The 1,153,433-nt window shown below is 43.0% G+C and overlaps 7 protein-coding genes, 3 long non-coding RNA genes and 9 pseudogenes across 21 annotated transcripts; 8 read left to right on the top strand and 11 right to left on the bottom strand.

Moving 5' to 3' along the window:
• Positions 1-10,752: 10,752 nt before the first annotated feature.
• Positions 10,753-13,886, bottom strand: LOC126061737 (CCR4-NOT transcription complex subunit 11-like; annotated as a pseudogene).
• A 19,510-nt stretch (positions 13,887-33,396) lies between these two features.
• Positions 33,397-465,499, top strand: LOC126061817 (NUT family member 2G-like). Of its 2 annotated transcripts, none has more exons than XM_049858629.1 (5): positions 33,397-33,539; positions 246,086-246,225; positions 461,401-461,696; positions 462,019-462,135; positions 462,490-465,499. In XM_049858629.1, exons 1-5 carry the CDS (start codon positions 33,448-33,450, stop codon positions 463,378-463,380), a joined length of 1,536 nt encoding a protein of 511 aa, XP_049714586.1. In that variant the 5' UTR covers positions 33,397-33,447; the 3' UTR covers positions 463,381-465,499. The 2 variants fall into 2 exon arrangements, with proteins under 2 accessions (XP_049714586.1, XP_049714585.1); XM_049858628.1 differs by lacking the exon at positions 33,397-33,539 and adding an exon at positions 244,660-244,862.
• On the bottom strand, positions 39,232-44,148 carry LOC126061827 (uncharacterized). 3 transcript variants are annotated; one of them, XR_007513892.1, is made up of 4 exons: positions 43,848-44,148; positions 43,047-43,090; positions 42,771-42,808; positions 39,232-39,357 (listed from the first exon to the last, which is right to left on the bottom strand). It is a non-coding gene; the product is annotated as an uncharacterized LOC126061827 (long non-coding RNA). The 3 variants fall into 3 exon arrangements; XR_007513891.1 differs by having other exon boundaries at positions 42,955-43,090; XR_007513893.1 differs by lacking the exon at positions 39,232-39,357 and adding an exon at positions 41,817-41,937.
• LOC126061823 (NUT family member 2D-like) lies at positions 68,645-289,463 on the bottom strand. 2 transcript variants are annotated; one of them, XM_049858639.1, is made up of 4 exons: positions 289,261-289,463; positions 287,898-288,037; positions 286,524-286,819; positions 68,645-68,662 (listed from the first exon to the last, which is right to left on the bottom strand). In XM_049858639.1, exons 1-4 carry the CDS (start codon positions 289,461-289,463, stop codon positions 68,657-68,659), a joined length of 645 nt encoding a protein of 214 aa, XP_049714596.1. In that variant the 3' UTR covers positions 68,645-68,656. The 2 variants fall into 2 exon arrangements, with proteins under 2 accessions (XP_049714596.1, XP_049714595.1); XM_049858638.1 differs by lacking the exon at positions 68,645-68,662 and adding an exon at positions 282,854-282,912.
• LOC126061696 (CCR4-NOT transcription complex subunit 11-like) lies at positions 91,192-97,400 on the top strand (annotated as a pseudogene).
• LOC126061697 (CCR4-NOT transcription complex subunit 11-like) lies at positions 223,155-228,686 on the bottom strand (annotated as a pseudogene).
• Positions 249,266-254,054, bottom strand: LOC126061824 (uncharacterized). Its single transcript, XR_007513887.1, has 3 exons — positions 253,057-254,054; positions 250,186-250,683; positions 249,266-250,006 (listed from the first exon to the last, which is right to left on the bottom strand). It is a non-coding gene; the product is annotated as an uncharacterized LOC126061824 (long non-coding RNA).
• On the top strand, positions 278,876-284,276 carry LOC126061825 (uncharacterized). Its single transcript, XR_007513888.1, has 5 exons — positions 278,876-278,941; positions 279,683-279,726; positions 279,935-279,972; positions 280,849-280,984; positions 283,443-284,276. It is a non-coding gene; the product is annotated as an uncharacterized LOC126061825 (long non-coding RNA).
• LOC126061699 (CCR4-NOT transcription complex subunit 11-like) lies at positions 292,981-525,186 on the top strand (annotated as a pseudogene).
• On the bottom strand, positions 435,761-455,239 carry LOC126061700 (CCR4-NOT transcription complex subunit 11-like; annotated as a pseudogene).
• On the bottom strand, positions 498,911-500,618 carry LOC126061819 (NUT family member 2G-like). Its single transcript, XM_049858632.1, has 2 exons — positions 500,156-500,618; positions 498,911-499,801 (listed from the first exon to the last, which is right to left on the bottom strand). Exons 1-2 carry the CDS (start codon positions 500,237-500,239, stop codon positions 498,911-498,913), a joined length of 975 nt encoding a protein of 324 aa, XP_049714589.1. The 5' UTR covers positions 500,240-500,618.
• LOC126061822 (NUT family member 2D-like) lies at positions 499,799-715,087 on the bottom strand. Of its 3 annotated transcripts, XR_007513886.1 has the most exons (5): positions 714,859-715,087; positions 713,496-713,635; positions 712,122-712,417; positions 711,553-711,799; positions 499,799-500,025 (listed from the first exon to the last, which is right to left on the bottom strand). XR_007513886.1 is itself a non-coding variant. In XM_049858636.1 (4 exons), the coding sequence occupies exons 1-4, from the start codon at positions 715,059-715,061 to the stop codon at positions 708,502-708,504; spliced, it is 645 nt and encodes a 214-aa protein (XP_049714593.1). In that variant the 5' UTR covers positions 715,062-715,087; the 3' UTR covers positions 708,294-708,501. The 3 variants fall into 3 exon arrangements, 2 of the variants coding, with proteins under 2 accessions (XP_049714593.1, XP_049714592.1); XM_049858636.1 differs by lacking the exons at positions 499,799-500,025; positions 711,553-711,799 and adding an exon at positions 708,294-708,507; XM_049858635.1 differs by lacking the exon at positions 499,799-500,025 and having other exon boundaries at positions 711,451-711,799.
• Positions 500,499-506,735, bottom strand: LOC126061738 (NUT family member 2D-like). Its single transcript, XM_049858487.1, has 6 exons — positions 506,722-506,735; positions 505,825-506,021; positions 505,301-505,499; positions 503,333-503,461; positions 501,970-502,109; positions 500,499-500,890 (listed from the first exon to the last, which is right to left on the bottom strand). Exons 1-6 carry the CDS (start codon positions 506,733-506,735, stop codon positions 500,499-500,501), a joined length of 1,071 nt encoding a protein of 356 aa, XP_049714444.1.
• LOC126061739 (CCR4-NOT transcription complex subunit 11-like) lies at positions 507,052-525,160 on the top strand (annotated as a pseudogene).
• On the bottom strand, positions 648,749-666,736 carry LOC126061741 (CCR4-NOT transcription complex subunit 11-like; annotated as a pseudogene).
• Positions 670,228-676,863, top strand: LOC126061821 (NUT family member 2D-like). Of its 2 annotated transcripts, none has more exons than XM_049858634.1 (4): positions 670,228-670,456; positions 671,680-671,819; positions 672,898-673,193; positions 676,805-676,863. In XM_049858634.1, the coding sequence occupies exons 1-4, from the start codon at positions 670,254-670,256 to the stop codon at positions 676,808-676,810; spliced, it is 645 nt and encodes a 214-aa protein (XP_049714591.1). In that variant the 5' UTR covers positions 670,228-670,253; the 3' UTR covers positions 676,811-676,863. The 2 variants fall into 2 exon arrangements, with proteins under 2 accessions (XP_049714591.1, XP_049714590.1); XM_049858633.1 differs by lacking the exon at positions 676,805-676,863 and adding an exon at positions 673,516-673,994.
• Positions 715,088-718,577: 3,490 nt separating the features above from the next.
• On the top strand, positions 718,578-737,215 carry LOC126061742 (CCR4-NOT transcription complex subunit 11-like; annotated as a pseudogene).
• Positions 737,216-846,790: 109,575 nt separating this feature from the next.
• On the bottom strand, positions 846,791-853,693 carry LOC126061470 (carbonyl reductase [NADPH] 3-like; annotated as a pseudogene).
• Positions 853,694-863,640: 9,947 nt separating this feature from the next.
• On the top strand, positions 863,641-902,064 carry SETD4 (SET domain containing 4). Of its 5 annotated transcripts, none has more exons than XM_049858044.1 (11): positions 863,641-864,978; positions 865,992-866,079; positions 869,458-869,553; positions 871,971-872,008; positions 874,276-874,364; positions 876,061-876,490; positions 879,559-879,733; positions 897,119-897,200; positions 898,071-898,151; positions 900,789-900,912; positions 901,243-902,064. In XM_049858044.1, the coding sequence occupies exons 1-11, from the start codon at positions 864,910-864,912 to the stop codon at positions 901,375-901,377; spliced, it is 1,407 nt and encodes a 468-aa protein (XP_049714001.1). In that variant the 5' UTR covers positions 863,641-864,909; the 3' UTR covers positions 901,378-902,064. The 5 variants fall into 5 exon arrangements, with proteins under 5 accessions (XP_049714001.1, XP_049714005.1, XP_049714004.1 ...); XM_049858048.1 differs by having other exon boundaries at positions 863,641-864,765; XM_049858047.1 differs by having other exon boundaries at positions 863,641-864,106.
• The last annotated feature ends 251,369 nt before the right edge of the window (positions 902,065-1,153,433 follow it).

The raw sequence follows: 1,153,433 nt of genomic DNA on the forward strand, positions 1-1,153,433 counted from the left end.
ATTGTAAATGATGTGGATTTGGTGATTTCCTCTTGAACGTTCTCTTTTTCGGTATAGAGGAATCCAACTGATTTTTGTGTTTCTCTTGTATCCTGGTACTCTGCTGAACTCTTGTACTAGTTTCAGTAGTTTTCTTAGGAATTATTTTTTAACATCAAAATCTTAATAATATCAACCAAAAAAGCTCCCACCAGAATGTTATCACATAGCATATGATGGAAAAAAAGGAAAAAATAAACATCACAGACTTCTTTATGAATAAAAGGAAATGGGCATTTGATTATTTTCAAGATTGAAAGGTTCTATTGCAGCCATAAAGTTAATTTAACATAAAACATAGCTTTTCTTTGTTACCCTGAGCCTCTCAGGAGGGCAGTGATCAAGAATGATGGTTTGATCTGAATCAAAAAATACTAGTTATCATTCAGAAGGTGAAATTTTCAACCATCCTTTACTGTTCTCCTATATAAAACTTAATTGTAGGGTCTTAGAGTTGCATACTTGAAAATGAATAGTATGCAAATATGTTCATTTTGCATAACATAAACATAAAAGTTGAGGAAGATACACCTTAAGACATAAGAAAGAATACTTAAAAAAATGTACAATGCCTTTGTGCATAAATGAAAGTATTTGAGCAAAAGAGTTACATTAACAAAGATTAAAATCACAATGAATTTACTTACTCAAATACTAAACTGAAAGGCATTCCTTTAAATATTTTATTTTAATCATGTATGTTTTAGTCATTCAGAATTGTTTAATGTCAAAAATCCTGAAGTAAATTTTACACTGTGAAACTTCAACTTTTTTGTTTAATCCATCTTTTAAGTCACAGAAGTATGCTGTATTTCTATTAGTATTGTTGATGTTGATAGTTGCTGACTCATAGCAACCTTACATTGCCTGATTTTGTGAAATCTTTATGACTGTATATTAATATCGGAAGCATTATTTTTTAATTTCTTACATAATTTTCCCAATTACTTAAAAATAATTATGTAATTATTGTATATCATTGATATTTATATTCAGGGATTAGGGGTTACTTGATAAGCACCTTTTCTTTATCAAATTGAATAATAATTTTATGAAGTTTGGATTTACACATTGTGTTCTTTGTCTTTACGTTGTCAATCACTGTTAAACTTTCAGAGAACTGGAAACGAAGATTCAGCATCTTTGCAACTCCAGCATAATCCCAGCTGGTTTTAATCCTAAGAATTTCCATATAAGGTAAGCATGCTCTTTTTTTCATTTTCTTTTAATGATAGACGCGATATCCCTATAATGCTTTGTATTCTCCATAAGTGCATGTCTGAAACCAGGAAAGGCCTGCCTCGTATGCACCTCTATTGCTGAGCACCTTGAAACGTCATATACTTCCCTCTCTGAGACACTGAAGTTTCAAATTTAATACTATATTAAACATACTGTTTGAACTCTGAAATCTTTTGTTTGTTCATTTATTATTTTTCTTACTTTACGGGGTAATAAACCAAAAAAAAAAAAAAAAAACTCTTTGTTGTCAAGTTGACTCTGACTCATAGTGACCCTACAGCACAGAGCAGAAGTGTCCCACAGGGTTTCCAAGGAGCCATTGGTGGATTCAAACTGACCTTTTGGTTAGCAGCCAAGCTCTTAACCACTTTACCACCAGGGCTCCTTAACAGCACAGTTCAATTTGTTTAAATAAATTTATGGATGGAATATTTAAAAGAACCATGGTATTTCTTTATAAATGACTTTACTTTCGAGCACTCAATAATTAAGAATATTAGGTAACTGGTGAAAGGATTTTAAGTCCACAAATATTTAAATAGAATGATTATTCTCTTTCTGCTAATCTTCCTTTCTCTAAGTGATGATTCCTTAAACTATTAAATCAATTGCCTATTTCTGTTAGAAACTAAACTAAATCAAATTCAGTAGCCACAAGAAAAAGTTATGAAATATTAGGAAAAAAAAACTTAAAATCTTATCTATGAAGTTCAATAGGCAAGAGATTCTAAAAAGGCCTTAGAGTAAAATGGCAGAAAATCGTTCATCTGTGGCCTTTGATATTGAAATCGCAAGTGGTAAAAAGACTAGCTACTGCTGAGTTAGTGGAAAGTATCCAATACTATTGAGGAAGTCAGTAGTATGAAATACCTTTGAGGGTAATAGAAAGGTTGTCATTATGTGTCATTGTACCAGAAATGGATCATCAAGTAGGAGGTCATCACTGTGCTATCACAGGTTCTCTGCCCGAGCAATGTTTCACACAGGGAGATATGGGAATTATAAACGTAAGGCAGCATCTCCAAGTCTGCGGTGCAAGCATGCTATCGAACAGCACAAAGATTCCGTAAAAGTGAATGTAAAAGAATTTGATTTTCAGCTAGCCTTAATAGTTGGCACTAGTGATAAAAACGCCACAGACCTGTGAACAACACACTGCTGTGGAAGTCTTTCAGAAACACTTCACAACAAAGTTCAGACTGAAAAGAAGTAAAGAAAGTAAATGGGGGATACTTGGAATATGTAATAAATGCTTCTATTTTGTAAATGGAGTCACTGGGTGGTGTAAACGGTTAACATGATCAGCTGCTCATTAAAAGGTTGGTGGTTTGATTCCATCCAGAGGCACCTCAGAAGAAAGGCCTGGCAACCTACTTTCAAAATATCAGGCATTGAAAACCCTACGGAACACAGCTCTAGTCTGACACAGTTGGGCTGAAATCAACTCAATGGCGACTGTTTTTCTCTCTTTTGGAAGTGGATCAATCTTACAACAAAGTCACACTCAGAGACTGTAATAAGCCAAAACATCATTGTGACTACTCTACTGGTCCGCCATAATTATGGGGATTGTAAAAAAAGAACCCCAATTTTACTGAGACAATCTTGGTTCATGCCTGTTATTCTGTAATATTTAATAACAACAACCAACTTCATTCTCCAAAGAGTTCTGCTTTGGCCAGAATTAGACTGTCATCATGCCACTAGCAACTTACTGCCTTTCAGCTCTAAATCTACCCTTTTATAGCCTCCTCTGTGATAATAGACTGAACTGTTTAAGCTTTTTTTTTTCTTGTTTCGTGAGCATTCTGTTGATCTTGTGGTGAACAGACATTGCTTCTATTTTGTTCTCTTCTTGCCCTGTTGTACCACTCTCCAAGGGATTCTTCCCCAGCTGTGCCCAGGGCAAGGTAGTTCCTTGGCAAGCTTGCAGACCTGGTCTCGTTCTGGTGGCCACCTCACTGTGGCCCTCTCCAGGTACCACCTCCCCATTGGTGAGTGGGATTTTGATGCAACAGCTCTTTCTGTGTTCTCACACGCTAGCATCAGGCCACCTGTGACGCAGATGGTGTTTCCTGCTTGCCTGGCAACTGTAGTCCAGCTCTGGCCACAGAAATCCAGAGAGTTTCTCTGCCATCCAGTGGGGTCCAACCACATCTTCTCCAATGAGATCTAAAGCACAGCCTTCGGTAGTTTTAAGAGGGGATCTCTCATCCAAGTTGTTGCTGTTTTTTGGTATCTCTCATGTTGTTGTTATTAGGAACTGTCAAATAAGTACAACAGAGCCCTAGGTACAAGAGAATAAACACTGCATGATCCTGTACCATCCTCACAATTGTTATGTTTGAGCCCATCCTTGTAGCCACTGTGTCAATCTACTTCTTTGAGGGTATTCCTCCTTTTGGCTATTCCTCTGCTTTACCAAGCATCATGTCCTTCTCCAAGGACTGGCCTCTCATGAAAACATGTCCAAAGTACGTGAGATGAAGTCTCACCATCCTCACTTCTAAGGCGCATTCAAGCTGTACTTCCAAGACAGATTTGCTCATACTCTGGCAGTACATGGTATATTCAATATTCTTTGCATACAGAATGATTCAAAGGCAGCTATTCTTCTTTGGTCTTCCTTACTCATTGTCTAGCTTTCTCACGCATATGAGTTGACTGAAAATACCATGGCTTTCGTTAGGCAAACCTTAGTCTTTAAGGCGATATCTTTGCTTTTTAACCCTTTAAAGAGATTTTTTGCAGCAGACTTGCCCAATGTAATATGTCGTTTGATTTCTTGACCAGTGCATCCATGGGCATTGATTTTGGACCCAAGTGAAACAAAATCCTTGACAGCATCAATACGTCCTTAGTTTATCATGATGTTGCTTACTGGTCCAGTTGTAAGAACTTCTGTTTTCTTTATGTTGAGCTGTAATCCATACTGAAAGCTGTAATCTTTGATATTCATCAGTAAGTGCTTTAAGTCCTCTTCCATTTCAGCAGGCAAGGTGGTGTCATCTGGATAACACAAGATGTTCATGAATCTTCCTTCAATCCTGATGTGGAGATCTTCATACAGTCCAGCTTCTAGAAGTATTTGCTCAGCATACAAATTCAGCTACTGTAAATGGTATTGATTTGGTGATTTCCTCTTCAATGTTCTTTTTCTGTTGGTATAGAGGAATCCAACTGATTTTTTTTTTTTTTAACTTTTGTTGAGCTTCAGGTGAACGTTTACAAATCAAGTCAGTCTGTCACATATAAGTTAATATACATCTTACTCCTTACTCCCGCTTGCTCTCCCCCTAATGAGTCAACCCTTCCAGTCTGTCCTTACGTGAGGCCTTTGGCAGCCTCCAACTCTATCCTTCCATCCCCCCTCCAGACAGGAGATGCCAACACAGTCTCAAGTGTCCACCTGATATAATTAGCTCACTCTTCATCAGCATCTCTCGCCCACCCACTGTCCAGTCCCTTTCATGTCTGATGAATTGTCTTTGGGGATGGTTCCCGTCCTGTGCCAACAGAAGGTTTGGGGACCATGACCGCCGGGATTCCTCTAGTCACATCCAGACCATTAAGTCTGGTCTTTTTATGAGAATTTGGGGTCTGCATCCCACTGATCTCCTGCTCCCTCAGGGGTTCTCTATTGTGCTCCCTGTCAGGGCAGTCATCGATTGTGGCCGGGCACCAATTAGTTCTTCTGGTCTCAGGATAATGTAGGTCTCTGGTTCATGTGGCCCTCTCTGTCTCTTGGGCTCTTAGTTGTCGTGTGACCTTGGTGTTCTTCATTCTCCTTTGCTCCAGGTGGGTTGAGACCAATTGATGCATCTTAGATGGCCGCTTGTTAGCTTTTAAGACCCCAGACGCCACATTTCAAAGTGGGATGCAGAATGTTTTCATAATAGAATTATTTTGCCAATTGACTTAGAAGTCCCCTTAAACCATGATTCCCAAACCCCCGCCTTTGCTCCGCTGACCTTTGAAGTATTCAGTTTATCCCGGAAACTTCTTTGCTTTTGGTCCAGTCCAGTGCAGTTGAGCTGACCTTCCATGTATTCAGTGTTGTCCTTCCCTTCACCTAAAGCAGTTCTTTTCAGCTAATTAATCAGTAAAAAACCCTCTCCCTCCCTCCCTGCCTCCCCCCCTCGTAACCACAAAAGTGTGTGTTCTTCTCAGTTTATACTATTTCTCAAGATCTTATAATAGTGGTCTTATACAATATTTGTCCTTTTGCCTCTGACTGATTTCGCTCAGCATAATGCCTTCCAGGTTCCAACTGATTTTTGTGTGTTTATCTTGTACCCTGATACCCTGCTAAACTCTTCTATTAGTTTCAGTAGTTTTCTTGAGGATTCTTTAGGGTTTTCTGTGTATAAGATCATATCATCTGCAAATACAGAAACTTTCACTACTACCCTACCAGTCTGGATACGCTTTATTTCTTTATCTGGCCTAATTGTTCTGATATAGGGATACCATTTTGATTCCAGAAAAAGCAATGGTCCAAAGAAGCTAGGTACAGTGAGGCTAAAAAATGAAAAAAAAAAAAAAAAAAGGAAATTTAGAAGCTCAACCAGTGGCTAATATTAACATGAGTGACTGAACCCTTCCCTCCCTCTTTTATTGAGATCAACTGACATCAGGTAAGAAGATTGTCCTCTGGCCCTCCACCCAACCATATCTTTTGAAAGTCAAATTCAGCAAGCCAGGCTTTGAACAGGAAAGAAAAGACTAGCAACTTTGGTTAAACAAAAGTAGCTGGCAGGATCAATCCTGGTCAGGAACTTCCTCATAGTGAATATTTAGTTTTGTGCATAAGGAAATCCTAAAATCAATATAAGATATCTGCTCTCAGTTTCTCTCTTTGACAGTAGATTTCATGGAACAACAGTTTCCTAATAGGTCAAATGTTTGATAAGCTCCAGTTGTTCCTTAGGATTTCAGAGTCAAAGGCCCAAGTTTCTGCTCTTGAAGTTTTATATTTCCTTTTTTTGTAATCACTGCAACATAGTCTTAATCTGATTTATTATCTTGTTTTCACCAGATGCTGCAGAAAAGTTATAACACCACTAACTGTAATGTTGCATTTTAAGAGATAAATGTAGTCCCACCCAAGGGACCTATCAGTTTATGTTCTGAAAACAAGACCTAAGGGCTCTATCTCTAAGTTCTTTTTGAAATCTACTGAAAAGAGTTAAAATTATCTTAATTCTATGTAAAAATATACTGTAGTGTTCTGGGGGTGATTTACCAAATTCTGTACATCTTAAGCTCACAAATTAAGCTATATGACACAGAAAGCAGAATACAGAGTCTCCATTATTTAACAGTAATGAAATTAGGGAGCAAACAGAGTTGCTGCTTTCTAAGACTCTCTTTCAGGGGAATGACTAACTCTCCTGGATGCCTGGGGCCTGCAACTGACACAAATGCAAAAGACATGAGTAAGTAATTCAATCAAGAATGACATTTGCCTAGTTATTGTTATTCTGCTTTTTAAACACTGCATCATGCTTAATAACTGTAAGGGTGAATACAAATCAAAAAGAAGGGGGGGGAAAAAAAAGCACACATGTATCTGCCCACCCCTGTGCAAAAAAGAAGAGTACCAGTCTCTCTTTTCTCTTTTTTACATTTCTTCAGAACGCTTGCAATTGTAAATTCTCAGTGGCCCTATACTGACAGAGTAGAACTGCCCTAAAGCCTTTCCAAGGACTGGCTGGAGGATTTGAACTGCCAAGGACATTTTGGTTCACTGCCAAGCTCTTAACCACTTCACCACCAGGGCTCCTTTAAAAAATGCATATATATTCTTTTAAATGCCTAAGGAAACTTGCCAGTTAGTTTTATAACCCAGGAAGGTTTTCTCAAGAACCTAGGATCCATCTCTTTGAAATGTAACTAACAGAAAGGTAGCACCCCTACCTGCATGGGCCTTTAAGGTAGGTACCAGTTGCTGTCAAGTCTACTCTTGTAGGTAGTTACAATTTGGAACTGGTGGCAGACTGGTTAAGAGCTTGGCTGCTAACCAAAAGGTCAGCAGTTCAAATCTACCAGTTGCTCTTTGGAAACCCTATGAGGTAGTTCTACAAACCAGTTTCTGCAGTAATCAGCCCTCAAATGGTCAGGACTTGGTCAATAACTACCAGCTTCCCCAATTTTTTGCCTTCACTCACAACTTGGAATCAGAGAAACATACTCCCCAAACCAATTATATAGGTTGCCCTGCTTCTCCTTAGCCTTCCTCCAGCTTCCCATGCGAACAACCTCCAATAAGAGCACACCCTAAGCAGCCTTCCTTTTTTTTTTCCACAATTAAACTTTCTCTCTCCACTGCCTGCCTCTGAGTCTCTGTAAAATACAAGCGATGGTGGCTGACTCCTTTGTCATAGCCAGCTCTGAATAAAGCGCTTTTGCTTGTTCTTGAGTGGCCTTTATTTCCACAAATGAAAATACTATAGAAAACTGAAATACCTTGGTGAATTCAGTCAATTACAATGCCACTGTATTTCTCAGATTTGGTAACATTTCCTCTATTGCTAGCAAATGAAACGCCAGCTCTGAATCATTCAATCTTTTCTGTCTTTTTCAGCTACAAAGTGATCTTTACCTGCATCAATACCATTTTTCAAAAGCGAACAATTGCTATGCCAATTGCAGGTGAAACATTTACCTCCCCTCCACGCATCAAAGGAGAAATTCAGAATGTCCCTAAGCTTTATAAGGACATTGAGGCTGACCTGGGTAAAGAAGCCAAATCCCAGCTCTACCACTTCCCAGCATGTGGTCTTAGCTGTTTACACTCTACTGTAAGCTGCAGGGTGTTCATCTATAAATCTGGTTTAGTAAAGGCTAACTCTAAGGCTGGAGTAATAATTAAGTGAGATGATACATGAAAACACTCAGCCCATCACCCACCTCCAGGTAAGCATACTGCAAGTGGTGCCTTCCCAGGTTGTACCTATGGTTGCAGTTGATGTTTTGGTTACTGTCTTAGGCTGGGTTCTCTAGAGAATCAAAACCAGTAAGGCTTACAAACATATAGAGAGACGGAAATTTACATCAAGGAAACGGCTCACACGTTTGTAGAAGCTGGAACATTCCAAGTCCATGGGTCAGGATAGAGGCTTGGTTCTCCCGATTTATGTAGCCGCAGGGGCTGGAGAACCCAACTTTGGCCGGGCAGAGAGCAGGGCTCTTGTTCACAGGCTGTAAAGATTGATGGATCCCAAGATCAGCAGGGAGGACCAAAGGTAAGCTGCTAGCTCGAGTACAAAGAACTGGAGGTTAGACGAACAGGAGACAGCTAAAGCCAGCAAAAGACCAAGAACCTTGCCAGAATGTCCACTTCTATTCAATGCAGGCCACCTGACCAACCTCTTACTCATAGCAGATCCTAGTATGGAGGTGATCACATTATATCAAATCTCATCGTGGAAGTGATCATATCACCATAAGACTGCCAAGCTACATCACAACTGCCAAACCACTGAGAATCATGGCCCAGCCAAGTTGATACACAACCTTGACCATCACACTTACTGTTGTTGCAGTTAGCAGAGAAGGTATGTGTCAGGGACAACTCATCTGCCACACTCTGAATCCTAGTATTTACAATCCATGACATGTTCAATACCCAAGACAACCAGGCAAACAGTCAAGAGAAGAACATCACCTCCTAAATGCTCTTTGGTCCCCAAAGAATAATTCACCCTACTAGAACTAAAGTCAATATTTATTAAACTGTAGGTGACACATTTTGTAAACCTCGGTATGAATGATGTAATAAAAGTTTTCCAAGGAAATCTACCTACAATTGTTCTAGTTGCTTTATATTCAGTTATTTTTTCCTTTCTGAATTAATTTGCTTTTGAATACAGACTCTGGAAAGTATACTTCTGTGAAAGGGCCTAGTTTAATGGAATTAACATAAAAGAATTCAAATTTAAGAAGTAGTTTAAATATGCATAATCTATTTTAATAATATAGCAATAGTAAAGCATTAAAACACATTCTTTACAAGTTCTAAGGTCTTCATACTAAGCAAAAAAAAAAAATCATGACATGGTGTTGTTTGCTGCCATTGAGTTGATTCTGACTCATGGGTACCTCCTGCATGTAGAGTAGAGCTGCTCTGTAGGGTTATCAAAGCTGTAGTCTTTTTGGAACAGATTTCCAGGCAGGCTTTAATTCCAAAGCTACTCTGGACAGGTTCAAACCCCTAATCTTTTGGGTACCAGTCTAGCACTTAACCATTTCCACTACCCAGGGACCTGTTCCTGACATATAGTTTTACATATATTGAAATGATTGGCTACATTACTCATACTCATTGCTGTTGAGTCAGTTGCAACTCATAGCTACCCTACAGGACAGAGTAGAACTGCCCTATAGGGTTCCCAAGGCTGCAAATATTTACAGAAGCAGACTGCCACATCTCTCTCTTGTGGAGAGGATGGTGGGTTTGGCTGGTGGATTCCAGCCTCTGACTGTTTGGTTACCAACCAAGCACTTTAACCACTGTACCACAAGTGCTCCTTACATACACATATACACTTTTTTTTTTTTTTTCGTTAAAAATAAAGAACTTCAGTGTAAGGCACTATTGTCCAAGAGTTAAATGAAGACTAAAAGTTCACACAATACCACCTTGCTCTAATGCTTCTCAAACATGTCCTTCACCCTACCACAGACATGAGGGTAATAATAGCACCCACTCAGCAAACTATTTGAATTAGTATTCCTCTCAAAGCACGAACTCGCGTTTTTCCTCAAAAAAAAAAAAAAAAAGTGACTATTTTGTATTAACAATAATTACAGAAGAAGTGTCTTGAGAGGGGGAAAACAAACAAACAAACAAATAGAAAACTATAGCAGCTATTTCAGCCTAGAAAAAGTTTCCTAATACTTCCTCTGTTTTTTCAACAGTCCCAAGGAATACATTTACTCTGTTGTCTTGTAATCCTCATGATAAGAAGGGATAAATTTACAAGTGTGCCCTTGGTTCAGATGGTACTTAATGAGAAGTTAAGTGCTACCTGTACAACTGGGCTGAAGAATCAAATTTCTCTTGGTCCCTTGAGGAATCAAAACAATTGCCTAATGTCACATCAAGGACAGGATCACAAATTTTTAAGAATATCTTAATTTACTCTCATGAAATACATTAGCACTGAAACCTCATGAAAGCTGGATTCGGGAATTATCAGGAGTCTGCAACGTGACTTTTAAACAAAAACAGGCGCTTTGTTCTTTACTGCTCATCTGCTCTTTTGCAGTAATAGTTTTCTGGGATAACCGTTCCTCACACGGATAATTATCAACAAGACACCTAAAAGACACAGTTTTTTCAAGTTTTTACCAAAAATTCATCTCAAGGTAAAAAGTCATCCAGGAAAGTAAAACTTCAAGTTGATAAAGTATTGTTTATATGCACTACACCAAGCAATCCACTCAGGGTTTTAACAGTTGTAAAAATTAAACCACGGTATGAATGAACAATGAATGACGTAGTTTCGATGAGGTATTACTATGATTATTAGTCTCAGAAGGGGTTTCCCCAGTATGCAACGTCTTCAACAACCAGAAAAGGCCAGCAGCTTCTCATATCCTATGGGATTCAATACAGAACGCCTGTACTTCTATAAACAAGTCCTGTACATTAATAATTTTGTTACAGATCAAGGACTGGAGGAAGACACAGATGAGGTCCATCAAATGACCCTTAAATTGTTCACAAGTAGAGATGAAATTTGATATATAAAGGTGGATAAATTCGAGAGGTAGATCAACAGCTATAGTTAGCTGATTTACAACTTCCATTGAATGTAAGGACATGTCCATATTGACCAGGCCTGAAACATACTTGGTTATCGGGTTTGACTGTGTGTTAATTTCAGCAACATTTCTATAGTAACTAGAGAGTTGTTTTCCATGAGATCAGGAAGATTGGCTGGAATCAGGCCAACGTGATAAACAAGTCTTGCATTTTTTTCTAAGTCACCAAGGAATGTGCTTGTTGAGAAGATAAGGGGTGTTTGAAGGCTTTGGCCATTATTTGCTTCATCTCTACACCAGTGCTATTCTTAACACACATTGATGTATCCCACTGAATTGCATGGTCAGTCTCTGTTGGATTTAGCCATGTCAACTCATCCTCACAAACGTGGAGTGGAGGTGTTAGACAAACGATGGCCAAAAATGGCTTTCGATAGATGGTTTTGGAACACTGACTAAAGCTTCTGTGTTTTGAGAGACAATCAAGCTGTCAAATCCAGAGTTGGAAGAATCGAGGTCTGGGTCACTGAGAATACTAGGGAAGCTAGCTTTACTCTGGGTTGAAGATCTGAATGACCCTCAGCTAAGGCTACCTGAAGCCCACTTATGTCCACAGACTGGCCCCTGTTTCCAACACCCATGAAAGCAATCTGGAGAGATGTCTTTTAGAAGAGTTCCCTTGGTGGTGCCAGCATCAGCTGGGAAAGAAAAAAACTTTTCTGTTGGAGTTATAGGAGGTAAAAATCCTGAGAGTGGTGGCCAGTCCAGCTGCTGGCCGCCACAGGCAGGCTTCACAGGACAGGGTTTAGCAGGTGTTTGAAACTGGCAACAAAGGGGGTGGCAGGGAGCAAACTGAAGTTGTCAAGGATTTCATTTTACTTCGATCCACAATCAATACCCATGGACGGAGCAGTCAAGAAATCAAAAGACACATTGCACTGGGCAAGTCTGCTGCAAAAGACCTCTTTAAAGTGTTGAAAAGCAAATATGTCACTTTGAGGACTAAGGTGCGCCTGACCCAAGCCATGGTATTTTCAATCCCATCGTATACATATGAAAGCTAGACGATGAATAAGGAAGACCAAAGATGAATTGACACTTCTGAATTATGGTATTGGTGAAGAATACTGAATACACCATGGACTGCCAATAGAATGAACAAATCTGTCTTGGGAGAAATACAATCAGAATGCTCCCCAGAAGCAAGGATGGCGATACTGTGTCTTACATACTTCAGACATGTTGTCAGGAGGGATCAGTCCCTGAAGAATGACATCACGCATGGCAAAGCACAGAGTTAGCGGAAAAGAGGAAGGCCCTCAACGAGGTAAACCGACAGTGCCTGCAGGAATGAGCTCAAGCGTAATAATGATTGTAACGATGGCCCAGGCCTGGGCAGTGTTTCATCCTCTCGTGCATAGTGTCACCATGAGTCAGAACTAGCGCGATGGCACCTAACAACAACATGCTGTCCTACACCCACTGCCATCAAGTCAATTCCAACTCAGCAACCCTATAGGACACAATAGACCTGCCCGATAGGCCGTCCAAGGAGTGGCTGGTGGATTTGAACTACCAACATTTTGGTTAGCAGCCAAACACTTAACCACTGAGCCACCAGGGCCCCCAAAACACAGTTGGCAGCAGTGGGATTCGAACCCATGACCCCACAGAGACCAGAGCCATAATCCAGTCCCGTAGACTGCTCAGCCACTATACTGCTCATTATACTTCCCTAGTTAAAAGGTAAGAGGCACTGGTGGTTCAGTGATCTTTCCATGGGGGTGATCCTGCTTTGATTCCCAGCCAACGCACCGTATGTGCAGCCACCACTTATCTGTCAGTGGAGGCTTGCATGTTGCTATGATGCTGAGCAGGTGTCCGCAGAGCTTCCAGAGTAAGATGGACTAGGAGAAAGGACCTGGTTATCTACTTCTGAGAATCAGTTAATGAGAGCCTTGTGAATCAAAACTATCTGGTGTTCTTTTATGCACAGGGTAACCATGGGGTGGGGGGTCACTCCTCAGCAGCTAACAACAATAACAGCTAAGGGGTAGGGTGGTGTCTGGATCAGGCTGCATGCTGGAGTCCTTGACTTCTAATCTTTTAATGGCCAGACTGTCGATCTTGGACATGATTCTTCACCTCTCTAAGTCTTAGTTTCTTCTTGAGTAACATGGGAATTATAATAACCGCTTTCCCTAATTTATAGGTAGTTAGAAGATGTTTCCTGAAATGCCTTGAAAATTCTAAGAAGCTATACAAATGAGACATAGTATTAAACATCTCACGATAAGGTAATTTAACATAATTTTCTATCTATAAGTTACTTAAATGTATTAATTCCAAACAGTGAATTAAAATATATTTACACTAGCATATGCCCTGATGGTTCTAACTCATAGCATACCCTCAACTGGACATTGTTGGAGAATCAGGTATTTATCAAGTGCAATTAACATCTCAACCACCCGTCTGTTGGTTTGTCATACTGTGGTAGTTAGCGTGTTGCTATGTATGATGTTGGAAGCTATGCCAATCGTATTTCAAATACCGGCAGGATCATACATGGTAGACAAGTTTCAGTGGCACTTCCAGACTAAGACAGACTTAAGAAGAAAGGCCTGGTGATCTATTTCTAAAAATTAGCCCATGAAAACACTATGGATCACAAAAGAATATTGTCCAATACAGTGCTATAAGATGAGCCGCCTAGGTTGGAAGGCATTCAGCACAACAATGAACTCGAACACATCAATGACGGTGAAGATGGTGCAGTACTGGGCAATGTTTTCTTCTGTTCTATATGGGGTCACCTCAGTCACCTCAGTCATAGCTGACTCAAGGCACCTAATAACAACAACAATTAACACCTCTCGCATCAAGTTTTCTTTCACTGATGTTAAGGACCATGACTGTGCTTCTCTCTTAACAGTGACTGTCCTTAACAGTATGTAAGATGTAGTCAGTGCCTAATCATATATTGAGTTTATATATTGAATTTACTTAGTGGTGGAGGTTTGTATTTCTAGGGCTTCATTTGGTCACCTATCTGAGCGGCCTTCTTTTATGTCCCATTGTTCCAAATTATAAGAAACGCTGTTACCTACAGCTCCCAACCAGAGAAGGCTGCTGTGCAGGACCACACAAGGGGCTGTACCCAGAGATATGGTAAAAACAGGCTGGGATTATAGGAGGTGACTTAAGTATGGAAAACAGGTGGGTTTAGCTAGGTTATGCAGGCTTCCTGGGGACTGGCCAACTTTAATAATTCTGAGGGATCCAGGGGCATAGGGGCTGTTCCTAGGTGTTTGGTACTAGACCCAGGATAATTAAGTCAGGTGCATAGTACACAGGAGTGTGAGAACCCGATGAGGGTTGTGGTTGGAGAGTGGACTTAAACAGCTACTAAAGAAGGTGAACTGACTGGCTTCCAGCCAGGGGCTCTAAACTGAGTCAAGACAATATCTGTTTAAAGACTATAGTAAAACTGTGGACCAGGCAATGCTTGCCCCTCCCCTAGCAGAACTACAATACTTTGTAGTTGTTCGGGTAAATAAATAAGTGGTAGGAATAAAAGGGAAATTTCTCAATATAAAAAAGGGCATCTACAAAAATCTCCACAGCTAACATGATACTCAGTGGACAAAGACTGAGAACATTCCCATTAAGTTCAGGAACAAGACAGAGATGCCTACTTTCACCACTCGTATTTAACATCATTCTGGATGTCCTACCAGAGTAATTAGGTGAGACAGAAGAAATCAAAGGTACCCAGGTAATGAAGGAAGAAGTAAAACTATCCCTTTTTGCAGATGACAAGTATATACATAGAAAATCTACCAAAAAAGCTATTAGTACTAAGAAATGAATTCAGCAAAGCAACAGTGTGCAAGATCAATACATAAAAATAAGCACAGTTTCTGTACATCAGCAATCTGCAAAAAGAAGAAATACTAAAATATTACCCTTTACAATGGCATCTAAAAAATAAAATACCTATGAATAAATGTAGGTAAAATCCCTATTTACGAAAAAGTATAAAACATTGCTAAAAGAAATCAAAGAAGACCTGAATAACTGAAGAACATTCCATGTTGGAAGACTTTATACAACTAAGATGTCAATACTACCCAAAGCAATCTATTAATTCCACACCATCTCCCTCAAAATTCCAACAGCATCTTGACAGAAAAGAAAAAGGCAATTCTCCAAGTTATATGGAAGGGCAAGGGATCCCAAATACTGAAAGGAACCTTGAAGAAGAATAAAGCAGAAGGGCTCAAACTCTCATACTTCAAAACATACTACAAAGCTACACTAATTTAAACATCCTGAAACTTGTATAATAATAGACATAGAAACCAGTGGGATAAAATTGAGACTACAGGAATATATCCATAGATATGTGCTCAACTGATTTTCAACACAAATTCTAAATTCATCCAATTGGGGAAGGAAAAGTCCCTTTAATCAGTAGTGCTGGAAAGATTGGATATCCACATGCAGAAGAATAAACTAGGAACCAGCCATGACATGATGTGCAAAAACCAATTGAAAATGGGTCAAGGACCTTAATTTGAAAATGAAATTCATAGAAGAGAATATAAGGACTAAGTATTTTTTGGTAGGTATATAATAATAAAAGGCATGAGCAACAAATGAAAAAAAAAAAGACAAATGGGGCCCCATAAATATTAAATATTTCTGTTCATTAAAAGAATTTATAAAAAAAAGTGAAAAGACAGCCTACATAGTGGGAGAAAAAATTTGGGAACCCTGTATCTGATAAGGAAACCCTGACGGCCGCAGTGGTTAAGTGCTACGGCTGCTAAAAAAAGGGTTGGCAGTTCAAACCCACCACACACTCCATGGAAACTCTATGGGGGAGTTCTACGTCATCCTATTGGGTTGCTATGAGTTGGAATCAACTGGACGGCACTGGGTTTGGTTTGGTTTTATATCTGATAAAGGACTAATATACAAAATTTATAAAAACTTCTACAGAGGCAGAGCCAAGATGGTGGAATACACAGACGCTTTCGGAGAGCCCTCTTTACAACAAAGACCTGAAAAAAAAAAATTGAAAGGAATATTATGACAAGCTAGGAGCCCTGAGCTTCGAAGGCAAGCTTAGAAAATGAACTGAGGGGGAGTGGAAGAGACTGTTCAGAAGCGGAGAGGACTTACCAGACGTGAATCGCGGGACGCACTCAGGCACCATTCCTGGTCCGGCAACGGCAGGTTGGTACTAGCGTTCCGCCACAGTTTCCTAAGGGAGAAGCAGCCAGCCACAAAGTCCACTCACACCTCCAGAACCTGAGAAGAATGGCACTCTTGGAAAAGCTAAGTACTTGCGTATATTTTGCCGTGCCCCGCCCCACCCCAAAACCAGCTTCAGCGGCTGAATTCCCTGGGCCTGAGATAGGCCCTGTTGCACCTAGAGCCATCCTCCCAACCTTGGAGAAGGAAAAAATTTGCAATTGGGGGAAAAGATAATTTGCCGGCTCCACTAAGTGAGGGAGCTCAGGACAGAAGCAGGTCCCATCCAGGCATAAACAGTCCATGGACTTTCAGCATCTTTCCCTTCTGCATGAACCTCTGTGGGCCTATTTCAGGAGAATAGGCCCTTGTTGGCAGACTCCAACTGTTTCTGCTGTGTGGTGGAGAGGTGGGTGTTTGATGTTTGACTTTGCTTTGCTTTGCCAGGGTCCTCATCTACCCACATCAGGGGCCTAAGGACTGGTAGTTCCACCAGGTCACCCAGCCACCTGTGACATGGGTCCAAGGATAACTGATGCCCATGGTCCGTCTGCAGAACCCACCCACCCAGTCCTTACAACCAAAAACACTGGATGCCCATGGTCCGTGTGCAGAACCCACCCACCTGCACACTCTAGGGAACAGGGACGTGCTTTCCTCATAGACACTCGGGGGTTGGTTCTCAGCCTCCTGGCCTTGTTCAGAGCGTGATCCCCTGCTACAATCAGTTACGGGTACATACACCAATCACCCCTGCCCCTCTAAGACTGTAGGACAGAGCCTGTACCACACACATGACGATCAGCTACCTGGACACCTGAGCTGAATTCATACAAGAAACGTGAATGGACTCCTAGACTGATATACCGGATAACAGCTCTAGCCATCTGAGGACAGAACGTCAGAGCTCCAAAGGCAAAAATAATCAAGCTAGCTCACTCCAGCAACCCATTTCAGTATCTCAAAACAAAATAAAAGCAAGAAGCTACGACACATTAAGAAACCATAAACTAACATAATACCTCACGATGGCTCGGAGACAACAGTAATATCAAGTCACATAAACAAACAGACCGTGATCACCTCAACCAGCTCTCAAAACAAAGAATCCAGGGATCTTCTAGATGAAAGTGCATTCCTGGAATTACGAAAGCCAGAACACAAAAGGCATCAGGAAGGAAATGAGGCAATATGCAGAACAAGCCAAGAAACACACAGATAAAGCAACTGAAGAAATTAGAAAGATTATTCGGGAACATAATGGAAAGTTTAATAAGCTGGAAAAATCCATAGGCAGACAGCAATCAGAAATTCAGAAGATTAACAATAAAATAGCAGAAGTGGACAACTCAATAGAATGTCAGAGGACCAGAATTGTGCAACTAGAAGCTAGAATATCTGAACTCAAAGATAAATCACTTGGTACTAATATATCTGAAGAAAACCAGATAAAAGAATTAAAAAATAAAGAAGAAACCTTAAGGATCATGTGGGACTCTATCAAGAGAAATAACCTACGAGTGATTGGAATACCAGAACAGGGAGGGATAACAGAAAATACAGAGAGAATTGTTGAAGATTTGTTGGTAGAAAACTTCCCTGATATTGTGAAACATGAGACGATATCTATCCAAGATGCTCATCGAACTCCACATAAGGCAGATATTAAAAGAAAGTCACCAAGACATATTATAATCAAGCTTGCCAAAACCAAAGATAAAGAGAGAATTATAAGAGCAGCTAGGGATAAACGAAAAGTCACCTACAAAGGAGAGCCAAAAAAAAATAAGCTCTGACTACTCGGCAGAAGCCATGCAGGCAAGAAGGCAATGGGAAGACATATTTTAAAAAATTAAGGAAAAAAAATTGCCTGCCAAGAATCATATATCCAGTAAAACTGTCTCTTAAATATGAAGATGAAATTAAAACACTTCCAGATAAACACAAGTTTAGGGAATTCGTAAAAACCAAAACTACAAGAAATACTAATGGAAGTTCTTTAGTTAGAAAATCAATAATATCAGGTATCAACTCAAGGCTAGAACACTGGACAGAGCAAGTAGAAGTCAACCCAGACATGGAAATCCAAAAAAAAGCAAAACAAGATTATATAAAAAAAAAAAAAAATCTCAAAACAAGGTAACAGCAATGTTATTATATAAAAGAAGACAACATTAAAATGATAAAGAGGGACTAAGACATGTAATCATAAACCTTCCATACGGAGAGGAAGATACGGCGATACAAAGAAATAAAAGATAGATTTAAATTTAGAAAAGTAGGGGTAAAGAATAAGGGAACCATAAAGGAGACAAACTATCCTACTTATCAAAATAAAATACAAGAAAAAAATAGAGACACAGCAGAAACAAAAGCAAGAACAACAAATATGAGGAAAGGACAATTTATAAAGAAAATCTACTCAGCACATAAAATTAAGTGGGAAAAAGAAAGTGTCAAGAACACACAAAAAAGGACATCAAAATGATAGCACTAAATTCGTACTTATCCATAATTACCCTGAATGTAAATGGAATAAATGCAACAATAAAGAGACAGAGAGTGGCAGAGTGGATTAAAAAACAAGATCTGTCTATATGCTGCATACAAGAGACACACCTTAGACTTAGAGACACAAACAAACTAAAACTCAAAGGACGGAAAAAAATATATCAAGCAAACAACAATCAAAAAAGAGCAGCAGTGGCAATGTTAGTTTCTGACGAAATAGACTTTAAAGTTAAATTTATCATAAACGATAAGGAAGGACACTACATAATATTAAGGAGACAATAGGCCAAGAAGATATAACCATATTAAATATTTACTCACCCAATGACAGGGCTGGAAAGTACATAAAACAAACTCTATCAGCTTTGAAAAGTGGGATAGACTGTTCCACAATAATAGTAGGAGACTTCAACACATGATTTTCGGTGAAGGGCAGGACATCCAGAAAGAAGCTCAATAAAGATACAGAAGATCTAAATGCTACAATCAACCAACTTGACCTCATAGACATATACAGAACACTCCACCCAACAGCAACCAAGTATACTTTCTTTTCTAGCGCACATGGAACATTCTCTAGAATAGACCACGTATTAGGTCATAAAGTAAGCCTTAGCAGAATCCAAAACACTGAAATATTACAAAGCATCTTCTCTGACCGTAACGCCATAAAACTGGAAATCAATCAGAGCAAAGCATAAGAAAAAAACCAAACACTTGGAAACTGAACAATACCCTGCTCAAAAAAGACTGGATTATAGAAGACATTAAGGATGGAATAGAGAAATTCAGAGAATCCAATGAGAATGAAAACACTTCCTACCAGAACTTTTGGGACACAGGAAAAGCGGTGCAAAGATGACAATTCATATCAATAAATGCACACATACAAAAAAGAAGAAAGGGCCAGAATCAAAGAATTATCCCTACAACTTGAACAAATACAAAGAGAGCAACGAAAGAAACCCACAGGCACCAGAAGAATACAAATAATAAAAATTAGAGCAGAACTAAATGAAGTAGAAAACAGAAAAACAATTGAAAGAATTAACAAGACCAAAAGCTGGTGTTTTGAAAAAATCAACAAAATTGATAAAGCATTGGCCAAAATGACAAAAGAAACACAGGAGAGGAAGCAAATAACCCAAATACAAAATGAGATGGACGATATTACAACAGACCCAACTGAAATTAAAAGAATCATATCAGATTACTATGAAAAATTGTACTCTAACAAATTCGAAAACCAAGAAGAAATGGATGACCTCCTAGAAACACACTACCTACCTAAACTAACACAAACAGAGGTAGAACAACTAAATAGACCTATAACAAAAGAAGAGATTGAAAAGGTAATCAAAAAACTCCCAACAACAACAACAACAACAAAAAAACCCTGTCCCGGAAGGCTTCACTACAGAGTTATACCAAACTTTCAGAGAAGAGTTAACACCACTACTACTAAAGGTATTTCAGAGCATAGAAAATGATGAAATACTACCAAACTCATTCTATGAAGCCACCATATCCCTGATGCCAAAACCAGGTAAAGACACCACAAAAAAAGAAAATTACAGACCTATATCCCTCATGAACTTATATGCAAAAATCCTCGCCAATAGAATTCAACAACATGTCAAAAAAATAATTCACCATGACCAAATGGGATTCATACCAGGTATGCCGGGATGGTTTTCAACATTAGAAAAAATAATTAATGTAATCCATCACATAAATAAAACAAAAGACAAAAGTCACATGATTTTAACAATTGATGCAGAAAAGGCATTTGACAAGGTTCAACACCCATTTGTGACAAAAACTCTCAGCAAAATAGGAATAGAAGGAAAATTCCTCAACATAATAAAGGGCATTTATACAAAGCCAACAGCCAACATCATCCTAAATGGAGAGAGCCTGAAAGCATTCCCTTTGAGATCGGGAACCAGACAAGGATGCCCTTTATCACCACTCTTATTTAACATTGTGCTGGAAGTCCAAGCCAGAGCAATTAGGCTAGATAAAGAAATAAAGGGCATCCAGATTGGCAAGGAAGAAGTAAAATTATCTCTATTTGCAGACGACATGATCTTATACACAGAAAACCCCAAGGAATCCTCCAGAAAACTACTGAAAGTAATAGACGAGTTCAGCAGAGTATTGGGACACAAGATCAACATAAGAAAATCTGTTGAATTCCTCTACAACAAAAAAAGGAACATCGAAGAAGAAATCACCAAATCAATAGCATTTACAGTAGCCCCCAAAAAGATAAAATACTTAGGAATAAATCTTACCAGAGATGTAAAAGACTTATGCAAAGAAAACTACAGTACGCTTCTGCAAGAAACCAAAAGAGACCTACATGAGTGGAAAAACATAGCTTGCTCATGGATAGGAAGACTTAACATTTTGAAAATGTCTATTCTACCAAAAACAATCTGTACATTTAATGCACTTTCGATCTAAATTCTAACGACGTTTTTTAATGAGATGAAGAAACAAATCACCAACTTCATACAGAAGGGAAAGAGGCCCCGGAAGCATTACTGAAAAAGAAGAACAAAGTGAGAGGCCTTGCTCTACCTGATTTTAGAACCTATTATACCGCCACAGTAGTCAAAATGGCCTGGTACTGGTACAGCAAGAGATGCATAGACCAATGAACAGAATTGAGAATCCAGACATCAATCCATCCACATATGAGCAGTTGATATTTGACAAAGGCCCCAAAACACTTCAATGGGGAAAAGACAGTCTTTTTAACAAATGGTGCTGGCATAAATCATACCTCACTCCAGACACAAAAACAAGCTCAAAATGGATCAAAGACCTAAATATAAAATCTAAAACAATAAAGATCATGGAAGAAAAAATAGGGACAACGTTAGGAGCCCTAATACATGGCATAAACAGTATACAAAACATTACTAACAATGCAGAAGAAAAACTAAATAACTGGGAGCTCCTAAAAATCAAACACCTATGCTCATCCAAAGACTTCACCAAAAGGGTAAAAAGATTACCTACAGACTGGGAAAAATATTTTAGCTATGATATTTCCAAGCAGCACCTGATCTCTAAAATCTACACAACACTGCAAAAATTCAACTGCAAAAAAACAAATAAACCACTTTAAAAAAGTGACAAAAAATATGAACAGACACTTCACTGAAAAACACATTCAGGTAGCTAACAGATACGAGGAAATGCTCACAATCATTAGCCATTAGAGAAATGCAAATGAAAACTACAATGAGATTCCATCTCACTCTAACAGGACTGGCATTAATCCAGAAAAGAAAACAATAAATGTTGGAAAGGCTGTGGAGAGCCTGGAAAAATTATGCACTACCGGTGGGAACGTCAAAATGGTACAACCACTTTGGAAATTGATTTGGTACTTCCTTTTTAATAGCTGGAAATAGAACTACCATACGATCCAGCAATCCAACTCCTTAGAATATATCCTAGAGAAATAAGAGCCTTTACACGAACAGATATATGCACGCCCATGTTCACTGCAGCACTGTTTGCAATAGCAAAAAGATGGAAGCAGCCACGGTGCCCATCAACAGATGAATAGATAAATTATGGTATAGTCACACAATGGAATACTACACATCGAGAAAAAACAGTGATGAATCTGTGAAACATTTCATAACACAGAGGAATCTGGAAGGCATTCTGCTGAGTGAAATTAGTTGGTTGCAAAATGACAAATATTGTATAAGACTACTATTATAAAAACTCAAGAAATAGTTTAAACTGAGAAGAAAATATTCTTTGATGGTTATAAGAGGGAGGAGGAAAGGAGAGTGGGATAGGGGTGTTCACTAATTCCATAGCAGATAAGTACTTCTTTAGGGAATGGGAAAGACAACACACAATACAGGAAAGGTCGGCACAACTGGACTAAACCAAAAGCAAAGAAGTTTCCAGAACAAACTGCTTGGAAGGTCAGCGAAGCAGGGGTGGGGGTTTGGAGACCATGGTTTAAGGGGACATCAAAGTCAGTTGGCATAATAAAATCTATTAAGAAAACATCCTGCATCCCACCTTGGAGAGAGGAATCTGGGGTCTTAAACGCTAGCAAGCGGCCATCTAAGACACATCAATTGGTCTCAACCCACCTGGATCAAAGGAGAATGAAGAACACAAAGGACACAAGGTAATTACAGGCCCAAGAGACAGAAAGGGCCACATAAACCAGAGACTACATCAGCCTGAGACCAGAAGGGCTAGATGGTGCCCGGCTACAACCAGTAACTGCCTTGACAGGGAACACAACAGAGAACCCCTGAAGGAGCAGGACAGCAGTGTGATGCAAATCCCAAATTCTCATAAAAAGACCAGATCTAATGATCTGGTTGACACTAGAAGGACCCTGGTGGTCATGGCCCCTACACCTTCTGTTGGCCCAGGACAGGAACCATTCCTGAAGCCAACTCTTCAGACAGGGATTGGATTGGACAATGGGTTGGAGAGGGATGCTGGGGAAGAGTGAGCTTCTTGGATCAGGTGGACAATTGAGACTTTGTTGGCATCTCCTGCCTGGAGGGGAGATGAGAGGGCAGAGGGGGTTAGAAGCTGGCAAAATGGACACAACAAGAGAGAGTGGAGGGAGGGAGCGGGCTGTCTCATTAGAGGGAGAGCAATTGGGAGTATGTAACAAGGTGTATCTAAGTTTTTGTGTGAGAGACTCACTTGATTTGTAAACTTTCACTTAAAACACAATAAAAAGTAAAAAAAAAAAAAACAAGAACTGTTTCTTTTTCCTATTCACTTTTAAAGTTCTATCACAGAACTGCACGGCCAAACAATTTTAGACCTGGGAAACACCGTAAGATATGCTTTCTCCTGACACTATTCTTAAGTTTTTTCTACTATATTTACTGTCATACAGTATTTTTCATGGTGCATTTATTTAATACATAGACATTTCACAATAAATGATGTACCAATGTTTTTTCTGAAACGTATTTGTTACGTTCACCAGACAGTTGAGAGGCAGGTCCCAGAAAGCAGCCCCTGGCCACGCCCAGGTCCCTGCTCCTCACAAGCTGAATGGCTTAAGCTGCATCCTTAAAAAAAATAAATAAATAAATAAATTTTTTTTTTTTTAAGGAAATCAGATAAATATTTATGGAATTTTTATTCCAAAATAAATATTTATGGAATGAAAACAACTCCATTTACAATAGCATCTAAGAGAATAAAATATATAGGAACAAAGGTACCCAGAGATGTGAAAGGCTTATACAGTGAAAATTACAAAATACAGCTGAAAGATACCAAAGAAGACCTAAAGAGATGGAAAGACATTCCATGCTTATGAATTGGAAGGCTTAATATAATCAAGATGTCAGTACTACACAAAGTGATCTACAGATACAACAAAACTCTAATCAAAATTCCTACAGCATTCTTTACAGAAATGGAAAAAAAAAATCCTCATTTTTCTATTGGAAGACAAGAGACCCCAGACGGCAAAAGCAATTTTGGAAAAAAAATGAAGTAGCAGGCCTCACATTTCCTGACTTCCAAACATATTAGAAAGCGACAGTAAATCAAAGCAGCTTGGTACTGGTTTAATGACAGACACACAGACCAAGGGAACAGAATTGAAAATCTGGAGATAAATCCAAACCTTTATAGTCAACTGATTTTCAGCAAGTGAGCCCAATCCATTTAAAGGTGAAAGAATAGTCTCTTCAACAAATGGTGCTGGCTAAACTGGATTTCCCCAAGCAGAAAAACAAAACAAGAACCATACCTAGTACCATATACAAAAACTAAATTCATACGGATCAAGGACCCCAATTTAAGTCTAAAACCATACAGTTCTTGGAAGAAAATATAGGAGCAAACCTTCTGGACCAAATTTATTTTCAATGATACATTATCAAACACAACAATGAATGCACAAGCATCAGAAAATATATAACTGGGACCTCATAAAAAGCTAAATATGCTCATCAAACGACTTAATAAAAATGGGGAAGAGACAGCCTACAGACTAGGAAAAATTCTTTGGGAATGATATAAGTGACTGGAGTCTAATATCTAAAATATATAGCAAACTTCTACAACTTAATAGCAAAAAGACAAATATTCGTATTAAAAACTGGCCAAAGAACATGGAAAGACATTTCACCAAAGGGAATATTCAAATGGCAGACACATGAGAAGATGCTCAAAGTCATTAGCCATCAGGGAAATGCAAATCGAAACCACATTGAGATACCATTTCACTCCCAATAGGACGGCTAAGATAAAAAAAAAAAAAAAAAAGGGAAAATAACAAGTATTGGAGGTGACGTGGAGAAATCTGAACCCCTCATTCATTGCTGGTGAAAATGCAAAATGACACAGCCATTTTGCAAAACAGTCTGCTGGTTCCTCAAAAAACTGGAGGTGAAGCGGCTATATGACCCAGCAATTCCACTGCAGGTATATGCCCTAGGGATCTGGTAGAAGTGACAGAAACAGACATAAGGACACCTTTTTCATCGCGGCACTATTCACAATAGCAAAATGACAGAATGTACACAGGAATACTACTCAGTAATCCATGAGTTCCTGAAACACCTTGGAACATGAAAGGACCTGGAAGACATTACCTCAAGCGAAGTCACTCAGTCACAAAAAACCAAATATTGTATGTTATCACTTGTTTGAAATGACATGAACAAATAAAAATATACAGAAAATAATGTTCATTAGTGCTTACCAGAGTCGGGGAGGGGGAAATGGAAATTCACTCTCTGGATAGTAAACACCTGTTATTTCTGGTGATGGAAAACCTAACGCCAAATGAGAGTGAAATATATACGGCTTGATGAACGCAAACCATGTCAGTGAAATGTACAGAAGGAAAAAACTTTTTGGTGATGGCATGTAATACATACTTTTAAAACACAAGCAGAAACAACCAAAAATATACATGCAGGTATATATATATGCATGTAGGCATATATGTGTACACTTAAGTACATATAAGTATATGTAAGTGTATATATAGGTGCCCACCCCAGCCCGGCACTGGGTTTTTTTTTTTTTAATATATAGGTGCACACATATGTGGATATACATCTATTAGACTATGCACATATATTTATATATATATATAATAAATCACATAGAGGAAATACTAATGAATATTTCTTAGAAATAACGAAACACCTCACAGAATTCTTTTTCTGGATTTGAAGTTTTAGGACCAGAGCCTCGTGGAATATCTTGGTCCATTGGCATGATATAGTTCATAAAGTTATATTTTACCTCTTAGTTTGCTAAATAGTGTTTGGGGTTGCAAAAGCTTGATATTGGCCTTCTGAGTTACAACTATTGGTCTCTACTCATCTGCAGCAAAACAGAATGTACGAAACAAAAGTGTCAAAGAAGAAACTTGTCTACAAGGCAAACAGTCTGTATAAACCACAGTCTCATCTGCCCTGAGACCAGAAAAACTAGCTGGTGCCCAGCTGTCACTACCACCCATTGTGATTAGGGCCACAACAGATGGGTTGTGACAGAAAGGGAGAAAAACGTGTAACAGAATCTCAAAAGCATTAAAAAAAAAAACAAGGTTACTGGACTGGTTCAGACTCAAGGACCCCCTGAAACTGCCCTGAAATACACTTCAAATTTTAAACTGAAACTAACCCCTGAGGTTACCTTGTACCTAAATAACAAATAACAGACTGACTCCCAAAATAATGTACATCACCCATAAGGTACCGTGCTCCTTTAAAAATCACCTACATGAGACCAAATGGTCAACAATTTAAACAAAGATGAGAATGTCAGAGTCAGGGAAATGAGATTATAGGAAACAGAACAACCAGAACGTAAATAAGGAGAATGTTCAAGAATTGTGAAGAACTTCACCAATGGGAACCTAAAACACAGTAAAATATTATTTTTTAAAAAGTAATAAGCTTATGCTGAGCGAAATTAGTCAGAGGCAAAACGACAAATATTGTATAAGACCACTATTATAAGATCTTGAGAAATAGTAAACCTGAGAAGAACACATACTTTTGTGGTTACTAGGGGGGGAGGGAGGGAGGGTGGGAGAGGGTTTTTTATTGATTAATCAGTAGATAAGAACTGCTTTAGGTGAAGGGAAAGACAACACTCAATACATGGAAGGTCAGCTCAATTGGACTGGACCAAAAGCAAAGAAGTTTCCAGGATAAAATGAATGCTTCAAAGGTCAGGGGAGCAAGTGCGGGGGTCTGGGGAACATGGTTTGAGGGGACTTCTAAGTCAATTGGCAAAATAATTCTATTATGAAATCATTCTGCATCCCACTTTGAAATGTGGCGTCTGGGGTCTTAAATGCTAACAAGCGGCCATCTAAGATGCAGCAATTGGTCTCAACCCACCTGGAGCAAAGGAAAATGAAGAACACCAAGGCCACACGACAACTAAGAGCCCAAGAGACAGAAAGGGCCACATGAACCAGAGACCTACATCATCCTGAGACCAGAAGAACTAGTTGGTGCCCGGCCACAATCGATGACTGCCCTGACAGGGAGCACAGCAGAGGACCCCTGAGGGAGCAGGAGATCAGTGGGATACAGAGCCCAAATTCTCATAAAAAGACCAAACTTAATGATCTGACTGAGACTGGAGGAATCCCGGCGGTCATGCTCCCCAGACCTTCAGTTGACACAGGACAGGAACCATCCCCGAAGACAACTCATCAGAAATGAAAGGGACTGGTCAGCGGGTGGGAGAGAGATGCTGATGAAGAGTGAGCTAATTATATCAGGTGGACACTTAAGATTGTGTTGGCAACTCTTGTCTGGAGGGGGGATGGGAGGGTAGAGAGAGAGGGAAGCCGGCAAAATTGTCAAGAAAGGAGAGACTGAAAGGGCTGACTCAAGAGGGGGAGAGCAAGTGGGAGTAGGGAGTGAGATGTATGTAAACTTACATGTGACAGACTGATTGGATTTGTAAACGTTCACTTGAAGCTTAATAAAAGTTATTAAAAAAAAAAGTAATAAGCTTAGAAACAGCGGTGGTGCTTGCACAACATGAACACAATGTCACTGAATTGTGCCTGCGAACAAGGTGGGAATCACACGTGTGTTGGTACATGTATATTGACCACAATAAAAAGAAAATCTAACATATTTATGGAATCAAATAAAGCTCCAGGATTCGTTATACTTTCTGATATATAAGACCTAAGCAAATACACTCCCTTTTAAGAACTGCACACTTAGTCCAAATCCAGAGATTGCTGCTTAAGAGGCAGTTCCTAAATTGAGAAATAAACTCAGTTGAAATGTGAACCCTCTCAAGATTGTTCTTTATAAAGCCCCTGATTCCAAATTCAACCTCCCAGCTTTCCTACTACACAAGGCACACAGCTGTGCTGCCCTTAGAAAGCAAGGAATCCCTCACCCAAGGGTCAGTTTTGCCTCAGGCAGCCCTGCTGTTCATTCAAACCTCCCAGGCTGCCTTGCAATAAGAAATGCTTGGTTTTCACATCACCTGCCTTCGCACTTCCTACTACACTGTATTTGCATTTTTACATGCACTACATCATACTCTCACTGCCCCCTGGCTCTACAGATCATCTAGGAATGCGTGTAAGAGATCGCCTAAGGAAAAGGCCCTCTATATATGTACTTCAGTTTCCTTTTTCTCCTGTGTTGTGATTCGGAATACCTGTCAGCCAGGGTTATTTCCTTACTGCCTGCACAGCGGGCACTGCGAGAACAAAATTTGGTTGCCAAGACAAAGGTGTTGGGGGAGGAGCCGTCACTGAAGAAGCTATCTGGAACTATTTGGCTTTTGAAATAATTATGTTTAATTATTGAATTACATTCGTTGTCAGAAATACAAACTTAAACACGAACGTAAAATATAATAATCTGAGAAGCAACAGGAACCTACTTTTGCTCATGGAATTAGAGGCTGCTGGCATTCCTTTGATGCAGTGGAGCTTATCTGGGAAGAGGATCACAAGTAAGGCTGGTCATGCTGGAGCTCCCAGAGTTTTCAGTAGTGGACAGGAATTTAGGGACACCAGGACTGCTTCCTAAACAATGATGCATACTGTCGTAGGTTCAAACATCACAAAGTTCAGTAAAAGCAAAAAGAAAGTTTTATTCGGCATACATTGAAATCAGCAAAATTTGAGAAGCGGCCAAGCACGCTGCCAGACCCATGTCTGCCCGAGTACAAGGAAATATTACAGATTAAAGCAAGAATGGGTAAATGGACAAGCACGCTGCCACAGCCATGCCTCAATCCAAAGACTATTACAAAGTCAGCTGTATATATTAACACTACAAAATGGGCAAAACCACTGAAAGCTTCACCTGTTCACAGATTGGCTGGAAACTGTGATCCTACATCGTGAATGGTCCCTCTCAACAATCATCGCTACAGGTTTCAGTAACGAGGTAGGCGGGTCTTCATTGGTGCAACAAATTTCTATTCATTAAACGTTAACAGAAAAATATAAGAGTGGAAAGTCTTTTCTGTTCCCACTTATGTGAAAGGTTCCCTAAAAGAGATTTTCCAAGACTATCTTAGCTATTGTCTTTATGTGCCTTCTCTGAGGAAGGAACTCAGGACCTTCAGATTATGCCTCAAGGCCCCGTTGTAAGTCCCTGGGAGCCCTTCTGAGCCCAGCAACAGCTGCGTCACATTTTCTATGCTCAAAGACAGGCAATAACGACTCCAATAGTATTTCCTACATCAATACACACAGAGTGCGCACACACACTCAAAACACGGTGGAAATTCTGAAACAATCCTCATTACAAACACTGAGTTTCATCGTCACCATATGTATACCCCAGCCTTCATTAAACAAAGTTTGCCAAATTTTGTTCATGAAGTACTGGTGCCCTTGTAATGATTTAAGAACCTACCACCTTGAGCTAAGGATTGGGCTGAGTTTAGGGGCACAAAACTAGATATGTTGGTAAGAAAATTGAAGTCTAGAGAAGAGCCTTTGTGCTGCGGATATGAGAAAGAACCTACACATGGCCCTAAGAGATTTACACAATTTGTGTTGCCAATTGTAATTTGAAGGAAACATGCAGCTTTTTGCCTGTCAGGTCCCCTTCATGGTATGTCTCCTCATCCCAACCTGCCCTCCGCCCCTCCCCCACTGTAGAATGCCTTGAGTCCTACATTCTACTCCTGTTTAGATTCAAACTTCTCCCTCCTTTCCTTGGATCTCTGAGCATCTGTTGGAGCCAGGTCACGCTCTGAGTCCAGGACGGGACTGAGGGCTGAAGGCTGCCACACAGTTGTGGTCAGTGTCCAGGCCTGTGAGGGGACTTCAGCACGAGGTAAGATGGTGCGGAGGGGGTGTGTTATCAGGTCCCTGCCACCCCTTCAACCTTTGGAAATTCAAATTTGACACTTCCCTTGGGGACAAGCTCTCTGAACAGGAGTAAGGACTGGACCCCTGACACCGCCAAGGACATCCCACCTGGGGAGGATCAAGAGGCAGATTGGAAAAATGAGACAGGAGGATGGGGAAAAAAGGAAAGGGGTTTTCTAATGTGCATCACGAAAAGGAACGCTAGGTAGGAAATGGGGAAACCACTCTTGTGAAGACTCACTCCTTCAAGAAAGTCTGGAGGATGTCTTTCACTTAGAAGGCCCCTTCCCTGCTATTGAGGCCTGCTGGGGGCATTTCAGACAGAGTGGATATCAACCCCGTTCCGTGTGTTGAAAACACCATATGAGGATGGCAGGGTGTCTGCCAGGGATTCCTGAAACAGGCTCTGAGAGTCAGCGACAGCTTGGCCCTCTTACTTCTTGGTACACAGAGGCCCAGGAGCCTGGTTGAACTGCTCCCAAGTTCTCTACTGGGAAACTTCTCAACTGGAGAAAATTCACTCCAGAGGCTTTTGCAATATTCACCATTTCCCCATTCCATACTGCCACTCATCACTTGAGATTCATGGCACTGATTCCCAGTGACCAGGCAGGGAATTCACATGACCCAACATCTGATTGCCTTTCGTCCTTCTCCATTCGCCCTTTTCCTTTGTCTCAACAGCAACTCCAGTGCTGGAACCGAATATGACCACGAATCCTGGTGCCTCCATGTCTCCTTCCACTGCACTGCCCTTTCCCCAACCCAGTCTCGGACCCCCACACCGAACACCCTGGGAACCACACCCACTACCCTGCACGACTTCATCATGCCCTCCTGCAACCCCTCTGGGGCTCTCTGCTTTCCCTGGGACACTGCTGGTGCCAGGTGTTGGGGACTCTGGCCCCAGTGGGGCCCAGCCTGGCAAGGTCATTCTCCAACTCAGGATAGAAGGGAGATCAGAAAAGCTCCCTGGAACTCAGACCTTTGTCATGGCTCAGACCCCACTCAATTGGAGTACCCCGGGGGCTCCCGGTGGGGCAGTTGAGCATGCTCCACCTCCAACTGGGGAAGCATCTGCTGTGGAGCAGATGATTCCTGTCACTTCTGTTGTGGGTACTCTGGCTTACAGGGGAGGTTGGTCCTCAGCTCCTTCTCTTCAAGCTCCACCACCAGCTGCCCAGCTGGCCTCCTTTTTCCCCCAAGTGAAGGCTTGGTCAGATCAACATGGTTCTTCTGGGGAGGAGAACCTGGCCACCACCCAATCCAGGCCTTCGCTGCATGACTCCTCCTGTAACCCTAAGAGTGTTTACCAGAACTACCGATGTTGGCAATGCTTCAAGTCCCTGGCCCGGAGGCACCATCCCCAAAGTCCTGATACAGAAGCTCTTTCCTGCTTTCTCATGTGAGTGCCCTAGTCAGGGGGACCCCTGAGATTATCCTGCAGCTTTCAAATAAAGGGAAGCCGTGGTGGCGTAGTGGTTAAGTGCTACAACTGCTAACCCAAGGGCTGGCAGTTTGAATCCACCAGGTGCTCCTTGGAAACTCTATGAGGCAGTTCTACCCTGCCCTACAGGGTCACTATGGGTTGGAATCGACTTGACGGCAATGGGTTTGCTTTGGTTTGATTCAAATAAAGAGAGCTGGGAGAGACACGATGGGACTTAGGCTCTTTAGGAACATTTGAAAGAAAATCACGAGGGCGATGGGATATGTTATAAGACACATTCCCAATAATATTAACCAATCTTCCCCGTGTACAACAATTTCAGGTGCCTTATCTCAATTGATGCTGACCACCCTGTACGTGAAGCCAATCTGTATGCTGGAATCATTACCCTAATAATTATTTATAGGAGACTAAACACTTTGATAAAGTACAGAGCTATGATGTGAATTTTGGTCTCAGACTACCAATACCACATTCCTCTGCTGGTCTTTACTTTCCAGCATAGGAGTTGACCATATGTGGGCCAGTGCCATTTCAAATCCAGATGAGGAGGGAGACGGGCAGGGCCTACAACAATCATTTGAAATATACTCCCGCCCTCATTCCTCTGGAGAATTCCAGTTAGAACATAGTGCTGACGGGCTTCGGCTCTGCCCTAGCTAGACTTGTAATAGTGACCAGGTCATTGTACATCTCCACCCTCCAGTATCTCATCAAATAAGGAGACAATTACAATTAATTCAGAGGACAGCTAAGAAGATGACATGAGCTAATATAAGGAGTGCTCAGAGAGTGCCTGACACTTGCGCTGCCTCATTACATGATGTCCATTCTTGTCACTGGCATGAAGGAAAGGCAACGTAGCCCAAGAAAAGTACCCACAAAAGCAAAAATGTCCTAGTTTCAGTGTGTATGATTGGAAATTAGCCATGAAGTCCACGGTCATGGGCTTCTGTGAATGGAAGGCAGACTGATTAGTCATGTGGGAAGATTCGTCTTTTCACAGCAGACCCTACATCTATCAACCCTGGGCTCCCCACAGTTATTTTGGGTCAACCAATAACAAACTCTTATCACAATCCAAAGGATGATTTTCCACACACAACTTGCCCCCAAATGGCTGAAAGATTGATGGCATCTACCCGCGGCCTCCAACCTCAAGGGAATAGAGACAAAGGCCAACAAAACCAACTTTCAAGCAGTCTTAGGGATTCCCTGCATTCCAAAACAGCTGTGTTCCCTCTTTGATCACAGTCTCAAATGCAGTTGGGCAGTATGACTTATGATTTTCCAAACTCCGGATAGCAGAAGTCTCTCTCAGTCACCACGGGCTGCCCTCACCTTTGTTTCTGGGCAGAACTCCTGCTCTTCACACCCTGAGGTTCTAGGGCTGTGTTCACCAAAGAGCAGAACCTCTACTCAAAAGTCATCTGGGAGCTGGCGAAAATGTTCATTCATGGGACCCTTGGACTTGATCTTAGAGTAGATTTTAAGGTGCTCTGCCAGGTCGTTCTGCCCACAGTCCTACGGACTCATAGCACATTCTTTTCTTTGGGCTGTTCCTCCTGGGAGTGTATCTTAGTGTAGTTGCGCTGCCACTGGTATCCTGGAGGCAAAAAAACACTTGAAATCTCAAACACTGGAAGAGGGATTTGACACAGAGAAACAGCAAGACAGATGTGATGATGGGCAGGGGATATTGTGTAGGGGTGGGGTCAAGATGGGGATAGAATACGTACTTGTAGGAAGTCACAAACAAGCATGTGGTTTTAGCCCAGTCCTTCGATCCCTGGCCCGACTGAAGCCCACCATGACCCTGGAGGAGGGACTGTGGCGGTCTGTGCAGGAATGGGAGCACAAAAGCAACTTTGACCGGATGATCTTCTACGAGATGGCAGAAAAGTGAGTTCGTGGCATCCCAGCTCTATGGGGACCGAGTGATGGGGTCTGAATGAGGAGGGTGGGTTGAGAGTGGCTGCTGCCTGCCTGTGTTGGTACAAGTCGGAGGGGATGTTGTGAGAAGGAGGAGGTGTGCGCTTGGACAGGGCTCCTAGTTCCCTGATGATCCCTCTGTACCCTCAGTGTCTACCATCACATTCACTGCTTGGAATTCTGTCCTACCTCCTTCAAGAAATGCACCCCTTCTACATATTATTTGTGGATGCCTCGATATTGAGAGCGTTAAGATGGAATGGGGATAAACACTGTGGCTACCAATGGAGATAAATTCCAAGCCGTAGACACTCTGCAGTGAGGGGATACGCTGTACCACACAGGTTCCTCCTTGCCTCAGTGTCCATATACCTGACAGGAAATTTGGGACCAACCTTCCACATGACAACTGGCACAAAACTGTTTCTGTAGCCATCCAAGAATGGCCCAGGCTGGAAAGCTTTGTTCAGGGGGCGGCAATATCTCAAGTCAACCTGTGGACGTGTCTATCACCCTTATTGCCTTTCCCTCCTTGGTTTAAAAAAAATCATCATAGGATCTGAAGCTTTCCTGAAACCTTAGATTCCACCTTCTTCCCAATATATCTTGGATCACTTGTCTCCTTGGTTTATACCTCATGGGCTCAAAGCCTCACACCAGGACGGGGAATCTAGGATCTAGTCCATGGTGTTATCTGCAATCAACTTCATCCCATACCAGGCTCAAGCTGTCAGCTCTAATGTGTGTATGTTAGGAAAGGGCAGGAGAGTCCTCTTGAAGCAGGATGTACCTAAGTGGGGTCCTGCCCTGTGTCACATAGTTCTGATTGAAATCAACCAGCCACTGTCGGAGTTGCGGTGTGCCATCAGGTGCTAAGGGTGTGGAAAGGAAGTGAGCACCATGGCTCTGTCAGGAGGAGCTTCCAAGAAGGCATGGCTCACTTCTTTCACACCCTTCCTAAGTTATGATGAGTTATGCTACAGGTGAAGGGATGATGTGAACACGTAAGGAGCCCCCAAACTGTGTGTGTGTGCCACAGAGAGAAACTCCCTCCTGGGAAATGGACTTACTCAGCACCTTGCCGGGGCACGGAAGGCACTCTCTGCTGCCCTACAATCGACTGTTGCCCGGTGCTGGGGCTCCTGGTGTGCCTTGCCTTCCTCTCAGCAGGGCCCGTGCCTCCTCCACCCTTGTCAGGTTCATGGAGTTTGAAGCAGAGGAGGAGTTACAGATTCAGAAGTTGCAGCAGAGGAATGTGTCCGTGTGCCTGCCTCCTCCAGTTTCAAGGCATCTTGATCCTCAGGAGCCTTCATCCACTGTGGCTGGCCAGCACCCAGGTATGGCTAACCAATTTCAACAGGAGCTAAGGTCCAGGGATCAAAGGAGGCATGTAGAGACTAGCCATGTTTGGAGAAGGCATTGTCTTCACATGGGGTACTTCCCTTTCAAGAGGGGGCAACGGCTATTTCTATCAGTAGAGCCTGACGGAAGCCTGGGCTCTCAGCTACACTTCGTTACACACTAGTAATGAGGCGGTCAAGTTTTATAACTACTGTCTCACACAGATTATCAAAGATCACACAGATTATCAAAGATGAGATCCAATATCTAATCAGCCTAAAACGTGGGTCTCAATGAAAGGACTTCTTGAAAAAGCAAGAGTTCCAAGTTTCCTCACAGGATGATTCTCTTGGACATTCTACCTGTTACATCTCCTCTCACGGTTCTTGTGGCTTCGGGTGTGCCCATCTCACCAGGAATCATTTTAGGCTCTCCAAAAAATCTGCCCTTCCAACGTATGTTTGAGTGGTGTCTTAGTTATCTAGTGTTGGTAGAACAGATATACCACAAGTGAATGGCTTGTGGTATTTCATTCTGTCACAGTCTAAGAGGCTAAATTCATTCTGTCACAGCCTAAGAGGCTAAAACTCCAAAATCTGGGTACAAAACTCCCAGGGAAGGCTTTTTCTCTTTTGGTTCCAGTGGAAGGCATTGTCATCAATCTTCCCCTGATCTAGGAGCTTCTTAGCACAGGAACCTGGAGTCCAAAGGACGGGCTCTACTCTGGGAATTTCTTTCTGGGCCACATAAAGTTTCTCTCCTCTCTACTGGCTTCTTTCTTTTATATTACAAAAGAGATTGAATCAAGATATAGCCGAATCCTGCAGATTGAGTCTTGCTTCATTTACACAACTGCATCTAAACCTGCCTCATTAACATTGTAGAGGCTAGGATTTACAACACATAGGAAAATCACATCCGATCAAAACATGGTGGATAACCACACAATACTGGGAATCACGGCCTAGCCAAGTTGACACACATTTTGTGGGGACACAACTCAATCCATAACAGGTCAAATGGCCTGGAATGTTCTGCCAAATTTACCTCCTTCTTTCTAACCTCTCCTTTAGTGTTCGTCCCAAAGAAGGGAGATCCCAAGGTGCAGCCCCTCAACCAGCAGCAACATAGACCCCAGTGCCCTTGGGAGGCCAAGCAACCCAATGAGATCCCTCCTAAAGCTGTGAAAGAGTATGTCGAAATCATGGAAGGTCTGCTTGGACCTACCCATTCGGCCACTGTGGAGCCAGGTGCAAAATATGAAGAAGAGGAATATGAGCAACAACAGGAAGACACTGGGATGTACCCAGACCCAGGACTCCTGAGCTACATTGACAAGCTGTGTTCACAGGAAGAATTTATTACCAAGGTGAGCTGGGACTCGAGGTTTGGTATCCGTGGGTTCCGTAAGCTTGGCATTGCATCAACCAAACATCTGGAGTTTGGCCCCGGACATTGTAATTAAGCTTCATTCCTTACCCGGTGATCTTTTTTACCCTGTGCCTTTTTTCTCGTGTGTGTGTGTGTGCGTGTGTGTGTGTTTGCCTATGTGTAGGTTGAGGTGGTGATGTTTTAATACACCATCGGATGCACATTCAAGGAGAGGATGATTGTCTTTGAGAGCCTCTGAATCACTGGTTACTCCTTGTCAAGGATGTTCACATGCCTCCTCCTTCTGTTATCAGGCAGAAGCAGTTATTCACCCTCAATTCCTGGAAATGTTATTATCACCAGAATCACAGATAGATCTCATGTCCTTAACACAGAAGCTGGAGGAAGAAGAAGGGCTCACTCTCACCCAGGTAAACCAGAGGAGGAAGGGAAAATAATACCACGAAACCCACAAGATTTCACCTAACCTAACAGTGCCTCGGCTGCACAGCTTCTGGGGAAGGTCAGCTCCACGTGTGGAAGCAGGTGCAGAACCAGGAGGTAGGAGACAATGGAGTGGCTGAGAGGAGGAGCGGTAAGGAATTGTGGCTGGGAAAACCACACAGGAGGATGGACAAGTAGAGCTGCAGTACTGTTATTGAACCACACTCATTTCACTGACTTCCCTGATTCCTGTCCCAATATCATGCTCTCCACCACCAGCTCATCCATGTGTTCTCACAACCTGTACAGAATCAGTAATTACACATTTTCCTTCCTTTCAGCTGGTAGAGAAGCGACTACTGGAATTGAAAGGAGAAGTGGGTGTGGAGGCACCCCCAATTTATGGTATGCCACCCATGGAGTCACTCTGTACAGAGTTTGACACCAGTCAAGACTCAGGGAGCACAGATAACCATGGTCTTCAGCTGGGGATCAGCGAGAAAACGGGCACAAGAAGGCTGAATGCAGATGACCTGCCAAAAGACTGTAGAAGAGACAGTAACCTGTCTAAGCCAAAAGAACTTGCTCACTTTATGTGGAGTCCAAAGTCAAAGAAACCTAAGTCTGAACAATTAACTTCTCCTCATCAGCGTTCCAGTAACACCTCCCAGAAATTGGGAACTAGAGAATCCTTAATGTTCTTAGAAACCTCTCCTATTAGTGAATCACCTGGGAAAGGAGAAGGGTCCAGGGAAGAAACAGAGAAGGAAGAGGAGGATCTCCCCAGCCTTGACTTTCTCTTGGCACCTCAACAAAGCTTACTGCCCTGGGGTCTTTCCAAGAGTCCTCTGCCTGCCTCCGGCATTCTGCACCATGGAGTTCGGGGCACCTGGCAAGCGTCCCAGCCCCTAGCTCCTGAGACAGTGAGTCTTAGCCAACCTGGACATACAGCTACCAAGTCTAAGATCCCAGCTCAAGTTAGAGCCCCATCACTTGCTGCCAAGAGGCCCTACTCAGGGGCTGACCTTGGGGTCTCTGGGAGGCAACCCTTGGTCAGCAGTGAGGTCCAACCCTCAATGCCTCTGAAAAGAAAGTGTGACACCTCAACTTGCGAGAAAAGTAAGGTGGCATTTCAGCCAATAGCAAGCTCTCCTCTTCCATGTGTCAAACCCTCAAATTGGAGACCCCTCCACAGATTTGGATTATCAACCCCCTTCTCCTCATCACGCTAAAGACCCTCCCCTATCCCAGTGCGATTTCTTGGCTGTAGTACAGATACGAGGAGGACAGAGAGGGAGGCCAAACACTGGGCAGGGTGCACATGTACTTCCAGGGTGGGAAATGAAGAACGGTAGCTTTACTTTACTTTACAGAATAGTCCTCTGTTAATTGGGATTAAAGATAGTTTTGTTGGAAGGGATTCTCATTGCTTCTCTCTTCTTGTTCTCCTCTGCTGCTGGATGGATTGTGGTGCTGTGAAAAGTAAAAGATACAGGTGTCCCCTGTTTTCCTGATCCACACATGACTGACCAATTCTTTCTTCCAGCCTTAACTGATGTCCTCAGAATGCTCTTGGGGACAGTCTGGCTTTGGCCTCTCACAGCTCACTGATAAATCGCCAGTGATCAATTTCAACATCCATTTCTCAGAAGCCCTGGCTTGGCTTGGGGAGCTTTCTGTGGGTATCCTATCAATCTCCCTCTCTCTTAATAATCTACTAATGGAATTTGGATTTCAACCTTTCAGCCTTATTGGTCATTAACTATTGTTTCTACAGTTGAGATTGGAGACTGTGCTTTTGTTTAAGGTGCTGTTTTTCTGTTTCCTAGAAAGATGCCAGACAACAGATCTTTAATGATCCTCAGCACACCCAGGGCTTTTCGTGTGTAGTTGATTTGGCCTGACAGGATTAAGACGTGGCTTCTCGGGGACATAGCTGTTTCTCTGCATTCACTCTAGAAAAAGGCATCATTAATTCTCAGGAGTACTATTAAATAAGCCATGGTAGTCTGCTATTTCTGAATCCTGATGATAGGAGGAGATGGAATGTGCAGAAAACATATTTATGAGAAGTCCTTTTAATCCTGTGTATATGAGCTATGAAAGTAGTCAGGGAGAATTGTAGTCCCTTTACCTTATTTCTGTGCAGGAAAGAATCTGATCCAGCAGGAGTGGGGAGGTCCATCCTCCTGTGGTGAAGACAACTGACCTCCAGTGCCTTCGGGATCTTCCAAGGAGCATCCTAGAAGCACTCTTTTCTCTCCTTCCCAAACAATGACTGAAATTCTAGGATTAAATCGATCTAGATGTAGTCTTGTATTCAAAACAGGTCCTTAAAAACAAGAGGAAACCTACCTTACATGACAACAATAAAGCCCTGGAGAAGCAGAGATGTGATGAGGTTTATAGCAGGCCTGGGATGCCTGGGGTGTGCAGGGCTAGATGTGAGCACGGTAGGATGGGCTGAGAAGGGCTGAGGCATCAGTCATCCTGCTGCTCCGGCACTTGCACAGACCCCATGTTCCGAGCAGTGGGTCTTCCTGTAACATGGCATTTGCTGCCTGTGAGCTGCTTCAGGTGCTGGGAAGTTTCCAGTTGGGATCTGGATGGAGACCTTGGCAAGTAAGAGAGACTGTTGGGGAAAACGATCAAGATGAAGAGATGAGAATCAGGGGACTGGACATCTCTGCTCTTTCCTCAAAATTGTCAAGTTCTTCCCCTCCCATCTCTGCGTAACTCCTCAAATTCAGGTGTCCGTGGCCTGACATCTCCAGCCCTTTCCTCTCAGTAGCTCTGATTCCCAACTCGGAAACTTGTGGGAACTCACCAATATTCCCTCCCAGCCCAGTGCTTTCTTCTACAAGTTCTCAGGTTTGATTTTATTCCAAGTGTCTCTGAGTTTTCAGGAATGATGTGTCCCAGAAGGTTTCTGGCTATCATGGATTGAATTGTGTCCCCCCAAAAACGTGAGTATCAATTTGGCTGGGCCATGATGCCCAGTATTGTGTGGTTGTCCTCCATTTTGTGATTGTAATTTCATGTTAAAGAGGATTAGGGTGGGATTGTAAGGTCACATTACTTATACTTACTAAGGTCACATCCCTGATCCAATGTAAAGGGAATTTCCCTGAGGTGTGACCTGCACCACCTTTTATCTCACAGAGATAAAATGAAAGGGAAGCAGGCAGAGACCTAGAGACCTCATACCACCAAGCAAGCAGTGCTGGGAGCAGAGTGCATCCCTCAGACCCGGAGTCCTTGTGTGGAGAAGCTCCTAGTCCAGGGAAAATTGATGAGAAGGACTTCCCCTGGAGCTGATGCCCTGAATTTGGACTTTTAGCCTACTTTACTGTGAAGAAATAAACTTTTGTTTCTTAAACTCATCCACTTGTGGTATTTCTGTTAAAGCAGCACTACATGACTAGGACCCTGGCCAACACCATCCAGGCACATCATACAATGTCCTCTGCAGCGTGAACCCCAATCCTGGTTTATCCCTGGTATTTAGGGGCGTGTACACAACAACTTTGAAAGACAAGTGGTGAGTGAAGGACGGAGGCCTGGATCCTCCATTCACTAGTGTTTGACTTTAGAAAAGTCCCTTAACTCCTCCACATTTCAGGGTCTTCACTGGGAAAACAGCCACAACACTGTCCACCTCTGTTTGGGATATTAAAGCAGTCATGCTTGAAGGGAATTTGCTCCAGGACGTGCCATGCACTGGTCCCTTATTCGACAAAGGGAATCATCTCATCCACATGTTGCAAGCTCAAGTGTTACCTCTCTTGTTTACCTCACCTGCCTGTTATCTGCCATTGGTACCTGTGTTTGGTTGCTCATTCCCCAGAAATAGGAAAAGCCTGGTTATGATGGATTGAATTGTGTCCGCCATATATAGATATGCTCACAGGGAGGGAGAGGCGCTCACACGGAGGGAGAGCCGCTCGCACGGAGGGAGAGGCGCTCGCATGGAGGGAGACGCGATCACACTGATAAAGATGCACTTACACAGATACAGGTACATATTTATACATACATTTATTTTTTTATATATATTTGTGTATATATTTATATATATTTGTGTATGTATATTTATATATACACATTTAGATACTCAGACACTCATTTATACACTCATATATATACATATTTGTATGCGTGTATATGTATGTATTTGTGTGTGTGTGTATATATATATAGACATACACAATACACACACACACACATATATATATAACGCCCCTGGGTGACACAACTAACTGAAAGGTTGGCAGTTTAAATCCACCCAGAGTTGTGTTGGAAAAAAGGCCTGGCAGTCCACCTCCAAAAGGTCACAGCTACTGAAAACCCTTTGGAGTGCAGTCCTACTCTGAAAAGTCATGGTGTCCTCATGAGTGGAAATCTACACAATGGCAACTGGATTGATAATCTACAGATGGCATATACGTTGGGAGAATTAGTCTTGCAACATATACATGGCATACATAATAAACTCTACATTACTGTTACTTACCCAAACCCACTGCATTCGAGTCGATTCCAACTCATAGTGACCCTACAGGACAGAGTAGAACTGCCCCATGCGGTTTCCAAGACTGAAAATCTTCACTGAAGCAGACTGTCACATCTGTCTCCCACAGACAGCCTGGTAGGTTTGAGCCACTGACCTTTCAGTTAGCAGCCAAGCACTTTAATCTCTAAGCCACCAGGGCTCCCTCCTCTCATGTACAGTGATTACATAAGCAAATTTTGAAACAAACTGCCTGGGTTTGCATCCTAGCTCAATTTTATCATCTGAGTGATCTGAGCAGGTTACTTTACCTCTCTGTGCCTCAGTTTCCTCATCTCTAAAATGGATCTTACCCATAAGCACACCAGACACTTAGAAAAAGGTCTCACACACAGAATGTACACAATAAATGTTAGCTTTCATTATTATAAAAGCAATATAAACAAATGGCTTAATTGAAGAAATTTCCATTGAGAAATAGTTGAGTTCCAAAATTCATGCGCAAAGTCACTTACATCAACTGCTAAAGTTGTACGTTTAGATTCAGGCGATTACTGAGGTATGTTATGATCTCCAACAGAGTTCTGGGGACTGTGCACGCAGCCTCTGCATGCCGTCCTCCTATACCATCCATTCCATCTCCCTCGGAGCCTAGGCGTCATTTTATCAATTAAAATACTTCCATGAATTACCTGTTTAGCGCTTAACGATACACCAAAAGCAACCACTAGCACAAAAGTACAGTAAAATGTTCTTTTTTCAGAATAGCAAAACCTATTTCTAATACAATGGTGAGTTAAGGAGGACTGTGGGCCAAGGGGAGCCGTGGTGGCGCAGTGGTTAAGAGCTCAGCTGCTAACCAAAAGGTTGGCAGTTCAAATCCACTAACTACTCCTTAGAAACCCTATGGGGTAGTTCTACTCTGCCCTAAAGGGTCGCTGTGAGTTGGAATCAACTCGGCAGCAAGGAGTTTGGTTTGGTGGGTCAAGATGGAAGGGGTGGATGAAGGAGGAAAAAAAAAAAAAAAAGAAAAATGGACAAGAGGAGAAATGGGAGAATTTAGAGAACTGTGAAAATTTCATTCCTGGATATTCTTTCTTTCTCCTTGCTATAATTCTAAGGACTTTTCTCATATACAGCATATGTAAGTAAATAACTGCAATATTTAAAAACACTTAGATTTTTGTAAAATTCATTCCCTGAAAACTCTTGGTGGCCCCATTAAGTTCTCTCTTAAAAACATCTCAGAATTAAAAAGAAGCATACATAAAAAAAAATAGATAAATAAAAGCACTGCTGGCATTTGAGGCTGATTTTTTTTTTTTTTTCCTGCTATCAACGAACTGCACACTTGGGAGTTGCTTTTCCAGCATCAATGTTCATAGTCCATCCACTTTCTCTTACCACCACCCCCACCACCTTTAATTTAGAAAAGGCAGGGCCAGTAAGTGCTCCAAACATCAAGTTTTCTCTCCAAAAGGCCAATTGGCCCTTGAGAGCACTCAACATTCTCAATTGTCAGCACTTCTACTCACCCTTGCAGATAAGGAGCATGACTCCACTGACTTACTCACTGTAAAAAAAAAAAAAAAAAAAATTCTGATTGTAAAAAGCTGTTTCTTAAAACCAGGCATATTTCTCTTACCTATCCACCCCACTCCGCACCCTTATTGCTCCCCCCGCCCCACACACACACAAAAAACTAAAACACACACGTACCCTTAAATATTCCATATCAGGGGGGTGGCCCAAGCAGGGTGTCCTGCTCCGCTCTTCTTTTACGCCACCTGCAGGCCTCCGGAGACCCTTACCTTTGACTGGCAATTCCGTGAGCCCTGTCTATTCAAGCTGGCACCTATTCAAAAAGGCAGGTGAGTCTAAAAGTCAGGTTTTTAAAACGAGGTTAATAGGAGTCAGGCGGTATGCCCGCTCACCCTCAAGTTTCTTAAACAAAGGTAATAATGCCTTAAGATATTTACAATGTCTTGACTAAAAAAAAAAAAAATTAAGGGTTAACTAAATCCCTTAGTGAGGATGGTGCACTCGGGAAAATGCTCCACCTTAATGCCCCTCCTTTTCAAATACAGAGGGGGAATCTCCAAAATTACAAATTTGAGTTTCTACACGCTAAAAAGCCTGTCAAAATGATGAATTTGAAATAAATGCATATTCCGTATTATGTTACCTACCTGATTGCATAAAATCAAGGCTAGAATCATACAGACTGGCACACAGTGTAATATGAATGCATATATTGAAATATAGTCATATATATTTATTTCTTAAACCACACCCTCCCTGGGTGGCTTCTCAGGCTTGCTGGGCCAAATGGTCAGCGTCAGGACATCCAGGCGCCCACTGGGTGAGGCGCCGGCTGTGACAGACATCCAAACAGACACCCAGCGTCGTGGTCGCCCTGGGACAGGTGGGCGCTCCAGGTGCCCTCGGAGCCCCTCCCCAGGCCCGCCCAGCCCAGCCCTGTCCCCCCCGCTCCGCAGGCCGTGGCCCTGCCCCCCGCGACCCCAGCACCGCCCGCCGGACCCTGAAGTCGGCTGCGCGAGACCCGACCCCGGGGGTCGGGCCCCCGGGGTGGGCGCCGGCCCCAGACTCACCTAGGCCTGACAGCCGCTGGCGCAGGCACAGTCCCCGTCACAGGGCGCCAGCAAAGCCTGTTGCCCTGGTGAGGACAGACTGGCGCCTCGCCAGTCCCGGAGGTGGGTTCTGAGGCAGCCATTGGCAGTCACCGGCCACGTGACCTGTAGGGGCGTTACCCTCTGGGCCGCCCCGCCCCCGACTCCTGGGCGGGGCCTCCTCTCCTCTCCCTTTGGTCTGGACCATCCTCACCTGGTCACTTGGACGCCCCTCCCCTGGCCAATAACCCAGCTGGAAAACTGTTGAGCTGGAAGCCATCTCAATGGATTTTCTTTATTTAAAACACTGGCTACACGAGTATTCTTTTGATTATTTTTGCTCTTTTCATAATTGAAGACATGTTTTAAACTACCCATAACAGAAGAATTTACAAAATAAAACCACACTAAATTCCCAGCACCTGAGGTAAATAAATAAGGCTCATACTCTAATCTGCTTCCAATGGAAATACATAGCCCACTAATGGGGGCTAGTCATACGCATTGTTTTATAATCTACTTTTTTCCCTATAAAAGGATTATCTTTGCCTGTCTTTTTTTAATAACGAGAGCTTTGTTTTTTTTCTTTTTCATTTTATTTTGTTTCAGGTGAAAGTTTACAGTGCAAATCAATTTCCTATTCAAAAATTTATACACAAATTGTTTTGTGACATTAGTTGCAACCCCCGCGTTGTGTCAGCAGTCTCCCCCTTTCCTTTCGCACTCCGGTTCCCCGCGTCTATTCATCCACAGGATTCTTTGCATAAAGGCTCTCTCCCCATTGGATTTTAAGTTCACTGATAGCAGGGACCTGCGTCTCCTCGCCATTTTATCCTCAACAGAAAGGATGGTGCCTGGAATATGGTAGCTACTTAATAAATACCTGTTTAGTTAGTGAATCTTTTCCTATAATCATAGTTCACACAGTACATTTGTGTTGAGTTAATGTGACGATTTTTCAGCTTCAAAAGTATTTTAAAAGTACAGCAGTATGAGATGCATGTCTAATTAGTCAAAGGTAAACTAAATATTTTCATTTCAATTTTTTCTCACTGCCTTTTTTTAAAGAAATTAACAACAACAAAAAACCTTTGCCATGGAGACCATTCTGACTCATAGCGACCCTATAATTTCTCTCCAAGTCTATCTTTTCAAACACCTCTAACGCATCAGTGTGGGTCAATTATTTCTTATTCCTCTTCCCATCACTGTAGCCTTTTCCCCCTAAATCTACACAACTAACTCAATCTGGGAAGGGGTGGTATTTAAGCGTGCATTTCTTTAAGAAAAGAATCCTTAAGAATCGTTTCATAACATACTTATAAATTCACAATATACTGATAAATTCTTATGAATGTATTATTAAACTTGAAGCTGAGCAAACAGAGTTTCTTAAAAGGAAGTTTAACTATAATTCTTCACTAGGAAGGGAAAGAGAAAGGAAGAAAGCAGGCATTTCTGACAAAACAAGAAAACGTGTGCTCTGCTGCTGTTGCTACTTTCTTTTCATCCAATGATATTTCTGCCTTCAATTTTCTATGACCCACATCAAGTCAAACGAGCACAAAATATCCATCCCTATCCATCTGCCATTCTGCTTAAGCAGTTATAATGGGGTGAAACCTGAAAGCCTGGATTGCACGGATATTTCATTAAAAGCAATGAAAATTGACACAACAGCACATGTAATTCAAAACTTAATAAGATTCCTATTTACTCTACCTGCCTGCTTTACAATTAGCTTAATTTTCATATCTCAGTGTCAAGCAAGCAAGCAAGACAAAAAAAAAATACTACCGTAAAAAAATTAATAGTGGATTGACTGCTATTAGTTTTCTTCTTTCTCTCTTTTTTTTTTCCCCTCCTCTCTCTCTCTTCCAGAATGTTCTGAAATCAGATAGTGGTGATGGTTCCACAACACAGTGAATAGACTAAAAGCAACAGAATTGGACACTCCAACATAGTGAATTTGCTGTTATGTGAATTATATCTCAACTTAAAAATAAAGGATTAACAGCGGTCTTTAGCAGCAATAAGACATTCATCCTTGATCAGAAGCAAAGAGCCCTTTAAGTGGTAGTAAGGACAAAGAGCACTAAAAATTGTAAGATAGCATCTGGAGTTCTTTTTTCTCTTGGTCTTCCCCTTTCCCCAAACCACCACTATTCTTTTTGCTCTGTCTTCTTCTACTTTCACCCAACATCGCTAAATAAGAAAGACATTTTTAAATATATCATTACAAAGCACCCTAAGTCAGCCCAGAGTTTTTCTCCTTCATCAATCTGATTTGTCCCAAGCTTGGACTTACTGGAAGCCTCTCATGGGTGTGAGAACTGCTGGCCTTGAAGCTTTCTTCTTTCAGATCCTCCTGCACCAAGCCAAGGGGCTTTTGTTTCAAAATCAAAATACAGCTGAATTAGCTTCTCTGAACGGAACTGATGACACAGCTCCGATCACACTAATTTTTAAGGAAAGTGTTAAAAGCTGAATGCAGCTTTGAACAACAAAAGCAGGTCGATTCTCACAGGTTCTGCAGTAATCTAGCCCCTACCTCTTTCTCTAGCCTCATCCGGAACAACAGCCTCACCTTGCACCCTTGGCTCCAGCGACTCTATCTGATACCCTGTTTCCCGTTTTCCCTGCCACTCACAGGGCCTTTGCACGTGGTATTTCCTCTGCCCAGGGCACTCTCTCCTCTCCTCTTTGCCTAGTTCGTTCCCATTCATCTTTCAGACCTTCCTGAACCAAGCCAAAATATTGGATGGAGTCTTCCGAAAACTGGCCTTGCCGTCTGGAGACACATTTGTTAGACGTTGAGAAATGAGGGATGGTAGAGAATTAAATCTCTGCAGAATAGGTTCCAGGGCACCCTAGAGCCGACTTCATTTCAAAAATTTTTTGACGGAGATCTTGGGAAAGGTAGTGGAGGGACTGAAGGGCTAACCACAGGCTCCCTCCTCTGGCTGCACCTGACGCTAAAGGGCGGGTTCAGCCGCAACAGGTGGCTTGAAGGGTCCGGACCGAGTAGCCCTTTGCCTCATTCCCTCCCAGGCAGGCTCTCTGCTTGCCCATTCCGTCTGAAGGAGCAGCCTCAGGGACCTTTGCCTTCCCCACAGGGACCCCAGGCGCCATCCCACGCCAAGGCACCTCCTGGCCACTCACCATCCTCCTGCACTGAGGGCCCGGCAGACCCAGCTGGAGCAGCGCCGCTGCCCAGAGTCCCGGTAGGCGGCTGTGCGGTGGGCCACAGGGGCCGGCTTCCTTGGCAGCCTTGGTCCCGCGTTCCCGGGCTGCCGCGCTCCGGTGCGGAATCTGGCTGCACCAGAATCGCCCAGCGTGCGCCACTGGCCGCTGCGCTCTGCTACCGAATCGCAGGCTTTGCGCCTAGCCGGCAGAGAGGAAGCAGCGTGGAGGCCCGGAAGGCTTGAGACGCTGGGGCCCCCAGGGGCTGACGGGCCCCCGGTGGGTGGGGCGTGGTGGTCCTTCTTGGCGCTAGGGAGGCAGCTGCAAGCTGGGCTCCGCCTTCGCCCTGGGCACCTGGAAGCCTCTGTGGCAAAAGGAGCTGCGCGCTGCGTGGGCGCCCCTGGGGCAGAGGGTGAGGGCTGGGGAGGCGGGGAGAAGAAGCTGCTGGGAACCCCCGCCAGTTTGGGTGACCCTTGGTGAGGGGGTGGTGCCGTCTGAGAGGCTGAGCCCCCTCTGAAAGGGCAGCTAAAGGGGTACCTAGCTCTGCCCTCTACTTCTTGACATTCCACTGGTGTTCTCCTATAAAAGAGGAAAAATTTTCTGAAAAACAGAATCCTACTTGCCAACCACACTCTAAGGAGTCAAAGGCACAAAATAGCAAGATTCCACTTCCCTGGAAGCATAGCTTGAAAGTCTCCCAGAAAGGGGTATGTCCAGGGCCGCTTCCATTACTATTCCTGGCACCCCTAGCACTCCTCAAAGAGCTCTGGTGGGATTGTCACCATTATCAGCCACCTCCCAAACCTGGGCTCCCTGGCCTGAAGAAGGCCTGAGATTGGGATTCTTTTCATCTGGCCTTAGGAATCAGCACTAAATAAGGGTCCTAACAGAAATCAGCTGCAGCTCTCCTGCCCTGGCCAACTCACCCCTTAGCCTGTATCTCCAGCATCAGCATCCATCAGTGGAGGATTTGTGCTCTTCAGAGGTGGAGTAATAATGATCGGTATTGCTATAGCTGGGGCATGGGTGGCACTTTGCAGCTTACGAATCCCTTCCATATTCGTGGACTGCCCGACAAATATCTACTGAGTGCCTGCAGCATGTCCTCCCCTGTGCTGGACTCTGAATGAGGCTTAAAATGTCCTAAAATGTTCACACTCAAGTGTGGAAGACAGATACTTAAGCAAGTTTGAACCAGGTGATTGGTGCTCAATAGAACAGACGGCTCTTGCCATCTAATGCACTCAGAAACGGACACTGGAAGACTTTCATTTACCTACTTTCTTCCGTAGTAAAAACTGGGATTAGAACCCAGATCTGATTTACTACAGGTGGTCATTTTTCAACTCAATTTGTGAGGGTCAATGAAGAGATATTATCTCCTGTTCTCTCTTCAGGTCAGTCTAAGTGTCAACTGCAGGGCTCCTATCAGTGTTTAATTCCTTTGGGTAATACAACTTCGCTTTTAAAAACAGGTAACTCTAGGATGTTAAATGCAGTGAGTCTTGACAATCATTCACACGTAAGTATAAATTACTTAGCTACTTCCTGCCTAACAGCCAGCTGGTACCACAAGGAGCGAGACTTGACATGTCTGGGCAGGAGGGGACATGTTAAAACCCGTTAGTGCTGAGAGTGGAGAAGGGGCGTCCCTGGGCACCTGCAGGAGCTACTGACTGACCCACTCAGGATCTGTGTCCAGTACTGCTTTCAGAACACTCAGTTGGATATTACTACCCGTATTAGTTTCCTAGGCTGCTGGACAATGTACCACAAACTGGATGGCTTATGTTGTTGTTGTTAGATACCATCGAGTCAGTTCCGACTCATAGCAACCCTATGTACAACAGAACGAAACACTGCCCAGTCCTGTGCCATCCTCACAATTGTTATGTTTGAGCCCATTGTTGCAGCTACTGTGTCAATCCACCTCCATGAGGGTCTTCCTCTCTTTCACTGACCCTCTACCTTATCAAGCATGATGTCCTTCTCCAAGGACTGAGCCCTCCTGAAAACATGTCCAAAGTATGGAGACGAAGTCTTTGCCATCTTTGCTGCCAAGAAGCATTCTGGCTGTATTTCTTCCAAGACAGATGTGTTTGTTCTTAGAAAAGAAATTTTTTATTTCCCATTTCTGGAGGGAGAGTATCTGAAATCAGGCTGTCAGCCTTGTTGACTTCAGCAAGAGCTGTGGCGGTGACACAGGCTGCCTCACGGGAGCAGTGGCCATAGGTAGAAGAACACGGTCACTGCCACTGGTAAGGCAGGAAGGGAGTGAGAGAAGAAATACCCCAGCATCTCTCCAAGCCTTTGAACCAGTTCTTCCCAGCTCGAACCCCTGCTGAGAATTTGCATTTTCACCCCAGATAGATTGAATTGGAATCTGCATTTTAACAAGATCCCCCAGTGATTCTTATATGTAGTAAATTTTAGAGCCACTGCTCTACTAGTAAAGCAGCCCTGGTGACACAGTGGTAAAGTGCTCAACTGCTACCTGAAGGGTCGGTGGATCCGACCCACCAGCTGCTCCAAGGAAGAAAGATGTGGCAGTCCGCTTCTGTAAAGAGTTATAGCCTTGGAAACCCCATGGGGGCAGTTCTACTCTGTTCTATAGGGCTGCTGTCAGTTGGAATTGATGTGATATCAGTGAGTCTGGTTTGGGTGTGGCTGGACGACAGCAGGGGGTTAGTGGTTCTCAGAATTGGTCCCTAACCAGCAGCATTAGCATCGCCTGGGAACTTACTAGAAATGCAAAGTTTCAGCAGGAGTTAGAACCAGAATGAAACAGTTGGAAGCCCTGCCTCTCTCTCCTTCTACCCTTCAAGTTCCTGTAGGTATGTCCTATTGGCTCAGTCTTTTGAAAGCTTGAGGACGAAGGAGCACAGGTGTTGTGGGTGTGAGTGTCCATCCTCCTTGTGTAGATCAAGGCGGAAAAAGGTGGAGAGTGGATCTGGAGAGGCAGATGGAAAACATCCAGTGCAGTCCATCTAGTCTTTTCTTTCATTTGGATAAAATAATTAAAAAAAATAAAAGAACAGGGAAATTTCAAAGCCCTGTCAGCTCCTGTATTACCTGAGAATGAAGCCAACTCAGTCATGCTTGACTTGGAAACTAGATTTTAATACTAACCGCCACCCGTGATCTTCATACAAGGTAAATAGAAAAGGGGAGATGTAAACAATTATCACAAAATGTAGATGCTACAGTCCACACTTCTGTAATTGGTCGTGAGTCCTTATTTGCTAATCATTGCTTCCTTTACAGGCTCCTCATTTACTGTTCCCCTTCTACTCTCTGAGTATCTTGGCTATTAAGAGGTTTTTTGTCTTTTTTTAAAAAACCTGGTCAAACCAAAAACAAAATCAAAAAACAAACCTAAATGCATTGCTGCTGAGTCCGTTCTGACTGACACCAAAATAAAATAAAATAAAACCATTGCCATCAAGTCAATTCCAACTTATAGCGACCCCATAGGAGAGTAGAACTGCCCCATATGTTTTCCAAGGAGTGGATGGTAGATTTGAACTGCTGACCTTTTGCTTAGCAGCCATATGATTACCCACTGTGCCACAAGGGCTCCTTGCAACTGACAGTGACCTTATAAGACAGAGTAGAACTATCCCATGGGGTTTCCAAGGCTGTTTTAATCTTAAAGAAGCAGACTGCCACATCATTCTACTGTGGACTGACTGGGGTTCAAACCTCTAACTTCTCTGTTAGCGGTTGACTGCTTTAATCCCAGTGCCACCAGGGCTCCTTTTAAGCCTCTTCAGGGCTGCCTAAACGTTCATTCCTGCTAAGGACCTACTTTTATTAAGCTGCCAGTCCACCTCCCACTGACCATTATTGTCGGACATGAGAGTCACCTCGGGTCTAGATATAGTCACCCATGCTCATGTTATGTACCAGCATTCCAGTTTCCCCTTGGCAATCAGAATCAATCATCCCATCCAGGAGAGTGATCTACTCTTCCTGTTGGTTCTGTAACATGAGAAGCTTAAAACTACCAGGGAGCAATCTCAGCTCCCTCTTCACAGGGCTATGACTGTGTGTTTATGGATGGAAATATTTCTCGCTTGGGTACCTGGACCGATAAACCCACCAAGGGTGTGAGATGAGATTTAAAACTTTGGTAGGTGTCTTAGTTATCTAGTGCTGCTGTATCAGAAATACCACAAGTAGACGGCTTAACAAAGACAAATTTATTCTCTCATAGTCTAGGAGGCTAGAAGTCTGAATTCAAGGCGCCGGCTACAGGGGAAGGCTTTCTTTCTCTGTTGGCTCTAGGGGAAGATCCGTGTCATCAATCTTGCCCTCGTCTAGGAGCTTCTCAGCACAGGGACCCTGGGTCCAAAGGATACACTGTGCTCCTGGCACTACTTCCTTGGTGGTATGAGGTCCCCTGTCTCTCTGCTCATTTTTCTCTTTTATACCACAAAAGAGATTGACTGAAGACAAAACCTAATCTTATACATTAAGTCCTATCTCATTAACATACCTGCTGATAATCCCACCTCCTTAACATCATAGAGGTAGGATTTACAGCTCATAGGAAAATCACATCAGATCACAAAATTTTGGACAATCACAAAATATTGGGAATCATTGCCTAGCCATGTTGACACACAGTTTTGGGGGCATGTTTCAATCCATGACAGTAGGTAATAGTAATGTCTTGGAAGAAGTATAGCCAGAATGCTCATTTGAAGCGAGGATGGTGATACTTTGTCTCACATCTTTGGACATGTTATCAGGAGGGACCAGTCTCTGGAAAAGGACATCTTGCTTGGTAAATTAGAGTGTCAGCAAAAAAAAACAAAAAAGAAGACCCTCAACTAGATGAATTAACACAGTGGCTGCAACAATGGATTCAAATATAGGTATGATTGCAAGGATGGTTCAGGTCCAAGCAATGTTTTATTTTGTTGTACCTAGAGTTGCTATGAGTTGGAATGAACTCAACTGTGCCTAACAACAACAACAACAGTAATAGTCATGGTAATATGTAATAATACAGATGCATTCTCATTTGCACCTTTTGGTTCTTAGACTACTGTGTACTGTCTGCAAGGGAAATGACACCATACATTCGTTGCTGGTATAAGACATATACTGTATGCTGAGGGAGTGCCCCTACCTCACAGGGTATTCTCTCCCAGGTGGTGTCCTAACTGTGACTTCACATTTCAGTCAAGCTACCAGCTTCTGGGTAATGGGGCATATAGTAAAACTCATGGCATAAGCCCATAGCCCCACTGCCTTTTCTGTAAGATCATTTTCTTGGTTATGCATGGTGTTAGGCGTGATTCTATGGCATAGATAAGGCATTCATGAGTCCACATATGGTGGTGCTAGTAGAAGCAAAAATCAAACGACACGCTGCATTGGGAAAATCTGCGGCAAAAGACCTCTTTAAAGTGTTAGAAAGCCAAGTTGTCACTTTAAGGAATAAGATGCGCCTGACCCAAGCCATGGTGTTTTCATTCACTTCATATGCATGTGAAAACTGGACAATGAATAAGGAAGACCAAAGAGTTGACACCTTTGAGTTATGGTGTTGGCAAAGAATGTTGAGTGCACCACAGACTGCCAAAAGAGTGAACAATCTGCCTTGGAAGAAGTACAGCCAGAATGCTCCTCAGAAATGAGGATGGTGAGACATCATCTCGTATACTTTGGACATGCTATCAGGAGGGACCAGTCACTGGAGAAGGACACCATGCTCGGTAGCATAGAGGGTCAGCAAAAAAGAGGAAGACATTCAATGAGGTGAATTGACACAGTGGCTGCAACAATGTGCTCAAGCGTAACAATGATCATGAGGATGGTTTAGGACTAGGCAGTATTTCGTTCTGTTGTACATGGTGTCACTATGAGTTGGACCTGACAGATGGCACCTAACAACAACAAAGTAGAAGCAAGGCTGGCAAGGAAGGAAAAATCATATGTAGGATAAGGATCTATTCCAATGATGATAAAACAACAGTGACCTCCATGACAAAAAGGCTCTAGTGTATGCAAAAAACAAAATAATTTTTTTTTTTTCTTAGTGCATGCAATCTGTCCGCATAGCCAACATCAGGGGCCAACTGGGGAATGATGCCTAGGGAGACTCAGGGTTCTTATTCTACTGTTGTCAAGTTGAATACTCAGCAGTAGTGATAACCAGATCAATGGCCCGTGGTAACCATTGATCTGTCTCTATGCACTTGCCTAATTTTGGTATTTCATATAAATGAGACCATACAATATTTGTCCCTTTGTGTCTAGCTTATTTCACTTAGCATAGTGTTTTCAAGGCTCATACATGTTTTAGCATATATCAGAACTTGATTTCTCTTTATGGCTGAATAATATTCGATTGTATGGATATATGACATTTTGTTTATCCAATTATTCATTGATAGACATTGTGTTGTTTCTACCTCTTGGCTGTTGTTCATAATTCTGCTCTGAGTTTTCATGTACAAGTTTCTGTGTGGACATACGTTTTCATTTCTCTTGGGTATATATCTACTAGAGTGGAATTGCTGGGTCATATGATAAAAAAATAACACTGTGCTTAATTGTTTGAGAACTGCCAGACTGACTTCTAGCTGCACAACTTTACATCTCTACCAGCAGTGTATGAGGGTTCCTGTTTCTCCACATCCTTGCCACCACTTGATGTTATCTAACTTTTTGATTCTAGTCATCTTAATGGGTGTGGACTGTTATCTCATTGTGGTTTTTATTTACATGTCTTGGCATGAAAAGATGCCAAATATCTTCTCGTGTGCTTATTAGCTATATGTATGTATACTTTGAAGAAACATGTATTCAGGTCCTTTGACTATTTTTTAATTGGATTGTTTGTCTTTTTCTTGGGTTGTAAGTGTTCTTCGTATATTCCACATATAAGTACCTTACCAGATATATGATTTGCAAAAAATTTCCCATATTCTGTGGGTCATCTTTTCATTTCCTTGTTTCTCAAAATGCTGATTTATGATTCAAATTCCCTCTTTCCTGATAGAGGAAGCTAAGGTCTCATCCTCACTTGGTGTCTTGTGATCAAGAGGTCAGTATTTACTAGCACCCAATTCTTAGGTACTACTAGACTACAAGCTCCATTGAGCTGACTCTGACTTGGCCACCCCATGCATGTCAGAGTAGAACTGTGCTCCATAGGGTTTTCAATGGCAGATTTTTCAGAAGTAGATCTGCAGACCTTTTTTTCTGACATGCCTCTGGAAGGACTTAAACTGTCAAACTTCCAGTTATCATTCAAGAATGTTAACTATTTATACCACCCAGAGAAAATAGCCAGGTAGGAACTGCCTATCAAATGGAGAATAGTTGACTGTAGTCTAAAACACTAGCGGTCCCAACTGCAATTCTACTCTTTGGTTTTCCCAAGGCTTTAAAAGGCATCCCTATGGAAACCCTGGTGGCATAGTGGTTAAGAGTTTGGCTGCCAACCAAAAGGTCGGCAGTTCGAATCCACCAGGCAGTCCTTGGAAGCCCTATGGGGCAGTCCTACTCTGTCCTACAGGGTTGCTATGAGTCAGAATCTACTCAAAGGCAAGGGGATCTACCATAAAAAAAAAAAAAAAATAGCTATTGCTGTCGAATTGATTTTGACTCATAGTGACCCTGTAGTACAGAGTAGAACTGCCTTATAGGGTTTCCAAGGACGTACTCTTTATGAAAGCAGACTCCCACATCTTTCCGCCTTGGAGCACCTTTCAGTTAGCAGCTGAGCACTTTAATTACTATACCACCAGGGCTCTTTTTCTATCTGCCATAGACATTTAAATTAGCATTGCATCTCTTGTGACATAAGGCCAAAGTGGTAGGGCAGCTTGCATTGCAGCTTGGATCTGCTTCTGAGTGCTCTGTTGCTATAAACTGCCTTCAGAGCTGTAAACCTTATGGGTTACCACATAGTAAGTCGTCCCAAAAACATTGTGTCCTTTATTCATGGTAGTAATACATGGGAGTCCCCTGGGTTCTAGACACAGTCATAGATCAATTTTCTGTAGACAGAGCTCTGAGAAAGTGTGCTGCTGTCCTTGCCAAGTGAAGGCAAACTGCTTCTGATTATTTTTGCTGATAGACTACAACTTAAACCAATTTACTGAATCAAAAGCTACGTAACAGGTTCCAGTAGTGACAATGCATCTGGAAGACAGCTGCAATTGGCATCAACAATTGAGTAAGTTGAGGATTAAATGCCAATGTTCTCCAACTCATCTGGCTTTTGCTCTGGCAAATCAGGCAAGTAACATTGAATGATTAAATATCCTGATTTATCTGTCTTACCACCCCATACAATTTAATATTTGACTGAGATTTTTCATTAAAAAAAAAATATTAATAGTAAAACTAACATAAACTAAAAGGAGAGATATCTAGCTCCTGTGTGTTCTCATCGAGCACCACAGTATGTGAGGTGCACATGCAGTTCTCAGCTGAAAACATTATTAAACACGGACAATAACCAGTGGCCCAATGCATTTTTCCTGATCCTGTCCCGGTGTAATGTACCTAATTTCTATCCTTCAAGGACAGTGTGCAGAATGATCAATGGTATAAATCAAGCATCTCTAGCTAACTCCTTATGGCCTCTGGTCGTAGTGAGAGAAGTACTAAAGCCTCTGCCAGCTACTTCATTTAGCAGGCAGTTTTTCAGTGGCCTGTGCTATGTATGGTCTGTAAGATGCATAAAGTCACCAAGCCACCAGTCAGCAGATGGTCAGTGAATGTGGGACATTATATGTTAGGTTTATGTGAATATAGGCAGAAAATAGGGACTAAGAAACCCTGTCATAGAGCACTTAGTGTGTAGTTTGAATGCTCTTGCTTCATAGGATGAGAGTTTTTTAGTCTGGTGTAAATCTACAACAATTTAGTTATTTTTTGTTTAATAACACTTTTTATTTTGCAAGAAATACTTTCAGTAGCAATTTAAGAATTGAAGTGCATGTTTAATAAAATATTAAGTACTATATTTTCATGTCTCAGGATAGTTGATGATGAAAGTGTAAGTTGCCCAAAATGTTTGTTGACATTTTCCATCTGCCATGGAGCTGAGGGATACCACTGACAACCTGAAAATCTAAACACACACATTTACTGAAGAAACATCAGCAACCACTTCAAAAGTTCCTGGTTATTTTAAGAACACTGCTCAAAGGCAGTATTTTTTAAAAGACATTTTGACATATGCAGTGCAGGTCTATTACATATCACTCTATGAAACATGACTTTTCAGTTAGATCAAATGGCTGGTCTTCTAAATTAATTTTGTTCATTTTTTTTTAAGTTTTCTTGTGCACATATGTTGGTTCTATTAATAGGTAAATGATGCCAGTTCTATAGTGGTGCCAATGGATATCTTAAATGGAAAATCAGTTGACCCCATTAATGGTTCAATTTTCTTTTTCATCTAATACATGAATTCAAAATAAGCATTTAGAAACCCCTTCTGTTAAAGAAAAACACTTGACATTATTTAAAGGCTATTGCAAATTTAATTTTTTTCTCCCTGGTGATTATACAAATTTGGGTGGTAAAACAATACAATAAATTAAGAAACTTCTCGATGTTTCTTGAATAAATTTTGATGTCATAATTCCAGGAAGCTATGATATTCTTTAGTTCTTGAAAAATTTTTTGATTTATTTGATGTTTTCTTCCCCCACTGAAACTCCCTCTCTCTCTCTCCTCACCCCCCTCTTTTATTTTTTTGATTCCCTATTTTTAACATGTTGCATCTCCTAGAATAGTTCTCTTAATTTTTTTTTTTTTTTCTATCTCTTTGTCTTTCTGCTATACCTTCTGGGAGATTTTTTTCAACTTTATCTTCTAACCCAGCTATTGAGTTTTCATTTTTGATACCATCCTAATTTTCCGGAGCTCAATTTTTGTACTCTGAATATTCCCTCCTTTTTTTGTTTATTTTTATAACACCCTGTTCTACATTCATGAATACAGTATCTTCTCTTATCTCCATGAGGGCATTAGGTTATTGTTTTTAAATGTTCTTATTTGTCCACTAATTCTGTCTCCTCTAAACCAATCCAAACCACACCCCGTTGCCATGAAGTCAATTCTAACTTATAGCGACCGTGTAGGACAGAGTAGAACTGTCCTATATGGTGTCTGGGAAGTGGCTGGTGGATTCAAACTGCTTAACTTTTGGTTAGCAGCTAAGGTCTTAACCACTGTGCCACCAGGGCTCTTCTATCTCCTCTAGGTTGTTCTTATTTCCTCTGTCTCTTCAGTTGTTGTTGTTAGGTGCCCTTTAGTCCATTCTGACTCATAGTGGCCCTACATACAACAGAATGAAACACTGTCTGGTCCTGTGTCATCCTCACAGTTGTTGTTATGCTTGAGCCCATTGTTGCAGACACTGTGTCAATCGACCTAGTTGAGGGTCTTCCTCTTTTTCGCTGACCCTCTACTTTACCAAGCATGATGCCCTTCTCCAGGGACTGATCTCTCCTGATAAAATGTCCAAAGTATATGAGACACAGTCTCTTCATACTTGCTTCCAAGAAGCATTCTGTTTGCACTTCTTCCAAGACAGACTGGTTTGTTCTTTTGGTGGTCCATGATCTATTCAATATTCTTCACAACACCACAGTTCAAAGGCATCAATTCTTCAGTCTTCCTTATTCCTAGTCCAGCTTTTGCATGCATATGAGGCAGCTGAAGACACCATGGCTTGGGTCAGGCACACCTTAGTCTTTTTAGACTCTTAGTCTTTTTAGTTAGTCTCTTGATATAACTGGTTTTCCTCAGATGCTGGGTGGTCCTGCATTGTCTGCTTATCAACATGTGAGGTCATTAGGGAATGTGTACTGTGACAACACTTATACACAAGAAGTCATCTCGGTCATGACACATTTCCATTTTATACTTAGATGGTTACATAATTTTTGTGATATTTCCAAGCAGTCATGCCACATAAATCCATAGATTACAAATTTCTTTACCATAAGCAATTCTACTCAAGCAGATACATCCTTCTAAAAGCATTCCAATAATTACCAAATAGAAGAGACCCAAATAAGAGCATGTGAAGGGTCATAGTAATATTCTCAGGGAAATGAGGAAATTGCCAAGGGATCCCATGGGTCTCCTCTTAGCATCTTCTTCAAGGACAGCGACAGTGCCCTTTTAGGTTTTTTTATTCCGGGTGGCTGGTACAGTGCGTACCACAAAATAAGCATTGGATTAAGGTTTTCTGAATAGTTGGATAAATATATGAGCCTCAAAAGTGACATATACCAGCTAATGCAGAATTTCAAGCCAGATGGCCTCTGAAGCAGTCTCACAAATCATCTGCCACCAGAATGAAGCCACAGTAACTGAAAAATCACTGCACACTGTGGCATTTATACGCAGGCTGCCTTCCCGACATCGGAGGTTGTGGGCTGGGTCCTGAGTAAATATTGGTTGCACTGAAGAGACATTATGGGCTCTGGTTGTCCTTTCAAGTTCCTCTGGGGTCTGAAATTGATTTGCAGTTGAAGCCAAACCCCTGCGAAGTTCCCCTACTTATCTTTTATTCCTTGTGTGTGCGCTGCACGTGCAGTTGAATAGTTACCGTCTTCCAGGGTGTAGCAGTTAGCAGCAGGCTACCAATTGTAGAGAATTTTTATTTTACTTACTCAGAGAGTTTGCACCTAATCCTGTGCAAAGTAGGAATGAACCTTCAGAAAGCATATCAGAAGCCCTGGTCCCAAACGAAGACAGCCTTTGACTTGGCAGGAAGCCAGTACAGGACAGCCAAGGAGTCAGGGTTGTGGTGCTACCCCTCAGGATGAGGCTTATTTCCAGGCAGATGTGAACCACAGGTTCCTTCCATGCTGACATTTAAGGGACGCTGGGAAGGTCCCAGTGCTACAATACCCCAAATATCTCCTGCAGCCCCAGGTTTGAATCCTGCTGCTTTCATAGAAGACTTTAATCTTTGTTGAAATGCAAACACCTTTGAGAGGGAAAACTCTAAGGTCAGAAGAACTGAGTTTAAGTCTGGCTTTCATAACTTAATATCCACAGAAGACTGAATACATCATTTTACATCTCTGTGCCTGTTTCTTTCCCTATAAAACGGAGTTGATAATGCTACCTAACATATATAGTATTAAAGATTGGAATTACTTTCTAAATCAAAAAAAACTTAATTTTAGATAAAATGATTATTTGCAATAATTTATACATGCATGTACTGGAGCACATTGCATTGCTCTATAACATACTTGATGGCAAGGACTGTGTCTTGTGTCTTGTTTTGTATCTCCAGCTCCTAGCTCAGTACTTGGCCCAGAGAAAGGGCTCAATAAAGGGTAAGTGAATGAGGCAAGTTGAACAGTAGGAAGAAAAAGTGTTCCCCAACCATCTATCATGCTCAGTGTGAAGACTCACACTTCTTCAAAGATCACAGAGTAACCACTGAACTATGTTCTTTATTTCTTGGAAAGCAGGACAAGCTGACCATCTCCAGTGAATTCCTCTTCAGCAATTAAAATACAGTAACTCCCATTCTAGGGGCCAGATCTCCCTCAGATCTCAGATCTCCCTCAGAAAGTTCATACATTAAAAGACAACTTTATTGTACTTAATGGTACAGATGTGCTTGTCAGGCCATGCACCCAAATCTTCATTTCCAAAAGAATGGTTACCATCTACATGACACTTGGGAAAAACCCAATGCAATGATGTGACATGTTAAAATCACTCTGTGACCCTGCATTTTTTTCCCTTTCTAATATTATACATTAGAGGCTAAAACAACTCAGTGCTGAGTTAACAAATCAAAAATAATTAGGCCGATTCATCTAAAAGTAATGGGATACAAATACCCTATAGGAATATAAAAAACACAAAAACACACATGACAAATTCCCAAGCACTTGACTAGAACTGACTTGGATCCAGATAGGTAATGGGAAAAAGGGCAGAGATATATTTTGTAGTTTACCTCTACGCCCTACATTGGATATCAGAACGCCAAACAAGGGGAAAAAAAGTAGATTCTCTCCTTTGGTAGTATTGTGACCATCGGAAAATACTTAGCTCTTATTCATTCATTCATTCAATAAGCAACTTATCAATGAGAAAACAAGAAGCTGAGAAGCAATTCATAGCATTAGATGGACATATCAAAAAAGAACAAAGGGACAAAAGCAAAACATTAGCTACACAACTTGAACAAATAGAAAGAGATCAGGAAACGAAGCCCACAGCCACCAAAAGAACAACAACAACAAAAAACCAAACCCGTTGCCTTCAAGTCAATTCTGACTCATAGTGAACCTGTAGTTCGGAGTAGAACTGCCCCATAGAGTTTCCAAGGAGCGCCTGGTGGATTCGAAATGCCGACTTTTCGGTTAGCAGCCATAGCACTTAGCCACTACGCCACCAGAGAAAGGAAATAATAAAGATCAGAGCAGAAATAAATGAAATAGAGAATAGAAGAAAAATAGAATCAACAAAACCAAAAGTTGCTTCTTTGAAAGGATCAAAACAATTGACAAACCACTGGCCAAACTGAAAAAATAAAAACACGAGAGGAAGCAAATAACCCAAACAAGATATGAAATGGGGGACATTACAACATACCCAACTGAAATAAAAGGGATAATAACAGAGTACTATGAAAAACTATACTGTTAGCTCATCTGTTAACAGAAAAGTTAGAGGTTTGAACCCACCAGTCAGTCCACAGGAGAAAGATGCGGCAGCCTACTTCTTTAAGACTACAGCCTTGGAAACACCATGGGGTAGTTCTACTCTGTCTTACGAGGTCACTCTCAGTTGGAAGGGGCCCTTGTGGCACAGTGGGTAATCATATGGCTGCTAAGCAAAAGGTCAGCAGTTCAAATCTACCATCCACTCCTTGGAAAACATATGGGGCAGTTCTACTCTCCTATGGGGTCGCTATGAGTTGGAATTGACTTGATAGCAACCTTTTTTTTTTTTTTTTTGGTGTCAATTGGAATGAACTCAGCGGCAATGCATTTAGGGTTGTTTTTTGATTTTGTTTTTGGTTTGACCAGGTTTTTTAAAAAAAGACAAAAAACCTCTTAATAGCCAAGATACTCAGAGAGTAGAAGGGGAACAGTAAATGAGGAGCCTGTAAAGGAAGCAATGATTAGCAAATAAGGACTCACGACCAATTACAGAAGTGTGGACTGTAGCATCTACATTTTGTGATAATTGTTTACATCTCCCCTTTTCTATTTACCTTGTATGAAGATCACGGGTGGCGGTTAGTATTAAAATCTAGTTTCCAAGTCAAGCATGACTGAGTTGGCTTCATTCTCAGGTAATACAGGAGCTGACAGGGCTTTGAAATTTCCCTGTTCTTTTTTTTTTTTTTTTTTTTTTTAATTATTTTATCCAAATGAAAGAAAAGACTAGATGGACTGCACTGGATGTTTTCCATCTGCCTCTCCAGATCCACTCTCCACCTTTTTCCGCCTTGATCTGCACAAGGAGGATGGACACTCACACCCACAACACCTGTGCTCCTTCGTCCTCAAGCTTTCAAAAGACTGAGCCAATAGGACATACCTACAGGAACTTGAAGGGTAGAAGGAGAGAGAGGCAGGGCTTCCAACTGTTTCATTCTGGTTCTAACTCCTGCTGAAACTTTGCATTTCTAGTAAGTTCCCAGGCGATGCTAATGCTGCTGGTTAGGGACCAATTCTGAGAACCACTAACCCCCTGCTGTCGTCCAGCCACACCCAAACCAGACTCACTGATATCACATCAATTCCAACTGACAGCAGCCCTATAGAACAGAGTAGAACTGCCCCCATGGGGTTTCCAAGGCTATAACTCTTTACAGAAGCGGACTGCCACATCTTTCTTCCTTGGAGCAGCTGGTGGGTCGGATCCACCGACCCTTCAGGTAGCAGTTGAGCACTTTACCACTGTGTCACCAGGGCTGCTTTACTAGTAGAGCAGTGGCTCTAAAATTTACTACATATAAGAATCACTGGGGGATCTTGTTAAAATGCAGATTCCAATTCAATCTATCTGGGGTGAAAATGCAAATTCTCAGCAGGGGTTCGAGCTGGGAAGAACTGGTTCAAAGGCTTGGAGAGATGCTGGGGTATTTCTTCTCTCACTCCCTTCCTGCCTTACCAGTGGCAGTGACCGTGTTCTTCTACCTATGGCCACTGCTCCCGTGAGGCAGCCTGTGTCACCGCCACAGCTCTTGCTGAAGTCAACAAGGCTGACAGCCTGATTTCAGACACTCACCCTCCAGAAATGGGAAATAAAAAATTTCTTTTCTAAGAACAAACACATCTGTCTTGGAAGAAATACAGCCAGAATGCTTCTTAGCAGCAAAGATGGCAAAGACTTCGTCTCCATACTTTGGACATGTTTTCAGGAGGGATCAGTCCCTGGAGAAGGACATCATGCTTGATAAGGTAGAGGGTCAGTGAAAGAGAGGAAGACCCTCATGGAGGTGGATTGACACAGTAGCTGCAACAATGGGCTCAAACATAACAATTGTGAGGATGGCACAGGACTGGGCAGTGTTTCGTTCTGTTGTACATAGGGTTGCTATGAGTCGGAACTGACTCGATGGTATCTAACAACAACAACATAAGCCATCCAGTTTGTGGTACATTGTCCAGCAGCCTAGGAAACTAATACGGGTAGTAATATCCAACTGAGTGTTCTGAAAGCAGTACTGGACACAGACCCTGAGTGGGTCAGTCAGTAGCTCCTGCAGGTGCCCAGGGACGCCCCTTCTCCACTCTCAGCACTAACGGGTTTTAACATGTCCCCTCCTGCCCAGACATGTCAAGTCTCACTCCTTGTGGTACCAGCTAGCTGTTAGGCAGGAAGTAGCTAAGTAATTTATACTTATGTGTGAATGATTGTCAAGACTCACTGCATTTAACATCCTAGAGTTACCTGTTTTTAAAAGCAAAGTTTTATTACCCAAAGGAATTAAACACTGATAGGAGCCCTGCAGTTGACACTTAGACTGACCTGAAGAGAGAACAGGAGATAATATCTCTTCATTGACCCTCACAAATTGAGTTGAAAAATGACCACCTGTAGTAAATCAGATCTGGGTTCTAATCCCAGTTTTTACTACGGAAGAAAGTAGGTAAATGAAAGTCTTCCAGTGTCCGTTTCTGAGTGCATTAGATGGCAAGAGTCGTCTGTTCTATTGAGCACCAATCACCTGTTCAAACTTGCTTAAGTATCTGTCTTCCACACTTGAGTGTGAACATTTTAGGACATTTTAAGCCTCATTCAGAGTCCAGCACAGGGGAGGACATGCTGCAGGCACTCAGTAGATATTTGTCGGGCAGTCCATGAATATGCAAGGGATTTGTAAGCTGCAAAGTGCCACCCATGCCCCCAGTTAGAGCAATACCGATCATTATTACTGCACCTCTGAAGAGCACAAATCCTCTACTGATGGATGCTGATGCTGGAGATACAGGCTGGGGGTGAGTTGGCCAGGGCAGGAAACCCGCAGCTGATTTCTGTTGGGACCCTTATTTAGTGCTGATTCCTAAGGCCAGATGAAAAGAATCCCAATCTCAGGCCTTCTTCAGGCCAGGGAGCCCAGGTTTGGGAGATGGCTGATAATGGTGACAATCCCACCAGAGCTCTTTGAGGAATGCTAGGGGTGCCAGGAATAGTAATGGAAGCGGCCCTGGACATACCCCTTTCTGGGAGACTTTCAAGCTATGCTTCCAGGGAAGTGGAATCTTGCTGTTTTGTGCCTTTGACTCCTTAGAGTGTGGTTGGCAAGTAGGATTCTGTTTTTCAGAAAATTTTTCATCTTTTATAGGAGAACACCAGTGGAATGTCAAGAAGTAGAGGGCAGAGTTAAAAGGTACCCCTTTAACCGCCCTTTCAGAGGGGGCTCAGCCTCTCAGATGGCACCACCCCCTCACCAAGGGTCCCCCCAAACTGGCGGGGGTTCCCAGCAGCCTCCTCTCCCCACCTCCCAGCCCTCACCCTCTGCCCCAGCGGCGCCCACGCAGCGCGCAGCTCCTTTTGCCACAGAGGCTTCCAGGTGCCCAGGGCGAAGGCGGAGCCCAGCTTGCAGCTGCCTCCCTAGCGCCAAGAAGGACCACCACGCCCCACCCACCGGGGGCCCGTCAGCCCCTGGGGGCCCCAGCGTCTCAAGCCTTCCGGGCCTCCACGCTGCTTCCTCCCTGCCCGCTAGGCGCCAAGCCTGCGATTCGGTAGCAGAGCGCAGCGGCCAGTGGCGCACGCTGGGCGATTCTGGTGCAGCCAGATTCCGCACCGGAGCGCGGCAGCCCGGGAACGCGGGACCAAGGCTGCCAAGGAAGCCGGCCCCTGTGGCCCACCGCGCAGCCGCCTACCGGGACTCTGGGCAGCGGCGCTGCTCCAGCTGGGTCTGCCGGGCCCTCAGTGCCGGAGGATGGTGAGTGGCCAGGAGGCGCCTTGGCGTGGGATGGCGCCTGGGGTCCCTGTGGGGAAGGCAAAGGTCCCTGAGGCTGCTCCTTCAGACGGAATGGGCAAGCAGAGAGCCTGCCTGGAAGGGAATGAGGCAAAGGGCTACTCGGTCCGGACCCTTCAAGCCACCTGTTGCGGCTGAACCCGCCCTTTAGCGTCAGGTGCAGCCAGAGGAGGGAGCCTGTGGTTACTTCAGTCCCTCCACTACCTTTCCCAAGATCTCCGTCAAAAAATTTTTGAAATGAAGTCGCCTCTAGGGTGCCCTGGAACCTATTCTGCAGAGATTTAATTCTCTACCATCCCTCATTTCTCAACGTCTAACAAATGTGTCTCCAGACGGCAAGGCCAGTTTTCGGAAGACTCCATCCAATATTTTGGCTTGGTTCAGGAAGGTCTGAAAGATGAATGGGAATGACCTAGGCAAAGAGGAGAGGAGAGAATGCCTTGGGCAGAGGAAATACCACGTGCAAAAGCCCTGTGAGTGGCAGGGAAAACGGGAAACAGGGTATCAGATAGAGTCGCTGGAGCCAAGGGTGCAAGGTGAGGCTGTTGTTCCGGATGAGGCTAGAGAAAGAGGTAGGGGCTAGATTACCGCAGAACCTGTGAGACTCGACCTGCTTTTGTTGTTCAAAGCTGCATTCAGCTTTTAATACTTTCCTTAAAAATTAGTGTGGTCAGAGCTATGCCATCAGTTCCGTTCAGAAAAGCTAATTCAGCTGTATTTTGATTTTGAAACAAAAGCCCCTTGGCTTGGTGCAGGAGGATCTGAAAGAAGAAAGCTTCAAGGCCAGCAGTTCTCACACCCATGAGAGGCTTCCAGTAAGTCCAAGCTTGGGACAAATCAGATTGATGAAGGAGAAAAACTCTGGGCTGACTTAGGGTGCTTTGTAATGATATATTTAAAAATGTCTTTCTTATTTAGCGATGTTGGGTGAAAGTAGAAGAAGACAGGGCAAAAAGAATAGTGGTGGTTTGGGGAAAGGGGAAGACCAAGAGAAAAAAGAACTCCAGATGCTATCTTACAATTTTTAGTGCTCTTTGTCCTTACTACCACTTAAAGGGCTCTTTGCTTCTGATCAAGGATGAATGTCTTATTGCTGCTAAAGACCGCTGTTAATCCTTTATTTTTAAGTTGAGATATAATTCACATAACATAAAATTCACTATTTTGGAGTGTCCAGTTCTGTTGCTTTTAGTCTATTCACTGTGTTGTGGAACCATCACCACTATCTGATTTCAGAACATTCTGGAAGAGAGAGAGAGGAGGAAAAAAAAAAGAAAGAAAGAAGAAAACTAATAGCAGTCAGTCCACTATTAATTTTTTTACGGTAGTATTTTTTTTTTCTTGCTTGCTTGCTTGACATTGAGATATGAAAATTAAGCTAATTGTAAAGCAGGCAGGTAGAATAAATAGGAATCTTATTGAGTTTTGAATTACATGTACTGTTGTGTCAATTTTCATTGCTTTTAATGAAATATCCGTGCAATCCAGGCTTTCAAGTTTCACCCCATTATAACTGCTTAAGCAGAATGGCAGATGGATAGGGATGGATATTTTGTGCTCATTTGACTTGATGTGGGTCATAGAAAATTGAAGGCAGAAATATCATTGGATGAAAAGAAAGTAGCAACAGCAGCAGAGCACACGTTTTCTTGTTTTGTCAGAAATGCCTGCTTTCTTCCTTTCTCTTTCCCTTCCCAGTGAAGAATTATAGTTAAACTTCCTTTTAAGAAACTCTGTTTGCTCAGCTTCAAGTTTAATAATACATTCATAAGAATTTATAAGTATATTGTGAATTTATAAGTGTGTTATGAAAGGATTCTTTTCTTAAAGAAATGCACGCTTAAATACCACCCCTTCCCAGATTGAGTTAGTTGTGTAGATTTAGGGGGAAAAGGCTACAGTGATGGGAAGAGGAATAAGAAATAATTGACCCACACTGATGCGTTAGAGGTGTTTGAAAAGATAGACTTGGAGAGAAATTATAGGGTCGCTATGAGTCAGAATGGTCTCCATGGCAAAGGTTTTTTGTTGTTGTTAATTTCTTTAAAAAAAGGCAGTGAGAAAAAATTGAAATGAAAATATTTAGTTTACCTTTGACTAATTAGACATGCATCTCATACTGCTGTACTTTTAAAATACTTTTGAAGCTGAAAAATCGTCACATTAACTCAACACAAATGTACTGTGTGAACTATGATTATAGGAAAAGATTCACTAACTAAACAGGTATTTATTAAGTAGCTACCATATTCCAGGCACCATCCTTTCTGTTGAGGATAAAATGGCGAGGAGACGCAGGTCCCTGCTATCAGTGAACTTAAAATCCAATGGGGAGAGAGCCTTTATGCAAAGAATCCTGTGGATGAATAGACGCGGGGAACCGGAGTGCGAAAGGAAAGGGGGAGACTGCTGACACAACGCGGGGGTTGCAACTAATGTCACAAAACAATTTGTGTATAAATTTTTGAATAGGAAATTGATTTGCACTGTAAACTTTCACCTGAAACAAAATAAAATGAAAAAGAAAAAAAACAAAGCTCTCGTTATTAAAAAAAGACAGGCAAAGATAATCCTTTTATAGGGAAAAAAGTAGATTATAAAACAATGCGTATGACTAGCCCCCATTAGTGGGCTATGTATTTCCATTGGAAGCAGATTAGAGTATGAGCCTTATTTATTTACCTCAGGTGCTGGGAATTTAGTGTGGTTTTATTTTGTAAATTCTTCTGTTATGGGTAGTTTAAAACATGTCTTCAATTATGAAAAGAGCAAAAATAATCAAAAGAATACTCGTGTAGCCAGTGTTTTAAATAAAGAAAATCCATTGAGATGGCTTCCAGCTCAACAGTTTTCCAGCTGGGTTATTGGCCAGGGGAGGGGCGTCCAAGTGACCAGGTGAGGATGGTCCAGACCAAAGGGAGAGGAGAGGAGGCCCCGCCCAGGAGTCGGGGGCGGGGCGGCCCAGAGGGTAACGCCCCTACAGGTCACGTGGCCGGTGACTGCCAATGGCTGCCTCAGAACCCACCTCCGGGACTGGCGAGGCGCCAGTCTGTCCTCACCAGGGCAACAGGCTTTGCTGGCGCCCTGTGACGGGGACTGTGCCTGCGCCAGCGGCTGTCAGGCCTAGGTGAGTCTGGGGCCGGCGCCCACCCCGGGGGCCCGACCCCCGGGGTCGGGTCTCGCGCAGCCGACTTCAGGGTCCGGCGGGCGGTGCTGGGGTCGCGGGGGGCAGGGCCACGGCCTGCGGAGCGGGGGGGACAGGGCTGGGCTGGGCGGGCCTGGGGAGGGGCTCCGAGGGCACCTGGAGCGCCCACCTGTCCCAGGGCGACCACGACGCTGGGTGTCTGTTTGGATGTCTGTCACAGCCGGCGCCTCACCCAGTGGGCGCCTGGATGTCCTGACGCTGACCATTTGGCCCAGCAAGCCTGAGAAGCCACCCAGGGAGGGTGTGGTTTAAGAAATAAATATATATGACTATATTTCAATATATGCATTCATATTACACAGTGTGCCAGTCTGTATGATTCTAGCCTTGATTTTATGCAATCAGGTAGGTAACATAATACGGAATATGCATTTATTTCAAATTCATCATTTTGACAGGCTTTTTAGCGTGTAGAAACTCAAATTTGTAATTTTGGAGATTCCCCCTCTGTATTTGAAAAGGAGGGGCATTAAGGTGGAGCATTTTCCCGAGTGCACCATCCTCACTAAGGGATTTAGTTAACCCTTAGTCAAGACATTGTAAATATCTTAAGGCGTTATTACCTTTGTTTAAGAAACTTGAGGGTGAGCGGGCATACCGCCTGACTCCTATTAAACTCGTTTTAGAAACCTGACTTGTAGACTCACCTGCCTTTTTGAATAGGTGCCAGCTTGAATAGACAGGGCTCACGGAATTGCCAGTCAAAGGTAAGGTGTCTCCGGAGGCCTGCAGGTGGCGTAAAAGAAGAGCGGAGCTGGACACCCTGCTTGGGCCACCCCCCTGATATGGGCATCAGCTCCAGGGGAAGTCCTTCTCATCAATTTTCCCCGGACTAGGAGCTTCTCCACACAAGGACTCTGGGTCTGAGGGATGCACTTTGCTCCCAGCACTGCTTGCTTGGTGGTATGAGGTCTCTAGGTCTCTGCTTGCTTCCCTTTCATTTTATCTCTGTGAGATAAAAGGTGGTGCAGGTCACACCCCAGGGAAATTCCCTTTACATTGGATCAGGGATGTGACCTTAGTAAGTGTAAGTAATGTGACCTTACAATCCCACCCTAATCCTCTTTAACATGAAATTACAATCACAAAATGGAGGACAACCACACAATACTGGGCATCATGGCCCAGCCAAATTGATACTCACGTTTTTGGGGGGACACAATTCAATCCATGATAGCCAGAAACCTTCTGGGACACATCATTCCTGAAAACTCAGAGACACTTGGAATAAAATCAAACCTGAGAACTTGTAGAAGAAAGCACTGGGCTGGGAGGGAATATTGGTGAGTTCCCACAAGTTTCCGAGTTGGGAATCAGAGCTACTGAGAGGAAAGGGCTGGAGATGTCAGGCCACGGACACCTGAATTTGAGGAGTTACGCAGAGATGGGAGGGGAAGAACTTGACAATTTTGAGGGAAGAGCAGAGATGTCCAGTCCCCTGATTCTCATCTCTTCATCTTGATCGTTTTCCCCAACAGTCTCTCTTACTTGCCAAGGTCTCCATCCAGATCCCAACTGGAAACTTCCCAGCACCTGAAGCAGCTCACAGGCAGCAAATGCCATGTTACAGGAAGACCCACTGCTCGGAACATGGGGTCTGTGCAAGTGCCCGAGCAGCAGGATGACTGATGCCTCAGCCCTTCTCAGCCCATCCTACTGTGCTCACATCTAGCCCTGCACACCCCAGGCATCCCAGGCCTGCTATAAACCTCATCACATCTCTGCTTCTCCAGGGCTTTATTGTTGTCATGTAAGGTAGGTTTCCTCTTGTTTTTAAGGACCTGTTTTGAATACAAGACTACATCTAGATCGATTTAATCCTAGAATTTCAGTCATTGTTTGGGAAGGAGAGAAAAGAGTGCTTCTAGGATGCTCCTTGGAAGAGCCCGAAGGCACTGGAGGTCAGTTGCCTTCACCACAGGAGGATGGACCTCCCCACTCCTGCTGGATCAGATTCTTTCCTGCACAGAAATAAGGTAAAGGGACTACAATTCTCCCTGACTACTTTCATAGCTCATATACACAGGATTAAAAGGACTTCTCATAAATATGTTTTCTGCACATTCCATCTCCTCCTATCATCAGGATTCAGAAATAGCAGACTACTATGGCTTATTTAATAGTACTCCTGAGAATTAATGATGCCTTTTTCTAGAGTGAATGCAGAGAAACAGCTACGTCCCCAAGAAGCCAGGTCTTAATCCTGTCAGGCCAAATCAACTACACACGAAAAGCCCTGGGTGTGCTGAGGATCATTAAAGATCTGTTGTCTGGCATCTTTCTAGGAAACAGAAAAACAGCACCTTAAACAAAAGCACAGTCTCCAATCTCAACTGTAGAAACAATAGTTAATGACCAATAAGGCTGAAAGGTTGAAATCCAAATTCCATTAGTAGATTATTAAGAGAGAGGGAGATTGATAGGATACCCACAGAAAGCTCCCCAAGCCAAGCCAGGGCTTCTGAGAAATGGATGTTGAAATTGATCACTGGCGATTTATCAGTGAGCTGTGAGAGGCCAAAGCCAGACTGTCCCCAAGAGCATTCTGAGGACATCAGTTAAGGCTGGAAGAAAGAATTGGTCAGTCATGTGTGGATCAGGAAAACAGGGGACACCTGTATCTTTTACTTTTTCACAGCACCACAATCCATCCAGCAGCAGAGGAGAACAAGAAGAGAGAAGCAATGAGAATCCCTTCCAACAAAACTATCTTTAATCCCAATTAACAGAGGACTATTCTGTAAAGTAAAGTAAAGCTACCGTTCTTCATTTCCCACCCTGGAAGTACATGTGCACCCTGCCCAGTGTTTGGCCTCCCTCTCTGTCCTCCTCGTATCTGTACTACAGCCAAGAAATAGCACCGGGATAGGGGAGGGTCTTTAGCGTGATGAGGAGAAGGGGGTTGATAATCCAAATCTGTGGAGGGGTCTCCAATTTGAGGGTTTGACACATGGAAGAGGAGAGCTTGCTATTGGCTGAAATGCCACCTTACTTTTCTCGCAAGTTGAGGTGTCACACTTTCTTTTCAGAGGCATTGAGGGTTGGACCTCACTGCTGACCAAGGGTTGCCTCCCAGAGACCCCAAGGTCAGCCCCTGAGTAGGGCCTCTTGGCAGCAAGTGATGGGGCTCTAACTTGAGCTGGGATCTTAGACTTGGTAGCTGTATGTCCAGGTTGGCTAAGACTCACTGTCTCAGGAGCTTGGGGCTGGGACGCTTGCCAGGTGCCCCGAACTCCATGGTGCAGAATGCCGGAGGCAGGCAGAGGACTCTTGGAAAGACCCCAGGGCAGTAAGCTTTGTTGAGGTGCCAAGAGAAAGTCAAGGCTGGGGAGATCCTCCTCTTCCTTCTCTGTTTCTTCCCTGGACCCTTCTCCTTTCCCAGGTGATTCACTAATAGGAGAGGTTTCTAAGAACATTAAGGATTCTCTAGTTCCCAATTTCGGGGAGGTGTTACTGGAACGCTGATGAGGAGAAGTTAATTGTTCAGACTTAGGTTTCTTTGACTTTGGACTCCACATAAAGTGAGCAAGTTCTTTTGGCTTAGACAGGTTACTGTCTCTTCTACAGTCTTTCGGCAGGTCATCTGCATTCAGCCTTCTTGTGCCCGTTTTCTTGCTGATCCCCAGCTGAAGACCATGGTTATCTGTGCTCCCTGAGTCTTGACTGGTGTCATACTCTGTACAGAGTGACTCCATGGGTGGCATACCATAAATTGGGGGTGCCTCCACACCCACTTCTCCTTTCAATTCCAGTAGTCGCTTCTCTACCAGCTGAAAGGAAGGAAAATGTGTAATTACTGATTCTGTACAGGTTGTGAGAACACATGGATGAGCTGGTGGTGGAGAGCATGATATTGGGACAGGAATCAGGGAAGTCAGTGAAATGAGTGTGGTTCAATAACAGTACTGCAGCTCTACTTGTCCATCCTCCTGTGTGGTTTTCCCAGCCACAATTCCTTACCGCTCCTCCTCTCAGCCACTCCATTGTCTCCTACCTCCTGGTTCTGCACCTGCTTCCACACGTGGAGCTGACCTTCCCCAGAAGCTGTGCAGCCGAGGCACTGTTAGGTTAGGTGAAATCTTGTGGGTTTCATGGTATTATTTTCCCTTCCTCCTCTGGTTTACCTGGGTGAGAGTGAGCCCTTCTTCTTCCTCCAGCTTCTGTGTTAAGGACATGAGATCTATCTGTGATTCTGGTGATAATAACATTTCCAGGAATTGAGGGTGAATAACTGCTTCTGCCTGATAACAGAAGGAGGAGGCATGTGAACATCCTTGACAAGGAGTAACCAGTGATTCAGAGGATCTCAAAGACAATCATCCTCTCCTTGAATGTGCATCCGATGGTGTATTAAAACATCACCACCTCAACCTACACATAGGCAAACACAGGCACACGCACAGACACATACACACACACGAGAAAAAAGGCACAGGGTAAAAAAGATCACAGGGTAAGGAATGAAGCTTAATTACAATGTCCGGGGCCAAACTCCAGATGTTTGGTGGATGCAATGCCAAACTTACAGAACCCACGGATACCAAACCTCGAGTCCCAGCTCACCTTGGTAATAAATTCTTCCTGTGAACACAGCTTGTCAATGTAGCTCAGGAGTCCTGGGTCTGGGTACATCCCAGTGTCTTCCTGTTGTTGCTCATATTCCTCTTCTTCATGTTTTGCATCTGGCTCCACAGTGGCCGAATGGGCAGGTCCAAGCAGACCTTCCATGATTTCGACATACTCTTTCACAGCTTTAGGAGGGATCTCATTGGGTTGCTTGGCCTCCCAAGGGCACTGGGGTCTATGTTGCTGCTGGTTGAGGGGCTGCACCTTGGGATCTCCCTTCTTTGGGACGAACACTAAAGGAGAGGTTAGAAAGAAGGAGGTAAATTTGGCAGAACATTCCAGGCCATTTGACCTGTTACGGATTGAGTTGTGTCCCCACAAAATGTGTGTCAACTTGGCTAGGCCGTGATTCCCAGTATTGTGTGGTTATCCACCCTGTTTTGATCGGATGTGATTTTCCTATGTGTTGTAAATCTTAGCCTCTACAATGTTAATGAGGCAGGTTTAGATGCAGTTGTGTAAATGAGGCAAGACTCAATCTGCAGGATTAGGCTATATCTTGATTCAATCTCTTTTGTAATATAAAAGAAAGAAGCCAGTAGAGAGGAGAGAAACTTTATGTGGCCCAGAAAGAAATTCCCAGAGTAGAGCCCGTCCTTTGGACTCCAGGTTCCTGTGCTAAGAAGCTCCTAGATCAGGGGAAGATTGATGACAATGCCTTCCACTGGAACCAAAAGAGAAAAAGCCTTCCCTGGGAGTTTTGTACCCAGATTTTGGAGTTTTAGCCTCTTAGACTGTGAGAGAATGAATTTAGCCACTTAGACTGTGAGAGAATGAAATACCACAAGCCATTCACTTGTGGTATATCTGTTCTACCAACACTAGATAACTAAGACACCACTCAAACATACGTTGGAAGGGCAGATTTTTTGGAGAGCCTAAAATGGTTCCTGGTGAGATGGGCACACCCGAAGCCACAAGAACCGTGAGAGGAGATGTAACAGGTAGAATGTCCAAGAGAATCATCCTGTGAGGAAACTTGGAACTATTGCTTTTTCAAGAAGTCCTTTCATTGAGACCCACGTTTTAGGCTGATTAGATATTGGATCTCATCTTTGATAATCTGTGTGATCTTTGATAATCTGTGTGAGACAATAGTTATAAAACTTGACCGCCTCATTACTAGTGTGTAACGAAGTGTAGCTGAGAGCCCAGGCTTCCGTCAGGCTCTACTGATAGAAACAGCCGTTGCCCCCCCTTGAAAGGGAAGTACCCCATGTGAAGACAATGCCTTCTCCAAACATGGCTAGTCTCTACATGCCTCCTTTGATCCCTGGACCTTAGCTCCTGTTGAAATTGGTTAGCCATACCTGGGTGCTGGCCAGCCACAGTGGATGAAGGCTTCTGAGGATCAAGATGCCTTGAAACTGGAGGAGGCAGGCACACGGACACATTCCTCTGCTGCAACTTCTGAGTCTGTAACTCCTCCTCTGCTTCAAACTCCATGAACCTGACAAGGGTGGAGGAGGCACGGGCCCTGCTGAGAAGAAGGCAAGGCACACCAGGAGCCCCAGCACCGGGCAACAGTCGATTGTAGGGCAGCAGAGAGTGCCTTCCGTGCCCCGGCAAGGTGCTGAGTAAGTCCATTTCCCAGGAGGGAGTTTCTCTCTGTGGCACACACACACAGTTTGGGGGCTCCTTACGTGTTCACATCATCCCTTCACCTGTAGCATAACTCATCATAACTTAGGAAGGGTGTGAAAGAAGTGAGCCATGCCTTCTTGGAAGCTCCTCCTGACAGAGCCATGGTGCTCACTTCCTTTCCACACCCTTAGCACCTGATGGCACACCGCAACTCCGACAGTGGCTGGTTGATTTCAATCAGAACTATGTGACACACGGCAGGACCCCACTTAGGTACATCCTGCTGCAAGACTCTCCTGCCCTTTCCTAACATACACACATTAGAGCTGACAGCTTGAGCCTGGTATGGGATGAAGTTGATTGCAGATAACACCATGGACTAGATCCTAGATTCCCCGTCCTGGTGTCAGGCTTTGAGCCCATGAGCTATAAACCAAGGAGACAAGTGATCCAAGATATATTGGGAAGAAGGTGGAATCTAAGGTTTCAGGAAAGCTTCAGATCCTATGATGATTTTTTTAAAATCAAGGAGGGAAAGGCAATAAGGGTGATAGACACGTCCACAGGTTGACTTGAGATATTGCCGTCCCCTGAACAAAGCTTTCCAGCCTGGGCCATTCTTGGATGGCTACAGAACAGTTTTGTGCCAGTTGTCATGTGGAAGGTTGGTCCCAAATTTCCTGTCAGGTATATGGACACTGAGGCAAGGAGGAACCTGTGTGGTACATCGTATCCCCTCACTGCAGAGTGTCTACGGCTTGGAATTTATCCCCATTGGTAGCCACAGTGTTTATCCCCATTCCATCTTAACGCTCTCAATATCGAGGCATCCACAAATAATATGTAGAAGGGGTGCATTTCTTGAAGGAGGTAGGACAGAATTCCAAGCAGTGAATGTGATGGTAGACATTGAGGGTACAGAGGGATCATCGGGGAACTAGGAGCCCTGTCCAAGCGCACACCTCCTCCTCACAACATCCCCTCCGACTTGTACCAACACAGCCAGGCAGCAGCCACTCTCAACCCACCCTCCTCATTCAGACCCCATCACTCGGTCCCCATAGAGCTGGGATGCCAGGAACTCACTTTCCTGCCATCTCGTAGAAGATCATCCGGTCAAAGTTGCTTTTGTGCTCCCATTCCTGCACAGACCGCCACAGTCCCTCCTCCAGGGTCATGGTGGGCTTCAGTCGGGCCAGGGATCGAAGGACTGGGCTAAAACCACATGCTTGTTTGTAACTTCCTACAAGTACGTATTCTATCCCCATCTTGACCCCACCCCTACACATATCCCCTGCCCATCATCACATCTGTCTTGCTATTTCTCTGTGTCAAATCCCTCTTCCAGTGTTTGAGATTTCAAGTGTTTTTTTGCCTCCAGGATACCAGTGGCAGGGCAACTACACTAAGATACACTCCCAGGACGAACAGCCCAAAGAAAAGAATGTGCTATGAGTCCGTAGGACTGTGGGCAGAACGACCTGGCAGAACACCTTAAAATCTACTCTAAGATCAAGTCCAAGGGTCCCATGAGTGAACATTTTCGCCAGCTCCCAGATGACTTTTGAGTAGAGGTTCTGCTCTTTGGTGAACACAGCCCTAGAACCTCAGGGTGTGAAGAGCAGGAGTTCTGCCCAGAAACAAAGGTGAGGGCAGCCCGTGGTGACTGAGAGAGACTTCTGCTATCTGGAGTTTCGAAAATCATAAGTCATACTGCCCAGCTGCATTTGAGACTATGATCAAACGGAACACAGCTGTTTTGGAATGCAGGGAATCCCTAAGACTGCTTGAAAGTTGGCTTTGTTGGACTTTGTCTTTATTCCCGTGAGGTTGGGGGCGGGGGGTAGATGCCATCGATCTTTCAGCCATTTGGGGGCAAGTTGTGTGTGGAAAATCATCCTTTGGATTGTGATAAGAGTTTGTTATTGGTTGACCCAAAATAACTGTGGGGAGCCCAGGGTTGATAGATGTAGGGTCTGCTGTGAAAAGACAAATCTTCCCACATGACTAATCAGTCTGCCTTCCATTCACAGAAGCCCATGACCGTGGACTTCATGGCTAATTTCCAATCATACACACTGAAACTAGGACATTTTTGCTTTCGTGGGTACTTTTCTTGGACTACGTTGCCTTTCCTTCATGCCAATGACAAGAATGGACATCATGTAATGAGGCAGCGCAAGTGTCAGGCACTCTCTGAGCACTCCTTATATTAGCTCATGTCATCTTCTTAGCTGTCCTCTGAATTAATTGTAATTGTTTCCTTATTTGATGAGATACTGGAGGGTGGAGATGTATAATGACCTGGTCAGTATTACAAGTCCAGCTAGGGCAGAGCCCAAGCCCGTCAGCACTCTATGTATACTCTACCACCTCCCTGTTCTAACTGGAATTCTCCAGAGGAATGAGGGTGGGAGTATATTTCAAATGATTGTTGTAGGCCCTGCCCGTCTCCCTCCTCATCTGGATTTGAAATGGCACTGGCCCACATATGGTCAACTCCTATGCTGGAAAGTAAAGACCAGCAGAGGAATGTGGTATTGGTAGTCTGAGACCAAAATTCACATCATGGCTCTGTACTTTATCAAAGTGTTTAGTCTCCTATAAATAATTATTAGGGTAATGATTCCAGCATACAGATTGGCTTCACGTACAGGGTGGTCAGCATCAATTGAGATAAGGCACCTGAAATTGTTGTACACGGGGAAGATTGGTTAATATTATTGGGAATGTGTCTTATAACATATCCCATCGCCCTCGTGATTTTCTTTCAAATGTTCCTAAAGAGCCTAAGTCCCATCGTGTCTCTCCCAGCTCTCTTTATTTGAATCAAACCAAAGCAAACCCATTGCCGTCAAGTCGATTCCAACCCATAGTGACCCTGTAGGGCAGGGTAGAACTGCCTCATAGAGTTTCCAAGGAGCACCTGGTGGATTCAAACTGCCAGCCCTTGGGTTAGCAGTTGTAGCACTTAACCACTACGCCACCACGGCTTCCCTTTATTTGAAAGCTGCAGGATAATCTCAGGGGTCCCCCTGACTAGGGCACTCACATGAGAAAGCAGGAAAGAGCTTCTGTATCAGGACTTTGGGGATGGTGCCTCCGGGCCAGGGACTTGAAGCATTGCCAACATCGGTAGTTCTGGTAAACACTCTTAGGGTTACAGGAGGAGTCATGCAGCGAAGGCCTGGATTGGGTGGTGGCCAGGTTCTCCTCCCCAGAAGAACCATGTTGATCTGACCAAGCCTTCACTTGGGGGAAAAAGGAGGCCAGCTGGGCAGCTGGTGGTGGAGCTTGAAGAGAAGGAGCTGAGGACCAACCTCCCCTGTAAGCCAGAGTACCCACAACAGAAGTGACAGGAATCATCTGCTCCACAGCAGATGCTTCCCCAGTTGGAGGTGGAGCATGCTCAACTGCCCCACCGGGAGCCCCCGGGGTACTCCAATTGAGTGGGGTCTGAGCCATGACAAAGGTCTGAGTTCCAGGGAGCTTTTCTGATCTCCCTTCTATCCTGAGTTGGAGAATGACCTTGCCAGGCTGGGCCCCACTGGGGCCAGAGTCCCCAACACCTGGCACCAGCAGTGTCCCAGGGAAAGCAGAGAGCCCCAGAGGGGTTGCAGGAGGGCATGATGAAGTCGTGCAGGGTAGTGGGTGTGGTTCCCAGGGTGTTCGGTGTGGGGGTCCGAGACTGGGTTGGGGAAAGGGCAGTGCAGTGGAAGGAGACATGGAGGCACCAGGATTCGTGGTCATATTCGGTTCCAGCACTGGAGTTGCTGTTGAGACAAAGGAAAAGGGCGAATGGAGAAGGACGAAAGGCAATCAGATGTTGGGTCATGTGAATTCCCTGCCTGGTCACTGGGAATCAGTGCCATGAATCTCAAGTGATGAGTGGCAGTATGGAATGGGGAAATGGTGAATATTGCAAAAGCCTCTGGAGTGAATTTTCTCCAGTTGAGAAGTTTCCCAGTAGAGAACTTGGGAGCAGTTCAACCAGGCTCCTGGGCCTCTGTGTACCAAGAAGTAAGAGGGCCAAGCTGTCGCTGACTCTCAGAGCCTGTTTCAGGAATCCCTGGCAGACACCCTGCCATTCTCATATGGTGTTTTCAACACACGGAACGGGGTTGATATCCACTCTGTCTGAAATGCCCCCAGCAGGCCTCAATAGCAGGGAAGGGGCCTTCTAAGTGAAAGACATCCTCCAGAGTTTCTTGAAGGAGTGAGTCTTCAAAAGAGTGGTTTCCCCGTTTCCTACCTAGCGTTTCTTTTCGTGATACACATTAGAAAACCCCTTTCCTTTTTTCCCCATCCTCCTGTCTCATTTTTCCAATCTGCCTCTTGATCCTCCCCAGGTGGGATGTCCTTGGCAGTGTCAGGGGTCCAGTCCTTACTCCTGTTCAGAGAGCTTGTCCCCAAGGGAAGCGTCAAATTTGAATTTCCAAAGGTTGAAGGGGTGGCAGGGACCTGATAACACACCCCCTCCGCACCATCTTACCTCCTGCTGAAGTCCACTCCACAGGCCTGGACACTGACCACAACTGTGTGGCAGCCTTCAGCCCTCGGTCCCATCCTGGACTCAGAGGGTGACCTGGCTCCAACAGATGCTCAGAGATCCAAGGAAAGGAGGGAGAAGTTTGAATCTATACAGGAGTAGAATGTAGGACTCAAGACATTCTACAGTGGGGGAGGGGCGGAGGGCAGGTTGGGACGAGGAGACATACCATGAAGGGGACCTGACAGGCAAAAAGCTGCATGTTTCCTTCAAATTACAATTGGCAACACAAATCATGTAACTCTCTTAGGGCCATGTGTAGGTTCTTTCTCATATCCACAGCACAAAGGCTCTTCTCTAGACTTCAATTTTCTTACCAACATATCTAGTTTTGTGCCCCTAAACTCAGCCCAATCCTTAGCTCAAGGTGGTAGGTTCTTGAATTATTACAAGGGCACCAGTACTTCATGAACAAAATTCGGCAAACTTTGTTTAATGAAGGCTGGGGTATACGTATGGTGACGATGAAACTCATGTTTGTAATGAGGATTGTTTCAGAATTTCCACCGTGTTTTGAGTGTGTGTGCGCACTCTGTGTGTATTGATGTAGGAAATACTGTTGGAGTCGTTATTCCCTGTCTTTGAGCATAGAAAATGTGACGCAGCTGTTGCTGGGCTCAGAAGGGCTCCCAGGGACTTACAACGGGGCCTTGAGGCATAATCTGAAGGTCCTGAGTTCCTTCCTCAGAGAAGGCACATAAAGACAACAGCTAAGATAAAAAAATAGTCTTGGAAAATCTCTTTTAGGGAACCTTTCACATAAGTGGGAACAGAAAAGACTTTCCACTCTTATCTTTTTCTGTTAACGTTTAATGAATAGAAATTTGTTGGACCAATGAAGACCCGCCTACCTCGTTACTGAAACCTGTAGCGATGATTGTTGAGAGGGACAATTCACGATGTAGGACCACAGTTTCTAGCCAATCTGTGAACAGGTGAAGCTTTCAGTGGTTTTGCCCATTTTGTAGTGTTAATATATACAGCTGACTTTGTAATAGTCTTTGGATTGAGGCATGGCTGTGGCAGCGTGCTTGACCATTTACCCATTCTTGCTTTATTCTGTAATATTTCCTTGTACTCGGGCAGACGTGGCTCTGGCAGCGTGCTTGGCTGCTTCTCAACTTTTGCTGATTTCAATGTATGCCGAATAAAACTTTCTTTTTGCTTTTACTGAACTTTGTGATGTTTTAACCTACAACAGTATGCATCATTGTTTAGGAAGCAGTCCTGGTGTCCCTAATTTCCGGTCCACTACTGAAAACTCTGGGAGCTCCAGCATGACCAGCCTTACTCATGATCTTCTTTCCGGATAAGCCCCACTGCATCAAAGGAATGCCAGCAGCCTCTAATTCCGTGAGCAAAAGTAGGTTCCTGTTGCTTCTCAGATTATTATATTTTACGTTCTTGTTTAAGTTTGTATTTCTGACAACGAATGTAATTCAATAATTAAACATTAAAATTATTTCAAAAGTCAAACAGTTCCAGATAGCTTCTTCAGTGACGGCTCCTCCCCCGGCACCTTTGTCTTGGCAACCTAATTTTGTTCTCACAGTGCCCGCTGTGCAGGCAGTAAGGAAATAACCCTGGCTGACAGGTATTCCTAATCACAACACAGGAGAAAAAAGGAAACTGAATTACATATATAGATGACCTTTTCCTTAGGCGATCTCTTACACGCATTCTTAGAAGGTTTGTAGAGCCAGGGGGCAGTGAGAGTATGATGTAGTGCATGTAAAAATGCAAATACAATGTAGTAGGAAGTGCGAAGGCAGGTGAGGTGAAAACCAAGCATTTCTTATTGCAAGGCAGCCTGGGAGGTTTGAATGAACAGCAGGGCTGCCTGAGGCAAAACTGACCCTTGGTGAGGGATTCCTTGCTTTCTAAGGGCAGCACAGCTGTGTGCCTTGTGTAGTAGGAATGCTGGGAGGTTGAATTTGGAATCAGGGGCTTTATAAAGAACAATCTTGAGAGGGTTCACATTTCAACTGAGTTTATTTCTCATTTTAGGAACTGCCTCTTAAGCAGCAATCTCTGGATTTGGACTAAGTGTGCAGTTCTTAAAAGGGAATGTATTTGCTTAGGTCTTATATATCAGAAAGTATAACAAACCCTGGAGCTTTATTTGATTCCATAAATATGTTAAATTTTCTTTTTATTGTGGTCAGTATACATGTACCAACACACGTGTGATTCCCACCGTGTTCGCAGGCACAATTCAGTGACATTGTGTTCATGTTGTGCAAGCACCACCGTTGGAAAAAAAAAAAAAAAGCTTATTACTTTTTAAAAAATAATATTTTACTGTGTTTTAGGTTCCCTTTGGTTAAGTTCTTCGCAATTCTTGAACATTCTCCTTATTTACGTTCTGGTTGTTCTGTTTCCTATAATCTCATTTCCCTGACTCTGACATTCTCATCTTTGTTTAAATTGTTGACCATTTGGTCTCATGTAGGTGATTTTTAAAGGAGCACGGTGCTTTATGGGTGATGTACATTATTTTGGGAGTCAGTCTCTTATTTGTTATTTAGGTACAAGGTAACCTCAGGGGTTAGTTTCAGTTCAAAATTTGAAGTGTATTTCACGGCAGTTTCAGGGAGTCCTTGAGTCTGAACCAGTCCAGTAACCTTGTTTTTTTTTTTAATGCTTTTGAGATTCTGTTACACGTTGTTCTCCCTTTCTGTCACAACCCATCTGTTGTGGCCCTAATCACAATGGGTGGTAGTGATAGCTGGGCACCAGCTAGTTTTTCTGGTCTCAGGGCAGATGAGACTGTGGTTTATACAGACTGTTTGCCTTGTAGACAAGTTTCTTCTTTGACTCTTTTGTTTCGTACATTCTGTTTTGCTGCAGATGAGTAGAGACCAATAGTTGTAACTCAGAAGGCCAATATCAAGCTTTTGCAACCCCAGACACTATTTAAGCAAACTAAGCGGTAAAATATAACTTTATGAACTATATCATGCCAATGGACCAAGATATTCCACGAGGCTCTGGTCCTAAAACTTCAAATCCAGAAAAAGAATTCTGTGAGGTTTTTCGTTATTTCTAAGAAATATTCATTAGTATTTCCTCTATGTGATTTATTATATATATATAAATATATGTGCATAGTCTAATAGATGTATATCCACGTATGTGTGCACCTATATATTAAAAAAAAAAAAACCCAGTGCCGGGCTGGGGTGGGCACCTATATATACACTTACATATACTTATATGTACTTAAGTGTACACATATATGCCTACATGCATATATATATATGCCTGCATGTATATTTTTGGTTGTTTCTGCTTGTGTTTTAAAAGTATGTATTACATGCCATCACCAAAAAGTTTTTTCCTTCTGTACATTTCACTGACATGGTTTGCGTTCATCAAGCCGTATATATTTCACTCTCACTTGGTGTTAGGTTTTCCATCACCAGAAATAACAAGTGTTTACTATCTAGAGAGTGAATTTCCATTTCCCCCTCCCCGACTCTGGTAAGCACTAATGAACATTATTTTCTGTATATTTTTATTTGTTCATGTCATTTCAAACAAGTGATAACATACAATATTTGGTTTTTTGTGACTGAGTTACTTTGCTTGAGGTAATGTCTTCCAGGTCCTTTCATATTCCAAGGTGTTTCAGGAACTCATGGATTACTGAGTAGTATTCCTGTTTTTTTTTTTTTTATTCCTGTGTACGTTCCGTCATTTTGCTATTGTGAATAGTGCCGCGATGAAAAAGGTTTCCTTATGTCTGTTTCTGTCACTTCTGCCAGATCCCTAGGGCATATACCTGCAGTGGAATTGCTGGGTCATATAGCCGCTCCACCTCCTGTTTTTTAAGGAACCGGCAGACTGTTTTTCAAAATGGCTGTGTCATTTTGCATTTTCACCAGCAATGAATGAGGGGTTCAGATTTCTCCACGTCACCTCCAACACTTGTTATTTTCCCTTTTTTTTTTTTTTTATCTTAGCCATCCTATTGGGAGTGAAATGGTATCCCAATGTGGTTTCGATTTGCGTTTCCCTGATGGCTAATGACTTTGAGCATCTTCTCATTTGTCTGCCATTTGAATATTCCCTTTGGTGAAATGTCTTTCCATGTTCTTTGGCCAGTTTTTAATACGAATATTTGTCTTTTTGTTATTAAGTTGTAGAAGTTTGCTATATATTTTAGATATTAGACTCCAGTCACTTATATCATTCCCAAAGAATTTTTCCTAGTCTGTAGGCTGTCTCTTCCCCATTTTTATTAAGTCGTTTGATGAGCATATTTAGCTTTTTATGAGGTCCCAGTTATATATTTTCTGATGCTTGTGCATTCATTGTTGTGTTTGATAATGTATCATTGAAAATAAATTTGGTCCAGAAGGTTTGCTCCTATATTTTCTTCCAAGAACTGTATGGTTTTAGACTTAAATTGGGGTCCTTGATCCGTATCAATTTAGTTTTTGTATATGGTACTAGGTATGGTTCTTGTTTTGTTTTTCTGCTTGGGGAAATCCAGTTTAGCCACCACTATTTGTTGAAGAGACTATTCTTTCACCTTTAAATGGATTTGGCTCACTTGCTGAAAATCAGTTGACCATAAAGGTTTGGATTATATCTCCAGATTTTCAATTCTGTTCCCTTGGTCTGTGTGTCTGTCATTAAACGAGTACCAAGCTGCTTTGATTTACTGTCGCTTTCTAATATGTTTGGAAGTCAGGAAATGTGAGGCCTGCTACTTCGTTTTTTTTCCAAAATTGCTCTTGCCGTCCGGGGTCTCTTGTCTTCCAATAGAAAAATGAGGATTTGTTTTTTTCCATTTCTGTAAAGAATGCTGTAGGAATTTTGATTAGAGTTTTGTTGTATCTGTAGATCACTTTGTGTAGTACTGACATCTTGATTATATTAAGCCTTCCAATTCATAAGCATGGAATGTCTTTCCATCTCTTTAGGTCTTCTTTGGTATCTTTCAGCTGTATTTTATAATTTTCACTGTATAAGCCTTTCACATCTCTGGGTACATTTGTTCCTATATATTTTATTCTCTTAGATGCTATTGTAAATGGAGTTGTTTTCATTCCATAAATATTTATTTTGGAATAAAAATTCCATAAATTTTTATCTGATTTCCTTAAAATAAGGAGCAGCTTAAGCCATTCAGCTTGTGAGGAGCAGGGACCTGGGCGGGGCCAGGGGCTGCTTTCTGGGACCTGCCTCTCAACTGTCTGGTAAAGGTAACAAATACGTTTCAGAAAAAACATTGGTACATCATTTATTGTGAAATGTCTATGTATTAAATAAATGCACCATGAAAAATACTGTATGACAGTAAATATAGTAGAAAAAACTTGAGACTAGTGTCAGGAGAAAGCATATCTTACGGTGTTTCCCAGGTCTAAAATTGTTTGGCCATGCAGTTCTGTGATAGAACTTTAAAAGTGAATAGGAAAAAGAAACAGTTCTTGTTTTTTTTTTTTTTAATTGTGTTTTAAGTGAAAGTTTACAAATCAAGTCAGTCTCTCACACAAAAACTTATATACACCTTGTTACATACTCCCAATTGCTCTCCCTCTAATGAGACAGCCCACTCCCTCCCTCCACTCTCTCTTGTCCTGTCCATTTTGCCAGCTTCTAACCCCCTCTGCCCTCTCATCTCCCCTCCAGGCAGGAGATGCCAACAAAGTCTCAATTGTCCACCTGATCCAAGAAGCTCACTCCTCCCCAGCATCCCTTTCCAACCCATTGTCCAATCCAATCCCTGTCTGAAGAGTTGGCTTCAGGAATGGTTCCTGTCCTGGGCCAACAGAAGGTGTAGGGGCCATGACCACCAGGGTCCTTCTAGTGTCAGCCAGATCATTAGATCTGGTCTTTTTATGAGAATTTGGGATTTGCATCACACTGCTGTCCTACTCCTTCAGGGGTTCTCTGTTGTGTTCCCTGTCAAGGCAGTTACTGGTTGTAGCCGGGCACCATCTAGCCCTTCTGGTCTCAGGCTGATGTAGTCTCTGGTTTATGTGGCCCTTTCTGTCTCTTGGGCCTGTAATTACCCTGTGTCCTTGGTGTTCTTCATTCTCCTTTGATCCAGGTGGGTTGAGACCAATTGATGTGTCTTAGATGGCCGCTTGCTAGCGTTTAAGACCCCAGATTCCTCTCTCCAAGGTGGGATGCAGGATGTTTTCTTAATAGATTTTATTATGCCAACTGACTTTGATGTCCCCTTAAACCAGGGTCTCCAAACCCCGCCCCTTCTATGCTGACCTTCCAAGCAGTTTGTTCCGGAAACTTCTTTGCTTTTGGTTTAGTCCAGTTGTGCTGACCTTTCCTGTATTGTGTGTTGTCTTTCCCATTACCTAAAGTAGTGCTTATCTACTATGGAATTAGTGAACACCCCTAACCCACTCTCCTTTCCTCCTCCCTCTTATAACCATCAAAGAATATTTTCTTCTCAGTTTAAACTATTTCTTGAGTTCTTATAATAGTAGTCTTATACAATATTTGTCATTTTGCAACCAACTAATTTCACTCAGCAGAATGCCTTCCAGATTCCTCTGTGTTATGAAATGTTTCACAGATTCATCACTGTTCTTTCTCGATGTGTAGTATTCCATTGTGTGACTATACCATAATTTATCTATTCATCTGTTGATGGGCACCGTGGCTGCTTCCATCTTTTTGCTATTGCAAACAGTGCTGCAGTGAACATGGGCGTGCATATATCTGTTCGTGTAAAGGCTCTTATTTCTCTAGGATATATTCTAAGCAGTTGGATTGCTGGATCGTATGGTAGTTCTATTTCCAGCTATTAAAAAGGAAGTACCAAATCAATTTCCAAAGTGGTTGTACCATTTTGACGTTCCCACCGGTAGTGCATAATTTTTCCAGGCTCTCCACAGCCTTTCGAACATTTATTGTTTTCTTTTCTGGATTAATGCCAGTCCTGTTGGAGTGAGATGGAATCTCATTGTAGTTTTCATTTGCATTTCTCTAATGGCTAATGATCGTGAGCATTTCCTCGTATCTGTTAGCTACCTGAATGTGTTTTTCAGTGAAGTGTCTGTTCATATTTTTTGTCACTTTTTTAAAGTGGTTTATTTGTTTTTTTGCAGTTGAATTTTTGCAGTGTTGTGTAGATTTTAGAGATCAGGTGCTGCTTGGAAATATCATAGCTAAAATATTTTTCCCAGTCTGTAGGTAATCTTTTTACCCTTTTGGTGAAGTCTTTGGATGAGCATAGGTGTTTGATTTTTAGGAGCTCCCAGTTATTTAGTTTTTCTTCTGCATTGTTAGTAATGTTTTGTATACTGTTTATGCCATGTATTAGGGCTCCTAACGTTGTCCCTATTTTTTCTTCCATGATCTTTATTGTTTTAGATTTTATATTTAGGTCTTTGATCCATTTTGAGCTTGTTTTTGTGTCTGGAGTGAGGTATGATTTATGCCAGCACCATTTGTTAAAAAGACTGTCTTTTCCCCATTGAAGTGTTTTGGGGCCTTTGTCAAATATCAACTGCTCATATGTGGATGGATTGATGTTTGGATTCTCAATTCTGTTCATTGGTCTATGCATCTCTTGCTGTACCAGTACCAGGCTGTTTTGACTACTGTGGCGGTATAATAGGTTCTAAAATCAGGTAGAGCAAGGCCTCTCACTTTGTTCTTCTTTTTCAGTAATGCTTCCGGGGCCTCTTTCCCTTCTGTATGAAGTTGGTGATTTGTTTCTTCATCTCATTAAAGAACGTCGTTAGAATTTAGATCGAAAGTGCATTAAATGTATAGATCGTTTTTGGTAGAATAGACATTTTCAAAATGTTAAGTCTTCCTATCCATGAGCAAGGTATGTTTTTCCACTCATGTAGGTCTCTTTTGGTTTCTTGCAGAAGTGTACTGTAGTTTTCTTTGCATAAGTCTTTTACATCTCTGGTAAGATTTATTCCTAAGTATTTTATCTTCTTGGGGGCTACTGTAAATGCTATTGATTTGGTGATTTCTTCTTCGATGTTCCTTTTTTTGTTGCAGAGGAATTCAACTGATTTTCTTATGTTGATCTTGTGTCCCAATACTCTGCTGAACTCGTCTATTACTTTCAGTAGTTTTCTGGAGGATTCCTTGGGGTTTTCTGTGTATAAGATCATGTCGTCTGCAAATAGAGATAATTTTACTTCTTCCTTGCCAATGTGGATGCCCTTTATTTCTTTATCTAGCCTAATTGCTCTGGCTTGGACTTCCAGCACAATGTTAAATAAGAGTGGTGACAAAGGGCATCCTTGTCTGGTTCCCGATCTCAAAGGGAATGCTTTCAGGCTCTCTCCATTTAGGATGATGTTGGCTGTTGGCTTTGTATAAATGCCCTTTATTATGTTGAGGAATTTTCCTTCTGTTCCTATTTTGCTGAGAGTTTCTGTCACGAATGAGTGTTGAACTTTGTCAAATGCGTTTTCTGCATCAGTTGTTAAAATCATGTGACTCTTGTCTTTTGTTCTATTTATGTGATGGATTACATTAATTATTTTTTCTAATGTTGAAAACCATCTCGGCATACCTGGTATGAATCCCACTTGGTCATGGTGAATTATTTTTTTGATATGTTGTTGAATTCTATTGGCGAGGATTTTTGCATCTAAGTTCATGAGGGACATAGGTCTGCAATTTTCTTTTTTTGTGGTGTCTTTACCTGGTTTTGGCATCAGGGATATGGTGGCTTCATAGAATGAGTTTGGTAGTATTTCATCGTTTTCTATGCTCTGAAATACCTTTAGTAGTAGTGGTGTTAACTCTTCTGTGAAAGTTTGGTATAACTCTGTAGTGAAGCCTTCCGGGACAGGGTTTTTTTTTTGTTGTTGTTGTTGGGAGTTTTTTGATTACCTTTTCAATCTCTTCTTTTGTTATAGGTCTATTTAGTTGTTCTACCTCTGTTTGTGTTAGTTTAGGTAGGTAGTGTGTTTCTAGGAGGTCATCCATTTCTTCTTGGTTTTCGAATTTGTTAGAGTACAATTTTTCATAGTAACCTGATATGATTCTTTTAATTTCAGTTGGGTCTGTTGTAATATCGTCCATCTCATTTTGTATTTGGGTTATTTGTTTCCTCTCCTGTGTTTCTTTTGTCATTTTGGCCAATGGTTTATCAATTTTGTTGATTTTTTCAAAACATCAGCTTTTGGTCTTGTTAATTCTTTCAATTGTTTTTCTGTTTTCTACTTCATTTAGTTCTGCTCTAATTTTTATTATTTGTATTCTTCTGGTGCCTGTGGGTTTCTTTCGTTGCTCTCTTTGTATTTGTTCAAGCTGTAGGGATAATTCTTCGATTCTGGCCCTTTCTTCTTTTTTGTATGTGTGCATTTATTGATATGAATTGTCATCTTTGCACCGCTTTTCCTGTGTCCCAAAAGTTCTGATAGGAAGTGTTTTCATTCTCATTGGATTCTCTGAATTTCTCTATTCCATCCTTAATGTCTTCTATAATCCAGTCTTTTTTGAGCAGGGTATTGTTCAGTTTCCAAGTGTTTGGTTTTTTTCTTATGCTTTGCTCTTATTCATTTCCAGCTTTATGGCGTTACGGTCAGAGAAGATGCTTTGTAATATTTCAGTGTTTTGGATTCTGCTAAGGCTTACTTTATGACCTAATACGTGGTCTATTCTAGAGAATGTTCCATGTGCGCTAGAAAAGAAAGTATACTTGGTTGCTGTTGGGTGGAGTGTTCTGTATATGTCTATGAGGTCAAGTTGGTTGATTGTAGCATTTAGATCTTCTGTATCTTTATTGAGCTTCTTTCTGGATGTCCTGCCCTTCACCAAAAATCATGTGTTGAAGTCTCCTACTATTATTGTGGAGCTGTCTATCCCACTTTTCAAAGCTGATAGAGTTTGTTTTATGTACTTTCCAGCCCTGTCATTGGGTGCATAAATATTTAATATGGTTATATCTTCTTGGCGTATTGTCCCTTTAATGTTATGTAGTGTCCTTCCTTATCCTTTATGATAAATTTAACTTTAAAGTCTATTTTGTCAGAAATTAACATTGCCACTGCTGCTCTTTTTTGATTGTTGTTTGCTTGATATATTTTTTTCCATCCTTTGAGTTTTAGTTTGTTTGTGTCTCTAAGTCTAAGGTGTGTCTCTTGTATGCAGCGTATAGACAGATCTTGTTTTTTAATTCACTTTGCCACTCTCTGTCTCTTTATTGGTGCATTTATTCCATTTACATTCAGGGTAATTATGGATAAGTACGAATTTAGTGCTATCATTTTGATGTCCTTTTTTGTGTGTTCTTGACACTTTCTTTTTCCCACTTAATTTTATGTGCTGAGTAGATTTTCTTTATAAATTGTCCTTTCCTCATATTTGTTGTTGTTGCTTTTGTTTCTGCTGAGTCTCTATTTTTTTCTTGTATTTTATTTTGATAAGTAGGATAGTTTGTCTCCTTTATGGTTCCCTTATTCTTTACCCCTACTTTTCTAAATTTAAATCTATCTTTTATTTCTTTGTATCGCCGTATCTTCCTCTCCATATGGAAGGTTTATGATTACATGTCTTAGTCCCTCTTTATCATTTTAATGTTGTCTTCTTTTATATAATAACATTGCTGTTACCTTGTTTTGAGTTTTTTTTTTATATATATATAATCTTGCTTTGCTTTTTTTTGGATTTCCATGTCTGGGTTGACTTCTACTTGCTCTGTCCAGCGTTCTAGCCTTGAGTTGATACCTGATATTATCGATTTTCTAACTAAAGAACTTCCATTAGTATTTCTTGTAGTTTTGGTTTTTACGAATTCCCTAAACTTGTGTTTATCTGGAAGTGTCTTAATTTCATCTTCATATTTAAGAGACAGTTTTACTGGATATATGATTCTTGGCAGGGAATTTTTTTTCCTTAATTTTTTAAAATATGTCATCCCATTGCCTTCTTGCCTGCATGGCTTCTGCCGAGTAGTCAGAGCTTATTTTTTTTTGGCTCTCCTTTGTAGGTGACTTTTCGTTTATCCCTAGCTGCTCTTATAATTCTCTCTTTATCTTTGGTTTTGGCAAGCTTGATTATAATATGTCTTGGTGACTTTCTTTTAATATCTGCCTTATGTGGAGTTCGATGAGCATCTTGGATAGATATCGTCTCATGTTTCATGATATCAGGGAAGTTTTCTGCCAACAAATCTTCAACAATTCTCTGTGTATTTTCTGTTATCCCTCCCTGTTCTGGTACTCCAATCACTCGTAGGTTATTTCTCTTGATAGAGTCCCACATGATCCTTAAGGTTTCTTCATTTTTTTTTAATTCTTTTATCTGGTTTTTCTTCAGATATATTAGTACCAAGTGATTTATCTTTGAGTTCAGAAATTCTAGCTTCTAGTTGCACAATTCTGGTCCTCTGACATTCTATTGAGTTGTCTACTTCTGTAATTTTATTGTTAATTTTCTGAATTTCTGATTGCTTTCTGCCTATGGATTTTTCCAGCTTATTAAACTTTCCATTATGTTCCCGAATAATCTTTCTAATTTCTTCAGTTGCTTTATCTGTGTGTTTCTTGGCTTGTTCTGCATATTGCCTCATTTCCTTCCCGATGCCTTTTGTGTTCTGGCTTTCGTAATTCCAGGAATGCACTTTCATCTAGAAGATCCCTGGATTCTTTGTTTTGAGAGCTGGTTGAGGTGATCACGGTCTGTTTGTTTATGTGACTTGGTATTTACTGTTGTCTCCGAGCCATCCGTGAGGTATTATGTTAGTTTATGGTTTCTTAATGTGTCGTAGCTTCTTGCTTTGATTTTCTTTTGAGATACTGAAATGGGTTGCTGGAGTGAGCTAGCTTGATTATTTTTGCCTTCGGAGCTCTGATGTCGTGTCCTCAGATGGCTAGAGCTGTTATCAGGTATATCAGTCTAGGAGTCCATTCACTTCTCTTGTATGAATTCAGCTCAGGTGTCCAGGTAGCTGATCATCATGTGTGTGGTACAGGCTCTGTCCTACAGTCTTAGAGGGGCAGGGGTGATTGGTGTATGTACCCGTAACTGATTGCAGCAGGGGATCATGCTCTGAACAAGGCCAGGAGGCTGAGAACCAACCCCCGAGTGTCTCTGAGGAAAGCACGTCCCTGTTCCCTAGAGTGTGCAGGTGGGTGGGTTCTGCAGACGGACCATGGGCATCCAGTGTTTTTGGTTGTAAGGACTGGGAGGTATCAGTTATCATTGGACCCGTGTCACAGGTGGCTGGGTGACCTGGTGGAGCTACCAGTCCTTAGGCCCCTGATGTGGGTAGATGAGGACCCTGGCAAAGCAAAGCAAAGTCAAACATCAAACACCCACCTCTCCACCACACAGCTGAAACAGTTGGAGTCTGCCAACAAGGGCCTATTCTCCTGAAATAGGCCCACAGAGGTCCATGCAGAAGGGAAAGATGCTGAAAGTCCATGGACCATTTATGCCTGGATGGGACCTGCTTCTGTCCTGAGCTCCCCCGCTTAGTGGAGCTGGCAAATTATCTTTTCCCCCAATTGCAAATTTTTTCCTTCTCCAAGGTTGGGAGGATGGCTCTAGGTGCAACAGGGCCTATCTCAGGCCCAGGGAATTCAGCCGCTGAAGCCGGTTTTGGGGTGGGGCGGGGCACGGCAAAATATACGCAAGTACTTAGCTTTTCCGAGAGCGCCATTCTTCTCAGGTTCCGGAGGTGTGAGTGGACTTTGTGGCTGGCTGCTTCTCCCTTAGGAAACTGGTGGAACGCTAGTACCAACCTGCCGCTGCCGGACCAGGAATGGTGCCTGAGTGCGTCCGGCGATTCAGGTGTGGTAACTCCTCTCTGCTTCTGAACGGTCTCTTCCACTCCCCCTCAGTTCATTTTCTAAGCTTGCCTTCGAAGCTCAGGGCTCCTAGCTTATCATAATATTCTTTTCAATTTTTTTTTTTCAGGTCTTTGTTGTAAAGAGGGCTCTCCGGAAGTGTCTGTGTATTCCACCATCTTGGCTCTGCCTCTGTAGAAGTTTTTATAAATTTTGTATATTAGTCCTTTATCAGATATAAAACCAAACCAAACCCAGTGCCGTCCAGTTGATTCCAACTCATAGCAACCCAAAAGGATGACGTAGAACTCCCCCATAGAGTTTCCATGGAGTGTGTGGTGGATTTGAACTGCCAACCCTTTTTTTAGCAGCCGTAGCACTTAACCACTGCGGCCATCAGGGTTTCCTTATCAGATATAGGGTTCCTAAATTTTTTCTCCCACTATGTAGGCTGTCTTTTCACTTTTTTGATAATTTTTTTTAATGAACAGAAATATTTAATATTTATGAGGCCCCATTTGTCTTTTTTTTTCATTTGTTGCTCATGCCTTTTATTATTATATCTGATACCTACCAAAAAATACTTAGTCCTTATATTCTCTTCTGTGAATTTCATTTTCAAATTAAGGTCCTTGACCCATTTTCAGTTGGTTTTTGTGCATCATGTAATGGCTGGTTTCTAGTTTATTCTTCTGCATGTGGATATCCAATTTTTCCAGCACTACTGATTGAAGGGACTTTTCCTTCCCCAATTGGATGAATTTAGAATTTGTGTTGAAAATCAGTTGACCACATATCTATGGATATATTCCTGTAGTGTCAATTTTATCCCACTGGTTTCTATGTCTATTATTATACAAGTACCAGGATGTTTAAATTAGTGTAGCTTTGTAGTAGGTTTTGAAGTATGAGAGTTTGAGCCCTTCTGCTTTATTCTTCTTCAAGGTTCCTTTCAGTATTTGGGATCCCTTGCCCTTCCATATAAATTGGAGAATTGCCTTTTTCTTTTCTGTCAAGATGCTGTTGGAATTTTGATGGAGATGGCGTGGAATTAATAGATTGCTTTGGGTAGTATCGACATTTTAATTGTATAAAGTCTTCCAACATGGAATGTTCTTCAGTTATTCAGGTCTTCTTTGATTTCTTTTAACAATGTTTTATACTTTTTTGTAAATAGGGATTTTACCTACATTTATTCATAGGTATTTTATTTTTTAAATGCCATTGTAAATAGTAATATTTTAGTATTTCTTCTTTTTGCAGATTGCTGATGTACAGAAACCGTGCTTATTTTTATGTATTGATCTTGCACACTGTTGCTTTGCTGAATTCATTTATAAGTACTAATAGCTTTTTTGTAGATTCTTTGGTGTTTTCTATGTATATACTTGTCATCTGCAAAAAGAGATAGTTTTACTTCTTCCTTCATTACCTGGGTACCTTTGATTTCTTCTGTCTCACCTAATTACTCTGGTAGGATGTCCAGAATGATGTTAAATATGAGTGGTGAAAGTAGGCATCTCGTTCTTGTTCCTGAACTTAATGGGAATGTTCTCAGTCTTTGTCCACTGAGTATCATGTTAGCTGTGGAGATTTTTGTAGATGCCCTTTTTTGAATTGAGAAATTTCCCTTTTATTCCTACCACTTATTTATTTACCCGAAGAACTACAAAGTATTGTAGTTCTGCTAGGGGAGGGGCAAGCATTGCCTGGTCCACAGTTTTACTATAGTTTTTAAACAGATATTGTCTTGACTCAGTTTAGAGCCCCTGGCTGGAAGCCAGTCAGTTCACCTTCTTTAGTAGCTGTTTAAGTCCACTCTCCAACCACAACCCTCATCGGGTTCTCACACTCCTGTGTACTATGCACCTGACTTAATTATCCTGGGTCTAGTACCAAACACCTAGGAACAGCCCCTATGTCCCTGGAACCCATAGAATTATGCAAGTTGGCCGGTCCCCAGGAAGCCTGCATAACCTAGCTAAACCCACCTGTTTTCCATACTTAAGTCACCTCCTATAATCCCAGCCTGTTTTTACCATATCTCTGGGTACAGCCCCTTGTGCGGTCCTGTACAGCAGCCTTCTCTGGTTGGGAGCTGTAGGTAACAGCGTTTCTTATAATTTAGAACAATGGGACATAAAAGAAGGCCGCTCAGATAGGTGACCAAATGAAGCCCTAGAAATACAAACCTCTACCACTAAGTAAATTCAATATATAAACTCAATATATGATTAGGCACTGACTACATCTTACATATTGTTAAGGACAGTCACTGTTAAGAGAGAAGCACAGTCATGGTCCTTAACATCAGTGAAAGAAAACTTGATGCAATAGATGTTAATTGTTGCTGTTATTAGGTGCCTTGAGTCAGCTATGACTGAGGTGACTGAGGTGACCCCATATAGAACAGAATAAAACATTGCCCAGTGCTGCACCATCTTCACCGTCATTGATGTGTTCGAGTTCATTGTCGTCCTGAATGCCTTCCAACGTAGGCGGCTCATCTTATAGCACTATATTGGACAATATTCTTTTGTGATCCATAGTGTTTTCATGGGCTGATTTTTAGAAATAGATCACCAGGCCTTTCTTCTTAAGTCTGTCTTAGTCTGGAAGTGCCACTGAAACTTGTCTACCATGTATGGTCCTGCCGGTATTTGAAATACGATTGGCATAGCTTCCAACCTCATACATAGCAACACGCTAACTACCACAGTATGACAAACCAACAGACGGGTGGTTGAGATGTTAATTGCACTTGATAAATACCTGATTCTCCAACAATGTCCAGCTGAGGGTATGCTATGAGTTAGAACCATCAGGGCATATGCTAGTGTAAATATATTTTAATTCACTGTTTGGAGTTAATACATTTAAGTAACTTATAGATAGAAAATTATGTTAAATTACCTTATCGTGAGATGTTTAATACTATGTCTCATTTGTATAGCTTCTTAGAATTTTCAAGGCATTTCAGGAAACATCTTCTAACTACCTATAAATTAGGGAAAGCGGTTATTATAATTCCCATGTTACTCAAGAAGAAACTAAGACTTAGAGAGGTGAAGAATCATGTCCAAGATCGACAGTCTGGCCATTAAAAGATTAGAAGTCAAGGACTCCAGCATGCAGCCTGATCCAGACACCACCCTACCCCTTAGCTGTTATTGTTGTTAGCTGCTGAGGAGTGACCCCCCACCCCATGGTTACCCTGTGCATAAAAGAACACCAGATAGTTTTGATTCACAAGGCTCTCATTAACTGATTCTCAGAAGTAGATAACCAGGTCCTTTCTCCTAGTCCATCTTACTCTGGAAGCTCTGCGGACACCTGCTCAGCATCATAGCAACATGCAAGCCTCCACTGACAGATAAGTGGTGGCTGCACATACGGTGCGTTGGCTGGGAATCAAAGCAGGATCACCCCCATGGAAAGATCACTGAACCACCAGTGCCTCTTACCTTTTAACTAGGGAAGTATAATGAGCAGTATAGTGGCTGAGCAGTCTACGGGACTGGATTATGGCTCTGGTCTCTGTGGGGTCATGGGTTCGAATCCCACTGCTGCCAACTGTGTTTTTGGGGCCCTGGTGGCTCAGTGGTTAAGTGTTTGGCTGCTAACCAAAATGTTGGTAGTTCAAATCCACCAGCCACTCCTTGGACGGCCTATCAGGCAGGTCTATTGTGTCCTATAGGGTTGCTGAGTTGGAATTGACTTGATGGCAGTGGGTGTAGGACAGCATGTTGTTGTTAGGTGCCATCGAGCTAGTTCTGACTCATGGTGACACTATGCACGACAGGAAGAAACACTGCCCGGGCCTCGGCCATCGTTACAATCATTATTACGCTTGAGCTCATTCCTGCAGGCACTGTCGGTTTACCTCGTTGAGGGCCTTCCTCTTTTCCGCTAACTCTGTGCTTTGCCATGCGTGATGTCCTTCTTCAGGGCCTGATCCCTCCTGACAACATGTCTGAAGTATGTAAGACACAGTATCGCCATCCTTGCTTCTGGGGAGCATTCTGATTGTATTTCTCCCAAGACAGATTTGTTCATTCTATTGGCAGTCCATGGTGTATTCAGTATTCTTCACCAATACCACAATTCACAGGTGTCAATTCATCTTTGGTCTTCCTTATTCATCGTCTAGCTTTCATATGTATACGATGGGATTGAAAATACCATGGCTTGGGTCAGGCGCACCTTAGTCCTCAAAGTGACATATTTGCTTTTCAACACTTTAAAGAGGTCTTTTGCAGCAGACTTGCCCAGAGCAATGTGTCTTTTGATTTCTTGACTGCTCCTTCCATGGGTATTGATTGTGGATTCAAGTAAAAAGAAATCCTTGACAACTTCAGTTTGCTCGCTGCCACCCCCTTTGTTGCCAGTTTCAAACACCTGCTCAATCCTGTCCTGTGAAGCCTGCATGTGGCGGCCAGCAGCTGGACTGGCCACCACTCTCAGGATTTTTACCTCCTATAACTCCAACAGAAAAGTTTTTTTCTTTCCCAGCTGATGCTGGCACCACCAAGGGAACTCTTCTAAAAGACATCTCTCCAGATTGCTTTCATGGGTGTTGGAAACAGGGGCCGGTCTGTGGACATAAGTGGGCTTCAGGTAGCCTTAGCTGAGGGTCATTCAGATCTCCAACCCAGAGTAAAGCTAGCTTCCCTAGTATTCGCAGTGACCCAGACCTCGATTCTTCCAACTCTGGATTTGACAGCTTGATTGTCTCTCAAAACACAGAAGCTTTAGTCAGTGTTCCAAAACCATCTATTGAAAGCCATTTTTGGCCATCGTTTGTCTAACACCTCCACTCCACGTTTGTGAGGATGAGTTGACGTGGCTAAATCCAACAGAGACTGACCATGCAATTCAGTGGGATACATCAATGTGTGTTAAGAATAGCACTGGTGTAGAGATGAAGCAAATAATGGCCAAAGCCTTCAAACACCCCTTATCTGCTCAACAAGCACATTCCTTGGTGACTTAGAAAAAAATGCAAGACTTGTTTATCACATTGGCCTGATTCCAGCCAATCTTCCTGATCTCATGGAAAACAACTCTCTAGTTACTATAGAAATGCTGCTGAAATTAACGCAGTCAAAGCAGATAAACAAGTATGTTTCAGGCCTGGTCAATATGGACATGTCCTTACATTCAATGGAAGTTGTAAATCAGCTAACTACAGCTGTTGATCTACCTCTCGAACTTATCCACCTTTATATATCAAATTTCATCTCTACTTGTGAACGATTTAAGGGTCATTTGATGCACCTCATCTGTGTCTTCCTCCAGTCCTTGATCTGTAACAAAATTATTAACGTACAGGACTTGTTTATAGAAGTACAGGCATTCTGTATTGAATCCCATAGGATATGAGAAGCTGCTGGCCTTTTCTGGTTGTTGAAGACGTTGCATACTGGGGAAACCCCTTCTGAGACTAATAATCATAGTAATACCGCATTGAAACTACATCATTCATTGTTCATCCATACCGTGGTATAATTTTTAAAACTGTTAAAACCCTGAGTGGATTGCTTGGTGTAGTGCATATAAACAATACTTTATCAACTTGAAGTTTTACTTTCCTGGATGACTTTTTACCTTGAGATGAATTTTTGGTAAAAACTTGAAAAAACTGTATCTTTTAGGTGTCTTGTTGATAATTATCCATACCTCTTGCCATTCTACTCTGTGTGCATTCCAGTTTGTTAATTCTCCTTTCAAAGCAAGCACTTTCAAGACTATTCATTGCAGTCCGTGTGAGGAACGGTTATCCCAGAAAACTATTACTGCAAAAGAGCAGATGAGCAGTAAAGAACAAAGCGCCTGTTTTTGTTTAAAAGTCACGTTGCAGACTCCTGATAATCCCTGAATCCAGCTTTCATGAGGTTTCAGTGCTAATGTATTTCATGAGAGTAAATTAAGATATTCTTAAAAATTTGTGATCCTGTCCTTGATGTGACATTAGGCAATTGTTTTGATTCCTCAAGGGACCAAGAGAAATTTGATTCTTCAGCCCAGTTGTACAGGTAGCTCTTAACTTCTCATTAAGTACCATCTGAACCAAGGGCACACTTGTAAATTTATTCCTTCTTATCATGAGGATTACACGACAACAGAGTAAATGTATTCCTTGGGACTGTTAAAAAAACAGAGGAAGTATTAGGAAACTTTTTCTAGGCCGAAATAGCTGCTATAGTTTTCTATTTGTTTGTTTGTTTTTTTTCCCCCTCTCAAGACACTTCTTCTGTAATTATTGTTGTTAATATAAAATAGTTATTTTGCTTTTTTTTTTTTTTTTTTTTGAGGAAAAACGCCAGTTCGTGCTTTGAGAGGAATACTATTTCAAAGAGTTTGCTGAGTGGGTGCTATTATTACCCTCATGTCTGTGGTAGGGTAAAGGACATGTTTGAGAAGCATTAGAGCAAGGTGGTATTGTGTGAACTTTTAGTCTTCATTTAACTCTTGGACAACAGTGCCTTACACTGAAGTTCTTTATTTTTAATGAAAAAAAAAAAAAAGTGTATATGTGTACATAAGGAGCACTTGTGGTACAGTGGTTAAAGTGCTTGGTTGGTAACCAAACAGTCAGCGGTTGGAATCCACCAGCCAAACCCACCATCCTCTCCACAAGAGAGAGATGTGGCAGTCTGCTTCTGTAAATATTTGCAGCCTTGGGAACCCTATAGGGCAGTTCTCCTCTGTCCTGTAGGGTAGCCATGAGTCGCAACTGACTCAACAGCAATGAGTATGAGTAATGTAGCCAATCATTTCAATAAATGTAAAACTATATGTCAGGAACAGGTCCCTGGGTAGTGGAAATGGTTAAGTGCTAGACTGGTACCCAAAAGATTAGGGGTTTGAACCTGTCCAGAGTAGCTTTGGAATTAAAGCCTGCCTGGAAATCTGTTCCAAAAAGACTACAGCTTTGAAAATCCTACAGAGCAGCTCTACTCTACATGCAGGAGGTACCCATGAGTCAGAATCAACTCAATGGCAGCAAACAACACCATGTCATGATTTTTTTTTTTTTTTGGCTCAGTATAAAGACCTTAGAACTTGTAAAGAATGTGTTTTAATGCTTTACCATTGCTTTGTTATTAAAATAGATTATGCATATTTAAACTACTTCTTAAATTTGAATTCTTTTATATTAATTCCATTAAACTAGGCCCTTTCACAGAAGTATACTTTCCAGAGTCTGTATTCAAAAGCAAATTAATTCAGAAAGGAAAAAATAACTGGATATAAAGCAACTAGAACAATTGTAGGTAGATTTCCTTGGAAAACTTTTATTATATCATTCATACCGAGGTTTACAAAATGTGTCACCTACAGTTTAATAAATATTGACTTTAGTTCTAGTAGGATGAATTATTCTTTGGGGACCAAAGAGCATTTAGGAGGTGATGTTCTCTTGACTGTTTGCCTGGTTGTCTTGGGTATTGAACATGTCATGGATTGTAAATAGTAGGATTCAGAGTGTGGCAGATGAGTTGTCCCTGACACATACCTTCTCTGCTAACTGTAACAACAGTAAGTGTGATGGTCAAGGTTGTGTATCAACTTGGCTGGGCCATGATTCTCAGTGGTTTGGCAGTTGTGATGTAGCTTGGCAGTCTTATGGTGATATGATCACTTCCACAATGAGATTTGATATAATGTGATCACCTCCATACTAGGATCTGCTATGAGTAAGAGGTTGGTCAGGTGGCCTGCACTGAATAGAAGTGGACATTCTGGCAAGGTTCCTGGTCTTTTGCTGGCTTTATATCCTGCAGCTGGCTCCTGTTCGTCTAACCTCCAGTTCTTTGTACTCGAGCTAGCAGCTTACCTTTGGTCCTCCCTGCTGATCTTGGGATCCATCAATCTTTACAGGCTGTGAACAAGAGCCCTGCTCTCTGTCCGGCCAAAGTTGGGTTCTCCAGCCCCTGCGGCTACATAAATCAGGAGAACCAAGCCTCTATCCTGACCCATGGACTTGGAATGTTTCAGCTTCTACAAACGTGTGAGCCGTTTCCTTGATGTAAATTTCTGTCTCTGTATATATTTGTAAGCCTCAATGGTTTTGATTCTCTAGAGAACCCAGCCTAAGACAGTAACCAAAACATCAACTGCAACCATAGGTACAACCTGGGAAGGCACCACTTGCAGTATGCTTACCTGGAGGTGGGTGATGGGCTGAGTGTTTTCATGTATCATCTCACTTAATTATTACTCCAGCCTTAGAGTTAGGCTTTACTAAACCAGATTTATAGATGAACACCCTGCAGCTAACAGCAGAGTGTAAACAGCTAAGACCACATGCTGGGAAGCAGTAGAGCTGGGATTTGGCTTCTTGACCCAGGTCAGCCTCAATGTCCAGTTTAAAGCTTAGGGACATTCTGAATTTCTCCTTTGATGCGTGGAGGGGAGGTAAATGTTTCACCTGCAATTGGCATAGCAATTGTTCGCTTTTGAAAAATGGTATTGATGCAGGTAAAGATCACTTTGTAGCTGAAAAAGAAAAGATTAAATGACTCAGAGCTGACATTTCATTTGCTAGCAATAGAGGAAATGTTACCAAATCTGAGAAATACAGTGGCATCGTAATTGACTGAATTCACCAAGGTATTTCAGTTTTCTATAGTATTTTCATTTGTGGAAATAAAGGCCACTCAAGAACAAGCAAAAGTGCTTTATTCAGAGCTGGCTATGACAGAGGAGTCAGCCACCATCACTTGTATTTTACAGAGACTCAGAGGCAGGCAGTGGAGAGAGAAAGTTTAATTGTGGAAAAAAAAAAAAGGAAGGCTGCTTAGGGTGTGGTCTTATTGGAGGCTGTTCGCATGGGAAGCTGGAGGAAGGTTGAGGAGAAGCAGGGCAACCTATATAATTGGTTTGGGGAGTATGTTTCTCTGATTCCAAGTTGTGAGTGAAGGCAAAAAATTGGGGAAGCTGGCAGTTATTGACCAAGTCCTGACCATTTGAGGGCTGATTACTGCAGAAACTGGTTTGTAGAACTACCTCATAGGGTTTCCAAAGAGCAACTGGTAGATTTGAACTGCTGACCTTTTGGTTAGCAGCCAAGCTCTTAACCAGTCTGCCACCAGTTCCAAATTGTAACTATCTACAAGAGTAGACTTGACAGCAACTGGTACCTACCTTAAAGGCCCATGCAGGTAGGGGTGCTACCTTTCTGTTAGTTACATTTCAAAGAGATGGATCCTAGGTTCTTGAGAAAACCTTCCTGGGTTGTAAAACTGGCAAGTTTACTTAGGCATTTAAAAGAATATATATGCATTTTTTAAAGGAGCCCTGGTGGTGAAGTGGTTAAGAGCTTGGCAGTGAACCAAAATGTCCTTGGCAGTTCAAATCCTCCAGCCAGTCCTTGGAAAGGCTTTAGGGCAGTTCTACTCTGTCAGTATAGGGCCACTGAGAATTTACAATTGCAAGCGTTCTGAAGAAATGTAAAAAAGAAAAAAGAGAGACTGGGACTCTTCTTTTTTGCACAGGGGTGAGAAGGAATATGTGTCCTTTTTTTCCCCCCCTTCTTTTTGATTTGTATTCACCCTTACAGTTATTAAGCATGATGCAGTGTTTAAAAAGCAAAATAACAATAACTAGGCAACTGTCATTCTTGATTGAATTAATTACTCATGTCTTTCTCATACCTGGTCTACTCCATGCATTTGTGTCAGTTGCAGGCCCCAGGCATCCAGGAGAGTTAGTCATTCCCCTGAAAGAGAGTCTTAGAAAGCAGTAACTCTGTTTGCTCCCTAATTTCATTACTGTTAAATAATGGAGACTCTGTATTCTGCTTTCTGTGTCATATAGCTTAATTTGTGAGCTTAAGATGTACAGAATTTGGTAAATCACCCCCAGAACACTACGGTATATTTTTACATAGAATTAAGATAATTTTAACTCTTTTCAGTAGATTTCAAAAAGAACTTAGAGATAGAGCCCTTAGGTCTTGTTTTCAGAACATAAACTGATAGGTCCCTTGGGTGGGACTACATTTATCTCTTAAAATGCAACATTATAGTTAGTGGTGTTATAACTTTTCTGCAGCATCTGGTGAAAACAAGATAATAAATCAGATTAAGACTATGTTGCAGTGATTACAAAAAAAGGAAATATAAAACTTCAAGGGCAGAAACTTGGGCCTTTGACTCTGAAATCTTAAGGAAGAACTAGAGCTTATCAAACATTTGACCTATTAGGAAACTGTTGTTCCATGAAATCTACTGTCAAAGAGAGAAACTGAGAGCAGATATCTTATATTGATTTTAGGATTTCCTTATGCACAAAACTAAATATTCACTATGAGGAAGTTCCTGACCAGGATTGATCCTGCCAGCTACTTTTGTTTAACCAAAGTTGCTAGTCTTTTCTTTCCTGTTCAAAGCCTGGCTTGCTGAATTTGACTTTCAAAAGATATGGTTGGGTGGAGGGCCAGAGGACAATCTTCTTACCTGATGTCAGTTGATCTCAATAAAAGAGGGAGGGAAGGGTTCAGTCACTCATGTTAATATTAGCCACTGGTTGAGCTTCTAAATTTCCTTTTTTTTTTTTCATTTTTTAGCCTTACTGTACCTTTTTGTACCTAGCTTCTTCGGACCATTGCTTTTTCTGGAATCAGAATGGTATCCCTATATCAGAACAATTAGGCCAGATAAAGAAATAAAGCGTATGCAGACTGGTAGGGTAGTAGTGAAAGTTTCTGTATTTGCAGATGATATGATCTTATACACAGAAAACCCTAAAGAATCCTCAAGAAAACTACTGAAACTAATAGAAGAGTTTAGCAGGGTATCAGGGTACAAGATAAACACACAAAAATCAGTTGGAACCTGGAAGGCATTATGCTGAGCGAAATCAGTCAGAGGCAAAAGGACAAATATTGTATAAGACCACTATTATAAGATCTTGAGAAACAGTATAAACTGAGAAGAACACATACTTTTGTGGTTACGAGGGGGGGAGCCAGGGAGGGAGGGAGAGGGTTTTTTACTGATTAATTAGCTGAAAAGAACTGCTTTAGGTGAAGGGAAGGACAACACTGAATACATGGAAGGTCAGCTCAACTGCACTGGACTGGACCAAAAGCAAAGAAGTTTCCGGGATAAACTGAATACTTCAAAGGTCAGCGGAGCAAGGGCGGGGGTTTGGGAATCATGGTTTAAGGGGACTTCTAAGTCAATTGGCAAAATAATTCTATTATGAAAACATTCTGCATCCCACTTTGAAATGTGGCGTCTGGGGTCTTAAAAGCTAACAAGCGGCCATCTAAGATGCATCAATTGGTCTCAACCCACCTGGAGCAAAGGAGAATGAAGAACACCAAGGTCACACGACAACTAAGAGCCCAAGAGACAGAGAGGGCCACATGAACCAGAGACCTACATTATCCTGAGACCAGAAGAACTAATTGGTGCCTGGCCACAATCGATGACTGCCCTGACAGGGAGCACAATAGAGAACCCCTGAGGGAGCAGGAGATCAGTGGGATGCAGACCCCAAATTCTCATAAAAAGACCAGACTTAATGGTCTGGATGTGACTAGAGGAATCCCGGCGGTCATGGTCCCCAAACCTTCTGTTGGCACAGGACGGGAACCATCCCCGAAGACAATTCATCAGACATGAAAGGGACTGGACAGTGGGTGGGCGAGAGATGCTGATGAAGAGTGAGCTAATTATATCAGGTGGACACTTGAGACTGTGTTGGCATCTCCTGTCTGGAGGGGGGATGGAAGGATAGAGTTGGAGGCTGCCAAAGCCCTCACGTAAGGACAGACTGGAAGGGTTGACTCATTAGGGGGAGAGCAAGCGGGAGTAAGGAGTAAGATGTATATTAACTTATATGTGACAGACTGACTTGATTTGTAAACGTTCACCTGAAGCTCAACAAAAGTTAAAAAAAAAAAAAGATCAGTTGGATTCCTCTATACCAACAGAAAAAGAACATTGAAGAGGAAATCACCAAATCAATACCATTTACAGTAGCACCCAAGAAGACAGAATCCTTAGGAATAACTCTTAACGGAGATGTAAAAGATCTATACAGAGAAAACTACAAGGTACTGCTCTAAGAAACCAAGAGACCTACATAAGTGGAAAAACATACCTTGCTCATGGACAGGAGGACTCAACATTGTAGAAATGTCTGTTCTACCAAAAGTGATCTTATAAATACAATGCAATTCTAATCCAAATTCCAACAACATTTTTTAATGAGATGGAAAAACAAATCACCAACTTCATATGGAAGGGAGAGAGGCCCTATATAAGTAAAGCATTACTGAAAAAGAAGAACAAAGTGGGAGGCCTCACACTACGCGTTTTCAGGACCTATTATACCGCCACAGTAGTCAGAACAGCCTATTACTGGTACAACAACAGATTCATAGACCAATGGAACAGAATTGAGAATCCAGACATAAATCCATCCACATATGAACAGCTGATATTTGACTAAAGCCCAAAGTCAGTTAAATGGGGAAAAGACAGTCCATTTAACAAATGGTGCTGGCATAACTGGATATCCATCTGCAAAAAAATGACACAAAACCCATACCTCACACCGTGTGCAAAAATTAATTGAAAATGGATCAAAGACATAAATATAAAATCTAAAATGATAAAGATCATTGAAGAAAAAGTAGGGAAAACACTAGGAGCCTTAAAAAATGGCATAAGCAGTATACAAAACAGCACTAACAGTGCACAAACACCAGAAGAGAAACTAGATAACTGGGAGCTCCTAAAAATCAAACACATATTCTCGCCAAAGCCTTCACCAAAAGAGCAAAAAGATTACCTTGTTGTTGTTGTTGTTGTTAGGTGCCGTCGAGTCAGTTCCAACTCATAGCGACCCTATGCACAACAGAACCAAACACTGCCGGGTCCTGTGGCATCCTTACAATCATTGTGATGCTTGAGCTCATTGTTGCAGCCACTGTGTCAATCCACCTCATTGAGGGTCTTCCTCTTTTCCGCTGACCCTGTACTGTGCCAAGCATGATGTCCTTCTCCAGAGACTGATCCCTCCGGAAGCATCAAAAGAAGATGGAAGGAAGATGCAGAGTCACTATACCAAAAAGAATTGGTGGGTGTTCAACCATTTCAGGAGAGAGCATGTGATCAGGAATCGATGGTATTGCAGGAAGCTGTCCAAGCTGCACTGAAGGAATCAGTGAAAAACAAGGCTTCAGCAATTGATGGAATACCAATTGAGATGTTTCAACAAGGGATGCAGCACTGAAGTGCTCACACATCTATGCCAAGAGGACGGTTACCCGGCCAACCAACTGGAAGAGTTCCATATTTGTGCCCATTTCAAAGAATGTTGGGCCAACAGAATGCAGAAATTATCAAAAAATATCATTAATATCATACACAAGTAAAATTTTGCTGAAGATCATTTAAAAGCGATTGCAGCAGTACAGTGACAGGAAATTGCGAGAAATTAAAGCTGGATTCAGAAGAGGACATAGAATGAGGGATGTCATTGCTGACGTCAGATGGATGTTGGCTGAAAGCAGAGAATACCAGCAAGATGTTTACCTCTGTTTCATTGGCTATGCAAGAACATTCGAGTGTGTGGATCATAACAAATTATGGACATTGTGAAGAATGGGACTTCCAGAACACTTAATTGTGCTTATGAGAACCAAGAGGCAGTTATTCAAACAGAGCGAGGGTATCCTTTGTGGTTTAAAATCAGTAAAGGGGTGCATCAGAATTGTATCCTTTCATGAATTTGTATGCTGAGCAAATACTTCTAGAAGCTGGACTGTATGAAGATCTCCACATCAGGATTGAAGGAAGATTCATGAACATCTTGTGTTATCCAGATGACACCACCTTGCCTGCTGAAATGGAAGAGGACTTAAAGCACTTACTGATGAATATCAAAGATTACAGCTTTCAGTATGGATTACAGCTCAACATAAAGAAAACAGAAGTTCTTACAACTGGACCAGTAAGCAACATCATGATAAACTAAGGACGTATTGATGCTGTCAAGGATTTTGTTTCACTTGGGTCCAAAATCAATGCCCATGGATGCACTGGTCAAGAAATCAAACGACATATTACATTGGGCAAGTCTGCTGCAAAAAATCTCTTTAAAGGGTTAAAAAGCAAAGATATCGCCTTAAAGACTAAGGTTTGCCTAATGAAAGCCATGGTATTTTCAGTCAACTCATATGCATGAGAAAGCTAGACAATGAGTAAGGAAGACCAAAGAAGAATAGCTGCCTTTGAATCATTCTGTATGCAAAGAATATTGAATATACCATGTACTGCCAGAGTATGAGCAAATCTGTCTTGGAAGTACAGCTTGAATGCGCCTTAGAAGTGAGGATGGTGAGACTTCATCTCACATACTTTGGACATGTTTTCATGAGAGACCAGTCCTTGGAGAAGGACATGATGCTTGGTAAAGCAGAGGAATAGCCAAAAGGAGGAATACCCTCAAAGAAGTAGATTGACACAGTGGCTACAAGGATGGGCTCAAACATAACAACAATTGTGAGGATGGTACAGGATCATGCAGTGTTTATTCTCTTGTACCTAGGGCTCTGTTGTACTTATTTGACAGTTCCTAATAACAACAACATGAGAGATACCAAAAGACAGCAACAACTTGGATGAGAGATCCCCTCTTAAAACTGCCCAAGGCTGTGCTTTAGATCTCATTGGAGAAGATGTGGTTGGACCCCACTGGATGGCAGAGAAACTCTCTGGATTTCTGTGGCCAGATCTGGACTACAGTTGCCAGGCAAGCAGGAAACACCATCTGCGTCACAGGTGGCCTGATGCTAGTGTGTGAGAACACAGAAAGAGCTGTTGCATCAAAATCCCACTCACCAATGGGGAGGTGGTACCTGGAGAGGGCCACAGTGAGGTGGCCACCAGAACGGGACCAGGTCTGCAAGCTTGCCAAGGAACTACCTTGCCCTGGGCACAGCTGGGGAAGAATCCCTTGGAGAGTGGTGCAACAGGGCAAGAAGAGAACAAAATAGAAGCAATGTCTGTTCACCACAAGATCAACAGAATGCTCACGAAACAAGAAAAAAAAAAGCTTAAACAGTTCAGTCTATTATCACAGAGGAGGCTATAAAAGGGTAGATTTAGAGCTGAAAGGCAGTAAGTTGCTAGTGGCATGATGACAGTCTAATTCTGGCCAAAGCAGAACTCTTTGGAGAATGAAGTTGGTTGTTGTTATTAAATATTACAGAATAACAGGCATGAACCAAGATTGTCTCAGTAAAATTGGGGTTCTTTTTTTACAATCCCCATAATTATGGCGGACCAGTAGAGTAGTCACAATGATGTTTTGGCTTATTACAGTCTCTGAGTGTGACTTTGTTGTAAGATTGATCCGCTTCCAAAAGAGAGAAAAACAGTCGCCATTGAGTTGATTTCAGCCCAACTGTGTCAGACTAGAGCTGTGTTCCGTAGGGTTTTCAATGCCTGATATTTTGAAAGTAGGTTGCCAGGCCTTTCTTCTGAGGTGCCTCTGGATGGAATCAAACCACCAACCTTTTAATGAGCAGCTGATCATGTTAACCGTTTACACCACCCAGTGACTCCATTTACAAAATAGAAGCATTTATTACATATTCCAAGTATCCCCCATTTACTTTCTTTACTTCTTTTCAGTCTGAACTTTGTTGTGAAGTGTTTCTGAAAGACTTCCACAGCAGTGTGTTGTTCACAGGTCTGTGGCGTTTTTATCACTAGTGCCAACTATTAAGGCTAGCTGAAAATCAAATTCTTTTACATTCACTTTTACGGAATCTTTGTGCTGTTCGATAGCATGCTTGCACCGCAGACTTGGAGATGCTGCCTTACGTTTATAATTCCCATATCTCCCTGTGTGAAACATTGCTCGGGCAGAGAACCTGTGATAGCACAGTGATGACCTCCTACTTGATGATCCATTTCTGGTACAATGACACATAATGACAACCTTTCTATTACCCTCAAAGGTATTTCATACTACTGACTTCCTCAATAGTATTGGATACTTTCCACTAACTCAGCAGTAGCTAGTCTTTTTACCACTTGCGATTTCAATATCAAAGGCCACAGATGAACGATTTTCTGCCATTTTACTCTAAGGCCTTTTTAGAATCTCTTGCCTATTGAACTTCATAGATAAGATTTTAAGTTTTTTTTCCTAATATTTCATAACTTTTTCTTGTGGCTACTGAATTTGATTTAGTTTAGTTTCTAACAGAAATAGGCAATTGATTTAATAGTTTAAGGAATCATCACTTAGGGAAAGGGAGATTAGCAGAAAGAGAATAATCATTCTATTTAAATATTTGTGGACTTAAAATCCTTTCTCCAGTTACCTAATATTCTTAATTATTGAGTGCTCGAAAGTAAAGTCATTTATAAAGAAATACCATGGTTCTTTTAAATATTCCATTCATAAATTTATTTAAACAAATTGAACTGTGCTGTTAAGGAGCCCTGGTGGTAAAGTGGTTAAGAGCTTGGCTGCTAACCAAAAGGTCAGTTTGAATCCACCAATGGCTCCTTGGAAACCCTGTGGGACACTTCTGCTCTGTGCTGTAGGGTCACTATGAGTCAGAGTCAACTTGGCAGCAAAGAGTTTTTTTTTTTTTTTGGTTTATTACCCCGTAAAGTAAGAAAAATAATAAATGACCAAACAAAAGATTTCAGAGTTCAAACAGTATGTTTAATATAGTATTAAATTTGAAACTTCAGTGTCTCAGAGAGGGAAGTATATGACGTTTCAAGGTGCTCAGCAATAGAGGTGCATACGAGGCAGGCCTTTCCTGGTTTCAGACATGCACTTATGGAGAATACAAAGCATTATAGGGATATCGCCTCTATCATTAAAAGAAAATGAAAAAAAGAGCATGCTTACCTTATATGGAAATTCCTAGGGTTAAAACCAGCTGGGATTATGCTGGAGTTGCAAAGATGCTGAATCTTCGTTTCCAGTTCTCTGAAAGTTTAACAGTGATTGACAATGTAAAGACAAAGAACATAATGTGTAAATCCAAACTTCATAAAATTATTATTCAATTTGATAAAGAAAAGGTGCTTATCAAGTAACCCCTAATCCCTGAATATAAATATCAATGATATACAATAATTACATAATTATTTTTAAGTAATTGGGAAAATTATGTAAAAAATTAAAAAATAATTTTTAATATACAGTCATAAAGATTTCACAAAATCAGGCAATGTAAGGTTGCTATGAGTCAGCAACTATCAACATCAACAATACTAATAGAAATACAGCATACTTCTGTGACTTAAAAAATGGATTAAACAAAAAAGTTGAAGTTTCACAGTATAAAATTTACTTCAGGATTTTTGACATTAAACAATTCTGAATGACTAAAACATACATGATTAAAATAAAATATTTAAAAGAATGCCTTTCAGTTTAGTATTTGAGTAAGTAAATTCATTGTGGTTTTAATCTTTGTTAATGTAACTCTTTTGCTCAAATACTTTCATTTATGCACAAAGGCATTGTACATTTTTTTAAGTATTCTTTCTTATGTCTTAAGGTGTATCTTCCTCATCTTTTATGTTTATGTTATGCAAAATGAACATATTTGCATACTATTCATTTTCAAGTATGCAACTCTAAGACCCTACAATTAAGTTTTATATAGGAGAACAGTAAAGGATGGTTGAAAATTTCACCTTCTGAATGATAACTAGTATTTTCTGATTCAGATCAAACTATCATTCTTGATCACTGCCCTCCTGAGAGGCTCAGGGTAACAAAGAAAAGCTATGTTTTATGTTAAATTAACTTTATGGCTGCAATAGAACCTTTCAATCTTGAAAATAATCAAATGCCCATTTCCTTTTATTCATAAAGAAGTCTGTGATGTTTATTTTTTCTTTTTTTTTTCCATCATATGCTATGTGATAACATTCTGGTGGGAGCTTTTTTGGTTGATATTATTAAGATTTTGATGTTAAAAAATAATTCCTAAGAAAACTACTGAAACTAATACAAGAGTTCAGCAGAGTACCAGGGTACAAGAGAAACACAAAAATCAGTTGGATTCCTCTATACCAATAAAGAGAACGTCGAAGAGGAAATCACCAAATCCACATCATTGACAGTAGCCCCTGAGAAGTTAAAACACTTAGAGATAAATCTAACAAGGTACATAAAAGACCTATGCAAAGAAAACTACAGGACACTACTGCAAGAAACCAAAAGAGACCTATGTAAGTTGAAAAACATACCTTATTCCTGGATAGAAGGACTCAACGTTGTAAAAATGTCTGTTCTACCAAAAGTGATCTGTACCCACGTGATCTATAGATGCAATGCAATTCCAATCCAAATTCCAAGGACATATTTTAACAAGATGGAGAAGCAAATCACCAACTTCATATGGAAGGGAAAGAGGCCCCCGATAAGTAAAGCATTACTGAAAAAGAAGAACAAAGTGAGAGGCCTCATAGTACCTGATTTTAGAACATACTATATCACCACAGTAGTCAGAACAGCCTGGAACTGGTACAACAACAGATACATAGACCAATGAAGCAGAATTGAGAATCCAGACATAAATCCATTCACATATGAGCAGCTGATATTTGACTGAAGCCCAAATTCAGTTAAATGGGGAATAGACAGTCTGTTTAACAAATGGTGCTAGCATAACTGGATATCCATCTACAAAAAAAATGAGACAAGACCAATACCTTGCACAAGCACAAAAATTAACTCAAGATGGATCAAAGACGTAAATATAAAATCTAAAATGACAAAGATCATGGAAGAAAAAATAGGGACAATGCTAGGAGCCCTAATACATGGCATAAATGGTATATGAAACATTACTAACAATGCACAAACACCAGACAGAAACTAGATAACTGGGAGCTCCTAAAAATGAAACCACTATGCTCATCCAAAGACTTCACCAAAAGAGTAAAAAGATTATCTACAGGCTGGGAAGAAGTTTTTAGCTATGAGATTTGCGATCAGCATCTGATCTCTAGAATCTACATGATACTGCAAAAACACAACAATAAAAAGACAAAAAAAAAAAAAAAACACTTAAAAATGGACAAAGGATATGAACAGGCAGTTCACCAAAGAAGACATTCAGGAAGCTAACAGATACATGAGGAAATGCTCAGGATCATTAGCCATTAGAGAAATGCAGGTCAAAATGACAATGAGATACCATCTCACTCCAATAAGGCTGGCATTAATCCAGAAAACACAAAATAATCAAAGTTGGAGAGGTTGTGGAGAGACTAGATCACTCATACATTGCTGGTGGGAATGTAAAATAGTACAACCACTTTGGAAATCAATTTGGCAGTTCCTTAAAAACTAGAACTACAACTACCATATGATCCAGCAATCTCATTCCTTGGAATTTATCCTAGAGAAATAAGAGCCTTCACACAAACAGGTATATGCACACCTGTGTTCATTGCAGCACTGTTTACAATAGGAAGAATATGGAAGTAACCAAGGTGTCTACCAACGGATGAATGGATAAATAAATTGTGGTATATTCATACAATGGCATGCTATAGAACAATAAAGAACAATGATGAATCCGTGAAAGATCTTATTACATGGAGAAATCTGGAAGGCATTATGCTGACTGAAATTAGTCAGTTGCAAAAGAGCAAATATTGTATGAGACCATTGTTATAACAACTCAAATAGTTTAAACACCGAAGAAAATACTCTTTGATTATTATGACGATGGCGAGGGAAGGAGGAAGAGACATATTCACTAATTAGATAGTAGACAAGAACTAGTTTTGGTGAAGGGAAAGACAACACAGTACAGGAGAGGTTAGCACAACTGGACTAAACCAAAAGCAGAGAAGTTTCCAGAATATGCTTTGAAGGCCAGAGTAGCAGATGTCTGGGGACCATGGTTTCAGGGGACATCTAGGTCAATTGGCATAACAAAATTATTAAAACATTCTGCATCCCACTTTAGTGAGTGGTGTCTGTGGTCTTAAACACTAGCAAGCAGCCATCTAAGATGCATCATTTGGTTTCATCCCACCTGGAACAAAGGAGAATGAAGAACACCAAAGGCACGAGTTAATTATCAGCCCAAGAGACAGTGCCACATAAACCAGAAACTACAGCCTGAGACCAGAAGAACTAGATAGTGCCCCGTTACAATCAGTGACTGCCCTGACAGGGAACACAACAGAAAATCCCTGATGGAGCAGGAGAACAGTGGGATGCAGACCTCAAATTCTCATAAAAAGACCAGACGTAATGGCGTGACTGAAGCTAGAAGGGTCCCAGAGGGCATGGTCCCCAGACCTCCTGTTAGCCCAATACTGGAACCATTCCCAAAGCCAACTCTTCAGATAGGGATTGGGCTGCACTGTAAGACAGAAAATGATACTGGTGAGGAGTGAGCTTCTTGGCTTAAGTAGACACACAAGACTATGTTGGCAGCTCCTGTCTGGAGGGGAGATGAGAAGGCAGAGGGGGACAGGAGCTGGCTGAATGGACATGGGGGATACAGAGTGGAGAGGAGGAGTGTGCTGTCTCCTTAGGGGGAGAGCAACTGGGAGTACATGGCAAGGTGTATATAAATTTTTGTATGAGAGACTGACCTGATTTTTAAACTTTCACTTAAAGCACAATAAATTTTTTTTATTTTTATTTATATATTTATTTATATGATGGATTACATTAATTGTTTTTCTAATGTTGAACGTTCAGTGCATACTTGGTATGAATCCCACTTGGTCATGGTGAATTATCATTATTATTTTTGATACATTGTTGAATTTTATTGGCTAGAATTTTGTTGAGGATTTTTCTTCTAAGTTCATGAAGGATGTAGGTATGTAATTTTCTTTTTTTTTTTTTTGTGGTATCTTTACCCAGGTTTGATATCAGGGTTATTCTGGCTTCATACAATGAGTTTGGCAGTATTCCATCATTTTCTATGCTCTGAAATGCCTTTAGTAGTAGTGGTGTTAACTCTTCTTTGAAAGTTTGGTAGAATTCTCCAGTGAAGCCATTCGGGACAGGGCTTTTTTTTTTTTATTGGGAGCTTTTAAATTACGGTTTCAATCTCTACTTTTGTTATGGGTTTATTTAGTTGTTCTTCCTCTGTTTGTGTTAGTTTAGGTAGATAGTGTGTCTCTAGAAATTCATCCATTTCTTCTAGGTTTTCAAATTTGTTAGAGTACAATTTTTTGTAGTAATCTGGTATGATTCTTTTAATTTCAGTTGAGTCTGTTGTGATATCACCCATCTAACTTCTTATTTGGGTTATTTGCTTCCTCTTCTGATTTTCTTTTGTCAGTTTGGCAGTGGTTTATCAATTTTGTTATTTTTTTTTCAAAGAACCAGCTTCTGGTCTTGTTAACTCTTTGAATTGTTTTTCTGTTCTCTATTTCACTTAATTCTGCTCAAATTTTTATTATTTGCTTTCTTCTGGTGCCTGAGGGTTTCTTTTGTTGCTCCCCTTCTATTTGTTCAAGTTGTAGTGATAAATCTTTGGTTTTGGCCCTTCCTTCTTTTTGTATGTTGTGCATTTATTGATATAAATTGACCTCTGAGCACTGCTTTCGCTGTGTCCCAAAGATTCTGCTAGGAAGTGTTTTCACCCTCATCGGATTTTATGAATTTCTTTATTGCATCCTTAACGTCTTCTATAATCCAGTCATTTTTGAGTAAGGTGTTGTTCAGTTTCCAAGGGTTTCCTTTCTTTTTCCTGCTTTTTCTGTTATTGATTTCTGCTTTTATGGCCTTATGTTCAGAGAAGATGCTTTGTAATATTTCGATGTTTTGGATTCTGCTAAGGCTTGCTTTCTGACTTAATATGTAGTCTATTCTAGAGTATGTTCCATGCGTGCTGGAAAAGAAACTTAACTTGGCTGCTGTTCGGTGGAGTGTTCTGTATATGTCTATGAGGTCAAGTTGGTTGATTGTGGCATTTAGATCTTCTGTGTCTTTATTGAGATTCTTTCTGGATGTTCTATTCTTCACTGAAAGTGGTGTGTTAAAGTCTCCTGCTATTATTGTGGAGTTGTCTATCTCACTTTTAGTGCTGTTGTTAGAGTTTTTTTTGTGTATCTTGAATCTCTGTTTTTGGGTGCATCAATATTTAATATGGTTATATTATCCTGGCATAATTTCCCTTTCATTATATAGTGTTCTTCCTTATCCTTTGTTGAGGATTTAACTTTAATGTTTATTTTGTTGGAAACTAATATCGCCACTCCTTCTAATTTTTGAGTGTTGTTTACTTGTTGGATGTGGAATACATGGAGAAAGGCAGGCAAGGTGTGTGCTGATGAGATAACATGCTGGAGACCAGATTTGGGTCACCACACCTAGGGATGACCTCTTGCAGGTATGTGGGAGTGTTTTCTGCCCAGTCCATTTGGGGGAGTTTTTTGGTACCATGCATCAGCAGAAGGACTGGTCGCTAGAGGGGTTCCTGTCTGCCCAGAAGCTATACCTGGCCAGGGTCAGACCCTGGTGTAGCTCCCACAACAACCACCACCAGGCTCTAAGATCATCCAGATGGACTACCTGATAATCTCTGCCCATGGGCAGACAAGACACCGAGAGGCCTTCCCCCTTTTGCCTCTTGGCTCTCTTTCCGGCTCTCCTAGTTGTGGTGTTTTTCAGGGGTACAAGTTAGAGATATTGCAGAACCGATGCATACAAAGAGAGACGGAGAGAGAATAAATGCTGAGTGGGGATACCTTGCCTACTGATGTCCTGAATTAAGTGGAAAACAGGTACCTGGCCTGCGCACCCAGTGCTTTGAATGTGTCCTCATCAGGGGCTCTCATCCTCAAAACCTTTCCGTCAGTGTGCTGACTTCCTGTGGCCACAGCCAGAAGCGGCAGCTGAGACTCATAGGCCTAAATGAATAACCCTGTGGAAAAGGACAGGTGGGCCGTACCTCTCCTACTGGGTCAGTACTTCTGACCAGGCCCCATCAGAGGCTATTCCCACTGCTTCCAGAGGCTGTCCCCATAAAAAAAACTAGTGCCAGTGGTGGTAAATAAGCTTTAACCCCACCCACCCAACAGTCTCCTGACCTACCTGGCCTGCTGACCCTCACCCAGACTTCTGATTTTATAAAGAGTATTGTGGCCTGGGCCCACGTGTAATCATCTGGATGAAGCACTGGGGCCATTGACTGGGGCAGAAGAAAGCCAAGATCAGCCTGAGCCTTGAAATCTAGAGACCCGTGACACTGCTGTCAGTGTTAAATGTTCGCTTCTACACTCAGGTAGTCATAGTGGGTGGAATCAGATTGATGAGAGGACAAATGTCGTTGAAGTACTATCATTCATGGAAGCCTGGGCCAAAGGCCAGTGACGATTCCACATGTGGTAGAGCCCAAGAGCCACTCGGACTAGGACCTGGGCTCCGTCCTATACATACGACACAGCTCATCCATATCCCCACATTCACAATCCACTGGCCTCCTGGAGCCCTAGCTTCCAGGATTTCCAGCCTTGGCTTCTAAGATCTCACACATATGCAGTGTGCCACCAGAGGCTGTGGCCCATCAGATGGCAAAAATATGAAAATGGCTGTTTTCACATGACTGCTTGTTCTGTCTTTGGCCGAGTGGTATGCTGTTGTTCCTAGGTGGATGTGGTATTCATGGAGAAAGGCAGAGTTGGTGTGTGTGTGTAAGGTGTGCTGAGAAGATGACCTGGTGGAGACCTGATTAAGATCTCCATACCCAGGAGAGGCCTCTCGCACATACGTTTCTCTGTTTTCTGCCTAGTCTGCTTGGCATGGTTTTTCAATACACCGTGTTAGTTGTAGGGGTAGTTGTCAGAGGGGCTTCCATCTGCCTGGAAGCTTCAGCTGGCAGGGTCCACCGCTGGTGTAGCTAAGACATCAATCATGAGACTCTAAGTCCATCCAGTTGGACTACCTGCTATTCCCTACCCATGGACAACCAATTGAGCCAGAGGTCTTACACTTTTATCTCTAGTCTCTCTGTCTGGTTCTCCTAGTTGTAATGCTTCTCAGGGGTACAACTTGGAGATGTCACAGAACCAATGCATATAGAGAGAGAGAGAATGAGAGAATAGAAGCTGAGTGGGGATACATTGCCTACTGATGTCCTGAAGTAAGTGGAAAACAGGTAACTGGCCTGCACTTCCAGGGCCTTGATCTGACCACATTAGGGGTTCCCATCTGCGTAGCCTTTCCCTGGGTGTGCTGAATTCCTGTTGCCACAGCTGAAAGTGGGCACTGAGTCTCATAGGCCCAAATGAAGGGCCCGGTGGAATAGGCCACACGGGCCAGTTCTCTCCTATTCGCTCAGAACTTATGAATCAGCCCCATCAGAAGTCCTGCTCTCTCCTTCCAGAGGCTTATTGATGGTGCTGATAAACAAGCCTTAGCCCCACCCACCCGACATTCACCTGGCCTTATTGGCCTGCCAACAGTCATCGAGATCTCCGAGTTGAAAAAGATTAATGTGGCCAGGGCACACGCTTTATCATCTGGGATGAAGCAGCAAGGCCATTGTCTGGGGCAAGAGACAGCCAGGGTCACCATGAGCCTCGATATCTGGAGACCTATGACACTGCTGTCAGTGATATATGGTTATTTCTACACTCAGATAGCCAAGGCAGGAGGAATGAGTGATGATAGGAAAAACGTAGCTGGGGTACAGTTGCTCACTTAGGCTCAGACCAAAGGCCACAGTCGGTTCCAGACGTCGTGGAGCCCAAGAGCCAGTCAGACTAAGGCCTATGGCTGCCTTCTGTACGTGCGACAAAGGTCATCCACATCCCCACATCCACAATCCATTGGCCTCCTTGGGCCCTAGCTTCCAGGATTTCCGGCCTTGGCTTCTGAGACCTCACACATATGTAGTGTGCCACCAGAGGCTGTGCACCAGCAAAAATTTGTAAATAGTTCTTTGACATGACTTTGTTGGTCTTGCCTTTGGCTGAGTGTCATGGCATTAATAGTTGCATGTGTTGTTATTTTTTTTTTCCTGGGAAAAGGCAGATTTTTATGTGTGCAGGCCAGGTGTGTGCTGACAAGATGACATGCAGAGACCAGACTGGGATCTCCAGACCAAGTAGTGGCCTCACGCAGTATGTGCGAATGTTTTCTGCCCAGTCCACATGGTGGGATTTTTCGATACAATCTATTAGGAGTAGTTGTCCCGAATGGGCTCCTGTCTGCCCACAAGGTACACGTGGCCTGGGACCGCACCTGGTATAGCTCCCCCATCAATCACCAGTCTCTGAGGACAGACACCCAGATGGACTACTTGCTATTCTCTGCCCATGGGAAATCAGGAAAGCCAGAGGCTTTCCCCCTTTCATCTCCCATTTCTCCCTCCTGCTACCTTAGTTGTGATGGTTCTCAGGAGCACAATTAAGAGATGCCGCCCAACTGACTGATAAGACAGAGACAGGGAGAGACAATAGATGTTGAGTGGGGACACCTTTCCTACTGATGTTTTCAAGTAAGTTGTAAACAGGTACCTGACCCAGTCTCCCAGTGGCTTAAACCTGTCCACATCGGGGAATCCCATCAGCAAAGCCTTTCCCTGGGTGTGCTGAATTCCTGTGGCCATAGCCAGAAGTGACCTCTGAGTATCATAGGCAAAATAAAGGGCCCTGTGGAATCAGCCAGGTGGGCCAGATCTCTCCTATTGCCTCAATACTTTGACCCAGCCCACCAGAATCTCCACCCACTGCTCCTGGAGACTGTCACCATGGTAATGGTAAACAGGCCTTAGTGCCACCCACCAGACCTTTACCTTGCCTACCTTGCCTGCTGACCCCCACTCAGATCTCTGGGTTGATAGAGAAAAATGTCCACCAGGGCCCACATGTCATCATCTGGGATGAAGCATTCTGGCCGTTGCCTGGGGCAGAAGACAGACAAGGTCAACCTGAGCCTCGATATATGCTTACCTGAGACACTCCTATAAGCGCTAAATGTTGACTTCTGCACTAAGATTGCCGCTAGAGGTGGAATCAGAGTGACAGCAGGAGAAATGTAGCTAGAGTGCACACACAGAGCGATGGACCAAGGCTAGGGACAGTGCCAGGCGTCTTGGAGTTCGAGAACAAGCCAGTCTAGGGCGCAAGGCTCCCTCCTGTACGTGGAAATATTTGATCCATATCCCCACATCCACAAACCACTGGCCTCCTGGGGCTCTGACTTCCAGGATTTGGGCCTTCGCATGTGATACTTGACACGTGCAGTGTGCCACCGGAGCCACAGACCAACAGACAGCAAACATGTGAAAACGGCTGTTAACTTGGCCTTGCAGGCACTGACTTTGGCTGAGTGGCATGCTGTGGTTCCTAGTTGGATAAGGCGTTCATGGAGAAAGGCAGATTTTGTGTGTGCAGACAAAGTGTGTGCTGACAAGATGACTTGGCGGAGACCAGATTGGGATACCCAGACCCAGGAGAGGCCTCTTGCAGGTAAGTGTAAATGTTTCCTGCCCAGTCCACCGGGCTGGGATTTTCAGTACAACCTTTGGGCGCAAGTAGTATTTACCGTAGAGTCTCCTGTCTGCCCACAAGCTCCAGCTGGCCAGGGCCCACGCCTGGTGTAGCTCCCCAATCAGTCTCCATTCCTCAAGGCCATCCAGATGGACTACTCACTATTCTCTGCCCATGGGCAACCAATGCAACTAGAGGCTTTCCCCCTTTCATCTCTAGTCTCTCCCTCCGGCTCTCATAGTACTCTCAGGAGTACAGTTAAGAGATACCACACCACTGACAGAGAGAGACAATAGACACTGAGCAGGGATGCCTTGCCTACTGATGCCTTAAAGTGGTAAAGTAGGTACATGACCCATTCTACCAGTGTCTCGAACCTGTCCACATCAGGGAGTCCCATCCACAAAGGCTTTCCCTGGGTGTGCTGAATACCTGAGGCCCCAGCCACAAGTGGCCACAGAGTGTCATAGGCCAAAATGTAGGGCCTTGTGGAATCTAGCAGATGGGCCAGATCTCTCCTATTGTCTCAGTAGTTATAATCTGGCCCATCAATATCTCTGCCCATTGCTTCCAGTGGATGTCTCCATGGTAACAGTAAACAGTAAACAAACTTTAGCCCTGCCCACCTGATAGTCACCTGGACTACGTGGCCTGCTAACCCTCACCCAGACCTCTGTGTTGATAGAGAATAATATCCTCCATGGCCCCCCTGTCATCACCTGGGATGAAGTACTGGGGCTGTTGTCTGGACAGAAGACAGCCAAGGTCAGCTTGAGCCTAGATACATGTAGAGAAAGACCTGTGACATTGCTAGCAGTGTAAATGGTGAAATCCACAGTCAGAGATAGCCACTGGAGGTGGAATCAGACTGATGGCAGGAGAAATGTAGCTGGAGTGCTAACACCCTCGGAGCCACAGGCCAAAGGCCAGAGAAAGTGCCAGACATCGTGGAGACCAAGAGCGAGGCAGTCTTGGGAACAAGGTTCCCTCCTGTATGTGACAAATAGGTAGGTAATCCATAGACCCACTTCCACAAATGACTGGCCTCCCAGAGCCGTGGCTCACAGGATTTCAGCTTTGGCTTTTGAGACCTAACACATATGTAGTATGCCACTGGAAGCCGTGGACCAGCAGATGGCAAAAATGTGAAAACAGCTGTTTCACTTGACTTTGTCAGCACTGCCTTTGGCTGAGTGACATGCTGTGGTTCCTAGTGGATAAAACCTTCATGGAGAAAGGCAAGTTTCATGTGTTCAGGCAAGGTGTGTGCTGACATGATGACTTGGTAGAAAACAGATTGGGATCTCCAGACTCAGAAGAGGCCTCTCGCAGGTATGTATGAATGTTTTCTGCCCAGTCCCGTTGGCCGGGATTTTCAGTACAATCTATGGGTGTGAGTAGTTTTTGCCGAAGGGCTCCTGTCTGCCCTCAACCTCCACCTGGCCAGGGTCCACTCCTGGTGTAGCTCCCCCATCAATCACCAGTCTCTAAGGCCATCCAGATGGATTACTTCCTATTCTCTTTCTATGGGCAACCAATACAGCCAGAGGATTTCCCCCACCCATCTCTAGTCTCTCCCTCTGGCTCTGGTAGTTGTGATGGTTCTCAGGAGTGCAATGAAGAAGTGCCACACAACTGACACACACAGAGACAGAGAGAGACAACAGATGTTGAGTGGGGATACCTTGCCTACTGATGTCTTCAAGTAAGTGGAAAACAGGTACGTGGCACGCTCTCCCAGAGCCTTGAACCAATCCCCATCAGAGACTCCCATCTGCAAAGCCTTTCCCTGGGTGTGCTGAATTCCTGTGGCCACAGCCAGAAGTGGCCGCTGAGTGTCATAGGCCAAAATAAAGTGCCCTGTGGAATCAGCCAAGTAGGCCAAATCTCTCCTATTGGCTCAGTACTTAAGACATGGCTCGTCAGCATCTCTGCTGACTGCTTCCAGAGGCTGTCTCCATGGTAACAATAAACATGCCTTAGCCCCACCCACTGGGCATTCACCTGGCCTGTGTGGCCTGCTGATCTTCACCCAGACCTCTGTGTTGATAGAGAATAAAATCTGCTGGGGCCCACATGTAATCATCTGTGATGAAGCCTTGGGGCCCTTGCCTGGGGTAGAAGACAGCCAAGGTCAGCCTGGGTCTTGATATTTAGAGACCTGTGACACTGCTATCAGTGCTAAATGGTGACTTCCACACTCAGCTAGACCCTGCGGGCAGAATCGGAGAAACGGCAGGAGAAATGTAGCTAGAGTGCACACACTCGCGAAGCCACAGGCGAAAGGCCAGGGGTGGTGCCAGACATCGTGGAGCCCAAATGTGAGCCTGTCTAGGACCCAAGTCTCCCTCCTGTATGTGAGAAATAGACAATCCGTATCCCCACATCCAGAAACCAATGGCCTCCTGGGGCCCTGACTTCCAGGATTTGGGTCTTGGCTTCTGAGACCTGACACATATGCAGTGTGCCACCAGAGGCCATGGACCAGCAGATGGCAAAAATGTGAAAAGGGCTGCTTCACTTGATTTTGAAGGCACTGCCTTTGGTTGAGTGGCATGCTGTGGTTCCTAGTTGGGTAAGGCCTTCATGGAGAAAGGCTGAGTTTTGTGCGGGAAAGCTGTGTGCTGAGAAATGAAATGGTAGAAACCAGATTGGGCTCTCCAGACCCAAGAGAGGCCTTGCAGCTATGTGTGAATGTTTTCTGCCTAGTCCACCTAGTGGGGTTTTTCAGTGCAAACTATCAGCGGAAGTAGTAGTTGGTGGAGGGGCTCCTGTATGGCCACAAGCTCTGCCTGGCCAGGGTCTACGCCTGGTGTAGCTCCCCCATCAATCATCAGTCTCTAAGTCCACCCAGATGGCCTAATTGCTATTCTCTGCCCATGGACAACCAGTTCAGCCAGAGGCTTTTCCGCTTTCATCTGTAGCCTCTCTTCTTGCTGCAGTGGTTGTAATGGTTCTCAGGAGTACAATTAAGGGATGCTGCACAACTGACACATACAGAGAGATACAGAGAGAGATGGTAGATGTTGAGTGGGGATTCCTTGCCTACTGATGTCCTGAAGTAAGTGGAAACCAGGTATGTGACCTGCTCTTCCAGTGCCTTGAACCTGTCCACATGAAGAAGTCCCAGCCTTTCTAGGCGTGCTGAATTCTTGTGGCCACAGCCAGACATGGCCGCTTAGTGTCATAGGTCAAAATGAAGGGCCCTGTGTAATTGGCCAGGTGGGCTAGATCTCTCGTATTGTCTCAGTACCTATGACCCGGCCCTTCAGAAGCTCTGCCCACTGTTCCTGGAGGCTGTCTCCATGGTAATGGTAAACAAGCCTTAGCCCACCCAGCATTCACCTGCCCTACCTGGCCCAGACCTCCACATTGATAGAGAATAATGTCCGCCACAGCCAATACGTCATCATCTGGGAAGAAGCACTGGAGCTGTTGCTTGGGGCAAAAGATAGCCAAGGTCAGCCTAAGCCTCGATATATAGTGTCCAGTGACACTGCTACCAGTGCTAAATGGTGACTTCCACACACAGATAGCTTCTAGAGGCAGAATCAGAGTGATGACAGGAGAAATGTACCTAAAAAATGCATGGGCCAAAGGCCTGGGATGGTGCCATATGTCGTGGAGTCCATGAGCAAGCCAGTCCAGGGCCCAAGGTTCCCTCCTGTGCTTGAGAAATAGGAAATCCATATCCCACATCCACAAACTACTGGCCTAAGGCCAGAGTTTGTGCCAGGCATTTCACGTAACTATATCAGTCCCCCGTTTGGCTGACTGGCACTGTTTGAGTCTCACTTGGAAGTGCTCCTTAGGCATAAAATCAGAGTTTATAGGTACAGGCCAAGTGCCTGCTGAGAATATGAAATGTTGGAGACCAGATTGGTATATCCAGAACTAGGAGAGGCTTCTCACAGGTATGTGTATATGCTTTCTGCCTAGTCCACTAGGAGAGTTTCTGGATACAAAATATGAGCTGAAAGGAGCAGTCAGTGGATGGTATCCTGTCTTCACACAAGCTAAACCTGACCAGGGTCCACCACTGTTAAAGCTCCCTCATCAGGCGAAACCCTGAAGAGCACCCTGGCAGGCTGCGTGCTCTTCTCTGCGTATGGGCAACCTATATCACCAGAGGCTTACCCTGTTCCATCTCAGGCTCTTTCTACTGATGTCCTAATTATGATGTTTCTCAGGAGTACAATGAAGAGCTGTTGCAGAATTGACACAGACACACAGACCAAGATAGAGACTAGATGCTGAATGGGGATACCTTGCCTACTGATGTCCTCCAGTAAGTGGAAAAGAGATGCCTGGCCTGCTCACCCAGTGCCTTGAACCTGTGCCCATCAGGGGCTCTGCTCTGCGAAGTCTTTCCCTGAATGTGCTAAATTCCTGTGGCCATAGCCCAAAGTGGCCTGTGAGTCTCATAGGCTAAATGGAAGGGCCCAGGTTTATCAGCCAGGTGGGCCAGATCTCTCCTATTTGCTCAATACATCTGACCTGGTCCCATCAGAAGCTCTACCCAGTGCTTCCAGAGGCTGGCTGTATGGTGACTATAAACAAGGCTTAGCCCCACCCACCCAGCATTCACCTGGGTTACCTGGCCTGCTGACTCTCATCAGGTCCTAAGACTTGATAGGGAGTAAGTCTGCCAGGGCGCAAGTGTCATCATCATGGTCCTGAAGCATTGTGGCCATTGCCTCGAGTAGAAGACAGCCAAGGCCAGCCTGAGCCTCGAAATCTAGGGACCTGTGACACTGCTGTCAGTTCCACACTCACACAGCTGATGGAAGTAGAATCAGTGTGATAGGAGGAGAAATATAGCTGGAGTGCACACATTCACGGAGGCATGGGCCAATGGCCAGTGTCAGTGCCAGGTGTCGTGAAGCCCCAGGGCCAACCAGATTGGAGCCGAAGACTCTCCCGCGCTTGGAACAATGGTCACCAATATCCACACAGCCAATATCCACGGGCCTCCATGGGCCCTGGTTGCCAGGATTTCCAGTCCTGGCTTCCAGAAGCATCTCTGTGGTGATGGTAAACAAGCCTTAGGATCGCCCACCCAACATTCACCTGGGGTCCCTGCCCTGCTGAGCCCCACCCAGACCCCTGAGTTGATAAGGAAAAAAGGCTGCCAGGGCATGCGTGTCATCATCGGGGCCTTGAAGCACTGGGACCTTTGTCTGGGGAAGAAGACAGCCAAGGCTAGCCTGAGCCTGGAAATCTAGAGACGTGTGACACTGCTGTCAGTTTCACACTCAAACAGCCGATAGAGGTGGAGTCAGAGTGATGGGAGGAGAAATGTAGCTGGAGTGCACACAGTCACAGAGGCATGGGCCAACGGCCAGTGTCAGTACCAGGCAGCACAAAACCCCAGTGCCAGCCAGACTGGGGCCCAAGGCCCCTCCTGCACCTGGGACACTGGTCAAAAATATCCCCAAATCCACACTCCACAGGCCTCCAGGGGCCCTGGCTTCCAGGGTTTCCAACCCTGGCCTTCAGGATCCCACGCATACCCAGGGTGCAATGGGAGGCTGAGGTCCAGGAGACAGCAAAAATATGCAAATGGTTGTTTTGCTTGTCTATGCCGGTCCTATCTTTGCCTGAGTGGCATGCTTTGCGTCTGAGTTCAATGTGGTATTCGTGAAGAAATGCAGAGTTTACTCATGCAGGGCATGTGCCTGTTGAAAAGATGAAATGATACAGATCAGATTATCATTTCTAGACCCAGGAGAGGCCTTTCGCAGGTATGTATGAATGTTTTCTGCCCAGTCCATTGGGAGGGTTTTTGGATACAAATTATCAGCTGAAGAAGCAGTCAGCAAATGGCCTGCCATCCTCATGCAAACTCAACATGGACAGGTTCCACCCCTGTTGTAGCTCCCTTATCAAGCACCAACCCTGAAGACCACCCAGGTGGGCTACCTGTTACTTTCTGCTGTTGGCTACCAATAGCGCTAGAGGCCTATCCTCTTCCACCTCTGGGCTCGCTATTCTGATGTTTTTAGTTGTGATGTTTCTCACTAGTACAATGAAGAGATGTTGCAGAACCCACACACAAAAAGAGACCGAGAGAGAATAGATGCTGCGTGTGGATACCTTGACTGCTAATGTCCTCAAGTAAGTGGACAAGGGGTACTTGGCCTGCTCTCCTGGCGCCTGGTACCTCTGCCTATCAGGGGCACCCTCTGTGAAGCCTTTTCATGGGTGTACTGAGTACTGAGTTATTCCTGCAGCCACAGCTAGGGGATGCCACTGAGTCTCATAGACCAAAACGAAGGGCCCAGGGGAATCTGCCAGGTGGGCCAGATCCCTCCTATTGGCCAATACTTCTGACCCTTTCCCATCAGAAGCTTCACCCACTGCTTCCTGAGGCTGTCTCCATGGTGATGGTAAACAAGTCTTAGCCCTGCCCACCAGACAGTCACCTGGCCTACCTTGCCTGCTGACCCACACGCAGACCTCTGACTTGATAAGGAATAAAATCCACCAGGGCCCACATGTCATCATCAGGGTCTTGAAGCATTATGATCATTGGCTGGAGCAGAAGATAGCCAAGGCCAGCCTGAGCCTCGAAATCTGGGGACCTGTGACACTGCTGTCAGTTCCACACTCAGCCAATGGAGGGGAATCAGAGCGATGGGAGGAGAAATGTAGCTAGAGTGCACACATTCACGGAGTCATGGGCCAATGACCAGGGTCAGTCCAGGCATCGTGAAACCCCAGACCCAACCAGATTGGGTCCCAAGGCTCTCTCCCACACTTGGGACACTGGTTGCCAAAATCCTCATACCCACACTCCACGGGCCTCCAGGAGCCCTTACTGTCAGAATTTTGGTCCTGGCTTCCAGGAGCTCACACACACGGATTGTGCCACTGGATGCTATGGGTCAGCAGATGGTAAAAATATGCAAATGGGTGTTTTACTTAACTATGTCCATCTTGTCTTTGGCTGAGTGGCAGGCTGTGGATCCTAGTCCAATATGACATTGAGGCATAAACTCAGAGTTTATGGGTGCAGGCCAGATGGCTGCTGAGAAGATGAAATGGTGGAGACCAGATTGGGATCTCCAGAGCCAGGAGAGGCCTGTCACAGGCATGTGTGAATGCTTTCTGCCTAGGCCATTGGGAGACTTTCTGGGTACAATGTATCAGCAGAGAGCAGTCAGTGCATGGCCTTCCATCTGCACACAACCTCCACCTGGCCAGGGTCCATCCCTAGTGTAGCTCCCTCATCAGGCACCAGACTGAGAAGACCATCCAGGTGGACTACCTGCTGTTCTCTGCCCATGGGCAACCAATACTGCCAGAGGCTTCCCATCTTCCATTGCTAGGCTCCCTCTCCTGATCTCCTAGTTGTGATGTTTCTCAGGAGTACAGTTAAGAGATATCGCAAAACCGGCACAGCCAGAGACAGAGAGAATAGAGGCTAGGTGGGGATACCTTACCTACTGATGTCCTCAAATAAGTGGAAAAGAATTACCTGGTCTGCTCACCCAGTGGCATGAACCTCTGCCCATCAGGGCCCCCCCTCTGCAGAGCCTTTCCCTGGGTGTGATTAATTCCTGTGGGCACAGCCAGAAGTCATCTCTGAGTCTCAGGCCAAAATGAAGGGCACGGGGGAATTTTCCAGGTGGACTGGACCTCTCCTATGGACTCAGTACTCCCGACCAGGGCCCATCAGTTTCCACCCACTGAATCTAGAGGCTGTGTCCATGTTGATGGTAAACAAGCCTTAGCCCCACCAACCCCACATTCACCAGGCCTATCTGATCTGCTGACCCTCACCCAGACCACTGAGTTGAAAAGGAGTAAAGTCCTCTGGGGCCCATATTCATCATCTGGGACTTGAAGCATTGTGGCCATTGCCTAGGGTAGAATACAAGCAAGGCTAGCCTGAGCTTGAAATCTGGAAACCTGTGACACTCCTGTCAGTTCCACACACAGACAACCGACGGAGGTAGAATCAGAGTGATGGGAGGAGAAATGTAGCTGGAGAGCTTAGATTCACAGAGGCATGAGCCAATGGCCAGGATAGGTGCCAGGCGTCATGAAGCCCCAGGGCCAGTCACACATGGGCCCAAGACTCTCTCCTGCACCTGAGATACTGGTCACCGGTATCCCCACATCCACAGTCCATGGGCCTCCAGGGGTCCTGGCTGCCAGGATTTCCCATCCTGGCTTCCAGGACATCACACACATGCAGTGTGCCACTGTAGGCTGTGGACCATCCGACAGCAAAAACATGCAAATGGGTGTTTCACTTGACCGTGTTGGTCTTGTCTTTGGCCGAGTGGCATGCTGTGCCATTGAGGCATGAAGTCAGAGTTTATGGATGCAGGCCAGGTGGCTGTTGAGATAAAATGGTGGAGACCAGATTTGGATCTCCAGACCCAGGAGAAGCCTCTGGCAGGTAAGTGTGAACGCTCTCTGCTTAGTCCCCTGTTAGGGTTTTCTGAATATAAATGATCAGCTGAAGGAGCAGTGAGTGGATGGCCTCCAGTCTGCACAAAGCTCAACCTGGCCAGGGTCCGCCCCTGTTGTAGTGCCTTCATCAGGTGACAGCCCTCCTGAAGACCATCCAGATGGGCTACCTGCTATTCTCTGCCTTTGGGCAATCTATGCTGCCAGTGGCCTACACTCTTACGTCTCTGGGCTCTCTCTCCTTATGTCCTAGGCGTAATGTTACTCCAAAGTAAAATTAAGGGATGTCATAGAAGTGACAGACGGACAGAGACCCAGATAGAGAATAGAGTCTGAGTGAGGATACCTTGCCTACTGATGTCCTGAAGTAAGCGGATAAGAGGTGCCTGGTCTGTTCACCCAGTGCCTTCAGCATCTGCCCATTGGGGTCTCCCCTCTGCAAAGCCTTTCCCTGGGTGTGCTGAATTTCTGTTGCCACAGCCAAAAGTGACAACTGAGTCTCATAGGCCAAAATAAAGGGCCATGGGGCATCTACCAGGTGGGCCAGATCTCTCCTATTGGCTCAGTAATTCTGACCTGGCCCCATAAGAAGCTCCGCCTACTGCTTCAGGAGTCTATCTCCATGGTGATAGTGAACAAGCCTTAACCCCACCCACCAGTCATCTGGCCTACCTGGCCTGCTGACCCACTTGCAGACCTCTGAGTTGATAAGGAATAAAGTCGGCCAGGGCCCACATGTCATCATCGGGGTCTTGAAGCATTGGGGCCATTGCCTGGGGCAGAAGATAACCAAGGCCAGCCTGAGCCTTGAAAGCTGGAGACCTGTGACACTGCTGTCAGTTCCATACACAAATAGCCTATGGAGGTAGAATCAAAGTGATGGCAGGAGAAATGTAGCTAGATGCACACATTCACGGAGGTACGGGCCAATGGCCACCGTAGTTGCTAAGTGTTGTGAAACCGAGGGCCAACCAGATTGGGGCCCAAGAGCCTCTCCCGCACCTGGGATACTGGTCGCCAATGTCTCCACATCCACACTCCATGGGCCTCCGGGGTCCCTGGCTGTCAGGATTTCTGGTCCTGGCTTACAGGATATCACATACACGTAGTGTGCCACTGGCGGCTGTGGGCCAACAGATGACAAAAATATGCAAATGGTGTTTAACTTGACTAGGTTGTTCCTGTTTTTGGCTGAGTGGCAGGCTGTGGGTCCCAGTCGGATGTGACACTGAGACATAAAGTCAGAGTTGATGGGCGTAGACCAGGTGCCTGCTGAGAAGATGAAATGTTGGATACCAGGTTGGGTTCTTCAGAGCCAGGAGAGGCCTGTCACAGGTGTGTGTGAATGCTTTCTGCCTAGGCCATTGGGAGAGTTTTCTGGATACAAAGTATCAGCAGACAGAGCAGTCAGTGAATGGCCTCCTGTCTGCACTCAAGCTCCACCTGGCCCGGGTCTGTCCCTGGTGTGGCTCCCTCATCAGGCGCCAGACAAGGAAGACCATCCAGATGGAATACCTGCTCTCCTCTGCCCATGGGGAAACAGTAGTGGCAGAGGCCTTCCATCTTCCATGGCTAGGCTCCCTCTCCCGATCTCCTAGTTGTGATGTTTCCCAGGAGTACAATTAAGAGATGTCACACAACTGACACAGCCAGAGACAGAGACAATAGTTGCTGAGTGGGGATGCCTTGCCTACTGTTGTCCTCAAATAAGTGGAAAAGAGGTACTTGGCCTGCTTGCCCAGTGCTATGAACCTCTGCCTATCAGGGGCTGCCCTCTGCTCAGCCTTTCCCTGGGTTTGATGAATTCCTGTGGCCATAGGCAGAAGTGACCACTGTGTCTCATAGGCCAAAATGAAGGGCCCTGGGGAATCGGCCAGGTGGGCCAGACCTCTCCTGTTGGCTCAATACTTCTGACCAGGGCCCATCAGACTCCACCCACTGATTCTAGAGGCTCCCTGAATGGTGATGGTAAACAAGCCTTAGCCCTGCCCACCTGATATTCCCCAGGCCTATCTGGCCTGCTAACCCTCACCCAGACCTCTGAGTTGATAAGGAGTAAAGTCCGCCTGAGCCCACATTCATCATCGGGGACTTGAAGTGTTGTAGCCATTCCCTGGGGCAGAAGACAACGAAGGCCAGCCTCAGCCTCGAAATCAAGAGACCGTTGACACTGCCGTCAGTTCCACAGGCAGACAGCCCAAGGAGGCAGAATCAGAATGATTGGAGGAGAAATGTAGGTGGAGTGTACAGATTTATGGAGGCATGGGCCAATGGCCAGGGTCATTGACTGGCGTCCTAAAGCCCCAGGGCCAGCCAGACTGGGGCTCGAGGCTCCCTCCTGCATCTGGGACACTGGTCACCAGTATTCTCACATCCATACTCCTCAGGCCTCAGGCAGCCCTGGCTGCCAAGATTTCTGGTCCTGGCTTCCAGGACCCCATGCAAAAGCAGTGTGCCGCAGGAGGCTGTGGACCGGCAGATGGCAAAAATAGGCATATAAGTGGGGGTTTTACTTGATTATGTCAGTCCTGTCTTCGGCTGAGTGGCATGCTTTGCGTCCTAGTTGGATGCAGCCTTCACACAGAAAGGCAGGGTGTGCCCCTGGGCAAGGTACCTGCTGAGAAGATCAAATGGTAGAGATCAGGTTGGATCTCCAGACCCAGGGGAGGTCTCTCACAGTTATGTGTGAATGTTTTCTACCTTGTCCAGTGGGAGGTTTTTCTGGATGCAAAGTCTCAGCTAGAGGAGCAGTCAGTGCATGGCTTCCTGTCTGTACACAAGCTCAGCCTGGCCAGGGTCGTGTACCTACGCCAAGTGGCGGTCGTTCAAACACAAGGGGATACTGCGTGGTTTACAGTCAGGAAAGATATGCATCAAGGTTTTATCCTTTCACCATATTTATTCAATCTACATGTCGAGCAATTAATCCAGGAAGCCGGACTATATGAAGAAGAATGCTGGGTCAAGATTGGAGGAAGACTCATTAACAACCTGTGATATACCCATGACACAACCTTGCTTGCTGAAAGTGAAGAGGACATGAAGCACTTACTGATGGGTCAGACTACATCGTTCAGGATTACACCTCAACATAAAGTAAATGAAAATCTTCAGAACTGAACCAATGAGCAACATTATGATAAACTGAGAAAACACCAAAGTTGTCAAGGATTTCATTTTCCTTGGATCCACAATCAACGTCCCCGGAGGCAGCAGTCAAGAAATCAGAGGAAGCATTGCATCGGGGAAATGTGCTGCAAAAGACCTCTTTATAGTCTTAAAAAGCAAAGCTGTCATTTTGAGGACTAAGGTGCACCTGACTCAAGCTATGGTAGTTTCAGTCACCTCATATGCAGGTGAAAGCTGGGCAATGAATAAGAAAGACCAAAGAACAATTGAGGGCTTTTAATTATGGTATTGGCAAAGGATATTGAACGTACAAGAAGAATGACCAAATCTGTCTCTGGAGAGGTACAGCCAGAATGCTCTTTAGAAGTGAGGATGGTGAGACTTTGTATAATGTACTTTGGTAATGCTATCGGGAGGGAGCAGTCCCTGGAAAAGTATATTGTCTTAGTCATCTAGTGCTGCCAAAACAGAAATACCACAAGTGGGTGGCTTTATCAAAGCAAAATTTATTTTCTCACAGTCTAGTAGGTTACAAGTCCAAATTTAGGGGGTTGGCTCTAGGGGAAGGCTTTCTCTCTCCGTTAGCTCTGAAAGAAGGTCCTTGACCTCAATCTTCCCAGGGCCGAGGAGCTTCTCAGGCACAGGGACCCCAGGTCCAAACAACACACTCTGCTCCTCGTGCTGCTTTCTTGGTGGTATGAGGTCCCCAACTCTCTGCTTGATCTCTTGAGAGATAAAAGGTGCTGTAGGCCACACCCCAGGGAAACTCCCTTTATACTGGATCTGAGAGGTGACCTGAGTAAGGGTGGTGTTACAATCCCATCCTAATCCTCTTAACATAAAGTTACAATCACAAAATGGAGGACAATGACAATACTGGAAATCATGGCCTAACCAAGTTGACACCTATTTTTGGGGGGACACAAATCAATCCATGACAGATATCATACAGAGTCAGTGAAAAAGAGGAAGATCCTCAAGAGATGGATTGTCAAAGTTTCTGCAATGATGGGGTCAAAGCTAGCAACAATTCTGAGGATGGTGCAGGACCAGGTAGGGTTTTCTTTTGTTGTTCATAGGGTCGCTATGATGAGTCATAACTGACACGATGGCACCTGACAACAACAGTCTTGGGAACCAATTCAGGCTTAAGTCCTAGGAGACGTGTGAGCCTTGACATGTGAAAAAATACATTTCCTTTACTGAAGGTGTGACGTGAGGTTATTAATACATATTTTCCTGACAGAGTAGTTAGAAGGAGCCAAAATATATCTATATATGTATATAGATGTCTGTACACACACACACACAACACATCTCTTGCCTGATACATTGTGAGCACAGAAAAAGTCTTATGTTATTATTAAAAACACAACAAAGAGTTAGTTACAGAAAGTATCATAGTTTTAAGTTTCAGTCAAAACCTTAGAATGGATAAATAAGGAAAGTGACTTGAAGAATGTTCAGGCATTATAAATCCAGAAAATTTCTTAATTTACAAAACTATGATGTGTTTTGAACATAATACTACTTGTATTTCAAAGCATGTTTTCCTTTTGTACTTTTTAAGATAATAAAACTTTATCTAATAAGAAGAAACATTGTTTTGAATGCAGAAGCCCTAACACCCAGTTGTAAGTGTAGGCGCTATTTTATTTATGAAAAAGTAGAGCTATTATTGGTCAATGAGTAGGAAAAAATGGAAGGCGTAAGTTTTACATGTTTTCCTGAGGTGTTCTGCAGCGGTTAATACTAGTTCAACCTTCAAATAAGGAAGCTACCTCTTTGCTCATGGTCACTTGAACACTTGAAGGGTTTTGCCTCCTAGAGAAATGTAAACATGTCTTGGCAGAGGAGAGAAGACTGAAAGTATATGTCCTAGTACTCGAGCAGTCAAAGGAGCTGTTGGTGTTAGGTCAACTGCCACTCTGCAGAGACTGGAAGATTCCTGCTCCAGGATTCCAAGGCTAGGTCTGGCCCAAATGACAGTTAAATGTAAAGACTCAACTGGGCAGGGTTGATGAATACCAATCTATAACAACCTGGCTCTGTGGGAAAGGAGGAAATCCTGCCGTAGATTGTAAGATAGGAAGAGTTGGTAAGTAGCATTTTTGTGACAACATTTAAAAGAGCCATTTTGGTACTTGATTGTTCAAAGCATTTGAATGATAAAGTGTCATAATAAGCTTTCAACATATAGTTGAATAAGGAGGAATTATTAAAACATCTTTTTCTGTTTGTTTTATAGAGGTATTTCCATCAGTTTTGGAGGAAATACAGCCAGAACATTCCGTAGAAGCAAGGGTGAAGAGAAAGGAAAGACCAATAGCCAGAAAAGGACATCATGTTTGGTAGAGAGTCGGCAAAAATAACGGAACCTTCCATGAGATAGATTGACACAGTGGCTACAACAATGGGGTCAAACATACCAAAGATGGTGCAGACCTGGGCAATGTTTCATAAGGTCACCATGAGTCAGAGCAACTTGACGACTAACCACATAAATTTTGTAATAATTTCAAACTAACAGAAAAGGTATAAGAATAGTGCTAGGAGCTTCCCTATATCCTTTACCAGAGTCAACAATTTTAATGTTTTGCCCCATTTCAGTATTTTTCAGTCTCTCTTCTTATATGTATATTTATATGCTTTGTTTAAACAGTTTGAAAGTAATTTGCAGACAGTTATTTCCCATAAATACTTAAATACTTAAGAACAAGGACATTTCCTACATTGATACAACACTGTTAAACTAAACCACAGTCCATAATCAAATTTTGTCAATTGTTCTAATAATGTCCTTCATAACCATTTCTTTCCTAGCTTTAGAATCTAATCTAGGATCACTCATTGACTTTAGTTAACATATCCGAGAAACTGGAAACGTTCCTCAGTCTGTCTATTATGGCCTTGACACTTTTGAAGAATAAAACCCAAATCCAAAGCGATAGCAGTCAAGTCTATTCTGACCCATAGTGACCCTATAGGACAGGATAGACCTGTCCCACAGGGTATCCAAGGGTGTAATCTTTCTAGAAGCAGACTGTCACATCTTTCTCCTAGAAGGAGTTGGTGAGTTCCAACCACTGATCTTTTTGTTAGCAGCCAAGTGCATAACCACTGCACTACCAGGGCTCCTTAACAGACCGATTATTTTTAATTTGGGTTCATGTGATTTTTCCACATGATTGGGTTCACTTTAAGCAGTCTTGAGAGAAATGCTATAAAACTGATGTTGTGGCCCCTCAGTGCATCTGGTTAGGGTCACATGATTTAGTTAGTTTGTCCCACTGTTAAGGTATTAACTTTGTTCATTTGGTTAAGGTGGTATTCAATAGGTCTCTCCACTGTAAATTTACTTTTCCCGTTTGTAAATAATAAGCAATTCTGTTGGAAGGTATTTCAAAACTAAGTACAAATCCTGTCTTTTATCAAACTTTTATCCATTGATCATTCTTACCTGAATTATATGTTATTATGATACTTACAAAACAGGGCTCTAACTCCATCGTTCCTTCTACATTTATCAAGTGGCATTTGCTGTAAAGAAAATTTCCTTTTCTCTCACTTATTATTGATTCATTAATTTATTTATATTAGTATGTACTTATAGGTTCCTATTTTCTTTTATTGATGTCATTATTTTCATGTTCAATTGCCTCCTCTTTGGCCAGAGAGAGACACTTCAAGCTGATTCCTTGTCTTCTTCACAAGCTACAGTCTTATTTGAGCACTTACTTACTCTCTGGTATAAAATGTTCCAGGCTTATCTTGTATTTTCTGTGCCCCTAACTTGGAATTGGACATTTGCCAAGGGCCCCTGTTCCCTTTGGTGGGAATGGTATTTAGAAAACAAAATATGCATGTTAGCTGTGCTCACTGCTACTGACATGTGATTGTGTCTAGGCTCTCAGCAGAAAGAGCTAGGTACACACACAGACACAAAGGCACACACACCCATACACATGCATAAAAATTTGCACAATCACACACAGGTACACACACGCACACACATAGACACATATGCATATAAACTGCTAAAATAATAAAAAGATGTACACAAGAGGCGTTTTTCATCTCATTCCTGAGTCTGACACCATCACAAAACCTTATCTCAGAGGAAATGATATAGGGATGATACAATAGGCAGACCAAACTAGTTGCCTTCCATTCAATTCCAACTCGTAGCGACTCTGTAGTACAGAGTAGAACTGCTCCATAGAATTTCCAAGGAGAAGCTGGTGGGTTTGAACTGCTGGGTCATAGGGTATATATGGAGCACTGGTGGCACAGTTGTTAAGCACTCAGCTGTTAAACAAAAGGTCGGCAGTTTGAATACACCAGCCACTTGGAAACCCTATGGGGGCAGTTCTACTCTGTCCTATAGGGTTGCTATGAGTTGAAATCGACTTGACAGCAGCAGGTTTGGTTTTTGGTTAACATGCCTATGTGAATAAAATTTGTCTTTCCTGAATTTGTAAACTTTGTTCTCATGTAAGAATGAAATTGTAGCACTTCCTCATAAATGGCAGCACTTAAGTCATCAGGATAAGCCTGTACTAATTTCTTGGATGCTTTCATACGTTCTTCATCAGGTATATTCACATTGTTTAAGAAGAAAAAATTATTTGAAAGCACACATTTTCACCCTTCATTTCATGCAAGATTCAAGTGGGCCAATGATGGTGTAATGCTATCTGGTTACGTGAAATTGATGTCTGGCACTCAATACTTCTGGAGAACTTCTGTCATTTACTTTTTTCCTTCTAATGCTTCTGCAACAGTGAACTGCTTGATAATCAATATTTGGCAGTATTGTGTTTTCAAAATTTTCTCTTAAATTATGTAAATACCCTGTGAATGACTGGTATAGATCTGTGCATGTCTTTAAATTTACTTCTGAACCTTGGAGAGGTTGAATGCAGCCCCAGTGAAAATGATGCAATCAATATATTATCACACATAACAGACGTAAATACATATTCTAGTGTTTGCATTTTCTTGGCTGTGTTTTCAGGTTCTCTCCTGGTATCTCTTTTTTGTGTCATGTCTTCCCCAGCATTCTCTAAGGCACCTAGTATCTGAATGTGCGATTCCAGGATTGCAGTCGTTGCTACAGCACGCGCTTCCCAGTGTGTATTAGAAGGACATTCTAATACTCGATCATTGCCTAAATATGTTTTAAGAACAGCTCTTTGGTAAGTAGAGGTGGCAACAAATGTGTAGAGTAACCGAGTATTAGAAAAAAATCAACTACTTCCGGACAACAGCCTACTGTAATACGTTCTACAAGATGAAGTGAATGCCAGCACATGGTATGAAAATGGCATATTCATTACATTCTAAAATTTTCTGTTGCATGCCTTTATAATGCTCTGACATGTTAGCAGCACTGTCACAGGAGTGGCCTTTGCACTTAGAAAAATCAATTTTGCAAACTTCATATAAATAGTGAAATACTTGTTTTGCAATTGCTTCACCAGTATGATTTTTTAAGCTGGTAAATACGATAAATCACCACATAGGTTTTCCATCTGTTGGAGATATGTATTTTAAAACAATACTTAGCTGACCTGTATGAGAGGGATCAGGAGCAGAATCTACAAACTGAAATATTGAGCTATACTTATTTTGCTGACAGTAGTTAAACGTTATCACTTATTAAGTTTATAAATTCTTCACACATTGTTTTAGAATTGTACGATGGATTGCCCTTTCCTGTGTTACCACATTTTGAGATGTGACCTGCTAAAAATGGATCAAACCGAGCAACAAGTTCAAGTAAACTCAAAAAAATTTCCATTTTGTGGAGACCCAGCCATTTCCTTTATTCCTCACAATGATAGTCCATATTCAGTAATTATTACAACAACACCAAAAATTGCCAAATGGCTTTCCAATACTGATGTTCTTCATTCATTTGTGAGTCAAGTACGTGAGTTAAGCCAAAACCATGTCTTCAGTTTGAGTATGACTACATAAAACCTCTGTGAATTGAACTGTTTTCATACTTATTGATTCTATTTGAGTTGCACCAATTGCTAAATTCATCCATAAAAGGCTGAGAATTAAATGAGAGCAACAGATTTGTTGTTTTTTGGGTTGGTTTCCAAACCAAACAGTATACAGAGCAGATGGACAGAGAATACATGAGCCACTCCCTCCTATAATTTTCACCAATTATCTTTGCCCTCTAGAAATACATTCTGGCTACAGAATCTTGTTTGTTTACCATCCCAATATTGTCAACACAAATTTACAAAGGGACAACTGTGATGTTGACAATCACTGGCAATCTTTTGATCCAGTAATTTATGTCATTAGAAGAGAAATTATTCCACAAGGTAGGATCTGTATTTCTGTTACTTATGGGGTCTGCAGATGTGACAATTTCATATTCTAAGATAGTTTCACTCTTCTACACCATTATAAACTTTTTTTACTACAGAAAGGAATGGATACAGAATTTGGGACAAATTCTGTTATATTCGTATTGCTGTTGTACCATTTCAGCACCAGCAGTACTCATACAATGCTTTGCACCCATTAAACACAAATGTTCAATGAAAGAATTCTTTTCTGATTCATTACACTCTAAAAAGGAAGTTAATTTTGGAATTGTCTTAAAAAAAAATTTTTTTTTTTGTCTTTAGGGATTCACAAATCTTTTTCTTTTGTTCTTCCGCAAGCTTTCATTTTAGTGCTCCACTTAATTGTTTCCATTTCATTTTAACTGGATATAAAATGACACTTTTTAAATTTAGTTTTACCATAGCAATACATTTGAATAATTGAAAATAAAATATATAAAACAGGTAAAGTTTAGAAAATAATATTTAGAATTTAGACATTAACAGAAAAAAATATATTTGATATTTTAAGAAACCCATTGCTGTTGTTGTCGATTCTGACTAATACCAGCCCTGCAGGATAGAGTAGAACTGGCCAGTAGAGTTTCCCAGGATAGGCTGGTGGAATCCAACTGCCAACCTTTTGGTTAGCAGCCAAGCTCTTAACCACTGTGCCATCGGGGCTCCATTTGAAAATTAGCAAGTAAAAAAGAATGAACTTGGAAGATAAAATTTGGTCTTCAGATCTGACATAGTCAAAAGAAATGTATTTATACGGCAGTGGGATATAATTCCATTCATTTGTCACACACTGTTTGCTGGTAGGCCCTTCACAGATCTCCACGAGGGTTTTTTGTCTTGAAATAATACTTATAAACTTGTGCACACACTTTCCATCCTTTGGTGCTGCATCTTTACAGATCATTGGAGCACTGCGGATACACAACAGGGCCAGAGCAATCTCTAAGAGCATGATACAGTTACCAGGGTATGCTCAATCCGAAGATGCTTTTTGGTTCACTTTGGGCAGGATGAGATACGTCATGAGTCACATGATTATAATGGCACTGGATTGTTCTTATGTTGTCGACAAGAGAGAACTGAATGTGAGGTTATAGCAGAGTAGTCACAAATGAAAAAGTAAATGTAACTGTTATTGTATGCCAAATTTACAAAATGCTATGAATTTCATTTAGTGCCCTGCCCCAGTTCTCTTCCACTGTGGTACTTTGTTTTTCTTGTGTCCTGTCTGCTTGGCATCTATGGGTTTTGTCTTTGGACAACTGGTGCCACTGTTTTGTTGATTCCTTAAGCACATGCTTACTTTGCTTATTGGGTAAGCTGTCCCTGCTTCCCAGCAATGGAGGGACTTGGGTACACCATGCCTACCAGACTATGTTAGGAGAGGCTTGTCGAATTAAAGGAAATGAGTCAGAACCAGACTAGGGCTCCAGGATGCTTCCATATCACTAGCATGTGAACAGTTATCAAAGGCAAGTTATTTAGTGTGGATACAACCCCTTTTAAAGGGGATATCCAATTGTTATAAGTTAGAATTACATTCTTACAAATTACTATACATAAATTGAGAGTATACACTCAAGATACGATTTTATAATGACATAAAATTCTTACCTTGTTTTTAGTGGGTGAATCAACATTTCTTTACACTCAGTAGAGTCACCTTCTGTAGGCTTTTGCATCCTCAAGGCTTCAACTGGAATTCTTTTATGACAGGTCTTTTGGAAAACTGCCTTTCTTGTAATGTCTCTGGAACTGGAGGAATGCCTGAATCATCCTTCTGACAGAACCCATACCCAACAGAGCATGATAATATCTGTGTATCGTCTGGGTGTACCCAAGGAATCTTCAGAAGGCTCTTCTAGACAGTCAGATTTCCTCTCCACCCACCTGGCCGCTCTAGCATTCTCATGGGGGTCTTCATGCCTTTCGGCTCATCTATATTTATATATTTAGTATATTTAGGCTATATTTAGTAGAATTCCTTGGATGTTTCTTGGTGGCCCTCAGAGGCTCTGGCTTCTCTCTGGGAGCACTACCAAGCTTCTTGTTGACTGCTGGTGATCTGATTGCACAATCTGCTGTGGAGTTTTTAAAAGTTTTAATATCACTGCTGTGATTGGGGGATGGTTTGACTTCTGTGATGATCTCATAAGTTTCTTGCATGTTGGGCTTACTAAGGACTCCGGTTTCTGCTTCAGTGGTTCACCTGGTTGTCGTACTCGGTGCATACCATCTTTATGCCAGCCAGGTCTTCCATGAGTTACAGACTTACACTAGTGTCCCTCATTCCCTCATATCTTGGAAATGTTGGTGTTTCTCCTGACTCCTGTTTTTCTCTCTCTCTCTTTATTTTCCTTTGTAATTTTCTTAGTTATTATGTAGTCTGGAATCTCTGGGAACACTTTCTGTGTCTTCACAGTCTTTTGAAAATTCTTTGATGTTCTCCTGATTCATGTGTGTTTTCTCAGTTCTCTGACTTTTTCTGAGATCTGGGAGCGCTGGGCTTATTGTATGTGGTTTCAGCCACCGCTTCACAGCTGCTAGAGTAGTATTAAATGGAACACACTCAAGATTTTTTTACTGATGGGGCATGCTATCAAAAATTCTGTCTCTGGATTTTTGGGTTTCTTTACAGATAAATTTATCAATCCAAATGTGCTTATAATTGGAGTGGAAACTGACATGAGTTACACTGGGCAGTAACTCAAATCTTCCAACTTAAGATCTGCTAGGAAATAAAAATCAAGATTCCTCCTTACGAGTTTAAATCTCATTTTCCTTCAAAAGCTTTCACAGTGGAAACCACTGGTAAAACAATGTAACATGAAAACTAAAACCTATATTTTTCTCATGGTTTTAATATGATGCACCCCTGTAGTGGAATCACATCACATTTGAACTGAAAGTGAAACACAAGTGGCAATTTTTAATTAATTGACTCAATTATTAATGTTTTAAGGAAACTTTTCCACAGCAGTTTGTTTCAAGAAACAGTTAAGCACAGATGGCAGTATAAACAGTCCATACCCAAATCCCCTACAACTATAATAAAATAAAACAAGCAAATATTGGAAAATTAATGACCCTCACAATTCCAGACAACCAATAAAGGACTGGAGGATCAAACAGAACTCTAAATCAAGTAAAAGGTAACACGCTGACTGCGGGAGAGCAGGGATTCACAGAGCGTCTCCACTCCAGTCTCCTCCCAGGCACTGCACAGCTAACTTGGGATGGTGGCCACCAGTACAGAGTGCAGTGAGACTTGGAGCTTTCAAGCATCCAAGCACCAGTTGGGGCACCGCAGGCAGGGAAGACTAGGAAAGGCACCTTGGCACATTGCTAGGTTTTTAAGTCATGAAGCAACACATGTTTTAGCCATGCCTCCTTGTATGTGAAGACTAAGGTAAAGAATGTTGTCATTCCTACTCATTAGAGGAAAAAGAAAGAAAAGAAAAACAGCAAACAGGTTCTAATAGAGGAATTTCAGGGAGGAAGAAGGAAGGAGCCTCCTGATGAGTGAGGGGCAAGCATGCCATGGTTCCAACCAGAAGGATATCTCCCATGGTTGTCCAACCCCCTTTGCTCCATAAGAAAGGTGGGCTGCTCGCTTCTAAGTCCCTATAAAACAAGGAGGAAGCTACCCATTCCTTACCGCTCCTTTTGGTGCAAAAAGAAAGCAGAGACTTCACAGACCCTAGAAGGAAGGTGAGCTATGGAGCCCGACCTTTATAGAAGTCTAAAAACAAGAGAGGACAACATTAACCTAGGTATAGATGATAAAAGGTTCTAAATAGCCGATGACATGCAGTAGAGGTGTTCTGTCATACAGGGTTGCTTTTCTTCATGCAACAGTTAAAGACTTTAGTCTCAAAATTCCAAAGCAAAATGATGCAAAAGCCCATATAGTTAGGTTTTGGAGCCCTCGTGGCACAGTTGTTGAGAGCTTGGCTGCTAACCAAAAGATAGGCAGTTCAAATCCACCAGCCACTCCTTGGAAACACTATGGGGTAGTTCTACTCTTTATGATAGGGTTCCTATGAGTCAGAATCGACTCGATGGCAATGGGTTTCATGGTTATGTTTTAAGATACATCCAAATTATTTTTAATGGTAGATTTTTTACTGTAATTGCAGGGTCATTGTTGTGACCCTGTAAGAGGACCTGGCAAGGGAACTTACAAAGCTTTATTATTAAGCAGAAAGGCTCCATGGCTTGTCTGTGCCTGGGCTATATTAGAACCATAATTAACAACAGAGATTTTTATTTTCCAGCATCCAAACCATTGAGTTTTCCTTTGGACTTTTTTGTAACTTACATATTTTGTCAAAAAAATTCCTTAATTGAAATTCTCCCTGTGTCAGGAGTTTGGAAAAACTATGTACCAAGTTTGGACCATCACAATAGGGGAAAAAATAAAGTAAAATTTACCATAATGGGCTTCTTTAGAACAGATGGAGAGTGGGTTCCAAGAAATTTGTATTTTTTAGGTGCTTTTCCTCATATGTTGATTTTTCCTCAAATATGTTGGTGTCAAGTGATTTGTCTTTGATCTACTAAATTGTCATTATGTTCTTCCCTAATCTTCTTAAGTTCTTCTAATGCACTCCTTGGCTTGTTCTGCATTTTGCCTGATCTCCTTCCTGATCACTTGAATAGTTCTGTATAGTAATCTTTTTTATTCTACCTCTGGTAGCTCTTGTCAGTTCTATTCATCCAGAAGAGTTCTTGGTTCTTTTTTGGGGGAGCTTACTGAAACCATCATGGTCTGCCTCTTCATGCAATTTGATATTGACTGTTTCTCAGAGCCTTCAGTAAGTTATTGTATTTATTTATGTTTGCTTACTGTGTCCTAGCTTCTTGTTTTGTTTTGATATGCCCAAATAGGCTGCTCCAGTGAGCTAGTTTGATTATTGGTGCCTTTGAAGCTCTAATGTACTATCACCAGGTGGTTAGAGATGTTCCTAGGTATATAAGCCTAGGAGTTCATTTACTTCTCTTGTATGGATTCAGCTCAGGTGTCCACATAGTCACCAAGTGTCTGGTGTAGGCTCTCACCTACATTCTTAGACGAGCAGAGGTGATTGGTGTAGGCACAGGTACCTGGCTACAGTAGGAGCTCACGTGCTGAGGAAAGCAGTTGGCTGACAACTGCCGCTGTGTGTCTATGAGGAAAGCATGTCCTTGTTTCCTAGAGCACCTAGGTGGGTGGATCTTGCAGCCGTACTGTGGGCATCCAATGCTGTTCGCTGTAAGGACTGGGAGGCACCACTTATCCTTGGACCCCTGTCAATGGGGGCTAGGGGGTGTGGTGAAGCCACCAGTCCACAGACACCTGGTGTGGGTAGGTGAGGAGTCTGCTTAATAGGCAGAGTGGTGTCAAACATCACAAACATGACTCTCCACCATAGAGCTGAAAGAGCTGAAGTTAGACTTCAGGTATATACCCTGTTGTACTGTGCTAATGAGGTGCTACATTGTGGAAATGGGCTCACAAAGGTCTTTGCAGGGGTGAAAGTGATTCAGAGTCCATGGACCACTTATGCTGTGCCTAGTCAAAGGAGCTATTTCTGTCCTGAGTTCCCAGCTTAGAGAATTTGGCATATTTTTTTTCCCCTGTTTGTTAATTTGTTCCTTCTCCAAGGCTCCATGCAGGTGGCAGGCCCTACTTCCACCCAAGGAAAAGGGGCTATCACTGAAGCCAGCTTGGGACCTGTTTCAGAGTAAAGAGGGGTTAAACGGTAGTTTTTTCAAAAAGGGTGTTTTTTGGTCTGCAAGGTGAATTAGACTCAAGTACTTATCTTTTGCCAAGAGCACTGCTTTTCACTGATTCTGGAAGCCACTCGGTCTCTCCCAATGTGGAAAACACATCCCAAATGCCACTGCTTGTCTGACTGTGCTCGTGCCAGCAACTCTAGCCTGTGGGGTGCCAGTTCCCGCTGGGTCAGGTCTGGCAACTTCTTGCTGCTTCTGAACCATCTCTCCCTTCCCCTGCCACTCACTCTGATTCCTCAACTTTGACTTTTGTGTTCAGGGTGGCTAGATTGTCATGTGTAATTGAGTCACTTGTTTTCTTGGGTCTTTGTTATAAGAGGGACCACTGGAAGCATCTGACCACCCTGCCCTCTTGGCCCCACCTTGTCCATAGAGTTTTCTTGACTGTAATCTTTATTTATAAAAGCAGATTGAAAGATCTTTCTCTGAGGAATCAAGTTGGGTTTCAATCACCAACCTTTTGGTTAGCAGACAAGCACTTAACCGTTTGTGCCTCCAGAGCTCCCTTAACCAATACTTAAAATTTACATCAAATTACTATTAATTACTGGTACCATAATATGGTGGCTGTAATTAATGTTCCTGAATTGTACACTCAGAAGCAGTTAAAATTACAAACCTTTTGTTATGTATTTTACCACAGTAAAAATTTTTAAATAGATATCAGACAAAATTTTATAGTGATTACGTATCAGAAAAAGAAAAAAATTGGAGCCATATTGAGCTAAATAAAACACTATGAATATTACAAAGTACTATTTAAAACTATTCTTTTTAAAATTATAGAAAAACCTAAAATTAATAGCACACCGTCACTCTCTAGTATGTTGATGAAGGTAAAACCGCTTTAAGAGTTCATGGGGGAACTACTAAAAGTTCAATCCCCACTGGACAGGACAGTGATTTTGTATAGCACACCAAAACATCCTGTTTAGGAAATAGCTTAACAAACTGATTAGTATAAATCAGAAGTTTTCATCTTGGAGGATAAGGGAGGATGGAGAAGCCCGCTTTAGCGGTGATCTCAGACAGCTTTTGAAAAAGACATGTACCTCGGTCTCATCCCAGTCCTTTCTAACCAAATCCAAAAAAGCCAAACCCATTGCCATTGAGTCAATTCCAAATCATAGCGACCCTATCAGTAGGACAGAGTAGAACTACCCCATAGGGTTTCCAAGGCTGAAATTTTTATACAAGTGAACTTCCATATCTTTCTCCTGTGGAGCAACTGGTGGGTTCAAACCTCAGACCTTCTGGTTAGCATCCACACATTTTAACCACTGGGCCACCAGGGCTACTTCAGTCCTCTCCAATGAATAGAATTTATGACCTGTGAAAAGTCCTCCAGGTGGATGACAGCCACCTCACACACCCGTACCCCCACCACATGATCTCTATAAAGGACTGGTCAGTGTAAATCCCTTGAATAAGTGATGCTTCCCCTTTGCAGACTACTAGGAAAACTTTGAATGACGTGTACTTGTCTAATCTGTTGGAAATTTTTTGATTACCGTTTCAATCTCTTTTTTTGTTATGGGTCTATTTAGTTGTTCTACTTCTGAATGTGTTAGTTTAGGTAGGTAGTGTTTTTCCAAGAATTTATCCATTTCTTCTAGGTTTTCAAATTTGTTAGAGTACAATTTTTCATTGTAATCTGAAATGATTCTTTTAATTTCATTTGGCTGTCGTGATGTGGTCCTTCTCGTTTCTTATTCGGGTTATTTGTTTCCTTTCCTGTATTTCTTTAGTCAGTCTAGCTAATGGTTTATCAATTTTGTTAATTTTTTCAAAGAACCAGCTTTTGGCTTTGTTAATTCTTTCAATTGTTTTTCTGTTCTCTAATTCATTTAGTTCAGCTCTAATTTTTATTATTTGTTTTCTTCTGGTGCCTGATGGGTTCTTTTGTTGCTCACTTTCTATTTGTTCAAGTTGTCGGGATAGTTCTCTGATTTTGGCTCTTTCTTCTTTTTGTATGTGTGCATTTATCGATATAAATTGGCCTCTGAGCACTGCTTTTGCTGTGTCCCAGAGGTTTTGATAGGAAGTATTTTCATTCTCGTTGCATTCTATGAATTTCCTTATTCCCTCCTTGATGTCTTCTATAACCCAGTCTTTTTTCAGGAGGGTATTGTTCATTTTCCAAGTATTTGATTTCTTTTCCCTAGTTTTTCTGTTATTGATCTCTAGTTTCATTGCCTTGTGGTCTGAGAAGATGCTTTGTAATATTTTGATGTTTTAGACTCTGCAAAGATTTGTTTTATGACCTAATATGTGGTCTATTCTAGAGAATGTTCCATGTGCGCTAGAAAAAAAAGTATATTTTGCAGCAGTTGGGTGGAGAGTTCTGTATAAGTCAATGAGGTCAAGTTGGTTGATTGTTGTAAGTAGGTCTTCCGTGTCTCTATTGAGCTTCTTACTGGATGTCCTGTCCTTCTCTGACAGTGGTGTGTTGAAGTCTCCTACTATAAATGTGGAGGTGTCTATCTCACTTTTCAATTCTGTTAAAATTTGATTTATGTATCTTGCAGCCCTGTCATTGGGTGCATAAATATTTAATATGGTTATGTCTTCCTGATCAATTGTCCCTTTAATCATTATATAGTGTCCTTCTTTATCCTTTGTGGTGGATTTAAGTCTAAAGTCTATTTTGTCAGAAATTAATATTGCTACTCCTTTTTTGCTTATTGTTTGCTTGATATATTTCTTTCCATCCTTTGAGTTTTAGTTTGTGTCCCTAAGTCTAAGGTGTGTCTCTTGTAGGCAGCATATAGATGGATCGTGTTTCTTTATCCAGTCCGTGACTCTGTCTCTTTATTGGTGCATTTAGTCCATTTACAATCAGCGTAATTATAGATAAATAAGTTTTTAGTGCTGTCATTTTGATGCCTTTTCATGTGTGTTGTTGGCCATTTCATTTTTCCACACACTTTTTTGTGCTGAGACGTTTTTCTTAGTAGATTGTGAGATCCTCATTTTCATAATGTTTAACTTTATGTTAGTTGAGTCGTTACATTTTTCTTGGCTTTTTTCTTGAGTTATGGAGTTGATATTCCTTTTTGTGGTTACCTTATTATTTACCCCTATTTTTCTAAGTAAAAACCTAACTTGTATCGTTCTATATCGCCTTGTATCACTCTCCATCTGGCAGTTCAATGCCTCCTATATTTAGTCCCTCTTTTTGATTATTGTGATCTTTTACCTATTGATTTCCATGATTCCCTGTTATGTGTATTATTTTATTTATTTATTTATTTTTTAGAAGTAATCTTAATTTGTTTGTTTTTGTGCTTTCCCTATTTGAGTTGATATCAGGACGTTCTGTTTTGTGACCTTGTATTGTGCTGGTACCTGATATTATTGGTCATCTGACCAAACAATCTCCTTTAGCATTTCTTGTAGCCTTGGTTTGGTTTTTGCAAATTCTCTAAACTTGTGTTTATCTGTAAATATCTTAATTTCTCCTTCATATTTCAGAGAGAGTGTTGCTGGATATATGATCCTTGGTTGGCAGTTTTTCTCCTTCAGTGCTCTGTATACGTCGTCCCATTCCCTTCTTGCCTGCATGGTTTCTGCTGAGTAGTCTGAACTTATTCTTATTGATTCTCCCTTGAAGGAAACCTTTCTTTTCTCCCTGGCTGCTTTTAAAATTTTCTGTTTATCTTTCGTTTTGGCAAGTTTGATGATAATATGTCTTGGTGTTTTTCTTTTTGCATCAATAAATGGGGTTCGATGAGCATCTTGGATAGATATCCTTTCGTCTTTCATGATGTCAGGGAAGTTTTGTGTCAGGAGTTCTTCAACTATTTTCTCTGTGTTTTCTGTCCCCCCTCCCTGTTCTGGGACTCCAATCACTCGCAAGTTATCCTTCTTGATAGAGTCCCACATGATTCTTAGGGTTTCTTCATTTTTTTAAATTCTTTTATCTGATTTTTTTTCAGCTATGTTGGTGTTAATTCCCTGGTCCTCCAGATGTCCCAGTCTGCATTCTAATTGCTCGAGTCTGCTCCTCTGACTTCCTATTGCGTTGTCTAATTCTGTAATTTTATTGTTAATCTTTTGGATTTCTACATGCTCTCTCTATGGATTCTTGCAACTTATTAATTTTTCCACTATGTTCTTGGATAATCTTTTTGAGTTCTTCAACAGTTTTATCAGTGTGTTCCTTGGCTTTTTCTGCAGTTAGCCTAATTTCATTTGTGATGTCTCGAAGCATTCTGTAAAGTAGTTTTTTATATTCTGTATCTGATAATTCCAGGATTGTATCTTCATTTGGGAAAGATTTTGATTCTTTTGTTTGGGGGGTTGGAGAAGCTGTCATGGTCTGCTTCTTTATGTGGTTTGATATGGACTGCTGTCTCCGAGCCATCACTGGGAAAATAGTTTTTCCAGAAAATCCGCTGACTGGTACGCTGGCTCCTGGCTCTGAAAACAATCGCTGTCTCCCCGTATTTGTTCGTTCTCCGTCTCTAAATCTGTGTTTGTTGTTCAGAGTTCGTAGATTGTTATGTATGTGATCGAGTCACTTGTTTTTCCGAGTCTTTGTTGCCAGAGGGATCCGCGGTAGCGTCCACCTAGTCTGCCATCTTGGCCCCGCCTCCTACTTGTCTAATCTGATTGCAACCACACGTCTCCCAAGTACTGGCCCTCTGGGCAACCAGGGACTGATACGGGGATTATTGCACCAGGATGGCTGGAGATCTTTCCTTTCTAAAATCTGTAGTTGTTAGGTGCCAATCAAGAAGGTTCCCAATCTTAATGACCTCACGTATAACAGAACAAAATATTGTCTGTTCCTCTGTGCCATGCTCACAATCATTGTTTACGTTTGAACTCATTGTTGCCATCCCTGATAAATATAGAACTTGTCGGGAAGCTACCAAACTTACTCTAAAGGTCATATCACTGCCATTTACTGTGTGACCTCGGGTTGTCAGTTACTCTATTTGTAACATGGAGATAAGTACAATACCTACCACATGATAACACCTGTTACACTGAGGATCAAAGAGGTTCATGGTGTAAAGCACGTGGATGAGAGCTTAGCACATAGTTATCACTGCATAAGTCTTATCTCTTATTTAAATTAAAGGTACCAGTGTTATACCAAGAAGCCCTGGTGGCCTTGAGGTTAAATGCTATGGCTGCTAACCAAAAGGTTGGTAGTTTGAATCCACCAGGCACTCCTTGGAAACTCTGTGAGGCAGTTCTACTCTGTCCTATAGGGTTGCTATGAGTCGGAATAGACTCGACAGCAACGAGTTTGGTTTTTGTTTGGTTTTACGTGCAAGTTCCCCAGCACGATTAAGAGTTCTGGAATTCTCATTCTTCACAATGTTATCCATAATTTGTTATGATCCACACAATCGAATGCCTTTGCGTAGTCAATAAAATACAGGTAAACATCATTCTGGTATGCTCTGCTTTCAGCCATCATCTCTCTGACATCAGCAAAGATGTCCCTCGTTCCAAGTCCAGAATGCTCCTTAGAAGTGGGAATGGTCAGACTTCGTCTCATAGACTTTGCACATCTTGTCAGGAGGGACCAGTCCCTCGAGAAGGACATTATGGTTGGTAAAGTAGAGGTCATCATAAAAGAGGAAGACCCTCCAGGAGATGGACTAACACAGTGGCTACAACAAAGAGCCCAAGAATAACAGCAATCATTATGATGGTACAGGACAGGACTGTGTTTCATTCTGTTTTACCTCGGGTCTCCATGAATCGGAACCAACCAGACGCAACCTAAAAACAACAACTACGATGGTATATCATGGTAGTCCACTGTTTTATAAGAAACTGTTCATAGGGGAGCGTGAGAAAAGATTATAAATACCTGAGAGCCACACCTATATTCAGAGATTCCCAGTGGATTTCCTTTGACTTGGTGCAGAGGATTAAACTCCCATGATATGGGTGCTTTGTAGTTCAGAATGAAATCCCCTTTTTAAAAGAAATTACGATATTTTTATGAAAAAAAAAAATCCTTTGTTTTGCAATTGATCCCTCCCAGCTTGATGTGTTTTCATAAGCACATGATGCTATTTTTTTTTACAACATCTGAAAAAAACTGAAAATACCTCCTGGGGGGAGGGAGCAGTTGACAAGCAAACTTATAGGGCATGTGTCATTTGCATAAAAATACGGTATGCTTATATTCCCTTCTACTGTGCTGTAGATTGGAAGAGGTAGCACAGTGGTTAAGCAGTCAGCTCCTCACCGAATGGTCAGTGGCTCGGACACGCCAGTTAGTCTGTGGAAGAAAGAAGTGGCAGTCTGCTTCTGTAAAAGTGTATAGCCTTGGAAGCCGTGTGGGGCAGTTCTACCCTTTCCTATAGGGTTATTATGAGATGGCAAGGACTCAACAGCAATGATTTTTTTTAAATCTCCCCAGGTATTTCTTGCTATTTGCTTTCTTAACTACCTGCAATTCCTCTGTGACACCTTGTTATAATTACCCAGGTCTTCACTAATAGTCTATCACTGTAGACAAGGATTATGAACCTTTGATGCCAAGTAGTGTCTACCACAGAGCAAATCATTACTGAATGAATGAAGATATTTTATTCATGTTTTTTATATAAAGTTAGGTATGTAAAGCTTTTGGGGAAAATACATTTATAGGGAAATAAACTTACTGATTCCTGACAGAGAATCACAAAAGCTGATAATGTCAGGTAAACTGACATTAGCAGATCCAAGAAACAACTCAGGCTTCTGCAGAAAAACATTAATTTTTTGTTCAATCTGCACTAGTAATTTTGTTATAGATTCTTGTTGGTTCAGACTTGTTTCTTTTGATTCTTGTGGCACTTCCATGTTTGTAAGACTGCTCTCCTTGCAGAGTTCTTCCAGAGAGTTTTCTGGTACCACAAAACTCTGTGATTCCTGTGAATTAGCAAAATAAGAACAGTGATATAAATTTCTTCCAAATGGAGACAGTCATAGTTATGAAAATATTCTTGCTATTGATTATGTTCTTTACCAACCTGCTCCTGTGTGACTTTTATTAGAGAGTTCCCTTGAGAAAGGAGCCCAAGGTACTTAGGTGCTACACCCACCCATTGCCATTGAGTTGATTCCAACTCATAGCGACCCTATAGGACAGCGTAGAACTGTCCCCAAGGGTTTCCAAGGAGCAGCTGGTGAATTCAAACTGCCAGCCTTTTGGTTAGCAGCCGTAGCTCTTAACCACTGCACCACCAGGGCTCCCACTTAGGTGCCAGTGGTCATAATACAAGCATTTATATTCAATGACTTTATTCAATGATGTAATGAAGAACAAACTTGAGACTTAAAATTATTTAAATGAAACCTCAATGAGTTTCCATAACTTCCTTAAACTATCTCCCAATATATAAAAGAAGAAAAGCTAAAATTAATCGCCACCTACAATTAGTACTTAATAATCAGTTTTAACAGGAATTGTCTATAGGGTCCATCAGTAAGTTTAGGCTCTATTTAGCATGTGTATATCTGAGAGGCCAGAAGTGAAACCAAAATGAAAAACACCCTCTGCCTTCGAGTTTATTCCAACTCATAGAGACCCCATAGAGTTTCCATGGCTGTGAATCCCTATGGAAGTCGATTGCCACATCATTCTGCCATGTAGCTGCTGGTGGTTTTAAACTGCCAACTCTTCTGCACTTTAACCATGGTGTCACTAGGAATCCTGTCCAGAAGTAAATTCTAGAGCACAAACGGTGTATCCACAGATAACATGGTGGATAACAGATTCCCAAGAGACCTTTTTAAGGAGTTTTGCCATTAAAGAGAATCAGGACTTGGGTATTTTCTGGTTGACTACAGGCTCTGGTGAATGTTCTTTTGTTTTATCAATGGGGTCTGTAATCCGATTGAATATTGTTGGAGCTGATCCAGTACAGGGAAAAATTGCTAGAGTTGTGTTCTTTCTCCTCCAAGTGTGAGGGCCTCAGTAGGCAAAGAGAGGGGATCTAGAAATAAGTAGATGTTTGTCCAAAGAAAGGCACTTAGATAGATCATTTGAAGTGGAAAGACAGATACATAGCCACAGATACACGTATATTTGTAGATTAAGACAGTTGCATTCTATAAATTTGGTTTTTTTCTGTAATGGAAACCTTAGTAATTTGGACCAGCTTTGGGACTGCTTTGCCTCTGGAGGCAAAAGCAATAGACTGTAGAAACAGATTCATTTTGGGGAGCCAATAGTGTAAAATGGGGCAATCTTTAAAAAACAAAACTAAGTTTACTATACTCAGAGAATTAAAAGTGAAGAATTTTGGCAGATAACTAAGAATCAGTCTTAGCAGGAGATTTCAACAATGTGCAATACGTATGGGAAAAAACCATAATACCTAAGCTTTGAATCTAATGGACATAGATAGGTAGGACTCTGTACCCAATACCTGTACCTTACACGTTCTTTTCAAACACATAGAACACATGAAATACATTATTTCATTTAAATGAAGTGTAATAAAGAGAGACAAACCATGATGTTTAGAGATGCACGCTTAGATAGTAAAGGGCCCAAAAATTTATGAGGTCGTAAACCGTAGTAGTCATTTACTTGGCAAGGGGAAGAGGTAGAGATTAGAAAACAGCATGAAAGAAGCTTCAGGAACTCTTCTATCTCATGTTGCATGATGATCACATGGGTGCTCACCATGATAAACTGAGCTGCTTTGTATGCTCTCCTATGGATGTATTTATTATAAAGACCCTAAAAGACTGATAGGGTTTCACATCCAGTCAGTTTTTTCAAGTAAATAACAAGCTTCCGAAGCACCAAGTCACCCTTCTTTGGCATAGTCCTGTGTGCCCAAATCCTTGAATTTAGATCACATTTAAGGCTCGTTTTTCACTCCTCTTAAATCCACATTCCATAAGATTAAGAAATTCTTGACAATGACAATAAGAAACGTTCTAAGACTCATCAGCATTAAAGAAAGTTCACAGTTGAACTTCGGAACTAGTTTATGATTACACAGAATGTGCTGTTCATTGTCAACCCAATGAGTTTTACCGACCTGAAAGATTGATCAACAATTGTTATTATATCTCTCTTTCTCAGTTTTACAGGTTTATTAACACAGGCTCTATTTAGTTGTGTGGGAATGTTATCACTTAATCAATAGTGCCTCCAAGTACAAAAGGGAGAAATGCGCCGCTAATAAACAGGTAAAATGTGAAAAAAAAAAATGGTTAAAAGAACTTAGAAAAAACACTTACCTCCTACTGATGCATTTCAATTTTACAATGTTGTGATACCATGGGAATCTGTGTACAGATGTCACACTCCATCCCCCTAAATTTAAAAAAGAAAAAGGAAGACTTTTTTGGGTGGTTGCACCTTTAAAAAAAACCCTCAAATTTTCAAAAAAATAAAGCACTTGACTAGTGTTGTTGATTGCTAAGTGTAATGACATTAAAACCCAAACCCAAACTAAACCCAGTGCTATTGAGTGGATTCCAACTCCTAGTGACCCTACAGGACAGAGTAGAACTGCCCCATAGAGTTTCCAAGGAGCGCCTGGCAGATACAAACTGCCGAGCCTTTGGTTAGCAGCCGTAGCACTTAACCACTACGCCACCAGGGTTAAGCCACAACAAATTGGACAATGTAAATAAACTTCACCTTCGGCAATTTTTACAACTTTTACTTAAGAAACTATTATAGATATTTAAGACTTAGAGTAACTAAAAGCGATGATAATAGAATATGCAAGAATACAAAGCTTAATCCTTTTTATTAAAACGGCCATGTTTATAACCCATAAATGAAGGAGTACTTTAAGTCAGATTGGAGAATGACCAATTTTATCATTTTTAATACTCCACCTGCTTTTTGATCTATAAACCGTTGCGTGTTTAAAAGACGTAATCACCTATAAAATGCTTTTCTCCGCATTGTAACCGCTTCGAGCCTCAGTTACCTCTTTAAAGGAAGGGGTATTACTTTAGCATCGGCCCGATGGGGTTTGAGTATCAGTGTGAATCACTTGCCTACACATAGCAAATGCTCCTTATATGTGAGCTTTTTACTGATGTTTTAAGCACTATACTGTATGAGATGACAGATTCAGGAGTCTCTTCATCATAAACACTTTAATTGGAATGCAGTAAAAAGCATTACCTAGATTGAACTTATCTTTCTGTAAAAGGCTAATGTCAGTACAAAGTGCCCGAAAGTAGTATTCCTAAGCCTATACATAAACTAGCCTAGAGTTTATTAGCAAGGGTCTTTGATTGTCTGGTGTTCCTGTTACCAATCTCTTGTTTGTAAATTAAGTTGGAATAAAATACATAACCTCCTGTCTGTTCTCACTGTATCTCTCTGGAGTCTAAGAATATCACCTCCTGCCCATTTCATATGACTACACACTTATGAATTGGTTTTTAAATTTTAAAATATTGTAGGAGTTTTGGTTAAGCATAGCAGCTCAGCTAGATGTACCATAACGTCCCCCTACAACAAACACTTGAAAAACTAAGTAAAAGAGACACAAATAACCTTGGACTCTGGAACATGAAACAGAGGGCTGAAGAAGCAGATGAAGCAACAATTGGAAGAAGGGATAGAAAGAAACCAGTGGAAACGCAGAGAAACATGCATCCTGTGTGACCTTCCTGCCAGCTTGGCACAGCGTGGCCACTTTGGGATGGCAGCATGCATCATCCCCAAGTAAGAATCCCAGTCAGACCACTTCACTGAAAACACAGCTGGAGTCAGAGATGCTGGCTAAACAAACTTGGAAGGAAACAAGGTAGCAGAACTTGTCCTGGGGCCAACAAACCCCAAGAGGGCAATGCACAGCAGTGCCACACTTTGACATTAGGGAAATACAAGTATGTGCTACTGGAGCAAACTGGTAGTCTGAATCATTGGAGCCTCAGGACGAGGGATAGATAGGACAGGGAGAGCATATCTGCAGGGGGCAAAGGGAAACAACAGGAGGGAGAAGGAGAGATCCAGTGTCCCTGGTGAGTGCAGAGAAGGGAGGGAACTGCGAACTAGGGCTCGTATTGCCAGTTGGCAGAGGTGCCCGTCCATTTTTACTGGAGATGCCCTTTGAATAGTAATCCACAGAGTAACAACTGGCAACACCCTCCCCAACTTACCTCCAGCCACCCCCCTTTTCTCTCTTTGATTACTTTTCCCCTGCCTGGGTCTCCATGCCTCTCCCACCGGCCTCCTCACCCTTGTCTGGCCTGGCCACGAGTCCCTGGTGCCCTGTGCCCCTGCCCCTTTCCAATCGCTTTTGCATGCCCCACCTACCCACCTCCCACTTCTACTTGATTGCTACACACCCCTGCTTGGCCTGCCTGCACAGGATCTGGCCCCCCTATCACCCTGCCCTTGCCCAGGGCTCATCCTGTTCTCAAGGGACACACTAGCCATTCGTGCCAAAGTGGAGGGAATGAGTTATCCCTCATGAGCTGTGAAGGGATACTCACCACCCAACCCCTGGCGCCTCACATCAGGGAAGGGACCTCCTCTCGCAGCTCCATGCTGTCATCTAAATGAAGACATACTTGTTGTCATGGATTGAATTGTGTCCCCCCAAAAATGTGTATATCAACTTGGTTAGGCCACGATTCCCAGTACTGTGTGGTTGTCTTCCATTTTGTGATTGTGATTTTATGTTGAGAGGATTAGGGGGGATTATAACACCACCATTACTCAGGTCACCACCCTGATCCAAGGTAAAGGGAGTTTCCCTGGAGTGTGGCCTGTACCACCTTTTATCTCTGAAGAGATGAAAGGGAAGCAAGCAGAGAATTGGGGACTTCATACCACCAAGAAAGCAGTGCCAGGAGCAGAGTGTGTTCTTTGAGCTCGGGGTCCCTGCACCTCACAAGCTCCTCAACCATGGGAAGATTGAGGACAAGGACCTCCCTCCAGAGCCAACAGAGAGAGAAAGCCTTCACCTGGAGCCGACACCCTGAATTTGGACTTGTAACCTACTAGACGGTGAGAAAATAAATTCCTCTTTGTTAAAGCCATCCACTTGTGGTATTTCTGTTATGGCAGCAGTAGATGACTAAGACAGAATTTGGTACCGAGAGAGTGGGGTGCTGACCAACAGATACCTAAAATGTGGAAGCAGTTTTGAAACTGAATGGATAGAGTTTCAGCAGCGGCAGAGGACCAGTGCAGCAGAGAACCTGCAGCAGCAGAGAAGCGGCAGCAGCAGAGAACCAGCAGCAGAACCAGGAGACCAGCATGAGGTGGCACTGCAGCCAACCCGTGGAGCAAGAGAGCTGAGTGTCTGTGCGCAGGAGGTTTCCTGATGGAGTGGGGTGCCTCTGGGCACTTATCGGTGGAGTTAGGTTTGCTGACCCGTGGAGCCACAGAGCTGAGTGCCTGTGTGCAGGAGGCTTCCTGGCAGAGTGGGGTGCGTCCAGGCATTTATCATTACAGCTACAGAGCTTTGGAATACTTGCCCCAGCAGAGCAGATGCAGGTGTGAGGCCCGAGAGGCCAAGAGGCCAGGAAACAGAAGCTGAAGAGACAAGGAACACAAGAAGCTGAGCTGCCTGAGTTTCAAAAGGCATAGCAGTGATGTCAGGGGTTTCAAAGGGAGGAGCCATGGCCTCTGGTGTTTCTAAGGTGAGTTGCCACTCAGACTAGGAGAACTGTGCACCTAAAGCTGAGGGAGAAGAGTTGCTGTCCCAGTGGGCCTGGAAGGCGGACCTGAAGCCCAGGGCCGAGGGGCCTCCACTCAGAATCTGGAGAGTGTGTCCAATACGTAGAGTCTGGAGGCTAGCGCCATTGTGTAAATTGTCTCAGAAAACATGGGAATATTTTCCAAACTTTGAGGGCTAATGTAATGTGCTCTGCTGACTTGCTTGGTGCCTGTTATTCTTTTCCTCCAGTTTTGTCCGTTTAATGGAAATGTTTAGCTTGTGCCTGTTCTGCCATTGTACCCTTGGAAGCAGATAACTTGTATTCTAGATTACACAGATGAAGAGGAATTTTTGGATTTTGGCCTTGGAGTTAAGACTTTTGCTATGATATGATGTGATGAATATGTTTTGCATATTGCAAGGATTGATTTTTGGGGGGCCAAAGGGTGGAATGTCAGGGATTGAATTATGTCCTCCCAAAAATGTGTGTATCAACTTGGTTAGGCCATGTGTGGTTGTCCTCCATTTTGTGATTTTAATTTTGTGTTAAGAGATTTAGGGTGGGATTGTAACATCACCCTTACTCAGGTCGCCTCCCTGGTCCAAGATAAAGGGAGTTTCCCTGGGGTGTGGCCTGTACCACCTTCTATCTCTCAAGAGACAAAAGGAAAGGGAAGCAAGCAGAGTTGGGGACCTCCTATCACCAAGAAAGCAGCACTGGGAGCAGAGCGGGTCCTTTGGATCTGGGGTCCCTGTGACTGAGAAGCTCCTCAACCATGGGAAGATTGAAGACAAGGACCTTCCTCCAGAGCCGACAGAGGGAGAATGTCTTCCCCTGGAGCTGATGCCCTGATATTGGACTTTTAGTCTACTTTACTGTGAGTAAATAAATTTCTCTTTGTTAAAGCCATCCACTTGTGGTAATTCTGTTATAGCGGTACTAGATGACCAAGACACATGTGGTTCGCATGAGTTAGAGCTGACCTAATGGCAACCACCACCACCACCAACACTGAATAGGAAATAGAGGGCAAAGGAATGATTAACCCAACAACAGGTTGATGGCAGAACTAAGAGTAGAATCCAGTATTCTTATGGCCAGTCTTGGTCCCTTCTATAACACTACTTCTCAAAGTAAATTTAAAAATATCTGTGCCTTTGCTGGCCAAAATCAACATATAGGGTCGGATGAGTGATTTTAATATGTCACATCATTGCATTGGGTTTTTCCCACGTCTCATGCATATGATGACCATTCTTCTGGAAATGAAGATTTGGGTGCATTGCCTGACAAGTACTTCTGTACTATTAAGTACAATAAAACTGTCTTTTAATGCAATAAACTGTCTGAGGGAGATCTGAGAAGAATGGTCCCCAGAATGGGAGTTACTTTGTTTTAATCACTGAGGGAATTCACTGGAGATGGTCAGCTGGTCCTCCTTCCCAAGAACTAAGGAACAGTTCGGTGGTTATTCTGTGATCTTTGAAGAAGTGTGGGTCTTCACGTTGAGCATGATAGACAGTTGGGGAATACTTTTTCTTCCTACTGTTCACCTTGCTTAATTCACCTACCGTCTATTGAGCACCTTCTCTGTTCCAAGTGCGGAGCTAGGAGATGGGGACACAAAACAAGATGCAGACCTTGCCCTCAAGTAGATTAAAGAGCAATGCAATGTGCTCAGGTGCATGCCATGTATAAATTATTCTAAATAATCATTTTATCTAAAATTAGAAGTTTTTGATTTACAAAGTAATTCCAATCTCTAAAACTCTATGTTAGATAGCATTATTGTCTCTGTTTTATAGGTAGAGAAACTGAGGTGCAGAGATGTAAAATGATGTATTCAGGCTTCCATTGATATCAAGTTACAAAAGCCAGACTTAAACTCAGTTCTTCCAACTCCAGAGTTGTCCCTCTCAAAGGTGTTTGCATTTCAACAAGGATTAAAGTCTGCTATGAAAGGAGCAGGATTCAAACCTGGGGCTACAGGAGATATTTGGGGTATTGTAGCACTGGGACCTTCCCAGGGTCCCTGAAATGTCAGCATAGCAGGAGCTTGTGGTTAACATCTGCCTGGAAATAATACTTATCCTGACGGGTAGCACCACAGCCCTACTCCTTGGCTGTCGCATACTGCCCTCCTGCCAAGTCCAAAGTCTGTCTTCCTTTGGGGCCAGGGCTTCTAAATTGCCGTCTGAGGGTTCATTCCTACTTTGCATTAGATTAGGTGCACTCTAAGTAAACAAAATAAAAATTCCCTACAATTGGTAGCCTGCTGCTAACTGCTATGCCCTGGACAGTAATTATTCAATTGAAAGCACACACAAGGAATAAAAGGAAAGTGGGGGAACTTGACAGGGGCTTGGCTCCAACTGCAAATCAACTTTAGACCCCAAAGAAACTTGAAAGGATGACCAGAGCCCACAAAGGCTCTTCAGCGCAACCGGTGTTTACTCAGGATCCTGCTCACGACCTCCATAGACCAGAAGGCAACCTGCATGTAAATGCCACATTGTGCGGTAATTTTTCAGTTACTGTGGCTTCATGCTGGTGGCGGATGATTTGTAAGACTGTTTCAGAGCCATCTGGTTTGAAATTCTGCATTGGCTAGTATAGGTTGCTTTTGAGGCTCGTATGTTTATCCACCTTTTCAGAAAAGCTAAATCCAATGCCTACTTTGTTGTAGGCAATGTACTAGTCACCAGGAACAGAAAAACCTAAAAGGACATGGTCACTGTCCTTAAAGAAGATGCTAAGAGGAGACCCATGGGATCCCTTGGCAAGTTCCTTATTTTGCTGAAAATATTACTATCACCATTGTCACGCTCTCATATGGGTCTCTTCTACCTGCTAATCCTTGGAAGCCTTTTGGAAGGATGTATCTGCTTGTGTTGAATGGCTTATGGTAAACAAATTTGTAATCTATGGGTTTATGTGGCATGGCTGCCTGGAAATATCACAAAAGTTATGTAACCATCTGAGTATAAAATGGAAATGTTTCATGAATGAGATGACTTCGTGTGTATGAGTGCCACAGCACACATCCCTTAATGACTTCATATGTTGGTGAGTAGATGATGCAGGATCACCCAGCATCTGAGGAAAACCAGTAATATAAAGAGACTAACTAAAGAGACTAAGAGGCTAAAAAGACAAAGGTATGCCTGACCCAAGCCATGGTGTTCTCAGTCACCTCATATGCATGCAAAAGTTGGACTACGAATAAGGAAGATCAAGGGAGAATTGACAGCTTTGAATTGTGGTGTTGGCGAAGAATATTGAAAAACCATGGACTGCCAGAAGAACTAACCAATCTGTCTTGGAAGAAGTCTAACCAGAATGCTCCTTGGAAGCAAGGATGTAGAGACTGCATCTCACATTCTTTGGACATGTTATCAAGAAAGATCAGTCCCTGGAGCAGGACACCATGTTCAGTAATGTAGAGGGTCAGCAAAAAAGAGGAAGACGCTCAACTACATGGATTGACACAGTGGCTGCAACAACGGGCTCAAGCGTAGCAACAATTGTGAAGATGGCGCAGGATAGGGTGGTGTTTCATTCCATTGTATATAGGGCTGCTATGAGTTGGCACTGACTCAAGGGCACCTAACAACAACAACAACTAAAGAGAGGGGGAATAAGAACAACATAGAGGAGACAGAGGGGCCCTGGTGGTTCAGTGATGAAGAGCTCGGCAGCTAACTAAAAGGTCAGCAGTTTGAATCCACCAGCGACTGCCTGAACACCCTATGGGGCAGTTCTACTCTGTCTTACAGGGTCGTTTGTAAGTCTGAATTGACTCGATGACAATGGGTTTGGCTTGGATTGGTTTAGAAGAGACAGAAACAGTGGAGAGAGAAGAGCACTTAAAACCAACAACCTAATGCCCTCATGGAGATAAGATACTGTATTCATGAATGTAGAACAGGGTGTTATACAAACAAAAAAGAGAGGAATATTCAGAGTACAAAAAAGAGCTCTTGGAAATTAAGACATGATATAAAAAATGAAAACTCAATAGGTGAGTTAGAAGGAGAAGTTGAAAAATAACTCCCAGAAGGTATAGCAGAAAGGCAAAGAGATAGAAAGTAATCAAATTAGAGAACTATTCTAGGACCTCCAACATGTTAAACATATGGAGTCAAAAAAAAAAAAAAAAGGTGGGGGGACAGGGAAAGAGAGAGGGAGCTTCAGTGGGGGCATAAAACATCAAATAAGTAATACAAAAAATGTTCCCAGAACTGCTTCCTGGGATTTTGAATTATGGCATCAAAATTTATTCAAGAAACATCAAGATGTTTCTTAATTTAGTGTATTATTTTACCACCCAAATTAGTATTTGTATAATCACCAGAGGGAAAAAAATTAAATTTACAATAGCCTTTAAATAATGTCAAATGCTTCTTCTTTAACAGAATGAGTTTCTAAAACACTTATTTTCATTTCATGTATTAGATGAAAAAAAAAAAAATTGAACCACTAATGGGGTTACCTGATTTTCTATTTAAAGTATCTGTTGGTATCACTGGAAACCCTGGTGGCGTGGTGGTTAAGTGCTACAGCTGCTAACCAAAGGGTCGGCAGTTGGAATCCGCCAGGCGCTCCTTGGAAACTCTATGGGGCAGTTCTACTCTGTCCTATAGGGACGCTATAAGTCGGAATCGACTTGACGGCATTGGATTTCCTTTTTTGGGTTTGGTTGACACCACTATAGAACTGTCATCATTTGCCCATTAATAGGACCAACGTATGTGCACAGGAAAACTTGAAAAAAATGGACAAAATTAATTTAGAAGACCAGCCATTTGATCTAATTGAAAAGTCCTATTTCATAGAGTGATATGTAATAGACCTGTGCTGTACATGTTAAAATGGCATAAAAAAAATACTGTCATTGAGCAGTGTTCCTAAAATAACCAGGAACTTTGGAAGAGGTTGCTGAAGATTCTTTAGCAGATATGTATGTATAGATTTTCAGGTTGTCAGTGAAATCCCACAGCTCCATGATAGATGGAAAATGTCAAAAAACATTTTGGGAAACTTATGTGTCCATCATAGACTATCCTGAGACATGAAAATATAGTACTTAATATTTTATTAAACATGCACTTCAATTCTTAACCAAGTTGCTACTGAGAGTATTTGTTGCAAAATGAAACTATGCAGAGAGAGGAAAGAGATGCTGAGTGGGGGTGCCTTGCCTACTGATATCCTCAGGAAAATGGAAAACAGGTACCTGGCCTGCTCTCCCAATGCCCTGAACCTGCCCGCACCAGGGACTCTCCATGTAGGCTTTCCCAGGGCGTGCTGAAATCCTGTGGCCACAGCCAGAAGTGGCCACTAAGTGTCATAGGTAACAATGGAGGGCCCTGTGTCATCCGCCAGGTGAGCCAGATCTCTCCCATTGGCTGGGTACTTGTGACCCAGCCCCTTTAGAAGCTCTGCCCACTCTTCCAGTGGCTGTCTCCATGGTGATGGTAAACAAGCTTTAGCCCCACCCACCCAGCCTTGACCTGGCCTGCTGACCCGACCCAGACCTCCGTGTTGATAAATATTAATATCCGCCAGGGCCCAGGTGTCACCATCTGGGATGAAAGATTCGGACCCTTGCCAGGGGCAGAAGATAGCCAAGGTCAGCTTGTGCCTAGATCTCTAGTGACTTTTCACAGTGCTGGGTGTGATACATGGTAACTTCCACACTCACATATCCCCTGGTGCCAGAATGATAGTGACAGGAGGGGAAATATGGCTAGAGAGCACGTATTCATGGATGCACCTGCCAAAGGCCAGGGACAGTCCTGGATGTCGTGGAGCTGAATGGCGAGCCAGCCTAGGGCCCAAGGCTCCCTCCTGTATGTGGCAAACAGGTCATCCATGTCCCCACATCCAGAAACCACTGGACTGCTGCGGCCTGCTGCCAGGATTTCGGCCTTGCCTGCAGAGGCCGGCCACACACGCAGTGTTCCACCGGAGGCAGTGTACCTGTAGGCAGCAAAAATTGGAAAATGGCAGTTTCACTTCATTTGGGTGGTACAACCTTTGGCTGAGTGGCATGCTATTTTTACTAGAGGATAAGGCATTCACAAAGAAAGGCAGAATTATGTGTGCAGGCAAGGTGTGTGCTTATAAAGTGACAAGGTTGAGACCAGGTTGGGATCTTTAGTCCCAGGAGAGGCCCCTGGCAGGTATGGGTCAATGTTATCTGCCCATTCCACTTGGTGGGGTTTTTCACCATACAAAGGATCAGCAGAATTACTAGTTGCCACAGAGGCTTGCATCTGCCCACAAGCTCCACCTGGCCAGGGTCGGCCCATAGTGCATTTCCCATGTCAGTCAACAGCACCTAAGACCATCCAGATAGACTATCTGCTATTCTCTGCCCGTGGTGAACCAATACAATGAGAAGCCTTCCCCCTTTCATCTCCAGGCTCTCTCTCAGGCACTCGTACTTGTGATGTTTCTCAGGGGTAGAATGAAGAGATCTCTCAGAGTGAACACATACAGAGAGGGACCACAGATGCTGAGGAAGGGCGCCTTGCCTACTGATATCAAGTAAGTGGAAAAGAGGTACCTGGCCTGCTCTCCCAGTGCCTTCAACCTGACCACATCAGTGGTTGCCACATATGAAGACATTCCCTGGGTGTGCTCAATGCCTGTGGCCAAAGCCAGAAGAGGCCGTTGAGTGTCAGTGGACAAAAGGGAGGACTCCATGGAACTGGCCATTTAGATCGGACCTCTCCTGTTGGCTCAGCATTTGTGACTCGTCCCATCAGATGTTCCACCCAGTCTTCCGGTGGCTGTCTCCATGGTGATTGGGAAAAAAGCCTTAGCCCCGCCTGCTCAGCCTTCACCTGGACTACCTGGCCTGTTCACTCTCACCCAGACCCCTGTGTTGATGAAAAAAATAATGTCTGCCAGTGCCCAAGTGTCATCATTTCTTTGAAGGATTAAGGCCCTTGCCTGGGGAAGAAGACAGCCAAGGTCGGCCTAAGCCTAGGTACCTAGTGACCTGTGACACTTCCACCAGTGATGTTGATTTCCACACTCACATATGCACTGGTGTCAGATTCAGAGTGGTGGGAGGAAAAACATAGCTAGAGAGCACACATTCATGGGGCACAGGCCAAAGGCCAGGGAAAATACGAGGCGTCGTAGAGCTCAAGTGCGACCCAGTCTAGGGCCCAGGGCACCCTCCTGTACGTGGCAAACAAGTCATCCATATGCCACATCCACAGACACTGGAACTGGGGCTCTGGTTGCCAGAATTTCGGCCTCATTTTTGGAGACCTGACCCATATGCAGTGTGCCACTGGAGGCTGTGGACCAGCAGACAGCAAACTTTGGAAAATGGTAGTTTCAGTTGACTTTACCTGTACTCTCCTTTGGCTGAGTGGCATGCTGTATTTCCTAGCAGGAGAAGGCATTCATGGAGAAAGGTGGGTTTGATGTGTGCAGGCAAGGTGTATGCTGAGAAGATGACAAGGTAGAGATCAGGGTGGTATCTTCAAACCCAGGCTAGGCCTCTGGCAGGTACGTGTCAATGTTTTCTGCCCATTCCCCTAGGCCGGGTTTTTCCATACCATGTATCATCAGAATTAGTATTCCCCGGAGAGGCTTCCATCGGCCTGCAAGTTTCACCAGGCCAGGGACTGCCTGTGGTGTATCTCCCCCCCAAAATTACGACTACCAAGACCTTCCAGATACACTACCTGCTCTTCTCTGCCCATGGGCAACCAGTACAGCCAGAGACCTCCCCCCTTTCATCTCCAGTCTCTCTCAGGCACTCCAAGTTGTGATGTGTCTCAGGGATAGAATGAAGATATTTGTAGAATGAACACATACAGAGAGAGACAGAGAGAGGCAGGAGATGTTAAGTGGGGATGCTTTGCCTACTGATATCCTCAGGAAAGTGGAAAACAAGTACCTGGCCTGCTTTCCCAATGTGTTGAACCTATCCGCACCAGGGGCTCCCATCTGCCTGCGTAGCCTTTCCCAGGGTGTGCTAAAACCCTGTGGCCACAGCCAGAGGTGGCCACTAAGTGTCATAGGTCACAATGGAGGGCCCTGTGTCATCAGCCAGGTGGGCCAGATCTCTCCCATTGGCTCAGTACTTGTGACCCGGCCCCTCAGAAGCTCTGCCCACTCTTCCAGTGGCTGTCTCCATGGTGATGGTAAACAAGCTTTGGCCCCACCCACCCGGCCTTGACCTGGCCTTCTGACCCAACCCAGACCTCCATGTTGATAAAAATTAATATCCGCCAGGGCCCAGGCATCACCATCTGGGATAAAGGACTTGGGCCCTGGCCTGGGGCAGAAGGCTCCCAATGTCAGCTTGTGCCTAGATCTCTAGTGACTTGTCACACTGCTGCCAGTAATATATGGTGACTTTCACACTCACATATCTCCTGGTGGCAGAATGATAGTGACGGGAGGGGAAATACGCCTAGAGCGCACACATTCACGGAGGCACCGGCCAAAGGCCAGGGACAGTACTGGATGTCATGGAGCTGAATGTCGAGACAGTCTAGGGCCCAAGGCTCCCTCCTGTATGTGGCAAACAGGTCATCCATGTCCCCACTTCCAGAAACCACTGCACTGCTGGGGCCATGGCTGCCAGGATTTTGGCCTTGTCTTTGGAGACCGGGCACATACGCAGCGTTCCACCGGAGTCAGTGGGCCTGTAGGCAACAAAAATGTGAAAATGGCAGTTTCACTTCATTTTGGCGGTACTTGCTTTGGTTGAGTGGCATACTATTTTCCAAGTAGGATAAGGCATTCATGAAGAAAGGCAGAATTATGTGTGCAGGCAAGGTGTGTGCTTGTAAGGTGATGAAGTTGAGACCAGGTCAGGATCTTTACTCCCAGGAGAGGCCCCTGGCAGGTACAGGTCAATATCATCCGCCCATTACACTTGGCGGAGTCTTTCGCCATACAAAGGATCAGCAGAATTACTAGTCGCCGGAGAGGCTTGCATCTGCCCACAAGCTGCACTTGGTCAGGGTTCTCCTGTAGTGCATTTCCCATGTCAATCAACCGTATCTTAGACCATCCAGATAGACTACCTGATAATCTCTGCCCATGAGGAACTGGTACAGCTAGAAGACTTCCCCGTTTCATCTCGAGGCTCTCTCTCAGGCTCTCATATGTGTGATGTTCCTCAGGCGTAGAATGAAGAGATCTCTCCAAACGAACACATACAGAGAGGGTGCACAGATTCTGAGTAAGGTCACCTTGCCTACTGCTATCCTCAAGTAGGTGGAATAGAGGAACCTGGCCTGCTCTCCCAGAGTGTTGAACCTGTCCACATCAGGGGTTGCCACCTGTGAAGATATTCCCTTCCGCACTCACGTGTGGCCAAAGCCAGAAGAGGCCACTGAGTGTCCATGGACAAAATGGAGGGCTTCGTGGAACTGGCCAGTTAGGCCGGACCTCTCCTATTGGCTCAGTGTTTGTAACTAGTCCCATCAGAAGTTCCGCCCAGTCTTGTGGTCAGTATATCCATGGTGATTGGGAAACAAGCTTTAGCCCCTGCACTGGGCCTTCACCTGGCATACCTGACCTGTTGACCCTCACCCAGACGCCTGTGTTGATTAAAAAAATAATGTCCTCCAGTGCCCACATGTCATCATCTAATTTGAAGGATGAGGGTCCTTGCCTGGGGCAGAAGAAAGCCAATTTTAACCTGAGCCTAGAAACATTGTGACCTGTGACACTGCCACCAGTGATAGATGTTGATTTCCACACTCACATATCTTCTGGTGGCAGATTCAGAGTGATCGGAGGCGAAATCCAGCTAGAGAGCACAAACTCACAGGTGCATGGGCCAAAGGCAGGGAAAATACCAGACGTTATGGAACTCAAGCGGAGCCAGTCTTGGTCCCAGGGCTCCCTCCTGTACGTGGAAAACAGGTCATCCATATCCCCGTGTCCACAGACTCTGGAGGCCCGGATTTGGGCCTTGTCTTTGGAGACCTGACACACATGCAGTGTGCCACCATTGGTTGTGAACCAGCAGAGGGCAAAATTTTGAAAATGGTGGTTTCACGTGACTTTGCCTGTGCTCTCCTTTGGCTGAGAGGCATGCTGTGTTTCCCAGCAGGAGAAGGTATTCATGGAGAAAGGCGGATTTTATGTGCGCAGGCAAGGTGCGTGCTGAGAAGATGACATGGTGGAGTCCGGGGTGCATCTTCAGACCCAGGATAGGCCTCTGGCAGGGTTACATCAAGGTTTTCCACCCCTTCCCCTTTCCCAGGTATTTTCATACAATGTGTCAGTGGAATTAGTGGTCTCCAGAGAGGCTTCCATCTGTCAGCAAGCTTCACCTGGCCAGAGTCCGCCCGTGGTGTAGCTCCCCCCTCAATCGCTACTATGTAGACCTTCCGGATAGACTACCTGTTCTTCTCTGCTCATGGGCAACCAGTACAGCCAGAGGCCTTGCCCGTTTGGTCTTTCGTCTCTAGGTACTCTCTCAGGCACTCCATGCTATGATGTGTCTTAGGGGTAGAATGAAGAAATTATGCAGAATGAACACATACAGAGACAGGGAGAGGCAAGAGATGCTCAGTGGGGACGCCTTGCCTATTAATATCCACAGGAAAGCAGAAAATAGGTACCTGGCCTACTCTGCCAATGCCCTGAACCTGTCCGCACTAGGGGCTCCCATCTACCTGCGTAGGTTTCCCCAGAGTGTGCTGAAATCATGTGACCAGAGGTAGAGGTGGCCACTGAGTCTCATAGGTCACAATGGAGGGCCCTGTGTCATCCGCCGGGTGGGCCAGATCTCTCCCATTGGCTCAGTACTTGTGATCGGGCCCATCAGAACCTCCGCCCACCCTTCCGGAGGCTGTCTCTGTGGTGATGGTAAACAAGCCCCCTGCCCACCCGGTCTTCACTTAGCCTAGCTGGCCTGCTAAACGTCACCCAGACCTCTGTGTTATTCAAAATTAATGTCCACCGGTGCCCAGATGTCACCATTTGGGATAAAGGATACAGACCCTTGCCTGGGGTAGAAGACAGCCAAGGTCAGCTTGTGCCTAGATCTCTGGTGACTTGTGACACTGCTGCCGGTGATAGATGGTGACTTCCGCACTCACATATCCGCTGGTGGCAGAATGATAGTGACGGGAGGAGAAATATCACTTGAGACCACACATTCAATGAGGCACCGGCCAAGGTCAGGGACAGTACTGGACGTCGTGGACCTGAATTGTGAGCCAGTCTAGGTCGCAAGACTTCCTCGTGTATGTGGCAAACAGGTCATCCACGTCTCCACATTCAGAAGCCACTGGACTGCTGGGGCCCTGGCTGCCAGGATTTCAGCCTTGTCTTTGGACGCCGGCCACAAATGCATCGTTCCACCAGAGGCACGGCAAGTGTGTTTTTGTTGTCATTAGGTGCCGTTGCGTTGATTCTGACTCATAGTGACCCTATGAACAACAGAATGAAATACTGCCTGGTCCTAAGCCATCCTTACAATCGTTGTTATGCTTGAGCTCAGCGTTGCAGCCACCGTGTCAGTCCACCTTGTTGAGGGTCTTCCTCTTTTCTGCTGACCCTGTACCTTGCTAAGCATGATGTCCTTCTCCAGGAACTGATCCCTTCTGACAACATTTCCAAAGTATGTAAGACACAGTCTCACCATCCTTCACTCTAAGGAACATTCTGGCTGTACTTCTTCTAAGACAGATTTGTTCATTCTTTTGGCAGTCCATGATATAGTCAATATTCTTCATCAACACCACAATTCAAAGGGGTCAGTTCTCCTTCAGTCTTCCTTATTGATTTGTCCAGCTTTCACATGCATATGATGTGATTACAAATACCATGGCTTGGATCAGGCACACCTTAGTCTCCAAGGTGACATCTTTGCTCTGCAACAATTTAAAGGGGTCCTTTTACAGCAGATTTACCCAATGCAATACATCTTTTGATTTCTTGACTGCTGCTTCCATGACTGTTGTTTGTGGATTCAAGTAAAATGAAATGCTTGATAACGTCAATCTTTTCTCTGCTTATCATGATGTTGCTCATCGGTCCAGTTGTGAGGATTTTTGTTTTTTTATGTTGAGGTGCAACCCATACTAAGGGCTGTGGTCTTTGATCTTCATCAGTAAGTGTTTCAAGTCCTCTTCACTTTCAGCAAGCAAGGTTGTGTCATCTGCATAATCCCAGTTATTAATGACTCTTCTTCCAATCCTGATGCCGCATTCTTCTTCATATAGTCCAGCTTCTCATATAATTCGCCCAGCATAGAGGTTGAATAGGTATGGTGAAAGGAGACAACCCTGATGCACACCTTTCCTGACTTTAAACCAATCAGTATCCCCTTGTTCTGTCTGTCCAACTGCCTCGATCTATGGAAAGGTTCCTCATGAGCACAATTACATGTTCTGGAATTCCCATTCTTCGCAATATAGAGGTTGTCTACACGTCCCCTTGGAAACCCTGGTGGCATGGTGGTTAAGTGCTACGGCTGCTAACCAAGAGGTCGGCAGTTTGAATCCTCCAGGTGCTCTTTGGAAACCCTATGGGGCAGTTCTACTCTTTCCTATAGGGTTGCTATGAGTTGGAATCGACTCGACAGGAGTGGGTTTGGGTTTTTGGACACGTCCCGTAATTTGTTATGATCCACACAGTTGAAAACCTTTGCATACTCAATAAAACACAGGTAAACATCCTTCTGGTATTCTCTGCTTTCAGCTAGGATCCATCTGACATCAGCAATGATATCCCTGGTTCCATGTCCTCTTCTGAAACCGGCCTGAATTTCTGGCAGTTCCCTGTCGATATACAGCTGCAGCCGTTTTTGAATGATCTTCAGAAAAATTTTGCTTGCGTATGATATTAATGATATTGTTCTATAATTTCCACGTTTGGTTGGATTACTTTTCTTAGGAATAGGCATAAATATGGATCTCTTCCAGTCAGTTGGCCAGGAAGCTGTCTTCCACATTTCTTGGCATAGACGAGTGAGCACCTCCAGTGCTGCATCTGTTTGTTGAAACATCTCAATTGATATTCCATCAATTCCTTGAGACTTGTTTTTCGCCAATGCCTTCAGAACAGCTTGGACTTCTTCCTTCAGTACCATCATTTCCTGATCATATGCCAACTCTTGAAAGAGTTGAACATCAACTAATTCATTTTGGCATAATGACTGTGTGTATTCCTTCCATCTATCTTCTTTTTTATATAATAGTTTTTGTTGTTCTTTAGGTGAAAGTTTACAAATCAAGTCAGACTTTCACATATGAACTTAGGTACACCTTACTACATACTCCCACTTACTCTCCCCCTAATGAACCAGCCCCATTCCTCCTTCCAGTCTCTCCTTTCCTGACCATTTTGCCAGTTTCTAACCCCCTGTACCCTCCCATCTCTCCTCCAGACAGGAGATGCCAACATAGTCTCAAGTGTCCACCTGATGCAAGTAGCTCACTCCTCATCAACATCTCTCTCCAACCCATTGTCCAGTCCAATCCATGTCTGATGACTTGGCTTCGGGAATGGCTCCTATCCTGGGCCAACAGAAGGTTTGGAGACCATGGTTGCTGGGATTCTTCTAGTCTTAGTCAGACCATTAAGTCTGATCTTTTTATGAGAATTTGGGGTCTGCATCCCACTGTTCTCCTGCTCCCTCAGGGGTTTTCTGTTGTGCTCCCTGTCAGGGCAGTCATAGGTTGTGGCCAGGCACCATCTAGTTCTTTTGGTCTCAGGATGATGTACTCTCTAGTTCGTGTAGCCCTTTCTGTCTCTTGGGCTCATAATTACCTTGTGACCTTGGTGTTCTTCATTTTCCTTTGATCCAGGTGTGTTGAGACTCATTGATGCATCTTAGATGGCCGCTTGCTAGCATTTAAAACCCCAGACACCACACTTCAAAGTGGGATGCAGAATGTTTCCTTAATAGAATTTATTTTGCCAATTGACTTAGATGTCTCCTGAGGCCATAGTCCCCAAACCTCTGCCCCTGCTCCGTTGACCTTCAAAGCATTCAGTTTATTCAGGAAACTTCTTCCCTTTTGGTCCCCCGGTCCAGTTGTGCTGACCTCCCCTCTATTGAGTGTTGTCCTTCCCTTCACCTAAAGTAGTTCTTATCTACTCTCTAATCAGTAAATAGCCCTCTCCCACCCTCCCTCTCTCCCCCTCTCATAACCACAAAAGAATATGTTCTTCTCAGTTTAAACTATTTCTCAAGATCTTATAATAGTGGTCTTATACAATATTTGTCCTTTTGCACCTGACTAATTTCACTCAGCATAATGCCTTCCAGGTTCCTCCATGTTATGAAATGTTTCACAGATTCATCACTGTTCTTTATCGATGAGTAGTATTCCATTGTGTGAATATACCATAATTTATTAATCCATTCATCCGTTGATGGACACCTTGTTTACTTCCACCTTTTTGCTATTGTAAACAGTGCTGCAATAAACACGAGTGTGCATATATCTGTTCATGTTAAGGCTCTTATTTCTCTAGGATATATTCCGAGGAGTGGGATTGCTGGATAGTGTGGTAGTTCTATTTCTAGCTTTTTAGGAAACGCCAGGTGGAGTTCCAAAGTGGTTGTACCATTTTACATTCCCCCCAGCAGTGTATAAGTGTTCCAATCTCTCCGCAGCCTCTCCAACATTTAATATTTTGTGTGTTTTGGATTAATGCCAGCCTTGTTGGAGTGAGATGGAATCTCATCGTAGTCTTAATTTGCATTTCTCTAATGGCTAATGATCGAGAGCATTTTCTCATGTATCTGTTAGCCGCCTGAATATCTTCTTTAGTGCAGTGCGTGTTCATATTCTTTGCCCAAATTTTTAACTGGGTTGTTTGTCTTTTTGTGGTTGAGTTTCAGCAGAATCATGTAAATTTTAGAGATCAGGTGCTGGTCAGAGATATCATAGCTGATAATTTTTCCCAGTCTGTAGGTGGTCTTTTTACTCTTTTGGTGAAGGCTTTAGTTGAGCATAGGTGTTTGATTTTTAGGAGCTCCCAGGTATCTGGTTTCTCTTCATCATTTTTAGTGATGTTTTGTATTCTGTTTATGCCTTGTATTAGGGCTCCTAACGTTGTTCCTATTTTTTCTTCCATGATCTTTATCACTTAGAGTTTATGTTTAGGTCTTTGATCCATTACCTTCCATCCTTTTTTGATGCTTCCTGCATCATTTAATATTTTCCCCATAGAATTGTTCACTATTGCAACTCGAGGCTTGAATTTTTTCTTCAGTTCTTTCAGCTTGAGAAATGCCAAGCGTGTTCTTCCTTTTTGGTTTGCCATTTCCAGCTCTTTGCACGTATCATTACAATACTTTACTTTGTCTTCCTGAGACGCCCTTTGAGATCTTCTGTTCAGTTCTTTTACGTCATCAATTCTTCCTTTTGCTTTAGCTGCTCGATATTTGAGGTCAAGTTTCAGAGCCTCCTCTGACATCCATCTTGGTGTTTTCTTTCTTTCCTGTGTTTTCAATGACCTCTTGCTTTCTTTGCGTATGATGTACTTGATGTCATTTCACAACTCTTCTGGTCTTCAGTCACTAGTGTTCAATGCATCAAATCTGTTCTTCAGGTGGTCTCTAAATTCAGGTGGAATATATTCAAGGTTATATTTTGGCTCTTATGGACTTGCTCTGATTTTCTTCAGTTGCAGCTTGAACTTGAATATGAGCAATTGATGGTCTGTTCCACAGTCGGCCCCTGGCCTTGTTCTGACTGATGATATTGAGCTTTTCCATCGTCTCTTTCAACAGATGTAGTCAGTTTGATTCCTGTGTGTTCCACCTGGCAAGGTCCATGTGTATAGTCACCGTTTATGTAGGTGAAAGACGGTATTCGCAGTGAAGAAGTCATTGGTCTTGCAAAATTCTATCATTCGATCTCTGGCATTGTGTCTATCACCAGGGCCATATTTTCCAACTACTGATTCTTCTTCTGTTTCCAACTTTCACATCCCAATCGCCAGTAATTATCAATGCATCTTGATTGCATGTTTGATCAATTTCAGACTGCAGCAGTTGACAAAAATCTTCTATTTCTTCACCTTTGGCCCTAGTGGTTGGTGCATAAATAATAGTCATATTAACTGGTCTTCCTTGTAGGCGTATGGGTATTATCCTATCACTGACAGTGTTGTACTTCAGGATAGATCTTGAAATGTTCTTTTTGACAATGAATGCAACACCATTCCTCTTCAAGTTGTCATTCCCACCATAGTAGACTATATGGTTGTCCAATTCAAAATGGCCAATACCAGACCATTTCAGCTCACTAATACCTAGGATATCGATGTCTGTGCTTTCCATTTCATTTTTGATGATTTCCAATTCCAGGAACCTGCATTCCAGGTTCCAATTATTCATGGATGTTTCCAGCTGTTTCTTCTCATTTTCAGTCACACCACATCAGCAAATGAAGGTCCCGAAAGCTTTACCCCATCCACGTCATTAAGGTTGACTCTACTTTGGGGAGGCAGCTCTTCCCCAGTCATCTTTTGAGTGCCTTGCAACCTGGGGGGCTCATCTTCCAGCACTGTATCAGACAACGTTCCGCTGCTATTCATAAGGTTTTCACTGGCTAATGCTTTTCAGAAGTAGACTTCCGGGTCCTTCTTCCTAGTCTGTCTTAGTCTGGAAGCTCAGCTGAAATCTATCCTCCATGGGTGACTCTGCTAGTATCTGAATAATGGTGGCCTAGCTTCCAGCATCACAGCAACACACAGCCCCCACAGTATGACAAACTGAGAAAGAGGTCATCCATGTCCCCACATCCAGGAACCACTGGACTCCCGGGGCTGTGGCTGCCAGGATTCCAGCCTTGTATTAGGAGGCCAGCCACATACTCAGCATTCCACTGGAGGCAAGGGACATGTAGATGGCAAAAGTTTGAAAATGGCAGTTTGACTTCATTTTCCCTATACTGGCCTTGGCCAAGTGGCATGCTTTTTCCCCTAGTAGGGTAAGGCATTCACGGAGTAAGGCAGAATTATGTCTGTAGGAAAGGTGTATACTTGTAAGGTGATGAGGTTGAGATCAGGTTGGGATATTCAGTCCCAGGAGAGGCCCCTGGCAGATGTGGGTCAATGTTATCTGCCCATTCTACTTGGCGGGGTTTTTCGCCACACAAAGTATCAGCGGAATTACTAGTCTCCGGAGAGGCACCATCTGCCCACAAGCTCCACCTGGCCAGGGTCTGCAAGAGGTGTATTTCCTATGTTAGTCAACAGTACCTAAGACCAGTCAGAGGGACTACCTGGTATTATCTCCCCCTGGGGAACCAGTATAGCCAGAAGCCTCTCCCCTTTCATCTCCAGGCTCTCTCTCAGGCTCTGGTACTTGTGATATTTCTCAGGGGTAGAATGAAGAGATTTCTCCAAATGAACACATACAGAGAGGGACTACAGACGCTGAGTGGAACCCCTTGCCTACTGTTATCTTAGAGTAAGTGGAAAAGAGGTACCTGCCTGCTCTTCCACTGTGTTGAACCTGTCCACATCAGGGGTTGCCACCTGTGAATATATTCCATGGGTGTGTTCAATTCCTTTTGCCAAAGCCAGAAGAGGATGTTGAGTGTCCATGGACAGAACAGAGGACCCTGGCCAGTTAGGCTGGACCTCTCCTATTGGCTCAGTGTTTGTGACCCGTCCCATCAGAAGTTCCACCCAGTCTTCCGGTGGCTGTCTCCATGGTGACTGGGAGACAAACCTTATCCCCGCCAACTCGCCCTTTCACTGGCCACCTAGCCTTTTGATCCTCACCCAGACCTCTGGGTTGATTCAAAAAATAATGTCCACCAGTGCCCCTGTGTCATTATTTCCTTTGAAGGATGAGGGCCCTTTCCTTGGGCAGGAGACAGCCAAAGTCAGTCTGAGCCTAGATACCTAGAGACCTGTAACACTGCCACAAGTGATAAATGTTGATTTTCATCCTCACATATCTGCTGGTAGCAGATTCAGAGTGGTCGGAGGAGAAATGTACCTAGAGAGCACACACTCAAGGCGGTATAGGCCAGAGGGCAGGGAAAATAGTAGACGTTGTAGAGCTCTAGTGCGAGGCAGCCTGGGGCCCAGGGAACCCTCCTATACCTGGCAAACAGGTCATCCATATCCCCACATCCACAGGCTTTGGACTACTGGCTCCCTGGCTGCCAGGATTCGGCCCTGTCTTGGGAAACCTGACACATATGCAGTGTGCCACTGGAGGCTGTGGACCAGTAGACGGCAAAATTTTGAACATGCTCGTTTCACTTTACTTTGTCTCTACTCTCCTTTGGCTGAGTGACATGCTGTGTTTTTCCAGCAGGAGAAGGCATTTCAGGAGAAAGGCAGATTTGATGTCTGCAGACAAGGTGTGTGCTGAGAAGATGACAAGGTGGAGACCAGGGCAGGATCTTCAGACCCGGGATACGCCTCTGGCAGGTATATGTCAATGTTTTTGTGCCCATTTCCCTTGCCCGGGTATTTCCATACAACAGATCAGTGGAATAAGTAGTCTCCAGAGAGGCTTCCATCTGTCAGGAAGCTTCAGCTGGCCAGGTTCCCCACCGTGGTGTATCTCCCCCATCAATCACTACTATCTAGACCATCCAGATAGACTACCCGCTTTTCTCTACCCATGGGCAACCAGTGCACAAAAGGCCTTCCCCCTTTTGACTCTAGGCTCTCTCTAAGGATCATAGAATGAACACGTACACAGAGAGACAGAGAGAGGCAAGAGATGCTGAATGGGGATGCCTTGCCTACTGCTACCCTCAGAAAAGTGGAAAAGAGGTACCTGTTGCTCTCCCAATGCCCTGAACCTGTCCACATCAGGGCCTCCCATCTGCTTGCGTAGCCTTCCCCAGGATGTAGAGCAATGCTGTGACCACAGCCAGAGGTGACCTCTAAGTGTCATAGGCCACAATGAAGGGCCCTGTGTCATCCACCGGGTGGCCCAGATCTCTCCCATTGGCTCAGTACTTGTTAGTTGGCCCATCTGAAGCTCCGTACACTCTTCTGGTGGCAGTCTCCATGGTGATGGTAAACAAACCTTCACCCTTCCCAACTGGCCTTCACAGCCTACATGGTCTGCTGACCCTCACCAAGACCTCTGTGTTCATCAGAATTAATGTGCACCAGGGCACAGGTTTCACCATCTGGGATAAAGGATTTGGGGCCTTGCCTGAGGCAGAAGATAGACATGGTCAGCTTGTGCCTAGATCTCTAGTGGCTTGTGACACTGCTACCAGTGATAGATGGTGTCTTCTACACTCACAAATCACCTGGTGGCAGAATGATCGTGATGGGAGGAGAAATATTGCTAGAGAACACATTCAAAGAGCCACCGGCCAAAGGCCAGGGACAGTACAGAACTTTGTGGAGCTGAATGGCGAGTCAGTTTAGGGCCCAAGGTTCCCTCCAGTATGTGGCAAACAGGTCATCCATGTCCCCACATCCAGAAACCACTGGACCGCTGGGGCCCTGGCTGCCAGGATTTCGGCCTTGTCTTTGGAGGGCGGCCGTGTACAACGTGTTCCACCGTAGGCAGGGGACGTGTAATCAGGAAACATTTGAAAATGGCAGTTTCACTTCATTTTCTCAGAACTACCTTTGACTGAGTGGCATGCTTTTTTTCCTTGTAGGATAAGGCATTCAGGGAGAAAGGCAGAATTAAGTGTACAGGCAAAGTGTGTGCTGAGAAGGTGATGAGATTGAGACCAGGTTGGGTTCTTCAGTCACAGGAGAGGCCCTTGGTTGGTATGGGTCAATGTTATCTGCCCATTCCACTTGGCAGGATTTTTTACCACACAAAGTATCAGCGGAATTCGTAGCCACCAGAGGGGCTTGCATCTCCCCACAAGCTCCACCTGTCCAGGGTCTGCCCGTGGTGTGATTCCCATGTCAATCAACAGTATCTAAGACCATCCAGATAGACTATCTGCTATTCTCTGCCCATGGGGAAGCGGTAGAGCCAGAAGCCTCCCCCCTTTCATCTCCAGTCTCTTTCTCAGGCACTCATACTTGTGATGTTTCTCAGGGGTACAATGAACAGATTTCTCCGAATGAACACATACAGAGAGGGACCATATATGCTGAGTGGAGTCCCCTTACCTACTGATATCCTCAAGTAAGTGGAACACAGGTACTTGGCCTGCTCTCCCAGTGTCTTGAACCTGTCCACATCAGGGGTTGCCACCTGTGAAGATAATCCCTGGGTGTGCTCATTTCCTGTGGCCAAAGCCAGAAGAGGCCGTTGAGTGTCTGTGGACAGAACGGAGGAATCTGTGGAACTGGCCAGTTAGGCCGGACCTCTTCTATTGGCTCTGTGTTTATGGCCTGTCCCATCAGAAGTTCAGCCCAGTCTTCTGGTGGCTATCTCCAATGTGATTGGGAAACAAACCTTAGCCCCACCCAGCCGGCCTTCACCTGGCCACCAGACTTGTTGAGCCTCACCCAGACCCCGTGATGATTCAAAATATAATATCTGCCAGTGGCCCCATGTCATCATTTCCTTTGAAGGATGAGGGCCTTTATCTGGGGCAGGAGACAGCCAAGGTCAGCCTAAGCCTAGATACCTAGTGACCTGTGACACTGCCGCCAGTGATAGATGTTGACTTCTACACTCACATATCCTGCTGGTAGCAGATTCAGAGTGGTTAGAGGAGAAATGTACCTAGAGAGCACACATTCCAGCCGTTACAGGCCATAGGCCAGGGAAAAGAGTAGACGTCGTGGAGCTCAAGTGCCAGCCAGTCTAGGGCCCAGAACTCTCTTCTCTATGTTGCAAACACGTCATCCATATCCCCACATCCACAGACTCTGGACTACTGGGGCCCTGGCTGCCAGGATTTCGGCCTTGTCTTGGAAAACCTGATGCATAGGCAGTGTGCCACCGGAGGGTGTGAACCAGCAGACAGCCAAATTTTTAAAATGCTCATTTCACTTGACTTTGCCTGTACTCTTCTTTGGCTGAGTTTGGCATGCTGTGTTTCCTAGCAGGAGAAGGCATTCATAGAGAAAGGCAGACTTGGTCTGTGCAGGCAAGGTGTGTGCTGAGAAGATGGCAAGATGGAGACCACAGTGGGACCTTCAGACCCAGGATAGGACTCCGGAAGGTGTGTGCCAAAGTTTTCTGCCCATTTCCTTGCCCAGGTATTTACATAGAACGGATCAGCGGAGTTAGTAGTCTCTGGAGAGGCTTCCATCTGTCAGCAAGCTTCACTGGGCCAGGGTCCGCCAGTGGTGTAGCTCCCCCATCAATCACTACTATCTAGGCCTTCCGGATAGACTACCTGCTCTTCTCTGCCCACGGGCAACCAGTACAGCCAGAGGCTTTACCCCTTTCATCTCTAGGCTCTTTCTCAGGCATTCCAGTTGTGATGTGTCTCAGGGGTAGAATGAAGAGATTTTGCAGAATGAACACATACAGAGAGAGACAGTGAGAGGCAAGAGATGCTGAGTGGGGATGCCTTGCCTACTAATATCCTTAGGAAAGTGGATAACAGGCCTCCTCTCCCAATGCCCTGAACCTGTCCACACCAGGAGCACCCATCTGCCTGTGTAGCATTTCCCAGAGTGTGCCGAAATCCTGTGGCCACAGCCAGAGGTGGCCACTAAGTGTCACAGGTCACAATGGACGGCCCTCTGTCATCGACTAGGGGGGCCAGATCTCTCCTATCAGCTCAGTACTTCTGACCTGGGCCCTCAGAACCTGCTCCCACTCTTCCAGTGGCTGTCTCCATGGTGATTTTGCATCAAGTCAAAGGAAATCCACTGGGAATCTCTGAATATAGGTGTGGCTCTCAGGTATTTATAATCTTTTCTCATGCTCCCCTATGAACAGTTTCTTATAAAATAGTGGACTACCATGATATACCATCATAGTTGTTGTTTTTAGGTTGCGTCTGGTTGGTTCTGATTCATGGAGACCCGAGGTAAAACAGAATGAAACACAGTCCTGTCCTGTGCCATCATAATGATTGCTGTTATTCTTGGGCCCTTTCTTGTAGCCACTGTGTTAGTCCATCTCCTGGAGGGTCTTCCTCTTTTACGATGACCTCTACTTTACCAACCATAATGTCCTTCTCAAGGGACTGGTCCCTCCTGATAAGATGTGCAAAGTATATGAGACAAAGTCTGACCATTCCCACTTCTAAGGAGCATTCTGGACTTGGAACGAGGGACATCTTTGCTGATGTCAGATAGATGATGGATGAAAGCAGAGCATACCAGAATGATGTTTACCTGTATTTTATTGACTATGCAAAGGCATTCGATTGTGTGGATCATAACAAATTATGGATAACATTGTGAAGAATGAGAATTCCAGAACTCTTAATCGTGCTGGGGAACTTGCACATAAAACCAAACAAAAACCAAACTCGTTGCTGTCGAGTCTATTCCGACTCATAGCAACCCTATAGGACAGAGTAGAACTGCCTCACAGAGTTTCCAAGGAGTGCCTGGTGGATTCAAACTACCAACCTTTTGGTTAGCAGCCATAGCATTTAACCTCAAGGCCACCAGGGCTTCTTGGTATAACACTGGTACCTTTAATTTAAATAAGAGATAAGACTTATGCAGTGATAACTATGTGCTAAGCTCTCATCCACATGCTTTACAACATGAACTTATTCGATCCTCAGTATAACAGGTGTTATCATGTGGTAGGTATTGTACTTATCTCCATGTTACAAATAGAGTAACTGACAACCAGAGGTCACACAGTAAATGGCAGTGATATGACCTTTAGAGTAAGTTTGGTAGCTTCCTGACAAGTTCTATATTTATCAGGGATGGCAACAATGAGTTCAAACGTAAACAATGATTGTGAGCATGGCACAGGAACAGACAATATTTTGTTCTGTTATACGTGAGGTCATTCAGATTGGGAACCTTCTTGATCGGCACCTAACAACTACAGATTTTAGAAAGGAAAGATCTCCAGCCATCCTGGTGCAATAATCCCTGTATCAGTCCCTGGTTGCCCAGAGGGCCAGTACTTGGGAGACGTGTGGTTGCAATCAGATTAGACAAGTACACGTCATTCAAAGTTTTTCTAGTAGTGTGCAAAGCGGAAGCATCACTTATTCAAGGGATTTACACTGACCAGTCCTTTATAGAGATCATGTGGTGGGGGTACGGGTGTGTGAGGTGGCTGTCATCCACCTGGAGGACTTTTCACAGGTCATAAATTCTATTTATTGGAGAGGACTGAAGTAGCCCTGGTGGTCCAGTGGTTAAAATGTGTGGCTGCTAACCAGAAGGTCTGAGGTTTGAACCCACCAGTTGCTCCACAGGAGAAAGATATGGAAGTTCACTTGCATAAAAATTTCAGCCTTGGAAAAGAAACCCTATGGGGTAGTTCTACTCTGTCCTATTGATAGGGTCACTATGATTTGGAATTGACTCAATGGCAATGGGTTTGGCTTTTTTGGATTTGGTTAGAAAGGACTGGGATGAGACCGAGGTACGTATCTTTTTCAAAAGCTGTCTGAGGTCACCGCTAAAGCGGGCTTCTCCATCCTCCCTTATCCTCCAAGATGAAAACTTCTGATTTATACTAATCAGTTTACTAAGCTATTTCCTAAACAGGATGTTTTGGTGTGCTATACAAAATCACTGTCCTGTCCAGTGGGGATTGAACTTTTAGTAGTTCCCCCATGAACTCTTAAAGCGGTTTTACCTTCATCAACATACTAGAGAGTGACAGTGTGCTATTAATTTTAGGTTTTTATAAATTTTAAAAAAGAATAGGTTTAAATAGTATTTTGTAATATTCAGTGTTTTATTTAGCTCAATATGGCTCCAATTTTTTTCTTTTTCTGATACGTAATCACTATAAAATTTTGTCTGATATCTATTTAAAAATTTTTACTGTGGTAAAATACATAACAACAGGTTTGTAATTTTAACTACTTCTACGTGTACAATTCAGGGACGTTAATTACATCCACCATATTATGGTACCAGTAATTAATAGTAATTTGATGTAAATTTTAAGTATTGGTTAAGGGAGCTCTGGAGGCACAAACGGTTAAGTGCTTGTCTGCTAACCAAAAGGTTGGTGATTGAAACCCAACTTGATTCCTAAGAGAAAGATCTTTCAATCTGCTTCTATAAATAAAGATTACAGTCAAGAAAACTCTATGGACAAGATGGGGCCAAGAGCGCAGGGTAGTCAGATACTTCCAGTGGTCCCTCTTATAACAAAGACCCAAGAAAACAAGTGACTCAATTATATATGACAATCTAGCCACCCTGAACATAAAAGTCAAAGTTGAGGAATCAGAGTGAGTGGCAGCAGAAGGAAGAGATGGTTCAGAAGCAGCAAGAAGCTGCCAGACCTGACCCAGCGGGAACTGGCACCCCACAGGCTAGAGTTGCTGGCATGAGCACAGTGAGGCAAGCAGTGGCATTTGGGATGCGTTTTCCACATTGGGAGAGACCGAGTGGCTTCCAGAATCAGTGAAAAGCAGTGCTCTTGGCAAAAGATAAGTACTTGAGTCTAATTCACCTTGCAGACCAAAAAACACCCTTTTCGAAAAAACTACCGTTTAACCCCTCCCTACTCTGAAACAGGTCCCAAGCTGGCTTCGGTGATAGCCCCTTTTCCTGGGGTGGAAGTAGGGCCTGCCACCTGCATGGAGTCATCTTCCTAGCCTTGGAGAAGGAACAAATTAACAAACAGGGGGAAAAAATCTGCCAAATTCTCTAAGCTGGGAACTCAGGACAGAAGTAGCTCCTTTGACTAGGCACAGGCATAAGTGGTCCATGAGCTCTGAATCACTTTCACCCCTGCAAAGACCTTTGTGAGCCCATTTCCACAATGTGGCACCTCATTAGCACAGTACAACAGGGTATATACCTGAAGTCTAACTTCAGCTTTTTCAGCTCTATGGTGGAGAGTCATGTTTGTGATGTTTGACACCACTCTGCCTATTAAGCAGACTCCTCACCTACCCACACCAGGTGCCTGAGGACTGGTGGCTTCACCACACCCCCTAGCCCCCATTGACAGGGGTCCAAGGATAAGTGGTGCCTCCCAGTCCTTACAGCGAACAGTATTGGATGCCCATAGTATGGCTGCAAGATCCACCCACCTAGGTGCTCTAGGAAACAGGGACATGCTTTCCTCATAGACACACAGCGGCAGTTGTCGGCCAACTGCTTTCCTCAGCACATGAGCTCCTACTGTAGCCAGGTACCTGTGCCTACAGCAATCACCTCTGCTCGTCTAAGACTATAGGTGAGAGCCTACACCACACACTTCGTGACTATTTGGACACCTGAGCTGAATCCATACAAGAGAAGTAAATGAACTCCTAGGCTTATATACCTAGGAAAATCTCTAACCACCTGGTGACAGTACATTAGCGCTTCAAAGGTACCAATAATCAAACTAGCTCACTGGAGCAGCCTATTTGGGCATATCAAAACAAAACAAGAAACTAGGACACAGTAAGCAAACATAAATAAATACAATAACTTACTGAAGGCTCTGAGAAACAGTCAATATCAAATTGCATGAAGAGGCAGACCATGATGGTTTCAGTAAGCTCCCCCAAAAAAGAACCAAGAAATCTTCTGGATGAAGAGAACTGACAAGAGCTACCAGAGGTAGAATAAAAAAGATTACTATACAGAACTATCCAAGTGATCAGGAAGGAGATCAGGCAAAATGCAGAACAAGCCAAGGAGTGCATTAGAAGAACTTAAAAAGATTAGGGAAGAACATAATGACAATTTAGTAGATCAAAGATAAATCACTTGACACCAACATATTTGAGGAAAAATCAACATATGAGGAAAAGCACCTAAAAAATACAAATTTCTTGGAACCCACCCTCCATCTGTTCTAAAGAAGCCCATTATGGTAAATTTTACTTTATTTTTTCCCCTATTTTGATGGTCCAGACTTGGTACATAGTTTTTCCAAACTCCTGACACAGGGAGAATTTCAATTAAGGAATTTTTTTGACAAAATATGTAAGTTACAAGAAAGTCCAAAGGAAAACTCAAGGATTTGGATGCTGGAAAATAAAAATCTCTGTTGTTAATTATGGTTCTAATATAGTCCAGGCACAGACAAGCCATGGAGCCTTTCTGCTTAATAATAAAGCTTTGTAAGTTCCCTTGCCAGGTCCTCTTACAGGGTCACAACAATGACCCTGCAATTACAGTAAAAAATCTACCATTAAAAATAATTTGGATGTATCTTAAAACATAACCATGAAACCCATTGCCATCGAGTCGATTCTGACTCATAGGAACCCTATCATAAAGAGTAGAACTACCCCATAGTGTTTCCAAGGAGTGGCTGGTGGATTTGAACTGCCTATCTTTTGGTTAGCAGCCAAGCTCTCAACAACTGTGCCACGAGGGCTCCAAAACCTAACTATATGGGCTTTTGCATCATTTTGCTTTGGAATTTTGAGACTAAAGTCTTTAACTGTTGCATGAAGAAAAGCAACCCTGTATGACAGAACACCTCTACTGCATGTCATTGGCTATTTAGAACCTTTTATCATCTATACCTAGGTTAATGTTGTCCTCTCTTGTTTTTAGACTTCTATAAAGGTCGGGCTCCATAGCTCACCTTCCTTCTAGGGCCTGTGAAGTCTCTGCTTTCTTTTTGCACCAAAAGGAGCGGTAAGGAATGGGTAGCTTCCTCCTTGTTTTATAGGGACTTAGAAGCGAGCAGCCCACCTTTCTTATGGAGTAAAGGGGGTTGGACAACCATGGGAGATATCCTTCTGGTTGGAACCATAGCATGCTTGCCCCTCACTCATCAGGAGGCTCCTTCCTTCTTCCTCCCTGAAATCCCTCTATTAGAACCTGTTTGCTGTTTTTCTTTTCTTTCTTTTTCCTCTAATGAGTAGGAATGACAACATTCTTTACCTTAGTCTTCACATACAAGGAAGCATGGCTAAAACATGTGTTGCTTCATGACTTAAAAACCTAGCAATGTGCCAAGGTGCCTTTCCTAGTCTTCCCTGCCTGTGGTGCCCCAAATGGTGCTTGGATGCTTGAAAGCTCCAAGTCTCACTGCACTCTGTACTGGTGGCCACCATCCCAAGTTAGCTGTGCAGTGCCTGGAAGGAGACTGGAGTGGAGATGCTCTGTGAATCCCTGCTCTCCCGCAGTCAGTGTGTTACCTTTTACTTGATTTAGAGTTCTGTTTGATCCTCCAGTCCTTTATTGGTTGTCTGGAATTGTGAGGGTCATTAATTTTCCAATATTTGCTTGTTTTATTTTATTATAGTTGTAGGGGATTTGGGTATGGACTGTTTATACTGCCATCTGTGCTTAACTGTTTCTTGAAACAAACTGCTGTGGAAAAGTTTCCTTAAAACATTAATAATTGAGGCAATTAATTAAAAATTGCCACTTGTGTTTCACTTTCAGTTCAAATGTGATGTGATTCTACTACAGGGATGTATCATATTAAAACCATGAGAAAAATATAGGTTTTAGTTTTCATGTTACATTGTTTTACCAGTGGTTTCCACTGTGAAAGCTTTGAAGGAAAATGAGATTTGAAGTGGTAAGGAGGAATCTTGATTTTTAGTTCCTAGCAGATCTTAAGCTGGAAGATTTGTTTTACTGCCCAGTGTAACTCACATCAGTTTCCATTCCAATTATAAGCACATTTGGATCAATAAATTTATCTGTAAAGAAACCCAAAAATCCAGAGACAGAATTTTTGATAGCATGCCCCATCAGTAAAAAAATCTTGAGTGTGTTCCATTTAATACTATACTCTAGCAGCTGTGAAGTGATGGCTGAAACCACATACAATAAGCCCAGTGCTCCCAGATCTCAGAAAAAGTCAGAGAACTGAGAAAACACACATGAATCAGGAGAACATCAAAGAATTTTCAAAAGACTATGGAGACACAGAAAGTGTTCCCAGAGATTCCAGACTACATAATAACTAAGAAAATTACAAAGGAAAATAAAGAGAGAGAGAGAAAAACAGGAGTCAGGAGAAACACCAACATTTCCAAGATATGAGGGAATGAGGGACACTAGTGTAAGTCTGTAACTCATGGAAGACCTGGCTGGCATAAAGATGGTATGCACCGAGTACGACAACCAGGTGAACCACTGAAGCAGAAACCGGAGTCCTTAGTAAGCCCAACATGCAAGAAACTTATGAGATCATCACAGAAGTCAAACCATCCCCCAATCACAGCAGTGATATTAAAACTTTTAAAAACTCCACAGCAGATTGTGCAATCAGATCACCAGCAGTCAACAAGAAGCTTGGTAGTGCTCCCAGAGAGAAGCCAGAGCCTCTGAGGGCCACCAAGAAACATCCAAGGAATTCTACTAAATATAGCCTAAATATACTAAATATATAAATATAGACGAGCCGAAAGGCATGAAGACCCCCATGAGAATGCTAGAGTGGCCAGGTGGGTGGAGAGGAAATCTGACTGTCTAGAAGAGCCTTCTGAAGATTCCTTGGGTACACCCAGACGATACACAGATATTATCATGCTCTGTTGGGTATGGGTTCTGTCAGAAAGATGATTCAGGCATTCCTCCAGTTCCAGAGACATTACAAGAAAGGCAGTTTCCCAAAAGACCTGTCATAAAAGAATTCCAGTTGAAGCCTTGAGGATGCAAAAGCCTACAGAAGGTGACTCTACTGAGTGTAAAGAAATGTTGATTCACCCACTAAAAACAAGGTAAGAATATTATGCCATTATAAAATGGCATCTTGAGTGTATACTCTCAATTTATGTATAGTAATTTGTAAGAATGTAATTCTAATTTATAACAATTGGATATCCCCTTTAAAAGGGGTTGTATCCACACTAAATAACTTGCCTTTGATAACTGTTCACATGCTATGATATGGAAGCATCCTGGAGCCCTAGTCTGGTTCTGACTGGTTTCCTTTAATTCGACAAGCCTCTGCTGACATAGTCTGGTACGCATGGTGCACCCAAGTGCCTCCATTGCTGGGAAGCAGGGACAGCTTACCCAATAAGCAAAGTGAGCATGTGCTTAAGGAATCAACAAAACAGTGGCACCAGGTGTCCAAAGACAAAACCCATAGATGCCAAGCAGACAGGACACAAGAAAAACAAAGTACCACAGTGGAAGAGAACTGGGGCAGGGCACTAAATGAAATTCATAGCATTTTGTAAATTTGGCATACAATAACAGTTATATTTACTTTTTCATTTGTGACTACTCTGCTATAACCTCACATTCAGTTCTCTCTTGTCGACAACATAAGAACAATCCAGTGCCATTATAATCATGTGACTCATGATGTATCTCATCCTGTCCAAAGTGAACCAAAAAGCATCTTCGGATTGAGCATACCCTGGTAACTGTATCATGCTCTTAGAGATTGCTCTGGCCCTGTTGTGTATCAGCAGTGCTCCAATGATCTGTAAAGATGCAGCACCAAAGGATGGAAAGTGTGTGCACAAGTTTATAAGTATTATTTCAAGACAAAAAACACTCGTGGAGATCTGTGAAGGGCCTACCAGCAAACACTGTGTGACAAATGAATGGAATTATATCCCACTGCCGTATAAATACATTTCTTTTGACTATGTCAGATCTGAAGACCAAATTTTATCTTCCAAGTTCATTCTTTTTTACTTGCTAATTTTCAAATGGAGCCCTGATGGCACAGTGGTTAAGAGCTTGGCTGCTAACCAAAAGGTTGGCAATTGGATTCCACCAGCCTATCCTGGGAAACTCTACTGGCCAGTTCTACTCTGTCCTGCAGGGTTGGTATTAGTCAGAATCGACAACAACAGCAATGGGTTTCTTAAAATATCAAATATATTTTTTTCTGTTAATGTCTAAATTCTAAATATTATTTTCTAAACTTTACCTGTTTTATATATTTTATTTTCAATTATTCAAATGTATTGCTATGGTAAAACTAAATTTAAAAAGTGTCATTTTATATCCAATTAAAATGAAATGGAAACAATTAAGGGGAGCACTAAAATGAAAGCTTGCGGAAGAACAAAAGAAAAAGATTTGTGAATCCCTAAAGACAAAAAAAAAATTTTTTTTAAAGACAATTCCAAAATTAACTTCCTTTTTAGAGTGTAATGAATCAGAAAAGAATTCTTTTCATTGAACATTTGTATTTAATGGGTGCAAAGCATTGTATGAGTACTGCTGGTGCTGAAATGGAACAACAGCAATACGAATATAACAGAATGTGTCCCAAATTCTGTATCTATTCCTTTCTGTAGTAAAAAAGTTTATAATGGTGTAGAAGAGTGAAACTATCTTAGAATATGAAATTGTCACATCTGCAGACCCCATAAGTAACAGAAATACAGATCCTACCTTGTGGAATAATTTCTCTTCTAATGACATAAATTACTGGATCAAAAGATTGCCAGTGATTGTCAACATCACAGTTGTCCCTTTGTAAATTTGTGTTGACAATATTGGGATGGTAAACAAACAAGATTCTGTAGCCAGAATGTATTTCTAGAGGGCAAAGATAATTGGTGAAAATTATAGGAGGGAGTGGCTCATGTATTCTCTGTCCATCTGCTCTGTATACTGTTTGGTTTGGAAACCAACCCAAAAAACAACAAACCTGTTGCTCTCATTTAATTCTCAGCTTTTTATGGATGAATTTAGCAATTGGTGCAACTCAAATAGAATCAATAAGTATGAAAACAGTTCAATTCACAGAGGTTTTATGTAGTCATACTCAAACTGAAGACACGGTTTTGGCTTAACTCACGTACTTGACTCACAAATGAATGAAGAACATCAGTATTGGAAAGCCATTTGGCAATTTTTGGTGTTGTAATAATTACTGAATATGGACTATCATTGTGAGGAATAAAGGAAATGGCTGGGTCTCCACAAAATGGAAATTTTTTTGAGTTTACTTGAACTTGTTGCTCGGTTTGATCCATTTTTAGCAGGTCACATCTCAAAATGTGGTAACACAGGAAAGGGCAATCCATCGTACAATTCTAAAACAATGTGTGAAGAATTTATAAACTTAATAAGTGATAACGTTTAACTACTGTCAGCAAAATAAGTACAGCTCTATATTTCAGTTTGTAGATTCTGCTCCTGATCCCTCTCATACAGGTCAGCTAAGTATTGTTTTAAAATACATATCTCCAACAGATGGAAAACCTATGTGGTGATTTATCATATTTACCGGCTTAAAAAATCATACTGGTGAAGGAATTGCAAAACAAGTATTTCACTATTTATATGAAGTTTGCAAAATTGATTTTTCTAAGTGCAAAGGCCACTCCTGTGACAGTGCTGCTAACATGTCAGAGCATTATAAAGGCATGCAACAGAAAATTTTAGAATGTAATGAATATGCCATTTTCATACCATGTGCTGGCATTCACTTCATCTTGTAGAACGTATTACAGTAGGCTGTTGTCCGGAAGTAGTTGATTTTTTTCTAATACTCGGTTACTCTACACATTTGTTGCCACCTCTACTTACCAAAGAGCTGTTCTTAAAACATATTTAGGCAATGATCGAGTATTAGAATGTCCTTCTAATACACACTGGGAAGCGCGTGCTGTAGCAACGACTGCAATCCTGGAATCGCACATTCAGACACTAGGTGCCTTAGAGAATGCTGGGGAAGACATGACACAAAAAAGAGATACCAGGAGAGAACCTGAAAACACAGCCAAGAAAATGCAAACACTAGAATATGTATTTACGTCTGTTATGTGTGATAATATATTGATTGCATCATTTTCACTGGGGCTTCATTCAACCTCTCCAAGGTTCAGAAGTAAATTTAAAGACATGCACAGATCTATACCAGTCATTCACAGGGTATTTACATAATTTAAGAGAAAATTTTGAAAACACAACAAGTACTGCCAAATATTGATTATCAAGCAGTTCACTGTTGCAGAAGCATTAGAAGGAAAAAAGTAAATGACAGAAGTTCTCCAGAAGTATTGAGTGCCAGACATCAATTTCACGTAACCAGATAGCATTACACCATCATTGGCCCACTTGAATCTTGCATGAAATGAAGGGTGAAAATGTGTGCTTTCAAATAATTTTTTCTTCTTAAACAATGTGAATATACCTGATGAAGAATGTATGAAAGCATCCAAGAAATTAGTACAGGCTTATCCTGATGACTTAAGTGCTGCCATTTATGAGGAAGTGCTACAATTTCATTCTTACATGAGAACAAAGTTTACAAATTCAGGAAAGACAAATTTTATTCACATAGGCATGTAAACCAAAAACCAAACCTGCTGCTGTCAAGTCAATTTCAACTCATAGCAACCCTATAGGACAGAGTAGAACTGCCCCCATAGGGTTTCCAAGTGGCTGGTGTATTCGAACTGCCGACCTTTTGTTTAACAGCTGAGTGCTTAACAACTGTGCCACCAGTGCTCCATATATACCCTATGACCCAGCAGTTCAAACCCACCAGCTTCTCCTTGGAAATTCTATGGAGCAGTTCTACTCTGTACTACAGAGTCGCTACGAGTTGGAATTGAATGGAAGGCAACTAGTTTGGTCTGCCTATTGTATCATCCCTATTTCATTTCCTCTGAGATAAGGTTTTGTGATGGTGTCAGACTCAGGAATGAGATGAAAAACGTCTCTTGTGTACATCTTTTTATTATTTTAGCAGTTTATATGCATATGTGTCTATGTGTGTGCGTGTGTGTACCTGTGTGTGATTGTGCAAATTTTTATGCATGTGTATGAGTGTGTGTGCCTTTGTGTCTGTGTGTGTACCTAGCTCTTTCTGCTGAGAGCCTAGACACAATGACATGTCAGTAGCAGTGAGCACAGCTAACATGCATATTTTGTTTTCTAAATACCATTCCCACCAAAGGGAACAGGGGCCCTTGGCAAATGTCCAATTCCAAGTTAGGGGCACAGAAAATACAAGATAAGCCTGGAACATTTTATACCAGAGAGTAAGTAAGTGCTCAAATAAGACTGTAGCTTGTGAAGAAGACAAGGAATCAGCTTGAAGTGTCTCTCTCTGGCCAAAGAGGAGGCAATTGAACATGAAAATAATGACATCAATAAAAGAAAATAGGAACCTATAAGTACATACTAATATAAATAAATTAATGAATCAATAATAAGTGAGAGAAAAGGAAATTTTCTTTACAGCAAATGCCACTTGATAAATGTAGAAGGAACGATGGAGTTAGAGCCCTGTTTTGTAAGTATCATAATAACATATAATTCAGGTAAGAATGATCAATGGATAAAAGTTTGATAAAAGACAGGATTTGTACTTAGTTTTGAAATACCTTCCAACAGAATTGCTTATTATTTACAAACGGGAAAAGTAAATTTACAGTGGAGAGACCTATTGAATACCACCTTAACCAAATGAACAAAGTTAATACCTTAACAGTGGGACAAACTAACTAAATCATGTGACCCTAACCAGATGCACTGAGGGGCCACAACATCAGTTTTATAGCATTTCTCTCAAGACTGCTTAAAGTGAACCCAATCATGTGGAAAAATCACATTAACCCAAATTAAAAATAATCGGTCTGTTAAGGAGCCCTGGTAGTGCAGTGGTTATGCACTTGGCTGCTAACAAAAAGATCAGTGGTTGGAACTCACCAACTCCTTCTAGGAGAAAGATGTGGCAGTCTGCTTCTAGAAAGATTACACCCTTGGATACCCTGTGGGACAGGTCTATCCTGTCCTATAGGGTCACTATGGGTCAGAATAGACTTGACTGCTATCGCTTTGGATTTGGGTTTTATTCTTCAAAAGTGTCAAGGCCATAATAGACAGACTGAGGAACGTTTCCAGTTTCTCGGATATGTTAACTAAAGTCAATGAGTGATCCTAGATTAGATTCTAAAGCTAGGAAAGAAATGGTTATGAAGGACATTATTAGAACAATTGACAAAATTTGATTGTGGACTGTGGTTTAGTTTAACAGTGTTGTATCAATGTAGGAAATGTCCTCGTTCTTAAGTATTTAAGTATTTATGGGAAATAACTGTCTGCAAATTACTTTCAAACTGTTTAAACAAAGCATATAAATATACATATAAGAAGAGAGACTGAAAAATACTGAAATGGGGCAAAACATTAAAATTGTTGACTCTGGTAAAGGATATAGGGAAGCTCCTAGCACTATTCTTATACCTTTTCTGTTAGTTTGAAATTATTACAAAATTTATGTTGTTAGTCGTCAAGTTGCTCTGACTCATGGTGACCTTATGAAACATTGCCTAGGTCTGCACCATCTTTGGTATGTTTGACCCCATTGTTTTAGCCACCGTGTCAATCTATCTCATGGAAGGTTCCGTTATTTTTGCCGACTCTCTACCAAACATGATGTCCTTTTCTGGCTATTGGTCTTTCCTTTCTCTTCACCCTTGCTTCTACGGAATGTTCTGGCTGTATTTCCTCCAAAACTGATGGAAATACCTCTACAAAACAAACAGAAAAAGATATTTTAATAATTCCTCCTTATTCAACTATATGTTGAAAGCTTATTATGACACTTTATCATTCAAATGCTTTGAACAATCAAGTACCAAAATGGCTCTTTTAAATGTTGTCACAAAAATGCTACTTACCAACTCTTCCTATCTTACAATCTACGGCAGGATTTCCTCCTTTCCCACAGAGCCAGGTTGTTATAGATTGGTATTCATCAACCCTGCCCAGTTGAGTCTTTACATTTAACTGTCATTTGGGCCAGACCTAGCCTTGGAATCCTGGAGCAGGAATCTTCCAGTCTCTGCAGAGTGGCAGTTGACCTAACACCAACAGCTCCTTTGACTGCTCGAGTACTAGGACATATACTTTCAGTCTTCTCTCCTCTGCCAAGACATGTTTACATTTCTCTAGGAGGCAAAACCCTTCGAGTGTTCAAGTCACCATGAGCAAAGAGGTAGCTTCCTTATTTGTAAGTTGAACTAGTATTAACCGCTGCAGAATACCTCAGGAAAACATGTAAAAATTACGTCTTCCATTTTTTCCCTACTCATTGACCAATAATAGCTCTATTTTTTCATAAATAAAATAGTGCCTATACTTACAACTGGGTGTTAGGGCTTCTGCATTCAAAACAATGTTTCTTCTTATTAGATAAAGGTTTATTACCTTAAAAAGTATAAAAGGAAAACATGCTTTGAAATACAAGTAGTATTATGTTCAAAACACAACATAGTTTTGTAAATTAAGAAATTTTCTGGATTTATAATGCCTGAACATTCTTCAAGTCACTTTCCTGATTTATCCATTCTAAGGTTTTGACTGAAACTTAAAACTATGATACTTTCTGTAACTAACTCTTTGTTGTGTTTTTAATAATACATAACAAAAGACTTTTTCTGTGCTCACAATGTATCAGGCAAGTGATGTCTTGTGTGTGTGTGTGTGTGTGTGTGTGTACAGACATCTATATATATATGTAGATATATTTTGGCTCCTTCTAACTACTCTGTCAGGAAAATATGTATTAATAACCTCATGTCACACCTTCAGTAAAGGAAATGTATTTTTTCACATGTCAAGGCTCACACGTCTCCTAGGACTTAAGCCTGAATTGGTTCCCAAGACTGTTGTTGTCAGGTGCCATTGTGTCAGTTATGACTCATCATAGCGACCCTATGAACAACAAAAGAAAACCCTACCCGGTCCTGCACCATCCTCAGAATTGTTGCTAGCTTTGACCCCATCATTGCAGAAACTTTGACAATCCATCTCTTGAGGATCTTCCTCTTTTTCACTGACTCTGTATGATATCTGTCATGGATTGATTTGTGTCCCCCCAAAAATATGTGTCAACTTGGTTAGGCCATGATTTCCAGTATTGTCATTGTCCTCCATTTTGTGATTGTAACTTTATGTTAAGAGGATTAGGATGGGATTGTAACACCACCCTTACTCAGGTCACCTCTCAGATCCAGTATAAAGGGAGTTTCCCTGGGGTGTGGCCTACACCACCTTTTATCTCTCAAGAGATCAAGCAGAGAGTTGGGGACCTCATACCACCAAGAAAGCAGCACGAGGAGCAGAGTGTGTTGTTTTGACCTGGGGTCCCTGTGCCTGAGAAGCTCCTTGGCCCTGGGAAGATTGAGGTCAAGGACCTTCTTTCAGAGCTAACGGAGAGAGAAAGCCTTCCCCTAGAGCCGACCCCCTAAATTTGGACTTGTAACCTACTAGACTGTGAGAAAATAAATTTTGCTTTGATAAAGCCACCCACTTGTGGTATTTCTGTTTTGGCAGCACTAGATGACTAAGACAATATACTTTTCCAGGGACTGCTCCCTCCCGATAGCATTACCAAAGTACATTATACAAAGTCTCACCATCCTCACTTCTAAAGAGCATTCTGGCTGTACCTCTCCAGAGACAGATTTGGTCATTCTTCTTGTACGTTCAATATCCTTTGCCAATACCATAATTAAAAGCCATCAATTGTTCTTTGGTCTTTCTTATTCATTGCCCAGCTTTCACCTGCATATGAGGTGACTGAAACTACCATAGCTTGAGTCAGGTGCACCTTAGTCCTCAAAATGACAGCTTTGCTTTTTAAGACTATAAAGAGGTCTTTTGCAGCACATTTCCCCGATGCAATGCTTCCTCTGATTTCTTGACTGCTGCCTCCGGGGACGTTGATTGTGGATCCAAGGAAAATGAAATCCTTGACAACTTTGGTGTTTTCTCAGTTTATCATAATGTTGCTCATTGGTCCAGTTCTGAAGATTTTCATTTACTTTATGTTGAGGTGTAATCCTGAACGATGTAGTCTGACCCATCAGTAAGTGCTTCATGTCCTCTTCACTTTCAGCAAGCAAGGTTGTGTCATGGGTATATCACAGGTTGTTAATGAGTCTTCCTCCAATCTTGACCCAGCATTCTTCTTCATATAGTGCAGCTTCTTGGATTAATTGCTCGACATGTAGATTGAATAAATATGGTGAAAGGATAAAACCTTAATGCATATCTTTCCTGACTGTAAACCACGCAGTATCCCCTTGTGTTTGAACGACCGCCACTTGGCGTAGGTACACGACCCTGGCCAGGCTGAGCTTGTGTACAGACAGGAAGCCATGCACTGACTGCTCCTCTAGCTGAGACTTTGCATCCAGAAAAACCTCCCACTGAACAAGGTAGAAAACATTCACACATAACTGTGAGAGACCTCCCCTGGGTCTGGAGATCCAACCTGATCTCTACCATTTGATCTTCTCAGCAGGTACCTTGCCCAGGGGCACACCCTGCCTTTCTGTGTGAAGGCTGCATCCAACTAGGACGCAAAGCATGCCACTCAGCCGAAGACAGGACTGACATAATCAAGTAAAACCCCCACTAATATGCCTATTTTTGCCATCTGCCGGTCCATAGCCTCCTGCGGCACACTGCTTTTGCATGGGGTCCTGGAAGCCAGGACCAGAAATCTTGGCAGCCAGGGCTGCCTGAGGCCTGAGGAGTATGGATGTGAGGATACTGGTGACCAGTGTCCCAGATGCAGGAGGGAGCCTCGAGCCCCAGTCTGGCTGGCCCTGGGGCTTTAGGACGCCAGTCAATGACCCTGGCCATTGGTCCATGCCTCCATAAATCTGTACACTCCACCTACATTTCTCCTCCAATCATTCTGATTCTGCCTCCTTGGGCTGTCTGCCTGTGGAACTGACGGCAGTGTCAACGGTCTCTTGATTTCGAGGCTGAGGCTGGCCTTCGTTGTCTTCTGCCCCAGGGAATGGCTACAACACTTCAAGTCCCCGATGATGAATGTGGGCTCAGGCGGACTTTACTCCTTATCAACTCAGAGGTCTGGGTGAGGGTTAGCAGGCCAGATAGGCCTGGTGAATATCAGGTGGGCAGGGCTAAGGCTTGTTTACCATCACCATTCAGGGAGCCTCTAGAATCAGTGGTTGGAGTCTGATGGGCCCTGGTCAGAAGTATTGAGCCAACAGGAGAGGTCTGGCCCACCTGGCCGATTCCCCAGGGCCCTTCATTTTGGCCTATGAGACACAGTGGTCACTTCTGCCTATGGCCACAGGAATTCATCAAACCCAGGGAAAGGCTGAGCAGAGGGCAGCCCCTGATAGGCAGAGGTTCATAGCACTGGGCAAGCAGGCCAAGTACCTCTTTTCCACTTATTTGAGGACAACAGTAGGCAAGGCATCCCCACTCAGCAACTATTGTCTCTGTCTCTGGCTGTGTCAGTTGTGTGACATCTCTTAATTGTACTCCTGGGAAACATCACAACTAGGAGATCAGGAGAGGGAGCCTAGCCATGGAAGATGGAAGGCCTCTGCCACTACTGTTTCCCCATGGGCAGAGAAGAGCAGGCATTCCATCTGGATGGTCTTCCTTGTCTGGTGCCTGATGAGGGAGCCACACCAGGGACAGACCTGGGCCAGGTGGAGCTTGAGTGCAGACAGGAGGCCATTCACTGACTGCTCTGTCTGCTGATACTTTGTATCCAGAAAACTCTCCCAATGGCCTAGGCAGAAAGCATTCACACACACCTGTGACAGGCCTCTCCTGGCTCTGAAGAACCCAACCTGGTATCCAACATTTCATCTTCTCAGCAGGCACCTGGTCTACGCCCATCAACTCTGACTTTATGTCTCAGTGTCACATCCGACTGGGACCCACAGCCTGCCACTCAGCCAAAAACAGGAACAACCTAGTCAAGTTAAACACCATTGGCATATTTTTGTCATCTGTTGGCCCACAGCCGCCAGTGGCACACTACGTGTATGTGATATCCTGTAAGCCAGGACCAGAAATCCTGGCAGCCAGGGACCCTGGAGGCCCATGGAGTGTGGATGTGGAGACATTGGCGACCAGTATCCCAGGTGCGGGAGAGGCTCTTGGGCCCCAATCTGGTTGGCCCTCGGTTTCACAACACTTAGCAACTACGGTAGCCATTGGCCCGTACCTCCGTGAATGTGTGCATCTAGCTACATTTCTCCTGCCATCACTTTGATTCTACCTCCATAGGCTATTTGTGTATGGAACTGACAGCAGTGTCACAGGTCTCCAACTTTCAAGGCTCAGGCTGGCCTTGGTTATCTTCTGCCCCAGGCAATGGCCCCAATGCTTCAAGACCCCGATGATGACATGTGGACCCTGGCCAACTTTATTCCTTATCAACCCAGAGGTCTGCAAGTGGGTCAGCAGGCCAGGTAGGCCAGATGACTGGTGGGTGGGGTTAAGGCTTGTTCACTATCACCATGGAGATAGACTCCTGAAGCAGTGGGCGGAGCTTCTTATGGGGCCAGGTCAGAATTACTGAGCCAATAGGAGAGATCTGGCCCACCTGGTAGATGCCCCATGGCCCTTTATTTTGGCCTATGAGACTCAGTTGTCACTTTTGGCTGTGGCAACAGAAATTCAGCACACCCAGGGAAAGGCTTTGCAGAGGGGAGACCCCAATGGGCAGATGCTGAAGGCACTGGGTGAACAGACCAGGCACCTCTTATCCACTTACTTGAGGACATCAGTAGGCAAGGTATCCTCACTCAGCCTCTATTCTCTATCTGGGTCTCTGTCTGTCTGTCACTTCTATGACATCCCTTCATTTTACTTTGGAGTAACATTACGCCTAGGACATAAGGAGAGAGAGCACAGAGACGTAAGACTGTAGGCCACTGGCAGCATAGATTGCCCAAAGGCAGAGAATAGCAGGTAGCCCATCTGGATGGTCTTCAGGAGGGCTGTCACCTGATGAAGGCGCTACAACAGGGGCAGACCCTGGCCAGGTTGAGCTTTGTGCAGACTGGAGGCCATCCACTCACTGCTCCTTCAGCTGATCATTTATATTCAGAAAACCCTCCCAGGGGACTAAGCAGAGAGCGTTCACACTTACCTGCCAGAGGCTTCTCCTGGGTCTGGAGATCCAAATCTGGTCTCTACCATTTTATCTCAACAGCCAAATGGCCTGCATCCATAAACTCTGACTTCATGCCTCAATGGCACAGCATGCCACTCGGCCAAAGACAAGACCAACACGGTCAAGTGAAACACCCATTTGCATGTTTTTGCTGTCGGATGGTCCACAGCCTACAGTGGCACACTGCATGTGTGTGATGTCCTGGAAGCCAGGATGGGAAATCCTGGCAGCCAGGACCCCTGGAGGCCCATGGACTGTGGATGTGGGGATACCGGTGACCAGTATCTCAGGTGCAGGAGAGAGTCTTGGGCCCATGTGTGACTGGCCCTGGGGCTTCATGACGCCTGGCACCTATCCTGGCCATTGGCTCATGCCTCTGTGAATCTAAGCTCTCCAGCTACATTTCTCCTCCCATCACTCTGATTCTACCTCCGTCGGTTGTCTGTGTGTGGAACTGACAGGAGTGTCACAGGTTTCCAGATTTCAAGCTCAGGCTGGCCTTGGTTGTATTCTACCCTAGGCAATGGCCACAATGCTTCAAGTCCCAGATGATGAATATGGGCCCCAGGGGACTTTACTCCTTTTCAACTCAGTGGTCTGGGTGAGGGTCAGCAGATCAGATAGGCCTGGTGAATGTGGGGTTGGTGGGGCTAAGGCTTGTTTACCATCAACATGGACACAGCCTCTAGATTCAGTGGGTGGAGTCTAATGGGCCCTGGTCAGGAGTACTGAGTCAATAGGAGAGGTCCAGTCCACCTGGAAAACTCCCCAGGGCCCTTCGTTTTGGCCTATGAGACTCAGAGGTGACTTCTGGCTGTGCCCACAGGAATTAATCACACCCAGGGAAAGGCTCTGCAGAGGGGGGCCCCTGATGGGCAGAGGTTCATGCCACTGGGTGAGCAGACCAGGTAATTCTTTTCCACTTATTTAGGACATCAGTAGGTATGGTTTCCCCACCTAGCCTCTATTCTCTCTGTCTCTGGCTGTGCCGGTTTTGCGATATCTCTTAACTGTACTCCTGAGAAACATCACAACTAGGAGATCAGGAGAGGGAGCCTAGCAATGGAAGATGGGAAGCCTCTGGCAGTATTGGTTGCCCATGGGCAGAGAATAGCAGGTAGTCCACCTGGATGGTCTTCTCGGTCTGGCGCCTGATGAGGGAGCTAAACCAGGGATGGATCCTGGCCAGGTGGAGGTTGTGTGCAGATGGGAGGCCATGCACTGACTGCTCTCTGCTGATACATTGTATCCAGAAAGCCTCCCAGTGGCCTAGGCAGAAAGCGTTCACACATACCTGTGACAGGCCTCTCCTGGCTCTGGAGATCCCAATCTGGTCTCCACCATTTCATCTTCTCAGCAGCCATCTGGCCTGCACCCATAAACTCTGAGTTTATGCCTCAATGTCACATTGGACTAGGATCCACAGCCTGCCACTCAGCCAAAGACAAGATGGACATAGTTAAGAAAAACACCCATTTGCATATTTTTACCATCTGCTGACCCATAGCATCCAGTGGCACAATGCGTGTGTGTGAGGTCCTGGAAGCCAGGACCAGTAATTCTGACAGTAAGGGCTCCTGAAGGCCCATGGAGTGTGGGTATGAGGATTTTGGTGACCAGTGTCCCAAGTGCGGGAAAGAGCCTTGGGGCCCAATCTGGTTGGCTCTGGGGTTTCACGATGCCTGAACTGACCTTGGTCATTGGCCCATGACTCCGTGAATGTGTACACTCTAGCTACATTTCTCCTCCAGTCGCTCTGATTCCCCTCCATTGGCTGAGTGTGGAACTGACAGCAGTGTCACAGGTCCCCAGATTTCGAAGCTCAGGCTGGCCTTGCCTATCTTCTGCTCCAGCCAATGGTCATAATGCTTCAAGACCCTGATGATGACATGTGGGCCCTGGCGGATTTTATTCCTTATCAAGTCAGAGGTCTGCGTGTGGGTCAGCAGGCAAGGTAGGCCAGGTGACTGTCTGGTGGGCAGGGCTAAGGCTTGTTTACCATCACCATGGAGACAGCCTCAGGAAGCAGTGGGTGAAGCTTCTGATGGGAAAGGGTCAGAAGTATTGGCCAATAGGAGGGATCTGGCCCACCTGGCAGATTCCCCTGGGCCCTTCGTTTTGGCCTATGAGACTCAGTGGCATCCTCTAGCTGTGGCCACAGGAATAACTCAGCACACCCATGAAAAGGCTTCACAGAGGGTGCCCCTGGTAGGCAGAGGTACAAGGCGCCAGGAGAGCAGACCAAGTACCCCTTGTCCACTTACTTGAGGACATCAGCAGTCAAGGTATCCACACTCAGCATCTAGTCTCTCTCTTGGTCTCTTTTTTTGTGTGGGTTCTGCAACATCTCTTCATTGTACTAGTGAGAAACATCACAACTAGGACATCAGAATAGTGAGCCCAGAGGTGGAAGAGGGTAGGCCTCTGGCAGTATTGGTAGCCAACAGCAGAAAGTAACAGGTAGCCCACCTGGGCGGTCTTCAGGGCTGGTGCTTGATAAGGGAGCAACAACAGGGGTGGAACCTGTCCATGTTGAGTTTGCGTGAGGATGGCAGGCCATTTGCTGACTGCTTCTTCAGCTGACAATCTGTATCCAAAAACTCTCCCAATGGACTGGGCAGAAAACATTCACACATACCTGTGAAAGGCCTCTCTTGCGTCTGGAAATGCTAATCTGGTCTGTATCATTTCATCTTTTCAGCAGGCACATGTCCTGCGTGCGTAAACTCTGCATTTCTTCATGAATACCACATTGAACTCAGATGCAAAGCATGCCACTCAGGCAAAGACAGGACCGGCATAGTCAAGCAAAACAACCATTTGCATATTTTTGCTGTCTCCTGGACCTCAGCCTCCCATTGCACCCTGGGTATGCGTGGGATCCTGAAGGCCAGGGTTGGAAACCCTGGAAGCCAGGGCCCCTGGAGGCCTGTGGAGTGTGGGTTTGGGGATATTTTTGACCAGTGTCCCAGGTGCAGGAGGGGCCTTGGGCCCCAGTCTGGCTGGCACTGGGGTTTTGTGCTGCCTGGTACTGACACTGGCCGTTGGCCCATGCCTCTGTGACTGTGTGCACTCCAGCTACATTTCTCCTCCCATCACTCTGATTCCACCTCTATCGGCTGTTTGAGTGTGAAACTGACAGCAGTGTCACACGTCTCTAGATTTCCAGGCTCAGGCTAGCCTTGGCTGTCTTCTGCCCCAGACAATGGTCCCAGTGCTTCAAGGCCCCGATGATGACACGCATGCCCTGGCAGCCTTTCTTCCTTATCAACTCAGGGGTCTGGGTGGGGCTCAGCAGGGCAGGGACCCCAGGTGAATGTTGGGTGGGCGATACTAAGGCTTGTTTACCATCACCACGGAGATGCTTCTGGAAGCCAGGACTGGAAATCCTGGCAACCAGGGCCCCTGGAGGCCCGTAGACTATGGTTGTGTAGATATTGGTGACCATTGTTCCAAGCGCGGGAGAGAGTCTTGGGCTCCAATCTGGTTGGCCCTGGGGCTTCACGACACCTGGCACTGACACTGGCCATTGGCCCATGCCTCCGTGAATGTGTGCACTCCAGCTATATTTCTCCTCCTATCACACTGATTCTACTTCCATCAGCTGTGTGAGTGTGGAACTGACAGCAGTGTCACAGGTCCCTAGATTTCGAGGCTCAGGCTGGCCTTGGCTGTCTTCTACTCAAGGCAATGGCCACAATGCTTCAGGACCATGATGATGACACTTGCGCCCTGGCAGACTTTACTCCCTATCAAGTCATAGGACCTGATGAGAGTCAGCAGGCCAAGTAACCCAGGTGAATGCTGGGTGAGTGGGGCTAAGCCTTGTTTATAGTCACCATACAGCCAGCCTCTGGAAGCACTGGGTAGAGCTTCTGATGGGACCAGGTCAGATGTATTGAGCAAATAGGAGAGATCTGCCCTGCCTGGCTGATAACCCTGGGCCTTCACTTTAGCCTATGAGACTCAGAGGCCACTTTGGGCTATGGCCACAGGAATTTAGCACATTCAGGGAAAGACTTTGCAGAGCAGAGCCCCTGATGGGCACAGGTTCAAGGCACTGGGTGAGCAGGCCAGGCATCTCTTTTCCACTTACTGGAGGACATCAGTAGGCAAGGTATCCCCATTCAGCATCTAGTCTCTATCTCGGTCTCTGTGTGTCTGTGTCAATTCTGCAACAGCTCTTCATTGTACTCCTGAGAAACATCATAATTAGAACATCAGTAGAAAGAGCCTGAGATGGAACAGGGTAAGCCTCTGGTGATATAGGTTGCCCATACGCAGAGAAGAGCACGCAGCCTGTCAGGGTGCTCTTCAGGGTTTCGCCTGATGAGGGAGCTTTAACAGTGGTGGACCCTGGTCAGGTTTAGCTTGTGTGAAGACAGGATACCATCCACTGACTGCTCCTTTCAGCTCATATTTTGTATCCAGAAACTCTCCTAGTGGACTAGGCAGAAAGCATACACACATACCTGTGAGAAGCCTCTCCTGGTTCTGGATATACCAGTCTGGTCTCCAACATTTCATATTCTCAGCAGGCACTTGGCCTGTACCTATAAACTCAGATTTTATGCCTAAGGAGCACTTCCAAGTGAGACTCAAACAGTGCCAGTCAGCCAAACGGGGGACTGACATAGTTATGTGAAATGCCTGGCATGAACTCTGGCCTTAGGCCAGTAGTTTGTGGATGTGGGATAGGGATTTCCTATTTCTCAAGTACAGGAGGGAACCTTGGGCCCTAGACTGGCTTTCTCATGGACTCCACGACATCTGGCACCATCCCTGGCCTTTGGCCCATGCCTTTTTTAGGTACATTTCTCCTGTCATCACTCTGATTCTGCCTCTAGAAGCTATCTGTGTGTGGAAGTCACCATTTAGCAGTGGTAGCAGTGTCACAGGACACTATATATCGAGGCTTAGGCTGACCTTGGCTATCTTTTGCCCTAAGCAACAGCTCCAATGCTTCCTCCCAGATGATGACATATCGGCTGTGACGGACATTATTCTCTATCAATGTGGAGGTCTGGTAAGGGTCAGCGGGCCAGGTAGGGCAGGTGAATGCTGGGGGGGCTAAGGCTTGTTTACCATTACCATGGAGACAGCCTCCAAGAGCAGTGGGCAGAGCTTCTGAAGGGCCGGGTCATAGGTACTGAGACAATACGAGAGATCTAGCCCACCTGGCCAATTACACAGGGCCCTTCATTTTGACCTATGACACTAAGCGGTCACTTCTGGCTGTGGCCACAAGAATTCAGCACGCCTAGTGAAAGGCTGGGAGTTCCTCATGTGGACAGGTTCAAGGCACTGGAAGAGCAGGTCAGATACCTGGTTTCCACTTACTTCAGGACATCAGTAGGCAAGGAATCCCCACTCAACATCTACCATCTCTCTCTGTATCTCTCTGTATGTGTCAGTTGTGCAGCATCTCTTAATTGTACTCCTGAGAACCATCACAACCACTGGAGCAAGAGGAGAGGCTACAGATGAAAGTGGAAAAGCCTCTGGCTGAACTGGTTGTCCATGGGCAGAGAATAGCAATTAGGCCATCTAGATGGACTTAGAGACTGATGATTGATGGGGGAGCTACACCAGGTGTAGACCCTGGCCAGGCAGAGCTTGTGGCCATACAGGAGCCCCTCCACCAACTACTACTTCCGCTGATAGTTTGCACTGAAAAACCCCACCAGGTGGACCAGGCAGAAAACATTCACACATAGCTGCAAGGCCTCTCTTGGGTCTGGAGAGCCCAATCTGGTTTCTACCATTTCATTTCTCAGCACACACCTTTCCCCCACAAAAAAAATCAGTCTTTCTTCATGAAGGCCTTACCCAACTAGGAACCACAGCATGCCACTCAACCAAAGGCAGTGCCTACAAAGTCAAGTGAAGTAGCCCTTTTCACATTTTTGCCGTCTGCTGGTCCTGGTCCATGGCCTCTGGTGGCACACTGCATATGTGTCAGGTCTCAGAAGCCAAGACCCAAATCCTGGAAGTCAGGGCCCCGGGAGGCCAGTGGTTTCTGGATGTGGGGATACGGATTGCCTATTTCTCACATATAGGAGGGAGACTTGGGTCCTAGACAGGCTCACATTTGGCCTCCACGATGCCTGGCACCACCCCTGGCCTTTGGCCTGTGGCTTCGTGAGTGTGTGCACTCTAGCTACATTTCTCCTGCTGTTTCTCCGATTCTGCCCGCAGGGTCTAGCTGAGTGTGGAAGTCACCATTTAGCACTGATAGCAGTGTCACAGGTCTCTAAATATCAAGACTCAGGCTGACCTTGGCTGTCTTCTGCCCCAGGCAAGGGCCCCAAGGCTTCATCACAGATGATCACATGTGGGCCCCAGCAGACTTTATTCTCTATCAACACAGAGGTCTGGGTGAAGATCAGCAGGCCACACAGGCCAGGTGAATGCCCAGTGGGTGGGGCTAAGGCATGTTTATTGTTACCATGGACACAGCCTCTGGAAGCAGTCAGCAGAGATGCTGACAGGCCACGTCTTAAGTACTGAGCCAATAGGAGAGATTTGGCCTACTTGGCTGATTCCACAGGGCACTTTATTTTGGCCTATGACACTCAGCGGCCACTTCTGGCTGTGGCCACAGGAATTCAGCACACCCAGGGAAAGGCTTTGCAGATGGGAGTCTCTGATGGAGATTGGTTCAAGGCTCTGGGAGAGCGTGCCAGGTACCTGTTTTCCACTTACTTGAAGACATCAGTAGGCAAGGTATCCCCACTCAACATCTGTTGTCTCTCTCTGTCTCTGTATGTGTCAGTTGTGTGGCACTTTTTCATTGCACACCTGAGAACCATCACAACTACCAGAGCCAGAGGGAGAGACTAGAGATGGGTGGGGGAAATCCTCTGGCTGTATTGGTTGCCCATAGAAAGAGAATAGGAAGTAATCCATCTGGATGGCCTTAGAGACTGGTGATTGATGGGGGAGCTACACCAGGAGTGGACCCTGGCCAGGTGGAGGTTGAGGGCAGACAGGAGCCCTTCGGCAAAAACTACTCGCACCCATAGATTGTACTGAAAATCCCGGCCAACTGGACTGGGCAGAAAACATTCATACATACCTGCGAGAGGCCTCTTCTGAGTCTGGAGATCCCAATCTGTTTTCTACCAAGTCATCATGTCAGCGCACACCTTGCCTGAACACATGAAACTTGCCTTTCTCCATGAAGGTTTTATCCACTAGGAACCACAGCATGTCACTCAGTCAAAGGCATTGCTAACAAAGTCAAGTGAAACAGCTGTTTTCACATTTTTCCCATCTGCTGGTCCACGGCTTCCAGCGGCATACTACATATGTGTTAGGTCTCAAAAGCCAAAGCTGAAATCCTGTGAGGCACGGCTCTGGGAGGCCAGTCATTTGTGGAAGTGGATCTACGGATTACCTACCTATTTGTCACATACAGGAGGGAACCTGGTTCCCAAGACTGCCTCGCTCTTGGTCTCCATGATGTCTGGCACTTTCCCTGGCCTTTGGCCTGTGGCTCCGAGGGTGTTAGCACTCCAGCTACATTTCTCCTGCCATCAGTCTGATTCCACCTCCAGTGGCTATCTTTGACTGTGGATTTCACCATTTACACTGCTAGCAATGTCACAGGTCTCTCTCTACATATATCTAGGCTCAAGCTGACCTTGGCTGTCTTCTGTCCAGACAACAGCCCCAGTACTTCATCCCAGTTGATGACACGGGGAACAAGGAGGATATTATTCTCTATCAACACAGAGGTCTGGGTGAGGGTTAGCAGGCCTGGTAGTCCAGGTGACTATCAGGTGGGCAGGGCTAAAGTTTGTTTACTGTTTACTGTTACCATGGAGACATCCACTGGAAGCAATGGGCAGAGATATTGATGGGCCAGATTATAACTACTGAGACAATAGGAGAGATCTGGCCCATCTGCTAGATTCCACAAGGCCCTACATTCTGGCCTATGACATTCCGTGGCCACTTGTGGCTGGGGCCTCAGGCATTCAGCACACCCAGGGAAAGCCTTTGTGGATGGGACTCCCTGATGTGGACAGGTTCGAGACACTGGTAGAACGGGTCATGTACCTACTTTACCACTTTAAGGCATCAGTAGGCAAGGTATCCCTGCTCAGTGTCTATTGTCTCTCTCTGTCAGTGGTGTGGTATCTCTTAACTGTACTCCTGAGAGTACTATGAGAGCTGGAGGGAGAGACTAGAGATGAAAGGGGGAAAGCCTCTAGTTGCATTGGTTGCCCATGGGCAGAGAACAGTAAGTAGTCCATCTGGATGGCCTTGAGGAATGGAGATTGACTGGGGAGCTACACCAGGGGTGGGCCCTGGCCAGCTGGAGCTTGTGGGCAGACAGGAGACTCTACGGTGAATACTACTTGCGCCCAAAGATTGTACTGAAAATCCCAGCCCGGTGGACTGGGCAGGAAACATTTACACTTACCTGCAAGAGGCCTCTCCTGGGTCTGGGTATCCCAATCTGGTCTCCGCCAAGTCATCTTGTCAGCACACACTTTGTCTGCACACACAAAATCTGCCTTTCTCCATGAACGCCTTATCCAACTAGGAACCACAGCATGCCACTCAGCCAAAGTCAGTGCCTGCAAGGTCAAGTTAACAGCCGTTTTCACATGTTTGCTGTCTGTTGGTCTGTGGCTCCAGTGGCACACTGCATGTGTCAAGTCTCAGATGCGAAGGCCCAAATCCTGGAAGTCAGGGCCCCAGGAGGCCAGTGGTTTGTGGATGTGGGGATATGGATCAAATATTTCCACGTACAGGAGGGAGCCTTGCGCCCTAGACTGGCTTATTCTTGAACTCCAAGACGCCTGGCACTGTCCCTAGCCTTGCTCCATCGCTGTGTGTGTGCACTCTAGCTACATTTCTCCTGCTGTCACTCTGATTCCCCCTCTAGCGGCAATCTTAGTGCAGAAGTCAACATTTAGCGCTTATAGGAGTGTCTCAGGCCTGTATATGTCGAGGCTCAGGTTGACCTTGTCTGTCTTCTGCCCCAGGCAATGGCCACAATGCTTCATCCCAGATGATGACATGTGGGCCCTGGTGGACATTTTTCTCTATCAACCCAGAGAGATCTGAGTGGGGGTCAGCAGGCAAGGTAGGCAAGGTAAAGGTCTGGTGGGTGGCACTAAGGCTTGTTTACCATTACCATGGTGACAGTCTCCAGGAGCAGTGGGTAGAGATTCTGGTGGGCTGGGTCAAAGTATTGAGCCAATAGGAGAGATCTGGCCCACCTGGCTGATTCCACAGGGCCCTTTATTTTGCCCATGATACTCAGAGGTCACTTCTGGCTATGGCCACAGGAATTCAGCACACCCAGGGAAAGGCTTTGCTGATGGGATTCCCCGATGTGGACAGGTTCAAGCCACTGGGAGAGTGGGTCAGTACCTGTTTACAACTTACTTACATCAGTAGGAACGGTGTCCCCACTCAACATCTAGTGTCTCTCTCTGTCTCTGTCTTATCAGTCAGTTGGGCGGCATCTCTTAATTGTGCTCCTGAGAACCATCACAACTAAGGTAGCAGGAGGGAGAAATGGGAGATGAAAGGGGGAAAGCCTCTGGCTTTACCGATTTCCATGGGCAGAGAATAGCAAGTAGTCCATCTTGGTGTCCTCAGAGACTGGTGATTGATGGGGGAGCTATACCAGGTGCGGTCCCAGGCCACGTGTACCTTGTGGGCAGACAGGAGCCCATTCGGGACAACTACTTCTGATAGATTGTATCAAAAAATCCCACCATGTGGACTGGGCAGAAAACATTCACACATACCTGCGTGAGGCCACTACTTGGTCTGGAGATCCCAGTCTGGTCTCTGCATGTCATCTTGTCAGCACACACCTGGCCTGCACAAATAAAAATCTGCCTTTTCCCAGGGGGAAAAAAAAAAAAAACCACATGCAACTATTAATGGCATGACACTCAGCCAAAGGCAGGACCAACAAAGTCATGTGAAAGAACTATTTTCAAATTTTTGCTGGTCCACAGCCTCTGGTGGCACACTACATATGTGTGAGGTCTCAGAAGCCAAGGCCGGAAATCCTGGAAGCTATGGCCCAAGGAGGCCAATGGATTGTGGATGTGGGGATATGGATGACCTTTGTCCCACGTATAGAAGGCAGCCATAGGCCTTAGTCTGACTGGCTCTTGGGCTCCACGACGTCTGGAACCGACTGTGGCCTTTGGTCTGAGCCTAAGTGAGCAACTGTACCCCAGCTACATTTTTCCTATCATCACTCATTTCTCCTGCCTTGGCTATCTGAGTGTAGAAATGACCATATATCACTGACAGCAGTGTCATAGGTCTCTAGATAACGAGCCTCTTGGTGACCCTGGCTGTCTCTTGCCCCAGACAATGGCCTTGCTGCTTCGTCCCAGATGATAACGCATGTGCCCTGGCCACATTAATCTTTTTCAACTCGGAGATCTCGATGACTGTTGGCAGGCCAATGAGGCCAGGTGAATGTCGGGTGGGTGGGGCTAAGGCTTGTTTATCAGCACCATCAATAAGCCTCTGGAAGGAGAGAGCAGGACTTCTGATGGGGCTGATTTATAAGTTCTGAGCGAATAGGAGAGAACTGGCCTGTGTGGCCTATTCCACCGGGCCCTTCATTTTGGCCTATGAGACTCAGTGCCCACTTTCAGCTGTGGCAACAGGAACTCAGCACACCCAGGGAAAGGCTACGCAGGTGGGAACCCCTAATGTGGTCAGGTCAAGGCCCTGGAAGTGCAGGCCAGTTACCTGTTTTCCACTTACTTCAGGACATCAGTAGGCAACGTATCCCCACTCAGCTTCTATTCTCTCATTCTCTCTCTCTATATGCATTGGTTCTGTGACATCTCCAAGTTGTACCCCTGAGAAGCATTACAACTAGGAGAACCAGACGGAGAGACTAGAGATAAAAGTGTAAGACCTCTGGCTCAATTGGCTGTCCATGGGCAGGGAATAGCAGGTAGTCCAACTGGATGGACTTAGAGTCTCATGATTGATGTCTTAGCTACACCAGGGGTGGACCCTGCCAGCTGAAGCTTCCAGGCAGATGGAAGCCCCTCTGACAACTACCCCTACAACTAACACGGTGTATTGAAAAACCATGCCAAGCAGACTAGGCAGAAAACAGAGAAACGTATGTGCGAGAGGCCTCTCCTGGGTATGGAGATCTTAATCAGGTCTCCACCAGGTCATCTTCTCAGCACACCTTACACACACACACCAACTCTGCCTTTCTCCATGAATACCACATCCACCTAGGAACAACAGCATACCACTCGGCCAAAGACAGAACAAGCAGTCATGTGAAAACAGCCATTTTCATATTTTTGCCATCTGATGGGCCACAGCCTCTGGTGGCACACTGCATATGTGTGAGATCTTAGAAGCCAAGGCTGGAAATCCTGGAAGCTAGGGCTCCAGGAGGCCAGTGGATTGTGGATGTGGGGATATGGATGAGCTGTGTCGTATGTACACGACGGAGCCCAGGTCCTAGTACGAGTGGATCTTGGGCTCCACAACATGTGGAATTGTCGCTGGCCTTTGGCCCAGGCCTCCGTGAATGATAGTACTTCAACGACATTTGTCCTCTCATCAATCTGATTCCACCCACTATGACTACCTGAGTGTAGAAGTGAACATTTAACACTGACAGCAGTGTCACGGGTCTCTAGATTTCAAGGCTCAGGCTGATCTTGACTGTCTTCTGCCCCAGTCAATGGCCCCAATGCTTCATCCCAGATGATTACATGTGGGCCCAGGCCACAATGCTCTTTATAAAATCAGAAGTCTGGGTGAGGGTCAGCAGGCCAGGTAGGTCAGGCGACTGTTGGGTGGGCAGGGTTAAAGCTTATTTACCATCACTATGGGGACAGCCTCTGGAAGCAGTGGGAATAGCCTCTGATGGGGCCTGGTCAGAAGTACTGACCCAGTAGGAGAGATATGGCACACCTGTCCTTTTCCACAGGGTTATTCATTTAGGCCTATGAGTCTCAGCTGCCGCTTCTGGCTGTGGCCACAGGAAGTCAGCACACTGACGGAAAGGTTTTGAGGATGAGAGCCCCTGATGAGGACACATTCAAAGCACTGGGTGCGCAGGCCAGGTACCTATTTTCCACTTAATTCAGGACATCAGTAGGCAAGGTATCCCCACTCAGCATTTATTCTCTCTCCGTCTCTCTTTGTATGTGTCGGTTCTGCAATATCTCTAACTTGTACCCCTGAAAAACACCACAACTAGGATAGCTGGAAAGAGAGCCAAGAGGCAAAAGAGGGACGGCCTCTCGGTGTCTTGTCTGCCCATGGGCAGAGATTATCAGGTAGTCCATCTGGATGATCTTAGAGCCTGGTGGTGGTTGTTGTGGGAGCTACACCAGGGTCTGACCCTGGCCGGGTATAGCTTCTGGGCAGACAGGAACCCCTCTAGCGACCAGTCCTTCTGCTGATCCATGGTACCAAAAAACTCCCCCAAATGGACTGGGCAGAAAACACTCCCACATACCTGCAAGAGGTCATCCCTAGGTCTGGTGACCCAAATCTGGTCTCCAGCATGTTATCTCATCAACACACACCTTGCCTGCCTTTCTCCATGTATTCCACATCCAACAAGTAAACAACACTCAAAAATTAGAAGGAGTGGCAATATTAATTTCCAACAAAATAAACATTAAAGTTAAATCCTCAACAAAGGATAAGGAAGAACACTATATAATGAAAGGGAAATTATGCCAGGATGATATAACCATATTAAATATTGATGCACCCAAAAACAGAGATTCAAGATACATTAAAAAAAACTCTAACAACAGCACTAAAAATGAGATAGACAACTCCACAATAAAGCAGGAGACTTTAACACACCACTTTCAGTGAATAATAGAACATCCAGAAAGAATCTCAATAAAGACACAGAAGATCTAAATGCCACAATCAACCAACTTGACCTCATAGACATACACAGAACACTCCACCCAACAGCAGCCAAGTTAAGTTTCTTTTCCAGCACACATGGAACATACTCTAGAATAGACTACATATTAAGTCATAAAGCAAGCCTGACCAGGATCCAAAACATCGAAATATTACAAAGCATCTTCTCTGAACATAAGGCCATAAAAGCAGAAATCAATAACAGGAAAAAGAAAGGAAACCCTTGGAAACTGAACAACACCTTACTCAAAAATGACTGAATTAAAGAAGACGTTAAGGATGCAATAAAGAAATTCATAAAATCCGATGAGGGTGAAAACACTTCCTATCAGAATCTTTGGGACACAGCGAAAGCAGTGCTCAGAGGTCAATTTATATCAATAAATGCACACATACAAAAAGAAGGAAGGGCCAAAACCAAAGATTTATCACTACAACTTGAACAAATAGAAGGGGAGCAACAAAAGAAACCCTCAGGCACCAGAAGAAAGCAAATGATAAAAATTTGAGCAGAATTAAGCGAAATAGAGAACAGAAAAACAATTCAAAGAGTTAACAAGTCCAGAAGCTGGTTCTTTGAAAAAAAAATAACAAAATTGATAAACCACTGCCAAACTGACAAAAGAAAATCAGGAGAGGAAGCAAATAACCCAAATAAGAAGTTAGATGGGTGGTATCACAACAGACCCAACTGAAATTAAAAGAATCATACCAGATTACTACAAAAAATTGTACTCTAACAAATTTGAAAACCTAGAAGAAATGGATGAATTTCTAGAAACACACTATCTACCTAAACTAACACAAACAGAGGAAGAACAACTAAATAAACCCATAACAAAAGTAGAGATTGAAACCGTAATTAAAAAACTCCCAATAAAAAAAAAAAAGCCCTGGCCCGAATGGCTTCACTGGAGAATTCTACCAAACTTTCAAAGAAGAGTTAACACCACTACTACTAAAGGCATTTCAGAGCACAGAAAATGATGGAATACTGCCAAACTCATTCTATGAAGCCAGAATAACCCTGATACCAAACCTGGGTAAAGATACCACAAAAAAAAGAAAATTACGTACGTACATCCTTCATGAACTTAGAAGCAAAAATCCTCAACAAAATTCTAGCCAATGAAATTCAGCAATGTATCAAAAATAATAATGATAATTCACCATGACCAAGTGGGATTCATACCAAGTATGCACTGAACGTTCAACATTAGAAAAACAATTAATGTAATCCATCATATAAATAAATATATAAATAAAAATAATAAAATTTTATTGTGCTTTAAGTGAAAGTTTAAAAATCAGGTCAGTCTCTCATACAAAAATTTATATACACCTTGCCATGTACTCCTAGTTGCTCTCCCCCTAAGGAGACAGCACCCTCCTCCTCTCCACTCTGTATCCCCCATGTCCATTCAGCCAGCTCCTGTCCCCCTCTGCCTTCTCATCTCCCCTCCAGACAGGAGCTGCCAACATAGTCTCGTGTGTCTACTTGAGCCAAGAAGCTCACTCCTCACCAGTATCATTTTCTGTCTTACAGTGCAGCCCAATCCCTATCTGAAGAGCTGGCTTTGGGAATGGTTCCAGTATTGGGCTAACAGAAGGTCTGGGGACCATGCCCTCTGGGATCCTTCTAGCTTCAGTCACGCCATTACGTCTGGTCTTTTTATGAGAATTTGAGGTCTGCATCCCACTGTTCTCCTGCTCCATCAGGGATTTTCTGTTGTGTTCCCTGTCAGGGCAGTCATTGATTGTAACGGGGCACTATCTACTTCTTCTGGTCTCAGGCTGTAGTTTCTGGTTTATGTGGCGTTGTCTCTTGGGCTGATAATTAACTTGTGCCTTTGGTGTTCTTCATTCTCCTTTGTTCCAGGTGGGATGAAACCAAATGATGCATCTTAGATGGCTGCTTGCTAGTGTTTAAGACCACAGACACCACTCACTAAAGTGGGACGCAGAACGTTTTAATAATTTTGTTACGCCAATTGACCTAGATGTCCCCTGAAATCATGGTCCCCAGATACCGGCTCCTGCTACTCTGGCCTTCAAAGCATATTCTGGAAACTTCTCTGCTTTTGGTTTAGTCCAGTTGTGCTAACCTCTCCTGTACTGTGTTGTCTTTCCCTTCACCAAAACTAGTTCTTGTCTACTATCTAATTAGTGAATATGTCTCTCCCTCCTTCCCTCCCCATCATCATAATAATCAAAGAGTATTTTCTTCGGTGTTTAAACTATTTGAGTTGTTATAACAATGGTCTCATACAATATTTGCTCTTTTGCAACTGACTAATTTCAGTCAGCATAATGCCTTCCAGATTTCTCCATGTAATAAGATGTTTCACGGATTCATCATTGTTCTTTATCGTTCTATAGCATGCCATTGTATGAATATACCACAATTTATTTATCCATTTATCCATTGGTAGACACTTTGGTTACTTCCATGTTCTTCCTATTGTAAACAGTGCTGCAATGAACACAGGTGTGCATATACCTGTTTGTGTGAAGGCTCTTATTTCTCTAGGATAAATTCCAAGGAATGAGATTGCTGGATCATATGGTAGTTGTAGTTCTAGTTTTTAAGGAACTGCCAAATTGATTTCCAAAGTGGCTGTACTATTTTACATTCCCACCAGCAGTGTATGAGTGATCTAGTCTCTCCACAACCTCTCCAACTTTGATTATTTTGTGTTTTCTGGATTAATGCCAGCCTTATTGGAGTGAGATGGTATCTCATTGTCATTTTGACCTGCATTTCTCTAATGGCTAATGATCCTGAGCATTTCCTCATGTATCTGTTAGCTTCCTGAATGTCTTCTTTGGTGAAGTGCCTGTTCATATGCTTTGTCCATTTTTAAGTGTTTTTTTTTTTTTGTCTTTTTATTGTTGTGTTTTTGCAGTATCATGTAGATTCTAGAGATCAGATGCTGATCGCAAATCTCATAGCTAAAAACTTCTTCCCAGCCTGTAGATAATCTTTTTACTCTTTTGGTGAAGTCTTTGGATGAGCATAGTGGTTTGATTTTTAGGAGCTCCCAGTTATCTAGTTTCTGTCTGGTGTTTTGTGCATTGTTAGTAATGTTTTATATACCATTTATGCCATGTATTAGGGCTCCTAGCATTGTCCCTATTTTTTCTTCCATGATCTTTGTCATTTTAGATTTTATATTTACGTCTTTGATCCATCTTGAGTTAATTTTTGTGCTTGTGCGAGGTATTGGTTTTGTCTCATTTTTTTTGCAAATGGATATCCAGTTATGCTAGCACCATTTATTAAACAGACTGTCTATTCCCCATTTAACTGAATTTAGTCAAATATTAGCTGCTCATATGTGGATGGATTTATGCCCGGATTCTCAATTCTGCTTCATTGGTCTATGTATCTGTTGTTGTACCAGTACCAGGCTGTTTTTACTACTGTGGTGATATAGTATGTTCTAAAATCAGGTACTATGAGGCCTCTCATTTTGTTCTTCTTTTTCAGTAATGCTTTACTTATCTGGGGCCTCTTTCCCTTCCATGTGAAGTTGGTGATTTGCTTCTCCGTCTTATTAAAAAATGTCCTTGGAATTTGGACTGGAATTGCATTGCATCTATAGATCACGTGGGTACAGATCACTTTTGGTAGAACAGACATTTTTACAATGTTGAGTCTTTCTATCCAGGAATAAGGTATGTTTTTCAGCTTACATAGGTCTCTTTTGGTTTCTTGCAGTAGTGTCCTGTAGTTTTCTTTGCATAGGTCTTTTATGTACCTTGTTAGATTTATCTCTAAGTGTTTTAACTTCTCAGGGGCTATTGTAAATGATGTGGATTTGGTGATTTCCTCTTCGACGTTCTCTTTATTGGTATAGAGGAATCCAACTGATTTTTGTGTTTCTCTTGTATCCTGGTACTCTGCTGAACTCTTGTATTAGTTTCAGTAGTTTTCTTAGGAATTATTTTTTAATATCAAAATCTTAATAATATCAACAAAAAAAGCTCCCACCAGAATGTTATCACATAGCATATGATGGAAAAAAAAAAAAAAAGAAACATCACAGACTTCTTTATGAATAAAAGGAAATGGGCATTTGATTATTTTCAAGATTGAAAGGTTCTATTGTAGCCATAAAGTTAATTTAACATAAAACATAGCTTTTCTTTGTTACCCTGAGCCTTTCAGGAGGGCAGTGATCAAGAATAATAGTTTGATCTGAATCAGAAAATACTAGTTATCATTCAGAAGGTGAAATTTTCAACCATCCTTTACTGTTCTGCTATCTAAAACTTAATTGTAGGGTCTTAGAGTTGCATACTTGAAAACGAATAGTATGCAAATATGTTCATTTTGCATAACATAAACATAAAAGATGAGGAAGATACACCTTAAGACATAAGAAAGAATACTTAAAAAAATGTACAATGCCTTTGTGCATAAATGAAAGTATTTGAGCAGAAGAGTTACATTAACAAACATTAAAACCACAATGAATTTACTTACTCAAATACTAAACTGAAAGGCATTCCTTTAAATATTTTATTTTAATCATGTATGTTTTAGTCATTCAGAATTGTTTAATGTCATAAATCCTGAAGTAAATTTTACACTGTGAAACTTCAACTTTTTTGTTTAATCCATTTTATAAGTCACAGAAGTATGCTGTATTTCTATGAGTATTGTTGATGTTGATAGTTGCTGACTCATAGCAACCTTACATTGCCTGATTTTGTGAAATCTTTATGAGTGTATATTAACATTGGAAGCATTATTTTTTAATTTTTTTCATAATTTTCCCAATTATTTAAAAATAATTATGTAATTATTGTATATCATTGATATTTATATTCAGGGATTAGGGGTTACTTGATAAGCACCTTTTCTTTATCAAATTGAATAATAATTTTATGAAGTTTGGATTTACACATTGTGTTCTTTGTCTTTACGTTGTCAATCACTGTTAAAATTTCGGAGAACTGGAAACGAAGATTCAGCATCTTTGCAACTCCAGCATAATCCCAGCTGGTTTTAATCCTAAGGCTTTCCACAAAAGGTAAGCATGCTCTTTTTTTCATTTTCTTTTAATGATAGAGGCGATATCCCTATAATGCTTTGTATTCTCCATAAGTGCATGTCTGAAACCAGGAAAGGCCTGCCTCTTATGCAGCTCTATTGCTGAGCACCTTGAAATGTCATATACTTCCCTCTCTGAGACACTGAAGTTTCAAATTTAATACTATATTAAAGAAACTGTTTAAACTCTGAAATCTTTTGTTTGTTCATTTATTATTTTTCTTACTTTATGTGGTAATAAACCAAAAAAAAAAAAACTCTTTGCTGTCAAGTTGACTCTGACTCATAGTGACCCTACAGCACAGAGCAGAACTGTCCCATAGGGTTTCCAAGGAGCCATTGGTGGATTCAAACTGACCTTCTGGTTAGCAGCCAAGCTCTTAACCACTTTACAACTGGGGCTCCTTAACAGCACAGTTCAATTTGTTTAAATAAATTTATGAATGGAATATTTAAAAGAACCATGGTATTTCTTTATAAATGACTTTACTTTAGAGCACTCAATAATTAAAAACATTAGGTACCTAGTGAAAGGATTTTAAGTCCACAAATATTTAAATAGAATATTCTCTTTCAGCTAATCTCCCTTTCTCTAAGTGATGATTCCTTAAACTATTAAATCAATTGCCTATTTCTGTTAGAAACTAAACTAAATCAAATTCAGTAGCCACAAGAAAAAGTTATGAAATATTAGGAAAAAAAAAAACTTAAAATCTTATCTATGAAGTTCAATAGGCAAGAGATTCTAAAGAGGCCTTAGAGTAAAATGGCAGAAAATCGTTCATCTGTGGCCTTTGATGTTGAAATCGCAAGTGGTAAAAAGACTAGCTACTGCTGAGTTAGTGCAAAGTATCCAATACTATTGAGGAAGTCAGTAGTATGAAATACCTTTGAGGGTAATAGAAAGGTTGTCATTATGTGTCATTGTACCAGAAATGGATCATCAAGTAGGAGGTCATCACTGTGCTATCACAGGTTCTCTGCCCGAGCAATGTTTCACACAGGGAGATACGGGAATTATAAACTTAAGGCAGCATCTCCAAGTCTGCGGTGCAAGCATGCTATCGAACAGCACAAAGATTCCGTAAAAGTGAATGTAAAAGAATTTGATTTTCAGCTAGCCTTAATAGTTGGCACTAGTGATAAAAACGCCACAGACCTGTGAACAACACACTGCTGTGGAAGTCTTTCAGAAACACTTCACAACAAAGTTCAGACTGAAAAGAAGTAAAGAAAGTAAATGGGGGATACTTGGAATATGTAATAAATGCTTCTATTTTGTAAATGGAGTCACTGGGTGGTGTAAACGGTTAACACGATCAGCTGCTCATTAAAAGGTTGGTGGTTTGATTCCATCCAGAGGCACCTCAGAAGAAAGGCCTGGCAACCTACTTTCAAAATATCAGGCATTGAAAACCCTATGGAGCACAGCTCTAGTCTGACACAGCTGGGCTGAAATCAACTCAATGGCGACTGTTTTTCTCTCTTTTGGAAGTGGATCAATCTTACAACAAAGTCACACTCAGAAACTGTAATAAGCCAAAACATCATTGTGACTACTCTACTGGTCCGCCATAATTATGGGGATTGTAAAAAAAGAACCCCAATTTTACTGAGGCAATCTTGGTTCATGCCTGTTATTCTGTAATATTTAATAACAACAACCAACTTCATTCTCAAAACAGTTCTGCTTTGGCCAGAATTAGACTGTCACCATGCCACTAGCAACTTACTGCCTTTCAGCTCTAAATCTACCCTTTTACAGCCTCCTCTGTGATAATAGACTGAACTGTTTAAGCTTTTTTTTTTCTTGTTTCGTGAGCATTCTGTTGATCTTGTGGTGAACAGACATTGCTTCTATTTTGTTCTCTTCTTGCCCTGTTGCACCACTCTCCAAGGGATTCTTCCCCAGCTGTGCCCAGGGCAAGGTAGTTCCTTGGCAAGCTTGCAGACCTGGTCCCGTTCTGGTGGCCACCTCACTGTGGCCCTCTCCAGGTACCACCTCCCCATTGGTGAGTGGGATTTTGATGCAACAGCTCTTTCTGTGTTCTCACACGCTAGCATCAGGCCACCTGTGACGCAGATGGTGTTTCCTGCTTGCCTGGCAACTGTAGTCCAGCTCTGGCCACAGAAATCCAGAGAGTTTCTCTGCCATCCAGTGGGGTCCAACCACATCTTCTCCAATGAGATCTAAAGCACAGCCTTGGGCAGTTTTAAGAGGGGATCTCCCATCCAAGTTGTTGCTGTTTTTTGGTATCTCTCATGTTGTTGTTATTAGGAACTGTCAAATAAGTATAACAGAGCCCTAGGTACAAGAGAATAAACACTGCATGATCCTGTACCATCCTCACAATTGTTATGTTTGAGCCCATCCTTGCAGCCACTGTGTCAATCTACTTCTTTGAGGGTATTCCTCCTTTTGGCTATTCCTCTGCTTTACCAAGCATCATGTCCTTCTCCAAGGACTGGCCTCTCATGATAACATGTCCAAAGTACGTGAGATGAAGTCTCACCATCCTCACTTCTAAGGCGCATTCAAGCTGTACTTCCAAGACAGATTTGCTCATACTCTGGCAGTACATGGTATATTCAATATTCTTTGCATACAGAATGATTCAAAGGCAGCTATTCTTCTTTGGTCTTCCTTACTCATTGTCTAGCTTTCTCATGCATATGAGTTGACTGAAAATACCATGGCTTTCATTAGGCAAACCTTAGTCTTTAAGGCGATATCTTTGCTTTTTAACCCTTTAAAGAGATTTTTTGCAGCAGACTTGCCCAATGTAATATGTCGTTTGATTTCTTGACCAGTGCATCCCTGGGCATTGATTTTGGACCCAAGTGAAACAAAATCCTTGACAGCATCAATACGTCCTTAGTTTATCATGATGTTGCTTACTGGTCCAGTTGTGAGAACTTTTGTTTTCTTTATGTTGAGCTGTAATCCATACTGAAAGCTGTAATCTTTGATATTCATCAGTAAGTGCTTTAAGTCCTCTTCCATTTCAGCAGGCAAGGTGGTGTCATCTGGATAACACAAGATGTTCATGAATCTTCCTTCAATCCTGATGTGGAGATCTTCATACAGTCCAGCTTCTAGAAGTATTTGCTCAGCATACAAATTCATGAAAGGATACAATTCTGATGCACCCCTTTACTGATTTTAAACCACAAAGTATACCCTCGCTCTGTTTGAATGACTGCCTCTTGGTTCTCATAAGCACAATTAAGTGTTCTGGAAGTCCCATTCTTCACAATGTCCATAATTTGTTATGATCCACACAGTCGAACGTTCTTGCATAGCCAATGAAACAGAGGTAAACACCTTGCTGGTATTCTCTGCTTTCAGCCAACATCCATCTGACGTCAGCAATGACATCCCTCATTCTACGTCCTCTTCTGAATCTAGCTTTAATTTCTCGCAATTTCCTGTCACTGTACTGCTGCAATCGCTTTTAAATGATCTTCAGCAAAATTTTACTTGTGTATGATATTAATGATATTGTTTGATAATTTCTGCATTCTGTTGGCCCAACATTCTTTGAAATGGGCACAAATATGGAACTCTTCCAGTTGGTTGGCCGGGTAACTGTCCTCTTGGCATAGATGTGTGAGCACTTCAGTGCTGCATCCCTTGTTGAAACATCTCAATTGGTATTCCATCAATTGCTGAAGCCTTGTTTTTCACTGATTCCTTCAGTGCAGCTTGGACAGCCTCCTGCAATACCATCGATTCCTGATCACATGCTCTCTCCTGAAATGGTTGAACACCCACCAATTCTTTTGGGTATAGTGACTCTGCGTCTTCCTCCCATCTTCTTTTGATGCTTCCGGAGGAATCAGTCTCTGGAGAAGGACATCACGCTTGGCACAGTACAGGGTCAGCGGAAAAGAGGAAGACCCTCAATGAGGTGGATTGACACGGTGGCTGCAACAATGAGCTCAAGCATAACAATGATTGTAAGGATGCCGCAGGACCCGGCAGTGTTTGGTTCTGTCGTGCATAGGGTCGCTATGAGTCGGAACTGACTCGACGGCACCTAAGAACAACAACAAGGTAATCTTTTTGCTCTTTTGGTGAAGGCTTTGGCGAGAATATGTGTTTCATTTTTAGGAGCTCCCAGTTATCTAGTTTCTCTTCTGGTGTTTGTGCACTGTTAGTGCTGTTTTGTATACTGCTTATGCCATTTTTTAAGGCTCCTAGTGTTTTCCCTACTTTTTCTTCCATGATCTTTATCATTTTAGATTTTATATTTATGTCTTTGATCCATTTTGAATTAATTTTTGCACACGGTGTGAGGTATGGGTTTTGTGTCATTTTTTTGCAGATGGATATCCAGTTATGCCAGCACCATTTGTTAAATGGACTGTCTTTTCCCCATTTAACTGACTTTGGGCTTTAGTCAAATATCAGCTGTTCATATGTGGATGGATTTATGTCTGGATTCTCAATTCTGTTCCATTGGTCTATGAATCTGTTGTTGTACCAGTAATAGGCTGTTCTGACTACTGTGGCGGTATAATAGGTCCTAAAAACGCGTAGTGTGAGGCCTCCCACTTTGTTCTTCTTTTTCAGTAATGCTTTACTTATATAGGGCCTCTCTCCCTTCCATATGAAGTTGGTGATTTGTTTTTCCATCTCATTAAAAAATGTTGTTGGAATTTGGATTAGAATTGCATTGTATTTATAAGATCACTTTTGGTAGAACAGACATTTCTACAATGTTGAGTCCTCCTGTCCATGAGCAAGGTATGTTTTTCCACTTATGTAGGTCTCTTGGTTTCTTAGAGCAGTACCTTGTAGTTTTCTCTGTATAGATCTTTTACATCTCCGTTAAGAGTTATTCCTAAGGATTCTGTCTTCTTGGGTGCTACTGTAAATGGTATTGATTTGGTGATTTCCTCTTCAATGTTCTTTTTCTGTTGGTATAGAGGAATCCAACTGATTTTTTTTTTTTTTTAACTTTTGTTGAGCTTCAGGTGAACGTTTACAAATCAAGTCAGTCTGTCACATATAAGTTAATATACATCTTACTCCTTACTCCCGCTTGCTCTCCCCCTAATGAGTCAGCCCTTCCAGTCTGTCCTTTCGTGAGGGCTTTGGCAGCCTCCAACTCTATCCTTCCATCCCCCCTCCAGACAGGAGATGCCAACACAGTCTCAAGTGTCCACCTGATATAATTAGCTCACTCTTCATCAGCATCTCTCGCCCACCCACTGTCCAGTCCCTTTCATGTCTGATAAATTGTCTTTGGGGATGGTTCCCGTCCTGTGCCAACAGAAGGTTTGGGGACCATGACCGCCGGGATTCCTCTAGTCACATCCAGACCATTAAGTCTGGTCTTTTTATGAGAATTTGGGGTCTGCATCCCACTGATCTCCTGCTCCCTCAGGGGTTCTCTATTGTGCTCCCTGTCAGGGCAGTCATCGATTGTGGCCGGGCACCAATTAGTTCTTCTGGTCTCAGGATAATGTAGGTCTCTGGTTCATGTGGCCCTCTCTGTCTCTTGGGCTCTTAGTTGTCGTGTGACCTTGGTGTTCTTCATTCTCCTTTGCTCCAGGTGGGTTGAGACCAATTGATGCATCTTAGATGGCCGCTTGTTAGCTTTTAAGACCCCAGACGCCACATTTCAAAGTGGGATGCAGAATGTTTTCATAATAGAATTATTTTGCCAATTGACTTAGAAGTCCCCTTAAACCATGATTCCCAAACCCCCGCCTTTGCTCCGCTGACCTTTGAAGTATTCAGTTTATCCCGGAAACTTCTTTGCTTTTGGTCCAGTCCAGTGCAGTTGAGCTGACCTTCCATGTATTCAGTGTTGTCCTTCCCTTCACCTAAAGCAGTTCTTTTCAGCTAATTAATCAGTAAAAAACCCTCTCCCTCCCTCCCTGCCTCCCCCCCTCGTAACCACAAAAGTATGTGTTCTTCTCAGTTTATACTATTTCTCAAGATCTTATAATAGTGGTCTTATACAATATTTGTCCTTTTGCCTCTGACTGATTTCGCTCAGCATAATGCCTTCCAGGTTCCAACTGATTTTTGTGTGTTTATCTTGTACCCTGATACCCTGCTAAACTCTTCTATTAGTTTCAGTAGTTTTCTTGAGGATTCTTTAGGGTTTTCTGTGTATAAGATCATATCATCTGCAAATACAGAAACTTTCACTACTACCCTACCAGTCTGGATACGCTTTATTTCTTTATCTGGCCTAATTGTTCTGATATAGGGATACCATTTTGATTCCAGAAAAAGCAATGGTCCAAAGAAGCTAGGTACAGTGAGGCTAAAAAATGAAAAAAAAAAAAAAAAAGGAAATTTAGAAGCTCAACCAGTGGCTAATATTAACATGAGTGACTGAACCCTTCCCTCCCTCTTTTATTGAGATCAACTGACATCAGGTAAGAAGATTGTCCTCTGGCCCTCCACCCAACCATATCTTTTGAAAGTCAAATTCAGCAAGCCAGGCTTTGAACAGGAAAGAAAAGACTGGCAACTTTGGTTAAACAAAAGTAGCTGGCAGGATCAATCCTGGTCAGGAACTTCCTCATAGTGAATATTTAGTTTTGTGCATAAGGAAATCCTAAAATCAATATAAGATATCTGCTCTCAGTTTCTCTCTTTGACAGTAGATTTCATGGAACAACAGTTTCCTAATAGGTCAAATGTTTGATAAGCTCCAGTTGTTCCTTAGGATTTCAGAGTCAAAGGCCCAAGTTTCTGCTCTTGAAGTTTTATATTTCCTTTTTTTGTAATCACTGCAACATAGTCTTAATCTGATTTATTATCTTGTTTTCACCAGATGCTGCAGAAAAGTTATAACACCACTAACTGTAATGTTGCATTTTAAGAGATAAATGTAGTCCCACCCAAGGGACCTATCAGTTTATGTTCTGAAAACAAGACCTAAGGGCTCTATCTCTAAGTTCTTTTTGAAATCTACTGAAAAGAGTTAAAATTATCTTAATTCTATGTAAAAATATACTGTAGTGTTCTGGGGGTGATTTACCAAATTCTGTACATCTTAAGCTCACAAATTAAGCTATATGACACAGAAAGCAGAATACAGAGTCTCCATTATTTAACAGTAATGAAATTAGGGAGCAAACAGAGTTGCTGCTTTCTAAGACTCTCTTTCAGGGGAATGACTAACTCTCCTGGATGCCTGGGGCCTGCAACTGACACAAATGCATGGAGTAGGCCAGGTATGAGAAAGACATGAGTAATTAATTCAATCAAGAATGACAGTTGCCTAGTTATTGTTATTTTGCTTTTTAAACACTGCATCATGCTTAATAACTGTAAGGGTGAATACAAATCAAAAAGAAGGGGGGGATAAAAAAGGACACATATTTCTGCTCACCCCTGTGCAAAAAAGAAGAGTCCCAGTCTCTCTTTTTTCTTTTTTACATTTCTTCAGAACGCTTGCAATTGTAAATTCTCAGTGGCCCTATACTGACAGAGTAGAACTGCCCTAAAGCCTTTCCAAGGACTGGCTGGAGGATTTGAACTGCCAAGGACATTTTGGTTCACTGCCAAGCTCTTAACCACTTCACCACCAGGGCTCCTTTAAAAAATGCATATATATTCTTTTAAATGCCTAAGTAAACTTGCCAGTTTTACAACCCAGGAAGGTTTTCTCAAGAACCTAGGATCCATTTCTTTGAAATGTAACTAACAGAAAGGTAGCACCCCTACCTGCATGGGCCTTTAAGGTAGGTACCAGTTGCTGTCAAGTCTACTCTTGTAGGTAGTTACAATTTGGAACTGGTGGCAGACTGGTTAAGAGCTTGGCTGCTAACCAAAAGGTCAGCAGTTCAAATCTACCAGTTGCTCTTTGGAAACCCTATGAGGTAGTTCTACAAACCAGATTCTGCAGTAATCAGCACTCAAATGGTCAGGACTTGGTCAACAACTGCCAGCTTCCCCAATTTTTTGCCTTCACTCACAACTCGGAATCAGAGAAACATACTCCCCAAACCAATTATATAGGTTGCCCTGCTTCTCCTTAGCCTTCCTCCAGCTTCCCATGCGAACAACCTCCAATAAGACCACACCCTAAGCAGCCTTCCTTTTTTTTTTCCACAATTAAACTTTCTCTCTCCACTGCCTGCCTCTGAGTCTCTGTAAAATACAAGTGATGGTGGCTGACTCCTCTGTCATAGCCAGCTCTGAATAAAGCGCTTTTGCTTGTTCTTGAGTGGCCTTTATTTCCACAAATGAAAACACTATAGAAAACTGAAATACCTTGGTGAATTCAGTCAATTACAATGCCACTGTATTTCTCAGATTTGGTAACATTTCCTCTATTGCTAGCAAATGAAATGTCAGCTCTGAATCATTTAATCTTTTCTTTTTCAGCTACAAAGTAATCTTTACCTGCATCAATACCATTTTTCAAAAGCGAACAATTGCTATGCCAATTGCAGGTGAAACATTTACCTCCCCTCCACGCATCAAAGGAGAAATTCAGAATGTCCCTAAGCTTTAAACTGGACATTGAGGCTGACCTGGGTCAAGAAGCCAAATCCCAGCTCTACCGCTTCCCAGCATGTGGTCTTAGCTGTTTACACTCTGCTGTTAGCTGCAGGGTGTTCATCTATAAATCTGGTTTAGTAAAGCCTAACTCTAAGGCTGGAGTAATAATTAAGTGAGATAATACATGAAAACACTCAGCCCATCACCCACCTCCAGGTAAGCATACTGCAAGTGGTGCCTTCCCAGGTTGTACCTATGGTTGCAGTTGATGTTTTGGTTACTGTCTTAGGCTGGGTTCTCTAGAGAATCAAAACCAGTGAGGCTTACAAATATATACAGAGACGGAAATTTACATCAAGGAAACGGCTCACACATTTGTAGAAGCTGGAAAATTCCAAGTCCATGGGTCAGGATAGAGGCTTGGTTCTCCTGATTTATGTAGCCGCAGGGGCTGGAGAACCCAACTTTGGCCGGACAGAGAGCAGGGCTCTTGTTCACAGGCTGTAAAGATTGATGGATTCCAAGATCAGCAGGGAGAACCAAAGGTAAGCTGCTAGCTCGAGTACAAAGAACTGGAGGTTAGACGAACAGGAGCCAGCTGCAGGATATAAAGCCAGCAAAAGACCAGGAACCTTGCCAGAATGTCCACTTCTATTCAGTGCAGGCCACCTGACCAACCTCTTACTCATAGCAGACCCTAGTAAGGAGGTGATCACATTATATCAAATCTCATCGTGGAAGTGATCATATCACCATAAGACTGCCAAGCTGCATCACAACTGCCAAACCACTGAGAATCATGGCCCAGCCAAGTTATACAGAACCTTGACCATCACACTTACTGTTGTTACAGTTAGCAGAGAAGGTATGTGTCAGGGACAACTCATCTGCCACACTCTGAATCCTACTATTTACAATCCATGACATGTTCAATACCCAAGACAACCAGGCAAACAGTCAAGAGAACATCACCTCCTAAATGGTCTTTGGTCCCCAAAGAATAATTCATCCTACTAGAACTAAAGTCAATATTTATTAAACTGTAGGTGACACATTTTGTAAACCTCAGTATGAATGATGTAATAAAAGTTTTCCAAGGAAATCTACCTACAATTGTTCTAGTTGCTTTATATTCAGTTATTTTTTCCTTTCTGAATTAATTTGCTTTTGAATACAAACTCTGGAAAGTATACTTCTGTGAAAGGGCCTAGTTTAATGGAATTAATATAAAAGAATTCCAATTTAAGAAGTAGTTTAAATATGCATATTCTATTTTAATAACAAAGCAATAGTAAAGCATTAAAACACATTCTTTACAAGTTCTAAGGTCTTTATACTGAGCAAAAAAAAAAAAAAAAATCATGACATGGTGTTGTTTGCTGCCATTGAGTTGATTCTGACTCATGGGTACCTCCTGCATGTAGAATAGAGCTGCTCTGTAGGGTTTTCAAAGCTGTAGTCTTTTTGGAACAGATTTCCAGGGTTTAATTCCAAAGCTACTCTGGACAGGTTCAAACCCCTAATCTTCTGGGTACCAGTCTAGCACTTAACCATTTCCACTACCCAGGGACCTGTTCCTGACATATAGTTTTACATATATTGAAATGATTGGCTACATTACTCATACTCATTGCTGTTGAGTCAGTTGCGACTCATGCCTACCCTACAGGACACAGTAGAACTGCCCTATAGGGTTCCCAAGGCTGCAAATATTTACAGAAGCAGACTGCCACATCTCTCTCTTGTGGAGAGGATGGTGGGTTTGGCTGGTGGATTCCAACCGCTGACTGTTTGGTTACCAACCAAGCACTTTAACCACTGTACCACAAGTGCTCCTTATGTACACATATACACTTTTTTTTTTTTTCATTAAAAACAAAGAACTTCAGTGTAAGGCACTGTTGTCCAAGAGTTAAATGAAGACTAAAAGTTCACACAATACCACCTTGCTCTAATGCTTCTCAAACATGTCCTTCAACCTACCACAGACATGAGGGTAATAATAGCACCCACTCAGCAAACTATTTGAAATAGTATTCCTCTCAATGCATGAACTGGCGTTTTCCCTCAAAAAAAAAAAATAAGTAAAATAACTATTTTATATTAACAACAATAATTACAGAAGAAGTGTCTTGAGAGGGGGAAAAAAAACAAATAGAAAACTATAGCAGCTATTTCGGCCTAGAAAAAGTTTCCTAATACTTCCTGTGTTTTTTTAACCGTCCCAAGGAATACATTTACTCTGTTGTCGTGTAATCCTCATGATAAGAAGGAATAAATTTACAAGTGTGCCCTTGGTTCAGATGGTACTTAATGAGAAGTTAAGAGCTACCTGTACAACTGGGCTGAAGAATCAAATTTCTCTTGGTCCCTTGAGGAATCAAAACAATTGCCTAATGTCACATCAAGGACAGGATCACAAATTTTTAAGAATATCTTAATTTACTCTCATGAAATACATTAGCACTGAAACCTCATGAAAGCTGGATTCAGGGATTATCAGGAGTCTGCAACGTGACTTTTAAACAAAAACAGGCGCTTTGCTCTTTGCTGCTCATCTGCTCTTTTGCAGTAATAGTTTTCTGGGATAACCGTTCCTCACACGGACTGCAATGAATAGTCTTGAAAGTGCTTGCTTTGAAAGGAGAATTAACAAACTGGAATGCACACAGAGTAGAATGGCAAGAGGTATGGATAATTATCAACAAGACACCTAAAAGATACAGTTTTTTCAAGTTTTTACCAAAAATTCATCTCAAGGTAAAAAGTCATCCAGGAAAGTAAAACTTCAAGTTGATAAAGTATTGTTTATATGCACTACACCAAGCAATCCACTCAGGGTTTTAACAGTTGTAAAAATTAAACCACGGTATGGATGAACAATGAATGACGTAGTTTCGATGAGGTATTACTATGATTATTAGTCTCAGAAGGGGTTTCCCCAGTATGCAATGTCTTCAACAACCAGAAAAGGCCAGCAGCTTCTCATATCCTATGGGATTCAATACAGAACGCCTGTACTTCTATAAACAAGTCCTGTACATTAATAATTTTGTTACAGATCAAGGACTGGAGGAAGACACAGACCAGGTGCATCAAATGACCCTTAAATTGTTCACAAGTAGAGATGAAATTTGATATATAAAGGTGGATAAATTCGAGAGGTAGATCAACAGCTATAGTAAGCTGATTTACAACTTCCATTGAATGTAAGGACATGTCCATATTGACCAGGCCTGAAACATACTTGGTTATCGGGTTTGACTGTGTGTTAATTTCAGCAACATTTCTATAGTAACTAGAGAGTTGTTTTCCATGAGATCAGGAAGATTGGCTGGAATCAGGCCAATGTGATAAACAAGTCTTGCATTTTTTTCTAAGTCACCAAGGAATGTGCTTGTTGAGCAGATAAGGGGTGTTTGAAGGCTTTGGCCATTATTTGCTTCATCTCTACAGCAGTGCTATTCTTAACACACATTGATGTATCCCACTGAATTGCATGGTCAGTCTCTGTTGGATTTAGCCACGTCAACTCATCCTCACAAACGTGGAGTGGAGGTGTTAGACAAACAATGGCCAAAAATGGCTTTCAATAGATGGTTTTGGAACACTGACTAAAGCTTCTGTGTTTTGAGAGACAATCAAGCTGTCAAATCCAGAGTTGGAAGAATCGAGGTCTGGGTCACTGAGAATACTAGGGAAGCTAGCTTTACTCTGGGTTGGAGATCTGAATGACCCTCAGCTAAGGCTACCTGAAGCCCACTTATGTCCACAGACCGGCCCCTGTTTCCAACACCCATGAAAGCAATCTGGCGAGGTGTCTTTTAGAAGAGTTTCCTTGGTGGTGCCAGCATGAGCTGGGAAAGAAAAAAACTTTTCTGTTGGAGTTATAGGAGGTAAAAATCCTGAGAGTGGTGGCCAGTCCAGCTGCTGGCCGCCACATGCAGGCTTCACAGGACAGGATTGAGCAGGTGTTTGAAACTGGCAACAAAGGGGGTGGCAGTGAGCAAACTGAAGTTGTCAAGGATTTCTTTTTACTTGAATCCACAATCAATACCCATGGAAGGAGCAGTCAAGAAATCAAAAGACACATTGCTCTGAGCAAGTCTGCTGCAAAAGACCTCTTTAAAGTGTTGAAAAGCAAATATGTCACTTTGAGGACTAAGGTGCGCCTGACCCAAGCCATGGTATTTTCAATCCCATCGTATACATATGAAAGCTAGACGATGAATAAGGAAGACCAAAGAAGAATTGACACCTGTGAATTGTGGTATTGGTGAAGAATACTGAATACACCATGGACTGCCAATAGAATGAACAAATCTGTCTTGGGAGAAATAAAATCAGAATGCTCCCCAGAAGCAAGGATGGCGATACTGTGTCTTACATACTTCAGACATGTTGTCAGGAGGGATCAGGCCCTGAAGAAGGACATCACGCATGGCAAAGCACAGAGGCAGCGGAAAAGAGGAAGGCCCTCAACGAGGTAAACGGACAGTGCCTGCAGGAATGAGCTCAAGCGTAATAATGATTGTAACGATGGCCCAGGCCCGGGCAGTGTTTCTTCCTGTCGTGCATAGTGTCACCATGAGTCAGAACTAGCTCGATGGCACCTAACAACATGCTGTCCTACACCCACTGCCATCAAGTCAATTCCAACTCAGCAACCCTATAGGACACAATAGACCTGCCCGATAGGCCGTCCAAGGAGTGGCTGGTGGATTTGAACTACCAACATTTTGGTTAGCAGCCAAACACTTAACCACTGAGCCACCAGGGCCCCCAAAACACAGTTGGCAGCAGTGGGATTCGAACCCATGACCCCACAGAGACCAGAGCCATAATCCAGTCCCGTAGACTGCTCAGCCACTATACTGCTCATTATACTTCCCTAGTTAAAAGGTAAGAGGCACTGGTGGTTCAGTGATCTTTCCATGGGGGTGATCCTGCTTTGATTCCCAGCCGACGCACCGTATGTGCAGCCACCACTTATCTGTCAGTGGAGGCTTGCATGTTGCTATGATGCTGAGCAGGTGTCCGCAGAGCTTCCAGAGTAAGATGGACTAGGAGAAAGGACCTGGTTATCTACTTCTGAGAATCAGTTAATGAGAGCCTTGTGAATCAAAACTATCTGGTGTTCTTTTATGCACAGGGTAACCATGGGGTGGGGGGTCACTCCTCAGCAGCTAACAACAATAACAGCTAAGGGGTAGGGTGGTGTCTGGATCAGGCTGCATGCTGGAGTCCTTGACTTCTAATCTTTTAATGGCCAGACTGTTGAACTTGGACATGATTCTTCACCTCTCTAAGTCTTAGTTTCTTCTTGAGTAACATGGGAATTATAATAACCGCTTTCCCTAATTTATAGGTAGTTAGAAGATGTTTCCTGAAATGCCTTGAAAATTCTAAGAAGCTATACAAATGAGACATAGTATTAAACATCTCACGATAAGGTAATTTAACATAATTTTCTATCTATAAGTTACTTAAATGTATTAACTCCAAACAGTGAATTAAAATATATTTACATTAGCATATGCCCTGATGGTTCTAGTTCATAGCATACCCTCAACTGGACATTGTTGGAGAATCAGGTATTTATCAAGTGCAATTAACATCTCAACCACCCGTCTGTTGGTTTGTCATACTGTGGTAGTTAGCGTGTTGCTATGTATGATGTTGGAAGCTATGCCAATCGTATTTCAAATACCAGCAGGATCATACATGGTAGACAAGTTTCAGTGGCACTTCCAGACTAAGACAGACTTAAGAAGAAAGGCCTGGTGATCTATTTCTAAAAATCAGCCCATGAAAACACTATGGATCACAAAAGAATATTGTCCAATATAGTGCTATAAGATGAGCCGCCTACGTTGGAAGGCATTCAGGACGACAATGAACTCGAACACATCAATGACGGTGAAGATGGTGCAGTACTGGGCAATGTTTTATTCTGTTCTATATGGGGTCACCTCAGTCACCTCAGTCATAGCTGACTCAAGGCACCTAATAACAGCAACAATTAACATCTATTGCATCAAGTTTTCTTTCACTGATGTTAAGGACCATGACCGTGCTTCTCTCTTACCAGTGACTGTCCTTAACAGTATGTAAGATGTAGTCAGTGCCTAATCATATATTGAGTTTATATATTGAATTTACTTAGTGGTAGAGGTTTGTATTTCTAGGGCTTCATTTGGTCTCCTATCTGAGCGGCCTTCTTTTATGTCCCATTGTTCTAAATTTTAAGAAACGCTGTTACCTACAGCTCCCAACCAGAGAAGGCTGCTGTGCAGGACCACACAAGGGGCTGTACCCAGAGATATGGTAAAAACAGGCTGGGATTATAGGAGGTGACTTAAGTATGGAAAACAGGTGGGTTTAGCTAGGTTATGCAGGCTTCCTGGGGACCGGCCAACTTGCATAATTCTATGGGATCCAGGGACATAGGGGCTGTTCCTAAGTGTTTGGTACTAGACCCAGGATAATTAAGTCAGGTGCATAGTACACAGGAGTGTGAGAACCCGATGAGGGTTGTGGTTGGAGAGTGGACTTAAACAGCTACTAAAGAAGGTGAACTGACTGGCTTCCAGCCAGGGGCTCTAAACTGAGTCAAGACAATATCTGTTTAAAGACTATAGTAAAACTGTGGACCAGGCAATGCTTGCCCCTCCCCTAGCAGAACTACAATACTTTGTAGTTCTTTGGGTAAATAAATAAGTGGTAGGAATAAAAGGGAAATTTCTCAATACAAAAAAGGGCATCTACAAAAATCTCCACAGCTAACATGATACTCAGTGGACAAAGACTGAGAACATTCCCATTAAGTTCAGGAACAAGAACGAGATGCCTACTTTCACCACTCATATTTAACATCATTCTGGACGTCCTACCAGAGTAATTAGGTGAGACAGAAGAAATCAAAGGTACCCAGGTAATGAAGGAAGAAGTAAAACTATCTCTTTTTGCAGATGACAAGTATATACATAGAAAACACCAAAGAATCCACAAAAAAGCTATTAGTACTTATAAATGAATTCAGCAAAGCAACAGTGTGCAAGATCAAAACATAAAAATAAGCACGGTTTCTGTACATCAGCAATCTGCAAAAAGAAGAAATACTAAAATATTACTATTTACAATGGCATCTAAAAAATAAAATACCTATGAATAAATGTAGGTAAAATCCCTATTTACAAAAAAGTATAAAACATTGTTAAAAGAAATCAAAGAAGACCTGAATAACTGAAGAACATTCCATGTTGGAAGACTTTATACAATTAAGATGTCGATACTACCCAAAGCAATCTATTAATTCCACGCCATCTCCATCAAAATTCCAACAGCATCTTGACAGAAAAGAAAAAGGCAATTCTCCAATTTATATGGAAGGGCAAGGGATCCCAAATACTGAAAGGAACCTTGAAGAAGAATAAAGCAGAAGGGCTCAAACTCTCATACTTCAAAACCTACTACAAAGCTACACTAATTTAAACATCCTGGTACTTGTATAATAATAGACATAGAAACCAGTGGGATAAAATTGAAACTACAGGAATATATCCATAGATATGTGGTCAACTGATTTTCAACACAAATTCTAAATTCATCCAATTGGGGAAGGAAAAGTCCCTTCAATCAGTAGTGCTGGAAAAATTGGATATCCACATGCAGAAGAATAAACTAGGAACCAGCCATTACATGATGCACAAAAACCAACTGAAAATGGGTCAAGGACCTTAATTTGAAAATGAAATTCACAGAAGAGAATATAAGGACTAAGTATTTTTTGGTAGGTATCAGATATAATAATAAAAGGCATGAGCAACAAATGAAAAAAAAGACAAATGGGGCCTCATAAATATTAAATATTTCTGTTCATTAAAAGAATTTATCAAAAAAGTGAAAAGACAGCCTACATAGTGGGAGAAAAAATTTGGGAACCCTATATCTGATAAGGAAACCCTGATGGCCGCAGTGGTTAAGTGCTACAGCTGCTAAAAAAAGGGTTGGCATTTCAAATCCACCACGCACTCCATGGAAACTCTATGGGGGAGTTCTACGTCATCCTTTTGGGTTGCTATGAGTTGGAATCAACTGGACGGCACTGGGTTTGGTTTGGTTTTATATCTGATAAAGGACTAATATACAAAATTTATAAAAACTGCTACAGAGGCAGAGCCAAGATGGTGGGATACACAGACGCTTCCGGAGAGCCCTCTTTACAACAAAGACCTGAAAAAAAAAAAATTGAAAAGAATATTATGATAAGCTAGGAGCCCTGAGCTTCGAAGGCAAGCTTAGAAAATGAACTGAGGGGGAGTGGAAGAGACCGTTCAGAAGCAGAGAGGAGTTACCAGACCTGAATCGCCGGACGCACTCAGGCACCATTCCTGGTCCGGCAGCGGCAGGTTGGTACTAGCATTCCACCAGTTTCCTAAGGGAGAAGCAGCCAGCCACAAAGTCCACTCACACCTCCGGGACCTGAGAAGAATGGCGCTCTCAGCAAAAGCTAAGTACTTGCGTATATTTTGCCGTGCCCCGCCCCACCCCAAAACCGGCTTCAGCGGCTGAATTCCCTGGGCCTGAGATAGGCCCTGTTGCACCTAGAGCCATCCTCCCAACCTTGGAGAAGGAAAAAATTTGCAATTGGGGGAAAAGATAATTTGCCAGCTCCACTAAGCGGGGGAGCTCAGGACAGAAGCAGGTCCCATCCAGGCATAAATGGTCCATGGACTTTCAGCATCTTTCCCTTCTGCATGGACCTCTGTGGGCCTATTTCAGGAGAATAGGCCCTTGTTGGCAGACTCCAACTGTTTCAGCTGTGTGGTGGAGAGGTGGGTGTTTGATGTTTGACTTTGCTTTGCTTTGCCAGGGTCCTCATCTACCCACATCAGGGGCCTAAGGACTGGTAGCTCCACCAGGTCACCCAGCCACCTGTGACACGGGTCCAATGATAACTGATACCTCCCAGTCCTTACAACCAAAAATATTGGATGCCCATGGTCCGTCTGCAGAACCCACCCACCTGCACACTCTAGGGAACAGGGACGTGCTTTCCTCAGAGACACTCGGGGGTTGGTTCTCAGCCTCCTGGCCTTGTTCAGAGCGTGATCCCCTGCTGCAATCAGTTACGGGTACATACACCAATCACCCCTGCCCCTCTAAGACTGTAGGACAGAGCCTGTACCACACACATGATGATCAACTACCTGGACACCTGAGCTGAATTCATACAAGAAAAGTGAATGGACTCCTAGACTGATATACCTGATAAGAGCTCTAGCCATCTGAGGACAGAACGTCAGAACTCCAAAGGCAAAAATAATCAAGCTAGCTCACTCCAGCAACCCATTTCAGTATCTCAAAACAAAATCAAAGCAAGAAGCTACGACACATTAAGAAAGCATAAACTAACATAATACCTCACGGATGGCTCGGAGACAACAGTAAATACCAAGTCATATAAACAAACAGACCGTGATCACCTCAACCAGCTCTCAAAACAAAGAATCCAGGGATCTTCTAGATGAAAGTGCATTCCTGGAATTATGAAAGCCAGAACACAAAAGGCATCGGGAAGGAAATGAGGCAATATGCAGAACAAGCCAAGAAACACACAGATAAAGCAACTGAAGAAATTAGAAAGATTATTCGGGAACATAATGGAAAGTTTAATAAGCTGGAAAAATCCACAGGCAGAAAGCAATCAGAAATTCAGAAAACTAACAATAAAATTACAGAAGTAGACAACTCAATAGAATGTCAGAGGACCAGAATTGTGCAACTAGAAGCTAGAATTTCTGAACTCAAAGATAAATCACTTGGTACTAATATATCTGAAGAAAAACCAGATAAAAGAATTAAAAAAAAATGAAGAAACCTTAAGGATCATGTGGGACTCTATCAAGAGAAATAACCTACGAGTGATTGCAGTACCAGAACAGGGAGGGATAACAGAAAATACACAGAGAATTGTTGAAGATTTGTTGGCAGAAAACTTCCCTGATATTGTGAAACATGAGACGATATCTATCCAAGATGCTCATCGAACTCCACATAAGGCAGATATTAAAAGAAAGTCACCAAGACATATTAAAACCAAAGATAAAGAGAGAATTATAAGAGCAGCTAGGGATAAACAAAAAGTCACCTACAAAGGAGAGCCAAAAAAAAATAAGCTCTGACTACTTGGCAGAAGCCATGCAGGCAAGAAGGCAATGGGATGACATATTTTAAAAAATTAAGGAAAAAAAATTGCCTGCCAAGAATCATATTTTCAGCAAAACTGTCTCTTAAATATGAAGATGAAATTAAGACACTTCCAGATAAACACAAGTTTAGGGAATTCATAAAAACCAAAACTACAAGAAATACTAATGGAAGTTCTTTAGTTAGAAAATCGATAATATCAGGTATCAACTCAAGGCTAGAACGCTGGACAGAGCAAGTAGACGTCAACCCAGACATGGAAATCCAAAAAAAAGCAAAGCAAGATTATATATAAAAAAAAAAAACTCAAAACAAGGTAACCGCAATGTTATTATATAAAAGAAGACAACATTAAAATGATAAAGAGGGACTAAGACATGTAATCATAAACCTTCCATATGGGGAGGAAGATACGGCGATACAAAGAAATGAAAGATAGATTTAAATTTAGAAAAGTAGGGGTAAAGAATAAGGGAACCATAAAGGAGACAAACTATCCTACTTATCAAAATAAAATACAAGAAAAAAATAGAGACTCAGCAGAAACAAAAGCAACAACAACAAATATGAGGAAAGGACAATTTATAAAGAAAAATCTACTCAGCACATAAAATTAAGTGGGAAAAAGAAAGTGTCAAGAACACACAAAAAAGGACATCAAAATGATAGCACTAAATTCGTACTTATCCATAATTACCCTGAATATAAATGGAATAAATGCACCAATAAAGAGACAGAGAGTGGCAGAGTGAATTAAAAAACAAGATCTGTCTATATGCTGCATACAAGAGACACACCTTAGACTTAGAGACACAAACAAACTAAAACTCAAAGGATGGAAAAAAATATATCAAGCAAACAACAATCAAAAAAGAGCAGCAGTGGCAATGTTAATTTCTGACAAAATAGACTTTAAAGTTAAATTTATCAGAAAGGATAAGGAAGGACACTACATAACATTAAAGGGACAATACACCAAGAAGATATAACCATATTAAATATTTATGCACCCAATGACAGGGCTGGAAAGTACATAAAACAAACTCTATCAGCTTTGAAAAGTGGGATAGACAGCTCCACAATAATAGTAGGAGACTTCAACACATGATTTTTGGTGAAGGGCAGGACATCCAGAAAGCAGCTCAATAAAGATCCAGAAGCTCTAAATGCTACAATCAACCAACTTGACCTCATAGACATATACAGAACACTCCACCCAACAGCAACCAAGTATACTTTCTTTTCTAGCGCACATGAAACATTCTCTAGAATAGACCACGTATTAGGTCATAAAGTAAGCCTTAGCAGAATCCAAAACATTGAAATATTACAAAGCATCTTCTCTGACCATAACACCATAAAACTGGAAATCAATAAGAGCAAAGCATAAGAAAAAAACCAAACACTTGGAAACTGAACAATACCCTGCTCAAAAAAGACTGGATTATAGAAGACATTAAGGATGGAATAGAGAAATTCAGAGAATCCAATGAGAATGAAAACACTTCCTATCAGAACTTTTGGGACACAGGAAAAGCGGTGCAAAGATGACAATTCATATCAATAAATGCACACATACAAAAAAGAAGAAAGGGCCAGAATCAAAGAATTATCCCTACAACTTGAACAAATACAAAGAGAGCAGCGAAAGAAACCCACAGGCACCAGAAGAATACAAATAATAAAAATTAGAGCAGAACTAAATGAAGTAGAAAACAGAAAAACAATTGAAAGAATTAACAAGACCAAAAGCTGATGTTTTGAAAAAATCAACGAAATTGATAAACCATTGGCCAAAATGACAAAAGAAACACAGGAGAGGAAACAAATAACCCAAATACAAAATGAGATGGACGATATTACAAAAGACCCAACTGAAATTAAAAGAATCATATCAGATTACTATGAAAAATTGTACTCTAACAAATTCGAAAACCAAGAAGAAATGGATGACCTCCTAGAAACACACTACCTACCTAAACTAACACAAACAGAGGTAGAACAACTAAATAGACCTATAACAAAAGAAGAGATTGAAAAGGTAATCAAAACACTCCCAACAACAACAACAAAAAAAAAAACCCCTGTCCCGGAAGGCTTCACTACAGAGTTATACCAAACTTTCAGAGAAGAGTTAACACCACTACTACTACAGGTATTTCAGAGCATAGAAAACGATGAAATACTACCAAACTCATTCTATGAAGCCACCATATCCCTGATGCCAAAACCAGGTAAAGACACCACAAAAAAAGAAAATTACAGACCTATATCCCTCATGAACTTAGATGCAAAAATCCTCGCCAATAGAATTCAACAACATATCAAAAAAATAATTCACCATGACCAAGTGGGATTCATACCAGGTATGCTGGGATGGTTTTCAACATTAGAAAAAATAATTAATGTAATCCATCACATAAATAGAACAAAAGACAAGAGTCACATGATTTTAACAACTGATGCAGAAAATGCATTTGACAAAGTTCAACACTCATTCGTGACAAAAACTCTCAGCAAAATAGGAACAGAAGGAAAATTCCTCAACATAATAAAGGGCATTTATACAAAGCCAACAGCCAACATCATCCTAAATGGAGAGAGCCTGAAAGCATTCCCTTTGAGATCGGGAACCAGACAAGGATGCCCTTTATCACCACTCTTATTTAACATTGTGCTGGAAGTCCAAGCCAGAGCAATTAGGCTAGATAAAGAAATAAAGGGCATCCAGATTGGCAAGGAAGAAGTCAAAGTATCTCTATTTGCAGATGACATGATCTTATACACAGAAAACCCCAAGGAATCCTCCAGAAAACTACTGAAAGTAATAGACGAGTTCAGCAGAGTATTGGGACACAAGATCAACATAAGAAAATCAGTTGAATTCCTCTGCAACAACAAAAGGAACATCGAAGAAGAAATCACCAAATCAATAGCATTTACAGTAGCCCCCAAAAAGATAAAATACTTAGGAATAAATCTTACCAGAGATGTAAAAGACTTATGCAAAGAAAACTACAGTACACTTCTGCAAGAAACCAAAAGAGACCTACATGAGTGGAAAAACATACCTTGCTCATGGATAGGAAGACTTAACATTTTGAAAATGTCTATTCTACCAAAAACGATCTATACATTTAATGCACTTTCGATCTAAATTCTAACGACGTTCTTTAATGAGATGAAGAAAGAAATCACCAACTTCATACAGAAGGGAAAGAGGCCCCGGAAGCATTACTGAAAAAGAAGAACAAAGTGAGAGGCCTTGCTCTACCTGATTTTAGAACCTATTATACCGCCACAGTAGTCAAAACGGCCTGGTACTGGTACAGCAAGAGATGCATAGACCAGTGAACAGAATTGAGAATCCAGACATCAATCCATCCACATATGAGCAGTTGATATTTGACAAAGGCCCCAAAACACTTCAATGGGGAAAAGACAGTCTTTTTAACAAATGGTGCTGGCATAAATCATACCTCACTCCAGACACAAAAACAAGCTCAAAATGGATCAAAGACCTAAATATAAAATCTAAAACAATAAAGATCATGGAAGAAAAAATAGGGACAACGTTAGGAGCCCTAATACATGGCATAAACAGTATACAAAACATTACTAACAATGCAGAAGAAAAACTAAATAACTGGGAGCTCCTAAAAATCAAACATCTATGCTCATCCAAAGACTTCACCAAAAGGGTAAAAAGATTACCTACAGACTGGGAAAAATATTTTAGCTATGATATTTCCAAGCAGCACCTGATCTCTAAAATCTACACAACACTGCAAAAATTCAACTGCAAAAAAACAAATAAACCACTTTAAAAAAGTGACAAAAAATATGAACAGACACTTCACTGAAAAACACATTCAGGTAGCTAACAGATACGAGGAAATGCTCACGATCATTAGCCATTGGAGAAATGCAAATGAAAACTACAATGAGATTCCATCTCACTCCAACAGGACTGGCATTAATCCAGAAAAGAAAACAATAAATGTTGGAAAGGCTGTGGAGAGCCTGGAAAAATTATGCACTACCGGTGGGAACGTCAAAGTGGTACAACCACTTTGGAAATTGATTTGGGACTTTTTTTTTTTTAATAGCTGGAAATAGAACTACCATACGATCCAGCAATCCAACTCCTTAGAATATACCCTAGAGAAATAAGAGCCTTTACACGAACAGATATATGCACGCCCATGTTCACTGCAGCACTGTTTGCAATAGCAAAAAGATGGAAGCAGCCACGGTGCCCATCAGCAGATGAATGGATAAATTATGGTATAGTCACACAATGGAATACTACACATCGAGAAAGAACAGTGATGAATCTGTGAAACATTTCATAACACAGAGGAATCTGGAAGGCATTCTGCTGAGTGAAATTAGTTGGTTGCAAAATGACAAATATTGTATAAGACTACTATTATAAGAACTCAAGAAATAGTTTAAACTGAGAAGAAAATATTCTTTGATGGTTATAAGACGGAGGAGGAAAGGAGAGTGGGATAGGGGTGTTCACTAATTCCGTAGTAGATAAGTACTACTTTAGGTAATGGGAAAGACAACACACAATACAGGAAAGGTCAGCACAACTGGACTAAACCAAAAGGAAAGAAGTTTCCGCAACAAACTGCTTGGAAGGTCAGCGAAGCAGGGGCGGGGGTTTGGAGACCATGGTTTAAGGGGACATCAAAGTCAGTTGGCATAATAAAATCTATTAAGAAAACATCCTGCATCCCACCTTGGAGAGAGGAATCTGGGGTCTTAAACGCTAGCAAGCAGCCATCTAAGACACATCAATTGGTCTCAACCCACCTGGATCAAAGGAGAATGAAGAACACCAAGGACACAAGGTAATTACAGGCCCAAGAGACAGAAAGGGCCACATAAACCAGAGACTACATCAGCCTGAGACCAGAAGGGCTAGATGGTGCCCGGCTACAACCAGTAACTGCCTCGACAGGGAACACAACAGAGAACCCCTGAAGGAGTAGGACAGCAGTGTGATGCAAATCCCAAATTCTCATAAAAAGACCAGATCTAATGATCTGGCTGACACTAGAAGGACCCTGGTGGTCATGGCCCCTACACCTTCTGTTGGCCCAGGACAGGAACCATTCCTGAAGCCAACTCTTCAGACAGGGATTGGATTGGACAATGGGTTGGAAAGGGATGCTGGGGAGGAGTGAGCTTCTTGGATCAGGTGGACAATTGAGACTTTGTTGGCATCTCCTGCCTGGAGGGGAGATGAGAGGGCAGAGGGGCTTAGAAGCTGGCAAAATGGACACAACAAGAGAGAGTGGAGGGAGGGAGCGGGCTGTCTCATTAGAGGGAGAGCAATTGGGAGTATGTAACAAGGTGTATATAAGTTTTTGTGTGAGAGACTCACTTGATTTGTAAACTTTCACTTAAAACACAATAAAAAGTAAAAAAAAAAAAAAAAAACAAGAACTGTTTCTTTTTCCTATTCACTTTTAAAGTTCTATCACAGAACTGCACGGCCAAACAATTTTAGACCTGGGAAACACCGTAAGATATGCTTTCTCCTGACACTAGTCTTAAGTTTTTTCTACTATATTTACTGTCATACAGTATTTTTCATGGTGCATTTATTTAATACATAGACATTTCACAATAAATGATGTACCAATGTTTTTTCTGAAACATATTTGTTACCTTTATCAGACAGTTGAGAGGCAGGTCCCAGAAAGCAGCCCCTGGCCCCGCCCAGGTCCCTGCTCCTCACAAGCTGAATGGCTTAAGCTGTTCCTTATTTTAAGGAAATCAGATAAAAATTTATGGAATTTTTATTCCAAAATAAATATTTATGGAATGAAAACAACTGCATTTACAATAGCATCTAAGAGAATAAAATATATAGGAACAAATGTACCCAGAGATGTGAAAGGCTTATACAGTGAAAATTATAAAATACAGCTGAAAGATACCAAAGAAGACCTAAAGAGATGGAAAGACATTCCATGCTTATGAATTGGAAGGCTTAATATAATCAAGATGTCAGTACTACACAAAGTGATCTACAGATACAACAAAACTCTAATCAAAATTCCTACAGCATTCTTTACAGAAATGGAAAAAAAAAATCCTCATTTTTCTATTGGAAGACAAGAGACCCTGGACGGCAAAAGCAATTTTGGAAAAAAAACGAAGTAGCAGGCCTCACATTTCCTGACTTCCAAACATATTAGAAAGCGACAGTAAATCAAAGCAGCTTGGTACTGGTTTAATGACAGACACACAGACCAAGGGAACAGAATTGAAAATCTGGCGATATAATCCAAACCTTTATGGTCAACTGATTTTCAGCAAGTGAGCCAAATCCATTTAAAGGTGAAAGAATAGTCTCTTCAACAAATAGTGGTGGCTAAACTGGATTTCCCCAAGCAGAAAAACAAAACAAGAACCATACCTAGTACCATATACAAAAACTAAATTGATACGGATCAAGGACCCCAATTTAAGTCTAAAACCATACAGTTCTTGGAAGAAAATATAGGAGCAAACCTTCTGGACCAAATTTATTTTCAATGATACATTATCAAACACAACAATGAATGCACAAGCATCAGAAAATATATAACTGGGACCTCATAAAAAGCTAAATATGCTCATCAAACGACTTAATAAAAATGGGGAAGAGACAGCCTACAGACTAGGAAAAATTCTTTGGGAATGATATAAGTGACTGGAGTCTAATATCTAAAATATATAGCAAACTTCTACAACTTAATAGCAAAAAGACAAATATTCGTATTAAAAACTGGCCAAAGAACATGGAAAGACATTTCACCAAAGGGAATATTCAAATGGCAGACAAATGAGAAGATGCTCAAAGTCATTAGCCATCAGGGAAACGCAAATCGAAACCACATTGGGATACCATTTCACTCCCAATAGGATGGCTAAGATAAAAAAAAAAAAAAAGGGGAAATAACAAGTGTTGGAGGTGATGTGGAGAAATCTGGACCCCTCATTCATTGCTGGTGAAAATGCAAAATGACACAGCCATTTTGTAAAACAGTCTGCTGGTTCCTCAAAAAACAGGAGGTGGAGCGGCTATATGACCCAGCAATTCCACTGCAGGTATATGCCCTAGGGATCTGGTAGAAGTGACAGAAACAGACATAAGGAAACCTTTTTCATCGCGGCACTATTCACAATAGCAAAATGACAGAACGTACACAGGAATAAAAAAGAAAAAACAGGAATACTACTCAGTAATCCATGAGTTCCTGAAACACCTTGGAATATGAAAGGACCTGGAAGACATTACCTCAAGCAAAGTCACTCAGTCACAAAAAACCAAATATTGTATGTTATCACTTGTTTGAAATGACATGAACAAATAAAAATATACAGGAAATAATGTTCATTAGTGCTTACCAGAGTCGGGGAGGGGGAAATGGAAATTCACTCTCTAGATAGTAAACACTTGTTATTTCTGGTGATGGAAAACGTAACACCAAGTGAGAGTGAAATATATACGGCTTGATGAACGCAAACCATGTCAGTGAAATGTACAGAAGGAAAAAACTTTTTGGTGACGGCATGTAATACATACTTTTAAAACACAAGCAGAAACAACCAAAAATATACATGCAGGTATATATATATATGCATGTAGGCATATATGTGTACACTTAAGTACATATAAGTATATGTAAGTGTATATATAGGTGCCCACCCCAGCCCGGCACTGGGTTTTTTTTTTTTAATATATAGGTGCACACATACGTGGATATACATCTATTACACTATGCACATATATTTATATATATATAATAAATCACATAGAGGAAATACTAATGAATATTTCTTAGAAATAACGAAAAACCTCACAGAATTCTTTTTCTGGATTTGAAGTTTTAGGACCAGAGCCTCGTGGAATATCTTGGTCCATTGGCATGATATAGTTCATAAAGTTATATTTTACCGCTTAGTTTGCTTAAATAGTGTCTGGGGTTGCAAAAGCTTGATATTGGCCTTCTGAGTTACAACTATTGGTCTCTACTCATCTGCAGCAAAACAGAATGTACGAAACAAAAGAGTCAAAGAAGAAACTTGTCTACAAGGCAAACAGTCTGTATAAACCACAGTCTCATCTGCCCTGAGACCAGAAAAACTAGCTGGTGCCCAGCTATCACTACCACCCATTGTGATTAGGGCCACAACAGATGGGTTGTGACAGAAAGGGAGAAAAACGTGTAACAGAATCTCAAAAGCATTAAAAAAAAAAAACAAGGTTACTGGACTGGTTCAGACTCAAGGACTCCCTGAAACTGCCATGAAATACACTTCAAATTTTGAACTGAAACTAACCCCTGAGGTTACCTTGTACCTAAATAACAAATAACAGACTGACTCCCAAAATAATGTACATCACCCATAAAGCACCGTGCTCCTTTAAAAATCACCTACATGAGACCAAATGGTCAACAATTTAAACAAAGATGAGAATGTCAGAGTCAGGGAAATGAGATCATAGGAAACAGAACAACCAGAACGTAAATAAGGAGAATGTTCAAGAATTGCGAAGAACTTAACCAAAGGGAACCTAAAACACAGTAAAATATTATTTTTTAAAAAGTAATAAGCTTAGAAACAGCGGTGGTGCTTGCACAACATGAACACAATGTCACTGAATTGTGCCTGCGAACAAGGTGGGAATCACACGTGTGTTGGTACATGTATACTGACCACAATAAAAAGAAAATTTAACATATTTATGGAATCAAATAAAGCTCCAGAATTTGTTATACTTTCTGATATATAAGACCTAAGCAAATACACTCCCTTTTAAGAACTGCACACTTAGTCCAAATCCAGAGATTGCTGCTTAAGAGGCAGTTCCTAAAATGAGAAATAAACTCAGTTGAAATGTGAACCCTCTCAAGCCTGCTCTTTATAAAGCCCCTGATTCCAAATTCAACCTCCCAGCTTTCCTACTGCACAAGGCACACAGCTGTGCTGCCCTTAGAAAGCAAGGAATCCCTCACCCAAGGGTCAGTTTTGCCTCAGGCAGCCCTGCTGTTCATTCAAACCTCCCAGGCCGCCTTGCAATAAGAAATGCTTGGTTTTCACATCACCTGCCTTCGCACTTCCTACTACATTGTATTTGCATTTTTACATGCACTACATCATACTCTCACTGCCCCCTGGCTCTACAAACCTTCTAGGAATGCGTGTAAGAGATCGCCTAAGGAAAAGGCCCTCTATATATGTAATTCAGTTTCCTTTTTTCTCCTGTGTTGTGATTAGGAATACCTGTCAGCCAGGGTTATTTCCTTACTGCCTGCACAGCGGGCACTGTGAGAACAAAATTTGGTTGCCAAGACAAAGGTGCCGGGGGAGGAGCCATCACTGAAGAAGCTATCTGGAACTGTTTGACTTTTGAAATAATTTTAATGTTTAATTATTGAATTACATTCGTTGTCAGAAATACAAACTTAAACAAGAATGTAAAATATAATAATCTGAGAAGCAACAGGAACCTACTTTTGCTCATGGAATTAGAGGCTGCTGGCATTCCTTTGATGCAGTGGGGCTTATCCGGAAAGAAGATCATGAGTAAGGCTGGTCATGCTGGAGCTCCCAGAGTTTTCAGTAGTGGACCGGAATTTAGGGACACCAGGACTGCTTCCTAAACAATGATGCATGCTGTTGTAGGTTAAAACATCACAAAGTTCAGTAAAAGCAAAAAGAAAGTTTTATTCGGCATACATTGAAATCAGCAAAAGTTGAGAAGCGGCCAAGCACGCTGCCAGAGCCATGTCTGCCCGAGTACAAGGAAATATTACAGAATAAAGCAAGAATGGGTAAATGGACAAGCACGCTGCCACAGCCATGCCTCAATCCAAAGACTATTACAAAGTCAGCTGTATATATTAACACTACAAAATGGGCAAAACCACTGAAAGCTTCACCTGTTCACAGATTGGCTAGAAACTGTGATCCTACATCGTGAATTGTCTCTCTCAACAATCATCACTACAGGTTTCAGTAACGAGGTAGGCGGGTCTTCATTGGTCCAACAAATTTCTATTCATTAAACGTTAACAGAAAAAGATAAGAGTGGAAAGTCTTTTCTGTTCCCACTTATGTGAAAGGTTCCCTGAAAGAGATTTTCCAAGACTATTTTTTTATCTTAGCTGTTGTCTTTATGTGCCTTCTCTGAGGAAGGAACTCAGGACCTTCAGATTATGCCTCAAGGCCCCGTTGTAAGTCCCTGGGAGCCCTTGTGAGCCCAGCAACAGCTGGGTCACATTTTCTATGCTCAAAGACAGGGAATAACGACTCCAATAGTATTTCCTACATCAATACACACAGAGTGCGCACACACACTCAAAACACGGTGGAAATTCTGAAACAATCCTCATTACAAACACTGAGTTTCATCGTCACCATATGTATACCCCAGCCTTCATTAGACAAAGTTTGCCAAATTTTGTTCATGAAGTACTGGTGCCCTTGTAATAATTCAAGAACCTACCACCTTGAGCTAAGGATTGGGCTGAGTTTAGGGGCACAAAACTAGATATGTTGGTAAGAAAATTAAAGTCTAGAGAAGAGCTTTTGTGCTGTGGGTATGAGAAAGAACCTACCCATGGCCCCAAGAGAGTTACACGATTTGTGTTGCCAATTGTAATTTGAAGGAAACATGCAGCTTTTTGCCTGTCAGGTCCCCTTCATGGTATGTCTCCTCGTCCCAACCTGCCCTCCGCCCCTCCCCCACTGTAGAATGTCTTGAGTCCTACGTTCTACTCCTGTTTAGATTCAAACTTCTCCCTCCTTTCCTTGGATCTCTGAGCATCTGTTGGAGCCAGGTCACGCTCTGAGTCCAGGACGGGACTGAGGGCTGAAGGCTGCCACACAGTTGTGGTCAGTGTCCAGGCCTGTGGAGAGGACTTCAGCAGGAGGTAAGATGGTGCGGAGGGGGTGTGTTATCAGGTCCCTGCCACCCCTTCAACCTTTGGAAATTCAAATTTGACGCTTCCCTTGGGGAGAAGCTCTCTGAACAGGAGTAAGGACTGGACCCCTGACACTGCCAAGGACATCCCACCTGGGGAGGATCAAGAGGCAGATTGGAAAAATGAGACAGGAGGATGGGGAAAAAAGGAAAGGGGTTTTCTAATGTGTGTCACGAAAAGAAACGCTAGGTAGGAAACGGGGAAACCACTCTTTTGAAGACTCACTCCTTCAAGAAAGTCTGGAGGATGTCTTTCACTTAGAAGGCCCCTTCCCTGCTATTGAGGCCTGCTGCGGGCATTTCAGACAGAGTGGATATCAACCCCGTTCCGTGTGTTGAAAACACCATATGAGGATGGCAGGGTGTCTGCCAGGGATTCCTGAAACAGGCTCTGAGAGTCAGCGACAGCTTGGCCCTCTTACTTCTTGGTACACAGAGGCCCAGGAGCCTGGTTGAACTGCTCCCAAGTTCTCTACTGGGAAACTTCTCAACTGGAGAAAATTCACTCCAGAGGCTTTTGCAATATTCACCATTTCCCCATTCCATACTGCCACTCATCACTTGAGATTCATGGCACTGATTCCCAGTGACCAGGCAGGGAATTCACATGACCCAACATCTGATTGCCTCTCATCCTTCTCCATTCGCCCTTTTCCTTTGTCTCAATAGCAACTCCAGTGCTGGAACCGAATATGACCACGAATCCTGGTGCCTCCATGTCTCCTTCCACTGCACTGCCCTTTCCCCAACCCAGTCTCGGACCCCCACACCGAACACCCTGGGAACCACACCCACTACCCTGCACGACTTCATCATGCCCTCCTGCAACCCCTCTGGGGCTCTCTGCTTTCCCTGGGACACTGCTGGTGCCAGGTGTTGGGGACTCTGGCCCCAGTGGGGCCCAGCCTGGCAAGGTCATTCTCCAACTCAGGATAGAAGGGAGATCAGAAAAGCTCCCTGGAACTCAGACCTTTGTCATGGCTCAGACCCCACTCAATTGGAGTACCCCGGGGGCTCCCGGTGGGGCAGTTGAGCATGCTCCACCTCCAACTGGGGAAGCATCTGCTGTGGAGCAGATGATTCCTGTCACTTCTGTTGTGGGTACTCTGGCTTACAGGGGAGGTTGGTCCTCAGCTCCTTCTCTTCAAGCTCCACCACCAGCTGCCCAGCTGGCCTCCTTTTTCCCCCAAGTGAAGGCTTGGTCAGATCAACATGGTTCTTCTGGGGAGGAGAGCCTGGCCACCACCCAATCCAGGCCTTCGCTGCATGACTCCTCCTGTAACCCTAAGAGTGTTTACCAGAACTACCGATGTTGGCAATGCTTCAAGTCCCTGGCCCGGAGGCACCATCCCCAAAGTCCTGATACAGAAGCTCTTTCCTGCTTTCTCATGTGAGTGCCCTAGTCAGGGGGGACCCCTGAGATTATCCTGCAGCTTTCAAATAAAGGGAAGCCATGGTGGCGTAGTGGTTAAGTGCTACAACTGCTAACCCAAGGGCTGGCAGTTCGAATCCACCAGGCGCTCCTTGGAAACTCTATGAGGCAGTTCTACCCTGCCCTACAGGGTCACTATGAGTCGGAATCGACTTGACGGCAACGGGTTTGCTTTGGTTTGATTCAAATAAAGAGAGCTGGGAGAGACACGATGGGAGTTAGGCTCTTTAGGAACATTTGAAAGAAAATCACGAGGGTGATGGGATATGTTATAAGACACATTCCCAATAATATTAACCAATCTTCCCCATGTACAACAATTTCACGTGCCTTATCCCAATTGATGCTGGCCACCCTGTACGTGAAGCCAATCTGTATGCTGGAATCATTACCCTAATAATTATTTATAGGAGACTAAACACTTTGATAAAGTACAGAGCCATGATGTGAATTTTGGTCTCAGACTACCAATACCACATTCCTCTGCTGGTCTTTACTTTCCAGCATAGGAGTTGACCATATGTAGGCCAGTGCCATTTCAAATCCAGGTGAGGAGGGAGACGGGCAGGGCCTACAACAATCATTTGAAATACACTCCCACCCTCATTCCTCTGGAGAATTCCAGTTAGAACAGGGAGGTGGTAGAGTATACATAGAGTGCTGACGGGCTTGGGCTCTGCCCTAGCTGGACTTGTAATACTGACCAGGTCATTATACATCTCCACCCTCCAGTATCTCATCAAATAAGGAAACAATTACAATTAATTCAGAGGACAGCTAAGAAGATGACATGAGCTAATATAAGGAGTGCTCAGAGAGTGCCTGACACTTGCGCTGCCTCATTACATGATGTCCATTCTTGTCACTGGCATGAAGGAAAGGCAACGTAGTCCAAGAAAAGTACCCACGAAAGCAAAAATGTCCTAGTTTCAGTGTGTATGATTGGAAATTAGCCATGAAGTCCACGGTCATGGGCTTCTGTGAATGGAAGGCAGACTGATTAGTCATGTGGGAAGATTTGTCTTTTCACAGCAGACCCTACATCTATCAACCCTGGGCTCCCCACAGTTATTTTGGGTCAACCAATAACAAACTCTTATCACAATCCAAAGGATGATTTTCCACACACAACTTGCCCCCAAATGGCTGAAAGATCGATGGCATCTACCCCCCGCCCCCAACCTCACGGGAATAAAGACAAAGTCCAACAAAGCCAACTTTCAAGCAGTCTTAGGGATTCCCTGCATTCCAAAACAGCTGTGTTCCGTTTGATCATAGTCTCAAATGCAGTTGGGCAGTATGACTTATGATTTTCCAAACTCCAGATAGCAGAAGTCTCTCTCAGTCACCACGGGCTGCCCTCACCTTTGTTTCTGGGCAGAACTCCTGCTCTTCACACCCTGAGGTTCTAGGGCTGTGTTCACCAAAGAGCAGAACCTCTACTCAAAAGTCATCTGGGAGCTGGCGAAAATGTTCATTCATGGGACCCTTGGACTTGATCTTAGAGTAGATTTTAAGGTGCTCTGCCAGGTCGTTCTGCCCACAGTCCTACGGACTCATAGCACATTCTTTTCTTTGGGCTGTTCCTCCTGGGAGTGTGTATCTTAGTGTAGTTGCCCTGCCACTGGTATCCTGGAGGCAAAAAAACACTTGAAATCTCAAACACTGGAAGAGGGATTTGACACAGAGAAATAGCAAGACAGATGTGATGATGGGCAGGGGATATGTGTAGGGGTGGGGTCAAGATGGGGATAGAATACGTACTTGTAGGAAGTTACAAACAAGCATGTGGTTTTAGCCCAGTCCTTCGATCCCTGGCCCGACTGAAGCCCACCATGACCCTGGAGGAGGGACTGTGGCGGTCTGTGCAGGAATGGGAGCACAAAAGCAACTTTGACCGGATGATCTTCTACGAGATGGCAGAAAAGTGAGTTCATGGCATCCCAGCTCTATGGGCACCGAGTGATGGGGTCTGAATGAGGAGGGTGGGTTGAGAGTGGCTGCTGCCTGCCTGTGTTGGTACAAGTCGGAGGGGATGTTGTGAGGAGGAGGAGGTGTGCGCTTGGACAGGGCTCCTAGTTCCCCGATGATCCCTCTGTACCCTCAGTGTCTACCATCACATTCACTGCTTGGAATTCTGTCCTACCTCCTTCAAGAAATGCACCCCTTCTACATATTATTTGTGGATGCCTCGATATTGAGAGCGTTAAGATGGAATGGGGATAAACACTGTGGCTACCAATGGGGATAAATTCCAAGCCGTAGACACTCTGCAGTGAGGGGATACGCTGTACCACACAGGTTCCTCCTTGCCTCAGTGTCCATATACCTGACAGGAAATTTGGGACCAACCTTCCACATGACAACTGGCACAAAACTGTTCTGTAGCCATCCAAGAATGGCCCAGGCTGGAAAGCTTTGTTCAGGGGACGGCAATATCTCAAGTCAACCTGTGGACGTGTCTATCACCCTTATTGCCTTTCCCTCCTTGGTTTTAAAAAAATCATCATAGGATCTGAAGCTTTCCTGAAACCTTAGATTCCACCTTCTTCCCAATATATCTCGGATCACTTGTCTCCTTGGTTAATAGCTCATGGGCTCAAAGCCTGACACCAGGACGGGGAATCTAGGATCTAGTCCATGGTGTTATCTGCAATCAACTTCATCCCATACCAGGCTCAAGCTGTCAGCTCTAATGTGTGTATGTTAGGAAAGGGCAGGAGAGTCTTGAAGCAGGATGTACCTAAGTGGGGTCCTGCCGTGTGTCACATAGTTCTGATTGAAATCAACCAGCCACTGTCGGAGTTGCGGTGTGCCATCAGGTGCTAAGGGTGTGGAAAGGAAGTGAGCACCATGGCTCTGTCAGGAGGAGCTTCCAAGAAGGCATGGCTCACTTCTTTCACACCCTTCCTAAGTTATGATGAGTTATGCTACAGGTGAAGGGATGATGTGAACACGTAAGGAGCCCCCAAACTGTGTGTGTGTGCCACAGAGAGAAACTCCCTCCTGGGAAATGGACTTACTCAGCACCTTGCCGGGTCACTGAAGGCACTCTCTGCTGCCCTACAATCGACTGTTGCCCGGTGCTGGGGCTCCTGGTGTGCCTTGCCTTCTTCTCAGCAGGGCCCGTGCCTCCTCCACCCTTGTCAGGTTCATGGAGTTTGAAGCAGAGGAGGAGTTACAGATTCAGAAGTTGCAGCAGAGGAATGTGTCCGTGTGCCTGCCTCCTCCAGTTTCAAGGCATCTTGATCCTCAGAAGCCTTCATCCACTGTGGCTGGCCAGCACCCAGGTATGGCTAACCAATTTCAACAGGAGCTAAGGTCCAGGGGATCAAAGGAGGAATGTAGAGCCTAGCCATGTTTGGAGAAGGCATTGTCTTCACATGGGGTACTTCCCTTTCAAGGGGGGGCAACGGCTATTTCTATCAGTAGAGCCTGACGGAAGCCTGGGCTCTCAGCTACACTTCGTTACACACTAGTAATGAGGCGGTCAAGTTTTATAACTACTGTCTCACACAGATTATCAAAGATCACACAGATTATCAAAGATGAGATCCAATATCTAATCAGCCTAAAACGTGGGTCTCAATGAAAGGACTTCTTGAAAAAGCAATAGTTCCAAGTTTCCTCACAGGATGATTCTCTTGGACATTCTACCTATTACATCTCCTCTCACGGTTCTTGTGGCTTCGGGTGTGCCCATCTCACCAGGAACCATTTTAGGCTCTCCAAAAAATCTGCCCTTCCAACGTATGTTTGAGTGGTGTCTTAGTTATCTAGTGTTGGTAGAACAGATATACCACAAGTGAATGGCTTGTGGTATTTCATTCTCTCACAGTCTAAGTGGCTAAATTCATTCTCTCACAGTCTAAGAGGCTAAAACTCCAAAATCTGGGTACGAAACTCCCAGGGAAGGCTTTTTCTCTTTTGGTTCCAGTGGAAGGCATTGTCATCAATCTTCCCCTGATCTAGGAGCTTCTTAGCACAGGAACCGGGAGTCCAAAGGACGGGCTCTACTCTGGGAATTTCTTTCTGGGCCACATAAAGTTTCTCTCCTCTCTACTGGCTTCTTTCTTTTATATTACAAAAGAGATTGAATCAAGATATAGCCTAATCCTGCAGATTGAGTCTTGCCTCATTTACACAACTGCATCTAAACCTGCCTCATTAACATTGTAGAGGCTAGGATTTACAACACATAGGAAAATCACATCCGATCAAAACAGGGTGGATAACCACACAATACTGGGAATCACGGCCTAGCCAAGTTGACACACATTTTGTGGGGACACAACTCAATCCGTAACAGGTCAAATGGCCTGGAATGTTCTGCCAAATTTACCTCCTTCTTTCTAACCTCTCCTTTAGTGTTCGTCCCAAGGAAGGGAGATCCCAAGGTGCAGCCCCTCAACCAGCAGCAACATAGACCCCAGTGCCCTTGGGAGGCCAAGCAACCCAATGAGATCCCTCCTAAAGCTGTGAAAGAGTATGTCGAAATCATGGAAGGTCTGCTTGGACCTGCCCATTCGGCCACTGTGGAGCCAGATGCAAAACATGAAGAAGAGGAATATGAGCAACAACAGGAAGACACTGGGATGTACCCAGACCCAGGACTCCTGAGCTACATTGACAAGCTGTGTTCACAGGAAGAATTTATTACCAAGGTGAGCTGGGACTCGAGGTTTGGTATCCGTGGGTTCTGTAAGTTTGGCATTGCATCCACCAAACATCTGGAGTTTGGCCCCGGACATTGTAATTAAGCTTCATTCCTTACCCTGTGATCTTTTTTACCCTGTGCCTTTTTTCTCGTGTGTGTGTATGTGTCTGTGCGTGTGCGTGTGTTTGCCTATGTGTAGGTTGAGGTGGTGATGTTTTAATACACCATCGGATGCACATTCAAGGAGAGGATGATTGTCTTTGAGAGCCTCTGAATCACTGGTTACTCCTTGTCAAGGATGTTCACATGCCTCCTCCTTCTGTTATCAGGCAGAAGCAGTTATTCACCCTCAATTCCTGGAAATGTTATTATCACCAGAATCACAGATAGATCTCATGTCCTTAACACAGAAGCTGGAGGAAGAAGAAGGGCTCACTCTCACCCAGGTAAACCAGAGGAGGAAGGGAAAATAATACCACGAAACCCACAAGATTTCACCTAACCTAACAGTGCCTCGGCTGCACAGCTTCTGGGGAAGGTCAGCTCCACGTGTGGAAGCAGGTGCAGAACCAGGAGGTAGGAGACAATGGAGTGGCTGAGAGGAGGAGCGGTAAGGAATTGTGGCTGGGAAAACCACACAGGAGGATGGACAAGTAGAGCTGCAGTACTGTTATTGAACCACACTCATTTCACTGACTTCCCTGATTCCTGTCCCAATATCATGCTCTCCACCACCAGCTCATCCATGTGTTCTCACAACCTGTACAGAATCAGTAATTACACATTTTCCTTCCTTTCAGCTGGTAGAGAAGCGACTACTGGAATTGAAAGGAGAAGTGGGTGTGGAGGCACCCCCAATTTATGGTATGCCACCCATGGAGTCACTCTGTACAGAGTATGACACCAGTCAAGACTCAGGGAGCACAGATAACCATGGTCTTCAGCTAGGGATCAGCAAGAAAACGGGCACAAGAAGGCTGAATGCAGATGACCTGCCGAAAGACTGTAGAAGAGACAGTAACCTGTCTAAGCCAAAAGAACTTGCTCACTTTATGTGGAGTCCAAAGTCAAAGAAACCTAAGTCTGAACAATTAACTTCTCCTCATCAGCGTTCCAGTAACACCTCCCCGAAATTGGGAACTAGAGAATCCTTAATGCTCTTAGAAACCTCTCCTATTAGTGAATCACCTGGGAAAGGAGAAGGGTCCAGGGAAGAAACAGAGAAGGAAGAGGAGGATCTCCCCAGCCTTGACTTTCTCTTGGCACCTCAACAAAGCTTACTGCCCTGGGGTCTTTCCAAGAGTCCTCTGCCTGCCTCCGGCATTCTGCACCATGGAGTTCGGGGCACCTGGCAAGCATCCCAGCCCCTAGCTCCTGAGACAGTGAGTCTTAGCCAACCTGGACATACAGCTACCAAGTCTAAGATCCCAGCTCAAGTTAGAGCCCCATCACTTCCTGCCAAAAGGCCCTACTCAGGGGCTGACCTTGGGGTCTCTGGGAGGCAACCCTTGGTCAGCAGTGAGGTCCAACCCTCAATGCCTCTGAAAAGAAAGTGTGACACCTCAACTTGCGAGAAAAGTAAGGTGGCATTTCAGCCAATAGCAAGCTCTCCTCTTCCATGTGTCAAACCCTCAAATTGGAGACCCCTCCACAGATTTGGACTATCAACCCCCTTCTCCTCATCACGCTAAAGACCCTCCCCTATCCCAGTGCTATTTCTTGGCTGTAGTACAGATACGAGGAGGACAGAGAGGGAGGCCAAACACTGGGCAGGGTGCACATGTACTTCCAGGGTGGGAAATGAAGAACGGTAGCTTTACTTTACTTTACAGAATAGTCCTCTGTTAATTGGGATTAAAGATAGTTTTGTTGGAAGGGATTCTCATTGCTTCTCTCTTCTTGTTCTCCTCTGCTGCTGGATGGATTGTGGTGCTGTGAAAAGTAAAAGATACAGGTGTCCCCTGTTTTCCTGATCCAGACATGACTGACCAATTCTTTCTTCCAGCCTTAACTGGTGTCCTCAGAATGCTCTTGGGGACAGTCTGGCTTTGGCCTCTCACAGCTCACTGATAAATCGCCAGTGATCAATTTCAACATCCATTTCTCAGAAGCCCTGGCTTGGCTTGGGGAGCTTTCTGTGGGTATCCTATCAATCTCCCTCTCTCTTAATAATCTACTAATGGAATTTGGATTTCAACCTTTCAGCCTTATTGGTCATTAACTATTGTTTCTACAGTTGAGATTGGAGACTGTGCTTTTGTTTAAGGTGCTGTTTTTCTGTTTCCTAGAAAGACGCCAGACAACAGATCTTCAATGATCCTCAGCACACCCAGGGCTTTTCGTGTGTAGTTGATTTGGCCTGACAGGATTAAGACGTGGCTTCTCGGGGACACAGCTGTTTCTCTGCATTCACTCTAGAAAAAGGCATCATTAATTCTCAGGAGCACTATTAAATAAGCCATAGTAGTCTGCTATTTCTGAATCCTGATGATAGGAGGAGATGGAATGTGCAGAAAACATATTTATGAGAAGTCCTTTTAATCGTGTGTATAAGAGCTATGAAAGTAGTCAGGGAGAATTGTAGTCCCTTTACCTTATTTCTGTGCAGGAAAGAATCTGATCCAGCAGGAGTGGGGTGGTCCATCCTCCTGTGGTGAAGGCAACTGACCTCCAGTGCCTTCGGGCTCTTCCAAGGAGCATCCTAGAAGCACTCTTTTCTCTCCTTCCCAAACAATGACTGAAATTCTAGGATTAAATCGATCTAGATGTAGTCTTGTATTCAAAACAGGTCCTTAAAAACAAGAGGAAACCTACCTTACATGACAACAATAAAGCCCTGGAGAAGCAGAGATGTGATGAGGTTTATAGCAGGCCTGGGATGCCTGGGGTGTGCAGGGCTAGATGTGAGCACAGTAGGATGGGCTGAGAAGGGCTGAGGCATCAGTCATCCTGCTGCTCGGGCACTTGCACAGACCCCATGTTCCGAGCAGTGGGTCTTCCTGTAACATGGCATTTGCTGCCTGTGAGCTGCTTCAGGTGCTGGGAAGTTTCCAGTTGGGATCTGGATGGAGACCTTGGCAAGTAAGAGAGACTGTTGGGGAAAACGATCAAGATGAAGAGATGAGAATCAGGGGACTGGACATCTCTGCTCTTTCCTCAAAATTGTCAAGTTCTTCCCCTCCCATCTCTGCATAACTCCTCAAATTCAGGTGTCCGTGGCCTGACATCTCCAGCCCTTTCCTCTCAGTAGCTCTGATTCCCAACTCGGAAACTTGTGGGAACTCACCAATATTCCCTCCCAGCCCAGTGCTTTCTTCTACAAGTTCTCAGGTTTGATTTTATTCCAAGTGTCTCTGAGTTTTCAGGAATGATGTGTCCCAGAAGGTTTCTGGCTATCATGGATTGAATTGTGTCCCCCCAAAAACGTGAGTATCAATTTGGCTGGGCCATGATGCCCAGTATTGTGTGGTTGTCCTCCATTTTGTGATTGTAATTTCATGTTAAAGAGGATTAGGGTGGGATTGTAAGGTCACATTACTTACACTTACTAAGGTCACATCCCTGATCCAATGTAAAGGGAATTTCCCTGGGGTGTGACCTGCACCACCTTTTATCTCACAGAGATAAAATGAAAGGGAAGCAAGCAGAGACCTAAAGACCTCATACCACCAAGCAAGCAGTGCTGGGAGCAGAGTGCATCCCTCAGACCCAGAGTCCTTGTGTGGAGAAGCTCCTAGTCCGGGGAAAATTGATGAGAAGGACTTCCCCTGGAGCTGATGCCCTGAATTTGGACTTTAACCTACTTTACTGTGAAGAAATAAACTTTTGTTTCTTAAAGCCATCCACTTGTGGTATTTCTGTTAAAGCAGCACTACATGACTAGGACACTGGCCAACACCATCCGGGCACATCATACAGTGTCCTCCGCAGCGTGAACCCCAATCCTGGTTTATCCCTGGTATTTAGGGGAGTGTACACAACAACTTTGAAAGACAAATGGTGAGTGAAGGACGGAGGCCTGGATCCTCCATTCACTAGTGTTTGACTTTAGAAAAGTCCCTTAACTCCTCCACATTTCAGGGTCTTCACTGGGAAAACAGCCACAACACTGTCCACCTCTGTTTGGGATATTAAAGCAGTCATGCTTGAAGGGAATTTGCTCCAGGACGTGCCATGCACTGGTCCCTTATTCGACAAAGGGAATCATCTCATCCACACGTTGCAAGCTCAAGTGTTACCTCTCTTGTTTACCTCACCTGCCTGTTATCTGCCATTGGTACCTGTGTTTGGTTGCTCATTTCCCAGAAATAGGAAAAGCCTGGTTATGATGGATTGAATTGTGTCCGCCACATACAGATATGCTCACACGGAGGGAGAGGCGCTCGCACGGAGCGGGAGGCGCTCACACGGAGGGAGAGAGGCGCCGCACGGAGGGAGACGCGCTCACACTGATAAAGATGCACTTACACAGATACAGGTACATATTTATACATACATTTATATATATTTGTGTATATATATTTATATATACACATTTATATACTCAGACACTCATTTATACACTCATATATATACATATTTGTATGCGTGTACATGTATGTATTTGTGTGTGTGTGCATATCTATATAGACATACACAATACACACACACACACACACACACATATATATATATAAAGCCCCTGGGTGACACAACTAACTGAAAGGTTGGCAGTTTAAATCCACCCAGAGTTGTGTTGGAAAAAAGGCCTGGCAATCCACCTCCAAAAGGTCACAGCTACTGAAAACCCTTTGGAGTGCAGTCCTACTCTGAAAAGTCATGGGGTCCTCATGAGTGGAAATCTACACAATGACAACTGGATTGATAATCTACAGATGGCATATACGTTGGGAGAATTAGTCTTGCAACATATACATGGCATACATAATAAACTCTACATTACTGTTACGTACCCAAACCCACTGCATTCGAGTCGATTCCAACTCATAGTGACCCTACAGGACAGAGTAGAACTGCCCCATGCGGTTTCCAAGACTGAAAATCTTCACTGAAGCAGACTGTCACATCTGTCTCCCACAGACAGCCTGGTAGGTTTGAGCCACTGACCTTTCAGTTAGCAGCCAAGCACTTTAATCTCTAAGCCACCAGGGCTCCCTCCTCTCATGTACAGTGATTACATAAGCAAATTTTGAAACAAACTGCCTGGGTTTGCATCCTAGCTCAATTTTATCATCTGAGTGATCTGGGCAGGTTACTTTACCTCTCTGTGCCTCAGTTTCCTCATCTCTAAAATGGATCTTACCCATAAGCACACCAGACACTTAGAAAAAGGTCTCACACACAGAATGTACACAATAAATGTTAGCTTTCATTACTATAAAAGCAATATAAACAAATGGCTTAATTGAAGAAATTTCCATTGAGAAATAGTTGAGTTCCAAAATTCATGCGCAAAGTCACTTACATCAACTCCTAAAGTTGTACGTTCAGATTCAGGCGATTACTGAGGTATGTTATGGTCTCCAATAGAGTTCTGGGGACTATGCAGGCAGCCTCTGCATGCCGTCCTCCTATACCATCCATTCCATCTCCCTCGGAGCCTAGGCGTCATTTTATCAATTAAAATACTTCCATGAATTACCTGTTTAGCGCTTAAAGATACACCAAAAGCAACCACTAGCACAAAAGTACAGTAAAATGTTCTTTTTTCAGAATAGCAAAACCTATTTCTAATACAATGGTGAGTTAAGGAGGACTGTGGGCCAAGGGGAGCCGTGGTGGCGCAGTGGTTAAGAGCTCAGCTGCTAACCAAAAGGTTGGCAGTTCAAATCCACTAACTACTCCTTGGAAACCCTATGGGGTAGTTCTACTCTGCCCTAAAGGGTCGCTGTGAGTTGGAATCAACTCGGCAGCAAGGAGTTTGGTTTGGTGGGTCAAGATGGAAGGGGTGGATGAAGGAGGAAAAAAAAAAAAAAAAGAAAAATGGACAAGAGGAGAAATGGGAGAATTTAGAGAACTGTGAAAATTTCATTCCTGGATATTCTTTCTTTCTCCTTGCTATAATTCTAAGGACTTTTCTCATATACAGCATATGTAAGTAAATAACTGCAATATTTAAAAACACTTAGATTTTTGTAAAATTCATTCCCTGAAAACTCTTGGTGGCCCCATTAATTTCTCTCTTAAAAACATCTCAGAATTAAAAAGAAGCATACATAAAAAAATAGATAAATAAAAGCACTGCTGGCATTTGAGGCTGATTTTTTTTTTCCCTGCTATCAACAAACTGCACACTTGGGAGTTGCTTTTCCAGCATCAATGTTCATAGTCCATCCACTTTCTCTTACCGCCACCCCCACCACCTTTAATTTAGAAAAGGCAGTAAGTGCTCCAAACATCAAGTTTTCTCTCCAAAAGGCCAGTTGGCACTTGAGAGCACTCTACATTCTCAATTGTCAGCACTTCCACTCACCCTTGCAGATAAGGAGCATGACTCCACTGACTTACTCACTGTAAAAAAAAAAATTCTGATTGTAAAAAGCTGTTTCTTAAAACCAGGCATATTTCTCTTACCTATCCACCCCACTCCGCACCCTTATTGCTCCCCCCGCCCCCCACACACACGTATCCTTAAATATTCCATATCAGGGGGGTGGCCCAAGCAGGGTGTCCAGCTCCGCTCTTCTTTTAAGCCACCTGCAGGCCTCCGGAGACACCTTACCTTTGACTGGCAATTCCGTGAGCCCTGTCTATTCAACCTGGCACCTATTCAAAAAGGCAGGTGAGTCTACAAGTCAGGTTTCTAAAACGAGGTTAATAGGAGTCAGGCGGTATGCCCGCTCACCCTCAAGTTTCTTAAACAAAGGTAATAATGCCTTAAGATATTTACAATGTCTTGACTAAGGGTTAACTAAATCCCTTAGTGAGGATGGTGCACTCGGGGAAAATGCTCCACCTTAATGCCCCTCCTTTTCAAATACAGAGGGGGAATCTCCAAAATTACAAATTTGAGTTTCTACACGCTAAAAAGCCTGTCAAAATGATGAATTTGAAATAAATGCATATTCCGTATTATGTTACCTACCTGATTGCATAAAATCAAGGCTAGAATCATACAGACTGGCACACAGTGTAATATGAACGCATATATTGAAATATAGTCATATATATTTATTTCTTAAACCACACCCTCCCTGGGTGGCTTCTCAGGCTTGCTGGGCCAAATGGTCAGCGTCAGGACATCCAGGCGCCCACTGGGTGAGGCGCCGGCTGTGACAGACATCCAAACAGACACCCAGCGTCGTGGTCACCCTGGGACAGGTGGGCGCTCCAGGTGCCCTCGGAGCCCCTCCCCAGGCCCGCCCAGCCCAGCCCTGTCCCCCCCGCTCCGCAGGCCGTGGCCCTGCCCCCCGCGACCCCAGCACCGCCCGCCGGACCCTGAAGTCGGCTGCGCGAGACCCGACCCCGGGGGTCGGGCCCCCGGGGTGGGCGCCGGCCCCAGACTCACCTAGGCCTGACAGCCGCTGGCGCAGGCACAGTCCCCGTCACAGGGCGCCAGCAAAGCCTGTCGCCCTGGTGAGGACAGACTGACACCTCGCCGGTCCCTGAGGTGGGTTCTGAGGCAGCCATTGGCAGCCACCGGCCACGTGACCTGCAGGGGCGTTACCCTCTGGGCCGCCCCGCCCCCGACTCCTGGGCGGGGCCTCCTCTCCTCTCCCTTTGGTCCTTTGGTCTGGACCATCCTCACCTGGTCACTTGGACGCCCCTCCCCTGGACAATAACCCAGCTGGAAAACTGTTGAGCTGGAAGCCATCTCAGTGGATTTTCTTTATTTAAAAAACTGGCTACACGAGTATTCTTTTGATTATTTTTGCTCTTTTCATAATTGAAGACATGTTTTAAACTACCCATAACAGAAGAATTTAAAAAATAAAACCACACTAAATTCCCAGCACCTGAGGTAAATAAATAAGGCTCATACTCTAATCTGCTTCCAATGCAAATACATAGTCCACTACAGTGTATTACATTCCTTAAAATGGGGGCTGGTCATACGCATTGTTTTATAATCTACTTTTTTCCCTATAAAAGGATTATCTTTGCCTGTCTTTTTTTAATAACGAGAGCTTTGTTTTTTTTCTTTTTCATTTTATTGTGTTTCAGGTGAAAGTTTACAGCACAAATCAATTTCCTATTCAAAAATTTATACACAAATTGTTTTGTGACATTAGTTGCAACTCCCACATCGTGTCAGCACTCTCCCCCTTTCCTTTCGCACGCCGGTTCCCCGCGTCTATTCATCCACATGATTCTTTGCATAAAGGCTCTCTCCCCATTGGATTTTAAGTTCACTGATAGCAGGGACCTGCGTCTCCTCGCCATTTTATCCTCAACAGAAAGGATGGTGCCTGGAATATGGTAGCTACTTAATAAATACCTGTTAAGTTAATGAATCTTTTCCTATAATCATAGTTCACACAGTACATTTGTGTTGAGTTAATGTGACGATTTTTCAGCTTCAAAAGTATTTTAAAAGTACAGCAGTATGAGATGCATGTCTAATTAGTCAAAGGTAAACTAAATGTTTTCATTTCAATTTTTTCTCACTGCCTTTTTTTTAAAGAAATTAACAACAACAAAAAACCTTTGCCATGGAGACCATTCTGACTCATAGCGACCCTATAATTTCTCTCCAAGTCTATCTTTTCAAACACCTCTGACGCATCAGTGTGGGTCAATTATTTCTTATTCCTCTTCCCATCACTGTAGCCTTTTCCCCCTAAATCTACACAACTAACTCAATCTGGGAAAGGGTGGTATTTAAGCGTGCATTTCTTTAAGAATCCTTAAGAATCGTTTCATAACATACTTATAAATTCACAATATACTTATAAGTTCTTATGAATGTATTATTAAACTTGAAGCTGAGCAAACAGAGTTTCTTAAAAGGAAGTTTAACTATAATTCTTCACTAGGAAGGGAAAGAGAAAGGAAGAAAGCAGGCATTTCTGACAAAACAAGAAAACGTGTGCTCTGCTGCTGTTGCTACTTTCTTTTCATCCAATGATATTTCTGCCTTCAATTTTCTATGACCCACATCAAGTCAAATGAGCACAAAATATCCATCCCTATCCATCTGCCATTCTGCTTAAGCAGTTATAATGGGGTGAAACCTGAAAGCCTGGATTGCACGGATATTTCATTAAAAGCAATGAAAATTGACACAACAGCACATGTAATTCAAAACTTAATAAGATTCCTATTTACTCTACCTGCCTGCTTTACAATTAGCTTAATTTTCATATCTCAATGTCAAGCAAGCAAGCAAGACAAAAAAAAATACTACCGTAAAAAAATTAATAGTGGATTGACTGCTATTAGTTTTCTTCTTTCTCTTTTTTTTTTTTTCCCTCCTCTCTCTCTCTTCCAGAATGTTCTGAAATCAGATAGTGGTGATGGTTCCACAACACAGTGAATAGACTAAAAGCAACAGAATTGGACACTCCAACATAGTGAATTTTATGTTATGTGAATTATATCTCAACTTAAAAATAAAGGATTAACAGCGGTCTTTAGCAGCAATAAGACATTCATCCTTAATCAGAAGCAAAGAGCCCTTTAAGTGGTAGTAAGGACAAAGAGCACTAAAAATTGTAAGATAGCATCTGGAGTTCTTTTTTCTCTTGGTCTTCCCCTTTCCCCAAACCACCACTATTCTTTTTGCCCTGTCTTCTTCTACTTTCACCCAACATTGCTAAATAAGAAAGACATTTTTAAATATATCATTACAAAGCACCCTAAGTCAGCCCAGAGTTTTTCTCCTTCATCAATCTGATTTGTCCCAAGCTTGGACTTACTGGAAGCCTCTCATGGGTGTGAGAACTGCTGGCCTTGAAGCTTTCTTCTTTCAGATCCTCCTGCACCAAGCCAAGGGGCTTTTGTTTCAAAATCAAAATACAGCTGAATTAGCTTCTCTGAACGGAACTGATGACACAGCTCCGATCACACTAATTTTTAAGGAAAGTGTTAAAAGCTGAATGCAGCTTTGAACAACAAAAGCAGGTCGATTCTCACAGGTTCTGCAGTAATCTAGCCCCTACCTCTTTCTCTAGCCTCATCCGGAACAACAGCCTCACCTTGCACCCTTGGCTCCAGCGACTCTATCTGATACCCTGTTTCCCGTTTTCCCTGCCACTCACAGGGCCTTTGCACGTGGTATTTCCTCTGCCCAGGGCACTCTCTCCTCTCCTCTTTGCCTAGTTCGTTCCCATTCATCTTTCAGACCTTCCTGAACCAAGCCAAAGTATTGGATGGAGTCTTCCGAAAACTGGCCTTGCCGTCTGGAGACACATTTGTTAGACGTTGAGAAATGAGGGATGGTAGAGAATTAAATCTCTGCAGAATAGGTTCCAGGGCACCCTAGAGGCGACTTCATTTCAAAAATTTTTTGACGGAGATCTTGGGAAAGGTAGTGGAGGGACTGAAGGGCTAACCACAGGCTCCCTCCTCTGGCTGCACCTGACGCTAAAGGGCGGGTTCAGCCGCAATAGGTGGCTTGAAGGGTCCGGACCGAGTAGCCCTTTGCCTCATTCCCTCCCAGGCAGGCTCTCTGCTTGCCCATTCCGTCTGAAGGAGCAGCCTCAGGGACCTTTGCCTTCCCCACAGGGACCCCAGGCGCCATCCCACGCCAAGGCACCTCCTGGCCACTCACCATTCTCCTGCACTGAGGGCCCAGCAGACCCAGCTGGAGCAGCGCCGCTGCCCAGAGTCCCGGTAGGCGGCTGCGCGGTGGGCCACAGGGGCCGGCTTCCTTGGCAGCCTTGGTCCCGCGTTCCCGGGCTGCCGCGCTCCGGTGCGGAATCTGGCTGCACCAGAATCGCCCAGCGTGCGCCACTGGCCGCTGCGCTCTGCTACCGAATCGCAGGCTTGGCGCCTAGCCGGCAGGGAGGAAGCAGCGTGGAGGCCCGGAAGGCTTGAGACGCTGGGGCCCCCAGGGGCTGACGGGCCCCCGGTGGGTGGGGCGTGGTGGTCCTTCTTGGCGCTAGGGAGGCAGCTGCAAGCTGGGCTCCGCCTTCGCCCTGGGCACCTGGAGGCCTCTGTGGCAAAAGGAGCTGCGCGCTGCGTGGGCGCCGCTGGGGCAGAGGGTGAGGGCTGGGGAGGCGGGGAGAAGAAGCTGCTGGGAACCCCCGCCAGTTTGGGTGACCCTTGGTGAGGGGGTGGTGCCGTCTGAGAGGCTGAGCCCCCTCTGAAAGGGCAGCTAAAGGGGTACCTAACTCTGCCCTCTACTTCTTGACATTCCATTGGTGTTCTCCTATAAAAGAGGAAAAATTTTCTGAAAAACAGAATCCTACTTGCCAACCACACTCTAAGGAGTCAAAGGCACAAAATAGCAAGATTCCACTTCCCTGGAAGCATAGCTTGAAAGTCTCCCAGAAAGGAGTATGTCCAGGGCCGCTTCCATTACTATTCCTGGCACCCCTAGCATTCCTCAAAGAGCTCTGGTGGGATTGTCACCATTATCAGCCACCTCCCAAACCTGGGCTCCATGGCCTGAAGAAGGCCTGAGATTGGGATTCTTTTCATCTGGCCTTAGGAATCAGCACTAAATAAGGGTCCTAACAGAAATCAGCTGCAGCTCTCCTGCCCTGGCCAACTCACCCCCTAGCCTGTATCTCCAGCATCAGCATCCATCAGTGGAGGATTTGTGCTCTTCAGAGGTGCAGTAATAATGATCGGTATTGCTATAGCTGGGGCATGGGTGGCACTTTGCAGCTTACAAATCCCTTCCATATTCGTGGACTGCCCGACAAATATCTACTGAGTGCCTGCAGCATGTCCTCCCCTGTGCTGGACTCTGAATGAGGCTTAAAATGTCCTAAAATGTTCACACTCAAGTGTGGAAGACAGATACTTAAGCAAGTTTGAACAGGTGATTGGTGCTCAATAGAACAGACGACTCTTGCCATCTAATGCACTCAGAAACGGACACTGGAAGACTTTCATTTACCTACTTTCTTCCGTAGTAAAAACTGGGATTAGAACCCAGATCTGATTTACTACAGGTGGTCATTTTTCAACTCAATTTGTGAGGGTCAATGAAGAGATATTATCTCCTGTTCTCTCTTCAGGTCAGTCTAAGTGTCAACTGCAGGGCTCCTATCAGTGTTTAATTCCTTTGGGTAATAACACTTTGCTTTTAAAAACAGGTAACTCTAGGATGTTAAATGCAGTGAGACTTGACAATCATTCACACATAAGTATAAATTACTTAGCTACTTCCTGCCTAACAGCCAGCTGGTACCACAAGGAGCGAGACTTGACATGTCTGGGCAGGAGGGGACATGTTAAAACCCGTTAGTGCTGAGAGTGGAGAAGGGGCGTCCCTGGGCACCTGCAGGAGCTACTGACTGACCCACTCAGGATCTGTGTCCAGTACTGCTTTCAGAACACTCAGTTGGATATTACTACCCGTATTAGTTTCCTAGGCTGCTGGACAATGTACCACAAACTGGATGGCTTATGTTGTTGTTGTTAGATACCATCGAGTCAGTTCCGACTCATAGCAACCCTATGTACAACAGAACGAAACACTGCCCAGTCCTGTGCCATCCTCACAATTGTTATGTTTGAGCCCATTGTTGCAGCTACTGTGTCAATCCACCTCCATGAGGGTCTTCCTCTCTTTCACTGACCCTCTACCTTATCAAGCATGATGTCCTTCTCCAGGGACTGAGCCCTCCTGAAAACATGTCCAAAGTATGGAGACGAAGTCTTCGCCATCTTTGCTGCTAAGAAGCATTCTGGCTGTATTTCTTCCAAGACAGATGTGTTTGTTCTTAGAACAGAAATTTTTTATTTCCCATTTCTGGAGGGAGAGTATCTGCAATCAGGCTGTCAGCCTTGTTGACTTCAGCAAGAGCTGTGGCGGTGACACAGGCTGCCTCACGGGAGCAGTGGCCATAGGTAGAAGAACACGGTCACTGCCACTGGTAAGGCAGGAAGGGAGTGAGAGAAGAAATACCCCAGCATCTCTCCAAGCCTTTGAACCAGTTCTTCCCAGCTCGAACCCCTGCTGAGAATTTGCATTTTCACCCCAGATAGATTGAATTGGAATCTGCATTTTAACAAGATCCCCCAGTGATTCTTATATGTAGTAAATTTTAGAGCCACTGCTCTACTAGTAAAGCAGCCCTGGCGACACAGTGGTAAAGTGCTCAACTGCTACCTGAAGGGTCGGTGGATCCGACCCACCAGCTGCTCCAAGGAAGAAAGATGTGGCAGTCCGCTTCTGTAAAGAGTTATAGCCTTGGAAACCCCATGGGGGCAGTTCTACTCTGTTCTATAGGGCTGCTGTCAGTTGGAATTGATGTGATATCAGTGAGTCTGGTTTGGGTGTGGCTGGACGACAGCAGGGGGTTAGTGGTTCTCAGAATTGGTCCCTAACCAGCAGCATTAGCATCGCCTGGGAACTTACTAGAAATGCAAAGTTTCAGCAGGAGTTAGAACCAGAATGAAACAGTTGGAAGCCCTGCCTCTCTCTCCTTCTACCCTTCAAGTTCCTGTAGGTATGTCCTATTGGCTCAGTCTTTTGAAAGCTTGAGGACGAAGGAGCACAGGTGTTGTGGGTGTGAGTGTCCATCCTCCTTGTGCAGATCAAGGCGGAAAAAGGTGGAGAGTGGATCTGGAGAGGCAGATGGAAAACATCCAGTGCAGTCCATCTAGTCTTTTCTTTCATTTGGATAAAATAATTAAAAAAAAAAAAAAAAAAAGAAAAGAACAGGCAAATTTCAAAGCCCTGTCAGCTCCTGTATTACCTGAGAATGAAGCCAACTCAGTCATGCTTGACTTGGAGACTAGATTTTAATACTAACCGCCACCCGTGATCTTCATACAAGGTAAATAGAAAAGGGGAGATGTAAACAATTATCACAAAATGTAGATGCTACAGTCCACACTTCTGTAATTGGTCGTGAGTCCTTATTTGCTAATCATTGCTTCCTTTACAGGCTCCTCATTTACTGTTCCCCTTCTACTCTCTGAGTATCTTGGCTATTAAGAGGTTTTTTTTTAAACCTGGTCAAACCAAAAACAAAATCAAAAAACAAACCTCAATGCATTGCTGCTGAGTCCGTTCTGACTGACACCAAAAAAAAATAAAATAAAATAAAACCATTGCCATCAAGTCAATTCCAACTTATAGCGACCCCATAGGAGAGTAGAACTGCCCCATATGTTTTCCAAGGAGTGGATGGTAGATTTGAACTGCTGACCTTTTGCTTAGCAGCCATATGATTACCCACTGTGCCACAAGGGCTCCTTGCAACTGACAGTGACCTTATAAGACAGAGTAGAACTATCCCATGGGGTTTCCAAGGCTGTTTTAATCTTAAAGAAGCAGACTGCCACATCATTCTACTGTGGACTGACTGGGGTTCAAACCTCTAACTTCTCTGTTAGCGGTTGACTGCTTTAATCCCAGTGCCACCAGGGCTCCTTTTAAGCCTCTTCAGGGCTGCCTAAACGTTCATTCCTGCTAAGGACCTACCTTTATTAAGCTGCCAGTCCACCTCCCACTGACCATTATTGTCGGACATGAGAGTCACCTCGGGTCTAGATATAGTCACCCATGCTCATGTTATGTACCAGCATTCCAGTTTCCCCTTGGCAATCAGAATCAATCATCCCATCCAGGAGAGTGATCTACTCTTCCTGTTGGTTCTGTAACATGAGAAGCTTAAAACTACCAGGGAGCAATCTCAGCTCCCTCTTCACAGGGCTATGACTGTGTGTTTATGGATGGAAATATTTCTTGCTTGGGTACCTGGACCTATAAACCCACCAAGGGTGTGAGATGAGATTTAAAACTTTGGTAGGTGTCTTAGTTATCTAGTGCTGCTGTATCAGAAATACCACAAGTAGACGGCTTAACAAAGACAAATTTATTCTCTCATAGTCTAGGAGGCTAGAAGTCTGAATTCAAGGCGCCGGCTACAGGGGAAGGCTTTCTTTCTCTGTTGGCTCTAGGGGAAGATCCGTGTCATCAATCTTGCCCTGGTCTAGGAGCTTCTCAGCACAGGGACCCTGGGTCCAAAGGATACACTGTGCTCCTGGCACTACTTCCTTGGTGGTATGAGGTCCCCTGTCTCTCTGCTCATTTTTCTCTTTTATACCTCAAAAGAGATTGACTGAAGACAAAACCTAATCTTATACATTGAGTCCTATCTCATTAACATACCTGCTGATAATCCTACCTCCTTAACATCATAGAGGTAGGATTTATAGCTCATAGGAAAATCACATCAGATCACAAAATTTTGGACAATCACAAAATATTGGGAATCATCGCCTAGCCATGTTGACACACAGTTTTGGGGCATGATTCAATCCATGACAGTAGGTAATAGTAATGTCTTGGAAGAAGTATAGCCAGAGTGCTCATTTGAAGCAAGGATGGTGATACTTTGTCTCACATCTTTGGACATGTTATCAGGAGGGACCAGTCTCTGGAAAAGGACATCTTGCTTGGTAAATTAGAGGGTCAGCAAAAAAAAAAAAAAAAAAAAAAGAAGACCCTCAACTAGATGAATTAACACAGTGGCTGCAACAATGGATTCAAATATAGGCATGATTGCAAGGATGGTTCAGGTCCAAGCAATGTTTTATTTTGTTGTACCTAGAGTTGCTATGAGTTGGAATGAACTCAACTGTGCCTAACAACAAGAACAACAGTGATAGTAATGGTAATATGTAATACTACAGATGCATTCTCATTTGCACCTTTTGGTTCTTAGACTACTGTGTACTGTCTGCAAGGGAAATGACACCATACATTCGTTGCTGGTATAAGACATATACTGTATGCTGAGGGAGTGCCCCTACCTCACAGGGTATTCTCTCCCAGGTGGTGTCCTAACTGTGACTTCACATTTCAGTCAAGCTACCAGCTTCTGGGTAATGGGGCATATAGTAAAACTCATGGCATAAGCCCATAGCCCCACTGCCTTTTCTGTAAGATCATTTTCTTGGTTATGCATGGTGTTAGGCGTGATTCTATGGCATAGATAAGGCATTCATGAGTCCACATATGGTGGTGCTAGTAGAAGCAAAAATCAAACGACACGCTGCATTGGGAAAATCTGCGGCAAAAGACCTCTTTAAAGTGTTAGAAAGCCAAGTTGTCACTTTAAGGAATAAGATGCGCCTGATCCAAGCCATGGTGTTTTCATTCACTTCATACGCATGTGAAAACTGGACAATGAATAAGGAAGACCAAAGAGTTGACACCTTTGAGTTATGGTGTTGGCAAAGAATGTTGAGTGCACCACAGACTGCCAAAAGAGTGAATAATCTGCCTTGGAAGAAGTACAGCCAGAATGCTCCTCAGAAATGAGGATGGTGAGACATCATCTTGTATACTTTGGACATGCTATCAGGAGGGACCAGTCACTGGAGAAGGACACCATGCTCGGTAGCATAGAGGGTCAGCAAAAAAGAGGAAGGCATTCAATGAGGTGAATTGACACAGTGGCTGCAACAATGTGCTCAAGCGTAACAATGATCATGAGGATGGTTTAGGACTAGGCAGTATTTCGTTCTGTTGTACATAGTGTCACTATGAGTTGGACCTGACAGATGGCACCTAACAACAACAAAGTAGAAGCAAGGCTGGCAAGGAAGGAAAAATCATATGTAGGATAAGGATCTATTCCAATGATGATAAAACAACAGTGACCTCCATGACAAAAAGGCTCTAGTCTATGCAAAAAAAAAAAAAAAATTTTTTTTTTCTTAGTGCATGCAATCTGTCCGCATAGCCAACATCAGGGGCCACCTGGGGAATGATGCCTAGGGAGACTCAGGGTTCTTATTCTACTGTTGTCAAGTTGAATACTCAGCAGTGGTGATAACCAGATCAATGGCCTGTGGTAACCATTGATCTGTCTCTATGCACTTGCCTAATTTCGGTATTTCATATAAATGAGATCATTCAATATTTGTCCCTTTGTGTCTAGCTTATTTCACTTAGCATAGTGTTTTCAAGGCTCATACATGTTTTAGCATATATCAGAACTTGATTTCTCTTTATGGCTGAATAATATTTGATTGTGTGGTTATATGACATTTTGTTTATCCAATTATTCATTGATAGACATTGTGTTGTTTCTACCTCTTGGCTGTTGTTCATAATTCTGCTCTGAGTTTTCATGTACAAGTTTCTGTGTGGACATACGTTTTCATTTCTCTTGGGTATATATCTACTAGAGTGGAATTGCTGGGTCATATGATAAAAAAATAACACTGTGCTTAATTGTTTGAGAACTGCCAGACTGACTTCTAGCTGCACAACTTTACATCTCTACCAGCAGTGTATGAGGGTTCCTGTTTCTCCACATCCTTGCCACCACTTGATGTTATCTAACTTTTTGATTCTAGTCATCTTAATGGGTGTGGACTGTTATCTCATTGTGGTTTTTATTTACATGTCTTGGCATGAAAAGATACCAAATATCTTCTCGTGTGCTTATTAGCTATATGTATGTGTACTTTGAAGAAACATGTATTCAGGTCCTTTGACTATTTTTTAATTGGATTGTTTTACTTTTTCTTGGGTTGTAAGTGTTCTTCATATATTCCGCATATAAGTACCTTACCAGATACATGATTTGCAAAAAATTTCCCATATTCTGTGGGTCATATTTTCATTTCCTTGTTTCTCAAAATGCTGATTTATGATTCAAATTCCCTCTTTCCTGATAGAGGCAGCTAAGGTCTCATCCTCACTTGGTGTCTTGTGATCAAGAGGTCAGTATTTACTAGCACCCAATACTTAGGTACTACTAGACTACAAGCTCCTTTGAGCTGACTCTGACTTGGCCATCCCATGCACATCAGAGTAGAACTGTGCTCCATAGGGTTTTCAATGGCAGATTTTTCAGAAGTAGATCTGCAGACCTTTTTTTCTGACATGCCTCTGGAAGGACTTAAACTGTCAAACTTCCAGTTATCATTCAAGAATGTTAACTATTTATACCACCCAGAGAAAATAGCCAGGTAGGAACTGCCTATCAAATGGAGAATAGTTGACTGTAGTCTAAAACACTAGCGGTCCCAACTGCAATTCTACTCTTTGGTTTTCCCAAGGCTTTATAAGGCATCCCTATGGAAACCCTGGTGGCGTAGTGGTTAAGAGTTTGGCTGCCAACCAAAAGGTCGGCAGTTCGAATCCACCAGGCAGTCCTTGGAAGCCCTATGGGGCAGTCCTACTCTGTCCTACAGGGTTGCTATGAGTTAGAATCTACGCAAAGGCAAGGGGGTCTACCATAAAAAAAAAAAAAAAAATACCCATTGCTGTCGAATTGATTTTGACTCATAGTGACCCTGTAGTACAGAGTAGAACTGCCTTATAGGGTTTCCAAGGATGTACTCTTTATGAAAGCAGACTCCCACATCTTTCCGCCGTGGAGCACCTTTCAGTTAGCAGCTGAGCACTTTAATTACTATACCACCAGGGCTCTTTTTCTATCTGCCATAGACATTTAAATTAGCATTGCATCTCTTGTGACATAAGGCCAAAGTGGTAGGGCAGCTTGCATTGCAGCTTGGATCTGCTTCTGAGTGCTCTGTTGCTATAAACTGCCTTCAGAGCTGTAAACCTTATGGGTTACCACATAGTAAGTGGTCCCAAAAACATTGTGTCCTTTATTCATGGTACTAATACATGGGAGTCCCCTGGGTTCTAGACACAGTCATAGATCAATTTTCTGTAGACAGAGCTCTGAGAAAGTGTGCTGCTGTCCTTGCCAAGTGAAGGCAAACTGCTTCTGATTATTTTTGCTGATAGAATACAACTTAAACCAATTTACTGAATCAAAAGCTACGTAACAGGTTCCAGTAGTGACAATGCATCTGGAAGACAGCTGCAATTGGCATCAACAATTGAGTAAGTTGAGGATTAAATGCCAATGTTCTCCAACTCATCTGGCTTTTGCTCTGGCAAATCAGGCAAGTAACATTGAATGATTAAATATCCTGATTTATCTGTCTTCTTTACATCTCGTCTTACCATCCCATACAATTTAATATTTGACTGAGATTTTTCATTAAAAAAAAATATTAATAGTAGAACTAACATAAACTAAAAGGAGAGATATCTAGCTCCTGCGTGTTCTCATCGAGCACCACAGTACGTGAGGTGCACATGCAGTTCTCAGCTGAAAACATTATTAAACATGGACAATAACCAGTGGCCCAACTCATTTCTCCTGATCCTGTCCCGGTGTAATGTACCTAATTTCTATCCTTCAAGGACAGTGTGCAGAATGATCAATGGTATAAATCAAGCATCTCTAGCTAACTCCTTATGGCCTCTGGTCGTAGTGAGAGAAGTATTAAAGCCTCTGCCAGCCACTTCATTTAGCAGGCAGTTTTTCAGTGGCCTGTGCTATGTATGGTCTGTAAGATGCATAAAGTCACCAAGACACCAGTCAGCAGACGGTCAGTGAATGTGGGACATTATATGTTAGGTTTATGTGAAATATAGGCAGAAAATAGGGACTAATAAACCCTGTCATAGAGCACTTAGTGTGTAGTTTGAATGCTCTTGCTTCATAGGATGAGAGTTTTTTTGTCTGGTGTAAATCTACAACAATTTAGTTATTTTTTGTTTAATAACACTTTTTATTTTGCAAGAAATACTTTCAGTAGCAATTTAAGAATTTAAGTGCATGTTTAATAAAATATTAAGTACTATATTTTCATGTCTCAGGATAGTTGATGATGAAAGTGTAAGTTGCCCAAAATGTTTGTTGACATTTTCCATCTGCCATGGAGCTGAGGGATACCACTGACAACCTGAAAATCTAAACATACACATTTACTGAAGAAACATCAGCAACCACTTCAAAAGTTCCTGGTTATTTTAAGAACACTGCTCAAAGGCAGTATTTTTTAAAAGACATTTTGACATATGCAGTGCAGGTCTATTACATATCACTCTATGAAACATGACTTTTCAGTTAGATCAAATGGCTGGTCTTCTAAATTAATTTTGTTCATTTTTTTTTTAAGTTTTCTTGTGCACATACGTTGGTTCTATTAATAGGTAAATGATGCCAGTTCTATAGTGGTGCCAACGGATATCTTAAATGGAAAATCAGTTGACCCCATTAATGGTTCAATTTTCTTTTTCATCTAATACATGAATTCAAAATAAGCATTTAGAAACCCCTTCTGTTAAAGAAAAACATTTGACATTATTTAAAGGCTATTGCAAATTTAATTTTTTTCTCCCTGGTGATTATACAAATTTGGGTGGTAAAACAATACAATAAATTAAGAAACTTCTCGATGTTTCTTGAATAAATTTTGATGTCATAATTCCAGGAAGCTATGATATTCTTTAGTTCTTGAAAAATTTTTTGATTTATTTGATGTTTTCTTCCCCCACTGAAACTCCCTCTCTCTCTCTTTCCTCACCCCCCTCTTTTATTTTTTTGATTCCCTATTTTTAACATGTTGCATCTCCTAGAATAGTTCTCTTAATTTTTTTTTTTTTTTTTTCTATCTCTTTGGCTTTCTGCTATACCTTCTGGGAGATTTTTTTCAACTTTATCTTCTAACCCAGCTATTGAGTTTTCATTTTTGATACCATCCTAATTTTCTAGAGCTCTATTTTTGTACTCTGAATATTCCCTCCTTTTTTTGTTTATTTTTATAACACCCTGTTCTACATTCATGAATACAGTATCTTCTCTTATCTCCATGAGGGCATTAGGTTGTTGTTTTTAAATGTTCTTATTTGTCCACTAATTCTGTCTCCTCTAAACCAATCCAAACCACACCCCGTTGCCGTGAAGTCAATTCTAACTTATACCGACCGTGTAGGACAGAGTAGAACTGTCCTATATGCTGTCCTGGAAGTGGCTGGTGGATTCAAACTGCTTAACTTTTGGTTAGCGGCTAAGGTCTTAACCACTGTGCCACCAGGGCTCTTCTATCTCCTCTAGGTTGTTCTTATTTCCTCTGTCTCTTCAGTTGTTGTTGTTAGGTGCCCTTTAGTCCATTCCGACTCATAGTGGCCCTACATACAACAGAATGAAACACTGTCTGGTCCTGTGTCATCCTCACAGTTGTTGTTATGCTTGAGCCCATTGTTGCAGACACTGTGTCAATCGACCTAGTTGAGGGTCTTCCTCTTTTTCGCTGACCCTCTACTTTACCAAGCATGATGCCCTTCTCCAGGGACTGATCTCTCCTGATAAAATGTCCAAAGTATATGAGACACAGTCTCTTCATACTTGCTTCCAAGAAGCATTCTGTTTGCACTTCTTCCAAGACAGACTGGTTTGTTCTTTTGGTGGTCCATGATCTATTCAATATTCTTCACAACACCACAGTTCAAAGGCATCAATTCTTCAGTCTTCCTTATTCCTAGTCCAGCTTTTGCATGCATATGAGGCAGCTGAAGACACCATGGCTTGGGTCAGGCACACCTTAGTCTTTTTAGACTCTTAGTCTTTTTAGTTAGTCTCTTGATATAACTGGTTTTCCTCAGATGCTGGGTGGTCCTGCAACATGTGAGGTCATTAGGGAATGTGTACTGTGACAACACTTATACACAAGAAGTCATCTCGGTCATGACACATTTCCATTTTATACTTAGATGGTTACATAATTTTTGTGATATTTCTAAGCAGTCATGCCACATAAATCCATAGATTACAAATTTCTTTACCATAAGCAATTCTACTCAAGCAGATACATCCTTCTAAAAGCTTTCCAATAATTATCAAATAGAAGAGACCCACATAAGAGAATGTGAAGGGTCATAGTAATATTCTCAGGGAAATGAGGAAATTGCCAAGGGATCCCATGGGTCTCCTCTTAGCATCTTCTTCAAGGACAGCGACAGTGTCCTTTTAGGTTTTTCTATTCCTGGTGGCTGGTACAGTGTGTACCACAAAATAAGCATTGGATTAAGGTTTTCTGAATAGGTGGATAAATATATGAGCCTCAAAAGCAACATATACCAGCTAATGCAGAATTTCAAACCAGATGGCCTCTGAAGCAGTCTCACAAATCATCTGCCACCAGAATGAAGCCACAGTAACTGAAAAATCACTGCACACTGTGGCATTTATACGCAGGCTGCCTTCCCGACATTGGAGGTTGTGGGCTGGGTCCTGAGTAAATATTGGTTGCACTGAAGAGACATTATGGGCTCTGGCTGTCCTTTCAAGTTCCTCTGGGGTCTGAAATTGATTTGCAGTTGAAGCCAAGCCCCTGCGAAGTTCCCCTACTTATCTTTTATTCCTTGTGTGTGGGCTGCACGTGCAGTTGAATAGTTACCGTCTTCCAGGGTGTAGCAGTTAGCAGCAGGCTACCAATTGTAGAGAATTTTTATTTTACTTACTCAGAGAGTTTGCACCTAATCCTATGCAAAGGAGGAATGAACCTTCAGAAAGCATATCAGAAGCCCTGGTCCCAAAGGAAGACAGCCTTTAACTTGGCAGGAAGCCAGTACAGGACAGCCAAGGAGTCAGGGCTGTGGTGCTACCCCTCAGGATGAGGCTTATTTCCAGGCAGATGTGAACCACAGGTTCCTTCCATGCTGACATTTAAGGGACGCTGGGAAGGTCCCAGTGCTACAATACCCCAAATATCTCCTGCAGCCCCAGGTTTGAATCCTGCTGCTTTCATAGAAGACTTTAATCTTTGTTGAAATGCAAACACCTTTGAGAGGGAAAACTCTAGGGTCAGAAGAACTGAGTTTAAGTCTGGCTTTCATAACTTAATATCCACAGAAGACTGAATACATCATTTTACATCTCTGTGCCTGTTTCTTTCCCTATAAAACGGAGTTGATAATGCTACCTAACATATATAGTTTTAGAGATTGGAATTACTTTCTAAATCAAAAAAACTCTAATTTTAGGTAAAATGATTATTTACAATAATTTATACATGCGTGTACTGGAGCACATTGCATTGCTCTATAAAATACTTGATGGCAAGGACTGTGTCTTGTGTCTTGTTTTGTATCTCCAGCTCCTAGCTCAGTACCTGACACAGAGAAAGGGCTCAATAAAGGGTAAGTGAATGAGGCAAGTTGAACAGTAGGAAGAAAAAGTGTTCCCCAACCATCTATCATGCTCAGTGTGAAGACTCACACTTCTTCAAAGATCACAGAGTAACCACTGAACTATGTCCTTTATTTCTTGGAAAGCAGGACAAGCTGACCATCTCCAGTGAATTCCCCTCAGCGATTAAAATACAATAACTCCCATTCTGGGGGCCAGATCTCCCTCAGATCTCAGATCTGTCTCAGAAAGTTCATACATTAAAAGACAGCTTTATTGTACTTAATGGTACAGATGTGTTTGTCAGGCCATGCACCCAAATCTTCATTTCCAAAAGAATGGTTACCATCTACATGACACTTGGGAAAAACCCAATGCAATGATGTGACATGTTAAAATCACTCTGTGACCCTGCATTTTTTTCCCTTTCTAATATTATACATTAGAGGCTAAAACAACTCAGTGCTGAGTTAACAAATCAAAAATAATTAGGTCGATTCATCTAAAAGTAATGGGATACAAATACCCTATAGGAATATAAAAAACACAAAAACACACATGACAAATTCCCAAGCACTTGACTAGAACTGACTTGGATCCAGATAGGTAATGGGAAAAAGGGCAGAGATATATTTTGTAGTTTACCTCTACGCCCTACATTGGATATCAGAACGCCAAACAAGGGGAAAAAAAGTAGATTCTCTCCTTTGGTAGTATTGTGACCATCGGAAAATACTTAGCTCTTATTCATTCATTCATTCAATAAGCAACTTATCAATGAGAAAACAAGAAGCTGAGAAGCAATTCATAGCATTAGATGGACATATCAAAAAAGAACAAAGGGACAAAATCAAAACATTAGCTACACAACTTGAACAAATAGAAAGAGATCAGGAAACGAAGCCCACAGCCACCAAAAGAACAACAACAACAAAAAACCAAACCCGTTGCCTTCAAGTCAATTCTGACTCATAGTGAACCTGTAGTTCGGAGTAGAACTGCCCCATAGAGTTTCCAAGGAGCGCCTGGTGGATTCGAAATGCCGACTTTTCGGTTAGCAGCCATAGCACTTAGCCACTACGCCACCAGAGAAAGGAAATAATAAAGATCAGAGCAGAAATAAATGAAATAGAGAATAGAAGAAAAATAGAATCAACAAAACCAAAAGTTGCTTCTTTGAAAGGATCAAAACAATTGACAAACCACTGGCCAAACTGAAAAAATAAAAACACGAGAGGAAGCAAATAACCCAAACAAGATATGAAATGGGGGACATTACAACATACCCAACTGAAATAAAAGGGATAATAACAGAGTACTATGAAAAACTATACTGTTAGCTCATCTGTTAACAGAAAAGTTAGAGGTTTGAACCCACCAGTCAGTCCACAGGAGAAAGATGCGGCAGCCTACTTCTTTAAGACTACAGCCTTGGAAACACCATGGGGTAGTTCTACTCTGTCTTACGAGGTCACTCTCAGTTGGAAGGGGCCCTTGTGGCACAGTGGGTAATCATATGGCTGCTAAGCAAAAGGTCAGCAGTTCAAATCTACCATCCACTCCTTGGAAAACATATGGGGCAGTTCTATTCTCCTATGGGGTCGCTATGAGTTGGAATTGACTTGATAGCAACCTTTTTTTTTTTTTTTTTTGGTGTCAATTGGAATGAACTCAGCGGCAATGCATTTAGGGTTGTTTTTTGATTTGACCAGGTTTTAAAAAAAAAGACAAAAAACCTCTTAATAGCCAAGATACTCAGAGAGTAGAAGGGGAACAGTAAATGAGGAGCCTGTAAAGGAAGCAATGATTAGCAAATAAGGACTCACGACCAATTACAGAAGTGTGGACTGTAGCATCTACATTTTGTGATAATTGTTTACATCTCCCCTTTTCTATTTACCTTGTATGAAGATCACGGGTGGCGGTTAGTATTAAAATCTAGTCTCCAAGTCAAGCATGACTGAGTTGGCTTCATTCTCAGGTAATACAGGAGCTGACAGGGCTTTGAAATTTGCCTGTTCTTTTCTTTTTTTTTTTTTTTTTAATTATTTTATCCAAATGAAAGAAAAGACTAGATGGACTGCACTGGATGTTTTCCATCTGCCTCTCCAGATCCACTCTCCACCTTTTTCCGCCTTGATCTGCACAAGGAGGATGGACACTCACACCCACAACACCTGTGCTCCTTCGTCCTCAAGCTTTCAAAAGACTGAGCCAATAGGACATACCTACAGGAACTTGAAGGGTAGAAGGAGAGAGAGGCAGGGCTTCCAACTGTTTCATTCTGGTTCTAACTCCTGCTGAAACTTTGCATTTCTAGTAAGTTCCCAGGCGATGCTAATGCTGCTGGTTAGGGACCAATTCTGAGAACCACTAACCCCCTGCTGTCGTCCAGCCACACCCAAACCAGACTCACTGATATCACATCAATTCCAACTGACAGCAGCCCTATAGAACGGAGTAGAACTGCCCCCATGGGGTTTCCAAGGCTATAACTCTTTACAGAAGCGGACTGCCACATCTTTCTTCCTTGGAGCAGCTGGTGGGTCGGATCCACCGACCCTTCAGGTAGCAGTTGAGCACTTTACCACTGTGTCGCCAGGGCTGCTTTACTAGTAGAGCAGTGGCTCTAAAATTTACTACATATAAGAATCACTGGGGGATCTTGTTAAAATGCAGATTCCAATTCAATCTATCTGGGGTGAAAATGCAAATTCTCAGCAGGGGTTCGAGCTGGGAAGAACTGGTTCAAAGGCTTGGAGAGATGCTGGGGTATTTCTTCTCTCACTCCCTTCCTGCCTTACCAGTGGCAGTGACCGTGTTCTTCTACCTATGGCCACTGCTCCCGTGAGGCAGCCTGTGTCACCGCCACAGCTCTTGCTGAAGTCAACAAGGCTGACTGCCTGATTTCAGATACTCTCCCTCCAGAAATGGGAAATAAAAATTTTCTGTTCTAAGAACAAACACATCTGTCTTGGAAGAAATACAGCCAGAATGCTTCTTAGCAGCAAAGATGGCCAAGACTTCGTCTCCATACTTTGGACATGTTTTCAGGAGGGCTCAGTCCCTGGAGAAGGACATCATGCTTGGTAAGGTAGAGGGTCAGTGAAAGAGAGGAAGACCCTCATGGAGGTGGATTGACACAGTAGCTGCAACAATGGGCTCAAACATAACAATTGTGAGGATGGCACAGGACTGGGCAGTGTTTCGTTCTGTTGTACATAGGGTTGCTATGAGTCGGAACTGACTCGATGGTATCTAACAACAACAACATAAGCCATCCAGTTTGTGGTACATTGTCCAGCAGCCTAGGAAACTAATATGGGTAGTAATATCCAACTGAGTGTTCTGAAAGCAGTACTGGACACAGATCCTGAGTGGGTCAGTCAGTAGCTCCTGCAGGTGCCCAGGGACGCCCCTTCTCCACTCTCAGCACTAACGGGTTTTAACATGTCCCCTCCTGCCCAGACATGTCAAGTCTCGCTCCTTGTGGTACCAGCTGGCTGTTAGGCAGGAAGTAGCTAAGTAATTTATACTTACGTGTGAATGATTGTCAAGACTCACTGCATTTAACATCCTAGAGTTACCTGTTTTTAAAAGCGAAGTTTTATTACCCAAAGGAATTAAACACTGATAGGAGCCCTGCAGTTGACACTTAGACTGACCTGAAGAGAGAACAGGAGATAATATCTCTTCATTGACCCTCACAAATTGAGTTGAAAAATGACCACCTGTAGTAAATCAGATCTGGGTTCTAACCCCAGTTTTTACTACGGAAGAAAGCAGGTAAATGAAAGTCTTCCAGTGTCCGTTTCTGAGTTCATTAGATGGCAAGAGTCGTCTGTTCTATTGAGCACCAATCACCTGTTCAAACTTGCTTAAGTATCTGTCTTCCACACTTGAGTGTGAACATTTTAGGACATTTTAAGCCTCATTCAGAGTCCAGCACAGGGGAGGACATGCTGCAGGCACTCAGTAGATATTTGTCGGGCAGTCCAGGAATATGGAAGGGATTCGTAAGCTGCAAAGTGCCACCCATGCCCCAGCTATAGCAATACCGATCATTATTACTCCACCTCTGAAGAGCACAAATCCTCCACTGATGGATGCTGATGCTGGAGATACAGGCTAAGGGGTGAGTTGGCCAGGGCAGGAGAGCTGCAGCTGATTTCTGTTAGGACCCTTATTTAGTGCTGATTCCTAAGGCCAGATGAAAAGAATCCCAATCTCAGGCCTTCTTCAGGCCATGGAGCCCAGGTTTGGGAGGTGGCTGATAATGGTGACAATCCCACCAGAGCTCTTTGAGGAATGCTAGGGGTGCCAGGAATAGTAATGGAAGCGGCCCTGGACATACTCCTTTCTGGGAGACTTTCAAGCTATGCTTCCAGGGAAGTGGAATCTTGCTATTTTGTGCCTTTGACTCCTTAGAGTGTGGTTGGCAAGTAGGATTCTGTTTTTCAGAAAATTTTTCCTCTTTTATAGGAGAACACCAGTGGAATGTCAAGAAGTAGAGGGCAGAGTTAGGTACCCCTTTAGCTGCCCTTTCAGAGGGGGCTCAGCCTCTCAGACGGCACCACCCCCTCACCAAGGGTCACCCAAACTGGCGGGGGTTCCCAGCAGCTTCTTCTCCCCGCCTCCCCAGCCCTCACCCTCTGCCCCAGCGGCGCCCACGCAGCGCGCAGCTCCTTTTGCCACAGAGGCCTCCAGGTGCCCAGGGGGAAGGCGGAGCCCAGCTTGCAGCTGCCTCCCTAGCGCCAAGAAGGACCACCACGCCCCACCCACCGGGGGCCCGTCAGCCCCTGGGGGCCCCAGCGTCTCAAGCCTTCCGGGTCTCCAAGCTGCTTCCTCCCTGCCGGCTAGGCGCAAAGCCTGCGATTCGGTAGCAGAGCGCAGCGGCCAGTGGCGCACGCTGGGCGATTCTGGTGCAGCCAGATTCCGCACCGGAGCGCGGCAGCCCGGGAACGCGGGACCAAGGCTGCCAAGGAAGCCGGCCCCTGTGGCCCACCGCACAGCCGCCTACCGGGACTCTGGGCAGCGGCGCTGCTCCAGATGGGTCTGCTGGGCCCTCAGTGCAGGAGGATGGTGAGTGGCCAGGAGGTGCCTTGGCGTGGGATGGCGCCTGGGGTCCCTGTGGGGAAGGCAAAGGTCCCTGAGGCTGCTCCTTCAGACGGAATGGGCAAGCAGAGAGCCTGCCTGGGAGGGAATGAGGCAAAGGGCTACTCGGTCCGGACCCTTCAAGCCACCTATTGCGGCTGAACCCGCCCTTTAGCGTCAGGTGCAGCCAGAGGAGGGAGCCTGTGGTTAGCCCTTCAGTCCCTCCACTACCTTTCCCAAGATCTCCGTCAAAAAATTTTTGAAATGAAGTCGCCTCTAGGGTGCCCTGGAACCTATTCTGCAGAGATTTAATTCTCTACCATCCCTCATTTCTCAACGTCTAACAAATGTGTCTCCAGACGGCAAGGCCAGTTTTCGGAAGACTCCATCCAATATTTTGGCTTGGTTCAGGAAGGTCTGAAAGATGAATGGGAACGAACTAGGCAAAGAGGAGAGGAGAGAGTGCCCTGGGCAGAGGAAATACCACGTGCAAAGGCCCTGTGAGTGGCAGGGAAAACGGGAAACAGGGTATCAGATAGAGTCGCTGGAGCCAAGGGTGCAAGGTGAGGCTGTTGTTCCGGATGAGGCTAGAGAAAGAGGTAGGGGCTAGATTACTGCAGAACCTGTGAGAATCGACCTGCTTTTGTTGTTCAAAGCCGCATTCAGCTTTTAACACTTTCCTTAAAAATTAGTGTGATCGGAGCTGTGTCATCAGTTCCGTTCAGAGAAGCTAATTCAGCTGTATTTTGATTTTGAAACAAAAGCCTCTTGGCTTGGTGCAGGAGGATCTGAGAGAAGAAAGCTTCAAGGCCAGCAGTTCTCACACCCATGAGAGGCTTCCAGTAAGTCCAAGCTTGGGACAAATCAGATTGATGAAGGAGAAAAACTCTGGGCTGACTTAGGGTGCTTTGTAATGATATATTTAAAAATGTCTTTCTTATTTAGCAATGTTGGGTGAAAGTAGAAGAAGACAGGGCAAAAAGAATAGTGGTGGTTTGGGGAAAGGGGAAGACCAAGAGAAAAAAGAACTCCAGATGCTATCTTACAATTTTTAGTGCTCTTTGTCCTTACTACCACTTAAAGGGCTCTTTGCTTCTGATTAAGGATGAATGTCTTATTGCTGCTAAAGACCGCTGTTAATCCTTTATTTTTAAGTTGAGATATAATTCACATAACATAAAATTCACTATGTTGGAGTGTCCAATTCTGTTGCTTTTAGTCTATTCACTGTGTTGTGGAACCATCACCACTATCTGATTTCAGAACATTCTGGAAGAGAGAGAGAGGAGGGGAAAAAAAAAAAAGAGAGAAAGAAGAAAACTAATAGCAGTCAATCCACTATTAATTTTTTTACGGTAGTATTTTTTTTTGTCTTGCTTGCTTGCTTGACATTGAGATATGAAAATTAAGCTAATTGTAAAGCAGGCAGGTAGAGTAAATAGGAATCTTATTAAGTTTTGAATTACTTGTGCTGTTGTGTCAATTTTCATTGCTTTTAATGAAATATCCGTGCAATCCAGGCTTTCAGGTTTCACCCCATTATAACTGCTTAAGCAGAATGGCAGATGGATAGGGATGGATATTTTGTGCTCGTTTGACTTGATGTGGGTCATAGAAAATTGAAGGCAGAAATATCATTGGATGAAAAGAAAGTAGCAACAGCAGCAGAGCACACATTTTCTTGTTTTGTCAGAAATGCCTGCTTTCTTCCTTTCTCTTTCCCTTCCTAGTGAAGAATTATAGTTAAACTTCCTTTTAAGAAACTCTGTTTGCTCAGCTTCAAGTTTAATAATACATTCATAAGAATTTATAAGTATATTGTGAATTTATAAGTATGTTATGAAACGATTCTTAAGGATTCTTTTCTTAAAGAAATGCACGCTTAAATACCACCCCTTCCCAGATTGAGTTAGTTGTGTAGATTTAGGGGGAAAAGGCTACAGTGATGGGAAGAGGAATAAGAAATAATTGACCCACACTGATGCGTTAGAGGTGTTTGAAAAGATAGACTTGGAGAGAAATTATAGGGTCGCTATGAGTCAGAATGGTCCCCATGGCAAAGGTTTTTTGTTGTTGTTAATTTCTTTAAAAAAAGGCAGTGAGAAAAAATTGAAATGAAAACATTTAGTTTACCTTTGACTAATTAGACATGCATCTCATACTGCTGTACTTTTAAAATACTTTTGAAGCTGAAAAATCGTCACATTAACTCAACACAAATGTACTGTGTGAACTATGATTATAGGAAAAGATTCACTAACTAAACAGGTATTTATTAAGTAGCTACCATATTCCAGGCACCATCCTTTCTGTTGAGGATAAAATGGCGAGGAGACGCAGGTCCCTGCTATCAGTGAACTTAAAATCCAACGGGGAGAGAGCCTTTATGCAAAGAATCATGTGGATGAATAGACGCGGGGAACCGGCGTGCGAAAGGAAAGGGGGAGACTGCTGACACAACGCGGGGGTTGCAACTAATGTCACAAAACAATTTGTGTATAAATTTTTGAATAGGAAATTGATTTGCACTGTAAACTTTCACCTGAAACACAATAAAATGAAAAAGAAAAAAAACAAAGCTCTCGTTATTAAAAAAAGACAGGCAAAGATAATCCTTTTATAGGGAAAAAAGTAGATTATAAAACAATGCGTATGACTAGCCCCCATTAGTGGGCTATGTATTTGCATTGGAAGCAGATTAGAGTATGAGCCTTATTTATTTACCTCAGGTGCTGGGAATTTAGTGTGGTTTTATTTTGTAAATTCTTCTGTTATGGGTAGTTTAAAACATGTCTTCAATTATGAAAAGAGCAAAAATAATCAAAAGAATACTCGTGTAGCCAGTTTTTTAAATAAAGAAAATCCATTGAGATGGCTTCCAGCTCAACAGTTTTCCAGCTGGGTTATTGTCCAGGGGAGGGGCGTCCAAGTGACCAGGTGAGGATGGTCCAGACCAAAGGACCAAAGGGAGAGGAGAGGAGGCCCCGCCCAGGAGTCGGGGGCGGGGCGGCCCAGAGGGTAACGCCCCTACAGGTCACGTGGCCGGTGACTGCCAATGGCTGCCTCAGAACCCACCTCAGGGACTGGCGAGGCGCCAGTCTGTCCTCACCAGGGCAACAGGCTTTGCTGGCGCCCTGTGACGGGGACTGTGCCTGCGCCAGCGGCTGTCAGGCCTAGGTGAGTCTGGGGCCGGCGCCCACCCCGGGGGCCCGACCCCCGGGGTCGGGTCTCGCGCAGCCGACTTCAGGGTCCGGCGGGCGGTGCTGGGGTCGCGGGGGGCAGGGCCACGGCCTGCGGAGCGGGGGGGACAGGGCTGGGCTGGGCGGGCCTGGGGAGGGGCTCCGAGGGCACCTGGAGCGCCCACCTGTCCCAGGGTGACCACGACGCTGGGTGTCTGTTTGGATGTCTGTCACAGCCGGCGCCTCACCCAGTGGGCGCCTGGATGTCCTGACGCTGACCATTTGGCCCAGCAAGCCTGAGAAGCCACCCAGGGAGGGTGTGGTTTAAGAAATAAATATATATGACTATATTTCAGTATATGCATTCATATTACACTGTGTGCCAGTCTGTATGATTCTAGCCTTGATTTTATGCAATCAGGTAGGTAACATAATACGGAATATGCATTTATTTCAAATTCATCATTTTGACAGGCTTTTTAGCGTGTAGAAACTCAAATTTGTAATTTTGGAGATTCCCCCTCTGTATTTGAAAAGGAGGGGCATTAAGGTGGAGCATTTTCCCGAGTGCACCATCCTCACTAAGGGATTTAGTTAACCCTTAGTCAAGACATTGTAAATATCTTAAGGCGTTATTACCTTTGTTTAAGAAACTTGAGGGTGAGCGGGCATACCGCCTGACTCCTATTAAACTCGTTTTAGAAACCTGACTTGTAGACTCACCTGCCTTTTTGAATAGGTGCCAGCTCGAATAGACAGGGCTCACGGAATTGCCAGTCAAAGGTAAGGTGTCTCCGGAGGCCTGCAGGTGGCGTAAAAGAAGAGCGGAGCTGGACACCCTGCTTGGGCCACCCCCCTGATATGGAATATTTAAGGATACGTGTGTGTGGGGGGCGGGGGGAGTAATAAGGGTGCGGAGTGGGGTGGATAGGTAAGAGAAATATGCCTGGTTTTAAGAAACAGCTTTTTACAATCAGAATTTTTTTTACAGTGAGTAAGTCAGTGGAGTCATGCTCCTTATCTGCAAGGGTGAGTGGAAGTGCTGACAATTGAGAATGTGGAGTGCTCTCAAGTGCCAACTGGCCTTTTGGAGAGAAAACTTGATGTTTGGAGCACTTACTGCCTTTTCTAAATTAAAGGTGGTGGGGGTGGCGGTAAGAGAAAGTGGATGGACTATGAACATTGATGCTGGAAAAGCAACTCCCAAGTGTGCAGTTTGTTGATAACAGGGGAAAAAAAAATCAGCCTCAAATGCCAGCAGTGCTTTTATTTATCTATTTTTTTATGTATGCTTCTTTTTAATTCTGAGATGTTTTTAAGAGAGAAATTAATGGGGCCACCAAGAGTTTTCAGGGAATGAATTTTACAAAAATCTAAGTGTTTTTAAATATTGCAGTTATTTACTTACATATGCTGTATATGAGAAAAGTCCTTAGAATTATAGCAAGGAGAAAGAAAGAATATCCAGGAATGAAATTTTCACAGTTCTCTAAATTCTCCCATTTCTCCTCTTGTCCATTTTTCTTTTTTTTTTTTTTTTTTTCCCTCCTTCATCCACCCCTTCCATCTTGACCCACCAAACCAAACTCCTTGCTGCCGAGTTGATTCCAACTCACAGCGACCCTTTAGGGCAGAGTAGAACTACCCCATAGGGTTTCCAAGGAGTAGTTAGTGGATTTGAACTGCCAACCTTTTGGTTAGCAGCTGAGCTCTTAACCACTGCGCCACCACGGCTCCCCTTGGCCCACAGTCCTCCTTAACTCACCATTGTATTAGAAATAGGTTTTGCTATTCTGAAAAAAGAACATTTTACTGTACTTTTGTGCTAGTGGTTGCTTTTGGTGTATCTTTAAGCGCTAAACAGGTAATTCATGGAAGTATTTTAATTGATAAAATGACGCCTAGGCTCCGAGGGAGATGGAATGGATGGTATAGGAGGACGGCATGCAGAGGCTGCCTGCATAGTCCCCAGAACTCTATTGGAGATCATAACATGCCTCAGTAATCGCCTGAATCTGAACGTACAACTTTAGGAGTTGATGTAAGTGACTTTGCGCATGAATTTTGGAACTCAACTATTTCTCAATGGAAATTTCTTCAATTAAGCCATTTGTTTATATTGCTTTTATAATAATGAAAGCTAACATTTATTGTGTACATTCTGTGTGTGAGACCTTTTTCTAAGTGTCTGGTGTGCTTATGGGTAAGATCCATTTTAGAGATGAGGAAACTGAGGCACAGAGAGGTAAAGTAACCTGCCCAGATCACTCAGATGATAAAATTGAGCTAGGATGCAAACCCAGGCAGTTTGTTTCAAAATTTGCTTATGTAATCACTGTACATGAGAGGAGGGAGCCCTGGTGGCTTAGAGATTAAAGTGCTTGGCTGCGAACTGAAAGGTCAGTGGCTCAAACCTACCAGGCTGTCTGTGGGAGACAGATGTGACAGTCTGCTTCAGTGAAGATTTTCAGTCTTGGAAACCGCATGGGGCAGTTCTACTCTGTCCTGTAGGGTCACTATGAGTTGGAATCGACTCGAATGCAGTGGGTTTGGGTACGTAACAGTAATGTAGAGTTTATTATGTATGCCATGTATATGTTGCAAGACTAATTCTCCCAACATATATGCCATCTGTAGATTATCAATCCAGTTGCCATTGTGTAGATTTCCACTCATGAGGACCCCATGACTTTTCAGAGTAGGACTGCACTCCAAAGGGTTTTCAGTAGCTGTGACCTTTTGGAGGTGGATTGCCAGGCCTTTTTTCCAACACAACTCTGGGTGGATTTAAACTGCCAACCTTTCAGTTAGTTGTGTCACCCAGGGGCTTTATATATATGTGTGTGTGTGTGTGTGTGTGTGTGTGTATTGTGTATGTCTATATATATATACACACACACACAAATACATACATGTACACGCATACAAATATGTATATATATGAGTGTATAAATGAATGAGTATCTAAATGTGTATATATAAATATATATACACAAATATATATAAATATATACACAAATATATATAAATGTATGTATAAATAGGTACCTGTATCTGTGTAAGTGCATCTTTATCAGTGTGAGCGCGTCTCCCTCCGTGCGGCGCCTCTCTCCCTCCGTGCGGCGCCTCTCTCTGCCTCCGTGCGGCGCCTCTCTCCCTCCGTGCGGCGCCTCTCTCCCTCCGTGTGAGCGCCTCCCGCTCCGTGCGAGCGCCTCTCCCTCTGTGTGAGCATATCTATATATGGCGGACACAATTCAATCCATCATAACCAGGCTTTTCCTATTTCTGGGAAATGAGCAACCAAACACAGGTACCAATGGCAGATAACAGGCAGGTGAGGTAAACAAGAGAGGTAACACCTGAGCTTGCAACGTGTGGATGAGATGATTCCCTTTGTCGAATAAGGGACCAGTGCACGGCACGTCCTGGAGCAAATTCCCTTCAAGCATGACTGCTTTAATATCCCAAACAGAGGTGGACAGTGTTGTGGCTGTTTTCCCAGTGAAGACCCTGAAATGTGGAGGAGTTAAGGGACTTTTCTAAAGTCAAACACTAGTGAATGGAGGATCCAGGCCTCCGTCCTTCACTCACCATTTGTCTTTCAAAGTTGTTGTGTACACTCCCCTAAATACCAGGGATAAACCAGGATTGGGGTTCACGCTGCGGAGGACACTGTATGATGTGCCCGGATGGTGTTGGCCAGTGTCCTAGTCATGTAGTGCTGCTTTAACAGAAATACCACAAGTGGATGGCTTTAAGAAACAAAAGTTTATTTCTTCACAGTAAAGTAGGTTAAAGTCCAAATTCAGGGCATCAGCTCCAGGGGAAGTCCTTCTCATCAATTTTCCCCGGACTAGGAGCTTCTCCACACAAGGACTCTGGGTCTGAGGGATACACTCTGCTCCCAGCACTGCTTGCTTGGTGGTATGAGGTCTTTAGGTCTCTGCTTGCTTCCCTTTCATTTTATCTCTGTGAGATAAAAGGTGGTGCAGGTCACACCCCAGGGAAATTCCCTTTACATTGGATCAGGGATGTGACCTTAGTAAGTGTAAGTAATGTGACCTTACAATCCCACCCTAATGCTCTTTAACATGAAATTACAATCACAAAATGGAGGACAACCACACAATACTGGGCATCATGGCCCAGCCAAATTGATACTCACGTTTTTGGGGGGACACAATTCAATCCATGATAGCCAGAAACCTTCTGGGACACATCATTCCTGAAAACTCAGAGACACTTGGAATAAAATCAAACCTGAGAACTTGTAGAAGAAAGCACTGGGCTGGGAGGGAATATTGGTGAGTTCCCACAAGTTTCCGAGTTGGGAATCAGAGCTACTGAGAGGAAAGGGCTGGAGATGTCAGGCCACGGACACCTGAATTTGAGGAGTTACGCAGAGATGGGAGGGGAAGAACTTGACAATTTTGAGGAAAGAGCAGAGATGTCCAGTCCCCTGATTCTCATCTCTTCATCTTGATCGTTTTCCCCAACAGTCTCTCTTACTTGCCAAGGTCTCCATCCAGATCCCAACTGGAAACTTCCCAGCACCTGAAGCAGCTCACAGGCAGCAAATGCCATGTTACAGGAAGACCCACTGCTCGGAACATGGGGTCTGTGCAAGTGCCCGAGCAGCAGGATGACTGATGCCTCAGCCCTTCTCAGCCCATCCTACTGTGCTCACATCTAGCCCTGCACACCCCAGGCATCCCAGGCCTGCTATAAACCTCATCACATCTCTGCTTCTCCAGGGCTTTATTGTTGTCATGTAAGGTAGGTTTCCTCTTGTTTTTAAGGACCTGTTTTGAATACAAGACTACATCTAGATCGATTTAATCCTAGAATTTCAGTCATTGTTTGGGAAGGAGAGAAAAGAGTGCTTCTAGGATGCTCCTTGGAAGAGCCCGAAGGCACTGGAGGTCAGTTGCCTTCACCACAGGAGGATGGACCACCCCACTCCTGCTGGATCAGATTCTTTCCTGCACAGAAATAAGGTAAAGGGACTACAATTCTCCCTGACTACTTTCATAGCTCTTATACACACGATTAAAAGGACTTCTCATAAATATGTTTTCTGCACATTCCATCTCCTCCTATCATCAGGATTCAGAAATAGCAGACTACTATGGCTTATTTAATAGTGCTCCTGAGAATTAATGATGCCTTTTTCTAGAGTGAATGCAGAGAAACAGCTATGTCCCCGAGAAGCCACGTCTTAATCCTGTCAGGCCAAATCAACTACACACGAAAAGCCCTGGGTGTGCTGAGGATCATTGAAGATCTGTTGTCTGGCATCTTTCTAGGAAACAGAAAAACAGCACCTTAAACAAAAGCACAGTCTCCAGTCTCAACTGTAGAAACAATAGTTAATGACCAATAAGGCAGAAAGGTTGAAATCCAAATTCCATTAGTAGATTATTAAGAGAGAGGGAGATTGATAGGATACCCACAGAAAGCTCCCCAAGCCAAGCCAGGGCTTCTGAGAAATGGATGTTGAAATTGATCACTGGCGATTTATCAGTGAGCTGTGAGAGGCCAAAGCCAGACTGTCCCCAAGAGCATTCTGAGGGCACCAGTTAAGGCTGGAAGAAAGAATTGGTCAGTCATGTGTGGATCAGGAAAACAGGGGACACCTGTATCTTTTACTTTTCACAGCACCACAATCCATCCAGCAGCAGAGGAGAACAAGAGAGAAGCAATGAGAATCCCTTCCAACAAAACTATCTTTAATCCCAATTAACAGAGGACTATTCTGTAAAGTAAAGTAAAGCTACCGTTCTTCATTTCCCACCCTGGAAGTACATGTGCACCCTGCCCAGTGTTTGGCCTCCCTCTCTGTCCTCCTCGTATCTGTACTACAGCCAAGAAATAGCACTGGGATAGGGGAGGGTCTTTAGCGTGATGAGGAGAAGGGGGTTGATAGTCCAAATCTGTGGAGGGGTCTCCAATTTGAGGGTTTGACACATGGAAGAGGAGAGCTTGCTATTGGCTGAAATGCCACCTTACTTTTCTCGCAAGTTGAGGTGTCACACTTTCTTTTCAGAGGCATTGAGGGTTGGACCTCACTGCTGACCAAGGGTTGCCTCCCAGAGACCCCAAGGTCAGCCCCTGAGTAGGGCCTCTTGGCAGCAAGTGATGGGGCTCTAACTTGAGCTGGGATCTTAGACTTGGTAGCTGTATGTCCAGGTTGGCTAAGACTCACTGTCTCAGGAGCTAGGGGCTGGGACGCTTGCCAGGTGCCCCGAACTCCATGGTGCAGAATGCCGGAGGCAGGCAGAGGACTCTTGGAAAGACCCCAGGGCAGTAAGCTTTGTTGAGGTGCCAAGAGAAAGTCAAGGCTGGGGAGATCCTCCTCTTCCTTCTCTGTTTCTTCCCTGGACCCTTCTCCTTTCCCAGGTGATTCACTAATAGGAGAGGTTTCTAAGAACATTAAGGATTCTCTAGTTCCCAATTTCGGGGAGGTGTTACTGGAACGCTGATGAGGAGAAGTTAATTGTTCAGACTTAGGTTTCTTTGACTTTGGACTCCACATAAAGTGAGCAAGTTCTTTTGGCTTAGACAGGTTACTGTCTCTTCTACAGTCTTTCGGCAGGTCATCTGCATTCAGCCTTCTTGTGCCCGTTTTCTTGCTGATCCCTAGCTGAAGACCATGGTTATCTGTGCTCCCTGAGTCTTGACTGGTGTCATACTCTGTACAGAGTGACTCCATGGGTGGCATACCATAAATTGGGGGTGCCTCCACACCCACTTCTCCTTTCAATTCCAGTAGTCGCTTCTCTACCAGCTGAAAGGAAGGAAAATGTGTAATTACTGATTCTGTACAGGTTGTGAGAACACATGGATGAGCTGGTGGTGGAGAGCATGATATTGGGACAGGAATCAGGGAAGTCAGTGAAATGAGTGTGGTTCAATAACAGTACTGCAGCTCTACTTGTCCATCCTCCTGTGTGGTTTTCCCAGCCACAATTCCTTACCGCTCCTCCTCTCAGCCACTCCATTGTCTCCTACCTCCTGGTTCTGCACCTGCTTCCACACGTGGAGCTGACCTTCCCCAGAAGCTGTGCAGCCGAGGCACTGTTAGGTTAGGTGAAATCTTGTGGGTTTCGTGGTATTATTTTCCCTTCCTCCTCTGGTTTACCTGGGTGAGAGTGAGCCCTTCTTCTTCCTCCAGCTTCTGTGTTAAGGACATGAGATCTATCTGTGATTCTGGTGATAATAACATTTCCAGGAATTGAGGGTGAATAACTGCTTCTGCCTGATAACAGAAGGAGGAGGCATGTGAACATCCTTGACAAGGAGTAACCAGTGATTCAGAGGCTCTCAAAGACAATCATCCTCTCCTTGAATGTGCATCCGATGGTGTATTAAAACATCACCACCTCAACCTACACATAGGCAAACACACGCACACGCACAGACACATACACACACACGAGAAAAAAGGCACAGGGTAAAAAAGATCACAGGGTAAGGAATGAAGCTTAATTACAATGTCCGGGGCCAAACTCCAGATGTTTGGTGGATGCAATGCCAAACTTACAGAACCCACGGATACCAAACCTCGAGTCCCAGCTCACCTTGGTAATAAATTCTTCCTGTGAACACAGCTTGTCAATGTAGCTCAGGAGTCCTGGGTCTGGGTACATCCCAGTGTCTTCCTGTTGTTGCTCATATTCCTCTTCTTCATGTTTTGCATCTGGCTCCACAGTGGCCGAATGGGCAGGTCCAAGCAGACCTTCCATGATTTCGACATACTCTTTCACAGCTTTAGGAGGGATCTCATTGGGTTGCTTGGCCTCCCAAGGGCACTGGGGTCTATGTTGCTGCTGGTTGAGGGGCTGCACCTTGGGATCTCCCTTCCTTGGGACGAACACTAAAGGAGAGGTTAGAAAGAAGGAGGTAAATTTGGCAGAACATTCCAGGCCATTTGACCTGTTACGGATTGAGTTGTGTCCCCACAAAATGTGTGTCAACTTGGCTAGGCCGTGATTCCCAGTATTGTGTGGTTATCCACCCTGTTTTGATCGGATGTGATTTTCCTATGTGTTGTAAATCCTAGCCTCTACAATGTTAATGAGGCAGGTTTAGATGCAGTTGTGTAAATGAGGCAAGACTCAATCTGCAGGATTAGGCTATATCTTGATTCAATCTCTTTTGTAATATAAAAGAAAGAAGCCAGTAGAGAGGAGAGAAACTTTATGTGGCCCAGAAAGAAATTCCCAGAGTAGAGCCCGTCCTTTGGACTCCCGGTTCCTGTGCTAAGAAGCTCCTAGATCAGGGGAAGATTGATGACAATGCCTTCCACTGGAACCAAAAGAGAAAAAGCCTTCCCTGGGAGTTTCGTACCCAGATTTTGGAGTTTTAGCCTCTTAGACTGTGAGAGAATGAATTTAGCCACTTAGACTGTGAGAGAATGAAATACCACAAGCCATTCACTTGTGGTATATCTGTTCTACCAACACTAGATAACTAAGACACCACTCAAACATACGTTGGAAGGGCAGATTTTTTGGAGAGCCTAAAATGGTTCCTGGTGAGATGGGCACACCCGAAGCCACAAGAACCGTGAGAGGAGATGTAATAGGTAGAATGTCCAAGAGAATCATCCTGTGAGGAAACTTGGAACTATTGCTTTTTCAAGAAGTCCTTTCATTGAGACCCACGTTTTAGGCTGATTAGATATTGGATCTCATCTTTGATAATCTGTGTGATCTTTGATAATCTGTGTGAGACAGTAGTTATAAAACTTGACCGCCTCATTACTAGTGTGTAACGAAGTGTAGCTGAGAGCCCAGGCTTCCGTCAGGCTCTACTGATAGAAATAGCCGTTGCCCCCCCTTGAAAGGGAAGTACCCCATGTGAAGACAATGCCTTCTCCAAACATGGCTAGGCTCTACATTCCTCCTTTGATCCCCTGGACCTTAGCTCCTGTTGAAATTGGTTAGCCATACCTGGGTGCTGGCCAGCCACAGTGGATGAAGGCTTCTGAGGATCAAGATGCCTTGAAACTGGAGGAGGCAGGCACACGGACACATTCCTCTGCTGCAACTTCTGAATCTGTAACTCCTCCTCTGCTTCAAACTCCATGAACCTGACAAGGGTGGAGGAGGCACGGGCCCTGCTGAGAAGAAGGCAAGGCACACCAGGAGCCCCAGCACCGGGCAACAGTCGATTGTAGGGCAGCAGAGAGTGCCTTCAGTGACCCGGCAAGGTGCTGAGTAAGTCCATTTCCCAGGAGGGAGTTTCTCTCTGTGGCACACACACACAGTTTGGGGGCTCCTTACGTGTTCACATCATCCCTTCACCTGTAGCATAACTCATCATAACTTAGGAAGGGTGTGAAAGAAGTGAGCCATGCCTTCTTGGAAGCTCCTCCTGACAGAGCCATGGTGCTCACTTCCTTTCCACACCCTTAGCACCTGATGGCACACCGCAACTCCGACAGTGGCTGGTTGATTTCAATCAGAACTATGTGACACACGGCAGGACCCCACTTAGGTACATCCTGCTTCAAGACTCTCCTGCCCTTTCCTAACATACACACATTAGAGCTGACAGCTTGAGCCTGGTATGGGATGAAGTTGATTGCAGATAACACCATGGACTAGATCCTAGATTCCCCGTCCTGGTGTCAGGCTTTGAGCCCATGAGCTATTAACCAAGGAGACAAGTGATCCGAGATATATTGGGAAGAAGGTGGAATCTAAGGTTTCAGGAAAGCTTCAGATCCTATGATGATTTTTTTAAAACCAAGGAGGGAAAGGCAATAAGGGTGATAGACACGTCCACAGGTTGACTTGAGATATTGCCGTCCCCTGAACAAAGCTTTCCAGCCTGGGCCATTCTTGGATGGCTACAGAACAGTTTTGTGCCAGTTGTCATGTGGAAGGTTGGTCCCAAATTTCCTGTCAGGTATACGGACACTGAGGCAAGGAGGAACCTGTGTGGTACAGCGTATCCCCTCACTGCAGAGTGTCTACGGCTTGGAATTTATCCCCATTGGTAGCCACAGTGTTTATCCCCATTCCATCTTAACGCTCTCAATATCGAGGCATCCACAAATAATATGTAGAAGGGGTGCATTTCTTGAAGGAGGTAGGACAGAATTCCAAGCAGTGAATGTGATGGTAGACACTGAGGGTACAGAGGGATCATCGGGGAACTAGGAGCCCTGTCCAAGCGCACACCTCCTCCTCCTCACAACATCCCCTCCGACTTGTACCAACACAGGCAGGCAGCAGCCACTCTCAACCCACCCTCCTCATTCAGACCCCATCACTCGGTGCCCATAGAGCTGGGATGCCATGAACTCACTTTTCTGCCATCTCGTAGAAGATCATCCGGTCAAAGTTGCTTTTGTGCTCCCATTCCTGCACAGACCGCCACAGTCCCTCCTCCAGGGTCATGGTGGGCTTCAGTCGGGCCAGGGATCGAAGGACTGGGCTAAAACCACATGCTTGTTTGTAACTTCCTACAAGTACGTATTCTATCCCCATCTTGACCCCACCCCTACACATATCCCCTGCCCATCATCACATCTGTCTTGCTATTTCTCTGTGTCAAATCCCTCTTCCAGTGTTTGAGATTTCAAGTGTTTTTTTGCCTCCAGGATACCAGTGGCAGGGCAACTACACTAAGATACACACTCCCAGGAGGAACAGCCCAAAGAAAAGAATGTGCTATGAGTCCGTAGGACTGTGGGCAGAACGACCTGGCAGAGCACCTTAAAATCTACTCTAAGATCAAGTCCAAGGGTCCCATGAATGAACATTTTCGCCAGCTCCCAGATGACTTTTGAGTAGAGGTTCTGCTCTTTGGTGAACACAGCCCTAGAACCTCAGGGTGTGAAGAGCAGGAGTTCTGCCCAGAAACAAAGGTGAGGGCAGCCCGTGGTGACTGAGAGAGACTTCTGCTATCTGGAGTTTGGAAAATCATAAGTCATACTGCCCAACTGCATTTGAGACTATGATCAAACGGAACACAGCTGTTTTGGAATGCAGGGAATCCCTAAGACTGCTTGAAAGTTGGCTTTGTTGGACTTTGTCTTTATTCCCGTGAGGTTGGGGGCGGGGGGTAGATGCCATCGATCTTTCAGCCATTTGGGGGCAAGTTGTGTGTGGAAAATCATCCTTTGGATTGTGATAAGAGTTTGTTATTGGTTGACCCAAAATAACTGTGGGGAGCCCAGGGTTGATAGATGTAGGGTCTGCTGTGAAAAGACAAATCTTCCCACATGACTAATCAGTCTGCCTTCCATTCACAGAAGCCCATGACCGTGGACTTCATGGCTAATTTCCAATCATACACACTGAAACTAGGACATTTTTGCTTTCGTGGGTACTTTTCTTGGACTACGTTGCCTTTCCTTCATGCCAGTGACAAGAATGGACATCATGTAATGAGGCAGCGCAAGTGTCAGGCACTCTCTGAGCACTCCTTATATTAGCTCATGTCATCTTCTTAGCTGTCCTCTGAATTAATTGTAATTGTTTCCTTATTTGATGAGATACTGGAGGGTGGAGATGTATAATGACCTGGTCAGTATTACAAGTCCAGCTAGGGCAGAGCCCAAGCCCGTCAGCACTCTATGTATACTCTACCACCTCCCTGTTCTAACTGGAATTCTCCAGAGGAATGAGGGTGGGAGTGTATTTCAAATGATTGTTGTAGGCCCTGCCCGTCTCCCTCCTCACCTGGATTTGAAATGGCACTGGCCTACATATGGTCAACTCCTATGCTGGAAAGTAAAGACCAGCAGAGGAATGTGGTATTGGTAGTCTGAGACCAAAATTCACATCATGGCTCTGTACTTTATCAAAGTGTTTAGTCTCCTATAAATAATTATTAGGGTAATGATTCCAGCATACAGATTGGCTTCACGTACAGGGTGGCCAGCATCAATTGGGATAAGGCACGTGAAATTGTTGTACATGGGGAAGATTGGTTAATATTATTGGGAATGTGTCTTATAACATATCCCATCACCCTCGTGATTTTCTTTCAAATGTTCCTAAAGAGCCTAACTCCCATCGTGTCTCTCCCAGCTCTCTTTATTTGAATCAAACCAAAGCAAACCCGTTGCCGTCAAGTCGATTCCGACTCATAGTGACCCTGTAGGGCAGGGTAGAACTGCCTCATAGAGTTTCCAAGGAGCGCCTGGTGGATTCGAACTGCCAGCCCTTGGGTTAGCAGTTGTAGCACTTAACCACTACGCCACCATGGCTTCCCTTTATTTGAAAGCTGCAGGATAATCTCAGGGGTCCCCCCTGACTAGGGCACTCACATGAGAAAGCAGGAAAGAGCTTCTGTATCAGGACTTTGGGGATGGTGCCTCCGGGCCAGGGACTTGAAGCATTGCCAACATCGGTAGTTCTGGTAAACACTCTTAGGGTTACAGGAGGAGTCATGCAGCGAAGGCCTGGATTGGGTGGTGGCCAGGCTCTCCTCCCCAGAAGAACCATGTTGATCTGACCAAGCCTTCACTTGGGGGAAAAAGGAGGCCAGCTGGGCAGCTGGTGGTGGAGCTTGAAGAGAAGGAGCTGAGGACCAACCTCCCCTGTAAGCCAGAGTACCCACAACAGAAGTGACAGGAATCATCTGCTCCACAGCAGATGCTTCCCCAGTTGGAGGTGGAGCATGCTCAACTGCCCCACCGGGAGCCCCCGGGGTACTCCAATTGAGTGGGGTCTGAGCCATGACAAAGGTCTGAGTTCCAGGGAGCTTTTCTGATCTCCCTTCTATCCTGAGTTGGAGAATGACCTTGCCAGGCTGGGCCCCACTGGGGCCAGAGTCCCCAACACCTGGCACCAGCAGTGTCCCAGGGAAAGCAGAGAGCCCCAGAGGGGTTGCAGGAGGGCATGATGAAGTCGTGCAGGGTAGTGGGTGTGGTTCCCAGGGTGTTCGGTGTGGGGGTCCGAGACTGGGTTGGGGAAAGGGCAGTGCAGTGGAAGGAGACATGGAGGCACCAGGATTCGTGGTCATATTCGGTTCCAGCACTGGAGTTGCTATTGAGACAAAGGAAAAGGGCGAATGGAGAAGGATGAGAGGCAATCAGATGTTGGGTCATGTGAATTCCCTGCCTGGTCACTGGGAATCAGTGCCATGAATCTCAAGTGATGAGTGGCAGTATGGAATGGGGAAATGGTGAATATTGCAAAAGCCTCTGGAGTGAATTTTCTCCAGTTGAGAAGTTTCCCAGTAGAGAACTTGGGAGCAGTTCAACCAGGCTCCTGGGCCTCTGTGTACCAAGAAGTAAGAGGGCCAAGCTGTCGCTGACTCTCAGAGCCTGTTTCAGGAATCCCTGGCAGACACCCTGCCATCCTCATATGGTGTTTTCAACACACGGAACGGGGTTGATATCCACTCTGTCTGAAATGCCCGCAGCAGGCCTCAATAGCAGGGAAGGGGCCTTCTAAGTGAAAGACATCCTCCAGACTTTCTTGAAGGAGTGAGTCTTCAAAAGAGTGGTTTCCCCGTTTCCTACCTAGCGTTTCTTTTCGTGACACACATTAGAAAACCCCTTTCCTTTTTTCCCCATCCTCCTGTCTCATTTTTCCAATCTGCCTCTTGATCCTCCCCAGGTGGGATGTCCTTGGCAGTGTCAGGGGTCCAGTCCTTACTCCTGTTCAGAGAGCTTCTCCCCAAGGGAAGCGTCAAATTTGAATTTCCAAAGGTTGAAGGGGTGGCAGGGACCTGATAACACACCCCCTCCGCACCATCTTACCTCCTGCTGAAGTCCTCTCCACAGGCCTGGACACTGACCACAACTGTGTGGCAGCCTTCAGCCCTCAGTCCCGTCCTGGACTCAGAGCGTGACCTGGCTCCAACAGATGCTCAGAGATCCAAGGAAAGGAGGGAGAAGTTTGAATCTAAACAGGAGTAGAACGTAGGACTCAAGACATTCTACAGTGGGGGAGGGGCGGAGGGCAGGTTGGGACGAGGAGACATACCATGAAGGGGACCTGACAGGCAAAAAGCTGCATGTTTCCTTCAAATTACAATTGGCAACACAAATCGTGTAACTCTCTTGGGGCCATGGGTAGGTTCTTTCTCATACCCACAGCACAAAAGCTCTTCTCTAGACTTTAATTTTCTTACCAACATATCTAGTTTTGTGCCCCTAAACTCAGCCCAATCCTTAGCTCAAGGTGGTAGGTTCTTGAATTATTACAAGGGCACCAGTACTTCATGAACAAAATTTGGCAAACTTTGTCTAATGAAGGCTGGGGTATACATATGGTGACGATGAAACTCAGTGTTTGTAATGAGGATTGTTTCAGAATTTCCACCGTGTTTTGAGTGTGTGTGCGCACTCTGTGTGTATTGATGTAGGAAATACTATTGGAGTCGTTATTCCCTGTCTTTGAGCATAGAAAATGTGACCCAGCTGTTGCTGGGCTCACAAGGGCTCCCAGGGACTTACAACGGGGCCTTGAGGCATAATCTGAAGGTCCTGAGTTCCTTCCTCAGAGAAGGCACATAAAGACAACAGCTAAGATAAAAAAATAGTCTTGGAAAATCTCTTTCAGGGAACCTTTCACATAAGTGGGAACAGAAAAGACTTTCCACTCTTATCTTTTTCTGTTAACGTTTAATGAATAGAAATTTGTTGGACCAATGAAGACCCGCCTACCTCGTTACTGAAACCTGTAGTGATGATTGTTGAGAGAGACAATTCACGATGTAGGATCACAGTTTCTAGCCAATCTGTGAACAGGTGAAGCTTTCAGTGGTTTTGCCCATTTTGTAGTGTTAATATATACAGCTGACTTTGTAATAGTCTTTGGATTGAGGCATGGCTGTGGCAGCGTGCTTGTCCATTTACCCATTCTTGCTTTATTCTGTAATATTTCCTTGTACTCGGGCAGACATGGCTCTGGCAGCGTGCTTGGCCGCTTCTCAACTTTTGCTGATTTCAATGTATGCCGAATAAAACTTTCTTTTTGCTTTTACTGAACTTTGTGATGTTTTAACCTACAACAGCATGCATCATTGTTTAGGAAGCAGTCCTGGTGTCCCTAAATTCCGGTCCACTACTGAAAACTCTGGGAGCTCCAGCATGACCAGCCTTACTCATGATCTTCTTTCCGGATAAGCCCCACTGCATCAAAGGAATGCCAGCAGCCTCTAATTCCATGAGCAAAAGTAGGTTCCTGTTGCTTCTCAGATTATTATATTTTACATTCTTGTTTAAGTTTGTATTTCTGACAACGAATGTAATTCAATAATTAAACATTAAAATTATTTCAAAAGTCAAACAGTTCCAGATAGCTTCTTCAGTGATGGCTCCTCCCCCGGCACCTTTGTCTTGGCAACCAAATTTTGTTCTCACAGTGCCCGCTGTGCAGGCAGTAAGGAAATAACCCTGGCTGACAGGTATTCCTAATCACAACACAGGAGAAAAAAGGAAACTGAATTACATATATAGAGGGCCTTTTCCTTAGGCGATCTCTTACACGCATTCCTAGAAGGTTTGTAGAGCCAGGGGGCAGTGAGAGTATGATGTAGTGCATGTAAAAATGCAAATACAATGTAGTAGGAAGTGCGAAGGCAGGTGATGTGAAAACCAAGCATTTCTTATTGCAAGGCGGCCTGGGAGGTTTGAATGAACAGCAGGGCTGCCTGAGGCAAAACTGACCCTTGGGTGAGGGATTCCTTGCTTTCTAAGGGCAGCACAGCTGTGTGCCTTGTGCAGTAGGAAAGCTGGGAGGTTGAATTTGGAATCAGGGGCTTTATAAAGAGCAGGCTTGAGAGGGTTCACATTTCAACTGAGTTTATTTCTCATTTTAGGAACTGCCTCTTAAGCAGCAATCTCTGGATTTGGACTAAGTGTGCAGTTCTTAAAAGGGAGTGTATTTGCTTAGGTCTTATATATCAGAAAGTATAACAAATTCTGGAGCTTTATTTGATTCCATAAATATGTTAAATTTTCTTTTTATTGTGGTCAGTATACATGTACCAACACACGTGTGATTCCCACCTTGTTCGCAGGCACAATTCAGTGACATTGTGTTCATGTTGTGCAAGCACCACCGCTGTTTCTAAGCTTATTACTTTTTAAAAAATAATATTTTACTGTGTTTTAGGTTCCCTTTGGTTAAGTTCTTCGCAATTCTTGAACATTCTCCTTATTTACGTTCTGGTTGTTCTGTTTCCTATGATCTCATTTCCCTGACTCTGACATTCTCATCTTTGTTTAAATTGTTGACCATTTGGTCTCATGTAGGTGATTTTTAAAGGAGCACGGTGCTTTATGGGTGATGTACATTATTTTGGGAGTCAGTCTGTTATTTGTTATTTAGGTACAAGGTAACCTCAGGGGTTAGTTTCAGTTCAAAATTTGAAGTGTATTTCATGGCAGTTTCAGGGAGTCCTTGAGTCTGAACCAGTCCAGTAACCTTGTTTTTTTTTTTTAATGCTTTTGAGATTCTGTTACACGTTTTTCTCCCTTTCTGTCACAACCCATCTGTTGTGGCCCTAATCACAATGGGTGGTAGTGATAGCTGGGCACCAGCTAGTTTTTCTGGTCTCAGGGCAGATGAGACTGTGGTTTATACAGACTGTTTGCCTTGTAGACAAGTTTCTTCTTTGACTCTTTTGTTTCGTACATTCTGTTTTGCTGCAGATGAGTAGAGACCAATAGTTGTAACTCAGAAGGCCAATATCAAGCTTTTGCAACCCCAGACACTATTTAAGCAAACTAAGCGGTAAAATATAACTTTATGAACTATATCATGCCAATGGACCAAGATATTCCACGAGGCTCTGGTCCTAAAACTTCAAATCCAGAAAAAGAATTCTGTGAGGTTTTTCGTTATTTCTAAGAAATATTCATTAGTATTTCCTCTATGTGATTTATTATATATATATAAATATATGTGCATAGTGTAATAGATGTATATCCACGTATGTGTGCACCTATATATTAAAAAAAAAAAACCCAGTGCCGGGCTGGGGTGGGCACCTATATATACACTTACATATACTTATATGTACTTAAGTGTACACATATATGCCTACATGCATATATATATATACCTGCATGTATATTTTTGGTTGTTTCTGCTTGTGTTTTAAAAGTATGTATTACATGCCGTCACCAAAAAGTTTTTTCCTTCTGTACATTTCACTGACATGGTTTGCGTTCATCAAGCCGTATATATTTCACTCTCACTTGGTGTTACGTTTTCCATCACCAGAAATAACAAGTGTTTACTATCTAGAGAGTGAATTTCCATTTCCCCCTCCCCGACTCTGGTAAGCACTAATGAACATTATTTCCTGTATATTTTTATTTGTTCATGTCATTTCAAACAAGTGATAACATACAATATTTGGTTTTTTGTGACTGAGTGACTTTGCTTGAGGTAATGTCTTCCAGGTCCTTTCATATTCCAAGGTGTTTCAGGAACTCATGGATTACTGAGTAGTATTCCTGTTTTTTTTTTTTTTATTCCTGTGTACGTTCTGTCATTTTGCTATTGTGAATAGTGCCGCGATGAAAAAGGTTTCCTTATGTCTGTTTCTGTCACTTCTACCAGATCCCTAGGGCATATACCTGCAGTGGAATTGCTGGGTCATATAGCCGCTCCACCTCCTGTTTTTTGAGGAACCAGCAGACTGTTTTACAAAATGGCTGTGTCATTTTGCATTTTCACCAGCAATGAATGAGGGGTCCAGATTTCTCCACATCACCTCCAACACTTGTTATTTCCCCTTTTTTTTTTTTTTTATCTTAGCCATCCTATTGGGAGTGAAATGGTATCCCAATGTGGTTTCGATTTGCGTTTCCCTGATGGCTAATGACTTTGAGCATCTTCTCATTTGTCTGCCATTTGAATATTCCCTTTGGTGAAATGTCTTTCCATGTTCTTTGGCCAGTTTTTAATACGAATATTTGTCTTTTTGCTATTAAGTTGTAGAAGTTTGCTATATATTTTAGATATTAGACTCCAGTCACTTATATCATTCCCAAAGAATTTTTCCTAGTCTGTAGGCTGTCTCTTCCCCATTTTTATTAAGTCGTTTGATGAGCATATTTAGCTTTTTATGAGGTCCCAGTTATATATTTTCTGATGCTTGTGCATTCATTGTTGTTTGATAATGTATCATTGAAAATAAATTTGGTCCAGAAGGTTTGCTCCTATATTTTCTTCCAAGAACTGTATGGTTTTAGACTTAAATTGGGGTCCTTGATCCGTATCAATTTAGTTTTTGTATATGGTACTAGGTATGGTTCTTGTTTTGTTTTTCTGCTTGGGGAAATCCAGTTTAGCCACCACTATTTGTTGAAGAGACTATTCTTTCACCTTTAAATGGATTTGGCTCACTTGCTGAAAATCAGTTGACCATAAAGGTTTGGATTATATCGCCAGATTTTCAATTCTGTTCCCTTGGTCTGTGTGTCTGTCATTAAACCAGTACCAAGCTGCTTTGATTTACTGTCGCTTTCTAATATGTTTGGAAGTCAGGAAATGTGAGGCCTGCTACTTCGTTTTTTTTCCAAAATTGCTTTTGCCGTCCAGGGTCTCTTGTCTTCCAATAGAAAAATGAGGATTTTTTTTTTCCATTTCTGTAAAGAATGCTGTAGGAATTTTGATTAGAGTTTTGTTGTATCTGTAGATCACTTTGTGTAGTACTGACATCTTGATTATATTAAGCCTTCCAATTCATAAGCATGGAATGTCTTTCCATCTCTTTAGGTCTTCTTTGGTATCTTTCAGCTGTATTTTATAATTTTCACTGTATAAGCCTTTCACATCTCTGGGTACATTTGTTCCTATATATTTTATTCTCTTAGATGCTATTGTAAATGCAGTTGTTTTCATTCCATAAATATTTATTTTGGAATAAAAATTCCATAAATTTTTATCTGATTTCCTTAAAATAAGGAACAGCTTAAGCCATTCAGCTTGTGAGGAGCAGGGACCTGGGCGGGGCCAGGGGCTGCTTTCTGGGACCTGCCTCTCAACTGTCTGATAAAGGTAACAAATATGTTTCAGAAAAAACATTGGTACATCATTTATTGTGAAATGTCTATGTATTAAATAAATGCACCATGAAAAATACTGTATGACAGTAAATATAGTAGAAAAAACTTAAGACTAGTGTCAGGAGAAAGCATATCTTACGGTGTTTCCCAGGTCTAAAATTGTTTGGCCGTGCAGTTCTGTGATAGAACTTTAAAAGTGAATAGGAAAAAGAAACAGTTCTTGTTTTTTTTTTTTTTTTTTTACTTTTTATTGTGTTTTAAGTGAAAGTTTACAAATCAAGTGAGTCTCTCACACAAAAACTTATATACACCTTGTTACATACTCCCAATTGCTCTCCCTCTAATGAGACAGCCCGCTCCCTCCCTCCACTCTCTCTTGTTGTGTCCATTTTGCCAGTTTCTAAGCCCCTCTGCCCTCTCATCTCCCCTCCAGGCAGGAGATGCCAACAAAGTCTCAATTGTCCACCTGATCCAAGAAGCTCACTCCTCCCCAGCATCCCTCTCCAACCCATTGTCCAATCCAATCCCTGTCTGAAGAGTTGGCTTCAGGAATGGTTCCTGTCCTGGGCCAACAGAAGGTGTAGGGGCCATGACCACCAGGGTCCTTCTAGTGTCAGCCAGATCATTAGATCTGGTCTTTTTATGAGAATTTGGGATTTGCATCACACTGCTGTCCTACTCCTTCAGGGGTTCTCTGTTGTGTTCCCTGTCGAGGCAGTTACTGGTTGTAGCCGGGCACCATCTAGCCCTTCTGGTCTCAGGCTGATGTAGTCTCTGGTTTATGTGGCCCTTTCTGTCTCTTGGGCCTGTAATTACCTTGTGTCCTTGGTGTTCTTCATTCTCCTTTGATCCAGGTGGGTTGAGACCAATTGATGTGTCTTAGATGGCTGCTTGCTAGCGTTTAAGACCCCAGATTCCTCTCTCCAAGGTGGGATGCAGGATGTTTTCTTAATAGATTTTATTATGCCAACTGACTTTGATGTCCCCTTAAACCATGGTCTCCAAACCCCCGCCCCTGCTTCGCTGACCTTCCAAGCAGTTTGTTGCGGAAACTTCTTTCCTTTTGGTTTAGTCCAGTTGTGCTGACCTTTCCTGTATTGTGTGTTGTCTTTCCCATTACCTAAAGTAGTACTTATCTACTACGGAATTAGTGAACACCCCTATCCCACTCTCCTTTCCTCCTCCGTCTTATAACCATCAAAGAATATTTTCTTCTCAGTTTAAACTATTTCTTGAGTTCTTATAATAGTAGTCTTATACAATATTTGTCATTTTGCAACCAACTAATTTCACTCAGCAGAATGCCTTCCAGATTCCTCTGTGTTATGAAATGTTTCACAGATTCATCACTGTTCTTTCTCGATGTGTAGTATTCCATTGTGTGACTATACCATAATTTATCCATTCATCTGCTGATGGGCACCGTGGCTGCTTCCATCTTTTTGCTATTGCAAACAGTGCTGCAGTGAACATGGGCGTGCATATATCTGTTCGTGTAAAGGCTCTTATTTCTCTAGGGTATATTCTAAGGAGTTGGATTGCTGGATCGTATGGTAGTTCTATTTCCAGCTATTAAAAAAAAAAAAGTCCCAAATCAATTTCCAAAGTGGTTGTACCACTTTGACGTTCCCACCGGTAGTGCATAATTTTTCCAGGCTCTCCACAGCCTTTCCAACATTTATTGTTTTCTTTTCTGGATTAATGCCAGTCCTGTTGGAGTGAGATGGAATCTCATTGTAGTTTTCATTTGCATTTCTCCAATGGCTAATGATCGTGAGCATTTCCTCGTATCTGTTAGCTACCTGAATGTGTTTTTCAGTGAAGTGTCTGTTCATATTTTTTGTCACTTTTTTAAAGTGGTTTATTTGTTTTTTTGCAGTTGAATTTTTGCAGTGTTGTGTAGATTTTAGAGATCAGGTGCTGCTTGGAAATATCATAGCTAAAATATTTTTCCCAGTCTGTAGGTAATCTTTTTACCCTTTTGGTGAAGTCTTTGGATGAGCATAGATGTTTGATTTTTAGGAGCTCCCAGTTATTTAGTTTTTCTTCTGCATTGTTAGTAATGTTTTGTATACTGTTTATGCCATGTATTAGGGCTCCTAACGTTGTCCCTATTTTTTCTTCCATGATCTTTATTGTTTTAGATTTTATATTTAGGTCTTTGATCCATTTTGAGCTTGTTTTTGTGTCTGGAGTGAGGTATGATTTATGCCAGCACCATTTGTTAAAAAGACTGTCTTTTCCCCATTGAAGTGTTTTGGGGCCTTTGTCAAATATCAACTGCTCATATGTGGATGGATTGATGTCTGGATTCTCAATTCTGTTCACTGGTCTATGCATCTCTTGCTGTACCAGTACCAGGCCGTTTTGACTACTGTGGCGGTATAATAGGTTCTAAAATCAGGTAGAGCAAGGCCTCTCACTTTGTTCTTCTTTTTCAGTAATGCTTCCGGGGCCTCTTTCCCTTCTGTATGAAGTTGGTGATTTCTTTCTTCATCTCATTAAAGAACGTCGTTAGAATTTAGATCGAAAGTGCATTAAATGTATAGATCGTTTTTGGTAGAATAGACATTTTCAAAATGTTAAGTCTTCCTATCCATGAGCAAGGTATGTTTTTCCACTCATGTAGGTCTCTTTTGGTTTCTTGCAGAAGTGTACTGTAGTTTTCTTTGCATAAGTCTTTTACATCTCTGGTAAGATTTATTCCTAAGTATTTTATCTTTTTGGGGGCTACTGTAAATGCTATTGATTTGGTGATTTCTTCTTCGATGTTCCTTTTGTTGTTGCAGAGGAATTCAACTGATTTTCTTATGTTGATCTTGTGTCCCAATACTCTGCTGAACTCGTCTATTACTTTCAGTAGTTTTCTGGAGGATTCCTTGGGGTTTTCTGTGTATAAGATCATGTCATCTGCAAATAGAGATACTTTGACTTCTTCCTTGCCAATCTGGATGCCCTTTATTTCTTTATCTAGCCTAATTGCTCTGGCTTGGACTTCCAGCACAATGTTAAATAAGAGTGGTGATAAAGGGCATCCTTGTCTGGTTCCCGATCTCAAAGGGAATGCTTTCAGGCTCTCTCCATTTAGGATGATGTTGGCTGTTGGCTTTGTATAAATGCCCTTTATTATGTTGAGGAATTTTCCTTCTGTTCCTATTTTGCTGAGAGTTTTTGTCACGAATGAGTGTTGAACTTTGTCAAATGCATTTTCTGCATCAGTTGTTAAAATCATGTGACTCTTGTCTTTTGTTCTATTTATGTGATGGATTACATTAATTATTTTTTCTAATGTTGAAAACCATCCCAGCATACCTGGTATGAATCCCACTTGGTCATGGTGAATTATTTTTTTGATATGTTGTTGAATTCTATTGGCGAGGATTTTTGCATCTAAGTTCATGAGGGATATAGGTCTGTAATTTTCTTTTTTTGTGGTGTCTTTACCTGGTTTTGGCATCAGGGATATGGTGGCTTCATAGAATGAGTTTGGTAGTATTTCATCGTTTTCTATGCTCTGAAATACCTGTAGTAGTAGTGGTGTTAACTCTTCTCTGAAAGTTTGGTATAACTCTGTAGTGAAGCCTTCCGGGACAGGGGTTTTTTTTTTTGTTGTTGTTGTTGGGAGTGTTTTGATTACCTTTTCAATCTCTTCTTTTGTTATAGGTCTATTTAGTTGTTCTACCTCTGTTTGTGTTAGTTTAGGTAGGTAGTGTGTTTCTAGGAGGTCATCCATTTCTTCTTGGTTTTCGAATTTGTTAGAGTACAATTTTTCATAGTAATCTGATATGATTCTTTTAATTTCAGTTGGGTCTTTTGTAATATCGTCCATCTCATTTTGTATTTGGGTTATTTGTTTCCTCTCCTGTGTTTCTTTTGTCATTTTGGCCAATGGTTTATCAATTTCGTTGATTTTTTCAAAACATCAGCTTTTGGTCTTGTTAATTCTTTCAATTGTTTTTCTGTTTTCTACTTCATTTAGTTCTGCTCTAATTTTTATTATTTGTATTCTTCTGGTGCCTGTGGGTTTCTTTCGCTGCTCTCTTTGTATTTGTTCAAGTTGTAGGGATAATTCTTTGATTCTGGCCCTTTCTTCTTTTTTGTATGTGTGCATTTATTGATATGAATTGTCATCTTTGCACCGCTTTTCCTGTGTCCCAAAAGTTCTGATAGGAAGTGTTTTCATTCTCATTGGATTCTCTGAATTTCTCTATTCCATCCTTAATGTCTTCTATAATCCAGTCTTTTTTGAGCAGGGTATTGTTCAGTTTCCAAGTGTTTGGTTTTTTTCTTATGCTTTGCTCTTATTGATTTCCAGTTTTATGGTGTTATGGTCAGAGAAGATGCTTTGTAATATTTCAATGTTTTGGATTCTGCTAAGGCTTACTTTATGACCTAATACGTGGTCTATTCTAGAGAATGTTTCATGTGCGCTAGAAAAGAAAGTATACTTGGTTGCTGTTGGGTGGAGTGTTCTGTATATGTCTATGAGGTCAAGTTGGTTGATTGTAGCATTTAGAGCTTCTGGATCTTTATTGAGCTGCTTTCTGGATGTCCTGCCCTTCACCAAAAATCATGTGTTGAAGTCTCCTACTATTATTGTGGAGCTGTCTATCCCACTTTTCAAAGCTGATAGAGTTTGTTTTATGTACTTTCCAGCCCTGTCATTGGGTGCATAAATATTTAATATGGTTATATCTTCTTGGTGTATTGTCCCTTTAATGTTATGTAGTGTCCTTCCTTATCCTTTCTGATAAATTTAACTTTAAAGTCTATTTTGTCAGAAATTAACATTGCCACTGCTGCTCTTTTTTGATTGTTGTTTGCTTGATATATTTTTTTCCATCCTTTGAGTTTTAGTTTGTTTGTGTCTCTAAGTCTAAGGTGTGTCTCTTGTATGCAGCATATAGACAGATCTTGTTTTTTAATTCACTCTGCCACTCTCTGTCTCTTTATTGGTGCATTTATTCCATTTATATTCAGGGTAATTATGGATAAGTACGAATTTAGTGCTATCATTTTGATGTCCTTTTTTGTGTGTTCTTGACACTTTCTTTTTCCCACTTAATTTTATGTGCTGAGTAGATTTTTCTTTATAAATTGTCCTTTCCTCATATTTGTTGTTGTTGCTTTTGTTTCTGCTGAGTCTCTATTTTTTTCTTGTATTTTATTTTGATAAGTAGGATAGTTTGTCTCCTTTATGGTTCCCTTATTCTTTACCCCTACTTTTCTAAATTTAAATCTATCTTTCATTTCTTTGTATCGCCGTATCTTCCTCCCCATATGGAAGGTTTATGATTACATGTCTTAGTCCCTCTTTATCATTTTAATGTTGTCTTCTTTTATATAATAACATTGCGGTTACCTTGTTTTGAGTTTTTTTTTTTTATATATAATCTTGCTTTGCTTTTTTTTGGATTTCCATGTCTGGGTTGACGTCTACTTGCTCTGTCCAGCGTTCTAGCCTTGAGTTGATACCTGATATTATCGATTTTCTAACTAAAGAACTTCCATTAGTATTTCTTGTAGTTTTGGTTTTTATGAATTCCCTAAACTTGTGTTTATCTGGAAGTGTCTTAATTTCATCTTCATATTTAAGAGACAGTTTTGCTGAAAATATGATTCTTGGCAGGCAATTTTTTTTCCTTAATTTTTTAAAATATGTCATCCCATTGCCTTCTTGCCTGCATGGCTTCTGCCGAGTAGTCAGAGCTTATTTTTTTTTGGCTCTCCTTTGTAGGTGACTTTTCGTTTATCCCTAGCTGCTCTTATAATTCTCTCTTTATCTTTGGTTTTAATATGTCTTGGTGACTTTCTTTTAATATCTGCCTTATGTGGAGTTCGATGAGCATCTTAGATAGATATCGTCTCATGTTTCACAATATCAGGGAAGTTTTCTGCCAACAAATCTTCAACAATTCTCTGTGTATTTTCTGTTATCCCTCCCTGTTCTGGTACTGCAATCACTCGTAGGTTATTTCTCTTGATAGAGTCCCACATGATCCTTAAGGTTTCTTCATTTTTTTTTAATTCTTTTATCTGGTTTTTCTTCAGATATATTAGTACCAAGTGATTTATCTTTGAGTTCAGAAATTCTAGCTTCTAGTTGCACAATTCTGGTCCTCTGACATTCTATTGAGTTGTCTACTTCTGTAATTTTATTGTTAGTTTTCTGAATTTCTGATTGCTTTCTGCCTGTGGATTTTTCCAGCTTATTAAACTTTCCATTATGTTCCCGAATAATCTTTCTAATTTCTTCAGTTGCTTTATCTGTGTGTTTCTTGGCTTGTTCTGCATATTGCCTCATTTCCTTCCCGATGCCTTTTGTGTTCTGGCTTTCATAATTCCAGGAATGCACTTTCATCTAGAAGATCCCTGGATTCTTTGTTTTGAGAGCTGGTTGAGGTGATCACGGTCTGTTTGTTTATATGACTTGGTATTTACTGTTGTCTCCGAGCCATCCGTGAGGTATTATGTTAGTTTATGCTTTCTTAATGTGTCGTAGCTTCTTGCTTTGATTTTGTTTTGAGATACTGAAATGGGTTGCTGGAGTGAGCTAGCTTGATTATTTTTGCCTTTGGAGTTCTGACGTTCTGTCCTCAGATGGCTAGAGCTCTTATCAGGTATATCAGTCTAGGAGTCCATTCACTTTTCTTGTATGAATTCAGCTCAGGTGTCCAGGTAGTTGATCATCATGTGTGTGGTACAGGCTCTGTCCTACAGTCTTAGAGGGGCAGGGGTGATTGGTGTATGTACCCGTAACTGATTGCAGCAGGGGATCACGCTCTGAACAAGGCCAGGAGGCTGAGAACCAACCCCCGAGTGTCTCTGAGGAAAGCACGTCCCTGTTCCCTAGAGTGTGCAGGTGGGTGGGTTCTGCAGACGGACCATGGGCATCCAATATTTTTGGTTGTAAGGACTGGGAGGTATCAGTTATCATTGGACCCGTGTCACAGGTGGCTGGGTGACCTGGTGGAGCTACCAGTCCTTAGGCCCCTGATGTGGGTAGATGAGGACCCTGGCAAAGCAAAGCAAAGTCAAACATCAAACACCCACCTCTCCACCACACAGCTGAAACAGTTGGAGTCTGCCAACAAGGGCCTATTCTCCTGAAATAGGCCCACAGAGGTCCATGCAGAAGGGAAAGATGCTGAAAGTCCATGGACCATTTATGCCTGGATGGGACCTGCTTCTGTCCTGAGCTCCCCCGCTTAGTGGAGCTGGCAAATTATCTTTTCCCCCAATTGCAAATTTTTTCCTTCTCCAAGGTTGGGAGGATGGCTCTAGGTGCAACAGGGCCTATCTCAGGCCCAGGGAATTCAGCCGCTGAAGCCGGTTTTGGGGTGGGGCGGGGCACGGCAAAATATACGCAAGTACTTAGCTTTTGCTGAGAGCGCCATTCTTCTCAGGTCCCGGAGGTGTGAGTGGACTTTGTGGCTGGCTGCTTCTCCCTTAGGAAACTGGTGGAATGCTAGTACCAACCTGCCGCTGCCGGACCAGGAATGGTGCCTGAGTGCGTCCGGCGATTCAGGTCTGGTAACTCCTCTCTGCTTCTGAACGGTCTCTTCCACTCCCCCTCAGTTCATTTTCTAAGCTTGCCTTCGAAGCTCAGGGCTCCTAGCTTATCATAATATTCTTTTCAATTTTTTTTTTTTCAGGTCTTTGTTGTAAAGAGGGCTCTCCGGAAGCGTCTGTGTATCCCACCATCTTGGCTCTGCCTCTGTAGCAGTTTTTATAAATTTTGTATATTAGTCCTTTATCAGATATAAAACCAAACCAAACCCAGTGCCGTCCAGTTGATTCCAACTCATAGCAACCCAAAAGGATGACGTAGAACTCCCCCATAGAGTTTCCATGGAGTGCGTGGTGGATTTGAAATGCCAACCCTTTTTTTAGCAGCTGTAGCACTTAACCACTGCGGCCATCAGGGTTTCCTTATCAGATATAGGGTTCCCAAATTTTTTCTCCCACTATGTAGGCTGTCTTTTCACTTTTTTGATAAATTCTTTTAATGAACAGAAATATTTAATATTTATGAGGCCCCATTTGTCTTTTTTTTCATTTGTTGCTCATGCCTTTTATTATTATATCTGATACCTACCAAAAAATACTTAGTCCTTATATTCTCTTCTGTGAATTTCATTTTCAAATTAAGGTCCTTGACCCATTTTCAGTTGGTTTTTGTGCATCATGTAATGGCTGGTTCCTAGTTTATTCTTCTGCATGTGGATATCCAATTTTTCCAGCACTACTGATTGAAGGGACTTTTCCTTCCCCAATTGGATGAATTTAGAATTTGTGTTGAAAATCAGTTGACCACATATCTATGGATATATTCCTGTAGTTTCAATTTTATCCCACTGGTTTCTATGTCTATTATTATACAAGTACCAGGATGTTTAAATTAGTGTAGCTTTGTAGTAGGTTTTGAAGTATGAGAGTTTGAGCCCTTCTGCTTTATTCTTCTTCAAGGTTCCTTTCAGTATTTGGGATCCCTTGCCCTTCCATATAAATTGGAGAATTGCCTTTTTCTTTTCTGTCAAGATGCTGTTGGAATTTTGATGGAGATGGCGTGGAATTAATAGATTGCTTTGGGTAGTATCGACATCTTAATTGTATAAAGTCTTTCAACATGGAATGTTCTTCAGTTATTCAGGTCTTCTTTGATTTCTTTTAACAATGTTTTATACTTTTTTGTAAATAGGGATTTTACCTACATTTATTCATAGGTATTTTATTTTTTAGATGCCATTGTAAATAGTAATATTTTAGTATTTCTTCTTTTTGCAGATTGCTGATGTACAGAAACCGTGCTTATTTTTATGTTTTGATCTTGCACACTGTTGCTTTGCTGAATTCATTTATAAGTACTAATAGCTTTTTTGTGGATTCTTTGGTGTTTTCTATGTATATACTTGTCATCTGCAAAAAGAGATAGTTTTACTTCTTCCTTCATTACCTGGGTACCTTTGATTTCTTCTGTCTCACCTAATTACTCTGGTAGGACGTCCAGAATGATGTTAAATATGAGTGGTGAAAGTAGGCATCTCGTTCTTGTTCCTGAACTTAATGGGAATGTTCTCAGTCTTTGTCCACTGAGTATCATGTTAGCTGTGGAGATTTTTGTAGATGCCCTTTTTTGTATTGAGAAATTTCCCTTTTATTCCTACCACTTATTTATTTACCCAAAGAACTACAAAGTATTGTAGTTCTGCTAGGGGAGGGGCAAGCATTGCCTGGTCCACAGTTTTACTATAGTCTTTAAACAGATATTGTCTTGACTCAGTTTAGAGCCCCTGGCTGGAAGCCAGTCAGTTCACCTTCTTTAGTAGCTGTTTAAGTCCACTCTCCAACCACAACCCTCATCGGGTTCTCACACTCCTGTGTACTATGCACCTGACTTAATTATCCTGGGTCTAGTACCAAACACTTAGGAACAGCCCCTATGTCCCTGGATCCCATAGAATTATGCAAGTTGGCCGGTCCCCAGGAAGCCTGCATAACCTAGCTAAACCCACCTGTTTTCCATACTTAAGTCACCTCCTATAATCCCAGCCTGTTTTTACCATATCTCTGGGTACAGCCCCTTGTGTGGTCCTGCACAGCAGCCTTCTCTGGTTGGGAGCTGTAGGTAACAGCGTTTCTTAAAATTTAGAACAATGGGACATAAAAGAAGGCCGCTCAGATAGGAGACCAAATGAAGCCCTAGAAATACAAACCTCTACCACTAAGTAAATTCAATATATAAACTCAATATATGATTAGGCACTGACTACATCTTACATACTGTTAAGGACAGTCACTGGTAAGAGAGAAGCACGGTCATGGTCCTTAACATCAGTGAAAGAAAACTTGATGCAATAGATGTTAATTGTTGCTGTTATTAGGTGCCTTGAGTCAGCTATGACTGAGGTGACTGAGGTGACCCCATATAGAACAGAATAAAACATTGCCCAGTACTGCACCATCTTCACCGTCATTGATGTGTTCGAGTTCATTGTCGTCCTGAATGCCTTCCAACGTAGGCGGCTCATCTTATAGCACTATATTGGACAATATTCTTTTGTGATCCATAGTGTTTTCATGGGCTGATTTTTAGAAATAGATCACCAGGCCTTTCTTCTTAAGTCTGTCTTAGTCTGGAAGTGCCACTGAAACTTGTCTACCGTGTATGATCCTGCTGGTATTTGAAATACGATTGGCATAGCTTCCAACATCATACATAGCAACACGCTAACTACCACAGTATGACAAACCAACAGACGGGTGGTTGAGATGTTAATTGCACTTGATAAATACCTGATTCTCCAACAATGTCCAGTTGAGGGTATGCTATGAACTAGAACCATCAGGGCATATGCTAATGTAAATATATTTTAATTCACTGTTTGGAGTTAATACATTTAAGTAACTTATAGATAGAAAATTATGTTAAATTACCTTATCGTGAGATGTTTAATACTATGTCTCATTTGTATAGCTTCTTAGAATTTTCAAGGCATTTCAGGAAACATCTTCTAACTACCTATAAATTAGGGAAAGCGGTTATTATAATTCCCATGTTACTCAAGAAGAAACTAAGACTTAGAGAGGTGAAGAATCATGTCCAAGTTCAACAGTCTGGCCATTAAAAGATTAGAAGTCAAGGACTCCAGCATGCAGCCTGATCCAGACACCACCCTACCCCTTAGCTGTTATTGTTGTTAGCTGCTGAGGAGTGACCCCCCACCCCATGGTTACCCTGTGCATAAAAGAACACCAGATAGTTTTGATTCACAAGGCTCTCATTAACTGATTCTCAGAAGTAGATAACCAGGTCCTTTCTCCTAGTCCATCTTACTCTGGAAGCTCTGCGGACACCTGCTCAGCATCATAGCAACATGCAAGCCTCCACTGACAGATAAGTGGTGGCTGCACATACGGTGCGTCGGCTGGGAATCAAAGCAGGATCACCCCCATGGAAAGATCACTGAACCACCAGTGCCTCTTACCTTTTAACTAGGGAAGTATAATGAGCAGTATAGTGGCTGAGCAGTCTACGGGACTGGATTATGGCTCTGGTCTCTGTGGGGTCATGGGTTCGAATCCCACTGCTGCCAACTGTGTTTTGGGGGCCCTGGTGGCTCAGTGGTTAAGTGTTTGGCTGCTAACCAAAATGTTGGTAGTTCAAATCCACCAGCCACTCCTTGGACGGCCTATCGGGCAGGTCTATTGTGTCCTATAGGGTTGCTGAGTTGGAATTGACTTGATGGCAGTGGGTGTAGGACAGCATGTTGTTAGGTGCCATCGAGCTAGTTCTGACTCATGGTGACACTATGCACGACAGGAAGAAACACTGCCCGGGCCTGGGCCATCGTTACAATCATTATTACGCTTGAGCTCATTCCTGCAGGCACTGTCCGTTTACCTCGTTGAGGGCCTTCCTCTTTTCCGCTGCCTCTGTGCTTTGCCATGCGTGATGTCCTTCTTCAGGGCCTGATCCCTCCTGACAACATGTCTGAAGTATGTAAGACACAGTATCGCCATCCTTGCTTCTGGGGAGCATTCTGATTTTATTTCTCCCAAGACAGATTTGTTCATTCTATTGGCAGTCCATGGTGTATTCAGTATTCTTCACCAATACCACAATTCACAGGTGTCAATTCTTCTTTGGTCTTCCTTATTCATCGTCTAGCTTTCATATGTATACGATGGGATTGAAAATACCATGGCTTGGGTCAGGCGCACCTTAGTCCTCAAAGTGACATATTTGCTTTTCAACACTTTAAAGAGGTCTTTTGCAGCAGACTTGCTCAGAGCAATGTGTCTTTTGATTTCTTGACTGCTCCTTCCATGGGTATTGATTGTGGATTCAAGTAAAAAGAAATCCTTGACAACTTCAGTTTGCTCACTGCCACCCCCTTTGTTGCCAGTTTCAAACACCTGCTCAATCCTGTCCTGTGAAGCCTGCATGTGGCGGCCAGCAGCTGGACTGGCCACCACTCTCAGGATTTTTACCTCCTATAACTCCAACAGAAAAGTTTTTTTCTTTCCCAGCTCATGCTGGCACCACCAAGGAAACTCTTCTGAAAGACACCTCGCCAGATTGCTTTCATGGGTGTTGGAAACAGGGGCCGGTCTGTGGACATAAGTGGGCTTCAGGTAGCCTTAGCTGAGGGTCATTCAGATCTCCAACCCAGAGTAAAGCTAGCTTCCCTAGTATTCTCAGTGACCCAGACCTCGATTCTTCCAACTCTGGATTTGACAGCTTGATTGTCTCTCAAAACACAGAAGCTTTAGTCAGTGTTCCAAAACCATCTATTGAAAGCCATTTTTGGCCATCGTTTGTCTAACACCTCCACTCCACGTTTGTGAGGATGAGTTGACGTGGCTAAATCCAACAGAGACTGACCATGCAATTCAGTGGGATACATCAATGTGTGTTAAGAATAGCACTGCTGTAGAGATGAAGCAAATAATGGCCAAAGCCTTCAAACACCCCTTATCTGCTCAACAAGCACATTCCTTGGTGACTTAGAAAAAAATGCAAGACTTGTTTATCACATTGGCCTGATTCCAGCCAATCTTCCTGATCTCATGGAAAACAACTCTCTAGTTACTATAGAAATGTTGCTGAAATTAACACACAGTCAAACCCGATAACCAAGTATGTTTCAGGCCTGGTCAATATGGACATGTCCTTACATTCAATGGAAGTTGTAAATCAGCTTACTATAGCTGTTGATCTACCTCTCGAATTTATCCACCTTTATATATCAAATTTCATCTCTACTTGTGAACAATTTAAGGGTCATTTGATGCACCTCGTCTGTGTCTTCCTCCAGTCCTTGATCTGTAACAAAATTATTAATGTACAGGACTTGTTTATAGAAGTACAGGCGTTCTGTATTGAATCCCATAGGATATGAGAAGCTGCTGGCCTTTTCTGGTTGTTGAAGACGTTGCATACTGGGGAAACCCCTTCTGAGACTAATAATCATAGTAATACCTCATCGAAACTACGTCATTCATTGTTCATCCATACCGTGGTTTAATTTTTACAACTGTTAAAACCCTGAGTGGATTGCTTGGTGTAGTGCATATAAACAATACTTTATCAACTTGAAGTTTTACTTTCCTGGATGACTTTTTACCTTGAGATGAATTTTTGGTAAAAACTTGAAAAAACTGTATCTTTTAGGTGTCTTGTTGATAATTATCCATACCTCTTGCCATTCTACTCTGTGTGCATTCCAGTTTGTTAATTCTCCTTTCAAAGCAAGCACTTTCAAGACTATTCATTGCAGTCCGTGTGAGGAACGGTTATCCCAGAAAACTATTACTGCAAAAGAGCAGATGAGCAGCAAAGAGCAAAGCGCCTGTTTTTGTTTAAAAGTCACGTTGCAGACTCCTGATAATCCCTGAATCCAGCTTTCATGAGGTTTCAGTGCTAATGTATTTCATGAGAGTAAATTAAGATATTCTTAAAAATTTGTGATCCTGTCCTTGATGTGACATTAGGCAATTGTTTTGATTCCTCAAGGGACCAAGAGAAATTTGATTCTTCAGCCCAGTTGTACAGGTAGCTCTTAACTTCTCATTAAGTACCATCTGAACCAAGGGCACACTTGTAAATTTATTCCTTCTTATCATGAGGATTACACGACAACAGAGTAAATGTATTCCTTGGGACGGTTAAAAAAACACAGGAAGTATTAGGAAACTTTTTCTAGGCCGAAATAGCTGCTATAGTTTTCTATTTGTTTTTTTTCCCCCTCTCAAGACACTTCTTCTGTAATTATTGTTGTTAATATAAAATAGTTATTTTACTTTTTTTTTTTTTTTTTTTTTGAGGGAAAACGCCAGTTCATGCATTGAGAGGAATACTATTTCAAATAGTTTGCTGAGTGGGTGCTATTATTACCCTCATGTCTGTGGTAGGTTGAAGGACATGTTTGAGAAGCATTAGAGCAAGGTGGTATTGTGTGAACTTTTAGTCTTCATTTAACTCTTGGACAACAGTGCCTTACACTGAAGTTCTTTGTTTTTAATGAAAAAAAAAAAAAGTGTATATGTGTACATAAGGAGCACTTGTGGTACAGTGGTTAAAGTGCTTGGTTGGTAACCAAACAGTCAGCGGTTGGAATCCACCAGCCAAACCCACCATCCTCTCCACAAGAGAGAGATGTGGCAGTCTGCTTCTGTAAATATTTGCAGCCTTGGGAACCCTATAGGGCAGTTCTACTGTGTCCTGTAGGGTAGGCATGAGTCGCAACTGACTCAACAGCAATGAGTATGAGTAATGTAGCCAATCATTTCAATATATGTAAAACTATATGTCAGGAACAGGTCCCTGGGTAGTGGAAATGGTTAAGTGCTAGACTGGTACCCAGAAGATTAGGGGTTTGAACCTGTCCAGAGTAGCTTTGGAATTAAACCCTGGAAATCTGTTCCAAAAAGACTACAGCTTTGAAAACCCTACAGGGCAGCTCTATTCTACATGCAGGAGGTACCCATGAGTCAGAATCAACTCAATGGCAGCAAACAACACCATGTCATGATTTTTTTTTTTTTTTTTGCTCAGTATAAAGACCTTAGAACTTGTAAAGAATGTGTTTTAATGCTTTACTATTGCTTTGTTATTAAAATAGAATATGCATATTTAAACTACTTCTTAAATTGGAATTCTTTTATATTAATTCCATTAAACTAGGCCCTTTCACAGAAGTATACTTTCCAGAGTTTGTATTCAAAAGCAAATTAATTCAGAAAGGAAAAAATAACTGAATATAAAGCAACTAGAACAATTGTAGGTAGATTTCCTTGGAAAACTTTTATTACATCATTCATACTGAGGTTTACAAAATGTGTCACCTACAGTTTAATAAATATTGACTTTAGTTCTAGTAGGATGAATTATTCTTTGGGGACCAAAGACCATTTAGGAGGTGATGTTCTCTTGACTGTTTGCCTGGTTGTCTTGGGTATTGAACATGTCATGGATTGTAAATAGTAGGATTCAGAGTGTGGCAGATGAGTTGTCCCTGACACATACCTTCTCTGCTAACTGTAACAACAGTAAGTGTGATGGTCAAGGTTCTGTATAACTTGGCTGGGCCATGATTCTCAGTGGTTTGGCAGTTGTGATGCAGCTTGGCAGTCTTATGGTGATATGATCACTTCCACGATGAGATTTGATATAATGTGATCACCTCCTTACTAGGGTCTGCTATGAGTAAGAGGTTGGTCAGGTGGCCTGCACTGAATAGAAGTGGACATTCTGGCAAGGTTCCTGGTCTTTTGCTGGCTTTATATCCTGCAGCTGGCTCCTGTTCGTCTAACCTCCAGTTCTTTGTACTCGAGCTAGCAGCTTACCTTTGGTTCTCCCTGCTGATCTTGGAATCCATCAATCTTTACAGCCTGTGAACAAGAGCCCTGCTCTCTGTCCGGCCAAAGTTGGGTTCTCCAGCCCCTGCGGCTACATAAATCAGGAGAACCAAGCCTCTATCCTGACCCATGGACTTGGAATTTTCCAGCTTCTACAAATGTGTGAGCCGTTTCCTTGATGTAAATTTCCGTCTCTGTATATATTTGTAAGCCTCACTGGTTTTGATTCTCTAGAGAACCCAGCCTAAGACAGTAACCAAAACATCAACTGCAACCATAGGTACAACCTGGGAAGGCACCACTTGCAGTATGCTTACCTGGAGGTGGGTGATGGGCTGAGTGTTTTCATGTATTATCTCACTTAATTATTACTCCAGCCTTAGAGTTAGGCTTTACTAAACCAGATTTATAGATGAACACCCTGCAGCTAACAGCAGAGTGTAAACAGCTAAGACCACATGCTGGGAAGCGGTAGAGCTGGGATTTGGCTTCTTGACCCAGGTCAGCCTCAATGTCCAGTTTAAAGCTTAGGGACATTCTGAATTTCTCCTTTGATGCGTGGAGGGGAGGTAAATGTTTCACCTGCAATTGGCATAGCAATTGTTCGCTTTTGAAAAATGGTATTGATGCAGGTAAAGATTACTTTGTAGCTGAAAAAGAAAAGATTAAATGATTCAGAGCTGACATTTCATTTGCTAGCAATAGAGGAAATGTTACCAAATCTGAGAAATACAGTGGCATTGTAATTGACTGAATTCACCAAGGTATTTCAGTTTTCTATAGTGTTTTCATTTGTGGAAATAAAGGCCACTCAAGAACAAGCAAAAGCGCTTTATTCAGAGCTGGCTATGACAGAGGAGTCAGCCACCATCACTTGTATTTTACAGAGACTCAGAGGCAGGCAGTGGAGAGAGAAAGTTTAATTGTGGAAAAAAAAAAGGAAGGCTGCTTAGGGTGTGGTCTTATTGGAGGTTGTTCGCATGGGAAGCTGGAGGAAGGCTAAGGAGAAGCAGGGCAACCTATATAATTGGTTTGGGGAGTATGTTTCTCTGATTCCGAGTTGTGAGTGAAGGCAAAAAATTGGGGAAGCTGGCAGTTGTTGACCAAGTCCTGACCATTTGAGTGCTGATTACTGCAGAATCTGGTTTGTAGAACTACCTCATAGGGTTTCCAAAGAGCAACTGGTAGATTTGAACTGCTGACCTTTTGGTTAGCAGCCAAGCTCTTAACCAGTCTGCCACCAGTTCCAAATTGTATTGCAAGCGTTCTGAAGAAATGTAAAAAAGAAAAAAGAGAGACTGGTACTCTTCTTTTTTGCACAGGGGTGGGCAGAAATATGTGTGCTTCCCCCCCCTTCTTTTTGATTTGTATTCACCCTTATAGTTATTAAGCATGATGCAGTGTTTAAAAAGCAAAATAACAATAAGTAGGCAACTGTCATTCTTGATTGAATTAATTACTCATGTCTTTTGCATTTGTGTCAGTTGCAGGCCCCAGGCATCCAGCAGAGTTAGTAGACTTGACAGTAACTGGTACCTACCTTAAAGGCCCATGCGGGTAGGGGTGCTACCTTTCTGTTAGTTACATTTCAAAGAAATGGATCCTAGGTTCTTGAGAAAACCTTCCTGGGTTGTAAAACTGGCAAGTTTACTTAGGCATTTAAAAGAATATATATGCATTTTTTAAAGGAGCCCTGGTGGTGAAGTGGTTAAGAGCTTGGCAGTGAACCAAAATGTCCTTGGCAGTTCAAATCCTCCAGCCAGTCCTTGGAAAGGCTTTAGGGCAGTTCTACTCTGTCAGTATAGGGCCACTGAGAATTTACAATTGCAAGCGTTCTGAAGAAATGTAAAAAAGAGAAAAGAGAGACTGGTACTCTTCTTTTTTGCACAGGGGTGGGCAGATACATGTGTGCTTCCCCCCCCCCCTTCTTTTTGATTTGTATTCACCCTTACAGTTATTAAGCATGATGCAGTATTTAAAAAGCAAAATAACAATAACTAGGCAACTGTCATTCTTGATTGAATTAATTACTCATGTCTTTCTCATACCTGGTCTACTCCATGCATTTGTGTCAGTTGCAGGCCCCAGGCATCCAGGAGAGTTAGTCATTCCCCTGAAAGAGAGTCTTAGAAAGCAGTAACTCTGTTTGCTCCCTAATTTCATTACTGTTAAATAATGGAGACTCTGTATTCTGCTTTCTGTGTCATATAGCTTAATTTGTGAGCTTAAGATGTACAGAATTTGGTAAATCACCCCCAGAACACTACAGTATATTTTTACATAGAATTAAGATAATTTTAACTCTTTTCAGTAGATTTCAAAAAGAACTTAGAGATAGAGCCCTTAGGTCTTGTTTTCAGAACATAAACTGATAGGTCCCTTGGATGGGACTACATTTGTCTCTTAAAATGCAACATTACAGTTAGTGGTGTTATAACTTTTCTGCAGCATCTGGTGAAAACGAGATAATAAATCAGATTAAGACTATGTTGCAGTGATTACAAAAAAAGGAAATATAAAACTTCAAGAGCAGAAACTTGGGCCTTTGACTCTGAAATCCTAAGGAACAACTGGAGCTTATCAAACATTTGACCTATTAGGAAACTGTTGTTCCATGAAATCTACTGTCAAAGAGAGAAACTGAGAGCAGATATCTTATATTGATTTTAGGATTTCCTTATGCACAAAACTAAATATTCACTATGAGGAAGTTCCTGACCAGGATTGATCCTGCCAGCTACTTTTGTTTAACCAAAGTTGCTAGTCTTTTCTTTCCTGTTCAAAGCCTGGCTTGCTGAATTTGACTTTCAAAAGATATGGTTGGGTGGAGGGCCAGAGGACAATCTTCTTACCTGATGTCAGTTGATCTCAATAAAAGAGGGAGGGAAGGGTTCAGTCACTCATGTTAATATTAGCCACTGGTTGAGCTTCTAAATTTCCTTTTTTTTTTTTTTTTTCATTTTTTAGCCTCACTGTACCTAGCTTCTTTGGACCATTGCTTTTTCTGGAATCAAAATGGTATCCCTATATCAGAACAATTAGGCCAGATAAAGAAATAAAGCGTATCCAGACTGGTAGGGTAGTAGTGAAAGTTTCTGTATTTGCAGATGATATGATCTTATACACAGAAAACCCTAAAGAATCCTCAAGAAAACTACTGAAACTAATAGAAGAGTTTAGCAGGGTATCAGGGTACAAGATAAACACACAAAAATCAGTTGGAACCTGGAAGGCATTATGCTGAGCGAAATCAGTCAGAGGCAAAAGGACAAATATTGTATAAGACCACTATTATAAGATCTTGAGAAATAGTATAAACTGAGAAGAACACATACTTTTGTGGTTACGAGGGGGGGAGGCAGGGAGGGAGGGAGAGGGTTTTTTACTGATTAATTAGCTGAAAAGAACTGCTTTAGGTGAAGGGAAGGACAACACTGAATACATGGAAGGTCAGCTCAACTGCACTGGACTGGACCAAAAGCAAAGAAGTTTCCGGGATAAACTGAATACTTCAAAGGTCAGCGGAGCAAAGGCGGGGGTTTGGGAATCATGGTTTAAGGGGACTTCTAAGTCAATTGGCAAAATAATTCTATTATGAAAACATTCTGCATCCCACTTTGAAATGTGGCGTCTGGGGTCTTAAAAGCTAACAAGCGGCCATCTAAGAAGCATCAATTGGTCTCAACCCACCTGGAGCAAAGGAGAATGAAGAACACCAAGGTCACACGACAACTAAGAGCCCAAGAGACAGAGAGGGCCACATGAACCAGAGACCTACATTATCCTGAGACCAGAAGAACTAATTGGTGCCCGGCCACAATCGATGACTGCCCTGACAGGGAGCACAATAGAGAACCCCTGAGGGAGCAGGAGATCAGTGGGATGCAGACCCCAAATTCTCATAAAAAGACCAGACTTAATGGTCTGGATGTGACTAGAGGAATCCCGGCGGTCATGGTCCCCAAACCTTCTGTTGGCACAGGACGGGAACCATCCCCAAAGACAATTTATCAGACATGAAAGGGACTGGACAGTGGGTGGGCGAGAGATGCTGATGAAGAGTGAGCTAATTATATCAGGTGGACACTTGAGACTGTGTTGGCATCTCCTGTCTGGAGGGGGGATGGAAGGATAGAGTTGGAGGCTGCCAAAGCCCTCACGAAAGGACAGACTGGAAGGGCTGACTCATTAGGGGGAGAGCAAGCGGGAGTAAGGAGTAAGATGTATATTAACTTATATGTGACAGACTGACTTGATTTGTAAACGTTCACCTGAAGCTCAACAAAAGTTAAAAAAAAAAAAAAATCAGTTGGATTCCTCTATACCAACAGAAAAAGAACATTGAAGAGGAAATCACCAAATCAATACCATTTACAGTAGCACCCAAGAAGACAGAATCCTTAGGAATAACTCTTAACGGAGATGTAAAAGATCTATACAGAGAAAACTACAAGGTACTGCTCTAAGAAACCAAGAGACCTACATAAGTGGAAAAACATACCTTGCTCATGGACAGGAGGACTCAACATTGTAGAAATGTCTGTTCTACCAAAAGTGATCTTATAAATACAATGCAATTCTAATCCAAATTCCAACAACATTTTTTAATGAGATGGAAAAACAAATCACCAACTTCATATGGAAGGGAGAGAGGCCCTATATAAGTAAAGCATTACTGAAAAAGAAGAACAAAGTGGGAGGCCTCACACTACGCGTTTTCAGGACCTATTATACCGCCACAGTAGTCAGAACAGCCTATTACTGGTACAACAACAGATTCATAGACCAATGGAACAGAATTGAGAATCCAGACATAAATCCATCCACATATGAACAGCTGATATTTGACTAAAGCCCAAAGTCAGTTAAATGGGGAAAAGACAGTCCATTTAACAAATGGTGCTGGCATAACTGGATATCCATCTGCAAAAAAATGACACAAAACCCATACCTCACACCGTGTGCAAAAATTAATTCAAAATGGATCAAAGACATAAATATAAAATCTAAAATGATAAAGATCATGGAAGAAAAAGTAGGGAAAACACTAGGAGCCTTAAAAAATGGCATAAGCAGTATACAAAACAGCACTAACAGTGCACAAACACCAGAAGAGAAACTAGATAACTGGGAGCTCCTAAAAATGAAACACATATTCTCGCCAAAGCCTTCACCAAAAGAGCAAAAAGATTACCTTGTTGTTGTTCTTAGGTGCCGTCGAGTCAGTTCCGACTCATAGCGACCCTATGCACGACAGAACCAAACACTGCCGGGTCCTGCGGCATCCTTACAATCATTGTTATGCTTGAGCTCATTGTTGCAGCCACCGTGTCAATCCACCTCATTGAGGGTCTTCCTCTTTTCCGCTGACCCTGTACTGTGCCAAGCGTGATGTCCTTCTCCAGAGACTGATTCCTCCGGAAGCATCAAAAGAAGATGGGAGGAAGACGCAGAGTCACTATACCCAAAAGAATTGGTGGGTGTTCAACCATTTCAGGAGAGAGCATGTGATCAGGAATCGATGGTATTGCAGGAGGCTGTCCAAGCTGCACTGAAGGAATCAGTGAAAAACAAGGCTTCAGCAATTGATGGAATACCAATTGAGATGTTTCAACAAGGGATGCAGCACTGAAGTGCTCACACATCTATGCCAAGAGGACAGTTACCCGGCCAACCAACTGGAAGAGTTCCATATTTGTGCCCATTTCAAAGAATGTTGGGCCAACAGAATGCAGAAATTATCAAACAATATCATTAATATCATACACAAGTAAAATTTTGCTGAAGATCATTTAAAAGCGATTGCAGCAGTACAGTGACAGGAAATTGCGAGAAATTAAAGCTAGATTCAGAAGAGGACGTAGAATGAGGGATGTCATTGCTGACGTCAGATGGATGTTGGCTGAAAGCAGAGAATACCAGCAAGGTGTTTACCTCTGTTTCATTGGCTATGCAAGAACGTTCGACTGTGTGGATCATAACAAATTATGGACATTGTGAAGAATGGGACTTCCAGAACACTTAATTGTGCTTATGAGAACCAAGAGGCAGTCATTCAAACAGAGCGAGGGTATACTTTGTGGTTTAAAATCAGTAAAGGGGTGCATCAGAATTGTATCCTTTCATGAATTTGTATGCTGAGCAAATACTTCTAGAAGCTGGACTGTATGAAGATCTCCACATCAGGATTGAAGGAAGATTCATGAACATCTTGTGTTATCCAGATGACACCACCTTGCCTGCTGAAATGGAAGAGGACTTAAAGCACTTACTGATGAATATCAAAGATTACAGCTTTCAGTATGGATTACAGCTCAACATAAAGAAAACAAAAGTTCTCACAACTGGACCAGTAAGCAACATCATGATAAACTAAGGACGTATTGATGCTGTCAAGGATTTTGTTTCACTTGGGTCCAAAATCAATGCCCAGGGATGCACTGGTCAAGAAATCAAACGACATATTACATTGGGCAAGTCTGCTGCAAAAAATCTCTTTAAAGGGTTAAAAAGCAAAGATATCGCCTTAAAGACTAAGGTTTGCCTAATGAAAGCCATGGTATTTTCAGTCAACTCATATGCATGAGAAAGCTAGACAATGAGTAAGGAAGACCAAAGAAGAATAGCTGCCTTTGAATCATTCTGTATGCAAAGAATATTGAATATACCATGTACTGCCAGAGTATGAGCAAATCTGTCTTGGAAGTACAGCTTGAATGCGCCTTAGAAGTGAGGATGGTGAGACTTCATCTCACGTACTTTGGACATGTTATCATGAGAGGCCAGTCCTTGGAGAAGGACATGATGCTTGGTAAAGCAGAGGAATAGCCAAAAGGAGGAATACCCTCAAAGAAGTAGATTGACACAGTGGCTGCAAGGATGGGCTCAAACATAACAATTGTGAGGATGGTACAGGATCATGCAGTGTTTATTCTCTTGTACCTAGGGCTCTGTTATACTTATTTGACAGTTCCTAATAACAACAACATGAGAGATACCAAAAAACAGCAACAACTTGGATGGGAGATCCCCTCTTAAAACTGCCCAAGGCTGTGCTTTAGATCTCATTGGAGAAGATGTGGTTGGACCCCACTGGATGGCAGAGAAACTCTCTGGATTTCTGTGGCCAGAGCTGGACTACAGTTGCCAGGCAAGCAGGAAACACCATCTGCGTCACAGGTGGCCTGATGCTAGCGTGTGAGAACACAGAAAGAGCTGTTGCATCAAAATCCCACTCACCAATGGGGAGGTGGTACCTGGAGAGGGCCACAGTGAGGTGGCCACCAGAACGGGACCAGGTCTGCAAGCTTGCCAAGGAACTACCTTGCCCTGGGCACAGCTGGGGAAGAATCCCTTGGAGAGTGGTGCAACAGGGCAAGAAGAGAACAAAATAGAAGCAATGTCTGTTCACCACAAGATCAACAGAATGCTCACGAAACAAGAAAAAAAAAAGCTTAAACAGTTCAGTCTATTATCACAGAGGAGGCTGTAAAAGGGTAGATTTAGAGCTGAAAGGCAGTAAGTTGCTAGTGGCATGGTGACAGTCTAATTCTGGCCAAAGCAGAACTGTTTTGAGAATGAAGTTGGTTGTTGTTATTAAATATTACAGAATAACAGGCATGAACCAAGATTGCCTCAGTAAAATTGGGGTTCTTTTTTTACAATCCCCATAATTATGGCGGACCAGTAGAGTAGTCACAATGATGTTTTGGCTTATTACAGTTTCTGAGTGTGACTTTGTTGTAAGATTGATCCACTTCCAAAAGAGAGAAAAACAGTCGCCATTGAGTTGATTTCAGCCCAGCTGTGTCAGACTAGAGCTGTGCTCCATAGGGTTTTCAATGCCTGATATTTTGAAAGTAGGTTGCCAGGCCTTTCTTCTGAGGTGCCTCTGGATGGAATCAAACCACCAACCTTTTAATGAGCAGCTGATCGTGTTAACCGTTTACACCACCCAGTGACTCCATTTACAAAATAGAAGCATTTATTACATATTCCAAGTATCCCCCATTTACTTTCTTTACTTCTTTTCAGTCTGAACTTTGTTGTGAAGTGTTTCTGAAAGACTTCCACAGCAGTGTGTTGTTCACAGGTCTGTGGCGTTTTTATCACTAGTGCCAACTATTAAGGCTAGCTGAAAATCAAATTCTTTTACATTCACTTTTACGGAATCTTTGTGCTGTTCGATAGCATGCTTGCACCGCAGACTTGGAGATGCTGCCTTAAGTTTATAATTCCCGTATCTCCCTGTGTGAAACATTGCTCGGGCAGAGAACCTGTGATAGCACAGTGATGACCTCCTACTTGATGATCCATTTCTGGTACAATGACACATAATGACAACCTTTCTATTACCCTCAAAGGTATTTCATACTACTGACTTCCTCAATAGTATTGGATACTTTCCACTAACTCAGCAGTAGCTAGTCTTTTTACCACTTGCGATTTCAGTATCAAAGGCCACAGATGAACGATTTTCTGCCATTTTACTCTAAGGCCTTTTTAGAATCTCTTGCCTATTGAACTTCATAGATAAGATTTTAAGTTTTTTTTTTCCTAATATTTCATAACTTTTTCTTGTGGCTACTGAATTTGATTTAGTTTAGTTTCTAACAGAAATAGGCAATTGATTTAATAGTTTAAGGAATCATCACTTAGAGAAAGGGAGATTAGCAGAAAGAGAATAATCATTCTATTTAAATATTTGTGGACTTAAAATCCTTTCACTAAAAAAAAAACTAGGTACCTAATATTCTTAATTATTGAGTGCTCGAAAGTAAAGTCATTTATAAAGAAATACCATGGTTCTTTTAAATATTCCATTCATAAATTTATTTAAACAAATTGAACTGTGCTGTTAAGGAGCCCTGGTGGTAAAGTGGTTAAGAGCTTGGCTGCTAACCAAAAGGTCAGTTTGAATCCACCAATGGCTCCTTGGAAACCCTGTGGGACAGTTCTGCTCTGTGCTGTAGGGTCACTATGAGTCAGAGTCAACTTGACAGCAAAGAGTTTTTTTTTTTTTTTTTTTGGTTTATTACCACATAAAGTAAGAAAAATAATAAATGAACAAACAAAAGATTTCAGAGTTCAAACAGTATGTTTAATATAATATTAAATTTGAAACTTCAGTGTCTCAGAGAGGGAAGTATATGACGTTTCAAGGTGCTCAGCAATAGAGCTGCATACGAGGCAGGCCTTTCCTGGTTTCAGACATGCACTTATGGAGAATACAAAGCATTATAGGGATATCGCCTCTATCATTAAAAGAAAATGAAAAAAAGAGCATGCTTACCTTATATGGAAATTCTTAGGATTAAAACCAGCTGGGATTATGCTGGAGTTGCAAAGATGCTGAATCTTCGTTTCCTGTTCTCTGAAAGTTTAACAGTGATTGACAACGTAAAGACAAAGAACACAATGTGTAAATCCAAACTTCATAAAATTATTATTCAATTTGATAAAGAAAAGGTGCTTATCAAGTAACCCCTAATCCCTGAATATAAATATCAATGGTATACAATAATTACATAATTATTTTTAAGTAATTGGGAAAATTATGTAAAAAATTAAAAAATAATGCTTCCGATGTTAATATACAGTCATAAAGATTTCACAAAATCAGGCAATATAAGGTTGCTATGAGTCAGCAAATATCAACATCCACAATACTCATAGAAATACAGCATACTTCTGTGACTTAAAAAATGGATTAAACAAAAATGTTGAAGTTTCACAGTGTAAAATTTACTTCAGGATTTTTGACATTAAACAATTCTGAATGACTAAAACATACATGATTAAAATAAAATATTTAAAGGAATGCCTTTCAGTTTAGTATTTGAGTAAGTAAATTCATTGTGATTTTAATCTTTGTTAATGTAACTCTTTTGCTCAAATACTTTCATTTATGCACAAAGGCATTGTACATTTTTTTAAGTATTCTTTCTTATGTCTTAAGGTGTATCTTCCTCATCTTTTATGTTTATGTTATGCAAAATGAACATATTTGCATACTATTCATTTTCAAGTATGCAACTCTAAGACCCTACAATTAAGTTTTATATAGGAGAACAGTAGAGGATGGTTGAAAATTTCACCTTCTGAATGATAACTAGTATTTTCTGATTCAGATCAAACTATCATTCTTGATCACTGCCCTCCTGAGAGGCTCAGGGTAACAAAGAAAAGCTATGTTTTATGTTAAATTAACTTTATGGCTGCAATAGAACCTTTCAATCTTGAAAATAATCAAATGCCCATTTCCTTTTATTCATAAAGAAGTCTGTGATGTTTATTTTTTCCTTTTTTTCCATCATATGCTATGTGATAACATTCTGGTGGGAGCTTTTTTTGTTGATATTATTAAGATTTTGATGTTAAAAAATAATTCCTAAGAAAACTACTGAAACTAATACAAGAGTTCAGCAGAGTACCAGGATACAAGAGAAACACAAAAATCAGTTGGATTCCTCTATACCAATAAAGAGAACGTCGAAGAGGAAATCACCAAATCCACATCATTTACAATAGCCCCTGACAAGTTAAAACACTTAGAGATAAATCTAACAAGGTACATAAAAGACCTATGCAAAGAAAACTACAGGACACTACTGCAAGAAACCAAAAGAGACCTATGTAAGTTGAAAAACATACCTTATTCCTGGATAGAAAGACTCAACGTTGTAAAAATGTCTGTTCTACCAAAAGTAATCTGTACCCACGTGATCTATAGATGCAATGCAATTCCAATCCAAATTCTAAGGACATTTTTTAACAAGATGGAGAAGCAAATCACCAACTTCATATGGAAGGGAAAGAGGCCCCAGATAAGTAAAGCATTACTGAAAAAGAAGAACAAAGTGAGAGGCCTCATAGTACCTGATTTTAGAACATACTAGTCAAAACAGCCTGGTACTGGTACAACAACAGATACATAGACCAATGAAGCAGAATTGAGAATCCGGACATAAATCCATCCACATATGAGCAGCTAATATTTGACTAAAGCCCAAATTCAGTTAAATGGGGAATAGACAGTCTGTTTAACAAATGGTGCTAGCATAACTGGATATCCATCTACAAAAAAAATGAGACAAGACCAATACCTCGCCGAAGCACAAAAGTTAAGATGGATCAAAGACGTAAATATAAAATCTAAAATGACAAAGATCATGGAAGAAAAAATAGGGACAATGCTAGGACCCCTAATACATGGCATAAATGGTATATGAAACATTACTAACAATGCACAAACACCAGACATAAACTAGATAACCGGGAGCTCCTAAAAATGAAACCACTATGCTCATCCAAAGACTTCACCAAAAGAGTAAAAAGATTATCTACAGGCTGGGAAGAAGTTTTTAGCTATGAGATTTGCGATCAGCATCTGATCTCTAGAATCTACATGATACTGCAAAAACACAACAATAAAAAGACAAAAAAAAAAAAACACTTAAAAATGGACAAAGGATATGAACAGGCACTTCACCAAAGAAGACATTCAGGAAGCTAACAGATACATGAGGAAATGCTCAGGATCATTAGCCATTAGAGAAATGCAGGTCAAAATGACAATGAGATACCATCTCACTCCAATAAGGCTGGCATTAATCCAGAAAACACAAAATAATAAAAGTTGGAGAGGTTGTGGAGAGACTAGATCACTCATACACTGCTGGTGGGAATGTAAAATAGTACAACCACTTTGGAAATCAATTTGGCAGTTCCTTAAAAACTAGAAATACAACTACCATATGATCCAGCAATCTCATTCCTTGGAATTTATCCTAGAGAAATAAGAGCCTTCACACAAACAGGTATATGCACACCTGTGTTCATTGCAGCACTGTTTACAATAGGAAGAATATGGAAGTAACCAAAGTGTCTACCAATGGATGAATGGATAAATAAATTGTGGTATATTCATACAATGGCATGCTATAGAACGATAAAGAACAATGATGAATCCGTGAAACATGTTATTACATGGAGAAATCTGGAAGGCATTATGCTGACTGAAATTAGTCAGTTGCAAAAGAGCAAATATTGAATGAGACCATTGTTATAACAACTCAAATAGTTTAAACACCGAAGAAAATACTCTTTGATTATTATGCCGATGGGGAGGGAAGGAGGGAGAGACATATTCACTAATTAGATAGTAGACAAGAACTAGTTTTGGTGAAGGGAAAGACAACACAGTACAGGAGAGGTTAGCACAACTGGACTAAACCAAAAGCAGAGAAGTTTCCAGAATATGCTTTGAAGGCCAGAGTAGCAGATGTCTGGGGACCATGGTTTCAGGGGACATCTAGGTCAATTGGCATAACAAAATTATTAAAATATTCTGCATCCCACTTTAGTGAGTGGTGTCTGTGGTCTTAAACGCTAGCAAGCAGCCATCTAAGATGCATCATTTGGTTTCATCCCACCTGGAACAAAGGAGAATGAAGAACACCAAAGGCACGAGTTAATTATCAGCCCAAGAGACAGTGCCACATAAACCAGAAACTACGGCCTGAGAACAGAAGAACTAGATAGTGCCCCGTTACAATCAGTGACTGCCCTGACAGGGAACACAACAGAAAATCCCTGATGGAGCAGGAGAACAGTGGGATGCAGACCTCAAATTCTCATAAAAAGACCAGACGTAATGGCGTGACTGAAGCTAGAAGGATCCCAGAGGGCATGGTCCCCAGACCTTCTGTTAGCCCAATACTGGAACCATTCCCAAAGCCAACTCTTCAGATAGGGATTGGGCTGCACTGTAAGACAGAAAATGATACTGGTGAGGAGTGAGCTTCTTGGCTCAAGTAGACACACGAGACTATGTTGGCAGCTCCTGTCTGGAGGGGAGATGAGAAGGCAGAGGGGGACAGGAGCTGGCTGAATGGACATGGGGGATACAGAGTGGAGAGGAGGAGTGTGCTGTCTCCTTAGGGGGAGAGCAACTAGGAGTACATGGCAAGGTGTATATAAATTTTTGTATGAGAGACTGACCTGATTTTTAAACTTTCACTTAAAGCACAATAATTTTTTTTTATTTTTATTTATATATTTATTTATATGATGGATTACATTAATTGTTTTTCTAATGTTGAACGTTCAGTGCATACTTGGTATGAATCCCACTTGGTCATGGTGAATTATCATTATTATTTTTGATACATTGTTGAATTTTATTGGCTAGAATTTTGTTGAGGATTTTTCTTCTAAATTCATGAAGGATGTAGGTATGTAATTTTCTTTTTTTTGTGGTATCTTTACCCAGGTTTGATATCAGGGTTATTCTGGCTTCATACAATGAGTTTGGCAGTATTCCATCATTTTTTGTGCTCTGAAATGCCTTTAGTAGTAGTTGTGTTAACTCTTCTTTGAAAGTTTGGTAGAATTCTCCAGTGAAGCCATTCGGGCCAGGGCTTTTCTTTTTTTATTGGGAGTTTTTTAATTACGGTTTCAATCTCTACTTTTGTTATGGGTTTATTTAGTTGTTCTTCCTCTGTTTGTGTTAGTTTAGGTAGATAGTGTGTCTCTAGAAATTCATCCATTTCTTCTAGGTTTTCAAATTTGTTACAGTACAATTTTTTGTAGTAATCTGGTATGATTCTTTTGATTTCATTTGGGTCTATTGTGATATCACCCATCTAACTTCTTATTTGGGTTATTTGCTTCCTCTTCTGATTTTCTTTTGTCACTTTGGCAGTGGTTTATCAATTTTGTTATTTTTTTTCCCAAAGAACCAGCTTCTGGTCTTGTTAACTCTTTGAATTGTTTTTCTGTTCTCTATTTCACTTAATTCTGCTCAAATTTTTATTATTTGCTTTCTTCTGGTGCCTGAGGGTTTCTTTTGTTGCTCCCCTTCTATTTGTTCAAGTTGTAGTGATAAATCTTTGGTTTTGGCCCTTCCTTCTTTTTGTATGTGTGCATTTATTGATATAAATTGACCTCTGAGCACTGCTTTCGCTGTGTCCCAAAGATTCTGATAGGAAGTGTTTTCACCCTCATCGGATTTTATGAATTTCTTTATTGCATCCTTAACGTCTTCTATAATCCAGTCATTTTTGAGTAAGGTGTTGTTCAGTTTCCAAGGGTTTCCTTTCTTTTTCCTGCTTTTTCTGTTATTGATTTCTGCTTTTATGGCCTTATGTTCAGAGAAGATGCTTTGTAATATTTCGATGTTTTGGATTCTGCTAAGGCTTGCTTTCTGACTCAATATGTAGTCTATTCTAGAGTATGTTCCATGCGTGCTGGAAAAGAAACTTAACTTGGCTGCTGTTCGGTGGAGTGTTCTGTATATGTCTATGAGGTCAAGTTGGTTGATTGTGGCATTTAGATCTTCCGTGTCTTTATTGAGATTCTTTCTGGATGTTCTATTCTTCACTGAAAGTGGTGTGTTAAAGTCTCCTGCTATTATTGTGGAGTTGTCTATCTCACTTTTAGTGCTGTTGTTAGAGTTTTTTTTATGTATCTTGAATCTCTGTTTTTGGGTGCATCAATATTTAATATGGTTATATTATCCTGGCATAATTTCCCTTTCATTATATAGTGTTCTTCCTTATCCTTTGTTGAGGATTTAACTTTAAAGTTTATTTTGTTGGAAACTAATATTGCCACTCCTTCTAATTTTTGAGTGTTGTTTACTTGTTGGATGTGGAATACATGGAGAAAGGCAGGCAAGGTGTGTGCTGATGAGATAACATGCTGGAGACCAGATTTGGGTCACCAGACCTAGGGATGACCTCTTGCAGGTATGTGGGAGTGTTTTCTGCCCAGTCCATTTGGGGGAGTTTTTTGGTACCACGGATCAGCAGAAGGACTGGTCGCTAGAGGGGTTCCTGTCTGCCCAGAAGCTATACCTGGCCAGGGTCAGACCCTGGTGTAGCTCCCACAACAACAACCACCAGGCTCTAAGATCATCCAGATGGACTACCTGATAATCTCTGCCCATGGGCAGACAAGACACCGAGAGGCCTTCCCCCTTTTGCCTCTTGGCTCTCTTTCCGGCTCTCCTAGTTGTGGTGTTTTTCAGGGGTACAAGTTAGAGATATTGCAGAACCGACACATACAAAGAGAGACGGAGAGAGAATAAATGCTGAGTGGGGATACCTTGCCTACTGATGTCCTGAATTAAGTGGAAAACAGGTACCTGGCCTGCGCACCCAGTGCTTTGAATGTGTCCTCATCAGGGGCTCTCATCCTCAAAACCTTTCCGTCAGTGTGCTGACTTCCTGTGGCCACAGCCAGAAGTGGCAGCTGAGACTCATAGGCCTAAATGAATAACCCTGTGGAAAACGACAGGTGGGCCATATCTCTCCTACTGGGTCAGTACTTCTGACCAGGCCCCATCAGAGGCTATTCCCACTGCTACCAGAGGCTGTCCCCATAGTGATGGTAAATAAGCTTTAACCCCACCCACCCAACGGTCGCCTGACCTACCTGGCCTGCTGACCCTCACCCAGACTTCTGATTTTATAAAGAGTATTGTGGCCTGGGCCCACGTGTAATCATCTGGGATGAAGCATTGGGGCCATTGACTGGGGCAGAAGACAGCCAAGATCAGCCTGAGCCTTGAAATCTAGAGACCCGTGACACTGCTGTCAGTGTTAAATGTTTGCTTCTACACTCAGGTAGTCATAGTGGGTGGAATCAGATTGATGAGAGGACAAATATCGTTGAAGTACTATCATTCACGGAGGCCTGGGCCAAAGTCCAGCGACGATTGCACATGTTGTGGAGCCCAAGAGCCACTCGGACTAGGACCTGGGCTCCGTCGTGTACATACGACACAGCTCATTCATATCCCCACATCCACAATCCACTGGCCTCCTGGAGCCCTAGCTTCCAGGATTTCCAGCCTTGGCTTCTAAGATCTCACACATATGCAGTGTGCCACCGGAGGCTGTGGCCCATCGAATGGCAAAAATATGGAAATGGCTGTTTTCACATGACTGCTTGTTCTGTCTTTGGCTGAGTGGTATGCTGTTGTTCCTAGGTGGATGTGGTATTCTTGGAGAAAGGCAGAGTTGGTGTGTGTGTGTAAGGTGTGCTGAGAAGATGACCTGGTGGAGACCTGATTAAGATCTCCATACCCAGGAGAGGCCTCTCGCACATACGTTTCTGTGTTTTCTGCCTAGTCTGCTTGGCATGGTTTTTCAATACACCGTGTTAGTTGTAGGGGTAGTTGTCAGAGGGGATTCCATCTGCCCAGAAGCTTCACTTGTCAGGGTCCACCCCTGGTGTAGCTAAGACATCAATCATGAGACTCTAAGTCCATCCAGTTGGACTTCCTGCTATTCCCTGCCCATGGACAACCAATTGAGCCAGAGGTCTTACACTTTTATCTCTAGTCTCTCTGTCTGGTTCTCCTAGTTGTAATGCTTCTCAGGGTACAACTTGGAGATATCACAGAACCAATGCATATAGAGAGAGAGAATGAGAGAATAGAAGCTCAGTGGGGATACGTTGCCTACTGATGTCCTGAAGTAAGTGGAAAACAGGTAACTGGCCTGCACTTCCAGGGCCTTGATCTGACCACATTAGGGGTTCCCACCTGCGTAGCCTTTCCCTGGGTGTGCTGAGTTCCTGTTGCCACAGCTGAAAGTGGGCACTGAGTCTCATAGGCCAAAATGAAGGGCCCGGTGGAATAGGCCACACGGGCCAGTTCTCTCCTATTCGCTCAGAACTTATGAATCAGCCCCATCAGAAGTCCTGCTCTCTCCTTCCAGAGGCTTATTGATGGTGCTGATAAACAAGCCTTAGCCCCACCCACCCGACATTCACCTGGCCTCATTGGCCTGCCAACAGTCATCGAGATCTCCAAGTTGAAAAAGATTAATGTGGCCAGGGCACACGCGTTATCATCTGGGATGAAGCAGCAAGGCCATTGTCTGGGGCAAGAGACAGCCGGGGTCACCATGAGCCTCGATATCTAGAGACCTATGACACTGCTGTCAGTGATATATGGTCATTTCTACACTCAGATAGCCAAGGCAGGAGGAATGAGTGATGATAGGAGAAATGTAGCTGGGGTACAGTTGCTCACTTAGGCTCAGACCAAAGGCCACAGTCGGTTCCAGACGTCGTGGAGCCCAAGAGCCAGTCAGACTAAGGCCTATGGCTGCCTTCTGTATGTGGGACAAAGGTCATCCATATCCCCACATCCACAATCCATTGGCCTCCTTGGGCCCTAGCTTCCAGGATTTCCGGCCTTGGCTTCTGAGACCTCACACATATGTAGTGTGCCACCAGAGGCTGTGGACCAGCAAAAATTTGAAAATGGCTCTTTTACATGACTTTGTTGGTCCTGCCTTTGGCTGAGTGTCATGGCATTAATAGTTGCATGTTGGTTCCTGGGAAAAGGCAGATTTTTATGTGTACAGGCCAGGTATGTGCTGACAAGATGACATGGCAGAGACCAGACTGGGATCTCCAGACCAAGTAGTGGCCTCACGCAGGTATGTGTGAATGTTTTCTGCCCAGTCCACATGGTGGGATTTTTTGATACAATCTATCAGAAGTAGTTGTCCCGAATGGGCTCCTGTCTGCCCACAAGGCACATGTGGCCAGGGACCGCACCTGGTATAGCTCCCCCATCAATCACCAGTCTCTAAGGACACCCAGATGGACTACTTGCTATTCTCTGCCCATGGGAAATCAGGAAAGCCAGAGGCTTTCCCCCTTTCATCTCCCATTTCTCCCTCCTGCTACCTTAGTTGTGATGGTTCTCAGGAGCACAATTAAGAGATGCCGCCCAACTGACTGATAAGACAGAAAGAGAGAGAGACACTAGATGTTGAGCGGGGACACCTTTCCTACTGATGTTTTCAAGTAAGTTGTAAACAGGTACCTGACCCACTCTCCCAGTGGCTTGAACCTGTCCACATCGGGGAATCCCATCAGCAAAGCCTTTCCCTGGGTGTGCTGAATTCCTGTGGCCATAGCCAGAAGTGACCTCTGAGTATCATGGGCAAAATAAAGGGCCCTGTGGAATCAGCCAGGTGGGCCAGATCTCTCCTATTGGCTCAATACTTTGGCCCAGCCCACCAGAATCTCCACCCACTGCTCCTGGAGACTGTCACCATGGTAATGGTAAACAAGCCTTAGTGCCACCCACCAGACCTTTACCTTGCTTACCTTGCCTGCTGACCCCCACTCAGATCTCTGGGTTGATAGAGAAAAATGTCCACCAGGGCCCACATGTCATCATCTGGGATGAAGCATTGTGGCCATTGCCTGGGGCAGAAGACAGACAAGGTCAACCTGAGCCTCGATATATGCTTACCTGAGACACTCCTATAAGCGCTAAATGTTGACTTCTGCACTAAGATTGCCGCTAGAGGGGGAATCAGAGTGACAGCAGGAGAAATGTAGCTAGAGTGCACACACACAGCGATGGAGCAAGGCTAGGGACAGTGCCAGGCGTCTTGGAGTTCAAGAATAAGCCAGTCTAGGGCGCAAGGCTCCCTCCTGTACGTGGAAATATTTGATCCATATCCCCACATCCACAAACCACTGGCCTCCTGGGGCCCTGACTTCCAGGATTTGGGCCTTCGCATCTGAGACTTGACACATGCAGTGTGCCACTGGAGCCACAGACCAACAGACAGCAAACATGTGAAAACGGCTGTTAACTTGACCTTGCAGGCACTGACTTTGGCTGAGTGGCATGCTGTGGTTCCTAGTTGGATAAGGCGTTCATGGAGAAAGGCAGATTTTGTGTGTGCAGACAAAGTGTGTGCTGACAAGATGACTTGGCGGAGACCAGATTGGGATACCCAGACCCAGGAGAGGCCTCTTGCAGGTAAGTGTAAATGTTTCCTGCCCAGTCCACCGGGCTGGGATTTTCAGTACAATCTTTGGGCGCAAGTAGTATTCACCGTAGAGTCTCCTGTCTGCCCACAAGCTCCAGCTGGCCAGGGCCCACCCCTGGTGTAGCTCCCCAGTCAATCTCCATTCCTCAAGGCCATCCAGATGGACTACTTACTGTTCTCTGCCCATGGGCAACCAATGCAACTAGAGGCTTTCCCCCTTTCATCTCTAGTCTCTCCCTCTGGCTCTCATAGTACTCTCAGGAGTACAGTTAAGAGATACCACACCACTGACAGAGAGAGACAATAGACACTGAGCAGGGATACCTTGCCTACTGATGCCTTAAAGTGGTAAAGTAGGTACATGACCCACTCTACCAGTGTCTCGAACCTGTCCACATCAGGGAGTCCCATCCACAAAGGCTTTCCCTGGGTATGCTGAATACCTGAGGCCCCAGCCACAAGTGGCCACGGAATGTCATAGGCCAGAATGTAGGGCCTTGTGGAATCTAGCAGATGGGCCAGATCTCTCCTATTGTCTCAGTAGTTATAATCTGGCCCATCAATATCTCTGCCCATTGCTTCCAGTGGATGTCTCCATGGTAACAGTAAACAGTAAACAAACTTTAGCCCTGCCCACCTGATAGTCACCTGGACTACCAGGCCTGCTAACCCTCACCCAGACCTCTGTGTTGATAGAGAATAATATCCTCCATGGCCCCCGTGTCATCACCTGGGATGAAGTACTGGGGCTGTTGTCTGGACAGAAGACAGCCAAGGTCAGCTTGAGCCTAGATATATGTAGAGAGAGACCTGTGACATTGCTAGCAGTGTAAATGGTGAAATCCACAGTCAGAGATAGCCACTGGAGGTGGAATCAGACTGATGGCAGGAGAAATGTAGCTGGAGTGCTAACACCCTCGGAGCCACAGGCCAAAGGCCAGAGAAAGTGCCAGACATCGTGGAGACCAAGAGCGAGGCAGTCTTGCGAACAAAGTTCCCTCCTGTATGTGACAAATAGGTAGGTAATCCATAGACCCACTTCCACAAATGACTGGCCTCCCAGAGCCGTGGCTCACAGGATTTCAGCTTTGGCTTTTGAGACCTAACACATGTGTAGTATGCCACTGGAGGCCGTGGACCAGCAGATGGCAAAAATGTGAAAACAGCTGTTTCACTTGACTTTGTCAGCACTGCCTTTGGCTGAGTGACATGCTGTGGTTCCTAGTGGATAAAACCTTCATGGAGAAAGGCAAGTTTCATGTGTTCAGGCAAGGTGTGTGCTGACATGATGACTTGGTAGAAAACAGATTGGGATCTCCAGACTCAGAAAAGGCCTCTCGCAGGTATGTATGAATGTGTTCTGCCCAGTCCAGTTGGCCGGGATTTTCAATACAATCTATGGGTGCGAGTAGTTTTTGCCGAAGGGCTCCTGTCTGCCCTCAACCTCCACCTGGCCAGGGTCCACTCCTGGTGTAGCTCCCCCATCAATCACCAGTCTCTAAGGCCATCCAGATGGATTACTTCCTATTCTCTTTCTATGGGCAACCAATACAGCCAGAGGATTTCCTCCACCCATCTCTAGTCTCTCCCTCTGCCTCTGGTAGTTGTGATGGTTCTCAGGAGTGCAATGAAGAAGTGCCACACAACTGACACATACAGAGACAGAGAGAGACAACAGATGTTGAGTGCGGATACCTTGCCTACTGATGTCTTCAAGTAAGTGGAAAACAGGTACCTGGCACGCTCTCCCAGAGCCTTGAACCAATCCCCATCAGAGACTCCCATCTGCAAAGCCTTTCCTTGGGTGTGCTGAATTCCTGTGGCCACAGCCAGAAGTGGCTGCTGAGTGTCATAGGCCAAAATAAAGTGCCCTGTGGAATCAGCCAAGTAGGCCAAATCTCTCCTATTGGCTCAGTACTTAAACGTGGCCCGTTAGCATCTCTGCCGACTGCTTCCAGAGGCTGTGTCCATGGTAACAATAAACATGCCTTAGCCCCACCCACTGGGCATTCACCTGGCCTGTGTGGCCTGCTGATCTTCACCCAGACCTCTGTGTTGATAGAGAATAAAGTCTGCTGGGGCCCACATGTGATCATCTGTGATGAAGCCTTGGGGCCCTTGCCTGGGGCAGAAGACAGCCAAGGTCAGCCTGAGTCTTGATATTTAGAGACCTGTGACACTGCTATCAGTGCTAAATGGTGACTTCCACACTCAGCTAGACCCTGCGGGCAGAATCGGAGAAACAGCAGGAGAAATGTAGCTAGAGTGCACACACTCACGAAGCCACAGGCCAAAGGCCAGGGGTGGTGCCAGGCATCGTGGAGGCCAAATGTGAGCCTGTCTAGGACCCAAGTCTCCCTCCTATATGTGAGAAATAGGCAATCCGTATCCCCACATCCAGAAACCACTGGCCTCCCGGGGCCCTGACTTCCAGGATTTGGGTCTTGGCTTCTGAGACCTGACACATATGCAGTGTGCCACCAGAGGCCATGGACCAGCAGACGGCAAAAATGTGAAAAGGGCTGCTTCACTTGACGTTGTAGGCACTGCCTTTGGTTGAGTGGCATGCTGTGGTTCCTAGTTGGGTAAGGCCTTCATGAAGAAAGACTGATTTTTTTTGTGGGGGAAAGGTGTGTGCTGAGAAATGAAATGGTAGAAACCAGATTGGGCTCTCCAGACCCAAGAGAGGCCTTGCAGCTATGTGTGAATGTTTTCTGCCTGGTCCACCTGGTGGGGTTTTTCAGTGCAAACTATCAGCGGAAGTAGTAGTTGGTGGAGGGGCTCCTGTATGGCCACAAGCTCTGCCTGGCCAGGGTCTACACCTGGTGTAGCTCCCCCATCAATCATCAGTCTCTAAGTCCATCTAGATGGCCTAATTGCTATTCTCTGCCCATGGACAACCAGTTCAGCCAGAGGCTTTTCCACTTTCATCTGTAGCCTCTCCTCTTGCTCCAGTGGTTGTGATGGTTCTCAGGAGTACAATTAAGAGATGCTGCACAACTGACACATACAGAGAGATACAGAGAGAGATGGTAGATGTTGAGTGGGGATTCCTTGCCTACTGATGTCCTGAAGTAAGTGGAAACCAGGTATCTGACCTGCTCTTCCAGTGCCTTGAACCTGTCCACATGAGGAACTCCCAGCCTTTCACTAGGCGTGCTGAATTCTTGTGGCCACAGCCAGAAGTGACCGCTTAGTGTCATAGGTCAAAATGAAGGGCCCTGTGTAATTGGCCAGGTGGGCTAGATCTCTCGTATTGTCTCAGTACCTATGACCCGGCCCTTCAGAAGCTCTGCCCACTGCTCTTGGAGGCTGTCTCCATGGTAATGGTAAACAAGCCTTAGCCCCCCAAGCATTCACCTGCCCTACCTGGCCCGCTGACCCTTACCAGACCTCCACATTGATAGAGAATAATGTCCGTCACAGCCGATATGTCATCATCTGGGAGGAAGCATTGGAGCTGTTGCTTAGGGCAAAAGATAGCCAAGGTCAGCCTAAGCCTCGATATATAGTGTCCTGTGACACTGCTACCACTGCTAAATGGTGACTTCCACACACAGATAGCTTCTAGAGGCAGAATCAGAGTGATGACAGGAGAAATGTACCTAAAAAAGGCATGGGCCAAAGGCCAGGGATGGTGCCAGATGTCGTGGAGTCCATGAGAAAGCCAGTCTAGGGCCCAAGGTTCCCTCCTGTACTTGAGAAATAGGAAATCCCTATCCCACATCCACAAACTACTGGCCTAAGGCCAGAGTTCATGCCAGGCATTTCACATAACTATGTCAGTCCCCCGTTTGGCTGACTGGCACTGTTTGAGTCTCACTTGGAAGTGCTCCTTAGGCATAAAATCAGAGTTTATAGGTACAGGCCAAGTGCCTGCTGAGAATATGAAATGTTGGAGACCAGATTGGTATATCCAGAACCAGGAGAGGCTTCTCACAGGTATGTGTGTATGCTTTCTGCCTAGTCCACTAGGAGAGTTTCTGGATACAAAATATGAGCTGAAAGGAGCAGTCAGTGGATGGTATCCTGTCTTCACACAAGCTAAACCTGACCAGGGTCCACCACTGTTAAAGCTCCCTCATCAGGCGAAACCCTGAAGAGCACCCTGACAGGCTGCGTGCTCTTCTCTGCGTATGGGCAACCTATATCACCAGAGGCTTACCCTGTTCCATCTCAGGCTCTTTCTACTGATGTCCTAATTATGATGTTTCTCAGGAGTACAATGAAGAGCTGTTGCAGAATTGACACAGACACACAGAGACCGAGATAGAGACTAGATGCTGAATGGGGATACCTTGCCTACTGATGTCCTCCAGTAAGTGGAAAAGAGATGCCTGGCCTGCTCACCCAGTGCCTTGAACCTGTGCCCATCAGGGGCTCTGCTCTGCAAAGTCTTTCCCTGAATGTGCTAAATTCCTGTGGCCATAGCCCAAAGTGGCCTCTGAGTCTCATAGGCTAAAGTGAAGGCCCAGGGTTATCAGCCAGGCAGGGCAGATCTCTCCTATTTGCTCAATACATCTGACCTGGTCCCATCAGAAGCTCTACCCAGTGCTTCCAGAGGCTGGCTGTATGGTGACTATAAACAAGGCTTAGCCCCACCCACCCAGCATTCACCTGGGTTACCTGGCCTGCTGACTCTCATCAGGTCCTAAGACTTGATAGGGAGTAAGTCTGCCAGGGCCCAAGTGTCATCATCATGGTCCCGAAGCATTGTGGCCATTGCCTCGAGTAGAAGACAGCCAAGGCCAGCCTGAGCCTCGAAATCTAGGGTCCTGTGACACTGCTGTCAGTTCCACACTCACACAGCTGATGGAAGTAGAATCAGTGTGATAGGAGGAGAAATATAGCTGGAGTGCACACATTCACGGAGGCATGGGCCAATGGCCAGTGTCAGTGCCAGGTGTCGTGAAGCCCCAGGGCCAACCAGATTGGAGCCCAAGACTCTCTCCTGCACTTGGAACAATGGTCACCAATATCTACACAGCCATAGTCCACGGGCCTCCAGGGGCCCTGGTTGCCAGGATTTCCAGTCCTGGCTTCAAGCATCTCCGTGGTGATGGTAAACAAGCCTTAGTATCGCCCACCCAACATTCACCTGGGGTCCCTGCCCTGCTGAGCCCCACCCAGACCCCTGAGTTGATAAGGAAAAAAGGCTGCCAGGGCATGCGTGTCATCATCGGGGCCTTGAAGCACTGGGACCATTGTCTGGGGCAGAAGACAGCCAAGGCTAGCCTGAGCCTGGAAATCTAGAGACGTGTGACACTGCTGTCAGTTTCACACTCAAACAGCCGATAGAGGTGGAATCAGAGTGATGGGAGGAGAAATGTAGCTGGAGTGCACACAGTCACAGAGGCATGGGCCAACGGCCAGTGTCAGTACCAGGCAGCACAAAACCCCAGTGCCAGCCAGACTGGGGCCCAAGGCCCCTCCTGCACCTGGGACACTGGTCAAAAATATCCCCAAATCCACACTCCACAGGCCTCCAGGGGCCCTGGCTTCCAGGGTTTCCAACCCTGGCCTTCAGGATCCCACGCATACCCAGGGTGCAATGGGAGGCTGAGGTCCAGGAGACAGCAAAAATATGCAAATGGTTGTTTTGCTTGACTATGCCGGTCCTATCTTTGCCTGAGTGGCATGCTTTGCGTCTGAGTTCAATGTGGTATTCGTGAAGAAATGCAGAGTTTACTCATGCAGGACATGTGCCTGTTGAAAAGATGAAATGATATAGACCAGATTATCATTTCTAGACCCAGGAGAGGCCTTTCGCAGGTATGTATGAATGTTTTCTGCCCAGTCCATTGGGAGGGTTTTTGGATACAAATTATCAGCTAAAGAAGCAGTCAGCAAATGGCCTGCCATCCTCATGCAAACTCAACATGGACAGGTTCCACCCCTGTTGTAGCTCCCTTATCAAGCACCAACCCTGAAGACCACCCAGGTGGGCTACCTGTTACTTTCTGCTGTTGGCTACCAATAGCGCTAGAGGCCTATCCTCTTCCACCTCTGGGCTCGCTATTCTGATGTTTTTAGTTGTGATGTTTCTCACTAGTACAATGAAGAGATGTTGCAGAACCCACACACAAAAAGAGACCGAGAGAGAATAGATGCTGCGTGTGGATACCTTGACGGCTAATGTCCTCAAGTAAGTGGACAAGGGGTACTTGGTCTGCTCTCCTGGCGCCTTGTACCTCTGCCTATCAGGGGCACCCTCTGTGAAGCCTTTTCATGGGTGTACTGAGTTATTCCTGCAGCCAGAGCTAGGGGATGCCACTGAGTCTCATAGACCAAAACGAAGGGCCCAGGGGAATCTGCCAGGTGGGCCAGATCCCTCCTATTGGCCAATACTTCTGACTCTTTCCCATCAGAAGCTTCACCCACTGCTTCCTGAGGCTGTCTCCATGGTGATGGTAAACAAGTCTTAGCCCTGCCCACCAGACAGTCACCTGGCCTACCTTGCCTACCTTGCCTGCTGACCCACACGCAGACCTCTGACTTGATAAGGAATAAAATCCACCAGGGCCCACATGTCATCATCAGGGTCTTGAAGCATTATGATCATTGGCTGGAGCAGAAGATAGCCAAGGCCAGCCTGAGCCTCGAAATCTGGGGACCTGTGACACTGCTGTCAGTTCCACACTCAGCCAATGGAGGGGAATCAGAGCGATGGGAGGAGAAATGTAGCTAGAGTGCACACATTCACGGAGTCATGGGCCAATGACCAAGGTCAGTCCAGGCATCGTGAAACCCCAGACCCAACCAGATTGGGCTCCAAGGCTCTTTCCCGCACTTGGGACACTGGTTGCCAAAATCCTCATACCCACACTCCACGGGCCTCCAGGAGCCCTTACTGTCAGAATTTTGGTCCTGGCTTCCAGGAGCTCACACTCACGGATTGTGCCACTGGATGCTATGGGTCAGCAGATGGTAAAAATATGCAAATGGGTGTTTTACTTAACTATGTCCATCTTGTTTTTGGCTGAGTGGCAGGCTGTGGATCCTAGTCCAATATGACATTGAGGCATAAACTCAGAGTTTATGGGTGCAGGCCAGATGGCTGCTGAGAAGATGAAATGGTGGAGACCAGATTGGGATCTCCAGAGCCAGGAGAGGCCTGTCACAGGCATGTGTGAATGCTTTCTGCCTAGGCCATTGGGAGGCTTTCTGGGTACAATGTATCAGCAGAGAGCAGTCAGTGCATGGCCTTCCATCTGCACACAACCTCCACCTGGCCAGGGTCCATCCCTAGTGTAGCTCCCTCATCAGGCACCAGACTGAGAAGACCATCCAGGTGGACTACCTGCTGTTCTCTGCCCATGGGCAACCAATACTGCCAGAGGGTTCCCATCTTCCATTGCTAGGCTCCCTCTCCTGATCTCCTAGTTGTGATGTTTCTCAGGAGTACAATTAAGAGATATCGCAAAACCGGCACAGCCAGAGACAGAGAGAATAGAGGCTAGGTGGGGATACCTTACCTACTGATGTCCTCAAATAAGTGGAAAAGAATTACCTGGTCTGCTCACCCAGTGGCATGAACCTCTGCCCATCAGGGGCCCCCCTCTGCAGAGCCTTTCCCTGGGTGTGATTAATTCCTGTGGGCACAGCCAGAAGTCACCTCTGAGTCTCATAGGCCAAAATGAAGGGCACGGGGGAATTTTCCAGGTGGACTGGACCTCTCCTATGGACTCAGTACTCCCGACCAGGGCCCATCAGTTTCCACCCACTGAATCTAGAGGCTGTGTCCATGTTGATGGTAAACAAGCCTTAGCCCCACCAACCCCACATTCACCAGGCCTATCTGATCTGCTCTGCTGACCCTCACCCAGACCACTGAGTTGAAAAGGAGTAAAGTCCTCAGGCCCATATTCATCATCTGGGACTTGAAGCATTGTGGCCATTGCCTAGGGTAGAATACAAGCAAGGCTAGCCTGAGCTTGAAATCTGGAAACCTGTGACACTCCTGTCAGTTCCACACACAGACAACCGACGGAGGTAGAATCAGAGTGATGGGAGGAGAAATGTAGCTGGAGAGCTTAGATTCACAGAGGCATGAGCCAATGGCCAGGATAGGTGCCAGGCGTCATGAAGCCCCAGGGCCAGTCACACATGGGCCCAAGACTCTCTCCTGCACCTGAGATACTGGTCACCGGTATCCCCACATCCATAGTCCACGGGCCTCCAGGGGTCCTGGCTGCCAGGATTTCCCATCCTGGCTTCCAGGACATCACACACATGCAGTGTGCCACTGTAGGCTGTGGACCATCCGACAGCAAAAACATGCAAATGGGTGTTTCACTTGACCGTGTTGGTCTTGTCTGTGGCCGAGTGGCATGCTGTGCCATTGAGGCATGAAGTCAGAGTTTATGGATGCAGGCCAGGTGGCTGTTGAGATAAAATGGTGGAGACCAGATTTGGATCTCCAGACCCAGGAGAAGCCTCTGGCAGGTAAGTGTGAACGCTCTCTGCTTAGTCCCCTGGGAGGGTTTTCTGAATATAAATGATCAGCTGAAGGAGCAGTGAGTGGATGGCCTCCAGTCTGCACAAAGCTCAACCTGGCCAGGGTCCGCCCCTGTTGTAGCGCCTTCATCAGGTGACAGCCCTCCTGAAGACCATCCAGATGGGCTACCTGCTAATCTCTTCCTTTGGGCAATCTATGCTGCCAGTGGCCTAGACTCTTACGTCTCTGGGCTCTCTCTCCCTATGTCCTAGGCATAATGTTACTCCAACGTAAAATTAAGGGATGTCATAGAAGTGACAGACAGACAGGGACCCAGATAGAGAATAGAGGCTGAGTGAGGATACCTTGCCTACTGATGTCCTCAAGTAAGTGGATAAGAGGTGCCTGGTCTGTTCACCCAGTGCCTTCAGCATCTGCCCATTGGGGTCTCCCCTCTGCAAAGCCTTTCCCTGGGTGTGCTGAATTTCTGTTGCCACAGCCAAAAGTGACAACTGAGTCTCATAGGCCAAAATAAAGGGCCATGGGGCATCTACCAGGTGGGCCAGATCTCTCCTATTGGCTCAGTAATTCTGACCTGGCCCCATAAGAAGCTCCGCCTACTGCTTCAGGACTCTATCTCCATGGTGATAGGGAACAAGCCTTAACCCCACCCACCAGTCATCTGGCCTACCTGGCCTGCTGACCCACTTGCAGACCTCTGAGTTGATAAGGAATAAAGTCGGCCAGGGCCCACATGTCATCATCGGGGTCTTGAAGCATTGGGGCCATTGCCTGGGGCAGAAGATAACCAAGGCCAGCCTGAGCCTTGAAAGCTGGAGACCTGTGACACTGCTGTCAGTTCCATACGCAAATAGCCTATGGAGGTAGAATCAAAGTGATGGCAGGAGAAATGTAGCTAGATGCACACATTCACGGAGGTATGGGCCAATGGCCACCGTAGTTGCTAAGTGTTGTGAAACCGAGGGCCAACCAGATTGGGGCCCAAGAGCCTCTCCCGTACCTGGGGTACTGGTCGCCAATGTCCCCACATCCACACTCCATGGGCCTCCAGGGTCCCTGGCTGCCAGGATTTCTGGTCCTGGCTTACAGGATATCACATACACGTAGTGTGCCACTGGCGGCTGTGGGCCAACAGATGACAAAAATATGCAAATGGTGTTTAACTTGACTAGGTTGTTCCTGTTTTTGGCTGAGTGGCAGGCTGTGGGTCCTAGTCGGATGTGACACTGAGACATAAAGTCAGAGTTGATGGGCGTAGACCAGGTGCCTGCTGAGAAGATGAAATGTTGGATACCAGGTTGGGTTCTTCAGAGCCAGGAGAGGCCTGTCACAGGTGTGTGTGAATGCTTTCTGCCTAGGCCTTTGGGAGAGTTTTCTGGATACAAAGTATCAGCAGACAGAGCAGTCAGTGAATGGCCTCCTGTCTGCACTCAAGCTCCACTTGGCCCGGGTCTGTCCCTGGTGTGGCTCCCTCATCAGGCGCCAGACAAGGAAGACCATCCAGATGGAATACCTGCTCTTCTCTGCCCATGGGGAAACAGTAGTGGCAGAGGCCTTCCATCTTCCATGGCTAGGCTCCCTCTCCCGATCTCCTAGTTGTGATGTTTCCCAGGAGTACAATTAAGAGATGTCACACAACTGACACAGCCAGAGACAGAGACAATAGTTGCTGAGTGGGGATGCCTTGCCTACTGTTGTCCTCAAATAAGTGGAAAAGAGGTACTTGGCCTGCTTGCCCAGTGCTATGAACCTCTGCCTATCAGGGGCTGCCCTCTGCTCAGCCTTTCCCTGGGTTTGATGAATTCCTGTGGCCATAGGCAGAAGTGACCACTGTGTCTCATAGGCCAAAATGAAGGGCCCTGGGGAATCGGCCAGGTGGGCCAGACCTCTCCTGTTGGCTCAATACTTCTGACCAGGGCCCATCAGACTCCACCTACTGATTCTAGAGGCTCCCTGAATGGTGATGGTAAACAAGCCTTAGCCCTGCCCACCTGATATTCACCAGGCCTATCTGGCCTGCTAACCCTCACCCAGACCTCTGAGTTGATAAGGAATAAAGTCCGCCTGAGCCCACATTCATCATCGGGGACTTGAAGTGTTGTAGCCATTCCCTGGGGCAGAAGACAGCGAAGGCCAGCCTAAGCCTCGAAATCAAGAGACCGTTGACACTGCCGTCAGTTCCACAGGCAGACAGCCCAAGGAGGCAGAATCAGAATGATTGGAGGAGAAATGTAGGTGGAGTGTACAGATTTATGGAGGCATGGGCCAATGGCCAGGGTCATTGACTGGCGTCCTAAAGCCCCAGGGACAGCCAGACTGGGGCTCGAGGCTCCCTCCTGCATCTGGGACACTGGTCACCAGTATCCTCACATCCATATTCCTCAGGCCTCAGGCAGCCCTGGCTGCCAAGATTTCTGGTCCTGGCTTCCAGGACCCCATGCAAAAGCAGTGTGCCGCAGGAGGCTGTGGACCGGCAGATGGCAAAAATAGGCATGTAAGTGGGGGTTTTACTTGATTATGGCAGTCCTGTCTTCGGCTGAGTGGCATGCTTTGTATCCTAGTTGGATGCAGCATTCACACAGAAAGGCAGGGTGTGCCCCTGGGCAAGGTACCTGCTGAGAAGATCAAATGGTAGAGATCAGGTTGGATCTCCAGGCCCAGGGGAGGTCTCTCACAGTTATGTGTGAATGTTTTCTACCTTGTCCAGTGGGAGGTTTTTCTGGATGCAAAGTCTCAGCTAGAGGAGCAGTCAGTGCATGGCTTCCTGTTTGTACACAAGCTCAGCCTGGCCAGGGTCGTGTACCTACGCCAAGTGGCGGTCGTTCAAACACAAGGGGATACTGCGTGGTTTACAGTCAGGAAAGATATGCATCAAGGTTTTATCCTTTCACCATATTTATTCAATCTACATGTCGAGCAATTAATCCAAGAAGCTGCACTATATGAAGAAGAATGCTGGGTGAAGATTGGAGGAAGACTCATTAACAACCTGGGATATACCCATGACACAACCTTGCTTGCTGAAAGTGAAGAGGACATGAAGCACTTACTGATGGGTCAGACTACATCGTTCAGGATTACACCTCAACATAAAGTAAATGAAAATCTTCAGAACTGGACCAATGAGCAACATTATGATAAACTGAGAAAACACCAAAGTTGTCAAGGATTTCATTTTCCTTGGATCCACAATCAACGTCCCCGGAGGCAGCAGTCAAGAAATCAGAGGAAGCATTGCATCGGGGAAATGTGCTGCAAAAGACCTCTTTATAGTCTTAAAAAGCAAAGCTGTCATTTTGAGGACTAAGGTGCACCTGACTCAAGCTATGGTAGTTTCAGTCACCTCATATGCAGGTGAAAGCTGGGCAATGAATAAGAAAGACCAAAGAACAATTGAGGGCTTTTAATTATGGTGTTGGCAAAGGATATTGAACATACAAGAAGAATGACCAAATCTGTCTCTGGAGAGGTACAGCCAGAATGCTCTTTAGAAGTGAGGATGGTGAGACTTTGTATAATGTACTTTGGTAATGCTATCAGGAGGGAGCAGTCCCTGGAAAAGTATATTGTCTTAGTCATCTAGTGCTGCCAAAACAGAAATACCACAAGTGGATGGCTTTATCAAAGCAAAATTTATTTTCTCACAGTCTAGTAGGTTACAAGTCCAAATTTAGGGGGTCGGCTCTAGGGGAAGGCTTTCTCTCTCTGTTAGCTCTGAAAGAAGGTCCTTGACCTCAATCTTCCCAGGGCCGAGGAGCTTCTCAGGCACAGGAACCCCAGGTCCAAACAACACACTCTCCTCCTCGTGCTGCTTTCTTGGTGGTATGAGGTCCCCAACTCTCTGCTTGATCTCTTGAGAGAGAAAAGGTGGTGTAGGCCACACCCCAGGGAAACTCCCTTTATACTGGATCTGAGAGGTGACCTGAGTAAGGGTGGTGTTACAATCCCATCCTAATCCTCTTAACATAAAGTTACAATCACAAAATGGAGGACAATGACAATACTGGAAATCATGGCCTAACCAAGTTGACACATATTTTTGGGGGGACACAAATCAATCCATGACAGATATCATACAGAGTCAGTGAAAAAGAGGAAGATCCTCAAGAGATGGATTGTCAAAGTTTCTGCAATGATGGGGTCAAAGCTAGCAACAATTCTGAGGATGGTGCAGGACCGGGTAGGGTTTTGTTTTGTTGTTCATAGGGTCGCTATGATGAGTCATAACTGACACGATGGCACCTGACAACAACAGTCTTGGGAACCAATTCAGGCTTAAGTCCTAGGAGAGGTGTGAGCCTTGACATGTGAAAAAATACATTTTCTTTACTGAAGGTGTGACATGAGGTTATTAATACATATTTTCCTGACAGAGTAGTTAGAAGGAGCCAAAATATATCTATATATGTATATAGATGTCTGTACACACACACACACACACACACACACACAACACATCTCTTGCCTGATACATTGTGAGCACAGAAAAAGTCTTTTGTTATGTATTATTAAAAACACAACAAAGAGTTAGTTACAGAAAGTATCATAGTTTTACGTTTCAGTCAAAACCTTAGAATGGATAAATCAGGAAAGTGACTTGAAGAATGTTCAGGCATTATAAATCCAGAAAATTTCTTAATTTACAAAACTATGATGTGTTTTGAACATAATACTACTTGTATTTCAAAACATGTTTTCCTTTTATACTTTTTAAGGTAATAAACCTTTATCTAATAAGAAGAAACATTGTTTTGAATGCAGAAGCCCTAACACCCAGTTGTAAGTGTAGGCACTATTTTATTTATGAAAAAATAGAGCTATTATTGGTCAATGAGTAGGGAAAAAATGGAAGACGTAAGTTTTACATGTTTTCCTGAGGTATTCTGCAGCGGTTAATACTAGTTCAACCTACAAATAAGGAAGCTACCTCTTTGCTCATGGTGACTTGAACACTCGAAGGGTTTTGCCTCCTAGAGAAATGTAAACATGTCTTGGCAGAGGAGAGAAGACTGAAAGTATATGTCCTAGTACTCGAGCAGTCAAAGGAGCTGTTGGTGTTAGGTCAACTGCCACCCTGCAGAGACTGGAAGATTCCTGCTCCAGGATTCCAAGGCTAGGTCTGGCCCAAATGACAGTTAAATGTAAAGACTCAACTGGGCAGGGTTGATGAATACCAATCTATAACAACCTGGCTCTGTGGGAAAGGAGGAAATCCTGCCGTAGATTGTAAGATAGGAAGAGTTGGTAAGTAGCATTTTTGTGACAACATTTAAAAGAGCCATTTTGGTACTTGATTGTTCAAAGCATTTGAATGATAAAGTGTCATAATAAGCTTTCAACATATAGTTGAATAAGGAGGAATTATTAAAATATCTTTTTCTGTTTGTTTTATAGAGGTATTTCCATCAGTTTTGGAGGAAATACAGCCAGAACATTCCGTAGAAGCAAGGGTGAAGAGAAAGGAAAGACCAATAGCCAGAAAAGGACATCATGTTTGGTAGAGAGTCGGCAAAAATAACGGAACCTTCCATGAGATAGATTGACACGGTGGCTAAAACAATGGGGTCAAACATACCAAAGATGGTGCAGACCTAGGCAATGTTTCATAAGGTCACCATGAGTCAGAGCAACTTGACGACTAACAACATAAATTTTGTAATAATTTCAAACTAACAGAAAAGGTATAAGAATAGTGCTAGGAGCTTCCCTATATCCTTTACCAGAGTCAACAATTTTAATGTTTTGCCCCATTTCAGTATTTTTCAGTCTCTCTTCTTATATGTATATTTATATGCTTTGTTTAAACAGTTTGAAAGTAATTTGCAGACAGTTATTTCCCATAAATACTTAAATACTTAAGAACGAGGACATTTCCTACATTGATACAACACTGTTAAACTAAACCACAGTCCACAATCAAATTTTGTCAATTGTTCTAATAATGTCCTTCATAACCATTTCTTTCCTAGCTTTAGAATCTAAACTAGGATCACTCATTGACTTTAGTTAACATATCCGAGAAACTGGAAACGTTCCTCAGTCTGTCTATTATGGCCTTGACACTTTTGAAGAATAAAACCCAAATCCAAAGCGATAGCAGTCAAGTCTATTCTGACCCATAGTGACCCTATAGGACAGGATAGACCTGTCCCACAAGGTATCCAAGGGTGTAATCTTTCTAGAAGCAGACTGCCACATCTTTCTCCTAGAAGGAGTTGGTGAGTTCCAACCACTGATCTTTTTGTTAGCAGCCAAGTGCATAACCACTGCACTACCAGGGCTCCTTAACAGACCGATTATTTTTAATTTGGGTTAATGTGATTTTTCCACATGATTGGGTTCACTTTAAGCAGTCTTGAGAGAAATGCTATAAAACTGATGTTGTGGCCCCTCAGTGCATCTGGTTAGGGTCACATGATTTAGTTAGTTTGTCCCACTGTTAAGGTATTAACTTTGTTCATTTGGTTAAGGTGGTATTCAATAGGTCTCTCCACTGTAAATTTACTTTTCCCGTTTGTAAATAATAAGCAATTCTGTGGGAAGGTATTTCAAAACTAAGTACATATCCTGTCTTTTATCAAACTTTTATCCATTGATCATTCTTACCTGAATTATATGTTATTATGATACTTACAAAACAGGGCTCTAACTCCATCGTTCCTTCTACATTTATCAAGTGGCATTTGCTGTAAAGAAAATTTCCTTTTCTCTCACTTATTATTGATTCATTAATTTATTTATATTAGTATGTACTTACAGGTTCCTATTTTATTTTATTGATGTTATTATTTTCATGTTCAATTGCCTCCTCTTTGGCCAGAGAGAGACACTTCAAGCTGATTCCTTGTCTTCTTCACAAGCTACAGTCTTATTTGAGCACTTACTTACTTTCTGGTATAAAATGTTCCAGGCTTATCTTGTATTTTCTGTGCCCCTAACTTGGAATTGGACATTTGCCAAGGGCCCCTGTTCCCTTTGGTGGGAATGGTATTTAGAAAACAAAATATGCATGTTAGCTGTGCTCACTGCTACTGACATGTCATTGTGTCTAGGCTCTCAGCAGAAAGAGCTAGGTACACACACAGACACAAAGGCGCACACACTCATACACATGCATAAAAATTTGCACAATCACACACAGGTACACACACGCACACACATAGACACATATGCATATAAACTGCTAAAATAATAAAAAGATGTACACAAGAGGCGTTTTTCATCTCATTCCTGAGTCTGACACCATCACAAAACCTTATCTCAGAGGAAATGAAGTAGGAATGATACAATAGGCAGACCAAACTAGTTGCCTTCCATTCAATTCCAACTCGTAGCGACTCTGTAGTACAGAGTAGAACTGCTCCATAGAATTTCCAAGGAGAAGCTGGTGGGTTTGAACTGCTGGGTCATAGGGTATATATGGAGCACTGGTGGCACAGTTGTTAAGCACTCAGCTGTTAAACAAAAGGTCGGCAGTTCGAATACACCAGCCACTTGGAAACCCTATGGGGGCAGTTCTACTCTGTCCTATAGGGTTGCTATGAGTTGAAATCGACTTGACAGCAGTGGGTTTGGTTTTTGGTTAACATGCCTATGTGAATAAAATTTGTCTTTCCTGAATTTGTAAACTTTGTTCTCATGTAAGAATGAAATTGTAGCACTTCCTCATAAATGGCAACACTTAAGTCATCAGGATAAGCCTGTACTAATTTCTTGGATGCTTTCATACGTTCTTCATCAGGTATATTCACATTTTTTAAGAAGAAAAAATTATTTGAAAGAACACACATTTTCACCCTTCATTTCATGCAAGATTCAAGTGGGCCAATGATGGTGTAATGCTATCTGGTTACGTGAAATTGATGTCTGGCACTCAATACTTCTGGAGAACTTCTGTCATTTACTTTTTTCCTTCTAATGCTTCTGCAACAGTGAACTGCTTGATAATCAATATTTGGCAGTATTGTGTTTTCAAAATTTTCTCTTAAATTATGTAAATACCCTGTGAATGACTGGTATAGATCTGTGCATGTCTTTAAATTTACTTCTGAACCTTGGAGAGGTTGAATGAAGCCCCAATGAAAATGATGCAATCAATATATTATCACACATAACAGACGTAAATACATATTCTAGTGTTTGCATTTTCTTGGCTGTGTTTTCAGGTTCTCTCTTGGTATCTCTTTTTTGTGTCATGTCTTCCCCAGCATTCTCTAAGGCACCTAGTATCTGAATGTGCGATTCCAGGATTGCAGTCGTTGCTACAGCACGCGCTTCCCAGTGTGTATTAGAAGGACATTCTAATACTCGATCATTGCCTAAATATGTTTTAAGAACAGCTCTTTGGTAAGTAGAGGTGGCAACAAATGTGTAGAGTAACCGAATATTAGAAAAAAATCAACTACTTCCGGACAACAGCCTACTGTAATACGTTCTACAAGATGAAGTGAATGCCAGCACATGGTATGAAAATGGCATAATCATTACATTCTAAAATTTTCTGTTGCGTGCCTTTATAATGCTCTGACATGTTAGCAGCACTGTCACGGGACTGGCCTTTGCACTTAGAAAAATCAATTTTGCAAACTTCATATAAATAGTGAAATACTTGTTTTGCAATTCCTTCACCAGTATGATTTTTTAAGCTGGTAAATATGATAAATCACCACATAGGTTTTCCATCTGTTGGAGATATGTATTTTAAAACAATACTTAGCTGACCTGTATGAGAGGGATCAGGAGCAGAATCTACAAACTGAAATATTGAGCTGTACTTATTTTGATGACAGTAGTTAAACGTTATCACTTATTAAGTTTATAAATTCTTCACACATTGTTTTAGAATTGTACGATGGATTGCCCTTTCCTGTGTTACCACATTTTGAGATGTGACCTGCTAAAAATGGATCAAACCGAGCAACAAGTTCAAGTAAACTCAAAAAAATTTCCATTTTGTGGAGACCCAACCATTTCCTTTATTCCTCACAATAATAGTCCATATTCAGTAATTATTACAACAACACCAAAAATTGCCAAATGGCTTTCCAATACTGATGTTCTTCATTCATTTGTGAGTCAAGTACGTGAGTTAAGCCAAAACCATGTCTTCAGTTTGAGTATGACTACATAAAACCTCTGTGAATTGAACTGTTTTCATACTTATTGATTCTATTTGAGTTGCACCAATTGCTAAATTCATCCATAAAAGGCTGAGAATTAAATGAGAGCAACAGGTTTGTTGTTTTTTGGGTTGGTTTCCAAACAAAACAGTATACAAAGCAGATGGACAGAGAATACATGAGCCACTCCCTCCTATAATTTTCACCAATTATCTTTGCCCTCTAGAAATACATTCTGGCTACAGAATCTTGTTTGTTTACCATCCCAATATTGTCAACACAAATTTACAAAGGGACAACTGTGATGTTGACAATCACTGGCAATCTTTTGATCCAGTAATTTATGTCATTAGAAGAGAAATTATTCCACAAGGTAGGATCTGTACTTCTGTTACTTATGGGGTCTGCAGATGTGACAATTTCATATTCTAAGATAGTTTCACTCTTCTACACCATTATAAACTTTTTTACTACAGCAAGGAATGGATACAGAATTTGGAACAAATTCTGTTATATTTGTATTGCTGTTGTTCCGTTTCAGCACCAGCAGTACTCATACAATGCTTTGCACCCATTAAACACAAATGTTCAATGAAAGAATTCTTTTCTGATTCATTACACTCTAAAAAGGAAGTTAGTTTTGGAATTGTCTTTAAAAAAAATTTTTTTTTTGTCTTTAGGGATTCACAAATCTTTTTCTTTTGTTCTTCCGCAAGCTTTCATTTTAGTGCTCCACTTAATTGTTTCCATTTCATTTTAACTGGATATAAAATGACACTTTTTAAATTTAGTTTTACCATAGCAATACATTTGAATAATTGAAAATAAAATATATAAAACAGGTAAAGTTTAGAAAATAATATTTAGAATTTAGACATTAACAGAAAAAAACATATTTGATATTTTAAGAAACCCATTGCTGTTGTTGTCGATTCTGACTAATACCAACCCTGTAGGATAGAGTAGAACTGGCCAGTAGAGTTTCCCAGGATAGGCTGGTGGAATCCAATTGCCAACCTTTTGGTTAGCAGCCAAGCTCTTAACCACTGTGCCATCAGGGCTCCATTTGAAAATTAGCAAGTAAAAAAGAATTAACTTGGAACATAAAATTTGGTCTGCAGATCTGACATAGTCAAAAGAAATGTATTTATACGGTAGTGGGATATAATTCCATTCATTTGTCACACAGTGTTTGCTGGTAGGCCCTTCACAGATCTCCACGAGTGTTTCTTGTCTTGAAATAATACTTATAAACTTGTGCACACACTTTCCATCCTTTGGTGCTATATCTTTACAGATCATTGGAGCACTGCTGATACACAACAGGGCCAGAGCAATCTCTAAGAGCATGATACAGTTACCAGGGTATGCTCAATCCGAAGACGCTTTTTGGTTCACTTTGGGCAGGATGAGATATGTCATGAGTCACATGATTATAATGGCACTGGATTGTTCTTATGTTGTCGACAAGAGAGAACTGAATGTGAGGTTATAGCAGAGTAGTCACAAATGAAAAAGTAAATATAACTGTTATTGTATGCCAAATTTACAAAATGCTATGAATTTCATTTAGTGCCCTGCCCTAGTTCTCTTCCACTGTGGTACTTTGTTTTTCTTGTGTCCTGTCTGCTTGGCGTCTATGGGTTTTGTCTTTGGACAACTGGTGCCACTGTTTTGTTGATTCCTTAAGCACATGCTTACTTTGCTTATTGGGTAAGCTGTCCCTGCTTCCCAGCAATGGAGGGACTTGGGTGCACCATGCATGCCAGACTATGTTAGGAGAGGCTTGTCGAATTAAAGGAAATGAGTCAGAACCAGACTAGGGCTCCCGGATGCTTCCATATCACTAGCATGTGAACAGTTATCAAAGGCAAGTTATTTAGTGTGGATACAAACCCTTTTAAAGGGGATATCCAGTTGTTATAAATTAGAATTACATTCTTACAAATTACTATACATAAATTGAGAGTATACACTCAAGATGCCATTTTATAATGACATAAAATTCTTACCTTGTTTTTAGTGGGTGAATCAACATTTCTTTACACTCAGTAGAGTCACCTTCTATAGGCTTTTGCATCCTCAAGGCTTCAACTGGAATTCTTTTATGACAGGTCTTTTGGGAAACTGCCTTTCTTGTAATGTCTCTGGAACTGGAGGAATGCCTGAATCATCCTTCTGACAGAACCCATACCCAACAGAGCATGATAATATCTGTGTATCGTCTGGGTGTACCCAAGGAATCTTCAGAAGGCTCTTCTAGACAGTCAGATTTCCTCTCCACCCACCTGGCCACTCTAGCATTCTCATGGGGGTCTTCATGCCTTTCAGCTCATCTATATTTATATATTTAGTATATTTAGGCTATATTTACTAGAATTCCTTGGATGTTTCTTGATGGCCCTCAGAGGCTCTGGCTTCTCTCTGGGAGCACTACCAAGCTTCTTGTTGACTGCTGGTGATCTGATTGCACAATCTGCTGTGGAGTTTTTAAAAGTTTTAATATCACTGCTGTGATTGGGGGATGGTTTGACTTCTGTGATGATCTCATAAGTTTCTTGCATGTTGGGCTTACTAAGGAATCCGGTTTCTGCTTCAGTGGTTCACCTGGTTGTCGTACTCGGTGCATACCATCTTTATGCCAGCCAGGTCTTCCATGAGTTACAGACTTACACTAGTGTCCCTCATTTCCTTATATCTTGGAAATGTTGGTGTTTCTCCTGACTCCTGTTTTTCTGTCTCTCTCTCTCTTTATTTTCCTTTGTAATTTTCTTAGTTATTATGTAGTCTGGAATCTCTGGGAACACTTTCTGTGTCTTCACAGTCTTTTGAAAATTCTTTGATGTTCTCCTGATTCATGTGTGTTTTCTCAGTTCTCTGACTTTTTCTGAGATCTGGGAGTGCTGGGCTTATTGTATGTGGTTTCAGCCACCGCTTCACAGCTGCTAGAGTAGTATTAAATGGAACACACTCAAGATTTTTTTACTGATGGGGCATGCTATCAAAAATTCTGTCTCTGGATTTTTGGGTTTCTTTACAGATAAATTTATCAATCCAAATGTGCTTATAATTGGAGTGGAAACTGACGTGAGTTACACTGGGCAGTAACTCAAATCTTCCAACTTAAGATCTGCTAGGAAATAAAAATCAAGATTCCTCCTTACCAGTTCTAATCTCATTTTCCTTCAAAAGCTTTCACAGTGGAAACCACTGGTAAAACAATGTAACATGAAAACTAAAACCTATATTTTTCTCATGGTTTTAATATGATACACCCCTGGAGTACAATCACATCACATTTGAACTGAAAGTGAAACACAAGTGGCAATTTTTAATTAATTGACTCACTTATTAATGTTTTAAGGAAACTTTTCTACAGCAGTTTGTTTCAAGAAACAGTTAAGCACAGGGTGGAGCAAGACGGCAGTATAAACAGTCCATACCCAAATCCCCTACAACTATAATAAAATAACACAAGCAAATATTGGAAAATTAATGACCCTCACAATTCCAGACAACCAATAAAGGACTGGAGGATCAAACAGAACTCTAAATCAAGTAAAAGGTAACACACTGACTGCGGGAGAGCAGGGATTCACAGAGCATCTCCACTCCAGTCTCCTTCCAGGCACTGCACAGCTAACTTGGGATGGTGGCCACCAGTACAGAGTGCAGTGAGACTTGGAGCTTTCAAGCATCCAAGCACCAGTTGGGGCACCGCAGGCAGGGAAGACTAGGAAAGGGCACCTTGGCACATTGCTAGGTTTTTAAGTCATGAAGCAACACATGTTTTAGCCATGCTTCCTTGTATGTGAAGACTAAGGTAAAGAATGTTGTCATTCCTAGTCATTAGAGGAAAAAGAAAGAAAAGTAAAACAGCAAACAGGTTCTAATAGAGGAATTTCAGGGAGGAAGAAGGAAGGAGCCTTCTGATGAGTGAGGGGCAAGCATGCTATGGTTCCAACCAGAAGGATATCTCCCATGGTTGTCCAACCCCCTTTGCTCCATAAGAAAGGTGGTCTGCTCGCTTCTAAGTCCCTATAAAACAAGGAGGAAGCTACCCATTCCTTACCGCTCCTTTTGGTGCAAAAAGAAAGCAGAGACTTCACAGGCCCTAGAAGGAAGGTGAGCTATGGAGCCGGACCTTTATAGAAGTCTAAAAACAAGAGAGGACAACATTAACCTAGGTATAGATGATAAAAGGTTCTAAATAGCCAATGACATGCAGTAGAGGTGTTCTGTCATACAGGGTTGCTTTTCTTCATGCAATTGTTAAAGACTTTAGTCTCAAAATTCCAAAGCAAAATGATGCAAAAGCCCATATAGTTAGGTTTTGGAGCCCTCGTGGCACAGTTGTTGAGAGCTTGGCTGCTAACCAAAAGATAGGCAGTTCAAATCCACCAGCCACTCCTTGGAAACACTATGGGGTAGTTCTACTCTTTATGATAGGGTTCCTATGAGTCAGAATCGACTCGATGGCAATGGGTTTCATGGTTATGTTTTAAGATACATCCAAATTATTTTTAATGGTAGATTTTTTACTGTAATTGCAGGGTCATTGTTGTGACCCTGTAAGAGGAGCTGGCAAGGGAACTTACAAAGCTTTATTATTAAGTAGAAAGGCTCCATGGCTTGTCTGTGCCTGGGCTATATTAGAACCATAATTAACAACAGAGATTTTTATTTTCCAGCATCCAAACCACTGAGTTTTCCTTTGGACTTTTTTGTAACCTACATATTTTGTCAAAAAAATTCCTTAATTGAAATTCTCCCTGTGTCAGGAGTTTGGAAAAACTATGTACCAAGTTTGGACCATCAAAATATGGGTAAAAATAAAGGAAAATTTACCACAATGGGCTTCTTTGGAACAGACGGAGGGTGGGTTCCAAGAAATTGTATTTTTTAGGTGCTTTTCCTCATATGTTGATTTTTCCTCAAATATGTTGGTGTCAAGTGATTTATCTTTGATCTACTAAATTGTCATTATGTTCTTCCCTAATCTTCTTAAGTTCTTCTGATGCACTCCTTGGCTTGTTCTGCATTTTGCCTGGTCTCCTTCGTGATCACTTGGATAGTTCTGTATAGTAATCTTTTTTATTCTACCTCTGGTAGCTCTTGTCAGTTCTCTTCATCCAGAAGATTTCTTGGTTCTTTTTTGGGGGAGCTTACTGAAACCATCATGGTCTGCCTCTTCATGCAATTTGATATTGACTGTTTCTCAGAGCCTTCAGTAAGTTATTGTATTTATTTATGTTTGCTTACTGTGTCCTAGCTTCTTGTTTTGTTTTGATATGCCCAAATAGGCTGCTCCAGTGAGCTAGTTTGATTACTGGTGCCTTTGAAGCTCTAATGTACTATCACCAGGTGGTTAGAGATGTTCCTAGGTATATAAGCCTAGGAGTTCATTTACTTCTCTTGTATGGATTCAGCTCAGGTGTCCAAATAGTCACTAAGTATGTGGTGTAGGCTCTCACCTACATTCTTAGACGAACAGAGGTGATTGGTGTAGGCACAGGTACCTGGCTACAGTAGGAGCTCACGTGCTGAGGAAAGCAGTTGGCTGATAACTGCCGCTGTGTGTCTGTGAGGAAAGCATGTCCTTGTTTCCTAGAGCACCTAGGTGGGTGGATCTTGCAGCCGTACTGTGGGCATCCAATGCTGTTCGCTGTAAGGACTGGGAGGCACCACTTATCCTTGGACCCCTGTCAATGGGGGCTAGGGGGTGTGGTGAAGCCACCAGTCCACAGACACCTGGTGTGGGTAGGTGAGGAGTCTGCTTAATAGGCAGAGTGGTGTCAAACATCACAAACATGACTCTCCACCATAGAGCTGAAAGAGCTGAAGTTAGACTTCAGGTATATACCCTGTTGTACTGTGCTAATGAGGTGCTACATTGTGGAAATGGGCTCACAAAGGTCTTTGCAGGGGTGAAAGTGATTCAGAGTCCATGGACCACTTATGCCTGTGCCTAGTCAAAGGAGCTATTTCTGCCGTGAGTTCCCAGCTTAGAGAATTTGGCAGATTTTTTTTCCCCTGTTTGTTAATTTGTTCCTTCTCCAAGGCTCCATGCAGGTGGCAGGCCCTACTTCCACCCCAGGAAAAGGGGCTATCACTGAAGCCAGCTTGGGACCTGTTTCAGAGTAGGGAGGGGTTAAACGGTAGTTTTTTCGAAAAGGGTGTTTTTTGGTCTGCAAGGTGAATTAGACTCAAGTACTTATCTTTTGCCAAGAGCACTGCTTTTCACTGATTCTGGAAGCCACTCGGTCTCTCCCAATGTGGAAAACACATCCCAAATGCCACTGCTTGCCTCACTGTGCTCGTGCCAGCAACTCTAGCCTGTGGGGTGCCAGTGCCCCCTGGGTCAGGTCTGGCAACTTCTTGCTGCTTCTGAACCATCTCTCCCTTCCCGTGCCACTCCCTCTGATTCTTCAACTTTGACTTTTATGTTCAGGGTGGCTAGATTGTCATGTGTAATTGAGTCACTTGTTTTCTTGGGTCTTTGTTATAAGAGGGACCACTGGAAGCATCTGACCACCCTGCCCTCTTGGCCCCACCTTGTCCATAGAGTTTTCTTGACTGTAATCTTTATTTATAAAAGCAGATTGAAAGATCTTTCTCTGAGGAATCAAGTTGGGTTTCAATCACCAACCTTTTGGTTAGCAGACAAGCACTTAACCGTTTGTGCCTCAGAGCTCCCTTAACCAATACTTAAAATTTACATCAAATTACTATTAATTATTGGTACCATAATATGGTGGCTGTAATTAATGTTCCTGAATGGTACACTCAGAAGCAGTTAAAATTACAAACCTTTTGTTATGTATTTTACCACAGTAAAAATTTTTAAATAGATATCAGACAAAATTTTATAGTGATTATGTATCAGAAAAAGAAAAAAATTGGAGCCATATTGAGCTAAATAAAACACTATGAATATTACAAAATACTATTTAAAACTATTCTTTTTAAAATTATAGAAAAACCTAAAATTAGTAGCACACCGTCACTCTCTAATATGTTGATGAAGGTAAAACCACTTTAAGAGTTCATGGGGGAACTACTAAAAGTTCAATCCCCACTGGACAGGACAGTGATTTTGTATAGCACACCAAAACATCCTGTTTAGGAAATAGCTTAACAAACTGATTAGTATAAATCAGAAGTTTTCATCTTGGAGGATAAGGGAGGATGGAGAAGCCCGCTTTAGCGGTGATCTCAGACAGCTTTTGAAAAAGACATGTACCTCGGTCTCATCCCAGTCCTTTCTAACCAAATCCAAAAAAGCCAAACCCATTGCCATTGAGTCAATTCCAAATCATAGCGACCCTATCGATAGGAGAGAGTAGAACTACCCCATAGGGTTTCCAAGGCTGAAATTTTTATGGAAATGAACTTCCATATCTTTCTCCTGTGGAGCAACTGGTGAGTTCAAACCTCAGACCTTCTGGTTAGCAACCACACATTTTAACCACTGGACCACCAGGGCTACTTCAGTCCTCTCCAATAAATAGAATTTATGACCTGTGAAAAGTCCTCCAGGTGGATGACAGCTACCTCACACACCCGCACCCCCACCACATGATCTCTATAAAGGACTGGTCAGTGTAAATCCCTTGAATAAGTGATGCTTCCCCTTTGCAGACTACTAGGAAAACTTTGAATGACGTGTACTTGTCTAATCTGTTGGAAGTTTTTTGATTACCATTTCAATCTCTTTTTTTGTTATAGGTCTATTTAGTTGTTCTACTTCTGAATGTGTTAGTTTAGGTAGGTAGTGTTTTTCCAAGAATTTATCCATTTCTTCTAGGTTTTCAAATTTGTTAGAGTACAATTTTTCGTAGTAATCTGAAATGATTCTTTTAATTTCATTTGGCTCTGTTGTGATGTGGTCCTTCTCGTTTCTTATTCGGGTTATTTGTTTCCTTTCCTGTATTTCTTTAGTCAGTCTAGCCAATGGTTTATCAATTTTGTTAATTTTTTCAAAGAAACTTTGGCTTTGTTAATTCTTTCAATTGTTTTTCTGTTCTCTAATTCATTTAGTTCAGCTCTAATTTTTATTATTTGTTTTCTTCTGGTGCCTGATGGGTTCTTTTGTTGCTCACTTTCTATTTGTTCAAGTTGTCAGGATAGTTCTCTGATTTTGGCTCTTTCTTCTTTTTGTATGTGTGCATTTATCGATATAAATTGGCCTCTGAGCACTGCTTTTGCTGTGTCCCAGAGGTTTTGATAAGAAGTATTTTCATTCTCGTTGCTTTCTATGAATTTCCTTATTCCCTCCTTGATGTCTTCTATAACCCAGTCTTTTTTCAGGAGGGTATTGTTCATTTTCCAAGTATTTGATTTCTTTTCCCTAGTTTTTCTGTTATTGATTTCTAGTTTCATTGCCTTGTGGTCTGAGAAGATGCTTTGTAATATTTCGATGTTTTGGACTCTGCAAAGATTTGTTTTATGACCTAATATGTGGTCTATTCTAGAGAATGTTCCATGTGCGCTAGAAAAAAAAGTATATTTTGCAGCAGTTGGGTGGAGAGTTCTGTATAAGTCAATGAGGTCAAGTTGGTTGATTGTTGTAAGTAGGTCTTCCGTGTCTCTATTGAGCTTCTTACTGGATGTCCTGTCCTTCTCCGAAAGTGGTGTGTTGAAGTCTCCTACTATAATTGTGGAGGTATCTATCTCACTTTTCAATTCTGTTAAAATTTGATTTATGTATCTTGCAGCCCTGCCATTGGGTGCATATATATTTAATATGGTTATGTCTTCCTGATCAATTGTCCCTTTAATCATTATATAGTGTCCTTCTTTATCCTTTGTGGTGGATTTAAGTCTAAACTCTATTTTGTCAGAAATTAATATTGCTACTCCTTTTTTGCTTATTGTTTGCTTGATATATTTTTTTCCATCCTTTGACTTTTAGTTTGTGTCTCTAAGTCTAAGGTGTGTCTCTTGTAGGCAGCATATAGATGGATCGTGTTTCTTTATCCAGTCCGTGACTCTCTGTCTCTTTATTGGTGCATTTAGTCCATTTACATTCAGCGTAATTATAGATAAATAAGTTTTTAGTGCTGTCATTTTGATGCCTTTTCATGTGTGTTGTTGGCCATTTCATTTTTCCACATACTTTTTTGTGCTGAGACGTTTTTCTTAGTAGATTGTGAGATCCTCATTTTCATAATGTTTAACTTTATGTTAGTTGAGTCATTACATTTTTCTTGGCTTTTTTCTTGAGTTATGGAGTTGATATTCCTTTTTGTGGTTACCTTATTATTTACCCCTATTTTTCTAAGTAAAAACCTAACTTGTATCATTCTATATCGCCTTGTATCACTCTCCATCTGGCAGTTCAATGCCTCCTATATTTAGTCCCTCTTTTTGATTATTGTGATCTTTTACCTATTGATTTCCATGATTCCCTGTTATGTGTATTTATTTATTTATTTATTTATTTATTTTTTAGAATTAATCTTAATTTGTTTGTTTTTGTGCTTTCCCTATTTGAGTTAATATCAGGACGTTCTGTTTTGTGACCTTGTATTGTGCTGGTACCTGATATTATTGGTCATCTGACCAAACAATCTCCTTTAGCATTTCTTGTAGCCTTGGTTTGGTTTTTGCAAATTCTCTAAACTTGTGTTTATCTGTAAATATCTTAATTTCTCCTTCATATTTCAGAGAGAGTTTTGCTGGATATATGATCCTTTGTTGGCAGTTTTTCTCCTTCAGTGCTCTGTATATGTCATCCCATTCCCTTCTTGCCTGCATGGTTTCTGCTGAGTAGTCTGAACTTATTCTTATTGATTCTCCCTTGAAGGAAACCTTTCTTTTCTCCCTGGCTGCTTTTAAAATTTTCTGTTTATCTTTTGTTTGGGCAAGTTTGATAATAATATGTCTTGGTGTTTTTCTTTTTGGATCAATCTTAAATGGGGTTCGATGAGCATCTTGGATAGATATCCTTTCGTCTTTCATGATGTCAGGAAGTTTTGTGTCAGGAGTTCTTCAACTATTTTCTCTGTGTTTTCTGTCCCCCCTCCCTGTTCTGGGACTCCAATCACACGCAAGTTATCCTTCTTGATAGAGTCCCACATGATTCTTAGGGTTTCTTCATTTTTTTTAATTCTTTTATCTGATTTTTTTTCAGCTATGTTGGTGTTGATTCCCTGGTCCTCCAGATGTCCCAGTCTACATTCTAATTGCTCGAGTCTGCTCCTCTGACTTCCTATTGCGTTGTCTAATTCTGTAATTTTATTGTTAATCTTTTGGATTTCTACATGCTGTCTCTCTATGGATTCTTGCAACTTATTAATTTTTCCACTATGTTCTTGGATAATCTTTTTGAGTTCTTCAACAGTTTTATCAGTGTGTTCCTTGGCTTTTTCTGCAGTTAGCCTAATTTCATTTGTGATGTCTCGAAGCATTCTGTAAATTAGTTTTTTATATTCTGTATCTGATAATTCCAGGATTGTATCTTCATTTGGGAAAGATTTTGATTCTTTTGTTTGGGGGGTTGGAGAAGCTGTCATGGTCTGCTTCTTTATGTGGTTTGATATGGACTGCTGTCTCTGAGCCATCACTGGGAAAATAGTTTTTCCAGAAAATCCGCTGACTGGTACGCTGGCTCCTGGCTCTGAAAACAATCGCTGTCTCCCCGTATTTGTTCGTTCTCCGTCTCTAAATCTGTGTTTGTTGTTCAGAGTTCGTAGATTGTTATGTATGTGATCGAGTCACTTGTTTTTCCGAGTCTTTGTTGCCAGAGGGATCCGCGGTAGCGTCCACCTAGTCCGCCATCTTGGCCCCGCCTCCTACTTGTCTAATCTGATTGCAACCACATGTCTCCCAAGTACTGGCCCTCTGGGCAACCAGGGACTGATACGGGGATTATTGCACCAGGATGGCTGGAGATCTTTCCTTTCTAAAATCTGTTGTTGTTAGGTGCCAATCAAGAAGGTTCCCAATCTGAATGACCTCACGTATAACAGAACAAAATATTGTCTGTTCCTGTGCCATGCTCACAATCATTGTTTACGTTTGAACTCATTGTTGCCATCCCTGATAAATATAGAACTTGTCAGGAAGCTACCAAACTTACTCTAAAGGTCATATCACTGCCATTTACTGTGTGACCTCTGGTTGTCAGTTACTCTATTTGTAACATGGAGATAAGTACAATACCTACCACATGATAACACCTGTTACACTGAGGATCAAATAGGTTCATGGTGTAAAGCACGTGGATGAGAGCTTAGCACATAGTTATCACTGCATAAGTCTTATCTCTTATTTAAATTAAAGGTACCAGAGTTATACCAAGAAGCCCTGGTGGCCTTGAGGTTAAATGCTATGGCTGCTAACCAAAAGGTTGGTAGTTTGAATCCACCAGGCACTCCTTGGAAACTCTGTGAGGCAGTTCTACTCTGTCCTATAGGGTTGCTATGAGTCGGAATAGACTCGACAGCAACGAGTTTGGTTTTTGTTTGGTTTTACGTGCAAGTTCCCCAGCACGATTAAGAGTTCTGGAATTCTCATTCTTCACAATGTTATCCATAATTTGTTATGATCCACACAATCGAATGCCTTTGCATAGTCAATAAAATACAGGTAAACATCATTCTGGTATGCTCTGCTTTCAGCCATCATCTCTCTGACATCAGCAAAGATGTCCCTCGTTCCAAGTCCAGAATGCTCCTTAGAAGTGGGAATGGTCAGACTTCATCTCATAGACTTTGCACATCTTGTCAGGAGGGACCAGTCCCTCGAGAAGGACATTATGGTTGGTAAAGTAGAGGTCATCATAAAAGAGGAAGACCCTCCAGGAGATGGACTAACACAGTGGCTACAACAAAGGGCCCAAGAATAACAGCAATCATTATGATGGCACAGGACAGGACTGTGTTTCATTCTGTTTTACCTCGGGTCTCCATGAATCAGAACCAACCAGACGCAACCTAAAAACAACAACTACGATGGTATATCATGGTAGTCCACTATTTTATAAGAAACTGTTCATAGGGGAGCGTGAGAAAAGATTATAAATATCTGAGAGCCACACCTATATTCAGAGATTCCCAGTGGATTTCCTTTGACTTGGTGCAGAGGATTAAACTCCCATGATATGGGTGCTTTGTAGTTCAGAATGAAATCCCCTTTTTAAAAGAAATTACGATATTTTTATGAAAAAAAAAAAATCCTTTGTTTTGCAATTGATCCCTCCCAGCTTGATGTGTTTTCATAAGCACATGATGCTATTTTTTTTACAACACCTGAAAAAAACTGAAAATACCTCCTGGGGGGAGGGAGCAGTTGACAAGCAAACTTATAGGGCATGCGTCATTTGCATAAAAATACGGTATGCTTATATTCCCTTCTACTGTGCTGTAGATTGGAAGAGGTAGCACAGTGGTTAAGCAGTCAGCTCCTCATCGAATGGTCAGTGGCTCGGACACGCCAGTTAGTCTGTGGAAGAAAGAAGTGGCAGTCTGCTTCTGTAAAAGTGTATAGCCTTGGAAGCCGTGTGGGGCAGTTCTACCCTTTCCTATAGGGTTATTATGAGATGGCAAGGACTCAACAGCAATGATTTTTTAAAAATCTCCCCAGGTATTTCTTGCTATTTGCTTTCTTAACTACCTGCAATTCCTCTATGACACCTTGTTATAATTACCCAGGTCTTCACTAATAGTCTATCACTGTAGACAAGGATTATGAACCTTTGATGCCAAGTAGTGTCTACCACAGAGCAAATCATTACTGAATGAATGAAGATATTTTATTCATGTTTTTTATATAAAGTTAGGTATGTAAAGCTTTTGGGGAAAATACATTTATAGGGAAATAAACTTACTGATTCCTGACAGAGAATCACAAAAGCTGATAATGTCAGGTAAACTGACATTAGCAGATCCAAGAAACAACTCAGACCTCTGCAGAAAAACATTAATTTTTTGTTCAATCTGCACTAGTAATTTTGTTATAGATTCTTGTTGGTTCAGACTTGTTTCTTTTGATTCTTGTGGCACTTCCATGTTTGTAAGACTGCTCTCCTTGCAGAGTTCTTCCAGAGAGTTTTCTGGTACCACAAAACTCTGTGATTCCTGTGAATTAGCAAAATAAGAACAGTGATATAAATTTCTTCCAAAAGGAGACGGTCATAGTTATGAAAACATTCTTGCTATTGATTATGTTCTTTACCAACCTGCTCCTGTGTGACTTTTATTAGAGAGTTCCCTTGAGAAAGGAGCCCAAGGTACTTAGGTGCTACACCCACCCATTGCCATTGAGTTGATTCCAACTCATAGCGACCCTATAGGACAGCGTAGAACTGTCCCCAAGGGTTTCCAAGGAGCAGCTGGTGAATTCAAACTGCCAGCCTTTTGGTTAGCAGCCGTAGCTCTTAACCACTGCACCACCAGGGCTCCCACTTAGGTGCCAGTGGTCATAATACAAGCGTTTATATTCAATGACTTTAAATATTCAATGATGTAATGAAGAACAAACTTGAGACTTAAAATTATTTAAATGAAACCTCAATGAGTTTCCATAACTTCCTTAAACTATCTCCCAATATATAAAAGAAGAAAAGCTAAAATTAATCGCCACCTACAATTAGTACTTAATAATCAGTTTTAACAGGAATTGTCTATAGGGTCCATCAGTAAGTTTAGGCTCTATTTAGCATGTGTATATCTGAGAGGCCAGAAGTGAAACCAAAACGAAAAACACCCTCTGCCTTCGAGTTTATTCCAACTCATAGAGACCCCATAGAGTTTCCATGGCTGTGAATCCCTATGGAAGTCGATTGCCACATCATTCTGCCATGTAGCTGCTGGTGGTTTTAAACTGCCAACTCTTCTGCACTTTAACCATGGTGTCACTAGGAATCCTGTCCAGAAGTAAATTCTAGAGCACAAACGGTGTATCCACAGATAACATGGTGGATAACAGATTCCCAAGAGACCTTTTTAAGGAGTTTTGCCATTAAAGAGAATCAGGACTTGGGTATTTTCTGGTTGACTACAGGCTCTGGTGAATGTTCTTTTGTTTTATCAATGGGGTCTGTAATCCGATTGAATATTGTTGGAGCTGATCCAGTACAGGGAAAAATTGCTAGAGTTGTGTTCTTTCTCCTCCAAGTGTGAGGGCCTCAGTAGGCAAAGAGAGGGGATCTAGAAATAAGTAGATGTTTGTCCAAAGAAAGGCACGTAGATAGATCATTTTAAGTGGAAAGACAGATACATGGCCACAGATACACGTATATTTGTAGATTAAGACAGTTGCATTCTATAAATTTGGTTTTTTTCTGTAATGGAAACCTTAGTAATTTGAACCAGCTTTGGGACTGCTTTGCCTCTGGAGGCAAAAGCAATAGACTGTAGAAACAGATTCATTTTGGGGAGCCAATAGTGTAAAATGGGGCAATCTTTAAAAAACAAAACTAAGCTTACTATACTCAGAGAATTAAAAGTGAAGAATTTTGGCAGATAACTAAGAATCAGTCTTAGCAGGAGATTTCAACAATGTGCAATACGTATGGGAAAAAACCATAATACCTAAGCTTTGAATCTAAGGGACATATATAGGTAGGACTCTGTACCCAATACCTGTACCTTACACGTTCTTTTCAAACACATAGAACACATGAAATACATTATTTCATTTAAATGAAGTGTAATAAAGAGAGACAAACCATGATGTTTAGAGATGCACGCTTAGATAGTAAAGGGCCCCAAAATTTATGAGGTCGTAAACCGTAGTAGTAATTTACTTGGCAAGGGGAAGAGGTAGAGATTAGAAAACAGCATGAAAGAAGCTTCAGGAACTCTTCTATCTCATGTTGCATGATGATCACATGGGTGCTCACCATGATAAACTGAGCTGCTTTGTATGCTCTCCTATGGATGTATTTATTATAAAGACCCTAAAAGACTGATAGGGTTTCACATCCAGTCAGTTTTTTCAAGTAAATAACAAGCTTCCGAAGCACCAAGTCACCCTTCTTTGGCATAGTCCTGTGTGCCCAAATCCTTGAATTTAGATCACATTTAAGGCTCGTTTTTCACTCCTCTTAAATCCACTTTCCATAAGATTAAGAAATTCTTGACAATGACAATAAGAAACGTTCTAAGACTCATCAGCATTAAAGAAAGTTCACAGTTGAACTTCGGAACTAGTTTATGATTACACAGAATGTGCCGTTCATTGTCAACCCAATGAGTTTTACCGACCTGAAAGATTGATCAACAATTGTTATTATATCTCTCTTTCTCAGTTTTACAGGTTTATTAACACAGGCTCTATTTACTTGTGTGGGAATGTTATCACTTAATCAATAGTGCCTACAAGTACAAAAGGGAGAAATGCGCCGCTAATAAACAGGTAAAATGTGAAAAAAAAAAAAAAAATGGTTAAAAGAACTTAGAAAAAACACTTACCTCCTACTGATGCATTTCAATTTTACAATGTTGTGATACCATCGGAATCTGCGTACAGATGTCACACTCCATCCCCCTAAATTTAAAAAAGAAAAAGGAAGACTTTTTTGGGTGGTTGCACCTTAAAAAAAAAAACCCTCAAATTTTCCAAAAAATAAAGCACTTGACTAGTGTTGTTGATTGCTAAGTGTAATGACATTAAAACCCAAACCCAAACTAAACCCAGTGCTGTTGAGTGGATTCCAACTCCTAGTGACCCTACAGGACAGAGTAGAACTGCCCCATAGAGTTTCCAAGGAGCACCTGGCAGATACAAACTGCCGAGCCTTTGGTTAGCAGCCGTAGCACTTAACCACTATGCCACCAGGGTTAAGCCACAACAAATTGGACAATGTAAATAAACTTCACCTTCGGCAATTTTTACAACTTTTACTTAAGAAACTATTATAGATATTTAAGACTTAGAGTAACTAAAAGCGATGATAATAGAATATGCAAGAATACAAAGCTTAATCCTTTTTATTAAAACAGCCATGTTTATAACCCATAAATGAAGGAGTACTTTAAGTCAGATTGGAGAATGACCAATTTTATAATTTCTAATACTCCACCTGCTTTTTGATCTATAAACCATTGCGTGGTTAAAAGACGTAATCACCTATAAAATGCTTTTCTCCGCATTGTAACCGCTTCGAGCCTCAGTTACCTCTTTAAAGGAAGGGGTATTACTTTAGCATCGGCCCGATGGGGTTTGAGTATCAGTGTGAATCACTTGCCTACACATAGCAAATGCTCCTTATATGTGAGCTTTTTACTGATGTTTTAAGCACTATACTGTATGAGATGACAGATTCAGGAGTCTCTTCATCATAAACACTTTAATTGGAATGCAGTAAAAAGCATTACCTAGATTGAACTTATCTTTCTATAAAAGGCTAATGTCAGTACAAAGTGCCCGAAAGTAGTATTCCTAAGCCTATACATAAACTAGCCCAGAGTTTATTAGCAAGGGTCTTTGATTGTCTGGTGCTCCTGTTACCAGTCTCTTGTTTGTAAATTAAGTTGGAATAAAATACATAACCTCCTGTCTGTTCTCACTGTATCTCTCTGGAGTCTAAGAATATCACCTCCTGCCCATTTCATATGACTACACACTTATGAATTGGTTTTTAAATTTTAAAATATTGTGGGAGTTTTGGTTAAGCATAGCAGCTCAGCTAGATGTACCATAACGTCCCCCGACAACAAACACTTGAAAAACTAAGTAAAAGAGACACAGATAACCTTGGACTCTGGAACATGAAACAGAGGGCTGAAGAAGCAGATGAAGCAACAACTGGAAGAAGGGATAGAAAGAAACCAGTGGAAATGCAGAGAATCATGCATCCTGTGTGACCTTCCTGCCAGCTTGGCACAGCGTGGCCATTTTGGGATGGCAGCATGCATCATCCCCAAGTAAGAATCCCAGTCAGACCACTTCACCGAAAACACAGCTGGAGTCAGAGATGCTGGCTAAACAAACTTGGAAGGAAACAAGGTAAGCAGAACTTGTCCTGGGGCCAACAAACCCCAAGAGGGCAATGCACAGCAGTGCCACACTTTGACATTAGGGAAATACAAGTATGTGCTACTGGAGCAAACTGGTAGTCTGAATCATTGGAGCCTCAGGACGAGGGATAGATAGGACAGGGAGAGCATATCTGCAGGGGGCAAAGGGAAACAACAGGAGGGAGAAGGAGAGATCCAGTGTCCCTGGTGAGTGCAGAGAAGGGAGGGAACTGCGAACTAGGGCTCGTATTGCCAGTCGGCAGAGGTGCCCGTCCATTTTTACTGGAGATGCCCTTTGAATAGTAATCCACAGAGTAACAACTGGCAACACCCTCCCCAACTTACCTCCAGCCACCCCCCTTTTCTCTCTTTGATTACTTTTCCCCTGCCTGGGTCTCCATGCCTCTCCCACTGGCCTCCTCACCCTTGTCTGGCCTGGCCACGAGTCCCTGGTGCCCTGTGCCCCTGCCCCTTTCGAATCGCTTTTGCATGCCCCACCTACCCACCTCCCACTTCTACCTGATCGCTACACACCCCTGCTTGGCCTGCCTGCACAGGATCTGGCCCCCCTATCACCCTGCCCTTGCCCAGGGCTCATCCTGTTCTCAAGGGACACACTAGCCATTCGTGCCAAAGTGGAGGGAATGAGTTATCCCTCATGAGCTGTGAAGGGATACTCACCACCCAACCCCTGGCGCCTCACATCAGGGAAGGGACCTCCTCTCGCAGCTCCATGCTGTCATCTAAATGAAGACATACTTGTTGTCATGGATTGAATTGTGTCCCCCAAAAAATGTGTATATCAACTTGGTTAGGCCACGATTCCCAGTACTGTGTGGTTGTCTTCTATTTTGTGATTGTGATTTTATGTTGAGAGGATTAGGGGGGATTATAACACCACCATTACTCAGGTCACCACCCTGATCCAAGGTAAAGGGAGTTTCCCTGGAGTGTGGCCTGTACCACCTTTTATCTCTGAAGAGATGAAAGGGAAGCAAGCAGAGAATTGGGGACTTCATACCACCAAGAAAGCAGTGCCAGGAGCAGAGCGTGTTCTTTGAGCTCGGGGTCCCTGCACCTCACAAGCTCCTCAACCATGGGAAGATTGAGGACAAGGACCTCCCTCCAGAGCCAACAGAGAGAGAAAGCCTTCACCTGGAGCCGACACCCTGAATTTGGACTTGTAACCTACTAGACGGTGAGAAAATAAATTCCTCTTTGTTAAAGCCATCCACTTGTGGTATTTCTGTTATGGCAGCACTAGATGACTAAGACAGAATTTGGTACCGAGAGAGTGGGGTGCTGACCAACAGATACCTAAAATGTGGAAGCAGTTTTGAAACTGAATGGATAGAGTTTCAGCAGCGGCAGAGGACCAGTGCAGCAGAGAACCTGCAGCAGCAGAGAAGCGGCAGCAGCAGAGAACCAGCAGCAGAACCAGGAGACCAGCATGAGACGGCACTGCAGCCAACCCGTGGAGCAAGAGAGCTGAGTGTCTGTGCGCAGGAGGTTTCCTGATGGAGTGGGGTGCCTCTGGGCACTTATCGGTGGAGTTAGGTTTGCTGACCCGTGGAGCCACAGAGCTGAGTGCCTGTGTGCAGGAGGCTTCCTGGCAGAGTGGGGTGCCTCCAGGCGTTTATCATTACAGCTACAGAGCTTTGGAACACTTGCCCCAGCAGAGCAGATGCAGGTGTGAGGCCCGAGAGGCCAAGAGGCCAGGAAACAGAAGCTGAAGAGACAAGGAACACAAGAAGCTGAGCTGCCTGAGTTTCAAAAGGCATAGCAGTGATGTCACGGGTTTCAAAGGGAGGAGCCGTGGCCTCTGGTGTTTCTAAGGTGAGTTGCCACTCAGACTAGGAGAACTGTGCACCTAAAGCTGAGGGAGAAGAGTTGCTGTCCCAGTGGGCCTGGAAGGTGGACCTGAAGCCCAGGGCCGAGGGGCCTCCACTCAGAATCTGGAGAGTGTGTCCAATACGTAGAGTCTGGAGGCTAGCGCCATTGTGTAAATTGTCTCAGAAAACATGGGAATATTTTCCAAACTTTGAGGGCTAATGTAATGTGCTCTGCTGACTTGCTTGGTGCCTGTTACTCTTTTCCTCCAGTTTTGTCCGTTTAATGGAAATGTTTAGCTTGTGCCTGTTCTGCCATTGTACCCTTGGAAGCAGATAACTTGTATTCTAGATTACACAGATGAAGAGGAGTTTTTGGATTTGGGCCTTGGAGTTAAGACTTTTGCTATGATATGATGTGATGAATATGTTTTGCATATTGCAAGGATTGATTTTTGGGGGGCCAAAGGGTGGAATGTCAGGGATTGAATTATGTCCTCCCAAAAATGTGTGTATCAACTTGGTTAGGCCATGTGTGGTTGTCCTCCATTTTGTGATTTTAATTTTGTGTTAAGAGATTTAGGGTGGGATTGTAACATCACCCTTACTCAGGTCGCCTCCCTGGTCCAAGATAAAGGGAGTTTCCCTGGGGTGTGGCCTGTACCACCTTCTATCTCTCAAGAGACAAAAGGAAAGGGAAGCAAGCAGAGTTGGGGACCTCCTATCACCAAGAAAGCAGCACTGGGAGCAGAGCGGGTCCTTTGGATCTGGGGTCCCTGTGACTGAGAAGCTCCTCAACCATGGGAAGATTGAAGACAAGGACCTTCCTCCAGAGCCGACAGAGGGAGAATGTCTTCCCCTGGAGCTGATGCCCTGATATTGGACTTTTAGTCTACTTTACTGTGAGTAAATAAATTTCTCTTTGTTAAAGCCATCCACTTGTGGTAATTCTGTTATAGCGGTACTAGATGACCAAGACACATATGGTTCGCATGAGTTAGAGCTGACCTAATGGCAACCACCACCACCACCAACACTGAATAGGAAATAGAGGGCAAAGGAATGATTAACCCAACAACAGGTTGATGGCAGAACTAAGAGTAGAATCCAGTATTCTTATGGCCAGTCTTGGTCCCTTCTATAACACTACTTCTCAAAGTAAATTTAAAAATATCTGTGCCTTTGCTGGCCAAAATCAACATATAGGGTCGGATGAGTGATTTTAATATGTCACATCATTGCATTGGGTTTTTCCCACGTCTCATGCATATGATGACCATTCTTCCGGAAATGAAGATTTGGGTGCATTGCCTGACAAATACTTCTGTACTATTAAGTACAATAAAACTGTCTTTTAATGCAATAAACTGTCTGAGGGAGATCTGAGAAGAATTGTCCCCAGAATGGGAGTTACTTTGTTTTAATCACTGAGGGAATTCACTGGAGATGGTCAGCTGGTCCTCCTTTCCAAGAACTAAGGAACAGTTCGGTGGTTATTCTGTGATCTTTGAAGAAGTGTGGGTCTTCACGTTGAGCATGATAGACAGTTGGGGAATACTTTTTCTTCCTACTGTTCACCTTGCTTAATTCACCTACCGTCTATTGAGCACCTTCTCTGTTCCAAGTGCAGAGCTAGGAGATGGGGACACAAAACAAGATGCAGACCTTGCCCTCAAGTAGATTAAAGAGCAATGCAATGTGCTCAGGTGCATGCATGTATAAATTATTCTAAATAATCATTTTATCTAAAATTATAAGTTTTTGATTTACAAAGTAATTCCAATCTCTAAAACTCTATGTTAGGTAGCATTATTGTCTCTGTTTTATAGGTAGAGAAACTGAGGTGCAGAGATGTAAAATGATGTATTCAGGCTTCCATTGATAGCAAGTTACAAAAGCCAGACTTAAACTCAGTTCTTCCAACTCCAGAGTTGTCCCTCTCAAAGGTGTTTGCGTTTCAACAAGGATTAAAGTCTTCTATGAAAGGAGCAGGATTCAAACCTGGGGCTACAGGAGATATTTGGGGTATTGTAGCACTGGGACCTTCCCAGGGTCCCTGAAATGTCAGCATAGCAGGAGCTTGTGGTTAACATCTGCCTGGAAATAATACTTATCCTGACGGGTAGCACCACAGCCCTACTCCTTGGCTGTCGCATACTGCCCTCCTGCCAAGTCCAAAGTCTGTCTTCCTTTGGGGCCAGGGCTTCTAAATTGCCGTCTGAGGGTTCATTCCTACTTTGCATTAGATTAGGTGCACTCTAAGTAAACAAAATAAAAATTCCCTACAATTGGTAGCCTGCTGCTAACTGCTATGCCCTGGACAGTAATTATTCAATTGAAAGCACACACAAGGAATAAAAGGAAAGTGGGGGAACTTGACAGGGGCTTGGCTCCAACTGCAAATCAACTTTAGACCCCAAAGGAACTTGAAAGGATGACCAGAGCCACAAAGGCTCTTCAGCGCAACCGGTGTTTACTCAGGATCCTGCTCACGACCTCCATAGACCAGAAGGCAACCTGCATGTAAATGCCACATTGTGCGGTAATTTTTCAGTTACTGTGGCTTCATGCTGGTGGCGGATGATTTGTAAGACTGTTTCAGAGCCATCTGGTTTGAAATTCTGCATTGGCTAGTATAGGTTGCTTTTGAGGCTCGTATGTTTATCCACCTTTTCAGAAAAGCTAAATCCAATGCCTACTTTGTTGTAGGCAATGTACTAGTCACCAGGAACAGAAAAACCTAAAAGGACATGATCACTGTCCTTAAAGAAGATGCTAAGAGGAGACCCATGGGATCCCTTGGCAAGTTCCTTATTTTGCTGAAAATATTACTATCACCATTGTCACGCTCTCATATGGGTCTCTTCTACCTGCTAATCCTTGGAAGCCTTTTGGAAGGATGTATCTGCTTGTGTTGAATGGCTTATGGTAAACAAATTTGTAATCTATGGGTTTATGTGGCATGGCTGCCTGGAAATATCACAAAAGTTATGTAACCATCTGAGTATAAAATGGAAATGTTTCATGAATGAGATGACTTCGTGTGTATGAGTGCCACAGCACACATCCCTTAATGACTTCATATGTTGGTGAGTAGATGATGCAGGATCACCCAGCATCTGAGGAAAACCAGTAATATAAAGAGACTAACTAAAGAGACTAAGAGGCTAAAAAGACAAAGGTATGCCTGACCCAAGCCATGGTGTTCTCAGTCACCTCATATGCATGCAAAAGTTGGACTACGAATAAGGAAGATCAAGGGAGAATTGACAGCTTTGAATTGTGGTGTTGGCGAAGAATATTGAAAAACCATGGACTGCCAGAAGAACTAACCAATCTGTCTTGGAAGAAGTCTAACCAGAATGCTCCTTGGAAGCAAGGATGTAGAGACTGCATCTCACATTCTTTGGACATGTTATCAAGAAAGATCAGTCCCTGGAGCAGGACACCATGTTCAGTAATGTAGAGGGTCAGCAAAAAAGAGGAAGACGCTCAACTACATGGATTGACACAGTGGCTGCAACAACGGGCTCAAGCGTAGCAACAATTGTGAAGATGGCGCAGGATAGGGTGGTGTTTCATTCCATTGTATATAGGGCTGCTATGAGTTGGAACTGACTCAAGGGCACCTAACAACAACAACAACTAAAGAGAGGGGGAATAAGAACAACATAGAGGAGACAGAGGGGCCCTGGTGGTTCAGTGATTAAGAGCTCGGCAGCTAACTAAAAGGTCAGCAGTTTGAATCTACCAGCGACTGCCTGAACACCCTATGGGGCAGTTCTACTCTGTCTTACAGGGTCGTTTCTAAGTCTGAATTGACTCGACGACAATGGGTTTGGCTTGGATTGGTTTAGAAGAGACAGAAACAGTGGAGAGAGAAGAGCACTTAAAACCAACAACCTAATGCCCTCATGGAGATAAGATACTGTATTCATGAATGTAGAACAGGGTGTTACACAAACAAAAAAAAGAGGAATATTCAGAGTACAAAAAAGAGCTCTTGGAAATTAAGACATGATATAAAAAATGAAAACTCAATAGGTGAGTTAGAAGGAGAAGTTGAAAAATAACTCCCAGAAGGTATAGCAGAAAGGCAAAGAGATAGAAAGTAATCAAATTAGAGAACTATTCTAGGACCTCCAACATGTTAAACATATGGAGTCAAAAAAAAAAAAAAGGTGGGGGGACAGGGAAAGAGAGAGGGAGCTTCAGTGGGGGCATAAAACATCAAATAAGTAATACAAAAAATGTTCCCAGAACTGCTTCCTGGGATTTTGAATTATGGCATCAAAATTTATTCAAGAAACATCAAGATGTTTCTTAATTTAGTGTATTATTTTACCACCCAAATTAGTATTTGTATAATCACCAGAGGGAAAAAAAATTAAATTTACAATAGCCTTTAAATAATGTCAAATGCTTCTTCTTTAACAGAATGAGTTTCTAAAACACTTATTTTCATTTCATGTATTAGATGAAAAAAAAAAAATTGAACCACTAATGGGGTTACCTGATTTTCTATTTAAAGTATCTGTTGGTATCACTGGAAACCCTGGTGGCGTGGTGGTTAAGTGCTACAGCTGCTAACCAAAGGGTCGGCAGTTCGAATCCGCCAGGCGCTCCTTGGAAACTCTATGGGGCAGTTCTACTCTGTCCTATAGGGACGCTATAAGTCGGAATCGACTCGACGGCATTGGATTTCCTTTTTTGGGTTTGGTTGACACCACTATAGAACTGTCATCATTTGCCCATTAATAGGACCAACGTATGTGCACAGGAAAACTTGAAAAAAATGGACAAAATTAATTTAGAAGACCAGCCATTTGATCTAATTGAAAAGTCCTATTTCATAGAGTGATATGTAATAGACCTGTGCTGTACATGTTAAAATGGCATAAAAAAAATACTGTCATTGAGCAGTGTTCCTAAAATAACCAGGAACTTTGGAAGAGGTTGCTGAAGATTCTTTAGCAGATATGTATGTATAGATTTTCAGGTTGTCAGTGAAATCCCACAGCTCCATGATAGATGGAAAATGTCAAAAAACATTTTGGGAAACTTATGTGTCCATCATAGACTATCCTGAGACATGAAAATATAGTACTTAATATTTTATTAAACATGCACTTCAATTCTTAAACAAGTTGCTACTAAGAGTATTTGTTGCAAAATGAAAATATACAGAGAGAGGCAGAGAGAGGAAAGAGATGCTGAGTGGGGGTGCCTTGCCTACTGATACCCTCAGGAAAATGGAAAACAGGTACCTGGCCTGCTCTCCCAATGCCCTGAACCTGCCCACACCAGGGACTCTCCATGTAGGCTTTCCCAGGGTGTGCTGAAATCCTGTGGCCACAGCCAGAAGTGGCCACTAAGTGTCATAGGTCACAATGGAGGGCCCTGTGTCATCCGCCAGGTGAGCCAGATCTTTCCCATTGGCTGGGTACTTGTGACCCGGCCCCTTTAGAAGCTCCGCCCACTCTTCCAGTGGCTGTCTCCATGGTGATGGTAAACAAGCTTTAGCCCCACCCACCCAGCCTTGACCTGGCCTGCTGACCCGACCCAGACCTCCGTGTTGATAAATATTAATATCCGCCAGGGCCCAGGTGTCACCATCTGGGATGAAAGATTCGGACCCTTGCCAGGGGCAGAAGATAGCCAAGGTCAGCTTGTGCCTAGATCTCTAGTGACTTTTCACAGTGCTGGGTGTGATACATGGTGACTTCCACACTCACATATCCCCTGGTGCCAGAATGATAGTGACAGGAGGGGAAATATGGCTAGAGAGCACATATTCATGGATGCACCTGCCAAAGGCCAGGGACAGTCCTGGATGTCGTGGAGCTGAATGGCGAGCCAGCCTAGGGCCCAAGGCTCCCTCCTGTATGTGGCAAACAGGTCATCCATGTCCCCACATCCAGAAACCACTGGACTGCTGCGGCCTGCTGCCAGGATTTCGGCCTTGCCTGCAGAGGCCGGCCACACATGCAGTGTTCCACAGGAGGCAGTGTACCTGTAGGCAGCAAAAATTGGAAAATGGCAGTTTCACTTCATTTGGGTGGTACAACCTTTGGCTGAGTGGCATGCTATTTTTACTAGAGGATAAGGCATTCACAAAGAAAGGCAGAATTATGTGTGCAGGCAAGGTGTGTGCTTATAAAGTGACAAGGTTGAGACCAGGTTGGGATCTTTAGTCCCAGGAGAGGCCCCTGGCAGGTATGGGTCAATGTTATCTGCCCATTCCACTTGGTGGGGTTTTTCACCATACAAAGGATCAGCAGAATTACTAGTTGCCACAGAGGCTTGCATCTGCCCACAAGCTCCACCTGGCCAGGGTCGGCCCATAGTGCATTTCCCATGTCAGTCAACAGCACCTAAGACCATCCAGATAGACTATCTGCTATTCTCTGCCCGTGGTGAACCAATACAATGAGAAGCCTTCCCCCTTTCATCTCCAGGCTCTCTCTCAGGCACTTGTACTTGTGGTGTTTCTCAGGGGTAGAATGAAGAGATCTCTCAGAGTGAACACATACAGAGAGGGACCACAGATGCTGAGGAAGGGCGCCTTGCCTACTGATATCAAGTAAGTGGAAAAGAGGTACCTGGCCTGCTCCCCCAGTGCCTTCAACCTGACCACATCAGTGGTTGCCACATATGAAGACATTCCCTGGGTGTGCTCAATGCCTGTGGCCAAAGCCAGAAGAGGCCGTTGAGTGTCAGTGGACAAAAGGGAGGACTCCATGGAACTGGCCATTTAGATCGGACCTCTCCTGTTGGCTCAGCATTTGTGACTCGTCCCATCAGATGTTCCACCCAGTCTTCCGGTGGCTGTCTCCATGGTGATTGGGAAAAAAGCCTTAGCCCCGCCTGCTCAGCCTTCACCTGGACTACCTGGCCTGTTCACTCTCACCCAGACCCCTGTGTTGATGAAAAAAATAATGTCTGCCAGTGCCCAAGTGTCATCATTTCTTTGAAGGATTAAGGCCCTTGCCTGGGGAAGAAGACAGCCAAGGTCGGCCTAAGCCTAGGTACCTAGTGACCTGTGACACTTCCACCAGTGATGTTGATTTCCACACTCACATATGCACTGGTGTCAGATTCAGAGTGGTGGGAGGAAAAACATAGCTAGAGAGCACACATTCATGGGGCACAGGCCAAAGGCCAGGGAAAATACGAGGCGTCGTAGAGCTCAAGTGCGACCCAGTCTAGGGCCCAGGGCACCCTCCTGTACGTGGCAAACAAGTCATCCATATGCCACATCCACAGACACTGGAACTGGGGCTCTGGTTGCCAGAATTTCGGCCCCATTTTTGGAGACCTGACCCATATGCAGTGTGCCACTGGAGGCTGTGGACCAGCAGACAGCAAACTTTGGAAAATGGTAGTTTCAGTTGACTTTACCTGTACTCTCCTTTGGCTGAGTGGCATGCTGTATTTCCTAGCAGGAGAAGGCATTCATGGAGAAAGGTGGGTTTGATGTGTGCAGGCAAGGTGTATGCTGAGAAGATGACAAGGTAGAGATCAGGGTGGGATCTTCAAACCCAAGCTAGGCCTCTGGTAGGTACGTGTCAATGTTTTCTGCCCATTCCCCTAGGCCGGGTTTTTCCATACCATGTATCATCAGAATTAGTATTCCCCGGAGAGGCTTCCATCGGCCTGCAAGTTTCACCAGGCCAGGGACTGCCTGTGGTGTATCTCCCCCCCAAAATTACGACTACCAAGACCTTCCAGATACACTACCTGCTCTTCTCTGCCCATGGGCAACCAGTACAGCCAGAGACCTCCCCCCTTTCATCTCCAGTCTCTCTCAGGCACTCCAAGTTGTGATGTGTCTCAGGGATAGAATGAAGATATTTGTAGAATGAACACATACAGAGAGAGACAGAGAGAGGCAGGAGATGTTAAGTGGGGATGCTTTGCCTACTGATATCCTCAGGAAAGTGGAAAACAAGTACCTGGCCTGCTTTCCCAATGTGTTGAACCTATCCGCACCAGGGGCTCCCATCTGCCTGCGTAGTCTTTCCCAGGGTGTGCTAAAACCCTGTGGCCACAGCCAGAGGTGGCCACTAAGTGTCATAGGTCACAATGGAGGGCCCTGTGTCATCAGCCAGGTGGGCCAGATCTCTCCCATTGGCTCAGTACTTGTGACCCGGCCCCTCAGAAGCTCTGCCCACTCTTCCAGTGGCTGTCTCCATGGTGATGGTAAACAAGCTTTAGCCCCACCCACCCGGCCTTGACCTGGCCTTCTGACCCAACCCAGACCTCCATGTTGGTAAAAATTAATATCCGCCAGGGCCCAGGCATCACCATCTGGGATAAAGGACTTGGGCCCTGGCCTGGGGCAGAAGGCTCCCAATGTCAGCTTGTGCCTAGATCTCTAGTGACTTGTCACACTGCTGCCAGTAATATATGGTGACTTTCACACTCACATATCTCCTGGTGGCAGAATGATAGTGACGGGAGGGGAAATATGCCTAGAGCGCACACATTCACGGAGGCACTGGCCAAAGGCCAGGGACAGTACTGGATGTCATGGAGCTGAATGTTGAGACAGTCTAGGGCCCAAGGCTCCCTCCTGTATGTGGCAAACAGGTCATCCATGTCCCCACTTCCAGAAACCACTGCACTGCTGGGGCCATGGCTGCCAGGATTTTGGCCTTGTCTTTGGAGACCGGGCACATACGCAGCGTTCCACCGGAGTCAGTGGGCCTGTAGGCAACAAAAATGTGAAAATGGCAGTTTCACTTCATTTTGGCGGTACTTGCTTTGGTTGAGTGGCATACTATTTTCCAAGTAGGATAAGGCATTCATGAAGAAAGGCAGAATTATGTGTGCAGGCAAGGTGTGTGCTTGTAAGGTGATGAAGTTAAGACCAGGTCAGGATCTTTACTCCCAGGAGAGGCCCCTGGCAGGTACAGGTCAATATCATCCGCCCATTACACTTGGCGGAGTCTTTCGCCATACAAAGGATCAGCAGAATTACTAGTCGCCGGAGAGGCTTGCATCTGCCCACAAGCTGCACTTGGTCAGGGTTCTCCTGTAGTGCATTTCCCATGTCAATCAACCGTATCTTAGACCATCCAGATAGACTACCTGATAATCTCTGCCCATGAGGAACTGGTACAGCTAGAAGACTTCCCCGTTTCATCTCGAGGCTCTCTCTCAGGCTCTCATATGTGTGATGTTTCTCAGGCGTAGAATGAAGAGATCTCTCCAAATGAACACATACAGAGAGGGTGCACAGATTCTGAGTAAGGTCACCTTGCCTACTGCTATCCTCAAGTAGGTGGAATAGAGGAACCTGGCCTGCTCTCTCAGAGTGTTGAACCTGTCCACATCAGGGGTTGCCACCTGTGAAGATATTCCCTGGGTGTGCTCAATTCCTGTGGCCAAAGCCAGAAGAGGCCACTGAGTGTCCATGGACAAAATGGAGGGCTTCGTGGAACTGGCCAGTTAGGCCGGACCTCTCCTATTGGCTCAGTGTTTGTAACTAGTCCCATCAGAAGTTCCGCCCAGTCTTGTGGTCAGTATATCCATGGTGATTGGGAAACAAGCTTTAGCCCCTGCACTGGGCCTTCACCTGGCATACCTGACCTGTTGACCCTCACCCAGACGCCTGTGTTGATTAAAAAAATAATGTCCTCCAGTGCCCACATGTCATCATCTAATTTGAAGGATAAGGGTCCTTGCCTGGGGCAGAAGAAAGCCAATTTTAACCTGAGCCTAGAAACATTGTGACCTGTGACACTGCCACCAGTGATAGATGTTGATTTCCACGCTCACATATCATCTGGTTGCAGATTCAGAGTGATCGGAGGCGAAATCCAGCTAGAGAGCACAAACTCACAGGTGCATGGGCCAAAGGCAGGGAAAATACCAGACGTTGTGGAACTCAAGCGGAGCCAGTCTTGGTCCCAGGGCTCCCTCCTGTACGTGGAAAACAGGTCATCCATATCCCCGTGTCCACAGACTCTGGAGGCCTGGATTTGGGCCTTGTCTTTGGAGACCTGACACACATGCAGTGTGCCACCATTGGTTGTGAACCAGCAGAGGGCAAAATTTTGAAAATGGTGGTTTCATGTGACTTTGCCTGTGCTCTCCTTTGGCTGAGAGGCATGCTGTGTTTCCTAGCAGGAGAAGGTATTCATGGAGAAAGGCGGATTTTATGTGCGCAGGCAAGGTGCATGCTGAGAAGATGACATGGTGGAGTCCGGGGTGCATCTTCAGACCCAGGATAGGCCTCTGGCAGGTTTACATCAAGGTTTTCCACCCCTTCCCCTTTCCCAGGTATTTTCATACAATGTGTCAGTGGAATTAGTGGTCTCCAGAGAGGCTTCCATCTGTCAGCAAGCTTCACCTGGCCAGAGTCCGCCCGTGGTGTAGCTCCCCCCTCAATCGCTACTATGTAGACCTTCCGGATAGACTACCTGTTCTTCTCCGCTCATGGGCAACCAGTACAGCCAGAGGCCTTGCCCGTTTGGTCTTTCGTCTCTAGGTACTCTCTCAGGCACTCCATGCTATGATGTGTCTTAGGGGTAGAATGAAGAAATTATGCAGAATGAACACATACACAGACAGGGAGAGGCAAGAGATGCTCAGTGGGGACGCCTTGCCTATTAATATCCACAGGAAAGCAGAAAATAGGTACCTGGCCTACTCTGCCAATGCTCTGAACCTGTCCGCACTAGGGGCTCCCATCTACCTGCGTAGGTTTCCCCAGAGTGTGCTGAAATCATGTGACCAGAGGTAGAGGTGGCCACTGAGTCTCATAGGTCACAATGGAGGGCCCTGTGTCATCCGCCGGGTGGGCCAGATCTCTCCCATTGGCTCAGTACTTGTGATCGGGCCCATCAGAACCTCCGCCCACCCTTCCGGAGGCTGTCTCTGTGGTGATGGTAAACAAGCCCCCTGCCCACCCGGCCTTCACTTAGCCTAGCTGGCCTGCTAAACGTCACCCAGACCTCTGTGTTATTCAAAATTAATGTCCACCGGTGCCCAGATGTCACCATCTGGGATAAAGGATACAGACCCTTGCCTGGGGTAGAAGACAGCCAAGGTCAGCTTGTGCCTAGATCTCTGGTGACTTGTGACACTGCTGCCGGTGATAGATGGTGACTTCCGCACTCACATATCCGCTGGTGGCAGAATGATAGTGACGGGAGGAGAAATATCACTTGAGACCACACATTCAATGAGGCACCGGCCAAGGTCAGGGACAGTACTGGACGTCGTGGACCTGAATTGTGAGCCAGTCTAGGTCGCAAGACTTCCTCGTGTATGTGGCAAACAGGTCATCCACGTCTCCACATTCAGAAGCCACTGGACTGCTGGGGCCCTGGCTGCCAGGATTTCAGCCTTGTCTTTGGACGCCGGCCACAAATGCATCGTTCCACCAGAGGCACGGCAAGTGTGTTTTTGTTGTCATTAGGTGCCGTTGCGTTGATTCTGACTCATAGTGACCCTATGAACAACAGAATGAAATACTGCCTGGTCCTAAGCCATCCTTACAATCGTTGTTATGCTTGAGCTCAGCATTGCAGCCACCGTGTCAGTCCACCTTGTTGAGGGTCTTCCTCTTTTCTGCTGACCCTGTACCTTGCTAAGCATGATGTCCTTCTCCAGGAACTGATCCCTTCTGACAACATTTCCAAAGTATGTAAGACACAGTCTCACCATCCTTCACTCTAAGGAACATTCTGGCTGTACTTCTTCTAAGACAGATTTGTTCATTCTTTTGGCAGTCCATGATATAGTCAATATTCTTCATCAACACCACAATTCAAAGGGGTCAGTTCTCCTTCAGTCTTCCTTATTGATTTGTCCAGCTTTCACATGCATATGATGTGATTACAAATACCATGGCTTGGATCAGGCACACCTTAGTCTCCAAGGTGACATCTTTGCTCTGCAACAATTTAAAGGGGTCCTTTTACAGCAGATTTACCCAATGCAATGCCTCTTTTGATTTCTTGACTGCTGCTTCCATGACTGTTGTTTGTGGATTCAAGTAAAATGAAATGCTTGATAACGTCAATCTTTTCTCTGCTTATCATGATGTTGCTCATCGGTCCAGTTGTGAGGATTTTTGTTTTTTTATGTTGAGGTGCAACCCATACTAAGGGCTGTGGTCTTTGATCTTCAGTAAGTGTTTCAAGTCCTCTTCACTTTCAGCAAGCAAGGTTGTGTCATCTGCATAATCCCAGTTATTAATGACTCTTCTTCCAATCCTGATGCCGCATTCTTCTTCATATAGTCCAGCTTCTCATATAATTCGCCCAGGATAGAGGTTGAATAGGTATGGTGAAAGAAGACAACCCTGACGCACACCTTTCCTGACTTTAAACCAATCAGTATCCCCTTGTTCTGTCTGTCCAACTGCCTCGATCTATGGAAAGGTTCCTCATGAGCACAATTACATGTTCTGGAATTCCCATTCCTCGCAATATAGAGGTTGTCTATACGTCCCCTTGGAAACCCTGGTGGCATGGTGGTTAAGTGCTACGACTGCTAACCAAGAGGTCGGCAGTTTGAATCCTCCAGGTGCTCTTTGGAAACCCTATGGGGCAGTTCTACTCTTTCCTATAGGGTTGCTATGAGTTGGAATCGACTCGACAGGAGTGGGTTTGGGTTTTTGGACACGTCCCCTAATTTCTTATGATCCACACAGTCGAATACCTTTGCATACTCAATAAAACACAGGTAAACATCCTTCTGGTATTCTCTGCTTTCAGCTAGGACCCATCTGACATCAGCAATGATATCCCTGGTTCCATGTCCTCTTCTGAAACCGGCCTGTGAATTTCTGGCAGTTCCCTGTCGATATACTGCTGCAGCCGTTTTTGAATGATCTTCAGAAAAATTTTGCTTGCGTATGATATTAATGATATTGTTCTATAATTTCCACGTTTGGTTGGATTACTTTTCTTAGGAATAGGCATAAATATGGATCTCTTCCAGTCAGTTGGCCAGGAAGCTGTCTTCCACATTTCTTGGCATAGACGAGTGAGCACCTCCAGTGCTGCATCCGTTTGTTGAAACATCTCAATTGATATTCCATCAATTCCTTGAGACTTGTTTTTCGCCAATGCCTTCAGAACAGCTTGGACTTCTTCCTTCAGTACCATCATTTCCTGATCATATGCCACCTCTTGAAAGAGTTGAACATCAACTAATTCATTTTGGCATAATGACTGTGTGTATTCCTTCCATCTATCTTCTTTTTTATATAATAGTTTTTGTTGTTCTTTAGGTGAAAGTTTACAAATCAAGTCAGACTTTCACATATGAACTTAGGTACACCTTACTACATACTCCCACTTACTCTCCCCCTAATGAACCAGCCCCATTCCTCCTTCCAGTCTCTCCTTTCCTGACCGTTTTGCCAGTTTCTAACCCCCTGTACCCTCCCATCTCTCCTCCAGACAGGAGATGCCAACATAGTCTCAAGTGTCCACCTGATGCAAGTAGCTCACTCCTCATCAACATCTCTCTCCAACCCATTGTCCAGTCCAATCCATGTCTGATGACTTGGCTTCGGGAATGGCTCCTATCCTGGGCCAACAGAAGGTTTGGAGACCATGGTTGCTGGGATTCTTCTAGTCTTAGTCAGACCATTAAGTCTGATCTTTTTATGAGAATTTGGGGTCTGCATCCCACTGTTCTCCTGCTCCCTCAGGGGTTTTCTGTTGTGCTCCCTGTCAGGGCAGTCATAGGTTGTGGCCAGGCACCATCTAGTTCTTTTGGTCTCAGGATGATGTACTCTCTAGTTCGTGTAGCCCTTTCTGTCTCTTGGGCTCATAATTACCTTGTGACCTTGGTGTTCTTCATTTTCCTTTGATCCAGGTGTGTTGAGACTCATTGATGCCTTCCAGGTTCCTCCATGTTATGAAATGTTTCACAGATTCATCACTGTTCTTTATCGATGAGTAGTATTCCATTGTGTGAATATACCATAATTTATTAATCCATTCATCCGTTGATGGACACCTTGTTTACTTCCACCTTTTTGCTATTGTAAACAGTGCTGCAATAAACACGGGTGTGCATATATCTGTTCATGTTAAGGCTCTTATTTCTCTAGGATATATTCCGAGGAGTGGGATTGCTGGATAGTGTGGTAGTTCTATTTCTAGCTTTTTAGGAAACGCCAGGTGGAGTTCCAAAGTGGTTGTACCATTTTACATTCCCCCCAGCAGTGTATAAGTGTTCCAATCTCTCCGCAGCCTCTCCAACATTTAATATTTTGTGTGTTTTGGATTAATGCCAGCCTTGTTGGAGTGAGATGGAATCTCATCGTAGTCTTAATTTGCATTTCTCTAATGGCTAATGATCGAGAGCATTTTCTCATGTATCTGTTAGCCGCCTGAATATCTTCTTTAGTGCAGTGCGTGTTCATATTCTTTGCCCAAATTTTTAACTGGGTTGTTTGTCTTTTTGTGGTTGAGTTTCAGCAGAATCATGTAAATTTTAGAGATCAGGTGCTGGTCAGAGATATCATAGCTGATAATTTTTCCCAGTCTGTAGGTGGTCTTTTTACTCTTTTGGTGAAGGCTTTAGTTGAGCATAGGTGTTTGATTTTTAGGAGCTTCCAGTTATCTGGTTTCTCTTCATCATTTTTAGTGATGTTTTGTATTCTGTTTATGCCTTGTATTAGGGCTCCTAACGTTCCTATTTTTTCTTCCATGATCTTTATCACTTAGAGTTTATGTTTAGGTCTTTGATCCATTACCTTCCATCCTTTTTTGATGCTTCCTGCATCATTTAATATTTTCCCCATAGGATCGTTCACTAATGCAACTCGAGGCTTGAATTTTTTCTTCAGTTCTTTCAGCTTGAGAAATGCCAAGCGTGTTCTTCCCTTTTGGTTTTCCATTTCCAGCTCTTTGCACGTATCATTATAATACTTTACTTTGTCTTCCTGAGACGCCCTTTGAGATCTTCTGTTCAGTTCTTTTATGTCATCAATTCTTCCTTTAGCTTTAGCTGCTCGATGTTTGAGGTCAAGTTTCAGAGCCTCCTCTGACATCCATCTTGGTGTTTTCTTTCTTTCCTGTGTTTTCAATGACCTCTTGCTTTCTTTGCGTATGATGTACTTGATGTCATTTCACAACTCTTCTGGTCTTCAGTCACTAGTGTTCAATGCATCAAATCTGTTCTTCAGGTGGTCTCTAAATTCAGGTGGAATATATTCAAGGTTATATTTTGGCTCTTATGGACTTGCTCTGATTTTCTTCAGTTGCAGCGTGAACTTGAATATGAGCAATTGATGGTCTGTTCCACAGTCAGCCCCTGGCCTTGTTCTGACTGATGATATTGAGCTTTTCCATCGTCTCTTTCAACAGATGTAGTCAGTTTGATTCCTGTGTGTTCCACCTGGCGAGGTCCATGTGTATAGTCACCGTTTATGTAGGTGAAAGACGGTATTCGCAGTGAAGAAGTCATTGGTCTTGCAAAATTCTATCATTCGATCTCTGGCATTGTGTCTATCACCAGGGCCATATTTTCCAACTACTGATTCTTCTTCTGTTTCCAACTTTCACATCCCAATCGCCAGTAATTATCAATGCATCTTGATTGCATGTTTGATCAATTTCAGACTGCAGCAGTTGACAAAAATCTTCTATTTCTTCATCTTTGGCCCTAGTGGTTGGTGCATAAATAATAGTCATATTAACTGGTCTTCCTTGTAGGCGTATGGGTATTATCCTATCACTGACAGTGTTGTACTTCAGGATAGATCTTGAAATGTTCTTTTTGACAATGAATGCAACACCATTCCTCTTCAAGTTGTCATTCCCACCATAGTAGACTATATGGTTGTCCAATTCAAAATGGCCAATACCAGACCATTTCAGCTCACTAATACCTAGGATATCGATGTCTGTGCTTTCCATTTCATTTTTGATGATTTCCAATTCCAGGAACCTGCATTCCAGGTTCCAATTATTCATGGATGTTTCCAGCTGTTTCTTCTCATTTTCAGTCACGCCACATCAGCAAATGAAGGTCCCGAAAGCTTTACCCCATCCACGTCATTAAGGTTGACTCTACTTTGGGGAGGCAGCTCTTCCCCAGTCATCTTTTGAGTGCCTTGCAACCTGGGGGGCTCATCTTCCGGCACTGTATCAGACAATGTTCCGCTGCTATTCATAAGGTTTTCACTGGCTAATGCTTTTCAGAAGTAGACTTCCGGGTCCTTCTTCCTAGTCTGTCTTAGTCTGGAAGCTCAGCTGAAATCTATCCTCCATGGGTGACTCTGCTAGTATCTGAATAATGGTGGCCTAGCTTCCAGCATCACAGCAACACACAGCCCCCACAGTATGACAAACTGAGAAAGAGGTCATCCATGTCCCCACATCCAGGAACCACTGGACTCCCGGGGCTGTGGCTGCCAGGATTCCAGCCTTGTATTAGGAGGCCAGCCACATACTCAGCATTCCACTGGAGGCAAGGGACATGTAGATGGCAAAAGCTTGAAAATGGCAGTTTGACTTCATTTTCCCTATACTGGCCTTGGCCAAGTGGCATGCTTTTTCCCCTAGTAGGGTAAGGCATTCACGGAGTAAGGCAGAATTATGTCTGTAGGAAAGGTGTGTACTTGTAAGGTGATGAGGTTGAGATCAGGTTGGGATATTCAGTCCCAGGAGAGGCCCCTGGCAGATGTGGGTCAATGTTATCTGCCCATTCTACTTGGCGGGGTTTTTCGCCACACAAAGTATCAGCGGAATTACTAGTCTCCGGAGAGGCACCATCTGCCCACAAGCTCCACCTGGCCAGGGTCTGCAAGAGGTGTATTTCCCATGTTAGTCAACAGTACCTAAGACCAGTCAGAGGGACTACCTGGTATTATCTCCCCCTGGGGAACCAGTATAGCCAGAAGCCTCTCCCCTTTTATCTCCAGGCTCTCTCTCAGGCTCTGGTACTTGTGATATTTCTCAGGGGTAGAATGAAGAGATTTCTCTAAATGAACACATACAGAGAGGGACTACAGACGCTGAGTGGAACCCCTTTCCTACTGTTATCTTAGAGTAAGTGGAAAAGAGGTACCTGCCTGCTCTTCCACTGTGTTGAACCTGTCCACATCAGGGGTTGCCACCTGTGAATATATTCCATGGGTGTGTTCAATTCCTTTTGCCAAAGCCAGAAGAGGATGTTGAGTGTCCATGGACAGAACAGAGGACCCTGGCCAGTTAGGCTGGACCTCTCCTATTGGCTCAGTGTTTGTGACCCGTCCCATCAGAAGTTCCACCCAGTCTTCCGGTGGCTGTCTCCATGGTGACTGGGAGACAAACCTTATCCCCGCCAACTCGCCCTTTCACTGGCCACCTAGCCTTTTGATCCTCACCCAGACCTCTGGGTTGATTCAAAAAATAATGTCCACCAGTGCCCCTGTGTCATTATTTCCTTTGAAGGATGAGGGCCCTTTCCTTGGGCAGGAGACAGCCAAAGTCAGTCTGAGCCTAGATACCTAGAGACCTGTAACACTGCCACAAGTGATAAATGTTGATTTTCATCCTCACATATTCCCTGGTAGCAGATTCAGAGTGGTCGGAGGAGAAATGTACCTAGAGAGCACACACTCAAGGCGGTATAGGCCAGAGGGCAGGGAAAATAGTAGACGTTGTAGAGCTCTAGTGCGAGGCAGCCTGGGGCCCAGGGAACCCTCCTATACCTGGCAAACAGGTCATCCATATCCCCACATCCACAGGCTTTGGAATATTGGCTCCCTGGCTGCCAGGATTTGGCCCTGTCTTGGGAAACCTGACACATATGCAGTATGCCACTGGAGGCTGTGGACCAGTAGACGGCAAAATTTTGAACATGCTCGTTTCATTTTACTTTGTCTCTACTCTCCTTTGGCTGAGTGACATGCTGTGTTTTTCCAGCAGGAGAAGGCATTTCAGGAGAAAGGCAGATTTGATGTCTGCAGACAAGGTGTGTGCTGAGAAGATGACAAGGTGGAGACCAGGGCAGGATCTTCAGACCCAGGATACGCCTCTGGCAGGTATATGTCAATGTTTTTGTGCCCATTTCCCTTGCCCGGGTATTTCCATACAACAGATCAGTGGAATAAGTAGTCTCCAGAGAGGCTTCCATCTGTCAGGAAGCTTCAGCTGGCCAGGTTCCCCACCGTGGTGTATCTCCCCCATCAATCACTACTATCTAGACCATCCAGATAGACTACCCGCTTTTCTCTACCCATGGGCAACCAGTGCACAAAAGGCCTTCCCCCTTTTGACTCTAGGCTCTCTCTAAGGATCATAGAATGAACACATACACAGAGAGACAGAGAGAGGCAAGAGATGCTGAATGGGGATGCCTTGCCTACTGCTACCCTCAGAAAAGTGGAAAAGAGGTACCTGTTGCTCTCCCAATGCCCTGAACCTGTCCACATCAGGGCCTCCCATCTGCTTGCGTAGCCTTCCCCAGGATGTAGAGCAATGCTGTGACCACAGCCAGAGGTGACCTCTAAGTGTCATAGGCCACAATGAAGGGCCCTGTGTCATCCACCGGGTGGCCCAGATCTCTCCCATGGGCTCAGTACTTGTTAGTTGGCCCATCTGAAGCTCCGTACACTCTTCTGGTGGCAGTCTCCATGGTGATGGTAAACAAGCCTTCACCCTTCCCAACTGGCCTTCACAGCCTACATGGTCTGTTGACCCTCACCAAGACCTCTGTGTTCATCAGAATTAATGTGCACCAGGGCACAGGTTTCACCATCTGGGATAAAGGATTTGGGGCCTTGCCTGAGGCAGAAGATAGACATGGTCAGCTTGTGCCTAGATCTCTAGTGGCTTGTGACACTGCTACCAGTGATAGATGGTGTCTTCTACACTCACAAATCACCTGGTGGCAGAATGATCGTGATGGGAGGAGAAATATTGCTAGAGAACACATTCAAAGAGCCACCGGCCAAAGGCCAGGGACAGTACAGAACTTTGTGGAGCTGAATGGCGAGTCAGTTTAGGGCCCAAGGTTCCCTCCAGTATGTGGCAAACAGGTCATCCATGTCCCCACATCCAGAAACCACTGGACCGCTGGGGCCCTGGCTGCCAGGATTTCGGCCTTGTCTTTGGAGGGCGGCCGTGTACACCGTGTTCCACCGTAGGCAGGGGACGTGTAATCAGGAAACATTTGAAAATGGCAGTTTCACTTCATTTTCTCAGAACTACCTTTGACTGAGTGGCATGCTTTTTTTCCTTGTAGGATAAGGCATTCAGGGAGAAAGGCAGAATTAAGTGTACAGGCAAAGTGTGTGCTGAGAAGGTGATGAGATTGAGACCAGGTTGGGTTCTTCAGTCACAGGAGAGGCCCTTGGTTGGTATGGGTCAATGTTATCTGCCCATTCCACTTGGCAGGATTTTTCACCATACAAAGTATCAGCGGAATTCGTAGCCGCCAGAGGGGCTTGCATCTCCCCACAAGCTCCACCTGTCCAGGGTCCGCCCGTGGTGTGATTCCCGTGTCAATCAACAGTATCTAAGACCATCCAGATAGACTATCTGCTATTCTCTGCCCATGGGGAAGCGGTAGAGCCAGAAGCCTCCCCCCTTTCATCTCCAGTCTCTTTCTCAGGCACTCATACTTGCGATGTTTCTCAGGGGTACAATGAACAGATTTCTCCAAATGAACACATACAGAGAGGGACCATATATGCTGAGTGGAGTCCCCTTACCTACTGATATCCTCAAGTAAGTGGAACACAGGTACTTGGCCTGCTCTCCCAGTGTCTTGAACCTGTCCACATCAGGGGTTGCCACCTGTGAAGATAATCCCTGGGTGTGCTCATTTCCTGTGGCCAAAGCCAGAAGAGGCCGTTGAGTGTCTGTGGACAGAACGGAGGAATCTGTGGAACTGGCCAGTTAGGCCAGACCTCTTCTATTGGCTCTGTGTTTATGGCCTGTCCCATCAGAAGTTCAGCCCAGTCTTCTGGTGGCTATCTCCAATGTGATTGGGAAACAAACCTTAGCCCCACCCAGCCGGCCTTCACCTGGCCACCAGACTTGTTGAGCCTCACCCAGACCCCGTGATGATTCAAAATATAATATCTGCCAGTGGCCCCATGTCATCATTTCCTTTGAAGGATGAGGGCCTTTATCTGGGGCAGGAGACAGCCAAGGTCAGCCTAAGCCTAGATACCTAGTGACCTGTGACACTGCCACCAGTGATAGATTTTGACTTCTACACTCACATATCCTGCTGGTAGCAGATTCAGAGTGGTTAGAGGAGAAATGTACCTAGAGAGCACACATTCCAGCCATTACAGGCCATAGGCCAGGGAAAAGAGTAGACGTCGTGGAGCTCAAGTGCCAGCCAGTCTAGGGCCCAGAACTCCCTTCTCTATGTTGCAAACACGTCATCCATATCCCCACATCCACAGACTCTGGACTACTGGGGCCCTGGCTGCCAGGATTTCGGCCTTGTCTTGGAAAACCTGATGCATAGGCAGTGTGCCACCGGAGGGTGTGAACCAGCAGACAGCCAAATTTTTAAAATGCTCATTTCACTTGACTTTGCCTGTACTCTTCTTTGGCTGAGTTTGGCATGCTGTGTTTCCTAGCAGGAGAAGGCATTCATAGAGAAAGGCAGACTTGGTCTGTGCAGGCAAGGTGTGTGCTGAGAAGATGGCAAGATGGAGACCACAGTGGGACCTTCAGACCCAGGATAGGACTCTGGAAGGTGTGTGCCAAAGTTTTCTGCCCATTTCCTTGCCCAGGTATTTACATAGAACGGATCAGCGGAGTTAGTAGTCTCTGGAGAGGCTTCCATCTGTCAGCAAGCTTCACTGGGCCAGGGTCCGCCAGTGGTGTAGCTCCCCCATCAATCACTACTATCTAGGCCTTCCGGATAGACTACCTGCTCTTCTCTGCCCACGGGCAACCAGTACAGCCAGAGGCTTTACCCCTTTCATCTCTAGGCTCTTTCTCAGGCATTCCAGTTGTGATGTGTCTCAGGGGTAGAATGAAGAGATTTTGCAGAATGAACACATACAGAGAGAGACAGTGAGAGGCAAGAGATGCTGAGTGGGGATGCCTTGCCTACTAATATCCTTAGGAAAGTGGATAACAGGCCTCCTCTCCCAATGCCCTGAACCTGTCCACACCAGGAGCACCCATCTGCCTGTGTAGCATTTCCCAGAGTGTGCCGAAATCCTGTGGCCACAGCCAGAGGTGGCCACTAAGTGTCACAGGTCACAATGGACGGCCCTCTGTCATCGACTAGGGGGGCCAGATCTCTCCTATCAGCTCAGTACTTCTGACCTGGGCCCTCAGAACCTGCTCCCACTCTTCCAGTGGCTGTCTCCATGGTGATTTTGCATCAAGTCAAAGGAAATCCACTGGGAATCTCTGAATATAGGTGTGGCTCTCAGGTATTTATAATCTTTTCTCATGCTCCCCTATGAACAGTTTCTTATAAAATAGTGGACTACCATGATATACCATCATAGTTGTTGTTTTTAGGTTGCGTCTGGTTGGTTCTGATTCATGGAGACCCGAGGTAAAACAGAATGAAACACAGTCCTGTCCTGTGCCATCATAATGATTGCTGTTATTCTTGGGCCCTTTCTTGTAGCCACTGTGTTAGTCCATCTCCTGGAGGGTCTTCCTCTTTTACGATGACCTCTACTTTACCAACCATAATGTCCTTCTCAAGGGACTGGTCCCTCCTGATAAGATGTGCAAAGTATATGAGACAAAGTCTGACCATTCCCACTTCTAAGGAGCATTCTGGACTTGGAACGAGGGACATCTTTGCTGATGTCAGATAGATGATGGATGAAAGCAGAGCATACCAGAATGATGTTTACCTGTATTTTATTGACTATGCAAAGGCATTCGATTGTGTGGATCATAACAAATTATGGATAACATTGTGAAGAATGAGAATTCCAGAACTCTTAATCGTGCTGGGGAACTTGCACATAAAACCAAACAAAAACCAAACTCGTTGCTGTCGAGTCTATTCCGACTCATAGCAACCCTATAGGACAGAGTAGAACTGCCTCACAGAGTTTCCAAGGAGTGCCTGGTGGATTCAAACTACCAACCTTTTGGTTAGCAGCCATAGCATTTAACCTCAAGGCCACCAGGGCTTCTTGGTATAACACTGGTACCTTTAATTTAAATAAGAGATAAGACTTATGCAGTGATAACTATGTGCTAAGCTCTCATCCACATGCTTTACAACATGAACTTATTCGATCCTCAGTATAACAGGTGTTATCATGTGGTAGGTATTGTACTTATCTCCATGTTACAAATAGAGTAACTGACAACCAGAGGTCACACAGTAAATGGCAGTGATATGACCTTTAGAGTAAGTTTGGTAGCTTCCTGACAAGTTCTATATTTATCAGGGATGGCAACAATGAGTTCAAACGTAAACAATGATTGTGAGCATGGCACAGGAACAGACAATATTTTGTTCTGTTATACGTGAGGTCATTCAGATTGGGAACCTTCTTGATCGGCACCTAACAACTACAGATTTTAGAAAGGAAAGATCTCCAGCCATCCTGGTGCAATAATCCCTGTATCAGTCCCTGGTTGCCCAGAGGGCCAGTACTTGGGAGACGTGTGGTTGCAATCAGATTAGACAAGTACACGTCATTCAAAGTTTTTCTAGTAGTGTGCAAAGCGGAAGCATCACTTATTCAAGGGATTTACACTGACCAGTCCTTTATAGAGATCATGTGGTGGGGGTGCGGGTGTGTGAGGTGGCTGTCATCCACCTGGAGGACTTTTCACAGGTCATAAATTCTATTTATTGGAGAGGACTGAAGTAGCCCTGGTGGTCCAGTGGTTCAAATGTGTGGCTGCTAACCAGAAGGTCTGAGGTTTGAACCCACCAGTTGCTCCACAGGAGAAAGATATGGAAGTTCACTTGCATAAAAATTTCAGCCTTGGAAACCCTATGGGGTAGTTCTACTCTGTCCTATTGATAGGGTCGCTATGATTTGGAATTGACTCAATGGCAATGGGTTTGGCTTTTTTGGATTTGGTTAGAAAGGACTGGGATGAGACCGAGGTACGTATCTTTTTCAAAAGCTGTCTGAGGTCACCGCTAAAGCGGGTTTCTCCATCCTCCCTTATCCTCCAAGATGAAAACTTCTGATTTATACTAATCAGTTTACTAAGCTATTTCCTAAACAGGATGTTTTGGTGTGCTATACAAAATCACTGTCCTGTCCAGTGGGGATTGAACTTTTAGTAGTTCCCCCATGAACTCTTAAAGCGGTTTTACCTTCATCAACATACTAGAGAGTGACGGTGTGCTATTAATTTTAGGTTTTTATAAATTTTAAAAAAGAATAGGTTTAAATAGTATTTTGTAATATTCATAGTGTTTTATTTAGCTCAATATGGCTCCAATTTTTTTCTTTTTCTGATACGTAATCACTATAAAATTTTGTCTGATATCTATTTAAAAATTTTTACTGTGGTAAAATACATAACAACAGGTTTGTAATATTAACTACTTCTACGTGTACAATTCAGGGACGTTAATTACATCCACCATATTATGGTACCAGTAATTAATAGTAATTTGATGTAAATTTTAAGTATTGGTTAAGGGAGCTCTGGAGGCACAAACGGTTAAGTGCTTGTCTGCTAACCAAAAGGTTGGTGATTGAAACCCAACTTGATTCCTAAGAGAAAGATCTTTCAATCTGCTTCTATAAATAAAGACTACGGTCAAGAAAACTCTATGGACAAGATGGGGCCAAGAGCGCAGGGTAGTCAGATACTTCCAGTGGTCCCTCTTATAACAAAGACCCAAGAAAACAAGTGACTCAATTATATATGACAATCTAGCCACCCTGAACATAAAAGTCAAAGTTGAGGAATCAGAGTGAGTGGCAGCAGAAGGAAGAGATGGTTCAGAAGCAGCAAGAAGTTCCCAGACCTGACCCAGCGGGAACTGGCACCCCACAGGCTAGAGTTGGTGGCGTGAGCACAGTGAGGCAAGCAGTGGCATTTGGGATGCGTTTTCCACATTGGGAGAGACCGAGTGGCTTCCAGAATCAGTGAAAAGCAGTGCTCTTGGCAAAAGATAAGTACTTGAGTCTAATTCACCTTGCAGACCAAAAAACACCCTTTTCAAAAAAACTACCGTTTAACCCCTCCCTACTCTGAAACAGGTCCCAAGCTGGCTTCGGTGATAGACCCTTTTCCTGGGGTGGAAGTAGGGCCTGCCACCTGCATGGAGTCATCTTCCTAGCCTTGGAGAAGGAACAAATTAACAAACAGGGGGAAAAAATCTGCCAAATTCTCTAAGCTGGGAACTCAGGACAGAAATAGCTCCTTTGACTAGGCACAGGCATAAGTGGTCCATGAGCTCTGAATCACTTTCACCCCTGCAAAGACCTTTGTGAGCCCATTTCCACAATGTGGCACCTCATTAGCACAGTACAACAGGGTATATACCTGAAGTCTAACTTCAGCTTTTTCAGCTCTATGGTGGAGAGTCATGTTTGTGATGTTTGACACCACTCTGCCTATTAAGCAGACTCCTCACCTACCCACACCAGGTGCCTGAGGACTGGTGGCTTCACCACACCCCCTAGTCCCCATTGACAGGGGTCCAAGGATAAGTGGTGCCTCCCAGTCCTTACAGCGAACAGTATTGGATGCCCATAGTATGGCTGCAAGATCCACCCACCTAGGTGCTCTAGGAAACAGGGACATGCTTTCCTCACAGACACACAGCGGCAGTTGTCGGCCAACTGCTTTCCTCAGCACGTGAGCTCCTACTGTAGCCAGGTACCTGTGCCTACAGCAATCACCTCTGCTCGTCTAAGACTATAGGTGAGAGCCTACACCACACACTTGGTGACTATTTGGACACCTGAGCTGAATCCATACAAGAGAAGTAAATGAACTCCTGGGCTTATATACCTAGGAAAATCTCTAACCACCTGGTGACAGTACATTAGCGCTTCAAAGGTACCAATAATCAAACTAGCTCACTGGAGCAGCCTATTTGGGCATATCAAAACAAAACAAGAAACTAGGACACAGTAAGCAAACATAAATAAATACAATAACTTACTGAAGGCTCTGAGAAACAGTCAATATCAAATTGCATGAAGAGGCAGACCATGATGGTTTCAGTAAGCTCCCCCAAAAAAGAACCAAGAAATCTTCTGGATGAAGAGAACTGAAAAGAGCTACCAGAGGTAGAATAAAAAAGATTACTATACAGAACTATCCAAGTGATCAGGAAGGAGATCAGGCAAAATGCAGAACAAGCCAAGGAGTGCATCAGAAGAACTTAAGAAGATTAGGGAAGAACATAATGACAATTTAGTAGATCAAAGATAAATCACTTGACACCAACATATTTGAGGAAAAATCAACATATGAGGAAAAGCACCTAAAAAATACAAATTTCTTGGAACCCACCCTCCATCTGTTCTAAAGAAGCCCATTATGGTAAATTTTACTTTATTTTTTCCCCTATTTTGATGGTCCAAACTTGGTACATAGTTTTTCCAAACTCCTGACACAGGGAGAATTTCAATTAAGGAATTTTTTTGACAAAATATGTAAGTTACAAGAAAGTCCAAAGGAAAACTCAAGGATTTGGATGCTGGAAAATAAAAATCTCTGTTGTTAATTATGGTTCTAATATAGCCCAGGCACAGACAAGCCATGGAGCCTTTCTACTTAATAATAAAGCTTTGTAAGTTCCCTTGCCAGCTCCTCTTACAGGGTCACAACAATGACCCTGCAATTACAGTAAAAAATCTACCATTAAAAATAATTTGGATGTATCTTAAAACATAACCATGAAACCCATTGCCATCGAGTCGATTCTGACTCATAGGAACCCTATCATAAAGAGTAGAACTACCCCATAGTGTTTCCAAGGAGTGGCTGGTGGATTTGAACTGCCTATCTTTTGGTTAGCAGCCAAGCTCTCAACAACTGTGCCACGAGGGCTCCAAAACCTAACTATATGGGCTTTTGCATCATTTTGCTTTGGAATTTTGAGACTAAAGTCTTTAACTGTTGCATGAAGAAAAGCAACCCTGTATGACAGAACACCTCTACTACATGTCATCAGCTATTTAGAACCTTTTATCATCTATACCTAGGTTAATGTTGTCCTCTCTTGTTTTTAGACTTCTATAAAGGTTGGGCTCCATAGCTCACCTTCCTTCTAGGGCCTGTGAAGTCTCTGCTTTCGTTTTGCACCAAAAGGAGTGATAAGGAATGGGTAGCTTCCTCTTTGTTTTATAGGGACTTAGAAGTGAGCAGCCCACCTTTCTTATGGAGCAAAGGGGGTTTGACAACCATCGGACATATCCTTCTGGTTGGAACCATAGCATGCTTGCCCCTCACTCATCAGGAGGCTCCTTCCTTCTTCCTCCCTGAAATTCCTCTATTAGAACCTGTTTGCTGTTTTTCTTTTCTTTCTTTTTCCTCTAATGAGTAGGAATGGCAATCATCTTTACCTTAGTCTTCACATACAAGGAAGCATGGCTAAAACATGTGTTGCTTCATGACTTAAAAACCTAGCAATGTGCCAAGGTGCCTTTCCTAGTCTTCCCTGCCTGTGGTGCCCCAACTGGTGCTTGGATGCTTGAAAGCTCCAAGTCTCACTGCACTCTGTACTGGTGGCCACCATCCCAAGTTAGCTGTGCAGTGCCTGGGAGGAGACTGGAGTGGAGATGCTCTGTGAATCCCTGCTCTCCCGCAGTCAGTGTGTTACCTTTTACTGGATTTAGAGTTCTGTTTGATCCTCCAGTCCTTTATTGGTTGTCTGGAATTGTAAGGGTCATTAATTTTCCAATATTTGCTTGTTTTATTTTATTATAGTTGTAGGGGATTTGGGGTATGGACTGTTTATACTGCCATCTTGCTCCACCCTGTGCTTAACTGTTTCTTGAAACAAACTGCTGTGGAAAAGTTTCCTTAAAACATTAATAATTGAGTCAATTAATTAAAAATTGCCACTTGTGTTTCACTTTCAGTTCAAATGTGATGTGATTCTACTACAGGGATGTATCATATTAAAACCATGAGAAAAATATAGGTTTTAGTTTTCATGTTACATTGTTTTACCAGTGGTTTCCACTGTGAAAGCTTTTGAAGGAAAATGAGATTTGAAGTGGTAAGGAGGAATCTTGATTTTTAGTTCCTAGCAGATCTTAAGCTGGAAGATTTGTTTTACTGCCCAGTGTAACTCACGTCAGTTTCCATTCCAATTATAAGCACATTTGGATCAATAAATTTATCTGTAAAGAAACCCAAAAATCCAGAGACAGAATTTTTGATAGCATGCCCCATCAGTAAAAAAATCTTGAGTGTGTTCCATTTAATACTATACTCTAGCAGCTGTGAAGTGATGGCTGAAACCACATACAATAAGCCCAGCGCTCCCAGATCTCAGGAAAAGTCAGAGAACTGAGAAAACGTACATGAATCAGGAGAACATCAAAGAATTTTCAAAAGACTATGGAGACACAGAAAGTGTTCCCAGAGATTCCAGACTACATAATAACTAAGAAAATTACAAAGGAAAATAAAGAGAGAGAGAGAAAAACAGGAGTCAGGAGAAACACCAACATTTCCAAGATATGAGGGAATGAGGGACACTAGTGTAAGTCTGTAACTCATGGAAGACCTGGCTGGCATAAAGATGGTATGCACCGAGTACGACAACCAGGTGAACCACTGAAGCAGAAACCGGAGTCCTTAGTAAGCCCAACATGCAAGAAACTTATGAGATCATCACAGAAGTCAAACCATCCCCCAATCACAGCAGTGATATTAAAACTTTTAAAAACTCCACAGCAGATTGTGCAATCAGATCACCAGCAGTCAACAAGAAGCTTGGTAGTGCTCCCAGAGAGAAGCCAGAGCCTCTGAGGGCCACCAAGAAACATCCAAGGAATTCTACTAAATATAGCCTAAATATACTAAATATATAAATATAGATGAGCCGAAAGGCATGAAGACCCCCATAAGAATGCTAGAGTGGCCAGGTGGGTGGAGAGGAAATCTGACTGTCTAGAAGAGCCTTCTGAAGATTCCTTGGGTACACCCAGACGATACACAGATATTATCATGCTCTGTTGGGTATGGGTTCTGTCAGAAGGATGATTCAGGCATTCCTCCAGTTCCAGAGACATTACAAGAAAGGCAGTTTCCCAAAAGACCTGTCATAAAAGAATTCCAGTTGAAGCCTTGAGGACGCAAAAGCCTACAGAAGGTGACTCTACTGAGTGTAAAGAAATGTTGATTCACCCACTAAAAACAAGGTAAGAATATTATGCCATTATAAAATGGCATCTTGAGTGTATACTCTCAATTTATGTAATTTGTAAGAATGTAATTCTAATTTATAACAATTGGATATCCCCTTTAAAAGGGGTTGTATCCACACTAAATAACTTGCCTTTGATAACTGTTCACATGCTATGATACGGAAGCATCCTGGAGCCCTAGTCTGGTTCTGACTCATTTCCTTTAATTCGACAAGCCTCTGCTGACATAGTCTGGTACGCATGGTGCACCCAAGTCCCTCCATTGCTGGGAAGCAGGGACAGCTTACCCAATAAGCAAAGTAAGCATGTGCTTAAGGAATCAACAAAACAGTGGCACCAGTTGTCCAAAGACAAAACCCATAGATGCCAAGCAGACAGGACACAAGAAAAACAAAGTACCACAGTGGAAGAGAACTGGGGCAGGGCACTAAATGAAATTCATAGCATTTTGTAAATTTGGCATACAATAACAGTTATATTTACTTTTTCATTTGTGACTACTCTGCTATAACCTCACATTCAGTTCTCTCTTGTCGACAACATAAGAACAATCCAGTGCCATTATAATCATGTGACTCATGATGTATCTCATCCTGCCCAAAGTGAACCAAAAAGCATCTTCGGATTGAGCATACCCTGGTAACTGTATCATGCTCTTAGAGATTGCTCTGGCCCTGTTGTGTATCAGCAGTGTTCCAATGATCTGTAAAGATGCAGCACCAAAGGATGGAAAGTGTGTGCACAAGTTTATAAGTATTATTTCAAGACAAAAAACACTCGTGGAGATCTGTGAAGAGCCTACCAGCAAACAGTGTGTGACAAATGAATGGAATTATATCCCACTGCCGTATAAATACATTTCTTTTGACTATGTCAGATCTGAAAACCAAATTTTATCTTCCAAGTTCATTCTTTTTTACTTGCTAATTTTCAAATGGAGCCCCGATGGCACAGTGGTTAAGAGCTTGGCTGCTAACCAAAAGGTTGGCAATTGGATTCCACCAGCCTATCCTGGGAAACTCTACTGGCCAGTTCTACTCTGTCCTGCAGGGTTGGTATTAGTCAGAATCGACAACAACAGCAATGGGTTTCTTAAAATATCAAATATATTTTTTTCTGTTAATGTCTAAATTCTAAATATTATTTTCTAAACTTTACCTGTTTTATATATTTTATTTTCAATTATTCAAATGTATTGCTATGGTAAAACTAAATTTAAAAAGTGTCATTTTATATCCAATTAAAATGAAATGGAAACAATTAAGTGGAGCACTAAAATGAAAGCTTGCGGAAGAACAAAAGAAAAAGATTTGTGAATCCCTAAAGACAAAAAAAAAATTTTTTTTAAAGACAATTCCAAAATTAACTTCCTTTTTAGAGTGTAATGAATCACAAAAGAATTCTTTTCATTGAACATTTGTGTTTAATGGGTGCAAAGCATTGTATGAGTACTGCTGGTGCTGAAATGGAACAACAGCAATACGAATATAACAGAATTTGTCCCAAATTCTGTATCCATTCCTTTCTGTAGTAAAAAAGTTTATAATGGTGTAGAAGAGTGAAACTATCTTAGAATATGAAATTGTCACATCTGCAGACCCCATAAGTAACAGAAATACAGATCCTACCTTGTGGAATAATTTCTCTTCTAATGACATAAATTACTGGATCAAAAGATTGCCAGTGATTGTCAACATCACAGTTGTCCCTTTGTAAATTTGTGTTGACAATATTGGGATGGTAAACAAACAAGATTCTGAAGCCAGAATGTATTTCTAGAGGGCAAAGATAATTGGTGAAAATTATAGGAGGGAGTGGCTCATGTATTCTCTGTCCATCTGCTCTGTATACTGTTTGGTTTGGAAACCAACCCAAAAAACAACAAACCTGTTGCTCTCATTTAATTCTCAGCCTTTTATGGATGAATTTAGCAATTGGTGCAACTCAAATAGAATCAATAAGTATGAAAACAGTTCAATTCACAGAGGTTTTATGTAGTCATACTCAAACTGAAGACATGGTTTTGGCTTAACTCACGTACTTGACTCACAAATGAATGAAGAACATCAGTATTGGAAAGCCATTTGGCAATTTTTGGTGTTGTTGTAATAATTACTGAATATGGACTATCATTGTGAGGAATAAAGGAAATGGCTGGGTCTCCACAAAATTGAAATTTTTTTGAGTTTACTTGAACTTGTTGCTCGGTTTGATCCATTTTTAGCAGGTCACATCTCAAAATGTGGTAACACAGGAAAGGGCAATCCATCGTACAATTCTAAAACAATGTGTGAAGAATTTATAAACTTAATAAGTGATAACGTTTAACTACTGTCAGCAAAATAAGTATAGCTCAATATTTCAGTTTGTAGATTCTGCTCCTGATCCCTCTCATACAGGTCAGCTAAGTATTGTTTTAAAATACATATCTCCAACAGATGGAAAACCTATGTGGTGATTTATCATATTTACCAGCTTAAAAAATCATACTGGTGAAGGAATTGCAAAACAAGTATTTCACTATTTATATGAAGTCTGCAAAATTGATTTTTCTAAGTGCAAAGGCCAGTCCCGTGACAGTGCTGCTAACATGTCAGAGCATTATAAAGGCATGCAACAGAAAATTTTAGAATGTAATGAATATGCCATTTTCATACCATGTGCTGGCATTCACTTCATCTTGTAGAACGTATTACAGTAGGCTGTTGTCCGGAAGTAGTTGATTTTTTTCTAATACTCGGTTACTCTACACATTTGTTGCCACCTCTACTTACCAAAGAGCTGTTCTTAAAACATATTTAGGCAATGATCGAGTATTAGAATGTCCTTCTAATACACACTGGGAAGCGCGTGCTGTAGCAACGACTGCAATCCTGGAATCGCACATTCAGATACTAGGTGCCTTAGAGAATGCTGGGGAAGACATGACACAAAAAAGAGATACCAGGAGAGAACCTGAAAACACAGCCAAGAAAATGCAAACACTAGAATATGTATTTACATCTGTTATGTGTGATAATATATTGATTGCATCATTTTCACTGGGGCTTCATTCAACCTCTCCAAGGTTCAGAAGTAAATTTAAAGACACGCACAGATCTATACCAGTCATTCACAGGGTATTTACATAATTTAAGAGAAAATTTTGAAAACACAACAAGTACTGCCAAATATTGATTATCAAGCAGTTCACTGTTGCAGAAGCATTAGAAGGAAAAAAGTAAATGACAGAAGTTCTCCAGAAGTATTGAGTGCCAGACATCAATTTCACGTAACCAGATAGCATTACACCATCATTGGCCCACTTGAATCTTGCATGAAATGAAGGGTGAAAATGTGTGCTTTCAAATAATTTTTTCTTCTTAAACAATGTGAATATACCTGATGAAGAACGTATGAAAGCATCCAAGAAATTAGTACAGGCTTATCCCGATGACTTAAGTGCTGCCATTTATGAGGAAGTGCTACAATTTCATTCTTACATGAGAACAAAGTTTACAAATTCAGGAAAGACAAATTTTATTCACATAGGCATGTAAACCAAAAACCAAACCCGCTGCTGTCAAGTCGATTTCAACTCATAGCAACCCTATAGGACAGAGTAGAACTGCCCCCATAGGGTTTCCAAGTGGCTGGTGTATTCAAACTGCCGACCTTTTGTTTAACAGCTGAGTGCTTAACAACTGTGCCACCAGTGCTCCATATATACCCTATGACCCAGCAGTTCAAACCCACCAGCTTCTCCTTGGAAATTCTATGGAGCAGTTCTACTCTGTACTACAGAGTCGCTACGAGTTGGAATTGAATGGAAGGCAACTAGTTTGGTCTGCCTATTGTATCATCCCTATTTCATTTCCTCTGAGATAAGGTTTTGTGATGGTGTCAGACTCAGGAATGAGATGAAAAACGTCTCTTGTGTACATCTTTTTATTATTTTAGCAGTTTATATGCATATGTGTCTATGTGTGTGCGTGTGTGTACCTGTGTGTGATTGTGCAAATTTTTATGCATGTGTATGAGTGTGTGTGCCTTTGTGTCTGTGTGTGTACCTAGCTCTTTCTGCTGAGAGCCTAGACACAATGACATGTCAGTAGCAGTGAGCACAGCTAACATGCATATTTTGTTTTCTAAATACCATTCCCACCAAAGGGAACAGGGGCCCTTGGCAAATGTCCAATTCCAAGTTAGGGGCACAGAAAATACAAGATAAGCCTGGAACATTTTATACCAGAGAGTAAGTGCTCAAATAAGACTGTAGCTTGTGAAGAAGACAAGGAATCAGCTTGAAGTGTCTCTCTCTGGCCAAAGAGGAGGCAATTGAACATGAAAATAATGACATCAATAAAATAAAATAGGAACCTATAAGTACATACTAATATAAATAAATTAATGAATCAATAATAAGTGAGAGAAAAGGAAATTTTCTTTACAGCAAATGCCACTTGATAAATGTAGAAGGAACGATGGAGTTAGAGCCCTGTTTTGTAAGTATCATAATAACATATAATTCAGGTAAGAATGATCAATGGATAAAAGTTTGATAAAAGACAGGATATGTACTTAGTTTTGAAATACCTTCCCACAGAATTGCTTATTATTTACAAATGGGAAAAGTAAATTTACAGTGGAGAGACCTATTGAATACCACCTTAACCAAATGAACAAAGTTAATACCTTAACAGTGGGACAAACTAACTAAATCATGTGACCCTAACCAGATGCACTGAGGGGCCACAACATCAGTTTTATAGCGTTTCTCTCAAGACTGCTTAAAGTGAACCCAATCATGTGGAAAAATCACATTAACCCAAATTAAAAATAATCGGTCTGTTAAGGAGCCCTGGTAGTGCAGTGGTTATGCACTTGGCTGCTAACAAAAAGATCAGTGGTTGGAACTCACCAACTCCTTCTAGGAGAAAGATGTGACAGTCTGCTTCTAGAAAGATTACACCCTTGGATACCCTGTGGGACAGGTCTATCCTGTCCTATAGGGTCACTATGGGTCAGAATAGACTTGACTGCTATCGCTTTGGATTTGGGTTTTATTCTTCAAAAGTGTCAAGGCCATAATAGACAGACTGAGAAACGTTTCCAGTTTCTCGGATATGTTAACTAAAGTCAATGAGTGATCCTAGTTTAGATTCTAAAGCTAGGACAGAAATGGTTATGAAGGACATTATTAGAACAATTGACAAAATTTGATTATGGACTGTGGTTTAGTTTAACAGTGTTGTATCAATGTAGGAAATGTCCTTGTTCTTAAGTATTTAAGTATTTATGGGAAATAACTGTCTGCAAATTACTTTCAAACTGTTTAAACAAAGCATATAAATATACATATAAGAAGAGAGACTGAAAAATACTGAAATGGGGCAAAACATTAAAATTGTTGACTCTGGTAAAGGATATAGGGAAGCTCCTAGCACTATTCTTATACCTTTTCTGTTAGTTTGAAATTATTACAAAATTTATGTTGTTAGTCGTCAAGTTGCTCTGACTCATGGTGACCTTATGAAACATTGCCCAGGTCTGCACCATCTTTGGTATGTTTGACCCCATTGTTATAGCCACTGTGTCAATCTATCTCATGGAAGGTTCCGTTATTTTTGCCGACTCTCTACCAAACATGATGTCCTTTTCTGGCTATTGGTCTTTCCTTTCTCTTCACCCTTGCTTCTACGGAATGTTCTGGCTGTATTTCCTCCAAAACTGATGGAAATACCTCTATAAAACAAACAGAAAAAGATATTTTAATAATTCCTCCTTATTCAACTATATGTTGAAAGCTTATTATGACACTTTATCATTCAAATGCTTTGAACAATCAAGTACCAAAATGGCTCTTTTAAATGTTGTCACAAAAATGCTACTTACCAACTCTTCCTATCTTACAATCTACGGCAGGATTTCCTCCTTTCCCACAGAGCCAGGTTGTTATAGATTGGTATTCATCAACCCTGCCCAGTTGAGTCTTTACATTTAACTGTCATTTGGGCCAGACCTAGCCTTGGAATCCTGGAGCAGGAATCTTCCAGTCTCTGCAGAGTGGCAGTTGACCTAACACCAACAGCTCCTTTGACTGCTCGAGTACTAGGACATATACTTTCAGTCTTCTCTCCTCTGCCAAGACATTTTTACATTTCTCTAGGAGGCAAAACCCTTCAAGTGTTCAAGTGACCATGAGCAAAGAGGTAGCTTCCTTATTTGTAGGTTGAACTAGTATTAACCCCTGCAGAATACCTCAGGAAAACATGTAAAACTTACGTCTTCCATTTTTTCCCTACTCATTGACCAATAATAGCTCTATTTTTTCATAAATAAAATAGTGCCTACACTTACAACTGGGTGTTAGGGCTTCTGCATTCAAAACAATGTTTCTTCTTATTAGATAAAGTTTTATTATCTTAAAAAGTATAAAAGGAAAACATGCTTTGAAATACAAGTAGTATTATGTTCAAAACACATCATAGTTTTGTAAATTAAGAAATTTTCTGGATTTATAATACCTGAACATTCTTCAAGTCACTTTCCTGATTTATCCATTCTAAGGTTTTGACTGAAACGTAAAACTATGATACTTTCTGTAACTAACTCTTTGTTGTGTTTTTAATAATACATAACAAAAGACTTTTTTTGTGCTCACAATGTATCAGGCAAGTGATGTGTTACGTGTGTGTGTGTGTGTGTGTGTGTGTGTACAGACATCTATATATATATGTAGATATATTTTGGCTCCTTCTAACTACTCTGTCAGGAAAATATGTATTAATAACCTCATGTCACACCTTCAGTAAAGAAAATGTATTTTTTCACATGTCAAGGCTCACACGTCTCCTAGGACTTAAGCCTGAATTGGTTCCCAAGACTGTTGTTGTCAGGTGCCATCGTGTCAGTTATGACTCATCATAGCGACCCTATGAACAACAAAAGAAAACCCTACCTGGTCCTGCACCATCCTCAGAATTGTTGCTAGCTTTGACCCCATCATTGCAGAAACTTTGACAATCCATCTCTTGAGGATCTTCCTCTTTTTCACTGACTCTGTATGATATCTGTCATGGATTGATTTGTGTCCCCCCAAAAATAGGTGTCAACTTGGTTAGGCCATGATTTCCAGTACTGTCATTGTCCTCCATTTTGTGATTGTAACTTTATGTTAAGAGGATTAGGATGGGATTGTAACACCACCCTTACTCAGGTCACCTCTCAGATCCAGTATAAAGGGAGTTTCCCTGGGGTGTGGCCTACACCACCTTTTATCTCTCAAGAGATCAAGCAGAGAGTTGGGGACCTCATACCACCAAGAAAGCAGCACGAGGAGCAGAGTGTGTTGTTTGGACCTGGGGTCCCTGTGCCTGAGAAGCTCCTCGGCCCTGGGAAGATTGAGGTCAAGGACCTTCTTTCAGAGCTAACGGAGAGAGAAAGCCTTCCCCTAGAGCCGACCCCCTAAATTTGGACTTGTAACCTACTAGACTGTGAGAAAATAAATTTTGCTTTGATAAAGCCACCCACTTGTGGTATTTCTGTTTTGGCAGCACTAGATGACTAAGACAATATACTTTTCCAGGGACTGCTCCCTCCTGATAGCATTACCAAAGTACATTATACAAAGTCTCACCATCCTCACTTCTAAAGAGCATTCTGGCTGTACCTCTCCAGAGACAGATTTGGTCATTCTTCTTGTACGTTCAATATCCTTTGCCAATACCATAATTAAAAGCCATCAATTGTTCTTTGGTCTTTCTTATTCATTGCCCAGCTTTCACCTGCATATGAGGTGACTGAAACTACCATAGCTTGAGTCAGGTGCAACTTAGTCCTCAAAATGACAGCTTTGCTTTTTAAGGCTATAAAGAGGTCTTTTGCAGCACATTTCCCCGATGCAATGCTTCCTCTGATTTCTTGACTGCTGCCTCCAGGGACGTTGATTGTGGATCCAAGGAAAATGAAATCCTTGACAACTTTGGTGTTTTCTCAGTTTATCATAATGTTGCTCATTGGTCCAGTTCTGAAGATTTTCATTTACTTTATGTTGAGGTGTAATCCTGAACGATGTAGTCTGACCCATCAGTAAGTGCTTCATGTCCTCTTCACTTTCAGCAAGCAAGGTTGTGTCATGGGTATATCACAGGTTGTTAATGAGTCTTCCTCCAATCTTGACCCAGCATTCTTCTTCATATAGTCCAGCTTCTTGGATTAATTGCTCGACATGTAGATTGAATAAATATGGTGAAAGGATAAAACCTTGATGCATATCTTTCCTGACTGTAAACCACGCAGTATCCCCTTGTATTTGAACGACCGCCACTTGGCGTAGGTACACGACCCTGGCCAGGTTGAGCTTGTGTACAGACAGGAAGCCATGCACTGACTGCTCCTCTAGCTGAGACTTTGCATCCAGAAAAACCTCCCACTGGACAAGGTAGAAAACATTCACACATAACTGTGAGAGACCTCCCCTGGGTCTGGAGATCCAACCTGATCTCTACCATTTGATCTTCTCAGCAGGTACCTTGCCCAGGGGCACACCCTGCCTTTCTGTGTGAATGCTGCATCCAACTAGGACGCAAAGCATGCCACTCAGCCGAAGACAGGACTGACATAATCAAGTAAAACCCCCACTTATATGCCTATTTTTGCCATCTGCTGGTCCACAGCCTCCTGCGGCACACTGCTTTTGCATGGGGTCCTGGTAGCCAGGACCAGAAATCTTGGCAGCCAGGGCTGCCTGAGGCCTGAGGAGTATGGATGTGAGGATACTGGTGACCAGTGTCCCAGATGCAGGAGGGAGCCTCGAGCCCCAGTCTGGCTGTCCCTGGGGCTTTAGGACGCCAGTCAATGACCCTGGCCATTGGCCCATGCCTCCATAAATCTGTACACTCCACCTACATTTCTCCTCCAATCATTCTGATTCTGCCTCCTTGGGCTGTCTGCCTGTGGAACTGACGGCAGTGTCAACGGTCTCTTGATTTCGAGGCTGAGGCTGGCCTTCGTTGTCTTCTGCCCCAGGGAATGGCTACAACACTTCAAGTCCCCGATGATGAATGTGGGCTCAGGCGGACTTTACTCCTTATCAACTCAGAGGTCTGGGTGAGGGTTAGCAGGCCAGATAGGCCTGGTGAATATCAGGTGGGCAGGGCTAAGGCTTGTTTACCATCACCATTCAGGGAGCCTCTAGAATCAGTGGGTGGAGTCTGATGGGCCCTGGTCAGAAGTATTGAGCCAACAGGAGAGGTCTGGCCCACCTGGCCGATTCCCCAGGGCCCTTCATTTTGGCCTATGAGACACAGTGGTCACTTCTGCCTATGGCCACAGGAATTCATCAAACCCAGGGAAAGGCTGAGCAGAGGGCAGCCCCTGATAGGCAGAGGTTCATAGCACTGGGCAAGCAGGCCAAGTACCTCTTTTCCACTTATTTGAGGACAACAGTAGGCAAGGCATCCCCACTCAGCAACTATTGTCTCTGTCTCTGGCTGTGTCAGTTGTGTGACATCTCTTAATTGTACTCCTGGGAAACATCACAACTAGGAGATCGGGAGAGGGAGCCTAGCCATGGAAGATGGAAGGCCTCTGCCACTACTGTTTCCCCATGGGCAGAGAAGAGTAGGCATTCCATCTGGATGGTCTTCCTTGTCTGGTGCCTGATGAGGGAGCCACACCAGGGACAGACCCGGGCCAGGTGGAGCTTGAGTGCAGACAGGAGGCCATTCACTGACTGCTCTGTCTGCTGATACTTTGTATCCAGAAAACTCTCCCAATGGCCTAGGCAGAAAGCATTCACACACACCTGTGACAGGCCTCTCCTGGCTCTGAAGAACCCAACCTGGTATCCAACATTTCATCTTCTCAGCAGGCACCTGGTCTACGCCCATCAACTCTGACTTTATGTCTCAGTGTCACATCCGACTGGGACCCACAGCCTGCCACTCAGCCAAAAACAGGAACAACCTAGTCAAGTTAAACACCATTTGCATATTTTTGTCATCTGTTCGCCCACAGCCGCCAGTGGCACACTACGTGTATGTGATATCCTGTAAGCCAGGACCAGAAATCCTGGCAGCCAGGGACCCTGGAGGCCCATGGAGTGTGGATGTGGAGACATTGGCGACCAGTATCCCAGGTGCGGGAGAGGCTCTTGGGCCCCAATCTGGTTGGCCCTCGGTTTCACAACACTTAGCAACTATGCTGGCCATTGGCCCGTACCTACGTGAATGTGTGCATCTAGCTACATTTCTCCTACCATCACTTTGATTCTACCTCCATAGGCTATTTGTGTATGGAACTGACAGCAGTGTCACAGGTCTCCAGATTTCAAGGCTCAGGCTGGCCTTGGTTATCTTCTGCCCCAGGCAATGGTCCCAATGCTTCAAGACCCCGATGACATGTGGGCCCTGGCCAACTTTATTCCTTATCAACTCAGAGGTCTGCAAGTGGGTCAGCAGGCCAGGTAGGCCAGATGACTGGTGGGTGGGGTTAAGGCTTGTTCACTATCACCATGGAGATAGACTCCTGAAGCAGTGGGCGGAGCTTCTTATGGGGTCAGGTCAGAATTACTGAGCCAATAGGAGAGATCTGGCCCACCTGGTAGATGCCCCATGGCCCTTTATTTTGGCCTATGAGACTCAGTTGTCACTTTTGGCTGTGGCAACAGAAATTCAGCACACCCAGGGAAAGGCTTTGCAGAGGGGAGACCCCAATGGGCAGATGCTGAAGGCACTGGGTGAACAGACCAGGCACCTCTTATCCACTTACTTGAGGACATCAGTAGGCAAGGTATCCTCACTCAGCCTCTATTCTCTGTCTGGGTCTCTGTCTGTCTGTCACTTCTATGACATCCCTTAATTTTACTTTGGAGTAACATTACGCCTAGGACATAAGGAGAGAGAGCCCAGAGACGTAAGAGTCTAGGCCACTGGCAGCATAGATTGCCCAAAGGCAGAGAATAGCAGGTAGCCCATCTGGATGGTCTTCACGAGGGCTGTCACCTGATGAAGGCGCTACAACAGGGGCGGACCCTGGCCAGGTTGAGCTTTGTGCAGACTGGAGGCCATCTACTTACTGCTCCTTCAGCTGATCATTTATATTCAGAAAACCCTCCCAGGGGACTAAGCAGAGAGCGTTCACACTTACCTGCCAGAGGCTTCTCCTGGGTCTGGAGATCCAAATCTGGTCTCCACCATTTTATCTCAACAGCCACCTGGCCTGCATCCATAAACTCTGACTTCATGCCTCAATGGCACAGCATGCCACTCGGCCAAAGACAAGACCAACACGGTCAAGTGAAACACCCATTTGCATGTTTTTGCTGTCGGATGGTCCACAGCCTACAGTGGCACACTGCATGTGTGTGACGTCCTGGAAGCCAGGATGGGAAATCCTGGCAGCCAGGACCCCTGGAGGCCCATGGACTGTGGATGTGGGGATACCGGTGACCAGTATCTCAGGTGCAGGAGAGAGTCTTGGGCCCATGTGTGACTGGCCCTGGGGCTTCATGACGCCTGGCACCTATCCTGGCCATTGGCTCATGCCTCTGTGAATCTAAGCTCTCCAGCTACATTTCTCCTCCGATCACTCTGATTCTACCTCCGTCGGTTGTGTGTGTGTGGAACTGATAGCAGTGTCACAGGTTTCCAGATTTCAAGCTCAGGCTGGCCTTGGTTGTATTCTACCCTAGGCAATGGCCACAATGCTTCAAGTCCCAGATGATGAATATGGGCCTCAGAGGACTTTACTCCTTTTCAACTCAGTGGTCTGGGTGAGGGTCAGCAGAGCAGATCAGATAGGCCTGGTGAATGTGGGGTTGGTGGGGCTAAGGCTTGTTTACCATCAACATGGACACAGCCTCTAGATTCAGTGGGTGGAGTCTAATGGGCCCTGGTCAGGAGTACTGAGTCAATAGGAGAGGTCCAGTCCACCTGGAAAACTCCCCAGGGCCCTTCGTTTTGGCCTATGAGACTCAGAGGTGACTTCTGGCTGTGCCCACAGGAATTAATCACACCTAGGGAAAGGCTCTGCAGAGGGGGGCCCCTGATGGGCAGAGGTTCATGCCACTGGGTGAGCAGACCAGGTAATTCTTTTCCACTTATTTGAGGACATCAGTAGGTATGGTTTCCCCACCTAGCCTCTATTCTCTCTGTCTCTGGCTGTGCCGGTTTTGCGATATCTCTTAACTGTACTCCTGAGAAACATCACAACTAGGAGATCAGCAGAGGGAGCCTAGCAATGGAAGATGGGAAGCCTCTGGCAGTATTGGTTGCCCATGGGCAGAGAATAGCAGGTAGTCCACCTGGATGGTCTTCTCGGTCTGGCGCCTGATGAGGGAGCTAAACCAGGGATGGATCCTGGCCAGGTGGAGGTTGTGTGCAGATGGGAGGCCATGCACTGACTGCTCTCTGCTGATACATTGTATCCAGAAAGCCTCCCAGTGGCCTAGGCAGAAAGCGTTCACACATACCTGTGACAGGCCTCTCCTGGCTCTGGAGATCCCAATCTGGTCTCCACCATTTCATCTTCTCAGCAGCCATCTGGCCTGCACCCATAAACTCTGAGTTTATGCCTCAATGTCACATTGGACTAGGATCCACAGCCTGCCACTCAGCCAAAGACAAGATGGACATAGTTAAGAAAAACACCCATTTGCATATTTTTACCATCTGCTGACCCATAGCATCCACTGGCACAATGCGTGTGTGTGAGGTCCTGGAAGCCAGGACCAGTAATTCTGACAGTAAGGGCTCCTGAAGGCCCATGGAGTGTGGGTATGAGGATTTTGGTGACCAGTGTCCCAAGTGCGGGAAAGAGCCTTGGGGCCCAATCTGGTTGGCTCTGGGGTTTCACGATGCCTGGACTGACCTTTCGCCATTGGCCCATGACTCCGTGAATGTGTGCACTCTAGCTACATTTCTCCTCCCATCGCTCTGATTCCCCTCCATTGGCTGAGTGTGGAACTGACAGCAGTGTCACAGGTCCCCAGATTTCGAAGCTCAGGCTGGCCTTGCCTATCTTCTGCTCCAGCCAATGATCATAATACTTCAAGACCCTGATGATGACACGTGGGCCCTGGCGGATTTTATTCCTTATCAAGTCAGAGGTCTGCGTGTGGGTCAGCAGGCAAGGTAGGCCAGGTGACTGTCTGGTGGGCAGGGCTAAGGCTTGTTTACCATCACCATGGAGACAGCCTCAGGAAGCAGTGGGTGAAGCTTCTGATGGGAAAGGGTCAGAAGTATTGGCCAATAGGAGGGATCTGGCCCACCTGGCAGATTCCCCTGGGCCCTTCGTTTTGGCCTATGAGACTCAGTGGCATCCTCTAGCTGTGGCCACAGGAATAACTCAGCACACCCATGAAAAGGCTTCACAGAGGGTGCCCCTGATAGGCAGAGGTACAAGGCACCAGGAGAGCAGACCAAGTACCCCTTGTCCACTTACTTGAGGACATCAGCAGTCAAGGTATCCACACTCAGCATCTAGTCTCTCTCTTGGTCTCTTTTTTTGCGTGGGTTCTGCAACATCTCTTCATTGTACTAGTGAGAAACATCACAACTAGGACATCAGAATAGTGAGCCCAGAGGTGGAAGAGGGTAGGCCTCTGGTAGTATTGGTAGCCAAGAGCAGAAAGTAACAGGTAGCCCACCTGGGCGGTCTTCAGGGCTGGTGCTTGATAAGGGAGCAACAACAGGGGTGGAACCTGTCCATGTTGAGTTTGCGTGAGGATGGCAGGCCATTTGCTGACTGCTTCTTCAGCTGACAATCTGTATCCAAAAACTCTCCCAATGGACTGGGCAGAAAACATTCACACATACCTGCGAAAGGCCTCTCTTGCGTCTGGAAATGCTAATCTGGTCTGCATCACTTCATCTTTTCAGCAGGCACATGTCCTGCGTGCGTAAACTCTGCATTTCTTCATGAATACCACATTGAACTCAGATGCAAAGCATGCCACTCAGGCAAAGACAGGACCGGCATAGTCAAGCAAAACAACCATTTGCATATTTTTGCTGTCTCCTGGACCTCAGCCTCCCATTGCACCCTGGGTATGCGTGGGATCCTGAAGGCCAGGGTTGGAAACCCTGGAAGCCAGGGCCCCTGGAGGCCTGTGGAGTGTGGGTTTGGGGATATTTTTGACCAGTGTCCCAGGTGCAGGAGGGGCCTTGGGCCCCAGTCTGGCTGGCACTGGGGTTTTGTGCTGCCTGGTACTGACACTGGCCGTTGGCCCATGCCTCTGTGACTGTGTGCACTCCAGCTACATTTCTCCTCCCATCACTCTGATTCCACCTCTGTCGGCTGTTTGAGTGTGAAACTGACAGCAGTGTCACACGTCTCTAGATTTCCAGGCTCAGGCTGGCCTTGGCTGTCTTCTGCCCCAGACAATGGTCCCAGTGCTTCAAGGCCCCGATGATGACACGCATGCCCTGGCAGCCTTTCTTCCTTATCAACTCAGGGGTCTGGGTGGGGCTCAGCAGGGCAGGGACCCCAGGTGAGTGTTGGGTGGGCGATCCTAAGGCTTGTTTACCATCACCACAGAGATGCTTCTGGAAGCCAGGACTGGAAATCCTCGCACCCAGGGCCCCTGGAGGCCCGTGGACTATGGTTGTGTAGATATTGGTGACCATTGTTCCAAGTGCAGGAGAGAGTCTTGGGCTCCAATCTGGTTGGTCCTGGGGCTTCACGACACCTGGCACTGACACTGGCCATTGGCCCATGCCTCCGTGAATGTGTGCACTCCAACTATATTTCTCCTCCTATCACACTGATTCTACTTCCATCAGCTGTGTGAGTGTGGAACTGACAGCAGTGTCACAGGACCCTAGATTTCGAGGCTCAGGCTGGCCTTGGCTGTCTTCTACTCAAGGCAATGGCCACAATGCTTCAGGACCATGATGATGACACTTGCGCCCTGGCAGACTTACTCCCTATCAAGTCATAGGACCTGATGAGAGTCAGCAGGCCAAGTAACCCAGGTGAATGCTGGGTGAGTGGGGCTAAGCCTTGTTTATAGTCACCATACAGCCAGCCTCTGGAAGCACTGGGTAGAGCTTCTGATGGGACCAGGTCAGATGTATTGAGCAAATAGGAGAGATCTGCCCTGCCTGGCTGATAGCCCTGGGCCTTCAATTTAGCCTATGAGACTCAGAGGCCACTTTGGGCTATGGCCACAGGAATTTAGCACATTCAGGGAAAGACTTTGCAGAGCAGAGCCCCTGATGGGCACAGGTTCAAGGCACTGGGTGAGCAGGCCAGGCATCTCTTTTCCACTTACTGGAGGACATCAGGAGGCAAGGTATCCCCATTCAGCATCTAGTCTCTATCTCGGTCTCTGTGTGTCTGTGTCAATTCTGCAACAGCTCTTCATTGTACTCCTGAGAAACATCATAATTAGAACATCAGTAGAAAGAGCCTGAGATGGAACAGGGTAAGCCTCTGGTGATATAGGTTGCCCATACGCAGAGAAGAGCACGCAGCCTGTCAGGGTGCTCTTCAGGGTTTCGCCTGATGAGGGAGCTTTAACAGTGGTGGACCCTGGTCAGGTTTAGCTTGTGTGAAGACAGGATACCATCCACTGACTGCTCCTTTCAGCTCATATTTTGTATCCAGAAACTCTCCTAGTGGACTAGGCAGAAAGCATACACACATACCTGTGAGAAGCCTCTCCTGGTTCTGGATATACCAATCTGGTCTCCAACATTTCATATTCTCAGCAGGCACTTGGCCTGTACCTATAAACTCTGATTTTATGCCTAAGGAGCACTTCCAAGTGAGACTCAAACAGTGCCAGTCAGCCAAACGGGGGACTGACATAGTTATGTGAAATGCCTGGCATGAACTCTGGCCTTAGGCCAGTAGTTTGTGGATGTGGGATAGGGATTTCCTATTTCTCAAGTACAGGAGGGAACCTTGGGCCCTAGACTGGCTTGCTCGTGGACTCCACGACATCTGGCACCATCCCTGGCTTTTGGCCCACACCTTTTTTAGGTCCATTTCTCCTGTCATCACTCCGATTCTGCCTCTAGAAGCTATCTGCGTGTGGAAGTCACCATTTAGCAGTGGTAGCAGTGTCACAGGACACTATATATCGAGGCTTAGGCTGACCTTGGCTATCTTTTGCCCTAAGCAACAGCTCCAATGCTTCCTCCCAGATGATGACATATCGGCTGTGACGGACATTATTCTCTATCAATGTGGAGGTCTGAGTAAGGGTCAGCGGGCCAGGTAGGGCAGGTGAATGCTGGGTGGGCTAAGGCTTGTTTACCATTACCATGGAGACAGCCTCCAGGAGCAGTGGGCAGAGCTTCTGAAGGGCCGGGTCATAGGTACTGAGACAATACGAGAGATCTAGCCCACTTGGCCAATTACACAGGGCCCTTCATTTTGACCTATGACACTAAGCGGTCACTTCTGGCTGTGGCCACAAGAATTCAGCACGCCTAGTGAAGGCTGGGAGTTCCTCATGTGGACAGGTTCAAGGCACTGGAAGAGCAGGTCACATACCTGGTTTCCACTTACTTCAGGACATCAGTAGGCAAGGAATCCCCACTCAACATCTACCATCTCTCTCTGTATCTCTCTGTATGTGTCAGTTGTGCAGCATCTCTTAATTGCACTCCTGAGAACCATCACAACCACTGGAGCAAGAGGAGAGAATACAGATGAAAGCGGAAAAGCCTCTGGCTGAACTGGTTGTCCATGGGCAGAGAATAGCAATTAGGCCATCTGGATGGACTTAGAGACTGATGACTGATGGGGGAGCTACGCCAGGGGTAGACCCTGGCCAGGCAGAGCCTGTGGCCATACAGGAGCCCCTCCACCAACTACTACTTCTGCTGATAGTTTGCACTGAAAAACCCCACCACGTGGACCAGGCAGAAAACATTCACACATAACTGCAAGGCCTCTCCTGGGTCTGGAGAGCGCAATCTGGTTTCTACCATTTCATTTCTCAGCACACCTTTCCCGCACACAAAAAAATCAGTCTTTCTCCATGAAGGCCTTACCCAACTAGGAACCACAGCATGTCACTCAACCAAAGGCAGTGCCTACAAAGTCAAGTGAAGCAGCCCTTTTCACATTTTTGCCGTCTGCTGGTCCATGGCCTCTGGTGGCACACTGCATATGTGTCAGGTCTCAGAAGCCAAGACCCAAATCCTGGAAGTCAGGGCCCCGGGAGGCCAGTGGTTTCTGGATGTGGGGATACGGACTGCCTATTTCTCACATATAGGAGGGAGACTTGGGTCCTAGACAGGCTCACATTTGGCCTCCACGATGCCTGGCACCACCCCTGGCCTTTGGCCTGTGGCTTCGTGAGTGTGTGCACTCTAGCTACATTTCTCCTGCCGTTTCTCCGATTCTGCCCGCAGGGTCTAGCTGAGTGTGGAAGTCACCATTTAGCACTGATAGCAGTGTCACAGGTCTCTAAATATCAAGACCCAGGCTGATCTTGGCTGTCTTCTGCCCCAGGCAAGGGCCCCAAGGCTTCATCACAGATGATCACATGTGGGCCCCAGCAGACTTTATTCTCTATCAACACAGAGGTCTGGGTGAGGGTCAGCAGGCCACACAGGCCAGGTGAATGCCCAGTGGGTGGGGCTAAGGCATGTTTATTGTTACCATGGAGACAGCCTCTGGAAGCAGTCAGCAGAGACGCTGACAGGCCACGTCTTAAGTACTGAGCCAATAGGAGAGATTTGGCCTACTTGGCTGATTCCACAGGGCACTTTATTTTGGCCTATGACACTCAGCGGCCACTTCTGGCTGTGGCCACAGGAATTCAGCACACCCAGGGAAAGGCTTTGCAGATGGGAGTCTCTGATGGAGATTGGTTCAAGGCTCTGGGAGAGCGTGCCAGGTACCTGTTTTCCACTTACTTGAAGACATCAGTAGGCAAGGTATCCCCACTCAACATCTGTTGTCTCTCTCTGTCTCTGTATGTGTCAGTTGTGTGGCACTTCTTCATTGCACACCTGAGAACCATCACAACTACCAGAGCCAGAGGGAGAGACTAGAGATGGGTGGGGAAATCCTCTGGCTGTATTGGTTGCCCATAGAAAGAGAATAGGAAATAATCCATCTGGATGGCCTTAGAGACTGGTGATTGATGGGGGAGCTACACCAGGAGTGGACCCTGGCCAGGTGGAGGTTGAGGGCAGACAGGAGCCCTTTGGCAAAAACTACTCGCACCCATAGATTGTACTGAAAATCCCGGCCAACTGGACTGGGCAGAAAACATTCATACATACCTGCGAGAGGCCTCTTCTGAGTCTGGAGATCCCAATCTGTTTTCTACCAAGTCATCATGTCAGCACACACCTTGCCTGAACACAAGAAACTTGCCTTTCTCCATGAAGGTTTTATCCACTAGGAACCACAGCATGTCCCTCAGCCAAAGGCAGTGCTAACAAAGTCAAGTGAAACAGCTGTTTTCACATTTTTCCCATCTGCTGGTCCACGGCTTCCAGTGGCATACTACATATGTGTTAGGTCTCAAAAGCCAAAGCTGAAATCCTGTGAGGCACGGCTCTGGGAGGCCAGTCATTTGTGGAAGTGGATCTACGGAATACCTACCTATTTGTCACATACAGGAGGGAACGTGGTTCCCAAGACTGCCTCGCTCTTGGTCTCCATGATGTCTGGCACTTTCCCTGGCCTTTAGCCTGTGGCTCCGAGGGTGTTAGCACTCCAGCTACATTTCTCCTGCCATCAGTCTGATTCCACCTCCAGTGGCTATCTTTGACTGTGGATTTCACCATTTACACTGCTAGCAATGTCACAGGTCTCTCTCTACATATATCTAGGCTCAAGCTGACCTTGGCTGTCTTCTGTCCAGACAACAGCCCCAGTACTTCATCCCAGGTGATGACACGGGGGCCATGGAGGATATTATTCTCTATCAACACAGAGGTCTGGGTGAGGGTTAGCAGGGCACGAAGTCCAGGTGACTATCAGGTGGGCAGGTCTAAAGTTTGTTTACTGTTTACTGTTACCATGGAGACATCCACTGGAAGCAATGGGCAGAGATATTGATGGGCCAGATTATAACTACTGAGACAATAGGAGAGATCTGGCCCATCTGCTAGATTCCACAAGGCCCTACATTCTGGCCTATGACATTCCGTGGCCACTTGTGGCTGGGGCCTCAGGCATTCAGCACACCCAGGGAAAGCCTTTGTGGATGGGACTGCCTGATGTGGACAGGTTCGAGACACTGGTAGAACGGGTCATGTACCTACTTTACCACTTTAAGGCATCAGTAGGCAAGGTATCCCTGCTCAGTGTCTATTGTCTCTCTCTGTCAGTGGTGTGGTATCTCTTAACTGTACTCCTGAGAGTACTATGAGAGCTGGAGGGAGAGACTAGAGATGAAAGGGGGAAAGCCTCTAGTTGCATTGGTTGCCCATGGGCAGAGAACAGTAAGTAGTCCATCTGGATGGCCTTGAGGAATGGAGATTGACTGGGGAGCTACACCAGGGGTGGGCCCTGGCCAGCTGGAGCTTGTGGGCAGACAGGAGACTCTACGGTGAATACTACTTGCGCCCAAAGATTGTACTGAAAATCCCAGCCCGGTGGACTGGGCAGGAAACATTTACACTTACCTGCAAGAGGCCTCTCCTGGGTCTGGGTATCCCAATCTGGTCTCCGCCAAGTCATCTTGTCAGCACACACTTTGTCTGCACACACAAAATCTGCCTTTCTCCATGAACGCCTTATCCAACTAGGAACCACAGCATGCCACTCAGCCAAAGTCAGTGCCTGCAAGGTCAAGTTAACAGCCGTTTTCACATGTTTGCTGTCTGTTGGTCTGTGGCTCCAGTGGCACACTGCATGTGTCAAGTCTCAGATGCGAAGGCCCAAATCCTGGAAGTCAGGGCCCCAGGAGGCCAGTGGTTTGTGGATGTGGAGATATGGATCAAATATTTCCACGTACAGGAGGGAGCCTTGCGCCCTAGACTGGCTTGTTCTTGAACTCCAAGACGCCTGGCACTGTCCCTAGCCTTGGTCCATCTCTCTGTGTGTGCACTCTAGCTACATTTCTCCTGCTGTCACTCTGATTCCACCTCTAGCGGCAATCTTAGTGCAGAAGTCAACATTTAGCGCTTATAGGAGTGTCTCAGGCCTGTATATGTCGAGGCTCAGGTTGACCTTGTCTGTCTTCTGCCCCAGGCAATGGCCACAATGCTTCATCCCAGATGATGACATGTGGGCCCTGGTGGACATTTTTCTCTATCAGCCCAGAGAGATCTGAGTGGGGGTCAGCAGGCAAGGTAGGCAAGGTAAAGGTCTGGTGGGTGGCACTAAGGCTTGTTTACCATTACCATGGTGACAGTCTCCAGGAGCAGTGGGTAGAGATTCTGGTGGGCTGGGTCAAAGTATTGAGCCAATAGGAGAGATCTGGCCCACCTGGCTGATTCCTCAGGGCCCTTTATTTTGCCCATGATACTCAGAGGTCACTTCTGGCTATGGCCACAGGAATTCAGCACACCCAGGGAAAGGCTTTGCTGATGGGATTCCCCGATGTGGACAGGTTCAAGCCACTGGGAGAGTGGGTCAGTACCTGATTACAACTTACTTGGAAACATCAGTAGGAAAGGTGTCCCCACTCAACATCTAGTGTCTCTCTCTGTCTCTGTCTTATCAGTCAGTTGGGCGGCATCTCTTAATTGTGCTCCTGAGAACCATCACAACTAAGGTAGCAGGAGGGAGAAATGGGAGATGAAAGGGGGAAAGCCTCTGGCTTTACCGATTTCCATGGGCAGAGAATAGCAAGTAGTCCATCTTGGTGTCCTCAGAGACTGGTGATTGATGGGGGAGCTATACCAGGTGCGGTCCCAGGCCACGTGTACCTTGTGGGCAGAGAGGAGCCCATTCGGGACAACTACTTCTGATAGATTGTATCAAAAAATCCCACCATGTGGACTGGGCAGAAAACATTCACACATACCTGCGTGAGGCCACTACTTGGTCTGGAGATCCCAGTCTGGTCTCTGCATGTCATCTTGTCAGCACACACCTGGCCTGCACAAATAAAAATCTGCCTTTTCCCAGGGGGAAAAAAAAAAAAACCACATGCAACTATTAATGGCATGACACTCAGCCAAAGGCAGGACGAACAAAGTCATGTGAAAGAACTATTTTCAAATTTTTGCTGGTCCACAGCCTCTGGTGGCACACTACATATGTGTGAGGTCTCAGAAGCCAAGGCCAGAAATCCTGGAAGCTACGGCCCAAGGAGGCCAATGGATTGTGGATGTGGGGATATGGATGACCTTTGTCCCACGTATAGAAGGCAGCCATAGGCCTTAGTCTGACTGGCTCTTGGGCTCCACAACGTCTGGAACCGACTGTGGCCTTTGGTCTGAGCCTAAGTGAGCAACTGTACCCCAGCTACATTTCTCCTATCATCACTCATTTCTCCTGCCTTGGCTATCTGAGTGTAGAAATGACCATATATCACTGACAGCAGTGTCATAGGTCTCTAGATAACGAGGCTCTTGGTGACCCTGGCTGTCTCTTGCCCCAGACAATGGCCTTGCTGCTTCGTCCCAGATGATAACGCATGTGCCCTGGCCACATTAATCTTTTTCAACTCGGAGATCTCGATGACTGTTGGCAGGCCAATGAGGCCAGGTGAATGTCGGGTGGGTGGGGCTAAGGCTTGTTTATCAGCACCATCAATAAGCCTCTGGAAGGAGAGAGCAGGACTTCTGAAGGGGCTGATTCATAAGTTCTGAGCGAATAGGAGAGAACTGGCCCGTGTGGCCTATTCCACCGGGCCCTTCATTTTGGCCTATGAGACTCAGTGCCCACTTTCAGCTGTGGCAACAGGAACTCAGCACACCCAGGGAAAGGCTACGCAGGTGGGAACCCCTAATGTGGTCAGATCAAGGCCCTGGAAGTGCAGGCCAGTTACCTGTTTTCCACTTACTTCAGGACATCAGTAGGCAACATATCCCCACTCAGCTTCTATTCTCTCATTCTCTCTCTCTATATGCATTGGTTCTGTGACATCTCCAAGTTGTACCCCTGAGAAGCATTACAACTAGGAGAACCAGACGGAGGGACTAGAGATAAAAGTGTAAGACCTCTGGCTCAATTGGCTGTCCATGGGCAGGGAATAGCAGGTAGTCCAACTGGATGGACTTAGAGTCTCATGATTGATGTCTTAGCTACACCAGGGGTGGACCCTGACAGCTGAAGCTTCCAGGCAGATGGAAGCCCCTCTGACAACTACCCCTACAACTAACACAGTGTATTGAAAAACCATGCCAAGCAGACTAGGCAGAAAACAGAGAAACGTATGTGCAAGAGGCCTCTCCTGGGTATGGAGATCTTAATCAGGTCTCCACCAGGTCATCTTCTCAGCACACCTTACACACACACACCAACTCTGCCTTTCTCCATGAATACCACATCCACCTAGGAACAACAGCATACCACTCAGCCAAAGACAGAACAAGCAGTCATGTGAAAACAGCCATTTTCATATTTTTGCCATCTGATGGGCCACAGCCTCCGGTGGCACACTGCATATGTGTGAGATCTTAGAAGCCAAGGCTGGAAATCCTGGAAGCTAGGGCTCCAGGAGGCCAGTGGATTGTGGATGTGGGGATATGGATGAGCTGTGTCGTATGTACACGACGGAGCCCAGGTCCTAGTCCGAGTGGATCTTGGGCTCCACAACATGTGGAATCGTCGCTGGCCTTTGGCCCAGGCCTCCGTGAATGATAGTACTTCAACGACATTTGTCCTCTCATCAATCTGATTCCACCCACTATGACTACCTGAGTGTAGAAGCGAACATTTAACACTGACAGCAGTGTCACGGGTCTCTAGATTTCAAGGCTCAGGCTGATCTTGACTGTCTTCTGCCCCAGTCAATGGCCCCAATGCTTCATCCCAGATGATTACATGTGGGCCCAGGCCACAATACTCTTTATAAAATCAGAAGTCTGGGTGAGGGTCAGCAGGCCAGGTAGGTCAGGCGACTGTTGGGTGGGCAGGGTTAAAGCTTATTTACCATCACTATGGGGACAGCCTCTGGAAGCAGTGGGAATAGCCTCTGATGGGGCCTGGTCAGAAGTACTGACCCAGTAGGAGAGATATGGCACACCTGTCCTTTTCCACAGGGTTATTCATTTAGGCCTATGAGTCTCAGCTGCCGCTTCTGGCTGTGGCCACAGGAAGTCAGCACACTGACGGAAAGGTTTTGAGGATGAGAGCCCCTGATGAGGACACATTCAAAGCACTGGGTGCGCAGGCCAGGTACCTGTTTTCCACTTAATTCAGGACATCAGTAGGCAAGGTATCCCCACTCAGCATTTATTCTCTCTCCGTCTCTCTTTGTATGTGTCGGTTCTGCAATATCTCTAACTTGTACCCCTGAAAAACACCACAACTAGTAGAGCCGGAAAGAGAGCCAAGAGGCAAAAGAGGGACGGCCTCTCGGTGTCTTGTCTGCCCATGGGCAGAGATTATCAGGTAGTCCATCTGGATGATCTTAGAGCCTGGTGGTGGTTGTTGTGGGAGCTACACCAGGGTCTGACCCTGGCCAGGTATAGCTTCTGGGCAGACAGGAGCCCCTCTAGCGACCAGTCCTTCTGCTGATCCGTGGTACCAAAAAACTCCCCCAAATGGACTGGGCAGAAAACACTCCCACATACCTGCAAGAGGTCATCCCTAGGTCTGGTGACCCAAATCTGGTCTCCAGCATGTTATCTCATCAGCACACACCTTGCCTGCCTTTCTCCATGTATTCCACATCCAACAAGTAAACAACGCTCAAAAATTAGAAGGAGTGGCAATATTAATTTCCAACAAAATAAACATTAAAGTTAAATCCTCAACAAAGGATAAGGAAGAACACTATATAATGAAAGGGAAATTATGCCAGGATGATATAACCATATTAAATATTGATGCACCCAAAAACAGAGATTCAAGATACATAAAAAAAACTCTAACGACAGCACTAAAAGTGAGATAGACAACTCCACAATAAAGTAGGAGACTTTAACACATCACTTTCAGTGAAGAATAGAACATCCAGAAAGAATCTCAATAAAGACACAGAAGATCTAAATGCCACAATCAACCAACTTGACCTCATAGACATACACAGAACACTCCACCGAACAGCAGCCAAGTTAAGTTTCTTTTCCAGCACGCATGGAACATACTCTAGAATAGACTACATATTAAGTCAGAAAGCAAGCCTGAGCAGGATCCAAAACATCGAAATATTACAAAGCATCTTCTCTGAACATAAGGCCATAAAAGCAGAAATCAATAACAGAAAAAGCAGGAAAAAGAAAGGAAACCCTTGGAAACTGAACAACACCTTACTCAAAAATGACTGGATTATAGAAGACGTTAAGGATGGAATAAAGAAATTCATAAAATCCGATGAGGGTGAAAACACTTCCTATCAGAATTTTTGGGACACAGCGAAAGCAGTGCTCAGAGGTCAATTTATATCAATAAATGCACACATACAAAAAGAAGGAAGGGCCAAAACCAAAGATTTATCACTACAACTTGAACAAATAGAAGGGGAGCAACAAAAGAAACCCTCAGGCACCAGAAGAAAGCAAATGATAAAAATTTGAGCAGAATTAAGCGAAATAGAGAACAGAAAAACAATTCAAAGAGTTAAGAAGTCCAGAAGCTGGTTCTTTGAAAAAAAAATAACAAAATTGATAAACCGCTGCCAAACTGACAAAAGAAAATCAGGAGAGGAAGCAAATAACCCAAATAAGAAGTTAGATGGGTGATATCACAACAGACCCAACTGAAATGAAAAGAATCATACCAGATTACTACAAAAAATTGTACTCTAACAAATTTGAAAACCTAGAAGAAATGGATGAATTTCTAGAAACACACTATCTACCTAAACTAACACAAACAGAGGAAGAACAACTAAATAAACCCATAACAAAAGTAGAGATTGAAAACATAATTAAAAAACTCCCAATAAAAAAAAAAAAAGCCCTGGCCCGAATGGCTTCACTGGAGAATTCTACCACACTTTCAAAGAAGAGTTAACACCACTACTACTAAAGGCATTTCAGAGCATAGAAAATGATGGAATACTGCCAAACTCATTCTATGAAGCCAGAATAACCCTGATACCAAACCTGGGTAAAGATACCACAAAAAAAAAAAAAAAGAAAATCACATACCTACATCCTTCATGAACTTAGAAGCAAAAATCCTCAACAAAATTCTAGCCAATGAAATTCAGCAATGTATCAAAAATAATAATGATAATTCACCATGACCAAGTGGGATTCATACCAAGTATGCACTGAACGTTCAACATTAGAAAAACAATTAATGTAATCCATCATATAAATAAATATATAAATAAAAATAAAAAAATTTTATTGTGCTTTAAGTGAAAGTTTAAAAATCAGGTCAGTCTCTCATACAAAAATTTATATACACCTTGCCATGTACTCCTAGTTGCTCTCCCCCTAAGGAGACAGCACACTCCTCCTCTCCACTCTGTATCCCCCATGTCCATTCAGCCAGCTCCTGTCCCCCTCTGCCTTCTCATCTCCCCTCCAGACAGGAGCTGCCAACATAATCTCGTGTGTCTACTTGAGCTAAGAAGCTCACTCCTCACCAGTATCATTTTCTGTCTTACAGTGCAGCCCAATCCCTATCTGAAGAGTTGGCTTTGGGAATGGTTCCAGTATTGGGCTAACAGAAGGTCTGGGGACAATGCCCTCTGGGATCCTTCTAGCTTCAGTCACGCCATTACGTCAGGTCTTTTTATGAGAATTTGAGGTCTGCATCCCACTGTTCTCCTGCTCCATCAGGGATTTTCTGTTGTGTTCCCTGTCAGGGCAGTCATTGATTGTAACGGGGCACTATCTAGTTCTTCTGGTCTCAGGCTGTAGTTTCTGGTTGATGTGGCGTTGTCTCTTGGGCTCATAATGAACTTGTGCCTTTGGTGTTCTTCATTCTCCTTTGTTCCAGGTGGGATGAAACCAAATGATGCATCTTAGATGGCTGCTTGCTAGTGTTTAAGACCACAGACACCACTCACTAAAGTGGGACGCAGAATGTTTTAATAATTTTGTTACGCCAATTGACCTAGATGTCCCCTGAAACCATGGCCCCCAGATACCGGCTCCTGCTATTCTGGCCTTCAAAGCATATTCTGGAAACTTCTCTGCTTTTGGTTTAGTCCAGTTGTGCTAACCTCTCCTGTACTGTGTTGTCTTTCCCTTCACCAAAAATAGCTCTTGTCTACTATCTAATTAGTGAATATGTCTCTCCCTCCTTCCCTCCCCATCATCATAATAATCAAAGAGTATTTTCTTCGGTGTTTAAACTATTTGAGTTGTTATAACAATGGTCTCATACAATATTTGCTCTTTTGCAACTGACTAATTTCAGTCAGCATAATGCCTTCCAGATTTCTCCATGTAATAAGATGTTTCACGGATTCATCATTGTTCTTTATCGTTCTATAGCATGCCATTGTATGAATATACCACAATTTATTTATCCATTTATCCATTGGTAGACACTTTGGTTACTTCCATATTCTTCCTATTGTAAACAGTGCTGCAATGAACACAGGTGTGCATATACCTGTTTGTGTGAAGGCTCTTATTTCTCTAGGATAAATTCCAAGGAATGAGATTGCTGGATCATATGGTAGTTGTATTTCTAGTTTTTAAGGAACTGCCAAATTGATTTCCAAAGTGGTTGTACTATTTTACATTCCCACCAGCAGTGTATAAGTGATCTAGTCTCTCCACAACCTCTCCAACTTTGATTATTTTGTGTTTTCTAGATTAATACCAGCCTTATTGGAGTGAGATGGTATCTCATTGTCATTTAGACCTGCATTTCTCTAATGGCTAATGATCCTGAGCATTTCCTCATGTATCTGTTAGCTTCCTGAATGTCTTCTTTGGTGAAGTGCCTGTTCATATCCTTTGTCCGTTTTTAAGTGGAGTTTTTTTTTTTTTTTTTGTCTTTTTATTGTTGTTTTTGCAGCATCATGTAGATTCTAGAGATCAGATGCTGATCGCAAATCTCATAGCTAAAAACTTCTTCCCAGCCTGTAGATAATCTTTTTACTCTTTTGGTGAAGTCTTTGGATGAGCATAGTGGTTTGATTTTTAGGAGCTCCCAGTTATCTAGTTTCTGTCTGGTGTTTTGTGCATAGTTAGTAATGTTTTATATACCATTTATGCCATGTATTAGGGCTCCTAGCATTGTCCCTATTTTTTCTTCCATGATCTTTGTCATTTTAGATTTTATATTTACGTCTTTGATCCATCTTGAGTTAATTTTTGTGCTTGTGCGAGGTATTGGTTTTGTCTCATTTTTTTTGCAAATGGATATCCAGTTATGCTAGCACCATTTATTAAACAGACTGTCTATTCCCCATTTAACTGAATTTAGTCAAATATTAGCTGCTCATATGTGGATGGATTTATGCCCGGATTCTCAATTCTGCTTCATTGGTCTATGTATCTGTTGTTGTACCAGTACCAGGCTGTTTTTACTACTGTGGTGATATAGTATGTTCTAAAATCAGGTACTATGAGGCCTCTCATTTTGTTCTTCTTTTTCAGTAATGCTTTACTTATCTGGGGCCTCTTTCCCTTCCATGTGAAGTTGGTGATTTGCTTCTCCGTCTTATTAAAAAATGTCCTTGGAATTTGGACTGGAATTGCATTGCATCTATAGATCACGTGGGTACAGATCACTTTTGGTAGAACAGACATTTTTACAATGTTGAGTCTTTCTATCCAGGAATAAGGTATGTTTTTCAGCTTACATAGGTCTCTTTTGGTTTCTTGCAGTAGTGTCCTGTAGTTTTCTTTGCATAGGTCTTTTATGTACCTTGTTAGATTTATCTCTAAGTGTTTTAACTTCTCAGGGGCTATTGTAAATGATGTGGATTTGGTGATTTCCTCTTGGACGTTCTCTTTATTGGTATAGAGGAATCCAACTGATTTTTGTGTTTCTCTTGTATCCTGGTACTCTGCTGAACTCTTGTATTAGTTTCAGTAGTTTTCTTAGGAATTATTTTTTAATATCAAAATCTTAATAATATCAACAAAAAAAGCTCCCACCAGAATGTTATCACATAGCATATGATGGAAAAAAAAGAAAAAAGAAACATCACAGACTTCTTTATGAATAAAAGGAAATGGGCATTTGATTATTTTCAAGATTGAAAGATTCTATTGTAGCCATAAAGTTAATTTAACATAAAACATAGCTTTTCTTTGTTACCCTGAGCCTTTCAGGAGGGCAGTGATCAAGAATAATAGTTTGATCTGAATCAGAAAATACTAGTTATCATTCAGAAGGTGAAATTTTCAACCATCCTTTACTGTTCTCCTATAGAAAACTTAATTGTAGGGTCTTAGAGTTGCATACTTGAAAACGAATAGTATGCAAATATGTTCATTTTGCATAACATAAACATAAAAGATGAGGAAGATACACCTTAAGACATAAGAAAGAATACTTAAAAAAATGTACAATGCCTTTGTGCATAAATGAAAGTATTTGAGCAGAAGAGTTACATTAACAAACATTAAAACCACAATGAAGAATTTACTTACTCAAATACTAAACTGAAAGGCATTCCTTTAAATATTTTATTTTAATCATGTATGTTTTAGTCATTCAGAATTGTTTAATGTCAAAAATCCTGAAGTAAATTTTACACGGTGAAACTTTAACTTTTTTGTTTAATCCATTTTATAAGTCACAGAAGTATGCTGTATTTCTATGAGTATTGTTGATGTTGATAGTTGCTGACTCATAGCAACCTTACATTGCCTGATTTTGTGAAATCTTTATGACTGTATATTAACATTGGAAGCATTATTTTTTAATATTTTCATAATTTTCCCAATTATTTAAAAATAATTATGTAATTATTGTATATCATTGATATTTATATTTAGGGATTCGGGGTTACTTGATAAGCATCTTTTCTTTATCAAATTGAATAATAATTTTATGAAGTTTGGATTTACACATTGTGTTCTTTGCCTTTACGTTGTCAATCACTGTTAAAATTTCGGAGAACTGGAAACGAAGATTCAGCATCTTTGCAACTCCAGCATAATCCCAGCTGGTTTTAATCCTAAGGCTTTCCACAAAAGGTAAGCATGCTCTTTTTTTCATTTTCTTTTAATGATAGAGGCGATATCCCTATAATGCTTTGTATTCTCCATAAGTGCATGTCTGAAACCAGGAAAGGCCTGCCTCATATGCAGCTCTATTGCTGAGCACCTTGAAATGTCATATACTTCCCTCTCTGAGACACTGAAGTTTCAAATTTAATACTATATTAAAGAAACTGTTTAAACTCTGAAATCTTTTGTTTGTTCATTTATTATTTTTCTTACTTTATGTGGTAATAAACCAAAAAAAAAAAAACTCTTTGCTGTCAAGTTGACTCTGACTCATAGTGACCCTACAGCACAGAGCAGAACTGTCCCATAGGGTTTCCAAGGAGCCATTGGTGGATTCAAACTGACCTTCTGGTTAGCAGCCAAGCTCTTAACCACTTTACAACCGGGGCTCCTTAACAGCACAGTTCAATTTGTTTAAATAAATTTATGAATGGAATATTTAAAAGAACCATGGTATTTCTTTATAAATGACTTTACTTTAGAGCACTCAATAATTAAAAACATTAGGTACCTAGTGAAAGGATTTTAAGTCCACAAATATTTAAATAGAATGATTATTCTCTTTCTGCTAATCTCCCTTTCTCTAAGTGATGATTCCTTAAACTATTAAATCAATTGCCTATTTCTGTTAGAAACTAAACTAAATCAAATTCAGTAGCCACAAGAAAAAGTTATGAAATATTAGGAAAAAAAAAACTTAAAATCTTATCTATGAAGTTCAATAGGCAAGAGATTCTAAAAAGGCCTTAGAGTAAAATGGCAGAAAATCGTTCATCTGTGGCCTTTGATACTGAAATCGCAAGTGGTAAAAAGACTAGCTACTGCTGAGTTAGTGGAAAGTATCCAATACTATTGAGGAAGTCAGTAGTATGAAATACCTTTGAGGGTAATAGAAAGGTTGTCATTATGTGTCATTGTACCAGAAATGGATCATCAAGTAGGAGGTCATCACTGTGCTATCACAGGTTCTCTGCCCGAGCAATGTTTCACACAGGGAGATACGGGAATTATAAACTTAAGGCAGCATCTCCAAGTCTGCGGTGCAAGCATGCTATCGAACAGCACAAAGATTCCGTAAAAGTGAATGTAAAAGAATTTGATTTTCAGCTAGCCTTAATAGTTGGCACTAGTGATAAAAACGCCACAGACCTGTGAACAACACACTGCTGTGGAAGTCTTTCAGAAACACTTCACAACAAAGTTCAGACTGAAAAGAAGTAAAGAAAGTAAATGGGGGATACTTGGAATATGTAATAAATGCTTCTATTTTGTAAATGGAGTCACTGGGTGGTGTAAACGGTTAACATGATCAGCTGCTCATTAAAAGGCTGGTGGTTTGAGTCCATCCAGAGGCACCTCAGAAGAAAGGCCTGGCAACCTACTTTCAAAATATCAGGCATTGAAAACCCTACGGAACACAGCTCTAGTCTGACACAGTTGGGCTGAAATCAACTCAATGGCGACTGTTTTTCTCTCTTTTGGAAGTGGATCAATCTTACAACAAAGTCACACTCAGAGACTGTAATAAGCCAAAACATCATTGTGACTACTCTACTGGTCCGCCATAATTATGGGGATTGTACATCCCAATTTTACTGAGACAATCTTGGTTCATGCCTGTTATTCTGTAATATTTAATAACAACAACCAACTTCATTCTCAAAACAGTTCTGCTTTGGCCAGAATTAGACTGTCATCATGCCACTAGCAACTTACTGCCTTTCAGCTCTAAATCTACCCTTTTATAGCCTCCTCTGTGATAATAGACTGAACTGTTTAAGCTTTTTTTTTTCTTGTTTCGTGAGCATTCTGTTGATCTTGTGGTGAGCAGACATTGCTTCTATTTTGTTCTCTTCTTGCCCTGTTGTACCACTCTCCAAGGGATTCTTCCCCAGCTGTGCCCAGGGCAAGGTAGTTCCTTGGCAAGCTTGCAGACCTGGTCCCATTCTGGTGGCCACCTCACTGTGGCCCTCTCCAGGTACCACCTCCCCATTGGTGAGTGGGATTTTGATGCAACAGCTCTTTCTGTGTTCTCACACGCTAGCATCAGGCCACCTGTGACGCAGATGGTGTTTCCTGCTTGCCTGGCAACTGTAGTCCAGATCTGGCCACAGAAATCCAGAGAGTTTCTCTGCCATCCAGTGGGGTCCAACCATATCTTCTCCAATGAGATCTAAAGCACAGCCTTGGGCCGTTGTAAGAGTTGTTAAACTTGGGCCATCCAAGTTGTTGCTGTTTTTTGGTATCTCTCATGTTGTTGTTATTAGGAACTGTCAAATAAGTACAACAGAGCCCTAGGTACAAGAGAATAAACACTGCATGACCCTGTACCATCCTCACAATTGTTATGTTTGAGCCCATCCTTGCAGCCACTGTGTCAATCTACTTCTTTGAGGGTATTCCTCCTTTTGGCTATTCCTCTGCTTTACCAAGCATCATGTCCTTCTCCAAGGACTGGTCTCTCATGATAACATGTCCAAAGTACGTGAGATGAAGTCTCACCATCCTCACTTCTAAGGCGCATTCAAGCTGTACTTCCAAGACAGATTTGCTCATATTCTGACAGTACATGGTATATTCAATATTCTTTGCAAACACAATGATTCAAAGGCATTTATTCTTCTTTGGTCTTCCTTACTCATTGTCTAGCTTTCTCATGCATATGAGTTGACTGAAAATACCATGGCTTTCATTAGGCAAACCTTAGTCTTTAAGGCGATATCTTTGCTTTTTAACCCTTTAAAGAGATTTTTTGCAGCAGACTTGCCCAATGTAATATGTCGTTTGATTTCTTGACCAGTGCATCCATGGGCATTGACTTTGGACCCAAGTGAAACAAAATCCTTGACAGCATCAGTACGTCCTTAGCTTATCATGATGTTGCTTACTGGTCCAGTTGTAAGAACTTCTGTTTTCTTTATGTTGAGCTGTAATCCATACTGAAAGCTGTAATCTTTGATATTCATCAGTAAGTGCTTTAAGTCCTCTTCCATTTCAGCAGGCAAGGTGGTGTCATCTGGATAACACAAGATGTTCATGAATCTTCCTTCAATCCTGATGTGGAGATCTTCATACAGTCCAGCTTCTAGAAGTATTTGCTTAGCATACAAATTCATGAAAGGATACAATTCTGATGCACCCCTTTACTGATTTTAAACCACAAAGGATACCCTCGCTCTCTTTGAATGACTGCCTCTTGGTTCTCATAAGCACAATTAAGTGTTCTGGAAGTCCCATTCTTCACAATGTCCATAATTTGTTACGATCCACACAGTCGAACGTTTTTGCATAGTCAATAAAACAGAGGTAAACATCTTGCTGGTATTCTCTGCTTTCAGCCAACATCCATCTGACGTCAGCAACGATATCTCTCATTCTATGTCCTCTTCTGAATACAGCTTTAATTTCTCGCAATTTCCTGTCACTGTACTGCTGCAATCGCTTTTAAATGATCTTCAGAAAATTTTACTTGTGTATGATATTAATGATATTGTTTGATAATTTCTGCATTCTGTTGGCCCAACACTCTTTGAAATGGGCACAAATATGGAACTCTTCCACTTCGTTGGCTGGGTAGCTGTCCTCGTGGCACAGATGTGTGAGCACTTCAGTGCTGCATCCCTTTGTTGAAACATCTCAATTGGTATTCCATCAATTGCTGAAGCCTTGTTTTTCACTGATTCCTTCAGTGCAGCTTGGACAGCTTCCTGCAATACCATCGATTCCTGATCACATGCTCTCTCCTGAAATGGTTGAACACCCACCAATTCTTTTGGGTATAGTGACTCTGCGTCTTCCTCACATCTTCTTTTGATGCTTCCGGAGGGATCAGTCTCTGGAGAAGGACATCACGCTTGGCACAGTACAGGGTCAGCGGAAAAGAGGAAGACCCTCAATGAGGTGGATTGACACAGTGGCTGCAACAATGAGCTCAAGCATAACAATGACTGTAAGGATGCCACAGGACCCGGCAGTGTTTGGTTCTGTTGTGCATAGGGTCGCTATGAGTCGGAACTGACTCAAGGGCACCTAACAACAACAACAACAAGGTAATCTTTTCGCTCTTTTGGTGAAGGCTTGGGATGAGAATATGTGTTTGATTTTTAAGAGCTCCCAGTGATCTAGTTTCTCTTCTGGTGTTTGTGCACTGTTAGTGCTGTTTTGAATACTGTTTATGCCATTTTTTAAGGCTCCTAGTGTTTTTTTTTTTAGTGTTGTCCCTACTTTTTCTTCAATGATCTTTATCATTTTAGATTTTATATTTATGTCTTTGATCCATTTTGAATTAATTTTTGTGCACGGTGTGAGGTATGGGTTTTGTGTCATTTTTTTGCAGATGGATATCCAGTTATGCCAGCACCATTTGTTAAACAGACTGTTTTTCCCTATTTAACTGACTTTGGGCTTTAGTCAAATATCAGCTGTTCATATGTGGATGGATTTATGTCTGGATTCTCAATTCTGTTCCATTGGTCTATGAACCTGTTGTTGTACCAGGATTAGGCTGTTCTGACTACTGTGGCGGTATAAGAGGTCCTAAAAACACGTAGTGTGAGGCCTCCCACTTTGTTCTTCTTTTTCAGTAATGCTTTACTTATATAGGGCCTCTCTCCTTTCCATATGAAGTTGGTGATTTGTTTTTCCATCTCATTAAAAAATGTTGTTAGAATTTGGATCAGAATTGCATTGTATTTATAGATCAATTTTGGTAGAACAGACATTTCTACAATGTTGAGTCCTCTTGTCCATGAGCAAGGTATGTTTTTCCACTTATGTAGGTCTCTTGGTTTCTTAGAGCAGTACCTTGTAGTTTTCTCTATATAGGTCTTTTACATCTCTGTTAAGAGTTATTCCTAAGGGTTCTGTCTTCTTGGGTACTACTGTAAATGGTATTGATTTGGTGATTTCCTCTTCAATGTTCTTTTTCTGTTGGTATAGAGGAATCCAACTGATTTTTTTTTTTTAACTTTTGTTGAGCTTCAGGTGAACGTTTACAAATCAAGTCAGTCTGTCACATATAAGTTAATATACATCTTACTCCTTACTCCCGCTTGCTCTCCCCCTAATGAGTCAGCCCTTCCAGTCTGTCCTTTCGTGAGGGCTTTGGCAGCCTCCAACTCTATCCTTCCATCCCCCCTCCAGACAGGAGATGCCAACACAGTCTCAAGTGTCCACCTGATATAATTAGCTCACTCTTCATCAGCATTTCTCGCCCACCCACTGTCCAGTCCCTATCATGTCTGATGAATTGTCTTTGGGGATGGTTCCCGTCCTGTGCCAACAGAAGGTTTGGGGACCATGACCGCCGGGATTCCTCTAGTCACATCCAGACCATTAAGTCTGGTCTTTTTATGAGAATTTGGGGTCTGCATCCCACTGATCTCCTGCTCCCTCAGGGGTTCTCTATTGTGCCCCCTGTCAGGGCAGTCATCGATTGTGGCCGGGCACCAATTAGTTCTTCTGGTCTCAGGATAATGTAGGTCTCTGGTTCATGTGGCCCTCTCTGTCTCTTGGGCTCTTAGTTGTCGTGTGACCTTGGTGTTCTTCATTCTCCTTTGCTCCAGGTGGGTTGAGACCAATTGATGCATCTTAGATGGCCGCTTGTTAGCTTTTAAGACCCCAGATGCCACATTTCAAAGTGGGATGCAGAATGTTTTCATAATAGAATTATTTTGCCAATTGACTTAGAAGTCCCCTTAAACCATGGTTCCCAAACCCCCGCCCTTGCTCCGCTGACCTTTGAAGTATTCAGTTTATCCCGGAAACTTCTTTGCTTTTGGTCCAGTCCAGTGCAGTTGAGCTGACCTTCCATGTATTCAGTGTTGTCCTTCCCTTCACCTAAAGCAGTTCTTTTCAGCTAATTAATCAGTAAAAAACCCTCTCCCTCCCTCCCTGCCTCCCCCCTCGTAACCACAAAAGTATGTGTTCTTCTCAGTTTATACTATTTCTCAAGATCTTATAATAGTGGTCTTATACAATATTTGTCCTTTTGCCTCTGACTGATTTCGCTCAGCATAATGCCTTCCAGGTTCCAACTGATTTTTGTGTGTTTATCTTGTACCCTGATACCCTGCTAAACTCTTCTATTAGTTTCAGTAGTTTTCTTGAGGATTCTTTAGGGTTTTCTGTGTATAAGATCATATCATCTGCAAATACAGAAACTTTCACTACTACCCTACCAGTCTGGATACGCTTTATTTCTTTATCTGGCCTAATTGTTCTGATATAGGGATACCATTTTGATTCCAGAAAAAGCAATGGTCCAAAGAAGCTAGGTACAGTGAGGCTAAAAAATGAAAAAAAAAAAAAAAAAGGAAATTTAGAAGCTCAACCAGTGGCTAATATTAACATGAGTGACTGAACCCTTCCCTCCCTCTTTTATTGAGATCAACTGACATCAGGTAAGAAGATTGTCCTCTGGCCCTCCACCCAACCATATCTTTTGAAAGTCAAATTCAGCAAGCCAGGCTTTGAACAGGAAAGAAAAGACTAGCAACTTTGGTTAAACAAAAGTAGCTGGCAGGATCAATCCTGGTCAGGAACTTCCTCATAGTGAATATTTAGTTTTGTGCATAAGGAAATCCTAAAATCAATATAAGATATCTGCTCTCAGTTTCTCTCTTTGACAGTAGATTTCATGGAACAACAGTTTCCTAATAGGTCAAATGTTTGATAAGCTCTAGTTCTTCCTTAGGATTTCAGAGTCAAAGGCCCAAGTTTCTGCCCTTGAAGTTTTATATTTCCTTTTTTTGTAATCACTGCAACATAGTCTTAATCTGATTTATTATCTTGTTTTCACCAGATGCTGCAGAAAAGTTATAACACCACTAACTGTAATGTTGCATTTTAAGAGATAAATGTAGTCCCACCCAAGGGACCTATCAGTTTATTTTCTGAAAACAAGACCTAAGGGCTCTATCTCTAAGCTCTTTTTGAAATCTACTGAAAAGAGTTAAAATTATCTTAATTCTATGTAAAAATATACTGTAGTGTTCTGGGGGTGATTTACCAAATTCTGTACATCTTAAGCTCGCAAATTAAGCTATATGACACAGAAAGCAGAATACAGAGTCTCCATTATTTAACAGTAATGAAATTAGGGAGCAAACAGAGTTACTGCTTTCTAAGACTCTCTTTCAGGGGAATGACTAACTCTCCTGGATGCCTGGGGCCTGCAACTGACACAAATGCATGGAGTAGGCCAGGTATGAGAAAGACATGAGTAATTAATTCAATCAAGAATGACAGTTGCCTAGTTATTGTTATTTTGCTTTTTAAACACTGCATCATGCTTACTAACTGTAAGGGTGAATACAAATCAAAAAGAAGGGGGGGTAAAAAAGGACACATATTCCTGCTCACCCCTGTGCAAAAAAGAAGAGTACCAGTCTCTCTTTTTTTTTTTTTTACATTTCTTCAGAACGCTTGCAATTGTAAATTCTCAGTGGCCCCATACTGACAGAGTAGAACTGCCCTAAAGCCTTTCCAAGGACTGGCTGGAGGATTTGAACTGCCAAGGACATTTTGGTTCACTGCCAAGCTCTTAACCACTTCACCACCAGGGCTCCTTTAAAAAATGCATATATATTCTTTTAAATGCCTAAGTAAACTTGCCAGTTTTACAACCCAGGAAGGTTTTCTCAAGAACCTAGGATCCATTTCTTTGAAATGTAACTAACAGAAAGGTAGCACCCCTACCTGCATGGGCCTTTAAGGTAGGTACCAGTTGCTGTCAAGTCTACTCTTGTAGATAGTTACAATTTGGAACTGGTGGCAGACTGGTTAAGAGCTTGGCTGATAACCAAAAGGTCAGCAGTTCAAATCTACCAGTTGCTCTTTGGAAACCCTATGAGGTAGTTCTACAAACCAGATTCTGCAGTAATCAGCACTCAAATGGTCAGGACTTGGTCAACAACTGCCAGCTTCCCCAATTTTTTGCCTTCACTCACAACTCGGAATCAGAGAAACATACTCCCCAAACCAATTATATAGGTTGCCCTGCTTCTCCTTAGCCTTCCTCCAGCTTCCCATGCGAACAACCTCCAATAAGACCACACCCTAAGCAGCCTTCCTTTTTTTTTTTCCACAATTAAACTTTCTCTTTCCACTGCCTGCCTCTGAGTCTCTGTAAAATACAAGTGATGGTGGCTGACTCCTCTGTCATAGCCAGCTCTGAATAAAGCGCTTTTGCTTGTTCTTGAGTGGCCTTTATTTCCACAAATGAAAACACTATAGAAAACTGAAATACCTTGGTGAATTCAGTCAATTACGATGCCACTGTATTTCTCAGATTTGGTAACATTTCCTCTATTGCTAGCAAATGAAATGTCAGCTCTGAATCATTTAATCTTTTCTTTTTCAGCTACAAAGTAATCTTTACCTGCATCAATACCATTTTTCAAAAGCGAACAATTGCTATGCCAATTGCAGGTGAAACATTTACCTCCCCTCCATGCATCAAAGAAGAAATTCAGAATGTCCATAATCTTTAAACTGGACATTGAGGCTGACCTGGGTCAAGAAGCCAAATCCCAGCTCTACCGCTTCCCAGCATGTGGTCTTAGCTGTTTACACTCTGCTGTAAGCTACAGGGTGTTCATCTATAAATCTGGTTTAGTAAAGCCTAACTCTAAGGCTGGAGTAATAATTAAGTGAGATGATATATGAAAACACTCAGCCCATCACCCACCTCCAGGTAAGCATACTGCAAGTGGTGCCTTCCCAGGTTGTACCTATGGTTGCAGTTGATGTTTTGGTTACTGTCTTAGGCTGGGTTCTCTAGAGAATGAAAACCAGTAAGGCTTACAAATATATACAGAGACAGAAATTTACATCAAGGAAACGGCTCACACATTTGTAGAAGCTGGAAAATTCCAAGTCCATGGGTCAGGATAGAGGCTTGGTTCTCCTGATTTATGTAGCCGCAGGGGCTGGAGAACCCAACTTTGGCCGGGCAGAGAGCAGGGCTCTTGTTCACAGGCTGTAAAGATTGATGGATTCCAAGATCAGCAGGGAGAACCAAAGGTAAGCTGCTAGCTCGAGTACAAAGAACTGGAGGTTAGACGAACAGGAGCCAGCTGCAGGATATAAAGCCAGCAAAAGACCAGGAACCTTGCCAGAATGTCCACTTCTATTCAGTGCAGGCCACCTGACCAACCTCTTACTCATAGCAGACCCTAGTAAGGAGGTGATCACATTATATCAAATCTCATCGTGGAAGTGATCATATCACCATAAGACTGCCAAGCTGCATCACAACTGCCAAACCACTGAGAATCATGGCCCAGCCAAGTTGATACACAACCTTGACCATCACACTTACTGTTGTTACAGTTAGCAGAGAAGGTATGTGTCAGGGACAACTCATCTGCCAGACTCTGAATCCTAGTATTTACAATCCATGACATGTTCAATACCCAAGACAACCAGGCAAACAGTCAAGAGAACATCACCTCCTAAATGCTCTTTGGTCCCCAAAGAATAATTCACCCTACTAGAACTAAAGTCAATATTTATTAAACTGTAGGTGACACATTTTGTAAACCTCAGTATGAATGATATAATAAAAGTTTTCCAAGGAAATCTACCTACAATTGTTCTAGTTGCTTTATATTCAGTTATTTTTTCCTTTCTGAATTAATTTGCTTTTGAATACAAACTCTGGAAAGTATACTTCTGTGAAAGGGCCTAGTTTAATGGAATTAATATAAAAGAATTCCAATTTAAGAAGTAGTTTAAATATGCATATTCTATTTTAATAACAAAGCAATAGTAAAGCATTAAAACACATTCTTTACAAGTTCTAAGGTCTTTATACTGAGCAAAAAAAAAAAAAAAAAATCATGACATGGTGTTGTTTGCTGCCATTGAGTTGATTCTGACTCATGGGTACCTCCTGCATGTAGAATAGAGCTGCTCTGTAGGGTTTTCAAAGCTGTAGTCTTTTTGGAACAGATTTCCAGGGTTTAATTCCAAAGCTACTCTGGACAGGTTCAAACCCCTAATCTTTTGGGTACCAGTCTAGCACTTAACCATTTCCACTACCCAGGGACCTGTTCCTGACATATAGTTTTACATATATTGAAATGATTGGCTACATTACTCATACTCATTGCTGTTGAGTCAGTTGCAACTCATAGCTACCCTACAGGACAGAGTAGAACTGCCCTATAGGGTTCCCAAGGCTGCAAATATTTACAGAAGCAGACTGCCACATCTCTCTCTTGTGGAGAGGATGGTGGGTTTGGCTGGTGGATTCCAACCGCTGACTGTTTGGTTACCACCAAGCACTTTAACCACTGTACCACAAGTGCTCCTTATGTACACATATACACTTTTTTTTTTTTTCATTAAAAATAAAGAACTTCAGTGTAAGGCACTGTTGTCCAAGAGTTAAATGAAGACTAAAAGTTCACACAATACCACCTTGCTCTAATGCTTCTCAAACATGTCCTTCACCCTACCACAGACATGAGGGTAATAATAGCACCCACTCAGCAAACTATTTGAAATAGTATTCCTCTCAATGCATGAACTGGCGTTTTTCCTCAAAAAAAAAAAAAAATAAGTAAAATAACTATTTTATATTAACAACAATAATTACAGAAGAAGTGTCTTGAGAGGGGGAAAAAAAACAAACAAACAAATAGAAAACTATAGCAGCTATTTCGGCCTAGAAAAAGTTTCCTAATACTTCCTGTGTTTTTTTAACCGTCCCAAGGACTACATTTACTCTGTTGTCGTGTAATCCTCATGATAAGAAGGAATAAATTTACAAGTGTGCCCTTGGTTCAGATGGTACTTAATGAGAAGTTAAGAGCTACCTGTACAACTGGGCTGAAGAATCAAATTTCTCTTGGTCCCTTGAGGAATCAAAACAATTGCCTAATGTCACATCAAGGACAGGATCACAAATTTTTAAGAATATCTTAATTTACTCTCATGAAATACATTAGCACTGAAACCTCATGAAAGCTGGATTCAGGGATTATCGGGAGTCTGCAACGTGACTTTTAAACAAAAACAGGCGCTTTGCTCTTTACTGCTCATCTGCTCTTTTGCAGTAATAGTTTTCTGGAATAACCGTTCCTCACACAGACTGCAATGAATAGTCTTGAAAGTGCTTGCTTTGAAAGGAGAATTAACAAACTGGAATGCACAGAGTAGAATGGCAAGAGGTATGGATAATTATCAACAAGACACCTAAAAGATACAGTTTTTTCAAGTTTTTACCAAAAATTCATCTCAAGGTAAAAAGTCATCCAGGAAAGTAAAACTTCAAGTTGATAAAGTATTGTTTATATGCACTACACCAAGCAATCCACTCAGGGTTTTAACAGTTGTGAAAATTAAACCACGGTATGGATGAACAATGAATGACGTAGTTTCGATGAGGTATTACTATGATTATTAGTCTCAGAAGGGGTTTCCCCAGTATGCAACGTCTTCAACAACCAGAAAAGGCCAGCAGCTTCTCATATCCTATGGGATTCAATACAGAACGCCTGTACTTCTATAAACAAGTCCTGTACGTTAATAATTTTGTTACAGATCAAGGACTGGAGGAAGACACAGACGAGGTGCATCAAATGACCCTTAAATTGTTCACAAGTAGAGATGAAATTTGATATATAAAGGTGGATAAATTCGAGAGGTAGATCAACAGCTATAGTAAGCTGATTTACAACTTCCATTGAATGTAAGGACATGTCCATATTGACCAGGCCTGAAACATACTTGGTTATCGGGTTTGACTGTGTGTTAATTTCAGCAACATTTCTATAGTAACTAGAGAGTTGTTTTCCATGAGATCAGGAAGATTGGCTGGAATCAGGCCAATGTGATAAACAAGTCTTGCATTTTTTTCTAAGTCACCAAGGAATGTGCTTGTTGAGAAGATAAGGGGTGTTTGAAGGCTTTGGCCATTATTTGCTTCATCTCTACACCAGTGCTATTCTTAACACACATTGATGTATCCCACTGAATTGCATGGTCAGTCTCTGTTGGATTTAGCCACGTCAACTCATCCTCACAAACGTGGAGTGGAGGTGTTAGACAAACGATGGCCAAAAATGGCTTTCAATAGATGGTTTTGGAACACTGACTAAAGCTTCTGTGTTTTGAGAGACAATCAAGCTGTCAAATCCAGAGTTGGAAGAATCGAGGTCTGGGTCACTGAGAATACTAGGGAAGCTAGCTTTACTCTGGGTTGGAGATCTGAATGACCCTCAGCTAAGGCTACCTGAAGCCCACTTATGTCCACAGACCGGCCCCTGTTTCCAACACCCATGAAAGCAATCTGGCGAGGTGTCTTTTAGAAGAGTTTCCTTGGTGGTGCCAGCATGAGCTGGGAAAGAAAAAAACTTTTCTGTTGGAGTTATAGGAGGTAAAAATCCTGAGAGTGGTGGCCAGTCCAGCTGCTGGCCGCCACATGCAGGCTTCACAGGACAGGATTGAGCAGGTGTTTGAAACTGGCAACAAAGGGGGTGGCAGTGAGCAAACTGAAGTTGTCAAGGATTTCTTTTTACTTGAATCCACAATCAATACCCATGGAAGGAGCAGTCAAGAAATCAAAAGACACATTGCTCTGAGCAAGTCTGCTGCAAAAGACCTCTTTAAAGTGTTGAAAAGCAAATATGTCACTTTGAGGACTAAGGTGCGCCTGACCCAAGCCATGGTATTTTCAATCCCATCGTATACATATGAAAGCTACACGATGAATAAGGAAGACCAAAGATGAATTGACACCTGTGAATTGTGGTATTGGTGAAGAATACTGAATACACCATGGACTGCCAATAGAATGAACAAATCTGTCTTGGGAGAAATACAATCAGAATGCTCCCCAGAAGCAAGGATGGCGATACTGTGTCTTACATACTTCAGACATGTTGTCAGGAGGGATCAGGCCCTGAAGAAGGACATCACGCATGGCAAAGCACAGAGGCAGCGGAAAAGAGGAAGGCCCTCAACGAGGTAAACGGACAGTGCCTGCAGGAATGAGCTCAAGCGTAATAATGATTGTAACGATGGCCCAGGCCCGGGCAGTGTTTCATCCTCTCGTGCATAGTGTCACCATGAGTCAGAACTAGCTCGATGGCACCTAACAACAACATGCTGTCCTACACCCACTGCCATCAAGTCAATTCCAACTCAGCAACCCTATAGGATACAATAGACCTGCCCGATAGGCCGTCCAAGGAGTGGCTGGTGGATTTGAACTACCAACATTTTGGTTAGCAGCCAAACACTTAACCACTGAGCCACCAAAACACAGTTGGCAGCAGTGGGATTCGAACCCATGATCCCACAGAGACCAGAGCCATAATCCAGTCCCGTAGACTGCTCAGCCACTATACTGCTCATTATACTTCCCTAGTTAAAAGGTAAGAGGCACTGGTGGTTCAGTGATCTTTCCATGGGGGTGATCCTGCTTTGATTCCCAGCCAACGCACCTTATGGGCAGGCACCACTTATCTGTCAGTGGAGGCTTGCATGTTGCTATGATGCTGAGCAGGCGTCCGCAGAGCTTCCAGAGTAAGATGGACTAGGAGAAAGGACCTGGTTATCTACTTCTGAGAATCAGTTAATGAGAGCCTTGTGAATCAAAACTATCTGGTGTTCTTTTATGCACAGGGTAACCATGGGGTGGGGGGTCACTCCTCAGCAGCTAACAACAATAACAGCTAAGGGGTAGGGTGGTGTCTGGATCAGGCTGCATGCTGGAGTCCTTGACTTCTAATCTTTTAATGGCCAGACTGTCGATCTTGGACATGATTCTTCACCTCTCTAAGTCTTAGTTTCTTCTTGAGTAACATGGGAATTATAATAACCGCTTTCCCTAATTTATAGGTAGTTAGAAGATGTTTCCTGAAATGCCTTGAAAATTCTAAGAAGCTATACAAATGAGAGATAGTATTAAACATCTCACGATAAGGTAATTTAACATAATTTTCTATCTGTAAGTTACTTAAATGTATTAACTCCAAACAGTGAATTAAAATATATTTACATTAGCATATGCCCTGATGGTTCTAGTTCATAGCATGCCCTCAACTGGACATTGTTGGAGAATCAGGTATTTATCAAGTGCAATTAACATCTCAACCACCCGTCTGTTGGTTTGTCATACTGTGGTAGTTAGCGTGTTGCTATGTATGAGGTTGGAAGCTATGCCAATCCTATTTCAAATACCAGCAGGATCATACATGGTAGACAAGTTTCAGTGGCACTTCCAGACTAAGACAGACTTAAGAAGAAAGGCCTGGTGATCTATTTCTAAAAATCAGCCCATGAAAACACTATGGATCACAAAAGAATATTGTCCAATATAGTGCTATAAGATGAGCCGCCTGCGTTGGAAGGCATTCAGCACAACAATGAACTCGAACACATCAATGACGGTGAAGATGGTGCAGTACTGGGCAATGTTTTATTCTGTTCTATATGGGGTCACCTCAGTCACCTCAGTCATAGCTGACTCAAGGCACCTAATAACAACAACATTTAACACCTCTCGCATCAAGTTTTCTTTCACTGATGTTAAGGACCATGACCGTGCTTCTCTCTTAACAGTGACTGTCCTTAACAGTATGTAAGATGTAGTCAGTGCCTAATCATATATTGAGTTTATATACTGAATTTACTTAGTGGTAGAGGTTTGTATTTCTAGGGCTTCATTTGGTCTCCTATCTGAGCGGCCTTCTTTTATGTCCCATTGTTCTAAATTTTAAGAAACGCTGTTACCTACAGCTCCCAACCAGAGAAGGCTGCTGTGCAGGACCACACAAGGGGCTGTACCCAGAGATATGGTAAAAACAGGCTGGGATTATAGGAGGTGACTTAAGTATGGAAAACAGGTGGGTTTAGCTAGGTTATGCAGGCTTCCTGGGGACTGGCCAACTTGCATAATTCTATGGGATCCAGGGACATAGGGGCTGTTCCTAAGTGTTTGGTACTAGACCCAGGATAATTAAGTCAGGTGCATAGTACACAGGAGCGTGAGAACCCGATGAGGGTTGTGGTTGGAGAGTGGACTTAAACAGCTACTAAAGAAGGTGAACTGACTGGCTTCCAGCCAGGGGCTCTAAACTGAGTCAAGACAATATCTGTTTAAAGACTATAGTAAAACTGTGGACCAGGCAATGCTTGCCCCTCCCCTAGCAGAACTACAATACTTTGTAATTCTTTGGGTAAATAAATAAGTGGTAGGAATAAAAGGGAAATTTCTCAATACAAAAAAGGGCATCTACAAAAATCTCCACAGCTAACATGATACTCAGTGGACAAAGACTGAGAACATTCCCATTAAGTTCAGGAACAAGAACGAGATGCCTACTTTCACCACTCATATTTAACATCATTCTGGACGTCCTACCAGAGTAATTAGGTGAGACAGAAGAAATCAAAGGTACCCAGGTAATGAAGGAAGAAGTAAAACTATCTCTTTTTGCAGATGACAAGTATATACATAGAAAACACCAAAGAATCCACAAAAAAGCTATTAGTACTTATAAATGAATTCAGCAAAGCAACAGTGTGCAAGATCAATACATAAAAATAAGCACGGTTTCTGTACATCAGCAATCTGCAAAAAGAAGAAATACTAAAATATTACTATTTACAATGGCATCTAAAAAATAAAATACCTATGAATAAATGTAGGTAAAATCCCTATTTACAAAAAAGTATAAAACATTGTTAAAAGAAATCAAAGAAGACCTGAATAACTGAAGAACATTCCATGTTGCAAGACTTTATACAATTAAGATGTCGATACTACCCAAAGCAATCTATTAATTCCACACCATCTCTATCAAAATTCCAACAGCATCTTGACAGAAAAGAAAAAGGCAATTCTCCAATTTATATGGAAGGGCAAGGGATCCCAAATACTGAAAGGAACCTTGAAGAAGAATAAAGCAGAAGGGCTCAAACTCTCATACTTCAAAACCTACTACAAAGCTACACTAATTTAAACATCCTGGTACTTGTATAATAATAGACATAGAAACCAGTGGGATAAAATTGAAACTACAGGAATATATATCCATAGATATGTGGTCAACTGATTTTCAACACAAATTCTAAATTCATCCAATTGGGGAAGGAAAAGTCCCTTCAATCAGTAGTGCTGGAAAAATTGGATATCCACATGCAGAAGAATAAACTAGGAACCAGCCATTACATGATGCACAAAAACCAACTGAAAATGGGTCAAGGACCTTAATTTGAAAATGAAATTCATAGAAGAAAATATAAGGACTAAGTATTTTTTGGTAGGTATCAGATATAATAATAAAAGGCACGAGCAACAAATGAAAAAAAAGACAAATGGGGCCTCATAAATATTAAATATTTCTGTTCATTAAAAGAATTTATCAAAAAAGTGAAAAGACAGCCTACATAGTGGGAGAAAAAATTTGGGAACCCTATATCTGATAAGGAAACCCTGATGGCCGCAGTGGTTAAGTGCTACAGCTGCTAAAAAAAGGGTTGGCAGTTCAAATCCACCACGCACTCCATGGAAACTCTATGGGGGAGTTCTACGTCATCCTTTTGGGTTGCTATGAGTTGGAATCAACTGGACGGCACTGGGTTTGGTTTGGTTTTATATCTGATAAAGGACTAATATACAAAATTTATAAAAACTGCTACGGAGGCAGAGCCAAGATGGTGGAATACACAGACGCTTCCGGAGAGCCCTCTTTACAACAAAGACCTGAAAAAAAAAAAATTGAAAAGAATATTATGATAAGCTAGGAGCCCTGAGCTTCGAAGGCAAGCTTAGAAAATGAACTGAGGGGGAGTGGAAGAGACCGTTCAGAAGCAGAGAGGAGTTACCAGACCTGAATCGCCGGACGCACTCAGGCACCATTCCTGGTCCGGCAGCGGCAGGTTGGTACTAGCATTCCACCAGTTTCCTAAGGGAGAAGCAGCCAGCCACAAAGTCCACTCACACCTCCGGGACCTGAGAAGAATGGCGCTCTCAGCAAAAGCTAAGTACTTGCGTATATTTTGCCGTGCCCCGCCCCACCCCAAAACCGGCTTCAGCGGCTGAATTCCCTGGGCCTGAGATAGGCCCTGTTGCACCTAGAGCCATCCTCCCAACCTTGGAGAAGGAAAAAATTTGCAATTGGGGGAAAAGATAATTTGCCAGCTCCACTAAGCGGGGGAGCTCAGGACAGAAGCAGGTCCCATCCAGGCATAAATGGTCCATGGACTTTCAGCATCTTTCCCTTCTGCATGGACCTCTGTGGGCCTATTTCAGGAGAATAGGCCCTTGTTGGCAGACTCCAACTGTTTCAGCTGTGTGGTGGAGAGGTGGGTGTTTGATGTTTGACTTTGCTTTGCTTTGCCAGGGTCCTCATCTACCCACATCAGGGGCCTAAGGACTGGTAGCTCCACCAGGTCACCCAGCCACCTGTGACACGGGTCCAATGATAACTGATACCTCCCAGTCCTTACAACCAAAAACACTGGATGCCCATGGTCCGTCTGCAGAACCCACCCACCTGCACACTCTAGGGAACAGGGACGTGCTTTCCTCAGAGACACTCGGGGGTTGGTTCTCAGCCTCCTGGCCTTGTTCAGAGCGTGATCCCCTGCTGCAATCAGTTACGGGTACATACACCAATCACCCCTGCCCCTCTAAGACTGTAGGGCAGAGCCTGTACCACACACATGATGATCAGCTAACTGGACACCTGAGCTGAATTCATACAAGAAAAGTGAATGGACTCCTAGACTGATATACCTGATAAGAGCTCTAGCCATCTGAGGACAGAACGTCAGAACTCCAAAGGCAAAAATAATCAAGCTAGCTCACTCCAGCAACCCATTTCAGTATCTCAAAACAAAATCAAAGCAAGAAGCTACGACACATTAAGAAAGCATAAACTAACATAATACCTCACGGATGGCTCGGAGACAACAGTAAATACCAAGTCACATAAACAAACAGACCGTGATCACCTCAACCAGCTCTCAAAACAAAGAATCCAGGGATCTTCTAGATGAAAGTGCATTCCTGGAATTACGAAAGCCAGAACACAAAAGGCATCGGGAAGGAAATGAGGCAATATGCAGAACAAGCCAAGAAACACACAGATAAAGCAACTGAAGAAATTAGAAAGATTATTCGGGAACATAATGGAAAGTTTAATAAGCTGGAAAAATCCACAGGCAGAAAGCAATCAGAAATTCAGAAAATTAACAATAAAATTACAGAAGTAGACAACTCAATAGAATGTCAGAGGACCAGAATTGTGCAACTAGAAGCTAGAATTTCTGAACTCAAAGATAAATCACTTGGTACTAATATATCTGAAGAAAAACCAGATAAAAGAATTAAAAAAAAATGAAGAAACCTTAAGGATCATGTGGGACTCTATCAAGAGAAATAACCTACGAGTGATTGCAGTACCAGAACAGGGAGGGATAACAGAAAATACACAGAGAATTGTTGAAGATTTGTTGGCAGAAAACTTCCCTGATATTGTGAAACATGAGACGATATCTATCCAAGATGCTCATCGAACTCCACATAAGGCAGATATTAAAAGAAAGTCACCAAGACATATTATAATCAAGCTTGCCAAAACCAAAGATAAAGAGAGAATTATAAGAGCAGCTAGGGATAAACGAAAAGTCACCTACAAAGGAGAGCCAAAAAAAAATAAGCTCTGACTACTCGGCAGAAGCCATGCAGGCAAGAAGGCAATGGGATGACATATTTTAAAAAATTAAGGAAAAAAAATTGCCTGCCAAGGATCATATTTTCAGCAAAACTGTCTCTTAAATATGAAGATGAAATTAAGACACTTCCAGATAAACACAAGTTTAGGGAATTCATAAAAACCAAAACTACAAGAAATACTAATGGAAGTTCTTTAGTTAGAAAATCGATAATATCAGGTATCAACTCAAGGCTAGAACGCTGGACAGAGCAAGTAGAAGTCAACCCAGACATGGAAATCCAAAAAAAAGCAAAGCAAGATTATATACAAAAAAAAAAAACTCAAAACAAGGTAACCGCAATGTTATTATATAAAAGAAGACAACATTAAAATGATAAAGAGGGACTAAGACATGTAATCATAAACCTTCCATATGGAGAGGAAGATACGGCGATACAAAGAAATAAAAGATAGATTTAAATTTAGAAAAGTAGGGGTAAAGAATAAGGGAACCATAAAGGAGACAAACTATTCTACTTATCAAAATAAAATACAAGAAAAAAATAGAGACTCAGCAGAAACAAAAGCAACAACAACAAATATGAGGAAAGGACAATTTATAAAGAAAATCTACTCAGCACATAAAATTAAGTGGGAAAAAGATAGTGTCAAGAACACACAAAAAAGGACATCAAAATGATAGCACTAAATTCGTACTTATCCATAATTACCCTGAATATAAATGGAATAAATGCACCAATAAAGAGACAGAGAGTGGCAAAGTGAATTAAAAAACAAGATCTGTCTATATGCTGCATACAAGAGACACACCTTAGACTTAGAGACACAAACAAACTAAAACTCAAAGGATGGAAAAAAATATATCAAGCAAACAACAATCAAAAAAGAGCAGCAGTGGCAATGTTAATTTCTGACAAAATAGACTTTAAAGTTAAATTTATCATAAAGGATAAGGAAGGACACTACATAACATTAAAGGGACAATACGCCAAGAAGATATAACCATATTAAATATTTATGCACCCAATGACAGGGCTGGAAAGTACATAAAACAAACTCTATCAGCTTTGAAAAGTGGGATAGACAGCTCCACAATAATAGTAGGAGACTTCAACACATGATTTTTGGTGAAGGGCAGGACATCCAGAAAGCAGCTCAATAAAGATCCAGAAGCTCTAAATGCTACAATCAACCAACTTGACCTCATAGACATATACAGAACACTCCACCCAACAGCAACCAGTATACTTTCTTTTCTAGCGCACATGAAACATTCTCTAGAATAGACCATGTATTAGGTCATAAAGTAAGCCTTAGCAGAATCCAAAACATTGAAATATTACAAAGCATCTTCTCTGACCGTAACGCCATAAAACTGGAAATCAATAAGAGCAAAGCATAAGAAAAAAACCAAACACTTGGAAACTGAACAATACCCTGCTCAAAAAAGACTGGATTATAAAAGACATTAAGGATGGAATAGAGAAATTCAGAGAATCCAATGAGAATGAAAACACTTCCTATCAGAACTTTTGGGACACAGGAAAAGCGGTGCAAAGATGACAATTCATATCAATAAATGCACACATACAAAAAAGAAGAAAGGGCCAGAATCAAAGAATTATCCCTACAACTTGAACAAATACAAAGAGAGCAACGAAAGAAACCCACAGGCACCAGAAGAATACAAATAATAAAAATTAGAGCAGAACTAAATGAAGTAGAAAACAGAAAAACAATTGAAAGAATTAACAAGACCAAAAGCTGATGTTTTGAAAAAATCAACGAAATTGATAAACCATTGGCCAAAATGACAAAAGAAACACAGGAGAGGAAACAAATAACCCAAATACAAAATGAGATGGACGATATTACAACAGACCCAAATGAAATTAAAAGAATCATATCAGATTACTAAGAAAAATTGTACTCTAACAAATTCGAAAACCAAGAAGAAATGGATGACCTCCTAGAAACACACTACCTACCTAAACTAACACAAACAGAGGTAGAACAACTAAATACACCTATAACAAAAGAAGAGATTGAAAAGGTAATCAAAACACTCCCAACAACAACAACAACAAAAAAACCCCTGTCCCGGAAGGCTTCACTACAGAGTTATACCAAACTTTCAGAGAAGAGTTAACACCACTACTACTAAAGGTATTTCAGAGCATAGAAAACGATGAAATACTACCAAACTCATTCTATGAAGCCACCACATCCCTGACGGCAAAACCAGGTAAAGACACCACAAAAAAAGAAAATTACAGACCTATATCCCTCATGAACTTAGATGCAAAAATCCTCGCCAGTAGAATTCAACAACATATCAAAAAAATAATTCACCATGACCAAGTGGGATTCATACCAGGTATGCTGGGATGGTTTTCAACATTAGAAAAAATAATTAATGTAATCCATCACATAAATAGAACAAAAGACAAGAGTCACATGATTTTAACAACTGATGCAGAAAACGCATTTGACAAAGTTCAACACTCATTCGTGACAAAAACTCTCAGCAAAATAGGAACAGAAGGAAAATTCCTCAACATAATAAAGGGCATTTATACAAAGCCAACAGCCAACATCATCCTAAATGGAGAGAGCCTGAAAGCATTCCCTTTGAGATCGGGAACCAGACAAGGATGCCCTTTATCACCACTCTTATTTAACATTGTGCTGGAAGTCCAAGCCAGAGCAATTAGGCTAGATAAAGAAATAAAGGGCATCCAGATTGGCAAGGAAGAAGTCAAAGTATCTCTATTTGCAGATGACATGATCTTATACACAGAAAACCCCAAGGAATCCTCCAGAAAACTACTGAAAGTAATAGACGAGTTCAGCAGAGTATTGGGACACAAGATCAACATAAGAAAATCAGTTGAATTCCTCTACAACAAAAAAAGGAACATCGAAGAAGAAATCACCAAATCAATAGCATTTACAGTAGCCCCCAAGAAGATAAAATACTTAGGAATAAATCTTACCAGAGATGTAAAAGACTTATGCAAAGAAAACTACAGTACACTTCTGCAAGAAACCAAAAGAGACCTACATGAGTGGAAAAACATACCTTGCTCATGGATAGGAAGACTTAACATTTTGAAAATGTCTATTCTACCAAAAACGATCTATACATTTAATGCACTTTCGATCTAAATTCTAACGACGTTCTTTAATGAGATGAAGAAAGAAATCACCAACTTCATACAGAAGGGAAAGAGGCCCCGGAAGCATTACTGAAAAAGAAGAACAAAGTGAGAGGCCTTGCTCTACCTGATTTTAGAACCTATTATACCGCCACAGTAGTCAAAACGGCCTGGTACTGGTACAGCAAGAGATGCATAGACCAGTGAACAGAATTGAGAATCCAGACATCAATCCATCCACAAATGAGCAGTTGATATTTGACAAAGGCCCCAAAACACTTCAATGGGGAAAAGACAGTCTTTTTAACAAATGGTGCTGGCATAAATCATACCTCACTCCAGACACAAAAACAAGCTCAAAATGGATCAAAGACCTAAATATAAAATCTAAAACAATAAAGATCATGGAAGAAAAAATAGGGACAACGTTAGGAGCCCTAATACATGGCATAAACAGTATACAAAACATTACTAACAATGCAGAAGAAAAACTAAATAACTGGGAGCTCCTAAAAATCAAACACCTATGCTCATCCAAAGACTTCACCAAAAGGGTAAAAAGATTACCTACAGACTGGGAAAAATATTTTAGCTATGATATTTCCAAGCAGCACCTGATCTCTAAAATCTACACAACACTGCAAAAATTCAACTGCAAAAAAACAAATAAACCACTTTAAAAAAGTGACAAAAAATATGAACAGACACTTCACTGAAAAACACATTCAGGTAGCTAACAGATACGAGGAAATGCTCACGATCATTAGCCATTAGAGAAATGCAAATGAAAACTACAATGAGATTCCATCTCACTCCAACAGGACTGGCATTAATCCAGAAAAGAAAACAATAAATGTTGGAAAGGCTGTGGAGAGCCTGGAAAAATTATGCACTACCGGTGGGAACGTCAAAATGGTACAACCACTTTGGAAATCGATTTGGCACTTCTTTTTAATAGCTAGAAGTAGAACTATCGTATGATCCAGCAATCCAACTCCATGGAATATATCCTAGAGAAATAAGAACCTTTACACAAACAGATATATGTACACCCATGTTGACTGCAGCACTGTTCACAATAGCAAAAAGATGGAAGCAACCAAGGTGCCCATCAACAGATGAATGGATAAATTATGGTATAGTCACATAATGGAATACTACACATCAAGAAAGAACAGTGATGAATCTGTGAAACATTTCATAACACAGAGGAATCTGGAAGGCATTCTGCTGAGTGAAATTGGTTGCAAAATGACAAATATTGTATAAGACTACTATTATAAGAACTCAAGAAATAGTTTAAACTGAGAAGAAAATATTCTTTGATGGTTATAAGACGGAGGAGGAAAGGAGAGTGGGATAGGGGTGTTCACTAATTCCGTAGTAGATAAGTACTACTTTAGGTAATGGGAAAGACAACACACAATACAGGAAAGGTCAGCACAACTGGACTAAACCAAAAGGAAAGAAGTTTCCGCAACAAACTGCTTGGAAGGTCAGCGAAGCAGGGGCGGGGGTTTGGAGACCATGGTTTAAGGGGACATCAAAGTCAGTTGGCATAATAAAATCTATTAAGAAAACATCCTGCATCCCACCTTGGAGAGAGGAATCTGGGGTCTTAAACGCTAGCAAGCAGCCATCTAAGACACATCAATTGGTTCAACCCACCTGGATCAGAGGAGAATGAAGAACACCAAGGACACAGGGTAATTACAGGCCCAAGAGACAGAAAGGGCCACATAAACCAGAGACTACATCAGCCTGAGACCAGGAGGGCTAGATGGTGCCCGGCTACAACCAGTAACTGCCTTGACAGGGAACACAACAGAGAACCCCTGAAGGAGTAGGACAGCAGTGTGATGCAAATCCCAAATTCTCATAAAAAGACCAGATCTAATGATCTGGCTGACACTAGAAGGACCCTGGTGGTCATGGCCCCTACACCTTCTGTTGGCCCAGGACAGGAACCATTCCTGAAGCAACTCTTCAGACAGGGATTGGATTGGACAATGGGTTGGAGAGGGATGCTGGGGAGGAGTGAGCTTCTTGGATCAGGTGGACAATTGAGACTTTGTTGGCATCTCCTGCCTGGAGGGGAGATGAGAGGGCAGAGGGGGTTAGAAGCTGGCAAAATGGACACAACAAGAGAGAGTGGAGGGAGGGAGCGGGCTGTCTCATTAGAGGGAGAGCAATTGGGAGTATGTAACAAGGTGTATATAAGTTTTTGTGTGAGAGACTCACTTGATTTGTAAACTTTCACTTAAAACACAATAAAAAGTAAAAAAAAAAAAAAAAAACAAGAACTGTTTCTTTTTCCTATTCACTTTTAAAGTTCTATCACAGAACTGCATGGCCAAACAATTTTAGACCTGGGAAACACCGTAAGATATGCTTTCTCCTGACACTAGTCTTAAGTTTTTTCTACTATATTTACTGTCATACAGTATTTTTCATGGTGCATTTATTTAATACATAGACATTTCACAATAAATGATGTACCAATGTTTTTTCTGAAACATATTTGTTACCTTTACCAGACAGTTGAGAGGCAGGTCCCAGAAAGCAGCCCCTGGCCCCGCCCAGGTCCCTGCTCCTCACAAGCTGAATGGCTTAAGCTGTTCCTTATTTTAAGGAAATCAGATAAAAATTTATGGAATTTTTATCCAAAAATAAATATTTATGGAATGAAAACAACTGCATTTACAATAGCATCTAAGAGAATGAAATATATAGGAACAAATGTACCCAGAGATGTGAAAGGCTTATACAGTGAAAATTATAAAATACAGCTGAAAGATACCAAAGAAGACCTAAAGAGATGGAAAGACATTCCATGCTTATGAATTGGAAGGCTTAATATAATCAAGATGTCAGTACTACACAAAGTGATCTACAGATACAACAAAACTCTAATCAAAATTCCTACAGCATTCTTTACAGAAATGGAAAAAAAAAAATCCTCATTTTTCTATTGGAAGACAAGAGACCCCGGACGGCAAAAGCAATTTTGGAAAAAAAACGAAGTAGCAGGCCTCACATTTCCTGACTTCCAAACATATTAGAAAGCGACAGTAAATCAAAGCAGCTTGGTACTGGTTTAATGACAGACACACAGACCAAGGGAACAGAATTGAAAATCTGGAGATATAATCCAAACCTTTATGGTCAACTGATTTTCAGCAAGTGAGCCAAATCCATTTAAAGGTGAAAGAATAGTCTCTTCAACAAATAGTGGTGGCTAAACTGGATTTCCCCAAGCAGAAAAACAAAACAAGAACCATACCTAGTACCATATACAAAAACTAAATTGATACGGATCAAGGACCCCAATTTAAGTCTAAAACCATACAGTTCTTGGAAGAAAATATAGGAGCAAACCTTCTGGACCAAATTTATTTTCAATGATACATTATCAAACACAACAATGAATGCACAAGCATCAGAAAATATATAACTGGGACCTCATAAAAAGCTAAATATGCTCATCAAACGACTTAATAAAAATGGGGAAGAGACAGCCTACAGACTAGGAAAAATTCTTTGGGAATGATATAAGTGACTGGAGTCTAATATCTAAAATATATAGCAAACTTCTACAACTTAATAACAAAAAGACAAATATTCGTATTAAAAACTGGCCAAAGAACATGGAAAGACATTTCACCAAAGGGAATATTCAAATGGCAGACAAATGAGAAGATGCTCAAAGTCATTAGCCATCAGGGAAACGCAAATCGAAAGCACATTGGGATACCATTTCACTCCCAATAGGATGGCTAAGATAAAAAAAAAAAAAAAAAAAGGGAAAATAACAAGTGTTGGAGGTGATGTGGAGAAATCTGGGCCCCTCATTCATTGCTGGTGAAAATGCAAAATGACACAGCCATTTTGCAAAACAGTCTGCCGGTTCCTCAAAAAACAGGAGGTGGAGCGGCTATATGACCCAGCAATTCCACTGCAGGTATATGCCCTAGGGATCTGGTAGAAGTGACAGAAACAGACATAAGGAAACCTTTTTCATCGCGGCACTATTCACAATAGCAAAATGACAGAACGTACACAGGAATACTACTCAGTAATCCATGAGTTCCTGAAACACCTTGGAACATGAAAGGACCTGGAAGACATTACCTCAAGCGAAGTCACTCAGTCACAAAAAAACAAATATTGTATGTTATCACTTGTTTGAAATGACATGAACAAATAAAAATATACAGAAAATAATGTTCATCAGTGCTTACCAGAGTCGGGGAGGGGGAAATGGAAATTCACTCTCTGGATAGTAAATACTTGTTATTTCTGTTGATGGAAAACCTAACGCCAAATGAGAGTGAAATATATACAGCTTGATGAACGCAAACCATGTCAGTGAAATGTACGGAAGGAAAAAACTTTTTGGTGATGGCATGTAATACATACTTTTAAAACACAAAAAGAAACAACCAAAAATATACATGCAGGTATATATATATATGCATGCAGGCATATATGTGTACACTGAAGTACATATAAGTATATATAAGTGTATATATAGGTGCCCACCCCAGCCCGGCACTGGGGTTTTTTTTTTTAATATATAGGTGCACACATACGTGGATATACATCTATTACACTATGCACATATATTTATATATATATAATAAATCACATAGAGGAAATACTAATGAATATTTCTTAGAAATAACGAAAAACCTCACAGAATTCTTTTTCTGGATTTGAAGTTTTAGGACCAGAGCCTCGTGGAATATCTTGGTCCATTGGCATGATATAGTTCATAAAGTTATATTTTACCGCTTAGTTTGCTAAATAGTGTCTGGGGTTGCAAAAGCTTGATATTGGCCTTCTGAGTTACAACTATTGGTCTCTACTCATCTGCAGCAAAACAGAATGTACGAAACAAAAGAGTCAAAGAAGAAACTTGTCTACAAGGCAAACAGTCTGTATAAACCACGGTGTCATCTGCCCTGAGACCAGAAAAACTAGCTGGTGTCCAGCTGTCACTACCACCCGTTGTGATTAGGGCCACAACAGATGGGTTGTGACAGAAAGGGAGAAAAACGTGTAACAGAATCTCAAAAGCATTAAAAAAAAAAACAAGGTTACTGGACTGGTTCAGACTCAAGGACTCCCTGAAACTGCCGTGAAATACTCTTCAAATTTTGAACTGAAACTAACCCCTGAGGTTACCTTGTACCTAAATAACAAATAACAGACTGACTCCCAAAATAATGTACATCACCCATAAAGCACCGTGCTCCTTTAAAAATCACCTACATGAGACCAAATGGTCAACAATTTAAACAAAGATGAGAATGTCAGAGTCAGGGAAATGAGATTATAGGAAACAGAACAACCAGAACGTAAATAAGGAGAATGTTCAAGAATTGCGAAGAACTTAACCAAAGGGAACCTAAAACACAGTAAAATATTATTTTTTAAAATGTAATAAGCTTAGAAACAGCGGTGGTGCTTGCACAACATGAACACAATGTCACTGAATTGTGCCTGCGAACAAGGTGGGAATCACACGTGTGTTGGTACATGTATACTGACCACAATAAAAAGAAAATTTAACATATTTATGGAATCAAATAAAGCTCCAGAATTTGTTATACTTTCTGATATATAAGACCTAAGCAAATACATTCCCTTTTAAGAACTGCACACTTAGTCCAAATCCAGAGATTGCTGCTTAAGAGGCAGTTCCTAAAATGAGAAATAAACTCAGTTGAAATGTGAACCCTCTCAAGATTGTTCTTTATAAAGCCCCTGATTCCAAATTCAACCTCCCAGCTTTCCTACTACACAAGGCACACAGCTGTGCTGCCCTTAGAAAGCAAGGAATCCCTCACCCAAGGGTCAGTTTTGCCTCAGGCAGCCCTGCTGTTCATTCAAACCTCCCAGGCCGCCTTGCAATAAGAAATGCTTGGTTTTCACATCACCTGCCTTCGCACTTCCTACTACATTGTATTTGCATTTTTACATGCACTACATCATACTCTCACTGCCCCCTGGCTCTACAAACCTTCTAGGAATGCGTGTAAGAGATCGCCTAAGGAAAAGGCCCTCTATATATGTACTTCAGTTTCCTTTTTTCTCCTGTGTTGTGATTAGGAATACCTGTCAGCCAGGGTTATTTCCTTACTGCCTGCACAGCGGGCACTGTGAGAACAAAATTTGGTTGCCAAGACAAAGGTGCCGGGGGAGGAGCCGTCACTGAAGAAGCTATCTGGAACTGTTTGACTTTTGAAATAATTTTAATGTTTAATTATTGAATTACACTCTTAAACAAACTTAAACAAGAATGTAAAATATAATAATCTGAGAAGCAACAGGAACCTACTTTTGCTCATGGAATTAGAGGCTGCTGGCATTCCTTTGATGCAGTGGGGCTTATCCGGAAAGAAGATCATGAGTAAGGCTGGTCATGCTGGAGCTCCCAGAGTTTTCAGTAGTGGACAGGAATTTAGGGATACCAGGACTGCTTCCTAAACAATGATGCATGCTGTTGTAGGTTAAAACATCACAAAGTTCAGTAAAAGCAAAAAGAAAGTTTTATTCGGCATACACTGAAATCAGCAAAAGTTGAGAAGCGGCCAAGCACGCTGCCAGAGCCATGTCTGCTCGAGTACAAGGAAATATTACAGAATAAAGCAAGAATGGGTAAATGGTCAAGCAGGCTGCCACAGCCATGCCTCAATCCAAAGACTATTACAAAGTCAGCTGTATATATTAACACTACAAAATGGGCAAAACCACTGAAAGCTTCACCTGTTCACAGATTGGCTAGAAACTGTGATCCTACATCGTGAATTGTCTCTCTCAACAATCATCGCTACAGGTTTCAGTAACGAGGTAGGCGGGTCTTCATTGGTCCAACAAATTTCTATTCATTAAACGTTAACAGAAAAAGATAAGAGTGGAAAGTCTTTTCTGTTCCCACTTATGTGAAAGGTTCCCTGAAAGAGATTTTCCAAGACTATTTTTTTATCTTAGCTATTGTCTTTATGTGCCTTCTCTGAGGAAGGAACTCAGGACCTTCAGATTATGCCTCAAGGCCCCGTTGTAAGTCCCTGGGAGCCCTTGTGAGCCCAGCAACAGCTGGGTCACATTTTCTATGCTCAAAGACAGGGAATAACGACTCCAATAGTATTTCCTACATCAATACACAGAGTGCGCACACACACTCAAAACACGGTGGAAATTCTGAAACAATCCTCATTACAAACACTGAGTTTCATCGTCACCATATGTATACCCCAGCCTTCATTAGACAAAGTTTGCCAAATTTTGTTCATGAAGTACTGGTGCCCTTGTAATAATTCAAGAACCTACCACCTTGAGCTAAGGATTGGGCTGAGTTTAGGGGCACAAAACTAGATATGTTGGTAAGAAAATTAAAGTCTAGAGAAGAGCTTTTGTGCTGTGGGTATGAGAAAGAACCTACCCATGGCCCCAAGAGAGTTACACGATTTGTGTTGCCAATTGTAATTTGAAGGAAACATGCAGCTTTTTGCCTGTCAGGTCCCCTTCATGGTATGTCTCCTCGTCCCAACCTGCCCTCCGCCCCTCCCCCACTGTAGAATGTCTTGAGTCCTACGTTCTACTCCTGTTTAGATTCAAACTTCTCCCTCCTTTCCTTGGATCTCTGAGCATCTGTTGGAGCCAGGTCATGCTCTGAGTCCAGGACGGGACTGAGGGCTGAAGGCTGCCACACAGTTGTGGTCAGTGTCCAGGCCTGTGGAGAGGACTTCAGCAGGAGGTAAGATGGTGCGGAGGGGGTGTGTTATCAGGTCCCTGCCACCCCTTCAACCTTTGGAAATTCAAATTTGACGCTTCCCTTGGGGAGAAGCTCTCTGAACAGGAGTAAGGACTGGACCCCTGACACTGCCAAGGACATCCCACCTGGGGAGGATCAAGAGGCAGATTGGAAAAATGAGACAGGAGGATGGGGAAAAAAGGAAAGGGGTTTTCTAATGTGTATCACGAAAAGAAACGCTAGGTAGGAAACGGGGAAACCACTCTTTTGAAGACTCACTCCTTCAAGAAAGTCTGGAGGATGTCTTTCACTTAGAAGGCCCCTTCCCTGCTATTGAGGCCTGCTGGGGGCATTTCAGACAGAGTGGATATCAACCCCGTTCCGTGTGTTGAAAACACCATATGAGGATGGCAGGGTGTCTGCCAGGGATTCCTGAAACAGGCTCTGAGAGTCAGCGACAGCTTGGCCCTCTTACTTCTTGGTACACAGAGGCCCAGGAGCCTGGTTGAACTGCTCCCAAGTTCTCTACTGGGAAACTTCTCAACTGGAGAAAATTCACTCCAGAGGCTTTTGCAATATTCACCATTTCCCCATTCCATACTGCCACTCATCACTTGAGATTCATGGCACTGATTCCCAGTGACCAGGCAGGGAATTCACATGACCCAACATCTGATTGCCTCTCATCCTTCTCCATTCGCCCTTTTCCTTTGTCTCAATAGCAACTCCAGTGCTGGAACCGAATATGACCACGAATCCTGGTGCCTCCATGTCTCCTTCCACTGCACTGCCCTTTCCCCAACCCAGTCTCGGACCCCCACACCGAACACCCTGGGAACCACACCCACTACCCTGCACGACTTTATCATGCCCTCCTGCAACCCCTCAGGGGCTCTCTGCTTTCCCCGGGACACTGCTGGTGCCAGGTGTTGGGGACTCTGGCCCCAGTGGGGCCCAGCCTGGCAAGGTCATTCTCCAACTCAGGATAGAAGGGAGATCAGAAAAGCTCCCTGGAACTCAGACCTTTGTCATGGCTCAGACCCCACTCAATTGGAGTACCCCGGGGGCTCCTGGTGGGGCAGTTGAGCATGCTCCACCTCCAACTGGGGAAGCATCTGCTGTGGAGCAGATGATTCCTGTCACTTCTGTTGTGGGTACTCTGGCTTACAGGGGAGGTTGGTCCTCAGCTCCTTCTCTTCAAGCTCCACCACCAGCTGCCCAGCTGGCCTCCTTTTTCCCCCAAGTGAAGGCTTGGTCAGATCAACATGGTTCTTCTGGGGAGGAGAGCCTGGCCACCACCCAATCCAGGCCTTCACTGCATGACTCCTCCTGTAACCCTAAGAGTGTTTACCAGAACTACCGATGTTGGCAATGCTTCAAGTCCCTGGCCCGGAGGCACCATCCCCAAAGTCCTGATACAGAAGCTCTTTCCTGCTTTCTCATGTGAGTGCCCTAGTCAGGGGGGGACCCCTGAGATTATCCTGCAGCTTTCAAATAAAGGGAAGCCATGGTGGCGTAGTGGTTAAGTGCTACAACTGCTAACCCAAGGGCTGGCAGTTCGAATCCACCAGGCGCTCCTTGGAAACTCTATGAGGCAGTTCTACCCTGCCCTACAGGGTCACTATGAGTCGGAATCGACTTGTCGGCAACGGGTTTGCTTTGGTTTGATTCAAATAAAGAGAGCTGGGAGAGACACGATGGGAGTTAGGCTCTTTAGGAACATTTGAAAGAAAATCACGAGGGTGATGGGATATGTTATAAGACACATTCCCAATAATATTAACCAATCTTCCCCATGTACAACAATTTCACGTGCCTTATCCCAATTGATGCTGGCCACCCTGTACGTGAAGCCAATCTGTATGCTGGAATCATTACCCTAATAATTATTTATAGGAGACTAAACACTTTGATAAAGTACAGAGCCATGATGTGAATTTTGGTCTCAGACTACCAATACCACATTCCTCTGCTGGTCTTTACTTTCCAGCATAGGAGTTGACCATATGTAGGCCAGTGCCATTTCAAATCCAGGTGAGGAGGGAGACGGGCAGGGCCTACAACAATCATTTGAAATACACTCCCACCCTCATTCCTCTGGAGAATTCCAGTTAGAACAGGGAGGTGGTAGAGTATACATAGAGTGCTGACGGGCTTGGGCTCTGCCCTAGCTAGAGTTGTAATACTGACCAGGTCATTATACATCTCCACCCTCCAGTATCTCATCAAATAAGGAAACAATTACAATTAATTCAGAGGACAGCTAAGAAGATGACATGAGCTAATATAAGGAGTGCTCAGAGAGTGCCTGACACTTGCGCTGCCTCATTACATGATGTCCATTCTTGTCACTGGCATGAAGGAAAGGCAACGTAGTCCAAGAAAAGTACCCATGAAAGCAAAAATGTCCTAGTTTCAGTGCGTATGATTGGAAATTAGCCATGAAGTCCACGGTCATGGGCTTCTGTGAATGGAAGGCAGACTGATTAGTCATGTGGGAAGATTTGTCTTTTCACAGCAGACCCTACATCTATCAACCCTGGGCTCCCCACAGTTATTTTGGGTCAACCAATAACAAACTCTTATCACAATCCAAAGGATGATTTTCCACACACAACTTGCCCCCAAATGGCTGAAAGATTGATGGCATCTACCCCCCGCCCCCAACCTCACGGGAATAAAGACAAAGTCCAACAAAGCCAACTTTCAAGCAGTCTTAGGGATTCCCTGCATTCCAAAACAGCTGTGTTCTGTTTGATCATAGTCTCAAATGCAGTTGGGCAGTATGACTTATGATTTTCCAAACTCCAGATAGCAGAAGTCTCTCTCAGTCACCACGGGCTGCCCTCACCTTTGTTTCTGGGCAGAACTCCTGCTCTTCACACCCTGAGGTTCTAGGGCTGTGTTCACCAAAGAGCAGAACCTCTACTCAAAAGTCATCTGGGAGCTGGCGAAAATGTTCATTCATGGGACCCTTGGACTTGATCTTAGAGTAGATTTTAAGGTGCTCTGCCAGGTCGTTCTGCCCACAGTCCTACGGACTCATAGCACATTCTTTTCTTTGGGCTGTTCGTCCTGGGAGTGTATCTTAGTGTAGTTGCCCTGCCACTGGTATCCTGGAGGCAAAAAAACACTTGAAATCTCAAACACTGGAAGAGGGATTTGACACAGAGAAATAGCAAGACAGATGTGATGATGGGCAGGGGATATGTGTAGGGGTGGGGTCAAGATGGGGATAGAATACGTACTTGTAGGAAGTTACAAACAAGCATGTGGTTTTAGCCCAGTCCTTCGATCCCTGGCCCGACGGAAGCCCACCATGACCCTGGAGGAGGGACTGTGGCGGTCTGTGCAGGAATGGGAGCACAAAAGCAACTTTGACCGGATGATCTTCTACGAGATGGCAGAAAAGTGAGTTCATGGCATCCCAGCTCTATGGGGACCGAGTGATGGGGTCTGAATGAGGAGGGTGGGTTGAGAGTGGCTGCTGCCTGGCTGTGTTGGTACAAGTCGGAGGGGATGTTGTGAGGAGGAGGAGGTGTGCGCTTGGACAGGGCTCCTAGTTCCCCGATGATCCCTCTGTACCCTCAGTGTCTACCATCACATTCACTGCTTGGAATTCTGTCCTACCTCCTTCAAGAAATGCACCCCTTCTACATATTATTTGTGGATGCCTCGATATTGAGAGCGTTAAGATGGAATGGGGATAAACACTGTGGCTACCAATGGGGATAAATTCCAAGCCGTAGACACTCTGCAGTGAGGGGATACGATGTACCACACAGGTTCCTCCTTGCCTCAGTGTCCATATACCTGACAGGAAATTTGGGACCAACCTTCCACATGACAACTGGCACAAAACTGTTCTGTAGCCATCCAAGAATGGCCCAGGCTGGAAAGCTTTGTTCAGGGGACGGCAATATCTCAAGTCAACCTGTGGACGTGTCTATCACCCTTATTGCCTTTCCCTCCTTGGTTTTAAAAAAATCATCATAGGATCTGAAGCTTTCCTGAAACCTTAGATTCCACCTTCTTCCCAATATATCTTGGATCACTTGTCTCCTTGGTTTATACCTCATGGGCTCAAAGCCTGACACCAGGACGGGGAATCTAGGATCTAGTCCATGGTGTTATCTGCAATCAACTTCATCCCATACCAGGCTCAAGCTGTCAGCTCTAATGTGTGTATGTTAGGAAAGGGCAGGAGAGTCTTGAAGCAGGATGTACCTAAGTGGGGTCCTGCCGTGTGTCACATAGTTCTGATTGAAATCAACCAGCCACTGTCGGAGTTGCGGTGTGCCATCAGGTGCTAAGGGTGTGGAAAGGAAGTGAGCACCATGGCTCTGTCAGGAGGAGCTTCCAAGAAGGCATGGCTCACTTCTTTCACACCCTTCCTAAGTTATGATGAGTTATGCTACAGGTGAAGGGATGATGTGAACACGTAAGGAGCCCCCAAACTGTGTGTGTGTGCCACAGAGAGAAACTCCCTCCTGGGAAATGGACTTACTCAGCACCTTGCCGGGTCACTGAAGGCACTCTCTGCTGCCCTACAATCGACTGTTGCCCGGTGCTGGGGCTCCTGGTGTGCCTTGCCTTCTTCTCAGCAGGGCCCGTGCCTCCTCCACCCTTGTCAGGTTCATGGAGTTTGAAGCAGAGGAGGAGTTACAGATTCGGAAGTTGCAGCAGAGGAATGTGTCCGTGTGCCTGCCTCCTCCAGTTTCAAGGCATCTTGATCCTCAGAAGCCTTCATCCACTGTGGCTGGCCAGCACCCAGGTATGGCTAACCAATTTCAACAGGAGCTAAGGTCCAGGGGATCAAAGGAGGAATGTAGAGACTAGCCATGTTTGGGGAAGGCATTGTCTTCACATGGGGTACTTCCCTTTCAAGGGGGGGGCAACGGCTATTTCTATCAGTAGAGCCTGACGGAAGCCTGGGCTCTCAGCTACACTTCGTTACACACTAGTAATGAGGCGGTCAAGTTTTATAACTACTGTCTCACACAGATTATCAAAGATCACACAGATTATCAAAGATGAGATCCAATATCTAATCAGCCTAAAACGTGGGTCTCAATGAAAGGACTTCTTGAAAAAGCAATAGTTCCAAGTTTCCTCACAGGATGATTCTCTTGGACATTCTACCTATTACATCTCCTCTCACGGTTCTTGTGGCTTCGGGTGGGCCCATCTCACCAGGAACCATTTTAGGCTCTCCAAAAAATCTGCCCTTCCAACGTATGTTTGAGTGGTGTCTTAGTTATCTAGTGTTGGTAGAACAGATGTACCACAAGTGAATGGCTTGTGGTATTTCATTCTCTCACAGTCTAAGTGGCTAAATTCATTCTCTCACAGTCTAAGAGGCTAAAACTCCAAAATCTGGGTACGAAACTCCCAGGGAAGGCTTTTTCTCTTTTGGTTCCAGTGGAAGGCATTGTCATCTATCTTCCCCTGATCTAGGAGCTTCTTAGCACAGGAACCGGGAGTCCAAAGGACGGGCTCTACTCTGGGAATTTCTTTCTGGGCCACATAAAGTTTCTCTCCTCTCTACTGGCTTCTTTCTTTTATATTACAAAAGAGATTGAATCAAGATATAGCCTAATCCTGCAGATTGAGTCTTGCCTCATTTACACAACTGCATCTAAACCTGCCTCATTAACATTGTAGAGGCTAGGATTTACAACACATAGGAAAATCACATCCGATCAAAACAGGGTGGATAACCACACAATACTGGGAATCACGGCCTAGCCAAGTTGACACACATTTTGTGGGGACACAACTCAATCCGTAACAGGTCAAATGGCCTGGAATGTTCTGCCAAATTTACCTCCTTCTTTCTAACCTCTCCTTTAGTGTTCGTCCCAAGGAAGGGAGATCCCAAGGTGCAGCCCCTCAACCAGCAGCAACATAGACCCCAGTGCCCTTGGGAGGCCAAGCAACCCAATGAGATCCCTCCTAAAGCTGTGAAAGAGTATGTCGAAATCATGGAAGGTCTGCTTGGACCTGCCCATTCGGCCACTGTGGAGCCAGATGCAAAACTTGAAGAAGAGGAATATGAGCAACAACAGCAAGACACTGGGATGTACCCAGACCCAGGACTCCTGAGCTACATTGACAAGCTGTGTTCACAGGAAGAATTTATTACCAAGGTGAGCTGGGACTCGAGGTTTGGTATCCGTGGGTTCTGTAAGTTTGGCATTGCATCCACCAAACATCTGGAGTTTGGCCCCGGACATTGTAATTAAGCTTCATTCCTTACCCTGTGATCTTTTTTACCCTGTGCCTTTTTTCTCGTGTGTGTGTATGTGTCTGTGCGTGTGCGTGCGTTTGCCTATGTGTAGGTTGAGGTGGTGATGTTTTAATACACCATCGGATGCACATTCAAGGAGAGGATGATTGTCTTTGAGAGCCTCTGAATCACTGGTTACTCCTTGTCAAGGATGTTCACATGCCTCCTCCTTCTGTTATCAGGCAGAAGCAGTTATTCACCCTCAATTCCTGGAAATGTTATTATCACCAGAATCACAGATAGATCTCATGTCCTTAACACAGAAGCTGGAGGAAGAAGAAGGGCTCACTCTCACCCAGGTAAACCAGAGGAGGAAGGGAAAATAATACCACGAAACCCACAAGATTTCACCTAACCTAACAGTGCCTCGGCTGCACAGCTTCTGTGGAAGGTCAGCTCCACGTGTGGAAGCAGGTGCAGAACCAGGAGGTAGGAGACAATGCAGTGGCTGAGAGGAGGAGCGGTAAGGAATTGTGGCTGGGAAAACCACACAGGAGGATGGACAAGTAGAGCTGCAGTACTGTTATTGAACCACACTCATTTCACTGACTTCCCTGATTCCTGCCCCAATATCATGCTCTCCACCACCAGCTCATCCATGTGTTCTCACAACCTGTACAGAATCAGTAATTACACATTTTCCTTCCTTTCAGCTGGTAGAGAAGCGACTACTGGAATTGAAAGGAGAAGTGGGTGTGGAGGCACCCCCAATTTATGGTATGCCACCCATGGAGTCACTCTGTACAGAGTATGACACCAGTCAAGACTCAGGGAGCACAGATAACCATGGTCTTCAGCTAGGGATCAGCAAGAAAACGGGCACAAGAAGGCTGAATGCAGATGACCTGCCGAAAGACTGTAGAAGAGACAGTAACCTGTCTAAGCCAAAAGAACTTGCTCACTTTATGTGGAGTCCAAAGTCAAAGAAACCTAAGTCTGAACAATTAACTTCTCCTCATCAGCGTTCCAGTAACACCTCCCCGAAATTGGGAACTAGAGAATCCTTAATGCTCTTAGAAACCTCTCCTATTAGTGAATCACCTGGGAAAGGAGAAGGGTCCAGGGAAGAAACAGAGAAGGAAGAGGAGGATCTCCCCAGCCTTGACTTTCTCTTGGCACCTCAACAAAGCTTACTGCCCTGGGGTCTTTCCAAGAGTCCTCTGCCTGCCTCCGGCATTCTGCACCATGGAGTTCGGGGCACCTGGCAAGCATCCCAGCCCCTAGCTCCTGAGACAGTGAGTCTTAGCCAACCTGGACATACAGCTACCAAGTCTAAGATCCCAGCTCAAGTTAGAGCCCCATCACTTCCTGCCAAAAGGCCCTACTCAGGGGCTGACCTTGGGGTCTCTGGGAGGCAACCCTTGGTCAGCAGTGAGGTCCAACCCTCAATGCCTCTGAAAAGAAAGTGTGACACCTCAACTTGCGAGAAAAGTAAGGTGGCATTTCAGCCAATAGCAAGCTCTCCTCTTCCATGTGTCAAACCCTCAAATTGGAGACCCCTCCACAGATTTGGATTATCAACCCCCTTCTCCTCATCACGCTAAAGACCCTCCCCTATCCCAGTGCTATTTCTTGGCTGTAGCACAGATACGAGGAGGACAGAGAGGGAGGCCAAACACTGGGCAGGGTGCACATGTACTTCCAGGGTGGGAAATGAAGAACAGTAGCTTTACTTTACTTTACAGAATAGTCCTCTGTTAATTGGGATTAAAGATAGTTTTGTTGGAAGGGATTCTCATTGCTTCTCTCTTCTTGTTCTCCTCTGCTGCTGGATGGATTGTGGTGCTGTGAAAAGTAAAAGATACAGGTGTCCCCTGTTTTCCTGATCCACACATGACTGACCAATTCTTTCTTCCAGCCTTAACCGATGTCCTCAGAATGCTCTTGGGGACAGTCTGGCTTTGGCCTCTCACAGCTCACTGATAAATCGCCAGTGATCAATTTCAACATCCATTTCTCAGAAGCCCTGGCTTGGCTTGGGGAGCTTTCTGTGGGTATCCTATCAATCTCCCTCTCTCTTAATAATCTACTAATGGAATTTGGATTTCAACCTTTCTGCCTTATTGGTCATTAACTATTGTTTCTACAGTTGAGATTGGAGACTGTGCTTTTGTTTAAGGTGCTGTTTTTCTGTTTCCTAGAAAGATGCCAGACAACAGATCTTCAATGATCCTCAGCACACCCAGGGCTTTTCGTGTGTAGTTGATTTGGCCTGACAGGATTAAGACGTGGCTTCTCGGGGACATAGCTGTTTCTCTGCATTCACTCTAGAAAAAGGCATCATTAATTCTCAGGAGCACTATTAAATAAGCCATAGTAGTCTGCTATTTCTGAATCCTGATGATAGGAGGAGATGCAATGTGCAGAAAACATATTTATGAGAAGTCCTTTTAATCGTGTGTATATGAGCTATGAAAGTAGTCAGGGAGAATTGTAGTCCCTTTACCTTATTTCTGTGCAGGAAAGAATCTGATCCAGCAGGAGTGGGGTGGTCCATCCTCCTGTGGTGAAGGCAACTGACCTCCAGTGCCTTCGGGCTCTTCCAAGGAGCATCCTAGAAGCACTCTTTTCTCTCCTTCCCAAACAATGACTGAAATTCTAGGATTAAATCGATCTAGATGTAGTCTTGTATTCAAAACAGGTCCTTAAAAACAAGAGGAAACCTACCTTACATGACAACAATAAAGCCCTGGAGAAGCAGAGATGTGATGAGGTTTATAGCAGGCCTGGGATGCCTGGGGTGTGCAGGGCTAGATGTGAGCACAGTAGGATGGGCTGAGAAGGGCTGAGGCATCAGTCATCCTGCTGCTCGGGCACTTGCACAGACCCCATGTTCCGAGCAGTGGGTCTTCCTGTAACATGGCATTTGCTGCCTGTGAGCTGCTTCAGGTGCTGGGAAGTTTCCAGTTGGGATCTGGATGGAGACCTTGGCAAGTAAGAGAGACTGTTGGGGAGAACGATCAAGATGAAGAGATGAGAATCAGGGGACTGGACATCTCTGCTCTTTCCTCAAAATTGTCAAGTTCTTCCCCTCCCATCTCTGCGTAACTCCTCAAATTCAGGTGTCCGTGGCCTGACATCTCCAGCCCTTTCCTCTCAGTAGCTCTGATTCCCAACTCGGAAACTTGTGGGAACTCACCAATATTCCCTCCCAGCCCAGTGCTTTCTTCTACAAGTTCTCAGGTTTGATTTTATTCCAAGTGTCTCTGAGTTTTCAGGAATGATGTGTCCCAGAAGGTTTCTGGCTATCATGGATTGAATTGTGTCCCCCCAAAAACGTGAGTATCAATTTGGCTGGGCCATGATGCCCAGTATTGTGTGGTTGTCCTCCATTTTGTGATTGTAATTTCATGTTAAAGAGCATTAGGGTGGGATTGTAAGGTCACATTACTTACACTTACTAAGGTCACATCCCTGATCCAATGTAAAGGGAATTTCCCTGGGGTGTGACCTGCACCACCTTTTATCTCACAGAGATAAAATGAAAGGGAAGCAAGCAGAGACCTAAAGACCTCATACCACCAAGCAAGCAGTGCTGGGAGCAGAGTGCATCCCTCAGACCCAGAGTCCTTGTGTGGAGAAGCTCCTAGTCCGGGGAAAATTGATGAGAAGGACTTCCCCTGGAGCTGATGCCCTGAATTTGGACTTTAACCTACTTTACTGTGAAGAAATAAACTTTTGTTTCTCAAAGCCATCCACTTGTGGTATTTCTGTTAAAGCAGCACTACATGACTAGGACACTGGCCAACACCATCCGGGCACATCATACAGTGTCCTCCGCAGCGTGAACCCCAATCCTGGTTTATCCCTGGTATTTAGGGGAGTGTACACAACAACTTTGAAAGACAAATGGTGAGTGAAGGACGGAGGCCTGGATCCTCCATTCACTAGTGTTTGACTTTAGAAAAGTCCCTTAACTCCTCCACATTTCAGGGTCTTCACTGGGAAAACAGCCACAACACTGTCCACCTCTGTTTGGGATATTAAAGCAGTCATGCTTGAAGGGAATTTGCTCCAGGACGTGCCATGCACTGGTCCCTTATTCGACAAAGGGAATCATCTCATCCACACGTTGCAAGCTCAAGTGTTACCTCTCTTGTTTACCTCACCTGCCTGTTATCTGCCATTGGTACCTGTGTTTGGTTGCTCATTTCCCAGAAATAGGAAAAGCCTGGTTATGATGGATTGAATTGTGTCCGCCATATACAGATATGCTCACACGGAGGGAGAGGCGCTCGCACGGAGCGGGAGGCGCTCACACGGAGGGAGAGAGGCGCCACACGGAGGGAGACGCGCTCACACTGATAAAGATGCACTTACACAGATACAGGTACATATTTATACATACATTTATATATATTTGTGTATATATATTTATATATACACATTTATATACTCAGACACTCATTTATACACTCATATATATACATATTTGTATGCGTGTACCTGTATGTATTTGTGTGTGTGTGTATATCTATATAGACATACACAATACACACACACACACACACACACACACACAAACACACACATATATATATATAAAGCCCCGGGTGACACAACTAACTGAAAGGTTGGCAGTTTAAATCCACCCAGAGTTGTGTTGGAAAAAAGGCCTGGCAATCCACCTCCAAAAGGTCACAGCTACTGAAAACCCTTTGGAGTGCAGTCCTACTCTGAAAAGTCATGGGGTCCTCATGAGTGGAAATCTACACAATGACAACTGGATTGATAATCTACAGATGGCATATACGTTGGGAGAATTAGTCTTGCAACATATACATGGCATACATAATAAACTCTACATTACTGTTACGTACCCAAACCCACTGCATTCGAGTCGATTCCAACTCATAGTGACCCTACAGGACAGAGTAGAACTGCCCCATGCGGTTTCCAAGACTGAAAATCTTCACTGAAGCAGACTGTCACATCTGTCTCCCACAGACAGCCTGGTAGGTTTGAGCCACTGACCTTTCAGTTAGCAGCCAAGCACTTTAATCTCTAAGCCACCAGGGCTCCCTCCTCTCATGTACAGTGATTACATAAGCAAATTTTGAAACAAACTGCCTGGGTTTGCATCCTAGCTCAATTTTATCATCTGAGTGATCTGGGCAGGTTACTTTACCTCTCTGTGCCTCAGTTTCCTCATCTCTAAAATGGATCTTACCCATAAGCACACCAGACACTTAGAAAAAGGTCTCACACACAGAATGTACACAATAAATGTTAGCTTTCATTACTATAAAAGCAATATAAACAAATGGCTTAATTGAAGAAATTTCCATTGAGAAATAGTTGAGTTCCAAAATTCATGCGCAAAGTCACTTACATCAACTCCTAAAGTTGTACGTTCAGATTCAGGCGATTACTGAGGTATGTTATGGTCTCCAATAGAGTTCTGGGGACTATGCAGGCAGCCTCTGCATGCCGTCCTCCTATACCATCCATTCCATCTCCCTCGGAGCCTAGGTGTCATTTTATCAATTAAAATACTTCCATGAATTACCTGTTTAGCGCTTAAAGATACACCAAAAGCAACCACTAGCACAAAAGTACAGTAAAATGTTCTTTTTTCAGAATAGCAAAACCTATTTCTAATACAATGGTGAGTTAAGGAGGACTGTGGGCCAAGGGGAGCCGTGGTGGCGCAGTGGTTAAGAGCTCAGCTGCTAACCAAAAGGTTGGCAGTTCAAATCCACTAACTACTCCTTGGAAACCCTATGGGGTAGTTCTACTCTGCCCTAAAGGGTCGCTGTGAGTTGGAATCAACTCGGCAGCAAGGAGTTTGGTTTGGTGGGTCAAGATGGAAGGGGTGGATGAAGGAGGAAAAAAAAAAAAGAAAGAAAAATGGACAAGAGGAGAAATGGGAGAATTTAGAGAACTGTGAAAATTTCATTCCTGGATATTCTTTCTTTCTCCTTGCTATAATTCTAAGGACTTTTCTCATATACAGCATATGTAAGTAAATAACTGCAATATTTAAAAACACTTAGATTTTTGTAAAATTCATTCCCTGAAAACTCTTGGTGGCCCCATTAATTTCTCTCTTAAAAACATCTCAGAAGTAAAAAGAAGCATACATAAAAAAATAGATAAATAAAAGCACTGCTGGCATTTGAGGCCGATTTTTTTCCCTGCTATCAACAAACTGCACACTTGGGAGTTGCTTTTCCAGCATCAATGTTCATAGTCCATCCACTTTCTCTTACCGCCACCCCCACCACCTTTAATTTAGAAAAGGCAGTAAGTGCTCCAAACATCAAGTTTTCTCTCCAAAAGGCCAATTGGCACTTGAGAGCACTCTACATTCTCAATTGTCAGCACTTCCACTCACCCTTGCAGATAAGGAGCATGACTCCACTGACTTACTCACTGTAAAAAAAAAAATTCTGATTGTAAAAAGCTGTTTCTTAAAACCAGGCATATTTCTCTTACCTATCCACCCCACTCCGCACCCTTATTGCTCCCCCCGCCCCCCACACACACGTATCCTTAAATATTCCATATCAGGGGGGTGGCCCAAGCAGGGTGTCCAGCTCCGCTCTTCTTTTAAGCCACCTGCAGGCCTCCGGAGACACCTTACCTTTGACTGGCAATTCCGTGAGCCCTGTCTATTCAAGCTGGCACCTATTCAAAAAGGCAGGTGAGTCTACAAGTCAGGTTTCTAAAACGAGTTTAACAGGAGTCAGGCGGTATGCCCGCTCACCCTCAAGTTTCTTAAACAAAGGTAATAATGCCTTAAGATATTTACAATGTCTTGACTAAGGGTTAACTAAATCCCTTAGTGAGGATGGTGCACTCGGGGAAAATGCTCCACCTTAATGCCCCTCCTTTTCAAATACAGAGGGGGAATCTCCAAAATTACAAATTTGAGTTTCTACACGCTAAAAAGCCTGTCAAAATGATGAATTTGAAATAAATGCATATTCCGTATTATGTTACCTACCTGATTGCATAAAATCAAGGCTAGAATCATACAGACTGGCACACAGTGTAATATGAATGCATATACTGAAATATAGTCATATATATTTATTTCTTAAACCACACCCTCCCTGGGTGGCTTCTCAGGCTTGCTGGGCCAAATGGTCAGCGTCAGGACATCCAGGCGCCCACTGGGTGAGGCGCCGGCTGTGACAGACATCCAAACAGACACCCAGCGTCGTGGTCGCCCTGGGACAGGTGGGCGCTCCAGGTGCCCTCGGAGCCCCTCCCCAGGCCCGCCCAGCCCAGCCCTGTCCCCCCCGCTCCGCAGGCCGTGGCCCTGCCCCCCGCGACCCCAGCACCGCCCGCCGGACCCTGAAGTCGGCTGCGCGAGACCCGACCCCGGGGGTCGGGCCCCCGGGGTGGGCGCCGGCCCCAGACTCACCTAGGCCTGACAGCCGCTGGCGCAGGCACAGTCCCCGTCACAGGGCGCCAGCAAAGCCTGTTGCCCTGGTGAGGACAGAGTGGCGCCTCGCCAGTCCCGGAGGTGGGTTCTGAGGCAGCCATTGGCAGTCACCGGCCACGTGACCTGTAGGGGCGTTACCCTCTGGGCCGCCCCGCCCCCGACTCCTGGGCGGGGCCTCCTCTCCTCTCCCTTTGGTCCTTTGGTCTGGACCATCCTCACCTGGTCACTTGGACGCCCCTCCCCTGGACAATAACCCAGCTGGAAAACTGTTGAGCTGGAAGCCATCTCAGTGGATTTTCTTTATTTAAAAAACTGGCTACACGTGTATTCTTTTGATTATTTTTGCTCTTTTCATAATTGAAGACATGTTTTAAACTACCCATAACAGAAGAATTTAAAAAATAAAACCACACTAAATTCCCAGCACCTGAGGTAAATAAATAAGGCTCATACTCTAATCTGCTTCCAATGCAAATACATAACCCACTACAGTGTATTACATTGCTTAAAATGGGGGCTGGTCATACGCATTGTTTTATAATCTACTTTTTTCCCTATAAAAGGATTATCTTTGCCTGTCTTTTTTTAATAACGAGAGCTTTGTTTTTTTTCTTTTTCATTTTATTGTGTTTCAGGTGAAAGTTTACAGCGCAAATCAATTTCCTATTCAAAAATTTATACACAAATTGTTTTGTGACATTAGTTGCAACCCCCACATCGTGTCAGCACTCTCCCCCTTTCCTTTCGCACGCCGGTTCCCCGCGTCTATTCATCCACATGATTCTCTGCATAAAGGCTCTCTCCCCGTTGGATTTTAAGTTCACTGAGAGCAGGGACCTGCGTCTCCTCGCCATTTTATCCTCAACAGAAAGGATGGTGCCTGGAATATGGTAGCTACTTAATAAATACCTGTTAAGTTAATGAATCTTTTCCTATAATCATGGTTCACACAGTACATTTGTGTTGAGTTAATGTGACGATTTTTCAGCTTCAAAAGTATTTTAAAAGTACAGCAGTATGAGATGCATGTCTAATTAGTCAAAGGTAAACTAAATGTTTTCATTTCAATTTTTTCTCACTGCCTTTTTTTTAAAGAAATTAACAACAACAAAAAACCTTTGCCATGGAGACCATTCTGACTCATAGCGACCCTATAATTTCTCTCCAAGTCTATCTTTTCAAACACCTCTAACGCATCAGTGTGGGTCAATTATTTCTTATTCCTCTTCCCATCACTGTAGCCTTTTCCCCCTAAATCTACACAACTAACTCAATCTGGGAAGGGGTGGTATTTAAGCGTGCATTTCTTTAAGAAAAGAATCCTTAAGAATCCTTTCATAACATACTTATAAATTCACAATATACTTATAAATTCTTATGAATGTATTATTAAACTTGAAGCTGAGCAAACAGAGTTTCTTAAAAGGAAGTTTAACTATAATTCTTCACTAGGAAGGGAAAGAGAAAGGAAGAAAGCAGGCATTTCTGACAAAACAAGAAAACGTGTGCTCTGCTGCTGTTGCTACTTTCTTTTCATCCAATGATATTTCTGCCTTCAATTTTCTATGACCCACATCAAGTCAAATGAGCACAAAATATCCATCCCTATCCATCTGCCATTCTGCTTAAGCAGTTATAATGGGGTGAAACCTGAAAGCCTGGATTGCACGGATATTTCATTAAAAGCAATGAAAATTGACACAACAGCACATGTAATTCAAAACTTAATAAGATTCCTATTTACTCTACCTGCCTGCTTTACAATTAGCTTAATTTTCATATCTCAATGTCAAGCAAGCAAGCAAGACAAAAAAAAGTACTACCGTAAAAAAATTAATAGTGGATTGACTGCTATTAGTTTTCTTCTTTCTCTTTTTTTTTTTTTTTTTCCCTCCTCTCTCTCTCTTCCAGAATGTTCTGAAATCAGATAGTGGTGATGGTTCCACAACACAGTGAATAGACTAAAAGCAACAGAATTGGACACTCCAACATAGTGAATTTTATGTTATGTGAATTATATCTCAACTTAAAAATAAAGGATTAACAGCGGTCTTTAGCAGCAATAAGACATTCATCCTTAATCAGAAACAAAGAGCCCTTTAAGTGGTAGTAAGGACAAAGAGCACTAAAAATTGTAAGATAGCATCTGGAGTTCTTTTTTCTCTTGGTCTTCCCCTTTCCCCAAACCACCACTATTCTTTTTGCCCTGTCTTCTTCTACTTTCACCCAACATTGCTAAATAAGAAAGACATTTTTAAATATATCATTACAAAGCACCCTAAGTCAGCCCAGAGTTTTTCTCCTTCATCAATCTGATTTGTCCCAAGCTTGGACTTACTGGAAGCCTCTCATGGGTGTGAGAACTGCTGGCCTTGAAGCTTTCTTCTTTCAGATCCTCCTGCACCAAGCCAAGGGGCTTTTGTTTCAAAATCAAAATACAGCTGAATTAGCTTCTCTGAACGGAACTGATGACACAGCTCTGATCACACTAATTTTTAAGAAAAGTGTTAAAAGCTGAATGCAGCTTTGAACAACAAAAGCAGGTCGATTCTCACAGGTTCTGCAGTAATCTAGCCCCTACCTCTTTCTCTAGCCTCATCCGGAACAACAGCCTCACCTTGCACCCTTGGCTCCAGCGACTCTATCTGATACCCTGTTTCCCGTTTTCCCTGCCACTCACAGGGCCTTTGCACGTGGTATTTCCTCTGCCCAGGGCACTCTCTCCTCTCCTCTTTGCCTAGTTCGTTCCCATTCATCTTTCAGACCTTCCTGAACCAAGCCAAAATATTGGATGGAGTCTTCCGAAAACTGGCCTTGCCGTCTGGAGACACATTTGTTAGACGTTGAGAAATGAGGGATGGTAGAGAATTAAATCTCTGCAGAATAGGTTCCAGGGCACCCTAGAGGCGACTTCATTTCAAAAATTTTTTGACGGAGATCTTGGGAAAGGTAGTGGAGGGACTGAAGGGCTAACCACAGGCTGCCTCCTCTGGCTGCACCTGACGCTAAAGGGCGGGTTCAGCCGCAATAGGTGGCTTGAAGGGTCCGGACCGAGTAGCCCTTTGCCTCATTCCCTCCCAGGCAGGCTCTCTGCTTGCCCATTCCGTCTGAAGGAGCAGCCTCAGGGACCTTTGCCTTCCCCACAGGGACCCCAGGCGCCATCCCACGCCAAGGCACCTCCTGGCCACTCACCATTCTCCGGCACTGAGGGCCCAGCAGACCCAGCTGGAGCAGCGCCGCTGCCCAGAGTCCCGGTAGGCGGCTGCGCGGTGGGCCACAGGGGCCGGCTTCCTTGGCAGCCTTGGTCCCGCGTTCCCGGGCTGCCGCGCTCCGGTGCGGAATCTGGCTGCACCAGAATCGCCCAGCGTGCGCCACTGGCCGCTGCGCTCTGCTACCGAATCGCAGGCTTGGCGCCTAGCCGGCAGGGAGGAAGCAGCGTGGAGGCCCGGAAGGCTTGAGACGCTGGGGCCCCCAGGGGCTGACGGGCCCCCGGTGGGTGGGGCGTGGTGGTCCTTCTTGGCGCTAGGGAGGCAGCTGCAAGCTGGGCTCCGCCTTCGCCCTGGGCACCTGGAGGCCTCTGTGGCAAAAGGAGCTGCGCGCTGCGTGGGCGCCGCTGGGGCAGAGGGTGAGGGCTGGGGAGGCGGGGAGAAGAAGCTGCTGGGAACCCCCGCCAGTTTGGGTGACCCTTGGTGAGGGGGTGGTGCCGTCTGAGAGGCTGAGCCCCCTCTGAAAGGGCAGCTGAAGGGGTACCTAACTCTGCCCTCTACTTCTTGACATTCCATTGGTGTTCTCCTATAAAAGAGGAAAAATTTTCTGAAAAACAGAATCCTACTTGCCAACCACACTCTAAGGAGTCAAAGGCACAAAATAGCAAGATTCCACTTCCCTGGAAGCATAGCTTGAAAGTCTCCCAGAAAGGGGTATGTCCAGGGCCGCTTCCATTACTATTCCTGGCACCCCTAGCATTCCTCAAAGAGCTCTGGTGGGATTGTCACCATTATCAGCCACCTCCCAAACCTGGGCTCCATGGCCTGAAGAAGGCCTGAGATTGGGATTCTTTTCATCTGGCCTTAGGAATCAGCACTAAATAAGGGTCCTAACAGAAATCAGCTGCAGCTCTCCTGCCCTGGCCAACTCACCCCCTAGCCTGTATCTCCAGCATCAGCATCCATCAGTGGAGGATTTGTGCTCTTCAGAGGTGCAGTAATAATGATCGGTATTGCTATAGCTGGGGCATGGGTGGCACTTTGCAGCTTACAAATCCCTTCCATATTCGTGGACTGCCCGACAAATATCTACTGAGTGCCTGCAGCATGTCCTCCCCTGTGCTGGACTCTGAATGAGGTTTAAAATGTCCTAAAATGTTCACACTCAAGTGTGGAAGACAGATACTTAAGCAAGTTTGAACAGGTGATTGGTGCTCAATAGAACAGACGACTCTTGCCATCTAATGCACTCAGAAACGGACACTGGAAGACTTTCATTTACCTACTTTCTTCCGTAGTAAAAACTGGGATTAGAACCCAGATCTGATTTACTACAGGTGGTCATTTTTCAACTCAATTTGTGAGGGTCAATGAAGAGATATTATCTCCTGTTCTCTCTTCAGGTCAGTCTAAGTGTCAACTGCAGGGCTCCTATCAGTGTTTAATTCCTTTGGGTAATAAAACTTTGCTTTAAAAAACAGGTAACTCTAGGATGTTAAATGCAGTGAGTCTTGACAATCATTCACACATAAGTATAAATTACTTAGCTACTTCCTGCCTAACAGCCAGCTGGTACCACAAGGAGCGAGACTTGACATGTCTGGGCAGGAGGGGACATGTTAAAACCCATTAGTGCTGAGAGTGGAGAAGGGGCGTCCCTGGGCACCTGCAGGAGCTACTGACTGACCCACTCAGGATCTGTGTCCAGTACTGCTTTCAGAACACTCAGTTGGATATTACTACCCGTATTAGTTTCCTAGGCTGCTGGACAATGTACCACAAACTGGATGGCTTATGTTGTTGTTGTTAGATACCATCGAGTCAGTTCCGACTCATAGCAACCCTATGTACAACAGAACGAAACACTGCCCAGTCCTGTGCCATCCTCACAATTGTTATGTTTGAGCCCATTGTTGCAGCTACTGTGTCAATCCACCTCCATGAGGGTCTTCCTCTCTTTCACTGACCCTCTACCTTACCAAGCATGATGTCCTTCTCCAAGGACTGAGCCCTCCTGAAAACATGTCCGAAGTATGGAGACGAAGTCTTCGCCATCTTTGCTGCTAAGAAGCATTCTGGCTGTATTTCTTCCAAGACAGATGTGTTTGTTCTTAGAACAGAAATTTTTTATTTCCCATTTCTGGAGGGAGAGTATCTGCAATCAGGCTGTCAGCCTTGTTGACTTCAGCAAGAGCTGTGGCGGTGACACAGGCTGCCTCACGGGAGCAGTGGCCATAGGTAGAAGAACACGGTCACTGCCACTGGTAAGGCAGGAAGGGAGTGAGAGAAGAAATACCCCAGCATCTCTCCAAGGCTTTGAACCAGTTCTTCCCAGCTCGAACCCCTGCTGAGAATTTGCATTTTCACCCCAGATAGATTGAATTGGAATCTGCATTTTAACAAGATCCTCCAGTGATTCTTATATGTAGTAAATTTTAGAGCCACTGCTCTACTAGTAAAGCAGCCCTGGCGACACAGTGGTAAAGTGCTCAACTGCTACCTGAAGGGTCGGTGGATCCGACCCACCAGCTGCTCCAAGGAAGAAAGATGTGGCAGTCCGCTTCTGTAAAGAGTTATAGCCTTGGAAACGCCGTGGGGGCAGTTCTACTCTGTTCTATAGGGCTGCTGTCAGTTGGAATTGATGTGATATCAGTGAGTCTGGTTTGGGTGTGGCTGGACGACAGCAAGGGGTTAGTGGTTCTCAGAATTGGTCCCTAACCAGCAGCATTAGCATCGCCTGGGAACTTACTAGAAATGCAAAGTTTCAGCAGGAGTTAGAACCAGAATGAAACAGTTGGAAGCCCTGCCTCTCTCTCCTTCTACCCTTCAAGTTCCTGTAGGTATGTCCTATTGGCTCAGTCTTTTGAAAGCTTGAGGGCGAAGGAGCACAGGTGTTGTGGGTGTGAGTGTCCATCCTCCTTGTGCAGATCAAGGCGGAAAAAGGTGGAGAGTGGATCTGGAGAGGCAGATGGAAAACATCCAGTGCAGTCCATCTAGTCTTTTCTTTCATTTGGATAAAATAATTAAAAAAAAAAAAAAAGAACAGGGAAATTTCAAAGCCCTGTCAGCTCCTGTATTACCTGAGAATGAAGCCAACTCAGTCATGCTTGACTTGGAAACTAGATTTTAATACTAACCGCCACCCGTGACCTTCATACAAGGTAAATAGAAAAGGGGAGATGTAAACAATTATCACAAAATGTAGATGCTACAGTCCACACTTCTGTAATTGGTCGTGAGTCCTTATTTGCTAATCATTGCTTCCTTTACAGGCTCCTCATTTACTGTTCCCCTTCTACTCTCTGAGTATCTTGGCTATTAAGAGGTTTTTTTTTAAACCTGGTCAAACCAAAAACAAAATCAAAAAACAAACCTCAATGCATTGCTGCTGAGTCCGTTCTGACTGACACCAAAAAAAAATAAAATAAAATAAAATAAAACCATTGCCATTAAGTCAATTCCAACTTATAGCGACCCCATAGGAGAGTAGAACTGCCCCATATGTTTTCCAAGGAGTGGATGGTAGATTTGAACTGCTGACCTTTCGCTTAGCAGCCATATGATTACCTACTGTGCCACAAGGGCTCCTTGCAACTGACAGCGACCTTATAAGACAGAGTAGAACTATCCCATGGGGTTTGCAAGGCTGTTTTAATCTTAAAGAAGCAGACTGCCACATCATTCTACTGTGGACTGACTGATGGGTTCAAACCTCTAACTTCTCTGTTAGCGGTTGACCGCTTTAATCCCAGTGCCACCAGGGCTCCTTTTAAGCCTCTTCAGGGCTGCCTAAACGTTCATTCCTGCTAAGGACCTACCTTTATTAAGCTGCCAGTCCACCTCCCACTGACCATTATTGTCGGACGTGAGAGTCACCTCAGGTCTAGATATAGTCACCCATGCTCATGTTATGTACCAGCATTCCAATTTCCCCTTGGCAATCAGAATCAATCATCCCATCCAGGAGAGTGATCTACTCTTCCTGTTGGTTCTGTAACATGAGAAGCTTAAAACTACCAGGGAGCAATCTCAGCTCCCTCTTCACAGGGCTATGACTGTGTGCTTATGGATGGAAATATTTCTTGCTTGGGTACCTGGACCTATAAACCCACCAAGGGTGTGAGATGAGATTTAAAACTTTGGTAGGTGTCTTAGTTATCTAGTGCTGCTGTATCAGAAATACCACAAGTAGATGGCTTAACAAAGACAAATTTATTCTCTCATAGTCTAGGAGGCTAGAAGTCTGAATTCAAGGCGCCGGCTACAGGGGAAGGCTTTCTTTCTCTGTTGGCTCTAGGGGAAGATCCGTGTCATCAATCTTGCCCTGGTCTAGGAGCTTCTCAGCACAGGGACCCTGGGTCCAAAGGATACACTGTGCTCCTGGCACTACTTCCTTGGTGGTATGAGGTCCCCTGTCTCTCTGCTCATTTTTCTCTTTTATACCTCAAAAGAGATTGACTGAAGACAAAACCTAATCTTATACATTGAGTCCTATCTCATTAACATACCTGCTGATAATCCTACCTCCTTAACATCATAGAGGTAGGATTTATAGCTCATAGGAAAATCACATCAGATCACAAAATTTTGGACAATCACAAAATATTGGGAATCATTGCCTAGCCATGTTGACACACAGTTTTGGGGGCATGATTCAATCCATGACTGTAGGTAATAGTAATGTCTTGGAAGAAGTATAGCCAGAGTGCTCATTTGAAGCGAGGATGGTGATACTTTGTCTCACATCTTTGGACATGTTATCAGGAGGGACCAGTCTCTGGAAAAGGACATCTTGCTTGGTAAATTAGAGGGTCAGCAAAAAAAAAAACAATAAAGAAGACCCTCAACTAGATGAATTAACACAGTGGCTGCAACAATGGATTCAAATATAGGCATGATTGCGAGGATGGTTCAGGTCCAAGCAATGTTTTATTTTGTTGTACCTAGAGTTGCTATGAGTTGGAATGAACTCAACTGTGCCTAACAACAAGAACAACAGTGATAGTAATGGTAATATGTAATACTACAGATGCATTCTCATTTGCACCTTTTGGTTCTTAGACTACTGTGTACTGTCTGCAAGGGAAATGACACCATACATTCGTTGCTGGTATAAGACATATACTGTATGCTGAGGGAGTGCCCCTACCTCACAGGGTATTCTCTCCCAGGTGGTGTCCTAACTGTGACTTCACATTTCAATCAAGCTACCAGCTTCTGGGTAATGGGGCATATAGTAAAACTCATGGCATAAGCCCATAGCCCCACTGCCTTTTCTGTAAGATCATTTTCTTGGTTATGCATGGTGTTAGGCGTGATTCTATGGCATAGATAAGGCATTCATGAGTCCACATATGGTGGTGCTAGTAGAAGCAAAAATCAAACGACACGCTGCATTGGGAAAATCTGCGGCAAAAGACCTCTTTAAAGTGTTAGAAAGCCAAGTTGTCACTTTAAGGAATAAGATGCGCCTGATCCAAGCCATGGTGTTTTCATTCACTTCATATGCATGTGAAAACTGGACAATGAATAAGGAAGACCAAAGAGTTGACACCTTTGAGTTATGGTGTTGGCAAAGAATGTTGAGTGCACCACAGACTGCCAAAAGAGTGAACAATCTGCCTTGGAAGAAGTACAGCCAGAATGCTCCTCAGAAATGAGGATGGTGAGACATCATCTCGTATACTTTGGACATGCTATCAGGAGGGACCAGTCACTGGAGAAGGACACCATGCTCGGTAGCATAGAGGGTCAGCAAAAAAGAGGAAGGCATTCAATGAGGTGAATTGACACAGTGGCTGCAACAATGTGCTCAAGCGTAACAATGATCATGAGGATGGTTTAGGACTAGGCAGTATTTCATTCTGTTGTACATAATGTCACTATGAGTTGGACCTGACAGATGGCACCTAACAACAACAAAGTAGAAGCAAGGCTGGCAAGGAAGGAAAAATCATATGTAGGATAAGGATCTATTCCAATGATGATAAAACAACAGTGACCTCCATGACAAAAAGGCTCTAGTCTATGCAAAAAAAAAAAAAAAAAAATTTTTTTTTTTCTTAGTGCATGCAATCTGTCTGCATAGCCAACATCAGGGGCCACCTGGGGATTGATGCCTAGGGAGACTCAGGGTTCTTATTCTACTGTTGTCAAGTTGAATACTCAGCAGTGGTGATAACCAGATCAATGGCCTGTGGTAACCATTGATCTGTCTCTATGCACTTGCCTAATTTCGGTATTTCATATAAATGAGATCATTCAATATTTGTCCCTTTGTGTCTAGCTTATTTCACTTAGCATAGTGTTTTCAAGGCTCATACATGTTTTAGCATATATCAGAACTTGATTTCTCTTTATGGCTGAATAATATTCGATTGTGTGGATATATGACATTTTGTTTATCCAATTATTCATTGATAGACATTGTGTTGTTTCTACCTCTTGGCTGTTGTTCATAATTCTGCTCTGAGTTTTCATGTACAAGTTTCTGTGTGGACATACGTTTTCATTTCTCTTGGGTATATATCTACTAGAGTGGAATTGCTGGGTCATATGATAAAAAAATAACACTGTGCTTAATTGTTTGAGAACTGCCAGACTGACTTCTAGCTGCACAACTTTACATCTCTACCAGCAGTGTATGAGGGTTCCTGTTTCTCCACATCCTTGCCACCACTTGATGTTATCTAACTTTTTGATTCTAGTCATCTTAATGGGTGTGGACTGTTATCTCATTGTGGTTTTTATTTACATGTCTTGGCATGAAAAGATACCAAATATCTTCTCGTGTGCTTATTAGCTATATGTATGTGTACTTTGAAGAAACATGTATTCAGGTCCTTTGACTATTTTTTAATTGGATTGTTTTACTTTTTCTTGGGTTGTAAGTGTTCTTCATATATTCCGCATGTAAGTACCTTACCAGATACATGATTTGCAAAAAATTTCCCATATTCTGTGGGTCATATTTTCATTTCCTTGTTTCTCAAAATGCTGATTTATGATTCAAATTCCCTCTTTCCTGATAGAGGCAGCTAAGGTCTCATCCTCACTTGGTGTCTTGTGATCAAGAGGTCAGTATTTACTAGCACCCAATACTTAGGTACTACTAGACTACAAGCTCCTTTGAGCTGACTCTGACTTGGCCACCCCATGCACATCAGAGTAGAACTGTGCTCCATAGGGTTTTCAACGGCAGATTTTTCAGAAGTAGATCTGCAGACCTTTTTTTCTGACATGCCTCTGGAAGGACTTAAACTGTCAAACTTCCAGTTATCATTCAAGAATGTTAACTATTTATACCACCCAGAGAAAATAGCCAGGTAGGAACTGCCTATCAAATGGAGAATAGTTGACTGTAGTCTAAAACACTAGCGGTCCCAACTGCAATTCTACTCTTTAGTTTTCCCAAGGCTTTATAAGGCATCCCTATGGAAACCCTGGTGGCGTAGTGGTTAAGAGTTTGGCTGCCAACCAAAAGGTCGGCAGTTCGAATCCACCAGGCAGTCCTTGGAAGCCCTATGGGGCAGTCCTACTCTGTCCTACAGGGTTGCTATGAGTTAGAATCTACGCAAAGGCAAGGGGGTCTACCATAAAAAAAAAAAAAATACCCATTGCTGTCGAATTGATTTTGACTCATAGTGACCCTGTAGTACAGAGTAGAACTGCCTTATAGGGTTTCCAAGGACGTACTCTTTATGAAAGCAGACTCCCACATCTTTCCGCCGTGGAGCACCTTTCAGTTAGCAGCTGAGCACTTTAATTACTATACCACCAGGGCTCTTTTTCTATCTGCCATAGACATTTAAATTAGCATTGCATCTCTTGTGACATAAGGCCAAAGTGGTAGGGCAGCTTGCATTGCAGCTTGGATCTGCTTCTGAGTGCTCTGTTGCTATAAACTGCCTTCAGAGCTGTAAACCTTATGGGTTACCACATAGTAAGTGGTCCCAAAAACATTGTGTCCTTTATTCATGGTAGTAATACATGGGAGTCCCCTGGGTTCTAGACACAGTCATAGATCAATTTTCTGTAGACACAGCTCTGAGAAAGTGTGCTGCTGTCCTTGCCAAGTGAAGGCAAACTGCTTCTGATTATTTTTGCTGATAGAATACAACTTAAACCAATTTACTGAATCAAAAGCTACGTAACAGGTTCCAGTAGTGACAATGCATCTGGAAGACAGCTGCAATTGGCATCAACAATTGAGTACGTTGAGGATTAAACACCAATATTCTCCAACTCATCTGGCTTTTGCTCTGGCAAATCAGGCAAGTCACACTGAATGATTAAATATCCTGATTTATCTGTCTTGTTTACATCTCTTGTCTTACCATCCCATACAATTTAATATTTGACTGAGATTTTTCATTTAAAAAAATATATTAATAGTAGAACTAACATAAACTAAAAGGAGAGATATCTAGCTCCTGCGTGTTCTCATCGAGCACCACAGTACGTGAGGTGCACATGCAGTTCTCAGCTGAAAACATTATTAAACATGGACAATAACCAGTGGCCCAACTCATTTTTCCTGATCCTGTCCCGGTGTGATGTAACTAATTTCTATCCTTCAAGGACAGTGTGCAGAATGATCAACGGTATAAATCAAGCATCTCTAGCTAACTCCTTATGGCCTCTGGTCGTAGTGAGAGAAGTATTAAAGCCTCTGCCAGCTACTTCATTTAGCAGGCAGTTTTTCAGTGGCCTGTGCTATGTATGGTCTGTAGGATGCATAAAGTCACCAAGCCACTAGTCAGCAGACGGTCAGTGAATGTGGGACATTATATGTTAGGTTTATGTGAAATATAGGCAGAAAATAGGGACTAAGAAACCCTGTCATAGAGCACTTAGTGTGTAGTTTGAATGTTCTTGCTTCATAGGATGAGAGTTTTTTTGTCTGGTATAAATCTACAACAATTTAGCTATTTTTTGTTTAATAACACTTTTTATTTTGCAAGAAATACTTTCAGTAGCAATTTAAGAATTGAAGTGCATGTTTAATAAAATATTAAGTACTATATTTTCATGTCTCAGGATAGTTGATGATGAAAGTGTAAGTTGCCCAAAATGTTTGTTGACATTTTCCATCTGCCATGGAGCTGAGGGATACCACTGACAACCTGAAAATCTAAACACACGCATTTACTGAAGAAACATCAGCAACCACTTCAAAAGTTCCTGGTTATTTTAAGAACACTGCTCAAAGGCAGTATTTTTTAAAAGACATTTTGACATATGCAGTGCAGGTCTATTCCATATCACTCTATAAAACATGACTTTTCAGTTAGATCAAATGGCTGGTCTTCTAAATTAATTTTGTTCATTTTTTTAAAAGTTTTCTTGTGCACATATGTTGGTTCTATTAATAAGTAAATGATGCCAGTTCTATAGTGGTGCCAACGGATATCTTAAATGGAAAATCAGTTGACCCCATTAATGGTTCAATTTTCTTTTTCTTCTAATACATGAATTCAAAATAAGCATTTAGAAACCCCTTCTGTTAAAGAAAAACATTTGACATTATTTAAAGGCTATTGCAAATTTAATTTTTTTCTCCCTGGTGATTATACAAATTTGGGTGGTAAAACAATACAATAAATTAAGAAACTTCTCGATGTTTCTTGAATAAATTTTGATGTCATAATGATATTCTTTAGTTCTTGAAAAATTTTTTGATTTATTTGATGTTTTCTTCCCCCACTGAAACTCCCTCTCTCTCTCTCCTCACCCCCCTCCTTTATTTTTTTGATTCCCTATTTTTAACATGTTGCATCTCCTAGAATAGTTCTCTTAATTTTTTTTTTTTTTTTTTTCTATCTCTTTGCCTTTCTGCTATACCTTCTGGGAGATTTTTTTCAACTTTATCTTCTAACCCAGCTATTGAGTTTTCATTTTTGATACCATCCTAATTTTCCAGAGCTCAATTTTTGTACTCTGACTATTCCCTCCTTTTTTTGTTTATTTTTATAACACCCTGTTCTACTTCATGAATACAGTATCTTCTCTTATCTCCATCAGGGCATTAGGTTGTTGTTTTTAAATGTTCTTATTTGTCCACTAATTCTGTCTCCTCTAAACCAATCCAAACCACACCCCGTTGCTGTGAAGTCAATTCTAACTTATAGCGACCGTGTAGGACAGAGTAGAACTGTCCTATATGCTGTCCTGGAAGTGGCTGGTGGATTCAAACTGCTTAACTTTTGGTTAGCGGCTAAGGTCTTAACCACTGTGCCACCAGGGCTCTTCTATCTCCTCTAGGTTGTTCTTATTTCCTCTGTCTCTTCAGTTGTTGTTGTTAGGTGCCCTTTAGTCCATTCTGACTCATAGTGGCCCTATATACAGCAGAATGAAACACTGCCTGGTCCTGTGTCATCCTCGCAGTTGTTGTTATGCTTGAGCCCATTGTTGCACACACTGTGTCAATCGACCTAGTTGAGGGTCTTCCTCTTTTTCGCTGACCCTCTACTTTACCAAGCATGATGCCCTTCTCCAGGGACTGATCTCTCCCGATAAAATGTCCAAAGTATATGAGACACAGTCTCTTCATACTTGCTTCTGAGAAGCATTCTGTTTGCACTTCTTCCAAGACAGACTGGTTTGTTCTTTTGGTGGTCCATGATCTATTCAATATTCTTCACAACACCACAGTTCAAAGGCATCAATTCTTCAGTCTTCCTTATTCCCAGTCCAGCTTTTGCATGCATATGAGGCAGCTGAAGACACCATGGCTTGGGTCAGGCACACCTTAGTCTTTTTAGACTCTTAGTCTTTTTAATTAGTCTCTTTATATAACTGGTTTTCCTCAGATGCTGGGTGGTCCTGCATTGTCTGCTTATCAACATGTGAGGTCATTAGGGAATGTGTACTGTGACAACACTTATACACAAGAAGTCATCTCAGTCATGACACATTTCCATTTTATACTTAGATGGTTACATTATTTTTGTGATATTTCCAAGCAGTTATGCCACAAAAATCCATAGATTACAAATTTCTTTATCACAAGTAATTCTACTCAAGCAGATACATCCTTCTAAAAGCATTCCAATAATTACCAAATAGAAGAGACCCACATAAGAGCATGTCAAGGGCCATAGTAATATTCTCAGTGAAATGAGGAAACTGCCAAGGGATCCCATGGGTCTCCTCTTAGCATCTTCTTCAAGGACAGCGACAGTGTCCTTTTAGGTTTTTCTATTCCTGGTGGCTGGTACAGTGCCTACCACAAAGCAAGCATTGGATTAAGGTTTTCTGAATAGGTGGATAAATATATGAGCTTCAAAAGCAACATATACCAGCTAATGCAGAATTTCAAACCAGATGGCCTCTGAAGCAGTCTCACAAATCATCTGCCACCAGAATGAAGCCACAGTAACTGAAAAATCACTGCACACTGTGGCATTTATATGCAGGCTGCCTTCCCAACATCGGGGGTTGTGGGCTGGGTCCTGAGTAAATATTGGTTGCACTGAAGAGACATTATGGCCTCTGGCTGTCCTTTCAAGTTCCTCTGGGGTCTGAAATTGATTTGCAGTTGAAGCCAAGGCCCTGCGAAGTTCCCCTACTTATCTTTTATTCCTTGTGTGTGGGCTGCACGTGCAGTTGAATAATTACTGTCTTCCAGGGTGTAGCAGTTAGCAGCAGGCTACCAATTGTAGAGAATTTTTATTTTACTTACTCAGAGAGTTTGCACCTAATCCTATGCAAAGGAGGAATGAACCTTCAGAAAGCATATCAGAAGCCCTGGTCCCAAACGAAGACAGCCTTTGACTTGGCAGGAAGCCAGTACAGGACAGCCAAGGAGTCAGGGCTATGGTGCTACCCCTCAGGATGAGGCTTATTTCCAGGCAGATGTGAACCACAGGTTGCTTCCATGCTGACATTTCAGGGACGCTGGGAAGGTCTCATGGCTACAATACCCCAAATATCTCCTGAAGCCCCAGGTTTGAATCCTGCTGCTTTCATAGAAGACTTTAATCTTTGTTGAAATGCAAACACCTTTGAGAGGGAAAACTCTAAGGTCAGAAGAACTGAGTTTAAGTCTGGCTTTCATAACTTAATATTCACAGAAGCCTGAATACATCATTTTACATCTCTGCACCTGTTTCTTTCCCTATAAAATGGAGTTGATAATGCTACCTAACATATATAGTTTTAGAGATTGGAATTACTTTCTAAATCAAAAAAACTCTAATTTTAGATAAAATGATTATTTACAATAATTTATACATGCATGTACTGCAGCACATTGCATTGCTCTATAAAATACTTGATGGCAAGGACTGTGTCTTGTGTCTTGTTTTGTATCTCCAGCTCCTAGCTCAGTACCTGACACAGAGAAAGGGCTCAATAAAGGGTAAGTGAATGAGGCAAGTTGAACAGTAGGAAGAAAAAGTGTTCCCCAACCATCTATCACGCTCAGTGTGAAGACTCACACTTCTTCAAAGATCACAGAGTAACCACTGAACTATGTCCTTTATTTCTTGGAAAGCAGGACAAGCTGACCATCTCCAGTGAATTCCCCTCAGCGATTAAAATACAATAACTCCCATTCTGGGGGCCAGATCTCCCTCAGATCTCAGATCTGTCTCAGAAAGTTCATACATTAAAAGACAGCTTTATTGTACTTAATGGTACAGATGTGCTTGTCAGGCCATGCACCCAAATCTTCATTTCCAAAAGAATGGTTACCATCTACATGACACTTGGGAAAAACCCAATGCAATGATGTGACATGTTAAAATCACTCTGTGACCCTGCATTTTTTTCCCTTTCTAATATTATACATTAGAGGCTAAAACAACTCAGTGCTGAGTTAACAAATCAAAAATAATTAGGCCGATTCATCTAAAAGTAATGGGATACAAATACCTATAGGAATATACACATGACAAATTCCCAAGCACTTGACTAGAACTGACTTGGATCCAGATAGGTAATGGGAAAAAGGGCAGAGATATATTTTGTAGTTTACCTCTACGCCCTACATTGGATATCAGAATGCCAAACAAGGGGAAAAAAAGTAGATTCTCTCCTTTGGTAGTATTGTGACCATCGGAAAATACTTAGCTCTTATTCATTCATTCATTCATTCATTCATTCAATAAGCAACTTATCAATGAGAAAACAAGAAGCTGAGAAGCAATTCATAGCATTAGATGGACATATCAAAAAAGAACAAAGGGACAAAATCAAAACATTAGCTACACAACTTGAACAAATAGAAAGAGATCAGGAAACGAAGCCCACAGCCACCAAAAGAACAACAACAAAAAAAAAACCAAACCCATTGCCTTCAAGTCAATTCTGACTCATAGTGAACCTGTAGTTCAGAGAAGAACTGCCCCATAGAGTTTCCAAGGAGCGCCTGGTGGATTTGAAATGCCAACTTTTCGGTTAGCAGCCATAGCACTTAGACACTACGCCACCAGAGAAAGGAAATAATAAAGATCAGAGCAGAAATAAATGAAATAGAGAATAGAAGAAAAATAGAATCAACAAAACCAAAAGTTGCTTCTTTGAAAGGATCAAAACAATTGACAAACCACTGGCCAAACTGAAAAAATAAAAACACGAGAGGAAGCAAATAACCCAAACAAGATATGAAATGGGGGACATTACAACATACCCAACTGAAATAAAAGGGATAATAACGAGTACTATGAAAAACTATACTGTTAGCTCATCTGTTAACAGAAAAGTTAGAGGTTTGAACCCACCAGTCAGTCCACAGGAGAAAGATGCGGCAGCCTACTTCTTTAAGACTACAGCCTTGGAAACACCATGGGGTAGTTCTACTCTGTCTTACGAGGTCACTCTCAGTTGGAAGGGGTCCTTGTGGCACAGTAGGTAATCATATGGCTGCTAAGCAAAAGGTCAGCAGTTCAAATCTACCATCCACTCCTTGGAAAACATATGGGGCAGTTCTATTCTCCTATGGGGTCGCTATGAGTTGGAATTGACTTGATAGCAACAGTTTTTTTTTTTTTTTTTTGGTGTCAATTGGAATGAACTCAGCAGCAATGCATTTAGGGTTGTTTTTTGATTTTGTTTTTGGTTTGACCAGGTTTTAAAAAAAAAGACAAAAAACCTCTTAATAGCCAAGATACTCAGAGAGTAGAAGGGGAACAGTAAATGAGGAGCCTGTAAAGGAAGCAATGATTAGCAAATAAGGACTCACGACCAATTACAGAAGTGTGGACTGTAGCATCTACATTTTGTGATAATTGTTTACATCTCCCCTTTTCTATTTACCTTGTATGAAGGTCACGGGTGGCGGTTAGTATTAAAATCTAGTTTCCAAGTCAAGCATGACTGAGTTGGCTTCATTCTCAGGTAATACAGGAGCTGACAGGGCTTTGAAATTTCCCTGTTCTTTTTTTTTTTTTTAATTATTTTATCCAAATGAAAGAAAAGACTAGATGGACTGCACTGGATGTTTTCCATCTGCCTCTCCAGATCCACTCTCCACCTTTTTCCGCCTTGATCTGCACAAGGAGGATGGACACTCACACCCACAACACCTGTGCTCCTTCGCCCTCAAGCTTTCAAAAGACTGAGCCAATAGGACATACCTACAGGAACTTGAAGGGTAGAAGGAGAGAGAGGCAGGGCTTCCAACTGTTTCATTCTGGTTCTAACTCCTGCTGAAACTTTGCATTTCTAGTAAGTTCCCAGGCGATGCTAATGCTGCTGGTTAGGGACCAATTCTGAGAACCACTAACCCCTTGCTGTCGTCCAGCCACACCCAAACCAGACTCACTGATATCACATCAATTCCAACTGACAGCAGCCCTATAGAACAGAGTAGAACTGCCCCCACGGCGTTTCCAAGGCTATAACTCTTTACAGAAGCGGACTGCCACATCTTTCTTCCTTGGAGCAGCTGGTGGGTCGGATCCACCGACCCTTCAGGTAGCAGTTGAGCACTTTACCACTGTGTCGCCAGGGCTGCTTTACTAGTAGAGCAGTGGCTCTAAAATTTACTACATATAAGAATCACTGGAGGATCTTGTTAAAATGCAGATTCCAATTCAATCTATCTGGGGTGAAAATGCAAATTCTCAGCAGGGGTTCGAGCTGGGAAGAACTGGTTCAAAGCCTTGGAGAGATGCTGGGGTATTTCTTCTCTCACTCCCTTCCTGCCTTACCAGTGGCAGTGACCGTGTTCTTCTACCTATGGCCACTGCTCCCGTGAGGCAGCCTGTGTCACCGCCACAGCTCTTGCTGAAGTCAACAAGGCTGACAGCCTGATTGCAGATACTCTCCCTCCAGAAATGGGAAATAAAAAATTTCTGTTCTAAGAACAAACACATCTGTCTTGGAAGAAATACAGCCAGAATGCTTCTTAGCAGCAAAGATGGCGAAGACTTCGTCTCCATACTTCGGACATGTTTTCAGGAGGGCTCAGTCCTTGGAGAAGGACATCATGCTTGGTAAGGTAGAGGGTCAGTGAAAGAGAGGAAGACCCTCATGGAGGTGGATTGACACAGTAGCTGCAACAATGGGCTCAAACATAACAATTGTGAGGATGGCACAGGACTGGGCAGTGTTTCGTTCTGTTGTACATAGGGTTGCTATGAGTCGGAACTGACTCGATGGTATCTAACAACAACAACATAAGCCATCCAGTTTGTGGTACATTGTCCAGCAGCCTAGGAAACTAATACGGGTAGTAATATCCAACTGAGTGTTCTGAAAGCAGTACTGGACACAGATCCTGAGTGGGTCAGTCAGTAGCTCCTGCAGGTGCCCAGGGACGCCCCTTCTCCACTCTCAGCACTAACGGGTTTTAACATGTCCCCTCCTGCCCAGACATGTCAAGTCTCGCTCCTTGTGGTACCAGCTGGCTGTTAGGCAGGAAGTAGCTAAGTAATTTATACTTATGTGTGAATGATTGTCAAGACTCACTGCATTTAACATCCTAGAGTTACCTGTTTTTTAAAGCAAAGTTTTATTACCCAAAGGAATTAAACACTGATAGGAGCCCTGCAGTTGACACTTAGACTGACCTGAAGAGAGAACAGGAGATAATATCTCTTCATTGACCCTCACAAATTGAGTTGAAAAATGACCACCTGTAGTAAATCAGATCTGGGTTCTAATCCCAGTTTTTACTACGGAAGAAAGTAGGTAAATGAAAGTCTTCCAGTGTCCGTTTCTGAGTGCATTAGATGGCAAGAGTCGTCTGTTCTATTGAGCACCAATCACCTGTTCAAACTTGCTTAAGTATCTGTCTTCCACACTTGAGTGTGAACATTTTAGGACATTTTAAACCTCATTCAGAGTCCAGCACAGGGGAGGACATGCTGCAGGCACTCAGTAGATATTTGTCGGGCAGTCCACGAATATGGAAGGGATTTGTAAGCTGCAAAGTGCCACCCATGCCCCAGCTATAGCAATACCGATCATTATTACTGCACCTCTGAAGAGCACAAATCCTCCACTGATGGATGCTGATGCTGGAGATACAGGCTAGGGGGTGAGTTGGCCAGGGCAGGAGAGCTGCAGCTGATTTCTGTTAGGACCCTTATTTAGTGCTGATTCCTAAGGCCAGATGAAAAGAATCCCAATCTCAGGCCTTCTTCAGGCCATGGAGCCCAGGTTTGGGAGGTGGCTGATAATGGTGACAATCCCACCAGAGCTCTTTGAGGAATGCTAGGGGTGCCAGGAATAGTAATGGAAGCGGCCCTGGACATACCCCTTTCTGGGAGACTTTCAAGCTATGCTTCCAGGGAAGTGGAATCTTGCTATTTTGTGCCTTTGACTCCTTAGAGTGTGGTTGGCAAGTAGGATTCTGTTTTTCAGAAAATTTTTCCTCTTTTATAGGAGAACACCAATGGAATGTCAAGAAGTAGAGGGCAGAGTTAGGTACCCCTTTAGCTGCCCTTTCAGAGGGGGCTCAGCCTCTCAGACGGCACCACCCCCTCACCAAGGGTCACCCAAACTGGCGGGGGTTCCCAGCAGCTTCTTCTCCCCGCCTCCCCAGCCCTCACCCTCTGCCCCAGCGGCGCCCACGCAGCGCGCAGCTCCTTTTGCCACAGAGGCCTCCAGGTGCCCAGGGCGAAGGCGGAGCCCAGCTTGCAGCTGCCTCCCTAGCGCCAAGAAGGACCACCACGCCCCACCCACCGGGGGCCCGTCAGCCCCTGGGGGCCCCAGCGTCTCAAGCCTTCCGGGTCTCCAAGCTGCTTCCTCCCTGCCGGCTAGGCGCCAAGCCTGCGATTCGGTAGCAGAGCGCAGCAGCCAGTGGCGCACGCTGGGCGATTCTGGTGCAGCCAGATTCCGCACCGGAGCGCGGCAGCCCGGGAACGCGGGACCAAGGCTGCCAAGGAAGCCGGCCCCTGTGGCCCACCGCGCAGCCGCCTACCGGGACTCTGGGCAGCGGCGCTGCTCCAGCTGGGTCTGCTGGGCCCTCAGTGCCGGAGAATGGTGAGTGGCCAGGAGGTGCCTTGGCGTGGGATGGCGCCTGGGGTCCCTGTGGGGAAGGCAAAGGTCCCTGAGGCTGCTCCTTCAGACGGAATGGGCAAGCAGAGAGCCTGCCTGGGAGGGAATGAGGCAAAGGGCTACTCGGTCCGGACCCTTCAAGCCACCTATTGCGGCTGAACCCGCCCTTTAGCGTCAGGTGCAGCCAGAGGAGGCAGCCTGTGGTTAGCCCTTCAGTCCCTCCACTACCTTTCCCAAGATCTCCGTCAAAAAATTTTTGAAATGAAGTCGCCTCTAGGGTGCCCTGGAACCTATTCTGCAGAGATTTAATTCTCTACCATCCCTCATTTCTCAACGTCTAACAAATGTGTCTCCAGACGGCAAGGCCAGTTTTCGGAAGACTCCATCCAATATTTTGGCTTGGTTCAGGAAGGTCTGAAAGATGAATGGGAACGAACTAGGCAAAGAGGAGAGGAGAGAGTGCCCTGGGCAGAGGAAATACCACGTGCAAAGGCCCTGTGAGTGGCAGGGAAAACGGGAAACAGGGTATCAGATAGAGTCGCTGGAGCCAAGGGTGCAAGGTGAGGCTGTTGTTCCGGATGAGGCTAGAGAAAGAGGTAGGGGCTAGATTACTGCAGAACCTGTGAGAATCGACCTGCTTTTGTTGTTCAAAGCTGCATTCAGCTTTTAACACTTTTCTTAAAAATTAGTGTGATCAGAGCTGTGTCATCAGTTCCGTTCAGAGAAGCTAATTCAGCTGTATTTTGATTTTGAAACAAAAGCCCCTTGGCTTGGTGCAGGAGGATCTGAAAGAAGAAAGCTTCAAGGCCAGCAGTTCTCACACCCATGAGAGGCTTCCAGTAAGTCCAAGCTTGGGACAAATCAGATTGATGAAGGAGAAAAACTCTGGGCTGACTTAGGGTGCTTTGTAATGATATATTTAAAAATGTCTTTCTTATTTAGCAATGTTGGGTGAAAGTAGAAGAAGACAGGGCAAAAAGAATAGTGGTGGTTTGGGGAAAGGGGAAGACCAAGAGAAAAAAGAACTCCAGATGCTATCTTACAATTTTTAGTGCTCTTTGTCCTTACTACCACTTAAAGGGCTCTTTGTTTCTGATTAAGGATGAATGTCTTATTGCTGCTAAAGACCGCTGTTAATCCTTTATTTTTAAGTTGAGATATAATTCACATAACATAAAATTCACTATGTTGGAGTGTCCAATTCTGTTGCTTTTAGTCTATTCACTGTGTTGTGGAACCATCACCACTATCTGATTTCAGAACATTCTGGAAGAGAGAGAGAGGAGGGAAAAAGAAAAAAAAAAAAGAGAAAGAAGAAAACTAATAGCAGTCAATCCACTATTAATTTTTTTACGGTAGTACTTTTTTTTGTCTTGCTTGCTTGCTTGACATTGAGATATGAAAATTAAGCTAATTGTAAAGCAGGCAGGTAGAGTAAATAGGAATCTTATTAAGTTTTGAATTACATGTGCTGTTGTGTCAATTTTCATTGCTTTTAATGAAATATCCGTGCAATCCAGGCTTTCAGGTTTCACCCCATTATAACTGCTTAAGCAGAATGGCAGATGGATAGGGATGGATATTTTGTGCTCATTTGACTTGATGTGGGTCATAGAAAATTGAAGGCAGAAATATCATTGGATGAAAAGAAAGTAGCAACAGCAGCAGAGCACACGTTTTCTTGTTTTGTCAGAAATGCCTGCTTTCTTCCTTTCTCTTTCCCTTCCTAGTGAAGAATTATAGTTAAACTTCCTTTTAAGAAACTCTGTTTGCTCAGCTTCAAGTTTAATAATACATTCATAAGAATTTATAAGTATATTGTGAATTTATAAGTATGTTATGAAAGGATTCTTAAGGATTCTTTTCTTAAAGAAATGCACGCTTAAATACCACCCCTTCCCAGATTGAGTTAGTTGTGTAGATTTAGGGGGAAAAGGCTACAGTGATGGGAAGAGGAATAAGAAATAATTGACCCACACTGATGCGTTAGAGGTGTTTGAAAAGATAGACTTGGAGAGAAATTATAGGGTCGCTATGAGTCAGAATGGTCTCCATGGCAAAGGTTTTTTGTTGTTGTTAATTTCTTTAAAAAAAAGGCAGTGAGAAAAAATTGAAATGAAAACATTTAGTTTACCTTTGACTAATTAGACATGCATCTCATACTGCTGTACTTTTAAAATACTTTTGAAGCTGAAAAATCGTCACATTAACTCAACACAAATGTACTGTGTGAACCATGATTATAGGAAAAGATTCATTAACTTAACAGGTATTTATTAAGTAGCTACCATATTCCAGGCACCATCCTTTCTGTTGAGGATAAAATGGCGAGGAGACGCAGGTCCCTGCTCTCAGTGAACTTAAAATCCAACGGGGAGAGAGCCTTTATGCAGAGAATCATGTGGATGAATAGACGCGGGGAACCGGCGTGCGAAAGGAAAGGGGGAGAGTGCTGACACGATGTGGGGGTTGCAACTAATGTCACAAAACAATTTGTGTATAAATTTTTGAATAGGAAATTGATTTGCGCTGTAAACTTTCACCTGAAACACAATAAAATGAAAAAGAAAAAAAACAAAGCTCTCGTTATTAAAAAAAGACAGGCAAAGATAATCCTTTTATAGGGAAAAAAGTAGATTATAAAACAATGCGTATGACCAGCCCCCATTTTAAGCAATGTAATACACTGTAGTGGGTTATGTATTTGCATTGGAAGCAGATTAGAGTATGAGCCTTATTTATTTACCTCAGGTGCTGGGAATTTAGTGTGGTTTTATTTTTTAAATTCTTCTGTTATGGGTAGTTTAAAACATGTCTTCAATTATGAAAAGAGCAAAAATAATCAAAAGAATACACGTGTAGCCAGTTTTTTAAATAAAGAAAATCCACTGAGATGGCTTCCAGCTCAACAGTTTTCCAGCTGGGTTATTGTCCAGGGGAGGGGCGTCCAAGTGACCAGGTGAGGATGGTCCAGACCAAAGGACCAAAGGGAGAGGAGAGGAGGCCCCGCCCAGGAGTCGGGGGCGGGGCGGCCCAGAGGGTAACGCCCCTACAGGTCACGTGGCCGGTGACTGCCAATGGCTGCCTCAGAACCCACCTCCGGGACTGGCGAGGCGCCACTCTGTCCTCACCAGGGCAACAGGCTTTGCTGGCGCCCTGTGACGGGGACTGTGCCTGCGCCAGCGGCTGTCAGGCCTAGGTGAGTCTGGGGCCGGCGCCCACCCCGGGGGCCCGACCCCCGGGGTCGGGTCTCGCGCAGCCGACTTCAGGGTCCGGCGGGCGGTGCTGGGGTCGCGGGGGGCAGGGCCACGGCCTGCGGAGCGGGGGGGACAGGGCTGGGCTGGGCGGGCCTGGGGAGGGGCTCCGAGGGCACCTGGAGCGCCCACCTGTCCCAGGGCGACCACGACGCTGGGTGTCTGTTTGGATGTCTGTCACAGCCGGCGCCTCACCCAGTGGGCGCCTGGATGTCCTGACGCTGACCATTTGGCCCAGCAAGCCTGAGAAGCCACCCAGGGAGGGTGTGGTTTAAGAAATAAATATATATGACTATATTTCAGTATATGCATTCATATTACACTGTGTGCCAGTCTGTATGATTCTAGCCTTGATTTTATGCAATCAGGTAGGTAACATAATACGGAATATGCATTTATTTCAAATTCATCATTTTGACAGGCTTTTTAGCGTGTAGAAACTCAAATTTGTAATTTTGGAGATTCCCCCTCTGTATTTGAAAAGGAGGGGCATTAAGGTGGAGCATTTTCCCCGAGTGCACCATCCTCACTAAGGGATTTAGTTAACCCTTAGTCAAGACATTGTAAATATCTTAAGGCATTATTACCTTTGTTTAAGAAACTTGAGGGTGAGCGGGCATACCGCCTGACTCCTGTTAAACTCGTTTTAGAAACCTGACTTGTAGACTCACCTGCCTTTTTGAATAGGTGCCAGCTTGAATAGACAGGGCTCACGGAATTGCCAGTCAAAGGTAAGGTGTCTCCGGAGGCCTGCAGGTGGCTTAAAAGAAGAGCGGAGCTGGACACCCTGCTTGGGCCACCCCCCTGATATGGAATATTTAAGGATACGTGTGTGTGGGGGGCGGGGGGAGCAATAAGGGTGCGGAGTGGGGTGGATAGGTAAGAGAAATATGCCTGGTTTTAAGAAACAGCTTTTTACAATCAGAATTTTTTTTTTTACAGTGAGTAAGTCAGTGGAGTCATGCTCCTTATCTGCAAGGGTGAGTGGAAGTGCTGACAATTGAGAATGTAGAGTGCTCTCAAGTGCCAATTGGCCTTTTGGAGAGAAAACTTGATGTTTGGAGCACTTACTGCCTTTTCTAAATTAAAGGTGGTGGGGGTGGCGGTAAGAGAAAGTGGATGGACTATGAACATTGATGCTGGAAAAGCAACTCCCAAGTGTGCAGTTTGTTGATAGCAGGGAAAAAAATCGGCCTCAAATGCCAGCAGTGCTTTTATTTATCTATTTTTTTATGTATGCTTCTTTTTACTTCTGAGATGTTTTTAAGAGAGAAATTAATGGGGCCACCAAGAGTTTTCAGGGAATGAATTTTACAAAAATCTAAGTGTTTTTAAATATTGCAGTTATTTACTTACATATGCTGTATATGAGAAAAGTCCTTAGAATTATAGCAAGGAGAAAGAAAGAATATCCAGGAATGAAATTTTCACAGTTCTCTAAATTCTCCCATTTCTCCTCTTGTCCATTTTTCTTTCTTTTTTTTTTTTCCTCCTTCATCCACCCCTTCCATCTTGACCCACCAAACCAAACTCCTTGCTGCCGAGTTGATTCCAACTCACAGCGACCCTTTAGGGCAGAGTAGAACTACCCCATAGGGTTTCCAAGGAGTAGTTAGTGGATTTGAACTGCCAACCTTTTGGTTAGCAGCTGAGCTCTTAACCACTGCGCCACCACGGCTCCCCTTGGCCCACAGTCCTCCTTAACTCACCATTGTATTAGAAATAGGTTTTGCTATTCTGAAAAAAGAACATTTTACTGTACTTTTGTGCTAGTGGTTGCTTTTGGTGTATCTTTAAGCGCTAAACAGGTAATTCATGGAAGTATTTTAATTGATAAAATGACACCTAGGCTCCGAGGGAGATGGAATGGATGGTATAGGAGGACGGCATGCAGAGGCTGCCTGCATAGTCCCCAGAACTCTATTGGAGACCATAACATACCTCAGTAATCGCCTGAATCTGAACGTACAACTTTAGGAGTTGATGTAAGTGACTTTGCGCATGAATTTTGGAACTCAACTATTTCTCAATGGAAATTTCTTCAATTAAGCCATTTGTTTATATTGCTTTTATAGTAATGAAAGCTAACATTTATTGTGTACATTCTGTGTGTGAGACCTTTTTCTAAGTGTCTGGTGTGCTTATGGGTAAGATCCATTTTAGAGATGAGGAAACTGAGGCACAGAGAGGTAAAGTAACCTGCCCAGATCACTCAGATGATAAAATTGAGCTAGGATGCAAACCCAGGCAGTTTGTTTCAAAATTTGCTTATGTAATCACTGTACATGAGAGGAGGGAGCCCTGGTGGCTTAGAGATTAAAGTGCTTGGCTGCTAACTGAAAGGTCAGTGGCTCAAACCTACCAGGCTGTCTGTGGGAGACAGATGTGACAGTCTGCTTCAGTGAAGATTTTCAGTCTTGGAAACCGCATGGGGCAGTTCTACTCTGTCCTGTAGGGTCACTATGAGTTGGAATCGACTCGAATGCAGTGGGTTTGGGTACGTAACAGTAATGTAGAGTTTATTATGTATGCCATGTATATGTTGCAAGACTAATTCTCCCAACGTATATGCCATCTGTAGATTATCAATCCAGTTGTCATTGTGTAGATTTCCACTCATGAGGACCCCATGACTTTTCAGAGTAGGACTGCACTCCAAAGGGTTTTCAGTAGCTGTGACCTTTTGGAGGTGGATTGCCAGGCCTTTTTTCCAACACAACTCTGGGTGGATTTAAACTGCCAACCTTTCAGTTAGTTGTGTCACCCGGGGCTTTATATATATATATGTGTGTGTTTGTGTGTGTGTGTGTGTGTGTGTGTGTGTATTGTGTATGTCTATATAGATATACACACACACACAAATACATACAGGTACACGCATACAAATATGTATATATATGAGTGTATAAATGAGTGTCTGAGTATATAAATGTGTATATATAAATATATATACACAAATATATATAAATGTATGTATAAATATGTACCTGTATCTGTGTAAGTGCATCTTTATCAGTGTGAGCGCGTCTCCCTCCGTGTGGCGCCTCTCTCCCTCCGTGTGAGCGCCTCCCGCTCCGTGCGAGCGCCTCTCCCTCCGTGTGAGCATATCTGTATATGGCGGACACAATTCAATCCATCATAACCAGGCTTTTCCTATTTCTGGGAAATGAGCAACCAAACACAGGTACCAATGGCAGATAACAGGCAGGTGAGGTAAACAAGAGAGGTAACACTTGAGCTTGCAACGTGTGGATGAGATGATTCCCTTTGTCGAATAAGGGACCAGTGCATGGCACGTCCTGGAGCAAATTCCCTTCAAGCATGACTGCTTTAATATCCCAAACAGAGGTGGACAGTGTTGTGGCTGTTTTCCCAGTGAAGACCCTGAAATGTGGAGGAGTTAAGGGACTTTTCTAAAGTCAAACACTAGTGAATGGAGGATCCAGGCCTCCGTCCTTCACTCACCATTTGTCTTTCAAAGTTGTTGTGTACACTCCCCTAAATACCAGGGATAAACCAGGATTGGGGTTCACGCTGCGGAGGACACTGTATGATGTGCCCGGATGGTGTTGGCCAGTGTCCTAGTCATGTAGTGCTGCTTTAACAGAAATACCACAAGTGGATGGCTTTGAGAAACAAAAGTTTATTTCTTCACAGTAAAGTAGGTTAAAGTCCAAATTCAGGGCATCAGCTCCAGGGGAAGTCCTTCTCATCAATTTTCCCCGGACTAGGAGCTTCTCCACACAAGGACTCTGGGTCTGAGGGATGCACTCTGCTCCCAGCACTGCTTGCTTGGTGGTATGAGGTCTTTAGGTCTCTGCTTGCTTCCCTTTCATTTTATCTCTGTGAGATAAAAGGTGGTGCAGGTCACACCCCAGGGAAATTCCCTTTACATTGGATCAGGGATGTGACCTTAGTAAGTGTAAGTAATGTGACCTTACAATCCCACCCTAATGCTCTTTAACATGAAATTACAATCACAAAATGGAGGACAACCACACAATACTGGGCATCATGGCCCAGCCAAATTGATACTCACGTTTTTGGGGGGACACAATTCAATCCATGATAGCCAGAAACCTTCTGGGACACATCATTCCTGAAAACTCAGAGACACTTGGAATAAAATCAAACCTGAGAACTTGTAGAAGAAAGCACTGGGCTGGGAGGGAATATTGGTGAGTTCCCACAAGTTTCCGAGTTGGGAATCAGAGCTACTGAGAGGAAAGGGCTGGAGATGTCAGGCCACGGACACCTGAATTTGAGGAGTTACGCAGAGATGGGAGGGGAAGAACTTGACAATTTTGAGGAAAGAGCAGAGATGTCCAGTCCCCTGATTCTCATCTCTTCATCTTGATCGTTCTCCCCAACAGTCTCTCTTACTTGCCAAGGTCTCCATCCAGATCCCAACTGGAAACTTCCCAGCACCTGAAGCAGCTCACAGGCAGCAAATGCCATGTTACAGGAAGACCCACTGCTCGGAACATGGGGTCTGTGCAAGTGCCCGAGCAGCAGGATGACTGATGCCTCAGCCCTTCTCAGCCCATCCTACTGTGCTCACATCTAGCCCTGCACACCCCAGGCATCCCAGGCCTGCTATAAACCTCATCACATCTCTGCTTCTCCAGGGCTTTATTGTTGTCATGTAAGGTAGGTTTCCTCTTGTTTTTAAGGACCTGTTTTGAATACAAGACTACATCTAGATCGATTTAATCCTAGAATTTCAGTCATTGTTTGGGAAGGAGAGAAAAGAGTGCTTCTAGGATGCTCCTTGGAAGAGCCCGAAGGCACTGGAGGTCAGTTGCCTTCACCACAGGAGGATGGACCACCCCACTCCTGCTGGATCAGATTCTTTCCTGCACAGAAATAAGGTAAAGGGACTACAATTCTCCCTGACTACTTTCATAGCTCATATACACACGATTAAAAGGACTTCTCATAAATATGTTTTCTGCACATTGCATCTCCTCCTATCATCAGGATTCAGAAATAGCAGACTACTATGGCTTATTTAATAGTGCTCCTGAGAATTAATGATGCCTTTTTCTAGAGTGAATGCAGAGAAACAGCTATGTCCCCGAGAAGCCACGTCTTAATCCTGTCAGGCCAAATCAACTACACACGAAAAGCCCTGGGTGTGCTGAGGATCATTGAAGATCTGTTGTCTGGCATCTTTCTAGGAAACAGAAAAACAGCACCTTAAACAAAAGCACAGTCTCCAATCTCAACTGTAGAAACAATAGTTAATGACCAATAAGGCAGAAAGGTTGAAATCCAAATTCCATTAGTAGATTATTAAGAGAGAGGGAGATTGATAGGATACCCACAGAAAGCTCCCCAAGCCAAGCCAGGGCTTCTGAGAAATGGATGTTGAAATTGATCACTGGCGATTTATCAGTGAGCTGTGAGAGGCCAAAGCCAGACTGTCCCCAAGAGCATTCTGAGGACATCGGTTAAGGCTGGAAGAAAGAATTGGTCAGTCATGTGTGGATCAGGAAAACAGGGGACACCTGTATCTTTTACTTTTCACAGCACCACAATCCATCCAGCAGCAGAGGAGAACAAGAAGAGAGAAGCAATGAGAATCCCTTCCAACAAAACTATCTTTAATCCCAATTAACAGAGGACTATTCTGTAAAGTAAAGTAAAGCTACTGTTCTTCATTTCCCACCCTGGAAGTACATGTGCACCCTGCCCAGTGTTTGGCCTCCCTCTCTGTCCTCCTCGTATCTGTGCTACAGCCAAGAAATAGCACTGGGATAGGGGAGGGTCTTTAGCGTGATGAGGAGAAGGGGGTTGATAATCCAAATCTGTGGAGGGGTCTCCAATTTGAGGGTTTGACACATGGAAGAGGAGAGCTTGCTATTGGCTGAAATGCCACCTTACTTTTCTCGCAAGTTGAGGTGTCACACTTTCTTTTCAGAGGCATTGAGGGTTGGACCTCACTGCTGACCAAGGGTTGCCTCCCAGAGACCCCAAGGTCAGCCCCTGAGTAGGGCCTTTTGGCAGGAAGTGATGGGGCTCTAACTTGAGCTGGGATCTTAGACTTGGTAGCTGTATGTCCAGGTTGGCTAAGACTCACTGTCTCAGGAGCTAGGGGCTGGGATGCTTGCCAGGTGCCCCGAACTCCATGGTGCAGAATGCCGGAGGCAGGCAGAGGACTCTTGGAAAGACCCCAGGGCAGTAAGCTTTGTTGAGGTGCCAAGAGAAAGTCAAGGCTGGGGAGATCCTCCTCTTCCTTCTCTGTTTCTTCCCTGGACCCTTCTCCTTTCCCAGGTGATTCACTAATAGGAGAGGTTTCTAAGAGCATTAAGGATTCTCTAGTTCCCAATTTCGGGGAGGTGTTACTGGAACGCTGATGAGGAGAAGTTAATTGTTCAGACTTAGGTTTCTTTGACTTTGGACTCCACATAAAGTGAGCAAGTTCTTTTGGCTTAGACAGGTTACTGTCTCTTCTACAGTCTTTCGGCAGGTCATCTGCATTCAGCCTTCTTGTGCCCGTTTTCTTGCTGATCCCTAGCTGAAGACCATGGTTATCTGTGCTCCCTGAGTCTTGACTGGTGTCATACTCTGTACAGAGTGACTCCATGGGTGGCATACCATAAATTGGGGGTGCCTCCACACCCACTTCTCCTTTCAATTCCAGTAGTCGCTTCTCTACCAGCTGAAAGGAAGGAAAATGTGTAATTACTGATTCTGTACAGGTTGTGAGAACACATGGATGAGCTGGTGGTGGAGAGCATGATATTGGGACAGGAATCAGGGAAGTCAGTGAAATGAGTGTGGTTCAATAACAGTACTGCAGCTCTACTTGTCCATCCTCCTGTGTGGTTTTCCCAGCCACAATTCCTTACCGCTCCTCCTCTCAGCCACTGCATTGTCTCCTACCTCCTGGTTCTGCACCTGCTTCCACACGTGGAGCTGACCTTCCACAGAAGCTGTGCAGCCGAGGCACTGTTAGGTTAGGTGAAATCTTGTGGGTTTCGTGGTATTATTTTCCCTTCCTCCTCTGGTTTACCTGGGTGAGAGTGAGCCCTTCTTCTTCCTCCAGCTTCTGTGTTAAGGACATGAGATCTATCTGTGATTCTGGTGATAATAACATTTCCAGGAATTGAGGGTGAATAACTGCTTCTGCCTGATAACAGAAGGAGGAGGCATGTGAACATCCTTGACAAGGAGTAACCAGTGATTCAGAGGCTCTCAAAGACAATCATCCTCTCCTTGAATGTGCATCCGATGGTGTATTAAAACATCACCACCTCAACCTACACATAGGCAAACGCACGCACACGCACAGACACATACACACACACGAGAAAAAAGGCACAGGGTAAAAAAGATCACAGGGTAAGGAATGAAGCTTAATTACAATGTCCGGGGCCAAACTCCAGATGTTTGGTGGATGCAATGCCAAACTTACAGAACCCACGGATACCAAACCTCGAGTCCCAGCTCACCTTGGTAATAAATTCTTCCTGTGAACACAGCTTGTCATTGTAGCTCAGGAGTCCTGGGTCTGGGTACATCCCAGTGTCTTCCTGTTGTTGCTCATATTCCTCTTCTTCAAGTTTTGCATCTGGCTCCACAGTGGCCGAATGGGCAGGTCCAAGCAGACCTTCCATGATTTCGACATACTCTTTCACAGCTTTAGGAGGGATCTCATTGGGTTGCTTGGCCTCCCAAGGGCACTGGGGTCTATGTTGCTGCTGGTTGAGGGGCTGCACCTTGGGATCTCCCTTCCTTGGGACGAACACTAAAGGAGAGGTTAGAAAGAAGGAGGTAAATTTGGCAGAACATTCCAGGCCATTTGACCTGTTACGGATTGAGTTGTGTCCCCACAAAATGTGTGTCAACTTGGCTAGGCCGTGATTCCCAGTATTGTGTGGTTATCCACCCTGTTTTGATCGGATGTGATTTTCCTATGTGTTGTAAATCCTAGCCTCTACAATGTTAATGAGGCAGGTTTAGATGCAGTTGTGTAAATGAGGCAAGACTCAATCTGCAGGATTAGGCTATATCTTGATTCAATCTCTTTTGTAATATAAAAGAAAGAAGCCAGTAGAGAGGAGAGAAACTTTATGTGGCCCAGAAAGAAATTCCCAGAGTAGAGCCCGTCCTTTGGACTCCCGGTTCCTGTGCTAAGAAGCTCCTAGATCAGGGGAAGATAGATGACAATGCCTTCCACTGGAACCAAAAGAGAAAAAGCCTTCCCTGGGAGTTTCGTACCCAGATTTTGGAGTTTTAGCCTCTTAGACTGTGAGAGAATGAATTTAGCCACTTAGACTGTGAGAGAATGAAATACCACAAGCCATTCACTTGTGGTATATCTGTTCTACCAACACTAGATAACTAAGACACCACTCAAACATACGTTGGAAGGGCAGATTTTTTGGAGAGCCTAAAATGGTTCCTGGTGAGATGGGCCCACCCGAAGCCACAAGAACCGTGAGAGGAGATGTAATAGGTAGAATGTCCAAGAGAATCATCCTGTGAGGAAACTTGGAACTATTGCTTTTTCAAGAAGTCCTTTCATTGAGACCCACGTTTTAGGCTGATTAGATATTGGATCTCATCTTTGATAATCTGTGTGATCTTTGATAATCTGTGTGAGACAGTAGTTATAAAACTTGACCGCCTCATTACTAGTGTGTAACGAAGTGTAGCTGAGAGCCCAGGCTTCCGTCAGGCTCTACTGATAGAAATAGCCGTTGCCCCCCCCTTGAAAGGGAAGTACCCCATGTGAAGACAATGCCTTCTCCAAACATGGCTAGTCTCTACATTCCTCCTTTGATCCCCTGGACCTTAGCTCCTGTTGAAATTGGTTAGCCATACCTGGGTGCTGGCCAGCCACAGTGGATGAAGGCTTCTGAGGATCAAGATGCCTTGAAACTGGAGGAGGCAGGCACACGGACACATTCCTCTGCTGCGACTTCCGAATCTGTAACTCCTCCTCTGCTTCAAACTCCATGAACCTGACAAGGGTGGAGGAGGCACGGGCCCTGCTGAGAAGAAGGCAAGGCACACCAGGAGCCCCAGCACCGGGCAACAGTCGATTGTAGGGCAGCAGAGAGTGCCTTCAGTGACCCGGCAAGGTGCTGAGTAAGTCCATTTCCCAGGAGGGAGTTTCTCTCTGTGGCACACACACACAGTTTGGGGGCTCCTTACGTGTTCACATCATCCCTTCACCTGTAGCATAACTCATCATAACTTAGGAAGGGTGTGAAAGAAGTGAGCCATGCCTTCTTGGAAGCTCCTCCTGACAGAGCCATGGTGCTCACTTCCTTTCCACACCCTTAGCACCTGATGGCACACCGCAACTCCGACAGTGGCTGGTTGATTTCAATCAGAACTATGTGACACACGGCAGGACCCCACTTAGGTACATCCTGCTTCAAGACTCTCCTGCCCTTTCCTAACATACACACATTAGAGCTGACAGCTTGAGCCTGGTATGGGATGAAGTTGATTGCAGATAACACCATGGACTAGATCCTAGATTCCCCGTCCTGGTGTCAGGCTTTGAGCCCATGAGGTATAAACCAAGGAGACAAGTGATCCAAGATATATTGGGAAGAAGGTGGAATCTAAGGTTTCAGGAAAGCTTCAGATCCTATGATGATTTTTTTAAAACCAAGGAGGGAAAGGCAATAAGGGTGATAGACACGTCCACAGGTTGACTTGAGATATTGCCGTCCCCTGAACAAAGCTTTCCAGCCTGGGCCATTCTTGGATGGCTACAGAACAGTTTTGTGCCAGTTGTCATGTGGAAGGTTGGTCCCAAATTTCCTGTCAGGTATATGGACACTGAGGCAAGGAGGAACCTGTGTGGTACATCGTATCCCCTCACTGCAGAGTGTCTACGGCTTGGAATTTATCCCCATTGGTAGCCACAGTGTTTATCCCCATTCCATCTTAACGCTCTCAATATCGAGGCATCCACAAATAATATGTAGAAGGGGTGCATTTCTTGAAGGAGGTAGGACAGAATTCCAAGCAGTGAATGTGATGGTAGACACTGAGGGTACAGAGGGATCATCGGGGAACTAGGAGCCCTGTCCAAGCGCACACCTCCTCCTCCTCACAACATCCCCTCCGACTTGTACCAACACAGCCAGGCAGCAGCCACTCTCAACCCACCCTCCTCATTCAGACCCCATCACTCGGTCCCCATAGAGCTGGGATGCCATGAACTCACTTTTCTGCCATCTCGTAGAAGATCATCCGGTCAAAGTTGCTTTTGTGCTCCCATTCCTGCACAGACCGCCACAGTCCCTCCTCCAGGGTCATGGTGGGCTTCCGTCGGGCCAGGGATCGAAGGACTGGGCTAAAACCACATGCTTGTTTGTAACTTCCTACAAGTACGTATTCTATCCCCATCTTGACCCCACCCCTACACATATCCCCTGCCCATCATCACATCTGTCTTGCTATTTCTCTGTGTCAAATCCCTCTTCCAGTGTTTGAGATTTCAAGTGTTTTTTTGCCTCCAGGATACCAGTGGCAGGGCAACTACACTAAGATACACTCCCAGGACGAACAGCCCAAAGAAAAGAATGTGCTATGAGTCCGTAGGACTGTGGGCAGAACGACCTGGCAGAGCACCTTAAAATCTACTCTAAGATCAAGTCCAAGGGTCCCATGAATGAACATTTTCGCCAGCTCCCAGATGACTTTTGAGTAGAGGTTCTGCTCTTTGGTGAACACAGCCCTAGAACCTCAGGGTGTGAAGAGCAGGAGTTCTGCCCAGAAACAAAGGTGAGGGCAGCCCGTGGTGACTGAGAGAGACTTCTGCTATCTGGAGTTTGGAAAATCATAAGTCATACTGCCCAACTGCATTTGAGACTATGATCAAACAGAACACAGCTGTTTTGGAATGCAGGGAATCCCTAAGACTGCTTGAAAGTTGGCTTTGTTGGACTTTGTCTTTATTCCCGTGAGGTTGGGGGCGGGGGGTAGATGCCATCAATCTTTCAGCCATTTGGGGGCAAGTTGTGTGTGGAAAATCATCCTTTGGATTGTGATAAGAGTTTGTTATTGGTTGACCCAAAATAACTGTGGGGAGCCCAGGGTTGATAGATGTAGGGTCTGCTGTGAAAAGACAAATCTTCCCACATGACTAATCAGTCTGCCTTCCATTCACAGAAGCCCATGACCGTGGACTTCATGGCTAATTTCCAATCATACGCACTGAAACTAGGACATTTTTGCTTTCATGGGTACTTTTCTTGGACTACGTTGCCTTTCCTTCATGCCAGTGACAAGAATGGACATCATGTAATGAGGCAGCGCAAGTGTCAGGCACTCTCTGAGCACTCCTTATATTAGCTCATGTCATCTTCTTAGCTGTCCTCTGAATTAATTGTAATTGTTTCCTTATTTGATGAGATACTGGAGGGTGGAGATGTATAATGACCTGGTCAGTATTACAACTCTAGCTAGGGCAGAGCCCAAGCCCGTCAGCACTCTATGTATACTCTACCACCTCCCTGTTCTAACTGGAATTCTCCAGAGGAATGAGGGTGGGAGTGTATTTCAAATGATTGTTGTAGGCCCTGCCCGTCTCCCTCCTCACCTGGATTTGAAATGGCACTGGCCTACATATGGTCAACTCCTATGCTGGAAAGTAAAGACCAGCAGAGGAATGTGGTATTGGTAGTCTGAGACCAAAATTCACATCATGGCTCTGTACTTTATCAAAGTGTTTAGTCTCCTATAAATAATTATTAGGGTAATGATTCCAGCATACAGATTGGCTTCACGTACAGGGTGGCCAGCATCAATTGGGATAAGGCACGTGAAATTGTTGTACATGGGGAAGATTGGTTAATATTATTGGGAATGTGTCTTATAACATATCCCATCACCCTCGTGATTTTCTTTCAAATGTTCCTAAAGAGCCTAACTCCCATCGTGTCTCTCCCAGCTCTCTTTATTTGAATCAAACCAAAGCAAACCCGTTGCCGACAAGTCGATTCCGACTCATAGTGACCCTGTAGGGCAGGGTAGAACTGCCTCATAGAGTTTCCAAGGAGCGCCTGGTGGATTCGAACTGCCAGCCCTTGGGTTAGCAGTTGTAGCACTTAACCACTACGCCACCATGGCTTCCCTTTATTTGAAAGCTGCAGGATAATCTCAGGGGTCCCCCCCTGACTAGGGCACTCACATGAGAAAGCAGGAAAGAGCTTCTGTATCAGGACTTTGGGGATGGTGCCTCCGGGCCAGGGACTTGAAGCATTGCCAACATCGGTAGTTCTGGTAAACACTCTTAGGGTTACAGGAGGAGTCATGCAGTGAAGGCCTGGATTGGGTGGTGGCCAGGCTCTCCTCCCCAGAAGAACCATATTGATCTGACCAAGCCTTCACTTGGGGGAAAAAGGAGGCCAGCTGGGCAGCTGGTGGTGGAGCTTGAAGAGAAGGAGCTGAGGACCAACCTCCCCTGTAAGCCAGAGTACCCACAACAGAAGTGACAGGAATCATCTGCTCCACAGCAGATGCTTCCCCAGTTGGAGGTGGAGCATGCTCAACTGCCCCACCAGGAGCCCCCGGGGTACTCCAATTGAGTGGGGTCTGAGCCATGACAAAGGTCTGAGTTCCAGGGAGCTTTTCTGATCTCCCTTCTATCCTGAGTTGGAGAATGACCTTGCCAGGCTGGGCCCCACTGGGGCCAGAGTCCCCAACACCTGGCACCAGCAGTGTCCCGGGGAAAGCAGAGAGCCCCTGAGGGGTTGCAGGAGGGCATGATAAAGTCGTGCAGGGTAGTGGGTGTGGTTCCCAGGGTGTTCGGTGTGGGGGTCCGAGACTGGGTTGGGGAAAGGGCAGTGCAGTGGAAGGAGACATGGAGGCACCAGGATTCGTGGTCATATTCGGTTCCAGCACTGGAGTTGCTATTGAGACAAAGGAAAAGGGCGAATGGAGAAGGATGAGAGGCAATCAGATGTTGGGTCATGTGAATTCCCTGCCTGGTCACTGGGAATCAGTGCCATGAATCTCAAGTGATGAGTGGCAGTATGGAATGGGGAAATGGTGAATATTGCAAAAGCCTCTGGAGTGAATTTTCTCCAGTTGAGAAGTTTCCCAGTAGAGAACTTGGGAGCAGTTCAACCAGGCTCCTGGGCCTCTGTGTACCAAGAAGTAAGAGGGCCAAGCTGTCGCTGACTCTCAGAGCCTGTTTCAGGAATCCCTGGCAGACACCCTGCCATCCTCATATGGTGTTTTCAACACACGGAACGGGGTTGATATCCACTCTGTCTGAAATGCCCCCAGCAGGCCTCAATAGCAGGGAAGGGGCCTTCTAAGTGAAAGACATCCTCCAGACTTTCTTGAAGGAGTGAGTCTTCAAAAGAGTGGTTTCCCCGTTTCCTACCTAGCGTTTCTTTTCGTGATACACATTAGAAAACCCCTTTCCTTTTTTCCCCATCCTCCTGTCTCATTTTTCCAATCTGCCTCTTGATCCTCCCCAGGTGGGATGTCCTTGGCAGTGTCAGGGGTCCAGTCCTTACTCCTGTTCAGAGAGCTTCTCCCCAAGGGAAGCGTCAAATTTGAATTTCCAAAGGTTGAAGGGGTGGCAGGGACCTGATAACACACCCCCTCCGCACCATCTTACCTCCTGCTGAAGTCCTCTCCACAGGCCTGGACACTGACCACAACTGTGTGGCAGCCTTCAGCCCTCAGTCCCGTCCTGGACTCAGAGCATGACCTGGCTCCAACAGATGCTCAGAGATCCAAGGAAAGGAGGGAGAAGTTTGAATCTAAACAGGAGTAGAACGTAGGACTCAAGACATTCTACAGTGGGGGAGGGGCGGAGGGCAGGTTGGGACGAGGAGACATACCATGAAGGGGACCTGACAGGCAAAAAGCTGCATGTTTCCTTCAAATTACAATTGGCAACACAAATCGTGTAACTCTCTTGGGGCCATGGGTAGGTTCTTTCTCATACCCACAGCACAAAAGCTCTTCTCTAGACTTTAATTTTCTTACCAACATATCTAGTTTTGTGCCCCTAAACTCAGCCCAATCCTTAGCTCAAGGTGGTAGGTTCTTGAATTATTACAAGGGCACCAGTACTTCATGAACAAAATTTGGCAAACTTTGTCTAATGAAGGCTGGGGTATACATATGGTGACGATGAAACTCAGTGTTTGTAATGAGGATTGTTTCAGAATTTCCACCGTGTTTTGAGTGTGTGTGCGCACTCTGTGTATTGATGTAGGAAATACTATTGGAGTCGTTATTCCCTGTCTTTGAGCATAGAAAATGTGACCCAGCTGTTGCTGGGCTCACAAGGGCTCCCAGGGACTTACAACGGGGCCTTGAGGCATAATCTGAAGGTCCTGAGTTCCTTCCTCAGAGAAGGCACATAAAGACAATAGCTAAGATAAAAAAATAGTCTTGGAAAATCTCTTTCAGGGAACCTTTCACATAAGTGGGAACAGAAAAGACTTTCCACTCTTATCTTTTTCTGTTAACGTTTAATGAATAGAAATTTGTTGGACCAATGAAGACCCGCCTACCTCGTTACTGAAACCTGTAGCGATGATTGTTGAGAGAGACAATTCACGATGTAGGATCACAGTTTCTAGCCAATCTGTGAACAGGTGAAGCTTTCAGTGGTTTTGCCCATTTTGTAGTGTTAATATATACAGCTGACTTTGTAATAGTCTTTGGATTGAGGCATGGCTGTGGCAGCCTGCTTGACCATTTACCCATTCTTGCTTTATTCTGTAATATTTCCTTGTACTCGAGCAGACATGGCTCTGGCAGCGTGCTTGGCCGCTTCTCAACTTTTGCTGATTTCAGTGTATGCCGAATAAAACTTTCTTTTTGCTTTTACTGAACTTTGTGATGTTTTAACCTACAACAGCATGCATCATTGTTTAGGAAGCAGTCCTGGTATCCCTAAATTCCTGTCCACTACTGAAAACTCTGGGAGCTCCAGCATGACCAGCCTTACTCATGATCTTCTTTCCGGATAAGCCCCACTGCATCAAAGGAATGCCAGCAGCCTCTAATTCCATGAGCAAAAGTAGGTTCCTGTTGCTTCTCAGATTATTATATTTTACATTCTTGTTTAAGTTTGTATTTCTGACAACGAATGTAATTCAATAATTAAACATTAAAATTATTTCAAAAGTCAAACAGTTCCAGATAGCTTCTTCAGTGACGGCTCCTCCCCCGGCACCTTTGTCTTGGCAACCAAATTTTGTTCTCACAGTGCCCGCTGTGCAGGCAGTAAGGAAATAACCCTGGCTGACAGGTATTCCTAATCACAACACAGGAGAAAAAAGGAAACTGAAGTACATATATAGAGGGCCTTTTCCTTAGGCGATCTCTTACACGCATTCCTAGAAGGTTTGTAGAGCCAGGGGGCAGTGAGAGTATGATGTAGTGCATGTAAAAATGCAAATACAATGTAGTAGGAAGTGCGAAGGCAGGTGATGTGAAAACCAAGCATTTCTTATTGCAAGGCGGCCTGGGAGGTTTGAATGAACAGCAGGGCTGCCTGAGGCAAAACTGACCCTTGGGTGAGGGATTCCTTGCTTTCTAAGGGCAGCACAGCTGTGTGCCTTGTGCAGTAGGAAAGCTGGGAGGTTGAATTTGGAATCAGGGGCTTTATAAAGAGCAGGCTTGAGAGGGTTCACATTTCAACTGAGTTTATTTCTCATTTTAGGAACTGCCTCTTAAGCAGCAATCTCTGGATTTGGACTAAGTATGCAGTTCTTAAAAGGGAATGTATTTGCTTAGGTCTTATATATCAGAAAGTATAACAAACCCTGGAGCTTTATTTGATTCCATAAATATGTTAAATTTTCTTTTTATTGTGGTCAGTATACATGTACCAACACACGTGTGATTCCCACCTTGTTCGCAGGCACAATTCAGTGACATTGTGTTCATGTTGTGCAAGCACCACCGCTGTTTCTAAGCTTATTACTTTTTAAAAAATAATATTTTACTGTGTTTTAGGTTCCCTTTGGTTAAGTTCTTCGCAATTCTTGAACATTCTCCTTATTTACGTTCTGGTTGTTCTGTTTCCTATGATCTCATTTCCCTGACTCTGACATTCTCATCTTTGTTTGAATTGTTGACCCTTTGGTCTCATGTAGGTGATTTTTAAAGGAGCACAGTGCTTTATAGGTGATGTACATTATTTTGGGAGTCAGTCTGTTATTTGTTATTTAGGTACAAGGTAACCTCAGGGGTTAGTTTCAGTTCAAAATTTGAAGAGTATTTCACGGCAGTTTCAGGGAGTCCTTGAGTCTGAACCAGTCCAGTAACCTTGTTTTTTTTTAATGCTTTTGAGATTCTGTTACACGTTTTTCTCCCTTTCTGTCACAACCCATCTGTTGTGGCCCTAATCACAACGGGTGGTAGTGACAGCTGGACACCAGCTAGTTTTTCTGGTCTCAGGGCAGATGAGACTGTGGTTTATACAGACTGTTTGCCTTGTAGACAAGTTTCTTCTTTGACTCTTTTGTTTCGTACATTCTGTTTTGCTGCAGATGAGTAGAGACCAATAGTTGTAACTCAGAAGGCCAATATCAAGCTTTTGCAACCCCAGACACTATTTAGCAAACTAAGCGGTAAAATATAACTTTATGAACTATATCATGCCAATGGACCAAGATATTCCACGAGGCTCTGGTCCTAAAACTTCAAATCCAGAAAAAGAATTCTGTGAGGTTTTTCGTTATTTCTAAGAAATATTCATTAGTATTTCCTCTATGTGATTTATTATATATATATAAATATATGTGCATAGTGTAATAGATGTATATCCACGTATGTGTGCACCTATATATTAAAAAACAAAAACCCAGTGCCGGGCTGGGGTGGGCACCTATATATACACTTACATATACTTATATGTACTTCAGTGTACACATATATGCCTGCATGCATATATATATATACCTGCATGTATATTTTTGGTTGTTTCTTTTTGTGTTTTAAAAGTATGTATTACATGCCATCACCAAAAAGTTTTTTCCTTCCGTACATTTCACTGACATGGTTTGCGTTCATCAAGCTGTATATATTTCACTCTCATTTGGTGTTAGGTTTTCCATCAACAGAAATAACAAGTATTTACTATCCAGAGAGTGAATTTCCATTTCCCCCTCCCCGACTCTGGTAAGCACTGATGAACATTATTTTCTGTATATTTTTATTTGTTCATGTCATTTCAAACAAGTGATAACATACAATATTTGGTTTTTTGTGACTGAGTGACTTCGCTTGAGGTAATGTCTTCCAGGTCCTTTCATGTTCCAAGGTGTTTCAGGAACTCATGGATTACTGAGTAGTATTCCTGTGTACGTTCTGTCATTTTGCTATTGTGAATAGTGCCGCGATGAAAAAGGTTTCCTTATGTCTGTTTCTGTCACTTCTACCAGATCCCTGGGGCGTATACCTGCAGTGGAATTGCTGGGTCATATAGCCGCTCCACCTCCAGTTTTTTGAGGAACCAGCAGACTGTTTTGCAAAATGGCTGTGTCATTTTGCATTTTCACCAGCAATGAATGAGGGGTTCAGATTTCTCCACATCACCTCCAACACTTGTTATTTTCCCTCTTTTTTGTTTTTATCTTAGCCATCCTAGTGGGAGTGAAATGGTATCCCAATATGATTTTGATTTGCATTTCCCTGATGGCTAATGACTTTGAGCATCTTCTCATGTGTCTGCCATTTGAATATTCCCTTTGATGAAATGTCTTTCCATGTTCTTTGGCCAGTTTTTAATACGAATATTTGTCTTTTTGTTATTAAGTTGTAGAAGTTTGCTATATATTTTAGATATTAGACTCCAGTCACTTATATCATTCCCAAAGAATTTTTCCTAGTCTGTAGGCTGTCTCTTCCCCATTTTTATTAAGTCGTTTGATGAGCATATTTAGCTTTTTATGAGGTCCCAGTTATATATTTTCTGATGCTTGTGCATTCATTGTTGTGTTTGATAATGTATCATTGAAAATAAATTTGGTCCAGAAGGTTTGCTCCTATATTTTCTTCCAAGAACTGTATGGTTTTAGACTTGAATTGGGGTCCTTGATCTGTATCAACTTAGTTTTTGTACACGTTACTAGGTATGGTTCTTGTTTTGTTTTTCTGCTTGGGGAAATCCAGTTTAGCCAGCACCATTTGTTGAAGAGACTATTCTTTCACCTTTAAATGGATTTGGCTCACTTGCTGAAAATCAGTTGACTATAAAGGTTTGGATTTATCTCCAGATTTTCAATTCTGTTCCCTTGGTCTGTGTGTCTGTCATTAAACCAGTACCAAGCTGCTTTGATTTACTGTTGCTTTCTAATATGTTTGGAAGTCAGGAAATGTGAGGCCTGCTACTTCGTTTTTTTTCCAAAATTGCTTTTGCCGTCCGGGGTCTCTTGTCTTCCAATAGAAAAATGAGGATTTGTTTTTCCATTTCTGTAAAGAATGCTGTAGGAATTTTTGATTAGAGTTTTGTTGTATCTGTAGATCACTTTGTGTAGTACTGACATCTTGATTATATTAAGCCTTCCAATTCATAAGCATGGAATGTCTTTCCATCTCTTTAGGTCTTCTTTGGTATCTTTCAGCTGTATTTTATAATTTTCACTGTATAAGCCTTTCACATCTCTGGGTACATTTGTTCCTATATATTTTATTCTCTTAGATGCTATTGTAAATGGAGTTGTTTTCATTCCATAAATATTTATTTTGCAATAAAAATTCTGTAAATTTTTATCTGATTTATAAATGCTAAGGATGGAGCTTAAGCCATTCAGCTTGTGAGGAGCAGGGACCTGGGCGGGGCCAGGGGCTGCTTTCTGGGACCTGCCTCTCAACTGTCTGGTGAAGGTAATAAATACGTTTCAGAAAAAACATTGGTACATCATTTATTGTGAAATGTCTATGTATTAAATAAATGCACCATGAAAAATACTGTATGACAGTAAATATAGTAGAAAAAACTTGAGACTAGTGTCAGGAGAAAGCATATCTTACGGTGTTTCCCAGGTCTAAAATTGTTTGGCCGTGCAGTTCTGTGATAGAACTTTAAAAGTGAATAGGAAAAAGAAACAGTTCTTGTTTTTTTTTTTTAATTTTTATTGTGTTTTAAGTGAAAGTTTACAAATCAAGTCAGTCTCTCACACAAAAACTTATATACACCTTGTTACATACTCCCACTTGCTCTCCCCGTAATGAGACAGCCTGCTCCCTCTCTCCATTCTCTCTTGTCCTGTCCATTTTGCCAGCTTCTAACCCCCTCTACCCTCCCATTTCCCCTCCAGGGTGGAGTCGCTAACATAGTCTTAAGTGTCCACCTGGTCCAAAAAGCTCAGTCCTTACCAGCATCCCTCTCCAGCCCATTGTCCAATCCAATCCCTGTCTGAAGAGTTGGCTTTGGGAATGGTTCCTGTCCTGGGCGAACAGAAGGTCTGGGGGCCATGACCACCAGGGTCCTTCTAGTCTGAGTCAGAGCATTAGGTCTGGTCTTTTTACGAGAATTTGGGAACTGCATCCCACAGCTCTCCTGCTCCCTCAGGGATCCTCTGTTTTGTTCCCTGTCAAGGCAGTTATCGGTTGTAGCCAGGCACCATCTAGCTCTTCTGGTCTCAGGCTGATGTAGTCTCTGGTTTATGTGGCCCTTTCTGTCTCTTGGGCCTGTAATTACCCTGTGTCCTTGGTGTTCTTCATTCTCCTTTGATCCAGGTGGGTTGAGACCAATTGATGTGTCTTAGATGGCTGCTTGCTAGCGTTTAAGACCCCAGGTTCCTCTCTCCAAGGTGGGATGCAGGATGTTTTCTTAATAGATTTTATTATGCCAACTGACTTTGATGTCCCCTTAAACCATGGTCTCCAAACCCCGCCCCTTCTACGCTGACCTTCCAAGCAGTTTGTTCTGGAAACTTCTTTCCTTTTGGTTTAGTCCAGTTGTGCTGACCTTTCCAGTATTGTGTGTTGTCTTTCCCTTTACCGAAAGTAGTACTTATCTACTATGGAATTAGTGAACACCCCTATCCCACTCTCCTTTCCTCCTCCCTCTTATAACCATCAAAGAATATTTTCTTCTTAGTTTAAACTATTTCTTGAGTTCTTATAATAGTAGTCTTATACAATATCTGTCATTTTGCAACCAACTAATTTCACTCAGCAGAATGCCTTCCAGATTCCTCTGTGTTATGAAATGTTTCACAGATTCATCACTGTTCTTTCTTGATGTGTAGTATTCCATTATGTGACTATACCATAATTTATCCATTCATCTGTTGATGGGCACCTTGGTTTCTTCCATCTTTTTGCTATTGTGAACAGTGCTGCAGTCAACATGGGTGTACATATATCTGTTTGTGTAAAGGCTCTTATTTCTCTAGGATATATTCCATGGAGTTGGATTGCTGGATCATACGATAGTTCTACTTCTAGCTATTAAAAAGAAGTGCCAAATCAATTTCCAAAGTGGTTGTACCATTTTGATGTTCCCACCAGTAGTGCATAATTTTTCCAGGCTCTCAACAGCCTTTCCAACATTTATTGTTTTCTGTTTTTTGGATTAATGCCAGTCCTGTTGGATTGAGATGGATTCTCATTGTAGTTTTCATTTGCATTTCTCTAACGGCTAATGATCGTGAGCATTTCCTCATGTATCTGTTAGCTACCTGAATCTGTTTTTCAGTGAAGTGTCTGTTCATATTTTTTGTCACTTTTTTAAAGTGGTTTATTTGTTTTTTTGCAGTTGAATTTTTGCAGTGTTGTGTAGATTTTAGAGATCAGGTGCTGATTGGAAGTATCATAGCTAAAATATTTTTCCCAGTCTGTAGGTAATCTTTTTACCCTTTTGGTGAAGTCTTTGGATGAGCACAGGTGTTTGATTTTTAGGAGCTCCCAGTTATTTAGTTTTTCTTCTGCATTGTTAGTAATGTTTTGTATACTGTTTATGCCATGTATTAGGGCTCCTAACATTGTCCCTATTTTTTCTTCCATGATCTTTATTGTTTTAGATTTTATATTTAGGTCTTTGATCCATTTTGAGCTTGTTTTTGTGTCTGGAGTGAGGTATGATTTATGCCAGCACCATTTGTTAAAAAGACTGTCTTTTCCCCATTGAAGTGTTTTGGGGCCTTTGTCAAATATCAACTGCTCATATGTGGATGGATTGATGTCTGGATTCTCAATTCTGTTCACTGGTCTATGCATCTCTTGCTGTACCAGTACCAGGCCGTTTTGACTACTGTGGCGGTATAATAGGTTCTAAAATCAGGTAGAGCAAGGCCTCTCACTTTGTTCTTCTTTTTCAGTAATGCTTCCGGGGCCTCTTTCCCTTCTGTATGAAGTTGGTGATTTGTTTCTTCATCTCATTAAAGAACGTCGTTAGAATTTAGATTGAAAGTGCATTAAATGTATAGATCGTTTTTGGTAGAACAGACATTTTCAAAATGTTAAGTCTTCCTATCCATGAGCAAGGTTTGTTTTTCCACTCATGTAGGTCTCTTTTGGTTTCTTGCAGAAGCGTACTGTAGTTTTCTTTGCATAAGTCTTTTACATCTCTGGTAAGATTTATTCCTAAGTATTTTATCTTCTTGGGGGCTACTGTAAATGCTATTGATTTGGTGATTTCTTCTTCGATGTTCCTTTTTTTGTTGTAGAGGAATTCAACTGATTTTCTTATGTTGATCTTGTGTCCCAATACTCTGCTGAACTAGTCTATTACTTTCAGTAGTTTTCTGGAGGATTCCTGGGGGTTTTCTGTGTATAAGGTCATGTCGTCTGCAAATAGAGATAATTTTACTTCTTCCTTGCCAATCTGGATGCCCTTTATTTCTTTATCTAGCCTAATTGCTCTGGCTTGGACTTCCAGCACAATGTTAAATAAGAGTGGTGACAAAGGGCATCCTTGTCTGGTTCCCGATCTCAGAGTGAATGCTTTCAGGCTCTCTCCATTTAGGATGATGTTGGCTGTTGGCTTTGTATAAATGCCCTTTATTATGTTGAGGAATTTTCGTTCTATTCCTATTTTGCTGAGAGTTTTTGTCATGAATGGGTGTTGAACTTTGTCAAATGTGTTTTCTGCATCAATTGTTAAAATCATGTGACTCTTGTCTTTTGTTTTATTTATGTGATGGATTACAGTAATTATTTTTTCTGATGTTGAAAACCATCCCAGCATACCTGGTATGAATCCCACTTGGTCATGGTGAATTATTTTTTTGATATGTTGTTGAATTCTACTGGCGAGGATTTTTGCATCTAAGTTCATGAGGGATATAGGTCTGTGATTTTCTTTTTTTGTGGTGTCTTTACCTGGTTTTGGCATCAGGGATATGGTGGCTTCATAGAATGAGTTTGGTAGTATTTCATCGTTTTCTATGCTCTGAAATTCCTTTAGTAGTAGTGGTGTTAACTCTTCTCTGAAAGTTTGGTACAACTCTGTAGTGAAGCCTTCCGGAACAGGGTTTTTTGTTGTTGTTGTTGTTGGGAGTTTTTTGATTACCTTTTCAATCTCTTCTTTTGTTATAGGTCTATTTAGTTGTTCTACCTCTGTTTGTGTTAGTTTAGGTAGGTAGTGTGTTTCTAGGAATTCATCCATTTCTTCTAGGTTTTTGAATTTGTTAGAGTACAATTTTTCATAGTAATCTGATATGATTCTTTTAATTTCAGTCGGGTCTTTTGTAATATCGTCCATCTCATTTTGTATTTGGGTTATTTGTTTCCTCTCCTGTGTTTCTTTTGTCATTTTGGCCAATGGTTTATCAATTTTGTTGATTTTTTCAAAACACCAGCTTTTGGTCTTGTTAATTCTTTCAATTGTTTTTCTGTTTTCTATTTCATTTAGTTCTGCTCTAATTTTTATTATTTGTATTCTTCTGGTGCCTGTGGGTTTCTTTCGTTGCTCTCTTTGTATTTGTTCAAGTTGTAGGGATAATTCTTTGATTCTGGCCCTTTCTTCTTTTTTGTATGTGTGCATTTATTGATATAAATTGTCATCTTTGCACCGCTTTTGCTGTGTCCCAAAAGTTCTGATAGGAAGTGTTTTCATTCTCATTGGATTCTCTGAATTTCTTTATTCCATCCTTAATGTCTTTTATAATCCAGTCTTTTTTGAGCAGGGTATTGTTCAGTTTCCAAGTGTTTGATTTTTTTCTTATGCTTTTCTCTTATTGATTTTCAGTTTTATGGCGTTACGGTCAGAGAAGATGCGTTGTAATATTTCAGTGTTTTGGATTCTGCTCAGGCTTACTTTATGACCTAATACGTGGTCTATTCTAGAGAATGTTCCACGTGCGCTAGAAAAGAAAGTATACTTGGTTGCTGTTGGTTGGAGTGTTCTGTATATGTCTATGAATGAGGTCAAGTTAGTTGATTGTGGCATTTAGATCTTCCGTATCTTTATTGAGCTCCTTTCTGGATGTCCTGCCTTTCACTGAAAATCGTGTGTTGAAGTCTCCTACTATTATTGTGGAGCTGTCTATCCCACTTTTCAAAGCTGATAGAGTTTGTTTTATGTACTTTCCAGCCCTGTCATTGGGTGCATAAATATTTAATATGGTTATATCTTCTTGGCGTATTGTCCCTTTAATGTTATGTAGTGTCCTTCCTTATCCTTTATGATAAATTTAACTTTAAAGTCTATTTTGTCAGAAATTAACATTGCCACTGCTGCTCTTTTTTGATTGTTGTTTGCTTGATATATTTTTTTCCATCCTTTGAGTTTTAGTTTGTTTGTGTCTCTAAGTCTAAGGTGTGTCTCTTGTATGCAGCATATAGACAGATCTTGTTTTTTAATTCACTCTGCCACTCTCTGTCTCTTTATTGGTGCATTTATTCCATTTACATTCAGGGTAATTATGGATAAGTACGAATTTATTGCTATCATTTTGATGTCCTTTTTTGTGTGTTCTTGACACTTTCTTTTTCCCACTTAATTTTATGTGCTGAGTAGATTTTCTTTATAAATTGTCCTTTCCTCATATTTGTTGTTCTTGCTTTTGTTTCTGCTGAGTCTCTATTTTTTTCTTGTATTTTAGTAGGATAGTTTGTCTCCTTTATGGTTCCCTTATTCTTTACCCCTATTTTTCTAAATTTAAATCTAACTTTTATTTCTTTGCATCGCCGTATCTTCCTCTCCATAAGGAAGGTTTATGATTACATGTCTTAGTCCCTCTTTATTATTTTAATGTTGTCTTCCTTTATATAATAACATTGCTGTTGCTTGTTTTGAATTTTTTTTTTTTAATAGTCTTGCTTTGCTTTTTTTGGATTTCCGTGTCTGAGTTGACTTCTACTTGCTCTGTCCGGTGTTGTAGCCTTGATGTGATACCTGATATTATTGATTTTCTATCTAAAGAACTTCCATTAGTATTTCTTATAGTTTTGTTTGGGTTTTTACAAATTCCCTAAACTTGTGTTTATCTGGAAGTGTCTTAATTTCACCTTCATATGTAAGAGACAGTTTTACTGGATATATTATTCTTGGCAGGCAATTTGTTTCCTTAATTTTTTAAAATATGTCATCCCATTGCCTTCTTGCCTGCATGGCTTCTGCCAAGTAGTCAGAGCTTATTTTTTGTGGCTCTCCTTTGTAGGTGACTTTTTGTTTATCCCTAGCTGCTCTTATAATTCTCTCTTTATCTTTGGTTTTGGCAAGCTTGATTATAATATGTCTTGGTGACTTTCTTTTAATATCTGCCTTATGTGGAGTTCGATGAGCGTCTTGGATAGATATCGTCTCATGTTTCACGATATCAGGGAAGTTTTCTGCCAACAAATCTTCAGCAATTCTCTCTGTATTTTCTGTTATCCCTCCCTGTTCTGGTACTCTAGTCACTCGTAGGTTATTTCCCTTGATAGAGTCCCACATGATCCTTAAGGTTTCTTCATTTAAAAAAATTCTTTTATCTGGTTTTTCTTCAGGTATATTAGTACCAAGTGATTTATCTTCAAGTTCAGAAATTCCAGCTTCTAGTTGCACAATTCTGGTCCTCTGACATTCTATTGAGTTGTCTACTTCTGTAATTTTATTGTTAATCTTCTGAATTTCTGATTGCTGTCTGCCTGTGGATTTTTCCAGCTTATTAAACTTTCCATTATGTTCCCGAATAATCTTTCTAATTTCTCCAGTTGCTTTATTGTGTGTTTCTTGGCTTGTTCTGCATATTGCCTCATTTCCTTCCTGATGTCTTTTGTATTCTGGCTCTCGTAATTCCAGGAATGCACTTTCATCTAGAAGATCCCTGGATTCTTTGTTTTGAGAGCTGGTTGAGGTGATCACGGTCTGTTTCTTTATGTGACTTGATATTTACTGTTGTCTCCAAGCCATCCGTGAGATATTATGTTAGTTTATGCTTTCTAAGTGTGTCGTAGCTTCTAGGCTTTGTTTTGTTTTGAGATACTGAAATGGGTTGCTGGAGTGAGCTAGCTTGATTATTTTTGCCTTTGGATCTCTGATGTCGTGTCCTCAGATGGCTAGAGCTGTTATCAGGTATATCAGTCTAGGAGTCCATTCACTTCTCTCGTATGAATTCAGCTCAGGTGTCCAGGCAGCTGATCATCATGTGTGTGGTACAGGCTCTGTCCTATAGTCTTAGAGGGGCAGGGGTGATTGGTGTATGTACCCTTAACTGATTGCAGCAGGGGATCACGCTCTGAACAAGGCAGTGGGCTAAGAACCAACCCCCGAGCGTCTCTGAGGAAAGCATGTCCCTGTTCCCTAGAGTGCGCAGGTGGGTGGGTTCTGCAGACGGACCATGGGCATCCAATGTTTTTGGCTGTAAGGACTGGGAGGTACCAGTTATCCTTGGACCCGTGTCGCAGGTGGCTGGGTGACCTGAGCGGAGCTACCAGTCCTTAGGTCCCTGATGTGGGTAGATGAGGACCCTGGCAAAGCAAAGCAAAGTCAAACATCAAACACCCACCTCTCCACCACACAGCTGAAACAGTTGGAGTCTGCCAACAAGGGCCTATTCTCCTGAAATAGGCCCACAGAGGTCCATGCAGAAGGGAAAGATGCTGAAAGTCCATGGGCCATTTATGCCTGGATGGAACCTGCTTCTGTCCTGAGCTCCCCTGCTTAGTGGAGCTGGCAAATTATCTTTTCCCCCAATTGCAAATTTTTTCCTTCTCCAAGGTCGGGAGGATGGCTCTAGGTGCAACAGGGCCTATCTCAGGCTCAGGGAATTCAGCCGCTGAAGCCAGTTTTGGGGTGGGGGGGCATGGCAAAATATACACAAGTACTTAGCTTTTGCCGAGAGCACCATTCTTCTCAGGTTCCGGAGGTGTGAGTGGACTGTGTGGCTGGCTGCTTCTCCCTGAGGAAACTGTGGCCGAATGCTAGTACCAGCCTGCCGCTGCCAGACCAGGAATGGTGCCTGAAGGCTTCCTGCGATTCAGGTCTGGGTAACTCCTCTCAGCTTCTGAACAGTCTCTTCCACTCCCCCTCAGTTCATTTTCTAAGCTCGTCTTTGAAGCTCAGGGCTCCTAGCTTGTCATAATACTCCTTTCACTTTTTTTTTCAGGTCTTTGTTGTAAAGAGGGCTCTCCGGAAGTGTCCGTGTATTCCACCATCTTGGCTCTGCCTCTGTAGAAGTTTTTATAAATTTTGTATTCCTTTATCAGATATAAAACCAAACCAAACTCAGTGCCGTCGAGTTGATGCCGACTCATAGCGACCCAAGAGGACGACGTAGAACTCCCCCATAGGGTTTCCAAGGAGTGGCTGGTGGATTTGAACTGCCAACCCTTTTTTTAGCAGCCGGAGCACTTAACCACTATGCCGTCAGGGTTTCCTTATCAGATATAAGGTTCCCAAATTGTTTCTCCCACTATGTAGGCTGTCTTTTCACTTTTTTGATAAATTCTTTTGATGAACAGAAATATTTAATATTTATGAGGCCCCATTTGTCTTTTTTTTCATTTGTTCCTCATGCCTTTTATCATTATATCTGATACCTACCAAAAAATACTTAGTCCTTATATTTTCTTCTATGAATTTCATTTTCAAATTAAGGTCCTTGACCCATTTTCAATTGGTTTTTGCACATCATGTAATGGCTGGTTCCTAGTTTATTCTTCTGCATGTGGATATCCAATTTTTCCTGCACTACTGATTGAAGGGACTTTTCCTTCCCCAATTGGATGAATTTAGAATTTGTGTTGAAAATCAGTTGACCACATATCTATGGATATATATATATTCCTGTAGTCTCAGTTTTATCCCACTGATATATGTCTATTATTATATAAGTACCAGGATGTTTAAATTAGTGTAGCTTTGTAGTATGTTTTGAAGTATGAGAGTTTGAGCCCATCTGCTTTATTCTTCTTCAAGGTTCCTTTCAGTATTTGGGATCCCTTGCCCTTCCATATAAATTGGAGAATTGCCTTTTTCTTTTCTGTCAAGATGCTGTTGCAATTTTGATGGGGATGGCATGGAATTAATAGATTGCTTTGTGTAGTATTGACATCTTAATTGTATAAAGTCTTCCAACATGGAATTTTCTTCAGTTATTCAGGTCTTCTCTGATTTCTTTTAGCAATGTTTTATACTTTTTTTGTAAATAGGGATTTTACCTGCATTTACTCATAGGTATTTTATTTTTTAGATGCCATTGTAAAGAGTAATATTTTAGTATTTCTTCTTTTTGCAGATTGCTGATGTACAGAAACTGTGCTTATTTTTATGTATTGATCTTGTACACTGTTGCTTTGCTGAATTCATTTCTTAGTACTAATAGCTTTTTTGGTAGATTCTTTGGTGTTTTCTATGTATATACTTGTCATCTGCAAAAAGGGATAGTTTTACTTCTTCCTTCATTACTTGGGTACGTTTGATTTCTTCTGTCTCACCTAATTACTCTGGTAGGACATCCAAAATGATGTTAAATACGAGTGGTGAAAGTAGGCATCTCTGTCTTGTTCCTGAATTTAATGGGAATGTTCTCGGTCTTTGTCCACTGAGTATCATGTTAGCTGTGGGGATTTTTGTAGATGCCCTTTTTTATATTGAGAAATTTCCCTTTTATCCCTACCACTTATTTATTTACCCGAAGAACTACAAAGTATTGTAGTTCTGCTAGGGGAGGGGCAAGCATTGCCTGGTCCACAGTTTTACTATAGTTTTTAAACAGATATTGTCTTGACTCAGTTTAGAGCCCCTGGCTGGAAGCCAGTCAGTTCACCTTCTTTAGTAGCTGTTTAAGTCCACTCTCCAACCACAACCCTCATCGGGTTCTCACACTCCTGTGTACTATGCACCTGACTTAATTATTCTGGGTCTAGTACCAAACACCTAGGAACAGCCCCTATGTCCCTGGATCCCACAGAATTATTAAAGTGGGCCAGTCCCCGGGTGGCCTGCATAACCTAGCTAAACCCACCTGTTTTCCACACTTAAGTCACCTCCTATAATCCCAGCCTGTTTTTACCGTATCTCTGGGTACAGCCCCTTGTGTGGTCCTGCACAGCAGCCTTCTCTGGTTGGGAGCTGTAGGTAACAGCGTTTCTTATAATTTGGAACAATGGGACATAAAAGAAGGCCGCTCAGATAGGAGACCAAATGAAGCCCTAGAAATACAAACCTCCACCACTAAGTAAATTCAATATATAAACTCAATATATGATTAGGCACTGACTACATCATACATACTGTTAAGGACAGTCACTGTTAAGGGAGAAGCACGGTCACGGTCCTTAACATCAGTGAAAGAAAACTTGATGCGAGAGGTGTTAAATGTTGTTGTTATTAGGTGCCTTGAGTCAGCTATGACTGAGGTGACTGAGGTGACCCCATATAGAACAGAATAAAACATTGCCCAGTACTGCACCATCTTCACCGTCATTGATGTGTTCGAGTTCATTGTCGTCCCGAATGCCTTCCAACCTAGGTGGCTCATCTTATAGCACTGTATTGGACAATATTCTTTTGTGATCCATAGTGTTTTCATGGGCTAATTTTTAGAAATAGATCACCAGGCCTTTCTTCTTAAGTCTGTCTTAGTCTGGAAGTGCCACTGAAACTTGTCTACCATGTATGATCCTGCTGGTATTTGAAATACGATTGGCATAGCTTCCAACCTCATACATAGCAACACGCTAACTACCACAGTATGACAAACCAACAGACGGGTGGTTGAGATGTTAATTGCACTTGATAAATACCTGATTCTCCAACAATGTCCAGTTGAGGGTATGCTATGAGCTAGAACCATCAGGGCATATGCTAATGTAAATATATTTTAATTCACTGTTTGGAATTAATACATTTAAGTAACTTATAGATAGAAAATTATGTTAAATTACCTTATCGTGAGATGTTTAATACTATTTCTCATTTGTATAGCTTCTTAGAATTTTCAAGGCATTTCAGGAAACATCTTCTAACTACCTATAAATTAGGGAAAGCGGCTATTATAATTCCCATGTTACTCAAGAAGAAACTAAGACTTAGAGAGGTGAAGAATCATGTCCAAGTTCAACAGTCTGGCCATTAAAAGATTAGAAGTCAAGGACTCCAGCATGCAGCCTGATCCAGACACCACCCTACCCCTTAGCTGTTATTGTTGTTAGCTGCTGAGGAGTGACCCCCCACCCCATGGTTACCCTGTGCATAAAAGAACACCAGATAGTTTTGATTCACAAGGCTCTCATTAACTGATTCTCAGAAGTAGATAACCAGGTCCTTTCTCCTAGTCCATCTTACTCTGGAAGCTCTGCGGACTCCTGCTCAGCATCATAGCAACATGCAAGCCTCCACTGACAGATAAGTGGTGCCTGCCCATAAGGTGCGTTGGCTGGGAATCAAAGCAGGATCACCCCCATGGAAAGATCACTGAACCACCAGTGCCTCTTACCTTTTAACTAGGGAAGTATAATGAGCAGTATAGTGGCTGAGCAGTCTATGGGACTGGATTATGGCTCTGGTCTCTGTGGGGTCATGGGTTCGAATCCCACTGCTGCCAACTGTGTTTTGGGGGCCCTGGTGGCTCAGTGGTTAAGTGTTTGGCTGCTAACCAAAATGTTGGTAGTTCAAATCCACCAGCCACTCCTTGGACGGCCTATCGGGCAGGTCTATTGTATCCTATAGGGTTGCTGAGTTGGAATTGACTTGATGGCAGTGGGTGTAGGACAGCATGTTGTTGTTAGGTGCCATCGAGCTAGTTCTGACTCATGGTGACACTATGCACGAGAGGATGAAACACTGCCCGGGCCTGGGCCATCGTTACAATCATTATTACGCTTGAGCTCATTCCTGCAGGCACTGTCCGTTTACCTCGTTGAGGGCCTTCCTCTTTTCCGCTGCCTCTGTGCTTTGCCATGCGTGATGTCCTTCTTCAGGGCCTGATCCCTCCTGACAACATGTCTGAAGTATGTAAGACACAGTATCGCCATCCTTGCTTCTGGGGAGCATTCTGATTGTATTTCTCCCAAGACAGATTTGTTCATTCTATTGGCAGTCCATGGTGTATTCAGTATTCTTCACCAATACCACAATTCACAGGTGTCAATTCATCTTTGGTCTTCCTTATTCATCGTGTAGCTTTCATATGTATACGATGGGATTGAAAATACCATGGCTTGGGTCAGGCGCACCTTAGTCCTCAAAGTGACATATTTGCTTTTCAACACTTTAAAGAGGTCTTTTGCAGCAGACTTGCTCAGAGCAATGTGTCTTTTGATTTCTTGACTGCTCCTTCCATGGGTATTGATTGTGGATTCAAGTAAAAAGAAATCTTGATAACTTCAGTTTGCTCACTGCCACCCCCTTTGTTGCCAGTTTCAAACACCTGCTCAATCCTGTCCTGTGAAGCCTGCATGTGGCGGCCAGCAGCTGGACTGGCCACCACTCTCAGGATTTTTACCTCCTATAACTCCAACAGAAAAGTTTTTTTCTTTCCCAGCTCATGCTGGCACCACCAAGGAAACTCTTCTAAAAGACACCTCGCCAGATTGCTTTCATGGGTGTTGGAAACAGGGGCCGGTCTGTGGACATAAGTGGGCTTCAGGTAGCCTTAGCTGAGGGTCATTCAGATCTCCAACCCAGAGTAAAGCTAGCTTCCCTAGTATTCTCAGTGACCCAGACCTCGATTCTTCCAACTCTGGATTTGACAGCTTGATTGTCTCTCAAAACACAGAAGCTTTAGTCAGTGTTCCAAAACCATCTATTGAAAGCCATTTTTGGCCATCGTTTGTCTAACACCTCCACTCCACGTTTGTGAGGATGAGTTGACGTGGCTAAATCCAACAGAGACTGACCATGCAATTCAGTGGGATACATCAATGTGTGTTAAGAATAGCACTGCTGTAGAGATGAAGCAAATAATGGCCAAAGCCTTCAAACACCCCTTATCTGCTCAACAAGCACATTCCTTGGTGACTTAGAAAAAAATGCAAGACTTGTTTATCACATTGGCCTGATTCCAGCCAATCTTCCTGATCTCATGGAAAACAACTCTCTAGTTACTATAGAAATGTTGCTGAAATTAACACACAGTCAAACCCGATAACCAAGTATGTTTCAGGCCTGGTCAATATGGACATGTCCTTACATTCAATGGAAGTTGTAAATCAGCTTACTATAGCTGTTGATCTACCTCTCGAATTTATCCACCTTTATATATCAAATTTCATCTCTACTTGTGAACAATTTAAGGGTCATTTGATGCACCTCGTCTGTGTCTTCCTCCAGTCCTTGATCTGTAACAAAATTATTAACGTACAGGACTTGTTTATAGAAGTACAGGCGTTCTGTATTGAATCCCATAGGATATGAGAAGCTGCTGGCCTTTTCTGGTTGTTGAAGATGTTGCATACTGGGGAAACCCCTTCTGAGACTAATAATCATAGTAATACCTCATCGAAACTACGTCATTCATTGTTCATCCATACCGTGGTTTAATTTTTACAACTGTTAAAACCCTGAGTGGATTGCTTGGTGTAGTGCATATAAACAATACTTTATCAACTTGAAGTTTTACTTTCCTGGATGACTTTTTACCTTGAGATGAATTTTTGGTAAAAACTTGAAAAAACTGTGTCTTTTAGGTGTCTTGTTGATAATTATCCGTGTGAGGAACGGTTATCCCAGAAAACTATTACTGCAAAAGAGCAGATGAGCAGTAAAGAGCAAAGCGCCTGTTTTTGTTTAAAAGTCACGTTGCAGACTCCTGATAATCCCTGAATCCAGCTTTCATGAGGTTTCAGTGCTAATGTATTTCATGAGAGTAAATTAAGATATTCTTAAAAATTTGTGATCCTGTCCTTGATGTGACATTAGGCAATTGTTTTGATTCCTCAAGGGACCAAGAGAAATTTGATTCTTCAGCCCAGTTGTACAGGTAGCACTTAACTTCTCATTAAGTACCATCTGAACCAAGGACACACTTGTAAATTTATCCCTTCTTATCATGAGGATTACAAGACAACAGAGTAAATGTATTCCTTGGGACTGTTGAAAAAACACAGGAAGTATTAGGAAACTTCTTCTAGGCCGAAATAGCTGCTATAGTTTTCTATTTGTTTGTTTGTTTTTTTTCCTCCTCTCAAGACACTTCTTCTGTAATTATTGTTGTTAATATAAAATAGTCATTTTTTTTTTTTTTTTTTTTGAGGAAAAACGCCAGTTCGTGCTTTGAGAGGAATACTATTTCAAATAGTTTGCCAAGTGGGTGCTATTATTACCCTCATGTCTGTGGTAGGGTGAAGGACATGTTTGAGAAGCATTAGAGCAAGGTGGTATTGTGTGAACTTTTAGTCTTCATTTAACTCTTGGACAACAGTGCCTTACACTGAAGTTCTTTGTTTTTAATGAAAAAAAAAAAAAGTGTATATGTGTACATAAGGAGCACTTGTGGTACAGTGGTTAAAGTGCTTGGTTGGTAACCAAACAGTCAGCGGTTGGAATCCACCAGCCAAACCCACCATCCTCTCCACAAGAGAGAGATGTGGCAGTCTGCTTCTGTAAATATTTGCAGCCTTGGGAACCCTATAGGGCAGTTCTACTGTGTCCTGTAGGGTAGGCATGAGTCGCAACTGACTCAACAGCAATGAGTATGAGTAATGTAGCCAATCATTTCAATATATGTAAAACTATATGTCAGGAACAGGTCCCTGGGTATGGAAATGGTTAAGTGCTAGACTGGTACCCAAAAGATTAGGGGTTTGAACCTGTCCAGAGTAGCTTTGGAATTAAAGCCTGCCTGGAAATCTGTTCCAAAAAGACTACAGCTTTGAAAACCCTACAGAGCAGCTCTACTCTACACGCAGGAGGTACCCATGAGTCAGAATCAACTCAATGGCAGCAAACAACACCATGTCATGATTGTTTTTTTTGCTTAGTATGAAGACCTTAGAACTTGTAAAGAATGTGTTTTAATGCTTTACTATTGCTTTGTTATTAAAATAGATTATGCATATTTAAACTACTTCTTAAATTTGAATTCTTTTATATTAATTACATTAAACTAGGCCCTTTCACAGAAGTATACTTTCCAGAGTTTGTATTCAAAAGCAAATTAATTCAGAAAGGAAAAAATAACTGAATATAAAGCAACTAGAGTTTTTTTTTAGAACAATTGTAGGTAGATTTCCTTAGAAAACTTTTATTACATCATTCATACCGAGGTTTACAAAATGTGTCACCTACAGTTTAATAAATATTGACTTTAGTTGTGGTAGGGTGAATTATTCTTTGGGGACCAAAGAGCATTTAGGAGCTGATGTTCTTCTCTTGACTGTTTTCCTGGTTGTCTTGGGTATTGAACATATCATGGATTGTAAATACTAGGATTCAGAGTCTGGCAGATGAGTTGTCCCTGACACATACCTTCTCTGCTAACTGTAACAACAGTAAGTGTGATGGTCAAGGTTGTGTATCAACTTGGCTGGGCCATGATTCTCAGTGGTTTGGCAGTTGTGATGCAGCTTGGCAGTCTTATGGTGATATGATCACTTCCACGATGAGATTTGATATAATGTGATCACCTCCATAATAGGATCTGCTATGAGTAAGAGGTTGGTCAGGTGGCCTGCACTGAATAGAAGTGGACATTCTGGCAAGGTTCCTGGTCTTTTGCTGGCTTTATATCCTGCAGCTGGCTCCTGTTCGTCTAACCTCCAGTTCTTTGTACTCGAGCTAGCAGCTTACCTTTGGTCCTCCCTGCTGATCTTGGGATCCATCAATCTTTACAGCCTGTGAACAAGAGCCCTGCTCTCTGTCCGGCCAAAGTTGGGTTCTCCAGCCCCTGCAGCTACATAAATCAGGAGAACCAAGCCTCTATCCTGACCCATGGACTTGGAATTTTCCAGCTTCTACAAATGTGTGAGCCGTTTCCTTGATGTAAATTTCCGTCTCTCTATATGTTTGTAAGCCTTACTGGTTTTGATTCTCTAGAGAACCCAGCCTAAGACAGTAACCAAAACATCAACTGCAACCATAGGTACAACCTGGGAAGGCACCACTTGCAGTATGCTTACCTGGAGGTGGGTGATGGGCTGAGTGTTTTCATGTATCATCTCACTTAATTATTACTCCAGCCTTAGAGTTAGGCTTTACTAAACCAGATTTATAGATGAACACCCTGTAGCTTACAGCAGAGTGTAAACAGCTAAGACCACATGCTGGGAAGCGGTAGAGCTGGGATTTGGCTTCTTTACCCAGGTTAGCCTCAATGTCCAGTTTAAAGATTATGGACATTCTGAATTTCTTCTTTGAAGCATGCAGGGGAGGTAAATGTTTCACCTGCAATTGGCATAGCAATTGTTCGCTTTTGAAAAATGGTACTGATGCAGGTAAAGATCACTTTGTAGCTGAAAAAAACAGAAAAGATTAAATGATTCAGAGCTGACATTTCATTTGCTAGCAATAGAGGAAATGTTACCAAATCTGAGAAATACAGTGGCATTGTAATTGACTGAATTCACCAAGGTATTTCAGTTTTCTATAGTGTTTTCATTTGTGGAAATAAAGGCCACTCAAGAACAAGCAAAAACGCTTTATTCAGAGCTGGCTATGACAAAGGAGTCAGCCACCATCACTTGTATTTTACAGAGACTCAGAGGCAGGCAGTGGAGAGAGAAAGTTTAATTGTGGAAAAAAAAAAAGAAGGCTGCTTAGGGTGTGGTCTTATTGGAGGTTGTTCGCATGGGAAACTGGAGGAAGTCTAAGGAGAAGCAGGGCAACCTATATAATTGGTTTGGGAAGTATGTTTCTCTGATTCCAAGTTGTGAGTGAAGGCAAAAAATTGGGGAAGCTGGCAGTTATTGACCGAGTCCTGACCATTTGAGTGCTGATTAGTGCAGAAACTGGTTTGTAGAACTACCTTATAGGGTTTCCAAAGAGCAACTGGTAGATTTGAACTGCTGACCTTTTGGTTATCAGCCAAGCTCTTAACCAGTCTGCCACCAGTTCCAAATTGTATTGCAAGCGTTCTGAAGAAATGTAAAAAAGAAAAAAGAGAGACTGGTACTCTTCTTTTTTGCACAGGGGTGGGCAGAAATATGTGTGCTTCCCCCCCCCTTCTTTTTGATTTGTATTCACCCTTATAGTTATTAAGCATGATGCAGTGTTTAAAAAGCAAAATAACAATAAGTAGGCAACTGTCATTCTTGATTGAATTAATTACTCATGTCTTTTGTATTTGTGTCAGTTGCAGGCCCCAGGCATCCAGCAGAGTTAGTAGACTTGACAGTAACTGGTACCTACCTTAAAGGCCCATGCAGGTAGGGGTGCTACCTTTCTGTTAGTTACATTTCAAAGAAATGGATCCTAGGTTCTTGAGAAAACCTTCCTGGGTTGTAAAACTGGCAAGTTTACTTAGGCATTTAAAAGAATATATATGCATTTTTTAAAGGAGCCCTGGTGGTGAAGTGGTTAAGAGCTTGGCAGTGAACCAAAATGTCCTTGGCAGTTCAAATCCTCCAGCCAGTCCTTGGAAAGGCTTTAGGGCAGTTCTACTCTGTCAGTATAGGGCCACTGAGAATTTACAATTGCAAGCGTTCTGAAGAAATGTAAAAAAGAAAAAAGAGAGACTGGTACTCTTCTTTTTTGCACAGGGGTGAGCAGAAATATGTGTCCTTTTTTATCCCCCCCTTCTTTTTGATTTGTATTCACCCTTACAGTTATTAAGCATGATGCAGTGTTTAAAAAGCAAAATAACAATAACTAGGCAACTGTCATTCTTGATTGAATTAATTACTCATGTCTTTCTCATACCTGGCCTACTCCATGCATTTGTGTCAGTTGCAGGCCCCAGGCATCCAGGAGAGTTAGTCATTCCCCTGAAAGAGAGTCTTAGAAAGCAGTAACTCTGTTTGCTCCCTAATTTCATTACTGTTAAATAATGGAGACTCTGTATTCTGCTTTCTGTGTCATATAGCTTAATTTGTGAGCTTAAGATGTACAGAATTTGGTAAATCACCCCCAGAACACTACAGTATATTTTTACATAGAATTAAGATAATTTTAACTCTTTTCAGTAGATTTCAAAAAGAGCTTAGAGATAGAGCCCTTAGGTCTTGTTTTCAGAACATAAACTGATAGGTCCCTTGGATGGGACTACATTTATCTCTTAAAATGCAACATTACAGTTAGTGGTGTTATAACTTTTCTGCAGCATCTGGTGAAAACGAGATAATAAATCAGATTAAGACTATGTTGCAGTGATTACAAAAAAAGGAAATATAAAACTTCAAGAGCAGAAACTTGGGCCTTTGACTCTGAAATCCTAAGGAACAACTGGAGCTTATCAAACATTTGACCTATTAGGAAACTGTTGTTCCATGAAATCTACTGTCAAATAGAGAAACTGAGAGCAGATATCTTATATTGATTTTAGGATTTCCTTATGCACAAAACTAAATATTCACTATGAGGAAGTTCCTAACCAGGATTGATCCTGCCAGCTACTTTTGTTTAACCAAAGTTGCTAGTCTTTTCTTTCCTGTTCAAAGCCTGGCTTGCTGAATTTGACTTTCAAAAGATATGGTTGGGTGGAGGGCCAGAGGACAATCTTCTTACCTGATGTCAGTTGATCTCAATAAAAGAGGGAGGGAAGGGTTCAGTCACTCATGTTAATATTAGCCACTGGTTGAGCTTCTAAATTTCCTTTTTTTTTTTCATTTTTTAGCCTCACTGTACCTAGCTTCTTTGGACCATTGCTTTTTCTGGAATCAAAATGGTATCCCTATATCAGAACAATTAGGCCAGATAAAGAAATAAAGCATATCCAGACTGGTAGGGTAGTAGTGAAGGTTTCTGTATTTGCAGATGATATGATCTTATACACAGAAAACCCTAAAGAATCCTCAAGAAAACTACTGAAACTAATAGAAGAGTTTAGCAGGGTATCAGGGTACAAGATAAACACACAAAAATCAGTTGGAACCTGGAAGGCATTATGCTGAGCGAAATCAGTCAGAGGCAAAAGGACAAATATTGTATAAAACCACTATTATAAGATCTTGAGAAATAGTATAAACTGAGAAGAACACATACTTTTGTGGTTACGAGGGGGGGAGGTAGGGAGGGAGGGAGAGGGTTTTTTACTGATTAATTAGCTGAAAAGAACTGCTTTAGGTGAAGGGAAGGACAACACTGAATACATGGAAGGTCAGCTCAACTGCACTGGACTGGACCAAAAGCAAAGAAGTTTCCGGGATAAACTGAATACTTCAAAGGTCAGCGGAGCAAAGGCGGGGGTTTGGGAATCATGGTTTAAGGGGACTTCTAAGTCAATTGGCAAAATAATTCTATTATGAAAACATTCTGCATCCCACTTTGAAATGTGGCGTCTGGGGTCTTAAAAGCTAACAAGCGGCCATCTAAGATGCATCAATTGGTCTCAACCCACCTGGAGCAAAGGAGAATGAAGAACACCAAGGTCACACGACAACTAAGAGCCCAAGAGACAGAGAGGGCCACATGAACCAGAGACCTACATTATCCTGAGACCAGAAGAACTAATTGGTGCCCGGCCACAATCGATGACTGCCCTGACAGGGAGCACAATAGAGAACCCCTGAGGGAGCAGGAGATCAGTGGGATGCAGACCCCAAATTCTCATAAAAAGACCAGACTTAATGGTCTGGATGTGACTAGAGGAATCCCGGCAGTCATGGTCCCCAAACCTTCTGTTAGCACAGGACGGGAACCATCCCCAAAGACAATTCATCAGACATGAAAGGGACTGGACAGTGGGTGGGCGAGAGATGCTGATGAAGAGTGAGCTAATTATATCAGGTGGACACTTGAGACTGTGTTGGCATCTCCTGTCTGGAGGGGGGATGGAAGGATAGAGTTGGAGGCTGCCAAAGCCCTCACGAAAGGACAGACTGGAAGGGCTGACTCATTAGGGGGAGAGCAAGCGGGAGTAAGGAGTAAGATGTATATTAACTTATATGTGACAGACTGACTTGATTTGTAAACGTTCACCTGAAGCTCAACAAAAGTTAAAAAAAAAAAAAATCAGTTGGATTCCTCTATACCAACAGAAAAAGAACATTGAAGAGGAAATCACCAAATCAATACCATTTACAGTAGCACCCAAGAAGACAGAATCCTTAGGAATAACTCTTAACGGAGATGTAAAAGATCTATACAGAGAAAACTACAAGGTACTGCTCTAAGAAACCAAGAGACCTACATAAGTGGAAAAACATACCTTGCTCATGGACAGGAGGACTCAACATTGTAGAAATGTCTGTTCTACCAAAAGTGATCTTATAAATACAATGCAATTCTAATCCAAATTCCAACAACATTTTTTAATGAGATGGAAAAACAAATCACCAACTTCATATGGAAGGGAGAGAGGCCCTATATAAGTAAAGCATTACTGAAAAAGAAGAACAAAGTGGGAGGCCTCACACTACGCGTTTTTAGGACCTATTATACCACCACAGTAGTCAGAACAGCCTATTACTGGTACAACAACAGATTCATAGACCAATGGAACAGAATTGAGAATCCAGACATAAATCCATCCACATATGAACAGCTGATATTTGACTAAAGCCCAAAGTCAGTTAAATGGGGAAAAGACAGTCCATTTAACAAATGGTGCTGGCATAACTGGATATCCATCTGCAAAAAAATGACACAAAACCCATACCTCACACCGTGTGCAAAAATTAATTCAAAATGGATCAAAGACATAAATATAAAATCTAAAATGATAAAGATCATGGAAGAAAAAGTAGGGAAAACACTAGGAGCCTTAAAAAATGGCATAAGCAGTATACAAAACAGCACTAACAATGCACAAACACCAGAAGAGAAACTAGATAACTGGGAGCTCCTAAAAATGAAACACATATTCTCGCCAAAGCCTTCACCAAAAGAGCAAACAGATTACCTTGTTGTTGTTGTTGTTAGGTGCCGTCGAGTCAGTTCCGACTCATAGCGACCCTATGCACGACAGAACCAAACACTGCCAGGTCCTGCGGCATCCTTACAATCATTGTTATGCTTGAGCTCATTGTTGCAGCCACTGTGTCAATCCACCTCATTGAGGGTCTTCCTCTTTTCCGCTGACCCTGTACTCTGGCAAGCACGATGTCCTTCTCCAGAGACTGATTCCTCCGGAAGCATCAAAAGAAGATGGGAGGAAGACGCAGAGTCACTATACCCAAAAGAATTGGTGGGTGTTCAACCATTTCAGGAGAGAGCATGTGATCAGGAATCGATGGTATTGCAGGAAGCTGTCCAAGCTGCACTGAAGGAATCAGTGAAAAACAAGGCTTCAGCAATTGATGGAATACCAATTGAGATGTTTCAACAAAGGGATGCAGCACTGAAGTGCTCACACATCTATGCCAAGAGGACAGTTACCCGGCCAACCAACTGGAAGAGTTCCATATTTGTGCCCATTTCAAAGAATGTTGGGCCAACAGAATGCAGAAATTATCAAACAATATCATTAATATCATACACAAGTAAAATTTTCTGAAGATCATTTAAAAGCGATTGCAACAGTACAGTGACAGGAAATTGCGAGAAATTAAAGCTGGATTCAGAAGAGGACATAGAATGAGGGATGTCATTGCTGACGTCAGATGGATGTTGGCTGAAAGCAGAGAATACCAGCAAGATGTTTACCTCTGTTTTATTGACTATGCAACAATGTTCGACTGTGTGGATCATAACAAATTATGGACATTGCGAAGAATGGGACTTCCAGAACACTTAATTGTGCTTATGAGAACCAAGAGGCAGTCATTCAAACAGAGCGAGGGTATCCTTTGTGGTTTAAAATCAGTAAAGGGGTGCATCAGAATTGTATCCTTTCATGAATTTGTATGCTGAGCAAATACTTCTAGAAGCTGGACTGTATGAAGATCTCCACATCAGGATTGAAGGAAGATTCATGAACATCTTGTGTTATCCAGATGACACCACCTTGCCTGCTGAAATGGAAGAGGACTTAAAGCACTTACTGATGAATATCAAAGATTACAGCTTTCAGTATGGATTACAGCTCAACATAAAGAAAACAGAAGTTCTTACAACTGGACCAGTAAGCAACATCATGATAAGCTAAGGACGTACTGATGCTGTCAAGGATTTTGTTTCACTTGGGTCCAAAGTCAATGCCCATGGATGCACTGGTCAAGAAATCAAACGACATATTACATTGGGCAAGTCTGCTGCAAAAAATCTCTTTAAAGGGTTAAAAAGCAAAGATATCGCCTTAAAGACTAAGGTTTGCCTAATGAAAGCCATGGTATTTTCAGTCAACTCATATGCATGAGAAAGCTAGACAATGAGTAAGGAAGACCAAAGAAGAATAGCTGCCTTTGAATCATTCTGTATGCAAAGAATATTGAATATACCATGTACTGCCAGAGTATGAGCAAATCTGTCTTGGAAGTACAGCTTGAATGCGCCTTAGAAGTGAGGATGGTGAGACTTCATGTCACGTACTTTGGACATGTTTTCATGAGAGGCCAGTCCTTGGAGAAGGACATGATGCTTGGTAAAGCAGAGGAATAGCCAAAAGGAGGAATACCCTCAAAGAAGTAGATTGACACAGTGGCTGCAACGATGGGCTCAAACATAACAATTGTGAGGATGGTACAGGATCATGCAGTGTTTATTCTCTTGTACCTAGGGCTCTGTTGTACTTATTTGACAGTTCCTAATAACAACAACATGAGAGATACCAAAAAACAGCAACAACTTGGATGAGAGATCCCCTCTTAAAACTGCCCAAGGCTGTGCTTTAGATCTCATTGGAGAAGATGTGGTTGGACCCCACTGGATGGCAGAGAAACTCTCTGGATTTCTGTGGCCAGAGCTGGACTACAGTTGCCAGGCAAGCAGGAAACACCATCTGCGTCACAGGTGGCCTGATGCTAGCGTGTGAGAACACAGAAAGAGCTGTTGTATCAAAATCCCACTCACCAATGGGGAGGTGGTACCTGGAGAGGGCCACAGTGAGGTGGCCACCAGAACGGGACCAGGTCTGCAAGCTTGCCAAGGAACTACCTTGCCCTGGGCACAGCTGGGGAAGAATCCCTTGGAGAGTGGTGCAACAGGGCAAGAAGAGAACAAAATAGAAGCAATGTCTGTTCACCACAAGATCAACAGAATGCTCACGAAACAAGAAAAAAAAAGCTTAAACAGTTCAGTCTATTATCACAGAGGAGGCTATAAAAGGGTAGATTTAGAGCTGAAAGGCAGTAAGTTGCTAGTGGCATGATGACAGTCTAATTCTGGCCAAAGCAGAACTGTTTTGAGAATGAAGTTGGTTGTTGTTATTAAATATTACAGAATAACTGGCATGAACCAAGATTGTCTCAGTAAAATTGGGGTTCTTTTTTTACAATCCCCATAATTATGGCGGACCAGTAGAGTAGTCACAAAGATGTTTTGGCTTATTACAGTTTCTGAGTGTGACTTTGTTGTAAGATTGATCCACTTCCAAAAGAGAGAAAAACAGTCGCCATTGAGTTGATTTCAGCCCAACTGTGTCAGACTAGAGCTGTGTTCCGTAGGGTGTTCAATGCCTGATATTTTGAAAGTAGGTTGCCAGGCCTTTCTTCTGAGGTGCCTCTGGATGGAATCAAACCACCAACCTTTTAATGAGCAGCTGATCATGTTAACCGTTTACACCACCCAGTGACTCCATTTACAAAATAGAAGCATTTATTACATATTCCAAGTATCCCCCATTTACTTTCTTTACTTCTTTTCAGTCTGAACTTTGTTGTGAAGTGTTTCTGAAAGACTTCCACAGCAGTGTGTTGTTCACAGGTCTGTGGCGTTTTTATCACTAGTGCCAACTATTAAGGCTAGCTGAAAATCAAATTCTTTTACATTCACTTTTACGGAATCTTTGTGCTGTTCGATAGCATGCTTGCACCGCAGACTTGGAGATGCTGCCTTAAGTTTATAATTCCCATATCTCCCTGTGTGAAACATTGCTCGGGCAGAGAACCTGTGATAGCACAGTGATGACCTCCTACTTGATGATCCATTTCTGGTACAATGACACATAATGACAACCTTTCTATTACCCTCAAAGGTATTTCATACTACTGACTTTCTCAATAGTATTGGATACTTTCCACTAACTCAGCAGTAGCTTGTCTTTTTACCACTTGTGATTTCAATATCAAAGGCCACAGATGAACGATTTTCTGCCATTTTACTCTAAGGCCTTTTTAGAATCTCTTGCCTATTGAACTTCATAGATAAGATTTTAAGTTTTTTTTTCCTAATATTTCATAACTTTTTCTTGTGGCTACTGAATTTGATTTAGTTTAGTTTCTAACAGAAATAGGCAATTGATTTAATAGTTTAAGGAATCATCACTTAGAGAAAGGGAGATTAGCAGAAAGAGAATAATCATTCTATTTAAATATTTGTGGACTTAAAATCCTTTCACCAGTTACCTAATATTCTTAATTATTGAGTGCTCGAAAGTAAAGTCATTTATAAAGAAATACCATGGTTCTTTTAAATATTCCATCCATAAATTTATTTAAACAAATTGAACTGTGCTGTTAAGGAGCCCTGGTGGTAAAGTGGTTAAGAGCTTGGCTGCTAACCAAAAGGTCAGTTTGAATCCACCAATGGCTCCTTGGAAACCCTGTGGGACAGTTCTGCTCTGTGCTGTAGGGTCACTATGAGTCAGAGTCAACTTGACAGCAAAGAGTTTTTTTTTTTTTTTTTTTTGGTTTATTACCCCGTAAAGTAAGAAAAATAATAAATGAACAAACAAAAGATTTCAGAGTTCAAACAGTATGTTTAATATAGTATTAAATTTGAAACTTCAGTGTCTCAGAGAGGGAAGTATATGACGTTTCAAGGTGCTCAGCAATAGAGCTGCATACGAGGCAGGCCTTTCCTGGTTTCAGACATGCACTTATGGAGAATACAAAGCATTATAGGGATATTGCCTCTATCATTAAAAGAAAATGAAAAAAAGAGCATGCTTACCTTATATGGAAATTCTTAGGATTAAAACCAGCTGGGATTATGCTGGAGTTGCAAAGATGCTGAATCTTCGTTTCCAGTTCTCTGAAAGTTTAACAGTGATTGACAACATAAAGACAAAGAACACAATGTGTAAATCCAAACTTCATAAAATTATTATTCAATTTGATAAAGAAAAGGTGCTTATCAAGTAACCCCTAATCCCTGAATATAAATATCAATGATATACAATAATTACATAATTATTTTTAAGTAATTGGGAAAATTATGTAAAAAATTAAAAAATAATGCTTCCAATATTAATATACAGTCATAAAGATTTCACAAAATCAGGCAATGTAAGGTTGCTATGAGTCAGCAGCTATCAACATCCACAATACTAATAGAAATACAGCATACTTCTGTGACTTAAAAGATGGATTAAACAAAAAAGTTGAAGTTTCACAGTGTAAAATTTACTTCAGGATTTTTGACATTAAACAATTCTGAATGACTAAAACATACATGATTAAAATAAAATATTTAAAAGAATGCCTTTCAGTTTAGTATTTGAGTAAGTAAATTCATTGTGATTTTAATCTTTGTTAATGTAACTCTTTTGCTCAAATACTTTCATTTATGCACAAAGGCATTGTACATTTTTTTAAGTATTCTTTCTTATGTCTTAAGGTGTATCTTCCTCATCTTTTATGTTTATGTTATGCAAAATGAACATATTTGCATACTATTCATTTTCAAGTATGCAACTCTAAGACCCTACAATTAAGTTTTATATAGGAGAACAGTAAAGGATGGTTGAAAATTTCACCTTCTGAATGATAACTAGTATTTTTTGATTCAGATCAAACCATCATTCTTGATCACTGCCCTCCTGAGAGGCTCAGGGTAACAAAGAAAAGCTATGTTTTATGTTAAATTAACTTTATGGCTGCAATAGAACCTTTCAATCTTGAAAATAATCAAATGCCCATTTCCTTTTATTCATAAAGAAGTCTGTGATGTTTCTTTTTTCTTTTTTTTCCATCATATGCTATGTGATAACATTCTGGTGGGAGCTTTTTTTGTTGATATTATTAAGATTTTGATGTTAAAAAATAATTCCTAAGAAAACTACTGAAACTAATACAAGAGTTCAGCAGAGTACCAGGATACAAGAGAAACACAAAAGTCAGTTGGATTCCTCTATACCAATAAAGAGAACGTCCAAGAGGAAATCACCAAATCCACATCATTTACAATAGCCCCTGAGAAGTTAAAACACTTAGAGATAAATCTAACAAGGTACATAAAAGACCTATGCAAAGAAAACTACAGGACACTACTGCAAGAAACCAAAAGAGACCTATGTAAGTTGAAAAACATACCTTATTCCTGGATAGAAAGACTCAACGTTGTAAAAATGTCTGTTCTACCAAAAGTGATCTGTACCCACGTGATCTATAGATGCAATGCAATTCCAATCCAAATTCCAAGGACATTTTTTAACAAGATGGAGAAGCAAATCACCAACTTCATATGGAAGGGAAAGAGGCCCCAGATAAGTAAAGCATTACTGAAAAAGAAGAACAAAGTGAGAGGCCTCATAGTACCTGATTTTAGAACATACTAGTCAAAACAGCCTGGTACTGGTACAACAACAGATACATAGACCAATGAAGCAGAATTGAGAATCTGGACATAAATCCATCCACATATGAGCAGCTAATATTTGACTAAAGCCCAAATTCAGTTAAATGAGATATAGACAGTCTGTTTAACAAATGGTGCTAGCATAACTGGATATCCATCTACAAAAAAAATGAGACAAGACCAATACCTCGCCCAAGCACAAAAGTTAACTCAAGATGGATCAAAGACGTAAATATAAAATCTAAAATGACAAAGATCATGGAAGAAAAAATAGGGACAATGCTAGGAGCCCTAATACATGGCATAAATGGTATATAAAACATTAGTAACAATGCACAAACACCAGACAGAAACTAGATAACCAGGATCTCCTAAAAATGAAACCACTATGCTCATCCAAAGACTTCACCAAAAGAGTAAAAAGATTATCTACAGGCTGGGAAGAAGTTTTTAGCTATGAGATTTGCGATCAGCATCTGATCTCTAGAATCTACATGATACTGCAAAAACACAACAATAAAAAGACAAAAAAAAAAAAAACACTTAAAAATGGACAAAGGATATGAACAGGCACTTCACCAAAGAAGACATTCAGGAAGCTAACAGATACATGAGGAAATGCTCAGGATCATTAGCCATTAGAGAAATGCAGGTCAAAATGACAATGAGATACCATCTCACTCCAATAAGGCTGGCATTAATCCAGAAAACACAAAATAATAAAAGTTGGAGAGGTTGTGGAGAGACTAGATCACTCATACACTGCTGGTGGGAATGTAAAATAGTACAACCACTTTGGAAATCAATTTGGCAGTTCCTTAAAAACTAGAACTACAACTACCATATGATCCAGCAATCTCATTCCTTGGAATTTATCCTAGAGAAATAAGAGCCTTCACACAAACAGGTATATGCACACCTGTGTTCATTGCAGCACTGTTTACAATAGGAAGAATATGGAAGTAACCAAAGTGTCTACCAATGGATGAATGGATAAATAAATTATGGTATATTCATACAATGGCATGCTATAGAAGGATAAAGAACAATGATGAATCCGTAAAAGATCTTATTACATGGAGAAATCTGGAAGGCATTATGCTGACTGAAATTAGTCAGTTGCAAAAGAGCAAATACTGTATGAGACCATTGTTATAACAACTCAAATAGTTTAAACACCAAAAAAAAATACTCTTTGATTATTATGACGATGGCGAGGGAAGGAGGAAGAGACATATTCACTAATTAGATAGTAGACAAGAACTAGTTTTGGTGAAGGGAAAGACAACACAGTACAGGAGAGGTTAGCACAACTGGACTAAACCAAAAGCAGAGAAGTTTCCAGAATATGCTTTGAAGGCCAGAGTAGCAGATGTCTGGGGACCATGGTTTCAGGGGACATCTAGGTCAATTGGCATAACAAAATTATTAAAACATTCTGCATCCCACTTTAGTGAGTGGTGTCTGTGGTCTTAAACACTAGGAAGCAGCCATCTAAGATGCATCATTTGATTTCATCCCACCTGGAACAAAGGAGAATGAAGAACACCAAAGGCACAAGTTAATTATCAGCCCAAGAGACAGTGCCACATAAACCAGAAACTACGGCCTGAGAACAGAAGAACTAGATAGTGCCCCGTTATAATCAATGACTGCCCTGACAGGGAACACAACAGAAAATCCCTGACGGAGCAGGAGAACAGTGGGATGCAGACCTCAAATTCTCATAAAAAGACCAGACGTAATGGCGTGACTGAAGCTAGAAGGATCCCAGAGGGCGTGGTCCCCAGACCTTCTGTTAGCCCAATACTGGAACCATTCCCAAAGCCAACTCTTCAGATAGGGATTGGGCTGCACTGTAAGACAGAAAATGATACTGGTGAGGAGTGAGCTTCTTGGCTCAAGTAGACACACGAGACTATGTTGGCAGCTCCTGTCTGGAGGGGAGATGAGAAGGCAGAGGGGGACAGGAGCTGGCTGAATGGACATGGGGGATACAGAGTGGAGAGGAGGAGTGTGCTGTCTCCTTAGGGGGAGAGCAACTGGGAGTACATGGCAAGGTGTATATAAATTTTTGTATGAGAGACTGACCTGATTTTTAAACTTTCACTTAAAGCACAATAAAATTTTTTTATTTTTATTTATATATTTATTTATATGATGGATTACATTAATTGTTTTTCTAATGTTGAACATTCAGTGCGTACCTGGTATGAATCCCACTTGGTCGTGGTGAATTATCATTATTATTTTTGAGACATTGTTGAATTTTATTGGCTAGAATTTTGTTGAGGATTTTTGCTTCTAAGTTCATGAAGGATGTACGTACGTAATTTTCTTTTTTGTGTGGTATCTTTACCCAGGTTTGGCATCAGGGTTATTCTGGCTTCATACAATGAGTTTGGCAGTATTCCATCATTTTCTATGCTCTGAAATGCCTTTAGTAGTAGTGGTGTTAACTCTTCCCTGAAAGTTTGGTAGAATTCTCCAGTGAAGCCATTCGGGCCAGGGCTTTTCTTTTTTTATTGGGAATTTTGAAATTACCTTTTCAATCTCTACTTTTGTTATGGGTTTATTTAGTTGTTCTTCCTCTGTTTGTGTTAGTTTAGGTAGATAGTGTGTCTCTAGAAATTCATCCATTTCTTCTAGGTTTTCAAATTTGTTAGAGTACAATTTTTTGTAGTAATCTGGTATGATTCTTTTAATTTCATTTGGGTCTGTTGTGATATCACCCATCTAACTTCTTATTTGGGTTATTTGCTTCCTCTCCTGATTTTCTTTTGTCAGTTTGGCAGTGGTTTATCAATTTCGTTCTTTTTTTTTCAAAGAACTAGCCTCTGGTCTTGTTAACTCTTTGAATTGTTTTTCTGTTCTGTATTTCATTTAATTCTGCTCAGATTTTTATTATTTGCTTTCTTCTGGTGCCTGAGGGTTTCTTTTGTTGCTCCCCTTCTATTTGTTCAAGTTGTAGTGATAAATCTTTGATTTTGGCCCTTCCTTCTTTTTGTATGTGTGCATTTATTGATATAAATTGACCTCTGAGCACTGCTTTCGCTGTGTCCCAAAGATTCTGATAGGAAGTGTTTTCACCCTCGTCGGATTTTATGAATTTCTTTATTCCATCCTTAATGTCTTCTATAATCCAGTCATTTTTGAGTAAGGTGTTGTTCAGTTTCCAAGGGTTTCCTTTCTTTTTCCTGCTTTTTCTGTTATTGATTTCTGCTTTTATGGCCTTATGTTCAGAGAAGATGCTTTGTAATATTTCGATGTTTTGGATTCTGCTTAGGCTTGCTTTCTGACTTAATATGTAGTCTATTCTAGAGTATGTTCCACGCGTGCTGGAAAAGAAACTTTACTTGGCTGCTGTTGGGTGGAGTGTTCTGTGTATGTCTATGAGTTCAAGTTGGTTGATTGTGGCATTTAGATCTTCTGTGTCTTTATTGAGCTTCTTTCTGGATGTTCTATTCTTCACTGAAAGTGGTGTGTTAAAGTCTCCTACCATTATTGTGGAGTTGTCTATCTCACTTTTAGTGCTGTTAGAGTTTTTTTTTTATGTATCTTGAATCCCTGTTGTTGGGTGCATCAATATTTAATATGGTTATATCATCCTGGTATAATTTCCCTTTCATTATGTAGTGTTCTTCCTTATTCTTTGTTGTGGATTTAACTTAAAGCTTATTTTGTTGGAAATCAATATTGCCACTCCTTCTAATTTTTGTGTGTTGTTTACTTGTTGGATGTGGCATACATGGAGAAAGGCAGGCAAGGTGTGTGCTGATGAGATAACATGCTGGAGACCAGATTTGGGTCACCAGACCTAGGGATGACCTCTTGCAGGTATGTGGGAGTCTTTTCTGCCCAGTCCATTTGGGGGAGTTTTTTGGTACCATGGATCAGCAGAAGGACTAGTCGCTAGAGGGGCTCCTGTCTGCCCAGAAGCTATACCTGGCCAGGGTCAGACCCTGGTGTAGCTCCCACAACAACCACCACCAGGCTCTAAGATCATCCAGATGGACTACCTGATATTCTCTGCCCATGGGCAGACAAGACACCGAGAGGCATTCTCCCTTTTGCCTCTTGGCTCTCTTTCCGGCTCTCCTAGTTGTGGTGTTTTTCAGGGGTACAAGTTAGAGATATTGCAGAACCGATGCATACAAAGAGAGACGGAGAGAGAATAAATGCTGAGTGGGGATACCTTGCCTACTGATGTCCTGAATTAAGTGGAAAACAGGTACCTGGCCTGCGCACACAGCGCTTTGAATGTGTCCTCATCAGGGGCTCTCATCCTCAAAACCTTTCCGTCAGTGTGCTGACTTCCTGTGGCCACAGCCAGAAGTGGCAGCTGAGACTCATAGGCCTAAATGAATAACCCTGTGGAAAACGACAGGTGGGCCGTATCTCTCCTACTGGGTCAGTACTTCTGACCAGGCCCCATCAGAGGCTATTCCCACTGTTTCCAGAGGCTGTCCCCATAGTGGTGGTAAATAAGCTTTAACCCCGCCCACCCAACAGTCGCCTGACCTACCTGGCCTGCTGACCCTCACCCAGACTTCTGATTTTATGAAGAGTATTGTGGCCTGGGCCCACGTGTAATCATCTGGGATGAAGCGTTGGGGCCATTGACTGGGGCAGAAGACAGCCAAGATCAGCCTGAGCCTTGAAATCTAGAGACCCGTGACACTGCTGTCAGCGCTAAATGCTCGCTTCTACACTCAGGTAGTCATAGTGGGTGGAATCAGATTGATGAGAGGACAAATGTCGTTGAAGTACTATCATTCACGGAGGCCTGGGCCAAAGGCCAGCAACGATTCCACATGCTGTGGAGCCCAGGAGCCACTCAGACTAGGACCTGGGCTCCGTCGTGTACATACGACACAGCTCATCCATATCCCCACATCCACAATCCACTGGCCTCCTGGAGCCCTAGCTTCCAGGATTTCCAGCCTTGGCTTCTAAGATCTCACACATATGCAGTGTGCCACCAGAGGCTGTGGCCCATCGGATGGCAAAAATATGAAAATGGCTGTTTTCACATGACTGCTTGTTCTGTCTTTGGCTGAGTGGTATGCTGTTGTTCCTAGGTTGATGTGGTATTCATGGAGAAAGGCAGAGTTGGTGTGTGTGCGTAAGGTGTGCTGAGAAGATGACCTGGTGGAGACCTGATTAAGTTCTCCATACCCAGGAGAGGCCTCTCGCACATACGTTTCTGTGTTTTCTGCCTAGTCTGCTTGGCATGGTTTTTCAATACATCGTGTTAGTTGTAGAGGTAGTTGTCAGAGGGGTTTCCATCTGCCCAGAAGCTTCAGCTGGCAGGGTCCACCGCTGGTGTAGCTAAGACATCAATCATGAGACTCTAAGTCCATCCAGTTGGACTACCTGCTATTCCCTGCCCATGGACAACCAATTGAGCCAGAGGTCTTACACTTTTATCTCTAGTCTCTCTGTCTGGTTCTCCTAGTTGTAATGCTTCTCAGGGGTACAACTTGGAGATATCACAGAACCAATGCATATATAGAGAGAGAGAATGAGAGAATAGAAGCTGAGTGGGCATACGTTGCCTACTGATGTCCTGAAGTAAGTGGAAAACAGGTAACTGGCCTGCACTTCCAGGGCCTTGATCTGACCACATTAGGGGTTCCCATCTGCGTAGCCTTTCCCTGGGTGTGCTGAATTCCTGTTGCCACAGCTGAAAGTGGGCACTGAGTCTCATAGGCCCAAATGAAGGGCCCGGTGGAATAGGCCACACGGGCCAGTTCTCTCCTATTCGCTCAGAACTTATGAATCAGCCCCATCAGAAGTCCTGCTCTCTCCTTCCAGAGGCTTATTGATGGTGCTGATAAACAAGCCTTAGCCCCACCCACCCGACATTCACCTGGCCTCATTGGCCTGCCAACAGTCATCGAGATCTCCGAGTTGAAAAAGATTAATGTGGCCAGGGCACACGCTTTATCATCTGGGATGAAGCAGCAAGGCCATTGTCTGGGGCAAGAGACAGCCAGGGTCACCATGAGTCTCGATATCTAGAGACCTATGACACTGCTGTCAGTGATATATGGTCATTTCTACACTCAGATAGCCAAGGCAGGAGGAATGAGTGATGATAGGAAAAACGTAGCTGTGGTACAGTTGCTCACTTAGGCTCAGACCAAAGGCCACAGTCGGTTCCAGACGTTGTGGAGCCCAAGAGCCAGTCAGACTAAGGCCTATGGCTGCCTTCTATACGTGGGACAAAGGTCATCCATATCCCCACATCCACAATCCATTGGCCTCCTTGGGCCGTAGCTTCCAGGATTTCTGGCCTTGTCTTCTGAGACCTCACACATATGTAGTGTGCCACCAGAGGCTGTGGACCAGCAAAAATTTGAAAATAGTTCTTTGACATGACTTTGTTGGTCTTGCCTTTGGCTGAGTGTCATGGCATTAATAGTTGCATGTGTTGTTGTTTTTTTTTTTTTTCCTGGGAAAAGGCAGATTTTTATGTGTGCAGGCCAGGTGTGTGCTGACAAGATGACATGCAGAGACCAGACTGGGATCTCCAGACCAAGTAGTGGCCTCACGCAGGTATGTGTGAATGTTTTCTGCCCCATCCACATGGTGGGATTTTTCGATACAATCTATCAGAAGTAGTTGTCCCGAATGGGCTCCTGTCTGCCCACAAGGTACACGTGGCCTGGGACCGCACCTGGTATAGCTCCCCCATCAATCACCAGTCTCTGAGGACACCCAGATGGACTACTTGCTATTCTCTGCCCATGGGAAATTGGTAAAGCCAGAGGCTTTCCCCCTTTCATCTCCCATTTCTTCCTCCTGCTACCTTAGTTGTGATGGTTCTCAGGAGCACAATTAAGAGATGCCGCCCAACTGACTGATAAGACAGAGACAGGGAGAGACAATAGATGTTGAGTGGGGACACCTTTCCTACTGATGTTTTCAAGTAAGTTGTAAACAGGTACCTGACCCAGTCTCCCAGTGGCTTAAACCTGTCCACATCGGGGAATCCCATCAGCAAAGCCTTTCCCTGGGTGTGCTGAATTCCTGTGGCCATAGCCAGAAGTGACCTCTGAGTATCATGGGCAAAATAAAGGGCCCTGTGGAATCAGCCAGGTGGGCCAGATCTCTCCTATTGGCTCAATACTTTGACCCAGCCCACCAGAATCTCCACCCACTGCTCCTGGAGACTGTCACCATGGTAATGGTAAACAGGCCTTAGTGCCACCCACCAGACCTTTACCTTGCCTACCTTGCCTGCTGACCCCCACTCAGATCTCTGGGCTGATAGAGAAAAATGTCCACCAGGGCCCACGTGTCATCATCTGGGATGAAGCATTCTGGCCGTTGCCTGGGGCAGAAGACAGACAAGGTCAACCTGAGCCTCGATATATACAGACCTGAGACACTCCTATAAGCGCTAAATGTTGACTTCTGCACTAAGATTGCCGCTAGAGGTGGAATCAGAGTGGCAGCAGGAGAAATGTAGCTAGAGTGCACACACAGAGCGATGGACCAAGGCTAGGGACAGTGCCAGGCGTCTTGGAGTTCGAGAACAAGCCAGTCTAGTCCCCAAGGCTCCCTCCTGTACGTGGAAATATTTGATCCATATCCCCACATCCACAAACCACTGGCCTCCTGGGGCCCTGACTTCCAGGATTTGGGCCTTCGCATGTGATACTTGACACGTGCAGTGTGCCACCGGAGCCACAGACCAACAGACAGCAAACATGTGAAAACGGCTGTTAACTTGACCTTGCAGGCACTGACTTTGGCTGAGTGGCATGCTGTGGTTCCTAGTTGGATAAGGCGTTCATGGAGAAAGGCAGATTTTGTGTGTGCAGACAAAGTGTGTGCTGACAAGATGACTTGGCGGAGACCAGATTGGGCTACCCAGACCCAGGAGAGGCCTCTTGCAGGTAAGTGTAAATGTTTCCTGCCCAGTCCACCGGGCTGGGATTTTCAGTACAATCTTTGGGCGCAAGTTCCACCGGGCTGGGATTTTCAGTACAATCTTTGGGCGCAAGTAGTATTTACCGTAGAGTCTCCTGTCTGCCCACAAGCTCCAGCTGGCCAGGGCCCACCCCTGGTGTAGCTCCCCAATCAGTCTCCATTCCTCAAGGCCATCCAGATGGACTACTCACTATTCTCTGCCCATGGGCAACCAATGCAACTAGAGGCTTTCCCCCTTTCATCTCTAGTCTCTCCCTCTGGCTCTCATAGTACTCTCAGGAGTACAGTTAAGAGATACCACACCACTGACAGAGAGAGACAATAGACACTGAGCAGGGATGCCTTGCCTACTGATGCCTTAAAGTGGTAAAGTAGGTACATGACCCGTTCTACCAGTGTCTCGAACCTGTCCACATCAGGGAGTCCCATCCACAAAGGCTTTCCCTGGGTGTGCTAAATACCTGAGGCCCCAGCCACAAGTGGCCACGGAGTGTCATAGGCCAAAATGTAGGGCCTTGTGGAATCTAGCAGATGGGCCAGATCTCTCCTATTGTCTCAGTAGTTATAATCTGGCCCATCAATATCTCTGCCCATTGCTTCCAGTGGATGTCTCCATGGTAACAGTAAACAGTAAACAAACTTTAGCCCTGCCCACCTGATAGTCACCTGGACTTCGTGGCCTGCTAACCCTCACCCAGACCTCTGTGTTGATAGAGAATAATATCCTCCATGGCCCCCGTGTCATCACCTGGGATGAAGTACTGGGGCTGTTGTCTGGACAGAAGACAGCCAAGGTCAGCTTGAGCCTAGATATATGTAGAGAGAGACCTGTGACATTGCTAGCAGTGTAAATGGTGAAATCCACAGTCAGAGATAGCCACTGGAGGTGGAGTCAGACTGATGGCAGGAGAAATGTAGCTGGAGTGCTAACACCCTCAGAGCCACAGGCCAAAGGCCAGAGAAAGTGCCAGACATCGTGGAGACCAAGAGCGAGGCAGTCTTGGGAACAAGGTTCCCTCCTGTATGTGACAAATAGGTAGGTAATCCATAGACCCACTTCCACAAATGACTGGCCTCCCAGAGCCGTGGCTCACAGGATTTCAGCTTTGGCTTTTGAGACCTAACACATACGTAGTATGCCACTGGAGGCCGTGGACCAGCAGATGGCAAAAATGTGAAAACAGCTGTTTCACTTGACTTTGTCAGCACTGCCTTTGGCTGAGGGACATGCTGTGGTTCCTAGTGGATAAAACCTTCATGGAGAAAGGCAAGTTTCATGTGTTCAGGCAAGGTGTGTGCTGACATGATGACTTGGTAGAAAACAGATTGGGATCTCCAGACTCAGAAGAGGCCTCTCGCAGGTATGTATGAATGTTTTCTGCCCAGTCCCGTTGGCCGGGATTTTCAGTACAATCTATGGGTGCGAGTAGTTTTTGCCAAAGGGCTCCTGTCTGCCCTCAACCTCTACCTGGCCAGGGTCCACTCCTGGTGTAGCTCCCCCATCAATCACCAGTCTCTAGGCCATCCAGATGGATTACTTCCTATTCTCTTTCTATGGGCAACCAATACAGCCAGAGGATTTCCCCACCCATCTCTAGTCTCTCCCTCTGGCTCTGGTAGTTGTGATGGTTCTCAGGAGTGCAATGAAGAAGTGCCACACAACTGACACATACAGAGACAGAGAGAGAGAACAGATGTTGAGTGGGGATACCTTGCCTACTGATGTCTTCAAGTAAGTGGAAAACAGGTACCTGGCACGCTCTCCCAGAGCCTTGAACCAATCCCCATCAGAGACTCTCATCAGCAAAGCCTTTCCCTGGGTGTGCCGAATTCCTGTGGCCACAGCCAGAAGTGGCCGCTGAGTGTCATAGGCCAAAATAAAGTGCCCTGTGGAATCAGCCAAGTAGGCCAAATCTCTCCTATTGGCTCAGTACTTAAGACGTGGCCTGTCAGCGTCTCTGCTGACTGCTTCCAGAGGCTGTCTCCATGGTAACAATAAACATGCCTTAGCCCCACCCACTGGGCATTCTCCTGGCCTATGTGGCCTGCTGACCCTCACCCAGACCTCTGTGTTGATAGAGAATAAAGTCTGCTGGGGCGCACATGTGATCATATGTGATGAAGCCTTGGGGCCCTTGCCTGGGGCAGAAGACAGCCAGGTCAGCCTGGGTCTTGATATTTAGAGACCTGTGACACTGCTATCAGTGCTAAATGGTGACTTCCACACTCAGCTAGACCCTGCGGGCAGAATCGGAGAAACGGCAGGAGAAATGTAGCTAGAGTGCACACACTCGCGAAGCCACAGGCCAAAGGCCAGGGGTGGTGCCAGGCATCGTGGAGCCCAAATGTGAGCCTGTCTAGGACCCAAGTCTCCCTCCTGCATGTGAGAAATAGGCAATCCGTATCCCCACATCCAGAAACCACTGGCCTCCCGGGGCCCTGACTTCCAGGATTTGGGTCTTGGCTTCTGAGACCTGACACATATGCAGTGTGCCACCAGAGGCCATGGACCAGCAGATGGCAAAAATGTGAAAAGGGCTGCTTCACTTGATTTTGAAGGCCCTGCCTTTGGTTGAGTGGCATGCTGTGGTTCCTAGTTGGGTAAGGCCTTCATGGAGAAAGGCTGAGTTTTTTTTGTGCGGGAAAGCTGTGTGCTGAGAAATGAAATGGTAGAAACCAGATTGGGCTCTCCAGACCCAAGAGAGGCCTTGCAGCTATGTGTGAATGTTTTCTGCCTGGTCCACCTGGTGGGGTTTTTCAGTGCAAACTATCAGCGGAAGTAGTAGTTGGTGGAGGGGCTCCTGTATGGCCACAAGCTCTGCCTGGCCAGGGTCTACACCTGGTGTAGCTCCCCCATCAATCATCAGTCTCTAAGTCCACCCAGATGGCCTAATTGCTATTCTCTGCCCATGGACAACCAGTTCAGCCAGAGGCTTTTCCGCTTTCATCTGTAGCCTCTCTTCTTGCTCCAGTGGTTGTAATGGTTCTCAGGAGTACAATTAAGGGATGCTGCACAACTGACACATACAGAGAGATACAGAGAGAGATGGTAGATGTTGAGTGGGGATTCCTTGCCTACTGATGTCCTGAAGTAAGTGAAAACCAGGTATGTGACCTGCTCTTCCAGTGCCTTGAACCTGTCCACATGAGGAACTCCCAGCCTTTCGCCACAGCCAGAAGTGGCCGCTTAGTGTCATAGGTCAAAATGAAGGGCCCTGTGTAATTGGCCAGGTGGGCTAGATCTCTCGTATTGTCTCAGTACCTATGACCCGGCCCTTCAGAAGCTCTGCCCACTGCTCCTGGAGGCTGTCTCCGTGGTAATGGTAAACAAGCCTTAGCCCACCCAGCATTCACCTGCCCTACCTGGCCCGCTGACCCTTACCAGACCTCCACATTGATAGAGGATAATGTCTGCCACAGCCGATATGTCATCATCTGGGAAGAAGCATTGGAGCTGTTGCTTAGGGCAAAACATAGCCAAGGTCAGCCTAAGCCTCGATATATAGTGTCCTGTGACACTGCTACCAGTGCTAAATGGTGACTTCCACACACAGATAGCTTCTAGAGGCAGAATCAGAGTGATGACAGGAGAAATGTACCTAAAAAAGGCATGGGCCAAAGGCCAGGGTTGGTGCCAGATGTCGTGGAGTCCATGAGCAAGCCAGTCTAGGGCCCAAGGTTCCCTCCTGTACTTGAGAAATAGGAAATCCCTATCCCACATCCACAAACTACTGGCCTAAAGCCAGAGTTCATGCCAGGCATTTCACGTAACTATGTCAGTCCCCCGTTTGGCTGACTGGCACTGTTTGAGTCTCACTTGGAAGTGCTCCTTAGGCATAAAATCAGAGTTTATAGGTACAGGCCAAGTGCCTGCTGAGAATATGAAATGTTGGAGACCAGATTGGTATATCCAGAACCAGGAGAGGCTTCTCACAGGTATGTGTGTATGCTTTCTGCCTAGTCCACTAGGAGAGTTTCTGGATACAAAATATGAGCTGAAAGGAGCAGTCAGTGGATGGTATCCTGTCTTCACACAAGCTAAACCTGACCAGGGTCCACCACTGTTAAAGCTCCCTCATCAGGCGAAACCCTGAAGAGCACCCTGACAGGCTGCGTGCTCTTCTCTGCGTATGGGCAACCTATATCACCAGAGGCTTACCCTGTTCCATCTCAGGCTCTTTCTACTGATGTCCTAATTATGATGTTTCTCAGGAGTACAATGAAGAGCTGTTGCAGAATTGACACAGACACACAGAGACCGAGATAGAGACTAGATGCTGAATGGGGATACCTTGCCTCCTGATGTCCTCCAGTAAGTGGAAAAGAGATGCCTGGCCTGCTCACCCAGTGCCTTGAACCTGTGCCCATCAGGGGCTCTGCTCTGCGAAGTCTTTCCCTCAATGTGCTAAATTCCTGTGGCCATAGCCCAAAGTGGCCTCTGAGTCTCATAGTCTAAAGTGAAGGGCCCAGGTTTATCAGCCAGGCAGGGCAAATCTCTCCTATTTGCTCAATACATCTGACCTGGTCCCATCAGAAGCTCTACCCAGTGCTTCCAGAGGCTGGCTCTATGGTGACTATAAACAAGGCTTAGCCCCACTCACCCAGCATTCACATGGGTTACCTGGCTTGCTGACTCTCATCAGGTCCTAAGACTTGATAGGGAGTAAAGTCTGCCAGGGCACAAGTGTCATCATCATGGTCCTGAAGCATTGTGGCCATTGCCTCGAGTAGAAGACAGCCAAGGCCAGCCTGAGCCTCGAAATCTAGGGACCTGTGACACTGCTGTCAGTTCCACACTCACACAGCTGATGGAAGTAGAATCAGTGTGATAGGAGGAGAAATATAGTTGGAGTGCACACATTCACGGAGGCATGGGCCAATGGCCAGTGTCAGTGCCAGGTGTCATGAAGCCCCAGGGCCAACCAGATTGGAGCCCAAGACTCTCTCCTGCACTTGGAACAATGGTCACCAATATCTACACAGCCATAGTCTACGGGCCTCCAGGGGCCCTGGTTGCCAGGATTTCCAGTCCTGGCTTCCAGAAGCATCTCTGTGGTGATGGTAAACAAGCCTTAGGATCGCCCACCCAACACTCACCTGGGGTCCCTGCCCTGCTGAGCCCCACCCAGACCCCTGAGTTGATAAGGAAGAAAGGCTGCCAGGGCATGCGTGTCATCATCGGGGCCTTGAAGCACTGGGACCATTGTCTGGGGCAGAAGACAGCCAAGGCTAGCCTGAGCCTGGAAATCTAGAGACGTGTGACACTGCTGTCAGTTTCACACTCAAACAGCCGACAGAGGTGGAATCAGAGTGATGGGAGGAGAAATGTAGCTGGAGTGCACACATTCACAGAGGCATGGGCCAACGGCCAGTGTCAGTACCAGGCAGCACAAAACCCCAGTGCCAGCCAGACTGGGGCCCAAGGCCCCTCCTGCACCTGGGACACTGGTCAAAAATATCCCCAAACCCACACTCCACAGGCCTCCAGGGGCCCTGGCTTCCAGGGTTTCCAACCCTGGCCTTCAGGATCCCACGCATACCCAGGGTGCAATGGGAGGCTGAGGTCCAGGAGACAGCAAAAATATGCAAATGGTTGTTTTGCTTGACTATGCAGGTCTTATCTTTGCCTGAGTGGCATGCTTTGCATCTGAGTTCAATGCGGTATTCATGAAGAAATGCAGAGTTTATGCACGCAGGACATGTGCCTGCTGAAAAGATGAAGTGATGCAGACCAGATTAGCATTTCCAGACGCAAGAGAGGCCTTTCGCAGGTATGTGTGAGTTTTCTGCCCAGTCCACTGGGAGGGTTTTTGGATACAGATTGTCAGCTGAAGAAGCAGTCAGCAAATGGCCTGCCATCCTCATGCAAACTCAACATGGACAGGTTCCACCCCTGTTGTAGCTCCCTTATCAAGCACCAGCCCTGAAGACCACCCAGGTGGGCTACCTGTTACTTTCTGCTCTTGGCTACCAATACCGCCAGAGGCCTATCCTCTTCCACCTCTGGGCTCACTATTCTGATGTCCTAGTTGTGATGTTTCTCACTAGTACAATGAAGAGATGTTGCAGAACCCACACACAAAAAGAGACCGAGAGAGAGAATAGATGCTGAGTGTGGATACCTTGACTGCTGATGTCCTCAAGTAAGTGGACAAGGGGTACTTGGCCTGCTCTCCTGGTGCCTTGTACCTCTGCCTATCAGGGGCACCCTCTGTGAAGCCTTTTCATGGGTGTGCTGAGTTATTCCTGCGGCCACAGCTAGAGGATACCACTGAGTCTCATAGGCCAAAATGAAGGGCCCAGGAGAATCTGCCAGGTGGCCCAGATCCCTCCTATTGGCCAATACTTCTGACCCTTTCCCATCAGAAGTTTCACCCACTGCTTCCTGAGGCTGTCTCCACGGTGATGGTAAACAAGCCTTAGCCCTGCCCACCAGACAGTCACCTGGCCTACCTTGCCTGCTGACCCATACGCCGACCTCTGACTTGATAAGGAATAAAATCTGCCAGGGCCCACATGTCATCATCAGGGTCTTGAAGCATTATGATCATTGGCTGGAGCAGAAGATAGCCAAGGCCAGCCTGAGCCTCGAAATCTGGGGACCTGTGACACTGCTGTCAGTTCCACACTCAGCCAATGGAGGGGAATCAGAGCGATGGGAGGAGAAATGTAGCTAGAGTGCACACATTCACGGAGTCATGGGCTAATGACCAGGGTCAGTCCAGGCATCGTGAAACCCCAGAGCCAACCAGATTGGGCCCCAAGGCTCTCTCCCGCACTTGGGACACTGGTTGCCAAAATCCTCATACCCACGCTCCACGGGCCTTCAGGAGCCCTTACTGTCAGAATTTCTGGTCCTGGCTTCCAGGACCTCACACACACGGATTGTGCCACTGGATGCTATGGGTCAGCAGATGGTAAAAATATGCAAATGGGTGTTTTACTTAACTATGTCCATCTTGTCTTTGGCTGAGTGGCAGGCTGTGGATCCTAGTCCAATGTGACATTGAGGCATAAACTCAGAGTTTATGGGTGCAGGCCAGATGGCTGCTGAGAAGATGAAATGGTGGAGACCAGATTGGAATCTCCAGAGCCAGGAGAGGCCTGTCACAGGTATGTGTGAACGCTTTCTGCCTAGGCCATTGGGAGGCTTTCTGGATACAATGTATCAGCAGAGAGCAGTCAGTTCATGGCCTCCCATCTGCACACAACCTCCACCTGGCCAGGATCCATCCCTGGTTTAGCTCCCTCATCAGGCGCCAGACCGAGAAGACCATCCAGATGGACTACCTGCTGTTCTCTGCCCATGCGCAACCAATACTGCCAGAGGGTTCCCATCCTCCATTGCTAGGCTCCCTCTCCTGATCTCCTAGTTGTGATGTTTCTCAGAAGTACAATTAAGAGATATCGCAAAACCGGCACAGCCAGAGACAGAGAGAATAGAGGCTAGGTGGGGAAACCATACCTACTGATGTCCTCAAATAAGTGGAAAAGAATTACCTGGTCTGCTCACCCAGTGGCATGAACCTCTGCCCATCAGGGGCCCCCCTCTGCAGAGCCTTTCCCTGGATGTGATTAATTCCTGTGGGCACAGCCAGAAGTCACCTCTGAGTCTCATAGGCCAAAATGAAGGGCACGGGGGAATTTTCCAGGTGGACTGGGCCTCTCCTATTGACTCAGTACTCCCGACTAGGGCCCATTAGACTCCACCCACTGAATCTAGAGGCTGTGTCCATGTTGATGGTAAACGAGCCTTAGCCCCACCAACCCCACATTCACCAGGCCTATCTGATCTGCTGACCCTCACCCAGACCACTGAGTTGAAAAGGAGTAAAGTCCTCTGGGGCCCATATTCATCATCTGGGACTTGAAGCATTGTGGCCATTGCCTAGGGTAGAATACAAGCAAGGCCAGCCTGAGCTTGAAATCTGGAAACCTGTGACACTCCTGTCAGTTCCACACACAGACAACCGACGGAGGTAGAATCAGAGTGATGGGAGGAGAAATGTAGCTGGAGAGCTTAGATTCACAGAGGCATGAGCCAATGGCCAGGATAGGTGCCAGGCGTCATGAAGCCCCAGGGCCAGTCACACATGGGCCCAAGACTCTCTCCTGCACCTGAGATACTGGTCACCAGTATCCCCACATCCACAGTCCACGGGCCTCCAGGGGTCCTGGCTGCCAGGATTTCCCATCCTGGCTTCCAGGACATCACACACATGCAGTGTGCCACTGTAGGGTGAGGACCATCCGACAGCAAAAACATGCAAATGGGTGTTTCACTTGACCGTGTTGGTCTTGTCTTTGGCCAAGTGGCATGCTGTGCCATTGAGGCATGAAGTCAGAGTTTATGGATGCAGGCCAGGTGGCTGTTGAGATAAAATGGTGGAGACCAGATTTGGATCTCCAGACCCAGGAGAAGCCTCTGGCAGGTAAGTGTGAACGCTCTCTGCCTAGTCCCCTGGGAGGGTTCTCTGAATATAAATGATCAGCTGAAGGAGCAGTAAGTAGATGGCCTCCAGTCTGCACAAAGCTCAACCTGGCCAGGGTCTGCCCCTGTTGTAGCACCTTCATCAGGTGACAGCCCTCCTGAAGACCATCCAGATGGGCTACCTGCTATCCTCTGCCTTTGGGCAATCTATGCTGCCAGTGGCCTAGACTCTTACGTCTCTGGGCTCTCTCTCCTTATGTCCTAGGCATAATGTTACTCCAAAGTAAAATTAAGGGATGTCATAGAAGTGACAGACAGACAGAGACCCAGATAGAGAATAGAGGCTGAGTGAGGATACCTTGCCTACTGATGTCCTCAAGTAAGTGGATAAGAGGTGCCTGGTCTGTTCACCCAGTGCCTTCAGCATCTGCCCATTGGGGTCTCCCCTCTGCAAAGCCTTTCCCTGGGTATGCTAAATTTCTGTTGCCACAGCCAGAAGTGACAACTGAGTCTCATAGACCAAAATAAAGGGCCATGGGGCATCTGCCAGGTGGGCCAGATCTCTCCTATTGGCTCAGCAATTCTAACCTGGCCCCATAAGAATGTCCGCCTACTGGTTCAGGAGTCTATCTCCATTGTGATAGTGAACAAGCCTTAACCCCACCCACCAGTCATCTGGCCTACCTGGCCTGCTGACCCACTTGCAGACCTCTGAGTTGATAAGGAATAAAGTCGGCCAGGGCCCACATGTCATCATCGGGGTCTTGAAGCATTGGGGCCATTGCCTGGGGCAGAAGATAACCAAGGCCAGCCTGAGCCTTGAAAGTTGGAGACCTGTGACACTGCTGGCAGTTCCATACACAAATAGCCTATGGAGGTAGAATCAAAGTGATGGCAGGAGAAATGTAGCTAGATGCACACATTCACGGAGGTACGGGCCAATGGCCAGCATAATTGCTAAGTGTTGTGAAACCCCAGGGCCAACCAGACTGGGGCCCAAGAGCCTCTCCCGCACCTGGGGTACTGGTCGCCAATGTCCCCACATCCACACTCCATGGGCCTCCAGGGTCCCTGGCTGCCAGGATTTCTGGTCCTGGCTTACAGGATATCACATACACGTAGTGTGCCACTGGCGGCTGTGGGCCAGCAGATGACAAAAATATGCAAATGGTGTTTAACTTGACTAGGTTGTTCCTGTTTTTGGCTGAGTGGCAGGCTGTGGGTCCTAGTCGGATGTGACACTGAGACATGGACGTAGACCAGGTGCGTGCTGAGAAGTCAGAGTTCATGGACGTAGACCAGGTGCCTGCTGAGAAGATGAAATGTTGGATACCAGGTTGGGTTCTTCAGAGCCAGGAGAGGCCTGTCACAGGTGTGTGTGAATGCTTTCTGCCTAGGCCATTGGGAGAGTTTTCTGGATACAAAGTATCAGCAGACAGAGCAGTCAGTGAATGGCCTCCTGTCTGCACTCAAGCTCCACCTGACCCGGGTCTGTCCCTGGTGTGGCTCCCTCATCAGGCGCCAAACAAGGAAGACCATCCAGATGGAATACCTGCTCTTCTCTGCCCATGGGGAAACAGTAGTGGCAGAGGCCTTCCATCTTCCATGGCTAGGCTCCCTCTCCCGATCTCCTAGTTGTGATGTTTCCCAGGAGTACAATTAAGAGATGTCACACAACTGACACAGCCAGAGACAGAGACAATAGTTGCTGAGTGGGGATACCTTGCCTACTGTTGTCCTCAAATAAGTGGAAAAGAGGTACTTGGCCTGCTTGCCCAGTGCTATGAACCTCTGCCTATCAGGGGCTGCCCTCTGCTCAGCCTTTCCCTGGGTTTGATGAATTCCTGTGGCCATAGGCAGAAGTGACCACTGTGTCTCATAGGCCAAAATGAAGGGCCCTGGGGAATCGGCCAGGTGGGCCAGACCTCTCCTGTTGGCTCAATACTTCTGACCAGGGCCCATCAGACTCCACCCACTGATTCTAGAGGCTCTCTGAATGGTGATGGTAAACAAGCCTTAGCCCTGCCCACCTGATATTCACCAGGCCTATCTGGCCTGCTAACCCTCACCCAGACCTCTGAGTTGATAAGGAATAAAGTCCGCCTGGGCCCACATTCATCACTGGGGGCTTGAAGTGTTGTAGCCATTCCCTGGGGCAGAAGACAGCGAAGGCCAGCCTCAGCCTCGAAATCAAGAGACCTTTGACACTGCCGTCAGTTCCACAGGCAGACAGCCAAAGGGGGCAGAATCAGAATGATTGGAGGAGAAATGTAGGTGGAGTGTACAGATTTATGGAGGCATGGGCCAATGGCCAGGGTCATTGACTGGCGTCCTGAAGCCCCAGGGACAGCCAGACTGGGGCTCGAGGCTCCCTCCTGCATCTGGGACACTGGTCACCAGTATCCTCACATCCATACTCCTCAGGCCTCAGGCAGCCCTGGCTGCCAAGATTTCTGGTCCTGGCTTCCAGGACCCCATGCAAAAGCAGTGTGCCGCAGGAGGCTGTGGACCAGCAGATGGCAAAAATAGGCATATAAGTGGGGGTTTTACTTGATTATGTCAGTCCTGTCTTCGGCTGAGTGGCATGCTTTGCGTCCTAGTTGGATGCAGCATTCACACAGAAAGGCAGGGTGTGCCCCTGGGCAAGGTACCTGCTGAGAAGATCAAATGGTAGAGATCAGGTTGGATCTCCAGACCCAGGGGAGGTCTCTCACAGTTATGTGTGAATGTTTTCTACCTTGTCCAGTGGGAGGTTTTTCTGGATGCAAAGTCTCAGCTAGAGGAGCAGTCAGTGCATGGCTTCCTGTCTGTACACAAGCTCAACCTGGCCAGGTCGTGTACCTACGCCAAGTGGCGGTCGTTCAAACACAAGGGGATACTGCGTGGTTTACAGTCAGGAAAGATATGCGTCAAGGTTTTATCCTTTCACCATATTTATTCAATCTACATGTCGAGCAATTAATCCAAGAAGCTGGACTATATGAAGAAGAATGCTGCGTCAAGATTGGAGGAAGACTCATTAACAACCTGTGATATACCGATGACACAACCTTGCTTGCTGAAAGTGAAGAGGACATGAAGCACTTACTGATGGGTCAGACTACATCCTTCAGGATTACACCTCAACATAAAGTAAATGAAAATCTTCAAAACTGGACCAATGAGCAACATTATGATAAATTGAGAAAACACCAAAGTTGTCAAGGATTTCATTTTCCTTGGATCCACAATCAACGTCCCTGGAGGCAGCAGTCAAGAAATCAAAGGAAGCATTGCATCGGGGAAATGTGCTGCAAAAGACCTCTTTATAGTCTTAAAAAGCAAAGCTGTCATTTTGAGGACTAAGGTGCACCTGACTCAAGCTGTGGTAGTTTCAGTCACCTCATATGCAGGTGAAAGCTGGGCAATGAATAAGAAAGACCAAAGAACAGTTGATGGCTTTTAATTATGGTGTTGACAAAGGATATTGAACATACAAGAAGAATGACCAAATCTGTCTCTGGAGAGGTACAGCCAGAATGCTCTTTAGAAGTGAGGATGGTGAGACTTCGTATAATGTACTTTGGTAATACTATCAGGAGGGAGCAGTCCCTGGAAAAGTATATTGTCTTAGTCATCTAGTGCTGCCAAAATAGAAATACCACAAGTGGGTGGCTTTATCAAAGCGAAATTTATTTTCTCACAGTCTAGTAAGTTACAAGTCCAAATTTAGGGGGTCGGCTCTAGGGGAAGGCTTTCTCTCTCTGTTAGTTCTGAAAGAAGGTCCTTGACCTCAATCTTCCCAGGGCCGAGGAGCTTCTCAGGCACAGGGACCCCAGGTCCAAACAACACACTCTGCTCCTGGTGCTGCTTTCTTGGTGGTATGAGGTCCCCAACTCTCTACTTGATCTCTTGAGAGATAAAAGGTAGTGCAGGCCACACCCCAGGGAAACTCCCTTTATACTGGATCTGAGAGGCGACCTGAGTAAGGGTGGTGTTACAATCCCATCCTAATCCTCTTAACATAAAGTTACAATCACAAAATGGAGGACAATGACAATACTGGAAATCATGGCCTAACCAAGTTGACACATATTTTTTGTGGGGACAGAAATCAATCCATGACAGATATCATACAGAGTCAGTGAAAAAGAGGAAGATCCTCATGAGATGGATTGTCGAAGTGGCTGCAATGATGGGGTCAAAGCTAGCAACAATTCTGAGGATGGTGCAGGAGCGGGTAGTGTTTTGTTTTGTTGTTCGTAGGGTCGCTATGATGAGTCATAACCGACACAATGGCACCTGACAACAACAGTCTTGGGAACCAATTCAGGCTTAAGTCCTAGGAGACATGTGAGCCTTGACATGTGAAAAAATACATTTTCTTTACTGAAGGTGTGACATGAGGTTATTAATACATATTTTCCTGACAGAGTAGTTAGAAGGAGCCAAAATATACCTATATATGTATATAGGTGTCTGTACACACACACACATATATCACATCTCTTGTCTGATACATTGCGAACACAGAAAAAGTCTTTTGTTATGTATTATTAAAAACACAACAAAGAGTTAGTTACAGAAAGTATCATAGTTTTAAGTTTCAGTCAAAACCTTAGAACGGATAAATCAGGAAAGTGACTTGAAGAATGTTCAGGCATTATAAATCCAGACAGTTTCTTAATTTACAAAACTATGATGTGTTTTGAACATAATACTACTTGTATTTCAAAGCATGTTTTCCTTTTATACTTTTTAAGATAATAAAACTTTATGCAATAAGAAGAAACATTGTTTTAAATGCAGAAGCCCTAACACCCAGTTGTAAGTGTAGGCACTATTTTATTTATTAAAAAAAAAGCATTACTGAGCTATTATTGGTCAATGAGTAGGGAAAAAACGGAAGACGTGAGTTTTACATGTTTTCCTGAGGTATTCTGCAGGGGTTAATACTAGTTCAACCTACAAAATAAGGAAGCCTCCTCTTTGCTCATGGTCACTTGAACACTCGAAGGGTTTTGCCTCCTAGAGAAATGTAAAAATGTCTTGGCAGAGGAGAGAAGACTGAAAGTATATTTCCTAGTACTCCAGCAGTCAAAGGAGCTGTTGGTGTTAGGTCAACTGCCACTCTGCAGAGACTGGAAGATTCCTGCTCCAGGATTCCAAGGCTAGGTCTGGCCCAAATGACAGTTAAATGTAAAGACTCAACTGGGCAGGGTTGATTTGAATACCAATCTATAACAACCTGGCTCTGTGGGAAAGGAGGAAATCCTGCCGTAGATTGTAAGATAGGAAGAGTTGGTAAGTAGCATTTTTGTGACAACATTTAAAAGAGCCATTTTGGTACTTGATTGTTCAAAGCATTTGAATGATAAAGTGTCATAATGAGCTTTCAACATATAGTTGAATAAGGAGGAATTATTAAAATATCTTTTTCTGTTTGTTTTGTAGAGGTATTTCCATCAGTTTTGGAGGAAATACAGCCAGAACATTCCGTAGAAGCAAGGGTGAAGAGAAAGGAAAGACCAATAGCCAGAAAAGGACACCATGTTTGGTAGAGAGTCAGCAAAAATAATGGAAGCTTCCATGAGATAGATTGACATGGTGGCTACAACAATGGGCTCAAACATACCAAAGATGGTGCAGACCTAGGCAATGTTTCATAAGGTCACCATGAGTCAGAGCAACTTGACAACTAACAACATAAATTTTGTAATAATTTCAAACTAACTGAAAAGGTATAAGAATAGTGCTAAGAGCTTCCCTATATCCTTTACCAGAGTCAACAATTTTAATGTTTTGCCCCATTTCAGTATTTTTCAGTCTCTCTTCTTATATGTATATTTATATGCTTTGTTTAAACAGTTTGAAAGTAATTTGCAGACAGTATTTCCCATAAATACTTAAGTACTCACGAACAAGGACATTTCCTACATTGATACAACACTATTAAACTAAACCACAGTCCATAATCAAATTTTGTCAATTGTTCTAATAATGTCCTTCATAACCATTTTTTTCCTAGCTTTAGAATCTAATCTAGGATCACTCATCGACTTTAGTTAACATATCCGAGAATCTGGAAACGTTCCTCAGTCTGTCTATTATGGCCTTGACACTTTTGAAGAATAAAACCCAAATCCAAAGCGATAGCAGTCAAGTCTATTCTGACCCATAGTGACCCTATAGGACAGGATCGAACTGTCCCACAGGGTATCCAAGGGTGTAATCTTTCTAGAAGCAGACTGCCACATCTTTCTCCTAGAAGGAGTTGGTGAGTTCCAACCACTGATCTTTTTGTTAGCAGCCAAGTGCATAACCACTGCACTACCAGGGCTCCTTAACAGACCGATTATTTTTAATTTGGGTTCATGTGATTTTTCCACATGATTGGGTTCACATTAAGCAGTCTTGAGAGAAACGCTATAAAACTGATGTTGTGGCCCCTCAGTGCATCTGGTTAGGGTCACATGATTTAGTTTGTCCCACTGTTAGGGTATTAACTTTGTTCATTTGGTTAAGGTGGTATTCAGTAGGTCTCTCCACTGTAAATTTACTTTTCCCATTTGTAAATAATAAGCAATTCTGTTGGAAGGTATTTCAAAACTAAGTACATATCCTGTCTTTTATCAAACTTTCATCCATTGATCATTCTTACCTGAATTATATGTTATTGTGATACTTACAAAACAGGGCTCTAACTCCATCATTCCTTCTACATTTATTAAGTGGCATTTGCTGTAAAGAAAATTTCCTTTTCTCTCACTTATTATTGATTCATTAATTTATATTAGTATGTATCTATAGGTTCCTATTTTATTGATGTCATTATTTGCATGTTCAATTGCCTCCTCTTTGGCCAGAGAGAGACACTTCGAGCTGATTCCTTGTCTTCCTCACAAGCTACAGTCTTATTTGAGCACTTACTTACTTTCTGGTATAAAATGTTCCAGGCTTATCTTGTATTTTCTGTGCCCCTAACTTGGAATTGGACATTTGCCAAGGGCCTCTGTTCCCTTTGGTGGGAATGGTATTTAGAAAACAAAATATGCATGTTAGCTGTGCTCACTGCTACTGACATGTCATTGTGTCTAGGCTCTCAGCAGAAAGAGCTAGGTACACACACAGACACAAAGGCACACACACTCGTACACATGCATAAAAATTTGCACAAGCACACACAGGTACACACATGCGCACACATAGACACATGTACATATGCATATAAACCGCTAAAATAATAAAAAAGATGTACGCAAGAGACATTTTTCATCTCATTCCTGAGTCTGACACCATCACAAAACCTCTTCTCTGAGGAAATAGGGATGATACAATAGGCAGACCAAACTAGTTGCCTTCCATTCAATTCCAACTCGTAGCGACTCTGTAGTACAGAGTAGAACTGCTCCATAGAACTTCAAAGGAGCAGCTAGTGGGTTTGAACTGCTGGGTCATAGGGTATATATGGAGCACTGGTGGCACAGTTGTTAAGCACTCAGCTGTTAAACAAAAGGTCGGCAGTTCGAATACACCAGCCACTTGGAAACCCTATGGGGGCAGTTCTACTCTGTCCTATAGGGTTGCTATGAGTTGAAATCGACTTGACAGCAGCGGGTTTGGTTTTTGGTTTACATGCCTATGTGAATAAAATTTGTCTTTCCTGAATTTGTAAACTTTGTTCTCATGTAAGAATGAAATTGTAGCACTTCCTCATAAATGGCAGCACTTAAGTCATCAGGATAAGCCTGTACTAATTTCTTGGATGCTTTCATACGTTCTTCATCAGGTATATTCACATTGTTTAAGAAGAAAAAATTATTTGAAAGCACACATTTTCACCCTTCATTTCATGCAAGATTCAAGTGGGCCAATGATGGTGTAATGCTATCTGGTTACGTGAAATTGATGTCTGGCACTCGATACCTCTGGAGAACTTCTGTCATTTACTTTTTTCCTTCTAATGCTTCTGCAACAGTGAACTGCTTGATAATCAATATTTGGCAGTACTTGTTGTGTTTTCAAAATTTTTTCTTAAATTATGTAAATACCCTGTGAATGACTGGTATAGATCTGTGCGTGTCTTTAAATTTACTTCTGAACCTTGGAGAGGTTGAATGAAGCCCCAATGAAAATGATGCAATCAATATATTATCACACATAACAGACGTAAATACATATTCTAGTGTTTGCATTTTCTTGGCTGTGTTTTCAGGTTCTCTCCTGGTATCTCTTTTTTGTGTCATGTCTTCCCCAGCATTCTCTAAGGCACCTAGTATCTGAATGTGCGATTCCAGGATTGCAGTCGTTGCTACAACACGCGCTTCCCAATGTGTATTAGAAGGACATTCTAATACTCGATCATTGCCTAAATATGTTTTAAGAACAGCTCTTTGGTAAGTAGAGGTGGCAACAAATGTGTAGAGTACCGAATATTAGAAAAAAATCAACTACTTCCGGATAACAACCTACTGTAATACGTTCTACAAGATGAAGTGAATGCCAGCACATGGTATGAAAATGGCATATTCATTACATTCTAAAATTTTCTGTTGCATGCCTTTATAATGCTCTGACATGTTAGCAGCACTGTCACAGGAGTGGCCTTTGCACTTAGAAAAATCAATTTTGCAAACTTCATATAAATAGTGAAATACTTGTTTTGCAATTCCTTCACCAGTATGATTTTTTAAGCCGGTAAATATGATAAATCACCACATAGGTTTTCCATCTGTTGGAGATATGTATTTTAAAACAATACTTAGCTGACCTGTATGAGAGGGATCAGGAGCAGAATCTACAAACTGAAATATAGAGCTGTACTTATTTTGCTGACAGTAGTTAAACGTTATCACTTATTAAGTTTATAAATTCTTCACACATTGTTTTAGAATTGTACGATGGATTGCCCTTTCCTGTGTTACCACATTTTGAGATGTGACCTGCTAAAAATGGATCAAACCGAGCAACAAGTTCAAGTAAACTCAAAAAAATTTCCATTTTGTGGAGACCCAACCATTTCCTTTATTCCTCACAATGATAGTCCATGTTCAGTAATTATTACAACAACACCAAAAATTGCCAAACTGCTTTCCAATACTGATGTTCTTCATTCATTTGTGAGTCACGTATGTGAGTTAAGCCAAAACCATGTCTTCAGTTTGAATATGACTACATAAAACCTCTGTGAATTGAACTGTTTTCATGCTTATTGAACCTATTTAAGTTGCACCAGTTGCTAAATTCATTTATAACAAGTTGAGAATTAAATGAGAGCAATAGGTTTGTTGTTTTTTGGTTCGGTTTGCAAACAAAACAGTATACAGAGCAGATGGACAGAGAATGCATGAGCCACTCCCTCCTGTAATTTTCACCAATTATCTTTGCCCTCTAGAAATATATTCTGGCTACAGAATCTTGTTTCTTTGCCATCCCAATATTGTCAACACAAATTTACAAAGGGACAACTGTGATGTTGACAATCACTGGCAATCTTTTGATCCAGTAATTTATGTCATTAGAAGAGAAATTATTCCACAAGGTAGGATCTGTATTTCTGTTACTTATGGGGTCTGCAGATGTGACAATTTCATATTCTAAGACAGTTTCACTCTTCTACACCATTATAAACTTTTTTCTACAGCAGGGAATGGATACAGAATTTGGAACAAATTCTGTTGTATTCGTGTTGCTGTTGTTCCATTTCAGCACCAGCAGTACTCATACAATGCTTTGCACCCATTAAACACAAATGTTCAATGAAAGAATTCTTTTCTGATTCATTACACTCTAAAAAGGAAGTTAATTTTGGAATTGTCTTTAGGGATTCACAAATCTTTTTCTTTTGCTCTTCCGCAAGCTTTCATTTTAGTGCTCCCCTTAATTGTTTCCATTTCATTTTAACTGGATATAGAATGACACTGTTTAAATTTAGTTTTACCATAGCAATAAGTTTGAATAATTGAAAATAAAATATATAAAACAGGTAAAGTTTAGAAAATAATATTTAGAATTTAGACATTAACAGAAAAAAACATATTTGATATTTTAAGAAACCCATTGCTGTTGTTGTCGATTCTGACTAATACCAACCCTGTAGGATAGAGTAGAACTGGCCAGTAGAGTTTCCCAGGATAGGCTGGTGGAATCCAATTGCCAACCTTTGGTTAGCAGCCAAGCTCTTAACCACTGTGCCATCAGGGCTCCATTTGAAAATTAGCAAGTAGAAAAGAATGAACTTGGAAGATAAAATTTGGTCTTCAGATCTGACATAGTCAAAAGAAATGTATTTATACAGCAGTGGGAAATAATTCCATTCATTTGTCACACAGTGTTTGCTGGTAGGCCCTTCACAGATCTCCACGAGTGTTTTTTGTCTTGAAATAATACTTATAAACTTGTGCACACACTTTCCATCCTTTGATGCTGCATCTTTACAGATCATTGGAACACTGCTGATACACAACAGGGCCAGAGCAATCTCTAAGAGCATGATACAGTTACCAGGGTATGCTCAATCCGAAGACGCTTTTTGGTTCACTTTGGGCAGGATGAGATACGTCATGAGTCACATGATTATAATGGCACTGGATTGTTCTTATGTTGTCGACCAGAGAGAACTGAATGTGAGGTTATAGCAGAGTAGTCACAAATGAAAAAGTAAATATAACTATTTTTGTATGCCAAATTTACAAAATGCTATGAATTTCATTTAGTGCCCTGCCCCAGTTCTCTTCCACTGTGGTACTTTGTTTTTCTTGTGTCCTGTCTGCTTGGCATCTATGGGTTTTGTCTTTGGACACCTGGTGCCACTGTTTTGTTGATTCCTTAAGCACATGCTTACTTTGCTTATTGGGTAAGCTGTCCCTGCTTCCCAGCAATGGAGGGACTTGGGTGCACCATGCGTACCAGACTATGTCAGCAGAGGCTTGTCGAATTAGAGGAAACCAGGCAGAACCAGACTAGGGCTCCAGGATGCTTCCATATCATAGCATGTGAACAGTTATCAAAGGCAAGTTATTTAGTGTGGATACAAACCCTTTTAAAGGGGATATCCAATTGTTATAAATTAGAATTACATTCTTACAAATTACTATACATAAATTGAGAGTATACACTCAAGATGTCATTTTATAATGACATAATGTTTTTACCTTGTTTTTAGTGGGTGAATCAACATTTCTTTACACTCAGTAGAGTCACCTTCTGTAGGCTTTTGCATCCTCAAGGCTTCAACTGGAATTCTTTTATGACAGGTCTTTTGGAAAACTGCCTTTCTTGTAATGTCTCTGGAACTGGAGGAATGCCTGAATCATCTTTCTGACAGAACCCATACCCAACAGAGCATGGTAATATCTGTGTATCGTCTGGGTGTACCCAAGGAATCTTCAGAAGGCTCTTCTAGACTGTCAGATTTCCTCTCCGCCCACCTGGCCTCTCTGGCTTTCTCATGGGGGTCTTCATGCCTTTCGGCTCATCTATATTTATATATTTAGTATATTTAGGCTATATTTAGTAGAATTCCTTGGATGTTTCTTGGTGGCCCTCAGAGGCTCTGGCTTCTCTCTGGGAGCACTACCAAGCTTCTTGTTGACTGCTGGTGATCTGATTGCACAATCTGCTGTGGAGTTTTTAAAAGTTTTAATATCACTGCTGTGATTGGGGGATGGTTTGACTTCTGTGATGATCTCATAAGTTTCTTGCATGTTGGGCTTACTAAGGAATCCGGTTTCTGCTTCAGTGGTTCACCTGGTTGTCATACTCGGTGCATACCATCTTTATGCCAGCCAGGTCTTCCATGAGTTACAGACTTACACTAGTGTCCCTCATTTCCTCATATCTTGGAAATGTTGGTGTTTCTCCTGACTCCTGTTTTTCTGTCTCTCTCTCTCTTTATTTTCCTTTGTAATTTTCTTAGTTATTATGTAGTCTGGAATCTCTGGGAACACTTTCTGTGTCTTCACAGTCTTTTGAAAATTCTTTGATGTTCTCCTGATTCATGTATGTTTTCTCAGTTCTCTGACTTTTTCTGAGATCTGGGAGCACTGGGCTTATTGTATGTGGTTTCAGCCACCGCTTCACAGCTGCTAGAGTAGTATTAAATGGAACACACTCAAGATTTTTTTACTGATGGGGCATGCTATCAAAAATTCTGTCTCTGGATTTTTGGGTTTCTTTACAGATAAATTTATCAATCCAAATGTGCTTATAATTGGAGTGGAAACTGACGTGAGTTACACTGGGCAGTAAATCAAATCTTCCAACTTAAGATCTGCTAGGAAATAAAAATCAATTTCCTTCTTACCAGTTTAAATCTCATTTTCCTTCAAAAGCTTTCACAGTGGAAACCACTGGTAAAACAATGTAACATGAAAACTAAAACCTATATTTTTCTCATGGTTTTAATATGATACACCCCTGTAGTAGAATCACATCACATTTGAACTGAAAGTGAAACACAAGTGGCAATTTTTAATTAATTGACTCAATTATTAATGTTTTAAGGAAAGTTTTCCACAGCACTTTCTTTTAAGAAACAGTTAAGCACAGGGTGGAGCAAGATGGCAGTATAAACAGTCCATACCCAAATCCCCTACAACTATAATAAAATAAAACAAGCAAATATTGGAAAATTAATGACCCTCACAATTCCAGACAGCCAATAAAGGACTGGAGGATCAAACAGAACTCTAAATCCAGTAAAAGGCAACACACTGACTGCGGGAGAGCAGGGATTCACAGAGCATCTCCACTCCAGTCTCCTCCCAGGCACTGCACAGCTAATTTGGGATGGTGGCCTCCAGTACAGAGTGCAGTGAGACTTGGAGCTTTCAAGCATCCAAGCACCAGCTGGGGCACCGCAGGCAGGGAAGACTAGGAAAGGGCACCTTGGCACATTGCTAGGTTTTTAAGTCATGAAGCAACACATGTTTTAGCCATGCTTCCTTGTATGTGAAGACTAAGGTAAAGATGGTTGCCATTCCTACTCATTAGAGGAAAAAGAAAGAAAAGTAAAACAGCAAACAGGTTCTAATAGAGGAATTTCAGGGAGGAAGAAGGAAGGAGCCTCCTGATGAGTGAGGTGCAAGCATGCTGTGGTTCCAACCAGAAGGATATCTCCCATGGTTATCCAACCCCCTTTGCTCCATAAAAAAGGTGGTCTGCTCACTTCTAAGTCCCTATAAAACAAAGAGGAAGCTACCCATCCCTTACCACTCCTTTTGGTGCAAAACGAAAGCAGAGACGTCACAGGCCCTGGATGAAGGTGAGCTATGGAGCTGGACCTTTATAGAAGTCTAAAAACGAGAGGACAACATTAACCCAGGTATAGATGATAAAAGGTTCTAAATAGCCAATGACATGCAGTAGAGGTGTTCTGTCATACAGGGTTGCTTTTCTTCATGCAACAGTTAAAGACTTTAGTTTCAAAATTCCAAAGCAAAATGATGCAAAAGCCCATATAGTTAGGTTTTGGAGCCCTCGTGGCACAGTTGTTGAGAGCTTGACTGCTAACCAAAAGATAGGCAGTTCAAATCCACCAGCCACTCCTTGGAAACACTATGGGGTAGTTCTACTCTTTATGATAGGGTTCCTATGAGTCAGAATCGACTCGATGGCAATGGGTTTCATGGTTATGTTTTAAGATACATCCAAATTATTTTTAATGGTAGATTTTTTACTGTAATTGCAGGGTCATTGTTGTGACCCTGTAAGAGGACCTGGCAAGGGAACTTACAAAGGTTTATTATTAAGCAGAAAGGCTCCATGGCTTGTCTGTGCCTGGACTATATTATAACCATAATTAACAACAGAGATTTTTATTTTCCAGCATCCAAACCATTGAGTTTTCCTTTGGACTTTTTTGTAACTTACATATTTTGTCAAAAAAATTCCTTAATTGAAATTCTCCCTGTGTCAGGAGTTTGGAAAAACTATGTACCAAGTTTGGACCATCAAAATATGGGTAAAAATAAAGTAAAATTTACCATAATGGGCTTCTTTAGAACAGATGGAGGGTGGGTTCCAAGAAATTTGTATTTTTTAGGTGCTTTTCCTCATATGTTGATTTTTCCTCAAATATGTTGGTGTCAAGTGATTGATCTATTAAATTGTCATTATGTTCTTCCCTAATCTTCTTAAGTTCTTCTAATGCACTCCTTGGCTTGTTCTGCATTTTGCCTGATCTCCTTCCTGATCACTTGAATAGTTCTGTATAGTAATCTTTTTTATTCTACCTCTGGTAGCTCTTGTCAGTTCTCTTCATCCAGAAGATTTCTTGGTTCTTTTTTGGGGGAGCTTACTGAAACCATCATGGTCTGCCTCTTCATGCAATTTGATATTGACTGTTTCTCAGAGCCTTCAGTAAGTTATTGTATTTATTTATGTTTGCTTACTGTGTCCTAGTTTCTTGTTTTGTTTTGATATGCCCAAATAGGCTGCTCCAGTGAGCTAGTTTGATTATTGGTGCCTTTGAAGCTCTAATGTACAATCACCAGGTGGTTAGAGATGTTCCTAGGTGTATAAGCCTAGGAGTTCATTTACTTCTCTTGTATGGATTCAGCTCAGGTGTCCAAATAGTCACTAAGTATGTGGTGTAGGCTCTCACCTACATTCTTAGATGAGCAGAGGTGATTGGTGTAGGCACAGGTACCTGGATACAGTAGGAGCTCACATGCTGAGGAAAGCAGTTGGCTGATAACTGCCACTGTGTGTCTGTGAGGAAAGCATGTCCCTGTTTCCTAGAGCACCTAGGTGGGTGGATCTTACAGCCGTACTATGGGCATCCAATGCTGTTGGCTGTAAGGACTGGGAGGCACCACTTATCCTTGGACCCCTGTCAATGGGGGCTAGCGGGTGTGGTGAAGCCACCAGTACTCAGACACCTGGTGTGGGTAGGTGAGGAGTCTGCTTAATAGGCAGAGTGGCGTCAAACATCACAAACATGACTCTCCACCATATAGCTGAAAGAGTTGAAGTTAGACTTCAGGTATATACCCTGTTGTACTGTGCTAATGAGGTGCCACATTGTGGAAATGGGCTCACAAAGGTCTTTGCAGGGGTGAAAGTGATTCAGAGTCCATGGACCACTTATGCCTGTGCCTAGTCAAAGGAGCTATTTCTGCCCTGAGTTCCCGGCTTAGAGAATTTGGCATATTTTTTTTCCCCTGTTTGTTAATTTGTTCCTTCTCCAAGGCTAGGAAGATGACTCCATGCAGGTGGCAGGCCTTACTTCCACCCCAGGAAAAGGGGCTATCACTGAAGCCAGCTTGGGACCTGTTTCAGAGTAGGGAGGGGTTAAACGGTAGTTTTTTCGAAAAGGGTGTTTTTTGGTCTGCAAGGTGAATTAGACTCAAGTACTTATCTTTTGCCAAGAGCACTGCTTTTCACTGATTCTGGAAGCCACTCGGTCTCTCCCAATGTGGAAAACACATCCCAAATGCCACTGCTTGTCTCACTGTGCTCGTGCCAGCAACTCTAGCCTGTGGGGTTCCAGTTCCCGCTGGGTCAGGTCTGGCAACTTCTTGCTGCTTCTGAACCATCTCTCCCTTCCGCTGCCACTCACTCTGATTCCTCAACTTTGACTTTTATGTTCAGGGTGGCTAGATTGTCATATAAAATTGAGTCACTTGTTTTCTTGGGTCTTTGTTATAAGAGGGACCACTGGAAGCATCTGATGAACCTGCCCTCTCGGCCCCACCTTGTCCATAGAGTTTTCTTGACTGTAATCTTTATTTATAAAAGCAGATTGAAAGATCTTTCTCTGAGGAATCAAGATGGGTTTCAATCACCAACCTTTTGGTTAGCAGACAAGCACTTAACCGTTTGTGCCTCAGAGCTCCCTTAACCAATACTTAAAATTTACATCAAATTACTATTAATTACTGGTACCATAATATGGTGGCTGTAATTAATGTTCCTGAATTGTACACTCAGAAGCAGTTAAAATTACAAACCTTTTGTTATGTATTTTACCACAGTAAAAATTTTTAAATAGATATCAGACAAAATTTTATAGTGAATACGTATCAGAAAAAGAAAAAAATTGGAGCCATATTGAGCTAAATAAAACACTATGAATATTACAAAATACTATTTAAAACTATTCTTTTTAAAATTTATAAAAACCTAAAGTTAGTAGCACACTGTCACTCTCTAGTATGTTGATGAAGGTAAAACCGCTTTAAGAGTTCATGGGGGAACTACTAAAAGTTCAATCCCCACTGGACAGGACAGTGATTTTGTATAGCACACCAAAACATCCTGTTTAGGAAATAGCTTAATAAACTGATTAGTATAAATCAGAAGTTTTCATCTTGGAGGATAAGGGAGGATGGAGAAACCCGCTTTAGCGGTGACCTCAGACAGCTTTTGAAAAAGACATGTACCTCGGTCTCATCCCAGTCCTTTCTAACCAAATCCAAAAAAGCCAAACCCATTGCCATTGAGTCAATTCCAAATCATAGCGACCCTATCAATAGGACAGAATAGAACTACCCCATAGGGTTTCCAAGGCTGAAATTTTTATGCAAGTGAACTTCCATATCTTTCTCCTGTGGAGCAACTGGTGGGTTCAAACCTCAGACCTTCTGGTTAGCAGCCACACATTTTAACCACTGGGCCACCAGGGCTACTTCAGTCCTCTCCAATGAATAGAATTTATGACCTGTGAAAAGTCCTCCAGGTGGATGACAGCCACCTCACACACCCACACCCCCACCACATGATCTCTATAAAGGACTGGTCAGTGTAAATCCCTTGAATAAGTGATGCTTCCCCTTTGCAGACTACTAGAAAAACTTTGAATGACGTGTACTTGTCTAATCTGATTGCAACCACACGTCTCCCAAGTATTGGCCCTCTGGGCAACCAGGGACTGATACGGGGATTATTGCACCAGGATGGCTGGAGATCTTTACTTTCTAAAATCTGTTGTTGTTAGGTGCCAATCAAGAAGGTTCCCAATCTGAATGACCTCACGTATAACAGAACAAAATATTGTCTGTTCGTGTGCCATGCTCAGAATCATTGTTTACATTTGAACTCATTGTTGCCATCCCTGATAAATGTAGAACTTGTCGGGAAGCTACCAAACTTACTCTAAAGGTCATATCACTGCCATTTACTGTGTGACCTCGGGTTGTCAGTTACTCTATTTGTAACATGGAGATAAGTACAATACCTACCACATGATAACACCTGTTACACTGAGAATTAAATAGGTTCATGGTGTAAAGCATGCGGATGAGAGCTTAGCACATAGTTATCACTGCATAAGTCTTATCTCTTATTTAAATTAAAGGTACCGGTGTTATACCAAGAAGCCCTGGTGGCCTTGAGGTTAAATGCTATGGCTGCTAACCAAAAGGTTGGTAGTTTGAATCCACCAGGCACTCCTTGGAAACTCTGTGAGGCAGTTCTACTCTGTCCTATAGGGTTGCTATGAGTCGGAATAGACTCGACAGCAACGAGTTTGGTTTTTGTTTGGTTTTATGTGCAAGTTCCCCAGCACGATTAAGAGTTCTGGAATTCTCATTCTTCACGATGTTATCCATAATTTGTTATGATCCACACAATCGAATGCCTTTGCATAGTCAATAAAATACAGGTAAACATCATTCTGGTATGCTCTGCTTTCAGCCATCATCTCTCTGACATCAGCAAAGATGTCCCTCGTTCCAAGTCCAGAATGCTCCTTAGAAGTGGGAATGGTCAGACTTCGTCTCATATACTTTGCACATCTTATCAGGAGGGACCAGTCCCTCGAGAAGGACATTATGGTTGGTAAAGTAGAGGTCATCATAAAAGAGGAAGACCCTCCAGGAGATGGACTAACACAGTGGCTACAAGAAAGGGCCCAAGAATAACAGCAATCATTAGGATGGCACAGGACAGGACTGTGTTTCATTCTGTTTTACCTCGGGTCTCCATGAATCAGAACCAACCAGACGCAACGTAAAAACAACAACTATGATGGTATATCATGGTAGTCCACTGTTTTATAAGAAACTGTTCATAGGGGAGCGTGAGAAAAGATTATAAATACCTGAGAGCCACACCTATATTCAGAGATTCCCAGTGGATTTCCTTTGACTTGGTGCAGAGGATTAAACTCCCATGATATGGGTGCTTTGTAGTTCAGAATGAAATCCCCTTTGAAAAGAAATTACGATATTTTTATGAAAAAAAAAAAATCCTTTGTTTTGCAATTGATCCCTCCCAGCTTGATGTGTTTTCATAAGCACATGATGCTATTTTTTTTTACAACACCTGAAAAAAACTGAAAATACCTCCTGGGGGGAGGGAGCAGTTGACAAGCAAACTTATAGGGCATGCGTCATTTGCATAAAAATATGGTATGCTTATATTCCCTTCTACTGTGCTGTAGATTGGAAGAGGTAGCACAGTGGTTAAGCAGTCAGCTCCTCACCGAATGGTCAGTGGCTCGGACACGCCAGTTAGTCTGTGGAAGAAAGAAGTGGCAGTCTGCTTCTGTAAAAGTGTATAGCCTTGGAAGCCGTGTGGGGCAGTTCTACCCTTTCCTATAGGGTTATTATGAGATGGCAAGGACTCAACAGCAATGATTTTTTTTAAATCTCCCCAGGTATTTCTTGCTATTTGCTTTCTTAACTACCTGCAATTCCTCTATGACACCTTGTTATAATTACCCAGGTCTTCACTAATAGTCTATCACTGTAGACAAGGATTATGAACCTTTGATACCAAGTAGTGTCTACCACAAGGCAAATCATTACTGAATGAATGAAGATACTTTATTCATGTTTTTTATATAAAGTTAGGTATGTAAAGCTTTTGGGGAAAATACATTTATAGGGAAATAAACTTACTGATTCCTGACAGAGAATCACAAAAGCTGATAATGTCAGGTAAACTGACATTAGCAGATCCAAGAAACAACTCAGGCCTCTGCAGAAAAACATTAATTTTTTGTTCAATCTGCACTAGTAATTTTGTTATAGATTCTTGTTGGTTCAGACTTGTTTCTTTTGATTCTTGTGGCACTTCCATGTTTGTAAGACTGCTCTCCTTGCAGAGTTCTTCCAGAGAGTTTTCTGGTACCACAAAACTCTGTGATTCCTGTGAATTAGGAAAATAAGAACAGTGATATAAATTTCTTCCAAATGGAGACAGTCATAGTTATGAAAATATTCTTGCTATTGATTATGTTCTTTACCAACCTGCTCCTGTGTGACTTTTATTAGAGAGTTCCCTTGAGAAAGGAGCCCAAGGTACTTAGGTGCTACACCCACCCATTGCCATTGAGTTGATTCCAACTCATAGCAACCCTATAGGACAGCGTAGAACTGTCCCCAAGGGTTTCCAAGGAGCAGCTGGTGAATTCAAACTGCCAGCCTTTTGGTTAGCAGCTGTAGCTCTTAACCACTGCACCACCAGGGCTCCCACTTAGGTGCCAGTGGTCATAATACAAGCGTTTATATTCAATGACTTTAAATATTCAATGATGTAATGAAGAACAAACTTGAGACTTAAAATTATTTAAATGAAACCTCAATGAGTTTCCATAACTTCCTTAAACTATCTCCCAATATATAAAAGAAGAAAAGCTAAAATTAATCGCCACCTACAATTAGTACTTAATAATCAGTTTTAACAGGAATTGTCTATAGGGTCCATCAGTAAGTTTAGGCTCTATTTAGCATGTGTATATCTGAGAGGCCAGAAGTGAAACCAAAACGAAAAACACCCTCTGCCTTCGAGTTTATTCCAACTCATAGAGACCCCATAGAGTTTCCATGGCTGTGAATCCCTATGGAAGTCGATTGCCACATCATTCTGCCATGTAGCTGCTGGTGGTTTTAAACTGCCAACTCTTCTGCACTTTAACCATGGTGTCACTAGGAATCCTGTCCAGAAGTAAATTCTAGAGCACAAACGGTGTATCCACAGATAACATGGTGGATAACAGATTCCCAAGAGACCTTTTTAAGGAGTTTTGCCATTAAAGAGGATCAGGACTTGGGTATTTTCTGGTTGACTACAGGCTCTGGTGAATGTTCTTTTGTTTTATCAATGGGGTCTGTAATCCGATTGAATATTGTTGGAGCTGATCCAGTACAGGGAAAAATTGCTAGAGTTGTGTTCTTTCTCCTCCAAGTGTGAGGGCCTCAGTAGGCAAAGAGAGGGGATCTAGAAATAAGTAGATGTTTGTCCAAAGAAAGGCACTTAGATAGATCATTTTAAGTGGAAAGACAGATATATAGCCACAGATACACATATATTTGTAGATTAAGACAGTTGCATTCTATAAATTTGGTTTTTTTTCTGTAATGGAAACCTTAGTAATTTGGACCAGCTTTGGGACTGCTTTGCCTCTGGAGGCAAAAGCAATAGACTGTAGAAACAGATTCATTTTGGGGAGCCAATAGTGTAAAATGGGGCAATCTTTAAAAAACAAAACTAAGTTTACTATACTCAGAGAATTAAAAGTGAAGAATTTTGGCAGATAACTAAGAATCAGTCTTAGCAGGAGATTTCAACAATGTGCAATACGTATGGGAAAAAACCATAATACCTAAGCTTTGAATCTAATGGACATAGATAGGTAGGACTCTGTACCCAATACCTGTACCTTACACGTTCTTTTCAAACACATAGAACACATGAAATACATTATTTCATTTAAATGAAGTGTAATAAAGAGAGACAAACCATGATGTTTAGAGATGCACGCTTAGATAGTAAAGGGCCCAAAAATTTATGAGGTCGTAAACCGTAGTAGTCATTTACTTGGCAAGGGGAAGAGGTAGAGATTAGAAAACAGCATGAAAGAAGCTTCAGGAACTCTTCTATCTCATGTTGCATGATGATCACATGGGTGCTCACCATGATAAACTGAGGTGCTTTGTATGCTCTCCTATGGATGTATTTATTATAAAGACCCTAAAAGACTGATAGGGTTTCACATCCAGTCAGTTTTTTCAAGTAAATAACAAGCTTCCGAAGCACCAAGTCACCCTTCTTTGGCATAGTCCTGTGTGCCCAAATCCTTGAATTTAGATCACATTTAAGGCTCGTTTTTCACTCCTCTTAAATCCACATTCCATAAGATTAAGAAATTCTTGACAATGACAATAAGAAACGTTCTAAGACTCATCAGCATTAAAGAAAGTTCACAGTTGAACTTCGGAACTAGTTTATGATTACACAGAATGTGCTGTTCATTGTCAACCCAATGAGTTTTACCGACCTGAAAGATTGATCAACAATTGTTATTATATCTCTCTTTCTCAGTTTTACAGGTTTATTAACACAGGCTCTATTTAGTTGTGTGGGAATGTTATCACTTAATCAATAGTGCCTCCAAGTACAAAAGGGAGAAATGCGCCGCTAATAAACAGGTAAAATGTGAAAAAAAAAAATGGTTAAAAGAACTTAGAAAAAACACTTACCTCCTACTGATGCATTTCAATTTTACAATGTTGTGATACCATGGGAATCTGTGTACAGATGTCACACTCCATCCCCCTAAATTTAAAAAAGAAAAAGGAAGACTTTTTTGGGTGGTTGCACCTTTAAAAAAAAAACCCTCAAATTTTCCAAAAAATAAAGCACTTGACTAGTGTTGTTGATTGCTAAGTGTAATGACATTAAAACCCAAACCCAAACTAAACCCAGTGCTGTTGAGTGGATTCCAACTCCTAGTGACCCTACAGGACAGAGTAGAACTGCCCCATAGAGTTTCCAAGGAGCGCCTGGCAGATACAAACTGCCGAGCCTTTGGTTAGCAGCCGTAGCACTTAACCACTACGCCACCAGGGTTAAGCCACAACAAATTGGACAATGTAAATAAACTTCACCTTTGGCAATTTTTACAACTTTTACTTAAGAAACTATTATAGATATTTAAGACTTAGAGTAACTAAAAGCTATGATAATAGAATATGCAAGAATACAAAGCTTAATCCTTTTTATTAAAACAGCCATGTTTATAACCCATAAATGAAGGAGTACTTTAAGTCAGATTGGAGAATGACCAATTTTATAATTTTTAATACTCCACCTGCTTTTTGATCTATAAACCGTTGCGTGTTTAAAAGACGTAATCACCTATAAAATGCTTTTCTCCGCATTGTAACCGCTTCGAGCCTCAGTTACCTCTTTAAAGGAAGGGGTATTACTTTAGCATCGGCCCGATGGGGTTTGAGTATCAGTGTGAATCACTTGCCTACACATAGCAAATGCTCCTTATATGTGAGCTTTTTACTGATGTTTTAAGTACTATACTGTATGAGATGACAGATTCAGGAGTCTCTTCATCATAAACACTTTAATTGGAATGCAGTAAAAAGCATTACCTAGATTGAACTTATCTTTCTATAAAAGGCTAATGTCAGTACAAAGTGCCCGAAAGTAGTATTCCTAAGCCTATACATAAACTAGCCCAGAGTTTATTAGCAAGGGTCTTTGATTGTCTGGTGTTCCTGTTACCAATCTCTTGTTTGTAAATTAAGTTGGAATAAAATACATAACCTCCTGTCTGTTCTCACTGTATCTCTCTGGAGTCTAAGAATATCACCTCCTGCCCATTTCATATGACTACACACTTATGAATTGGTTTTTAAATTTTAAAATATTGTAGGAGTTTTGGTTAAGCATAGCAGCTCAGCTAGATGTACCATAACGTCCCCCTACAACAAACACTTGAAAAACTAAGTAAAAGAGACACAAATAACCTTGGACTCTGGAACATGAAACAGAGGGCTGAAGAAGCAGATGAAGCAACAATTGGAAGAAGGGATAGAAAGAAACCAGTGGAAACGCAGAGAAACATGCATCCTGTGTGACCTTCCTGCCAGCTTGGCACAGCGTGGCCACTTTGGGATGGCAGCATGCATCATCCCCAAGTAAGAATCCCAGTCAGACCACTTCACTGAAAACACAGCTGGAGTCAGAGATGCTGGCTAAACAAACTTGGAAGGAAACAAGGTAGCAGAACTTGTCCTGGGGCCAACAAACCCCAAGAGGGCAATGCACAGCAGTGCCACACTTTGACATTAGGGAAATACAAGTATGTGCTACTGGAGCAAACTGGTAGTCTGAATCATTGGAGCCTCAGGACGAGGGATAGATAGGACAGGGAGAGCATATCTGCAGGGGGCAAAGGGAAACAACAGGAGGGAGAAGGAGAGATCCAGTGTCCCTGGTGAGTGCAGAGAAGGGAGGGAACTGCGAACTAGGGCTCGTATTGCCAGTTGGCAGAGGTGCCCGTCCATTTTTACTGGAGATGCCCTTTGAATAGTAATCCACAGAGTAACAACTGGCAACACCCTCCCCAACTTACCTCCAGCCACCCCCCTTTTCTCTCTTTGATTACTTTTCCCCTGCCTGGGTCTCCATGCCTCTCCCACCGGCCTCCTCACCCTTGTCTGGCCTGGCCACGAGTCCCTGGTGCCCTGTGCCCCTGCCCCTTTCCAATCGCTTTTGCATGCCCCACCTACCCACCTCCCACTTCTACTTGATTGCTACACACCCCTGCTTGGCCTGCCTGCACAGGATCTGGCCCCCCTATCACCCTGCCCTTGCCCAGGGCTCATCCTGTTCTCAAGGGACACACTAGCCATTCGTGCCAAAGTGGAGGGAATGAGTTATCCCTCATGAGCTGTGAAGGGATACTCACCACCCAACCCCTGGCGCCTCACATCAGGGAAGGGACCTCCTCTCGCAGCTCCATGCTGTCATCTAAATGAAGACATACTTGTTGTCATGGATTGAATTGTGTCCCCCCAAAAATGTGTATATCAACTTGGTTAGGCCACGATTCCCAGTACTGTGTGGTTGTCTTCCATTTTGTGATTGTGATTTTATGTTGAGAGGATTAGGGGGGATTATAACACCACCATTACTCAGGTCACCACCCTGATCCAAGGTAAAGGGAGTTTCCCTGGAGTGTGGCCTGTACCACCTTTTATCTCTGAAGAGATGAAAGGGAAGCAAGCAGAGAATTGGGGACTTCATACCACCAAGAAAGCAGTGCCAGGAGCAGAGTGTGTTCTTTGAGCTCGGGGTCCCTGCACCTCACAAGCTCCTCAACCATGGGAAGATTGAGGACAAGGACCTCCCTCCAGAGCCAACAGAGAGAGAAAGCCTTCACCTGGAGCCGACACCCTGAATTTGGACTTGTAACCTACCAGACGGTGAGAAAATAAATTCCTCTTTGTTAAAGCCATCCACTTGTGGTATTTCTGTTATGGCAGCAGTAGATGACTAAGACAGAATTTGGTACCGAGAGAGTGGGGTGCTGACCAACAGATACCTAAAATGTGGAAGCAGTTTTGAAACTGAATGGATAGAGTTTCAGCAGCGGCAGAGGACCAGTGCAGCAGAGAACCTGCAGCAGCAGAGAAGCGGCAGCAGCAGAGAACCAGCAGCAGAACCAGGAGACCAGCATGAGGCGGCACTGCAGCCAACCCGTGGAGCAAGAGAGCTGAGTGTCTGTGCGCAGGAGGTTTCCTGATGGAGTGGGGTGCCTCTGGGCACTTATCGGTGGAGTTAGGTTTGCTGACCCGTGGAGCCACAGAGCTGAGTGCCTGTGTGCAGGAGGCTTCCTGGCAGAGTGGGGTGCGTCCAGGCATTTATCATTACAGCTACAGAGCTTTGGAATACTTGCCCCAGCAGAGCAGATGCAGGTGTGAGGCCCGAGAGGCCAAGAGGCCAGGAAACAGAAGCTGAAGAGACAAGGAACACAAGAAGCTGAGCTGCCTGAGTTTCAAAAGGCATAGCAGTGATGTCAGGGGTTTCAAAGGGAGGAGCCGTGGCCTCTGGTGTTTCTAAGGTGAGTTGCCACTCAGACTAGGAGAACTGTGCACCTAAAGCTGAGGGAGAAGAGTTGCTGTCCCAGTGGGCCTGGAAGGCGGACCTGAAGCCCAGGGCCGAGGGGCCTCCACTCAGAATCTGGAGAGTGTGTCCAATACGTAGAGTCTGGAGGCTAGCGCCATTGTGTAAATTGTCTCAGAAAACATGGGAATATTTTCCAAACTTTGAGGGCTAATGTAATGTGCTCTGCTGACTTGCTTGGTGCCTGTTATTCTTTTCCTCCAGTTTTGTCCGTTTAATGGAAATGTTTAGCTTGTGCCTGTTCTGCCATTGTACCCTTGGAAGCAGATAACTTGTATTCTAGATTACACAGATGAAGAGGAATTTTTGGATTTTGGCCTTGGAGTTAAGACTTTTGCTATGATATGATGTGATGAATATGTTTTGCATATTGCAAGGATTGATTTTTGGGGGGCCAAAGGGTGGAATGTCAGGGATTGAATTATGTCCTCCCAAAAATGTGTGTATCAACTTGGTTAGGCCATGTGTGGTTGTCCTCCATTTTGTGATTTTAATTTTGTGTTAAGAGATTTAGGGTGGGATTGTAACATCACCCTTACTCAGGTCGCCTCCCTGGTCCAAGATAAAGGGAGTTTCCCTGGGGTGTGGCCTGTACCACCTTCTATCTCTCAAGAGACAAAAGGAAAGGGAAGCAAGCAGAGTTGGGGACCTCCTATCACCAAGAAAGCAGCACTGGGAGCAGAGCGGGTCCTTTGGATCTGGGGTCCCTGTGACTGAGAAGCTCCTCAACCATGGGAAGATTGAAGACAAGGACCTTCCTCCAGAGCCGACAGAGGGAGAATGTCTTCCCCTGGAGCTGATGCCCTGATATTGGACTTTTAGTCTACTTTACTGTGAGTAAATAAATTTCTCTTTGTTAAAGCCATCCACTTGTGGTAATTCTGTTATAGCGGTACTAGATGACCAAGACACATGTGGTTCGCATGAGTTAGAGCTGACCTAATGGCAACCACCACCACCACCAACACTGAATAGGAAATAGAGGGCAAAGGAATGATTAACCCAACAACAGGTTGATGGCAGAACTAAGAGTAGAATCCAGTATTCTTATGGCCAGTCTTGGTCCCTTCTATAACACTACTTCTCAAAGTAAATTTAAAAATATCTGTGCCTTTGCTGGCCAAAATCAACATATAGGGTCGGATGAGTGATTTTAATATGTCACATCATTGCATTGGGTTTTTCCCACGTCTCATGCATATGATGACCATTCTTCTGGAAATGAAGATTTGGGTGCATTGCCTGACAAGTACTTCTGTACTATTAAGTACAATAAAACTGTCTTTTAATGCAATAAACTGTCTGAGGGAGATCTGAGAAGAATGGTCCCCAGAATGGGAGTTACTTTGTTTTAATCACTGAGGGAATTCACTGGAGATGGTCAGCTGGTCCTCCTTCCCAAGAACTAAGGAACAGTTCGGTGGTTATTCTGTGATCTTTGAAGAAGTGTGGGTCTTCACGTTGAGCATGATAGACAGTTGGGGAATACTTTTTCTTCCTACTGTTCACCTTGCTTAATTCACCTACCGTCTATTGAGCACCTTCTCTGTTCCAAGTGCGGAGCTAGGAGATGGGGACACAAAACAAGATGCAGACCTTGCCCTCAAGTAGATTAAAGAGCAATGCAATGTGCTCAGGTGCATGCCATGTATAAATTATTCTAAATAATCATTTTATCTAAAATTAGAAGTTTTTGATTTACAAAGTAATTCCAATCTCTAAAACTCTATGTTAGATAGCATTATTGTCTCTGTTTTATAGGTAGAGAAACTGAGGTGCAGAGATGTAAAATGATGTATTCAGGCTTCCATTGATATCAAGTTACAAAAGCCAGACTTAAACTCAGTTCTTCCAACTCCAGAGTTGTCCCTCTCAAAGGTGTTTGCATTTCAACAAGGATTAAAGTCTTCTATGAAAGGAGCAGGATTCAAACCTGGGGCTACAGGAGATATTTGGGGTATTGTAGCACTGGGACCTTCCCAGGGTCCCTGAAATGTCAGCATAGCAGGAGCTTGTGGTTAACATCTGCCTGGAAATAATACTTATCCTGACGGGTAGCACCACAGCCCTACTCCTTGGCTGTCGCATACTGCCCTCCTGCCAAGTCCAAAGTCTGTCTTCCTTTGGGGCCAGGGCTTCTAAATTGCCGTCTGAGGGTTCATTCCTACTTTGCATTAGATTAGGTGCACTCTAAGTAAACAAAATAAAAATTCCCTACAATTGGTAGCCTGCTGCTAACTGCTATGCCCTGGACAGTAATTATTCAATTGAAAGCACACACAAGGAATAAAAGGAAAGTGGGGGAACTTGACAGGGGCTTGGCTCCAACTGCAAATCAACTTTAGACCCCAAAGAAACTTGAAAGGATGACCAGAGCCCACAAAGGCTCTTCAGCGCAACCGGTGTTTACTCAGGATCCTGCTCACGACCTCCATAGACCAGAAGGCAACCTGCATGTAAATGCCACATTGTGCGGTAATTTTTCAGTTACTGTGGCTTCATGCTGGTGGCGGATGATTTGTAAGACTGTTTCAGAGCCATCTGGTTTGAAATTCTGCATTGGCTAGTATAGGTTGCTTTTGAGGCTCGTATGTTTATCCACCTTTTCAGAAAAGCTAAATCCAATGCCTACTTTGTTGTAGGCAATGTACTAGTCACCAGGAACAGAAAAACCTAAAAGGACATGGTCACTGTCCTTAAAGAAGATGCTAAGAGGAGACCCATGGGATCCCTTGGCAAGTTCCTTATTTTGCTGAAAATATTACTATCACCATTGTCACGCTCTCATATGGGTCTCTTCTACCTGCTAATCCTTGGAAGCCTTTTGGAAGGATGTATCTGCTTGTGTTGAATGGCTTATGGTAAACAAATTTGTAATCTATGGGTTTATGTGGCATGGCTGCCTGGAAATATCACAAAAGTTATGTAACCATCTGAGTATAAAATGGAAATGTTTCATGAATGAGATGACTTCGTGTGTATGAGTGCCACAGCACACATCCCTTAATGACTTCATATGTTGGTGAGTAGATGATGCAGGATCACCCAGCATCTGAGGAAAACCAGTAATATAAAGAGACTAACTAAAGAGACTAAGAGGCTAAAAAGACAAAGGTATGCCTGACCCAAGCCATGGTGTTCTCAGTCACCTCATATGCATGCAAAAGTTGGACTACGAATAAGGAAGATCAAGGGAGAATTGACAGCTTTGAATTGTGGTGTTGGCGAAGAATATTGAAAAACCATGGACTGCCAGAAGAACTAACCAATCTGTCTTGGAAGAAGTCTAACCAGAATGCTCCTTGGAAGCAAGGATGTAGAGACTGCATCTCACATTCTTTGGACATGTTATCAAGAAAGATCAGTCCCTGGAGCAGGACACCATGTTCAGTAATGTAGAGGGTCAGCAAAAAAGAGGAAGACGCTCAACTACATGGATTGACACAGTGGCTGCAACAACGGGCTCAAGCGTAGCAACAATTGTGAAGATGGCGCAGGATAGGGTGGTGTTTCATTCCATTGTATATAGGGCTGCTATGAGTTGGCACTGACTCAAGGGCACCTAACAACAACAACAACTAAAGAGAGGGGGAATAAGAACAACATAGAGGAGACAGAGGGGCCCTGGTGGTTCAGTGATGAAGAGCTCGGCAGCTAACTAAAAGGTCAGCAGTTTGAATCCACCAGCGACTGCCTGAACACCCTATGGGGCAGTTCTACTCTGTCTTACAGGGTCGTTTGTAAGTCTGAATTGACTCGATGACAATGGGTTTGGCTTGGATTGGTTTAGAAGAGACAGAAACAGTGGAGAGAGAAGAGCACTTAAAACCAACAACCTAATGCCCTCATGGAGATAAGATACTGTATTCATGAATGTAGAACAGGGTGTTATACAAACAAAAAAGAGAGGAATATTCAGAGTACAAAAAAGAGCTCTTGGAAATTAAGACATGATATAAAAAATGAAAACTCAATAGGTGAGTTAGAAGGAGAAGTTGAAAAATAACTCCCAGAAGGTATAGCAGAAAGGCAAAGAGATAGAAAGTAATCAAATTAGAGAACTATTCTAGGACCTCCAACATGTTAAACATATGGAGTCAAAAAAAAAAAAAAAAGGTGGGGGGACAGGGAAAGAGAGAGGGAGCTTCAGTGGGGGCATAAAACATCAAATAAGTAATACAAAAAATGTTCCCAGAACTGCTTCCTGGGATTTTGAATTATGGCATCAAAATTTATTCAAGAAACATCAAGATGTTTCTTAATTTAGTGTATTATTTTACCACCCAAATTAGTATTTGTATAATCACCAGAGGGAAAAAAATTAAATTTACAATAGCCTTTAAATAATGTCAAATGCTTCTTCTTTAACAGAATGAGTTTCTAAAACACTTATTTTCATTTCATGTATTAGATGAAAAAAAAAAAAATTGAACCACTAATGGGGTTACCTGATTTTCTATTTAAAGTATCTGTTGGTATCACTGGAAACCCTGGTGGCGTGGTGGTTAAGTGCTACAGCTGCTAACCAAAGGGTCGGCAGTTGGAATCCGCCAGGCGCTCCTTGGAAACTCTATGGGGCAGTTCTACTCTGTCCTATAGGGACGCTATAAGTCGGAATCGACTCGACGGCATTGGATTTCCTTTTTTGGGTTTGGTTGACACCACTATAGAACTGTCATCATTTGCCCATTAATAGGACCAACGTATGTGCACAGGAAAACTTGAAAAAAATGGACAAAATTAATTTAGAAGACCAGCCATTTGATCTAATTGAAAAGTCCTATTTCATAGAGTGATATGTAATAGACCTGTGCTGTACATGTTAAAATGGCATAAAAAAAATACTGTCATTGAGCAGTGTTCCTAAAATAACCAGGAACTTTGGAAGAGGTTGCTGAAGATTCTTTAGCAGATATGTATGTATAGATTTTCAGGTTGTCAGTGAAATCCCACAGCTCCATGATAGATGGAAAATGTCAAAAAACATTTTGGGAAACTTATGTGTCCATCATAGACTATCCTGAGACATGAAAATATAGTACTTAATATTTTATTAAACATGCACTTCAATTCTTAAACAAGTTGCTACTGAGAGTATTTGTTGCAAAATGAAACTATGCAGAGAGAGGAAAGAGATGCTGAGTGGGGGTGCCTTGCCTACTGATATCCTCAGGAAAATGGAAAACAGGTACCTGGCCTGCTCTCCCAATGCCCTGAACCTGCCCGCACCAGGGACTCTCCATGTAGGCTTTCCCAGGGCGTGCTGAAATCCTGTGGCCACAGCCAGAAGTGGCCACTAAGTGTCATAGGTAACAATGGAGGGCCCTGTGTCATCCGCCAGGTGAGCCAGATCTCTCCCATTGGCTGGGTACTTGTGACCCAGCCCCTTTAGAAGCTCTGCCCACTCTTCCAGTGGCTGTCTCCATGGTGATGGTAAACAAGCTTTAGCCCCACCCACCCAGCCTTGACCTGGCCTGCTGACCCGACCCAGACCTCCGTGTTGATAAATATTAATATCCGCCAGGGCCCAGGTGTCACCATCTGGGATGAAAGATTCGGACCCTTGCCAGGGGCAGAAGATAGCCAAGGTCAGCTTGTGCCTAGATCTCTAGTGACTTTTCACAGTGCTGGGTGTGATACATGGTAACTTCCACACTCACATATCCCCTGGTGCCAGAATGATAGTGACAGGAGGGGAAATATGGCTAGAGAGCACGTATTCATGGATGCACCTGCCAAAGGCCAGGGACAGTCCTGGATGTCGTGGAGCTGAATGGCGAGCCAGCCTAGGGCCCAAGGCTCCCTCCTGTATGTGGCAAACAGGTCATCCATGTCCCCACATCCAGAAACCACTGGACTGCTGCGGCCTGCTGCCAGGATTTCGGCCTTGCCTGCAGAGGCCGGCCACACACGCAGTGTTCCACCGGAGGCAGTGTACCTGTAGGCAGCAAAAATTGGAAAATGGCAGTTTCACTTCATTTGGGTGGTACAACCTTTGGCTGAGTGGCATGCTATTTTTACTAGAGGATAAGGCATTCACAAAGAAAGGCAGAATTATGTGTGCAGGCAAGGTGTGTGCTTATAAAGTGACAAGGTTGAGACCAGGTTGGGATCTTTAGTCCCAGGAGAGGCCCCTGGCAGGTATGGGTCAATGTTATCTGCCCATTCCACTTGGTGGGGTTTTTCACCATACAAAGGATCAGCAGAATTACTAGTTGCCACAGAGGCTTGCATCTGCCCACAAGCTCCACCTGGCCAGGGTCGGCCCATAGTGCATTTCCCATGTCAGTCAACAGCACCTAAGACCATCCAGATAGACTATCTGCTATTCTCTGCCCGTGGTGAACCAATACAATGAGAAGCCTTCCCCCTTTCATCTCCAGGCTCTCTCTCAGGCACTCGTACTTGTGATGTTTCTCAGGGGTAGAATGAAGAGATCTCTCAGAGTGAACACATACAGAGAGGGACCACAGATGCTGAGGAAGGGCGCCTTGCCTACTGATATCAAGTAAGTGGAAAAGAGGTACCTGGCCTGCTCTCCCAGTGCCTTCAGCCTGACCACATCAGTGGTTGCCACATATGAAGACATTCCCTGGGTGTGCTCAATGCCTGTGGCCAAAGCCAGAAGAGGCCGTTGAGTGTCAGTGGACAAAAGGGAGGACTCCATGGAACTGGCCATTTAGATCGGACCTCTCCTGTTGGCTCAGCATTTGTGACTCGTCCCATCAGATGTTCCACCCAGTCTTCCGGTGGCTGTCTCCATGGTGATTGGGAAAAAAGCCTTAGCCCCGCCTGCTCAGCCTTCACCTGGACTACCTGGCCTGTTCACTCTCACCCAGACCCCTGTGTTGATGAAAAAAATAATGTCTGCCAGTGCCCAAGTGTCATCATTTCTTTGAAGGATTAAGGCCCTTGCCTGGGGAAGAAGACAGCCAAGGTCGGCCTAAGCCTAGGTACCTAGTGACCTGTGACACTTCCACCAGTGATGTTGATTTCCACACTCACATATGCACTGGTGTCAGATTCAGAGTGGTGGGAGGAAAAACATAGCTAGAGAGCACACATTCATGGGGCACAGGCCAAAGGCCAGGGAAAATACGAGGCGTCGTAGAGCTCAAGTGCGACCCAGTCTAGGGCCCAGGGCACCCTCCTGTACGTGGCAAACAAGTCATCCATATGCCACATCCACAGACACTGGAACTGGGGCTCTGGTTGCCAGAATTTCGGCCTCATTTTTGGAGACCTGACCCATATGCAGTGTGCCACTGGAGGCTGTGGACCAGCAGACAGCAAACTTTGGAAAATGGTAGTTTCAGTTGACTTTACCTGTACTCTCCTTTGGCTGAGTGGCATGCTGTATTTCCTAGCAGGAGAAGGCATTCATGGAGAAAGGTGGGTTTGATGTGTGCAGGCAAGGTGTATGCTGAGAAGATGACAAGGTAGAGATCAGGGTGGTATCTTCAAACCCAGGCTAGGCCTCTGGCAGGTACGTGTCAATGTTTTCTGCCCATTCCCCTAGGCCGGGTTTTTCCATACCATGTATCATCAGAATTAGTATTCCCCGGAGAGGCTTCCATCGGCCTGCAAGTTTCACCAGGCCAGGGACTGCCTGTGGTGTATCTCCCCCCCAAAATTACGACTACCAAGACCTTCCAGATACACTACCTGCTCTTCTCTGCCCATGGGCAACCAGTACAGCCAGAGACCTCCCCCCTTTCATCTCCAGTCTCTCTCAGGCACTCCAAGTTGTGATGTGTCTCAGGGATAGAATGAAGATATTTGTAGAATGAACACATACAGAGAGAGACAGAGAGAGGCAGGAGATGTTAAGTGGGGATGCTTTGCCTACTGATATCCTCAGGAAAGTGGAAAACAAGTACCTGGCCTGCTTTCCCAATGTGTTGAACCTATCCGCACCAGGGGCTCCCATCTGCCTGCGTAGCCTTTCCCAGGGTGTGCTAAAACCCTGTGGCCACAGCCAGAGGTGGCCACTAAGTGTCATAGGTCACAATGGAGGGCCCTGTGTCATCAGCCAGGTGGGCCAGATCTCTCCCATTGGCTCAGTACTTGTGACCCGGCCCCTCAGAAGCTCTGCCCACTCTTCCAGTGGCTGTCTCCATGGTGATGGTAAACAAGCTTTGGCCCCACCCACCCGGCCTTGACCTGGCCTTCTGACCCAACCCAGACCTCCATGTTGATAAAAATTAATATCCGCCAGGGCCCAGGCATCACCATCTGGGATAAAGGACTTGGGCCCTGGCCTGGGGCAGAAGGCTCCCAATGTCAGCTTGTGCCTAGATCTCTAGTGACTTGTCACACTGCTGCCAGTAATATATGGTGACTTTCACACTCACATATCTCCTGGTGGCAGAATGATAGTGACGGGAGGGGAAATACGCCTAGAGCGCACACATTCACGGAGGCACCGGCCAAAGGCCAGGGACAGTACTGGATGTCATGGAGCTGAATGTCGAGACAGTCTAGGGCCCAAGGCTCCCTCCTGTATGTGGCAAACAGGTCATCCATGTCCCCACTTCCAGAAACCACTGCACTGCTGGGGCCATGGCTGCCAGGATTTTGGCCTTGTCTTTGGAGACCGGGCACATACGCAGCGTTCCACCGGAGTCAGTGGGCCTGTAGGCAACAAAAATGTGAAAATGGCAGTTTCACTTCATTTTGGCGGTACTTGCTTTGGTTGAGTGGCATACTATTTTCCAAGTAGGATAAGGCATTCATGAAGAAAGGCAGAATTATGTGTGCAGGCAAGGTGTGTGCTTGTAAGGTGATGAAGTTGAGACCAGGTCAGGATCTTTACTCCCAGGAGAGGCCCCTGGCAGGTACAGGTCAATATCATCCGCCCATTACACTTGGCGGAGTCTTTCGCCATACAAAGGATCAGCAGAATTACTAGTCGCCGGAGAGGCTTGCATCTGCCCACAAGCTGCACTTGGTCAGGGTTCTCCTGTAGTGCATTTCCCATGTCAATCAACCGTATCTTAGACCATCCAGATAGACTACCTGATAATCTCTGCCCATGAGGAACTGGTACAGCTAGAAGACTTCCCCGTTTCATCTCGAGGCTCTCTCTCAGGCTCTCATATGTGTGATGTTCCTCAGGCGTAGAATGAAGAGATCTCTCCAAACGAACACATACAGAGAGGGTGCACAGATTCTGAGTAAGGTCACCTTGCCTACTGCTATCCTCAAGTAGGTGGAATAGAGGAACCTGGCCTGCTCTCCCAGAGTGTTGAACCTGTCCACATCAGGGGTTGCCACCTGTGAAGATATTCCCTTCCGCACTCACGTGTGGCCAAAGCCAGAAGAGGCCACTGAGTGTCCATGGACAAAATGGAGGGCTTCGTGGAACTGGCCAGTTAGGCCGGACCTCTCCTATTGGCTCAGTGTTTGTAACTAGTCCCATCAGAAGTTCCGCCCAGTCTTGTGGTCAGTATATCCATGGTGATTGGGAAACAAGCTTTAGCCCCTGCACTGGGCCTTCACCTGGCATACCTGACCTGTTGACCCTCACCCAGACGCCTGTGTTGATTAAAAAAATAATGTCCTCCAGTGCCCACATGTCATCATCTAATTTGAAGGATGAGGGTCCTTGCCTGGGGCAGAAGAAAGCCAATTTTAACCTGAGCCTAGAAACATTGTGACCTGTGACACTGCCACCAGTGATAGATGTTGATTTCCACACTCACATATCTTCTGGTGGCAGATTCAGAGTGATCGGAGGTGAAATCCAGCTAGAGAGCACAAACTCACAGGTGCATGGGCCAAAGGCAGGGAAAATACCAGACGTTATGGAACTCAAGCGGAGCCAGTCTTGGTCCCAGGGCTCCCTCCTGTACGTGGAAAACAGGTCATCCATATCCCCGTGTCCACAGACTCTGGAGGCCCGGATTTGGGCCTTGTCTTTGGAGACCTGACACACATGCAGTGTGCCACCATTGGTTGTGAACCAGCAGAGGGCAAAATTTTGAAAATGGTGGTTTCACGTGACTTTGCCTGTGCTCTCCTTTGGCTGAGAGGCATGCTGTGTTTCCCAGCAGGAGAAGGTATTCATGGAGAAAGGCGGATTTTATGTGCGCAGGCAAGGTGCGTGCTGAGAAGATGACATGGTGGAGTCCGGGGTGCATCTTCAGACCCAGGATAGGCCTCTGGCAGGGTTACATCAAGGTTTTCCACCCCTTCCCCTTTCCCAGGTATTTTCATACAATGTGTCAGTGGAATTAGTGGTCTCCAGAGAGGCTTCCATCTGTCAGCAAGCTTCACCTGGCCAGAGTCCGCCCGTGGTGTAGCTCCCCCCTCAATCGCTACTATGTAGACCTTCCGGATAGACTACCTGTTCTTCTCTGCTCATGGGCAACCAGTACAGCCAGAGGCCTTGCCCGTTTGGTCTTTCGTCTCTAGGTACTCTCTCAGGCACTCCATGCTATGATGTGTCTTAGGGGTAGAATGAAGAAATTATGCAGAATGAACACATACAGAGACAGGGAGAGGCAAGAGATGCTCAGTGGGGACGCCTTGCCTATTAATATCCACAGGAAAGCAGAAAATAGGTACCTGGCCTACTCTGCCAATGCCCTGAACCTGTCCGCACTAGGGGCTCCCATCTACCTGCGTAGGTTTCCCCAGAGTGTGCTGAAATCATGTGACCAGAGGTAGAGGTGGCCACTGAGTCTCATAGGTCACAATGGAGGGCCCTGTGTCATCCGCCGGGTGGGCCAGATCTCTCCCATTGGCTCAGTACTTGTGATCGGGCCCATCAGAACCTCCGCCCACCCTTCCGGAGGCTGTCTCTGTGGTGATGGTAAACAAGCCCCCTGCCCACCCGGTCTTCACTTAGCCTAGCTGGCCTGCTAAACGTCACCCAGACCTCTGTGTTATTCAAAATTAATGTCCACCGGTGCCCAGATGTCACCATTTGGGATAAAGGATACAGACCCTTGCCTGGGGTAGAAGACAGCCAAGGTCAGCTTGTGCCTAGATCTCTGGTGACTTGTGACACTGCTGCCGGTGATAGATGGTGACTTCCGCACTCACATATCCGCTGGTGGCAGAATGATAGTGACGGGAGGAGAAATATCACTTGAGACCACACATTCAATGAGGCACCGGCCAAGGTCAGGGACAGTACTGGACGTCGTGGACCTGAATTGTGAGCCAGTCTAGGTCGCAAGACTTCCTCGTGTATGTGGCAAACAGGTCATCCACGTCTCCACATTCAGAAGCCACTGGACTGCTGGGGCCCTGGCTGCCAGGATTTCAGCCTTGTCTTTGGACGCCGGCCACAAATGCATCGTTCCACCAGAGGCACGGCAAGTGTGTTTTTGTTGTCATTAGGTGCCGTTGCGTTGATTCTGACTCATAGTGACCCTATGAACAACAGAATGAAATACTGCCTGGTCCTAAGCCATCCTTACAATCGTTGTTATGCTTGAGCTCAGCGTTGCAGCCACCGTGTCAGTCCACCTTGTTGAGGGTCTTCCTCTTTTCTGCTGACCCTGTACCTTGCTAAGCATGATGTCCTTCTCCAGGAACTGATCCCTTCTGACAACATTTCCAAAGTATGTAAGACACAGTCTCACCATCCTTCACTCTAAGGAACATTCTGGCTGTACTTCTTCTAAGACAGATTTGTTCATTCTTTTGGCAGTCCATGATATAGTCAATATTCTTCATCAACACCACAATTCAAAGGGGTCAGTTCTCCTTCAGTCTTCCTTATTGATTTGTCCAGCTTTCACATGCATATGATGTGATTACAAATACCATGGCTTGGATCAGGCACACCTTAGTCTCCAAGGTGACATCTTTGCTCTGCAACAATTTAAAGGGGTCCTTTTACAGCAGATTTACCCAATGCAATACATCTTTTGATTTCTTGACTGCTGCTTCCATGACTGTTGTTTGTGGATTCAAGTAAAATGAAATGCTTGATAACGTCAATCTTTTCTCTGCTTATCATGATGTTGCTCATCGGTCCAGTTGTGAGGATTTTTGTTTTTTTATGTTGAGGTGCAACCCATACTAAGGGCTGTGGTCTTTGATCTTCATCAGTAAGTGTTTCAAGTCCTCTTCACTTTCAGCAAGCAAGGTTGTGTCATCTGCATAATCCCAGTTATTAATGACTCTTCTTCCAATCCTGATGCCGCATTCTTCTTCATATAGTCCAGCTTCTCATATAATTCGCCCAGCATAGAGGTTGAATAGGTATGGTGAAAGGAGACAACCCTGATGCACACCTTTCCTGACTTTAAACCAATCAGTATCCCCTTGTTCTGTCTGTCCAACTGCCTCGATCTATGGAAAGGTTCCTCATGAGCACAATTACATGTTCTGGAATTCCCATTCTTCGCAATATAGAGGTTGTCTACACGTCCCCTTGGAAACCCTGGTGGCATGGTGGTTAAGTGCTACGGCTGCTAACCAAGAGGTCGGCAGTTTGAATCCTCCAGGTGCTCTTTGGAAACCCTATGGGGCAGTTCTACTCTTTCCTATAGGGTTGCTATGAGTTGGAATCGACTCGACAGGAGTGGGTTTGGGTTTTTGGACACGTCCCGTAATTTGTTATGATCCACACAGTTGAAAACCTTTGCATACTCAATAAAACACAGGTAAACATCCTTCTGGTATTCTCTGCTTTCAGCTAGGATCCATCTGACATCAGCAATGATATCCCTGGTTCCATGTCCTCTTCTGAAACCGGCCTGAATTTCTGGCAGTTCCCTGTCGATATACAGCTGCAGCCGTTTTTGAATGATCTTCAGAAAAATTTTGCTTGCGTATGATATTAATGATATTGTTCTATAATTTCCACGTTTGGTTGGATTACTTTTCTTAGGAATAGGCATAAATATGGATCTCTTCCAGTCAGTTGGCCAGGAAGCTGTCTTCCACATTTCTTGGCATAGACGAGTGAGCACCTCCAGTGCTGCATCTGTTTGTTGAAACATCTCAATTGATATTCCATCAATTCCTTGAGACTTGTTTTTCGCCAATGCCTTCAGAACAGCTTGGACTTCTTCCTTCAGTACCATCATTTCCTGATCATATGCCAACTCTTGAAAGAGTTGAACATCAACTAATTCATTTTGGCATAATGACTGTGTGTATTCCTTCCATCTATCTTCTTTTTTATATAATAGTTTTTGTTGTTCTTTAGGTGAAAGTTTACAAATCAAGTCAGACTTTCACATATGAACTTAGGTACACCTTACTACATACTCCCACTTACTCTCCCCCTAATGAACCAGCCCCATTCCTCCTTCCAGTCTCTCCTTTCCTGACCATTTTGCCAGTTTCTAACCCCCTGTACCCTCCCATCTCTCCTCCAGACAGGAGATGCCAACATAGTCTCAAGTGTCCACCTGATGCAAGTAGCTCACTCCTCATCAACATCTCTCTCCAACCCATTGTCCAGTCCAATCCATGTCTGATGACTTGGCTTCGGGAATGGCTCCTATCCTGGGCCAACAGAAGGTTTGGAGACCATGGTTGCTGGGATTCTTCTAGTCTTAGTCAGACCATTAAGTCTGATCTTTTTATGAGAATTTGGGGTCTGCATCCCACTGTTCTCCTGCTCCCTCAGGGGTTTTCTGTTGTGCTCCCTGTCAGGGCAGTCATAGGTTGTGGCCAGGCACCATCTAGTTCTTTTGGTCTCAGGATGATGTACTCTCTAGTTCGTGTAGCCCTTTCTGTCTCTTGGGCTCATAATTACCTTGTGACCTTGGTGTTCTTCATTTTCCTTTGATCCAGGTGTGTTGAGACTCATTGATGCATCTTAGATGGCCGCTTGCTAGCATTTAAAACCCCAGACACCACACTTCAAAGTGGGATGCAGAATGTTTCCTTAATAGAATTTATTTTGCCAATTGACTTAGATGTCTCCTGAAGCCATAGTCCCCAAACCTCTGCCCCTGCTCCGTTGACCTTCAAAGCATTCAGTTTATTCAGGAAACTTCTTCCCTTTTGGTCCCCCGGTCCAGTTGTGCTGACCTCCCCTCTATTGAGTGTTGTCCTTCCCTTCACCTAAAGTAGTTCTTATCTACTCTCTAATCAGTAAATAGCCCTCTCCCACCCTCCCTCTCTCCCCCTCTCATAACCACAAAAGAATATGTTCTTCTCAGTTTAAACTATTTCTCAAGATCTTATAATAGTGGTCTTATACAATATTTGTCCTTTTGCACCTGACTAATTTCACTCAGCATAATGCCTTCCAGGTTCCTCCATGTTATGAAATGTTTCACAGATTCATCACTGTTCTTTATCGATGAGTAGTATTCCATTGTGTGAATATACCATAATTTATTAATCCATTCATCCGTTGATGGACACCTTGTTTACTTCCACCTTTTTGCTATTGTAAACAGTGCTGCAATAAACACGAGTGTGCATATATCTGTTCATGTTAAGGCTCTTATTTCTCTAGGATATATTCCGAGGAGTGGGATTGCTGGATAGTGTGGTAGTTCTATTTCTAGCTTTTTAGGAAACGCCAGGTGGAGTTCCAAAGTGGTTGTACCATTTTACATTCCCCCCAGCAGTGTATAAGTGTTCCAATCTCTCCGCAGCCTCTCCAACATTTAATATTTTGTGTGTTTTGGATTAATGCCAGCCTTGTTGGAGTGAGATGGAATCTCATCGTAGTCTTAATTTGCATTTCTCTAATGGCTAATGATCGAGAGCATTTTCTCATGTATCTGTTAGCCGCCTGAATATCTTCTTTAGTGCAGTGCGTGTTCATATTCTTTGCCCAAATTTTTAACTGGGTTGTTTGTCTTTTTGTGGTTGAGTTTCAGCAGAATCATGTAAATTTTAGAGATCAGGTGCTGGTCAGAGATATCATAGCTGATAATTTTTCCCAGTCTGTAGGTGGTCTTTTTACTCTTTTGGTGAAGGCTTTAGTTGAGCATAGGTGTTTGATTTTTAGGAGCTCCCAGGTATCTGGTTTCTCTTCATCATTTTTAGTGATGTTTTGTATTCTGTTTATGCCTTGTATTAGGGCTCCTAACGTTGTTCCTATTTTTTCTTCCATGATCTTTATCACTTAGAGTTTATGTTTAGGTCTTTGATCCATTACCTTCCATCCTTTTTTGATGCTTCCTGCATCATTTAATATTTTCCCCATAGAATTGTTCACTATTGCAACTCGAGACTTGAATTTTTTCTTCAGTTCTTTCAGCTTGAGAAATGCCAAGCGTGTTCTTCCTTTTTGGTTTTCCATTTCCAGCTCTTTGCACGTATCATTACAATACTTTACTTTGTCTTCCTGAGACGCCCTTTGAGATCTTCTGTTCAGTTCTTTTACGTCATCAATTCTTCCTTTTGCTTTAGCTGCTCGATATTTGAGGTCAAGTTTCAGAGCCTCCTCTGACATCCATCTTGGTGTTTTCTTTCTTTCCTGTGTTTTCAATGACCTCTTGCTTTCTTTGCGTATGATGTACTTGATGTCATTTCACAACTCTTCTGGTCTTCAGTCACTAGTGTTCAATGCATCAAATCTGTTCTTCAGGTGGTCTCTAAATTCAGGTGGAATATATTCAAGGTTATATTTTGGCTCTTATGGACTTGCTCTGATTTTCTTCAGTTGCAGCTTGAACTTGAATATGAGCAATTGATGGTCTGTTCCACAGTCGGCCCCTGGCCTTGTTCTGACTGATGATATTGAGCTTTTCCATCGTCTCTTTCAACAGATGTAGTCAGTTTGATTCCTGTGTGTTCCACCTGGCAAGGTCCATGTGTATAGTCACCGTTTATGTAGGTGAAAGACGGTATTCGCAGTGAAGAAGTCATTGGTCTTGCAAAATTCTATCATTTGATCTCTGGCATTGTGTCTATCACCAGGGCCATATTTTCCAACTACTGATTCTTCTTCTGTTTCCAACTTTCACATCCCAATCGCCAGTAATTATCAATGCATCTTGATTGCATGTTTGATCAATTTCAGACTGCAGCAGTTGACAAAAATCTTCTATTTCTTCACCTTTGGCCCTAGTGGTTGGTGCATAAATAATAGTCATATTAACTGGTCTTCCTTGTAGGCGTATGGGTATTATCCTATCACTGACAGTGTTGTACTTCAGGATAGATCTTGAAATGTTCTTTTTGACAATGAATGCAACACCATTCCTCTTCAAGTTGTCATTCCCACCATAGTAGACTATATGGTTGTCCAATTCAAAATGGCCAATACCAGACCATTTCAGCTCACTAATACCTAGGATATCGATGTCTGTGCTTTCCATTTCATTTTTGATGATTTCCAATTCCAGGAACCTGCATTCCAGGTTCCAATTATTCATGGATGTTTCCAGCTGTTTCTTCTCATTTTCAGTCACGCCACATCAGCAAATGAAGGTCCCGAAAGCTTTACCCCATCCACGTCATTAAGGTTGACTCTATTTTGGGGAGGCAGCTCTTCCCCAGTCATCTTTTGAGTGCCTTGCAACCTGGGGGGCTCATCTTCCAGCACTGTATCAGACAACGTTCCGCTGCTATTCATAAGGTTTTCACTGGCTAATGCTTTTCAGAAGTAGACTTCCGGGTCCTTCTTCCTAGTCTGTCTTAGTCTGGAAGCTCAGCTGAAATCTATCCTCCATGGGTGACTCTGCTAGTATCTGAATAATGGTGGCCTAGCTTCCAGCATCACAGCAACACACAGCCCCCACAGTATGACAAACTGAGAAAGAGGTCATCCATGTCCCCACATCCAGGAACCACTGGACTCCCGGGGCTGTGGCTGCCAGGATTCCAGCCTTGTATTAGGAGGCCAGCCACATACTCAGCATTCCACTGGAGGCAAGGGACATGTAGATGGCAAAAGTTTGAAAATGGCAGTTTGACTTCATTTTCCCTATACTGGCCTTGGCCAAGTGGCATGCTTTTTCCCCTAGTAGGGTAAGGCATTCACGGAGTAAGGCAGAATTATGTCTGTAGGAAAGGTGTATACTTGTAAGGTGATGAGGTTGAGATCAGGTTGGGATATTCAGTCCCAGGAGAGGCCCCTGGCAGATGTGGGTCAATGTTATCTGCCCATTCTACTTGGCGGGGTTTTTCGCCACACAAAGTATCAGCGGAATTACTAGTCTCCGGAGAGGCACCATCTGCCCACAAGCTCCACCTGGCCAGGGTCTGCAAGAGGTGTATTTCCTATGTTAGTCAACAGTACCTAAGACCAGTCAGAGGGACTACCTGGTATTATCTCCCCCTGGGGAACCAGTATAGCCAGAAGCCTCTCCCCTTTCATCTCCAGGCTCTCTCTCAGGCTCTGGTACTTGTGATATTTCTCAGGGGTAGAATGAAGAGATTTCTCCAAATGAACACATACAGAGAGGGACTACAGACGCTGAGTGGAACCCCTTGCCTACTGTTATCTTAGAGTAAGTGGAAAAGAGGTACCTGCCTGCTCTTCCACTGTGTTGAACCTGTCCACATCAGGGGTTGCCACCTGTGAATATATTCCATGGGTGTGTTCAATTCCTTTTGCCAAAGCCAGAAGAGGATGTTGAGTGTCCATGGACAGAACAGAGGACCCTGGCCAGTTAGGCTGGACCTCTCCTATTGGCTCAGTGTTTGTGACCCGTCCCATCAGAAGTTCCACCCAGTCTTCCGGTGGCTGTCTCCATGGTGACTGGGAGACAAACCTTATCCCCGCCAACTCGCCCTTTCACTGGCCACCTAGCCTTTTGATCCTCACCCAGACCTCTGGGTTGATTCAAAAAATAATGTCCACCAGTGCCCCTGTGTCATTATTTCCTTTGAAGGATGAGGGCCCTTTCCTTGGGCAGGAGACAGCCAAAGTCAGTCTGAGCCTAGATACCTAGAGACCTGTAACACTGCCACAAGTGATAAATGTTGATTTTCATCCTCACATATCTGCTGGTAGCAGATTCAGAGTGGTCGGAGGAGAAATGTACCTAGAGAGCACACACTCAAGGCGGTATAGGCCAGAGGGCAGGGAAAATAGTAGACGTTGTAGAGCTCTAGTGCGAGGCAGCCTGGGGCCCAGGGAACCCTCCTATACCTGGCAAACAGGTCATCCATATCCCCACATCCACAGGCTTTGGACTACTGGCTCCCTGGCTGCCAGGATTCGGCCCTGTCTTGGGAAACCTGACACATATGCAGTGTGCCACTGGAGGCTGTGGACCAGTAGACGGCAAAATTTTGAACATGCTCGTTTCACTTTACTTTGTCTCTACTCTCCTTTGGCTGAGTGACATGCTGTGTTTTTCCAGCAGGAGAAGGCATTTCAGGAGAAAGGCAGATTTGATGTCTGCAGACAAGGTGTGTGCTGAGAAGATGACAAGGTGGAGACCAGGGCAGGATCTTCAGACCCGGGATACGCCTCTGGCAGGTATATGTCAATGTTTTTGTGCCCATTTCCCTTGCCCGGGTATTTCCATACAACAGATCAGTGGAATAAGTAGTCTCCAGAGAGGCTTCCATCTGTCAGGAAGCTTCAGCTGGCCAGGTTCCCCACCGTGGTGTATCTCCCCCATCAATCACTACTATCTAGACCATCCAGATAGACTACCCGCTTTTCTCTACCCATGGGCAACCAGTGCACAAAAGGCCTTCCCCCTTTTGACTCTAGGCTCTCTCTAAGGATCATAGAATGAACACGTACACAGAGAGACAGAGAGAGGCAAGAGATGTTGAATGGGGATGCCTTGCCTACTGCTACCCTCAGAAAAGTGGAAAAGAGGTACCTGTTGCTCTCCCAATGCCCTGAACCTGTCCACATCAGGGCCTCCCATCTGCTTGCGTAGCCTTCCCCAGGATGTAGAGCAATGCTGTGACCACAGCCAGAGGTGACCTCTAAGTGTCATAGGCCACAATGAAGGGCCCTGTGTCATCCACCGGGTGGCCCAGATCTCTCCCATTGGCTCAGTACTTGTTAGTTGGCCCATCTGAAGCTCCGTACACTCTTCTGGTGGCAGTCTCCATGGTGATGGTAAACAAACCTTCACCCTTCCCAACTGGCCTTCACAGCCTACATGGTCTGCTGACCCTCACCAAGACCTCTGTGTTCATCAGAATTAATGTGCACCAGGGCACAGGTTTCACCATCTGGGATAAAGGATTTGGGGCCTTGCCTGAGGCAGAAGATAGACATGGTCAGCTTGTGCCTAGATCTCTAGTGGCTTGTGACACTGCTACCAGTGATAGATGGTGTCTTCTACACTCACAAATCACCTGGTGGCAGAATGATCGTGATGGGAGGAGAAATATTGCTAGAGAACACATTCAAAGAGCCACCGGCCAAAGGCCAGGGACAGTACAGAACTTTGTGGAGCTGAATGGCGAGTCAGTTTAGGGCCCAAGGTTCCCTCCAGTATGTGGCAAACAGGTCATCCATGTCCCCACATCCAGAAACCACTGGACCGCTGGGGCCCTGGCTGCCAGGATTTCGGCCTTGTCTTTGGAGGGCGGCCGTGTACAACGTGTTCCACCGTAGGCAGGGGACGTGTAATCAGGAAACATTTGAAAATGGCAGTTTCACTTCATTTTCTCAGAACTACCTTTGACTGAGTGGCATGCTTTTTTTCCTTGTAGGATAAGGCATTCAGGGAGAAAGGCAGAATTAAGTGTACAGGCAAAGTGTGTGCTGAGAAGGTGATGAGATTGAGACCAGGTTGGGTTCTTCAGTCACAGGAGAGGCCCTTGGTTGGTATGGGTCAATGTTATCTGCCCATTCCACTTGGCAGGATTTTTTACCACACAAAGTATCAGCGGAATTCGTAGCCACCAGAGGGGCTTGCATCTCCCCACAAGCTCCACCTGTCCAGGGTCTGCCCGTGGTGTGATTCCCATGTCAATCAACAGTATCTAAGACCATCCAGATAGACTATCTGCTATTCTCTGCCCATGGGGAAGCGGTAGAGCCAGAAGCCTCCCCCCTTTCATCTCCAGTCTCTTTCTCAGGCACTCATACTTGTGATGTTTCTCAGGGGTACAATGAACAGATTTCTCCGAATGAACACATACAGAGAGGGACCATATATGCTGAGTGGAGTCCCCTTACCTACTGATATCCTCAAGTAAGTGGAACACAGGTACTTGGCCTGCTCTCCCAGTGTCTTGAACCTGTCCACATCAGGGGTTGCCACCTGTGAAGATAATCCCTGGGTGTGCTCATTTCCTGTGGCCAAAGCCAGAAGAGGCCGTTGAGTGTCTGTGGACAGAACGGAGGAATCTGTGGAACTGGCCAGTTAGGCCGGACCTCTTCTATTGGCTCTGTGTTTATGGCCTGTCCCATCAGAAGTTCAGCCCAGTCTTCTGGTGGCTATCTCCAATGTGATTGGGAAACAAACCTTAGCCCCACCCAGCCGGCCTTCACCTGGCCACCAGACTTGTTGAGCCTCACCCAGACCCCGTGATGATTCAAAATATAATATCTGCCAGTGGCCCCATGTCATCATTTCCTTTGAAGGATGAGGGCCTTTATCTGGGGCAGGAGACAGCCAAGGTCAGCCTAAGCCTAGATACCTAGTGACCTGTGACACTGCCGCCAGTGATAGATGTTGACTTCTACACTCACATATCCTGCTGGTAGCAGATTCAGAGTGGTTAGAGGAGAAATGTACCTAGAGAGCACACATTCCAGCCGTTACAGGCCATAGGCCAGGGAAAAGAGTAGACGTCGTGGAGCTCAAGTGCCAGCCAGTCTAGGGCCCAGAACTCTCTTCTCTATGTTGCAAACACGTCATCCATATCCCCACATCCACAGACTCTGGACTACTGGGGCCCTGGCTGCCAGGATTTCGGCCTTGTCTTGGAAAACCTGATGCATAGGCAGTGTGCCACCGGAGGGTGTGAACCAGCAGACAGCCAAATTTTTAAAATGCTCATTTCACTTGACTTTGCCTGTACTCTTCTTTGGCTGAGTTTGGCATGCTGTGTTTCCTAGCAGGAGAAGGCATTCATAGAGAAAGGCAGACTTGGTCTGTGCAGGCAAGGTGTGTGCTGAGAAGATGGCAAGATGGAGACCACAGTGGGACCTTCAGACCCAGGATAGGACTCCGGAAGGTGTGTGCCAAAGTTTTCTGCCCATTTCCTTGCCCAGGTATTTACATAGAACGGATCAGCGGAGTTAGTAGTCTCTGGAGAGGCTTCCATCTGTCAGCAAGCTTCACTGGGCCAGGGTCCGCCAGTGGTGTAGCTCCCCCATCAATCACTACTATCTAGGCCTTCCGGATAGACTACCTGCTCTTCTCTGCCCACGGGCAACCAGTACAGCCAGAGGCTTTACCCCTTTCATCTCTAGGCTCTTTCTCAGGCATTCCAGTTGTGATGTGTCTCAGGGGTAGAATGAAGAGATTTTGCAGAATGAACACATACAGAGAGAGACAGTGAGAGGCAAGAGATGCTGAGTGGGGATGCCTTGCCTACTAATATCCTTAGGAAAGTGGATAACAGGCCTCCTCTCCCAATGCCCTGAACCTGTCCACACCAGGAGCACCCATCTGCCTGTGTAGCATTTCCCAGAGTGTGCCGAAATCCTGTGGCCACAGCCAGAGGTGGCCACTAAGTGTCACAGGTCACAATGGACGGCCCTCTGTCATCGACTAGGGGGGCCAGATCTCTCCTATCAGCTCAGTACTTCTGACCTGGGCCCTCAGAACCTGCTCCCACTCTTCCAGTGGCTGTCTCCATGGTGATTTTGCATCAAGTCAAAGGAAATCCACTGGGAATCTCTGAATATAGGTGTGGCTCTCAGGTATTTATAATCTTTTCTCATGCTCCCCTATGAACAGTTTCTTATAAAATAGTGGACTACCATGATATACCATCATAGTTGTTGTTTTTAGGTTGCGTCTGGTTGGTTCTGATTCATGGAGACCCGAGGTAAAACAGAATGAAACACAGTCCTGTCCTGTGCCATCATAATGATTGCTGTTATTCTTGGGCCCTTTCTTGTAGCCACTGTGTTAGTCCATCTCCTGGAGGGTCTTCCTCTTTTACGATGACCTCTACTTTACCAACCATAATGTCCTTCTCAAGGGACTGGTCCCTCCTGATAAGATGTGCAAAGTATATGAGACAAAGTCTGACCATTCCCACTTCTAAGGAGCATTCTGGACTTGGAACGAGGGACATCTTTGCTGATGTCAGATAGATGATGGATGAAAGCAGAGCATACCAGAATGATGTTTACCTGTATTTTATTGACTATGCAAAGGCATTCGATTGTGTGGATCATAACAAATTATGGATAACATTGTGAAGAATGAGAATTCCAGAACTCTTAATCGTGCTGGGGAACTTGCACGTAAAACCAAACAAAAACCAAACTCGTTGCTGTCGAGTCTATTCCGACTCATAGCAACCCTATAGGACAGAGTAGAACTGCCTCACAGAGTTTCCAAGGAGTGCCTGGTGGATTCAAACTACCAACCTTTTGGTTAGCAGCCATAGCATTTAACCTCAAGGCCACCAGGGCTTCTTGGTATAACACTGGTACCTTTAATTTAAATAAGAGATAAGACTTATGCAGTGATAACTATGTGCTAAGCTCTCATCCACATGCTTTACAACATGAACTTATTCAATCCTCAGTATAACAGGTGTTATCATGTGGTAGGTATTGTACTTATCTCCATGTTACAAATAGAGTAACTGACAACCAGAGGTCACACAGTAAATGGCAGTGATATGACCTTTAGAGTAAGTTTGGTAGCTTCCTGACAAGTTCTATATTTATCAGGGATGGCAACAATGAGTTCAAACGTAAACAATGATTGTGAGCATGGCACAGGAACAGACAATATTTTGTTCTGTTATACGTGAGGTCATTCAGATTGGGAACCTTCTTGATCGGCACCTAACAACTACAGATTTTAGAAAGGAAAGATCTCCAGCCATCCTGGTGCAATAATCCCTGTATCAGTCCCTGGTTGCCCAGAGGGCCAGTACTTGGGAGACGTGTGGTTGCAATCAGATTAGACAAGTACACGTCATTCAAAGTTTTTCTAGTAGTGTGCAAAGCGGAAGCATCACTTATTCAAGGGATTTACACTGACCAGTCCTTTATAGAGATCATGTGGTGGGGGTGCGGGTGTGTGAGGTGGCTGTCATCCACCTGGAGGACTTTTCACAGGTCATAAATTCTATTCATTGGAGAGGACTGAAGTAGCCCTGGTGGTCCAGTGGTTAAAATGTGTGGCTGCTAACCAGAAGGTCTGAGGTTTGAACCCACCAGTTGCTCCACAGGAGAAAGATATGGAAGTTCACTTGCATAAAAATTTCAGCCTTGGAAAAGAAACCCTATGGGGTAGTTCTACTCTGTCCTATTGATAGGGTCACTATGATTTGGAATTGACTCAATGGCAATGGGTTTGGCTTTTTTGGATTTGGTTAGAAAGGACTGGGATGAGACCGAGGTACGTATCTTTTTCAAAAGCTGTCTGAGGTCACCGCTAAAGCGGGCTTCTCCATCCTCCCTTATCCTCCAAGATGAAAACTTCTGATTTATACTAATCAGTTTACTAAGCTATTTCCTAAACAGGATGTTTTGGTGTGCTATACAAAATCACTGTCCTGTCCAGTGGGGATTGAACTTTTAGTAGTTCCCCCATGAACTCTTAAAGCGGTTTTACCTTCATCAACATACTAGAGAGTGACAGTGTGCTATTAATTTTAGGTTTTTATAAATTTTAAAAAAGAATAGGTTTAAATAGTATTTTGTAATATTCAGTGTTTTATTTAGCTCAATATGGCTCCAATTTTTTTCTTTTTCTGATACGTAATCACTATAAAATTTTGTCTGATATCTATTTAAAAATTTTTACTGTGGTAAAATACATAACAACAGGTTTGTAATTTTAACTACTTCTACGTGTACAATTCAGGGACGTTAATTACATCCACCATATTATGGTACCAGTAATTAATAGTAATTTGATGTAAATTTTAAGTATTGGTTAAGGGAGCTCTGGAGGCACAAACGGTTAAGTGCTTGTCTGCTAACCAAAAGGTTGGTGATTGAAACCCAACTTGATTCCTAAGAGAAAGATCTTTCAATCTGCTTCTATAAATAAAGATTACAGTCAAGAAAACTCTATGGACAAGATGGGGCCAAGAGCGCAGGGTAGTCAGATACTTCCAGTGGTCCCTCTTATAACAAAGACCCAAGAAAACAAGTGACTCAATTATATATGACAATCTAGCCACCCTGAACATAAAAGTCAAAGTTGAGGAATCAGAGTGAGTGGCAGCAGAAGGAAGAGATGGTTCAGAAGCAGCAAGAAGCTGCCAGACCTGACCCAGCGGGAACTGGCACCCCACAGGCTAGAGTTGCTGGCATGAGCACAGTGAGGCAAGCAGTGGCATTTGGGATGCGTTTTCCACATTGGGAGAGACCGAGTGGCTTCCAGAATCAGTGAAAAGCAGTGCTCTTGGCAAAAGATAAGTACTTGAGTCTAATTCACCTTGCAGACCAAAAAACACCCTTTTCGAAAAAACTACCGTTTAACCCCTCCCTACTCTGAAACAGGTCCCAAGCTGGCTTCGGTGATAGCCCCTTTTCCTGGGGTGGAAGTAGGGCCTGCCACCTGCATGGAGTCATCTTCCTAGCCTTGGAGAAGGAACAAATTAACAAACAGGGGGAAAAAATCTGCCAAATTCTCTAAGCTGGGAACTCAGGACAGAAGTAGCTCCTTTGACTAGGCACAGGCATAAGTGGTCCATGAGCTCTGAATCACTTTCACCCCTGCAAAGACCTTTGTGAGCCCATTTCCACAATGTGGCACCTCATTAGCACAGTACAACAGGGTATATACCTGAAGTCTAACTTCAGCTTTTTCAGCTCTATGGTGGAGAGTCATGTTTGTGATGTTTGACACCACTCTGCCTATTAAGCAGACTCCTCACCTACCCACACCAGGTGCCTGAGGACTGGTGGCTTCACCACACCCCCTAGCCCCCATTGACAGGGGTCCAAGGATAAGTGGTGCCTCCCAGTCCTTACAGCGAACAGTATTGGATGCCCATAGTATGGCTGCAAGATCCACCCACCTAGGTGCTCTAGGAAACAGGGACATGCTTTCCTCATAGACACACAGCGGCAGTTGTCGGCCAACTGCTTTCCTCAGCACATGAGCTCCTACTGTAGCCAGGTACCTGTGCCTACAGCAATCACCTCTGCTCGTCTAAGACTATAGGTGAGAGCCTACACCACACACTTCGTGACTATTTGGACACCTGAGCTGAATCCATACAAGAGAAGTAAATGAACTCCTAGGCTTATATACCTAGGAAAATCTCTAACCACCTGGTGACAGTACATTAGCGCTTCAAAGGTACCAATAATCAAACTAGCTCACTGGAGCAGCCTATTTGGGCATATCAAAACAAAACAAGAAACTAGGACACAGTAAGCAAACATAAATAAATACAATAACTTACTGAAGGCTCTGAGAAACAGTCAATATCAAATTGCATGAAGAGGCAGACCATGATGGTTTCAGTAAGCTCCCCCAAAAAAGAACCAAGAAATCTTCTGGATGAAGAGAACTGACAAGAGCTACCAGAGGTAGAATAAAAAAGATTACTATACAGAACTATCCAAGTGATCAGGAAGGAGATCAGGCAAAATGCAGAACAAGCCAAGGAGTGCATTAGAAGAACTTAAAAAGATTAGGGAAGAACATAATGACAATTTAGTAGATCAAAGATAAATCACTTGACACCAACATATTTGAGGAAAAATCAACATATGAGGAAAAGCACCTAAAAAATACAAATTTCTTGGAACCCACCCTCCATCTGTTCTAAAGAAGCCCATTATGGTAAATTTTACTTTTTTTTTTCCCCTATTTTGATGGTCCAGACTTGGTACATAGTTTTTCCAAACTCCTGACACAGGGAGAATTTCAATTAAGGAATTTTTTTGACAAAATATGTAAGTTACAAGAAAGTCCAAAGGAAAACTCAAGGATTTGGATGCTGGAAAATAAAAATCTCTGTTGTTAATTATGGTTATAATATAGTCCAGGCACAGACAAGCCATGGAGCCTTTCTGCTTAATAATAAAGCTTTGTAAGTTCCCTTGCCAGCTCCTCTTACAGGGTCACAACAATGACCCTGCAATTACAGTAAAAAATCTACCATTAAAAATAATTTGGATGTATCTTAAAACATAACCATGAAACCCATTGCCATCGAGTCGATTCTGACTCATAGGAACCCTATCATAAAGAGTAGAACTACCCCATAGTGTTTCCAAGGAGTGGCTGGTGGATTTGAACTGCCTATCTTTTGGTTAGCAGCCAAGCTCTCAACAACTGTGCCACGAGGGCTCCAAAACCTAACTATATGGGCTTTTGCATCATTTTGCTTTGGAATTTTGAGACTAAAGTCTTTAACTGTTGCATGAAGAAAAGCAACCCTGTATGACAGAACACCTCTACTGCATGTCATTGGCTATTTAGAACCTTTTATCATCTATACCTAGGTTAATGTTGTCCTCTCTTGTTTTTAGACTTCTATAAAGGTCGGGCTCCATAGCTCACCTTCCTTCTAGGGCCTGTGAAGTCTCTGCTTTCTTTTTGCACCAAAAGGAGCGGTAAGGAATGGGTAGCTTCCTCCTTGTTTTATAGGGACTTAGAAGCGAGCAGCCCACCTTTCTTATGGAGCAAAGGGGGTTGGACAACCATGGGAGATATCCTTCTGGTTGGAACCATAGCATGCTTGCCCCTCACTCATCAGGAGGCTCCTTCCTTCTTCCTCCCTGAAATCCCTCTATTAGAACCTGTTTGCTGTTTTTCTTTTCTTTCTTTTTCCTCTAATGAGTAGGAATGACAACATTCTTTACCTTAGTCTTCACATACAAGGAAGCATGGCTAAAACATGTGTTGCTTCATGACTTAAAAACCTAGCAATGTGCCAAGGTGCCTTTCCTAGTCTTCCCTGCCTGTGGTGCCCCAACTGGTGCTTGGATGCTTGAAAGCTCCAAGTCTCACTGCACTCTGTACTGGTGGCCACCATCCCAAGTTAGCTGTGCAGTGCCTGGAAGGAGACTGGAGTGGAGATGCTCTGTGAATCCCTGCTCTCCCGCAGTCAGTGTGTTACCTTTTACTTGATTTAGAGTTCTGTTTGATCCTCCAGTCCTTTATTGGTTGTCTGGAATTGTGAGGGTCATTAATTTTCCAATATTTGCTTGTTTTATTTTATTATAGTTGTAGGGGATTTGGGTATGGACTGTTTATACTGCCATCTGTGCTTAACTGTTTCTTGAAACAAACTGCTGTGGAAAAGTTTCCTTAAAACATTAATAATTGAGGCAATTAATTAAAAATTGCCACTTGTGTTTCACTTTCAGTTCAAATGTGATGTGATTCTACTACAGGGATGTATCATATTAAAACCATGAGAAAAATATAGGTTTTAGTTTTCATGTTACATTGTTTTACCAGTGGTTTCCACTGTGAAAGCTTTGAAGGAAAATGAGATTTGAAGTGGTAAGGAGGAATCTTGATTTTTAGTTCCTAGCAGATCTTAAGCTGGAAGATTTGTTTTACTGCCCAGTGTAACTCACATCAGTTTCCATTCCAATTATAAGCACATTTGGATCAATAAATTTATCTGTAAAGAAACCCAAAAATCCAGAGACAGAATTTTTGATAGCATGCCCCATCAGTAAAAAAATCTTGAGTGTGTTCCATTTAATACTATACTCTAGCAGCTGTGAAGTGATGGCTGAAACCACATACAATAAGCCCAGCGCTCCCAGATCTCAGAAAAAGTCAGAGAACTGAGAAAACACACATGAATCAGGAGAACATCAAAGAATTTTCAAAAGACTATGGAGACACAGAAAGTGTTCCCAGAGATTCCAGACTACATAATAACTAAGAAAATTACAAAGGAAAATAAAGAGAGAGAGAGAAAAACAGGAGTCAGGAGAAACACCAACATTTCCAAGATATGAGGGAATGAGGGACACTAGTGTAAGTCTGTAACTCATGGAAGACCTGGCTGGCATAAAGATGGTATGCACCGAGTACGACAACCAGGTGAACCACTGAAGCAGAAACCGGAGTCCTTAGTAAGCCCAACATGCAAGAAACTTATGAGATCATCACAGAAGTCAAACCATCCCCCAATCACAGCAGTGATATTAAAACTTTTAAAAACTCCACAGCAGATTGTGCAATCAGATCACCAGCAGTCAACAAGAAGCTTGGTAGTGCTCCCAGAGAGAAGCCAGAGCCTCTGAGGGCCACCAAGAAACATCCAAGGAATTCTACTAAATATAGCCTAAATATACTAAATATATAAATATAGACGAGCCGAAAGGCATGAAGACCCCCATGAGAATGCTAGAGTGGCCAGGTGGGTGGAGAGGAAATCTGACTGTCTAGAAGAGCCTTCTGAAGATTCCTTGGGTACACCCAGACGATACACAGATATTATCATGCTCTGTTGGGTATGGGTTCTGTCAGAAAGATGATTCAGGCATTCCTCCAGTTCCAGAGACATTACAAGAAAGGCAGTTTCCCAAAAGACCTGTCATAAAAGAATTCCAGTTGAAGCCTTGAGGATGCAAAAGCCTACAGAAGGTGACTCTACTGAGTGTAAAGAAATGTTGATTCACCCACTAAAAACAAGGTAAGAATATTATGCCATTATAAAATGGCATCTTGAGTGTATACTCTCAATTTATGTATAGTAATTTGTAAGAATGTAATTCTAATTTATAACAATTGGATATCCCCTTTAAAAGGGGTTGTATCCACACTAAATAACTTGCCTTTGATAACTGTTCACATGCTATGATATGGAAGCATCCTGGAGCCCTAGTCTGGTTCTGACTGGTTTCCTTTAATTCGACAAGCCTCTGCTGACATAGTCTGGTACGCATGGTGCACCCAAGTGCCTCCATTGCTGGGAAGCAGGGACAGCTTACCCAATAAGCAAAGTAAGCATGTGCTTAAGGAATCAACAAAACAGTGGCACCAGGTGTCCAAAGACAAAACCCATAGATGCCAAGCAGACAGGACACAAGAAAAACAAAGTACCACAGTGGAAGAGAACTGGGGCAGGGCACTAAATGAAATTCATAGCATTTTGTAAATTTGGCATACAATAACAGTTATATTTACTTTTTCATTTGTGACTACTCTGCTATAACCTCACATTCAGTTCTCTCTTGTCGACAACATAAGAACAATCCAGTGCCATTATAATCATGTGACTCATGATGTATCTCATCCTGTCCAAAGTGAACCAAAAAGCATCTTCGGATTGAGCATACCCTGGTAACTGTATCATGCTCTTAGAGATTGCTCTGGCCCTGTTGTGTATCAGCAGTGCTCCAATGATCTGTAAAGATGCAGCACCAAAGGATGGAAAGTGTGTGCACAAGTTTATAAGTATTATTTCAAGACAAAAAACACTCGTGGAGATCTGTGAAGGGCCTACCAGCAAACACTGTGTGACAAATGAATGGAATTATATCCCACTGCCGTATAAATACATTTCTTTTGACTATGTCAGATCTGAAGACCAAATTTTATCTTCCAAGTTCATTCTTTTTTACTTGCTAATTTTCAAATGGAGCCCTGATGGCACAGTGGTTAAGAGCTTGGCTGCTAACCAAAAGGTTGGCAATTGGATTCCACCAGCCTATCCTGGGAAACTCTACTGGCCAGTTCTACTCTGTCCTGCAGGGTTGGTATTAGTCAGAATCGACAACAACAGCAATGGGTTTCTTAAAATATCAAATATATTTTTTTCTGTTAATGTCTAAATTCTAAATATTATTTTCTAAACTTTACCTGTTTTATATATTTTATTTTCAATTATTCAAATGTATTGCTATGGTAAAACTAAATTTAAAAAGTGTCATTTTATATCCAATTAAAATGAAATGGAAACAATTAAGGGGAGCACTAAAATGAAAGCTTGCGGAAGAACAAAAGAAAAAGATTTGTGAATCCCTAAAGACAAAAAAAAAATTTTTTTTAAAGACAATTCCAAAATTAACTTCCTTTTTAGAGTGTAATGAATCAGAAAAGAATTCTTTTCATTGAACATTTGTATTTAATGGGTGCAAAGCATTGTATGAGTACTGCTGGTGCTGAAATGGAACAACAGCAATACGAATATAACAGAATTTGTCCCAAATTCTGTATCCATTCCTTTCTGTAGTAAAAAAGTTTATAATGGTGTAGAAGAGTGAAACTATCTTAGAATATGAAATTGTCACATCTGCAGACCCCATAAGTAACAGAAATACAGATCCTACCTTGTGGAATAATTTCTCTTCTAATGACATAAATTACTGGATCAAAAGATTGCCAGTGATTGTCAACATCACAGTTGTCCCTTTGTAAATTTGTGTTGACAATATTGGGATGGTAAACAAACAAGATTCTGTAGCCAGAATGTATTTCTAGAGGGCAAAGATAATTGGTGAAAATTATAGGAGGGAGTGGCTCATGTATTCTCTGTCCATCTGCTCTGTATACTGTTTGGTTTGGAAACCAACCCAAAAAACAACAAACCTGTTGCTCTCATTTAATTCTCAGCTTTTTATGGATGAATTTAGCAATTGGTGCAACTCAAATAGAATCAATAAGTATGAAAACAGTTCAATTCACAGAGGTTTTATGTAGTCATACTCAAACTGAAGACACGGTTTTGGCTTAACTCACGTACTTGACTCACAAATGAATGAAGAACATCAGTATTGGAAAGCCATTTGGCAATTTTTGGTGTTGTAATAATTACTGAATATGGACTATCATTGTGAGGAATAAAGGAAATGGCTGGGTCTCCACAAAATGGAAATTTTTTTGAGTTTACTTGAACTTGTTGCTCGGTTTGATCCATTTTTAGCAGGTCACATCTCAAAATGTGGTAACACAGGAAAGGGCAATCCATCGTACAATTCTAAAACAATGTGTGAAGAATTTATAAACTTAATAAGTGATAACGTTTAACTACTGTCAGCAAAATAAGTACAGCTCTATATTTCAGTTTGTAGATTCTGCTCCTGATCCCTCTCATACAGGTCAGCTAAGTATTGTTTTAAAATACATATCTCCAACAGATGGAAAACCTATGTGGTGATTTATCATATTTACCGGCTTAAAAAATCATACTGGTGAAGGAATTGCAAAACAAGTATTTCACTATTTATATGAAGTTTGCAAAATTGATTTTTCTAAGTGCAAAGGCCACTCCTGTGACAGTGCTGCTAACATGTCAGAGCATTATAAAGGCATGCAACAGAAAATTTTAGAATGTAATGAATATGCCATTTTCATACCATGTGCTGGCATTCACTTCATCTTGTAGAACGTATTACAGTAGGCTGTTGTCCGGAAGTAGTTGATTTTTTTCTAATACTCGGTTACTCTACACATTTGTTGCCACCTCTACTTACCAAAGAGCTGTTCTTAAAACATATTTAGGCAATGATCGAGTATTAGAATGTCCTTCTAATACACACTGGGAAGCGCGTGCTGTAGCAACGACTGCAATCCTGGAATCGCACATTCAGACACTAGGTGCCTTAGAGAATGCTGGGGAAGACATGACACAAAAAAGAGATACCAGGAGAGAACCTGAAAACACAGCCAAGAAAATGCAAACACTAGAATATGTATTTACGTCTGTTATGTGTGATAATATATTGATTGCATCATTTTCACTGGGGCTTCATTCAACCTCTCCAAGGTTCAGAAGTAAATTTAAAGACATGCACAGATCTATACCAGTCATTCACAGGGTATTTACATAATTTAAGAAAAAATTTTGAAAACACAACAAGTACTGCCAAATATTGATTATCAAGCAGTTCACTGTTGCAGAAGCATTAGAAGGAAAAAAGTAAATGACAGAAGTTCTCCAGAAGTATTGAGTGCCAGACATCAATTTCACGTAACCAGATAGCATTACACCATCATTGGCCCACTTGAATCTTGCATGAAATGAAGGGTGAAAATGTGTGCTTTCAAATAATTTTTTCTTCTTAAACAATGTGAATATACCTGATGAAGAATGTATGAAAGCATCCAAGAAATTAGTACAGGCTTATCCTGATGACTTAAGTGCTGCCATTTATGAGGAAGTGCTACAATTTCATTCTTACATGAGAACAAAGTTTACAAATTCAGGAAAGACAAATTTTATTCACATAGGCATGTAAACCAAAAACCAAACCTGCTGCTGTCAAGTCAATTTCAACTCATAGCAACCCTATAGGACAGAGTAGAACTGCCCCCATAGGGTTTCCAAGTGGCTGGTGTATTCGAACTGCCGACCTTTTGTTTAACAGCTGAGTGCTTAACAACTGTGCCACCAGTGCTCCATATATACCCTATGACCCAGCAGTTCAAACCCACCAGCTTCTCCTTGGAAATTCTATGGAGCAGTTCTACTCTGTACTACAGAGTCGCTACGAGTTGGAATTGAATGGAAGGCAACTAGTTTGGTCTGCCTATTGTATCATCCCTATTTCATTTCCTCTGAGATAAGGTTTTGTGATGGTGTCAGACTCAGGAATGAGATGAAAAACGTCTCTTGTGTACATCTTTTTATTATTTTAGCAGTTTATATGCATATGTGTCTATGTGTGTGCGTGTGTGTACCTGTGTGTGATTGTGCAAATTTTTATGCATGTGTATGAGTGTGTGTGCCTTTGTGTCTGTGTGTGTACCTAGCTCTTTCTGCTGAGAGCCTAGACACAATGACATGTCAGTAGCAGTGAGCACAGCTAACATGCATATTTTGTTTTCTAAATACCATTCCCACCAAAGGGAACAGGGGCCCTTGGCAAATGTCCAATTCCAAGTTAGGGGCACAGAAAATACAAGATAAGCCTGGAACATTTTATACCAGAGAGTAAGTAAGTGCTCAAATAAGACTGTAGCTTGTGAAGAAGACAAGGAATCAGCTTGAAGTGTCTCTCTCTGGCCAAAGAGGAGGCAATTGAACATGAAAATAATGACATCAATAAAATAAAATAGGAACCTATAAGTACATACTAATATAAATAAATTAATGAATCAATAATAAGTGAGAGAAAAGGAAATTTTCTTTACAGCAAATGCCACTTGATAAATGTAGAAGGAACGATGGAGTTAGAGCCCTGTTTTGTAAGTATCATAATAACATATAATTCAGGTAAGAATGATCAATGGATAAAAGTTTGATAAAAGACAGGATTTGTACTTAGTTTTGAAATACCTTCCAACAGAATTGCTTATTATTTACAAACGGGAAAAGTAAATTTACAGTGGAGAGACCTATTGAATACCACCTTAACCAAATGAACAAAGTTAATACCTTAACAGTGGGACAAACTAACTAAATCATGTGACCCTAACCAGATGCACTGAGGGGCCACAACATCAGTTTTATAGCATTTCTCTCAAGACTGCTTAAAGTGAACCCAATCATGTGGAAAAATCACATTAACCCAAATTAAAAATAATCGGTCTGTTAAGGAGCCCTGGTAGTGCAGTGGTTATGCACTTGGCTGCTAACAAAAAGATCAGTGGTTGGAACTCACCAACTCCTTCTAGGAGAAAGATGTGGCAGTCTGCTTCTAGAAAGATTACACCCTTGGATACCCTGTGGGACAGGTCTATCCTGTCCTATAGGGTCACTATGGGTCAGAATAGACTTGACTGCTATCGCTTTGGATTTGGGTTTTATTCTTCAAAAGTGTCAAGGCCATAATAGACAGACTGAGGAACGTTTCCAGTTTCTCGGATATGTTAACTAAAGTCAATGAGTGATCCTAGATTAGATTCTAAAGCTAGGAAAGAAATGGTTATGAAGGACATTATTAGAACAATTGACAAAATTTGATTGTGGACTGTGGTTTAGTTTAACAGTGTTGTATCAATGTAGGAAATGTCCTCGTTCTTAAGTATTTAAGTATTTATGGGAAATAACTGTCTGCAAATTACTTTCAAACTGTTTAAACAAAGCATATAAATATACATATAAGAAGAGAGACTGAAAAATACTGAAATGGGGCAAAACATTAAAATTGTTGACTCTGGTAAAGGATATAGGGAAGCTCCTAGCACTATTCTTATACCTTTTCTGTTAGTTTGAAATTATTACAAAATTTATGTTGTTAGTCGTCAAGTTGCTCTGACTCATGGTGACCTTATGAAACATTGCCTAGGTCTGCACCATCTTTGGTATGTTTGACCCCATTGTTTTAGCCACCGTGTCAATCTATCTCATGGAAGGTTCCGTTATTTTTGCCGACTCTCTACCAAACATGATGTCCTTTTCTGGCTATTGGTCTTTCCTTTCTCTTCACCCTTGCTTCTACGGAATGTTCTGGCTGTATTTCCTCCAAAACTGATGGAAATACCTCTACAAAACAAACAGAAAAAGATATTTTAATAATTCCTCCTTATTCAACTATATGTTGAAAGCTTATTATGACACTTTATCATTCAAATGCTTTGAACAATCAAGTACCAAAATGGCTCTTTTAAATGTTGTCACAAAAATGCTACTTACCAACTCTTCCTATCTTACAATCTACGGCAGGATTTCCTCCTTTCCCACAGAGCCAGGTTGTTATAGATTGGTATTCATCAACCCTGCCCAGTTGAGTCTTTACATTTAACTGTCATTTGGGCCAGACCTAGCCTTGGAATCCTGGAGCAGGAATCTTCCAGTCTCTGCAGAGTGGCAGTTGACCTAACACCAACAGCTCCTTTGACTGCTCGAGTACTAGGACATATACTTTCAGTCTTCTCTCCTCTGCCAAGACATGTTTACATTTCTCTAGGAGGCAAAACCCTTCGAGTGTTCAAGTCACCATGAGCAAAGAGGTAGCTTCCTTATTTGTAAGTTGAACTAGTATTAACCGCTGCAGAATACCTCAGGAAAACATGTAAAACTTACGTCTTCCATTTTTTCCCTACTCATTGACCAATAATAGCTCTATTTTTTCATAAATAAAATAGTGCCTACACTTACAACTGGGTGTTAGGGCTTCTGCATTCAAAACAATGTTTCTTCTTATTAGATAAAGGTTTATTACCTTAAAAAGTATAAAAGGAAAACATGCTTTGAAATACAAGTAGTATTATGTTCAAAACACAACATAGTTTTGTAAATTAAGAAATTTTCTGGATTTATAATGCCTGAACATTCTTCAAGTCACTTTCCTGATTTATCCATTCTAAGGTTTTGACTGAAACTTAAAACTATGATACTTTCTGTAACTAACTCTTTGTTGTGTTTTTAATAATACATAACAAAAGACTTTTTCTGTGCTCACAATGTATCAGGCAAGTGATGTCTTGTGTGTGTGTGTGTGTGTGTGTGTGTGTACAGACATCTATATATATATGTAGATATATTTTGGCTCCTTCTAACTACTCTGTCAGGAAAATATGTATTAATAACCTCATGTCACACCTTCAGTAAAGGAAATGTATTTTTTCACATGTCAAGGCTCACACGTCTCCTAGGACTTAAGCCTGAATTGGTTCCCAAGACTGTTGTTGTCAGGTGCCATTGTGTCAGTTATGACTCATCATAGCGACCCTATGAACAACAAAAGAAAACCCTACCCGGTCCTGCACCATCCTCAGAATTGTTGCTAGCTTTGACCCCATCATTGCAGAAACTTTGACAATCCATCTCTTGAGGATCTTCCTCTTTTTCACTGACTCTGTATGATATCTGTCATGGATTGATTTGTGTCCCCCCAAAAATATGTGTCAACTTGGTTAGGCCATGATTTCCAGTATTGTCATTGTCCTCCATTTTGTGATTGTAACTTTATGTTAAGAGGATTAGGATGGGATTGTAACACCACCCTTACTCAGGTCACCTCTCAGATCCAGTATAAAGGGAGTTTCCCTGGGGTGTGGCCTACACCACCTTTTATCTCTCAAGAGATCAAGCAGAGAGTTGGGGACCTCATACCACCAAGAAAGCAGCACGAGGAGCAGAGTGTGTTGTTTTGACCTGGGGTCCCTGTGCCTGAGAAGCTCCTTGGCCCTGGGAAGATTGAGGTCAAGGACCTTCTTTCAGAGCTAACGGAGAGAGAAAGCCTTCCCCTAGAGCCGACCCCCTAAATTTGGACTTGTAACCTACTAGACTGTGAGAAAATAAATTTTGCTTTGATAAAGCCACCCACTTGTGGTATTTCTGTTTTGGCAGCACTAGATGACTAAGACAATATACTTTTCCAGGGACTGCTCCCTCCCGATAGCATTACCAAAGTACATTATACAAAGTCTCACCATCCTCACTTCTAAAGAGCATTCTGGCTGTACCTCTCCAGAGACAGATTTGGTCATTCTTCTTGTACGTTCAATATCCTTTGCCAATACCATAATTAAAAGCCATCAATTGTTCTTTGGTCTTTCTTATTCATTGCCCAGCTTTCACCTGCATATGAGGTGACTGAAACTACCATAGCTTGAGTCAGGTGCACCTTAGTCCTCAAAATGACAGCTTTGCTTTTTAAGACTATAAAGAGGTCTTTTGCAGCACATTTCCCCGATGCAATGCTTCCTCTGATTTCTTGACTGCTGCCTCCGGGGACGTTGATTGTGGATCCAAGGAAAATGAAATCCTTGACAACTTTGGTGTTTTCTCAGTTTATCATAATGTTGCTCATTGGTCCAGTTCTGAAGATTTTCATTTACTTTATGTTGAGGTGTAATCCTGAACGATGTAGTCTGACCCATCAGTAAGTGCTTCATGTCCTCTTCACTTTCAGCAAGCAAGGTTGTGTCATGGGTATATCACAGGTTGTTAATGAGTCTTCCTCCAATCTTGACCCAGCATTCTTCTTCATATAGTGCAGCTTCTTGGATTAATTGCTCGACATGTAGATTGAATAAATATGGTGAAAGGATAAAACCTTAATGCATATCTTTCCTGACTGTAAACCACGCAGTATCCCCTTGTGTTTGAACGACCGCCACTTGGCGTAGGTACACGACCCTGGCCAGGCTGAGCTTGTGTACAGACAGGAAGCCATGCACTGACTGCTCCTCTAGCTGAGACTTTGCATCCAGAAAAACCTCCCACTGGACAAGGTAGAAAACATTCACACATAACTGTGAGAGACCTCCCCTGGGTCTGGAGATCCAACCTGATCTCTACCATTTGATCTTCTCAGCAGGTACCTTGCCCAGGGGCACACCCTGCCTTTCTGTGTGAAGGCTGCATCCAACTAGGACGCAAAGCATGCCACTCAGCCGAAGACAGGACTGACATAATCAAGTAAAACCCCCACTAATATGCCTATTTTTGCCATCTGCCGGTCCATAGCCTCCTGCGGCACACTGCTTTTGCATGGGGTCCTGGAAGCCAGGACCAGAAATCTTGGCAGCCAGGGCTGCCTGAGGCCTGAGGAGTATGGATGTGAGGATACTGGTGACCAGTGTCCCAGATGCAGGAGGGAGCCTCGAGCCCCAGTCTGGCTGGCCCTGGGGCTTTAGGACGCCAGTCAATGACCCTGGCCATTGGTCCATGCCTCCATAAATCTGTACACTCCACCTACATTTCTCCTCCAATCATTCTGATTCTGCCTCCTTGGGCTGTCTGCCTGTGGAACTGACGGCAGTGTCAACGGTCTCTTGATTTCGAGGCTGAGGCTGGCCTTCGTTGTCTTCTGCCCCAGGGAATGGCTACAACACTTCAAGTCCCCGATGATGAATGTGGGCTCAGGCGGACTTTACTCCTTATCAACTCAGAGGTCTGGGTGAGGGTTAGCAGGCCAGATAGGCCTGGTGAATATCAGGTGGGCAGGGCTAAGGCTTGTTTACCATCACCATTCAGGGAGCCTCTAGAATCAGTGGTTGGAGTCTGATGGGCCCTGGTCAGAAGTATTGAGCCAACAGGAGAGGTCTGGCCCACCTGGCCGATTCCCCAGGGCCCTTCATTTTGGCCTATGAGACACAGTGGTCACTTCTGCCTATGGCCACAGGAATTCATCAAACCCAGGGAAAGGCTGAGCAGAGGGCAGCCCCTGATAGGCAGAGGTTCATAGCACTGGGCAAGCAGGCCAAGTACCTCTTTTCCACTTATTTGAGGACAACAGTAGGCAAGGCATCCCCACTCAGCAACTATTGTCTCTGTCTCTGGCTGTGTCAGTTGTGTGACATCTCTTAATTGTACTCCTGGGAAACATCACAACTAGGAGATCAGGAGAGGGAGCCTAGCCATGGAAGATGGAAGGCCTCTGCCACTACTGTTTCCCCATGGGCAGAGAAGAGCAGGCATTCCATCTGGATGGTCTTCCTTGTCTGGTGCCTGATGAGGGAGCCACACCAGGGACAGACCTGGGCCAGGTGGAGCTTGAGTGCAGACAGGAGGCCATTCACTGACTGCTCTGTCTGCTGATACTTTGTATCCAGAAAACTCTCCCAATGGCCTAGGCAGAAAGCATTCACACACACCTGTGACAGGCCTCTCCTGGCTCTGAAGAACCCAACCTGGTATCCAACATTTCATCTTCTCAGCAGGCACCTGGTCTACGCCCATCAACTCTGACTTTATGTCTCAGTGTCACATCCGACTGGGACCCACAGCCTGCCACTCAGCCAAAAACAGGAACAACCTAGTCAAGTTAAACACCATTGGCATATTTTTGTCATCTGTTGGCCCACAGCCGCCAGTGGCACACTACGTGTATGTGATATCCTGTAAGCCAGGACCAGAAATCCTGGCAGCCAGGGACCCTGGAGGCCCATGGAGTGTGGATGTGGAGACATTGGCGACCAGTATCCCAGGTGCGGGAGAGGCTCTTGGGCCCCAATCTGGTTGGCCCTCGGTTTCACAACACTTAGCAACTACGGTAGCCATTGGCCCGTACCTCCGTGAATGTGTGCATCTAGCTACATTTCTCCTGCCATCACTTTGATTCTACCTCCATAGGCTATTTGTGTATGGAACTGACAGCAGTGTCACAGGTCTCCAACTTTCAAGGCTCAGGCTGGCCTTGGTTATCTTCTGCCCCAGGCAATGGCCCCAATGCTTCAAGACCCCGATGATGACATGTGGACCCTGGACAACTTTATTCCTTATCAACCCAGAGGTCTGCAAGTGGGTCAGCAGGCCAGGTAGGCCAGATGACTGGTGGGTGGGGTTAAGGCTTGTTCACTATCACCATGGAGATAGACTCCTGAAGCAGTGGGCGGAGCTTCTTATGGGGCCAGGTCAGAATTACTGAGCCAATAGGAGAGATCTGGCCCACCTGGTAGATGCCCCATGGCCCTTTATTTTGGCCTATGAGACTCAGTTGTCACTTTTGGCTGTGGCAACAGAAATTCAGCACACCCAGGGAAAGGCTTTGCAGAGGGGAGACCCCAATGGGCAGATGCTGAAGGCACTGGGTGAACAGACCAGGCACCTCTTATCCACTTACTTGAGGACATCAGTAGGCAAGGTATCCTCACTCAGCCTCTATTCTCTATCTGGGTCTCTGTCTGTCTGTCACTTCTATGACATCCCTTCATTTTACTTTGGAGTAACATTACGCCTAGGACATAAGGAGAGAGAGCACAGAGACGTAAGACTGTAGGCCACTGGCAGCATAGATTGCCCAAAGGCAGAGAATAGCAGGTAGCCCATCTGGATGGTCTTCAGGAGGGCTGTCACCTGATGAAGGCGCTACAACAGGGGCAGACCCTGGCCAGGTTGAGCTTTGTGCAGACTGGAGGCCATCCACTCACTGCTCCTTCAGCTGATCATTTATATTCAGAAAACCCTCCCAGGGGACTAAGCAGAGAGCGTTCACACTTACCTGCCAGAGGCTTCTCCTGGGTCTGGAGATCCAAATCTGGTCTCTACCATTTTATCTCAACAGCCAAATGGCCTGCATCCATAAACTCTGACTTCATGCCTCAATGGCACAGCATGCCACTCGGCCAAAGACAAGACCAACACGGTCAAGTGAAACACCCATTTGCATGTTTTTGCTGTCGGATGGTCCACAGCCTACAGTGGCACACTGCATGTGTGTGATGTCCTGGACGCCAGGATGGGAAATCCTGGCAGCCAGGACCCCTGGAGGCCCATGGACTGTGGATGTGGGGATACCGGTGACCAGTATCTCAGGTGCAGGAGAGAGTCTTGGGCCCATGTGTGACTGGCCCTGGGGCTTCATGACGCCTGGCACCTATCCTGGCCATTGGCTCATGCCTCTGTGAATCTAAGCTCTCCAGCTACATTTCTCCTCCCATCACTCTGATTCTACCTCCGTCGGTTGTCTGTGTGTGGAACTGACAGGAGTGTCACAGGTTTCCAGATTTCAAGCTCAGGCTGGCCTTGCTTGTATTCTACCCTAGGCAATGGCCACAATGCTTCAAGTCCCAGATGATGAATATGGGCCCCAGGGGACTTTACTCCTTTTCAACTCAGTGGTCTGGGTGAGGGTCAGCAGATCAGATAGGCCTGGTGAATGTGGGGTTGGTGGGGCTAAGGCTTGTTTACCATCAACATGGACACAGCCTCTAGATTCAGTGGGTGGAGTCTAATGGGCCCTGGTCAGGAGTACTGAGTCAATAGGAGAGGTCCAGTCCACCTGGAAAACTCCCCAGGGCCCTTCGTTTTGGCCTATGAGACTCAGAGGTGACTTCTGGCTGTGCCCACAGGAATTAATCACACCCAGGGAAAGGCTCTGCAGAGGGGGGCCCCTGATGGGCAGAGGTTCATGCCACTGGGTGAGCAGACCAGGTAATTCTTTTCCACTTATTTAGGACATCAGTAGGTATGGTTTCCCCACCTAGCCTCTATTCTCTCTGTCTCTGGCTGTGCCGGTTTTGCGATATCTCTTAACTGTACTCCTGAGAAACATCACAACTAGGAGATCAGCAGAGGGAGCCTAGCAATGGAAGATGGGAAGCCTCTGGCAGTATTGGTTGCCCATGGGCAGAGAATAGCAGGTAGTCCACCTGGATGGTCTTCTCGGTCTGGCGCCTGATGAGGGAGCTAAACCAGGGATGGATCCTGGCCAGGTGGAGGTTGTGTGCAGATGGGAGGCCATGCACTGACTGCTCTCTGCTGATACATTGTATCCAGAAAGCCTCCCAGTGGCCTAGGCAGAAAGCGTTCACACATACCTGTGACAGGCCTCTCCTGGCTCTGGAGATCCCAATCTGGTCTCCACCATTTCATCTTCTCAGCAGCCATCTGGCCTGCACCCATAAACTCTGAGTTTATGCCTCAATGTCACATTGGACTAGGATCCACAGCCTGCCACTCAGCCAAAGACAAGATGGACATAGTTAAGAAAAACACCCATTTGCATATTTTTACCATCTGCTGACCCATAGCATCCAGTGGCACAATGCGTGTGTGTGAGGTCCTGGAAGCCAGGACCAGTAATTCTGACAGTAAGGGCTCCTGAAGGCCCATGGAGTGTGGGTATGAGGATTTTGGTGACCAGTGTCCCAAGTGCGGGAAAGAGCCTTGGGGCCCAATCTGGTTGGCTCTGGGGTTTCACGATGCCTGAACTGACCTTGGTCATTGGCCCATGACTCCGTGAATGTGTACACTCTAGCTACATTTCTCCTCCAGTCGCTCTGATTCCCCTCCATTGGCTGAGTGTGGAACTGACAGCAGTGTCACAGGTCCCCAGATTTCGAAGCTCAGGCTGGCCTTGCCTATCTTCTGCTCCAGCCAATGGTCATAATGCTTCAAGACCCTGATGATGACATGTGGGCCCTGGCGGATTTTATTCCTTATCAAGTCAGAGGTCTGCGTGTGGGTCAGCAGGCAAGGTAGGCCAGGTGACTGTCTGGTGGGCAGGGCTAAGGCTTGTTTACCATCACCATGGAGACAGCCTCAGGAAGCAGTGGGTGAAGCTTCTGATGGGAAAGGGTCAGAAGTATTGGCCAATAGGAGGGATCTGGCCCACCTGGCAGATTCCTCTGGGCCCTTCGTTTTGGCCTATGAGACTCAGTGGCATCCTCTAGCTGTGGCCACAGGAATAACTCAGCACACCCATGAAAAGGCTTCACAGAGGGTGCCCCTGGTAGGCAGAGGTACAAGGCGCCAGGAGAGCAGACCAAGTACCCCTTGTCCACTTACTTGAGGACATCAGCAGTCAAGGTATCCACACTCAGCATCTAGTCTCTCTCTTGGTCTCTTTTTTTGTGTGGGTTCTGCAACATCTCTTCATTGTACTAGTGAGAAACATCACAACTAGGACATCAGAATAGTGAGCCCAGAGGTGGAAGAGGGTAGGCCTCTGGCAGTATTGGTAGCCAAGAGCAGAAAGTAACAGGTAGCCCACCTGGGCGGTCTTCAGGGCTGGTGCTTGATAAGGGAGCTACAACAGGGGTGGAACCTGTCCATGTTGAGTTTGCATGAGGATGGCAGGCCATTTGCTGACTGCTTCTTCAGCTGACAATCTGTATCCAAAAACCCTCCCAATGGACTGGGCAGAAAACTCACACATACCTGCGAAAGGCCTCTCTTGCATCTGGAAATGCTAATCTGGTCTGTATCATTTCATCTTTTCAGCAGGCACATGTCCTGCGTGCATAAACTCTGCATTTCTTCATGAATACCGCATTGAACTCAGATGCAAAGCATGCCACTCAGGCAAAGATAAGACCTGCATAGTCAAGCAAAACAACCATTTGCATATTTTTGCTGTCTCCTGGACCTCAGCCTCCCATTGCACCCTGGGTATGCGTGGGATCCTGAAGGCCAGGGTTGGAAACCCTGGAAGCCAGGGCCCCTGGAGGCCTGTGGAGTGTGGGTTTGGGGATATTTTTGACCAGTGTCCCAGGTGCAGGAGGGGCCTTGGGCCCCAGTCTGGCTGGCACTGGGGTTTTGTGCTGCCTGGTACTGACACTGGCCGTTGGCCCATGCCTCTGTGACTGTGTGCACTCCAGCTACATTTCTCCTCCCATCACTCTGATTCCACCTCTGTCGGCTGTTTGAGTGTGAAACTGACAGCAGTGTCACACGTCTCTAGATTTCCAGGCTCAGGCTAGCCTTGGCTGTCTTCTGCCCCAGACAATGGTCCCAGTGCTTCAAGGCCCCGATGATGACACGCATGCCCTGGCAGCCTTTCTTCCTTATCAACTCAGGGGTCTGGGTGGGGCTCAGCAGGGCAGGGACCCCAGGTGAATGTTGGATCGGCGATACTAAGGCTTGTTTACCATCACCACGGAGATGCTTCTGGAAGCCAGGACTGGAAATCCTGGCAACCAGGGCCCCTGGAGGCCCGTAGACTATGGTTGTGTAGATATTGGTGACCATTGTTCCAAGCGCGGGAGAGAGTCTTGGGCTCCAATCTGGTTGGCCCTGGGGCTTCACGACACCTGGCACTGACACTGGCCATTGGCCCATGCCTCCATGAATGTGTGCACTCCAGCTATATTTCTCCTCCTATCACACTGATTCTACTTCCATCAGCTGTGTGAGTGTGGAACTGACAGCAGTGTCACAGGTCCCTAGATTTCGAGGCTCAGGCTGGCCTTGGCTGTCTTCTACTCGAGGCAATGGCCACAATGCTTCAGGACCATGATGATGACACTTGTGCCCTGGCAGACTTTACTCCCTATCAAGTCATAGGACCTGATGAGAGTCAGCAGGCCAAGTAACCCAGGTGAATGCTGGGTGAGTGGGGCTAAGCCTTGTTTATAGTCACCATAGAGCCAGCCTCTGGAAGCACTGGGTAGAGCTTCTGATGGGACCAGGTCAGATGTATTGAGCAAATAGGAGAGATCTGCCCTGCCTGGCTGATAACCCTGGGCCTTCACTTTAGCCTATGAGACTCAGAGGCCACTTTGGGCTATGGCCACAGGAATTTAGCACATTCAGGGAAAGACTTTGCAGAGCAGAGCCCCTGATGGGCACAGGTTCAAGGCACTGGGTGAGCAGGCCAGGCATCTCTTTTCCACTTACTGGAGGACATCAGTAGGCAAGGTATCCCCATTCAGCATCTAGTCTCTATCTCGGTCTCTGTGTGTCTGTGTCAATTCTGCAACAGCTCTTCATTGTACTCCTGAGAAACATCATAATTAGAACATCAGTAGAAAGAGCCTGAGATGGAACAGGGTAAGCCTCTGGTGATATAGGTTGCCCATACGCAGAGAAGAGCACGCAGCCTGTCAGGGTGCTCTTCAGGGTTTCGCCTGATGAGGGAGCTTTAACAGTGGTGGACCCTGGTCAGGTTTAGCTTGTGTGAAGACAGGATACCATCCACTGACTGCTCCTTTCAGCTCATATTTTGTATCCAGAAACTCTCCTAGTGGACTAGGCAGAAAGCATACACACATACCTGTGAGAAGCCTCTCCTGGTTCTGGATATACCAGTCTGGTCTCCAACATTTCATATTCTCAGCAGGCACTTGGCCTGTACCTATAAACTCTGATTTTATGCCTAAGGAGCACTTCCAAGTGAGACTCAAACAGTGCCAGTCAGCCAAACGGGGGACTGACATAGTTATGTGAAATGCCTGGCATGAACTCTGGCCTTAGGCCAGTAGTTTGTGGATGTGGGATAGGGATTTCCTATTTCTCAAGTACAGGAGGGAACCTTGGGCCCTAGACTGGCTTTCTCATGGACTCCACGACATCTGGCACCATCCCTGGCCTTTGGCCCATGCCTTTTTTAGGTACATTTCTCCTGTCATCACTCTGATTCTGCCTCTAGAAGCTATCTGTGTGTGGAAGTCACCATTTAGCAGTGGTAGCAGTGTCACAGGACACTATATATCGAGGCTTAGGCTGACCTTGGCTATGTTTTGCCCTAAGCAACAGCTCCAATGCTTCCTCCCAGATGATGACATATCGGCTGTGACGGACATTATTCTCTATCAATGTGGAGGTCTGGTAAGGGTCAGCGGGCCAGGTAGGGCAGGTGAATGCTGGGGGGGCTAAGGCTTGTTTACCATTACCATGGAGACAGCCTCCAAGAGCAGTGGGCAGAGCTTCTGAAGGGCCGGGTCATAGGTACTGAGACAATACGAGAGATCTAGCCCACCTGGCCAATTACACAGGGCCCTTCATTTTGACCTATGACACTAAGCGGTCACTTCTGGCTGTGGCCACAAGAATTCAGCACGCCTAGTGAAAGGCTGGGAGTTCCTCATGTGGACAGGTTCAAGGCACTGGAAGAGCAGGTCAGATACCTGGTTTCCACTTACTTCAGGACATCAGTAGGCAAGGAATCCCCACTCAACATCTACCATCTCTCTCTGTATCTCTCTGTATGTGTCAGTTGTGCAGCATCTCTTAATTGTACTCCTGAGAACCATCACAACCACTGGAGCAAGAGGAGAGGCTACAGATGAAAGTGGAAAAGCCTCTGGCTGAACTGGTTGTCCATGGGCAGAGAATAGCAATTAGGCCATCTAGATGGACTTAGAGACTGATGATTGATGGGGGAGCTACACCAGGTGTAGACCCTGGCCAGGCAGAGCTTGTGGCCATACAGGAGCCCCTCCACCAACTACTACTTCCGCTGATAGTTTGCACTGAAAAACCCCACCAGGTGGACCAGGCAGAAAACATTCACACATAGCTGCAAGGCCTCTCTTGGGTCTGGAGAGCCCAATCTGGTTTCTACCATTTCATTTCTCAGCACACACCTTTCCCCCACAAAAAAAATCAGTCTTTCTTCATGAAGGCCTTACCCAACTAGGAACCACAGCATGCCACTCAACCAAAGGCAGTGCCTACAAAGTCAAGTGAAGTAGCCCTTTTCACATTTTTGCCGTCTGCTGGTCCTGGTCCATGGCCTCTGGTGGCACACTGCATATGTGTCAGGTCTCAGAAGCCAAGACCCAAATCCTGGAAGTCAGGGCCCCGGGAGGCCAGTGCTTTCTGGATGTGGGGATATGGATTGCCTATTTCTCACATATAGGAGGGAGACTTGGGTCCTAGACAGGCTCACATTTGGCCTCCACGATGCCTGGCACCACCCCTGGCCTTTGGCCTGTGGCTTCGTGAGTGTGTGCACTCTAGCTACATTTCTCCTGCCGTTTCTCCGATTCTGCCCGCAGGGTCTAGCTGAGTGTGGAAGTCACCATTTAGCACTGATAGCAGTGTCACAGGTCTCTAAATATCAAGACCCAGGCTGATCTTGGCTGTCTTCTGCCCCAGGCAAGGGCCCCAAAGCTTCATCACAGATGATCACATGTGGGCCCTAGAAGACTTTATTCTCTATCAACACAGAGGTCTGGGTGAGGGTCAGCAGGCCACACAGGCCAGGTGAATGCCCAGTGGGTGGGGCTAAGGCATGTTTATTGTTACCATGGAGACAGCCTCTGGAAGCAGTCAGCAGAGATGCTGACAGGCCACGTCTTAAGTACTGAGCCAATAGGAGAGATTTGGCCTACTTGGCTGATTCCACAGGGCACTTTATTTTGGCCTATGACACTCAGCGGCCACTTCTGGCTGTGGCCACAGGAATTCAGCACACCCAGGGAAAGGCTTTGCAGATGGGAGTCTCTGATGGAGATTGGTTCAAGGCTCTGGGAGAGCGTGCCAGGTACCTGTTTTCCACTTACTTGAAGACATCAGTAGGCAAGGTATCCCCACTCAACATCTGTTGTCTCTCTCTGTCTCTGTATGTGTCAGTTGTGTGGCACTTCTTCATTGCACACCTGAGAACCATCACAACTACCAGAGCCAGAGGGAGAGACTAGAGATGGGTGGGGGAAATCCTCTGGCTGTATTGGTTGCCCATAGAAAGAGAATAGGAAGTAATCCATCTGGATGGCCTTAGAGACTGGTGATTGATGGGGGAGCTACACCAGGAGTGGACCCTGGCCAGGTGGAGGTTGAGGGCAGACAGGAGCCCTTCGGCAAAAACTACTCGCACCCATAGATTGTACTGAAAATCCCGGCCAACTGGACTGGGCAGAAAACATTCATACATACCTGCGAGAGGCCTCTTCTGAGTCTGGAGATCCCAATCTGTTTTCTACCAAGTCATCATGTCAGCGCACACCTTGCCTGAACACATGAAACTTGCCTTTCTCCATGAAGGTTTTATCCACTAGGAACCACAGCATGTCACTCAGTCAAAGGCATTGCTAACAAAGTCAAGTGAAACAGCTGTTTTCACATTTTTCCCATCTGCTGGTCCACGGCTTCCAGCGGCATACTACATATGTGTTAGGTCTCAAAAGCCAAAGCTGAAATCCTGTGAGGCACGGCTCTGGGAGGCCAGTCATTTGTGGAAGTGGATCTACGGATTACCTACCTATTTGTCACATACAGGAGGGAACCTGGTTCCCAAGACTGCCTCGCTCTTGGTCTCCATGATGTCTGGCACTTTCCCTGGCCTTTGGCCTGTGGCTCCGAGGGTGTTAGCACTCCAGCTACATTTCTCCTGCCATTAGTCTGATTCCACCTCCAGTGGCTATCTTTGACTGTGGATTTCACCATTTACACTGCTAGCAATGTCACAGGTCTCTCTCTACATATATCTAGGCTCAAGCTGACCTTGGCTGTCTTCTGTCCAGACAACAGCCCCAGTACTTCATCCCAGTTGATGACACGGGGAACAAGGAGGATATTATTCTCTATCAACACAGAGGTCTGGGTGAGGGTTAGCAGGCCTGGTAGTCCAGGTGACTATCAGGTGGGCAGGGCTAAAGTTTGTTTACTGTTTACTGTTACCATGGAGACATCCACTGGAAGCAATGGGCAGAGATATTGATGGGCCAGATTATAACTACTGAGACAATAGGAGAGATCTGGCCCATCTGCTAGATTCCACAAGGCCCTACATTCTGGCCTATGACATTCCGTGGCCACTTGTGGCTGGGGCCTCAGGCATTCAGCACACCCAGGGAAAGCCTTTGTGGATGGGACTCCCTGATGTGGACAGGTTCGAGACACTGGTAGAACGGGTCATGTACCTACTTTACCACTTTAAGGCATCAGTAGGCAAGGTATCCCTGCTCAGTGTCTATTGTCTCTCTCTGTCAGTGGTGTGGTATCTCTTAACTGTACTCCTGAGAGTACTATGAGAGCTGGAGGGAGAGACTAGAGATGAAAGGGGGAAAGCCTCTAGTTGCATTGGTTGCCCATGGGCAGAGAACAGTAAGTAGTCCATCTGGATGGCCTTGAGGAATGGAGATTGACTGGGGAGCTACACCAGGGGTGGGCCCTGGCCAGCTGGAGCTTGTGGGCAGACAGGAGACTCTACGGTGAATACTACTTGCGCCCAAAGATTGTACTGAAAATCCCAGCCCGGTGGACTGGGCAGGAAACATTTACACTTACCTGCAAGAGGCCTCTCCTGGGTCTGGGTATCCCAATCTGGTCTCCGCCAAGTCATCTTGTCAGCACACACTTTGTCTGCACACACAAAATCTGCCTTTCTCCATGAACGCCTTATCTAACTAGGAACCACAGCATGCCACTCAGCCAAAGTCAGTGCCTGCAAGGTCAAGTTAACAGCCGTTTTCACATGTTTCTGTCTGTTGGTCTGTGGCTCCAGGGGCATACTGCATGTGTCAAGTCTCAGATGCGAAGGCCCAAATCCTGGAAGTCAGGGCCCCAGGAGGCCAGTGGTTTGTGGATGTGGGGATATGGATCAAATATTTCCACGTACAGGAGGGAGCCTTGCGCCCTAGACTGGCTTGTTCTTGAACTCCAAGACGCCTGGCACTGTCCCTAGCCTTGGTCCATCTCTCTGTGTGTGCACTCTAGCTACATTTCTCCTGCTGTCACTCTGATTCCACCTCTAGCGGCAATCTTAGTGCAGAAGTCAACATTTAGCGCTTATAGGAGTGTCTCAGGCCTGTATATGTCGAGGCTCAGGTTGACCTTGTCTGTCTTCTGCCCCAGGCAATGGCCACAATGCTTCATCCCAGATGATGACATGTGGGCCCTGGTGGACATTTTTCTCTATCAACCCAGAGAGATCTGAGTGGGGGTCAGCAGGCAAGGTAGGCAAGGTAAAGGTCTGGTGGGTGGCACTAAGGCTTGTTTACCATTACCATGGTGACAGTCTCCAGGAGCAGTGGGTAGAGATTCTGGTGGGCTGGGTCAAAGTATTGAGCCAATAGGAGAGATCTGGCCCACCTGGCTGATTCCACAGGGCCCTTTATTTTGCCCATGATACTCAGAGGTCACTTCTGGCTATGGCCACAGGAATTCAGCACACCCAGGGAAAGGCTTTGCTGATGGGATTCCCTGATGTGGACAGGTTCAAGCCACTGGGAGAGTGGGTCAGTACCTGTTTACAACTTACTTACATCAGTAGGAACGGTGTCCCCACTCAACATCTAGTGTCTCTCTCTGTCTCTGTCTTATCAGTCAGTTGGGCGGCATCTCTTAATTGTGCTCCTGAGAACCATCACAACTAAGGTAGCAGGAGGGAGAAATGGGAGATGAAAGGGGGAAAGCCTCTGGCTTTACCGATTTCCATGGGCAGAGAATAGCAAGTAGTCCATCTTGGTGTCCTCAGAGACTGGTGATTGATGGGGGAGCTATACCAGGTGCGGTCCCAGGCCACGTGTACCTTGTGGGCAGACAGGAGCCCATTCGGGACAACTACTTCTGATAGATTGTATCAAAAAATCCCACCATGTGGACTGGGCAGAAAACATTCACACATACCTGCGTGAGGCCACTACTTGGTCTGGAGATCCCAGTCTGGTCTCTGCATGTCATCTTGTCAGCACACACCTGGCCTGCACAAATAAAAATCTGCCTTTTCCCAGGGGGAAAAAAAAAAAAAACCACATGCAACTATTAATGGCATGACACTCAGCCAAAGGCAGGACCAACAAAGTCATGTGAAAGAACTATTTTCAAATTTTTGCTGGTCCACAGCCTCTGGTGGCACACTACATATGTGTGAGGTCTCAGAAGCCAAGGCCGGAAATCCTGGAAGCTATGGCCCAAGGAGGCCAATGGATTGTGGATGTGGGGATATGGATGACCTTTGTCCCACGTATAGAAGGCAGCCATAGGCCTTAGTCTGACTGGCTCTTGGGCTCCACGACGTCTGGAACCGACTGTGGCCTTTGGTCTGAGCCTAAGTGAGCAACTGTACCCCAGCTACATTTTTCCTATCATCACTCATTTCTCCTGCCTTGGCTATCTGAGTGTAGAAATGACCATATATCACTGACAGCAGTGTCATAGGTCTCTAGATAACGAGGCTCTTGGTGACCCTGGCTGTCTCTTGCCCCAGACAATGGCCTTGCTGCTTCGTCCCAGATGATAACGCATGTGCCCTGGCCACATTAATCTTTTTCAACTCGGAGATCTCGATGACTGTTGGCAGGCCAATGAGGCCAGGTGAATGTCGGGTGGGTGGGGCTAAGGCTTGTTTATCAGCACCATCAATAAGCCTCTGGAAGGAGAGAGCAGGACTTCTGATGGGGCTGATTTATAAGTTCTGAGCGAATAGGAGAGAACTGGCCTGTGTGGCCTATTCCACCGGGCCCTTCATTTTGGCCTATGAGACTCAGTGCCCACTTTCAGCTGTGGCAACAGGAACTCAGCACACCCAGGGAAAGGCTACGCAGGTGGGAACCCCTAATGTGGTCAGGTCAAGGCCCTGGAAGTGCAGGCCAGTTACCTGTTTTCCACTTACTTCAGGACATCAGTAGGCAACGTATCCCCACTCAGCTTCTATTCTCTCATTCTCTCTCTCTATATGCATTGGTTCTGTGACATCTCCAAGTTGTACCCCTGAGAAGCATTACAACTAGGAGAACCAGACGGAGAGACTAGAGATAAAAGTGTAAGACCTCTGGCTCAATTGGCTGTCCATGGGCAGGGAATAGCAGGTAGTCCAACTGGATGGACTTAGAGTCTCATGATTGATGTCTTAGCTACACCAGGGGTGGACCCTGCCAGCTGAAGCTTCCAGGCAGATGGAAGCCCCTCTGACAACTACCCCTACAACTAACACAGCGTATTGAAAAACCATGCCAAGCAGACTAGGCAGAAAACAGAGAAACGTATGTGCGAGAGGCCTCTCCTGGGTATGGAGATCTTAATCAGGTCTCCACCAGGTCATCTTCTCAGCACACCTTACACACACACACCAACTCTGCCTTTCTCCATGAATACCACATCCACCTAGGAACAACAGCATACCACTCGGCCAAAGACAGAACAAGCAGTCATGTGAAAACAGCCATTTTCATATTTTTGCCATCTGATGGGCCACAGCCTCTGGTGGCACACTGCATATGTGTGAGATCTTAGAAGCCAAGGCTGGAAATCCTGGAAGCTAGGGCTCCAGGAGGCCAGTGGATTGTGGATGTGGGGATATGGATGAGCTGTGTCGTATGTACACGACGGAGCCCAGGTCCTAGTACGAGTGGATCTTGGGCTCCACAACATGTGGAATTGTCGCTGGCCTTTGGCCCAGGCCTCCGTGAATGATAGTACTTCAACGACATTTGTCCTCTCATCAATCTGATTCCACCCACTATGACTACCTGAGTGTAGAAGTGAACATTTAACACTGACAGCAGTGTCACGGGTCTCTAGATTTCAAGGCTCAGGCTGATCTTGACTGTCTTCTGCCCCAGTCAATGGCCCCAATGCTTCATCCCAGATGATTACATGTGGGCCCAGGCCACAATGCTCTTTATAAAATCAGAAGTCTGGGTGAGGGTCAGCAGGCCAGGTAGGTCAGGCGACTGTTGGGTGGGCAGGGTTAAAGCTTATTTACCATCACTATGGGGACAGCCTCTGGAAGCAGTGGGAATAGCCTCTGATGGGGCCTGGTCAGAAGTACTGACCCAGTAGGAGAGATATGGCACACCTGTCCTTTTCCACAGGGTTATTCATTTAGGCCTATGAGTCTCAGCTGCCGCTTCTGGCTGTGGCCACAGGAAGTCAGCACACTGACGGAAAGGTTTTGAGGATGAGAGCCCCTGATGAGGACACATTCAAAGCACTGGGTGCGCAGGCCAGGTACCTATTTTCCACTTAATTCAGGACATCAGTAGGCAAGGTATCCCCACTCAGCATTTATTCTCTCTCCGTCTCTCTTTGTATGTGTCGGTTCTGCAATATCTCTAACTTGTACCCCTGAAAAACACCACAACTAGGATAGCTGGAAAGAGAGCCAAGAGGCAAAAGAGGGACGGCCTCTCGGTGTCTTGTCTGCCCATGGGCAGAGATTATCAGGTAGTCCATCTGGATGATCTTAGAGCCTGGTGGTGGTTGTTGTGGGAGCTACACCAGGGTCTGACCCTGGCCGGGTATAGCTTCTGGGCAGACAGGAACCCCTCTAGCGACCAGTCCTTCTGCTGATCCATGGTACCAAAAAACTCCCCCAAATGGACTGGGCAGAAAACACTCCCACATACCTGCAAGAGGTCATCCCTAGGTCTGGTGACCCAAATCTGGTCTCCAGCATGTTATCTCATCAACACACACCTTGCCTGCCTTTCTCCATGTATTCCACATCCAACAAGTAAACAACACTCAAAAATTAGAAGGAGTGGCAATATTAATTTCCAACAAAATAAACATTAAAGTTAAATCCTCAACAAAGGATAAGGAAGAACACTATATAATGAAAGGGAAATTATGCCAGGATGATATAACCATATTAAATATTGATGCACCCAAAAACAGAGATTCAAGATACATTAACAAAAACTCTAACAACAGCACTAAAAATGAGATAGACAACTCCACAATAAAGCAGGAGACTTTAACACACCACTTTCAGTGAATAATAGAACATCCAGAAAGAATCTCAATAAAGACACAGAAGATCTAAATGCCACAATCAACCAACTTGACCTCATAGACATACACAGAACACTCCACCCAACAGCAGCCAAGTTAAGTTTCTTTTCCAGCACACATGGAACATACTCTAGAATAGACTACATATTAAGTCATAAAGCAAGCCTGACCAGGATCCAAAACATCGAAATATTACAAAGCATCTTCTCTGAACATAAGGCCATAAAAGCAGAAATCAATAACAGGAAAAAGAAAGGAAACCCTTGGAAACTGAACAACACCTTACTCAAAAATGACTGAATTAAAGAAGACGTTAAGGATGCAATAAAGAAATTCATAAAATCTGATGAGGGTGAAAACACTTCCTATCAGAATCTTTGGGACACAGCGAAAGCAGTGCTCAGAGGTCAATTTATATCAATAAATGCACACATACAAAAAGAAGGAAGGGCCAAAACCAAAGATTTATCACTACAACTTGAACAAATAGAAGGGGAGCAACAAAAGAAACCCTCAGGCACCAGAAGAAAGCAAATGATAAAAATTTGAGCAGAATTAAGCGAAATAGAGAACAGAAAAACAATTCAAAGAGTTAACAAGTCCAGAAGCTGGTTCTTTGAAAAAAAAAATAACAAAATTGATAAACCACTGCCAAACTGACAAAAGAAAATCAGGAGAGGAAGCAAATAACCCAAATAAGAAGTTAGATGGGTGGTATCACAACAGACCCAACTGAAATTAAAAGAATCATACCAGATTACTACAAAAAATTGTACTCTAACAAATTTGAAAACCTAGAAGAAATGGATGAATTTCTAGAAACACACTATCTACCTAAACTAACACAAACAGAGGAAGAACAACTAAATAAACCCATAACAAAAGTAGAGATTGAAACCGTAATTAAAAAACTCCCAATAAAAAAAAAAAAGCCCTGGCCCGAATGGCTTCACTGGAGAATTCTACCAAACTTTCAAAGAAGAGTTAACACCACTACTACTAAAGGCATTTCAGAGCACAGAAAATGATGGAATACTGCCAAACTCATTCTATGAAGCCAGAATAACCCTGATACCAAACCTGGGTAAAGATACCACAAAAAAAAGAAAATTACGTACGTACATCCTTCATGAACTTAGAAGCAAAAATCCTCAACAAAATTCTAGCCAATGAAATTCAGCAATGTATCAAAAATAATAGTGATAATTCACCATGACCAAGTGGGATTCATACCAAGTATGCACTGAACGTTCAACATTAGAAAAACAATTAATGTAATCCATCATATAAATAAATATATAAATAAAAATAAAAAAATTTTATTGTGCTTTAAGTGAAAGTTTAAAAATCAGGTCAGTCTCTCATACAAAAATTTATATACACCTTGCCATGTACTCCTAGTTGCTCTCCCCCTAAGGAGACAGCACACTCCTCCTCTCCACTCTGTATCCCCCATGTCCATTCAGCCAGCTCCTGTCCCCCTCTGCCTTCTCATCTCCCCTCCAGACAGGAGCTGCCAACATAGTCTCGTGTGTCTACTTGAGCCAAGAAGCTCACTCCTCACCAGTATCATTTTCTGTCTTACAGTGCAGCCCAATCCCTATCTGAAGAGCTGGCTTTGGGAATGGTTCCAGTATTGGGCTAACAGAAGGTCTGGGGACCATGCCCTCTGGGATCCTTCTAGCTTCAGTCACGCCATTACGTCTGGTCTTTTTATGAGAATTTGAGGTCTGCATCCCACTGTTCTCCTGCTCCATCAGGGATTTTCTGTTGTGTTCCCTGTCAGGGCAGTCATTGATTGTAACGGGGCACTATCTACTTCTTCTGGTCTCAGGCTGTAGTTTCTGGTTTATGTGGCGTTGTCTCTTGGGCTGATAATTAACTTGTGCCTTTGGTGTTCTTCATTCTCCTTTGTTCCAGGTGGGATGAAACCAAATGATGCATCTTAGATGGCTGCTTGCTAGTGTTTAAGACCACAGACACCACTCACTAAAGTGGGACGCAGAACGTTTTAATAATTTTGTTACGCCAATTGACCTAGATGTCCCCTGAAATCATGGTCCCCAGATACCGGCTCCTGCTACTCTGGCCTTCAAAGCATATTCTGGAAACTTCTCTGCTTTTGGTTTAGTCCAGTTGTGCTAACCTCTCCTGTACTGTGTTGTCTTTCCCTTCACCAAAACTAGTTCTTGTCTACTATCTAATTAGTGAATATGTCTCTCCCTCCTTCCCTCCCCATCATCATAATAATCAAAGAGTATTTTCTTCGGTGTTTAAACTATTTGAGTTGTTATAACAATGGTCTCATACAATATTTGCTCTTTTGCAACTGACTAATTTCAGTCAGCATAATGCCTTCCAGATTTCTCCATGTAATAAGATGTTTCACGGATTCATCATTGTTCTTTATCGTTCTATAGCATGCCATTGTATGAATATACCACAATTTATTTATCCATTCATCCATTGGTAGACACTTTGGTTACTTCCATGTTCTTCCTATTGTAAACAGTGCTGCAATGAACACAGGTGTGCATATACCTGTTTGTGTGAAGGCTCTTATTTCTCTAGGATAAATTCCAAGGAATGAGATTGCTGGATCATATGGTAGTTGTATTTCTAGTTTTTAAGGAACTGCCAAATTGATTTCCAAAGTGGCTGTACTATTTTACATTCCCACCAGCAGTGTATGAGTGATCTAGTCTCTCCACAACCTCTCCAACTTTGATTATTTTGTGTTTTCTGGATTAATGCCAGCCTTATTGGAGTGAGATGGTATCTCATTGTCATTTTGACCTGCATTTCTCTAATGGCTAATGATCCTGAGCATTTCCTCATGTATCTGTTAGCTTCCTGAATGTCTTCTTTGGTGAAGTGCCTGTTCATATCCTTTGTCCGTTTTTAAGTGGAGTTTTTTTTTGTCTTTTTATTGTTGTGTTTTTGCAGTATCATGTAGATTCTAGAGATCAGATGCTGATCGCAAATCTCATAGCTAAAAACTTCTTCCCAGCCTGTAGATAATCTTTTTACTCTTTTGGTGAAGTCTTTGGATGAGCATAGTGGTTTGATTTTTAGGAGCTCCCAGTTATCTAGTTTCTGTCTGGTGTTTTGTGCGTTGTTAGTAATGTTTTATATACCATTTATGCCATGTATTAGGGCTCCTAGCATTGTCCCTATTTTTTCTTCCATGATCTTTGTCATTTTAGATTTTATATTTACGTCTTTGATCCATCTTGAGTTAATTTTTGTGCTTGTGCGAGGTATTGGTTTTGTCTCATTTTTTTTGCAAATGGATATCCAGTTATGCTAGCACCATTTATTAAACAGACTGTCTATTCCCCATTTAACTGAATTTAGTCAAATATTAGCTGCTCATATGTGGATGGATTTATGCCCGGATTCTCAATTCTGCTTCATTGGTCTATGTATCTGTTGTTGTACCAGTACCAGGCTGTTTTTACTACTGTGGTGATATAGTATGTTCTAAAATCAGGTACTATGAGGCCTCTCATTTTGTTCTTCTTTTTCAGTAATGCTTTACTTATCTGGGGCCTCTTTCCCTTCCATGTGAAGTTGGTGATTTGCTTCTCCGTCTTATTAAAAAATGTCCTTGGAATTTGGACTGGAATTGCATTGCATCTATAGATCACGTGGGTACAGATCACTTTTGGTAGAACAGACATTTTTACAATGTTGAGTCTTTCTATCCAGGAATAAGGTATGTTTTTCAGCTTACATAGGTCTCTTTTGGTTTCTTGCAGTAGTGTCCTGTAGTTTTCTTTGCATAGGTCTTTTATGTACCTTGTTAGATTTATCTCTAAGTGTTTTAACTTCTCAGGGGCTATTGTAAATGATGTGGATTTGGTGATTTCCTCTTCGACGTTCTCTTTATTGGTATAGAGGAATCCAACTGATTTTTGTGTTTCTCTTGTATCCTGGTACTCTGCTGAACTCTTGTATTAGTTTCAGTAGTTTTCTTAGGAATTATTTTTTAATATCAAAATCTTAATAATATCAACAAAAAAAGCTCCCACCAGAATGTTATCACATAGCATATGATGGAAAAAAAAAAAAAAAGAAACATCACAGACTTCTTTATGAATAAAAGGAAATGGGCATTTGATTATTTTCAAGATTGAAAGGTTCTATTGTAGCCATAAAGTTAATTTAACATAAAACATAGCTTTTCTTTGTTACCCTGAGCCTTTCAGGAGGGCAGTGATCAAGAATAATAGTTTGATCTGAATCAGAAAATACTAGTTATCATTCAGAAGGTGAAATTTTCAACCATCCTTTACTGTTCTCCTATCTAAAACTTAATTGTAGGGTCTTAGAGTTGCATACTTGAAAACGAATAGTATGCAAATATGTTCATTTTGCATAACATAAACATAAAAGATGAGGAAGATACACCTTAAGACATAAGAAAGAATACTTAAAAAAATGTACAATGCCTTTGTGCATAAATGAAAGTATTTGAGCAGAAGAGTTACATTAACAAACATTAAAACCACAATGAATTTACTTACTCAAATACTAAACTGAAAGGCATTCCTTTAAATATTTTATTTTAATCATGTATGTTTTAGTCATTCAGAATTGTTTAATGTCATAAATCCTGAAGTAAATTTTACACTGTGAAACTTCAACTTTTTTGTTTAATCCATTTTATAAGTCACAGAAGTATGCTGTATTTCTATGAGTATTGTTGATGTTGATAGTTGCTGACTCATAGCAACCTTACATTGCCTGATTTTGTGAAATCTTTATGAGTGTATATTAACATTGGAAGCATTATTTTTTAATTTTTTTCATAATTTTCCCAATTATTTAAAAATAATTATGTAATTATTGTATATCATTGATATTTATATTCAGGGATTAGGGGTTACTTGATAAGCACCTTTTCTTTATCAAATTGAATAATAATTTTATGAAGTTTGGATTTACACATTGTGTTCTTTGTCTTTACGTTGTCAATCACTGTTAAAATTTCGGAGAACTGGAAACGAAGATTCAGCATCTTTGCAACTCCAGCATAATCCCAGCTGGTTTTAATCCTAAGGCTTTCCACAAAAGGTAAGCATGCTCTTTTTTTCATTTTCTTTTAATGATAGAGGCGATATCCCTATAATGCTTTGTATTCTCCATAAGTGCATGTCTGAAACCAGGAAAGGCCTGCCTCTTATGCAGCTCTATTGCTGAGCACCTTGAAATGTCATATACTTCCCTCTCTGAGACACTGAAGTTTCAAATTTAATACTATATTAAAGAAACTGTTTAAACTCTGAAATCTTTTGTTTGTTCATTTATTATTTTTCTTACTTTATGTGGTAATAAACAAAAAAAAAAAAAACAAAAAAAACTCTTTGCTGTCAAGTTGACTCTGACTCATAGTGACCCTACAGCACAGAGCAGAACTGTCCCATAGGGTTTCCAAGGAGCCATTGGTGGATTCAAACTGACCTTCTGGTTAGCAGCCAAGCTCTTAACCACTTTACAACCGGGGCTCCTTAACAGCACAGTTCAATTTGTTTAAATAAATTTATGAATGGAATATTTAAAAGAACCATGGTATTTCTTTATAAATGACTTTACTTTAGAGCACTCAATAATTAAGAACATTAGGTACCTAGTGAAAGGATTTTAAGTCCACAAATATTTAAATAGAATATTCTCTTTCAGCTAATCTCCCTTTCTCTAAGTGATGATTCCTTAAACTATTAAATCAATTGCCTATTTCTGTTAGAAACTAAACTAAATCAAATTCAGTAGCCACAAGAAAAAGTTATGAAATATTAGGAAAAAAAAACTTAAAATCTTATCTATGAAGTTCAATAGGCAAGAGATTCTAAAGAGGCCTTAGAGTAAAATGGCAGAAAATCGTTCATCTGTGGCCTTTGATATTGAAATCGCAAGTGGTAAAAAGACTAGCTACTGCTGAGTTAGTGCAAAGTATCCAATACTATTGAGGAAGTCAGTAGTATGAAATACCTTTGAGGGTAATAGAAAGGTTGTCATTATGTGTCATTGTACCAGAAATGGATCATCAAGTAGGAGGTCATCACTGTGCTATCACAGGTTCTCTGCCCGAGCAATGTTTCACACAGGGAGATATGGGAATTATAAACTTAAGGCAGCATCTCCAAGTCTGCGGTGCAAGCATGCTATCGAACAGCACAAAGATTCCGTAAAAGTGAATGTAAAAGAATTTGATTTTCAGCTAGCCTTAATAGTTGGCACTAGTGATAAAAACGCCACAGACCTGTGAACAACACACTGCTGTGGAAGTCTTTCAGAAACACTTCACAACAAAGTTCAGACTGAAAAGAAGTAAAGAAAGTAAATGGGGGATACTTGGAATATGTAATAAATGCTTCTATTTTGTAAATGGAGTCACTGGGTGGTGTAAACGGTTAACATGATCAGCTGCTCATTAAAAGGTTGGTGGTTTGATTCCATCCAGAGGCACCTCAGAAGAAAGGCCTGGCAATCTACTTTCAAAATATCAGGCATTGAAAACCCTACGGAACACAGCTCTAGTCTGACACAGTTGGGCTGAAATCAACTCAATGGCGACTGTTTTTCTCTCTTTTGGAAGTGGATCAATCTTACAACAAAGTCACACTCAGAAACTGTAATAAGCCAAAACATCATTGTGACTACTCTACTGGTCCGCCATAATTATGGGGATTGTACATCCCAATTTTACTGAGACAATCTTGGTTCATGCCAGTTATTCTGTAATATTTAATAACAACAACCAACTTCATTCTCCAAAGAGTTCTGCTTTGGCCAGAATTAGACTGTCATCATGCCACTAGCAACTTACTGCCTTTCAGCTCTAAATCTACCCTTTTATAGCCTCCTCTGTGATAATAGACTGAACTGTTTAAGCTTTTTTTTTTCTTGTTTCGTGAGCATTCTGTTGATCTTGTGGTGAACAGACATTGCTTCTATTTTGTTCTCTTCTTGCCCTGTTGCACCACTCTCCAAGGGATTCTTCCCCAGCTGTGCCCAGGGCAAGGTAGTTCCTTGGCAAGCTTGCAGACCTGGTCCCGTTCTGGTGGCCACCTCACTGTGGCCCTCTCCAGGTACCACCTCCCCATTGGTGAGTGGGATTTTGATGCAACAGCTCTTTCTGTGTTCTCACACGCTAGCATCAGGCCACCTGTGACGCAGATGGTGTTTCCTGCTTGCCTGGCAACTGTAGTCCAGATCTGGCCACAGAAATCCAGAGAGTTTCTCTGCCATCCAGTGGGGTCCAACCATATCTTCTCCAATGAGATCTAAAGCACAGCCTTGGGCCGTTGTAAGAGTTGTTAAACTTGGGCCATCCAAGTTGTTGCTGTTTTTTGGTATCTCTCATGTTGTTGTTATTAGGAACTGTCAAATAAGTACAACAGAGCCCTAGGTACAAGAGAATAAACACTGCATGACCCTGTACCATCCTCACAATTGTTATGTTTGAGCCCATCCTTGCAGCCACTGTGTCAATCTACTTCTTTGAGGGTATTCCTCCTTTTGGCTATTCCTCTGCTTTACCAAGCATCATGTCCTTCTCCAAGGACTGGTCTCTCATGATAACATGTCCAAAGTACGTGAGATGAAGTCTCACCATCCTCACTTCTAAGGCGCATTCAAGCTGTACTTCCAAGACAGATTTGCTCATATTCTGGCAGTACATGGTATATTCAATATTCTTTGCAAACACAATGATTCAAAGGCATTTATTCTTCTTTGGTCTTCCTTACTCATTGTCTAGCTTTCTCATGCATATGAGTTGACTGAAAATACCATGGCTTTCATTAGGCAAACCTTAGTCTTTAAGGCGATATCTTTGCTTTTTAACCCTTTAAAGAGATTTTTTGCAGCAGACTTGCCCAATGTAATATGTCGTTTGATTTCTTGACCAGTGCATCCATGGGCATTGATTTTGGATCCAAGTGAAACAAAATCCTTGACAGCATCAGTACGTCCTTAGTTTATCATGATGTTGCTTACTGGTCCAGTTGTAAGAACTTCTGTTTTCTTTATGTTGAGCTGTAATCCATACTGAAAGCTGTAATCTTTGATATTCATCAGTAAGTGCTTTAAGTCCTCTTCCATTTCAGCAGGCAAGGTGGTGTCATCTGGATAACACAAGATGTTCATGAATCTTCCTTCAATCCTGATGTGGAGATCTTCATACAGTCCAGCTTCTAGAAGTATTTGCTCAGCATACAAATTCATGAAAGGATACAATTCTGATGCACCCCTTTACTGATTTTAAACCACAAAGGATACCCTCGCTCTGTTTGAATGACTGCCTCTTGGTTCTCATAAGCACAATTAAGTGTTCTGGAAGTCCCATTCTTCGCAATGTCCATAATTTGTTACGATCCACACAGTCGAACGTTTTTGCATAGTCAATAAAACAGAGGTAAACATCTTGCTGGTATTCTCTGCTTTCAGCCAACATCCATCTGACGTCAGCAACGATATCTCTCATTCTATGTCCTCTTCTGAATCCAGCTTTAATTTCTCGCAATTTCCTGTCACTGTACTGTTGCAATCGCTTTTAAATGATCTTCAGAAAATTTTACTTGTGTATGATATTAATGATATTTTTTGATAATTTTTGCACTCTGTTGGCCCAACATTCTTTGAAATGGGCACAAACATGGAACTCTTCCAGTTGGTTGGCCGGGTAACCGTCCTCTTCGCATAGATGTGTGAGCACTTCAGTGCTGCATCCCTTGTTGAAACATCTCAATTGGTATTCCATCAATTGCTGAAGCCTTGTTTTTCACTGATTCCTTCAGTGCAGCTGGGACAGCTTCCTGCAATACCATCGATTCCTGATCACATGCTCTCTCCTGAAATGGTTGAACACCCACCAATTCTTTTGGGTATAGTGACTCTGCATCTTCCTTCCATCTTCTTTTGATGCTTCCGGAGGGATCAGTCTCTGGAGAAGGACATCATGCTTGGCACAGTACAGGGTCAGCGGAAAAGAGGAAGACCCTCAATGAGGTGGATTGACACAGTGGCTGCAACAATGAGCTCAAGCATAACAATGACTGTAAGGATGCCGCAGGACCCGGCAGTGTTTGGTTCTGTTGTGCATAGGGTCGCTATGAGTCGGAACTGACTCAAGGGCACCTAACAACAACAAGGTAATCTTTTTGCTCTTTTGGTGAAGGCTTGGGATGAGAATATGTGTTTGATTTTTAAGAGCTTCCAGTGATCTAGTTTCTCTTCTGGTGTTTGTGCACTGTTAGTGCTGTTTATGCCATTTTTTAAGGCTCCTAGTGTTTTTTTTTTTAGTGTTGTCCCTACTTTTTCTTCAATGATCTTTATCATTTTAGATTTTATATTTATGTCTTTGATCCATTTTGAATTAATTTTTGTGCACGGTGTGAGGTATGGGTTTTGTGTCATTTTTTTGCACATGGATATCCAGTTATGCCAGCACCATTTGTTAAACAGACTGTCTTTTCCCTATTTAACTGACTTTGGGCTTTAGTCAAATATCAGCTGTTCATATGTGGATGGATTTATGTCTGGATTCTCAATTCTGTTCCATTGGTCTATGAACCTGTTGTTGTACCAGGATTAGGCTGTTCTGACTACTGTGGGGGTATAAGAGGTCCTAAAAACACGTAGTGTGAGGCCTCCCAATTTGTTCTTCTTTTTCAGTAATGCTTTACTTATATAGGGCCTCTCTCCTTTCCATATGAAGTTGGTGATTTGTTTTTCCATCTCATTAAAAAATGTTGTTAGAATTTGGATCAGAATTGCATTGTATTTATAAGATCACTTTTGGTAGAACAGACATTTCTACAATGTTGAGTCCTCTTGTCCATGAGCAAGGTATGTTTTTCCACTTATGTAGGTCTCTTGGTTTCTTAGAGCAGTACCTTGTAGTTTTCTCTGTATAGGTCTTTTACATCTCCGTTAAGAGTTATTCCTAAGGATTCTGTCTTCTTGGGTACTACTGTAAATGGTATTGATTTGGTGATTTCCTCTTCAATGTTCTTTTTCTGTTGGTATAGAGGAATCCAACTGATTTTTTTTTTTTTTAACTTTTGTTGAGCTTCAGGTGAACGTTTACAAATCAAGTCAGTCTGTCACATATAAGTTAATATACATCTTACTCCTTACTCCCGCTTGCTCTCCCCCTAATGAGTCAGCCCTTCCAGTCTGTCCTTTCGTGAGGGCTTTGGCAGCCTCCAACTCTATCCTTCCATCCCCCCTCCAGACAGGAGATGCCAACACAGTCTCAAGTGTCCACCTGATATAATTAGCTCACTCTTCATCAGCATCTCTCTCCCACCCACTGTCCAGTCCCTTTCATGTCTGATGAATTGTCTTTGGGGATGGTTCCCGTCCTGTGCCAACAGAAGGTTTGGGGACCATGACCGCCAGGATTCCTCTAGTCACATCCAGACCATTAAGTCTGGTCTTTTTATGAGAATTTGGGGTCTGCATCCCACTGATCTCCTGCTCCCTCAGGGGTTCTCTATTGTGCTCCCTGTCAGGGCAGTCATCGATTGTGGCCGGGCACCAATTAGTTCTTCTGGTCTCAGGATAATGTAGGTCTCTGGTTCATGTGGCCCTCTCTGTCTCTTGGGCTCTTAGTTGTCATGTGACCTTGGTGTTCTTCATTCTCCTTTGCTCCAGGTGGGTTGAGACCAATTGATGCATCTTAGATGGCTGCTTGTTAGCTTTTAAGACCCCAGACGCCACATTTCAAAGTGGGATGCAGAATGTTTTCATAATAGAATTATTTTGCCAATTGACTTAGAAGTCCCCTTAAACCATGGTTCCCAAACCCCCGCCCTTGCTCCGCTGACCTTTGAAGTATTCAGTTTATCCCGGAAACTTCTTTGCTTTTGGTCCAGTCCAGTGCAGTTGAGCTGACCTTCCATGTATTCAGTGTTGTCCTTCCCTTCACCTAAAGCAGTTCTTTTCAGCTAATTAATCAGTAAAAAACCCTCTCCCTCCCTCCCTGCCTCCCCCCCTCGTAACCACAAAAGTATGTGTTCTTCTCAGTTTATACTATTTCTCAAGATCTTATAATAGTGGTCTTATACAATATTTGTCCTTTTGCCTCTGACTGATTTCGCTCAGCATAATGCCTTCCAGGTTCCAACTGATTTTTGTGTGTTTATCTTGTACCCTGATACCCTGCTAAACTCTTCTATTAGTTTCAGTAGTTTTCTTGAGGATTCTTTAGGGTTTTCTGTGTATAAGATCATATCATCTGCAAATACAGAAACTTTCACTACTACCCTACCAGTCTGGATACGCTTTATTTCTTTATCTGGCCTAATTGTTCTGATATAGGGATACCATTTTGATTCCAGAAAAAGCAATGGTCCAAAGAAGCTAGGTACAGTGAGGCTAAAAAATGAAAAAAAAAAAAAAAAAAGGAAATTTAGAAGCTCAACCAGTGGCTAATATTAACATGAGTGACTGAACCCTTCCCTCCCTCTTTTATTGAGATCAACTGACATCAGGTAAGAAGATTGTCCTCTGGCCCTCCACCCAACCATATCTTTTGAAAGTCAAATTCAGCAAGCCAGGCTTTGAACAGGAAAGAAAAGACTGGCAACTTTGGTTAAACAAAAGTAGCTGGCAGGATCAATCCTGGTCAGGAACTTCCTCATGGTGAATATTTAGTTTTGTGCATAAGGAAATCCTAAAATCAATATAAGATATCTGCTCTCAGTTTCTCTCTTTGACAGTAGATTTCATGGAACAACAGTTTCCTAATAGGTCAAATGTTTGATAAGCTCCAGTTGTTCCTTAGGATTTCAGAGTCAAAGGCCCAAGTTTCTGCTCTTGAAGTTTTATATTTCCTTTTTTTGTAATCACTGCAACATAGTCTTAATCTGATTTATTATCTTGTTTTCACCAGATGCTGCAGAAAAGTTATAACACCACTAACTGTAATGTTGCATTTTAAGAGATAAATGTAGTCCCACCCAAGGGACCTATCAGTTTATGTTCTGAAAACAAGACCTAAGGGCTCTATCTCTAAGTTCTTTTTGAAATCTACTGAAAAGAGTTAAAATTATCTTAATTCTATGTAAAAATATACTGTAGTGTTCTGGGGGTGATTTACCAAATTCTGTACATCTTAAGCTCACAAATTAAGCTATATGACACAGAAAGCAGAATACAGAGTCTCCATTATTTAACAGTAATGAAATTAGGGAGCAAACAGAGTTGCTGCTTTCTAAGACTCTCTTTCAGGGGAATGACTAACTCTCCTGGATGCCTGGGGCCTGCAACTGACACAAATGCATGGAGTAGGCCAGGTATGAGAAAGACATGAGTAATTAATTCAATCAAGAATGACAGTTGCCTAGTTATTGTTATTTTGCTTTTTAAACACTGCATCATGCTTAATAACTGTAAGGGTGAATACAAATCAAAAAGAAGGGGGGGATAAAAAAGGACACATATTTCTGCTCACCCCTGTGCAAAAAAGAAGAGTACCAGTCTCTCTTTTTTCTTTTTTACATTTCTTCAGAACGCTTGCAATTGTAAATTCTCAGTGGCCCTATACTGACAGAGTAGAACTGCCCTAAAGCCTTTCCAAGGACTGGCTGGAGGATTTGAACTGCCAAGGACATTTTGGTTCACTGCCAAGCTCTTAACCACTTCACCACCAGGGCTCCTTTAAAAAATGCATATATATTCTTTTAAATGCCTAAGTAAACTTGCCAGTTTTACAACCCAGGAAGGTTTTCTCAAGAACCTAGGATCCATTTCTTTGAAATGTAACTAACAGAAAGGTAGCACCCCTACCCGCATGGGCCTTTAAGGTAGGTACCAGTTACTGTCAAGTCTACTAACTCTGCTGGATGCCTGGGGCCTGCAACTGACACAAATGCAAAAGACATGAGTAATTAATTCAATCAAGAATGACAGTTGCCTACTTATTGTTATTTTGCTTTTTAAACACTGCATCATGCTTAATAACTATAAGGGTGAATACAAATCAAAAAGAAGGGGGGGGGAAGCACACATATTTCTGCCCACCCCTGTGCAAAAAAGAAGAGTACCAGTCTCTCTTTTTTCTTTTTTACATTTCTTCAGAACGCTTGCAATACAATTTGGAACTGGTGGCAGACTGGTTAAGAGCTTGGCTGATAACCAAAAGGTCAGCAGTTCAAATCTACCAGTTGCTCTTTGGAAACCCTATGAGGTAGTTCTACAAACCAGATTCTGCAGTAATCAGCACTCAAATGGTCAGGACTTGGTCAACAACTGCCAGCTTCCCCAATTTTTTGCCTTCACTCACAACTCGGAATCAGAGAAACATACTCCCCAAACCAATTATATAGGTTGCCCTGCTTCTCCTTAGCCTTCCTCCAGCTTCCCATGCGAACAACCTCCAATAAGACCACACCCTAAGCAGCCTTCCTTTTTTTTTTCCACAATTAAACTTTCTCTCTCCACTGCCTGCCTCTGAGTCTCTGTAAAATACAAGTGATGGTGGCTGACTCCTCTGTCATAGCCAGCTCTGAATAAAGCGCTTTTGCTTGTTCTTGAGTGGCCTTTATTTCCACAAATGAAAACACTATAGAAAACTGAAATACCTTGGTGAATTCAGTCAATTACAATGCCACTGTATTTCTCAGATTTGGTAACATTTCCTCTATTGCTAGCAAATGAAATGTCAGCTCTGAATCATTTAATCTTTTCTTTTTCAGCTACAAAGTAATCTTTACCTGCATCAATACCATTTTTCAAAAGCGAACAATTGCTATGCCAATTGCAGGTGAAACATTTACCTCCCCTCCACGCATCAAAGGAGAAATTCAGAATGTCCCTAAGCTTTAAACTGGACATTGAGGCTGACCTGGGTCAAGAAGCCAAATCCCAGCTCTACCGCTTCCCAGCATGTGGTCTTAGCTGTTTACACTCTGCTGTTAGCTGCAGGGTGTTCATCTATAAATCTGGTTTAGTAAAGCCTAACTCTAAGGCTGGAGTAATAATTAAGTGAGATAATACATGAAAACACTCAGCCCATCACCCACCTCCAGGTAAGCATACTGCAAGTGGTGCCTTCCCAGGTTGTACCTATGGTTGCAGTTGATGTTTTGGTTACTGTCTTAGGCTGGGTTCTCTAGAGAATCAAAACCAGTGAGGCTTACAAATATATACAGAGACGGAAATTTACATCAAGGAAACGGCTCACACATTTGTAGAAGCTGGAAAATTCCAAGTCCATGGGTCAGGATAGAGGCTTGGTTCTCCTGATTTATGTAGCCGCAGGGGCTGGAGAACCCAACTTTGGCCGGACAGAGAGCAGGGCTCTTGTTCACAGGCTGTAAAGATTGATGGATTCCAAGATCAGCAGGGAGAACCAAAGGTAAGCTGCTAGCTCGAGTACAAAGAACTGGAGGTTAGACGAACAGGAGCCAGCTGCAGGATATAAAGCCAGCAAAAGACCAGGAACCTTGTCAGAATGTCCACTTCTATTCAGTGCAGGCCACCTGACCAACCTCTTACTCATAGCAGACCCTAGTAAGGAGGTGATCACATTATATCAAATCTCATCGTGGAAGTGATCATATCACCATAAGACTGCCAAGCTGCATCACAACTGCCAAACCACTGAGAATCATGGCCCAGCCAAGTTATACAGAACCTTGACCATCACACTTACTGTTGTTACAGTTAGCAGAGAAGGTATGTGTCAGGGACAACTCATCTGCCACACTCTGAATCCTACTATTTACAATCCATGACATGTTCAATACCCAAGACAACCAGGCAAACAGTCAAGAGAACATCACCTCCTAAATGGTCTTTGGTCCCCAAAGAATAATTCATCCTACTAGAACTAAAGTCAATATTTATTAAACTGTAGGTGACACATTTTGTAAACCTCAGTATGAATGATGTAATAAAAGTTTTCCAAGGAAATCTACCTACAATTGTTCTAGTTGCTTTATATTCAGTTATTTTTTCCTTTCTGAATTAATTTGCTTTTGAATACAAACTCTGGAAAGTATACTTCTGTGAAAGGGCCTAGTTTAATGGAATTAATATAAAAGAATTCCAATTTAAGAAGTAGTTTAAATATGCATATTCTATTTTAATAACAAAGCAATAGTAAAGCATTAAAACACATTCTTTACAAGTTCTAAGGTCTTTATACTGAGCAAAAAAAAAAAAAAAAATCATGACATGGTGTTGTTTGCTGCCATTGAGTTGATTCTGACTCATGGGTACCTCCTGCATGTAGAATAGAGCTGCTCTGTAGGGTTTTCAAAGCTGTAGTCTTTTTGGAACAGATTTCCAGGGTTTAATTCCAAAGCTACTCTGGACAGGTTCAAACCCCTAATCTTCTGGGTACCAGTCTAGCACTTAACCATTTCCACTACCCAGGGACCTGTTCCTGACATATAGTTTTACATATATTGAAATGATTGGCTACATTACTCATACTCATTGCTGTTGAGTCAGTTGCGACTCATGCCTACCCTACAGGACACAGTAGAACTGCCCTATAGGGTTCCCAAGGCTGCAAATATTTACAGAAGCAGACTGCCACATCTCTCTCTTGTGGAGAGGATGGTGGGTTTGGCTGGTGGATTCCAACCGCTGACTGTTTGGTTACCAACCAAGCACTTTAACCACTGTACCACAAGTGCTCCTTATGTACACATATACACTTTTTTTTTTTTTCATTAAAAACAAAGAACTTCAGTGTAAGGCACTGTTGTCCAAGAGTTAAATGAAGACTAAAAGTTCACACAATACCACCTTGCTCTAATGCTTCTCAAACATGTCCTTCAACCTACCACAGACATGAGGGTAATAATAGCACCCACTCAGCAAACTATTTGAAATAGTATTCCTCTCAATGCATGAACTGGCGTTTTCCCTCAAAAAAAAAAAATAAGTAAAATAACTATTTTATATTAACAACAATAATTACAGAAGAAGTGTCTTGAGAGGGGGAAAAAAAACAAATAGAAAACTATAGCAGCTATTTCGGCCTAGAAAAAGTTTCCTAATACTTCCTGTGTTTTTTTAACCGTCCCAAGGAATACATTTACTCTGTTGTCGTGTAATCCTCATGATAAGAAGGAATAAATTTACAAGTGTGCCCTTGGTTCAGATGGTACTTAATGAGAAGTTAAGAGCTACCTGTACAACTGGGCTGAAGAATCAAATTTCTCTTGGTCCCTTGAGGAATCAAAACAATTGCCTAATGTCACATCAAGGACAGGATCACAAATTTTTAAGAATATCTTAATTTACTCTCATGAAATACATTAGCACTGAAACCTCATGAAAGCTGGATTCAGGGATTATCAGGAGTCTGCAACGTGACTTTTAAACAAAAACAGGCGCTTTGCTCTTTGCTGCTCATCTGCTCTTTTGCAGTAATAGTTTTCTGGGATAACCATTCCTCACACGGACTGCAATGAATAGTCTTGAAAGTGCTTGCTTTGAAAGGAGAATTAACAAACTGGAATGCACACAGAGTAGAATGGCAAGAGGTATGGATAATTATCAACAAGACACCTAAAAGATACAGTTTTTTCAAGTTTTTACCAAAAATTCATCTCAAGGTAAAAAGTCATCCAGGAAAGTAAAACTTCAAGTTGATAAAGTATTGTTTATATGCACTACACCAAGCAATCCACTCAGGGTTTTAACAGTTGTAAAAATTAAACCACGGTATGGATGAACAATGAATGACGTAGTTTCGATGAGGTATTACTATGATTATTAGTCTCAGAAGGGGTTTCCCCAGTATGCAATGTCTTCAACAACCAGAAAAGGCCAGCAGCTTCTCATATCCTATGGGATTCAATACAGAACGCCTGTACTTCTATAAACAAGTCCTGTACATTAATAATTTTGTTACAGATCAAGGACTGGAGGAAGACACAGACCAGGTGCATCAAATGACCCTTAAATTGTTCACAAGTAGAGATGAAATTTGATATATAAAGGTGGATAAATTCGAGAGGTAGATCAACAGCTATAGTAAGCTGATTTACAACTTCCATTGAATGTAAGGACATGTCCATATTGACCAGGCCTGAAACATACTTGGTTATCGGGTTTGACTGTGTGTTAATTTCAGCAACATTTCTATAGTAACTAGAGAGTTGTTTTCCATGAGATCAGGAAGATTGGCTGGAATCAGGCCAATGTGATAAACAAGTCTTGCATTTTTTTCTAAGTCACCAAGGAATGTGCTTGTTGAGCAGATAAGGGGTGTTTGAAGGCTTTGGCCATTATTTGCTTCATCTCTACAGCAGTGCTATTCTTAACACACATTGATGTATCCCACTGAATTGCATGGTCAGTCTCTGTTGGATTTAGCCACGTCAACTCATCCTCACAAACGTGGAGTGGAGGTGTTAGACAAACGATGGCCAAAAATGGCTTTCAATAGATGGTTTTGGAACACTGACTAAAGCTTCTGTGTTTTGAGAGACAATCAAGCTGTCAAATCCAGAGTTGGAAGAATCGAGGTCTGGGTCACTGAGAATACTAGGGAAGCTAGCTTTACTCTGGGTTGGAGATCTGAATGACCCTCAGCTAAGGCTACCTGAAGCCCACTTATGTCCACAGACCGGCCCCTGTTTCCAACACCCATGAAAGCAATCTGGCGAGGTGTCTTTTAGAAGAGTTTCCTTGGTGGTGCCAGCATGAGCTGGGAAAGAAAAAAACTTTTCTGTTGGAGTTATAGGAGGTAAAAATCCTGAGAGTGGTGGCCAGTCCAGCTGCTGGCCGCCACATGCAGGCTTCACAGGACAGGATTGAGCAGGTGTTTGAAACTGGCAACAAAGGGGGTGGCAGTGAGCAAACTGAAGTTGTCAAGGATTTCTTTTTACTTGAATCCACAATCAATACCCATGGAAGGAGCAGTCAAGAAATCAAAAGACACATTGCTCTGAGCAAGTCTGCTGCAAAAGACCTCTTTAAAGTGTTGAAAAGCAAATATGTCACTTTGAGGACTAAGGTGCGCCTGACCCAAGCCATGGTATTTTCAATCCCATCGTATACATATGAAAGCTAGACGATGAATAAGGAAGACCAAAGAAGAATTGACACCTGTGAATTGTGGTATTGGTGAAGAATACTGAATACACCATGGACTGCCAATAGAATGAACAAATCTGTCTTGGGAGAAATAAAATCAGAATGCTCCCCAGAAGCAAGGATGGCGATACTGTGTCTTACATACTTCAGACATGTTGTCAGGAGGGATCAGGCCCTGAAGAAGGACATCACGCATGGCAAAGCACAGAGGCAGCGGAAAAGAGGAAGGCCCTCAACGAGGTAAACGGACAGTGCCTGCAGGAATGAGCTCAAGCGTAATAATGATTGTAACGATGGCCCAGGCCCGGGCAGTGTTTCTTCCTGTCGTGCATAGTGTCACCATGAGTCAGAACTAGCTCGATGGCACCTAACAACATGCTGTCCTACACCCACTGCCATCAAGTCAATTCCAACTCAGCAACCCTATAGGACACAATAGACCTGCCCGATAGGCCGTCCAAGGAGTGGCTGGTGGATTTGAACTACCAACATTTTGGTTAGCAGCCAAACACTTAACCACTGAGCCACCAGGGCCCCCAAAACACAGTTGGCAGCAGTGGGATTCGAACCCATGACCCCACAGAGACCAGAGCCATAATCCAGTCCCGTAGACTGCTCAGCCACTATACTGCTCATTATACTTCCCTAGTTAAAAGGTAAGAGGCACTGGTGGTTCAGTGATCTTTCCATGGGGGTGATCCTGCTTTGATTCCCAGCCGACGCACCGTATGTGCAGCCACCACTTATCTGTCAGTGGAGGCTTGCATGTTGCTATGATGCTGAGCAGGTGTCCGCAGAGCTTCCAGAGTAAGATGGACTAGGAGAAAGGACCTGGTTATCTACTTCTGAGAATCAGTTAATGAGAGCCTTGTGAATCAAAACTATCTGGTGTTCTTTTATGCACAGGGTAACCATGGGGTGGGGGGTCACTCCTCAGCAGCTAACAACAATAACAGCTAAGGGGTAGGGTGGTGTCTGGATCAGGCTGCATGCTGGAGTCCTTGACTTCTAATCTTTTAATGGCCAGACTGTTGAACTTGGACATGATTCTTCACCTCTCTAAGTCTTAGTTTCTTCTTGAGTAACATGGGAATTATAATAACCGCTTTCCCTAATTTATAGGTAGTTAGAAGATGTTTCCTGAAATGCCTTGAAAATTCTAAGAAGCTATACAAATGAGAGATAGTATTAAACATCTCACGATAAGGTAATTTAACATAATTTTCTATCTATAAGTTACTTAAATGTATTAACTCCAAACAGTGAATTAAAATATATTTACATTAGCATATGCCCTGATGGTTCTAGTTCATAGCATACCCTCAACTGGACATTGTTGGAGAATCAGGTATTTATCAAGTGCAATTAACATCTCAACCACCCGTCTGTTGGTTTGTCATACTGTGGTAGTTAGCGTGTTGCTATGTATGATGTTGGAAGCTATGCCAATCGTATTTCAAATACCAGCAGGATCATACACGGTAGACAAGTTTCAGTGGCACTTCCAGACTAAGACAGACTTAAGAAGAAAGGCCTGGTGATCTATTTCTAAAAATCAGCCCATGAAAACACTATGGATCACAAAAGAATATTGTCCAATACAGTGCTATAAGATGAGCCGCCTACGTTGGAAGGCATTCAGGACGACAATGAACTCGAACACATCAATGACGGTGAAGATGGTGCAGTACTGGGCAATGTTTTATTCTGTTCTATATGGGGTCACCTCAGTCACCTCAGTCATAGCTGACTCAAGGCACCTAATAACAGCAACAATTAACATCTATTGCATCAAGTTTTCTTTCACTGATGTTAAGGACCATGACCGTGCTTCTCTCTTACCAGTGACTGTCCTTAACAGTATGTAAGATGTAGTCAGTGCCTAATCATATATTGAGTTTATATATTGAATTTACTTAGTGGTAGAGGTTTGTATTTCTAGGGCTTCATTTGGTCTCCTATCTGAGCGGCCTTCTTTTATGTCCCATTGTTCTAAATTTTAAGAAACGCTGTTACCTACAGCTCCCAACCAGAGAAGGCTGCTGTGCAGGACCACACAAGGGGCTGTACCCAGAGATATGGTAAAAACAGGCTGGGATTATAGGAGGTGACTTAAGTATGGAAAACAGGTGGGTTTAGCTAGGTTATGCAGGCTTCCTGGGGACCGGCCAACTTGCATAATTCTATGGGATCCAGGGACATAGGGGCTGTTCCTAAGTGTTTGGTACTAGACCCAGGATAATTAAGTCAGGTGCATAGTACACAGGAGTGTGAGAACCCGATGAGGGTTGTGGTTGGAGAGTGGACTTAAACAGCTACTAAAGAAGGTGAACTGACTGGCTTCCAGCCAGGGGCTCTAAACTGAGTCAAGACAATATCTGTTTAAAGACTATAGTAAAACTGTGGACCAGGCAATGCTTGCCCCTCCCCTAGCAGAACTACAATACTTTGTAGTTCTTTGGGTAAATAAATAAGTGGTAGGAATAAAAGGGAAATTTCTCAATACAAAAAAGGGCATCTACAAAAATCTCCACAGCTAACATGATACTCAGTGGACAAAGACTGAGAACATTCCCATTAAGTTCAGGAACAAGAACGAGATGCCTACTTTCACCACTCATATTTAACATCATTCTGGACGTCCTACCAGAGTAATTAGGTGAGACAGAAGAAATCAAAGGTACCCAGGTAATGAAGGAAGAAGTAAAACTATCTCTTTTTGCAGATGACAAGTATATACATAGAAAACACCAAAGAATCCACAAAAAAGCTATTAGTACTTATAAATGAATTCAGCAAAGCAACAGTGTGCAAGATCAAAACATAAAAATAAGCACGGTTTCTGTACATCAGCAATCTGCAAAAAGAAGAAATACTAAAATATTACTATTTACAATGGCATCTAAAAAATAAAATACCTATGAATAAATGTAGGTAAAATCCCTATTTACAAAAAAGTATAAAACATTGTTAAAAGAAATCAAAGAAGACCTGAATAACTGAAGAACATTCCATGTTGAAAGACTTTATACAATTAAGATGTCGATACTACCCAAAGCAATCTATTAATTCCACGCCATCTCCATCAAAATTCCAACAGCATCTTGACAGAAAAGAAAAAGGCAATTCTCCAATTTATATGGAAGGGCAAGGGATCCCAAATACTGAAAGGAACCTTGAAGAAGAATAAAGCAGAAGGGCTCAAACTCTCATACTTCAAAACCTACTACAAAGCTACACTAATTTAAACATCCTGGTACTTGTATAATAATAGACATAGAAACCAGTGGGATAAAATTGAAACTACAGGAATATATCCATAGATATGTGGTCAACTGATTTTCAACACAAATTCTAAATTCATCCAATTGGGGAAGGAAAAGTCCCTTCAATCAGTAGTGCTGGAAAAATTGGATATCCACATGCAGAAGAATAAACTAGGAACCAGCCATTACATGATGCACAAAAACCAACTGAAAATGGGTCAAGGACCTTAATTTGAAAATGAAATTCACAGAAGAGAATATAAGGACTAAGTATTTTTTGGTAGGTATCAGATATAATAATAAAAGGCATGAGCAACAAATGAAAAAAAAGACAAACGGGGCCTCATAAATATTAAATATTTCTGTTCATTAAAAGAATTTATCAAAAAAGTGAAAAGACAGCCTACATAGTGGGAGAAAAAATTTGGGAACCCTATATCTGATAAGGAAACCCTGATGGCCGCAGTGGTTAAGTGCTACAGCTGCTAAAAAAAGGGTTGGCATTTCAAATCCACCACGCACTCCATGGAAACTCTATGGGGGAGTTCTACGTCATCCTTTTGGGTTGCTATGAGTTGGAATCAACTGGACGGCACTGGGTTTGGTTTGGTTTTATATCTGATAAAGGACTAATATACAAAATTTATAAAAACTGCTACAGAGGCAGAGCCAAGATGGTGGGATACACAGACGCTTCCGGAGAGCCCTCTTTACAACAAAGACCTGAAAAAAAAAAAATTGAAAAGAATATTATGATAAGCTAGGAGCCCTGAGCTTCGAAGGCAAGCTTAGAAAATGAACTGAGGGGGAGTGGAAGAGACCGTTCAGAAGCAGAGAGGAGTTACCAGACCTGAATCGCCGGACGCACTCAGGCACCATTCCTGGTCCGGCAGCGGCAGGTTGGTACTAGCATTCCACCAGTTTCCTAAGGGAGAAGCAGCCAGCCACAAAGTCCACTCACACCTCCGGGACCTGAGAAGAATGGCGCTCTCAGCAAAAGCTAAGTACTTGCGTATATTTTGCCGTGCCCCGCCCCACCCCAAAACCGGCTTCAGCGGCTGAATTCCCTGGGCCTGAGATAGGCCCTGTTGCACCTAGAGCCATCCTCCCAACCTTGGAGAAGGAAAAAATTTGCAATTGGGGGAAAAGATAATTTGCCAGCTCCACTAAGCGGGGGAGCTCAGGACAGAAGCAGGTCCCATCCAGGCATAAATGGTCCATGGACTTTCAGCATCTTTCCCTTCTGCATGGACCTCTGTGGGCCTATTTCAGGAGAATAGGCCCTTGTTGGCAGACTCCAACTGTTTCAGCTGTGTGGTGGAGAGGTGGGTGTTTGATGTTTGACTTTGCTTTGCTTTGCCAGGGTCCTCATCTACCCACATCAGGGGCCTAAGGACTGGTAGCTCCACCAGGTCACCCAGCCACCTGTGACACGGGTCCAATGATAACTGATACCTCCCAGTCCTTACAACCAAAAATATTGGATGCCCATGGTCCGTCTGCAGAACCCACCCACCTGCACACTCTAGGGAACAGGGACGTGCTTTCCTCAGAGACACTCGGGGGTTGGTTCTCAGCCTCCTGGCCTTGTTCAGAGCGTGATCCCCTGCTGCAATCAGTTACGGGTACATACACCAATCACCCCTGCCCCTCTAAGACTGTAGGACAGAGCCTGTACCACACACATGATGATCAACTACCTGGACACCTGAGCTGAATTCATACAAGAAAAGTGAATGGACTCCTAGACTGATATACCTGATAAGAGCTCTAGCCATCTGAGGACAGAACGTCAGAACTCCAAAGGCAAAAATAATCAAGCTAGCTCACTCCAGCAACCCATTTCAGTATCTCAAAACAAAATCAAAGCAAGAAGCTACGACACATTAAGAAAGCATAAACTAACATAATACCTCACGGATGGCTCGGAGACAACAGTAAATACCAAGTCATATAAACAAACAGACCGTGATCACCTCAACCAGCTCTCAAAACAAAGAATCCAGGGATCTTCTAGATGAAAGTGCATTCCTGGAATTATGTAAGCCAGAACACAAAAGGCATCGGGAAGGAAATGAGGCAATATGCAGAACAAGCCAAGAAACACACAGATAAAGCAACTGAAGAAATTAGAAAGATTATTCGGGAACATAATGGAAAGTTTAATAAGCTGGAAAAATCCACAGGCAGAAAGCAATCAGAAATTCAGAAAACTAACAATAAAATTACAGAAGTAGACAACTCAATAGAATGTCAGAGGACCAGAATTGTGCAACTAGAAGCTAGAATTTCTGAACTCAAAGATAAATCACTTGGTACTAATATATCTGAAGAAAAACCAGATAAAAGAATTAAAAAAAAATGAAGAAACCTTAAGGATCATGTGGGACTCTATCAAGAGAAATAACCTACGAGTGATTGCAGTACCAGAACAGGGAGGGATAACAGAAAATACACAGAGAATTGTTGAAGATTTGTTGGCAGAAAACTTCCCTGATATTGTGAAACATGAGACGATATCTATCCAAGATGCTCATCGAACTCCACATAAGGCAGATATTAAAAGAAAGTCACCAAGACATATTAAAACCAAAGATAAAGAGAGAATTATAAGAGCAGCTAGGGATAAACGAAAAGTCACCTACAAAGGAGAGCCAAAAAAAAATAAGCTCTGACTACTCGGCAGAAGCCATGCAGGCAAGAAGGCAATGGGATGACATATTTTAAAAAATTAAGGAAAAAAAATTGCCTGCCAAGAATCATATTTTCAGCAAAACTGTCTCTTAAATATGAAGATGAAATTAAGACACTTCCAGATAAACACAAGTTTAGGGAATTCATAAAAACCAAAACTACAAGAAATACTAATGGAAGTTCTTTAGTTAGAAAATCGATAATATCAGGTATCAACTCAAGGCTAGAACGCTGGACAGAGCAAGTAGACGTCAACCCAGACATGGAAATCCAAAAAAAAGCAAAGCAAGATTATATATAAAAAAAAAAAACTCAAAACAAGGTAACCGCAATGTTATTATATAAAAGAAGACAACATTAAAATGATAAAGAGGGACTAAGACATGTAATCATAAACCTTCCATATGGGGAGGAAGATACGGCGATACAAAGAAATGAAAGATAGATTTAAATTTAGAAAAGTAGGGGTAAAGAATAAGGGAACCATAAAGGAGACAAACTATCCTACTTATCAAAATAAAATACAAGAAAAAAATAGAGACTCAGCAGAAACAAAAGCAACAACAACAAATATGAGGAAAGGACAATTTATAAAGAAAAATCTACTCAGCACATAAAATTAAGTGGGAAAAAGAAAGTGTCAAGAACACACAAAAAAGGACATCAAAATGATAGCACTAAATTCGTACTTATCCATAATTACCCTGAATATAAATGGAATAAATGCACCAATAAAGAGACAGAGAGTGGCAGAGTGAATTAAAAAACAAGATCTGTCTATATGCTGCATACAAGAGACACACCTTAGACTTAGAGACACAAACAAACTAAAACTCAAAGGATGGAAAAAAATATATCAAGCAAACAACAATCAAAAAAGAGCAGCAGTGGCAATGTTAATTTCTGACAAAATAGACTTTAAAGTTAAATTTATCAGAAAGGATAAGGAAGGACACTACATAACATTAAAGGGACAATACACCAAGAAGATATAACCATATTAAATATTTATGCACCCAATGACAGGGCTGGAAAGTACATAAAACAAACTCTATCAGCTTTGAAAAGTGGGATAGACAGCTCCACAATAATAGTAGGAGACTTCAACACATGATTTTTGGTGAAGGGCAGGACATCCAGAAAGCAGCTCAATAAAGATCCAGAAGCTCTAAATGCTACAATCAACCAACTTGACCTCATAGACATATACAGAACACTCCACCCAACAGCAACCAAGTATACTTTCTTTTCTAGCGCACATGAAACATTCTCTAGAATAGACCACGTATTAGGTCATAAAGTAAGCCTTAGCAGAATCCAAAACATTGAAATATTACAAAGCATCTTCTCTGACCATAACACCATAAAACTGGAAATCAATAAGAGCAAAGCATAAGAAAAAAACCAAACACTTGGAAACTGAACAATACCCTGCTCAAAAAAGACTGGATTATAGAAGACATTAAGGATGGAATAGAGAAATTCAGAGAATCCAATGAGAATGAAAACACTTCCTATCAGAACTTTTGGGACACAGGAAAAGCGGTGCAAAGATGACAATTCATATCAATAAATGCACACATACAAAAAAGAAGAAAGGGCCAGAATCAAAGAATTATCCCTACAACTTGAACAAATACAAAGAGAGCAGCGAAAGAAACCCACAGGCACCAGAAGAATACAAATAATAAAAATTAGAGCAGAACTAAATGAAGTAGAAAACAGAAAAACAATTGAAAGAATTAACAAGACCAAAAGCTGATGTTTTGAAAAAATCAACGAAATTGATAAACCATTGGCCAAAATGACAAAAGAAACACAGGAGAGGAAACAAATAACCCAAATACAAAATGAGATGGACGATATTACAAAAGACCCAACTGAAATTAAAAGAATCATATCAGATTACTATGAAAAATTGTACTCTAACAAATTCGAAAACCAAGAAGAAATGGATGACCTCCTAGAAACACACTACCTACCTAAACTAACACAAACAGAGGTAGAACAACTAAATAGACCTATAACAAAAGAAGAGATTGAAAAGGTAATCAAAACACTCCCAACAACAACAACAAAAAAAAAAACCCCTGTCCCGGAAGGCTTCACTACAGAGTTATACCAAACTTTCAGAGAAGAGTTAACACCACTACTACTACAGGTATTTCAGAGCATAGAAAACGATGAAATACTACCAAACTCATTCTATGAAGCCACCATATCCCTGATGCCAAAACCAGGTAAAGACACCACAAAAAAAGAAAATTACAGACCTATATCCCTCATGAACTTAGATGCAAAAATCCTCGCCAATAGAATTCAACAACATATCAAAAAAATAATTCACCATGACCAAGTGGGATTCATACCAGGTATGCTGGGATGGTTTTCAACATTAGAAAAAATAATTAATGTAATCCATCACATAAATAGAACAAAAGACAAGAGTCACATGATTTTAACAACTGATGCAGAAAATGCATTTGACAAAGTTCAACACTCATTCGTGACAAAAACTCTCAGCAAAATAGGAACAGAAGGAAAATTCCTCAACATAATAAAGGGCATTTATACAAAGCCAACAGCCAACATCATCCTAAATGGAGAGAGCCTGAAAGCATTCCCTTTGAGATCGGGAACCAGACAAGGATGCCCTTTATCACCACTCTTATTTAACATTGTGCTGGAAGTCCAAGCCAGAGCAATTAGGCTAGATAAAGAAATAAAGGGCATCCAGATTGGCAAGGAAGAAGTCAAAGTATCTCTATTTGCAGATGACATGATCTTATACACAGAAAACCCCAAGGAATCCTCCAGAAAACTACTGAAAGTAATAGACGAGTTCAGCAGAGTATTGGGACACAAGATCAACATAAGAAAATCAGTTGAATTCCTCTGCAACAACAAAAGGAACATCGAAGAAGAAATCACCAAATCAATAGCATTTACAGTAGCCCCCAAAAAGATAAAATACTTAGGAATAAATCTTACCAGAGATGTAAAAGACTTATGCAAAGAAAACTACAGTACACTTCTGCAAGAAACCAAAAGAGACCTACATGAGTGGAAAAACATACCTTGCTCATGGATAGGAAGACTTAACATTTTGAAAATGTCTATTCTACCAAAAACGATCTATACATTTAATGCACTTTCGATCTAAATTCTAACGACGTTCTTTAATGAGATGAAGAAAGAAATCACCAACTTCATACAGAAGGGAAAGAGGCCCCGGAAGCATTACTGAAAAAGAAGAACAAAGTGAGAGGCCTTGCTCTACCTGATTTTAGAACCTATTATACCGCCACAGTAGTCAAAACGGCCTGGTACTGGTACAGCAAGAGATGCATAGACCAGTGAACAGAATTGAGAATCCAGACATCAATCCATCCACATATGAGCAGTTGATATTTGACAAAGGCCCCAAAACACTTCAATGGGGAAAAGACAGTCTTTTTAACAAATGGTGCTGGCATAAATCATACCTCACTCCAGACACAAAAACAAGCTCAAAATGGATCAAAGACCTAAATATAAAATCTAAAACAATAAAGATCATGGAAGAAAAAATAGGGACAACGTTAGGAGCCCTAATACATGGCATAAACAGTATACAAAACATTACTAACAATGCAGAAGAAAAACTAAATAACTGGGAGCTCCTAAAAATCAAACATCTATGCTCATCCAAAGACTTCACCAAAAGGGTAAAAAGATTACCTACAGACTGGGAAAAATATTTTAGCTATGATATTTCCAAGCAGCACCTGATCTCTAAAATCTACACAACACTGCAAAAATTCAACTGCAAAAAAACAAATAAACCACTTTAAAAAAGTGACAAAAAATATGAACAGACACTTCACTGAAAAACACATTCAGGTAGCTAACAGATACGAGGAAATGCTCACGATCATTAGCCATTGGAGAAATGCAAATGAAAACTACAATGAGATTCCATCTCACTCCAACAGGACTGGCATTAATCCAGAAAAGAAAACAATAAATGTTGGAAAGGCTGTGGAGAGCCTGGAAAAATTATGCACTACCGGTGGGAACGTCAAAGTGGTACAACCACTTTGGAAATTGATTTGGGACTTTTTTTTTTTTAATAGCTGGAAATAGAACTACCATACGATCCAGCAATCCAACTCCTTAGAATATACCCTAGAGAAATAAGAGCCTTTACACGAACAGATATATGCACGCCCATGTTCACTGCAGCACTGTTTGCAATAGCAAAAAGATGGAAGCAGCCACGGTGCCCATCAGCAGATGAATGGATAAATTATGGTATAGTCACACAATGGAATACTACACATCGAGAAAGAACAGTGATGAATCTGTGAAACATTTCATAACACAGAGGAATCTGGAAGGCATTCTGCTGAGTGAAATTAGTTGGTTGCAAAATGACAAATATTGTATAAGACTACTATTATAAGAACTCAAGAAATAGTTTAAACTGAGAAGAAAATATTCTTTGATGGTTATAAGACGGAGGAGGAAAGGAGAGTGGGATGGGGTGTTCACTAATTCCGTAGTAGATAAGTACTACTTTAGGTAATGGGAAAGACAACACACAATACAGGAAAGGTCAGCACAACTGGACTAAACCAAAAGGAAAGAAGTTTCCGCAACAAACTGCTTGGAAGGTCAGCGAAGCAGGGGCGGGGGTTTGGAGACCATGGTTTAAGGGGACATCAAAGTCAGTTGGCATAATAAAATCTATTAAGAAAACATCCTGCATCCCACCTTGGAGAGAGGAATCTGGGGTCTTAAACGCTAGCAAGCAGCCATCTAAGACACATCAATTGGTCTCAACCCACCTGGATCAAAGGAGAATGAAGAACACCAAGGACACAAGGTAATTACAGGCCCAAGAGACAGAAAGGGCCACATAAACCAGAGACTACATCAGCCTGAGACCAGAAGGGCTAGATGGTGCCCGGCTACAACCAGTAACTGCCTCGACAGGGAACACAACAGAGAACCCCTGAAGGAGTAGGACAGCAGTGTGATGCAAATCCCAAATTCTCATAAAAAGACCAGATCTAATGATCTGGCTGACACTAGAAGGACCCTGGTGGTCATGGCCCCTACACCTTCTGTTGGCCCAGGACAGGAACCATTCCTGAAGCCAACTCTTCAGACAGGGATTGGATTGGACAATGGGTTGGAAAGGGATGCTGGGGAGGAGTGAGCTTCTTGGATCAGGTGGACAATTGAGACTTTGTTGGCATCTCCTGCCTGGAGGGGAGATGAGAGGGCAGAGGGGCTTAGAAGCTGGCAAAATGGACACAACAAGAGAGAGTGGAGGGAGGGAGCGGGCTGTCTCATTAGAGGGAGAGCAATTGGGAGTATGTAACAAGGTGTATATAAGTTTTTGTGTGAGAGACTCACTTGATTTGTAAACTTTCACTTAAAACACAATAAAAAGTAAAAAAAAAAAAAAAAAACAAGAACTGTTTCTTTTTCCTATTCACTTTTAAAGTTCTATCACAGAACTGCACGGCCAAACAATTTTAGACCTGGGAAACACCGTAAGATATGCTTTCTCCTGACACTAGTCTTAAGTTTTTTCTACTATATTTACTGTCATACAGTATTTTTCATGGTGCATTTATTTAATACATAGACATTTCACAATAAATGATGTACCAATGTTTTTTCTGAAACATATTTGTTACCTTTATCAGACAGTTGAGAGGCAGGTCCCAGAAAGCAGCCCCTGGCCCCGCCCAGGTCCCTGCTCCTCACAAGCTGAATGGCTTAAGCTGTTCCTTATTTTAAGGAAATCAGATAAAAATTTATGGAATTTTTATTCCAAAATAAATATTTATGGAATGAAAACAACTGCATTTACAATAGCATCTAAGAGAATAAAATATATAGGAACAAATGTACCCAGAGATGTGAAAGGCTTATACAGTGAAAATTATAAAATACAGCTGAAAGATACCAAAGAAGACCTAAAGAGATGGAAAGACATTCCATGCTTATGAATTGGAAGGCTTAATATAATCAAGATGTCAGTACTACACAAAGTGATCTACAGATACAACAAAACTCTAATCAAAATTCCTACAGCATTCTTTACAGAAATGGAAAAAAAAAATCCTCATTTTTCTATTGGAAGACAAGAGACCCTGGACGGCAAAAGCAATTTTGGAAAAAAAACGAAGTAGCAGGCCTCACATTTCCTGACTTCCAAACATATTAGAAAGCGACAGTAAATCAAAGCAGCTTGGTACTGGTTTAATGACAGACACACAGACCAAGGGAACAGAATTGAAAATCTGGCGATATAATCCAAACCTTTATGGTCAACTGATTTTCAGCAAGTGAGCCAAATCCATTTAAAGGTGAAAGAATAGTCTCTTCAACAAATAGTGGTGGCTAAACTGGATTTCCCCAAGCAGAAAAACAAAACAAGAACCATACCTAGTACCATATACAAAAACTAAATTGATACGGATCAAGGACCCCAATTTAAGTCTAAAACCATACAGTTCTTGGAAGAAAATATAGGAGCAAACCTTCTGGACCAAATTTATTTTCAATGATACATTATCAAACACAACAATGAATGCACAAGCATCAGAAAATATATAACTGGGACCTCATAAAAAGCTAAATATGCTCATCAAACGACTTAATAAAAATGGGGAAGAGACAGCCTACAGACTAGGAAAAATTCTTTGGGAATGATATAAGTGACTGGAGTCTAATATCTAAAATATATAGCAAACTTCTACAACTTAATAACAAAAAGACAAATATTCGTATTAAAAACTGGCCAAAGAACATGGAAAGACATTTCACCAAAGGGAATATTCAAATGGCAGACAAATGAGAAGATGCTCAAAGTCATTAGCCATCAGGGAAACGCAAATCGAAACCACATTGGGATACCATTTCACTCCCAATAGGATGGCTAAGATAAAAAAAAAAAAAAAGGGGAAATAACAAGTGTTGGAGGTGATGTGGAGAAATCTGGACCCCTCATTCATTGCTGGTGAAAATGCAAAATGACACAGCCATTTTGTAAAACAGTCTGCTGGTTCCTCAAAAAACAGGAGGTGGAGCGGCTATATGACCCAGCAATTCCACTGCAGGTATATGCCCTAGGGATCTGGTAGAAGTGACAGAAACAGACATAAGGAAACCTTTTTCATCGCGGCACTATTCACAATAGCAAAATGACAGAACGTACACAGGAATAAAAAAAAAAAAAACAGGAATACTACTCAGTAATCCATGAGTTCCTGAAACACCTTGGAATATGAAAGGACCTGGAAGACATTACCTCAAGCAAAGTCACTCAGTCACAAAAAACCAAATATTGTATGTTATCACTTGTTTGAAATGACATGAACAAATAAAAATATACAGGAAATAATGTTCATTAGTGCTTACCAGAGTCGGGGAGGGGGAAATGGAAATTCACTCTCTAGATAGTAAACACTTGTTATTTCTGGTGATGGAAAACGTAACACCAAGTGAGAGTGAAATATATACGGCTTGATGAACGCAAACCATGTCAGTGAAATGTACAGAAGGAAAAAACTTTTTGGTGACGGCATGTAATACATACTTTTAAAACACAAGCAGAAACAACCAAAAATATACATGCAGGTATATATATATATGCATGTAGGCATATATGTGTACACTTAAGTACATATAAGTATATGTAAGTGTATATATAGGTGCCCACCCCAGCCCGGCACTGGGTTTTTTTTTTTTAATATATAGGTGCACACATACGTGGATATACATCTATTACACTATGCACATATATTTATATATATATAATAAATCACATAGAGGAAATACTAATGAATATTTCTTAGAAATAACGAAAAACCTCACAGAATTCTTTTTCTGGATTTGAAGTTTTAGGACCAGAGCCTCGTGGAATATCTTGGTCCATTGGCATGATATAGTTCATAAAGTTATATTTTACCGCTTAGTTTGCTTAAATAGTGTCTGGGGTTGCAAAAGCTTGATATTGGCCTTCTGAGTTACAACTATTGGTCTCTACTCATCTGCAGCAAAACAGAATGTACGAAACAAAAGAGTCAAAGAAGAAACTTGTCTACAAGGCAAACAGTCTGTATAAACCACAGTCTCATCTGCCCTGAGACCAGAAAAACTAGCTGGTGCCCAGCTATCACTACCACCCATTGTGATTAGGGCCACAACAGATGGGTTGTGACAGAAAGGGAGAAAAACGTGTAACAGAATCTCAAAAGCATTAAAAAAAAAAAACAAGGTTACTGGACTGGTTCAGACTCAAGGACTCCCTGAAACTGCCATGAAATACACTTCAAATTTTGAACTGAAACTAACCCCTGAGGTTACCTTGTACCTAAATAACAAATAACAGACTGACTCCCAAAATAATGTACATCACCCATAAAGCACCGTGCTCCTTTAAAAATCACCTACATGAGACCAAATGGTCAACAATTTAAACAAAGATGAGAATGTCAGAGTCAGGGAAATGAGATCATAGGAAACAGAACAACCAGAACGTAAATAAGGAGAATGTTCAAGAATTGCGAAGAACTTAACCAAAGGGAACCTAAAACACAGTAAAATATTATTTTTTAAAAAGTAATAAGCTTAGAAACAGCGGTGGTGCTTGCACAACATGAACACAATGTCACTGAATTGTGCCTGCGAACAAGGTGGGAATCACACGTGTGTTGGTACATGTATACTGACCACAATAAAAAGAAAATTTAACATATTTATGGAATCAAATAAAGCTCCAGAATTTGTTATACTTTCTGATATATAAGACCTAAGCAAATACACTCCCTTTTAAGAACTGCACACTTAGTCCAAATCCAGAGATTGCTGCTTAAGAGGCAGTTCCTAAAATGAGAAATAAACTCAGTTGAAATGTGAACCCTCTCAAGCCTGCTCTTTATAAAGCCCCTGATTCCAAATTCAACCTCCCAGCTTTCCTACTGCACAAGGCACACAGCTGTGCTGCCCTTAGAAAGCAAGGAATCCCTCACCCAAGGGTCAGTTTTGCCTCAGGCAGCCCTGCTGTTCATTCAAACCTCCCAGGCCGCCTTGCAATAAGAAATGCTTGGTTTTCACATCACCTGCCTTCGCACTTCCTACTACATTGTATTTGCATTTTTACATGCACTACATCATACTCTCACTGCCCCCTGGCTCTACAAACCTTCTAGGAATGCGTGTAAGAGATCGCCTAAGGAAAAGGCCCTCTATATATGTAATTCAGTTTCCTTTTTTCTCCTGTGTTGTGATTAGGAATACCTGTCAGCCAGGGTTATTTCCTTACTGCCTGCACAGCGGGCACTGTGAGAACAAAATTTGGTTGCCAAGACAAAGGTGCCGGGGGAGGAGCCATCACTGAAGAAGCTATCTGGAACTGTTTGACTTTTGAAATAATTTTAATGTTTAATTATTGAATTACATTCGTTGTCAGAAATACAAACTTAAACAAGAATGTAAAATATAATAATCTGAGAAGCAACAGGAACCTACTTTTGCTCATGGAATTAGAGGCTGCTGGCATTCCTTTGATGCAGTGGGGCTTATCCGGAAAGAAGATCATGAGTAAGGCTGGTCATGCTGGAGCTCCCAGAGTTTTCAGTAGTGGACCGGAATTTAGGGACACCAGGACTGCTTCCTAAACAATGATGCATGCTGTTGTAGGTTAAAACATCACAAAGTTCAGTAAAAGCAAAAAGAAAGTTTTATTCGGCATACATTGAAATCAGCAAAAGTTGAGAAGCGGCCAAGCACGCTGCCAGAGCCATGTCTGCCCGAGTACAAGGAAATATTACAGAATAAAGCAAGAATGGGTAAATGGACAAGCACGCTGCCACAGCCATGCCTCAATCCAAAGACTATTACAAAGTCAGCTGTATATATTAACACTACAAAATGGGCAAAACCACTGAAAGCTTCACCTGTTCACAGATTGGCTAGAAACTGTGATCCTACATCGTGAATTGTCTCTCTCAACAATCATCACTACAGGTTTCAGTAACGAGGTAGGCGGGTCTTCATTGGTCCAACAAATTTCTATTCATTAAACGTTAACAGAAAAAGATAAGAGTGGAAAGTCTTTTCTGTTCCCACTTATGTGAAAGGTTCCCTGAAAGAGATTTTCCAAGACTATTTTTTTATCTTAGCTGTTGTCTTTATGTGCCTTCTCTGAGGAAGGAACTCAGGACCTTCAGATTATGCCTCAAGGCCCCGTTGTAAGTCCCTGGGAGCCCTTGTGAGCCCAGCAACAGCTGGGTCACATTTTCTATGCTCAAAGACAGGGAATAACGACTCCAATAGTATTTCCTACATCAATACACACAGAGTGCGCACACACACTCAAAACACGGTGGAAATTCTGAAACAATCCTCATTACAAACACTGAGTTTCATCGTCACCATATGTATACCCCAGCCTTCATTAGACAAAGTTTGCCAAATTTTTTTCATGAAGTACTGGTGCCCTTGTAATAATTCAAGAACCTACCACCTTGAGCTAAGGATTGGGCTGAGTTTAGGGGCACAAAACTAGATATGTTGGTAAGAAAATTAAAGTCTAGAGAAGAGCTTTTGTGCTGTGGGTATGAGAAAGAACCTACCCATGGCCCCAAGAGAGTTACACGATTTGTGTTGCCAATTGTAATTTGAAGGAAACATGCAGCTTTTTGCCTGTCAGGTCCCCTTCATGGTATGTCTCCTCGTCCCAACCTGCCCTCCGCCCCTCCCCCACTGTAGAATGTCTTGAGTCCTACGTTCTACTCCTGTTTAGATTCAAACTTCTCCCTCCTTTCCTTGGATCTCTGAGCATCTGTTGGAGCCAGGTCACGCTCTGAGTCCAGGACGGGACTGAGGGCTGAAGGCTGCCACACAGTTGTGGTCAGTGTCCAGGCCTGTGGAGAGGACTTCAGCAGGAGGTAAGATGGTGCGGAGGGGGTGTGTTATCAGGTCCCTGCCACCCCTTCAACCTTTGGAAATTCAAATTTGACGCTTCCCTTGGGGAGAAGCTCTCTGAACAGGAGTAAGGACTGGACCCCTGACACTGCCAAGGACATCCCACCTGGGGAGGATCAAGAGGCAGATTGGAAAAATGAGACAGGAGGATGGGGAAAAAAGGAAAGGGGTTTTCTAATGTGTGTCACGAAAAGAAACGCTAGGTAGGAAACGGGGAAACCACTCTTTTGAAGACTCACTCCTTCAAGAAAGTCTGGAGGATGTCTTTCACTTAGAAGGCCCCTTCCCTGCTATTGAGGCCTGCTGGGGGCATTTCAGACAGAGTGGATATCAACCCCGTTCCGTGTGTTGAAAACACCATATGAGGATGGCAGGGTGTCTGCCAGGGATTCCTGAAACAGGCTCTGAGAGTCAGCGACAGCTTGGCCCTCTTACTTCTTGGTACACAGAGGCCCAGGAGCCTGGTTGAACTGCTCCCAAGTTCTCTACTGGGAAACTTCTCAACTGGAGAAAATTCACTCCAGAGGCTTTTGCAATATTCACCATTTCCCCATTCCATACTGCCACTCATCACTTGAGATTCATGGCACTGATTCCCAGTGACCAGGCAGGGAATTCACATGACCCAACATCTGATTGCCTCTCATCCTTCTCCATTCGCCCTTTTCCTTTGTCTCAACAGCAACTCCAGTGCTGGAACCGAATATGACCACGAATCCTGGTGCCTCCATGTCTCCTTCCACTGCACTGCCCTTTCCCCAACCCAGTCTCGGACCCCCACACCGAACACCCTGGGAACCACACCCACTACCCTGCACGACTTCATCATGCCCTCCTGCAACCCCTCTGGGGCTCTCTGCTTTCCCTGGGACACTGCTGGTGCCAGGTGTTGGGGACTCTGGCCCCAGTGGGGCCCAGCCTGGCAAGGTCATTCTCCAACTCAGGATAGAAGGGAGATCAGAAAAGCTCCCTGGAACTCAGACCTTTGTCATGGCTCAGACCCCACTCAATTGGAGTACCCCGGGGGCTCCCGGTGGGGCAGTTGAGCATGCTCCACCTCCAACTGGGGAAGCATCTGCTGTGGAGCAGATGATTCCTGTCACTTCTGTTGTGGGTACTCTGGCTTACAGGGGAGGTTGGTCCTCAGCTCCTTCTCTTCAAGCTCCACCACCAGCTGCCCAGCTGGCCTCCTTTTTCCCCCAAGTGAAGGCTTGGTCAGATCAACATGGTTCTTCTGGGGAGGAGAGCCTGGCCACCACCCAATCCAGGCCTTCGCTGCATGACTCCTCCTGTAACCCTAAGAGTGTTTACCAGAACTACCGATGTTGGCAATGCTTCAAGTCCCTGGCCCGGAGGCACCATCCCCAAAGTCCTGATACAGAAGCTCTTTCCTGCTTTCTCATGTGAGTGCCCTAGTCAGGGGGGACCCCTGAGATTATCCTGCAGCTTTCAAATAAAGGGAAGCCATGGTGGCGTAGTGGTTAAGTGCTACAACTGCTAACCCAAGGGCTGGCAGTTCGAATCCACCAGGCGCTCCTTGGAAACTCTATGAGGCAGTTCTACCCTGCCCTACAGGGTCACTATGAGTCGGAATCGACTTGACGGCAACGGGTTTGCTTTGGTTTGATTCAAATAAAGAGAGCTGGGAGAGACACGATGGGAGTTAGGCTCTTTAGGAACATTTGAAAGAAAATCACGAGGGTGATGGGATATGTTATAAGACACATTCCCAATAATATTAACCAATCTTCCCCATGTACAACAATTTCACGTGCCTTATCCCAATTGATGCTGGCCACCCTGTACGTGAAGCCAATCTGTATGCTGGAATCATTACCCTAATAATTATTTATAGGAGACTAAACACTTTGATAAAGTACAGAGCCATGATGTGAATTTTGGTCTCAGACTACCAATACCACATTCCTCTGCTGGTCTTTACTTTCCAGCATAGGAGTTGACCATATGTAGGCCAGTGCCATTTCAAATCCAGGTGAGGAGGGAGACGGGCAGGGCCTACAACAATCATTTGAAATACACTCCCACCCTCATTCCTCTGGAGAATTCCAGTTAGAACAGGGAGGTGGTAGAGTATACATAGAGTGCTGACGGGCTTGGGCTCTGCCCTAGCTGGACTTGTAATACTGACCAGGTCATTATACATCTCCACCCTCCAGTATCTCATCAAATAAGGAAACAATTACAATTAATTCAGAGGACAGCTAAGAAGATGACATGAGCTAATATAAGGAGTGCTCAGAGAGTGCCTGACACTTGCGCTGCCTCATTACATGATGTCCATTCTTGTCACTGGCATGAAGGAAAGGCAACGTAGTCCAAGAAAAGTACCCACGAAAGCAAAAATGTCCTAGTTTCAGTGTGTATGATTGGAAATTAGCCATGAAGTCCACGGTCATGGGCTTCTGTGAATGGAAGGCAGACTGATTAGTCATGTGGGAAGATTTGTCTTTTCACAGCAGACCCTACATCTATCAACCCTGGGCTCCCCACAGTTATTTTGGGTCAACCAATAACAAACTCTTATCACAATCCAAAGGATGATTTTCCACACACAACTTGCCCCCAAATGGCTGAAAGATCGATGGCATCTACCCCCCGCCCCCAACCTCACGGGAATAAAGACAAAGTCCAACAAAGCCAACTTTCAAGCAGTCTTAGGGATTCCCTGCATTCCAAAACAGCTGTGTTCCGTTTGATCATAGTCTCAAATGCAGTTGGGCAGTATGACTTATGATTTTCCAAACTCCAGATAGCAGAAGTCTCTCTCAGTCACCACGGGCTGCCCTCACCTTTGTTTCTGGGCAGAACTCCTGCTCTTCACACCCTGAGGTTCTAGGGCTGTGTTCACCAAAGAGCAGAACCTCTACTCAAAAGTCATCTGGGAGCTGGCGAAAATGTTCATTCATGGGACCCTTGGACTTGATCTTAGAGTAGATTTTAAGGTGCTCTGCCAGGTCGTTCTGCCCACAGTCCTACGGACTCATAGCACATTCTTTTCTTTGGGCTGTTCCTCCTGGGAGTGTGTATCTTAGTGTAGTTGCCCTGCCACTGGTATCCTGGAGGCAAAAAAACACTTGAAATCTCAAACACTGGAAGAGGGATTTGACACAGAGAAATAGCAAGACAGATGTGATGATGGGCAGGGGATATGTGTAGGGGTGGGGTCAAGATGGGGATAGAATACGTACTTGTAGGAAGTTACAAACAAGCATGTGGTTTTAGCCCAGTCCTTCGATCCCTGGCCCGACTGAAGCCCACCATGACCCTGGAGGAGGGACTGTGGCGGTCTGTGCAGGAATGGGAGCACAAAAGCAACTTTGACCGGATGATCTTCTACGAGATGGCAGAAAAGTGAGTTCATGGCATCCCAGCTCTATGGGCACCGAGTGATGGGGTCTGAATGAGGAGGGTGGGTTGAGAGTGGCTGCTGCCTGCCTGTGTTGGTACAAGTCGGAGGGGATGTTGTGAGGAGGAGGAGGTGTGCGCTTGGACAGGGCTCCTAGTTCCCCGATGATCCCTCTGTACCCTCAGTGTCTACCATCACATTCACTGCTTGGAATTCTGTCCTACCTCCTTCAAGAAATGCACCCCTTCTACATATTATTTGTGGATGTCTCGATATTGAGAGCGTTAAGATGGAATGGGGATAAACACTGTGGCTACCAATGGGGATAAATTCCAAGCCGTAGACACTCTGCAGTGAGGGGATACGCTGTACCACACAGGTTCCTCCTTGCCTCAGTGTCCATATACCTGACAGGAAATTTGGGACCAACCTTCCACATGACAACTGGCACAAAACTGTTCTGTAGCCATCCAAGAATGGCCCAGGCTGGAAAGCTTTGTTCAGGGGACGGCAATATCTCAAGTCAACCTGTGGACGTGTCTATCACCCTTATTGCCTTTCCCTCCTTGGTTTTAAAAAAATCATCATAGGATCTGAAGCTTTCCTGAAACCTTAGATTCCACCTTCTTCCCAATATATCTCGGATCACTTGTCTCCTTGGTTAATAGCTCATGGGCTCAAAGCCTGACACCAGGACGGGGAATCTAGGATCTAGTCCATGGTGTTATCTGCAATCAACTTCATCCCATACCAGGCTCAAGCTGTCAGCTCTAATGTGTGTATGTTAGGAAAGGGCAGGAGAGTCTTGAAGCAGGATGTACCTAAGTGGGGTCCTGCCGTGTGTCACATAGTTCTGATTGAAATCAACCAGCCACTGTCGGAGTTGCGGTGTGCCATCAGGTGCTAAGGGTGTGGAAAGGAAGTGAGCACCATGGCTCTGTCAGGAGGAGCTTCCAAGAAGGCATGGCTCACTTCTTTCACACCCTTCCTAAGTTATGATGAGTTATGCTACAGGTGAAGGGATGATGTGAACACGTAAGGAGCCCCCAAACTGTGTGTGTGTGCCACAGAGAGAAACTCCCTCCTGGGAAATGGACTTACTCAGCACCTTGCCGGGTCACTGAAGGCACTCTCTGCTGCCCTACAATCGACTGTTGCCCGGTGCTGGGGCTCCTGGTGTGCCTTGCCTTCTTCTCAGCAGGGCCCGTGCCTCCTCCACCCTTGTCAGGTTCATGGAGTTTGAAGCAGAGGAGGAGTTACAGATTCAGAAGTTGCAGCAGAGGAATGTGTCCGTGTGCCTGCCTCCTCCAGTTTCAAGGCATCTTGATCCTCAGAAGCCTTCATCCACTGTGGCTGGCCAGCACCCAGGTATGGCTAACCAATTTCAACAGGAGCTAAGGTCCAGGGGATCAAAGGAGGAATGTAGAGCCTAGCCATGTTTGGAGAAGGCATTGTCTTCACATGGGGTACTTCCCTTTCAAGGGGGGGCAACGGCTATTTCTATCAGTAGAGCCTGACGGAAGCCTGGGCTCTCAGCTACACTTCGTTACACACTAGTAATGAGGCGGTCAAGTTTTATAACTACTGTCTCACACAGATTATCAAAGATCACACAGATTATCAAAGATGAGATCCAATATCTAATCAGCCTAAAACGTGGGTCTCAATGAAAGGACTTCTTGAAAAAGCAATAGTTCCAAGTTTCCTCACAGGATGATTCTCTTGGACATTCTACCTATTACATCTCCTCTCACGGTTCTTGTGGCTTCGGGTGTGCCCATCTCACCAGGAACCATTTTAGGCTCTCCAAAAAATCTGCCCTTCCAACGTATGTTTGAGTGGTGTCTTAGTTATCTAGTGTTGGTAGAACAGATATACCACAAGTGAATGGCTTGTGGTATTTCATTCTCTCACAGTCTAAGTGGCTAAATTCATTCTCTCACAGTCTAAGAGGCTAAAACTCCAAAATCTGGGTACGAAACTCCCAGGGAAGGCTTTTTCTCTTTTGGTTCCAGTGGAAGGCATTGTCATCAATCTTCCCCTGATCTAGGAGCTTCTTAGCACAGGAACCGGGAGTCCAAAGGACGGGCTCTACTCTGGGAATTTCTTTCTGGGCCACATAAAGTTTCTCTCCTCTCTACTGGCTTCTTTCTTTTATATTACAAAAGAGATTGAATCAAGATATAGCCTAATCCTGCAGATTGAGTCTTGCCTCATTTACACAACTGCATCTAAACCTGCCTCATTAACATTGTAGAGGCTAGGATTTACAACACATAGGAAAATCACATCCGATCAAAACAGGGTGGATAACCACACAATACTGGGAATCACGGCCTAGCCAAGTTGACACACATTTTGTGGGGACACAACTCAATCCGTAACAGGTCAAATGGCCTGGAATGTTCTGCCAAATTTACCTCCTTCTTTCTAACCTCTCCTTTAGTGTTCGTCCCAAGGAAGGGAGATCCCAAGGTGCAGCCCCTCAACCAGCAGCAACATAGACCCCAGTGCCCTTGGGAGGCCAAGCAACCCAATGAGATCCCTCCTAAAGCTGTGAAAGAGTATGTCGAAATCATGGAAGGTCTGCTTGGACCTGCCCATTCGGCCACTGTGGAGCCAGATGCAAAACATGAAGAAGAGGAATATGAGCAACAACAGGAAGACACTGGGATGTACCCAGACCCAGGACTCCTGAGCTACATTGACAAGCTGTGTTCACAGGAAGAATTTATTACCAAGGTGAGCTGGGACTCGAGGTTTGGTATCCGTGGGTTCTGTAAGTTTGGCATTGCATCCACCAAACATCTGGAGTTTGGCCCCGGACATTGTAATTAAGCTTCATTCCTTACCCTGTGATCTTTTTTACCCTGTGCCTTTTTTCTCGTGTGTGTGTATGTGTCTGTGCGTGTGCGTGTGTTTGCCTATGTGTAGGTTGAGGTGGTGATGTTTTAATACACCATCGGATGCACATTCAAGGAGAGGATGATTGTCTTTGAGAGCCTCTGAATCACTGGTTACTCCTTGTCAAGGATGTTCACATGCCTCCTCCTTCTGTTATCAGGCAGAAGCAGTTATTCACCCTCAATTCCTGGAAATGTTATTATCACCAGAATCACAGATAGATCTCATGTCCTTAACACAGAAGCTGGAGGAAGAAGAAGGGCTCACTCTCACCCAGGTAAACCAGAGGAGGAAGGGAAAATAATACCACGAAACCCACAAGATTTCACCTAACCTAACAGTGCCTCGGCTGCACAGCTTCTGGGGAAGGTCAGCTCCACGTGTGGAAGCAGGTGCAGAACCAGGAGGTAGGAGACAATGGAGTGGCTGAGAGGAGGAGCGGTAAGGAATTGTGGCTGGGAAAACCACACAGGAGGATGGACAAGTAGAGCTGCAGTACTGTTATTGAACCACACTCATTTCACTGACTTCCCTGATTCCTGTCCCAATATCATGCTCTCCACCACCAGCTCATCCATGTGTTCTCACAACCTGTACAGAATCAGTAATTACACATTTTCCTTCCTTTCAGCTGGTAGAGAAGCGGCTACTGGAATTGAAAGGAGAAGTGGGTGTGGAGGCACCCCCAATTTATGGTATGCCACCCATGGAGTCACTCTGTACAGAGTATGACACCAGTCAAGACTCAGGGAGCACAGATAACCATGGTCTTCAGCTAGGGATCAGCAAGAAAACGGGCACAAGAAGGCTGAATGCAGATGACCTGCCGAAAGACTGTAGAAGAGACAGTAACCTGTCTAAGCCAAAAGAACTTGCTCACTTTATGTGGAGTCCAAAGTCAAAGAAACCTAAGTCTGAACAATTAACTTCTCCTCATCAGCGTTCCAGTAACACCTCCCCGAAATTGGGAACTAGAGAATCCTTAATGTTCTTAGAAACCTCTCCTATTAGTGAATCACCTGGGAAAGGAGAAGGGTCCAGGGAAGAAACAGAGAAGGAAGAGGAGGATCTCCCCAGCCTTGACTTTCTCTTGGCACCTCAACAAAGCTTACTGCCCTGGGGTCTTTCCAAGAGTCCTCTGCCTGCCTCCGGCATTCTGCACCATGGAGTTCGGGGCACCTGGCAAGCGTCCCAGCCCCTAGCTCCTGAGACAGTGAGTCTTAGCCAACCTGGACATACAGCTACCAAGTCTAAGATCCCAGCTCAAGTTAGAGCCCCATCACTTGCTGCCAAGAGGCCCTACTCAGGGGCTGACCTTGGGGTCTCTGGGAGGCAACCCTTGGTCAGCAGTGAGGTCCAACCCTCAATGCCTCTGAAAAGAAAGTGTGACACCTCAACTTGCGAGAAAAGTAAGGTGGCATTTCAGCCAATAGCAAGCTCTCCTCTTCCATGTGTCAAACCCTCAAATTGGAGACCCCTCCACAGATTTGGACTATCAACCCCCTTCTCCTCATCACGCTAAAGACCCTCCCCTATCCCAGTGCTATTTCTTGGCTGTAGTACAGATACGAGGAGGACAGAGAGGGAGGCCAAACACTGGGCAGGGTGCACATGTACTTCCAGGGTGGGAAATGAAGAACGGTAGCTTTACTTTACTTTACAGAATAGTCCTCTGTTAATTGGGATTAAAGATAGTTTTGTTGGAAGGGATTCTCATTGCTTCTCTCTTGTTCTCCTCTGCTGCTGGATGGATTGTGGTGCTGTGAAAAGTAAAAGATACAGGTGTCCCCTGTTTTCCTGATCCACACATGACTGACCAATTCTTTCTTCCAGCCTTAACTGGTGTCCTCAGAATGCTCTTGGGGACAGTCTGGCTTTGGCCTCTCACAGCTCACTGATAAATCGCCAGTGATCAATTTCAACATCCATTTCTCAGAAGCCCTGGCTTGGCTTGGGGAGCTTTCTGTGGGTATCCTATCAATCTCCCTCTCTCTTAATAATCTACTAATGGAATTTGGATTTCAACCTTTCTGCCTTATTGGTCATTAACTATTGTTTCTACAGTTGAGACTGGAGACTGTGCTTTTGTTTAAGGTGCTGTTTTTCTGTTTCCTAGAAAGATGCCAGACAACAGATCTTCAATGATCCTCAGCACACCCAGGGCTTTTCGTGTGTAGTTGATTTGGCCTGACAGGATTAAGACGTGGCTTCTCGGGGACATAGCTGTTTCTCTGCATTCACTCTAGAAAAAGGCATCATTAATTCTCAGGAGCACTATTAAATAAGCCATAGTAGTCTGCTATTTCTGAATCCTGATGATAGGAGGAGATGGAATGTGCAGAAAACATATTTATGAGAAGTCCTTTTAATCGTGTGTATAAGAGCTATGAAAGTAGTCAGGGAGAATTGTAGTCCCTTTACCTTATTTCTGTGCAGGAAAGAATCTGATCCAGCAGGAGTGGGGTGGTCCATCCTCCTGTGGTGAAGGCAACTGACCTCCAGTGCCTTCGGGCTCTTCCAAGGAGCATCCTAGAAGCACTCTTTTCTCTCCTTCCCAAACAATGACTGAAATTCTAGGATTAAATCGATCTAGATGTAGTCTTGTATTCAAAACAGGTCCTTAAAAACAAGAGGAAACCTACCTTACATGACAACAATAAAGCCCTGGAGAAGCAGAGATGTGATGAGGTTTATAGCAGGCCTGGGATGCCTGGGGTGTGCAGGGCTAGATGTGAGCACAGTAGGATGGGCTGAGAAGGGCTGAGGCATCAGTCATCCTGCTGCTCGGGCACTTGCACAGACCCCATGTTCCGAGCAGTGGGTCTTCCTGTAACATGGCATTTGCTGCCTGTGAGCTGCTTCAGGTGCTGGGAAGTTTCCAGTTGGGATCTGGATGGAGACCTTGGCAAGTAAGAGAGACTGTTGGGGAAAACGATCAAGATGAAGAGATGAGAATCAGGGGACTGGACATCTCTGCTCTTTCCTCAAAATTGTCAAGTTCTTCCCCTCCCATCTCTGCGTAACTCCTCAAATTCAGGTGTCCGTGGCCTGACATCTCCAGCCCTTTCCTCTCAGTAGCTCTGATTCCCAACTCGGAAACTTGTGGGAACTCACCAATATTCCTTCCCAGCCCAGTGCTTTCTTCTACAAGTTCTCAGGTTTGATTTTATTCCAAGTGTCTCTGAGTTTTCAGGAATGATGTGTCCCAGAAGGTTTCTGGCTATCATGGATTGAATTGTGTCCCCCCAAAAACGTGAGTATCAATTTGGCTGGGCCATGATGCCCAGTATTGTGTGGTTGTCCTCCATTTTGTGATTGTAATTTCATGTTAAAGAGGATTAGGGTGGGATTGTAAGGTCACATTACTTACACTTACTAAGGTCACATCCCTGATCCAATGTAAAGGGAATTTCCCTGGGGTGTGACCTGCACCACCTTTTATCTCACAGAGATAAAATGAAAGGGAAGCAAGCAGAGACCTAAAGACCTCATACCACCAAGCAAGCAGTGCTGGGAGCAGAGTGTATCCCTCAGACCCAGAGTCCTTGTGTGGAGAAGCTCCTAGTCCGGGGAAAATTGATGAGAAGGACTTCCCCTGGAGCTGATGCCCTGAATTTGGACTTTAACCTACTTTACTGTGAAGAAATAAACTTTTGTTTCTTAAAGCCATCCACTTGTGGTATTTCTGTTAAAGCAGCACTACATGACTAGGACACTGGCCAACACCATCCGGGCACATCATACAGTGTCCTCCGCAGCGTGAACCCCAATCCTGGTTTATCCCTGGTATTTAGGGGAGTGTACACAACAACTTTGAAAGACAAATGGTGAGTGAAGGACGGAGGCCTGGATCCTCCATTCACTAGTGTTTGACTTTAGAAAAGTCCCTTAACTCCTCCACATTTCAGGGTCTTCACTGGGAAAACAGCCACAACACTGTCCACCTCTGTTTGGGATATTAAAGCAGTCATGCTTGAAGGGAATTTGCTCCAGGACGTGCCGTGCACTGGTCCCTTATTCGACAAAGGGAATCATCTCATCCACACGTTGCAAGCTCAGGTGTTACCTCTCTTGTTTACCTCACCTGCCTGTTATCTGCCATTGGTACCTGTGTTTGGTTGCTCATTTCCCAGAAATAGGAAAAGCCTGGTTATGATGGATTGAATTGTGTCCGCCATATATAGATATGCTCACACAGAGGGAGAGGCGCTCGCACGGAGCGGGAGGCGCTCACACGGAGGGAGAGAGGCGCCGCACGGAGGGAGAGAGGCGCCGCACGGAGGCAGAGAGAGGCGCCGCACGGAGGGAGAGAGGCGCCGCACGGAGGGAGACGCGCTCACACTGATAAAGATGCACTTACACAGATACAGGTACCTATTTATACATACATTTATATATATTTGTGTATATATTTATATATATTTGTGTATATATATTTATATATACACATTTAGATACTCATTCATTTATACACTCATATATATACATATTTGTATGCGTGTACATGTATGTATTTGTGTGTGTGTATATATATATAGACATACACAATACACACACACACACACACACACACACATATATATAAAGCCCCTGGGTGACACAACTAACTGAAAGGTTGGCAGTTTAAATCCACCCAGAGTTGTGTTGGAAAAAAGGCCTGGCAATCCACCTCCAAAAGGTCACAGCTACTGAAAACCCTTTGGAGTGCAGTCCTACTCTGAAAAGTCATGGGGTCCTCATGAGTGGAAATCTACACAATGGCAACTGGATTGATAATCTACAGATGGCATATATGTTGGGAGAATTAGTCTTGCAACATATACATGGCATACATAATAAACTCTACATTACTGTTACGTACCCAAACCCACTGCATTCGAGTCGATTCCAACTCATAGTGACCCTACAGGACAGAGTAGAACTGCCCCATGCGGTTTCCAAGACTGAAAATCTTCACTGAAGCAGACTGTCACATCTGTCTCCCACAGACAGGCTGGTAGGTTTGAGCCACTGACCTTTCAGTTAGCAGCCAAGCACTTTAATCTCTAAGCCACCAGGGCTCCCTCCTCTCATGTACAGTGATTACATAAGCAAATTTTGAAACAAACTGCCTGGGTTTGCATCCTAGCTCAATTTTATCATCTGAGTGATCTGGGCAGGTTACTTTACCTCTCTGTGCCTCAGTTTCCTCATCTCTAAAATGGATCTTACCCATAAGCACACCAGACACTTAGAAAAAGGTCTCACACACAGAATGTACACAATAAATGTTAGCTTTCATTATTATAAAAGCAATATAAACAAATGGCTTAATTGAAGAAATTTCCATTGAGAAATAGTTGAGTTCCAAAATTCATGCGCAAAGTCACTTACATCAACTCCTAAAGTTGTACGTTCAGATTCAGGCGATTACTGAGGCATGTTATGATCTCCAATAGAGTTCTGGGGACTATGCAGGCAGCCTCTGCATGCCGTCCTCCTATACCATCCATTCCATCTCCCTCGGAGCCTAGGCGTCATTTTATCAATTAAAATACTTCCATGAATTACCTGTTTAGCGCTTAAAGATACACCAAAAGCAACCACTAGCACAAAAGTACAGTAAAATGTTCTTTTTTCAGAATAGCAAAACCTATTTCTAATACAATGGTGAGTTAAGGAGGACTGTGGGCCAAGGGGAGCCGTGGTGGCGCAGTGGTTAAGAGCTCAGCTGCTAACCAAAAGGTTGGCAGTTCAAATCCACTAACTACTCCTTGGAAACCCTATGGGGTAGTTCTACTCTGCCCTAAAGGGTCGCTGTGAGTTGGAATCAACTCGGCAGCAAGGAGTTTGGTTTGGTGGGTCAAGATGGAAGGGGTGGATGAAGGAGGGGAAAAAAAAAAAAAAAAAAGAAAAATGGACAAGAGGAGAAATGGGAGAATTTAGAGAACTGTGAAAATTTCATTCCTGGATATTCTTTCTTTCTCCTTGCTATAATTCTAAGGACTTTTCTCATATACAGCATATGTAAGTAAATAACTGCAATATTTAAAAACACTTAGATTTTTGTAAAATTCATTCCCTGAAAACTCTTGGTGGCCCCATTAATTTCTCTCTTAAAAACATCTCAGAATTAAAAAGAAGCATACATAAAAAAATAGATAAATAAAAGCACTGCTGGCATTTGAGGCTGATTTTTTTTTCCCCTGTTATCAACAAACTGCACACTTGGGAGTTGCTTTTCCAGCATCAATGTTCATAGTCCATCCACTTTCTCTTACCGCCACCCCCACCACCTTTAATTTAGAAAAGGCAGTAAGTGCTCCAAACATCAAGTTTTCTCTCCAAAAGGCCAGTTGGCACTTGAGAGCACTCCACATTCTCAATTGTCAGCACTTCCACTCACCCTTGCAGATAAGGAGCATGACTCCACTGACTTACTCACTGTAAAAAAAATTCTGATTGTAAAAAGCTGTTTCTTAAAACCAGGCATATTTCTCTTACCTATCCACCCCACTCCGCACCCTTATTACTCCCCCCGCCCCCCACACACACGTATCCTTAAATATTCCATATCAGGGGGGTGGCCCAAGCAGGGTGTCCAGCTCCGCTCTTCTTTTACGCCACCTGCAGGCCTCCGGAGACACCTTACCTTTGACTGGCAATTCCGTGAGCCCTGTCTATTCGAGCTGGCACCTATTCAAAAAGGCAGGTGAGTCTACAAGTCAGGTTTCTAAAACGAGTTTAATAGGAGTCAGGCGGTATGCCCGCTCACCCTCAAGTTTCTTAAACAAAGGTAATAACGCCTTAAGATATTTACAATGTCTTGACTAAGGGTTAACTAAATCCCTTAGTGAGGATGGTGCACTCGGGAAAATGCTCCACCTTAATGCCCCTCCTTTTCAAATACAGAGGGGGAATCTCCAAAATTACAAATTTGAGTTTCTACACGCTAAAAAGCCTGTCAAAATGATGAATTTGAAATAAATGCATATTCCGTATTATATTACCTACCTGATTGCATAAAATCAAGGCTAGAATCATACAGACTGGCACACAGTGTAATATGAATGCATATACTGAAATATAGTCATATATATTTATTTCTTAAACCACACCCTCCCTGGGTGGCTTCTCAGGCTTGCTGGGCCAAATGGTCAGCGTCAGGACATCCAGGCGCCCACTGGGTGAGGCGCCGGCTGTGACAGACATCCAAACAGACACCCAGCGTCGTGGTCACCCTGGGACAGGTGGGCGCTCCAGGTGCCCTCGGAGCCCCTCCCCAGGCCCGCCCAGCCCAGCCCTGTCCCCCCCGCTCCGCAGGCCGTGGCCCTGCCCCCCGCGACCCCAGCACCGCCCGCCGGACCCTGAAGTCGGCTGCGCGAGACCCGACCCCGGGGGTCGGGCCCCCGGGGTGGGCGCCGGCCCCAGACTCACCTAGGCCTGACAGCCGCTGGCGCAGGCACAGTCCCCGTCACAGGGCGCCAGCAAAGCCTGTTGCCCTGGTGAGGACAGACTGGCGCCTCGCCAGTCCCTGAGGTGGGTTCTGAGGCAGCCATTGGCAGTCACCGGCCACGTGACCTGTAGGGGCGTTACCCTCTGGGCCGCCCCGCCCCCGACTCCTGGGCGGGGCCTCCTCTCCTCTCCCTTTGGTCCTTTGGTCTGGACCATCCTCACCTGGTCACTTGGACGCCCCTCCCCTGGACAATAACCCAGCTGGAAAACTGTTGAGCTGGAAGCCATCTCAATGGATTTTCTTTATTTAAAAAACTGGCTACACGAGTATTCTTTTGATTATTTTTGCTCTTTTCATAATTGAAGACATGTTTTAAACTACCCATAACAGAAGAATTTACAAAATAAAACCACACTAAATTCCCAGCACCTGAGGTAAATAAATAAGGCTCATACTCTAATCTGCTTCCAATGCAAATACATAGCCCACTAATGGGGGCTAGTCATACGCATTGTTTTATAATCTACTTTTTTCCCTATAAAAGGATTATCTTTGCCTGTCTTTTTTTAATAACGAGAGCTTTGTTTTTTTTCTTTTTCATTTTATTGTGTTTCAGGTGAAAGTTTACAGTGCAAATCAATTTCCTATTCAAAAATTTATACACAAATTGTTTTGTGACATTAGTTGCAACCCCCGCGTTGTGTCAGCAGTCTCCCCCTTTCCTTTCGCACGCCGGTTCCCCGCGTCTATTCATCCACATGATTCTTTGCATAAAGGCTCTCTCCCCGTTGGATTTTAAGTTCACTGATAGCAGGGACCTGCGTCTCCTCGCCATTTTATCCTCAACAGAAAGGATGGTGCCTGGAATATGGTAGCTACTTAATAAATACCTGTTTAGTTAGTGAATCTTTTCCTATAATCATAGTTCACACAGTACATTTGTGTTGAGTTAATGTGACGATTTTTCAGCTTCAAAAGTATTTTAAAAGTACAGCAGTATGAGATGCATGTCTAATTAGTCAAAGGTAAACTAAATGTTTCCATTTCAATTTTTTCTCACTGCCTTTTTTTAAAGAAATTAACAACAACAAAAAACCTTTGCCATGGGGACCATTCTGACTCATAGCGACCCTATAATTTCTCTCCAAGTCTATCTTTTCAAACACCTCTAACGCATCAGTGTGGGTCAATTATTTCTTATTCCTCTTCCCATCACTGTAGCCTTTTCCCCCTAAATCTACACAACTAACTCAATCTGGGAAGGGGTGGTATTTAAGCGTGCATTTCTTTAAGAAAAGAATCCTTAAGAATCGTTTCATAACATACTTATAAATTCACAATATACTTATAAATTCTTATGAATGTATTATTAAACTTGAAGCTGAGCAAACAGAGTTTCTTAAAAGGAAGTTTAACTATAATTCTTCACTAGGAAGGGAAAGAGAAAGGAAGAAAGCAGGCATTTCTGACAAAACAAGAAAACGTGTGCTCTGCTGCTGTTGCTACTTTCTTTTCATCCAATGATATTTCTGCCTTCAATTTTCTATGACCCACATCAAGTCAAACGAGCACAAAATATCCATCCCTATCCATCTGCCATTCTGCTTAAGCAGTTATAATGGGGTGAAACCTGAAAGCCTGGATTGCACGGATATTTCATTAAAAGCAATGAAAATTGACACAACAGCACAAGTAATTCAAAACTTAATAAGATTCCTATTTACTCTACCTGCCTGCTTTACAATTAGCTTAATTTTCATATCTCAATGTCAAGCAAGCAAGCAAGACAAAAAAAAATACTACCGTAAAAAAATTAATAGTGGATTGACTGCTATTAGTTTTCTTCTTTCTCTCTTTTTTTTTTTTCCCCTCCTCTCTCTCTCTTCCAGAATGTTCTGAAATCAGATAGTGGTGATGGTTCCACAACACAGTGAATAGACTAAAAGCAACAGAATTGGACACTCCAACATAGTGAATTTTATGTTATGTGAATTATATCTCAACTTAAAAATAAAGGATTAACAGCGGTCTTTAGCAGCAATAAGACATTCATCCTTAATCAGAAGCAAAGAGCCCTTTAAGTGGTAGTAAGGACAAAGAGCACTAAAAATTGTAAGATAGCATCTGGAGTTCTTTTTTCTCTTGGTCTTCCCCTTTCCCCAAACCACCACTATTCTTTTTGCCCTGTCTTCTTCTACTTTCACCCAACATTGCTAAATAAGAAAGACATTTTTAAATATATCATTACAAAGCACCCTAAGTCAGCCCAGAGTTTTTCTCCTTCATCAATCTGATTTGTCCCAAGCTTGGACTTACTGGAAGCCTCTCATGGGTGTGAGAACTGCTGGCCTTGAAGCTTTCTTCTCTCAGATCCTCCTGCACCAAGCCAAGAGGCTTTTGTTTCAAAATCAAAATACAGCTGAATTAGCTTCTCTGAACGGAACTGATGACACAGCTCCGATCACACTAATTTTTAAGGAAAGTGTTAAAAGCTGAATGCGGCTTTGAACAACAAAAGCAGGTCGATTCTCACAGGTTCTGCAGTAATCTAGCCCCTACCTCTTTCTCTAGCCTCATCCGGAACAACAGCCTCACCTTGCACCCTTGGCTCCAGCGACTCTATCTGATACCCTGTTTCCCGTTTTCCCTGCCACTCACAGGGCCTTTGCACGTGGTATTTCCTCTGCCCAGGGCACTCTCTCCTCTCCTCTTTGCCTAGTTCGTTCCCATTCATCTTTCAGACCTTCCTGAACCAAGCCAAAATATTGGATGGAGTCTTCCGAAAACTGGCCTTGCCGTCTGGAGACACATTTGTTAGACGTTGAGAAATGAGGGATGGTAGAGAATTAAATCTCTGCAGAATAGGTTCCAGGGCACCCTAGAGGCGACTTCATTTCAAAAATTTTTTGACGGAGATCTTGGGAAAGGTAGTGGAGGGACTGAAGGGCTAACCACAGGCTCCCTCCTCTGGCTGCACCTGACGCTAAAGGGCGGGTTCAGCCGCAATAGGTGGCTTGAAGGGTCCGGACCGAGTAGCCCTTTGCCTCATTCCCTCCCAGGCAGGCTCTCTGCTTGCCCATTCCGTCTGAAGGAGCAGCCTCAGGGACCTTTGCCTTCCCCACAGGGACCCCAGGCGCCATCCCACGCCAAGGCACCTCCTGGCCACTCACCATCCTCCTGCACTGAGGGCCCAGCAGACCCATCTGGAGCAGCGCCGCTGCCCAGAGTCCCGGTAGGCGGCTGTGCGGTGGGCCACAGGGGCCGGCTTCCTTGGCAGCCTTGGTCCCGCGTTCCCGGGCTGCCGCGCTCCGGTGCGGAATCTGGCTGCACCAGAATCGCCCAGCGTGCGCCACTGGCCGCTGCGCTCTGCTACCGAATCGCAGGCTTTGCGCCTAGCCGGCAGGGAGGAAGCAGCTTGGAGACCCGGAAGGCTTGAGACGCTGGGGCCCCCAGGGGCTGACGGGCCCCCGGTGGGTGGGGCGTGGTGGTCCTTCTTGGCGCTAGGGAGGCAGCTGCAAGCTGGGCTCCGCCTTCCCCCTGGGCACCTGGAGGCCTCTGTGGCAAAAGGAGCTGCGCGCTGCGTGGGCGCCGCTGGGGCAGAGGGTGAGGGCTGGGGAGGCGGGGAGAAGAAGCTGCTGGGAACCCCCGCCAGTTTGGGTGACCCTTGGTGAGGGGGTGGTGCCGTCTGAGAGGCTGAGCCCCCTCTGAAAGGGCAGCTAAAGGGGTACCTAACTCTGCCCTCTACTTCTTGACATTCCACTGGTGTTCTCCTATAAAAGAGGAAAAATTTTCTGAAAAACAGAATCCTACTTGCCAACCACACTCTAAGGAGTCAAAGGCACAAAATAGCAAGATTCCACTTCCCTGGAAGCATAGCTTGAAAGTCTCCCAGAAAGGAGTATGTCCAGGGCCGCTTCCATTACTATTCCTGGCACCCCTAGCATTCCTCAAAGAGCTCTGGTGGGATTGTCACCATTATCAGCCACCTCCCAAACCTGGGCTCCATGGCCTGAAGAAGGCCTGAGATTGGGATTCTTTTCATCTGGCCTTAGGAATCAGCACTAAATAAGGGTCCTAACAGAAATCAGCTGCAGCTCTCCTGCCCTGGCCAACTCACCCCTTAGCCTGTATCTCCAGCATCAGCATCCATCAGTGGAGGATTTGTGCTCTTCAGAGGTGGAGTAATAATGATCGGTATTGCTATAGCTGGGGCATGGGTGGCACTTTGCAGCTTACGAATCCCTTCCATATTCCTGGACTGCCCGACAAATATCTACTGAGTGCCTGCAGCATGTCCTCCCCTGTGCTGGACTCTGAATGAGGCTTAAAATGTCCTAAAATGTTCACACTCAAGTGTGGAAGACAGATACTTAAGCAAGTTTGAACAGGTGATTGGTGCTCAATAGAACAGACGACTCTTGCCATCTAATGAACTCAGAAACGGACACTGGAAGACTTTCATTTACCTGCTTTCTTCCGTAGTAAAAACTGGGGTTAGAACCCAGATCTGATTTACTACAGGTGGTCATTTTTCAACTCAATTTGTGAGGGTCAATGAAGAGATATTATCTCCTGTTCTCTCTTCAGGTCAGTCTAAGTGTCAACTGCAGGGCTCCTATCAGTGTTTAATTCCTTTGGGTAATAAAACTTCGCTTTTAAAAACAGGTAACTCTAGGATGTTAAATGCAGTGAGTCTTGACAATCATTCACACGTAAGTATAAATTACTTAGCTACTTCCTGCCTAACAGCCAGCTGGTACCACAAGGAGCGGGACTTGACATGTCTGGGCAGGAGGGGACATGTTAAAACCCGTTAGTGCTGAGAGTGGAGAAGGGGCGTCCCTGGGCACCTGCAGGAGCTACTGACTGACCCACTCAGGATCTGTGTCCAGTACTGCTTTCAGAACACTCAGTTGGATATTACTACCCGTATTAGTTTCCTAGGCTGCTGGACAATGTACCACAAACTGGATGGCTTATGTTGTTGTTGTTAGATACCATCGAGTCAGTTCCGACTCATAGCAACCCTATGTACAACAGAACGAAACACTGCCCAGTCCTGTGCCATCCTCACAATTGTTATGTTTGAGCCCATTGTTGCAGCTACTGTGTCAATCCACCTCCATGAGGGTCTTCCTCTCTTTCACTGACCCTCTACCTTACCAAGCATGATGTCCTTCTCCAGGGACTGAGCCCTCCTGAAAACATGTCCAAAGTATGGAGACGAAGTCTTCGCCATCTTTGCTGCTAAGAAGCATTCTGGCTGTATTTCTTCCAAGACAGATGTGTTTGTTCTTAGAACAGAAATTTTTTATTTCCCATTTCTGGAGGGAGAGTATCTGAAATCAGGCTGTCAGCCTTGTTGACTTCAGCAAGAGCTGTGGCGGTGACACAGGCTGCCTCACGGGAGCAGTGGCCATAGGTAGAAGAACACGGTCACTGCCACTGGTAAGGCAGGAAGGGAGTGAGAGAAGAAATACCCCAGCATCTCTCCAAGCCTTTGAACCAGTTCTTCCCAGCTCGAACCCCTGCTGAGAATTTGCATTTTCACCCCAGATAGATTGAATTGGAATCTGCATTTTAACAAGATCCCCCAGTGATTCTTATATGTAGTAAATTTTAGAGCCACTGCTCTACTAGTAAAGCAGCCCTGGCGACACAGTGGTAAAGTGCTCAACTGCTACCTGAAGGGTCGGTGGATCCGACCCACCAGCTGCTCCAAGGAAGAAAGATGTGGCAGTCCGCTTCTGTAAAGAGTTATAGCCTTGGAAACCCCATGGGGGCAGTTCTACTCCGTTCTATAGGGCTGCTGTCAGTTGGAATTGATGTGATATCAGTGAGTCTGGTTTGGGTGTGGCTGGACGACAGCAGGGGGTTAGTGGTTCTCAGAATTGGTCCCTAACCAGCAGCATTAGCATCGCCTGGGAACTTACTAGAAATGCAAAGTTTCAGCAGGAGTTAGAACCAGAATGAAACAGTTGGAAGCCCTGCCTCTCTCTCCTTCTACCCTTCAAGTTCCTGTAGGTATGTCCTATTGGCTCAGTCTTTTGAAAGCTTGAGGACGAAGGAGCACAGGTGTTGTGGGTGTGAGTGTCCATCCTCCTTGTGCAGATCAAGGCGGAAAAAGGTGGAGAGTGGATCTGGAGAGGCAGATGGAAAACATCCAGTGCAGTCCATCTAGTCTTTTCTTTCATTTGGATAAAATAATTAAAAAAAAAAAAAGAAAAGAAAAGAACAGGCAAATTTCAAAGCCCTGTCAGCTCCTGTATTACCTGAGAATGAAGCCAACTCAGTCATGCTTGACTTGGAGACTAGATTTTAATACTAACCGCCACCCGTGATCTTCATACAAGGTAAATAGAAAAGGGGAGATGTAAACAATTATCACAAAATGTAGATGCTACAGTCCACACTTCTGTAATTGGTCGTGAGTCCTTATTTGCTAATCATTGCTTCCTTTACAGGCTCCTCATTTACTGTTCCCCTTCTACTCTCTGAGTATCTTGGCTATTAAGAGGTTTTTTGTCTTTTTTTTTAAAACCTGGTCAAATCAAAAAACAACCCTAAATGCATTGCCGCTGAGTTCATTCCAATTGACACCAAAAAAAAAAAAAAAAAAGGTTGCTATCAAGTCAATTCCAACTCATAGCGACCCCATAGGAGAATAGAACTGCCCCATATGTTTTCCAAGGAGTGGATGGTAGATTTGAACTGCTGACCTTTTGCTTAGCAGCCATATGATTACCCACTGTGCCACAAGGGCCCCTTCCAACTGAGAGTGACCTCGTAAGACAGAGTAGAACTACCCCATGGTGTTTCCAAGGCTGTAGTCTTAAAGAAGTAGGCTGCCGCATCTTTCTCCTGTGGACTGACTGGTGGGTTCAAACCTCTAACTTTTCTGTTAACAGATGAGCTAACAGTATAGTTTTTCATAGTACTCTGTTATTATCCCTTTTATTTCAGTTGGGTATGTTGTAATGTCCCCCATTTCATATCTTGTTTGGGTTATTTGCTTCCTCTCGTGTTTTTATTTTTTCAGTTTGGCCAGTGGTTTGTCAATTGTTTTGATCCTTTCAAAGAAGCAACTTTTGGTTTTGTTGATTCTATTTTTCTTCTATTCTCTATTTCATTTATTTCTGCTCTGATCTTTATTATTTCCTTTCTCTGGTGGCGTAGTGGCTAAGTGCTATGGCTGCTAACCGAAAAGTCGGCATTTCGAATCCACCAGGCGCTCCTTGGAAACTCTATGGGGCAGTTCTACTCCGAACTACAGGTTCACTATGAGTCAGAATTGACTTGAAGGCAACGGGTTTGGTTTTTTGTTGTTGTTGTTCTTTTGGTGGCTGTGGGCTTCGTTTCCTGATCTCTTTCTATTTGTTCAAGTTGTGTAGCTAATGTTTTGATTTTGTCCCTTTGTTCTTTTTTGATGTCCATCTAATGCTATGAATTGCTTCTCAGCTTCTTGTTTTCTCATTGATAAGTTGCTTATTGAATGAATGAATGAATAAGAGCTAAGTATTTTCCGATGGTCACAATACTACCAAAGGAGAGAATCTACTTTTTTTCCCCTTGTTTGGCGTTCTGATATCCAATGTAGGGCGTAGAGGTAAACTACAAAATATATCTCTGCCCTTTTTCCCATTACCTATCTGGATCCAAGTCAGTTCTAGTCAAGTGCTTGGGAATTTGTCATGTGTGTTTTTGTGTTTTTTATATTCCTATAGGGTATTTGTATCCCATTACTTTTAGATGAATCGACCTAATTATTTTTGATTTGTTAACTCAGCACTGAGTTGTTTTAGCCTCTAATGTATAATATTAGAAAGGGAAAAAAATGCAGGGTCACAGAGTGATTTTAACATGTCACATCATTGCATTGGGTTTTTCCCAAGTGTCATGTAGATGGTAACCATTCTTTTGGAAATGAAGATTTGGGTGCATGGCCTGACAAACACATCTGTACCATTAAGTACAATAAAGCTGTCTTTTAATGTATGAACTTTCTGAGACAGATCTGAGATCTGAGGGAGATCTGGCCCCCAGAATGGGAGTTATTGTATTTTAATCGCTGAGGGGAATTCACTGGAGATGGTCAGCTTGTCCTGCTTTCCAAGAAATAAAGGACATAGTTCAGTGGTTACTCTGTGATCTTTGAAGAAGTGTGAGTCTTCACACTGAGCATGATAGATGGTTGGGGAACACTTTTTCTTCCTACTGTTCAACTTGCCTCATTCACTTACCCTTTATTGAGCCCTTTCTCTGTGTCAGGTACTGAGCTAGGAGCTGGAGATACAAAACAAGACACAAGACACAGTCCTTGCCATCAAGTATTTTATAGAGCAATGCAATGTGCTCCAGTACACGCATGTATAAATTATTGTAAATAATCATTTTACCTAAAATTAGAGTTTTTTTGATTTAGAAAGTAATTCCAATCTCTAAAACTATATATGTTAGGTAGCATTATCAACTCCGTTTTATAGGGAAAGAAACAGGCACAGAGATGTAAAATGATGTATTCAGTCTTCTGTGGATATTAAGTTATGAAAGCCAGACTTAAACTCAGTTCTTCTGACCCTAGAGTTTTCCCTCTCAAAGGTGTTTGCATTTCAACAAAGATTAAAGTCTTCTATGAAAGCAGCAGGATTCAAACCTGGGGCTGCAGGAGATATTTGGGGTATTGTAGCACTGGGACCTTCCCAGCGTCCCTTAAATGTCAGCATGGAAGGAACCTGTGGTTCACATCTGCCTGGAAATAAGCCTCATCCTGAGGGGTAGCACCACAGCCCTGACTCCTTGGCTGTCCTGTACTGGCTTCCTGCCAAGTTAAAGGCTGTCTTCCTTTGGGACCAGGGCTTCTGATATGCTTTCTGAAGGTTCATTCCTCCTTTGCATAGGATTAGGTGCAAACTCTCTGAGTAAGTAAAATAAAAATTCTCTACAATTGGTAGCCTGCTGCTAACTGCTACACCCTGGAAGACGGTAACTATTCAACTGCACGTGCAGCCCACACACAAGGAATAAAAGATAAGTAGGGGAACTTCGCAGGGGCTTGGCTTCAACTGCAAATCAATTTCAGACCCCAGAGGAACTTGAAAGGACAGCCAGAGCCCATAATGTCTCTTCAGTGCAACCAATATTTACTCAGGACCCAGCCCACAACCTCCAATGTCGGGAAGGCAGCCTGCGTATAAATGCCACAGTGTGCAGTGATTTTTCAGTTACTGTGGCTTCATTCTGGTGGCAGATGATTTGTGAGACTGCTTCAGAGGCCATCTGGTTTGAAATTCTGCATTAGCTGGTATATGTTGCTTTTGAGGCTCATATATTTATCCACCTATTCAGAAAACCTTAATCCAATGCTTATTTTGTGGTACACACTGTACCAGCCACCAGGAATAGAAAAACCTAAAAGGACACTGTCGCTGTCCTTGAAGAAGATGCTAAGAGGAGACCCATGGGATCCCTTGGCAATTTCCTCATTTCCCTGAGAATATTACTATGACCCTTCACATTCTCTTATGTGGGTCTCTTCTATTTGATAATTATTGGAAAGCTTTTAGAAGGATGTATCTGCTTGAGTAGAATTGCTTATGGTAAAGAAATTTGTAATCTATGGATTTATGTGGCATGACTGCTTGGAAATATCACAAAAATTATGTAACCATCTAAGTATAAAATGGAAATGTGTCATGACCGAGATGACTTCTTGTGTATAAGTGTTGTCACAGTACACATTCCCTAATGACCTCACATGTTGCAGGACCACCCAGCATCTGAGGAAAACCAGTTATATAAAGAGACTAACTAAAAAGACTAAGAGTCTAAAAAGACTAAGGTGTGCCTGACCCAAGCCATGGTGTCTTCAGCTGCCTCATATGCATGCAAAAGCTGGACTAGGAATAAGGAAGACTGAAGAATTGATGCCTTTGAACTGTGGTGTTGTGAAGAATATTGAATAGATCATGGACCACCAAAAGAACAAACCAGTCTGTCTTGGAAGAAGTGCAAACAGAATGCTTCTTGGAAGCAAGTATGAAGAGACTGTGTCTCATATACTTTGGACATTTTATCAGGAGAGATCAGTCCCTGGAGAAGGGCATCATGCTTGGTAAAGTAGAGGGTCAGCGAAAAAGAGGAAGACCCTCAACTAGGTCGATTGACACAGTGTCTGCAACAATGGGCTCAAGCATAACAACAACTGTGAGGATGACACAGGACCAGACAGTGTTTCATTCTGTTGTATGTAGGGCCACTATGAGTCGGAATGGACTAAAGGGCACCTAACAACAACAACTGAAGAGACAGAGGAAATAAGAACAACCTAGAGGAGATAGAAGAGCCCTGGTGGCACAGTGGTTAAGACCTTAGCCGCTAACCAAAAGTTAAGCAGTTTGAATCCACCAGCCACTTCCAGGACAGCATATAGGACAGTTCTACTCTGTCCTACACGGTCGGTATAAGTTAGAATTGACTTCACGGCAACGGGGTGTGGTTTGGATTGGTTTAGAGGAGACAGAATTAGTGGACAAATAAGAACATTTAAAAACAACAACCTAATGCCCTCATGGAGATAAGAGAAGATACTGTATTCATGAATGTAGAACAGGGTGTTATAAAAATAAACAAAAAAAGGAGGGAATATTCAGAGTACAAAAATAGAGCTCTAGAAAATTAGGATGGTATCAAAAATGAAAACTCAATAGCTGGGTTAGAAGATAAAGTTGAAAAAAATCTCCCAGAAGGTATAGCAGAAAGCCAAAGAGATAGAAAAAAAAAAAAAAAAATTAAGAGAACTATTCTAGGAGATGCAACATGTTAAAAATAGGGAATCAAAAAAATAAAAGAGGGGGGTGAGGAAAGAGAGAGAGAGGGAGTTTCAGTGGGGGAAGAAAACATCAAATAAATCAAAAAATTTTTCAAGAACTAAAGAATATCATAGCTTCCTGGAATTATGACATCAAAATTTATTCAAGAAACATCGAGAAGTTTCTTAATTTATTGTATTGTTTTACCACCCAAATTTGTATAATCACCAGGGAGAAAAAAATTAAATTTGCAATAGCCTTTAAATAATGTCAAATGTTTTTCTTTAACAGAAGGGGTTTCTAAATGCTTATTTTGAATTCATGTATTAGATGAAAAAGAAAATTGAACCATTAATGGGGTCAACTGATTTTCCATTTAAGATATCCGTTGGCACCACTATAGAACTGGCATCATTTACCTATTAATAGAACCAACGTATGTGCACAAGAAAACTTAAAAAAAAAATGAACAAAATTAATTTAGAAGACCAGCCATTTGATCTAACTGAAAAGTCATGTTTCATAGAGTGATATGTAATAGACCTGCACTGCATATGTCAAAATGTCTTTTAAAAAATACTGCCTTTGAGCAGTGTTCTTAAAATAACCAGGAACTTTTGAAGTGGTTGCTGATGTTTCTTCAGTAAATGTGTATGTTTAGATTTTCAGGTTGTCAGTGGTATCCCTCAGCTCCATGGCAGATGGAAAATGTCAACAAACATTTTGGGCAACTTACACTTTCATCATCAACTATCCTGAGACATGAAAATATAGTACTTAATATTTTATTAAACATGCACTTAAATTCTTAAATTGCTACTGAAAGTATTTCTTGCAAAATAAAAAGTGTTATTAAACAAAAAATAACTAAATTGTTGTAGATTTACACCAGACAAAAAAACTCTCATCCTATGAAGCAAGAGCATTCAAACTACACACTAAGTGCTCTATGACAGGGTTTATTAGTCCCTATTTTCTGCCTATATTTCACATAAACCTAACATATAATGTCCCACATTCACTGACCGTCTGCTGACTGGTGTCTTGGTGACTTTATGCATCTTACAGACCATACATAGCACAGGCCACTGAAAAACTGCCTGCTAAATGAAGTGGCTGGCAGAGGCTTTATACTTCTCTCACTACGACCAGAGGCCATAAGGAGTTAGCTAGAGATGCTTGATTTATACCATTGATCATTCTGCACACTGTCCTTGAAGGATAGAAATTAGGTACATTACACCGGGACAGGATCAGGAGAAATGAGTTGGGCCACTGGTTATTGTCCATGTTTAATAATGTTTTCAGCTGAGAACTGCATGTGCACCTCACGTACTGTGGTGCTCGATGAGAACACGCAGGAGCTAGATATCTCTCCTTTTAGTTTATGTTAGTTCTACTATTAATATTTTTTTTTAATGAAAAATCTCAGTCAAATATTAAATTGTATGGGATGGTAAGACGAGATGTAAAGAAGACAGATAAATCAGGATATTTAATCATTCAATGTTACTTGCCTGATTTGCCAGAGCAAAAGCCAGATGAGTTGGAGAACATTGGCATTTAATCCTCAACTTACTCAATTGTTGATGCCAATTGCAGCTGTCTTCCAGATGCATTGTCACTACTGGAACCTGTTACGTAGCTTTTGATTCAGTAAATTGGTTTAAGTTGTATTCTATCAGCAAAAATAATCAGAAGCAGTTTGCCTTCACTTGGCAAGGACAGCAGCACACTTTCTCAGAGCTCTGTCTACAGAAAATTGATCTATGACTGTGTCTAGAACCCAGGGGACTCCCATGTATTACTACCATGAATAAAGGACACAATGTTTTTGGGACCACTTACTATGTGGTAACCCATAAGGTTTACAGCTCTGAAGGCAGTTTATAGCAACAGAGCACTCAGAAGCAGATCCAAGCTGCAATGCAAGCTGCCCTACCACTTTGGCCTTATGTCACAAGAGATGCAATGCTAATTTAAATGTCTATGGCAGATAGAAAAAGAGCCCTGGTGGTATAGTAATTAAAGTGCTCAGCTGCTAACTGAAAGGTGCTCCACGGCGGAAAGATGTGGGAGTCTGCTTTCATAAAGAGTACATCCTTGGAAACCCTATAAGGCAGTTCTACTCTGTACTACAGGGTCACTATGAGTCAAAATCAATTCGACAGCAATGGGTTTTTTTTTTTTTTTTTTATGGTAGACCCCCTTGCCTTTGCGTAGATTCTAACTCATAGCAACCCTGTAGGACAGAGTAGGACTGCCCCATAGGGCTTCCAAGGACTGCCTGGTGGATTCGAACTGCCGACCTTTTGGTTGGCAGCCAAACTCTTAACCACTACGCCACCAGGGTTTCCATAGGGATGCCTTATAAAGCCTTGGGAAAACCAAAGAGTAGAATTGCAGTTGGGACCGCTAGTGTTTTAGACTACAGTCAACTATTCTCCATTTGATAGGCAGTTCCTACCTGGCTATTTTCTCTGGGTGGTATAAATAGTTAACATTCTTGAATGATAACTGGAAGTTTGACAGTTTAAGTCCTTCCAGAGGCATGTCAGAAAAAAAGGTCTGCAGATCTACTTCTGAAAAATCTGCCATTGAAAACCCTATGGAGCACAGTTCTACTCTGATGTGCATGGGATGGCCAAGTCAGAGTCAGCTCAAAGGAGCTTGTAGTCTAGTAGTACCTAAGTATTGGGTGCTAGTAAATACTGACCTCTTGATCACAAGACACCAAGTGAGGATGAGACCTTAGCTGCCTCTATCAGGAAAGAGGGAATTTGAATCATAAATCAGCATTTTGAGAAACAAGGAAATGAAAATATGACCCACAGAATATGGGAAATTTTTTGCAAATCATGTATCTGGTAAGGTACTTATATGCGGAATATATGAAGAACACTTACAACCCAAGAAAAAGTAAAACAATCCAATTAAAAAATAGTCAAAGGACCTGAATACATGTTTCTTCAAAGTACACATACATATAGCTAATAAGCACACGAGAAGATATTTGGTATCTTTTCATGCCAAGACATGTAAATAAAAACCACAATGAGATAACAGTCCACACCCATTAAGATGACTAGAATCAAAAAGTTAGATAACATCAAGTGGTGGCAAGGATGTGGAGAAACAGGAACCCTCATACACTGCTGGTAGAGATGTAAAGTTGTGCAGCTAGAAGTCAGTCTGGCAGTTCTCAAACAATTAAGCACAGTGTTATTTTTTTATCATATGACCCAGCAATTCCACTCTAGTAGATATATACCCAAGAGAAATGAAAACATATGTCCACACAGAAACTTGTACATGAAAACTCAGAGCAGAATTATGAACAACAGCCAAGAGGTAGAAACAACACAATGTCTATCAATGAATAATTGGATAAACAAAATGTCATATAACCACACAATCAAATATTATTCAGCCATAAAGAGAAATCAAGTTCTGATATATGCTAAAACATGTATGAGCCTTGAAAACACTATGCTAAGTGAAATAAGCTAGACACAAAGGGACAAATATTGAATGATCTCATTTATATGAAATACCGAAATTAGGCAAGTGCATAGAGACAGATCAATGGTTACCACAGGCCATTGATCTGGTTATCACCACTGCTGAGTATTCAACTTGACAACAGTAGAATAAGAACCCTGAGTCTCCCTAGGCATCATTCCCCAGGTGGCCCCTGATGTTGGCTATGCGGACAGATTGCATGCACTAAGAAAAAAAAAATTTTTTTTTTTTTTTTGCATAGACTAGAGCCTTTTTGTCATGGAGGTCACTGTTGTTTTATCATCATTGGAATAGATCCTTATCCTACATATGATTTTTCCTTCCTTGCCAGCCTTGCTTCTACTTTGTTGTTGTTAGGTGCCATCTGTCAGGTCCAACTCATAGTGACACTATGTACAACAGAACGAAATACTGCCTAGTCCTAAACCATCCTCATGATCATTGTTACGCTTGAGCACATTGTTGCAGCCACTGTGTCAATTCACCTCATTGAATGCCTTCCTCTTTTTTGCTGACCCTCTATGCTACCGAGCATGGTGTCCTTCTCCAGTGACTGGTCCCTCCTGATAGCATGTCCAAAGTATACGAGATGATGTCTCACCATCCTCATTTCTGAGGAGCATTCTGGCTGTACTTCTTCCAAGGCAGATTATTCACTCTTTTGGCAGTCTGTGGTGCACTCAACATTCTTTGCCAACACCATAACTCAAAGGTGTCAACTCTTTGGTCTTCCTTATTCATTGTCCAGTTTTCACATGCGTATGAAGTGAATGAAAACACCATGGCTTGGATCAGGCGCATCTTATTCCTTAAAGTGACAACTTGGCTTTCTAACACTTTAAAGAGGTCTTTTGCCGCAGATTTTCCCAATGCAGCGTGTCGTTTGATTTTTGCTTCTACTAGCACCACCATATGTGGACTCATGAATGCCTTATCTATGCCATAGAATCACGCCTAACACCATGCATAACCAAGAAAATGATCTTACAGAAAAGGCAGTGGGGCTATGGGCTTATGCCATGAGTTTTACTATATGCCCCATTACCCAGAAGCTGGTAGCTTGACTGAAATGTGAAGTCACAGTTAGGACACCACCTGGGAGAGAATACCCTGTGAGGTAGGGGCACTCCCTCAGCATACAGTATATGTCTTATACCAGCAACGAATGTATGGTGTCATTTCCCTTGCAGACAGTACACAGTAGTCTAAGAACCAAAAGGTGCAAATGAGAATGCATCTGTAGTATTACATATTACCATTACTATCACTGTTGTTCTTGTTGTTAGGCACAGTTGAGTTCATTCCAACTCATAGCAACTCTAGGTACAACAAAATAAAACATTGCTTGGACCTGAACCATCCTTGCAATCATGCCTATATTTGAATCCATTGTTGCAGCCACTGTGTTAATTCATCTAGTTGAGGGTCTTCTTTTTTTTTTTTTTTTTTTTTTTGCTGACCCTCTAATTTACCAAGCAAGATGTCCTTTTCCAGAGACTGGTCCCTCCTGATAACATGTCCAAAGATGTGAGACAAAGTATCACCATCCTTGCTTCAAATGAGCACTCTGGCTATACTTCTTCCAAGACATTACTATTACCTACTGTCATGGATTGAATCATGCCCCAAAACTGTGTGTCAACATGGCTAGGCGATGATTCCCAATATTTTGTGATTGTCCAAAATTTTGTGATCTGATGTGATTTTCCTATGAGCTATAAATCCTACCTCTATGATGTTAAGGAGGTAGGATTATCAGCAGGTATGTTAATGAGATAGGACTCAATGTATAAGATTAGGTTTTGTCTTCAGTCAATCTCTTTTGAGGTATAAAAGAGAAAAATGAGCAGAGACACAGGGGACCTCATACCACCAAGGAAGTAGTGCCAGGAGCACAGTGTATCCTTTGGACCCAGGGTCCCTGTGCTGAGAAGCTCCTAGACCAGGGGAAGATTGATGACACGGATCTTCCCCTAGAGCCAACAGAGAAAGAAAGCCTTCCCCTGTAGCCGGCGCCTTGAATTCAGACTTCTAGCCTCCTAGACTATGAGAGAATAAATTTGTCTTTGTTAAGCCGTCTACTTGTGGTATTTCTGATACAGCAGCACTAGATAACTAAGACACCTACCAAAGTTTTAAATCTCATCTCACACCCTTGGTGGGTTTATAGGTCCAGGTACCCAAGCAAGAAATATTTCCATCCATAAACACACAGTCATAGCCCTGTGAAGAGGGAGCTGAGATTGCTCCCTGGTAGTTTTAAGCTTCTCATGTTACAGAACCAACAGGAAGAGTAGATCACTCTCCTGGATGGGATGATTGATTCTGATTGCCAAGGGGAAACTGGAATGCTGGTACATAACATGAGCATGGGTGACTATATCTAGACCCGAGGTGACTCTCATGTCCGACAATAATGGTCAGTGGGAGGTGGACTGGCAGCTTAATAAAGGTAGGTCCTTAGCAGGAATGAACGTTTAGGCAGCCCTGAAGAGGCTTAAAAGGAGCCCTGGTGGCACTGGGATTAAAGCAGTCAACCGCTAACAGAGAAGTTAGAGGTTTGAACCCCAGTCAGTCCACAGTAGAATGATGTGGCAGTCTGCTTCTTTAAGATTAAAACAGCCTTGCAAACCCCATGGGATAGTTCTACTCTGTCTTATAAGGTCACTGTCAGTTGCAAGGAGCCCTTGTGGCACAGTGGGTAATCATATGGCTGCTAAGCAAAAGGTCAGCAGTTCAAATCTACCATCCACTCCTTGGAAAACATATGGGGCAGTTCTACTCTCCTATGGGGTCGCTATAAGTTGGAATTGACTTGATGGCAATGGTTTTATTTTATTTTATTTTTTTTTGGTGTCAGTCAGAACGGACTCAGCAGCAATGCATTGAGGTTTGTTTTTTGATTTTGTTTTTGGTTTGACCAGGTTTAAAAAAAAACCTCTTAATAGCCAAGATACTCAGAGAGTAGAAGGGGAACAGTAAATGAGGAGCCTGTAAAGGAAGCAATGATTAGCAAATAAGGACTCACGACCAATTACAGAAGTGTGGACTGTAGCATCTACATTTTGTGATAATTGTTTACATCTCCCCTTTTCTATTTACCTTGTATGAAGATCACGGGTGGCGGTTAGTATTAAAATCTAGTCTCCAAGTCAAGCATGACTGAGTTGGCTTCATTCTCAGGTAATACAGGAGCTGACAGGGCTTTGAAATTTGCCTGTTCTTTTCTTTTTTTTTTTTTTTTTTTTAATTATTTTATCCAAATGAAAGAAAAGACTAGATGGACTGCACTGGATGTTTTCCATCTGCCTCTCCAGATCCACTCTCCACCTTTTTCCGCCTTGATCTGCACAAGGAGGATGGACACTCACACCCACAACACCTGTGCTCCTTCGTCCTCAAGCTTTCAAAAGACTGAGCCAATAGGACATACCTACAGGAACTTGAAGGGTAGAAGGAGAGAGAGGCAGGGCTTCCAACTGTTTCATTCTGGTTCTAACTCCTGCTGAAACTTTGCATTTCTAGTAAGTTCCCAGGCGATGCTAATGCTGCTGGTTAGGGACCAATTCTGAGAACCACTAACCCCCTGCTGTCGTCCAGCCACACCCAAACCAGACTCACTGATATCACATCAATTCCAACTGACAGCAGCCCTATAGAACAGAGTAGAACTGCCCCCATGGGGTTTCCAAGGCTATAACTCTTTACAGAAGCGGACTGCCACATCTTTCTTCCTTGGAGCAGCTGGTGGGTCGGATCCACCGACCCTTCAGGTAGCAGTTGAGCACTTTACCACTGTGTCGCCAGGGCTGCTTTACTAGTAGAGCAGTGGCTCTAAAATTTACGACATATAAGAATCACTGGGGGATCTTGTTAAAATGCAGATTCCAATTCAATCTATCTGGGGTGAAAATGCAAATTCTCAGCAGGGGTTCGAGCTGGGAAGAACTGGTTCAAAGGCTTGGAGAGATGCTGGGGTATTTCTTCTCTCACTCCCTTCCTGCCTTACCAGTGGCAGTGACCGTGTTCTTCTACCTATGGCCACTGCTCCCGTGAGGCAGCCTGTGTCACCGCCACAGCTCTTGCTGAAGTCAACAAGGCTGACAGCCTGATTGCAGATACTCTCCCTCCAGAAATGGGAAATAAAAAATTTCTGTTCTAAGAACAAACACATCTGTCTTGGAAGAAATACAGCCAGAATGCTTCTTAGCAGCAAAGATGGCGAAGACTTCGTCTCCATACTTTGGACATGTTTTCAGGAGGGCTCAGTCCCTGGAGAAGGACATCATGCTTGATAAGGTAGAGGGTCAGTGAAAGAGAGGAAGACCCTCATGGAGGTGGATTGACACAGTAGCTGCAACAATGGGCTCAAACATAACAATTGTGAGGATGGCACAGGACTGGGCAGTGTTTCGTTCTGTTGTACATAGGGTTGCTATGAGTCGGAACTGACTCGATGGTATCTAACAACAACAACATAAGCCATCCAGTTTGTGGTACATTGTCCAGCAGCCTAGGAAACTAATACGGGTAGTAATATCCAACTGAGTGTTCTGAAAGCAGTACTGGACACAGATCCTGAGTGGGTCAGTCAGTAGCTCCTGCAGGTGCCCAGGGACGCCCCTTCTCCACTCTCAGCACTAACGGGTTTTAACATGTCCCCTCCTGCCCAGACATGTCAAGTCTCGCTCCTTGTGGTACCAGCTGGCTGTTAGGCAGGAAGTAGCTAAGTAATTTATACTTATGTGTGAATGATTGTCAAGACTCACTGCATTTAACATCCTAGAGTTACCTGTTTTTAAAAGCAAAGTGTTATTACCCAAAGGAATTAAACACTGATAGGAGCCCTGCAGTTGACACTTAGACTGACCTGAAGAGAGAACAGGAGATAATATCTCTTCATTGACCCTCACAAATTGAGTTGAAAAATGACCACCTGTAGTAAATCAGATCTGGGTTCTAATCCCAGTTTTTACTACGGAAGAAAGTAGGTAAATGAAAGTCTTCCAGTGTCCGTTTCTGAGTGCATTAGATGGCAAGAGTCGTCTGTTCTATTGAGCACCAATCACCTGTTCAAACTTGCTTAAGTATCTGTCTTCCACACTTGAGTGTGAACATTTTAGGACATTTTAAGCCTCATTCAGAGTCCAGCACAGGGGAGGACATGCTGCAGGCACTCAGTAGATATTTGTCGGGCAGTCCACGAATATGGAAGGGATTTGTAAGCTGCAAAGTGCCACCCATGCCCCAGCTATAGCAATACCGATCATTATTACTGCACCTCTGAAGAGCACAAATCCTCCACTGATGGATGCTGATGCTGGAGATACAGGCTAGGGGGTGAGTTGGCCAGGGCAGGAGAGCTGCAGCTGATTTCTGTTAGGACCCTTATTTAGTGCTGATTCCTAAGGCCAGATGAAAAGAATCCCAATCTCAGGCCTTCTTCAGACCATGGAGCCCAGGTTTGGGAGGTGGCTGATAATGGTGACAATCCCACCAGAGCTCTTTGAGGAATGCTAGGGGTGCCAGGAATAGTAATGGAAGCGGCCCTGGACATACTCCTTTCTGGGAGACTTTCAAGCTATGCTTCCAGGGAAGTGGAATCTTGCTATTTTGTGCCTTTGACTCCTTAGAGTGTGGTTGGCAAGTAGGATTCTGTTTTTCAGAAAATTTTTCCTCTTTTATAGGAGAACACCAATGGAATGTCAAGAAGTAGAGGGCAGAGTTAGGTACCCCTTTAGCTGCCCTTTCAGAGGGGGCTCAGCCTCTCAGACGGCACCACCCCCTCACCAAGGGTCACCCAAACTGGCGGGGGTTCCCAGCAGCTTCTTCTCCCCGCCTCCCCAGCCCTCACCCTCTGCCCCAGCGGCGCCCACGCAGCGCGCAGCTCCTTTTGCCACAGAGGCCTCCAGGTGCCCAGGGCGAAGGCGGAGCCCAGCTTGCAGCTGCCTCCCTAGCGCCAAGAAGGACCACCACGCCCCACCCACCGGGGGTCCGTCAGCCCCTGGGGGCCCCAGCGTCTCAAGCCTTCCGGGCCTCCACGCTGCTTCCTCCCTGCCGGCTAGGCGCCAAGCCTGCGATTCGGTAGCAGAGCGCAGCGGCCAGTGGCGCACGCTGGGCGATTCTGGTGCAGCCAGATTCCGCACCGGAGCGCGGCAGCCCGGGAACGCGGGACCAAGGCTGCCAAGGAAGCCGGCCCCTGTGGCCCACCGCGCAGCCGCCTACCGGGACTCTGGGCAGCGGCGCTGCTCCAGCTGGGTCTGCTGGGCCCTCAGTGCAGGAGGATGGTGAGTGGCCAGGAGGTGCCTTGGCGTGGGATGGCGCCTGGGGTCCCTGTGGGGAAGGCAAAGGTCCCTGAGGCTGCTCCTTCAGACGGAATGGGCAAGCAGAGAGCCTGCCTGGGAGGGAATGAGGCAAAGGGCTACTCGGTCCGGACCCTTCAAGCCACCTATTGCGGCTGAACCCGCCCTTTAGCGTCAGGTGCAGCCAGAGGAGGGAGCCTGTGGTTAGCCCTTCAGTCCCTCCACTACCTTTCCCAAGATCTCCGTCAAAAAATTTTTGAAATGAAGTCGCCTCTAGGGTGCCCTGGAACCTATTCTGCAGAGATTTAATTCTCTACCATCCCTCATTTCTCAACGTCTAACAAATGTGTCTCCAGACGGCAAGGCCAGTTTTCGGAAGACTCCATCCAATACTTTGGCTTGGTTCAGGAAGGTCTGAAAGATGAATGGGAACGAACTAGGCAAAGAGGAGAGGAGAGAGTGCCCTGGGCAGAGGAAATACCACGTGCAAAGGCCCTGTGAGTGGCAGGGAAAACGGGAAACAGGGTATCAGATAGAGTCGCTGGAGCCAAGGGTGCAAGGTGAGGCTGTTGTTCCGGATGAGGCTAGAGAAAGAGGTAGGGGCTAGATTACTGCAGAACCTGTGAGAATCGACCTGCTTTTGTTGTTCAAAGCTGCATTCAGCTTTTAACACTTTCCTTAAAAATTAGTGTGATCGGAGCTGTGTCATCAGTTCCGTTCAGAGAAGCTAATTCAGCTGTATTTTGATTTTGAAACAAAAGCCCCTTGGCTTGGTGCAGGAGGATCTGAAAGAAGAAAGCTTCAAGGCCAGCAGTTCTCACACCCATGAGAGGCTTCCAGTAAGTCCAAGCTTGGGACAAATCAGATTGATGAAGGAGAAAAACTCTGGGCTGACTTAGGGTGCTTTGTAATGATATATTTAAAAATGTCTTTCTTATTTAGCAATGTTGGGTGAAAGTAGAAGAAGACAGGGCAAAAAGAATAGTGGTGGTTTGGGGAAAGGGGAAGACCAAGAGAAAAAAGAACTCCAGATGCTATCTTACAATTTTTAGTGCTCTTTGTCCTTACTACCACTTAAAGGGCTCTTTGCTTCTGATTAAGGATGAATGTCTTATTGCTGCTAAAGACCGCTGTTAATCCTTTATTTTTAAGTTGAGATATAATTCACATAACATAAAATTCACTATGTTGGAGTGTCCAATTCTGTTGCTTTTAGTCTATTCACTGTGTTGTGGAACCATCACCACTATCTGATTTCAGAACATTCTGGAAGAGAGAGAGAGGAGGGAAAAAAAAAAAAAGAGAAAGAAGAAAACTAATAGCAGTCAATCCACTATTAATTTTTTTACGGTAGTATTTTTTTTTGTCTTGCTTGCTTGCTTGACATTGAGATATGAAAATTAAGCTAATTGTAAAGCAGGCAGGTAGAGTAAATAGGAATCTTATTAAGTTTTGAATTACATGTGCTGTTGTGTCAATTTTCATTGCTTTTAATGAAATATCCGTGCAATCCAGGCTTTCAGGTTTCACCCCATTATAACTGCTTAAGCAGAATGGCAGATGGATAGGGATGGATATTTTGTGCTCGTTTGACTTGATGTGGGTCATAGAAAATTGAAGGCAGAAATATCATTGGATGAAAAGAAAGTAGCAACAGCAGCAGAGCACACGTTTTCTTGTTTTGTCAGAAATGCCTGCTTTCTTCCTTTCTCTTTCCCTTCCTAGTGAAGAATTATAGTTAAACTTCCTTTTAAGAAACTCTGTTTGCTCAGCTTCAAGTTTAATAATACATTCATAAGAATTTATAAGTATATTGTGAATTTATAAGTATGTTATGAAACGATTCTTAAGGATTCTTAAAGAAATGCACGCTTAAATACCACCCTTTCCCAGATTGAGTTAGTTGTGTAGATTTAGGGGGAAAAGGCTACAGTGATGGGAAGAGGAATAAGAAATAATTGACCCACACTGATGCGTCAGAGGTGTTTGAAAAGATAGACTTGGAGAGAAATTATAGGGTCGCTATGAGTCAGAATGGTCTCCATGGCAAAGGTTTTTTGTTGTTGTTAATTTCTTTAAAAAAAAGGCAGTGAGAAAAAATTGAAATGAAAACATTTAGTTTACCTTTGACTAATTAGACATGCATCTCATACTGCTGTACTTTTAAAATACTTTTGAAGCTGAAAAATCGTCACATTAACTCAACACAAATGTACTGTGTGAACTATGATTATAGGAAAAGATTCATTAACTTAACAGGTATTTATTAAGTAGCTACCATATTCCAGGCACCATCCTTTCTGTTGAGGATAAAATGGCGAGGAGACGCAGGTCCCTGCTATCAGTGAACTTAAAATCCAATGGGGAGAGAGCCTTTATGCAAAGAATCATGTGGATGAATAGACGCGGGGAACCGGCGTGCGAAAGGAAAGGGGGAGAGTGCTGACACGATGTGGGGGTTGCAACTAATGTCACAAAACAATTTGTGTATAAATTTTTGAATAGGAAATTGATTTGTGCTGTAAACTTTCACCTGAAACACAATAAAATGAAAAAGAAAAAAAACAAAGCTCTCGTTATTAAAAAAAGACAGGCAAAGATAATCCTTTTATAGGGAAAAAAGTAGATTATAAAACAATGCGTATGACCAGCCCCCATTTTAAGGAATGTAATACACTGTAGTGGGCTATGTATTTGCATTGGAAGCAGATTAGAGTATGAGCCTTATTTATTTACCTCAGGTGCTGGGAATTTAGTGTGGTTTTATTTTTTAAATTCTTCTGTTATGGGTAGTTTAAAACATGTCTTCAATTATGAAAAGAGCAAAAATAATCAAAAGAATACTCGTGTAGCCAGTTTTTTAAATAAAGAAAATCCACTGAGATGGCTTCCAGCTCAACAGTTTTCCAGCTGGGTTATTGTCCAGGGGAGGGGCGTCCAAGTGACCAGGTGAGGATGGTCCAGACCAAAGGACCAAAGGGAGAGGAGAGGAGGCCCCGCCCAGGAGTCGGGGGCGGGGCGGCCCAGAGGGTAACGCCCCTGCAGGTCACGTGGCCGGTGGCTGCCAATGGCTGCCTCAGAACCCACCTCAGGGACTGGCGAGGTGTCAGTCTGTCCTCACCAGGGCGACAGGCTTTGCTGGCGCCCTGTGACGGGGACTGTGCCTGCGCCAGCGGCTGTCAGGCCTAGGTGAGTCTGGGGCCGGCGCCCACCCCGGGGGCCCGACCCCCGGGGTCGGGTCTCGCGCAGCCGACTTCAGGGTCCGGCGGGCGGTGCTGGGGTCGCGGGGGGCAGGGCCACGGCCTGCGGAGCGGGGGGGACAGGGCTGGGCTGGGCGGGCCTGGGGAGGGGCTCCGAGGGCACCTGGAGCGCCCACCTGTCCCAGGGTGACCACGACGCTGGGTGTCTGTTTGGATGTCTGTCACAGCCGGCGCCTCACCCAGTGGGCGCCTGGATGTCCTGACGCTGACTATTTGGCCCAGCAAGCCTGAGAAGCCACCCAGGGAGGGTGTGGTTTAAGAAATAAATATATATGACTATATTTCAATATATGCGTTCATATTACACTGTGTGCCAGTCTGTATGATTCTAGCCTTGATTTTATGCAATCAGGTAGGTAACATAATACGGAATATGCATTTATTTCAAATTCATCATTTTGACAGGCTTTTTAGCGTGTAGAAACTCAAATTTGTAATTTTGGAGATTCCCCCTCTGTATTTGAAAAGGAGGGGCATTAAGGTGGAGCATTTTCCCCGAGTGCACCATCCTCACTAAGGGATTTAGTTAACCCTTAGTCAAGACATTGTAAATATCTTAAGGCATTATTACCTTTGTTTAAGAAACTTGAGGGTGAGCGGGCATACCGCCTGACTCCTATTAACCTCGTTTTAGAAACCTGACTTGTAGACTCACCTGCCTTTTTGAATAGGTGCCAGCTTGAATAGACAGGGCTCACGGAATTGCCAGTCAAAGGTAAGGTGTCTCCGGAGGCCTGCAGGTGGCTTAAAAGAAGAGCGGAGCTGGACACCCTGCTTGGGCCACCCCCCTGATATGGAATATTTAAGGATACGTGTGTGTGGGGGGCGGGGGGAGCAATAAGGGTGCGGAGTGGGGTGGATAGGTAAGAGAAATATGCCTGGTTTTAAGAAACAGCTTTTTACAATCAGAATTTTTTTTTTTACAGTGAGTAAGTCAGTGGAGTCATGCTCCTTATCTGCAAGGGTGAGTGGAAGTGCTGACAATTGAGAATGTAGAGTGCTCTCAAGTGCCAACTGGCCTTTTGGAGAGAAAACTTGATGTTTGGAGCACTTACTGCCTTTTCTAAATTAAAGGTGGTGGGGGTGGCGGTAAGAGAAAGTGGATGGACTATGAACATTGATGCTGGAAAAGCAACTCCCAAGTGTGCAGTTTGTTGATAGCAGGGAAAAAAAAAATCAGCCTCAAATGCCAGCAGTGCTTTTATTTATCTATTTTTTTATGTATGCTTCTTTTTAATTCTGAGATGTTTTTAAGAGAGAAATTAATGGGGCCACCAAGAGTTTTCAGGGAATGAATTTTACAAAAATCTAAGTGTTTTTAAATATTGCAGTTATTTACTTACATATGCTGTATATGAGAAAAGTCCTTAGAATTATAGCAAGGAGAAAGAAAGAATATCCAGGAATGAAATTTTCACAGTTCTCTAAATTCTCCCATTTCTCCTCTTGTCCATTTTTCTTTTTTTTTTTTTTTCCTCCTTCATCCACCCCTTCCATCTTGACCCACCAAACCAAACTCCTTGCTGCCGAGTTGATTCCAACTCACAGCGACCCTTTAGGGCAGAGTAGAACTACCCCATAGGGTTTCCAAGGAGTAGTTAGTGGATTTGAACTGCCAACCTTTTGGTTAGCAGCTGAGCTCTTAACCACTGCGCCACCACGGCTCCCCTTGGCCCACAGTCCTCCTTAACTCACCATTGTATTAGAAATAGGTTTTGCTATTCTGAAAAAAGAACATTTTACTGTACTTTTGTGCTAGTGGTTGCTTTTGGTGTATCTTTAAGCGCTAAACAGGTAATTCATGGAAGTATTTTAATTGATAAAATGACGCCTAGGCTCCGAGGGAGATGGAATGGATGGTATAGGAGGACGGCATGCAGAGGCTGCCTGCATAGTCCCCAGAACTCTATTGGAGACCATAACATACCTCAGTAATCGCCTGAATCTGAACGTACAACTTTAGGAGTTGATGTAAGTGACTTTGCGCATGAATTTTGGAACTCAACTATTTCTCAATGGAAATTTCTTCAATTAAGCCATTTGTTTATATTGCTTTTATAGTAATGAAAGCTAACATTTATTGTGTACATTCTGTGTGTGAGACCTTTTTCTAAGTGTCTGGTGTGCTTATGGGTAAGATCCATTTTAGAGATGAGGAAACTGAGGCACAGAGAGGTAAAGTAACCTGCCCAGATCACTCAGATGATAAAATTGAGCTAGGATGCAAACCCAGGCAGTTTGTTTCAAAATTTGCTTATGTAATCACTGTACATGAGAGGAGGGAGCCCTGGTGGCTTAGAGATTAAAGTGCTTGGCTGCTAACTGAAAGGTCAGTGGCTCAAACCTACCAGGCTGTCTGTGGGAGACAGATGTGACAGTCTGCTTCAGTGAAGATTTTCAGTCTTGGAAACCGCATGGGGCAGTTCTACTCTGTCCTGTAGGGTCACTATGAGTTGGAATCGACTCGAATGCAGTGGGTTTGGGTACGTAACAGTAATGTAGAGTTTATTATGTATGCCATGTATATGTTGCAAGACTAATTCTCCCAACGTATATGCCATCTGTAGATTATCAATCCAGTTGTCATTGTGTAGATTTCCACTCATGAGGACCCCATGACTTTTCAGAGTAGGACTGCACTCCAAAGGGTTTTCAGTAGCTGTGACCTTTTGGAGGTGGATTGCCAGGCCTTTTTTCCAACACAACTCTGGGTGGATTTAAACTGCCAACCTTTCAGTTAGTTGTGTCACCCGGGGCTTTATATATATATATGTGTGTGTTTGTGTGTGTGTGTGTGTGTGTGTGTATTGTGTATGTCTATATAGATATGCACACACACACAAATACATACATGTACACGCATACAAATATGTATATATATGAGTGTATAAATGAGTGTCTGAGTATATAAATGTGTATATATAAATATATATACACAAATATATATAAATGTATGTATAAATATGTACCTGTATCTGTGTAAGTGCATCTTTATCAGTGTGAGCGCGTCTCCCTCCGTGCGGCGCCTCTCTCCCTCCGTGTGAGCGCCTCCCGCTCCGTGCGAGCGCCTCTCCCTCCGTGTGAGCATATCTGTATGTGGCGGACACAATTCAATCCATCATAACCAGGCTTTTCCTATTTCTGGGAAATGAGCAACCAAACACAGGTACCAATGGCAGATAACAGGCAGGTGAGGTAAACAAGAGAGGTAACACTTGAGCTTGCAACGTGTGGATGAGATGATTCCCTTTGTCGAATAAGGGACCAGTGCATGGCACGTCCTGGAGCAAATTCCCTTCAAGCATGACTGCTTTAATATCCCAAACAGAGGTGGACAGTGTTGTGGCTGTTTTCCCAGTGAAGACCCTGAAATGTGGAGGAGTTAAGGGACTTTTCTAAAGTCAAACACTAGTGAATGGAGGATCCAGGCCTCCGTCCTTCACTCACCATTTGTCTTTCAAAGTTGTTGTGTACACTCCCCTAAATACCAGGGATAAACCAGGATTGGGGTTCACGCTGCGGAGGACACTGTATGATGTGCCCGGATGGTGTTGGCCAGTGTCCTAGTCATGTAGTGCTGCTTTAACAGAAATACCACAAGTGGATGGCTTTAAGAAACAAAAGTTTATTTCTTCACAGTAAAGTAGGTTAAAGTCCAAATTCAGGGCATCAGCTCCAGGGGAAGTCCTTCTCATCAATTTTCCCCGGACTAGGAGCTTCTCCACACAAGGACTCTGGGTCTGAGGGATGCACTCTGCTCCCAGCACTGCTTGCTTGGTGGTATGAGGTCTTTAGGTCTCTGCTTGCTTCCCTTTCATTTTATCTCTGTGAGATAAAAGGTGGTGCAGGTCACACCCCAGGGAAATTCCCTTTACATTGGATCAGGGATGTGACCTTAGTAAGTGTAAGTAATGTGACCTTACAATCCCACCCTAATCCTCTTTAACATGAAATTACAATCACAAAATGGAGGACAACCACACAATACTGGGCATCATGGCCCAGCCAAATTGATACTCACGTTTTTGGGGGGACACAATTCAATCCATGATAGCCAGAAACCTTCTGGGACACATCATTCCTGAAAACTCAGAGACACTTGGAATAAAATCAAACCTGAGAACTTGTAGAAGAAAGCACTGGGCTGGGAGGGAATATTGGTGAGTTCCCACAAGTTTCCGAGTTGGGAATCAGAGCTACTGAGAGGAAAGGGCTGGAGATGTCAGGCCACGGACACCTGAATTTGAGGAGTTATGCAGAGATGGGAGGGGAAGAACTTGACAATTTTGAGGAAAGAGCAGAGATGTCCAGTCCCCTGATTCTCATCTCTTCATCTTGATCGTTTTCCCCAACAGTCTCTCTTACTTGCCAAGGTCTCCATCCAGATCCCAACTGGAAACTTCCCAGCACCTGAAGCAGCTCACAGGCAGCAAATGCCATGTTACAGGAAGACCCACTGCTCGGAACATGGGGTCTGTGCAAGTGCCCGAGCAGCAGGATGACTGATGCCTCAGCCCTTCTCAGCCCATCCTACTGTGCTCACATCTAGCCCTGCACACCCCAGGCATCCCAGGCCTGCTATAAACCTCATCACATCTCTGCTTCTCCAGGGCTTTATTGTTGTCATGTAAGGTAGGTTTCCTCTTGTTTTTAAGGACCTGTTTTGAATACAAGACTACATCTAGATCGATTTAATCCTAGAATTTCAGTCATTGTTTGGGAAGGAGAGAAAAGAGTGCTTCTAGGATGCTCCTTGGAAGAGCCCGAAGGCACTGGAGGTCAGTTGCCTTCACCACAGGAGGATGGACCACCCCACTCCTGCTGGATCAGATTCTTTCCTGAACAGAAATAAGGTAAAGGGACTACAATTCTCCCTGACTACTTTCATAGCTCTTATACACACGATTAAAAGGACTTCTCATAAATATGTTTTCTGCACATTCCATCTCCTCCTATCATCAGGATTCAGAAATAGCAGACTACTATGGCTTATTTAATAGTGCTCCTGAGAATTAATGATGCCTTTTTCTAGAGTGAATGCAGAGAAACAGCTGTGTCCCCGAGAAGCCACGTCTTAATCCTGTCAGGCCAAATCAACTACACACGAAAAGCCCTGGGTGTGCTGAGGATCATTGAAGATCTGTTGTCTGGCGTCTTTCTAGGAAACAGAAAAACAGCACCTTAAACAAAAGCACAGTCTCCAATCTCAACTGTAGAAACAATAGTTAATGACCAATAAGGCTGAAAGGTTGAAATCCAAATTCCATTAGTAGATTATTAAGAGAGAGGGAGATTGATAGGATACCCACAGAAAGCTCCCCAAGCCAAGCCAGGGCTTCTGAGAAATGGATGTTGAAATTGATCACTGGCGATTTATCAGTGAGCTGTGAGAGGCCAAAGCCAGACTGTCCCCAAGAGCATTCTGAGGACACCAGTTAAGGCTGGAAGAAAGAATTGGTCAGTCATGTCTGGATCAGGAAAACAGGGGACACCTGTATCTTTTACTTTTCACAGCACCACAATCCATCCAGCAGCAGAGGAGAACAAGAAGAGAGAAGCAATGAGAATCCCTTCCAACAAAACTATCTTTAATCCCAATTAACAGAGGACTATTCTGTAAAGTAAAGTAAAGCTACTGTTCTTCATTTCCCACCCTGGAAGTACATGTGCACCCTGCCCAGTGTTTGGCCTCCCTCTCTGTCCTCCTCGTATCTGTACTACAGCCAAGAAATAGCACTGGGATAGGGGAGGGTCTTTAGCGTGATGAGGAGAAGGGGGTTGATAATCCAAATCTGTGGAGGGGTCTCCAATTTGAGGGTTTGACACATGGAAGAGGAGAGCTTGCTATTGGCTGAAATGCCACCTTACTTTTCTCGCAAGTTGAGGTGTCACACTTTCTTTTCAGAGGCATTGAGGGTTGGACCTCACTGCTGACCAAGGGTTGCCTCCCAGAGACCCCAAGGTCAGCCCCTGAGTAGGGCCTCTTGGCAGCAAGTGATGGGGCTCTAACTTGAGCTGGGATCTTAGACTTGGTAGCTGTATGTCCAGGTTGGCTAAGACTCACTGTCTCAGGAGCTAGGGGCTGGGATGCTTGCCAGGTGCCCCGAACTCCATGGTGCAGAATGCCGGAGGCAGGCAGAGGACTCTTGGAAAGACCCCAGGGCAGTAAGCTTTGTTGAGGTGCCAAGAGAAAGTCAAGGCTGGGGAGATCCTCCTCTTCCTTCTCTGTTTCTTCCCTGGACCCTTCTCCTTTCCCAGGTGATTCACTAATAGGAGAGGTTTCTAAGAGCATTAAGGATTCTCTAGTTCCCAATTTCGGGGAGGTGTTACTGGAACGCTGATGAGGAGAAGTTAATTGTTCAGACTTAGGTTTCTTTGACTTTGGACTCCACATAAAGTGAGCAAGTTCTTTTGGCTTAGACAGGTTACTGTCTCTTCTACAGTCTTTCGGCAGGTCATCTGCATTCAGCCTTCTTGTGCCCGTTTTCTTGCTGATCCCTAGCTGAAGACCATGGTTATCTGTGCTCCCTGAGTCTTGACTGGTGTCATACTCTGTACAGAGTGACTCCATGGGTGGCATACCATAAATTGGGGGTGCCTCCACACCCACTTCTCCTTTCAATTCCAGTAGCCGCTTCTCTACCAGCTGAAAGGAAGGAAAATGTGTAATTACTGATTCTGTACAGGTTGTGAGAACACATGGATGAGCTGGTGGTGGAGAGCATGATATTGGGACAGGAATCAGGGAAGTTAGTGAAATGAGTGTGGTTCAATAACAGTACTGCAGCTCTACTTGTCCATCCTCCTGTGTGGTTTTCCCAGCCACAATTCCTTACCGCTCCTCCTCTCAGCCACTCCATTGTCTCCTACCTCCTGGTTCTGCACCTGCTTCCACACGTGGAGCTGACCTTCCCCAGAAGCTGTGCAGCCGAGGCACTGTTAGGTTAGGTGAAATCTTGTGGGTTTCGTGGTATTATTTTCCCTTCCTCCTCTGGTTTACCTGGGTGAGAGTGAGCCCTTCTTCTTCCTCCAGCTTCTGTGTTAAGGACATGAGATCTATCTGTGATTCTGGTGATAATAACATTTCCAGGAATTGAGGGTGAATAACTGCTTCTGCCTGATAACAGAAGGAGGAGGCATGTGAACATCCTTGACAAGGAGTAACCAGTGATTCAGAGGCTCTCAAAGACAATCATCCTCTCCTTGAATGTGCATCCGATGGTGTATTAAAACATCACCACCTCAACCTACACATAGGCAAACACACGCACACGCACAGACACATACACACACACGAGAAAAAAGGCACAGGGTAAAAAAGATCACAGGGTAAGGAATGAAGCTTAATTACAATGTCCGGGGCCAAACTCCAGATGTTTGGTGGATGCAATGCCAAACTTACAGAACCCACGGATACCAAACCTCGAGTCCCAGCTCACCTTGGTAATAAATTCTTCCTGTGAACACAGCTTGTCAATGTAGCTCAGGAGTCCTGGGTCTGGGTACATCCCAGTGTCTTCCTGTTGTTGCTCATATTCCTCTTCTTCATGTTTTGCATCTGGCTCCACAGTGGCCGAATGGGCAGGTCCAAGCAGACCTTCCATGATTTCGACATACTCTTTCACAGCTTTAGGAGGGATCTCATTGGGTTGCTTGGCCTCCCAAGGGCACTGGGGTCTATGTTGCTGCTGGTTGAGGGGCTGCACCTTGGGATCTCCCTTCCTTGGGACGAACACTAAAGGAGAGGTTAGAAAGAAGGAGGTAAATTTGGCAGAACATTCCAGGCCATTTGACCTGTTACGGATTGAGTTGTGTCCCCACAAAATGTGTGTCAACTTGGCTAGGCCGTGATTCCCAGTATTGTGTGGTTATCCACCCTGTTTTGATCGGATGTGATTTTCCTATGTGTTGTAAATCCTAGCCTCTACAATGTTAATGAGGCAGGTTTAGATGCAGTTGTGTAAATGAGGCAAGACTCAATCTGCAGGATTAGGCTATATCTTGATTCAATCTCTTTTGTAATATAAAAGAAAGAAGCCAGTAGAGAGGAGAGAAACTTTATGTGGCCCAGAAAGAAATTCCCAGAGTAGAGCCCGTCCTTTGGACTCCCGGTTCCTGTGCTAAGAAGCTCCTAGATCAGGGGAAGATTGATGACAATGCCTTCCACTGGAACCAAAAGAGAAAAAGCCTTCCCTGGGAGTTTCGTACCCAGATTTTGGAGTTTTAGCCTCTTAGACTGTGAGAGAATGAATTTAGCCACTTAGACTGTGAGAGAATGAAATACCACAAGCCATTCACTTGTGGTATATCTGTTCTACCAACACTAGATAACTAAGACACCACTCAAACATACGTTGGAAGGGCAGATTTTTTGGAGAGCCTAAAATGGTTCCTGGTGAGATGGGCACACCCGAAGCCACAAGAACCGTGAGAGGAGATGTAATAGGTAGAATGTCCAAGAGAATCATCCTGTGAGGAAACTTGGAACTATTGCTTTTTCAAGAAGTCCTTTCATTGAGACCCACGTTTTAGGCTGATTAGATATTGGATCTCATCTTTGATAATCTGTGTGATCTTTGATAATCTGTGTGAGACAGTAGTTATAAAACTTGACCGCCTCATTACTAGTGTGTAACGAAGTGTAGCTGAGAGCCCAGGCTTCCGTCAGGCTCTACTGATAGAAATAGCCGTTGCCCCCCCTTGAAAGGGAAGTACCCCATGTGAAGACAATGCCTTCTCCAAACATGGCTAGGCTCTACATTCCTCCTTTGATCCCCTGGACCTTAGCTCCTGTTGAAATTGGTTAGCCATACCTGGGTGCTGGCCAGCCACAGTGGATGAAGGCTTCTGAGGATCAAGATGCCTTGAAACTGGAGGAGGCAGGCACACGGACACATTCCTCTGCTGCAACTTCTGAATCTGTAACTCCTCCTCTGCTTCAAACTCCATGAACCTGACAAGGGTGGAGGAGGCACGGGCCCTGCTGAGAAGAAGGCAAGGCACACCAGGAGCCCCAGCACCGGGCAACAGTCGATTGTAGGGCAGCAGAGAGTGCCTTCAGTGACCCGGCAAGGTGCTGAGTAAGTCCATTTCCCAGGAGGGAGTTTCTCTCTGTGGCACACACACACAGTTTGGGGGCTCCTTACATGTTCACATCATCCCTTCACCTGTAGCATAACTCATCATAACTTAGGAAGGGTGTGAAAGAAGTGAGCCATGCCTTCTTGGAAGCTCCTCCTGACAGAGCCATGGTGCTCACTTCCTTTCCACACCCTTAGCACCTGATGGCACACCGCAACTCCGACAGTGGCTGGTTGATTTCAATCAGAACTATGTGACACACGGCAGGACCCCACTTAGGTACATCCTGCTTCAAGACTCTCCTGCCCTTTCCTAACATACACACATTAGAGCTGACAGCTTGAGCCTGGTATGGGATGAAGTTGATTGCAGATAACACCATGGACTAGATCCTAGATTCCCCGTCCTGGTGTCAGGCTTTGAGCCCATGAGCTATTAACCAAGGAGACAAGTGATCCGAGATATATTGGGAAGAAGGTGGAATCTAAGGTTTCAGGAAAGCTTCAGATCCTATGATGATTTTTTTAAAACCAAGGAGGGAAAGGCAATAAGGGTGATAGACACGTCCACAGGTTGACTTGAGATATTGCCGTCCCCTGAACAAAGCTTTCCAGCCTGGGCCATTCTTGGATGGCTACAGAACAGTTTTGTGCCAGTTGTCATGTGGAAGGTTGGTCCCAAATTTCCTGTCAGGTATATGGACACTGAGGCAAGGAGGAACCTGTGTGGTACATCGTATCCCCTCACTGCAGAGTGTCTACGGCTTGGAATTTATCCCCATTGGTAGCCACAGTGTTTATCCCCATTCCATCTTAACGCTCTCAATATCGAGACATCCACAAATAATATGTAGAAGGGGTGCATTTCTTGAAGGAGGTAGGACAGAATTCCAAGCAGTGAATGTGATGGTAGACACTGAGGGTACAGAGGGATCATCGGGGAACTAGGAGCCCTGTCCAAGCGCACACCTCCTCCTCCTCACAACATCCCCTCCGACTTGTACCAACACAGGCAGGCAGCAGCCACTCTCAACCCACCCTCCTCATTCAGACCCCATCACTCGGTCCCCATAGAGCTGGGATGCCATGAACTCACTTTTCTGCCATCTCGTAGAAGATCATCCGGTCAAAGTTGCTTTTGTGCTCCCATTCCTGCACAGACCGCCACAGTCCCTCCTCCAGGGTCATGGTGGGCTTCAGTCGGGCCAGGGATCGAAGGACTGGGCTAAAACCACATGCTTGTTTGTAACTTCCTACAAGTACGTATTCTATCCCCATCTTGACCCCACCCCTACACATATCCCCTGCCCATCATCACATCTGTCTTGCTATTTCTCTGTGTCAAATCCCTCTTCCAGTGTTTGAGATTTCAAGTGTTTTTTTGCCTCCAGGATACCAGTGGCAGGGCAACTACACTAAGATACACACTCCCAGGAGGAACAGCCCAAAGAAAAGAATGTGCTATGAGTCCGTAGGACTGTGGGCAGAACGACCTGGCAGAGCACCTTAAAATCTACTCTAAGATCAAGTCCAAGGGTCCCATGAATGAACATTTTCGCCAGCTCCCAGATGACTTTTGAGTAGAGGTTCTGCTCTTTGGTGAACACAGCCCTAGAACCTCAGGGTGTGAAGAGCAGGAGTTCTGCCCAGAAACAAAGGTGAGGGCAGCCCGTGGTGACTGAGAGAGACTTCTGCTATCTGGAGTTTGGAAAATCATAAGTCATACTGCCCAACTGCATTTGAGACTATGATCAAACGGAACACAGCTGTTTTGGAATGCAGGGAATCCCTAAGACTGCTTGAAAGTTGGCTTTGTTGGACTTTGTCTTTATTCCCGTGAGGTTGGGAGCGGGGGGTAGATGCCATCGATCTTTCAGCCATTTGGGGGCAAGTTGTGTGTGGAAAATCATCCTTTGGATTGTGATAAGAGTTTGTTATTGGTTGACCCAAAATAACTGTGGGGAGCCCAGGGTTGATAGATGTAGGGTCTGCTGTGAAAAGACAAATCTTCCCACATGACTAATCAGTCTGCCTTCCATTCACAGAAGCCCATGACCGTGGACTTCATGGCTAATTTCCAATCATACACACTGAAACTAGGACATTTTTGCTTTCGTGGGTACTTTTCTTGGACTACGTTGCCTTTCCTTCATGCCAGTGACAAGAATGGACATCATGTAATGAGGCAGCGCAAGTGTCAGGCACTCTCTGAGCACTCCTTATATTAGCTCATGTCATCTTCTTAGCTGTCCTCTGAATTAATTGTAATTGTTTCCTTATTTGATGAGATACTGGAGGGTGGAGATGTATAATGACCTGGTCAGTATTACAAGTCCAGCTAGGGCAGAGCCCAAGCCCGTCAGCACTCTATGTATACTCTACCACCTCCCTGTTCTAACTGGAATTCTCCAGAGGAATGAGGGTGGGAGTGTATTTCAAATGATTGTTGTAGGCCCTGCCCGTCTCCCTCCTCACCTGGATTTGAAATGGCACTGGCCTACATATGGTCAACTCCTATGCTGGAAAGTAAAGACCAGCAGAGGAATGTGGTATTGGTAGTCTGAGACCAAAATTCACATCATGGCTCTGTACTTTATCAAAGTGTTTAGTCTCCTATAAATAATTATTAGGGTAATGATTCCAGCATACAGATTGGCTTCACGTACAGGGTGGCCAGCATCAATTGCGATAAGGCACGTGAAATTGTTGTACATGGGGAAGATTGGTTAATATTATTGGGAATGTGTCTTATAACATATCCCATCACCCTCGTGATTTTCTTTCAAATGTTCCTAAAGAGCCTAACTCCCATCGTGTCTCTCCCAGCTCTCTTTATTTGAATCAAACCAAAGCAAACCCGTTGCCGTCAAGTCGATTCCGACTCATAGTGACCCTGTAGGGCAGGGTAGAACTGCCTCATAGAGTTTCCAAGGAGCGCCTGGTGGATTCGAACTGCCAGCCCTTGGGTTAGCAGTTGTAGCACTTAACCACTACGCCACCATGGCTTCCCTTTATTTGAAAGCTGCAGGATAATCTCAGGGGTCCCCCCTGACTAGGGCACTCACATGAGAAAGCAGGAAAGAGCTTCTGTATCAGGACTTTGGGGATGGTGCCTCCGGGCCAGGGACTTGAAGCATTGCCAACATCGGTAGTTCTGGTAAACACTCTTAGGGTTACAGGAGGAGTCATGCAGTGAAGGCCTGGATTGGGTGGTGGCCAGGCTCTCCTCCCCAGAAGAACCATGTTGATCTGACCAAGCCTTCACTTGGGGGAAAAAGGAGGCAGCTGGGCAGCTGGTGGTGGAGCTTGAAGAGAAGGAGCTGAGGACCAACCTCCCCTGTAAGCCAGAGTACCCACAACAGAAGTGACAGGAATCATCTGCTCCACAGCAGATGCTTCCCCAGTTGGAGGTGGAGCATGCTCAACTGCCCCACCGGGAGCCCCCGGGGTACTCCAATTGAGTGGGGTCTGAGCCATGACAAAGGTCTGAGTTCCAGGGAGCTTTTCTGATCTCCCTTCTATCCTGAGTTGGAGAATGACCTTGCCAGGCTGGGCCCCACTGGGGCCAGAGTCCCCAACACCTGGCACCAGCAGTGTCCCAGGGAAAGCAGAGAGCCCCAGAGGGGTTGCAGGAGGGCATGATGAAGTCGTGCAGGGTAGTGGGTGTGGTTCCCAGGGTGTTCGGTGTGGGGGTCCGAGACTGGGTTGGGGAAAGGGCAGTGCAGTGGAAGGAGACATGGAGGCACCAGGATTCGTGGTCATATTCGGTTCCAGCACTGGAGTTGCTGTTGAGACAAAGGAAAAGGGCGAATGGAGAAGGATGAGAGGCAATCAGATGTTGGGTCATGTGAATTCCCTGCCTGGTCACTGGGAATCAGTGCCATGAATCTCAAGTGATGAGTGGCAGTATGGAATGGGGAAATGGTGAATATTGCAAAAGCCTCTGGAGTGAATTTTCTCCAGTTGAGAAGTTTCCCAGTAGAGAACTTGGGAGCAGTTCAACCAGGCTCCTGGGCCTCTGTGTACCAAGAAGTAAGAGGGCCAAGCTGTCGCTGACTCTCAGAGCCTGTTTCAGGAATCCCTGGCAGACACCCTGCCATCCTCATATGGTGTTTTCAACACACGGAACGGGGTTGATATCCACTCTGTCTGAAATGCCCCCAGCAGGCCTCAATAGCAGGGAAGGGGCCTTCTAAGTGAAAGACATCCTCCAGACTTTCTTGAAGGAGTGAGTCTTCAAAAGAGTGGTTTCCCCGTTTCCTACCTAGCGTTTCTTTTCGTGACACACATTAGAAAACCCCTTTCCTTTTTTCCCCATCCTCCTGTCTCATTTTTCCAATCTGCCTCTTGATCCTCCCCAGGTGGGATGTCCTTGGCAGTGTCAGGGGTCCAGTCCTTACTCCTGTTCAGAGAGCTTCTCCCCAAGGGAAGCGTCAAATTTGAATTTCCAAAGGTTGAAGGGGTGGCAGGGACCTGATAACACACCCCCTCCGCACCATCTTACCTCCTGCTGAAGTCCTCTCCACAGGCCTGGACACTGACCACAACTGTGTGGCAGCCTTCAGCCCTCAGTCCCGTCCTGGACTCAGAGCGTGACCTGGCTCCAACAGATGCTCAGAGATCCAAGGAAAGGAGGGAGAAGTTTGAATCTAAACAGGAGTAGAACGTAGGACTCAAGACATTCTACAGTGGGGGAGGGGCGGAGGGCAGGTTGGGACGAGGAGACATACCATGAAGGGGACCTGACAGGCAAAAAGCTGCATGTTTCCTTCAAATTACAATTGGCAACACAAATCGTGTAACTCTCTTGGGGCCATGGGTAGGTTCTTTCTCATACCCACAGCACAAAAGCTCTTCTCTAGACTTTAATTTTCTTACCAACATATCTAGTTTTGTGCCCCTAAACTCAGCCCAATCCTTAGCTCAAGGTGGTAGGTTCTTGAATTATTACAAGGGCACCAGTACTTCATGAAAAAAATTTGGCAAACTTTGTCTAATGAAGGCTGGGGTATACATATGGTGACGATGAAACTCAGTGTTTGTAATGAGGATTGTTTCAGAATTTCCACCGTGTTTTGAGTGTGTGTGCGCACTCTGTGTGTATTGATGTAGGAAATACTATTGGAGTCGTTATTCCCTGTCTTTGAGCATAGAAAATGTGACCCAGCTGTTGCTGGGCTCACAAGGGCTCCCAGGGACTTACAACGGGGCCTTGAGGCATAATCTGAAGGTCCTGAGTTCCTTCCTCAGAGAAGGCACATAAAGACAACAGCTAAGATAAAAAAATAGTCTTGGAAAATCTCTTTCAGGGAACCTTTCACATAAGTGGGAACAGAAAAGACTTTCCACTCTTATCTTTTTCTGTTAACGTTTAATGAATAGAAATTTGTTGGACCAATGAAGACCCGCCTACCTCGTTACTGAAACCTGTAGTGATGATTGTTGAGAGAGACAATTCACGATGTAGGATCACAGTTTCTAGCCAATCTGTGAACAGGTGAAGCTTTCAGTGGTTTTGCCCATTTTGTAGTGTTAATATATACAGCTGACTTTGTAATAGTCTTTGGATTGAGGCATGGCTGTGGCAGCGTGCTTGTCCATTTACCCATTCTTGCTTTATTCTGTAATATTTCCTTGTACTCGGGCAGACATGGCTCTGGCAGCGTGCTTGGCCGCTTCTCAACTTTTGCTGATTTCAATGTATGCCGAATAAAACTTTCTTTTTGCTTTTACTGAACTTTGTGATGTTTTAACCTACAACAGCATGCATCATTGTTTAGGAAGCAGTCCTGGTGTCCCTAAATTCCGGTCCACTACTGAAAACTCTGGGAGCTCCAGCATGACCAGCCTTACTCATGATCTTCTTTCCGGATAAGCCCCACTGCATCAAAGGAATGCCAGCAGCCTCTAATTCCATGAGCAAAAGTAGGTTCCTGTTGCTTCTCAGATTATTATATTTTACATTCTTGTTTAAGTTTGTATTTCTGACAACGAATGTAATTCAATAATTAAACATTAAAATTATTTCAAAAGTCAAACAGTTCCAGATAGCTTCTTCAGTGATGGCTCCTCCCCCGGCACCTTTGTCTTGGCAACCAAATTTTGTTCTCACAGTGCCCGCTGTGCAGGCAGTAAGGAAATAACCCTGGCTGACAGGTATTCCTAATCACAACACAGGAGAAAAAAGGAAACTGAATTACATATATAGAGGGCCTTTTCCTTAGGCGATCTCTTACACGCATTCCTAGAAGGTTTGTAGAGCCAGGGGGCAGTGAGAGTATGATGTAGTGCATGTAAAAATGCAAATACAATGTAGTAGGAAGTGCGAAGGCAGGTGATGTGAAAACCAAGCATTTCTTATTGCAAGGCGGCCTGGGAGGTTTGAATGAACAGCAGGGCTGCCTGAGGCAAAACTGACCCTTGGGTGAGGGATTCCTTGCTTTCTAAGGGCAGCACAGCTGTGTGCCTTGTGCAGTAGGAAAGCTGGGAGGTTGAATTTGGAATCAGGGGCTTTATAAAGAGCAGGCTTGAGAGGGTTCACATTTCAACTGAGTTTATTTCTCATTTTAGGAACTGCCTCTTAAGCAGCAATCTCTGGATTTGGACTAAGTGTGCAGTTCTTAAAAGGGAGTGTATTTGCTTAGGTCTTATATATCAGAAAGTATAACAAATTCTGGAGCTTTATTTGATTCCATAAATATGTTAAATTTTCTTTTTATTGTGGTCAGTATACATGTACCAACACACGTGTGATTCCCACCTTGTTCGCAGGCACAATTCAGTGACATTGTGTTCATGTTGTGCAAGCACCACCGCTGTTTCTAAGCTTATTACTTTTTAAAAAATAATATTTTACTGTGTTTTAGGTTCCCTTTGGTTAAGTTCTTCGCAATTCTTGAACATTCTCCTTATTTACGTTCTGGTTGTTCTGTTTCCTATGATCTCATTTCCCTGACTCTGACATTCTCATCTTTGTTTAAATTGTTGACCATTTGGTCTCATGTAGGTGATTTTTAAAGGAGCACGGTGCTTTATGGGTGATGTACATTATTTTGGGAGTCAGTCTGTTATTTGTTATTTAGGTACAAGGTAACCTCAGGGGTTAGTTTCAGTTCAAAATTTGAAGTGTATTTCATGGCAGTTTCAGGGAGTCCTTGAGTCTGAACCAGTCCAGTAACCTTGTTTTTTTTTTTTAATGCTTTTGAGATTCTGTTACACGTTTTTCTCCCTTTCTGTCACAACCCATCTGTTGTGGCCCTAATCACAATGGGTGGTAGTGATAGCTGGGCACCAGCTAGTTTTTCTGGTCTCAGGGCAGATGAGACTGTGGTTTATACAGACTGTTTGCCTTGTAGACAAGTTTCTTCTTTGACTCTTTTGTTTCGTACATTCTGTTTTGCTGCAGATGAGTAGAGACCAATAGTTGTAACTCAGAAGGCCAATATCAAGCTTTTGCAACCCCAGACACTATTTAAGCAAACTAAGCGGTAAAATATAACTTTATGAACTATATCATGCCAATGGACCAAGATATTCCACGAGGCTCTGGTCCTAAAACTTCAAATCCAGAAAAAGAATTCTGTGAGGTTTTTCGTTATTTCTAAGAAATATTCATTAGTATTTCCTCTATGTGATTTATTATATATATATAAATATATGTGCATAGTGTAATAGATGTATATCCACGTATGTGTGCACCTATATATTAAAAAAAAAAAACCCAGTGCCGGGCTGGGGTGGGCACCTATATATACACTTACATATACTTATATGTACTTAAGTGTACACATATATGCCTACATGCATATATATATATACCTGCATGTATATTTTTGGTTGTTTCTGCTTGTGTTTTAAAAGTATGTATTACATGCCGTCACCAAAAAGTTTTTTCCTTCTGTACATTTCACTGACATGGTTTGCGTTCATCAAGCCGTATATATTTCACTCTCACTTGGTGTTACGTTTTCCATCACCAGAAATAACAAGTGTTTACTATCTAGAGAGTGAATTTCCATTTCCCCCTCCCCGACTCTGGTAAGCACTAATGAACATTATTTCCTGTATATTTTTATTTGTTCATGTCATTTCAAACAAGTGATAACATACAATATTTGGTTTTTTGTGACTGAGTGACTTTGCTTGAGGTAATGTCTTCCAGGTCCTTTCATATTCCAAGGTGTTTCAGGAACTCATGGATTACTGAGTAGTATTCCTGTTTTTTTTTTTTTTATTCCTGTGTACGTTCTGTCATTTTGCTATTGTGAATAGTGCCGCGATGAAAAAGGTTTCCTTATGTCTGTTTCTGTCACTTCTACCAGATCCCTAGGGCATATACCTGCAGTGGAATTGCTGGGTCATATAGCCGCTCCACCTCCTGTTTTTTGAGGAACCAGCAGACTGTTTTACAAAATGGCTGTGTCATTTTGCATTTTCACCAGCAATGAATGAGGGGTCCAGATTTCTCCACATCACCTCCAACACTTGTTATTTCCCCTTTTTTTTTTTTTTTTATCTTAGCCATCCTATTGGGAGTGAAATGGTATCCCAATGTGGTTTCGATTTGCGTTTCCCTGATGGCTAATGACTTTGAGCATCTTCTCATTTGTCTGCCATTTGAATATTCCCTTTGGTGAAATGTCTTTCCATGTTCTTTGGCCAGTTTTTAATACGAATATTTGTCTTTTTGTTATTAAGTTGTAGAAGTTTGCTATATATTTTAGATATTAGACTCCAGTCACTTATATCATTCCCAAAGAATTTTTCCTAGTCTGTAGGCTGTCTCTTCCCCATTTTTATTAAGTCGTTTGATGAGCATATTTAGCTTTTTATGAGGTCCCAGTTATATATTTTCTGATGCTTGTGCATTCATTGTTGTGTTTGATAATGTATCATTGAAAATAAATTTGGTCCAGAAGGTTTGCTCCTATATTTTCTTCCAAGAACTGTATGGTTTTAGACTTAAATTGGGGTCCTTGATCCGTATCAATTTAGTTTTTGTATATGGTACTAGGTATGGTTCTTGTTTTGTTTTTCTGCTTGGGGAAATCCAGTTTAGCCACCACTATTTGTTGAAGAGACTATTCTTTCACCTTTAAATGGATTTGGCTCACTTGCTGAAAATCAGTTGACCATAAAGGTTTGGATTATATCGCCAGATTTTCAATTCTGTTCCCTTGGTCTGTGTGTCTGTCATTAAACCAGTACCAAGCTGCTTTGATTTACTGTCGCTTTCTAATATGTTTGGAAGTCAGGAAATGTGAGGCCTGCTACTTCGTTTTTTTTCCAAAATTGCTTTTGCCGTCCAGGGTCTCTTGTCTTCCAATAGAAAAATGAGGATTTTTTTTTTCCATTTCTGTAAAGAATGCTGTAGGAATTTTGATTAGAGTTTTGTTGTATCTGTAGATCACTTTGTGTAGTACTGACATCTTGATTATATTAAGCCTTCCAATTCATAAGCATGGAATGTCTTTCCATCTCTTTAGGTCTTCTTTGGTATCTTTCAGCTGTATTTTATAATTTTCACTGTATAAGCCTTTCACATCTCTGGGTACATTTGTTCCTATATATTTTATTCTCTTAGATGCTATTGTAAATGCAGTTGTTTTCATTCCATAAATATTTATTTTGGAATAAAAATTCCATAAATTTTTATCTGATTTCCTTAAAATAAGGAACAGCTTAAGCCATTCAGCTTGTGAGGAGCAGGGACCTGGGCGGGGCCAGGGGCTGCTTTCTGGGACCTGCCTCTCAACTGTCTGATAAAGGTAACAAATATGTTTCAGAAAAAACATTGGTACATCATTTATTGTGAAATGTCTATGTATTAAATAAATGCACCATGAAAAATACTGTATGACAGTAAATATAGTAGAAAAAACTTAAGACTAGTGTCAGGAGAAAGCATATCTTACGGTGTTTCCCAGGTCTAAAATTGTTTGGCCGTGCAGTTCTGTGATAGAACTTTAAAAGTGAATAGGAAAAAGAAACAGTTCTTGTTTTTTTTTTTTTTTTTTACTTTTTATTGTGTTTTAAGTGAAAGTTTACAAATCAAGTGAGTCTCTCACACAAAAACTTATATACACCTTGTTACATACTCCCAATTGCTCTCCCTCTAATGAGACAGCCCGCTCCCTCCCTCCACTCTCTCTTGTTGTGTCCATTTTGCCAGCTTCTAAGCCCCTCTGCCCTCTCATCTCCCCTCCAGGCAGGAGATGCCAACAAAGTCTCAATTGTCCACCTGATCCAAGAAGCTCACTCCTCCCCAGCATCCCTTTCCAACCCATTGTCCAATCCAATCCCTGTCTGAAGAGTTGGCTTCAGGAATGGTTCCTGTCCTGGGCCAACAGAAGGTGTAGGGGCCATGACCACCAGGGTCCTTCTAGTGTCAGCCAGATCATTAGATCTGGTCTTTTTATGAGAATTTGGGATTTGCATCACACTGCTGTCCTACTCCTTCAGGGGTTCTCTGTTGTGTTCCCTGTCGAGGCAGTTACTGGTTGTAGCCGGGCACCATCTAGCCCTTCTGGTCTCAGGCTGATGTAGTCTCTGGTTTATGTGGCCCTTTCTGTCTCTTGGGCCTGTAATTACCTTGTGTCCTTGGTGTTCTTCATTCTCCTTTGATCCAGGTGGGTTGAGACCAATTGATGTGTCTTAGATGGCTGCTTGCTAGCGTTTAAGACCCCAGATTCCTCTCTCCAAGGTGGGATGCAGGATGTTTTCTTAATAGATTTTATTATGCCAACTGACTTTGATGTCCCCTTAAACCATGGTCTCCAAACCCCCGCCCCTGCTTCGCTGACCTTCCAAGCAGTTTGTTGCGGAAACTTCTTTCCTTTTGGTTTAGTCCAGTTGTGCTGACCTTTCCTGTATTGTGTGTTGTCTTTCCCATTACCTAAAGTAGTACTTATCTACTACGGAATTAGTGAACACCCCATCCCACTCTCCTTTCCTCCTCCGTCTTATAACCATCAAAGAATATTTTCTTCTCAGTTTAAACTATTTCTTGAGTTCTTATAATAGTAGTCTTATACAATATTTGTCATTTTGCAACCAACTAATTTCACTCAGCAGAATGCCTTCCAGATTCCTCTGTGTTATGAAATGTTTCACAGATTCATCACTGTTCTTTCTCGATGTGTAGTATTCCATTGTGTGACTATACCATAATTTATCCATTCATCTGCTGATGGGCACCGTGGCTGCTTCCATCTTTTTGCTATTGCAAACAGTGCTGCAGTGAACATGGGCGTGCATATATCTGTTCGTGTAAAGGCTCTTATTTCTCTAGGGTATATTCTAAGGAGTTGGATTGCTGGATCGTATGGTAGTTCTATTTCCAGCTATTAAAAAAAAAAAAGTCCCAAATCAATTTCCAAAGTGGTTGTACCACTTTGACGTTCCCACCGGTAGTGCATAATTTTTCCAGGCTCTCCACAGCCTTTCCAACATTTATTGTTTTCTTTTCTGGATTAATGCCAGTCCTGTTGGAGTGAGATGGAATCTCATTGTAGTTTTCATTTGCATTTCTCCAATGGCTAATGATCGTGAGCATTTCCTCGTATCTGTTAGCTACCTGAATGTGTTTTTCAGTGAAGTGTCTGTTCATATTTTTTGTCACTTTTTTAAAGTGGTTTATTTGTTTTTTTGCAGTTGAATTTTTGCAGTGTTGTGTAGATTTTAGAGATCAGGTGCTGCTTGGAAATATCATAGCTAAAATATTTTTCCCAGTCTGTAGGTAATCTTTTTACCCTTTTGGTGAAGTCTTTGGATGAGCATAGATGTTTGATTTTTAGGAGCTCCCAGTTATTTAGTTTTTCTTCTGCATTGTTAGTAATGTTTTGTATACTGTTTATGCCATGTATTAGGGCTCCTAACGTTGTCCCTATTTTTTCTTCCATGATCTTTATTGTTTTAGATTTTATATTTAGGTCTTTGATCCATTTTGAGCTTGTTTTTGTGTCTGGAGTGAGGTATGATTTATGCCAGCACCATTTGTTAAAAAGACTGTCTTTTCCCCATTGAAGTGTTTTGGGGCCTTTGTCAAATATCAACTGCTCATATGTGGATGGATTGATGTCTGGATTCTCAATTCTGTTCACTGGTCTATGCATCTCTTGCTGTACCAGTACCAGGCCGTTTTGACTACTGTGGCGGTATAATAGGTTCTAAAATCAGGTAGAGCAAGGCCTCTCACTTTGTTCTTCTTTTTCAGTAATGCTTCCGGGGCCTCTTTCCCTTCTGTATGAAGTTGGTGATTTCTTTCTTCATCTCATTAAAGAACGTCGTTAGAATTTAGATCGAAAGTGCATTAAATGTATAGATCGTTTTTGGTAGAATAGACATTTTCAAAATGTTAAGTCTTCCTATCCATGAGCAAGGTATGTTTTTCCACTCATGTAGGTCTCTTTTGGTTTCTTGCAGAAGTGTACTGTAGTTTTCTTTGCATAAGTCTTTTACATCTCTGGTAAGATTTATTCCTAAGTATTTTATCTTTTTGGGGGCTACTGTAAATGCTATTGATTTGGTGATTTCTTCTTCGATGTTCCTTTTGTTGTTGCAGAGGAATTCAACTGATTTTCTTATGTTGATCTTGTGTCCCAATACTCTGCTGAACTCGTCTATTACTTTCAGTAGTTTTCTGGAGGATTCCTTGGGGTTTTCTGTGTATAAGATCATGTCATCTGCAAATAGAGATACTTTGACTTCTTCCTTGCCAATCTGGATGCCCTTTATTTCTTTATCTAGCCTAATTGCTCTGGCTTGGACTTCCAGCACAATGTTAAATAAGAGTGGTGATAAAGGGCATCCTTGTCTGGTTCCCGATCTCAAAGGGAATGCTTTCAGGCTCTCTCCATTTAGGATGATGTTGGCTGTTGGCTTTGTATAAATGCCCTTTATTATGTTGAGGAATTTTCCTTCTGTTCCTATTTTGCTGAGAGTTTTTGTCACGAATGAGTGTTGAACTTTGTCAAATGCATTTTCTGCATCAGTTGTTAAAATCATGTGACTCTTGTCTTTTGTTCTATTTATGTGATGGATTACATTAATTATTTTTTCTAATGTTGAAAACCATCCCAGCATACCTGGTATGAATCCCACTTGGTCATGGTGAATTATTTTTTTGATATGTTGTTGAATTCTATTGGCGAGGATTTTTGCATCTAAGTTCATGAGGGATATAGGTCTGTAATTTTCTTTTTTTGTGGTGTCTTTACCTGGTTTTGGCATCAGGGATATGGTGGCTTCATAGAATGAGTTTGGTAGTATTTCATCGTTTTCTATGCTCTGAAATACCTGTAGTAGTAGTGGTGTTAACTCTTCTCTGAAAGTTTGGTATAACTCTGTAGTGAAGCCTTCCGGGACAGGGGTTTTTTTTTTTGTTGTTGTTGTTGGGAGTGTTTTGATTACCTTTTCAATCTCTTCTTTTGTTATAGGTCTATTTAGTTGTTCTACCTCTGTTTGTGTTAGTTTAGGTAGGTAGTGTGTTTCTAGGAGGTCATCCATTTCTTCTTGGTTTTCGAATTTGTTAGAGTACAATTTTTCATAGTAATCTGATATGATTCTTTTAATTTCAGTTGGGTCTTTTGTAATATCGTCCATCTCATTTTGTATTTGGGTTATTTGTTTCCTCTCCTGTGTTTCTTTTGTCATTTTGGCCAATGGTTTATCAATTTCGTTGATTTTTTCAAAACATCAGCTTTTGGTCTTGTTAATTCTTTCAATTGTTTTTCTGTTTTCTACTTCATTTAGTTCTGCTCTAATTTTTATTATTTGTATTCTTCTGGTGCCTGTGGGTTTCTTTCGCTGCTCTCTTTGTATTTGTTCAAGTTGTAGGGATAATTCTTTGATTCTGGCCCTTTCTTCTTTTTTGTATGTGTGCATTTATTGATATGAATTGTCATCTTTGCACCGCTTTTCCTGTGTCCCAAAAGTTCTGATAGGAAGTGTTTTCATTCTCATTGGATTCTCTGAATTTCTCTATTCCATCCTTAATGTCTTCTATAATCCAGTCTTTTTTGAGCAGGGTATTGTTCAGTTTCCAAGTGTTTGGTTTTTTTCTTATGCTTTGCTCTTATTGATTTCCAGTTTTATGGTGTTATGGTCAGAGAAGATGCTTTGTAATATTTCAATGTTTTGGATTCTGCTAAGGCTTACTTTATGACCTAATACGTGGTCTATTCTAGAGAATGTTTCATGTGCGCTAGAAAAGAAAGTATACTTGGTTGCTGTTGGGTGGAGTGTTCTGTATATGTCTATGAGGTCAAGTTGGTTGATTGTAGCATTTAGAGCTTCTGGATCTTTATTGAGCTGCTTTCTGGATGTCCTGCCCTTCACCAAAAATCATGTGTTGAAGTCTCCTACTATTATTGTGGAGCTGTCTATCCCACTTTTCAAAGCTGATAGAGTTTGTTTTATGTACTTTCCAGCCCTGTCATTGGGTGCATAAATATTTAATATGGTTATATCTTCTTGGTGTATTGTCCCTTTAATGTTATGTAGTGTCCTTCCTTATCCTTTCTGATAAATTTAACTTTAAAGTCTATTTTGTCAGAAATTAACATTGCCACTGCTGCTCTTTTTTGATTGTTGTTTGCTTGATATATTTTTTTCCATCCTTTGAGTTTTAGTTTGTTTGTGTCTCTAAGTCTAAGGTGTGTCTCTTGTATGCAGCATATAGACAGATCTTGTTTTTTAATTCACTCTGCCACTCTCTGTCTCTTTATTGGTGCATTTATTCCATTTATATTCAGGGTAATTATGGATAAGTACGAATTTAGTGCTATCATTTTGATGTCCTTTTTTGTGTGTTCTTGACACTTTCTTTTTCCCACTTAATTTTATGTGCTGAGTAGATTTTTCTTTATAAATTGTCCTTTCCTCATATTTGTTGTTGTTGCTTTTGTTTCTGCTGAGTCTCTATTTTTTTCTTGTATTTTATTTTGATAAGTAGGATAGTTTGTCTCCTTTATGGTTCCCTTATTCTTTACCCCTACTTTTCTAAATTTAAATCTATCTTTTATTTCTTTGTATCGCCGTATCTTCCTCCCCATATGGAAGGTTTATGATTACATGTCTTAGTCCCTCTTTATCATTTTAATGTTGTCTTCTTTTATATAATAACATTGCGGTTACCTTGTTTTGAGTTTTTTTTTTTTATATATAATCTTGCTTTGCTTTTTTTTGGATTTCCATGTCTGGGTTGACGTCTACTTGCTCTGTCCAGCGTTCTAGCCTTGAGTTGATACCTGATATTATCGATTTTCTAACTAAAGAACTTCCATTAGTATTTCTTGTAGTTTTGGTTTTTATGAATTCCCTAAACTTGTGTTTATCTGGAAGTGTCTTAATTTCATCTTCATATTTAAGAGACAGTTTTGCTGAAAATATGATTCTTGGCAGGCAATTTTTTTTCCTTAATTTTTTAAAATATGTCATCCCATTGCCTTCTTGCCTGCATGGCTTCTGCCGAGTAGTCAGAGCTTATTTTTTTTTGGCTCTCCTTTGTAGGTGACTTTTCGTTTATCCCTAGCTGCTCTTATAATTCTCTCTTTATCTTTGGTTTTAATATGTCTTGGTGACTTTCTTTTAATATCTGCCTTATGTGGAGTTCGATGAGCATCTTGGATAGATATCGTCTCATGTTTCACAATATCAGGGAAGTTTTCTGCCAACAAATCTTCAACAATTCTCTGTGTATTTTCTGTTATCCCTCCCTGTTCTGGTACTGCAATCACTCGTAGGTTATTTCTCTTGATAGAGTCCCACATGATCCTTAAGGTTTCTTCATTTTTTTTTAATTCTTTTATCTGGTTTTTCTTCAGATATATTAGTACCAAGTGATTTATCTTTGAGTTCAGAAATTCTAGCTTCTAGTTGCACAATTCTGGTCCTCTGACATTCTATTGAGTTGTCTACTTCTGTAATTTTATTGTTAGTTTTCTGAATTTCTGATTGCTTTCTGCCTGTGGATTTTTCCAGCTTATTAAACTTTCCATTATGTTCCCGAATAATCTTTCTAATTTCTTCAGTTGCTTTATCTGTGTGTTTCTTGGCTTGTTCTGCATATTGCCTCATTTCCTTCCCGATGCCTTTTGTGTTCTGGCTTACATAATTCCAGGAATGCACTTTCATCTAGAAGATCCCTGGATTCTTTGTTTTGAGAGCTGGTTGAGGTGATCACGGTCTGTTTGTTTATATGACTTGGTATTTACTGTTGTCTCCGAGCCATCCGTGAGGTATTATGTTAGTTTATGCTTTCTTAATGTGTCGTAGCTTCTTGCTTTGATTTTGTTTTGAGATACTGAAATGGGTTGCTGGAGTGAGCTAGCTTGATTATTTTTGCCTTTGGAGTTCTGACGTTCTGTCCTCAGATGGCTAGAGCTCTTATCAGGTATATCAGTCTAGGAGTCCATTCACTTTTCTTGTATGAATTCAGCTCAGGTGTCCAGGTAGTTGATCATCATGTGTGTGGTACAGGCTCTGTCCTACAGTCTTAGAGGGGCAGGGGTGATTGGTGTATGTACCCGTAACTGATTGCAGCAGGGGATCACGCTCTGAACAAGGCCAGGAGGCTGAGAACCAACCCCCGAGTGTCTCTGAGGAAAGCACGTCCCTGTTCCCTAGAGTGTGCAGGTGGGTGGGTTCTGCAGACGGACCATGGGCATCCAATATTTTTGGTTGTAAGGACTGGGAGGTATCAGTTATCATTGGACCCGTGTCACAGGTGGCTGGGTGACCTGGTGGAGCTACCAGTCCTTAGGCCCCTGATGTGGGTAGATGAGGACCCTGGCAAAGCAAAGCAAAGTCAAACATCAAACACCCACCTCTCCACCACACAGCTGAAACAGTTGGAGTCTGCCAACAAGGGCCTATTCTCCTGAAATAGGCCCACAGAGGTCCATGCAGAAGGGAAAGATGCTGAAAGTCCATGGACCATTTATGCCTGGATGGGACCTGCTTCTGTCCTGAGCTCCCCCGCTTAGTGGAGCTGGCAAATTATCTTTTCCCCCAATTGCAAATTTTTTCCTTCTCCAAGGTTGGGAGGATGGCTCTAGGTGCAACAGGGCCTATCTCAGGCCCAGGGAATTCAGCCGCTGAAGCCGGTTTTGGGGTGGGGCGGGGCACGGCAAAATATACGCAAGTACTTAGCTTTTGCTGAGAGCGCCATTCTTCTCAGGTCCCGGAGGTGTGAGTGGACTTTGTGGCTGGCTGCTTCTCCCTTAGGAAACTGGTGGAATGCTAGTACCAACCTGCCGCTGCCGGACCAGGAATGGTGCCTGAGTGCGTCCGGCGATTCAGGTCTGGTAACTCCTCTCTGCTTCTGAACGGTCTCTTCCACTCCCCCTCAGTTCATTTTCTAAGCTTGCCTTCGAAGCTCAGGGCTCCTAGCTTATCATAATATTCTTTTCAATTTTTTTTTTTTCAGGTCTTTGTTGTAAAGAGGGCTCTCCGGAAGCGTCTGTGTATCCCACCATCTTGGCTCTGCCTCTGTAGCAGTTTTTATAAATTTTGTATATTAGTCCTTTATCAGATATAAAACCAAACCAAACCCAGTGCCGTCCAGTTGATTCCAACTCATAGCAACCCAAAAGGATGACGTAGAACTCCCCCATAGAGTTTCCATGGAGTGCGTGGTGGATTTGAAATGCCAACCCTTTTTTTAGCAGCTGTAGCACTTAACCACTGCGGCCATCAGGGTTTCCTTATCAGATATAGGGTTCCCAAATTTTTTCTCCCACTATGTAGGCTGTCTTTTCACTTTTTTGATAAATTCTTTTAATGAACAGAAATATTTAATATTTATGAGGCCCCATTTGTCTTTTTTTTCATTTGTTGCTCATGCCTTTTATTATTATATCTGATACCTACCAAAAAATACTTAGTCCTTATATTCTCTTCTGTGAATTTCATTTTCAAATTAAGGTCCTTGACCCATTTTCAGTTGGTTTTTGTGCATCATGTAATGGCTGGTTCCTAGTTTATTCTTCTGCATGTGGATATCCAATTTTTCCAGCACTACTGATTGAAGGGACTTTTCCTTCCCCAATTGGATGAATTTAGAATTTGTGTTGAAAATCAGTTGACCACATATCTATGGATATATTCCTGTAGTTTCAATTTTATCCCACTGGTTTCTATGTCTATTATTATACAAGTACCAGGATGTTTAAATTAGTGTAGCTTTGTAGTAGGTTTTGAAGTATGAGAGTTTGAGCCCTTCTGCTTTATTCTTCTTCAAGGTTCCTTTCAGTATTTGGGATCCCTTGCCCTTCCATATAAATTGGAGAATTGCCTTTTTCTTTTCTGTCAAGATGCTGTTGGAATTTTGATGGAGATGGCGTGGAATTAATAGATTGCTTTGGGTAGTATCGACATCTTAATTGTATAAAGTCTTTCAACATGGAATGTTCTTCAGTTATTCAGGTCTTCTTTGATTTCTTTTAACAATGTTTTATACTTTTTTGTAAATAGGGATTTTACCTACATTTATTCATAGGTATTTTATTTTTTAGATGCCATTGTAAATAGTAATATTTTAGTATTTCTTCTTTTTGCAGATTGCTGATGTACAGAAACCGTGCTTATTTTTATGTTTTGATCTTGCACACTGTTGCTTTGCTGAATTCATTTATAAGTACTAATAGCTTTTTTGTGGATTCTTTGGTGTTTTCTATGTATATACTTGTCATCTGCAAAAAGAGATAGTTTTACTTCTTCCTTCATTACCTGGGTACCTTTGATTTCTTCTGTCTCACCTAATTACTCTGGTAGGACGTCCAGAATGATGTTAAATATGAGTGGTGAAAGTAGGCATCTCGTTCTTGTTCCTGAACTTAATGGGAATGTTCTCAGTCTTTGTCCACTGAGTATCATGTTAGCTGTGGAGATTTTTGTAGATGCCCTTTTTTGTATTGAGAAATTTCCCTTTTATTCCTACCACTTATTTATTTACCCAAAGAACTACAAAGTATTGTAGTTCTGCTAGGGGAGGGGCAAGCATTGCCTGGTCCACAGTTTTACTATAGTCTTTAAACAGATATTGTCTTGACTCAGTTTAGAGCCCCTGGCTGGAAGCCAGTCAGTTCACCTTCTTTAGTAGCTGTTTAAGTCCACTCTCCAACCACAACCCTCATCGGGTTCTCACACTCCTGTGTACTATGCACCTGACTTAATTATCCTGGGTCTAGTACCAAACACTTAGGAACAGCCCCTATGTCCCTGGATCCCATAGAATTATGCAAGTTGGCCGGTCCCCAGGAAGCCTGCATAACCTAGCTAAACCCACCTGTTTTCCATACTTAAGTCACCTCCTATAATCCCAGCCTGTTTTTACCATATCTCTGGGTACAGCCCCTTGTGTGGTCCTGCACAGCAGCCTTCTCTGGTTGGGAGCTGTAGGTAACAGCGTTTCTTAAAATTTAGAACAATGGGACATAAAAGAAGGCCGCTCAGATAGGAGACCAAATGAAGCCCTAGAAATACAAACCTCTACCACTAAGTAAATTCAATATATAAACTCAATATATGATTAGGCACTGACTACATCTTACATACTGTTAAGGACAGTCACTGGTAAGAGAGAAGCACGGTCATGGTCCTTAACATCAGTGAAAGAAAACTTGATGCAATAGATGTTAATTGTTGCTGTTATTAGGTGCCTTGAGTCAGCTATGACTGAGGTGACTGAGGTGACCCCATATAGAACAGAATAAAACATTGCCCAGTACTGCACCATCTTCACCGTCATTGATGTGTTCGAGTTCATTGTCGTCCTGAATGCCTTCCAACGTAGGCGGCTCATCTTATAGCACTATATTGGACAATATTCTTTTGTGATCCATAGTGTTTTCATGGGCTGATTTTTAGAAATAGATCACCAGGCCTTTCTTCTTAAGTCTGTCTTAGTCTGGAAGTGCCACTGAAACTTGTCTACCGTGTATGATCCTGCTGGTATTTGAAATACGATTGGCATAGCTTCCAACATCATACATAGCAACACGCTAACTACCACAGTATGACAAACCAACAGACGGGTGGTTGAGATGTTAATTGCACTTGATAAATACCTGATTCTCCAACAATGTCCAGTTGAGGGTATGCTATGAACTAGAACCATCAGGGCATATGCTAATGTAAATATATTTTAATTCACTGTTTGGAGTTAATACATTTAAGTAACTTATAGATAGAAAATTATGTTAAATTACCTTATCGTGAGATGTTTAATACTATCTCTCATTTGTATAGCTTCTTAGAATTTTCAAGGCATTTCAGGAAACATCTTCTAACTACCTATAAATTAGGGAAAGCGGTTATTATAATTCCCATGTTACTCAAGAAGAAACTAAGACTTAGAGAGGTGAAGAATCATGTCCAAGTTCAACAGTCTGGCCATTAAAAGATTAGAAGTCAAGGACTCCAGCATGCAGCCTGATCCAGACACCACCCTACCCCTTAGCTGTTATTGTTGTTAGCTGCTGAGGAGTGACCCCCCACCCCATGGTTACCCTGTGCATAAAAGAACACCAGATAGTTTTGATTCACAAGGCTCTCATTAACTGATTCTCAGAAGTAGATAACCAGGTCCTTTCTCCTAGTCCATCTTACTCTGGAAGCTCTGCGGACACCTGCTCAGCATCATAGCAACATGCAAGCCTCCACTGACAGATAAGTGGTGGCTGCACATACGGTGCGTCGGCTGGGAATCAAAGCAGGATCACCCCCATGGAAAGATCACTGAACCACCAGTGCCTCTTACCTTTTAACTAGGGAAGTATAATGAGCAGTATAGTGGCTGAGCAGTCTACGGGACTGGATTATGGCTCTGGTCTCTGTGGGGTCATGGGTTCGAATCCCACTGCTGCCAACTGTGTTTTGGGGGCCCTGGTGGCTCAGTGGTTAAGTGTTTGGCTGCTAACCAAAATGTTGGTAGTTCAAATCCACCAGCCACTCCTTGGACGGCCTATCGGGCAGGTCTATTGTGTCCTATAGGGTTGCTGAGTTGGAATTGACTTGATGGCAGTGGGTGTAGGACAGCATGTTGTTAGGTGCCATCGAGCTAGTTCTGACTCATGGTGACACTATGCACGACAGGAAGAAACACTGCCCGGGCCTGGGCCATCGTTACAATCATTATTACGCTTGAGCTCATTCCTGCAGGCACTGTCCGTTTACCTCGTTGAGGGCCTTCCTCTTTTCCGCTGCCTCTGTGCTTTGCCATGCGTGATGTCCTTCTTCAGGGCCTGATCCCTCCTGACAACATGTCTGAAGTATGTAAGACACAGTATCGCCATCCTTGCTTCTGGGGAGCATTCTGATTTTATTTCTCCCAAGACAGATTTGTTCATTCTATTGGCAGTCCATGGTGTATTCAGTATTCTTCACCAATACCACAATTCACAGGTGTCAATTCTTCTTTGGTCTTCCTTATTCATCGTCTAGCTTTCATATGTATACGATGGGATTGAAAATACCATGGCTTGGGTCAGGCGCACCTTAGTCCTCAAAGTGACATATTTGCTTTTCAACACTTTAAAGAGGTCTTTTGCAGCAGACTTGCTCAGAAAAATGTGTCTTTTGATTTCTTGACTGCTCCTTCCATGGGTATTGATTGTGGATTCAAGTAAAAAGAAATCCTTGACAACTTCAGTTTGCTCACTGCCACCCCCTTTGTTGCCAGTTTCAAACACCTGCTCAATCCTGTCCTGTGAAGCCTGCATGTGGCGGCCAGCAGCTGGACTGGCCACCACTCTCAGGATTTTTACCTCCTATAACTCCAACAGAAAAGTTTTTTTCTTTCCCAGCTCATGCTGGCACCACCAAGGAAACTCTTCTAAAAGACACCTCGCCAGATTGCTTTCATGGGTGTTGGAAACAGGGGCCGGTCTGTGGACATAAGTGGGCTTCAGGTAGCCTTAGCTGAGGGTCATTCAGATCTCCAACCCAGAGTAAAGCTAGCTTCCCTAGTATTCTCAGTGACCCAGACCTCGATTCTTCCAACTCTGGATTTGACAGCTTGATTGTCTCTCAAAACACAGAAGCTTTAGTCAGTGTTCCAAAACCATCTATTGAAAGCCATTTTTGGCCATCGTTTGTCTAACACCTCCACTCCACGTTTGTGAGGATGAGTTGACGTGGCTAAATCCAACAGAGACTGACCATGCAATTCAGTGGGATACATCAATGTGTGTTAAGAATAGCACTGGTGTAGAGATGAAGCAAATAATGGCCAAAGCCTTCAAACACCCCTTATCTTCTCAACAAGCACATTCCTTGGTGACTTAGAAAAAAATGCAAGACTTGTTTATCACATTGGCCTGATTCCAGCCAATCTTCCTGATCTCATGGAAAACAACTCTCTAGTTACTATAGAAATGTTGCTGAAATTAACACACAGTCAAACCCGATAACCAAGTATGTTTCAGGCCTGGTCAATATGGACATGTCCTTACATTCAATGGAAGTTGTAAATCAGCTTACTATAGCTGTTGATCTACCTCTCGAATTTATCCACCTTTATATATCAAATTTCATCTCTACTTGTGAACAATTTAAGGGTCATTTGATGCACCTCGTCTGTGTCTTCCTCCAGTCCTTGATCTGTAACAAAATTATTAATGTACAGGACTTGTTTATAGAAGTACAGGCGTTCTGTATTGAATCCCATAGGATATGAGAAGCTGCTGGCCTTTTCTGGTTGTTGAAGACGTTGCATACTGGGGAAACCCCTTCTGAGACTAATAATCATAGTAATACCTCATCGAAACTACGTCATTCATTGTTCATCCATACCGTGGTTTAATTTTTACAACTGTTAAAACCCTGAGTGGATTGCTTGGTGTAGTGCATATAAACAATACTTTATCAACTTGAAGTTTTACTTTCCTGGATGACTTTTTACCTTGAGATGAATTTTTGGTAAAAACTTGAAAAAACTGTATCTTTTAGGTGTCTTGTTGATAATTATCCATACCTCTTGCCATTCTACTCTGTGTGCATTCCAGTTTGTTAATTCTCCTTTCAAAGCAAGCACTTTCAAGACTATTCATTGCAGTCCGTGTGAGGAACGGTTATCCCAGAAAACTATTACTGCAAAAGAGCAGATGAGCAGCAAAGAGCAAAGCGCCTGTTTTTGTTTAAAAGTCACGTTGCAGACTCCTGATAATCCCTGAATCCAGCTTTCATGAGGTTTCAGTGCTAATGTATTTCATGAGAGTAAATTAAGATATTCTTAAAAATTTGTGATCCTGTCCTTGATGTGACATTAGGCAATTGTTTTGATTCCTCAAGGGACCAAGAGAAATTTGATTCTTCAGCCCAGTTGTACAGGTAGCTCTTAACTTCTCATTAAGTACCATCTGAACCAAGGGCACACTTGTAAATTTATTCCTTCTTATCATGAGGATTACACGACAACAGAGTAAATGTATTCCTTGGGACGGTTAAAAAAACACAGGAAGTATTAGGAAACTTTTTCTAGGCCGAAATAGCTGCTATAGTTTTCTATTTGTTTTTTTTCCCCCTCTCAAGACACTTCTTCTGTAATTATTGTTGTTAATATAAAATAGTTATTTTACTTATTTTTTTTTTTTTTTTTTTGAGGGAAAACGCCAGTTCATGCATTGAGAGGAATACTATTTCAAATAGTTTGCTGAGTGGGTGCTATTATTACCCTCATGTCTGTGGTAGGTTGAAGGACATGTTTGAGAAGCATTAGAGCAAGGTGGTATTGTGTGAACTTTTAGTCTTCATTTAACTCTTGGACAACAGTGCCTTACACTGAAGTTCTTTGTTTTTAATGAAAAAAAAAAAAAGTGTATATGTGTACATAAGGAGCACTTGTGGTACAGTGGTTAAAGTGCTTGGTTGGTAACCAAACAGTCAGCGGTTGGAATCCACCAGCCAAACCCACCATCCTCTCCACAAGAGAGAGATGTGGCAGTCTGCTTCTGTAAATATTTGCAGCCTTGGGAACCCTATAGGGCAGTTCTACTGTGTCCTGTAGGGTAGGCATGAGTCGCAACTGACTCAACAGCAATGAGTATGAGTAATGTAGCCAATCATTTCAATATATGTAAAACTATATGTCAGGAACAGGTCCCTGGGTAGTGGAAATGGTTAAGTGCTAGACTGGTACCCAGAAGATTAGGGGTTTGAACCTGTCCAGAGTAGCTTTGGAATTAAACCCTGGAAATCTGTTCCAAAAAGACTACAGCTTTGAAAACCCTACAGGGCAGCTCTATTCTACATGCAGGAGGTACCCATGAGTCAGAATCAACTCAATGGCAGCAAACAACACCATGTCATGATTTTTTTTTTTTTTTTTTGCTCAGTATAAAGACCTTAGAACTTGTAAAGAATGTGTTTTAATGCTTTACTATTGCTTTGTTATTAAAATAGAATATGCATATTTAAACTACTTCTTAAATTGGAATTCTTTTATATTAATTCCATTAAACTAGGCCCTTTCACAGAAGTATACTTTCCAGAGTTTGTATTCAAAAGCAAATTAATTCAGAAAGGAAAAAATAACTGAATATAAAGCAACTAGAACAATTGTAGGTAGATTTCCTTGGAAAACTTTTATTACATCATTCATACTGAGGTTTACAAAATGTGTCACCTACAGTTTAATAAATATTGACTTTAGTTCTAGTAGGATGAATTATTCTTTGGGGACCAAAGACCATTTAGGAGGTGATGTTCTCTTGACTGTTTGCCTGGTTGTCTTGGGTATTGAACATGTCATGGATTGTAAATAGTAGGATTCAGAGTGTGGCAGATGAGTTGTCCCTGACACATACCTTCTCTGCTAACTGTAACAACAGTAAGTGTGATGGTCAAGGTTCTGTATAACTTGGCTGGGCCATGATTCTCAGTGGTTTGGCAGTTGTGATGCAGCTTGGCAGTCTTATGGTGATATGATCACTTCCACGATGAGATTTGATATAATGTGATCACCTCCTTACTAGGGTCTGCTATGAGTAAGAGGTTGGTCAGGTGGCCTGCACTGAATAGAAGTGGACATTCTGGCAAGGTTCCTGGTCTTTTGCTGGCTTTATATCCTGCAGCTGGCTCCTGTTCGTCTAACCTCCAGTTCTTTGTACTCGAGCTAGCAGCTTACCTTTGGTTCTCCCTGCTGATCTTGGAATCCATCAATCTTTACAGCCTGTGAACAAGAGCCCTGCTCTCTGTCCGGCCAAAGTTGGGTTCTCCAGCCCCTGCGGCTACATAAATCAGGAGAACCAAGCCTCTATCCTGACCCATGGACTTGGAATTTTCCAGCTTCTACAAATGTGTGAGCCGTTTCCTTGATGTAAATTTCCGTCTCTGTATATATTTGTAAGCCTCACTGGTTTTGATTCTCTAGAGAACCCAGCCTAAGACAGTAACCAAAACATCAACTGCAACCATAGGTACAACCTGGGAAGGCACCACTTGCAGTATGCTTACCTGGAGGTGGGTGATGGGCTGAGTGTTTTCATGTATTATCTCACTTAATTATTACTCCAGCCTTAGAGTTAGGCTTTACTAAACCAGATTTATAGATGAACACCCTGCAGCTAACAGCAGAGTGTAAACAGCTAAGACCACATGCTGGGAAGCGGTAGAGCTGGGATTTGGCTTCTTGACCCAGGTCAGCCTCAATGTCCAGTTTAAAGCTTAGGGACATTCTGAATTTCTCCTTTGATGCGTGGAGGGGAGGTAAATGTTTCACCTGCAATTGGCATAGCAATTGTTCGCTTTTGAAAAATGGTATTGATGCAGGTAAAGATTACTTTGTAGCTGAAAAAGAAAAGATTAAATGATTCAGAGCTGACATTTCATTTGCTAGCAATAGAGGAAATGTTACCAAATCTGAGAAATACAGTGGCATTGTAATTGACTGAATTCACCAAGGTATTTCAGTTTTCTATAGTGTTTTCATTTGTGGAAATAAAGGCCACTCAAGAACAAGCAAAAGCGCTTTATTCAGAGCTGGCTATGACAGAGGAGTCAGCCACCATCACTTGTATTTTACAGAGACTCAGAGGCAGGCAGTGGAGAGAGAAAGTTTAATTGTGGAAAAAAAAAAGGAAGGCTGCTTAGGGTGTGGTCTTATTGGAGGTTGTTCGCATGGGAAGCTGGAGGAAGGCTAAGGAGAAGCAGGGCAACCTATATAATTGGTTTGGGGAGTATGTTTCTCTGATTCCGAGTTGTGAGTGAAGGCAAAAAATTGGGGAAGCTGGCAGTTGTTGACCAAGTCCTGACCATTTGAGTGCTGATTACTGCAGAATCTGGTTTGTAGAACTACCTCATAGGGTTTCCAAAGAGCAACTGGTAGATTTGAACTGCTGACCTTTTGGTTAGCAGCCAAGCTCTTAACCAGTCTGCCACCAGTTCCAAATTGTATTGCAAGCGTTCTGAAGAAATGTAAAAAAGAAAAAAGAGAGACTGGTACTCTTCTTTTTTGCACAGGGGTGGGCAGAAATATGTGTGCTTCCCCCTCCTTCTTTTTGATTTGTATTCACCCTTATAGTTATTAAGCATGATGCAGTGTTTAAAAAGCAAAATAACAATAAGTAGGCAACTGTCATTCTTGATTGAATTAATTACTCATGTCTTTTGCATTTGTGTCAGTTGCAGGCCCCAGGCATCCAGCAGAGTTAGTAGACTTGACAGTAACTGGTACCTACCTTAAAGGCCCATGCGGGTAGGGGTGCTACCTTTCTGTTAGTTACATTTCAAAGAAATGGATCCTAGGTTCTTGAGAAAACCTTCCTGGGTTGTAAAACTGGCAAGTTTACTTAGGCATTTAAAAGAATATATATGCATTTTTTAAAGGAGCCCTGGTGGTGAAGTGGTTAAGAGCTTGGCAGTGAACCAAAATGTCCTTGGCAGTTCAAATCCTCCAGCCAGTCCTTGGAAAGGCTTTAGGGCAGTTCTACTCTGTCAGTATAGGGCCACTGAGAATTTACAATTGCAAGCGTTCTGAAGAAATGTAAAAAAGAAAAAAGAGAGACTGGTACTCTTCTTTTTTGCACAGGGGTGGGCAGATACATGTGTGCTTCCCCGCCCCCCTTCTTTTTGATTTGTATTCACCCTTACAGTTATTAAGCATGATGCAGTATTTAAAAAGCAAAATAACAATAACTAGGCAACTGTCATTCTTGATTGAATTAATTACTCATGTCTTTCTCATACCTGGTCTACTCCATGCATTTGTGTCAGTTGCAGGCCCCAGGCATCCAGGAGAGTTAGTCATTCCCCTGAAAGAGAGTCTTAGAAAGCAGTAACTCTGTTTGCTCCCTAATTTCATTACTGTTAAATAATGGAGACTCTGTATTCTGCTTTCTGTGTCATATAGCTTAATTTGTGAGCTTAAGATGTACAGAATTTGGTAAATCACCCCCAGAACACTACAGTATATTTTTACATAGAATTAAGATAATTTTAACTCTTTTCAATAGATTTCAAAAAGAACTTAGAGATAGAGCCCTTAGGTCTTGTTTTCAGAACATAAACTGATAGGTCCCTTGGATGGGACTACATTTGTCTCTTAAAATGCAACATTACAGTTAGTGGTGTTATAACTTTTCTGCAGCATCTGGTGAAAACGAGATAATAAATCAGATTAAGACTATGTTGCAGTGATTACAAAAAAAGGAAATATAAAACTTCAAGAGCAGAAACTTGGGCCTTTGACTCTGAAATCCTAAGGAACAACTGGAGCTTATCAAACATTTGACCTATTAGGAAACTGTTGTTCCATGAAATCTACTGTCAAAGAGAGAAACTGAGAGCAGATATCTTATATTGATTTTAGGATTTCCTTATGCACAAAACTAAATATTCACTATGAGGAAGTTCCTGACCAGGATTGATCCTGCCAGCTACTTTTGTTTAACCAAAGTTGCTAGTCTTTTCTTTCCTGTTCAAAGCCTGGCTTGCTGAATTTGACTTTCAAAAGATATGGTTGGGTGGAGGGCCAGAGGACAATCTTCTTACCTGATGTCAGTTGATCTCAATAAAAGAGGGAGGGAAGGGTTCAGTCACTCATGTTAATATTAGCCACTGGTTGAGCTTCTAAATTTCCTTTTTTTTTTTTTTTTTCATTTTTTAGCCTCACTGTACCTAGCTTCTTTGGACCATTGCTTTTTCTGGAATCAAAATGGTATCCCTATATCAGAACAATTAGGCCAGATAAAGAAATAAAGCGTATCCAGACTGGTAGGGTAGTAGTGAAAGTTTCTGTATTTGCAGATGATATGATCTTATACACAGAAAACCCTAAAGAATCCTCAAGAAAACTACTGAAACTAATAGAAGAGTTTAGCAGGGTATCAGGGTACAAGATAAACACACAAAAATCAGTTGGAACCTGGAAGGCATTATGCTGAGCGAAATCAGTCAGAGGCAAAAGGACAAATATTGTATAAGACCACTATTATAAGATCTTGAGAAATAGTATAAACTGAGAAGAACACATACTTTTGTGGTTACGAGGGGGGGAGGCAGGGAGGGAGGGAGAGGGTTTTTTACTGATTAATTAGCTGAAAAGAACTGCTTTAGGTGAAGGGAAGGACAACACTGAATACATGGAAGGTCAGCTCAACTGCACTGGACTGGACCAAAAGCAAAGAAGTTTCCGGGATAAACTGAATACTTCAAAGGTCAGCGGAGCAAAGGCGGGGGTTTGGGAATCATGGTTTAAGGGGACTTCTAAGTCAATTGGCAAAATAATTCTATTATGAAAACATTCTGCATCCCACTTTGAAATGTGGCGTCTGGGGTCTTAAAAGCTAACAAGCGGCCATCTAAGATGCATCAATTGGTCTCAACCCACCTGGAGCAAAGGAGAATGAAGAACACCAAGGTCACACGACAACTAAGAGCCCAAGAGACAGAGAGGGCCACATGAACCAGAGACCTACATTATCCTGAGACCAGAAGAACTAATTGGTGCCCGGCCACAATCGATGACTGCCCTGACAGGGAGCACAATAGAGAACCCCTGAGGGAGCAGGAGATCAGTGGGATGCAGACCCCAAATTCTCATAAAAAGACCAGACTTAATGGTCTGGATGTGACTAGAGGAATCCCGGCGGTCATGGTCCCCAAACCTTCTGTTGGCACAGGACGGGAACCATCCCCAAAGACAATTTATCAGACATGAAAGGGACTGGACAGTGGGTGGGCGAGAGATGCTGATGAAGAGTGAGCTAATTATATCAGGTGGACACTTGAGACTGTGTTGGCATCTCCTGTCTGGAGGGGGGATGGAAGGATAGAGTTGGAGGCTGCCAAAGCCCTCACGAAAGGACAGACTGGAAGGGCTGACTCATTAGGGGGAGAGCAAGCGGGAGTAAGGAGTAAGATGTATATTAACTTATATGTGACAGACTGACTTGATTTGTAAACGTTCACCTGAAGCTCAACAAAAGTTAAAAAAAAAAAAAAATCAGTTGGATTCCTCTATACCAACAGAAAAAGAACATTGAAGAGGAAATCACCAAATCAATACCATTTACAGTAGCACCCAAGAAGACAGAATCCTTAGGAATAACTCTTAACGGAGATGTAAAAGATCTATACAGACAAAACTACAAGGTACTGCTCTAAGAAACCAAGAGACCTACATAAGTGGAAAAACATACCTTGCTCATGGACAGGAGGACTCAACATTGTAGAAATGTCTGTTCTACCAAAAGTGATCTTATAAATACAATGCAATTCTAATCCAAATTCCAACAACATTTTTTAATGAGATGGAAAAACAAATCACCAACTTCATATGGAAGGGAGAGAGGCCCTATATAAGTAAAGCATTACTGAAAAAGAAGAACAAAGTGGGAGGCCTCACACTACGCATTTTTAGGACCTATTATACCGCCACAGTAGTCAGAACAGCCTATTACTGGTACAACAACAGATTCATAGACCAATGGAACAGAATTGAGAATCCAGACATAAATCCATCCACATATGAACAGCTGATATTTGACTAAAGCCCAAAGTCAGTTAAATGGGGAAAAGACAGTCCATTTAACAAATGGTGCTGGCATAACTGGATATCCATCTGCAAAAAAATGACACAAAACCCATACCTCACACCGTGTGCAAAAATTAATTCAAAATGGATCAAAGACATAAATATAAAATCTAAAATGATAAAGATCATGGAAGAAAAAGTAGGGAAAACACTAGGAGCCTTAAAAAATGGCATAAGCAGTATACAAAACAGCACTAACAGTGCACAAACACCAGAAGAGAAACTAGATAACTGGGAGCTCCTAAAAATGAAACACATATTCTCGCCAAAGCCTTCACCAAAAGAGCAAAAAGATTACCTTGTTGTTGTTCTTAGGTGCCGTCGAGTCAGTTCCGACTCATAGCGACCCTATGCACGACAGAACCAAACACTGCCGGGTCCTGCGGCATCCTTACAATCATTGTTATGCTTGAGCTCATTGTTGCAGCCACCGTGTCAATCCACCTCATTGAGGGTCTTCCTCTTTTCCGCTGACCCTGTACTGTGCCAAGCGTGATGTCCTTCTCCAGAGACTGATTCCTCCGGAAGCATCAAAAGAAGATGGGAGGAAGACGCAGAGTCACTATACCCAAAAGAATTGGTGGGTGTTCAACCATTTCAGGAGAGAGCATGTGATCAGGAATCGATGGTATTGCAGGAGGCTGTCCAAGCTGCACTGAAGGAATCAGTGAAAAACAAGGCTTCAGCAATTGATGGAATACCAATTGAGATGTTTCAACAAGGGATGCAGCACTGAAGTGCTCACACATCTATGCCAAGAGGACAGTTACCCGGCCAACCAACTGGAAGAGTTCCATATTTGTGCCCATTTCAAAGAATGTTGGGCCAACAGAATGCAGAAATTATCAAACAATATCATTAATATCATACACAAGTAAAATTTTGCTGAAGATCATTTAAAAGCGATTGCAGCAGTACAGTGACAGGAAATTGCGAGAAATTAAAGCTAGATTCAGAAGAGGACGTAGAATGAGGGATGTCATTGCTGACGTCAGATGGATGTTGGCTGAAAGCAGAGAATACCAGCAAGGTGTTTACCTCTGTTTCATTGGCTATGCAAGAACGTTCGACTGTGTGGATCATAACAAATTATGGACATTGTGAAGAATGGGACTTCCAGAACACTTAATTGTGCTTATGAGAACCAAGAGGCAGTCATTCAAACAGAGCGAGGGTATACTTTGTGGTTTAAAATCAGTAAAGGGGTGCATCAGAATTGTATCCTTTCATGAATTTGTATGCTGAGCAAATACTTCTAGAAGCTGGACTGTATGAAGATCTCCACATCAGGATTGAAGGAAGATTCATGAACATCTTGTGTTATCCAGATGACACCACCTTGCCTGCTGAAATGGAAGAGGACTTAAAGCACTTACTGATGAATATCAAAGATTACAGCTTTCAGTATGGATTACAGCTCAACATAAAGAAAACAAAAGTTCTCACAACTGGACCAGTAAGCAACATCATGATAAACTAAGGACGTATTGATGCTGTCAAGGATTTTGTTTCACTTGGGTCCAAAATCAATGCCCAGGGATGCACTGGTCAAGAAATCAAACGACATATTACATTGGGCAAGTCTGCTGCAAAAAATCTCTTTAAAGGGTTAAAAAGCAAAGATATCGCCTTAAAGACTAAGGTTTGCCTAATGAAAGCCATGGTATTTTCAGTCAACTCATATGCATGAGAAAGCTAGACAATGAGTAAGGAAGACCAAAGAAGAATAGCTGCCTTTGAATCATTCTGTATGCAAAGAATATTGAATATACCATGTACTGCCAGAGTATGAGCAAATCTGTCTTGGAAGTACAGCTTGAATGCGCCTTAGAAGTGAGGATGGTGAGACTTCATCTCACGTACTTTGGACATGTTATCATGAGAGGCCAGTCCTTGGAGAAGGACATGATGCTTGGTAAAGCAGAGGAATAGCCAAAAGGAGGAATACCCTCAAAGAAGTAGATTGACACAGTGGCTGCAACGATGGGCTCAAACATAACAATTGTGAGGATGGTACAGGATCATGCAGTGTTTATTCTCTTGTACCTAGGGCTCTGTTATACTTATTTGACAGTTCCTAATAACAACAACATGAGAGATACCAAAAAACAGCAACAACTTGGATGGGAGATCCCCTCTTAAAACTGCCCAAGGCTGTGCTTTAGATCTCATTGGAGAAGATGTGGTTGGACCCCACTGGATGGCAGAGAAACTCTCTGGATTTCTGTGGCCAGAGCTGGACTACAGTTGCCAGGCAAGCAGGAAACACCATCTGCGTCACAGGTGGCCTGATGCTAGCGTGTGAGAACACAGAAAGAGCTGTTGCATCAAAATCCCACTCACCAATGGGGAGGTGGTACCTGGAGAGGGCCACAGTGAGGTGGCCACCAGAACGGGACCAGGTCTGCAAGCTTGCCAAGGAACTACCTTGCCCTGGGCACAGCTGGGGAAGAATCCCTTGGAGAGTGGTGCAACAGGGCAAGAAGAGAACAAAATAGAAGCAATGTCTGTTCACCACAAGATCAACAGAATGCTCACGAAACAAGAAAAAAAAAAGCTTAAACAGTTCAGTCTATTATCACAGAGGAGGCTGTAAAAGGGTAGATTTAGAGCTGAAAGGCAGTAAGTTGCTAGTGGCATGGTGACAGTCTAATTCTGGCCAAAGCAGAACTGTTTTGAGAATGAAGTTGGTTGTTGTTATTAAATATTACAGAATAACAGGCATGAACCAAGATTGCCTCAGTAAAATTGGGGTTCTTTTTTTACAATCCCCATAATTATGGCGGACCAGTAGAGTAGTCACAATGATGTTTTGGCTTATTACAGTTTCTGAGTGTGACTTTGTTGTAAGATTGATCCACTTCCAAAAGAGAGAAAAACAGTCGCCATTGAGTTGATTTCAGCCCAGCTGTGTCAGACTAGAGCTGTGCTCCATAGGGTTTTCAATGCCTGATATTTTGAAAGTAGGTTGCCAGGCCTTTCTTCTGAGGTGCCTCTGGATGGAATCAAACCACCAACCTTTTAATGAGCAGCTGATCGTGTTAACCGTTTACACCACCCAGTGACTCCATTTACAAAATAGAAGCATTTATTACATATTCCAAGTATCCCCCATTTACTTTCTTTACTTCTTTTCAGTCTGAACTTTGTTGTGAAGTGTTTCTGAAAGACTTCCACAGCAGTGTGTTGTTCACAGGTCTGTGGCGTTTTTATCACTAGTGCCAACTATTAAGGCTAGCTGAAAATCAAATTCTTTTACATTCACTTTTACGGAATCTTTGTGCTGTTCGATAGCATGCTTGCACCGCAGACTTGGAGATGCTGCCTTAAGTTTATAATTCCCGTATCTCCCTGTGTGAAACATTGCTCGGGCAGAGAACCTGTGATAGCACAGTGATGACCTCCTACTTGATGATCCATTTCTGGTACAATGACACATAATGACAACCTTTCTATTACCCTCAAAGGTATTTCATACTACTGACTTCCTCAATAGTATTGGATACTTTCCACTAACTCAGCAGTAGCTAGTCTTTTTACCACTTGCGATTTCAGTATCAAAGGCCACAGATGAACGATTTTCTGCCATTTTACTCTAAGGCCTTTTTAGAATCTCTTGCCTATTGAACTTCATAGATAAGATTTTAAGTTTTTTTTTTCCTAATATTTCATAACTTTTTCTTGTGGCTACTGAATTTGATTTAGTTTAGTTTCTAACAGAAATAGGCAATTGATTTAATAGTTTAAGGAATCATCACTTAGAGAAAGGGAGATTAGCAGAAAGAGAATAATCATTCTATTTAAATATTTGTGGACTTAAAATCCTTTCACTAAAAAAAAAACTAGGTACCTAATATTCTTAATTATTGAGTGCTCGAAAGTAAAGTCATTTATAAAGAAATACCATGGTTCTTTTAAATATTCCATTCATAAATTTATTTAAACAAATTGAACTGTGCTGTTAAGGAGCCCTGGTGGTAAAGTGGTTAAGAGCTTGGCTGCTAACCAAAAGGTCAGTTTGAATCCACCAATGGCTCCTTGGAAACCCTGTGGGACAGTTCTGCTCTGTGCTGTAGGGTCACTATGAGTCAGAGTCAACTTGACAGCAAAGAGTTTTTTTTTTTTTTTTTTTGGTTTATTACCACATAAAGTAAGAAAAATAATAAATGAACAAACAAAAGATTTCAGAGTTCAAACAGTATGTTTAATATAATATTAAATTTGAAACTTCAGTGTCTCAGAGAGGGAAGTATATGACGTTTCAAGGTGCTCAGCAATAGAGCTGCATACGAGGCAGGCCTTTCCTGGTTTCAGACATGCACTTATGGAGAATACAAAGCATTATAGGGATATCGCCTCTATCATTAAAAGAAAATGAAAAAAAGAGCATGCTTACCTTATATGGAAATTCTTAGGATTAAAACCAGCTGGGATTATGCTGGAGTTGCAAAGATGCTGAATCTTCGTTTCCTGTTCTCTGAAAGTTTAACAGTGATTGACAACGTAAAGACAAAGAACACAATGTGTAAATCCAAACTTCATAAAATTATTATTCAATTTGATAAAGAAAAGGTGCTTATCAAGTAACCCCTAATCCCTGAATATAAATATCAATGGTATACAATAATTACATAATTATTTTTAAGTAATTGGGAAAATTATGTAAAAAATTAAAAAATAATGCTTCCGATGTTAATATACAGTCATAAAGATTTCACAAAATCAGGCAATGTAAGGTTGCTATGAGTCAGCAAATATCAACATCCACAATACTCATAGAAATACAGCATACTTCTGTGACTTAAAAAATGGATTAAACAAAAATGTTGAAGTTTCACAGTGTAAAATTTACTTCAGGATTTTTGACATTAAACAATTCTGAATGACTAAAACATACATGATTAAAATAAAATATTTAAAGGAATGCCTTTCAGTTTAGTATTTGAGTAAGTAAATTCATTGTGATTTTAATCTTTGTTAATGTAACTCTTTTGCTCAAATACTTTCATTTATGCACAAAGGCATTGTACATTTTTTTAAGTATTCTTTCTTATGTCTTAAGGTGTATCTTCCTCATCTTTTATGTTTATGTTATGCAAAATGAACATATTTGCATACTATTCATTTTCAAGTATGCAACTCTAAGACCCTACAATTAAGTTTTATATAGGAGAACAGTAGAGGATGGTTGAAAATTTCACCTTCTGAATGATAACTAGTATTTTCTGATTCAGATCAAACTATCATTCTTGATCACTGCCCTCCTGAGAGGCTCAGGGTAACAAAGAAAAGCTATGTTTTATGTTAAATTAACTTTATGGCTGCAATAGAACCTTTCAATCTTGAAAATAATCAAATGCCCATTTCCTTTTATTCATAAAGAAGTCTGTGATGTTTCTTTTTTCCTTTTTTTCCATCATATGCTATGTGATAACATTCTGGTGGGAGCTTTTTTTGTTGATATTATTAAGATTTTGATGTTAAAAAATAATTCCTAAGAAAACTACTGAAACTAATACAAGAGTTCAGCAGAGTACCAGGATACAAGAGAAACACAAAAATCAGTTGGATTCCTCTATACCAATAAAGAGAACGTCCAAGAGGAAATCACCAAATCCACATCATTTACAATAGCCCCTGACAAGTTAAAACACTTAGAGATAAATCTAACAAGGTACATAAAAGACCTATGCAAAGAAAACTACAGGACACTACTGCAAGAAACCAAAAGAGACCTATGTAAGTTGAAAAACATACCTTATTCCTGGATAGAAAGACTCAACGTTGTAAAAATGTCTGTTCTACCAAAAGTAATCTGTACCCACGTGATCTATAGATGCAATGCAATTCCAATCCAAATTCTAAGGACATTTTTTAACAAGATGGAGAAGCAAATCACCAACTTCATATGGAAGGGAAAGAGGCCCCAGATAAGTAAAGCATTACTGAAAAAGAAGAACAAAGTGAGAGGCCTCATAGTACCTGATTTTAGAACATACTAGTCAAAACAGCCTGGTACTGGTACAACAACAGATACATAGACCAATGAAGCAGAATTGAGAATCCGGACATAAATCCATCCACATATGAGCAGCTAATATTTGACTAAAGCCCAAATTCAGTTAAATGGGGAATAGACAGTCTGTTTAACAAATGGTGCTAGCATAACTGGATATCCATCTACAAAAAAAATGAGACAAGACCAATACCTCGCCGAAGCACAAAAGTTAAGATGGATCAAAGACGTAAATATAAAATCTAAAATGACAAAGATCATGGAAGAAAAAATAGGGACAATGCTAGGACCCCTAATACATGGCATAAATGGTATATGAAACATTACTAACAATGCACAAACACCAGACATAAACTAGATAACCGGGAGCTCCTAAAAATGAAACCACTATGCTCATCCAAAGACTTCACCAAAAGAGTAAAAAGATTATCTACAGGCTGGGAAGAAGTTTTTAGCTATGAGATTTGCGATCAGCATCTGATCTCTAGAATCTACATGATACTGCAAAAACACAACAATAAAAAGACAAAAAAAAAAAAAACACTTAAAAATGGACAAAGGATATGAACAGGCACTTCACCAAAGAAGACATTCAGGAAGCTAACAGATACATGAGGAAATGCTCAGGATCATTAGCCATTAGAGAAATGCAGGTCAAAATGACAATGAGATACCATCTCACTCCAATAAGGCTGGCATTAATCCAGAAAACACAAAATAATCAAAGTTGGAGAGGTTGTGGAGAGACTAGATCACTCATACACTGCTGGTGGGAATGTAAAATAGTACAACCACTTTGGAAATCAATTTGGCAGTTCCTTAAAAACTAGAAATACAACTACCATATGATCCAGCAATCTCATTCCTTGGAATTTATCCTAGAGAAATAAGAGCCTTCACACAAACAGGTATATGCACACCTGTGTTCATTGCAGCACTGTTTACAATAGGAAGAATATGGAAGTAACCAAAGTGTCTACCAATGGATGAATGGATAAATAAATTGTGGTATATTCATACAATGGCATGCTATAGAACGATAAAGAACAATGATGAATCCGTGAAACATGTTATTACATGGAGAAATCTGGAAGGCATTATGCTGACTGAAATTAGTCAGTTGCAAAAGAGCAAATATTGAATGAGACCATTGTTATAACAACTCAAATAGTTTAAACACCGAAGAAAATACTCTTTGATTATTATGCCGATGGGGAGGGAAGGAGGGAGAGACATATTCACTAATTAGATAGTAGACAAGAACTAGTTTTGGTGAAGGGAAAGACAACACAGTACAGGAGAGGTTAGCACAACTGGACTAAACCAAAAGCAGAGAAGTTTCCAGAATATGCTTTGAAGGCCAGAGTAGCAGATGTCTGGGGACCATGGTTTCAGGGGACATCTAGGTCAATTGGCATAACAAAATTATTAAAATATTCTGCATCCCACTTTAGTGAGTGGTGTCTGTGGTCTTAAACGCTAGCAAGCAGCCATCTAAGATGCATCATTTGGTTTCATCCCACCTGGAACAAAGGAGAATGAAGAACACCAAAGGCACAAGTTAATTATCAGCCCAAGAGACAGTGCCACATAAACCAGAAACTACGGCCTGAGAACAGAAGAACTAGATAGTGCCCCGTTACAATCAGTGACTGCCCTGACAGGGAACACAACAGAAAATCCCTGATGGAGCAGGAGAACAGTGGGATGCAGACCTCAAATTCTCATAAAAAGACCAGACGTAATGGCGTGACTGAAGCTAGAAGGATCCCAGAGGGCATGGTCCCCAGACCTTCTGTTAGCCCAATACTGGAACCATTCCCAAAGCCAACTCTTCAGATAGGGATTGGGCTGCACTGTAAGACAGAAAATGATACTGGTGAGGAGTGAGCTTCTTGGCTCAAGTAGACACACGAGACTATGTTGGCAGCTCCTGTCTGGAGGGGAGATGAGAAGGCAGAGGGGGACAGGAGCTGGCTGAATGGACATGGGGGATACAGAGTGGAGAGGAGGAGTGTGCTGTCTCCTTAGGGGGAGAGCAACTAGGAGTACATGGCAAGGTGTATATAAATTTTTGTATGAGAGACTGACCTGATTTTTAAACTTTCACTTAAAGCACAATAATTTTTTTTTATTTTTATTTATATATTTATTTATATGATGGATTACATTAATTGTTTTTCTAATGTTGAACGTTCAGTGCATACTTGGTATGAATCCCACTTGGTCATGGTGAATTATCATTATTATTTTTGATACATTGTTGAATTTTATTGGCTAGAATTTTGTTGAGGATTTTTCTTCTAAATTCATGAAGGATGTAGGTATGTAATTTTCTTTTTTTTGTGGTATCTTTACCCAGGTTTGATATCAGGGTTATTCTGGCTTCATACAATGAGTTTGGCAGTATTCCATCATTTTTTGTGCTCTGAAATGCCTTTAGTAGTAGTTGTGTTAACTCTTCTTTGAAAGTTTGGTAGAATTCTCCAGTGAAGCCATTCGGGCCAGGGCTTTTCTTTTTTTATTGGGAGTTTTTTAATTACGGTTTCAATCTCTACTTTTGTTATGGGTTTATTTAGTTGTTCTTCCTCTGTTTGTGTTAGTTTAGGTAGATAGTGTGTCTCTAGAAATTCATCCATTTCTTCTAGGTTTTCAAATTTGTTACAGTACAATTTTTTGTAGTAATCTGGTATGATTCTTTTGATTTCATTTGGGTCTATTGTGATATCACCCATCTAACTTCTTATTTGGGTTATTTGCTTCCTCTTCTGATTTTCTTTTGTCACTTTGGCAGTGGTTTATCAATTTTGTTATTTTTTTTCCCAAAGAACCAGCTTCTGGTCTTGTTAACTCTTTGAATTGTTTTTCTGTTCTCTATTTCACTTAATTCTGCTCAAATTTTTATTATTTGCTTTCTTCTGGTGCCTGAGGGTTTCTTTTGTTGCTCCCCTTCTATTTGTTCAAGTTGTAGTGATAAATCTTTGGTTTTGGCCCTTCCTTCTTTTTGTATGTGTGCATTTATTGATATAAATTGACCTCTGAGCACTGCTTTCGCTGTGTCCCAAAGATTCTGATAGGAAGTGTTTTCACCCTCATCGGATTTTATGAATTTCTTTATTGCATCCTTAACGTCTTCTATAATCCAGTCATTTTTGAGTAAGGTGTTGTTCAGTTTCCAAGGGTTTCCTTTCTTTTTCCTGCTTTTTCTGTTATTGATTTCTGCTTTTATGGCCTTATGTTCAGAGAAGATGCTTTGTAATATTTCGATGTTTTGGATTCTGCTAAGGCTTGCTTTCTGACTTAATATGTAGTCTATTCTAGAGTATGTTCCATGCGTGCTGGAAAAGAAACTTAACTTGGCTGCTGTTCGGTGGAGTGTTCTGTATATGTCTATGAGGTCAAGTTGGTTGATTGTGGCATTTAGATCTTCCGTGTCTTTATTGAGATTCTTTCTGGATGTTCTATTCTTCACTGAAAGTGGTGTGTTAAAGTCTCCTGCTATTATTGTGGAGTTGTCTATCTCACTTTTAGTGCTGTTGTTAGAGTTTTTTTTATGTATCTTGAATCTCTGTTTTTGGGTGCATCAATATTTAATATGGTTATATTATCCTGGCATAATTTCCCTTTCATTATATAGTGTTCTTCCTTATCCTTTGTTGAGGATTTAACTTTAAAGTTTATTTTGTTGGAAACTAATATTGCCACTCCTTCTAATTTTTGAGTGTTGTTTACTTGTTGGATGTGGAATACATGGAGAAAGGCAGGCAAGGTGTGTGCTGATGAGATAACATGCTGGAGACCAGATTTGGGTCACCAGACCTAGGGATGACCTCTTGCAGGTATGTGGGAGTGTTTTCTGCCCAGTCCATTTGGGGGAGTTTTTTGGTACCACGGATCAGCAGAAGGACTGGTCGCTAGAGGGGTTCCTGTCTGCCCAGAAGCTATACCTGGCCAGGGTCAGACCCTGGTGTAGCTCCCACAACAACCACCACCAGGCTCTAAGATCATCCAGATGGACTACCTGATAATCTCTGCCCATGGGCAGACAAGACACCGAGAGGCCTTCCCCCTTTTGCCTCTTGGCTCTCTTTCCGGCTCTCCTAGTTGTGGTGTTTTTCAGGGGTACAAGTTAGAGATATTGCAGAACCGACACATACAAAGAGAGACGGAGAGAGAATAAATGCTGAGTGGGGATACCTTGCCTACTGATGTCCTGAATTAAGTGGAAAACAGGTACCTGGCCTGCGCACCCAGTGCTTTGAATGTGTCCTCATCAGGGGCTCTCATCCTCAAAACCTTTCCGTCAGTGTGCTGACTTCCTGTGGCCACAGCCAGAAGTGGCAGCTGAGACTCATAGGCCTAAATGAATAACCCTGTGGAAAACGACAGGTGGGCCATATCTCTCCTACTGGGTCAGTACTTCTGACCAGGCCCCATCAGAGGCTATTCCCACTGCTACCAGAGGCTGTCCCCATAGTGATGGTAAATAAGCTTTAACCCCACCCACCCAACGGTCGCCTGACCTACCTGGCCTGCTGACCCTCACCCAGACTTCTGATTTTATAAAGAGTATTGTGGCCTGGGCCCACGTGTAATCATCTGGGATGAAGCATTGGGGCCATTGACTGGGGCAGAAGACAGCCAAGATCAGCCTGAGCCTTGAAATCTAGAGACCCGTGACACTGCTGTCAGTGTTAAATGTTTGCTTCTACACTCAGGTAGTCATAGTGGGTGGAATCAGATTGATGAGAGGACAAATATCGTTGAAGTACTATCATTCACGGAGGCCTGGGCCAAAGGCCAGCGACGATTGCACATGTTGTGGAGCCCAAGAGCCACTCGGACTAGGACCTGGGCTCCGTCGTGTACATACGACACAGCTCATTCATATCCCCACATCCACAATCCACTGGCCTCCTGGAGCCCTAGCTTCCAGGATTTCCAGCCTTGGCTTCTAAGATCTCACACATATGCAGTGTGCCACCGGAGGCTGTGGCCCATCGAATGGCAAAAATATGGAAATGGCTGTTTTCACATGACTGCTTGTTCTGTCTTTGGCTGAGTGGTATGCTGTTGTTCCTAGGTGGATGTGGTATTCTTGGAGAAAGGCAGAGTTGGTGTGTGTGTGTAAGGTGTGCTGAGAAGATGACCTGGTGGAGACCTGATTAAGATCTCCATACCCAGGAGAGGCCTCTCGCACATACGTTTCTGTGTTTTCTGCCTAGTCTGCTTGGCATGGTTTTTCAATACACCGTGTTAGTTGTAGGGGTAGTTGTCAGAGGGGATTCCATCTGCCCAGAAGCTTCACTTGTCAGGGTCCACCCCTGGTGTAGCTAAGACATCAATCATGAGACTCTAAGTCCATCCAGTTGGACTTCCTGCTATTCCCTGCCCATGGACAACCAATTGAGCCAGAGGTCTTACACTTTTATCTCTAGTCTCTCTGTCTGGTTCTCCTAGTTGTAATGCTTCTCAGGGTACAACTTGGAGATATCACAGAACCAATGCATATAGAGAGAGAGAATGAGAGAATAGAAGCTGAGTGGGGATACGTTGCCTACTGATGTCCTGAAGTAAGTGGAAAACAGGTAACTGGCCTGCACTTCCAGGGCCTTGATCTGACCACATTAGGGGTTCCCACCTGCGTAGCCTTTCCCTGGGTGTGCTGAGTTCCTGTTGCCACCGCTGAAAGTGGGCACTGAGTCTCATAGGCCAAAATGAAGGGCCCGGTGGAATAGGCCACACGGGCCAGTTCTCTCCTATTCGCTCAGAACTTATGAATCAGCCCCATCAGAAGTCCTGCTCTCTCCTTCCAGAGGCTTATTGATGGTGCTGATAAACAAGCCTTAGCCCCACCCACCCGACATTCACCTGGCCTCATTGGCCTGCCAACAGTCATCGAGATCTCCAAGTTGAAAAAGATTAATGTGGCCAGGGCACACGCGTTATCATCTGGGATGAAGCAGCAAGGCCATTGTCTGGGGCAAGAGACAGCCGGGGTCACCATGAGCCTCGATATCTAGAGACCTATGACACTGCTGTCAGTGATATATGGTCATTTCTACACTCAGATAGCCAAGGCAGGAGGAATGAGTGATGATAGGAGAAATGTAGCTGGGGTACAGTTGCTCACTTAGGCTCAGACCAAAGGCCACAGTCGGTTCCAGACGTCGTGGAGCCCAAGAGCCAGTCAGACTAAGGCCTATGGCTGCCTTCTGTATGTGGGACAAAGGTCATCCATATCCCCACATCCACAATCCATTGGCCTCCTTGGGCCCTAGCTTCCAGGATTTCCGGCCTTGGCTTCTGAGACCTCACACATATGTAGTGTGCCACCAGAGGCTGTGGACCAGCAAAAATTTGAAAATGGCTCTTTTACATGACTTTGTTGGTCCTGCCTTTGGCTGAGTGTCATGGCATTAATAGTTGCATGTTGGTTCCTGGGAAAAGGCAGATTTTTATGTGTACAGGCCAGGTATGTGCTGACAAGATGACATGGCAGAGACCAGACTGGGATCTCCAGACCAAGTAGTGGCCTCACGCAGGTATGTGTGAATGTTTTCTGCCCAGTCCACATGGTGGGATTTTTTGATACAATCTATCAGAAGTAGTTGTCCCGAATGGGCTCCTGTCTGCCCACAAGGCACATGTGGCCAGGGACCGCACCTGGTATAGCTCCCCCATCAATCACCAGTCTCTAAGGACACCCAGATGGACTACTTGCTATTCTCTGCCCATGGGAAATCAGGAAAGCCAGAGGCTTTCCCCCTTTCATCTCCCATTTCTCCCTCCTGCTACCTTAGTTGTGATGGTTCTCAGGAGCACAATTAAGAGATGCCGCCCAACTGACTGATAAGACAGAAAGAGAGAGAGACACTAGATGTTGAGCGGGGACACCTTTCCTACTGATGTTTTCAAGTAAGTTGTAAACAGGTACCTGACCCACTCTCCCAGTGGCTTGAACCTGTCCACATCGGGGAATCCCATCAGCAAAGCCTTTCCCTGGGTGTGCTGAATTCCTGTGGCCATAGCCAGAAGTGACCTCTGAGTATCATGGGCAAAATAAAGGGCCCTGTGGAATCAGCCAGGTGGGCCAGATCTCTCCTATTGGCTCAATACTTTGGCCCAGCCCACCAGAATCTCCACCCACTGCTCCTGGAGACTGTCACCATGGTAATGGTAAACAAGCCTTAGTGCCACCCACCAGACCTTTACCTTGCTTACCTTGCCTGCTGACCCCCACTCAGATCTCTGGGTTGATAGAGAAAAATGTCCACCAGGGCCCACATGTCATCATCTGGGATGAAGCATTGTGGCCATTGCCTGGGGCAGAAGACAGACAAGGTCAACCTGAGCCTCGATATATGCTTACCTGAGACACTCCTATAAGCGCTAAATGTTGACTTCTGCACTAAGATTGCCGCTAGAGGGGGAATCAGAGTGACAGCAGGAGAAATGTAGCTAGAGTGCACACACACAGCGATGGAGCAAGGCTAGGGACAGTGCCAGGCGTCTTGGAGTTCAAGAATAAGCCAGTCTAGGGCGCAAGGCTCCCTCCTGTACGTGGAAATATTTGATCCATATCCCCACATCCACAAACCACTGGCCTCCTGGGGCCCTGACTTCCAGGATTTGGGCCTTCGCATCTGAGACTTGACACATGCAGTGTGCCACTGGAGCCACAGACCAACAGACAGCAAACATGTGAAAACGGCTGTTAACTTGACCTTGCAGGCACTGACTTTGGCTGAGTGGCATGCTGTGGTTCCTAGTTGGATAAGGCGTTCATGGAGAAAGGCAGATTTTGTGTGTGCAGACAAAGTGTGTGCTGACAAGATGACTTGGCGGAGACCAGATTGGGATACCCAGACCCAGGAGAGGCCTCTTGCAGGTAAGTGTAAATGTTTCCTGCCCAGTCCACCGGGCTGGGATTTTCAGTACAATCTTTGGGCGCAAGTAGTATTCACCGTAGAGTCTCCTGTCTGCCCACAAGCTCCAGCTGGCCAGGGCCCACCCCTGGTGTAGCTCCCCAGTCAATCTCCATTCCTCAAGGCCATCCAGATGGACTACTTACTGTTCTCTGCCCATGGGCAACCAATGCAACTAGAGGCTTTCCCCCTTTCATCTCTAGTCTCTCCCTCTGGCTCTCATAGTACTCTCAGGAGTACAGTTAAGAGATACCACACCACTGACAGAGAGAGACAATAGACACTGAGCAGGGATACCTTGCCTACTGATGCCTTAAAGTGGTAAAGTAGGTACATGACCCACTCTACCAGTGTCTCGAACCTGTCCACATCAGGGAGTCCCATCCACAAAGGCTTTCCCTGGGTATGCTGAATACCTGAGGCCCCAGCCACAAGTGGCCACGGAATGTCATAGGCCAGAATGTAGGGCCTTGTGGAATCTAGCAGATGGGCCAGATCTCTCCTATTGTCTCAGTAGTTATAATCTGGCCCATCAATATCTCTGCCCATTGCTTCCAGTGGATGTCTCCATGGTAACAGTAAACAGTAAACAAACTTTAGCCCTGCCCACCTGATAGTCACCTGGACTACCAGGCCTGCTAACCCTCACCCAGACCTCTGTGTTGATAGAGAATAATATCCTCCATGGCCCCCGTGTCATCACCTGGGATGAAGTACTGGGGCTGTTGTCTGGACAGAAGACAGCCAAGGTCAGCTTGAGCCTAGATATATGTAGAGAGAGACCTGTGACATTGCTAGCAGTGTAAATGGTGAAATCCACAGTCAGAGATAGCCACTGGAGGTGGAATCAGACTGATGGCAGGAGAAATGTAGCTGGAGTGCTAACACCCTCGGAGCCACAGGCCAAAGGCCAGAGAAAGTGCCAGACATCGTGGAGACCAAGAGCGAGGCAGTCTTGCGAACAAAGTTCCCTCCTGTATGTGACAAATAGGTAGGTAATCCATAGACCCACTTCCACAAATGACTGGCCTCCCAGAGCCGTGGCTCACAGGATTTCAGCTTTGGCTTTTGAGACCTAACACATGTGTAGTATGCCACTGGAGGCCGTGGACCAGCAGATGGCAAAAATGTGAAAACAGCTGTTTCACTTGACTTTGTCAGCACTGCCTTTGGCTGAGTGACATGCTGTGGTTCCTAGTGGATAAAACCTTCATGGAGAAAGGCAAGTTTCATGTGTTCAGGCAAGGTGTGTGCTGACATGATGACTTGGTAGAAAACAGATTGGGATCTCCAGACTCAGAAAAGGCCTCTCGCAGGTATGTATGAATGTGTTCTGCCCAGTCCAGTTGGCCGGGATTTTCAATACAATCTATGGGTGCGAGTAGTTTTTGCCGAAGGGCTCCTGTCTGCCCTCAACCTCCACCTGGCCAGGGTCCACTCCTGGTGTAGCTCCCCCATCAATCACCAGTCTCTAAGGCCATCCAGATGGATTACTTCCTATTCTCTTTCTATGGGCAACCAATACAGCCAGAGGATTTCCTCCACCCATCTCTAGTCTCTCCCTCTGCCTCTGGTAGTTGTGATGGTTCTCAGGAGTGCAATGAAGAAGTGCCACACAACTGACACATACAGAGACAGAGAGAGACAACAGATGTTGAGTGCGGATACCTTGCCTACTGATGTCTTCAAGTAAGTGGAAAACAGGTACCTGGCACGCTCTCCCAGAGCCTTGAACCAATCCCCATCAGAGACTCCCATCTGCAAAGCCTTTCCTTGGGTGTGCTGAATTCCTGTGGCCACAGCCAGAAGTGGCTGCTGAGTGTCATAGGCCAAAATAAAGTGCCCTGTGGAATCAGCCAAGTAGGCCAAATCTCTCCTATTGGCTCAGTACTTAAACGTGGCCCGTTAGCATCTCTGCCGACTGCTTCCAGAGGCTGTGTCCATGGTAACAATAAACATGCCTTAGCCCCACCCACTGGGCATTCACCTGGCCTGTGTGGCCTGCTGATCTTCACCCAGACCTCTGTGTTGATAGAGAATAAAGTCTGCTGGGGCGCACATGTGATCATCTGTGATGAAGCCTTGGGGCCCTTGCCTGGGGCAGAAGACAGCCAAGGTCAGCCTGAGTCTTGATATTTAGAGACCTGTGACACTGCTATCAGTGCTAAATGGTGACTTCCACACTCAGCTAGACCCTGCGGGCAGAATCGGAGAAACAGCAGGAGAAATGTAGCTAGAGTGCACACACTCACGAAGCCACAGGCCAAAGGCCAGGGGTGGTGCCAGGCATCGTGGAGGCCAAATGTGAGCCTGTCTAGGACCCAAGTCTCCCTCCTATATGTGAGAAATAGGCAATCCGTATCCCCACATCCAGAAACCACTGGCCTCCCGGGGCCCTGACTTCCAGGATTTGGGTCTTGGCTTCTGAGACCTGACACATATGCAGTGTGCCACCAGAGGCCATGGACCAGCAGACGGCAAAAATGTGAAAAGGGCTGCTTCACTTGACTTTGTAGGCACTGCCTTTGGTTGAGTGGCATGCTGTGGTTCCTAGTTGGGTAAGGCCTTCATGAAGAAAGACTGATTTTTTTTGTGGGGGAAAGGTGTGTGCTGAGAAATGAAATGGTAGAAACCAGATTGGGCTCTCCAGACCCAAGAGAGGCCTTGCAGCTATGTGTGAATGTTTTCTGCCTGGTCCACCTGGTGGGGTTTTTCAGTGCAAACTATCAGCGGAAGTAGTAGTTGGTGGAGGGGCTCCTGTATGGCCACAAGCTCTGCCTGGCCAGGGTCTACACCTGGTGTAGCTCCCCCATCAATCATCAGTCTCTAAGTCCATCTAGATGGCCTAATTGCTCTTCTCTGCCCATGGACAACCAGTTCAGCCAGAGGCTTTTCCACTTTCATCTGTAGCCTCTCCTCTTGCTCCAGTGGTTGTGATGGTTCTCAGGAGTACAATTAAGAGATGCTGCACAACTGACACATACAGAGAGATACAGAGAGAGATGGTAGATGTTGAGTGGGGATTCCTTGCCTACTGATGTCCTGAAGTAAGTGGAAACCAGGTATCTGACCTGCTCTTCCAGTGCCTTGAACCTGTCCACATGAGGAACTCCCAGCCTTTCACTAGGCGTGCTGAATTCTTGTGGCCACAGCCAGAAGTGACCGCTTAGTGTCATAGGTCAAAATGAAGGGCCCTGTGTAATTGGCCAGGTGGGCTAGATCTCTCGTATTGTCTCAGTACCTATGACCCGGCCCTTCAGAAGCTCTGCCCACTGCTCTTGGAGGCTGTCTCCATGGTAATGGTAAACAAGCCTTAGCCCCCCCAGCATTCACCTGCCCTACCTGGCCCGCTGACCCTTACCAGACCTCCACATTGATAGAGAATAATGTCCGTCACAGCCGATATGTCATCATCTGGGAGGAAGCATTGGAGCTGTTGCTTAGGGCAAAACATAGCCAAGGTCAGCCTAAGCCTCGATATATAGTGTCCTGTGACACTGCTACCACTGCTAAATGGTGACTTCCACACACAGATAGCTTCTAGAGGCAGAATCAGAGTGATGACAGGAGAAATGTACCTAAAAAAGGCATGGGCCAAAGGCCAGGGATGGTGCCAGATGTCGTGGAGTCCATGAGAAAGCCAGTCTAGGGCCCAAGGTTCCCTCCTGTACTTGAGAAATAGGAAATCCCTATCCCACATCCACAAACTACTGGCCTAAGGCCAGAGTTCATGCCAGGCATTTCACATAACTATGTCAGTCCCCCGTTTGGCTGACTGGCACTGTTTGAGTCTCACTTGGAAGTGCTCCTTAGGCATAAAATCAGAGTTTATAGGTACAGGCCAAGTGCCTGCTGAGAATATGAAATGTTGGAGACCAGATTGGTATATCCAGAACCAGGAGAGGCTTCTCACAGGTATGTGTGTATGCTTTCTGCCTAGTCCACTAGGAGAGTTTCTGGATACAAAATATGAGCTGAAAGGAGCAGTCAGTGGATGGTATCCTGTCTTCACACAAGCTAAACCTGACCAGGGTCCACCACTGTTAAAGCTCCCTCATCAGGCGAAACCCTGAAGAGCACCCTGACAGGCTGCGTGCTCTTCTCTGCGTATGGGCAACCTATATCACCAGAGGCTTACCCTGTTCCATCTCAGGCTCTTTCTACTGATGTCCTAATTATGATGTTTCTCAGGAGTACAATGAAGAGCTGTTGCAGAATTGACACAGACACACAGAGACCGAGATAGAGACTAGATGCTGAATGGGGATACCTTGCCTACTGATGTCCTCCAGTAAGTGGAAAAGAGATGCCTGGCCTGCTCACCCAGTGCCTTGAACCTGTGCCCATCAGGGGCTCTGCTCTGCAAAGTCTTTCCCTGAATGTGCTAAATTCCTGTGGCCATAGCCCAAAGTGGCCTCTGAGTCTCATAGGCTAAAGTGAAGGCCCAGGGTTATCAGCCAGGCAGGGCAGATCTCTCCTATTTGCTCAATATATCTGACCTGGTCCCATCAGAAGCTCTACCCAGTGCTTCCAGAGGCTGGCTCTATGGTGACTATAAACAAGGCTTAGCCCCACCCACCCAGCATTCACCTGGGTTACCTGGCCTGCTGACTCTCATCAGGTCCTAAGACTTGATAGGGAGTAAAGTCTGCCAGGGCACAAGTGTCATCATCATGGTCCTGAAGCATTGTGGCCATTGCCTTGAGTAGAAGACAGCCAAGGCCAGCCTGAGCCTCGAAATCTAGGGACCTGTGACACTGCTGTCAGTTCCACACTCACACAGCTGATGGAAGTAGAATCAGTGTGATAGGAGGAGAAATATAGCTGGAGTGCACACATTCACGGAGGCATGGGCCAATGGCCAGTGTCAGTGCCAGGTGTCGTGAAGCCCCAGGGCCAACCAGATTGGAGCCGAAGACTCTCTCCTGCACTTGGAACAATGGTCACCAATATCTACACAGCCATAGTCTACGGGCCTCCAGGGGCCCTGGTTGCCAGGATTTCCAGTCCTGGCTTCAAGCATCTCCGTGGTGATGGTAAACAAGCCTTAGTATCACCCACCCAACATTCACCTGGGGTCCCTGCCCTGCTGAGCCCCACCCAGACCCCTGAGTTGATAAGGAAGAAAGGCTGCCAGGGCATGCGTGTCATCATCGGGGCCTTGAAGCACTGGGACCTTTGTCTGGGGCAGAAGACAGCCAAGGCTAGCCTGAGCCTGGAAATCTAGAGACGTGTGACACTGCTGTCAGTTTCACACTCAAACAGCCGATAGAGGTGGAATCAGAGTGATGGGAGGAGAAATGTAGCTGGAGTGCACACAGTCACAGAGGCATGGGCCAACGGCCAGTGTCAGTACCAGGCAGCACAAAACCCCAGTGCCAGCCAGACTGGGGCCCAAGGCCCCTCCTGCACCTGGGACACTGGTCAAAAATATCCCCAAACCCACACTCCACAGGCCTCCAGGGGCCCTGGCTTCCAGGGTTTCCAACCCTGGCCTTCAGGATCCCACGCATACCCAGGGTGCAATGGGAGGCTGAGGTCCAGGAGACAGCAAAAATATGCAAATGGTTGTTTTTCTTGACTATGCCGGTCCTATCTTTGCCTGAGTGGCATGCTTTGCGTCTGAGTTCAATGTGGTATTCATGAAGAAATGCAGAGTTTATTCATGCAGGACATGTGCCTGTTGAAAAGATGAAATGATACAGACCAGATTATCATTTCTAGACCCAGGAGAGGCCTTTCGCAGGTATGTATGAATGTTTTCTGCCCAGTCCATTGGGAGGGTTTTTGGATACAAATTATCAGCTAAAGAAGCAGTCAGCAAATGGCCTGCCATCCTCATGCAAACTCAACATGGACAGGTTCCACCCCTGTTGTAGCTCTCTTATCAAGCACCAACCTTGAAGACCACCCAGGTGGGCTACCTGTTACTTTCTGCTGTTGGCTACCAATAGCGCTAGAGGCCTATCCTCTTCCACCTCTGGGCTCGCTATTCTGATGTTTTTAGTTGTGATGTTTCTCACTAGTACAATGAAGAGATGTTGCAGAACCCACACACAAAAAGAGACCGAGAGAGAATAGATGCTGCGTGTGGATACCTTGACTGCTAATGTCCTCAAGTAAGTGGACAAGGGGTACTTGGTCTGCTCTCCTGGCGCCTTGTACCTCTGCCTATCAGGGGCACCCTCTGTGAAGCCTTTTCATGGCTGTACTGAGTTATTCCTGCAGCCAGAGCTAGGGGATGCTACTGAGTCTCATAGACCAAAATGAAGGGCCCAGGGGAATCTGCCAGGTGGGCCAGATCCCTCCTATTGGCCAATACTTCTGACTCTTTCCCATCAGAAGCTTCACCCACTGCTTCCTGAGGCTGTCTCCATGGTGATGGTAAACAAGTCTTAGCCCTGCCCACCAGACAGTCACCTGGCCTACCTTGCCTACCTTGCCTGCTGACCCACACGCAGACCTCTGACTTGATAAGGAATAAAATCCACCAGGGCCCACATGTCATCATCAGGGTCTTGAAGCATTATGATCATTGGCTGGAGCAGAAGATAGCCAAGGCCAGCCTGAGCCTCGAAATCTGGGGACCTGTGACACTGCTGTCAGTTCCACACTCAGCCAATGGAGGGGAATCAGAGCGATGGGAGGAGAAATGTAGCTAGAGTGCACACATTCACGGAGTCATGGGCCAATGACCAAGGTCAGTCCAGGCATCGTGAAACCCCAGACCCAACCAGATTGGGCCCCAAGGCTCTTTCCCGCACTTGGGACACTGGTTGCCAAAATCCTCATACCCACACTCCACGGGCCTCCAGGAGCCCTTACTGTCAGAATTTTGGTCCTGGCTTCCAGGAGCTCACACTCATGGATTGTGCCACTGGATGCTATGGGTCAGCAGATGGTAAAAATATGCAAATGGGTGTTTTACTTAACTATGTCCATCTTGTTTTTGGCTGAGTGGCAGGCTGTGGATCCTAGTCCAATATGACATTGAGGCATAAACTCAGAGTTTATGGGTGCAGGCCAGATGGCTGCTGAGAAGATGAAATGGTGGAGACCAGATTGGGATCTCCAGAGCCAGGAGAGGCCTGTCACAGGCATGTGTGAATGCTTTCTGCCTAGGCCATTGGGAGGCTTTCTGGGTACAATGTATCAGCAGAGAGCAGTCAGTGCATGGCCTTCCATCTGCACACAACCTCCACCTGGCCAGGGTCCATCCCTAGTGTAGCTCCCTCATCAGGCACCAGACTGAGAAGACCATCCAGGTGGACTACCTGCTGTTCTCTGCCCATGGGGAACCAATACTGCCAGAGGGTTCCCATCTTCCATTGCTAGGCTCCCTCTCCTGATCTCCTAGTTGTGATGTTTCTCAGGAGTACAGTTAAGAGAGATCGCAAAACCGGCACAGCCAGAGACAGAGAGAATAGAGGCTAGGTGGGGATACCTTACCTACTGATGTCCTCAAATAAGTGGAAAAGAATTACCTGGTCTGCTCACCCAGTGGCATGAACCTCTGCCCATCAGGGGCCCCCCTCTGCAGAGCCTTTCCCTGGGTGTGATTAATTCCTGTGGGCACAGCCAGAAGTCACCTCTGAGTCTCATAGGCCAAAATGAAGGGCACGGGGGAATTTTCCAGGTGGACTGGGCCTCTCCTATGGACTCAGTACTCCCGACCAGGGCCCATCAGTTTCCACCCACTGAATCTAGAGGCTGTGTCCATGTTGATGGTAAACAAGCCTTAGCCCCACCAACCCCACATTCACCAGGCCTATCTGATCTGCTCTGCTCACCCTCACCCAGACCACTGAGTTGAAAAGGAGTAAAGTCCTCTGAGGCCCATATTCATCATCTGGGACTTGAAGCATTGTGGCCATTGCCTAGGGTAGAATACAAGCAAGGCTAGCCTGAGCTTGAAATCTGGAAACCTGTGACACTCCTGTCAGTTCCACACACAGACAACCGACGGAGGTAGAATCAGAGTGATGGGAGGAGAAATGTAGCTGGAGAGCTTAGATTCACAGAGGCATGAGCCAATGGCCAGGATAGGTGCCAGGCGTCATGAAGCCCCAGGGCCAGTCACACATGGGCCCAAGACTCTCTCCTGCACCTGAGATACTGGTCACCGGTATCCCCACATCCATAGTCCACGGGCCTCCAGGGGTCCTGGCTGCCAGGATTTCCCATCCTGGCTTCCAGGAGATCACACACATGCAGTGTGCCACTGTAGGCTGTGGACCATCCGACAGCAAAAACATGCAAATGGGTGTTTCACTTGACCGTGTTGGTCTTGTCTTTGGCCGAGTGGCATGCTGTGCCATTGAGGCATGAAGTCAGAGTTTATGGATGCAGGCCAGGTGGCTGTTGAGATAAAATGGTGGAGACCAGATTTGGATCTCCAGACCCAGGAGAAGCCTCTGGCAGGTAAGTGTGAACGCTCTCTGCTTAGTCCCCTGGGAGGGTTTTCTGAATATAAATGATCAGCTGAAGGAGCAGTGAGTGGATGGCCTCCAGTCTGCACAAAGCTCAACCTGGCCAGGGTCCGCCCCTGTTGTAGCGCCTTCATCAGGTGACAGCCCTCCTGAAGACCATCCAGATGGGCTACCTGCTAATCTCTGCCTTTGGGCAATCTATGCTGCCAGTGGCCTAGACTCTTACGTCTCTGGGCTCTCTCTCCCTATGTCCTAGGCATAATGTTACTCCAACGTAAAATTAAGGGATGTCATAGAAGTGACAGACAGACAGGGACCCAGATAGAGAATAGAGGCTGAGTGAGGATACCTTGCCTACTGATGTCCTCAAGTAAGTGGATAAGAGGTGCCTGGTCTGTTCACCCAGTGCCTTCAGCATCTGCCCATTGGGGTCTCCCCTCTGCAAAGCCTTTCCCTGGGTGTGCTGAATTTCTGTTGCCACAGCCAAAAGTGACAACTGAGTCTCATAGGCCAAAATAAAGGGCCATGGGGCATCTACCAGGTGGGCCAGATCTCTCCTATTGGCTCAGTAATTCTGACCTGGCCCCATAAGAAGCTCCGCCTACTGATTCAGGACTCTATCTCCATGGTGATAGTGAACAAGCCTTAACCCCACCCACCAGTCATCTGGCCTACCTGGCCTGCTGACCCACTTGCAGACCTCTGAGTTGATAAGGAATAAAGTCGGCCAGGGCCCACATGTCATCATCGGGGTCTTGAAGCATTGGGGCCATTGCCTGGGGCAGAAGATAACCAAGGCCAGCCTGAGCCTTGAAAGCTGGAGACCTGTGACACTGCTGTCAGTTCCATACACAAATAGCCTATGGAGGTAGAATCAAAGTGATGGCAGGAGAAATGTAGCTAGATGCACACATTCACGGAGGTACGGGCCAACGGCCACCGTAGTTGCTAAGTGTTGTGAAACCGAGGGCCAACCAGATTGGGGCCCAAGAGCCTCTCCCGCACCTGGGGTACTGGTCGCCAATGTCCCCACATCCACACTCCATGGGCCTCCAGGGTCCCTGGCTGCCAGGATTTCTGGTCCTGGCTTACAGGATATCACATACACGTAGTGTGCCACTGGCGGCTGTGGGCCAACAGATGACAAAAATATGCCAATGGTGTTTAACTTGACTAGGTTGTTCCTGTTTTTGGCTGAGTGGCAGGCTGTGGGTCCTAGTCGGATGTGACACTGAGACATAAAGTCAGAGTTGATGGGCGTAGACCAGGTGCCTGCTGAGAAGATGAAATGTTGGATACCAGGTTGGGTTCTTCAGAGCCAGGAGAGGCCTGTCACAGGTGTGTGTGAATGCTTTCTGCCTAGGCCTTTGGGAGAGTTTTCTGGATACAAAGTAACAGCAGACAGAGCAGTCAGTGAATGGCCTCCTGTCTGCACTCAAGCTCCACTTGGCCCGGGTCTGTCCCTGGTGTGGCTCCCTCATCAGGCGCCAGACAAGGAAGACCATCCAGATGGAATACCTGCTCTTCTCTGCCCATGGGGAAACAGTAGTGGCAGAGGCCTTCCATCTTCCATGGCTAGGCTCCCTCTCCCGATCTCCTAGTTGTGATGTTTCCCAGGAGTACAATTAAGAGATGTCACACAACTGACACAGCCAGAGACAGAGACAATAGTTGCTGAGTGGGGATACCTTGCCTACTGTTGTCCTCAAATAAGTGGAAAAGAGGTACTTGGCCTGCTTGCCCAGTACTATGAACCTCTGCCTATCAGGGGCTGCCCTCTGCTCAGCCTTTCCCTGGGTTTGATGAATTCCTGTGGCCATAGGCAGAAGTGACCACTGTGTCTCATAGGCCAAAATGAAGGGCCCTGGGGAATCGGCCAGGTGGGCCAGACCTCTCCTGTTGGCTCAATACTTCTGACCAGGGCCCATCAGACTCCAACCACTGATTCTAGAGGCTCCCTGAATGGTGATGGTAAACAAGCCTTAGCCCTGCCCACCTGATATTCACCAGGCCTATCTGGCCTGCTAACCCTCACCCAGACCTCTGAGTTGATAAGGAATAAAGTCCGCCTGAGCCCACATTCATCATCGGGGACTTGAAGTGTTGTAGCCATTCCCTGGGGCAGAAGACAGCGAAGGCCAGCCTCAGCCTCGAAATCAAGAGACCGTTGACACTGCCGTCAGTTCCACAGGCAGACAGCCCAAGGAGGCAGAATCAGAATGATTGGAGGAGAAATGTAGGTGGAGTGTACAGATTTATGGAGGCATGGGCCAATGGCCAGGGTCATTGACTGGCGTCCTAAAGCCCCAGGGACAGCCAGACTGGGGCTCGAGGCTCCCTCCTGCATCTGGGACACTGGTCACCAGTATCCTCACATCCATATTCCTCAGGCCTCAGGCAGCCCTGGCTGCCAAGATTTCTGGTCCTGGCTTCCAGGACCCCATGCAAAAGCAGTGTGCCGCAGGAGGCTGTGGACCGGCAGATGGCAAAAATAGGCATGTAAGTGGGGGTTTTACTTGATTATGTCAGTCCTGTCTTCGGCTGAGTGGCATGCTTTGTATCCTAGTTGGATGCAGCATTCACACAGAAAGGCAGGGTGTGCCCCTGGGCAAGGTACCTGCTGAGAAGATCAAATGGTAGAGATCAGGTTGGATCTCCAGGCCCAGGGGAGGTCTCTCACAGTTATGTGTGAATGTTTTCTACCTTGTCCAGTGGGAGGTTTTTCTGGATGCAAAGTCTCAGCTAGAGGAGCAGTCAGTGCATGGCTTCCTGTTTGTACACAAGCTCAGCCTGGCCAGGGTCGTGTACCTACGCCAAGTGGCGGTCGTTCAAACACAAGGGGATACTGCGCGGTTTACAGTCAGGAAAGATATGCATCAAGGTTTTATCCTTTCACCATATTTATTCAATCTACATGTCGAGCAATTAATCCAAGAAGCCGGACTATATGAAGAAGAATGCTGGGTGAAGATTGGAGGAAGACTCATTAACAACCTGTGATATACCCATGACACAACCTTGCTTGCTGAAAGTGAAGAGGACATGAAGCACTTACTGATGGGTCAGACTACATCGTTCAGGATTACACCTCAACATAAAGTAAATGAAAATCTTCAGAACTGAACCAATGAGCAACATTATGATAAACTGAGAAAACACCAAAGTTGTCAAGGATTTCATTTTCCTTGGATCCACAATCAACGTCCCCGGAGGCAGCAGTCAAGAAATCAGAGGAAGCATTGCATCGGGGAAATGTGCTGCAAAAGACCTCTTTATAGTCTTAAAAAGCAAAGCTGTCATTTTGAGGACTAAGGTGCACCTGACTCAAGCTATGGTAGTTTCAGTCACCTCATATGCAGGTGAAAGCTGGGCAATGAATAAGAAAGACCAAAGAACAATTGAGGGCTTTTAATTATGGTGTTGGCAAAGGATATTGAACGTACAAGAAGAATGACCAAATCTGTCTCTGGAGAGGTACAGCCAGAATGCTCTTTAGAAGTGAGGATGGTGAGACTTTGTATAATGTACTTTGGTAATGCTATCAGGAGGGAGCAGTCCCTGGAAAAGTATATTGTCTTAGTCATCTAGTGCTGCCAAAACAGAAATACCACAAGTGGATGGCTTTATCAAAGCAAAATTTATTTTCTCACAGTCTAGTAGGTTACAAGTCCAAATTTAGGGGGTCGGCTCTAGGGGAAGGCTTTCTCTCTCTGTTAGCTCTGAAAGAAGGTCCTTGACCTCAATCTTCCCAGGGCCGAGGAGCTTCTCAGGCACAGGAACCCCAGGTCCAAACAACACACTCTGCTCCTCGTGCTGCTTTCTTGGTGGTATGAGGTCCCCAACTCTCTGCTTGATCTCTTGAGAGAGAAAAGGTGGTGTAGGCCACACCCCAGGGAAACTCCCTTTATACTGGATCTGAGAGGTGACCTGAGTAAGGGTGGTGTTACAATCCCATCCTAATCCTCTTAACATAAAGTTACAATCACAAAATGGAGGACAATGACAATACTGGAAATCATGGCCTAACCAAGTTGACACATATTTTTGGGGGGACACAAATCAATCCATGACAGATATCATACAGAGTCAGTGAAAAAGAGGAAGATCCTCAAGAGATGGATTGTCAAAGTTTCTGCAATGTTGGGGTCAAAGCTAGCAACAATTCTGAGGATGGTGCAGGACCGGGTAGTGTTTTGTTTTGTTGTTCATAGGGTCGCTATGATGAGTCATAACTGACACGATGGCACCTGACAACAACAGTCTTGGGAACCAATTCAGGCTTAAGTCCTAGGAGAGGTGTGAGCCTTGACATGTGAAAAAATACATTTTCTTTACTGAAGGTGTGACATGAGGTTATTAATACATATTTTCCTGACAGAGTAGTTAGAAGGAGCCAAAATATATCTATATATGTATATAGATGTCTGTACACACACACACACACACACACACACACACAACACATCTCTTGCCTGATACATTGTGAGCACAGAAAAAGTCTTTTGTTATGTATTATTAAAAACACAACAAAGAGTTAGTTACAGAAAGTATCATAGTTTTAAGTTTCAGTCAAAACCTTAGAATGGATAAATCAGGAAAGTGACTTGAAGAATGTTCAGGCATTATAAATCCAGAAAATTTCTCAATTTACAAAACTATGATGTGTTTTGAACATAATACTACTTGTATTTCAAAGCATGTTTTCCTTTTATACTTTTTAAGGTAATAAACCTTTATCTAATAAGAAGAAACATTGTTTTGAATGCAGAAGCCCTAACACCCAGTTGTAAGTGTAGGCACTATTTTATTTATGAAAAAATAGAGCTATTATTGGTCAATGAGTAGGGAAAAAATGGAAGACGTAAGTTTTACACGTTTTCCTGAGGTATTCTGCAGCGGTTAATACTAGTTCAACCTACAAATAAGGAAGCTACCTCTTTGCTCATGGTGACTTGAACACTCGAAGGGTTTTGCCTCCTAGAGAAATGTAAACATGTCTTGGCAGAGGAGAGAAGACTGAAAGTATATGTCCTAGTACTCGAGCAGTCAAAGGAGCTGTTGGTGTTAGGTCAACTGCCACCCTGCAGAGACTGGAAGATTCCTGCTCCAGGATTCCAAGGCTAGGTCTGGCCCAAATGACAGTTAAATGTAAAGACTCAACTGGGCAGGGTTGATGAATACCAATCTATAACAACCTGGCTCTGTGGGAAAGGAGGAAATCCTGCCGTAGATTGTAAGATAGGAAGAGTTGGTAAGTAGCATTTTTGTGACAACATTTAAAAGAGCCATTTTGGTACTTGATTGTTCAAAGCATTTGAATGATAAAGTGTCATAATAAGCTTTCAACATATAGTTGAATAAGGAGGAATTATTAAAATATCTTTTTCTGTTTGTTTTGTAGAGGTATTTCCATCAGTTTTGGAGGAAATACAGCCAGAACATTCCGTAGAAGCAAGGGTGAAGAGAAAGGAAAGACCAATAGCCAGAAAAGGACATCATGTTTGGTAGAGAGTCGGCAAAAATAACGGAACCTTCCATGAGATAGATTGACACGGTGGCTAAAACAATGGGGTCAAACATACCAAAGATGGTGCAGACCTAGGCAATGTTTCATAAGGTCACCATGAGTCAGAGCAACTTGATGACTAACAACATAAATTTTGTAATAATTTCAAACTAACAGAAAAGGTATAAGAATAGTGCTAGGAGCTTCCCTATATCCTTTACCAGAGTCAACAATTTTAATGTTTTGCCCCATTTCAGTATTTTTCAGTCTCTCTTCTTATATGTATATTTATATGCTTTGTTTAAACAGTTTGAAAGTAATTTGCAGACAGTTATTTCCCATAAATACTTAAATACTTAAGAACGAGGACATTTCCTACATTGATACAACACTGTTAAACTAAACCACAGTCCACAATCAAATTTTGTCAATTGTTCTAATAATGTCCTTCATAACCATTTCTTTCCTAGCTTTAGAATCTAATCTAGGATCACTCATTGACTTTAGTTAACATATCCAAGAAACTGGAAACGTTCCTCAGTCTGTCTATTATGGCCTTGACACTTTTGAAGAATAAAACCCAAATCCAAAGCGATAGCAGTCAAGTCTATTCTGACCCATAGTGACCCTATAGGACAGGATAGACCTGTCCCACAGGGTATCCAAGGGTGTAATCTTTCTAGAAGCAGACTGCCACATCTTTCTCCTAGAAGGAGTTGGTGAGTTCCAACCACTGATCTTTTTGTTAGCAGCCAAGTGCATAACCACTGCACTACCAGGGCTCCTTAACAGACCGATTATTTTTAATTTGGGTTAATGTGATTTTTCCACATGATTGGGTTCACTTTAAGCAGTCTTGAGAGAAATGCTATAAAACTGATGTTGTGGCCCCTCAGTGCATCTGGTTAGGGTCACATGATTTAGTTAGTTTGTCCCACTGTTAAGGTATTAACTTTGTTCATTTGGTTAAGGTGGTATTCAATAGGTCTCTCCACTGTAAATTTACTTTTCCCGTTTGTAAATAATAAGCAATTCTGTGGGAAGGTATTTCAAAACTAAGTACATATCCTGTCTTTTATCAAACTTTTATCCATTGATCATTCTTACCTGAATTATATGTTATTATGATACTTACAAAACAGGGCTCTAACTCCATCGTTCCTTCTACATTTATCAAGTGGCATTTGCTGTAAAGAAAATTTCCTTTTCTCTCACTTATTATTGATTCATTAATTTATTTATATTAGTATGTACTTACAGGTTCCTATTTTATTTTATTGATGTTATTATTTTCATGTTCAATTGCCTCCTCTTTGGCCAGAGAGAGACACTTCAAGCTGATTCCTTGTCTTCTTCACAAGCTACAGTCTTATTTGAGCACTTACTTACTTTCTGGTATAAAATGTTCCAGGCTTATCTTGTATTTTCTGTGCCCCTAACTTGGAATTGGACATTTGCCAAGGGCCCCTGTTCCCTTTGGTGGGAATGGTATTTAGAAAACAAAATATGCATGTTAGCTGTGCTCACTGCTACTGACATGTCATTGTGTCTAGGCTCTCAGCAGAAAGAGCTAGGTACACACACAGACACAAAGGCGCACACACTCATACACATGCATAAAAATTTGCACAATCACACACAGGTACACACACGCACACACATAGACACATATGCATATAAACTGCTAAAATAATAAAAAGATGTACACAAGAGGCGTTTTTCATCTCATTCCTGAGTCTGACACCATCACAAAACCTTATCTCAGAGGAAATGAAGTAGGAATGATACAATAGGCAGACCAAACTAGTTGCCTTCCATTCAATTCCAACTCGTAGCGACTCTGTAGTACAGAGTAGAACTGCTCCATAGAATTTCCAAGGAGAAGCTGGTGGGTTTGAACTGCTGGGTCATAGGGTATATATGGAGCACTGGTGGCACAGTTGTTAAGCACTCAGCTGTTAAACAAAAGGTCGGCAGTTCGAATACACCAGCCACTTGGAAACCCTATGGGGGCAGTTCTACTCTGTCCTATAGGGTTGCTATGAGTTGAAATCGACTTGACAGCAGTGGGTTTGGTTTTTGGTTAACATGCCTATGTGAATAAAATTTGACTTTCCTGAATTTGTAAACTTTGTTCTCATGTAAGAATGAAATTGTAGCACTTCCTCATAAATGGCAGCACTTAAGTCATCAGGATAAGCCTGTACTAATTTCTTGGATGCTTTCATACGTTCTTCATCAGGTATATTCACATTGTTTAAGAAGAAAAAATTATTTGAAAGAACACACATTTTCACCCTTCATTTCATGCAAGATTCAAGTGGGCCAATGATGGTGTAATGCTATCTGGTTACGTGAAATTGATGTCTGGCACTCAATACTTCTGGAGAACTTCTGTCATTTACTTTTTTCCTTCTAATGCTTCTGCAACAGTGAACTGCTTGATAATCAATATTTGGCAGTACTTGTTGTGTTTTTAAAATTTTTTCTTAAATTATGTATAAGCCCTGTGAATGACTGGTATAGATCTGTGCGTGTCTTTAAATTTACTTCTGAACCTTGGAGAGGTTGAATGAAGCCCCAATGAAAATGATGCAATCAATATATTATCACACATAACAGACGTAAATACATATTCTAGTGTTTGCATTTTCTTGGCTGTGTTTTCAGGTTCTCTCTTGGTATCTCTTTTTTGTGTCATGTCTTCCCCAGCATTCTCTAAGGCACCTAGTATCTGAATGTGCGATTCCAGGATTGCAGTCGTTGCTACAGCACGCGCTTCCCAGTGTGTATTAGAAGGACATTCTAATACTCGATCATTGCCTAAATATGTTTTAAGAACAGCTCTTTGGTAAGTAGAGGTGGCAACAAATGTGTAGAGTAACCGAATATTAGAAAAAAATCAACTACTTCCGGACAACAGCCTACTGTAATACGTTCTACAAGATGAAGTGAATGCCAGCACATGGTATGAAAATGGCATATTCATTACATTCTAAAATTCTCTGTTGCGTGCCTTTATAATGCTCTGACATGTTAGCAGCACTGTCACGGGACTGGCCTTTGCACTTAGAAAAATCAATTTTGCAAACTTCATATAAATAGTGAAATACTTGTTTTGCAATTCCTTCACCAGTATGATTTTTTAAGCTGGTAAATATGATAAATCACCACATAGGTTTTCCATCTGTTGGAGATATGTATTTTAAAACAATACTTAGCTGACCTGTATGAGAGGGATCAGGAGCAGAATCTACAAACTGAAATATTGAGCTGTACTTATTTTGCTGACAGTAGTTAAACGTTATCACTTATTAAGTTTATAAATTCTTCACACATTGTTTTAGAATTGTACGATGGATTGCCCTTTCCTGTGTTACCACATTTTGAGATGTGACCTGCTAAAAATGGATCAAACCGAGCAACAAGTTCAAGTAAACTCAAAAAAATTTCCATTTTGTGGAGACCCAACCATTTCCTTTATTCCTCACAATGATAGTCCATATTCAGTAATTATTACAACAACACCAAAAATTGCCAAATGGCTTTCCAATACTGATGTTCTTCATTCATTTGTGAGTCAAGTACGTGAGTTAAGCCAAAACCATGTCTTCAGTTTGAGTATGACTACATAAAACCTCTGTGAATTGAACTGTTTTCATACTTATTGATTCTATTTGAGTTGCACCAATTGCTAAATTCATCCATAAAAGGCTGAGAATTAAATGAGAGCAACAGGTTTGTTGTTTTTTGGGTTGGTTTCCAAACAAAACAGTATACAAAGCAGATGGACAGAGAATACATGAGCCACTCCCTCCTATAATTTTCACCAATTATCTTTGCCCTCTAGAAATACATTCTGGCTACAGAATCTTGTTTGTTTACCATCCCAATATTGTCAACACAAATTTACAAAGGGACAACTGTGATGTTGACAATCACTGGCAATCTTTTGATCCAGTAATTTATGTCATTAGAAGAGAAATTATTCCACAAGGTAGGATCTGTACTTCTGTTACTTATGGGGTCTGCAGATGTGACAATTTCATATTCTAAGATAGTTTCACTCTTCTACACCATTATAAACTTTTTTACTACAGCAAGGAATGGATACAGAATTTGGAACAAATTCTGTTATATTTGTATTGCTGTTGTTCCGTTTCAGCACCAGCAGTACTCATACAATGCTTTGCACCCATTAAACACAAATGTTCAATGAAAGAATTCTTTTCTGATTCATTACACTCTAAAAAGGAAGTTAGTTTTGGAATTGTCTTTAAAAAAAATTTTTTTTTTGTCTTTAGGGATTCACAAATCTTTTTCTTTTGTTCTTCCGCAAGCTTTCATTTTAGTGCTCCACTTAATTGTTTCCATTTCATTTTAACTGGATATAAAATGACACTTTTTAAATTTAGTTTTACCATAGCAATACATTTGAATAATTGAAAATAAAATATATAAAACAGGTAAATTTTAGAAAATAATATTTAGAATTTAGACATTAACAGAAAAAAATATATTTGATATTTTAAGAAACCCATTGCTGTTGTTGTCGATTCTGACTAATACCAGCCCTGCAGGATAGAGTAGAACTGGCCAGTAGAGTTTCCCAGGATAGGCTGGTGGAATCCAATTGCCAACCTTTTGGTTAGCAGCCAAGCTCTTAACCACTGTGCCATCAGGGCTCCATTTGAAAATTAGCAAGTAAAAAAGAATTAACTTGGAACATAAAATTTGGTCTGCAGATCTGACATAGTCAAAAGAAATGTATTTATACGGTAGTGGGATATAATTCCATTCATTTGTCACACAGTGTTTGCTGGTAGGCCCTTCACAGATCTCCACGAGTGTTTCTTGTCTTGAAATAATACTTATAAACTTGTGCACACACTTTCCATCCTTTGGTGCTGCATCTTTACAGATCATTGGAGCACTGCTGATACACAACAGGGCCAGAGCAATCTCTAAGAGCATGATACAGTTACCAGGGTATGCTCAATCCGAAGACGCTTTTTGGTTCACTTTGGGCAGGATGAGATATGTCATGAGTCACATGATTATAATGGCACTGGATTGTTCTTATGTTGTCGACAAGAGAGAACTGAATGTGAGGTTATAGCAGAGTAGTCACAAATGAAAAAGTAAATATAACTGTTATTGTATGCCAAATTTACAAAATGCTATGAATTTCATTTAGTGCCCTGCCCTAGTTCTCTTCCACTGTGGTACTTTGTTTTTCTTGTGTCCTGTCTGCTTGGCGTCTATGGGTTTTGTCTTTGGACAACTGGTGCCACTGTTTTGTTGATTCCTTAAGCACATGCTTACTTTGCTTATTGGGTAAGCTGTCCCTGCTTCCCAGCAATGGAGGGACTTGGGTGCACCATGCATGCCAGACTATGTTAGGAGAGGCTTGTCGAATTAAAGGAAATGAGTCAGAACCAGACTAGGGCTCCCGGATGCTTCCATATCACTAGCATGTGAACAGTTATCAAAGGCAAGTTATTTAGTGTGGATACAAACCCTTTTAAAGGGGATATCCAATTGTTATAAGTTAGAATTACATTCTTACAAATTACTATACATAAATTGAGAGTATACACTCAAGATGCCATTTTATAATGACATAAAATTCTTACCTTGTTTTTAGTGGGTGAATCAACATTTCTTTACACTCAGTAGAGTCACCTTCTATAGGCTTTTGCATCCTCAAGGCTTCAACTGGAATTCTTTTATGACAGGTCTTTTGGAAAACTGCCTTTCTTGTAATGTCTCTGGAACTGGAGGAATGCCTGAATCATCCTTCTGACAGAACCCATACCCAACAGAGCATGATAATATCTGTGTATCGTCTGGGTGTACCCAAGGAATCTTCAGAAGGCTCTTCTAGACAGTCAGATTTCCTCTCCACCCACCTGGCCACTCTAGCATTCTCATGGGGGTCTTCATGCCTTTCGGCTCATCTATATTTATATATTTAGTATATTTAGGCTATATTTACTAGAATTCCTTGGATGTTTCTTGATGGCCCTCAGAGGCTCTGGCTTCTCTCTGGGAGCACTACCAAGCTTCTTGTTGACTGCTGGTGATCTGATTGCACAATCTGCTGTGGAGTTTTTAAAAGTTTTAATATCACTGCTGTGATTGGGGGATGGTTTGACTTCTGTGATGATCTCATAAGTTTCTTGCATGTTGGGCTTACTAAGGACTCCGGTTTCTGCTTCAGTGGTTCACCTGGTTGTCGTACTCGGTGCATACCATCTTTATGCCAGCCAGGTCTTCCATGAGTTACAGACTTACACTAGTGTCCCTCATTCCCTCATATCTTGGAAATGTTGGTGTTTCTCCTGACTCCTGTTTTTCTGTCTCTCTCTCTCTTTATTTTCCTTTGTAATTTTCTTAGTTATTATGTAGTCTGGAATCTCTGGGAACACTTTCTGTGTCTTCACAGTCTTTTGAAAATTCTTTGATGTTCTCCTGATTCATGTGTGTTTTCTCAGTTCTCTGACTTTTTCTGAGATCTGGGAGTGCTGGGCTTATTGTATGTGGTTTCAGCCACCGCTTCACAGCTGCTAGAGTAGTATTAAATGGAACACACTCAAGATTTTTTTACTGATGGGGCATGCTATCAAAAATTCTGTCTCTGGATTTTTGGGTTTCTTTACAGATAAATTTATCAATCCAAATGTGCTTATAATTGGAGTGGAAACTGACGTGAGTTACACTGGGCAGTAACTCAAATCTTCCAACTTAAGATCTGCTAGGAAATAAAAATCAAGATTCCTCCTTACCAGTTCTAATCTCATTTTCCTTCAAAAGCTTTCACAGTGGAAACCACTGGTAAAACAATGTAACATGAAAACTAAAACCTATATTTTTCTCATGGTTTTAATATGATACACCCCTGGAGTACAATCACATCACATTTGAACTGAAAGTGAAACACAAGTGGCAATTTTTAATTAATTGACTCACTTATTAATGTTTTAAGGAAACTTTTCTACAGCAGTTTGTTTCAAGAAACAGTTAAGCACAGGGTGGAGCAAGACGGCAGTATAAACAGTCCATACCCAAATCCCCTACAACTATAATAAAATAACACAAGCAAATATTGGAAAATTAATGACCCTCACAATTCCAGACAACCAATAAAGGACTGGAGGATCAAACAGAACTCTAAATCAAGTAAAAGGTAACACACTGACTGCGGGAGAGCAGGGATTCACAGAGCATCTCCACTCCAGTCTCCTTCCAGGCACTGCACAGCTAACTTGGGATGGTGGCCACCAGTACAGAGTGCAGTGAGACTTGGAGCTTTCAAGCATCCAAGCACCAGTTGGGGCACCGCAGGCAGGGAAGACTAGGAAAGGGCACCTTGGCACATTGCTAGGTTTTTAAGTCATGAAGCAACACATGTTTTAGCCATGCTTCCTTGTATGTGAAGACTAAGGTAAAGAATGTTGTCATTCCTAGTCATTAGAGGAAAAAGAAAGAAAAGTAAAACAGCAAACAGGTTCTAATAGAGGAATTTCAGGGAGGAAGAAGGAAGGAGCCTTCTGATGAGTGAGGGGCAAGCATGCTATGGTTCCAACCAGAAGGATATCTCCCATGGTTGTCCAACCCCCTTTGCTCCATAAGAAAGGTGGTCTGCTCGCTTCTAAGTCCCTATAAAACAAGGAGGAAGCTACCCATTCCTTACCGCTCCTTTTGGTGCAAAAAGAAAGCAGAGACTTCACAGGCCCTAGAAGGAAGGTGAGCTATGGAGCCGGACCTTTATAGAAGTCTAAAAACAAGAGAGGACAACATTAACCTAGGTATAGATGATAAAAGGTTCTAAATAGCCAATGACATGCAGTAGAGGTGTTCTGTCATACAGGGTTGCTTTTCTTCATGCAATTGTTAAAGACTTTAGTCTCAAAATTCCAAAGCAAAATGATGCAAAAGCCCATATAGTTAGGTTTTGGAGCCCTCGTGGCACAGTTGTTGAGAGCTTGGCTGCTAACCAAAAGATAGGCAGTTCAAATCCACCAGCCACTCCTTGGAAACACTATGGGGTAGTTCTACTCTTTATGATAGGGTTCCTATGAGTCAGAATCGACTCGATGGCAATGGGTTTCATGGTTATGTTTTAAGATACATCCAAATTATTTTTAATGGTAGATTTTTTACTGTAATTGCAGGGTCATTGTTGTGACCCTGTAAGAGGAGCTGGCAAGGGAACTTACAAAGCTTTATTATTAAGCAGAAAGGCTCCATGGCTTGTCTGTGCCTGGGCTATATTAGAACCATAATTAACAACAGAGATTTTTATTTTCCAGCATCCAAACCACTGAGTTTTCCTTTGGACTTTTTTGTAACCTACATATTTTGTCAAAAAAATTCCTTAATTGAAATTCTCCCTGTGTCAGGAGTTTGGAAAAACTATGTACCAAGTTTGGACCATCAAAATATGGGTAAAAATAAAGGAAAATTTACCACAATGGGCTTCTTTGGAACAGACGGAGGGTGGGTTCCAAGAAATTGTATTTTTTAGGTGCTTTTCCTCATATGTTGATTTTTCCTCAAATATGTTGGTGTCAAGTGATTTATCTTTGATCTACTAAATTGTCATTATGTTCTTCCCTAATCTTCTTAAGTTCTTCTAATGCACTCCTTGGCTTGTTCTGCATTTTGCCTGGTCTCCTTCGTGATCACTTGGATAGTTCTGTATAGTAATCTTTTTTATTCTACCTCTGGTAGCTCTTGTCAGTTCTCTTCATCCAGAAGATTTCTTGGTTCTTTTTTGGGGGAGCTTACTGAAACCATCATGGTCTGCCTCTTCATGCAATTTGATATTGACTGTTTCTCAGAGCCTTCAGTAAGTTATTGTATTTATTTATGTTTGCTTACTGTGTCCTAGCTTCTTGTTTTGTTTTGATATGCCCAAATAGGCTGCTCCAGTGAGCTAGTTTGATTACTGGTGCCTTTGAAGCTCTAATGTACTATCACCAGGTGGTTAGAGATGTTCCTAGGTATATAAGCCTAGGAGTTCATTTACTTCTCTTGTATGGATTCAGCTCAGGTGTCCAAATAGTCACTAAGTATGTGGTGTAGGCTCTCACCTACATTCTTAGACGAACAGAGGTGATTGGTGTAGGCACAGGTACCTGGCTACAGTAGGAGCTCACGTGCTGAGGAAAGCAGTTGGCTGATAACTGCCGCTGTGTGTCTGTGAGGAAAGCATGTCCTTGTTTCCTAGAGCACCTAGGTGGGTGGATCTTGCAGCCGTACTGTGGGCATCCAATGCTGTTCGCTGTAAGGACTGGGAGGCACCACTTATCCTTGGACCCCTGTCAATGGGGGCTAGGGGGTGTGGTGAAGCCACCAGTCCACAGACACCTGGTGTGGGTAGGTGAGGAGTCTGCTTAATAGGCAGAGTGGTGTCAAACATCACAAACATGACTCTCCACCATAGAGCTGAAAGAGCTGAAGTTAGACTTCAGGTATATACCCTGTTGTACTGTGCTAATGAGGTGCTACATTGTGGAAATGGGCTCACAAAGGTCTTTGCAGGGGTGAAAGTGATTCAGAGTCCATGGACCACTTATGCCTGTGCCTAGTCAAAGGAGCTATTTCTGCCGTGAGTTCCCAGCTTAGAGAATTTGGCAGATTTTTTTTCCCCTGTTTGTTAATTTGTTCCTTCTCCAAGGCTCCATGCAGGTGGCAGGCCCTACTTCCACCCCAGGAAAAGGGGCTATCACTGAAGCCAGCTTGGGACCTGTTTCAGAGTAGGGAGGGGTTAAACGGTAGTTTTTTCGAAAAGGGTGTTTTTTGGTCTGCAAGGTGAATTAGACTCAAGTACTTATCTTTTGCCAAGAGTACTGCTTTTCACTGATTCTGGAAGCCACTCGGTCTCTCCCAATGTGGAAAACACATCCCAAATGCCACTGCTTGCCTCACTGTGCTCGTGCCAGCAACTCTAGCCTGTGGGGTGCCAGTGCCCCCTGGGTCAGGTCTGGCAACTTCTTGCTGCTTCTGAACCATCTCTCCCTTCCCGTGCCACTCCCTCTGATTCTTCAACTTTGACTTTTATGTTCAGGGTGGCTAGATTGTCATGTGTAATTGAGTCACTTGTTTTCTTGGGTCTTTGTTATAAGAGGGACCACTGGAAGCATCTGACCACCCTGCCCTCTTGGCCCCACCTTGTCCATAGAGTTTTCTTGACTGTAATCTTTATTTATAAAAGCAGATTGAAAGATCTTTCTCTGAGGAATCAAGTTGGGTTTCAATCACCAACCTTTTGGTTAGCAGACAAGCACTTAACCGTTTGTGCCTCAGAGCTCCCTTAACCAATACTTAAAATTTACATCAAATTACTATTAATTATTGGTACCATAATATGGTGGCTGTAATTAATGTTCCTGAATGGTACACTCAGAAGCAGTTAAAATTACAAACCTTTTGTTATGTATTTTACCACAGTAAAAATTTTTAAATAGATATCAGACAAAATTTTATAGTGAGTATGTATCAGAAAAAGAAAAAAATTGGAGCCATATTGAGCTAAATAAAACACTATGAATATTACAAAATACTATTTAAAACTATTCTTTTTAAAATTATAGAAAAACCTAAAATTAGTAGCACACCGTCACTCTCTAATATGTTGATGAAGGTAAAACCACTTTAAGAGTTCATGGGGGAACTACTAAAAGTTCAATCCCCACTGGACAGGACAGTGATTTTGTATAGCACACCAAAACATCCTGTTTAGGAAATAGCTTAACAAACTGATTAGTATAAATCAGAAGTTTTCATCTTGGAGGATAAGGGAGGATGGAGAAGCCCGCTTTAGCGGTGATCTCAGACAGCTTTTGAAAAAGACATGTACCTCGGTCTCATCCCAGTCCTTTCTAACCAAATCCAAAAAAGCCAAACCCATTGCCATTGAGTCAATTCCAAATCATAGCGACCCTATCGATAGGAGAGAGTAGAACTACCCCATAGGGTTTCCAAGGCTGAAATTTTTATGGAAGTGAACTTCCATATCTTTCTCCTGTGGAGCAACTGGTGAGTTCAAACCTCAGACCTTCTGGTTAGCAGCCACACATTTTAACCACTGGACCACCAGGGCTACTTCAGTCCTCTCCAATAAATAGAATTTATGACCTGTGAAAAGTCCTCCAGGTGGATGACAGCTACCTCACACACCCGCACCCCCACCACATGATCTCTATAAAGGACTGGTCAGTGTAAATCCCTTGAATAAGTGATGCTTCCCCTTTGCAGACTACTAGGAAAACTTTGAATGACGTGTACTTGTCTAATCTGTTGGAAGTTTTTTGATTACCATTTCAATCTCTTTTTTTGTTATAGGTCTATTTAGTTGTTCTACTTCTGAATGTGTTAGTTTAGGTAGGTAGTGTTTTTCCAAGAATTTATCCATTTCTTCTAGGTTTTCAAATTTGTTAGAGTACAATTTTTCGTAGTAATCTGAAATGATTCTTTTAATTTCATTTGGCTCTGTTGTGATGTGGTCCTTCTCGTTTCTTATTCGGGTTATTTGTTTCCTTTCCTGTATTTCTTTAGTCAGTCTAGCCAATGGTTTATCAATTTTGTTAATTTTTTCAAAGAAACTTTGGCTTTGTTAATTCTTTCAATTGTTTTTCTGTTCTCTAATTCATTTAGTTCAGCTCTAATTTTTATTATTTGTTTTCTTCTGGTGCCTGATGGGTTCTTTTGTTGCTCACTTTCTATTTGTTCAAGTTGTCAGGATAGTTCTCTGATTTTGGCTCTTTCTTCTTTTTGTATGTGTGCATTTATCGATATAAATTGGCCTCTGAGCACTGCTTTTGCTGTGTCCCAGAGGTTTTGATAAGAAGTATTTTCATTCTCGTTGCTTTCTATGAATTTCCTTATTCCCTCCTTGATGTCTTCTATAACCCAGTCTTTTTTCAGGAGGGTATTGTTCATTTTCCAAGTATTTGATTTCTTTTCCCTAGTTTTTCTGTTATTGATTTCTAGTTTCATTGCCTTGTGGTCTGAGAAGATGCTTTGTAATATTTCGATGTTTTGGACTCTGCAAAGATTTGTTTTATGACCTAATATGTGGTCTATTCTAGAGAATGTTCCATGTGCGCTAGAAAAAAAAGTATATTTTGCAGCAGTTGGGTGGAGAGTTCTGTATAAGTCAATGAGGTCAAGTTGGTTGATTGTTGTAAGTAGGTCTTCCGTGTCTCTATTGAGCTTCTTACTGGATGTCCTGTCCTTCTCCGAAAGTGGTGTGTTGAAGTCTCCTACTATAATTGTGGAGGTATCTATCTCACTTTTCAATTCTGTTAAAATTTGATTTATGTATCTTGCAGCCCTGTCATTGGGTGCATATATATTTAATATGGTTATGTCTTCCTGATCAATTGTCCCTTTAATCATTATATAGTGTCCTTCTTTATCCTTTGTGGTGGATTTAAGTCTAAACTCTATTTTGTCAGAAATTAATATTGCTACTCCTTTTTTGCTTATTGTTTGCTTGATATATTTTTTTCCATCCTTTGACTTTTAGTTTGTGTCTCTAAGTCTAAGGTGTGTCTCTTGTAGGCAGCATATAGATGGATCGTGTTTCTTTATCCAGTCCGTGACTCTCTGTCTCTTTATTGGTGCATTTAGTCCATTTACATTCAGCGTAATTATAGATAAATAAGTTTTTAGTGCTGTCATTTTGATGCCTTTTCATGTGTGTTGTTGGCCATTTCATTTTTCCACATACTTTTTTGTGCTGAGACGTTTTTCTTAGTAGATTGTGAGATCCTCATTTTCATAATGTTTAACTTTATGTTAGTTGAGTCATTACATTTTTCTTGGCTTTTTTCTTGAGTTATGGAGTTGATATTCCTTTTTGTGGTTACCTTATTATTTACCCCTATTTTTCTAAGTAAAAACCTAACTTGTATCATTCTATATCGCCTTGTATCACTCTCCATCTGGCAGTTCAATGCCTCCTATATTTAGTCCCTCTTTTTGATTATTGTGATCTTTTACCTATTGATTTCCATGATTCCCTGTTATGTGTATTATTTTATTTATTTATTTTTTAGAATTAATCTTAATTTGTTTGTTTTTGTGCTTTCCCTATTTGAGTTAATATCAGGACGTTCTGTTTTGTGACCTTGTATTGTGCTGGTACCTGATATTATTGGTCATCTGACCAAACAATCTCCTTTAGCATTTCTTGTAGCCTTGGTTTGGTTTTTGCAAATTCTCTAAACTTGTGTTTATCTGTAAATATCTTAATTTCTCCTTCATATTTCAGAGAGAGTTTTGCTGGATATATGATCCTTTGTTGGCAGTTTTTCTCCTTCAGTGCTCTGTATATGTCATCCCATTCCCTTCTTGCCTGCATGGTTTCTGCTGAGTAGTCTGAACTTATTCTTATTGATTCTCCCTTGAAGGAAACCTTTCTTTTCTCCCTGGCTGCTTTTAAAATTTTCTGTTTATCTTTTGTTTGGGCAAGTTTGATAATAATATGTCTTGGTGTTTTTCTTTTTGGATCAATCTTAAATGGGGTTCGATGAGCATCTTGGATAGATATCCTTTCGTCTTTCATGATGTCAGGAAGTTTTGTGTCAGGAGTTCTTCAACTATTTTCTCTGTGTTTTCTGTCCCCCCTCCCTGTTCTGGGACTCCAATCACACGCAAGTTATCCTTCTTGATAGAGTCCCACATGATTCTTAGGGTTTCTTCATTTTTTTTAATTCTTTTATCTGATTTTTTTTCAGCTATGTTGGTGTTGATTCCCTGGTCCTCCAGATGTCCCAGTCTACATTCTAATTGCTCGAGTCTGCTCCTCTGACTTCCTATTGCGTTGTCTAATTCTGTAATTTTATTGTTAATCTTTTGGATTTCTACATGCTGTCTCTCTATGGATTCTTGCAACTTATTAATTTTTCCACTATGTTCTTGGATAATCTTTTTGAGTTCTTCAACAGTTTTATCAGTGTGTTCCTTGGCTTTTTCTGCAGTTAGCCTAATTTCATTTGTGATGTCTCGAAGCATTCTGTAAATTAGTTTTTTATATTCTGTATCTGATAATTCCAGGATTGTATCTTCATTTGGGAAAGATTTTGATTCTTTTGTTTGGGGGGTTGGAGAATCTGTCATGGTCTGCTTCTTTATGTGGTTTGATATGGACTGCTGTCTCTGAGCCATCACTGGGAAAATAGTTTTTCCAGAAAATCCGCTGACTGGTACGCTGGCTCCTGGCTCTGAAAACAATCGCTGTCTCCCCGTATTTGTTCGTTCTCCGTCTCTAAATCTGTGTTTGTTGTTCAGAGTTCGTAGATTGTTATGTATGTGATCGAGTCACTTGTTTTTCCGAGTCTTTGTTGCCAGAGGGATCCGCGGTAGCGTCCACCTAGTCCGCCATCTTGGCCCCGCCTCCTACTTGTCTAATCTGATTGCAACCACATGTCTCCCAAGTACTGGCCCTCTGGGCAACCAGGGACTGATACGGGGATTATTGCACCAGGATGGCTGGAGATCTTTCCTTTCTAAAATCTGTTGTTGTTAGGTGCCAATCAAGAAGGTTCCCAATCTGAATGACCTCACGTATAACAGAACAAAATATTGTCTGTTCCTGTGCCATGCTCACAATCATTGTTTACGTTTGAACTCATTGTTGCCATCCCTGATAAATATAGAACTTGTCAGGAAGCTACCAAACTTACTCTAAAGGTCATATCACTGCCATTTACTGTGTGACCTCTGGTTGTCAGTTACTCTATTTGTAACATGGAGATAAGTACAATACCTACCACATGATAACACCTGTTACACTGAGGATCAAATAGGTTCATGGTGTAAAGCACGTGGATGAGAGCTTAGCACATAGTTATCACTGCATAAGTCTTATCTCTTATTTAAATTAAAGGTACCAGAGTTATACCAAGAAGCCCTGGTGGCCTTGAGGTTAAATGCTATGGCTGCTAACCAAAAGGTTGGTAGTTTGAATCCACCAGGCACTCCTTGGAAACTCTGTGAGGCAGTTCTACTCTGTCCTATAGGGTTGCTATGAGTCGGAATAGACTCGACAGCAACGAGTTTGGTTTTTGTTTGGTTTTACGTGCAAGTTCCCCAGCACGATTAAGAGTTCTGGAATTCTCATTCTTCACAATGTTATCCATAATTTGTTATGATCCACACAATCGAATGCCTTTGCATAGTCAATAAAATACAGGTAAACATCATTCTGGTATGCTCTGCTTTCAGCCATCATCTCTCTGACATCAGCAAAGATGTCCCTCATTCCAAGTCCAGAATGCTCCTTAGAAGTGGGAATGGTCAGACTTCATCTCATAGACTTTGCACATCTTGTCAGGAGGGACCAGTCCCTCGAGAAGGACATTATGGTTGGTAAAGTAGAGGTCATCATAAAAGAGGAAGACCCTCCAGGAGATGGACTAACACAGTGGCTACAACAAACAGCCCAAGAATAACAGCAATCATTATGATGGCACAGGACAGGACTGTGTTTCATTCTGTTTTACCTCGGGTCTCCATGAATCAGAACCAACCAGACGCAACCTAAAAACAACAACTACGATGGTATATCATGGTAGTCCACTATTTTATAAGAAACTGTTCATAGGGGAGCATGAGAAAAGATTATAAATATCTGAGAGCCACACCTATATTCAGAGATTCCCAGTGGATTTCCTTTGACTTGGTGCAGAGGATTAAACTCCCATGATATGGGTGCTTTGTAGTTCAGAATGAAATCCCCTTTTTAAAAGAAATTACGATATTTTTATAAAAAAAAAAAAAATCCTTTGTTTTGCAATTGATCCCTCCCAGCTTGATGTGTTTTCATAAGCACATGATGCTATTTTTTTTACAACACCTGAAAAAAACTGAAAATACCTCCTGGGGGGAGGGAGCAGTTGACAAGCAAACTTATGGGGCATGCGTCATTTGCATAAAAATACGGTATGCTTATATTCCCTTCTACTGTGCTGTAGATTGGAAGAGGTAGCACAGTGGTTAAGCAGTCAGCTCCTCATCGAATGGTCAGTGGCTCGGACACGCCAGTTAGTCTGTGGAAGAAAGAAGTGGCAGTCTGCTTCTGTAAAAGTGTATAGCCTTGGAAGCCGTGTGGGGCAGTTCTACCCTTTCCTATAGGGTTATTATGAGATGGCAAGGACTCAACAGCAATGATTTTTTAAAAATCTCCCCAGGTATTTCTTGCTATTTGCTTTCTTAACTACCTGCAATTCCTCTATGACACCTTGTTATAATTACCCAGGTCTTCACTAATAGTCTATCACTGTAGACAAGGATTATGAACCTTTGATGCCAAGTAGTGTCTACCACAGAGCAAATCATTACTGAATGAATGAAGATATTTTATTCATGTTTTTTATATAAAGTTAGGTATGTAAAGCTTTTGGGGAAAATACATTTATAGGGAAATAAACTTACTGATTCCTGACAGAGAATCACAAAAGCTGATAATGTCAGGTAAACTGACATTAGCAGATCCAAGAAACAACTCAGACCTCTGCAGAAAAACATTAATTTTTTGTTCAATCTGCACTAGTAATTTTGTTATAGATTCTTGTTGGTTCAGACTTGTTTCTTTTGATTCTTGTGGCACTTCCATGTTTATAAGACTGCTCTCCTTGCAGAGTTCTTCCAGAGAGTTTTCTGGTACCACAAAACTCTGTGATTCCTGTGAATTAGCAAAATAAGAACAGTGATATAAATTTCTTCCAAAAGGAGACGGTCATAGTTATGAAAACATTCTTGCTATTGATTATGTTCTTTACCAACCTGCTCCTGTGTGACTTTTATTAGAGAGTTCCCTTGAGAAAGGAGCCCAAGGTACTTAGGTGCTACACCCACCCATTGCCATTGAGTTGATTCCAACTCATAGCGACCCTATAGGACAGCGTAGAACTGTCCCCAAGGGTTTCCAAGGAGCAGCTGGTGAATTCAAACTGCCAGCCTTTTGGTTAGCAGCCGTAGCTCTTAACCACTGCACCACCAGGGCTCCCACTTAGGTGCCAGTGGTCATAATACAAGCGTTTATATTCAATGACTTTAAATATTCAATGACGTAATGAAGAACAAACTTGAGACTTAAAATTATTTAAATGAAACCTCAATGAGTTTTCATAACTTCCTTAAACTATCTCCCGATATATAAAAGAAGAAAAGCTAAAATTAATCGCCACCTACAATTAGTACTTAATAATCAGTTTTAACAGGAATTGTCTATAGGGTCCATCAGTAAGTTTAGGCTCTATTTAGCATGTGTATATCTGAGAGGCCAGAAGTGAAACCAAAACGAAAAACACCCTCTGCCTTCGAGTTTATTCCAACTCATAGAGACCCCATAGAGTTTCCATGGCTGTGAATCCCTATGGAAGTCGATTGCCACATCATTCTGCCATGTAGCTGCTGGTGGTTTTAAACTGCCAACTCTTCTGCACTTTAACCATGGTGTCACTAGGAATCCTGTCCAGAAGTAAATTCTAGAGCACAAACGGTGTATCCACAGATAACATGGTGGATAACAGATTCCCAACAGGCCTTTTTAAGGAGTTTTGCCATTAAAGAGAATCAGGACTTGGGTATTTTCTGGTTGACTACAGGCTCTGGTGAATGTTCTTTTGTTTTATCAATGGGGTCTGTAATCCGATTGAATATTGTTGGAGCTGATCCAGTACAGGGAAAAATTGCTAGAGTTGTGTTCTTTCTCCTCCAAGTGTGAGGGCCTCAGTAGGCAAAGAGAGGGGATCTAGAAATAAGTAGATGTTTGTCCAAAGAAAGGCACTTAGATAGATCATTTTAAGTGGAAAGACAGATATATAGCCACAGATACACATATATTTGTAGATTAAGACAGTTGCATTCTATAAATTTGGTTTTTTTCTGTAATGGAAACCTTAGTAATTTGAACCAGCTTTGGGACTGCTTTGCCTCTGGAGGCAAAAGCAATAGACTGTAGAAACAGATTCATTTTGGGGAGCCAATAGTGTAAAATGGGGCAATCTTTAAAAAACAAAACTAAGTTTACTATACTCAGAGAATTAAAAGTGAAGAATTTTGGCAGATAACTAAGAATCAGTCTTAGCAGGAGATTTCAACAATGTGCAATACGTATGGGAAAAAACCATAATACCTAAGCTTTGAATCTAATGGACATATATAGGTAGGACTCTGTACCCAATACCTGTACCTTACACGTTCTTTTCAAACACATAGAACACATGAAATACATTATTTCATTTAAATGAAGTGTAATAAAGAGAGACAAACCATGATGTTTAGAGATGCACGCTTAGATAGTAAAGGGCCCAAAAATTTATGAGGTCGTAAACCGTAGTAGTCATTTACTTGGCAAGGGGAAGAGGTAGAGATTAGAAAACAGCATGAAAGAAGCTTCAGGAACTCTTCTATCTCATGTTGCATGATGATCACATGGGTGCTCACCATGATAAACTGAGCTGCTTTGTATGCTCTCCTATGGATGTATTTATTATAAAGACCCTAAAAGACTGATAGGGTTTCACATCCAGTCAGTTTTTTCAAGTAAATAACAAGCTTCCGAAGCACCAAGTCACCCTTCTTTGGCATAGTCCTGTGTGCCCAAATCCTTGAATTTAGATCACATTTAAGGCTCGTTTTTCACTCCTCTTAAATCCACTTTCCATAAGATTAAGAAATTCTTGACAATGACAATAAGAAACGTTCTAAGACTCATCAGCATTAAAGAAAGTTCACAGTTGAACTTCGAAACTAGTTTATGATTACACAGAATGTGCTGTTCATTGTCAACCCAATGAGTTTTACCGACCTGAAAGATTGATCAACAATTGTTATTATATCTCTCTTTCTCAGTTTTACAGGTTTATTAACACAGGCTCTATTTACTTGTGTGGGAATGTTATCACTTAATCAATAGTGCCTACAAGTACAAAAGGGAGAAATGCGCCGCTAATAAACAGGTAAAATGTGAAAAAAAAAAAATGGTTAAAAGAACTTAGAAAAAACACTTACCTCCTACTGATGCATTTCAATTTTACAATGTTGTGATACCATGGGAATCTGTGTACAGATGTCACGCTCCATCCCCCTAAATTTAAAAAAGAAAAAGGAAGACTTTTTTGGGTGGTTGCACCTTAAAAAAAAAAACCCTCAAATTTTCCAAAAAATAAAGCACTTGACTAGTGTTGTTGATTGCTAAGTGTAATGACATTAAAACCCAAACCCAAACTAAACCCAGTGCTGTTGAGTGGATTCCAACTCCTAGTGACCCTACAGGACAGAGTAGAACTGCCCCATAGAGTTTCCAAGGAGCGCCTGGCAGATACAAACTGCCGAGCCTTTGGTTAGCAGCCGTAGCACTTAACCACTACGCCACCAGGGATAAGCCACAACAAATTGGACAATGTAAATAAACTTCACCTTCGGCAATTTTTACAACTTTTACTTAAGAAACTATTATAGATATTTAAGACTTAGAGTAACTAAAAGCTATGATAATAGAATATGCAAGAATACAAAGCTTAATCCTTTTTATTAAAACAGCCATGTTTATAACCCATAAATGAAGGAGTACTTTAAGTCAGATTGGAGAATGACCAATTTTATAATTTTTAATACTCCACCTGCTTTTTGATCTATAAACCATTGCGTGTTTAAAAGACGTAATCACCTATAAAATGCTTTTCTCCGCATTGTAACCACTTCGAGCCTCAGTTACCTCTTTAAAGGAAGGGGTATTACTTTAGCATCGGCCCGATGGGGTTTGAGTATCAGTGTGAATCACTTGCCTACACATAGCAAATGCTCCTTATATGTGAGCTTTTTACTGATGTTTTAAGTACTATACTGTATGAGATGACAGATTCAGGAGTCTCTTCATCATAAACACTTTAATTGGAATGCAGTAAAAAGCATTACCTAGATTGAACTTATCTTTCTATAAAAGGCTAATATCAGTACAAAGTGCCCGAAAGTAGTATTCCTAAGCCTATACATAAACTAGCCTAGAGTTTATTAGCAAGGGTCTTTGATTGTCTGGTGTTCCTGTTACCAATCTCTTGTTTGTAAATTAAGTTGGAATAAAATACATAACCTCCTGTCTGTTCTCACTGTATCTCTCTGGAGTCTAAGAATATCACCTCCTGCCCATTTCATATGACTACACACTTATGAATTGGTTTTTAAATTTTAAAATATTGTAGGAGTTTTGGTTAAGCATAACAGCTCAGCTAGATGTACCATAACGTCCCCCTACAACAAACACTTGAAAAACTAAGTAAAAGAGACACAAATAACCTTGGACTCTGGAACATGAAACAGAGGGCTGAAGAAGCAGATGAAGCAACAATTGGAAGAAGGGATAGAAAGAAACCAGTGGAAACGCAGAGAAACATGCATCCTGTGTGACCTTCCTGCCAGCTTGGCACAGCGTGGCCACTTTGGGATGGCAGCATGCATCATCCCCAAGTAAGAATCCCAGTCAGACCACTTCACCGAAAACACAGCTGGAGTCAGAGATGCTGGCTAAACAAACTTGGAAGGAAACAAGGTAAGCAGAACTTGTCCTGGGGCCAACAAACCCCAAGAGGGCAATGCATAGCAGTGCCACACTTTGACATTAGGGAAATACAAGTATGTGCTACTGGAGCAAACTGGTAGTCTGAATCATTGGAGCCTCAGGACGAGGGATAGATAGGACAGGGAGAGCATATCTGCAGGGGGCAAAGGGAAACAACAGGAGGGAGAAGGAGAGATCCAGTGTCCCTGGTGAGTGCAGAGAAGGGAGGGAACTACGAACTAGGGCTCGTATTGCCAGTCGGCAGAGGTGCCCATGCATTTTTACTGGAGATGCCCTTTGAATAGTAATCCACAGAGTAACAACTGGCAACACCCTCCCCAACTTACCTCCAGCCACCCCCCTTTTCTCTCTTTGATTACTTTTCCCCTGCCTGGGTCTCCATGCCTCTCCCACTGGCCTCCTCACCCCTGTCTGGCCTGGCCACGAGTCCCTGGTGCCCTGTGCCCCTGCCCCTTCCCAATCGCTTTTGCATGCCCCACCTACCTACCTCCCACTTCTACCTGATCGCTACACACCCCTGCTTGGCCTGCCTGCACAGGATCTGGCCCCCCTATCACCCTGCCCTTGCCCAGGGCTCATCCTGTTCTCAAGGGACACACTAGCCATTCGTGCCAAAGTGGAGGGAATGAGTTATCCCTCATGAGCTGTGAAGGGATACTCACCACCCAACCCCTGGCGCCTCACATCAGGAAAGGGACCTCCTCTCGCAGCTCCATGCTGTCATCTAAATGAAGACATACTTGTTGTCATGGATTGAATTGTGTCCCCCCAAAAATGTGTATATCAACTTGGTTAGGCCACGATTCCCAGTACTGTGTGGTTGTCTTCCATTTTGTGATTGTGATTTTATGTTGAGAGGACTAGGGGGGATTATAACACCACCATTACTCAGGTCACCACCCTGATCCAAGGTAAAGGGAGTTTCCCTGGAGTGTGGCCTGTACCACCTTTTATCTCTGAAGAGATGAAAGGGAAGCAAGCAGAGAATTGGGGACTTCATACCACCAAGAAAGCAGTGCCAGGAGCAGAGCGTGTTCTTTGAGCTCGGGGTCCCTGCACCTCACAAGCTCCTCAACCATGGGAAGATTGAGGACAAGGACCTCCCTCCAGAGCCAACAGAGAGAGAAAGCCTTCACCTGGAGCCGACACCCTGAATTTGGACTTGTAACCTACTAGACGGTGAGAAAATAAATTCCTCTTTGTTAAAGCCATCCACTTGTGGTATTTCTGTTATGGCAGCAGTAGATGACTAAGACAGAATTTGGTACCGAGAGAGTGGGGTGCTGACCAACAGATACCTAAAATGTGGAAGCAGTTTTGAAACTGAATGGATAGAGTTTCAGCAGCGGCAGAGGACCAGTGCAGCAGAGAACCTGCAGCAGCAGAGAAGCGGCAGCAGCAGAGAACCAGCAGCAGAACCAGGAGACCAGCATGAGACGGCACTGCAGCCAACCCGTGGAGCAAGAGAGCTGAGTGTCTGTGCGCAGGAGGTTTCCTGATGGAGTGGGGTGCCTCTGGGCACTTATCGGTGGAGTTAGGTTTGCTGACCCGTGGAGCCACAGAGCTGAGTGCCTGTGTGCAGGAGGCTTCCTGGCAGAGTGGGGTGCCTCCAAGTGTTTATCATTACAGCTACAGAGCTTCGGAACACTTGCCCCAGCAGAGCAGATGCAGGTGTGAGGCCCGAGAGGCCAAGAGGCCAGGAAACAGAAGCTGAAGAGACAAGGAACACAAGAAGCTGAGCTGCCTGAGTTTCAAAAGGCATAGCAGTGATGTCACGGGTTTCAAAGGGAGGAGCCGTGGCCTCTGGTGTTTCTAAGGTGAGTTGCCACTCAGACTAGGAGAACTGTGCACCTAAAGCTGAGGGAGAAGAGTTGCTGTCCCAGTGGGCCTGGAAGGCGGACCTGAAGCCCAGGGCCGAGGGGCCTCCACTCAGAATCTGGAGAGTGTGTCCAATACGTAGAGTCTGGAGGCTAGCGCCATTGTGTAAATTGTCTCAGAAAACATGGGAATATTTTCCAAACTTTGAGGGCTAATGTAATGTGCTCTGCTGACTTGCTTGGTGCCTGTTATTCTTTTCCTCCAGTTTTGCCCGTTTAATGGAAATGTTTAGCTTGTGCCTGTTCTGCCTTTGTACCCTTGGAAGCAGATAACTTGTATTCTAGATTACACAGATGAAGAGGAATTTTTGGATTTTGGCCTTGGAGTTAAGACTTTTGCTATGATATGATGTGATAAATATGTTTTGCATATTGCAAGGATTGATTTTTGGGGGGCCAAAGGGTGGAATGTCAGGGATTGAATTATGTCCTCCCAAAAATGTGTGTATCAACTTGGTTAGGCCATGTGTGGTTGTCCTTCATTTTGTGATTTTAATTTTGTGTTAAGAGATTTAGGGTGGGATTGTAACATCACCCTTACTCAGGTCGCCTCCCTGATCCAAGATAAAGGGAGTTTCCCTGGGGTGTGGCCTGTACCACCTTCTATCTCTCAAGAGACAAAAGGAAAGGGAAGCAAGCAGAGTTGGGGACCTCATATCACCAAGAAAGCAGCACTGGGAGCAGAGCGGGTCCTTTGGATCTGGAGTCCCTGTGACTGAGAAGCTCCTCAACCATGGGAAGATTGAAGACAAGGACCTTCCTCCAGAGCCGACAGAGGGAGAATGTCTTCCCCTGGAGCTGATGCCCTGATATTGGACTTTTAGTCTACTTTACTGTGAGTAAATAAATTTCTCTTTGTTAAAGCCATCCACTTGTGGTAATTCTGTTATAGCAGTACTAGATGACCAAGACACATATGGTTCGCATGAGTTAGAGCTGACCTAATGGCAACCACCACCACCACCAACACTGAATAGGAAATAGAGGGCAAAGGAATGATTAACCCAACAATAGGTTGATGACAGAACTAAGAGTAGAATCCAGTATTCTTATGGCCAGTCTTGGTCCCTTCTATAACACTACTTCTCAAAGTAAATTTAAAAATATCTGTGCCTTTGCTGGCCAAAATCAACACATAGGGTCAGATGAGTGATTTTAGTATGTCACATCATTGCATTGGGTTTTTCCCACGTCTCATGTATATGATGACCATTCTTCTGGAAATGAAGATTTGGGTGCATTGCCTGACAAGTACTTCTGTACTAAAAGTACAATAAAACTGTCTTTTAATGCAATAAACTGTCTGAGGGAGATCTGAGAAGAATGGTCCTCAGAATGGGCGTTACTGTGTTTTAATCACTGAGGGAATTCACTGGAGATGGTCAGCTGGTCCTCCTTCCCAAGAACTAAGGGACACAGTTCAGTGGTTATTCTGTGATCTTTGAAGAAGTGTGGGTCTTCACATTGAGCATGATAGACAGTTGGGGAATACTTTTTCTTCCTACTGTTCACCTTGCTTAATTCACCTACCGTCTATTGAGCACCTTCTCTGTTCCAAGTGCGGAGCTAGGAGATGGGGACACAAAACAAGATGCAGACCTTGCCCTCAAGTAGATTAAAGAGCAATGCAATGTGCTCAAGTGCATGCATGTATAAATTATTCTAAATAATCATTTTATCTAAAATTAGAAGTTTTTGATTTACAAAGTAATTCCAATCTCTAAAACTCTATGTTAGGTAGCATTATTGTCTCTGTTTTATAGGTAGAGAAACTGAGGTGCAGAGATGTAAAATGATGTATTCAGGCTTCCATTGATAGCAAGTTACAAAAGCCAGACTTAAACTCAGTTCTTCCAACTCCAGAGTTGTCCCTCTCAAAGGTGTTTGCATTTCAACAAGGATTAAAGTCTGCTATGAAAGGAGCAGGATTCAAACCTGGGGCTACAGGAGATATTTGGGGTATTGTAGCACTGGGACCTTCCCAGGGTCCCTGAAATGTTAGCATAGCAGGAGCTTGTGGTTAACATCTGCCTGGAAATAATACTTATCCTGACGGGTAGCACCACAGCCCCTACTCCTTGGCTGTCGTATACTGCCCTCCTGCCAAGTCCAAAGTCTGTCTTCCTTTGGGGCCAGGGCTTCTAAATTGCCGTCTGAGGGTTCATTCCTACTTTGCATTAGATTAGGTGCACTCTAAGTAAACAACATAAAAATTCCCTACAATTGGTAGCCTGCTGCTAACTGCTATGCCCTGGACAGTAATTATTCAATTGAAAGCACACACAAGGAATAAAAGGAAAGTGGAGGAACTTGACATGAGCTTGGCTCCAACTGCAAATCAACTTTAGACCCCAAAGGAACTTGAAAGGATGACCAGAGCCCACAAAGGCTCTTCAGCGCAACCGGTGTTTACTCAGGATCCTGCTCACGACCTCCATAGACCAGAAGGCAACCTGCATGTAAATGCCACATTGTGCGGTAATTTTTCAGTTACTGTGGCTTCATGCTGGTGGCAGATGATTTGTAAGACTGTTTCAGAGCCATCTGGTTTGAAATTCTGCATTGGCTAGTATAGGTTGCTTTTGAGGCTCGTATGTTCATGCACCTTTTCAGAAAAGCTTAATCCAATGCCTACTTTGTTGTAGGCAATGTAGTAGTCACCAGGAACAGAAAAACCTAAAAGGACATGGTTACTGTCCTTAAAGAAGATGCTAAGAGGAGACCCATGGGATCCCTTGGCAAGTTCCTTATTTTGCTGAAAATATTACTATCACCATTGTCACGCTCTCATATGAGTCTCTTCTACCTGCTAATCCTTGGAAGGCTTTTGGAAGGATGTATCTGCTTGTGTTGAATGGCTTATGGTAAACAAATTTGTAATCTATGGGTTTATGTGGCATAGCTGCCTGGAAATATCACAAAAGTTATGTAACCATCTGAGTATAAAATGGAAATGTGTCATGAATGAGATGACTTCGTGTGTATGAGTGCCACAGCACACATCCCTTAATGACTTCATATGTTGGTGAGTAGATGATGCAGGATCACCCAGCATCTGAGGAAAACCAGTAATATAAAGAGACTAAGAGGCTAAAAAGACAAAGGTATGCCTGACCCAAGCCGTGGTGTTCTCAGTCACCTGATATGCATGCAAAAGTTGGACTACGAATAAGGAAGATCAAGGGAGAATTGACAGCTTTGAATTGTGGTGTTGGCGAAGAATATTGAAAAACCATGGACTGCCAGAAGAACTAACCAATCTATCCTGGAAGAAGTCTAACCAGAATGCTCCTTGGAAGCAAGGATGTAGAGACTGCATCTCACATTCTTTGGACATGTTATCAAGAAGGATCAGTCCCTGGAGCAGGACATCATGCTCAGTAATGTGGAGGGTCAGCAAAAAAGAGGAAGACGCTCAACTACATGGATTGACACAGTGGCTGCAACAACGGGCTCAAGCGTAGCAACAATTGTGAAGATGGCGCAGGATAGGGTGGTGTTTCATTCCATTGTATATAGGGCTGCTATGAGTTGGAACTGACTCAAGGGCACCTAACAACAACAACGACTAAAGAGAGGGGGAATAAGAACAACATAGAGGAGACAGAGGGGCCCTGGTGGTTCAGTGATGAAGAGCTCGGCAGCTAACTAAAAGGTCAGCAGTTTGAATCCACCAGCGACTGCCTGAACACCCTATGGGGCAGTTCTACTCTGTCTTACAGGGTCGCTTGTAAGTCCGAATTGACTCGACAACAATGGGTTTGGCTTGGATTGGTTTAGAAGAGACAGAAACAGTGGAGAGAGAAGAGCACTTAAAACCAACAACCTAATGCCCTCATGTATTCATGAATGTAGAACAGCGTGTTATACAAACAAACAAAAAAAAGAGGAATATTCAGAGTACAAAAAAAGAAAACTCTTGGAAATTAAGACATGATATAAAAAATGAAAACTCAATAGGTGAGTTAGAAGGAGAAGTTGAAAAATAACTCCCAGAAGGTATAGCAGAAAGGCAAAGAGATAGAACATAATCAAATTAGAGAACTGTTCTAGGACCTCCAACATGTTAAACATATGGAGTCAAAAAAAAAAAAAAAAAAGAGGTGCGGGGGGACAGGCAAAGAGAGAGGGAGCCTCAGTGGGGGCATAAAACATCAAATAAGTAATACAAAAAATGCTCCCAGAACTGTTTCCTGGGATTTTGAATTATGGCATCAAAATTTATTCAAGAAACATCAAGATGTTTCTTAATTTAGTGTATTATTTTACCACCCAAATTAGTATTTGTATAATCACCAGAAGGAAAAAAATTAAATTTACAATAGCCTTTAAATAATGGTAAATGTTTCTTCTTTAACAGAACAAGTTTCTAAAACACTTATTTTCATTTCATGTATTAGATGAAAAAAAAAAATTGAACCACTAATGGGGTTACCTGATTTCCTATTTAAAGTATCTGTTGGTATCACTGGAAACCCTGGTGGCGTGGTGGTTAAGTGCTACAGCTGCTAACCAAAGGGTCAGCAGTTTGAATCCGCCAGGAGCTCCTTGGAAACTCTATGGGGCAGTTCTACTCTGTCCTATAGGGACACTGTAAGTAGGAATCGACTCAGCGGCATTGGGTTTGCTTTTTTTGGTTCAGTGATTAAGAGCTCGGCAGCTAACTAAAAGGTCAGCAGTTTGAATCCACCAGCGACTGCCTGAACACCCTATGGGGCAGTTCTACTCTGTCTTACAGGGTCGCTTGTAAGTCCGAATTTTGGTTGACACCACTATAGAACTGTCATCATTTGCCCATTAATAGAACCAACGTATGTGCACAGGAAAACTTGAAAAAAATGGACAAAATTAATTTAGAAGACCAGCCGTTTGATCTAATTGAAAAGTCCTATTTCATAGAGTGATATGTAATAGACCTGTGCTGTACATGTTAAAATGGCATAAAAAAAAAATACTGTCTTTGAGCAGTGTTCCTAAAATAACCAGGAACTTTGGAAGAGGTTGCTGAATATTCTTTAGCAGACATGTATGTTTAGATTTTCAGGTTGTCAGTGAAATCCCACAGCTCCATGATAGATGGAAAATGTCAAAAAACATTTTGGGAAACTTATGTGTCCATCATAGACTATCCTGAGACATGAAAATATAGTACTTAATATTTTATTAAACATGCACTTCAATTCTTAAACAAGTTGCTACTGAGAGTATTTGTTGCAAAATGAAAATATACAGAGAGAGGCAGAGAGAGGAAAGAGATGCTGAGTGGGGGTGCCTTGCCTACTGATATCCTCAGGAAAATGGAAAACAGGTACCTGGCCTGCTCTCCCAATGCCCTGAACCTGCCCGCACCAGGGACTCTCCATGTAGGCTTTCCCAGGGCGTGCTGAAATCCTGTGGCCACAGCCAGAGGAGGCTGTTGAGTGTCAGTGGACAAAAGGGAGGACTCCATGGAACTGGCCGTTTAGACCAGACCTCTCCTGTTGGCTCAGCATTTGTGACTCGTCCCATCAGATGTTCCACCCAGTCTTCCGGAGGCTGTCTCCATGGTGATTGGGAAAAAAGCCTTAGCCCCGCCTGCTCAGCCTTCACCTGGACTACCTGACCTGTTCACCCTCACCCAGACCCCTGTGTTGATGAAAAAAATAATGTCTGCCAGTGCCCAAGTGTCATCATTACTTTTGAAGGATTAAGGCCCTTGCCTGGGGAAGAAGACAGCCAAAGTCGGCCTAAGCCTAGGTACCTAGTGACCTGTGACACTTCCACCAGTGATGTTGATTTCCACACTCACATATGCACTGGTGTCAGATTCAGAGTGGTCGGAGGAAAAACATAGCTAGAGAGCACACATTCACGGGGCATAGGCCAAAGGCCAGGAAAAATACGAGGCGTCATAGAGCTCAAGTGCGACCCAGTCTAGGGCCCAGGGCACCCTCCTGTACGTGGCAAACAAGTCATCCATATTCCCTCATCCACAGACACTGGAACTGGGCCCCTAGTTGCCAGGATTTCGGCCTAATTTTCGGAGACCTGACCCATATGCAGTGTGCCTCTGGAGGCTGTGGAGCAGCAGACAGCAAACTTTGGAAAATGGTAGTTTCAGTTGACTTTACCTGTACTCACCTTTGGCTGAGTGGCATGCTGTATTTCCTAGCAGGAGAAGGCATTCATGGAGAAAGGTGGGTTTGATGTGTGCAGGCAAGGTGTATGCTGAGAAGATGACAAGGTAGAGACCAGGGTGGGATCTTCAAACCCAGGCTAGGCCTCTGGCAGGTATGTGTCAGTGTTTTCTGCCCATTCCCCTCTGCCCCTTCTCTGGGTTTTTCCATACCATGTATCATCAGAATTAGTATTCCCTGGAGAGGCTTCCATCAGCCCGCAAGTTTCACCAGGCCAGGGTCTGCCTGTGGTGTATCTCCCCACAACAATCACGACTACCAAGACCTTCCAGATACACTACCTGCTCTTCTCTGCCCATGGGCAACCAGTACAGCCAGAGACCTCCCCCCTTTCATCTCTAGTCTCTCTCAGGCACTCCAAGTTGTGATGTGTCTCAGGGGTAAAAAAAAAAAAAAAGGGGGGTAGAATGAAGATATTTGTAGAATGAACACATACAGAGAGAGAGAGGCAGGAGATGTTAAGTGGGGATGCTTTGCCCACTGATATCCTCAGGAAAGTGGAAAACAGGTACCTGGCCTGCTTTCCCAATGTGTTGAACCTATCCGCACCAGGGGCTCCCATCTGCCTGCGTAGCCTTTCCCAGGGTGTGCTAAAACCCTGTGGCCACAGCCAGAGGTGGCCACTAAGTGTCATAGGTCACAATGGAGGGCCCTGTGTCATCGGCCAGGTGGGCCAGATCTCTCCCATTGGCTCAGTACTAGTGACCCAGCCCCTCAGAAGCTCTGCCCACTCTTCCAGTGGCTGTCTCCATGGTGATGGTAAACAAGCTTTAGCCCCACCCACCCGGCCTTGACCTGGCCTTCTGACCCAACCCAGACCTCCATGTTGATAAAAATTAATATCCGCCAGGGCCCAGGCGTCACCATCTGGGATAAAGGACTTGGGCCCTGGCCTGGGGCAGAAGGCTCCCAATGTCAGCTTGTGCTTAGATCTCTAGTGACTTGTCACACTGCTGCCAGTAATATATGGTGACTTTCACACTCACATATCTCCTGGTGGCAGAATGATAGTGACAGGAGGGGAAATATGCCTAGAGCGCACACATTCACGGAGGCACCGGCCAAAGGCCAGGGACAGTACTGGATGTCATGGAGCTGAATGTCGAGACAGTCTAGGGCCCAAGGCTCCCTCCTGTATGTGGAAAACAGGTCATCCATATCCCCGTGTCCACAGACTCTGGAGGCCCGGATTTTGGCCTTGTCTTTGGAGACCTGACACATATGCAGTGTGCCACCATTGGTTGTGGACCAGCAGAGGGCAAAATTTTGAAAATGGTCGTTTCACGTGACTTTGCGTGTGCTCCCCTTTGGCTGAGAGGCATGCTGTGTTTCCCAGCAGGAGAAGGTATTCATGGAGAAAGGCGGATTTTATCTGTGCAGGCAAGGTGCGTGCTGAGAAGATGACATGGTGGAGTCCGGGGTGGATCTTCAGACCCAGGATAGGCCTCTGGCAGGTTTACATCGAGGTTTTCCACCCCTTCCCCTTTCCCAGGTATTTTCATACAATCTGTCAGTGGAATTAGTGGTCTCCAGAGAGACTTCCATCTGTCAGCAAGCTTCACCCCCGCCAGAGTCCGCCCGTGGTGTAGCTCCCCCCTCAATCACTACTATGTAGACCTTCCGGATAGACTATCTGTTCTTCTCTGCTCATGGGCAACCAGTACAGCCAGAGGCCTTCCCCGTTTGGTCTTTCATCTCTAGGCACTCTCTCAGGCACTCCAAATGAAGAAATTATGCAGAATGAACACATACAGAGACAGGGAGAGGCAAGAGATGCTCAGTGGGGATGCCTTGCCTATTAATATCCACAGGAGAGCAGAAAACAGGTACCTGGCCTGCTCTGCCAATGCCCTGAACCTGTCCCATCTGCCTGTGTAGGTTTCCCCTGGGTGTGCTGAAATCATGTGACCAGAGGTAGAGGTGGCCACTGAGTCTCATAGGTCACAATGGAGGGCCCTGTGTCATCTGCCGGGTGGGCCAGACCTCTCCCATTGGCTCAGTACTTGTGATCGGGCCCATCAGAACCTCTGCCCACCCTTCCGGAGGCTGTCTCTGTGGTGATGGTAAACAAGCCCCCTGCCCACCCGGCCTTCACTTAGCCTAGCTGACCTGCTAAACCTCACCCAGACCTCTGTGTTATTCAAAATTAATGTCCACCGGTGCCCAGATGTCACCCTCTGGGATAAAGGATACAGGCCCTTGCCTGGGGTAGAAGACAGCCAAGGTCAGCTTGTGCCTAGATCTCTGGTGACTCGTGACACTGCTGCCAGTAATAGATGGTGACTTCTGCACTCACATATCTGCTGGTGGCAGAATGATAGTGACTGGAGGAGAAATATCGCTTGAGACCACACATTCAATGAGGCACCGGCCAAGGCCAGGGACAGTACTGGACATCGTGGACCTGAATTGTGAGCCAGTCCAGGTCGCAAGACTTCCTCGTGTATGTGGCAAACAGGTCATCCACGTCTCCACATTCAGAAGCCACTGGACTGCTGGGGCCCTGGCTGCCAGGATTTCAGCCTTGTCTTTGGACGCCGGCCACAAATGCATTGTTCCACCAGAGGCACAGCAAGTGTGTTTTTGTTGTCATTAGGTGCCATTGAGTTGATTCTGACTCATAGCGCCCCTATGAACAACAGAATGAAATGCTGCCCGGTCCTAAGCCATCCTTACAATCGTTGTTATGCTTGAGCTCAGCGTTGCAGCCACCGTGTCAGTCCACCTTGTTGAGGGTCTTCCTCTTTTCTGCTGACCCTGTACCTTGCTAAGCATGATGTCCTTCTCCAGGAACTGATCCCTCCTGACAACATTTCCAAAGTATATAAGACAAAGTCTCACCATCCTTGCCTCTAAGGAACATTCTGGCTGTACTTCTTCTAAGACAGATTTGTTCATTCTTTTGGCAGTCCATGATATAGTCAATATTCTTCATCAACACCACAATTCAAAGGCATCAGTTCTCCTTCAGTCTTCCTTATTGACTTGTCCAGCTTTCACATGCATATGATGTGATTACAAATACCATGGCTTGGATCAGGCACACCTTAGTCTACAAGGTGACATCTTTGCTCTGCAACACTTTAAAGGGGTCCTTACAGCAGATTTTCCCAATGCAATACATCTTTTGATTTCTTGACTGCTGCTTCCATGACTGTTGTTTGTGGATTCAAGTAAAATGAAATGCTTGATAACTTCAATCTTTTCTCTGTTTATCATGATGTTGCTCATTGGTCCAGTTGTGAGGATTTTTGTTTTCTTCATGTTGAGGTGCAACCCATACTAAGGGCTGTGGTCTTTGATCTTCATCAGTAAGTGTTTCAAGTCCTCTTCACTTTCAGCAAGCAAGGTTGTGTCATCTGCATAATCCCAGTTGTTAATGACTCTTCCTCCAATCCTGATGCCGCGTTCTTCATATAGTCCAGCTTCTCATATAATTTGCTCAGCATACAGGTTGAATAGGTATGGTGAAAGAAGACAACCCTTACGCACACCTTTCCTGACTTTAAACCAATCAGTATCCCCTTGTTCTGTCTGTCCAACTGCCTCGATCTATGGAAAGGTTCCTCATGAGCACAATTACATGTTCTGGAATTCTCATTCTTCGCAATATAGAGGTCGTCTACACGTCCCCTTGGAAACCCTGGTGGCATGGTGGTTAAGTGCTACGGCTGCTAACCAAGAGGTCGGCAGTTTGAATCCTCCAGGTGCTCTTTGGAAACCCTATGGGGCAGTTCTACCCTTTCCTATAGGATTGCTATGAGTTGGAATCGACTCGACGGGAGGGGATTTGGGTTTTTGGACACGTCCCCTAATTTGTTATGATCCACACAGTCGAATACCTTTGCATACTCAATAAAACACAGGTAAACATCCTTCTGGTATTCTCTGCTTTCAGCTAGGATCCATCTGACATCAGCAATGATATCCCTGGTTCCATGTCCTCTTCTGAAACCGGCCTGTGAATTTCTGGCAGTTCCCTGTCAATATACTGCTGCAGCCGTTTTTGAATGATCTTCAGCAAAATTTTGCTTGCGTATGATATTAATGATATTGTTCTATAATTTCCACATTTGGTTGGATTACCTTTCTTAAGAATAGGCATAAATATGGATCTCTTTTTTTTTTTCCAGTCATTTGGCCAGGAAGCTGTCTTCCACATTTCTTGGCATAGACGAGTGAGCACCTCCAGTGCTGCATCTGTTTGTTGAAACATCTCAATAGATATTCCATCAATTCCTTGAGACTTGTTTTTCGCCAATGCCTTCAGAGCAGCTTGGACTTCTTCCTTCAGTACCATCATTTCCTGATCATATGCCACCTCTTGAAAGAGTTGAACATCAACTAATTCATTTTGGCATAATGACTGTATGTATTCCTTCCATCTTCTTCTTCTTTTTTTTTTTTTAATAGTTTTTGTTGTTCTTTAAGCGAAAGTTTACAAATCAAGCCAGACTTTCACATATAAACTTATATACACCTTACCACATACTCCCACTTACTCTCCCCCTAATGAGTCAGCCCTCTCCCTCCTTCTAGTCTCTCCTTTCCTGACCGTTTTGCCAGTTTCTAACCCCCTGTACCCTCCCATCTCTCCTCCAGACAGGAGATGCCAACATAGTCTCAAGTGTCCACCTGATGCAAGTAGCTCACTCCTCATCAGCATCTCTCTCCAACCCATTGTCCAGTGCAATCCATGTCTGATGACTTGGCTTCGGGAATGGCTCCTATCCTGGGCCAACAGAAGGTTTGGGGACAATGGCTGCTGGGATTCTTCTAGTCTTAGTCAGACCATTAAGTGTGATCTTTTTATGAGAATTTGGGGTCTGCATCCCACTGTTCTCCTGCTCCCTCAGGGGTTCTCTGTTGTGCTCCCTGTCAGGGTAGTCATCGGTTGTGGCCGAGCACCATCTAGTTCTTCTGGTCTCAGGATGATGTACTCTCTAGTTCATGTAGCCCTTTCTGTCTCTTGGGCTCATAATTACCTTGTGACCTTGGTGTTCTTCACTCTCCTTTGATCCAGGTGTGTTGAGACTCATTGATGCATCTTAGATGGCCGCTTGCTAGCGTTTAAGACCCCAGACACCACACTTCAAAGTGGGATGCAGAATGTTTTCTTAATAGAATTTATTTTGCCAATTGACTTAGATGTCTCCTGAAGCCATAGTCCCCAAACCTCTGCCCCAGCTCCATTAACCTTCAAAGCATTCAGTTTATTCAGGAAACTTCTTTCCTTTTGGTCCCCTGGTCCAGTTGTGCTGACCTCCCCTGTATTGAGTGTTGTCCTTCCCTTCACCTAAAGTAGTTCTTATCTACTATCTAATCAGTAAATAGCCCTCTCCCACCTTCCCTCTCTCCCCCTCTCATAACCACAAAAGAATATGTTGTTCGCAGATTAAACTATTTCTCATGATCTTGTAATAGGGGTCTTATACAATATTTGTCCTTTTGCAACTGACTAATTTCACTCAGAATAATGCCTTCCAGGTTCCTCCATCTTATGAAATGTTTCCCAGATTCACCACTGTTCTTTATCGATGAGTAGTATTCCATTGTGTGAATATACCATAATATATTAATCCATTCATCCGTTGATGGACACCTTGTTTGCTTCCAGCTTTTTGCTATTGTAAACAGTGCTACAATAAACACGGGTGTGCATATATCTGTTCTTGTAAAGGCTCTTATTACTCTAGAATATATTCCGAGGAGTGGGCTTGCTGGGTCGTATGGTAGTTCTATTTCTAGCTTTTTAAGGAAACGCCAGGTGGAGTTCCAAAGTGGTTGTACCATTTTACATTCCCACCAGCAGTGTATAAGTGTTCCAATCTCTCCGCAGCCTCTCCAACATTTATTATTTTGTGTTTTTTGGATTAATGCCAGCCTTGTTGGAGTGAGATGGAATCTCATCGTAGTTTTAATTTGCATTTCTCTAATGGCTAATGATCGAGAGCATTTTCTCATGTATCTGTTAGCCGCCTGAATATCTTCTTTAGTGCAGTGCATGTTCATATCCTTTGCCCAAATTTTTAATCAGGTTGTTTGTCTTTTTGTGGTTGAGTTTTAGCAGAATCATGTAGATTGTAGAGATCAGGCGCTGGTCAGAGATATCATAGCTGGTAATTTTTTCCCAGTCTGTAGGTGGTCTTTTTACTCTTTTGGTGAAGGCTTTAGTTGAGCATAGGTGTTTGATTTTTAGGAGCTCCCAGTTATCTGGTTTCTCTTCGTCATTTTTAGTGATATTTTGTTTTCTGTTTATGCCTTGTATTAGGGCTTCTAACATTGTTCCTGTTTTTTCTTCCATGATCTTTATCGCTTAGAGTTTATGTTTAAGTCTTTGATCCATTACCTTCCATCTTCTTTTGATGGTTCCTGCGTCGTTTAATATTTTCCCCATAGAATCCTTCACTATTGCAACTTGAAGCTTGAATTTTTTCTTCAGTTCTTTCAGCTTGAGAAATGCCAAGCGTGTTCTTCCCTTTTGGTTTTCCATTTCCAGCTCTTTGCATGTATCATTACAATACTTTACTTTGTCTTCCTGAGACGCCCTTTGAGACCTTCCGTCCAGTTCTTTTACTTCACCAATTCTTCCTTTGCTTTAGCTGCTCGATGTTCGAGAGCAAGTTTCAGAGTCTCTTCTGACATCCTTCTTGGTCTTTTCTTTCTTTCCTGTCTTTTCAATGACCTCTTGCTTTCTTCATGTATGATGTACTTGATGTCATTTCACAGCTCGTCTGGTCTTCAGTCACTAGTGTTCAATGCATCAAATCTGTTCTTCAGATGGTCTCTAAATTCAGGTGGGATATACTCAAGGTCATATTTTGGCTCTCATGGACTTGCTCTGATTTTCTTCAGTTTTAGCTTGAAGTTGCATATGAGCAATTGATGGTCTGTTCCACAGTCGGCCTCTGGCCTTGTTCTGACTGATGATATTGAGCTTTTCCATCATCTCTTTCAACAGATGTAGTCAGTATGATTCCTGTGTGTTCCATCTGGCGAGATCCATGTGTATAATAATTTTTTTGTGTGTGTATCGTCACTGTTTATGTAGGTGAAAGATGGTATTCACAGTGAAGAAGTCATTGGTCTTGCAAAATTCTATCATTCGATCTCTGGCATTGTTTCTATCACCAGGGCCATATTTTCCAACTACTGATTCTTCTTCTTTGTTTCCAACTTTCACATTCCAATCGCCAGTAATTATCAATGCATCTTGATTGCATGTTTGATCAATTTCAGACTGCAGCAGTTGACAAAAATCTTCTATTTCTTCACCTTTGGCCCTAGTGGTTGGTGCATAAATAATAGTCGTATTAACTGGTCTTCCTTGTAGGCGTATGGGTATTATCCTATCACTGACAGTGTTGTACTTCAGGATAGATCTTGAAATGTTCTTTCTGATGATGAATGCAAAACCATTCCTCTTCAAGTTGTCATTCCCAGCATAGTAGACTATATGGTTGTCCAATTCAAAATGGCCAATACCAGACCATTTCAGCTCACTAATACATAGGATATCGATGTCTATGCTTTCCATTTCATTTTTGATGATTTCCAATTTTCCTAGATTCGTATTCCTACATTCCAGGTTCCAATTATTAATGGATGTTTCCAGCTGTTTCTTCTCATTTTGAGTCACGCCACATCAGCAAATGAAGGTCCCGAAAGCTTTACCCCATCCACGTCATTAAGGTTGCCTCTACTTTGAGGAGGCAGCTCTTCCCCAGTCATCTTTTGAGTGCCTTCCAACCTGGGGGGCTCATCTTCCAGCACTATATCAGACAATGTTCTGCTGCTATCCATAAGGTTTTCACTGGCTAATGCTTTTCAGAAGTAGACTGCCGGGTCCTTCCTCCTAGTCTGTCTTAGTCTGGAAGCTCAGCTGAAACCTGTCCTCCATGGGTGACCCTGCTAGTATCTGAATAATGGTGGCATAGCTTCCAGCATCACAGCAACATGCAAGCCCCCACAGTACGACAAACTGAGAGAGAGGTCATCCATGTCCCCACATCCGGAAACTACTGGACTCCTAGGGCCCTAGCTGCCAGGATTCCAGCCTTGTATTAGGAGGCCAGCCACATACTCAGCATTCCACTGGAGGCAAGGGACATGTAGATGGCAAAAATTTGAAAATGGCAGTTTGACTTCATTTTCCCCGTACTAACCTTGGCCGAGTGGCATGGTTTTTTTCCTGGTAGGGTAAGGCATTCACGGAGTAAGGCAGAATTATGTCTGTAGGAAAGGTGTGTACTTGTAAGGTGATGAGGTTGAGATCAGGTTGGGATATTCAGTCCCAGGAGAGGCCCCTGGCAGGTGTGAGTCAATGTTATCTGCCCATTCTACTCGGCGGGGTTTTTCGCCACACAACGTATCAGCGGAATTACTAGTCTCCGGAGAGGCTGCATCTCCCACAAGCTCCACCTGGCCAGGGTCTGCAAGAGGTGTATTTCCCGTGTTAGTCAACAGTATCTAAGACCAGTCAGATGGACTACCTGGTATTATCTCCCCCTGGGGAACCAGTATAGCCAGAAGCCTCTCCCCTTTCATCTCCAGGCTCTCTCTCAGGCTCTGGTACTTGTGATATTTCTCAGGAGTAGAATGAAGAGATTTCTCCGATTGAACACATACAGAGAGGGACCATAGACACTGAGTGGAATCCCTTGCCTTCTGATATGCTAGAGTAAGTGGAAAAGAAGTACCTGCCTCCTCTTCTAGTGCAGTGAACCTGTCCACATCGGCGGTTGCCACCTGTGAATATATTCAATGGATGTGCTCAATTTCTGTTGCCAAAGCCAGAAGAGGATGTTGAGTGTCCATGGACAGAACAGAGGACCCTGCAGAAGTGGCCAGTTAGGCTGGACCTCTCCTATTGGCTCAGTGTTTGTGACCCGTCCCATCAGAAGTTCCACCCAGTCTTCCGGTGACTATCTCCATGGTGATTGGGAGACAAACCTTATCCCCGCCAACTCGCCCTTCCACTGGCCACCTAGCCTTTTGATCCTCACCCAGACCTCTGGGTTGACTCAAAAAATAATGTCCACCAGTGCCCTGTGTCATTATTTCCTTTGAAGGATGAGGGACCTTGCCTGGGGCAGGAGACAGCCAAAGTCAGTCTGAGCCTAGATACCTAGTGACCTGTAACACTGCCACAAGTGATAAATGTTGATTTTCATCCTCACATATCCGCTGGTAGCAGATTCAGAGTGGTCGGAGGAGAAATGTACCTAGAGAGCACACACTCAAGGCGGTATAGGCCAGAGGGCAGGGAAAATAGTAGATGTTGTAGAGCTCTAGTGTGAGGCAGCCTGAGGCCCAGGGAACCCTCCTATACCTAGCAAACAGGTCATCCATATCCCCACATCCACAGGCTTTGGACTACTGGGTCCCTGGCTGCCAGGATTTGGCCCTGTCTTGGGAAACCTGACACATACGCAGTGTGCCACTGGAGGCTGTGGACCAGTAGACGGCAAAATTTTGAAAATGCTTGTTTCACTTTACTTTGTCTCTACTCTCCTTTGGCTGAGTGACATGCTGTGTTTTTCCAGCAGGAGAAGGCATTCCAGGAGAAAGGTTGATTTGATGTCTGCAGGCAAGGTGTGTGCTGAGAAGATGACAAGGTGGAGACCAGGGCAGGATCTTCAGACCCAGGACATGCCTCTGGCAGGTATGTGTCAATGTTTTTGTGCCCATTCCCCTTGCCCGGGTATTTCCATACAACGAATCAGCGGAATAAGTAGTCTCCAGAGAGGCTTCCATCTGTCAGGAAGCTTCACCTGGCCAGGTTCCCCACTGTGGTGTATCTCCCCCATCAATCACTACTATCTAGACCATCCAGGTAGACTACCTGCTTTTCTCTGCCCATGGGCAACCAGTGCACAAGAGGCCTTCCCCCTTTTGACTCTAGGCTCTCTCTAAGGCACTGCAAGTTGTGCTGTGTCTCAGAGGTAGAATGAAGAGATTTCGTAGAATGAACAAATACACAGAGAGACAGAGAGAGGCAAGAGATGCTGAATGGGGATGCCTTACCTACTTGTACCCTCAGAAAAGTGGAAAGAGGTACCTGTCTGGTCTCCCAATGCCCTGAACCTGTCCACATCAGGGCCTCCCATCTGCCTGCATAGCCGTTCCCAGGGTGTAGTGAAATGCTGTGGCCACAGCCAGAGGTGACCTCTAAGTGTCATAGGCCACAATGAAGGGCCCTGTGTCATCCACCAGGTGGCCCAGATCTCTCCCATTGGCTCAATACTTGTTAGTTGGCCCATCTGAAGCTCCGTACACTCTTCTGGTAGCTGTCTCCATGGTGATGGTAAACAAGCCTTCACCCTTCCCAACTGGCCTTCACGGCCTACATGGTCTGCTGACCCTCACCGAGACCTCTGTATTCATCAGATTTAATGTCCACCAGGGCACAGTTTTCACCATCTGGGATAAAGGATTTGGGGCCTTGCCTGAGGCAGAAGATAGACAAGGTCAGCTTGTGCCTAGATCTCTAGTGACTTGTGACACTGCTACCAGTGATAGATGGTGTCTTCTACACTCACATATCACCTGGGGGCAGAATGATCGTGATGGGAGGAGAAATATTGCCAGAGAACACACGTTCAATGAGGCACCGGCCAAAGGCCAGGGACAGTACAGAACTTCGTGGAGCTGAATGGCGAGTCAGTCTAGGGCCCAAGGTTCCCTCCTGTATGTGGCGAACAGGTCATCCATGTCCCCACATCCAGAAACCATTGGACCGCTTGGGCCCTGGCTGCCAGGATTTCAGCCTTGTCTTTGGAGGGCGGCCACATACACAGTGTTCCACCGTAGGCAGGGGACATGTAATCAGGAAACTTTTGAAAATGGCAGTTTCACTTCATTTTCTCAGAACTACCTTTGACTGAGTGGCATGCTTTTTTTCCTTGTAGGATAAGGCATTCAGGGAGACAGGCAGAATTATGTGTGCAGGCAAAGTGTGTGCTGAGAAGATGATGAGATTGAGACCAGGTTGGGTTCTTCAGTCACAGGAGAGGCCCTTGGTTGGTATGGGTCAATGTTATCTGCCCATTCCACCTGGCAGGATTTTTCACCATACAAAGTATCAGCAGAATACGTAGTCGCCAGAGGGGCTTGCATCTCCCTACAAGCTCCACCTGTCCAGGGTCCGCCCGTGGTGTGATTCCATGTCAATCAACAGTATCTAAGACCATCCAGATAGACTATCTGCTATTCTCTGCCCATGGGGAACCGGTAGAGCCAGAAGCCTCCCCCCTTTCATCTCCAGTCTCTTTCTCAGGCACTCATACTTGTGATGTTTCTCAGGGGTACAATGAACAGATTTCTCCGAATGAACACATACAGAGAGGGACCATATATGCTGAGTGGAGTCCCCTTGCCTACTGATATCCTCAAGTAAGTGGAACACAGGTACTTGGCCTGCTCTCCCAGTGTCTTGAACCTGTCCACATCAGGGGCTGCCACCTGTGAAGATAATCCCTGGGTGTGCTCATTTCCTGTGGCCAAAGCCAGAAGAGGCCGTTGAGTGTCCATGCACAGAATGGAGGAATCTGCAGAACTGGCCAGTTAGGCCAAATCTCTCTTTTTGGCTCAGTGTTTGTGCCCCGTCCCGTCAAGTTCTGCCCAGTCTTCCAGTGGCCGTATCCATGGTGATTGGGAAAGAAGCATTATCCCCTGCCCTCAGCCTTCACCTTGCTTACCTGGCCTTTTGCCCCTCACCCAGACCCCTGTATTGATGAAAAAAAATGATGTCCGCCAGTGTCCATGGGTCATCACTTCATCTGAAGGATTAGGGTCCTTGCCTGGTGCAGAAGACACCCAAGGTCGGCCTGAGCCTAGATACGTAGTGACCTCTGAAACTGCCATCTGTGATAGATGTTGAATTCCGCACTCAGATATCCGCTGATGGCAGATTCAGATTGGTCGGTGGAGAAATGTAGCTAGAGAGCACACACTCGCGGGGGCACGGTTGTTGTTGTTGTTGTAGGTGCCATCGAGTCCGTTCCTACTCATAGCGACCGCATGCACAACAGAACGAAACACTGCCCAGTCCTGCACCATCCTTACAATCGATGTTATGCTTGAGCCCATTGTTGCAGTCACTGTGTCAGTCCACCTTGTTGAGGTTCTTCCACTTTTCCACTGACCCTGTACTTTGCCAAGCATGATGTCCTTCTCCAGAGACTGATACCTCCTGACAACATGTCCAAAGTATGTAAGATGCAGTCTCGCCATCCTTGCCTCTAAGGAGCATTCTGGTTGTACTTCTTCCAAGACAGGTTTACTCATTCTTCTGGCAGCCCATGGTATATTCAATATTCTTTGCCAACACCACAATTCAAAGGCATCAATTCTTTTCCGGTCTTCCTTATTCATTGTCCAGCTTTCACATGCATATGATGTGACTGAAAATACCATGGCTTGGGTCAGGCGCACCTTAGTCTTCAAGGTGAGATCTTTGCTCTTCAACACTTTGAAGAGGTCCTTTGCAGCAGATTTACCCAATGCAATGCATCTTTTGATTTCTTGAGTGCTGGTTCCATGGCTGTTGATTGTGGATCCAAGTAAAATGAAATCCTTGACAACTTCAATCTTTTCTCCATTTATCATGATGTTGCTTCATTGGTCCGGTTGTGAAGATTTTTGTTTTCTTTATGTTGAGGTGTAATCCATACTGAAGGCTGTGGTCTTTGATCTTCATTAGTAAGTGCTTCAAGTCCTCTTCACTTTCAGCAAGCAAGGTGGTGTTATCTGCATAATGCAGGTTATTAACGAGTCTTCCTCCAATCCTGATGCCATGTTCTTCTTCATAGAGTCCAGCTTCTCGGATTATTTGCTCAGCATACAGATTGAATAGGTATGGTGAAAGAATACAACCCTGACGTACACCTTTCCTGACTTTAAACCAATCAGTATCTCCTTGTTCTCTCCGAACAACTGCCTTTTGATCTATGTAAAGTTTCCTCACGAGCACAATTAAGTGTTCTGGAATTCTTATTCTTCGTAATGTTATCTATAATTTGTTATGATCCACACAGTTGAATGCCTTTGCATAGTCAATAAAACACAGGTAAACATCCTTCTGGTATTCTCTGCTCTCAGCTAGGATCCATCTGACATCAGCAATGATATCCCTGGCTCCACGTCCTCTTCTGAAACTGGCCTGAATTTCTGGCAGTTCCCTGTCGATATACTGCTGCAGCCGTTTTTGAATGATCTTCAGCAAAATTTTGCTTACATGTAATATTAATGATATTGTTCTATAATTTCCATATTCGGTTGGATCACCTTTCTTAGGAATAGGCATAAATATGGATCTCTTCCAGTTAGTTGGCCAGGAAGCTGTCTTCCATATTTCTTGGCATAGACGAGTGAGCACTTCCAGCGCTGCATCCGTTTGTTGAAACATCTTAATCGATATTCCATCAATTCCTTGAGCCTTGTTTTTCACCAATGCCTTCAGAGCAGCTTGGACTTCTTCCTTTAGTACCATCGGTTCCTGAACATATGCTACCTCTTGAAATGGTTGAATATCGACTAATTCTTTTTGGTATAATGACTCTATGTATTCCTTCCATCTTCTTTTGATGCTTTCCCCATAGACTCCTTCACTATTGAAACTCGAGGCTTGAATTTTTTCTTCAGTTCTTTCAGCTTGAGAAATGCCAAGCGTGTTCTTCCCTTTTGGTTTTCCATTTCCAGCTCTTTGCTCATGTCATTATAATACTTTACTTTGTCTTCCGGAGCCGCCCTTTGAAATCTTCTGTTCAGTTCTTTTACTTCATCAATTCTTCCTTTTGCTTTAGATGCACAATGTTCGAGAGCAAGTTTCAGAGTCTCATATCCGACATCCATCTTGGTCTTTTCTTTCTTTCCTGTCTTTTCAATGACTTGTTGCTTTCTTCATGGATGATATCCTTGATGTCATTTCACAACTCGTCAGGTCTTTGGTCACCATTGTTCAATGCGTCAAATCTATTCTTCAGATGGTCTCTAAATTCAGGTGGGATATACTCAAGGTAATATTTTGGCTCTCGTGAACTGGCTCTGATTTTCTTCAGTTTCAGCTTGAAGTTGCATATGAGCAATTGATGGTCTGTTCCACAGTCGGCCCCTGGCCTTGTTCTGACTGATGATGTTGATATTGAGCTTTTCCATCGTCTCTTTCCACAGATGTAGTCAATTTCATTTCTGTGTCTTCCATCTGCAGAGGTCCATGTGTATAGTTGCTGTTTATGTTGGTGAAAGGAGGTATTTGCACTGAAGAAGTCGTTGGTCTTGCAAAATTCTATCATTCGATCTCTGGCATTGTTTCTGTCACCAAGGCCATATTTTCCAACTACTGGTCCTTCTTTGTTTCTAACTTTCGCATTGAAATCACCAGTAATTATCAAAGGATCTTGATTGCGTGTTCGATCAATTTCAGACTGCAGCAGCTGATAAAAATCTTCTATTTCTTCATCTTTGGCCCTTGTGGTTGGTGCATAAATTTGAATAATAGTCGTATTAACTGGTCTTCCTTGTATGCATATGTATATTATCCTATCACTGACAGCATCGTACTTCAGGATAGATCTTGAAATGTTCTTTTTGATGATGAATGCAACACCATTCTTCTTCAAGCTGTCATTCCCAGCATAGTAGACTATATGATTGTCCGATTCAAAATGGCCAATTCCAGTTCATTTCAGTTCACGAATGCCTAGGATATCAATGTTTATGCGTTCCATTTCATTTTTGACAATTTTCAATTTTCCTAGATTCTTACTTCATACATTCCACGTTCTGATTATTAATGGAGGCTTTCAGCTGTTTCTTCTCATTTTAAGTTGTGCCACATCAGCAAATGAAGGTCCTGAAAGCTTTACTCCACCCACCACCGTCCTTAAGGTTGACTCTACTTTGAGGAGGCAGCTCTTTCCCAGTCATCTTTTGAGTGCCTTCCAACCTGGAGGGCTCATCCTCCAGCACTATACCAGACAATGTTCCGCTGCTATTCATAAGGTTTTCACTGGCTGATACTTTTTTTTTTTTTTTTAATGTTTTTCATAAGTAGACTTCCGGGTCCTTCTTCCTAGTCTGTCTTAGTCTGGAAGCTCAACTGAAACCTGTCCTCCATGGGTGACCCTGCTGGTATCTAAATACCGGTGGCGTAGCTTCCAGCAACACACAAGCCCCTACAGTACGAAAAACTGACAGAGAGATCATCCAAGTCAACACATCCAGAAACCACTGCACTGCTGGGGCCCTGACTGCCAGGATTTTGGCCTTGTCTTCGGAGGCCGGCCACATACGCAGAGTTCCACCGGAGGCAAGGTACGTGTAGACAGCAAAAAATTGAAAATGGCAGTTTCACTTCATTTTGCCGGTACTGCCCTTGGCTGACTGGCATGCTTTTTTTGCTAGTGGGATAAGGCATTCACAGAGAAAGGCAGAGTTATGTGTGCAGGCAAGGCGTGTGCTGACAGGGTGACGAGACTGAGACCAGGTTGGGATCTTTAGTCCCAGGAGAGGCCCCTGGCTGGTGTGGGTCAATGTTATCAGCCCATTCTACCTGGCGGGGTTTTTCACCATACAAATGATCAGCGGAATTACAAGGCGCCGGAGAGGCTTGCATCTGCCCACTAGCTCCATCTGGCCAGGGTATGCCGGTGGTGTATTGCCCATGTCAATCAGCAGTATCTAAGACCATCCAGATAAAGAATACCTGATATTTTCTGCCCATGAGGAACTGGTACAGCCAGAAGCCTCTCCCCTTTCATCTCTAGTCTCTCTTTCAGAAACTCATACTTGTGATGTTTCTCAGGGGTAGAAGGAAGAGATTTCTCCAAACAAACACACACAGAGATGGACCATAGATAGTGAGTAGGGACATCTTGCCTACTGATATCCTAGAGTAAGTGCAAATGAGCACCTGCCTGCTCTCCCAGTGTGCTCAACCTGTCCACATCAGGCGTTGCCACCTGTGAAGATATTCCCTGGGTGTCCTCAATTCCTGTGGCCAAAGCCAGAAGAGGCTGTTGAGTGTCCATGGGCAAAATAGAGGACTCTGCCGAACTGGCCAGTTAGGGCGGATTGCTCCTATTGGCTCAGTATTTGTGACAAGTGCCATCAGAAGTTCCGGCCAGTCTTCTGGTGGTTGTCTCCATGGTGATTGGGAACCAAGCCTTAGCCCCTGCACTTGGCCTTCACCTGGCCTACCTGGCCAGTTGACCCTCACCCAGACCCCTGTGTTGATGAAAAAAATGACATCTGCCAGTGCCCATGGGTTATCATTTTGTTTGAAGGATTAGGGCTATTGTCTGTGGCAGAAAACAGCCAAGTTCAGCCTGAGCATAGATACCTAGTGACCTGTGACACTGCCACCAGTGATAGTTGTTGATTTCCACACTCACATATACTCTGGTGGCAGATTCTGAGTGGCCACAGGAGAAATGGGGGTAGAGAGCACACACTCACAGGGACCCATGCCAAAGTCAGGGAAAATACCAGACATCGTGGAGCTCAAGTGGAGCCAGTCTAGGGTCCAGGGTTCCCTCCTGTATGCGCAAACAGATCGTCCATATCCCCACATCCACAGACTCTGCACAGCTAGGCCCTGGATGCCTGGATTTCAGCCTTGTCTTCGGACACGTGACACATATGCAGTTTGCCACTTGATGCTGTGGACCAGCAGAGGGCAAAATTTTGAAAATGGTAGTTTCAGTTGACTTTGCATGTACTCTCCTTTGGCTGAGTGACATGCTGTGTTTCTAGCAGGAGAAGGCATTCATGGAGAAAGGCAGATTTGATGAGTGCAGGCAAGGTGTGTGCTGAGAAGATGACAAGGTGGAGACCAGGGTGGGATCTTCAGACCAAGGATAGGCCTCTGGCAGGTGTGTGTCAAGGTTTTCTGCACATTCCCCTTACCCGGGAATTTCCATACAATGTATCAGCAGAATTAGTAGTCTCTGGAGAGGCTTCCCTCTGTCAGCATGCTTCACGTGGCCAGGGTCCGCTCTTGGTGTAGCTCCCCCATCAATCACTACTATCAAGACCTTCTGGATAGACTTCCTGCTCTTGTCTCCCCATGGACAACCAGGACAGCCAGAGGCCTTTCCCCTTTGGTCTTTCATCTCTAGGCACTCTCTCAGGCACTCCAAGCTGTAATGTTTCTTAGGGGTAGAATGAAGAGATTTTGCAGAATGAACACATACAGACAGAGACAGAGAGAGGCAGGAGTTGCTAAGTGGGGTGCATTGCCAACTGATCCTCAGGAAAGTGAAAAACAGGTGCCCGACTGCTCTGCCAATGCCCTGAACCAGTCCGCACCAGGGGCTCACATCTGCCTGCATAGGCTTTCCCAGGGTGTGCTGAAATCCTGTGGTCAGCCAGAGGTGGCCACTAAGTGTCATAGGTCAAAATGGAGGGCCCTGAATCATCCGCCGGGTGGGCTAGATCTCTCCCTTTGGCTCCTGTGACAGGGGCCCATCAGAAGCTCCGCCCACTCTTCTGGGGGCTGTCTCCATGGCATGGTAAACAAGCCACTGCCCCACCCACCCAGCCTTCACTTAGCCTACCTGGCCTACTGACCCTTACCCAGACCTCTGTGTTGATCAAAATTAATGTCCGCCAGGGCCCAGGTGTCACCATCTGGTATAAAGGATTCGGGCCCTTACCTGGGGCAGAAGACAGCCAAGGTCAACTTGTGCCTAGATCTCTAGTGACCTGTGACAGTGCTGCCAGTGATAGGTGGTGACTTCCACACTCACATATCCCCTGGTGACAGAATGATAGTCACAGGAGGACTATCACTAGAGAGCAAACATTCGATGAGGCACCACCGGCCAAAGGCCAGGGACAGTACTGGACATCATGGAGCTGAATGGCAAGCCAGTCTAGGGTCCAAGGCTCCCTCCTGTATGTGGCAAACAGGTCATCCATGTTCCCACATCCAGAAACAATTGGAATGCTGGGGCCCTGGCTGCCAGGATTCCGGCCTTGTCTTCTGAAGCCGGCCACATATGCAGCGTCACATTGGAGGCACAGGTTGTGTATACAGCAAAAATTTGAAAATGGCAGTTTCACTTCATTATCCCGGTACTGTCCTTCGCTGAATGGCATGATTTTTTTCCTAGTAGGATAAAGTATTCATGGAGTAAGGGAGAACTCTGTGTGCAGGCAAGGTGTGTACTTGCAAGGTGACGAGGTTTAGACCAGGTTAGGATGTTTAGTCTGAAGAGAGGCCCCTGACACAGATGGGTAAATGTTATCTGCCCACTCTACTTGACAGGGTTTTTCGACCTACAAAGGATCAGAGGAATTAGTAGTCGCCGAGGAGGCTTACATCTGCCCACAAGCTCCACCTGGCCAGGGTCCGCCCGTGGTGTATTGCCCATGTCAATCAACAGTATCTATGACCATCCAGATAGAATACCTGCTATTCTCTGTCCATGGGGAACCGGTACAGCCAGAAGCCTCCCCCATTTCATCTACAGGCTCTCTCAGGCATTTGTACTTGTGATGTTTCTCAAGGATAGAATAAAGAGATTTCTCCGAACGAACACATACAGAGAGAGACCATAGATACAGAGTAAGGCTACCTTGCCTACTGATATCCTAGAGTAAGTGGAAAAGAGGTACCTGCCTGTTCTCCCAGTGTGTTGAACCTTCAGGGGTTACCACCTGTGAAGATGTTCCCTGAGTGTGCTCAGTTCCTGTGGCCAAAGCCAGAAGAGGCCGTTGAGTGTCCATTAACAAAATGGAGGACTTTGTGGAACTGGCCAGTTAGGCCAAACCTCTCCTATTGGCTCAGTGTTTGTGACCCGTCCCATCAGAAATTCCACCCAGTCTCCCGGTGGCCTTCTCCACGATGATTGGGAAAGAAGCCTTATCCCCTGCACTCGGCCTTCACCTGGACTATGTGGCCTGTTGACCCTCACCCAGACCCGTGTATTAATGAAAAAAAATGATGTCCGCCAGAGCCCACGTGTCATCATTCCAATTGAAAGATTAGGGCCCTTGGCTGGGGTAGAAGACAGCCAAGGTCAGCCTGAGCCTAGATAACTATTGCCTTGTGACACTGCAGCCAGTAATAGATGTTGATTTCCACATTCACATATCTGCTGGTGGCAGATTCAGAGTGGACAGAGGAGAAATGTAGCTAAAGAGCACACATTCACAGGGGCACGGGCCCCTCCTGTAGGTGGCAAACAGGTCATCCCCATCCCCACATCCACAGATACTGGAATACCAAAGCCCTGACTGCCAGGATTTCAGCCTGTCTTCGGAGACCTGACGCATACACAGTGTGCCACCTGAGGCTGTGGACCAGCAGAGAGCAAAATTTTGAAAAAGATAGTTTCATTTGACTTTGCCTGTACTCTCCTTTGGGTGAGTGACATGCTGTGTTTCCTAGCAGGAGCATTCTTAGAGAAAGGTGTATTTGATGTGTGCAGGCAAGGTGTGTGCTGTGAAGATGACATGGTGGAGACCCGGGGTGGGATGTTCAGACCCAGGATAGGTCTCTGGCAGGTCTGTGTCAATGTTTTCTTCCCATTCCCTTTCCCATGTATTTCCATACAATGTAACAGCAGAGTTACTAGTCTCCGCAGAGGCTTATATCTGCCTGCAGTCTTCACCAGTCCAGGGTCCCCCCTTGGTGTAGCTCCCCCCAACGATCACTACTGTCAAGACCTTCCAGATAGACTACTTGCCCTACTCTACCCATGGTCAATCAGAACAGCCAGAGGTCTTCCCCCTTTCATCTGTAGGCATTCTCTGAGGCACTCCAAGCTGTGAGGTGTCTCAGGGGTAGAATGAAGAAATTTTGTAGAATGAACACATGCAGACAGAGACAGAGAGAGGCAGGAGTTGCTAAGTGGGGTGCATTGCCAACTGATCCTCAGGAAAATGGGAAATGGGTACCTGGATTACTCTCCCAGTACCCTGAACCTGTCCACACCAGGGGCTTCCATCAGCCTGCGTAGCCTTTCCCAGGGTGTGCTGAAATCGTGTGGCCAGACGCAGAGGTGACCACTAAGAGTCATAGGTCACAATGGAGGTCCCTGTGTCATTGACAGTGTGGGCCAGATCTCTAACATTGGCTCAGTCCTTGTGACGAGGCCCTTCAGAAATTCCACGCACTCTTCCAGTGGCTGTCTCCGTGGTGATGGTGAACAAGTCTTAGCCCCACACATCTGGCCTTCACTTGGCCTCCTGAACTGACCCAGACCTCTGTGTTGATAAAAATTAATGTCTGCCAGGGCCCAGGTGTCAAAATCTGGGATAAAGGATTCAGGCCCTTGCCTGGGGCACAAGACAGCCAAGATCAGCTTGTGCCTAGATCTCTAGTGACTTGTCACACTGCTGCCTGTGATAGATGGTGACTTCCACACTCACATATCCCCTGGTGGCATAATGATAGTGACGGAAGGAGAAATATGGCAAGAGAGCACACATTCAAGGAGGCACCAGCCAAAGGCCAGGGACAGTCCTGGACGTTGTGGAGCTGAATGGCAAGCCAGTCTAGGGTCCAAGGCTCCCTCCTGTATGTGGTAAACAGGTCATCCGGGTCCACGCATCCAGAAACCACTGGACTGCTGGGGCTCTGGCTGCCAGGATTTCGGCCTTCTCTTCGGTGGACGGCCACATACACAGTGTTCCACCGGAGTCAGTGGGCCTGTAGGCAGCAAAAATTGGAAAATGGCAGTTTCACTTCATTTGGGCGGTGCTCCCTTTGGCAGAATGGCATGCTTTTTTTTCTAGTAGGATAAGGCATTCATGGAGAAAGGCAGAATTGTGTGTGCAGGCAAGGTGTGTGCTTGTAAGGCAATGAGGATGAAACCAGGTTGGGATCTTTAGTCCCATGAGAGGCCACTGGCAGGAATGGGTCAATGTTGTCTGCCCATTCCACTTGGCAGGGTTTTTCACCATGCAAAGGATCTGCAGCATTACTAGTCTCCAGAGAGGCTTGCATCTGCCCACAAGCTCCACCTGGCCAGGGTCCACCCGTGGTATCGTTCCTGTTGTCAGTCAACAGTATCTAAGATCATCCGGATAGACTACCTGCTATTCTCTGCCCATGGGGAACTGGTGCAGCCAGAAACCTTCCCCCTCTCATCTCCAGGCTCTCTCTCAGGCACTCGTACTTGTGATGTTCTTTAGGGGTAGAATGAAGAGGTCTCTTCAAACGAACACATACAGAGAGGGACCATAGATTCTGAGTAAGTACACCTTGCATACTGATATCTGCAAGTAAGTGGAAAAGAGGTACATGGCCTGCTCTTCCAGTGCCTTGAACCTGTCCACATCAGGGGTTGCCACATGTAAAGATATTCCCTGGGTGTGCTCTATTCCTATGGCCACAGCCAGAAGACGCAGTTGAATGTCCATGGACAAAATGGAGGACTCTACAGAACTAGCCAGTTAGGGTGGACCTCTCTTATTGGCTCAGTGTTTGTGACCCATCCCATCAGATGTCCGACCAGTCTTTCGGTGGCTGTCTCCATAGTGATTGGGAAAGAAGCCTTACCCTGCCCACACGGCATTCACCTGGCCTACCTGGCCTGTTGACCCTCACCCAGACCCTGTGTTGTTGAAAAAAAATGATGTCCGCTAGGTCCCACGTGTAGTCATTTCATTTGAAGTATTAAGGCCCTTCCCTGGGGCAGAAGGAAGCCAAGGACAGCCTGAGCCTAGACACCTGGTGGCCTGTAAAACTGCCGCCAGTGAGAGATGTTGATTTCCACACTCACATATCCTCTGGTGGCAACTTCAGAGTGGCCGGAGGAGAAATTTAACTAGAGAGCACACACTCAGGGGGGCACGAACCAAAGGTCAGGGAAAATACCAGATGTTGTAGAGCTCAAGTGGAGCCAGTCTAGGGCCCAGGGCTCCCACCTGTACGTGGCTAACAGGTCATCCATATCCCCACATCCACAGACTCTGGACAGCTGGGGACCTGGATGCCTGGATTTCTGCCTTGTCTTCAGAGACCTGAGGCATATGCAGTGTGCCACCGGAGTCTGTGGACCAGCAGAGGGCAAAATTTTGAAAATGGTTCTTTCAGCTGACTTTGCCTGTACTCTTCTTTGGCTGATTGAAATGCTGTGTTTCCTAGCAGGAGAAGGCATTCATAGAGAAAGACAGATTTGATGAGTGCAGGCAAGGTGTGTGCTCAGAAGGTGACAGGGTGGAGACCAGGGTGGATCTTCAGACCCAGGAAAGGCCTCTGGCAAGTATGTGTCAGTGTTTCTGCCCGTTGTTGTCCTTACCCGGGTATTTCCATACAATGTATCAGTGGAATTAGTCTCCGGAGAGTCTTCCACCTGTCAGTAAGCTTCACCTGGCCAGGGTCCCCCGTGGTGTAGCTTCCCCATCAATCACTACTATCTAGACTTTCCGGATAGACTACCTGCTCTTTTCTGCCCATGGGCAACCAGGACAGCCAGAGGCCTTCCCCCTTTGGTCTTTCATCTGTCACTCCAAGTTTTGATTTGTCTCAGCAGTAGAATGAAGAGATTTTGCAGAATGAACACATACAGAGAGAGACAGAGAGGCAAGAGATTCTGAGTGGGGAAGCCTTGCCTCCTGATATCCTCAGGAAAGTGGAAAACAGGTACCTGGTCTGCTTTGCCAATGCCCTGAAGCTGTCCGCACCATGGGCTCCCATCTCCCTGCGTACGCTTTCCCAGGTTGTGCTGAAATCCTGTGGCCACAGCCTGAGGTGGCCACTAAGTGTCATAGTTCACGATGGAGGGCCCTGTGTCATCCACCTCGTGGGCCAGATAGCTCCCAGTGGCTCAGTATTTGTGACTGGGCCCATGTGAAGCTCCGCCCACTCTTCCTGGGGTTGTCTCCATGGCGATGGTACACAAGCCTCGGCCCCGCCCACCCATCCTGCACTTAGCCTACCTGGCCTGCTGACCCTCACCCAGACCTCTGTGTTGATAAGAATTAATGCCTGCCAGTGCCCCAGGTATCACCACCTGGGATAAAGGATTCGGGCCTGTAGGGTAATGCTATTCAACTATATGCATCCCCTTCCTAATGGAATCAGCTTTGCTCTTCCCTGAAGCATGCTGGGGATGAATTTGGGATGGACTTGGGCTAAGGTACAAGGACAGGAGGGGCATGACTGGCCAATGCCGAAGAATACCTTAGCAACAAGAAGGAAAACATCTGGATCTTGACATGAAGTCCCTGGGAACACTGCCCAAGGATGTGGGAGAAAACGATGAGCCTTGGTCCCAGCTGGAATGGTACATAAGCTTAGGTCCCTTGCTAGGTGGTTGCGGAAAACACTCCAGCCGGCCGCCACTGGAGAGAGCAGCTGCTTGCAGGTGTCAGTAACTTTCCCTGAGTAAATGTATGAATCTGGAAAAGGCTACGAGTCAGTTCTTCGGATTATCTGCTAGGACGCACAGTAAGGATCTTCTCTTGCTGGGGCTGTCCCTGGACAAGTGGCGCAGTCAGCGGGAATCCGAAGGGCACACCATGGCTTCCCAGGTGCGTGGGGATAAGCGGGCTCTGCTGGGGGAAATCCCAGGGTGGCCAGGGCCCCATGCCCTGGGACCACCAGCCCTGGCTGTTAATGCCTGGGGACCTATGCATGAGTATGGGGTCGCCCTATAAACGCCACAGAGATTGTTACAGTTACTAGAGTCTTTGCATGCTGAGAAAGAAAAGAAGGATGTTTGTGTTTTGGTTGCAGGAGTTGTGTGGCTGCTGTTGTGGGAACCCCAAAGCTAAAGCGAGATTGCCCTACTGAGGCGGCTTATGTGGGATGGCTTCTACTGGCAGCATTGAGCTGGGCGTCCGATGCGGAGCCAGCAGCCAGGGCCCTAATTAGGCAGCTGGAAGCAGAGCTGCAACTAGAGGATTTGCGTGCAGCATGTTCCTTCTCCACCGAAACATTACTGCTCCATTTGTGGAAGCAAGAGGCATCTTTGGGAGAAATCCCGGGGTGGCCAGCGACCTCTATGTGGAGAGGTCTGTCCCGTATGCTTTTCTGTGGGAGAAATCCCGGGGTGCCCAGTGAAGCTCGGCTAGCTCCATCAGTAGAGCATGAGACTGGAGCTAGTTGGAGGGGCTAGATAAGTCCCCGGGTCTGAGAATACTCTGCGACACTCAGTGCAAAGCAAGAGTTAAAGCAGCAGGGCAAAAGGAAGGAAAAAAAAAAGGAGTAAAAAGCCCTTCAAGATAGCTTGTGTTGAGCGACCTTGAAGAGACCTCAGAATTCTCTGATAGCTGCCCCCGCCAAGCTAACTGAACAGCAACCTAGCTGCAGCTGCAATGGTAAGGGGAAAACTAAAAGGGGGGCCCACCTCCAGGTTACCAGGCAATTGGGCTGGACCCATGCTTGCACTTTGTGTGGTGGAGGCATGGCCCCACAAATGAGTGAGGGCTCTGTCAACTTTTCCCAGATCTTCTTTCAGAAATAACTAAGGTTGAGGTTTAAGCCTAATTTCTCTGTCACCAGCGAGGAGCAAAGGGCCTGTGTTACAATTAAAGTCCAATGAGGTATAGTTTGGGTCTGAGGTCACTATCATTGAGACACTTGCCCCAGCCTGACTATGGATAAGTCCCTTGGGGCCCCTACAAATAAATCCTTACTGTAGTACTGATGGTGTTGATATATTAATGCACATCTTTGTAAACTTTTGCCTCCAAGTCCTGATGGGAACTGCTGCAGTTATGGCTGTTTTTAGAGGGCCACAAGGAAACTGTGACGTGGGCTATAGCTAACAGCCTGGCCATTCAATCTGGCCACTGACAACACTCGGACTGACATATAAAGCAAGCCCCTATAAAGATGAGACATCTGCACAAAAAAATGACAAAATCAGTTCTGCTCCTGGTAAGCTTTTGTTACTTGTGTGGATAGTCATCAGAAAAGCCCCTACGTTGAGAGTGGAAAACAGCCAACAAACAGACCGGTCTTAACCAGCTGGCTGCAGAGGCTGAAGCATTGTCTGCTCCAGAGTAAAGAGATGTGCAATCGACCGCCTCCTGGATTTAAGAGAGGACCATCCATGGAGATTCACACACCATCCTAGACTGGGCCTACACACGTAGACTGCCACTGTCATCAGAAAACGCTGGGTAGGAGAGGAAAGCTGACCCACCTATGAGACCCTGGCCAAGGCTAAAACCTGTGCAGGGACAGATTCCCGAGCCAACAGGCAAGGGTGTTTCTCAGCAGGTAAATCATATCTGGGCTTTTTATCCTATACAGAGGCTTCCACTGGATCTTGAATGAACTCTTCACACTCTTCATCACTACAAGACATAGGGGCAATTGAGCACTTCAATGGACAGGTTTAAGTGGCTGATGGGAGGGGACAAGACAACCCCAGCCTGGACCATGCATCTCAGACAAGCAGTCTGGGGTCTCAATGCAGCAGTTCCTTGAAAGGGCATTTCTTATTTGTGCCGTATGTTTGATCAAACTGTTTATTCTATAAAATGTGTTTCTGTGGTATACAGTCATTCCTGACAAAAGATCTGGGTTCTGCAAAGGCACTGACTGGAGCCCACGAGAGGTGGCCAAGCCTAAGGCTCCCTCCCGCCAAGGGGTGGGACTCTCCCTCACCCCTGACTAGGGGTGTGGTCAAGGTGCACCACAAATGCAGGAAGCCCTCCGCTGGGTGACAGGGAATAGGAGGCCACACATTTAAATGATCATACACTGGACCCCCACTAACAGCTATTGATGGGTATGGGGGGTGGTGCCATCAGGGTATGCCAAATCAAACTAGTGCTGCAGATTAGAAGGCTACCCCCAAAGGCCTACAAAGTATACCTAGCCCTGATACCAGAATACATTCTGGGCAGAGATATCTTGTTGGGGCTAGAGCTGCAGACCTCCGTTGAGTTCCACCTGCAAGTGAGAGCCATAAAAACTGTAATATGAGGTAATGTTAAACGGTCCCCTGTGCAGTTGCACGCCCTAGCTCAGGTCATGGCCCTTAAGCAGTACCGCCTTCCTAGTGGGCACCAAGAACTCACTGAGGCTGTGCAGGAGCTACACCCAGTGGGTGTTTTGAGACCTGCCAAGAGCCCCTTCAATAGTCCTGTCTGGCCAATGCTTAAGCTGGACGGCTCCTGGAAATGATGGTAGACTACTGGGAATTGAATAAGGCGACTCCCCTTGTTTGTAGCTGTACCCAACATTGCACAGATGGAGCAAATGGGGGAGGCATTGGGTACTTACCACTTTGTGCCTGACTTGGCTAATGCTTTCTTTAGCATCCCTCTACACTCAGACAGCCAGGACCAGTTTGCCTTCAGTTGGGAGGTAAGGCAGTGGAGTTTCACCATGCTCCCACAAGGGTACCTGCATAACCCCACCATATGCCATGGTACAGTTGCCGCTGACCTCAAGCGATGGATTGTCCCTGCTGAGATGGCCATATTCCACTATATTGATGATGTCATGCTGACCTCTAACTCATTTGCTTCTTTGCAGACCTCAGATGGTGAGGTAGTCACGCACCTCCAGTCGCGGGAATGGGCAGTGAATGAGGGAAAAACGCAGGGGTATGGTTTGTCGGTCAAGTACTTGGGTGTTGTGTGGTGGGGTAAGATGCAAGTGATGCCTGAAGCGGTGATAGATAAAGCCCAGTCCTACCCCCATGCAGAAACTGTGAAGCAACTACAGGCAATTGTCAGGTTTCTGGGGTAGTAGCACCCCTTCATACCCCATGTAGCTCACACCCTACGACCCCTGTATAGGTTACTGAAAAAGAAGAAGTGAGACTGAAGGAGAGAGAAACAAAAAGATCAGATGAGAAAGTGATATGGGGGGCTAGAGGGGAAAAGAATGAGTGAGAGAGAGAGACAGGTGAAACTGGGGAGAGTTCTAGAAAGTGAGGGTATAAGAACAGAGACAAAGAATGTGAAAAAAGGAGCAGTATGGGACTGAGAGACAAAGGAAGAGGAGGCCTTGCAGCAGGCGAAGATCGCTGTAAAACAAATACCAGCTTTAGGAGTGTTAATATAAGATCAGCGGTACAAATTGGACCATAGCCTGTTACCCCAAGGGGTACGGGTAGGGCCTGTGGCAACGGCAAAGCAACAAGAGAGTGCCACTGGGAATTTGGTCCCAGTTGTGGCGAGGAGCAGAAGAGAGGTACAGCATGTTGGAGAAAGTCATGCACAGTGTATAATACCCGACTGCAAGTAGAAGCAAGTCCTTGTAAAGGCAAGTTCCCCTTTACTGGGACCGTTGGAAGAGGACTAATACCTCTTGTCCCCTCAGAGTGATGGGTTGGATCCCCAATAACAGTGTGCTAGAACCCTGCTAGTTGTTGGCAATAGTTGGTTAGGGAAGCAAAAGCAAAGCCTATGGGCAGGGGCATACCCATTGCCCAAGCAGTGGCTTTGGACATGTGGCTTGCATGGGTAGCCATACCTGCCCTGCTGCTGGGTGGGGCACTGCACCTGGGAGCGGCTGTACATAGCTGCTAATATTTACACCACCCTCCCCAGTGTCCCCAGCAATTGGCAAAACTGTAACAGCCCAGCACAGATACCAGTGCAGATCATGGTGGTTTTGCCCCTTGTCCCTGTTCTTGCCCCAGGCCACCATTATAGATGTGGAGTGGCAGGTAGAGGTGCTAGCCACACTCACCACACCTGCACTTAACAACACTAGGTGGGCTATCACCCTTCTGAATGGGGAGACTCAACAAATACGGAAGGTTGTCCTTCAGAGTAGGATCGCCCTTGACATCCTGACAACCACCCATGGTGGCACCTGTGCCATGATAAAAACTGAATGTTGCATGTATAGCCCTGATGCCTCTAAAAATGTCTCTGGCTCTGCAGGACTTGCAGCAACACATCACTGCTATCAAATGTGGCGCGGCTGATCCCATCTCCAGCTGATCGCAATCCCTCCCGTCCGCCTGGCAGACAGGCTTCTGGATGATATTGGGACTCTTATTACTACGTCTTTTCCTGTGTTGCTGGTTATACTGAGTATGTGATCTGGTTTTGCAATGCTCCTCTGCATACAAAGTCCCAGGGCTGTTGCGGAAGAAGGGGCGGTAAGATTGTAAGGACATTAGTAGGGTGTGCAGGGGTGGAGAGTAAGGTAAAGCTATTCAACTGTATACATCCCCTCCCTAATGGAATCAGCTTTGCTCTTCCCCGAAGCATGCTGGGGATGAATTTGGGATGGACTTGGGCTAAGGTACAAGGACAGGAGGGGCATGACTGGGCCAGCGGCCAAGGCCAAAGAATACCTTAGCAACAAGAAGGAAAACATGTGGGCCTTGACATGAAGTCCCTGGGAATACTGACTGCCCCCCCCAAAAAAAAAAACAATGAGCCTTGGTCCTAGCTGGAATGGTATATATAAGCTTGGGTCTCTTGCTAGGTGGTTGCGGAAAACACTCCAGCCAGCCGCCACTGGAGAGAGCAGCTGCTTGCCCGAGTCAGTAACTTTCCCTGAATAAACGTATGAATCTGGAAAGGGCTACGTGTCAGTTCTTCAGAATATCCGCCAGGACACATAGTGAGGGTCTTTTCTTACTGGGGCTGTCGCCCGACAGGGCCCTTGCTTGGGGCAGAAGACAGCCAAGGTCAGCTTCTGCCTAGAACTCTAGTGACTTGTGACACTGGTGCCAGTATTAGATGGTGACTTCCACACTCACATATCCCCTGGGGGCAGAATGATGGAGATGGGAGGAGAAATATCACTAGAGAGCACACATTCAATGAGGCACCGGCCAAAGGCCAGGGACAGTAGTGGACATCGTGGAGCTGAACGTGCAAGCCAGTCTAGGGCCCAAGGCTCCCTTCTTTATGTGGTAAACAGGTCATCCATGTCCCCACATCTAGAAACCACTGGACTGCTGGGGCCCTGGTTGCCAGGATTTCGGCCTTGTCTTCAGGGGCCGGCCACATATGCAGCGCTCCACCAGACGCAGGGGACATGTAGACAGCAAAAATTGGAAAATGGCAGTTTCACTTCATTTTCCCAGTACAGCCCTTGTCTGAGTGGCATGCTTTTTTTGCTAGTAGGATAAGGCATTCATGGAGAAAGGCAGAATTATGTGTGCAGGCAAAGTGTGTGCTGAGAGGGTGACGAGGTTAAGACCAGGTTGTGATCTTTAGTCCCATAAGAGTCCTCTGCCAGGTGTGGGTCAATGTTATCTGCCCATTCCACTTGGCAGGGTTTTTCACTATACAATGGATTGGGAGAATTACTAGTTGCCAGAGAGGCTTGCGTCCGTGCACAAGATCCATCTGGCCAGGGTCTGCCCGTGGTGTATTGCCCGTGTCAATCAACAGTGTCTAAGACCAGCCAGATAGAGTGCCTGCGATTCTCTGCCCATGGGGAACTGGTACAGCCAGAAGCCTCCCCTCTTTCATATCCAGGCTCTCAGGCACTCATACTTGTGATGTTTCTCAGGGGTACAATGAACAGATTTCTCTGAATGAACACATTCAGAGAGGGACCATAGATGCTGAGCAAGAGCGCCTTGCCTACTGGCATCCTAGAGAAAGTGGAAAAGAGGTACCTGCCTGCTCTCCCAGTGTTGAACCTGACCACATAAGGGGTTGCCACCTGTGAAGATATTCCCTGGGTGTGCTCAATCCCTGTGGGCAAAGCCAGAGTGTCTATGGTCAAAATGGAGGACTCTACAGAACTGGCCGGTTAGGCCAGACCTCTCCTATTGGCTTAGTGTTTGTGACCCCTACCGTCAGATTTTCCACCCAGTCTTCTGGTGGCTGTCTCCATGGTGATTGGGAAAGAAGCCTTAGGCCCTGCACTAGGCCTTCACCTCGCCCACCTGGCCTGTTAACCCTCACCCAGAACCCTGTGTTGATGAAACAAACAATGTCCGCCAGTGCCCACGAGTCATCATTTTGTTTGAAGGATTAGGGACCTTGCATGGGGCACAAGACAGCCAAGGTCAGCCTGGGCCTAGATACCTAGTGACCTGTAACACTGCCGCCAGTGATAGACGTTGATTTCCACACTCACAGATCCACTGGTTGCAGATTCAGTGTGGTTGGAGGAGAAATGGTGATAGAGAGCACACACTCATGGGGGCACGGACCAAAGGTGAGGGAAAATGCCAGAAGCCATGGAGCTCAAGTGAATCCAGTCTCGGTCCCATGGCTCCCTCCTGTATGTGGTAAACAGGTCATCCATATCCCCACATCCACAGAATTTAGACAGCTGGGAACCTGGATGCCCGGATTTCGGCCTTGTCATCAGAGACCCGACGCATATGCACTGTGCCTCTGGAGACTGTGGACCACAGAGAGCAAAATTTTGAAAATGGTTGTTTCACTTGACTTTGCCTGTACTCTTCTTTGGCTGATTGAAATGCTGTGTTTCCTAGCAGAAGGCATTCATGGAGAAAGGCGGATTTGATGAGTGCAGGCAAGGTGTGTGCTAAGAAGATGACAAGGTGGAGACCAGGGTGGGTTCTTCAGACCCAGGATAGGCCTCTGGCAGTTAGGTGTCAGTGTTTTCTGCCCATTCCCCTTACCAGGGTATTTCCCTGCAATGTATCAGCGGAATTAGTAGCCTCCAGAGAGGCCTCCACTGTCAGCAAGCTTCACCTGGCCAGGGTCTGCCCCTGGTGGAGCTCCTCCATCAGTCAGTACTATCTAGATCTTCCAGATGGACTACCTGCTGCCCTCTGCTCATGGGAAACCAGTACAGCCAGAGGCCTTCCACTTTTTGTCTTTCGTCCCTAGACACTCTCTCAGGTACTCCAAGCTGTGACATGTCTCAGGGGTACAATGAAGAGATTTTGTAAAATGAACACATATAGAGAGAGCCAGAGAAAGGCAAGAGATGCTGAGTGGGGATGCCTTGCCTCCTGATATCCTCAGGAAAGTGAAAAACAGGTACCAGGTCTGCTCTGCCAATGCCCTGAACCTGTCCGCACCAGGGGCTCCCATCTGCATGCGTAGCCTTTCCCAGGGTGTGCTGAAATCCTGTGGCCACAGCCAGGCGTGGCTACTAAGTGTCATAGGTCACAATGGAGGGCCCTGTGTCACCCGCCTGGGGAGTCAGATAGTTCCCAGTAGCTCAGTACGTGTGACCGGGCCCATCAGAAGCTCTGCGCACTCTTCCAGGGGCTGTCTCCACGGTAATGGTCAACAAGCCTTAGCCCCGCCCACCTGGCCTTCACTTAGCCCACCTGCCCTGCTGACCCTCAGCCAGACATGTGTTGATAAAAATTATTGCCTGCCAGTGCCCAGGTGTCACCATCTGGGATGAAGGATTCAGGCCCTTGACCGGGGCAGAAGACAGCCAAGGTCAGCTTGCGCCTAGATCTGTAGTGACTTGTCACACTGCTGCCTGTGATAGATGGTGACTTCCACACTCACATATTCCCTACTGGCAGAATGATAGTGAAGGGAGGAGAAATATCGCTAGAGAGCACACATTCAATGAGGCACCGGCCAAAGGCCAGGGGCAGTCCTGGACGTCGTGGAGCTGAATGAGGAGCCAGTCTAGGGCCCAAGGCTCCCTCCTCTATGTGGCAAACAGATCATCCATGTCCCCATGTATAGAAACCACTGGACTGCTGGAGCCCTGGCTGCCACTATTTTAACCTTGTCTTCAGAGGCCGGCCACATATGCAGCATTCCATGGCAGGCAGGGGACGTGTAGACAGCAAAAATTGGAAAATGGCAGTTTCACTTCATTTTCCCGGTACTGCCCTTAGCTGAGTGGCATGCTTTTTTCCTAGTAGGATAAGACATTCATGGAGAAAGGCAGCATTATGTGTGCAGGCAAGCTGAGTGCTCAGAAGGTGATGAGGTTGAGACCAGATTGGTATCTATTGTCACAGGAGAGGCCACTGGCTGGTATGGGTCAATGTTATCTACCCGTTCCAATTTTGGGGGTTTTCGAACATCCACGTATCAGCAGAATTAGTAGTGCTGGAGAGGCTTGCCTCTGCCCACGAGCTCCACCTGGCCAGGGTCCGCCTGTGGTGTGATTCCCATGACAATCAACAGTATTTAAGACCCTCCAGATAGACTACCTGATATTCTCTGCCAGTGGGGAACCTGTACAGCCAGAAGACTTCCCCATTTCATCACCACACTCTCTCTCAGGCACTCGTACTTCTGATGTTTCTCACGGGTAGAATGAAGAGATTTCTTCGAATAAACACATACAGAGAGGGATAATAGATGCTGAGTGAGGTCGCCTTTCCTACTAATATTCTCGAGTAAGTGGAACACAGGTACCTGGCCTGCTCTCCCAGTGTGTTGAACCTGTCCACATCAGGGGTTGCCACCTGTGAAGATATTCCCTGGATTTGCTCATTTCCTGTGGCCAAAGCCAGAAGAGACCATTGAGTGTCAGTGGACAAAACGGAGGACTCAGTGGAACTGGCCAGTTAGGCCAGACCTTTGTTATTGTCTCAGTGCTTGTGACCCCGCCCCTCAGAAGCTCTGCCCACTTTGTAGTGGCTGTCTCCATGGTGATATGAACAAGCCTTAGCCCCAACACCCCACCTTCCCCTGACCTGTTGACCAGACCCAGGCCTCTGCGTTGATAAAAATTAATGTCCTCCAGGGCCTAGCTGTCACCTTCTGGGATAAAGGATTCAGGCCTTGCCTGGGACAGAAGAGAGCCAAGTTCAGCTTGTGCCTCCATCACTAGTGACTTGATACACTGTTGCCAGTGATAGATGGTGACTTCCACACTCACATATCCCCTGGTGGCGGAATGATAATGACGGAAGGGGAAATATGCGTAGAGAGCACACATTCAATGAGGCACCGGCCAAAGGCCAGGGACAGTGCTTGACATTGTGCAGCTGAATGGCAAGCCAGTCTAGGACCCAAAGCTCCCTCCTGTATGTTGCAAACGGGTCACCCATGTCACCAAATCCAGAAACCACTGGACTGCTGGGGTCCTGGCTGCCAAGATATCGGCCTTGTCTTCAGAGGCTGGCCACATACGCAGTGTTCCTCAGGAGGCAGTGGACCTATAGGCAGCAAAAATGGGAAAACATCAGTTTCACTTCATTTCGGCAGTACTGCCTTTGGTTGAGTGGCACACTGTTTTTCCTAGCAGGATAAGGCATTCACGGAGAAAGGCAAAATTATGTGTGCAGGCAAGGTGGGTGCTTGTAAGGTGACGAGGTTGAGACCAGGTTGTAATATTTAGTCCCAGGGAGGACCCTGGCAGTTAAGGTTCAGTATTATCTGCCCATTCCACTTTTTGGGGTTTTTCGACATACAAAGGATCAGCGGAATTATTAGTCACCGGAGAGACTTGCATCTGCCCACAAGCTCCACCTGGCCAGGGACTGCCCGTGGTGCATTTCCCATGTCAGTCAACCATATCTTAGACCATCCAGATAGACTACCTGCTATTCTCTGCTGGTGGGAAACCAGTACAGCCAGAAGCCTTACCCCTTTCATCTCTAGGCTCTCGCTCAGGCACTCGTACTTGTGATGTTTCTCAGGGGTAGAATGAAGAGATCTCCCCAAATGAACACATACAGGGAGGGACAACAGATACTGAGTAAGGATGACTTGCTACTGATATCCTCAAGTAAGTGGAACACAGGTCCCTCCCTGCTCTCCCAGTGTGCTGAACCTGTCCACATCAGGGGTTACCACATGTAAAGATATGCCCTGGGTGTGCTCAATTCCTGTGGCGAAAGCCAGAAGAGGCCATTGAGTGTCAATGTGCAAAATGGAGGACTCTGTGGAACTGGCCAGTTAGGCCAGACTTCCCCTATTGGGCCAGTGTTTGTGACCTGTCCCATCAGAAGTTCTGCCCAGTCTTCCGGTGGCTGTCTCCATGGTAATTGGGAAAGAAGTCTTAGCCCCACCCTCTATGCCTTCACCTGGCCTACCTGGCCTGTCGATCCTCACCTAGACCACTGTGTTGATGAAAAAAATAATGTCCACCAGTGCCCAAGCGTCATCATTTCCTTTGAAGGATTAGGGATCTTGCCTGGGGCACAAGACAGCCAACGTCAGCTTGAGCCTAGATACCTAGTGACCTGTGACACTGCCGCCAGTGATAGATATTGATTTCCATGCTCACATATCCGTTGGTGGAAGATTGACAGTGGTCGGATGAGAAATGTAGCTAGAGAGCACACATTCACTGGGGCACGGGCCAAAGGCCAGGGAAAGTACCAGAAGTCGTGGAGCTCAAGTGGGAGCCAGTCTATGGCCCAGGGCACCCTCCGGTACATGGCAAATACGTCATCCATATCCCCACATCCACAGACACTGGAATATGGGCGCCCTGTCAGGATTTCGGCCTTGTCTTCGGAGGCCTGACGCATATGCAGTGTGCCACCGGAGGCTGTGGACCAGCAGAGGGCAAAATTTTGAAAATGGTTGTTTCAGTTGACTTTGCCTATACTCTCCTTGGCTGAGTTTGGCATGCTGTGTTTCCTAGCAGGAGAAGGCATTCATGCAGAAAGGTGGATTTGATGTGTGCAGGCATAGTGTGTGCTGAGAAGATGACAAGGTGGAGACTAGGACAGGATTCTCAGACCCAGGCTAGGCCTCTGGCAGGTATGTTTCAATGTTTTCTGTGCATTCCACTAGGCCCAGTTTTTCCATAGTATGTATTAGCCAAATTAGTATTCTCCGCAGAGGCTTCCATCTGCTTGCAAGCTTCACCAGGTCAGGGTCTGTCTGTGGCATAGTTCCTCTCAACAATCACTACTGGCAAGACCTTCCAGATAGACTACCTGCTCTTCTCTGCCCATGAGCAAGCCATACATCCAGAGACCTGTCTCCTTTCAAATGTAGTTTCTCCTAGGCGCCCCATGTTGTGATGTGTCTCGGGTAGAATGAAGAGATTTAGAAGAATGAACACACACAGAAAGAGACAGAGAGAGGTGAGGGATGCTGACTAGGGATGCCTTACCTACTGATATCCTCAGCAAATTGGAAAACAGGTACGTGGTCTGCTCTCCCCATTCCCTGAATCTGTCCACACAAGGGGCTAACATCTACCTGTGCAGCCTTTCACAGGGTGTGCAGAAATCCTGTGACAACAGCCAGAAATGGCCACTAAGTGTCACAGGTCAAAATGGAGGGCCCTGTGTCATCGGCCAGTTGGGCCAGAACTCTCAATTTGTGAAACGTCTCCTCAGAATCTGCACCCACTCTTCAGGTGGTTTTATTCATGGTGATGGTGAACAAGCTGTAGCCCTGCCCACCTGGCCTCTACTTGGTCTAGTGACACTACCCAGATCTCTATGTTGGTAAAAATTAATATCCACCAGGGCCCAAGTGTCACCATCTGGGATAAAGGATTCGGGCCCTTGTCTGGGGAAGAAAACAGCCAAGGTCAGCTTGTGCCTACAACTCTAGTGACTGACACATTGCTCCCAGTGATAGATGGTGACTTCCACATTCACGTATTCCCTGGTGGCAGAATAACAGTGACCCTAGCCCTAGCCCTAACACTAAACCCCAACCCCTAACCCTAATCCCAAACTCTAACCCTAACACTTAACCCTAACCATAACCGTAACCCTTAGCCCTAACCCTAGCCCCAGCCCGAACCCTAACCCTAAACACTAACCCTAACCCTAAACCTAAACCCTAACCATCTAACCCTAGCCCTTAACACTTAACCCTAACCCCAACCCCAAAATCTAACCCTAACCTCTAATCCTAACCCTAAACCCTAACACTAACCCCTAACCCCAAACCCCTAAACCTTCACCCTTGCCCTCGCCCTAAACCCTAGTCCTAGCCCTAACACAACAACTCTAACCCTAACCCCTACCACTAACCTTAACTGTAAACCCTAACCGAAAACCCTAAACCTAACCCCCTAACCCTAAACCCTAACCCTAAACCGAACTCTAAACTCTAACCTTATCCCTAACATTCTAACCCTAACAGTCTAACCCTCTAACCTAACCCAAACCCTAGCCACTAACCCTAACCCCAAACCCTAACCCTACCTCTAACCCTAACCCCACCACTAACCCTAAACCCTAACCCTAAACCTTGAACCCTAACGCCTAAACCCTCGACCTTGCACTCGTGCTAGCCCTAAACCCTAGCCCTGGCCCTAAGCCTAGGCGAATCCTAACACTAACCCTACTCCCAACCCCTAACCCCTGAACCTAAACCCAACCCCAAATCACTGACCTAGCCCTTGACCCCGCCCCTGCCCAACCCTACTCCTAAACCTAACCCCTAACCATAACCAACCCTAACCTTAACCCTAACCCTAAACCCTAACCCCCAACCCCCTAACCTTAACCCAAACACTAACCCTAACTCTAAACCTAACCCCTAACCCTAACTTCCTAACCCAAGCACCCTAACTCCCTAACCCTAACCCTCTGACCTAACGCTAACCCTCTAACGCTAGCCCTAACCCTAATCCTCTAACCCTAACCCTGAACCGTGACCCTAACCCTAAACCCTAACTCTCTAACGCTAAACCTCTAACCCTAACCCTAATCCTCTAACCCTAATCCTAAACCCCTAACCATAACCCTAAGCCCCTAACCCCAACCCTGAACACATAACCCTAACCCTAAACCACAAACCCTAATCCCTAGCCGTAAACCCTAACCCTAATCGAATCCCTAACTGCAAACCCCAGCCCCTAGCCCTAACACTTACCCTCTAACCCTAACCCTAGCCCCTAGCCATAGCCCTAGTGCTAACCCTAAACCCAACACCTAACCCTAAACCCTTAACCCTAACACTAAACCCTTAACCCTAACCCAAACCTTCTAACCCTAACCCTGACACTAACCCTAAACCTAACATCTAACCCTAACCCCTAATCCTAAACCTCACCCTAAACACTAACCCTAACCCTAATACCCTAACACCCTATCCCTAACAACCTAACACCCTAACTGTAACCCTAACCCTAACACCTAACCCTTAACCCTAAAACCTGACCAAAACCCTAACCCTAACCCTCTAACCCTAACCCCCAAACCCTAACCTTAACCATAACCCCCTAACCCTTACACTAACTCTCTAAACTTAACTCTAACCCTAATCCTATCCTTTAACCCTAACCCTCTAAGCCTTACCTTCTAACCCTTACCCTACCCCTCTAACCGTTACACTCTTGCCCTGTAACCCTAACCATAACCCCAGGCACCTGGCCCTCCGTGCCCCGAGGCCCTGCAAGCCCCCACTTGGCGCCCACCCGGAGACAGTCCCCGCCCCGCCCAGGGGGACCCGAGGGACCCTTTGGAAACCACCCCTCAGGCAGGACCCTGACAGCCCATACAGAGACCACTGTCAGCAGGGCTGCCCCACCCACTGAGCCCGCAGCGCGTCACTCATGTTTGTCAGCTCCTCAATGATCCCTGGGCGCGGGGACCCTGAGCAGCCAATTCCCCTGGGGTGGGGAGGGACAGTCGGCAGGGGAGGGAAGACTGGGTCTGCGCTCAGGGGCTGAGCCCTCAAAACCCTTATAAACTCTCCTAAACCATCAGCTCAAGACCTTCAAATGTCAGCATGGGAGACCCCAGATCTCCTCCAATCTAAAAGCTCCAAGTCCCGCCAGCTTGGAAAAAAAAAAAAAAAAAAAAAACCCCACTGCCCTCCAGTCGATTCCGACGCAAAGCGACCCTATAGGACAGAGTAGAACTGCCCCGTAGAGTTTCCAAGGCGCGCCTGGAGGATTTGAGCTGCTGACCTCTTGGTTAACAGTTGTAGCATTTAACCACCACGCCAGACCCCCAAATCCGTATCAGCACAAGAGACCCCAGTCCACGGCGACTGGTACACATCCCGCACAAATGTTTACATAAACAAACTACATGGGTGCTCAGGACCCCTTCCTGCTGTCCGCGCCCCCCTCCCCCGGCCCCGCCACTCATGCAGAAGGGGGGCCCGGGCATCCACACTGTTAGCAGACTCTGAATCGCTGCTTCCACAAGGGATGGGATCCCCGCGCTGCTCCGCAGATTCCCGGGGCCCCCTCCTCTCCGGGTGGGGCCAGGGCCGCACCGACCCCCAGCGCCTCCAGGGGACCCGCCGGGCGCGGGTGTGGGACGCCTTGGCTTCCCATAGCGCCCCAAAGGTTAAGTGGTCGCGAGACCTCGGGCAGGGAACGCCTCCCCTGTCCCAGGGAATCGCCACAGTCCGGTGGGGACGGGATGGAGAACTCTCGGCTTGTTCCGGCCCAGGCTAGGGTGGCAGGTGGGCCGCTGGCGCTCCTCCTCAGCCTGGCCCGCAGACCCACCTGGCGGCTAGGGGCCTTGGCTCCCCGAGACCTCTTTGTGCTCAGCCTTGGGCCCAGCCTTTCTCCTCAAGGCCTTCAAGCCCCCAGGCACTAGGGGAGAGGGCAGCTGGATCCCCCATCTGCGGGGGTGCAAATCTCACCGCCCCGTGGTGTCCCGGGCCAGAGGCTCCCTCTCGCAGCCCATTGGGGCCGCCACGTTCCTCCGCCCCCCACACACCGCCCCACCCCCACGCTGCGTCCGCCCCCGCGGAAATCACCCAGGGCGGGGCAGGCGGGAGGGGGCGGCGCGAACCGCTAACCTTGGGGGCGGACCCTCTGACCCCTCCGGCACCTGGGATGCGGGGACACCAAGGACACACGGGACGAACGCGGGGACCTGGCGCCAGCAGGCGGGGTCGCAGCGGGGGGTGGGATCGCGGAGGAACCTATTGCTGCCACTCCACGGGTTTGCAGGGACGCTGGCGCCACGCTTCACGCAACCGCCCTACACACCTTGGCGGGCCCGGGCGTGTTTAGCCTTGGAGCAGGTCCCCCCACCCGGGTCCCTGATTCTTGTACGTTTCAGAAAGCACAGCACGTGGAGTTGCACAAACACCAACCTCTCTCCACGCCGCGGCATCGAGTCGTGCACACTACCCTCCCTCCACGCGCTTCCCGGGGCAACTGGTCCCGCGGCGGGGAACACAGGTGTCTGCTCACCTAGCGGCCCAGGCGAGGGGGTGGGAGGGATGGGACAGGGCCACAAGAGGGGAGGGAGTGGTCTAGGAGCAAGGAGAATGACCAGGTGTGCGGAGCGAGGAGGTGGGAGGGGTCAGAAGGCCCACTTGTGTGCAGGGTTAAAGATTGCTGGGGCAACATTAGACGCTGGGCTCCTAACTGAAACTCACCAGCCACACAGTGGGAGAAAGATATGGCTGGCAGTAGGCTTTGGTGTAAAGATTTACAGCCTTGGAAACCTCATGGGGCAGCTCTACTCTGTCCTATAAGGTCGCTATGAGTCAGAATCAACTAAATGGCATTGGTTTTTTTGGGGTTTATGAGTCAGAATGGGCTAGAAGGCACACATGAATATTACGATTGTACTAAGAAAAATTCCTCCAAGCATCTGTCTGCATGACCCCTGAAATAGACATGTAGGAACATTAACAAAGCAGTGCAGACAAAGAAAATCATAACTGAGACTTGAGAGAGTGGTGAGTGAAAATAAGCCATGGTTTCTGAGGGGCATGCAGCTCAAGGAGAGAGGGGGCAGCTATACAAGTGCCCTTCTCCTTCTATTGTTTAATGGTCTTGGGAAAGAAAGAACGTGTCCCAGGACTTGACTGCAAGCCGGGATAAATTGAACACAGCTTGAGGTGTACTTTGGAGCTTAAGCTCCCAAGAATTGCTAGCAGACCAGATGTATGGGATGAAGAGACTGAAGAATCAAAGGTGACTTCTAGAATTCAGGTTACAGTGAGAGCACGGTCACCAGAGCCATTCTTTACAATGTGGAAAACCAGAGAAAAACAAGCTTGGGAAAATGACCAAAAGATTTCTTCTGGACGTTAGATATGGATGTTTGGAGTCATACAAGTGTGGAGAATAGTGCCCAGGTGTGGATACAACTCTGAGGTAGAGTTGTTCCTGGGTTCTAGTAAGAATTTGAAGATCATCAGCCAGTGTTGTTAGGTGCCATCGAGTAGGTTCCAACTCAGAGAGACCCTACGTACAACAGAACAAAACACTACCTGGTCCTGTGCCATCCTCACAATCATTGTTATGCTTCAGCCCATTGCTGCAGCCACTGCGTCAATGCATCTTGTCAAGGGTCTTCCTCTTTTTCCCTGACCCTCTACTTTACCAAGCATGATTTCCTTCTCCAGGGACTGATCCCTCCTGACAACATGTCCAAAGTATGTGAGACAAGGTCTCACCATCCTTCCTTCTAAGGAGCATTCTGGCTCTACTTCTTCCAAGACAGATTTGTTCATTCCTTTGGCAGCCCATGGTATATTCAATATTCTTCACCAACACCACAATTTAAAGGCATCAATTCTTCTGTCTTCCTTATTCATTGTTCAGCTTTTGCAGGTATATGAGGTGACTGAAAACACTATAGCTTGGGTCAGGCATACCTTGGTCTTTAAAATGACATCATTGCTTTTCAACACTTTAAAGAGGTCCTTTGCAGCAGATTTGCCCAATGCAATGTGTCTTTTGTTATTCAACTGCTGCTTCCATGGGTGTTGATTGTGGACCCAAGTAAAATGAAATCTTTGACAAGTTCAATCTTTTCTCCATTTATCATGATGTTGCTCATTGGTCCAGTTGTGAGGATTTTTGTTTTCTTTATGTTGAGGTGTAATCCATACTGAAGGCTGTGGTCCTTGATCTTCATCAGTAAGTGCTTCAAGTCCTCTTTGCTTTCAGTAAGCAAGGTTGTGTCATTGGCATAGCACAGGTTGTTAATGAGTCTTCCCCCAATCCTCATGCCCCGTTCTTCTTCATATAGTCCAGCTTCTCAGATTATTTGCTCAGCATACAGCTTGAATAGGTATGGTGAAAGTATACAACCCAGATGCAGACCTTTCCTGACTTTAAACCACACAGTATCCCCTTGTTCTGTTTGAAAAACTTCCTCTTGGTCTATGTACAGGTTACTCATGAGCATGAGCACAATTAAGCGTTCTGGAATTCCCTTTCTTCACAATGTTATCCACAATTTGTTATGATCCACACAGTCAAAAGCCTTTGCATATTCAATAAAACACAGGTAAACACCTTTCTGGTATTCTCTGCTTTTAGCCAGGATCCATCTGACATCAGCAATGATATCCCTGGTTCCACATCCTCTTCGGAACCTGGCTTGAATTTCTGGCAGTTCCCTGTCAATATAATGCTGCAGCCTCTTTTGAATGATATTCAGCAAAATTTTTCTTGCATGTGATATTAATACTGTTCAATAATTTTCACATTCGGTTGGATCATCTTTCTTGGGAATAGGCTTAATATGGATCCTTCCAGGTGGTTGGCCAGGTAGCTGTCTTCCAAACTTCCTGGCAGAGACAAGTGAGCACTTTCAGTGCTGCATCCATTTGTTGAAACATCTCAATTGGTACTCCATCAATTCCTGGAGCCTTGTTTTTCGCCAATGCCTTCGGTGCAGCTTGGACTTCTCCCTTCGGTACCATCAGTTCCTGATCATATTCTACCTCCTGAAATGGCTGAATGTCAACCAATTCTTTTTGGTACAGTGTCTCTGTGTATTCCTTCCATCTTCTTTTAATGCTTCTTGGGTCATTTAGTATTTTCCATGTTGTTGTTGTTGTTAGGTGTTATTGAGTCAGTTCTGACTCATAGCAACCCCATGTAAAACAGAATGAAACACAGCCCAGTCCTGCACCAGCCTCACAATTGCTGTTATGCTTAAACCCATTGTTGCAGCCACTGTGTCAATCCATCTCATTGAGGGTCTTCCTCTTTTTCCCTGACCCTCTACTTTACCATGCGTGATGTCCTTCTCCAGGGACTAATCCCTCCTGACAACACGTTCAAAGTATGTGAGACGAAGTATCGCCATCCTTGCTTCTAAGGAGCGTTCTGGTTGTATTTCTTCCAAGACAGACGCGTTCATTCTTTTGGCAGTCCATGGTATATTCAATATTCTTCTCCAACAGCACAATTCAAAGGCGGCAATTATCCTTCTTTATTAATCATCCAGCTTTCACATGCATAGGAGGCGACTGAAAACACCATGGTTTGAGTCAGGCGCACCTTAGTCTTTAAGGTGACATCTTTGCTTTTCAATACTTTAGAGGGGTCTTTTGCAGCAAATTTGCCCAATGCAATGCATCTTTTGATTTCTTGACTGTTTCCATGAGTATTGATTGTGGATCCAAGTAAAATGAAATCCTTGACAACTTCAGTCTTTTCTCCATTTATCATAATGCTGCTTATTGGTCCAGTTGTGAGGATTTTTGTCTTCTTTATGTTGAGGTATAATCCATACTAAAGGCTGGCGTCTTTCATCTTCATCAGTAAGTGCTTCAAGTCCTCTTTGCTTTCAGCAAGCCAGGTTGTGTCATTGGCGTACTGCCTGCTGTTAATGAGTCTTCCTCCAGTCCTAATGCCCTAATGTTCTTCTTTAGTCCAGTTTCTTGGATTATTTGCTCAGCATACATATTGAATAGGTATGGTGAAAGGATACAACCCTGACACACACCTTTTCTGACTTTAAACCACGCAATATCCACTAGCTCTGTTTGAAGAACTGCCTCTTGATCTATGTACAGGTTCATAAGCACAGTTAAGTGTTCTGGAATTCCCATTCTTCACAATGTTATCCACAGTTTGTTATGATCCATACAGTTAAAAGCCTTTGCACAGTCAATAAAACACAGGTAAACATCCTTCTGGTACTCTCTCCTTTTAGCCAGGATCCATCTGACATCAGCAATGATATCCCTGCTTCCACGTCCTCTTCGGAATCCAGCTTGAATTTCTGGCAGTTCACTGTTGATATACTGCTTCAGCCCCTTTTGAATGATCTTGAGCAAAATTTTACTTGTGTGTGATATTTATGATATTGTTCAATAATTTCTGCATTCAATGGGATCACCTTTCTTGGGAATTGGCATAAATATTGATCTCTTCCAGTCAGTTGGCCAGGTAACTGTCTTCCAAATTTCTTGGCATAGATAAGTAAGGACTTCCAGCGCTGCATCCATTTGTTGAAACATCTCAATTGGTATTCTGTCAATTCCTGGAGCCTTGTTTTTCACCAATGCCTTCAGTGCAGCTTGGACTTCTTCCTTCAGTACCATTAGTTCCTGCTCATATGGTACCTCTTAAAATGGCTGAACATCAACCATCTTTTTGGTTTAGTGACTCTGTGTATTCCTTCCACCTTCTTTTGATGCTTCCTGAGTCATTTAATATTCTCCCCACAGAATCCTTCAACCAGTTGCAACTCAAGGCTTGAATTTTTTTTCTTCAGTTCTTTCAGCTTGAGAAATGCAGAGTGTGTTCTTCCCTTTTGATTTTCCATCTACAAGTCTTTGCACATGTCATTATAATACTTTGTCTTTTCAAGCTGCCCTTTGAAATCTTCTGTTCAACTCTTTTACTTCATTTCTTCTTTTCACTTTAGCTACTCGACATTCAAGAGCAAGTTTTGGAGTCTCTTCAGACATCCATTTTGTTCTTTCTTTCCTGTCTTTTTAATGGCCTGTTGCTTTCTTCATGTATGATGTCCTTGATGTCATTCCACAACTCGACAAACTGACACACACATGGGGGATTTTCCCTATAGAATCCTTCAATATACCAACTCTAGGCTTGAATTTTTTCTTCAGTTCTTTCAGCTTCAGAAATGCAGAGCATGTTCTTCCCTTTTTGATTTTCTACCTCCAGGTCTTTGCACACGTTATTATAGTACCTTACTTTGTGTTCTCAAGCCATCCTTTGAAAATCTTCTGTTCAGCTCTTTTACTTCATCATTTCTTCCTTTTGCTTTAGCTATTCTACATTCAAGCAACCTTCAGCGTCTCCTCTGACATTCATTTTGGTCTTTCCTGTCTTTTTAATGACCCCTTGCTTTCTTCACGTATCGTGTCATTCCACAACTTGTCTGGTCTTCAGTCATTAGTGTTCAATGATTCAAGTCTATTCTTCAGAAAATCTCTAAATTCAGGTGAGATATACTCAAGGTCGTACTTTGGTTCTTGCGGGGTTGTTCAAATTTTCAACTTGAACTTAAACTTGCATATGAGCAATTGATGGTCTGTTACACAGTCTGTTCCTGGCCTTGTTCTGACTGATGATACTGAGTTTTTCCATTGTCTCTTTCCACAAATGTAGCTGATTTGATTCCTGTGTAGACCATCTGGTGAGGTCCATGTGTATAGTCACCGTTTATGATGGTGAAAAAAAATATTTGCAGTGAAGAAGTCATTGATCTTGCAAAATTCTGTCATGCGATCTCCAGCATCATTTCTATCATCAAGGCCATATTTTTCAACTACCAATCCATCTTCTTGGTTTCCAAATTTCACAATCACCAGTAATTATCAATGCACCTTGATTGCACATCTGATCAATTTCGGACTACAGAAGGTGGTAAAAATATTCAGTTTCTTTCTTTGGCCTTAGCAGTTGGTGTGTACATTTGAATAATAGTCGTTTTAACTGGTCTTCCTTGTAGGCGTATGGATATTGTCTTAGGCTTGTTTCTTTCAAAAGGCAAAACCAGTAAAGTGTATAAATATATAGAGAGATTTATATCCAAGAAACGGCTCAAGTGATTGTAGAGGCTGGAACATCCTAAGTCCATGGATTAGGATAGAGGCTTCTCCTGATTCACACAGACACAGGGGCTGGCGAACCCAAGATCAGCTGGTTGGAAAGCAGGGCTCTTGCTCACAAGCTGTGAATATCGACGAACCCCAAAATCGGCAGATAAACTGATAGCTCCCAAGAACCGGAGGTCAGACGAACAGGAGGCAGCCATAGGATCCAGAGGGAGCAAAAAGCCAGAATGTCTGCTTATATTCGAGGTAGGCCACACCCCAAAGGAAACTCCCTTTCAATTGACTGGCTACTCACAGCAGATCCCATCATGGAAGTGTTCACATAGAACCACAGAATGATGGCCTAGCCAAGTTGACACACAATCTTAAACTTCACAGATATTACTAAATTTTGTCTCCCAAAATGTGTATCAACTTGGCTTAACCATGATTTCCAGGATTGTGTGATTGTCCACCATTTTGTGATCTGATGTAATTATCCTATGTGTTATAAATCCTAGCCTCTATGGTGTTAATGAGACAGGATTAGAGGCAGTTATGTTACTGAAGTAGAAGTCAGTCTACGGGATTAGGTTGTATTTTCCATCAATCTCTTTTAAGATATAAAAGAGAGGAGTGAGCAGAGAGGAGAGGGACCTCATACTACCAAGCAAGAAACACCAGAGTGAATTGTGTATTTTGCACCCAGGGTCCCTGCACGGAGAAGCTCCTAGACCATAGGAAGATTGATGCCAAGGACCCAGAGCCGACAGAGGAAGCCTTCCCCAGGAGCCAGCGCCGTGAATTCAGACTTCTAGCCTCATAGGCTGTGGGAGAATTAATTAGTTTGTTAAAGCCATCCATTTGTAGTATTTGTTATAGTAGCACTAGATAACTAAAACAGTCTCTTCCTTTGACCTAATTTTTAGGTTATATTACATTCCTAATAACACACTTGGCTGCTAACTAAAATGGTCATGGTTTGAGTCCACCCATAGGTACCTCAGGAGAAAGGCCTAGTGATCTACAGAAAATTAGCCACTGAAAACCCTATGAGCACAGTTCTCTGACACACCTGTTTGCCTTGGTGTTATGGTTTGAATTGTGCCCCCTAAAAATGTGTGCCAACTTGGCTAGGCCATGATTTCCAGTATTGTGTGGTTGTCCTCCATTTTGTGATCTGATGTGATTATCCTCTGTGTTGTAAATCTATGATGTTAATGAGGCAGAGTTAGAGGCCGTTATGTTAATGAGACAGAACTCAATCTACAGGATTAGGTTGTATTTTGAGTCAATCTCTTTTAATTTATAAAAAAGAGAAGTGATCAGAGGAGAGGGACCTCATACCCACAAGAAAGAAGTGCCAGGAGCACAGAGCATCCTTTGGACCTGAGTCCCTGTGCTGAGAAGCTTCTAGATCAGAGGAAGATTGATGACGAGGACCTTCCTCTAGAGCCAACAGAGTGAGAAAGCCTTCGCCTAGAGCTGGGGCCCTGAAATTGGACTTGTAGCCTCCTAAACTGTGAGAGAATAAATTTCTGTTTGTTAAAGCTATCCACCAAGACATGAGTTGGAATTCAATCGCATCAACTGCAACTGTTTTTTTTTTTTTTTTTTTAGGTGGAGCTGTTTCAGCATGTAAACAATCCACAAAAATAGGCATTTATCAAGAAATATTTTTATTCATCTGTTGATTCAGGCATTATTTTCACCTATTACACAATTTTTCCCCTACAAAATATCATGAAGGAAATCATGAAAGAATTCATAGATTTCATAGGCAACTGAAAGTTGTGCGTGACAGGGATGTTGTTGGCAAGTATTAAATGCCCTGTGGTTTAATCAGGACAGGAACAAAATGGTGCCTAAGACTGGGGCTGTGAGTGAAGCCCACCACTGCTCAACTCTTTTCTAACTGTCCGCGAAGCCCCTCAGCATCTGAGGGAAAAAGAGCCAAGTACACGGGGACCTCTGCTCCCTCTTCTGGGCTGTTGGTGGCCTTGGGCCCCGTCATGTCACTTCTTGCCCACCCTGGGCAGCAGGTATTCAGGAGGATCTTGTCGCCTCTCCTCTGCTTGCTCAGGTTCCTGGGGTAGATTCTGGGCAGGACCAGCCCTCTATCTGGTGCACTCCATTCTTTGTATCTTTCCAAACTTGTTCACGAGCACCACCAGCCCCTCCTTCGCAATGGTCTCACTCAGTAACTTCTGCTGCAGCTCCGGGCTGCAGGATTTAGGGGCTCTGAGACTAACCAGATTCGACACATTCACCATGCTGCCTAAAACACAACACACATGGTTACATGCACAGAAGGACCAATACCAAAACACCAAGATCGCCAAGCATCTATTAGGCTCTTGATGGTACAAAAACGGCAATGTTTTCACGTGATTATTACATTAAAAAAACGTAACATTTCCTTTTGGGGTGACGAAAAAGTTCTGCAATTAGATGGTGATGATGATTGTAAAGCACTGTGAATGCACTTTATGCCACTGAACTGTACACTGAACCCCAACTGTCTGTGGAGCAACTGGCCCCCATACAGTCCTGTAAATGCCCATGAGGCCCCAGTACTGGGGCTTCGCTCTCCAAACTATCAGTGTTCAAAATGAGGAGCCAAGTGGGCTGGGATAACAAGGGATACTTGTAAAGGTGTCATCTCTCCAATAACAAACCTCGAAAACTTTACTTGATTCTAACAGTCTAGGTAGAGGAACTAAGTCTACATCTGGCTTCTCTAGACCTTTTAAGATTTTATGCTCATCGCATTCCCTCTATCTTTCCTTATTCCAGGATTACCTGCTGTCAAGGTTTCTGGAATGCTACGCATCCGTCACCATTCACTGCAGTGCTTTTAAAATCTCCTGCCTCCTGGAGCCCTTTGGGTTTCCCTGAGACATCTTGGAGGCCACTGTGGAGAAAAATACGGGGGAGTCCCTTTCCATCATTTGTCACACTGGCCTCCTAGGTATGGCTTTACTTGAATAAAGGTTCCCTCAGTAAAAAAAAAAACGCCTGAGAATTGCTGTGCAGGGGGGAAAACAATTTGCTTGGGAAGTGACAGGACCTAGTCTAGATCCCACCGTGCATGTGACCTTGAGATAGTTTATGCCTCAATGCTCTCCTCAGTAAAATGGGAAAATATATAAAACAAGCCTAGCACATGGCATCAGATAGTGTCTGCTCCATCCACCCGTTACAGAATCACAAAGTATTAGATGTTATGGACTGAACTGTGTCCGCCGAAAACATGTATTAAAGTCCTATCCCCTGTATCTGTGGACCTGATCCTATATGGAAAGAGGGTTTTTCTTCTGTGGTGTTAATGAGGTCACATTAATGTAAGCTGTGTCCTAAGCCTAATCCCTCTGAGTTATAAAAAGAGCAGACTAGACACAGAGACACACACAGGGGGAAGACAGAGGCCATGTAAGGGCCCGTCTACAAGCAAAGGAAGACCAAGGCCAGCCACCAGACACTGGAAACTAGGAGAGACCCACAGAAAATTGACATGGCCAAGGCCCTGATCTAGACTTTTAGAGTCCAAAATTGTGAGAAAATAGATTTGTTCTTCAAAGCCACCCACTGTGGCAGTGTGACAACTGAGGGAAAGGGACTTCCTCTTGATTGGGGACAGGAGAGCCCTTTACTACTGTAATTTTTCCTACTATCCTCCAGTGATTTTCAGATTTTAGAAAGCTGAAAAGCAGTACCTCTTGAAATCAGGGTTTTTAACACCTACTTTTCAAAAAATATACAAAATATAACTTAAAAAAATATATATATCCTGAGCCTACCAGCATTAAATAAAGCATTTTTCCAAATTCAGCACAATAGTTTGGGGCAATATGAAAGAAACAAGTTAGGAAGGGGCTAAGGGGCTTACGGCATTTGTGTCTTGTTTTTTAGTTGGGTGGTGGATACATGTGGGTTGTAGCAGTATTCTTATCTTTTTGTGTGGCTAGAGTATTTCTTAATAATTTTGTTTTTAAATAAAGGATTAAAAAATAAAAAGAAATCCACATCTATCTGTCAACAATTATCCCTCGGTAACCCTTCAGGTCACAACACCCGTTCCTCTTCTCCTTCTCCACACGAAACAGTACACTGAATATTCCTCTTGTGGACATTTTCTGCCACCCACAGAGGTCATGTGGTTGTTTTTTGTGCCCCAGGTTCTGAGATATCGGGATGCTATGGATTGAATTGTACCCCCACCTCCCCCCCAAAATATGTGTTGGAATCCTAACCCCCAAGTCCATTTGGGAATTGGGTTTTCTTTGTTATGGAGGGCGTGGCCTAAATCTGACCACTTCTGAGTTGTAAGCAACAGCACAGGTACAGAGACAAGCAAGCACAAAGTGGGAAGATATAGCCAAGGGACTCAGGAGTGCTAGAAGAGACGAGGATCTTCCCCCAGAGCCGACAGACAGCCTCCCTGCAGCTAGTGCCCCGAATTTGAACTTCTAGTCTCCTGAACTGTGAGAAAATACATTCGTAGTCTTCAAAGCCATCTACTTGTATCTGTGTTCCAGCAGCCCCAGGAGACGAAGGCAGGGGAGAAAGGACAGTATTTCCTTTTTTTTTTTTTACCCTGCTTGGGCATTTTTCTGAATTTTCTCCCAAAGAGTGCTAGAACAACAACAGGAACCATCGTGGCTACCTTTTTCTAACAAAATGGAAGAACTGTCCTATTTCAAAAGGAAAGAAAATTTTGCTCTCACAGTAAAAAGAATATAGCATGTACTTAAGTTTGCATTAAACTCTAGCTTTCCTCAGGCAAGATGAACTGTCTGAATAAAGTCTGCCTTAGCAAATCCATCAATGCCCCAGCACAGCAAGCACTACCAAAGCCCAGCTAAGTAAGTGAAATGGACAGGTGGAAGCGTGAGCTCTAAGACCAATGTATGCAGAAGGTACAGGGTTGCACAAGGAGCTAGTTATGTATTGAATCTTGTCCCCTGCAAAATTTTTGTTGAAGTCCTAACCCCCGGTATCTGTGAGCATGACTTTCTTTGGAAATAGGGTCTTTGAGGATGTTATCAATTAAGCCAACACAAGGTCATGCTGAAGCCAGGTGGGTCCCAATCCAGGGATGCTGTCCTTATGAGAGAAGAGACACAGAGACATGGAGGGAAAACAGCCATGTGACAATGGAGTCATCCTACAGCTGCAGGCCCAGGAACCCTGGACTACCAGAAGCCGGAAGGATATGGATCCTCCCCTGGAGCCTCTGGAGAGACACACCCTGAATTCAGACTCTTCCACAACTGAAAGTAAGTTTCTGTTCTTATAAGCCACCAAGTTGTAATGCTTTGTCGCAGACACCCTAGGACACCAATACACAGCTCTAGGCCTGCTTTCAAGTGCTAGCGAGAGTTAGAGTCAGGTGACATTTGAAAGAGCCACCCTTTGAGGCCCTACTGAGCCAGTCTTAGGAGAAATACAGCCTTCGAGGGGAACCAGACAGGGAGAAGAGGGGAGTGGTAGGAAAGTGGAGAGAACGAAACCCGCAAAAGCAGGCCAGAGAGCAAACTGTACACGTATGTACTGAATTCAAAGCCACTCACTTTAAGCTTTCTAATGGTGGCCACTTGCCTTAACTGATGTCTATTTATTAGGGTGGTGTGCCCTCCCCACCCATGACCTTGGGGTAAGGATTAGTTTATAAGAAAAAAAACAAGGTAATTGATTACGTCCCGAGCATTAAGCATGCTGAAAGGGAGTTAAAAGGAGCCGAGACTCAGGCAGGGTCAGATCACAGAGATTCCTATAAAACATGCTAAGCAGCCTGGACTTTGTTCCTGATGGATTTTCAGAAGGGGAGTGTCTGCAGAGACAGTACAGACAATGCAGGGAAAGGAAGACCCAAGAAAGGCCATCACTCGGGGAGGTTTGCACTTGACCAGAAATGACGGCTGAGGACCTGAGGTGGAGCTGGGACGGAGACAACAAACTGGGGAGAAACTGGCAGGCAAATTCTTAAGACCTGGTAAATGATTTTAAGGGGGTGGGCCATGGTGACCTCCAGGATCCTTGCTGGGTGGATGGTGGGATCACTGAACAAGATGGCTGAAGAGAGAGGATGACTGCCCCTTTGGAAATGTTTGTTTCAGATATGCAGGGTGGGAGGGGCAGTCAGGAGGAGATGGAGAGGCAGGAAGACAAATACGTGGGTCTGGAGCTCTGGGAGTGTTGTGGGCAGGTGACAGATTTGGAAGGACCTAATGAATTGATGGTGTAAACGCTTAAGTGCTGGGCTACTAACAGAAAGATTGACAGTTCAAACCTACCCAAAGGTGCCTTGGAAGAAAGTCCTGGCAATCTACTTCCAAAAGGTCACAGCCATGGAAATCACATTGAGCAATTCTGCTCTAGAATATACGGTGTCCCCATGAGTCCAAATCGACTTGATGGCAACTGGTTTAATGCACTGGTGGAGTCACTAGGTGGTGCGAACAGTTAACGTGCTCAGCTGCCAACCCGAAGACTGGAGGTTCACGTCTACCCAGAAGTGCCTTGGAAGAGAGGCCTGACGATCTGCTTCTGGAAATTCAGCCACTAAAACCTAATGGAGCAAAGTTCTACTCTGACTCACACGGGGTTGCTATGAGTCGGTACCGACTCGGCAGCAACTGGTTTTTGTTTTTATTATTGTTTTAAAATTTTTATCTGGAAACCCTGGTGGTGTAGCGGTTAAGCGCTACAGCTCCTAACCAAAAGGTTGGCAGTTCGAATCCACAAGGTGCTCCTTAGAAAGCCTATGGGGCAGTTCTACTCTGTCCTATCGGGTGGCTATGACTTGGAATCGGCTGACTCAACAATGGATTTTTGTTTGTTTTTGTTATTGTTTTAAAATTTTTATTTAGGGGTTTTAAAAACTTGTGAGCAACCATCTAAGATACAACTGTTGGTCTCAACTTGTCTGGAGCAAAAGACAAAGAAGGAAACTAAAGGCTCAAAGAAGAAACTAGGCTACAGGTCTAACGGTCTACACAAATCATTAGACCACAGGGCTAATAGTCTACAAGAATCATGGCCTTATCTACCCTGAGACTGAAGAACCAGATGGTGCCCAGCTACCACTGCCATTCTGATGAGGGCCACAACAGATGGATGCTGAAACAATGGGACGCAAATGTATAACAGAACTTCAAATTCTTAAAAAATCCAGACTTAGTGGATCAGTTGAGACTGTAGGATGCCCCGAAACTATTGACCTGAGGTCACCTGTAGCTAAATAACAGATTGGCTCACAAAATAAAGAATATCACCCATGAGTACTATGAGCCTTCAGAAAATCATCTATATGAGGCCAAATGGTCAATAATTATTCTAAAGCAAAGACGAGAAGGTAAGAAGGCTGGAAAACTAGATTAATGGAAACAGAACAACAAGAACAGAAATAATGAGAATGCTCACACACTGTGAAGAATGTAACCAATGTCACTGAACAATTTGTATAGAAATTGTTGAATGGGAGCCTAACTGTGTAAACCTTCACTGAAAACAATAAAATATTGTTTAGAAAAATTACTTAACGAATTGGCAAATAGAGCTCCAATCACCAATTGGAATCCAGCTCCCCTGGACTGAATAAGATCACTACGGGTCAGAATTGAATCGACGGAAATAGGTACGGTATAGGTACGGGAACAGGAGCAAAGAGAGAACAATGGATGAATCCTAAGGGAATCTAACATGTGAGGGGCCTTTGAGCTGAGGCCTTAAGGATAAGAAAGAGCCAAGTGTGCAAAGATCTGTGGGAGGAGAACCCACAATGGCCTTCAGGGGAATGCAAAGTCCTGAAGCAGAACTACACCTGGCCGGGCAGAGACGTAGGGAAGGGGCCAGCGTAGCTGGGGCTCTGTGAGGAAACAGGAGAAGGGTAGATGACTCAGAGGCAGGCAGCGGTCAGCTCCAGCAAGCTACACACTTAAGAACGGTGTTCCTCATCACGGACTTACCTTGAGGTCTTATTAGAGGCAGCAACTGAGTGCAGACAGCTCAGGTACTAAGTCTCTTTTCAGCATCACCTCTGCTTGAGTACGAAAGGGTGTGGGTCAGCATCTTCTGGGGAGAAAAGAACCGAGTTAATCAATTGTAGCAATGTGGTAAAGTTTCATAGCCCGATTAGCCCCCCCCCCAAAAAAAAAAGAGTTAATGTGAAATCTGGAGAACTCGAGTAAAGGCGCTGGCTGAAAGTATTGTGCCAACGCCAATTTTCTGGTTTCGATGATGTTCTGTATTCACAGGGTGCACACGACCTTCTGTACTTTTATCTTTTATTTTTATTTTTTGCAATTTCTTGATTATTTCAAAATACAAAATTAACAGTTCACCCAACTCTCTAAAGTTCAGTCTGGGAAGAACTGTTTCAAGAAAACCTGGAAAGACACCCAAGAGTCCCAGCCAGGGAAACAGAAATGTCCCTCGGGTTGGAAAGCCCTCCGACTCCAGGCAGACTTGGGTCTCCCTGAGTCCCTTCTTCTCCTTCCCTAGGGAGCTCTCTCCCGACCACACAGGCACGAGGGGCCTCACTGCAGCCTCTCTCCGAGGTGGGCGCCCCGGGACCCCCGCCCCCAGCCCCTTACTCTTGAAGGCAGGCCTGCGTCGTTGACCTGCACGCCCCCGTCCTCGTGGCGCAGGAAGTCTCTGCAGGTCGTCGATGTCCAGCCGGTGGAGGCGCGGGCTCAGGCCCCCAACCTGCACTGCAGCCCACCGCCTAGCCCGAGGCGCGAGCACCGCGTCCCCCGAGAACTGCCGACGCATCTCGGGCGCGATGGCGAAGCCGACACCCTTGCTGGCGCCGGTCACCAGCGCCAGGGGCCTGCAGGACGACATGGCTGGGTGGGGAGGCGGCGGCTAGGCACAGACAACCGGAGAGGCACCGTAACACACCTGGGCCGAGAGCCGACCAGGCTGCACTGGGGGCGGCGCGCGCGGCGTCTCAGAGCGACTGTGGGCGGAGGCTCCGCGCGACCCGGCGGGATGCGTGCCGGGGTCGCCAGGGCGGAGCGCGCAGTCGCGGGCGAGGGCGTGGCCTCCGTTTCGGGGAGGGGTCCCCGCGGGAGAGCTCCCCCTCACCTGGAGTTTGGGGTCCTCACTATGGTGTGCGGAGCGTGTTCCGAGAGAGCGGCCTGGGAAGACTTTGGAAATCCAGCCTAGGGCTTCAGTGATGGCAGCTGCCCACCTTGCAGCAAAGAGCCATTCGGACTAGCCCAGGGACTAGATCTGAACCAAATCCTTTTCCGTGGTTCTCCAGGTTTGTCCTCCTATTCCCGCTGCTATTCAGCTGTTCACAAAGTGCCTTCAGGAAACGAACCTTGAAAACATTTTGCTGAGTGAGATAAGTCAGTCACGAAACCCCACTTCTACGAAAGATCTAGACTAGGCAGGTTATGGAGATAAAAGTTTATTACTGCATACCAGGGATGGGTGGGAGAGAGGAGGAAAGAAAGACACAATCCTTAGGGGCCACTGAGCTACTGGTAAGAATGATGGAAAAATTCGTGAACAGTAAAGGATGATGGTTGGACATGATGTAATTAATGTCAGTGAACTGTACTTGTGAAGACTGTAGAAATAGCAAATGTTCTGTTACCTATACACTTGCCACACTAAAAAAAAAAGGGAGGGTATTACGTGGGCTTCACTAGTTTGCCTTAAGTTAATTCCAGCTCATAGTGATCCTACAGGACAGACTAGAACTGCCCCATTGGGTTTCCTAGGTTGTAATCTTAAAAAAAAAAAAAAAAAATTTTTTTTTTTTTAATCTTCAGAGAACATGGAACAACGGATATCATTGTTGATGTCAGATGGACATACCAGAAAGATGTCTACCTGTGTTTTATTGACTATGCAAAGGCATTAGATTGTGTGGATGATAACACATTATGGATAACATTGCAAAGAATGGGAATTCCAGAACACTTAATTGTGATCATGAGGAACTGTACCTAGACCAAGAGACAGTTATTCAAACAGAACAAGGGGATAGGTTGTGGTTTAAAATCAGAAAAGATGTGCATCAGGGTTGTATCCTTTCACCATACCTATTCTGTCTGTATGATGAGCAAATAATCTGAGAAGCTGGACTCTATGAAGAATGCAGCATCAAGATTGGAGAAAGACTGATTAACAACCCGCAATATGCAGCCTTGCTTGCTGAAAGTGAAGAGGACCTGAAGCACTCACTGATGAAGATCAAAGACTTCAGTATGGATTACACCTCAACATAAAGAAAACAAAAATCCTCACAACTGGACCAATAAGCAACACCATGATAAATGAAGAAAAGAGTGAAGTTTTCAAGGATTTCATTTTACTTGATTCTGCAATCAACGGCCATGGAAGCAGCAGTCAAGAAATTAAATGATATATTGCATTGAGCAAATCTGCTGTAAAGACTTCTAGAAAGTGTTAAAAAGCAAAGATGTCACTTTGAGGACTAAGGTGTGCCTAAGCCAAGCCTTGGTGTTTTCAGTTGCCTCTTACAAAAGCGAAAGCTGGACAATGAATAAGGACGGAAGAAGAACGGATGCATTTGAGTTATGGCATTGACAGGGAATACTGAATATACCATGGACCACCAGAAGAACTAACAAATCTGCCTTGGAAGTACAGGCAAAACGCTCCTTAGAAGCGAAGATGGCGAGACTTTGTTTCACACACTTATGGACATGTTATCAGGAGAGACCAGTTCCTGGAGAAAAACATCATGCTTGGTAAAGTAGAGCGTCAGTGAAAAAGAGGAAGACCCTCCATGAGATGGATTGATAAAGTGGCTGCAACAATGTGTTGAAACATAGCAACAACTGTGAGGATGGCGTAGGACTGGATAGCGTTTAATCCTGTTGTACGTAGCGTCTCTAGTCGGAACAGACTCGACAGCACCTAACAACGACAACAATCTTTAGGGGAGCAGATCACCAGGTCTCCTCTCCTGCGTTGCAGCTGGTGTGTTCAAACCACTGACCTTTCAGTTAGCAGCCCAGGGCTTAACCATTATGCCAACCAGGGCTCCTAACACCGAGTTTTGTTTTTTTTTGAGTCACTGAAACTAGAGTTTTCGAATGCCTTCTCAAGTGGAAGAAAATGGCAAGAGATTAAGTTTCTATGCTTTTCCCCCCATGAGTATGTGAAAGCAAAGCTACCGGCCTATCCTTGGGCAGTTTGACAGTCCAGCCACCCAAGTAATTCTGGGGAATTTACATTACTGTACCTCTCTAGGTATCTGCAGAGCAACTCCTTTCTACCTGTGTCCAGGCCACCGTCTTACCTGTGTCAGGGCTCTGCAGTGTATGTGTGCAAGGCAGCTGGCAGCCTTTTCTCACACCCAAAGTAAAACCTCAGGATGTGTGTTATTATGCCCATTATAAGATGAGGGAATACATCCTCAGAAAGTTCATAAATTAGTTTGGCAATAGAAAATGAGTTTTTTTCCTTCCTTTTATGACTTACAATTGGGGGAAAGGGACTACAAGGCCAAGTTTCCTTCCTTTGCTGTCCCAGAAGGTAGCCACTAGTCACAAGCAGCCATTTAAATGTAAATTAAGTTAATTATAATTGAATACAATTTAAAATTCAGTTCTCACTTCCACTAGCCATACTAACAAAACAATCATGAAGATGGAGGCCCAAATCTCCTTTATTACTGCTGAGGGCTGAGTTGGAAGATTTACTTCATTTCTGAGAGAGAAAGGGCTGGGACCATCTTGGCTGGTAGATTGAAAAAAAAAATTAATCATCCTAAAATTAACTTTTAGGATAAATGAACATCTTTATTACTCACTTGTCTGAAGCAGTTACTCTATCCTAATATACACAGTTCTGTGGTGACTACTGTATTAACAGATGGTGGAATAGAATTTTATCAAATTAAGCTCACAGGATTTTCCCTTGCCCATGTTTATTTTTTATGTTTATTTACCCTCGTAGAACTCTCGTTAATGCTGGCTTTTCTTCCTACATTTTATGCTTGCTTAGGATGTTTAATCAGCCTACCTAAAAGAGCAGAGGAAACCCTGGTGGCGTAGTGGTTAAGAGCTACAGCTGCTATCCAAAAGGTTGGCAGTTCAAATTTACCAGACACTCCTTGGAAACCCTATGGGGCAGTTCTCCTCTGTCCTGTAGGGTCGCTATGAGTCAGAATCTACTTGAGAGGAACGAGTTTTAATGGGTAAAGAGGCAGAGCATGGAATTTGAGGCCTGGGTTCAAATGCTTTCTGAGCTGTTTAGTAGATATATAACTTCAAACAATTTACTTACTTCCCATCTATAAAATGGGAGTATACATTATTTTCCTCCCTGATGAAGGAAATACTTTCTTTTCGTCTGCCCTTTTTCTTCCTCTCTTCTTTACAGTTATGTAGGGATGTCACGTGTGGAGCTGTTGCAGCCACCTTGCCACCACGATGAAACAAACTTAAGGATGACTAGCCAACTCACTGAAGATGGTGAGGCAGAAGGTTAGAAATAGCATTGGTCTTTGATGACATCACTGAATCGTGGTTCCAAATCTGGAACCATCTATTTCTTGCCTTTAAAAAAAATTTTTTTTTTTTTAATTTTAGTATGGTTGGATTTACAGAAAAGTTGCAAATACAGTACAGAGAGTTCCCATATATCCCTCACCCAGTTTCTCCTGTTATTAATGTATTACTGTAGTACACTTGGCGCACTACGAAACCAACATTCCTTGTCTACTTAAAGTTTTGTTATGTAAGCTAGAAAAGGAAATGGGTAAATCCTCTTTCAACATTTTGAGATCAGCATATTAGTTTATGTTGAGGACATTGCTGGTTGTAATGTAGTAGCATCAGGTCTCGTCTAACTTCAAGAGGAGGGATGAGAATTAAGATCAGCACAAAGCTGATTCCTGTGAGGTGGAGGTCAGACATACCTCCACTCTCTGACGTTTTTACCGATTCTGACACCAGGTGTCCTCCCCATGCACTCTTTACTTCTATACTGGGTTTAATAATTGGCCACCCAGAGCTCGTAGACTATATTCACATTTATGTGGTTTATTAGAGAAGTTACCTGTTAACCATTGCCGTCAAGTCGATTCCAACTCATGGTGACCCACAGGACAGAGTAGAACTGCCCCATAGGGTTTCCAAGGCTGTGAATCTTTATGGAAGCAGACTGCCACATCTTTCTCCCATGAAGCGGCTGGTGAGATCGAACCATCACCGTTTCAGTTGGCAGCCGAACACTTAACCACTGCACCACAACATGTTACAACTCGGGACAAGGATCAACCTGGAGGTAGCAGGATACAACTCAGGAGACAGGATACTGTTCTTCAATGAGGACAGCTTCCAACGAGGACAACTTCAGCTTCTTTTTGGCCGTGACTGCAGGCAGCTAAGACAGATGTATTTTATTTTTGAAACCAATCACAGACCAAGGTGGAGCTTCCTCAATGCTCCAGAGTGTCCCATCCGCAGCGGGCACCGGCAGACACAAAACAAACCCACCCCTCCTCTACGGGGCAGTAGTCACTGGCCAGAGAATCATAGCCACTGCTGCTTAGCACACTCCTCACTGTAGACTTGGCAAGAAACAAGAAAGGACTGAACCTTGATTATGTAGGGAAGGGTTTGGATCCCAAGGAAAGTGGAAGGTAGGTCAGCGACACCAAAGGGGAAGGGGTTAAAAGAGAAAGAAAGGAGCAAAGGAAATACGGGATGAGGGAGGTTAGCTATCAAGGAAGGGCCACATGGGACACCCACCCTCCCACCCTGCCCATGTTACAAAGGAGTGAGCCATCTAGGTAGGGCACAGTGCTCATCCAGTGCTTCTGTGTTAGTTTGGGCTTGACGGGAGACCCTAACACAAGGACTCAAGGGCAAGTTCTTTATTTGGGAGGGGCAGAGTACACAGGGATGGGGTAGGGTGGGGAGACACAGAAGGAAGGCAGTCAGAAAATGGTGTGACAGGAACACAATCCCATAGGGAGACTTTGGGGAACAGTATGAAATGTGTGCGTCAGAATTCTCTGCCCATGTGTCTTGGTGTTCTAGAGCAGTAACAGATACGAGTGAGTGGCTTTAAAGGACAGAATTTTATTTTCTCACAGTTCTGGAGGCTAAAAGTTCAAATCAGGGTCTCAGTGGTGTCAATTTCTCCATTGTGGGTAGTCCTGGGTGTTCCTTGGTTTGTGGATAATTCTCACATGGTGTATGTCTGCCTTCCGTGCTTATGTATTTCTATCTAATCTGCTCCTTTTATAACTCAGAAGTGATTAGATTTAGAATCCATCCTACTTGGGTATATGATTGACATAACAAAGAACACCCTATTTCTAAATAGTATCACATTCACAATTATAGGGCTTAGGATTCCAGCACATATTTAGGGGAGGGGGTTGGGGATGGTACATAATTTAATCCATGACACCTCGGAAGTGGGAGCTGGGGTATTTATGCTTCAACACCCAAGAGACGTTGACTGTGGGCGGTTCTGACTTCCCTTGCAGAACAACCTGTTGGGGTTCTAGAAAGAAGCTCTTGGGCGTGGAAAGGCATTCTCTTGCATCTAGTTGGCAGGAGCATGCTGAGCGGGCAGAGGGACATGAGCGTGCCATTGGCAGCTTCTAGCCTCCCTCTGATTCTGTGCGGCTTTGGAACTTCCGAGAATACTGATGTAATGAACAGCTTAACTCTTCCCTGGGGCCCAGAATGTGTGTTTCATTTAAGTTGTGAAGAGCAGTATACAGGATGGGGAGAGGGGGTGGCTCTCAGCTCCCTGGCCATGATAGGCAGCAGCACCAGTCCTGTGGTGGACAGGGAATGCTAAGCACTCTCTGTGTGTGATCTACTGGGCCTCTTCTGTTTGCCCTCCAGAGCTGGGTCTTTCCTGCTTGTACACCAGGGGGCTGACCTATGTGGAGGTCCTGATGGGCTCCCTCAGACTCCTTCTAGATTCTAGTTGAGTTGGGATGATGGGGACCCTGGCAGAGACTGGTGGGAGGAAGGATACTGAGGTCAAGATTGTGTCTCTTGTCACAGAGATCTCTCTCTGCCCTGATTCTGGTTACCACCCTCCCTGTGTCCCTCAGGCCTAGGGATGATAACAGTGCCCAGGGCTATCCCAAACTTTACGCTACTATTCATCTTGTTATTAGTTGCCACTGAGTTGGTTCCAACTCATGTGGACCACGTGTACAACAGAACAAAACATTGCCTGGTCCTACACCATCTTTACAATTGTTGGTATGCTTGAGTTTGTTGTTGCCACTGTATATTTGAGTGCCTTCCAATCTAGGAGCTCATCTCCCAGCACTATATTGAACACTATTCTATGGTGATCTATAGGTTTTTCATTGGCTAATTTTTGGAAGTAGATTGTCAGGACTTTTTTCCTAGTCTCTAACTCTGGAAGCTCTGCTGAAACCTGTCTACCATGGACCCTGCTGGTATTTGAAATACTGGTGGCATGACTTCCAACATCAAGGCAACACACGAGCCACCATAGTATGACAAACTGACAGATGGGTGGTGAACTACTGGGTGTCTATTTCAAGCCCCACACAATGTTTTTGCAGAGATCAATCCTCTTCTAGGTACTGTCTCATTTGTCTACTTTGCTTTGTAGACAAACTCCTCCAAACAGTTGTACATGCTCACTGTCTTCACACCTCTCCCCCCTTCTGTCTGAACCTGTTCCACTCAGGATTTTCTTATGCCCTCCCCGCAGTGTTCTGTCCAGGTCACCAGTGACCTCACCTCACGGGGCTCACCTTATTGAACCTGTTTGTAATATTTGACAGAGTTAACCTAATACTTCATATACCTCTCAACGTAATTCCTTAATATCACTAAATATCCAGTCCATGTTCTAAGGGTCTCTGTTTATCTCACAGATTTCCTTTTCTCAATTCTCTGTCGAGATGTAATTCACAAACCATAAAATTCACCCACTTAAAGTGTGTAGTTCACTGGTTTTTCATATACTCACAGGGGTGTGCAGCCATCACAACTACCTTTGAAACATTTTCATCCACCCTCCAAACCATAAATCTCTTCTTAAAGTTGATCTGTGGAAATTAAAACCCAAACAGGTCCCCGTACTGCATTTGGTTGACACACTTTTCCGTTTCTTATCATCTTTAATATTTTCTTCTCTCCTCCACCTCCTTTTTTTCCTTGCCATTTATTTTTTTTGGAGAAACTGGGTCATTTATCTTGTAGAACTTCCTACAATTTAGATTTTGCTGATTAGAAATGCATCTTGACACACTCTATTTCTTATAAGCTGATGCTACTTTCAGAGATTTGATCAGAATCAGGTTTTCATTTTGGCAAGGATTCTTCGTTGGTGGTGCGGTGCATATTCTCTTGCCTGGAATTAGGAAACACGTGTTGGTTGTCTCTTGTTTTGATATTAAGATTGATCAGTGGATTCAGGGGCTACCAGCTTGAAGCGTCCATTATGAAATTCCCCTCAGCTTTTTATTGAATAGTTTTGCAGCCATTTATGATAACTGGAAGAAGCCCTGGTGGTGCAGTGGTTAAAGCACTTAGCTGTGAACTGAAGGGTCACCAGTTTGAACCCATCAGGCCCTCCGTGGGAGAAGGATGTGGCAGTCTGCTCTTGTAAAGATTGACAGCCTTGGGAACCCAATGGGGCAGTTCTACTCTGTCCGGTAGGGTCCCTGAAACCTGAGTCACAGTAATAAGGTTAGTTTTTTCCCAAGAAGAGGGCTCATTCACATTTGGAGAGTGATCACAGGTGAGGAGGAAGTGATGTCCGAGGAAGTGATTATGTCTAGGTTTTTAATGTAGCGGTGTCTGAAGAGAATGACTGTAGCCATTAATACAAGTAGGAAGTGAGGAAGACTAGACGCGTTTGTTATAAACCTGTCTGAGGATGAGGATGGAATATCACACTGGACAATCTGAACGATCTCACTTGCTTTCATACGAAGAGGTAACCTTGATTTCCAGTAAGGTACAGAACTCAGAAAAGGTGTTTTTTTTGACACATTTCACATTTGTTTTACTGTCGAAATCTCTAAGAAAACAGGTCCCTGAGCCCCCTTCTCAGCCCAGGCCTGATGTTAACCCCTGCACACCCAGCCTGTAGCAAAACAAAAAACAAAAACAACAATAAAAAACACTGCTTCATTTAATTTTTCAAATCTTATAAGAACCCAGTTTTTCCTCTTTGGTGAAATGCCCCATGGTTCTCCTGGTGTGCAGGTTCTCTTGCTGCAGTAAATCAATCTTTGGCTGTTGGGGTTTACCAGAATTATGCAACTGGTGGGAGACACAGGGCCTCAAAGGATGAATGCATTCACCATTTCCCCATTGGTTCTTTCTTTGAGCATGTAGTTTCTCACAGATCCTGAGTAATCACACACATAACTCTTATCAGTCTCCTAAGATGGTGTAGGGTAATACTATTCGGCTATAGGCATCCTCTCCCTAATAGAATCAGCTTTGCTCTTCCCCAAGGCATGCTTGGGATGAATTCAGGATGGACTCAGGCTAAGGTACGAGGCCTGGAGTGACATGACTGGGCCAGCGGCCAAGGCCAAGGAATGCCTTAGCAACAAGAAGGAAAACTTCTGGGCCTGGACGTGAAGTCCCTGGGAACACTGACTGCCCAAGGGCATGGGAGAAAACGATGAGCTTTGGTCCCAGCTGGAACGGTATATAAGCTTGGGTCCCTTGCTAGGTGGTTGCCACTGGAGAGTAGCTGCTTGCCTGTGTAAGTTTCCCTGAATAAACTCTCGGATCTGGAAAGGGCTACATGTCAGTTCTTTGGATTATCTGCCAGGATGCACAGTGAGGGTCTTTCCTTGCTGGGGCTGTCCCCCAACAGATGGGTTTCACACCAGTCTGTTCCTGAAAGCGGGCCCAGTTGGGTAGCAGGTCAAACTCAAGTTGCTGGAGCTGCAAGCTGAGAAATGGCCTTGGAACCTGGTGGCCCCATTCCCTGCAGTGTTTTGTCCAGAATACCACTGTGCCCACCTTCAGTGGATGTACTTAAGGATGCAGGACACACAAGAGCAAGAGCCATAAAGGACAAAGGGACTGTAGTCGAAAGCAGCGCTCTCCTGGAACAGAGGGAACACATTAGCTGTGCCCGGTGCTCTGTTCCTAGATTCCTGCTCCATCTGGTACCAGCAGGACCTGCTGAGAACACACCAGGCACAGCTTCTAGAGATGAAATGCCGCCGCAGTCACTAGCAGTGTCTCTAACAACTGCGGGTGTGAGTGATGCAGGGATTGCAAAATGATACAACGCTTTGCTGCAGTAGTAGATTTAGTTTTAAGCTCTTCACAGAACTCTCATTTTAATCTCAAAAGAAAGATCTTGTAAGCACGCCAAACCCCATCTATCACAGGGTGTAGCTTTTAGCACCGGGGCGGGGCCCCGGCCTGCTACTTCCGGGAGCGGGACAATGGGGGGCCTATCCGCGCGAAGGGGCGGGACACGGACCTGCTACCTCCGGGGGTGGGCAATGAGGCGGGGCTATTCGGGTGAGGGGGCGGGACCCAGCCCTGCTACTTCCGGGGGTGGGCAATGAGGCGGGGCTATCCGGGTGATGGGGCGGGACCCGGCCCTGCTATGTCGGGGGGCAGGCAACAGGACCGGGCTAACCACTGAGGGGTTGGGACCCGGCCCTACTGTGTCCGGGACCAGGCAACAGGGCGGGGCCGGGGCCTGGCAGGCTTAAAACGGTGCGGGGTGGCCCGGGAGCCGGAAGGTCGCCAGCCGGGCAGAGAGCACGGGCTGGGCGGGCTCTTGCCGGACAGAGGGCTGGGACCTGGGCTATTCAGGCCAAGGGAGGGGTGGGGAGGTACCGGGCAGGGAGCTGCTGGGGCGATGCCTGCCGGGCAAGGGGGGAGGGGGTAGGATCTACTAGGCCGAGAGGCGAGACTGAGCTTGGAGGACCACGGGCGCCTGTCTTCAGGCCAGGGCAGAGACGCGCTTCCCAGGAGGTTTCTCCCTCCAGCTGCAGAAGAAAGGTTTTCTCGGCCTCTTGCGGCTGGCTCTGGGGCGTGGGCAGGGTAAGGAGGGGGTCGTGCCCTCGGCACAGATTGGCGGCCGCAGCAAGTGCAGGGGAACAGGCGCGCCTGCGCGCGCTGGAAGGAAGCAGCCTTGCCGCGGAGGGAGGTCTCCGCCTGGTTGACTGAGAACCTGGGTACTCGAACTTGGAGGACTCGAGGTGGCATGATGGCGCTTGGTCTCTCCGGCTTCGGCCTGCTGTTTCAACTCGCGTTCATCTGAGGCCTTGTTTTTGGTTTCCACGTGCTCTGGCCCGGCCACTGCCTCCACCATCGTGGAGGCTGGATTCTGACCCCGAGGTGAGCCGGAAGGACTTCTGGGGGCGGGGCTCTCCCGCTGCCCAGGTAACGGAAGCCGAGTGGCGCTCAATCTTTCATTTTTCTTATTCAATGTAGAAAGGAGAGCTGAGTTCAAATTATAGCCTCCTACGAGGTCTGGCGTTACACTGTGCACAACAGTAACCCCACATCATTTGGAAGCCGTTCATTTAGCGAATTTTCACCTAACAAGCTGCTGTCCAGGCGCACTGAGGAGTGCGCAAGGCCGAAGGCCCTAGTGTGTAACCCACCGGCGCCTTATGTCCACCTGGTCGGAAACTGGCGGGTGGCGCCGTGTGTCCAGGACGGTAGGATGACCTCACGCCTGGAGTTCAAGGGCTGTGGGGACGCCGACGGCACCATTAGCAGTGGCTGTCACTCTGGGCGCCCGACCCGGGGCTGCCTGCGCGCGTCCGGGGCCGTTGGTCTTCATGGGGGCCTCCCGGCCGGTGTGCGCACCCAGCCGCAGGGACAGACGCAGAACCGCAGGGATGGATGCAGAGCCGCAGGGACCGGCACCGAGCCGCAGGGACGGACGCAGAGCCACAGGGACGGGGGCTGGAGGTTCGCTGCGCGTTGGTGCTGAGACTGGACTCGTCAACTTTCCATGGGTCAAGCAATGAACTGAACAGTGCTGAAATGTATTAATAGTGCCTGGAGTTCTTATTCATTTCTGCTCTAGTAGTTTTTAGATGTAGATGTAAAACAATTACATGGTTAAAATACATATATATACATGTGTGTAATCATATTTATGTCACCTCTGTACACATGTAAACCACAACATGGGAGGATACAAAAGTAAAAGAAGTAACAACCTCCTCTGCCTTTACTCTCCATCCAGATCCCCACAGGTAACCATTGGTAGCACATTTTTTAATTTCCTTTTTTCTCAAAATCCTTCTCTTTTATAGGCATATATAATATGCTCAAAACCAAACACAAAAAGGTTATTTTCTTTTATACTATCTTGCAGCTTTCCCTTTTCACTTAATGGGTCTTGGACATTTTTACATCTTAGCTTTCATTTTTTCTTCTAATTAACATTTGCATAATACTCCACTGCCTGTATCATACTGGTGTGTTTACTGGGTTTCATTTTTTATGCTTGCAGGGAAATAGCCTGTAGAAACTAGTAGCCATTATAGATTTTACGATTATCTCTTTGGTTTGTCTGTGTTTTTAGTTCTCATTCTCTCCCTAATCTGTTTCAAGTACCCATTTAGTTATATTATTTCAGAATCTTGGTATCTTAAAAACAAACCCCACTATTTACTCCGTACTGAAAGGGGATTTTTTTCCCCTAAGATTTCCTCGTTGATGGTGGCTTATTGCCTACTCTTTAATAGAATGTTTATATCTAAGTATAGTTAAGTTGGTGCTTAATAACTATTGATTAGAATTGAAATGTATAAGTCACCAAAGTGCACATTTCTGAAATCAATTATGAGGATTTCCATGATTAATCAGCATTTAGTAGGACTTCGGCGCCCTGTCGGCTCAGTGGTTAAGAGCTCGGTTGCCAACCAAATGGTTGGCAGTTCAAATCTACCAGCTGTGGGGCAGTTCTGCTCTGTCTTAAAGGGTCACTATGAGTTGGAATCAACTCAAAGGCAACAGATTTGTTTTTGTTTTTTTAAGTAGGACCTCAAGATAAAGCTGTTTTAGAGGGACCAGTGTAAAGGGCAGTCCATTACTGTACAGGGAATTATGACTTAGCTCACAGCATAAGCCTTTCGTAGAAACTCGTTAGAGAAATAGTTTACTGAATTGTATGCATTTGTGTATTTAAATACTTATAGGTACGAAGATTGGTGATTATATCATACAATAGAAAACTTAAAGAAAATGCTTTTGACCTAAACAGAAACTGCATTTTAGTATGCCGAAGGGAAGAGGGAGAACAAGCCGGATCAGAAGACGAAAGCTCTTCAGAAGTTCTGAATCGAGAGGAGGTATAGTTTTGATTCCTTTGGGGTCAGTGTTCAAAATAGGCATCCTTTGTTGATTGGTGTCTCTTCATACACATACCTTTTATCAGAGGCATGTGGATAATCTTCAAAGACAACATTTTTGAAAGAGTACTCTTTTCTTTTAAACATTTGTAGGACTACAGATATATTTAACTCATTGCTCCAACTCTGTCTTCTCTGGGGATGATTCCCAGGTTCCTGTTTTGACCTCCTCTCCTGAGCTCTTGTCACCTGTTGGATATCACTGTTTGGATATAAATTAGTTACTTCACATTCAGTATAACCTAGTCTGAATGACATACTGTATGTGAAAGTGCTTGGCCAACTGGGAAGTACTACATAAATGCAATTATTGTTTTCACAAAAATTAATAACATTCCTCCTCGTTGACCCCAAATATGTCAGCACCACCATTGAGGTAGTCTTTAACTGTTTTTTACCTTCTGTAGCCAGTGTCCTTTCCTAGGTTGGCTTCTGTCTGTACACCGTGATGATTTCAACTGGCTCTTGGCTGAAAACCCCCCTTGTTTTTCTTCCCTGTTGGCTGTTGCATTTATTGCTGTCGGTCTAACTTTCTTAAAGGACTGCTTCCATGCTGCCTTTTTGGTTAAAGAGCTTCCAGGGATCCTCATACCCTTTTTGCATGATATCTGAACAACTCCTGCTAGGCATTCTGCCCTCCTTTATAAGGGGGTTCCATGCTCCTGTCTCCATGTCCTGAAAGTGTAATCTCTGCTCACTACTGCCTGAACGTACCCCACACACTTCCATTTCTGTGCCATTCCTTGCATTTCTCCTGCAGCCTAGAACACCTGTTTTCCTTTTCCTTTCTTGCCCAGTTTCTCTCCAGCTTTCAAGGCTTAGCTGAGCTCTTAGTTTCTTGGTAATGTCTTCTACAGTTGGCACTAATATTGCCCTTGTCTGAATTGGTGTATGCTTACTGGGAGTCACTCTTAAGGCCCTTGTGGCTTTCCAATTGTTTTTCTTGGAAATCTTGTTTCCCAGCTAAATAGTCGACTTCTTGAGGGTAAAGAACTTGTTGAGCATGCCCCACAGTGGTTAGCAGAGTGCCGTGTGTAGTAGATACTCAGTAAACACTCAGTGATTGATTGCTCTTACCATAAACTCTATTATCTAATTTGTTGACAACATTTTGGGAAGCCTTTTTTTTGAACAACTTTATTGTGGTATAATTGGCACATAATGTCTCATATATAAAGTGTACAATTTGATAAAGATTAATATCTGTGTGTTCCCTTGAAACAATTCACCACAGTCAAGATAATGAACATCTCTGTCACCCTACAAGCTTCTTTGTTGCCCTGTGTAATCCCTTTCTCCCACCCCTCTTTGAATGTTCTCCGCCCTGTCCCTAGGCAACCACTTACCTGCTATCACTATAGAATAGTTTGTTTTACTGAGTTTTACAGAAGTGGAATTATACAGTATACAGTCTTGCATCATTTAACGTCCATGATTGTTCTGTGAAATAGGATGTTGTGTGAACAACAGCACTCGTCAAGCTGCAGCTCCTCCAGTTCTTCCTCTGGTTGCTGAAGCCCTGGGTTCCTATGTCCCAAGCCTGTGGCCTCCACTCGGCTCTGGAAGCCAGTCCGCTCTGTCTGTGTGCTTTCGGGGTGGGTAGGAGGGGTTTGTGCAGCCTTGGAGGTGGTGATCCCAGGTGGTGAGGACTGGGGGTTAGTCCTCCGGGGCCCCACCACTCTCACATCCTTATGAACCAAACCCACACCAGGTAGCCCACCGACCTGGGGTAAACAGGCCTTCAGTCGTGAAGCTCCGGTTCTGACTTCGGAGCCTTAAAGGATGTTGGAGACATTCTTTGCAGACAAAGAGACCCAGGGAGGTACTTTGTCATGCAGCATACTTATGACAGAACAAAGATTAGAATCCCAGGCCTGTTATTACTCACTGCTCTGTAAGAAATAAAATAAAGGATGTAACCTCATGGGGCAGTGGATGCATAGGCAGTTGGCTGTTACGTGGTGCATGGCTGTATATTCTTCTATCTGGCTTCTTTCAGTTTTTTTTTTTTTTCCACTTAGTTTAATTTTGAGATAATTCCATGTCGTTATATGTATTAATAGTCAATTGTATTGCTGAAAAATATTTCACAATTTTCTTTTATCTGGCTTCTTTCACTTAGCTTAATTTTGAGATGATTCCGTATTGTTATGGGCATTAATAGTCAATTGTATTGCTCAATAATATTTCACAATTTGTTTATTCTGCTGATGGACATTTGGGTTGTTTTCAGTTATTGGCTATTACAGTAAAGCTGTGAACATATGTGTACAGGTCTATATAGACATATGCTTTGTTTTCTTTTGGGTAAATACCTAAGAGTGGAGTGGCTGGATCATATGCTTGTTTTATGTTTAACTTTTTAAAAAGCTACCAAGTTGCTTTTCAAAGTGGTTGTTCCATTTTGCATTCCCGCCAGCAGTTTATGAGAGATGCAATTCTTCTGCGTTCTCCCCAACACTTGTTATTGTCTGTCTTCTTGATTATAGTCATCCTAGTGGATGGGAAAGTCCCTAGGTGGTGCAAAGTGTTTCTGCTCGATTGCTAACCTAAATGTGTTCAGTTCACACGCACCCAGTGGCACCAGGGAAGAAAGGCCTGTTGATCTGCTTCTTCAAAGATTATTGTTGTTAGGTGCTGTCGAGTAGGTTCTGACTCATAGCGACCCTGTGTACAATAGAACGAAACACTGCCGTGCCCTGCAGCATCCTCACAACCATTACTGTGTTTGAGCCCATTGTTGCAGCCACTGTGTCAGTCCATCTCATTGAGGGTCTTCCTCTTTTTGCTGACCCTCTGCTTTACCAAGCATAATGTCCTTCTCCAGGGACTGGTCCCTCCTGATAACATGTCCAAAGTGTGTGAGACGAAGTCTTGCCATCCTCACTTCTACAGCATTCTGGCTGTACTTCTCCCAAGACAGATCTCTTGATTTCTTCTGGCAGTCCATGGTATGTTCAATATTCTTTGCCAACATCATAATTCAAAGGCATCAATTCTTCTCCTGTCTTCCTTATTCATCATCCAGCTTTCACATGCATATGATCCGATTGAAAACACCATGTCTTGGGGCAGGTGTACTTTAGTCCTTAAACTTACATCTTTGCTTTTTAAGAAGAAAACCCTATGGAACATTTCTACTCTGTAACACATGGGGTTCCTATGAGCTAGTTTACACTATTTGTTCTTTTTAAAAATTTTATTTCCTTTTATAATATGACTGTCTGCCTGAGACAGTTCATCAGAGATTTTTAAAAAATGGTGACCTGATTATATAGTTGACTTTAATCATTGTCTGTTCTCTCCTCTCCTGATTAGTGAATGAGAGCTACAAGTCTGAATTTATAGAGCTTAAGAAATGGCTGAAAGATAGGAAGTTTGAAGATACAAATTTAATACCTGCTCGTTTTCCAGGTAAAGTCTGGTGTTTGACTCTCATGACCTTTCTATATGAGAAACATGTGGGCGCAGGTGGTGGGAACGCCTGGGTGACTCTTCCAGGTGAGCGCTGCTCTCTGTGGTGCACAGCCTCTGTTGTGTGTCAGGCTTCCTGCCTTGGAGCTGTAATGTTTATTGTATGTCATCTTGTTCTAAAAATGAATTAAAAGTGGCTTGTCAGGAGTGGACTAGCTGTGCCTAAGGCCCACCTACTTCGTGGGTATCACTTTGGCTTAAGAAGGACAGGTTTATGGCGATCAAGCAGGAATTGGCATATGGTTTAGATGGAATGTCCAAAAATAAATCACCTGTTTATAATTTGGAGCAGGGAAGAGTTTCCAGTTTTATGAGTGGGGACAACTTGCCTGGGGCCTAACTCTAGGTTCATGGCCCTGGAGGTGCTACAGCTAAATTATTTGGCTATGATCACAGCCTGCTGCTTATATTCTGGAGGCAAGGGACCTCCTCTGAGTGCTTTATATGTTTTTATATCATTAAGTATGATAGGAGGGGATATTTTTGGGATTCAGTCAAAATCAATAAGATTCTGAGGAATACATCTTGGTGTGGGGAGGGGAATGGCAAGGCTCCCACATAGCTATTGAGATTCTGTCCTTAGTCTCTCATCTAATCTCTGCCTTGGACAGAACCCTATGTGTCTCCTGTCAACACCAAAGGCACTGCCGAAATCCAGGCCTCCCGTGTGAATTTAAGATAGCAGAGATTTGAAGGCAATGAGAAGTTTGTAATAAGCTCTACTTTTATAAGCTCCTTCTGGCCACTTTCTACCTGGTTTAGTTTATCCAGTAAAAAAAATGAAAAATGATAGGAAGTGCAGGTTAGTATGATATATTCTTTGATACTGAACTGTATATTGTAGAAATATTGGTAACATGTCTTCCAGATTTATTCCATATGCCAGGTTCTGTTCATATATGTCTGGGAGAGAAACTCTGATGTAAATTAGCACGTGAGTCTTTTGAAGGATGACTCTATAGAAAAAAATCTTCCCATTAGTAATTGATTCAGGAAGGATTCCAGCCCACAGGGAAGATTAATGCCACCATGGGATGTACAAAACAAATGAAATAAGTTCCTAAAACCAAAACCATTTGTCCGAGCAGCCAGTATGCTCCTGGGTGAGGAATCAAGTGTTAGGACATACTAACTCCGACTAGCCAAACACTTGACTCAAGGCTGTAGTTCCCCCGTGACCCAGGAGCTCCTCAAGTCCTGCAGGGGTTGGCCTGTGTGGAATTATATGCCCTCCCAGCTGACAGAAGAAAGGTCAAAGACTATGAATATGAAAAGATGAGTGTTTCAGCTCTAGGCCTGTTAGGTCCTATAATACCTGAGTCTGCTGGAAGCGCCGCACCCGAGCATCCTCTGGAGGTTCACCTGACTGGCCCAAGAGGGGAGGCTCCACGTGGAGAGCTCAGCTGCAGGAAGCTGGTGGGCTGAAAGTGCGGCTGGTGAGGTTACGACTATGATTGGCCGCCCCCTAAAGCTTTGGCTCGTAGGCAGCGGCTGGCCTGGATCTGTAGATCCCCGCCGTGTTCACCCATGTCAAGGCAGAGCTCATGTGATGGGCTACCTGGCTGGGGAGGGAAGGATGTAATCCACAGGCTTTCTGGGACCTGGAGTGGGGTTTGCTGGTCAGTCAACCAGAGGGCCCTCAGAGATTGTTACTGGGGAAGGCTGGGTCTTGTAAGGATAAAAGTAGCGCTGAGGTTAGATGGGAATCAGGACTGGCCTCCTGCTTGAGGGAGGGAGTCCCAGCGTGAGAGTTCTTGTAAGAGGCCCAGCACAGATCTGTGTTAAGTCCATGTTGGTTCATATGATAGGCCATCTTGTTGTGAGCTGCCGTGCAGTTGGTTCCCCACTCATGGCGACCCCATGCACAACAGACTGAAACACTGCCCAGTCCTGTGCCTCCCCATGATCAGTTGTGGACTGGACCTTTGTGTCCGTAGGATTTTCACTGGCTGATTTTTGAAAGTAGATTACAAGGCCTTTTCTCCTAGTCTGTCTTAGTCTGGAAGCGCCGCTGAAACCTGTTCAGCATTGAGGCAACACACAAGCCTCTACCGACAGACGGGTGGTGGCTGCACACGAGGGGCATTAGCTGGGAATCTCCTGCACAGAAGGCAAGAATTCTACCACTGAACCACCACTGCTCCTACAGGGCACCCTACAAGGATTATAAAGCCACAAGGGCATGAGGCTTCCTGATACCATGTTTTCCCCTGGGAGTCAAAGGTGGAGAGAAACTCAACAGCTTCAGCTTTGTGTAGTTTTGAAGTTACTAACATTTTTTTTTAATGCAAAGTTGTCTCTTTAGGGCCTTGAGGACACAGCAGGATTTATCCTTTGTTATTTCTTTGCTTTCCTAGGTACAGGAAGGGGACTGATGAGCAAAACATCCCTGCAGGTCAGAATTTCTCCTTTATCCTTGAAACTCATTGTTGGTTTTCCTGCTTTGTTTTGTGGTTCAAAACGTTTTTAAAACATTTTGACTTACCGGCATTTCTTAACTTACCTAGTGGATATCTTTGAATATAGTTCTATTAAGTGTTGTGGCACCTGAGAGACAAATTCAAAGTAAAAGGGCTTAAACAGAGTGGAGCTTATTTTGCTTTCTGGGAAAGGAGTAGGCAGACCAGGGCCCCTGTGGCCCTTGGAGTCTCAGGCTCCTTGCAGCCCCCCACCCATGCCCCTAGAGGGCGCCCCAAGTTTCTTGCAGTCCCCTGTCCATGCACCTAGAGGGCGTCCCAGGCTCCTTGCCTGGTCCCCATCCATGCTAGAGGGAGCATCAGCTGCAGGCTGGGTGAAGAAAGTCAGGCTTCTTCCCTGTGAGGAAACTCCTGTGGAAATCTCCCTAGCCAGAAGTCAGTCCACAGCCACAGCCGACTGCAGGGAACGGCGCGAGCCGCCCCGTCCCTGTCACCATGCCCTCAGTTGGAGCGGGAGAAGCGGTGTGTTGGGGCAGCAACCAGCAGCCTGCCGCAGCAGACTCTGAGTCGAGGTCATTTTCACATGGGCCGGGGCAGCTGTTCTCTGAGAGGCTGTGCGCAGTGCAGGAAGTATAGGCCTGAGCCAGCAGTGCCTCCGGGCCAAGCCCAGGACGGCCTCACCTAGCTGGGGGGCCGCAGGGCTCCTTTCCTCTCTGCTGCTGCTTAGGCACTGTCACAGGAGGAGGCAGGGTGACAGACAACCTCTACGGTCCCTTTTTTTCTTTCTGTGTGATTTAAAGGATTCCTAATACAAAATCTTCCTTAAAACTCAAGTTAATTCATTTACTTATTATTTATTTATTTTTCAATTTTAATACAAAATCTTCCTTAAAACTCAAGTTAATTCATTTACTTATTATTTATTTATTTTTCAATTTTGAATCTCTTAAATTTATTGGCCTAAGATATGCTAGTTTTTCAAGGACTTGGTGACACACAGCAACAGTTTTTGTTGATACTTGGAGATTGCTTCACATGTGTTTTAAAATGTATTTTTTTCTTTTTTAAATGAAATTTTTTTTAGCTAAGACATATTTTGCATTTGGTGAAATGTACAGTTCGGTGAGTTTTGATGACAAAAGGATACACCCCAGTCAAGATATAGAACATTTCCACTGAGTGACTTTTATATTAATCAGAAAATCGTGGCATTTTGGGGTTGGAAGGGACTGCAGCGATCACCAGTTTAATCTTGCATTACTGATGACGAATCCAGAAATTGAACCCTGAAGATTTGCTCTTGGAGTGGCTGAGATTTTTAGTCAAACTTGGGTGCCAGTGGTAATGAAGGCAGGATTTTAAGTCTGGCTTCTTAGTGCTTTGTTTCTGGTGTCTGTTACTTTCCATCTTAATTTTTTTTTTTTTTTCCTGTATTATGGTGAGAGAAACTCAAACTTTTCTAAGTGGTAGAATTAGATTTTTGCTGTGCTGGGTGGGCTGCCCTTTCTTTAGCTAGTTGGCTAGTAACGGGTGATGTAGACAGTAGGCTCTTGCCTGGAGTGGTCACTGGGCCCCTGGATTTCACTGGATGCAATCATTTTTGGTGGTTTCTGCCTGTTTCCCATAACCTGTTGACGTCGAATCAATTCTGACTCATAGTGACACTATAGAACAAGAGTAGAACTGCCCCCAAGGAGTGGCTGGTGGATTCAGACATTTAGCCACTGCACCACCTTCCAAAAAACCAAACCCAGTGCCGTTGAGTCGATTCCAACTCATAGCGACCCTATAGGACAGAGTAGAACTGCGCCATAGAGTTTCCAAGGAGTGCCTGGTGGATTTGAACTGCCGACCTCTTAGTTAGCAGTTGTAGCACTTAACCACTACACCACCAGGTTTTCCTACACCACCTTAGGGAGCACTATTTCCCGCCATAAAAAAATGAAGGAATGTTATAATTTAAGTTGTCAAACTGTCTCCCATTCCTTCCAGGAGAAAGGTTGACGGTAGTGGGTCATATCATTAACCTGTAGCTCTTTTTGGGGATGTAGTACGTGGCATTGGAGCAGCCTTGCCTATACCTGCTGACTCAGGGACGTGGGAGCGAGACCACGTGGGCTTTCTATCAGTCCATGGTTGGGGTCTAGTGGAGTCTTCGTAGATAATGGTGGAAACAGTGATTTTACAAAACTGACAGGTAATTCCAAAGCATGAGTGTTTTAAACTTTACTTTCTTTTTGGTAAGGTGGGACAGATGATTATTTCATTGCCAGAGAGTTGCCTGCTCACCACAGACACGGTGATTAGAAGCTACTTAGGGGCATACATTACCAAGTAAGTGATCGTGCCTGTGTTGGTATGGTGGTCGTGCATGTCCCTTAAGGTCTTTGTCATTGGCCAGTATGTCATTGAGACATAGTTCATTAAGACCCAACCCCTTTGTATAAGTAATAAATATCTCAAATTATTTGAAAAGTTTATTTGGTTCCATGAAGTTTGTTCTTAATTCATTGTCAACTGAAATTTTAAGGTTTTTCTGGGCTGCCTGGAATATGGGTTGAGTCCTGGTCCATCACTTATCTGAAAATGAAGCTTGATGGTGAGGGTATGTGTGAATCACAGACACAGTGTCTCAACTCAGTGACCTACCTTTCTACCATCACAGGAGGTCTTGACAAATGTTATTTTCTTTTATTTTTACCCTTACTTGTATTTGCTTGAATTCTTCAGATGAAAAGATGTCGACCTTATGAAAGAATTAGTTTTTCTTAGCACAGAGGAGAGGATGCATAGAGGGAGCTGGGGAGTATTTTCTGATGCATGTTATGGTGGGCCTTGGTTTTGGGGGCTTTCCAAGGGTAGGGTGACTGAGATGCTCAACAGGGGGATTTCTAAATTAGGAAGGTTGAGAGATTGTCTAGTTTGTCTTTTAATCTCAAGGTAAATTCTGGATTTTTTCCTACCCCAGAATGTTTTTGTAAAAGGGCAGATGTATCCTTGTAGGCTGGAGTAAAGGCAAGGATGCTGTTAAGATTTACATTTTCTGTATTTTTCTGAAACTTTGCGTAGAGAGTTCAGTAATATACAAATCCAGACCTTGAAGTATTTGCTCAGTCCTTGCATGCACCATGATGTATTTTTATTGGTAACTGTGCAAACAAATAAAAGTATGTAATGTAGCCAAGCAAGGGAAGTTAGAAATAAAAGGTTCAGAAGTATGACAAGTGTGTAATAAGCATATCCATTGTTTGGTCTAGGTTAGTGGCATCCAATTGAACTTTCTGATGTGATGAGAATGTTTTATTCTGTATTATTCAGTGTAGTAGCCACTAGTCCATTGATTTTAAATGTTGTTTAATTTTTATTAATTAAAATTTATATAGCCACATATAACTAGTTGGTAGGTCCCAAATGATTTGTGTATAACTGCTAAGCTAAAAATTGGCAGTTTGGAATACATTCAGTGGTGCCATGGAAAAAAGGTCTGGCAGTCTGCTTCTGAAATGATTACAGTAAAGAAAACCCTATGGAGCTGTTCTTCTCTGTAACACCTGGGGTTGCCATGAGTCAGAATCAACTTGGTGGCAATGGGTTTGGTTTTATTTTTGGGTTAGCTGGTGGCTCCTGTATTGTGTGGTGTGGGTCTAGCTTTTTTCCACCAATTTTTATGTTCTTATCTAAGTGATACAAGTGGACTTGTGGCAAGTTTTCAAACTGGAAATCTAAGGTGGAAGCAAAGAGATTTTTACAAAGAGGAATCTCTTCTAAATAGATTTGGTACTTAATCTAGTGGTTCAGTTCTTCTCTCATCAGTAGGACTTTCTCAGAACACTTGCAGTGAGGATGTCCCTCACAGACTGAAGGGCTGAGGAGGGAAGAAACTGTTAAGTCCCTTAAGTAAACTTGGTGTGATTGACAGTTTGAGCATAATCCATCTAGCTGCAAAACAAACCACTAGGGTATTTATACATTTAGCTTATTCTATACTTTGAGTAACAGTAATTCCTTTAAACTTGTTTAATTGTACCAGGTGGAAGCCACCTCCATCTCCTCTGCTGGCCCTGTGCACCTTTCTAGTCTTAGAAAAGCATGCTGGGGACCAGTCTTCCTGGAAGCCTTACCTGGAGACGCTACCCAAGACCTACACCTGCCCTGTTTGTTGGGAACCGGAAGTGGTGAATCTTCTTCCCAGGCCTTTAAGAGCAAAGGCTCAAGAGCAGAGGACCCACGTTCAGGAGTTTTTTACATCCTTCAGAGACTTTTTCTCCTCCCTGCAGCCTCTCTTCTCAGAGGCGGTTGAAAACATCTTCACCTACAGCGCCCTTCTGTGGGCCTGGTGCACTGTTAACACCAGAGCGGTGTACCTGAGGCACAGGCAGCTCAGATGCTTCTCTGCAGAGCCGGACACATGTGCGCTCGCCCCGTACCTGGATCTGCTGAACCACAGTCCGGACGTCCAGGTGAGAAATCCATCCGGGGGCACATTCTGTTTGGATAGGAAGGACTCAAACGTGTAAAACCGTGACTGTATTGTAAACAAAACCAGGCATAGCTGGCTTTAGTTAAACTCTTAGACGAACCTGTTGTCAGGTATGCTTCTGTTTTTTCTTCCTAGCCCACTTTCATTGCTGGCATCCTTTTTCTTTTGCCCTTTTCCTCAGATCTTCTGTCTAGCCCCATACTGTACCTCCTGGCCTGTCTTCCCCAGCATCCCCCCTGTGGCAGAGTCTTTCTTTCTCCTTCCAGAAGGGGGGCTGAAGCTTTGCGTGCTTTCCAGTCCCATTCCCTTTTACACTTGGACGCGTCGCTGTCAGAGCATGACACAGAGGGACTTGCCTCTTCCCCTGCTGTGCTCTGACATCTTTGAAGGTGGGGACTTTGCCTGGTTCCTGTTTGTAACTCCAGTGCTTAGCACAAGCGGCTGTACGTTATCCAGGCACATGGCAGGTTGTCCCTGAGGGGACAGCTCATCTGGTGGACTATAAAAACTGCTCTGAAGTTTGTGTACCCTGAGAAGGGAGACCACCCTCCTTCTTTAAATGCCAAGTGGAACACCCCAGACGAAGCAGCTAATACGCTGCGTGTGCAGGCCATGCCGATTGGCTTTATGATGGTCGGAAATACCCCATACCCAGGTCATGGTAAATACTGTGATTAAGTTACATGGGCACCCCATGTAACCTTGCTATTACAAAATTGAGCAATAGTCTGAGAAGCCTTATTGGATTTGTTGTCCCAGCTTCCCTTAATGGGTCTTATAGGTAAAACAAGGATGATTTACAAAATAAAATGAAAAAAAGGGAAGAGTCAAGGGACTCGTCCTAATACAGTAGAAATCTTTAGATGATTATTAAGAAATGGGAACATAGTAGGTGCTCAGTAAATGTTTGCTGAATGGAAGAATATCGTGGGGAAAAGGACTCTTAAAAATCATGAAAGAATCTCCCTTAGAATGCCTGAAACTCCTAATCTGTTACTGATGCTGCAAAACCATCTCCCCAGAGAGCCAGGAATTTCAACCTTTTACTCATTTTCATCTGTGCTGGGATTTGGTGCTTCAGAAGAGGAACTCAATGCTCGGACCCATCCTAAGTGCAGGGAACAGTTGGGCCTTCTTGGTGCTTTTCTCCATGTGTTATACCTAGTAATTAACAGCCTGTAAAATTCTCATTGCTCTCGAGTTGATTCCAACTCCTCTTGACCTCATAGGACAGAGTAGAACTGCCCTATAGGGTTTTCAAGGCTGTAATCTTTATGGAGGAAGAGATCCATATTTATGCCTATTCCCAAGAAAGGTGATCCAACCAAATGAGGAAATTGTCAAACAGTATCATTAATATCACACGCAAGCAAAATTTTGCTAAAGATCATTCAAAACAGGCTGTAGCAGTATATCAACAGGGAACTGCCAGAAATTCAGGCCGGTTTCAGAAGAGGACGTGGAACCAGGGATATCATTGCTGATGTCAGATAGATCCTGGCTAAAAGCAGAGAGTACCAGAAGGATGTTTACCGTGTTTTATTGACTACGCAAAGGCTTTTGACGGTGTGGATGATAACAAATTATGGATAACATTGAGAAGAATGCAAATTCCAGAACACTTAATTGTACTCATGAGGAGCCTGTACATAGATCAAGAGGCAGTTGTTCGGACAGAACAAGGGGATACTGAGTGGCTTAAAGTCAGGAAAGTTGTGCATCAGGGTTGTATCCTTTCACCATACTTATTCAGTCTGTGTGCTGAGAAAATAATCCACGAAGCTGGACTATATGAAGAAGAATGGGACATCAGAATTGGAGAAAGACTCATTAACAACCTGCATTATGCAAATGACACAACCTTGCCTGCTGAAAGTGAAGAGGACTTGAAGCACTTATTGATGAAGATCAAGGACCACAGCCTTCCGTATGGATTACACCTCAACATAAAGAAAACAAAAATCCTCGCAACTGGACCAACGAGCAACATCATGATAAATAGAGAAAAGATTGAAGTTGTCAAGGATTTCATTTCACTTGGACTCACAGTCAACAGCCATGGAAGCAGCAGCTAAGAAATCAAATATGCATTGCGTTGGGGAAATCTGCTGCTGAGGACCTCTTGAAAGTGTTGAAAAGCAAAGATGTCACCTTGAAGACTAAAGTGTGCCTGACCCAAGCCATGGTGTTTTCAATTACATTATATGCATGAGAAAGCTGGACACTGAATAAGGAAGACCGAAGAAGAGTTGACGCCTTTGAATTGTGGTGTTGGCAAAGAATACTGACTATACCATGGACTGCCAAAAGGACGAACAAATCTGTCTTGGAAGAAGTACAACCAGGATGCTCCTTAGAAGCAAGGATGGCGAGGCTGCGTCTTTACAGACTTCGGCTATGTTATCAGGAAGGGATCAGCCCCTGGAGAAGGACATCATGCTTGGTAAAATAACAGGGTCAGCAGAAAAGAGGAAGACCCTCAACAAGATGGATTGACACAGTGACTACAACAGTGGGCTCAAAAATAACAACAATTGTAAGGATGGTGCAGGTCCAGGCAGTGTTTGTTTTATGATTTGTAGGGTCGCTATGAGTCAGAACTGACTCGACAGCACTCAACAACAATAACAACAATTGTGAGGGTGGCTCAGGTCCAGGCAGTGTTTCATTCTGTGGTACATGGGATTGCTATGAGTCAGAACCGACTTGACGGCACCTAACAGCAACAGTCTATGGAAGCACAGTGCCACACCTCTCTCCCATGGAGCAGCTGGTGGGTTTGAACCACTGACCTTTCAGTTAGCAGCTGAGTGCTTAACCACTGTACCACTAGGGCTCCTTGTAATTAACAGCATTACTGCAAAATCCACGTGATTGTATTAACCATGATCATGCTGCTTGAGGGCTGAAGTGCAGACTGGGCATTTTTTGTTAATTTTCTTCACATGTGGTTAAATTCATTGATGAGCATTAGAAAGCTGCGTCAGCAATGTAATCAGCTTTTCCTTTGTGCACATAGAAAGGATCTGAAAAATTTTCCCTTTGTAGGTAAAAGCAGCATTTAATGAGAAAACTCGCTGTTACGAAATTGTTGCCGTGTCAAGTTGTAGAAAACATGAGGAGGTATTCATCTGCTATGGCCCCCACGATAACCACCGCCTGCTCCTGGAATATGGGTTTGTTTCCACCCGGAATCCTCATGCCTGTGTTTACGTCTCAAGAGGTTGGAGTCAACTTTGGTTTTATCACTAAAACGATATAATTTTCCCTTCTGGAGATGTGGTTATTTTAAGATTTAGTAAAAACAGCAAAACTTTAAAGCGTATACCATTTGCTGTGAGTCGAAATCGACTTGATGGCAACTGGTTTGGTTCTATGTGGAGTCAGCTCCGGCTCATTGCAACTCCATGTGTGTCAGAGTAGAACCGTGCTCCATAGGGTTTTCAGCGGCTATTTTTTCAGCAGTAGGTCTTCAGGCCTTCTTCTGAGGCACCTCGGGACACACTTGAACCTCCAACTTTTCATTTAACAGCTGAGCAGTTAACTGTGCACCACCCAGGGACTCCTGAGCACATGTGCACGTCACCTGTCTTCTCCTAGGTAGGCCCCGCCTGACTCCTACCGACTGTGATTCAGTGTTGAAGTAAAAACTACAAAGCTTAGGTTGCTTGATATTGAGGATAAGAAATGAGAAAAGCATAATGACATTAGATTAGAAGACAGAATGAAAGAGAAAGAAAACTGTTAAGGACATAAATATTAACAGATGGAAAGAAATGGAGATTTTCGTACCAAGACATTGTCACTGTCACTAAAGATAAGTAGGGTCGTCGTTAGGTGCTGTTGAGTCAATTCCGACTCAACAGTGACCTTATGTGACAGACTAGAACTGCTAGGCTGTAGTCTTTGTGGGAGCAGATTCCCAGGCCTTTCTTCCACGGAGCAGCTAGATGGGTTCAAACCACCAACCTTTTGGTTAGCAGCCCAGCACTTAACTGTGCACTCCTAGGGCTCACTGTCACTGAAGATAGCAGGATTAGAGATCAACAACTCAAAACATTAAAACTCAAAATATTTGTTAATATTTAATAAAAGTATACAAAAATTTTATTAAGCACCTACTAGGAACACTGGAGGAGCCCTGGTGGTGCAGCAGTTAAGAGCTTGGCTACTAACCAAAAGGTCAGCAGTTTAAATCCACCTAGTGCTCCTTGGAAACCCTATGGGCAGTTCTACTCTGTCCTGTAGGGTTACTGTGAATCGGAATTGACTCGATGGCAATGGGTTTGGTTTGGCTTTGTGAGGAAACCTGGAAAGAGCCCTGGTGGCTCAGTGGTTAAAGCACTCAGTTGCTAATGAAAGATTGTTGGTTCGAACTCAACAGCAGCTCCACAGGAGAAAGATGTGACAGTCTGCTTCTGTAAACATTTACAACCTTGAAAAACTCATGGGGCAGTTCTAATCTACACCATAGGGTTGCTATAAGTCAGAATCAACTAGATGGCAGTGAGTTTGTTTTTTTTTTTTTCGGTCTTAGGAACCCTGGATTGAGCAGATGGTTAAGTGCTCGACTGCTAACCGAAAGGTTGGTGGTTCAAATCCACCCAAAGGCACCTGGGAACAAAGGCTGGTGGTCTACTTCTGTAAGGCCACAGCTATGAAAACCCTATTGAGCACAGTTCTGCTCTGACACACATGGGGTCACCATGAGTCAGAGTCAACTCAACAGCAGCTAGTGTTTGTTTTATGTGCAGGGCATCATGTTGACCACAGAGATAAATCTATTAAATAGTCCTTTTTTTCAGAGTTCAAGGCCACAACGAACTATTGATTGTATTTATGTTTTTTTGCAGTGTATTAACTAGCCATCATCATTGGTATTTAAAACAAAAACCCTTTTAAAAAATAATAATTTAGCTATTCGGTTTATAGTATGAAAAAAATTCAAAATATAGTATTAAAAACAGTACATAGAAGACTGATTTTTCTCCTCCTGAAGCAGCAGAAACAGTTTTCAAGGCTAAAAAGAAATGGCCAGAAATTTAAGAAGTCTGTAATTTGAGGAAGTTTTAATGTAAGTTCTGGTGGAAATAGAAGCTTGGTCAAGGTAATGCTCCTCCATCTTATAGGCTGAATACTAATGTTATTTCTCAAAAGTAGAAAAGCAAAAACTTGGCCTTGTTTGTTGTCTTAGAAAACTAAAAGATTGGTTTCATATTTTCAGAATCCTGGTAGCTTTAATACTGAAGGCTATGAAATGTTCATTCGTAAAATAAATGAATTTAAGAAAAATTTACATTTTAGTCATTTTTGTATTTAAAAAAAAAAAACCTAGGAATATAAGATGAAATTTAAAAAATAAAAAATCCCTCGTTACTCTGTTATAGTTAGTTGCTGACCAGTTGGCTCTGACTCATGGCAATCCCATGTACAACAGAATGAAGCATCACCCAGTCCTGCACCATCTTCATGATCGTTGGTATGCTCAGGTCCATTGTTGCAGCCATTGTGTATTTTGAGTGTCTTCTAGCCTAGGGGGCTCATCTTCCAGTACTGTATCAGACAACATTCTGTTGTGATTCATGGGATTTTTATTGGCTAGTTTTTGAAAGTAGATTGCCAGGCCAAGAATATTGAATATACCATGCACTGGCAGAGGAACCAACAAATCTGTCTTGGAAGAAGTACAGCAAGAATGCTCCTTACAAGCAAGGATGGTGAGACTTTGTCTCATGTACTTTGGACATGTTTTCAGGATGGACCATCCCCTGGAGAAGAATATCATGCTTGGTAAAGTAGAAAGAGGAATACCCTCAAGGAGATGGATTGACACAGTGGCTGCAACAGTGGGCCCAAACATAGCAACAATTGTGAGGATGGTGCAGGACTGGGCAGTGTTGCATTGTGTTATACATAGGGTTGCTGTGTGTTGGTACCAAATGGAAAGCACCTAAGAACAGCAACAACGTGGTAGTTCTATTTTGAGTTTTTTGAGAAACTGCCACACTGTTTTCCACAACGGCTGTAGTATTTTTCATTCCTACTATCAATGGATATGGGTTCCAATTTCCCCACATCCTTGCCAAGATTTGTGATTTTCTGTTTATTTTTTTTATCTTAGCCATTCTAGTGGGAATGAAATGGCGTCTTATTATGGTTTTGATTTGCATCTATCTGATGGCTAATGGCACTAAGCACCTTTTCATGTGTGTGATGGCCATTTGAATGTCCTTTTTGGTGGAATGTCTTTTCAAGTCCTTTGCCTATTTTATGATTGGGTTATTTGTCTTTTTGTTGTTAAGTTGTCAAAGTTTCATATGTATTTTGGTTACTAGATTCTTGTCAGTTACGTGGTTTCTGAAGATATTCTCCCAGTCGGTAGCTTGTCTTTCCACTTTTTTGGCAAAGTCTTGATGAATGAAAGTTAATTTTTATGAGGTCCCATTTATTTATCTTGCCTTTTACTATTTGTGCTTTTGTTATTATATTAAATAATGCATTGTTGAAAGCTAGGACTGACAGCATTGACCCTGCTTGTTTTTTTCTAAGAATTTTATGGTTTTAGTTTGCACACTTGATAAAGTCTTTTGATGAGCATAAGTATTTAATTTTTATGAGGTCCCATTTATCTATTTTGTCTTCTGTTCATGTATTTGTTGTAATGTTTGTTATCCTGTTCTTGTAAAAGCTTAGGTCCTATAGTTTTCTCCTTGTGTTTTCCTTCAGGAATTTTATAGTGTAGGATTTCACATTTAGGTCTTTGATTCAATTTGAGTTAGTTTTTGTGTGTGGTGTTAGGTATGGGTCCTGTTCATTTTTTCTGCAGGTGGATATCCAGTTTTGCCAGGACCATTTATTAAAGAGACTATTTCTGCCCCACTGAATGGACCTTGACCCCTTGTAGAAAATCAGTTGTCTACAGATGATTGTGTTTAATTCTGAGCTCTCAATCCTGTTCCACTGGTCTGTGTGTCTGTCGTTGAACCAATACCAGGCTGTTCTGATTACAGTGGCTGTATAGTATGTGGAAACCCTGGTGGCGTAGTGGTTCAGTGCTATAGCTGCTAACCAAGAGGTCGGCAGTTCGAATCCACCAGGCGCTCTTTGGAAACTCTATTGGGCAGTTCTACTCTGTCCTATAGGGTTGCTATGAGAATGGACTCGACAGCAGTGGGTTTGGGTATAGTATGTGTGTCATGGATTCAGTTGTATCCCCCCAAAATATCTGTCAACTTGGCTAGGCCATGATTCTCAGTTTTGTGTGATTGTCCACCATTTTGTGACCTGATGTGATTTTCCTCTGTGTTGTAAATCCTACCTTTCCCATGTTAATAAGGCAGGATTAGAGACAGTTATGTTAGTGAGGCAGGACTTAATCTACAAGATTAGGTTGTGTCTTAAGTCAATCTCTTTTGAGATATAAAAGACAGAAGGGAGGAGAGATACATGGACACCTCATTATCACCAAGCAAGAAGAGCCAGGAGTTCACATCCTTTGGACCTGGGGTCCCTGCACCGCAGAGCACCTAGATCAGGGAAAGATTGGTGACAAGGACCTTCCTCCAGAGTTAACTGAGAGAGAAAGCCTTCCCCTGGAGCTGGCCCCCTGAATTTTTTATTTCTAGCCTCCTAGACTGTGAGAGAATAAATTTCTTTGTTCAGGTCATCCACTTGTGGTATTTGTGTTATAACAGCACAAGATATCTAAGACAGAAATGGACCTAGGGTTCCTGAGCAGAGAAGCTCCTAGACCAGGAAAGTTTGATGACAAGGACCTTTCTCTAGAGCCAACAAAGAGAAAGCCTGCCCCTGGAGCTGGCACCCTGAATTTGGACTTCTAGCCTATTAGACTGTGAGAGAATAAACTTCTGTTTGTCAAAGCCATCTACTTATAGTATTTCTGTGACAGCAGCACTACATAACTAAGACAGAATTTGGTACCAAGAATGGGGTGCTACTCTAACAGATACCTAAAATGTGGGAGTGGTTTTGAAACTGTGAATGCGTAGAGGCTGAAAGAGTTTAAAGTGCCTAATATTAAAAGCCTAGATTGCCTTGAGGAGACTTTTGGTGGAACTATGGACATCAGAAGCAATTCTGGTGAGGACTCAAGGAAACGAGAAGAGCTGTTACACTGGAGATTGCACAAATGACAAGAAGCAGCAACAGAACCAGGAAACCAGTGCAAGACAGCACTGGAGCTGACCCACAGAGAGAGAAAGCTGAGTGCCTTTGCACAGGAATCTTCTGGCAGAGTGGGGTGCCCCTGGGTACTTACCGGTGGAGCTAGGCTTGCTGACCCACAGAGTAAGAGAGCTGAGTGCCTTCCAGCCGAAGTTTACTTGCAGAGTGAGGTGCCTCCAGGCACATACCGGTAGAGCTAAAAACTTTGGAACACTTGCCCCAGCAGGGCAGACATGGGTGGTGAGGTCCAAGGGGCCTAGAGCCCAAGGGGCCAGGAAGTAGAAGCTGAAGAGACAAGAAACACAGGAAGCAGAGCTGCCTCAGTCTCAAAGTGTAGGGCCATGATCTCTGGGGTCTCAAAGGGTGAAGCCATAGCCTCTGGAGTTTCTAAGGGTAGGGGCAAAGCCTCCTGGGTTTCAGAGTCAGATCTTCACCAACTCAGTTCTGGAGTGTGGAGCTACCGTTCATGAGTGCCAGCGGTATGGGGCCAGACCCGCTGCCCAAAGTTGAAAGGGTGGGGCTGCCATGCCCAAGGGGCAGAAAAAGGTAGCCACTCCGATGGACTAGGAGAATGGGGCTGCCCAAATGTGAGGGAGCAGAGTTGCTGCTCCAGTGGGCCTGGAAGATGGAGCTGAAGCCCAGGGCTGAGGGACTTCCTCTCAGAATCCGGAGAGTGTGGCCAACACCCAGAGTCTGGAGGGGAGGGCGATTGCCTAAATGGTCTCAGAGATCATGATTATTTTCAAGCCTTAAGGGCTAATGTAATGTGTCCTTCTGACTTGCTTGGTGCCTGTTACCCCTTCTTTCCCTCCAGTTTCTCCTATTTGTAATGGAAATGTCAAATTGTGCCTGTTCCACTGTTGTACTTCGGAAGCAGATAATTTGTATTCTGGATTTCACAGATGAGGAGGAATTTTTGGATTTTGGAGTTGATTTAAGACTTCCGCTATGATATGATGGGGTGATTATATTTTACATATTGCAAGGACATGAATTTGGAGGGGCCAAAGCGTGGAATGTCATGGATTGAATTGTGTCCACCCATATATCTGTCAACTTGGCTAGGCCATGATTCTCAGTATTGTGTGATTGTCCACCATTTTGTGATCTGATATGATTTTCCTCTGTTGTAAATCCTACCTCTATCATGTTTATGAGGCAGGACTTAATCTACAGGATTAGGTTGTGTCTTAAGTCAATCTCCTTTGATATATAAAAGAAGGGAGCAGAGACACATGGGGACCTAATCACCACCAAGCAAAAAGAGCCAGGAGTGTACATCCTTTGAACCTGGTGTCACTGTACCAAAAAGTTCCTAGATCAGGGGAAGATTGATGACAAACACCTTCCCCCAGAACCAACTGAGAGAGAAAGCCTTCCCCTGGAGCTGACCCTCTGAATTGGACTTCTAGCCTCCTAGACTGTGAGAGAATAAATTTCTCTTTGTTAAAGCCATCTGCTTGTGGTATTTCTGTTATAGCAGCACTACATAACTAAGATAGAATGTTTTGATATCGGGGAGTGTATGGCCCCCTGCTTTGTTCTTTTTCTTCAATGTTGTTCTGGCTATTCAGAGTTTCTTTCATATCCATATGAAGTTGGTTATTAGTTATTCCATTTCAGTAAAGAACGTTGGAATTTGTATCGGATTGCATTGTTATCTGTAAATTGTTTTAGGTGGAATTGACATTTTCATTATGTCTTCTGTTGAGTGATAACGCAGCGGCGTCTGGACCCAGGGTCAGCCACGTAGCCTAGAGACCAAAGAAAGACTCTGGAACCAGCAGTCGGGACATAGGGTTTATTGGGGAGCTTATGTACAGTCCATGGCAGCGACTGGACCAGAGTAGCACTCTGCCACCGCCTAGCAAGGGACATAAGCTTACATACAGTTCCTGCTGGGCCTAAAGCTTGTTTGTTTTTCTTCCAGGTCCCTGGGTGGCCAGCACTTCAAGGGACTACACATCCAGGCCCAGAGGTGTTTCTTTTTGTTGACAAGCCGTTCCTCAGCCTTGGCCACTGGCCCAGTCATGCCACTCCTGGCCTTGTACCTTAGCCTGAGTTCATCTTGAGTTCATCCCCAGCATGCTTCAGGGAAGAGCAAAGCTGCCTCCATTAGGAGGGGATGCATATAGCTGAATAGCATTACCCTACACTTCCAGTCCACGAACACTGGCTGTCTTTACGTTTTTGTATGTCTCTTTTAATCTCTTCTACATAGTTGTTGTTGTTGTCAGGTGCTGTCAAGTTGATTCTGACTCATAGGTGACCCTGTGTACAACAGAACAAAACACTGCCGGGTCCTCACAATCGTTATGCGTAACCCATTGTTGCAACAACTGTATTAGTCCATCTCGTTGAGCATCTTCCTCTTTTTTGCTGAACCTCTACCGAGCGTGATGTCCTTTTCCAGGGACCGATTCCTCCTGACAACATGGCCAAAGTGTGTGAGACATAGTCTTGCAATCCGTGCTTCTAAGGAGCATTCTGATCGTGCATCTTCTGAGTCAGATTTTTTCTTTCTTTTGGCAGTCCGTGATATATTCAGCATTCTTTTCCAATACCACACTTCAAAAGCATCTTTGGTCTTCCTTATTCCTCTTCTAGCTTTCACATGCATGGGAGGCGATTGACAATACCGTGGCTTGGGTCAGGCGCCACCTTAGCCTTTAAGGTGACATCTTTACTTTTCAACGCTTTGAAGAGACCTTTTGCAGAAGATTTGCCTAATGCAACGCGTCTTTTGATTTCTTGACTGCTGCTTCCATGGGTGTTGATTGTGGACCCAAGTAAAATGAAATCCTTGACAACTCCTATCTTTTCTCCATTTATCATGATGTTGCTCATTGGTCCAGTTGTGAGGATTTTTGTTTTCTTTATGTTGAGGTGTAATCCATACTGAAGGCAGTGGTCTTTGATCTTTGTCAGTAAGTGCTTCAAGTCCTCTTCAACTTCAGCAAGCAAGGTTGTGTCATCTGCATATCGCAGGTTGTACAAAGTGTTTTGTAATTGTCATCATATAAGTCTTTTATGTGTTTGGTTAGGAATTTGTTATTTTATCAATTTAGGGGCTGTTGTAAATGGGCTTTTTTTTTTGAAAACTTTTTTCAGAGTAGTCTTTGTCAGTGTCGAGGAACCCAGCTGATTTTTGTGTGTTGATCTTGTACCCTGCAACATTGCTAAACTCTTCTATTAGTTCCAGCAGTTTTCTTGTGGAATCTTGAGGCTCTTCCATGTATAGGATCACGTCATCAGCAAATATAGTTTTACTTCTTCCTTTCCAATTTGGATACCTTTTATTTCTCTTTCTTTTCTCGGTGCTCTACTAGGACTTACAGTACAGTGTTGAATAAGAGTGGTGATAATGGACATCTTGTCTCGTTCCTGTTCTCAAAGGGAAGGCTTTCAGCCTTTCTCTGTTGAGTATAATGTTGGCTGTTGGTTTTGCATATATGCCCTTAATTATGTTGAGAAATTTCCCTTCTATTCCTATTCTGCTGAGTGTTAATCAGGAAAGGGTTTTGAATTTTATCAAACGCCTTTTCTGCATTAATTGATATGATCATATGGTTCTTTTTTGTTTTATTTATGTGGTGAATTACATTGATTGATTTTCTAATGTTGAACCACTCTTGTCATCTTTGTATGAATTCCATTTGATTATGGTGTACAATTTTTTTGATATGCTGCTGAAGTCTGTTGGCTAGAATTTTGTTGAAAATTTTTGCATCTGTGTTCATAAGGGATATTAGTCTGTAATTTTCTTTTTCTTTTTTGTGATATCTTTCCCTGGTTTAAGTATCAGGGTTATGCTGGCATTATAGAAAGAGTTCAGTAGTGTTCCTTCCACTTCTGTGTTTTTGAAGAGCTTGAGTAGGATTGGTGTCAACTCGTCTCTGAATGTTCGGTAGAAATCTCCAGTGTAGCCATCTGATCCTGGGCTTTTTGTTGTTGTTGTTGTTGGCAGTTTTTTGATGACATCTTCAATCTATTCTTTTGTAATGGGTGTTTAAATTTTCTACCTTAGTTTGTGTTAGTTTGGGTAGGTAGTGTGACAGTGTGTTTCTAGGAATTTGTCCCTTTCATCTAGGTTTTCCGATTTGTTGGAGCACAGGTTTTCATGGTAATCAGTGATGATCTTCTTTATCTCTGTTAGATTGGTTGTAATGTTACCAGTTTCATTTCTTAATTTGGTATTTGTCTCTTCTGGGTTTTCTTTTGTCAGTCTAGCCCATGGTTTGTCTGTTTTACTGATCTTTTCAAGAACCAACTTCTGGTTTTGTTGATTTGTTTTATTCTTTTTTTTAATTTTGTTTATTTCTGACCTGGTCTTTATTATTTTCTTTTTTTCTGGTAGCGTTTGGCTTCTTTTGCTCTTCTTTTTCTATATGTTCAAGTTGTCAGTTTAAGTTAATGATTTTGGATCTTTCTTCTTCTTTTATTGTGCATTAAGTGAAAGTTTACAGAGCAAATTAGATTCTCCTTCAACAGTTTGTACATAAAGTGTTTCGTGGCCTTTGTTTCATGCCCTACAATGTGTCAGCGCTCTCACCATTGCCGCCCTGGTTTCCCCGTTTCCCTTCGTCCTGATTTTCTACCCCTTCTACCTTCTCATCTTCGCTTTTGGGCAAATATTGTCCTTTCAATCTCATATAATTGATTGTTCTAGGGGGCACATTCCTCTTGGGTATTATTGTTTATTTTATGGGCTTGTCTATTGTTTGGCTGGAAGGTGGTCTCTGGAAATGGCTTTGGTTCCAGGTCATAAGGGTGTTGTAGGACCATAGTTTCAGGGATTCCTCCAGTCTCTGTCAGACCAGAAAGTCTGGTCTTTTGTGAATTTGATTTTTTTATTCTATGTTTTTCTCTTGCTGTATCTGGGACCCTCTGTTTTGATCCCAGTCAGAGTGGTCGGTAGTGGAAGCTGGGCACCATCTAGTTCCTCTGGTCTTGGGCCTGTGTAGGCTGTGGTTCATGTGATCCATTGGACCTTTGGACTAATTGCTCCCATGAGTCTTTGGTGTTCCTCACTCTCCTTTGCTCCGGACAGGAAGAGACCAATAGTTGTATCTTAGATGGTTGCTCACAAGCTTTTAAGACCCCAGACGCTACTCACCAAAGTAGGATGCAGAATATTGTCTTTATGAACTCTCTTGTGCCAATTGTTGTAGATGTCCTCTGACTCTATGGTCCTTTACCTTTGAGCCAGGAAATTTCATCCCGTGAGATGTTTGATTATATCTAAGAGGTTTCCCTGACTGTGCCCCTTGTGTGCTATGTTGTCTATATTAATATATGAGGAGCACCTACAGTTGTGTATGTAGAAATATCCACCATCTGCCCATGGGTGCGCTCCCTAACACTTCCCCACACATCTTGGCATATCTGTTTACCTATGTATCCATTCGTAGATTGTTAATACTACTGCTGCAGGATTGTCTATGCTATATTAATTACCATGGTTGCCCATTATTCTTGCGTTTTCTCAGTGTCCTCTTTTGCCTTGGTCATGTTGATTTCTCCCATATTGTGTATTGCCTTTCCCTTCACCAGTATTAACATGTGTCTCTTATCTATTTGGTAGTTTTCTGTCTCTCCCTTTCCCATCCTTGGTAACTATCAAAGATTTTTTTTTTTCTCCGTGTGTAAACCTTTTGTTGTTACTTTATAATAGTGGTCTCACACAATGCTTGTCTTTGTGATTGACTTATTTCACTTAGCATAATGTCCTCCAAATTCATCCATGTCGTGAGATGTCTCACGGACTCATAGTTATTCTTTATCCTTGCGTAGTATTCTTCTTTGTGTATGTTCCACAGTTTATCCGCTCGTCCATCCATGGGCACATAGGTTGTTTCCATCTTTTTGCTATTGTGAATAATCCTGCAATGAATATGGGTATGGAAGTGTTTGTTTGTGTCATGGCTGTTATTTCTTTAGGGTATACACCTAGGAGTGGGATTGCTGGACCATGTGATATTTCTGTTTCTAGCTTTTTGAGGAAGAGTCATACCATTTTCTATAGTGGTTGTACCATTTTACATTTCCACCTGCAGTATATAATAGTTTCATTCTCCCCACAACCTCTCCAGCATTTCTTATTTTCTTTTTTTTGATTAGTGCTGGCAATGTCCAGGTGAGATTGTATCTCATTATAATTTTGATTTGCATCTCTCTAATTGCTATTGACTGGGAGCATTTCTTCATATTTGTTAGCTGCCTGAATGTCTTCTTTCTTGAAGTGTCTGTTCATCTCCGTTGCCCATTTTTTAATTGGATTGTTTGTCTTTTCATTCTTGAGGTGTTGAAGTTTTCTATAAATTTTAGAGATTAGACCCTTGTCGGATATGTCGAAGCCAAAATTTTTTTCCCAGTGTGTAAGTTTTCTTTTTAGTCATTGGACAAGTCTTTTGTTGAGCATAAGTATTTAATTTTTAGGAGGTCCCATTTATCTAGTTCATCTTCTGCTGTGTGTGCATTTTTAGTTATGTTTTGTATTCAGTGTATCCCCTAGTGTTGTCCCTATTTTTTCCTCCATACTCTTTATAGTTTTAGGTTTTATATTTAGGTCTTTAATGCATTTTGACTTAGTTTTGTGTATGGTGTGAGGTATGGATCCTGTTTTATTTTTCTAGAGATAGAGATCCAGTTTTTCCAGTGCCATTTGTAGAACAGACTGTCTTTTTTCCCATTGAATGGACTTTGGTCCTTTGTTGAAGATCAGCTTTCCATAGGTGGATGGATTTACATCTGAGTTCTCAATTCTGTTCCATTGGTCTATGTGTCTGTTGCCACTACCAGGCTGTTTTGACTACCATGGCTGTATAGTAGGTTGTGAGATCAGGTAGTGTGAAGTTTTCTACTTTTTTTTTCTTCTTTAATAATGTTTTACTTATCTGGGGTGTGTTTCCTTTCCATATAAAGTTAGTGATTAGTTTTTCCATCTTGTTGAAGAATGCCATTGGGATTTGGCTCAAGATTGCATTATATCTGTGTATCACTTTGAGCAGTGTTGACATTCTGACAATGTTAAGTCTTCCTATTCAAGTGCATGATATTTTCTTCTATTTATGTAGATCTCTTTTGGTTTCTTGAAGTAGTGTTTTGTAGTTTTCTTTTGACAAGTCTTTTATGTCCCTGGTTAGATTTATTCCTAAGGATTTTATCTTTTGGGGGGCTGTTGTAAATGGAATGGTTTTCTTGATTTCCTTTTCCAAGTTTTCTTTGTTGATGTGGAGGAATCCAGCTAATTTTTGTATACTGATCTTGTATCCTGCTACTTTGCTGAATCCCCAGTAACTTTCCGGTGGAATCTTTGGGATTTTCTATGATCATATCTTCTGGAAATAGGGATAGTTTTATTCCTTCCTTACCTATTTTGATGCCTTTTATTTCCTTTTCTTGCCTTTTTGCTGTAGCTAGGACTGCCAATACAATGTTGAATAAGAGTAGTGTTAAAAAGCATCCTTGTCTGGTTCCCACTCTCAAGGGGAATACTTTATGACTCTCTTCATTGAGAATAATTGTTGGCTGTTAATTTTGTATAAATGCCCTTTATTATGTTGAGAAATTTTCCATCTCTTCCTATTTTGCTGAGAGTTTTTATCAAGAATGGGTGTTGTACGTTATCAAATGCCTTTTCTGCATCTCTGATCATGTGATTCTTTTCCTTTATTTTATTTATGTGGTGAATTACATTGATTGATTTTCTAATGTTAAACCATCCTTGCATGCCTGGTATGAATCCCACTTAGTTGTGATGTATTATTTTTTGATATACTGTTGAATTGGCTAGGATTTTGTTGAGAATTTTTGCATCTGTATTCATGAAGAATATTGGTCTGTAGTTTTCTTTTTAGTGATGTCTTTGCCTTGCTTTGGTATCAGGATTATTCTGGCTTCATAAAATGAATTTGGGACTGTGCCTTTTTCTGTGTTCTAGAATAGTTTGAGTAGAACTGGTGTCAACTCTATTTTGAAGTTTGGTAGAATTCTTTCTTTCTTAATGTAATCCTTTATTGCTATAAATTTCCCTCTGAGTACAGCTTTTGCTCTGTCCTAAAAGTTTTGATATGTTGTTTTCATATTTGTTTGATTCTAGGAATTTTTAAATTTCTCTTTTGATTTCTTATAAAACCTAATAGTTTTTTAGTAGTGTAGTATTTAGTTTCCATGTATTTATTTTTTTTTCTCCAATTTTTCCTGTTGATTTTTAGTTTTATATCATTTATGGTCAGAGAAGATGCTTTGTTGATTTCAATCTTTTTTAAATTTGTTTTGAGACTTGTTTTGTGTCCTAGCATATGGGCTGTTCTGGAAAATGATCCATGTGCACTGGAGATGAATGTGTATTGTTCTGCTGCTGGGTGGAGTGTTCTGTATATGCTCATTATGTTCAGTTGGCCTATGGTTTTATATAAGTTCGCGATATCCTCAGTGATCTTCTTTTTAGATGTTCTCCCTATAATTCAAAGTGGTGTGTTGACATCCCCTCTATTATTGTGGCGTTGTCTTTTTCTACTTTCATATTACTCAGTGTTTGTTTCATGTATTTTGGTGCATTGTTGTTAGGTGTGCATATATTTATAATTGTAACAACATGTTTTTATTATTATGTAATATCCTTCATCTCTTGTAATATATTTTGAATTAAAGTCTATTTTATCTGATAATCAGTATGACCACCCTGCTCTTTTTTATTTACTGGTTGCATGGAATATTTTTCTCTATCCTTTATTTTCAGTCTGTTCGCATCCTATTTGTTTTTGAGTGTTTTGTGTCTTCTTTGTTTTTTAATTCTGTTTTTATTTTTATTTAGCTGCTTTTCTTGTGATGAGCCTTTTTGTTAACTTTCCTCCTTAGAATTTTTTATTTTAAATTTTTATTTTGCTTGAAGTGAAAGTTTATAATTCAGGTCAGTCTCTCATACAAAAATTTACATACACCTTGCTATATGCTTCTAATTGCTCTTCCTCTAATGAGATGGCACAGTTCTTCCCTCTACTCTTTCTCCTTGTGTCCACTCGGGTAGCTTCTGGCCCCCTCTGCCCTCTCATTTCCCCTCCAGACAGGAGATGTCAACATAGTCTCATGTGTCTACTTGATCCAAGAAGCTCGTTTTTCACCAGTAGCATTTTGCATCCCGTATTCCGGTCCAATCCTTGTCTAAAGAGTTGGCTTTGGGAATGTTTCCTGTCTTGGGCTAACAGAAGGCCTGAGGACCATGGCCTCCAGGGTCCTTCTAGTCTGAGTCTGACCATTAAGTCTGGTCTTTTTACGAGAATTTGGGGTCTGCATCCCACTTCTGTCCTGCTCCCTCAGGGGTTCTCTGTTGTGTTCCCCTTCAGGGCAGTCATTGGTTGTGGCCGAGCACCATTTAGTTCTTCTGGTCTCAGGCTGATGTAGTCTCTGGTTTATGTGGTCCTTTCTGTCTCTTAGGCTCATAATTACATTATATCTTTGGAGTTCTTCATTCTTCCCTTGCTCCAGGTGGGTTGAAACCAATTAATGCATCTTAGATGGCCACTTGCTAGCATTTAAGACCCCGGCAGAATGTTTCGTTACACAACTTTAAATTGGACCATTTAGCATATGAACAACAGTTAACGTACACCTTAACATAGTAAATCTATTTCTGATATTTTCTTCCCTCCCCGATTCCTGTTGGTATGTTTCCATTAACATCAATGTACAACCTATGTTCTTTAAGTTTACTTTGTGCGTATTTCTTACAAACTTACGTTGTATTGTTTGCAGGATTTAATTCATGAGTTTATTCCCTGAAAATATCATACACTCGGTCCTTATGATTGCCTGTGTTGTTATGTGTATTTTGGAGATCTCTCTTTCTCTCTGTTATCCTCCCCCCTCAGTTTATAGATATGAGTATTTATGCAATGCACTTGCCTTTCCTTTGGAGTGCTCTCTTAAGTAATACTTGCAGAGCTGGTCTGGTGGTGGCAAATTCCTGGAGCTTCTGTTTGTTGGGAATGCCTTGATTTCCCTCCTGTTTTTGAATGACAGCTTTGCTGAGTAAAGAAGTCTTGGTTGGCAATTTTTGTTTTTTTCAGTATTTTAGATATGTCACTCGATTGTCTTCTGGCCTCTAGATCTGGGGAGAAATCTGCCCTGAATCCTATGAAAGCCCCTTGGTATGTTATATTGCGTTTTCTCTTGCTGCTTTCAGAATTCTCTCCTTGTCTTTGGTTTTCAAGAATTTTATTAGGATATGGTGGGAAGTTGATCTGTTTGTGTCTCTTCTGATTAGAATTCGTGTAGCTTCCTGTATTTGCACGCTTGGTTTTCTTTACATACCTGGGAAGTTCTGATTATCTCTTAGGAGAATTGTTTCTGAGCCTTTATTGTGGTCATGATGCTCTGGGATTTCAATAATTCTAATGTTAGATTTCTTAGTTTAATCCCACATTTCCTTTTGGGTTTGTTTACTTTTCTTTGTTCTTTTCTCAAGACTTGGTAAGTTCAGTTATATTGTCTGCTACTTAATTTTTTCTGTCTTCTGTCTATTTAACTCTTTCGTTGGGTGTTTTTCTTGCTTTTTCTAATTCATGTTTTATTCTTCAGTTCCAGTATTTCTCTTTGGGGTTTTTTTTTTTTGATGTCTTCAGTTTCTATGTTCAGTCTGTCATCTTGTTCCTCCATTTGTTTCCTGATCTCTGCTAATTTGTTTTCTCTGTGCTTTTTGCTTTCTTTAAACATATTTAGTACCCAAACCTGTTGCCACTGAGTTGATTCTGACCCATAGTAACCCTATAGGACTGAGAAGAACTGCCCCATAGAGTTTCCAAGGAGTGCCTGGTGGGTTCAAACTGCTGACCTTTTGGTTAGCAGCCATAGCACTTAACCGCTGTACCACCAGGGTTTCCATATTTAGTACAGTAGTCTGAAAATTATCAATTCTTTGTATTATTCTGGCCTCCCTAGGACAAATTTTCTCTTCATGTTTTGCCTTTGGTCTTTCTTGTGATCTTGTGTATTTTACTAATTTTTGTTGAACTTGGTCCATTTTGTTATTTTGTAGTTTAAATTTTCTATTCTGTATTTTGTGGGAAAATTTTCTTTTTGGATGACCTGGTGATGCAGCAGCCAAACATCCAGCTGCCAACTGAAAGGCCAGGACCTGCACCCACCAGCCGCTCTGCGGGACAGAGATGCAGCAGTCTGCCTCCACAAAGACTCAGCCCCGTTAACCCCACAGGGCAGCTCCTCTGAGCTTCACAGGATTGTTGAGTCAGAATTGATCCAGAGACAGTGGGCTTGGTATCTTCTCCTGAGGGCCACTAGAGAGCACTCTTATCCTTAGGTTTTTTTTTTTTTTAGTGCTGATTCAGGTGTTCTGGATGCTTGATCTCTAGAATCCAGTACACATGTGCAGGAGCGGGGTTTAGCTGTAGTAGACGTAAATGATGGGGCTTGACTTTTCTGTAGCGAAGGTGGGGGGGCTCTCTTTATCTTTCCGTCATGGATACCCCTGCACAGTCTCTCCCATGGTATCCTGCTGTGGGCTGTTTCTCGCTGTGTTGCCTGTCAGTCTGAAGTGTTGCCCTCACCCTGCTGCCCTTGCTGTTCCTTCTGGTCCTAGCGCGTGCCTCAGCGAGACTCAGTAGCACTCTCTCGCAGCACCACAATTGTGTGGACTGTAACTCCCACAGCCAGTTTCTGCCGCCTTGAAAAAATCTGGCTACAGCTTCCTCAGATTAGCTACTTCTCTGTGTTCCATGTTTGAGGTGTTACCCAGCCCTGTCCCAAAATGGCCACAATGAGCACGTGCTCCCGATGTCAGCGGGTAGGATCTCCCAACTTCGGTGCTGTCCCCCACCTCCTCTGCTCTGCTTCTAGAGTCACCCCACTCTCCAACATCTCAGATGACGGCTGGTGTTCTGTGCTCTCAGTCTCTGCTTGTTTTTATTCGTCATTCAGTGGATTAGTTGCTGGGTGAGGGAATGTGAGCCACTCATTTTGCCGTCTTGCCCCGCCTCTTCTCTGGTGATTTACTTCTGAGAAATCAGCCATTGAAAACCCTATGAAGCAGAGTTCTGTTGGAACACACACGGGGTCGCCATAAGTCCAGATCAACTCCAGGGAAACTGGTTTTATGCTTTTGTTGGTTGTAATTTCCCTACAGCTATGCTAATGTCATTATTATTTGATTTGCATAAGCTGAGGTTTTGGATGTTTTGGCCTCCTGCCGTGGGATTTTTATAGTTTACCAGGAACAAAAAATGATCTCATTGAATTGAACAGGAAGAATAGACTTTTTTTGTGTATGTGACTTGGTCAGATTCTGCTTACACATGTCTGGATTGCTGATGGGAAGGAAGGTGAGCTGAGAAGGGAAGTACACACTGCTGTCTGAATTATACCCTGGATCTTAGTCTGACTTTTTTTTTTTTTTTTTTTGATGTAGATATACTCGTTAAATATCTCCCATCAACAGATAAGCAGATGAACAAAAAGATTTCCATTCTAAAGGACCACGACTTTATAGAGTAAGTATTTTTCTCTCTTTCTCTCTTGAAGTTACTCTTTCAGGAATGAAGGTTAGGGTTCTGCAGGCCTGCAGCACCTGACTCTGTCACGGACAGGTCAGCATTTGTGGAGCACTTACTCTGTGCATAAAAATGTGCCTAGTGTTGCTGGGGACACGAGCTTAAGGCACTTTCAGGAGGCTTAGTTTGGGATGTAAGACAGAAGCTTGAAGTGCTGAATTGTTATACCTAAAGGGAACCCAATTGGTGGCCTGTTGTGTATGTGTGTCTGACATGTGGCCAGGAAGGACGGCCTTGGGCTAGTTAGCGCAGGATGAGGCTGGCCCTCTGGGGATGTACCCAGTCGCTTGAAACCTGGGCGTTGGTTCAGGCAGTTGAGCTGGGTGGGCAGCCAGGTGATTCCACGCCTAGTGGAATAAACAGGGTTTTAGCCTTTCTCTTTTCACATATTCTGTGGGCAGTGTTAAGCTTTAAGGAATCGGGAAGTAGTGTTAAGGCAGCCTGACTATGGTGGGTGCCGTTTATCCGACCCCAGGATGAGTCCAGATTCCACATCACTTATCACACTGTAAACTGGGGTGCACCCCCTCTTGTTGTGGTCCCTCACCCAAGTTTAGCCCCATATCAGAATTAATTGGAGAATAGCTTTTTACTTTTTTTTTTTAATTAAACACAGAGGGAATTTTCTGTTATCAGACTCTATTATTGAGTGTTTGTAGACTTACTTATCTCCTTTTCTTTTTGACCAGGGTCATAGGTTACATATGTTCAGTGGCCCCTTTAAGACAATACATGGCTTTTCAGCCATTTGTCATGGTGTCATAAAACACTGAAATAAAGGGTTTGTTGTTAATTTTTGTTCTACTTTAGAAATTTGACGTTTGGATGGGATGGTCCATCGTGGAGGTTACTCACAGCTCTCAAGTTGTTGTGTCTGGAAGCTGGAGAATTGTAAGTTCCGCGCGTGTTGGTCATGAGCTGTAGTTACAATCTGGACATTATCTGGGAGTGTTTCAGCTGACCTTCAAGCACCCAACGGGAGAGGAAGAAAGAATTTTCACTTGCCTGTGTAGTTGGTATTTTTGTCTACATTTTAACTGTTTCTAGGATTCTGGTTTTAGAATCATAAAGTATAAGGTTCTGAGAATATTTTAGTTTCTAATCAGATACTTCCCCTGGTCACCTGAAGCTCATTGTTCGGATAAACGTGTGGGCATTGGCACTTTGCAGAGGAAAGTCTCATGCTAGAGTAAGTAGGTTCTTCCCAGGAGCAAACAGAGCTGCTGCCATAAGCCACATGTGGTTCTGTACTGGGCAGGTCCAGAGCTTCTGCTGAAGGAGAAACCGAAAAAAAAAAAAAATCAAGCCAGTTGCTGTTAAGTCGATTCCAACTCATAGCGACCCTATAGCACAGAGTAGAACTGCCCCAGAGAGTTTCCCAAGAGCGCCTGGTGGATTCGAACTACTTACCTTTTGGTTAGCAGCTGTAGCTCTTAACTACTATGCCAGCAGGGTTTCCTGCTGACTGAGAGGCCTGGGGTTTTCTACAAAGGCAGGCACAGGGGCCCCTGGTGTGCACATTGGTCCTGGTCAGGCTCCTCAGTATTCATGTGAGGCTGTCGTTGAGTCCGTTAGTCCTGGCCCAGCTAGGCCAGCATGTAGGCGGTGCCCTGCACATGCGTGGAGCTCCTTCCCTGGTTCAGCCTCCCCGCTGCTGCCTGGTACTTAGCAAAAGCTCAGGTCAGAGAAACAGGGATGACTTCCTGAAGATGAGGAGGCCATCATAAGTGGCAGGGAGGATTAAAAGAGATAATGCTTCGAAATAGCACTTAGCACAGTGACTGGAGGTGGTTTTGGTGCACACTCAGTGATGTCTGCTATCGTTGTTGATGACATCACCTACTTCTTTTCTATAGGGACCCGGGGAGTGGAATTTCCCCCTGGTCCCAACACCAGGAATAGTTGTGTTTATTCTCAGCAGATGACATGTTTTTGTCTTACAGGCACTGAATTCTGTAACTGATCATGTTTCCTTCTTCTTATCGCTTACTGGATAACTCAGGCAAATTTGTGGTGGCTCCAGCTGTTCAGGATCTTGAGGCATGAGCTTCATCACTGGCCTTCTTGCTGGGTTCCATCATCTCTCTTTTCTTCTTTGTCTTGTTTCCCCTATTCATTCATCTTTTTATTTTGTTTTATCTTGTGTGTATCCTTGTATGTAAGCTTCTTAAAATCCTTTGTGGAACAAGATACAAGTCCTTTTTTAGGTACTTCAACCTAAAATAAAACCACTGGATGTTTTCCAGAGGTCATCTTTAGGCCTCTTCTCTGAGTTTTTTCTTACTTCCAGGGCACATGGCAGAAAAAGCATGGGGTTGGGACTCTGCCTGTTGTGTGTCTAAACGCTGTGGCTGTCTTTGACTAGCTCTGTCTCTTAGAGGGAGTTCTCTAACTTTCCTGGTTCTGTTTGTATGTGTCTAACGTGGGGATAATAATGCTTTCTTTGCAAGAAATTGTGAAGATTAAAGTAGATAATGGGTATAGGTGAAAGTATGGCTCCTGGCACATAGTAATTTCCTTCTTTCTTGCCTGAGAACTCATCTATTCCTCAAGCTTCAGCCATCGCTGTAAAGCTGAAGACTTCTAAGACTTCATTCCCTGTTGTGTCTTGTCAGCTGTTCTGCATGTCTGACTGGCTATGGTGTACTTATATTCTTCTTAGTGTTGCTGCAGTCTATCTTGAGTCTTCCAGGTTAGATCCTACTTCTACGTTTTCTGTATCCAGAATATGTTCCTCCATTCTCTTCCTGACTGGTGCTTCTTCTTAGTGTGCAGACTTGGCCTTGACTTCCTCTTCCTTACCCTAACACACCTAAACTGTAGTAGATTGGCCCTACCCTGCCCGTGGCGGCACAGTGGTTAAGTGCTTGGCAGCTAACCCAAAGGTTGAGGTTTGAACCTGGCCATCTGCTTCTGTAAAGATTATACCTGAAAAAATCCTGTTGGGCAGTTCTGTTCTCTCACGTGGGAGAGCTCAACAGCACCTGACAGCAACACTGCCCATGAACTTCATTTTCTACAAAGTTTTCTAGTGTAAAATTAGAGAAAGACTTGACTGTAGAGTCATCCTTCCACTTGTAAAACGTTTTGTAAAATGTGTTCTGTTCATTTAGCCACCTTTCAGGAAGGACTGTGCCTTGAGATGCTGCCATTACTCCTCAGAGACTTTTGGCCTTTCTGCTGTGAACTTGCCTTTCGGCTCTGTCTCTTGCTTTATGCCCGTGGCTGGTGGATGTGACCCTACTTCGTTATGGGCCAGACACAGGGTTGCCATGATAATAAAACTGAGTCTCTACCTATAGAGAGCACCTGATCCCCTTGCTTTTTATTCTTGGTGGCTTTTGATGCTGCCTCCATTTTCACTCCTTTCTTCTCTACCTTGCCTGCTGCTTATGATATGGAAGTTTTAGGGAGTCTGTCTACAGATGAGCTTTAAAGAAAAGAGTTTGTGTGCCATATTGAGTGTAAACACCTTCTTTATTTTTTGAGAGCCTGATGATACTCTCTTATTGTACATTTTGATTCTAGTACATCCTGGAAAAAAGTACTTCTTGGTGAAATAATTTCAGATACAAATGAGAAGACAAGTTTGGATGTAACCTGGAAAATCTGCTGTTATTTTATAGAGGAGTCTAATGCTATGCTTCAAAAGGTATGTTTCTAGAGTATTACATCCTTTTCTTAAAGAAGTGTTTTAAGAAGTTAACATGTTTTATACGTGTTAGGTAGGGACAGTACACTTATAAGTGCACTGTTTAGTGTCTTGAATGAATGTTGATGCGATCTCTATTTTTGATTGTTGAAACTGTACCTACACCTTTTAATAGGTAAAAATTATTGTATGACTTTTCGGTAATAGATTTTCAGGTATGATTTTCCATTTATATTTTTATTTAGTAATTTTTTTTAATTAAGAGAGATCAGCTTATTCATATGAAAACATTACTGACATTAAAAAAAAATTTTTTTTAATTACTTTCAGGTTTCTCGTATGAAGAATGAAGAAGTGGCTTTGATAAACCAACTAACTTTGGTAGAAACTTTGTGGACAGAAGAGCTAAATATTCTACAAGCATCTGCTGCCATTCTAAGCAATTTACAAACAACCTTTACCTAACTCTACTGTCTTGGGCTGGATAAGCAAAGCCAGTTAATTGTATGTATAGAGAGAGAGGAGGTAGGCTCGGGGAGGGAGAGAGAGAAAGTAGAGAGAGAGAGGGATATTTATCTCAAGGAAATGGCTCACACAGTTGTAGAGCCAGCCAAGTTTGTGGGTCAGGCTTCAGGCTGGAGGCATCTCCTGACTCACATAGCCACAGGGGCTGAGGAACCCAAGATAGGCAGGCAAGACGGCAGGCTGCTACCTCACAGGCTGCAGAGGCTGATGAATCCCAAGATCAGCAGGCAGTTTGGCAGGCTGCTGGCCCAGGTCCCAAGAACTGGAGATCAGATGATGATGAGCCGGATGCAGGACCCAGAGCAAGCAAGCAAGCTTTGCCAGAACACCCATATATATATTGGATGTAGGCCGCACTCCTGAGGAAACTCCCCTAACAGCTGATTGGCTGATCACGTCATGGAGGATGGCTATATCATTACACAACTGCCAGATTACATCATTACATAACTGCAAAACCACTGAGAATCATGGCCCAGCCAAGCTGACGCACAACTTTAACCGTCACATTGACCAAAGTACATGTGATCAACTCCTATGGTGGCTGTGACTTCTTAAGTAATGGAACCGTTTTTAACAACAGTGTAATGAATTAAATTTATTTTATATAGAATCATTTGCAATTGATGCATGCTTTCTATTCAAAAATTATATACTTAATCCTTTTTGCTTTTCCAACAAATACTGAACTTTTACGAGTCTTTGTGGGACAATGTGGTGGGTGCTTCTAGGACTTTGCAGGGATGTCTGCAAGGGAGAACGGGTTCTGCATGCTGGAGCCCTCAGTGAAGGTGATGTGGCGTTAGGAAGTTCATTCACTGCTCTACAAAATACACCACAGTCCCGAAGGAAATGCAAGGAAAGCACTAAGCTGTAATGAGAGAGGGAGACCTGAGGGACCCGAGTCTGCCCCAGGGCCCCATGGGTGGTCTTTCACTGCCTTTCCTGCTTCTTATCTGGCTCAGCAGCTGTAAAAGGGCAAGAGTTCCTGCTTTTAAGATGCTCTGATACTATCAGATTCAGAGGCAAGCTAGTGGCATGTGGCTTCTTGTGGGGACTGTAGAGGGCGTAGGGACATGCCAGCAGTCCTGGGTCCCAGCTGGCTTCACCTTCAGCTGCACCCTGAGCTGTAGTGAACAACTTTGAATTTTTCATCCTTAATTTCCATCCTGAAAATGAGAATGTTGTTGGCTCCCAAGTGCCCCAGCCCTTCATCCCCACCCGCCTAGCTGGCCCTGCAAAGGTCCTAGTTGATAAGACCGTAGGCAGGACCTCTCCAGCCCCACCGCTCTCTGAGAATGGGGGATTATGGTCAGGTTATCTGAGGCACTTGCCATGATTTTATGAGTGGGAAGTTAATGTGTCTTCATTGTGTATAGGAGCACCTGCTTCACCAGTCCTGCTTCCACTTGAAGTCTTCTAGAGCTTGGTTGAAACCTCTTGTCAGTTGATGGCTCCCTCACTGTTCTCTTTGTGGTGGGTGTTCAAATCTTAGTATGCAGCTTTTTTTTTTTTTGGTCATTTTAATGGTTCTGTCTAGAGGGGGAGGAGGTACATTTTTATGCTCGGCAATTTTGAATTGGGTTTTTTCCTTTTTTGTCTTTTGAATAATTAAAGCATGTTGGACTGTAGACTTCCCTCTGAGTTTGGTTTTTATGTGAAGTATGCTCTATTTTAAGGAGCCCTAGTGGCACTGGGTTTTTTTAGTGGCACAGTAGAGCCCTAGTGGTGCAGCGGTTAAGAGCTTAGCTGCTAACCAAAAGGTTGGCAATTCAGATCCACCAGGTGCTCCTTGGAAACCCTGAGGCAGTTCTACATTGTCTTATAGGGTTGCTATGAGTCGAAGTTGACTTGATGGAAGTGGGGTGTTAACGGTTTGCACAGTGGTTTAAGCACTTGACTGCTAACTGAAAGGTTGGCATTTTTTTTTTTTTAATAATTTTTATTGTGCTTTAAGTGAAAATTTACAAATCAAGTCAGTCTCTCACACAAAAACTTATCTACACCTTGCTACATACTCCCAGTTACTCTCCCTCTAATGAGACAGACCTCTCTCTCTCTCCACTCTCTATTTTCGTGTCCATTTCGCCAGCTTCTAACCCCCTCTACCCTCTCATCTCCCCTCCAGGCAGGAGATGCCAACATAGTCTCAAGTGTCCACCAGATCCAAGAAGCTTACTCCTCACCAGCATCCCTTTCCAACCCATTGTCCAGTCTAATCCATGTCTGAAGAGTTGCCTTCGGGAATGGTTCCTGTCCTGGGCCAACAGAAGGTCTGGGGGCCATGACCACCGGGGTCCTTCTGGTCTCAGTCAGACCATGAAGTCTGGTCTTTTTATGAGAATTTGGGGTCTGCATCCCACTGCTCTCCTGCTCGCTCAGGGGTTCTCTGTTGTGTTCTCTGTGAGGGCAGTCCTCGGTTGTAGCCAGGCACCATCTAGTTCTGGTCTCAGGATGATGTAGTCTCTGGTTTATGTGGCCCTTTCTGTTTCTTGGGCTCATAATTACCTTGTATCCTTGGTGTTCTTCATTCCCCTTTGCTCCAGGTAGGTTGAGATCAATTGATGCATGTTAGATGGCTGCTTGCTAGCGCTTAAGACCCCAGATGCCACTCTTCAAAGAGGAATGCAGAATGTTTTCTTAATAGATTTTATTATGCCAGTTGACTTAGATGTCCCCTGAAACCATGGTCCCCAGACCCCTGCCCCTGCTACATTGGCCTTCAAAGCATTCAGTTTATTCAGGAAACTTCTCTGCTTTTGGTTTAGTCCAGTTGAGCTGACCTCCCCTGTATTGTGTGTTGTCTTTGCCTTCACCTAAAGTCTTTCTTATATACTATCTAATTAGTGAATACCCCTCTCCCACCCTCCCTCACTCCCCTCTCTTGTAACCACAAAAGAATGTTTTCTTCTCAGTTTAAACTATTTCTCAAGTTCTTATGATAGTGGTGTTATACAATACTTGACCTTTTGCAGCTGACTAATTGCACTCAGCATAATGTCTTCCAGGTTTCTCCATGTTATGAAATATTTCACAGATTCCCCACTGTTCTTTATAATTTATCCATTCATCGGTTGATGGGCACCTTGGTTGCTTCCATCTTTTTGCTGGTGTAAACAGTGCTGCAATAAACACGGGTGTGCATGTATCTGTTGGTGTAAAGGCTCTTGTTTCTCTAGGATATATTCCAAGGAGTGGGATTGCTGGATCGTATGGTAGTTCTATTTCTAGCTTTGTAAGGAAGCGCCAAATAGATTTATAAAGTGGTTGTACCATTTTACATTCCCACCAGCAGTGTAGAAGTGTTCCAGTCTCTCCACAGCCTCTCCAACATTCATTATTTTGTGTTTTTTGGATTAATGCCAGCCTTGTTGGAGTGAGATGAAATCTCATTGTAGTTTTGATCTGTATTTCTCTAATGGCTAATGATCGTGAACATTGCCTCATATATCTGTTAGCTACCTGAATGTCTTCTTTAGTGAAGTGTCTATTCATATCTTTTGCCCATTTTTTAATTGGGTTATTTGTCTTTTTTGTAGTTGACCTTTTGCAGTATCGTGTAGATTCAGGAGATCAGGTGCTGATCGAAAATGTCATAGCGAAAAACTTTTTCCCAGTCTGTAGATAATCTTTTTAATCTTCCGGTGAAGTCCTTGGATGAGCATAGGTGTTTGATTTTTAGGAGCTCCCAGTTATCTAGTTTTTCTTCTGGATTCTTAATAACGTTTCGTATACTGTTTATGCCATGTATTAGGACTCCTAACATCGTCCCTATTTTTTCTTCCATGATCTCTTTTGTTTTAGATTTTATATTTAGGTCTTTGATCCATTTTGAGCTCATTTTTGTGCATGGAATGAGGTATGGGTCTTGTTTCATTTTTTTTCAGATGGATATGCAGTTATACCAGCACCATTTATTAAAAAGACTGTCTTTTCCCCATTGAACTGTTTTGGGGCCTTTGACAAATATCAACTGCTTATATGTGGATGGATTTATGTCTGGATTCTCAATTCTGTTCCATTGGTCCATGTAGCTGTTGTTGTACCACTTACCAGGCTGTTTTGACTACTGTGGTGGAATAATAGGTTCTAAAATCAGATAAAGTAAGGCCTCCCACTTTGTTCTTCTTTTTCACTAAGGCCTTATTTTTCCGGGGCCTCTTTCCCTTCCATATGAAGTTGGTGATTTGTTTCTCCATCTCATTAAAGAATGTTGTTGGAATTTTGATCGGAATTGCGTTACATGTATAGATCACTTTTGGTAGAATAGACATTTTTATAATGTTAAGTCTTCCTATCCATGAGCAACGTATGTTTTTCCACTTACGTAAGTCGCTTTTGGTTTCTTGCAAAAGTGTAGTGTAGTTTTCTTTGTATAAGTCTTTTACGTCTCTGGTAAGATTTATTCCTAAGTATTTCATCTTCTTGGGGGCTACTGTAAATGGCATTGATTTGATAATTTCCTCTTCGATGTTCTTTTTGTTGGTATAGAGGAATCCAACTGATTTTTGTATGTTTATCTTGTGTCCCGATACTCTGCTGAACTCTTGTCTTAGCTTCAGTAGTTTTCTGGAGGATTCCTTAGGGTTTTCTGTGTATAAGATCATGTCATCTGCAAATAGAGATACTTTGACTTCTTCCCTGCCAATCTGGATGCCCTTTATTTCTTTATCTAGCCTAATTGCTCTGGCTAGGACCTCCAACACAATGTTGAATAAAAGCGTTCATAAAGCCCATCCTTGACTGGTTCCCGATCTCAATGGGAATGCTTTCAGGCTCTCTCCATTTAGGGTGATGTTGCCTGTTGGCTTTGTATAAATGCCCTTTATTATGTTGAGGAATTTTCTTTCTATTCCTATTTTGCTGAGAGTTTTTATCATGAATGGGTGTTGAACTTTGTCAAATGCCTTTTCTGCATCAGTTGATAAAATCATGTGATTCTTTTATTTATGTGGTGGATTACATTAATTATTTTTCTAATGTTGAACCATCCCTGCATACCTGATATGAATCTCACTTGGTCATGGTGAATTATTTTTTGATGTATTGTTGAATTCTTTTGGCTAGAATTTTGTTGAGGATTTTTGCATCTACGTTCATGAGAGATATAGGTCTATAATTTTCTTGTGGTGTCTTTACCTGGTTTTGGTGTCAGGGATAGGGTGGCTTCATAGAATGAGTTTGGTAGAATTTCATCGTTTTCTATGCTCTGAAATACCTTTAGTAGTAGTGGTGTTAACTCTTCTCTGAAAGTTTGGTAGAACTCTGCAGTGAAGCCGTCCGGACCAGGGCTTTTTTTTGCTGTAAGTTTTTTGATTACCTTTTCAATCTCTTCTTTTGTTATGGGTCTGTTTAGTTGTTCTACCTCTGTTTGTGTTAGTTTAAGTAGGTAGTGTGTTTCTAGGAATTCATCCATTTCTTCTAGGTTTTCAAATTTGTTAAAGAGTACAATTTTTCATAGTAATCTGATATGATTCTTTTAATTTCAGTTGGGTCTGTTGTAATATTGCCCATTTCATTTCTTACTGGAGTTATTTGCTTCCTCTCATTTTTTTTTTTTTTTTTTTTTTTGTCAGCTTGGCCAGTGGTTTATCAAATTTGTTGATTTTTTTCACAGAACCAGCTTTTGGTCTTGTGAATTCTTTCAATTGTTTTTCTGTTTTCTATTTCATTTAGTTCTGCTCTCATTTTTATTATTTGTTTTCTTCTGCTGCCTGTGGGTTTCTTTTGTTGCTCTCTTTGTATTTGCTCAATTTGTAGGGATAATTCTTTGATTCTGGCCCTTCTTTTTGTATGTGTGCATTTATTGATGTAAATTGGCCTCTGAGCACCGCTTTTGCTGTGTCCCAAAGGTTCTGATAGGAAGTGTTTTTATTCTCATTGGATTCTATGAATTTCTTTATTCCATCCTTAATGTCTTCTATTTTCCAGTCTTTTTTGAGCAAGATATTGTTCAGTTTCCAAGTGTTTGATTTCTTTTCCCTGCTTTTCTTGTTACTCATTTCCAGTTTTATGGCCTTATGGTCAGAGAAGATGCTTTGTCATATTTCAATGTTTTGGATTCTGCTGAGGCTTGCTTTATGGCCTAATATGTGGTCTATTCTAGAGAATGTTCCATGTGCACTAGAAAAGAAGGTATACTTGGTTGCTGTTGGTTGGAGTGTTCTGTATATGTCTATGAGATCAAGTTGGTTGATTGTGGCATTTATATCTTCCATGTCTTTATTGAGCTTCTTTCTGGATGTCTTGTCCTTCACCAGGAGTGGTGTGTTGAAGTCTCCTACTTTTATTGTGGAGCTGTCTATCTCACTTTTCAATACTGATAGAGTTTATGTATCTTGCAGCCCTGTCATTGGGTTTATAAATATTTAATATGGTTATATCTTCTTGGTGTATTGTATCTTTAATCATTATATAGTGTCCTTCCTTATCCTTTTTGATGGATTTAACTTTAAATCTATTTTGTCAGAAATTAATATTGCCACTCCTGGTCTTTTTTGATTGTTGTTTGCTTGATGTATTTTTTTCCATCCTTTGAGTTTCAATTTGTTTGTGTCTCTAGTCTAAGGTATGTCTCTTGTAGGCAGCATATAGACGGATATTGTTTTTTAATCCATTCTGGCTCTCTCTGTCTCTTTATTGGTTTATTTAGTCCATTTACATTCAGGGTAATTATAGATAGGTATGAATTTAGTGCTATCATTTTGATGTCTTTTTTTGTGTGCTGACAGTTTTTTTCCCACTTGATTTTATGTGCTGAATAGATTTTCTTTATATATTGTCCTTTCCTCGTATTTGTTGTTGTTGATTTTGTTTCTGCTGAGTCTGTATTTTTGCCTTGTATTTTATTTTGATGAATAGGATAGTTTGTCTCCTTTGTGGTTACCTTATTATTTACCCCTATTTTTCTAAATTTAAAACTAATTTTTATTTCTTTGTATCGCCGATCTTCCTCTCCATATGGAAGGTGTATGATTGCATTTCTTAGTCCCTCTTTATTATTTTAATGTTGTCTTCTTTTATATAATAACATTGTTCTTACCCTGTTTTGAGCTTTTTTTTTTAATAATCTTTGTTTTTTTGGATTTCCCTGTCTGGGTTGACTTCTGGTTGCTGTGCCCAGTGTTCTAGTCTTGGGTTGATACATGATTATTATTGATTTTCTAACCAAAGATCCCCCTTTACTATTTCTTGTAGTTTTGGTTTGGTTTTTATGAATTCCCTCAACTTGTGTTTATCTGGAAATGTCTTAATTTCACCTTTATATTTAAGAGACAGTTTTGATGGATATGTGATGCTTGGCAGGCATTTTTTTTCCTTCAGTTTTTTAAATATGTCATCCTATTGCCTTCTTGCCTGCATGGTTTCTGCCCAGTAGTCTGAGTTTGTTTTTATTGACTCTCCTTCGTAGGTGACTTTTCGTTTATTACTCGCTGCTCTTATGATTCTCTCTTTTTCTTTGGTCTTGGTAAGTTTGATTATAATATGTCTTGGTGACCTTCTTTTAAGATCTACCTTATGTGGAATTCAATGAGCATCTTGGATAGATATCTTCTCATCTTTCACGACATCAGGGAAGTTTTCTGTCCACACATCTTCAACAATTCTCCCTGTATTTTCTGTTATCCCTCCCTGTTCTGGTACTCCAATCACTCGTAGGTTATTTCTCTTGATGGAGTCCCACATGATTCTTAAGGTTTCTTCATTTTTTAAAATTATTTTATGTGATTTTTCTTCAAATATATTAGTGCCAAGTGATTTATCTTCAAGTTCAGAAATTCTAGCTTCTACTTACTGAATTCCGCTCCTCTGACTTTCTATTGAGTTGTCTACTTCTGTAATTTTATTGTTAATCTTCTGAATTTCTGATTGCTGTCTGTCTATGGATTTTTCCAGCTTATTAAACTTTCCATTATGTTCCTGAATAATCTTTCTAATTTCTTCAGTTACTTTGTCTGTGTGTTCCTTAGCTTGTTCTGTGTATTGCCTCATTTCCTTCCTGATGTCTTGTATTTTGTCTCTGGTAATTCCAGGAATGCACTTTCATCTAGAAGATCTCTGGATTCTTTATTTTGAGAGTCTATTGAGGTGATCATGGTCTGTTTTCTTATGTGACTTGATATTGGCTGTTGTCTCTGACCCATCTGTAAGTCATTTTATTATTTTATGCTTGCTTACTGTGTCACAGCTGCTTGCTTTGTTTTGTTTTGGTATATCCCTATGGGTTGCTTGAGTGAGCTAGCTTGATTATTTTTGCCTTTGGAGCTCTGACGTCCTGTCCCAAGATGGCTAGAGCTGTTATCAGGTATATCGGTGTAGGAGTCCATTCAGTTTTCTTGTATGAATTCAGCTCTGGTGTACAGGTAGCTGATCAAGTGTGTGGTACAGGCTCTGTCCTACAGTCTTAGAGGGGCAGGGGTGATTGGCGTATATACTCTTATCTGATTGCAGCAGGAGGTCACGCTCTGAACAAGGCAGGGGGCTGAGAACCAACCCTCGAGTGTCTCTGAAGAAAGCGCGTCCCTGTTCCCTAGAGCGTGGAGGTTGGTGGGTTTTGCAGACGGAGCATGGGCACCCAATATTTTTGGTTGTAAATACTGGGAGGTACCACTTATCTTTGGACCCCTGTCACGGGTTGCTGGGTGACCTGAGTGGAGCTACCAGTCCTTAGGTCCCTGACGTGGGTAGGTCAGGACCTTGTTTAATAGGCAAAGCAACGTCAAACATCAAACACCCACCCCTGCATCGCATGGCTGAAATGGTTGGAGTCTGCCAACAAGGGGCTATTCTCCTGAAATAGGCCCACACAGATCTATGCAGGAGGGAAAGGTGCTCAAAGTCCATGGACGCTTTATGCCTGGACAGGAGCTGCTTCTGTCCTGAGCTCCCCCGGTTAGTGGACCTATCAAATTATCTTTTCCCCCAATTGCAAATTTTTTCCTTCCCTGAGGCCAGGAGGATGGCTCTAGGTGCTCAACAGGTCCTATCTCAGGCCCAGGGATTCAGCTGCTGAAGCTGGCTTTGGGATAGGTGGCGGGGGGCGGTAAAATATAGGCAAGTACTTAAATTTTGCCTAGAGCGCAGTTCTTTCCAGGTTCTGGAGGTTTGAGTGGGCTGTGTGGCTGGCTGCTTCTCCCTGAGGAAACTGCGGCCGAACACTACTACCAGCCCATCCCTGCCGCGGCTCTGGGAATGGTGCCTGTGGGCTCCCTTGGATTCAGGCCCGGTAACTCCTCTCCGTGTCTGAAAGGTCTCTTCTTCCCCCTCCCCCTCAGTTTGTTTTCTAAGCTTGCCTTTGAAGCTCAGGGCTCCCATCTTGTCACAAATATACTCGTTTCTTTTGTTTTTTTGGGTCTTTGTTGTAAAGAGGGCTCGCTGGAAGCATCTGCCTATTCCACCATCTTGGCCCCTCCAAGGTTGGTGATTTTAACTCACCAGCCACTCCATGGAGAAAGATGTGGCACTCTGCTTCCGTAAAGATTACAGCCTAGGAATCCCTGAAGGGCAGTTCTCTGTTCGTAGGGTTGCTGTGAGTCATAACTGAATGGCAACGGATGCTCTGTTTGGTTCTTTTTATATTCCTGCTCTGGATTTATGCTTCCACACCCTTCTCATGACTTCATTCACATTCATGACCACTCTGTGAGGGAGGCAGTGCAACTAGCATTTTCTTTCATGCCCTGGTGGCATAGTGGTTAAGATCCTGGCTATTATCCATAAGGTCAGCTGTTGGAATCCACCAACCGTTCCTTGGAAACCATATGGTGCAGTTCTGCTTGTCCTATACCGTTGCTATGAGTCAGAATTGACTCGGCGGCAGTGGGTTTTTTGGTTTGCCAAGATGACAGAATATCCGTAGCAGAGCCAGGATGAAAACTAAGCTTTATTTTAAAAATACTTGTTTTGATTGCACAAGCAAATATGCATTTATTATAAACACCTGACCATTATCGAAACCTTTGACAATAAGTCATTAAATGTCAGTATCACTGGGTTGGGGTGAGGCCTTTTTGTGCAGGTTTCATTCAAGCCTCACAGTTAACCTTATTTTACAAATAGTTAAAAAAGCGACTGCGATCACACACACAGAGTGAGGAGTCCCTGGTGGTGCAGGTGGTTAATGCCCTTGACTGTTGAGAGAAAGGTTGGTGGTTCAAGTCCACACAGAGGCGCCTTGGAAGAAAGGCCTGATGATCTACTTCCGAAAGACCTGCCATGGAAAACCCCCTGGTGCACAGTGCTGCTGACACATATGGGGTCGCTTTGTATCAGAGTCTACTGCACAGAAGTTGGTATGTGGCAGAGTGAAAATGCCTCTCATCCTGCCCTTGGGGGGAACTACTGCCCCTGCCCCAGTGCCTATGGTTCAGAGCTCTCCCTGCCTGTCCTGACACGGGGGTTGGGTTCGCCTGTCCGCAGGGCTGTCTCACCCTTGCGTCCATGCTTGTCTCTCATCAGCTGGCATCAGAGATGCAGAAGGTAGCACTTATTCATGTTCTTACCCTAGCACGCGTGAGTTGTGTAGCTTCCCTGGAGATTGTTGGGGAGACGTAGGTGGGGGGAATTGGCATTGCTCTCCAGTAGGAGCCCTTCTAGAGAGCAGCTTTCTTGTTTTCTCTTTTAGCAGGGTGAGACATCACCTGGTTCTCACTGAGGGTCGCCTCCCTTAGGAGGCAGGACGTGGGTGCAGGTGCAGTTCTGCTGGTCTGCTGGAGAAAAGAAGGGTCTTACTCAGAGAGGGGGCTTACTGTTTCTGCTGTGTAGATACATCTTGTAGACACAGCTTCTCCTGAGAGCCCGTGTCCTGCCCCATGTTGGGAGCATTGAGGTAGATATTGGGGAGCCCTCCTGGGGGAAACTTGGGGCCTCCAGAGGAGGGATTTTCTTCAAGGAGGCTCCTAGCCTCTCCTGCCCAGGAGAAGGAACTTATCTAATAATTTGGGAAGACTGACTGGCTCAACTACACAATTCTTTCAGCTTTATTCCTGGAGTTTTTTCTGGATGGCCTCCCTACCTGGCCCTGCCCAGCACAGCTGCCGCTCGGTAGGGGTGTCTGATTCTGGGGTTCGGTTTAGATGTACTGACTCAAAGCCATGCTGGTATTTTGGCCTCCAAGCTTACTCTTTGTTTTGTTCCTCAGCGTTTTCATAACCAGGGCAGGAAGAGGGATGCTCAGCCCACAATTCCAATAGACTTCAGCCTCAGGACTCCCTGGATGGATAATGCAGAGTGCATGGGACCTTGGAGGGATAGATAGGACTCAGAAATAGGGAGGGACTGAGGCTGCTTGTCCTACCCCAGGGGACTCCCCAGGTCAACATTTCTGTTCTGAAAGCCCTCTTACTGCCTTTCCCCATGGGCGGGCTCAGTAAAACCAAGCAGATGGGGCCCACTCTCCTCAGAAGTCTGTTGGAGTTATAAGTAAAACATTGCCATTATTATATCTTGAATACTTTTCCTGTTAATATAGTTTGTACTGATTTTAATTTAAATAGCTACAGTGTATACCAAGATATGCTATTCCAGAGGTTGGCAAGCTTTTCCAGTAAAAGGCCAGATAGGAAATGTTTTAGGCTTTGTGGGCCGTATGGTCTTTGTCACAGCTGCTCTGCAATAGCAGCTGGATGGTACATAAACAAATGGCATGGCTGTGTTTGAATAAAACTGTTTTTACAAAGTCAAGTGGTAGGCCATAGTTCCGCTCACCTGTTGCTATGGCTCAGAATTGATGGCAACGGGTTTGGTTTGGTGCAGTGCTGTACTGTAATTTATTTTTTCTGTCCCCTATTATTGGACCTTTAGGACCTAAATATATCAATTCCTGCCTCAAAGTGCTTTATACTTTTAAAAAATGAAGCCCCTTTGTGACAAAGACTTTGCAGACCCCCATATAGTAATTGTGCCTTAGCTCTGCAGTGATTAGGACAAATACATGATGACCAAAAGCAACTACTGAGACACGTTCTAAAATGAGTAATATTTCACCATTCACAACAAATCTACATTTATTTGAAAAATAGTAACGTAAGACTTGGTTTGTTGATAATGTTCAACAAATGTATAAACCCACAGACTCCTGGCAAGAAATCCTGTGGCTCCTTATGGGGCAGTCTGGCCCACAGGGTGAAAACCACTGCTTACGATCCAATGCCCTGCCTCCTTTGGGTATTCTTGTAAAATCATAAAAGCCAGAAAGGTGCCCCCATAGCGTTTCTAAGGCTGTAATCTTTACGAAGTAGAGTGCCACATCTTTCTCCCTTGGAGCAGCTGATGGGTTTGAACCTCTGACCTTTCAAGTTAGCAGCTGTGCCACCAGGGCTCCTACTCTGTTACCAGTGGTCCTATTGTCTTTATTCTCTTGACTCCTACCCCCTTATCATGTCTTTCTTTTTTCCATTTTGCTAGTTAGTGCCTGAGATCCCTGCGGACCCCCACCCCTTTGTGGTATCTGATTACCGGTGTGTGGGTGGTAAACCTCCCATGCTAACTTGGCCCGAGGCCACAGACAGGAGACCTCAGGGATGATCCGAAGCATTCCTCTGTAATCTTCCATGCTAAAAATAGAAGAGGCGTTGCTCAGACTGAGAAGGTTTAAGTGCTTCTGCCTGAGGGTGGGGACTGGAAATGACCTTTTAGGAACTCAGACTGTAATTCTGTGAAAATGGTTTTCTTACCAATCCACTTGGACAGTGCCTTAGAGGAGCCGTTGAGGTACAGAAATAGGGAAGCAGTTTTAGCTCCTCGGTTGGTAAAGGCAACCAAAGCTACTTGGCAGTAGGTTTTGTCCCAAGGAGAAGAGGAACGAAAGCAAGACCCACACCGATTTGTTGGCTGATGTTTGACTGTAGAGCCTTGTCAGGAATGCTTGTGTTGGCTCACTTGGAAAAGAACTTTCTTTTACAGATCCAGAAAACCATGTGTGACTCAAAGGGAACTAGGACATCAGGGGGAAAAATATGTTTAATCGCTTTTGTAGAGCCTCATCAGTCAGCCATACGGATAGCCATCCCCTCTCAGTGCTGTTGCCTCAATGTGGAAAGGGGCATTCCCCCCTCCTCAGTCTGTTACAGCCTCTCCTTGAGGATCCAAAAAAACCAAAACCCAGTGCTGTCGAGTCGATTCCAACTCATAACGACCCTGTAGGACAGAGTAGAACTGCCCCATAGAGTTCCCAAGGAGCACCTGGCGGCTTCAAACTGCCAACCCTTTGGTTAGCAGGCGTAGCACTTAACCACTACGCCACCAGGGTTTCCTCCTTGAGGATGTATTGTTTAATTTCCTTCAGTTACGTTTAGTTTTAACCTTAAAAAAACAAAAAACAGGTGCCATCGAGTTAAGAGGGCTAGAGCCATTTCCTTAAAATCCTTGGCTCCTCAGGACAGCCCCTCACCTGGCCCATTTCCTGAGGTGGTTTTTCTCCTCAGAACTTCCTCGAAAAGAAACAGCCACCAGCTAGCCGGAATTGGCTGAAACAGGCTCTGCCCTCCATCTTGGCACTCCAGAGGACCTTTAGCTCATTAACTGCCTCATGCATGGTAAGTTCCCCACCCCTGGGTGGAGAGCTGATATGCTAATTAACAAAAATGGCTAAGTTCCTCTTGCGTGGGGAATTGAACCCAGGACCTAGAAAATGCTTACTCATTCTGGAACACTCTGCGCCGGCACCCGCACCATCTTTTATCTGTAACTGATCTTGCCTATGTAAACTATCCTCAACACTCTGCCTGCAAACAAACAGTCTTGGCTTGTTTAGCCAACCAATAAAGTTGCTGTTTGTTCTCCCTAATTCAGTCTCTGTCTTTTGGCCCCGACAGAGTCGTGCCAAGCAGAACTCAGATTTCCCAGCAACAGAGTCAGTCCTGACTCGTGGCGACCCCATGCGTGCAGGATTTTCAATGGCCTTGACCTTTCGAAAGCAGGTTGCCAGGCCTGCCTTCCAAAGTGCCTATGCGTGGGTTTGAACCATCAATCTCTCGGTTAGCAGCTGAGTGCTCAACTGTTAGCTTTATCCAGGAACTCTAGTTTTAACCTTGGGCAGTGAGTAAACAGCAACAATAAAAAAAAAAACCACAAAAGATGAGTAGAATTTACATAATAAAAATGTAAGGTTAGTACCTTAGAGATGAGAATTATATCTTTCTCACTTTGAACTAACACAGGAAAGTCCAGAATTCATCAAGTGGACCGTGATGATGGTGAAGCTCTGGGAGAGTCCAGCCCTCTGCCTGATGACTGCTTTATTACCTGCGTTAATCCTTATGTAATCTGTTGAGACAACATTCTCCTGTTCTTGTGAAGGAGGAAACAAAAGTTGAGAGAAGTAGGGTGAGACTATCACAGAGTAAAGCAAAAAGTTTTATTTGGCATGTATTCAAAAAGGCAGAAGTAGGAAGTGCATAAGCATGCTGCTAGAGTCATGTCTGCTCGAGTCCAAAGAATATTACAGTATAGGCAAGAATGAGAAAAAGGACAAGCATGCTGCTAGAGTCATGTCTGCCCGAGTCAAAGGAGATACTACAGAACAGACAAAAGGGGGAAAAATGGACAAGCATGCTGCTAGAGTCACGTCTGCCCGAGTCCAAGGAGATACTACAAAACAGACAAAAGTGGGAAAACGGATAAGCGTGCTGCTAGAGTCATGTCTGGAGGCGTAGTAGTTAAGTGCTACGGCTGCTAACCAAGAGGTCGGCAGTTAGAATCTGCCAGGCACTCCTTGGATACTTATCAGGCAGTTCTACCCTGTCCTATAGGGTCGCTATGAGTTGGAATCGACTTGACGGCAGTGGGCTTAGAGTCATGTCTGCCTGAGTCCAAAGAACATTACAGAATAGGCAAGAATGAGAAAACAGACATGCATGCTGCTAGAGTCATGTCTACCTGAGTCCAAAGAATATTACAGAATAGGCAAGAATGAGAAAACGGACAAGCATGCTGCTAGAGTCATGTCTACCTGAGTCCAAAGAACATTACAGAATAGGCAAGAATGAGAAAATGGACAAGCATGCAGCTAGAGTCATGTCTGCCCGAGTCCGAAGAAAGTTGCAAAATCATCAGTATATATTAACATTACAAAATGAGCAAAACCATTGAAAGCTTTACCTTTTCAGAGATAAGCTAGAAAATGTGATTCCACATTTTGAATTGCCTTTCTTAACTGTCCTTGTTACAGGTTTCAGTAACAACAGTCAGGAGGGTCCTCACTGGTCCAAAAAATTCTCCATTCATTAAATGCTAATAGAAAAAGATCAGTGGAAAGTCTTTTGTGTGCTTCTGTGAAAGGTTCCCTAAAAGGTATTTTCCAAGATTATCCTATCTATTGTCTTTATACCTCAGGGGCCAGTTGGTGTCCTTGTGAGCCTCTGTGAGCCCTTGTGAGCCCAGCTCCAGCTGGGTCACATTCTCTATGCTCAAGGACAGGAATAATGATTTCAATATTATTTCCTAAATCAGAAGTTATCACTGAGGTCACACAGCTGATGAATGGCAGAGCCAGGATTGAACCCCTGCCCAACCTCCAGACTCCATGCTCTTGTTAAAAAAAAAAAGATCCAGACTTTGACGGGGAGAAGCTTTATTCAGAAGGAAAAGGGAATGGGGCTATTACAATAGGGAGAGGGGTCTATTGTGATATGGAGACCACTGACCTATAGAACACTAACCGGCAAATGTCTCAAAGAGTTAGAGGAAAAGTGTTTTTTGTTTCATTTTTAATTATTATTAGGTGCCGTCTAGTCGGTTCCAACTCACAGCAACCCCGTGTACCACAGAACAAAACACTGCCTGATCTTGCATCATCCTCAGAATCGTTATGCTTGAGTCCGTTGTTGCAGCCACTGTGTCAATCCATCTTATTGAGGGTCTTCCTCTTTTCCGCCGACCCTGTACTTTACCAAGCATGATGTCCTCCAGGGACTGATCCCTCCCAACAACACGTCCAAATTATGGGAGACGCGGTCTTGCCATCCTTGCTTCCAAGGAGCATTCTGGGTGTACTTCTTCCAAGACAGATTTGTTCACTCTTTTGGCAGCCTATGTTAGATACAATATTCTTCACCAACACCACGGTTCAAAGGCATTAGTTCTTCTTTGGTCTTCCTTATTCATTGTCCAGCTTTCACATGCATATGAGGTGATTGAAAACACCAGTGGCTTGGGTCAGGTGCACCTTAGTCCTCAAGGTAACGTCTTTGCTTTTTAACACTTTAAAGAGATCATTTGCAGCCAATTTACCTGACGCAATGCATCTTTTGATTTCTTGGCTGCTACTTTTTTTTTTTTTTTTTACTACCATGGGTGTTGATTATGGATCCAAGTAAAATGAAATCCTTGACAACCCCAGTCTTTTCTCCGTTTATCATGAAGCTGCTTATTGGTCCAGTTGTGAGGATTTTTGTTTTATGTTAAGATATAGTCCATACTGACAGCTGTGGTCTTTGATCTTCATCAGTAAGTGCTTAATTTTAATACAGACAGTATTAAAACATAGACAGGCTAAAACATAAAAAAAGACCAGACTTACTGGCCCGACAGAGACTGGAGAAACCCTGAGAGTATGGCCTCTGGACACCCTTTTTAGCTCAGTAATGACATCACCCTTGAGGCTCACCCTTCAGCCAAAGACCCATAAAAGAAAACCAGATTAAAGGGGCACACCAGCCCAGGGGCAAGGTCTAGAAGACAGGAGGGGATGGAAAAGCTGGTAATAGGGAACCCAAGGTCGAGAAAGGAGAGTGTTAACATGTAGTAGGGCTGTTAACCAATGTCATAACAATATGTGTACTAACTGTTTAATGAGAAGCTAGTTTGTTCTGTAAACCTTCATCTAAAGCACAATTAAAAAAGAAAAAAAGGCTAAAAAAAGCCCAGGTGTGAGGAAGTGGGATGAAAGGGTGACATCATTGCAGAGTAAATCAGAGTGCTTTATGCTGAGGATAGCATATTCTCCACCCTGAAAGAGCTTGTTTGTTGGCTCAGGGTGAGGGCAGGCCAGAAGTTCAGGGACCTGGGGGAATGAGAGAAGCTTAACCAAAGCTTGGTGAACAAGCACTTTGTTTCCGATTGATCAATAAGGACAAGCAATTCAGTTACTCATCTATGAGGTGAGGAATGGAAAATTGGAGGGTCTGTTTCAGGCCTTGTCATAGGTAAACAAGGGGAGTCCGTGAGCCTTATTTAACTCAGATGGGCAGGGTGGTTCTTCTTCTGAACACAAAGAATGAGGGATTTCGTTAACCATCGCTGTTGTCTAGTTTCAGGGTTCAGGTAAAATTCAGCATTATCACTCCTAATTGCCATTGTTCGTATATCAAAGACAATATTCAAGAAGGGTGCGTGCAGGTGTAGGTAGGCACCTGGCATTACCTGATTATCACTTGCTGTTGAGTTGACTCTGACTCATGGTGACCCCATGTGTGTCAGAGTAGAACTGTCCTCCAACAAACCAAAAATTGATGGCTGGTTTTTCCAGAGTAGATAGCCAGGCCTTTTTTCTGAGGTGCCTCTGGGTGGACTTGAACTCCAAACTTTTGGTTAGCAGTTGAATGCGTTAACCATTTGCACCACCCAGGGACTCCCCTTACGTGATTAGGACTTTGAAAAATCCAACTGTATCTGAATTAGTCAACCTTGGAAGAAGATTTCTGGTGCCAAGATCAAACAGTCTTTCTTGCCTTTTTAAGAGCACTCCTTCCTACCTCATCCACAGAGAGACTTCTTGACATGTAGAAGAGCAGAGTCATGTCTTCAAAAGTGACAGCTCATTCCCCAACAGTGGGTGTTGTTACCACCTTTTCAGAAGAGAAGAGAGGCTCAGAGAGGTGAAGGAACTTGCCCAAGGGTTCACAGCAGGTAAGTGCACAGTTGGAGCCTTTATTAAGAGCTGAAAAAACAAACAAACTAAACCTGTTGCTGTCAAGTCAATTCCAACTCTTAGTGACCCTAAAGGACAGGGTAGAACTGCCACATAGGGTTTCCAAGGAGCACCTGGTGGATTTGAACTGCCGACCTTTGGTTAGCAGCTGTAGCTCTTAACCACTATGCCACCAGGGTTTCCTTATTAAGAGCAGTGGTTATCAAATATGGTCCCGGACTGCTGCATCAGAAACAAGTTACATGGGCCCACCCAAACCCACCAAATTAGAATCTCTGGGGACAGGGTCCAGGAGTGTGGGTTTTAGGTGAATCCCCAGGGAATTTTAATGCACACTAAATATGGAACCACTGATCTAGAGATTCCAAAGGAAGAGACCTTCACTCTCCCTCTGGAGGCGTTGGTCTTTGAGGGGTTGTGCGGGTTATTTCTTGGACTCTTGATACAAACATTAGGCAGACTTGACCCTGTTGTTGGCTGCTGTTGAGTAAGCTCCGAACTCATGGCAACCTTGTGCACAATGGTTGTGATCTATACAATTATTGTTGGCTGATTTTCAGTAGATGGCCAGGCCTTTCTTCCTAGTCTGTCTTGGTCTGGAAGCTCCACTGAAACCTATTCAGCATCATAGCAACACGCAGTCCTCCACTGACAGATGGGCGGGGGCCGTGCATGAGGTGCATTGTCAGGAATCGAAACTGGGCCCCCTGCATGGAAGGTGAGAACTCTACCTCTGAATTCTACCATGGCCCCCAAACTTGGCACTAGATCATGAGAACTGAGGCTGTTCCTTTCCATATGTGCAGCATCAGAAGATTGGGGTGAAAAGCGCCCTGAGATTATCCACAGTGACCCCTTTTCTTTGCAGTCGAAGCCCTGAGAGGTCATAGCTTTAGGGCAGAACCCATGTTTTCTCCCTGATTCTAGTAGGTTTTCCTCTCTCCTGCCTTCTGCCAGAGCGTAAGATCCAGACTCTTCCGAATGAACTCTCACCAAAATGTATTCCTCTATTGAACCAGAAAATGAGTGGGGCTATCAAGGGAGAAAGAGAAATGGTAGCTTCAAGTCAAGACTGACGGTGACTGAGTCCTGCCCTGTACCAGGCATTTTATATTCTCCTTTCCCACTTAGTTTTCACAACAGTTCTGCAAGATGGGCGTTATATCTTCTATTAGGGACAAGGAGCCTTGGTGGTGCAGTGGTTAAGAGCTTAGCTGCTAACTGAAAAGTCAGCAGTTTGAATCCACCAGCTGCTGGCTGGAAACCCTGCGGGGCAGTTCTACTCTGCCCTATAGAGTTGCTATGACTCGGAATTGACTTGAAGGCAATGGGGTTGGTTGGTTTGTTTGTTTTTTTGGTTAATTAGAGATGAAGGTCCCTGGGTGGCACAAATGGATTACTAGACTACTAATCTAAAACCCCCATAGGGCAGTTCTACTCTGTCCTGTTCGGTCTCTATGAGTCGGAATTGACTCAATGGCAATGGGTTTGTTTTTTTTTTTTAACCTAAACGGTCCACCTTCTCAGATTATTTGCTCAGCATACAGACTGAATAGGTACGTTGAAAGAGTACAACCCTGACGCACACCTTTCCTGACTTTAAACCAATCAGTATCCCCTTGTTCTGTCTGAACAACTGACTCTTGATCTATGTAAAGAACAGGGCATCAGGATTGGAGGAAGACTCATTAACAACCTGCATTACACAGATGACACAACCTTGCTTGCTGAAAGTGAGGACGTGAAGCACTTACTAATGAAGATCAAAGACCACAGCCTTCAGTGTGGATTGTACCTCAACATACAAAAATCAAAAATCCTCACAACTGAACCAATAAGCAACATCATGATAAATGGAGAAAAGATTGAAGTTGTCAAGGATTTCATTTTAATTGGATCTGCAATCAACAGCCATGGGAGGAAGCAGCAGTCACGAAATCAAAAGACGCATTGTATTGGGTAAATCTGCTGCAAAGCACCTCTTTAAAGTGTTGAGGAGCAAAGATGTCACCTCCAAGACTAAGGTGCGCCTGACCCAAGCCACGCTATTTTCAATTGCATCATATGCATGTGAAAGCTGAACAATGAATAAGGAAGACCGAAGAAGAATTGACACCTTTGAATTGTGGTGTTGGCGAAGAATATTGACTATACCATGGACTGCCAAAAGAACGAACAAATCTGTCTTGGAAGAAGTACAACCAGAATGCTCCTTAGAAGCAAGGATGGTGAGACTCAGTTTACATACTTCGGACATGTTGTCAGGAGGGATCAGTCCCTGGAGAAGGACATCATGCTTGGTAGCATACAGGGTCAGCAGAAAAGAGGAAGACCCTCAAGGAGGTGGACTGACACAGCTGGCTGCAACAATGAGCTCAGGCATAACAACGATTGTAATGATGGTGCGGGACCGGGCAGTGTTTCATTCTGTTGTGCATAAGGTCGCTATGAGTCAGAACCGACATGACGGCACCTAACAACAACAACCACAACCTAAATGGTGGTTCAAACCCACCCAGCGGTGCCACAGAAGAAAGGCCTGGTGATCTGTTTCCTAAAGGTTAAAAAAAAAAAAAAAAACCCAGTGCCGTCGAGTCGATTCCTTGAAAATCATTTGGTTCTAGTCTGCACACATGGGGTTGACATAAGTTGGAATCAACTCGACTTGGCAACTGAAAAAAAAAAAATAGAGATAAAGAAACTGAGGCATTTAAGAGCCAAGTGACTTGTCCAGCCTCATAAGGCTGGGATGAGAATCAAAGAGTTCAAGTCTGCTTGCTCGGTGATCCGTTTCCACCTTCAAAGATAGGCAGCCTGTGGCACACAGCCTGGTGACCCACCCCCTGAAAGTGATTTTGTTCTGACTTCGTTGTGCAGACTGGAATCAGGGTGCAGGAGCTCTCCAGCTGAGTTGCAAGAAGCAAAAAAGTCCTCCTCAGAAGCCTGCGTAGGCCTGCCCTGTCTCTGCTGTCTCTCTGTCTCTGCTGCCTTGTCTCTTACAACAGGTTTCAGCCTTAGAGCCCTTCCTCATCACCATGACAACCCACACTGCACATCAAGGGGCAATAGGGGTTACTAGAGGGGTGAGAAAGGGAAGTGATTCTGCAGGCAGACCTCCCCCCACTTCGGAGGACTTCATCCCCAGGGGCGTCCCTGTGGCCACACAGGGACCTCTGGGTCCCTGTGAAGTCGTGCAGCTCAGACAGTTGGCATTTGAAAGCCTTTTGGTGCCAGCGTGCCTGCCCAAAGCCCTGAATCTCCTCCCCAGTGCCTAGAATCAGAAGATAAGGCAACACCCAAGATTGCAAAGAGTTACCAAGCAATTACTGGGATGGTAAGTAATTCCAGTTCAAGATTTGCCCTGATCACAAAGGGAGACTCTAAAATGTTTTAAGATAAAAGGGAATCCAGGCTGTCACTGAGACAGCAGGTTAAGTCTAAGGGGTGTGTTTGAGACAGTCAGTGTAGACCTGTGCATCTCTAGGTCCCTCTGAGATGTACCTTCACCTCCAAGGCCTCAGGAAACGCTCCATTGGCAGTTCATAGCCTTGGCTGCTCGTTGGAATCACATGGGGAGCTTTAACAATGCGCCTGGCCCCCCTTTGTAGGGTCTGATTTAATTGGTCTGCTGTGTGCCAGGACATTGGGGGTTTTAAAGATCCCAGGTGGCTCCAATATGCAATGTCACTTTCTGTACTTTCTGAACAAGCTGCTTTAGCTTCTCCCAGCAGGAACGTTCTGGTTTTCAAAGGCCTTCAATTATAATAGTTTTAGAAGCCAGGATAGAGCATATATTCCTATAATATGCAAGTTTATGCTGCATGAATAATTTTAAAATAATACCAATCTTGTTGGGTTTAGATGAATCCAGAGATGAAATGCTTTATGATTTGGCTCAGCAAATATAGTTAATATGAGTGGCCAGCCCACAACAGGCGATTGATAAATTTTGCTTCTTTTTGTTCTTCTCTTTAAAAAGAAAAAAAAAAAAAAATGTCACGCCTGTAATCTCCAGAGTTTTAGGGCTGGGGCCTAAAAAGTATCAAGATCTTTGAATTTTTGTGGGACTTTGACACACGCTTGAGGCATCTCCATCTTTGTACACTAGATGGCGCAAGAGGACCTTCGAGCTGAGGACGCCAAAGACTCTCGGCGTCATTGTGGCTTAATGAAAATCAGGTTTTTCAAATATTAGTGGGACCAAGACAAGGCAAAAGTAGCTCAGTTCATGTGTTGCTACCGGAATAAAATACAGGTGTTAGTATTCTCTTTTGGGCTATTGGTTCTGCTTGGGTGAGAAGCCCAGGCAGATGACCTCATTTCAGTGTTGGCTGAGGGCAGTGGCCCGCCTCAGAGGCCAGGGCCAGAGAGAAAGGGGGATTTCCCTGTTTTTTTGTCGTCTGACAAGCCACAAATAAGTAATATATTAATACTTTCTTTTGAGAACAGAAAGCTGCTCATACCAGGCAGTAGATTTTAATTCCTGCCCATGGCAATTGATCACAGGTACACTCAGGCCCCGTCGGGCAGGCAAACAGGAAGAGTTGCCTGTAAGGTGTTTAGGTTGACCACACACAAGAGGAGAGGAGAGAACTGCTTGTGTGACTCCTCTTCTGCCAGATGTTTCTAGGACAGGCAAGTGGTGCATTTTGTGGAGGGCTGGAAACAAACCCTTTCTGCTGATCGTTGGCAGGGCTGCTCGTGCGTTGTTAGAAGTGTGTGATCCAATGGCAGAGCCTCATGGAAGAGGAACGAAACCACCAAGCTACCCTTGAATTTCTCTGTCAGCAGGTGACTGACAGACTCCAGATACTTGAACTGCTGGTGCTGAGCACAAGGGCTTCCCACTGGAGGCCTGATTTGAAGTTATTTTTCTGGTCTACTGGACTTTCTCAGGGCTTCTCATATCTGTTCTTACATCAAGACAAATTTAACTTGTAAACGGGAAAGTTCCTATCATACTTCTCCCCTGACACCCTCCTCCCCGCCTCCCCTGTTTACTGTTCATACACATTCCAGTTTTGCCTTGATTCACCAGTTGTCGTTGAGTTGATTCTGACTTGTAGTGACCCATGAGTGTCAGAGTATAACTGTGGTCCGTGAGGCCTTCAATGGTTGATTTTTCACGAGTAGATCGCTGGTGCCTCTCGGTGGACTCAGCCTCCAGCCTGCTGGTTAGCAGTCAAGTGCGTTCACTGTTTGTACCACCAAGGATACCTGTTTTCTCTTCTGCATTTTCATCCACGGAACTGATGGTAGCACCTAGAGGATGGCCTTACATTCATGGATGTTGTGGAATGTTTGTTGTTTTTGGAATTGGCAGAGTAAACCACTGGTGGGAGTTCACCGTTGGTGATGGTGGCTGCGTGTTTGGGATACAGATACTGCTTTAAAGTATCCAGGTTGGGATAATGAGCTATTTTTGATTGCTGAGATTCAATGTTCAGCGCTAGTAACCATAAGATAGCCTGGGTTGGGAGTCACAGCTCCCCAGGGCACAGCCATCAGCCGAAAGTGTGAAAGAGGAAAGATTGTTTCTCTTTATTCAGAAGGTAGCGTCTCTGATACCACCTGTTGCCGTTGAGTCTATTCCGACTCATAATAACCCTATAGGACAGGGTGGAACTGTCCCATAGGGTTTCCAAAGCTGTAAATCTTTACAGAAGCAGGCTGACATGTCTTTCTCCCGAGGAGTGGCTGGTGGGCTCGAACTGCCAAACTTTTGGTTAGCAGTTGAGTGCTTAACCACTGTGCCACCAGGGCTTCTGTCTTTCTGATACCAGTAGGAGCAAATTACTGGCAGGGGGCAAATGCTAGACTCTAGCTTCTTTCTTTTATGGTTTATCAGTGACAGAACTATAGAGGACACCACCACACAGGCCACTGCCAAACTATGTTTCCTGGAAATTGAAACAAGCTGTTTCAGAATCTTTTATTGAGTTGCTTGCTTTAGAACCCCCCTCAAAGGGTAGTGTGCAGATCAAGGCATCGATATCCCCTGGAATTGAGTTAAAAATGCAGGGTCAAAGCCACACTGCACTGTAATGAGATTCCTGTGTACACGAGAGTAAGAAATGCAGGGCCTTGGAAGTGAGACTGGCGGCAGGGGCTCCACCAGTTCTGTACGTGCGACCCATCTCCTGGGCCGTCAGTCCACTCCTCTGCCATCTGTTTAGATCTACTGGGAGAACCTCGTCCTTGACCCGAGGCACCATTGGAGCTGGGTCCTCCACGGAGAGTGAGGCAGGGGCTCTGGGAGAGGACCCTCAAGGCTGGATTAGCAGAGGGATTGCTGTGGTTTTGCCCTTCCATTGAGACATGTTGTTGTTGTTAGTTGCTGTCCGCTCAACTTCAACTCACCTTGACCTTACGTACAACAGGACTAAACGTTGCCTAGTCCTGCACCATCTTCATGATCGTTGCTGTTTGAGTCCATTGTTGTGACTATTATGTCAGCCCATCTCATTGAGGATTTCCCTCAATTTTGATGATCTTCTATTTTACCAAACATGATGTCCTTTTCTAGTGATTGGTCTTTTCTGATGATGTGTCCAAAGGAAGCAAGGTGAAGCCTTGCCATTCTTGCCACTGGGGCATGTTGATGTTGTTATGTTGCTCTGACTCATAGCGACCTATGTACCACAGAATGAATCACGCTGGGTCCTGCACCATCCTCACAATCATTGTTGCGCTTAAGCCCATTGTTGCGCTTAAGCCCATTGTTGCAGTCACTGTGTTAATCCATCTCATTGAGGCTCTTCCTGCTCTTCCTCTTTTTCGCTGACCCTCTACCAAGAATGATGTTCTTCTCCAGGGACTGATCCCTCCTGACAACATGTCCAAAGAATGGGAGACATAATCTCGCCATCCTTGCTTCTAAGGAGCATTCTGGCTGTACCGTTCTGGTTGGCTATTCCCAAACACTTCTTGAAATGCCAGGTAAAGCAGCCTGAGAGAAAGCCGCCCTGTCCCCACCCACACCAAGTGGCAGTTGGGCTGCAGAAGACCAATCTGCCTGCGTGTATGAGTTTCATATCTACAGGGAAAAATAGCTCGCAATGCTACTGGTGTGGTTATGAAATCGCTAAGCTGTGCCCTGCTCATTAGGACTGGGGACCATGATTGGAAGAGTCCAGGGGCTTTAAGACTAGGCTTTTACTTGGTATTTTGTAGCTACGGGAGTCCCTGGGTGGTGCAAATTGTTAACACGCTCAGCTACTCACTGAAAGGAAGGTAGGTCCAGTCTACCCAGAGGCACCTTGGAAGAAAGGCTTGGTGGTCTCCTTCTGAAAAATCAGCCATTGAAAACCCCGTGGAGCACAGTTCTGCTCTCTCACACACGGGGTCGCCATGAGTCAGAGTTGACTGTACAGCAACTGGATTTGGGTTTTATTGTAGTCTGTCTGTGGGTTCTGGGACGTGGAGACCTCAGAAGAGGAGACAATTCCGAAAGAGAATGGAGGGGGCGGGGCGGAGGACCAGACAGCAGCACTTTGAATGCCAGCTTTCCTTTTTCTTTCTTGTGGCTTTTGTTACCCTCTGCAGGTTCTAACATGCTCAGACTCAAAGCTGGGAGCCTCTGGGGTTCTGGCCAGGCTGATTTCAAGGCATTGTTTCCCCCCATTAGCTCATATTGTGCAGAATGATGGGGAACAGAGCCCCGAGTCCCTTCCTTTGTTTATATACAGTTTTTTCTTTGGGAGGGAAAGAAGAGCTGACTCCCTTTTAAGGGACATGAAAACCGAGTTTTGTCTTTCCTCCCAATTACTGTCAAACAAAAGTCACCTTAGAACTCAAAATCACATGCGGTCCGTCACAGGCAGGAAGTAAGGTCTTACCCGGGAATGTATAACTTACAGTAAGGTCTCAGCAGACCGAAAAAAAAAATCCTTTTATCATGTTCTGTTTTTCCCCCCACTGTTTTATTTCACTTACAACATCACTCAGAACCAAATGGCATTTGTCAGTAATTGGCAGACGCTGGAGGCTGTGTTCAAGGCTGCCTGAATGGAATATCTCAAAGCAGTTGTCCATGTTGAAAGAAAATATTACATTTGATCTTTTTTTTTTTAATGATTGCTGCAGACATGATGCATGTCTGCATCCTTTAGCCTTGTAACCCTTTACATTTGGGGGAAAATGCACCCTCAGGAAGTAGCACTTCACGGTTAATTTACAGTACGCCAGAGAAGTAACCACAACACATGAAAAGTCATTTTAAAAACATGACCGTGATTTATTTTTATTAGCCCTAATAAACCTGCACTGGTTTGCAGGTTGTTATACATTGAATTATGGCTTCAAGCTTTGCACTTTATGTCTACTTGGATATTTATTCTTCTGGATGATTGTGTGCCTAAGGGTGGGGGAGCCATCCGTGAGACAGTGTAAAGGCCTCTCTGCTCCTGTGTAAGGGATGCAGGTACCATATAGAATCATACACAGTGAGTCCTTGTTGTTCATGGACTCTGCATTTGTGAATTCACCTGCTCACTGAATTTATTTGCAAACCCCAAATCAATACCTGTGTACTTCCGTGATCATCCATGGACCTGTGCAGAGCTGTGGGAAATTTGAGTCGTCCAATGTGTACGTTCCCAGATAGCCGAGCAAGGCAATGCTCTGCCTTCTGGTTTTAGCTCTAACACTGTAAATAAGTGTCCTTTTTGTGATCCACTTAGCGCCACGTTTTTTGCATTTTTATGTTTTTCGTTGGTGACTTTGTTGTTTAAAATGGCTCCGAAATGTAGTGCTGAAGTGCTGTCTAGTTTCTTAAACACGAGAAGGCTGGGATGTGCCTTATGGAAAAAATATGTGCATTAGATAAGCTCTCTTCAGTCACAACTTACAGCGCTGTTGACCTGAGTTCAGTGTTAATGAATCAACAATCTGTGTTAAATTAGGTGTCTTTAAAGAGAAGCACACATAAAACAAGGTTATGTATTGATTGGCTTATGAAAATGAGGTGACCAGAGGCTTGCAGGAACCTAACCTTCTATTTCACGTAGGAGCAATGGCTCAGTATTCACTACCTCAGTGTTCACTATGGCTTTGTGGAACACAACCACCATGAATAATGCGAATCGGTTGTAATTAAACTGAGGCCCAGGGAGAAGAAATGATATGATTGAGACGATACAAGAAGTGGTGACTGGCCTTTGCATTCTACCAGACTGTCCTTGCTACACTTTTGCCATTCTCTGGGACATGATGTAGTATATATAACATAGTCTAGAGGCTTTTGAAGGCCGCGCCACCCAATATAAATACGCCTATCCCCATGTAGCAGACATGTGTGTGTATTGTTGTTGTTAGTTGTTGCTGAGACGGCTCTAATTGATGTACCTAATGTAAAACAGAACAAAATGTTGCCCGTCCTGCACCATCTTCAAGATCACTGGTATATTGAGTCCATTGTGGCTATCGTGTCAATCCATTTCATTGAGGGTTTCCCTTGTTTTCACTGACCCTCCGCTTTATCAACCATGATGTCCTTTTCTAGCAATTGGACGTTTCCTGATGATGTGTGCAAAGTAAGCTGAAATCTTGCCATTCTCGTTTCTAAGGAGCATCTTGTTATATTTCTTCTAGGACAGATTTGTTCATCCTTCTGAAATGCCACAGTATATTCAGTATTCTTCACCAACATCACAGTTCAAACACCTCAATTCTTCTTTTTTCATTGCCCAGCTTTCGCATGCGTATAAGGTGATTGAAAAACCATGGCTCGGGTTAGGTGCACTGTACTCCTCAAAGTGACATCTTTGCTTTTTAAAACTTTAAAAAGGTCTTTTGCTGCAAATTTGCCCAGCACAATATGTTGTTTGATTTTTTGACTGCTGCTTCCATGGATGTTGATTGTTGGTCCAAGTAGAATGAAATCATTGACAATTCTAATTTTGTTTTCATTTATCATGATGCTGTTTATTGGTCCACTTGTGAGTACTTTTGTTTTCTTCACATTCCAGTGTAGTCCTGACCTTCATATAGACATAAAAATTAACAAAGTCCTGTGGTTAAGGGTCATACACTCATGGGAAGTACTTAACATCTTGATTCTAACATGGTGGGATAACCCTATAGAAGACCCACTTTTTGGTATTATAACACACATGAAGAGTCACTTTGATGTTATAGAAAACAGAAAATTTCTCGATCAGGGGTTGGCAAATTCAGCCTGTCCATATTTTTTTAAATAACATTTTATTGTAACACAGCCATGTCTGTTGGTTTGTTATTTACGGCTGCTTTTGGTTTTTGCCTTATAACAGCAGAGCTGAGTCACTGTGACAGAGACTCTATCATATGCAAAGTCAGAAAATTTACTATCTGGCCCTTTATAGAAAAAGTTGCTCTGTATCTAATAAAATGTGAACTTTCTTTGATGGTTCTGTTGGTCTCTGTCTTTCTTCTGATGGTCCTTCTCTTGGTCACTGATTTTGAACCAGATCTAGTTATTTACCTGGTATTCAGCACCCATGAAGGGAGCATGCCCAGGATACTCCAACAACAGACACATTCTGTTGGCCCTACAAACGTCTGCTCTCCTCCCAGGGGCTTGACTGGGCTGTGAGATCCTGCTCTTTTTGCTCCCTCAAAACCTACAGCAAGTATTATCTATAGTCAGGGCAGCGTTTTTTTTTTTTTTTTTTCCCTGCCTTAGATGTCATTTACATCCAAGATGTATAGATGTATGTACAGCTAACAAAATGTATCTCATCAATGGATCTGGATTTTAGAAAATGTAAAAATCTTGTAATGCAAACATCACTATATTTTTTTGGATGAAATTCATAAATACATTTATATACATGTTGAGTAAAGTGGCCATGTAAAGATCTCAAATATTAGTCATTTTATAGGTTAAAAAATTAATAATGCTAACAATCATTGAAGTTATTTTAAAAGTATATTTGAAAGAATAGGATATTTTTTAAAAGAAGTGTTGCTCTACACCTGTATTCCTTAGATAATTAAACAAATGAGTATGTATTACAATATGATTTTTGTTAAAATCCCAAACAAGTGGAATTCGTAGATTTTTAAAATATTATTATGAAAAGATCAAATAGTGCAGCCTCAATTAGAATGGGCGCTGGAAGTTCTAACAGACACAGGCAAATTGAAGACGTCTGATTTTTCTTGGTACATGTGACATACATGTGAAAATAAATTTAAGATAGTAACATTAGGAAAAGACAACAATTAATACAGCCTGATTTGCAAATTCCCCAGAGAAGCGGCCTGGTGGCATTCTGGTAGAACAGCAGTGTAGGAGCTGCTCACACCTTCTTTGCTTGTCCTTGATGTCTTGCTTATTGAAAATATATCCTGGAGTGAAATTCAGTAGAAAAAGAAACTATGAAGTCACACCTCACAAGCAGTGCAACTTGTAGCTCCCACAACAATTAACTGTGTATCAAGGGCTTTGGGTTGTAAGCAGAGGATGGGTGGTTAACTATGTGCTCCTTGGTCCCAAACTAACTTTTTTTTTTCTCTATTCAAGAAAGCAGGCCAAGACTGATATTATTTCAGGGATAACACTGTCTTAGTGCTGCTGTGACAAAAATACCACAAATGGGTGGCTTTAAAGAACAGAAATTTAGTTTCTCAGTTTCCTAAACCTCTCACCATAGATTCAATTCCAACTCATAGCAACCCTATAGGACGGAGTGGAACTGCCCTGTAGGATTTTTTAATCTTTACAGAGGCAGAGTGCTACATCTTTCTCCCACAGAGTGGCTGGTGGGTTGGAATCACTGATCTTTTGGTTAGCAGCTGAGGGCTTACCACAGCAGCACCAGGGCTCCTTCTTTAGGAGGTTAGAAGTTGAAATTCAAGGCACTGGCTCTAGAGAAAGGCTCTCTGTCTGTCAAAGATCCTTGTTTCAGCTTCTGTAGCTCTGGTATTTCTCAGTTCCTTGAGAACCTTCATGTGGCATCTGCCCTCCCAACCCCCCCCCCCCCCACTGGCTTTGTGCTACTTGTCTCTGTGTCTATGCTAGTCCTTTAACTCAGAAGTGATTAAGTATAGGACATACCCTGCACTGATATGCCCTCATTAACATAACGGAGAAAACCTTATTTCCAAATAGGATTATATCCACAGGTATAGGGGTCAGGACTCTCATATTCGGAGGACAAAATTCATTCCATAACAAAAGCTTAATCCACTCTTCACTCTTATGTAGAGGTATCACAGAATGAAAAAAAAAAGTCAGGGCAAGGGGCACAGATGTAACTGAATGTTAGGATGGAAGATTGTCACTTAGCTTGTGTCCAGTTTATCTTTGCTTTCAGCTTCCCTCTTGCTTTTCACTTGGGTTCATAATGCTTTTCCTGTGAAGGGTCAGATAGTAAATATTGAAATAGTGATCTAAAGCTATGAAGGCTCTTAAATTTTTTGTTAATAACCAACTATTTGTGTGGTGGTACAGTAGTTGGCAGTTTGAACCCACCAGCTGTTCCATGGGAGAAAGACGAGGCAGTCTGCTTCTATAAAGATTACAGCCTTGGAAGCCCCATCGGGGCAGTTTTACTCTAGTGGTTAGGAGCTCTGCTGCTAACCAAAATGTTGGCAGTTTGAATCCACCAGTCACTCCTTGGGGACCCTATGGGGCAGTTCTACTCTGTTGTATAGGGTCTCTATGAGTTGGAATTGACTCAATGGCAACAGGTTTGGTTTTTTTATGAGATCTTTATGAGTTGGAATGGATTCTATAGTATCAGGTATTTTTGCACACCTCATAGCTGACTGGGATAATGTTAAAGTTGACTGCAATGTGCAAAATGATTTTCCTCTTGAAAGATTAAGAGCTTCCCCACCAGAGCACGGTAGTGACATACCACAGTGAAATGGGAGGCAAATTACATTTTCTGGAAAGAGAAATCAGACAGGAAGGACATAGCAGAGAGGGCCTTTGTTGGGAAAGCTCACACAGTGGGTGTCAGGAGCTCACAGGTCATCTAGAGCTGTACAGGTGGGAATTGGGTTACCTGGAACAATGCAAGTCCAACTGTGCTGGACTGGTCTTTTCAGGTGAGCTTTCTGGAAAAAAGAGGTGGTGAATGTGCTATAATTAAGGTAAGAAGCCTTTGTGGAGAGAAACGGCCTCTCTGGCACTGAAAATGATAGGGAGGCAGAGGTAGGGACACACCAAAAAAGGGCATCCACAGACAAGGTAGGTCTGTGACCTGTGACCAAACCCAAGAAGCCAGCTCCCTGGGTACCCTGCCTTGGCCTCTCTGAGCTCATCAGAGCCTACTAAAAATTCAAGATGGTGGCCTAGTCAGACACATCATGCTGTTCCTCTACAGCAAAGACCCATGAAACAAAGTGTATCAGATGCAGATGACAACCCTGGAACCCTGAGCATCTATATCAAAGGATGTAGAATTAGATGAAACACTGATTGGAAAAAGGAACTGAATGACAGCAGTGAATAGGGAGAGATATGGAGTGTACGTGCCCTACCCACTAGTCTGGCACTGCAGGGCCATTTTGAGACAAAGCCAGCAGCGACCCTGGATGAGGAGCCTAGGAAGACAACATCATGGAATTCCCAATAGGAGATAGAGAAACTGCCAAGACATACCTGGAATGAAGCAAGGTGAACAGGACATGAACTGGATCTAAGAAGGGAAAGTACAGGAAGGAGGAAGAGAGCTTCGGGGATCCTGGTGTACCCAGAGCAGAGAGGGAGCCAGGGCCCAGAGACAGGATGACTCTGCAAGATGGTACCTTACTGGTAGGGTGGTCACAGACTGAAGCAATAGACGAACCCCTCTTTATTTTTTTATTTTTCCCTCCCCTACTCCTCGGCCACCCACCCTGCCTCTCCCCAGCCCAAGAGAGTGCCTGCACTTCCCATGGCTGACTGCCTGACCCCTCACCTGTTGGAAAGAGTGCCTGCGTGACCCCTGGCCAATTGTTCCATCCATGCCCCATTGAAGAGAGTACCTGCATACCCTCTAGCTGCCCACCCTCCCCTCCCTCACTGAATGAACATCTGTGCAACCCCTGTCTGCACACATCTTCCCTCCCTCACTGTAGAGAGCAGTCACACAATTCCTGGCTGACTGCCCCTCCCCTCCCCTGCCAGAGAGAGTGCTTGTGCCTCCCCCCCCGGTGGACTGCCCTGTTCCTTCTCTGCTGGAGAAAGTGCCTGTGCACCCACCTCTGCCAGCGAGAGCACCTATATGACACCAGGCCGCCTTCCCTCCCGCCCAGCTGAAGAGAACACCCACTGTGATATATCAAAACAAAACAGAAATCATAAATAAGTAAAATAACACCTTAATACCTCAGAGACAACAGATAATATCAAATCATATTAAGAAACAAAACAAGATGACTCAACCAAGAGACCAAAATAAAAGGGCAGAAATCCTTCCTGTGGAAAGGATGGTAATGGAACTGCCTGATGAGGAGTTTGAAAGGCTTACATACAAGGTCCTCAAAGAGATGAAGGAAAACACAGACAAAACCAAGGAAAGAAGAAGAATTCAGAAAAACAATACAAGAGCAAAATGACAAATTAAATATACGAATAGAAATCATACAAAAACAGCAACTAGAAATCCAAAAGATTAACAACCAAATATCAGAAATAGATAACTGGGGGACAAGAAGTAGAACTGAAAAAATGGAAGAAAGAATTAGTGAAATAGAGGACAAATCCCTTGATACCAATTTGTTCAAGGAACAATCAGAAAAAAGGATGAAAAAGAAAATGAAGACAGCCTAAGAGTTATGTGGGACACTACGAAGAGGACTAATTTACGTGTGACTGGAATCCCAGACAGGAGGAGACCAAAATAAAAAAAAAAAATTTTTTTTTTGAAGATCTGCTGGAAGAACACTTCTGAAATGTGAAAGACAAGAATATTTCCATCCAAGAAGCTCAACAAAATTCATAGTCACCAAGACATATCATAATCGAACTTTCCAAGCCCAAAGAAAAAGAATTCTGAGAGAAGCTTGAGAAAAATGAAGTATCACCTACAAAGGGACTCCAATAAGGCTAAGCTCTGATTTCTCAGCAGACATCATACAGGCAAGAAGGCAATGGGATGACATACGTAAAATACTAGAAGAGAAGAATTGGCCACCAAGAATCATATACCCAGCAAAATTATCTCTCAAATATGATGGCAAAATTAGTACATTCTCAGATACATAGAAATTAAGGAAATTTATAAAAAAAAAAGACCAAACTTACAAGAAATATCAAAGGGAGTCTTTCAGACAGAGGACCAATGACATCAGACATCAGCCTGTGGGTAAGCCACACAACAGCATCACCAAGATGCCAACCCAGATAGAGAAACCTCAAAAATAAAATAAAGCTACAGAACCAAAAACAGGGAACCAGAGATGTCAGTCTGTAAGCAAGAACAACTTCAAAACAAAAAGAGGGAATAAATTGTGTAGACATAGAACTTCCCCTTGGAGAGGAAACAATGAAATATCAAGAAAGAGCAGAGTGTTTTAAACTTAGGAAGATAAAGGTAAATGTCAGAGTAATCACAAAGAAAGTTAATAAACCTACTCACCCCCTAAAAAAAAGAAGAAATCAATAAACACAAAATCAACAATGAAGGAAATGAAAAGAAAATACATGAACAAAAATACTCAGCACAGAAAATAAAACATAACAAAGAAAACAGCAATATCACAACAAAAAGCATAATAAAATGGTAAAAGTAAATTTGTACCTATCCATAATTACATTGAATGTAAATGTTTAAGAGACAGAGAGTGGCAGAATGGATTAAAAAAACCTAATCCATCAATATGTTGCCTATAAGAGACACATCTTAGACACAAATGCATAAATAGGTTAGAAATCAAAGGATGGAAAAAATATATCATGCAAACAGTAACCAAAAAAGAGCAGAAGTGGCAATATTAATCTCTGATTAAATAGACTTTAAATCAAAATCCATCATAAGAGACAAGGAGAGGGCATTATGTAATGATTAAAGGGACAATCCACCAAGAAGACATAATCATAATAAATACCTGTGCACCCAATGACAGAGCTCCAAAATACACAAATCAGACTCTAACAGCATTAACACAAGAAAGTGACAGTTCCAAAATAGTAGTAAGAGACTTTAACAAACTACTTTTAATGAAGGAGAGAACAAATAGAAACTAAACAAAGATACAGAAGATCTAAATAACACAATTAACCAGCTTAACTCATAGACATATACAGAACATTCCACCCAACAGCAGCACATTACACATTCTTCTCCAACATACATGGATCATATTCCAGAATAGACCACATTTTAGGTCACAAAGCAAGCCTTAATAAATTAAAAAGCATTGAAATAATACAAAGCATCTTCTCTGACCACAGTGCTGTAAAACTAGCAGGAAGAACAGGGAAAAATATCAAATACATAGAAACTGAATAACACCTTGCTGAAAAACCACTGGGTAATAGAAGAAATTTAAAATGAAATAAAATTCCTAGAATCAAATGAGAATGAAAACGCAGCATACCAAAACCTGTGGGACACAGCAAAAGTAGTGCTTATTCATAGCAATAAATGCACACATCAAAAAAGAAGAAAGGACCAAAATCAATGGTTTAACCCTACAACTTGAACAAATAGAAAAAGAGCAGCAAAAGTAGCCCACAGTCACCAGAAAAAAGGAAATAACAAAGATTAGATCAGAAATAAATTAAACAGGAAACAAAAAAACAATAGAAAGAATCAGCAAGACTAGAAGTTGGTTCTTGGAAAGGATCAATAAGATAGACAAACCGCTGGCCAAACTGACAAAGGAAAAGAGATGATCCAAATAACAAATGAGATGGGTGACATTATAACAGAACCAACTGAGATAAAAAAGAGCCATAAGAGAATACTATGAAAAACTGTACTGCAACAAATTTGAGAACCTAGAAGAAATGGGCATATTTCTAGAAAGACACTACCTACTTAAATTAACACAAACTGAAGTAGAAAATTTAAACAGACCTGTAGCTAAAGAAGGAATTGAAAAGACCATAAAAAACTCCCAATAAATAAAAACCCCAGCTCAGATGGCTTTGCTGGAGAATTCTGCCAAACCTTCAGAGAAGAGTTGACACCAATCTTAAACTATTCTAGAACATAAAAAAGGAAGGAATATGCCTGAGTTCATTCTATGAAGCCAACATAACCCTGATACCAAAGCCATGCAAAGGAATCACTAAAAAAGAAAATTATAGACAAATATCTCTCATGAATATTGATACGAAAATTCTCAACAAAATCTTAGCCAACAGATTTCAACAGCATATCAAGAAAATAATACACCATGACCAAGTGGGATTCATACCAGGTATGCAAGGATGGTTTAATATTAGAAAATCAATAAATGTAATTCACCACATAAATAAAACAAAGGTAAAGAACCACATGATCATCTCAATCGATGCAGAAAAGGCATTTGATAAAGTACAACATTCAGTCTTGATAAAAACTCTCAGCAAAATAGGAATAGAGGGGAAATTCCTAAACATAATTAAGGGCATATATATAAAACCAACAGTCAACAATTATTCTCAATGGAGAGAGTCTGAAAGCATTTCCCGTGAGAATGGGAACTAGACAAGGATGCCCTTTATCACTACTTTTATTCAATATTGTCCTGGAAGGCAATAAGGCAAGATAGGGAAGTAAAGGCATCAAAATTGATAAGAAAGAAGTAAAACTTTCCCTATTTGCAGATGACATGATCTGATGCATAGAAAATCCCAGGGACTCTCCAAGAAACCTAGTGGAACTAATAGAGGGATTTAGCAAAGTGGTGGGGTACAAGATTAACATACAAAAATCAGTTTGGATTCCTCTGTACTAACCAAGAAAACCAAGAGAACTCCAAAAAGGAAATCAGGAAAACAATATCATTTATAACAGCCCCCCTAAAAGATAAAATACTTGGGGATAAACCCTAGCTAGAAACGTAAAAGACTTATACAAAGAAAACTACAAACACTACTGCAAGAAACCAAAAGAGACCTGCATAAATGGAGAGAAACATATCATGGAAAGAATACGCAGAGTCACTGTACCAAAAAGAATTGGTTGATGTTCAACCATTCCAAGAGGTAGCATATGGTCAGGTGTCAATGGTACTGCAGGAAGAAGTCCAAGCTGCACTGAAGGCATTGGCGAAAAACAAGGCTTCAGGAATTGATGGAATATCAATTGAAATGTTTCAACAAACAGATGCAGCACTGGAAGTGCTTGCTCATCTATGCCAAGAAATTTGGAAGACAGCTGCCTGGCCAACTGACTGGAAGAGATCCATTTTATGCCTATTCCCAAGAAAGGTGATCCAAATAAATGTGGAAATTATCAAACAATATCATTGATATTGCATGCAAGTAAACTTTTGCTGAAGATCATTCAAAAGCGGTTGCAGCAGTATATCAACACGGAACTGCCAGAAATTCAAGCCGAATTCAGAAGAGGATGTGAAAGCAGGGATATCATTGCTGATGTCAGATGGATCCTGGCTGAAAGCAGAGAATACCAGAAAGATGTTTACCTGTCTTTTATTGAAAATGCAAAGACATTTGACTGTGTGGATCAGAATAAATTATGGATAACATTGCAGAGAATGGGAATTCCAGAACACTTAAATCTGCTCATGAGGAACCTGTACATAGACCAAGAGGCAGTCATTCGAACAGAACAAGGGAATACTGCATACTGTGTTCCTGAGTTTAAAGTCAGGAAAGGTGTGTGTCAGGGTTGTATCCTTTCACCATACCTATTCAATCTGTATGCTGAGCAAATAATCTGAGAAGCCAGACTATATGAAGAAGAAGGGGGCATCAGGATTGGAGGAAGACTCATTAACAACCTTCGTTATGCAGATGACACGACCTTGCTTGCTGAAAGTGTAGGGGACTTGACGCACTTACTGATGAAGATCAAAGACCACAGCCTTCAGTATGGGTTACACCTGAACATAAAGGGAACAAAAATCCTTACTAGTGGACCAATAAGCAACATCCCGTTAAATGCAGAAAAGATTGAAGTTGGCAAGAATTTTATTTTGCTTGCATCCACAATCAACACCCATAGAATCAGCAGTCAAGAGATCAAAAGACACATTGCATTGGGAAAATCTGCTGCAAAAGACTTTTTTAAAGTATTGAAAAAAAAGTTATCACCTTGAAGACTAAGGTGCACCTGACCCAAGCCATGGTGTTTTCAGTCACCTCATATGCATGCAAGAGCTGGACAATGAATAAGAATGACCGAAGAAGAATTGATGCCTTTGAGTTGTGATGTTGGCAAAGAATATTGAGTATACCATGGACTGCCAGAAGAACAAACAACTCTTTCCTGGAAGAAGTACAACCAGAATGCTCCTTGGAAGCAATGATGGCGAGACGACATAACATTAAAGAGTAATGACGAATCTGAGAAACTTCTCACAGCATGGATGAACCTGGAGGAAATTATGCTGAGTGAAATAAGTCAATCACAAAAGAACACATATTGTACGAGACCACTATTATAAAAAGTCAAGAAAATGTTTTCACATAGAAACATTCTTTGATAGTTACCAGGGATGGGGGTGGGGCAGTGGTAACCACTGTCTAGGTAATAGACACACACTAACTTTGGTGAAGGGAGAGAGAACACACAATGTGGGGGAAGTCAACACAACATAATCAGGATAAAGGAAGACACTGAAAGGTACTCAAGAGTAAAACGGAACAACAGTAAATACTAATACAATCCTGCAAGAACAGTAATAAACAATAATGTATGAGTGGATACATAGGTATATATGTAAGCTGAGCAGAGGTGGGGGGGTGTATGGAAGTACACACATGTATATATATGTGTGCATGTGTACAAGTTGCAAATATACCCATGTATGCAATAGTGTGCTGTCTTACACTGGGTTCTCTAGAGAAGCAAGACCAGTAAAGCCTATAAATATATATAAAAACCAAAAACCAAAACCAAAAACAAAACAACCCATTGCCCTCGAGTCGATTCTGACTCATAGCAACTCTATAGGACAGAGTAGAACTGCCCCATAGAGTTTCCAAGGAGCTGCTGGTAAATTTGAACTGCTGACCTTTTGGTTAGCAGCCATAGCATTTAACCACTATGCCACCAGGGTGTCCATAAATATATACAGAGAGATTTATATCAAGGAAATGGCTTACATGATTGTAGAGGCTGGAACGTCAAGTCCGTTGATCAAGATAGAGGCTCCTTCTGATTCATGTAGTCTCAGGGGCTGGCGAATCCAAGATCAACAGGTTGGAGAGCAGGGCTCTTGCTTATAGGTTGTGAAGATCGATGAATCCCAAGATCAGCAGGTAAGCTCCTAGCTCAAGTCCCAAGAACCAGAGGTCAGACGAACAGGAGCAAGCTACAGAATCCAGTGCAGGCAAAAGACAGAACGTCTGCTTATATCCAAATGCAGTCCACAAGCCCAAGGAAAATTCCTTTCAACTGACTGGCTACTCACAACAGATCCCATCATGGGGATGATCACATATAAACACTGAGAATCATGGCTAAACCAAGTTGACACACAATCTTAACCGTCACATGTACATGGGGGACAGAGTCATGAAAACTTTTTAGCCATAACCATACATCTCCTGGGACTAATACCCCTAATACTGGACTGGAGGGCTAGTGACCATAGTTTCAGGAGGCATCTAAGTCAATTGACATATAATCCATACAGACAATGTTCTACACCCTACCTTGGTCAGTATCGACTGGGGTCTTAAAAGCTTTTGAGAGGACGTCTAAGATACAACAATTGGTCTCTCCTTGTCCGGAGCAACGAATTATGAAGAAAACCAAAAATTCAAGGAAAAAATTAGTCCAAAGGATAATGGACCACATGAACCATAGCCTCTACTAGCTTGAGATTAGAAGAACTAGATGGTGCCTGGCACCACTACCAACCACTCTGACCAGGGGCAACATTTTCCCAAAAGCAAAATTCAGGAGAATGGTGCTGTTGTTGTTAGGTGCCATTGAGTCGTTTCCAACTCATAGCGAACCCATGTACAACAGAACAAAACACAGCCTGGTCCTGCGCCATCCTCACAATCATTGTTATGCTTAAGCCCATTGTTGCAGCCACTGTGTCAGTCCATCTTGCTGAGGGTCTTGCTCTTTTTTGCTGGCCCTCTACTTTACCGAGCATGATGTACTTCTCCAGGGATTGATCCCCCCTGATAAGATGTCCAAGGTATGTGAGATGTAGTCTCCCCATGCTTGCTTCTAAGGAACATTCTGGTTCAACTTCTTCCAAGACAGATTAATTTAATATAGAAGAGTGGTAGGGGCAGGAAAGCTGGGTATATGGACAAAAGGAACTCAGGAAGGAAGAAGGGAGACTGCTGGCACATTCAGGGGTTTGCAAACAATGTCATAAAACAAGCTGTGAATAAATTGTTGAATGGAAACTAATTTGGTCTGTAAACTTTCACTTAATAGTAAAATGTTAAAAAAAACCCGAAACATAAAAACAATAACAACAAAACACTGTCTCTAACCCTAACCCTAAATCTAAATTTAGATGTAACCCTAAGACTTACTTCATCACTAACCTTAACACCTACCCTTAACCCTAAACCAAATCCTAACGCTATCCCTAACCCTAAACCTTAACCGAGCCCTAACCTTTGATCTAAACCTAATACTAACCCTAACTCTCGTTTTAACCCTAATCCCAACACTAAGTCTAACCCCAGCCCTAACCATAACCCTAACTTTAATTCTAGATCTAACTTTTATCTTAAATCTCACTCTAACTCTAGGTAAAATCTAATTTTAACCCTAACCCTAACTGCTAAACCTAGATGTAACCCTTACTGCTAACCCTAGATGTAACCCTAAGCCTAACCTGAACCTTAATTCTAACCTAACCGGAAAAAAAAAAAGAAAAGAAAAAGAAAAGCACACCTAGTGTCAGAACTAGGGCTTGGAATGGTTTGTTCAGGTTCTGACCACTGCTGAGAATTTGCATTTCTAACAAGTTCCTCTGTGCTGTTAATGCTGCTGGTTAGGGACAATTTTTTTTTTTTTTTAATTGTGCTTTAGGTGAAAGTTTACAGCTCAAGTTAATTTCCTATACAAAGATTTATCCACATATTGTTTTGTGACATTAGTTGCAATCCCCACAATGTGACGGCACACTTCCCTTTTCCACCCCGGGTTCCCTGTGTCCATTCAACCATTTTTCTGTTCCTTCCTGCCTTCTCATCCTGCCTCCGGACTGATCTCATGTATCTGATTGAACTAAGAAACACACTCCTCACGTGTATTATTTTTTGTTTATAGTCCTGTCTAATCTTTGAAGAGTGGGCTTCAGGAGTGGTTTCAGTTCTGGGTTAACAGAGCATCTGGGGCCATAGTTTTGGGGGTTCCTCTAGTTTCTGTTAGATCATTAAGTCTGGCCCTTTTATGTGAATTTGAGTTTTGCTCCACACTTTTCTCCTGCTCTGCACCATCTAGTTCTTCTGGACTCAGGCTGTTGGAGTCTCTGGTTTAGGTGCTCCTTTACTATCTTGGGCTAATATTTTCCTTGTGGCTTTGGTTTTCTTCATTCTCCTTTGCTCCAAGTGGAATGGGACAAATTGATGCATCTTAGATGGCTGCTCGAAACATTTTAAGACCTCAGATGCCACTAACCAAATTGGGATGCAGAACATTTTCTTAATAAACTTCGTTATGCCAGTTGACCTAGATGTCCCTCGAAACTATGGTCCCTAGGCCCTAGCCCCAGCTACTCTCTACAGATTCATCATTGTTCTTTACCTTGCATAGTATTCCATTGTGTGTATGTATTGTAATTTGTTTATCCATTCGTCTGTTGATAGGTACCTAGGTTGTTTCCATCTTTTGGCTATTGTGAACAATGCTGCCATGAACATGAGTGTGCATATGTCTATTCCTGTGACAGCTCTTATTTCTCTAGGATATATTCCTAGGATTGGGATTGCTGGATCTTATGATATTTCTCTTTCTAGCATCTGTCTGTTTGTTGTACTGTGGGGGCTTGTGTGTTGCTGTGATGCGGAAGCTATTCCACCAGTATTCAAATACCAGCAGGATCACGCATTGCAGACAGGTTTCAGCTGAGATTCCAGACTAAGACAAACTTGGAAGAAGGACCCAGCAGTCTACTTCTGAAAAGAATTAGCCAATGAAAGCCTTATGAATAGCAGCAGAACATTGTCTGATATAGTACCAGAAGATGAGCCCCTCAGTTTGGAAGGCACTCAAAATGTAACTGGGGAAGAGCTGCCTCCTCAAGATAGAGTTGACCTTAATGACATAGATGGAGCTAAGCTTTTGGGAGTTTCATTTGCTGATGCGGCACGACTCAAAATGAGAAGAAACAGCTGCAAACATCCATTAATAATTGGAACATGGAATGTACGAAGTATGAAGCTAGGGAAATTGGAAATCATCAAAAATGAAATGGAACACATAAAGATTGATATCCTAGGCTTTAGTGAGCTGAAATGGACTGGTATTGGCCATTTTGAATTGGACAATCGTATGGTCTACTATGCTGGGAATGACATCTCGAAGAGGAATGGCATTGCATTCCTCGTCAAAAAGAACATTTCATAATCTATCCTGAAGTACAATCCTGTCAGTGATAGGATAATATCCATATGCTTACAGGGAAGACCAGTTAATACCACTATTACCCAAATTTACGCACCAACCACCAAGGCCAAAGATGAAGAAATTGAAGATTTTTATCAACTTCTGTAGTCTGAAATTGATCGAACATGCAATCAGGATGCATTGATATTACTGGTGATTGGAACGGGAAAGTTGGAAACAAGATGGATCAGTAGTTGGAAAACATGGCCTTGGTGATAGAAACGATGCCAGAGATTGAATGATTGAATTTTGCGAGACCAACAACTTTTTCATTGCAAATACCTTTTTTTCACCAACATAAATGGCAACTATACACGTGGACCTTGCCAGATGGAATACACAGGAATCAAATTGACTACATCTGTGGAAAGAGACAATGGAAAAGCTCAATATCATCAGTCAGAAGAGGCCAGGGGGAGACTACAGATCAGACCATCAATTACTCATATGCAAGTTCAAGATTAAACTGAGGAAAATTAGAACAAGTCCACAAAGACCAAAGTATGACCTTGAGTATATCGCACCTGAATTTAGAGACCATCTCAAGAATAAATTTGACGCATTGAACACTAATGACCGAAGACCAGATGAATGATGGAATGACATCAAGGACATCATACATGAAGAAAGCAAGACGTCATTAAAAAAGATGGGAGAGAAACAAAAGACCTGAATGGATGTCAGAAAAGACTCTGAAACTTGCTCTTGACAGTTGAGTAGGAAAAGCAAAAGGAAAAAATGATGAAGTAAAAGAGCTAAACAGAAGATTTCAAAGGGTGGCCGAAAAGACAAAGTAAAATATTATGATGACATGTGCAAAGACCTGGAGATAGAACACCAAAAGGGGAGAACGTGCTCAGCATTTCTCTAGCTGAAAGAACTGAAGAAAAAAGTCAAGCCTTAAGTTGCAATACTGAAGGATTCTACAGGGAAAATATTAAAAGATGCAGGAAGCATCAAAAGAAGATGGAAGGAATACACAGAGTCACTATACCAAAAAGAATTGGTCGATGTTCAACCATTTCAGGAGGTAACATATGATCAGGAACCGATGGTACTAAAAGAAGTCCAAGCTGCTCTGAAGGCATTGGCAAAAAAACAAGGCTCTGGTAATTGACTGAATACCAGTTGAGGCGTTTCAACAAATGGATGCAGTGCTTGAAGTGCTCACTCGTCTATGCCAAGAAATTTGGAAGACAGCTACCTGGCCAACTGACTGGAAGAGATCCATTTTATGCCTATTCTCAAGAAAGGTGATCCAACTGAATGTGGAAATTATCGAACAATATCATTAATATTGTATGCAAGTAAAATTTTTCTGAAAATCATTCAAAAGCAGCTGCAGCAGTATATCGACAGGGACCTGCTAGAAATTCAAGCTGGATTCAGAAGAGGACGTGGAACCAGGGATATCACTGCTGATGTCAGATGGATCCTGGCTGAAAGCAGAGAATACCAGAAAGATGTTTACCTGTGTTTTATTGACTATGCAAAGGCATAGGACTGTGTGGACCATAACAAATTATGGTTAACATTGGGGAGAATGAGTATTCCGGAACACTTAATCGTGATCATGAGGAACCTGTACATAGATCAAGAGGCAGTTGTTTGGACAGAACAAGGGGATACTGAGTGGTTTAAAGTCAGGAAAGGTGTACGTCAGGGTTATATCCTTTCACCATACCTATTCAATCTGTATGCTGAGCAAATAGTCCAAGAAGCTGGACTCTATGAAGAAGAATGGGGCATCAGGATTGGTAGATGGCTCATTAACAACCTGAGTTATGCAGATGACACAACCTTGCTTGCTGAAAGTGTAGAGGACTTGAAGCACTTACTGATGAAGATCAAAGACCACAGCCTTCAGTGTGGATTACACCTCAATGTAAAGAAAACAAAAATCCTCACAACTGGACCAGTAAACAACATCATGATGAACAGAGAAAACATTTAGATTGTAGAGGACTTCATTTTACTTGGATCCACAATCAACACCCATGGTAGTGGAAGTCAAGAAATCAAAAGACACATTGCATTGGGCAAATCTACTGCAAAAGACCTCTTTAAAGTGTGGAAGAGCAAAGATGTCACCTTGAAGACTAAGGTGTGCCTGACCAAAACCATGAAGTTTTCAGTCACCTGATATGCGTGCGAAAGCTGGACAATGAATAAGGAAGACTGAAGAAGAACCGATGCCTTTGAATTGTGGTGTTGGCAAAGAATATTGAATATACCATACACTGCTAAAGAATGAACAGGTCTGTCTTGGAAGAAGTACATCCAGAAAGCTCCTTAGAAGCAGGAATTGTGAGACTATGTCTCACATACTTTGGACATGTTGTCAGGAGGGATCAGTTCCTGGAGAAGGACATCATGCTTGTTAAAGTAGAGGGTCAGCGAAAAAGAGGAAGAGCCTCAATGGGATGGATTGATATAGTGGCTGCAAAAATGGGCACAAGCATAGCAACAATTGTGAGGATGGTGCAGAACTGGGGACTGTTTCATTCTGTTGTGCATAGGGTCCCTGTGAGTGGGAATCAACTGGATGGCACCTAGCAACAGCAACAACAGCTTTTTAAGGAAGTGCCAAATCATTTTCTAAAGTGGTTGTACCATTTTACATTCCCACCAGCAGTACATAAGTGTTTCAATCTCTCCACAACCTCTCCAACATTTATTAATTTGCATTTTTGGATTAGTGGGTGAGATGGTATCTCATTGTAGTTTTGATTTGCACTTCTCTAATGGCTAATGATCGTGAGCATTTCCTCATGTCTGTTGGCTGTCTGAATGTCTTCTTTGGTGAAGTGTCTGTTCATATCCTTTGCCCATTTTTTAATTAGATTGTCTTTTTGTTGTTGAGGTGTTGCAGTGTCTTGTAGATTTTAGACATTAGGCTCTGATGGGATATGTGGTACCCCAAAAATTTTTCCCAGTCTGTAGGTTGTCTTATTACTCATTTGGTGAAGTCTTTTGATGAATGTAAGTGTTTGATTTTTAGGAGCTACCAGTTATATAGTTTCTCTTCTGGTATTTGTGCATTTTTAGTTATAGTTTGTATAATATTTATGCCATGTGTTAGGGCTCCTGGTGTTGTCCCTATTTTTTCTTCCAGGATCTTTATTGCTTTAAATTTTATATTTAGGTCTTTGATCCTTTTTGGGTTAGTTTTTGTGTACAGTGTAAGGTATGGGTCCTGTTTTATTTTTCTGCAGACGGATATCCAGTTATGCCAGCACCATTTGTTAAAGAGACTATCTTTTCCTCATTTAAGGGACTTTGGGCCTTTGCCAAGCATCAGCTGCTCATAGGTAGATAGATTTATGTCTGAGTTCTCAATTCTGTTCATTGGTCTATGTATCTGTTGTACCAGTACCAGGGTGTTTTGACTACCGTGGCAGTATAATAGGTTCTAAAGTCAGATAGTGTGACCTCCCACTTTGTTCTCCTTCTTCAGTAATGCCTTACTTATCCAAGGCCTCTTTGCTTTCCATATGAAGTTGGTAGTTTGTCTTTCCATCTTGTAAAAAAATGCTTTTGGAATTTGGATTGGGATTGCATTTTATCTGTAGATTGCTTTGGGTAGAATTGACATTTTCACAATTTTGAGTCTTCTTATCCATGTGCATAGTATGTTTTCCACTTACGTAGGTATCTTTTGGTTTCTTGCAGTAGTGTTTAGTAGTTTTCTTTGTATAGGTCTTTTACAGTTCTGGTTAGATTTATTCCTAAGTACTTCATCTTCTTGGGGGGTATTGTAAATGGTATTGATTTGATGACTTTCTTTTCAAAGTTCTTTTTATTGGTGCAGAGGAATCCAACCAATTTTTGTATGTTTATCTTGCATTCTGATACCTTGGCGAAATCTTCTATTTGTTCCAGTAGTTTTCGTGTGGATTCTTTGGGGTTTTTTGTGTATAAGATCATATCATCTATGAATAGGGATACTTTTACTTCTTCCTTACCGATTTGAATGCCCATTATTCCTTTTTCTTGCCTTATTGCTCTGGCTGGGACCTCAAGTACAATGTTGAATAAAAGTGGTTGGTGATAAAGGTCATCCTTATCTGATTCCCATTCTCAAGTGGACTGCTTTCAGTCTCTCTCCATTTAGAATGATGTTGACTGTTAGTTTTGTAGAAATGCTCTTTATTATGTTGAGGAAATTTCCCTTCTATTCCTATTTTGCTGAGATTTTTTTTTTTTAAATCAGGAATAGGTGTTGGACTTTGTCAAATGCCTTTTCTGCATCAATTGATAAGATCATGTGGTTCTTATATTTTGTTTATGTGATGGATTACATTGATTGTTTTTCTAATGTTGAACCATCCCTGAATACAAAAAACCAAACCTAAACCCGTTGCCCCTGAGTCGATTCTGACTCATAGCGACCCCATAGGATGGAGTAGAGCTGCCCCATAGGGTTTCCAAGGAGCGCCTGGTGGATTTGAACCACCAACCTTTAGGTTAGCAGCCATAGCACTTAACCACTACGCCACCAGGGTTTCCATCCCTGCATACCTCGTAAGAATTCCACTTGTGGTGGTTGTTGTTAGGTGCCATAGAGTAGGTTCTGACTCATAGCAACCTTATGTACAACAGAACAAAACACTGCCCGGGCAAGTGCCATCCTCACAGTTGTTTTTATGCTTGAGCCCACTGTTGCAGCCTCTGTGTCAGCCCATTTTGTCGAGGGTCTTTGCCTTTTCCACTGGCCCTCTACTTTACCAAGCATGATGTCCTTCTCCAGGGACTGACCCCTCCTGATAACATATCCAAAGTATGTGAGATATAGTGCCACTTGGTCATGATGAATTATTTTTTGATATGCTTTTGGATTCTATTTGTTAGAATTTTGTTGAGGGTTTTTGAGTCTATATTTACGAGGGCGATTAGTTCTGCAGTTTTCTTTTTTTGTGTTGTCTTTGGTATCAGTGTTATGCTGGCTTCATAGAATGGGTTTGGGAGTATTCCTTCTTTTTCTGTGCCCTGAAATACCTTTAGCAGTAATGATGTTAACTCTTCTCTGAAAGTTTGGTAGAATTCTCCAGTCAATCTGTCCGGGCCACAGGTTTTTTTGGTTGGAAGTTTTTTTTTTTTTAATTTTTATTACCTCTTCAATCTCTTCTTTTGTTATGGCTTTATTTAGTTTTTCTACCTTGGTTTGTGTTAGTTTAGGTAGGTAGTGTGTTTCTAGAAATTTGTGGTTAGGGCCCAATTCTGAGAACCACTAGTGGAGCAGTGGTTCTCAAAATTTATCATACATAAGAATCACCCGGGGATCTTGTTAAAATGTAGATTCTGTTTCATCATCTCTGGGGTGGAAATGCACATTCTCACCAAGGATTCAAATCAAAACTAACCTGTTCAAAGCCCTATTCAAAACACACCTCCCCAAATCTTATCACACAAAGTCCCACTCCAAAAGTGGAAAGAAAGTTAAGGAGTATGAGAGCAAAGACGGGGATTTTCAAAAACCGTTCCACAACTTCCACCTAAGAGTTCTTGTTTAGTTCCCTCCCAATCATTTTGTTTTCGTGCAGCTCATCTCTGTACCCACTGTGTGCAGTGATGGTGAATGGCTACAGTATAGTGTTGGAGAGTCTTGAGTGATGAGTAGTTTTTCTCTACAACACAGTGTGCCTTCACATTAAAATGTGGCTCCTCCAAATTGGTGACATAGCATTGCAATGTAATTTGGAAAGGTACAGAAAAAAAGAAAACAGATGATTTGTCTGAAACAGGATAAATACAAAACATAATCGTGCATGAAAATAGCTGTATAAATTGTAAAGTGTAAATCATGGCTCTCTTGATTTAGTATAGTGTAACCCAGCAGTTGACGAACTATGGTCCATGGCCAAATCCAGCCTGATGCCTATTTTTGTAAATGCAGTTTTATTGGAACACAGCCATGACCATTCATTTACGTATTGTCTATGACTGCTTTGGCCTTACAAAGGTAGATTTGAGTAGTAGTAACAGAGACCATATATGGCCTTGAAGCTGAAAATATTTACTATCTAGCCCTTTATAGAAAGTTTGTTGACTTCAGTGAAAAATCAATATGGAAACTAAAAGCAAAGATAAACTATGGACACATCTAAATGGTGATCTTTTATTAAACATTAGATTGTATTTGTGCCCCTGTCTTAACTTTTTTTCTTTTTGAAATACCTTTACTTAAACGCTAACTGATAAACCCACAAACAATAAATAACGTTAACTAGATGACCCAAGATTCTTGCTTATTTCTCCTTTCCCAAAGGATCTACTGGACCTCTTCACTGTTGAGGTCACAACACAAATAGTTCCTCTGTGTTCCCCAAATACTGATTCATTTTAATCAATCCCTGGAATGTTGATAGATACTGACTAATGGATGTTTCCAACATTTATAATGTATTTGGAAAGCAAGCAACCCGTAACACACCATAATGAAGTCATATATCAAATATGAGAAGTCCCTGTAGAGAATACTGTGAATTCTCGTTATTGATATAACCCAAATGACCTTGGCCTCATCATCCCATGACTATACAGTATCATCACCATCTTTTATATACTAGAATCATAAGAGCATTTGCTTTAAATTGATGTTGAAAGTGCAAGACTTTGAGAGTTTTGGACTACCTAAGAGTCATATGCAAAATTTTACTCAGCAATATTAAAGAAATAGTGGATTGAAACAAAATGGATTTTGACCTGAGAAGCAGTGGATTGACTTACTCAGGACTGTCAGGGACTCATTGTACCTGAATTTCTTTTCATGTAATTTTGCCTATCTGACACATTTGGGAAGTAACATTGATTTGCTCACTCTTTAGAAAAGCAAAGAGTAAAGAATTTGCTTCTAAATGATTTTTTCAATAAAATGTCATCAATTTGGATCCTGTAATAGTTTGTTGTTGTTAGGTGCCATTGAGAGATAGGCTCCAAATATGAGAGGGCCTATGAAGGGGGCCATGTGGCAAGGACCTGAGAGTAGCCTCTAGGAGGTGAGTGTGGTTAACTGAATGTGTCAGCCCTGACTGACAACTAGTAAGAAAATGAGGACCTCAGTCATACAGCTACAAGGAGATGAATTCTGTCAACAATCTGAGGCAGCTTGGAAGTAGGTCTTTCCCATGTTGGGCCTCGAGACTTGGAGTCCCCTGGCTAACAAATTGATTTTAGCCTTGTGAGACCCTGAACCGAGAACCCAGCTGTTATGGATTAAATTGTGTCCCCCAGAAAGATATGTTGAAGAGCTAACTTCTGGCACCTGCAAACATGACCTTGTTAAGAAAGAGGGTCTTTGAAGATATTATCAGTTAACATGAGGTCATACTGGAGTAGGGTGGGCACTAATTCAGTATGAGTGGGGTCCTTATAAAAGAAAAGGGGATGCAGAGACAGATAGACAGAGGAAAGACAGTCTTGTGGTGACAGAAATGGATATTGTGCAAGCCAAGGAACACCAAGGAGGCTCTGTCACCACCAGAAGCTAGTAGAGAGGCATAGAACAGATCATTCCTTGGAGCCTTCAGAAGGAATCAGCACTGCTGACGCCTGGTCATGGACTCCTAGCCTCTGGAATTGTGAGACAATAAATTTCTGTGCTTATAAGCACCCAGCTGGTAGTACTTTTGTCACGGGAGTCCTAAGAAACTAATACACAAGCTAGAATGTGCCAAACTCCTGACCTGTGGTAACTGTGAGATAATAAGCTTGTGTGTTTTAAGCCAATAAGCTTCTGATGATTTGTCATGCAGCAATAGGAAACTAATATAGGCACTGTTTCAAACACTGCTCCTTTATATTGGGAAAATATGTTAATGGCCAGCAAAGAGCAAATTGAGAAAAGTAACGCTTGACGACTCAGGAAATGGCGCAGATCAAATGCCCAAGCAAATGCTTTTTTTTTTTTTCCATTAAAATTCTTCACTTCTGATGGAACTCCATGAATGAGGGGCTGAATGGGGAAGAGTTTAGGGGTTACATTTTTAATGTTCCTTTGAATAGTTGGCCATATGTGGTTAGTCCTTGGGAGGCCAGTGCACCTGATGGGCCCTGTCATGGATTGAATTGTGTCTCCCCAAAAATATGTGTTAACTTGTTTAGGCCACGATTCCCAGTATTCTGTGGCTGTCCTCCATTTTGTGATTGTAATTTTATGTTAAAGAGGATTAGGGTGGGATTGTAACACCACCCTCACCCAGGTCATCCCTGATCCAGTGTAAAGTGAGTTTCCCTGGGGTGTAGCCTACACCACATTTTATCTCTCAAGAGATAAAAGGAAAGGGAAGCAAGCACAGAATGGGCATCTCATACTACCAAGAAAGCTGTGCTGGGAGCAGAGCGCGTCCTTTGGACCTGAGGTTCCTGCGCTGAGATGCTCACAGACCAGGGGAAGACTGATGGTGAGGACCTTCCTCCAGAGCATACAGAGAGAGAAGGCATTCCCCTGGAGCTGACGCCCTGACTTTGGACTTGTAGCCTACTAGACAGTGAGAGAATAAATTTCTCTTTGTTAAAACCATTCATTTGTGGTGTTTCTGTTATAGCCACACAAGATGATTAAGACAGGCCCTCAACATGACCTTCAAATGACCTTGGCTGGCAGAACCAACCAGCTTGCACACATATGGCTGTTCTTCTGTTGAGTGGAACTCTACTCCAGATAATAGCACCCAAGTTTAAGAGATCCATGGCATTGGGAAAGATTGGTTAGTGTACATGGGGCCAATATCTGGTTGAATTTTTTTTCTCTATGGCACAAGATGTAGTTATTTCTTGAAACCTTAAAGCAAAAACCAGTGGCCATTGAGCTGACTCTGACTCATGGTGACCCCATGTGTTTCAGAGGAGAACGCTCCATAGAATTTTCAATGGCCGATTTTTCAGAAATAGACTGCCAGGCCTTTCTTCCTAGGCATGTCTGCGTGGACTCTAAATGCCAATCTTTTGGTTAGCAGCCGAGTGCATTAATCAGTCATAGTTGTTAACTGCAGCACTGGGATTGTGCTCATCTATATGCTATTCCAATGCTTTATAAAGTCACTAAAAAAAAAAAAGATAAAACTACTGACCTTTTATTAACTTTACTTAAGAAATTTTTGGAATTTTTTTTTAATGTTCCAGGTTAAGGAGGAGCATTTTTCTTTTTTTTGGCTTTGACAGGATCAAAGGTAGTTGCTTGCATTTCTAGCTTGCAAGACAACAGAAAATAAGAGGCAGAGGAGTGATTTTTCTGTTGTTGTTGTTTGACAATGAAAATGGGAATCAGATGGAGTGTTTTTCTTTTTGAAAATTAAGAAAGATGTCCAGTCATTTGTATAAATGGTTTAAAAGCCTAGCGATTTTAGGAGTGTGTATTTGCAATTATTCTCCTTTAATAATTAATTACTGATATGTTTTAATCACTGAGAATATTGTTTTGATCATTAAGAATTTACAATATAAAGATTATTTCAAGGTCAAATTTCAAATGTTAATCACTGTAACCTAATGCATGTGAATCTCTGCTGAATTCAGTTTAAAAATAAAAAGTAAATCATTAATTTGAGTTAGGATACTTACTGGAAATTGTCTTTTATTATGCTCTGCCATGGTTCAAGGTCATTTGTATCATCCAACCTCAGAGGTTCAAACAGTCATCAGAAGGATAATCGTTCTTCTCCCTTGCCCTCCTTAAAAGTACAACCCCCTCAGGACACCGCTTCTAACTTTCCTTTTCTCTTCATGCTCTTATTCCATCTTTAATTATTGCTGCTCCTTTTAAGACATTTTTAGTTTTTTAAATTTTTTAGTTCTGAGGGCAGATTGTGCCATTGGACACAAGACACTCAGCAGTCATGAAGCTTCACTTGCTGGGACAGGACTTTAGTATTAAGTTTTGAAAAATTCATATGGTTTTATCCTGACTACCTGGGCCTTTTTCTGTAGCTATACTCTGATCAGGGGTCAGATAGTCTATGGATTAACCAAAACCCGGCTGCCATCCAGTTGATTCTGACTCATAACAACCCTGTGGGACAGAGTAGAACTGCCCCACAGGGTTTCCAAGGAGTGGCTGGTGGATTCGACTTGCAGACCTTTTGGTTAGCAGCTGTAGCTCTTAACCACCACGCCCCAGGGTTCCCTGTCTGTGGGTGAAGCTGATGGATTCTTGCTGGGACCCGCCTGGGTTTAAGTCCTGGGACACTGTTTACTAATTCTGTGACTATGGAGCCTCCACCTCTGTATCCATAAAATGGGGACAAGGACAGCGCTGGCATCAGAGTTGTCTGAAGGATGAAAAGGGAAAGCAGGGTGCTCGTCATGGAATCGGAGCTCGGCTGGTACTAACTATGGTGCAGGGTCATTGGTTTAACCTACACTACAGAGAAATTGTGTCCCTAGGTGCTGCAAATGGTGAACGTGCACGCCTGCTAACCGGAAGGTCGGTGGTTGGTGTTTACCCCGAGTCACCTTGGAAGAAAGGCCCGGTGATCTACTTCTGAAAAATTCACTGCTGAAAACCCTGCGGAGCACAGTTCTACTCGGACTCATTGGGGTTGCCTGAGTTGGAGTGGACTCGAAGGTGTTGGTTACAGAAACCAAACCAAACATACAGCAGACAAACCAAAAACCAAGCTGTCGCCCACTGCAGCGCAAATGCTGGCTTGTAGTGGAGAGTGTTAAGAGTAGAACTGCCCCTAGGGTTTTCTTGGCTGTAATATTGACTCAAGCACATCACCAGGCCTTTCTTCTGAGGGGCCTCTGGTTAAGTTCGGTCAGTGGTCAAGCGCAAACCATTTGAACCACCCAAGTTGCCTATCGGTTATAGAGAAAATGCAATTCTTTTATTGTGTCTGTAGCTGAGGTTGTCTTTTCCTGAGCCCTCCCCACAGTTACTGGGTAAAATGTGGCTTTTAGTCCCATCAAGTTTAGATTTTAGTTCCATCCAACCAAATTTAAAAAGCCCCAGTTGAATTTAAATAGTGCCTTTAGGGAATAGCCTAAAGATAAACATGCTTAAATAATAAAAAAAAAATGCCTCCGCTAAACCCTGGTGGTGTAGTAGTTAAGTGCTATGGCTGCCAACCAAAAGGCTGGCAGTTCAAATCTACCAGGCGCTCCTTGGAAACTGTATGGGGCAGTTCTACTCTGTCCTACAGGGCCACTGTGAGTCGCAATCAACTGCACAGCAACGAGTTTGGTTTTTGTTTGTTTCTTTCTTTCCTTAAAATGGCTTTGGGATGCAAGAGAGGGGTGTGTGTTTGCACATCTCCTTGCCCCAGGGATGGTTCTCCTCTCTGTAACTAGCGAACTTCTGAGACTATTTTTTGGCTCGGGTAATACCTCCTGGATGCATCTGTTCTCTTTCTTTTGCTGGCTTTTGCTGCCTGTAGAACCCTGAGCCTTATTCCCAACCTGGAGAATTAACTAGAGTAACCCAGGACAGATGCTCTTCAAGGACTCCCTCCAAATGGCCATGCTTTTTCTTCTTCAGGTATACTAGGATGTGTTCATGCCCTGAATTGGTATGGGGTAGCCTGTGAGGTGGTTCCTTCCAAAGGCTGACTCAGGTATTAGGGCCAGACACCTCTGCCCAAGTGATATCCTCACTTGAAAAATATGTTGGCTTGTTTTGATCTCTTGCTGCTGAGTTCCCTTCTCCTCACCTTGTCCACCCAGGGTCAGAAAAGGACAGGTCTTGTCTTGTCTGTTGTTGTTGTTAGGTGCCATCGAGTTGGCTCTCACTCATAGTGACCCTGTGCACAACAGAATTAGCTGCCTTCAAATAGACTCTGACTCATGGCGACCTTCTGGACAACAAGATTTGGGTCCTGTGTCTTCCTCAGTTGCCAGCATGTCTGAGTCCATTATTGCAATGACCGTGTCAATCTGTTTCGCCTGTGATCTGCCTCCCCCGTGCTGGCACTCTGTCACCAAACATTCTGGCGATTTATCCCTCCTGATGATGTGTCCCAAGCAAGTGCATCAGACAATGTTCTCTTGTGATCCATAAGGTTTCCAGTGGCTAATTTTCAGAAGTAGATCACCAGGCCTTTCTTCCTGGTCTGTCTTAGCTCTGCTGAGGGATCCATTGCTCGAGGAGGGCATCATGTTTGGGGAAGTAGAGGGTCAACAAGTGTGAGGGAGGCTGTCAATGAGGTGGATGAGATGGAGTCAAAATGATGTAATGGAACATGCTGGCAATTGTGAGAATGATGCAGGACTTGGCAGTGTTTGGTTCTGTTGTACATAAGGTTACCAAGAGTCTGAGCTGACTGTATGGCAACTATCTAGGGCTGTTTCCAGGACCTTACCTCTCTGTTACATGATCCCATGTATGTAGACTGCCTCTTGACTACATTATGAAATTTGTACAGAACAGATACTTGAAGATCTTCATGGAGTTGTATAGTTGTGCATCTCAATGAGGAAAACTACTAAGTCCTATGGATCAACAGCAATTTATCACCAGAGGCCATAACTCCCCATAGGCTACTCACATTTGTATAAAAAATCCAAAACCAAACCCGTTGCCGTCGAGTCGATTATGACTCATAGTGACCCTGTAGGACAGAGTAGAACTGCCCCATAGGGTTTCCAAGGAGTACCTGGTGGATTCGAACTGCCAACCTTTTTGGCTAGTGGCGTAGCACATAACCACTGTGCCACCAGGGTTTCGGATGATTTGTATAGATTTTATAAATCATGGATTAAGTGCCTTCTGGGTTGTATCTCATTGTTTATTAAAATAGTAACCACTATTAAACATAACAGCAGCAGTTTTTCAGATCATAAGCTTATTGAGCGAAAAGCCCTTGTTGCTTATTTATTAAATGCTGTACCCTCAACATTTATTTTTCCATCAGAAGCTAAACACAGGTGGTTCCCAAGACATGTATTTTGACATATTTTATTATTTGGATCTGTGATACGTGCCCAAGGGTTTCTGGTTGAGTGGAAGCCCATCTTAATAATTGAGACTAGAAAATAAGATGAATCCCTTCCCACTAATGCAGCACTTCTATTACATACAGTTGTCTTATTTCAGGGGTATGGCTTAACCTATGGAACTTGGTTCACTGGTAGAATTCTTGCCATTCACTTGGGAGACCTGGGTTTGAGTCCCAGCCAATGCACCATGTGTGAAGCCACCACCCATCCGTCAGTGGAGGCTTACACGTTGCTCTGACGCTGAGCTGCTTTCAGTGGCGCTTCCAGGCTAAGCTAGACTAGGAAGAAAGGCCTGGTGATCTGCTTCTGAAAATCAGCCAATGAAAACCCTGTGGACCACAGCAATGGTCTGGTCCTCAACTAATCATGGTGATGGCTCAGGACTAGGCAGCGTTTCGTTCAGTTGTGTGTGGGATTGTTGTGAGTTGTGGGCTGACTTGAAGGTAGCTAACAACAACAACAATGGTATTTGCAAGTTGATATTGTTATTTATGTATCAATTTATAATAGAGTAATACCTTAGACTTGTCCACCATTCTGTGGGGTTTTAATGACTGATTCCATTAATGCTTCTGGTATAGCCTCTTCTTAAAGAAATAAATATTGGGCCAGAGTTTAAAATTCAAGGTCTTAGGAAATGCCCCAACAGATCAAAGTCCACTGTGCAATTGTTAATTTCCCTGTCCTATTGAAAACATCTTTCCTTTTCAATAATTCGAATCTGACTAATAAAAAAAAATGCTGGAAATGGAATTATCAAAGTGACTACATGCAGAAATCGAGAAGTACAAGTAATTTTCTTCCTTCGGAGGGTGAATAATGCTGGGTACTAGCTGCCTGCGCAGGCTCTCGTGGGGCCTCTTTGACTGTCCTTAACAACTAGGTATGTTGATTTGCGTCTTAATTTCTTAGTGCTGCTATAACAGAAATACCACAAATGGGTGGCCTTAATGAATAGAAATTTATTTTCTCACAGTTTATTAAAAGGCTAGAAGTCCAAATTCAGGGCACCAACTGCAAAGGAAGGCTTTCTTGCTCCACTCTGAGGGAAAATCTTCCTCTCTTTTAGCTTCTTCCTTCAGTACCATCGGTTCCTGACCATATCAAAAAATATACTACCCCTTAAAATGGTTGAACGGCGACCAATTCTTTTTGGTATAACGACTCTGTATATTCCTTCCGTCTTCTTTTGATGCTTCCTGCATCGTTTAATATTTTCCCTATAGAAGCCTTCAACATAGCAACCCGAGGCTTGATTTTTTTCTTCAGTTCTTTCAGCTTGAGAAACCCCAAGCATGTTCTTCCCTTTTGGTTTTCCAGCTCCAGCTCTTTGCACAAGTCATCATAATACTTTACTTTGTCTTCTTGTGCTGCGCTTTGAAATCTCCTGTTCACTTCTTTTACTTCATCATTTCTTGGTTGTGTTTAAGCTCTCTGATGTTCAAGAGCAAGTTTCAGAGTTTCTTCTGACATTCATTTTGGTCTTTTCTTTCATTCCTGCCTTTTTAATGACGTCTTGCTTTCTTCATGTGTGATGTCCTTGATGTCATTCTACAACTCATCTGGTCTTTGGTCATTAGTGTCCAACGTGTCAAATCTATTCTTGAGATGGTCTCTAAATTCAGGTGGGATGTACTCAAGGTCATATTTTGGCTGTCATGGACTTGGTCTAATTTTCTTCAGTTTAAACTTGAACTTGCATATGAGCAGTTGATGGTCTGTTCCACAGTTGGCCCCTGGCCTTGTTCTGACTGATGATATTGAGCTTTTCCATCGTCTCTTTCCACAGATGTAATCGATTTGATTCCTGTGTATTCCATCTGGTAAGGTCCATGTGTATAGTTGCCATTTATGTTGGTGAAAAAAGGTATTTGCAGTGAAGAAGTTGTTGGTCTTGCAAAATCCTATCATTCTATCTCCAGCATTGTTTCTGTCACCAAGGCCATATTTTCCAACTACCAATGCTTCTTCTTTGATTCCAACTTTCTGAATTCCAATCACCAGTTATTGTCCAGATTCCATGTTCAATCAGACTGCAGAAGTTGGTAAAAAATTTCAATTTCTTCATCTTTGGCTTTAGTGGTTGGTGTGTAAATTGGGATAATAGTTGTATTAACTGGTCTTCCTTGTAGGCATATGGATATTATCCTATCACCGACAGTGTTGTACTTCAGGATAGATCTTGAAATGTTCTGTTTGACGATGAATGCAATACTATTCCTCTTCAAGTTGTCATTCCCGGCATAGTAGACCATATGATTGTCCGATTCAAAATGGCCAATACCAGTCCATTTCAGCTTACTAATGCCTAGGATATTGATGTTTATGCATTTCATTTCATTTTTGATGATTTCCAATTTTCTTAGATTCATACTTTGTACATTCCAGGTTCCAGTTATGAATGGATGTTTACAGCTGTTTCTTCTCGTTTTGAGTAGTGCCACTCATTTTAAGAAGCGACTTCTCATTTTGAGACGTGACTCCTAACATACATAAAAAGAAGCGGAATCACAAGAAAACACTTTAAAAACCCCACCTAATCACAAATAATAAATTAGTATGAAATATCTTATTAAGAAGTTAAAGAGTCTTATTTACTATAGAATAGCACTCTATACAGGAGCATGGACTCTGGCTATTGTGATAGGGATAGTCAAGACGCAGCTAACTGTAGGAGACCAGCATGATTCCTAGAAGCCTAAAGGAAAATAGAGGAGCCCCTGGGTGGTACAAACAGTTAACACAAGCAACTGCTAACCAAAAGCTTGGTGGTTTGAATCTACACAGAGACACCTCGGAAGAAAGGGCCAGTGATGTACTTCTGAAAAATCAGCTGTAGAACCCTATGGAGCACAGTTCTATTCCCACACACATGGGGTCACCATGAGTCAGAACGGACTGGTTGGCAACTTTTTTTTTTTAAGGGAAAACGCATACAGCCATCTCACTGCTCCTCTCTCGGGCTTCGCGAGCAATCACTAATTATTCTCAAGGCACTCCTGTGGGTAAATACGCATCCGCATCCTCATTTTTCCTGCTTTACCGCTTCCTGTCAGGTGAGCTGCTTAGAGGCTGAGCAAATTGCCCAGTGTTGGCACCCAACTCGTTCCCCCCTCCCTGGATTGTCTTCTGGACACAGAAAATCGAACAGTTGGCCCATTTACCTGTACCTGGGTGCAAATCTGGTCCCATTCTTGAAGCAATGTTACTTGATATTTAAGAAGCGACCACTATTAGTTATTTTTACTTGGAATTTCAAGGATCTTTCTTTTCCTCCAGTCTCCTTGGGCTATAAATTAATCTTAGTCAAAACATGCTTTTAAGAGAAGGGACTCAGAGTAGGACAATGACCTCTTCCTTTTGAAATTGCGTATAATTTAACGTGGTATAACCTTTGAAGGGGAAATATGACCTGTTTAGAACACCGCAGTGGTATTTAAGGAGGCGCTCTGTCTGAAAGCCTCATCTCAAAGAAGGCAGGTATTTGGTTTCAAATGATCAAAACGGCCTTGTACACTTCTTGGAGTTATTTTGACATCTAAATAATAGTTCTGGCATTTCTCTCAGAGTGTAAATCAATAACATTGACTCAGTGCCTTCTTCACTGTTCTTTTTCCTTACTCTCTTATAACCTTAGATCAAGTATTCATAACTATTTTAAGCCTTAGCTTAGCTTTGGTAGTTTGCCACTTAGTGATACGGGAGGCACTCTCTCCCTCCACGCCTTCCACCCCGACTGCCTAGCTCTTCCAGAATATTCTCTTTCGGGGACCAAGACTGGTTGCCTTGGACACTTTTCTTTTCCCTCTTTTCCAGTTCTCACAATAGTAAAAAAAATTACACTTTTCTCCTATTTTTATCACCCCCTCCTATCATTAAAGGAGCCCTGGTAGTGCAATGGTTAAGTGCTTGGCTACTAACCGAAAAGCTGGTGGTTCGAACCTACTAGCTGCGGTGGGATAAAAGGCCGGGTAATTTGTTCCTGTAAAGATTACGGCCTAGAAAGCCCTATGCGGCAGTTCTACCCTGTCCCGTGGGGTCACTATGAGTCACAATCGACTGGAGGGCACACAACAACAACTGTCCTTCACCCTTCCTGGTTTTCCCACGCGTGTTTCTGAGTTCCTGGTATGCCAACCATCTGCTGGTGCTTGTTAAAGGTGAGGTGATTAGGCCTCACCCCAGGCCCAAAGAATCTGAATCTTTGTGACAAAGACCTAGAGGGTGCATTAAAAAAAAAAAAAAAATTGTGCAGTAAAATATACCTGACAAAAATTTGCCCTTATCATTTGCCAAGATAGGTTCATCTTTTTTAAGTGTACAATTCAGTGGCGTTAGTCACACTCAGGGTTGTGCAACCATCACCACTATCCATTCCCGTCTTTCCTCACCCCAGACAGAAACTCGGCCCCTTCAGCAGTAACTCCCCAGACCCCCTCCCCCGGCCCATGGTAGCCACTCCTCTGCTCTCTGTCTCAGTGAATTTGCCTGTTCTAGATACTTCATATAAGTGGGGCCATATAATATTTGTCCCTTCGTGTCTGACTTATTTCACTCCGCATAGTGTTTTTAAGGTTCATCCATGCGGCCGCACGTACCAGGACTTCATTTCTCTTTATAGGGCAATGGTATTCCGTTGTGTGCATATACCACATCTGTTTATCCACTTGTCTGTTGACGGACATTTAGGTTGTCTCCATCATTTAGCTATTGTGCGTAACGCTGCAATGGGCATTGGTGCACAAGTTTCTGTTTGATTCTCTGCTTTCAAGTCTCTTGCCTATATACCTAGGAGTGGAATTGCTGGGTAATATGGTACTTCTGGAGTCCTGGTGGCAAAGTGGTTAAGAGCTCTTGGCTACTAACCAAAAAGTCAGCATTTTGAATCTACCAGCCACGCCTTGGAAACCCTATGGGGCAGTTCTGTTCTGTCCTATTGGGTCACTATGAGTTGGAATCAACTCAACAACAACTGGTTTTTTTTTTTTTTTTTTTGGTTTTATGGTAATTCTATGTTTTACTTTTTAAGGAACTGCCAGACTGTTTTCCTTTGGCTGCATCATTTTACATTCCCACCAGCAATGGATAAGGGTTTCAATTTCTCCACACCCTCACCAATACTTGTTATTTTCCTTTTCTTTCTGATAATAACCATCTTGTTGTTATTGTGTCATTGAGTAGATTCTGACTCATAGCGACTCTATATGACAGAGTAGAACTTTCCTATGGGGTTTCCTAGGCTGTAACCTTTATAGGAACAGATTGCAAGGTCATTTCTCCTGTGGAACTGCTAGTGGGTTTGAACCCCTGACCTTTCAGTTAGCAGCAGAGTGCTTAACCACTGCTCCACCAGGGCTCCCTAATAGCCATTCTATTGTTGTTGTTGTGTGTTGTCAAGTTGATTCTGTTCATAGTGACCCTATATGACAGAGTAGAACTGCCCTATAGGGTTTCCAAGGCTGTAATTTTTACCAGGGCAGATAGGCAGGACTTTTCCACCAGGGAGTGGCTTGTGGGGTTGATGGCAGCGAAGCGCTTAACCATTGTGCCACCAGGATTCCTTAAGAGCCATCCTACTGGGTGTGAAATGGTATCTCTTTGTGGTTTGAATGACTTTGAGCATCTTTTCATGTGCTTATTGGTCATTTGTATGTCTTCTTGGAGAAATGTCTATTCAAGTCATTTGCCCATTTTTGTACTGAGTTGTTTGTCTTTTTGTTGTTTAGAAAGTGCAGTTTTAATAAGCACCCCAAAAGGTTTACATTAACATCTGAGAATCACTGCCTTACACTTTCTTTGTTTTCCAATTCTCTCTCCCATCCAATTATACACAAATCTCTAATACAGCTACTATTGCATTTTCAAAAAATGCTTGTACCAGCTCCAGAATCCTCCTGATTGGCTTTAAACCTCTGCAGGACTTAGGAGACAGTGTGGTGTAGAGAGGACATTGAGGGTGGGGATGAGGGAGCAGAGAGATGTGGAAGGGGATGAGAGAAGTTTTGAGGTCAGTCAAACCTAGGTTCGATTTGCAATTCTGTGACGTAACTAGCTGAATGACCTTGGGTGGGTTATTTGACCTTGTGAAGCTCAAATTTCTCAATTCTACGATGGGAATGATAATCCATTTTGCAGGGTCATTTGAGAGGATTAAATGAAATAACATACTGTATGCAGAGCTAGGTGGCATCATTGGACGGTAGCTTTTATTGATGTTTAGCTTACCCCTTTTATCTTCCTTTAGTCCTGTGCTTCTATTTCTGTCTGTCTTTATTCCTTATCTTTTCCCTTGTCCCCTTGGATGTGGCTGTTTTTGTTTACTCCTTAAATTCTCATCATTGCATCTTCTCTTTCTGATACTCCTTTCCAAAATGATCTTAGTTTATTCAGACCTTTTATTCTTGACTTTTTTTAGGTTAACCAATCAGTCGCTGTCGAGTTGATTCCAACTCATGGTGACCCTATGTATTGCAGAATAGAACTGCACTCCAGAGCATTTTCAAGCTGTGACCTTTTGGAAGCAAATCACCAAGCCTTTCCTTTGAGGTGTCTCTGAGTGGATATGAACCACTAACCTTTTGGTTAGCAGCCAAACACTCAACCATTTATGCCACCCAGGGATTCCATTTCCTTAGGTTAACAATATAGATATATCTGCTGGTTTGGTTGGCTAAGCACCTTTTCCTCTGATAACAGAACCTCTGTCCACCTTTCAGTCCTGCTGTTCCTCCCCCTGGGTCCTCCAGGATTTACAACCTCCCTAATTCCTTTATAGCACACCCCTGTTCTTCCCCATCATATACACACAGCTCGTGTGGTCCGGGTGGGAGATAGCCTGCAATAGGGTCATTTGTTGTACATGCAGTTGCTGCTCCCCTCTAAACCTTAGGTCCCATTGGTTCAACTCTTCTATCCAGCAAAGTGGGCTTTTTCTTAGGGATCTCCACAATCTGCTCTTTTTCTACCTTCTGCTGGCTGTCCTTATTTGGTACTTTTCTACCTGTCCCCAGGTTCAACAGACAGTCAAGTAATTTCCCGAGAGGATTCCAGGCTCCATGTTAATGAATGGATGAAAATAGACATGTGTTTGGGTAGGTCTTCCATCACCACAAGCCAGGGATTTCCGAGCTTCATCCACAGCCTAGCCGGACTTCTGCTATGCGTATCATTAGGACTGTGCGAAAGTGTGTGCATGTACCATTCAAGCAGGGGTATAGTTAATGATAGGAGGGCTGTTAGTAAATGCGGAAACCCTGGTGGCATAATGGTTAAGTGCTCTGGCTGCTAACCAAGGGGTCAGCAGTTCGAATCTGCCGGGTGCTCCTTGGAAACTCTATCGGGCAGTTCTACTCTGTCTTGTAGGGTCGCTATGAGTTGGAATCGACTCGACTGCAGTGGATTTGGTTAGTAAATGCAGATTCAACAATTTCAGTTTTATTTAACTGGCAAAAGCTTCAGTGGGTGTGTTGGAAATAGCAAGGGGTAGGAGTCAAAGTGGAGTCCCTAGGTGGTGCAAATAGTTGACAGCTTGGCTGTTAACCGAAAGGTTGGAGGTTCAAGTCCACCCATAGGCGCCTCAGAGGAAAGGCTTGGTGGTCTACTTCTGAAAAATTAGTCATTAAAAACTGTATGGAGTGCAGTTCTACATTGATACACATGAGCTCTGTGAGTTGAAATCGACTCAAATGGCAACTGCTTTTTTTTTTTTTTTAAGGCGTGACGGTGCAGGTATGCGTCTGCTGTTGAGTAGCTGTGAAATTTAGACAAGCCATGAAGGGCCTTCCTCTCACAATTTTCTCATCTGTGATATAAAAGATTTGGTTATCCTAAGCATCTCAACTCAAAATTATGCAGGACTCTATGACAAAAGTTTTAAAGGAAATTTATTGGCCACGGAAATGAGTTTTTGAACTGTGTGCCCAGGGCCCACTGTGCTGAGGGCTGGAGTCTAGGGTCAGTTGCCTCAGGGCTGACTCGGGGAACAAGAGAAGGGCAAGTAGGTGAATCTTTGAATCTCCATTTCCCTCTGCAAGAGGACCAGCTCTGTTCTGATCGATTTTATGTGTTGGAGACTCATGTCACTCATCAAGGTGGCACTGCTGCTGAAAAAAAAAAAAAAATCTAGAAAAAACCAGCCTCTCCAAACAAGTAAAAACATTCTCATCTTGGGCTCACTGCAAAAACAGGTAGAAGATAATTGGTAATAAAATCAGTTTAAAATAATGCTCCTAAAATAAAGGCTGTTATTGAAATATTAAACTGAAAAATGACTACAGTTCTTCCAGCTTAGTCTATTTTTATTGTAAAGAAAGCATGCATATTAAGAAATTTCAGCATAAAAAATAATCTCAGCTTTTTGGCAGATTTAAAAAAAATCAGTCTCTTAAAACTTAAATCTTCTTGTAAAATATTTGTTGTCTTTGAGCAATGTAGCAATGAACAGTAGATTCCTGGAGAAGCAAGTAGTGTGATCGGTGTCCAGAAAGCCTGGAAACACAGGTTAAATGATGCCAACGCAGCCAGGAGCTGCTTAGCCATTGTCAAGCAAGGCCTACTCTTCCCTCCGTTAGCAAACAAAACCTTAGGTGATAGCACTGGGTGTGGTTCAGCTGGAGCTGCTGAGACCAGTGGGAACCTGCTCCCTCCTGTTCATTGTCCTCAAAGGGCCGTGTGTGGCTCAAGCCAGTCAAACCCAGTTTACTAGCCTACATGCCAAAGAAAAAAAGGCAATATGTCTTACTGCGCCTTCACACTGTGATAACATGTGTAGTCTGTAATGTTAGTAGTACTTCCTTGTGAGAGATGGTATAAAAGGTTCTGCCTCCCTTTGTTCAGAGAGTTTGATCTGAGGTACAGACCTTCTTGCTCCTTGCCTATGCCCTTGCAGTAAATGCTCTTCCTCCTTCTTCACCTCGGTGTGTCTTTTTTGACAAGAAGTGCTCCTGCTTTTGGTAATGAATATGCTTGTCAAGACGATCTTCGATCTGTTAAAAAGTAAAGTAATATTAACTATGTTTCCAGATTTTAGGGAACATGTATTATAATATTCTTGGGTATTTGAGTATATCCCTAGGTGGCACAAACCCTTTGTGCTCAACTACTAACCTAAAGGTTGGCAGTTTGAACTCACTCAGTGGTGCCACAGAAGAAAGACCTGGTGATTTGCTTCCATAAAGATTACAGCTAGGAAAACCCTGTGGAACAATTCTACTCTGTACCACATGGGGTTGCCATGAGTAGGAGTCGACTCAATGGCAACTAACAACGACAACATTAGATAGCCTTTAGTTTAACGTTTCACAAGTTTAGTGCACAGAACATTTGCTCCACCTACAGATATACTGGAATACCCGAGAGTATTATAATACAGGTGTACATAAATCTGGAAACATAGTTAATGTTATTTTACTTTTTAATGGGTTGAAGATGTCCTGGACCTTCTTAACCTTCATTTTCTTTTCTCACACCCTTGCTATTACTAGGCAGTGGGTGATAACTTGCTCTCTGAGAACTGTCTGCTCTCCATGCACCTCTATCCCAGTAGTTGTTGCTAACTTCACCCTAGATGGTTCCACTCTTCCTCAGTGGTGGTTTGGACCATTGGGAGATGCCTACTCCATGCTGGGCCAATCACCTGACCTGGGTCCTTGGAATTAGGTCTCAGAAATTCTCTTCAATCTCTGTGTTTGGCTGGTACCAAAGGACACGTGAAACCCTAAGAGTGGTGGGGCAGTCACATATGTTCCTCAGGGCTATGGCGTGGGGCTCTTCTACCATGTGAGATGTGAAGCAGAGAATGAAGTTCTGGAGAGAGAACAATTAAGTAGCTGGACAAAGAGAAGCAAAAGTGGGAGGCAGAGAGAGAACTGATGGCTTCCTCAGGTCCCTGTGGAGACCCCCTTATCTTGACCCACATTCATTTTATGACTAAGGTAGCCCAAGTTGGTTTCAGTTGCATGTTATGCAAAGATGGCTGAGACCATGTCTATCATTCCATAGCCAGCATCCAAAGTTGTGGAAAAGTGGGCTGAATTGCTCGAGGTGGTCCTGGGGCACAAGCTTGTGCTAAGAAAAATCCTTTAGACATGCAGATAAGGAATCACTTACTCTATAGTGAACATTTATGGTGAGCAGAAGGACAATAAAAAGTCCTAAAAGTACTTGAAGTGGGAAGTGGGATGTTTTCCTGCTTCTTTTCAGGAAGATTGGAAATTATCCCACCAGAAACCAGGAGAACAGTTTCCCAAAATGAGCATGAGACTGTCAACCAACATTTTGTTGGAAGGGTTACTCTCAGTTTCTTTAAAAAGCTATGACAATTACAAAAATGATTACACATGGTCCATGTAAGACCTTTTTATGGAATGACATTGGTCTGTGCAGTCCTAGAGTCTCATAACAAGTCAGCTGAGTGTTCATTGTGTTTGAGTAAGCCTCAAGGAAACTCTGGGAGACATACACAATGGATTCTTGGGTTTTTGAGCTTTTAAGAATACCCCTTTATTTCCCTTCTGCTCACTTTCCCTCTTCCTTTCTTAGTGTTTTGTCCTATCCTGACCAACAGAACTTTCTGTGATGATGGAAACGTTCTCTATCTGTGCTGTCCAATATGGTAACCATTAACCACATGTAGCTATTGAGCACTTGAAATGTGGTTAGTATAATGGAGGAGCTGAATTTCAAATTTTATTTAATTTTGACTAATGAAGAATTAAATTTAAATAGTTACATGTGGCTAATGACTTCTGTGTTGAAGAGTACAAATACAGCCTATAAATATGTTCTGTAACTTTTGGTGTTGTTAAGAAATCATGAGTGACGTCTGGCAGTGTTTCATGGTGCTTTGAATTACCCATTTTATTTTTATAACTCTCTGTTTTCCTACTTGGAAAAAATCAGTGGCTGAGAGAATCGAGATGGCTGTATTACCTTTTAATCAGAGTTGACTTTCTTCTTTGGATCGGACGTTCTACCCCAATTCTGGTTTATTCTAGGTGAGGGTTCTGTGATCAAGTGTGGATGAACTGTGGCTTTCTACTATACTTCTGGCATTCACAAAACACACTTGATGTTGAGGGCAGTCATATGTAACCTGGAAGGAAGGGTATTTGCTTATCTTTCAACTTGTTTGAAGACCAAACCACAGCCATACTGGGATAAAGTAGCTCGGTTAGATGGAACCAGCAAACTCCAGAGAGACCTCATCATGGCTTGCCACAAAAACCTCAATGTTGATATGCCTTTCTTTTCTTTTCAGACCTTAATGACAGACTTTCCTGGGTCTCAGTTGCTGTAAAGAAATTGTTTGAATTGGGGAATAGAATATTTACTACACGTAATTAAAACCGAAGAGGAATTGATGCCTTTGAATTACGGTATTGGCGAAGAATATTGAACATACCATGGACAGCCAGAAAGAACCAACAAATCTGTCACAGAAGAAGTATAGCCAAAATGCTCTTTAGAAATGAGGATGGCAAGACTTCATCTCACTTACTTTGGACATGTTATCAGGAGGGACCATGAGAAGGACATCATGCTTGGTAAAGTTGAAGGTCAGTGAAAAAAAAGGAAGCCCTTCAACGAAATAGATTGATACAGTGTTTGCAACAATGGGCTCAAACATAGCAATCATTGTGAGAATGGCACAGGGCTGGCAGTGTTTTGTTCTGTTGCACATAGGGTTGCTATGAGTTGGAACCAGCCCAACGCCACCTAACAACAACAACATGCATCAGCAACTGGAGAGACTGTTGTGAATGAGACTTGCACAGCCTGTTCCCGTTCAATCTGCAAACTATTTTCTAGACCCATTTTCTTTCCCTAAAAGCTCTCTCCATATTACTTTTGGACCATCTATGCCTCAAGACATCTTTTGATGATTGAAATATGAGGATTTTTAAAGCATGCTTTCCAATCGATGAAAAATGAACATATAATGCAATAAAAACAGGACCAAAGGAACAGATAGTGGTGTTGGTTGCACAACATGATGAATGTAATTGATGTTACTTTATCAATACATGTAAAAAATTGTTGAATTGGCAGATGTTTTGTTATGTATATTTCTCTACAACAAAACAAACAAAACAAAGCAACAACAACAACAACAAAAGACCAAAGAAGCTAGAATTAGAGAGTAGGCAAAAAACTTTACGGGGCAAGATAGTTTACTGAGGCTTTTCTCACTCCTTCTAATGTCTGAGGGTGAGAGTAGGGCTTTTTGTTTAGGACCCGGGGCTTCCCTTGTTCACACAGTAGAATGAGGAGGCTTTTTGTTTTCAAAAGTATAAGGTCCTGTTTAGAGAATATGGGGGACAGGAATGGAAATGCTGAAGCCAGGTGAGTGATTCCTTGAGATTGAGAAGTGGCTGCAGTTTTGTGGGTAGGTGCAGAGGACATGGATGGATGGTCAAATGTCCATCATGCACGGACAGTTGCCCAGGGCTGGGGGGTGCAGTGCCATGGGCTTATCTTTCTATATCACCTTTCTGGCCCTGGGTTTGTAGTTCTGCCAAGATTATTTGCTGGGCCATTGTCTTGCAAAGGAATTGTGCAGTTTACTATGCAAATAAGTTGTGTAAAACTTTTGCAGGGATTGGTCAATTACTATGCAAATTAGGTAACTGTGGCCTCCTGAGGGAATTGGTTACCTTGTGGTCTTGGTGGGAGGATTAATCTTATAAAAGGACCAATCCCACAGAGGTTGAGGGGGACCTCACTACCATCAAGAGGAAGACTCTGGAGTAGAGCATGTCTTTTGGACCCGGGGTCCTTGTGCTGAGAACCTCCTAGACCCAGGAGAGAGCATTGTAACACTGCAGACAGTACAAGACAGCACAAGACTGCAGCGGCATGGGACCAGCAGCAGCACAAGACCAGCAGCACGAGACCACCGTAGTGGGCTTGCTGGCTCATGAAGTAAAAGAGCTAAGTGCCTTCAGACAGGAGCCTTGCATGTGGAGTGGGTTGCATCTGGGCACTTGTCAGGGAGCTAAAGACCTGTAACCATTTGCCCCATCAGGGCAGAGGCTTAGAGTGAGGCATGGTGGCAAAGGACAGGTCAAGAAGCTCTGCCTGCCTTTGGGCATGGCTGAGAAGGAGCTGAGAGCTGTCCTGATTGGAAGCTAGCCTGACTGCAGAACCATATCCTTTTACCTCCAAGGTGATCAAGATCTTGAGTTGTAGCCCGTTGCTTCCTTAATAAACCACCTAATCGTATGTTCTATGAGTTCTGTGTGGCCATCACAATAAATTATCAAACCCAGCAGAGAAGTAGAGAGTGCCTTAGGGAGAATGGCTAGTGTCAGAATTGGTGAAAATGTTGCAGAGTGGAGGTATGTCTGACCTCCATGTCATAAGAATCATTTTTGGGTGATGATGGTGATTCTCCTCCTCCCTTGTGAAATTAGACAGCTTCTGACTCTGCTAGATTACAGGGGTCTCTGAAATAGTGGATCTGGGACGTGTGCAAGAGTTGGGTGGGTGTTATGAGATGGCTTGGGCAGTGTGCTGGAGATGGGGTGTGTTGTGTTGAGGTGGGAAACAACATGAAGGGTAGCCTTGGAAGTCACTGGACAGTGTGGGCTTGAAGGGACCCAGCCCCCCATCTTCTGATGGGCTTGGGCAGTGACATCACAATAGTAAGACAACAGATTTCTTTAGATGGGGGTGCACTGCTCACTCCTACTTGGACAGTGGTAAGAAAGGGTACCACCAGCCAACTGTCAGTCTGTTAGAAAAACCCATTACAGAGTATTGCTGTAATGCTGAAAGCTGTGCCATGGGTATTTAAAATACCAGCGTGGTCAGCCATGGAGCACAAGTTTCAGCAGAACTTCCAGACTAAGACAGATTAGGAAGAAAGGCATAGTGATCTAGTTTTGAAATTTAGTCAATGAAAACCCTATGGATCACAACAGAGTATTGTCCAATATAGTGCTGGAAGATGAGCCTCCTAGGCTGGAAGGCACTCAAAATGCACAATGGCTGCAACAATGGACTCAAGCGTACCAACGAGCATGAAGATGGCGAAGGACCAGGCAACATTTTGTTCTGTTGTTCATGAGGGTACCATGAGTTGGAGATGACTTGATGACAACTGACAACAACAACAACAACAAAGAAAAAGCAGCCCAATGGATCTAGCCAATCATTATAATTTTAAAGTAAAAAAAGATACCTGGTATAAACCTTCAGAAGAATAAACTGAGGAAATAGAGGAAAGCTAAGTTATTCTACGGTGGGTAAAGTGATAGTAAATTTCCATATTTATATTAAAATGTAAGAAAAGTATTCCAAAGTCTCATAAAAGTGAGTTCTGCATTGGGCTGTCTGATCTCTCCATCTGGTATCCAAGTCATATTCCAGAGTCACATCAAGGTGAGCTGCTTGGCTGAAAGTCCTTTCATATTTTGGCTACAGCTGATGTCTCATCTGAGGCACCAACCCATTCAAGTCACAGCTGGGGCCCTTTATTTGTAACTCTCTCATCCCACATTTCTGGGTGGATTTCTTTTTGGAGATGATACTCTATGAATCACCTTTGAGACAAGAATTTACCAGCTTAGGAACTATTTGAATTGTCAGAATAGGAGCCACAGAACTCTCTGAAGTCCTGTTTCCATAGTCCTGGAGCCCTGGTGGCACAGCGGTTAAGAGCTCAGCTGCTAACCAAAAGGCCACAGTTCGAATCCACCACCCACTCCTTGGATACCCTATGGGGCAGTTCTACTCTGTCCTATATGGCCGCTACGAGTCGGAATCAACTTGACAGCAATGGGTTTGGTGATGGGTTAGGCCCACCTCAAAAACAGAGATGAATCCTCTTGTCCCCTGTCCTGTGTGGTATGTTTTATTTCTTTTTTCCCGAAGAGTAACATGGTGAATCCCACCTGCTTCTTTCTTCTCTTTACCAAGCTGCTGATCAACCCAACTGCTATCCTGGCTCTGCCACTTACTACTAGCTCTATGACTGTGTGAGTCTCAGATTCTTCATCAGTAAAATGGGCACAATAGCTCAGAGTTGCTGGAGTTTAAAGAAGTATCTACATGTGAAAAGTACTTTATCAATTTTAAAATGCTGTATACACGGGCATTACTTTTCTGCTAGAAAACCCGTGAGGAGAACGGAATATCAATCCAGCGGCCTGGCAGAGAGAGTATAAGCCTGGATCAGGCTGCCATATTAAAAATAACTTAGTAATGAAAATCATTTCTCCCTTTTCTTCTCAGCCGTATTTTCCCTCTTTCATCCAGGTGGTAGTGCGAATTGTTTTCATTTCTTTTTCTTTTTTTTTTAAGTTAAAAAGTCTTTCCTGGTACCCAAGCCTCACTATTTGGACAAGCCTGTGACAGCTGTCTTCCACTGAATTTCTGCTATTGCCATTTGTTATGGATTGAATTATGTCCCCCCAAAATATGTGTTGAATTCATAACCCCTATTCCTTTGGAAGGAGCCTGGGTGGTGCAAGTGGTTTGTGATCAGCTACTGAACCAAACGTTTGTGCTTCAAATCTACTCAATGGCTCTGAAGAAGAAAAGGCCTGGTGATCTTCTTCCAAAGAGGTTACAGCCAAGAAAACCTATAGAGCAGTTCTACTCTGTAACACATAGGGTCTCCATGAGTCAAAATCGATCGCATTTGAGAAAAGGGGTTTCTTTGTTATGTTTATGAGGCCATATCAGCATACAGTGTGTCTTAAACCTAATGCCTTTTTTTAGTTTACATTTTTTTTTATTTTGGTGAAAATATACATAGTCATACACCATTTCAGCAATTTCTACATGTACAATTAAACCTAATGACTTTTGAGATATAAAAAAAAAAAGAGATATAAAAAGGACATATTAAATATAGAGAGAAGAAAGCAAGCACGCATGGGGGAAAGATAGATGCCACCTAGAGTTGGCCAAGGAACCAAGGAGCGTCGGGATTGCAGAAGCTGAGACAAAGGCCTCCCCTAGAACTGACAGAGAGGGAGCCTTCCCTAGAGCTAGTGCCCTAAATTAGGATTTCTAGCCTCCTAAACTGTGAGAAAATAAATTTTTGTTCTTTAAAACCATCCACTTGTGTGACAGGGCTCCAAAATACAGAAAACAAACTCTAACAGCATTGGAAAGAGATATAGACAGCTCCACAATGATAGCAGGAGACTTCAACATACTACTTTCGGTGAAGGACAGAATATCCAGAAGAAAGCTCAATAAAGACACAGGAGATCTAAATGCCACAATCAACCAACTTGATCTCATAGACATATACAGGACACTCCACCCAACAGCAGCCAAGTACACTTTCTTTTCCAATGCACATGGAACATTCTCCAGAATAGACCACAAATTAGGCCATAAAGCAAGCCTTGACAAAATCGAAAGCATCGAAATATTACAAAGCATCTTTTCTGACCATGAAGCCATAAAAGTAGAAATCAATAAAAGAAAAAGCAAGGAAAAAAAGAATCAAACACATGGAAACTGAACAGCACCTTGCTCAAAAACTACTGGGTTATGGAAGAAATTAAGGATGGAGTAAAGAAATTCACAGGATCAAATGAGAATGAAAACACATTCTACCAGAACCTTTGGGATACAGCAAAAACAGTGCTCAGAGGTCAATTTATACAAATAATACACACGACCAAAAAGAAGAAAGGGCCAAAATCAAAATATTAACCCCACAACTTGAACAAATAGAGAACAGTAAAAGAAGCCTTCGGGCACCAGAAGAAAGGAAATAATAAAAATTATAGCAGAATTAAATGAAATAGAGAATAGAAAAACAGTTGAAAGAGTTGAAATCAAAAGGTGGTTCTTTGAAAAGATCAACAAAATCAATAAACTATTGACTAAACTGACAAAAGAAAAACAGGAGAGGAAGCAAATAATCTGAATAAGAAATGAGATGGGCGATATCACAACAGACCCAACAGAAATTAAAAGAATCATAATGGAATACTATGAAAAATTGTACTCAAACAAATTTGAAAACCTAGAGGAAGTGGACAAATTTCTAGAAACAGACTACCTTCCTAAACTAACACAAACAGAGGTAGAACAACTAAATAAACCTATAACAAGAGATTGAAAAAGTAATTAAAAAACTACCAACAGCAACAACAAAACTACCCACTTGTGGTATTTCCGTTACAGCAGCACTAGGAAACTAAGACACCACCTATCTGCCTTTTCTTTTGTTTTAATCTTATTTTGTTGTTTTTGAGAATACACACAGCAAAACTTACACCAATTCAACCATTTCTACAAGTATCCATCTGCCTTTCAACAACGGTCAACTGGAAGTGATTCTTCAAATCCATTGGGGTGCTGAAAGCTGACAAGCCTTTTCCATTTTCTGACTCACAGAGTGATGCAAATTTTAAGAGAATCTTTTTTCCTAGGGAAGGGAACAAACTACAAAGAAGAAGAACAGGAGAGTGAGCTCTCTCAGCTCCGGGCTGTTGTGCAGAGCTGGTAAACTTACTTCCCTGACCAACTCTGCTCCTAGCTACATTCTGAAGCTCCTGGCTGTGTTGCAAGGCCACAGGGAAGTTAATGTCTGCTCAGTGGTTTGTCTGAAAGTCTGAATCTGATTGTGCGATTCAGACCAGTAATGGCAGACTTTATCCAATGGTAGGTAGCATTTTGTGCGGAGCTTGGAGGGGTGAGAGGTTATCCAAATATTGGACATGGGAAACTTTCTGCTGATTTTGATGTACTTTGTCCAGTTTTACCAGGCTCTTGGCATCTTGGTGGCGGCCTGTCTCTCTGTGATATATGAGTCTGCCGTGGATGTAGCTAAATGGTCCTTAGGAGTGTGGTTCATTGATCAGACATCTGAATGTGAGTAAAACCAGGTGCCATTGAGTCAATTCTGACTCATGGCAACCTTATGTATTTCAGAGTAGAACTGTGCACCATAGAGTTTTCATGGCTGTGACTTTTTGAAAGAAGATCACCAGGTTTTTCTCTTGAGGTGACTCTGGGTGGGTTTGTACTGCCAGCCTTTTGGTTAGCAGCCCAGCACTTAATCATTTGTGCCACCCAGGGACTACGTGAATACTGGATATGAGTACTCTGTATTTTATCGCCAGCCAGTTTTATTGAGGGAATGATTGGATCATCAGCATAACATCTGTTCCTGACCCTTGTTATTCCAGCCTGTTGTTAGTTGCTGTTGAGTTGATTCTGACTCATGGAGAGCCCAGGTGTGCAGAGTAGAGATGCTCCACTGAGTTTTCAAGGCTGTCACTTTTCAGAAGCAGATTGCCCAGTCTGTCTTCCAAGGTGCCTCTGGGTGGGTATGAACTGCCAACCTTTTTGCTAGTAGTTGAGTACTTAACCATCTGCGCCACCCAGAGACTCCTGGTTTTCCAACTAGTTCTTGAAAATTACCACCGTATGACAGCTTCTCTGTATGGAGAAGACAGAAAGGGATAAGCTGTGTGAAATTGGTCAAGGGTTGGAGGAAATTGGGTTTCCTGGATGTCAGATTGTTGGAAGTCATGCTCCCAGCAAACACTGAAGTCCAGGAAGCCAAGTATAGTTCATTGCAGGCATGAAAGTATCCAAATGGAACCCTGTGCTGTCCAGGTGAAATCCAAGAGGATAGCGGCAGGAAGTAAAGTCCTTTTTCTTTTTTTTAAATCTTTTATTTTAGAATAAATACAGATTCACAAGATGTTGCAAAAATGTACAGGGTGGTCCCATGTACACTTCATCCAGGTAACATCTTGTGTAACTGTAGTATAACAGCAAAGCCAGGAAATGAAGCAAAGTGTTGTTGAGACAGGTGACACATTAAGGCAACTCAATCACAGTACTGTTGAAAAGATAGCATCCACATTCTTTGAGGACCTACTATGTACCAGTCAATACACTGGGTGTTGGGAATGTGGTAGGAAAAAGTCAGTCCTCGTTCCTACCCCCTAGAAAACCCCTAGGGAGTTACAAAAATAATCAGGGAGACAGATTTTAAGTAAATAATTATAAAGATAATTAATTACAATTGTGATAAGTGCTGTGAGATGACAATACAGTCAAAAGAAAAAAAATTTTTTTCGTGGGAATATATCTTAAAAATTTCCATGATGTTTGGTGTTATTAGCTGCCACTGAGTCAGCCCCCAACACATAGCAACTCCATGTACGTTGGAAAGAAACACTGCCCCATCATGTGCCATCTCCATGATGGTTATGGATCAGACTGTTGTGACCCATATGGTTTTCATTGGCTGATTTTTGGAAGTAGATTGCCAGGCCTTTCTTCCTAGTCTGTCTTAAGTCTGGAAGCTCTGCTGAGTCCCTTTAGCACCATAAAAAAAAAAAAGAAAAACCAAACTTATTGCTGTCGAGTTGATTCTGACCCATAGCAACCCTATCGGACAGAGTAGAACTGCCCCATAGGGTTTCCAAGGAGTGGCTGGTGGATTTGAACTGCTGAACTTTTGGTTAGCAGCCTTAGCTCACCATAGCCCTCAACCATTGTGCGACCAGGGCTCCATTTAGCATCATAGCATGTGAGCCTTTGCTGACAGACAGATGGTGGCTATGCTTGAGGTGCGTTGACCAGGAATCAAACCTGGGTCTCCTGCATGGAAGGTGAGAATTCTATCACTGAACTACCAAAGCCCCCACTTTATGACGTTCAGTTATCTATTTTAAGATTTTCTAAACATTCTACAGTAATTGCGACTTTAGAGTTTACTCCTAGTATTAAATTTAAAATTGTGTCTTTTTTTTGGGCTTATTTTTCCAAATTTCTCTCTCTTTTTTTGCTCTGTGGCAACCAAGCATGTCCTTGAATTAATGGACATTGTTGATCATGCCTACAAGTGGCAGCTAATGAGTGTCATTAATATGTCAGTAATTTGGTTGCAGAAAGGGAATCAAACTCAGAAATCTGCTCCTTAATATCAACAGCGATTAAGAGTGATAAAACCAAAGCAGATGCTTGCCAAGGGAAGGGATCCTTGAATGGTGGCCATGCTTGACAAGACCGTGGGACACTTCCTCCACTGTAAGGCTTGCTGCCTTTGGTTTCAGAGGGCAGCTTTGGCAAGCCCCACAGAGAGTTCAAATCACAAAGTTCATTAATATGGTTCAGCGATATGATCTAGTTTGGAATCCTTATGGTTTACGTGAAGAGAGGAACAATTAGATTTATGTTCCCTGTTGAGCGCAAGATGTGGTATCTTGGCAACTCAGGCTGAAAGCACACAAGGTAGGGGCGCTCCACGCCTACTTGGTAAACTCCGTGCAGGTGGCTAGAAGAATACTGGATAAATATCACTGGTCACTTGGGACATTTTCTTTATATCAACATTTGCTGTATGAGGTTCTTATGTCTCCTGGCTTTTGCCAAGCAAACAGTGTGTTTCAGCCAAGAAGTGGAAAACAATGGTTTGCCAGAAACGGCCAGGGATTGTTGGCCTTATCAGTGGTGTACCCAGTTGGGTTAGTCCCCTGATGTCGGCTCCGGTTTCTGTGTAGACACAGACTCAAATTAGGACGTTGGCCCAGGAGGCATCTCATGCTGGGAGGTGCTGACTTTACATTTGTTCAAGTGGAGAGTCTTTTGTAATTTTTCTCATTCTGTGTTTTGCGTCACTGGGTCTTTCAAAATGTACTCTTAATGAGGAAACAAGAGCTCCACTTCAGTTACTGTGTTTGGCCACCTGAAAAGTCCGTCATTGGCCTCCATAATTGCTCTAAATAAAACAGGAAAAATGGCCCACAAAATCCAAATTCTCCTATCTTGGTTTTCTAGGGCTGTCATAATTGTTGTGGTTATTAGGTGCTGTCGAGTCAGTTCTGACTCATAGCAACCCTATGTACAACAGAATGAAACAACGCCTGGTCTTGTGCCATCCTCACAATTTTTATGCTTGAGCCCGTTGTTGGAGCCACTGTGTCAGTCCGTCTCCTTGAGGCTTTCTCTCTTTTTCACTGACCCTCTACCTGTTCTATAGGGTCGCTCTGAGTTGGAATTGACTCCATGGCAGTAGGTTAGTAGGTTCTACCGAGAGTGATGTCTTTCTCCAGGGACTGATCCCTCCTGATATGTTCAAAGCATGTGAGACATAGTCTTGCCATCCTTGCTTCTAAGGAGCATTCTGGTTGTACGTCTTCCAAGACAGATTGGTTTGTTCTTTTGGCAGTCTGTAGTATATTCAATATTCTTCACCAACACAATTCAAATTAGCTACCACAAATTGGGTGACTTAAAACAACAGAAATTTATTATCTCACAGTCCTGGAGGCTAGAAGTTTGAATTCAGGGTGTTGGTGGGGCCATACTCTCTCTGAAGTCTCTATGGGAAGATTTTATCTCTTTGGTTTTTGGTAGCCCCAGGCATTCCTTGGCTTGTGGCAGCATCACATGGCTGTGTTCCCTCTGTGTGTCTTTGCCTCCTTTTATAAGGACACCATCATGTTAGATTAGGGCCCACCCTACTTCAGTATGACCTCATGTTAACTAATTTAATCTGAAAAAAACCTTGTTTCCAAATAAGGTTACACACCCAAGCACTGCGGTTAGGACTTCAGCATATCTTTTTAGGGGACACTGATCAACTCCTGTCTTTTTAATGACCTCTTGCTTTCTTCATGTATGATGTCCTTCCATAATTCATCTGGCCTTCAGTCATTAGTGTTTAATGTGTCAAATCTATTCTTGAGATGGTCTCCAAATTCAGGTGGGATATACTCAAGGCGGTACTTTGGCTCTCATGGACTTGTTCTAATTTTCTTCAGATTCAACATGAACTTGCACATGAGCAATTGATGGTCTGTTCCATAGTCAGCCCCTGGCCTTATTCTGACTGATGATATTGAGCTTTTCCATCATCTCTTTCCACAGACTAGTCAATTTGATTCCTGTATATTCTATCTGGCAAGGTCCGTGTGTATAGTTGCCATTTATGTTGGTGAAAAAAGGTATTTGCAATAAAGAAGTTTTTGGTCTTGCAAAATCTATCATTTGATCTCTGGCATCATTTCTATCACCAAGGCCATATTTTCCAACTACTGATTCTTCTTGTTTCCAACTTTCCCATTCCAATCACCAGTAATTATCAGTGCATCCTGATTGCATGCTCGATCAATTTCAGACTGCAAAAGTTAGTAAAAATTTTCAATTTCTTAATCTTTGGCCTTAGTGGTTGGTGTGTAAATTTGAATAATTAGTCATATTAACTGGTCCTCCTTGTAGAGACATATGGATATTATGCTATCACTGGTAGCGCTGTACTTCAGGATAGATCTTGAAATGTACTTTTGGACGATGAATGCAATGCCATTCGTCTTCAAGTTGTCATTCCTGGCGTAGTAGACTCTATGATTGTCTGATTCAAAATGGCCAATACCAGTCCATTTCAGCTCACTAATGCCTAGGATATCAATGTTTATGTGTTCCATTTTATTTCTGATGATTTCCAATTTTCCTAGATTCATACTTTGTACATTCCACATTCCAGTTATTAATGCATGTTTGCAGCTGTTTCTTCTCATTTTGAGTCATGCCACATCAGCAAATGAATTTCCCGAAAGCTTGACTCCATCCATGTCATTAAGTTTGACTCTACTTTGAGGAGGCAGCTCTTCCCCAGTCGTCTTTTGGGTGCCTTCCAACATGGGGGGCTTATCTTCTGGCACTCTATCAGACAATGTTTAGCTGCTATTCATAAGGTTTTCACTGGCTAATGCTTTTCAGAAATAGACTGCCAGGTCCTTTTTCCTAGTCTGTTTTATTCTGGAAGCTCAGCTGAAACCTCTCCGCCATGGGTGACCCTGCTGGTATCTGAATACCAGTGGCAAAACGTTCAGCATCACAGCACCAAGCAAGCCCCCACAGTATGACAAACTGACAGACAGGTGGGGTCATGAGAACATGGAGTGGACTTATTCATTGCTGTATCCCAATGCCTTATATGCATACAAAGCTGGACGACGGAAACGGAAGGCAGTAGAAGAATTGATGCATTCGAACTGTGGTGTTAGCAAAGAATAATGAATGTAAATATACTGTGAACTGCCAGAGGAATGAAGCAATCAGTCTTAGAAGAAATACAACCACAGTGCTCCTTAGAAGCAGATGGCGAGACTTTGGCTCACTTATTTTGGACACAACATCAGGAAAGACCAATGGCTAGAAAAGGACATCATGTTTGGTAGAGGGCCAACAAAAAGAGGGAAAACCTCGATGAGAGATTGACACAATAGCCACAGCAATGGACTCAAACATACCAATGATCTTGAAGATGGTGCAGGACTTAGCAACATTTTATTCTGTTATACATAAGGTCGCCGTAAGTTGTAGCCAACTTCAAGGCAACTAAAAATAACATCCCAATTCCTGGCACATAGTAGGTGCTCAATAAACATTTGCCGGATTAAAATATGTATTATATTTAATACAATGGACTCACACATATCAGTTATCATGAAGATAGCACAGGACCAGGCAATGTTTCACTCTGTTATACGTAAGGTCCCAATGAGTTGGAGCCTACTGCATGGCAACATATTTAAATTATACTTAAATACAGAATGAAAATATATTATAGATATTTTTTACGATTCTCACTACGAGGAGGAAGAGAACAGTTTAACAATTTGAGGAGTGAAAACGCAGGGCAACTATACTGGAAAAAAATCAGACTAATGGAGAAAGATTTTTATCAACATGAGTTGTTTAGATGTATCTTATTTATTGGGCATTTATTTCACCTTTTTATGCAAATAAATACTTTAGCTAAGAAGTCATGATCCATTTTTTAGATGATGTTTTTCAAGATTTCTAAGAGAAGCTGAAACTGATTTACTAATTTTTAAAATACTTCATTAGTGGAAATATATTTTAAGTAGAAAATATGTATTCCTACTTTTTGGCTCACCTCGGAACAAAGCAATGACTTCCCCTCTTTTCCATTCTTCTTTATGGGCCTCCTTCTCTCTTGCTGCCTTACTCTGCGTATGGTACATTTAAAATATTTCTAAGAATCAACGATGTGGGGGAATGCTAGTTTCTAAGGGAAGGTTTAAGTAATGTAAAAATAGTGTTTTTCCTTAGGATTTACTCAGCTTTGTAATTCCATAGGCAATTAATAGTTCTCCTGCCCTCCAAATTGCCCAAATCTGATAACAAAAGCAGTTTGGAGCATCGATACGTGTCTAATGAGATGGACACGGATATCTCCAACTTTGCACAATACCAAGTGAATTTAGGGTCTTAGGGACAATTCTTTAACCTGCCACCAGATGGAGAAGTCACTCCATCGAAATTCAGTGCACTACTTTCTTGGTAAAACAGGTTTTGGCACTTTTCTCCTTTTTGGAGTGGATGATTAGCATTTTTCTGAATGCTGAAAGGAAAGCAACTCCTGAAGGCCCACATGTTAACATTTTTATGTAGGAATTAAAGTACGCATTCGTTACTATAAGTCTGGCAATATTTACCCACTTAAAATATTGAAAGGGCTATGTATTTTTAACCCTCAAGAGAATGGTATGGACATTTAAATTGAATTTTTTTCCCTTAAGGTAAAATTTGATTTCCCATTTCATTACTTCTTACCCTCTCTCTTCCCAAGTCTCTCCACTCCCCACCACCTTTCTTTACGGGATCATAACATTAGGTTAAAAATTAAGAGCAAGAGCTTTGGAGACAGATAGCTCTGAGTTTAAGTCCATTTCAGAGAGCCACTTAACTTCACCATGCCTCAGTTTCCCGCGTAGAGAAAATCTCTACTTTGCAGAATTTCTTGAGGGTGTGAATGAGGTGATCTAGCTGATGCCCCCAGCTTGACACCTGCATGCTGTGAGTGCTTATGGCAGTTGTGATTACTGTTGGCTGGAACGTGTTATTATTTATCATACATTGTCCTTGAGTGAAAAAGTAGATGAATGAAGTATTTTATATCTCTCTTTAGAGTGAAAATTTCAAACTAAATTTAGTTATGGACTCTTTGCTTGTTCCTCCCCACTCTCTTTGGATGGGCTAAGTCGGTGATTGGGCGGGGGGTGATATTGCCCCACCCCAAGGGCCATTTGGCAATATTTGCAGACATTTCTGGTTATCACAACTAGGGGGTGGAGTAGGGTATTATCGGATCTACTGGGTAGAGACCAGAGATACTACTAAACATCCTACAATGCACAGAATTATCTGACCCAAAAATCTCAGTAGTGCCAAGGATGAGAAACACTGGGTTAAGTGATACTCGGAAGAAGAAAAATTCCATCTTTAGAGTTATTAAATCCCTTGATTAAATTGAAAACATGTAATAATCAAGACCTATGTGAGACCCTGGATGAAAAGACAAGGACTCAGTTCTGGGATCTGTGAAGGGTCTGGAATTTTATTCTATCTACAAATTAATAAATTAGCCTGTTACTGTTTCATGGATGTTGGCAGAAGACATTAGACTCCTGGGTCAGAGACAATGGACTGTGTTATGATCGCACAGCAAGCTCTATGAACACATGTTGGTGCTGTTTCCCTTGCCCCTCAAGTCCTGTGAGGCCACATGGAGGGGCCTAGGTGGATGCTAAGCCTTGTAGCCAAGAAACACGAAGCTTGGGGAATCCACTGCTTTTATACTAAGTGGTGAGTGAGCCCACAAGGTTGCAAAGAATTATATACAAGGCACAGGACCTAGAGCAGATTGGTAGTATTTGAGAAGTCTTCAGGAGGACGAGATATATGAACTGGGTTTTGAAGTTTGAATAGGGGTTCAACTCATAGACAAAGGGAGAAAATATGTTCCCAGAAGCAGGAATAGAATGGGCAAAAGGCACAGAATTATAAGACATGGGGTATTCAGGCACTGCATTTCATTTAATGTTGTTGAAGAGTAAGCCTTTCAGGTTGAGAGGGTCTGATTATCTGCCCCGGTGGGATGGTCAGATGTTAAGTCCAGCCTGCTTGGCGTCCTCAGAAGAAGGGCTGGGAATGGAGGCATCTTTTACTGTAAGCTATGAGTTCCTCAATTTTGAGCAGCATGGAAGTATGTGTCATGGGATATAATTGCTATTCCAAAGCTGTCCTTGAAATGTTATTTATTTTACACAAAGGAATACGAAGAGACGGAAGAGAATTCGGAGTTCTGATGATACTAGGGATCACTCTTATGAGATGTTTCTCTTTTCTTCACAGGATTAAATTAACTACTAATTCTGAGCATTTCAACACCGGTTATGTGGGGACTGGAGGACACTGAGGAATAGCTGGCTGAGTTTGATCAACTGGTGAGCATATGTGTGCACGGTTGCCAACTATGTAATGTTACTATAAACTTATAATGACAATAATTTACTCAGCATGTGGGCTTTGTTTTTTATTTGACATTTTATTTTTTAAATTGTTTTATTGTGGTAAAAATGTATATAAAAACATTTGCCAATTCGACATTTTTTCCATCTACAATTCAGTGACACTAGTTACGTTCATCATGTTGTACAACCATTACCACTATCTTTTCTGGGTTAGTCCACCACCATCAACAGAACTCAGTGCCTCCTAAGCTAAGACTCCCCATTACCCCCGATAACCACTAATAAACTTTGATCTCTACACATTTGCCTATTTCATGTAGGTGGGATCATATAATATTTGTCCTTTTGTGACTGACTTATCTCACTGAGCATAATGTTTTCAAGGTTCATCTGTGTGGTGGCATGTATCAGGACTTCATTACTTTTTATGGCAGAGTAACATTCCATTGTATATACATATATACCACATTTTGTTTATACATTCCTTTGTTGATGGACAATAAATGGGTAGGTGGTTGTTTCCACCTTTTGGCTATTGTGAATAGTTCTGCAATGAACATTGGTGTACAGGTTTCTATTTGCATTCCCATTTTTAATTCTTTTGAGCATATACCTAGAATTGGGGTTTTTGGGTCATGTGGTAGTTCTAAGTTTAACTTTTTGAGGAACTGACAAATTGTTTACCACAGGGGCTACACCATTTTGCATTCCCACCGGCAGTGGATGTTGTTGTTGTTAGGTGCTGTCGAGTCAGTTGTGACTCATAGCAACCCTATGTACCACAGAATGAAACACTGCCCAGTCCTGCACCATGCTCACAATCATTGTTATGCTTGAGCACATTGTTGCAGCCACTGTGTCAACCCATCTTGCTGAAGGTCTTCCTCTTTTACACTGACCTTCTCCTTTACCAAACTTGATGCCCTTCTCCAGGAACTGATCCCTCCTGATAACATGTCTAAAGTATTTAAGAACCACTCTCGCCATCCTTGCTTCTAAGAAGCATTCTGGTTGTACTTCTTCCAAGACAGATTTGTTGGTCCTTTTGGCAGTCCATGGTATATTCACTATTCTTTCCCAATACCACAATTCAAAGGCATCAATTCTTCTTTTGTTTTCCTTATTCATTGTCCGGCTCTTGCATGCATATGATGCGATTGAAAATACCATGGTTTGGGTCAGGCCCACCTTAGACTTCAAGGTGACATCTTTGCTTTTCAACACTTTAAAGAGGTCCTTTGTAGCAGATTTGTCCAGCGCAATGTGTCTTGATTTCTGGACTGCTGCTTCCATGGGTGTAGATTGTGGATCCAAGTAAAATTCAAATCCTTGACAACTTCTATCTTTTCCCTGTTTATCATGATGTTACTTACTAGTCCAGTTGTGAGAATTTTTGTTTTCTTTATGTTGAGGTGTAATCCTTACTGAAGGCTATGGTCTTTGATCTTCATCAGTAAGTGCTTCAAGTCCTCTTCAATTTCAGCAAGCAAGGTTGTGTCATCTGCATAACGAAGGTTGTAAGGAGTTTTCCTCCAATCCTGATGCCCCATTTTGCTTCATATAGTCCAGCTCCTCAGATTATTTCCTCAGCATACATATTGAATAGGTATGGTGAAAGGATACAACCCTGACACACACCTTTCCTGACTTTAAACCACACAGTACCTCCTTGTTTTGTCTGAACAACTGACTCTTGATCTATGTACAGGTTCCTTATGAGCACAATTAAATGTTCTGGAATACTCATTCTCCCCAATGTTATCCATAACTTGTTATGATCCACACAGTTGAATGCCTTTTCATAGTCAGTACAACACAGGTGAACATCTTTCTGGTATTCTCTACTTTTAGCCAAGATCCATCTGACATCAGCAGTGATATCCCTGGCCATGTCCTCTTCTGAATCTGGCCTGAGTTTCTAGCAGTTCCCTGTCGATATACTGCTGCAGCTGCTTTTGAATGATCTTCAGCAAAATTTTACTTGCATGTGATAGTAATGGTATTGTTCTATAATTTCCATATTCGGTTGGATCACCTTTCTTGGGAATATGCATACATATGGATCTGTTCCAGTCGGTTGGCCAGGAAGCTGTCTTCCAAATTTCTTGGCATAGAAGGAGTGAGGACTTTCAGAGCTGCATCCATTTGTTGTTGAAACATCTCAGTTGATATTCTGTCAATTCTTGGAGCCTTGTTTTTTGCCAGTGCCTTCAGTGCAGCTTGGACTTCTTCCTCCAGTACCATCAGTTCCGCCTGATCGTATTTTACCTCTTAAAATGGTTGAATGGTGACCAATTCTTTTTGGTATAATTACTCTGTGTATTCCTTTCATCTTCTTTTGATGCTTCCTGCGTCATTTAATATTTTCCCCATGGAATCCTTCACTATGGCAACTTGAGGCTTGAATTTTTTCTTCAGTTCTTTCAGCTTGAGAAATGCCGAGCGTGTTCTTCCCTTTTGGTTTTCTATCTCCAGGTCTCTGCACACATCGTTGTAATACTTTACTTTGTCTTCTCCAGATGCCCTTTGAAATCTTCTGTTCAGTTCTTTTACTTTGTCATTTCTTCCTTTTGCCTTAGCTGCGCAAGTTTCAAGAGCAAGTTTCAGAGTCTCTTCTGACATCCATTTTGGTCTTTTCTTTCTTTCTTTTCTTTTTAAAGACCTCTTGCTTTCTTCACGTATGATGTCCTTGATGTCATTCCACAACTCGTCTGGTCTTTGGTCATTAGTGTTCAATGCATCAAATCTATTCTTGAGATGGTCTCTAAATTCAGGTGGGATATACTCAAGGTCATACTTTGGCTCTTGTGGACTTATTCTAACTTTCTTCAGTTTTGAACTTGTATATGAGCAATTGATGGTCTGTTCCATAGTGGCCCCTGGCTTTGTTCTGACTGATGATATTGAGCTTTTCCATTGTCTCTTTCCACAGATGTGCGTGGTTTGATTCCTGTGTATTCCTTCTGGCGAGGTCCATGTGTATAGTCGCCGTTTGTGTTGGTGAAAAAAGGTATTTGTGATGAAGAAGTTGTCGGTCTTGTAAAATTCTATCATGCGATCACCACATCATTTCTATCACCAACACCATATTTTCCAACTACTGATCCTTCTGTGTTTCCAGCTTTCCCATTCCAATCACCAGTAATTACCAATGGATCCTGATTCCAGTTTGGTCAATTTCTGGCTGCAGAAGCTGGTAAAAATCTTCAATTTCTTCATCTTTGGCCTTAGTGGTTGATGTGTTAATTTGGAAAATAGTCATATTAACTGGTCTTCCTTATAGGTATATGGATATTATGCTATCACTGACAGTTCTGTACTTTAGGATACCCAGAAAGTCAAGTCGATTCCGACTCATAGCGACCCTATAGGACAGAGTAGAACTGCCCCATAGAGTTTCCAAGGAGCGCCTGGCGGATTCGAACTGCCAACCCTTTGGTTAGCAGCCGTAGCACTTAACCACTACACCACCAGGGTTTCCTACTTTAGAATAGATCTTGAAATATCTTTTTGATGATGAATGCAATGCCATTTGTCTCAAGTTGCCATTCCTGGCGTAGTATACCATATGATTGTCCAATTCAAAATGGCCAATATCAGATCATTTCATCTCACTAATTCCTAGGATAGCAATGTTTATGTGTTCCATTTCATTTTTGACGATTTCCAATTTTCCTAGATTCATACTTTGTCCATTCCACATTCTGATTATTAATGGCTGTTTACAGCTGCTTCTTCTCATTTTGAGTCATGCCACATGAGCAAATGAAGGTCCTGAAAGCTTGACTCCATCCATGTCATTAAGTTCGACTCTCCTTTGAGGAGGCAGCTCTTCCCCCGTCGTCTTTTGAGTGCCTTCCAACGTGGGGGGCTTATCTTCCGGCACTCTATCAGACAATGTTTAGCTGCTATTCATAAGGTTTTCACTGGCTAATGCTTTTCAGAAGTAGACTGCCAGGTCCTTTTTCCTAGTCTGTTTTATCCTGGAAGCTCGGCTGAAACCTTATGGCCATGCGTGACCCTGCTGGTATCTGAATACCGGTGGCATAGCTTCCATCATCACAGCACCAAGCAAGCCCCCACAGTACAACAGACTGACAGACATGTGGGGGCCAGCAATGGATGAGGTATAGTCATTAACTTTGCAGCTGTGGCCTGTGCTGACCCATAAGAACCAGTCTTCTCTGCTAATAGTAGTTCATTCTTCAACACATGATAGCATGTTAGGCCAAGGCTGACAGATTAGAAAGCAGGGCCCACTGGATCATCTAAAGGAAGAGCTGGGGAAGATGATGAGAGCAAGTAATTATGAGTCTAATGGTTAAGTATGAGACCATTTGGGTAAATACAGAGCAGAATCTCTTATTGTCCTTGGCAGTAAATCTGTGTAATATAAAAAAAAAATCTGTGTAGACTGGCTATATTCAAAGCACCTGAGGCTGGACCAGCAGGGTGTAAAATGGAGCCAGATTATGGGGAATCCTATATTATATGGTTACACAATAGAATATTATACTGCGGTGAAAAAGATAGAATTTGGCTACATACATCAACATAGTTGAATCCCAGTCTTTTATTTATTTATTAAATTGTATGCTTTAGGTGAAAGTTTACAGTGCAAATTAGTTCCTCTTTGAAAAGTTTATATAAAATTGTCTTGTGACATTGGTTGTAATCCCCACGATGTGTCAGCACTCTCCCCTTTCCACCCCTTCCTGCCTTCTTGCCTTTGCTTCTGGGCAGGTGTTGTGCATTTGGCTTCATGTACTTGATTGAATAAGAAGCACGTTCCTCACGTGTGTTATTGTTTTTTTTTTTATAGGCCTGTCTAATCCTTGGCTGAAAGGTGGACTTCGAGAGTAGCTTCTGTTCTGAGTTAGCAGTGTGTCTGGGGGCTATAGTCTTGGGGGTTCCTCCAGTCTCTGTTAGACCAGTAAGTCTGGCCTTTTTTTTATGAATTTGAATTTGGTTCTGTGTTTTTCTCCTGCTCTATTGCCGACCCTCTACTGTCAGAGCAGGCGGTAGTGCTAGCTGGGCACCACCTGGTTCTTCTGGGCTCAGGCTGGTGGAGGCTGTGGTTCACGTTAGCTCATTAGTCCTTTGGACTAATATTTTCCTTGTGTCATTGGTTTTCTTCGTTTTCCATTGCTCTGGGTGGAGTGGGACCAAGAGATGTGTATTAGATGGCCACTCTCAAGCTTTTAAGAGCCCAGATACTACTCATCAAAGTAGGATGTAGAGCATTTTCTTTATGAGCAATGTTATACCAATTGACCTAGATGTCCCCCGAGACTTTGGTCCTCAGCCCTCAGCCCAGTAACTCGGTCAGTCAAGCTGTATGGATATGTCTAGGAAGCGTCTATGACTTTGCCTTGGTCGCACTGTGCTGACTTCCCCTATATTCTGTGTTGTGTTTCCTTTCACCAGAGGTAACACTTGTCTACTATCTAGTTAGTAATTTCCCCTCTCCAACTCTCCCCTCCCACATAACCATCAAAGATTTCTGTGTGGAAACCTTTTCTTGCTTTTTTTTTTTTTTTATAATAGTGGTCTCATACAATATTTATCCTTTTGTGACCGACTTATTTCATTAAGCATAATGCCGTCCAGATTCATCCATGTTGTGATATGTTCTTTGGATTCATCATTGTTCTTTATTGTTTCATAATACTCCATTGTGTGTATGTACCATAATTTGTTTACTCATTCATCTGTTGTTGGGCACTTAGGTTGTTTCCATCTTTTTGCTATTGTGAACAATGCTACAATGAACATGGGTGTGCATATATCTATTCGCGTGACGGCTCTTATTTCTCTAGGATATATTTCTAGCTGTGGGATTGCTGGATCATATGGTATTTTTATTTCTAGCTTTTTAAGGAAGTGCCATATTGTTTTCCATAGTTGTTGAACCATTTTACGTTCCCACCAGCAGTGCATGAGAGTTCCAATCTCCCCACATCCTTGCCAACATTTGTTATTTTCTGTTTTTTTGATTAGCGCAGTAATGTCGGGGTGAGATGGCATTTTATTGCGGTTTTCATTTGCGTTTCTCTAGTGGCTAATGATCTTGAGCATTTCCTCATGTGTCTGTTTGCTGCCCGAATGTCTTCTTTGGTACTTCTTTAGGTACCAAAGGTACTGTTTGTATCCTTTGCCCATTTTTTAATTGGATTATTTGTCTTTTTGTTGTTGAGGCGTTGAACTATTTTATAGATTAGAATCTTGTTAGATATGTTATAGCCAAATTTTTTTTCCCAGTCTGTACGTTCTCATTTTTCTGTTTTGGTGAAGTTGTTTGATGAGCATAAGTGTTTAATGTTTAGGAGCTCCCAGTTATCTAGTTTATGTTCTGGTGTTTGTGCATTGTTAATTATGGTTTGTATTGTATTTATGCCATGTATTAGGGCCCTTGGTATTGTCCTTATTTTTTCTTCCATGATCTTTATCTTTTTAGGTTTTACATTTAGGCCTTTGATCCATTTTGAGTTAGTTTTTGTATATGGTGCGAGTCATGGGTCCTGTTTCTTTCTTTCTTTTTTTTACAGATGGACATCCAGTTATGCAAGCACCATTTGTTAAAGAGGCTGTCTTCTCCCCATTTAATGGGCTTTGGCCCTTTGTCAAATATCAGCTGCACATAAAAAAACAAACGAAACCCGTTGCCATCAAGTTGATTCAATTCCGACTTATAGTGACCCTATAGGACAGAGTAGAACTGCCCCATAGGGTTTCCAAGGAGTGGCTGGTGGATTTGAACTGCCGACCTTTTGGTTAGCTGTCAAACACTTAACTGCTGATCCATCAAGGTTCAAAAGTGGATGGATTTACGTCTGGGTTCTCAATTCTCAATTCCATCGATCTATGTGTCTGTTGTTGGACCATTACCAGGCTGTTTTGACTACCTTGGCTGTATAGTAAGTTCTAAGTTCAGGTAGTCTGAGGCCTCCCACTTTGTTCTTCTTCTTCCATAATTCTTTATTTATCTGGGACCTCTCCCCTTTCCATAAAGTTGGTACTTATTTTCTCCATTTCATTAAAGAATGCTGTTAGAGTTCAGATCGAGATTATATTACATCTGTAGGTTGCTTTGGGTGTCATCGACATTTTCATAGTGTTGACCACTTCTATGAATGAGCGCAGTATGGTTTTCCATTTAGGTAGGTCTCTTTTGGTTTCTTGCAGTAGTGTTTTGTAGTTTTTTTGTACAGGTCTTTTACATTGCTGGTTAGATTTATTCCTCGGTATTTTATCTTTTTGGGAGCTATCATAAATGTTATTGATTTCCTAATTTCCTTTTCAAAGTTCTCTTTGTTGGTGTAGAGGAATCCAATAGATTTTTATATGTTAATCTTGTATCCTGCTACTTTGCAGAAACCTTCTATCAGTTCCAGGAGCTTTGTTGTGGATTCTTTGGGGTTTTCTATGTATAGGATTATATCATCTGTGAATAGGAATAGTTTTACCTCTTCCTTACCAATTTTGATGCCATTTATTTCTTTTTCTTGCCTTATTGCTCCAGCTAGGACTTCCAGCACAATGTTGACTAACAGTGGTGATAAAGGGCATCCTCGTGTGGGTTCTCGAAGGGAATGCTTCCAGTCTATCTCTGTTGAGAATAACATTGGCTGTTAGTTTTATATAAGTGTCTTCCATTATGTTGAGGAATTTCCCTTCTCTTCCTATTTTTTTTTAATTAACTTTTATTAAGCTTCAAGTGAACATTCACAATTCCAATCAGTCTGTCACATGTAAGTTTACATACATCTTACTTCCATCTCCCACTTGCTCTCCCCTTATTGAGTCAGCCTTTTCAGTCTCTCGTTTCGTCCCAATTTTGCTGTCTTTTTTGCCAATTTTGCCATCTTCCCTCTCTCTCTATCTTACCATCCCCCCTCCAGTCAGGAGTTGCCAACACACTCTCCAGTGTCCATCTGATTTAATTAGCTCACTCTTCATCAGCATCTCTCTCCCCCCCGCTGACCAGTCCCTTTCATGTCTGATGAGTTGTCTTCGGGGATAGTTCCTGTCCTGTGCCAACAGAAGGTCTGGGGAGCATTGCCGCCGGGATTCCTCTAGTCGCAGTCAGACCATTAAGTATGGTCTTTTTATGAGAATTTGAGGTCTGTAGTTTTTTTTTTTTTTTTATCCCACTGATCACCTGCTCCCTCAGGAGTTCTCTGTTGTGCTCCCTGACAGGGCAGTCATTGATTGTGGCCAAGCACCAACTAGTTCTTCTGGTCTCAGGATGGTGTAGGTCTCTGGTTCATGTGGCCCTTTCTGTCTCTTGGGTTCTTAGTTGTGTGACCTTGGTGTTCTTCATTTTCCTTTGCTCCAGGTGGGTTGAGACCAATTGATGCATCTTAGATGGCCGCTTGTTAGCATTTAGGACCCCAGACGCCACATTTCAAAGTGGGATACAGAATGTTTTCATAATAGAATTGTTTTGCCAATTGACTTAGAAGTCCCCTCAAACCATGTTCCCTAGACCCTAGCCCCTGCTCCGCTGACCTTTGAAGCATTCATTTTATCCCGGAAACCTCTTTGCTTTTAGTCCAGACCAATTGGGCTGACCTTCCTTGTATTGAGTGTTGTCTTTCCCTTCACCCAAAGCAGTTCTTATCTACTGATTGATCAATAAAAAGCCCTCTCCCTCCCTCCCTCTCTCCCCCCTTCGTAACCACAAAAGTATGTGTTCTTCTCAGTTTTTTCTATTTCTCAAGATCCTATAAAAGTGGTCTTATACGATATTTGTCCTTTTGCCTCTGACTCATTTAGCTCAGCATAATGCCTTCCAGGTTCCTCCATGTTATGAAACGTTTCAGAGATTCGTCACTGTTCTTTATCGATGCGTAGTATTCCATTGTGTGAATATACCACAATTTATTTACCCATTCATCCGTTGACGGACACCTTGGTTGCTTCCAGCTTTTTGCTATTGTAAACAGAGCTGCAATAAACATGGGTGTGCGTATATCTGTTTGTGTGAAGGCTCTTGTATCTCTAGGGTGTATTCCGAGGAGTGGGATTTCTGGGTTGTATGGTAGTTCTATTTCTAACTGTTTAAGATAACGCCAGATGGATTTCCAAAGTGGTTGTACCATTTTACATTCCCACCAGCAGTGTATGAGAGTTCCAATCTCTCCGCAGCCTCTCCAACATTTGTTATTTTGTGTTTTTTGGATTCATGCCAGTCTAGTTGGTGTGAGATGGAATCTCATCGTAGTTTTAATTTGCATTTCTCTAATGGCTAATGATCGGGAGCATTTTCTCATGTATCTGTTGGCTGCCTGAATATGTTCTTTAGTGAAATGTGTGTTCATATCCTTTGCCCACTTCTTGATTGGGTTGCTTGTCTTTTTGTGGTTGAGTTTTGACAGAATCAGGTAGATTTTAGAGATCAGGCACTGGTCTGAGATGTCATAGCTGAATATTCTTTCCCAGTCTGTAGGTGGTCTTTTTACTCTTTTGGTGAAGTCTTTAGATGAGCATAGGTGTTTGATTTTTAGGAGCTCCCAGTTATCTGGTTTCTCTTCATCATTTTTGGTAATGTTTTGTATTCTGTTTATGCCCTGTATTAGGGCTCCTAGGGTCGTCCCTATTTTTTCTTCCATGATCTTTATCGTTTTAGTCTTTATGTTTAGGTCTTTGATCCACTTGGAGTTAGTTTTTGTGCATGGTGTGAGGTATGGGTCCTGTTTCATTCTTTTGCAAATGGATATCCAGTTATGCCAGCACCATTTGTTAAAAAGACTATCATTTCCCCAATTGACTGACACTGGTCCTTTGTCAAATATCAGCTGCTCATATGTGGATGGATTTATATCTGGGTTCTCAATTCTGTTCCATTGGTCTATGTGCCTGTTGTTGTACCAGTACCAGGCTGTTTTGACTACTGTAGCTGTATAATAGGTTCTGAAATCAGGTAGAGTGAGGCCTCCCACTTTCTTCTTCTTTTTCAGTAATGCTTTGCTTCTCCGGGGGTTCTTTCCCTTCCATATGAAATTGGTGATTTGTTTTCTCTTCCTATTTTGCTGAGAGTTTTTATTAGGAACGAGTGTTGGATTTTGTCAAATGCCTTTTCTGCACTGACTGAGATGATCATTTGATTCTTTTGTTTTATTTATATGGTAGATTAAGTTGATTGATTTTCTAATGTTGAACCATCTTTGCATAAATCCTACTTGGTAATGATGTGTTTTTTTTTTTTGGATATGCTGTTGAATTCTATTGGCTAGAATTTTGTTGAGAATTTTTGTGTCTATATTCATGAGGGATATAGTGTAATTTTCTTTTTTTGTAGTGTCTTCATCTGGCCTTGGTATCAGGGTTATGCTGGCTTCACAGAATGAATTCAGTCGTATCCCTTCCTTCTCTATGCTGTGGAATAGTTTGAGTAGGGTTGGTGTCAGCTCTTCTTTGAATGCTTGGTAGAATTCTCCAGTGAAGCCGTCCGGACCAGGGTTTTTTTTTTTTTTTTTAAATTACCTCTTTAATATCTTCTTTTGCTATGGGTCTTTTTAGTTTTTCTACCTCAATATGGGTTAGTTTAGATAGGTAGCATGTTTCTAGAAAATTGTCTATTTCCTCTAGGTTTTCAAATTTGTTAGAGTACAGTTTTTATAATACTCTGTTATGATCCTTTTTATTTCAGTTGATTCTGTTGTTATATCACCCCTCTCATTTCTTATTCAGGTTATTTGCTTCCTCCCCTGCTTTTCTTTTGCCACTTTGGCCAATGGTTTATTGATTTTGTTGATCTTTTCAAAGAACCAACTTCTGTCTTGTTGATTCTTTCTATCGTTTCTCAGTTGTCCATTTTATTTATTTCTGCTCTGATCTTTATGATTTCCTTTCTTCTGATGACTGTAGGCTTCTTTTGGGGCTCTCTTTCTATTTTTTTAGTTTGTAGGTTTAATGTTTTGATTTTTGCCTTCTCTTCTTTTATGATGTGTACATTTATTGCTATAAATTGACCTCTTAGTACTGCTTGTGCTGTGTCCTAGGGCTTTGGTAAGATGCGTTTTTATTCCCATTTCATCCCATGAATTTTTTGATTCCATCCTTGACTTCTTCTATTAGCTAGTGGTTTTTAAGCAAGGCGTTGTTCAGTTTCCATTCTTTGATTTTTTCCCCCTGATATTCTTGTAATTGATTTCTACTTTATGGCATTGTGATCAGAGAAAATGCTTTGTATTATCTTGATGTTTTGGATTTTGTTGAGGCTTGCTTTGTGGCTTAAAATGTGGTCTATTCTGGAGCATGTTCGACATGTGTTTTAAAAAAATGTATACTTTGCTGCTGTTGGGTGAAGGGCAAGTTGGTTGGTTGTGGCATTTGGATCATCTGTATCTTTACTGAGTTTCTTTCTAAATGTTCTGTCCTTCACCAAAGTGATGTGTTGAAGTCTCCTACTGTTACTGTGGAACTATTTCTCTTTTCAGTGCTGTTAGAATTTGTTTTATGTATTTTGGAGCTCTGCCATTGGGTACATTTTTTTTTTTTATTAACTTTTATTGAGCTTCAAGTGAACGTTTACAAATCAAGTCAGTCTGTCACATATAAGTTTACATACATCTTACTCCGTACTCCCACTTGCTCTCCCCCTAATCAGTCAGCCCTTCCAGTCTCTCCTTTCATGATAATTTTGCCAGCTTCCCACTCTCTCTATCCTCCCATCCCCCCTCCAGACAGGAGATGCCAACACAATCTCAAGTGTCCACCTGGTATAATTAGCTCACTCTTCATCAGCATCTCTCTCCCACCCACTGTCCAGTTCCTTTCATGTCTGATGAGTTGTCTTCGGGGATGGTTCCTGTCCTGCGCCAACAGAAGGTCTGGGGACCATGGCCGCCAGGATTTCTCTAGTGTCAGTCAGACCATTAAGTATGGTCTTTTTATGAGAATTTGGGGTCTGCATCCCACTGATCTCCTGCTCCCTCCGGGGTGGGTACATATATTTTTATTATGGTTATGTTCTCCTGGTGTATTGACCCTTTAATCATTATATATTGTCCTTCTTTATCTTTTATAGTGAATTTTGCTTTAAAGTCTATTTTATCAGAGATTAATATGACCACTCCTGCTCTTTTTTGGTTGTTGTTTGCTTGATATATTTTTTTCCTATCATTGGAGCTTTAGTTTATATCTTTGTGTCTAAGGCGTGTCTCTTGCAGACAATATATAGATGGATCATGTTTTTTTATACATTCTTTTACTTTCTATGCTGGTGTATTTAAGCCATTTACATTCAGCATAATTATTGATAGGTACAAGTTTTCTGCTGTCATTTTGTTGTGCTTTTTTTTATGGTGTTGATATTTTCTTTGTTTCACTTAATTTTCTGCGCTGAGTTCTTTTGTTTATGGATTTTCTTTTCATTTCTTTGGTTATTGTTGATTTTGTATTTACTGTGTCTTTATGTTTTTCTTTTGATTGGTAGGTATGTAAGCTTCATTTGTGGTTACTTTGAAATTTAACTTTATTTTCCTAAGTTTAAGTCAGTCTTTTATTTCTTGATATTGCCTTGATTTCCTCTCCATATGGGAGTTCTATAACTATACCATTTATTCTCTCTTTTATGTTTTGATGTTGTCATTGTTTACGTAGTGCTGTCTCTGGTTCCCTGTTTTCAGTCTTTTAGCTTTGTTTTATCTTTGAGAATTCTTTATCTTGTTTGGTATGTGTTTGAGCTGTGCTGTTGTCTGATGTTGTTGGTTCTGTAACTGGAGGACTGCCTTTAATATTTCTTGTAAGTCTGGTCTGGTTTTTAACAAATTCTCTTAATTTCTGTTTGTCTGGAAAAGTCCTAATTTCACCATCATATTTAAGAGACAATTTTGTCGGATATGTTATTCTTGGTTGGCATTTTTTTTTTTTTTTCCTTCAAGGCTTTATATGTGTCATCCCATTGCCTTCTTGCCTACATGGTTCCTTCTGATTAATCGGAGCTTAGTCTTATTGGTTCTCCTTTGTAGATGACTTTTCATTTTTTCCTAGCTGCTCCCAGGATTCTTTCTTTGTCTTTGTTTTTGGCAAGTTTGATTACGATATATCTTGGTGATTTTCTTTTGAGTCTATCCTGTATGATGTTTGTTAAGATTCTTGGATGGATATCTTCTCATTTTTCCTGATATTAGGGAAGTTTTCTACCAGCAGATCTCCACCAATTCTCTGTGTTTTCTATTGTCCCCTCCCTTTCTGGAACTCCAGTCACACGTAAGTTTTTCCTCTTGATAGTGTCCCACGTAATTCTTTGGCTCTTTTTATTTTTCTTCATTCTTTTTTTCTGATTTTTCCTCAAACAAATTGGTGTCAAGGGATTTGCCTTCAATTTCACTAATTCTGTCCTCCATTGTCTCAATTCTGCCCCTATTTCCTTCTATTGAGTAGTCTATTTCTGACATTTTATTGTTAATCTTTTGGATTTCTAGTTTCTGTTTTTGTATGGTTACTAGTTGCCTATTTATTTATTTATTTATTTATTTTTCTATGTTTTCCTTTGTTTTGTGTGTTTTCCCTGATCTTTTTCTTAATCTTTTGGAGAGCTTTGTATATTAGTCTTTTGAATTCTTTATCAGTAGTTCCATCGCTTTATCTTTCTCCAGGAAGTTTTCTGGTTCTTTATTTTGATCGCTTTTTGGAGTCATCTTGTCCTCTCCTTTATGTGATTTGGTATTGTCTGTTGTCTCTGAGGCATCAAAAAGTTGTATTTATTTATTTATTGTATGTTTGTTTGCTGTGTCCTCAGTTTTTGTCTTGTTTCGTTTTGATATTCCCAAGTACGCTGGGCATGTGTGCTACTCTGGTTGCTAATCTGGATGCGTTGAAGCTCTTACCTCTTGTCTCTGGGTGAGTGGAGCAGCAACTGGATGTGTGAGTGTGGACCCCTCTTTGCTAGTCTTGTGGGGCTGCTGAGGATGTAGGTGGTGTTTTCGGTGAGTGATTTCTCTGTCCTGCTGGTCATCTGGCTGTGGTTGCAGGGGGTATTCTCCTTGGTCTTTGGGCTGGGTGTTGTGTGTGTGCTGTGCTGCTTGCTGGTCGGTCAGGGTGAATTTGCCTGGGCTGGTCAGTGGTGGGTGGTGTGGAGACTCTCATTGACAGCAAGGCTGCATGGCGAGTGTTTGGAGCAGACACAAGCCTCTAGTAGCAGAGGGTACTGACGTAGGGAGCAAGGCTGGGGGGATGTTGCCTGCCCACAGGTGCCTGGTAGGAGGGCATGCCCCTGTCTGCTAGAGCATGTCATGAGGGATATATTAGTCAAGTTTAGTCAAGTTTTTGGACTAAAATATTGGGATTCAGGTGGCAGTCCAAGATGGTGGAGTACTTAGACACTTCATTTCATCCCTCTTACAACAAAGACCTAAAAAGCAAGGGAATTGGATATACACAACAATTTAGGAACCCTAAGCATCAAAGACAAGGCTGAAGAATCAGACTGAGTGACAGGTGGAAGGGGAGACAATTCAAAACCAGTCGAAACAGAGAATTATGGATCATCTGCCTTCCATTGGCTGAACCTGCAAAGCGCAGACATCTTGAGACAAAGCAAGCACCATTCCTAGCTGAAATGCACCCTACTTGGTGCAGCTGAGGAGGAGTGACTCTATATGCACGTCCAGAGCCAGCCAGGAGTGCTTCCAGCCCTGCGAAAGTTAAGTACATGCATCCCACCCACTGCATACATCCTGCCCGCCCCATGGAGGAGGTCCATGAGCCGGGGAGGGGGCACTCCCACCCTCCTCATCCATCCCCTCTCCCTGCTTGTGACTGCAGTCCAGTGGCATTCAACGCCACCACACTGCCTAAGCCGTAAGCTCACAGTTCGGTTCAGAGGTGCCCACCTCTTTGCCCAGCCACTAGCACCAGAGTTCCTTGGATTTGCAGTGCCTTCTACCTCCTCCAGTCACCCATGCCAGCACCCTGCTGGCTGAGCTGGCACAGTGTGGCCATACTGGGGCAAAGCAGGCAACACTCCACTCCATCTGGTGCAGCCAAGCAGGAGCAACTCTGCATTCACGGCCAGAGTCAAGCAGGAGTGCTTTCTGCCCCGCAAAACTTAACTGCACCTCTCCCACCCACTATGCCCACCCCATCTACCCATGCCAGAGATCAGTGAGCTTGAGGGACACTCCCACCCATCTTGCCCATCCTCCCTCCCCACTCACGATTGCAGCCTGGCAGCATTCACCATTGTCCCACCCCCTAAACCAGGAACTCAGCCACTCAAGCCAGGGTCCTGAGGGCCAATAGTGCCACCCTCTTCATCCAGCTGCCTGTGCCAGGGGCCTGAGGGCCAGTGGTGCCCACCACTTCTTCCAGTCAATGACACCAGGCTCCCAGGGACTGGCTGCATCTGAAGTGTTCTACTGCAGAAGACTTCTTCTACCATCACTGCCTGAGGAGAATGAAATTGATCTTTGTTCCACCACTCGCCTCTCACTGGCAATATCAGATTCCAGGAGCTATTGTTCTTAGGCTGCCAGGTTCTGTGATAGACGTGACAGTAAAGGAGGAGGCAGGGATGGTACCGCGTGACAAAAGACAAGAATAATATGAGGATGCTGAGTGATAAAACAATTCCCAGGAGATTACGTATGTCATGATGCCATTTTTGTAAAGTCCACAAACTAAACAACATATTGTTTGGGCACACATACAATGGTGTGTTGAAGCCAGCTTGAACTAACTTGTGAGAGCCAACGGTTAATTTTCAGGAATTTTGTAAGCAAGTTGTTAAACACAGCAATTATCAAAAATTAAATTATGTGAACTTACAACAGGGCAGTGGTGGTTGAGTGGTAGAATTCTCACCTCCATGCGGGAGACCCACGTTCAATTCCTGGCCAGTGCACCTCATGTGTAGCCACCACCTATCTGTTATTGGAGGTATGCATGTTGCTGTGATGCTGAACAGATTTCAGCAGAGCTTCCAGACTAAGATGAACTAGGAAGAAAGTCCAGGTAATCTATTTCCAAAAATCAGCCAGTGAAAACGCTATGGATTATCGTGGTCCATTGTGCATGGGGCTGTCATGAGTGGGGAACGAACTCCATGGCAGCTAATGACACCATCAAACTTACAATTAAATTAAAGACAAAGGTAATACATGAAACTCATCACTTCCTAATTATTTTACTGTACTTTGCTATTACTTATGCTCTTGAGGTTATGTCTATTATATCTATATGGTGAAAATACTATCTACAGATATGCTACACATCTTTTCCCAACTCCATCTTCAGTGGCATCACCTTGGCAGCTTGAAATAGGCTGTATTCAAAGTATTTACCCCAGAGAAATTGGCAGATGCTACAAATAAGGGATTGATTAATTGCTTTGCTTGATTGTCTATATGTAAGCAAGTGATGGATAAAATGTTAATAATGGATATTAAACTTAAAAGTTTGTCATATCTGTCGCTGTTACATTGTGAATAGTACAAAATTGCACAGTCTTCCAATATTCAAGGCCATTATCTAATTCAGCCAAGAAGTTGTTCATGTGATTGACAAAAATGTGATTTTCTATCAAGTATCTTTGTTATTTTGCTTTTGTCTTACTTGTTAACATAAATAAAAATACCAACCAGCATTCATCCTGGAACTACATTTGTTCGTTGATTTTAACTGTAGGTTGATTTTAGATACAGAGTTTGACAAAAATCAACAAAAACATTTTGTGAGAATTAATTGATTGTGCAGATTTTCAATCAAGGATATTGTATATTTTATTATCGTTTGTAAATTTTGTGCTATACTTTCTTTATGTCAAAAAATTTATAATAGACTTATATTAGTATATAAGTATATATTATATCCATTGAATTTTTGGAGAGCTGGTTGTTAAACATTTGCTGTAACACCCCTGCACATATCTGTGAACAAAACAAGGGGATGATAAACAACATTGCAGATAGTGGTTACCTCTGGGGAGAGGTCGTGGTTGAATGGGATGGGGAACAGCATTTAGGGAAATGGAAGTTATTGTTTGATGTTTGAGTTCTTTGGTTGGGTGGTAGGCTCACAGGTAATTATTATGCTATTTATAAATAACTGAATAAATTAAGACATAAATGAAGTAGAAGTAGCCTATACATGGGCCAATGTTAAAAAGGTCATGAACCAAGGATTATGATCAATCCAATTGTGTGTACCTGAGGTCTAGGTAGAATATTTTTTAAGTAGATCAGCAGAGTGTCGTGATTGATTTGGACATGGCCAGTAAAGAAGAGGGAGGAGCTGATACAGATTCAAAGCATTCTGATCACTAGGTGAATGAGTTCTACCGACCAAGACAGAAAGTACAGCAGAAAGGGCAAGTTTCTATTGTTTGACCTGAAAGGCAAATTTAACCTCTTCACAATATTCCCATAAGGATCTATGTGAGTCTTACCATCCTGGAACTTACAAAAATTCTAAGGGAGAAATGAAATGATTATCTCATGTGACCCATTTGGAGAGGTTGAGTAAAAGCCCCAAATTCTTTAAGATTCACTTAGCCAAAAGAATGAAAGAAGACCCTTGATTTCACCTGTTAGGTTGTTGTGGACTACATCTCAACTTTTTTGGAACTTTTGAACAGACATTCAGAAACTTCTCCACACTCTTGATTGCTTCTTAAAGCTTGAGAGAAAGGGGTGGAATTTCAAATAGTTGATTCTGAAGACAGCAGCCAAACTTTTCACCAAGGAAGAATTTGCGTGTGTATTTTTTACTATGTAAGGTCTGCCAGCCATACACTGTTAGTCACACACTAATCATAATATGGAAACCCTGGTGGCGAAGTGGTTAAGTGCTACGGCTGCTAATGTAAAGGTCGGCAGTTCAAATCCGCCAGGTGCTCCTTGGAAACTCTATGGGGCCGTTCTACTCTGTCCTATAGTGTTCCTATGAGTCGGAATCGACTCGACGGCAATGGGTTTGGTTTGGTTTAATCATAATAAACTAATAAAAACCAAACAAACAAACCAGTTGTCGTTGAGTTGATTCTGACTCATGAGGATCCCATGTACGTTAGAGTAGAACTGCACTCTGTAGGGTTTTCAATAGCTGAGTTTTTGAAAGTAGATTTCCAGGTCTTTCTTCTAAGTCACTTCCAGGCGGACTCCAACCTCCAACCTTTTGGTTAGCAGCCGAGCGCATTAACTGTTTGCACCACCCAGGGACTCCTATAAACTAATGGTCATACACTATTCTTTCTGTTCTGACCTAGATGGGTAAAAATACAGTTAGCTTCTATGTTGTTGAGCAGGAAGGCTCACTCAGCATCAGTGGCATTACTAAGTGGGTGTGAGGGGTATGGACAGCATCAGGTGACACTGGCATAGGAGTTGACCTCAAAATGACTGTCTATAAAATTTTTATGCAACATTTCTCCAGAAATGTATTATTTTTTAATAAAAATATCCCTGTAGTTAGTTATAACAACAACAACAAAATTTGTGAGCCTAGCTTAAATCATTATACCCACAAGGCTAAAACTCTATGCTAATTTACTTTTTGAACCTTCTGATGCCTTCCTGTCAGAGCGCCATTGTTACCTAATTGCACAATACTTCGAATCACCTGGTTTCATCTACATGTGCTACAAGCACACACTATTTTTTTCATTGCTGCAAGAGTTTTTATGGTCGCTGATTTTGTCAAATTTTCTGGTGTTTTAGCTGCAATATTGCAGTATTTAGTAACTGTGAACCTATACCAATAACTTTTTTTTTTGAGAATGAAGTAGTAATTAAAGGAAAAGAAGGAAAAAAAAAAATAAAAAAAGGCTTCCGCTCAGTTACTAATAATGTCATATTCAATGTAAGATTTTACAAAACAATTTTTTGTTAGTATTTATATTAAATGAATAATTTCTTTTATAAGGATGAGCATAAAGCTGGTTCCTATGAGGCAGAATTTAAAGATGTCCCAAATGTCCAACTTTTCCGTGCTGCTATACCACTCTATCATCTCGACCATCAACTTCTCCCTCGTCCCTTAGCACTCTCCCTCCTGTCTTTGGGTTCCCTAATTCACCGCAACATTGGCTCACATAGTTGTGGAGGCTGGCAAGTCCCAAATTCATGGATCAGGCATAGGCTTCTCCTGACCCACTTGGCTGCTGGAGCTGGTAAATCCAAACCAGTAATTCAGACCACAGACTGCTGGCTCACAAGGCTGCAGAAACTAATGAATCAGGTCATATAATAGGCTGCCGGCCCAAGGGGCTGTGGAGGCCGGTGCATTCCAGAATTGGCAGGTCAGACAGCAGACTTCTGGGGAGGTCAGTTGATCACGAATTGGATGCAGGATCCAGACACAAAGAGAGAGAGCCTCACCAGGACACACATATATATTGTAGATGCAGGCCACACCTCAGGGAAAAGCCATGACTTTAGTAAGGGTGGGGCTAGAGTCATGCCCTCCTGTAAGGCTTTGACCCAAGACACACCTTATACCAATCCTGCCTCATCAGCAGATAGAGGTCAGGATCTACAGCACATAAAATGGAGGACAACCATACAATACTGGGAACCATGGCCCAGCCAAGTCAACATAGAGCCCCAACCATCACACGTTCCACATACCTTATTTGCATAGTCCCACTCAATCATGTATGTGAGTCACAAAGACCATGGCTAGAAGAGCCATATCAAGTAATTCAATGCACTGCACATATAATCTAAGAAATATTACATTTAAACAATTTACAACTATATTTATCACATATTATTCTGTGATTTAAATTGATAATAAACTTATATGTATAACAATTACTGATTATATAACTCTGATAACTAAATAGAGAAATTGACAGTTTAAAATATGAAGTGGGGGAAATGCTATGTTTCTTGATACATGTTTAGAAATACAACTGAAACCTTAAATTTATTTATTTTTTTAAATTTTAGCCTTTTAAAAATTTTATTCAAAAATATCACTATTCTGCAAATATATATCTGACTTTAATGAAATTTTCAGGGTTTAAGTTTGAATTATTGTTGAAAAAAATAATGACACATTAAAAAGTATATTGGCAAAAGGCATTAATTTTGATGAAGTCATTCACAAGTTCTCAGCTTTGAAGGCCAGAAAAGGAAAGTTCTGATTTAGTTGAGATGTCGAAATGTTGTGCGTTTGTTCCTGTTCATTTTTTTTTTTTTTTTTTCTTTTGGAGACTGACTTTATCAGTCTAAATAAATATGAAAGCCAAAGTGCGAAAGCTTTATCTAATATCTAATGGCATATTTTAGCACTTCTTTTGTTGTGCTCTTGCGAACTTTTTTTTTTTTTTTTATAATAACTTTTATTAAGCTTCAAGTGAACGTTTACAAATCCAATCAGTCTGTCACATATAAGTTTACATACATCTCACTCCCTACTCCCACTTACTCTCCCCGTCTTGAGTCAGCCCTTTCAGTCTCTCCTTTCTTGACAATTTTGCCGGCTTCCCCTCTCTCTATCCTCCCATCCCCCCTCCAGACAAGAGTTGCCAACACAATCTCAAGTGTACACCTGATATAATTAGCTCACTCTTCATCAGCGTCTCTCTCCCACCCGCTGACCAGTCCCTTTCATGTCTGATGAGTTGTCTTCAGGGATGGTTCCTGTCCTGTGTCAACAGAAGGTCTGGAGAGCATGACCGCCGGGATTCCTCCAGTCTCAGTCAGACCATTAAGTTTGGTCTTCTTATGAGAATTTGGGGTCTGCATCCCACTGCTCTCCTGCTCCCTCAGGGGTCCTCTGCTGAGCTCCCTGTCAGGGCAGTCATCGATTGTGGCCGGGCACCAACTAGTTCTTCTGGTCTCAGGATGATGTAGGTCTCTGGTTCATGTGGCCCTTTCTGTCTCTTGGGCTCTTAGTTGTCATGTGGGCTTGGTGTTCTTCATTTTCCTTTGCTCCAGGTGGGTTGAGACCAATTGCTGCATCTTAGATGGCTGCTTGTTAGCATTTAAGACCCCAGACGCCACATTTCAAAGTGGGATGCAGAATGATTTCATAATAGAATTATTTTGCCAATTGACTTAGAAGTCCCCGCAAACCATGTTCCCCAGACCCCCGCGCTTGCTCCGCTGAGCTTTGAAGCATTCATTTTATCCCGGAAACTTCTTTGCTTTTGGTCCAGTCCAATTGAGCTGACCTTCCATGTATTGAGTGTTGTCTTTCCCTTCACCTAAAGCAGTTCTTATCTACTGATTAATCAATAAAAAAACCCTCTCCCACCCTCCCTCCCTCCCCCCCTCGTAACCACAAAAGTATGTGTTCTTCTCAGGTTTACTATTTCTCAAGATCTTATAATAGTGGTCTTATACAATATTTGTCCTTTTGCCTCTGACTCATTTCGCTCAGCATAATGCCTTCCAGGTTCCTCCATGTTATGAAATGTTTCAGAGATTCGTCACTGTTCTTTATCGATGCGTAGTATTCCATTGTGTGAATATACCACAATTTATTTACCCATTCATCCGTTGATGGACACCTTGGTTGCTTCCAACTTTTTGCTATTGTAAACAGAGCTGCAATAAACATGGGTGTGCATATATCTGTTTGTATGAAGGCTCTTGTATCTCTAGGGTATATTCCGAGGAGTGGGATTTCTGGGTTGTATGGTAGTTCTATTTCTAACTGTTTAAGATAACGCCAGATAGATTTCCAAAGTGGTTGTACCATTTTACATTCCCACCAGCAGTGTATGAGAGTTCCAATCTCTCCGCAGCCTCTCCAACATTTATTATTTTGTGTTTTTTGGATTAATGCCAGCCTTGCTGGTGTGAGATGGAATCTCATCGTAGTTTTAATTTGCATTTCTCTAATGGCTAATGATCGAGAGCATTTTCTCATGTATCTGTTGGCTGCCTGAATATCTTCTTTAGAGAAATGTGTGTTCATATCCTTTGCCCACTTCTTGATTGGGTTGTTTGTCTTTTTGTGGTTGAGTTTTGACAGAATCATGTAGATTTTAGAGATCAGGCGCTGGTCGGAGATGTCATAGCTGAAAATTCTTTCCCAATCTGTAGGTGGTCTTTTTACTCTTTTGGTGAAGTCTTTAGATGAGCATAGGTGTTTGATTTTTAGGAGCTCCCAGTTATCGGGTTTCTCTTCATCATTTTTGGTAATGTTTTGTATTCTGTTTATACCTTGTATTAGGGCTCCTAGGGTTGTCCCAATTTTTTCTTCCATGATCTTTATCGTTTTAGTCTTTATGTTTAGGTCTTTGATCCACTTGGAGTTAGTTTTTGTGCATGGTGTGAGGTATGGGTCCTGTTTCATTTTTTTGCAAATGGATATCCAGTTATGCCAGCACCATTTGTTAAAAAGGCTGTCTTTTCCCCAGTTAATTGACACTGGTCCTTTGTCAAATATCAGCTGCTCATACGTGGATGGATCTATGTCTGGGTTCTCAATTCTGTTCCATTGGTCTATGTGTCTGTTGTTGTACCAATACCAGGCTGTTTTGACTACTGTGGCTGTATAATAGGTTCTGAAGTCAGGTAAGGTGAGGCCTCCCACTTTCTTCTTCTTTTTCAGTAGTGCTTTGCTTATCCGGGGCTTCTTTCCCTTCCATATGAAATTGGTGATTTGTTTCTCTATCCCCTTAAAATATGACATTGGAATTTGGATCGGAAGTGCGTTAAATGTATAGATGGCTTTTGGTAGAATAGACATTTTTACTATGTTAAGTCTTCCTATCCATGAGCAAGGTATGTTTTTCCACTTAAGTATGTCCTTTTGAATTTCTTGTAGTAGAGCTTTGTAGTTTTCTTTGTATAGGTCTTTTACATCCTTGGTAAGATTTATTCCTAAGTATCTTATCTTCTTGGGGGCTACCGTGAATGGTATTGATTTGGTTATTTCCTCTTCGGTGTTCTTTTTGTTGATGTAGAGGAATCCAAGTGATTTTTGTATGTTTATTTTATAACCTGAGACTCTGCCAAACTCTTCTATTAGTTTCAGTAGTTTTCTGGAGGATTCCTTAGGGTTTTCTGTGTATATAATCATGTCATCTGCAAATAGTGATAACTTTACTTCTTCCTTGCCAATCCGGATACCTTTTATTTCTTTCTCTAGCCTGATTGCCCTGGCTAAGACTTCCAACACGGTGTTGAATAAGAGCGGTGATAAAGGGCATCCTTGTCTGGTTCCCGTTCTCAAGGGAAATGCTTTCAGGTTCTCTCCATTTAGAGTGATATTGGCTGTTGGCTTTGCATAGATGCCCTTTATTATGTTGAGGAATTTTCCTTCAATTCCTATTTTGGTAAGAGTTTTTATCATAAATGGGTGTTGAACTTTGTCAAATGCCTTTTCTGCATCAATTGATAAGATCATGTGGTTTTTGTCTTTTGTTTTATTTATGTGATGGATTACATTAATGGTTTTTCTGATATTAAACCAGCCTTGCATACCTGGTATAAATCCCACTTGATCAGGGTGAATTATTTTTTTGATGTGTTGTTGGATTCTATTGGCTAGAATTTTGTTGAGGATTTTTGCATCAATGTTCATGAGGGATATAGGTCTATAATTTTCTTTTTTTGTAATGTCTTTACCTGGTTTTGGTATCAGGGAGATGGTGGCTTCATAGAATGAGTTGGGTAGTATTCCGTCATTTTCTATGCTTTGGAATACCTTTAGTAGTAGTGGTGTTAACTCTTCTCTGAAAATTTGGTAGAACTCTGCAGTGAAGCCGTCCGGGCCAGGACTTTTTTTTGTTGGGAGTTTTTTGATTACCGTTTCAATCTCTTTTTTTGTTATGGGTCTATTTAGTTGTTCTGCTTCTGAATGTGTTAGTTTAGGTAGGTAGTGTTTTTCAAGGAATTCATCCATTTCTTCTAGGTTTTCAAATTTGTTAGAGTACAATTTTTCATAATAATCTGAAATGATTCTTTTAATTTCATTTGGTTCTGTTGTGATGTGGTCCTTCTCGTTTCTTATTCGGGTTATTTGTTTCCTTTCCTGTATTTCTTTAGTCAGTCTAGCCAATGGTTTATCAATTTTGTTAATTTTTTCAAAGAACCAGCTTTTGGCTTTGTTAATTCTTTCAATTGTTTTTCTGTTCTCTAATTCATTTAGTTCAGCTCTAATTTTTATTATTTGTTTTCTTCTGGTGCCTGATGGATTCTTTTGTTGCTCAGTTTCTATTTGTTCAAGTTGTCGGGACAGTTCTCTGATTTTGGCTCTTTCTTCTTTTTGTATGTGTGCATTTATTGATATAAATTGACCTCTGAGCACTGCTTTTGCTGTGTCCCAGAGGTTTTGATAGGAAGTATTTTCATTCTCGTTGCTTTCTATGAATTTCCTTATTCCCTCCTTGATGTCTTCTATAACCCAGTCTTTTTTCAGGAGGGTATTGTTCATTTTCCAAGTATTTGATTTCTTTTCCCTCGTTCTTCTGTTATTGATCTCTAGTTTTATTGCCTTGTGGTCTGAGAAGATGCTTTGTAATATTTCGATGTTTTGGACTCTGCAAAGGTTTGTTTTATGACCTAATATGTGGTCTATTCTAGAGAATGTTCCATGTGCGCTAGAAAAAAAAGTATATTTTGCAGCAGTTGGGTGGAGAGTTCTGTATAAGTCAATGAGGTCAAGTTGGTTGATTGTTGTAATTAGATCTTCCGTGTCTCTGTTGAGCTTCTTACTGGATGTCCTGTCCTTCTCCGAAAGGGGTGTGTTGAAGTCTCCTACTATAATTGTGGAGGTATCTATCTCGCTTTTCAGTTCTGTTAAAATTTGATTTATATATCTTGCAGCCCTGTCATTGGGTGCGTAAATATTTAATATGGTTATGTCTTCCTGATCAATTGTCCCTTTTATCATTATATAGTGTCCTTCTTTATCCTTTGTGGTGGATTTAAGTCTAAAGTCTATTTTGTCAGAAATTAATATTGCTACTCCTCTTCTTTTTTGCTTATTGTTTGCTTGATATACTTTTTTCCATCCTTTGAGTTTTAGTTTGTTTGTGTCTCTAAGTCTAAGGTGTGTCTCTTGTAGGCAGCATATAGATGGATCGTGTTTCTTTATCCAGTCTGTGACTCTCTGTCTCTTTATTGGTGCATTTAGTCCATTTACATTCAGGGTAATTATAGATAAATAAGTTTTTAGTGCTGTCATTTTGATGCCTTTTTATGTGTGTTGTTGACAATTTCATTTTTCCACATACTTTTTTGTGCTGAGGCGTTTTTCTTAGTAAATTGTGAGATCCTCACTTTCATAGTGTTTGACTTTATGTTAGTTGAGTCGTTACGTTTTTCTTGGTTTTTGTCTTGAGTTATAGAGTTGTTATACCTTTTTGTGGTTACCTCATTATATACCCCTATTTTTCTAAGTAAAAACCTAACTTGTATTGTTCTATATCGCCTTGTATCACTCTCCATATGGCAGTTCAATGCCTCCTGTATTTAGTCCCTCTTTTTGATTATTGTGATCTTTTACCTATTGACTTCCATGATTCCCTGTTATGTGTATTTTTTTTTTAATTAATCTTAATTTGTTTGTTTTTGTGATTTCCCTATTTGAGTTGATATCAGGACGTTCTGTTTTGTGACCTTGTGTTGTGCTGATATCTGATATTATTGGTTCTCTGACCAAACAATAACCTTTAGTATTTCTTGTAGCTTTGGTTTGGTTTTTGCAAATTCTCTAAACTTGTGTTTGTCTGTAAATATCTTAATTTCGCCTTCATATTTCAGAGAGAGTTTTGCTGGATATATGATCCTTGGTTGGCAGTTTTTCTCCTTCAGTGTTCTGTATATGTCGTCCCATTCCCTTCTTGCCTGCATGGTTTCTGCTGAGTAGTCAGAACATATTCTTATTGATTCTCCCTTGAAAGAAACCTTTCTTTTCTCCCTGGCTGCTTTTAAAATTTTCTGTTTATCTTTGGTTTTGGTGAGTTTGATGATAATATGTCTTGGTGTTTTTCTTTTTGGATCAATCTTAAATGGGGTTCGATGAGCATCTTGGATAGATATCCTTTCGTCTTTCATGATGTCAGGGAAGTTTTCTGTCAGAAGTTCTTCAACTATTTTCTCTGTGTTTTCTGTCCCCCCTCCCTGTTCTGGGACTCCAATCACCCGCAGGTTATCCTTCTTGATAGAGTCCCACATAATTCTTAGGGTTTCTTCATTTTTTTTAATTCTTTTATCTGATTTTTTTTCAGCTATGTTGGTGTTGATTCCCTGGTCCTCCAGATGTCCCAGTCTGCATTCTAATTGCTCGAGTCTGCTCCTCTGACTTCCTAGTGTGTTGTCTAATTCTGTTATTTTATTGTTAATCTTTTGGATTTCTACATGTTGTCTCTCTATGGATTCTTGCAACTTATTAATTTTTCCAGTATGTTCTTGAATAATCTTTTTGAGTTCTTCAACAGTTTTATCAGTGTGTTCCTTGGCTTTTTCTGCAGATATCCTAATTTCATTTGTGATATCATTAAGCATTCTGTAAATTAGTTTTTTATATTCTGTATCTGATAATTCCAAAATTGTATCTTCATTTGGGAAAGATTTTGATTCTTTTGTTTGGGGAGTTGGAGAAGCTGTCACGGTCTGCTTCTTTAAGTGGTTTGATATGGATTGTTGTCTCCGAGCCATCACTGGGAAACTAGTTTTTCCAGAAAATCCGCTAAAAAAAAACTGCAGTCAGATCCCTATCAGAGTTCTCCCTCTGGCTCAGGCTATTCAGATGTTAATGAAGCCGCCTGGGGAGGGTGGGGGAGGGAACAGAGAGATAGGAGAGTAGCACCTCAGAATATAGCCAGAGTTGCTTGTCTTGCTTGGAATGACTATTATATCTGAGATTCCCGCGGGCGCGTCGCCTATGTGTGCTGTCTGTGTGGAGATTGCCCCCGGGGGGTCTGGCCCGCTGGAGTCACGGTCAGATCCTCCGCTTCCAGCCCCACGCCCAGCGTCAAGGCTCCCCTACTGGGACGGTGCACTCTCGACTCCAAAATCAGTCGCTGCCTCCCGGGGACTTCTCGTCCCTCCAGCCGCGTGGCCGTGCCGCCCCCGTGAACCAGGTGGGCCCCCTCCCGGGGTTAGTTCAGATGGGTGGAGTAGCTCCCCGTGCTTGTGCCGCGACCGAGTGTCCCGGCTGGAACGCTGTTCTCCCCGCTCCAATACCAGTCGCTGCCTCCCGGGGACTTCTCCTACCGGCTGCGTCCCACGCCGCCCGCGCGACCCGGATGGTCACCTTCCCGGGGTTAGTTCAGGGGGTGGAGCAACTCTCCGTGTTTATGGCGTACCTGCGTGCAGTCCAAATCCCTGTGGGACGGTTCCCCGGCTCGGATGCTGCTCTTTCTGCTCCAAGATCAGTCACTGCCTCCCGGGGACTTCTCCTAACGGCTGCGTCCCACGCCGCCCGTGGAACCGGCTAGTCCCCCTCCCGGGGTTAGTTCAGGGGGGTGGAGCAGGTCTCTGTGCTTGTGCCGTACCTGACTGGTACGCTGGCTCCAGGCTCTGGAAACAATCGCTGCTTCCCCGTATTAGTTCGTTCTCCGTCTCTAAATCTGTGTTTGTTGTTCAGGGTTCGTAGATTGTTATGTATGTGGTCGATTCACTTGTTTTTCCGTGTCTTTGTTGTAAGAGGGATCCGAGGTAGCGTCTGCCTAGTCCGCCATCTTGGCTCCGCCTCCTCTTGCGAACTTTCGTTCCTGTTCATTTTTATGGTATTATTTCATTTACAAATATATTTTCATATGCACTTGTCTACAACTTCTACATTATCTGGCTGTTATTGATTATGCAAACCTAATCCACTAATGTATCTCGTGTAACAGTAAAGCTTAGTGTTAGAATGAACATAATTCTGATGTAGTTATTGAGCATTTCCACATTGAATTTTATTGTTTTCTTACCAAATTTTCACTTTAACCACATGAAACTATGTAAATATAAATACATTTAGACTGTGCATATGATATTGTAATTTAAAGGTGTAATTTTAATTTCACTAGTTGTTTACGTTACTACTATTGCTTTTACATTCAGTGATATATGAGAATTATGACCTACAATTAACATTAGTACAAAACACATTACTAAGGATTCTGTATGGTCTAGTACAGGAGGATGTCCAATTGGTGGGGTGACACCATGACTTACTGAACTGGGTGACACCGACCCTGGTGATGCCGCTGCTCAGCAGGAGAGGAATAATATACTGGAGTGTCTAAGATCTAAGATTTCTTAGGCTCCAATATCTAATTGTCCATGCATTATCTGTATAAACCTGACCTGAGGGCATCTACAACTTTCTGTCTCTAACACTGAGTGAGTCCTCTTTTTTCCCCCATACCTAACTGTTCTGCCTTCCTCCCCTCATCTGCCATCCACCCAGTCATCCAAGTGCAAAGTAACGGGGCTATCAGGAATCTTTCCATGCGTGCCCTTCACATCTCCTTACCAACTATTGGTGTATTCTGGGTTCCCCATAATGGGAACGATTTCAGGCTTGAAACCCAGTTGGGAAACAACTCTCTTCAGCAAGTCCTCTCCCATAACATGCAGAACACAGCCTGTAGCAAAGAACATGGTTGCCACAGAGAGCACTGAGGGTAGAGAGGGCCTGAGAGCTCTATGTGTCTTACCTAGGTTCTTCAGCAAAGTGGGCTCTGGGAGTTTATTCATCTGTGGGTAGAACAACCTCTGCAAATAACAAATTAATGAAAAACACATATGAAGGAGATATAGAGTAGGTCATAAGGAGAGACCAAGAGTAAGTTTCTTGAAATTAAAAAAAAAAGAAAATGACAAGGAGTGAATTGTGTCCTTCAAAAAGATATGCTGACTTCCTGACCCTGATACCTGTGAACGTGACCTTATTTGGAAATAGAACCTTAGAAGATATTATCAGTTAGGTTAACATGAGGTCATGCTGGAGTGGGGTGGGTCCTAATCCAGTATGAGTGTTGTTCTTATAAAGGAGAAGAGACACAGATGATGCACAAAGTAGGGGTAACAGCATTGAAGATGAGGCCAGAGAGTGCTGTGACGCATCTACAAGCCAAGGCAGTAGCACCCCTTTCAGAATGTTGTCATCACCCACTGAGTGTGTTCTGTGTTATATAAAGACAGGATGCAAATAAAACAAAAGTTTATTTTAAGCTGGGAATTTGGAATGTAAAGATACTACTCAGTAAAGACTACTGCAACATCTGAAGACACAAGAAAGCTTGACTCCGTTTACTGAGAAAACAAAAATAAAAGATGTGGCCTAATACTTCGTCCAGCAGAGCAAGAAGCCAACAGGTGCCATCCTTAAGGAGGCAGATTCCCAGCCCGTTGTGGCCTACTCAGGGAGGCAGACCATCCCCAGGGTCAGATCTCAGGAAAGATCCTGATCTGTCCCTTCGTTCAGCTGTGGTGGCCCCTGGTACCTTGATCTAGAAATAATTGTCCCTGACCGCAGCAGAGAAAATGGTCATCAGAGAAAGCAGAATAACCCCTCTACTTAGCCAAAGCGCCTGGGCCACCCTTGTTTTCCCAGAGTAAGAGGAGGCCATCATACCTCTCACACCCACACCCTTACACACTCTATCTAGAACATTACTTAAGGGAAGAGTTCAACCTGGTTATTATCAACAGTCTGCAATCTTACAAGTGTTATTCATTCATTCATTCACTTTTTTTTATCCCATCTCATCCTGATGGCTCAGTGATTAAGAGCTACAGCTGCTAACAAGAAGGTCAGCTGCTAACCAAAAAGGTCGGCAGTTTGACTCCACCAACCATTCCTTGGAAAACCTATACGGAAGTTCTACTCTGTCCTACAGGGTCGCTATGAGTCAGAATCGACTCAACAGCAATGGGTTTCTTTTGGTTTATTGGTCCTCACACCCTGGGTCAAACAATTGTCTAATGTTGAGTGATCACACCTTATTAAACAGTTGCTGGGAGCTCTCCTTAAGATAAAGGCAGAGTATGCTATCTTGCATACTGAGTTCTGTTTCCTGTGTTTAAAATGGCAGACAACCTTGGCTTCCTACTGGACAAGAGGTGGATATAGAAGGCCTTATCCCTGTTGAAAGACAAGTACATCATGAAGAAGCAGGGCAGGAAGGGAAAGCTGTCATGGAGATGAGGATTACAGGGAAGCATTTCATTGCGGCCAGTCATCTGGCCGCCTTATTTTTATTTATTGCCCGCTCCAGTGCTGCTCTGGCTCTGCCCGGTTCTATCCCTGGAAGGGAAACACTCATCAATTATGTAGTTCATTTATCATTTTCAAGCTTTGTGACTAATAGCAAAACTGGATGGAACATTATCTTAAGAAATGGAAGCAGAATATTGTTAGGCCAAAAGAAGCTTTTCAGTAGTATTTGCGATTTGGCTGCTGTACTGAGAGGCCACGTGGCTGGAGCTGTGGGTGTGGATACTCTCATCACATCACACCAAAATTCTCTGTGCTGTTTGCCCAGCTGTTGTCTGTTTAGAGAGCTATTTACATTCTTCCGTAGAAAGGAAAGCTTTCCATTCTAGGAGAAACCAGAGTGATGAAGTACATATAAGAGAAGAGCACTATGATGACTAATCAGAACAAAATCAACGATTCCCTTTTTGCATTATAAATGATGAGGTTTATAGCCAACAGCCTTTAGCAAGAGTGTAGGTATGACTGGGGTGGGAGAAGAAGCGGGGAGAACCGCACAAATGCCATTCAGCAAGGGATTGGCCAGTTCGGAATAGGGATGGAAATGTTAATGATGAGATTGGCATGCCCATTTAAAATATGACCTGGGAAATTCTTTACCTTTGTAATAGGAGAAAATAGTACCTGAGTGTCTTAGTTACCCAGTGCTACTGTAACAAAAAATACCACAGATGGGTGGATTTAAAGGACAGAAATTTAGTTTCTCGAAGTCTTGGAGGCTGGAAATCTGAATTCAGGTGACTTTGTCGGCTCTAGGATAAGATCCTTGTCTCTTTCTGGTTCTGTATCAGTGGGCATTCCTTGGCATTCCTTGACTACTTGTGATGTATCTTCATGAGACGTCTGTCTTCCTCCTGTGTGTATATCTCTCCGTGTCTGTGTTCCCTTTCTGTAAGACACACTCAGAAGGGATTAGGTTTAGGACCCACCCTACTCTGGCATGACCTCAATAACATAACGAAAGAAAACCTCTATTTTCAAAAGGGTCATGTTTACAGATACAGGGGTTAGGACTTAAACATAACTTTTTGGGGGACGCAATTCAACCCATAACCCAAGGAATTTGTTTAGCTTACAAAAAATCCATTGAGGACAACAAACCTAACCCTCTGTCCATTTAAAAGCTTTCTGCAAAACCTAACCTTGAGGCTAGAAGAATCTTATGTTTCCCTGAATTTCCATGCAGCCCAGAAAGTGAGAAGAAGCCTTCGTTGGAGCGTATCAGTGACAGCAGCTCACTACCTCATGCAACTGTTCCATTTTTAATCAGCATAAATTGTTGGAAAGTTCTTCCTCACATGTAGTTGAAAACTGTCTCTCTGTAACTTCATTTTTTTTTAATGTGGTAAAAATATGTATAATAAAACACTTGCCATTTCAACATCTCCTTGTAACATTTATCTGTTGGTCTCAGTGCTGCCCTTTGAAACGACACAGAACTATGGTCCTTCCAAGCTTTAAAGATGACACTGTCTTCTGTTTGAATGTCCTTGGTGTTTTCTGGTGCCGAGGAAGAGATCTTGTCTTGCTCTGCCACCTTCCTGCAGGTGTTCCCTAGTTCTGACAATATGGAGTCCATGTGTCAGAACTGTGGAACCCTTGCCTCCTTTGTTCCCGACACTGTACTTCTATGACTGCATCTTAAGAACCCGCTAGTTGTTTTGGCAGCTGTGTCAACCTAGGAGCTCATGCTTCCATTGATGTCTGAAGAGAAATCAGCCTCCAATTCCCTTCAGTTTCCATGTATCTGAAGGGTTGGAAAGAAGTAGAAACAAAAATCTGGACCTGGTCGCCAATCAAAGCCTTTGCTTTAATCAAGACCTTTGTGGCATTTGACGCTGGAATCATAGGCAAATGGATCTAGTATGTTGGTATGTAATGTTGCATATTTTTGCATACTTAATGTGATTGTTGTTGTTAGCCGCCATTAGGTCAGCTCCTGACTCCTGTTGACCCCATGTACAATGGAACAAAATGTTGCTAGTCCTTCTTTTAAGGACCCCTTACAAATTAAAATCCATGTTTTTCTTTGGGAATGGGGGCCAGAGATTTGTAAAAACAAACTATTTGTGGAGGTCACTGTCACATACATAGTACAACAAGCTGAAGATTTTAGCCTCGATCCAGAGTAAACTGTGCCACATTTTGAAGTTTGAGGGCAGTGTATGCAGTGTTTACAGATCTGTAGAGATCTTATATAAGATTCTTTAAATACCTTTTGTGTGCTGGTGCTAGCGGTAGGTTTCGGCTTAACAAAGTTGTAGGAGGCACAGTCCATCCATGCCTTCAATGCCAAGTATATTCTTTGTAGTAACTACGTGTGTAGCTTACACAGAGCAGGCCCTCCAAAAATATTTGTTCGGTGAACAAATTTATTAACAAATGTATTTGTTACCTCTTTCCGAATCTGTAGACAGTACCTATACTAGTTTTTTAGGGATGCTTTAACATAGTACCACAGACTGGGTGGCTCGAAACAACAGAAGTTTATTTTCTCACTGTTCTGGAGAGGTTAGAAGTCTGAGATCAAGATGTTGGCAAGGTTGGTTCTTTCTGGAGGGCTTTGAGGGAGAGTCCGTTCCATGCCTCTTCTTAGTCTACGGTGGTTGCTGGCAATCCTTGACATTCCTTGGAATTCCTTGGCTTGTAGCTGCATCGTTCCACTCTCTGTTCCTGTCATCATATGCTGTTCTTCCCACTCTATGTCTCTTCCTCTCTTCTTGTAGGGACACCAGTCACGAATGAATTAGGGCCCACCTTACTCTGTCCTACTGGGTTACTGCAGTATGACCTCATGGTAACTTAATTGATAACTTCTACAAAGACTTTATTTCCAAACAGGGTCACCTTCACAGGTACTGGGGATTAGGACTTCAACATATCTTTTTGGGGTACACAGTTCAACCCATAACTTTATCTATGGACGTACCTGCTTTGAGTGGCCTGAGCCCGTCAGAAAATCTCTCTCCATCTCTGTCGTTGTTGAAACAGTTGTGAATCTGATGACCACTTTAGACTAGAAACAGTGGCTGACTTGGCAATGGGGAGACTTGGCTTTTGGGAAGGTGAGAGCAGTTTCTATCTACACACCTACCCTCTGCTGAATCATTAGTCTAAATTCCAAGAGCCTAAATGTGTTTCCCTTTTCTTTGAATTTCTTTAGCACTTATGAATTTAATAAGCATGCTAACTTTTTCCCATGGATATGCCTTGCCTCCTCAACTAGGCTGTCCTGTCTTTTCTGTCATTCCCAGTCTTAAGTATGGGTTTTGTCCATCAAAAGCCCTAGATAAATAGATGAGGATTCAAGCAAGGAGATCTGAGAGGAGTCAATTTCTCCCAAAGGAGAAAGAACAAGAGTAAAAGAAACATAAATAAGATTCTAGGAAATTCATTGTCCATGTCAGGCACTGTGCTAGGAACTTTATTATTTCCTATGATCTCCATAAACAACCATGATAAGTGGAGAAAAGATTGAAGTTGTCAAGGATTTCATTTTACTTGGATCCACAATCAACACCCATGAAAACAGTCAAGAAATCAAAAGAAGCAGTGCATTGGGCAAATCTGCTGCAAAAGACCTCTTTAAAGTGTTAAAAAGCAACGAGGCCACCTTGAAGACTAAGGTGCGCCTCACCCAAGACATGGTGTTTTCAATCATCTCACATGCATGTGAAAGCTGGACAATGACTAAGGAAGACAGAAGAAAAATGTTGAATATACCATGGACTGCCAAAAGAATGAACAAATCTGTCTTGGAAGAAGTACAGCCAGAATGCTCCTTAGAAGCAATGATGGTGAGACTATGTCTTACATACTTGGACATGTTATCAGGAGAGATCAGTCCCTAGAGAAGGACATCATGCTTGGTAAGGTAGAGGATCGTTGAAAAAGAGGAAGACACTCAATGAGATGGATTGACACAATGGCTAGAACAATGGGCTCAAGCATAACAATGATTCTGAGCATGGTGCAGGACCAGGGAATATTTCGTTCTGTTGTACATAGGATGCACAGGGTTGATATGAGCTGGAACTGACTCGACGGCACCTAAGAGCAACAATACGATCTCTACAAGATCCTCACGTCTTATGCGCAGGAGGAAAGTAAGTCTCAGAGAAGTTAAGGAACTTATCAAAGTTCATACCAGGAGTTAAGTTACCAGGCAGGATTTGAGCTTGGTCAGGTGTGTCTGCCTGCAGAAATGGCAGTGCTAATTGGCCTGTTCTCCCTCATGAAAGGGCAGAAGGGCTGGAAGTGAAGACACTGTTCCTGGCCATAGCTGCCACATGGCCCCCTTTGAGTTATCGCCCAGGACCATCTTACTGCTGAAGACAGATAGAAAAAAGCTGGGGCTTAAGGGACAAAGGGGCAAATAAATAAGAAAGGAAGGTGAAACCATGAGAAGAGAGGAAAACGTGCAGATCCCATAAGCAGGAGAAACTCCACATCTGTTCACCAGAGCAAAGGGCCCATCAATGAAGTAATTCTTAAACCCCTGAGAAGTCATAGCTAGCCATGACTTGAGTTTTTATTAGTCACTTTCTTCCAAAAGAAGGAAGAAGTATCCTGAGCTCTAGAAGACAAGGATTTCCAATGGTGTTGCGGAGCTTTGATTATCCCCAGTTATCAGGTTATGTTTGGAAACTCTATTGGTCAGGTTAAACTAGTCTATCCAAACCAATTGTCATCAAGTTGACTCTAACTCACAATGACCCCATGTATGTCAGAGTATAGCTGTGCTCATAGGGTTTTCAATGGCTGATTTTTTGGAAGTTGATCACCAGGCCGTTCTTCTAAGGTGCCTTTGGGTGAACTTGAACTGCCAACCTTTTGGTTAGCAATTGAAAACCTTAACCATTTGTACCAGCCAGGGACTCCAACACTAGACTACGCTGTAGCAATAAATAAGCCTTGAAATCTCAGGGGTTTACACAACAAGGATTCATTTCTTACTCATGAAAATTCCAGTGTGGGTTGGGTGAGTTTCCTGGGCAGCTGTCCTCCATGCAGTGACTCAGCTTTCCAGACTGCCCCCATTGTGTGAAGCCATCATCTCAACACATGGCTTCCAGGTTCTTGTGGCAGGAGAAGAGAGTAGTCAAACACTGACTTTTAGATTCTTTAGCATGGAAATGGCACATGGCACTTCCACTCACAGCCCACTGGACAGAACAAATCACGTGACATTGCCTCACTGCAAGAGGTTGGGAAATGTGGGGGAATACTTTGATCATCATTTGATCACTGAGTGTCTCTGACACATTTCCCCTCACCCTCCTCTACTCAAAACCCTTTTTAAGGGAGCTCATTGCTCTTGAGAAAGAATCCGGACTCCTTTATATAGCTTACTAGGCCCCTTGCCTTGACCACCATGTTCCAGACATACTGAATATTTTTCTCGTCTTTTGGATCAACGTACTTTCTCTTACCTATTGCCCTGCTGTCCTGCCTGCCTGAAATATTCTTCCCTTTCTCTTTTTCCTGGATAAATTCTGTCTTAGTTTCTTAGTGTTGCTGTAACAGAAATACCACAAGTATTGTTGTTAGGTACCAGGGAGTTGGTTCCTACTCATAGCGACCCTACTTAAAACAGAATGAAACACTGCCGGGTCCTGCGCCAAGCCCACAATCATTGTTATGCTTGAGCCCATTGTTGTAGCCATTGCGTCAATCCATCTCATTGAGTGTTTTCCTTTTTTTCAGTGACCCTGTACCTTACCAAGCATGACGCCCTTCTCCAGGGACTCATCCCTCTTGTTAACATGTCTAAAGTACGTGAGATGAAGTTTCCCCATCCTTGCTTCCAAGGAACACGCTGGCTGTATTTCTTCTAAGATGGACTTATTCTTCTGGCAGCCCAGGGTATATTCGATATTCTTTCCCAACACCATAATTCAAAGGCATGGATTTTTCTTCTGCCTTCCTCATTCATTGTCCAGCTTTTGTGTGTATGTGAGGCAATTGAAAACACCATGGCTTGGATCAGGTGCACCTTAGTCCTTCACATAACATCTTTGCTTTTTAACACTTTAAAGAAGTCTTTTGCAATGTGTCATTTGATTTCCTAACTGCTGCATACAGGGGCGTTGATTGTGGATCTAAGTAAAATGAAATCCTTGAAAATTAGATATTTTCTCTGTTTATCATGATGTTGCTTATTGGTCCAGTTGTGAGGATTTTTGTTTCCTTTATGCTTAGGTGTAATCTATACTGAAGGCTGTGGTCTTTGATCTTCATCAGTAAGTGCTTCAAGTCCTTCACTTTCAGCAAGCAAGGTTGTGTCGTCTGCATAATGCAGGTTGTTAATGAGTCTTCCTCCAATTCTTCTTCATAGAGTCCAGCTTCTTGGATTACTTGCTCAGCACATAGGTTGTATAAGTAAGTTTCGTTAGTATACACTGGATGAATGAATGAATGAAGGGAATTGGAAGGCAGATTTACATGATGATATTATTACAGATTTCATCCTGACGTTAACCTGGAAGGAAGGGTAAATGCACTAGAACAGCCAAGAAAGTCTTTTTTTTTTTTTTTTTTCCAAAAGAAGAACAATGGGGAAGATTCTTATTTTCCTTGATACGAAAATGCACTACATAGTTCCAGTAATTAAAATAATAAGATGCTGGCCCAGGAATAAACAAAGAGATTATTAACAGAATAAAAGAGTTGAGACCAATTTATGTGGAAAATTGGAATGTGGTAAAGAAGGCATTTTAAATCAGTGAAGAAAGGCTGAATTATTGAAAAAAATATGTTTGGATAATTTGCTGTTATTTAGTACAATTAAAAAAATTTAAGAAATTAAAAAATTAAGTTATATCCCTAACTCACACCACTTACAAAAATTAATTTGAATGACTATAGATCTAAACATTAAAAAAGTCCCCCAAATAGAAAAATATTTTTATTATGTTGCAGTGGGCAAGATATTTTAAAAAATGATATAAAGCCCAGAAGTCATAATGGTTTACAGTGATAACATTGAAACAAAAATCCTCCTATATAAAAGCAATATAACCCAAGTTAAAAAATGCATTAGCTGGGGAAAACATTCACTATATATGTAATAGGAAAGGTTAATATGAACAGTGCCTAAGTGCCTACAAATCAATATGAAAACAATTCAATTTAAAATGGGCAAAGGATATGAGAAAGCAATTCATAGAATAAAGAGTATAAATAGCTTATCAACAGAAGTAGAACTGCTTACCCTTGCTAATAATGAAATTAATAGAAATTAAAACAATGAAATAACATTTCCCTTATTAGATTGCGGCTATGATGAAGATTAATAGCGCTCAGTATTGGTGATGGCAGTGCAATATTTTGGAGACGAATTTGACAGTATCTATTAAAAAGAAAAAAAAGGGCTTGATTTTGGCCTTATGATTGTATTCTTTCATCTAACAGGATTGGTTAAGTGACTTAGGGAATACTATTTAGTATTTAAAAGAATGGAATATATTTCCTATATGTGCTGATATGAATAATGTTTATAATACATACTTAAACAAAAAAGTAATTTACAGAATAGTATGCATTATGTGATCTCATTTTGTTAAAAATATGTGCATAAATCTTAAAATACATGGGGAAAAAAGCTTGAAACAATATGTGGCAAGCTGCTAAATGAGATTACCTCTATGGAATAGAGAACTTAGACTTTTTGTTTTCCATATTTTACTCTTATTATTTTTTCAGTTAGCATGTGTCTTAGTCATCTCGTGCTGCTATAACAGAAATACCACAAGAGGATGGTTTGGGACAACATTTTGTTGTGACCCATAGGGTTTTCATTGGCTAATCTTCTAAAGTAAATCACCAGGCCTTTCTTCCTAGTCTGTCTTAGTCTGGAAGTTCTGCTGAAACCTATCCACCATAGGAGACCCTGCTGGTATTTGAAATACTGGTGGTATAGCTTCCAGCGTCACAGCAACAGGCAAGCTACCACAGTACGAAAAACTTTCAGACAGGTGGTAGGTCAAGCATTTAATGAATACCTTTACTGCGAGAGGTTTCTTTTCCTAAGTGACTCTCATCTATGTAAATTTCTTCCCCTTTACTCCAAAAAATAAACAAATTGGAAACTAGCTAAGAAACTAAAACAAAATACGTTTACGTGGGACCCTTTGGTATACAGTCAGTAGGCTCTGTGGCCGGCAACCAAGGGCTGGCCGGTTGTTCACCTGGGTATCTAAGGAGACCCCTTCCTAATCTGGTCTGCACATAACAACAACAACAACAACAACAATCTGGTCTGAGAGACTCATGTTGGAATAGAAGATATTTTTATTGAGAAAAGAAAACAGCTCATGTTGTTATTATGGGCTAACATGTTGACTATTTCAGAATTGTCAACCTTGTTCCTTTGTGGGACTTTGGCAAGCAGCAAGTTAAGTGGACACGTTCAAGTCATGCTTTCCAAAGACAGCTGGATACTTGGAAGATTTCATTAGAGTGAAAGTTAAAATGAAAGACAACTCTAAGTTTTTCCATGACTTTGTATTCAAATGCCACTGGATGCTGGTTTACTGAATGCAAACCAGGATAATGTGGGTAGTGACTGCACGTTGTAACAGCCGCAACCTTGTTGGCAAATTTACACTCAGGCCGCTGAATGCATTTTTGTTGTTGCTCCTGTTTTTGGTCGATATTGAATTGTATTGCATCATATTGTTTGCTTAATATAAAAGCTTTGGATAAAAAAAAAAACTTTGGATACCAGATAGTAAATCCGAACATATGAAGTACAAGGATTTTCTCCTGATAAGTCTTTGTATAGACCTCAACAACATATAAAGCAGATAAAATAAGTTGTAATTATCTGTATCACAAAAGGATTCTTAGTATTAAAAAATTCAGTGTATTTTTTTAAAGAGTAATTGTCATGGTTTGAATTATATCCCCCCCAAAATGTGTGTATCAATTTGGCTAGGCCATCATTTCCAGCATCGTGTGGTTGTCCTCCATTTTATGATTGTAATTTTATATCAAAGGGATTAGGGTGGGATTGTAACACCACCCTTACCCAGGTCACATCCCTGATCCACTGTAAAGGGAGCTTCCCTGGGGTGTGGCCTACACTACCTTTTACCTCTCAGGAGATAAAAAGGAAAGGGAAGCAAGCAGAGAGAGGGGGACCTCATACCACCAAGAAAGCAGCGCCAGGAGCAGAGTGCATCTTTTGGACACGGGGTCCCTGTGCCTGCGAAGTGAGGACGAGGACCTTCCTCCAGAGCCGAAAGAGAGAGAAAGCCTTCCCCAGGAGCCAAAGCCCTGAATTTGGACTTGTAACCTACTAGACTGTGAGAAAATTTCTCTTTGTTGAAGCCATCCACTCACTTGTGGTATTTCTGTTACGGCAACACTAGATAACTAAAACAGTAATTTTCCTAATTCAGATAAAATATGATATAATCAATTTTTAAATGTAACTTTAAGAGCAGAATCTGTAATGAAGTCAGATACAATACATTTCACAATGAAAATATTCCAAGTCCCTCAAATTTAATTGATTCAAGTAAGTGCAAATGGGAATCTGTTACCATTTTCTCTCTCTATTCCTTCACTTTGTATTTTTCCAAATTGTAGTTTCAGGTAGAGCCAACGCCTGCCTCCAGCACGAATGTAGAGCCGCCCTACAGTCAGAGACCTCCATCAGCTGAAGCATGAGGAGACCATGAGAAAATGAAAAGGAGCTCTAACTGTACTTAAAAAGTACAGATGGAAGGACAGAATTTATGCAACTTGTCTGACTAGTTAAAGCAAAACCCCATAGGCCAGGAAAGCAGTAGTGAAGATGTTCTCAATGGCGCTGTGCAATGAACTAGGAGGTAGAACGGAAGCACTGAACAAGTTATTAGGCCACTTAACTGGAACGTCCCATGAAACCATGACCCTAAACCTCGAAACCAAGGAACCAAATCCCATGAGGTGTTTGATTATACATAAGCAGCCTTGGCAGTTACTCTTTTTTTTCTTTAGTGATTGTGAATATATCTGTCTTAGATATTTAGTGCTGCTGTAACAGAAATACCACAGGTGGATGGCTTTAAGAAACATAAATTTATTTTTGCACAGTTTAGGAGCATAGAAGTCCTAATTAAGGGTACTGGCTCTAGGGAAGGCTTTCTCTCTCTGTCGGCTTTGGAGGAAGGTCCCTGTCTCTTCAGCTTCTGCTTCCTGGTTTCTTGGAGATCTCCATATGTCCTGTCATCTTTCTACTGTGATAGTTAAGATTGTGTGTCAACTTGGCTGGGCCATGATTGTCCGTGTTTTGGCAGCCGTATGATGTTGTGATCACTTCCCCATTGAGATTTGATATGTGATCACCCCCATGATGGAATCTGCTGTGGTACCAGCGGGGGTGGGGCCTGTGGTAGTACACCCCCCTCATCCCGCAAGCCTTCGTCTCTACGCCTTCCTCCACCTAGTTTCTTCCTGCTCGCCTAGCGGGGCTTTTGCTTGTTCTAGATCCTGCAGCTGGCTGCTGTCTGTCTGACCTCTGGTTCTCGGGACTGGAGGTAGCAGCTTATCCGCAGACTGGTCTGCCGACCTTGAGATTTGTCAGCCTTCACAGCCTGCAGTAGCCCTGCTCTCTGGCCTGCTGATCTTGGGTTGGCCAGCCCCTGTGGCTACGTGAATCTGGAGAATCCACTTTCCTGCCCAATGGACTTGGGATGTTACAGCCTCCAGAAACCGCGTGAGCCATTTCCTTCATATAAATACCTCTCTCTCTCTCTCTGTAGTTAACTGGTTTTGTTTCTCTAGGGAACCCAGTCTAAGACACTTACCCTATCTCTGCTCTGCTTGATTGTTTAATTTCTTTTATATCTCAAAAGAGATCGATTTAAGATACACACTGCACATTCACATAACAAAAACAACCCGTTCCCAAATAGGATTATAACCACAGGCATAGAGGCTGGAATTTACAATACACACACACACACAAATATATATATATATTTTAATTTTTATTGTGCTTTAAGTGAAAGTTTACAAATCAAGTCAGTCTCTCAGACAAAAACTTGTCTACACCTTGCTACATACTCCCAATTGCTCTCCCCGTAATGAGACAACCCACTCCCTCCCTTCGCTCTCTCTTTTCGTGTCCATTTCGCCAGCTTCTAACCCCCTCTACCCTCTCATCTCCCTTCCAGGAAGGAGATGCCAACATAGTCTCAAGTGTCCACCTGATCCAAGAAGCTCACTCCTCACCAGCATCCCTCTCCAACCCATTGTCCAGTCCAATCCCTGTCTGAAGAATTGGCCCTGGGAATGGTTCCTGTCCTGGGCCAACAGAAGGTCTGGGGACCATGACCACTGGGGTCCCTCTAGTCTCAGTCAGATCATTAAGTCTGGTCTTTTTACGAGAATTCGGGGTCTGCATCCCACTGCTCCCCTGCTGCCTCAGGGATTCTCTGCTGTGTTCCCTGTCAGGGCAGTCATTGGTTATAACGGGGCACCATCTAGCTCTTCTGGTCTCAGGCTGATGTAGTCAGCATGAATATCTTCTTCAGGAAGTGTCTGTTCACATCTTTTGCCCATTTTTTAAATTGGGTTATTTGTCTTTTTGTAGTTGAGTTTTAGCAGCATCATGTAGATTTTAGAGATCAGGCAGTGATCAGAAATGTCATAGCTGAAAACGTTTTCCCAGTCTGTAGGCAATCTTTTGACTCTTCTGGTGAAGTCTTTGGATGAGCATAGGTGTTTGATTTTTAGGAGCTCCCAGTTATCTAGTTTTTCTTCTGCATTGTTAGTAATGTTTTCTATGCCGTTTATGCCATGCATTAGGGCTCCTAATGTCCCTTTATTTTCTTCCATGATCTTTATCGTTTTAGATTTTATATTTAGGTCTTTGATCCATTTTGAGCTTGTTTTTGTGCATGGAGTGAGGTATGGGTCTTGTTTTCATTTTTTTGCAGATGGATATCCAGTTATGCCAGCACCGTTTGTTAAAAAGACTGTCTTTTCCCCATTGAACAGTTTTGGGGCCTTTGTCAAATATCAACTGCTCATATGCGGATAGGTTTATGTCTGGATTCTCAATTCTGTTCCATTGGTCCATGTATCTATTGTTGCACCAGTACCAGGCTGTTTTGACTACTGTGGCGGTATAATAGGTTCTAAAATCAGGTAGAGTAAGGCCTCCCACTTTGTTCTTTTTCAGTAATGCTTTACTTATCTGCGGCCTCTTTCCCTTCCATATGAAATTGGTGATTTGTTTCTCCATCTCATTAAAGAATGTCGTTGGGATTTGGATCGGAATTGCATTAAATGTGTAGACCTCTTTTGGTAGAACAGACATTTTTATAATGTTAAGTCTTCCTATCCACGAGCAAGGTATGTTCTTCCACTTCTGTAAGTCTCTTTTGGTTTCTTGCAGAAGTGTACTGTAATTTTCTTTGTATAAGTCTTTTACATCTCTGGTAAGATTTATTCCTAAGTATTTCATCTTCTTGGGGGCTACTGTAAATGGCATTGATTTGATGATTTCCTCTTTGATGTTCTTTTTGTTGATGTAGAGGAATCCAACTGATTTTTGTATGTTGATCTTGTATCCCGATACTCTGCTGAACTCTTTTATTAGTTTCAGTTGTTTTCTGGAGGATTCCTCAGGGTTTTGTGTATATAAGATCATGTCATCTGCAAATAGAGATAATTTTACTTCTTCCTTGCCAATCTGGATGCCCTTTATCTCTTTGTCTAGCCTAATTGCTCTGGCTAGGACCTCCAGCACAATGTTGAATAAGAGTGGTGATAAAGGGCATCCTTGTCTGGTTCCCGATCTCAATGGGAATGCTTTCAGGCTCTCTCCATTTAGGGTGATGCTGGCTGTTGGCTTTGTATAAATGCCCTTTATTATGATGAGGAATTTTCCTTCTATTCCTATTTTGCTGAGAGTTTTTATCATGAATGGGTGTTGAACTTTCTCAAATGGCAAATGCCTTTTCTGCATCAGTTGGTAAAATCATGTGATTCTTGTCTTTTGTTTTATTTATGTGATGGATTATATTAATTGTTTTTCTAATGTTGAACCATCCCTGCATACCTGATATGAATCTCACTTGGTCATGGTGAATTATTTTTTTGATGTGTTGTTGAATTCTATTGGCTAGAGTTTTGTTGAGGATTTTTGCATCTAAGTTCATGAGGGATATAGGTCTGTAATTTTCTTTTGTTGTGGTGTCTTTACCTGGTTTTGGTATCAGGGATATGGTGGCTTTATAGAATGAGTTTGGTAGTATTCCGTCCTTTTCTATGCTCTGAAATACATTTAGTAGTAATGGTGTTAACTCTTCTCTGAACGTTTGGTAGAACTCTGCAGTGAAGCCGTCAGGGCCAGGGTTTTTTTTTTTTTTGATGGGAGTTTTTTGATTACCTTTTTAATCTCTTCTTTTGTTATGGGTCTGTTTAATTGTTCTACCCCTGTTTGTGTTAGCTTAGGTAGGTAGTGTGTTTCTAGGAAAACACCAATTTCTTCTATTTTTTCAAATTTGTTAGAGTACAATTTTTCATAGTAATCTGATATGATTCTTTTAATTTCAGTTGGGTCTTTTGTAATATTGGCCATCTCATTTCTTATTCAGGTTATTTGCTTCCTCTCTTGTTTTTCTTTTGTCAGTTTGGCCGGTGGCTTATCAATTTTTTAGATTTTTTCAGAGAACCAGCTTTTGGTCTTGTTAATTCTTTCAATTGTTTTTCTGTTTTCTATTGCATTTAGTTTTGCTGTCATTTTTATTATTTGTTTTCTTCTGGTGCCTGAGGGTTTCTTTTGTTACTCTCTATTTGCTCAAGTTGTAGGGATAATTCTTTGATTTTGGCCCTTTCTTCTTTTTGTATGTGTGCATTTATTGACATAAATTGACCTCTGAGAACTGCTTTCGCCGTGTCCCAAAAGTTCTGATAGGAAGTGTTTTCATTCTCATGGGATTCTCTGAATTTCTTTATTCCTTCCTTAATGTCTTCTATAATCTAGTCTTTTTTGAGCAGGGTATTGTTCAGTTTCCAAGTGTTTGATTTCTTTTCCCTGATTTTTCTGTGATTGATTTCCACTTTTATGATCTTATAATCAGAGAGATGCTTTGTAATATTTCAATGTTTTGGATTCTACTGAGGCTTGCTTTATGACCTAATATGTGGTCTATTCTAGAGAATGTTCCATGTGCACTAGAAAAGAAAGTATACGTGGTTGCTGTTGGGTGGAGTGCTCTGTATATGTGTATGAGGTCAAGTTGGTTGATTGTGGCATTTAGATCTTCCATGTCTTTATTGAGCTTCTTTCTGGATATTCTGTCCTTCACCGAAAGTGGTGTGTTGAAGTCTCCTACTATTATTGTGGAGCTATCTGTCTCACTTTTCAATGCTGATAGTTTGTTTTATGTATCTTGCAGCCCTGTCATTGGGTGCTTAAATATTTAATATGGTTATATCTTCTTGGTATATTGCCCCTTTAATCATTACATAGTGTCCTTCCTTATCCCTTCTGATGGATTTAACTTTAAAGTCTATTTTGTCAGAAATTAATATTGCCACTCCTGCTCTTTTTTGATTGTTGTTTGTTTGGTATATTTTTTCCATCCTTTGAGTTTTAGTTTGTTTGTGTCTCTAAGTCTAAGATGTGTCTCATGTAGGCAGCATATAGACGGATCCTGTTTTTTAATCCATTCTGCCACTCTCTGGCTCTTTACTGGTGCATTTAGTCCATTTACATTCAGCGTAATCATGGATAGGTATGAGTTTAGTGCTATCATTTTGATGTCTTTTTTGTATCGTGTTGCCAGTTTCTTTTTCCCACTTAATTTTATGTGCTGAGTAGATTATCTTTATATATTGTCCTTTCCTCATATTCATTGTTGTTGATTTTGTTTCTGCTGAGTCTCTATTTTTTTCTTGTATTTTATTTTGATGAGTAGGATAGTTTGTCTTCTTTGTGGTTCCCTTGTTATTTACCCCTATTTTTTTCTAAATTTAAACCTAACTTTTATTTCTTTGTATTGTCATATCTTACTCTCCATATGGAAGGTCTATGATTACATTTCCGAGTCCCTCTTTATTGTTTTAATATTGTCTTCTTTTATTTAATAACATCACTGTTACCCTGTTTTGAGTTTTTTTAATCTTGCTTTTTTTTTTTTTATTGTCTGTCTTCTGATTGCTCTGCCCGGTGTTCTAGTCTTGGGTTGATAACTGATATTATTGATTTTCTAACCAAAGAACTCCATTTAGTATTTCTTGTAGTTTTGGTTTGGTTCTTACAAATTCCCTAAACTTCTCTGTATCTGGAAATGTCCTAATTTCACCTTCCTATTTAAGAGACAGTTTTGCTGGATATATGATTCTTGGCAGCCAATTTTTTTCCTTCAGTTTTTTAAAAAAGTCATCCCATTGCCCTCTTGCCTGCATGGTTTCTGCCGAGTAGTCCAAGCTTATTCTTACTGGCTTTCCTTTGTAGGTGACTTTCCCTTTATCCTTAGCTGCTCTTAAAATTCTCTCTTTATCTTTGGTTTTGGAAAGTTTGATTATAATATGTCTTGGTGACTTTCTTTTAAGATCTACCTTACGTGGAGTTCGATGAGCATCTTGGATAGATGTCTTCTCATGTTTCACGATATCAGGGAAGTTTTCTGCCAACAAATCTTCAACAATTCTCTCTGTATTTTCTGTTATCCCTCCCTGTTCTGGTACTCCAATCACTGGTAAGTTATTTCCCTTGATAAAGTCCCACATGATTCTTAAGGTTTCTTCGTTTTTTAAAATCTTTTATCTGACTTTTCTTCAAATATGTTAGTGCCAAGTGATTTATCTTCACGTTCGGAAATTCTGGCTTCTACTTGCTCAATTCTGCTCCTCTGCCTTTTTGTTGAGTTGTCTACTTCTATAATTTTACTGTGAATCTTCTGAATTTCTGATTGCTGTCTGTCTATGGATTTTTCCAGCTTATTAAACTTTCCATTATGTTCCTGAATAATGTTTCTAATTTCTTCAATTGCTTTATCTGTGTGTTCCTTGGCTTGTTGTACATATTGCCTCATTTCCTTCCTGATGCCTTGAAGGGTTCTGTATATTAAACTTTTGTATTCTGCCTCTTGTAATTCCAGGAATGCACTGTCATCTAGAAGATCCCTGGATTCTTTGTTTTGAGAGCTTGTTGAGGTGATCATGGTCTGTTTCTTTATGTGACTTGATATTGACTGTTGTCTCTGAGCCATCTATAAGTTATTGTATTAGTTTATGTTTGCTTAATATGTCGTAGCTTCTTGTTTTGTTTTGATGTGCCCAAATAGGTTGCTTTAGTGAGCTAGCTTGATTATTTTCGTCTTTGGAGCTCTGACACCCTGTCCCCAGATTGCTAGAGCTGTTATCAGGTATATCAGTCTAGGAGTCCATTCATTTTTCTTGTACGAATTCAGCTCAGATGTCCAGGTAGCTGATTCTCAAGTATGTGGTACAGGCTCTGTCCTACAGTCTCAGAGGGGCAAGGGTGATTGGTGTAGGTACTAGTATCTGATTGCAGCAGGGGGTAATGCTGTGAACAAGGCAGGGGGTTGAGAACTGACCCCCGAGTGTCTCTGAGGAAAGCATGTCCCTGTTCCCTACAGTGTGCAGGTTGGTGGGGTCTCCTGACGGACCATGGGCACCCAGTGTTTTTGGTTGTGAGGGCTGGGAGGTACCAGTTATCCTTGGACCCCTGTTGCGGGTGACTGGGTGTCCTGAGTGGAGCTATGAGTCCTTAGGCCCCTGATGTGGGTAGGAGAGGACCCTGTTTAATAGGCAAAGCAATGTCAAACCTGAAATGCCCACGTCTCCACCACACAGCTGAAACAGTCAGAGTCTGCCAAGAAGGGCCTATTCTCCTGAAATAGACCCACACAGGTCCATGCAGAGGGGAAAGGTCCTCAAAGTCCACAGACTGTTTATTCCTGGACAGGATCCACTTCTGTCCTGAGCTCCCCTGGTTAGTGTAGCTGACAAATTACCTATTCCGCCAAATGCAGATATTTTCCTTCCCCAAGGCCAGGAGGATGGCTCTAGGTGCTCAACAGTGCCTATCTCAGGCCCAGGGAATTCAGCCGCTGAAGCCGGGTTGGGGGTTGGAGGGGGTACATTAAAATATACGCATGTACTTAGCTTTTGCCTGGTGTGCTGTTCTTCTCTGGTTCCAGAGATGTGAGTAGGCTGTGTGGCTGGCTGCTTCTCCTTGAGGAAACTGCGGCCGAATGCTAGTACCAGCCCACCGCCGCAGCTCCGGGAATGGTACCTGAGGGCTCCCTGCAATTCAGGTCCAGTAACTCGTCTCCACTTCTGAACGGTCTCTTCCTCCCCCTTCCCCTCTGTTCATTTTCTAAGCTTGCCTTTGGTGCTCAGGGCTCCTAGCTTGTCATAAGTATACTCATTTCACTTGTTTTTTCAGGTCTTTGTTGTAAAGAGGGCTTGCCTGAAGCATATATCTATTCCACCATCTTGTCTCTGCCTCCACACAAGTATATTTTTAAATTATATTTTAGATAAAGGTTTACAGAACAAACTAGTTTCTCATTAAACAGTTGGTACACATATTGTTTTATGACATTGGTTAACAACCCCACAACATGTCAACACTCTTCCTTCTTGACCTTGGGTTCCCTATTACCAACTTTCCTGTCCCCTCCTGCCTTCTAGTCCTTGCTCCAGTGCTGGTGTGCCCCTTTAGTCTCATTTTGTTTTGTGGGCCTGTCTAATCTTTGGCTGAAGGATGAACCTCAGGAGTGACTTCATTCCTGAGCAAAAAGCGTGTTCAGGGGCCACACTCTCAGGGTTTCTCCAGTCTCTGCCCAGCCAATAAGTCTGGACTTTTTTTGTGAGTTAGAATTTTATTCTACATTTTTCTCCAGCTCTGTCCAGGACCCTCCACAATCCCTGTCAGAGCAGTTAATGGCAGTAGCCAGGCATCATCTAGCTGTACTGACTCAGTCTGGCGAAGTCTGTGGTAGATGTGTCCATTAATCTTTTGGACTAATCTTTCCCTTGTATGTTTAGTTTTCTTCATTCCTCCTTGCTCCTGAAGGGATGAGACCAGCGGAGTATCCTAGATGGCCGCTCACAGGCTTCTAAGACCCCAGATGCTACTCACCGAAGTAGAATGTAGAACATTCTCTTTTTGAACTATGTTATGGCAATTGAGCTAGATATTCCCTGAGTTCATGGTCCCCATAGCCCTCAGCCAAGCAATTCAGTCCCTCAGGGAGTCTGGATGTGTCTATGGAGCTTCCATGACTTTACTTTGTACAAGTTGTGCTGGCTTCCCCAGTGTTGTGTACTGTCATTCCCTTCACCAAAGTAGAACACATATTTTTGGGGGACTCAATTTGATCCATAACAATATCTATCACACAACTTTTGCCAGTTCAACTTTTTAGAGGCATACAACTTATTAAACAACAATTACAATAATCAGCTGTGCAACCCTTCCCTTAATCAATGCAATTTTTCCATCACTGTGAAAGGAAACTCAGTGTTCCATGAGCAATAACTTCCCTTTTCCCCCTCCCTCCCACCTCTGGAATCACTAGTAAACTTTGGTGTCTAGACATTTGCCTTTTTATATAAGTAATATCATACAATATTTGTCCTTTTGTGATTGACTTATTTCTTTCAACATAACTTCTCCAAGCTCCATCCATAATTTAGTATGTATCAAGCCTTCGTTTCTCTTACCGCCTGAGTAGTATTTCACTGTATGTATGTACCACATTTTGTTTATCCATTCATTTGTTGACAGACATTTAAGTTGTTTCCACCTTTTAGATATTACGAATAGTGCTTCAGTGAACATTGGTGTACAAGTATCTCTTTGAGGCTCTGCTTTCTAGTCATGTGGTATATAGAAGATGCCATTCAAGGCACAACAATTGGTCTCTATTCGCCTGGAGCAACAGAGGAAGAAGGAGGGTCAGGAACAGGAGGAGAAAATGGATGTGTGGCTAATTGCCTCCATGAACAGCTGCCTCCTCTATCATAAGACCAGACGAACTGGATGGTACAAAGCTATTATTACTGAATATTTTGGTAAAAGATTGTATAGAAGAATCTTAACTAAAAGGGATAAAATGCGGAACAGATTTCAAGCTCTCATAGAATCCAGCATTTCTGGAGCCATAGAGGCTGGACGAATCCCCAAAACTGATTGCCTTAAGATAATCTTCAAACCTTAAACCAAAAATATCCCCTGAAGTCTTCTTAAAACCAAACAGCGGTTTAGCTTAACTAGTAAAGAATGTCTGCCTTAAGCATTGTGCTCTTTTAAGATCTATATGAGATCAAATTGACAACAGCAACTCAAAAGGTAAGATAGGAACCTTAGGAGGCAGTGAGTTTATGTTAGTGAGGGAGGAAGAACTCAAACAAGGAGGGTAGGAATGGTTGCACAATGCAAAGAATATAATCAATGCCACTGAATTGTACATGTAGAAATCGTTGAATTGGTGTATGTTTTGCTGGTATATTCTCAACAACAACAAAAATAAACTATAAAAAATGTGCTCAATGAGATAGAATTCATAATTCAAATCAATCCTGGTTTTCTATGTTAACTACCTTGGTTAAGTAGGTTGTTGTTATTAACTGCTGTCACACTGGCCCCTAACTTACGGTGATCCCATGCACAATGGAATAAAATGCTGCCTGGTTCTGCACTGTCCCCATGACCATTTCATATCAAACTGTTGTGATCCATAGAGTTTTCATTGACTGATTTTTGATGTAGATTGTCAGGCCTTTCTTCCTCTCTGCCTTAGTCTGGAAGTGCTGCTGAAACCTCTCCTACTTCTACCGACAGAAAATGGCGATTGCACGGGAGGTGCATTGACAAGGAATTGAACCTGCGTTTCCCACTTGGAAGGCAAGAATTCTACCACTGAACCACCACTGCCCTTGGTTGAATAGGTAGATTCCCTGAAAATCTGTGGCTAATTTCTCAGATTCAGTTAACTCCTTAAGGAAATGTCAACATCTTAGCAGCAGTATAGCTTTTTTTCTTAAAAAAAAAAAAGAAAGAAACCAAAAACAAACAAAAAACCCTATTGGTTGCAATGAGGACATGAATTTGAATAGGATAAGAAATGGTTTCACAAGATTTTGCAAGTCATTGTCTCTTGTGCCTGTGCTTAAATGACCTTATCGACATTGAACTCAATGAGCTTATTTCTATCCAAATGTAAGCCATGGTTTTTAGGGCTTGTACCAGACTCAGTTTATGCACTGCTTCAGATCTGCACAGCCCCCCTGCTTCCTGGCTGCAGTGGCCCTAGTAATGTCTTGCTCTGTTGCAGCAGTCATGAAGTCAGGTTGATGCTTCTGCTGCTGCCATTGGGGAGCCTTCCATGTGGGACTGACTGGTAAGAAGAGACCACTGCACCTGGAGGGCTGGGGGATACAGCTGGATGTGTAGAGGGTTTACAAACCCCATGTGGCCAACTTTGTCCAAACAGAAGAGGGAGGACTGGAAAGGGCTGCTTTATTCATTGTTTTCTTTCTCCCTCCCACCCCTCCAGATATGAGATGCAGTATCTGTATAATCTCCCAGACACATCATGTGAGACCAAGCAATCAGGCTCCGTTATAGGTTGATTATGTCTCCCAAAAATATGTGTTGAAATCCTAACCCCTGTACATGTGGAAAAGGAGCCCTAGTGTTACAGTGGTTAAGCGCCCAGCTGCTAACTGAAACATTGGTGGTTCAAACCTACCAGCTGCTCTGTGGGAGAAGTGGCAGTCTGCTTCCATAAAAATTATAGGCTTGGAACAGAGGCATAAGGAGGGTAACTAGTGCCCAGGGGCAATTGTGCCCGCTCCCCCACCACCCTCATTTTCAAGATGAATAGACATTGATAGCCATGATGCTTCAGCAGAAACACCTTCTGCCCTCTTGTCCGCCTGCCTCAGTCAGGCACCTCTCATATGTGTGGTGCCTTGGAATGTCATTCTGTGCCTGGTCTGGCACCCACTGGACTTGCACCAGGGGCCAAGTGACCTCCCCGCCCCCAACCCTGCCCCATGTCTCTGCCTTGGAAACACTATAGGGCAGTTCTTCTCTGTCCTATAGGATAGCTGTGAGTTGGAATCAACTTGAGGGAAGCAGGATGGGTTTTTTTTTATTTTTTAAATATATGTGGATGCAGTCCCATCTGGGAATAGGGTTTTCATTGTTATGTTACTGAGACCAAAACAGTGGGGGGTGTTTCTTAAATCAATCACTTTTGAGCTATGAAGCAGCAGATTAGACGTAGAAGCAAGCAAGCAGGAATGGGGGAAAAATAGATGCCATGTGGAGATCTTCAAGGAAGACCAAGAAGAAAAGATTTCCCCCAGAGCAGACAGAGAGAAACTTCCCCTAGAATTTGGACTTCTGGCCTCCTAGATTGTGAGAGAATAAAGTTTGGTTCATCAAAGCCACCGACATGTGTGTTTCTGTTACAGCAGCACTAAGAAACTAAGACAAGCTGCTACAAAGTTTGGCCAGCTCAGTAACCCACACCCTTGTATTTGGCCTCTCTCCTGCCCTGCATCACTGCCTTCTTCTCCAGATTCCTGCTTCCCAAGATTGTACTTGCCAGTGAACTGTTGACACAGAAACAGTTCTATTTTCTAGGGAGCCTGGACCAGCAGAGTTAGTACCAGGAGTGGCCCTAGAAAGCAGACCCTCTGGATTGGCTTTTGTAGTGATAAGTGAATGGTAACAGCTCTGGTGTACTGTAACATCACAATTACTGTGGTTATTTGTGTCCAGTTGCTCTGACTCATGGCGATCTTATGTGTAACAGAATGAAACGTTGCCTGGTCCTGTGCCATCTTCCTGACTGTTGGTAAGTTTGAATCCATTGTTGCAGTTATTATGCCAATCCATCTCACTGAGGGTTTCCTTCATTTTTGCTGACCCTCTGCTTTACCAAACATGATGGTCTTTCCTGATGATGTGTCCAATATAGGCAAGCAGAAGTCTTGCCACCCTCACTTCTAAGAAGCATTCTAGTTATATTTCTTCTAGGACTGATTTGTTCAGTCTCTAGTAGTCCATATTCAATATTTTTCGTCAATGCCACAATTCGAATGCATCAGTTCTTCTGTCTTCCTTTATTATTGTCCAGCTTTCAAATGTGTATGAGGCAATTAAAAAACCAATGGCTTGGATAAGGTGTACCTTAGTCATCAACATGACAAAGGAAAGGCAGAGGGAACAATATTTACAAAGGATCCAGGCAAGAAGAAGTATGGCATTTAAAGAACCCAAAGAAAGCCAGTGTATTGCTGTACAGGTGCCTGGGGAGATGGGGTGGCTGTGCTATAGGGAAAGGAGTGCAAATCATGCAAGATTCTCTAAGGCATTAAGGTTGAGAGTCTTTGTACCTAAGCACAATTGGAAGCCACTGGAGAATTGTAGACTACAGGAGAACAATATGATCCAACTTATGTCTTAAGATCACTGGCTGCTTCTTGGAGAATAATGGTGGTGTGGAGCAGAGTGGAAGCAAGGAGACCCTTGAATGGCCATCATGGAAGACTAGACAAGAAGTGACCTTCGTTTGGTCCAGGGTGGAGGTGGCAATGAGATAAGTAGATGGGGTCAGGAGAGAGTGAAACCAAGAGTCCTAGGTAATGGGTTGTACAAGCAGTGAGGGGTAGAAGTTATCAGACATGAATAGGTTTCTGGAGAGTACAACTAAATCGATGGGGCTCCCCTTTCCTGAAAGAAAACTCTTGGGCAGTGTGTGTGTCTGGGAAGAATTTAGACATGTTGAGTTTGAGGATTCTTTGATTTCCTGGTAGATGTTTAATGGCCCAGTAAGTCAATACATAAGTTCCTGAGTGGTGCAAACGGTTAATGTGCTTGACTGCTAACGGAAAGGTCAAAGGTTAGCGTTCACCCAGTGGTGCCTTGGAAGAAAGGCCTGGTGATTTACTTCAGAAAAATCAGTCATTGAAAACTCTGTGGAACACAGTTATACTCTGACACACATAGGATCATCATGATTTGGAGTAAACTTGATAGCAACTGTTTTTTTCAAGGCAATACACAGATTATATCACCAATTACATTTTTAGAGTACACAGTGTAACTATAGACTTGGTTAATAATATCATTAAAACGTTGCTCATTGAAGAGTTAACACCACAACTACTAAAGGTATTTCAGAGCGTAGAAAAGGATGGAATACTACCAAACTCATTCTATGAAGCCACCATATCCCTGATAACCAAAACCAGATAAAGATACCACAAGAAAAGGAAATTACAGACGTATATGCCTCATGAATGTAGATGTAAAAATCCTCAACAAAATTCTAGCCAATAGAATTCAACAACATATCAAAAAAATAATTCACCATGACCAAGTGGGATTCATACCAGGTATGCAGGGATGGTTTAACATTAGAAAAACAATTAATGTAATCCACCACATAAATAAAACAATCGACAAGAATCACATGATTTTATCAACTGATGCAGAAAAGGCATTTGACAAAGTTCAACACCCATTCATGATAAAAACTCTCAGCAAAATAGGAATAGAAGGAAAATTTCTCAACATAAAAAAGGGCATTTATACAAATCCAACAGCCAACATCACCCTAAATGGAGAGAGCCTGAAAACATTCCCATTGAGATATGGAACCAGACAAGGATGCCCTTTACCACCACTCTTATTCAACATTGTGCTGGAAGTCCTAACCAGAGCAATTAGGCTAGATAAAGAAATAAAGGGCAGCCAGACTGGCAAGGAAGAAGTCAAAGTATCTCTATTTGCAGGTGGCATGATCTTATACACACAAAACCCTGAGGAATCCTCCAGAAAACTACTGACACTAATAAAAGAGTTCAGCAGAGAATCGGGATAGAAGATCAACACGCAAAAATCAGTTGGATTCCTCTACACCAACTAAAAGAACATCGAAAAGAAATCACCAAATCAATGCCATTTACAGTAGCCCCCAAGAAGATAAAATTCTTAGGAATAAATCTTACCAGAGATGTAAAAGACTTATACAAAGAAAACTACAGCACACTTCTGCAAGAAGCCAAAAGAGACTTACAGAAGTGGAAGAACATGCCTTGCTTGTGGATAGGAAGACTTAACATTATAAAAATGTCTATTCTACCAAAAGCGATCTATACATTTAATGCAATTCCGATCCAAATCCCAACGACATTCTTTAATGAGATGGAGAAACAAATCACCAATTTCATATGGAAGGGAAAGAGGCCCCGGATAAGTAAAGCATTACTGACAAAGAAGAACAAAGTGGGAGGCCTTACTTTACCTGATTTTAGAACCTATTATACCGCCACAGTAGTCAAAACAGCCTGGTACTGGTACAACAACAGATACATGGACCAATGGAACAGAATTGAGAATCCAGGCATAAATCCATCCACATATGAGCAGTTGATATTTGACAAAGGCCCCAAAACAGTTAAATGGGGAAAAGACAGTCTTTTTTAACACAAGGTGCTGGCATAACTGGATATCTATCTGCAAAAAAATGAAACAAGACCCATAGCTCACTCCATGCACAAAGACTAACTCGAAATGGATCAAAGACCTAAATATAAAATCTAAAATGATAAGGATCATGGAAGAAAAAGTAGAGACAAGGTTAGGAGCCCTAATACATGGCATAAACAGTATAGAAAACATTATAAAGAATGTAGAAGAAAAACTAGATAACTGGGAGCTCCTAAAAATCAAACACTTATGCTCATCCAAAGACTTCACCAAAAGAGTAAAAAGACTACCTACGGACTGGGAAAATGTTTTTAGCTATGACATTTCTGATCAGCACCTGATCTCTAAAATCTATATGATACTGCAAAAACTCAACTGCAAAAAGACAAATAACCCAATTAAAAAATGAGTAAAAGATATGAATAGACACTTCACTAAAGAAGACATTCAGGTAGCTAACAGATACATGAGGAATGTTCACGATCATTAGCCATTAGAGAAATGCAGATCAAAACTACAATGAGATTTCATCTCACTGCAATAAGGCTGGCATTAATCCAAAAAACACAAAATAATAAATGTTGGAGAGGCTGTGGAGAGATTGGAACACTTCTACAGTGCTGGTGGGAGTGCAAATGGTACAACCACTTTGGAAATTGATTAGGCGCTCCCTTAAAAAAAAAGCTAGAAATAGAACTACCATACTATCCAGCAATCCCACTCCTCAGAATATATCCTAGAGAAATAAGAGCCTTTACACGAACGGATATATGTATACCCATGTTTATTGCAGCACTGTGTACAATAGCAAAAAGATGGAAGCAACCAAGGTGCCCATCAACGGATGAATGGGTAAATAAATTATGGTATATTCACACAGTGGCATACTACACATAGATAAAGAACAGTGAGGAATCTGTGAAACATTTCATAACATGGAGGAACCTGGAAGGCATTATGCTGAGTGAAATTAGTCAGTTGCAAAAGGACAAATATTGTATAAGACCACTATTATAAGAACTTGAGAAATAGTTTAAACTGAGAGAAAACATTCTTTTGTGGTTACGAGAGGGGGGAGGGAGGGAGGATGGGAGAGGGGTATTCACTAATTAGATAGTAGTTACGAACTATTTTACATGAAGGGAAAGACAGCACACAATACAGGGGAGGTCAGCACAATTGGACTAAACCAAAAGCAAAGAAGTTTCCTGAATAAACTGAATGCTTCGAAGGCCAGTGTAGCAGGGGCAGGGGTCTGGGGACCATGGTTTCCGGGGACATCTAAGTCAGTTGGCATAATAAAATCTATTAAGAAAACATTCTGCATCCCACTTTGAAGAGTGGCGTCTGGGGTCTTAAGCACTAGCAAGCAGCCATCTAAGATGCATCAATTGGTCTCAACCCACCTGGATCAAAGGAGAATGAAGAACACCAAAGACACAAGGCAATTATGAGCCCAAGAGACAGAAAGGGCCACATGAACCAGAGACTATATCATCCTGAGACCAGAAGAACTAGATTGTGCCCGGCCACAACCAATGACTGCCCTGACAGGGAACACAACAAAGAACCCCTGAGGGAGCAGGGGAGTAGTGGGATGCAGACCCCAAATTCTCATAAGACCAGACTTAATGGTCTGACTGAGACTGGAAGGACCCTGGTGGTCATGCCCCCCAGACCTTCTGTTGGCCCAGGACAGGAACCATTCCCAAAGCCAACTCTTCAGACATGGATTGGACTGGACAATGGGTTGGAGAGGGATGCTGGTGAGGAGTGAGCTTCTTGGATCAGGTGGACACTTGAGACTATGTTGGCATATCCTGCCTGGAGGGGAGGTGAGAGGGTGGATGGGGTTAGAAGCTGGCGAAAAGGACACAAAAAGAGAGAGTGGAGGGAGAGAGCGGACTGTGTCGTTAGGGGGAGAGTAATTGGGAGTGTGTATTTTTTTAGCAAAGTGTATATGGGTTTTTGTGTGAGAGACTGACTTGATTTGTAAAGTTTCACTTAAAGCACAATAAAAATTATTAAAAAAAAATGTTGCTCATTGATAAAAATCCCATGTGCTTTATGTTTTGTACATCACATTAGTTCTTAACAAAGTATTTTTCCATTCGTCTCTTCCCAAAGACCCGTACCGTGTATGTTAGGGGTATGGGGTCCTAGGAATCCTTTCTCCACCTGCTTGTGAAGAGGAACGTTGTTGCTTCCCCGATGAGCCCATTACACTTGACGTTCTTGGGTGGCATTTTGGACAGGTCAACAATGTTATCCTTTTTCTTCTGGTTCCCTCTGTGAAGGCTTAGCTATTAATGTTCCTTTGTGTTTCATATTTCATTTGTGTTTTCAAAAGGCTGTTCTGTTATTGTTCTCGTCACTGGTTCCGTATTTACGGGAAACTTTATTTTCTTTCAGCCTTCCACAGAATGATTTTGGTAACTTGAGACAACATTGGGGAATACAAACCATTGTGTTTTCAGTCCTGCTGTGTGGCAATACTATGGCTGGTATTTTCATAGGCCCTAAGTGTGTAGTGCTGGGATTTTTGTCTTCTCAATTTAAAAAAGAAATTCACTGTAACATGGATACTGTTTCTAGAATCCATGGAAGCAGCAGTGGGATCACGGGAAGTTTCCCACGGGGAACACTTTTCTTTATAAAAAGTAGAGGATGGGAGATTCCTTTATGTTTCAAGCCCTGTCATAAAAATTGTTTTTTTTGTTTGTTTGTTTTTAAATGCTGTTTGTGCCTGCGTAACTTATCTAATCATGGAACCACAGCGAAGAAAGGGCGCTGTGGCCCTGAGGGGAAGTGGAATGACCCGAACACCCTTAGTTCTTGGTTGACCTTTCACTAGCTTTTGGTGTAATTTTAACATGTGCAGATCGACATGAAAACACCTTTTCTGCCTGTCTTAGTCTCCTAGTGCTGCTGTACTGAAATACCACAAGTGAATGGCTTAAAGATGGTTTCCTTGCAGTCCAGGAGACCAGAAGTCCAAATTCGAAGTGCTTCTCTAGGGGACGTCCTTGTCTATTTCAGCTTCTAGTATCTGGCAGTCCCTGGCACATAGGCCTGTCTTCCCCCAGTGTGTGCTTCTTTCTGTGTCCTAGTAGCTGCTCTTTTTGACATTCAGAAGTGATTAGGTTTAGAACACACCTCCACTGATACTCATTAACATAACAAAGGTAACCCTATTTCCAAATGGGATTGCATTCACAGGTATAGGGGTTAGGATTCAAAACTTTTTTTTTTTTTTTTTTGCAGGGGCGGGGGGACAGAATTCAATCCATAACACCCCTCCTTTGTAGGCAGGAAAATAATCCTTTTCTGTCAATTTAGTTAAAAATGAATGAGAAAGCTTCCTACGCCCTGGCTTTCTGTGGCCACTTTCCTCCAGACACAGCCCAGCTGTGTTCTGGAGTCTAGTAGCTTCTGTAGACAGAACTTTCTTTTTAAAGGACATGTCTTATTAATGGCCAACTTCAAAGCAAACTTAAAAAAAAAAAACCAATCGATTTCTCATTTATTACATTTTGTTTTTTAAAGGATTTTATGTCAGTGATTGCAGAATGAAGGTGCCAATAGTAAAATAATTGTTTTATAAATGGAAAGATAATCAGACATTCCCCTTTCCTTGTCCTTTCCAAGGTCAGGGCATGACTGAAATGCCCAGAAAACATATTTGTACAGGAGGGAGAGGGTAGCTTTGTGTGGAGGGTCATTAACCTCGAGGCTCCCTTCTGCAGGTAGTGTTGAAGCAAATGCCTTCACGAGCTTCAAAGGAACAGGACACTATTGTACCTGGGAATATAAGAATGGTGTCTGCAGTTATGTTAATTGGGATACCAATTATAAAAGCTTGAGAAGCCTCAGGTTTCAGAGCCAACAGTAATCCCCAGGAAGACTTTTCCCTGGTGGATGTAACATTGCTGTTTCCAGGTGCATTCCTGAGGTGTATTGCATTTCTCAGACTCACTTAGTATAGGCCACTGCCAGGGGCGGGATTTGGGGGAGCCAGAAGATTCTTTTGTTTCAGGCAGGCTACTTTCTGTTTTCCTGGAGTGCCAGTGAACTATTAAAGAGGCATTTGGGGGATGCTGGGGTCAGAGCAGACTTTATCTTTGTCTGGAAGTGTGAGCTCTGTGCCCATTATTTCGATGAAACACAAGGCAAGAATGCAAAGGTCTGTCTCCTGGAACTGTTCCTATTTATACTCTGATAATGCATTTCTTCATTTGTTGACCCAGATGTGGCCATGTCTTTCCTGGTGACAGAGTCTACTTCATTGGTTGGCTGCTTCGGAGTTTGAAATGCTTCTGTCGATCATGGAATATGTTTTCTTGGAAAACGGAATATTAAAATAGCCGACAATTCTCCCACAAGCTGAGCTGAGTTTTGAGAACAAGAGTGTAAGTTATCCTATCTGCTTCACCTCCAGGCCTCTACTCTGAATTCCTGTTGGCGGCAACAAAGCCAGCATGAAAATAGGCTAACTCACCTTTGAACAGTAAGACTTCTACTAAAAAAAAGGCAGGCAGATTTAAAACGATTGTCATTTAAAGCTGTTAATTCTATGTCAGGGTGAAAAAACCCTTTGCTATAAAAAAAAATATGTACTACAAAATGTCATTGGTTTACGTGACATGCTCCAAAATCCTTGCAGAAAACCCTGAGCTGAATTTCGAAGGGTCGATGTGACTCAGCCTCTCAATCAGTGCAGTGTTTATATTCACACCCGCGTTGACTTTTGAAGTCCTTAGAGATTTAAGAGCTGGCATGTATTAGACACTGCAGTTGCTGCAAGCTGAATATGCCGTTTTTCCTTTTTCTCTACTCTTTCTTGACGGGAGATGCTAAGTTATTAAGTTCATTGATCTCTCCTGAAATGATATAGTTATTTCCTGTCTAAAGAGCCTTGGAGGGGGTCTCTTCAACACTGTCCCTAAGAGTTAACCAGTTGCTGTTGCATTGACCCCAACTCATGGTGACCCCATGTGTGTCAGAGTAGAACCATACTCCGTGGGATTTTCAATGGTTGATTTTTTCAGAAGTAGATTGCCAGACCTTTCTTCCATGGTGCCTCTGGGTAGACACAAACTGCCAACCTTTCGGTTAGCAGCCGAGCACATTCACCATTTGCACCACCCAGGAACTCTGTTCCCTGAGAGTATTCACTTAATAATTGCACTGCTTACGTTCTCTAGAACTCCTCAAGCTTCTCTCTATTAGGCAGAGACCCAGGAGGTTTTGGGCTGAAGGGGAGCACAGAACATGCACAGCCACTCTTCTCCCTCCAGAAACCACTGGCTCTTTTGGATAACCCCGTTGCTATTTGGTGATACCGGAGACTGGGTAGATACTGGGCAGGAATGTGCTGGAGTTCCTTGTCCCTATGTTTCAGCTTGGTTGGCCGTAAGTGATTAGGGCATTTAGACTGAGTTTTGGTACAGAAAATGAAGGGAAGCCAAGCAGGACGCTCAGCACTGGCCCGTGTACTGTTAAATTAACTTTGGAAGCATAAATGAAGTTTGCTATGAATTGAATTGTGTGGTCCCAAAATAAGCATTGAATTCTTGGCCTTTGTATCTGTGGGTATGATCCTGTTTGGAAAAGGGATTTTTCTTTTGTTATGTTAATGAGTTCTTGCCATAGCAGGGTAGGTCCTAAACCTCATCACTTCTGAGTTATAAGAAGAAAAGAACAGACACAGACATGCACACAGGGAAACAGATGTCATGTGAGGACTGTCTACAAGCAAAGGAACACCAAGGGGTTAAGGAACAGCTGGGCCTATCTACAAGGAAGGATATGACCAAGACCCTCGTTTGAACATTTAGCCTACAGAACTGTGAGAAAATAATTTTCCACTCTTTAAAGCCACCCAGTTGTGGTATTGGTGTTACATACCAGCTCTAGGTAACTAAGGCACTGGGTATTGTTCATTCTGAGACAGTTCATTAAGGATCATGCTGGGCTTTAAGATTCTTCTCAACTTCTTCTGCCATCTTGACTGGGCCCTCTCCTTGTCTTGGAGAAGGCTGTACCAAAGGGCCAAACCACTTGTCAGCCTGGAAATGAGGTAGAAGGAGCAGGAGTCGCTACTGGTTCACTGAGCAGCTCTGGTCCTTGCTGCTCCTCAGTCCTGGCTTGGCTTGGCATAGGAGGGGGTCACCCACAAAAGGACCAGCAGGTGGTCGCTCTAGGAGCCTCCCTGATAGCTTATCTTAGGGAATTCACCAGGCTTGGATTTGGCCACATGGTGGCAGGCTTATAAAGAGGATTGAGTCAACACACTCAGAGATGGTCCCTTCTCTCTTTGACAGAGACACTCAGTTACTTCACTCACAAGATTCAAGTGTAGAGCCATAATTATGATCCATTGATTTTCCATGAGGTGGGATTCTCAAGAACTCTACTCGGGCTATGCTACATGGGGAATGAAACTACCATCAGAAGGGATTGTGGCCAGCCAGAATTCAGAACCAGGGGTATTAGTGATAGAGTGTGAATTCTATCCTCCTGCCTGGAGGCACTCAGCTCTCTCTCCTTCCATGGGCCAGCTTCCATGCCATCTGGCGCTGATCTCCTGGTTCTGGTGCCCCTGCTTCTCTGCCACGGCTTCTCAACGTCTTCTGTTGTCTCTGGTATTATAGCTTTTCTCTGTGTCTCATGGTTCTAGGAGGTTCTCAGTACAGGGATCCCAGTTGCAAAGATAATGGTAGTATTAAGATGCCTATCTCTACTTACTTCTCTGTCCTTTTATCTCTAGTAAGATAAAAGATGTGACTCAAGTAAGGGCATGACTTGGATAATGGTGGTAAGGGTGGTGACTTGGGTAAGGGTGGTGATTTGAGTCCCATCCTTTAGGAAGGCAGTGACTCAAGATACATTCCACCCTAATCCTGCCTCATTAACTCACTTCCAAATGAGATCATAACCACAAGCGTAGAGGCCGGGATTTACAGCACATTGCAAAATGGAGGACAATTACATCGAATCACAAAATGGAGGGTAACCACACAATACTGGGACTCATGAGTCATAGTCTAGCCAAGTTGACATATATTTTGAGGAGACACAATTCAATCCCTAACAGATCTGTTAATCTATGCCTTGTTGACCTGGAAGCTGTTCTTTCTCTTTAGCCTGCCTCTGTCTTCATTATTTGACGGCTTTACAGTTTAACTCTCAGAGTAGCCCACCATATTCCCAAACATCTTAGAATGTTCTAAAACCTTGCAACTTAAGACTAGCTTCCACTTTGATATCTACTCCAAACCCACTGCCATCGAGTTGATTCCTACTCATAGCGACCCTATAGGACAGAGTAGTACCGCCCCCATAGGGGTTTCCAAGGCTGTAATCTTTACGGAAGCAGACTGTCACATCTTCCTCCTATGGAGCAGCTTGTGGGTTTGAACTGCTGACCTTTCAGTTAGCAGCCAAGCGCATAATGACTGTGCCACGAGGGCTTCTTCTGATACCTACTGTTTATGTCCATATTCTGCGAGCTGCTCTCTCTGTCTCCTCCATCGTCATCCCTTTCCTACCCATTCTTGCTGTGATGTCAAAAGACACTTTCAAAATTTCAAATCTGATCCTGATATTTCTCTGATTAATCCTTTCCAATGGCTCCATTTCACCTACCAAGAATCGCTGTACTCCTCAGTATGTCTACCAGGCCTTCGTGCACAACATGCTAGTTGCTTCCCTCCTACTGCAGCCAGTTTTAGAGCCTAATCAGAGCCTTGGACCATGATTTCTTCCTCACTCTGACGAGTTTCACCTCATCTTGTCCACAGACAAGCGACTCCTACTTATCCTTCAAGAAACGGCTCAAACATTCTATCTTCAATAAAACATGCTTCTTAGAAAAAAAGTCAGTTTTAATTAGGAAAGACATTTAAATCAGGGGACAGAGGGATGGACTTAACCTTGGAGAGAAAGTTACACCCAACCTTAGATCATTTGTATCTCTGCTTTTTATTTCAACCAGTACCCAGTAACTACTGATGATATGGACTTTGTACTGCAGGTGGAAATCACATTGATTTCACTAATTAAAAAAAAAAAAAGTTGCCATGAAGCCAATTCCAACTCTTGACAACCTCATGTGTGTCAGAGTAGAATTGTGCTCCATAGTGTTTTCAGTGGCTGTGATTATTCAGAAGTAGATCACCAGGCCTTTTTTCAAGGGACCTTTAAGTGGATTCTAAATGCCAATCTTTAAGTTAGTAGCTGAGTGCGTAACCATTTGTGCCACTCAGGACTCCTTCATTAATAAGACCCCAGGGAAAAAAAAGACAATTCATGGAATCAATCAGAGCTGACAGCATCTCATGGAGAAAAATATGTGTATAGAAACAAAAAATACATTTTGGTATTTTCAGTCTTTGGGGAATACAATGAGATTTTCCATTTTCATCACTATGTCCAAGAATTTTTGGGAAATAAGGTGGTCACTCTGAAAGTTAAACTGTGGAACTATCAGGTAATGATGAGAAAGGCGGGTTAAAGGGAAAGAATTACTCCCTGGCGAACAAGAACTATGTGGGTGGATTAACACATCTGAAGACAAAATGTGTTTCTTATTAAGGAGAGGGGTCAGCCATGGAAGCTGCCCAGCCCTGTGGGCAAGTGTTGGCAGGGCCCATCTAAGTATGGTGCCTGGAAGAAAGGGCCTGGCTCAAGGACTCCACCTGGCTGGCCTAGGGGTAGCTGTATCTAAGTAGAGAGTATGCATCACTCTGGTTCAAACTCTGATCCCCTTTGCACTAAGAGGGAAGCAGTTAGCAGGTCATCCTTGAAGACCTGGTGCACATGCTGCGTTCTTGAGAGGTGGCTTGGAATCACTGGAGAGGATTAATGAGGGGAATATCACGATCAGATCTGAAACTCTGAGAGAGTCCTTTGGCATCCTGGCAAGAATGAGCAGGATGGGATGTGGATGGAGGAGACAGAAAACAGCTCCCACACTATGGACATAGATAGCAGGTATCTTAAGTGGGCCTCGTCTTCAGTTGTTAGCAGTGTGAATTCACCCTCTGTCACTAACACCCCTGGTTCTGAATCCTGGCTGACTGCACTCCCTTCTCATGATGGTTTTATCAAAGATGTTGTGAAGAGCAAATGAGATAAAAGTATCAAGGTATGTGTAGAGGCAATACAAATTCTTAGGACCCGCTCTGTAAGAATGATATTCTGTTATTTTGGATAAAGCAGAAAAATAGGTCTCTTCTCAAGAGGCAGCATGGAGTAGTGGCAAGAGGAACAGATAACAATGGGAAAGGCAGTGTCCCGGAGGCCGTATCATAGAAAGGTTTACTTTTCAAATGTTGTAGGAATCCATAATCTGGGCGCCTTTTTGTTGAAGCCAAAATAAGCATTATACATAATTAAACCATTGTTAGTTGCCAGATATTTCTGGAAGGGGAGTTATGCTTGAATAACAGATGATAGAACCAAAATAGTGAAAGAAAATGGTCAACAAGTGAGAAGAAGTGGCCGCACTCTTCTGAGGATCGAGGGCCATATCTTACTTATCATGGCGCCCTACATTCCAATGCTGTGCTGGGCACATTGTAGTCATATGTTAAAATAAAAAAGGTAGAAACAACCTAAATGTCCATCAACAGATGAACAGATAAACAAAATGTGGTATATACATACAATGGAATATTACTCAGCCATAAAGAGAAACGAAGTCCTTCCTGATGCACGTGGCAACATGGATGAAGCTTGAAAACATCATGTTGAGCGCAATCAGTCACAGAAGGACACATACTGCATGACCTCAATTGTATGAAATAGGCAATATATAGAAACCAAAGCTTATTAGTGGTTACTGGGGTAGGAAGGAGGCGAAAGAGGAGTTACGGTTTAGGGGGCACTGAGTTTCTGTTAATTGTAGTGGAATAATTCAGAAAAGGATAGTGAGAATGGCTGCACAACATGAAGAATGTAATCAATGTCACTGAATAACACATGTAAAAATAGTTGAACTGGTGAATGTTTTATTATGTATATTTTTACCACAATAAAAAAATAAATATAAGGACCCCACAAGGCATATCAAGGATTACTTAGCTGTCTGCCAGTGTCCGCTTTTCTTCTCACTCTAATGTCGTGCAACTGGAATTGTTTAAGCTGAATCCCACTAATCAAACATTTGCCTTTACGAATACAAGGAACTTCAGCCCAGACTCCGTCTGGTGGTACTTGCTTATGCCTTTCTTTTTCTTGGCCATTTACAAACACAGGCTGAATCCTGAGCTTGGGAACGTTTTTGCCCTTTTCTCCTTTTTGTTGGCTGAGATTGGAAAGTAGAATGCTGAACAGATAGAAATTCTCTTTGAGTCCCAGGGCTCTTTATGAAGGTAATTTTGACCTCGAGTTGCACACAGACTTTTAGTAATTTGACCTCGGCTCGATTTCCACAGAAGCTGTCATTTTATACATCCCAAGAAAGCGGGGAGGACATAAATGTGGAGGGTACATTTCTAGTGGCAAATGAGAACCCAGTCAGTTACCAAAAACTATCCTTGCTTGAGTAATAATGACCTGTATATTTTTTTAACTTTTGTTTATAGATGTCTATCTCAAGCTTCTTCGGGTTATAGTACATAATTTGTAATGACTTTTGGGTTCTGATATAAAATCTTATCTGATGGATTAATAGCCTTGTATGCAAAATAAGCAGGCATTCATGTACTAAGTACGTATATCAAAAAGTGATTTAAAAAAGGGCAACCAGTTGCCACAAGTCAATTTGAACTCATGACAACCCCTCGTGTGTCAGAGTAGAACTGTGCTCCATAGGGTTTTCAGTGGCTGACTTTTCAGAAGTAGATCTCCAGGCCTTTCATCCAAGTTGCCTTTGAGTAGACTAGAACCTCCAACCTTTCACTTAGCAGCTCAGCACTTAACAGTTTGCACAACCTAGGGACTCCAATAAATAATTAATATAAAATATAAACTATTTCTCTAAATAAAAAAGTAATGCAGGCTCATTTTAGTAAATTTAGAAAATACAAGATGTAATCATCTGAAGTTCATAAAAAACCAAACAAAAAAAACCCTCAGGAAACCAAACCGGTTGTTGTTGAGTCAATTTTGACTCATAGTGACCCTACAGGACAGAATAGAACTGCCCCACAGGGCTTCCAAGGTTGTAATTTTTACTGAAGCAGAGTGCCACATCTTTCTCTCCTGGAGTGGCTGGTGAGTTTGAACTGCCAACCTTTTGGTTAGCAGCTAAGAGCTTAACCACTGTGCCTCTAGGGCTCCTTCTGAAAGTCATTACTCAGCTATGTTGTGTTGTTGTTAGGTACCACTAAGTCAGTTCTGACTCATAGGGACTCCATGTACAACAGAATGAAACACTGCCTGGTCCTCCATCATCCTCATAATCGATGTTATGTTTGAGCACATTGTTACAGCCACTGTGTCAATCCATCTCCTTGAGAGTCTTCCCCTTTTTTGATGGCCCTCTGCTTTACCAACATGATGTCCTTCTCCAGGGACTGTTCCCTCCTGATAACACGTCCAAAGTACATGAGATCAACTCTTGCCATCCTTGCATCTAAAGGGCATTCTGGTGTACTTCTCCAAGACAGATTTGTCCATTCTTCTGGCAGTACATGGTACATTCAGTATTCTTCACCAATACTTTAATTCAAAGGCATCAGTTCTTCTTTGGTCTTCCTTATTCCAGCTTCCACATGCACATGAGGTGATTGAAAGTATCATGATTTGTGTAGGCTCACCTTAGTCCTCAAAGCGAAATCTTTGCTTTTTAACACTTTAAAGTTGTCTTTCTCAGCAGATTTGCCCAATGCAATAAGTTGTTAGATTTCTTGACTGCTGCTTTCATGGTCGTTGATTGTGGATTCAAGTAAAATGAAATTCTTGACAACTCCAATCTTTTCTCTGTTTATCATGATGTTGCTTATTGGTCCCATTGTGAAGATTTTTGTTTTCTTTGTGTTGAGGTGCAATCCATACTGAAGTCTTTGATCTTCATCAGTAAGTGCTTCAAGTTCTCTTCACTTTCAGTAAGCAAGGTTGTGTCATCTGCATATCTCAGGTTGTTAATGAGCCTTCCTCTAATTCTAATGTCACATTCTTCTTCATAGAGTCCAGCTTCTCAGATTATTTGCTCAGTTTACAGATTGAATAAATATGGTGAAAGGATACAACCCTGACGCACATCTTTCCTGACTTTAAGTCATGCAGTATCCCCTTGTCCTGTTCGAATGACTGCTTCTCATTCTATGTACGGGTTCCTCATGAGCACAATTAATTGTTCTGGAATTCCCATTCTTTGCCATGTTATCCGTAATTTGTTATGATCCACACAGTCAAATGCCTTTGCATAGTCAATAAAATACAGGTAAACATCTTTCTGGTATTCTCTGCTTTCAGCCAAGGTCCATCTGACGTCAGTAATGATATCCCTTTTTCCATGTCCTTTTCTGAGTCTGACAGTTCCCTGTTGATATACTGCTGCAACCGCTTTTGAATGATCTTCAGCAAAATTTTAGTTGTGTGTGGCATTAATGATATTGTTTGATAATTTCCACATTCTGTTGGATCACCTTTCTTTGGAATGGGTACAAATATGTATCTCTTCAGTCTGTTGTCCAGGAAGCTGTCTTCCAAACTTCATGACATAGATGAGTTAGTACCTGCAGCACTGCATCCATTTGTTGAAACATCTCAATTGGTATCCTATCAATTCCTGGAGCCTTGTTTTTCGCCGTTCCCTTCAGTGCTACTTGGACTTCTTCCTTCAATACCATCAGTTCTTGATCATATGCTACTTCCTAAAATGGATGTAAGTCAACTAATTCTTTTTGGGACTGTGTCTCTGTATATTCCTTCCATCTTCTTTTGATGCTTCCTGCATTGTTCAATATTTCCCCCATAGAATCTTTCAATATTGCAACTCAAGGCTTGAGTTTTTTCTTCAGTTCTTTCAACTTGAGAAATGCTGTGTGTGTTCTTCCCTTTTGGTTTTCTAACTCCAGGTCTTTGTACGTTTCCTTATAATATTTTACTTTGTCTTCTTGAGCTGACCTTTGAAATCTTCTGTTCAGCAATTTTACTCCATCATTTCTTCTGTTTGCCCTAGCTACTCTATGTTTAAGAGCAAGTTTCAGAGTCTCTTCTGACATCCATTTTGGTCCTTTATTTCTTTTCTGTCTTTTAATGAACTTTTGGTTTCTCTAAGTATGGAGTCCTTGACGTCATTCCACATCTCATCTCATCTTCAGTCACAAATGTTAAATGTGTCAAATCTGTTCTTGAGATGGTCTCTAAATTCAGGTGGGATATACTCAAGGTCATATTTTGGCTCTTGTGGACTTGTTCTAGTTTTCTTCAGTTATAACTTGAACTTGCGTATGAGCAATTGATGGTCTGTTCCGCTGTTGGCCCCGGCCTTGTTCTGACTGGTGATATTGAGTTTCTCCATTGTCTTTTTTCCACAGATAGTCTATTTGATTCCGTGTATTTCATCTGGTGAGATCCATGTGTATAATTGCCAGTCGTAATCACTATGCCACCAGGGCTGCTTCTGAAACTCATTACTCCACCATAATTGTCATTATTTGAAATATTTCCTTTTTTCCATGGATATCTATAATAATTCTATCTGATTATATACACCCATTACATAATGTACAATTCTAAGTTGTACGTTTCTCCCTTAACATTGATGTACAAATATTTCTACCTTATTGAATATTCTTTAACTACGCTAAGAATGGTTAAGTCTTTAGTTGATCAGTTTAGTTACTTGATCCTTGGCATGGCTGCATATTTGGTGTTTCTAAAGCTAACATTGCATAAGTCACTGCTTTATCCCTTGATTATGAAAAATAAAGTTATCTCTATTTCATCTACAGGGTGAGAGTTCAGAAGAATTAGGATCTACATGTTTTATACTAAAAAAATGTAGTCAGGTGTCTGGTGCTGTGTCTTCTGTCTTTTGTGTCTCACACATTTTCTTTTTACTCCTGGTAGACCAAAATCATAGAAATAATTAAACTTGAACAAAAGAGGTAATTCCTACAAACCTGGAGGGTTTAGCTCAAGTTGGTCTTGAATGTAAATGCAATATTTTACAGAGCTTGAATCATCTCTGATACCACCACACTGGGCCCAGAATGGTAACCACTGAGGATATGGACAGGTGATGGTTTAAAAAGGCAGAACAGTGCTCATCAGACAAGTGATCAGAGATAGCGCAGAAGTTTTAGGGTACCAGGTATAACTGCGGTCTTCTAGATTCTGGCTCACGACAACTGCATGTGTGTCAGAGTAGAACTGGGCTTCATAAGGTATTCAATGGCTATAACCTTCTGGAAGCAGACCTTTTGCCAGGCCTTTCTTCTGAGGCACCTTTGGGTAGGTTCAAACTGCCAAGCTTTCACTTAGTGTCTGAGTGCTTAACTGTTTGTACCACCCAGAGACTCTTTTGGGGGTGCACAGGCCACTAATTACTTGTTAGGTAAGGCATGAGGCCAAGGACAAAGATAAGATACAGGGTAGGACTACTGTGCTTTCAGGATCATTTCCTCAGTTTCAACTGGCTTCATTTGCCCTATCTCTGCCAATTAGGTGAAGTGTTAGTCTAAGTAGGGGGGCACCCCAATTGACATACGCTTGTTCTGTCTCATAGGAGCTGAGGGTGTTCTAGATCATAAGGAAATGGACATCAAGGGGCCTACAGGACAACTGAGATGACTGTCAACAGAAAGGGGACAGGGGTTTGAAATGTGGGAGTAAAGCAAAGGACTTGGTTGCCCTGGGCTGGGATGAGTGGGGTTGCTGAGCTGGCTGGGGACAGCAGAGTGGCTGCTCTGGGCTCTGCTGGGCAAGTGGCCAGTGAGAGGGAATGGAGACTCCCTGAAGAGTTTCCTTTGTCAGCAAGTCAGCTGTGAGGGAGGGGAGGGGAAGCAGATGTTTGCTGAGCTGTGGTCTGGGGGTACTCCTCATCTGGGGCCTGGCCACATCAGACCTCCACTCAGAGCATGAGGACCCACTGGTGGTGAAAGACGGAGACCCGCTGGTCCTACTTGGGGATGTTGGGCTTCCTGTTTCTGCTCACCTTCTAACGAACATCAGCTCATGCTAATGGCTCTTGGATGCCCTCAGTTCTTTACCATTTACGTTTCTGGGGTGGGCCCATCCTCGCCTACTTCTCACCCTGGCGAGCCCAAGACATCCTTCAAGGCATCAGGGAGTTATGATGCTCAACTGGATGTATCTCTGGAGTAAAGTTGGAGTCATTTGTCCTTTCTAAAAATGATGGCATCAAGACCCTGTGAAGGGATGTCCATTTGAAGGAGTAATTGGCACTGCTTCTCTACCTGGAGGACCTATGCTCTTGGATTCATCTTCTCTCTGTGTCTCGCCAAATCTCTGCAAAGGGGAAATAGAGAGGAGTTATTTTTTAAGATGATGCAGGACCTATCTAGGGTTAAGCTAGAATTACTTGGCTATTGATGGTCTTAAGTGTTCACTTTCCTGGAGTGCCACGTTAACTGACTGTGTGTCTAAGTCTGTTTGTTGGATATCACCTGTGGAGTTTCTAACTCAGCTCCACCAAGATTGTGGCCTCAGCAGACTCTGAAACTTGCATTTGATTTTCTAGTCCACCTCTAGAAGGTGGGCTCAACCAATGCAGAAAAATAGAATAATAACATCACAGCACATCAGTGAAGAGGGTAGAGTCTGGAGCCAGACTGACTGGGTGGTATCAGCTGTGGGATCCTGGGCACATTACACCTTTCTGGGTCTCAGTTCCTCATCTGTAAAATGGGGATAATATTAGTACCTAGTATATATATCATCATGGGATTATTATGAGGTTTAAATGAATTAATACTTGTAAAGTGCTTAGAACAGGGCCTAACACATAACAAGTACAGTATGAGTTTTTCAGATAAAAGTAACTATTGATTATTCAGATCCTGATTTGAACAAATCAATTATATATATGTAATTACATATATATATATGTATCAGTCAGGAAATACTGTGAATATGACTGCTTATTTTTAGATGTTAAGGAATTATTATAAATGTTTTAATTTATAGTAATATTTTAAAAAGCTTATTATAGTAATATTTTAAAAAGCTTATATCTTTTAGAGATACATCCTAAAATATTTACAACTAAAATATTTACTACTAAATTTTCTTTAAAATAATCTAGCATGTTGGGTGCAGATATAAAATATATATACAGATAAAATAAATTGGTTAGAAGTGGATTGTTGAAACTGGCTGATGGATTTTTGGAGATTCATTCCACATTCTCTCCATTTTGTATATGTTTGAGATTTTCCATAATACAAATTTTTAAAAAGATATAAAAAAATAGTATTGAAAGCTTACTAGGTGCCAGGCACTGTGTTAAGCACTTTAAATGGAATATTATAACCATGCTGAGGGTTGGTTCCATCACCTGTGTGTTGGTTTGTCATACTCTGGTGGCTTGCCTGTTGTTATGATGCTGAGAGCTATGCTACAGGTGTTTCAAATAGCGGGGTCACAGAAGTTAAACAAGTTTCAGCAGAGCTTCCAAACTAAGATGGACTAGGAAAAAAAGCTAACGATCTACTTCTGAAAATTAGCCACTAAAAACCCCATATATCACAAATGAGTATTGCCTGATATAGTGCTGGAAGATGAACCCTCTAGGTTGGAAGGCACTCAAACTACATAGTAGCTGTGATGATGGAATCTAGCATAGCAATGATCACGAAGATGGTGCAGAACCAGGCAACGTTTTGTTCTGTTGTACACAGGGTCACCATGAGTCAGAGCCAACTTGATGGCAACTAACAATGACACAAATAAAGGGTTGGTTGGTTTATTGTCCCCACACCACAGAGTAGAAAACAAACTTAGAGAGGTTAAGAGGGTAGAGCTGGGCTTCAAAGAGAGGTGCCTGACCCCCAGAAATTCTGCCTGCAAACATAGGCTGAGAAATGGTTCTTTTTTGTTAATAATTGAGTTGACAAGTATTTGTCGAGCGCCTCTTATGTGGTGATAGAAACATGTTCACAATTGGGAGAATGATTACAATATTTACAAATTAAAGATTTATTTACACTTACATGTAAGCTCTAACAATTCATTTGAACTGTTCTCTGTGACCCTCTTTATAATCAATAATGATTATTAGCCTCCATGAAAGTTTTCACAAATGATTATTTACAATTGAGGTTCTTCTCTAAGCTTATATTCTTTTCTAACATGAATCCATTAACAGGACCCAATAAATTAGAGTTCCTCATTGTTATTGAATATTTGTTGTTGTTAGTTGCTGTTGAGTTGACTCTGAGTCATGGCGTCCTTATGTGCAACAGAACAAAAGGTTGCCTGGTCCTGCATCATCTTCATGATGTTTGTGTTTGAGTCCATTGCATTTACGTGGCATGTATTTCGTTTTTGTTTTTGTTTTTATTGTACTCTAGATGAAGGTTTACAGAACATACTAGCTTCTCATTAAACAATTAACACACCTATCGTTTTGTGACATTGGTTGCCAACGCCACGACATGTCAACACTCTCCCCTTCTTTACCTTGGGTTCCCTATTACCAGATTTCCTTTCCTCTCCTAACTTCGTATCCTTGCCTCTGGGCTGGTGTGCCCATTTAGTCTTGTTTTGTTTTATGGGCCTGTCGCTATAGGGTTGCTGTGAATCAGAAATCTACTCGACAGCAACGAGTTTTTGGTTTTGTTTTAATCTTTGGATGAAGGGTGAACCTCAGGAGTGACTTTATTACCAAACTAAAAGGGTGTTTGGAGGTCATCTCCAGTCTCTGTCAGACCAGTAAGTCTGACCTTTTTTTTGTGAGTTAAAATTTTGTTCTACATTTTTCTCCAGCTCTGTCTGGGACCCTCTATTGTGATCCCTGTCAGAGCAGTCTGTGTTGGTATCCAGGCACCATTTAGTTGTGCTGGACTCAGTCTGGTGGAGGCTGTGGTAGTTGTGGTCCATTAGTCCTTTGGACTAATCTCGTGTCTTTAGTTTTTTTCATTCTCCCTTGCTGTAGATGGGGTGAGACCAGTGGGGTCTCTTGGATGGCTGTTCACAGGCTTTTAAGACCCTAGGCACTGCTCATCAAAGTAGAATGTAGAACATTTTCTTTATACGCTATGTTATGCCAATTGAGCTAGATATTCCCTGAGACCATGGTCCCCATAGCCCTCAGCCCAGCAATTCATTCCCTCAGGGAGTTTGGATGTGTCTAAGGAGCTTCAATGACCTTGCCTTGGACAAGTTGTACTGGCTTCCCCAGTATTGTGTCACCAAAGTTATCACTTATCTTTTGTCTATTTAGTGTTTTCCTATCCCTACCTCTCCCCTACCTCATAACCATCAAAGATTGTTTCTTTTTGCATATAAAACTTTTCATGGTTTTTTATAGTACAATATTTGTCCTTTTGTGATTGGCTTATTTCATTCAGCATGAAGTACATGGCATGTACTTCTGATGCAAATTAAAGCTCGACCTATTTGAAGGTAGAAGGCAGAAGGCATATGATGCATTCACCTTGGAGAACAAATACAAAGCCTAGAGAGTGTCCACATCTTCCTCTGAGAACCACGGGCAGGGCCAAGGCATAATTATGGGAATATGCAAGTGCAAACATTCTATGCTTCAACTGACTCTGCAACTGAATAGATAGCAAAGGTGTGTTAGTAGGGAGAAAGTCCCCAACAGGTAAGTGGCTATGTAAACTTATTGTCAAACCAGGGTCCTTTTGAAGATGAATGAAGGTGCTGATAGTAATTATGCTGGGGAAACAGGCATAAACACCCACTTAATCCCACCCACCCACACATATCATGCACACACAGACACACTCACACTCACACACAGACACCCACGCCTTTCACTAGTTTCCTTAAAAACAGGCACCACAGACCCCACAGAACTAGACTTTGGATTCTGGACATGATTTTGACAATCTGTTCTGTGATATGAGAAAAGAGACCGTAAACATCTACCCAAGTCTAATGACTGTGGAGCCCCCCACAATGTGGAGCGGATTTATAGCTGAATTCCCCAGAAAATGTGATGATAGTGATCTTTTTGGTGGGAATCAAATTTCTATGCAATTTCTTCAAAAGTTTTAACATCTCTGTGTAGGAGACAATTGTGTGAATTCAATATAGTTGTTTCTTGGGGAAGGCGAGGTAGTGTGGAAGCTGTGTTCTTGAGCATGTTATTGAAATGTGAAGGTTCATTTTAGGATAATTTAGGATAATACACTTTCTTGAGCAAGCAGAGTTAGACTAAGCCCTGCATGGCACTAGTCCAAATACTTAATGTTGTTGTTGTTAGGTGACGTTGAGTTGGCTTCAACTCACAGCGACCGCATGCACAACAGAACAAAACATCGCCCAGTCCTGTGTGACCTTCACAATCATTGCTCTTTGAGCCCATTGTTGCAGCCACTGTGTCAATCCATCTTGTTGAGGATCTTCGTCTTTTTCACTGACCCTCTACTTTAATCAAGCATGATGCCCTTCTCCAGGAACTGGCCCCTCCTGATAACATGTCCAAAGTAAGTGAGATGAAGTCTTGCCATTCTTGCTTCTAAGAAGCATTCTGGCTGTACTTCCTTCAAAACAGATTTGCAGTCCATAATATTGTTTGCAAACACCATAACTCAAATGCATCAATTCTTCTTCAGTCTTTTTTTGTCGTCCAGCTTTTGCATGCATATGAAAGGATTAAAAATACCATAGCTTGGGTCAGGTGCACCTTAGTCATCAAAGTGACATCTTCGGTTTTTAAGATTTTAAAGAGGTCTTTTGCAGCAGATTTGCTCAACACGATATGTCGTTCATTTGATATCTTGACTGCTGCATCCATGGGTGTTGATTGCTAATCCAAGTAGAATGAATATTTTCAATATTTTCTCCAACTTCGATATTTTCTCTGTTTATCAGATGTTGCTTATTGGTTCAGTTGTGATGTTAGTTAACAGTTATCGAGCCATTCCTGAACCCTCATGGCACAGTGGTTAAGAGTTTGGCTGCTAACCAAAAGGATGGCAGTTTGAATCCACCAGCCACTCCTTGGAAACACTATGGGGCAGTTCTATTCTGTCCTACAGGGTCACTACGAGTTGGAATCAACTCGAAGGCAACTGGAGCTGGAAACTGAAATCAATGTTTTAAGTCCCTTGCATGCATCATCTCATTTAATCCTCACAATAACCCTATGAGATAGGCAATATTATCATTATCATCCCTGCTTTATAAGAGAGAAGACTGGGCTGATAGAGGATTTCTCAAAGTCACCCATGGAAGGGATGGAATCGGTCCTGTCTGATCCAGAGCTCAGGCTTCTGTATTCGAGCTACTGAAGGTTTGGACAAGACCCTGCAGCTCATAGCACTTATAGTCCCTATGAGGGACACCCTAGGAGGATGTGGGTGGCAGTTCATATGGTCACTTGGAGGGTAGGTGGGGGATTCCCACTACCTGGATTTCGATCCTGGTCAAACATGAGTTGTGTGGATCTAAACTACTTTGTGCCTTGGTGTCGTCATCCTTGAAATGCAAATCATGATGGTACTTCCTGCATAGCCGTGTGTACTAAATGAAAACACACGAAAAGTGCACAGCCCAGAGGTGGTCACGTTAGTGAGCTGTAAATAATTGATAGCAGGAAAATAACTAGCAATCAAAATGAAATGCTATTAATTCATGATGGCAAGGGAAAAAAAGGACAATATGGTACAAGTGGTCACAGTTACCATAAAATGTCACTGAATTGTACATGTGAAGAACATTGAAAAGACATGATTTGTTACATATGTATTTACCACAATAAAAAAAAATTTAAAAATTCTGAAAATATTTACTCATCTTTTTAGTCCCTAGTATAGAGATTTTTCCAAAAAGCTATCTACCTTCAGGGCATGTGGCAGTGAAAAAGTTTGGCTTTGTTTCCTGTTCTCTGTTTTATCATAGCTCTCCACCACTTTTTTCTCCACCCAACCGCCACCATCACTACTTCGTTTCCTTAAATGTACGTAGTGTAGAACTGAACTTTATTTTTACTTATTGCATTTATTGAATAATTTAATGTTTCTTCATCTTCACTTTTAAAACAAAGGGCAATATCCTGTATTTCTTATTAACCAAAAACCCTAAATAAAGGAAACTCTGAATTGAGTTGCTTTTACTGATAGAGGCCTTACATGGTTTGGGGACTTTGGCTTGTTGTTGGCCCGCCACAGATGAAAGGTGCACGGCCCTCACTCTGCGTGCTTGCTCACAAGCTTTTCCAAGTACAGGGTATATGGCAATAATTTCCTTCCTTTATACCTGAAAAGAAATGCGTGATGGTACATTTTGCAATACAGCATTTTGCATATGTAATATCCTACCATATAATTCAAAATACACTGTAAAATTTCCACATATTGATATTTCTTAGTGGAGGTAGATAGTCAAAGATTAAAACAAAAACAACACCAGACTACATTAATGTCCTTTCCATTGTTAGCATAAGAAAATTTCTGCATGCAAGTCTTCGATAGTGTTTTGGTGACCTGAATTCAGAATCTTGCCATTTTATATTTGCTTTTGATTGGTTCGTGAGCCCTGTGGTTGAACTCTTTAACTTAAGACATGTTATGGAATTGGTTTCTAAAATTATTAGAACAAAGTAAATTTTAACTCACTTTAAAAGCACTTTTTAAATACCATTCAGCCCTTTGGGTTGGGAGAGGGAATATAGGGAAGTTGTTACAAAAATCAAAGAAAACACAATGTGTTGCAAATATTATAAATTTGGAATTACTGACATAGGCTATTTTTTTATTGCTAGAGCTTTTGGAAAAATCATCCTTTTACTATGGAAATACAGGAAAGAAAATATTTTGATTTTCCTTTCATGGATGTTGTATTTTGAATGTGGAATTTTGTTTTGTCTTTCATAAACAGAGAGAACAGAAGAAAGACATTTTCTAATGAACCATGTTCCCCCATCAGATTTAAATGGTGGAAAATCCTTTGTCTCTTTCTGCAGAAGGAATTTTGGCTGTTTCTTATATCCTCCAAACTGAGCACAGTGCCTAGTACACATCGTTGTTGTTGTTAGTGGCCGTCAAGTTGGCTCCGATTCATGGCGATGCCATGTACAACAGAGTAAAACCTTGCCTGGTCCTGTGCCATCTTCGTGATCATTAGCATGTTTGACTCCATTGTTGTGGTTACTGTGTCAGCCCGTCTCATGGAGGGTTTTCATAGTTTCCCTCCACTTTGCCAAAATGATGTCCTCCTCTACTGACTGGTCTTTCCTGATGACATGTCATCCTCATTTCTAAAAAGCGTTCTGATTGTATTTCTTTTAAGATTGATTTGTTTGTTCTTTTGGAACTCCATGATATATTCAATATTTTTGGCCAACACCATAATCTGAATGCATGAATTTTCCCTCTGTCTTTCTTTCTCATTGTCGAGCTTTAACATGCATGTGAGGTGACTGAAAGACCATGGCTTGGGTCAGGCACACCTTAATCATCAAAGCGACATCGTTACGCTTTAAACTTTAAAGAGGTGTTCTGCAGCATTTTTGCCCAATGTAATATGTCTAGTACACATTAAGTGTTCACTATTATTTATCAAATAAAGTACAATTGTAGATGGAGGGTATGTGGCTCCCTCCGCAGTCTCCATGTTGCCCTGTTTTTCTCTCAAGTGGTCGCTAGATGTCTCTCCATCTCTACACTAAATCTCCCTTCGTATGCATGCTCATGGGGATAAAACCATTCAGTCTGTGAAATGCAGCTTGAACAGCTCAAGACTCCCTTTTTCCCTGGGCAAGAGTTTCCCGTATTCTAGACTCCTTGTGTACACCTAGGCATGAGACAAAGCTGGTGATGTGAATGTTGAGTCTTTAGGGAAGAAGAAACAGAGGGACCGTTCTCCTTTAGTCAGAATTAGAGATGTGTTCTTCCTTATACTGGAAATGCTAGGAAAACTTTATAGTCAGCTAATTCTTACATTATTCAGGATGACTTTAACCGTTTGTGCGAATACACACTTGCGCGGGAACACACACGCACTTTTATAGTGGCTGCGGGATGTGTCATTATGCTGAGTGCTAGAATTCCGTAAGTGTTGTTTGGGCTGATGGTGCCTTTGGTTAACCGTTTATCTGTCATTAGTGGGGCCAGACCCATCTGTTGTTGGGTAGACAGAACCCACCTGTGAATGCTGTTTTGTGGACAAACCTTACTCATCAGTGAAACTGAAAAGTTATAGTTGGAGTGGTTCTCTAGAGTATCATAACAGTATTTCCTTTAATGGGTGTAGACAAAGTCTTAAATAAAAGGATTCCTTTCTGGGGTGTGGCTAGAAAAATCTTTGGAGGGTTGTGGTCTGTATTTCCTAGGGCTTCGGTAACAAATTACCATAGGCTGGGTGGCTTGAGACAACAGAAATTTATTGTTGCTTAACTCTGGAAACTAGAAGTCCGAGATCAAGATGCCCACGGGGCCATGTGCTCTCTGAAGGCTCTAGGGAAAGATTCCTCCTTGCTTCTTGGTTTCTGGTATTTGCTGGCAATCTGGCGTTCTTAGTCTTGTACATATAATCTCTCCAGTCTCTTCCGGCGTCTTCACATGGTTGTCTTTCTTTTGTGTGTAACTCTGTGCCTTTTCTCCTCTTTTATAAGGACAGTCATACTTGATTAGGACACACCCTACTCCAGTATGACATCATGTTGAATTACCCTACTCTAGTGTTTTTTTTTTTGTAGTATAACCTTTGAAACCCTGGTAGCGTAGTGGTTAAGTGCTACGGCTGCTAACCAAAAGGTCAGTAGTTTGAATCCGACAGGTGCTCCTTGGAAACCCTGCAGGGCAGTTCTACCTGAAAATATGATTATTACCATTTTAGAGACGAAATCATATATGATTATAATCATTTTTTTTTCATGATACTTTTCTGTATTTTCCAAATTTTCTAAATGGAAATATATTCTATATTCAGGAAAAAATAGCGTTGCTCAAAGAAATTAATTTATCCCAAAGAAAACTCCTCTTCAGCACTACCATTTTTGTAGCAGCTGAGCACAAACATACTCCCATGGAAACCCTGGTGGTGCAGTGGTTAAGAGCTACGGCTGCTAACCAAAAGGTCAGCAGTTTGAATCTACCAGGCACTCCTTCGAAACCCTATGGGCAGTTCTACTCTGTCCTATAGGGTGGCTATGAGTCGGAATTGACTCGATGGCAATGGGTTTGGTTTTGGTTTATACTCCCCTATCTCCAAATATTTGTCAAAAACCTGATTTTTGATGATAATATACTATTCCATCAATTGTCTGTGCTGAACTTTATTTAAATATTTTGCTATTGATGGTCATTTAGGTTGTTTCAGATGTTTTACTTTCAGAAATGATTCTGAAATAAATACTGTTATATACGCATTTTGCTCACATCTTCAATCAATCCCTTAGAATTAAATTTCCGTAACTGGAGTTAGGGGAAGGACAAATGCATGTTTTTACTGTGGTGAAAATATACATAACAAAACATACGCCATATCAATAATTTTTACATGTACAACTCAGTGACATTGATTAGATTCTTCAAGTTGTGCGTCCATTCTCATTATTGTTTTCCAAACCATTCTGCCACCATGGACATAAACTCAATGCCTCCTAAGCATGAACTCCCCCTTTCCCTCTCCCTCCCATCCCTGGTAACCACTAATAATCTTTAGTTTCTATATATTTGCTTATTTCATATAAGTAAGATCATATAGGATTTGTCCTTTGCTACTGACTGATTTCACTCAGCATGTTTTCAAGGGTCATCCCTGTTGTGGCGTGCACCAGGACTTCATGTCTCCTTTGGCTGCAAATGCGTTTTTGGTATGGAAGCAAAAGGCAGTCTTTCTCAGGAAGAATATTTTACGTTTTTGATTATAAACTCAGGGCAAATCAGAGGACTCTGACGTTAGGATATGTTTGAGTTCTGGAAAGTATTTCTCACAGGGTATCTTTTTATATAAGACACTGTCGGTGGTATGAACCCAGATTGTTCTGTTTTGCGAATAAGCTATTTTCTCCTTGTCTTACATCATTATCATTTCTTTCCTGACATCTTAACTCTGAAGGTTTCTATCATGACTATGGTGAAAGAAGCTCAGTTATTGGTGGTTTCCAGGTTCTTCTCCCCCCAGGAGAGACCCACGAAGAGCCCACCTGGGCATTATCAAGGACGTACATTCCTCGCGATGATGCTTTAGTCCAGTCACTGTGACGTGTTTAATGCAGGAGATACACAAGGAGTTTATCCTGATTGGGAATTTGGAACCTAAAGGGAAATATTCTTGGAACGATCCTGTAACTATCCATGTTCTCTCATCAGAAAGGACACACACATTTATTCCTATTCTAATAAGAGATCCAAAATGTAGGAGTTTTAAAGTATTTTATCAGTAATCACTGTTGAGAAAACCTCTCTCTTTTTTCTTAGAAGCATTTTAAAGAGAATGATATTGAACTATAATATATTCACTTTTTGAAGTCTTTGTGAAATAAAAATTAATTTATTTCTGAAAGTCAGGTTTTTGTATACAAGAGTGCCTCTTAATTTTTTTCAAATGGGGTTATTTAAAAAGAATTAAATTAAATAAAGTAAGCATTTCTTTTCTGAAATTTGGATTTTTTTTTTTGGTGTTTGGAGGGAAGGACAGAAAGCTTTTTATTTATTTATTATTAATTTTTTTATTATTGTACTTTAGATGAAGGTTTACAGAACAAACTAGCTTCTCAGTAGGACAGAAAGCTTTTTAAATGTGTGTATGCATTTTTTTTTTTTTATGCATAAGTCTTTTAACGTTCTTTACAGAAAAAGAACTGGCTGCTCTAAAGCCCGTAAGAGAAATATTATGATCTCAGTTTCCAAGACGAAGGTGCAAAGCTCCTAAGTGGTTATTCACTTTCCAGAAGTCCCTGACTAACTGGAGACAGCAGAGGCAGAGTTCAGCTTTAGGACCAAGCTCTTTCCAGTGGACTCTGAGCTGTAGGTGAACTTGTCTTTTACCTGTGGCCCCTTTTTCTGCTCTAAGAAGATGACTTTGACCTCTCTTACTGGCCTAACTTTGTTGTTTCTGATCTTTTCAACTTGGCAAACTCACGACCGATTCATAATATCTGCTTCTGGCCTTAATGACCTTCTGACTTATTATGAAGGTGATAAACAGTTCTTTTATTCTGTCTGATGAAAGGGCTAAGGTAGTATTGGGTAAAGCTGTGGTCATCCGCGAAATGCCGTTAGCTGTAGATCCAGAGTGAGTTGTTGAAAACAAAACAAAATAAAACAAAAACACCTTTTTATTTTGAAATGATTTTAGACTTACAAAAATGTTGTGAAGTTACAATACAGACCTGGTTTCCCCTAATGTCAACATCCAACATAACATGAAATATTGATCAAAACTAAGAAATCAGCGTCGGCACAATACTACAGACTTTATTCTGATTTTACCAGTTTTTACACCAATAAGGTCTTTTTTGTGTTCTAGAGGCCATGTAGCATTTAGTCTCCTTGTTGGGATACCAACTTAAAATATTAATTGACAAACTGGTAAAACCGATTTGTGTATATGGTTACAATTACTTAAAAATATATAGAGTTAAAATAGACCAGATCATTGAAAAAATACTAATAGTGATTGCCTTTGGTTGATGAGTTTGTGGGTAATTGTTTTTCTTCTTTTGACTTTTTTATACTTTGGGAAAAATTTAGCAATTAATTGTATTAACAAAGAGGCAGTGCGGGGTAGTGGAAAGAACATGGAATTTAGAGTCAGACTTGGTTTGAATCTTGACTCTGCTATTTGAAGCCTGTGTGTGCAAAATTAGAATAATGCAACTTGAGGATGTTTGAGAGAAAAATTAAGTGGTGCAATAAGTGTAAAACACCTGGCATTAGTTTTATTTAATATTCTCTTTCTTAAAAGACACGGCACCTGCTCTTGGGATTTTTATAATTTTCTTGGAGAACAAGATTAAAATACATTAGTGGAATAAAGTGCTAAGTGTTGGGGACCTCACTGTAGCTACTGTACGAGTGGGGGTGGGGGGGGGGCAAAGGCAGCAGAATGTCCAGAAAGGTTTTAAGGATAGGTGAGACTTTATTGTTCACTCAACAACTAACATGGCCAATGTGTAGATGCTGTTCTAATCATTTTGGATGGACATTAATTCAACAAATATTTATTAGTACGTTAGTAAGCTCTTGGGTACTAACCAGAAAGTTTGTGGTTTGAACCCACCCAGAGGTGCCTCAGAAGAAAAGCCTGGAGACCTACTTCCAGAAAATCAGCCATTAAAAACCCTATGGAGTACCGTTCCACTCTGTAACACATGGGATCACTATGAGTCAGAATAAACTCAACGGCAATTTTTTTTTTTTTTTCCTAAACTAGACATTATACTGGGCATTGGTGAATCAGGGGAGGATAAAATAAATAAAAATATCTGCTTTCAAGGTCCCTGGATAACCTAAATGGTTTGTGCTTGGCTGGTAATCAACAGATTGGCAGTTCAAACCTGTCCAGCAGCACCGCAGAACAAATAGGCTTGACGACCTGCTACAGTGAAGAGTGCAGCCAAGAAAACCCCATGAAGCAGTTGTAGTCTATAACACATAAGGTCTCCTAAATTACAAGTCAGCAAAAACAAGCTCAACAACAAAAATACCTGCTCTCAGGGTGCTTATGTTCACATGGAGGGAGATGGGTAATAACTAACACACACAGTATGTTAGTGTTCTGGGGAAAACATAGCAGGAAGTGTGTATGCACATATTGCAATTTTGGATAAAGAGGCTAAGGTGCTTAGTGCTCGCGTAAGAAGATTAATAAGATATCTCTTTGCTCCCTAGTAGTTCACTGGGGAAAAGCACCTTAAGAACAGAAAAATTACTAGTCAACAGGGTAAGTATTATTATGTAAACCCAAGGCTGTGGGAAGACAAAACACAGACCGACTGACATTGCTTGGGGAATTAAGGCAGCCTTTTTTTTTTTTTCACAGAGGAGGGGATGTTTCAGCTGAGTGGGGTAGTGGCCCCCCAGGCAAAGAAGAGCAGGAAGGGCACCCCAGATGAAGGGGGCTAATACAAGCAAGGCACTGGGTGTGATCGGGAGTGGGGGCTTGGAGGATACTTCAGTGTGTTGGGAGCACAGACAAGGGAGGGCAGATGGCTTTGTAAGGTAGATTGAGGCCAGAACTTGAAGGTCTTTTCTGTACCATGGTGAGGGAGTTTGGATTTTATCCTATAGATGAGGGAGTTTACAAAATACTCCTAGCATTGGAAACTGGATAGATCATGAAGTTAATTAACTCAGATCTAGAAAAGAGCAACAGAGAAGTTGAGGGAAGAGGAGGAGATGAAAGCGAAAGAGGACAGAGTGCAGGGGGAAGGACTGAGTTGAGGTGGCGCACACCAGTGGAAGGTCTGCCCAACTCCCCATAAAGTGTCCAGTGGGCAGTGGACAGGTGAGGCTGAGCTGAGGGAACGTCAGGAAATGTCTGTATTTGAGTTGCACCTCAAGGTTGTAACTGTCTTCCTAGGGTAGTTGAGTCCCCACCATCAACATCGTGATTAGATTGAATTAATACCTTAAACATATTAAAAAAAATGACACTGCTTTTACTCTTCTGTCCATAGGTCCCTGGGTGGTGCAAACAGTATGCTCGGCTGCTAATGGAAAGACTGGGGTTCGAGTCCATCCAGAGGCACCTTGGAAGAAAATCCTGGCGATCTGTTCCTGAAAAATAAGCCATTCACAGTTCTACTCTGACACACATACGGTCGCTGTGAGTCGGACCTGACTTGAAGGCAACCAGGAGTGTGGAGGTTGTGGCTTCTCTTAGAAGGATGTTAGATAAATATGAGAGGGTTTGTGTTCTCCTGAATCATGCTGTTTAGCTATCTAGGTTTTTCCTTATGGGTTTTAAGAGTATTACTCAAGAATGTTTCTCTAGTTAAGGAAATTAAAGTAGGAGCAGAGACTCGTAGAAGCCAAGGTCATCCCTTTCTCTACCCACACCCCACATTGTTTTTAGAAGCATGTGCTTTCGGTATGTTTCTCTGACTCTCAGAAATAACTTACTGTGACAACTAGGCCATTTTCTTCAAGTAGCAAATACGCAGGCCTGCACATTTGAACACGTAGAGAGTATTTAGGTGATCTTGTTTTTGCTTTATTTTTCCTGTGGGGCCTCCTTCCCTCTCTTTCCAAGTGTTCTCTGGTCTCCTTATCTGCAGTGTCTACTGGTGACAGTTACCTTGGTGCAGTGGTTAAGCACTTGGCTGCTAACCAGAAGGTTAGCAGTTTGAATCCTCCTGTTCCACAGGAGAAGTTGTGGCAGTCTCCTTCCACAAAGATTTAAAACAAACAAGCAAGTAAGCAAGCAAACAAACAAACAAAAAACCAAACACATTGCCACTGAGTGGATTCCGACTCATAGCGACCCTATATGGGGCAGCCTACTCTGTCCTATAGGGTTGCTATGAGTTGGAATTGACTCTATGGCAACAGGTTTTTTTTTTTTTTTTCTTTTACTCTTTCTTTTAGGTACAAACAGCATTCACTTGGCTGCTAAACTAAGGGCTGAAGTTTCGAACCCGCTCATTGGTACTGCAGAAGAAAAGACCAGGCTTTTCTACTTCTGCTTAAAGCAATTGACTGCTAACTGAGAGGTTGGCGGTGCGAAACCACCAGTGGATCCTTGGGAGAAAGATGTGGCAGTCTGCTCCCACAGAAATTTATAGCCTCAGAAACCCTGTGGGGCTGCTATGAGTTGGAATTGACTGGAGGGCAGTGGGCTTTTTTTTTTTTTTCCTTCTATTAAGATTTCAGCCAAGAAAACCCTGTGGAGCAGTTCTACTCTGTAATACACGGGGTTGCCATGAATCAGAATTGACATGACGTCAACCAACAGCAGCTTTCTTTCCGGACCCCTGAATCCAGAGAACTGGTCAACTTTGTCCCAATATGATATGATCTGTCATTTGTCTACTTGTTTTTCTTAATTCCTTTCCTTTTTGAAAGGTGTCTTTCTTGGGCAGCATTTGTCTTTAAGGGTTTAGCCTAGGCTTCTTTCTTTCTGGCTGCTATTGTCTTAAGTCTGTGCCTGTGTGTCTCACGACTTTCTCACCAGAGGCCCTGGCTGGGGTGAGCTGGCCTGGCTCCCAGTGGCAGGAGGTCACTTTTCTCCCCACAGGTCAGCGTTTCTGGAACTCAGTGAGGTTAACTATCTTGTCAGACGCTGATGCTTTCGCCTCCTTTTCTGTTTCAACTGGAATGAATTACATTTGAAAACATTTCCTCCTTTTAGTGACTGCACTGAATAGCACAAACTTTTCATTAATGTTTATCCTAATCAGCCTTAATCCCACTCTTTTTCTTTTTTCTAAATTAACACAACTGTTTCTATTATTATCTAGCTTCCTTCAATCCTTATATTTAGTTTCATTAAAAATGGTTCCTTGTCTAGAGAGATGGAGAAACAATGTTTTTGAAATTCTGGAGACTCAGAATTCACTAATGAAATAATGAAAACCATGGTGGAAAAGTGTAGCTAGTTGGCCTATAGATTGCTTTAAACTATTTTCAGTTGACTCCTCTTCTCCTCTGTCAGTAACCATGCTACTCACAGAAAGCCTTCACACATTGCTCTCTTAATATTTCATAACATTGCTTTGTGATGGGACAAACGACCCAGTCTCTCCAAAATATGTGTCCTGTAATTAGAATAGAGTATTAGCAACTAGCTACCACCTGTCTTGGAAACCCTGGTGGTGTAGTGGTTAAGTGCTACAGCTGCTAACCAAAGGGTCAGCAGTTCAAATCTACCAGACGCTCCTTGGAAACTCTATGGGGCAGTTCTACTCTGTCCTATAGGGTCACTATGAGTCGGAATCGACTCGATGGCACTGGATTTACCACCTGTCTGTCAGTTTGTGGAGGTGGCTTGCGTGTTGTTATGATGCTGGAAGTGATGCTACCGTATTTCAGATACCAGCAGGATCACCCAGGGTGGACAGGTTTCAGTGGAGCCTCCAGACTTAGGCTGGGAAGAAAGGCCTGGTGAACTCCTTCCAAAAATTAACCAGTGAAAACCTTATGGATCATCCCAGAACATTGCCCAATTCGCCTGCTTTGGACATGTCATCAGAAGGGATCAATAGCTGGCAGAGGACATCATTTTTGGTGGAGTAGAGGGCCATCGAGGACAAGGGAGACCCTTGGGGAGAGGCATGGACACGGTAGCAGCAACGACGGCCTTGATCTTTGCTGGTGATTGTGAGGATGATGCAAGACCAAGCAACATTTAGTTCTCTTGTACGTAAGGTTGCCATGAGTTGGAGTCAACCGTCTCCAAATAGCTGTCTCTATTTACCTATTAAAAAAATAAAAATTCTATTCTTTCTACTCTCACCTTCACATCGTTTTAATGGATAAAGACAGAATCATTACAAAGGGTGGAACTTCAAGACTGTCCCACTCATGTGCCTGCTTCCTGAGTAGATGGTGGCCACTGCTAGGGAACTTTGGTTCAAAGGCAAGCTGGCCTTACTCCCTTTTAAGCAAGAGTTGAAGCACGGATGGAGCATCAGTTATAGTTTCTAACACTGTCATATCCTCCTTAGGAGTGGGCTTCCTCAGAGGCCTCTGGGCATATGCCGTGTGCGTCAGGCAGGGCCTTTTCAAAATCCAGACTTGTTTTCTGAACAAATGCCAGATTTCTTGGGATTGCTGGTTACGATCCCCTAGTCTACAAACACAGCAGGTCTAAGATTGTCTTTCTGGACAATCTTCCCTTTTTGGTGTTTACTTGAAGTGGGTGTGATGTTATCCAGACCTCCGGTACGAATCAGATCATGTCATGAGGTTTCATGCTGACTTATTTTCCCCTAGTAGTTTAGTGGCATCAAGATCTGAAGGCAGATGGATGGATTTGATGACATTTCAAGATTCCTACCATTTCTAATCTTCCATGATTGTTGGGGAATCATTAGGGAAATGAGGACACCATTAAAATGGCAGGTCAAGCTATGTAATTATTTACAGTCGGAGAATTCTGTTTCAATCTGAATGAATCACGTTTGAAAATATTTCTATCCTTTTAGTGGCTACATTGAATAGCACAAATTTTAATATTTATTGTAATCAAACTTAACCTCGCTCTTCTTTTATTTTTTAAAATAGCACAACTATTTCTATTTTTATCTAGCTACCTCCAGTCCTTATATTTAACCGCATTATTACAGATTTTTGCCTAGATAGATTTAGCCCTGGGAAGACACCAGGAAACTCTGATTAGTATGTTCTGTAAAGACTTCTCTGTTGCTGATTTTTTTTTTCTTAATGAAAAGTTGAATTCTATTTTTCTGGTAGGATTTTGAGCACGATAGTGTTTTCCATGAATGTCTCATGGATTATTAAAGGATGTTCTCTGATTAAAGGGTTCCATGGCCATATGAATTTGAGAAATACTGGGTGACATGGATTGCATTGTGTCCCCCCAAAATATGTCTCAACTTGACTAGGCCATGATTCCCAGTATTGTGTGATTATGCATCATTTTGTCATCTGATGTGATTTTCCTATGTGTTGTAAATCCTACCTCTGTGATGTTAATGAGGCAGGATTAGAGGCAGTAACGTTAATGAGGCAGGACTCAATCTAAAAGATGAGGTTGTGTCTTAAACCAATCTTTTTTGACATATAAAAGAGAGAAGTGAGCAGAGAGACAGGGGGATCTCATGCCACCAAGAAACAAGAGCCAGGAGAATAGCATGTCCTTTAGACCAGGGGTCCCTGCTCTGAGAAGTTCCTAGTCCAGGGGAAGATTGATGAGAAGCCCCTTTCTCCAGAGCCAACAGAGAAGAAAGACTTTCCCTGGAGCTGAAGCCCTGAATTCAGACTTCTAGCCTCCTAGACTGTGAGAGAATAAATTTCTCTTTGTTAAAGCCACCCACTAACAGTGTTTCTGTTATAGCAGCACTAGATGGCTAAAACATGGGGGAAGAACAATGGAGTCATCAGTAGGACATTTACTTTGGTATTCCTGATTCTGATATACAAATATATCTGTTTAAATTAATATAATTATGTACTTAAAACTAAATTTCACTTCTGAGAAATTGATGAAAAAAAAAGCCATGAATATCCTAGCAATCTGTCCTCATATCTGTTTTTAGATTAGCATTCCCTTAAGGATTTCATTGTTTGTTCATTTAGCAAGTACTTATTTTGTGTCTTCTCTGTGTCACACAATACTTGGGAGACACTTGGTAGTTGCAGTCAAGTTGTTTCTGACCCACGGTGACTTTATGTATAACAGGACAAAATATTGTCTGGTCCTTCATCATCCTCACAATCATTGCTGTTTGAGGTCATTGTTGCAGCCACTGTGTCCATCTATCTCATTGAGAGTCTCCCTTGTTTCTGCTGACTGACTGGTTTACCAAACATGATGTCCCTTCTTAGTGATTGGTCTTTCCTGATGACATGTGCAGAGTAAGTGAGCTGAAGTCTCTCCGTTCTCTTTCTAAGGAGAGTCCTGGCTATACTTCCTCTAACAATGATTGGCTTTTTCTTCTGGCAGTCCATGGTATATTCAATATTCTTCACCAACACCACAATTCAAATGCATTACTTCTTCTTTGATCTTCCTTTTTCATTATCCAGCTTTCACTACAGCTTAACAAAAAGGAAAGTGTCGCAGAAGCAGGTAATCGCCTCCTCCTTCCTGTAGTGATGCTGAGCACATGGCAACCCAGAACAAAGACTGTGTTTCTCAGCCCCCTCCTTGCAGCAAGGAGTGCCACGTAACTAAGTTGAGCCTCAGAATGGTTACAATTACACTGTTATGTGAAAGAAATAAACTTCCATCAGTTTATGTTACTTTGGCCTTTGTCGTGGAAACCTAACTGATCCAGGAAGGATTTCCAACGATCAGGCATTGTTGTAGGATCAGGCAGATGAGACATTTAGGAGTGCTTTAAGTCAAACAGGGTCCCTGGATGGTGGAAATGGGTAATGCGCTTGACCGCTAACCAAAGGTTGGAGGTTCGAGTCCACCCAGAGGCGCTTTGGAAGAAAGGCCACTTCCTAAGCTCAGCCATTGAAAACCGTGTGGAGCACATTTCTACTCTGAAACACATGGGGTCACCATGAGTTAGAATTGACTCTATGGCAGTTGGCTAAGTCAAAAGGCATATAACACTATCTCAGATTATATAAAAAGCTAGCCCTGAATATAGAAAAGGAAAGTTTGTTGAGCTTCGTATAATTCTCATTTCCACATGTTGGGGGAATTAAAAACCCAAGGCACTGAATTTCCTTTAAGTGAGAGTGGTGAGAAGGCACAAGTCTGTTTCAGTGTTTAGCCAACATATGTAGAGAAATGAGGCCAGCTTTCCATATTATGGCAGGATTTCCCTAGTTAACCAGGGCCTCCAGACACTGGACATGAATTCAAAGATTTTGAAATGGTCGATATTTATTTTCCCAATTCCTTCTATAAAACTTTGTAAAACAAATCCTGGCATCGAACGTTTCCTCTTACCCACACACTGCCTCTAGACACATAGTGGGCGTATGGAAACACACAAGTGTATATTTAGGTGTGGGTTAGGCATAAAATAGCTTTTTCTTCCTAAATAAGGAAAGAGAAAAAAACTCGATTCATGGCTAAATGTGACATTTTAGATCAGAGCATACAAAAAGGGCCAGGTGAAAATATGCTAAGCTTCCACATAGTTAACAAGATGTCACTTTGTGAGAGAATTTTCATAATTAATGAGGCAGTTCAATTTGCTCTGCCATTTGACTTTGATGAATATGTTGTGGAGTTTTCCCACTGGGACTCTTTCCAGCTGGTTTAGGAAACTCTTGTGTCTGTATCTCAGGCACGTGCAGGGATCGAAGTGCTGGTGTCCAGCACCTGCCAGGTTAGGTCAGAGGACAGCCACATGGGCTCAGTGACAATACTTGAGACCCCACACCAACACCCACGTGAACAAGATGGGTGAAATTAAAACCAACAAACACAAACCCCAGCCAAAGCTACCTAGAGAAGGACTGCATCGCTCATTTTACAGTCTTAGAAGGAAAAATTGTATCGCTGAATTTTTATTCCGAATTCTGCCATGGATTTGGCACGCTGAATCAAATGACTGTATGAGGCTTTGGCATCATCTTTAATGTTAATGTTAGCTGCTTGACAAATCGACTTCAACTCATGGCGGCCTTATGTACAACAGAATGAAATGTTGCCTGTCCTTGTAGTTACTAGCATGTTTGAGTCCATTGTCGTGGCTACTGCACCAACCCATCTCACAGACTGTTACCCTCACCTGACTGGCCCTCTGAGTCATCAAACATGATGTCCTCCTCCAGCAATTGATATTTCCTGATGGCACATCCATGGCAAGTGAGTTGGAATATTCTGTGGTGATCCGTAAGGTTTTCTTTGGCTCATTTTTGGAAGCAGGCTACCAGGCCTTTCTTCCTAGTTTATGTTAGTTCTGCCACTCCACTGAAACCTGTCCGCCATGGGTGACATTGCTGCTATTTAAAATACTGGTGGCATAGCTTCCAGCCTCACAGCAACATGCAAGCCACCACATTATGACAAACTGACAGGTGCTGGATCATCTTAAACCGCCTGATTGAAATTTGCTTCATGGTAAATGCAGTTTATGGGAATACATTTTTTTCTATGATCAGTTGTATCAGTCAATGTCCAAGGAGGACATTTTTCTTTTTGGAAACTACTGTTGGTATTTCAAGAAAGAAATTTTATATAATGTATAATACATGATTTGAGAGGGCTATAGGAGCAAAAATGGGGAGACGAGCTCACCCAGATCGCCAGCTATAGGAAGCCACTCTTCCCCTACACTTGAAGAAACCAAAAGGAACATGGTCGGACCCTCAGCTTATGATTGCTGGGTCACTAAGGTTGTTGCTGTTAAAAGTAAGCTATTGAGCAAGAACCGAGAAGCCATATTTCCGAGACTTTGCTGTTGCTGCCACCGTTGTCACAAGCCCCACTAGAAGGTAGAAAAAATAACATCTCTCTTACTCCCAATTTGCTACCGGTACCTCCCATTGGCAGAAACTAACAAGAGGTCAGTTTGCAAAGGGAATCTGGGAAATGTAGTTTCCAGGCTTTCTGCCCTAGGGTCAGAGGGGAGGATAAGGAAGGAGAATGCCGAGCTGAGAAATGAGAGCTGCTAGTCAGCACGCAAGCATTTCCAAGCACGTATCCTATGTAAATTTAAAGCAGATGCACATCACTTGATTAAATTAATGAACAAGATAATATTTTATTACCTCCCAAGATATCACCTCTTTAAATCCATCCCTGTGAATTCATATAGAATTATATTCTCACACATATGTACAATTCTGAAGTTATATAGATGATAACGGATATTACATTTAAAACGCTTGTGTTAATATTTATTCAGATTAATTAGTCAACTGGCTTTATTGGCAAGAAGCATGACCAATACTTTCACGTACATCCTGTTCTTGACCATGCCAATCCTGTCTTTCTGTGATAACCGAAAAGGATCAAGTTTAAACAAAAAAGGTAATGAAGATATGAGGTGAAACTTAGGTTAAACCTCATATATCTCCCATTTCAGATAAGTGCCAGGTGCCCCTTCACTAGACAGGTAAGCAACCTCAGCCCAGCAAATACTTTGGGAAGACTTGAAATATTACAAGGACCTGGTGTCTTCCGGTGGGTTTCTGGTGATCTAAGCAAGTCAGGAGCTTGGAGGCCTGAGGGAGCAGACATAAGCCCTTTGCCACTTTTTGTGGCCCACCAGTGTCATATAGGAGAGCCAGTAATAAAAAGAAAAGAGGCCTGTTGGTCTCAGGGGCAATCGTATAAAGGGGCCGGTTACTTTTATGAATTCATTCCTATCTCTTCGTGTGGGTCTGAGAAGTGTGTCTGGAGGGCATTTTCCTCACTGGCTAGAGGTGACTTAACAAACTGGCAATTACTGTCATTACAAGCTCAATCACATAGCTGGGAAACCTAGGCTGTTGCTTATTCGCAGCAGCCCAAGACAAGTGGGAGCAGTTGAGACCACACTGACAGGCCAGGGAACTGTAGACAAGTAATCTGCTGGGGGAAAAGGCCCCTTTGATCTTTGCACCAGACAGTAATTTCAGCAGAAGCAGACTTTTACGTGGTATTTTTTATTGCCGTGGGATGGGCATTACCGACTTGCATGTTTAGGGGTTGCCAAGAGGAAGTGAATACGATCTTTAATCTTTAGCTTACTTGTATCTTAAACTGCAATGAAAAGGTTCATGACTTTGTTAAATATAAATGGTCTGAATATTGAATAAAGGCAAATCATTAGCTATGTCATGTTTTTAATCATGTGCCCATTATCAGTTTATGTAAGATTGGATGCTTGCTGGCCAACTTGAGTCTGTTAATGGCTATTTTCTTTTTGAGACTTGGGGTGGACTGCAAAAATTCAATCATTTTAGTTAAAATGAGTACGGTGTTTGCCTTCAGATTTCCCTGGAAGCATCCGCGATCAGCCTCAAGGGAGAGAACAGACCTGTATGTGTGTCCTTGGAAATACTTCTGGCTTAATGTTATGCCAATCTGCAATAACAGAAAGGCTGTTTCTACAAAGAATGGCCCCAGGAAGAAAGTGCGTCTGGACGAAGAGCATCTGCTTATGTCCTTTGTCCTGGTTACTAGACAAATACCTCATCACTCTAGCCATGTTGAGTGTGGTCAGGATCTGCGGGGTATCCAAAGCTTTCAGAAAAGGTTAATGGAAGCTTCAAGAGGACCTTATCGTGAGCCTCTTTTAAGTGTCTAATTTAACTCACCAGAAAGTACTGGTTTGGAAATCGTGGTGTTTTCTTGAACTAAGCAAGTTATAGTCCCTCTAATGGGATTCCTCATGGCATTTAGGATGAATCCTATTTCCTTTCTCCCCTCCCCTCCCAGGCAGAGCACAGAGCAGGAGCCAGCTGCATACAGGTCTCCTTGAAAGTAGGACATTTATGATATCCACAGTTATATTGACCTTCAGCATATACCAATAGGCTATGAATAAGTTGAAGTCCCTGGGTGGTGTAAATGGTTTATGTGCTCAGCTGCTAACGGAAATGTTGGAGATTTGAATCCACTCCGAGGCTCCTTGGAAGAAAGGCCTAGTGATCCACTTCCAAAAGTTCAGCCACTGAAAACTCCACGGAGCACAGTTCTACTCTGACACACATGAAGTCACTATGAATCTGAGTGGACTTGATGGCAACTGGTAACCAGAATCGATAAATTAAGTCTGACTGAATGAACAAAATGAATTCTCTGCTTTTGGCCATCGATTTCCTGGTAGCACCTCCTCCCCTCGTCTTTTCTAGCATCTCCAGGAAATGCCTTCCTTGCTTGTGTGTGCATTTTGCCAGGCCTGCCAGGTCTAAGTCAGTCAAGGAGGGGTTGTGTTCAGAAGCACACATCATGTGACATGTCAGGCAGATCAAAGCAGGGATTTCAGGGCTGACTACAAGGGGAAATAGTTAGTAATTAATAAAAGGATGTGGAATTGGTCATGTTGACTGAAAGAGCCCAGAACCTTGGTGAAAAGCTTACAAAGGCTGCCAAGAGAATATGAGTGGCTGAGCTGAGCTATGTATGGGTGAAGGATGCAGGTGTTAACGCAGCTGGGTGCGGGGCACGGCAAGGAGCAGAGTAAACGGTTCATAAGCTTGGCGGATCTCACCAGGCTAATGGCACCCTGATTTTAAGAGCCTTTTCAGCTTGGCCATAATTTTGGTTTGTTTTTAAACAGAGCTTTTAGGGGTCACTGGGGACACACAAAAACTTGATAATGATATTTAATTCTGAGAGTCAAGGCTGTGGTTTCTCATTTGCCATTTCGGGCTCTTCATTGCTTCATGTCAATATATTTTATTTCCAGATTTAGGATCAAAGAAACCTTTGCCTTGTACTTGCTCATTTCTTTTTTTTTCATGTGTGTGTGGGCTAATGCATTGATGAAACCAAATAAATCCTAGTGGAATGTGAGCGTCTGCTGGCTTCTCCATTGGGCTGTGGCTTGGTGGGGAGCAGAGCATGGAAGGACGAGATGACAGATGATGGATGTTGGCAAAGAGGGTCTTAGAGATGAGTCCCATCTCAGCAGTGGACTGGGGAGTATGCCTTGGTTAATCTCAGTTAACAAGATTGAGGGCTATGAGCTATAGAAGGCCTTGGATGCAGGGGGGTGTGTGTGTACACACATATGTGTGCGTTCTTGGGAGTTTGCAAATGAATCATGGAATCTCCAAATTTTCCTCTTCAGAGCTTGTATATTGCCTTATGGAGTTTTTAAGCCATTTTCCCAAGAGGTTTGATGACATTTGATCCCTTTTGAAATCTTCATAAATATCTCAGGACACGCGTCCCTTTAAGGGACAGATTCTACGGATCCTAAGCAAGTGACAGTGCAGTTTCTTAATTTCTTAGTGATTTCTTCCTTGTTCTTCTTCCAGAAAGATTTCTGCTCCTTCAGCACCCCTCCAACCCCTGCCAACCTCCTCCAGACAGATTCATGCCACGCACCATGCACCACACAAGTTGGAGGACCCTGGGAGCAGCACGGGCAGCCATGCTAAACTCAGCTGGTTCATCTTCGGTTAAAGTGGTATTTGCAACCTCAGAGCATATTTCAACTTTGTGGATAATCTTCTATTTTTTTCCTATGTTAAAAATGTTTTGAAGCCAATTTGACAGATGTTAAAATAAAGAATTTTGGGTGTGCTGGGAACATGGGTGTTTGCTAACTATTCTCTGTACTCATCTCTATTTTAAAAACACAAAGAAATCAGCTAAGGAGTTGAAAGGGGAGAGTGGTCAGATATGACAAACAGACCTATATATGTTGGGGGCCTTCAGGTCTTTATGAAGAGATACAACCCCCATGTATCAATTACCATTTGCCATATAATGCTGCATAATAGCACCCCCAAAACTCAGTGGCTGGAAACAATAATAAATCATGATCATGCATTCGTCTAGGCTAGGTGTGTCTGGGTGGCTAGGGTGGTTCTGCTCTAGGTATCTCTTCTCCTCCTCCTGGGGCCCTGAAGTTAACTGAGGTGTCCCCTTCTCATAGTGACACAGTGGTACAGGAGGGCAATTGACTAAAGTCCTGTGCTTGGAAGTTGCACACTGTTCCTTCCACTTACATACCACTGGCCAAAGCAAGTTACATGGCTGAGCCCAAAGTCAAGAGGAAGAAAATACATTCTGCTCGTGCTGAGGCTGGACAAGGATGTGGACGCAGAGAGTGTTTCAGATTTGGGCAATCGTTCCAACTACTTTCTGTCAATATATGCACATGTACATGTAAGTCAAGGTGCACATGTACGTGTGTATGTTCATAGCTATCTACTGTCTGTCTGTCTATCTGTGTATCATCCCAGTGGGAATGCTCGTATCCAGCTTCCTTAAAGTTCTTTCTGGCTCTACCAATGTGACATGGTACATTTATGTACCATCTGTATGACAGAATGTTACACATAGTGAACATCAGGCTACTATGAGTTAGAGCCGACTCATGGCAACTAATGACAACACAGTGATATGGCTGAGGTGTTCGTAGCTGTACCTTTGGATGGTGATCCCTCCTTAGAAACATCCTAAACTTTTCTTTTTTTTAAGGGTTCACTCACATCTGAAATATCCTAGCCAGCTTCCTGAGTTGGTAATCTCAGCGGTTTTAAGATGCAATATTATTAGGTAAAGCTGGAAGAGCCAGCCTGCATTTAATCAATCAATAGGAATCCTTCTTTGAAACCTTTAAAAGTGAGGATGTTCTGTTTCCAGATAAGAATAACAATAATACATCTATTATTATTGTTTCTCTAGATAGCCACTGTTTTCATAAACAATGCAGCCGTTCCCCACAATGACCTTCTCTGTCCCCTCTCCTTCCCTCGAGGCTGGCCTAGCTCACAGGAGTCTGTGCCTGTGTTTAGACCCATGATGGTGCCACTTGGGTCTCTCCTTCCCTTGAACCCCCAACTGGTAGCAGGCAACAAGGAGGCAATTGGATGCACCTTGAAATAGCTGTGGCAGCCATCATAGTATGTCCTCTTCTTTATCAATTGGTCAACTTCCTGGCTAGTTTAGACAAACATCTTACTTCGTGGCAGTGTGCTGACACTCAGTAAATATTGATGGAATGGATGAATAAGTGCTTTCTCAAGCACTGGGAAGACCTTCTAAGGGGAAGAGAGAAAAGAAACTAAAATACACAAGTAGAATTAGAGTGCAGTGTTGGGGGTTAGACGTGACCACGTGTTACAAAGGGGAGAGGAGGGAGGGATGGCTGACACTGAAACAGAGTGCTGTATGGCAAGGTGGAGCCAGCGCAAAGAGGCCTGGGGAAGAGAGTTCCGGGTATTGAACATCCCAAGAGAGCAACAGGGTAGCCTTGAATCTCCAACTTTCAAAGGCTGCCGTCTGCTATACACCCGTATTTTCTAGTGCTGTGAAGGGAAGCAGCCTTTCAAATTCTGTCCAAGCCCATTGGTGAACCTACATGGCCTACATATGAGTTTTTAAGGGCAATGAAAACTTGCAAATGTCGTTACAAATAGCAAAAGAAGAAGAAAGGAAAGCAACCAGTGCAATTTTTTAATTTCTTTTTTAAGATCATAAAGGTCTCTGACGCGTGGAAGGCAGGCAGGCTTTTATTACCTAGGCATTTGTACTGTAAACATGATTCCCAGACAGGCAGGAAAGTCCCAAAATTCTGAGTCATTGATTTTTGAATAGATGTTTTGTAAGGCAAACCATGAGCTTTTACAAATAAAGCACTGATGGACTAAACAGTCACTTGAAATGAATCAGGAAAGTTTTATAATATGCACTTGACCTCTGGAAGACTGTGTCATGATTTATACCATTTTTTCCCTCTTTAATCTGTATTCCTATTACAAAAAAATATACTCTCCTTCTGACTACCCATTTTGGTCAATGCCCAGTGTGAAGGAGACCTGTATCTTCAAACAGGAACACAATGAAAGGTAATTTCAGGTGGAAAGACAAAGCATTAACCTGCTATATGCTGGATACCTGCTCTTCTTTCAGGGAAGCTGGGGCTGCAATGGTGTCTCTCTCCTCCTGGGAGTTACAAGAAAACGAGGAAAGACACAGACACAGTTTTGTCAGAGAGATCAGTATGGTTTATTTCTCGTTCAGGGCTGCTGGTAACACAGCTGGGATGATTTAAGGTCTTTGTGGCACTTCAGTAGTAGAAAGATGTAGAAATAGAACTGGATAAAGTTCAGAGAGAGGCAGAGAATCAGGTATTTCAGGCTCCAGCGTATGATTCATATTTGTAAGAACTAAATACCTCATGTGGACTTTGGCATAGCAAATGGAGGGGATGAAATTCAAGAAAAGGCAACGGTTTAACTTGATATAAAGAGCCAGAGTTGGGTTGGCAACTCAATGGGTACAAGTTAAGGAGAGAGGGGAGACCTCCTGGAAATCAGGTCATAGAACTTCAAGTTAAAACACCCACATCAAGAACCTTAGCCACTTGCTGTCAAGTTTAATATGACTCATGGAGACCCTATGTGTGTCGGAGGAGAACCATGACTCACGGAGACCCTATGTGTGTCAGAGGAGAACCGTGCTCCACAGAGTTTTCAATGGCTGATTTTTCAGAAGCACATTACCACACCTTTCTTCTGAGGCACTGGTGGGTGGGTTCAAACCTCCTTTTGGTTAGCAGCTGAGCATGTTAACCATTTACAGCACCCAGGGATTCATGGACCTTATGTGCCCTCTTTTCCTGTCTGTGCCCTAAACTTTTCCTTTTCTTAACCGTTCTAAACAGATTATATCCTGATGCAAACTGTCCACTTGAGCCATGAAGCCTACTTTGAGGAGACCCCCATCTTGGAGAGGAAGGGATCCAGCTGTCTGTCTGGCCCAAGAGGCTTGGAAGGAAATAGACCATAGCTTGAATGTGTGGGCATAGCTCCGTTGGCAGCTAGGAACCTTTGAGACTTTTTCTTTTGTTTAATGGGATTGAGCCATTCTCTACTCTTGAATCTGAAGATGTTGGAATTGAGTCTTAAAGCTGCTCCAATCTCTCACTTGATACAAGAACTCTCTGTAATAGCAATACTGACTGACAGCCACCACACTCTTGCTCGAGCCCTTCTGGCCATGGTTAAGGTGGTACAAATTGTTTGCACTCGACTACTAACCTAAAGGTTGGTGATTCGAACCCACCCAGCAGTGCCTTGAAAGAAAGGCCTGGTGATCTGTTTCCGTAAAGTTTACAGCCAAGAAAACCCTGTGGAGCAGTTCTACTCTGTAACACATGGGGTTGCCATGTGTCAGAATCAACTCAATGGTGAAGGGTTTGGTTTTGGTTTTTGGTGATGGGGAAGTCTACTGTTTGTGAATCAGCTCATTCCTTGAGAACTTGAGATCTTCTCCAGGTCAGTACCATTACACAATTGTGGCAGTACAATATAATCACCTGGTGAGTCTTATGAAGTCTTTGCTCCCTAGGCCCCAGCCTCAGGACCCTGAGAGAACCAGTCTGGCCCAAAGCTTGGAATCAGTATTATTTAAAGATCTTCTGTTGATGCTGATGTGCCGCTGAGGGTGAGAGGAGGGGCTCAGGGTGTTAGAAAATGCTTTCTTACACTGACCCTGCTAGTTCTGCCTCTGTGGCTAAGCCCTTTTCCTCTTTTACGTGACCGCCTTTCAAATATACGCAGGTAAACGCCCTGCCCCACCACTTCCCCAAGGCTTTTTCTTCTCCAGGCAAAGTCATCTGTTTTCTCAAAAGTTCCTCCTATGATGTGGTTTTATCTCTGTCACCATCCCAAGCACAAGCTATGTTGTTGGGATTCCACTTAAAGTGTATGTCTCTTCAAGCTTTTTGTTTCCTAGTGAACTTGCTGTCAGCCAAATCCCCCCAGTTTTCTCCCACAAAAAGCTTACAGATTAGCTGGGGAGACAAGCACACCATCAAGCCTAAGCCTCCCCATCCTATAATTATGAAATTGATTTTTAAAATCTAAATGCCAGACATTTATTTAAAACCTAAAAAACCCCAAACCCACTGCTGTCGAGTTGATTCTGACTCATAGCGACCCTACAGGACAGAGTAGACCTGCCTGGTAGAGTTTCCAAGGAGCGCCTGGTGGATTTGAACTGCCAACCTTTTGGTTAGCAGCTGTAGCTCTTAACCACTATGCCACCACTAGGGTTTCCATTTACATGTACTAAATTCGATATTGCTGGTTTAAACCCATTTAATTCTGCCATCTGAAAGTATTACTATTTCTACAAACTCTTTGTTATCTACCTGATTGGTAAGGTATTTTTATATCTTTTTTTGTGTTACTAGTAACAATAACAATATTACCCACTATTGTTGACTATAGCTCCTTAGAAGCGAGGATGGCGAGACATCAGCTCACTTACTTTGGACACATCATCAGAAAAGACCAGTTGTTAGAAAAGAACATCATAGTTGATAAAGTAGAGGGTCAGTGAATATGAGGGAACTCTTCAATGAGACGTATTGATATGTCCTCAACAGTGGACTCAAATGTACCGGTGATCTTGAAGATGGCACAGTTCTGATGTGTATAAGATCTCCATAAGTTGGAGCCGATTGGATGGCAGCTAACAGCAACAACAACATTTATTGACTATAAGCGTTTTATTGACCTGAGCAGTTATTAAGTAGAAGTACCGCCAGGTTGGCTGGAAGAAGCAGAGACAGGGCCCCATCCTCTGTGGTGCCCCCACCAGCACTCAGGCAGGAGAGAGGAACCACAAGTGAAGGCTGGTGAATGAAGCCAGGAGGAGTGGAAGGAGGAGGAGATGCTGAGGCCATTGAAATGTGCCCTGGAGCCCCACTGCTCGCTCACTCTGGAACTTTTGGGATTTTAAAACCATTCAAAAAAAACCCATTGCCTTCAACTCCATTCCGACTCATAGAGGACCTATAACACAGAGTAGAACTGCCACATAGAGTTTCCAAGGAGCAGCTGGTGGATTCAACTGAATGCTTAACCACTGGGCCACCAGAGCAAACTATTAGGGGGAAATAATAAACAACAACAAAAACCCTTATGGGATGTATACATGTTTGGACGTTGCCCAAATGGACATTATGTGGGGCCTGACTGTAAATCAATAAAACAGTCCAGAAACAGACCCAGAGATTTATTTCATTTTCTATAAAGCTTTGATTCAGTAGGACAAGGGTGGAAAGCTAAGGAAGTGGTGTTAAGACAATTAGACTTCCTTCCCTCATATTATACTCCAAGGCAAAGGGAGAAAGATGCGGCAGTCTGCTTCCAACAAGTTTACAGCCTCAGAAGCCCAACGGGGCCGTTCTACGTTGAGTCAGAATTGACTGAGGCCAATGAATTTATTACATCAGTTCTCTTGGGATAGCACTGTTGCCTACAAGTAGGAAAATTTTTGTTTCTTCTTGTCCACAGTTTCTACCTCTTTTTTCTTTTACTTTTCTGTCTTCTTAGATAGGTAGCCGTGACGGTGGGTATAGTCGTCTTGTTCTTGACATTAACGGAAATTTTCTAATCTTTCACTATTAATTTTTTTTTTTTTCTGTGAGTTTTGGCTACATGATTATACATCCTTTTCTGGGGCACTATTTTTTTTTTTTAAATCTGGAAAGGGTGTTGAATTTTATCAAATGCATTGTTGGCATACTTTGGATGATCTAAATTTTTTTTCCTTAAATCTATTAATGTTTTCAACTACAACATGAATTTCCTAATGCTGAACCATTTTTGAATTTCTAGAGACACTCCGCTCAGTCATGGCATTTAGAAAATAACAATATATGACTGAATTTGATTTGCCGATATGTATTTTCATATTTTAAAGTCTATGTCAGTAAGCTCGACCTATGGTTTTGCTTTTTTTTTTTTTTTATTGTTTTCTGTTAACCTTGCTTGGTTTTGGAATCAAGGTTATCCTAGATGTATAGATTGAGTCTGGAAGCTTTCTGTCTTTGTGTACTTGCAGACCGATATTTAAGGATTATCACTTGCTTCAAAGAATAGACAGCCCATTGAAGTACTTGGATCTGACCGCTTCCTTCCTTCCTCCCTCCTTCCCTCCTTCTTTGTCTCTTCTTTCTTCCCTCCTTCCTTCCCTCCTTCCTTCCCTTCCTTACTTCTGTCTCTCACTTCCTTTTAAAGGGTTGGAGCTTTGACTGCCTTTTCAAATTTTATAAGGTTGTTGATCTATTCAGATTTTCTACCTCTTTTTGGATTAATTTTGGTTAATTCATATTTTCATAGAAAATCATGTACTTTTGAAAGCCTCTAGCTTATTTTTATATAGTATTACTTGCTCTTATTTAATAAATCTCATGTCTACAGTTATGCCACCTTTTTCATTGGTAGGTTGTTAATTAATACCTGGAATCAGTGAACATCGTTTTCTCCTGCACAGCCCAGTCAAAACTAGAGCCTTAGTGTGCTTTCATTCTACTTCCGCCACCTTCCATGTTGAGATCCTCTGGGGTTTTAGTTGCAGACTATTGTCATAATTTTAAAAATAAACTTCCAAACTATGTTTTATAAGTTTTTCTGATTACTGTTAATCATTGAGTCCCATATCTGCTCTTTTTTAAATTTTCTCTTTTTGCTTGATTAAATCTATTAGAGAAAGTCTGTAGGGGGCATAGCTTTCTCAATCTCTGAATGTCTATGAAAATATCTTTATTCTGTTTTTCCTTTTGAATACTAATTTGCATCAGAAAAATATCCTAGATTCAAAGTAATTCTGCCCTAAGAACTTTAAAAATGTTGTTCTATTGTTTTTTAGCATCAAGTGTTTTCAAGGAAAAATTGATGCTGGTCACATTCTCATTTTGTGTAGCTTGTTTGATTCTTTCCTGAAGCATTTAGGATTTTCTCTTCACCTTTGAGCTTCTGAATTTTACAACAGTGTGTCAAAGTGTCTTTTAGCAACTGATGAGCATTTTTAATTCATGTTTCTTCAGTCCTGAGAAATTCTGTTCCTTGATTACTTGCTTTTTTCCATATCTCTGTTCTCTGTTTTGAGAATTTTCATTAGATGGATATCAGCACATTATATCTCTTTAAATTTTTTTTTTCCTTTTGGTAACATTTTCTTTAATAATTCCTTTGGCTCATCTTTCTAGCTTAAGAAGTTACTGTTTAACTGTGAACTTTCTGCATTTGTGCTCATTTATTGAGTTTTCTAGTTTCTGTGATCAATTTTTAAAATTTCTAAGATCTCAAATTTTCTTGTATAATATCTAATTGTTAATTTATGGATACAGTAGCCTCTCATATATTCCCAAAATATTAAACATATTCTAATCTCCTTCTATTTGCTTTATGAGCTCTGTTTCCTTTGGTGTTATTTTTTCTTCTTGGTGACATTTATGGCTTCTTTTCCTTAAATCTTTGATTCTTTGTTGTCTGCTCATCTTTGTTTTTGAGACTCCTGTTTGTTCTTCTGTGGATGTCATTTTTGATCACAGTTGCTTATCTCTGGGAACTGGGGGTTGGGTAGGATGAGCTGCTGGGAGGGTGTTCTGACTTTTCTGTTTGCCTCCCCAGATACGTGCTGTGTCTGAATCTGCCTTGCTCTAGGTCCCAGGAGGCTGATCCCTATCAACTACTTCACTGGGATCTCTTCCTGCTGCCTTCTCTTTGGTTCAGGTGAATCCAAGAACAGGAGGAAAGGTTGGAATACTGATACCCCTTCTCCTTCATCTTAACCGGGGTTCTCCAGAGAAACAGAACCCGTAAATTGTATATCTGTAAGTATAGATATATCTATTGATATCACTATGTAGCCATATCTATGTGTCTCTATCTATTCTTATATAAGAATCTTAGGCGTATTTTAAAACTCAGATCAGCATTTTAAACTTGAATTGCAAGTTGGCCACAGATTGAGAAACCCTGGCCTAATAGACATCATCAATATCACTTTCGTGAAACATTCTGCCAATGCCTGTGAACTAACAAAGAGTAAGGACAAAATTTCTCTTCATAACTATGGGGACGTTGTTTTTCCAGGGTTAAAGTAGGAAGAGGTGAGGTTCTGGAGATGTGGCTTGAGACACAGCTAGAGAACCTGGCAGAGAGAATGGTCAACACATGTCTTAAATTGGCACTTACCATCTCTTGGTCAGCTCTTAATGGGTCCTCTGTCAAGATGAAGGGCATTGAAGAGGGGCAAAGGGAAGGCTGTCTCTTTTCCTAAATAAAAACAGATCCATGTGCTCTGGACTCCTAAAACATAGTTGTAAAGTTAACTTTTAAAGTTAAATTTCCTAATATATATGTAAAAACCTGACTTGCTCTATGGCCCCCATGGGTGTGCCACTGGAGTGTATGCTGCAGACACAGAACTGCTCTCGGGATGTGGTTTTGGATTTACTCCAACACTGACAATGAACTCAAGTGCAACTCCCAAGGTTCTAGTTCCTGGGGAATGCCCAGTTTCCCTCCAAAGATGCAGAAAGGAGAGATCTTCAGTTAGAAAAATTTTGAAGGCAAATATAAGTGGTCACCAGCCTCCATCATAAAGCTGTTTTTCATTCAGCCCCTGGAGAACCTCTGACTTCCTGCATCCTGCAGGGCTCCTCAACTCATAGCAAGCCTATGGGATGGAGTAGAACTGTCCCACAGAGTTTCCAAGGTGTGACTGGTGTTTTTGAGCTGCTGACCTTTTTTAAATTTTTTTTTTATTGTACTTTAGATAAAGGTTTATAGAACAAACTGGTTTCTCATCAAACAGTTAGTACACATATTGTTCTATAACATTGGTTAACAACCCCACGACATGTCAACACTCTCCCTTCTCAACCCTGGGTTCCCTATAACCAGCTTTCCTGTTCCCTCCTGCCTTCCAGTCCCTACCCCAGGGCTGGTGTGCCCCTTTAGCCTTGCTTCGTTCCATGTTCAATCTTTGGCTGAAGGGTGAATCTGAGGAGTGACCTCATTACTGAACTGAAAGGGTGACCAAGGGCCATACTCTCAGGGTTTCTCCAGTCTCTATCAGGCCAGCAAGTCTGGTCTTTCTTTCTGAGCCAGAATTTTGTTCTACATTTTTCTCCAGTTCTGTCTGGGACCCTCTATTGTGATCCCTGTTAGGGCAGTCACTGGTGGTAGCACCATCTAGTTTTACCGGACTCAGTCTGGTGGAGGCTGTGGTAGCTGTGGTCCATTAGTCCTTTGGACTAATCTTTCCTTCAGTTTTCTTCATTCTTCCTTGCTTCTGAAGGGGCAAGACCAGTGGAGTATCCTAGATGGCCACTCACAGGCTTTTAAGACCCCAGACACTACTCACCAAAGTAGAATATAGAATATATTCTTTATAAACTATGTTATGCCAATTGAGCTAGATGTTCTCCAAGATCATGGTCCCCACAGCCCTCAGCCCAGCAATTCGGTCCCTCATTGGATGTGTCTATGGAGCTTCCATGACCTTGCCTTGTACAGGTTGTGCTGGCTTCTCCAGTATTGTGTACTGTCTTACCCTTCACCAAAGCTTCCACTTATCTATTGTCTGTTGAGTGTTTTTCTATTCCTACCCCTCTCCTCCCTTGTAACCATGAAAGATTGTTTCTTTTTGTATGCAAACCTTTTCATGAGTTTTTACAATAGTGGTCTCATACAATATTTGTCCTTTCATGATTGACTTATTTCACTCAGCACAATGCCCTCCAGATTCATCCATGTTATGAGATGCTTCACAGATTCATCGTTGTTCTTTATCGTTGCGTAATACTTCATCGTGTGTATGTACCACAGTTTGTTTATCCATTCTTCTGTTGATGGGCATCTAGGTTGTTTCTGTCTTTTTGCTATTGTGAACAATGCTGCAATGAACATGGGTGTGCATAAGTCTATTCATGTGACGACTCTTATTTCTCTAGGATATATTCCTAGGAGTAGGATTCCTGGATCATATGCTATTTCTATTTCTAGCTTTCTAAGGAAGCGCCATATCGTTTTCCAAAATGGTTGTATCATTTTGCATTCCCACTATCAGTGCCTAAGAATTCTGATCTCCCGGCAGCCTCTGCAGCATTTGTTATTTCCTGTTTTATTGATTTGTGCCAATAATGCTGGAGTGAGATGGTATTTCATTGTGGTTTTGATTTGCATTTCTCTAATGGCTAGAGATCCTGAGCATTTCCTCATGTGTCTGTTTGCCACTTGAATGTCTTCTTTGGTGAAGCGTCTGTTCACTTCCTTTGCCCATTTTTTAATTGGATTATTTGTCTTTTTGTTGCAGAGGTGTTGGATTTTCTTGTAGATTTTAGAGATTAGACCTCTGTCTGATTTGTAATAGCCAAAATTTTTTTCCCAGCCCATAGGTTCTCTTTTTACTCTTTTGGTGAAGTCTTTTGATGAGCAGAAGTGTTTAATTTTTAGAAGATCCCAGTTATCTAGCTTATTTTCTGGAGCTTGTGTTTGGTTGTAGTTTGTATCCTGTTGATGCCATGTATAAGGGCCTCTAGCGTTGATCCTATTTTTCTTCTATGAACTTCATGGTTTTTGGCTTTATATTTAGGTCTTTGATCCGTTTTGAGTTAGTTTTTGTATATGGTATGAGGTATGGGTCCTGTTTCTTTTTTTTGAAGATGGACATCCAGTTTTGCAAGAATCGTTTGTTAAAAAGACTGTCTTGTCCCCATTTGATGGACTTTGGGCCCTTGTCTAAGATCAGGTGACCATAGGTGGATGGATTTACACCTGGGTTCTCAATTCTGTTCCATTGGTCAATGTATCTGTCTTTGTACCAGTACCAGGCTGTTTTGACTACTGTAGCTGTGTTACTGGGCTGGGTAGCTGTGTAGTAGGTTCTGAGGTCATGTAGTGTGAGTCCTCCTACTTTATTCTTCTTCTTCAATAGTGCTTTACTTATCCGGGGCTTCTTCCCTTTCCATATAAAGTTAATGACAAGTTTTTCCATCTCTTTAAAGAATGTTGTTGGTGTTTGGTTTGGGATTGCATTTATTTGTAAATTGCTTTGGGTAGAATTCTCATTTTCGCAATGTTGACTCTACCTATCCATGAACATGGTATGTTTTTCCATTTATGTAGATCTCTTTTGGTTTCTTGCAGTAGTGGTTTGTAGTTTTCTTTGTATAGGTCTTTTACATCCTGTGGTTGGGTTTATTCCCAATTTTTTTTTTTTTTAGGGACTATTATAAATGGTACTGTTTTCTTGATTTCATTTTCACAGTTCTCTTTATTGGTGTATAGGAATCCAACTGATTCTTGTATGTTTATCTTGTATCATGCAACTCTGCTGAATCTATTAATTCCAGTAATTTTCTCTTGGAGTCTTTTGGGTTTTCTAAGTATAGTGTCATATCATCTGCAAATAGGGACAGTTTAACTTCTTCATTACCAATCTGGATGCACTTTATTTCTGTTTCTCCCCTTATTGCTCTAGCTAGGACTTCCAACACAATGTTAAATAGGAGTGGTGATAAAGGACATCCTTGTCTTATTCCTGTTCTCATGGGGAATGTTTTCAGCCTCTCTCCATTAAGAATGATGTTGGCCATTTGTTTTGCAGAGATGCCCTCTATTATGCTGAGAAATTTTCCTTCTGTATCTATTTTATTGAGAGTTTTGGTCAGGAATTGGTGTTGAACTTTGTTGAATGCCTTTTCTGTGTCGATTGAAATGATCGTGTGGTTCTTTTCTTTCTTTTTATTTATGTGGTGGATTACACTGATTGATTTTCTAAAGCTGAACCATCCTTGCATACCTGGTATGAATCCTATTTGGTCATGGTGTATTATTTTTTTGATATGATGCTGAATTCTATTGGCTAGAATTTTCTTGAGAATTTTTGCATCTATATTCATGAGAGATATTGGTCTGCAATTTTCTTTTTTTTGTGGTATCTTTGCCTGGTTTGGTATCAGGGTTATGCTGGCTTCATAGAATGAGTTCAAAAGTATCACTTCCTTTTTTATGTTCTGAAATAGTTTGAGTAGTACTGGTGTAAGCTCTTCTCTGAATGTTTGGTAGACTTCTCCAGTAAAGCCATCTGGGCCAGGGCTTTTTGGGGGGGAAGTTTTTTTTTTTTCATTACATTTTCAATCTCTTGTTATGGGTCTGTTCAGATTTTCAACATCATTTTGGGTTAGTTTGGGTAGTTCATGTGTTTCTAGAAATTTTTCCATTTCATCTAGATTTTCAAATTTGTTGGAGTATAGTTTTTCATAATACTCTGTTATGATCCTTTTTATTTCAGTTGGGTCTGTTGTAATGTCCCCCATTTCATTTCTTATTTGGGTTATTTGCATCCTCTCCTGTTATTCTTTTGTCAGTTTGGCCAGTGGTTTGTCGATTTTGTTGATCCTTTCAAAGAACAAACTTTTGGTTTTGTTGATGCTTCCTATTGTTTTTGTGTTCTCTATTTCATTTATTTCTACTCTGATCTTTATTATTTCCTTTCTTCTGGTGGCTGTGGGCTTCTTTTGCTGTTCTCTTTCTATTTGTCCAATAGCTATTGCTATTGCTATAAATTGACCTCTGAGGATTGCCTTTGCTATGTCCCAAAGGTTTTAGTATGTTTTCATTCTCATCTGATTCTAGGCATTTTTTGGTTCCATCCCTGATTTCTTCTGTTACCCAGTGGTTTTTAAGCAGTGTGTTATTCAGTTTTTATGCAATTGATTTTCTTTTCCTTACTCTTCCTTTTGTTAATTTCTACTTTGATGATATTGTGGTCAGAGAAGATACTTTTTATTATCTCAATGCTTTGGATTTTGTTGAGGGTTGCTCTATGGGCTAAGATGTGGTCTATTCTGGAGAATATCCCATGTGCGTTGGAAAAGAATGTGTACTTTGCAGCTGTTGGGTGGAGTGTTCTATATATGTCTATGAGGTCAAGTTGGCTGATTGTGTTCTTTAGCTGCTCTGTATCTTTGTTGAGTTTCTTTCTAGATTTTCTTTCCGTTACTGAGAGTGGTTATGTTGAAGTCTCCTACTATTATTGTGGAACTGTCAATTTCTCTTTTCAGCGCTGTTAGAGTTTGTTTTATGTATTTTGGAGCCCTGTGATTGGGTACATAGATGATTATTATGGTTAAGTCTTCATGAAGGATCATCCCTTTAATCATTATACGGTGCCCTTCTTTGTCCTTTATGGTGGATTTTGTTTTAAAGTCTGTTTTATCTGAGATTAGTATTGCCACTCCTGCTCTTTTTTGGTAGTTATTTGCTTGATATATATTTTTTCCATCCTTTGATTTTTAATAAATTTACGTCTTTGTTTATAAAGTGTGTCTCCTGTAGAGATCATATTGATGGATCCTGTTTTTTTTTTTTTTTTTTTAACCCATTCTGTCATTCTGTGTCTCTTTATGGGTGCATTCAGGCCATCAACATTCAGTGTAATTATTGATAGGTGTGAGTTTATTGCTGTCATTTTGTAGTGCTTTTTTGTAGTCCTAACATTTTCTTTGTTCCTCTTACTCTCCTGTGCTGAGTTCCTTTTGTTTGTGGATTTCTTTTGTTTTTATTGAGACTTTATATTTTTCTTCTTTATTTTGATGAGAAAGTTTGTTAACTTTCCTTGTGGTTACCTTGAAATTTACCCTTATCTTCCTAGGTCTGTACAAGTCTATTATAACTTGGTATTGCCTTGCCTTCCCCTCCATTGGAAAGTTCTATACCTTCACCATTTATTCCATTTTTTATTGTTCTGACATTGTTGTCATATACAGATTAACTTCTCTGGTTCCCTGTTGGAATTCTTTTGGTTTTGAATAGTCCTTAAGAGTTCATATTCTACGTTGGTATCTGGCTGGTACAATCTTGTGTGATCTGATGTTGTTTGTTCTCAGACCTAAGGACTCCCTTTAATAGTTCTTGTAGGTTTGGTTTTTTACGTATTCCCTTACTTTCTCTTTATCTGGAAATGTCCTAATTTCATCATCATATTTGAATGAAAGTTTTGCAGGATATATTATTCGCAGTTGGCTATTTTTTTCTTTCAAGGTTTTATGTATATCATCCCATTGCCTTCTTGCTTGCATGGTTTCTGCCGAATAATCAGAGTTAGTTTTATTTTTCTTCTCTGTATGTGACTTTTTTTTTTCAAGCTGCTTTCAGGATTTTTTCTTTGTCTTTGGTTTTAGTGAGTGTGATTATGATATGCCTTGGTGTTTTTCTTTTAGGGTCTATCCTATATGGGGTTTGCTGAGCTTCTTGGATGGTCAGCTTTTCATCATTCATGATATTAGGGAAGTTTTCTGTCAGCAGGTCTTGTATGATCCTCTCTGTGTTTTCCTTTTTCTCTCGCTGTTCTGGAACTCCAATCAGTCATAAATTTTTGCTTTTGATTGTATCCCACATAATTCTCAGAGTTTCCTTATTTTTCTTTGTTTTTTTTTTTTCTGACTTTTCCTCAAACAGAGTTGTATCCAAGTGTTTGTCTTCAATTTCACTGATCTGTCTTTCATTATTTCAAACCTGCTCCTCAGCACTTCTATGACACTGTCCATTTCTGAAATCTTGTTTATCTTTTGGATTTCTAATTGCTGTTTTGTATGATTTCTAGTTGTGAATGTATTTTCGCATTTTGTTCCTGTACTATTTTCCTGAATTCTTCCATTTTTCTTGTCTGTATTTTCCGTGTATTTGTCTGCTTTTTCCATAAATTTGTCTATTTTTCCCTCCTTTTACTCTGCTTTTTGTTTCCACTCTTGGATAGCTCTGAATATTTGAATTCCCTATCAGGTAGTTCTGGTGCCTTTTCTTCTACTGAAAGTCATCTGGTGTCTTATTTTGAACACCTACTGGAACCATCATGTCCTGTTTTTTGAATATGTTTTGATATTCTCTGCTGTCCTTGGGACATTCAGTAGTTATTTTCTTCATTTTTTGGTTGTAGATTAGATTTGTTTATTTCATCCTGTTTTTTTGTTTGTTTTATTTGGTTATATCTGAGCAGGCGGGCCTGTGCATTCTTTGTTGTTTGCTTGTCTGTAGTCATGATACTTTTCACCTCCTTATCCAATGGATGGGGCTTCACTCAGCTATGGTGCAGCAGGTCAGGTCCAGCTGAACGGGAGGGGCTGGGATGGGTTGTTTGTGGCATATACTAGGGCTGCAGGGTGGGTCAGGAATCAGTGCCAGGCAGGTTTTGGTAGACCATGCCTGTGATGCTCAGAGGTGTGATTTCAGCACATGGTGCAGGTAGGCTGAAAAGGAAAAAAAGGCAGGATGGGGGAGAGGTTGTGATGTATGGAGCTAATATGGGTATGGGAAAGAGCAGAGAGAAGCAGGAGGCAAGAACAAACCAACAAAGGGAAAAAAAAGAGTGCTAAGGGAGATTGCTATTGGAGTGGAGAGATGAGAAACTGAGAAATGGAGAAAGGCAAAAATGGAAAAAAAAACAAAAAGGGAAAAAGAGAAAAAAACTAGATAAAAATTTGGAAAGAAAAAAAAAGAAGAAAAAGTAAAGCCCCCGGGGACCCCACTGGTCTGGCCGTGAAGACTGGGGAAGTCTCCCAGGCTGCCTGGTGTAGCCTGGGATGTCACACAGCACCAGATATTCAGGAGACTGGAAAAGGAGAGTAGAGATAGACAAGAACTGAGAAATGAAGAAAGAAAGGGAAAAAGAGAGAAGGAGGAAAAAAAAAAAGAAATGCCCCAAGGGTTCTGCCTATGTGGGTGCGCAAATTGGCGAGTGGCTCCTAAGCCGTGCAGTGCAGCCCAGGTAGAAAGGGCTCCCACGTGTGAAAAGAGAAAGAAAACAAACAAAACAAAACAGAACAAAGGAAAACGAAACAAGCACACATACACAGAAAAGCCCCAGGGATCCCGCCAGTGTGGTGTCGCGGGCCAGAGGAGTGGTTCCCCAGTTGAGCAGGGCTTCACAGCCTTTAAAGAGGAAGCAAAGATGGCACACAGAGCCAGGTTTTCGAAAGAAAGGAGGGCGAGTTGGTGGGAGGCATGGAAGAAACTAAAAGAGACAGAAAGAAGCAACACCAGCTCATGGACTCTCCCAGTGTGGGCAGGGTGAATCCGGGAGGTCCCGGAGTGGAAGCAGTTGCTTCCTGGCCAAGAGACTGGTTGGCAGGAAGCAGAGGAGGCCAAAGGGAGGAGGGGAAAAAGGGTGGGGGTTAGAAAAACATATATTGCTCATTACCAGGTGCTCTGTCTCCTGCTGGGAACTTTGGGAAGCTGCTTTCCCATACTCCCTGTCCACAGATCTGTGATGTGGGTGGGGTAAATCCAAGTGGCATGAATGCTGCACTTCCCAGCCAGCTGAGCCACAGTAGCCAAACAGGAAGCTCTGAGGTAGAGCAGCAGGGAGAGGATCGGGGGTGGTAAAGCATGTATCACTGCTTACTGGGTGCTCTGTCACCTGCCGGGAGCTCTGTGAAACTGCTTTCCTATGCTACCTGCTAGCCAATCTCTGACAAGAGTACAAGATGGCGAATCTGTGCTGTGTTAGCTGATAAGGAACCTCCAGACGTATCTCTCCTCGCTCTCTGTCCTCTGTCAGTTTCTTATTCCATTTGGTGTTTGGCTGAGTTCTTTACCTCTTCATTTGACACTTTGGGTTCCAGGAATGGCGTTTGTCTCTGTTTTACTTAGTTTGTCAGGTCTTTGCTGTGAAGGGATGGCGTGGTCCTTCTGTCTACGGCCCCATATTGGCCAGAAGCTGAGCTGCTGATCTTTTGATTAACTGTAGCTCTTAATGACTTTGCCACCAGAACTCCAATGACTCAGAATTGACTCGATGGCAATGAATTTAGTTTGGTTTTAATGTTCCCTGAGTAGTGCAAACAGTTAAGTGCTCAGCTACTAACCAAAAGCTGGTGGTTGAATTCACCCAGAGGCACCTCAGAAAAAGCCTGGTGATCTAGCTCCAGAAGATGACAGCCATTGACAACCTTATGGAGAACAGTTCTGCTCTGAAACACACGGGCTCACCATGAATCAAAATCACCTCTGCAGCAACTGGTTTGATTTTGTTTTTTTTTATTTAATATTCCCCCAGGAGACCAAATGTGTTGACCTGTTGGATAGAAGTATTTAGTAATTATCCCTTGCAATGCTGAAGAAACCCTGCTAAGAATTATCTTGGCTATCTTTCTGACATTAACTTTTGGGAAAAGATAATTTTTACAAAGTGAAATAGCTAACATTTATTGAGGACTTACTTTCTGCCCTGAGCTAATCTTACATATATTAACCAGCTTAATTTCCTATAATTGGGTAAGGTGCTACCGTTTTTCATTCTAGATAACAGAGGAACACAGAAGTTAAATTCCTTGCTCAAAATCTTGTAGGTAGCCAGACAAAGATTCAAGCTCAAAAACTGTGGGTACTGGACCTAAGTTCTTAACCACTCAGCTCTATCTCTATCAAAAAGTAATGGATTCATTCATATTGGTCCGTATCTTTTCAAGCATAATCTGTCCTACAGTGTCAGTATGAGTAGGAATCAACTCAACGGCGACGGGGTTTTTCTGGAAATACCTCATCTAGGCTTGCTCTTGCCCCAGGCAAGGGCGATTGCTCACATGACCTCTTGTGGCCAATTAGATGTTCTCTAGGACTTTGTTCCTGGACTGGGTGTTGCAGCTTCATTTTTCTTCATCACATTAATCACTATACTTGTCACTTCATTTATTATTTTTCCCCAGTCCAATTTAAGGCTCCATGAGGGCTGCAAGTTTTGTTCACTACTGTACTCCCAGTCAGGAGCCCCAGTGTCACAACAGTTCAGTGCTGGGCTGCTAACTGAAAGGTTGGCAATTCGAAAACACCCAGCAGCTCCATGGGAAAAAGACTTGGTGGTGATCTTCTCCCATAAAGATTAGAGCCTAGAAAACCCTATGGGACAGTACTACGCTGCCACATGGTGTTGCTGTGAGTTGAAAATCGACTCAACAGCACTTAACAACAACATCTTCTTGGCGCCCAAAATAATGCTGATGGCTCAAAAAAGAAACTCAAGAAATGTTTCTTGAATGAATGAATGGCTGGATACGTGGATGCATCTGCAAAGAAAAACTAATTTACTTTTTTCTTTCCCATGGTATCATGCATAATAGAGAAATTCATTCATTCACTCACTTGTTCATTCCTCCAACTATTGTTTTTAAGAGAAAGGCACAATGAGGCAAAACAGAACATTTTCTGAATATTTTTTCTGCTTGCTTTAGAATAACTTTAGAGTGCCATTCAGTCTGTCCACTTCGCAATCTGCTTTCCTTGGGAAAACTCTGCACACTGTTTCCCCAGTAGTGCAAACTTAAAAGGATATTTTCCAAGAAGATGGAATATCTTCATCTTAATGAATGGGATTTCCAAAACTTCCAGAAGAAGAAAGTATTACCAGAATTTTTCAGATGTGCCAGATTATCAGCCACTGTTGACTGTCTCAGAGGAAACATGAGGTGTTTAGGGATGGAGATAGGCAAATACTGTACCAATTTCAAATGAGAGGGAAAGAAAGAGGATTCATGGGACAATAGGCCACGATGTTTAATATAAATCCCCCCAGAAAATCTACAGCAATTAATAAACGGCTATTATTAAATCTAGATATTTTGACACACGCACACACCCTAATCTCACCTTAAATTTTGCTTCTCCATATTGAGCATCCCTGAGTTCTTCAGCAATTATCCTAAGGCATGTTTTCCAGAACTGTTACCATCATGGATGCCCTCCAGGTTGTCCATGCCTATTATAAATTGCAATATCCAGAACTAGAACTAATATTCCAGATAATATGAGACTATAGAATTATTAGCTACCAATTCATACCAATACATGTCTATCAAAGGAGCCCATGATTTCATTTTCCTTTTAGTAACATCTTCACACTGCACTTTGGAACTGCTCCTATGCCAGTCATTCCATACTCTACGTATTTCACAAAAAGTTGAAGACATTGTGCCAATATGTCAGACTTAGTGCACTTACTTCCCCTCCTACTCCACATTTTTAGAAATAACAGAAGAGATGGTTTTAAAAACACTGAAGCCATCAGAGCTGAGGAAATAAGAAATGGTGCCCAACATTACTCAGACATTGAAAAAAAACACATCCAAAAATTTGTGCAGAAGAGGGGTACTACAGAGAGAAGTGATTACACAATACTCCAAGCTCTGAGGCAACGGACCCAAGAAGCAAGAGGTGGAAATGGGCAAACAATAGGAAATTAGTTGGATTGTGTCTCTTGGCTCTCCCTTCTCCCCCATTTGAACTAAGTGGTGATCAAGAGGTACACATATGCACAGGCTAAAATGATGGATTGGGGCAATCAGGTCACTGAAGCTATGGCATAAGGTGCTAGATTATTACCAAGCTCATCACAGAAAGACCACATTTACCAGCTTCCTTTGCAGGTAGCTTGAGATCATGTAACTAGCTTCCAGCCAATGGATGACAACGAAGTGTACCAATTCCAGGCCTGGCCACAAAATTCCCCATGCAATTCTTTTCTCTTTCTTCTCTAAAAGCAAAGGATACAATGAAGATCTATAAGGAAGCCCTAGAAGGTGACAGTGCTTCAAGATGGAAAGAGTCAGGATCTTGGAATCTTTAGAAAGAGAAAAAAATCTTCATTGTATTAAGCTACTAATGCTTGAAGCACTCACTGATGAAGGTGAAAGACTACAGCCTTCAGTATGGATCACGCATGAATGTAAAAACCTGTTGCTGTCGAATCGATTCTGACTCATAGCAACCCTATAGGACAGAGTAGAACTGCCCCATAGAGTTTCCAAGGAGTACCTGGTGGATTTGACCTGCCGGTCTTTTGGTTAACAGCTGTAGCACTTAACCACTATGCCACCAGGGTTTCCTGAATGTAAAGAAAATGAAAATCCTCATAACTGGGCTAATCAACGACATCATAATAAATGGTGAAGAAATTGAAGTTGTCAAGGATTTCGTTCTACTTGGATCAACAATCAATACCCATGGAAGCAGCAGTCAAGAAATCAAACAATGTTCTGCACCGGACAAATCGACCACAAAAGATCTCTTTAAAATCCTAAAAAGCAAGGATGTTACTCTGATGACTATGGTATGCCTAACCTAAGCCATGGTCTTTTAAGCTACCTCATATGCATGCAAAAGCTGGACAATGCGTAAGGAAGACAGAAGAAAAATTGAGGCAGTCAGATTGTGGCATTGGTGAAGAATATTGAATATACTGTGGACTCCCAGAAGAATGAACAAATCAGTCTTGGAGGAAGTACAGCCATAATGCTCCTTATAAGCAAGTATGGTGATATTTTGTCTTACTTACTTTGGACAGGGTCATCAGGAGGTACCAATTTCTGGAGAAGGACATCATGTTTTGTAAAGTAGAGGGTCAGTGAATAAGAGGGAGACTTTAAATGAGATGGACTGACACAGTGGCTGAGACGATGCTCTTAAATATACTAGCAAGTGTGAGGATGGTACAGGTATGGGCAACATTTTGTTCTGTTGTACATAAGGTTGCCGTGAATTAGAGCAACTAACAACTACAACAGCTTTGCTAGTCTGCCTCCTAGTCTGGTCTCTCCTTATTGGCATATGTGAGGTGTGATAATTGGTAGTTGTCCCTTACCTGGTCATTGCTCTTGTCCTCACCACTCTATTATAAATCTTTCACCCAAAGTTACTAATGGCTACCTTATTGACAAAACTATTGGCTGTATCTCAGTCTTCTTTCTCTCTTCCTTAATTTCTTCCCAACATTTGGCACAGTTGACCATTTATTCTTTCCTGAAACACTCTCCTACCTTGACTTTGATGGGGATTTGTTCTCCCACCCTCTCCTTAGCACCCATGACTATGACTGCCTTTGCTGCTTTTTCCTCAGTGTTCTTCCTCTTCCTTCCACCCTGAAGGTCTTCACTGTGTTTTCTAGGACCTCTGTCCTTTATCCCTTGGGGAAGTCACAAGCAGCTTTAAGCATGTGACTCATAAACCCATAGTCTCAGCCTCAGCTGGGACTCTAGTGTTGCATTGGCAACCTTAGAATTGGAGGAGGAGGTGCGACGTTACAGGAGCTAATCCTTCTACACCAGCTCTTTTCTTTAATGATCATATTCCTGTTGTTATTCCTCCATTCTCCAGATAAGGAACCTTGGAGCTCTTCCTTGGATTCTTCTCTCTCAGAACAACAACATCCTATGAATAAACCTCTGAGTTCTGCATTCTTCTTCATTCTCTTCTTGTAGGAAAACAAAGAAAATCTACACCTCAGAGTTGTTGCTCTGTGGCAAGAAGTAAGCTTGACAGAATCAGTTGTTGGGAATCAAGTTTTCTTTAGGCAACCTGGAAAACAAAAACATAAAACCAGGAAAAAATCAAAGAGGGAGAGAGAGATGAGTGCCTGGTTCTTCTGGAGCTTTCTCTATACTTCCTGCGTTGCATTTGGTGCTTAACAAAAAGATGTAGTTTCCTGTGGTGGGCTGTCACCTAGGGTGTCTGACACAGTAACCAACCCAGATAGTACCAGAGCTAGTGATTCCGTGCCTGGGAAGCATGAGGCTTGGAATGACACTGTTAAAGCATTTAGCTGTGAAAAATAAATTACCTGGTGGTAATCTCTCAAAGTAAAAAACAACAAAAAAGTAGTACTGTTGGAATTAATTTTTTCTTGGTTAGTTTGCTTTTTACAAGAAAAGCAACTCTGGAACTTTGAAAGCTATCTCATCTTAATTATGCAAATCTTTTTACCTAAATCACCAGAACACATCAGATAAGTGTAAAAGCCTACAGAATAGTGCCATATGTCTCATACGATCCACAGGACATGCCCTGTATCCTTGTTCTCACCTTTCACTGGTGAGACTGAAAAGTGAAAAGACTTCACATTGCCACAGAGCTGGTAGTAGAACACAGGAATTCTGACACCTAAGCTAACGCTCTTTCTCCTATTTTTCTTCTTACGTTGCTTAATTGCGCAGATGACGCAACCTTGCTTTCTGAAAGTGAAGAGGATTTGAAGTACTTACTGATGAAGATCAAAGACCACAACCTTCAGTATAGATTATACCCAACAAAAAGGAAACAAAAATCTTCACAACTGGACCAATAGGCAACATCATGATAAACAGAGAAAAGATTGATGTTGTCAAGGATGTCATTTTACTTGGATCCACAATCAACACCCATGGAAGCAGCAGTCAAGAAATTAAAAGATGCATTGTTTTGGGCAAATCTGCAAAGGACCTTTTTAAAGTGTTGAAAAGCAATGATGTCACCTTGAAGACTAAGGTGTGCCTGACCCAAGCCATGGTATTTTCAGTTGCATCATAGGCATGCAAAAGCTGGACAATGAATAAGGAAGACCAAAGAATTGGTGCCTTTGAATTGTGGTGTTGGTGAAGAATATTGAATCTACCATGGACTGCCAAAAGAAGGAACGAATCTGTCTTGGAAGGAATACAAGCAGAGTGCTCCTTAGAAGCAAGGATGGCAAGACTACATCTCATGTACTTTGGACATATTATCAGGGGGAATCAGTCCCTGGAGAAGGACATCATGCTTGGTAACGTTGAGGGTCAGTGAAAAAGAAGAAGACCCTCAAGGAGATGGACTGACACAGTGGCTGCAGCAATGGGCTCAGTTATTTTCAGGTAGTGAATTTGAGGTTTGGAAAATTTTGGTCATTAATCAAAACAGCGCTTTCCTCTAAGCATTTGTTCCAATTCAGAACCCATCACTGTTCATAATTCTTGCTAATTACAGTTGTCCAATGTGGTAATATACACTGTCCATAATAATTACATTTTGTTTGCTTGGGCAATTTGGTTGCTATCTTGTAAGAACAGGGCTGGCCATTATTGAAACAACAGGGATATGAACTGGGCACTGAGAACATTCAATGCTGTACTAAGAGAGTTCTCTCGATGCAGTATCTGTGCCTACACTGAGGCAGAAAAACAAAAATTTCACTTGCTTCTGTGAAGTAGGGGTCCCCTCCAAGTAAAACTAACAATCACCAGTGAATTGCAAATGTAGTAGCCAGCTGCCAAGATGGTTTGCAATGAATCCACCTTCTATGATAGCCATGTCTTTGCATAGTCCTTTCCCACACTTGAGGGACTGGCCGGCCCGTGTTTACTGCTAGAATATGGCTGAAGTACTGGTATTTGGCTCCAAGGCTAGCACATACAGAAACTCTATTCTACATTGAAGCTTATTTGAAGATCTCTCAGTTACATGGTCAGCCCTGACACACGCAGATGCAGCTACACGTGATCTTTCAGAGATTAAGTTCAAAATGATTCACAACCATATAAGCCCACTTTGGGTACAATTTGTTCCTCTACCCCCCTTGGTACTGCACGTTCCTGCCTTCAAACAGTAGATTTGAAATAAGCATAGTTAGCATAGTGATTGCAAAGATGAAGAAACAATCTTCAGTCACTCCAATTCTGTTATTCTATGTGACACCTTGGGGTTTTAATTTGTGTTTAAAATTCAATACAGTAAAACAGTGAGAACTGCAAGGTAAAATGTTTTTGTTTGATGAATGGAATTTCAGCTCATGCATGAAATGTTATGCTGAATTTGAATAAAATACTTTAAAATGGAAATCTGTTTTTCCTTTAAAATTTAATTGTTTTAAAACCAAAGAGCCAAGAAAATAATGATTATTATTACACAATTATTACCGAAAATGAGTCTGTTGTATAGAGAGCCTTCTTCAGGTGACAAATATACAAGATTCTCTGTTACCATGAGACCATCTTGTTGGCCAGCGCTTTAATCTAGTGATAGAACAGTGACCAAAGTTATTTCAGTATGTTCTGAGTCTCCCATTTCACTAATTCAGGGTTTCTCAAACTTCGTATGACTGACGTTTCGAGCCAGCTTAGTTCTTTTGGGGGGGATGTCGTGTGTATCGTAGGATGGTTAGCAGCATCCCTGATTTTTACTCCCTGGATGTCAGTAGAAAACACCCCCTCTACTACCACAGGTGAAACAACTAAGAATGTCCCCAGACATTGCCAAATGCTTCCTAGGGGCAAAGTTGTTCCCACTTGAGAACCATTGCACTTACGCCTATCCCTTTCATCATTATTGTTTGCTGTTTTTAACCTATAAATTTAGTCTATTAAACACAGTTGACTCACCATTCAAGGTGATTCTGTCATCTTAGCAAAGAAACTTCAGTAAAATTCCCATAAACATTGTAGGTTGAGCTGGTCTGTGAAGGTCCGAGAAGTAAAAAGCATAGACCCAGTAAGAGTCCTATTCCAGTAGAACAGACCTAGTAAAAAGAGAACCTTCTCACAAGGTCTGAGCTCTGTGTCAGATTGGAAAGCTAGGTAAAGGGCTCAGAACCTGTGAGTAGAAGCTTCTGGAATTTTTTCCTCAAAGACATGTATCTATATTTTTTTTTTGGTAAAGAATTTAGACCTCTGCTGAATGTGAAAGTCATTTTTTTTGAAATTCATCTCTAGGTGAGGTAAGAACAGCATGACATTTAACAGGCAAGAAGTTGTTAGCTGCTGTCGAGTTTATTCTGACTCACAGTGACCCCATATGTGCAGAGTAGAACTACTTCATAGGGTTTTAAGGCTGTGAACTTTCAGAAGCAGATTGCCAGGCCTGTCTTCCAAGGTACCTCTGGGTGGTTTCGAATTGCCAGCCTTTGGGCTAGTAATCCAGTGCTTAACCATTTACGCCACCCAGACATTCTGGGCAAGCAGTAGAGTCTGGGAATGGGGAGCATGGCTTTGGACAAAGAACCCAGTAAAGTAACCTCAAAAGCCCTTGAGCTTTCACGGACAGTTACTGGGGGGGCTTCAGAGACCTGTTCCTGAAATTATATATGAAGAAGAGAAGTGGATACGTCCACTGAGAACCATGGTCTACCACCATGCCTGAGCTGCATCACTACCACACGCATCACTCCCATGCGCTTATTTGGGAAAAGTTCCCACTCTGGAGTTCTGAGTCTTTGGTCTTCCCAGCTCTTCCCAACTCTGTATTCAGTGACTACATCAGTAGCTTGACATTGGCCATGGTGGGAGTGTTTAAACCATGGAAATTAGCAAATACTACATCAGGGCTCCTTACACCTCATGCCTGAGAGCCAGTTGTTAACCCTTTACTAGAGCATCACTGCCTCCAAGAGACTGTAGGGCCAGAGCTGGAAAACTATTAGTGTGGTGGCTTAGTATACTGACAGGTAACCAAGCATGGATTTTGGTTCTGTCCCTTGTTGAGTATGTGTCCTTAGTTTGGCACTTAATATTTCCTGTTCTGTATCTAAAAAAGGAGGGATTGGACCAAGCAATTTGTGAGATTTTATCTCTCAAATTCTATGGCTTTACAAAAAAAACTTGCTATTCCTGACCTTCCATTAGTAGGACCAAGCTCTAATTTGTTTTTATGCTTTCTTTGTGTGTAAGGGAGGACGTTTAGAATTGGCTGCTTAATAGCAGTAGCTACTGTTTTAAAGAAACTACTATATGCCAGGCACTCTATTAGGAGATTTACAAATTTAAGCCTCAAAAAAGTTCTACGAGGTACTTATTAGAAACCCAACTGAGAGCTGAAATGTCCAAAGTGCAGAGAAGTCACCTAATTTGTTAAAAGTCATACTATTACCAAGTGACAGAGCTGGGATTTGAACCCACATCTTTATGATTTGAAAGCTAGTGCTCTTTATATTCCTACCACTTAGTGAAGATGGGAACCCTGGTGGCATAGTAGTTAAGAGCTCGGCTGCTAACCAAAAGGTCAGCAGTTCGAATCCACCAGTTGTTCCCTGGAAACCCTATGGGGCAGTTCTACTCTGTCTTATAGGGTTGCTATGAGTTGGAATCAACTTAATGGCAATGGGTTTTTGGTTTTTGGTTTAGCGAAGGTGGCTGTCTACTGAACAGGTAGAATCCACAGGCCTAACCCTTTTGGCACTGCATTCTAATGACAGCTAACAACCTTGGTTTGCATATCCTGATCACGCACCCAAGCTCTTTCGAGTTTCAGATCAAGCCAGCTAAGGTGCTCAGATCTGAAGGGCCATCAGAGGAGAGGTGGTCTCCGAGCTGCCACGTGGAGGACCCCAACCCCTACAGTGTGTCTAAGACTTTTGGGTCCCAGAAAATTCTGAAGTTGTAAACTGTGGTGTTCAAGGTCATATCAGTCATGGGGTTTAAAAGAAATTCATGCTAGTATAAAACCAAACCTGTTGCTGTTGCTGTTGAGTTGATTTGGACGCACAGTGAACCTATAGGACAAGGTAGGACTGCCCCATAGTGTTACCCAGGAGTGCCTGGTGGATTCGAACTGCCAACCTTTTAGTTAGCAGCTGTAGCTCTTAACCACTGCACCACTGGGGTTTCCTCATGCTAGCATAGATAACCATATTTTTCTTGCTGTTATGTCCTTGGCCATCAGAAACTTTTCTCCTAATTATTCATGTGGCAGCTGCCATTTTATTCTTCTGTGTGTAGAGATGTCTCTGCTACTATCAAGTCTGCAGGCGAGCTCTGCTACCCCTCTGGATGAGTGCTACCTCCCCCCAGGCCCTTGCTGCTTCCCTTGTGTGCCATCTCCTCTTCTTTTCCTTGGGATGCACAGAACCCATTAGTGACAGAGCTGTGTGGTCTTTGTGGAGAAGTGAACCAAATCCCTCTTTTCACCTGGCCTTGGGCTTCATTAGAGGTAACCAAGGCACTGCTGTCCTTGCTGCAATGCCTAGAGATTTTCTAGTGAAAAACAAACTCTCTTTGCAGTTACAATGAACGTGGAAGGGGCTGGCCTAGGCCTGGGGTACAGACAAAGCCCCAAGATCTACTCTGAGTAACTTCCTGCCTCCAGGTGCTGGTAGCAAGGAATCCAGACACTCCCGTGCCATTTTCTTTAGTGCACGAAAGTATTTTTTTTTTTTTTTTTTTGCGGCCTCTGAGCAAGGCAAATGGTTAACGCGCTGAACTGATACCTAAAAGGTTGAAGGTTCCAGCCCACCCAGAGGTGCCTGAGAAGAAAGGCCTGGCAATCTACTTCTGAAAAATCAGCCATGGAAAACCCTCTGGAGCACAGCTCTACTCTGATGACAGAGGCTTGGTGATGGTGCCAATCTTCCTCCAAGAAGCTCTTTGGTTGCTCATTAGCGTGGATTCCTGATGGCCCCCAGGAATGTAATCACACCCAGACGCTCCGCTCTGTGCTGGGATCCAAGGGCAGCAAGAAAGATACCGTTAATTGTTTTCTGTGCGGAGGAAGAGGTTGCCATGACTGTTAGATGGCAACACTCCTTGGTGATCTTTCTAGGGGCTAGGACAGCAATTTAGGCAGCTGACTACCTAGACCCGTCCTGCCTCTCTTTAACCAAGCCAAACTTCTTCATTTTTTTTTTTTTTTAAACCTGGAATCCAGCCACTTCTTGGCACCTCCCTTGCTGACACCCTGGTCCAAGCCAGAGTTATCTCCCTCCTGGATTATTATGCTCATTTCTTAAGTGACCTCTCAGCTACAATCTAGTCTTTTTTTTTTTTTTATTGTACTTTGGATGAAGGCTTACAGAACACACTAGCTTCCCATTAAACACTTAGTACACATATTGTTTTGTTACATTTGTTACCAACCCAACGACATGTCAACACTCTCCCCTTCTCGACCTTGGGTTCCCCATTACCAGCTTTCCTGTCCCCTCCTGCCTTCTTGTCCTTGCCCCTGGACTGGTGTATCCCTTTAGTCTCGTTTTGTTTTATGGGCCTGTCTAATCTTTTTTTTTTTTTAATCTTTGGCTAAAGGGTGAAACTCAGGAGCGGCTTCCTTACTGAGCTAAAACGGTGTCTGGGGCCACACTCTTGATTCTCTCCAGTCTCTGTCAGTAAGTCTGGTCCTTTTTTTGTGAGTTAGAATTTCATCCTATGTTTTCCTCCAGCTGTGTCTGAGACCCCCTATTGTGATCCCTGTCAGAGCAGTCAGTGGTGGTAGCCGGGCATCATCTAGCTGCATTGGACTCAATCTGGTGGAGGCTGTGGTAGTTGTGGTCCATTTGTCCTTTGGGCTAATCTTTCCCTTGTGTCTTTGGTTTTCTTCATTCTCCCTTGCTCTAGATGGGTGAGGCCAGTAGAGTATCTCACAAACTTTTAAGACCCCAGATGCTAATCACCCAAGCTGACCTTCTTGTGCCAAATACCATTGCTTGTATAAGTGGCACTAGAACACCTTTGGGAAGGAGATTATATGAATGAGTTGCTGCTAAGCAGATAAGCGAGGAAGAGAAGCCCTGGGAAAGGACACCCTGTTCCCCGGAAACAGAAATCGTGGTTTGCCTGGAATACCTCTGTGTGTATTTGTTCATGGGCTTAGCGCATAATCTGGGGCCCAGTTCCATTTATTGCACTTCTAAGCTTATTTGCCATCCTTCTCTTGCCTGCTGGCAAGAATTGCCTGGCTGAGATGGCTTAAAAAAAAAAAATGGCTAGGTCCTGTTTAATGAGCTTGATTGAAAGCCAGCATTTAGGTTGAGTATGAGAACAGGAACGCATGCTAAAATGTAATCTAGGAAGGTCTGAGGCTAAAAATATAGAGTTCTGAACAAACCAAGATTTAGGGATTAGTCTTTCTATGAGTGTTCAAACACTGTGTGCTCAGCCAAAAGTTGGGGCTTTGAACCTACTCGGAGGTGACTCAGAAAAAGCCTGGCAATCTGCTTCCCAAAAATCATCCATTGACAACTCTATGGAGCACAGTTCTCTTCTGACACACATAGGGTCACCATGAGTTGAAATGACTGTAACAGGTTTGGTGTTTTGGCTTGAGCATGCTATATGCAGGATGACGTCTGATGTTACAGCTCTATGATATAGGTTATTATTACTTAAGGGGAGAAAAAACCTTTTCCACGTGCATTGTAGATTCCAGGCCATAGAAGATCCTTGCATTGATGCCTGCCTGGGTGCAGAATGGCGAATGTGTTGTGGGTTCTCTACTCCTTTCTTTTTTGTGTGAATAAAACTATGGGGGGAAGTGGGGATTCTTACAGTTATTAAAGGAAAGGGTTTGGGCCAGGATTCTGTCCTTCCAGGCAGGAATACTCCAATATATACAGTATATTATGATATTATATAGTACTGTTGTTGTTAGTTGCTATCTAATCGATTCCAACTCGTGGCGACCCTGTGTGTACAGAGTAGAGCTGCTCCATAAGGTTTGCAAGGCTGTGACCTTTTGGAAGCAAATCTCCAGGCTTGTCTTCCAAGGAACCCCTGGGTGGGTTCGAACTGCCAACCTTCTGGCTAGTAGTCAAGCTTAACCATTTGCATTACCCAGGGACTCTTGTATACATGGTATAGTTATATATATAAGAAACAATATATATTATATGCAATATATGTTGTGAATGATATATATACAGAGTCATAGCCTTGAAAGCCCCACGGAGCAGTTCTGCTCTGCACACTTGGGGTCACCATGAGTCGACACCGACTCGATGGCAGCAACAACAGATATATATATATATACACACACACGCACACACACATATATAACATACTATCGCTATGGGTCAGAATCGATGGCAACGGGTCTTACGCATATAATATATATATTTATAAGAAATACTATAATCTGAAATCTAACTCCCACTGGCTGTTGCTCGTCTTCAGGTGCAGGTAGCAAGGAATCCACACCTTCCCATGGCCTTTTCTTTAGTGCACTGCAGGTTTTTTTTTTTGCGCAGTCTCTTTGTGGTGCAAATTGTTAACAGCTCAGCTACTAACCAAAATGTCAGAGGTTCAAGTCCACCTAGAGGTGCCTAGGATGAAAGGCCTAGTGATCTACTTCTGAAAAACCAGCTGTGGAAAACCCTGTGAAGCGTAGTTCTACTCTGACACGCGTGGGGTTGCCACGACTTGGAGTTGACTTGACAGCAGACGATTTTTACTGTGGGTTTTAGGTTTGGGTGGATTTTACCCACTTGTTTCTTTACTTCCTATCTTTTCTCCTCCAAAAATCACACGGCATTGCTTGTTAAAATTCTTTTTGTTGTTTTTAGAAATACCTGTATTCTCATTTTGAAAGAACCATTTTTCCCCTAGGAGGAACCCTTTTTCTATCAGGATGAATTCTCAAAGGCCCTGAGGATTGATTTAGCAGCTTTTATAATTTATCACTGCTGCCTTGGAAAGTGAAATTGATAGTTCCGTAAGGAAAAACACAAGTCAGTTCCCCCTCCTTGTGTGAAAGGGATTCTTCTGACTGGGTTGGGTCAGGTCACCCTCGCTGAGGTGGGATGGGTTCAGTACTGTGTGGTCACAGAATCTTGGCTACTTTTAGGGGTATCCTAAGGGAGCAAGTCTGCTCTAGGAATTGTTGGAGGGCTGTGCTTTACACGTAGGAGGTGTTTGGTCAGTTGTTGGTGGTGATGATGACATTGATGTGGATAAGGTTCATCCAGGGTCTGCTGGAATCTCCCGGAAAGGCCTCAGAAGACAGACACATCCTCCCAGAGTCCTCAGGAGTACCTGTGACTTGAAGACCATGAATACCTCTCTATGGTCACCCTGGCCTAAATTGATTATCCATCCAGATCTGGCCAGTCTCTGGGGATCTGTGTTGGCCTGGACTCGTGGATTGATGAATGTGCAATCACTGATAATGGGTTCATAAGCCTTAAGTCATACAACTTTTCAGGTTCAATCCAAGCCCTTCATTTTATTAACAAGGAGCATGAGGCCCAGGTTGGAGGAACTTGACCTGGTCATAAAGCGACGAATGGTTGAGTGAAGTTTAGAATCCAGGTATTCTGACTCACGGGTCAGGTCACTGTCTGGTGTTCCAGAGGTCCCCAAATGATGATGCATTGTGATCACCTGGGTGCTTGTTTACCATGCAGATTCCTGAGCCTCCCTCAGCGATTCCAATCTTAATAAATCCTCAAGGTCAGCACTGTCTAATCAAAATACAGTATAAGCCACATATGTAATTTACATTTTTCTAGTGCCACATTAAAAAAGTAAAAAGAAACAAGTGAAATTTTGGAAATACATTTTACTTACCACAATATAGCCAAAGCATTATTATTTCAGTATGTAATCTATGTAAAAAGTCAGTTATGAGTTATTTTATATATTTTAATACCAAGACTTTGAAATCAAGTGTGCAGTTTAATACACCTAGCAAAATTCAAAATCAAGCCTGTTGCCATCTAATCGATTCCGACTCATGGTGATCCCATGTGTTACAGATTAGAACTGAGCTCCATAGGTTTTCTTGGCTGTAATCTTTATGGGAGCAGATCGCCCTGAGTGGGTTTGAACTGCCAACCTTCCAGTTAGTAGTTGAGAACAAACCATTTGCACCACCCAGGGATCCTTTTACACCTACAGGACATCTCAATAAGGGTTAGCCATATCTCAAAAAAAAACCAGACCAAACCCAGTGCCATTGAGTTGATTCTGACTCACAGCAACGCTATAGGACAGAGTAGAACTGCCCCATAGAGTTTCTGAGGAGCGCCTGGCAGATTCAAACTGCCGACCCTTTGGTTAGCAGCCGTAGCACTTAACCACTACACCACCAGGGTTTCCATGAGCCATATCTCAGGTGCTCAAAAGCCACGAGACTAGTGGCTACTGTATGATACAGGGCAGGTGAAGGTTGACCCCTGCCTTATGCCATGTAGAGAGCTGATCCACAATGGTGCCTTCTCCAGCCCATGAGTAAGAGGTGAGTGCTGTAGTGTTTAAAGTCCAAGTGTCCTGTTACAGGAGCCTTGTTAAACTTTGTGGGCTATAGCACTTCAGTGGATCGGGGTGCATTTACACAGAGAGGATGCAGGTACTCACTGGCCACCTTGAAGCCACATGCCCCTAACATGTGCCCCAGCACGTGTGTTTGCACATGTGAGTGAGTGTGCAAGCACTGGCAACCGTGTGGGCTGAAGACACAGGAAACCTGATGAAGTGTTTCAGTGGAGTTTTCAACCAGAAGCAGCTGAAAGGTTTTCCAATTCAATTTGTGAGCGCAGTTGGAGGATTTTTGCACATGAATCAACTCGTTTGGCCGCACAAGCCCTCTTTGCTCAGCGGTGCCCCAGTCTGGGCTCACAAAGGTGCCCTGTGTGTGTCTGCAGAGGGGGCTGGGGGAGGTGCCTGAAAAATGCAGCACTGGGGAGCCAGGGAGGAAAGGCAGGAAGGGTCCCCTCTCTGACTTTCCACTCTCCCTCACCAGACGTGTTTTTCAACGGGCTGAGAGAGTGGAAAAACATTTTGATAAAAAGATAGGAAGAAAAAAAAAAAAAGAGAGAGAGAGGCATTAGAAGGAAACAGGCTATGTTGTGCATGCCCTGTGCTTAAGAAGGATGTGTTTTTGTTGCATACCCAATCCAGTGGTGTCTACTTCTTAGGGCTTGTGTGATGCTTGAGAATGAATGGGATGAGAAGTTGGAGTCCAATACCACTGTCTTCATAAGGACAATGACCAACATCTATCATTGATTACGTCCCAGGCTTTTGATATGGATGAACTCAATTCTCACAGCAATCTGTGAGGTCGGGACTGATATTTATCCCCATTTTACCACAAAGAACTAGGGGCACAGAGAAAAGAGCTTTCTCCAGGCTACCAGCTAGGATTCAAACCCAGATGGATCCTTAGCTATTACCTGGAATATGATGTTTCGTAACAGGACCAGTTGCCGTCAAGTCTATTCCAACTCATAATGACCCCACGTGTGTGAGAGTAGAGGGTTTTCAGTGACTGCGATTATTCGGAAGTAGATCTCCAGGCCTTCCTTCTGACCTTACTCTGGTTGGACTTGAACCTCCAGCCAAGCGTGTTAACCATTTATACCACCCAGAGACTATCTTACTGTCTAACTTCCTGCCAAAACAGAAATCGCTCTGACCTTTCTATCAGGGGGTCATCTAGTCCCTGCTTGAGCGTATGTAACAATGGGCAGCTCATTGTTCTGTTGGCAGTTCATGCCTTTTATGAAGAGCTCCAGTGATTAGCAAGGAAACCTTGGTGGTGTAGTGGTTAAGAGCTATGGCTGCTAACCAAAAAGGCCAGAAGTTCTGATCAACCAGGCACTTCTTGGAAACTCTATGGGGCAGTTTTACTCTGTCCTATAGGGCCACTATGGGTCAGGATTGACTCAAGGGCAATGAGTTTGGTTTTTTTGGGTAATAATTAGCAAATCCTTTAAATGAAATCTATATTTTATGATGAACAAAATTTGAATTTCCTTACTATTTTCTTGAGTTGGAGACTTCTTGAAACTGCAATAAACTGTAGGCACTTAATCTCTAGTCTGTTTTAGCATCAGAGCAACACACGAGCCGCCACAGATGGGTGGTAACATGCTTGAGGTGCATTGGCCAGGTTCTCCCACATGAAAGGCAAGAATTTAGCCTTCTGTAGGTCTGGAGCCCTGGTGGCGCAGTGGTTAAGAGTTCAGCTGCTAACCAAAAGGTCAGTAGTTTGAAATCTACCAGCCGCTTCTTGGAAACCCTGTGTGGCAGTTCTACTGTGTCCTATAGTGTCGCTATGACAGAATCGACTTGACGGCATCAGGTTTTTTTGTTTGTTCAGGTTGAAAGGAGAGAAATCTCCTTTAAAAAAATTTTTTTTACCCTTCTTAGGTGAACAATCATTTAGCTTTCACTGGTAACGCAAATTCTCCCCTTACCAGAGAAGATTTCATGAGAAGCATAGCTGGCCCTCAAAGAAGGAACAGCGTTTGGTTATGAATAGGTGGAAGGAAAGGATATTCCAAGTACTACGTATGTATTAATGTAATTAGTAATTAATTATTTTTGAGGAATAGTTACAAGGACATACATTGTTTAAATCTGAGTCTCACCATTCTTTTGCATCTACCCTATCCTCCGTGCAGCTGAACTACTTCCTTAGTGCTCTGTTACGTGTCTTAAGCAGGGGCGGGTTAACCAGTAACCATGGTACGCCTGGGCTTAATTATGTTTACTTACTAATTTGTAGTGCACAATTTCATGTGGGTGTCACCGCATGTTTGATGTTCATGATTCCTGGAATATCTTTCGTTTCCATCTGCTCGTAACAAGGTCCAGCTGTACTTGGCGTGAAGTCTTCTCTGGTAAGGAGAGACTTTGCCCTACTTATGAAAGCTAAATGAGTGTTCACTTAAAAAGGTTAAAAAACAAATAAAAACACAAAAACAACAACAACAACAAAAACAGGAGGAGATTTCTCCCCTCTAGACCTAAAGAAAACTAAATTCTCACCTTTCATGTGGGAGACCTGGGTTCAATTCCTGGCTGATGCACCTCACATATAGCCATTTAGCCACCAGCCGTCTGTCAGTGGAGGCTTGTGTGTTGCTATGATGCTTAACAGGTTTCAGTGGACATTCCAGACTAAGATGGACTAGGAAGAAAGACCTGGTGATATACTTCCAAAAATCAGTCCATGAAGACCCTGTGGATCATAGTGGTCCAATCCATAGCCAGTCACGGGGATGGTGTGGGACCGGGCAGCGTTTCTCTCTGTTGTGCATGGGGTCACCATGAGTCGGGAGCCCACTGGAAGGTAGCTAATGATGACGACAACAACAGGCCCAGAGAAAATATTAAAGCTGTTTTAGCATCTGTATTGGTTGGAGGGTGACTGGCTTCCATCATAGCCACATGACCTTGGACAAATCTTTTAGCATCCTTGACCTGGTTTCCCATCAGCAAAAGGAAAGGCTTGAATCAGTGGGTCTCACTGTTTGAGGTGTGCATATCTGAACTACCTGGGCAGTTTTCCAAAAATACCCATGACAAGAGTCCTTGTAAACCCTGTGAATTCGTGTACCTACTGTGAAGGGGACTCCCTGGCGCTTCCTGGGAAGAAGACAAGGATGATGAGGAGGGTGTGATGGGAGCCAGGCCTAGGAATCAGGGTTGTAGCTAGGAGAGGAAGGGTTGGGAGCTCTGCAGCTTGTGAGGGGCAGTCTGTGCACCCAGGAGGGAGGGCTGTAGTGCATACGACCCCTCCCCAGAGACTAAGGGGGTGTGTGGGGAGTGGGCTGGGGGTGAGTCATCAGTGAAGAAGCTCAGGGGAGCCCGAGACCTAGAGAACTTCCAGCAGACCTTGTCAGAAACTGCCCAGCAGGGCTCTGGACTTTTTGGTTTAAAAACCGCACTGGGTATTTTACTAATAACGCTGAGGCTACCTGCATCCTAGGTTTTCCTGTTTGGGGTTCTCACTTCGCCAAGTGGAACACTGGGGTCTGGGCTGCCCTGAGCCCTGGCCTCTTCTCAAGCATCATCCTGTTCCTTTGGGTTTAGCCTCTTGGGACTTCAACATTCAGTATGTTGTGTGGCAGGGGGTCCCTGGGTGATGAAAACAGAACTTTTGGAGGTCTGAGTCCATCCAGAGGCACTTCAGAAGAAAGGCTGGTGATCTACTTCAGAAAATTCAGCCACTGAAAACCCTGTAGAGCACAGTTCTACTCTGACACACATGGGGTCGCCATGAGTTGGAGTTGACTCGATGGCAATTGTTTTATTTCTATTTTTTTAAGTTGTAGCAGAGATCCCCCAGAGTGAAACCTGCAATGGAGCAGTCTAGACCCGGAAGAGTGATGGCAAAACAGCTCCACCCACAGCTGGGGCTATTTCCAAATTGAGGGGGGGGGGTCCCACAACTGATCCCAAGGTCAAGGCCACTTCAGTCACACATCTCTGCCCTGGCCTCATTGCATTCTTTCTCCTTCACATCAGCATGCCTCCCGGGCTTATGCTGGTCCAGGGTGACAAAGAGAAGGGGCAGGTGCAGTGAACACCCCCTTTCGAGAGTGACAATTCTCTGTTTTCTTCCCCAGACATGCGAGTGGCTCAATCTCCTTTGGAGGAAATGACATGTGGCTTGTGGGAATGCTTTGAAAAATTAATTCTATAAACCCAAGGATTCTTCTTGCCTGACTGGCATTTGCTTCTCGAAAATTCTTGACTTCCTATTTCTGTGAAACTGCTTTTAAAGAGGAGGCAGTGGTGGTTCAGTGACAGAATTCTGACCTTCTATGCAGGGAACCCAAGTTCGATTCCTGGCCAGTGCACTCGCGCACGGCCCCACTCATCTGTCAGTGGAGGCCTGCGTGTTGCTGTAATGCTGAACAGGTTTCAGTGGAGCTTCCAGACTAAGACTAGGAAGAAAGGCCTGGGTGATCTGCTTCTGAACATCAAAGAAAACCCTATGGGTCACAATGGTGTTATCTACAACAGGATATGGAATGGCACAGGACCAGGCAGCATTTCTTTCTGTTGTGCATAGGGCCGCTGTGAATTGGGGGCAGACTTGACAGCTAACAACAACAACAACAACACTCTTAGTAAGTCAGAGGTTCTCATGCCCACTTAGTTCCTGCTGAGAACTGTCAACCCCCCTGTTGTGACCACCATGAGGAAGCACTGGATAAAAATGATGAGCAAGTGCTTATAATCCCTGGAGATGCTTCCTAAGTCAGGGAAAGGCTCGGGGGAAAAGGGGCACTTGGGCCCCTTGAGGAGACTGTGCCTTCTTGGGGTGAGTGCCCTGCCATGGGTGGGGTCATGTGGCAGGGAGTCCTCCTGTGAGCTGTGGCCCAGCTTCACCATTAGCTGTGTGACCTTGAGCAAGCAACTTAGCCTCTCTGGCCTCAGTTTCCTCATCTGTATAATGGGGAAAGTGATAGTATCTACGTAGCATGTTTAGAATAATTCAGTAAATATTAGCTCTTATTGTCATTTTTAAAATTAGATAACTTTTTAATTAGATAATTATTTTTTAATTAGATAATATTGAGAAATTATTTTTAATATATTGGGAGTAATAATGGTTTTATAGTTCTTCTTAATCCACAGACTTTATGTTTAGAGCAGGTTTAGGTTTACAGAATAATTGAGTAGAAACACAGAGTTCAAATCTACTCTCCCTGCCTACCAGCGTCCCTGCTGTTAAAATCTCACATTAATTTGGAGCACTTGTGATAATTAATGAGCCAATATTGCAATATTAGTATTAATTGAAGTCCATAGTTCACACTAGGGGTTTGCCATTTGTGGTGTACAGTTCTGTGGTTTCAACAAATGTGTCATGTCATGCATTCACCATCATGGTATCATGCAGAATAGCTTCTCTGCCCTAAAAATGCCCTGGGCTGCACCTAGGAGTTCCTTCCTCCTCACTCGGAACCTCTGGAAGCCAGTGATCTTTTCCCTGTCTGTATAGTTTTACCATTTTCAGAATGCCAAACAGTTGGAAACATGCAGTATGTAGCGTGTTCAGACTGGCTCCTTTCACTTGTCTTTTTTATAGTTAAAGAGGTCCTTTTTTTTTTCTATTGCTGAGTAATATTCCATTGCATGGCTGTTCTATAGTTTGTTTATCCATTCACCACTGAAGTACTTCTTGGCTGCCTCCAATTTTTGGCAACTATGAATAAAATAGAAAGAGCCCTGGTGGCACGATGGTTCTGCACTCAAACTGCAAGTTCGGTGGTTTGAACCCACCAGTCGCTCTGTGGGAGTAAGATATGGCAGCCTGCTTCTGTAAAGATCACAGTCTTGGAAACCCTACTCTGCTTTGTAGGGTCACTATGCGTTGGAATTGACTTGAAGGCAATGGTTTTTTTTTAATGAATAAATCTTCATCCCTCCCCACTTTCCCTGACCTGAACTCCTGGCAACCACTGATCTTTTTATAGTATCTGTTGTTTTGCCTTCTCCAGAATGTGATATACCATAATATTTTAAATAATTGGTTACTATAATCTTGTGTTCTTGATGTTTGCAGCATTCCATACAGTTGAGGAAAACACAAAGGCAGGATTCCTTGGCAGCACGGGTGTTTCTGGAGGCTCTGTCCTCTCTACGAGGGCTCCTATTGTTTAGCTCCTTGCCTGCTTCCTAACTGCTTGCTGGATAGCTCCGCCACAGACACCCCAACATCCACAAATTCCAAATGGGTCTCATATCTTCCTCCGAAACCTTCTCTGTCTTCCGTGGCCACTCTTTCAGATTAATGTCCTCACAACCCTCCCCTTCATTCAGGCTGGTGCCATCTTTGACTCTTCGCTCTCATCCTGCACTTAAAATGAGCCTAGACTTGGGGATTAGCTGCTATAATGTCTCTTGGCTCTATCTTCTTCCATCCCTACCACCATCATTGTAGTTAGGCCAATATTAGTTAGGGTGGGCATAACTGCTGTGACAAATAGATCCCAAAGTATAAATGGTACAAAACCAATAGAAGCTTATTTTCTTCTCATGGAACAGTACTGCGTGAGTAAACTGGTCATTGATGTGGCCCTATTCATGCAGCCATTCAGTGACTCAGGGTGATGGAGGCTCAGCTGTTTCATTGGGCTTCCAAGGTCACCCTGAGGATCAGCTTCATCCCTGCCAGCTGGAAGGGACAAGGCGATGGCCTGGTATGGACATGCCTGGTAGTTGGCGATATCACATCTGGCCATATCCAACTGCAGGGAAAACTGGGATACGATACGTGGTCCAATGTGTGCCCAGCCTCAACTGTAAGGCCCTTCTCATCACTCACCTGAGTTTTAGCAGTGGCCTCTGGACTGGTCTCCTCATCTGGTCTCTCTCCACATCCAACCCATGTTCCACAACGTTGGTGGAGTTATCTTCTAAGACACAGGTTCTGCAGGCTTCTTGTTGCCTGTGGAGCAACAGTCTTAACATGGCATTCAAAGACCTCCGTAATCAGATCTCCAGCTTTTCTCTGGCTCTAACCCTCAAATGAAGCCCCTGGATGTACAAATGGTTAGGGTGCTCGGTTGCTAACCAAAAGGTTGGCAGTTCAAATCCACCCAGAGGTGTCTCAGGAGATACCTGGATATCTAAGGCATGGATAACTACTTCAAAAAAATCAGCCATTGAGAACCACATGGAACACAGTTTTGTTTGGACACACATGGGGTTGCCATGAGTTGAAATCGACTTGACAAAAACTGGTTTTGAGTCTCAATCGGGCTCTGTTCAATCCTAGGAAGACCCAAGATCCTTCATGAACATGCCATACATGTTCACCAACTTGTATCTCTGCTCTGATCAGGACACCCTTCCTTGTTACTAACAGACTAAGGCAGACAAAGAAGAAAGGCCTGGTGATCTGCTTCTGGAATTAGCCAATGAAAACCCTATGGATCACAAAGAATATTGTCTGATATAGTGCTGGAAGATGAGCCCCCTAGGTTGGAAGGCACTAAAAATACACACGGCTGTAACAGTGGACCTGAGCATACCAATGACTGAAGATGGTATAGGACTGGACAACATTTTGTTCTGTTGTACGTGCGTGGAGTTGCTCGACAGCTACTAACAACAACATTGATAGTGTAGTCAGGATTTCTTTGAATGCATACTTTCTTTTCTGTCATTTTATGCCCCCACTGAGGTGGCAGAATGCAAAAACATTTTTCATATATCAGAGAGGACAAGGGTAGGTAAAAATTTGGGGGAAAATCCAAAACACATAATGCAATACCAAAAAGATGAAAAGAAGCCTAGGGAAATATATGTGAGAAATGAAGTTCACATTCTTGAACTGTTTCTTCTTTTTTAAAAAATTGAAACATCTCCAAAGAGTACGCCTTAAGAAACTTGGCCCAGGTGTATTTAATTTTCCAGAACAATATACTGATGATTATCATCTGAAAGCATGAATTCTTAACCCTTAGGCTGACACCTACTGTTTGTTAACCATGCTGAAAGATTTAGGGTTTTTGCCAAAGCAAAAAAATGTCAGATTGAGGTTTAGTAAGTGTGGAAGAAAAGAGCTCTGTGTTGGTTTGGAGGTGGTTAGGTTGAAGGTGGGGTATGCAAAAGAAGTAAGAGAAGGTAGGACCTGTGTTATGGATTGAATCATGTCCCCCCTGAAATGTGTGTTGTAAATCCTGACCTCTTTGCCTGTGGTTATAATCTACTTGGGAATGGGTTGTCTTTATTATGCTAACGAGGCAGGATTAGTGTAGGGTGTGTCTTAAATAAATCTCTTTTGAGACATAAAAGAGATTAAACAAGCAGTCAAGAAAAGCAGAGATGAAGGAAGATTGATGCCAAGCCACATGAAGATTGCCCAGGAGCAGAAGCTCAGAAGAGACAAAGACCTTCCTCCAAAGTCAGCAGAGAGAGAAAGCCTTCCCCCCTAGAGCCAGCATACTGAATTTGGACTTCTAGCCTTCTAAACTATGAGAAAATAATTTTCTATTTGTTAAAACTATCCACTTGTGGTATTTCTGTTATAGCAGCACCAGATAACTAAGACAACATGTAACAACACCAAGTGTAGTTTGTGGGATTACTTTCTTGAACATTTTCTCAAGATGTTGGATGCATATCGTTGTTTTTGTTAGGTGCCAAGTTGCTTCCAACTCATAGTGACTCTATGTAAAAAAGAACAAAACACGGCGCGGTCCTGCACCATCCTCATGATTGTTGTTATGCCTGAGCCCATTGTTGCAGCCACTGTGTCAATCCATCTCATTGAGGGTCTTCCGCTTTTTTGCTGACCCTCTACTTTTCCAGGCATGATGTCCTTCTCTAGGCACTGATCCCTCCTGATAACACGTCCAAATTATGTGAGATGAAGTCTCACCATCCTCACTTCTCAGGAGCATTCTGGCTCAACTTCTTTCAAGACAGATTCATTCATTTTTTTGGCAGTCCACGGTATATTCAATATTCTTCACCAATACCATAATTCAAAGGCATCAATTCTTCTTTGGTCTTCCTTATTCATTATCCAGCTTTTGCATGCATATTAGGCAATTGAAAGCTCGAGTCAGGCACACCTTAGTCCTTAAAGTGATATCTTTGCTTCTGAACACTTTAAAGAAGTCTTTTGCAGCAGATTTCCCCAAGGCAATGTGTCGTTTGATTTCTTGACTGTTGCTTCCATGGGCAACAGTAAAATGGAATCCTTGACAAGGTCAAACTTTTCTCCATTTATCATGACGTTGTTTATTGGTCCAGTTGTGAGGATTTTTGTTTTCTTTATGGTGAAATGTAATTCATACTGAAGGCTACAGTCCTTGATCTTCATCAGTAAGTGGTTCAAGTCCTCCTCACTTTCAGCAAATGAATCTTCCTCCAAACCTGATGGCTGTTCTTTTTCATGTAGTCCAGCTTCTGGGATTATTTAATTGAATAAGTATGGTGAAAGGATACAACCCTGACACACTCCTTTCCTGACTTTAAACCAGGTAGTATCCCCTTGTTCTGTTTGAAAGACTGTCTTTTGGTCTAAGTATAGGTTCCTCATGAGCACAACTAAGTGCTCTGGAATTCCCATTCTCCACAATGTTATCCATAGTTTGTTAAGATCCACACAGTCGAATGCCATTGCATAGTCAATAAAACACAAGTAAATATCTTTCTGGTGCTCTCTGCTTTCAGCCCGGATCTATCTGACATTAGCAATGATATCCCTGGTTCCATGTCCTCTTCTGAATCTGGTTTGAATTTCTGGCAGTTCCACATTGATATACTGCTGCAGGCACAGCAAAATTTTACTTGAGTGTGGTATTAATGATATTGCTCAATAATTTCTGAATTTTGTTGGATCACCTTTCTTTGGAATGGGCATAAATATGGATCTCTTCCAGATGTTTGGCCAAGTAGCTGTCTTCCAAATTTCTTGGCATAGATGAGTGAGCATTTCCAGCACTGCATCCATTTGTTGAAACATCTCAATTGGTATTCTGTCAATTCTTGGAGCCTTGTTTTTTGCCAATGTCTTCGTGCAGCTTGGATTTCTTACTTCGGTACCATCGGTTCTTGATCATATGTTACCTCCTGAAATACTTGAATGTCGACCAATTCTTTTTGTACAGTGACTCTGTGTATTCCTTCTATCTTCTTTTGATGCTTAGTGCAGGATTTTGCCCAAAGAATCCTTCACTATGGCAACTCAAAGCTTGAATTTTTTCCTCAGTTCTTTCAGCTTGAGAAATGCTGAGCACATTCTTTCCTTTTGGTTTTCTAACTCCAGGTCTTTGCACATGTCATTTTAATACTTTGTCTTCTCAAGCCACCTTTTGAAATCTTCTGCTCAGCTCTTTTACTTCATCATTTCCTCATTCGTTTTAGCTGCTCGATGTTCAAGATCAACTTTTAGAGTCTCTTCTGACATCCATGTGCATATGGTACCTTTATATCAAGACAGAGTTTAGAATCCTGTTATTGTACTTGAAATGTAATGTTAGGACACTATATATATATATATATATATACACACACACACACATATATGTATATATATCTTCCTTTAATGTTGAAGTTTTTCTTTGTAAAAGAAATGAACAAAGTTTCAACTTTACTGTTGAACAGAACTGGAGGATAGTTTTCTGGGAAGGTGACAAGCTTTCTGCAGAAGGATGCTTTTCCCTTGAATGGTTAGTTTCTTGTTCCATCGAATGCCTCATGAAAGCTTTACCTTAAACTTATGCATGCACGTGAGAGAAATGTTAATTTTTGCATTTTCCTTTTCTTTTTAAGTGAACTTGTAATTATCAAAGCAGAAAAAGCACATGACTGGAGTCCACTTCACATTTGTGCAAACAAGATGGTGCCCGAGAGTTCTCAGCTTGGAAGCAGATGTATTCACTGTTCTCGGCTGAGGAATTCAGCATCACAGGGTGGGATAGTCTCGTCCCATATCCTTTCCATCTTCCTGTTAAAGAAAGGCCATGACTTTGTGACATGTGCAAACCTCTGTCTAGTCTTACTTCCTTGGATATCCTGAGTCAAGCCTGAGCACTCTATTTCTCCAATAGTTTTTCAGATGGAAGAGGAGCACTATTTAATTTGCACGGAACCTCAAATACTTATGAGCTCTCCTTGTCCATTTTTCAAGACTGCAGAGAAGTCCATGAGCCCCTGGGTGGCACAAATTGGTGCCAGACTACTAACCTAAAGTTTGATCGTTCGAACCAGCCCAAAGGTGCCTTGGAAAGAAAGGCGTGGTGATCTGCTTTATTTAAAATGAAGTGTGCCTTTTAGCACACATGGGCTTTACTTTTGGGGACTTGACCCATATATTAATACTTATTCTCTTTTACCCCACTGTCTCCCTAGAGCCATCCCTTTGAATGTGGTTTGGTACCATTCTTGTTTTACTTAAACAGTCAAGGGATAGGTTAGCCACCTGAAAAACAGTGGTCTGGGACTTTGGAGATGGTCTGTCAACCTCTCTCCTCTTTCTTGAACTATGCCTGTAAAGTACCTTGAAGATGTAAGGCACCATATAAATGGTAAAAAATATTATTTCATCACAGAACCATGCTGCATCAGAGAGAAGCTGCTGACTGGAGATGAATGTGCTTCTTTCTCTGAACCTCTGAGTTTTTAAGCTGCCATATGTGAAACGAGAACACTTGCAGGGCAAGAAAGACAAATCTCTTGACTCTGAAAAATGGACTTTGAGGGTAGGCTGGTGAAGAGTTTAGTGACCATGCTAGGTCTGAGTCTTGGTGGTGGTGAGTGGGAAGTGAGAGAGAAGACAGGCATAGACATAGAGACAGATAAAGAGAGATTCAGATATTTCTTCATTTTTTCAGTTGGGAAATTAGGGACATTCTATGTGTGGAATCTGATATTTACCATACATGGTGCTTTTTGCCCAGAAAGCTCTCAGAAGAATGTATCTTCTATTTCTCCCTTGTCCACACCCACCACTGATAATCAACACTACTTGGGTGATTCTGGAAGCTAGACTAAACCAGTTACACCACTTAATAGGTAGGTAGGAGAAGAGTTTCTCCACTGAAAACTATTACAGGAATTTATAGGCCGTCAGGGTGTAATTAGCTGTGAAAGATATTGGCAAGGCATGGATCCAACATTCCTCTCGCATCTCCTAACCCAGCCCTCCTTCTATAACTGACAAATCTTCTCCATGTTCCCGCACTGTTGCCGTGTCGTTCTGCTCTTTGAATCTCTGCCTTGGCTTATTTCTTTCTGGTGTCTACTGTGTGATCACTCCCTTCCCTGTTTCTGAGAATTGTTAATCCCACAGAGTTTGCTATTCTGCATCACTAAGCTGCCTTCACTTAGCTGTGGATCAATCTGAACAATTATGCCAGACAGACTTTCTGCCATTTTGCATTTATGCTTGTGTGGGTGTGTATGATATAAGACCTAGAAATATACTTTATTAATTTGATCTTATAGAATGTCAAGTTTGGCCTTTTCAGAAGCTGTCAGTACTACTAAGAGTCTAGATTTATTTGCCTACAAATGTTTGAAAGAGGTATATATGGGTGATAAAAGCCACTTTGAAATTTGAGGTTCAATGGTCATGAGTTTGCCTAGGTACTTACTCACTTTAAGTAAAACCAATAGCCTGTGGAAAATTACAACTATTGACCCTTCTGGAGGAATGGTCCTCACAAACCATCAGCTCCCTACGCCAAGGGCCATGGCTCATGGATATTTATGCCCCACCTCCCTGAAACTGTGCCTGGTGGTTAGCGGACACTGAAGTGAATGCTTTAATAATAATAGTACTTTCACCGTTCCTCAAAAAGTTAAACACAGAATTACCATATGATTCAGCAATGCCACTCTTAAGTATACGCCCCAAAGACTTCAAAGCAGGAACTCAGACACGTATACACCAATGTTCATAGCAACAGTACTAACAATAACCGGCTGGTGGAAATAATGCAAATGTCCATCAACAGAAGAACAGATAAAAAATTGTGGTGTATACATACCAAATCCATTGCCATCAAGTCGATTCCAACTCATAGCAACCCTATAGGACAGAGTAGGACTGCCCCACAGCATTCCTAAGACTGTAATCTTTATGGAAGCAGACTGCCACATCTTTTTCCTGAGGAGTGGCTGGTGGGTTTGAACCACTGACCTTTGAGTTAGCACCCACCAGGGCTCCTTGATAAATGCATACAAAGGTCTGTTATTCAGCCATTAAAAAAAATTAAGTGCTGATGCGTGCTACAACATGGGTGAACCACAAAAGCATGGTGCTAAGTGAAGTAGCCAGTCACAAAAGGCCACATATTGTATGACTTCACTAGTATGAAATGTCCAGAACAGATAAATCCATAGAGACAAAGTAGGTTGGTGGTTGCCAGGGGCTGGGGAGAGGGGGTGATGGGAGTGACTGAGTCATGGCCACGGTGTTTCTTTTTGGGTAATAAAATGTTTGGACCTTACAGAGAGGTGGTGGTCGCACAACACTGTAAGCACTAAATGCCACTAAGATGGTTGATTTTATGTTATGTCAATTTCACCTCAAATAAAATAAGAAAAAAACCACAGCAAACACCTACGGAGACTTGGCATGTACCAGGCACCATGCTAAGTGTTTTAAATAATTATCTCATTTAACCCCCGGCCCCCATGTGAGGTGGGTGATGTTATTCCTCCCATTTTACAGATGAAAATCTGGACTGAGGCCCCGAGAAGTTAAGCAACACATTCCCCCTCTGACAAGCACTCTGGAGCCTGGAATTCCCAGAGGTAATTATGATGATTTCAAGAAACTTAGTTGGAGGTAGAGTTGTTTTTCAATTGCTTCAATTTTGAAAGAATGTGCTCTAGTTTGAATTTGAACTCTGGGTGGTAAGTGATTTAGGGACTGTGGCTCTGTTTTTAAAAGGAATGTTTGCAAAGAACTCACTCTGGGTGGATGCAGAGAGGTGCTTTAGAATCCTCGGGGGGCTTAGGGATTGTAAAGGGGTAGCAAGAATTCTTGGACCTTGTGGTTGGGAGGGGTTCCTGGAGGGCAGACAGGATGGTATTAGGGTGGGCACAGGGGCCCCCATAGTTGGGTTGGGCTCTGAATTCATAGTTGACGGGTCTATCTTCAAGTTTCATTTTTAGGTTTTTCATTTATAACATTTTGGGATAAAATCTTATGGGATTCAGTGGCTAGGGATTTAATATCCTCATATATTCAGGGGGCAAAATATCTGGGTTGACAAGATTTTACTTGATTTGGTTTTGCCCTTGTGGTTTACTGAACATAGTTTTGTGAAGACTTTTTTTTTTAGTATTTGGACCTGCCTACTACACTCTGGGACTTTTCTTTCTTCATGTATTTGCTCACTCACTCCACTCACTTCTTCCGTCACTCACTCACTCACTCACTCACTCACTCACTCACTCACTCACTCACTCACTCACTCACTCACTCACTCACACACTCACTCCTTTACTCACTCACACACTAGCTCACTCCTTCACTCACTCACACTCAATCCTTCACTCACTCTGTCACTCACACTCACTCTCACTCAGTCACTCACTCATTCACACTCACCCTCACTCACTCACACACTTGCTCTCACTCACACTCTCACACACTCACACTCACTCACACTCATACACACTCACATACTCATTCACCCTCACTCACTCAGTGACTCACACTCACCGACACACACTCACACTCTCTCATGCACTCAGTCTCTCATTCCACACACTCACTCATTCACTCACTCACCACTCACTCATTCACTCACTCATCCACTCATTCATTCACTTGCTCACCTATTCACTCACTCCCTCACTTGTTAACTCACTTATTCATTTGCTCATAATTCATTCACTTGCTCATTCACTTATTCACTCACATTTTCTCTAGCTCACTCACCTACCCACTCCTTGATAGATAATACATAAAGAGTTGCTTGTAAAAATGCAAACAGTAAAAAGTATATCAAGGAAAAAATGAAAGTCCCCTGTACTGAGTCTCCTAACTCCCCCTTCATCTACTCCCCACCCGTTGGTACCACTGTTGACAGTCTGGTGTGCACATTTCAAGACTCTTTACACCTAGATGTGTATCACAAGGGCTTCTCATTTTGCATGTCATAATCACTGGGGATTCCCTTTCTGCGGAGTCTTTTTAAAAGTAACTTCTATTTTGTTTTTTGACTTTTTAATTTATTTAAACTTAAAAAAAATTGAGGTGACATTTACATAATATAAAATTAATTCTTTTAAGGTGAACAATTCAATGACATCTTAGTACATTTACAATGTTGTCCAACCTTCACCTTTATCAAGTTCAAGAACATTTTCATCATTTCAAAAGAAAACCTTGTACCTACTAGGCAGTTACTACTCATTGTCCCCTACCTCTAACCCCTGGCAACCACCTGTTTTCTGTCTTTATAGATTTATCTATTCTGGACATTTCATATAAATGGAATCATATACTATGTGACATTTTCTGTCTGACTTCTTTCATTTAGCATAATGTTTCTGAGGTGCCTCTACTTTGTAGCATATACTAGTACTTCATACCCTCCTTTTTATATCTGAGTAATATTCCTTTGTATGTTTGTCCATCTGCCAGTTAATGGACACTTGGGTTTTTTCCACCTTTTGGCTACTGTAAATAGTGCTGCTGTAAATATATGTGTACAAGTACTTCAGTACCTGTTCTCATTTCTTTTGGGTATATAGCTAGGAGTGGAATTACTGGGTCATACAGTAATTCTATATTTAACTTTTTGAGAGACTGCCAAACTGCTTTCCTCAGCAGACTGCACTATTTTACATTTCTACCAGCAATGTACAAGGGTTTCAATTTCTCCACATCCTGTTCACCATTTTTTATTTATTTTCATTATAGCCATCCTAGTGGGTGTGAAGTGTTCTCTTGTTTTGGTTTTAATGTGCATTTCCCTAGTGACTAATTATGTTGAACATCCTTTCATGTGCTTATTGGCTGTTTGTATATCTTCTTTGGGGGAAATGTCTACTGAAGTCCTTTGTCTATTTTTAAATTGATTTGTTTATCTTTTTGTTGAGTTGTGTCTTAGTCATCTAGTGCTGCTATAACAGAAGTACCACAAGTGGATGGTTTCAACAAACAATAATTTATTCTCCCACAGTCTAGGAGACTAGAAGTCCTAATTCAGGGTGCCACCTCAAGGGGAAGGCTTTCTCTCCCTGTTGGCTCTGGGGGAAGGTCCTTGTCATCGATCTTCCCCAGTCAAGGAGCTTCTCAGCACAGGGACCCCAAGACCAAAGGATGTGCTATTCACCTGGTTGTCGTTTCTTAGTGGTATAAGGTCTCCATGTCTCTCTGCTTGCTTCTTTCTTTTATACCTCAAAGGAGATTGATTTAAGATACAACCTAATCTTGTAGATTGAGCTCTGCCTCATTGACATAACTGCCTCTAACCCTGCTTTATTAACATCATAGAAGCAAGATTTACAACACATAGGAAAATCGTATCAAATAACAAAATGGTGGACTATCACACAATACTGAAAATCATGGCCTAGCCAAGTTGGCACATATTTTTGGGGGACACAATTCAATCCGTAACAAGTTGTAAGAGTTTTTTATATATTCTGGATACTAGATCCTTATCAAGTACATGATTTCCAAATATTTTTTTTTAGTATTGTTTCATTTTCTTGATAATGGCCTTTGATGCACAAAAGTTTTAATTTTGATGAAGTCTGATATATCTATTTTTTCCTCTACTGATTGTGCTTTGGTGTTGTATCTAAGAATCAGTTACTAAACCCAAAGTTTTGAAGAGTTATCCTTACGTTTTTTCCTAAGGGTTTTAACGTTTTAGTTCTTATATTTAGGTTGTTGGTACATTTGGGTGAATTTTCTGTAAGGTTATAGGGTAAAGGTTCAACTTCATTCTTTTGCATGTGGATATCCAGGTGTCCCAGTATCATTTGTTGAAGAGACTTCTTTCCCCATTTAATGAACGTGGTATCCTTATCAAAAATCAAGTGTTCATATATGTAAAGGTTTATTTCTGGACTCAATTCTAGTCTAGTGGTCTATGTGTCCATTCTTGTGCCAGTACCACATTGACTTGATTACTGTTGCTTTGTAGTAAGTTTTGAAATTGGGAAGTGTAAGTTATTTTGTTTTTCCTTTTTAAATATTGTTTTGACTATTTGAGGCCCCTTGTAATTCTGTATGAATTTGAGGTTCAACTTTTCCATTTCTGCAAAAAAGGCCATTGGAATTTTGATACAGATTGCATGGAATTTGCAGATCGCTTTGGGTGACATTGTTATCTTTACAATATTAATTTTTCCAATGCATGAACAAGGGATACCTTTACTTTTATTTACATTGCCTTTAATTCTTTAAAAATGTTTTTTAGTTTTTGGCATACAAGTCTTTCTCCTCCATGGTGAAAATTTTCCCAGGTATTTTATTTTTTTGGAAGCTAGTATAAATGGAATTGTTTTCTATTTTTCTTTGATGTGCTCATTGGTAGTGTATAGAAATACAATTGATTTTGTGTGTTGGTCTTGTAACATTTCTGAATTCACTCATTTTAATAGTTTTTCATGGGTTTTCAAGAACTTTCTCTATATAAGATGGTGTCATCTGTGAGCTGGAATAGTTTTACTTCTTCCTTTCCAATTTGAATGTCTTGTATTTCTTTTTCTTGTCCAATTGCTCTGGTTAGAAATTCCAGTACGATGTTGACCAGAAGTGGCAAAAGCAGGCCTCCTTGTCTTGTTCCTGACCCCCGTGGGGAAGGCTTTCAGTCTTTTACCACTGAGCATGATATTAGCTGTGGATGTTTCATAAATGCCCTTTATCAGATTGAAAAAGTTCGTTTTACAGCTTTTTAATGTAATGGAACATTTTGCCAAGTGATTCCAAAGCCCCCCTGCTCATGCCCAAAGTAATCACTACCCTGGCTTTTGTAGTAACGAATTCCTTGCATATCTTTATGGTTGTATCTCCCAAGTATGTAGACCTAGACACTATAGTTTGCCCATTAAAAAAAAAAAAAGCTTATAAAAACACTTTATGTCTGTCTTAATCTACAGGTTTTCCCTTCATCTCTTCCTTTCCCTTATAGTTAATCTGTTGAAAAATCTTGGTCATTTGACCTATGGAGTGTCTGTGGTCTAGATTTGCTGATTGTGGACTCATTATGCAGTTCAACCTTCTCCTCTGTACTCCTATTAATTGGCAGCTGTATTCAGAGACTTCCTCAGATTCAGGTTCACTTCTATTCACTAGAAGATTATAAGTGGTGCTGTGTTCTTTCTTTGGGCACATATCTGTTTTCCCCTCTGTTTTTTTAAATTAAAAAAAAAATTTATTGTGCTTTAAGTGAAAGTTTACAAATCAAGTCAGTCTCTCATACAAAATCTTATACACATCTTGCTATGTACTCCTAGTTGCTCTCCCCCTAATAACAGCACACTCCTTCTCTCTACCCTGTATTCCCGTGTCCATTCAGCCAGCTTTTGTCCTCCTCTGCCTTCTCATCTCAACTCCAGACAGGAGCTGCCCACATAGTCTCATGTGTCTACTAGAGCCAAGAAGCTCTCTCCTCACCAGTATCATTTTATATCTTATAAAAAAAAATTTTTTTTTTCAAGAGTTGGCTTTGGGAATGGTTCCTGTCTTGGGCTAACAGAAGATCTGGGGACCATGACCTCCGGGGTACTTCTATAAAAAAAAAAATTCTATATCTCAGTCAAATCATTAACCCAGAAAACAAAAACAAAAACAAAACCCAAGGCCGGTCCTTTATGAGAATTTGAGGTCTGCATCCTACTGCTCTCCTGCTCCCTCAGGGGTTCTCTGTTGTGTTCCCTGTCACAGCAGTCGTCGGTTATAGCCAGGCACCATCTAGCTCTTCTGGTCTCAGGCTGATGTAGTCTCTTGTTTATGCGGCTCTTTCTGCCTCTTGGGCTCATAATTACCTTGTGTCTTTGGTGTTCTTCATTCTCCTTTGTTCCAGGTGGATTGAGACCAATCGATGCATCTTAGATGGCCACTTGCTAACGTTTAAGACCCCAGACACCACTCACCAAAGTGGGATGCAGAATGTTTTCTTAGTAGATTTTATTTTGCCAATTGACATAGATGTCTCCCGAAACCATGGCCCCCAAACCCCTGCCCCTGGTATACTGGCCTTAGAAGCATTCAGTTTATTCAGGAAACTTCTTTGCTTTTGGTTTAGTCCTGTTGTGCTGACCTCTCCTGTATTGTGTGTTGTCTTTCCCTTCACCTAAAATGGCTCTTATCTACTATCTAATTAGTGAGTACCCCTCTCCCTTCCTCCTTCCCCACTCTCATAACCATCAAAGAATATTTTCTTCTCTGTTTAAACTACTTCTCAAGTTCTTATAATAGTGGTCTCATACAATATTTGTCCTTTTGCAACTGACTAATTTCACTCTGCATAATGCCTTCTAGGTTCCTCCAGGTTATGAAATATTTTATGGATTCATCATTGTACTTTATCGATGTGCAGTATTCCATTGTGTGAATATACCATAATTTTTTTATCTATTCATCCATTGGTGGGCACCGTGGTTGCTTCCATCTTTTTGCTATTGTATAGAGTGCAATGAACATGGGTGTGCATATATCTGTTTGTGTAAAGGCTCTTGTTTCTCTAGGATATATTCCAAGGAGAGGCATTGCTGGATCATATGGTAGTTCTATTTCTATTTAAGGAAGTTCTATTTAAGGAAGGGCCAAATAGATTTCCAAAGTGGTTGTACCATTTTATATTCCCACTAACAGTGCAAAAGTGTTCAGTCTCTCCACAACCTCTCCAACATTTATTGTTTTGTGTTCTTTGGATTAATGCCAGCCTTGCTGGAATGAGATGGAATCTCATTGTAGTTTTGATTTGCATTTCTCTAATGGCTAGCGATCTTGAGCATTTCCTCATCTGTTAGCTACCTGAATGTCTTCTTTAGTGAAGTGTCTGTTCATATCTTTTGCCCATTTTTTAGTTAGGTTATTTGTCTTTTTGTTGTTGAGTTTTTGCAGTATCATGTAGATTTTAGAGATCAGGAGCTGATCAGAAATGTCATAGCTAAAGACTTTTCCCAGTCTGTAGGTAATCTTTTCACTCTTTTGGTGAAGTCTTTGGGTGAGCATAGGTGTTTGATTTTTAGGAGCTCCCAGTTATCTAGTTTATCTTCTGGTGTCGTGCATTGTTAGTAATGTTTTGTATACTGTTTATGCCATGTATTAGGACTCCTAGCACTGTCCCTATTTTTTCTTCCATGATCTTTGTCATTTTAGATTTTATGTTTTGGTCTTTGATCCATTTTGAGTTAGTTTTTGTGCATGGTGTGAGGTATGGGTCTTGTTTCATTTTTTAGCAGATGGATATCCAGTTATGCCAGCACTGTATTTTCCCTCATTTAACTGACTTTGGGCCTTTGTCAAATATGAACTGCTCATATATGGATGGATTTATTTCTGGATTCTCAATTCTGTTTCATTGGTCTATGTATCTGTTGTTGTACCAGTACCAGGCTCTTTTGACTACTGTGGTGGTATAATATGTTCTAAAATCAGGGAGTGTGAGGCATCCCACTTTGTTCTTCTTTTTCAGTAATGCTTTACTTTTTTCTTTTTTTACTTATCTGTTTCTCCTCTTTTTTAAAGTTGGAGACAAAGAAGAAGGATTCGTAGTTGGAAAATATGGCCTTGATGATAGAAATGATGCTGGAGATCACATGATAGAATTTTGTAAGACTAACAACTTCTTCATTGCAAATACCTTTTTTCACCAACATAAATGGTGACTATACATGTGGACCTTGCAAGATGGAATACACAGGAATCAAATCTACTACATCTGTGGAAAGAGCTGATGGAAAAGCTCAATATCATCAGTCAGAACAAGGTCAGGGGCTGACTGAAGAACAGTCCATCAACTGCTCATATGCAAGTTCAAGCTGAAGTTGAACAAAATTAGAACAAGTCTACAAGAACCAAAGTATGACCTTGAGTATATCCCACCTGAATTTAGAGACCATTGCAAGGATAGATCTGATGAGTTGAACACTAATGACTGAAGACCAGACGAGTTGTGGAATGACATCAAGGATATCATACATAAGGAAGCAAGAGGTAATTAAAAAGACAGGAAAGAAAGAAAAGACCAAAAAGGATGTCAGAAGAGATTCTGAAAGTTGCCCTTGAAAGTAGAGTAGCTAAAGTGAAAGGAAGAAATGAAGAAGGAAGTGAAATAGCTGAACAGAAGATCTCAAAGGGTGGCTTGAGAAGACAAAGTAAAGCATTATATTGCAAAATGCAAAGACCGGGGGTTAGAAAACCAAAAGGGAAGAACATGCTCTGCATTTCTCAAGCTGAAAGAAATGTAGAAAAAATCCAAGCCTCAGTTGCAATATCAAAGAAGTCTATGGGGGAAACATTAAATGATGCAGGAAGCATCAAAAGAAGATGGAAGAAATACACCGAGTCGCTGTACCAAAAGGAACTGGTCGATGTTCAACCATTTCAGGAGGTGACATATGATCAAAAACTGATGATACCAAAGCTAGAAATCCAAACTGCACTGAAGACATTGACAAAAAACAAGGCTGGAAGAATTGACAGAATACCAATTGAGACGTTTCAACAAATGGTTGCAGTGCTGGAAGCGTTCACTTGTCTATGCCAAGAAATTTGGAAGACAGCTACCTGGCCAACAGGCTGGAAGACATCCATGTTTATGCCCATTCCAAAGAAAGGTGATTCAACACAATGTGGAAATTATCAAACATTATCATTAGTATCACACACAAGTAAAGTTTTGCTGAAGATCATTCAAAAGCACTGCAGCAGTATATCTGCATGGAACTGCCAGAAATTCAATCCAGATTCAGAAGAGGACGTGGAACCAGGGATATCATTGCTGATGTCAGATAGATCCTGCCTGAAAGCAGAGAACACCAGAAAGATGTCTACCTGTGTTTTATTGACTATGCAAGGGCATTTGACTGGTGTGGATCATAACAAATTATGGTTAACATTGGGAAGAATGGGAATTCCAGAACACTTAATTGTGCTCATGAGGAACCTGTACTTAGACCAAGAGACAGTTGTTCAAACAGAACAAGGGGATACTTTGTGGTTTAAAGTCAGGAAAAGTGTGCATCAGGGTTGAATCCTTTTACCATACTTATTCAATCTGTATGCTGAGCAAATAATGCTAGACACTGGACTATGTGAAGAAGAATGGGGCATCAGGCTTGGAGGAAGATTCATTAACAACCTGTGTTATGCAGATGACACAAGGGACTTGAAGCACTTTCTGATGAAGATCAAAGACTACTGCCTTCAGTATGGATTACACCTCAATATAAAAAAAAAAAAAAAAGGAAGATAAAAATCCTCACAACTGGACCAATAAACAATATCATGATAAACAGAACAGAGATTGAAGTTGTCAAAGATTTCATTTTGCTTGGATCCACAATCAACACCCATTGAAGTAGCGGTCAAGAAATCAAATGATGGATTACATTGGATAAATCTGCTGCAAAAGACCTCTTTAAAGTGTTCAAAAGCAAAGATGTCACTTTATGAAGTACGGTGTGCCTGACCCAAGCTGTGGGGTTTTCAGTAGCCTCACATGCATACGAAAGCTGGGCAATGACTAAGGAAGATCGAGAAGAACTGATTTCTCTGAATTATGGTGTTGATGAAGAATACTGAATACACCATGGACTGCCAGAAGAACTAACAAATCTGTCTTGGAGGAAGTATAGCCAGAATGCTCCTTAGAAACAAGGATGGTGAGACTTTATCTCACATACTTTGTACAAGTTATCAGGAAGGACTAGTCCTTGGGGAAGGACATCATGCTTGGTAGAGGGTCAGTGAAAAAGAGGAAGACCCTCAGCGAGGTGGATGACACAGTGGCTGCAATGATGAGCTCAAGCATAACAATGATTGTGACAATGGTGCAGGAGGGGGCAGTTTTCTGTTCTGTTGTACATAGGGTTGCTATGAGTCAGAACTGACTCAATGGCACCTAACATCAACAGCAACATATTACATCTGTATCTTTTTTCTTTTGCACCAGGAATTCTAGTTTTCAAGCACATAGAGGATGATAGAATTAGACTATCTCATAATGACTCATTTGTTTTATCCCATGGTACACACAAAACATTTTCAGAAAACAGGATAAACCTACCACTGCCAATAATGATTCCCCATTTTTTGTGGTTTTACTGCATGCACATTGTCAGATCACATGTCATCATACGGTATAATGTCTCCCTTTTAACCTTCATTAAGTTTGAGTTCTATAAAGTTAACTATACTGAAATGCTCACCATCTATCCTTACATGTCTCCCTCCCCAGCCATGCTGGTTGTCTGAAGTGTGTTCTCAAGTGGATTGCTCCAGAAGAGTTCAAGGAAATAACACTCTCTGAGCTCCCCTGTGGTGACAAGTTTGTTTCTGTTCTTTACATACGGAAGTCAGCTTTGTGACAGATGAACGCCATGGATGGTCTGTGTTTTCTTTTGCTGTAAAGGATGTTATGGGACAATTGTGCAAGTCTGAATTAGATCTGTATAATAGGTCTGAACAATAGTGTTGTTAATTTTCTTTGATAATTATATATTGTAGTTATGTAGGAGAATGTTCTTGTTTCTAGCAGATACACTCTTCAGTGTTTAGGGATAAAGGGTCATTATGTCTGCAGCTTCGTTATCTATCTACACACACACACACACACACACGGTAAAGGCTAATATTTGGAGAATCTAGGTAAAAGGTATATGAGAATTATGAATTACCTACACCATTCTTCAAGTTTTCTGCAAGTCTAAAATCATCTTAAAATAAAAAGTTAAAAATATTTATATGGACATGCACTTCTCAATAGATATATAAATATGTATGTATGCACATTTTCCTACTAGCGCCCATTTTATGATACAATTTAATTTTGTATTTTGAGTTAGTTTCTCAAAAACAAGCAGCATAACTTCCTTTGATGATTAAAGATTTATACTTGGCCTGAGAAAACATGGGGTTTAGATTATGGATCCAGGAAACATGTAAGGAAAAAAGACACAAATATCTTGTTTGGGAAGAAGAAAGGACTCAATGACAATACTGAGACACAAAGCTTCTGTCTTGATGCATTTTAATAGATTTAACTTCTGCCATGTTTCCCAATCATGAACTGAGGCCTTGACTCCCTTCTTCTCCCACTTCTTTCCTTTAAAGTCAAATAAAAATAGACACGACTAATATTATTTTGCATCAAATGTCCCAAGTAGATTTGGATTGTAGGCTTCAAATTAAACGAGGGAAAATGTGATGGAATTTCATGAATCAAATGGGCTTTAGGTTATAACAATTATCCTAGGCAAGTTTGTAAAAACGAGTTTCTTTTTTCTGTACTCTGTCCTTAGGGACTAATTTTCTAAAAAGTGAGAACAATTTTCCAATAAAATAAACTCTGTGAAAACTTTATGAGTTTTAAAGACATGTCACTCCCACTTTTTTTTTTTTTTTTAAGGCTGAATAGAGACAGCCAACCATTTGGCTCGTGGGGTCCTGCTTGGTGGGTTGTATTCTAGTCCTGATGTGGGCACTGGTTGGTGTACATGCACTCATGCTTGGAGCTCTTGATTTCTTTGCCCAAAGTACTTTCATCTTTTCCATTACATTTGCAAGTTCTTGAAAAGTGGAAGCGCCTCTTAAAGCCATGAAGTAAATCTTTGTTTGGGAGGGCAGACCATAACTCACAAATGAGTTGTCTTCGAAGGCTGTTTCTAAGTCAGCTGCTTGACATTCAGAATGCATTTTTCTGTGGACACACGATAGCTAGGTTTCCAGGCCAGCTGACTAAAATTTCCCAAACCCACCATGTGAATTTCTGTGGCCCTGAAGCAGTACTATAGACCCTAATCGGCAACTGAGATTGTTCTAGAGCAGTGTTTCTCCATGGGCGGTGGAAGGCAATTTCTTAAATGTACCTGTTGGCCTGTACACCTGACACCATGCCTGCCTAAATTTCCCCAGAGTGTAACTCTTCTAAGATCTTGGCGGTACAGTGGTTAATGCACTCAGCTGCTAACCAAAGGCTTGAACCCACAAGGCCCTCTTTGGGAGAAAGATGTGGCAGTCTGCTTCTGTAAAGATTTACAGCCTTGGAAACCCAACAGTGTTGCTATGAGTCAGAAGCGACTCAATGGCAGTGGGTTTGGTTGGTTTTGGGTAGCTCTTATAAATTATTCTTACACTCAGGGTCATGCATAGCTCCTTACTGACTCTTCGCACTGACACTCAAGGCCTTCAACAACATCTTTCCTGCTTGCTGTTTCCCTATGTGAATACATGCCATCTAAAGCTTTGCCTGAGCACAACCCACACATCCTCAGTCTCCCACTTTTGCTTAATCTGTTCTTGGCAATTCCCATTTCTGTCTGCCTAAGACATACCTCCTCTTTGCTGGCTCTTCTCATATGCCACCTCTTTTTCTGATTTCTCCCAACTACAGCTCATATTTTCCTTCTCGATACACTCTTATCCCACTATTATTTTACCTGTCTTATGGCATGACATATCAAATGATGCATTGCATTGGGCAAATCTGCTGTAAAAGACCTGTTTAAAGTTTTAAAAAGCAACAAAGCAACTTTAATGAGTAAGGTACATCTGACCCAAGCCATAGTGGTTTCATTCACCTCATATGCATGAAAAACCTGGACAGTGAAAAGGAAAGACAGAAGACTTGATTGATGCATTCCAATTGTGATGTTGGTGAAGAATATTGAATACACTGTGGACTTCCAGAAGAACAAACAAATCAGTCTTAGGAGAAATACAACCAGAATGCTTCATAGAAGCTAAGATGGGAGAGACCAATCACTAGAAAAGGACGTCATGTTTTGTAAAGTAGAGGGTCATCGAAAATGAGGGAAACCCTCAATGAGATGAACTGACACAGTAGTCATAATAACGAACTCAAACACACCAACAATCTTGAAGATGGCACAGGACCAGGCAATGTTTGTTCTGTTATACATGAGGTCACTATGATTCAGAGTTGGCTCGATGGTAAGTAACAACAACAATGGCATGTAATATTGCATATTCATAGGATATTTTTGCCAGAATTTTATCAACCCTCTGTGTGTCCCTGGAGGGCAGGAACCCTTGTTGTATCCTTCTTTGAGGATCCAGCAATGTCTAGCCCTGTGCTTTGGCTGCAGCGGGTACGCAACCAGCACTGGTTGTGTTGAACTTCCCCCCTACCCTAGCCCCACTGGCACAAATACAGAGAGGGAGTGGAGAGAGTGTGCAGGTGTGGGTGGGAGCCAGAGAGGGGAGCTTCCTGCATTGCCTTCTAAATGCTAATGCTCACCGACAGCTCTAAGTGCTGTCTACATTCAGCTTTGAGTCAGATGTAATAAAACAAAATCAGCCGTTACAAGTAATGCTTTTCAACTTCTGTTGTAAGGCTCACAAAAGATGTTTGCTATCCCTGACGGGTGCCAGATGCAATAAATGTAATTAATCTCTGGAAAAGCATAGATGAAATTACTTAAAACATGGATTTAGTTTGTTTGCATCCCTGTGAGTCTTCCTAGGCACAGAGCAGACCACATGCCTCTTTGCCACGGGAAGCCCCATGAGCCCTTCACCCAGGACTTGGTTTTAGGGATTTGGCTTTTTCTGGATATTTTAAACTAGAAAATGAAAAACACTAGACTCTTCACATCCATTTCTTGGGAATTTACTGGAAGAACATTTACTTAAGCAGGAGGTGTGACCTCTCCTTTCATCTTGGACTGTGTTTTCACATCTAATAAAGTCAAGAGTCGACCTTGTACCATTTTCCTCAAGATAAATTCAATGAGACGACAGTCCTAGCTATGAATCCACTGAGTCCTTTCCTCCATGTTAGTAATCGCAAAGAACTTCTTGCCATGGGTCATTATTCCTTTGAGGCTACTCTCATGCAAAAATTGTAGACTTTGTGAGTTTGAGGAATTATTAGTGGTCATCTACTTCTACAGTCCCATTTGGTAATTAAGAAGCTGAGGCTTGGCTGGCTGACATGTCTTGCTGGAAGCCACATGATATCTGAGTGCGAGAGGCCAGGTGAGAACCAGCTCTCCTGTGGATATCTTTCTACTTCAGATTTTTCTCAAACATTTACCAAATGGGACTCTTTTTGCTATGTCATAGACTTCATGATTGGAAGATTTGGTCAAGAAAGTCATGTGTGCACTTAAAAAAAAAAAAAATTAGCCAATATTTATGGAGTACTTACTATGTCAGGCACTTTCTAGGTGCTGGGGAAACAATGAAGAACAAGACAGACACAAACCCTACCCTAGAGAATCTTCCAGTTATGAGGCAGTAAGATGTTAGGATATTTCAATGAATTTTGATGAGTGTTATAATGGGCAAGCATACGGTGCCAACTAAAGATGGGAAGATTGGGCTGGGGGAACCTGAACATATCCCAGGCAGAAGGAACAGCACATGCAACGCCTACCCTCATGTCTATACTCACCTCTAGATACCTCCATGCCCACACCTGGCTTCTCTCTCCAGCCTCACCGCTCTCCTCCTGCCTACTTGCAATATATACCTAAGCATTGTTTTTCAACTGTTTGTCCAAACTTTTCTTTATATTCATGCCTTTGCGACACTGTCTATTGGAAATGTAAATTGCATGATTTAGCATTCATCTTTCAATATGAGTTCCCTGGGCTATTTTTGCTACTTCTCCTTTGTGATCTCATGGCACCTTTTGTGAACTACCGTTGGGTTTTGCAGACTTTGATGTAATTGTCTGTTTGCTTACCTGTGTTCCTTGTTGGCCTGTCAGCAATTTGTGGAGGGCACAGCTGTGTCTTTTTGTCCTAGTGTGCCTGACACAATATTTTGGACTTCCTAGTTACTAGTTCCTAGTTACTTCCTAACTAAGTAACTAAGTTTTAGTTACTTCCAACATGCGTTTGTTGTATCAATGGATCAAGAGCTATAGGCATCGCAACTCCAGTCCAATTCTCCTTGCTTTTTTTTTTTCATAATTTTTATTGTGCTTTAAATGAAAGTTTACAAATCAAGTCCGTCTCTCACACAAAAACCCATATACACCTTGCTACACACTCCCAATTACTCTCCCCCTAATGAGACAGCCCCCTCTCTCACTCCACTATCTCTTTTCATGTCCATTTCACCAGCTTCTAACTCCCTCCACCCTCTCATCTCCTCTCCAGGCAGGAGATGCCAACATAATCTCAAGTGTCCACCTGATCCAAGAAGCTCACTCCTCACCAGCATCCCTCTCCAACCCATTGTCCAGTCCAATCCATGTCTGAAGAGTTAGCTTCAGGAATGGTTCCTGTCCTGGGCCAGCAGAAGGTCTGGGGGCCATGACCACTGGGGTCCTTATAGTCTTAGTCAGGCCATTAAGTCTGGTCATATGAGAATTTGGGGTCTGCGTCCCACTGCTCTCCTCCTCCCTTAGGGGTTCTCTATTGTGTTCCCTGTCAGGGCAGTCATCGGTTGTAGCTGGGCACCATCTAGTTCTTCTGGTCTCGGGATGATGTACTCTCTGGTTCACGTGGCCCTCTCTATCTCTTGGGCTCATAATCGCCTTGTGTCCTTGGTGTTCCTCACTCTCCCCTGATCCAGGTGGGTTGAGACCAATTGATGCATCTTAGATGGCTGCTTGCTAGCGCTTAAGACCCCAGATGCCACTCTTCAAAGTGGGATGCAGAATGCTTTGTTAATAGATTTTATTATGCCAATTGACTTAGATGTCCCCGGAAACCATGGTCCCCAGACCCCTGCCCCTGCTACGCTGGCCTTTGAAGCATTCAGTTTATTCAGGAAACTTCTTTGCTTTTGGTTTAGTCCAATTGTGCTGATCTCCCCTGTATTGTGTCTTTCGCTTCACTTAAAGTAGTTCTTATTTACAATCTAATAAGTGAATGCCCCTCTCCCACCCTCCCTCTTTCCCCCCACTCGTAACGACAAAAGAATGTTTTCTTCTCAGTTTAAACTATTTCTTAAGTTCTTGTAATAGTGGTCTTCTACAATATTTGTCCTTTTGCAACTGACTAATTTCACTCAGCATAATGCCTTCCAGGTTCCTCCATGTTATGAAATGTTTCACAGATTTGTCACTATTCTTTATCGATGTGTAGTATTCCATTGTGTGAATATACCATAATTTATTTATCCATTCATCCATTGATGGGCACCTTGGTTGCTTCCATCTTTTTGCTATTGTAAACAGTGCTGCAATAACCATGGGTGTGCATATGTCTGTTCGTGTAAAGGCTCTTATTTCTCTAGGATATATTCCAAGGAGTGGGATTGCTGGATTGTATGGTAGTTCTATTTCTAGCTTTTTAAGGAAGCACCAAATTGATTTCCAAAGTGGTTGTACCATTTTACATTCCCACCAGCAGTGTAGAAGTGTTCCAATCTCTCCACATCCTCTCCAACATTTAGTTTTGTTTTTTGGATTAATGCCAGCCTTGTTGGAGTGAGATGAAATCTCACTGTAGTTTTGATCTGCATTTCTCTAATGGCTAATGATCATGAACATTTCCTCATATATCTGTTAGCTACCTGAATGTCTTCTTTAGTGAAGTGTCTATTCATAGCTTTTGCCCATTTTTTAATTGGGTTATTTGTCTTTTTGCAGTTGAGTTTTTGCAGTATCATGTAGATTTTAGAGATCAGGCATTGATCAGAAATATCATAGCTAAAAACTTTTTCCCAGTCTGTAGGTAGTCTTTTTACCCTTTTGGTGAAGTCTTTGGATGAGCATAGGTGTTTGATTTTTAGGAGCTCCCAGTTATCTAGTTTTTCTTCTGCATTCTTTATAATGTTTTGTATACTGTTTATGCCATGTATTAGGCCTCCTAATGTTATCCCTACTTTTTCTTCCATGATCTTTAATATTTTAGATTTTGTATTTAGGTCTTTGATCCATTTTGAGTTAGTTTTTGTGCATGGAGTGAGGTGTGGGTCTTGTTTCATTTTTTTGCAGATGGATATCCAGTTATGGCAGCACCATTTGTTTAAAAAGACTGTCTTTTCCCCATTGAACTGTTTTGGGGCCTTTGTCAAATATCAGCTGCTCATATGTGGATGGATTTATGTCTGTATTCTCAATTCTGTTTCATTGTTCCAAGTATCTGTTGTTGTACCAGTACCAGGCTGTTTTGACTACTGTGGTGGTATAACAGGTTCTAAATTCAGGTAAAGTGTGGCCTCCCACTTTGTCCTTCTTTTTCAGTAATGCCTTATTTATCTGGGGCCTCTTTCCCTTCCATATGAAGTTGGTGATTTATTTCTCCATCTCATTAAAGAATGTCGTTGGGATTTGGATCAGAATTGCATTAAATGTATAGATCGCTTTTGGTAGAATAGACATTTCCACAATGTTAAGTCTTCCTATCCACGGACAAGGTATGTTTTTCCACTTCTGTAAGTCTCTTTTGGTTTCTTGCAGAAGTGTACTGTAGTTGTCTTTGTATAAGTCTTTTACTTCTCTGGTAAGATTTATTCCTAAGTATTTTATCTTCTTGGGGACTACTGTAAATGGCATCGATTTGGTGATTTCCTCTTCGGTGTTCTTTTTGTTGGTGTAGAGGAATCCAACTGACTTTTGTATGTTCATCTTGTATCCCAATACTCTGCTGAACTCTTTTATTAGTTTCAGTGATTTTCTGGTGGATTCCTTAGGGTTTTCTGTGTATAAGATCATGTCATCTGCAAATAGAGATACTTTGACTTCTTCCTTGCCAATCTGGATGCCCTTTATTTCTTTATCTAGCCTAATTGCTGAGGATAGCGCAATGTTGAATAAGAGTGGTGATATAGGGCATCTTTGTCTGGTTCCCAATCTCAGTGGGAATGCTTTCAGCCTCTCTTCATTTAGGGTGATGTTGGCTGTTGGCTTTGTTGTATAAATGCCCTTTATCATGTTGAGGAATTTTCCTTCTGTTCCTATTTTGCTGAGAGTTTTTATCATGAATGAATTCTCCTTACTTTTATTCCTTTCCCTTGATTGCCCATCCATCCTTGTTCATCTGTCTTTCCTTCCTTCTTTTTTCCCTCCCTCCCTCTATCCCTCCCCTCCTTCTTTCCTTTCCTCCTTCCCTTCCTCTCCCCCTCTTCCCTCCCGCCTTTTCTTCTTTTCTCTCTCCTTCCTTTTTTCATTCCTTCTTTCCTTCTATCCACCCAACAGGAGGTTTCGAGAGACTTCTATGAGCTTGGCCTTGAGCTGCTCATGGTCCAGTAGAAGAGTCCAATGGGTAAATGGGTAAATAATGATTTAGCTGGGCATGTGACATTGTAGAGTTCAAATAAGGGCTCGAGAAACACCAAAGGTGGTTCAACTGTTTGCCTGGGGTTACCCGGGAAGGCTTCCCCAAGAAAGTGCTGTCTGAGCTGGGTCTTGAGAGATGGGAGATGTTTGCTAGGTGTGGGCAAGGGAGGGTATAGCGTTGGACGCTTCTGAGCATTCAGAGAGAGTGTAAGTTGTGGAATGTAAGAAGTTCAGAAAAGTAAGAAGCCTAGTGTTCACGGAATGGAAGATGTGTACGGATACAGGCAGGGGGTGTGTAGGGAAGTGTGGAGAGAGGAAGTGAGGAGAGTGAAGCCCAGTGGGAAAATACTCTTGCGTGCCCTTCCAAACAGTTTGGCTTTTATTATGTAGGCAGTGGGAACTCTCCTGAGGATTTTAAGCAGGGGAAGTCTCCCCTGTTTTGTAGGAAGCTGGCGCTGCCCCACTGGGGCTAGCCTAAGAGTAAATCCTGAGATAGCAAAGACTTTACAGGCAGGTTTTAAAGTTCGAATCTGCCATGGGCTCCCCTATTTCTTCCTTCCCTCTCTCTCAGCAAACACAGGTTTGGGGACACGGACATTGCTTGCACAGGATGGGAGGTCACCATAGTAGGAGAGAAAAAAATGGCTCGTGTGGAAGTATTCATCACCTTTACCGACTCTGGAGAAACGGGACTTGTGAAATGATAATGATTACCAGCCCTTTGTGGAGTTCCTGGGTGGTGCAGGCAGTTAACACACTCAGATTCTAACTGAAAGGTTGGAAGTTTGAGCCTGCCCAGAGACACCTCAGAAGAAAGGCCTGGTGATCTGCTTCTAAAAAATTAGCCATTGAAAACCCTATGGAGCACAGTTCTACTCTGACACACATGACAGCAGCTGTCTCTTTTTTAAACCAGTCCTTTATGTTACTTATTAGGCATTTCATTTCCCTTAATAATCCCTTTTAGCCTGAGAATTTATTGTTTGGCACTGACTTAAATATGCTTACCCAATTTTTCTATTTTAGAGCTTATGAAAAGACTCCTTCTTCCCAGGGTCCTCTTGTTGTTACAACAACAATGATAAATCTTCGATGACTGATTTGAGGAGCTCCTTGAAGGTGATAGCAACAATTACTGAACTGAAAGCTTACGTTAGGGCACACACAATCTGTTGAAGTGCTTCAGCTGCATAATTAATTGGGTCAGCATGAATTCTACATCACTGTAATAATATTTACTCTGAAAACTCATGGTTGAACTAACATTTCTATTGCAGGCTCTGCTGACATCAAGGAATCCTAAACTTCCTCTTTGACAGGGCGGTTTTATTAGGGTCTTATTTTGGTGGTGAAAACACAAGTCCTCTTGCAGACACTCATTGAATTCATAGATTATTAAGGATTGATTTTGGATTAAAGATTATCTGCTGAGTTGTTCCTAGACCTGGCTGCACCACAGAATCAACGGGGGAGATTTCAGAAATATCTGGATTCCTGCACTCCACCGCTGGGAGCCTGATTCAGGAGGTAGGATGGAGCCAGGAAAGTGTGTGTGCATGTGTGTGTGTGTGTGCATGTGCGTGTGTGTGCCTGTGTGTGTGCATGCATGTGTGTGTGTGTGTGCATGTGTGTTGTAGTTTTTCTTAAACGCCCAGGTTATTCTTCTACTTGTGAGAACTACTGATTTCACTCTGAGGATACTGAGGGCTAGAAGGTTGACGTCACCCGGAAGATTAAAGCAATCTTGAAGTCTGCTGGGTTTCTCTGATTGGAAAAGAAACTGTGACATGACGAACTCCTGGGAAATACTTTTGTTGTTGCAAGCCTCCAATTTTGAGTTAAAGATGCATTTTTACAGCATTTCTTGAGCACATTCGCTGACTTCCCTCATCAGAAACAGTGCTTTTTAAAAGGCAGATTCCTGGCATTTCCGTTAGACCTAGCGTATCAAAATCTCTAGATGGGGCCCAGGAATCTGTATTCAAACAACTCCTTCATGTATTTCTGATGCACAATAAAGTTTGAGAGCCACTAGTTTTCCCTCTTTTTCTGTCAACTGGGACCACCTTGTTTGTGGTAAATAACGCCATTTATTGATGTCATCGAAGTTAGAAGTTGTAAACACTGAATGTCTAGGACTCATCCAAACTCCCTCTTTGTGCCACTTGTCACTGTTGACTCACACTCTTGAAATGCTCTACTACGGTGATTTCTATGTACAAATCCCTTTCTTTTATCATCCCCTATCTTCCTATTCAAGGCAGAAGAAGAATCAATGAATTCAAATTGTGGTGTTGGCAAAGAATATTGACTATACTGTGGACTCCCAGAAGAAATACAACCTGAAGCGATACATCCTTAGAAGCAAGGATGGTGAGACTTCAGCTCACTTACATTGGACATGTCATCAGAAAGAACAATAACTAGAAAAACACACTTGTTTTGTAAAGTTCAGCGTCAGCAAAAACGAGAGAAACCATCATTGAGCTGAATTGGCATAATAGCCACAACAATGGACTCAAACATACCAATGATCATGAATATAGTACAGGACTGGCAGTGTTTTGTTCTGCTGCTGTAACATAAGGTCACCATGAGTCAGGGCCTACTTGATGGCAAGTAACAACAACAACAACAATGTCCTGTCATCCTTGGATTGCTCTTGTCTGCTTCCTGGACCCCTCTTCCTCCACTTTCCCCTCCTGGGTAATTCATTGTACTCCCTGTCATAGTTTCCATTATAACCCATAACTGTGATGATTTCCAAATGTCTTTTTCAGCCCTGAGCTTCAGACCCATTTAAACGCCTGCCTGCCAGGTACTTGCATTTTGGATCTCCCTAGGCCCCCTCGAATTCATGAGGCTAAAATGGAGCTCATGACCTTTCTCTAGCACCTGGTTCTCTCCTCTCTCTCATGCTTGAGTTGATGGTGCCTCCATTCACCCGAGCAATAAACAGAAGTCTGGGACTCACCCGTGCCTCTCCTCTCTCAGTTTCTTTCCATCCACGATTAAACCCTGATGATTTGATTTATTAAACATACCTGAAGTCTACTCTCTGGCTTTTCTCCCTAATGCTACTATCTCACTGCAGACCCTGGTCTGAACCTGGATGCTGGTCTCCAGACTAGTCTCCCTTCCACCAGTCTTGCCCTCCCCAATCCACCAGCCACATTTTCTCCAGAGTGATCTTTTAAAGATACCAGCCCACCCATCCCATTCCTCCTGTTTGAAACCCTTCAGACACTCTGAGTTGCCTTTGGGATGAAGCCTAAGCTCCTTGGTGTGGCGTTCAAGGTCTTCTAAGATCTGGCTGTCCCCCCACTGAGCTCCTGCCCATCACGTCCCCTTCCCCTCCTTCTACCTAACATTCCAGTCACTGTGAATTGCTCTACTGCCTGGTACCCTTTGCCACTTTCCTAGGGAATTTTCCTCTTTCTGCAATGCCTTTCTAGTGCTGCATTAGTTTCCTAGAGCTGCTGTAACAAGTAACAGCAGATTTGGTGACTTAAAATTGCAGAGATTTATTTTCTCACCTTTCTGGAGGCTGAAAGTCTGAAAGCAAGGCACCAGCAGGGTGATGAGTCCTCTGAAGGCTCCAGGGGAGAATCCTTCTTCCCGGTTGCTGGTGGCTCCCAGCAATCCTTGGTATTCCTTGGCTTGCAGCTGTATCTCTGCTTCTGTCTTCACGTGGCCTTTTTCTCAGTGTGTCTGCCTGGTCTAAATTTCTCTCTTCTTGTAAAAGGGAACCAGTCATGGAATTTGGGCCCACCCTAATTCACTATGAACTCATCTTAACTTGATTATATCTGCAAAGACCCTATTTCCAAATAAGACCACATTTACAGGTACTAGGGGCTAGGACTTCAATGTATCTTTTCTGGGGAAGCAATTCAACCCACAACAACCACAATATCCTCTCTCTCCATCCTTTGAATGGTTTTCTAGTCATCTGTCTAGATAACACTCTGCCCTCCTGGAACCTTGGCTGATCCTCTAGAGGGTGATGGCCCCATTCTGTGCACTGTCCCCTCGGCATACATTCCAACATAAATCTGTGTGTAAGGGTTTGTTTGCACACTCACTGCCCCTCCTTAACTTGAATGTCTTGTTTATTTGTCATCTCCAGTGTTTCGGATCATGACAGGCTCTTGGTGAATGAATGGAGGGATGATTTTTATTCATAGTGTCTGATTTTTTGGAATCATATGAAAACACATAAGTAGATTTTGGCCACTCTTCCAATTTATGAAACACATGCCATGAATTAATGTTCTGGCAGCAGAGTTCATAAAAATAACTTTGCATTCTGATTAATTGACTCATGTCATCCAATTAATTTACCAATTAAGGGGTCAGCCAGAAGCAGGAAGTGAAGCGAATACACTGTGGCATGGATCAACATTACAACTAAGTCCCTAAGCAGTTGATAGGAAGGGGTTTTAAAAAACAACTGAGGTTACTAGGCATTACTTCATCTTTTATGACATATTGGGCTTTTTTCTTTTAAGCAGAGAAAATCATATTTCATCTCGGTAAGTAAAAATCATGTTAACATTGGAAAACAAAATTATTCCAATATTTTAGCCAAAATTATAATGTCAGATATAAATAAAATGAAGTTTGAGAAGGCTGTGTGGGTCTACATTTGCCTGTGTTCTGTGAGAATGCTCACCGTCCATGTGGGAGACCTGGGTTCCATTCCTGGCCAATGCACCTTGTATGCAGCTGTCACCCATCTGTAAGTGGATGCTGAACAGGTTTCAGTGGAGCTTCCAGACTAACACAGACTAGGAAGAAAGGCCTGGTGATCTATTTCAGAAAGTCAACCAATGAAAACCGTATGAATCATAGTAGTTTGATCTGCAGCTAAATATGGGGATCGCACAGGACCTGGTAGCATTTTGCTCTGTTGTCATGGAGTTGTCATGAGTTGGGGGCTGACTCAGTGGCAGCTAACAACAATAACCTTTTGTCCATTGCAACACTGAAACAAAGAAAGCCTCAGAAGTGGAAGCCATTGGCGGGTCAGGTCCTACAGGCAGCCATGGCAGAGCTTTGTGCTGAGACACCTGTGTGGCATAGTGTGGGCCACTGATCAGTGATGCCTCTGGGAAATCATTAGGTTTGACTAAAACACTCATAGACTCCCAAGCCGTGAATGTTTATTGACTTGTCATTCAGGGCCAGGTACAGCGTTTCGTGTTTTTTACAACTTATGCCATTCAATCTACTCTGCAGCCTATGAAGCTATTACTAATCTCTCAGTTTTGCAGACTAAGGAATTGTTAACTGGTTCTCAGTAGTTCAGGAACTAGAAAACATGAGCCTGGTCAATTACACTGTTTAAAATTCAGGAGGCCATGGTAATTATCTTGACCAAATTCAAAGGGAAATTGCCGCATTCTCTTTCCCCCCAATATATGATTCCGTCACTCTCAGAACTGGTGTCTCTTGGTTGCAAAGGACCCCTTCCCCTAGTTACCCAGATGGCACTGGCGGTGGCATGTGGCTGCACAGTTGCCCAGACTTGGGACAGCTGCATTCCCCTGGGAGAGAGGCTCATCAACTGACATGGCTCCGTTATGCTCACGGTGGGAGATGGAGTGCAGTGTCTGACCTTGGAGTGCCCCATTACTGGACCTGCCTGGCTCTGGATAGGCGTACATCTCACATAATCAGGCTCTCAGGAAGGGACTGTTAGGGGTTTGTCAGGTCCTTACGTTATAGAAGAGGACATTCAGTCCTGGGAAGGTTAAATTACTTGTCCAAAGTCCTTGCAGCACTGGATATGCAAATGGGTTTGGTTTTTGGCTGAGCCTTCCCAGAGAGTAAGGACAGTGGTGCCTCAGTGGTAGAATGCTTGCCTTCCATGTAGGAGACCTGTTTAGATTCCTGGCCAATGCACCTCATGTGCAGCTACCGCCTGTCTGTCAGTGGAGGCTTGCATGTTGCTATGATGCTGAACAGGTTTTGGAAGAGCTTCCAGACTAAGACAGACTAGGAAGAAAGGCCTGGTGATCTACTTCTGAAAGTCAACCAATGAAAACCCTATGGATCACAACCATCTGACCTGTAACTGATCATGGGGGTGACACAGGACTGGACAGTATTTTGTTCTGTTACACATGGGGTTGCCATGAGTTGGGGGCCGACTTGGTGCAGCTAACAACAACCACCTGTCCAGGGCTCTTGCCCTGCTTTGTGGGGGCTTCTCCTCGTGCCAAGTTCATACCACCGATCTCCTGCACCCCCTTTCCTCACTGCCATGCTTGTAGGAGGAGGCACTGTCATCTTCTGGATGCTTTGTGTGACCCCAGCCTAACTGGGCTCTACTTGCCCGGTGCTGAGGTCCCTGACTTTTGCCATGAAGTCGAGCTCTTGTTTCCCACACTCTTGGGATCAGGTGCTTACTCTGGTGTTGTTGGGCCTCCACTGTTGGGTCCTAACCTTCTTTCTGTCCATTTCTCCCTCTCGTCTTTCACAGAAGACCTTCCTTGCAGGCCCTCTGGTGCTCTTCAGACTTGTGAAGTTTCTCCTTTGCTGAAGGCGTTTTCCTCTCTCCTCAGCCCAGACACTCCTCTCTCTCTCACTCAAAGAAAGGCCCATGTAACCATGTTTCAAGCACTAATACAAATCATACTTCTTAAAAAAAAATTGTTTTGGTGAAAGTATATAGAGTCAAAGAGACACTATTTCAACAATTTCTGCATGTATGAATCAGTGACGTTGGCCACGTTCTTCAAGTTGTGCAACCATCCTTGCTATCGTTTTCTACATTATTCCACCACCATTACCATCAGCTCACTGCTTCCTAAGCTTCCCATCCAGCCTTTTGAGATGCCACTGTCAATTTGATCTCACATAGATAATTCTTTAAAAGAGCACGATGCTCAAAGTAGACATACTTTATTCATCAAAATAAGCTTTTTTTTGGTTCAAAGACTTCAGGGAATATTTTTGTTTTAAGGTTTGAAGTTTTAACATTATTTCAGGGCAATAGTTTTGGGTGCTAGTCAAGCCTCAATGGATCCAGAAAGTCTGGATTCCATGGAGAATTTGAAATTTTGTTCTGCATTTCTCCCCCTTTTGATCAGGATCCTTATTTAGAATCTTTGAGCAGAACTTTAAGACTTGTGTTTACTTGCTAATCTGTAGTGTTTATTTACTAACCTGTAGTACACAATTTCAGGTGAAACCCAAGTGAAATTGTGCACTATAGATTAGTAAAAAAAAAAAAAAAATTTTTTTTTTTTTTTTGTACTAAGTAAGAACAATTAAACCTGTGTGTACTTTGCTTACTGTAAGCTGGTGCATACCATACTTACTGTTTAATCCACCCCTGCATTAAGTAATGGTAGCTGGGTGGCATCCAGTTTTTCTGGTCTCATGACAAAGAAGGAAGTTGTTCATGGAGACAATGAGACACATGTTCAATTTCCTCCTCTGATTTCTGAGTCTCCTTCCTCTGTTGCTTCAGGTGAATGGAGACTTCTCTAAGCGCTTCATCCACAGTGAATCCTCTGGATCCTTAGGCAAATAGTCATGATGTCACTCCTTTGCAACTCAACTTATTTTTGCTAGGCTACTGTGGTCCAGAGTATCTTCTTCCTGGACTCCACTCTCCCCATGTAAGACATCATGGTCAAATCAATTTATGTAATGCTGAATGCTTTATCTGCCCCCTAGAGGTTCATACTGCATATTAGAATGTTAAAGCTCTAAGAAGTCCTGCATTATACTGGTTTAGCCTTTTTAACCTGCACCCCTCATATTTATGTCTTTGGAAACTTTCACTTATGTAACTCTAATAGCATCCTATGAATCCGTTCAGGGGTATGATCTTCTAGGAAATTTATGAAACAATTAAAAATTTAGAAGTCTCATCTGTAAATTTTTATGCTTCTTTACCTATCCTTGGTATCTGATGGAATGTTAATTTCTTTCATTTTTTACAATTTCATGTGGTGGCAGAGAACTAAGGAAGATTTGCTTGTTTGCCAGTATGGATTGCTGGTGGAGTAAAGAACTTTTGTCACACTGATACATGGCTCAGATGAAGAGTAGGCAGCGGGAAAAGTAGAAATGTCCAGAGAAGAGAACACCTTAGAGGACAAATGTCTAGCTGTGAGTGAGGTCGGGTCTAGAAAGGCCAAATCTGCTGCCAGAAATTCTCAGTGGAAACATTACAGCTTGAGAAGCCCTCCTATGAAAAAAGGCAAATAGTTTTGATGTACATAACCTCACTGAGCCCTGGAGAGTTGACAAACAAAATTTAAAGACGAAGAGAGAAAAAAAAAAAAAAAAAAGGAACAGAAAGGATGGTTATCAAACACTCATTTTATTTCAGCTTTAAAAACTTTTCTGGGATGAGCTCCCAGACCCTCGCCCTGCTACCAGGCGCTGAGGCTCCATCATTAAGACTCTGACCTTGCCAACACTCCCCTCTTTTGTGCTTTTCTTGCTTCATGTTTCAGTAATGACCTTGAATAACCACAGGTTTCTATCTTTCTAGTTCAGGTTGGTTCAGCAGTTATTTACTGAGCACGTATTATGTGTGCCAGGCTGTGCTGGGCTACAAAGATAAGGGAGACAGCCTTTTTGTGTATGTTCCAGGCAAGGGCAGGGAAGTCATCAGACACATAAAGGGTGATTTCAATGTGGTGCCAAGACAGAGTAAACACAGGGACTTCAGGAGTGGTCCCATAGGGCAATTTCTCCATCAGGCACAGGAGTCTCAATCCCTAGGACCCATGAGGCTTTTAGGGGCCCATGGAAATAGTTTCATTTCTTTTTAAAATCTGAAGAAAAAAATGAATATAATACAGCTTTGACTATGTTAATTTTTTTTTTTTTTAACCAATGCAGTTGTTGTTGGGAGCTGTTGAGCTGACTCAACTCATAGCGACCCTATATGGCAGAGTAGAATTGCCCCATAACCTTCACGAGAAGAGATTGCCAGGTCTTTTCTCCCAAGGAACCACTGGGTAGGTTCGAACTGCCTACCTTTCAGTTAGCAGCTGAGTACTTAACCATTGTACCACCAGGGTTCCTTAATACAGTTGTAAAGCATAATTTTTAAAATATGCTTAATGGAGAAAGAGCTCCACAAAGGCAAAAGTGCCTAGAGCCCATGAAAGTCATACTGTGGCTTGGGTTACTGGGGTGGTCCCTGTCTCTTTCCACATACGTATCCACAAGGCTGTGCTCAGGTGGGAATGATGAGAAGTCACATGACTTATTGCTAGGTGTGCTTACAGGTCCTCTCACCTTCTCCCCAAAGAAATAAGAGGGATGGCCTCCTGCCCCTGTGGTGACTTGGCTAACGAGGAGGTTATTCCCGTAGGTCACAGACCACTGTGCAAAGTTATGGTGCAGAATTAGATTTAAGCATATTATTTATCGACCTAACTTCTAATCGAAGGTGGCTGGGTTTAATGATCTAAAAAAAAAAAAAAAAGGTCTTTACCCAGGAAGAGCTGAGTATGATATACATTTTCAGAAAGTCAATGTCTTGTCGTTGAATGAGACACCTCAGGTTTCGCAGATGATACCTTAGCCTCAGCTCTCTCTAGCGGGGCTACCCCAGTGGGCTCTAAGATGCCCAGGTGGAACTTCCTGGGTTTTGTTGCTGAGAACCCTTTGGTAGGCAATCATTTCCTTCCTGCTTCTTAGGGACAGGCTCTGAGCCAGGGCACAAATGCCAGTGAATAGTGATAAGGATTATGAGCAAATAGGACTTCTCGGTTCTCACCCTTGGGTCCTCAGAGTGGGGGTCTCAATGGGTCCAGAACACATTTTTCGCAGGTTCCACGGCTATTTTTGAGAAGAGGGGAAAGGGCCAAGCAATCACCCAAGGTGAACCTGGCACAAACCCCTGCAGCCTGTTCTGAATTAGCATCTCTAATTCTGCGTTTTGCCCAGGGAGTTCCAGGGGACACTTTCTCCCTCCACCCTTGCTGTGCAGGCCTGCATAGCCAGTGGCGGTTTGAGGGGAGCCAATTCTACTTCTCACGCCCGCCCATGCCAAGTCTACAAATACTTCTGGGTGTCTGGTCCTCATGAGGTTTGGTTGAGTTGACAGTTTGCAAGGCTTCACCCTGAATTGCCACCTCACCTGTGGTTGACCAGGCGCTTCCATCTTCACTTTTGAAGAAAAGGCTACAAGGGACTTCTCAGCCAGTTGCCAGAGCTTGTTCTCCTAGCTGTAGTGTTGCTGTCACCACCTTCTCCTTCTGGGGGCCTATTTACCACGTGCCTTGTTCTTGCTTGCATCCTTGCCAAACTCCCTGGAGCATAGCCATCTTGTCCTTCCTCCTGGATCCCATCAACTGTTTGGGTTTGCTCACAGTCTGTAAGAGAAACAAACTGAAAATTTGCTAGGTCCTTCATCACCTCCTTTTTCCACCTTCTCATATGAAATTCTATGCATTTTCCCAGACTCACACTTCTTAGTAATTTTCATAAAAATAACTCAATGTGGCAGCTCAGGGTAAACATTTTCACTTTAAAGTATTTACAATTAGACCTATTGCAGATGAAGTGGAGCAGCTGTAATTAAGGAAAATACACAGAAAAGCGTTTCAAAGTGTGTCCTTTGTCTCTGAAGCATCTGAGCTGTTTTTCTATTAACAGCAGGAAATATTTAGAAAAATCCAGGGCATTTCCAAACATCTGACTGCTCAGCTGGGTAAAAATACAATCTAAGTATTTCCTTTCAAATTTGCATCACTTTATGATTAGTCAGGGCTTTTGAAGTATGAATTTCCTTTTCTGAAATGTTTTTGATTACAGCTGTGTTTTTTTTATTTTGTGACCCAATTGCATTACTCTTTAGCACAGAAAATTTCACTCTAATTGGTTTAAAAATATATTGTTGGACTTCATCAATAGATTTTAAAAAGTTTTGTTTCATGAACTTTTATGAAGTTTAACTCGGTGGTTTTGGTCTAGGGTGCAGGACAAGGGGACTGTGGGAGAATTTCAAGGTGTTTTGAGGTAGGACAAAGGTAGAAACAAGAAAGGGTTGTGAAGGTTCCTTTTGATTCTTTGGTGTGTTCATTATCATTAGAAGGAAAGCATTTGAACCAGTGCAGATGTGTGTAAAGTTTTGTTTAATAAACTTTTACACAGTTTAATTTGGTTGTTTTGGTCCAGGGTAAAGGAGAAGTGAATGGAAGGGGACTTTTGAATCCCTGGGTAGTGCACATTGTTAAGCACTTGGCTGCTAACTGATAGGTTGGCAGTTTGAATCCACCCAGGGGTGACTTAGAAGAAAGGCCTGGTAATCTACTTCCAAAAGGTCACAGTCTTGAAAACCCTGTGGAATACAGTTCTACTTTGACATATGTGGTCACCATGAGTCCAAATTGACTTGACAACAACTGTTTGGTTTTGGAGGGGGAATTTTAAGGTGTTTTGAGGCAGGACAAAGATAGAAACTATAAAGCGTTGTGAAGACTCCCTTTGAATTTATTCTTTTGATCCATTTATTGTCATTAGGGAGAAAGTTAGTATTCGATCGAAACACCCAGGATTGTTTGTACCAGAGCAGATATGTGTGTAGTCCTTTTTCATCCCATATGATTTAGAGTTTTTCTCATTTTCCTCTACCCGATGGTACAACCATGAAGAATGATCTTTTATTCACCCCTAGTATCTTTGACCAGTTTATTTCATTACTTAGAAATGTTCCAATGGTTATGTTAAAAACATTGCCTCAGATAGAATATAATCCGGAGATTTACAGTCTTTAGAATTTGCTTGTCAGGGGATGCTTTAGCACACAAGTTCTTTAAAAGTAAATTATTTATAACTTCAATGTTTTCTTTATAATTTGTTCCAACTAGTTTATCATCATTGAAACAAGTAGTGCACTCCCTTTTTAAAGCCAAGGAGTTTGCTTCCAAGTAGAATTTAAAGAAAATTCAATGTTTGATTTTTCCCTCTTATCTTTTCTGGGAGTAGATGTATTGTGTGAGTGGTCAACACATCTGCCAAAGTCAACTTTTAAAATAGACATAACGTAAGAGCAGCACACAGCTCAGCCTTGTTCCCCGGTGGAGCTCTGTCTCAGGTTCTGTAGAATTGGTTCGCCAGCCATGGAACCTACTGGGATGCATTCATCAAGAAAGAGAAATGATTGCCTTTTGTTTTGATCACCTCATTCATCAGCAGCATCATCTGGTATAACTTGTAGAAACATCTTTACTCCCTATAAAAACCTGTTGCCATCAAGTCCATTCTGACTCATAGCATCTTTACAGACACATTTAAAAAATGGCATTTGCTTGGTGTATTGGTTAGGGCCGCAGTAGCAAAGTACCACAAAGTGGGTGACTTATAAAAACAGAAATTTATTCTCTCACAGCTCTGGAGGCTAGAAGTCTGAACTGGGAGTGTCAGCAGGGCCATGCTCTCTCTGAAGGCTCTGGGGGAAGATCTTTTCTTGTCGTTCCCAGTTTCTGCTGTTAAAGCATCAGGAATTCCTTGGGTAATACTTAAAGCTGTAGTATAGCTCCATCTCTGCCTCTATTGTCACAAGGCTGATTTCCCTCTGTGTCTCTCTGTCTCTGTGGCTCCTCCTTTTTTATAAGGATGCAACTCATATAGGATTAGGACCCACCTGCTCCAATATGATGTCATGGTAACTGATAACATTTTCAAAGACCTTGTTTCCAAGCAAGGTCACATTCACAGGTACCAGGGATTAGAACTTCAACATATCTTGAGGAGCTCAGATCAATCTTGTGTCTTGGTATCTGGTGGAAGTGCTTTGTGATACATCTGTCTGCAGTTGGAAGGATGCTGGTCTCCTTGTGGCCTCCCAGGAACGTGATCTCTTACACTCTAAACAGACCAGGGACTCAGTCAACTTAAGGGCATCCATGCGATTCTTCCCAAGGGTCGTTTTTTTCATTACTAGAGGTCACGAGAAGATGGAAAGTTAGAAGACAGCTGGGACCAATACATATCTTCTGAGACAGTGATTTTAGAAACGTCTAGGCTGTGAATCAGTAATGGAAGCTGAAAATAAGTGAACTTGTAGCACGGAGGTAGTGTTCATTATAAGTATCTGAAATTTGGAGACTGATTCACTGCCAATACTTCAGAAAATGAAAAGAGAAAAAACAATTGCTCAGCCTTCAAATTAAGGTGGTTGACTAATCCACAGTGTAGATCTACAGGTAATCAAAGAAAAAAATGTAAGGAAATATTTGAGCCTTGAGTGGTCCTTCCTTTGTGTTTTCTACATGGTATGTGACCAGGATTGGAGAACCAGTAAAACTTTAGAGTAAGGGAAGACTGTAAAGGAAGACATCAGATTAAGGTTGCCCAGGTTCAGGTAGTAGGTACACAGCATGATCCTTAGTTTAGTATTCCCCTTCCCACGCACGGTCATTTATAACACACCCAATGTGTACCAG

Source organism: Elephas maximus, chromosome 18 (genome assembly GCF_024166365.1).
Source record: "Elephas maximus indicus isolate mEleMax1 chromosome 18, mEleMax1 primary haplotype, whole genome shotgun sequence".
Classification (NCBI taxonomy): domain Eukaryota; kingdom Metazoa; phylum Chordata; class Mammalia; order Proboscidea; family Elephantidae; genus Elephas; species Elephas maximus.

Excerpts from the sequence above, each read along its gene's own strand:
- LOC126061821 (XM_049858633.1), top strand. The coding sequence starts at position 670,254 with ATGTGTAGGGGTGGGGTCAAGATGGGGATAGAATACGTACTTGTAGGA. Across the intron at positions 671,820-672,897 it reads TGTGGCTGGCCAGCACCCAG|TGTTCGTCCCAAGGAAGGGA; the intron begins GTATGGCTAACC and ends CCTCTCCTTTAG. Across the intron at positions 673,194-673,515 it reads AGGAAGAATTTATTACCAAG|GCAGAAGCAGTTATTCACCC; the intron begins GTGAGCTGGGAC and ends TTCTGTTATCAG.
- LOC126061817 (XM_049858628.1), top strand. The coding sequence starts at position 244,660 with ATGTGTAGGGGTGGGGTCAAGATGGGGATAGAATACGTACTTGTAGGA. Across the intron at positions 246,226-461,400 it reads TGTGGCTGGCCAGCACCCAG|TGTTCGTCCCAAGGAAGGGA; the intron begins GTATGGCTAACC and ends CCTCTCCTTTAG. Across the intron at positions 461,697-462,018 it reads AGGAAGAATTTATTACCAAG|GCAGAAGCAGTTATTCACCC; the intron begins GTGAGCTGGGAC and ends TTCTGTTATCAG.
- LOC126061819 (XM_049858632.1), bottom strand. The coding sequence starts at position 500,239 with ATGTTATTATCACCAGAATCACAGATAGATCTCATGTCCTTAACACAG. Across the intron at positions 499,802-500,155 it reads AAGGGCTCACTCTCACCCAG|CTGGTAGAGAAGCGACTACT; the intron begins GTAAACCAGAGG and ends CCTTCCTTTCAG.
- LOC126061822 (XM_049858635.1), bottom strand. The coding sequence starts at position 715,061 with ATGTGTAGGGGTGGGGTCAAGATGGGGATAGAATACGTACTTGTAGGA. Across the intron at positions 713,636-714,858 it reads TTCTACGAGATGGCAGAAAA|GTTCATGGAGTTTGAAGCAG; the intron begins GTGAGTTCATGG and ends CACCCTTGTCAG. Across the intron at positions 711,800-712,121 it reads AGGAAGAATTTATTACCAAG|GCAGAAGCAGTTATTCACCC; the intron begins GTGAGCTGGGAC and ends TTCTGTTATCAG.
- LOC126061738 (XM_049858487.1), bottom strand. Across the intron at positions 505,500-505,824 it reads CTTTCCCCGGGACACTGCTG|TGAAGGCTTGGTCAGATCAA; the intron begins GTGCCAGGTGTT and ends TTTTCCCCCAAG. Across the intron at positions 503,462-505,300 it reads GCTCTTTCCTGCTTTCTCAT|CCCAGTCCTTCGATCCCTGG; the intron begins GTGAGTGCCCTA and ends ATGTGGTTTTAG.
- SETD4 (XM_049858044.1), top strand. The coding sequence starts at position 864,910 with ATGGGAGGATACAAAAGTAAAAGAAGTAACAACCTCCTCTGCCTTTAC. Across the intron at positions 872,009-874,275 it reads TGAGCAAAACATCCCTGCAG|GTGGGACAGATGATTATTTC; the intron begins GTCAGAATTTCT and ends CTTTTTGGTAAG. Across the intron at positions 876,491-879,558 it reads ACCACAGTCCGGACGTCCAG|GTAAAAGCAGCATTTAATGA; the intron begins GTGAGAAATCCA and ends TTCCCTTTGTAG.
- LOC126061823 (XM_049858639.1), bottom strand. The coding sequence starts at position 289,463 with ATGTGTAGGGGTGGGGTCAAGATGGGGATAGAATACGTACTTGTAGGA. Across the intron at positions 288,038-289,260 it reads TTCTACGAGATGGCAGAAAA|GTTCATGGAGTTTGAAGCAG; the intron begins GTGAGTTCATGG and ends CACCCTTGTCAG. Across the intron at positions 286,820-287,897 it reads TGTGGCTGGCCAGCACCCAG|TGTTCGTCCCAAGGAAGGGA; the intron begins GTATGGCTAACC and ends CCTCTCCTTTAG.